This window comes from Eschrichtius robustus, chromosome 15 (genome assembly GCF_028021215.1).
Source record: "Eschrichtius robustus isolate mEscRob2 chromosome 15, mEscRob2.pri, whole genome shotgun sequence".
Taxonomy (NCBI): Eukaryota; Metazoa; Chordata; class Mammalia; order Artiodactyla; family Eschrichtiidae; genus Eschrichtius; species Eschrichtius robustus.
In genome coordinates, this window is record NC_090838.1 from 62,189,719 (window position 1) to 63,343,151 (window position 1,153,433).

Sequence of the window (1,153,433 nt, forward strand, 5' to 3'; positions counted from 1 at the left end):
AATATTAGTTCAACCAAAAAGATATAGTAAGTATGAGACTTAAAAATATGGAGACTAATGTCACTGAAAAAGTTAAAAATGACTCTCTCTGGGAAGTGGGACTCAGAGGAGGGGAGAGGTGGAACTACTAGACTTTTTCAACCACGTACATATATAACTTTATCAAACTAAAACACAGGTTTAGGTAAGGTGCTGACATTTGTGAAGGCATATTGTAAATGAACTAGTACTGTAGCCATATAAATTGTCATAAATTATTTTCTCTTTATGTGTTTTTTTTTTATTAATTAATTAATTTATTTATTTTATTTTTAGCTGTGTTGGGTCTTCGTTTCTGTGCGAGGGCTTTCTCTAGTTGCGGCAAGTGTGGGCCACTCTTCATCGCAGTGTGCGGGCCTCTCACTATCGCGGCCTCTCTAGTTGCGGAGCACAGGCTCCAGAAGCGCAGGCTCAGTAATTGTGGCTCACGGGCCCAGTTGCTCTGCGGCATGTGGGATCTTCCCAGACCGACCAGGGCTCGAACCCGTGTCCCCTGCATTGGCAGGCAGATTCTCAACCACTGCACCATCAGGGAAGCCCTATGTGTTTTAATTAATGGTTTTTCTCTCTGCAATTATTAATTTTCCCGAAAATTTTCTTTTTCTTCTCCTCCTGGTTGGAACCTAATGATTGAGGACATACTGACAGTAATGACAGAGACTAACCTTCATTATCTTATTAAATCCTTGCAACAGCATGATGAGATGGGTGCTATTAACTGTTCTATCTTAAAGAAACGGAACCTGAGCTTCTGGGAGATGCAGCAACTTCGTCCAGGTGGTAGATCAGGGTTTTGAATGTAGGCATTGTGCTTCCAGAGCCTGTGCACTGACACGTCATGCCTCACAGCTCCATGCTGCGGAAGCAGGTGGAAATGACAAGCTTCAGTCTGACTTGAGTCAGCCAGCTTCAAATCTGCAGCAGGCAAGAGGCTGTGCGTGAGAACTGCCATCATCGGGACAGCACTAGCCCTGCCCAGTTTGACCAGGTGGTTGTTGCCTCATCTTCCTGGAGCCCCACATCCCTGCTCCCTGACAAGTCCTCTGAGCTAGGATTTCATGGTCCCATCCTTGTACCTGGTATTTGGAGGGCAGCTCATGGATAATACGTGTCATCGACATGATGCTCAACCTGTACAACTCATCTTCCAGCTCCTGGGGGCCTCTCCTGCTGTCTTTGTTAAACATCTGCTGGGTGTAGCCTCTGCCTGCAGCATCTGGCCAAGACCTCCCCCTCCTCCCTCCCTAGAAGAGTGCACAGCCCAGCTGGGAAAGTCAAGACCATCAAGGACCTGAGAAAGAGTTACAAAGCTCACCTGCAAGGGCAAAGTGAGAGGTCTCAGCTCAAGACTTTGAAAGATGTTCTGGTAAATGAAAGATGGCTTGAAAGTCTTCGCTAGTCCACTCATTGAGAGTGGAGTCTAATTCCTCCTCCTGAATGTGGGCTGGCTCAGCTGAGGCTGTCACCCAGAATGCGTACCCTTGAGACCACCATGCTGGAGAGGTCACCTGTAAGTGCCCCAGGTGAGAGCCCCAGCTGAACTTCGCCTGGCAGCTTCCATCCAGGCCTCTTGGGACACTCACTCCAGGAAAAGTCAACTGGGAGTACCAGAAGTCAGAGTGAAGCATCCTAGATCTTGCAGACCAGCCCTTTCACCATCTAAGGACTGTTGAGTGATTTTAATCGACATCACGAGGAGCAGGATTGTCCAGCTGAGCCCCATCCAAATGCCTGACCCACAAAATTGTGACATGTAATAAAACGGTGGCTGTCTTTCGCCTCTAAAGTTTGGGGGTTGTTCGTTACATGGTGATAATTTGCTGGGGCAGACCACTCAGGGCCAGGATAAGTGCAAAAAGCTTTTGTGGACTGGAGCTAATGAAGACAAGGTTTGTGTTGACATTAGTGGGCACAGGGAATTTGCAGGGGAAGAGACAGAATAAATATTTCTGATCTTGAGGGAAAGAAAGTGGGGTAAGGAAAAGGAGCACTGAATTGGGAGAAAATAAGCCCTAAAGTGGATGAGAAGGGATGAGGGGGCACAGCTGGTGAAGGAGTCCAGAAGTCATGTGGGCCAAAAGAGGATCCTTGAATGAGGGGTGAAGGGGCAGGGGACTCAAGGGAAGAAAGCAGGAAGGATGTGGAAGGGGGTGCCAGCCCCTGAACCCTCGTGGGGTTCTAGACACCCAGCCTGCTGTGTCCCCTGCCTGAGTCAGCAAGGGAGGAGAAGTGCCATCTTCATTTGCCAGTGAAACCCTCGCAGGGCCAAGAGCCACACACAGTGGGACCCACAGCTCCCTTCAGAGCCCTTCCACCGTCCCAAGTTCTCTGAGGAGGAAAGGAAGGGCAGGCAGGGCTCCAGCTTCTGGGCGAACATATGCCAGGGTGAACAAGAAACTGCCCAGGGCCACACAACCAGTCCAGGGTTGGAGCCGGATGCAAGGGGTCATGGATTCCCACCCCTGTTCTCTCCACCTGCTTGCACCGAAGTAATCACCTCAGAGGAAGTGAGGAGCAGAAAGGTGAGGGGAGGTCAGGTGAGGTGGTTCTCATCCCAGCTCACAGCTGGTTTCCAGGAAGGACCATGGCTATTCAGGGAGGGAGTTTACGGCGCTGGCATGCACGTGCGTGCTCGCACACACATGAACACTCTCTCACACACACACGTATCAGACTGCAAGGAGCTATGAATCACACACCACATTCTGCTCAGGAGAAATGTGGGCTCTGAAAAGCTTTCCAGAAACACGAGAACACGAGGCAGTCAGACTCCAAACCGGCTCTCTGTGTACCCTCCATAATCAACACTGATGCTGAGAGCCCAGGAAGGAAAGAGTGCCTGGACGGGTTCCTGGCAGTGAGGGCCCACACCCAGTGTGCACCTCACGCCTGGACCGCCGGTAAGCAAGGCAGTTGCCGGTCCCTCTTTGGATGGGGTGAGGAAAGCCAGGGGCCATGGAGCCGTTCTTCAGCCCGCCTGCAGCCACGGAACGCATGAAGCACAGGCACACCCAGCTCGTACACCAGTGCACGAGCCTGCCGTCTCTCTGAGATTTGTGCGGCTTTTGACTCGCCTGCAAACCCAAGCGACTCAGAGCTATGGGGTTTCCAGGTCTCCCTCCCTTTAGCTCAGATGGCCTCTCCGAGTAATCACAGAGAGGTCACAAGGATCAGAGCCCCCAGTTTCCCCACCCTCACGTTGCTCTCTGGAGGGTGGCAGAGACCCTTCGCCCTAAGGGTCATCTTTCTTCACAGCCCGCTCTCAGCCCAGCCCCCAGAGCAAGTGCCTCAGTCCCACCTCTGGGTCCTGTACCCCATCGCCTCCTTGGTCTCCATCGTGGCAAGGTGGCCTGTCCCCACCCGTTAGAATTCTGGGAAAGTCGAAGAGAGGAATGGAACAATGGCCTAAAATTAGAACCCACAACAGAAGCGTGGAACTCTGAGTCATGCATCGTTCTGTTTCTGCTGCTCTGAGAGCTGCCTGTGCCCACGGTGGCCCTGATGGACTGCTGACAACAGGGTTAGAGCGAGCCAGGCCTCGGGGGAGAGGGGAGGCAGGGAGCGGTGGCCCCGTGGAGCCTGGGCTGCTGGATGTCAGAAACCGGTTGGAGGACAGAAGGCCAGCGTCACCCTCGTGTCAGGCCTGAGTGGCATGGGGACCACCTCACACCTGCTTGGCTGCAGCCTCCCTTTAGGGTGCAGGGTGCAATGAGGGTGTGCAATTACACCTGTTCACACACAATGATGGTTGGCTTGGAGGATGAGTCGGCCACGATCAGGAGCGCCTCAGGAATCACTGGGCAGCTGCTCCCTCCCTCCTGAGACCCCACACTTGTCACCTTCTCAGAAGAAATTGATTCATGGGTGCGTCCTCCAGTTTGCACCCCAGGATGGGGACTGTGTCCTTTACCCATCAGGTTGGGGACATCACGAGGGTGGGAGCTCCCAGCATGGACCCTGGCCTGAAAGCCCTCTTGTCCGTCTTCTCCCCTCCCTTTAATGAAGGAAACTGGTATTTTGAGGTTCCCTCCTGTGTAAGGCCCCTCCTAGGTCACTGCTGACATGAGTGTCCCCACCTGCAGGCAGGCCAACCCATGGAGAGTCAGGCCTCCTATGGAACATGATTTTCCTTGAGTTCCTTTTGTGCTGGGCTTTGTGGGAAGGGTGGAGCCAAGAGGGACAGTCCCTCACCAGCCTTCAGTCTCCCTCAGTGTCCACAGGGCTCCTCACTGGTCAGCAAGAACCAGAACACCACCAGGGCAGCTGGCCTAAGAGGTGACTCCAGGGGGTCTGAGTCTATGGGGTCTGGGGGCCCTGCGGGAACCCTGCAGTCTGCTTGTCTACCGCCATCTCCCGGGAGAGTCCCATGTGAGGATGGGGGCGGGGGGGGAGGGAGGGGAGAGGTGCGAGAAGGCCACACTTTGAGAATCTTGAGCAGAGGCATGGACATAAAACAGCCAGATTTGGAAGCAGTGACTGCACAGGCCCACTACCTGTCACCCCTTGAGGGTGCTAGGGGAGCTTGATGGTTGGAAGAGGGTGTGTGCCGGGCTCAGAAGGTGGGTGGCATATAGGGAAGCAGGAATTCGAAGTGAAAATTAAGAAAGATTGTGAAGAGTCTCGGACGCCTGCTAAGGACCCTGATTTTCTCCTCTTGGAGATGGGGCCGCGTGGGGACAGCCATGCAGTCAGAGCTGTCTGGGGAAGGGGGCCGGCGGGGAGAAGAGGCCACGACTTTCGCAGGTACTGCTCGGAGGCTGGCCCTTTGCAGCGGCCAGTAAACGCCTGCGGGTCCAGTGACTCAGTGCCTGAGGAGCGCCCTGCAGCTGTGTGATGTGAGGGAGACAGGCTGGAGCTGGGATGGGCCAGTGAAGAAGGGTCGGCAGGGACACAAGTGGTGGCACAGGTTGTGAAGGTGGGAGACAGGCCTTGGGAGCCTTGGGGTGGGGAGGCCTGGAGCTGGGAGGTGGGCGGAGGCAACCCGTGTGCCCCAGGGAAAGTGAAAGAAAGGTGACGCCAAGACCAGACGAAAATGCTAACGTTGTTCGTCCATGATGACCTCTGCTTCCGAGATGGGTGCTGGGGCGGGGGTGGGGGTGGGGTGCGTGGAGCATGGGAGCCCTCAGCCTCGCGTGTCCTGGGTCAGGGAGAACGTGTCCACCAAACTCAGTCCCTCAAGGGGCAAGGGCCTCATCATCTCCCCTCCCAGCTGGCTGGCACTGTAAGAGAAGCCTCTGGAAGAAGTTCCCACAGCTGGAGAGTTCCCGGCACGTGGCTGGGCTGTGGGAGGAGGTGCACCGGCCACCGGCGTCCAAGCCTGGAGGACAGTCAGGTCTGGGGCTGGGGGGACGGTGTTCGATTTAGATAGAAAACCCAGAGGTTCAGTTCCAGTTCAGACCGGCTCGTTGGTTTGTTCTCCTTTTAAGACGCCGTCTTTGTTTATAGAGAGGCTTTGTATTTGTTTCCATTTGGGATCGGGCAGATGAGTGTAGGGAATATTCCAGGCTCCGCTTCACGGATCAGCTGCTCTTGGACACACGCACAGCCTGCCTCAGCCGGAGCTGTCTCCTGTCTGTCCGCTCCCCCAGGATGGAGGGTGCCTGGAGCAGGCAGGGGGCAGGGCTGCCGCTGACAAGGACACCAAGGAACAAAACACCACAGCGCCAGGCTCGGGGAGCATCTCGTTTAAATCCTTACGTTAAAGTCATGCAGTGGGTACCATTATTAGCCCCATTTTACAAATGGAAACGGAAGTTCAGAGAGGTTAAAAAACGTGCCCGGAAGTTGTCCTGCTGGCACCTGCACAGCTAGCATTTGAACCCAAGCAGCCTGGCTCCAGGGCCTATCCTGGAGCAGGATTTATTCAGCACGAGGTACCGCTGCCCACAGAGGGAAGTGGCCCCAAGGACTTCCTTCTTCCTTGAAAGAGGATGCAGACTGAGAGGCAGGAGGGGCTGGCAGCCCCAGAGCTGGGTGACCTGTTGTGCCCCACCCAGCAGGGCTGCCCCCTCGAAGGCTTCCCCTAGGCAGGTACCTGGGGGTCTGGAGCAACAAGGGCTCCCCCAAGCCAGGACAGCTGCAGAGGGGTGGAACTCAGCCAAGCCTCAGGCTTTTGAGGCAGAAGGTGGGACTCAGGAACCCCACAGCCCTGGAAGGACATCTCACCTCCCTGAAGTCCCCTCTTGATACCTCCTCATGGGAACTCTGCCCTGGAGCCCCAGTAAACCCCTGGGGGCTTCCCAGCCCGCCATCCCCCAAGACCACCTCCCTCCCAGAGTGTGCCTCCGGGAGAAAGGAGGGCCCAGTCTCGGCAGAGAAAGGCATCTTCACAGACAGACACTCGCCCGCTATACACAAAGGCCAAGGTAAGAGTGAGCATCAATGAAAGTGATGACACGAGGCAATCAGGCCAATCACTGGGGAGCGAGGCCACTGGGCAAGCTGTAAGCTGTGTGGGAGCCCACCAGCTCCCCACCAACCTGGGAAGGCTGCCCAGAGGAAGCTGCCCTTTGCCCAGGCTCCATTCCTAGCACCACTGTGGGCCGGCTGGTTCCCTCAAGCCCCTGCAGCCCTCACGGACAGGGGCAGGAGGAGGAGAGGGGAGAAGAGGCACAGCAGGGGAGGAGGTGAGAAGATAGTTCAGCCCAAGGAACCACACCGCCTCCAAACCTTCGATTCTGCACAACTTCACTCTGCACGGCTTAGCTCCCTGCCTGTGTCAACAGCTCCCAGACCTAGAGCTCCAGCTCTCCTCTCACAAGAGAGTTTCTGAGGGCCTGCTGGACCCCCAGTGCTACCTGACAACTCCAAAGTGACACCCCGCTTGACAGTTCCCAACCAAATTCCTCTTCCTCCAGAGACCCCTCCTGCCCTGTCACCCCACAACCTCACCATGCTCTCAGGAAGTTTCTTCACTCCTTCCTCTCCCTCACTTCCCACACCCAATGGGGCACCACAGCTGACCGTCTACACCTCAAATGTCTTCTCATCCGTCTTCTCTTCCCATGCCAGAGCCAGTAGCCCGGCTCACCTGACCCTCTCTTTCCTAGACCACAGCAGTGGCTCCTCCAACAGTCAGGATGCCTCCGCCCATCAGTTACAAGGTGCCCAGCTCACAGAGGCTTAACCAAGTAAGATGCTGAATACTGGTTCCTTTACGCAGTAGCTGTTGCATTCTCTGTGCCCAAGTCACTTTGGTCCTCTGTGTATCCATTTCCTCATCTGTAAGGTATGGGTAATAACCTACATGTGTTACATGCATAGATTATATATATATATTATATATATAATACACATAACATGTATAGATTATATATAATATATATAACTATATATTATATATTATATATAATATATATAACATGTATAGATTTATATATATCATATATATATAGTTTCTTTAATTTCCCTATGAGGTTATTATAAGGAATTAAAGAATCAGTACATGCAAAGTTCTTGGGAGACCTCTCAAAAAATGTTAGCCTCAACTATTCCACAACAGGTAGCCAAGAGGCAGACAGCCAGGACTGGCTAACTCAGCCACCCAGATGTTAGGGATTGGGGTCAGCTGTGCCTTGATTCCGTGGCTTTCCCCTGAAGTGTGTAAGACAATAGCCACGGAATCCAACACCACATTCGCACAAGGCAAAGTCTAAAGGCAAAGAAGAAGACATTTTCCACCTCAATTTTCTCTTTTTATCAGGGAAGAATTTTCTTCCCCAGAAACCCATCCCCAGGAGTATTCCCTTGGGTTCCATTGGCCAATCCAGGTCACATGCCCACATCTAGCTGTAAAGGAGGCTGGGAAAGTGAGTGTCTGACATTTTTAGTCCTTTGCCAGGGGGTGGTTTCTGCCTGCGAGAGAAGGAAGGCTGCCATTCTGGGTAACTGGATTACCTGCCCTCGATCTTTTTCTTCTCTAGACCATCTTCCATCCTGCCACCAGAGAGAGCTTTCTAATCTCAGATTTGGTTGTGTCGTCCCTGCTTAAAAACTCTTAATAATCAACCTCAGGATAAAAGCCACAGTCCTTGAGGCAGCATATATAATGTCTTCCACTGCGGGAATCACAACTTCTCTTCCTCCATTCCCCAACCTCCAGCCACTTTAAACTTCTCACCATTCTCTCAAATCGGGATGATCTTCCTCCGCCCCCCTACCTGCTCCTAAATCTGCTTGACTAAACGAAACTCCTACTCATTTCTCCAGACACAAGCTTCTCTGTAAAACTTCTTTGGCCTCTTTGTTCTCCTGTGAGGCCAAATACCTACCATGATGCCAGACAAGAGGTGTTCAGTCAGTGTTCGATAAAGGAAGAAGAGAAGGAAGGAAGGGAGGGAAGGAGGAAGGTTTAGAAAGGAAGGGTTAAGAAGGAAGGAAAGATGAAGAAGGAAAGATTAAGGTGATGCCCTGGGCACCATCAGCCCCTTTACCCCTCCCATGGAAAGTTCCACCCACTACTAGAATAGCCCATGGGGCCTCATGACATTTTGCCCCAGCTGGAGGTTGAACAAGAGACCATACTCTCATTATTGTAGGATTCAAACATTTTGGTTTCCCTTTGGGGCAACTCCCTCACTCTGGGCTACTTTCCTGCAGCCAGTGAGACATGCCAAGTATTTTTAAAGAGCTGTAGTGCTACAAGGCGGGTGAAGGGAGCAGTTCCTATTTGTCCTTTGAGTGTCATCACATTGGATTTGGCCCATCTCTCCAGCCTGACACTAAGTCTCTTTGATCTTTGACCCTGATACCCATTTGCCATCCCTCTCAATCCTGAGTCACACACTCATTTGATAAGCACGTCACCTATGTCTTCATCTCTTTAGCTACTAGAATCAATAACAAGCCAGGACATTCTGCTGAAAACTCCCTCCATCTGACCTCAATCATTTCCTCAATTAACACTCTCTAGGTGTGGCCATTCACTCCTGGAGAGGCTGGGTAAGACCAAAGCTTGGCTCAGGTCAACCTTGGGAGACGGCGAAGTGAGAAAACCTGCCCCAGCCGGGGCTCAGCCATGTTGCGCTCCCAGGTCGGGGAACCAGACTGATATCTGGTACCCAGGAATGCTCAACACGGCTGCAGAGTGTGTCTTCCCCCATCTCAGAAGCAGGCAGACCTTCTGCCCTTCTTCTGCCTTTGTTTCTTCTTTTCACTGCCTGACTTCTATGAGTTATTTCACTTTCAAAATTCCCAAGAGAGAAGATCTGATGGAGCCAGCTGGTCCCTGTCCAACATGGAACAGCCCTATGTGCAAAGTCTTACCACCGGGCTGGGCTAGTTCATGGGATGTTAGTCTCACCGGCATCCAGCCAAAAAATGGCTTCCCTGGGCTCAAGTCCTAATTCCTGGGCCAACTCACTGTGGGCAGAGAGGAGCAAAGTCCCAGACCACAACACCCAGCATTCACTTGCAAGCAGATGCCCAAGGCCACTCTCTTCACAAGGGGGCAGTGGGCATGGCAGGCACCTGGAGTTCCACAGACTAGCGCTTCTGGCTCCAACCTGTGGGAACAGGAGCGTGAGGCTTGCCGGCTGTGGGAACGCAAGGATCAGAAACAAAACATGATGTGGAGCAGTCGATTGCTCGGGACACACAGCTGGCACGGGGGCAGGAAGTGAGCTTGGGCCAGCGGAAAGAGAGCAGACTGGCAGCGGATACTGCCAAGGCAGGGTCAGCTTTGGAGAGGCCTGGCAAGAGGGGCCAGAGGGGCCAGAGAGAGGACTGAGCCTCAGACGGTAATGGCAATCCTGGCAGGCCAGACGGCATAGCCTGTGGTTCTCTGGGAAGAGGGGATGCAGCAGACACAGACCCAACACTTGGATAGACCAGAGCTCCTGAAAGGGCTCAGGGACAAGAGGGACCCTCTGTTAGTTGGAGTTCAAGGCCATCCCTAATCTCTGGATCTGAGGCTTTAGGTCAGAGCAAGGCTGAAAATAAGAGGTAACTGTACTGACTTAACCAATTCCACACTGAGCTCCTTACATTTTCCAAAACCCTGGTTGGGATTTATTCCTGAATCAACCTTCTAGGTAGCTGGACATCCACCAGGTCTCAGCTGTAAAGGGAGGAAAGAGACAGGGTCAGAGAAGGGCTAGGTCATCCTAGCCCCTGGATCACCATTTGGCCCACAGGGGTGACCTGAGAAACTTTGGGTAAAATAGACACACCTGCCCCATCCTTTTAATTCATAATCCATCAATAATGAACGTGAAGGTGTTTCACAGGTTTTTCTAGCAGAGACAGGGCGGTTCCTGGCACTGACCACTTTCTTTTTCACCCATCCAGTCAAGGAGCCAACTTGGGCACGATACCTTCTGCCGTAATCCATCTTCTCTTCAGTTTTTAAATTCAGAATGGCATTGGGCCAGGCTTCCTGATCCCCTCCCAGCGTCCATGATGACTTGGAGTTGTGCAATCATGCGGCTGTCTCTGGGCCTGCGGTCCTGACCCCCACTTAGAACAGGATATGGGCACATGGATTGATTACCCTGAGGCGATGGTTGGGTATCATTTGAGTCATTGGTTCACAAGGGCAGTGGTGGAATGGAACATTTGCATTCATTCTGGATCATTCACCAAAGGGGAGGAAAGATTCAGGCCAGGGGCAGCAGGAGGAGGCCTGCTTACACCAGGGGGTGGTTAGCATAGGAGCCTATTTCTCACTCATTTTGTAAGGTCAAGTCCAAACTCCTCCACCTCACACGACGAAACGACTACTATAGGTTTTCAGTGTATTGCCACTGCACATTTTGAAACATGGACGTAAAGCAGACGTAATAAATTTCCAGAAAATGATCTCACTTGGAAGGTGGGAGGGAGGCGTTGGGCATTGGAGAAGGATGGTGACTCTTCCGCTGGCAAGAGCTTGCTTATCCCTCGACCTTAGTTATCTCTTCCTCAAATATGTGGGAAATTAAAGGGGTCCCTGAGTCGGAACAGGATACTTCAAGGTCTTAGGGGGACTGTGAACTTGGAACAGGGCATCTCATTCTCTCTTCCCCTCCACTTCCCCTCAGCATGAAAGTTCTGACCATCGTGATAAACAAAAATAACTTCACTAAGAGAGAAACAGTTACATAAATTATAAAATGATTTAATATATACTAAATGTATATGTATTTCGTATATCCATAAATTATATTTAGTGTAAAATGATATGATTAACTTAATTTTGCTATTAAAATTTAAATTAGAGTTTTAAGTAACATGTGTTGCTTTTTTTTTTCTTTTTTTTTTTTTAATGATAAAGCAAAAGAATTTATTGGAAAGGGACGCTCAAGCAGAGAGCAGCAGGGTACTGGAACCCAGGAGACTGCTCTCTGTATTGCTTTTATAATAAGAAAAGATCAGATTACTTAACAAAAGCTAAACATATTGGCTTAAAAGCATTGATTTTTTTTTTTTAAAGTTTGTATTAACACTCACTTTTTTTTTCCTTCAGTGGAAGTCCTTTATTAATGCAATTTAGCTCACTGTCTGTTAACTGTTCTTAATTATTTGGTTTTTAAATTTAATAGAAGCAGTGGTTTTTCTGAATTTTCTGTCTGTCCGATTTTCCCTTCCTCCTGCCACCATCTCCTTTTGCTCCCTTCCCGATCAACCTTCTCCTTAGAGGGGTCTGGATTCACCCCCTCTATCTCCTCACCTCGCATCCTCTCCCCAGGGCTTTGCAATCTGACTTCCGCCGCTATCACTGCAGAAAAAGTGGTTCCCAAGGTCGCCAGCAGCCTCCTGGTGCTAAATTCAATAGACGCTTTCAGACCTTATCGTACATGATTTCCTGGTAGTGTCTGATACTTGGTAACTCCCTGCTTCTCCCAAGTGTCTCTCCCTCTCTGATTTTCCTCCTGGGCCTCCCTCAGGCTCTCTCTTTTTCTAGCCCTCCTGAGCTCCAGATCCAAATCCCACAAGGCCCTCAAACCCAACAGATTCAAAACCCAACCTACCATCTCCTCCCCATGCCAGCGCCCCAGCCCCTCCTCTGTGCTTCATCTGTTGGTGGTTCCATCACCCAACCAGCAGTTTTGGCCAGAAATGTGGGAGATATTCTTGACTACCCCCTTTCCCTTACATCCTTTATTCATCACATTTCCAGATCCTATAACTGCCTTCTCCTAGGGACTCTCAAACCCATGTCCTCCTCTCCACCTCCTTCTTGGTACCATGTGTCATCTGGCCTCACCCTGGATGCTGCTGTGGTCTCCTAACTGGAGACCATCCTGCCCACCCCATGTCCACCCTCAATCTAACTCTTCCTCCACACAAGGTGTAATTTTTATAAAATGCAAGCCCGGCCATCATTCCCCTTTTTAACATCTCTCAAGGGATACTTATCATCTTTGGGAGGAGATGGCCATCTCTGGCCGGGCCTGCAGCCCTCACATTCTGAAGCTGCCCACTTCTACAGCTCCTGCTCTGCCCCAGACCTCATCCCTAGACCTTCCCCCCAACTCAAGCAGGTAATGGTACCCAGGCCTCCAGGTCTTATACCAAAATCCTACAATTGTGTAACCTGGGCTGGCCAAGATCTCACTAGCCTCTGGGAACAAATGAAGTCAACCTATTGACAATAACCTTGATTTCTCTGGTCCACATTATACAAGAATTTGGCGTCTTACAATCTCCACTCCAAGTATTTCTGGGAGGCCCCAGGAGTGCCTTACCCATGTCAACACACAAGTCCATTTGCCACCTAGAAGTTCATCAGCCCTGGTGGAGGATATCACACTGCCTTCTCAGCATCCACTTCATCCTTCCTGCGTGTAGCTGCCAGGCAGTTTGAAGGTCCTGACCCCATCTCAACTCTAAAGGGGATCCTGATTGGTCCAAGCCAGTGTTTTTCAACCTCAGCACTGTGGACATTTTGGCCCAGATAATTCTTTGTTTGGAGTGGGGTGTGGGGCTGGCCTATGCATTGTAGGATGTTTAGCAGCATATCTGGCCCTTATCCACTAGATGCCAGTCACATACACACACACCACTTGTGATAAAATGCCTTCAGACATTGCCAAATGTCTTCTGGGGGGCAAAATTGCCCTTGGTTGAGAACTGCTGGTCTAAGCCAATTACATAATGTCATTCCCTTTACATTATTAGTTTGGATAAATGACCTAAACTGGTCCAATTAGAATGAAGATCTAATGGGATTGACTTATATATACTAATATATATATAATAGATAAGTAATAAGAACCTGTTATGTAAAAAAAAGAAAGAAAGAAAATTAAAAAAAAAAAAAAAGATAATTAGAGAGACTTCCCTGGGTCCAGTGGTTAAGACTCTGGGCTCCACTGCAGGGGGCAAAGGTTCGATCCCTGGTCAGAGAACTAATAAGATCCCGCGTGCCACGCAGCGACAAAACAACAGCAACAACAACAACGACAAAAGAATGAAGATGGAGGGCTGTGTTCAGTGATTTTGTTTTCCCACCTGCTTGTGTGTGTCAACCGAGAAATTGGAGGTATAGCCATCTTGCAAACACAAGGGGACCCATTTGAAGGATGAAGTTGATCTCATGGAAATAGAACAGAGAGATGGAAAGAAATCAAGTCCTCAGTGACATCCTTAGACTTCTGGATCAAACTGCCTTCATCTCACTGCATTGCTGGACATTTCCATATACTCGGCCTATGAATTCCCTTTATTGTTTCTACTGTTAACAATCCTGTTAACTACAACTGAAACCATCATCGCTACGTCCTCTGTACAGGCCAGATCCACAATCTAACACCATCCAACACACCCTAACAAACAGTGTACTACTGCCATTTCCCACTGGGCTCTGATCTCCACTCCTGAACATGGTTCCTACATACAGCACTTCCCAGTGGGCACAGGGAACCGTCAAGATGCAAAGCCACCAGAGGGTCAGGTCATTGAGACAGACTCTATCTTCCCCCGTCATGTTACAGTGTGGGAGAGAATCTCAAAGCTAATTGTTCTGGCCACAATATCTTTTCGATTTTTAGTGAAACAGATATTTTGCTTTTACTTGCACTGTAGCTCTCTCTCCCCCAAGGATAAGATATGAATTAATGGGATGTGGTCAAGAACGTATTTAAGTAACAGACATCACCCTATATTAGACTCCCTTAGCCTCTCCAAGACAAACCAAGATCTTTCTAATCTTAGGACATATTCTTTCCCAGAAATCCCCTCAGTCTCTCATTCAAATAAACTCTGGTTCATTAGACCAGTATTGGTGTATCAATTAGCTTGTGCTAGTTTAGCCTGCAGTAATGAGCAGCCTCAAAATTTCAGTGCCTTACAAAAAGAGTTTTTACATTTTCAACATTATATTTATAATATAAACATAATAGTTCTACACATAAATTTATTATTAAAGATTCATCACCCGCCATTTAATACAAGGGTGTCTTCATTCCAGGGTTCTTTATTTAGATTCGTCCTTTGATTAACTGGATTCCATCCCCAGGTAGTTTTTCGAGAAGTACAGGATGCAACGGTCCTGGCATATTTTCAGGTTTGTGAATGACTGTTGCCTGTAGACTTGAGTGACAGTTTGGCTGAGTGAAAACTTGTTGGATCATATGTCCTTCAGAAATCTAGAAACATTGCTCCACTCTCTTTTGCTACTGAATGTCACTGGGGATAAGGCTGAGGCCAGCTGATATTGTTTCCTCCCTTGAGTGACTTGCTTTTTCTTCCTGGATGCCCATGTGATTCTTTCTTTAACTTTAATACCTAATTACTTCACTAGGATATGTTCTTTCTGGAACATAGACATGCCCTTTCAAACTGTACATTCAGGTCTTCCTTTATAGGACAGGTTTCATTTACTTTTGAACTTTTTTCTCCTCCATTTACTCTATCACTCCTAATGGAACAACAATTGCATACATGCTGGAGTTCTTTGGTATATCCTGAACATTTAACCTATTTTTTTCTATTTGTTCTTCCCATTTCATTTTATGAGATTTTTCTCATATTTTTCTACTATGCATCTTACTCTGATTTCAAAAGTATGCTCAATTTTTGTGATTGCCAATAAGGTTTTTATGTTTCTAACACACTTATTATTATCTTACATTTCTATTTTTTTATCTTTATTGGCTCACTTTTTAATCTCTCTCCATTGTCTTCAAGTTGCTTCTTCAATCTCTTTTATCTCTTCTCTTCCTTCCATTTCCCCCTTAAGAGTTCATGTTCTCATTAATTTCTTTGAGATCATGGACATAGTATTTTTCTGAAATGCTCCTCTGTTTCCTGAAGTAATTTTTTTTTCCAATATGCATTCTTCATCAGCTTTCTACTTTTATGTGTCTTTTCTCCTTTCTCTGTTGTACCAGTTTTCTTGATGATTCCTTTCTGTTTATTATTCACCCTTGAATGGGGAAAATTCTGTCTAGGCCAGCATTTTTCTTGAGAATTACGGTGGTGAGGTATGGCCAAGGCTGACAGCTTTAATTTAAGCATTACTCTTAAGACCTCTTTTCTTACCAAAAACACTGTGTTCTCTGTCTTAGGACACAATATCCCTCAGGTTCCAGTGATCCCCTCCCACTCTGAGGATGAGTAGAAGATCTCTTTGCATTCCCTCTTTTTTGAATGTCCTTCCTATTATTTTTCTACTTTTTTCCCTGTGATTTTTTAAATCAGCCTTTTTAGGTTATAATTTATACACATTAATATTCATTTTAAGTGTAAAGTTTGATGAGTTTGGGAAATTACATACAGTCATGTAACCACTGTCACAATCAAAATATAAAGCATTTTCATCACCCTAAAAAGTTTCCTGGTATCTCTCTGTATTAGTCCCTTCCAATAGCCCCACAGGTTCAGGCAGCCATTGATCTACTTTCTGTCACTATAATCTTGCCTCTTCTAGAACTTCACGTAAATGGACTCACATAGTAGGTAGCCTTTTATGCTTTACTTCTTTTACTTAGCATAATGCTTTTGAGATTCATTCGTGCTGTTGTGTGTATATCACTATTTTGTTCTTTTTATTGCTAAGTTCACTGTATGGAAATTCCACAATTTTTTACCCATTTTCCAGTCGATGAACACTTGGGCTCTTTCCAGTTTGGGTCATGTATGAATAAAGCTGCTGTGAACATTCACATACAAGTATGTCAGTGGACAAATATTCTTTCTCTTGGGTAACTATCTAGGAGTGGGATTGTTAGGTGGTATGATAAGGTGGACAATACTGTTTTCCAAAGTGGGTGTACCACCTTACATTCCAAAGTAATAAATCAGATTGCTAGTTGATTGTCCTCAACAATGCTTGGTATGGTCAATCTTTTTAATTTAACTCAAGCAGGCATCATATAGTGGTCTCTCACTGTGAGTTTAATTTGCACCTCACTGAAGACTAGTGATGTCAAGCATATTTTCATGTGCTTATTGGTCATTCATGTGTCTCCTTCGGTGAAATGTCTCTGCAAATATTTTGCTCACTTTTAAATTGGGCTATTTGTCTTTTTATTGTGTTGTAAGAGTTCTTTAAATATTCTGTATACAAGTCCTGGGTCAGACATATGTTTAGTAAATATATTCTTACATTCTGTGGCTTGCCTTTTCATTTTCTTAGTGTTGTCTTTAGAAAAGCAAAACTTTGTAATTTTCATAAAATTCATTTTATCAGTTTTCTTTTATGATTCATGTTTGTTGTGTTCTGTTTCAGAAATCTTTACCTAAGCCAATGTCACAAATACTTTCTCCTGTTATTTTCTAGAAACATTATTATTTTACCTCTAACATTTAGGTCCATGACCCATTTAGAGTTAATTTTTATGAGAGGTAAGGATCGAGATTTATTCTTTCCATATAGATATCCAGCTGTCCCAGCAACTCCACTTGTTCTTTAATAACTTTCTAGATCATTACTTAAGTAATATGTGCTCAGTGTAAAACCTTCAAAAATTCATATAAGATAAAGAGAAAAAAAAATACATCCATAATCTCATTACCCAGAAATTAATACACTAACCAGTTCAAACAGCCTTCCTAAAACCAGGTATTTCCATTGTTTTAGTCTTTGCCAGCCTGATAAATGAAACCTATCCTTTTCTATTTTGGATTTATTTGATTGGTGTTAAAGTTTGCACATGTTTACTGGTCTTTGTATTTCTACTTTGTGAACCTTTGTCTTCTTGTCTTTACCTGATTTTCTCTTAGTATGTTAATGTTTTTCTTAATGATATATGCTGGCTCTTTATATTTTAAGGCTTTTTGTTATATATATATAAATATATATATATTTAATATACTTCTATAAATTATATTTTTCTAGTTTATCATTTGGTTTGTATTCATCTATTAAATATTTGTTGAGTACCTACTATGTGCCAAGCATCCTATTAGATACAGAAAAATCATCATTGAACAAAATAAGATTAAAAAAACATGACTTCATGAAGCTTAAGCAAAGTCCATAAACTTTTTCTGTAAAAGGACCAGAGAATACTAAATACTTTAGGTCAGTAGGCAAATTCGAGGTAGGTACTTATGTAACAAGAGAGAAAACTCCCACTCCTCCCTGCCCCACCTCAGTTGCTGGGGTGATGGGCACAATTTGCACTGGTGGCCATCCATTGCAGACATTCTTGGAAAGAGGAGTGACTATCCCAAGGCAGGGGGGTGGGGGTGGGGGCAGGCAGGAGGGAGGTGCAGCTGCAATGGGCAGTTTCACCCTCTGTCCCAGGGACAACCAAACAAACACCCAGGCACTTTGCTTTTCCAGGAAAGCCTGCCATCTCAACCAGAGCAGCTGTTTAGAGAGGAGGCTGCTGGCTGAGTCTCTGTCTCCTGGACTGAGGTTCCACCAGTCAGTGCCTGGCAGTTGCCCACAGCACAGAGATGGCAAGCAGAGGGTCCTGGGAGCCTGGGAGGTGGGACAGGGAGGCAGTCCCTAGAGGCTGAGGGGAAAATGGGTGCAGGTGGGTGCTCTGGCTAGGTCTTCATAGCTTACAGTGCTGGCCTGTAAAAACACACGCTCGGCTGAATTTGACCCACATGCTGTAGTTTGCTAACCTCTGCTCTAGAGGAGTGAGATATACAATAAATACATAAATACATACATAAAATGTCAGATTATTGAGGTGCTAAAGAAAAAAACATAAAGCAGGGAAGAGGACAAAGCATGCCGGCAGGGAGCTAGGGATGGTAACTCTAAACAAGGAAGAGATCTTCGTGAGAAGGGCATGTCTTCAAGTCAGGGCAAGACTACAAGGAAATGAGGCAGCCAAGCCATTCAGATGTCTGAGGGAAGAAGTTCCAGGCAGGAGGAAACAGCCTGTGCAAAGGCCCTGAGGTAGGAGCATTCCTGATGTATTCAAGAACAGCGAAAAGGCCAGTTCAGTTGGAATGGAGTGAGTAAAGGGAGAAAGGAGAAGTTGTAGGAGATGAAGACAAAGAGGTAATGGGGCAGATTGTGTAGGGCAGGAGTTCTCCGCTCCATCTGCACATTAGGACCCTGAGGGCTTTCCTACGCTCCCAATGCCCACACCCGACTCTCAGAGATTCTCATTTAATTGGCCCTGCTCCAGGCATCTCTACTTCTTTTAAAGTTTCCAGATGATTCTAACGTGCAGCCAGAGTTAAGAACCAATGATGTTGAGCTGTGGAGGCCATTATAAGGACTTGGGCTTCTTTTCCAAGTGTTATGAGAGCTACAGGCGGTGGCGGGCGGGGGGTGGGGGTGGCGGTTCTGATGGAGGGATGATGTGGTATGAGTAAGCTGGGAAGGGGTAGAGACATTTGGGATCCATAGTGGACATCTAAGTGAAGATGCTGAACGTGCAGTTGAGCACACACGTCTGGGGTCCAGAAGTGAGGTCCAGGCTGGAGATGCAAATTTGCTAAGTATCAGAACATAATAGTCCTTAAAGCCATAACATCAAATGAAATCACCAAGGGAAGGAATGTGGAAAGAGAAGAGAAGAAATTCAAGGAATGAGCCTTGGACCTCTCAATATTTTGTTTATGATGATTTCCTAGAGAAGTTCCTATATTTGTACACAGTTAAATCTATGAGTTTTGCCTTTGATACTATATTTAAAAGTTCTTTCTCACCCAAAGATCTTCACCCAAAGATCTCACTCTTCATCTATGGTTCTTTCATGATTTAACTTTTTACATTTAATTATGCCCAGCTCTGTATTTCTCAATACCAGTTCCCAAGAAAAAGAACCAAAGTTCCTTAGAGAAATGGCTGACTCCAAGTCTGGAGCAGAGAAAGTACAAAATGAGCCTGGAACATCTTGTTGTGCCAGAAAGCAAAGGAGAGCTTTACAAAGGATGGGAATTGTTCACAAGGCCAAAGGACCCACTGGCCAAATATGGGGCAATTTCAGCATCAAAATGAATAATGACGGTAATGGATGATGGTCCACTGAGTAACATAAGAATCCATGAGTCCATACTGATGGGAAGAAAGAGAGGAGGAAAGAGGGAAGAGAAGAGAGAGGGAGGGAGAAAAGCAGGGAGAGAAAGCTCTTCTGTACAATAAAGGGCCAACTAATAAATACAGAAGGAATAACAGAGTTAGAAAACCACCACCTTACAACAATCCTAGCAGCAACTAATTTAGGCAAAATGGGTAATAGATGTCCACACAGCCGCAAAGTAGCCTCTCATAGATTTTGTATTAATCACAGATGGAAATAGAGTAACTTCACAGTGGAGAAATCCATTAACCACTACTTAACCAAGTGATCAATCCAAGTTGACATCACCAATAATGGAAAAACCTATATCGTGTGTCTCCCAGAGTGTGGCACCGAGAAGGACACAACATGCCTTGTGCAGTGCTCCCACACAAATGCATAACTTGATTCTAATTATGAAGTACTGGATATACAGAAATGGAGGGAGATTCTTCAAAACTACTGGTCTGTATGTTTCAAAAATATCAGTAACATGAAAGACAAAGAAAGGCTGAGGAATTATTCCAGATTAAAGGGAACTAAAGACATGACAGCTAAATATAATGAATGATTCCAGATTCCAGTCCTGGATAGAGGAAGGAGAATGTCTGTCAAGGATATTAACGGGAAACTTAGCAAAATTTGAATATGGACTAAGCATTAGATATAGTATTGTCTCAATGTTAAATATTTTGAATTTGATCATTGTGTCGTGGTTGCATAAGAGAATGCCCTTATTCTTTGGAAAATCTCACTGAAGTATTTAAGGATAAAGTGTACATATTGTCTGAAACTTACTCTGTTGTTAAAAAAAAAAAAAAATTGTGTGTGTGTGAGTAAATTCCACAGTCAAGAAGTGGAAAAAAGCCAGGATTTGAACTCATAAGATTTCAAAGTTTATTAGCATAAAGTTATAAGCGATTGTAAAATGCTAACAATTGGTGAATCATCTTGAAGGATAATGGAATGTATTGTACTATTCTTGCACCTTTTCTAAAAATTTGAAATCTTTTCAAAACAAAAAGTCAAAAATAAAAATATACATAAGTAGAAGCTGAGATTTGTTTATTGACTGGTCTACAAAACACCTCCATAATCAATAATAAATTCTCATGCACACTTGGATCTGTTCCTGCCTTCCTAGTCTGTCGCATGAATCCATCTGTCTGTTTTTATTTACCAGTGAATCTGTTTTAATTGTTGGAGTCTTTAATTTTATTCAATATCTGGTAGGGCAAGTCCATCCACCTTGCTCTCCTGCAACATTTCCCTCTTCACACTTCTGGTCTTCCAGAGAAAGTTAGAATAATTTTGTCAAGATTTCCCTAAGAAAAAAACCTCGTTGAGATTTTGATTGGAATTTATTTATAGCGTCGTTGGGACAACTGAAAACTTATATTGCTGATTCTTCTTGGAAAAGAGTGTCTCTCCTTTTGTCTCATTTTGAGTTTCTCTCTAAAATTTTCTTCTTTTCTTTGCATAAATCTTGCCCATTTCTTGTTGAGTTAATTCCCATGACTTTTGTTGCTGCTGTAAATGCAATATATTTCCATGATATGTTCTAACGGCTTGCTCATTATCATAAAAAAGGTATCGGTTTTACATCTCTGTTTCTGTATTTTGTGACTGCTACCCTACTGAACTCATTACTTAGCTCCATGACTTTTTCCATTGATTTTTTTTGAGAGGTTCAAATTACAAAAAAATCATATCCCCTGAAAATGAGGATGATAATGCTTCCGCCTTGGGGATATTTGTGACTCTTATTTTATCCTCTTGTTTAATCCCATTGCTAGAACTTCCAGAACATTAATAGTAGTGGAGAGGTAAAGGCATCCTTATCTTGTCCCTGAGCTTAACTGGATGTCACTAATGTTTTCACAGTTAATTATGCTGTTGCTTTGGTTTGAGAGAGACTATCTTTGTAATACAGAAGGAGTGTTATTCCATTCTTGTTTTATTTACAAAACATCACCAGGAATGGATGACAAAGTCTTGGAATTTTTCTAAAACTCTCATTTACTGAGCCCTGATTATGTGTCCAGCTGTGTGCCAAGAGTTTTATATTCATTATTTAATTTAATCTGTACATGTCCCTGACTTTAGACATTATTTTCCAAACTTGAAGATAGGGAAAGTGCCCAAGGTCCACAGTTAGGAAGTGAAAAAAGGCAGGATTTGTACTCAGTCTTTCTGATTTCAAAACCTAAGCTCTTAAGACAGCGATAATGTGTTTTTTCTCCTTGATCTACTAACATAATTGATCACATTAAGAGATTTCCTGATATTGAATAACATTTGCTTTGCTAATGTTAGTCCTGCTGGTATAATAGTGTATTGTTATTTTACACATTTGGTTGCATTCGATTTTCTAATATTTTGTTTCTATATTTGTGACATTGGGCTGCAGTTTCTCTTTTACCTTTCTGACTGGTTGGCTTTTGCGCTGGGGCAACACTGACCTACTAAAATGACTTGGGAAGCTGCCTATTTTTTTCCACGTGTTAACCCTATTTAAACAGCACAGAGATGATCTGTTCCTTGATTCACCTCTGAAATGGTCTGGGTTTAATACTTTTTTGGACATCTTTTTCAGCTTCTTCCAGGATTATTCATCTATACAGCTTTTCTATCACTTCTTCAGTCAAATTTGATCATTTTTATTTTCCCAGAAAACCATCCACTTCACTGAGATTTTCAAGTTTATTAGCATAAAGTCATAAAACCTGTTCCTCTATATTTTTCGTTTACTGCATACCAATTCTCATTTCTGCATGATCACATTTTCCTTTTCTTGATTAGCCTTGCCAATGGTTTCTCTAAGTCATTGGTCTTTTAAAAGAGCCAGACTCTGAATGCATTTATCAATTTATGTTTCCCATTTTCTAATTCATTAATTTCTGGGGGTTTTGTTATTAGCTTCTCCTTCTTGTTTCTTTGGGTTGTGGTGGTGATGGTGGTGGTAGTTTGCTTTTCTCTCTTTCCGGCATCTGGAAATAAATGTTTGGCTCATTTATTTCTGTGTGCGGTCATCATGATCATTATGTTCTATACTGCCCGTTATGGATGCCCGTATCCCCCTCTTCGACCCAAGAGTGACTTCGAAAAGTGATGTTTAATTTCCCAAGTGGTTCAGTGCTTTTGTTGTTTGTTTATCGTATGGCTTTTAATTTCTAGTTTTCTTAATTCTGGTCAGAGAGTGAGACCTGTACAATTTGTACATTTTAGAGGTTACTGATAATGTGTTTGCGACCTGGCATAAGAACAGTTTTTGAAAATGTTCTCAACAGTGTTTGAAGAGAATGTATATCCTGCTTGTAGGATCCTCTCAGATGACCCCTGAGCAAGCTGGAAGGATGGAGAAAACATGACTTTAAATTCCGCCCCCCCCCCACCCCGGGCCAATCAAACCAGCTCCTTCAGAAAGAGGAAAAGAGACCAAGGGTGTGGATCTGTGGATGGCAAAGGCACAGGAGGGGATGGCACGATCACCCCACCCTGTCCTCCTTTCCCCCCTCGAGGCAAGACCCAGCGTGGCCTGGAAGCTCTCCCTCCGGACACTTGGGGCAGGTGAGGGTGGGGGGGTCCCCTCTAGGAGCATTGTTTGGCTGCTTGGGGTCCCAATTTTGCCTATTTATTGAACGGGAAAAGGCAGAGGGGCCAAGTGGAGCCACAAGGTGTCATTGGAACCAGCCAGACTCGCTGAGAACGGGCCTGTTCCTTACCGACCCTTCTCTCCCAAGTGTGACAGGGGAGGGGAGGGGGCGGGTTGAAGGAAGAAAGGAGTCATTTAATCCTGACACAAACTCAGAGAAAAGAGAACCTAATTACCCTTGGCTTAACTGCTTTGTCTTGCTTAGAAAAAGACAAAGCGCAGTGATACGGGTCTAGACATCCAGACGTGCACATGTGTGACCCGCACAGACTCTCAGAGTGGCACATTGGGACGTGCCGGCACTGCAGGGCCCCTGGTCCACATCTCTCGGGGACAAGGCCGTGCCCTTGCCTGGCTCTCCGAGTCCCTTCTCCCAGTTCTCTCTCTCTTTGCCCCTCACCCCAAGACCCTTCCTTCTCTTCTTCATTACCCAATTATGTGGAAGGATCTAGCCCTCTTCTATAGCCCGCACACTGGGCCTGGATCATACAGTGGCATCAGAAGGCTCCTTTACTCCTGTCTCCCATCATCAGCCCTTTACGCTTTATTCAGTGAGCGGTGCTATTTTATCCCCAACCCTTGGGTTAAAAATTGGAGCATTATTTTTTTTCTCTCTATCTCACTTTCAGATAATAAAAATTGCTTGAAGTCCCAAATAGTGACTAAATTCGAAGCATCCAGGCCCCTGAGTGAGAATAAAATCCCCAAACCTGATTTTGATTTTCTCCCCTATGGGAGTGAGGGGGGTGTCTATAGGGGGCAACTGGGGGTGGGCATTGGGCATAAGACTTGCTTTCTCTTTCACTGCCTGGCACTCCTCTACCTCCCCTGGCCAGTAGCTATGGCATCTGCCCCTCCAGGGCTGAGGGTCTTGGGAGGCGGGAGAGGAAGAAGGAGTAAGGAGATGGGCGATAGAAGAGTTTCCACCTGACAGGTACTGTTACAAAATGGCTTTACAATCTGTGATTTAAAGATGACTTTCTGAGTGTGCACCTCCGCAGGAACCCCCTGCTGCACTTGCTTTGAAGGGGGAGATGCATTTTCTCCCTTGGCCCATTCCCATTTCACTGTCACTAGAAGGGCCCACAGCCCTTAGGCCAGTTGGTGAGCTCTCAACAACAACCAACCTCACCCTGGTCCATGAGAAACGGGCAGCCCCAGACCAGCCCTCGGTGGAAGCCACCTCGGGCCCCGTGTGGCCAATGTCCCTCTGCCCTGCCAGCTCAGCCTCTGCTCAGGCAGCTGTCAGACCCCAGTCCACTGCATCCCCACATCCAGGACACGCAGACCAAGCTCTCCCAGGCCCTGAGGTTTGGGGGAGACTGAGGCTCACTCATGCCCACATTCTCCAAGGAGACCCTCCCTCTCAAGTCCTCTCTAACCCCGACCACCTGGCCCTTACACAGTGGTTTTACAAAGGGCCCAAGTCACAAAACCAGTTTCTTACTAAGTCTTTTGTCACTTCTGCATATGGTCTCTGCAGTCGTTCACCACTTGGGTGCACACTGAAATCATCTGAGGTGTTTTTAAAAATACTATTACCTGGGCCCCAGCCCGCAGCTGCTCATTTAATCGGCGCGGAGTGTGGCCTGGCCATTGGGATTTTTAAAAGCTCTCCAGGTGGTTCCAAAGAACAACCAAGAATGGGAATGGGGGTCCTGGCCCAGTGCTTCTCAAAGTCAAGTGTGCTTGTGCCGGGCCCAGGTTGTGGTTAAACGGCAGGTCCTCGTTCAGCAGGTGTGGCCTGAGGTCCAGAGTCTGCATTTCTAACAAGCTGGTTCCCAGGTAACATCGATGTATCTGATCTGAAGACCACGATTTGAACATCAAAGAGCTGGAATACCTATGTGCCTTGGTAAAACTCTGCTTTTTGTATATAAGCTTTATTTCTTAGAGCAGTTTTAGATTCACAGCAATATTGAGCTGAAGGTATAGCATTTTCCCATCTACCTCCTGCCCCTGCACATGCACAGCTTCCCCCAGCATCAATATCCCACACAAAAGGTGAACCTACACTGACACATTATCATCACCCAAAGTCCATACTTTACATTAGGGTTCACTCTTGGCATTGTACAGTTTTGACAGAAGTGTAATGATGTGTATTCACGACTATCACACAGAGTAGTTTCACCCCTTAAAAGTCCTCTGCGCTCAGCCTATTCATCTCTCTCTACCCCCTAACCTCTTGCAAACACTTAAAACTGATTTTTAACCTTATTACATATTTACAAGTTTTTAAATCCTAAGAAGGTATCTTCCTGAACAAAGAAGGCAATAATGGCTCTAATAGCTGAGTTTCCCAACCTCCACAGTATTATTTGGGGCCAGGTAATCCTCTGTGGTGGGAGCTTTCCTGTGCATTGTAGGATTTTAGCAGCATCCCCAGTTTTTACCCACTAGCTGCTGGCAGGTAGCAATACCCTTACCAAGTTGTGACAACCAAAAATATCCCCTGCAGATACCAAATGTTCCCGGGTGGGGTGGGTGCAAAACCACCTCTAGTCAAGAACCACTGATTTATAGCAACACAAAGAACATGCAGAAGTTTAAAATTTTCTATATTTGGAACTTCATTCACTTATGAATTATACTACTGAGCCAATACTATTGTGTGCCAGAGTTCTAGTACTGGGGATATAAAAGTGAACAAACCAAATGCTTATATAATAAAGTATTGTCAAGTAATGATAATTTTATGTGCAGAAAATAAACGAAGAAAGCAGGATGGGAACATAGTGATAGCTTAGAGCCAGCAGGGAAAACCCTACCGTGAAGAGACAAGGAAGGCCTCTTTGAGGAGGTGACTTTCTAGCTTTCAAGAAAATGCAGTGAGGATGAGTCAGGTAAGTATGGGTGAGGCAGAGACCTGGTTATTCCAAACTAAGGGAAAGCTGGTGTAAAGGCACTGAGGCAAGAGTGTGATTTAATCCCAGAATAAAATCTTGGGCTAGGCTGAGGATGAAGCCTAGACTCTGAAGGGAGCAGAGCAGCCTTAGAAGGCGATTCTGCACTATTCAAACAAAACCTCGGGAGTCTCCACTTTTCCCCTTTACTGTTATATGCATGGTATTCAATTTCTCTACAACTCTTTTTAGTTCCCTCAATTTGTCAAATACAGGGATTCATATGTTTTAAACTTCCACTAATACAATGGATTTGTGAATTTCTTCTTTTGTAATAGTTTTTGCTTTCTATTTTTTAATGAGATGTTATTTGGTTCATAAAAGTTTTGCCATGTATCTTTATTGTGGATTGACACTTTGATCAATATTAACACTCTCTTATTTGCATTTTCTCTTGAATTTTACCTCATATACTTTCAATATCGCTACTTCTGCTTTTTTGTTTGTTTGTTTGCATTTCCTGAGTATAATACTTTCACATTCATTTAGTTTTCACTTTTCCATAACATCGTATGTTTCTGATAAACAAAACACTTTAATTTTTTTATACAATCTAAAAGTTTTCAACTATTAATAGTAGAATATCATACATTCATATTTGAATGAAACTTTTATGTTTGGCATTGTTTTTGTCATATTATTTTGTGCTTGCTTTATTTCCTTGCTGTTTCTTTTTTCTGAATTTTGCTTAGTTGATCAATTTCTCTTGGCTTGCTTTTCTGTAATAATTTGAAAGTTATGTACATATAGACTAAAACAAAATATTTAAAACAAAAAATTCTACCAATTTCAAGTATTAAACAATATCTATAACCACATTGAAATTGGTTGAGAAATTTTTAGGGCACTTCCTTCTTTGCTTTTCCGTCATCTTAAATTTTTGTCAGAATAATTATATAGTTGGGATTTACGTTTCTTTCCCTTCAAGAATTACTTTTGACATTTGTATTTGGTTTCATAACCATGTTCCAAACAATGATTTAGACATTAACTATTCTTTACTGGCTTAATTACTCATGGTTGTTTCTTTTGTACCACCTCTTCCATTCTTGGGTTCTTTATTTTGACTCATTTCTCGGTTGATTGGTGGACCTTTTGGGGCATTATTTTTCAGGCAGATTATGTGAGTCCTTACATGTCTGAGAATGTCTTTCTCTTGACCCATGTATGAATGACATCATAGTTACTTAAAGAATTCTTCACATTTGTTGATTCTAAAAATTCAGCAAATATTGCTTCATGGTCTTCTAGAATTTAGAGTCAACTTAGTAAAGTCTGGGACAAGCCCATTTCTTCTATGTAGGTAAACTCTTTCTTTCCTAAAAAATGAAAACGTTTTTCCTTTGTCCTTGAAACTTGAGATTTTATAAAGATACAAGTATGCATGTGTCGCTTTACATTAATTTCAGCCATTAAATCTGATGGCTTACACCTTCCTTCACATCAGAGGAAATTTCTTCTATTATTTCTTTGATTATAGAAATCAGAGATTACAGAAAATAATTAAACAAAATCTTTAACTAGAACGTTTTTTGGATTTTTTTCTGTTCAGTTTTATTAAGACATAATTAACATACAGCACTCTATAAGTTTAAAATGTACATTATAATGACCTGATTTACATATATTGTGAAATGATTACCACGGTAAGTTTAGTGAACAGCCATCACTTCACATAATTGCCAAGAAAAGAGAGAAAGAGAAAATGTTTTTTTCTTGTGATGAGATCTTTTAAGATCTACTCTCTTTGCAACTTTCAAATATACCATACAGCGGTGTTAACTATAGTCATCATGTTCTACATTACATCCCCAGTGATTATTTATCTTATAACAGAAAATTTGTACCTTTTGACCACCCCCACCTCTGGTAACCAAATCGTTTTCTATGAATTTGGTTTGTTGTTGTTGTTGTTTATTTCACATATAAGTGAGATTATATAGTATTTGTCTTTCTCTGTCTTAACTAGAAACTTTAAATGAGTATAAAAAAATCTCCACTATAGCTGGCTCCTAATAGACTCAATAAATATATGTTGAATGAATGACAAATGGATGAAAGAATGAATCTTTTTTTCTCCTTCTTCTTTGTTCTCTTCATCTTCCGATTATACAAATGTTGTATCACCTGTATTCTCTATGTCGCTTATGTTTTCCTTCATCTCTTTAGACGTTTCCTCTGGTATTTAATAGAAATTTTCAAGCTAGTTTTCTAATATTATTTGTTTTTATACTATTCACATCTTATAATTTTATATTAGTGGTTTTTCATATAAAAGAATTTTTTGTAATTGTAATTACTCTTTTCTCACAGGTGCAGTGAAAATTGTAGAAACTATAAAGAGAGATATAGTATTTTATTTCATTTCATTTTGGGTTTTTTTCTCCTGTTTCTTGCAATCACTCTGCTCCACAGGAGAATATTTGTTCAGTTTCCTTGGTCTAACCACCCTCCAAAAAGTCTCCCAAAGAGCCCCACCTCCTGCTATTCCTACCCTTCTGTGTTCCTCCTGCACAGTGAACCAGGGTGACCTGTGAGAGCGATGGTGTCTCACTACCATGCAGACATTATGGTGTGTGACTTTTGAGGTTAGGTTATAAAGGCATTGTGATTTCCTCCTTGTGCTCTGGGATCTCTCACTCCAGAGGAAGCCCACCATCATGTCATGAGGACACCCAAGCAACCCTGGGGAGAGGTCCACCTGGAAAAGAAATAAGGAGTCCTGCCAACAGTAGCCAGTGCCAACTTGTCAGCTGTGTGAGTGAGCTACCTTGGAAGCAGACCATCCCAACCCAACAAGCCTTCAGATGACAGTAGCCCAATCAACATGTTGGAGGACCACCCTCATGACAGTCCCCAGGCCAGAACCACCCCTCCATGTCTCTCCCAAACTCCTGACCCACAGAAATTTTGAGAGATAGTAAGTGTTTATTGTTGTTTGACACTACTAAGTTTTAGGGTAATTTGTTAAGCAGCCATACATAACTGATACAGTCCCCTTCTTTTGAACTATTCAGTCATTTCAATAAATGTTACTTTCCCTCCACTTACCCAGTATTGGAGTTTGAGACAGGTTGTGCCAGAAAGCATGTGGGTCTCTGTTCAACACTTTCATCCTACTGGAGGGAGAAGAGAAAGGTTGAGCTCTGCTGGAACTTTACTTTTCCTGTCAAGAGATCTATTTGTTCTTGATGAATACAGAAGTTTCTATGGTTTAGTAAGCCTGGTGCCAGGTGCTTCCTCACTGTGCAGAAGGGCTTTCTGTATGGGCATATTTGAATGCCAGTGTTAGCAAGGGCCTCTCCCACCTCCCAAACATTAGAGCCAGAAAGCTCCCCAGCCCTCCTTTTTATCATCTCTGCCAGCCATGAGGTCACAGTGATGGTCTTCTTTCTTGTTTGTATAGATCTCCCTGGAAACTACGTTAAGTCTCCAAGGGACTGCTACAGGCCCCAGCAAGTTCACATTGCAAGGCATTCAAGAGCCAAATGCCCTCTTTCCTGCCATGAAACCATTAATCTCTATCAAATTAACTCATCAGACCATAGAGGTTAGGCTATGTTCTTGATGGAAGCATTAGGACAGTATCAGGAGTGAACAACCACACAGGAAGAACAAACTTTGGGAAACAGTCTTGACATCATCTTGTAAAGCTGAACACTCCCACTCATGTATCCTACAACCTACTTCTAAAGAAACTCTGGAATTTGTTCATCGGGCCACATGAACATTCATAGTAGCACTGCCTATGGAGAAAAAAACATGGAAACACAATCCACTGTAGAATGGATAGATAAATCAAAGTATGTTTAAATATATAATGGAATATTATACAGTAGTGAAAGAAATTAACCACAACTCCACATATCAACATAATTTTGTGGAATCTCAAAATTCATAACATGGAGCAAAAGAAACGAGTAAAAGAAAAATTATTCTATTTACAAGATGGTAGGCAAGACGAGATATTGTTTTGCTTAAGGCTACATTCCAAGGTAGGAAACAGAATAATATGCTCAAAATCGAAGAGGATGGAAAGGGAATAGTGTGCAATTGAGGTGAGTTTCACTGGATTGGTACCAGACCTGGCAGAGTTCATTTTCTCATCCTGAGGGGCGGTTCCACAGTATTTGCTTTATTGTTATTCTTTAATGCTCTTCAATATGTAAGAAATACTTCACAATGTAACAAATCAAAAAGATTCTCACAGTTTCATGACCCAGGACTTTACACTGAGAGCTCCTTCTAGACTCAGCAACTGAGCATTCACTCTCTTCGCCCCCCAACTCCCCCTACAAGTCTCACAGGCTGCAGCCCCTCCCTCTGCCAGGAATCCCCACCCGCTTCCCCAGGAGGAGCTGCATTAGCTGGTCCTCAGTCTCAGGCAGCCCCTCTGTCCATCCAGATTGGCACGAGCCTGACACCTCTTGGTTAGAACCTCCCTGGACTGCCTTGAACAGGAGGCAGTAAATTCCTTCTTGTGTGTAAGCTAGTTTGAGTGGGGCTTCTGTCACTTGCAACTGAAAGAATCCTGAATAATACATGTTTGCTTATTGAGCATTTCTCAAAATGACCTGTTCTGGCATGCGCAAGAAAGTCTGAGAATTTGTATTTGATCCCTTCAAGTGGCTGGTTCTGAGGGGACTCATTCACTGAATCAGTACCCTGGGCGGCACTGGCGGGTGGATAGACACTGGCCTGAGATCCAAGACAGTCACGTCTCACAAACAGTTCCAGCCTCAGCTGCTGGCTGGTTAAGGGCACATCGCTCTTCCTCCCTGGACCTCAGTTACTTCATCTGTCAAGTGGAAAGTTTGGACCAAATGAAGCTCACATCTATTTTAACCTCATGGTCTCTATTTGTTAGAGAGTTTACAGAGTGCCAGGGTCACTGACAAGTGACGAAGTGACTTTAGTGACCAGGGTCACTAAAGAGGCCTTGTTCTCCTTGAGAAGACAGGGCCACACACAGCGCTCAGACAACAGTACCAGCGGAGGCCAACTCGAGGGCAGATTCCCATATGGACACGGAAAGAAGTCGCAGGGGAGGGGGCGGAGCAGGGGACGTCCCCTGGAGCTAAGTGTCCTGTTAGTTCAGAAAAGGCTGAAAAGGTCAGAACCAAGGGTGGGTTGGGGGAGAGGTGAAAGTCACGAGTTCAGGTCTGTAGACCATGGGGTGAGTGCAGCATCAGGCCAACCCGGAAAGGAAATATGGGGAGCCGTGGTGTGGAGGCGTTTTTGAAGCTTCCTGGAGGGGGTGCCGTGTCCACTCCTCAGGCGTGAGGCCTTCTCCACGGCTGCAGGATGCAGTGTCACCATCAGACACTCCCCAGTGTCAAGTGCTCAGTCTGTAGGAAAGCTTCAGGGTGTTCTAACGCCAGAGCTCCAGCAGCTGTGCTGGGTTTGACCCCATTCGGTGGCTGACACAGCCCGTGGCATCCCTGCCACACCAACTGCACTCTATCTGCAACTGGCGGGTGTTTGGAAGATGATTGTGCAGGACCTGGTGGTTTGTGGCCGGGCCAAGGGAGGGAGGTGAGAGGTGAGAGTTATCTTATTGGAAACGAATTCTGTGGCCTGGTCTCCCAGAAAGGGAGCTGGCCTCCTACAGGGCCCCCAAAACTAGCCTCAGCTCAGGGCCGAGAGGTTAGTTCCACAAGAAGGTGGATGGGGCAGAGAGCTGCGTTACCCAGTGCGGACGGAATCCTGACCACGCAGCCTAGGAGCCCCACAACTGTAGTCCTTCTCCCAGACACCACCTCTGGCCCTGCAGCCCCCAGATGAGGTGAGTGACAAGGACCCAAATACCCTGCTGGCCCCGGGGCTGGAAGCTCCCCACAGTCACCTCCTCCAGGAGACCCAGCAAGCGTGTGCGGCTTGATCACAGGTCTCTGTTTGCTGGTCACAGGGGAAAAGTTTTCCCTGTGGGATGTTGTCTGCCTGGGATTGGTTTGAAATTCTCTTTGTTACTGAGACAGCAGTTCTGCTACAGTCTCCCACGAAGTCCCCTCAGGTCTATTATCTCCCCGAACCGTTAGCCTCGCAACAGGTCAGGACTCACTCAGTCACACAGCTAGAAAGGGTCAGAGCTGCAAATGCCCATGTGCACCGCAGGCCAAGCCGCCCAGAGGGGCTGGAGGAGGCATGCTTCCCACCCTCCTCGTGGTCATCTGGGAAGCTCCTCTCTCCCTCCAGGCACTCACGGCAGGACTGACAATCACTCTCCCACCATCACCCCACAGGGGCAAGCATGTGACCCCAACCGCGTACTCAGACCCTGCCCACAGCCAGAGCCTTCCTTGGCATTGTCGTATGAACAGAGACAGAGCTCTCCTTCCACCGGGGTTGCGTGGACGGGGCAGTCCATGGCCAACCTGCCCCCTGCTCACTCAGAATGGAGCCAGACAATCAGATGGGGGATTGCATTTGAACCCCAGGACCAGTGTGCCTGAGCTGGACTTGGCAGCTCTGGGAGCCAGTGGGTCCTATTTCTTGTTGCTTGTAAATGAAAGAGGCCCTAACAAACAGGATGCTGTGCGCCTGGACCTTCACTCGTCAGCTGTCACTGCCGCCCTCACCCACCTCAGTCCACCATGCAGCTCCTGTGGCCCTGCAGCCTCAGCTTCAACATGATGAGGCCCTCGGTCCTAGACAGGCCCTTTCTGCAGCTCAGAGCATAGGTGCAGGGCCAGGGCACAGTGCCCACGCCTCCCAGGGATCGGGTGGCGTTGGAGCACAGCTGGCGGGCCTCAGCCGGGAGCCCCAGGCCCCCACTGCAGAAATGCAGCCTGCTCTGCAGAGCTGCTCCGTAGCACGTACGCTCCAGGCTCACTCCCTGCCCAGACCTTTCATTCGACTTGTCTCCTTAGCTTGCAACTTAGTGAGCTGTTTCTCATTTAAGTAAAATGTGAAATCAGAACTAATGATGGGACTAAGTAGGATGTTAGGAAAATGTCTTTTTGGACCATGGCACACAAACGAGCGTTTCCCATCTTGTGGAACTGAGGGAGCCGGGGGTCTACACGATCCTGTGTGGACTGGGGAGGGCTTGAGTGTCATTTGCAGCCAGCAGTGAAGAGGGCATCATTCTTCCGGTCACCAGGGGTGTTCTGAGCATGTGTGCGATCTGTGTCAGGCTCAGGAGTGGGCAGAAGGCCACACGGGAGGGCCTTGCCAGCAGTTTGGGGTCCCGGTGGCAGGGGATGGCCCTGTGCGGGACAGAAGCCCAGTGCCCCTTGCTGTGGGAGGAGCCGCCCGGGAGAGAGATGCGGTGCTCTCCCCCGGCCCTCACCCCTCGGCGTGTTGGGACAGGGAGACGCAGAGGTGGGGAAATCAGTCAGCCATCCTCAGTGAGTCAAGCCTTTGGCAGGCGGCCCCCACCTCCAGAGCATCTCTGACTCAGCCTGCTAACTGACAGACAGGGGACTGACAGACAGGAGGCAGTGAAAGTGTCGGGAAAGGGCGGCACCAAGGGCAGGCTCCTGACACAGGGCACCCTCCAGACCCAGCCCCGTGGGACCCTCCGCGTCCCTCCTCACTCACTCCTTCTCCCACACCCCTCCTCAGTCTGAGAGGCTGAGCGTGTGAGCAAAGTCTGAGGGACAGAGACGGGCACCCACTTTCCACGCACGGGCATTAGACCCACCCAGTGGTCCCCCAACTCCAGGCCAGACATCAGCCTGCCCTTCAGAGGACGGGATACTCCAGGGAGGGTGGGGTTGATGCTGAGCGCCGAGGAAAGATCACTTCCTGGCTCTCAACACTTCCACACCCTGTCATGGGCCCCACCCCACAACCAGCTCTCTCTAAGTGCTGCTCACTGCCAGCTTGGGGCCAGCCCTGACCCCCAGGTCGTTTTCTTAAGAATGTGTGCCTCATCAGCTTCTCCCACCCTGTATTAATGCTGTCGGTTTGGCCCCTCAGGACAAACCTTATGCTATTTCTCCTGTTTGAGCCCACACATGTCCTGACTCTTCTCTGTGTTCACATCACCCTTCCCAACCTCCCAGGTGCAGATCCCAGCCTGCCACTCCGAGGAGTCCCCCAGGGTCACCCCCTGCCCCAGAGCCCCTTAAAGGCCAGAGAAGGAGCTGCATGGAGCTGTTCTTCCCCCCGCTATCTCAGAGCCCTCAGAGGGGCCTACTTGTCCCTTCGTTCAGCCTCTTCTCTGCCACCATACGGAGGGCAGGGAGGAGGCCACGCCTGACAGCTTTTGCACCGACGTGGAGTCTCTGCACGAGCACCCCAGGCCCATCGGGCAGCCATCCCAACTTCTGCGTTCGCACGTTGAGCAGGGAGAGGCCCCGGTCTTCCTGCGAGCTGCACACTGGGGCCCACCCCTCTCCTCCCGTCGCCAGCAGAAAACCCCAAGAAATAGCCTCTGTCTGAGGACTCCCACTTTCCAGCTGTGGGAACCTGGACAAATCGCGTAGCACTCTAAGCCTCAGTTTCCTCGTCTGAGAAAAGAGAGAATGGGGCCTGGGACATAGAAGAAAATGAATAAAGATAGTCTCTTCTTGTTTTACTCTTCCTGACGTCAATGTAGAGCACTAATTCTTAACCTCTCTCTAGATCTGGAGCACCTTGAGAAGCTCTGGAAGCTATGACCTCTCACCTCTAAGAAGGCACATCATACAAACATTGTAACTATAATACCAGGGTTGGAAAGGCCTCTGCAGCCATCCATGAACCCCGGGTTAGAAATCTGTTCCGCAGATGCAGTGTGGGGTGGGGCTCGGAGCTTAGGGCTGTCTGAGGCCATTGTCCCTGGTCACTCTGGGCCCGCAACACAGCGCTTTTTCTGCTCCAGTTTGCCCATCCAGGAGCACGTTCTCAGGGTCATGCAAGGCAGAAAGGAGTTGCATGCGGCTTCGTCCTCCATTCTAACCAAGGGACTGGAGATGGCAGCAGCTATCCTGGCAGAGCGGGGTGGGGGAAGCCTGCGGGACCTGCAGGGTCTCTCTCCCACCAGGCTGCCTGCCACCCCACAGCATCTTGGCCCAGGTGCCTCCAGGCAGGGTGGCCGTCCTCAGAAGGACGTGGTCCCATGCCCTGCTCCTCACTTCCCTTGTATCTCTTACCTGGGACAAATCTCATGTTCTTTTGAATTTTAAGTTTTGTGTGTGTGAACTACACCAGACCAACAGAAATAGCACACAGAAATATATAAATGTATAGAGTAGAAAACATTAATAAATCAAACACCAGTGTAGCTACTGTTCAACCTCCTCCAGCACCCAGCACAGGGAGAGGCTGGGGGAGGCGCCCCTGGAACAGACCCTGAGTTCTCTCACTGTCAGGGCTCTCCAGTTCAAACCCCTAAGGCATGGCCCCCAGTGGTTACGTTAGATGTGGCTTTTAGCTCTGGGTCCTTGATGCAGAGAAGACACCTGTGCATCTGCCCAGATCAGGGACAACGGGGACTGCACGGAAAGCCAAGGATGCAGCATCCTGGATGGTAATTCCAGTGCTAACTGTCAAGTGACTTTGGCATTGAATTCCTTACAGGCAAAAGTGAGGGAGGAAACACACTTCACTGGTCTGCGAGGTCTCTTGGGACCCTTGACATTTTTGCCTGTGAGGACATCAGAGAGCCATTCTGCAGCTGCCAGATTTTAGCCAGCCCTCCTGCCTGGGTGACCTCAGCACGTCCCAGCATGGAAGTTCAGGAGGAGTGGTGTCAGGAGGTACAGAGGCAGGGAGGTGAAACCAGCAGTAGCTGCTTCCCGAGGAAAACCCGTGAGGCTGTGGAAGAGGGCACCTGGCCTCCTGGTGTCCTGGTGACAGGTGGGCAGGATCTGCCTGCCTTTCCAGGAGGTGGGAGGTTGGGTTAGAATGGGTGCAGACTGAGTGTGGATTCCCCAGGAATGTGTCCCAGGTGGGGATGCTCTGACCCCTGCTTTAGAAGGCAGCTGATTGGAAGGGGCACTTTCCATCACGCTCAATACCCTTCCTCCTCCAGAAGTCCTCTAAGTTGCACTCAGCCAACCTGTGTGCGCCAGACAGGGTGTTCAGGGCTGCCCCCCAGGTGGGTTAGAAATGACTTTCACAGCCCCTCACAGAAATCAGGTAAAAAAAACTGTCCCCATTTGCCCAGGACTGAAGGGTTTCCTGGGACACAGGACTTTCAGTGCTAAATCCAGGAATGTCCTGGGCACACGGGGGCGGCTGCTCACCTACGCAGCAGCCGGGAGCGCTGGGGGTCCTGCCAGAAAGCTGGGCCTTCTCGGTGTGCCCAGAGAGCTACGCCACACCTCCTCAGTCCGAGGGTGGCAGGAGCGACCCCTCCTGTGGCACTGATTCGCTCAGCCCTTTGAAATGCAAGGGAGGGGGTGTCCTGTGTCATATGCCCCCGGAAGCCAGGAAGGATCAGGTAGGCTGGTGACATCCACTGAGCTCCCTGTCGTTAGGGCTCCCTGCCTGCTCATCTCCACTTCTGGGCCTTTTCTGTACTCGGCAAATATTTGTTCAGCCTCTCCCCACACTATGTCAATCTTCCCAGGACTGCCTGCCTAGAATCAGAGTGCCCGGGTGCCCGTGGATGGGGCCAGGTTTCTGCACATTCTCCACTCCCCACAGGCCACCTGCTCTGGACTTGCCCTGAAGGTTGACAGGGGGACGGGGAGAAGGAAGCACAAGGGAGAGTTCTGGGCAGTGTTGTCTGGACCCTGCTCTCCTCTGAGCCAGCACTGTTTCTACCTACGGGCCCTGAAGTCATATTGGCTGGCTGAAGAGCATATATTTGCATTTAGAAATTTGTAATGCTTTTTATAACCAATGCCTGTGCTAACTGGGGTATTGAGTTATTCATGAGTTATGATTTGAATGATGAAATTACTAAAGAGACACCTGGCTCATGGCAGGCAAGGGTGTGTGGGTTATGTCTCAAGTCCATGGGGCAAGCTTGGCATCTGTTGGTCTGAATACCTTGGGAGGGGTTGCCAGGTAACAGCCCTCACAGAGGGGGTTGATGCATCTTCTAACCCCCAAGCAGGGTGGAAACAGCAGAAGATGCTTAAACTTGAGGATGATTTTTTATTCTTGCAACCAGCTCCAAAAGATATCCCAATTTTTTAATGAAATTAAGATCTGGCCTCATGGGGCTTTACTTGGGATGTAGGTGCCTTTGGGTAGGACAGGTGGTCTGGAAGTTTAGTTGGGAGTGGTGGTAGAGATGGGACTGGGTTGGTTCAAACTCCTCCTCTTTTTTCTCTAATCTCTCATCCCTTCAAGGGGATGGGAAACTGGTTCTAAATCCTGAAGTGGAGAGTGAAAAAGTGAACATGGGAACGATAAAGCATTTGCGGAGGCAACTTCTGAGGTAAATTCTCTCTATAGGAAGGGTTGACCTTGCCTGTCTGAGAAGAGGTGAGGAGACCAGGGATTTTTCACAATCCACACTCATCCATGGGCCCTTTCTGTCCCTAATAGAAATCATTCTGCCACATCTGACTTAATTTCACCCTCTTTTTCCCCATTCACTCTTTAAACTGGTAGAGGACTATTGGGGGAATTTCCAATTCTGGTTGTTTTTAGAGCAGAATGGGAGCAAACCAAAGATGTCAGCTAGGTTCCTCTGCTCTTAAGAGGTAGGGAAAAATAACTCAGCATCTCCCATCCCCACTGACTGTACAAGTGACAAGCCCTGGGATCTCCAGGGGCATACATTCTGCCTTCCCTCTGACCTTGGATGCTGGACTCCTGTCTCTATGCATCTTAACACCTCTGTATTCAGGGACCCAGATGTGAAACTCAGTCCTGCTTTAATTTTTAAAAATATACACACACACACACACACAGAGCCACACAAAGCCCTTGGCATGTGGTAGACTTAATTTTGAAGAAGGAAAATTTGACATAATAATAACTCAACAACTTCACATGGTGCAACAGCAGCTTCATCTTAGAGCTTCTCTACCCTTAAAATGTCATTTCTTATTCCCAGCCCACTCGCTGTCTTGCTAGCTCCTTCTTCTTCCTCTGGGATAACATTAGTTTCCATCTGTCCCTTCCCCCATTCCTCCCCATCTTGACCTTGGACGGCCAAGATGTCAATTATCCTTACATTGATATACAAATTTAATGAAATTCCTATCAAAATCCCAGCAAGAATTTTTGTAGATATATATAAGATTATTCTCAATTTTGTATCAAAAGGCAAAAGAATTGGAATAGCTAAAACAACGTTGAAAAAGAAGAATAACGTGGAAGAAATCATTCTACCCAAGTTTAAGGCTCATATAGCTACAATAAGAAAGACAAGCACCCAACCTGGGAAGTACCCTCATCTTGCAAGCCTGATGCTCCCCACTCCCTCACAGCTGACACCCAGCCTGGGAAATGCTCTCCTTTGCTCAAGGCAGGGACTATCCTGTCACAAGTGCCCAGCCCTGGAAGAGCAATTTATCCCTGCAGGCTGGAGACTCCCTTCTCCCAAATAGGAGCAACAGGCAACCCAGTCTGCCCTCTCAAGCAGCACCAGAAAGACCAGTGGTAACCTCACTAGCACTAGATAAACTCAGTAGACCACATTAAGTCTGAAAATTAAATTTTCATTGAAACTACAGCTCATAAAAGTAAGCCAAGACCTTTGTGCTAAACCTAAACAGGGTGACTGAGTACTGAAATTAAAAATTTGTATAAAACCCAGAGTCTCCTAACATAATAGCCAAAACATACAGGATAGAATAAAAAAAAAAAAAATCACCCATCATACCAAGAGTCAGGGAAATCACAATTTGAATGAGGAAAGACAATCAACTGATGCCCACAATAAGATAAATTATTTGGCAAAAGTTTTAAAGCGTTAGTTGCTTCAACAAACAATTATAAATTATCTTGAAACAAATGAAAAAATAGAAAATTTCAGCCAATAAATAGACACTATAACAGAGAAGCAAACAGAAATTATAGAACTGAAAAATAATAATAACAAGTTTTTTTTTAAAAAAACCTTACTGGATAGGCAAAATAGTAGAATGGAGATGAGAGAGGAAAGAATCAGTGAACTTGAGGACAGAATAAGAGAATTTACCCAGTCTGAACAACAGATAGAAAAAAGACTAAAGAAAATAAATAAATAAATGAACAGAGCTTCAGGGATCTATGTGAAAATGACAAAAGACCCAACATTCATACAATTGTCATCCAAGAAGCAGAAGAGGAGGGGAAATGCTGAAAAAGTTCTCAAATAAATAATGGCTGAAATCCCAAATTTGGCAAAAGCCCACAGATCAAAAAAGCTGAATGAACACCAAAGAATAAATTCAAAAGAAATCCATGTCAAGATACATCATAATTAAACATGTGAAAACTAAAGATTAGGGGAGAATCTTGAAATTGGCAAATAGAAATGACACATTAACTGTAAGGGAACACCAACTTGAATAACAAATTTCTCATCTGAAACCATTGAGAGCAGAAGGAAGTGGCATAATATTTTTCAAATGCAAAAATAAGAGAAATATCAACTGTGAATTCTGCATTGGGTAAAACTATCCTTCAGGAATGAAGGAGAAATACACATTCTCATATGAATAAAAAAGAGAATTTAAGGTTAGCCTTAAAGAATGGCAAAAGGAATTTGTGCAAATGGAAAGGAAATGATATAAGGAAGAATCTTGGAGCATCAGGAAGGAAAATAAAACAATAGAAAGAAAATAAATATGTGTATATACAACAAACTATTCTCTCCTTATAAGCTTTATAAACCACATTTTATGACTGAAACAAAAATTATAACACCATCTGAAACCCAAGACAGTAATATTTAAAAGTGAGCTAGGTAAAAGGACTTAAATAGACTTAAATAGAATTAATCCATGCTTCACTCAAAGTATTAAAATGTTGATATCAGCAGACTTTGATAAGTGGCATATATATTATAATACCCAGAGCAACCAAAAGAAATGCAAACCATAAAGAAATACAGTCAAAAACACTATACATAAATCGAGATGGAGTTCTTCTAAAATGTCCAAGTCCCTACAGGAAGGCAGCAAAAGAGAAACAAAGAAATGAGAAACAGAGTAAACAAACAGAAAACAAATAATAAAATGGCAGACTTATGCCCCAACATATCAATAATTACCTTTAATGTAAATGATCTAAATACACCAATTAAAAGACAGAGCTTGGAAGAGTGAATGAAAAAACAAAAAACCCAACTATATATTGTTTACAAGGTGCTGACTTCAAATTCAATGACATAATTAGATTGAATGTAAAATAATTGAAAAAGTAAAATACTACACAAACAATTTTTTTGAGATTAATAATTTATTTAGCTTTTGGCTGTGTGTTAAGCACTTTATGTCTATTTTATCATTATGAAACAAGTATTAGCATCATATCCCACAATATAGATAAGAAACCTGAAACTCTGGGAGGTTTATTAACTTGCTCCAAATCACAGAACTAGGGAGGGATGGGTCTGGGAATTGAACAAAAACCACCATCTGACATCAAAACTACTATTGGATGTTAAGGAGAAAACAGCACGTCACAGATTCACGTATATAGAGACAACTGGTGATGCACATTTCAGTATAGGTAAAGGAAATTTTCCACCTTCTCAACTCTTTTTCACATGAACCAAATCTGAAGGATATGGAAAATTTCAGGAAACATTCATTCACTCAGCACATCACTGAGCAGGAGAACATTTCTGAGATAAGAAAGAAGAATCGTTAATAATGACCTACTAAAATAAAAAGTATTTTTCTAGAGGCAGTTCCCTGAGCTGACACAGGATTGAGTGGCTCTGATTCCACAGCTTGAGTGAAATCATCAAATCAGGTTCTCTGCCTAGACGAGGAAGAGGTTTTGTGGCAGGAGTGGCTGTCTATCACCATGGAAACCATGCCAGCCACTTGCCCTTAATGGTGGCCTCTGCAGAATGCTCCTGAGGTTTTCTTTGCTTCCTCTCCCTACTCACCACCTCCCACCCCCAATTAATAAATCCCCTGCTGAATCACTCTATGTTCTGTTTCCTGGGCTCACTCTTCAAAAGGAAGCAAGGTTGTTCCGCTGTTGGCAGAAGGCCACTTCTGTTGTCCTTAGACAAGTTACTCAGCCTTTCCAGGTATCAATTTCTTCATTTGTGAAAGAAGAATAACCCACTTCTTTGGACTGTTGTGGGGGATACATTCATTATATACATAAGTACATTGTGTGTGTGTGCGAGCCTAGGACAAAACATTTCTGAACACATTCAGATACCTTTCCTACCCCTCACCCTGACATATATACACTACCATGTGTAAAATAGATAACTAGTGCGAAGCTGCTGTATAGCACAGGGAGCTCAGCTCTGTGTTCTGTGATGATCTAGAGGTGTGGGATGGGGGTTGTGGGAGGGAGGCTCAAGAGGGAGGGGTTATATATGCTATATGCTACACAAACATTAATTTTTTAAAAAGCAGGAGTGGTTATATTAACATCAGATAAAGTACACTTTAGAGTAAAGAAAATTATTAGAAAAAAAAGACATTACATAATAATTAAAGGATCAATATACCAGAAGCAATAATAATCTTAAACGTGTATGCATCAAACAACAAAGCTTCAAATTCGATAAAGCAAAAATGTATAGAACTGAAAAGAGAAATAAACAAGTCCATGATGATAGTTGGGGACTTTTAAAAAACCCCTCAGCAACTATTAGAACTACTAGAGAGAAAATCAACAAAGATATAGAAGATCTGAACAACCCAATCACTCAACAAGTTCTGTTTGAGATGTATAAAATACTCCACTCAAAAACGGCAAAATACACATACTTTTCACCAAAAAGGCCATACCCTAGGCCATGAAACAAACTTCAACAAATTTAAAAGAATTGAAATCATACAGAATATGTTCTCTAACCATAATGGAATCAAAGCAGAAATCAGTAACAAAAACCAATAGAAAAAAGTCTAAGCACTTGGTAAGTAAACAATACACTTCTAAATAATCCAAGGGTCAAAGGGAAAATCTTAAGGAAATAAAAAATAGATAGGACTGAATAGAAATAAAAATATGACGTATCAAAATACGTAGGATGCAGCTAAAGCAGTGCTGAGAGGGAAAATTATACCACTAAAGAATACATTAGAAAAGAACACAGGCCTCAAATCAACAATCTAAATTCCTATTCAAGAAACTAGAAAAAGAAGAGCAAAAGATATCCAAAGCAAGCAGAAGGAAAGAAATAATAAAGAGAAAAGTAGAGAAAGAGTGGCCAAGATGGCGGAGTAGAAAGACCCTGAGCTCACTTCCTCCCACAGGTACACCAAAATTACAACTCTTTACAGAGCAGCTATTGATGAGGAAAAATAGAAAACTAGAAGAAAAGATCTTCTACAACTAAATATATAAAGAAGGAACCAGAATGAGATGGGCAAGAGGGGCAGAGACATGGTATAGTCAAGACCAATAGCCCTGGGTGGGTCACCCAAAAAAGTGAGGATAATTACAATTGCAGAGGTTCTCCCCCAAGGAGTGAGTGGTCAAACAGTATCAGGCTCCCCAGCCCAGGGATCCTGCACTGGGAAGACAAGACCCCACTCTTAAAGAGCACACACAGAATCTCACAAGCTCTAGGACCCAGGATAGAAGGGGTAATTTGAAAGGAGCCGGGGTAAGCCTCACCTGCTGATCTTAGCCTTCCAGAGAGGCAGAAGGCAACTGGAGCTCACGCTGGGGACAGAGACACTGGCAACAACCATTTTGGGGAGCTCGTTCCGCCACATGGACACTGGTGCTGGCAAGTACCACTTTGGAATCCTCCTTCTGGCTTATTAGCACTGGAACCTGGCCCCACCCAACAGCCTTTTGGCGCCAGAACTGGGACACCTCAGGGCAAGCAATTAGCCAGGCAGAGACACAGATCCACCCACCAGCAGGCTGGCTGCCTTAGGACCTCCTGAGCCCCCAGCTACCCCAGGATCGCACCACCCACAAGTGCACTGGCACTAGACCCAGGAGCTGGCCCTGTCCACCACAGGGCTCAGAATTCAGCTCCAAAAACCAGTGCTTCAGCATAAGCCCCAGGATCCAGCCCATTCACCAGCAGGACAACACCAGCTTTGGGGCACCCTGGATCCCACAGCCAGCTGGGTCAGGAACCAGACCAACCCACCAGCAGGCCAAGACTAGATCCAGGACCTCTGACCCTGCAACCATGCACTCCAGAACCAGGCTCAACCCACCAGTGGGCCATCACTAGCCCCAGGACCAGCTGGGGTTCTGTAGTCAGCTGCCTAGTGACACAGCCCTAATAACCAGAGGCCAGCAGCCTCCACACAAGGTGGGGCCTGGCAACCAACCAGACCAGGGGCCAGCTATGCCTACAGATTACCAACAGTAGTCAACCTGCCATAACAGAAGGACCCATGGAACCCACATAGGGTCACCATAGAGCATATAGCTCTGATGACCAGAGAGGAGTGTGCTGCTGGGATGCATATGGTGTCTCCTACACAAGGCCACTACTCCAAGGTCGGAAAACATAACCAACCTAACAAATACATAGAAATAAAAGCATCAAATGAGGCAAAAGGAGGCAACAGAGGAATATGTTCCAAATGAAGGAATAAGATAAAACCCCAGAACAACCCTCCTACACTGTTGGTGGGACAGTAAATTGGTGCACCCACTATAGAGAACAATATGGAGGTTCCTTAAAAAAACTAAAAATAGAGTTAGCATATGATCGAGCAATCCCACTCCTGGGCATGTATCTGGAGAAAAACTCTAATTTGAAAAGATACATCACCCCAATATTCATAGCAGCACTATTTACAATAGCCAAAACATGGAAGCAACCTAAATAAATGGATAAAGAAGATGTGGTATGTATATATATATATATATATATATACACACAATGGAATACTACTCAGGCATAAAATAAAAATGAAATAATACCATTTGCAGCAACATGAATGGACCTAGAGATTATCATATTAAGTGAAATAAGTCAAACAAAGACAAATATCATATGATACCACTTATATGTTGAATCTAAAGTATGATACAAATGAACTTATTTACAAAACAGAAACACACTCACAGACATAGAAAACAAACTTATGGTTACCAAAGGGGAAAAATGGGGGGAGGGGTAAATTAGGAGTTTGGGATTAGCAGATACAAACTACTATATATAAAATAGATAAACAACAAGGTCCTACTGTATAGCACAGGGAACTATATTCAATATCTTGTAATAAAATATAATGGAAAATATGAAAAAGAATATAAATAGATATGTAGATATAGATAAAGATATATATCTGAATCACTTTGCTGTATACCAGAAACCAACACAACATTGTAAATTAACTATACTTCAATTTAAAAAAAAAAAAAGATAAGACCCCAGAAGAAAAACTAAGTGAAGTGGAGATAGGCTATCTGCAGGATAAAGAGTTCAAGGTACTGATCATAAAGATATTCAAAGAACTTGAGAGAAGATTGGATGAACAGTGAGAGTGAGAAATTTTAAAAGATTTACAAAATATAAAGAACCAAACAGAGATGAAGTACTGTATACAATCACTGAAATGAAAAACACACTAGAAGGAGTCAACAGTAGACTAGATGATACAGAGGAACAGAACAGCAAGCTGGAAGACAGAGTAGTGGAAATCACTGAAGCTGAACAGAAAAAAAGTTTTTTTAATAAAAAGAAATGAGGACAGTTTAAAAGACCTCTGGGACAACAACAAGCCTATTAACATTAACATTATGGGAGTCCAAGAAGAAGAAAAGAGAGAGAAAGGGCAGAGAACGTTTTGAGGAAATAATAGCTGAAAACATCCCTAAACTGGGAAAGGAAAAAGACATCCATGTCCAGGAAGTATAGAGAGTACCAAACAGGATCAACCCAAAGAGGACCACACCAAGACACATTGTAATTAACATGGAAAAAATTAAAGATAAATAGAGAACATTAAAAGCAGCAATGAAAAAGCAACAAGTTCCATACAAAGGAAATCCCATAAGGCTTACAGCTGACATTTCAGCAGAAACTCTGTAGGCCAGAGAGAGTGGCACAATAAAGTGTTGAAAGGGAAAAACCTACAACCAAGAATACTCTATCCAGCAAGGCTTTCACTCAGATTTGATGGAGAGATCAAAAGTTTTACAGAGAAGCAAAAGCTCAAAGAGTTCAGTACCACCCAATCAGCTTTACAAGAATTGTTAAAGGGGCTTCTCTAAGTGAAAAAGAAAAGAAACATGAAAATAATGACAGGAAAAAGCTCATTGGTAAAGGCAAACATATAGTAAAGGTAGGAAATCAACCACATATATGGCTAGTAGGAAGGTTAAAAACAAAAGTAGTAAAATCATCTATATCAGCAATAAGCAGTTAAGGGATGCACAAAGCAAAAGGATGCAAAATATAATATCAAAAACAGTAAATGTGGGAGGAGGGAGTAAAAATGCAGGGGTGAATGCATTTGAACTTTAAAGATCAGCAACATAAAATAATCAGAGATAGATGATAGATAGATAGATAGATAGATAGATAGATAGATAGATAGATAGATGTAAGCATCACAGTAACCACAAACCAAAAAATCTATAATAGTTACACACACAGAAAAGAGAAAGGAATAAAAAAAAAAACACTAAAAATAGCCAGCAGATCACAAGGGAAGACAACAAAAGATAAAGAAAAGAACAAAAAAGACATACAAAAACAACCAGAAAACAATGAACAAAATGTCGATAAATACATACCTAACAATAATTACTTTAAATTTAAATACCTAAATGCTCCAATCAAAAGGCATAGAGTGGCTGAATGGATACAAAAACAAGACCAGATATATACTGCCTACAAGAGACTCACTTCAGGTCTAAAGACACGCACACACACACACTGAAAGTGAAGGAATGGAAAAAGGTATTCCATGCAAATGGAAATGAAAAAAAAGCCAAGGTAGCAATACTTATATCAGGCAAAATAGACTTTAAAAGAAAGACTGTAACAAAAGACAAAGTAGGACATTACATAGTGATTAAGGGATTAATCCCAGAAGGAAATATAAATATATAAACTGTAAATATATATGCCCCCAACATAGGAGCACCTCAATATATAAGGCAAATGTTATCAGGCATAAAGGAAGAAATCAACAGTAACACATAATAGTAGGGGACTTTCACACCCCACTTACATCAATGGACACATCATTCAGATAGAAAATCAGTAGGGAAACAGGGGCCTTAAATGACACATTAGATCAGTTCAACCTAAAAGATATGTATAGAACATTCCATCCCAAAGTAGCAGAATACACATTCTTTTCAAGTGCACATGGAACATTCTCCAGGATAGATCACAGGCTAGGCCACAAAACAAGTCTCAGTAAATTTAAGAAAACTGAAAAATCAAATCAAGCATCATTTCTGACCACAATGCTATGAGAATAGAAATCATCTGTAAGAAAAAAAAACTGCAAAAAACACAAACACATGGAGGCTAAACAATATGCTACTAAACAGCCAATGGATCACTGAGGGAATCAAAGAGGAATTTTTTAAAAATACCTGGAGAGAAATGAAAATAAAAAGTCAGTGATCCAAAATCTATGGGATGCAGCAAAAGCAATTCTAAGAGGGAAGTTTACAGCGATACAAGCCTCCCTCAAAAAGTAAGAAAAATCTCAAATAAACAACCTAGTCTTACACCTAAAGGAACTAGAAAAACAAGAACAAACATAACCCAAAGTTATCAGAAGGAAAGAAATCCTAAAGATCAGAGCAGAAATAAATGAAATAGAGACTAAAGAAACAATGAAAATTATCAATGAAACTAAGAGCTGGTCCTCTGAAAAGATAAACAAAATTGATAAGCCTTTAGCCAGACTCATCAAGAAAAAAAAGAGAAAGGTCCCAAATCAAAAAAAATCAGAAATGAAAAAGGAGAAGTTTACAAAGAATCATAATAGATTACTCCGTACAAATATACACCAATAAAATGGACAACCTAGAAGAAATGGACAAATTCCTAGCCATGTACCATCTTCCAAGTCTGAACCAGGAAGAAATAGAGAATATGAACAGACCAATTACAAGGCAGGAAGTTGAATCAGTAATAAAGCAACTCCCAAAAGACAAAAGTCCAGGACCAGATGACTTCACAGGTGAATTCTACCAAACATTTAGAGAAGAGTCAGCACCTATCCTTCTCAAACTATTCCAAAAAATCACAGAGGAAGGAATGCTTCTGAACTCATTCTGCAACACCAACATCACTCTGATACCAAAATCAGACAAAGATATCACAAAAAAAGAAAATTACAGACCAATATCACTGATAACATAGATGCAAAAATCCTCAACAAAATATTAGCAAATCAAATTCAATAACACACTAACAGGATCATACACCATGATAAAGTGGTATAAGGATGGTTCAGTATCCACAAATCAATCAATGTGATAAATCACATTAACAAATTGAGAATAAAAATCATAAGATCATCTCAGTAGATGCAGAAAAACTTCTGTCAAAATTCAGCATTCATTTATGATAAAAACTCTCCACAAAGTAGGTATAGAGAGAACATATATCAACATAATAACGGTCATATATGATAAGCCCCCAGATAATATCATACTCAATGGTGGAAGGCTGCAAGCATTTCCTCTAAGATCAGGAACAAGACAAGGATGCCCACTCTGGCCACTTTTATTCAATATATTATTGGACTTCCTAGCCACAGCAATCTGACAATAAAAAGAATAAAAGGAAACCAGATTGGAAAGGAAGAAGTCAAACTGTCACTGGTTGCAGATGACATGATACTATACATAGAAAATTCTCAGCATACCACCAAAAAACTACTAGAGCTCATCAATGAATTCTGTAAAGTTGGAGGATAAAAAATTAATATACAGAAATCTTTTGCATTTGTATACACTAACAACAAACTATCAGAAAAAGAAATTAAGAAACAGTCCCTTTTACTATCACATCACAAAGAATAAAATACCTAGGAATAAATCTAAGTAAGGAGGTAAAAGACCTGTACTCAGAAAACTATAAGACACTGATGGCAGGAATTGAAGACAACACAAACAGATGGAAAGATGTACTGTGTTCATGAATTGAAAGAATTAATATTGTTAAAATGACCATACTACCCAAGGCAATCTACAGAGTCCATGCAATTTCTATCAATGTACCAGTGGCATTTTTAACAGAACTAGAACAAATAATTCTAAAATTTGTGTGAAAACACAAAAGACCCCCAACAGCCAAAACAATCTTGAGAAAGCAAAACAAAGATGGAGGTATCATGCTCCTCGATTTCAAACTATACTACAAAGCTACAGTCATCAAAACAATGTGGTACTGGCACAAAAGCAGACACAAAATTCAATGGTACAGAACAGAAAAACAGGAAATGAACCAACACTTATATGGTCAATGAATCTATGACAAAGGATGCAAGAATATACAATGAGGAAAAGACAGCCTTTTCAAAAATGGCATCAGGAAAACTGGACAGGTACACGTAAAAGAATCAAACTGGGCTACTTTCTCACACCATGCACAAAAATAAATTCAAAATGGGTTAAAAATAAATATAAAACCTGAAACTATAAAACTTCTGGAAGAAAACATAGACAGTATGCTCTTTGACATGACTCTTAGTAATAGTCTTTTGGATATGTCTCCTCAGGCAAGGGAAACTAAAGCAAAAATAAACCAATGGGACCAGATCAAACTAAAAAGCTTTTGCACAGTGAAGGAAACCATCAACAAAATTAAAAGCCCAGGGACTTCCCTGGCAGCGCAGTGGATAAGACTCTGTGCTCCCAATGCAGGGGGTCTGGGTTCGACCCCTGGTCAGACAACTAGATCCCACATGCATGCCGCAACTAAGAGTTCACATGCCACAACTAAGGATCCCACATGCCGCAACTAAGGAGCTGGTGAGCCACAACTAAGGAGCCCGCCTGCCACAACTAAGACCCCGTGCAACCAAATAAATAAAGAAATAAATATTAAAAAAAAAAATTAAAAGGCCATCTACTAAATGGGGAAGATATTTGCAAATGATATCTCTTATAAGGGGTTAATACCCAAAATATACAAAGAACTCAAAGAGCTCAATTCAAAACAAACAAACAAACAAAAACAAAACAAAACAAAACCCAAAATGAATAAAAAATGGGTAGAGGACCTGAATGGGCATTTTTCCAAAGAAGACATACTGATGGCCAACAGGCACATGAAAAGATGCTCAACATCACTAATCATCCAGGAAATGCAAATCAAAACCACAATGATATATTACCTCACACCTCTCAGAATGACTATTATCAAGAACACAACAAATAAAAAGGGTTAGTGAGGATGTGGAGAAAAGGGAACCCCCATACATTGTTTGTGGAAATATAAATTTGTGCAGACACTATTGAACACAGCATGGAGATTCCTCAAAAAATTAAAACTAGAACTACCATATGATCCAGCAATTCCACTCCTGGGCATTTATGTGAGGAAAACAAAAACACTAAATAGAAAAGATATATGCACCCCAACGATCATTGTAGCATTATTTACAAGAGCCAAGATACAGAAGCAACCCAAGTTCCCATCAATGGAGGAATGAATAAAGAAGATGTGTTTTATATATATATATATATATTTTTTTTATATACAACGTTATGTATGCATATATAATGGAATATTACTCAGCCATAAATAAGAATGAAATCTTGCATTTGCAACAACATGGATGGACCTAGAGGGTATTATGCTAAGCGAAATATGTCAGACAAAGACAAATACTGTATATTTTCACTTATATATATCTAAAAACAAAACAAATGAACAAACATAACAAAACAGAAACAGAGTTATAGATACAGAGAAGAAACAGGTGATTGCCAGAGGGGAGGGGAGTATGGGAAGGAAAGAAATAGGCGAGGGAGATTAAGAGGTACAAACTTTCAGTTGCAAAATAAAGATCATGGTTATAAAATGTAAAGTGTGGGGAATATAGTCAATAACTTTGTAGTATCTTTTTATAATGACATAGTGCAACTAGCCTTACTGTGGTGATCATTTTGAAATGTATAAAAACACCAAATCACTATATTATTTAAACAGGAACTAACATAGTGTTGTAAATCAATTATACTTCAAAATCAACCAAACAAACAAACTCATATTAAAAGACATCAGATATGTGGTTACCAGAGGCAGGGGATGGGGGGAGGAGGAATTGATGAAGGCAGTCAAAAGGTACAAACTTCCAATTCCAAAATAAATAAGTACTAGGGATGCAACGTACAACATGATTAATATAATTAACACTGTTATATGTTATATAGGAAAGTTAAGAGAGTAGATCGTAAGACTTCCATTATAAGAAAAAATTTTTTTTCTATTTCTTTCATTTTGTGTCTATATGAGAAGGTGGATGTTCACTAAACTTATTGTAATAGTAACTTCATATTTTATATAAGTCAAATTATTATTTTGTACACCTTAAACTTATACCGTGCTGTATGTCAATTATCCCTCAATAAAATTGGAAGAAAGAAGTATTAAAAAATCTTAAAAATATGAGAAAAGTAGAAATCAATGAAATTGAAACAGGAAAATAATAAAGAAAATCAATGAAACCAAAAGCCTCTTCTTTTTTTTTTGAAACTAGTTTTTTTAAATAGATTTTTTTTAAACATCTTTATTGGAGTATAATTGCTTTACAATGGTGTGTTAGTTTCTGCTTTATAACAAAGTGAATCAGTTATACATATACATATGTTCCCATATCTCTTCCCTCTTGCATCTCCCTCCCTCACACCCTCCCTATCCCCCCCTCTAGGTGGTCACAAAGCACTGAGCTGATCTCCCTGTGCTATGCGGCTGCTTCCCACTAGCTATCTATTTTACATTTGGTAGTGTATATATGTCCATGCCACTCTCTCACCCTGTCACATCTTACCCCTCCTCCTCCCCATATCCTCAAGTCCATTCTCTAGTAGGTCTGTGTCTTTAGTCCCGTCTTGCCACTAGGTTCTTCATGACCTTTTTTTTCCCCTTAGATTCCATATATATGTGTTAGCATACTGTATTTGTTTTTCTCTTTTTGACTTACTTCACTCTGTATGACAGACTCTAACTCCATCCACCTCACTACAAATACCTCCATTTCATTTCTTTTTATGGCTGAGTAATATTCCATTGTATATATGTGCCACATCTTCTTTATCCATTCATCCGATGATGGACACTTAGGTTGCTTCCATGTCCTGGCTATTGTAAATAGAGCTGCAATGAACATTTTGGTACATGACTCTTTTTGAATTATGGTTTTCTCACGGTATATGCCCAGTAGTGGGATTGCTGGGTCGTATGGTAGTTCTATGTTTAGTTTTTTAAGGAACCTCCATACTGTTCTCCATAGTGGCTGTATCAATTTACATTCCCACCAACAGTGCAAGAGTGTTCCCTTTTCTCCACACCCTCTCCAGCATTTATTGTTTCTAGATTTTTTGATGATGGCCATTCTGACTGGTGTGAGATGATATCTCATTGTAGTTCAATTATCCCTCAATAAAATTGGAAGAAAGAAGTATTAAAAAATATCTTTAAAATATGAGAAAAGTAGAAATCAATGAAATTGAAACAGGAAAATAATAAAGAAAATCAATGAAACCAAAAGCCTCTTCTTTGAAAAAATCAATAAAATTGACAAACTTCTATAAAAACTTACAAAAATAAAAAGAGAGAAGTCAAAAATCACCAATATTGGGGATGAAACAGCAGATATCACTACAAATCCTGAAGCCATTTTAAAGATAATAAGGGAACGCTATAAATAACTTTACACCCACAAATTCAACAACCTGGAAGAAATGGGCCAATTTCTCAAACCACAAACTACTAAAACTCAACTAAAATGAAATCGATCATCTAAAATAGTCCTATAACCATTAAAGAAATTGAATTCACTATTTCTTCCAAAACAGAAATGTCCAGGCCCAGATGGTTTCACTGGAAAACTCTACCAAACAGTTAAAGATGAATCAAACAATTAAGATAAAGGTAATAGGAATATACATATCGATAATAACCTTGAATGTAAATGGATTAAATAAATGCCCCAACCAAAAGACACAGACTGGCTGAATGGATACAAAAACAAGACCCATATATATGCTGTCTACAAGAGACCCACTTCAGACCTAGGAACACATACAGACTGAAAGTGAAGGGATGGAAAAAGTTATTCCATGTAAATGGAAATCAAAAGAAAGCTGGAGTAGAAATACTTGTATCAGATAAAATAGACTTTAAAATAAAGACTGTTACAAGAGATAAGGAGGGACTAATCCAACAGCACATTAAAGGATCATACACCATGATCAAGTGGGATTTATCCCAGGGATGCAGGAATTCTTCAATATACGCAAATCAATCGATGTGATACACCACATTAACAAATTAAGGAATAAAAACCATATGATCATCTCAATAGATGCAGAAAAAGCTTTTGGTAAAATTCAACACCCATTTATGATTAAAACTCCCCAGAAAATGGGCATAGAGGGAACCTACCTCAACATAATAAAGGCCATATATCACAAACCCATAGCAAGCATCATACTCAATGGTGGAAAAACCAAAAGCATTTCCACTAGGATCAGGAACAAGACAAGGATGTCCACCCTCACCACTCTTATTCAACATAGTTTTGGAAGACCTAGCCAAGCAATCAGAGAAGAAAAAGAAATACAAGGAATACAAATTGGAAAAGAAGAAGTGAAACTGTCACTATATGCCGATAACATGATATTATACATAGAAAATCCTAAAGATGCCACCAGAAAACTACTAGAACTAATCAATGAATTTGGTAAGGTTGCAGGATACAAAATTAATGCACAGAAATCTCTGGCATTCCTATACACCAACAATGAAAACTCAGAAAGAGAAATAAAGGAAACACTCCCATTTACCACTGCAACAAAAAGAATAAAATACCTAGGAATAAACCTGACTATGGAAGCAAAAGACTTGTACTCAGAAAACTATAAAACACTGATGAAAGAAATCAAAGATGACATAAACAGATGGAGAAATATACCATGTTCTTGGATTGGAAGAATCAATATTGTGAAAACGACTATACTACTCAAAGCAATCTACAGATTCAATGCAATCCCTATCAAACTACCAATGGCATTCTTCACAGAATTAGAACAAAAAAATCTTACAATTCATATGGAAACACAAAAGACCCCGAATAGGCAAAGCAATCTTGAGAAAGAAAAACGGAGTTGGAGGAATCAGGCTCCCCGACTTCAAACTATACCACAAAGCTACAGTAATCAAGACAGTATGGTACTGGCACAAAAACAGAAATATAGATCAATGGTACAGGATAGAAAGCCCAGAGATAAACCCATGCACATATGGGCACCTAATTTACTCCAAAGGAGGCGAGAATATACAATGGAGAAAAGACAGCCTCTTCAATAAGTGGTGCTGGGAAAACTGGACAGCTACATGTAAAAGAATGAAATTAGAACACTCCCTAACACCATACACAAAAATAAACTTCAAATGGATTAAAGAATTAAATGTAAGACCAGACACTATAAAACTTTTAGAGGAGAAACACTCTTTGACATAAACCACAGCAAGATCTTTCTTGACCCACCTCCTAGAGTAACAGAAATAAAAACAAAAATAAGCAAATGGGACTTAATTAAACTTAAAAGCTTTTGCACGGCAAAGGAAACCATAAACAAGACAAAAAGACAAGCCTCAGAGTGGGAGCAAATATTTGTGAATGAAACAACAGACAAAGGATTAATCTCTAAAATATACAAACAGTTCATGGAGCTCAATATCAAAAAAACAAACAATCCAGTTAAAAAATGGGTGGAAGACCTAAACAGACATTTCACAAATGAAGACATACAGATGGCCAAAAGGCACATGAAAAGATGCTCAACATCACTAATTATTAGAGAAATGCAAATCAAAACTACAATGAGGTATCACCTCACATCGGTCAGAATGGCCATTATCAAAAAAGCTAGAAACAATAAATGCTGGAAAGTGTGTGGTGAAAAGTGAACCCTCCTGCACTGTTGGTGGGAATGTAAATTGATAAAACCACTATGGAAAACAGTACGGAGGCTCCTTAAAAAACTTAAACTAGAGCTACCATATGACCCAACAATCCCACTACTGGGCATATACCCTGAGAAAACCATAATTCAGAAAGAGACATGCACCACATTGTTCATTGCAGCACTATTTACAATAGGCAGGACATGGAACCAACCTAAATGTCCATTGACAGATGAATGGATAAAGAAGATGTGACACATATATACAATGGAGTATTACTCAGCCATAAAAAGAAATGAAATTGAGTTATTTGTAATGAGGTGGATGGACCTAGAGTCTGTACTTTACTACAGAGTGAAGTAAGTCAGAAAGAGAAAAACAAATACCGTATGCTAACACATATATATGGAATCTAAAAAAAAAAAAAATGGTACTGATGAACCTAGAGGCAGGGCAGGAATAAAGAGGTAGGCATAGAGAATGGACTTGAGGACATGGGGTGGGAGTGGGAAGCTGGGGTGAAGTGGGAGTGGCGTGGACATGTGTACACTACCAGATGTGGGGTGGTTGGCTGGTAGGAGGCAGCAGTGAGGCGTGGGGGGATGGGCTCGGTGCTTTGCGATGGCCTGGAGGGGTGGGAGGGGGAGGATGAGGTAGGCTCGGGACGGGGGTGGGGTGGGGACAAATGTGTACATGTGGCTGATTCGCTCTGTTCTGCAATGGGGACTGGCACGGTATTGTGGAGCAATTGTGCTTCAATAAAGATCTATTAAAAGAAAAAAGATGAATCAACACCAATTTTACACAATCTCTTCCAAAAAATAGGAGAGAATACCTCCTAAAAAATTTATTAGGCCATTATCCTGAAACTAAAATCAGACAGAGACAATACAAAAAAAGAAAACTACTAAATATTATCATAAACATAGATGCAAAAATCCCCCATAAAATATTAGTAAATCACCTCCCAACAAAGAAAAGTCCAGGACTACATGACTTCATTGATAAATTCTACCACATGTTTAGAGAATAACTAGCACCAATACTCTTCAAACCTTTCCCCAAAATTAAAGAGATGAGAACATTTCTAAACTCATTCTATGAGGCCAGCATAACCCTGATACTACAGTCAGACAAAGACACTACAAGGAAAGAAAACTACAGATCAATATCCCTGATGAATATGGAAGTAAAAATCATAACAAAATACTAGCAAACAGAATTCAATAGCACATTAAGAGGATTATACACTATGATCAAGTGGGGGTTATTCCTAGAATGCAAGGGTGGTTCAACATATAAAATTCAATCAATGTAATACATCTCGTCAACAGAATGACTGTGGGGAAATGACAGTATCATCTCAACTGATGCTGAAAAAGCATTTAACAAAATTCAAAACCCTTTCATTGTAAAAACACTCAACAAACTAGGAATAGAAGGAAGTTACCTCAACGTAATATTTGTAATAGCCCCAAACTGGAAACAACCCAAATATCCTTCAATCAGTGAATGGTTAAATAGACTGTGGTACATCTATACAATGGAATACTACTCAGCAACAAAAAGAAACAAACTACTGATGTATGCAATAACTCAGATGGCTCTTCAGGGCATTATGCTATGTGAAAAAAAATCCCCAAAGACCACACACTGAATGATTACACTTATATAACCTTCTTGAAATGACAAAATTATAGACATGGAAAATTAGTGGTTGCCAGGGGTTAGGAAGAGTAGGGAGTGGCGGGGAGGTAGCAAGTGACTATAAAGCATAAGTGAGATCTTTGTGGTGATGGAATAATTCTGTATCTTGATTTCAGTGATGATTATACAAATCTACAGGTGTGATAAAATGGCATCAAACTATACATAAACATTGTGCCAGTGTCAATTTTCTTGTTTTGATATTGTACTATAGTTATGTAAGAAGCCATTGGGAGAAATTGGATGAAGGGTACATGGGACCTCTCTTGTACTATCTTTGCAACTTCCTGTGACTCTATAATTATTTCAAAATAAAGCACACACATGCACAGTCACACAAAGCCCTTGGAAGCATGGCAGACATTATTCTGATGGAGGAGGAGTTGACATCATAGTAATGCAAACATCCTCACCAGAAGTGGCCACGTCTTCCACTTAAGACCTTCTCTTCTCTTGAAATATCATTCATCATCCATCCTCCTTCTACCCTCCTGGCACATCACTTCAGCAGCCCCAATCTTCTCCCATATTGCTAGTTCCTTTCCCTCCCTCCTTGGCTGGTTCTAGGGTAAACTTCACTTCCATCTGTCCCCTCCAACAATTCTCTCACATCTCCTCCTTGGGCTGCCAATCATATGCCACCTCTCTGCCCCCACCCCAGGGCAACCAATCAGAGGCAGCCATCCTCCTTCCCGCGTGTGACTCAAATTGGACCAATCAGAGTCCTTGCAGGGGTTTGCCATGTGACTGCTGCAGTTATGGGCTTAGAGTGATGCATCCTCGGCTGCATACCTCTGGGGGCACCACTCACAATGTGTTCTACAAAACATTACACTCAGAGGGAATCTAAGCCAGAGTCCCAGCAGAAGAAGCTGTGGGAAGGAAGGACTTACCAAAATGACAAGTCTAAGAAACAAAAGTCAAGTCTACATCAGGCAAGGCAAGAAGGGCTTTTCTGGGTGCCAACAAGCCAGGAAGGAGGGGACTGTAGCCAAGTAGGTGGGCCCTGCCCAGGCACATCTGCTTCCCAGACTACCTACGTTCACTCCCAGGCAGCCTGATGCCCTCACGTGGGCCAGCAATCCGGCCACATGGCTACCGCCAGCCAAGGAACCCCCACTGTGCCTGCGACAGCCCCCAGGGCAGGCCCAGCTGCTTCCAAGGGTGGTGTCACAGTGCCACACTCCCATGGAAGTCTTAGTGGGCTCACCTGTCACGCGCCTGCTGTGCAGAATGGGGTATCAGTTGGAGGGGACCAAAGTCCTAGACACCAGGGCTTGGGGGGTTGAGGGGAGGCATTCTCCTTATGGGAAGGCCAAGGTTGCTGGGCCTGGAATAAGTGTGTCCTGGGAGGCCACAGTGCCTGGGGTTGGGTGAGGCCAGTGGAGGCCAAACCTTGGGGCAGACCGATCTGGTGAAAGGGAAGTGGGGCGGGAGATGAGCAGCTGAAGCCGGGTCCCAGCCTGCTGCGTCGCCATCTCCGCCTCCCCACCACGCTCAGTGCTCCAGACCCTCTGTGAGGAACGGAGCCCGGCTGGCTCAGCCTGAGGACTCAGGCAGGTCAGGTTTGTTTTCCTTTAGCCCCCAACACAGATCCACGCAGCCCTCCTGCCTCTCTCTCTTTCCCCACCGAGGCCCATCAGAGCTGAGCGGCTGGCTCTGGCAGAGTGCTGGCTCTGCTCTCACCTGGTCACCTCACTCTGCTGGCCCTGAGGCCCTGCTTTCCCCTGCCCTGTTCCTGGCTCCCAGCCCCCGACCACCCCAGGAAGCCAGGCCCAACCAAGGCCAGGCTGTTTTGGAAAAGTGTTGGGAGGTGGCAGAATGTGCGGTCTGTGAGTTCCCTCCAAACTGGCGCCCCAGCCCCTGGGCAAACAGCGGCCGTGTAGGCCTGTCCACAGCGGCCTGTGTTCTCCTTCCAGGCCAGGAGATCCCGAGGGCAGGCAGCCGTGTGGGGGACGTCACCGACCCGCTGGGCTTACGGGGGAGAGGCCAGGACAGACTGGGTGATGACAAGCCAGCCACCCGCCCCGCTGGGCCCTCCCACCCCTTGGCAGGGCGGTCAGACCAAGGGCAGCCCGAGGACCACGCTTCCTTCACCTCTGCTGCCACACAGGACATTCCACTGGGAGAGATGGAATTTACACTCTGAAACTACTACCTTCCACTGGCACGTTTCCCAGGGGAAGCTGGGGGTGTCCGTTGCTGCTTCTTGCTGACCCTGGAGACCTCCATCGGAGGGATCCGCCTTGGTGGGGCATGTGCTGTGCAGGGCAGGTGGCCCCCGTTCTGGCCCAGGACCAGCCTCTGCTTCTGTGTGGCTGTGAGAAGTTCCCTGCTACGCTGAGACTCTGCTTCAACTGATGCAAAACAGGAGATCATCTTGCTCTCCCCTCCCCAGGGTGGAGATTAAGGCTCGGGGAGCAGAGACCTGCGCTGGGGAGGGTCAGGTGAGGCAGAAAGATGGCACAGGGAAAAGGACAGGTTGAGCAGACCACCCAATGGCACGGTTCAGGAGATGCTGGTGATGCCCCTCTGGGTGCCAGGCTCTTTGAGAGAGGCCCTGTGTCCTGGGATGTATCTGGGCCGAGGTTGGGTCTGACTGAGTGTATCAAAAAGAAACACTGGAGGGGCTTCCCTGGTGGCGCAGTGGTTAAGAATCTGCCTGCCAATGCAGGGGACACGGGTTCGAGCCCTGGTCTGGGAGGATCCCACATGCCGCGGAGCAACTAGGCCCGTGAGCCACAACTACTGAGCCTGCGCGTCTGGAGCCTGTGCTCTGCAACAAGAGAGGCCGCGACAGTGAGAGGCCCGTGCACCGCGATGAAGAGTGGCCCCCGCTCGCCGGAACTGGAGAAAGCCCTCGCACAGAAACGAAGACCCAACACAACCAAAAATAAATTAATTAATTAATTAATTAAAAAAAGAAAAGAAAGAAAGAAACACTGGAGCCACAAAATGGCCTTTTTCAGGCTGGCTCAGTGGGGGCTTGGGGAGGGGACCTGGCAAGACAGGGGTTGAGACCGGCGTGGGCATTGTGAGGCCTTGCCCTTGCCAGGGCCGGGGCCCCCAGTTCCTGGTGCAGCTCCAGGGGCCACGGCTCCGCCACTCACTGCCCTCCCTCCCCACCCTAGGTTCTGGGGGACCGCCCTGGACATTCCTTGTCTGGCAGTGGACGACGTCCTTTGCTGGGTCACCTATGGGCTTCTGGGACAGTCAGGCTGCAGAGCGGCTTTTCACAGAGTGTGAGAATGGGCAAAGAGGACATGGATTCCGTCGTCAAGTGGGCTCGGGGAGCCCTGCAACCTCTGAGCTCTGCACCGTTCAGTCCCTCAGCATGCCCAACCCCAGGCTCAAGGTCCTGAGCGGTCCCACAGTGAAGGAATCTGCCCAGCGCTGTTTAAGCCCTTCCCCAGACTGATTCGATCCCAGAATCCATTTGCTCCTGCAGCACCCATGAAACAGGCTCTGAGAAGTGCCTCACGGCGCATGAGGCTGGGAGTCGGGAGTCCCAACTGAATTCTGCTCTCCTGTGTGCCACGTGGCTGTGGACGTGTCCTCACTCGTGTCAACAAATGGACTCTGCAGTGCTCTGCTTGCCGTGTCCAGGACCGAGACACCTGGCCCAGCCAGGCCCAGCCACATGGCCAGGGACCCGGCCCCCAGCTGCCCCGTGCTGCAACAGGCCTCTGGGGACGGTGGCCCTCCAGGTACATCCTCCCCTCCCCAGGGAACCTACTGCTCCCGGGGTAGTCACGGACCTCTGTGTGCTTTCATGCAGGCAATGGGGGCTGGCCCCGCAGGGCAAACACTGCGGGGAAGGACTTCCTGCCTGACAGGTGGGACTGGGTGTTGTTGAAGGGAAGGTGGGTGGACGGGAGGACCCTTTCAGGGAGCTGGGAAGGCAGAGACCAGAGAGCCAAACGAGGGTGAGTCCTCAAGGTTTATTATAGAAGCCTATAAAAGAGCCACATTGAGTATTTCCAAAATCACAAAATGCACAACTTTTTTTTAATATGCAACATGGAATATTATATACAGATTAAAACCACGACAGCAAAAACACTCACACGGCACCAGTTTCATATCAAAACAAAACACACAAGTGCTTTTTCAATATTAAAACAACTGTGATAAAAACATATTAACATTTTGAACCATGTTTACAATAGAGGAAAAAATTCATATTTTACTAAATAACAAATATTTAACAGCAAAAACTTTATACTAAATATCTATTTTGAATTATAACAAAAATAGTACTTATAATAGTTTATAAAGACAGACACAAAATTATAACATTTATGAAAAAACAAGTTTTGTGTATAAAATTATATTATAGCGATCTGGGCAGGGTCAGGATGGTGACCAGAACACAAATGCCAGCGCCCAACATTGAAAGTGCTTCAATCTGCAAGCCCATGGCGGGAAGAGTTTTGTGGGGTTTTGTCTTTTTAATGTCAAGTTACAATAGTAGGAATGGTAAGTGAGAACACATCACCCATCTAATGCTACCTCTATAAAACCTACACACTAGCACACAGACACGGATGGATGTAAAGAGGAGACATGGGTGAGTCTCAACATTGGAACCCTCCTGTCAGCCAGTCAAGAGCTTTCTTCAGTTCTCTTCTTATTGCCTTTGAGACCCAGCGGGGCAAATGATCCTTCTTCCCTCCCTCACAGGGATCCCCTCAGCCTTGCCTTCTCTGCCCCTCCCAGGCTGGTCACCCAAACCAAAGGTCACTGAGGTGTCCCACAGCCCTCCAGCTCCCTGCCCCTCGCCGGGGCCAGGCCTGGCAGGCTTCCTGTCCGAAGCTGCACTTACAGCAATCCTCGATATTTAGTCAAAGACATTTGGTTCAGGGCAAGCTGGGTCAGCATAGAGGAGCATGAACCTTCCAGACACCGGGCTTTTTTGTAGGTAACAGATTCTGGTGCACCATGCAGCTATTTTCAAGCTTTGATGAGTCTTTACACATTTTTGCCTGTTTTTCAGAATGGGGCGGTGGGATGGGGGAGGTTGAGAGATATTACTCATTTTTTAAATGTCAATTTTTGCCAATAACGTCTGTGCCACACTTGCCTTTTAACAGTGAAAAGGTAGGAACCAAATGAAACAGTTGAGAATGGGGGTGACAGGACAGTCCGCAGGCACAAGCCATTCCTGTAAAGCCCACCACAAGGCAGGTGTGCATGGGGGCGGCAGTGGGGGGCTGCCGCCTGCCCACTGAACACCACTGGGGGGGCCACTGAGCTGCCCACAGTGGTCACTGCTACGGAGAGGCAACCGGGGAATCGACGTCCCGCATTCCTCTTCTGTGTGTTTTTGATTTTCTCCTAAAGGGGATTCACCGCTTTTATAACATCAAAAGCCAACAGAGAAACACGAAAAGCAAAGAAAAACTTGAAAACAGACAAAATCACTTAGAGACTCACCAAAGGCCCCAAACCATCCCCAGGAGGCATCCCTAATTGCCAACACTCAAAATGCCAGTGGCAGGAGCTGCTCTTCTTTCATCCCCTGGCCAGCCGGTTTTCAACCAAATCACTTCTGACAAATCACACGTACCCTCCTCCTCAGCTCTCCCTGCAGCGCCCTCCTCAGCTGCCTCGAGACCAAGCAGAGGGCCCGAGTCAGCTCTGAGGAAGGGCTGCCTTCAGCACTCACCTCCCCTTGCTTTCACCTGGTCCCCGCACCCCTGAGAAGGGCTAAGCAGACAGTGGCATAGAGGGGGGAAGGGACTTCAAGGACACCTTTCCAAGGGCAAAGGGCAAAGGGTGAGGGTTGAGGGAGGGACGACGGAGGCCCTGGCTCCCCGTCAGAAGAAAGAACCCGTATCCTTCCCTATACTCACTAGCCAGAGTGGGGGGCACTGGGGTGAACAGTGACCGAGTGGGACACGGCAGCAGCCTCCAAATCCCCGGTGATCAAGGTTTCTGACAGAACAGGGAGGCAGGGAGGCGGTGGGCCGTTTCCCCATCCCCACCAGGGGACAAAGGCAGATGTGCTGGATTTCACCTCGGGAGTGAGGCTCTGAGGTTGAACCCACAGAAGGTCTGGCGCCTGGGGGAGCTGCTCGACCCTAGGCCGGCGGGGGGAGGCGGGGGGGGGAGGGGCGGTGGCTGGGTCACTTGCAGAAGTCCTGCCGGGGACAGCTGGGATGGAGGCCAGGGGACGGAGGAGATACTTGTTCCAGTCCCAGTAACACCAAGATTCGGTTATATTGTGAATAAATATGGGGGTGGGGGGAAGGCCATCCATGAGCCGAGGGCCTTGGGTGTATGTGTAATAGGGAGCAGGGCGGGCTCCAGGCCGCCTGGCAGAAAGGTGCGGGTGTCAGTGCGCGCGCCCAGGGCCACCAGGGAGGATGCTGGGAGGACAGGGCCTGGGGCTCCTTTGCCCTCAGGTCAGAAGAGAGAAAAAGTAGCAGCAATAGGTAATTTCAAATGTCCTAAACGGCAAGGGGTGGGCCTCCAGGCTGGTTACAGCCTGGCCCCGCCCTGCCGAGGGTGACGGGTGTTCTATTACCCAGGATGCTGTTCCCCGCGGGCGCTGGTGACCACACCGGGAGGGGCACTCGTCCCATCTGAGCCGAGGCAGGAGGGGAGGGGGTGCTGAAGAGAGGGCCAAAGGGGGCACCTCTTTTCCTCCCTCCCCCCACGTCAACCACCTGACCTCACACGCAAAGAGTCCAAGAGAAAAGGGAGGGGAGAGACCAGTTCAGAACATCACAAGCAAAGGCTGCAGCACAGCCGACATCTAACACTGTGATGGGCATGCGGGGCGGGGGAGGCCAGGCCCTTTCCCGGGGGAGCTAAGCTGTTGGGAACTGGAGAGACTAGAGAGAAGCAGGGGCCAGGGGGAGAGCCCGACCCCGGAGAGCCCTTTTGACTTGGGGCAGGTTTGCCAGGGAGGGGAAGAGGGGAGGGCAAGGCCTGGGGGGCCCTCCCTCTTCCCCGGGCTCCAGCCCCGTCCCGCACACAGGTTTCTGCCCTTCCGTCGCCTCCCGCCCCGAGGCCCGGCGCCCTAGACCGTGGCGCTCAGCATGGCCTCCGTCTCCGGCAAGATCTTGTTCTGGTTGGAGTCTAGGCCAAAGAACTTGACACTGAGGCCATCCACAGGGTGCAGGACGGGGACCAAGGTGATGCGGGGGAAGGTCCGGGTGGCCAGCTCGAAGCGGCTGGTGCTGGCCAGCTCCACCGCCAGCACCTTCAGGAACAGCTTGGCCAGGTGCTTGCCCAGGCAGGTCCGGACACCACCACCGAAAGGGAGGTAATGGAAGCGGCCGTCCTTGTCCTCGCTCCGCGCCTGACCGAAGCGATCAGGGTCGAAGACGTTCACGTCCTTGAACACGGGCGCCGTGTCATGCGTGTCCCGGATGCTGTACATGACACTCCAGCCTTTGGGGATCTGAAAACCCTGGAGGCAAGGCGGGGGCAGGGGTGGGATGCGGTGGTGAGAACCAGAGGAGGTCTGAGAGGACCCAGGACCTTCTGCCTGCCAGCCCCCACCCAGATGTTCCTGGAGGCACCCCGCTGTGGTCCCCGGGGGCCTGGCCAGCCTCCCCTTTTGGCATGTCAGTCCACCTACTTATACATGTCCCCATGCAGCTTCACAGCACACCCAGCTGGGCTGCACCTGACCCAGCCTCTGGGGCAGGGTCCCTGCGGGGTCCCTCCCGTCAGCCTGAAAGCTCCCTGAAAGCAAGCACCGTCTCCCCACGAGGCTGAGGGACCCCACGGGGAGCTGGTCTTTCCCGTCGGCCAACCCCCCACCCCACGGCGCACGGGCCCAGCCTCACGTCGAGCTCGAAGGTCTGCAGCACGGTGCGGTAGCCCCCGGAGACGGGCGTGAACAGGCGCATGACCTCCTTGATGACGCAGTCCAGGTAGTGCAGCCCGCTGAGCGTGCTGAGGCGCAGCGTGCCCTCGCAGGGGCAGCCGCCACTGTGCAGGATGCCCTGGGCCCGCAGCTCCTCCCGCAGCTTCTCCAGCACGGCCGGGTGCTTCAGCAGCTGCATGATGAGCGAGGTGCTGGCGCTGGCGGTGGTGGCGTAGGCGGCGAAGATGAGCTCCAGCGTCCCGTCCTGCAGCGGCAAAGAGGCACCGCTTGCAACCTGGCTTCGGCCTGGTGGCCCCAGCCTGGGGGCAGCCCCTCTCTGCCGGTGTCCCCCAGGCCCCGGGGTCATCTAGCTGGGCCCTGCTGCTTCCTCTGAGCCTCACGTTGCTGAGGCATTTGGGCCACGAGGGACACAGGTCACGGGTCCAGTCCCCTGGCTGGGCAGAAGCACGAGCCTAAAAGTCCCTTGGGGAAGGGCTGCTTCTCACTCACCGCCGGATTCCAGGGCCGGCCTCAGCAGCCCTGATGAGGGCAGTGAGCTCACAGCAGAAAGAGAGCGGATCCCAAGGAGCAGGCAGTGTGCGGGCGAGTGGGGGTGAGGTGCAGGGTCCCAACCTGGGCCTCCGGACTGGCAGCCCCAGCTCCTTCCTCCCTCCCCGGGAGAAGGACATCCGGTAGGTGGTCAAGAGAGCTGAGGGGCTGGGAAAGCGGTCTGGGGTCATACCCACGAGGGCCTGGGATGGGACTGCAGTGAGAAGGCTGAGGGAAGGTGGTCCCCAGAAGACTTAGAGCCCCTCCAGGGTCCTCTGGGGAGCAGTGGTGCCCCACAGAAAGGCCCCGCCAAGTTATCTTATTCCAAGCCCTGCATTTTACAAATGTGGATGCTGAGCCCAGAGAGGGGAGTGAAAGAACAGGTCCTTTACTTGCCATGGCACCACCTGCAAGTCACAAAACTTCTTATGAAATGGGAAAGTCTTTGGGGCTCCTTCCTGGCTCATGAGGAAAAAAAAAAAAAAAAACTGGAGCTAGACTACAGGGAAGCAGAGACAGTAGGGACAGAGCAGTCGGCAGTGAAGTGTCCACAGGCGCCTGCCAAGCACGTGGGTGGCAGAGTGTAGACGAGGACGAACTAATGCTCCCTCCTCAGGTGGAACATCCACCCTAAGAAAGGGCAGGCAGGAAGCCCTTCCTGGAGCCCAGTGTGGACAGTCTTGGGGCCAGCAGCTCGACTGGGCACAGCCAGTGCCAGGCAGGCTGGGAGAGTGTCAAGTGTCACCCACTTGAAAAGGCTGCTCTTCCCCAGGGGCTGAGGCTGCCCTCCTGAAAGTGGCTTCTCCTTCTGGGCCCGCATTTCCCTAGGTGACCTCCTAGGGCTACTGTGACCACGGAATGCACTGAAATAGTGAATACTGGGGTGGGGGGCTGGCTGGGGAGAGTGAGGGGGTCAACGACGCTGCGGACGACGCGTCTGTTCAGGGTTCCTAAGAACCAGTTTTCGGTATCTTTTCCAACATGGTGGACGGGACTGTGGGTGGGATGGAGCGAGTGGGGCCCAGCTGCTGTGAGGACCGCTCACCACCAGGACTGGGTGCAGGGCAAGCCGCGGGGAGCACAGGGGCGGCCCCTCCTGTGTGGGTGCTCCCACCCTGAGCAGCCCCAGCACGGAGCGCAGGCGTCTGTGCCGCCTGAGGTGGGTGGGGAGGGGTGCCCCACCTTCAGCTCCTGCATGGTCATCTCCTCCCCGTGCTCCTTGCTGCTCTCGATGAGGATGTCCAGTGCGTCTGAGTAGTCCTTGCCCTGCGTGCACTGCAGCTTCTCCCGGATCGCCTTTTCCAGGCCCTTCTGTAGGGTCTGTCGTGCCTGAATGCCCTGAGGCGGGGAGGAGGCCATCTGGTTACCCAAGGGGAAGGGCAGGGTCACGGAGGGCCTCCTCCCAAGGCCGGGCAGGGCGGGGTGGGGACTCTTCTGAGAGTTTGCCATCTAAGCAGCAGAGACCCCGGGTGAAGGCTCCACCTCACCCTCCCGCTGAAACCTCCCCTCTGTCTGTGTGACCAGTGACCATCTAAGCAGTCAGCTGCCCCTCCCTCAGGGTGGGCTCACGGATGCCCATCTCCTCTCCTCCCAGGCCCTGGGTGCTCACCCGCCGGTAGCCACTAAAGGGCAAGTCGACAGGCAGGGAGAAGACGTTCTCCACAAACTGCTGGTAGACCTCAAAGAGGTGCCCGAGGTCCTCCTCGGGGATGCTGAAGCCCAGCAGCACCCGGATGGCCATGCGGAAGGTGAGCTTCTGTGCCTCCTGGTACACGTTGATGGCCTCGGGGTGGCTGCTCCAGGCATGGAGTGTGTCCTGGATCACCAGCTGGATCTTGGGCAGGTAGCTCTCCAGGGCCTCGTGGCTGAAGATCTTGGAGAAGACCTGGAAGGCAGAGGGTCAGATGGACTCTGGCCTGCCCGCTCGGCCCAACTGAAGCACCGTTCCCATGACCGTGATCAAGGAGAACTCCAGGTCCTTACCCTGACCAAGCTCAAGCCTTTCCGTCTCCAGACACAGTCCCTCTGCTGGCTCCTCTACTCTGAACCCCCCTCCTACTGCCCACGTCTTGGAGGGGAGGCAGGGGAAGGACAGGATTAAAACACAGTTCATAAAGTCGGGACATTCAACATCACTCACAGGGTGACCTGAGCTGTCATTCCTTTCTGAAACCCCAGAAGATCATGTGCTCCAAATAACGGCAAAGCCCGGGGACTGGGCAGTCCAGCTGCCAACAGGTCTGCAGGCGATGTGGCCATACCAGAGTGGGGGGCGACACAAGAGGGCGCTGGGCAGGGCTGGAGGGGAGGCTGCCCCTCCACTGCAGGGGCCATTCCCGAATGCCCAGGCCACGGGGCAGACGTGCCCAGGAGGAACAGAACACAGGTGAATGGACTGGACAAGGAAGAGGTGGAAAGCAGTAGGTGGCTCTTTTACTCCACTGATGGGAGAACAAGAGAGTCCAAGGCTAGACTGCAAGCAGGACTTCCTGAGACCCAAGACTGCTCTCACTCCCTGGGAAATACCTACTGGGCAGAGATCGTGGGGAGTTTGTTAACTGGGCCATCCAAATGGCTTCAGTGTGGCCGGGTCTGGAGGCATGGGGATGGGGGCAAGGCTTCCCACCTCAAAAGATCAGAAAGCCAAACAGAAGGCCTTTTAATTTCCCGCATCTTCCCGGTCCATTTTAAGCAGCCAGTGAGTCCCTGTTTCCAACTCCCTTGCTTGCTGTCCTCCTGATTCCTGAGCAAGTTCCTCAGCCCCCCTGCCCCCTCCTCACCCAGATGCCCCTGCGCGCAGTTTCACGCTGCTGCCCGGGGTGTACAGGAGAGGGTAAGATGTTAGTTTATTTACTGTTGGCCGGTGGGTCACACGGGCAGCCAACAATTTCTAGCCCCGACCCCCAGAGTCCAGAGCAGAAGGGGGTGCCCCCACCGGGGCCAAGGGAAAGTTCACCGGGGAAGGCAGAGGAGGGGGGGCAGCGCAGAGGAAGGAGACAAGTATTCCTCTAGCTGCACCCCCATCAGCCCCACGCAAACCACACACACGCGCCCACCCTCCCCTCCTGCCCCCAAACACAACCACCGCACAAACTGTAAATGTGAGAATTTCCCCTGCAGTCAGCTCAAGGAGGAAAAGGTAACATTTTCCTGGCCTCAGCCCTGCATGGCTAATGGGAGGGCTGGTTTGCAGAAATAACAGTGCTGGCCCTTCAGTGGCCCAGCCAGGCGTTCACAATAGCACTTTCATTCCGAAATTCCCGGTGGGCAGAGGGAGGGAGGGAAGGAGGCTGGTGAGGGGCAGAAAAGCCAGCACTGTGTGGGGCTGCTCCTGCTGCTAAGGGACAGCTGAAACGTAGAAGGATGAGGGGAGGTGGCCAGGGGCAGCCCAGGCCTGGCCAGGTCACTCACACCTTGCTCAGTTGTGAGGGCCCGGGGAATTTCCAGGGCCACCTCCCCCCAGGGGTGCTCTCTGCCTCAGCCCCGCCCCCCTGGACCTTAGTGGCCTTAGGATGCCAGGTTCCACTCTTGGTCTAGGAGTTTTATGGGTAGGAGTGGGGCCCTGCCCCAGAGCCCATCACTGGCCTACTAGGGGCCCTTACGAAACAGCAAAGAACCCACAGAAGGAGCAGTAAGTGGTCCGTGGGAGCCAAGCAGGCTCATGAGGGATGCAGGAATGATAACTCCGTGGCTGCCAGGCGCCGGTGGGGAGGCTGGAGGTAGGGGGGCCAGGGGCAGGGGGGCCACTTCTGGCCAGAGCCAGCCAACCCAGGGCACAGTCAAGGGCACTGCCCTGGAGGGAACGTAGCAGGGGCTGGTCAGGGCCCCCAGCACACAGGAGACCTGGGCCCAAAGGTGGGCATGTGGAGGGGGAATCAAGCAGAGGCCCATGCCAACCAGGACCAGCCGAAGTCAAAGCCAGCTAGGCTCCTAAGATGCAGTGGGTGGTGAGAAAAGGCAGGCTGGGCACCCAGAAACCTGAGTTTTATTCCCAGATCATCCACCAACTTACTGTGGGATCATGGCCAAGTCACCTCGCAGCCTCACGGTTTCCTCATCTGTAAAGTGGTAAGGTTGAACCAGGTGATCTCTGTGGTTCCTTTCAATGTACAGATCACACGAACACCAATATCCGTGTGTCCCTAAGTAGACGCTATCTCCTCGAAGAAGCCCAGAATCTGGCACCGCATCAGTCACCTGGTGTAAGTGCCTGCCAGGCCCCCACTCACACACCTCGTGTGGGCTACAGTGGCTCAGGAGGGGCCATCCCAAGCTTACCAAAGGGGGAGCTCTGAGGGACCCCACTGCACCCCGAGGAGTGACTAGACAGGACCCAGGGACAAGCCTTGCCCTGTCTGTCCCAAAGGTTACATTCCCTGCGCCCTCTAGCGATGGCCGGCTGAATCGCTCCTTCTCCAGCCTTGGGGGCCACGGAGAGCAGGAAGGGCCCAAGGGGACCTGGGACTGGGCAGAGCGACTCCAAGGGCAGGGGGTCCACACCTGACCTTTAGGTGGGAGGGGGCCCTGAGCAAGGCCAGGAGCTGAAATGACCCCAGGAAGCCTGCACCTGCAGGCCCCCCGGGGTGGGGCTTCTGAAAGAATTGCAGCCACGACCAGGGCTCTTATCTTGACCCAAACAGGAGTCTCACTGGATGCTCTGGGGTCCCTTTCCTCCTGGCTGTCCCATGATTCTCCTCAGAGGCCCCCAGAGGTAGAGAAACTACCCAATTGAGAAGCCGAGCAAAGGCAGATTGAGGGCACTCCAAGCTCAAGGGGCTTTGCTCGGTGGTCACCAAGTCCATGCCCCTGCCTCCCGCCCAGCTGTTCCACAGGCATCAGAGCCTCCCAGGCGCCGGGAAACTCCAGGGCCTCATCCCTGGGACCGTGCCCAGGGTTAACATCGCGGGCACTTCCCAAAGCCAGGGCAGCCCAGAAACCACCGCCCACCACAAAGGCCAGGAGGAGGCGGAGGTGCTGCCCAGGGCACAGGAAGGCCTGGGCACGTGGGGGCGGTCAGGGTCGGGACTTGGGCACAGGGGAAGGCACTGGCGGAGCAGCTCATTGTGAAGAGGGGAAGGGTTCCCAGCGGCCCCAGAACCCACGGCCTGACCGCAGTTGCAGCAGGAGCCAGGGCTGCTTTGTTTCCCTCTGGGGCTTCCCTCGGAATTCCCACAAGTGAGCCAAGAATGCTGGACAAAGGTCACCGGGAACCAGCCTGGCTCGGGCAGAGCCCTGCACAGGGAGCCGCAGGTATGGACATCCCATCAGGGTTGGCGCTGGGGAGAGCAGGGTGGAAGGGCACGGGAGACCTGGGAACTCCAGGCACAGACACGGAGCAGGATGGGCTCTGGCCTTGAAGGATGCGCTTGGAAACCCTCCCCCAACCTCTACGGGTTTTCCCAACAATGCAGTTGGCTCAAGAGCCCACATCCCGGGTTCTCGCTCTCCCTGTAATAAAAGCTGAATCCACAACCAGGGTCTGGGGGGACCACCAGGGGGCTTGTCAAGGCTCAAATTCCGTATAATTGTTCCTACAAATGTCTCCCCCACACCCCCAGACCTCCCTCCCCACTCCTGCCTCTTACCCAGCGCCCCTGGGAGGGGAGTCGTTCACTGGACCCCCATGACCCTGCACGCTGACCCGCTCAGCCAGATAACCTCCCCTTCTCAACTGGCGGCTGTGGATGGATGGAGAGAAGGAAGGCAGCCTCAGAAGCGGGAAGAGCCGGAGAGGGGACCCACTCCCGGGTCCAGTGACTCAGACTGGGAGGAATGGAGGCGGCTGCCCGGGAGGGTGGGGGCCTAGGCAGGCCACCCCGCCAAGCCACCGGAGCCGCGGCCTGCGGAGTGGAAAGAATAACAGAGGGCGGGCAGCCGCCGAGGCAGCTGTCCGAACAGCACAGGGGTGAGGCCAAGGTGCGTACTTTATGCTCAAGTAGGGGGAGGACAAGAAAGGACGTCATCTCTCAGCTGCCTGGCATTTCCACTGAACCTCCACTGCACCCTGGCCGCCTCCGGAGCCAGTGCCCACTCGGCCCCTCTGACTGGGAGGGGCTGGCCAGACCCCCCGGCCTGGGTATGCCCCTCCTGGGTCCCCAGCATCTACGGGCACAGAGTATCTGTCCCCCACTCAAGTCCAGCTCTGACTGTGCCCCCAACCCTTCTACACACGACAAAAGCACACTGTGGATGAGGGGAGAGCAGCACTTGGCACACACCTGCCGGGCTCTGAGTTCTGTCCAGACCCTCCTATCCCTCCTCCAACCACAGAAAAACCCCCTTAGAAAGCTGAGGCCCAAAGAAGGAAGGGCTTTCCCAAGGTCACAGTCCGGGGCGCAACTGGCCACACTCACCAGGGTCCCTGAACACCCTGCCTCCCACCAGTCCAAACCCCGCTGAGCCACCCTCTACAAGTCCTGGGGGCTCTGGATGTATCTAAGAGCTAGAAGGGGACGCTCCTCTAGGGCCCAGATTTATTCTAAGGGTAAGGCCAGCTGTTTCGGCTACTCTGTCAGCCCCTGGAGGCACAGCCCCCCCGCCCTTCAGCCCCAGGAACCTGGAACAGATACGACAACTGGCTTAGAGGGATCAGGGCCAGAGCAGACCCCAGCCAAGCCTCCCCACTTCCAGCCAAGGCCACAACTGTCTCCCAAGGCTGCGAGAGCGAGCATCACAGCATCACAGCCTTGGACCCCACCCTGCCCTGGGAGAAGGAGGGAGGGAGGTGGAAGGGAGGGCCCACACCACTCACCCCTGCCTGACACAAGGGCACGCAGAGGGAGGAGCCCACTCCCAGGCGCCCTGGTGGCTGGCCGTGGGCACCCTCCCCCGCTGACCTTCAGAGACATCCGCTCCTGCCACCTGCCCCCTCAGCGGCCCCTGATGCTACAGTAACTTTTGGTGAAGGACCTCCGCTGGCAGCACAAAGGCTCCGTGCCTCTGCCAGGGGGCGGGGACAGAGCTCCCAGTAGCAGGGCTGCCCGGCCATGCCACCGCCTTCCCATCCCACACAGGTGGAAACTTCTGCCCTGAGCTGAGCCTGGCAGACATGACTTTGAGGCCAGAGGCTGTGCAGTGGTTCAAAGGCAACCTGGAGCCAGTCTGAGCTGGCCTCCCCCAGGACCCCACGACCATGGGCCCTCTTGGCTCTGCCCTCCTGCTGAGGCACCTCCTGGCCTCTCCATCCCGACATAAACCCCAGCATACAGAGGATTTCTGAGGCGAGTGCGGTAACCCTGAGCCTGAGCTCCACCCCGACCCAGGATGGCGCCCAAAGGCCAAGTCAGTGAGGATTGGTGGCTGGGCAGGCCGGGCTTCTTAATTGCTATCCCCAAAACGTCTGGAGCTGTTCCCCCACCTCAGCCACGGGCACAGAAGTCCCTGAAGCCAGGGGCCAGGGTAGGAGGGGCAAGAAGACCACTCCTAGCGTCTCTCCAGTCCAGAGTTCCAAAGCTAAGTTCATCCTTGGGATGCACTCCAAGTTCTCTGACAGAATCTCAAGGCCACTGCCTGAAATGCCCTGAAGATGCTGGCCCTTTGGTGCAAAGAGGCCCAGCCCTGTCTCCAAAGGAAAAGAGGAAATGTCTGATCCTGGTGTGTGGGGTTGGGCACTGGATGCTTCCAGAACTACCCACGACAACCACCCCCTTCTCTGGTAACCCCCCCCCCCCATCTTCCCTATCAGACTCCATCTACCCTTCCAGGGCAATACTCAGCTTCTTTGCATACAAAGAGAGATGCAGTCCCTCCCCCATGAACCAGAGACCTCCCAGCCCCAGGTAGGAGAGGGGTAACAAAGGAGGAGGGACAGAATCTGAGGTCGCAGCTATAGGAACACAGGCCTGGCTTCCAGAGAGGATTCTGTTAAGAGTGGGCAAGGTATTCTGGACGTTCTCCCTGGCAACCCTACCCCTCTTGGCCCTAGACCACCAGGGCAGCCTGGACAAACACCTGGAGTGCGGTGATGGCTGTGAGGAACCCCTTCCCAGCACATCTGGTCAGACCTCCAGAGAAGGGGTGGGGTACCAGTCCCAGTGGAAAGAGTGACGGTCCTAGTTCCCCGCCAGCAGGGCCTCAGCACACCTGGCCCCCACTTCCTGCAAGTACATCCTAACCAGGCTGGGCCTGGCCCAGCAGCCCGCTCTCCAGCCAGGTCCCTGCTTGCAGTGTGGGCTGGCTAAGGCAGCGTGCGTGGCACAGGGCAGTCCCCACCCTGGCGAAGTTGGGTCCACCAGGCATTGGGTCCAGCAGACTGGTCATTCTCTCCAGGACCAACATGTGTGCCTCTGAGTATTCTCTTCTCATCCCTCCAGCTAGATTCTACTTCTTAAGGGCAAGGACCAAGTTTCCAGCTTCTATGCTTGTTATCTAACCTAAGGCCTGCTACTTAACTCAGTAAACTTAAGTTTATGGAACATCGATTAGAGATTTGGCGGGGGAAGGACGTTCTCATCTGCCCATTTAACATAGGACCCACACACATGCCACATAGCAAGCACACAACTAGTACACAGAGAGATGGCCCTGCTTTGGGTTCCCAAGCCTCTGTCAGGATGAGTTGGTTTCTGGCTGCTCCCTTACCCGCAAGGTGCTAGAGGGCAAGGGTGCCTGGAAGAGGGAGACTATCTATGTCTCATCTGTGGTCCTCCTTTCTGGCCCCACCCAGGTCCCACCCCCCTCACCCTGTCCCTCACTCCAGCTTCCTTCCCTGTGTATTCCTCCAGCAGCATTCATCTGTGCTCCCCCCCTCCTCCCTGCCTCCTCCCAAATGGATGATGTAAGCCAAAACCTTGGGGCTTTCCAGGAGGGCCCTCCCCACCTGGAGGCCCAAAGCCAAGTCAGGCAGAGGGTGCATGGAACTGCAGGGCAACAGCCTCTCCCCAAAGCCCTCTGCACCCCCAGGGTCTCACTCAGGTCCTGACCAAGCCTTCTTCCTCCCAGCACTCCCTCCCCACCTCCACCCTGACCCTCAGCTTCTGGCAGCCCCAGGTGAGCAGGGCTGAGGAGGGCTCTACTTGGTGGCTTAGAAACAACTCTTCCCACGGATGCCTGTGTTGCAGGCCCTGCCCTGCCTTTTCTTCCTTTCCCGACCTGGTTCAAGTCCCTGAGTCTCTCCAAGCCTCGGGCTCCTCTTCCCTGAGAAGGGAACAGTAATTGCTTTCTTGTCAAAGTCTTTATAAAGATAAAACGAGGAAGCAGCCACATTCTTTGGAGCTGGGTTTCTGAGGCTCAGGCTCTCTCCTAACTCTTTGAAATACGCTTTTGGTGGAGTCACAAAGACTAAGAAAAAAAGGAGTGTTCGGCATATTTGAAGAGCCCCCATTCCTGAGCCTACGGCCCGCTCCCAGCCACTCCCAAGAACCCTCCCCATCTGCCCCCGGGCTCTGTTAGCTGCTTCCTGCTCTAGTGAAGCAGATGGGAAGACTGCTTCAGGAGCCCCTTTCCCAGCCCCTGAAATACGTGCTTTAGCGGAGGGGGGGTGGAGGCGGGGGTTGTGTACGTGCTGACCAGTCCCCTCTGATTTTTCCTCCTTTTGTCTGTTACGGAGAACTACTCTTCGCAGGCAGTTCGGAAGACGACAGATTCTACAGGATGAACTCCTCTGTTCACACACAGACGTCCGGAGGAGGGGGCTGCCCCACCATGGCCCTCTCCTGTCTCCCAGGCTCTGCCACTTTTCCGGGAGATCAGAGGCTGCCTCTCCCTTTCCTTTAGGTTTCAAACCGGGTGAGTCCTCTGACCCAATGGAAAAAGTGAAGGGAGGGGAGGTCGTGCAGCGCTGCCCCTCCCCACCCCCCCCCCCCACCCCAGTCGCGGCCGCTTTAAGCCGGCGGGCCGGCGCCCCGCCCGCCGACGGCTCAGCTTTCGGGTTACTGCAGTTCAAACAGCACGTGCCGCCCGCGTTCTGAGCCAAAGCGGCGGCGCTGCCCTGGGAGGGGGCGGGGAGGCTTGCCCCTTGCGCGCTGGCTCGCCTCCTCCGCGCCTCTTCCAGGCGCTCGGGAAATCCACAGGATAAACACCCACTTTCTCTTCCTCTTTATGGGAGGGGGTAGGTGCGCTTTGATCCCCCGCCGCGCCTCGGCTCGCCGAAGTTCTCCCACCCCTCGCCCTTCCCCCTCTGTCCAGACCGGTGCGCGCAGTGGCCCAAATCTCACCTCACTCCTCCCAGGCAAGGCCCAGCAACCGCTGCCCACAAGGTGCCCCCAGCCCCCGCGCCTGCCCGCGTCGCCCTTAAGCAACCTGTGGCCGGGAAGCTAGGTGTGATTTTAGAACGATCCGTTTCCAGTCCTCGGAATTCCAGGGGACGAAAAGGAGGAGCGCTGGCCACCGTCCGCCCTCTCTTTTTTCCAGGTTTGTGGAACACGACGATGACAGGCGTTGGACGCCCCTGTCGCCGCATGTTAAATTTGTCCAAACCAACCCCCAATTAGCCACCCGTTGGGCCTGGTAGTGCGCACGGCGCGGTGGCTCAGCAAGAGGGCAGACCCGGAAGAGGCCTGTACAGGCCCTGGATCTGGGATCGCAGCCGTCTAGGCAGGGAGCTTCGGGATCCTCCCACATGGTGTGCAAATGGGGGCGCGGATTCTGGTAGGGCCGTCCCCGGGTCTCCGAGAACTCCTTACCCCGAGGGTGGTGCACGGGAGAAGAGGATCAGAGCACGGTTGCGGGGCTCCTGGCCTAGAGTTCTTACCTTGCGCTTGTTGCGGTGGATATCGCCGATGGAGTTGGCCACCGTGTTCGGGCCCAGCAGCATGCGTGTGCTACGTGGCCACTCGGTGCTCACGAGGTGGTGCTCGCCCATGAGGATCTTGCGTACATTCTCCGCGCCCGTCACGCGGATTAGCGGCCGCCCGAGCAAGTGCGTCTTGAACACGTTGCCATACTTCTCCCTCCGCGACGACTGGAAGCCAGAACCCTGCGGGTGCCACGCAAAAACTTTCTCAGGGCCCACATCTCCAGATGGGACACCCGGGAGGCCCAGCCTCGAGGGCCCGCGGGGGAGGGGCGGAGGATCCCACCCGGGGCACCAGTCCCCTAACCCCCCCCACACACACACGCATGCACGCACGTAGGTTTTATTTTTCACAGCATGCCTAAGAACTGGGGCCTAGAGGATAATAAATAAATCAAGGGGGCGAGAGGCCCAGGGCAACCCCCCCGGGAGGTTGTTTTTTAGTAATGACTTGCGGGAGGGAAAAGATATCCTGGACTGCGGGACCAGAAGCTAGAACCTCCGCCTCCCCCCTCCCCCGCCTCGCGCTCGGGAGACTCTCGGAATAAATATTTCCAGGCTCCCGGCCACGGGCTGGCGAGACCCCGCGGGGTGGCCGCAGGCCAAAGATTATTTATAGCGGCGAGCGGTCGGTGCCCGGAGGCAATCACTACAGATGGGGGTTGGGGTTTCCTCCGTTCGCTGGTGTGGGCCGCGAAGGGACCCGGCGGCCCTCTGAGGGCTCCGCAGGGTAGAGTCACGGGCCGGGAGCCGCGATTTTCCTAATGCAATATGCCCTGGAAATAACTGAGGAGGACTTTCGTCGCCGCCCTGGAGTTCGGGACGCGAGAGCGGAGGAAGGCGCTTCCCGCGGGGCGGGGTAGGGCTGGGCGGGGCCGCCGTCGCAGGTAACCGGATCCCCGGCGGCGGCGGCGGCGCGAGCGCTCGGAGCGGAGCCAGGCCCCGGCCCGGGCCCGGCGCTCGGAGGAGCTGGCTGTGTCGGCCCCACGCGGGTACCGGAAACAGAGGGGACCTCCGAAGGGCGGGAGCAGGGGCGTCCCGCTCACCTTTGACGTCGTAGCTCGCCACCCCACCCCGCATTAACCCTTCTCCGGCCGGGGCAACAGCCGGTGAGAAGGGGAGGGGCGCCACCTGTCAGGCTGTCCCGCCTGCCCGCCTGCAGACGTGCGGATGCCGGCTCCAGACCTGCGGGGTCATGCACTCCCCGAAGGGACACTCCGCTTCCTCTTTTCCCGGGTTGGTCCCCCTCCTCACTTTCCCTTCTTCCACGGAAAAGCATTCGCCAGTTAGATGTGTACACACCCCAGCCCTGCCGAAAAGTGACTCTGCAGAACCCGGAGCCCTAATCACTTTTCCACGTGTGCCTCCGGCCCGGGCGCGCGACAGGGAGCGAGCCCGGAGCGCCCGCGCCTCCAGGAGGGGGCCTGGGCCGCGGGGGACACCGCCCCACTCCCAAGTTGGCGGGTCGGGGAGAACTCCCGCCACCCTGCCGCGGTTCTAGACGGCGTCTACCCCTTTAAGAGAAATCAAGGCGAGGGTGGAGGTGCGACAAAAGGGGGCAGAGAGCGGGGTTCCCTCCCTCGGTCTGCTGTACCGGTCTCTCTCACTACGTCTGACTCTCCTCTCCTGCGTTTCCTGTGTTTTTCTTTTCTTTCGACACAAAAGTTGGGTTGTGAATTTTCCGAGGTCGCCGCCGCCTTTCTCCCGCGGCACCCCCTCCCCCGCCTCTGATCTGCCTAACTATAATTAAAGTGCGTTTTTTGTGGCATTAATAAAGAGTTATTTGTCCGCCGTTTCCACGGTCTTCACAAAGAGGACTTTCATAGGGGCGGCCGCTCGAGCCGCGAGTCCAATTTATACAAAAATGTTGTATTTTTAGCCCTGGGCTCTGTTTAGATGGCGCACGGTGGAAACGGAGAGCCCTTGGAGGTCCCCCCGTAAAATCTGATAAATGACTCCGAAAAAATAAAGCTGGGATTCAGAGGGCTCCCATTAACCCCTTCAGTGCTTCTCTACACGCGTCTCCCATTTCCTTCTCACCTCAGAGTCAAGGGCCCCGGGGGCGAACGGATGGGGCGGCGTAGGCCTGCTTCCCCCTCCCCATCTTACGTGCGGGTCGGACGCGGAGCCCCAGAGGCCCCTGTGGGATTCGGAGAAAAGGTCAGGGGACGTAGGTGGCGGGGGCGGTGAGGAAGGGGGGGGCGGTGACAGACCGCGAATTCTGCAGATTGGCTCTAATACGGCAGGGGCCGACGCCCCTGTGAATATATTTTATTTCCTAAATTCTCGGCCAAAAGCCTAGACCACCGCTGCAGTTAACCCTTTAAGTGTGTTGGCACGGGAGAGGCTCTGGGGATTTCTTTACGGCAGCGGGGCGAGGGGAGGTCCCATTGGTTGAAATGAACCCTACCTTGTTGCACGAACAGGCCCCCAAAGAGATGGGCTGATTCCGGGACTTGGGAAGACCGCAGGGCAGAGGAACCTCGCGTGCCCCTCCCGCCCCAGCTCTGCTGTCAATTGGCGCGGGGCGGGGCGGGGCGGGGCTGCGCAGCGTGTATGTGTGTGTGCACGCGGATTACACGCGTCTGTTAATTTCAAGCCAAGCTTTCGCACTTCTAAACTCACAGGTCTCTGCGTTCACCTCCCGCCTCCGCTTTCCCGGGCCGAGGCTGTCTGTTTCAGTACAGCCAACCTTCTGCTAACTCCTAACAGCATCTGCCGGACAAACACGCGTGCACACGCCCACACAACACACCTTCCGCGGTTCACCCAGAGGACCCCCTCCCCAAAGAAAAACCTGCTGTGTATCGAATTGCAAAAGCGATTATCTAGCACTTGAGGATGTTAATTCCAGGTTAATCTCCCCATTACCTACCTGGGTCTGGTCCCCGACGCGCCCACCCCCATTATCACCAGCAGTGCGGGTTGTGTGGCGTCTCACAACAAACACAAACGCACTCTATGGGTCTCACACACACCTCTCCCAAGTTACTCTCCCCTGCTAGACTGTCCCCACCCAGTAAGTAAACAGACCCTTTTCTCCGAAAGCCGAGAAACCTCGGGTCTCAGGCTTCTCATTTTCCTTGGGTTACCTCCTTCCTCCCCCACCACAAAACACACACACTTTCTCAGACCGTAGAACGGGGCTATAGTACCTGGCGTGGCCGGTGACGCGGCGGGAACACAGCCCGGGTCTGAAAGGGGCAATCCTGGCTGCCACTGGCCCACTCTTTCTTTCCCTGACTCAGTTTTCGGGTCCCAGTGACACCGCCAAAGCCCGGGAAGTCGACGGTGACTGGGGCCTGGAGCGCGAAGGGGAGGCGAAAGCGGTTCACGACTGGATGCCCCCTCCGGCTCGCGCTGCGCGGGGAGCCCCCAGGACGCTCGACGCACCCCTGTGGAGTCGCTCGCGACTGGAAAAAGTCGGTCTTGGGAGCCCTCGCGGATTCGGGAACCTCTCTTACAGCCCCTTGAACCTGCGCACCCGGCGCCAGCGGGCTCGGAACCACTCCGCAGGCGGGCAGGGGAAGCCCGGGCGGCTCCGGCAGAGAGGAGGGAAGGGGCGGGGCGGGGACCCGTGCCTTCAGGCTCCCGGCGCCCCCTGGCCGGCCCGCGGCTCCATCCGCCTGGTGCTTGCCGCTAGCGGACCCTGGAGAGCAACGGAGCGAGAGCGCCCTTACCTGTAGCAGCCAGTGGCCGGTCTCTCCGATGAGCGGGAAGCCCATGGAGCCCTTAGGGATGGGCAGCTTGCAGCTTTTGTCACGGGTGGCAGCCCAGCGCAGCTGCCACAGCTGCTGCGACACGGCCAGCAGCAGCGTCACCGACACCAGGCACGCGGCGAGGGTGGCCAGCGCCGACACCAGCTCCAAGCCTTCAAAGAGCATGTTGGCGGCCGCTCGGGGGATTGGCTGTGCTGGCCGCGGCGGGGGAGGGGAGGGCCAGACGAGAAGGGACGGGAGCGGCGGGGGAGGGGAGGCTGCCGCCGGGGGTCCTGGCACCTCCGGCCGAAACAGAAAAGGAGCAAGGGGCCGAGGGAAGGGAAGTGGAGGCTGCGAAGGGAGCGGAGACAGTGGGGGGAAATCGCCTAAAAGAAGAGAGAGAGGAGACACGAGGCGACTCGGAGTGTAACTTTGTTTGTTTGTTTGTTTGTTTGTTCCCTTATAGCGGGCTTAGGGGCTGCTGGAGGGTTGGTGAGACGAAGCCGTGAATCAAGCTGGTGGCTTAGCTCTCCCCGCAACCATCACACTCGGAAAACTTTGGAAAACTTTGTCCAGCGGGAGCCTCTCTCGTAAGCCCCTTCCCCTGCTTGGGGGAAAAAAAGGGGGGGGGGACAGAGAACTAGCGGAGAGAAAGTGCGATCGATTTGTCAAAAGTTTTCCCCTCAAATTCCTAGGTTAAAAAAAAAAAGGAAAAAATCCTGAATCCCCAAATTCCAACGAACCCAGAAACTTTGGGTGCGAGAGGGAAGGCTCCCCGGCTGAGGCGAGTGGAGAGGCCGAGCCCAGCGCCCCTGTGCTGCCCCGGGCGGCGCGCCGGAGCCCCAGAGCCGCCGCTGCACCCCCGAGGCGGGCGCGGCGGGCGAGGCGGCGCGGCGGGCGCGGGTGCGGAGCCGGCGGACCGCGGCCCGGACGGGACGCAGCCGGCGACAGAGCCCCGGGCGGGCGCTGGGGCGGCGGAGGCGGCGGCGGGCGGGAGGGGTGAGGCGGGGTGGGGTTGGGGGAGGAGGTGAAAACCCGAGCTGGGCTATTGTATCAATTAAGAAAAGGCAGTCCGTCCCGGGACGCAGTCTCTCGGCTCAGGAGTTGCTGCTGGGAGAAGAAAGGGGGGGTGGGCAAAGAAAGGAAGGCAAAAGGAATGAAAGAAGGGAAAAAGCAGGAGGCAGGATTTCAGGGCTGATGGTTTTAAAAGCTTCTCTCAATGTGAATTTGTGCCTCTGAGAGCCAGGCGATGCGTGTGTTTATATAGAGACGGGAGGCTGCGCCGTGGGCGCTCCGCCAGCACCCCCCACTCCCACCCCCACCCCCACCTCCGCCGCGCTCTCGAAGCCGGAGGCGTGGTGAGAGGCCGGCGGCCGGAGCGTGTGAGCGCCCGCCGGCCTCCAGCCCCGCCCAGGCCGCCCGCAGCCCGCAGCCCGCCGCCCGCCCCGGACCCACTTGTAGCCGCCGCAGGATCAAACTCAGTTCACCTCTCGCCTCCTCTTCCTTCTCGCCGGCGTCTCGCTGAGCCCGGCACCTACAGACGGACGAGATGAGACACACACACACACACACACACACACACACACACACGGTGTGCGCTCGCACGGTGCCCGCTTGGCTGCTAGGCTACTTCCCTCCCTCTTTTCCTCCCTGTCAGGCCCCGGCCCCCTTCTCGCATCCCAGGCAGTCCCGCGTGGGCCGTCGCCCCAGCAGCTGAGGTCTCAGGCGGACTGCCCCTCGACTGAGAGGCGCCAAAAGCCCCGGAACCTGTGCTTAGGGTCTCCAGCTCCTATCCCGCGGGACCCCGCTGGCTCCTATCTCCCGGAACCCCTCAATCCTCTCATTTGCCACTCCCAATCTCTCCTAGCCGGGGTCCCCCATCCCGGATCTGGACATCCTCAAACCCCGGAGGCCAAGGTCCCTTCACCCCCCGCCCCATACGTCTCTTACCCTACAGGACCCCGAAGTTCCCCTCTCCCCGTCCGCGTCCCGGGCAGCTGACGCTGCAGTCTTCCTTTCGGGCACCTCGAGACCCCCTAATTTGTTGTCCCCTCCGCCCCCCCCCCCCGCTGCGTCGGAGGAACCCCGATGCTGGTCCGGTGAATGTCCCGAGAAGAGGACAAATGCTGCGGCTCCGGCACCCGGAGGCGGGAGGAGTCGGGTACAAGCGTTCATTGATAAATTAGTAAATAAACACGCCAGGTGAGCGCGGCCACCTTCTCCCAGGCGGCCGCTGAGGGCCCAGCGCGCGTGCCTGTGCGCGGTGTGCGTGTGGCCCGGGGCCGCAACTGTGTGCGCGCGCGAGTGTGTCCCCGGGTCGGCCCGACGTCTGTGGAGCTGTGTGGCGTGTGTGCGGGTTTGTGTGTTCTCTCTGGTGCTGTATGTGTGTCTGTGCGTCGTGCATCTGTCTGTCATCTGGCCTCTCCTCCTGCGTGTCTGTGATACATGGAGCTATGCGTGCCAACCCCGACACGGTCTAGCTGGTGCCTGGCTCGCCCTCTCCCGCGCGTCCTGTTTCCCCCCAGCCCCCTTTTCTCCGTCGTTCACTCTTGCACTCCCAGAACAGAAGACCTAACCTTCAGTTAGGATGGCGTGTGTGTAAACGAAATTAGATTCCTCTTTTAACACCTCCCCTGCATCCAATACGAGTTCTGTTTTAGAGTTCACCAGAAGAGAACGTGTGTGTGTCTAAGGGGCGAGCATCTGTGCTGTCCCTCCCCGTGTGAGCCCTTCCGAGGTTGATGTGGCGGGCGGAGATTTAAAAGCTCTCTTGCTTCTAGCGCTGGGTCATCTCGACTCTCACTCTCTGCCCTGGGACCCCACCTGGTGGACAGTCGTAGCACTACAGATTCAGGGGGAGGCAATTCCTGCTCCCCCCTTCCCTCTGTCTCCATTCACAGGGAAGATCAGCCCTAAAGGGCCTGCTGGCAGGCTCCTAAGTGGCTCCACTCCTGCCTCAGTGCCCTCAGACTTCCACCTCAGGCGGCTTGGGGCCCAGACCCTCACAAAGTCCCCGTCAGGACCACTGTGACCCCAGAAATAGAGAGCTGGGGCACATCCTCACAACAGGGAGTTTTCACAGGACAGTCAACTCTGGATTGGGTACCTAGGAGCCACGAGACCAAAACCACACCGTTCCCTTTGTCGGGGGGTGGTGGGTGAAACTGGGCAAGAGTGGGGCTGGGGGAGATTGTTGAGGCTCTGCTGTTTTGAAGAGCCCTAAGAATATAGCCTGACCCCCAGACACAGCACTCCTCCGGGATGGCAGAATAGGCAAGGTGACCCTGGGGAACCCATGTGTGGAGACATCAACCTCGGAAAGGATGGACACACAGCCTTATAGAGATGCAAATAGATGCACAGGCAAATACTGAGAGAGCACGGGCACGCACGAGCACACACACACACACACACACACACACACACACACAGGAAGACGCAGTCACGTACACTTAGAGAATCATTGTCAACAAATTCACACAACACCTGCCTCCAACCTCAAGAGACCACAGGAGGTGTCTGCTCTGCAGGGATCACAGCCCCAGAAGTCTCCACGAACCATTGTCTTCCCCTCCCCCTCTCCTACTTCACTGTTGGCTTTTGGGCACTTTCATCCTCTCTTCCTGTTCAGGTGGGAGTTGGGAGGGGCCCTGGGGGAGTCATTCTGGGTTCTTATGGCCCAGCCACCAAGTGGAGTCCTGGGGAATGTCCATAGGGACAGCATGGCTTCGCAGCAGTAGTCTCTGGATTTCCTGATTGGAACCATCTCTCTTCTCAAATCCCAAAGAGTATTTAAGAAAAAAAAGAAAAGAAGCCATGGTATTGTAATTCTCTACATTGCCAGAGGTGCTGGGGAGAGTAGGAATCTTAGGGCTGTGGAGCAGCCTTGTTAAGAGCGGGGCTAAGACAGAGAAGGGTCAGCAACCAACTTCACCGGTGAGATTCCATCCGAGGACATTCCTTCATCCGCTTCACTTGGACTTCTGACTTTGGTCCCAGACCAAGCCCTGATCCAGACCTCAGTCTGACCCATCACCCTGACCTAAAACAGACCCCTGAGCCTAATCCCAGGTTGACCCTTAATCCTGGTCATAGAGTGACCCTGTCCCTGACTCCAGGCTGAACCCTAGTCTTCTCAAGCATCATCCAACCCTGCCTTTGGCGAGAGGAGTATGGCTGGCCCCTTGCGGACTCCCCAGAGATGGGGCACAGCGCAACCTGTGAGGCTCTGGGAGCAGCACTGGACTGTAGGACAGAATATCTCCCTCCCACCCCCGGCTCCAACTACAACCTTTTTCCATGGGCCTTCAGCTATTGCCTGAATTGCCCTGAAGCCTTGGTTCACAGCTTGCCTCCCATGTCCCTGTAGCCTTACAGGTACCTTGAAATCAGTCAGAACAGACTGGGGGATCAGGCATGGGAATGCTGGTTCAAGTGGAGCTCTGCCTGGATGAACTTTACAGTGCTTGGCAGAGGGGCTGGGAGAATACAGAGGGCAGGCCTCAGACACTCTTGGAATATGTAGCCGATGGGGCAAGGCACAGCCTCTGTGCCCTCTTCCCGGGCTCAGGAAACACCCATCAACGGGGACAAATCTGCTCCTCGTAGAGGCACAGAGCTCCCCAGGAGTATCCCAGCCTTTCTATGCCCAACGGAATAAAGACATTGCACTTTCCAAATCCCTTACATGTGTGCAGCCCTGTAGGGCCAACACATCTCTTCTACAGCTACTATTTTATTTCATCTCCACACAGCCCTGTGAGGTAACACTATTTTTAGACATTAGATTTACGTACTAGTTTTTGTACTGATGAAAAAACTGAGGCCCAGAGTCCCCCTCCCCATCCCCATTGCATTGCCCTATTCCCTCTCCCCCATCAAGCACGCAGCCCCATGAGACGTGAGATCCTGTCCCACGTGGCAGCTGCCCCTTTGTTTAACGTCCGTGCTTCTGACCATTAAAGCTGACAACGGGGGGAGCTATTAGTTTTACACTTAATTTTGCATAGTTGGGGCCCTGAATTTTTTTAAATTGATGCCTTAGTTACTTCCTTTCCCCTAAAACTACCTCTGCTTCCTCCAACCATAGCCAAATGGAAAGGAGCAAAAGCCCAGGATAAAAGTAGGGGTGGCCAGAGGCCAGCGCAGAGACCAGGAGGCTGCGGGCAGGAAACAGGGCTGGTGTTCAGGGGTCTAACAGAGCTTGCAGGGTCCTGCCGGCCTCCCGTTGGGCCCATGGTAGTCTAGCCCGAGGGACAAAGCTGCCCTGTCCTGCCTTGCTGGCACCAAAGAACCCTTGGAAATCAGCTCTCAGCTCCTCTTCATCCTCCCCAGGGCCTCAGGCTGGTCCCCATTTCATTCTGAGGCCTCTCCATACACACCTGCCAGTGGTGGGACCCCTTGCCTGAAAAACGTCAAGTCCAGCGGGGAAGCAACGTTCTGTTTCTTCCTGAGGGGCAGTGGGGGAGAGGGCTTGCCCTGTGCCACCAGGTCCCGCTCAGACATGCTCCGCCACTGCTTCTCCAGAACTCGAGCAGAAACTGCTACCCCAGCAGATTAGCAGAGCCCCTTCGGCCCTGGCCATCCCAGCTGTGGCCCCAGATATTCATCCTGAGGTCTGTTTGCCCTTCTCCCACGCTGTGCCCTCCCTCCAGATCGGGCACTGCGAGGCTGGCAGTGCCCCTCTGGTGACCAATCTTCAAGGACAGTTTAGAGGACAGTCCCTGACTGTGCCTTGGCGATTCTGAGAGGGGCTGGGTCCCCCGCTGTCCATGCCGGTCGGGGGGTGAGGACTTAACCCAACTCGGCTTGGAAATGACCGCAGGGCCACGGATGCTGCCTTTCTAGAGCCCCCAGAGGCTAAGCTCTCCTCCGGCCCCCGCCTTGCAGCTTCGAGGGCTCCGTGGCTGTTGTCTGGAACACCTTCTGGCCCCTTCAAAACCACCACCTGCCGCGTCCCAGCCCGCCGGCCCATTTGGAGCCGCCGTCCTGCTATCGGTGGTGCTTCGGAAGCAGAGCTCGATTCTGGATGCTAGTTAGTTATTTCTTAAAGGTCTCCTTCTTCTTCTTCTTTGTCCCCTAGTGTGACTTGCTCCCACCCCACCCCCAGTATCCTCTCATCATTGGCTCTTTAGACTTTTTTTGTTTCCGTTTGGCTCTATCCATGACAGCCCCCATCCAAGCGTCTGTACCTGGCAGGGCCAGATGCAGGCACAGCCCGGCTCCTCACTCCTCACTCCCAGCTGCTCAGAGACCCACAGCCGGGGCCGAGCCCCTCACCCACCCACCCCCTTGCGGCCCTGGGAAGGGGGAGGCCCTCAGGAAAGAACTCTGGGGCTTTCTCCTTTGCCTGAATATGGAACAAGCCTCACCCCGTACCTCCATCTCAGAAATCGCAGCTTCAGACACTTGCCCCAGAAGGAATTTTTTCAGAGAAATGAAAATACCCGCACCCTCCCCTGTCAGAGCTCCCACACCCAGTCCCCTTCCTCCCATCCCACACCCAACCCACACGAAAGCAACCCCAAAAGGGACTTGCCGATGGAGAGAACGAGGTAGGGACGAGGAACGCAGCTGGCAGTGTCCAAGTCGGCGCTGCCTGGAAAAGAGTAGGCTGCCCGGTGGCGATGGGACACCGGCAGTGCCCCAAGCTGGCTCTGGCTGGCAGGGACACTGCCGCAGCGACTGCGTTCCCTCAGGCCCGGGGAGCCAAGAGCCCTTTATAGCCTGAAACCTGCCCTGGCACCGCCCACTGGGCGGTTGCAACCAGGCCTGCAACTAGGGGAGTCGCTAGGAGCTGGGAGGGCATCCGCCCCAGGACCCCAGGGCCAGGCCCCACGCACAGGAATCTGGGATGCCACCTCCTCCCATCCCAGGCAACTCCATGTCCTGGTATGTGCATGAGACTGTGTGTGTGTGTGTGTGTGTGTGTGTGTGTGTGTGTGTGTGTGTGCGCGTGCGCGTGCTCACGCGTGCGCTCGTGCTTAAACTTCCATTCACAGACCTCAGATCCCTTTCCCTCATCCTCTTTCTCTGGCGGTAACAGTTTTTGAAAGGATGGGGAGAGCAATGTGTTTCTGCTCAGTTTATCAAATTACACTCAGTGACAAAGGACTGAAGTGCATTTTCTTGAAGGCTTGACAATTAGAGATCCAGGAAGAAAAAAGAAAGGCATGACAGAGAACCCAGGGCTTTTGTGGAAGGTAAAACACCGATGTCAAAGGCGGGGATGTGGTCGGGTAGCTCTGAGTGAATTTGCCTTCATGTTCTTTGGTGTTGTAAACTGTTTCCCCCACCCCTCAACCTCAGCTGCAAAAATCCCAGGGAGCCTAGAAATGGCAAGATTGTTGAGTTTTAAAAGGAATGCTGTTCCTTTTCACATGGGCTGAGTCAGACAAGCTGGAGCAGCCCCCCATGCCAGGGAAGCCTTCTCAGAGAAGTCACTCAAAGAGGTACAGTGCCCTCTGTCCCGTCCCCCCCCCAACCACCAACCTCAGCCTGTGCAGCCAGCTTCTCTGCTGGGGTCTGGTTGGGACAGGGATGGGGCAGGCTTTTCCTTGCCAAAGTTCTGCCTAGCACCTGAGCTCTGAAGATTGCTAGACGGAGAAGGATGAATTGTCAAGGCAGTTTGGGGCCTGAAGCAAAGTACATGGGGTCATTGGACTGCTTTCCCAAAGGTTTTCATTCTTTGGGGGTAGAGGGGAGGGCAGCAACCCAAGTTCCCAGCCACAGATGCAGACGAACGAGTCAGGAAGAATATCCCCTTATCCAGAGTTCTGAGACAGTGCCTGAAACAAGTCCACCCCTACCCAGCCTTCCATTCCCAGCTGGCTTTGGTCCAGAAGCCACCCAGCAGGCAGGCCGGCCGACTGACTGGCAGCCCTGCTCAGAAAGCTCAGAGAGCAGAGCTAACCTGAGAAGCTAGTTGGCAGAGCTCCCCAACCCCCGAGTCCATATCCCTCCCTCTTGCATGAGACCATGGCTCCTGCTGACTCTCTCAGGAGAAGGAGACGGAGGAGATGCAGAGCAGGGAGGCTGTGGGGCTGCCCACCTGAACGCCCCCCACCTCTCTTCTCACACCTATTCACCACCATCCACCCCAGCTCCAAGCTAACTCAGTTCCAGATGCTGCAGCTTTCATCGGTTTCCTCCCCAGATGCTCCTGGGGTGGCCAAAGATCAGAGGAGGAACTCCCAGTAAGATGCCCTGTGGTCCAGATTGTTCTGATGGCCAAGGCTCTTCTAGCACGTGCCTGTGATCCCTTCAGGATTTCACCTGGTCCTCACTGCCTGAGCCTGACCACTCTGAGGTACCAGGAGATTCTTGGGAGGACCTGGGCCCCTCCTACACATTATTTCCATCAGCAAAGCTCTATGCTTCCTCTTCAAAGCAAGCTTCAATACAAGTCCCCTGGTCTCCCACCCCCTGCAACTAGATTGCCACCCTGAAATCCCTTCTGTATGGAAAATCTGTAGCTCCTCTGATGCTCTCTTTAGTTTTTCCTCCATTGGTTTCATTCCTTCCTCGATGTCCTGCTATTCCAAATCCATTCATTCATCATACTCACAGCAAATAGGCAGAGTGGCTTATAGAGAAGACAATGGCTCTGGAATCTATGAGACCTGGGCCCCAAATCTGCGCCGCCACTCATTACCGTGAGCACTGCGCTTTCCCTGTTTGAGCCTCGGATACTTCTTCAGTGTGGTGAATGGATTAGAAGGGAATGAGGGTTGAGGCAGGGATTCCTGTTAGGAGACTGGTGATAACTCAGGAACAATAACAGTAGTAACAATAGTGATAACAATATCACAGTAATAATAGCACTTCCTATGTGTCTGGTGCTTTTGAAAGCACTTCACATATATTATTTCATTTAATCCTCACATCAACCCCAGGAGGTAGATACTATATTCCCACTCTACAGAGGAAGAATCTGAGGCTCCAAGTGATTTGACAACTTGCCCAAGTGAATCCTGCTGCATTTTGGGTGTTAGATTTAATCTCCTCTAGAATTCAAACCCAGGGAATCCGGATTAGTCTGAGCTCTTAGCCAGTACACTAAGGACAAAACCAAGCTGGCAGCAGTGAGGATGGAGAAAAGTGGACATATTTTAGAAGTGTTTAGAGTTCCAGTAAAAAAAGGTGACATATTTGGCAACTGATTTGGTGGGGAGGGAGGAGGGGCTTAAGATTTCAGGCTGGGTAGCTGGGAGCATGGCAGGATTATCTATTGAGTAGAAGCTCAGGAGAGTGAGGCTTAGGGGACAAGGTGATGAGTTTGGTTTTACCCTGGAAGGTCCTGGATAACTAAGGGATATTCAAATGGAGCTTTCTGGTGGGCTGTTAGAGGCGATTTAAACATCATCGGCATTCAGGTGCTAAAGGAAGACAGGAGAGTAGAGAAGCCTACACAGAAAGAGAAGTGGGCCTAGGATAGAGCCCCAAGGAACACCAACATTTAAGGCACAAGAGGAGGAAAAGGAGTCTGGGAAATAGGGACCTCTTTTCTTTGGCCAAAACTCATGTCTTAGTTAACCTCACCTGAGACTGATTATCCTATTTGTTTGTTTCCCCTCAGCACTTAGAATCTCAGGGTTACCAAGGAACTCAGGTTAGTAATTTCACCCCTGCCTAGCCCAGGGACACACACACACACACACACACACACAGCTTCCTGACCTATGAACTCCCATCGGTAGGATTCTTTATCCAGCTGCTGAGTTCATTTTGGCATCTTACACTTGTATATAAAACCATCTATTTCACTGAGCTTTTCACCATGTCATATGGTGACATAACACTTTTAGGGGCACCTCCTAAGCAGGTCTGGGTCTTGCCTGCCCCAGACTGAGGCTCCGCCCGGGCTGCATGTCCAAGTAGAACTCCCTCACTGCACTGTGTGCTCCAGCAGACTGTGGGTTCCTGGAGAACACAGCCTGACTCTGTAGGCTCCTGCTCTGTGCTCAGGGCTGAGACAGGAAGGGGGCCGCTGTGGGATCTGGGAGTGTGAACATCCAGTGAGGTCAGAAGGAGGACCAAACCTAATGGACAGACTGGTCACGCTGAAACCCCATGTGGGCATGGGGAATGGAGAAAGCATGGGAAGAAAACCGGGCAATGAAGAGAGAGGGATGGACTCTCTTCCCACGCACTCTCCTGACCCATCCAGGAGAGTCCACGTGCTGTAGGAGCAAGCAGGGGTGCAGAGCAGGCCTGGAGGGGCCTGGGCTGGGGGAACCCAGGAGAGAAGGGTGAGAGACTGCTGAGGGAAGGGGAGGAGGATGGAGGTACTTAGGTAAGGTCTCCACACGCTAGTTAAGAAAGCGGCAGGGGCTTCCCTGGTGGTGCAGTGGTTGAGAATTCGCCTGCTAATGCAGGGGACACGGGTTCGAGCCCTGGTCTGGGAAGATCCCACATGCCGCGGAGCAACTGGGCCCGTGAGCCACAATTACTGAGCCTGCGCGTCTGGAGCCTGTGCTCCGCAACAAGGGAGGCCGCGATAGTGAGAGGCCCGCGCACCGCGATGAAGAGTGGCCCCCGCTCTCCACAACTAGAGAAAGCCCTTGCACAGAAATGAGGACCCAACACAGCCAAAAATAAATAAATAAATAAATAAATTTATTTAAAAAAAAAAAAAAGAAAGCGGCAGCTCAGACAGCCCTAGGCTAGGCCTGCCCTCTGAGGGGAGACAAGGCATGGCGTTGCCCTCAGGGGCAAGTGGCAGCTGTGGGGAAGTTACCCAGCACAATCATCACATGGAGAGCAAGTGAGCAGGGACACGTTTGCAGTGCTTCCTCTCTTGGGTGGACACACACATTCTTATTCTCACAGATGCTCCTTGTGCATTCATACGTGCTCATGGCGACTCGCACGTTCCACGCCTCCCCCCGACCCCAAGCATGCCCAGACCCCTCCCCATTCTCCACAAGCTGGTTCAGGGTGGAGCTTCAGGGCCTTGGAGCCTCTGGCCCGGCAGGAGGAGGGCCACCCAGTCTTCTCAGCACCTTAGTACCCAGATGAGCAGTGACTGGCTCGGCCTGCTGGATAAGAGGCAGCTCACCGGAGCCCGGGTGGAGTGAGGGCGGCCTGGGGGATGAGACTTGGGGTGGGGTGGGGCAGGCTTCTCAGAGAAGGCTACGCGAACATAAAAAGGACCCTTCATGGCCCTCTGCCTGGGCCCAAGATCCAGGCTTCCAGTGCTGTTCAGCCCCTGAGCTCCCTCTACCAGGACCCAGCTCCGATGGCACCCTGGTCAATTTAGGGGACCCAAGAATAGCTACTGTAGGGCAGGGGCAGCCCCGAGCTCAGAGCACCCATCACTGATCCCTCAGGGCTCAACGGTACGAGGATTTCTTCCAGCCCCCTGTCCCCGTGACTGGTCCCTCGTCAGGATCCCCAGGGCAGCTGCAGCACTGGGGTAGAGAGCAGCCGAGGGCAGAGGGCACACCCCGTCTACAGATTGACGATGGCCTGGAAAGGAGGCCCCGCCCCGCCCTCCATAGGACCAGCCAACGCTAGCACAGGTCAGGGAGTCAGTCCTGCCATTCATCAGCTGTACAGTCTTGGCCAAGTCACTTCACGTCTCAGGCTCAATTTTCTTATAAGAATGGGGAGAAGAAGTCTTGCCTTACTGGGCAATTGGCAGTTGTGACATTTTGGGCTCAGAGCTGGGACAGATTCAAGGTAAAGCCAAGGAAGCCAAAACTTTGGGATTTCTCACTTGTACAGTCTCCTTCCAAAGCCCTGGCAATTCATACTTTGCATTATTTTCCTCAGGAGGCTCCGCTAAGTCATACAAGCTTCAGGTTTCACAAATCCTGGGACCTGAAAGGCAGTTGTTCCCCTTCCTGGTCCACTCCATCCTCAATCCTCTCAGTCACTTCCGCGCCCAGGAGAGTGGCCCTGTCTGGCCGGGCAGAGCTGAAATGAGCCCCGAGCAAGGCCTCGTCCCAGATGGAAGGCCTGGGTGCAATCACCTTCCCTGAGATGTTGACCCTGGGCCTGGCCCCATCCCTGAGCTGGGCTTAGTGCCTATGGCTCCCCATCCTTCGCTCACAGCAGTTAACCCAACCCGGGACCCCCTTGAATGAATTCCCTGGATTCTCAGAAGTTGGGCTGACTCTGGGCACTGTGTCCCAGTCCTGGCGGGGCCTTTGCTCCAAAAATTATGAACTCCTCGAGAAGCTAGTTCTAGGGCGGTGCTAGGCAACCCTGGCGCTCAGGAATGGGCCTTCAGGAAGACAAAAGCAACTTGGCTGAGCTTCTCCATTAGTACCCGTTTCCCTAAGGAGCCTTGGAGGGAGTGGGGACACAGGACTCCCTCCTCAGTGTCTGGGAGATGGATGGGGCTGATTTTTTCCACGATTCCTCCCCATAAATCTGATTCGGCCCCTCATCTGTCTAGGCCGGTCTCCATGGAGGTGCGTGGTAGTGATGAATGGGCTGCCTGACTAATGTGACTGGGGATGGCAGGGACTTGGGGAGGGGCTCTGCTCTGATGGATGGTCCTCACGAGGGCCTATTGCATTAGACACCCATAATGCGATCAGCAGGGCCATTGTAATACCAATTTGTAGCTCCTCCTCACCAGGGCGGGGCAGAGGAGCTGGGAGATTAAGGAGGATGTCAGGACTTTTGAGACACCTGGGGGGGAATTTCAAGAGGGGGCAAGATTTCCTTGTTGAGGGCTATTATTACTAGGGAAATAATATGGAACCAAAGAAAATGCAGACTGGAAAAGGGAGAGGGGAAGTGAGGCCCAGAGAGAAGCTGTGACCTGTCCAAGGTCACTTCTGGAACCAGAGGGAAGAGCTGGACTTGGCACTTGAGTCTCCGGCTTTCTGTGTCAGGGTTGACAGAGATGCAGGAGGGAATGGGACTAGGAGGGGAGATACAATGTTAACTCTGGCCTCCCAGCTGCTCTCCTGAAAGGAGGGAAGCCAATGGCTGCTTCCGTTCAAAAAGGAGGTGGTCTGGCGTGGGTTCCCACAGGGGCCCCGAGATGGCACTCACGCCAGACCACCCACGGTCTTGCTACCCCACCTACCCACATTAGTTCTGATCTCTGTGTCTTTCTCCTGTCATTTTAAAGTGGTCTTCTAAACACTGCACTGTCTCCAATCTTTCCTCTAGGTCACCAGAGGGGACCTTTTAAAGCAAAATGTTCTTTTCTCCTTAAAAGCTGTCAGCAGCTCCCTGTTGCCCTCAGGATGGGGCCCGGGCTGGCACTCTGACTCCAGCCCCTCCCCCAGCCTCAGCTCTGGGGCTCCCTCCAACTCACCCAGCCTCTTCTGTGGCAAAAGCGTGACATACACTTTTACACTTCTAGGTCCTTTATTTGGACTTTAGGGGCAGGAAACTGATCATCATATGCGTCAGTTCCTGTATATTTCAGTCAGTGCAGGCTTCACTCATTTCCCTTTCCCCTTTGACCCCCAGCCCTAGTCTTGATCCCCCGCCCTCACCTCCAGACCCGCAATCCATCGTGGTGGTATATGCGCAGGTGATGTGTGTGCATCTTTGAAAATAGTGCTATCTTTTGTATGTATGCATTTTTAACTAACATAAAAGATCTTGCAGTATAGATCTTGTTTGTTTTGGGTTTTTAAAAATGTAGCACTGTCTTTGATACCTGTTTATGTTGCTTTATGTACTTCTAGTTTGTCACTCTGACTGCTGTAAAATATTCCAAAATATGTATCAACCACATTTTACCCCGGACACCTAGATTTCCTCCAACTCCCTATTTCTACAAACATTACGCAGTGAATGTCATTTTCTCTGGGCGTTTAACCAGGAATGAGCCTACAGGGTCCTACGGGAGGTGCATTTTTAAGTTAAGTTCTGCTGTGTGACTCCAGAAAGGCTGCACTGGTCCACATTCATCAGCTGTGAACAAAGATGCCTGGTTCCCCTCATCGTAAACAACACTTGCATCATTCCACTTTCTAATTTTGCCAGTCTGATCGGTATAAAGTAACCTAAGCCTGTACACATACCAGTTACCACTGTTTTGAATATCCTTCTGCTTTAAATATCCTCCTCTCATTGACTGGTAAACTCCTACTTATCTTTTTCTTTTTTTTTTAAAATGAATTTATTTATTTATTTATTTATGGTTGTGTTGGGTCTTCGTTGCTGCACATGGTCTTTCTCTAGTTGTGGCGAGTAGGGTCATTGTGGTGTGCGGGCTTCTCTTGCAGTGGCTTCTCTTGTCTCAGAGCACAGGCTCTAGGCATATGGGCTTCAGTAGTTGTGGCACGCGGGCTCTAGAGCACAGGCTCAGTAGTTGTGGTGCACGGGCTTAGTTGCTCTGTGGCATGTGGGATCTTCCCGGACCAGGGCTCGAACCCATGTCCCCTGCATTGGCAGGCGGATTCTTAACCACTGTGCCACCAGGGATGTCCCGCCTACTTATCTTTTAAAACCCAATTCAAGTATCATATTATTTGTTTGGAGTTTTCCAGTTTGTTACCCTTTCCTTGGTGCTCCAGAACATTCTGTACATTGTACCCTAACGTTTATCATCTCACTGTAATCCTTTCTCTCTTTCTCATTCACACACCACCCTCTACCTTGGCCATCAAGGCAGATATGGTTCCTGCCTTTTGGAACCATTGGAAAGAGGGAGGAAGAAGAGTAAAGGAGGGGTGGGCTATATCAGTGGGAACTGGGAAATCAGGCAATTCACGACATGCTCGTTTTTCTTGATAGATTAAAATTATATCAAGTACAGAAACTGTGCACTCTTGCTCTTCATGGTCCCAGTGTCTGTGCTCTCAAAAAGTGTTTTCCCTGAATAAGTCCTGTCTTATGTACTCCAGGACCTCACTCACTTCAAGCAACTTTATTCTAGCCATTTCTAAACATTTCTTTCCTTCTGCCTGTGACCAAGCCAATATCTCTCTTAGCCTGAAAAGACTTTCCCTTGATGCCAATAAACTCTGGGCTGATACCTTATAAAGCATGCATTGGAAAGAACATGATTGTCAGAATTAAAAGACCTTGAAGAACTCAATCTTTCCAGGTCTCCAGTTTACTGATCTGTACATCAGAGGTAAATTAGTTGTGAGGATTACATTCACCATTGGACAGCACTCTGTGCCCAATCTCTTTCCTTCATCAAGCTTCTGAAGGATATGTCCCAAACTGAATTCCTCATCTTCCCTAAAACCAACCCTCCAGCAACCCTGTCATTTTTTTACAATAAATCAAGGAGACATTAACTTGACATCTCCCACCTCCCTGGCTGTTTAGTCAACCAAAGTCAATTTGTTCACCTTCCATGTGGGTTCCTGAATCTACTCCTCATCTCTGTCCCCATTTCCACTGTCCTCGGAGTAGAGGAATCTTCAGGATGGTTAAGAGTTTGTTTAGAGACAATATATACAAACTAAGTCTGCTGTTAACCTATTTTCTCAGGTTACTTCCCACCCTAACTGCTTCTCCCCATCCACACTCATCTGATGGCTCATAGGAATCACAAACCTCAATGACCAGCACTCTAGCTACTTCCACCTACCCCAGATGAAGTTAATTTTACAAGTTATGTCAAGGAACAGATTACCCTTGATACACTAAAGCAAAAAAAAAAAAAAAAAAAAAAAAAAAGATCTCTCTCAAAAAAAATTCTTCCTGAGTACCAGAACAAACATTTTGAAGGCAGCACAAACACAGTGTTAGTACAGACGAATCTTACTTATGAATATTTATACAAAAATCCTAAATTAGGTGCTACTAAATAAAATTCAGAAGTTCACCAAAATAATAATACATCATGACCAATTTATGGTTGAACCCATAAATGAACCAAAAAGATGTTCCAACATTAGGACTTCACTATATGAATAGGTGAAGGAAAATGCTGAAAAAAGCATTTAGTAAAGTTCAACACTAATTTTCTTGTAAAAGCTAATAGTAAGCTAAGAATAGAAGAAAACTCCCTCAACTTTATAAGCCTATAGCAAACCTCATATTTAATAACTAAACATTAGAAGCATTTTGATTAAAGAAAAGAGACAAATTCTTACCATTACCACTAATATTCAACACTGTCTGGTTGTCTTCGCTAATTAAATGAAGAAAAAAATCAGACATGCAAGGGTAAATAAAAATTATGAGTATAAATACTCTTATAAATACTCTCGCTTCCTGGGTCAATCTTGGTAACATATATTTTTCTAGAAGCATCAGCCATCTTTCTTTAGGTTTATGGACTTATTTCCACAAAATTACATAGATTATTCTCAACATTACCTATATTTAAACTATTATTTAAACTTCCTTTTCTGTGGTAGTTTCCATTTTCTGATTCCTAATCTTGTTTAGAAATCAAGATAGTATCTGTACTTTTTTACATTGTTTTTCTTTGATTAGGTTTGCTTAGTGATTTGTGTGTTTCATTCCCCCACCAATAAACAGTTTTTGATTTACAAAGGAATGGGAAATTGTCATTATCTACAGATATTAGGACTGCCTACAATAGCATATCCCAGAGAATCAACTGAAAACCTATTTGATCTAATATAAGCATGCAGTAACTTGTTCAGACACATGACAAATATATAATCAATAGCTTTCTTGAATGTTAGCATTAATAAAATTGAAATTTTAATTTAAAATATGTAATGAATAATATGAATATTCATGTGGATTTATGTGAGTAATGCAAATAATGTGAATTCATGAATAATGCAATAGTTACAGGAAGAAAACCTAAAACTTTATGTAAGACATAAAAGAAGACTTAAACAGAGACTCACCATGTTGGGAGTCAGTTTCTCCAAAATTGAATAAATTCAGTGTAATCCCAATCAAAATCCCCATGGGATTTTAAAAATAAAACTTCACAAAATAATTCTAAAGCTCATCTGTGAGAATAAACATACAAGAAGAGCCAAGAAATTTTTGGAGAAGGTCAGTGATGGAAGACTTTCCCTACTAGATATCAGAACATATTTTAAGGTTACAAAAACTAAAATGTTTCCTATTGGCACAGAAATAGACAAATAGACCAGTAGAATATTGAGTCTAGGAATAGACCCATGCATTGCAAATCAGTGAGAAAAGGATTGACCAATACTATGTGTTTCAGACCTTCAGATAGCCATTTGAGAAAAAAAAAAAAAAAAAAGGTAAGATCAGCATCTTATATAACCGCAAAATAAAGTCCAGAAAGGTTGAATATCTAAATGTAAAACAAAACTATTTTTATAATATGGGGGTGGGTGGTGGGTAGGAAAGCCTTTCTAGGTTAAAGGAAAGGACTGACAAACTATATCAAATTTCAAAATTCTGTATGAGGAAAGCTAGTATAAACAATTAAAAATAGATGAAAGTGAGCGTATGGGTTAACAATTCTGAAACTGTGTACTGGGGCTGAATAAATAAGTAAATGGCTGGTAGATGGCGGGAGCCAGGTTCTCACTGAACCTTTGTCCAGTGATATATGTATCATACCATACACACATATACACATAGATGTATAGATACAGGAACAGTTATAGATATGTGTGTATATATGGGTTATCATACATAATAAAGTATGTAGCTGTGAATGCTGAGAGCCAAAAAGATGACATCTCAATAGCAATGAGCACACCAAGCACCCAGATCTTGGTTTCTAAATATCATTCCCTCATAAAAGGAACCAGGGCTCCATGAAGAACTGGTTAATTCTAGGGCTGGAACATGGAAAGGACAAGATAATCTTAAAACATCGTGTAGTTTTACAAAGCAAGGAAATGTTTTTAACAAAAGAATGGGGGTTTATCAAAGGTACGCTGGAGCCAACCTGAAAGAGCTCCCAATTACCAAACGTGGAACAATCTGAGCAATAAAAGAAATAATATAGCACTGGATTATAACACAAAAGATAAAATAAATATATAAATCCAAAGGATAGATATATAATCAATGGAACAGAACTGAGAGTCTAGAAATAAACTCATGCATCTACAGTCAATTGATTTTAACAAGGGTGCCAAGACTATTCCATGGGAAAAGAATAGTGTTTTCAACAAATGTGATGGGACAACTGGATATCCACATGTAGAAGAATGAACTTGGACCCCCTAACTTATACCACATAAAAAAATCCAAATCAAAATGGATCATCGAAAACCTAAATATAAGAGCTAAAATTAAAACATTCTTGGAATAAAGGCATAAATTTTCATGACTTTGGACTAAGCAAGAGTTTCTCTTTTTTCCCAATGTATAAGAATCAATTTTCTTTTCTTTTTTAAAAAACTTTTTATTTTATATTGGAGTATAGTTGATTAACAATGTTGTGATAGTTTCAGGTATACAGCAAAGTGATTCAGTTATACATATACATGTATCCATTCTTTTTCAAATTCCTTTCCCATTCAGGTTGTTACATAATATTGAGCAGGGTTCCCTGTGCTATACAGTAGGTCCTTATTGGTTATCTGTTTTAAACATAGCAGTGTGTACATGTCAATCCCAAACTCCCTAACTTCCCCCCACCCACCCTTCCCCCCAGTAACCATAAGTTCATTCTCTAAGTCTGTGAGTCTGTTTCTATTTTGTAAATAAGTCCATTTGTATCATTTCTTTTTGGATTCCGTATATAAGTGATATCATACGATATTTCTCTTTCTCAGTCTGAGAAAGAGAAATGCTTTTTCACTCAGTATGACAATCTCTTGGTCCATGCATGTTGCTGCAAATGGCATTATTTCATTCTTTTTAATAGCCATTGTATATATGTACCATGTCTTCTTTATCCATTCCTCTGTCAAAGGACATTTAGGTTGCTTCCATGTCTTGGCTATTGTAAACAGTGCTGCAATGAACATTGGTGTGCATGCATCCTTTTGGACCATGTTTTTATCCAGATATATGCCCAGGAGTGGGGTTGCAGGATCAGACTTCGAATAACCAAAGCAATCTCGAGAAAGAAAAACAGAGCTGAAGGAATCAGGCTCCCTTACTTCAGACTATACCTACAAAGCTATAGTCATCAAAACAGTATGGTACTGGCACAAAAATAGAAATATAGATCAATGGAACAGGATAGAAAGCCCAGAAATAAACCCAAGCACCTATGGTCAATTAATCTACGACAAAGGAGGAGGCAAGACTGTACAATGGGGGAAAGACAGTCTCTTCAATAAATGGTGCTGGGAAAACTGGATAGCTACATGTAAAAAAATGAAATTAGAACATTCTTTAACACCATACACAAAGATAAGCTCAAAATGGATTAAAGACCTAAATGTCAGACTGGACACTATAAAACTCTTAGATGAAAACATAGGCAGAACACTTTCTGACATAAATCACAGCAATATCTTTTTTGACCTGTCTCCCAGAGTAATGGAAATGAAATCAAAAACAAATGGAATCTAATTAAACTCCAAAGCTTTTGCACAGCAAAGGAAACCATAAACAAAACGAAAAGACAACCCACAGATTGGGAGAAAATATTTGCAAATGATGTGACCAACAAAGAATTGGTTTCCAAAATTTACAAACATCTCATGTGGCTTAATATCATCAAAACAACCAACCCAATCGAAAAATGGGCGGAAGATCTAAATAGACATTTCTCCAAAGAAGACATACAGATGGCAAAGAGGCACATGAAAAGATGTTCAACATTGCTAATTATTAGAGAAATGCAGATCAAAACTACAATGAGATATCACCTCACACCAGTCAAAATGGCTATCATCAAAAAATCCACAAAATATAAATGCTGGAGAGGGTGTGGAGAGAAGGGAACCCTCCTGCACTGTTGGTGGGAATGTAAATTGGTACAGCCACTATGGAGAACAGTATGGAGGTTCCTTAAAAAACTAAAAATAAGCAACAGTTTCTTAGACTGTTAGCTATCACACAAAAAGCACAAGCAACAACAAAAACAAAAGATAAATTTGGACGTCATCAAAATTTAAAACTTTTTTGCATCAAATGATTTTTTCCATTGAATGATTTGCAATATGATAAGGGTCTAGTACCCAGAATATGTGAAAAACTCTTATAACTCAAAAACAAAAGACAAATGACCCAATTTTAAAAGGAACAAAGAAATAGACATTTCTCCAAAGATAATATACAAATGACTAATAAGCACATGGAAAGATTCTCAACGTCGTTAGTCATTAGGGAAATGAACATTAAAACTGCAATGAGATAGCACTTCATACCCACCAGGATGGCAATTATTTAAAAAATAAAAAAAGCAAACCAGAAAATAGCAAGTGTTGGCAAAGATGTGATGAAATTTGAACCTTCATACATTCCTGGTGGGACTGTAAATAATGCTGCCACTTTGGAAAACAGTTTGGCAGTTCCTCAAAAAGTTAAACATAGAGACCTAGCAGTTCCTCTAGGTATGGATCTAGAGAATTAAAAACACATGTTCAAACAAAATTGTACACTAATGATCATAACGGCATTGTTCATAATAACCCCAAAGTGGAAACAAGTTATTTGTTAATTTTTTGGACTTATCGTCCATTCATTGATGCACAAAAGTCCATCAACAGATGAATGGATAAACAAAATGTGGTATATCTATACAACGGAATATTATTTAGTCATAAAGGGAATGAAGTATTGATACATGCTACAACATGGATAAACCTTGAAAACATTATGCTAAGTGAAAGAAGCCAGACACAAAAGGACACATATTACTATTCCATTTATATGAAATGTCCAGAATGGGCAAATTAATAGAGAAAGAAAGTAGATTCAGGGGATAGGGAAAGAGGGCAATTGGAAGTGATTGTTAATAAATACAGCGTTTCTTTTGGGGTGATGGAAATATTCTGAAACTAGACAGTGATGGCTGCACAACATTGGGAGAATACAAACATACATTGAATTGTACACTTTGAAATGATGAATTTTATGTTGTGTGAATTATATCACAACAAGAAGTTACAAAAAATAAAAAAAGCCTAAAACTGGTGCAAAAACTTGTACATGAGTTCACACTGATATAAATAAATGATTTAAATTAATACATGAGGATGAAGAGACAAAAATTCCTTTTAGAAGAATTCCAAAGAATTTATTTAGATACCCTTTCTAGCAGGTAAAGCTTAACACCCCACCTCTCCCTGTCACCATCTTAAGTGTGGGCTGTAATTAGTGACTTGCTTCTAATAGAATATGGAAAGGGATAAATAGTAACTTTACTGTGGGGAAACCTAGCAGGCACTGCCTTACCCAAGTGATCAAGGTTCACATCATTAGTGATGTCACATGGACATCATGTAACCTCTGATATATAATGGGAAGAACACTTCAGCTGTGTGGTATTCGCTCAAAAGACCCATAACCCCAGTCTAATCAAGAGAAAAACATCAGAGGAACACAAACTGAAGGATGTTCTAACAAAATACTTGACCAGTACTCCTCAAAGCGGTTAAGGACATGAAAGACAAGACTGAGAAACTGTCACGGACCAGAGGAGACTAAGGAACTCTGTTGGTTTTAAAATTTTTCACAAATGCACATGGTAATATGTTAATGGAGGAATCTGGGTGAGGGATATAGAACTCTGTACCACTTTGCAACTTTTCTGTAAACTTAAAATTATTCGAAAATTAAGTTTAAAAAATGAGTGAAAGTCTGGGAGAAAATATTTGCTCATATATAACAAACAAAAAGGTAATTAGCATCAATTGGATCAGTGGGTTGAGGATATTATGACAGACTCCCTCTCCTGACAGCATTCATTCCCCATGACTTCCCTGCTATCGGGACTCAGATTGGCTCAAATAGTGGTCCAGATTCCTTGATCTCCCGCCCCTATCCCAGCTTCATTTATCTTTTCATTCATGCATACAGTTAGTTGATTCAGCAAAATTTATTGAACATATTCTATGTGGCAGAAAGTCTTCTAGGCAGTGAGGATAAAGCTGTGAACAGAACCCCTTGCTCTCTTGGAGCTTACAGGAAATGAACCCTCATTGCTCTAAACCAGACATCATAGTCTGGCCATGATTAGCTTAGGGGTGGCCATGTGATTCAGTTCTGGCCAGTAAGATGTAACTGGAGGTTGGGACTTCCCTGGTGGTCCAGTTGTTAAGACTCTGTGCTCCCAATGCAGGGGGCCTGGGTTCGATCCCTGGTCAGGGAACTAGATCCCGCATGCTGCAACTAAGACCCAGCACAGCCAAATTAAAAAAAAAAAAAAAAAAAAAAAAAAAAAGATGTAAGTGGAGGTATTATAAAGGGATAGTGTTAAATAGCAATTTAAATTTAAATAATTCTGAGAATACATAATTTTAGGGTAATAAATATTCAAACCTAAAGAAAGATGAAAATCACAGGCTTCTAAGAAAGGGACAGATTCGACCTGCACAGGCCTTTATCTCTTTGTTTTTCCTTCTTCCTCCTGCTTGGAAAGTGGATGTGATGTCTGGAGGTGATGCAGCTGCCCTGTGCCTGTGAAGTGATAAGCATGCTAAGGATGACAGAACAGGAAGATAGAAGGTGCCTGGGTCTCTGCTCCTCAGGTGCTCTAGTCCTGTATTGCTTGTGCTTAAACCTCCAGAATTCTTCTTATGTCAAAACAAAACAAAACACCAAACCAAATAAAGAACAACAAAAAAACCCTACCTTATTCTTTACCGTACTCATAGTCCATTTTCAATTACTTGTAGCTGAACATACTTCGAACTGATAAAAGTATCAACAGGCAATTTCTTGAGAATACTATAAGTGGCTAATGAGACATGAAAAGATGATTCAGCCTAACAGAAATTGGCAATTGCAAATTAACAAACCATTTCTCCCAACTCCAGTTTGACAGTCTCACTGAGGGTGCTGGGAAATGGGCAATCTCCTATGTTGTTGGTGAGAATATAAATTAGTACAGCCTTTTTGAGAGACAGTTGGCATCGTCTAGCAAAATATAAAATGTATACCCTTTACCTAATAATTCCGCTCCTAGGAATTACTAGGAATCTTATAGAAATGTTTGTACATATGCAAAAAGATATCAAAGGTGCTTGATTCAGCAGTTTTGGTTGTAATTAGTAAGTGAAAGCAAGTTAAATAAATAATAAGGAAATGGCTAAATTAAGGGGTAGTCCCACCATGGAATACTATGCAGCCACTAAAAAGGTTGAGACCATTATGTAGACTACAAATCTATTTGTTAAAAACATTTCAACATTTTGCCATGTTCATTTCAGATTTTTAAAAAAGAAATTAGACTTTATAAAGTAAAAAAAAAAAAAACCCTCTGTACCCCAGTGAACCTTATTTTGTTCTCTCTGCAGAGGGAACTTGGTGTTTATCATTCTCCTGCATGTTTTCAAAGTTTAAGTTGTATTGCACTGCTATCATTCTTCAACTTGCTTTTTTACTCAACAACTTTTTAAAGATGTATTCATGTTGACACATGTAGCTATAGTTCATTTTAACTGCTGTATAGTATTCTATTAGATGAATATATCACAATTTATCTATTCTCTCCTTGGTGGACATTTAGGTTATTTCTAACTTTTCATCGTTACAAACAATGATAGAGTGAACAATCTTATACATGTCTCCTTGTGCACACGTGGATAGATTTCAAGAGAGTAAGACAATTTTCATTAATATTTATAATATTTATAGGCTTCAACCAATCAATTCCACTCCTGAAATTTTATGCTATAGAAATACCTAAGCAAGAAGGCAAAGATGCATACAAATGTCTTGACATATTGTTTGTAATTGTGAAATACTGGAAACATCCTAAATATCCATCAATTCACAGTTAAATAAACTCAAGGTATATACAATGCAATGGAAATACTTATGGGCGTCACAAAGGATAAGATGTCCTATATGTTGCTACGAAAGATGTTTAAGATACATTAAGTGTGGAAAAAACCCTGTAATTTAATACACTATAATTATAATTCTTTTAATGAAAAAAGTCAGTATATATGTAGTAAGGTGATCTGAAAGAACATCACCATCCTGTTAGCAGTGATTATATGTGGAAAATGGGATTAGGGCTCAGCGGGGAAATCCTCCAGTAGTTCTGTCAGATACCTGTGTACACACGTACATATACATGTACACACACATTCACCACCACCACCAGGACCACATTCTGCCCATCAGGAATTAAACTGCTACTTTGATTTCTCACCTTACTCAATCTGTTTTCAACCTGTTCCTTATTCCATGGCATACCAAGAGTGGAGTGGTACATATTTGCAGAGAATTTTACACGATAATACAACTGGCTTAACGTTGGTTTGCTTTTTATTACCACCATATGCTTTCTAAAGAACGTCAGTGACAAAATATTCCTCCTAGCAAGGAGTGCTGCTTGCACAGTCCCCTCCCTTGGTAGCAAATCACTACCAAGTGTGGTCGATGTGGTCCTGAGTGCCCATGTGCCATTGGCTGGGCAAGGTGCTGCAGGGGTTTCAGACAGGCGTGTGATGTCTTTCCTGCCTTTGCAGAGCAGGGGCACCAGACAGGTACTCAGACACTAGAAACCATCAGTCTCTCTGTGGTTCAACTTACTGCCTGTAGGACCTGCTTCCCCAAAGCAGCTTCTCTGCCAGCTGCCCTGGATGGGCCCTATCTTCACCCTTCCTAACTCGATGCCCTCAAGCTGCCCTGCACTTGAAGCCTTACTGTTTTTCCTCATCCTGGGAAAAAAAGAGACTCTGACCCTTTGGTCTTTTACCTTCTCCCATGCCCATCTTTGCCTCCCTTTGTCTCCAGTGTCCAGATCACCACTTAACCCCTCCGCTTTGCTCCTGAGTGGTACCTGAAAATGCCTTGCCTAAAACCTTGGAAACATACCTGGGGGAAAAAAAGTGAAATGGTTGCCCAGAACTGGCTATCTGAAAAACCTATAGCTGGGCAGTCCGAGGCCCCTTTCCTGTGCCCATGGAAGTGGTGTTTCCCCAGCAGTCTTCTCTGGAAAAAAGGTTCACTGGAGAGGGCAGGGCGTTACTCCATCAGCTTTAAAAATATGCACTCCGTGGAATAGAAAGAAAGAAAAGCCATCCACCCAGCTTAACCTGAGCCTTGTAACAGAGAGGGGAGTGTGTGAGGAGAACAAGAGGGAGATACAATTAATTACCCTTAGAAGCAAAGGTAAAAGTTGAAGATTACGAGACCCATTTATAGGAGGAAATAGACCCATCATTGAGCCTAGAGAATGGAAGGATTGTTTAGGGCCAGAAAAGCGTCTCAATGTTCAGATTTCATTCCTTTTCTGGAGCTTTGGAGAGAGGAAGGTCACAGCTTGGGCTTGGAAGATACCCTTAGCAGTGGGCTCAGACTGGGAGGGGGGCTGTTGTCTTGGGCTCGGTTCTGGGCCCACAGACTGCCCCCTCCCTGAGGGAATAGGAGCTGGAATCCAGGAGCCGATGTGGGCTGGCTGGTGAAGGGGTAACCCTGTGTGAGGCCCCTGCATTAACATCACAACAGCTGATGTCACAGACCCCACAGAGCAGCTGGGGCCCCAAATGCAGGGTAACCCTAACCCCAGCAGCGATGGAAGCAGATAGAGGGGTGGTGCCCCCCCCCGCACAATGCCTGGCCCCCACCGCTCCCCTCCTCCTCCCTGCACTTCCTCAAGAGCCTTTTTGTCTTCTGGTCTCTTGGGCCTGGAGTCTCTCTCATTCCCAGCAAATATTGTCCATTAAATTCAAAGCTGAGGCCTCCGGGGAAAGGGTCTGGCACTTTTTCTCCTTCCTCCCCTTATCTCCCACTAGCCATTCCCCATCCTCATCTGCCTGGTGAGCAGATGAGACAAGGGGCAAGCTGGTGACGGCTTCACATCTGTCCCTGGTTTGGTTTGGTTCCCCGCAGAGCCCTCTCTGGACAAGGCCTTGGGCAAGACATTGTACTCACCAGTGCTGACTCAGAAGCTGTGGGAAACATTTGGGGGTGAGTTGGGTTCAGTTTGGCTTTGACAGCCCAAGCCTCTATACTGGACCCTCTGGTCTGCGATCCCCTCAGCCAGGTGGAAGTCTGTGTATTCTTAGAAGTAGAGGGTCCTCGTGCCTCCCTCAGTACCTTGAACTGGTTTGGGGAGATCAAGCTTAGGAACGGTGGTTGTACTGGTCTTTAGGTGTGACCTGGGGATCGTGTGAGGGCTCCCAGAAGAGGGGGGGCGGCAGGGCTGCAGGTCTTGAAAAATCTCCTGCCAGAACTCTACGAGGCAGGGAGAGGGGGTAACTGCTCAGAGCGTCTGGCTTTTCCTCACAGGGAGATCTATACTTCCAAAGGGATTTGGTTACTATTCAGGATTTCAGTCCTGAATCTTCCTTAGACATTGATGAAAGCCATGTACCTTCTAGCCAGAAAAAGGAGTGGATGCAAGCCTGCGCGCCTGTACGTGTATTCACACACACACACACACACACACACACACACACACACACACACACACACACTCCAAGGGTTCATGGACTTCTGATCAAGAACTCCTGAATTCTAAAAGGAGGAATATATTTTGGCAGAGAAGGTTCCAGGTGGAACTGAGAGGCAGATTCTACCCGAAGGACTGGCTCTGCTCTGAGCCGGGCAACTGGCTGTCTGATGTGAAGGGCTTGTTCCTCTGCGTCTACACAGGTGCTCGAGGGGCCTCAGTACCATTAAGCCTGTGATGGGCTTGGGGAGTGGAAGCCAGGAGGCAGAGAAGCTCTGGACACTTCTGTCCAATGCTCGGCCACAGCGTGTTGTGGAATTTGAGGGGAGGGAGGGAAAGGCCTGAAAGAGTTCATGTGCTGTGGTAGGAACTGGCTAGGCATATCGGCCATGCATAGGTCATTTACACTTCACAGCAAGCCTGTAAATCAGGCACTAGGTTCTGCTTTCACTGAGGATTATGAGATTTAGGGAGTTAATTGTTCAGGGGTCATCCAGCTAGTAAGTGGCACAGCAGGAGTTGAAGCCCAGGTCTCTCAGGCGCCAAAGCCCAGTTGCAATAGTCAGACTTGTTAACTGAAGAAACTCTCTCCAGCCTATTCCCATGGCTTCCATGCCAGCCTCGGGGCCAAGAAGGCTGGGTGCTGTTACACAGACGTTTCAGGCCTTACTCACCATGGTTTCAGATATGCCTACCAGGTCCCCACTCTCCTCCCAGTACACACCAGACTTGTGCCAACTTTTCACTCTAATGTGGTCGGCACCATGTTGAATTTAACTGCTTCAAGGCCCAGCTAATTAACATCCTGATTTCCCTGTGCTGTCTTCCCTGACCAGACCCGTTCCTACACCAGACCGTGACGCCCGTCCCTCTCCGCCACCGAGCTCTAAGGCGGCCTCATTTCGCTCCTTCCTCTAGATAATCCCTCCTGGCTCCATCTTAACCAGGAGCCGTTCCACGGCAGGGCTGGTGTTCAAGACACACTGAGCCCCCAGTTGCCTAGCCCAGTACTCCCCACAAACCAGGCACGTCGAGGGTTATTCCTCTTGATGATGATGACGACGCCAGTCTAAACTGTATAGACAGGAAAGCCTGTAGCCCAGTAGTCTGGAATGTTTCCAAGGCCACAGTTCGACTCCTTGCCTTGTCTGGCAGGCAGGCTTTCCCCTCCCCACCAGGCTTCTGCCTGCTCTAGTCGTCAGTCCGGCTCAAGGGGTGCAATGGCCATCAGCCAGATCACCAACCATGGCTGCAGTGTGCAAAAGGGGCGGGAGAACAAAAACCCGTGAGACAACACCGTGGCTTTTGAACAGGTGCATAGGCTCTCTTATTTAATAGCGGTTAAAAGAGGAAAACGTACAGGAGGCATAAACATGCTCTTTCCACATAAGAGGTTTTCTACTAACCATGAGGCCCATCTGTATCAGTAGCTTTACTGGTTTTAAAGAAAAAAGTTCCCTTTAGAGTTAAAAATGGACTTTCCTAAATCTCCCCCATAAATGTGCAAAATAAAAAGGCCATTTCCAACACGTTAGTGAAAAGTAACTGCAAACTCAGGCAAAAGAAAGAAAAAAAAAAAAAAAAGAGGCAATGGAAGCAGCCAGGTGCACAGTCTTGGGAGAAGCGAGGCTACAGTGAGGGGGATTTCTGCAGCAGGCCCCAGGGAGTGTATCTGGAGGCCTCATGGGGAAAGCCATGGGCAACGCCAGTCTTGGGGATAAAGGGCCCTGGGTCTGGGATTTGCTGAGCAAGCACTTGTCAAGTGTGCAGGCTGACTTGGAGGCCTGGGAGACAATGAAAATACTGGGGACTGCTCCCCGTAAGCCTGTATATTCCCTTTACCAGTGGGGACTCTCTGTTGTTTCCAATTTCCAGGTCCTGTTCTTCCCCACCCCCAACAGCTTCATTTACAGTCTACTCAAAGAGATTTTGCTATGAGATACGTTAAAACTATACCAGCTGCCTAAATTACTACTGAAACCCACTAGGGTCCCAAACCTGACTGTCCTTTCAGGAATATGGACCTGGTTTTCCGAAGAACTCAGACAACTAGAAGACGGAAAGACCTCCAGGCACCCATGTTCTCGCCTCTTACTGAGGCCTCCAGGGCACTTCTACATCTCTGGGCATTTGAGACCAGATGTCAGGAGTCTGAGGGGCATGGACACCCATGCTTTGCACAAGTCCTCGCAAGGGCGGGCGCAGCTAGAGGCCTATAGAGAAAACTGAAAACTCCTACTTCACCAGTTCAAACAGCGTGGACATTGCTGGTCCCTGTTTTTTTACCTTTCCCTGCTCACCAAGAGTGTGTCCCCACAGACAACTCAGTAGCTGCATGTTGGTTTCGTTAGGGAAGGCTGAGGCAGACCGAGAGGGAAGAAGGGATCTGGCAAAGGATCCACCCTATGAGTCTTGGGCTTGAATAAGCGTTTTCTGTAGAGGGACCTCTGTGTGCAAGGGGCAGAGTAACCCCCGTTCCTCCACGCTGTTCACTTTCTCTTCTATAGCACTGTTTCTCCAGGGTACAGGTTTGCGACCAGGCCAGCAATGATAACAGTTGAAAAATATTGTGATATGCTTAAGGTTCTCTCCATTCCACTTCAAAAAGTCTCAGCGCTCAAAGCAGAAGAGATCTTGCTGTAAACTGGCATGTAGTGAAGGAGGGTGTTTGGGGCCCTTCTGAAGCAATGGGATTAGTGTGGTCATTTCTCGTTCTTTCCTAATAAAGTCCAGAGCCTGAGAGATGGCATTTTGGGTCTCATTCCCATGGACCCCTGCCTTTCCTTGGCTATGGAGGTTCTGGGTGGCAGCACTCATCTCTGAACCTCATTCTGAGACCCCGGGCAAACTGCCTAGCCCCTAGGATGAACCTCAGGAGGCTTCTGCAGAGCCCACACGCAGCCTGGTCCCCAGCTTTGAGGAAGCCCGCGTGTCGGTGTGCATATTTTCTTCCCCATGGTTTTCAAGTTGTGATACAATATTTGCGGGGGCGGGGGGAGTGAAAAAGGAAGCACTGCCTTCCCTAGAAGCAACTCAGCAGCTGACAAAGGGAGTGAAGACTTCTGTCTGATGAGTCTTTCCTTCCACTAACCGAAGCTGGAAATGACCGTGTGGCTTATTTGTCATTGTTTGGTGATGCACGATTATACTCTTGCCAGTAGCCTTGGTAGCATCTTCCTGAAGTGCCTTAAAGGGCAGATTCCTCTGACTGACCTCATAGTGAAGCCCTTGCATTAAGTCTCGGGAGCCCATTTGGGACAGAGGACACAGCCTCCAAGCTAGCTGGTCCAGGCTCCTCTGCAAACTCCAGAGCCTGAGGGATAGGACTATAGGCAATCTTGCTCAGATGAAGCCAAAAGATAGCTATGGGGACCTCAAAAGGGGATGGAAGCTTTGGGCTTGAGCAAGAATTGCTTCTTACCCAGGACGTGACTTAGTGAGGGGCAGCTGTGCCATGGGTAACAAACCACTAGCCACGGCTGACCCGCTCTGCTTCACGGTGACAGTGGTTCCATCCCTAAAGGCATCCAGTCCAGCTAGAGCTGTCCCCACAGTACAGAGCTGATGACATCTCCTTTAAAGATGGTGGCCAGAAAGTTGGCTTTGAAACACAAAGGAATGATTCCAAGGTTTTACCTAAGCGTAAAGTAAGGGCCATTTTCAGGCTTCTGGAATCTGACTATCCCAATGATGCTGCTGGAAGAGGCCAAGTCTGAGACTCTCTGTCTATGGAATAACTGTTGACCTATGCCCTGAACCAAGTATCCTGACCCTGAAAGAAGGCAATGAGAGGAATGCGGAAGGGTTGGGGCTCTGATTCCATTTGCACTGGCTTTCAAGATCTCCTCCTGGTGTGGGGCAGCCTATAGTTAGTCATGAGGTCCAATTCTTCCCGCTGCATACTCAGCTCTACCGTGCCCCAGAAAACTTAAGAAGTAAAAGCATTGGGTCAGATCTAGGCTAAAAAATGCCATCCTTGGGGGGACTGGAGCGAAGCCGTCATCTTGCCACACAGCACGCTTGTTCACCGGTCAGTGAAAGTCAGTGGACTGAAGAGATGAACCTCCAGAACTGTGTGCTGGTCTTTGATAGACTAAGTAGTAATGTTTTCCAGGCCCTTTCCTTGCATCAAGAAGAATCGGCCTCACCTACACGGTGAATGGGGCACCTAGGAGTGAACAGGATGTACTTCGTTATCCTTCTGCCTACTCACCTTACCTCCCAGTGCCAAGTACCCATTTTGTTTGTATAGTTTCTGAGCCCCAGATCTAAGCTCTAGAGCCACGGATGAAAGGTGGTTTATCATACTGGACCGATGACACCGCCATCTCTAGGAAAATACAGACAGTGTAGTATGACTTCCCCTGAAGCCCAGCCTAGCAACAGCTCGTGGACTGGCTTACCCTTGTGCCTCTTTTACTATAGGGAAAGGTTATGCGAATACTGTACATAGGTTATTAAAAAAATACATTTGCTCTCTTTGAAGAAGAATGCACAAATGCAGGGCCAGCCAGCGCTGGGGCCCGGACGCTGGGGCTGCAGCCAGCAGCCTCTGGGGGCCCGAGGCCCGCCTTCATGAGTGGTGGCTGCTGATGAGTCCCCGGAGTTGCTTGGCCACAGTGTCAATCAATTTCTGCTTGTCTCGCTCATTTTTCCGAAACTGTGCAAACATGTTGTTCTTGCGGCTAGTGTCCTTCATCCTAAACAGACAAGGGAAGAAAGACAGCAAAGTGTTTGAGGTGGCAATGGGGGCTAGCGTGTCTTAACCACCACCCGGAGTTGAGAGAGTCCAGAACACTTCCATTGTCAGGCGCATACTCACCTACTGTTCACGAAGCTGCCCTCCTGGCACCCAAAGCCCTCCCCACTTCAGTCACCTTTGGAGAACGGTCAAGAGCCAGCCATGGCCAATCGCCTCCTCATCCATACCCACCCTACCTACTTCCTTCCCTTCTACGCCCAGGTATGCCTCTGTTGTAGGTATCTGGCACCTGCTGCAGCCCTGATGGTCAACAGGACCTCAGAGAATGTCTAAGGTCTTCTCATCACCTCATAAACCTACTAAATCCTGCTGGGACCTTACAGCTGGTATTTGAAAGGTAAAGCAGAACGATGCTTTTAACTAGCAATTCCAAAAGAACATGAGTAACTGAAAGCCACTGTGCATTTCCAAACCCTACTCTATCTGGTTAGTCTATCCTACCGCTAACAAAACCAAGGGCTTGACCGATCTCTTTTCCTTTGCCTCGGGGTAGGGGCCCAGGGGCAGTGAGGTGGTAAGAGGGCGTGGTGCTGAGGAAAGCAGGTGCCAAAAGGCTGAGCCAACCGGGGCTTTAGGCAAGAGAAGCCCCTAAGTTCTCAACGGCTGCTATGTCTTCAGATCTTGACCTTTGGAAAACTTTCTAACTGGCTCATGCTAAAACTCCAGAGACGGCATATTCCTAGAGCACAAACCATGGGCAGTTCTGGCCACCAATTCCACCAGATGGAGAGACCTAACTGGGAAGCATGGAGGGAGAAAGTCAAGGCCAGGCTGAGGTTGCCAGAGCAGCCCCCAAACCCGACTAAGCCATTGTGATAGAGCCCAGGAATCTGCTATTCCCCAAAAAGGGCCCACAGCCCCTGACATCTGTTGGTGATGGCTAACTCTGGCCCCAGCCTCTGCACACTGGACCTCCAGCCCACGGATAGTTCTAACGGTAGAGAATTAAGGACACTGCTCAGACTCATTTCTCCTTGGGCTAGGCGGCTCCTCTCCACCATCCCCCAGGAACCTGGCCAGCTCTCTGACTTCACAGTCCCCTGGCCTGCACGGAGATAGGCTAGGAGAGGGGACGGAAGGAACCTGGCACTGGGGAGTAAACTGCTCTCAGGCAGACTTCCCAGGGCCTTTGGCCAATCCTGGCCCATTTTTTTTTCCCTGTGGGGTGGCCCTGTGCAGAGGGACAGACTAGAGGCCAGTGGGTCAAAAGGCCAGAGAGCCCATAAGGACATTTATATCCACATGTAGGGAGGTTCTAATGAGCACCATTGCTTTATGGCTCTGGCTGACAGTGACAGCCACAAACGAATTGAGATTTCTCTCTCTGACCTAAGCTTTAGGGCCTTCAGCCTGGAATTACTCATCAAGCATGCTTAGACACCGTGTACAAGGTACAACCACCCACATGTGGAGGCCTGTGCTTGGATGGGCGGAAGAAGGAGAGATGACAGAGGTTTAGAGGTTTAGGTTGTAAAGAAAGCACAAAGGTCCCCACGGCTATGATGATTATTGTATTTGGTCCCTTAAACATTAACTGCACAATTATGTTTGTGGAACTGGCTTGATTTAGGGTTATTTACCCCAGAGAACAGCTCCTTTACCTTTTCTGGATATACTATAAATCTAAAGAAAACCAACACAAAGCAAAACAAAAAGAAATAATAAGGGGATAAAAACACTTCCTACCTTTATAGGACATTTAATTTAACATCCTATGTGATCATTAGTTTCATGACTCCTCAAAGCAGCCCAGAGACAGGCAGCCAGAGCCGGCTTTCAGCTCCCATAGGGAAGTTCCAGAAATAAGGTAGGAGAAAGGGAAAAAGAGGATGGTCTCTAGGCCCCAGAGGCCAGGATGTTTTAGCCATTAAGACCTGGAGTTGGGATTACTTGAAAGAGAAACTCAAGTGCCCTGAGGGCTGATGGTGGCATGCTGGTTTGTACCCTGGAACGCTCTAAAACCAAAGGAGAGCCCTCCCCACGCCCCACTGCATTCTGTAAGCCTAGGATCTGGATCTACTTTGGCTACGGCCACCTCTCAATGAACGGGGGCCCCTTCTCTTTCCTGAAATGTCCTCATCAGGTCTTTGGGTCTTTCCATGTCTCACCCTGCTAAGCAGTGTCAGGTTGAAAAGGAGAGAGTGTCAAGGGGAAAGCAGGAATGGGTCAGGTAAAGGGATTGATTCCTATGAGGCTGGGAAATACAGATTTTAGTGATCTGGGTGGCCTTTGGCCCTGTTGTGTTTGGAAGGGAGCTTTTAAACCCCGCTGATCGCTCGGGCTAAGCACATGGCTTTATTACTGGCTAGGCCTCCAGAATGCTACCGAGAGGCTGATTATTTTAGCCTATTGTTGATCCATAGGAAGTAGATAAGACAGTACTTCTTGGATCTAGAGATTCTCAGGAACAGAGGAGTAAAGAACGGTTGAGAGGCACCTGGCCAAAGGGAATCCTAGAGCCCATTTAGACACATAATGAATAGGACATCTAAGCACCAACTCAAAAGCTATTTCAGCTGGGTACTGAGAACTCTGGGATGAGGCCTTGCCTCTAATAAAGAGTCTTCGATGACATCTAAGCACCAACTCAAAAGCCATTTCAGCTGAGTACTGAGAACTCTGGGATGAGGCCTTGCCTCTAATAAAGAGTCTTCGATGGGAGATCTTAAAGCCATGGGCCTCACCACTGGGAGGGAGGGGAGAGTGCTGAGGAGCTCCCTTGTGTCAGGGCTGAATTGCCAGGGCTAGTCAGGGCTAGGCCCTGGGCCAGCAAGAGTACTGAGCGTGCCAGGAAGCTGGGTGGGAACAACCCTTCACCTGGCACCGATGGGGGAAAATCCCTGTTACCACTCCCAGCCCCAAAGGAATTGGTAAGCCAAGGGTCACTCTAAGGACCAAGGAGAGAGGAGGCGGCCAGCCAGTTGGCACCAGACTGGTTTAGTAGATTAGTATGTCAGGGTGGGGACAACTCACAGGGTAGGGATATTAGTGTAGTCATTAGTGTCAATGAGGAGACCAGAAGGACTTGCCTCAAAGCGATGGAAAAGGCCCAAGTGAATAATATACTTACTCTCTAGATATCCTAGGGAAGAAGGTCATTGGGAGAGAGAACCATGGGAAACAAAGTCAAAATGGAAACATCAGTCTCTGTCTTGATCTGGAGAAAGTCAACTCTGGGCTCTTAGTTCCTTGGCTCCAAACACACACCTCTGCCTCCTCCCCTTCTCTCCCCTGTTATGTTGCACAGTAGGAAGGTACACCTCAGCCTCTGCTTCTGTCTAAGGCTCCACTCTGGCCTCCTGGACTCTGATCCTTGCCTTGCTAGGATTTGAGACCTGCTTGGCTGGCTATATATGCAGACTTGCTACACTGTCGAGATGCAAGGCACTCTCCTAGGAAGCTTCTAAGAAGCCAGCGGTTATCTAGTTTGATGACAAGAAAAAGCTTCCCTTCTACATGGGCCTTAGTCTCTGGTCTGCCAGCTCTCAACTAGGTAAGCTAAAGCCAGAGCCAGGCTACAATGAATAGCGGATTCCAGCATCTGGGTGACGTATTGGTTAGTGAGATGTTCCGGAGCTGGCTAACTCAATCTCAGTGGAAGCGTCTCTCCGTCAGAGATGCTACAGCCCTGTAGCAGGACTTGTGCGGGCCAGTGACTGCCTAAGGCAAGAATTAGGCACCTCCAACACAGCTTTCTTGGGACAGTCAGCACAGTAAAGCTCAATCTGGCAGGGGCGGGGCTTGGAGGGGCAGGTGAAGGTTTCAGTAATTTCAGGAGCTTCTCTGCTAGGAACCAGAAGCCATCTGTTCTGTGGGGCTGTTCTCCATCCATCATCATACCCCAGATGGCTGGGGCCAGGCTCACGCTGTTCACCAGGCTGAACTGAGCCCCAGACTAAGGCATCTTCCTTTCTCCTCTTGTCATCTCTAGGTAAGCTCTGAGGTAATGTCAGAGCCCAGCTGACCCATACTTGCCCTAGCTTGTCAAGGCTCAGGAATTAAGAGGCTACAAGAGGAAGACTGGCCTGCCAAATCCAATGATGGAGACTGCTGAGAGCACCTATGGCGACTTTAAGAATGGGGCCTCTTTGCGGTCTTTTCAAGGTATTGGCAAAGAGAAAATTATCCTCTATACCAACCCGCCATCCCCATTTCCCCACCCCCCAACACAGACCACTGGATGGGTACTCACTTCTCAAGCAGGGTCAGAGCTGTCACAGGGTTTACCCGGAGGTACTTGCAGGTGGGCTGACCATAGTCAGCAAGGTAGGTTGACCAATCCCACTGGAGGAAGAGATCTAAAAGCTGTAAAATATCCAAACCCCCACCCCAGTAATTCATCAGACAGATAAGACAAATCAGGATCGCAGAAACCCCTAGCATCCTTCACTACCACCTATAGTAGACTTGAAAAATAAAATTAAAAATATAGTAAGAGAAAGAATGGCTATAGACTGTATTGCAATTAAGGAAATAAACGAGTAATCACTATAAGGCAGAGTCATCTCTTCCATAAGCACGGTAATGTTGCTAAGAGAACATGCCGTTAGCAGACAGCTCTCAGAGGCAGGCCTGTAATGAAACTAACATTGGACTGAATCAAAACACAAGACTATCATAATGACCACTCATTCGCTTAACAAATACTCGTGAAATGCCTTCCATGTGCCAAGCACCATTCTAGGAGCTCAGAATTCAACAATGAACAAATAAAGGTGGATGTGTCCAGTGCCACATATGCAACTATATGAGCTTTCAGGTTGGAAGGTCTGGGTTCAAGCACGAGTTTCATGACTTGCTGCGTTGACTTTGCCCAAATTACTCCGTTGATATAGACACGTGCACATGCCAGAAACAAACCAGACACACAGACAACACAGAAACACTGAACCAAGGCATAAATGGGCCATGCAATATTTACATGAGGCAATATACTACACCTATGTGGATACTGGTTGAACAGATGGAAACCTGTTAACTAAATACATTTTGTCAAAGGCTTTCTTTCCCAGCCAGCTTTAGCCTCAGGTATCACTCTAATACATATTTAAAAATTGTAACTGAATAAAGCTAAAAAAGAAAAATGAAATCAGTGCCTCTCAATGGTAGGGGTGATGAAAGGGAAGGTGTTAGCTCCCCTCTATAAACTTCTAGAGGGGTCACCGTCCCAGACTCACATCATTACATAGAAGAAGGGCCTTCAAGCTGGCTTTCTAGCAATGAGATACATATAAGTGCTTTTGGACTCAAGACATTTCTCTACCTCTCCCTTTCCAAGAGATAACAGTTGATGAAGATTGTATATGGCTATCACTCTGTGCAGAACAAAGAGAGGCCTAGAGTCAATCCAATGCCAGAGCCTGGGCTCTTAGGCACACCTTCTTCCCTTGTCTGTCTTCACTGCCCAGCTGGGCAAATGGGCAGTGTGGGCCTTGCCCTACTTGGCCAAGCTTCCTCTTCTATCCACTCTCTTAGAATGGCTGTTAGGAACTTCCTCAGACAGGATGGGAATTGGCTGAAGTCCCCAAAATTTTGCTAAAACAGAGAAAAGCCCCTACACCCTCAGCCAAGAAAGGGATGCTAAAGATGAAAGGAGAGGGGGAGAGAGACAGACACGTTGGTTGGCCTGGGTCAGCATGGTCCCAAAAGGCCCTCTCAGGTCTCTTTTAGGTCATGCCTATTTTAGTTGGCAAGTAAAAGGGCTTCTACCACTTCCTTTTGCTGTCCCCAGGCCTTGCAGAGCTCTCCTTTAGAAGAAATATTTCCTTGACTTACTTCCTATTCTAATCTTAGTATTTCTATCCTATAGTGTCCAAAGACCCGTCAAGACAGTTCCTCCTAGGAAGCATGACAGACACTTGGAGTGTCCCTTGTTCTAAAGGTCTTCTACAAATATGATTACGCTTTTCCCACAAATCCCAAGGAAAAAACTATGAAAAAGATAGCATTTTCTTAATTAAAATTTTTTCTCAGAAAATTTAAAAAACCTTTTACTGTTTGCATGCTAGGGAGCTAACAAAAGAAAGGTGAAAGAAAAACAAATAAGTTTAATTGGAAAAACATGAAAACATGATTTCTTAAAGCGATTTCAGGTATTACGTTTCAGATGTGGACATATATATGCATTTAATAAAAATACCTTCTCTACTATCGAATTCCTAATTTCAGTGATGGAATTAATGGTATCAGTATTTTCTGATTTACTGCAAAGAACACCATGTCTTTTGGGCTGATGAAACCTGGGTAAATCACCAGTGGGGTGTGGAGGGCAGTTCATAACTTAGCTCTAAGGTTTTCTATTTTTAAATTCTTGCCAAAGTCTCTCAATGCCAGTACTGAGACTAAGAGCTCTGGGATGACAAGCTACCTAATTTATCCCACTCCGGGCATGGAAGCTACACAAACTCTATTAAGCTCAACCAGTATAAGCCTGTAGCTTACACTCTGGGTCTGTGCTGCTTTCTACAGTTCTTTTCAGTGGCCTGTACCTAGGTCTGATGGCCTCCTCTGAGACAGATGGACACATACTAGAGTCTGGGTGGGACTTAACTAAGTTAACTGCCTTGGGGTGCAGTTCTACTGGATTCCTTAGAAACAGTGTTAGAATAAGAGAACAAGAAAACCGGCAGGCCTGTTTATCAAGGGCCCAGGCTCTAGCTCTAGCTTGACAGATCTCCCACTTGCCAAACCTGGGACAATTTGAGCATCAAAGTAATTAGGTATAGTAATGAATATAAACCATTGAAAAAATGGAAACCCATGAATCCATACCAATAATAAAATAGATAAATTAATGGGGGAGAAGGAGAGAGCACTTGCTTATGGTAGAATGCTGAGTGACAACTGATAAACGCTGAGGGAACTTTGGTCTCCAGACTATGATTTTCAAAGGTGAACCAGGCCCTCTCAGCCTAGCTCTCTGCATGCAATGGCCTTGTTAAATCTCGATAAAGTCTCTCTCAAGGATGCAGAACATTCAGTCATCACTAACGGTCACATTCTTTTTTATTTAAAAAATTTTTCATTTGGAAATAATTTTCAATTTATCAGAAAGTTCTAAGAATAGACGTAGTATAAGGAGCACCATATACCCTCCTCCCAGATCCATGCATTGTCAACATTTTACCCCATACGCTCCATCATTTGTGTTCTCTCTCTCTCCTTCTTTCTTTGCACACACAGTATTTCTTTTTGGAGTCTCTTGAGAGTAAATTACATATATCATGGCCCTTTATCACCCAGTATTTCAGTGTTCCTAAGAATTAGGGCTATTCTCATAATCACAGTATGGTTTTTAACTTTAATAAATTTAATATTGATACTGTCTATACCCTAATTTTATAAATTGACCCAATAATATCCTGCATAGCCTTTTTGTTTATTTAGGATTAGGTATTACATTTAGTTATCACTGAGCCTACTTTAATCTGGACTATTTCCACAGTCTGTTTCTTTCTTATATGATATTGACATTTTTGAAGGATGTCAACTCTTCAAAAGTTCCCTGCCTCCTTTTTCCCCCCTTAGTTTTGGTTTTTCTAATGCTTATAATAAGATATAAGACATGCATTTCTGGCCAGAGTATTACATGTGATGTTATGTCCTCCTCAGGGCATCACATCTGGAGGTATACAATATACAGTGTTCATTTGGCTCTCATTGGTGATATTAATTTGGATCACCCAGTCAAGACGTTGTCTGATTTCTCCACCGTCTGGGTATTATATTTTCTTTTGCAACTAGGAAGCAATTGAGGAGACAATTTAAGACCATGTGAATATACTGCTCCTGGTTAAAATTTCCCCTTAGATTTAGCAACTATTGAGGATTCTTCTTCGATTTGGTCTTTACTATGATGGTCTCACACTGATGACATTCCAATTCTATCCTTCCCTCCACGTTTATCAGTTGTCACTCAGCATTCTACCATAAGCAAGTGCTCTCTCCTTCTCCCCCATTAATTTATCTATTTTATTATTGGTATGGATTCATGGGTTTCCATTTTTTCAATGGTTTATATTCATTACTATATCTAATTACTTTGATGCTCAAATTGTCCCAGGTTTGGCAAGTGGGAGATCTGTCAAGCTAGAGCCTGTGCCCTTGTGACATGCCCCCATGATTTTTTTTTTTCAGGACTTCCTTACTTTCTGGCATAACAAGGTGTGGCAGGTTCATCTTGTATCTACCATGCCCAGCTCTGAAATCAGCCATTTCTCTGAACAGCCCTGGTTTCTTTTAGTGGGAAAGTTATTGGAGATCAAGATTTGGGTGCTAGGTGTGCTCATTGCTACTTGGGGACAATCTATGGGGAGTTAAGCCCTCTCAGTGGACGGAGCTAGGAAATATATGCCTGTAATCCACATATACACATGCACACATATACATACATACATACATGTGTACTTATATAAGCATGTATGCACACACATTTTAGAAATCATGAGTTTACACCAATACCTCCAATTCTAATCATTCTCACAGAGTTCTTTTCTGCCTTCCTCTATTCCATATACACATGTGCTTTCTTCCACAGTGAGAATCCTGGCTCTCAACAACATCATCTCATTCACTAATATGCTCAATCCTATAATATATCTAAAATCAGTTCAGAATTGTTTGTATATACCACTACAAAAAAAAAAAAAAAAAAGCCTGCTAAAAAGAGTTTGAGATTTGTTTGCAATTTCCTCTCCCAACCTGATTGTGTATAATCAAAGCCTATGCTCATAAGCCACTTGGATTAGTCCTTTTTAAATTTTCCCTTCAGTTTGGTTATGGTATTCATCTAAATACAACTGGGTTCATTTGTTTCCATTTGCTTTTAGTTTTAGGCTCCTCCCTCCCATCCTTCTTAACTTAATTTTTTACATATGTAGGACATTAACATGCTTCCAAAAGTCAAAACAATACAAAAATGTTAACTCAGAAAAGTGTCACTCTTTCCCTTGTTGTATCCCTTTCACCCCAATTCCTACCATGCCTTATAGGTACCCAACTCCATTGTTTTTAGATTTGTCCTTCCTATGTTTCTATTTGTAAAGCTAAGCAGATACACGTATGCTTTCTTATTCCCTCCTCTTTCTTTCACAGAAAGTAGCATACTATATATGCATTTTAAGGCATCTTACTTCTTGATGTTCATAAGTAGGTGGTGGATGGAGAAGAAGAAAAAAGAGGAGCATCAAAGGTGGGAGACTGAACTTAAGATCACTATTCCTCAAACTTTATTGAGTATCACTTTTGCAGTTTTTACCACATCCTCATGCCACATGTGTTATTATTAACTTAACATTTTTGTTTGTATTGATTCATATTTTGGTCATAAAAATTTTTTAAACAATACTTTACATCATTTTCACAAATGGGAAACCATTCATACTTGTCAGAAATAGAAGATAACTCAAATACTAGCACCACAATGAGACGTTCCCTTTGTCATCACAAAGACTGTGACATGATTTAGTGTTTAATGGTGCATCTGGGTACTGTCTAAACCTGTATCTCAAGTACCACTTCATATGGCCTTCTGTACCTCCAGTATTCCATCCACACTATGTTTTGGAATTAGTTTGTGACTTCTGCCAAGAGTTAAGTGATGACAGTGTGCCTGGAATAGTGTTAAGTGGTGTATGTGCACAAGGAAGCACCTATAACATTAGTCTCATTATAAGAGAAGATCAGTGTACACATGGGCCCTGTGTCCTGGTCTGGTCAGGAGAGTTCATAGCCAAGGGTCTGGTTTGGCTGGTAAGGCCTGGTGAGCCTGGATGAGCTGGAGCAACTTGCTAACACAACCACAAGGACAGTTCATTTTTCTCATCACCACGTATCCTCGTTAGTTAGTGGGTTTCCATGTAGTTGGGCTTTTGATAAGCTCTTACTTCTGCGTCAGGACAGCGTTAAAATTCTTGATTCTGCATGTGATGACTTCTGATTGAATTTACAGAACCACACTGTGGGCCTGCACTATGTTCATTCTATTTATATTTCTTAAGAGTTGCATAAAAATTATAACCTTCTTAAATTTAAAAAGTTCAAGTGAAGTGACCCCTTCCATTTACTCACAGGATTTGAAACATGAATAATAAAACATATTTGCTTATCTTGGATGTTCTTAATGAAGATATAAACCCACTGAATTCAGCAAATGTTTTTAAAAGCATCTAATATATGCAAGGACAGGGGTTGGCCTTTCAAGTGATATTAAAATATGTGGTTCTCCCTCACACAGAATATTGTAAAAGAAAAACATAAATAACTGTAATCCAAGCCAAATAAGTTAAATGCTATTAAGTGACATATTCTTCTTCTTTTTGAACTATCAACCGAACGTTTTGCAAGTTTTTCCACTTATAACAAAATGTAAAGAGCAAATATAAATTGTGGTTCAAAACACACACACACGTGCATTGGGTTTAAGTTTACTTTGATTATCAGACAATGTCTTAAAGGTGATGGGAATCATCTCAGCAATAACAAATACGTTACAATTATATCTCTGTCATAGAGTCAAATATGGAAATTTGCCTGCATTTTATTAACATCAGTGGCAGATTTTGTTTTTTAAAAAAATTTTATTTTGAAATAATTTTAGACTTACATACAAGTTGCAAAAATAGTTTAGACAGTTCCTCTATACCCTTCACCCAGCTTCTCTAATGTCCACATATTATATTACAATGATCAGAACCAAGAAATCAACATTGGTACAATACTATTAACTAAGCTATGATTTCATTCCATTTTCACCAGATTTTCTGCTAATGTCCTTTTTCTGATCCAATCCAGTATCCCACATTTCATTTAATCATCATGCCTCCTGAGACTCTTCCAATGCGTTATAGTTCCTCATTCTTATCTTTCAAGACCTTGATACTTACACTTTACTTTCAGTCATTTAAATTTTTTTTTTTTCTTTGGCTGTGCCACGCAGCATGCGGGATCTTAGTTCTCCGACCAGGGATCAAACCTGTGTTCCCTGCAGTGGAAGTGCGGAGTCTTAACCACTGGACCGCTGCAGAAGTCCCCAGTCATTTATTTTGCAGAATGTCCCTTAATTTGGGTCTGCCCAATATTTGTTTATGGTTAGATTGAGGCAGTAGTTCTCAACTAGGGGAGATCTTGCCTCCCATGGGACATCTGACAATGTCTGAGACATTCTGGGTTGTAACAAGGCTGGGTGATGGTAGTGGTGGTGGTGCTGCTGGCGTCGAGTCAGTAGTAGAAGCCAGGAACGCTGCTACACATGCTACAGTGCTCAAGACAGCCCCACGACAGAGGATTACCAGCCCCAAGTGGCAACAGTGTCGAGGTTAAGAAACTGGATTGGGGCTTCCCTGGTGGCGCAGTGGTTGGGAGTCTGCCTGCCAATGCAGGGGACACGGGTTCGAGCCCTGGTCTGGGAGGATCCCACATGCCGCGGAGCAACTAGGCCCGTGAGCCACAACTACTGAGCCTGCGCGTCTGGAGCCCGTGCTCCGCAACAAGAGAGGCCGCGACAGTGAGAGGCCCGCGCACCGCGATGAAGAGTGGCCCCCGCTTGCCGCAACTAGAGAAAGCCCTCTCACAGAAACGAAGACCCAACACAGCCAAAAATAATAAATAAATAAATAAATAAATTTATTAAAAAAAAAAAGAAACTCTGGAGTGAGGTTATGCATTTTTTTTTTTTTTGCAAAAATACTATAGAAAAGGAGTGATACTGACCCCTTCTCAGTGCATCGTATCAGGTATATGTGATGCCCACATATCTCATTATTGATCCTTTGGTTAAGGTGGTGAGTTTCTCTACTGCAAAGTTATTACTTTTACCTTTGTAAATAATTAATACATTTCTTATGGGAGATATACTTTAATACTATGCAAATATCCTGTTTCTCCTCAAACTTTTGTCCACTAACTTTAACATCCATTGGTGGATCCTGCCTACAACAATAGTTATTATTAATATTGATAATATTAATAATTTTAATATATGTAGTTATTAAATGGAATTCTCCTGTGAGGAAAAGTGCTGTCCCTTTTCCTCCATTTATTTATTTGTCCAATTATTTATATCAGTATGACCTCACAGATATTTATTTCGTGGGTTATAATCTAATACAATCATTATTCATGTTGTTGTTCAAATTATTCTGGCTTTGCCCTCTAGGGACGCCTTCAGACTGGCTCTCCGGTGTATTTTCCACCTGTCCCTATCCTTTCCTGAAGAATTCCTTACTTGCTGACACTATAAAATGTTCCAAGCTCATCTTGCACTTTCCCTGCCCTTGCTCTGGAACCAGTTACTTCTACAAGGAGCTCTAGTTCTTTGTTTTGGGGAATGGTTTTTAGAAACCAAGATCTGAGCACTTAGCATGCTCATTTCTTTTCTTTTTTTTTTTTTTTTTAACATTTTTATTGGAGTATAATTGCTTTACAATGGTGTGTTAGTTTCTGCTTTATAACAAAGTGAATCAGTTATACATATACATATGTTCCCATACCTCTTCCCTCTTGCTTCTCCCTCCCTCCCACCCTCCCTATCCCACCCCTCTAGGTGGTCACAAAGCACCGAAGCATGCTCATTTCTATTGAGGTGTTATTGCCTCTAGGCCCTCTCAGTGGACAGAGCTAAGAAATATATGTATGTTTATTAACACATCTATATCTTTTGTGAATATATTTTAAAATCATGAGTTCATATTTGATGTCCATGATTCCAGTCAAACACCAGAGGATTCATTCTCTCCTTCCCTCTTTCCTTATTTATCACATCTTTCTCTGACAATGAGAAACCTGGCTCTCATTATATTTTACTTATTGGTTCAATCCTAGTGCAGTATGAAGTAGTTTCAGAATTGCTAATCCATACCCATGTGAGAAAAACAAGTTTACTAACTAGCGTATAGTATTTTCACACAGTTCTTTTCTGTCTTTAGCCTTACAATTTCCAGTCAGAATACTGGTTTGTTTTTTTTTTTAATTTTATTTATTTATTTATTTATATCTTTATTGGAGTAAATTTGCTTTACAATGGTTAGTTTCTGCTGTATAACAAAGTGAATCAGCTATACATCTACATATATCCCCATATCTCCTCCCTCTGGCATTTCCCTCCCACTGTCCCTATCCCACCCCTCTAGGTGGTCACAAAGCACTGAGCTCATCTCCCTGTGCTATGCGGCTGCTTCCCACTAGCTAGCTATTTTACATTTGGTAGTGTATATATGTCCATGCCACTCTCTCACTTCATCCCAGCTTACCCTTCCCCCTCTCTGTGTCCTCAAGTCCATTCTCTATGTCTGGGTCTATATTCCTGTCCTGCCCCCAGGTTCTTCAGAACAATTTTTTTTCTTTAAGATTCCATATATTTGTGTTAGCATACAGTATTTGTTCTTCTCTTTCTGACTTACCTCACTCTGTATGCCAGTCTCTAGGTCCATCCACCTCACTACAAATAATTCAATTTTGTTTCTTTTTATGGCTGAGTAATATTCCATTGTATATATGTGTCACATCTTCTTTATCCATTCATCTGTCGATGGACACTTAGGTTGCTTCCACGTCCTGGCTATTGGAAATAGAGCTGCATTGTGGTACATGACTGTTTTTGAATTATGGTTTTCTCTGGGTATACGCCCAGTAGTGGGATTGCTGGGTTGTATGGCAGTTCTATTTTTAGTTTTTTAAGGAATCTCCATATTGTTCTCCATAGTGGCTGTATCAATTTACATTCCCACCAACAGTGCAAGAGGGTTCCCTTTTCTCCACACCCTCTCCAGCATTTGTTGTTTGTAGATTTTCTGATGATGCCCATTCTGACCGGTGTGAGGTGATACCTCACTGTAGTTTTGAGTTGCATTTCTCTAATGATCAGTGATGTTGAGCAGCTTTTCATGTGCTTCTTGGCCATCTGTATATCTTCTTTGGAAAAGTGTCTATTTAGGTCTTCTGCCCATTTTTTGATTGGGTCGTTTGTTCTTTTGATATTGAGCTGCATGAGCTGTTTATATATTTTGGAGATTAATCCTTTGTCCGTTGATTCATTCGCAAATATTTTCTCCCATTCTAAGGTTTGTCTTTTCGTCTTGTTTCTGGTTTCCTTTGCTTTGCAAAAGCTTTTAAGTTTCATTAGGTCCCATTTGTTTATTTTTGGTTTTATTTCCATTACTCTAGGAGGTGGATCAAAAAGGATCTTGCTGTGAACCAGCTTTTAGTTTTACTGATCTTTGCCATGGTTTTCTTTGTTTCTATTTCATTTATTTCTGCTCTGATCTTTATGATTTCTTTCCTTCTACTAACTTTGGGTTTTGTTTGTTCTTCTTTCTCTAGTTCCTTTAGGTGTAAGGTTAGATTGTTTATTTGAGATTTTTCTTGTGTCTTCAGGTAGGCTTGTATTGCTATAAACTTCCCTCTTAGAACTGCTTTTGCTGCATCCCATAGGTTTTGGACCATCGTGTTTTTGTTGTAATTTGCCTCTAGGTATTTCTTGATTTCCTCTTTGATTTCTTCAGTGATCTCTTGGTTATTTAGTAACGTATTGTTTAGCCTCCATGTGTTTGTGTTTTTTACGTTTTTTCGCCCTGTAATTGATTTCTAATCTCATAGCGTTGTGGTCAGAAAAGATGCTTGATTTGATTTCAATTTTGTTAAATTTACTGAGGATTGATTTGTGACACAAGATGTGATGTATCTTGGAGAATGTTCTGTGTGCACTTGAGAAGAAAGTGTAATCTGCTGTTTTTGGATGGAATGTCCTATAAATAGCAATTAAGTCCATCTTGTTTAATGTGTCATTTAAAGCTTTTGTTTCCTTATTTTCATTTTGGATGATCTGCCCATTGGTGTAAGTGAGGTGTTCAAGTCCCCCACTATTACTATGTTGTTACTGTCAATTTCCTCTTTTATAGCTGTTAGCAGTTGCCTTATGTATTGAGGTGCTCCTATGTTGGGTGCATATATATTTATAATTGTTATATCTTCTTCTTGGATTGATCCCTTGATCATTTTGTAGTGTCCTTCCTTGCCTCTTGTAACATTCTTTATTTTAAAGTCTATTTTATCTGGTATGAGTATTGCTACTCCAGCTTTCTTTTGATTTCCATTTGCATGGAATATCTTTTTCCATCCTCTCACTTTCAGTCTGTATGTGTCCCTAGGTCTGAAGTGGGTCTCTTGCAGACAGCATATATATGGGTCTTGTTTTTGTATCCATTCAGGGAGCCTGTGTCTTTTGGCTGGAGTATTTAATCCCTTCACGTTTAAGGTAATTAACCATATGTATGTTCCTATTACCATTTTCTTAAGTGTTATGGGTTTGTTTTTGTAGGTCCTTTTCTCCTCTTGTGTTTCCCACTTAGAGTACTTCTTTTAACATTTGTTATAGACCTGGTTTGGTGGTGCTGAATTCTCTTAGCTTTTGATTGTCTGTAAAGCTTTTGATTTCTCCGTCGAATCTGAATGAGATCCTTGCCGGGTAGGGTAATGTTAGTTGTAGGTTCTTCCCTTTCATCATTTAAAATATATCATGCCACTCCCTTCTGGCTTGTAGTGTTTCTGCTGAGAAATCAGCTGTTAAGCTTATAGGAGTTCCCTTGTATGTTATGTGTCATTTTTCCCTTGTTGCTTTCAATAATTTTTCTTTGTCTTTAATTTTTGTCAATTTGATGACTATGTGTCTCAGTGTGTTTCTCCTTGGGTTTATCCTGTATGGGACTCTCTGTGCTTCCTGGACTTGGGTTGCTATTTCCCTTCCTATGTTAGGGAAATTTTCGACTATAATCTCTTCAAATATTTTCTCGGGTCTTTTCTCTCTCTCTTCTCCTTGTGGGACCCCTATAATGCGAATGTTGTTGCGTTTAATGTTGTCCCAGAGGTCTCTTAGGCTGTCTTCATTTCTTTTCATTCTTTTTTCTTTATTCTGTTCTGCAGCAGTGAATTCCACCATTCTGTCTTCCAGGTCACTTATCCGTTCTTCTGCCTCAGTTATTCTGCTATTGATTCCTTCTAGTGTAGTTTTCATTTCAGTTATTGTATTGTTCGTCTCAGTTTGTTTGTTCTTTAATTCTTCTAGGTGTTTGTTCTTTAATTGTTCTAGGTCTTTGTTAAAGATTTCTTGCATCTTCTCGATCTTTGCCTCCATTCTTTTTCCGAGGTCCTGGATCATCTTCACTATCATTATTCTGAATTCTTTTTCTGGAAGGTTGCCTATCTCCACTTCATTCAGTTTTTTTTTCTGGGGTTTTATCTTGTTCCTTCATCTGGTACATAGCCCTCTGCCTTTTCATCTTGTCTGTCTTTCTGTGAATGTGGTTTTTGTTCCACAGGCTGCAGGATTGTAGTTCTTCTTGCTTCTGCTGTCTGCCCTCTGGTGGATGAGGCTATGTAAGAGGCTTGTGCAAGTTTCCTGATGGGAGGGACTGGTGGTGGGTAGAGCTGGGTGTTGCTCTGGGGGGCAGAGCTCAGTAATACTTTAATCTGCTTGTCTGCTGATGGGTGGGGCTGGGTTCCCTCCCTGTTGGTTGTTTGGCCTGAGGCGACCCAACACTGGAGCCTACCTGGCTCTTTGGTGGGGCTATTGGCAGACTCTGGGAGGGCTCACACCAAGGAGTACTTCCCAGAACTTCTGCTGCCAGTGTCCTTGTCCTCACGGTGAGCCACAGCCATCCCCCACCTCTGCAGAAGACCCTCCAACACTAGCAGGTAGGTCTGGTTCAGTCTCCTATGGGGTCACTGCTCCTTCCCCTGGGTCCTGATGTGCACACTACTTTGTGTGTGCCCTCCAAGAGTGGAGTCTCTGTTTCCCCCAGTCCTGTCGAAGTCCTGCAAGCAAATCCCACTAGCCTTCAAAGTCTGATTCTCTAGGAATTCCTCCTCCCGTTGCCAGACCCCCAGGTTGGGAAGCCTGACATGGGGCTCAGAACCTTCACTCCAGTGGGTGGATTTCTGTGGTATAAGTGTTCTCCAGTTTGTGAGTCACCCACCCAGCAGTTATGGGATTTGATTTTATTGTGAGTGCGCCCCTCCTACCATCTCATTGTGGCTTCTCCTTTGTCTTTGGATGTGGGCTATCTTTTTTGGTGAGTTCCAGTGTCTTCCTGTCGATGATTGTTCAGCAGTTAGTTGTGATTCTGGTGCTCTCGCAAGAGGGAGTGAGCACACGTCCTTCTACTCCGCCGTCTTGAACCAATCTCATCATCTTTAATTTCTTTCATCAATGTCTCATAGTTTTCTGCATACAGGTCTTTTGTCTCCCTAGGGAGGTTTATATCTAGGTATTTTATTCTTTTTGTTGCAATGGTAAATGGGAGTGTTTCCTTAATTTCTCTTTCAGATTTTTCATCATTATTGTATAGGAGTGACAGAGATTTCTGTGCATTAATTTTGTATCCTGCTACTTTACCAAATTCATTGATTAGCTCTAGTAGGTTTCTGGTAGCATCTTTAGGATTCTTTATGTCAGTCAGAATACTGGTTTTTAAATTACTTAGGTTAGTTCTTTTCTTCCTCACTCCTTTCAGTGTGATTATGCTATCCTTTCATAATTTAGTTAGATTTATTTTTCACTGCTTGTGTTCAATTTGGACCCCCACCCCACCACATTGTGGTTGGTTTAAATCATTTATTTTGGGGAATGAGTCAGAGCTACATAAAAAAGTATACTCAGAAGTATCGTTCCCTCCTCATCCCAACTAAGCTGTTCTATTCTCCCCATTTCTTTCTACATCTTTCCTTTCGACCCTTCGCAGGGTTCTGGTTTATCCTTCTTTTACTTCTTTTGTACAAATGAGAAGATACATGTGAATTTTCTTATATCCTCTTCTTTCTCACCTGAAGGGTAGCATGCAATAGATACTCTTTTGCACTTCTGCTTTTTTCATTTAACCGTAATCCTAGAACTCATTCCAAAAGATGCTAATTCCTTATTAATGATCGTATTCGTGATTTATTCATATACATGCGGTTTTTGTAAACTAGATAAGTCGTTTTCAAGGGACACATCAGACATTATGTTTGGGGGCATTTTATCATTTAACTGGTGGAAGAGGAGTGTTGTTAGATATTTTCAGAGTAGAACATACTGATAAATGTTATGGCTACTTCAATCAAAAGCAAACTGAACCAATCATTAATGATGCTTTGACCTCAAACACAGAGTTATTTGTTTATGGTATTTATCGGAACAGGAGAATTAAACTCATGTAGTAGTTGATGTGACATCTTATAAACTACATAGGTTAATAAAAATTGTAAATTATGTGATTATTGGTTACACAAAAATGTGTACAAGTGGGAAAGGATAGGACAAGGAAAGACATTTGAATCAGGTTATACTAAACAAGCTACTATGATGGAATATCTGTTTTCTTTTTTTTTTTTTTTTTTGGCCTCCTCTATGACTTTTATCTATATGACTTCTAACTAGGGCTTTGGCAGTTCTAAAGCTGTCTCTAATATATTTCTGTTATTTCAGAACATGCTCATGGCTTAATAGGACTCAGATTACAATTCTGATTTCATGCGGGTGGGGGAGTGGGAAGGACAAAGACCCAGAAAGGATGAGCAAATTGCTGAAAATCACAAAGTAGACAAGTGGTAGAGATGGCTTGATGGCTTACATTCCCCAAGACGCCATAGCTGTTTATTTTTCAAAATCTTCATTGATTCAGCCTTTGGGTAAGGTACTTGCCTAAGGCTAGGTCAAACTTCTGAACAGACTTTCTTTTTTGCAATGGTAGCTAAGAAAGACTAGCCAAATCCAAATGAGTCAAAGTGAAAACTAGTCCAAGACCAGAGAGTGAGTTAACTGGACAGAGTGCAGATAGCATTAGAATAGCAGAACAATTGCAAACTTCTAGGAAATACCTTCGAAAGGAGATACTAAGATAAAGTAGGACTCCGTTGATCCTTGTTCATGCATATCAACATACATACTTCTCCAACAGAAGATGTGGAAGTGATTTCAAATGGATGAGTTGTTCACAGGTAAAGGAGAAATATAGGTTAATATGCAAGCAAATGATCCTGAGGGTGCCCCTGTGTTCTCATAGGCAGAAAGGATTACCCACAGAACTCAGAAAGTAAAAATGAAAAGACTGGTGAAGAATGCCCGGCTTGTTCCCACTACTAGACTAGTATTTGTTACCAAAACAGTTCATATCATGCTTACTTTTGGTGAGGAGAATTGTTTTATATATTCTCGCCTTTACCGCTAATTCCTGAGATGTGAGCCTCATCACCCATGTAGACTGGGAGCTTCCCAAGGATGGGGATCATGTTTTCTCCTTCGACTACTCTACAGCATGGGCCAGCATAGGGCTAGATTACTAGCAGGTAGTCAGTAAAAACATGTTACATAGAATTAAAGTAGGTAAACTGACAATGTTATAGGAACAACATTGGATAGATGGTGGGATGGACTTATAATTTGTGTTTCTCGCAACAAACTTTCCAAATAGACCAAACCTAGGGTCCTTCTGACCAGCACTAGAAGGAAGGTCGTCTGAGGAAGAAGGAAACATCAAACAGGAGTGATAATAGCCATGACAGACGAGTGGGAACCCAGCCCTGGATATTTGGTTCTAAGGTCCCAGGGGAAGATCCTATGACTAGTGAATGGGAATTCAGCAGATGTTTGGCTTCAAGCAGTCATCTGGGCTGGCTCCTAGCGGGCAGCATGGGGCCTACCTCATGTTAGGGAGAGCCACCTCTTAAAGATTCCATGGGAAGCAAAGGACCATAGGAGCGAAGGTACACACAGACAGACACAAAGACACATGACAATAGCCATACCTCTTTCCCCCAGGGGTGATTTTCTTTTGAACAGGCACACTGAGTCCTGTAGAGAATTGTGTTCCCAAAGTAGGTATGTCCTTGAAGTAAACCTGATTTACGGAAATCTGAATTTGCACTTTATATACATTCCAGAAGAAATCTTCATGTTAAACAGGTTAGACGGCAAAACGATTTCAAATAAAATGCTCCTCTGGAACACTTAACATATAATCTAAATGACAAAATTCTAAATATGCTACCTCTTCAGAACACAGCTACCATATAAAGTACAGTCTACTTACTTACTTAAGAGAACAGTAAACATACAGAACACTAAGCCAGGAGATTGTTTTTTTTTGGTCCACTCCCAGTCTTTGACAGGATGAAACCAATCGCATCATTATAAAGTATTTTTCATAAACACTAATGCACAGGTGCCTTTTAAGAGGCAGTTTAGCACAGCAAAAAGACCCTCAGGCTGGGGGTCCCCTGACTGACAGCGTGACCCCAGATAAGTCACCAAATCTGTTTTTCTCATTCGGATATGGAAACATAACAGCTCCTATCAACAGCTGAGGACAGATCAAGAGGACAATTGTGGGAAGTCCACCAAAAGGCATGGACTTGACTAATGACTCATTTGTGTTTATTGCCCAAGGTTCCCCCAACGCCTTGTCCCTGGTGCTGGGTCACTCTCATTCAGAGAAGACCATCTGTCTGCCTCCCACATATCCTCAGGAGCACTTCCTGACACAGAAATCTGGGCAAACACAGGAAAGAGAAAGCAGCAATTATTTTAACAAACACAAACTGAGTACCAACAATGTATCAGGCATTCTTCTAGGCACATAAAAGGATGAATAAGACATCTCCAGTCTTGAGGAACTCAGTCTAGTAAATAACAGATACAGAGTGATGTGAGCGCTCTGAGATGTACTCTAACAGGGTGCAAAGAAAGTTCAGAAGAAGGGCATCTAAGCTTGAGTCAGGTAGGTGGGGACTGCCTTAAGAATAAGCAGTACAAATGAAGCAAATGATAAATGGCCTCATATGCTAACAAGCTAAGGAGACTGAATTTTAGCCTGGAGGCTTCTCCACTTGTTTTCAGCAAAGCTGCTATGTGCTTTCTTCTAGATCATGGGCAGGAAAACTACAGCCACCACTTGTTTTTGTAAATAAAGTATTGGAACACGGCCATGCTCATTGGTTGACGTATCGTCTATGACTGTTTATGTGCCATAACAGCTGAGTTAAGTAGTTGTGACAGAGACCATTATAGCCTGAAAAACCTAAAATATTCACTATCTAGTCCTTTACAGAAAAAGTTTGCCTCTAGATCCAGGCCGGGGAGGGCAGTGTGGTCTGAAATTCTCTCAGATGTAAAATGTCTAATAGCCATTAAATTAAAGAAAAGAAGGAAAGAAAATGGTTTCAAGGAGACCATTCTGATTATAATGAGATGGCAAAAACTTCATTATCTTAACATCAGGCATCGGAATTCTTTTAGAATAGAGAAATGTGTTTGGGGGAAATATTTTGCTCTGTAAGATCCCCAAGGTGCCAAGACATACGGTAGAGAAGGGGGATGGAATTTGTTACTCTGGTTCTTGAGAGGCAGGGAGCTAATCTCAAGAGAGGAGACTTAACTAACATGTATGAGAAGGGTTAAGAAGGGAATTCCTATTGCTATTATGGCCCCAAACATCTTTGGAGATCTGGGATGTCTGATAAGTGACTTTTTAAAAAAATAAATTTATTTATTTATTTATTTTTGGCTGCGTTGGGTCTTTGTTGCTGTGCGCGGGCTTTCTCTAGTTGCGGCGAGCGGGGGCTACTGTTCGTTGTGGTGCGCGGGCTTTTAATTGTGGTGGCTTCTCTTGTTGCGGAGCACGGGCTCTAGGCATGCGGGCTTCAGGAGTTGTGGCACGTGGGCTCCGCAGTTGTGGCTTGCGGGATCCAGAGCGCAGGCTCAGTAGTTGCGGTATACGGGCTTTGTTGCTCCATGGCATGTGGGATCTTCCCGGACCAGGGCTCGAACCCATGTCCCCTGCATTGGCAGGTGGATTCTTAACCGCTGCGCCACCACGGAAGTCCTGATAAGTGACTTTTTCAAAGCTGTTTGCTGTGTAGTATGTGATATAAATCCCTAAAAAGACATGCCCTCAATCCCATTCTTTAGATAAATCTACTGTTCTTAATTGTTGGGTGAATGATTTATTTTCCCCCTCTGAACTCAGAAAGTCTGAGTTTCACACCTAGAAAGCTGAAAAACTACACCGTGGAAAGGGGAGCCCAGGAAACAAGAAGACTGGAGGTCTAGGGATTCACAGAAATCTGAAAGAGGCCTTTGGATATTCCACAGGCTATGAAACTGGGGTGGGGAGAGGTTCCAAGTTTCTCTGGATCTCTATAGGTTAAAGGGATCTGGCTTATACCCGAGTTTTGCAACAATGGCCACTCCATAGGCTGGCACTGGGGCCTCCCAGAAAGCTCTGCCCTTCTCCTCTTTTTCACCCTGGCTGAGTACAGGCAGGCAAAGGGTAAGCAGTGGCTGTGCTGTTCCCTGATTTCCCTCCAGCCCAGCTGCCAGGTGGGTGGAAGCTTCATTCAGCTCTTTATCAGAGACCAACTGCACATCGGCAGCTCCGCCTGAAAGGGGATGTCGCTCTGAAAAATATTTATTTGCCTCATAAATGTGGGTTTATAGGTTTGCTATCTAAACTTTTCACCTCTGAGACTACTCTGGTAAAGAGAAAAAGAAAAATAGGGAGGCTTAAGGCTCTCCCACTGTCATCAGTTGGTGCCTGAGGGAAGATTTCCAAGATTTAAAAAATCGAACACCAAGCATTCCATTGTGTCACAGACTGTCCTATAAGGCCATTTCTCATTGATGACAGCATCTATCCTGCTGCAGGGTGATAATAACCATACTATACATATATGTTCAAGGGGAGGATGGGAGACCTCTGCCCTGGGCTGACTGAGTTGCCCCTTGTTGGGGTGGGGAAGCAGGGAGGCAGGCAGGTGTCGGTTTGGGATGGAGCTGCTGCCATAGATGTGGTAGCAGAAGGAGGTGGGAGCCGTGGGCCAGTTTCCTTTCGGGATATTGTGATTTGCTAAAGATTGCTAGGTAAGCGGACTAGGGACTATACTACTGAGTTTTAACTAAACTACCCTCCCTCCCTCTCTGGCCAAAATAAATAAGTGGTTTAAAAATACCCCTGCAATTAAAGCAATTATACTCCAATAAAATAAATAAATAAATAAAATAAAAATACCCCTGCAAAGACACCATTAATTGAAGACAATATTAACAATGTAAGTATGAGCAAACATTAAGAAAATGGCAGAACTTACAAGTCTCCGTATCATGTGCAAGCTCTTTGTCATCCACGTTACAAAGTAAAAACAATGATGACTAATTAGATTTGATAAAGTAGTCCTCCAAACTTGAAATTATAAAAAGGCTATTTAAAACATGATTTGCATCCACTACTGTGAACAATGAACTTTACTTAGCTTAAGTACATATTGTGCCTTGAAATATTAATGATAGTAACATGAGTATGTGCACGCACATGGGCATACACACAAGCAGACTTCCAAAGGTAATAATAATGTTCTGTTTCTTAAACTGAGGTGGGGAGAAGGGTGTGTGTAGGACTATTCTTTCATAGCTGTTCAGTATCTAATACGGCGTTATATAGTTATGGTACCTGGCTGGCGATTGTTACTGGCTGGTCGCTGCTTATTGGTGTGGTGGTTATTATGGAGATTACTCGTGGTAATTAAATAAAAGCATGCTAAAGGTGAGAGTAACAAGGAATGATAGGAAGTATAGTCTGATAAGGCTTTTTTCGCTTGAGATTAGTTTGGGGAACTTAAGTTGAATAAGGGATGTGGTTTTTGATAAAATGTTTTCTAGTCGGATTAAGTCCAAAAGGGAGGATGCTGATTTTTGGCTCATTGATAAGGAGGTAGGCAATGCATGATGGTGGGGAAATATCCTAAGAGGCTAGAGAATTTAAGGGTATTTGAGGGGTAGATAAATTTCAAGTTTTGTGTGTTCAGGTTAATGTTGAGTGCTAATATGAAGCCTAGGATGGTTACTGCAAGGGCAGTTAGTTCCAGATGTAAGGGTATGTTTATTAGGGGGACTGTGGTTGGGGGTATGTTGTTGGAGATAATGAATCCGGCAAAGACACTTCCAATTAGTAGGCGTTTGATGGAGTTAATTAAGAGGGGGTTGTTTTCATTGATAGAGGTTAGGGGAGAGAGGCGAGGTTGTCCTAACAGTGTGAAGAAGACAATTCAGGTACTATAGACAGCTGTGAGGGAGGTGGCAATTAGAGTTATTAACAGGGCTCAGGCGTTAGCATAAGACGTGTTAGCGGCTTCAATGATCAAGTCTTTAGAATAGAAGCCGGTGAGGAAAGGCATTCCTGTCAATGCCAGACACCCGAGAATAAGGGTTGTTGTGGTGAAAGGTATATATAGCCTTGAATAGGTCTCCTATTTTTCGAATATCTTGTTTGTCGTTCAGGCTGTGAATAATGGATCCAGATCATATGAATAGTATGGCCTTAAAAAAAGCATGTGTGCAGATGTGTAAGAATGCTAGATAGGGTTGGTTGATGCCGATTGTTAACCATTATTAGGCCTAATTGGCTTGAAGTGGAGAAAGTAACACTTTTTTTAATGTCATTTTGGGTGAGAGCGCATACAGGTGTGAATAGGGTGGTAAGGGCTCCTAAACACAGCGCTATTGCTTGAATAAGTTTGTTGTTTCCTGTTAAAGGGTAAAATCGAATAAGTAGGAAGACCCCTGCCACAACTATTGTGCTTGAGTGGAGCAGGGCTGATAGAGGGGTGGGGCCCTCTATTGCTGAGGGGAGTCAAGGGTGAAGTCCAAATTGGGCTGATTTTCTGGCTTCAGCTAGTATGAGTCCTATAAGGGGGAAGGTTTGAGGGATTTAGGTCGAGTATAAAAATTTGTTGCAGGTCTCATGTGTTTGAGTTAAACAGGAATCATGCTACTGATATAATGAACCTGATATCCCCAATGCGGTTATATAGGATTGCTTGGAGAGCAGCTGTGTTTGCGTCTGCTCACCATATCACCACCCAATAAGCAGGAAGGATATAATTCCAACCCCCTCCCAACCAATAAAAAGTTGGAAGAGGTTATGGGCAGTAACAAGGATTAGCATGGTGATGAGGAAGAGGAGCAGGTACCTGAAGAACCGATTAATGTAAGGGTCTAAGTGTATGTACCATAGTGAGAACTCCATAATGGACCATGTAACAAATAATGCTACTGGTACGAATATTATTGAGAAGTAATCTATTTTGAAGCTAAGTGTTAATTTAAGGATTTGGACAGTGATTCAATGTCAGTTTGAAATAATTATTTCTTGGCCTGTGTGGCAGAATATTATTGTTGGAACTAGGCTGGTAATAAAAGCATATGAGACAGTATTTTTTACATATGATGGATATTTGTTGCTTTTGTAGAAATCTGTGTTAGTTATTATAATTGGGATGATTAGTATAAGCAGTGTGACCAGAGCAAAAGAGGAAAATAGGTCTATTACTTTTACTTGGAGTTGCACTAATTTTTTGGCTCCTAAGACCAATGGATAACTACTATCCTTTAAAAGCCTGAAAAAGCCATACTGTTAGGCATGGGGGCATGAATTAGCAGTTCTTGCAATACTTTCTCAGTAAATAAGAAGCCCCAGTCTTCTGTTACTAGATTCACAATCTAGAGTTTTTTTAAAACTATATTTACAATACAGGGGGCCTAGGATGATTTTGGGATTTAGTGACAAGAGTAGGAGGGGTAGAATGTGGAGGGTTATAAGGGCATTTTCTCATGTGCAAGAGGGTGTAATATTATTAATATGGTGTGTGTATTTACTGAGCTGTGTCGGAATTAGTATATATGTATAGAATATAGGGCTGAACTATTTATAATAGCCAGGATATGGAAGCAACCTAAGTGTCCATCGACAGATGAATGGATAAAGAAGATGTGGCACATATATACAATGGAATATTACTCAGCCATAAAAAGAAATGAAATTGAGTTATTTGTAGTGAGGTGATGGACCTAGAGTCTATCATACAGAGTGAAGTAAGTCAGAAAGAGAAAAACAAATACCGTATGCTAACACATATATATGGAATCTAAAAAAAAAAAAAAAAATGGTCATGAAGAACCTAGGGGCAAGACGGGAATAAAGACGCAGACCTACTAGGGAATGGACTTGAGGATACAGGGAGGGGGAAGGGTAAGCTGGGACAAAGTGAGAGAGTGGCATGGACATATATACACTACCAAACGTAAAATAGATAGCTAGTGGGAAGCGGCCGCATAGCACAGGGAGATCAGCTCGGTGCTTTGTGACCACCTCGAGGGGTGGGATAGGGAGGGTGGGAGGGAGATGCAAGAGGGAGGGGATATGGGGATATATGTATACGTATAGCTGATTCACTTTGTTATACAGCAGAAACTAACACAACATTGTATCGCAATTACACTCCAATAAATATGTCAAAAAAAAAAAGAACACAGGGCTGTAATTACGTCATTTCCTATTAAGATAATGGTAAAATCTGATCATGAGAAGGTTGTTATAACTACGAAAAGCTCTCTGATTAGATTAATAGTCGGGGGTAAGGCTAAGTTTGTCAGGTTTGCCAGTAGTCATCGAGTGGCTATTAGTGGGAGGAAAGTTTGTAGGTCTCAGGCTAAGATTATAGTTTGGCTATGGACTCGCTCGTAGTTTGAGTTTGCTAGGCAGAATAATATAGATGATGTGAGGCCATGGGCGATTATTAAAGCGGTGGCTCCTATGTACTTCAAGGAGTCTGGATGAGAAGAGCTGCAATAACAAGTGCTATGTAGCTGACAGAAGAATATGCGATAAGTGATTTTAGGTCTGTCTGGCATAGACAAATTGAACTGGTTATGATTATTCCTCATAAGGAAAGCATAAGAAAAGGGTATGCTACGAATTCTGTCAGGGGGTTGAGTATCGCTGTAATTCGTAGTATGCTGTAGCCCCCGCGTTTTAGTAATACGGCTGCAAGGACTATAGAGCCTGCGATAGGGGCTTCTACGTGTGCTTTGGGTAGTCAAAGGTGGAGGCCATAGAAGGGTAATTTTACCGTAAAGGCTATTATGCAGGCTAGTCATATAAAGACGTTGGATCAGGAGTTGGGTAATGCTTGGGTTCAGTATTGGAGTACTAGGAAATTCAGAGAGCCTGTGGTGTTTTGGATATATACTAATGCCACTAGCAGTGGAAGTGATCCGACTAGTGTATAGAATAGAAAATAGAGCCCTGAATTGAGGCGTTCTGTTTGGTTACCACATCGAGTGATGATGATGAGTGTAGGAACTAGTGTGGCCTCGAATATAACGTAAAACAGAATTACTTCTGTGGTGGTAAGTGTTATGATTAAAAATGTTTGTAATATGATTAGTATAGTGATGTATGGTTTTTTTCAGCTCAGCGATTCTTTGAGCAGGTGAGACTGACTGGATATTAATATCAGAGGTAGGAGTACATTGTCAAGAGCAGCAGTGGTGCAGATAGGGAGTCGGAAAAGAATATTAATGAGAAATTAAGGCTATTAAACTGGTTAAGAAGAAGCAGTCTTGTGAGGCTAATCAGCAGGCTACGGGTTGTAGCGTTAATTCAAATTATATTATTTTTTGATAATCAAGTCAGGGGTATTAGTATAATCGTAGGGATGATAAATTTTAGCATTGGAGGAGATAAAGGTTTTGTACGTAGTCAGTGCCATACGTATTTGATACTATTACTAGCAAGGATAATCTGAGTGTGGCTTCGCAGCCTGCGAACACCAATAGGATGATTGCTATTATGCTGGCTAAGGTGAAGTGTGAGTTTAGGATTATTAGGGTTGCCATGATGAATAGTGATAATATTATGCCTTCTAGACATAGTAGTGAGGGCATTAAGTGGGATCGATATATTAGCAGTCCTACAAGGGATATTGTGAAAGCTATAATAATATTTGTGTACACTAAAGACACTTGGTAGTTATGAGTTTAGTCATAATCTAATGAGTCGAAATCATTTGTTTTGTTTGAAACTAAATACCATATTCAGTTCATTCTAGTCCCTTTTGAGTTCATTCATAGGCTAGGCTAATTGCCAATAATGAGATTAGAAGTAGAGCTACGGTGAGTATTGTTTTTAGATTATTTGTTTGAGTTGCCCAGGGGAGGGGCAGAGGAGGGCAATTTTTTTTATTAACAATTTGTTAATAAATTGTTATATATATACATATATTAGGGGTGAGTCCTCAAGATTTCTTTGTCATCAGTAGTGGCCAATCAAAAAAGTTTGGAGACACTGGTTAGATAATCTGCAGGAAAAACGATCACAAATTCATAATGAAAATGGTTTGGGTTCTCTTTTGTAAATGGATAAATTAGAAACATTAGTTGTCTTGTCTTATATGAGTCATTACAAATTACAGTCCAGGAACTTCATGATCGGCATAAGAAAAAATATCTGACATCAGAAGGATAGTTAAGCAGGGAACATCCTTATACCCTGGATAAGTTTAGAAAAAGCTAGAATCTCCACGGCCTGGGAAATGAGCATGCATCTGGACAAAAGGCTCAGCGCTAGATGGCTAACTTCTTAAGACCCTTAGCCCAGTCAGATATGCATTTAAAATCTATTTTGTTCTGTGCGTGAGGGGTTGGAGACTGAGTAAAATTGCAACTCAGATTCCGCTGTCAAATTTTGGAACTAATCAATAGACCAGTTAAAGAGGTACTCGATGATAAATGGTTCTCAACCACCAAGGGTTGCTTTTTGTTTGTTTGTTTCCCCTCTATAAGCTCCAAACTTCAAAAGGTTTCCGCCTCCCAAAGACTGTGTTAAGTAAACACTAGCTCCTAGGAAGGCTAGAGACTCAGCCCCATGGGGTTGGTGTAAATATTTGCTGGTTCCCTTTTCGTTAAATTTCTTTCCTTCCTTTCAATTCGATTTTCCTAATTATATTTTATGTACCATTTTAATGAGTCACCTCAAGGCCATTTTGGAAATAGGTGGAATTAAACAAATTTGATAAAAAGTGCTTTGAGCATGGCACTTGCCCTTAAGAGCCAAATGAAGGGCCGTGGGGAAGTGAGTGCAGGATGCATTCAGGACAAGGAAAGATGGGAGAGGCTCCAAAGATTTCAAGTTCTAGTCTTTCAAAAGGATGGGCACAATTTAGATGAAACAGAGAAGAGGACGAAAGGAAACAAAGAGACTAGTGGAAGCCGAGGTGCAGAAAGAGGGGTAGCTGAGATGTGCTCAAGGGAAGAAGGAATGGGACATTTCTTGAACACCTACTACGTGACAGATACTCTGCTGGGCCAGGCAACTTACTCATCTATTTCATTTAATTTCCAGGAAAATCGACAGCCTAAGAGGTTAGTATCTCTGTTTTACAGATGAAGAAATGAGGGCCCCGAAAGGTTAAAAGAATGGACCAAAAGGAACATATTCAGTAAGTGATAGAGTCAAGACTTAGACCCAGGATAGTCTGACCCTCAAGATGGGGCCTTTCCCTCTTTTCCCTTTAGGGCTTCTCTCAAAGGCCTGCTGGTATACAACTTGGACGAGCAGAGGTGGCATATAGAGGGCCAGGAGTGGGAAGACTGAAGGGGCAGTAGCTGAGTTAGACTACAAAGAATGCTGACTGCCCTTATGAGGATTTTTTAAAAAATTTATATGCCATGGGGAGTGGTAACATTTCAGTAGCAATTTGTTAGTAAGCTAAATGGACTTGAGAAAATTTTCAGGCAGGAAGATCTGAGGTAATGAGGATCTAGACTAAGATGGCAGTAGTAGGACGACAGGATGGCTACTGACTTTATCGGGTCCAACTGAAGGACTGAAGGCTGGCTGAGTGTTGGAGGGGGACAGGGAAGACGAAATGGTGATCATAAAGCAGAGTTTTCAAAGTCGGTTTCCTCCAGGGACCAGGCAAGTAATACAAATGAATGAATCAAGCAGGTGCTTCCTATAACCATTCTCATTCCAAACAAAAGCAGACGAATCAATATGTCTCTGAGTTCTCACACCTGCCTTTTGCTTAAGCTATGGAGGAGGGAAATACACGCCCTGCTTTTCCCTTTGTCCTTGCTCACGGTGAGTTTTACAGGTAAGAGGGTCAGGCTGGCCAGGGGCCTGTGGCAGGTTTCAGTGTGACTAAAGTCAGTTAAGGCTGAGAGAGACAGGGGAATCTTAGAAATGATCTAAACCCTAGAGAGCCTCTTCTCCACCTCCATTTCCACCCCTGTCCCCAACAACCATGAATGGCCTTCCTTTTTCTAACAGAATATCCTTCTAAAACTGTCCTCATGTCAGAAACTGTCATAAAGTTACTTCTCAGAATTTTCCTCTGAAGGAGGAACAATTTTTGCCTGAATTATGCCTGGCCTTTTAAAAACACTCAGGATCCCAAACCTTTTTGGTTTGTTCTATATTATCTGCCTCTTGGTTAGTAAACATACCTTTAGCCACCCTGCTTTCCTTTGCCAGCTTTAGATGTATTCCTTTGGCTTTTGAAGGGTTTTCACACTGCCAAAATAAGAGACAGATGCCTAGCACTGTAGCCCTGGATCTACCACTAGCAGACAGTCCTACTACTAAGTAGGATTCCTCTAAAAATCACACTTACTGATGACCAACGACATTAATGTCCCTTCCAGCTCTGAGATTCTAAATCTAGATAATTCCTTATCGGGAAGTAAACAGCTACAGGACAGAGAGAGTAATTCTCATCACTTAGCAGGAATGAGCCTGCTAAAATGGCAAACTGTGAGGAATCGCAGAGAATAGGACCGTCCTTTCACCTTACAGAGGAGGAAGCTGAGGTCCAGAAAGATTTCATGACCACACGCAAAGCTACTATGAATGGATGTGGGATTAGAACATAAGCCCTTGACTCCTAGCCCACTTTTCTTTCTACTATGTGGTGCAATTTAACCAGCTGGTGAAGAACCAAAATCTATGAGAACAGAATGCAAGTCAGATGCCTAGAGAGGTGAAGGAGAAGGAAAGAGAGGCTGTTTTTTTTTTTTTTAATTAAAAAAATAAAGTAAAAAAGAATATAGGGCTTCCCTGGTGGCGCAGTGGTTGAGGGTCTGCCTGCCGATGCAGGGGACGCGGGTTCGAGCCCTGGTCTGGGGGGATCCCACATGCCGCGGAGCAACTAGGCCCGTTGAGCCACAGCTACTGAGCCTGCGCGTCTGGAGCCTGTGCTCCGCAGCGAGAGAGGCCGCGATAGTGAGAGGCCCGCACACCGCGATGAAGAGTGGTCCCCGCTCGCCGCAACTAGAGAAAGCCCTCGCACAGAAACGAAGACCCAACACAGCCAAAAATAAATAAATAAATTTTAAAAAAAAGTTACTTTCAAAAAAAAGAAAAGAATATAAAGTCCATCTTAGCCCTAGTGAACAAATGTTAACAATTTGTTAGCATTTAATTTACTTTAGATCCTCCCTTTGTTTTTAAGAAATAAAACATTATAAATAAAGGTGAAATCCCCCTCCCTTCTGCCTTCTTGGAGGAGACAGACCACTATCGTGATTTGGTTATGTATCTCCTACATGTTTTTATGCTTTTGCTAGAGAAATGGTAATGTTTTGTGTTTTATTTTACATATATATTATAATATTGTACACAACATTCTGCAACTTGCTTTTTTCATTCAATATTGTTTTCACGATCTATCCACGTTGATCCATGTAAACCTAGTTCATTGATTTTGACTGCTAAACAGTATTCTCCACTGATAAGTGTACTTAAATATACTACACTGTATTTATCAAATTCATTAAATGATGAGAATTTGCACAATTGTGTTTCTGGCTGATAGGGAATCCCTGCAGTGGCTTGCCTGTACCCAGGGAATAGGCAGCATTCTAGGTGAGTATGGTGAGAAAGGAGTATCAGTCCATCCATACCACCATGCATATCTGAAATGATGTAAAAATGTCAGGTCATTGTAATGGGCCGACTTAAATACCCTCTGAATCTGATACCATGGCAAGTGGCACAGAGGAAACTCAGTCCAGGTCAAGACTCTTAAAGCGATAACTAAAAGGATCTCCATCTCTCCTTGAGAAAAAACATGCAGAGGAATAGAGAAAGAAGCACGCCCACTCTGACTAGAATTAAGATAAACACAAAATATTTCTTCTCTGAATAGTAATGTCAGGAAGTTACATCCCTTTCTGAGCCTTTGGGAATGGATCAGGAAGTCTCCACAGGATTTTCAAAGATATTTGAGGTTGACCTGGGATGGTAGAGAATGGCAAACTCTGCTTCCATAGCCATTATCCTCTATCTCCTTGAACTTGGAGCATCTGAATGCCCATTAGCCAGTGTTTGAGTTGGGTGGGAAGGAGAAATTAGGAGAAGAAAGAAGCCTCCTTGTGGGAGAGTTTGGTGTCATTCTCAGAGATCCTCGAATGGAAAAATTTCTTCTTTTATTTTTGCAAAGATAAACTCAGTCTTCTGATTCCTTGTATGGCCAGAGTAATAACGTCTTTAAGTCCTTGATGGCATAGGAGCCTTTATCCAACACTAGATCTTTGTGTTTATCATCTCTGGGTTATAGTATGGCTTGTTGTGAGGTCTCAAACAAGTCATTATGGTTTTTTGACTCAGTGACTCAATCATTGATGTGAATTTGTTAAAAAAACAGCTTCTTCAATTTATTGCATAAAGGTATGAAAAGAGATATAGTATGTGAAACCACTTGAACATTTCACATTGTTATAGTTAATAACACTCTTATCACAGGGTATCATTACTATTCAAAGACATTTTTAAAAAGCAACTAAACATTACCCTTCATGAACTTTAAAGCAACAACAATTGTCTGACTTCTGCTTCAATGTAACATTGGCCGGAGCCCCTGGCTTTCATTCAAGCTGCAACTCTCTTCTCCTGACCCCAGGGCCATCATGTCCATATTCTCTGTGAGCCAGGGGCAGATGGACATTCTCCAGATTAGCATTTGTCCATGTGGCTTGTTCCCTGGGAGCAAGTTCCTTCAAGGGCCAGATCATAAGCAATGGTTTTTAGGAGGGGACCACCCACATTTTAAACACCCTGGGCAAGCTGTGGGAAAAACAATCTACTCTTTTACCTGAGATCTTTCCCATGTCTATAAGAAAATAACCCCAAAAGAGATATCACAGTGCATTGGCAAATCACCATCATCTTGTCACCCCTTAACTAGTCCTCTCCATGGACTAACCCCTTTCCTGACTTGAAAGTGTCCTCTTTAACAGCTAAAGTTTCTCAACACCTTCTCCTGTCCCCTTTGTGGATCTCAAAAACAAACACTTTACAACACTGGGCTGGGGGCAGAGGGAAGGGGGTTAGGAAATCTTCAGAGGTATAAAGATGAGTGGTGTTAAGGCAAATCCAAGTCATTCTGCCGAGGAGCTATAGTTCAGAATTTTCACTGTTTCTCACTTCTGTGGCCCCGGGGAAGATACCAGCCTCTCATTAAAGTGGAAATAATAATACCTACCTTGGTAAAGTACTCAGCATAGTGCCTGGCACATAGTAAATGCTCAGCAAATATTAGTTATGATGACGACAATGATGAAAGAAGGAGAAGAAGAAAATGACAATGAAGCTGACCAACTCATTTCTGCCCTCACAATGCCTTCATGCTGTTCTCTGATTTGGAATACCTCCCCTTTTCTCTTTGTCCTATCCAGATCCCTTTCTAAAGAGACCCTTAAGAAGGCTTCATCACAATATTTCATTTGGTAGTATCATAGCCCATCTTAAACTCCTAATTATTATTAGGTGCTCCAGGTATAATATCTCACTTGATAGTACCAAAGCCTATCTTAAACTCCTAATTATTGTTATTATTATTATTATTATTTTTGTCTTGCTTCCTCAGGGAGGTTATAAGTTCCTTAAGGACAGGATCTTTCTCTCTGCTTCTACCTGGCACATGTCTGGGCCCATGTTAGCTATGAAATACTCAGCATCAAGTGTAGTTAAAGAGGTTTCTATTTCCTGGTCACAGAGTGGTACCAAGCACAGTACAAAGGGAATTTCACAGCTGAAGACTGTATCTTCTTGGCGGCTCAGGACCTCCTTACTACCTCATACTACTAAAATGGTCCTATGTTGGCTGAAAGCTGGGAAAGTCCACATTCCCTAAATACTCCTCAAATGAGTAAGGGGTTCTAAAAGCTGGTTTGAGGTTTAACACTTGCCACAGATAATTCACTAATTATTAATTCCTGCTCTGGATACTGGAATACTAATTACACTCCCACACTCCAAGAGGGTACAGCAGAGGTATGTTCCTCAAGCACATTTGCACTGGCCCAGAGGCTCTGGACTCCCAGGGAACTGGGCTTATGGCAAATGAGAGTTGGTCACAAATCATCAAGCAGCCACTGCTCTACCAAAAGCTGTTGACGCTCAGACTATGGGCCCCCATACTGCCCACATATACCGCCTCTGTAAGCTTCTGGAATTCTCTGGCCTGGAGACATGTCTGCAAATGGGATGGAAACCAAACACAGTCCTACAATGGAGGGGAACTTCCGACAGGGTTCTGTCCAGAAGCTGTCGTCAGCTTTCTCTGGATACCAGCAAAGTCCCCTCCTTCATCCTCCTACCTCTAGGGCCAGATCATAGGTACTCTTGCCTTTCAGCCCGAAAGCACCTTAGGGCTCATCCGTGTTTGTCTTCTTAGTGTTTAGCACTGTGTAGTAGGGCAGAAAAGAAGCTCAATAAATGCATGCTGACTGATGGTTGTCAGAAAGCATCACAAGAGGCCAGAGTGCTGGAGGCCCTGCATGCATCACAGCAAACAGCTTGGTCTGCGGTCTTCTCCAGGGCCTCCCCTGGGCCCCTGGTGGCTCTCTGGGGGCACCGGACGCTGCCTCCACTAGGTGCTAGTGTCTGCTTTCTGTTGGTGTTTCTTCATGCTCTCCGAAAGGCGGAGAATGGGTGGAAAGACTCAGCTACAGGATATTGGACTGTTTACAGTTGGCCAGGCCAAGATTAGCGTGAGCACAACATATGCCAAGTTCATTGGGAGTTACATTTTCCCTTTGTTTACACATTAAACGGGAGAAGACCAGAAGAAAAAAAAAGCAGGTGACCTCCTGTTAACCTCACCCGTCTGCAAGAGGCTGCTGCCCTCACCTCTGAATGAACTTTCAGATTATCTCAGACAAGATTCACCTTGCGCTGAACTTGTATGCCTGCTCTGAAGCCCCCAGTCACGTAGCTGTGATTAAACATTACAGAGTGGCCATAAATTTACAGAAGTATTATTGTGGCTTGCTTTCCTCTTTCTTCTTTGGGAGAGGAAGAGAGCTATGGGTTTAGGGTGGAGGGAGTTAAAAAAAGGGGAACTCATAGTCAAACAAACAGTTCCTTTTCACAGCTCTGAACAAAGGAGAAAACATTGCATAGGTGTCCCAGAAAGAAGGGGAAAGAAATGTGGCCATGTGAGAGAAATTAAAGCTCTAGAAGACTCAAAAGCCCCCAACTCAACAGAATAGATGATTTGCTCTTGGTCCCACTTCCAGGCAATCTGCAAGTTTGCAGGTGAACACGAACCTGTTGTACCCTTGCTCTGGCTCGTCGTGAAGGGTATCCTTGAAGTCGTACTTCTGCCTGTGAGACAGAGGTGCTCTTCCTTGGGTTTGCTATAAAGTATGGGGCAAGCTGACAGGGCAGCAGGCAGGAGAAAGAAGCCTGCAAGAAAACACTGCTTGTTTTGTTCTTTGAGCTGCTATGAGAGATGAGGATGCCCTAACATCTGGGATGTTTAAACGGCGACTGTACAAAGACTAGATCGTACTCTAGAGGAAACACCCTGTAGCTGTACCCGGGAGGCTGACCAGATGACCCAAGAACATTTGTTTCTATGATTCACTGTTTCATGCTTAAAGTAAGAACAAAATGGATATTCCACTGAAGTAAAGTTTGGCCTCTAGGATTCCAAAGCCAAGATATGCTTGCAAAAGGCTTGTACTAACCATCAAACAATGAGACCTCTATAATCAGAAAAGGCCATGGAGTACTCTATTTGATCCAAAAGAATTGTAAAAAGTGGTCAGGAAGCCCAGACTGAGGCGATAGGCTCTGGCCAGCAAATTCACCTTTGGAAAGGAGTTGTTCTGTCTCTGGTTACCCTACAGCAGAGACAGGGGTGCTAAAGAGGCTCATTGTTTCTACGGTTGGCAAGGCCTTGACCATAAAAGCAGCAAAGCGCAGGGTCCATCACATGAGAAAAGCAGCTGACGGCTTAGCTCAACTTCTACTCTAGGCAAGATCTCTCTCTGCTTGTAAGAAGAACGAGGCCTTCGGAAATGCTTCGGCGTTGCCTCTGACACACAGAGCTGAGTGGGGAAGTGAAATGGGCCATGGAGCCAGGACAGTATTGGGGATATTTAAGTTTGGCATGGGAGTTCTGAAGTCATCATCTGTTCCCAGGGGGCAACTGGTGTCCAAAGCTTTAGGCTGGACTTGGAGAAGAAAGAAAATAGGTTCCTGCCTCTCAATTCAAGGTCTGTGTTTGGTGGTGAGTCCAGGAGTCTGAACATATGGAGGCTGGGATACGAGAATCACAGGAAAGTGGAGTGAGCAAGCAGGGGGCTGTACTGAAGCCGACAGTCTGAAATCAGGCAAACAGTTGCACAACACATAGATACCAGCCAAGGGCAATGAGACAGACTCAACAGGGCAGGTAGGAACTGAAAAGGCAAACCTGAGAGGAAGAAAGGCAAATAAATCTGTGCCAAGAGATAGAAAATATGAAATTAGACCGTTGGGTGGAAACTGGGGGATGAGGGGGTGGGAAGCATAATAAAAGTTACGTTTGTTGAGAGCTGAAAGTGGGCCAGGCACTATATTAAATGCTTCTTGGGCACTGTCGCATTTAATGTTATTCTAAGAGGAAGATACTCTTACCAGGCCCATTTTAAAGATAAGGAAATTGAGGCATAGAGCAATTAAGCAACTGCTCAAAAGCTCACTGCTAATGAAGAAGTCAGAATTTGAACCCAGGTTTATTTGATTCAATGCATCTTTAAATATGAGAGTAGAATCTTAGAACCAGGAAGGAAACATACAAAAGTTCACGCCGGTAAGATTCAGTAAAATGTCCTCCTCCTTTTCCTACCATCCTTTAAGATCCTGCTTAAGTCCTTATCTCCTTTAGGAAAGCTTGAATACTGCTATCCGCTTCTTAGATTTATCCCTTCTCTGAACTCCACTTGTACGTATTGTTTATGGTGTACAGGAAGCACTGTATCACATATTTTTCTATTCTTCCAACTGTTTGTCCCTCACAACTGAACAGTTGATTATGTCAGTAAACCAGATGTTGATATAGAGAGAAACCCAAACCTAAGGGAGATAAAATCTCCCAGAATAGAAAGTCAATTCTTTACAGTCTGAGATCCACAATGCCTAATACATCAAGGGACACACAGTGGGGCCTCAATACATTTGTGACTAAGCCCCCAGAAACCAACAAAAGACTCAATGTACAAAATGAGGAAACATTTTCTAATGAAGGGAGTTGTTCGTCAGTGGAATGTGCTGGAGAGGAGGGTGTAAGGGATGTGTATGTGAGAGTAGAATGAGACCTACTGCTTCTGAGTATAATTTTTTCCCCAAATGATGTAGCTTTACTGTGTATTTCTTCATAAAAACAAAAAATGTTCTCTGCAAAAAAATTGAAGAAAAACTTCTTTAACTCAAAAAAGCATACTGGAAAATCTATCATCCATAATCTCATCTCTGAGGGATAATAATTGTCAATGATTTGGTATCTAGCCTTAAAGACTTTTTTCTCACCAAAATAGAGCAAATTATACGTACTTTCAAAAGCTGATTTTTTTTACTAATACAGCACAGACATCTTTTACATGTAAGAGAACTTATATAGATGAACGTAATCATTTTAAAGACACCAAAGTATCTGTTTTTAATGGCCATACACCATACTAAGTTGAACAAATGCCTTGCTGGTAGCTATTTTGGGTTCCCCCCAATCCTTTCCTATATTACTCAATGCCTTGATGAAATACTTGAATATACATCTTTGTGCATTTCTTCTATTGTTTCCTTAGGAAAAAACACAAGTTACAATATAGTACAGTGGTTAAAAGTGTTGACTCTGGATCTAGACAGCCTAACTTAGATTGCTAGCTCTTCCACTTACCAGCTTTGTGACCTTGGGCAAGTTATATAACTTCTCTATAATCCAGTTTCATTATCTATGTAACAGGGATAATAATAACACATATCACAGCATTGCTGTGAGGACTGAATGAGTTAATTCATGCAAAGCACTTAGAACAGTGCCTTTCACACAGTAAATGCATGACAAACGTTAGCCATAATGATGTTGATGATGATACTTGATGATAAATTCCTGGGAGCAGAGTTCTCAGTCAGAGCTTTTGATATCCATTGATAAACTGCCCTCCAGAATGGTGTATCAATTTACCCTCCCATTAACATGTATCAGAGTGTTTTTGAATGGAAATACCTGAATAGAGCCTAGATGAATGAAAAGCTTTAGGGACCTCAATGATTCTTATCTACCATAAGAGCCCATGCTTCCTTGCCCTAATTCCTAAATCATATAAATGTACTGAAAATCCAGAGAACCCATTGAAAGTACCTGGAACATTTTGGAAGGAGAGTACTAACTTGCATTTATATAGTGCTTTATAATTTGTAAAATATTTTCAAATATATTCTCATTTTGTAGTAAAAACAATACGTTTCCACAGTAATAAGTTATTGGCTATGAAAACTCATACTTTCCAACTGGGACAACTGAGGGATGATTAAGTTACAAAATAAAATGGATGCCAAGTCTCCTCTTAACTCAGTTTTCGAGATCTTAAGACCCAGCCCTGCACCTCATAATGCTACAGGCTCGGGCACGGTGCCTGCGCCCTACACCTCACATCAAAAGCTCTCTAGGGTTCTCTTACCTTTCACTGCCACTAATCAGGCATTCAGAAGCGTCTTCTCTTTGGATCTTATCTTGCAACCACAGCTATTTCTCTCTGTTCCACAGTAACTCACATATCAAAGGGACACACAGGCAAGGAGTTAAAAAAGATACAATCTTGTTTCCTGAAGTAGCTTGAAATACTTTAGCTTACTTAGTTGTCTCTCCCTTCATCAAGGGTGAGCATTTACTAGAATTTAACAAGCGAAAGTTCCTTTGTTGCTTCTCTCCTGCTGCTCCCTGCTCCTCCCAAAGCCCTTCTTTCTTAATTTTTCAGGTTCTAAGGAAGCCAAGCTCAGCCTGGTGTCTTCAGGACCTCTCGAAATATCTCCATCTTAGCACCCTCCCCTGCTAATAGCTATATGTGTTTCAGCCAAAGACCCGATGCAGACTTAAGCTCGTAGCAGAAAAGAACAAGGCTCGTTTAAAAACTGGGCTCTAGTTACATTTCTGATCATTACAGTATTCGCTGAAGTAAAGTAATGTAGGTCTACATTAGAGCATGAGTGCTATAACCTGTGTCCTGAGTGTTAAAATCAAGACAAGTGCACTGAAAATATAATTGTGAGCACCTGAATACAATGGCCATAATCAAGGCAATCCTTCTTTCTTAAAATACATGGTATCGGGCTTCCCTGGTGGTGCAGTGGTTGAGAATCTGCCTGCCAATGCAGGGGACACGGGTTCGAGCCCTGGTCTGGGAGGATCCCACATGCCGCGGAGCAACTAGGCCCGTGAGCCACAATTACTGAGCCTGCGCGTCTGGAGCCTGTGCTCCGCAACAAGAGAGGCCGCGACAGTAAGAGGCCCGCGCACCGCGATGAAGAGTGGCCCCCACTTGCCACAACTAGAGAAAGCCCGTGCACAGAAATGAAGACCCAACACAGCCAAAAATAAATTAATTAATTAAAAAAAAATATATATATATATGGTATTTAATTTTGGTCTTCAATGGTAACGTATTTTCTGACCGCTCTTCACATTCAAATATGATGCACCTCATGATGCTGTTATATGCATGGATTATGCAGACTTACATTTTAAAAAACTACTGTAAGTAGTAAAGCTTTCTTTTGGTGGGTATCTGGAGGTGCCATCTCTTTTGGGTCCTCAACTTTTGCTTGCTACCAGCCTCCTCCCTAATTCTCTTTGGTTGTCCACAGATATTATTTTTTAGGGATCTAGTTAATCACCCTTTGAATATTTTCTCTGCACTTAACCATCATGTGAAATGCTATGAGGACTACATAGGAAAAAGATGATACTACCTCTGCCCTCAAGGAGGCTACAATTCAATTGGGGATCCAGACCAACATATCGAAGTCAATAAAAATACTCTTTTTATGGCTGGCATATTGTTAATTTTCCATTGATGTTGAATACAGTGAGCATATTGGTGTGCAGGAAGGTGTGGATCACCACAGGTTTAGAAGCAAGAGCAGTGGACAGTACCACTATTTGGTTCATACCACATACCCATTTCCTAGAACAGTGCCTGACACGTGGTAGACATCCAATAACTATTTATAGAATGAATTCCCCTCTCTCCTGACCTGCCATCTATTTCAAAGCTAAGGGACCAGATGTTTCCCGGGACATCTACCTTCCCCAAAGGGCCCCTGAGTCATTACAATTTCCATAAGGTTGTGTAGTTTTCTGGCAGCCATCCCAGAGGGGGTATGCCTCACGTAGCAAGTCAGTGTACGCTGCTTCTCTGGGGACAGTGCCCACGGGAGCTTGGTTTACACTTCTAATGAGACTGAGATTCTTGGTGGGTGGTGATACAGGTCTGCAGTGGTGAGGCTTGTTTCCTCAGCAAAGCATGCACACATCCCCAGAGAAACCCTGTGGCTTGTACCCCTATCAGCCACTTGCTGACCGAGAGAGGGCATTTCAGCCATGAAATCTTTGATATTATAGCTGAGTTACAAGATAGCAACACTAGTTTACAAGGGCTTTTTCTCTAAGTGTTTTCACTGAGCACTTATTTGAGGGTGCTGATTAAGAAAGACAGCAGCAGGCCGAGTCAAATTGTGTCTGTAGAAGGCAAATACACCACCTCTCACCCTCCCGAGGCAGCCGCAGCATCCTCTCGCCAAAGCTGATCCAGGAAAGGGTTAGCAGTTTTACTCTCCTCCCTCTCTACCTGAAATGTGTCCTGTCTGCACCAAATGCCCGGGCACCTGCGACCTCTAAGACTCAGTCCTCTGTGGACCAGTTTACATGCCCCCCTTGCAGAGATTCAGTTACAGATGTACTGACAGGTGATGCTGGGAAAAGTCATAATATTTCTGGACTCAATTTCCCCATCTGTAAAATGAAGTTTGGGGGCTCATTGATTTCTAAGGGCCCTTTAAATATGCCGTATTCACCAATGAGAGACTGAGGTGGGAAACTGAGCCTTCCTCTTCTGCTAAAGCTGTACTGCCAGGGAAAGTAAAGCCTTTAGAGAAGTCAGGTACAAGGTCAGGACTAAGGTTGGCAGAGTTATTTCCACACATGCATTCATTTTCTCATCTACTCGTTAATGAAGACCTATAATGAATGCCTACCATATGCACCAAAGAGTGCAAAGCCATAAGAGAAACAAAAGCCTGGTCGCTGCTTAAGATGGAACATTACACCACACCCACCATAGGTCAGGTTTTATGGAGATCTGAATGAGGCATCACGCATCGCAAGGTTACTAGAAGGTGATGTGCAGACTTATGGATGATTTTTGATTACCCAACTCCCCACTTCTCACTGTAAATTTATCATGTGGTCAGGTGGCATAATCAGGGATTACTATGAAACCAGTGTGATTTTGGATAAAAGTATTTTTTGTTTTGTTAACCTCAGAGGCTGTGTGAAGGATTTAGGAGGTTGTGTATCAGTTTGGTTGACCTGTTCCTTTGGTTTGGCTTTCTCTGCCATCCAGTGTTACCTTAAACTGTTTAAAGTTTTATCTCAGTGATTCTCAATGGTAGACTTTTCCCAAACCACAAAGCCCTTCACTGCCCTAATGAGTCTCTACCACTGATAGGAGTGTGTGGAATCCCTTAGGTGTGTTGAGGTGGAAAAAAAAAAAAAAGGCTCCATTGCTTTGGAATATGTTTCTCCCTTTGGCCCAAGAATGCTGAGTCAAACGAGTGCTGTTTCAAAGGTAGTTGTCTGGCCTAGGTTGGTGCCTCTCTTTGTAGAAAGGTGGCATTTTTGCCCACAGGGGGACCTGAAGCATGTCTAGATGTAGGGAGCAGAAACTGTTTCAAAGGGTGTAATGGGGTGGATGTATCAGCTACCAACACAGCTTTTTATCTTTGTCTGATTCAGCTCTTAGTCTTCTCCATAGTTCCAGTTTCTTGGGGCAGGGCAGGCCGTTTTATGGCTTGTTGTAGAGATTTGCTTTAATTACTAACATATCATAGAGATAAACCCAATTTCTAACACACACAGGAATAGAATAGCCCTAGAAAATAACAGCCCTATAAAAGAGGACTTGGAGTCGCTGGTCCTGAGAAGGGATAAAAGAATAGGGTAATAAAATAATTAAATGTCAGTATCAAGCATATTAACTGAACTGAAAATCCCTGTGTGGATAATAAAACACCTTTAACTTAATAAAAATGCATTTGACTTAAATAATGGGGAAAATGAACCAAGAATTTGCATCTAGTTTCCTTCCAAGATTTTCCTCACAACTCCTAATCTTACTTAAGCAGAGTTCAAGCCTATTGGATAATCAGCCTTTCAGGGACGTATGAAGGGATAATGACTCCTATCTTCTCCATCTCCAGTATAAAGTGAACAAAAAAGCATGAATGCCAATTGCAGTACACAATGCTTTGGTTAAATACAAAACAGTTCTTGCCAGAGCAGAATCTGAGGCACTGGAAGGAGAGCGTTAGGTGGTGTAGTAGATTGTGTTTCAAAAGATGGTTGCAACAGTACCTCCCATGCCATGTGCTCTTTTGCATAGTAACCTTTCCACTCCCGCATGAAGAAGTGGAGTCTATTCTTCTCCCTTTGAATACGGGTTAGCCCTAGGACTTGTTTTCATCAAAAGACTACCATAAGTGATGCTATATATGTACCTTCTGTAGTTGGGCCTTAAGAGATCATAGCTTCCCCTTCACCACTTGGAATACTCATTCTTGGAATCCAGTTGCCATGTAAAGAAGGTTAAGCTATCCATGTGAAGAAGTAGAGAGACATCCTAGCCTCCTAGCCAGCTCTCCCAAGGTGCCACACTTGTGAGTGAGGCCATCCCGGTACTCCAACCCCGGCTGCCATCTGATTGCAACCTCATGAAAGACACTAGCTAATACCACGTAAAGCAGAAGAACTGCCCAGCTGAGCCCTGGCCAAATCTTTGACCTACACCATGGTGAACAAATAAAATGATTGTTTACCGAAGTCACTAAATTTGGGGTAGCTGGTTAACGTTAGCAAAAGATAATCAAAACAGGTGGAAATCTCCCTCCTAGATAAATTCTAGGAACAGGTTAGATAGTCACAGTTTTGGGAACTCAGAGAGAGTTTGAAGCCTCAAATTCACCCTTCTGGTTTTAACAATCCACTGAACATGGGGGAAAAGGAGGAATAAACTCCCTTAGATTCTCTATAGTAAGTCTTGTTAGGATTTCTGAATGGCACTTACTGAAAGGAAGCCTTCAAGGGAAAATTGACTTTTCTCTGTAGGCTGGTAGCCCTTGAAACAGAAACTCTTCATTCTTGCTCAAAAAGGGGCTCCAATAATGCCCTTTTGCCCACTACCTCCTAGAGCCTCTTCCTTCTGTGGAAAACTTAAGTCAAGAATGAGTCATTTCTGTTGATCTTGTCATTTGCTATTATTGAGAATCGCTACTGGTGCCCGGGGCACAGGATGTGCTCACAAATACCATCCCTGATGACCATTTGTTACCACATACCACTGTGGTAGCCCAAACCCCTTTTCAGGGTCTGTTTCTGACTAAGATTCCCTAGCCAATCAACCCTGCTTCCATGGAATCGTCTCTTCTATTTCCTTCCTGCTAGCCATACTTTCCACTCATCAGCTGATGTGCAGTTAGACTGCATCAGGCACATGGAGAGGAGGCCACTTGCAGGCTTCCTTCTTTAAGATCATACCAATGCCACAGGTGGAAGAGTCCCACCTACTATAAAGGGTTGATTTGATTTAATGAACAGAAGCACAGGCTGAGGGCTCAGGAGAAGTTTTCCCAAAGGGTTTGGTTCATGCTATGTTTTTGTACGTGAAAATTTTGCTTTGGGGTTGTGAACTCTTTAAAACAAACAGTTGAGGTCATTGTTAATGGGAGACAGGATGACTCGCATAGCTTCTGTCAAGACTGACTGCTTTTAGGGAGGAAATGCAGCAAACAGGGTTGGGCCTTTTCACAATGATCCATCTTTTAAAAGCATTAGTGAATGCCCTATCACATTAATCACAGGAGTCTGGCTTACATTGGAAATGGGGAGCAAGAGCTACTCATGAGGACATCACATATCTCCTCTTGCTGAATAGTGAGAGAAGGCCAAATAATCTCATCTTCTTCCCACTTGCGTACTCAAGAACACCTCTCTGGCCTGGCTGGGCACAGAAAGAAGGCACAGATGTTCAAGTTAATAAGTCTTAGAGGATCATGTTTCTCCTCTGAGGTAAGATGTTATGGAGGAGAAATCTTGTTTCACTCTGGGATTGCCGTGGCCTGGGCACAGGTTCCATCATGTCTCTTTGATTTACCACCCTACCATCACCCAGTAACCAAGAAGGCCAAAGCAGATGTATCTTCTGCCTCACATTACCTGTGCAACACATCTTACTCCCCTACTAAACACAGTGCTTATTAACTAAACTTAACTTCCAAGAAAGAAACCCTTATACTACATAAAAATGACCAAGAAAATCAAAGCAGAGTTAAAAACTTCGAAGGAAGGAACAACTCTTGAACCTATCAGACAGCTGAGGTTGCAGAACCAACTCACCTGAAACCTAAAGAAAGACAGGCACCTTCAAGCAGATGGGGGACATGAACATGAGCATTTACTTACCTGGAGCAGATGCTGGGTGCCAGGCAAGCTGGTGAGAAGTCAGCTAAAATTGTTAACACATTCTTAAAGGCTGAGTGTGTACTAGCAGGAGAGTATAGAACCTCTGGGAGCAATATACACGAGAGGAATTTAGGAGACTCTTTCTCACAGACCTCACCACTCAAGGGAGATTGGGAGCAGAACAGGAGAGACTAGAAAAGGCTTCTTTCATGGTGGAGGCCTGGGGAAGATGTGTAGTGGCCACTTCAAGAAAGGAACAAAGCCCTGCCCTAGGTGCTTCTACCCTTTCTCCACTACAAAGCAAAAGCCTTAAGCTGTTTAGGAAAGAAAGGGCAACATTCAGGGCACAGGAGATCTAGTACAGCTGGGGGAAGGGAACAGAAAAAAAAAAAAAAAACCCCACCCTGTATCCATGGGGTAGAGACAGAAAAAAGGTCTTGTGTCCAAGATCTTTAGAGATCCCTTACTGCTGAGGGAGGGACAGGATTACTGAGAACAGAAAATGTGAACACCTCCACCCCTCATCACCAAGCTAGCAACAACGAATAACCAATGCCTGCACAATGCCTGCAGTAAACTGCTGGAGGAGAGACACTCTGAGATGAAGCACAAAGCGAAGACCTAGAATAAGGATGGCTGCTCTGATGGCCACTCCTACAGTTCTCTTCGACACTGTAGTGGAGGTTTCTGGCAAGGCAATAGGGGAAAGAAAGGAAGGAAGGAAGGAAGAGAGAGAGAGAGAGAAAGAGAGAGAGAGAGAAAGAGAGAGAGAGAGAAAGAGAGAGAGAGAGAAAGAGAAAAAAAGAGAGAGAGAAAGAGAGACAAAAAAAGAGAGAAAGAGAGAGAGAAAAAAGAGAGAGAGAGAGAAAGAGAGAGAGATAGAGAGAGAAAGAGAGAGAGAGAAAGGAAGGAAGGAAGAAAGAGAGAAAGAAAGAAAGGGAGAAAGAAAGGAAGGAAGGAAAGAAGGAAGGAAGAAAGAAAGAAAGAGAAAGAGAGAAAGAAAAGAAAGAAAGCAAGAGAAAGAGAGAGAGAAAGAGAGAAAGAAAGAGAGAAAGGGAGAAAAAGCACTACTCACATATGATAAGATTATCTACATAGAAAATCTCCCCAAAATCTACAAAAAAGCTATTAGTAGTAATAACTAAGTTCAGTAAGATCACAGGATACAAGATCACTATACACAAAGATCCACCCTACTGCTGTATACTAGCAATAAACAATTGGAAATTGAAGTAAATTTATTAAAAAACAACACCAAAAACCATGAAATACTTAGGTGCCAGATCTGTATGATGAAAACTACAAAATGATGAAAGAAATCAAAGAAGACCCAAACAAATGTAGAGATATATTGTGCTCATGGATTGGAGGACTCAAGTTTGGTAAGATGTCAAATTTTCCCAAACTGTAGAGTAAACACATTTCCAATTAACGTTCCAGCAGGAACTTTTCAGTAGAAATTGACAAGCTGATTCTAAAATTTATATAGAAAAGCAAAGAAACTAGAAAAGCCAAAACTATTTTGAAAAATGACAAAATTGGAAGATTCACGCTACCTATTTTCAAAACTTATCATAAAGCTACAGTGATCATGACAAAGTAGTATTAGTAGTATTAGTGAAATTACAGACATACAGGTCAGTAGACCAGAATAGAAAGTCCAGAAACAGACCCAACACATACGTGTGTGGTTATTGGTTTTTGATAAAAGTGCAAAGGCAATTCAATAAGAGAAAGGAAAGCTTTCTCAACAAACGCTGCTGGAAGAATTGGAGAGTCACTATATTAGTTTCCTATGACTACTGTAATAAATTACCACAAACTGAGTGGCTTAAAACAACAAAAATGTATTCCTTCTCAGTTCTGTAGACCAGAAGTCCAAAATCAAGGTGTTGGCAGGGCTGTATTCCCTCTGAAGGTTCTAGAGGAGAATCTGTTCCTTGCCTCTTCCAGCTTCTGGTGGCTCCAGGTATTCATTGGCCTATGGGTACATCACTCCAATCTCTGCTGCTGTGGTCAAAATACCTCCTCCTCTTTGTGTGTTTCAAAAAAAAAAAAAAATCCCTCTGCCCCTCTCTTATAAGGATACATGTGATTGCATTTAGGGCCCACATGGATAATACAGGATAAACACCTCCTCTCAAAATTCTTAACCTAAACACATCTGTTGCCTCATAAAGTAACTTTCACAGTTCTGGGGGTTAGGACATGGACATATCTTTTTGGGGACCACCATTCAGCCCACCACAGATGCATACAAAAAAAAAGAGAGAAAATTCCAATCTATACATTACACCATGTACAAAAATTAACTCAAAATGGAGCATAACGCCTAAACATAAAATCTAAAACAACAAAACTTCTAGAAGAAAATCTTTGTGACCTTGGCTTAAACAAAGATTTCTTAGATATAATACAAAGTGCATAATCCATAAAATTAAAAAATTGATAAATTACACTTCAACAAAATTAGGAACCTCTGCTCTTCAAAGGAGAATGAAAAAACAGCCACTGACTGGGAGAAAATATTTTCAAGTCATATGTATGATAAAGGACTTGTATCCAGAATGAAAAAAAGACCTTCCAAAACTCAATAATAAGAAAAACAACCCGATTTTTAAAATGAGAAAAAGGTGAAATGGACATTTCACCTAAGAAGGTACACAGATGACAATAAGCACATGAAAAGATGCCCAGCATCATTAGTCATTCGGGAAAAATAAATTAAAGCCACAGTAAGATCACTACACACCTATTAGAATAGCTCAAATTAAAAACAAACTTGTACATCCATTTCGGAAAACACCTTTGCAATTTCTCATTAAGGCTTAACATACAATTCATACATACAAATCCTACTCTTAGGTATTTATAAAAGCTAAATGAAAACTTATTTTCAGAGCAAAACGTGTACGTGAATGCTTAAAATGGCTTTATTCATAATTGCAAAAAACTGGACACAATCCAGATTTCCTTTAACTGATGAGTGGATAAACAGACAGTGGTACACCCATACAATGGAATACTGCCCAGCAACAAAAGGCATGAACTACAGATACATGTTACAATATGGATGAATCTCAAATGCATATGCAAGTGAAAGAAGCCAGACTGAAAAAGCTCCATAGTGTATAATTCCTTTTTGTTCTTTTCCATTATGGTTTATTATAGGATATTGAATATAGTTCCCCATGCTATACAGTAGGACTTTGTTGTTTATCCATTCTATATATAATAGTTTGCATCTGCTAACCCCAAACTCCCAATCCATCCCTCCACCACCCCTCCTCCCCCTTGGCAGCCACAAGTCTGTTCACTATATCTGTGGGTCTGTTTCTGTTTCGTAAGTAAGTTCATTTGTGTCATAATTTAAATTCCACATATAAGTGGTATCACATGGTATTTGTCTTTCTCTTCTGACTTACTTTACTTAGTATGATAATCTCTAGCTCCATCCATGTTGCTGCAAAATGGCATTATTTCATTCTTTTTTTATGGCTGAGTAGTGTTGCATTGTGTATGTATGTATATATACGTATATATACACACACATACACATACACACACATATATGTATGTGTATATATGCTCGTGTATGTATATATATACATATATACATACCACATTTTCTTTATCCATTCATCTATTGATGGACATTTAGGTTGCTTCCATGCTTTGGCTATTGTAAATAGTGCTGCTATGAACATAGGAGTGCACGTATCTTTTCGAATTATAATATTGTCCACTCATAGGCCCAGGAGTGGGACTCCTGGATCATATGGCAACTCTATTTTTAGTTTTTGAGGAACCTCCATACTGTTTTCCATAGGGGCTGCATGTATAATTCCATTTATATAACATTCTGGAAAAGGTACAAATACAGGGACAGAAAACAGAGCAGTGATTTTCAGAAGCTAGGTGTTGGAAGTGGGGGCGGGAAGAGAAAGGGTTTGACTGCAAAGCAGATGAAATAATTCTTTAGGGTGATGGAACTGTTCTATATCTTGATTATGGTGGTGGCTACATGACCCTAAGTTCTTGCCAGAACTGTACGGTACAAAGATTAAATTTTGCTGTATGTAAAATATACCTCAATAATAATTTTAAAAAAGGACAACATAAAAGTTGCGCCAATTTACACTCCAAGTAGCAGCGAATGTGAAAGCCAGTCTCTGTACCTTTTCCAGGATTAAATATTATTTGTCTTTAAAAAAATTTGCTAATTTGATAGAGAGAAAGGTTATCATTGTTTTTATTTTTACTTTCTCGATTATGAGGGACCTCATATACTTCTTGGCTTCTTATTTTGTGACTTTCCTGTTCACGTCTGTTGCACACTTTTCTGTGGACTTTTTCCTATTGATTAGTGAGAGCTCTTTATATATTCTGGATATTAACCTGTCAATTATAGATATTGAACACATTTTCTTCTAGTCTGTTACTTGTATTTCAACTCTGCTTTATAAGTTCTCATCAAACTTCAATTAGTTTTAATTTATTCTTATGTTCTATTAGCAGACAATTATATTGTTTATAATTGAGGACAATTTTGTTTTCTTTTCCTTGCCTCTTATTTCTGCTTGTCACATTCATTAACCAGAATATATACTACCATGATACTGATGACAGTGGGCATTCTTGTTTTCTTACTTAGTGAAGAAGTAAGTAAGAGTATCATCTACTGATAATGTGATAATGTGAAATATCCTTGTGTTTCTCAGGTAAATCTCATTTGGTCAAAATAGATTATTCTTTTAAAATGCTGTTGAATTCACTCAGTAGTATTTTATTTGAGATGAAAAGAAATCCATGTTCTAATTAAAAATGATAGATAGTTTGCTTTTTTGTGTGTGTGTTTGGAAATGTAACTTTTAGAATTAGGCTAATTTCATAAAGTGAACTGGGAAAATGTTCTATTTTTCTTAAGTTCTGATATAATGTAAATAGTGTTGTACAGGAATACATTAAATAGGATTATTCACTAAATATGTAGGAAAGAAACCTCATCAGAGCACCGTTCAGCCCTCAAGTCTCTATTACTTATTTTAAATTAGTTTCTTTCTTTTAGTAAAAATCTTTATTCCTAATAACATTAATCTATTAAGTTGTTTACCTATAATATACATAAAATTGATTCAAAGTATAACATCAGTATTACCAACTATAATGAACTTATGAGTAAAATTTAAAAGATTTTTTGCAGTCCTTTTGTGGAAAGAACAGAACTGTTTTCAAAAGTGATTTGAAATTATTATTTGTTCTACATGGTTATGTTATCAATTTAAGATACAATTAGGTTAATTTATTTCGGTTTTCATATAATTTTTGAATCTGCTTTATTTTTTCCCTTTTTGAATTAATTAAATATTTTACACTTTGAAATAATCACAAGCTTACAGAAAAGTTGGAAGTACAGTACAAAAAAAATTTTTTTAAATTTCCTGAACGATTTGAGAGTAAAATGCCAATCTGATGCCCTATCTCTAGCAAATACTTTAACATATATTTCCTATAAACAAGGACATTATTCTACATAAGCACAATACAATTATCAAATTCAGAAAATTACAATGATAGGTTACTATCATCTAATCCTTAAATCCCACCCAAGTTTCACCAGTTGTCTCACTGTCTTTTAGAACGGAAGCATCCAGCTGAGAATTACAAGTTGCATTTAATTGTCATTTATTTAGACTCCTTGAATTTGGAACTGTTAGTTCCTTGACTTTACTTGACTTTCATGACCATGACACTTTCGAAGATTACAGATAAGTTACTTTATAGAATGTCTCTCAATTTGGATTTGTCTGATGTTCTCCTATGATTAGATTCAGAAGATTCATTTTTGGCAATAATATTATACCAGTGATCTTGCTTTTTTCCTCAGTGCATCCTATCTAGCGACACCTGATTTCAAACTGCCCTGTTACTGATGATGGCATAGTTTCTCCCTCTTAACTAATAAGTATTTTGTGGGGAGATACATACTTTGAAATTACAGAAATATCCCACTCCTCATCAAACTTTCAATGTATTCAGTTTTTTATTTGTATCTGTATTGACTTGTGATTTCTTATCTTTTCAATATAATTTGTGTTACTCTAATAATTTATTTTGGTGCTCAAATTATCCCGAATTTAGCCAGTGGCGGCCCTTTCAGGCTGGCTTCTGTATAATTCTGACATATCCCCATCATTCTTTGAACACCTGATTTCTGGTACAAAAAGATGTTGTAGGCTCATCTTGTACTTTCCCAGGAAACAGTCATTTGTCCAAAATGCGCTGGTTCCTTTTAGTAAATTATATTGAGAAGCCAAGATATAGCACTAGACATGCTTGCTCATTGCCATGGGGGTATTACTGTTCCCAGACCAACTTAGGGAACATACGCATTATATATGTTCCTATGTACGTATACATCACACATATACTTATTTACTTCTATATTTATTTCTATATTTATCTATAATAAAAACCCATGAGTTCACACCATAGGGTTCATTTGACTTTTTTCCCTTTCCATGTCTGTAAACCCCTTCTCTGACAGTTAGAAACTGGCTTTCATTATCCTTAATGTATTCACTTATTTAATCAATTTCCCTTTATATAATGAGTTTCTACCTTCTCCCTCATGTGGATACCCTCCTTTTTGGGTTTGGCTCTGACTCCCTTATCCTGCCCCTGTGCTCTGATTGCCCACGCCACGCCACTCCTCCAAGTGTGTGCTTCCCCCTGCTCACATGGGTTCTGACACCTGGAGCCAGACTGCCCCCATGCACACAATCCTGCCTCACCCTGTGTGGGCTCCGACAGGCCACCCCAGGCCACTCTCTGTGGGGAGGCCTTCCTCACCCTCCTGCGCCCTGGGTCCTTGCGCCAGGCCACCCTCCAAACAGACAGCCTTCTCATCCTGCTCAGACTGATATGCCTGCCAGGCCAGTCCTCTGCAGACGCCTCCTCACCTTTAATTTTATTTTTTGAACATACAGATGCTTAAGGACTACTGGAAAATAAGAAGCATGGAGTTGACCAAATGTTGTCTCAACTTTTTTCAAAAAAGGGAAGAAAATGGATGCTGAAAACTAAAATTGACATTTCGTATACTGTCAATGATATTCTCTGACGCCATCATTTTATTCTTGAGAGCTTATAGTACTAAATCACCTGACGTGCTTTTAAAAAAGCATTATATACCAAAATGATCATTACAGATTTTATTCATTATAACTTAAAATTGGCAACATTCAACAATAAGGGAATGTTAATGTAATTTACAGTACAGCCACGACAATTTTAGTTATGTTTGTAAAAATATAGGAGAAAATGTTCTTAAAATAGTCGGTATATAAAAACCAGCATATAAAATTATATATACAGAATGAGCTCAATTCTACATATTACATATTAGTGAGGAAAGAAGATACACCGAAATATTTACAGGGATTATCTCTGTGTGGTAAAACAATGGGTAATATTTTTCCTTTCTGAATCATACCTTACATTTTCTAAGTTTATTTAATGAGTATTTATTAGCTTTAAAATTGGAAAAATAAATCTTAAGACATTAATTAGCATCTGTTTCCACAGCACTGTAAAGAATACAGAGTTAAGTAAGGACAGATTCTGCTTTTTCGAGCTGGTACCGTAGCAGGCACTCTTACCCATGACCAAGAATGAGTCTTCTTTAAGGGAAGGTCGTCACCTTAGAAGCAAGCACAGAACCTCAGAAGCCCTGAAGAAAAACACTGTCATCTGACTAGTACTAGTAGTAGTAGTAGTAGTAGTAGTAGTAGTAGTAGTAGTAGTAGTAGTAGTAGTAGTAGTAGCAGCAGCAGCAGCTTACATTTATAGACTATTAACTATATGCCAGGTATTGTTCATGTATCTCCTTATTTGATCTTTAGTAGCTCTACAAGAGTCTATTATCATCTTCTTCTTATAAATGAGGAAAATGAGGCACTGAAAAGTTAACTTACTCATGATCAGACAGCTAGCATGTGGCAGGGCCAGGATTTAAATAGACGCAATTGATTCCATAGACTACTATAGACCGCACAGCTCATAAATGAAAGAACCCTGACAATCAAAGGAGGGAAAGATATTGCAGCACAGTGACCTTATAACCTTCTAATCTGGCGAAGACAGGATACTCACACACAGTTCTACATACAAGGTAGAAAGCAATAACTGTCGGAAGAGAGAACTACGGTTATGGGATCTTTGAGCAGCAAGAGATGACTCCCATCTGACAGCAGCATGGAAAATATCATCCAGCGGACAGTAAGGCTGGCAGCAGGGAGACCATGAAGAAAAGCTGTAGCAAATGAGGTAAGGGAAGAAGGTGGCCTGAACTGACGTGTCTCTCTCTGCTCCTATAGGCCTAGCTTTGGGGATTAACGGTGTACATTGTGTGCCTCCGTAGAATCCCACTATTGTACCCTGTTTTCCCACCGCAGGCACGCCTTGGATAATACCAATATTTGCAGGTCATGAGAAGTTAAGGATTAAAAACATGATGCAGTTCTGGTACCTAAACCTCAGTCCCTCCCTCCTGGCTACTTTCTCTTTCTTTACTCAGATCAGGATAAGGAACGAGCATACAACAAACACACAGGAGGATCAAGAAGTTGGTATAGCATGGCTACCCGAGTTGGACTTCCAAACTCAGTGGCGTGGAATGAAGGTATTGATCATCTCTGCTGCATACAGTCCCTCAGCTACAAAATGGAGCTGGTGTAAAAGGAGTGGGTGAGCTCCTTTTACATTCAGAGAGCTCACTGTGTGCAAGACTCACGATGTACCAGGTGCCTGCAGTGGAGGAAGGAAACGTCCCCCAACCGGGGAGATTCTGACCTAGTGGCCAAGACACAGTCTTCTACCGTAGGGGTATTCCTTGTTCAAAGCAGGACAGAGGGAACTTGACTTCAAGAGGCCAGACAGAAGAGTGGAAGATGGGGAAAGAGATACAAGACAATCACGTGAGTATGGGTGTGAGCATGGGTGCCTGAGTGCTTAGGCCCATTGGGTCTGCTTCAAGGGACTGATATCAGGCATTTTTAATTAGGAATTTCCAGGAATTGAAGAGAGGATGAGCATCTTAAAGGCTCCTTGGTTATGCTTTATTTTCTTTGTGCCTCAACTGCCTTGAAAAGGACCTAACAGACAGCAGGAATTCAGTAAGTGCTAAGTGTTAATACGGCTACTACGTGCCAGACACTGTGCTAAGCACCTTTATAAATCATTTTAATTATCCTCAACACAACCCTATGAGGCAGGATTTATTAATAAGCCCACTTTACAGATAAAGAGAATGAGGCCAGAGAGGTTGAGTAATTTGTTCTAAATCACTGAAGGACTCTTTGGAAAAGGAAAATGCATGCTACTAGGAACAATGAAGGTACAAACTTTTGCCATTAACAAGTCAGAGGAGAAATATTGTGTGCCTTGTGTCAACCAAGAAAACACCTCATAAATGTGTTTGTTATTTGTGGATGTGTGCAGTGAGGCTTATAGAAGGGCTACTTAGTGTTCAGCTCCTCAGCAAGGTGAATTTTTCAGGTTGCTTCCTGCTCTAGTAGCTATAGAGCTTTAATCCTAAGCATAAAGCCATTTTACACTTTAGCTTTTATGGATATGAATGAATTCTTCGATCCTATCTTAATTTCTAGGGACTTAACCTAGAATAAGGAGGCCACCTAACAAAGGTCTCACAACATGGCGTATGTGTGAGTGTGCGTGCACAAATGCATGTGTGTATGCATTTTCATCCAAAACAAATTAACCCGATCAGTAATGATTTATTTGTCCACTGTCCTCCAACACCGTTCATCACCTTGCTGAGTTTTTATCTGTTCCCAGGACCTCTTCTTTTGCATTTATCCCTCACCACTTACTCCAGTTTTTATATTTCCTTAAACCTTCAATTCTACTCTTATATGGCCCAACTTTAAAAAAAACAAACAAACAAAAAACCCAGAGGGGATGAAAAGAAGGCTGTTTCAGCAACTTGACTGTACCTGCAATTGCTTGTATCTGGGGGCCTTGCTTTATACCGGCAACAAGAGGCACTGGCATTCGCCAGTGATGATACTGAAAGAAAGGGCTGGTCTGGAATTCTCAAGGCCAGACTAGAGAGGGCTGAAGGGAACGCCAGCTGCGATCATCAAGTGGTCAGCCAGTGCGTGGATACTGACAACCGAGCAATGGTCTCATTTTCTAAAGCTTGGCTTGGGCAGTTGCAGGAGGGAGTGGGGTGGGGAGCGGGCTGGGAGGGAGAGAGTGCAGGACTACATGATCTTGAAAGCTCATTACCAGATCTGGGACACAGACCAATGGTTTGGACAGCAGAATCCAGCTAGCATCCTCTGCTCTGGAATTTGAAGCTTCTCCCTGTCTGCTGCAATACTGCTGGAATTCAGATAATGATTCTTAGGTCGAGATTAGCGGTTTATTGCTAATCTTGGGAAGACTCGCAATTTTACCTCTTTCGTTTCTCTCCTCCTAGCATTACTCACTCTTTTAATCTTTAGTTTACTACTTTTTGTTTTTCTTCTCTTCCCTACTCTAATCTAAGCTGAGTCAAACAAGCAGAAGGACTCAGTTTTGTTAAAGGGTCAGCGATAGGTTATCTCTTTTTCCATTTTTTCCACTCTGGCCCCAAACAAGTAGCACTCCCTAAATATTAAATAATGAGATTGCTGATTCCTTCTGCCTTAATCCATTACCTCATTATAACGAGCATTACAGCACTTTCAGTTTGCCTCGTTTTATTTTCACAGTCATTCTTTGGAATGGGTAGGACGAAGATCATTAGTATCTCATACATAACATGAAAAACTAAGACTCAGAGAGGTTACGTGATTTGTGCTGGTGGGGCCATGGTTGAATACTGGCTCACGTACTGTGGAATTACTGGGGACCTGACTCACGGTACAGCCTCAGGTAAGCCACTTAACCTATTCGTGTCTTATCTCTAAAATGGGGATGAAAGTACCAACTTGCTTCCCAGGGAAGCTGCAGGGCTTAATTAGCCAATAAATAATTGTAAAGGGTTTTGGAGATTCCAAGTGTTACATATATGTTTTAATAAACTCTGATGAAAGTTAAGGCTCCATTAGGTACCCAAGCGTGGAAATGAGATGAATTTATCTGTGAGTGCTCATACTTTCCAGGGTCTACAAAGTATATAAACTGGACTGAGCTTAGGGAATACACCCAGCTCTTTCTAAACTGCTCCTAGGTGATGGCCCTGCTCCTTGCAAGTCCTCTGTCTGCTGGCCCTCCTCACTTGAACCAAAGCAGATGGCTGCTCGCTAACCAGCCAAGACGGTGAGAAAATACCAGAGGAGGGCTGGCTCTTCATGCCCCCTGGGGCAGCAGAGATGATCACAAGCAGATTCCCTACAGACCTTCCAGATGGGCACTCTGACCTCTAAGAAAACATCCTAATAATTTCCAGGGCACTCAAAGCATGTACCATGTGGCAATGTTGCTAAGAAATGACCAGACTTATGTCTAGGGTCTCCATGCTATAGTTTCCCCTCTTCATTGAAATTCATTTAACTTGCTTTATAACAAGTGTAAGTACATCATATCACATAGGGAAACTGAGGACAATTTAATATATCAAAGAAAATATCTGAAATCAATTTACAAGGAAAGAAATCTCTAAGCCCCAAGGAAGACAAACCCTGTGATGACATATTAGCGCAGTGCTAATCTAAAAGATTGTGGCCTGTTCCATGTTGCTCAGTTTCATGACTCTAAGGAATTTAGTTCCCCTTTCCTTTATGTGTTTTACTTTTCCCAATCTGTAAAACCAAGACAATGGCCTCTGTCTAAAATCTACCTCAACTGACGGTTGCTTTAAGCCAGAGCTGATATTCAGCTGGTATATCCAGTTTCTTCTCTTGAAAATGAAGAATAAAACAATCTACAACAAATTGCTAAATTTAAAAATGCCTGCAAATTTTAAATGATAAATCATGGCTCTCCTGTCACCTGGAACACTGCTCTTCTCTCAGGTACCTGCTTGGCTAATTATATCACCTCCCTCAAGGTGTTGCTCAAATCTCACCCTCAAGGAGGCTTACCCTTTCTTATTTAATACTGTGACCTGTCTCTCCAAATCTCCACAGTCTCAACCCCCTTTCCCTTGTTCTACTTTCTTATTCTTTCCACAATCTTTATTACCCACCTGCAAGTATACAGTTGATTAATTATTCTCCTTATTTATTTCCTCACTCCTCTATCCTAAATTGTAAGCTCCATGAGGTCAGAAATCTTGGTCTGTTTTGTTCACTGATATATCTCAAGTGCCTGGCACACAGCAGAGGCTCAGCAAATACTTATTGAATAAATGAACGAATGAACCTCTAAGAATAACTTACTTTTAAAGTACTTAAGGGTAGAGGCTACCTTCTTTTGAGTGTCACTGTAATCAACTCAGCGTTTCGGCCCAGAAGATATCTGAAAACACATCCTATTTGACATATGTATCTGAAACCCATAAATACTCTGTGACTGCCTTCTTTTATCTGTCTTCTCCTTGGTTTTGGGAAACCCTTATGAACTAACCAGCTGGTAAGAGGGTCAAGCTGGGGAGGTGAGGCTGGGCAAAGGCAAGGGATATGAAGGAAAAGGCAAGGGATAACTGAGCAGAGATCCAGAATAACTGAGAAACAGCTGGTATTCTCACAATAATGAGACAAGTCATTAAGAGCGTCTCAGAACCTGGGAGATTCACTAATGAAATAGCCAAAGAAGATGGTATTTCTTTTAAACATTTACAACTTCTGTCCTTTTGTTGTCTGGACCCCACTACCTGGTGTGTTCTGGGCACTTGAATAACAAGTCCTATAAGACACAGAGAATTCTGTGATTGCCACTGGAAAACAGAGTCAGACCTAAAAAAAGAGAGGCAAGTGCTATATCCCAAGCTGACAAACACCTACTCACTGCAGTAGGGAAATGCCGTATATGAGAAAAATTCAAAAGGCCATCTTTGTGTCCAGAATTTATCAGAGAAACCTTTCTACAGGAAAGGTAGGCCTTAAAGTATGGAAGGAAATATTTCTGTGTAGACATGAGAACAACTATGTAATAATTATATTTTTAAGGCATTGGACAATTTATTCAAGAAGCCTCTTAATCATTTTTGATATAAAAACTTTACGATATATTTGAGTAGCACTGTACCTAGTTACAGAATCTCAAAAACAAACAAACAAACAGCCCTAGGCTAGAAACTGAGCGATTATCAGCTGGGGAGGCACGCAGAGCACACAGACTTTCTTCTTGTGATAGAGTATTTTGTACCTGAGTCCTTCTGGGCGTACCTAGTAGCTTTCTCAGAAGTATCTGATTCTGGCCTATGTCAGAGAGAGGTCATGGGGTTCCCTGGACTACATGAGTAATTCTCTTGGAAAATGCTATTATTGCACAATGAGTTGTGTATATTACTGAACATATGTACAACACTTCAAATATCTCATCACAAGCTACTCTGAACCCTAATTGGGCAGAGGGGACTTTCATGCTAGGGGTCCCCTCACGTATTTACCATTCCCTAATAACTCAACCAATAAGATGAGGCTGGTGGCTAAGACACTAAGAGGAGAAGAGACACTTACTTTCATGTGAGACCTTGCATTACACTCACTCTCTCTTCAGAGACTAGCTGCTTTCTGTGTGAGTCACCAGCACAGAAAATGTGTGGTGGCAGCAGCTTCTGTGTTCAGTATGCCTAAGGTCCATCTCCTCTGCCCTGCATCCCTCCTGGCAAAGAACACCGCTGTCTTTTCCTTGGTCACCAGGCACCACTCTAATTTGGTGAGAAGATAGAAAGAGCCCCATAGGCAGAGAAAGTTATGAGGGTTAACGGATTGCAATAGCTAATAGCCACTGAGAAACCACTATCCAGAAAATGCAGTGGGGGAAAAAAAAAAACCCAAAACAAAGAGATGCCTTCAACTTGTTTTAAATCATTGGACCAAACATTTAGACTTTGGGAAAGTGAGTAAAGCACCAAGTTATGAGTGCAGTTTATAAAAGATAAAGATCTGAGTCATCCCTTTGCGGTTACAGATTATGAAACCATTTCAGGCTCTCCCTAGACAGTACTCCCCATGAATGTCAGATTGCAAACAGAGCAAGCAGATGGGATAGCATCTTTGATTACTGCCGCTGTTAAGGTCTTCTCCTAAGCATCCTTGTATAGTTTACAATTTAATTTTTTTCCTTTGTAATCTTTCGCCCTTGTGTATATATCATCTAATGAAAAGGCCTTTTTTGAATTAACATGGTATTTGGAAAAAGAACATGTGTTTCTATTTTATTATTAAATACATTTATAAAGAGAGAAAATGTTCTCAGATCTAGTAGATGCCTGTTTTTTGTTTTTTGCTTTTCGTTTTTTTTTAAGAGCCAGAATCCTGCAACACTTCAGGATAACAGAATCCTTAATGTAAACATTTAGATGGTGAGGGCCATGGTAAGTTTCTGGGTAGAGAGTAATTGTGGAGCTTGCTTAGGAATTCAGATTTGCCCCATCTGACCACCTTGGGGGTAAACACAGTGCTCTGCCTTTTCCCAGCTAGTTGGTGAGCTCTGCATCTATTAAGCAGGACACTCTGGGATACAGACCATTCCAATTACCACAATGGTCTTGTGTTTCAAGACTGCTTGTTTATAAACACAGCCAACTTTCTAGTTTAATTTCTCTCCTTTTTTCAGTTTGTTTAAGCTCCAAATCTTTTCAGAGTGCAAAAGCCTAAATAAGGATTTTTTTAGATTAATGTCTGGTGATCCGCATTATCAATCTAAATAGCAGTAGCAAGTCTGACAGCACACAGAAAACTAGAAAAAGCAACTCAACAACAGTAGCTAATGTTTATTGGGTACTTTGGGGCAGGTATTGAGCTAAATTCTTTGCATATATTATTCTTTATTTAATTTTCATATTCCTAGGTGATAGAGTAGTTTTTTACATTGATGTAAAAAGTTATTATCAAAAACAGGGAGTAATGAAAAATTCACTTGGTTGTCCTAGCAGGCAGGGAAGTGCCTGAAGCTTGGGTTTTCAAGCCCACATGGGGACTGGAGACAATAACTTGGACCTGTCTATGCAGCCTGGTTAGAACTGAGATTGCTGTGAAAGGACAAGACTCCTCACGGCCTGAACCTTAGTGAAAGGGCAGGCCAGAAAACAAATCTAGCAGGAATAAGGAAACCTTTTATCAAAGCATATTAAATACACTGTTCTGAATTTTGCTTCCCCGTCCCCACTTAACAATATATTGGGTATCATTTCCTATCAGTATATAAAACTTCTTCATTAGTATCCTATTAAACAATTATAAATAATGATGTAGTAAATAACCTAGTACATGTGCACAAGTATATAAATCTGTAGGACTGAGTCATTGGAGGGGAACTGCTGGATTAAAAGATATACACACTATATTCCCTCCTTATAAGTTGTACCAATTTATACCACCACAGCAACATATGTGACAGTCTCTCCATATCCCAGGAAACATGGTGTGTTGGTAAGTTCTAAAAGAACAGAAATAGAATGCAAAACCATCAAACTAAAGGGAAAAAGAGGGAAAGGAGATTTTAAAAAACAATCAAATAGAAGGCAGAGAGTCTGAGGAGATAGGATGACTAAATGCAATGTAGTATCCTGGATTGGATCCTGAAATAGAAAAAGGACATTAGTGGAAAAACTGATGAAATTTGAATAAAGTCTATAGTTAGTTAATAATAATGTGCCAATGTTGAGTTCTTAGTTGTGACAAATGTACAATGGTAAGAGAAAAGATGTTAACATTAGGGGAAACTGGGTGAAAGGCATACAGGAACTCTCTGTATTATCTTTGCAACTTTTCTGTAAATCTAAAATATTTCCCCCAAAATTTTACATAAAAAGCAGGGGAAAGGTGAAGGACATCTCAGCAGGGGAAGAGGGTAGTATAAGCAAAGACATGGAGGGGGAAACAGCGCTATCCATGAAAGGAACTAGAGGTAGCCTGGTGTTGCTGGAGAGTAAAGGTGCATCTCTGAATGTGTGAGTTACTGAATTATTCCTTTTTCTACAACATCCCTTTAAAATATCTTGATCTTGGGACTTCCCTGGTGGCGCAGTGGTTAAGAATCCGCCTGCCAATGCAGGGGACACGGGTTTGAGCCCTGGTCCTGGAAGATCCCACATGTCGTGGAGCAACCAAGCCCGTGCGCCACAACTACTGAGCCCACGTGCCACAACTACTGAAGCCCGTGTGCCTAGAGCCGTGCTCTGCAATAAGAGAAGCCACCGCAACGAGACGCCTGCGTGCCGCAACAAAGAGTAGCCCCGCTTGCCGCAACTAGAGAAAGCCCGCGCGCAGCAACAAAGACCCAATGCGGCCAAAAATAAATAAATAAATTTATAAAAAGTAAATAAATAATATAAATATCTTTTTTTTAAACATCTGTATTGGAGTATAATTGCTTTACAATGGTGTGTTAGTTTCTGCTTTATAACAAAGTGAATCAGCTATACATATACATATATCCCCATATCTCTTCCCTCTTGCGTCTCCCTCCCTCCCACCCTCCCTATCCTACCCCTCTAGGTGGTCACAAAGCACCAAGCTGATCTCCCCGTGCTATGCGGCTGCTTCCCATTAGCTATTGGCTTTACATTTGGTCGTGTATATATGTACATGCCACTCTCTCACTTTGTCCCAGCTTACCCTTCCCCCTCCCCGTGTCCTCAAGTCCATTCTCTAGTAGGTCTGCGTCTTTATTCCCGTCCTGCCCCTAGGTTCTTCACGACCATTTTTTTTTTTTTTTTAGATTCCATATACGTGTGTTAGCATACGGTATTTTTCTCTTTCTGACTTACTTCACTCTGTATGACAGACTCTAGGTCCATCCACTTCACTGCAAATAACTCAATTTCTTTTCTTTTTATGGCTGAGTAATATTCCATTGTATATATGTGCCACATCTTCTTTATCCATTCATCTGTCGATGGACACTTAGGTTGCTTCCATGTCCTGGCTATTGGAAATAGAGCTGCAATGAACATTGTGGTTCATGACTCTTTTTGAATTATGGTTTTCTCAGGGTATATGCCCAGCAGTGGGATTGCTGCGTCGTATGGTAGTTCTATTTTTAGTTTTTTAAGGAACCTCCATACCGTTCTCCAGAGTGGCTGTATCAATTTACATTCCCACCAACAGTGCAAGAGGGTTCCCTTTTCTCCACACCCTCTCCAGCATTTATTGTTTGTAGATTTTTTGATGATGGCCATTCTGACCGGTGTGAGATGATATCTCATCGTAGTTTTGACTTGCATTTCTCTAATGATTAATGATGTTGAGCATTCTTTCATGTGTTTGTTGGCAATCTGTATATCTTCTTTGGAGAAATGCCTGTTTAGGTCTTCTGCCCATTTGTGGATTGGGTTTTTTGTTTTTCTGATATTGAGCTGCATGAGCTGCTTGTAAATTTTCGAGATTAATCCTTTGTCAGTTGGTTCTCACGTTTTAAAGAAAAAATATGAATTTAGGTTTTATGTTCACTTTGATTAGCTCTTAATACCATCACCAAAGCACTGTCATTCTGGTAGCAACTGCAAAGGGACTAACTTCATTCAATAATTCAGCAGACTAGGTACACCAGTGAATTGGTATTCAAATTATGTAAATAGCCAAGTGGTGTTGGTTATATTAAATTTGACATCTCTGTCATTCAAATAAATAATGGCAAAAGGAAAAACGAATACCTTGAAATTAGGGATTTTTCTGCCTTCTTAACTAGAAGCAAATTGTCAGTGTATTTGTCAAGTAAATACGAAGCAGTAGAATTGACAGCCATTACATAAAAGCAAAAAAAGATATAATCCTTGATATGTGTGTCAAAGACTGAAAGTGATTCCAGGTGTAAAATAGTTTAAAAAATATCTGCATTCGATAAATTCATATTTGTAATGCTAACATTTTAAAACCAAAATATAAAAAATAGAAAGCAGGAAAAGATGAAAACAAAAAGAAACAAAGCAAAGGCACAGTAAATAGCACAAGTAAGATGTTAGAAACAAAAATGTGATTGCAATGATCTAAATTAATCAGTTAAAAGATAGAAGTTTTCATGTATTAATAAGCAAATACAACTGTATGCTGCTTATAAGAGATAAATCTAAAAATAACTATGAGGACACAGAAAGTTCAAAGTCAAGCAATGGAAAAAGACATACTGAGCAGATACTAAAAACAAAAGAGAAAGTAGGTGCAGTATAGACTATAAGACAAAAAAGCAATATTTAGGAATAAAGAGGGTCACTATATACCGGTAAAAGAATAATTCACCAAGACATAAAATTTCTAAACTTTTATATACCCAGAGCACAGTCTCAGAATATACAACAAAATATACAAAATAAAAACTGACACTATTATTAAGAATAAAATGATACACCACAATAATAGAGGGAGGTTTTAACACTCTTCTGTTGGTAATTGGACAAAGCAGGTTTTATACAAATTAGTAAAGATGCAGATGATTTGAATAGCACAATTATTAAGTTTGATTCACTGGATATGTAACCCTGCATTTATTTATTAGAAAATACACATTCTTTTCAAGCACGTGTGGGCTGTTCACAAAAACAGATCACAAAGATGCTCTTAAGCAAACCTCAAAAACTACCATGTTCTTGGAATCAGTGCAATAAAATCATAAATAACTTGAAGCTGCCTGCATTTATTTTTTAAACAAGACAATCTTTCATCAGGAAGCTAATAATTTTACTCAACTTAGAAAAACAACTTGGTCATTTCAGCATTACATAAGTAATGTTGCTCACTAATAGTATTCATCACGCCAACAAAAAGAGTCTTGCTGGTGGAGGAACATTGTTTGTAAAGGTAAAAAGATACAAACGAGCAGGACATTCAGGGTGAAAGTCTGATTGAAGCATACATAGGATGAGAGGGAAAAGGTAGAAAAGAGGCTGTGAAGGTAGACTAGAGTCAGCAAGTTTGGATTTTATACAGGAGAAGGAAGTTTGGATTTTATCATTTAGACAAAGGGAAGTGATCAAAGGTAGATCTAAGTGTGGAGTTGATAAATCTGGTCATTCTACTCCATTGTGGAGGATGGACTACACTGAAGAAATGATGAAGAAAGTGATAAGTTGAAAGAGCTTTAATTGGGGTTAGAAGTAACAGAGGTACAGAGTAAACAATTGGTTTGAGATGTGGTAAGGGCATAGCGTTGACATCACTTGAAAATTTACCCTATACCCAGGAGAATGAGTAGTAAGTGGGAGAAACAGAGGAATCAAGGATAAATTTAAGATTTTTTAGTTTGAGTGATGGATTGGGTAGTGATGCCGTTAAAGGGGAGAAGGAATGGAGAAAAAAGGAAAAATAAAGCATGAAATTTAGGCTGTACTGCATTTGAAGTACTATTGGGACATCCTGAAGAAGAGCGAACTCTGACAGTGATGGGAGAGTTTAGAGGAAGCAGCATCAAGCAAAGGGGGAAGCAAGTGGAGATTACAGGTTAGAAAGATTCAAGTTGGCAGAAACGGAGCAACCAGAATCAGCCTGCCATTTGCAATCTTTCTGACAACAGGACAAGTTTAGTCCAACAATTTATGGTCTATAATGATAAGCAAGACATCTCTTTCCAGGCCTGGAAGAAATCAGGTATTTATCAGAGGGGTCAAGGCAGGGAGTTCCCCAATGGAGGCTGCACAGCACCACACAAAGGGAAGAAAGGAGGAGAGAGACAATTCACAAATTCAAATATCTCTTCCATTTTCATTCTTCTATAGTTAATACTGCATGAAAATGTATATTATAGAGTCACTTGCAATAGCAAAAATGATAAATCATCTAAATTCCCAACAAAGATTCAAACTGGTAAATTTTGGTACACTAACTCAAAACATTTCTTTTAGAAAAGCTGTCTGTTTCAAAGCAATAGATACCACATGCCACTTAATAACATTCCTTAAAATGATAAAGCTTTGGCTATTTTTGTGGTAGTACCTGTAATTATATCAAGACAAGAGATTCCTTCCGACAGGCATCCCCATCTCAAAGCATCTTATAATGGCAGGATCACCTTACTGTACAATATACCCTAGACAGAAAACCAAAAAAGGAATATAAGAAGCAGGAAAGAAGAGGGTGAGTGCAGAGAGAAAGGAATAGAACAGGACTATTTCCCAAAGTATGTTCACAGATTCTTTGTGGAAAAAAAAGAGTTCTGCAGGCAGTAAGTTTGACTCACTATGTTAAGTGCCATATTAAGGATTCTGAGAATTTCTGCTGTAAAGAAGCCCATTTGAAATTTGTTTAACTCAGCATGTCCCGAATTTATTTACTATGCAACTCTTTCATTGCAAGACACTTACTAGCATGCTATGGAACTATGGTTCTGTTGAACATACTTTGACAAATACAAGCCAAATTTTAAAAATTATTTGGCAACAAAGTAGCTTTGGAAAGGTAGCTAGTAGCTAGTAGAAGGACAAAAGTAGCTAGTAGAAAGACAAAAGGACTGAATTTGGGAGGTCTTACTTCTGAGTGATGTCTTTAAGTAACCGATGGTACTTTTCTGCGTTATAATTCTTTCTTTCTCGTGTCAAGTGGGGCAAGTAATTTATTTTGCCTTGGTCTTATAGAGACCCTGATACTAGGTGTGTGAGATGCTGGCAGAGAGGGTGGCAAATACATAACAATGGATTCTCTGCATTCTAATATTTTAGCTGTTGACCTGATCCATATATTTAAGTGAGATTAAAAGAAAATCTCAGCGCTAGGTATTAAGGAAGATAAGAAATAGTCTCTGCAAGAAGCTTACAATATCTGGTAAAACAAGATTTACATATGGGATAAAATGAATGAAAGGGTTCAATTGTTACCATATAGATTATCAGTGCTACTGGAGTTCAGAGGACCAAACAAACCTACCTGGAAGAATTAGGATCTGATCTGGGTATTGAGGTCCTACTGGGAGACGACTAGAAAGAGGGCCTTTCAGGCAAAAAGCACTACGAATGAAAGCAGGAATAAAAATGACATATTCCTAAGAAAAAGGCCTTACAGGTATGTGCCAGAGAATAAAGGTTAAAAAAAAGGAGTCAATACGGAAACAGTTAAAATCTTTTCCCATCAATGAGGACGGCTGGAGATAAAGAATAACATTGATTTGACAAAATCAAACCCACTGAGAATGTTTGATTTAAAAGTTCCCACCGAAAATAGAACCTAGTTCTGGTTTAACATGGTGGAAGAGTTTCCCAACTTCCTATCTTCCATGAAAACAGCGCGCACACACACACACACACACACACACACTCTTTAAGTAGACAGCACTGTAAATTTAAAACACAGGATTGCCAAATCTGGGGAAATGGATTAATCAACAATGGTGCTGGGAAAATTAACCTCATGAAACAAAAATAAATAAAATCCTAATTTCAGACCTTTCCCCAAAATAAATTCTAGATGCATTTACAATATAATATTTAAAAAATGGAACAATAAAGAAGAAATGGAGGTATTAGTCTTACTTCTGATCGTGGAAGGACTTTTGAAGAATAAAATAAGAGAAATTACATATTACTACATACAAATTTACAGCTTTACTATATGTACATAAAAAACAAAAATAAAAGGCAAAGAAACCATGGAAAATGTCTTCAGTATATATGACAAAGAAGTAATTACTATATGAAGAGCTACAACTGATAAGAATGTAATGCTCCTATGAAACATGGGTAAACATATTTTTCAAACTTTCTATAATAAACATGTATTACTTTTATACTCAGGGAAGTAAACCTTACTAAATATGATACCCTTAAAAAAGGACAATGGAACCAAGAACCTCAAAAGATCAAATGACTGTGGAACCATATTTTGTTTATTAAACAAAAGGGACTAGGAAATTTGGGCAGAATTGATAACTATGGCTTCTAAATGGTGCTATCTAGAAACAGAGTGAAACATAAGGATAATCTCACTTCACAGGTGTATGGGGCTTTCGGTTTATAACTTCCTTTACTCCAGCCCTCTTTCCCAACCATGCTTTTTGGATATGTTGTCCTCCTTTCTACAGCGCAGTCCTTCTCTTCCCCCTTGCTGCATGGTTAAGGCCCTTGGTCTCTCCAGGCAGTCTTTCTACACCATTGCAGCCTTGGCTATCACCTCTTCTTCCCAATGCTTGTACCACTTACTTGGCATTTACCGTACACCACCTTGTATTGTGGTTTATCTTTTTACAGGTATATTTTGCCTCCCTCATCAAGAGGACTGTAAACACAGCCATACAAAAGTGCTTAACAGATATCAGTTGATGACACAGCTTAAAACATCTAAGAAATGCTGTATTAACCGTTTCTGACCATTCCTGAGAAGAAAGGATTCCTACTTACATTTTATGGAAATGAAAATTAACATCTAGAAGAGTTAACTTAACTTCCCTTAGATTCTCGAGCTGAACCCAAATGAACTAAGAATGCTTCTCTCCTGACCAGATCAGGCAGCCTCTTGGCAAATCAAAGTATCTGATCCCTTCAGTACCATTGCTTGCTTACCAGCATAGCTGGTATTGACTTATGTTTGTAGGCACATGGCAGTTGGAGAATAGGTCTGTAATATTAGGCTACTCCATACACGAGAGGAGATGAAATGGTTTGAAATATTCAGAATCCTGGTTTTCTCTGAGCTTGGAAAATAACTCTCTGTATACACTATTTTGAGGGCAAGGGGAAGTAAATCACACCCTGGCGCTGACTTGTCAGTACTGTCTTGAACTTAGACTTCTAAAATCACTAAATATTTGGCTTTCAAATACAATGTAACTTTCAACACACTTTCCTGCAAGACAGCTACCAACAAATTCAAGTATTCTTAGGTTCTGCAGAATGCCCTGGAAACTTCATACCAGCATTGTCCCTGTCCTTGAATTGTTTTGACATGTTTGGCCCCTGATGACTCAATCAGTTAGCGATGCTATTCCACAGGCAAAGTGGCTGGGATTTCTGTGACTCAGACAGCAGAAGAGTCTTGTAAGACGTAGTTACTTTCCTGGCAACTTTTGACTTAACTGTCATTTAGCCAGATCTAGTGCAAACAGATATACAGTGGCATTGCCAGCAAAGAGTGACATCAAAATTCAGGAGACCACAAGGGTCTCCATTTCTCCTATACAATTTCAGGTGATTCCACTGCTCTTTGGCAAAGTCAATGCTGTCTCTGGTCACTATCAACAGCAGATGACTAGTCTCATACTTAGACACAGAAGAGTAGAAATCATGTTTTTCTTTTCTTCCAGAATGATTTTCTACTTGCAGGGTAGACAGATGACATGGCTATAAACTCTAAAGAGAGTCAATATTTCCTGAGACTTCAAGGCAGAAAGGTGGGCTTGGAAATGAAAAAGGCATAGTGGCCCAGAGAAAAGAAGACAGTGGAAGCATCAGTACTAGGCAGAGGCTATCCAGGTAGCTCATTCACTAATTCATTAATTCATAAATATTTATGGAGCACATTAAGAGGGGTTAGGCATTTTGTTAAGTAGTGGAAATGGAAACTGTTAAGCTCCTAAAGTTAAATACATCACTAAGATGAGTAAATGCCAAGACCAAACTAGGAAAGCATGTGTGCTGTGTGACAGGCAGCTGGTAATTGAGACTCTATCTCCTTTACTTCTGATCAATATTTTTATCATTGGCCAAATACACTTCGCTCTCCAAGAATACAATCATGAAGTTGAAAATATAAGCATACAAATTTCAATCATACATGTTTCCTAGAAAAAGAGGGCAAATACTACAGGGGCACAAAGAGTCAATAGATATGCATAATAAATATATGCAAAGAACTCAACTTGTAGATTATGAACAAAACACACAAAAACTGGAAACTTGAGTATAAATGAAGTAAAGCCTCTAGCAGACAATATAAAACAAGCTACATGGCAAAGAGAATTTAAACACGTTCCAGAGTCAGCTTGTCCTTCTTCTTACCTTCACCCCCTGCCTAACCTCTAAGTGTCTGTGCAATTGCCAGTTTGTGTCGGACTTCACATACTATGACTTTTTGATTTCTGCTCTGCATAACGTATTTCTACAGAGTTTGACATTGTGGCAGCAGGGGCTGTAAACTGAGTGCTCCTTGGAGGCTACTGGCTTGAAGTGTGGGTGGAGAAGAGGCAGGAGAAAGCCAAGGCCAAAGAAAGAAGGAAACAAAAATTTCTCTCACTTTTGGACTTGAGGAAACATTTATTTTTAACAGTTTAGCTAAGATACAACTCACACACCATAAAATTCCCCCACTTAAAGTGTACAACTCAATGGTCTTTAGGATGTTCACATAACTGTGCACCAAGCACCACAATCACTTTTAGAACATTTTCATCAGTCCAGAAAGAAATCTTGTAGCTATTTTCAGTAGTCATTTTGAAATACTCCTAGAGCATTCTGTTCCTAGCAAGGCTTGCTCTCAAGAAAAACTATTTTGTAAGAACCTAACTGGGGTTTTATCAAAGCCTAACAATCCTGGGGAAAGGAAATGCTCCAGACTGTTCCAAGCTTTTCCTTCCAGCCTGGGGGAAGGAAAATACTGGACTCCAGCCCTCTCTAGCCTTCCTGCTCCATCAAAGTGGGTGGGGAGAGCTGAGATGTGCTTGTGAAGGTAATATCCCAAGAGCAAAGGCTCACTAAAAGACTAAGACCAAACTCCATGACTATAGAACACTTCCCCTCTCCCCACACTTTATGACCATATCAATAGAGCTCCTGCGTAATAAAAGAGGAATATAACTGAATGAACAACATATCTCAGGTGTTATTTAAAAAAAAAAGTTTCTAGGGAAAACCAAAGACAAGGGAGACAAAAACAAGGACACCAGAGAAAATTTTAGCCTCTGACACACCTAAAGCAAATAGTAAACACAACCTAACTCCTATCCAGATACTCATAAAACCTGACACTAAAGGCATATTACCTCAGTTTGTTTTGCCCTGTACATAATGTCTGGCTTACAACAAAAAAATTACAAGGCATACTGAAAGGCATACCACACAGACAGATGAAGAGACAGAACAAGCACCAGAAACAGACTCATATGACAGAAATGTTGAAATTATCAGACAGGGAATAAAACTACTATGATTAGGATGCTAGAGGCGCTAGTGAGGAAAGTAGACAACATGTACGAGCAGATGGGTAACGTACGCAGAGAGGTAAGAACTCTGAGAAAAAATCAAAAGGAAATGCTATAAATCAAAAGCCCTTTGGAGCAGAAATGAAGAATGCCTTTGATGTGCTCATCCCTATACTGGATATGCTGAGGAAAGAATCAGTGAGCTTGAAGAAATGTCAGTAGAAACTTTCAAAATTGAAATGTAAAGAGAAAAAAATGAAAAAGAACAGAATACAGGTCTCTCCCACCATCTGAAAGCAGAGCATTCCTATGAAAACTTTTATAAGCCAAAATGGCATAAAGTGAAGACTTGTCCCATGCTTGCCGAAAGTTCGCATCATGCCACTTTACTTTTATGAAAGACCTATGTTAGTATGGTAACAGTTTTTTAATTTGTAAAACCAAAAATTCCCTTTGGATTCATTTTGGTTAGCGAAAACAGGTCCTAATGTAGGTCTTTTGTAAAAGCAAAGTGGTGTAATATGAACTTTCAGAAAGTGGGGTGGGGGTTCTGGTATCACAGAACTGTGGGACAATTACAAAAGGTGTAACATATGTGTAATGGGACGACCAGAAGGAAAAGGAAGAAGGAAGAGAAGAAATATTTGAAGTAACAGTGATGAGAATTTTCCACAATTAAAGACAGACATCAAACCACAGATACAGGAAGCTCAGAGAACACCTGCAGGATAAATATCTAAAAACCACACTTAGGCATATATTGAAACTGCAAACAATCAAAGACAAAGAGAAAATCTTGAAAAAAGTCAGAGGAAAAAACATCTTACCTATAGAGGAACATGGACAAGAAATATTTTGAACTTCTTAAAAAAAAAAAAAAAACCATGCAAGCAAGAAGAGAGTAGAATGAAATGTTTAAAGCATTGAAAGAAAAAACCCACCAACCTAGAATCCTGTACACAGTTCAACTGGCCTTCAAAAAATGAAGGAGAAATAAAGACTTTCTCAGAAAGATAAAAATGGAAGGAATTTGTTGCCAGTAGTCCTGCTTTGCAAAGATATTTTAAAAGAAGTTCTTAAAAGGAAGAAAATTATATACATCAGAAAATCAGCTCTAAATAAAGAGCATTAGAGAATGAATAAATTAAGGTAATATAAAATCTATTTTCTTAACCTTAACTGATCTAACAGTTTGTTCAAAACAGTAATAGCAACATCATATACCTTATGGGTAAGTGAAATAAACTGACAGAAATGTTACAAGAAACAGGTGGGGAAAATTGAGAATACTTTGTTATGATGTACTTGCACTACCCATGAAGGGACACTTATCTGAAAATGGACTTGGAGTCATAGTAAATTTATATTTCAAACTCTAGGGCAACCACTAAAAAAAGTAGTATAATTGATATGATAAGACAGGAGAAAAAAAAGAATCTTTAAAATGTTCAATTACAACCACAGAAGGCAGAAAGAGAGGAAAAAACCACAAAAATAAAATAAAAAACAAACACAGAACAAGGGCAATGAGTAGAAAACACCAACAGATATGGCAGATATTACTCTATCAATAATCATTTCAAATGTAAATGACCTAAATATCGATTAAAAGGTAGAGATTAACAGAGTGTATGAATTTAAAAGATGCAAATATATATTATCTATAAGAAACTCACTTTAAATATAGACACAGACAGATTAAAAGTAAAGAGATGGAATAAAACACACTAATTTCAGACAAAGTAGACTTCAGAGTCAAGGAAAACTATCAAGAATGAAGAGGTCATTCAAAGCAATCTACAGATTTAACACAATCCTTATCAAATTACCCAGGGCATTTTTCACAGAACTAGAAAAATAATCCTAAAATTTATATGGAACCACAAAAGACCCAGTATTGCCAAAGCAAACCTGAGGAAAAAGAACAAAGCTGGAGTCATAACCCTTCCAGACTTCAGACAATACTACAAAGCTACAGTAATCAAAACAGCATGGTATTGGCACAAAAACAGACATATGCATTAATGAAACAGAGTAGAGTGCCCAGAAATAAACCCACACACCTACGGTCAATTAATCTTCAATAAAGGAGGCAAGAATATACAATGGAGAAAAGACAGTCTCTTCAGCAAATGGTGTTGGCAAAGTTAGACAGCCACATGTAAATCAACAAAGTTAGACCACTCTCTCACACCATACACAAAAATAAATTCAAAATGGATTAAAGACTTAAATATAAGACACAACACCATAAAACTCCTAGAAGAGAACATAGGCAAAATATTCTCTGACAGAAATTGTAGAAATGTCTTCTTAGGTCAGTCTCCCAAAGCAAAAGAAATAAAAGCAAAAATAAACAAATGAGACCTAATCAAACTTAAAAGCTTTTGCACAGCAAAGTAAACCATAAACAAAATGAAAAGACAACCTACGGAATGGGAGAAAATATTTGCAAATGACTGACAAGGGCTTAATTTCCAAAATATACAAACAGGTCATACAACTCAATATAAAAAAACAAACAACCCAATCAAAAAATGGGTAGAAGACCTACATTGACATTTCTCCAAAGAAGACATACAGATGGCCAACACACATGAAAAGATGCTCAACATCGCTAATTATTAGAGAAATGCAAATCAAAACTACAATGAGGTATCACCTCACACTGGTCAGAAGGGCCATCATCAAACCGTCTACAAATAATAAATGCTGGAGAGGGTATGGAGAAGATGAACCCTGCTACACTGTTGGTGGGAATGTAAGTTGGTACAGCCACTATGGAAAACAGTATGGAGGTTCCTCAGAAAACTAAAAATAGAGTTGCCATATGATCCAGCAATTCCATTCCTGGGCATATATCTGAAAAAGATGAAAACTCTAATTCAAAAAGATTCATGCACCCCAATGTTCACAGCAGCACTATTTACAATAGTCAAGACATGGAAGCAACCTAAGTGTCCCTGGACAGATGACTGGATAGAGAAGATGTGATACACACACACACACACACACACACACACACACACACACACTGGAATATTACTCAGCCATAAAAAGAGTGAAATAATGTCATTTGCAGCAACATGGCTGGAACTAGAGATTATCATACTAAGTGAAGTAAGTCAGCATGATATCATTTACTTATGGAATCTAAAAAGATGATACAAATGAACTTATTTTGTGAAATCAACTATACTTCATACTTCAATTAAAAAAAAAAAGAATAAAGAGGGCATTGCATAATGATAAAGAGGTCAATTCTCCAAAAGACATAGCAATCCTTAGTACATATGTGTCAAATAACAGAGCATAAAACATGTTTGCCAAAAACTGATATAACTACAAGAAGAAACAGACAAATCCACTATTATAACTGGAAACCTCAACATACCTCTATTGGTACTGACAGATCCCGCAGCCAGAAAATCAGTAAGAAAATAGTTGAACTGAACAGCACCATCAATCAAGTGGATCTGATTTGTATTTACAGAAAAATTCGTCCAACAAGAGCAGAACAGATTACCTTCTCAAGGTCATATAGAACACTCACTAATATTGACCACAGTCTGGGCCATAAAACATATATCTTAACAAATTTAGAAAAATAGAAATCATACAAAGAGTGCTTCAAGACCATACTAGATATCAAAAACAACATACCCAAAACAGAAAAAAGATGGCCGAAAAATCCCCAAATACTTGGAGATTAAATAACACATTTCTAAATAACACTACTCAAAGAAGAGGTCTCAAGAGAAATTTAATATTTTGAATTAAAGGAAAATACAACTTTTAAAAATTTGTGGGATTCAGTGACAGTAGTTCTCAGAGGGAAATTTATAGCACTGAATGAGGATATTAGAAAAGAATAAACAACTAAAATTAATAATCAAAACTTCCACCAAAGGAAACTGGAAAAACAAGAGCATATTAAATCTGAAATAAGCAGAAAAAAGAAATAATAAAATTTAGGAAAAGAAACCAATAAAATTGAAAACAATATATAAAGTAATGAAAACTTGGTTCTTTAAAAAGATCAATAAAATTGATAAACCTCTAGCCAGGCAAGAAAAAAAGATTGAAGACACAAATTGCTATTATCAGACATGAAAGACATACAGGGGGTCAAGAGGCACATGACAAGCTGCTCAACATCATTAATTATTAGAGAAATGCAATTCAAAACTACAATGAGATATCAGCTCACACCAGTCAGAATGGCCATCATCAGAAAGTCTACAAACAAGAAATACTGGAGAGGGTGTGGAGAAAAGGGAACCCTCCTACACTGTTGGTGGGAAGGTAAATTGGTACAGCCACTATGGAGAATGGTACAGAAGTTCCTTAAAAAACTAAAAATATAACTACCATATGATCCAGCCATCCTACTTCTGGGCATATATCCAGAGAAAACCATGGTTCAAAAGGACTCATGCACCCCATTGTTCACTGCGGTGCTGTTTACAATAGCCAAGACATGGAAGCAACCTAAATGTCTATAGACAGATGAATGGATAAAGAAGACATGGTACATATATACAATGGAGTATTACTCAGTCATTAAAAAGAATGAAATAATGCCATTTGCAGCAACATGGATGGACCTGGAGATTATCCTACTAAATGAAGTAAGTCAGACAGAGAAAGACAAATATCATATGATATTGCTTATATGCAGAATCTAAAAAAAAGTGATACAAACGAGCTTATTCATAAAACAGAAACAGACTCAGACTTAGAAAACAAACTTATGGTTTCCAACGGGGAAAGGTGAGGGGGAGGGATAATTTGGGAGTTTGGGATTGATATACACACACTACTATATTGAAATAGATAACCAACAAGGACCTACTGTATAGCACAGAGAACTCTGCTCAATATTCTGTAATAACCTATTAATAATAATGGGAAAATAATTTGAAAAAGAATAGATGTATGTATACGTATAACTGAATCACATTGCTGTACACCTGAAACTAACTCAACGTTGTAAATCAACTATAGCCCAATATAAAATAAAAATTAAAAGAAAAAAGAAATGAAAGTGAGGTTACCATTACTGATACCATTGACATTAAGAGAATAATAAAAGGTCAGCAAAATGGCAGAATAGGTGGTCTCTGACTTTAGCTCCCTCACGTAAAGACAAGTGGCAAATATGCAAAGACAAGACACCTTTGTGAAAATCCCAGACCCCAAGGTAAGGGTGAAGAACCCCTTGGACACAGAGACAAAGAAGGACTGCAGTAAAAGAGTAAGGGGAGTGGTCTCAGTTTGACTGCATCACCCTCCCGCCACAGGCTGGCACAGTGCCACCCTGAGAGGGCCTGCCTGGACCTTTGGTTTCCCCAGTGGGAAAAAGAGAGCCCAAGATGGACATCCAGTTTCCCCAGCACTGATGGACGATTCCCACAAGACCCCCCTTGGGTGTTACCCCACCTGGGGAATCCGGGAGGGGGGACTATGGGGGAATCAGATATAGAGGAAGAAGAGGGTGTAGCTTAAAGCAGCCAGCAGTTTGATCTTGGCAGATCATGTTCCTATTGGCAGTGGCAGCACTCAGCAGAGATTCCGGCCAGTGACTCTGCCTATTTGCATAGCTGTGCTGGTGGCTCTGTCTGGCCAGGGAGCTCAACTGGCATTTCTGCCTGGTTTTAGTCCCCAGTAAATGAATCGTACAGGCTGCGGAGCCCTTTAGACAGCACTGCCTGGACAGGAAGGCAAGTCAACAGCTCCACCCAAGTTCTGAGTATAGTCTCAGCCCTGCCCAAACAGGAAGCCTTGCCAGAGATCCCAGGCAGCCAAAGAGCAAATCCTACAGCTCCTCTTGGGGAAAGAGGAAAACCAGCTGTCCTTTGGCCTACCTGACCAGGGATGCTGAAGAGTGATCCTGGGGAGCCTTGAAGGCCAGCCTATGGCCCCACCCAATTGCTGAGCAGACTGCAGCCTTACTCAGGCAGGGAGATGAGCCAGTGATTCACCCAGTCATGCACAGCCTGCAGTTCGACCTGATCAGAGAACCTGGGCAGCAACACTGCTTGACCACTGAGCACAGTCTCTATCCTCACCCAGCTGCAATGTATAGCTGGAGTCCTTGCCTGACCAGCGGGTGCAGCCTTAACCTCATCCAACAGTGGAGCACAGTCAACAGCCCTTCCAATAATGGAACCCAGCCTGCAGCTCTGCCCAATTTTAGTGCACAGACTGCAACCTCACCTGATCACGGACCACAGCCTGAAGCACTGCTCTATTGTGAAGCCCTCCCTGTGGCCCTTCAGCCTGTGACACCACCTGGACAGGGAGCACAGCCTGAGGCCAGGAATGACTGCAGAGCACAGAATGCAGCCCTGCCTAATCACCGTGTCCAGCTAGTGGTGCTGCCCTACCAGGGAGCACAGCCTGTTTCCCTGTCCAACCACAGTTAACTACAAGTCTAGCTACTGGCTCCATCTGACCACAGAGCACAGCTCCTCCCAACCAGTGAGCACAGATAGTGGCTTTGATTGAATGTGGAGCACAGCCAGAAGACCCTCTCAACCATGGATCCCAGGCAGTGGCCCGCCTCCCCTGAAATCATAGAGCATGGGTAGAGGCTTCACCCAACTGCAGACCTCAAAATCAAGCCTAGCCTGCTCACAAATGCTATCAGGCGACCTGTCCAGAACGCCAAGCTGAGCTGATTGGTGAAGGCCTTTTCACAGAAAAGTGAACACGTAAAGTATGGAGGAGGAGACCACTTCCTCAAATGTACGTATGCCAACACAAGGATACAAGGATCACCAAGAATCAGGTAAACATGACACCACCAAAGAAAAATAATAAGCTCCAATAATTGACCCTAAAGAAATGAGGATCTATGAACTGTCTAACAAAGAATTCAGAATAATCTTCTAAAAAGTTCAGTGAACTATAAGAACAAACAGATAGACAACTAAAAAATTAGGAAAACACTGTATGAACAAAATGAAAAGTACAACAAAGAAAAAGAAGCCATAAAAAAGAAACAAAACAGAAATCAGTGAAGAATGCAATGACTGAACTGAAGAATTTAGTAGAGCTTCACTAGCACACTGGACCAAGCTAGTGTGGACCAAGAAGAAAGAATCAGTGAACTCAAAGCCAGATCATTTAAAATTAAATAGTCAAAGGAGCAAGAAAAAAACCCCAAAAATTGTAAAGAAGGCCTACAGAACTTACAGAATACCATTAAAACAAACAATAGGGACTTCCCTGGTGGTCCAGAGGTTAAGACTCCGTGCTTCCACAGCAGGGGGAAAAGGTTTGATCTCTGGTTGGGGAACTAAGATCCTACATGCACGGCCAAAACAAAACCACCAAACAATATATGCATTATGGGGATACTGGGAGAGGAGAAAGAGAAAGGGACTGAAATGGCTGAAAACATCCAAAACCTGGGGAAAGAAATGGGCATTTAGATTCATAAGGCCCCAAAGTCCCCAAATAGGTTGAACCAGAAAAGGATATAATGAGACACATAATTAAATTGTCAGAAGTTAAGACCAAAAAAAGAAATTTGAAGGCAGCAAGAGAAAAGCAACTTGTCACATATAAGCGAGACCCCAGGGACTTCCCTGGTGGTGCAGTGGTTAAGAATCTGCCTGCCAATGCAGGGGACATGGGTTCGAGCCCTGGTCTGGGGAGATCCCACGTGCCATGGAGGAACTAAGCCTGTGTGCCACAACTACTGAGCGTGCGCTCTAGAGCCTGTGAGCCACAACTACTGAGCCCATGTGCCACAACTACTGAAGCCCACGTGCCTAGAGCCCATGCTCTGCAACAAGGGAAGCCACAGCAGTAAGAAACCTGTGCACTGCAATGAAGAGTAGCCCCCACTCACTGCAACTAGAGAAAGCCCGTGTGCAGCAACAAAGACCCAATACAGCCAAAAAAATAAATGAATAAAGAAATAAATTAAAAAAAAAAAAAAAGGGAGACTCCATAAGACTATGAGTGGATTCCTTCAGCAGAAATCCGGCAGCCATGGAGAGAGTGTGATGATGTATTCAAAATATGAAAGAAAAAATTGTCAAGCAACAGTACTATCCTTGACAAAACTGTCTTTCAGAAATGAAGAAGAGATAAAGACTTGCCCAAACAACAAAAGCTAAGGGAGTTCATTACCACTAGATCACCTTTATAAGAAATAGGAAATTCTTCAAGCTAAAGTGAAAAGACTCTAATCAACAAAAACAAAACATAGGAATGTTTAAATTCACTGATAAAGGTAAATATATAGTCAAAGTCGACTCTCTGATATTGTAATTATGGTGTGTAAATAGCATTTAACTCTAGTTTAAAAAGTACTAAAATAACTATTACTCTAATAATTTGTTATTGGATAAATAATATAAACAAGATGTAAATGCTAACATCAATAACCTAAAATATAAGGGGTGGAGAAGTAAAAGTACAGAGTTTCTGTATGCTATCAAATGTAAGTTGTTATCAGCTTAAATTGGGACATTATAACTATAAGATAATTTATATAACCACAAAGGAAAAACCTGCATTATATACATAAAAATTAAGATAAAAGAATCAAAGTATACTGCCACAAAAAGTCATCAAATCACAAAGGAAAAATGTAGTAAGGAAAAAAGGAGCAAAGGAACTACAAAAACAGTTGGGAAGCGATTGACAAAATGGCAATAGTAAGTCCTTATCTACTAATAATTATTTTAAATGTAAATGGATTAAAGTATCCAATCAAAAGACACAGAATGGCCGTATGAATAACAAAACAAGATCCAACAATACACTGCCTACAAGACATTCACTTTATCTTGAAAGACCCACATGGGCTGTAAGTGAAGGGATGAAAAAAGATATCCCAAGTAAAAGGTAACCAAAAGAGACCAGAGGTACTTAGATAAAACAGACAAATAGGCTTTAAGCTAAAAATGGTCACAGGTGACAGATAAGGTCATTATATATGATAAAGGAGTCGATTCATCAATAAGATATAACAATTGTAAATTTTATTCACCCAACACTGGAGCAGCTAAATATATATATATAAAGTAAATACTAACAGACCTAAAAGGGGAAATAAACAGCAATACAATAAGAGTAGGGGATTTTAATACTCTACTCTCAATAATGGATATCATCCAGATAGAAAATCCATAAGGAAAGAGTGGATTTGAAGAACACTACAGACCAAATGAAACTAACAGACATATACAGAACATTTTTCCAATAGGAGCAGAGTACACATTTTTCTCAAGCGCACATGGAACATTCTCCAGGTTAGATCATACGTTAGGCCATAAGCCAAGTCTCAGCAAATTTAAGAAGACAGAAATTATATCAAGTACCTTTTCCAATCACAATGGTAAAACTAAAATTCAATAACAGAAGGAAAGTTGGAAAATTCACAAATACATGGAAACTAAGCAACACACTCCTCAACAACCAATGGATCAAAGAAAAAAATCAAAAGTGAAATCAGAAAATATCTTGAGACAAATGATAATGGAAACAACATACAAAGATTTATGATATGTAGCAAAAGCAGTTCTAAGAGGAAAGTTTATAGCTATAAGTGCTTACATTAAGAAAAGAGAAAGATTTCAAATAAATAATTTAACATGGCATAATAAGGAACCAGAAAATGAAGAAAAAACAAGCTCAAAGTTAGCAGAAGGAAGAAAATAATAAAGATTAGAGCAGAAATTAGTGAAATAAATAATAGGAAAATACTAGAAAAGATCAATGAAACTAAGAGTTGGTTTTCTGAAAAGATAACCAAAACTGACAAACCTTTAGCTAGACTAATGAAGAAAAAAAGCAAATTCAAATAAATAAAATTATAAACGAAAGAGGAGACATTAAAACTGATACCACACAAATACAAAGGATCATAAGGACTACTATGTTATATGCCATTAAATTGGACAACATAGAAGAATGAATAAGTTCCTAGACACATACAATATATCAAGACTGAATCATGAAAAATAGAAAATCTGAACAGACCAGTAACAAATAAGGAGACTGAATCAGTACTCAAGATCTCCTAACAAGCCCAGGACCAGATGGTTTCACTGGTGAAATAGAAAATCCTAGAGTCCACCAAAAGACTTAGAACAAGAAAATGAATTCAGTAAAGTTGCAGCATACAAAATCAACATACAAAAGTCAGCTGTGTTTCTATAAAGGAATAACAAAGTCTCTGAAAAAGATATAAAGAAAACAATCCCATTTACAAGAGCATTAAAACTATAAGACATTGATGAAAGAAACTGAAGAAGACACAAATAAATGGAAAGCCAACCCATGTTCATTAATCAGAAAAATTAATATTGTTAAAATGTCTGTACTACCCAAAGCCATCTATAGATTCAATGAGATCCCTATCAAAATTCCAATGGCATTTTGTCAGAGGAAAAAAAAAAAATCCCCAAATCTGCATGAGTATAAAAGACCTGAATAGCCAAAGTCATCTTGAGAAAGAAGAAAAAAGCTGGAGGTATCACACTTCCTGATTCAAGCTATATTACAGAACTACAGTAATCAAAACAGTATGGTACTGGCATTGAAACAGATACATAGACTAATGGAACAGAATCAAGAGCCCAGAGATAAACCCATGCGCATGTGGTCAACTAATATTTGACAAAGGTGCCAAGAATACTCAATGAGGAAAGGGAAGTCTTTTCATAACCAGTGCTGGGTAAACTGGATATTTACATGCAGAAGAATGAAATTGGACTCCTATCTTACACCACTCACAAAAATTAACTTGAATTGATTAAAGGCATAAATGTAAGACCTGAAACCATAAAACTAGAAAGGACCTAGGGAGAAAACTCCTTGACAGGGGTTGTGGCAATGCTTTTTTGGGTATGACACCAAAACCACAAGCAACAAAAGTGAAAATAAACAAGTGGGACAACAGCAAATTAAAAAGCTTCTGTACAACACAGAAACAATCAATAAAATGAAAAGGCAACTTATGGAATGGGAGGAAATATTTGCATACCATATACATGATAAGGGGTTCATTTCTGACACACATAAGGAACTCATACAACTCAATAGCAAAAACAAAAACAAACAAAAAACTCATTAAAAAATACCAAAAAATAGCAAAAACAAAAACAAACAAACAAAAAACTCATTAAAAAATGGGCAAAATACATGAATAGACATTTTTCTAAAGATTTATAAATAGCGAACAGGTACATGAAAAGGTGCTCAACATCACTAATCATCTGGAAATGCAAATCAAAACCACAGTGAGATATCATCTCACACCTGCTAGAATGGCTATTATCCAAAAGATAAGTGATAACAAGTACTGGCAAAGACATGGAGAAAAGGGAACCCTTGTGTACTTTTGGTGGCAATGTAAATTGGTACAGTCACTATGGAAAAGAGTAGGGAGGTTCTTCAAAAAAATAAAAATAGAACTACCATACAATCTAGTTACCCCACTCTGGGTATATACCCACAGGAAATGAAACCACTATCTTGAAAAAATATCTGCATCCCAATGTTCACTGCAGCATCATTTCCTATGGTCAAGACATGGAAATAACCTAAGTGTCTGTCAATTGATGACTGGATAAAGAAAATGTGGTGTATATATATATATATATATATATATATATATATATATATATACACACAATGGAATATCATTCAGCCATAAACAAGAAGGAAATACTACCACTTGTGACAATACGGATGAACCTTAAGGGCTTTATGCTAAATGAAGTGAGTCAGACAGAGAAAGACAAATAATGTATGACCTCACCTATATGTGGAATCTAAAAAAGCCTAACTCGTAGAAACAGAGAGTAGATTGGTGGTTACCAGGGGTTGGAGGGTGAGAGAAATGGGAAGGTGTTGGTCATGGGTACAAACTTCCAGTTATAGCATGAAAGAATTCTGGATATGTAATGTACAGCATGGTACTTATAGTAAACAATATTGTATTGTATACTTGAAAGTTGCTTACAGGGTAGAGCTTAAGTGTTCTCACCACACTCACAAAAAAACAGTAACTATGCGAGGTGATATATGTGTTAACTAACCTTGTTGTGGTAATCATTTCACAATATATATGCATATCAAATCATCATATCACACATCTTAAACTTATACAATGTTTTACATCAATTATATCTCAATAAAGCTGGGAATAAAGGAATAATAAATCAGTATTATAGGAACTAATAAGCAATTGTATAGCAAGGTTGTAGGTACAGGGCTAATTAAAAGTCAATTTTTTCCCCTAATATACCAGAAATGATGAATTAAAATTTGAAAGTAAAAATACAATACATTACACTTACAATTACATTAGCACTCCAAAAGTGAAATACGTACATATGAATGTAACAAAACATGTACAAGATTTGAATAAGAAAAACTATAAAACTCTGATGAAAGACAGCTAAGAAGATATAAATAATGTAGAGATATTCCGTGTTCATGGACAGAAAGACTCAATATTGCCAAGATGTCAGTTCTTCTCAAGTTGATCTATAGATTCAGTGTAATCCCAGTCAAATTCTTGCAAGTTATTTTGTGGATATCAACCAACTGATTCTAAAGTGTATAGGAGATAGAAAAGCCCCAGAATATCCAACATAATAGTAAAGAAGAACAAAGTCAGAGGATTGACATTACCTGACTTCAAAACTTATTTTAACACTATAATAAACAAGACAGTGTGGTATCAGAAAAGAATGCCCAAGTATAATAGATCAATGCAACGAAATAAAGAGCCCAGAAATAAACCCACATAAATATAGTCATCTGATCTTTGAGAAAGAAGCAAAGACAATTTAACAAAGAAAGGTTAGTCTTCTTAACAAATGTTGCTAGAATAACTTGATATCCACAAGAAAGAGAATTAATCTAGACACAAATTTTACACCCTCTATAAAAATTAATTTGCATAGATTATAGACCGAAGTGTAAAATGCAAAACTATAAAATTCCTAGAAGATATAATATAGTAGAAAATCTAAGTGACTTTGGGTTTGCCAGTGTCTTTTTAGATACAATGGCAAAAGCATGATTGATAAGCCGCACTTCATTAAAATTAAATGTTTCAGCCCTGCAAAAGACGTTTTTAAGAGAATGAAAATATAAACCACATATTGGGGTAAATATTTGCAAAACACGTATCTGATAAAGGACTTATATCTAAAGTATATGAAAAAATAAATAAATAAATAAAAGAAAAAAGAAAAAAAAGAAGAAAAATAAAGTATATGAAGAGCTCTTAAAACTCAACAATAAGAAAACCATCAACCTAATTTAAAAATGGACAAAAGAAATGAACAGACACCTGACCGCAGAAGATAAACAGATGGAAAATTAGCATATAAAATGACGCTATACGTCATATGTCATCAGAGAATTGCAAATTAAAACAATAATGAGACACCAATACAGGCATACTTTGGAGATATGTGGGGTTGGTTCTAGACTACTGCAATAAAGCAAATATCACAATAAAGTGAGTCACAAAAATTCTTTGGTTTCCCAGTGCATATAAAAATTATGTTTACACTATACTGTAGTCTGTTAAGTGTGCAATAGCATTATGTCTAAAAAACCCAATGTACATACCCTAATTTAAAAGTACTCTATTGCTAAAAAATGCTAACCATCATCTGAACCTTTAGCAAGTTATAGTAGTAACATCAAAGATCACTGATCACAGATCACCATAAAAAAAAATAATAATGCGAAAGTTTGAAATATTGCTAGAATTACCAAAATATGACAGAGACATGAAATGAACAAATGCTGTACAAAATGGCAGTGACAGACCTGCTCGACGCAGGTTGCCACAAACTTTCAAAATACAAAAAGGTCAGTGTTTGTGAAGCACAATAGATCAGAGCACAATAAAACAAGGTATGTTCCTATACACCTATGACAATGGCTAAAATCCAAAACTCTGACAAGATGTGGAGCAATAAGGACTCTCATTTATGGCTGCTGCGAATGCTAAATCATATAGCCACTTTAGAAAACAGTTTGTTTCTCGCAAAACTAAACATAATCTTAGGATACAATACAGCAATTTTGCTCCTTGGTGTTTACTCAAATGAGCTGAAAACTTACGTCTATACAAAAGCCTATACATGAATGTTTATAGGAGTTTTATTCATAATTGCCAAAACTCGGAAGCAACCTAGGTGTCCTTCAATAGGTGAATGGATAAACATACAGTGGTACATCCATACAGTGGAATATTATTCAATGATACAAATAAATGGGGTATCAAGCCACAGAAAGACATGGAGCAATTTTGAAAGCATATTGCTAAGCGCAGAAATCCAATCTGGAAAGTCCACATGCTGTATGAATCCAACTGTATTGCATTCTGGAAAAAGCAAAACTATGGAGACAGTTAACAAATCAGTGGTTGCCAGTGGTTCGGATGGAGGGAGGAAAGGAAAAAACAGGTGGAGCACAGGAGATTTTTAGGGCAGGAAAACTATTCTGTATAACACATAATGACGCATACATGTCATTATACATTTGTCAAACCCATAGAATGTACAATACAAAGAGAACCCTAACGTAAACTAGGTTAATCATAATGTATTCATATTCGTCCATCAATTTTAACAAACGTACCATACTAACACAAGATGTAAATAATAGAGGAAGCTATGGCAGGGAGAGGAGAGAAGGAGGCACGTGGGAACTCTGTACTTTCTAATCAATTTTTCTATAAAAATAAAACTCTAAAAAATGGCCTTCATTTTTTAAAAGGTGAAATATTTCTGTTTTATATCCACCATATCTCTTTTTAATAATTAGATACGAACAATCAAGGAATCAAACTCGCATTCTCCTTAAATATTTTCCTCCTTTTCTGTTCCTTATCTAAATAAATAGCATCACCCTTAATCCAATTGCTCAAATTAGAATCCTGGATGTATGATCATGTGTTCATTTATTCATTCAAACATTATTTAAATACCTCATATATGCTACATACTAAGGATACAACAAAAACTAAACACATCTTAACAAACAAAATAGAGCCTTCTCAGAACTCATGGTTTATACACTATACATCATCCTTGATTCTTCTTCCCTGCTTCTCAGTCTTTCGCTAAATATTGTCAATTCTACTTCTTTCTAATCCACCCACTTTTCTTTACCTATTGCTATTATAGCAGTTGAAGCTTTCCTTCCTTCCTCCCTTCCTCCCTCTTTCTTTCTTTCCTTCCCTTCCCCCTCCCCTCCCCTCCTTTTCCTTTCTTCCCTCCCTCCCTCCTTCTCTCCCTTCCTTCTTCCTTCTTTCCTTCCTTCCTCCCTCCCTTCCTTCCCTCCTTTTTTTTCTTTCTTGCTTTCTTTCACATTTGACCTACTGCAAAAACCTCCAGATCGGTGTCTTACATTTATTCCTTTTTTTTTTTAAAGTTTTAAATTTTTTAAAAATATTATTTATTTATTTATACAGCAGGTTCTTATTAGTTATCTATTTAATACATATTAGTGTATATATGTCAATCCCAATCTGCCAATTCATCCCACCACCACCCCACATTTATTCTTTATTTCCCCAATTTGTAGTTATAGTGATTTTCTTTTTTAAATCGTATTACATCAGTGCCTTGCTTAAAACTCATCAAGGGCTTATTGCTTTTTGGATAAAATTTTTTAAATTTTAAAAATTTAACATGGTCTACAAAGCCATGACCCATACGCTGTCTATAAACTCATCATCTATCCATCTCACTGAGCTCTAAAGATACTGCATTATTTTAGCTCCTCATACGCACCAGTCTATGTCACCCTTCATTCTGAAGACTCAGTTTAGATGTCTCTTTTTCATACAGGCCGTTTCCAACTCCTCCAGATTAGGCTAGGTAATTATAAATTATACTTCTATAATTTACACTTCTGCTTTTATAGCGTTTGTCATATTCATCACATATTGCCTGTTTTATTTTCTAGAATGTAAGCTCCATGAAGGCAGGGCCTGTAGCTCTCATTGTTATATCTATAGTGGCTAGCAGTAGGTACTCAGGACTAGTTGACTGACTGACTGACTGATTTGACGTTCTGGAATAGGTTAATTTAGGAAGCAGTTGATACCCTATTCCTGGAGACAGAGCTAAACAGATCTGAAATACTGGGTAAGAGACTGAACAACATTTCTCTGAGATCATTTTCCATTGTAAATCTATGAAAGCAGGGAGCTGAAAGATATGACCTTCTAAAAACCTGTTTTGTTGAGGTTTTTGAGTTTCCACAACATAGTTCTCCATGGGAACAATTTAACAGTTATTTACTTACAAAGGAAAGTGGCCCACATGGTACCAAACACACATTTCTAGAAGAGGGTAGCAAAAACTGCTACCTAAAAATGCAGAAGGTAAGACTCTGGGCTGTAAGGCAAACATCAAGAAGATGTCATCAAGAAGATGAAGAGAATGTGTCTGATAAATATTTTTTAATTAACGAAACAGATTCTGTTCTGTGGGGTGGTTATTTGGTCAATCTTATCCCTGTCTCAGGAATGAAGTGGAAAGGCAAGACATGGGCAGATACCAGGAGTTGTACTACTGATACTACCATGTGTACAAGATAGGGAATTATGACCCCTCCTGTGAGAAGCCAGAACTCTTTGAAGGATTCCCCTGAAGTAGTAGGGGAAAAAATTCAGCAGAGGCTACTGTCTGAGAGAACAAGGACACTTGAGGATGCTATCATTATCATACAAATGCTGTTGTTTGCTCAGTGCGTTTTAAAAGTTTCTAATCTTCCTCTAGCTCTTCTTCCAGGGTTTCCCAAGGATAATATACTGTGCTGACCTGATGGTGTGCCTCTGGCCTTTCCAGCTCCATCCAGATGTCAAAGTCCTCCCTCTTAGATCTGCTATGAAATTGAGACACTTTTTGGCAGGCTTAAGTTTGTGACTGTAACTACTCATGTAAACTCCCATCTCCTTTTCTACAGCTGCCTTGGAAGGCAAATATGGGAAATCTGCAAATTTATCAGAACATGATGATTGGCTCATAGATGAGATTCTTTTTGCGGGGAGATAGGGGAAGGATGGCTAGTAGTTTTGTCAAAGTTGATACTTTTGGTCAATGATTTGTTTTGATTCATCCTGTGAAAAAGTTTGGAATGCATATTAAGATGCTTTGAATCTAAACTTGGATCTCTTTATTGAGAATCTTGGGGATGGGCTTCCCTGGTGGCGCAGTGGTTGAGAGTCCGCCTGCCGATGCAGGGGACACGGGTTCGAGCCCTGGTCTGGGAAGATCCTACATGCCGCGGAGCGGCTGGGCCCGTGAGCCACAGTTGCTGAGCCTGCGCGTCTGGAGCCTGTGCTCCGCAGCAAGAGAGGCCGTGATGGCGAGAGGCCCGCGCACCGCGATGAAGAGTGGCCCCCGCTTGCCGCAACTGGAGAAAGCCCTCGCACAGAAACGAAGACCCAACACAGCCATAAAAATAAAATAAATAAATAAATTAAAAAAAAAAAAGAATCTTGGGGATTTAGAAAGGTTGTCATCTATCTTTTTTATGGTGTAGGTAGAGGATGCCTGGAGAATGGGAGATGGACTAATTTTTCCTGAAGAGTCTTTCACCAAAGATTCTATAATAATACATAATCAAATCAGAGAGTGAGTCTATTGGTGGCTATGCTTGCCACTGGCCCTGGGATACTGGCCTGTTCTCTAAACCTCTGGGAAGCATTTCTCCATATTACCTGACCCCCTCTGTCAGACTCTGAACTACTTAGATAACACAAAAACAATGACAACAACTAAAAATGTGTTAGAACTTTTTTATTATTATAATTCTATATCCCATGGCAGATATTGGTACTATACTTTCAGTTACTTTAATCTTAGATTTCTGTTCTTATTTACCAACCAGATTGACCACCTTTGAAGGCAGGATCTAGGTTTGATAAATCATCATTTTATTGTAAACAGCACTTAGAGACACTTAAGAAATAACAGTTATATCTGGATTTGCTGAATTTTAAGCTCTTTGTAGGCAGAGGCATTTTAGTTTAAAGTTGGCTCAATTTATACCATGTGCCATATGCAGTGTAGGTTCATCTAAGGGTATTTATAGAATAAATGAAAAGGTGTTGTGTATTAAGAGCTAGTTAAATTATTATTCATACCTTACCTACTACCAAAAAGGACATAAGGTTGCCTGCAATATTAAAACATACAGATTACAAAATAAGATGATTTAAAAAAGCAATAGAAAATAAGAAAAAGTAGAAATAAGAAAGGTAATAGTAGAAATAATAAAAATATATTATGAATATAGTAAATATATTATAAATAATAGAATAACAGAAATAATAAAAATATAATAAAATTTTAAAATAGATATAAGAGACATAGAAAAGAGTTAGATTAAAAAAATTTAAAAATAGGAGAGAAAGAAAGATGAACTGGGAATCTGGGTAAATTTATCACTGTAATGGAGAATTAAACAGCTTTACTGGCTTCTTAGTTGCCAAACAAAAAGAGAAACACACTGAATTTCTAGTTTCAGTAGAGTTCATCTGAACAGTCAAACATTTTCATGGTATTGAATTCTAGGAGAGAAATTTTTTTGCATGGTGGACAAAAAAGTATACAGGGTTTCTGACTTTAATTTTATAAAAGATTTGTAAAATTTTTTCCAAATGGATATTTCTTATATCAGCATCAAATTCAAATGCATATGGTTTATTTTCACCATAAAACTTATCACTACCTGATAATTTATTGTTTATTTGTATGGTCATTTGTTTGTCTCTTTCCATCAGCTTGTAAACAGAGTGGGGATTGTCTGTCTTGTTCAGCATTGTATTCCTGCCTCATGAAAGAATGCCTGGCACAGAGAAGGTGCTCAATAAATGCTTGCTGAAAATACAAATAATAAATTTAAGTGGGTCAACTACTAGCCAATGGCTTTAATTATTTCTTACAACCATTTCTAGTTTATAGAAATAATGCTATTTAAATAAATAAATAAAGCTTAAATAAATTTAAATAAACAAAAGTTTAAATAAATAAAGCTATGTTAATGGCACGGAAAAAATGCATACCTTCTTTCGTATGGTAGGTAGGCATTCACCCAATTAATAGCTGGTTAAGCTGCATGAAATTGGTGTTTTCACTGACCATTGGTGGTTTTATATGGCTCAACCTAATATAATAGCTGTAGCAAGTTATTTAGGTTAAACATCAAGAGTGAGTAAGATCAATTTTGATTGATATTATTTAGAATGTAAGCTTCCTGAAAATAATGATTTGACTTAGCCTGTTTACTACCAAATCCTTACTGTCTGGCACATACTAAGTATCCAAAAATGCTTTGTTGAATTAATGAATGTTCTACTCCATGAGTTATTTCAAGGAAATCTTTCATTCACAAAGTAACATAAAGCTTAAATGACAGAGTAAAAAGATTGATGATCAAGCTTCAATCAGTTTTTATAATTCTGGGGATAAAAGCAGTCTCTAAATCCTTGTATAAGCATGGCAATCAAAGTCAGAATGTGTTGCCCCTATACAGTCTCTATTATGTTGGACCAAACAGATTGATACCTTTCTGATCTTGACAACACTGTCTAGGTATGCGCATACTCCGCAAAAGTCAGATTTTTGTAAGCGAATACATTTATTTGGTTTTAAATCTATTATGATTTGGGGGAAATTTTATGGTTCCTTTTCCTCTTATCACTTATTAAAAACTCAATTTCAATTTGTTTTCTGAAGATGAAAGAAGCATGGGTCTTCATTATTTCACATGCTTACTTTCTATTTGATATTGCCAGTGCCTTCATACTTGCCTTCCCCCTCCACCTCACCCATCTACTTAATCCTTAGCATGCTTGTTCCTGATCTTATTCTTTGATGAACTTTTCCTACTTGGATTCCAAGCCTTTCATCGTAAACTAACCTCTTAGAATAGGTTTTCTAGGCACAAAGAATGGGTCAAAGTGTACATGGGAATTTATGTTTAGGTAACAAAATTTGTTCTTCACCAGAGTCTAATAATCTAAAGAAGTAGTTAGTTTAAATGCCTTATACGAAAGGAGTAAGTATGACGATGACATACCTGCTGTCAAATGTGAACTGGGTTATTTCTCCAGTGGTAAGCATAGATATGAACCAAATCCATTCCCACTGTTATTCATTTGAAACTAAAGGTATGCATGTGCAAGATGGTTAGAAGTGTCAAGAGGTTAGTTAATGAGATATATGTGTAAGTTTGAGGATAGCATTTTAATTTTAATTTTTCTAAGTAGGACAAATGACGTGGATGAGGTTTGAAACCACAACTTCAAAATCACTTGAGATAACTGGGTCTCAGGAAAATATACTTTACCCATGTTGTGATACTCCCTACAGAGAAATGTATAAATATACTGGTCATTGGGTGTGACGAACACTTGACTTAGCATTTCCTCAGTTCTACTCTTTTGTAACTTTATTCATTAAACATAATCATGATTAACACAGCTATAACTGAAATAAAATCTGACTTTTCATTTAACATTTAGCAAATGTAAAGCTTAAATAATTTCACAGCTGATCAACATCAACATTAGACAACTATTTTTGTTTATACCATTTTAACACCACCAAATCTATTAGCACTTGCATCCGTATCCATACCTTCTGCTTCTTCCTCTGTTATAATGAATGAACTATCCTTGCTCCTTCACTTGCACACTAATCCCACTCTTTTTTGTCTACTAAAAAGCTTTGTTCCTGCAATTATCCCCTCTTTCTCTCTAGAATCAACTCTTCCCTCTTTATTAATCCCATCACCCTGTAAACGTGTTGTATTATCTCTCAATCTGATAACTCCTGAGTAAAATTAGGGCACAGGAAAGGGGAGAAGGGCATTGGAGCCACAGAAGGGGTTTTAGCTATTTTTGGAAGTTATACAGTTTTATTTAATTGCATTTATATAAATAAGGATGAAATGTCTGTCACTGTTGCCTTATGTAGACATTCTTTCTTCTTGCTCAATCCTGTGTGCGTGCGTGCGTGCGTGTGTGTGTGTGTGTGTGTGTGTTTTGGTTATGGGGGACTGGTGGGGAGAGATTATTTTCACAAAAAAACATGCAACTCATCTACTCTTAATTAACACTGGCTCAATCTAGATTTATACCCACTAGCCAGAGGTGAAATACCATTAAAAAAGAGGGCCCACCACAGATCTTTCCTGGTTAACCCATTTCTATTTCTGGCTTCTGCTGAGATGGTTGAATGGATCAATGAGTCACATACAGAATCTCTTCAGCAAAAGGTTATCCAGGCACACCCTTGTCTTTTTCCCAAGAGCACACTTTCCTAACAGTAAATTTCCTAATTTTGGTATTCTTTTTGGAATGGAAATGTTTATCGTGTGCCTGTCCCACCATAGTATTCTGGAAACAACTTATTTTCTAGGTTCATAGAGCCATAGATAGGAGTTTTGCTCCAGCATGTCTCATACCCAGATTCTCACCCACATCTGATACAGATGATTTAGATGATGAAATTTGGGACTTTTGAGCTGATAATATTTAAATGAGATTTCAGACCTAGAGTAAATGTTGTAATGGGTTGATCTTTTGGAGATGTTGGAGTAGGGTGAATGTGTTTTACATGTGGGATGGATTTGAAGTTTCTAAAGCCAGAAGGTGAAATTTAGTGGGTTAAATGATGAGCCACAAAAAGATATGTCCAGGTCCTAATCTCTAGTGCCTGTGAATGTGACCGTAATTGGAAAAAGGATCTTGGCAGATGTAACTTAGTTAAAGGTCTTAAGAAAACATCATTCCTGGATTAAACAGATGAGCCTTAAATCCAATGGCAATTATCCTTATGAGAGACAAAAGAGGAGAAGACATGGGGAGAAGAAGAGAGGCCATGTTAACACAAAGGCAAAAATTGGAGTAATGCAAGCCACAAGCTAAGGAACCCCTGGAACTACCAGAAGCTGGAAGAGGCAAGGAAGGATTCTCCCCTATAGGCTTTGGAGAGAGCATGAACCTTCTGACATTTGATTTTGGAATTCTGGCCTCCAGAAATGTTAAAAAATAAATTTCTGTTGCTTTAAGCCACCAAGTTTGTGGTAATTTGTTATAGCAGCCACAGGAAACTAATACAGCAAATAAGATCACATTCTGCAGATAAGGTAACTAAAGTTTAAAGAACTTAAGTGATTTCAGTTTAAAGAAAAAGCATGAAACAGATGGTCTCTGCAACTGTTGCTTCAAGGTAGAGTGAAAAGGCACTGGAATGAAAATTAGGAGACTGGAGTTCTAGTTCTGGCTTTAGCTGTGGGACTCTGGACAAGTCATAACTTCTCTGGGCATTAGTTGCCTATTTGAAACACTGAGAATGAGGATGCTGAGTACTGGTGAATACAGTTCAAAACTGGCTGATCAACTGAATCACACGCGAAGCTTACATAAGACTATAGACTCCCAGCCCTTATCACACCACCCCTGTCCAACCTGCTAACTCAGAATCACTGCAGCTCTGAAATCTATCTATCTTTTAAAAGTTCCCATAATTAAAGACCACCAAGTTTGGGAATCACAGGGAGACATGATTATTAAATCCCTTCTAGTGTTAAATTTTATATTGGATCAGAGACCTATTCTCATCGTTTTCAACACTTAAAATATACGGATGGTGTGGACTGTGTGTATCTGTGAACATAAAGAGGCTGAATGTAAAAGCGAGTATCTGGAACCTATTTATTCCAGGTTCCAGGGGCGTGGAATTTGGGCCTAAAGTAACCCTTAATATCCTTTGTTCTGCATAAGTCGTCACTGTCCCTAGGCTGACTCCCTCCTGTCCCATCTCATCATGTTCTGTGAACAAAATGACTATGTATTTTCTCTCCGCAAAGGGAAAGCACATATGTGACACAACACGGGCCAAGTGAAACAGGTATTGTTCAAAGTGTCTGTATATAAGCTGGTACTGCCAACGTGGATTTGTCGCATCTGAGAAAAATATTCACAAAATCTTTTCCATCTTTCAGAAGTCACACGGCTTTAAAAAAAGAAAATAAAACACATCTTCCTTCTTAGAAAAAAGGCCGAGTTTGACTAAATACGGATTTGTTTGTTTGTTTTCAAACCCAGGCTTGAGTTATCTTCTTGGCTCTCAAGTTTAACATTTTTTTTTTTTCTCCTGAACTTAATGTCTAACTGCAATAGTAGGTATGGAAAAATTACATTTGTATTAGAGCCTAAATTTAATCATTAAAACTCGTTGATCCTGAGTGACCCCAATCTTAGCAGAATGAAAAATCACTATGAATCCCTGGTCATTAAGTCAACAAGGAAGGAAATGTATTATTCTGATGTTTACCATTTGCTGAATACCATGCGTTAACAAGGCCTGTTAACATACAGAGCCTGAATTAACGTGTCTGTCAGCTACAGAGGATCACAGGATTTGTGAATTTTGCAGAATTAGGAAGACCTAGAAAGATCAATGAAACACAGATGCCTCCTTATCTTGAGGAAGATCAAAGCAGGAGTTACTTCTTCTGTTTGTTCCAACCATCCCATTTTCCAGGGCTGGGCTAGTCACCAAAACCTACACAGTCACAGGACAGTATGAGGCTGATGGGGAGGAATCACATCATCCCAGACAGCATTCTGATTCCTACAGCTCCAGTCTCTTTGAAGAGTTAAAGTTAAATGGGCACAGAAATATCTCATTCAGGCAACTGGGACACTTCCCACGGTTCTGTGTTAAGTCCTACAAAATGGACACCCTCTGGGAACTTCTATCCTGAGATTTTCAGGAGGAGGTTGGTTCACTCACTAGATTTCACCTTTAGAGTCTTTAAGTACTTTACAACTAAAATCCTACTTTGATTAGATTCTTATGCATTCTTTTTTTTTTTTTAATAGATCTTTATTGGAGTATAATTGCTTCACAATACTGTTAGTTTCTGTTGTACAACAAAGTGAATCAGCCATATGCATACATATATCTCCATGTTCCCCCCGCCCCCGCCTTGAGCCTCCCTCCCACCCTCCCTATCCTACCCCTCTGGGTCGTCGAAAAGCACCGAGCTGATCTCCCTGTGCTTTGCACTAGCTAACTATTTTACATTTGGTAGTGTATATATGTCCATGCCACATATATGTCACTTTGCTCCAGCTTCCCCTTCCCATCCCCCCCAACTCCGTGTTCTCAAGTCCATTCTCTATGTCTACGTCTTGGAATCTAAAAAAAAAAAAATGGTACTTATGCATTCTTTAAACCTAAATGGCCTAGCATTCTTTCAATTATTTATTTTTAAATTCTCAGACTACTAAGACAAAGAAGCAAGGAAACAAAGATGTTTTTCTTTTAGAAAGTTAAGTATGAACAGCATGGAAGCATCTCTTATCTCCCCTATTAGACTGTGAGCTCTTTAAGGGCAGGGTTTATGTTTCTTTTATTCTGGTGTTACCAGCAATTAGACCAGGGCTTGATGCAGAGTGGGTACTCTACGAATGCTTGTTGAATAAGTGAATGAGTGAATAGTATAATAATAATAATAATAATAATAATAATAATAATAGTATTAGAAGGCCCTAATATATACAGACTGAGACAGTAATTACTCCACTGAAAATTTTAAGCTTGGCTTTTCTTGTCATTGTGTCTATTAATGTTTCTCAACTATCCCTACCAACATTTTATAAAAATTTTCAAACATACAGAAAAGTTGAAACAATTTAACAATGAACAACTATATACCCATCCCCTAAATTTTACAATTTACATTTTATTTACAGTTGTTTTATCATACACATATTCATCAATTATTCTTTTTTTGGTGTGTTTCAAAGTAAGTTGTAGACAATTTCATCATGCATGTCATTAATTAGAGTTCGATATTTGTTTACAATTCTACTTTTTTTATGAGATAAAATTTACAAATAATGAAATGCACAAATCTTAAGTGTACAGTTTAGATGAGTTCTGACAAATACAAACACCTGTGTTACCCCAATTCCTATTAAGGTAGAATATTTCCATCACTCAGTCCCTACCTCTCAGAGGCAACCACTGTTTTGATTTTTTTCCCACCTTATTAGTATTGCTTGATCCATGAATACTGTAAAGTAGATAGTCACCTATTGTGGAATTTCACATAAACAACAGCATGCAAATATGTTCTCTTTTGCATAAGATTTCTTTCAGTCAGTATCATCTTTTGGAAGTGCACCCATGTTGTTGTATGTATCAGCAGTTCCTTTTTACTGAAGAATGATATTCCATCCCATGAATATACTACAGTTTATTCATTCTCCTACTGATGGACACTTGGGATGTTTCAAGTTTTTACAATTACGAATACAGTTGCTATGCGCATTCTTTTTAAAGTCTTTTTGTGGACATATGTTTTCATCTTGGATAAATACCTGGGGGACTGGAATTGCTGGGTTATAAGGTAGGTACATGTTTACTTTCATAAGAAAGTGCCAAACCATTTTCCAAGGTGAATATCATTTTACATTCCCATCAACAATGTAGGAGCATTCTGGTTGCTCTAATCAACCCATTTTTTACTGAACAATTTAGCTCCAGCTAGTGTCACCCCAGTATGACATTCTGGATTCCTTTGTCTTAGAAGAGTAGCAGTGTTTGAGATCCCCCTTAAGTTTATAGCTAATAAAGTTTATAGATAATAATAAAGCAGTACCTTTAATTATACCTTAAAGAAATGTAGAATTATGAAGGGAAATTGAACTGTGTGTGCATATCCAAGGGGAATGCTGGGGTCCATGGGCTTTCATTGATATCATAGGGTGAGGTAAGCCTGATTGGGGCATTATGAAAGAATGGCAATCTACTTTTGAAAATTTGCTTTGGAGCAAGTCTGTAGGATAACAGAAATCATATCCAGTTTTGATTATGTGAAGCAACAATTGTGAGCAGAGGGTCACTAGCACAACCTCTGTGAAGTTGGAAGAGATTGTTTTAAAATATGTTGCCACAGAGATCAAGTTCAAAGATTCCCTTTCCCTGCCCCATGGCCAATAATCTAGACAGGATTTCAAACACCCGGAAAGTGTAATGGGAAAGAATCTCATATAAAATGTGGGCTCCAGCAGATTTCAGAAAGGGGAGTGGGGGAAGTAAAAAAAAAAAAAAAAAAAGAAAAACCCAGCCATCCAGATAATTTGATAAGAGAACAGAGAAGATCTTGGCAATTTCCTTGTAATAGCTGCAATTCTCGGTAACTGAATCCTTGGGGGGATGGTGAGGTGAAGATATTCCCACATGCAAGAGCATATTCCAACAAATTTCCTATTAGAGACGCTGTCCACCAAAACCGAAGTCTTACTTTCTATCTGGTGATAATCTATAGATTTCTTTTCCCCTAAAACACTGACTTAAAAATATAAGTTACTAAATTTATCCAGTTTAGAGACTGCTTCAGTTCTGCTTGACTCTGTATGTGTCTGCTGCATGACATCTGTGATATCATGAACCTCCTGTCTGTTCTTCAGAGAGATGTGAAGATGAATAAAGAGTTTATGTTGACAAGGACTATAAACTAACACAGCTCCAAATACACTCCCCCAGGCTCCCAGAATACAAAGAAAAAAGTAATCACTCCAAATGACCCCCAACTATTTAGAATTTCATACCATCAAGTCAGATGAACCAAAATTGCTACCACCTGTAAAGATTCAAAGAAATACAAAAATCACTAAGAAGAAGAAGAAGAAAAAAAAAACGTGGCAGATGTGCTTGGAGGGAGGGAGACCAAGCAGAGGAAGAACAAGCTTGGAGCACCCCCTCCAGGGAACATGTGATCATATCAGAGACTGAGGAGTTCTGCCAGATTCAAAAGTAATAAAACAACATGCCTTATCTATTCTTCTCATGATTTCAAGAAAAGTTTGTTAAAACATATGGATCTTTTAGGATGACAGAAGTGAAGGGTGGAAGGAGTTTGACTTTGTCTACTCACAAAATCATAGATTTTAGCTTGCGAAGGGACCTTGGCAATCATTTAGTATAATTTGCTACCCAATATAAAACGGCCCTTATAAATGTGAATCTGTTTTCTGCTTGCATGCCTCAAGTTATAGGAAATGTGGTCTGCTACAATTTTTGAGCTCTCTAGCTGTTGACAAGCTTTTCTCTGAGAGGAAATCTGCTTCCCTTTAACTTCCAATCATGGGTCCTAGTTAGCAAAACAGAAGTAAGTCTACTCATAGTTCTCTTCAAGTTAGGTCCTCATATATTTGAAACTGGGTATCATAAATTTCCTGAGTCTTCTCTTTTCCAGGTTGAAATATCCACAGTTCTTTAAACAGGTTTTCCAGATCTCTTGATAACCTGATTAATTTTTTCTTCTAAATGTACTTTATCAGTGCCCTGCTTAAAATGTGGTACTCCAAATCAAATGCAATGCCTTAGGTATGGGCTTATTATCACAGCTAACTGCCTCCAATGACAATTGACAAGAAAGGTTAGATTACTTGTTCCCATTTACTCAAGAAGGTAGTGGCAGATATAGAAACAGGAGATGAATCTATTTATTCTTAGGTCAGAATTCTTTCCATGTATCACATTGAAAATAACCTGTTGGACAGAAAAAATATGTTTCTTCAACATGGATAACAGAGTTTTTGTGATGACCAAAGGAATAAATGGAAAACAATGAGTCTTAGGATCAAGAACTTCCTTCTTCTAGGCCAGTTTAATTTCCTTACTTGGGTCTCCACTCCTGTCCACAAAAGGAAAGAAAATGTAGTCTTACTTAACCTCTCTGGATAGAGGTCTTAAAGGATCTAGTAGCAGAGGATCAGAGCATCTGAGTGAGCAACCCCTGGTCTTTGTTTCAGAGGTCCAGTGCAGCCCAGATGGGTTTCCCGCACCTCCCAACTTGAAATCCCAACACTTACCCCCCGACATTAAAGACCAATTATAAAGAAATTCAAGACAATTAAATATTGGCCCAGGTGGTAATAGGTGAAGTCCTGGGATATAAACTATACTCACCTTTTAATCAGAATTTTGAATATAAAATATATACACCAAAGGTGCAGAATGAAATGGTGTATATTACCTCTGGGGTAGTAGTTAAAATTAAGTTTGAGAGCATTGGGCAAAATAGCATTCTGTTGCATACTGGTTGGGATTTGGCTTATGTGCTTTCTTTTTATCTTTCCTACCTCCCATAAGTTCTGAATTCATCCCTCAAAATACATATGGAATTAATTCAATATATACTTACTGCAAATCAACAAGACAAAAGGCACTGAGAATTGAAACTCACAAAAAAGAGAATGAGGCCTGCCTTAAAGGAACTCAGCAACTAATGTTAAAAAGACAAACATGCAGACAATAAACAAGCTATGCTGATATGAGAAAAAAATGGATGCATAAAATATAAACACACCTATACTGAAGCTTTTCCTCTGAAAGCAAGATCCAAAGTTGGGGGATAATCTCAAATTGGCATTAATTTACATTTGACATCAGATTGAAAATTACATGAAAGCCTCTGAACACAAAAGATCCAGAAACTGCTCTCCTTCTATCAGTGGAATAAACTTGCCTTATGAAATTAACTGGTCCCTAGGACGAGCAGGTATGTAGAACAGGCTGCCAGAGCCGGTTAACAGGAGGAGAGCAGCCAGTGTCAGACTTGGCCTGCATATCCCAGTATGGTCAGGTCTGCAGTACTTTAACTCTGATATACCTGAACTTCCTATGACTGAAGATGGGCTGCTGTGAAGAGACTTTGCTGCATGGTCAAAAGTGACACTCAATCCTTGTTCGTTTGGGAGTGGGGCACTGCTACGGTTGAAGTAGAATATGAAAAGAACAATAGAGATAGGGCCAGGGCAAGCCCTGTTGTGCTTCCCCTCCTGTCACCAGGTAGACTAGTAAGCAAAAAGCTATTACGCTGGACACAAGCCATTCTTATCCCCAAAGTGATGGATTTTACAAGCTGGATGACAAATAGAAACCAAATCTAGGAATGTTGAATTCACTTTGAGAAATCTAAAAGAGAAACATCAATCGTCAATTGTTTCCCAAAGGGGTTGGAAGGAGAGCAGAATAAAGCAATTCTATAAAATGCAATCCAAAAGCCCTCATTGTTTACTGCATGGTAAATCATAATGGCAGGAGTGGTCTTACCATGTTACGCTGGAAAATGAGCTAGAAGAAGATAAAGTCATAGCCACAGCCACTAAATAAAGTAAATAAATACTTTATAAATGCAGCAGAATGCCCAGGCAATGCACAATCTTGCCTTTCTCAGCCACTCCTGCAAAGGGGAATTCTCTCTTTCAGGTTCTGTTGCAGGCACCACAATAAAGCATTCTGACGGACAGTTGGAATATTATGAAGATCCTGAAAGCAGTTTGCTTAGAACACCACAGAGCTGGCTGATGTTTGAATTTGGGGCATAAAACAATTTATTTCCTTTTTCTGAATTAAGGAATGGGCCTATCCCCAAGTGTATAAAGAAGGGATAATGTACCAATAAAGATGACATATATAATCCACTGAACCACGCTGATCTCTCCTGCCTACAGAGCTGAAGACTGACATTACGTGTTGAATGGGAACAATGCTATAGACAGCCATAGGAGCCAGAGTCTCTCGTTTCTACACTCTACATTGACACTATCCCCACCTTTCTTCTCTTACTGTAAACACACACTGATGGTTTCACTTGGGTTCATCTCAACATATAAAAATCTCATGTGCATCAAGACAAGACAACTCAATGAGCTAGTCATTTTACTTCTAGGTATGCTTTTAGGTATAAACTCCCAAGGAACACACATATGTATGCACAAGGAAACAAAAATATATAAGAATGTTCCATGAAATACTATTTGGAAAAAAAATAATAAAATGGAAACAATTGAAATGTTCATCAGTAGCAGAATGGAAAATAAAATATGGCATAGCAATTAATGGAATACTACATAACAGATAAAAGGAACAAATTAGATCTCACCATGAGCATGAAGAAATTCTGAAAATACTACTGAATGAAAAAAATGTTGCAGAATGATACACAGCATGATCTACATCCATTAACTTAGAAAACACACAAAGCAACATTACATACAATACACAGATACTCATAAATGGCTTAAAAATATTTTTTAAAAAAACTGAAAGGATAAATGCCAAATTCATGGCAGGAATGGGCTTGCCTCGGTATCAAGTAGGATGTTATCTATGCTACAATGTTTTGCTTTCTCTTATTTATTTTCATTTAACTATTTTTCCTTTCTTTTTCTATTTCTTACCAATTGTATAAACTTTTAAATAAAAATAAAGATGAAACAAACAAACAAAAATGATAATTTTCAAGTCTGGATAGTGGGGATATAGTATTTGTTATATTTAAATTTCTTTAAAAAATTAGGTCTCAAAGGGGCCAATCACTTGACTGTGTTTACTTTGAGGTATGGAAAAATGCATCTGTGGGATGTCAGGAATTCTAAACATAAGTAAAAACTTAACACCGTTTAATGTTTCCTCTGAAACTTAAAGGTGGAGAGTTCATGGCTATCTGAATGAACATTTGCTACTTCAGACATGGGCCAGCCATTCAGCTATACTAGTTCTAGGCAAGGTCATTGGCAAGAGGAGGCAGAATAGCATAACAATTAAGTAGCTTTGGCACCAGACAGATCTGGGCTTAACTCCCGGTTCGGCCACAAAGTGTGACTTTAGCTACACCGCTTAACCTTTCTGAGCTTCAGTTTCCTCATCTACAAAATGGAAATAATAATTTTTATCTCACATAGTTTTTGGAAATTTTTCTGAGCTAATGTATGAATACACTGCTTAGTTTTTGCCTAGCACATAGGAAATATTCAAAGAATGGTCAGTGAAAATGAAAGGGATGAGGAACCATTTATTGCTATATATGGGCTTTTTAAAGTTAACCATTCTTTTATTAATTTTACATACATGATGAATATGAGAGGTTTCCATCATAATAGTGGGAGATACGAAGGGGTGAATAAGTAAGTATAGGATGTGAGGTGGTGACCAGAGACAGGAAGTCTTCTAGATGTGCCCCAACCCCCAACACCCACCCATCATCACTGAGAGTCACTATTCTAGTTTAGCAGAATCCAGGCCTGGGAATTTTAGCCTTCTAGAACAACAGAGGTGTAGCTGGTAGCTAGCTACTCTGGATCAACTGCTCCCTCTGGGAACCTGGATTCCAGAGATCACAGAAATGTGATACTTTCTGTTGGCAGCAGCTGAGTCCCCAGGGTGGACAAAATTCTGGGGCACTGGAAGGTGATGGCGGCTGGTACTCTTTCTAAGCAGCCTAGTGGTCTCAGGGGATCCCACCCTGAATTACAGGGGAGGAATCCCAAATGAAGGCCAACAGATTGTCCTAAGTTATCTGTCGGCTCCAAGTCTCGCTTTCCTCCTGAAAAGGGAGAATACTCTACACCTCTTTCCTCCAAATATCAATAAAGGTTCAGAATAAAAACCTAAAAAAGTTTGAGCTCTTCAAACATATTAAATCACAGAATTTGAAGAAACGTCCAAAGGAGTCCATCTGTCTACCTATCCTTCCTTTTCCACCTTCCCGCCCGCGCTATCCAGAACACATCACAAGCCACTGTCAAAAACATAATAAAACTGCTTTTCTTAGCTGTTTACATTTCTCAACAACATTTCCTGTCAATGAATCCAACTTTGCCCAAAAAGTATCAGTAGCAGGTACCTATTTTCCTCTAGTTATTAATCTTCAAAAGTCTCAGTGATCAGAAAATGAATAAAAGTTACTTTCTTGGTATTAAGCCTCACCTAAATGGCTCCTTCCCTAAACAAATAGGTGGCAGGGCATTTCTAGGCTAATCTAAGTATTTCTTGCTGAAGTTTAAACCTCTGCTCTCTTAATCGTCTTTGTGTGTACAGAATACTTTGGAAGGAAGAAATCAGCAACCCAGCAATGTTTTTTAGTAATTCTCAAGTACAAAATTGCTCGAGCAATACTCTCCAGATTTTCCTCTTCATCCAGAGACAGTGCCTATCATTTTAGCAGCCAGGTGCTTTGACATGTTTCCTATTACGTTTAGAAAATGAGGAAACAGATGGTGGGAGGGATTAAGTGACATGATTGAGGCCAAGAGTAAGGGTTTTAAAACTCTCTTCCTTTCATTCGTTGGGATATGTTCTTTCTGAACACTGGCGTGCATACTCTCAAGAGTCTAAATTAAGTAGGCAAAGATCACGGTGAACGCTGACTGTTTGGGAGTAAGAGATAAAATCCCAGCCTTCTGAATATCTTGCCTGTCACTGAATCTTTGAGTGAGTCTGCCTACATTAATCAGTATCTCCTGAGGAGGGAACCTTGAGAGTCAAGAGTTGGTTTGTCAAATGAGGTTTTACACAACAGAGAAGCATAGTCTATCAAAGGAGGGGGTGAAGGAAGGAGGGAGTGAGAGAAGGTGACAGAGGTAGAGACACAGATTGAGGGAGGAAGGGAGGGAGGGAGAGAAAAAGGGAGGGAGAGGGGCAGGGGGAGGGAAGGAGAGAATGCCACTTTATCCTTCCATTTTGGGGGGAAAAAACCCACTTATGTTGTTTGTGTTATTATAATGTAAAGTGGTCTGTGTACCTATGAGGAAAAGCTTCATTTTCATCTTGATAAATACTTCTGGGTTTGCACATATACTGCAACAGATTATAGTTCAAGATCAAAACTGCACCTGCAGTTCACAATGACCTATTTTTTGCCCCAGTCCCCCAAAGTTGCTCTGTAGCAAAGCCAAGTCAAAACAATGCTCAACAAAAGACTGCAAGTTCCTGGCAATTTCCCTTCTACTCCACATGCTGCCAAGGTCACCTAGAGGTGAAGCTGAACTCTCCATTTGCCTTTTGTGCTTTTTCCTCCCCATTTCCCCTCCCTCTACTTACGTACATACTGATATGGTTTATAGCCTGTACCTCAATAGCATTATCACCGTGGATTTCTAACAGACCTGGGGTCAGGGGAAGCAGGGAAGGAGACTGGATGTGAGTATGGGTGTGGCAAGGTCCTGCTGCCTTATCAGGGAGGTAAGAACGGGAATCCACCTGGTATGCTTCTGGCTATGAAGTATGGTGAGGTGAGCCAAGGCGCCAGGGGGTCACTAGGAGTTCACTTTGGATAAGTGCCCAATGTTTGCAGGACTTAGCGCATCAACTTTTTCTAATTTGCAAAGATATATTTCCTGTTGGGTTTCTTCTTCCCTGTCATCTAGGCAAAACAATCCAGTATGCAGCTTGTTTGGTGTGTACAGGAAACATCCCCCTCCTGAATTAAATCCAATTACGGTAATTCATTCAGAAAATCTGTGGGATCACTGGCACAAGTTAAACTGCCCAGGGTGGAAGTGTCGGGTGTTCAGCCAAGGTATCTGTCAAGGATACCTGGGTGCTTTCCTCAGCACTGCACTGACCTGTACCTGAACCTTCCCAACATCATTTCACAAACTACATGACCTTGGCATGCCTTGTTTTACTCTTCTGTAAAATGGCAGTTCTCACTATTTATTCCTAAGCTGCTTCTCTTACCTGCTTAGAGAGCCCTGGCAGGTAGAACTAAGTCTCAGTGACAGAAAAAGAAACACAAGATCAAATTTCAAGTTTGTGCTTTCAGGTCTGGGGGCTGACGGTTGGCTGATGGGGAAGCCCTGTGGTTGGCCCTGAATAGGATGTTAGTGGCATTGTTCTTTTATGCTAATTTTGGATAGAATTGGCCATTGCTTGGGTCTTACTGGAGAATAATTACAAAGCAGGTGGGAATATTGACTAATTCCCTCCTGTTAAGGCCTTGGCTGAAAATATTGCAAAACACTAAGGAACAGTGTTCATTTTCTGAAGCTCACATTGCATTAAACAGAAGGTAAAAGATGAGACTAAAGACTCTACCCTTCTCGTTACAGTCAAATTGTCCTTACACCTATCTGACCTACTTTGCAATCTAAGTGTGATCAACAACAATGGCAATAATCACTTCCACTCAAACTAGAAGACTTTCTCCAGTCAAAGTATTCACGGTCAAGACACATTTCAAGGGACTGGATTCTCTGCTGAAATACAATAGAGCGTGTGTACCCAGGCCCCTTAGCAAGTAGTTCATATATTGACATAAAAGAAGGACATTTATAGACATAAAATACTTTAATTTAAAGCATCTCTCTCATTGGAGATTACTTGGCTTTTTAAAAATTTTCATTTAAAAAAAGTTCATTTGTTCATTCATTCATTCATTCATTCATTTGACAAACATCTACTGAACAGCTGCTATGTGCCAGGAACCGAGGTAAGGATATAAAAACGAGGAAGGCAACAGTTTCTATCTTAATTAAACAGTGCACAGCTAGTAGAGGAGACATATAGGAAAATAAATACAGTAGAGTAAGATACGCTGTATCAGAGCATTGTGTAAGGTGTTAAGGAGGTGCAGAGAGCAGGCCAGTCCCTGCCTGCGAGAGTCAGGGAAAGTTTCCAAGGGGAGGAAACATCTGAGTCTTAAAAGTTGAGTAAATGTTTGCCAGGGGTATAAGTGCCCAGCTAAAAGGAAGACACTTTGCTATGTCATGTTGGGTGAATGGCAACAAATTTTGTGTGGGTATACCAAGAGAATGGTAGAAGACACAGCTGGAAAGGCAGGTAGGAGCTGGCCTAAAAAGACAGTTATATGCAAGGGCTTTCTCTGGGCTTTCTCTTTCTTCCCTGCAGGTGATGGGCAGATCCAGAAGAATGATCCATCAAATTTGTATTTTAGAAAGGTCACTTTGGCAATAATTGGAATGGAGGGGCTACCACGCAAAAGCAGAGGAGTCATTGAGACAAATATGTAAAATAACTATGATAAAGTTTATAAGTGCTGATATTAGTGTGGATACTTGCGTAAGTTTTGTCCTGTATCTGCCACCATTATGAGTGCTATAGAAAATCAATATAAGCGTTCAGAGGTTGGAATGGGATGATAAGGAAGGGCTTCATGGAGAAGGCAGGCAGACAGGTGCAGTTGAAGCTAGGATAGGGTGAGCACCCCAGATTGCAGAAATAGCACAAGTAAAGTGTGATGCTTCTGAATACAGGATAGAAACATGATGCACCTGTGAACTGGAGAACACCTATCAGACTGTTGGGGAAAACAAGAGGAGTACGATTATCTGAGGCCTTATACATTTAGGCAGGTATTTCAAGTTACACCAAAGTCCATCAAAATCTATATGGCACCCCAAAGTGGGACTAGGCAGTCGAGCACTGTGGACAGTGAGGCAGTCAACCTCTGTTCACACTGAGCTGACATGATCCTACCTAAAACTATGGTAGAGGGTTTACTCTATTTCTAAGTTTGTGCACTGGATTGAGATTAAACACGCCGGGCAAATACAAAGCATTTTCTTTCAGAAAGATAGATCCCTCTGGTCTGTTAGCAATGTTGAAACTTAATCACCAACCAAGTGAAATGCATTAAGTTGAGATGAGCCTGGATCACTGGTTTGTACCTTGTGAAGTTTCTTCTTCATTTAAGTATTCTATAAGAAATACAAGAGTATATAACATAGGCTCCTACTAAAAAAAAGGTTGGGAAGGCCAAGAGTGTTTTTATATGTGTCCTAACTGAAACTTCTTTTGAAATAGGAAAACCTCCATGTTACCTATACTTTATTGCTTAAACTAGGCAGAGATGTGAACAATTGGATCATTCCATGAATGAGTAATTCCACCCAGTAATAAAACCCCATTTTGGATTATTACTCTTTGTTTAATAAACCAACAAGAGCATTCATTCTAGCCAGTCTGTCAAAAGCACAAAATGAACCAAACACTTTGTTTAGTCTAACAATAGGTACTCTCAGCCAAAACAAGGAGGATCCCCCAATTTTTGCTTTTATAAAATGTGACGTTACCATGCACTGATATTGTATAATGAGAGGGAAGAGATGTGAAGACAGAAGTAACAGAATAATGCAGTTCGTTTTTACTCAGTGTGACAAGGGATGAGACGGATTTCTTGCCAGTTTAAAGGCATGACAAGGTATACCTTATAACCAACTCTGTCAGTAAATCAATTGTTTATGGTATTCCCTTAACCTAGGACATACTTGACAACTGCAGTACCATTATTCAATTTTGTTGATTATATAAGGCAGTAAGCTGCACACTTCCTTTAAAATAATATTTCATGGACAAGAGAGAGTTAAAGTTTATCTCTGACTCATTCGTTCAACACCATAAATGACCTCACCATCCCTCCTTGTCATTAACAATGCTAAGTTACTGCTGTATAATTTTACCTACCTCATTTTGAATAGTTCCATAAAGTTGTCCAGACCATGTGTCAACAGGCCACTTGGACTTCGAGCAACACTTCATAGCTCTCAGCTGGTAATTACAATGTTTTCCTAAACATGTAGATAATATATGATTTCCAAATTGCAATAATCTTCCTAGGCCACTATCAGGCTTAGTAATCTTTGATCACTTCAGGAATCAATTCACCAAGTGGGCAGGCCATTTTCCTCAGCAGTTGTAACCAATTTTACGTTTCACAGAGACATGGATGGTCAAAACTCATTTTTATTTTCTGATTAATGCTGCTCAATTAATCCTCGACTCTCTTACAACAGGCACTAAAAGAGACATAACCTTCTTTCTAAAAGCACAATTGGCCCTGGACATATCCTGATTTCACCTGTTCAGGTCTCTGGGTATTCAATAAAACAAGTTCAGCCGCTGTGCCAAGAGGCCACACAGAGTTCAAGGTAACACCTCACAGCCATCAGCAGGTTAATTATAATTTCATTTTCAAACACACCGACTGCATGCTTGTTTCAACTCCAAATGACCTTACCTGCTTAATTTTTTTTTTTTTGGGTGGGGGGTTGTCTACATGGAGTAAATTTCTGTCAGCAAAGCTGAAAGGCCACTCAGAGTTCATGGTAACAATTCATATTTTTAACAGGTTGCCCAAACCTAAATCTTCACCTTCAAACATTCCAGAGGGAGCATTTAGTAGCTATAAAGGTAGAAGGGAGTGGGGGATAAGGAAGGGAGAGGGTAGAAAAGGGAAGCAGAGCTATGGCTCCTGCCTTCTGGAGTTTTGAGACGTTTGCTACCAATGGCCATCTTAGCTGATTCTGGCTCATTGGGGAAGGCCCTGCACTTTTGGGGTGGAGCCTTACAGGAGTTTCTAGATATTTCCTTAATGATTACATCACTGCCAGAAACAAAACTGGCTCAAAAGCAGCCTTGTATTTTCATTCTTAAGTGATCACAACAGTGGAAGCTTGATTCTGCATTGAAGGCAACTGGGACAGATGCTGATTTCCTTTTGCTTCCTCAGTGAGTAGGAACAGAAAAGGAATTTTTCAGAGGGGTAAATGTTTTCTACAGACAAGCGCTCTTTTTCTTACAAATCAGGTTGAAGGAGCCCAGGTAACATCAATGAGAGGAGTCATTTCAGATGTGATTTTTCTTATCTCTGCTGCCTATACTGTACCACATGTCAGAATGACAAGTTTTGTGGGAATGTTTTATAAGACCAACTGACCCATTTTCCTACTTAAAAACCAAACCAAACCAAACCAAACCAAACCAAACCAAACCAAACCAAAAACAAGTGGCCCCAGGGCTTCCCTGGTGGCGCAGTGGTTGAGAAGCTGCCTGCCAATGCAGGGGACACGGGTTCGAGCCCTGGTCTGGGAGGATCCCACATGCCGCGAAGCGACTGGGCCCGTGAGCCACAATTGCTGAGCCTGCGCGTCTGGAGCCTGTGCTCCGCAGCAAGAGAGGCCGCGATGGTGAGAGGCCCGCGCACCGCGATGAAGAGTGGCCCCCACTTGCCGCAACTACAGAAAGCCCTCGCACAGAAACGAAGACCCAACACAGCCAAAAATAAATAAATAAATACAAATTAAAATATATAACTTATTAAAAAACAAACAAACAAACAAACAAGTGGCCCCAAAGCTTTTGCTCAGGAATGCTTTATGCATAACTCATCAGTCATCTGCATGGAAATCTCATTTTCCATTTCACAGAACTTAGCCATTTTTTGTTTGTTTTGTTTTAATTCTTTTATTTTTTCAAACTATCTAAATGACTGAACTGCTTAGTGTTTATTGTTCATACTATGAACTGTCTTGGAGAGACAAAAAATAAGTAGAGACCCCACTAGCATATTTCATTCTTGGCCATTTATTCCCCTTGAAACAATTATTAGTTGCATGGTACTTTGCCTCAAATTGTTTAAGAGAAGTCTTCCCTGGCATTTAGATCCCACTTGGCTGGGCTGCATCTGCTTTCTTACAGCTTGATCTATCTTGTCAATCCCTTTTGACAAAATGAAAGGACAATTTCTATAATGTTCACTCATTCCCTCTTCAGAGGATCCTTTCTTGGCAAATAAGTGGGTGGTGAAACAACACTGTTCACTCTCAAAACTTAACCGCAGATTATCTCAATACTGCTTTTCAAATGAGGGAGGTAATTTCTGGTTGCTGCAGGCCCACAAAGAATTTAGACGAGAGCCCCACCAGAGGGCCTGAATGTTTTGTTATTGTTGCATAGCAATATGATTTAAATTTTTTAGTTGCAGAGCCTGTTTACTTCTCCCAAATGAATCTTACGAAGAAGCCCAAAATACGAAACATATATCAAAGCTGCTTAGGCAAATTTAGGATAAACCACCCAGGAACCTATCAGCTCAGCCTGTCTACCTCCTCCCATTTCCCCAACTTCTACCATCACAGCACAGAATCACACCCAAGGGAGCTCAACAGAACCATTAGCTGCCACGCAGTACAGCTTAAAAGCTACTAAGACTTGGTGTTGGTAGAAATTAGAAAGTAGGTATCTGTAAGTGGCAAATTATTTCCTCAAACTTAATTAACTCAGAACTATATGAATGATCATGTCAGAACTTTTTTTTTCCATTAAATGATTATCTCTTGAAGACCAGAGCCTTGGCTTGTTTATATTATACCCCCCACAATACCTAGCTCATCCTAAATGTTTAATAAATGTTGCACTACAATGCCTTGCCTCAGACTGGAAAAAATTATTTTCTGTGCAGAACATGTTTTAAGGGGGCAGAAATGATATCTCCCGCCTCCCTCACTCTGTATTCACCCAGAAATCCAAGTCATCATATCAGACTCTCTTCATCACTGAAACACTCCATCTCACCTTCAAACAAGGTGACAACTGCCACACATCTCAGCTTTCCTTAATGAGAAATGTAGAATGACAACTGAAAGTTGAGGCCTTCAATAAAGCTTATTTGGTCTCAACTTTCCCATTTATAAATGGCAATAATCAAACTAATCATTTCCCTTGCCTGGCATTCAGAAGGAGGTAATGAATGTTAAACTGAAGCAAGGAAGTCATTTGAAGTCTGCCTTTTATTTTAGGAAAATTGTTCCTTCTTAGTCAACAACCAACCAAGTATTTACTGATATCCTTTGCGTTTCTAAAAAGAGCACTGAACTTGCAGTTAGAACACTGGAGCCCGAATTTAAGATTGTTACTTCATAGCAGTAAGATACTGCTTGAGAGTACCTTGAGTATTTGTTTTCTCACCTCTGTAAGTAGAATAATAATTGCTACCTCACAAGATTATTTTCGAGATATAAAAGATAATACTTATGACAATATCAAGCATTGTTCCTGGTATATAACTGATTCAGGATCCTGTGCAGGATCCTAAGTACGTCAAGAGTAAAAAGAGAGATACGAAAGAAATGTATTGTGACTTTGTAAATCAACTGCCATAAGGTGAACATCCAGGCGATTTGTATCTTAATACCCAAGGGGCTCAGGGGTACAAGTTAAGCTTTAGGGGATTAAAGTTGTGCGATGGGGGTGGGAGGGACCCAGAGCTCTGGGTTTGTTCCAAAGTAAGCCTCAGGATATATCAAACTGAACTGGATTCAGAATATTACTAAGATTAAAGGCAGAAGCAGAGCCACATTTACTTTGTAGGGAAATCATACTAATAGTTGCTCCATGATATGAAAAGGACTTTCATTTCAATCCCCACATCTTTCCCATCCCGACCAGGGATCGAACCCGTGCCCCCTGCAGTGGAAGCACAGAGTCTTAACCACTGGACTGCCAGGGAAATCCCTCCCTTTCCTTCTTTTATACCTGAATCAGGACTGACCTGGAAGTAGAACAGAGTCTAGATATTCTCAGAAGTGAAGAAGTCATAGGCCTATTACCAGTGTTAAGATCTGTTCCTTTAGTTAATTATTCCTCTGCCAAACTTTCTGGAGTCACAAAGTCACATTTTTAGATTCCCCTCAGGGATAATCTGACCCAGTCCTTAAGATCAGAGTCAAGACGGCTAGGGTAAGGGACCTGGTGGCTTAGAAAATCTGGACCTTGATCCACACAAAAATTATATAAGGGTTCAAATGCTAAAGAATTGCTTTTTGTATGTGATAAAATATAATTCTGAGCTGGAAGCCATTTTTTATTTCTCTTAAAGTTCTGATGACAAAGGAACTTTAGCTAAGCTAAACTTACCCTTTCCCTCTGGATCAACATTAGTGAACTAGCAAAATAGATAACTTTTCTAAAGGTACTAAGTCATCGAGAAACAGTCGGATGACTGGGGAACAACATCTTTATCAACAATAATGACAACAACAAAAACAAAATCCTGCTTTACTGAACCAAGCGATGCTTCCTGAAAGTACATTTTTCATTTGTCTCATAGCAAGCACGTATCAAGTACTTAATCTGCATAGGGTCCTAGTCATTACAACCTCTGGTCATCATTAATTTCATCTTGTCATTCTAGTTCAATTTTGCTATTTTCTCCTTTCTGTACTTTAAAAAAATGGCATTAGAACACAGCAATTTTTTATGAGATAGATTCAAAGAACATATCCTGACATTCCTTTTTGTACTTCTATTTCCCTATTACATCCCATAATCTTTTTTGGGGAGCCTTCATTGCCTATGACTGGTTCACAAATTAATTCAAATATGTTTCAACCATGGAAACTCACTATTTTTTCTTTCTATTCACATTTCTTGTGCTCATAACCCTTTTTCTAATAAAGTACCCCAAGATAAAACAGATGTTAGAATTAAGCAAAAAGAAATGACCATTTCCCATACACCATTAAAGTCCATGACGTTTACATGAAAGAATCATTGGAAGTTAAAATTAAATATACCTCAGAGATCATTTAGTCATAGACACGGCTGGGAACCCCTGAGGCTTCAAAGTGTTCAAGGTGGTAATGGCATCCCTAAGAATTTCTATTTTAAATCAATAAACAGGTTTTTGAGTATAATGAAGTAACTTGAAGCAGACCAAAACTTCTGCCAAAAACAATTAGAAAAGCCAGAAGCTAAATTAATAAAAAAAAAGCATCAGCTAACTACTGAGGCATCCAGATGACAAGATCTGGAAGAAAAAGAAGTTCTTTGAGATGAATCCAAAATTCTGTATACCAGGTTCTTGGTGTTGGGAGAAAGGCAGAGAAGCCAGGAGAACTTCCAGCAAACTCACAGGGCTGGAAAGATGAAAACTGAAGTCTGGTGCTACCAAGGGAGAAAGAATTTAAGTAATCAAGATGGCAGAGGGAAGCGAGGGACAGAAAAGTGAACCTACTGGCATGTGCTGATGCTAAGCTGTAGAAGGCAGGGGGCTGGGAAGCCAAACAGATAATGGCTGAGAAGTAGAAAAGAGTTTTCTACAGACTTTTGGTGCTGAGGAAATAAAAATTAGAGTTTAGGTCCTGCCTAGGAGGGGCCTGACTAAAATGTCCTAGGCTCTCAGTTGGGACACAAAGAGCAATACCTATAATGGTAGATATGAACAAAGCATAGGCTGAACCTCATAAAAACTACATCCCAAACACAAGTCTGCAAAGTTTATGAATGGATCATGGTGATGTCCCTCACACTCTAGATACCTGCCAAAAGACAAGATGAATCTCTGGAGTAGAATATCATCATCCAGAACCACTAACATTTTTTCATTCACAATGACTGGGATTCAATAAAAATTTAGATTTGCCAAAAACAGGAGTAAGAGAAAACTAGACAATAGAAGCAGTCCTACAGGTGAACAAAATCAGAAATGGGCTTTAAAATAACTGTGACTAACACGTACAATAAAATAGAGGAGAAAATGCAGAATTTCACCATACAATTGAAATATTTAAAAAAGAGGAAATTCTAGCATCGAAAAATAACTAAAATTAAGAATATAGTAGTGGATTGAAGAACAGATTGTACATAGATGAAGAGAAGATTAATAAATTGGAATAGTAGTGAGTACAAAATATCTAGATTGAAGCAAATTCATAGATTGAAGCTAAAAGATAGAACATATGGGACATAGTGAAAAGAGCCAAAATATGAGTCTCTGGAGTCCTAAAAAGCAGGAGCTAGAGAATAGGGGAAGGAAAATTTGAAGAGATAACAGCTGCAAAATTTCTAAACTTATAAAAGATACCTAGCTACAGATTCAAGAGGAATTTTAAACTCCATAGAGGAAAAACACAAAGGAAACCCCACCATGCACGTTAGAGTAAAATTGTCAAAACCAAAGACAAACCTTCAAAGGAGTAGCTACATGACTTATGCTTGACTCCATCAAGAAACATGATGGAAATCAGCAAACAATGGAACTGCACACTGACGTGTTAAAAGAAAATAACCGGCAACTTAAAATGCATTACCCAGTAAAAATATTCTTGAGTAATGAAGGCAAAAAAAACCCCCAAAAAACAACAACAAAAAAAACATTTCAAGACAAACGAAAGCTGAGATAATTTATTATCAGCAGACCTTCACTAAAAGATATATTGAAAAGAATGTGCAAAGAAACAAAAGGTTAAATATGTAGATACATATAAACAAATGTTATCAGTAATAATACTAATGTTCCTTTGGATTTAAAATATTTGTGAAGTTAAAATGATAGCAAAAATAAAAAAGTAGGGGCTTCCCTGGTGGCGCAGTGGTTGAGAATCTGCCTGCCAATGCAGGGGACACGGGTTCGAGCCCTGGTCTGGGAGGATCCCACATGCCGCGGAGCAACTAAGCCCGTGAGCCACAACTACTGAGCCTGCGCATCTGGAGCCTGTGCTCCGCAACGGGAGAGGCCACGACAGTGAGAGGCCCGTGCACCGCGATGAAGAGTGGTCCCCGCTTGCCACAACTAGAGAAAGCCCTCGCACAGAAACGAAGACCCAACACAGCCAAAAATAAATAAATAAATAAATAAATAAATTTATTTTAAAAAATAAAATTAAATTAAAAAAATAATAAAAATAAAAAAGTAGGAATGGAGTAAATTAAAGTTGTTTTAAGTTCTAGCATTTTTGTGGGATTTAAGTTATATCAGACTCTTAATAAGTCAAAGGTACCTTTTGTAGTGTTTAGAGGAACCACTTAGAGACTATAACAAACAAGCTAATAGAGAAAAAAAGTAGAATAATAAAATATAATTAATTTTTAAAAGGCAAGAAAGAAGGAAAACATGAAAAAATAAAAAACCAAGAGAGGGCAAAAAGAGAAAACAAGAAGTAAAATGCTATGTATAAATCCCAATATATCACTAATTAATTGAAATGCAAATTAACGAAATACTCCAATTAAAAAGCAAAATTTGTTAGAACAAACATTCTACATGCCACTTATTAAAGCACACCTTAAACATAATCTTGAAAAGTTGAAAGTAAACTGATGAAAAAATATGTACCATGCAAATACTAGCCAAAAAGAAAGCTGATGTGCCTATGTTAATATCAGACAAAGTAGACTTTAAGACAAAGAGCATTATTAGAGATACAGGGGGACATATTACAATGTTAAAAGTCAATCTAACAAGAAGATGCAACAATCTTAAATTTATATGTCCCCAGTAATATATGCTTCAATATACTTGAAGGAAAAATGGACAGGACTAAAAGAAATAAATCCACAATAATAATTGGAGAGGTGAACAAAACTCTCAAGAACTGACAGAACAATTAGAATAAAATAAAAAAATCAGTAGAAATATAGAAGATTTACCCATTATGATGAACAAATTTGATCTAACTGATGTCTATAGAACACTGCAGCCAGTAACTGTAAACACACACACATTTTTAAAGGGCATGTAGAATATTTACCAACATTGATCAAACACTGAACCAAATGTCAGGTCTCAACAAATTTCATAGGACTAGAAGTCATTCTATTATGTTCTCTGACCACAGTAGAATCAAGGTAGAAATCAATAACAAAAAGACAGCTAGGAAATCTAAAAATGGAAAATAATGCCCTACTAAATAACTCATGTGTCAAAGAAGCAATAAAAATGGAAATTAGAAAATATTTTGGGCTAAATGTTAATGAAAATATTATGTGTCAAGATCTCTGGGACAAAGGTGTCTCAAGGGAACTTTATTGCCCTAAATGAATACCTTAAAAAAGAAGAAAAACTGAAGAAGAAAGAAGGTAGATCTAAATATGCATCTCAAGAAGTTAAAGAATAGCAAACTGCTGCTGCTTGTACTGCTCATAACAGAATAAGAGAAGTAGAATACATATGAAAAGTGGAATCAATAAAGCCAAAAATGGCTCTTTGAAAAGACTACTAAAAATGACAAAACTCTGCATCAACAATTATCAAGAAGAATAGAGAGAAGGCACAAATTACCAGTACTCAGAATGAAAAGGGGCATATAACTAGAGATCCTACAGATATTAAAAATATAATGAGAGAATATTATGAACAACCTTATGCCAATATATTAGGAAATTTAGATGAAACAGACAAATTCCTAGAAAAACACAATTTTCCAAAATTGACATAAGAATAAATAGAAGATCTGACTAGTCACTCGTGTATTAAAGAAGTTGAGTCTATAATAAGTTTCTCAGAAAGAAATTTCCTGGTCCATATGATTTCACTGGTGAAATCTTTATAACACTGAAGGAAAAAAATAAATAATACTAATCTTACACAAATTCTTCTTAGGAAAGAAAATGAGGGAAAACTTCCCAACTATTTTTAGTAGATTGGCATAACCTTGATATCAAAACCCCAAAAGGCCATTATAAGAAAGGAAATCCAACAGAAAATTGGGCAAGATAGTTGAACTAGCCCTCCACAAAAGAAGATATCAAAATGGCTAATTAACATATGAAGAGGTTGCTCAATATCATTAGTATTAGGGAAACAATACAAATTATCATGTTATACAATATATTATAATATTATACAAAATAAACTCACAATGAAATAGCAGTACACACCCACCAGAATGGCTAAAATTAGAAAGAATACAATACCATGTGTTGTTGAAGCTGTGGGAGCAAGTTGAACTATCATCACTCTTAGTGTAAACTGATTACAATCACTTTGCAAAACTAGTGGTATCTACTAAAGCTGACGTATATATCCTAACATATGACCAGCAATTCCAACCCTAGGTATATTTCTAACAGAAATGGGCACATCAAAATGCATCTACAAGACTGCTCAAGGCAGCACTCTTCGTAAAAACCCCAACCAAGAAATATCCCTAATGTCCATCAACAATCAAACAGGAATGAATAAATTGTGGCATATTTGTATAATGGAATGCTTTACAGCAATGAGAAAGAATAAACTATTGCTTCATGCAACAGTTTAGATGAATCTCATAAACAGGTCAGACTATTCAATGCTGAATAGTTCAATGCTGCTTATTAGAAATAAGCAGAGTGATTACTATCGGATGGGAGGTATTAGGGACTGGGAGCAGGTATAATGGGAACTTCAGGATATGTTAGTAACGTTTTATTTTTTTATCTGGGTTTCATGGGCGCATTCACTTTACAAAAACACATCAAGTTGCATAATTATGATTTATAGCTTTTTGTGTTCTACAATAACCTTTACTTTAAAATGTCAATAAAAGGAAGACTTAAACTTTCCTCCTTTATTTTTTTTCTTCACAGGTAGAATTTATTAAGAAGTAGATGTGAGTTGTTTGTCTTTTTAAAAAATTTTTATTGGAGTATAGTTGATTTACAATGTTATGTTGGTTTCTGCCGTACAGCAAAATGTATCAGTTATACACATACATATATCCACTCTTTTTTAGATTCTTTTCCCATATAGGTCATTACAGAATATTGAGAAGAGTTCCCTGTGCTATACAGTAGGTCCCTATTAGTTATCTATTTCAGATTATAGCAGTGTGTATTTGTCAATCTCAGTCTCCCAGTTTATCCCTTCCCCACCACCCCGCTCTCCCCTCTGGTAACCATAAGTTTGTTTTCTACATCTGTAACTCTATTTCTGTTTGGTAAATAAGTTCATCTGTAAACTTCCTTCCTTTAAATCTGTATTGCTTGAGATCCTCTAAGTGGGTGTAGAGTAAGTCATGAGTAGCAGCCGAAGGCATTCAGAAGACTGTGTTCATGATCCAGTCACTTGGCTGGTTTTCCCGTCAGCTGAACACAGCTAGGTTCTGTGATATCTGAGTGTGTATGTGTGTGTGTGTGTGTGTATTTTTACCATCATAAAATTTGAGAATGTCTTCATTTTTACTCATTGTGATGGTTAATTTTATGTGTCAACTTGACTGCGTCAGACATATGGTCAAACATTACTCTGGGTTTGTCTGTGGGAGTATTTCTGGATAAATATCAACATTTAATCGACAGACTTAGTAAAGCAGATTGCTCTCCCTGATGTGAGTGGGCCCTATCCAGTCAGGTGAGGAACTGAATAGAACAGAAAAGGCTGACCCTCCTGCAAATAAGAGGAAACTCCTGTCTACCTGCCTTGAGCTGGGACATCGGTCTTTTCTGGCCTTTGGACTGAAATGAAAACATCAGCTTTTTGGGTCTCAAGCCTGTTAACATCTTTATGGAACTATACCTGTGTCTCCAGCTTGCTGCCTGCAGATCTTGGGACACCTGCCAGTTTCCATAATCACATGAGCTAATTCATTATAATAAGTAAGTAAATAAGTATATACACATACATACCCATACACCTTACTGGTTCTGTTTCTCTGGAGAAGTCTGACTAATACACTCATATATTGCTTAATTTTTGCCCATAATAGATTGTTTGTTAAAGGCAGAAAACATGAGAAATACTGAAAAAATAAAAATATATAGACTATAAAAATGATTATAATTTTGCAAATAAGTCTGAAATATGATCTTAAACTTGTAGTTGCATTCATTGATCAAACTCCTTATAATGTACCTGAAAATATTCTTAGTCTTTTAAAAACTGATATTTAAAAAGAGGAAATGTGTTTAATTCAATTTGACTGTATTTATTAGGATTTAAGGTTATCATGGTGACATTTATTTTTGAGAAATACTTGCACTTACTAGCATGAAATAGCTTTTCTTATTTTATTTAGAAACACAAGTTGAAATTTTAAAAAATCGGTTTTTAATATTCAAAATTAAAAATTTCAAACAACACATCATATAAGTAGATTTGGATCTAATGTCTACCCCCAAATTTTACAGATAAGGAAATCAAGACCCAGAGTAGTTAAGCAATCAACTAAGAATACAGTTTTAGTTAGTGGCAGAGTCAGGGTAAACACTCAAGTGTCCTGATTATTGGGCCAGAATTCTTTGCACTACAGCATATCTGTCCCTTCTAGCACTATGGGTCATATTATAGCTCCTCAAATGATTTTTTTTTTTACATGCACAAAAAGAATCTGGTCAACTCTAGCTATTAAAAGGTTGCCATGTCTGACTGAGAAATTCACAAATATAATGGTTCTTTACATCTTCCTCCACCTTCAGTAAATTTGGCTTTCACCAGCTAATGTCTGAAAACATCTTTGGATAATTTTCAGTGAAGAAACAATAAATCAGGGATGTCAGTGGCTGAGAGGGGAGAGCTTTTCCAATTTTCATAAACAAAAACTTCAGTGACAGCCGCTTTCAGGTTTTGGATGTAATTTTCCTAACTGATGTCTTCACTTGGCTGTCTTCCACTCACTAGCCAATCTTGGGGGAAACATGATTTATGCTGATGCCACATCAATGTGAAAATCTGATCAAGTAAAGTAGAACTCTGTAGCCTAACTGGCGAAAGCTGGAAGCAAGTCACCATTCACATGTGGATAAGGCAAAGACAGGGACCATCTATAAAAGTACTACTGCCCTGCTTCTGGTTTAAACTGCCAACTGATTAGTAGCTAAAGACACAGCCCCAAGACACTTCCCACTGAAATGGTTATAAAAACTCTGAAAAAAGTAAGAACTCTTAACAATGTTAAAATCTAAAATGAATGGTTAAACTATTGTCAAAATTCAGAAGGATTTTCAAACTAACAAGCCTAGAGCAGAATTGAGAATCACAATCCAGGGCTCATACAGAATAGACCTACCCCTGGCTCAGAAACCAGGCTCTATAACACTGTTTTCCAACACTGGCCAATTTTCTGCAAATACAGATTCCTTGGCTCCATTTCTAGAGATCCTGATTCATAGGTCTGGTGTTGGGGATGGGGGCAGGGGGAGTTGTCCAGAAGTGAATACTTTTTTTATAAAGCACTTTACATGAATCTGATGATCTCCCAGGTTTGAAAACTGCTGGTCTATACCAATTATGAAAATTGGGTGGACATCGCTCTGTTGCATACTTGTTGCTTTTTTTTAAAACATAATTTTAAAATTTTGTAATAGACTCATGAAAAGTTTCAAAAATAATACAAAGGGTTTCCATAAACCTTTCAACAAGCTTACCCCAATGATAATACCATATATAACCAGAATACTTTGTCAAACCCAGGAAACTGACTCTGGTATAATAACCATGAATTCAGGTGTAGACCTTATTTGGATTTCACCAGTTTTTACACACATTCTCATATACATGTGTTTTATATGCACTTGTATGTGTGTATGTTGTATACAGTTGTATAAAAATTTATCACATGGAGATTTGTGTAAAGAATGCAAAACTGTTCCATCACCATTAAGGAACTCCTTTGTTTTACTTCTCACAAGTCAAACCTTACCCTATTCCCAGCCCCAACCTCTGGCAACCACTGATTTGTTCTCCATCACTGTAACTTTGTCACTTAGGGAATGTTATATAAGTGGAATTCTACAGTATACAACCTTTTGAGATTGGCTTTTATTTTTTACTTGGCATAATGCCCTCAAGAGCCATCCTAGCTTTTGAATATATATTAATAGATCAGTCCTTTTTACTGTCAAGTAGTATTCCATTGTATAGATGTTATCACAGATTGTTTATCTATTCATTCTTTGAAGTACATTTGGATTGTACATTGGAAGTACATTTCCAGTTTTTGGTTATTACAAATAAAGCTGCTATGAACATTCATGTACAGGTTTTTTTGTAAACATGTTTTCACTTCTTTAGGACAAATGCCCAGGAGTGTGATTGCTGGTTTCTATGGTAAGTATATATTTAATTTTATAAGAAACTGCTAGGCTGTTTTCCAGAGTGACAGTACCATTTTATATTCCCACCAGTAACGTATACATGAGAGATCCAATTGTGCTGCATGATTCCCAGCAGTTCGTTTACCAGTTGCTGCCTCCTGAGGTGTGCAAAGCTGGATATCCTTTTTCTCAGCCCCTACCTAGTACTTGTGCTTTTATAACATGGCAGAAGGCAATAGGACTTGAGTGATGCAAAGCATTATGGAGTCACAACGTGGGTACAGATTAAAGATCCCAGTAAGAGGACATATTGGGGCAATGCATTTTCCTTCATCTTCTGGTTAATGTCAGAGAAAGAGACAATGTGGGTATAGGCTTATGATAAACCATTCATGTTGCATTTGATGAATAATTGCTAATGGGGAGGTACTTGGATAGGAACTGTGTATATCAATGTGTTCTCCAGCTATGGGTCTGAGATGAGGCTAATCACACTCAAGAACAGGGTAAACAGGTGTCTGATTTTTAAAACTGAAAGTCTGGTATTTGAGCTTTTGGCCTAGAAATGACTTATGGTGATGTGGCCTATGAGTCAACATTTTTTTTTCCTCTAGACTTATAATACATGCTACTGTGCTGACTCCTAACTTAGATACAAGAGCATGAACTTTCTTTCCTGATATTTCTTGGGATACTATATGGCAAACAAACCCGAGTAAACAGGACCATAGTGAACTACGTATCTTGTCTGTTGATATACAGAATGTATCTAAATATTCCTTCCATGATGGATAATCAGGGGGAAAAAAAAACTATGGAAGAATACTCTAGGATCACAGAAGGGACTATCATTCTGAAGTTCAAGAGAAAAGGCATATTTCTAAAAAAGATTTAATATAGAAACCAGAAAGAAATTTAAAAAACTAATTTGCATTCTTAATATAATGCAAGGAAGCAGAAGTCCACAATGAAAGTAGTCATGATAAGGGAGATAGTGGAAACAATGCAAAAAAAATGCAATAGTAGAATTTCAATAAATATTAAAGGTAGTAATGATCATAACTTCAGCAATTTAAATAATAGATATGAAGGACAAGCCTGAATAACTTTCATAAGAGTGCTGAGATGAAAAAAAGAGATAAATAGAAAGAGAAAATGATTTGTATGGGGAGACAAGACCTAAAAATTGAATGATTTATTGTTTACTCTCCAAAGTTAACATTAGAGTCATTCTCTTCTCCTGTCCTCAGTTTGACTCTTCACAATAGAAACAGACCATTGAGAATCTGTTAACAATTGCTTAGCTCTAGAATTCTGACCAATGTGGCTCTCATTTCAAGGCGTTCAGAATTAGGAAGGCACATGTTGAGGATAGGCAATAATCACCTGGGTCTGACTTTCCTTCCTCAGAAACTTGGGTATATTCTGCTGCTCTTTACTAGACTTTCTTATTCCTTCACACATTTATGCACTAACCCAAAAGCTAATACACTATAACCTCCAGAGAGTATTTACATGTTTACTACAATGATAGGCCTGATCAATTTTGCTTCATCAATAACTCAGTAACAATGTTCAGTGAAATTAAATGCAGTTGCACTTAAATTTCTTCAAGTAAAAATCAATATACTAACTCCTAACAAGTTAAACAATTTTAATACGACAACTTACACTTTCCGTTCAATTGTATTTGCTTGAATTTTTGCCTTTTATTTGTCTTTTAACATCTCCAAGTTACTTTTTGATATCTGGATATTTTAAAAAAGCCAGTCTGAGCCTTTTAGTAGGGACATTTAATCTATTTACATTTATTATCATAATGAGTATGTTTGGTCTTGTATTATCTGTTTTTGTGCTCTCTGCTTTGTTTTCTTCTTTGTTGTTTCCTTTGCTACACAGAAATTTTCTTTAATTAGTTTTCGCTAATGATTTAGAATGTATACAGTCTCAATTCAATTTTTTAAATGTAAACATAATTATCAGTGTCAAGAATAAAAGAGCATTTATTAACCCTACTCTTCTTCTCCCAGTATGATTGATATTATTAGGGATTCCAGACCCAGTTTCTTAAAGTATTTTTAAGTATTTACATATAAAAATATCTTAAATATTAAAAATGTCTCTCAAAATTTATTCAGACTTCATGCTTAAAAATACTTTAATGTTCCCTACTAGTCCTTTTACACAATCACATCCTCTTACTTAAAAAAAAAACACACATATTTCTATTGATCAAAAACATGAACATGAGGACACGGGGAGTGGGAAGGGTAAGCTGGGACAAAGTGAGAGAGTGGCATGGACATATATACACTACCAAATGTAAAATAGATAGCTAGAGGGAAGCAGCCGCATAGCACAGGGAGATCAGCTCGGTGCTTTGTGACCACCTAGAGGGGTGGGATAGGGAGGGTGGGAGGGAGACGCAAGAGGGAGGAGATATGGGGATATATGTATATGTATAGCTGATTCACTTTGTTATAATGAAGAAACTAACACACCATTGTAAAGCAATGATACTCCAATAAAGATGTTAAAAAAAAAAAACATGAACTTGATTATTATTATAGAGACTTTTTTCCTTTACCAGTTTGTAAAGATTTTCACTTTCTTGCATTTAATACTGTAGAGCAGGAGGTGGTAAACCTTTTTTGTAAAGGGCCAGATAGTAAATGTTTTAGATTTTGTGGGCCATATATTTAGTCTCTGTATCAAGTCCTCAATTCTGCCATTGCAGTGTGAAAGTAGCCACAGACAGTAGGCAAATGAGTGAGTATGGCTGTGTTCCCATAAAACTTTATTTCTAAAAACAGGCAGTGGGCCACAGATTGCCAACTCTTGCTACAGAGAAAAGGTGTGGGACCAGTCTAGTTGAGTTCAACCTTCCTCTAATGTCAGATGATAGTACGTGAAATGAGAGGCACAGCTCTATGCTCTCCACTCTCCTGTTTCTCTTATAATAGAGACTGGACCGTAAGTCTAGTAGATGTTGTCATTATTTACTGTGATTTTTTAAAAAAGTAAAACCATAGCTTCAATGAGTATTTTAACACCTGAATGACCAAATATGCTCTCTTTAAAGCACATAATCTCTGAGAGTCTGCTTAATTTCTTTTGACATGCTCATTCTATCAGTAGAAAACTTGGTTTTTCTGTAAAATAAAAGCAGGCCTAAGAGTCTGTCCCAAGTCCCATTCTGATGACTGTAGAAACAACAGGGCTTTACTTTAGGGTGAATCCTAAAGGTTCTGTGATTCTTTATGAGTATGACAAACCCAGACTGGTATACAGAATGAAGAGCAATAACTTCAATCCTGTCTGCTTCCTGAACTTGACTGGAAAAGGAATACAGAAAGAGTTGCACGCATCTTGCAGTATAATGATATGTATGAAGCTTTCAATGATTCTAATGGGTGGGGTTCTCATTTTCACCAAATCGGAACTGTAAGAAAGAAATTGGAATTGAAATTATATCAGGAGATGTATGTCTTCCAGATGGTAGGAGGAGAAAGGGGGAGAGATAAGGAGTCAGTTACCAGGAAAGCAGAGCTTTGGGACTCCTAATAAATCCAGAGAAAGATGCATCACAATCTAGTGGGACCAGTGTTCACTGCAACTGGATGCACAGCCAGGACAACTCCTCTGAGTTTCAAAATACCATTTAAAAAAAGTACAAGGAAACTCTCTTGCTTTTCAGAGCAGATATCCTTGGTTTGCCTCTTTTTTCATCTCTCCTAAATTTATAGCAGATCTGCCAGAATAAAATTCTTTTTAGGTGTTTATATCTATGTACATATTTCTCTCTATATATTTGTACTACCTATTTATATATTTCAGGGGATGTCTAGGACCTATATTATAAAAATGTAATCCTGTAATCCCTCTCTATTAACCAAAAAAAAAAAAAAAAAAAAAAGAGATTAGAGTGAGAGACTGGATAAAATGGATTGCAAACAAAAAACAAAACTAACTTTTATATGAAATATCTGTAAAAATACCTGAAATTAAGGCTGTCAGAACCACAGAGGTAGAAAAAGACTACACTAAAAATTCAAAGAATGCTTTAAGCCACAAGGTTTAAGAGATAGAACACAGATTCTAGGAGAGGCTAATGAAGTTGGGGAAAATTGAACCTTGAGAAGAAAGGATGAGAAGAAAATTCCCTAAGTGTATGTACCTGTTTAGGTATATACAGTGGTATGTGTGTCCATTTCCAATTGTGATCCAAAATTAATGCAATAATAGTTTTGAATGGCATGTGAGCTCAATCAAGGCCAGAATAACAAGAAACAGGTTTCAAGTGAAGGGTTGAAAACACTGGAATAAAGTTACCATGAGACTGCAGCATCTCTTTTCTCAAAGACAGTGAAAACCATTCCCTCCCACCTAATAAACTGTCACCCTAATTTTCTAAGATAGGTAAACTTCAGTATGACCGAGAGAGAAAGAGATTCCCTTGCTTTGTTCCTCAAGAAGCCCCCTTCCTTACCAAAACTGATCTGATTTGCTTTCTTGTTTCATAGGTACATCTTCCAATGCTAACAGTGTTCCAATGGTAACTGTGCTCCGATGGTGACTGCCTGGCTCATTACAGGTGGTCATTACAGGTGATAACTTTCTGTAGGAGAGAAAGAAGCCTAGCTTTCAACGTGTTTTGATCTAGTTTGAAAGTGAAGATGTTTCATCATCTACATGAGTTTCTGTATTACTTTCAGACACGTGTGTCTCGGTTTATCTTTTATCCAACCTTTTAGGTCTAGAGGAAAGAGGAAGACATGAGGAATATTTGGTTTCAAGGTTCTGTCAGGTGATTTGCTGAATCAATCCCTAGTTTGAATCCTGGCCCTAGGTGTGAATTCGGCTGACTACAAATTGGTATAGTTCTTAAATCTCTACATCTAGAGGTGAAATTTTTTGTTTTTGATATGAAACAACTGGATATTTGCTGTCATGTGTCTGGTCATGTCAGCAGGTAGGTTATTAGTACTTCCTTAAACCCAGACTAGAATAAAAAAGTAGAATATGGGAAAAGTGAGGGGATTCTGTGATTAGGTTCCAAATGACTGACTTCCATCTTGCTATCATACTCTCTTACCCATTCACTTGCTTGCTCTGATGAAGCAAGCTGCCATGTTGTGAGATGCTCTAGGGACAGGACCATGTGGCAAGGAACTAAAGAAGGTCTGTGGCCAACAGCTCTTGAGGAACTGAGGTCTCAGTCCAACAACCTATAAGGAAATGGATCCTCCAATAACCAACTACTAAGTAAGCAAGGAAGTAAATCTTTCCCAACAGAGCTTTGAAATGACTGCAGCTTTGTGGGAGATCCTGAGCCAGAGCACCCAGATTAGCCACACTCATTCCTGACCCCCAGAAACTGTAAGACAAAAAATGTGGTATTTCATGTCACTAAGTTTGGAGTAATTTGTTATGCAGCAGACGATAACTAATAGAAATGATTAAGGGGTAAGTTAAAATTGTCCATTAAGTCTAAGGAGTGTTCATATGAGTAGATACTGAGCTGTTCTCTATGGTCAAGGAGCACCACAGTAAGTGTTTATTAAAACAGTAAGAACTGGGACAGGGCTTAAAGAACTACTTCCTCAATCTCAGGCGTCTCATGCTAAACGACTGAAAAAGGAAAGATGTGAAGTTTGCATCTTCCTAGGTTTTTCAAAAAGAGAAAAGATGACTGTCCTGGGTTTTTGAAGCATCTGCTTACCCAATTATCAGAGCAGATGACATTTTGAAGTCACTTCTAGTATATTTATTTTAAAAGATTAAATGCCTGAACATAAAACAAATTAAGAAGAGAAAAGCAGACTTACAGTATGTATTTTTTCTAGAATATAGCGAAAGATATTGTATAAAGGAGAAGGTAGAAGTTAAATCTTTATAAGGAGTCTTCGTAATAAGAATTATGCTTCATAATTTCTCTGCAAAATAAATACAAAGATCTCCTCTTAAAGATGAAGAACTGGGCTTCCCTGGTGGCGCAGTGGTTGAGAGTCTGCCTGCCAATGCAGGGGACACGGGTTCGAGCCCTGGTCTGGGAAGATCCCACATGCCGCAGAGCAACTAGGCCCGTGAGCCACAATGACTGAGCCTGTGCGTCTGGAGCCTGTGCTCCGCAACAAGAGAGGCCGCGACAGTGAGAGGCCCGCGCACCGCGATGAAGAGTGGCCCCCCCGCTTGCCGCAACTGGAGAAAGCCCTCACACAGAAACGAAGACCCTTTCTGGCATGGACATATATACACTATCAAACGTAAAATAGATCGCCAGTGGGAAGCAACCGCATAGCACAGGGAGATCAGCTCTGTGCTTTGTGACCACGTAGAGGGGGGGGATAGGGAGGGTAGGAGGGAGGGAGATGCAAGAGGGACGAGATATGGGAACATATATATATGTATAACTGATTCACTTTGTTATAAAGCAGAAACAAACACACCATTGTAAAGCAATTATACTCCAATAAGGATGTTAAAAAAAAAAAAGAAACGAAGACCCAACACAGCCATAAATAAATAAATAAAATTAAAAAAAAAAAAAAAAAGATGAAGAACTGAAGGATTAGAGTAGTTACGGGTTTGTCCAAGGGTACACAGAAAGAGAATCATAACAGAATCCTGAACATGTATGTCTCAATTTTACATGATATTAAATAAAAATATATTAAATAAAATAGATTTGCTCCAGAATAAATGAGTATGTACTACTGAAGTGCTGAATATAAGATTATATTCATTCTGGCAGTTTCTAATATAAAACGGGAAGTTTCTAATGTAATATAGCTTGAGCTAGCTGAAATGATACCTTGATATGCTTGGGGGAGAAGAAACATGTGTCTTTCAGATTTTTCCAGTGGAAAAGCTTTCTGAGTTGCCAAAACCATAAGGTCAAATTTCCTCGACCTTCCTAATAACAATATCACTGTTCTCTTTATAGCACACATGGACAGGGAAGAAGGGGAGTTCAAGACAGTCCCCTAAATATTTAAAGATGATTCATTCAGTGTTTATTGAGAGCCTCTTTAAATAGTAGATGAGAGTAGAGCAGACAGATGAAGATATCATGATTTATTATGGTTATTTACCTATTTTGTCTGTTCCCAAAAAGTGCTCTAGGTATTTCATGATAAAAGATGTGTACACTATACTACAAAGCTACAGTAATCAAGACAATATGGTACTGGCACAAAAACAGAAATATAGATCAACGGAACAGGATAGAAAGCCCAGAGATGAACCCACGCACCTACGGTCAACTAATCTATGACAGAGGAGGCAAGGATATACAATGGAGAAAAGACAGTCTCTTCAATAAGTGGTGCTGGGACAACTGGACAGCTACATGTAAAAGAATGAAATTAGAACACTCCGTAACACCATACACAAAAATAAACTCAAAATGGATTCAAGACCTAAATGTAAGACCGGACACTATAAAACTCTTAGAGGAAAACAGAGGAAGAACACTCTTTGACATAAATCACAGCAAGATCTTTTTTGATCCACCTCCTAGAGTAATGGAAATAAAAACAAAAATAAACAAATGGGACCTAATGAAACTTAAAAGCTTTTGCACAGCAAAGGAAACTACAAACAAGACGAAAAGACAACCCTCAAAATGGGAGAAAATATTTACAAATGAATCAATGGACAAAGGATTAATCTCCAAAATATATAAACAGCTCGTGCAGCTCATAATTAAAAAAACAAACAACCCAATCAAGAAATGGGCAGAAGACCTAAATAGACATTTCTCCAACGAAGACATACAGATTGCCAAGAGGCACATAAAAAGATGCTCAGCATCACTAATTATTACAGAAATGCAAATCAAAACTACAATGAGGTATCACCTCTCACCATTTAGAATGGGCATCATCCGAAAATCTACAAACAACAAATGCTGGAGAGGGTGTGGAGAAAAGGAACCCTCTTGCACTGTTGGTAGGAATATAAATTGATACAGCCACTATGGAGAACAGTATGGAGGTTCATTAAAAAACCAAAAATAGAATTACCATATGACCCAGCAATCTCACTACTGGGCATATACCCAGAGGAAACCATAATTCAAAAAGACACATGCACCCCAGTGTTCATTGCAGCACTATTTACAATAGCCAGGTCATGGAAGCAACCTAAAGGCCCATCGACAGACGAATGGATAAAGAAGATGTGGTACATATATACCATAGAATATTACTCAGCCATAAAAAGGAATGAAATTGGGTCATTTGTAGAGACGTGGATGCATCTAGAGACTGTCATACAGAGTGAAGTAAGTCAGAAAGAGAAAAACAAATATCGTATATTAACGCATATATGTGGAATCTAGAAAAATGGTACAGATGAACCGATTTGCAAGGCAGAAATAGAGACACAGATATAGAGAACAAACGTATGGACACCAAGGGTGGAAGGTGGCGGGGAGGGTGGGGGGTGGGATGAATTGGGAGGTTGGGATTGACATGTATACACTAATATGTATAAAATAGATAACTAATAAGAAGGTGCTGTATAGAAAATAAATAAGTAAAATTCAAAATTAAAAAAAAAAGATATGTGTACAGTAATGCTTTTAAAATGGAAATAGAAATGACATGATCATATGACGATTCTCCAGCTATTTAAAACGTGACTATCAAGGAGGAGAGAAGAGTAAAACATCTCAAGAGACTTTAACTACGTGTAATGGGATGAAATTAGGCAAAGGAAAAGGCAGGATAAACAGAATGTTTATTTTTCCTAAGTTCCTACTTGTGAACTAAATTCCCTGAAGAACACGGTTTGCAGTCAGTGAAAGACTGTTCTTTTCGTACTATTCTACAGAGAATACACCTGCAGAAAAAAGAAAGAAAAGAGATGAACAAAATTATTCTACAGAAATTTTCCACCTCTAAATTTATCCTCTATACTTAATTGCATTTTGAAAAAGTATGCAAGGAGTATGTGAACAAATTCTCCAAAGTTTAAAGAAGGATATCAAGTAAAAGTTGAAATTCTCCCTTTTCTCCCTTCCTCAAGATGAAAGGATAATTTAACTGTTAACATATATAAATATGCACAATATAAACAGATTTTTAGGTGTAGATGGGATTTTACTATAAGTATTGTTTGGTGACTTATCTTTTTAAACTTGGTTATGTCTTGGAGATCTTTTCATGCCAGTATATATATGACTGCCTCAACTTTTTCAAGGGATGTATAATATCCCAATTAGAAATGGCTCATAATTTAACCATTCTTCTACTAATGGATATTTGTTCTAATTTCTCACTCTTACACAGAATACTTTAATGAATAATTTATACTCATATTCTTGGATACATGACAGTATCTCTTTAGAATAGATTCTTAGAGGTAAAATTACTAGAGACCAAATGGAAGGTGTAATTTAAAATACTGATAGTTGGGACTTGGTGGTCCAGCGGTAAAGAATCCACCTTGCAATGCAGGGGACGCAGGTTCCATCCCTGGTCAGGGAACTAAGATCCCACATGCCGTGGGGCTACTAAGCCCGCATGCCACAACTATTGAGCTCGTGCGCCTCAACCAGAGAGCCTGCGTGCTGCAAACTACAGAGCCCACGCACTCTGGAGCCTGCGCCACAACTAGAGAAGAGAAAACCTGCACGCCACAGCTAGAGAGAAGCCCGCCTGCCACAACGAAAGATCCCGTGGGCCTCAACGAAGATCCTGAGTGCTGCAACTAAGACCCGACACAGCCAAAAAAAATTAATTAATTAAATAAAATTTTTTAAAAAATGGGAGATTGAAAGGTGTTTAAAAAAATAAATAAGATGAAATAAAATACTGATAGTTACTTCCAAAACTGTTCTCAAACATGAGGCACCAATTTATACCCTAATTTACAGCTTCAAATAGGATCAGTTTCTTCACTCCTTTCTGAAATGCTAGATATTATAAATTAAATCTTTTTTCTAATCTGATAATCAAAAAATGATACTTCATTATTTAGTTTCCATTAATAATGAAGGTAAGTATCTTCATTTGGGGTTGGCGGACTTTTAGTTCTTATTTTAAGTACTGCCTGTTGATTATCCTTTGATCATTTTTACTAGGTTGTTAGCATTTTTTTCTAATTGAGTCCACAGAGTTTTAAATATATTCTGGATATTAATCATTGTTTCATTATAGATATTGCCATTATTCTCTCAGATTGTGATTGAACTTTGTTTACACTGTCTTCTGCCGTATTAGTCTTAAATCTTGTCAATCTTTTATTTTATGGCTTTAGATTTTGTATTTCAGTTAGAAAGTCTTTTCCCACCTTGAGCATATAAAAATATTCTCCCATTTTTCTTAAATACCTTTTACGTTTAGGTCTTTAATACATTTGGGATTTATTTTGGGGACTGGTATGAAGCAGGGATTTAACTTAAGGTTTTCCCCAAAGAGATAGTGAGTTGTCTCAGTACCATTTACCAACATTTTTCTGATTGATTTTAAATTGCCCCTTTATCATAAATAAGTTAAATTCCCATGGACCTATTTCATTCTATTGTGCTAACTTTATTCTTGCACAAAATCATAATTTTTAATTTATAGCTTTATATGACGTTTTGATATCAAGTAGTGAAAGTATTCCCTTAGTATACAAGCAGTAGTGTGGTGGTCGAACAGGGGCTAGAATCAGACTACTGAAATCTCAGCTCTGTCATTTACTAGTTGGGTGACCTTGGGCAAGTTACTCAATCTCTCTGTACTTTTCCGGTAGATATGATCTGAAAAATGGTGATACTAATAGTTCCTACATTTTATTACTGGTAGGATTAAAAAAGGAAAGATATATAAAGTACTTAAATCAGTACCTAACACATAGTAAGAATTCAAAGATGATAAGCTATTATTCCAAATTTTTTGGCTATTCTCACACATTTTATCTTCAGGATAAGGTTGAGAATCAGTCTATCAAGTTTCATAAAAAAATTCCACAGGGTCTTTGCTTAATATTCCACTGAAATTACCTCCTGATTAGTTTCAAGGAGAAAGTACTGACGAAAATATTGACAAAATTCCTAGATCTTCCAATCCAGGAACACGCTGTGTCTCTCCATTTCTTCTTCTTTTTTGTCCTTCAGCAAAGTTTTATAATATTTTCCCTACAGATGCTGTACATTTCTAATTAGGTTTATTCCTCAGGATTTTTATGGATTCTGTTTTTTAAAAATATATCTTCATTGGAATATAATTGCTTTACAATGTTGTGTTAGTTGCTGCTGTACAACAAAGTGAATCAGCTATACGTATACATATATCCCCATATCCCCTGGATTCTGTTCTTATTATAAATGGGATTTTTTTCCCCTCTACTGGTATTTTCCATTATATAGGAAGGCTATTTGTCTTAGTATATTAATTTTATGTCTGACCATCTTGCTGACCATTTTTTATTAGCATATTATTTTTCAATCAATTCACTTGAAATGTTTAGGCTGATGATGATACACTCTGTTAATAAGGACACCTTTGTTTCCTCCTTTCAAATATATATATATACATATTTATATTTAGTCAAAAACGCTGAGAAAAAACCATCATTTCTCCCTGTCTTTTGGTTGAGTGACAGTAGTCATAGGGTGACAGATACTTCACTAGAACTTCTGCTCCATTTAAATACTGCATGGCTCAAAAAAAACCACACAAGCATCAAGAAATATATATAGTGCTTACTATATGCTAGGTATTCTTCTAAGTGCTTTAAATATATTAATTCATTTAATCCTCACAACAACCCCATGAGGGATAACTGGAATTAGTCTCCCCAGATAGCATTCTCATAGAAAGGAGATTCTGACAGTTTCCCCTTTAAGGAAATCTGTTAGTTATATCTGAACACGCCCACCTAAGGTGAGTTAAGCAAGTTGCCACTTGTCCTCTAACCCCAAGGCTCCTTAATTCCAAGTAAGCAGCCCTAATCAGTTTGAGCTCTCGAATCTCATCACTCTTACTCAATCAGAATAAAAACAAGGCCCATAAGAATCTACTTTGACAGCCACATGGACTCAGAGGAGCTGAGGTAAAATCCTTAAAACTCATCACCATTAAATAAATCTCCCAAGGTCATATCTAACCCAATTCTGACTTATTGCCAAGGAAGTCGGGCGTTAGAAAAATCAGGCTGTATTTCTGGCTCTGCACTTTTTAACAAATATTTTTAATATATCTCTCCAGACCTTTTAAAGTGACATCATAGATAATTGTGTTATGACCTATTTTCTGTCTTAACAATATATTGTGACCAATTTGAATATAAATAAAAGTAGATTTAAAAAAATCATTTTTAACAAGTGCATCACATTCTGTGATTTCAGTTTACCATTTTATAAAAGCATAGTGATTACTATGTACCAAACACTGTTCTAAGTGCTTTATAAATATCAACTCACTTAATCATTACATCTGAGGTATGTACCATACCATACCATATGGTATATATGTATCATAATTTATTTAATCAGATTAAAGAAATCAAATTTTGATTCAATAATTTAATCCAAACTTGGATTTAATAAATCAAATTTTAATTTAACTAAATTAAAATTTAATCAAATTACTCCAAATGTTTGTCATTATAAACAATACTGTGACAAACTTCTTGGTACATACAGCTTTGTGCAGTTGTGTGATTATTTCCTTAGTCTAAATTAAATGGGTGCCTTTTCAATGGATTGAGATTAGTGGCAAAGAGAGAAGAGAGAATAGAAACATGAAACCAGAAAGGCACGAAGTATGCCTGGGAAACCACAACTGCAGAAAAGGGAAAAAATAAACAGTTAATGAATATTTACTATTTACCAGACACTATGCTAGACGCTTTGACGCACATTGACATGCTCAATCCTCACAAGAACTATTTGCAGTAAGGTACAATGCCCTTTTTATAAATGAGGAAATTGAAAAATAAAGAGGTTAGTCACTTGAGAAGGTTACACAGCCAGTAAGTAGTTGAGGTTCTGCAATTATCAGCTAACTTATGTTAAACAAGTTGCTTAATCTCTTTGGCCACATTTTAGTTTAATTGTAAAATGTGACTCAGAAGAGGAACATGGAGATATAAATTAAGGTAATGTGTGTAAATTATAAACTAAACACTAGAAATGATTCAACACTTTAAATGATTAAAAAAGGACTGAGCCCAATCTCTCTAAGAAGGTCAAAATATTAAAGTAAAACAGTATTTATAGTCTAACACTGTAAGATGTATGCCTTTACACATTGTCACTTGATTCCATGTTAGGGAGAGGTATATAAACTGGAGTACATGCAACAAAAGGACCACCAAATGATAATATGTTTGGGTGGGAGGATAGCTCAAAGTCACCCATGCAATCTTCCATCAGTGAGGAATTCTCCATGCAGCATTCTCAAAAATGACCATCTGGCTCCTGCATTTTTATAGTGAGGACTCCTCAGACAACAATGGGAATGTTAACAATGCCCTATTTGCCCTTCCTCAGCTTCACGTTAAAATTCTCATGAAACCACAGTAAGTGATGACAAGTTTCAACCTGATTAGAAACTAAGACACTTATTTGTCAGGAAGGATTCACAATATTCAAAGCATGGATACGGCCTTAAAGCATGGACAAGGGCATTTCAAGACTATGATTCCCAATGAAGGGGATCAGAATATGCCATTCCAAAACATGCCACTTTAGTATTATTTAGGATTGTTTTGAGCTGAAGGCAAATGAGAAACAGCTTACACAGGAATAACACTCTGCCCTCCCACTTTCAGCCTAAGAGCAGGGCATAAATTTTCCTTTGTAAAGATGACATAAATTTCCATTTGTAAAGGTGTCCCCCCTCTCCCATACCCAGAAGACCAGATACGACACCAGATGAGTCTGCGTAACAAACCTTGCTAAACAACCCTTAACTATCATACATTTCCCAATCATTGTCCCTCAATTCACCACCCCTAGGATCCCAAACCCAAAGGGGTTTCCTTTATCTAGTCACTTCTCCACAACTTATCACCCTTTGTTAAAATGGTATATAAGACACTGAATCTAGCTGCTTCTTTGGGTTTTCAATTCTTTTCTGTGAAGCCTCCATGTATGTAAAAATATTAAAAGTTAATGCCTTTTCTCCTGTTAGTCTGTCTTTTGTCAGTTTAATTTGTAGGCCCCCAAACAGAACCTGAGGGTATAAAATAAAGGTATTTCCTCTTCTACACCAGGAATACAACATAGTTTGAGGCTGAAAGAGCAAAGGGGTACAGCTTTACCTCTGAGTGAAAAGTTGTCAACAAGAAGGAGATGAGCCTGGAAAGCCCATGAGAGTAGTGTATTCTGTAGGTTATTGATTCCTGCTCCTCCCCCAATTTTTATAGCAAAAGGAGAACTACAGATTGCTTCCCTATATAAAAATAATCAAGCAGTTAATCAAATGGGTCTAGGTGATGCTTCTATCAATCATCCCTGAAACCTGAGATTATACGTATTCTAATAGCATTAATGTAGATTGGTGCTTTTTAAACTTTAATATGTATATCAATCACCTGAGTATCTTGTTTAAGTAAGTCCAGAGTAGGGCAAGAGATTCTACATTTCTAACAATTCCTGGATGAGAAGTGTGCAGACCATGCTTTGGTAATTATGTGACAACCTGTTCACAAGCAAATAATAGATCCAAATAGACCTTTCTTTTCAGAGTTAGGTACATAGTTTTAAGGAAAAGGAAGAAAAGAAACATGCAAGACATGGAAAAATTTGGTAACTTAACAGAATACACATGGAGTTTATAATAAAAAGAAAGTAAACTATAGAAATAAACTTTAGCACAGAAGAAAATTTTAATGTTTTCAATAGATTTCAAGGAATGATAGATTCTCTGTGGGAAAGAGTTGAAAAATAAAAATACAGAACACAACAGAAAGAGTATTAGTTTCATGGAATTCTAAAATGAGGTAGATGATACAAGAGATGGTAAAGAAATAAAAATGCAAGTAAAACTACAATCTGCCCTACAAAGTGAAGTGTAGAATCAATATTGAAAATAGAAAAACCCGATAGATTTAACCATTTGGTTGGAGATGTTTCCTCTGAAAGCAGAGGAAAGGACAGAAGGAAGAACATAATAGTGAATATAAAGTTTTGATGACATATAGATTATTCAAATCTATGAAGAAGACAAGAGCATAGAAAATAAATTAATAAAATAGAAAAAAAATTGAGCAGTGCAAAGACCTAAGCATACAGAGTAGAAAGATTCACCATATAACTAGCAAACTTAATGAAAAGAGATCAATACCTAGATATATACCCTGGGGAATCTGTTAAATTTCAAGGATAAGGAAATAAACTTATAAATATGTGGGCAGCAAAAGAGGTAAATTACCAAGTAACAAAAATCAGGCTGGCCACAAAGCAATGTCCAAGAGGAAAAAAGGATATGACCCAGGAAATTTATTCTCTTCAAGTTGTTATTTCCATGTGACATTCAAAAAGAGAGATTTTCAAGTAAATAAATACATACAAAATCTACTTCAATCTACTCCTGGAAATATTACGCAAAGACACCCGCTAGTCTACCAAGAATTCATGAATGGAAAAATCATGTTGTCAATGTGGTCTGTGTTCTGATAATGAACACAGAAATCAGTCAAACATATTAAATCTAAAAATTGCTATAAATATAACTATAAAACAGGACACGAATGCCAACACTAATTCCTGAAAGGACCTCCCATCCCTAATTCAGGTTAGGTGTGTACTGTGTGCCCTGATTTCCTTTTATAGCATTTCTCATACTGTATTGTCATCTCCCGTTTAAACTTTCTAGTTCTCTCACTAAGCAATTGTCACTTACCTACCCCTCCTCTCTCCAGGTTTCTTACTGACAATATATATATTTTATATATCGGGATACTACTATATGTATACTACTGTAGTATATATACAAGTATCAATAGCAAAAGCAAGGTTGAGGGAAACGACTAGGAGAAGAAAAATCATGCTTATTTATTCAGATGGGAGAGGAGCAGGAATAAATAGATAATGTCTCATACATGAATGAGAAAATAAAATTAAGTATGGTAAAACTAAAAATTAGTAGAAATAAAAGTATAACACATATCTTCTGTTTACTAGAGAAAATAAAAAACAATGAAAACATAGTAGGCCAAAGAGCAGAAGAGAGGAAACAAGCAAAATAGCAAGAAAATATAAAAATATGAATATAAAACAAGATAACAAAAGCTATTCATTCATGTACTTTCCTTCCACTAAGGAGACGGCAACAAAGACAAAGTCACTGCCTCCTCACCCAGGAAGTTTTCTTTGTGATTCGGGTCCAAAACTGAGTATTGGGCAAGGGTGGGGGTGGGAAGCAGTTCCGAGCAATAATTTTGGGGAAATATTTATGATCAAATATGTAGTGGAAATATCAGGTTCAGTAACCAAGAAATTGATCCTTTATCTCCAAATTAAAAATATCCAGATTAAAATAAAATACCAAAACAAAGAATAAAATACCTACCATACCTCTAGAACAGTTACGCCTCACTTCATCGTGGGCAAAGAGTGTATCTCATTCCCTAGTTTGCCATAGCACTCCTTGAGTTCTAGACTGCTGCTTCTGAGAGATGCAGAAGACATAAATCCAGCTGATCCAAACTAGGACAAATTAGGTAACTTCTCACTTTTCTAATGCAGTAAAATTAAAACAAAGACATACCTTTCAGTGTTATGTGATGATCTGTCTGTTGCCTACCACCCACCTCTTTCTAGCCTGTCAGTAAGTAGGGCTCTCAAAAGTCATGCTAAACTAAATAGAATGGAGTAGATGGAGTGAACTTTACATAGCAGAAAGTCAACTTGAAGATGAACCCTCTAATACAAAATCCTTTTTTGTGATATGAAAAGGTTAGTCAGCTCTGCACTCAACAGGACCCTCACTTTTGGTCACATCAGTTCTATTATAATTAACCTCCTTTCCCCAAAATGGGAAACTACTGTTTTGGAACCTGACAGCTTTTAAGTTGCAAGGGCCCCTAGACAACAAGGAACAAATTCAGTAAGACTGGGCCTAGGTTATTTGGGTCAATATCAGGCAGCTGAGATTGAGAACAAGGTTTCTTAAGAAAAGTAGGCGTTCAGAGGCACCTGGTAGAGAGGCTGGGAGCAGATGCATCATACATTTTTTTCTTTCAATAAACCCAATGTGTGCATATATCTAAAGGATGAAGGAGTTTCTGAACAGAACAACTACAAATTACAAACATTTATTGAATGTTTATCATATGACAAGTAGTATGCTAAGCACTCTGCATGGATTAGCTTATTTAATCGTGACAACAAGCATATGAGGTAGCTACTGTTATTATGTGTATTTTACAAGTGAAGAAATTGAAGCACAGAAAGGTTATGAACTTGTTCAGAGTTATACTGCTAAGTTTATGTAGGTGAATGCCAGGTTAGCTTCGGCTCTGAGGCTAGTGGGGGAATGATTTCGTGGGAATGCCTAAAACAATTAAGTTGAAAAAATATATGGTGTAAGAGTGAGTGTCTGAGTGCGTGTTTGTAGGTATGTGTATGATGCTTTTTTGTTCCTCTCCAATGCTTGATCAAGTTATATGCTTTATATAGTTGTTCCTTTTGAACCCTATGAAGGAAGGTTAGGGGATTTGTCTTCATGGAATGTTAACTGTGTTCATGTGAATACTAAAATTATATAGTCAAATTATCCACCTAAGACTGCAGCGTTAAGTGGATTACAGTGCTAAGATAGATAGATTCTGTGTTCAACATGAAGGATCTATAAGAAGGTACTTCCAGCATATAGTTACGCAAAGCTTCCCTCTAACGTATTCCACCAAATTACTTGTCTGCTCTAATAAATAGCAAGTTTCAATATATTATTATGCTCCTAATTTTTAGGAAACTAATTTCTACTGATTCTTCAAATTAATTTAGGTTTGTTAAAACTCTGAACACTAGCTGATTAGATTCAAACTATCTCAAGAAGCCAGTGAAATAAAAGGATTATATTTCTAGGGCTCAGAAATCTGTTCTAATTTATATATATATAGCACATGACTGGGGCCTCCTGTCTTGTTCTTCTATTCCAAAAGGTGGAGCAAGCAGCATGGTCCCAAAGACCTAAAAATTCTGAATGTTTTTCCTCTTGGGAAGAGCAGGCCCAGCTGAAGGAAAGGAAGAACTTTTCCTACCCCAAATAGGCTGACTCATATTAAGACATATCTCAAGATATATTCATATATATTGCCCACTTAAATATATTTACAAAAAAGGGGGTAAATAATTCATAGATCAGAAATAAAAAGAAAATGTATACCTTCATAATCCAATATCCTCATTTCACAGTTAACAGAACTGAGTCTAAGAAACATAAATGACATAAATGTTTCCTATGTTTACTATTGAAAAATACATTTTATACAATTGTATCATTATGGATGAGCCATTTTCTGATTTTTTAAACATTACTTTGTTGTACATTTTACGTGTATTATTCCCCTCACATGCACTAACACAGTCCATAATTTTGTGATTTTAGTTACAATATTCAATTTTGATTAACACACAACAGTTTAACTCCTCAACTGTTAGATATTTACAGTTTCTCATTTTTCTTTATTAAAAATATTGATGGTGCAGCTACAAATATCTTATGTATAACAGTACTTCTCTTTTACCCCCTTTGTGCAATTTTATGAAAATAAAGAGTATTTTTAGGTCAAAAATAGTGGTCATTTTATGATCTTCATTGTATACTGCTAAATTCGTCTCCAAAAAGACTGGCAATTTACTCAATTACGTCTAAGCCTACATCTCCAAAAATCCTAGTCTTCTCCTGTAACTGGTAGTGAGTTCCCATATGCTCTCAATCTCTATAATTCTGGGAAAATGTGATAATGGTTCCTAATTACTAGTTATGAATTTCTAGATAATGCTATTAAAACTGAATTTGATTTTATTTAAGATATTTACATCTATGTTTATAAATGAGATTCCTCTCATGTTGCTTTTTTAGGTGCTCACTTTAGCACACATTTTAGGACCAAATTTATCTCACATAATAAACTAAGGAACCTCCTAGTTTGTTTTCCCAAGCCTGTCAAGCCCTCCTTCAACTCCTCCACATTGCAATCAGAACAGCCTTTTAAAACTCAAGTCTCGCAGACCTACTAGAGAATGGACTTGAGGATACGGGGAGGGGGAAGGGTAAGCTGGGACAAAGTGAGAGAGTGGCATGGACATATATACTCTACCAAACGTAAAATAGATAGCTAGTGGGAAGCAGACGCATAGCACAGGGAGATCAGCTCGGTGCTCTGTGACCACCTAGAGGGGTGGGATAGGGAGGGTGGGAGGGAGGGAGACACAAGAGGGAAGAGATATGGGGACATATGTATATGTATAACTGATTCACTCTGTTATAAAGGAGAAACTAACACACCATTGTAAAGCAATTATTCTCCAATAAAGATGTTTTAAAAAAACAAAACAAAACTCAAGTCTCATTATATCCCTTTCTTAACATCTTTAATGGTCTCCCATTACTTTTATGATACAGTCCAAAAATCCTAACTTGCTCTATATGGTTCTGGAACATCTGGCCATGTATATCTCATTCTCTCCTCCTTTGGGGTCTTCAAATGCGTGCACCTTGGGACTGGCCACTCCCTCTCCCAGCTAAATTTTATGGAGCTACTCTTAAATGTCACTGAAGTCCACCACTAATTTAGAGCTCCCTCACTATCCAGCTCACCTTATTCAAAATTACTTATTGAATGTCTGATCCCTCTGGTAAACTGCAGAAAACTCTAGAAAAGCAAAGACCCTTTTTTCAGGTGAGCAGTAAGCAGGCATTCTTTACCTCAGGAGTTTGAGAACTTGATACTGTATATACTGTCTCCCTACTAGAGTATAAACCAAAGATAAGGACCAGTTCTTATGTATCTCTTCCACCCAAAGTTTAGCATAGCATCTTACACTCAATTAAGAGTTCAGTGGATTTATATCAACATGTAATACAAAGAGCAAACTTAGTAAAGTCTGTGTCTGGCAAATACTCCTTAATATTATAACATAAAACATTATAAATATGTTTATACGATAGAATATAAATTAGAAGAGGCAATCACACATCACAAAAACATAGTCATACGGACTTCTAGAGTCCATTGTTTAAAATTCATCAGAAATGCTGAGTTAAAATAGTTGACTCATTGGAAAGACTTATAAAATTGAATAAGTTAAGTCCTTTAAATACTTTGAAGTGAAGAAATCTCCTCTGCAGAGACTTCAAAGAAGGAAAACCCAGCAAAGATCACAACACCTAAGTATTTTCTGCTTTTTCCACTTGCTTTATTATGTCCAAATAATCCTAAAGTCTCCAGGAAATGCCCATGTGTCCCCTGGCATACGCCCAACCAGAACTATCAACCCCAAACACTACCTCCTTTACACGACAGTTGAGCATCTCTTTAAACATCTCATCCCTGGATTCTCATGTTTTATGGCATGATTAACTTTCAAAATCAACTCTCATTTATTGTAGATACACTGAAAGCCTAAACAAAGAGATCTAAAAAGGTAAAAGAGGGACAGCTATGGAATAAATAAGTAATGGGATGGCTGTGGAACAGGTAAGTAACAAGGAACACATTAAAGTAAAACAATGTTTCTAACTGATCAACTTCTGCTACCAAAAGCACATCTGTACAGTGAGAATAACAGGAGTATCCACCTCACAGAGGTATTATAAGAAATAAATGAGTTAATGCACATGAAATGCTTAGTGTCTGGCACTACTATCATGTTATTTTTTTTATTTCTCATTAGGCAGCTAGAAGTTATAAAGTAAGTTAAGTAACTAAAAACCTGGGCCAGCATTCTGGGCCAAGAAGAGACCTCCTAGTTTATTCATGGCTGACGACAGCCTCTATATATGTACATTTCTAGGGAAGTTCCTGATATCCCAACATTATTACTTTCCCCATCCTAATAGGCAGGAAGCTCTTCATAACATCTAAAACTATGTTAGTTAAAAATTTTTGTCTACTTCTTTTATTTTTTATTAGTAGGAAAAGAAAGGTGGTTTCTCTCATTTAAATGAAAATGATGACTTTAAATGTATAAGGGAAGTACGTAAATCAAATTGCTTTTATTGTCATTAGAAAAAAATAATTTCTACTAACATAAAAAGATGGCAAATCTGAAAGAAAAGTAATAAAAAACCTTAGGAAATAAGTCATCTCAAGCAGAATCATGGGGAATCAAAGAATAACCTTACATTACAGACTGAATGTTTTGTGTCTCCCTGTCAATTCATCCTCACCCCTGATGTGATGGTACTGGGAAATGGGGCCTTTGGAAAACAATTAGGTCACGATGGTGGAGGCCTCATTAAATGGGATTAGTGCCCTTATAGACAGCTCCCTCATTCCTTCTGCCATGTGAGGACACACCAAGAAGACGACCATCTATGAACTAGGAAGCAGGCTCTCACCAGACACCAAATCTGCCAATGCCTTGATACTGGACTTCCCAGACTTCAGAATTGTAAGAAATAAATGTTTGGGAACTCTACCTAAGGCACTGTGGTAACCTAAATGGGAGGGAAGTCCAAAAGGGAGGGGATATCTGTATGTGCATGGCTGATTCCTTTTGTTGTGCAGTGGAGGCTAACACAACACTGTAAAGCAACCACACTACAATAAAAATTAATAATAAAAAAAGACATTATGTTAGCCTTGTTAAGAAACTGAAACTCGATTTTAAGTGCAATGGGAAACCACTGGAGGATTCTGATCAAGAAAGTGACATAGGGCTTCCCTAGTGGCGCAGTGGTTGAGAATCCGCCTGCCAATGCAGGGGACGCGGGTTCGAGCCCTGGTCTGGGAGGATCCCACATGCCGCGGAGCAACTGGGCCCGTGAGCCGCAATTGCTGAGCCTGCGTGTCTGGAGCCTGTACTCCGCAACAAGAGAGGCAGCGACGGTGAGAGGCCCGCGCACCGCGATGAAGAGCGGCCCCCGCTTGCCGCAACTGGGGAAAGCCCTCGCACAGAAACGAAGACCCAACATAGCCAAAAATAAATAAATAAATAAAATTAAAAAAAACAAAAAACAAAAAAAAAAACACCTACTCTAAAAAAATTTAAAAAAAAAAAAAAAGAAAGTGACATAAAATGTTTTTAAAAAAGGAGAGAGAAAATTGGTCATAAATTAGATATAACCAAAGGAAAAAACACTTGAAGTTCATTTTCTAAAAACATAAGTAATTTGTGTTTTAAGACTGCAGAACCTATTGTACAATAATCTAATCTACTAAAGTTGTCACTAAAAACAGGTTGAAATAATTTCAATTTGAAGTTAGATGAATTGCACTGATTAAGCTCTTACTAGTACAAATATATTACAACCCAGGAGGGCCCTGAGTGAGAACAAGCAATTGGCATCAACCTAAGGAAAATACCTCTTACTCAAGAAATTTAATACCAACTGAAAATACTTATAAGATTCGTACTGGTAAGAAAACAACTGAGATAAATTTGAAAGCGCTCAACTAGCCTGTTTTGAGCACTGACTGATGTTGGACAAGTTGCTTAATCTCTGTATGCTGTTTCCTATAAGATGAGACATACTAACAGCCTGTAGAGGAGGCAATGTATATAAAGTACTCAGGAGTATTTGGCACAAAGCAAATGCTCAATAAGTATTAGCTGCTGCAATTTAAAAAAAAAAAAGAAAGAAATTGTTAAGTGATCCGTCCGTGATATTTTTGTTATGGCAGCCCTAACAGACCAAGACTCCCTCTGACCAAGAGGCGATGTTGTTTTCTACAGCAACACAAAACTGCCCTGAAGTTTTCCTGCTTTCATTTTTCTCTACTTCTGTGATCCTAAACGGCCACCTAATGATTTTTATAGGAGAAAAGAGGGACGAAAGACAGGGTGATGGGAAAGAGAAGTTGGAAGGAGAAGAAGATGATTTGGCTACTATAGGGGATTCATTTGGCTCCCACCATTTGGTGCCAACTTGATGATAATCTTCTAATCTCTTCAGAAACTTTGCCTTCAAGTGAACCTCTTGTTATATACCCCTCACTAAAATGTGGAGTTATTGAAAATTAGTCTGAACATGCATCCTTACATTTTTGGTTCCTGCCTAGTTCCTTTTGCTTTCTGTCTCTATGAATTTGGCTATTTTGGATATTTCATATAAATGGAATCATACACTTTGTGACCTATTGCATCTGACTTCCTTCACTTAGCATAATGTTTTCAAAGCGCCTCCATGTTGTACCAGTATCAGCACTTCATTCCTTTTCATGGCCGAATAATATTCCATTGTATATATAATACATTTGTTTATCCATTCATCAGTTGATGGGCATTTGGGTTGTTTCCCCTTTTGGCTATGGTGATATTGCTGCTATGCATAATCAGTACAAGTTTTTGTTTAAACACCTGTTTTCAATTATTTTGGGTATGTACTCAGGAATGGAATTGCTGGGTCATATGGTAATTCTTTTTAACTTTTTAAAAATCCTGACCTCAGGTTTTCAAAAGGAGATACTAATCAGGGAATCTCCTGGTGTCAATACTTTTTCTCCCCCCAACTGAGTCAATAAGTTCTATGAGATACAGACTTGTGGACTGATAAGTATTAATTTAACTAAAAGATTTCAGGAACCACCAAACTGTTTTCCACAGAGGTAGCACCATTTTACATTCCCACCAGCAATGTACAAGGTTCTAATTTCTCTATATCCTCACCAACATTTGTTATTTTCCATTTTATTGATTAAAGTTATCCAGTGGGTACAGAGTAACATTGCATTGTGGTTTTTAATTTACATTTCCCTAATGGTTAATGATGTTGAGCATCTTCTCAGGTGCTTATTGGTCATTTGTATACCTTCTTCGGAGAAATATCTATTTAAATCCTTTGCCCATTCTAAAATTGGGGTTTTTTTTTATTGTTAAGTTGTAAATTCTTTGATATATTCTGGATACTAGTCCCTTAGCAGATATAAGATTTGCAAATATTATCTTCCATTGCATAGGTTGTCTTTTACTTTCTTGATAGTGTCTTTTGAAACAAAAAAGTTTTAATTCTGATGAAGTCTAATTTACCTATTTTTCTTTCGTTGCTTGTTTCTTTGATATCATATTTAACTATGGTGCTTCTTTTGATAGCTAAAATATGTCAATGTTGGCTTTAATTTTTATTATATTAATCACTATAATTATCAACTTACTACCATATGCCAGGCATCGTATGTGTGCTCTTTCAGTTCCTTCTCCCCCTCTCTCTCTCTTGCTCTTACTCTCATTCTCCCTCTCTCTGACCTAGTTGGTATTGGGCCATTTTCTAGAGAAAAAAAAAAAAAGTTCAAAAGGGGAATTTCTCAAAGTCATTCAGTAGGATATTATAGAGGCAAGATTCAAATCCAGCTTTGTCTAATTGTACAGACCATACTCTTTTTTCTCTACTTTACTGCATTTCATTATTAAATAGCATAATATAAAGTTTTTGATTTTGGCAACAAAAGAGGGAATGCATGTTGTATTAGTTTTCTATTGCCTCCATAATAGAGTGCCACAGATTTAGTGGTCTAAGCAACACAAATTTAGTATCTTATAGTTCTATAGGTCAGAAGTACAACACGGGTTTCCACCAACAAAAATCAAGGTGTTGGCAGGGCTGCATTCCTTTCTGGAGCCTCGAGGGGAGGACTGGTTTCCTTGCCCATTTAGGTTGTTGACAGAATTCAGTTTCTTGTGGTTATGGGACTGAGATCCCCCTTTCCTTGCTGGCTGTCAGCTATTCCTAGTCACTCCTAGCCTCTGGAGGCCACCTGTACTCTTTTGCTCATGGCCTCATTCTTCCACCTTCTAAACCAACAAGGTTGGTCAAACCCCTCTCACACTTTGAATTTCTCTTTTTGCTTCCATCTTGTCTCTCTGACCCACTCTTCCGCCTCTCTCTTCTGCTTTTAAGGACTCACAGGATTAGATTCGACTCACCCAGATAATTCCAGGATAATCTGCTCAAGGTCCTTAACAACACAACATCTGTGAAATCTCTTTTGTCCTAAAGGTAGCATGGACAGGTCACAGGGATTAATATGTGGACATCTTTGGGGAAACAGGGCATTTATTCTGCTGTACACACACACACACACACACACACACACACACACCCTTGTATTTTTTCCTCAGCTAGGTAAATATACAGAGTAAGGAGAACAGAGGACTAACAGAACTGATAGAACAGAAGACTGGTAGAGCCCTTGAAGTACGATATTAAGGGACAGGCAGAAGAAAAGAACCCCCCCCCCCAACTCCCGCCCCCTGAAAAAAAGAGCCTGAGAAGAAGCAATCGAAGAGGAAGATCCAGAGGTATCTTAAAGATTCTTGTGTGAAGTTCTGCCTGCTCTTGACTTACTGATTTCCTCTTTTAACTTGGAAACAATTCTCTCAAAGCTCTTTTGCCCACTCTTTTACCTCCTAATCCAGCCATCGTTAATAGTGCTGATTCTTGGGCAGTGACCAGACAAATTTCAATTCTGCACATAATATCCTGAAATATCTCAGAACACTGAGCCAATGAATTGCTAAATTGGCTGAACATTCAGAGACCTCTTTTCCAGGAACATCTTGCTCCAGGCAATAGAATAATAGATCATGCTAAAACTCCCTAAAGCAAGGTAGCTGTGGAAAACTGCAATACCTTGATGGCAGATTCCACTGCTGGCAAGTAAGATCCTGACCTCAGGTTTTCAAAAGGAGAAACTAAGCAGGGAATCTCCTGGTGTCAATACTTTTTCCCCCCAACTGAGTCAAGAAGTTCTATGAGATACAGACTTGTGGATTGATAAGTATTAATTTAGCTAAAAGATTTCAGTGGATCCTGTGTTATAAGCTGAGGATCATCAGTGACAGTAAAGCCAAAAAGCTTCCTATTAAATACATGCTATCTTCTAAAATTGAAATATAGGCATATAGGAATTCTAAGCAAGTACATATGCGAAGTTAAGGAAGAAACCATCTTGAAGAGGATAAGTTTAAAGCTAGTAAGGATGATCCAAAATCACAGGACACAAGAGATCAAACAGAACATGAAGATTAACCTAATCTTTTCATTTTACATTGGGGAAATTAAAATACAAGGAAGGGACTTTTCTAAAATAACCTAGTTGCTGGCAACATCACAGATATCCTGACTTCCCCTTCAATATTCTACATCCTGGGATGGTCCATAGGGGGTGGCTCTACTATCAGTTGCTAAATGGATTCTTTTCTCAGCCACTTTATTCTGGGACCTCAGTGAGGACGACAAAAACGTGGGTGAAGCACTGCCACTCACAATGCTTTAACACTGTGAGCAATTCTAGCCTCGCTCTACTGGAAACTCAGTTCTATGACCTCTGAGGCTAAACAACATCTTTTCAAATGTACTAGGGGATGACTTATGAAAACCAATGAACTCTAGGTCGCTCCCAGGGGCCAGCATGCCTAGAAGACCAGGAGACAGTACACAACTCAGAACTCAATAGCTCTGCATAAGAGATTTTGAGGTGTGTGTATGAATGTAAAATTACCACTAGATTCTGGGGAACGAAAATGGGAAAGAGGAAGTAGGAAAAAGGTGAATGGTTTCACCTCTGCCACCTCTGATTTTTGCCAAGTTTTTTTAGTTCTATTACCTCATAAAAAGCGGGAGCCACAATAAAGAAATCTCTGAAACTTACGCTCCCCAGCACGCTACAGGATACAACTAACATAAAACCACAGCTATTTTCTTCTGTTCCAGACTGGGAAATTAAAAAAAAAAAAACAAAACCCCACATTTTAAGGAGTCAGTCGGCCTATGTAGGCCACCCAACCCGACCATCTATGCAATTAGCCAGTCACAGATTTAACAATTAAATCCTACCATCCCTGTCCAGGCAACTTGCCACTTAAGGATAGTGAGCTGTTGCCAGTTGCCTTTTGTAAAAGAAGTGGGAGATTTCAGCAGGCTAGATCCTCCACAGATCACCCTCCTTTCTCTGGGTTTCTGTGGGCCTAAAGCCCTCCAGACACGAACAACTGTATTGAGAAAGGAGATGAAGAAAAAGGACGTGAAGAAAGCCACAAAGGGACTAAATAGCCCTGAATATCTTATTTCAGATCTCTCTGCCGCTTCTCAGGATGAGCTACTGAATTTATAGATTCTAATTGTAGGTTACACAGTTAAAATATCTCTTGCTGTTGTTGTTATTACAAAGTACTGTATTTGGACTACCTCGATGCCTCTCTCTCCTCGGTATATTCACACTCATTATCCAGCGTGTCACATTCACCTGGTATCCTCTGATTTCCCAAACTCTCCACGTCTCATCATACTCTACGGTACTCTGCTGGAGAAAGAGGTTACTCTGCCCCTGCGTAACATTAAAAGCCCTCTGTAAAAGTCACAACACGCTTTTGCAGTCAGGACTCGATTTTCCATTTACCAAAACACGGCTCCCCAACATGTTCTGTTGACTTACTCTGACCATTTTTAAGTGACTTCTGCATTTCTTGATAAGCTGGGTTGCCTTAAGTCTCACTGCCAACTTGTGATCAGAAACTGTGGCACCTGGCTCACAGTCTACCTCTCCAGACTTAATATGATCATCATCACCAACATCTGGGTAGTATGTGATTAGAGAGAGACATTTATCAGCAGGTATCTATCAGTCTATATTATGAAACAAAGACATCCACAACCAAGAACACTTTTAGGAAATATCCTTTTTCTACTTCATTGAAAGGTATAGAGTCCACTATGTACAACACACTTTTAAACTGCTGATTAAAAACTTTCTGAAATCCCTGCTTTTAATGGGTATATCAGGTTGCTTTGTAGAACAATTCATGTCTAAAAGGCTATTAACCTGTAAATACTTAAAACTAAGGCAAACATGTAGAGATTACATTTTTTTCCTTCAACAATACTTCCTGAAGGCCTACCATATGCTAGGAATTGTTCTAGGCACTAAGAATAAAGTTGTTCACAAAAAGGGCAAAATCTCTACCCCCATGAAATCATTTTCTAGTGGAGGGAAAACAAATTAAATAAGATATGTAAGATATATAATATACTAGAAGATAATAAATTGTTCAGAGAAAAATGAAACAGGGAAAAGGATAGAGTATTGCTTTGGTTTTGGTTTGGTGGTGGGGTGGCAGGGGTAGTGGGAGAGTGAAATTACAACCTTAAATAGGACAGGCCTCTATGAAAAGGTGAACTTTAAATGACTTGAATAAAGACCTGAGGAAGATAAAGGAGCAAGCACTACAGGTATCTGGAAAAGGGCCTTCTAGGAAGAGTCGATATCAAGTGCAAAGGCCTTGAGATGGGCCTGTACCTGGCATATCTGAGAAACAATAAAGAGGCTATCAGAGCAACAGCAGAGTGAGGAGAAAAGAAGTAGGAGATGAGGTCAGACACTTAAGGGGTATGTGTGTGTGCATGAAAATTCTATAGTATCTTGTAGGTCATTAAAAGGACTTAGGCTTTTACTTAGAGTGAAACGGGAAGTCATTGTGAGGTTGTGGACAGAGGACTGATGGGATCTGACTTCTGTTTTAACTGTTTCATGCTGGTTGCCATATTGAGATCAGTCTATATAAGGGCAAAGTCACAACCATGGAGACTAGTTAAGAAGCCATTGCAAGAATACAATGAGAAATAATTATTACTTGAATCATGAGAAAAGAAATGCTAGTTATAAATGGCTGGTTTCTGGATATATTTTGAAGGGAGAGAAAACACGGCTTGCTGACAGACTGGATGTGGGATATGAGAGAAAGAAAGGAGTCAAGGATGACTTCAAGATTTCTATTCCTAGAAGAAAGACCAGAATTGCCATTAATTGAGGTGAAGAAGACTGCAGAAGGAACAGGCAGGAACTTAGTTTTAGAACATTTTAAATTATAATAGGATATAACACATTAAGAGTTTTTTTTTTTTTTATTATTATTTATACAGGATGAAGATAAGTATATTTCTGGCATGGAGAATAAGGCCATGTTACATTTTCAACGCATTAATCACTTTCATTCAAAATTCCTAACTGCCTCAGCAGGAATTATTTGTAAACTAGAAGTCATTCTAAAAAAGATTTCAACATCTTGAATTGGTTTCAGAATTTGGACATTCTGGCATAATTTCGGAGCTCAGTTAGGTGGGACACATGCATCTCAGACAGATATAACAAGAATGAAATGCTGGATGAACTCTAAGGGTGCACATGCATTAAGAAAAATGGTCCCCATCTGGGCATAGAAATAAAAAGGGAACACCTGATACTTGAACCCAGATGCTCACCTGGGTTGGAAGAATATGACCAAGTGTTTCATCTGAGAAGTTATCTCCTGTTGAAGCAGTGAGAATAATTTACCAGGTGAGGAGCTATTTTCCTTTTCAGCATGAACCGTCTAGCTGCACAGTGCTGTTCCTAGGTAGGCTTCCCTCATGACTCTCACTATAGAATGTCCTCCCTATGCTAGGGTACAGGGACTACCAGCTAAGTTCCCTTTCCCCATATTTGGTCCTTCCTTTCCTCAGGGTTGTGACCTCTGCACTTCATTTAACAAGATTAAAGTGAAAATGAAGAGCATGGTGTGGGAGGAAAATAATGAACACTATTTAAGGGAGTTTGAGTACAAATATTATTCAGAAATTCAATCTAATTCCATTTACTTCTGAAATGACACAAAACAATATTAAGTCAATGCATTCAGAAAGTAGTTATGAAAGCATAATACCTAATAGGAACTATGTTACCCACTGGAGGAGGGGGAATTTGAGGATAAATGAAACAGGGATCCTGCCCTTGGTGAACTCAGAATCTAATGGGGAAGGCAGATGATTAAACAAGTAATTACAAAGGAATTAGTAATGAAGGGACATATAAAATGTCAGGGTTCCAAAGGGGGAACAATTAAATCTGTCTGAGGAGGTTGGGAAGAATTTATAAAAGAGATGACATTTGAGCCAAGCAGTTTAGGAAGGGAAGGAGTTTGTCACTTTATCAAGGGAGAGCACTCTGTGACAGGCAGAGGGGGCCTAAAGCTTGTCCAGTTTTTGGATCAGGGAGGTGTAAAGAGTGGTCCTGGTAGAGGTTACAGGGGGGAAAATGACAGGAAAAGGAGACGAGAGCGAAAAGCTGGGACCAGACTTGCTTTGCTAGGAGTTTGTCCTTTGTTCACTGGGCAACAGAGAGCTCTCAGGCTTTTTAAGCAGGTAAGTGACTTAATCATAGTTGTGTTTTTAAAAATCAGTAGGTAGCAGAATGAAAGAAAAGAAATAAAAGATTCTCAATGGTAGTAGCATAAGACAGATCAAGAGAAGAAGTAAGAATAAAATAGTTTCATACTTAATAGAAAGAACCATGAACATACCCACTATCCACTTCCATTCGCCTTCCCCATTCCCCAAGCCTACCGTTACCTCCTCCAGTGAAATTAACTGTCTTCTTTCACTATCATCTCATCAAACAGACGGGGAAAGAAAAGAGGTTCACACAGATAGATAGATGTAGCAAGGTGGCATTCCAGAGAAAACACATGTAAAACCACCTTCTCTCTTTTAATGACTTCTATCAGAGGTTATAAGGGAAGGAAAAATTAAGAGCATCATATGGAACTCTAATCACACTTGGATTTAGAACAGGGAAGCACACACACTACAAATGCTGTATTGACAAATGATTAGCAGTATACACTCTAAAAAGAACGATATGTCTCCCCTTGCCTCATAACACACATTCACTTTCAGTGATGTTGCTAATTTACTATTGCCTGAGAAAGTCCTTTTAAATATAGCCTTGGTGTACCAGTAGCTTCTGAGAACCACTTTCTCCCCATTGTCTCTCCAAGTCTCTTGTGGTGCCAGGTCACAGAATACTACAGACTATACTAGCAGTAGCTTTTAAGGCAGCCAGAACATTGCTGTAGAGAACCTTCTACTTGTCTTCATCAGGCCCAAAGCATCAGAGCTCTGGGAAGAATTTGGGAGGCCTCTTTCTGATTGATGTTTAGCTTAGGTGAACACCCACACCTCAATCTTCAGATTAAGTCTCTAGAGCATATTTTTTTAGCATACTCTGGAAAATAGAGACCTCACACCATAGCTCTTCTAGCCAATAGCAGGCTAATTTGCTTCTTCTATAGTAACACTGGAGACAAACAATGGTTTGAACATTTTTTATTATTAGCAGGGAATTAAATTTCACACACAATTTTAGAGACACCATGAAGACTGAATCTCAAATGTTTTGGTCACAGAATGCTTTTATAAACCTAATAAACAAAAGAAACAAAATCAGCTCCTACTGACCCATTAACCAGAAAGGCAAGAATCATCACCTCTAATGGCTCAGCAATGTCTCCCTCTTTCAAACTCATGCAATGCTTGCACAATACTTAATTTGTCACTTAAACATATGCTACTTTTTACTAGTAGTTAACTTTTATAAATATCAGTCTTGTGTTTCTTACTAAATTGTAATAAGCTAAAGTTAAATTAGAGATGCATCAAATCAGATTGCAAAAAACCTATCACAGGACAGGGCAATGAGAACTGAAAACCAGACATTGACAAATTCATGCCCTTACTGATGTTCATGGGCTACTCAATTTTTTTTAATGTGTAGCAAAAAAAAGACATGGAATAAAAAGATAAAGGTACCCTCTTATACCTATCGTATTAACCAAACACTTAAAATTTATAATTTATAGATTCAATGTTGGTGAGGCTGCTGTAAAACTAGTGCACGAAAACACTGCTAGGTATACTTTAAGTTGGTATAATAACCCTTTGTTATAGGAACCAACAATACATTTAAAAGCCATAAAAATGTTTTTATAACTCCTACATAAAGTAATTACCTTAAGGAAAAATTCAGATTAAAAAAAGGGCTTTAAGTATGAACACATATATTATAATTTAAATATAAAAAGAAAACATTAGAAATAACTTGTAAGTTCAAAAATAATACTGGCTAATTAAATGATGGGATATAAAACAGATGTACCATTCATAATAAAAACTCTAAGCAAATTAAGAATTAAAAGAGGGTTTCCCCAGTGGTGCAGTGGTTGAGAATCTGCCTGCTAATGCAGGGGACACGGGTTCGAGCCCTGGTCTGGGAAGATCCCACACGCCGCAGAGCAGCTAGGCCCGTGAGCCACAATTACTGAGCCTGCGCGTCTGGAGCCTGTGTTCCGCAACAAGAGAGGCCGCGATAGTGAGAGGGCCGCGCACCGCGATGAAGAGTGGCCCCCGCTTGCCACAACTAGAGAAAGCCCTCGCACAGAAACGAAGACCCAACACAGCCATAAATTATAAATAAATAAATAAATAAATAAATAAATAAAAGAATTAACAGAAACTTCCTCAACTGATGAAGAGCATAAAAAACTTACACCTATTATTATATTTAATGGTGTAAGATCGAATACTTTCTCATTAAGATCAGGAATAAGCAAGGATATCTGCCCTCAGCACTTCTATTTAACATTGTACTGGAGGTCCTGGTGCAACAAGGCAAGAAACAGAAGGCATCTACATTGGAAAGGCAGAAGTAAAACTGTCTTTATTGACAGATGTCGTAACTGTCTACCTAGAAAATCCCAAAGAATGTATAAAATATTACTAGATCTAATAAATGAGTTCAGAAAGTTTGAGATTCAAGATCAACATAAAAAAACCAATTGTGTTTCTATACACTAGCAATGAACAATTAAAAACTGACATAAAAACAATAGCATTTAAAATGCACATGAAATACTCTGATTAATTCCAACAAAATATTTGCTGAAGATTAATTCTAACAAAATATTTGCAAGATTTGCTGTACAACTACAAAGCACTGATAAAAGAAATCAAAGACATAAATAAATGGAGAGATAGACTATGTACATGGATTAGAAGACTCGATATTGTCAGAATGCCAATTCTCTCCAAAGTGATCTATGAATTTGATAAAATCCTAGTCAAAATTCCATGAAGGTTTTTTTGTAGGAATTGACAAGCTGATTCTAAAATATATATGTAAAGGACCTAGAATAAATAAACAATTCTGAAAAAGAAAAAACAGTTAGAGGACTCATACCATAGTACCTGATTTCAAGACTTAATATAAAAGTAAGATCAAGACATAGCAAAAGGATAGACACACAGATCAACAGAACAAAGTATAGAATCCAGAAATAGAACAATACATATATAGTCAGTTGATTTTTGAAAAAGGCGTCAAAGCAAATCAATAAAAATACATAATCTTTTTAACAAATGGTGTTGGAACAACTATACATTCTATATAAAAATATGAACCTTGATCATGTTGTACATTACATTGAAAAATTAACTCAAAATGTGCCAACGGAGATGAAATGTAAAAAAACCTAACACTATATATAACAGTCCTAGAAGAAAAATAGGAGATAATCTTTGTGACTTTGAGTTAGGCAAAAATTTCTTAACATAGGACACATGGAGCAGGAGCCATGAAAGAAAAAAATGATGTCACTGAGAACTGTATTTTATTAAGATAAAACACTCAAACTTTTAGAGAAATACTATTAAGAAAATTAAAAGCTACAGACTAGGGGGAAAATGTTGCCAAACACATATCTAATAGTGAACTGTTAATCAGAATATATAAAAATCTTTTACAACTCAATAATAATTATTTTTAAAACTGGATGAAAGATTTGAACAAACACTTCACAAAAGAAGAGATACAGATGTCAAATAAGCACAAAAAATAATGTTCAGCATCAACAGTCATTACATGAATGCAAATTAAAACCACCACAAGATACTACAACATACCTACTAAAATGGTAAAAATGAAAAGAAAACTGACAACACCAAACATTAGCAAGGGCGCAGAGCAACTGCAACTCTCATATATCGCTGGTGAAAATGTAAACTGGTAAAGCCACTTTGAAAACAGTTTGATAGTTTCTTATAAAGTTAAAAAATATACTTACCATATGACTCAGTAATCCCACTCCTAAGTACTCTAGAGAAATGAAAACATATGTCCACATAAAAACCTTTACACAAATCTTTATTGTGGCTTTTTTTTCATGATATCCCCATACTGGGAACAATCCAAATATTCATCGACTGGTGAATGAGTCAACAAAGTATGCCCATAATGGAATATTATTCTGCAATAAAAATGAAGAAACTACTAATATATGCAACAATATGAATGAATCTCAAAAGCATCATGCTAAGTGAAAGAGGCCAAAATGAAGAGTATGGTTCCATTTATATGTATTATTCCATTTAAATGACAAAATTGTAGCATCAGAGATCAGAACAGTCATTGCCAGGAGCTGGGAGTAGGAAGGAGGAGACTCACTGCAAAGAGGCATAAAGGAATTTTCTGAGTAACGGAAGCATTCTGCATGTTGATTTGGGTGGTAGTTACACAACTGGACAGGTTTGTAAAAATTTACAGAGCTGTATATCTAAGAAGGATGAATTTTAGTATATGTTAATTATGCCTCAACAAACCAACAAACAAATAAAAGACTGTCACACCAAGTGTTGAAGAGAATGTGGAACAACTGAAACTCTCATTCACTGCTGACAGGTATGGAAAATGGTACAACCACTTTGGAAAATAGTTTGACATTAAAAAAAAAAAAAGTTAAATGTATACTTCAACAATTCCCCTCCTAGTATTACTCAAGAGAAATAAAAACATATCAATATATCTACACAAGCACTTGTACATGTATGTTCATTAGCCTTATTCATAATAGTGCAAAATTGGAAACAACAGAATGTTCATAAATATAGCAGGTGAATGACCAAATAAAGTATGATATATCCATATAAAGAATATCACTCATCCATAAAAAGGAATGAACTACTGAAACATCCAATACCATGGATGAATCTTTTTTTTTAACCTGTGTATGTTTATTTATTTATTTATTTATTTATTTTCTTATTAGTCATCCATTTTATACACATCAGTGTATACATGTCAATCCCAAACTCCCAATTCATCACATCCCCCCCACCACCACCCCCTGCCGCTTTCCCCCCTTGGTGTCCATGTTTTTTCTCTACTTCTGTGTCTCAATTTCTGCTCTGCAAACCGGTTCATCTGTATCATTCTCTAGGTTCCACATATATGCCTTAATATACGATACTTGTTTTTCTCTTTCTGACTTACTTCACTCTGTATGACAGTCTGTAGATGCATCCATGTCTCTACAAACGACCCAATTTCATTCCTTTTTATGGTTGAGTAATAGTCCATTGTATATGTGTACCACATCTTCTTTATCCATTCGGCTGTCGATGGGCATTTAGGTTGCTTCCATGACCTGGATATTGTAAATAGTGCTGCAATGAACATTGGGGTGCATGTGTCTTTCTGAATTATGGTTTTCTTAGGGTATATGCCCAGTAGTGGGATTGCTGGGTCATATGGTAATTTTATTTTTCTTTTTTTAATGAACCTCCATACTGTTCTCCATAGTGGCTGTATCAATTTACATTCCCACCAACAGTGCAAGAGGGTTCCCTTTTCTCCACACCCTCTCCAGCATTTGTTGTTTGTAGATTTTCTGATGATGCCCATTCTAACTGGTGAGAGGTGATACCTCATTGCAGTTTTGATTCGTATTTCTCTAATAATTAGTGATGCTGAGCAGCTTTTCATGTGCTTCTTGGCCATCTGTATGTCTTCTTTGGAGAAATGTCTATTTAGGTCTTCTGCCCATTTCTTGATTGGGTTGTTTGTTTTTTTAATACTGAGCTGCATGAACTGTTTATATATTTTGGAGATTAATCCTTTGTCCGTTGATTCATTTGCAAATATTTTCTCCCATTCTGAGGGCTGTCTTTTCATCTTGTTTATGGTTTCCTTTGCTGTGCAAAAGCTTTTAAAAGTTTCATTAGGTCCCATTTGTTTATTTTTGTTTTTATTTCCATCACTCTAGGAGGTGGATCAAAAAAGATCTTGCTGTGATTTATGTCAAAGAGTATTCTTCCTATGTTTTCCTCTAAGAGTTTTACAGTGTCTGGTCTTACATTTAGGTCTTGAATCCATTTTGAGTTTATTTTTGTGTATGGTGTTAGGGAGTGTTCTAATTTCATTCTTTTACATGAAAGCTGTCCAGTTCTCCCAGCACCACTTATTGAAGAGACTGTCTTTTCTCCTTTGTACATCCTTGTCTCCTTTTTCGTAGATTAGCTGACCATAGGTGTGTGGGCTTATCTCTGGGCTTTCTATCCTGTTCCATTGATCTATATTTCTGTTTTTGTGCCAGTACCAAATTGCCTTGATTACTATAGCTTTGTAGTATAGTCTTAAGTCAGGGAGTCTGAATCCTCCAGCTCCGTTTTTTTCCCTCAAGACTGCTTTGGCTATTCGGGGTCTTTTGTGTCTCCATACAAATTTTAAGATTTTTTTGTTCTAGTTCTGTAAAAAATGCCATTGGTGATTCGATAGGGATTGCACTGAATCTGTCCATGGATGAATCTTAAAACATTATGCCGTATGAAATTCCCTTTCTGGAATTTTACATAAATTCGAGAACTGGATGTATCAATAGTTTATTCTTTTTATTGATGAGTGATATTTCTTTATATGGGTATAGCATAATTTATTTGGTCATTCACCTGTTATATTTATGAACTAACCTACTGGAAACATTTCTTAGTCTATAAAAATAAAGATTTTATAGCTTATAAGACTTATAATCCTGGAGTAAGCATTAAATATTTACTGGAATTTGCAGGTACAGGAGTCCCATTTTCCTGATGTTTAAGGAGTTGAGACAAAGAAGGGAGACACTAGAAGTTTAATAGGCCATAAAAGAGTTTTCTTTCTCCATCCTTAAGGGGTTTGGAAAACTGCTTACACAGCAATTAGAAGAGACTCCAAACAGCTCTCTGCTAACCTACTGGGAACAGATCCTAAATCCTTGGATTGATTGGGATCTTGCCTATATAACTAGTCACCAGAGCCAGTTTTTCTTTTCCACTGGATATTCTTAGCCAATGTTACAGTGTAAAATATCAAAAGACAATATCAGAAGCTATTCTAGGAAACTGAGCTGTCCTTTGACACCAATGATATCCAGAAGGGCTTCAAGCCCAAGTTTAATTTCATTTCATGTGTTAAGAATCCCTTAGTCACACCTTAAAATGCCATATCATCTCTCTCTCTCTCCATATTTGCAATGAGTTATTTTGCTCCTGAAATGAAGAAAGACCAAGAACGAAATAATCCTGGCTAATCAAGGAGGAACTACTTTAAGAGATAAGCATCCCATTGATATAGCTGTGTGATTGTGTATGAAACTGGCTCCTTTGTAGCTCCCTGCTTGCTGATAGGTGTCCTACAGAAAGACTCCTTCCTGGGTATGGCTGCCTCAGAATCAGTCTTTCTGGATTGTCCCTTTGCCTCCTCAACTCACTCACTCTGGCTTGCTTCCCACCGTAGTTCTTTCTTTCACTTGGTTCCTGTTCCATCTTTGCTTGCCCCCTTGGGACTTGACACTTTAGTTCTTTTGGTTCCCTATCTTTACTGATGCTGTCTGGTTCCCTTTTCATAGTTTGTTCTACCTCATTTCTTTACTGGTTTCTGAATTTGCCTAGTAGGAGGGTTTTAACCTTCAGATCAGGGTTCTGGACACTCTTTTTGTTCCTTGTTCCCCAGGCACCTATGCTTGTAATGGTGGCTCCCAGATAGCTAATTCTCTTACAGCTATGGGGGGCTTCTTTCTCGGCAAACTGAAATATGCCCCAATTCCCTAAATCTAGCCCTTTGTTGTCACTCTCTGCTGCCCTCCAGCGGCTATCAGTAGGATACACTTGTCAGAAATTAGTTCCAAGGCCTGGCTCTACGGTCCTTTCTTTGGCCTATGAGTGTCCTCTAATAGGACACTAGACAGTGTAGTTAATGCAGATGAGATTTGTGTTCGGAACCCATTAGGCTTTAACTCAGCCAGCACTACCACAACAGCCTCTGATTCCACTGCTACTCCCAGGGAAATTCATTGGTGATGACTTTCCTGTCCTTTCTCTTGAAGATGTGATTATCTAAGAAATTCACAAATTCCAGGTTTATGGGTATGCATATCCATGCTGTGTTGGAAGTAAGAAAGAAACCTCCTGAGTTTCTGAGGCTTGGCTTCTTGGGAAAGCAGAGAGCAGTGAAGTGGCTCAGGCTAGCCTAGCAGCTGGTCTCACAGACTACCTGGGTCTTTTATTATTTAGCATGAGGATCACAAATGCTGTCTATGAGCTAAGGTAGAAATAACCGGGTTGCTTACTATGCTACGCTCATTAGCTCTTCACACAAGAGTTGAAATGGAATGCAACTCTAGCCTCTGAACTGAGAGACTTTACTATGAGGCTATCTGGAGTGATGCTGGCACCATGCCCCCATTAAAATTTATAGCTGTTTTACTGGACCAAAGCGGTAGCAGGGTTGTCACAGACTAGACTCACACTCCTGGAAAAGGTCCTTCTAGCCACTACTGGAAAGGCTGTTCTATACTCTGGTGGAATCTCTAGGTGGCAGATCTCTCTGCCTCCAGTTTAAAGTAGGAAGTGGTGGACAATTCTGTTGACCAAGCTTTAGATTAGATTAGCCATCTAACCCAGGACTGTACCAATATGGGCTGCCAGTAACAATGGCTAGTCTTAGCCTGGGAGGCCCATAAGTGAAAGGCCAAATCCAATGCATTATTCATGGGAAAATACATCCGAAGCCTGGTGTTTTGTCTCCTGCTACCCAAAAGATTGTCCACAACCCCTCTAACTGAAGGTTCTTCACCCATTGCTTATTTCCACATATCCGCCATTAATTCAGTTTAAAGACCCTGTCATTAATGATTCAGCATTTCCAGACACACACCTCCTCCCCAGTTAAGAGGCTGGTATAGGTGAGACAAAGTCTCAGCAGTTCTAGGATAAATTCTCCTCCAATCAACCAAAAACACTCAGTAAATCCCAGAATGTGTTACATATTACTGGCAATTCCTTCTATAAATTTTCTATGATGGCTCCAGTTAATAACGTCCCAAGCAAAGTAAGGGGATATATCTGATGTGCAGAAGCTGCAGCCACACCCCATAGCTGAAGACCTTATTCACCTGTGCCCCATCCTTGTGTATGCTGACCTAGTGTTGGCTTATATGAGGTCAAAGGTCTAGCTCAGTGGAATCTATTCTCAGAAATGTTCCCAATTTTCTTCTTCTTCTTCTTATTTTACAAAACCCGACCCAAAGGTGTTAGCTCTCTTCTACTTGGCAATAGGAATTATTTGCTGTCAGAACTTCCTTTAAGGTTAAAGGTATCACTGTGAAGGTTATAAGTGTCTGTCAAAACAACTTGGGCAAAACAATTTTGTTAATACAACCAGAAAAACCTGATTTCAAAAACCAAAGGACTACCCTTGGAAAGGAAGTATTTCAATTTGACCATCTTATTTATGCCAGGCTGCCAACCATAGCTAAATGTTCTTTTCTGAAAGCCTGCTTATCAGTATACAGCACATTTGGCCTTGTCCTGGGGATCTTCCCAGAAAATTCTGCAGCTTTCCCTAAAATTGACTAATAGAGCATCAATACAAAAAATAAAAATCTAGACAAAGAAGCATTCCCTCAAAGCACCAGGGCCACCTGAAGAGAGATTTTGGGAAGGGCAGAATGTTAAAAAGGCCTATGTTACAAGCATGGGCAAACTACACCAGAATGTAAGCTCCACAAGGGCAGGGACCATATTTTATTCACTACACTATACCCTCTATACCACTGTACCCACTCTAACAGTGCTAGGCATAGTGTTGAATGAATGAATGAATACTTCCTGATTAAGGAGGTCTATATCTACATTCAAGGGCTTGCTGTGCCTATGTCAAGACATGGCCTATAGTCTGCAGGAACTTTTAGTGGCTCTGTATCAGCAGAGATTTGTGCAGGAGTTCTCATATATTAATATTACTACATTCTCTTCTAATCAACAAATGCCTTTGGGATATGATAACCCCAGATTTCATTTCGGAAATGACATCTACCCACATATACATGTTATATATGCTACCATATCAGTTGTGCAGATAATCTTTTCCAAGATAATGTGCTTTATGGCTTAAACCATTCCTTCTAACCCCACCGTTAACATCAGTTATAGAAATGACATCTTCCAACTTCATGAGTTATCAAACTGTTTGTTTACTAACTCTGGTGCAGATGACTCCCAGTTTTATAGGCCATTATTCAAGATCAACAAAATATTTCAGTTGAGCACCTGGAGAGTATTTCCACTGACAACATTACTGATCCACACACTTCACTACTAGAGGCTTCATATACCACTATATTTTCCTCCACCAAGAATATCCTTTCTTAAAAACTTTCCCCTACTACCTACACCCACACCTCCCTTCTTCACCACGACTCACTGACAACTGCTCAGTAAATACCTGGGAAAACTACAGGCCACCACCCCTCCCTACTAAGAAGTACATGTGGGGGATGGCTTTCTTCCAGTTTAATATAGCTTAAGGGTTGTGATGAAGACTGATCCCTGAGGCCTTTTATGTGGGCCTGCCCTACCCCCACCCCAGCCTCCTATGTAATCGCCTAGTTAGGGGTTGTTTAGTCTGGTTAGGGTGAAATATTATAAAAGAAATTCTATTGAGCCTCATTTTGATATGTGCCATATCAGACAAAATCAGTTTTTGATATAAATGGATGTTCTACTGAGGCTAAAATATAAGTAAAGTTAAGATTTTTTCCATAAGCGCCAACAGCAGTCATGCAAAGGGGACATGTTCCTCTTAATGGGAATATTGTTCATCAGACTTGGAGGTAGGGCAAAAAGAAGGGAAGGCAATTTTATTCAAAAACCAGAATTTTATAGGATCAAGACAGGAGGGGAAATAAAAGGGGAGGTCTACATAGTCAGATTCTTGAGTGGTTCTCAGGTTTCCCTACCTGATGTTGACTAACTGAAAATACTGATTTTACCTGTATACCTCTGACAGGCATAACATCAGAATTTGTTCAACGTCTCCAAAGAAATATACAATTATTTCTCTTAGGTTCTATAGTTGTTTTTTAAGGCAGTTTAAGTGCCTGCAATGGAAATGCACTGCGTTTACTTTAGACTGAAGGTTTAGAAATTGGGGAATAAGTGGCCTAGAGGGAATGTCACCAACTCAATCTAAAAACAGCCACAGATATCTTGGGATGGCTTTGCTGTATAAGAGTTGTTGCCAACAAGCTCCATTCAGGAGATCTGATGCGATGTCACAACCTAATTCATTCAGCTTTATAAAAACTTACGTATATTGGAAGTAAAAAACAGTTGGTGCCAAGGAACAGAAACGTTTCTAAAGAACATATTCAAACCTCTTCCTGTTGGTCAGACATGGAAGGTGAACAGCTAAAAATTAAATAAATAATGTAGTAATTATCTGGGGAAGTTAAGATTCTCTCACAATGAATGGAATAACAGAAATGAGAAGTGTTTCAGGGTAGCCTGTAATAAGCAGCATTTGATGAGGAGATATAGAACATAAAAAAGAGGTCCATGAAGAAGCTGAAAAGTAAAAGCAAAGAACAAAGAAGCTAAATTAACAAAAGGGGATTTAAAGAGATTAGTTTAATACTTAAAGGTGGCAAAACAGTCTAGATCCTGGTTAAATCAATACACACACACACACACACACACACACACAGTCACATGCATACAAACACGCACACACAGTTTTACAAACAAAACTTAAATCCAGCTCTTCTCTATGTTTGAAATACCTTTACCCCTCATCAACACCTAACTTCCTCTCAGTTTAACTCTCTACATTTTCCATGAAATATTTTGTAACTACTCAGGCCTACAAAGACCTCTGTACTTCATGGCCATTTTTTGCACTTAGAGATTCAATCTTGCTCCTGATTTGCATTGTTTATTTCACATGATTATATAGAAGTCTTATATTCCAACTAGAGTGTAAGTTGGAGTCTATTCTCCCATTCCTTGAATTTGGGCTGGCCTTGTGACTAGCTCTAGCCAACAGAATGTGGAAGAAGTGATATTTCAAGCATAGGCCTCAAGAGGTTTTCACATTTCCTCTTGCTCTCCTGGAACCCTGCCAGGAGGCCATGTGACTAAGCCTGGATTGGGCTGTTGGTTAGTGAGAGATCACATGGAGCAGAAAAGAGTCGGCTTAGCTAAGGCATGCTACATCAGGCAGTCCAGAGCCGATCCAGCAGCTGATCTCAAAGTATGAGTGAGCTCAGCTGAACCTATCCTATCTGTAGAAACCTGAGCTAAATAATGGTTCTTGTTTTAAGCCAATATGTTTTGGGGTGATTTGTTATGCAGCAAAAGCTGCTGAAATAGTTGAAACATACACAATTGTTTTAGCTTTCCAATGAAATACTTAATCATAGTGTGCCTTATATTAGAATCAAGTATTTGCTGTTCACCTCTTTGTTACTGGAGGGCAGAGACTGTATTATATTCATTTGTGTACTCCCACAACACCTAAGTTGTGCTTTGTTCACAGTAGGCACTCAGAGTTTGATAAACTGAAATGAAAATCATCTGAAGTTCAAATTCTGGTGTTCATCAGCATAATTTACTTAATGTTTAACAATAGAAGAAAGTACAAACCATAGTACTGCTTAAGAATCAAATAACTACTGAGGATCTACTATTGGCCTTGTGTTGTTATTCTCAATTATGAACCATTAAGGGCCAGCAATTATTAGTACTTGGAATATAAATGCTACTTCAAGATAGTTAATAAGTGAGCCTTTAAGTTGTCCTTCTCAAGATTTAGCATTAACCCAAAGTTGGATTTTCATAGAAATGTGCGCATATATTTGATACATGAATGTGAAGTTGTACTGCAATCGTACTTTTATGAGCTTGGGAATATAGAAATTATAAAGTGGCAGAGAAGAAGATTTTGATTTGCACTAATTCACATTAACAGCTGGCTTTCTAAACCCAGAAACCTGACAAATGAGGTACGTAGGTAAATATACTTTAACTTTGACGTGCTATAAAAGTGTAACATATCATGAAAGCCTGTGTATTCAAAATGTCATTTCACTTTTTTCCTTAAGAAGTAGAAAAATTAGAATAGACAGGACGGCTCAGAAAGGATGAATAGTTTTGCTATCCACATCTAATTTGCTTCCTAACAAAATTCTATGGCTTTTAAATGACACTCTGCTATTATAGTCTATACAGAGATGAGTTCATCAAATATTCCATGTTTTGAATATTTTAAAAATTATCATTCAATTGATAGAGTCTGAAACACTGTAAAGCAAAAGAACATGAAAGCATGATCAGAATGAATACATTCATAAACCAGTGAAGAAAATACACTCAATGACAGTAAAAGAATATCCTTGCTGCACTGAACTGGGGACAAATCCCCTTTTTGCATGGGTGAGTGTATGTATCCTATAACTTGCCTTAACTTTAACTTCTTCCTTTAACTTCGGCCATTCCTGATTAATATTGTTATCTTTGACTTATAAAGGGCATAATGGTTAAATCAGGTAGTAAGGTGGATAACTGAGTCAGGACCTTAAAAGGTTTAGACAGGCTAAATAAATAAGAATGATTAAAATCTGGTTTGTTAATAGAATGTCTAGAAGGAAAACGCAGACCAAAGAGAGTGAAGTCTTCAATTGTGGTGTATAAAATCAACCACATAAAGACTAGATATGGAATGAGTAACAATGCTACATGTGAAAAAGATTCAATTACTAGCAGATGGAAACTCAATAATTCAGGATAGAAAGGCTGTCCCCCAAACTGGAGTGCATTAATAAAAATACAAAGAGTGAAAGGGTCAAAGTTAAGTGAGACATATTTTAGCCAACTTAAGAAATACCTTTCTTATAATCAGATTGTCTTGAGGTGGACCCTGCTGCTTTGGGGAAGCAAGTTCTCTTCAAGGAGAATATTCAAGCACAGTCTAGGGTGCTGTACAGGGATTCCAAGTATCAAGCCAAAGGTTATACTACATGATTTTTAAGATTAGCACCCAGCCCCCAAATTCCATAACTCTATTTTAGGATTCCAAAGAGTAGAGGCAAAAGGACACATACTCAAGGACACCTAATCATGTCTCATTTGAGGTCAAGATATCTCCTTTGAAACCACACTTCCAGACTTTCTATTATAATCGGCACATCTCTTATAGTTCATAAGCTGCTCACTTTAAAAATGATGGTCACTTTAAGTTATGAGAATGACTAAGATGAACTGCAAAGAGATAGATATTTTCAGCACGGGATGTGGAAAGATCGTTTTTGTCACACTGATTCAACCTACCTGAGGCCTGCTAATAATGAGCCAGGCAAGTTTTTCAAATGATCTAAGAAAAATTTAAGCTGCTTTAATAGAGACAGACATAAATAGAAATTAAGTGATAGATTCAATAGGAAGAAGCATATTCTTTCATGATTCAGTGAAATTTTGGAGTTTTGGTTTCTACTACTAAAACTTCATAATAGGAACTCTGAGAACAAAAATGTAACAGAAAATAGGAACTTAAGCATAAGCAACAGTGCTCACTGAGAGCTCACAAGTACTTGAGCATTCATCCCCAGCTCAGATCCACCTTATTTCGGCTGTGTTTTCTAACTTACTCCCTTAGTCAACATTTTCTGTGAACACTAGTTGCTTTCCATAGGGACCAAAACCACAAACTCGAGAGAATGACCACACTTCCTTTCCATGAAGAGTGAGAAGGGAAAAATTTTTCCTTGGATGTGTTTTCCCAATGAAATTCAATTTCTGCTTTCCAAGAAACGCCAATTGGCTCAGAAGTCTCTGAGAAGAAACAGTGCTGGGAAAGTCAAGCAGATACCACTCCACAAAACCGTAAAGCAAAATCCCAATCTTTCAGGTTTACATCAGCCAAGGGGTTAAAACCTGAACATCTCGGTTGAGTTGCTGAATCCACAGGTGGAAGGTGTTAAGCGTGGAAAGAGATACTCAGCTGCATTTGGGACCATGCTGGGAAAGCCTTTATGTGCAAGAGAACCCCCACCTCAATTCCTAAATATTAAGTTGACACACGTTTCTGGGACGCGGCCTGAATCCTCAAACTTTGGCGGGTCTATAGAGACACAATTTTCTGTTTTCTGCTTAACAGTGCTTTCCAGAATTGTCATCAGATGACAGATTACACCACCCATCCACAAGGATTCAGGGGTAGCTCAGGCCATCCATTATGGGTTAAAAGCTGTTCTAGCATGAATCGAGTCACAGTGGTAAGGAGACTACCAATACAAGGGGTCCTACAGCTTTAAGAAATACCCTGGGCATCTAAAAGTTCTCAGAATGCAAACTTTGTCAGCTCTGAAAACAAGAGGCACTGCATCATTATGGCAGGAGAAACAAAGCCAGCCCCCTTTTAAAAAACAGACAAAAAAAAAAAAGATTGTTTTAATAGGAGAGAAGCATCAGTCATTGACTCTTACTTCATTCACACTTTCTATCCAACCCCATCCATCTTCAGAGTGAAGAGATGACAGAGCCCAGTTAACTCTCTCCCTCTTTCGGCCCCCGCCCATACTGCTCCTCTATACCCCATCCACCAAGGCCTACCAACCCACCCTTTTCAACCTGCAAGCAACAGCTCTATAGCACGACTCTTTCTATCTAATGGGCTTGCAAAGCTCAGGTACACCTAAGTACCGGCTTTCATCGCATTACTTTAGTAGGGTTGCCTGTCAGGTTAGCAGGACTGGTCAGGCCCTTTGCTAATTATCTAAAATGACCGCTTAGTCACTCATGGCTGACCGCATTCTACAAAGGAGGGGATGGGAAGACTTAAGGCAACAGAAAAAAGTCAACAAACCAAACCAACAATCCAGAATGTAAAATATTTCATTTTTCTTAAATGCTACTGCCCTCATTATCTGCAAACAAAAGTCCTCTGGGCAGGCAGTCTCTGCATCAGTGCACCTGCTTAGCACTGGTTTGCTGAGCTATCTTTTTGCTGTGTCTGCAGAAGCCAACTATAGCACAATGGGTCACATCACTTGAGGGTCACTTGAGTCCCTCTACATTCTGGGTCCCTCCTCCCACCTCCTGCCTTCCCTTCCACCCACAAAACCTTTAACTCCACCATAGCTAAGGATCCCAGATAGCTAAATAAAAGAGGTGGCCTCAAACACAGGGAAAAACCCTTAGGTCTCCAGTGTGAATCGCCAACGCCAATCCCCCTCCCCTCCCCTTTTCCTTAAGACCTGATGGTCTTCAGTCACACATCTTAAAAGAAAAACAAAAAACAAAAACACAAAGACTTACTTGTCTCAAGTCGATGAAGGCCAACTGCAGCGTGTCCTCCTGGAACCCAGGCACCGGGCCGGATCTGGCAAACTCTGTGGGAAAGAAAAGAGGATAAAAAGCGCCTTTAACTAACCATGGACAGGGAGATTGGCAGACGGATGACAGGGAAGACAAGAGAGGCTGGGGGAGAGGAGGACCAAGCTTCTAAGGAGTCATGTCTCTCTCCCTTCAGCTTCTTTGTTTGCCCTTCAAAATTCGTGTCATCAAAACACCATTAATTCCAGCATCCTGACAGCAAGGAAACTGTACTAATTCGACCTGAAATTTATTCCCATGAGCCGCGCTGGGCCTCAGAGTATTTGTTTTGTGAATGGACAAACAACTTGCAAAGGAGGAGGGAGTGGGGGAGAGAAAAAAGTTTTTCCTCTCAACACAATAAAATCTTCAGCTGTGAAACTCTTTTCAGTTCCGAAAGCTATTTATATTTTAGATCGCTGAAGGAATTTTCGAATTTCACGCCTGTCACCTCATTCCCCAAGCATTTATCAAAAAATATTCCCTGCCACATCATTAATTATTCCCTCACTGATTATTTGTATTATCTCATGAGTGCATTATCGCCAACACACACACAGACACACACTCACACAGACACACACACCAGCAGCAGAGGCTGCCCCAATCTAGCGCTTGGCTCTTCAGTAGAAGAGTATTGCAGATATGAGAAGACCCATCTAAATAAATCTCACTGCAAAAACTTAGGAAACATTTGTACATGTCCATCCTTCTAGTGTATTCTTTGTTCCTGACTTCTACTTCTATTCCACTCTCAAAAATTCTTTTTTCTCTTCCCTCTACCCGAATTTAGTCTTAGGTCAAAGAGACCACATGAATGCTATTTGCAATTTACAGTAGCGCCTTGGGTACATGCTCAGTTTATGACTCTGGCTTCTACATTGTTAATAAGAAGATAACTGCACAGGGCTACAGGGACAAGCACTAGTAACAGTTAAGAATGTCAAATTTTATTGTCCCTAAGCCCTGCTTATTATGCAATCAAAAGGTCTTGTTTAAGCCCCTACATACACACAAAACACACACACACACACACACACACACACACACACACACATACATACAGAGCAAATTCAAAAGTTGGACAGTTACTAACTATGCCTTGAATTCTCTCTGTGAAGCCAAAGCGTGATAAACATTTAACATCAATCTACTATTTACCTCAGAAACAACTCAAGTATCTGCTCAAAGCGAATATGAAAAGGAATGTTTTCCTTTCAATTATATTTTTCTTCAGGAATGAATTTAAGAGATTATAGAAAGTTGGTATCATGTTATTCTTTTGAAATTAAATAAAATCCATCAAGATATCTGCATATATGTCTGGAAAATTACTTCAAACAACTAGTAGCTGCATAGATTCAAATGATGATTTATGAACAATGACAGGAATTTCTGTTCTTTAAAAATATTTTCCATCTAGGAAATGTCTACTAGGTTTTCATAAAATCCTTGACCTACCTTAAAAAATAATGTTAACAAGGTAAGTTGCAGGGAACACAAAAACATTATGTGAAATGAAATTTAAAACAAGTTATGAAACGAATTGTATAGAGCACAAAGTGTTGTACAACTGTAACACAAAATATTCTTATTCTAGAGATTTTAAATAAAAATGACTCAAATGGAAGGAGATAAACTATATAGAATGATTAGCACATTAAGTTTCTATTTACTTTGGAAAGAAAATTTATATGCCATTTATAAATGAATTCTATCATATGTATAGCCCAAATGATTAAAGTTTTAAAAGAGTAAAGTTCTAAGACTATACAAATGCATGATGAGAGCCATGTTAGTAAAAGCTTGACAGAATCCATCCTTCGTGTCTTACAGTAGCCATTATCTGTGATAACCTTGTATATGGCCACTGCTCAATTACAAGTACAACTTTCCCATACTATGCTCCTGTAGAAAGCAGTCCTTTGAATTATAGCCACAGCCACTCTTTGAGTCTTGATTGTCAGATGGTCAGCTTAAATAAGCTTCCCGTGCCTGGGAGTTTCATCCAAGGTTGGTAGATTATCACTGTTGCTCCCGTATGACATAACAGCTACGCTGCATCATCTGAAGTCCTCTCTGTCAGCAGGAACCCTGCTTGAGTCAAGATGCAGCAGCTATCACGGTGTTCTGCTGTCCTACACATGTTCAGTTCAACGGGATTGCCCTATGATACATGGTTTGCATGCTTGAGAGGTGGCTACACATTCTTGAATCTCCTTATTGGGCATGACCCCTGGGGTTGACATGATGCTGATGAAACCACTCGGGAATCTGGATGTGATACATATTTAGTCAGAGCTGTACTTTATAGACCTCAATTTATGACACACTGAATCTCCCAGGTTCCCAGAGGACATGGTGGCCTTTTAGATTTGATTTTCCTTTGATAAATCAGGGAATGAAAATTATATCATGTGTGACAGAGTAAAGAGATTAATTTTGGGGTATAGCTTATGGAAATGTTTAATTACTATATATTCAACTTCATATTTACATTTTTTTTCTCATTGTTTTACATATGTAATTCTTGTCTTCCCACGTAGGCAGGAAAGTCCTTAGGGATAAGGACCATATCACAGAACGTAGCAAGTATTAAAAACAGTAGATGTCCAACAAATACTTATATATTAATTTACAGAAATAACAAGATTAACTAATTACACATATTCTTTACTGCCAGTGAAAATCTCTGGATTGCAATAGTAGGACGCCTTTAACCTGAGTATCAATAAGTAGGCTTTAGGAATTTACGAGCTCCCTAAAATTAGACGCCCAATGATTGAGGAGATGGGCTTTGGGTCATAAAAATCAGTTTGAGCTCCAGTCACTAGCTCTAAGGCCATGTGCAAACTACTTAATCTCCTGAAAGCTTCAATGTCTTCATCTCAAAAATAAGGGTAACAGCATATTCCTTATAGTGCTGCTACGAGGATTAAGTGAAACCACTATGTAAAGCAGTTGGCAGAGTGCCTGGCATATCATCATTGATTATCATTACAATTAGTTTTTTGTGGGAATATGTGTTTCTCTGTGAAGAAGGTTCATATCTTTTATTGACTTCTCAGAGGGTTGGTGACCAAACAAAGGTCAAGAGACACTATTCTATATCCAGGACAAAACAGTAGAAGAAATTCAGCTACTATTCAGTTATGAGTTAGTGAGTTGGTATTGAAAATTTATAGGCAAATATTTAAGTGCTTCACCTAAAGGAAGCTGATATGACTAATTACTAGTGTATTAGCCACAGCACAGTAATTTTCACTGGTATTATTTGAGAAATCAATAAATGCATGAAATAGATCTCCCATAATTTTGTGATTCAATTATTTCCTTTAAAACATGACTGTTCTTCTAGAGTCAATTTTTTCCATATATGAAAAATGTTAAGAGCGTAAGAAAGTGTGAATATTTTTTTAAAGTTTGTATTTAGTCTGACGTCAACTATGTAAAATACAATATGAATAGAAAACACGACAGTAAGCATTTATTTCATAATGTTAACTGAGGCTGTTAGAGGGAGGAAGATTACAAGGGATTTTATTATTCTTTACATTTTACAAGCTTTAAAAATGAGACCACTTTTATAATCAGAGAAAAGGAAATAGAAGAACACACACACACACACACACACACACACACACACACCCCTCAAAATTATTTAGTGCTATTTTCTCTAGTAATAAGAGATATAACTTGTTCAAGATTTAGAATTATAGGCAACTGGGATTGATCTGCACACCCATGTCATAAGAGGCTGCTTGATAGAGAGAAGGAAAACTACACATGGGAGGGGGACGAGGAGCCCCAAGTCTGCTGACACATATACAAACTGATTATATGTACACACAGAAGCTTTTCTTTAGAATCATGAATAAAAACTTTCCTTCTTTTGACATCATAAAAAGGAGTACATGTGTCTCCTAGTGGCCAAGTGGAAGCAATGGATATACGGGGCACAGTGAAAAAGTCTCTTTCTGGACTTGTCTCTGGATTCCAAGGTCTGTGGTATGTTTTCAGTCTCTAACTGGCTGAAGCCAGTGCCGAAGTTTCCAAAGGCTGGAGTTCGGCAGAGTGGCCCTCCACTTAACGCAGAACCAAATCCTACCTTTGACTATCTTAATGTTATGTGGGGACTGAATCAAGGTTCCAATGAGGCTGGCAAGAGAGTTTCCTCTTGGAAAACTTGCTCAGGTTAGTGGAGCCCCTGACCAGCACCCAGCCATCCTTCAGAGAGCTCGGCTCTCCCCAGCAGCTCTTCCCTGCCCTCGTCCAATCACAGTATGGACAAGAGTTGAAGCTGGGATCGGGGCCTGCCTCCAAGATCCAACGTGCAAATGTGAAAAATCTTTTAAAGAGATACATTTTCATTTTAAAAAAATTAAAAGGAGGTGTACAAAGTTATAGGAAAGAAGGCACATTGTTAAGTGAAGGTATAAAGAGGGAAAGAAAATAAGAGGTATAAAGGTATAAAGAGGGAAAGAAAAAACCCCTCACTTAAATATCCAACATTCCTTCACACTCTCATACACACTTAAATCGATGAGGTGTGGCAATTGTTTTTAAAGCAAAATTAATTTCTCAAAAGTATCCTATAGTTTTACATTTCTAAAAATCTTCATATTATAATGAAATAAAATTGCCAAAGTAGAAAAAGGAGGGATTCCACTAATTTCAAAATGCTTTCTACACTGCTTGAAGGCTGGTCTTAAAATTAACTGCCGCTTAGATGGGGGGAGGAAAAACATGTTTAAACCAACTTAAAAATTATCTGGTACATTCATATTTGGCTGAGGAAAACAAAATATAAATTTTATAAAGAGCAGAGAACCCTAATTAGAATAAAACGGGAGAGTCAGAGTTAGAAGGGGCGTTGAGGAATCAAAATGACTGCCTTACAGCCAGAGAAAAGTACTCTGGTTTTTCAGAGTTCAAGGCCTTGAGAGAGATGAGGGAAGTGAATGAAACTCAGAAAGGTTAAAAGGTTATAGGGAGGGGGAAGGGTAAGCTGGGACGAAGAGAGAGAGTGGCATGGACATATATACACTATCAAACGTAAAATAGATAGCTAGTGGGAAGCAGCCGCATAGCACAGGGAGATCAGCTCGGAGCTTTGTGACCACCTAGAGGGGTGGGATAGGGAGGGTGGAAGGGAGATACAAGAGGGAGGGGATATGGGGATATATGTATACGTATAGCTGATTCACTTTGTTATACAGCAGCAACTAACACACCATTGTAAAGCAATTATACTCCAATAAAGATGTTAAAAAAATAAATTAATTAAAAAAATAAAAGGTTATAGGTGAAGTTGGCTGGTGAGGACCTGGAAAAGCTTGACTTATGTGTTCGTCTCACTCTTTTTTTTTTTTTTTTTTTTTGCCCCTACTTGCATGTAGGGTTCCCAGGATACAGGACTTTTAAGTTTTAACACTGGTGTGGTACAAAAACGTTGCCTGCTATTTCAGTAAACAAGAATGTTGCCTGCCATTCTGGTAAACAATGAATGTTACCCACCATCAAGCCACCAACCATCGCATCCACCCTAGACAGTGTGCCCTGAAGAGATTTCAGGATGAAGAAAAACAGGATACTGGCCCTAGATAATTAAGATGCATATCAAAGGAATAATTTCTATGAGTCCAGACTCTTGCATCTTTCCATACCTAGACAAGCACTAAAATCATTAACTTGAGATGTCTGCTTTTTGTGATTAGCTATAATCTATTGATGTTTGACTCCATGTTTGTTTGTTTGTTTCCAGCAAAAAATTCCTATATACCCTGACTCCTCCCTTTACCTCTTTGGAACAATTCTATCTGAGAGGTGTCTCCCGGGCTTTAGTTCTCAGTAAGGTCACCAAATAAAACATAACTCTCAAAAAAAAAAAAAAAAGACTGCCTGAGTCTGTAATCTGTATATCTAGACAGGACATTTGAGAATTTATCAAAAGCGAGCTGTGGGAAACAGAATATAAAAGTAATTCTTCTGAATCTTTGCAAATTGCCCATAGAACAAGAATAATTTTCAAAGGAGATGAGCAAGGTAAAATTTATTTCAGGAAATCAAAACTAGTACAATATCTGGGAAACAGGTAAAATAGCAATTCTTAGAGGAAAAGCTAATTTGCTCAAATAAGAGAACGTTGAAAAGGTAGTGGGCAAAATTTTAACCAGAGGTTCCTGGTTAGTATCATATACTATTGCTCCCAGTTAAGTTCCAGGTCAGACAGTGGATAAGATAGCATCACCAGCCTTCACTGAATGGATTAAGGATTTGGTTTTTGGCCAAAATGTCAGGTAAGAAAGAAAAGTCAGTCCTCTGGAGCCCAAAGTATGTTGGGTACTTGTTTATATCTTAAGATCATGTCAGGTCACATGTGGTTTTCGTGGGATTACAAAAATAAGAGCTGCTGTTGCTGTATTAATATAATGGTTTCCTGGTATCTGGGTCCCTGGAGCAACAGATAAGGAGTATGCTAGGCTACAAAGTGTGGCTCTGGGGAAGCTAAAACCTTCTTGCATCACTTCACAGTGGCTCCACTAAGCTAATTACAGAGAAGAGTCGATGGACTCCACAGGGACTCCACTGGAGGCTCTGCTGGTCAGAGAAAGGTCAGCCAGAACATAAGGAAGTAAGTACTAAGGAGAGAGCTATCAAGGAGACAGAAAAAGGGAGGGAGGACTGGTGGGAGGGAAAAGTTCCTTGGAGATTCAGCTGACTATACTTGTATAAGTGTACTTGTATGAACACGTGATCATAAAAAATAGTTACCTTTAATTATCTAGGGTATAATTCTGTGATGTAAATTTTTCTTTGTTTTTACATATTTTTAATAGGTAACTCACTACATCGCCTACCTCAAGAAGGGCAGAGAAAAGTACAGCCTAACTAACCTATTCTGAGTTTCCGTGTGAGAAATATGATTAAAACTGATAATAACAAAGTCTGACAGCAAATGCCAAACCAGTACTCTAAACAGATTTATAAATTGTTTTCAAAGTTTAATTCTCCTAACTCCTTTTGCTCTAAAACACAGCTGAAAACTAGGACAGATAGACATAGCTTTTTAATTAGTAAGGGATTAATCCCCTATAAGCTAGGAAATGGCCACAAGCATGAAGAACTTTCATGATGATGCTGAGTAAATAAGCCAATCAGTCTCCATCTGGCTGTCCCTTGCACTGTACCACTGAGAGGAAATGAGGGTTCAGGTACTGGCAGTGACTGGTGTCAATGACAATATACATTCCCCTGCAGAGAGTAGCTGTCTTATGTGGAATAAACCTAGAAAACTGGAGAAGCTGATTTCTATGCCTTGCCCAACGTATCTAACATATAAGAAAAATCTGTAAACAGTTTAATGAAATTAATTGGTTGAATCTAGCAAAGCAAATTAGAAAACAATTTTATTCGAGATTTAAAAGAAGGAGATGACATAAATTCCTACCATGTCATGGAGTCCAGGAGGCCACTGGGTACTGTGCTTCGTTTAAGGAAATAATATTTTAAATGGAGGATAAGAATACTTTAGCTGTATTCACCAAATTAAACAGAGTATCTTTTGCATTGCGGAGGAAGAAAGTTAAGGAAAGCCAAGACCATAACAAGTGGCAGAACAATGTCATGCCACATGGCATTGGACTTTCCCTTAATATTCCACAAATAATCACCAAAAACATAGCACAAGATGTCCTAGGACTTGCGTTTACAACCTAGAATCCTAAAGCTGAAAGGAGCATTTGTAATTACTGAGGACTTTTACAGAAGAAAAAATTAAAAAGCAAAAAAGGTAAGTCAGTGAACCAGATAGAACCTAATCCCTCTAAATCTGTCTTTCTATTATTTCAATATGCATCCCTGATCTAGAATGTCTAAAAGCAAATATTCACTCTACATGTTCCACATATATATATATATATATATATCTATATATAGATATATATAGATATATATATCTATATATACACACACACACACACACACACACACACACACGTATATATGTGTGTATCTATGTCTTTTTCATTTAGTTAGAGAATAAAATCATAAAAATATATAGATCTGTGTAAAGCCACAATGTTCCTCTGAAGTTCCCAAATGCTTTGCAATTTTGCAAAATAAGGGCCAATTTCATAATAGATCTTTTAAAACTATAGTGAAAAGAAGCCTCTCCCAATTAGCAATCAGCAGTGCTTCTGTGCATCTGTAAGAAAACTGAGGATCTGCCATGAAAGGCGTGGGTTTCCTGAGAGATGAGAAAGACTTGTGTTCTGAAGTAGTAACTTTGTATCCTTGATATTTTTACTCTGCTTTCAAGGACTTAATCTTATCCATGTGTTTGTTCAGCACTGATTATTCTGCTGTACGAACAGAGACTCAGAGCTAAGCTATCTGAAATTTTACGTTGAGAAGGATTCTGTAGGGCATTTAACGTAACGGTGAAAATCAATTCTCTAGAAAAGCACTGTCCAAATAGAAGTGTGAGCTGCATGTGTAATTTTGGAATTTTTAGTAGACCGGTTAAGAAGACAAAAATTAATTTTAAAATTAGTCATAGTATATATCTTGTTTTACCCAATATACCTAAAATATATTAATTTCAACATAAAATTAGTATTTTAAAATTTTTTCATGAGGTTTTTTTCAAAATCCAGGATGTATTTTACACTTAGAGTGCAACTCATTTCTGAGCTGCATGTCAAATGCTCTAACAGCCACTTGTGGCGGGTAACTATAGTACTGGACAGCACAGCTTTAGATGATGTTGACTGTAAAGAATGAAAACTAAAACGAAATGTGAAAAGAATGATTTCAGACTTTGAAATGACAAGGAAAGAGCACTCCCCAAATTCATAACAATATGAATTCCATTTTTACATTGGCTATGAAATTAGGATTGAAGCAAATGTTCCTGATACCACACAATGTCTTCTATTCAGCCCATATTTTAAAAATAGGCCAACCTCTGAGAGAGCTATATACTTTGTATGCTCTTCACTGTGCCTGTCAATAAATTTTTATATTACCTCTCTATTAATTCTCATGCTAGTATTCTTACCTTTCTTCTCTTCATCCCATTTTCTTTTCTTATATCTAATTTATTATTTTTTTCAACTTATCCTACTGAAACTGGTCTCAAATCATTTTTGGAATGATTCGGGCATAATTTTTAAAAAATAATAATAGTTGAGCAGCATTATGTTTCTGGACAAAGCTCTCTGGCTCTCAATTTCCCCAGCAAGTGATACCAGTAGCAATCCTGATCTATAACTGCAAAATGTTTTGTCAGTATACAAAACAAAACAAATGCGGACTCATTAAAAGGAAAAGTATCAAGACACTGTCAGTGCTCTTGAACAGGGTGGAGGTATGTCACACAAAGCTATGAAAAATACTGAAAGAGAAATGATTAAGGTAGGTTCCACATAGCATGTTTCCCAAGCTAAAAGAGCTAGCTTTTTTTAAAAGTCAATTATGATTCTTTCTAAACTGAAAGCAGATAGTTAATGCTTCTTTGGTACACATTTCGTGGATAGTCTCACAATTTGCCAGGAAAACTGAGTTTCATAGTCTAAGCTGATGGATGTCCACAGAAAATGGATATATCATAAGCTAAGGTAACTGGGATTCCAATCCTTTCTAGAATTTACTTATGTGACCTTGTGCCAACCATATAAGTTTTTAGTGCCAGATGTCTCCTCTGTAAAATGGAATTAAGAATATTTCACTTGCTTAAAGCTATGCGACTGAATCAAATATACTCTTGAGGTCTATTACATAACAAGGAATGTATCTGGTCTTTGGTCCCAGCTCCTGACATAGAGGAGCTATGGACTTTTACAGAAGAAAAAATTAAAAAGCAAAAAAGGTAACTCAGTGAACCAGATAGAACCTAATCCCTCTAAATCTATTATTTCAAGGGTATTTCAAATACCCTTGAAAGGTCCTGAGCAATAGGAAAGTTCCTGAGCAATTCACAATGAGCTCCTTTTGACCATACCTAAGTTTATGCTGAAGTGACTCCTGTGGGCCCTTAGGTAGTTTTAAGGGAGGGGCTGGACAAGCCAGAAAGACCAAGCCTGTGACTAGAGGTTTGAAACTTTCAGCCCCACCCCCAATCTCCAGGGAGGGGAGGGGATGGCGATTGATTTCAATCATGTGGCCAATTATTTATTCAATCATGCCTATGTAAAGAAACCCCCATATAAAAACTCTGGACACTGAAGCTCCGTGGATCAGGAATTCCTGACGGGTGAACATGCTGATGTGCTGGAAGGTTGACATGCCTGGAATCCTTAAGGACAGGTCATGGAAACTCTGTTCTGCCCCCCTCCTCCCCAGGATCCTGTCCTATGCATCTCTTCCATTTGGCTGTTGCTGAGTTACAGCCTTTATAATAAAACTGTAATCATAAGTACAGCATTTTTGGTGAGTTATGTGAGTTTTTCTAGTGAATTACTGAACTGAAAGGGGATGTGATGAGCCCCAAATCTGTAGTCAGCTAGGAAGAAGTGCGAGTGGCTTGAGGTCACCTGTGGCTTGTGGCTGATGCCTGAAGAGGGACAGTCTTGTGGGACTGACCCCTTACCCTGTGGAGTCTGCACTAACTCCAGGTAGTTAGTGTTAGAACTGGATTAAATTGCAGAACACCCAGTTGGTGTTGGAAAACTGTTGTTGGAACACAAGGTCCAATCCAGATCAAGCAAATTACAACTTGATATTGAGTCCACTTTAATATCTAGGTTATAGCCAGATGTGTCCCAGCATACTTAATGTGAAATTTACTGGAATTGGATACAGTAAAATAATAATATGCTTTTTTTTTTGCCTACATGGTCACTTCTTAAATGAATCAAGAAATTTAAAGATATTACACTAAAGCAAGTCTTCATTATGAGAGATCATTTTTGATATGGCGAAATAAAAAGTTCCGTACATCTTGCCCAGAGAAAGATATTTTCTATATTCTCTAGCTTTGCTTCATATAATTATTCTAGTATTAGTTGGGAATTCCACCCCCTCAATGGAATTATAATGTAAAGTATTAAAACAATGATCCACATCCATGTTAAATGTTTGTGAAAGATCAATATGAACATAAATACTGGTCTGCCATTATGGTTACACAGACTAATGAATTTATTCTCAGAGGTCAAGATCTAAACTTAGGACCTATCTTACTAGAGAATATAAACTTTGCCACTAAGAGCTCAGTTTGGGGCGTGTCTTCCCTTTTCTTTTTTTCCCCTAAAACAAACAAAAACAAAAGAAGGAGAAAAAGAGAATCTCTGTCAGTGAAACCTGAGACCTTAAGCTGATAGTTACAAGATCAGGGAATTGACTGCAGACACAACAGGAACGCTAGAGGAAGCATTAGGCGTTTTTAACTCCTAGGCGCTGGTAAGAGAGGGGGAGATTAGTGTTTTAAGAGAATTTAGGTTAGTTGGAGAAAAAGGAAATGAAAATAGTTGTTTCTTAAGGTACCTAAGCAACTTCTTTCCACGATAAACTGGTGCTTTTAAAGGAATATCTTAACTACTAGGAAGTATAGGAGATAAATGAGCACCTCAAGTGTTAAAAGCGCTCTTGTCTTTAAAATGTTTAAAAGCCCTCAAAAATGCTTTTCTACAGAAGAGTACAGAACCTCATCCTTTTCCCTGGTTAATTGCCTGGGCAGGAGCTGATGCTACACCTTGTTTCCATCCATTGACAGGCAGACAGCTGACAAAGAGATTCCTGTGAGTCAGAGGGGAAGGGCAGGCCTTAAGCCATGTGACTGCTGGGATGTGGTGAAAAACTGAGGAGTCTTGAATTTCTTCAGAAAGGCACATCATTCAGGAAGAAAGGGCAGAGAAAGACAAAAAGACGAGAAAGATTACCAGGCAAATTTTACTGATACCCACAAAGAAAATAAAGTGTTATTTTTCTCCTATTCTTGGTTACATTATATAAAATATTTGGTGTTATTTACAGTTAAACAGTCCCAATTATTAGGCTTAAGAGAGGCAATTAAATAAACAAGCTTTTCTTTCCTCTCTTTCCATGTCAATTTCTGAGTCTTTTACAAGCACTGATTCAGCTTCTTTATCTTCCATTCATTCCTCAACTCTCAGCAGTCTGGTCTATCACCCTACTTCCATTAAAGGTACTCTCTCTAAAATCTGCTTTGGATCCACTAACAGTGATTATATCTCCACATTTCCTTCTGGCTACCCCACTTCATTTCACCCTATTCTCTAGTCATAATGAACTAGTTTTATTTCCCTAATATGCCATGTTCTTTATTTCCTCCCAGAATTTATACAAATACTTGCCTTTGTCAGAACACCCTTCCCAACCTACCTCATCCTACTTGAATGGCTAATCCCTAGCCATGTAGTCCAATGGGATGCCCTAGTCCAAACCACTCACGTATAACAAATGAGTAAAAAGATTTTGAAAGAGACGAAGTGTGTTGTCCAAACTCACAGCTACTTAGTGAGCAAACAATGACAAAGACATAGGCCTCAATTCACCCATACAAGTGTACATTATCCCACCAGAGACCCCACCATACACCACCTTCTCCTCCCAGGAAAGGAGTAGAAAATAGAAGTAAAATATAGATCAACCATCATTATAGAACATTATAGGTAAGACTTTAAAAATTCTATAAATTAACTCATTAGTTTCTGAAAACTTCAGCTTTTCTAAATGCAAGTGTTGGCAATGATATTTTCCTCACATTTTCTAAATTCCAATCTTAGAAACATGAAATTGGGAATGCTAAGGGGATTTTGTGGTCTCTCTCTCTCTCTCTCTCTCTCTCTCTCTCTCGTACACAAACACACACACACGCACATAAAAGGGAGGAAGAGAGAAAGGATAAATTTCTAAAATTTGTAATACAAAAAGTAGACTAGATAGATGATTTAATTAAAACAACAGAACTCAAATCAGAATCTGTTAACTGCTGAAATATTAGAGCAGGTAATAATGGAAAGGACTGAAATTTATTTCTTTTAAAATGTCTCATAAAAATTAGGACTTTAGTCAGTTTTTTGAGATGTATAAGGTACTGTTCCACCTAAAGGCAGCAGATGGCTAGAATGTTACAGGAATTTCTTGTAGGCCTGAGTAGAAGTCTGTCAACTTTCAACTACTATAATAATTTTTAAATAGACGTGGTATTTAATATGATTTCCTGGTTTACACCCTATAAAATGGCCCAGTTAAAATAAATAGTTTACTGGCCTCAGCCTCAAAGACATGAAGTGAGGGCCAAAGAAAATATAAGATGTATAAAATGTCCCAGTGTAAACACTTGGAGACAAGAGCAGTGAATGCATCAGATATTCCTGGGAGAGTCTGGCTTACTACAAACATTAGAATTTTAGCCTATGTGAGTAAAAGGGAGGTGCAAATGGCTTGATGGAATGAGGTAGCGGGGCTAAAGAAATAATTTTCAGCTGACGTGATGTTTGTAGCTAGCTGATATAGCAGAAAGAGATGGCCATACGCTGCTCTGGTGCTAATGGTGAGGCGAGGTCTCTGGTTTGCAATGATTAAGACAAGCTATCGTTTCAATGGGCTCATTTATCCATGAAAATGCTTCTGGGTGTTTTCAAGCAAATCATGAGGATTAATGAAAATTTTTAAATAACTGTTTTATGAAGTTTCTAATAAAGGAATAGTAAAAAGGCTTTGGAGATTATGAAATTGTTATAACATACTCCTTTAACTTTAGGAAGTCTTTTTACCGAGTCTGGAACCAGGGTTAAGTAATAGGAAAACAGCAATAACCACAATATATTTTTAAACTTTTTCTTCTTTGAAATGGCATTTCTTAATCTTTCTAGTCCCTGAAACTTCCAAAGTGTGTAAGGTCTCAAAGTTGAGAAAAAATAAGGAATGAAACCTGAAACAGCTAAAATAGAAAATGTAGGAAAAGAGGGAAGGAGCACCAAGTTTGGAATATCACTTAAAAAAAAAAATCTGTTCCTCTCCTTTTCAAAATTATACAGCAGGAAAATGGACTTTTGGAAACTACCAGTTGTTTAAGTTAAATTTCCTGCTACCACCTCCAACCTCCCCACCCCACCCCCCCCCCACCAAAATATCCCTTGAAATAAAGCTAGGAAGAAAAATCTAAACAGTTTCTAAGAGGAATCAGTCACTGTCCTTATTTAGAGCTGGGATAAGTACCGCATTTACTGAACAGCCAAACAGAATTTAGGGTATTGGGAGGTTTGCCACAGATAAAGAAGCTTAACTGGGTATTATGATTCTTCACGTAGCAGGTCCTTTGTACTTCCTCATCACTTAAATGCCTCACAAACAATCCAAGGTAACATTTGCTACCAGAAAAAGTACTTTGTCTCTGTTGGCCGATCTCTGGAAGCCAATAGCAGGGTTTGACAGTGATATATAACAAGGTGAGAGCAGCATGATCTATCTCCATTCGCTTGACAAGGATGGCATCTTAGGCCATGGTGAGGAAGAGCAGGTTGCCTGCCTTCACTGCTCAGGTTGGCAGCACCTACTATCAAATGACTGGGTGTCTGGCAATGGGTTCAGAGAGACAATGACTGCCTTATCTCCTGGAATTCAAGGAACTTCAGCTCATAAACCAAAATAACTACTGAGTGGGCACTACTCACTGATCCATGTCTGAGAAAAGTCCTTCCAGAGGGTACAGGGTCCATCATCCACAGTCAAAGAGAAGTGACATGGCCATTTAAATGGCAGGGAAGCCCTCTGTTTGGGCTTTTCATGGCTAAGAAAGGCACATCATAATAACATAGCATAATAGCATAGCACCTAGCATGACAACAGCAAACAAAGCAGGGCTTTGTACTGCCTATTTTTGACAGAAGGAAGATAGCTGCAGTTTGTTTTCTTCCCACACCTGAGAATCCAAGCTCAATCCTGCTTTTTTTTTTTTTTTTTAAGTAATTTATTTATTTATTTATTTATCTATTTATTTTTTTTTTTTTTTTGGCTGTATTGGGTCTTCGTTGCAGTGCGTGGGCTTCTCATTGTCGTGGCTTCTCTTGTTGCAGAGCACGGGCTCTAGGCGTGAGGGCTTCAGTAGTTGTGGCTCGCGGGCTCTAGAGTGCAGGCTCAGTAGCTGTGGCGCATGGGCTTAGTTGCTCCACGGCATGTGGGATCTTCCTGGAGCAGGGCTCGAACCCGTGTCCCCTGCATTGGCAGGCAGATTCTTAACCACTGCGCCACTAGGGAAGCCCTCAATCCTGCTTTTAAAAAGAACTGGTAAGGGCCTGGGAAGTGGGAGAGAGACAAAGCCATACAGTCCATAAGTTTCTGGGGAAGCTTTTGCATAGATTGACTGAGAGCTGTGTGCCTGAGAAAGTACCAGACTATGGCCTCTATTTTCATCCTACAAATTCCCACTGCACTTGAGTTTTAAATCTGGTTTCTTGTATAGAATATCTACAGTGTTCCAGGTCTTGCAGAGAAAACAAGGAATGAAGAGAATGAATGAAATGTTGATAACTATAACTATATATAATATATATACATACATAATTGCCAACTTAATGATTCTCCCTTGCAAATTTGTAAGTTTCACTGCAAATATTGAATCAAAATGAGAATTAGAAACAAGAATACAGAACATAACTGAGAAAAGGGGAAAACAAATGATAACATAAATAAAGAAGGATGTGCTCTGACAAAGACTGGCTACCCAAATCCCTGTATCTATCTCCAGTAGAGAATGAAAGCATTTTTGTACAGAAGAGACAAAAAATCTTTTTTCTGATTCCATTAACCAGTCAATCAACCAAAAGACAAAATTCATTAGCCATAGAGCTTGTCTCATAGAACAAGTGATCGTCTCCATCACATTAAAGCAATCATAACTAATTATCCTTAGATTTTCACATGTGCAGAACACTGCAAATTATAGGAAGCAAGTTTATTTTTCTGCATACAAACTCGAAGTCTATCATCAATCTTTTTACCTTAATGTTTCTCAGATGGAAGAAGGCAGAACGGGAAAGCTTGTTTTAAAATTATAATTCAGAAAGATGAGGCTGAGGATAGATGCTAAGGGATCTGAAATCAATGATACTGAAACACACAAAATGTCCTTCAGTAGTCTACAACAGGAAATTTGCATCTTCAGGCATTACATATCCTCAAACGAAGGAAGCATCTGTTGTTTTGACATAACCTAGGGAGATGAGCTTTAAAATTTTACTGGGCTCAAACTTTTTCCATTTGTCTCTCTTCAAACCCCATATTCTTAAAATGGCTCCCTTTTTAAGACTTGCAGAGGTACAATTAAGATAATTAAGGTACAGTTTGAAAAGTGTCGTTCTGATAAAATATAAAATATATACTTTAATGGGAAAGGAAGTATTTAAACTCAAAACTTTTCACAAGAATCCCACAGTATGTAATGATACCAGTTGCTACATCAATGTAACATTTCTAAGATTGAAGTAAATCTCACAGAAAGCCCACGTGTCTTCTTTAAATCTATCTGTCATATCAGCACTATATTAGTACTCATGTCCTAATAACTAAGTTTCCAAAAGAAATGTATTCATACTCTTTAGACTCTCCTGAAATTCAGGACTGCTTAAGTAACACGTTTCATCATGGCAACCCTGATCTTATCCACAACCACACTGACATTTCTACAGGATACTATAGCGCTTTAGGTCTTCACTAGACAGCTTGCTTTCTTCCTAAACTAATATTATCCAAAAGTAAATACCATAAAGCAGACTCGGAGAACAATTATATAGAAAGTTTCTTTGAGAAAAAAAATTACCGACCCTATTCCAATGTTCATTAAATTTATGAGCCCCTGATGGCAATCACTCAAAGCCTGCTTTCTGCTTCCATATACTCTAAGTCCCTGATGAACATGTTATCATACATAACTATAATTAAAACTATAATAAACGTATTTAATATTTACTAGTGGTTACAAATATATGTGTATTAGGATCTGTAAAGCATTTCATATGCATTATCTCATTTAATTCTTAAAACAACTTTCCATACACATGAAAATATCCACACTATCTTCCCTCCCATGATAAACTGTAATGTCTTAGAACTAAATGGAAACTCAGAAATCATCTAGCCAAGTGTTCCCATATTATAAATGAGAAGCCCAAAGCCCAAACAGGTTTGATGAATTCCCAAGATCACACAGAAAGTTGGTGGCAAAACTGAGGTTATAATACAACTTTCCTTCCAGCTTAGTACTCTTTCTGATGATGATAATGACACTTGACAATGAGGATGGCAGCTAGCAGTTACTGAGCATTTGTTATGTGTTACTCACTTAATCATCTCAACAAGTCTGTGAGATAGTATAATTGTAACTTCATTTTATAAATAAAGATACTGAGGTTAAGAAGAGGAATAAAGTATGCCCAAACTACTAAATACAATATGTAATAACAAAAATCAGAGATGATAGAAACAGACTGGTTTCAAAGGTCAATCTGTTTTTATTACCTCTGATTTTAATTATTATATATTATACAGATGATATATTGAGAATTGACTGTTGGTGGCAAGAATGGCTTGATAATCCATAGAAGTTGGTGGTAGGATATGTGTACTCAAGTTGCCAATTGTACATCCTCCTAAGAGAGTATTCCTTAGGATTCCAACTACATCCCTGGTTGTCTTGCTATTCATATCACATGACTTCCATCCCAAGCCACTTCCTACTTCTACTCCCTTCCATCTTCAGAGCTGACCAAAAAGATCCAGAAACTTAGGTAGTTGCTAACTGAGTCATTTTTATTCATTCAACAAATATTTATTAAGCAAGTACCATGTGTCAGGCACTGTGCTAGAGGCTAAGGAGACAGGAGAGTGCAGACATGATCTGCTGTTTACCTTTTTCTCGGCTCCTATGAAATCCATGTATTCAAAATAAGTCCTCCTCTTTTCTTGAACTGTTTTGAATAAATGTTTGTTCCTTGCAAATAAACATAATTTAATTAAGACAGATTATTAGGGATTGAGCTGGCAAAACAAAGACTTTAGAGGAAATGTATTATATTTGGAACTTGTTAACAGGTGATGGCAGGGAAAAGGGCATTAAGGCATCCTTTCATTTCCCAGGATGAGAAGTCAACAGTCGATGGAATGTGGCAGCCAAGCTCATAATTAAGGTATTATCTTAAGTCACCCGGGAACAAGTTCCCATTGAGGGTGAAACTCTGGAGGACTAGGTTGTCCTGCCATTGCTCAATTTAAAGAAACTGAAGAATATGGAAAGCTTTCATGTGAAAGCTTTTAATAACACTGGGCAACTTACAATGAAAATGCGGCACTCTGGTCCTCGCTAGAACGCATAGCTCAAAAATCCAAGAAAACACAGAACCATCGTGAGGCACTACTATAATAATCCCCTTCTGTCTGCAGCTGGATAGCTGGGTGAGCTGAAAATCAAGAGCACAAACTGATCTATGAACTGATACACCAGCTGTCTTCATACTTTTGCCATATTTCCTTGATAAATGCAAGGGTGCTAAGCGAAATTGTGAAACCTTGATCCCTCAGCCTTCTCCAGAATGCTTTCAATTGTATCTCCCTTGCCAGAGAAGGGTAGCACTCTGCCCTACTCTATCCCTCATTGAATCTTGTCCTGTGGCTAGGACCTAAACACAACATGGGCTCAAGGGTGATATGCAAAATAAGAGTAGGGGAGAAAAGAATTATACTCAGAAGGGAATGTAAGAGTTTTCTAAGGAATCGCAAGAAAAAAAAAAAAAAAAAACAAACCTGTGTGGATACGCATTTTGTACTAGTTATTCAAGGATGACTAAACATAATTTTGAATGACAAATTAATTACTATTGGGCATCTCACTGGAGAGGCTTGATTTAATGTACGAGCTGGTAGTCACTTTAACAGTTTGTTTGGTAGGCTGATGCAGTTTGGGTTTAGTACTGGCTTAGTTATTAAGGACCAAAACTCCTTTTGTAAAATGTAAACTTCAAAGGCTGCAAGAGAAGAATGACAGTAAGACCTGTCACATTTGTTTCCCTTATGCTTCTGACCAGGGTCCTGAGGACTCACTTCTCTTCTGTCTCCCTCACATCAGGAAGAGATTGGTAAAGGAATGCCTGAAGGCTTAAGACAGACTCTTGTGGGGAGTGACCAATGGTGCATAATTAACTATATGGACGTGGAGAGTCAAGGATAGCTGGGCTCAAGTAATGGAGAAAATAAAAATAAGGGAATACAGTTACCCCAAATAGCGGGTGTTTGGGCCTGGTACTTAAGGTTCAGAGAGATCGCTTTACAAAGATTCCTTAGTTCAGAAGCCCCAGCGCAAAATCATAAGCAAGCCTGTTAAGGTTTGCCCGATTAAGATCTGCTAAAACATCTCACACCTGAGTCAGAGGAGAGCCTGCTATACCACACAAGGGAACTTGCAGCCATTTCTTTTAGTGAATATATACTAAGAGATGGAAAATTCAAACTTTCCAGTCCTGGACTATTAGATCCTGACTTTTTTTTTTAGCCTTGAGCTAAAACTACTTCTCTAGGGATGCAGAAAGCAATCTGATCTTTCAGTTAGAGTGGGGTCTATGGAGTTAAGTGACAAATGGTGTTCTGCTAATATTTTATATCATAGCAGGCTCAGTGAGATCATGAATCTACTCTAAAGTTGTTTCATTGAATCCTGAGTTTAGGCGGATTCTCCACATTGGTTTCCTGACCGGTAAAGTAAGGGCTATTATGGTAAGAAGGGTGAAATGGAAGGCTTTGGAGTCCTTGTTCCCAAGCTCAGATTAACTTGACCATCAAAGAACTGAGAATTTGGCAAGATGCATTCTATTACCTTTCTGTACAGGGACTCGGTCTATTCTGTGCAAAAGGCGATGGGCCCTGCGAAAAGATGGATTACACTAAATTTTAAAAGATGCAATTGCTGCTGCATTTCCTCACAACCAAATGTCCCCTGGATTTGGATTAATTATATTATATTTTTAATATGCCAATCTTTTGAATAATATAGGAACCTGAGAAGACAACTAAAAACTGAAATATTTAACATTATAGACCATATAACAATGGAAGCGGGAAAGAAAACAAGACAAAAACACATGAAAGCATATGTATAAAGAAATGATAACTGTAATAAATAAAATTTCCATGGCTGTTTACAAATGATTTTATGCGTAGTATCTTATTTGACTTCATAACAATACTGTGAGAAAACTATAGCAGGGATTAATATTTCTAGTTCACTGATGGACTCAGGGAGGGTAGGTGAGTTGATTTATTCACTCCAATGGCTTGAACTATGAAGCATAAATATGCTGAAGCTTCCAAATCATCTCCATCATGGATTACTGCAACAGCCTTATAACTGATCTCTGAGGCCCCTGATAAACTGCAGAGTTCCTTCCAAAAGCACAAATCTAATCAAGTCACTCTCCTAGTTAACATCAGTGGTTTCCCATTTTTTTCTCAAGCTTCCAGCATGGTACTTTGCCTGTAGTACCATGCAAAGTAGGGGTAGGGGCTCCGCATATATTTGTTGAATAAATGAACAGATTACTGAATTAGCGCTGTTAACAAGTAGGTGAGCTGGAATATGAACCTAGACCTCCTTATTTTTAGAATATACAAAGAAAAAGGTTTGGAAATTCCAAGTCCAGACACAGACTGAACATCCTAGTACATGAATGCTACAGTAGCCCAGGTCTGATCGAGGAGGTAAGTATTAGGTCATCAAGACCTGCTAGTATTTAAAATCCAGTTTCTGTGTCGGGATCCAGTGTTCCAATACCCAAAACCAAATATAAGATATACGAACATATGGAGATATAAGAAGAAATTCATATAGAGCAGAAATACCCAGAGGTCACTGTCAATTTTTAAAGGGAAAGGAATATTTTCTTCATATCTCCTAAATCCTAATAATCTTCACCATAAAGGTACTTGGTTTGATTAGCCTGTCAGTAAGAATCAACAGCACTCCTATTAGATAGTGGCCTCCAAAGCAGTAGTTACCATCTCTAGTGAACATCTGAGCTAACTAATTGATTTCTTGCAAAAGCATAGGCTGAGAATTAGAAAGTCATCAGTTCTGGATGATAACTTTCAGAAAAACTACAGAAGTTCGACAGATAACGACAAAAAGCAAAACTTACATTGAATAAAAGGGCATCTCCAAACCTAACTGATTCACAAACTACAGACAAAGGTCTGCGTGGTCTGCAAAAGACCTTCTGAGAGTTGCTGGATATTTATTACTGCTGTTGTTGCTGCTGCTGATAATGATAACAACAGGAGAAGCTACTCCTTATTGCATACTTAATGTTTTGCCAGCCATGAAATAAACCCTTTTATGCATTATCTCATTTAATTCTGAGCCCATTCCTGTAATATTAGGTTCTATTATTATTCCTATTCCATAAATGGGGCTGTGAGAGGTTAAATAATTTATATGTGGTCACACTAAAAAGAAGTGGTGACTTGAACATCTGATTGAGCTGACTCTCAAATCTGTGTTCTTAACGACTACACTACTATACTAGCTGAATATCTCAGGCTTGCATGCATATAATTCCTGTATGCATTTGGGATCTAACAAAGTGGCATCCCAGGCCTCAGAGTCAAACACTCAAGATACATTCACATTCTATCTTGTCCAAAGTTTTATTTCTTTCAGGACCTATACACAGTTCTTCCAATGACTCACAGACAATAGCAAAAATACCTCACGTACACACCACTGGGTAGAAAGATGTAAGTGTTAATTATCTTGTCATTTGGGGCTGCTTTTATACGCCTCTGTATAGTTATGTGAATCTTATGTACCATTTCTTTAAGATTTTTTATAGACCACTGAGCATGTAAAGAAGAAAATGAGGGGGATGGTATAGCAAAAGACATAGAATTCTTTCTTTTAAATTAAAATAAATGTCCATGGAAAGTTTTTTGACAGACAAATTAATGCCAATCAGAAATGAAACATTAAATGCTAAATCAATGAACCTTGGTGGCTCTAAATATATGGGGAAAAACTTTCAGTGGTAATATGGTTATTAGAGGCACTGCCATGCCTCACAAATGTTAGCGTCAAGCTGATCCTAAGTCTGAAAGGCTATTACAAATATTGAATGGCTTTTCAGGCAAGACACTGGCTCTCTGGAACCCCTCTGCCATAGTTAACTAACTATTTTCATAGTCTCCATCTTTCCATTAAATGATCTCTCTACCTCTTAGTCTTAACTGAAAGCTGGCTCTCTGCTAAGGATACCAATTCGCCTATAGTTCTCTAAAATAGAAGCTGTTCATTCTTCTACAAAAAATGTACTTCAGGATCCGGCTATAAGATGGGCATTTTCCTTATTCATCGGTGCTTCTCTCAGACCATTACTCCTCTTCCTCAAGGCTCATATATTGTAGCTTATTACCCTCCATCCCTCTTTGCCTTTCAGCTCTATCAAAAATGCAGTCATTTTGATCGAGTTATTCCCAATCATTCATCAGGCTTTGCTGTTCAACCATTGGTATTGGTTGGTCACCTACCCCAAAGCCTTTTTCTCCCTTTTATTTATATCAGAATGAGGTTCTACTATTCCTCAAGACTCAGAAAATGATGACTTCGTAGTCAACATTAAGAATCAATCTTGACTGCTTTAGCCAATCATTATGTTTTCATTCTCCTGGGAAGTAATTGGTTAAGACAGAGCCACGTAAAACAATTCTGGCTAACTAGATGCAAGGAATCCAGTGGATGGCTTCTAGAAACAATTCTGTGGCTGCTGGATGTTATCATGTCTGGATGTAATCCCTGGAATTGTACTTATTTCTTCTTTTTTTTAAAAATCTCAGATCCCAGTTTTGTTTTTTTTTGAGTTAATTACTTTATTTATTTTTGGCTGTGTTGGGTTCTGGCTGCTGTGCGCGGGCTCTCTCAAGTAGAGGTGAGCGGGGGCTACTCTTCATTGTGGTGCACGGGCCTCTCACTGCGGTGGCCTCTCTTGCTGCGGAGCACAGGCTCCAGGTGCATGGGCTTCAGCAGTTGTGGCACACAGGCCCAGCAGCTGTGGCTCGCCGGCTCTAGAGTGCAGGCTCAGCAGCCGTGGCACACGGGCCCAGCTGCTCCGCGGCATGTGGGATCTTCCCGGACCAAGGCTCGAACCCGTGTCCCCTGCAATGGCAGGCGGACTCCCAACCACTGCGCCACCAGGGAAGCCCTGGAATTGTACTTATTTCTGAATGATGAGATCATAATTTTTTTGTACTTTTTTCCCCAAAAATTTCCACAAAGAGCAGGTATTACTTCTATAAAAAATAAAATTACAAAAGAAAAACCTTGGGCTTCCCGCATGGCGCAGTGGTTAAGAATCCGCCAGCCAAGGCAGGGGACACGGGTTCGAGCGCTGGTCCAGGAAGATTCCCACATACTGCAGAGCAACTAAGCCCGTGCACCACAACTACTGAGCCTGAGCTCTAGAGCCCATGAGCCACAACTACTGAAGCCGGTGTGCCTAAAGCCCGTGCTCTACAACAAGACAAGCCACCTCAATGAGAAGCCCGCGCACCGCAACAAAGAGTAGCCCCCACTCACCACAACTAGAGAAAGCCCGCGCGCAGCAACGAAGACCCAATGCAGCCAAAAATATATAAATAAAATAAATTTATAAAAAAAGAAAAACCTTGAAAAGATATTCATTTAATTCCATGATGGAATTCACTTAATTTCATGATGGAATTCACTTAATTTCATGATGGAATTCACTTAATTTCATGATGGAATTCACTTAATTTCATGATGGAGTAATAGGAAGAAGACATCTTCCCACTGGAAAAAAAAAAAGAAAAACTGGAAAAAGCATCTGAAAGAATGGTTTTAGATATTAGACAACAATCAGTGCAGGGCTGTGATCCCTGAAAGAAAGAAAACAAACCAGGTGAGCATATCTAGCAGCAGTTTCCGGGGTGGGATACATAGCAGACAAAGGGAAGGAACACAAACAAAGCATGGCAGTCTGAGTTGAAAAGTCAGAGATGATAGTCCAGAATGCCAAGGCAGCTAGTATTTGCGGGGCCAATGACTAGATGGAGGGAGCTGCAAAAGGAAAACTACAAAAGACTCCCACTGAATATCTGGCTGAGTACTAATCTGTGCATGTATGAGAAGAAACTACCCAAGGCTGGGGAAAGAATCACCAGAGAGGAATAGGCAGAATAATTTGTGGAGCTCTTACAGAGCTGGGCATACTTTGGGTTTCCATCAGCCAGAGTTGAAAGATCTTCAGATACCTGGGGCACGGCCTAGAATCCTTCAAAATGGCATTGCTTTAGATTTGGGATTTAAATACGACCTAGACGAAAGTCTGCTCTAGACCCAATATAAACGAAAAAGCAAACCTTGAAAGGATCCAGCCAAGTAAAGTAAACCCAGGTCAGAACAAAACCTAGCACTATTTAAAGGAATGCAACAAAATACAGTACCAACAGCATAAAATTTTAAATGTTACGTATCAGAGCTCCTCCACGTGGTCTGTCCAAGTGAGCTGGTTTAGGCTTCCTCACAGCATGGAGGCTTCAGGGTAGTGGGACTTTTTATACAGCAGCTAACTAAGGAGACGGAGGCTGCACTGTCTTTTATGATCCAGCCACAGAGGTTACAAAGGCCACTTCTGCCACATTCTATTGGTTACAATCAAGTCACAAGCTTGCCCAGATTCAAGAGAAGGGAAATTAGAGGTTGATTCTTTTTTTTTTTCAATTAAATAATTTTGAATATGCATACAATACTGTGCATTTCCCTCTAATAGATGTCAGTTCTTAATAAGGTAGTGTCAAGATTCTAGGAAAAGAGACATTGTGGTAGACATCTTTGAACAATGTAATCTGCACTGTAGAGCTGGGTTGACATCTAGTATAATTTCCTTTCAACTTGAAAAACTACCTTTTAAATGTGTTGTGGTATAGATCTTCTGGTGACAAATTTTCTCAACTTCTGTTTATTTGAAAATGTCTATATTTTACCGTTATGTTTGAAGGATATTTTTCACAAGATAAAGAGTTTTCAGGTTAAGGTTAACAGGCATTTTTTTTTTTTTCTTTCTTTCAGGATTTTAAAGATGTTCCTCTACTGCCTTCTGGTTTGCACTGTTTCTGATAAGAAATTAGCAGTAATTCTTATCATTGCTCTTTATTATGTAATGTGTCTTTTCTTCTGCTGTTAAGATTTTCTCTTTTATTGCTGTTATTTTTAGCAATCTGACCATAATGTGCCTGGGTGTGGCTATATGTTTATCTTGCTAAAGATTTGTTGAGCTTTTTTTTTGTTGTTGTTGAGCTTTTTGAATCAGTGAGTTAATACTTTTTTTAATCAAACCTGGAAAAAATCTCCTCTAGTCATGCATTATATCCATTTTTTCCTTTAAGTTATTGAATATATTTACATTCAGTTTTTTAAAGGCCCTGTCCACTATTTTCAACATTTGTATAATCAGTGGGTTTATTTCTATTGTTCATTTTTCCTTCTGTTATGGGTCATATTTTCCTACTTCTTTGTACGTGGAATTTTTGTTTTTTGATGCGAAATTGTAGATGCTATATGGTTGAGAATCTGAAAACTTTTTCATGTTCCTCTTCCTTCAAAGATTGTTGAGTGTTTTGGCAGGCAGTTATTTTACTGGCAGATTACCTTTATCTTGTCAAGTCTTATTAGACTTTATTAGGGTGGCTCAAGATTAGCTCTTACTCTAGAGCTTGAATAGCATTCTTAATGCCTAACCTTCTGGGGTATTACTGAATGCACAATATGTTAAGGTGGTCTCTCCGCTCTGGTTGGTCAGAATTCCAGTGTTTCCTAGCGCTCTGTGACCACTGGCATTCCTATTCAGCTCACAGATCCTCAGCGGCTATTCTCCGCTAAGCCTCCCAGAGTTTCACACCACACATGGCAACTTGGTTTTTGATCAAAGACTCAAGGGCTCCCCAATGCAGATTTCTGGAGCAACTTCTTTAAACAACTCCTTGCTCTCAGGTACCTTTCTCCACAAACCTAAGCTGCCTCAACAGCCCGATAAGCCAATTTCTGGGGGGGTGGGGCGGGGTTTCTGTGCAAAACACTGCTTTTTATTCGGGCTCTACTTTCCTGTGCTGTGTTTGGATAGTGCCCCCAGACAGAAAACAAGAGTAAATGTCAAGCTTACCTTGTACATTTCCCCTCTGAAGGATCACAGCCTGTGCTGCTGTCTACTGCATGAAAAAAGTTGTTTCATACGGTTTATCCAGTTTTATAGCTGTTTATGGCAGAAGGGTGACCTTGATACCTGTTACTCTGTGATGGCTGGAACTGGAAGTCTTAATTAATTAATTAATTAATTAATTAATTAAAAATAGCATAGCCAATTAAGCCTTAATTTCCAGCCATCAAAAGTCAACCAAGCGGTAGAATTCCCTGGCAGTCCAGTGCTTAGGACTCCGTGCTTCCACTGCAGGGGGCCCAGGTTCAATCCCTGGTCAGAGAACTAAGATCCTGCAAGCTGTGTGGTGTGGCCAGAAAAAAAAAAAAAAAAAAAGTCAACCAAGGGAAACCAATAAACAGTAAAAAAAATTAAAAGGTGGGGCAGAAGTATTAGCAGACTCATGTAATTTTCCACTATTTTAATTTTCCTAGAATCAGAAAAAAGTTGCCAGGAGTCATATTTTTGTTCATTTTCATTTCTCACCGATGGCACAATGAACACCGCAACGCTCTTCATTTGTTCCTTCTTCCTTGCTAACCAGAGCCTGATTTTGTGTTTAATTCCAAGTAGACAATTCATGATAAATCAACTATGTCAATAATGACGCTCCTCTTTCTCTTTGCCACATACTCAATCTCCCAGTCTCCCTGAGAGCTGGAGGCAACCACACAACTATATTTTGACCAATGAGACACACAGGGAAGTTTGTTACGGGTTTACTGAAAAGATTTTAATTTTTTTAATAAAAAAATAGGTGATGCTGGCACCTCCCTCCTGCTCTGAATGTGAGTCCCTTCTGACTATAATATGTATGAGGAGGAAAATTCTAAGTATGACAGAAGAGAGGGAACAAAAGAGCCTGGGTCCTTGATCACATCACTGAGCAACTAAATTAATACAGCAACTCACTGCCTCTGAGAAAAATAAAACCTATTTAGTTTAACCACTCTGTCTAAGGTTTTCTGTTTCTACCTGTCACAGAAAGCATTTCTGACTGATAAATGCATACTCCATTCGTTCTTTAGACTAAGAAGAGTTTGCAGATAAGATGAAAAAATAGTTTTCAAATACAACATAAAAAGGAAATGGTTGAGAGCTGCATTCTTTTGAAGTCTTTGAACTAATCAGGTTTTCTTTGGTGTGTATTAAATGCATGTCTGCCTTGTATCCCCCTCTAGACTGCAAACTTCCATGCCAGGGATCTTCTTTGCTCTACATACGGGCCTAGGCACTCTTGGGTGTTCAAATTAGCTTGGTGACAGACTCTTATTTCTAGTACTCTTTGACTCCATTAGGACCAAAACCCCACAGACCTAAAACTTTTTTTTCCACAGAAGTGAATATGCAGGTATAACAAAATAAGCAAAGAGATGGTTTACTGTCTTACGTTCACATTCTCTGACATCCAAGTTGAACTGCTGTAATGCTCCCAAGGTGAGCTGCCTTACTTCAGCTTCCAGCAAAAGTTGCATCAAGGACGTGGCTAAATGCTTGCAAGCTGACATACATGCTGTCTGGGCCACCTTTCCCTGAAAATACAAGAATGTAAATCATAAGGCTGATGGATTAAAATGAAATTCCATCGAAAATTAAAATCATTTATTTTTCAGTTAGCAATTTCTTTAAAGGTTTTCTCCATCATGATAACCCTTGCATTCAAATAACTTTGAAATTTATAGCACCTCATGGCAAACATCTTAAATATTTAGCTCCATTACCATCAGTCATGTCAGTATAACACTCAGCTAAAATTCATAAAGACCAGCTATTTATCTATGAAGTGCTTTCTTCCTAAATCAACAATAGATTAACAATATTCAAAATCTTAATTAAACTGAGAAGGAATGTTTCCACAGAGAATAAATTTCAAAGAGTCCCTTCTAAAAATACCATAATTCTTAAAAAGCGAATGTAAACAATTCCTAACTTATCTTGAAACCAAAGTGTTTACTACTTTATGATTTAACACATATAAAATGAAAAGAATGGTTTAAAACAAAATGGTTTTCTGAAAAAAATAATTAAAAGGATAAATTTTGTTTTCTTAAAAAATAAACACTGAGGTTTATGAACACACACTCTAAGCTAATTTTTTAAATACTGATATTAAAATTAGTATTTTACCATCTTCTTTAAAAGATTCACTTTACACTAGCGAATTATATCTTAGTTCCAGGTCTAAGTTATACATCATGAAAGATATATCCATTTCTTCCCCAGATATATATCCATTTTATTTTTGTTATCATCTAGTCTGAAAAACAGGGTAAGTTTGAAAAAGTCTGAGTCCTCATATTAGTCAGTGGATCCTTCTTTTTTGAAATCATGAAATACTTCAGTCATTCAGAAAGATATGTAGAATTATATGATGAACACTTATGTATATACTAAACATTACAAATATAGTTAAAGCCCTTATATGACCTCCTTAAATCATTTTATTCCTTCTCCCCAGAGGTGACCGTTTCTTGTGTTGAGTATACCATTTGTATTATAAAAATACTATATGACAAGTATATAATAAGAAACAATATTTTTACTATTTTACGTATTTGAAACTTTCTGTATTACAAAGGATGTCCTTCTACAACTTGCGTTTTTGGTTCAGTGTTATGAATGTGAATGTTTATAAATGAAATACATGTGGTTGTAGTTTATTCCTTTAATTATTCCACAGTATTCCATTTTAGGAGTATACCAGAATTTACTTGTCCATTCTTCTGTTGTTGGAGATTTAGGTTGTTTCTTTTTTTTTTTTTTCTTTCGCTATTATAAACAGAGTAGGTCATAGAGTAATGTCGGTCTTCATGAAAATGCCAGATTCTGACTATAGTTTTTTAATATATATATTTTTCATACGTTTCACTGGGCCAGGGCCTTCCACAAAAGTTAGCAGGCTTTAAATGGAAAAACATATAACAAATAATACCAGAATGAATTTTAAAATTTGCATGACTTTTAATATACTTTGGATAATTCCTTTAAGATTATTTCTCAAATCTACCAGAATGAGGGGTATCAATGTATTGTGATTCATAATGCACATACATGTGTATACATGAAGAGGAACACAGGTGGAAGCCAGATTTCCAAATATCTAACTATAAACTGCTTTGCCTATGGTATATTCTGATTTACAATGTCCCTAGATATTTCCTAGAGTATCACTTAATTGCATAATCACCAGCACTGAGTACTATTACAAATTCTTCTACTAATTAAACAAGAGGTACTTTATGATTTTTATGTCTTTGATTATTTTGTGAGATTGAATATCTTCTAAATTTTTATTTGACTAAAATATTATTTTATAGAATAAAACTAACAGAGTAATAAACAATGACTTATTATGTTACACATTCTAAAACTGTTTCTCCTCTATGGTTCTGTTTGTAGGTTCTGAAGACCCACACTCTGTGGGTGATTTAACACAACAAATGGAAATACTTAAGTAGGGAATACCGTAGAGACCAAGTCGGAACGAGGCAATGGAAGCATAAAGAATCCTAAAGAGAAAAGTTATGTAAAAGAAATCCATATTAAATGGCATGCTTTCAACTAAACCCACTGGAGACCTGGAACAGGTATCACCAAGGAGCCACAGAGTTTAACGTAATTGTCAGGCTATGCCCCATGAGAAGAATCAGAGGGGGCAGATCAAAGTTGTGAGAAGCCCTATGGCTTTTCAACAACGAGAGTGGGCGTGCAGTGAAGAAATGAGGATAGACTAGAGCAGATGTCCAGAGACAACACTGCAGATCAGAAGGCAGAGAAGAGGGAAAGAAACTACTGTCTCTTGGACACTACTATATGCCCAAGATGTGCTATACTTAGGCAGCTGACATCTTATGTTATTTCACTTAATTCTCACCATCAACCCAAGAAGTTGGTATTATTCCTTTCCTGTAGATGAATAAACTAAGGTTCTCCGCAAGGTTAAGAAATTTAGACAAAGTCATACAGCTATTTATTACTTCTACCCAATCCTAAATCTGTATCTTTCCAGTAAATCATCACCTAAAAAGCAACACTAAATCTTATACTGTCTTATCCTGGAACAGCTGGGCAAAAACAGATGCAGATAATAATAGGGTTAACAGGTTATCCAAGACATAAAAACTAGGTCCAAACAGGTAAGTCAGTTGTAGTTCAGGAGCCAACTCTTCAAATACTGAGTATCTGCTGGGGCATGCTTTTTAACTGTGGTCCAGCATAACTATCCAGGCCAAGGCCAAGACGTAAAGGTCCTAACAAACTGAACATGGAGATGTTGTAAAAATCAAAGAGCTAAAAGCCCAATTAAGCTGGAGGCTGAGAAGACAGCATTTGAAAGGCTTGTTTCCGGTGGTCAAAACAGACTGCCAAGGAGAAACGAAGCTGGCCTAATAAAACGAAAATAAGATAGCTCACAGTCAGAAAGTCCCAAGTTTGAATTTTTATCTCTACCACTCATTGGAAGTGTAATTTAGTGTAAGTCAGTTGACACTTAAGACTCAGTATTCATCTCAAAGTACTAAGCAGCTTATTAACTTTAACATGAAACAAGTCTATATCAATATGTATCAATCAATAGAGCCAAAGGCACTTATACATGATCATATGTTATACTACCCTAACATACTGAGTTTCTTAACTGTCCTCCAATCACTTTCCACCTTACTTCCCCTCAAGCTAATTCTTCATTTCCAAACACAGTGGTAATTGCAGAAATGTATATTTTCATTGTTAAGTATTTTTCTAATTCTAGAAAGCACTTTGGAGCTTTGCTAATTCACGGTCTGCTATCCATCCTCTTTTTCACTTCTGGTTTCCATTACTACCATGGTATCCACAGATTTTCTAAGAAAGGATAAACAGAGACCCAGGCAATAACAATCAACACACTAAGCAATAAACACTGGTGGTTTCACCCTCTTCATGGAGCAGATTCTGTCTAGGAACAAACTGCCAGTCTCTAGGACAGGGTGAGAATTTGGAACAAAACCTAAACTGACCAAAACCTAAATGACCAAAACTGCCTTTGCATATACCTCCAGGAACAGTTTCAAATCAGCGATAATCACAAGTAAGTTATATCTTATGAAGCTATGATCGTCTCAGTGTACAGAGACTACACAAGAAATAGAAACAGAATGCCAGACAAGATGAAAAATGACCTAAGTATTATCATCGTATTTTGAACATATGAGGAACCTGGGATGCAGGGAGATTTGAGTCACAAGACCTTACAACTAGCTCTACAGGCAACGTCATACTGCCTCTTAATGCAGCTACAATATTTCTGTATTCCAAGACAGCCAATAAGTATCAACTAAATGAACTGAAAGTCAACTACCAAAGCACTTAAATAATTCATACTACTTCTCAAGCCTGTTAAAATACCTTTTTAAAAAAAAGTTTTGGGAAGGGAAGAAGAGTACTTTGGTGACTAAATTCACGTTGTTAATTCAAAGTCAGGCTTATGACCACAGTGAGAACCATCACCGGGCATGAGTCAAGATCTATGAAAATACTTCTTTGATTTTCACCATGTAGCTCTTTGGTAACCAAATCCACTCATTTACTTCAAAAATATACCCAGATTCATATCCTCTCATTTGAATTATTCCATCTACCTCCTATTCTCTATTTACTGTCTTAACTTGTACCATAAAACTTTGCACTAGATGATTTACTGCACTGCCATTTCATGCATTTACGTTTCCTTGAAAAGTACATGATTTGCAAGGAAAGAAACTATGGCATTTTTATTTTGGTATATCTAAATGAAGCATAGCTCTAGACTGCAAAGTAGGTACACACTGCCGCCCAACTTTATGCCTTGGAGGTATCTCATTCTCTTCTTCACAGAGGGAGATATCATCCATTGTTTCTTCCACAAAAACACAATTAAACACAGTTAAGACAAATAAGAATCTTACAAATTCCTTCTTCAGAGAAACACAGAAAGCTCAGTATCATTACTTTCAATTACTGCATACTTCAATTACACAATACTAAGCGTTATGTCATAGTACTAAATACAAGTGAGCAGAGGTGAAGAGCTTAGAGAAAGCGTTATCATCCTCAGTATCACCACAAACTCTACCACCATCACCAGAGCAGCTGCTTCCATTTATTGAGCATTGACTATGTGCCAAATGTTTTGAAAATATTTTCTCGCATAATTCTCACAAGAACCCCATGAGGTATTTAACCCTCTATTTACAGATAAGAACAGAGAGGTTAAGCCATATGAATATACCCTGTAAGTCGTGGACCTAGGATGTGAATCCAGCCTTGTCAAATTCCAAAGGCTCTTAACAATCATTTGATCCTGCCTCCCAGTAAAAGGCCTTGGGGTAGCTGCTACATTGTCCTTCTGTTGCTTTGCGACTTTGGGTAAGGGAATGAAGAGGACAAGAAGAAAACATTTTTTTTTCTCCCTTCTCCATCTAAGGAAGCATCAAAAGAACGCTGGATTCACAGCAGATATTTAGAATGGACTCCAACCACAGCTCTCTGTCAACCTACTGGGATCAGATCTGAGTTCCAGATCGTCAAGAATCTTAACTAAATGACTTCAGTGGTCAAAGCCAAATTTCTCTTTCTCTGGATAATCTTAACAAGTTTCAAAGTAAGGAATGCTTAAAGAGAGCCAGGAAAGACAGCTGTTTTTTCACACCGAATGTCTCCTCTGCTGTCTGAGTAACACTCCCTTGCTTACATTTTGGTGTGTCAAGTTTTATCTTTCTTTAGTTATTTAATGAGTTATTTCACCATGAAATGGAGAAAAGTTCAGACAGAGAAACTGATCTAGCAAGGCAAGTAAGAACTACTCAGAGTAAAGTAAAGCCACCCTATAAATTGCTCGTTCTTTCTGTGTACCTATACCTCTAATTCCTTAACCTTCTACCCTGACCACTGCTGTAGACAGTTTCTTTGCCCTGCCCCTTCCTTCATTGAACAAGGAAGCTGTCTTGTTCCTTTTTCCTCAATATCCCATGGCTATGGGTGAGGCCACGTCATTCCCATAGTACTAAGCCTCCTATTTACTTAGGATGGACATTAAATAAGCCACATTCAGAGGATAGAGTTCTGGATCTTCCCATATGTTCCTGTTATCTGGGACCCATGCTTGGAACTTTGGTTCCCATGTGCTGCAGAAACCCTATGACAAAGTCTTACTTTATCTTTATACCTAAACAACCTTAAAAATCACATATCCTCTCCAAGTTGATTTTCCCACAACTGTATCCATGTCTTAGGAAGGATTACAATCCTACTTAAAGAACATTCTTAAATTCAAATTAGAGAATCTACACAAACATCCACTCATTAAAAGATTCACAAATCCCTATTTTAGACAAACAAATGTTCCCTAACAGCTAAAGAAAATGAAGCCCAAGGATGATAGTTAATATATCCTGGGCAAGATATTTGGTATTATTTGATGACTTTAGTAGAGCCTACAATGAGATGGTGAACCTCTAATAAATCAAAAATAAGAAAAACGTAACAAAAAGTAAATAAAGGTAAACAATCCCTACTTAATCTGTCATGAAAAAATTAAGAAGCTCGAAGGAAAAAGCATAGTCAAAAGAAAACTGGAAGTACATACTCAGGATGTAGATGGAAGGAGGTGTCAGAGGAGGGATGTAACAGATGCCATAAACCTGGTTCTCAGACTTAACCACTTGTTTCGCTTTCCTATTCAGTCATTTTTCAAGAAACACAGAAATCTTTTTAAAAACACTTTTTGCTATGCATGCTTTTATTGAGGTATAATTACGAACAGTACATATGGAGCTCTTAAGAATATACAGCTTGATGACCTTTACATATGTAAAAACCTATAAAACTGCCATCAAGATAGGAAATATTTCCATAAACCTGAAAGTTCCTCATGCCCCTTTCAAATCAGTAGATCCACCCACACCATGAGGTAACTTTTCTGACTTACAGGCCCATAGATTTGTTTTGCCTCTTTCTTGAACTTCATATAAAAAGAACCCTACAGTAGTGTCCTCTTTTATGCTTAGCTTCTTTTGCTCACTATGTTTTTGAGATTCATCCATGTTGCTGCATGTATCCATAGTTTCTTCTTTTCTATTGCTGAGAAGTATGAATAAATCACAATTTGTTTATTCATTTTTCCTATTGATATCTATTTGGGTTATTTCTATTGGGTGCTATTATGAATAGTCTTTAAGTGGAACTATTTATTTTCCTTGGAAAAATACCTAGGATTGAAACTGCTGGATCACAGAGTAGTTCTATGCTTAATTTTATTAGAAACTGCCAAAATTTCAGAGTGATAATACTATTTCATACTCCCACCAGCAATGTATGAATGAGAGTTGTTCCATATCTTCTCCTATACTTGGTATTGTAAGTCTTTTTTTGTTTTTAATTTATTTTTGGCTGCGTTGGGTCTTCGTTGCCGTGTGCGTGCTTTCTCTAGTTGCAGTGAGTGAGGGCTACTCTTCGTTGCGTTGTGCGGGCTTCTCATTGTGGTGGCTTCTGTTGCTGTGGAGCATGTGCTCTAGGCTTCTCTTGTTGTAGAGCACAGGCTTCAGTTGCAGCACGCGGGCCCTAGAGCACGTGGGCTTCAGTAGTTGTGGCACAAGGGCTCAAGAGCACAGGCTCAGTAGTTGTGGCACGCAGGCCCTAGAGCATGCGGGCTTCAGTAGTTGTGGCACGTGGGCTCAGTAGTTGTGGCTCGCGGGCTCTAGAGTGCAGGCTCAGTAGTTGTGGCACACAGGCTTAGTTGCTCCGTGGCATGTGGGATCTTCCTGGACCAGGGATCAAACCCGTGTCCCCTGCATTGGCAGGTGGATTGTTAACCACTGTGCCACCAGGGAAGCCCCTATAAGTCTTTTTAATTCCTGCTATTTTACCAGAGTATAGTGGCATCTTACTGCAGTTTCAGTTTATATTCCCTTATGCATAATTCTGTTAAAAGCATATTTTCATGTGCCTATTGGTCAAATGGATATCCTCTTTTGTAAAGTACCTGTTCAAGTTTATTGTCCATGTTGGGAGTAGGTCAAAGTGCAGACTCTCTAACATTTCCTTAGAGATTTGTACAAGATATTTGTCTTTTCTGGATGACTGCTTTGTCACATACATGTATTGCAAATACTCTCACATGTTCTGTGGCTTGCCTTTTTGCTTCCTTAATGGTGTTTTTTGAGGATCAGAAATGTATAATTTTGATAAAGTACAATGTATCAACTTTTCTTTTCATGGCTCATGCCCTTTGTGACTTGTCTAAGAAATCTTTGCCTATGTCAAAGTCTTGAAGATATTCTCACACATTTTTTAGACAACTTACTGTGTTAGTTTTCACATTTAGCTCTATAATCCATCTTAATTTATAGTGTAGGGTAGATGTCAAGATTAATTTTCTTTTCAATTCAAATACTGGATTGCTTGAACACATCTATTGAGAAGACTCATCCTTCTCCCACTGCACTGCATAGCCACCTTTGTTGAAAATCAAGTGACCACATAGGTGTGGGTCTATTTTGAGACTCCCCATTCTAGTGCATTGATCTTTTTGTCTAATTTTATGCCAACACTTCACTGTCTTAATAGCCAAAGCTTTAGAGTAGATATAGAAATCAGGCAGCATAAAGTTCTCCAACATTATTCTTTTTTTTCATGATAGTCTTAACTATTTTAAGCCCTTTGAATTTTCATATAGATCTTAAAATCAGCTTGTTAACATCTACAATCATTCCCTCAAGATTGGTATAGATAGTATGATTTTACATGAATATAAGAAATGTTAATTTATTATATATAATGGATGCCTTAGAGCATTAAGGCTTAATTCTCACCCAGAAGCCTGGTGAAGAGCTGCCATAGATTAGTTTTGGGAGAACTGACATTTTAACAATATTGAGTCCATAAATATAGTATACTTTTCCATTTAGTTAGATCTTTAATTTTGTTAACAATGTTTTGTAGTTTTGAATGTACAAGTTTTGCACATATTTTGCTTGTTACAAAGTACTCCCTGTTTTTTGATGCTATTTAAATTATATTGATTTTTTAAATGTCAGATTCTAATTATTTCATTATTAGTACATAGAAATAGAATTGCTTTTTGCATAGTGACTTTGTATTCTTTGATCTTGCTAAACTATTAGTTCTAATATCTTTCTTTTGTAGATCTCTTAGGATTTTCTACATAGACAACAGTGGGGGTTTTTTTGGTTTTTTTGTTTTGTTTTGTTTTGTTTCTTGGTTGGCTTTATGTACTGCAAGCCTTCTTTGACTTTGTAGCTTTATTTTTTTTTTCACTTTGTGTACTGTGTATTTTGTAATGCAGAAATTTTAGTTTTTTCTGTAGTCCAATTTGTAAGTCTTTTTCTTGTGGTTTCCTTATTTTTTCAATAAATATTTTGTAAGAATAAAAAAAACCCAGTGTTACCTTTTAAAAAAAGAATAAAGTTTAATTCTTCCCCCTTTCAAGTATCATGCTTTTTATTCCTTTTACTTGCCATATTGCACTAACCAGCTCCAATAGGACGCTGAATTGAAATGGTAAGAGCAAACATACTTGCCTTTGGGGTAAAAATTTCAGTCTTTTGCCATTAGGTAAAATATCAGCGGTAGGTTTTTCATAGATATGCTTTATCAGATTAGATAAGACTAGATTAGTCTGCTGATAGTTTTTTTCATGACAATTAAATGCTTCCTCTGCATCTATTGAGTTGATCACATGTACACGCACACACAGACACACACACAAACATACACATTGAATAACCTTATTTCTAATAAAGAAATTGAATTTGTATTTTAAAACCTTCCCGCAAAGAAACTCCAGTCCCTGATTATTCCCTAGTAAATTCTATTGAATATTTATGGAAGAAATTAAACCAATTCTAAACAAAATCCTTCACAAAAGAGATGGGGGAGAAAACATTTCTAAACTTATTTTATGAAATCAACACTACCCAGATAACAAAATAAAAGGCAAAGACAAAACAAGAACAGAAAACTACAGACCAGTATCTCACATAAACACACACTAAAATTTAACATAATAATAGCAAATCAAATCCAGCATCATATTAAAAAAAGATGATGCACTATGTCTATATAAATGTGTCTATTATTAATTTTCAATTTGTTTCTGTTGTGGATGGCAAAATAGTCAATATGATTTTACTCCTTTTAAATTTATTGAGACTTGTTTTATGGTCCAGAATATGCTCTAGCTTACTGAATGTTCCGTTTACACTGGAAAAAACAAGGCTGCTGTTGGTGGTGGACTGTCCTATAAATGCCAATTAAGTCAAATGGCTTGATATTGCTGTTCAAGTCTTCAGTATCCTTACTGGTATTCTACTTGTTTTATCAGTTACTGAAGGAGTGTTAAAATAGCTAACTGTGATTGTGAATTTGTCTATCTTTGCAGTCCTCAGTTGTTTTTTGTTCATGCATTTTAAAGATCCAATGCTGAGTGCAGACACAGTTAAGATTGTAATATATTCTTGATGAATTGGCCATTTTATCGCTATGAAATGTCAACCTTTATCCCTAGAATATTCCTTCTTCTGAGATTTACTTTACCTGATATTAATACAGAAACTCAACTTTATTATGACTATTGTTTACTTGGTATATCTTTATTCCTTCCTGTTACTTTTAACCTATCTGTGTCGTTATAATTTAAAGTGAGTTTCTTATAGGCAGAATATAGTTGAATAATTTCATTCATCCAGAATAGTCAATCTCTGCCATTTATTCAGAGTGTTTATACAATATAAATTATAGAAACAATTTATTGTTTTGGTTGGATTTAAGTCTATTACCTTGATCTCAGTTTTGTTTTCATCCAATCTGCTCTCCCATTTTCCTATTTTTCTGCCTTCTTTTGAATTAACTGAATATTTTTATGAATCTATTTAACTCCACTTTTGGCTTATTAGCTACAGCTCCTTGTTTTATACATGTAGTGTTACTCTAGGCTTTATAATATGCATCTTTAACCTACTGCCGTCTCTATCTTGCTGAATTTCCTTAAAGAGTGTTGACTTTTGTTGTGGCAAACAATTCCATTACTTTTGTTTCAGTTTGAAATTTTGAGGTTTGTTGGCATGCACTTTTATGTAGGGATTAGAATCATCTTTTCTCTAGTTACTTCAGGCCCAGTATAAATGATACTTTAGAACCCTCTACTAGCCACTCTTCTGGCAGATCTACTGAATGCTTCAGGAGTTCAGTGGGGTCTTTCCCGTCTTACAAGTTGGAACTTGAACATCTCCCTTCCTTCTGTGAATTCTGGCAATTGTGCTCAGCTTCTGTGCCCTGGAAGTTGTTTTTTGCCTGACCTCATGGATTTTTCACCCTAAACATGAACAGTTAGTATTCAGCCAAAGACTCAGCGGGATCCCAATGCTTGTCAATCTTCCAAAATCTGTGGATTGATGCAATTCTTCAGATATAGAAAATGCTCAAGCATTATTTCTTTAAGTAGTGCTTCTGTAACATTTTCATTCTCTCCTCTCCTTCTGACACTCCAAAGACACATATGTTACACCTTTCAACTACGTTCCATCTCTCTTTTATGCTCCTTGTCATTTTTTTTTTTTTTTTAAAGATTTATTGATTGATTGATTACTATGTTGGGTCTTCGTTTCTGTGCGAGGGCTTTCTCTAGTTGCGGCAAGCGGGGGCCACTCTTCATCGCGGTGCGCGGGCCTCTCACTATCGCGGCCTCTCTTGTTGCGGAGCACGGGCTCCGGACGCGCAGGCTCAGCAGCTGTGGCTCACGGGCCTAGCCGCTCCGCGGCATGTGGGATCTTCCCAGACCAGGACACGAACCCGTGTCCCCTGCATTGGCAGGCAGACTCTGAACCACTGCGCCACCAGGGAAGCCCCCTTGTCATTTTTAAAATTAAAATTTTTCTTATTTTTTCTCTCTGTGCTTAAGTTTAGATTTTTTTTTTATAGATCTTTGAGTTTACTAATCTTGACTTCTGCTTTGTTGAGTTCGTTGCTAAACCCATTTAATGCATTTTTAAAACTTCACCTAATGAGTTCTTCATTACAGGTTTTGTATTTTGCTATTCTAGAATACACATTTGCTTCTTAATATCTGCACAAATAATTTTTTTTGGTATTTTGTCCATTCTCTCCTCTTTAACATATTAATCATAGTAATTTTGAAATCACTGTTTGCTAGCATAAATATCTGGATTATCTAATGATCTGCTTCTACTGACTGTTTTAACTTTTGATTATAGTTCAGTTTTTTCTGCTTATTATCATGTTAAGAAATTTTGTTTTATATGCCATACATTGTAGATAAGATGCTATAGAGGCTCTAGATTATCTTATCTTCCTCAGTAGCGTTTTGAGTTTTGTTTAGGTGGGCAGTTAAATTATTAGTGGATCATACTGATTTTGTCAGGCTTGTTTTAAAAGTTACAGTGGTTTTGCCCTTACTCTTAGGATCTTGTCCTTAATCCCTGAAAACGGCTTTACTGATATTTAAACTGAAAGGCCACAATGTTCATCAGGTCTCTGAGTCCAATGTGCAATGTCTCTGCTGTGCAACTTCTAGAGTATTTGTTCAGCTATCAATATCTCAGCAACTGATGTCTTCTAAAGCCCCATAGTGTGCCCTATTCATATGAAGCTTAGAAATTGGCCAAGGACTGAAAGGGAATTTTATAAAGACACTGGCAGGGGCAGGGGGAGGTTGGTCCTTTTTCTGTGTTTCTTTCTTCTTTGGTATTCTGTTTCTCTACAACCTATTCTTATTGGCATCCCAAGCATTGAGTCATTCTTTTGACAATACCTGATTTTATATTTTGTCCAGTTTTTATAATTGTTTATGACTAGAGTATAAGTCTGATACTAGCTATGGCATCACAACTAGAACCCCAAAACAACCTTCATTTAACAATACATATCAAGCAGAAAAAAAACTGTAATAGCCATTTAAAGAATTTCTTTCCAGCCAATAATTTTACATGCCCTAGTCTTGATTTCCTTTATCAGCCTGGCAATCGTTTTTGCTTTATAAAGAAAATGCATACATATATGCGTCTTTTGAACTCAAATTTACAACAAGGGATAATGGATATAGCCAATAATCAGTACATGCCCATTACAAAACAACAATACCATCACCAGTAAAAATCTTAACTTGTATGTTCTACTGCCATAGACCAAAACAGTGTCAGAGCAAAAGAAAGAAAAATATATAAACGTAAATGGAGAAAGTACAGACATGTGGTTTAATGAAAATCAACATACACATTAAATACAATGCCCCAGAACACTAACTTTAACCTTTGTCTCAATTTCATCATCTGTAAAATAGGACTTTTATAATGGTTAAATAAAAATAATTCCTATGTAGTATTTACCTCAGTACCTGTCTTATATTAAGTATTCAGTAAATGTCGTATGATTATTATAATTTTTATTCCTATGATCCTGAATATGAAAAACAGTAGAAAAAGACATTGGGTATACTTGCTTAAAATGTAAGTATTTCATGAGGGCATAATATTTTCTAACCATTTATGCATTTTATAGAGTAACATGATTTTCTTCTTTTAAACCAAAAATTCTGTCATGAAAAAAGTGGAAAGTGTATTCCTATTCTATAGCAAATCAAGGAGAACATGCAATTAAGTGTTAAATAGAGCAGAATAAACTCTAACTACTAAATGATTTTAGAAGAAAAGCTTATGAGGCCAAAACAATCAGAGAAGTCTTCACAAAAGTGGTAGGATTTGCTGGGTGACCTTCATTGCATCCCAACAACAACAACATGGAATTATTTAAGTGGCTTCCAATTTGAAATGAGGTAATATACAGTACTCTACAAACAACAACAATTATTACTATGCAAACGTCCATAGAATAAAAAGTCCTCAGAATGAGAAATAAGAACTTTTCCTTTCCCTTTTCTCAACTGCTATTCGGGTTAAAGGTCAACTTCATCAAGTCATCTCATTAACACAGAAATATCTTTAAGGGCATTCAGTCTTTGCCATGCTTGACGTTTCACCGGACTGCAACCAAGATGCCAAAGAATCAGATTCAAATATTAATGAGCAAAAGGTCATGATGAGGTAATCTCCGAAGTTCTATTAGTTCCTGTTTTCTGACCCTATCCAATTCCCTCTCCCTTTCCAGAGTCCTCTCTTACTACATACATTTACAGTCACTGGCTTAGTTTCAAGATATACGCTCTAAACTGTAATTTCACTTGAAGTGCATTTTAAGTGGAGGCCTCCCAGATGCTGAATTCCCAATCCAAGGGTGATTTGCAGAGGTATAAAGTTAAAATAAAAAGAAGAGCAGGAGTCAGCTAAAAACTACATCCAATTTTGATATTTAACTACTAGAACAAAAAAAGAGAGGGAGAGAAAAAGAAAAATAGGAAAAATAAAAAAGAAACCCTCTTTTCCAAACCTTCCAATAAGCTATTTAACAATGTGACAAAGCAGAACATATTAAAATATTAACCAAAGCTTCCAGGAAAACCTCTATAATCTCAATTGTTTATTCAAGACCTTTACAAACCTCATAAAAAATTAAGTGGGCTTGGAAAAAACACACCACAGCCATAGGAGAAAGTTTACAAAACACAATGCTACAGACGCCTGACTGTCTGCCAGCCAGTCGCTTTTAACTTCCACATACAACTTATTACTCAGTTCTCTAACTGGTCAATACCCTAAATAAGAGCATTTCTCCACCCAAACACCTCATTAGCCTGAGTTTCTTTTTTGCTTTTTTGAGCTAACATATCCTGTAGGTACTCTGGTTCTTTATTTTGTGCCAATAACAAATTGCTTCATTTCAATGCTTCATTTCAGGATATTTAAAACCTTAGGTTTCTCTGAGGAAAATAATTTAAGATCTTCTTTACAAGAATTTAATTAGCTCTGTAATTAACCTCACTATTGGGAGAACAGTGCATGAACCATCATATCCATTATATGGTAAGTGGTAGTGAAAGCAAGATAGGACTAGAGTAGAAGTGAGACATAGATAAAGAACTTTGGTTCATATTAACTTAGGCTCAAATCCTGGCCCTATCACTTAAGTGACCATTAGGAAAGTTGTTTAATCTTGGTTAGACTCAGCTTCCTCGTGAGTAAAATGAATATAATGACATCAACTTTGCAGAAAATGTATGCTATAAATAATATAATATAGAGCCCTATACAGTGTCTGGCACATAGTAGAGGCTCAATGAATGGTAGGTACTTTATTATAAAATATTCCTGTCATTTTGAGGAGCACTGCCCATAGTTCAAGGAAAATTTATTTGGGTCCCAGGCAGAATTAAGTGTGCCACATTTCTTGGAAAGTGGTTATATAAAAATTCAACATACAAATTCTAATGTGAGCTGGACTAAATCAACTTTCATACAGCTAGAAATTCACTCTGAGCTACTCATATTGCAGGAAATTGAGCATAAAGTAAGACTATGTCTCAGTTTGGGAGGATAAATGCTCTTAAACCATTTATATCTCAAGGAAACATGCTGCATATTCTTCCCATCCCTGTCTTTTTCCCTTCTGAATGGCCCTACAGGAGCTATAAAAGAGGAAACTTTTCATCATAGTGTATCTGTGTGAAAGCACCAAAATATGTTAACAATTAGAGAAGAGGAAACCTGAAAGACTGGCTTGTTAATTAAGGAACTTGCTATCAAAGAACTCATTAAGAGGTAATGAAACCAAATGGCTATTAAAATAAATACCCACTGAATAAAGGTTGCCTGGCTAACAGCCCCTCAATATAGCTTTTTACAAACACTTCCAATAGTAAAGACCCAGAAAAAGATGAAAAGCCACAATAATGCGAAAACCAAGACTGACAAACCCAGAGATGAAGTTATCCTAAGTAGAAGGCAGAAGACGACTTAAGAAAAGCCTCTTAGAAATTCAGAATATAAGACATCAAGCATTCTTGTACAGTCCTCTAACATCTGTCCCTTGCTCTCAGAGACCCTGAGCATTGCCTAATACAGAACTAGGCAGCTGTTCCTCTTTATACTTTGCGATGCCTAGCCATTAAGTTAGAATGTGGTTCTCCCTATTCCTACTGAGTCCCTCACCTATTACCTGCTGCCTGGTTACTTTCTTATTTAATCAGAAGCTGCAAATCTTGGCAATGGCATAAAGTTTGGTTGAAAAAAAAAAAAAACTAGTGGAATGGAATGTGATCTCAGAGTAAAGTTCCTTGAGCAAAGTAAGAACAAGAACTGAAGGATCTCTATAACAGGACATGCTAGATATTGATCATTCACATTGTATTCCACAAGTTCAGAAAATTTTCAGAGAACCAAACATTGGTGACAGGAAGAAGATGCCGCCACTGAAGAAAAAATATAACTGCAGAATATGTTAGTTGCCTACTCATTATCCACGCTCCCTTCTACCTTAACAAAATGATACTTGGCAACATAAACAGTTAGGATAATTAATCACTCAGCCTCTTGTCAGATGTGGAAGGCAAATGAATTAAAAGTAGAAATGTCTTCAAGAAGCCCTCTGGCCTGATCTTTCCTTCTTTCTGCTGTCTAAATGTGGATGTGATAGCTAGAATTCTAGCAGCTACCTTGGAACCTTGAGGAAAAGGTCAAGAGAAAGGCAAAGACCTGAAATTCCTGAGCCTTTAAGCCATTATCATTTCTGGAGTTGTTATCACATGAGGAAATACACTCTTAGGTATTCAAACCACTGAAGTTGGTTAGCTGTTATTATTGATAACTTATAACCAAACGAAAGCCAGCAGAATCAGGAAATTGGATGAGAGATGTGTACACCATTATGTACATAAATAGTCTGGAGAAAAGGATAAAAGGATACCTACTTACCTTGTTTTTTGACAAGTATACAGTGTGTAAAGGACTTCTATATCTGAGGTCAAGTAAGGAGGAAAGTAAAAAATTAGCACACAACCCAAAACAAACTGCAAAACAAAGGAAAGGGCACAAAATCTGCAATGGTTAATTTCATGTGTCAACTTGACTGGGTCATGGGATGTACAGATATTTGGTCAAACATTATACTGGATGTGTCTGTGAGAGTATTTTTGGGTGAGATTAATGTTTAAATCAGCAGACTAAGTAAAACAGATTGCCCTCCCTATTGTGGGTGGGCCTCATCCAATCAGTTGAAGGACTGAATAGAAAAAAAAGGCTATCCACCTGTAAGAGGGAATTCTTTCTGCCTAACTGCCGTGAGCTTGCACATCAGTCTCTCCAGCTTTCAGACTCAAACTGAATCATGGCTCTTATTGGATCTTCAGCATGCCACCTTTCAGTCAGGAACTTATACCGACTTTGAGTCTCGAGCTTGCCATGGTAAATCTTGGGACTCCCCAACCTCCATAACTGCATAAGCATATCCCTCATAATAAATCTCTTAGATATATATACACATATCTTATTGGTTCTATTTCTCTGGAGAACCCTGACTAATACAACATCCAAAAGATTAGGAGAATTATCAAGCCTCAGAAAATTGCATATTAGAGGATTGATAAAAATTTTTTCAAAAAACTCTTTGGCATCATCAGCTAGAGTATAAAATAAACCATTTCCATTAAAAGAGAAGCATCAACCACCTAGAGGGGTGGGATAGGGAGGGTGAGAGGGAGGGAGACGCAAGAGGGAAGAGATATGGGGACATATGTATATGTATAACTGATTCACTTTGTTATAAAGCAGAGACTAACACACCACTGTAAAGCAATTATACTCCAATAAAGATGTTAAAAATAAATAAATAAATAAAAATGGACAAATCTACATTAAAAAAAAAGAGAGAAGCATAAAATAATAAGGAGAAAATAATGTGAGGTGAAATGATAGCATGATAAATCAAAAAGTCAGTTAGAAATATAAAGGGAGATGAATAAGATAAGAGTCATTAAGAAAACCCAAAAGCATAGTAATTAGTTTAAGATCCAAATGAGAGAGAATAAGTTTAGGATTTATGCTGTGAAAAATTACCCAAGTTATTTGAAAAACAAACATGAAAAAATTTCCCAGAACTTAGAAAACTAGTATGAAGCTAAAAATCATAATAGAGAAGGTGATCAATTTGAAGACAGAAGATTAAGTTAATACCAGGTCAACTGATGTTTGTAAAGGAGAGCCAAGAAAAAAATTAAACACCAAGAATAATCAACATATCAGAGGAAAAAATTTACAAAATAGTACAAATATTCAGGCAGAAAGGTTGGGTTGATAACCAAAGAACAAAATTAGATTGCTCTACTGCAACACTAAAACCTAGATGACAGTGAAACAAAATGTACGGAGTATTGAAAGGAAAAATGTAACATAAAAAATTTTTAATCAAGCTAAAAGGGGAGAAGCATTATGAAATACATAAGAAAGGCCTCATAAAATATAAACAAATATCTTTACTTGAAGGAATACACTGTAAAAGCCATGGTCTAAAGCATGGAAGTTAATTAAAAGTGAGATGAGCTTAATAACTGTCTTAAAACTAAATATAAGTTTCAGTGTTTACTGTTGAAAAAAGACATATAACAGAGAAAACAATGCTGTAATAATAACACTCTTGATCTAAAACAACTTAATATATTTAAAAATATAGGAGAGGAAGAGTGAGAATAAAAATGTGTTATAAACCACTTATTTACTATGTCACTAATAAAACTTTGCATGCTTAATTCCAATGCTTAGAGAATTATAAGTTGAAGAACACTTTGAAAAAAATTAAAGGACTTATGTCCTTCAAAGCTCTGGGGATTTGCAAAACTAAAAAATATGGCATATGAAGCAGAACAAAGGAAACAAAAGAAACATTAAAGAGAGAAAGAGCAAAACAAAATAACACAGTTACAGCCAATAAACAGCACAATACTTGTATATTCTTTAAATTATCTTATTAAAAGACAAAGAAAGACAAGACAAAAAACTGATGAAACTGACAAAATAATGGGTAAGGGCATAAAAGAGAAAAGCAAATACAAAAGAAGAGATAGTAACATATTAATAATAGATAAGCTCAAATTCAAGGCAAAAGTTATTAAACAAAAGAGTCATTTCCTACTAGGATTCTGCAAAGATCTGACTACCACAAGCCCTAAGACAACATATAAATTGTATGAAAATACATAAAGAAAAAAATTGTAGATAAGAGAAAATACCAATAAACATGGGTAGCACAATGATAGTAAAAGGTCTTAACAAAATATACTGAGACTGACAGATCAAGCAGAAAAATTACAATGATAAGTGAGGTCTGAATAATAATGCAACAATATGGATTTAAAAAAAATATATATATTGAACTTTGTACATCATGCTCAGGAAATATGTCTTCTAACTGATAATTTCCAATGAAATCCTAAAGGATTTTTCAGAATTAATGCTTGAGCAAGTAGATAACCACATAGCTAAACATAAACCTCAACTGTTTTGTCAATGTTATACAAAAGTAAATATCTAAATGGATCTTATATGCAAACCCAAAAAGTTAGTTATAAATCTTCTAGAAAAAAAATGTAGGAGAAAAATTTCTAGAACTTGGAATAGAAGATTTCTTAGATAGGACACAATGAAAAGGCAAGGACTCACCATATATAAAACTGGAATAGAACTGGTATATATAAAATATTCGTATAACTTAATAATTAGAAAAATAAATTAATTTAAAATATGGGGAAGGACGGTGGGAGGATAAGAGAAGTAGATGAGGGAAATTAAGAGGTACAAACTTCCAGTTATAAAATAAATGACGCACAGGTAAGAAATGTACAGTATGGGGAATATAGTCAATAATTATGTAACGTATGGTGACAGATGGTAACTTGACTTACTGTGGTGGTCATTTTGAAATGTATAGAAATATCAAATCATTATGTTACATACCACTAACTAACAGAGTACAGTAGGTCAAATACACATCAAAAACAAATAAATTCATAGAAAAAGAGATCAGATTCTTATCCACATAAGGGTTATGGGGAGGGAGAACTGGATGAACGTTGTCAAAAGGTACAGACTCCTAGTTATAAAATAAATAAGTACAAGGAATATAATGTACCTGATAAATATATAATTAACACTGCTATGTTATATATGAAAGTTGTTAGAGTAAATCCTAAGAGTTCGTATCAAAAGGAAAAAACATTTTTTCTTTTTCTTTTATTTTGTAACTATACGAGATGATGGATGTTCATTAAACTTATTGTGGTCATCATTTCATGATTTATGTAAGTCAAATCATTACACTGTATACCTTAAACTTATACAGTGTTGTATGTCAATTATATATCAATAAAACTGCAAGGAAATAAAATAAAATAAAATATGGGGTAAAGATTTGAACAGGGACTTGACAAAAGAAGATATATGAATAGCCACTGAGCACATGAAAAATGCTCAGCATATTAGGTATTAGAGAAATGATAAAACCACAAGGAAATGCCAGGACATATTCATTAGGGTGACTAAAATTAACAATAAAAAAATGACAATACCAAATGTTGATAGGAATTTTGAGCAACTGGAACTCTCATACATTGGTTTGGGGAACATAAAATTGTATAGCTACTTTCAAAAACCACTGTCAGTATCTTAAAAAGTTAAAAACATACATTTACCAAAAGACACAAATGCAAATTAAAATAAAATTGAACTCATGGATTAATTTTAACATTACAAAAACAGAGAAAAACCAGACATGAGTCTCCAAATTCAGTGCAATTAGAAATACACACAAATATCTATAAAGAATTTCTGTCAAAGTTACATCTATATCTAACCATCTGTTTAAAGGAAATACAGAGCACACAGGAACATGTTAAGTGACATGACAGGAACGCATTATTGGAAATCTTATAAAACAAATAACTTAGTTTCTTTAACAAATAATTGGCAAAGCATTAAAAAAAAAAGGTAGGGGCTTCCCTGGTGGCGCAGTGGTTGAGAATTTGCCTGCCGATGCAGGGGACATGGGTTCGAGCCCTGGTCTGGGAAGATCCCACATGCCGCAGAGCAACTGGGCCCATGAGCCACAACTACTGAGCCTGCACATCTGGAGCCTGTGCTCCACAACAAGAGAGGCCGTGATAGTGAGAGGCCCTCGCACCGCGATGAAGAGTGGCCCCCGCTTGCCGCAACTGGAGAAAGCACTCGCACAGAAACGAAGACCCAACACAGCCAAAAATAAATACATAATTTTAAAAAAAAAGGTAGACTACCTACAGACAAAAAGAGACTTAAAGAGCCTTCATTGACAATGCAGCTTATATAAAACAAATCCTCCCACCAAGACCCACTGTAAAACTTGATAAAATAACAGAAACAAAACAAAAGAAAGAGAGCTGTTTGAAAGCATCAAAGATCAATCAAAAACATAGGAATTTAGGGAAACAAAAGGCAGAAGTTAAACAAGAGGTGACCTGGAATTTCTCCAATGTTTCTTCCCCTCAGGGAATTTTCTTATTTCCATCACAGGCCACGGAAGCTGAGAAGAAACTAGGAGCCTTTCAATAATGTGGAATCAAAGAATAATGGAGTTCAGTACTCTCACCTCCAGGTCTTCTCCCCAGCAAAGGCAGTCAAAATTAGGACATAAAATGATGCTGGAGTACAGTGCATTGTAGAGAAATAAGAATATTCTTTATATTGTTTGCTTTTACTTAATCCTAAATGAAATATGAGGTATGAAACAGAAACAACAGTAAGGAAGCACCTGCTAAGAGTTGAGAAAGCTAAGCAGAGTTTAAGCAGACTCGCAAAGCTGGGCAGAAAATTAGAGATCAGGTTCTACCAAGGAGGAAGGACCATGGTAAAAAGCCCAGGATTCAAGCTGAGATCCCAGCAGAACTATGCCCTATGACTAAGTGTAAACCAGAAATAGATTAATCTTTACAAAGCCTTAAGGAAATCTTACTTTGCAGGGAGAGTACATGATCTAGAACTATAAAAAAAAACTTATAGATGATTTTCTGTATTCAATAGACAAAATTATCAGAGATGAGAAAAGAAAGAAATATATCATGGAAGGTGGTGAGGTGAAACCAGATAAAAAATATGATTCAGTGGACATCAACTATAGTTCAATTTAAAAATGTGATTCAGATATTGTAAATATCACATAAAATAATTTAATATGTTTACAAAATTGGTAACAAGATAGAGAATTTCACTAGAGACTTGAGTTCTGTAAGTATAAAATCAATGAAATTCTACAACCAAAAACCACAACTTCTGAAATTAAGAACCCAAAAGATGTTTTTAATGACATATTAGACATAGCATAAGAAAGGACTGGAACACTGGAAGATAGGACCAAAGAAAATATTCAGACTCAAGCACAGATAGAAAGTGAGATGTAAAAGACTGAAAATATTGTAAGAACACATAAAACACAGTAAAAGATAAAATATGTGTGTAACTAAAGTCCCTGAAAGAAAGTAAAGAGAGAGAGAAAGGGGCAGAAATAGCTGATGGGATATTGGCTGGGAATTTTCCAAAACTAATGAATAACATTAAGCTCCAGATCCAAGAAGCTCTATGAATGTCAAACAAAATAAATAAGAAGAATCGCACATCCAAGCATCTTAATACAAATGCAGAAAAGTAAAGACAAAAAGAAATAATAGAAGTGGCTAGAGGAAAAAAATTATAGCAACAATAATATTGACAGCTGACGTTTCAATAGCAATGACTGATGTAAGAAGATAACTGGATTACCACTTTAAATTGCTGGGGGTGGGTTTGGGGGATGAGGTGGGAACAAGTGGCAACCTAAAATTTAAAAAAATCCTTCAATTTAGGTCTTCCACCCATTTTTTGATTAGGTTGTTTGTTTTCTTGATATTGAGTACATGAGCTGTTTGTATATTTTGGTAATTAGTCCCTTGTCAGTTGCTTCATTTGCAAATATTTTCTCCCATTCTGAAGGTTGGCTTTTTGTCTTGTTTATGGTTCCCTTTGCTGTGAAAAAGCTTTTAAGTTTAATTAGGTCCCATTTGTCTATTTTTGTTTTTATTTTCATTACTATATGCGGTGAATCGATAAAGATCTTGCTATGATTTATGCCAAAGAGTGTTCTGCCTATGTTTTCCTCTAAGGATTTTATAGTATCCGGGCTTACATTTAGGTCCTTAATCCATTTTGAGTTTATTTTCGTGTATGGTGTCAGGGACTGTTCTAATTTCATTCTTTTACATGTAGCTGTCCGGTTTTCCCAGCACCACTTATTGAAGAGGCTGTCTTTTCTCCATTTTATATTCTTGCCTCCTTTTTCACAGATTAGGTGGCCATAGGTGTGTGGGTTTATCTCTGGACTTTCTATCTTGTTCCACTGATCTATATTTCTGTTTTTTTGTGCCAGTACCATACTGCTTTGATGACTGTAGCTTTGCAGTATAGTCTGAAGTCAGGGAGCCTGATTCTTCCAGCTCTGTTCTTCTTTCTCAAGATTGCTTTTGCTATTCGGGGTCTTTTGTGTTTCCATACAAATTGTAAAAATTTTTGCTCCAATTCTGCAAAAAATGCCTTTGGTAATTTGATAGGGATTGCACTGAATCTGTAGACTGCCTTGGGTAGTACAGTCATTTTCACAATATTGATTCTTCCAATCCAAGAACATGGTATATCTCTCCATCTGTTTGTGTCATCTTTGATTTCTCTCATCAGTATCTTATAGTTTTTGGAGTACAGGTCTTTTGCCTTCTTAGGTAGTTTATTCCTAGGTATTTTATTCTTTTTGATGCAATGATAAATGGGAGTGTCTCCTTAATCTGTCTTTCTGATCTTTCATTGTTATTGTATAGGAATGCAAGAGATTTCTGTGTATTAATTTTGTATCCTGCAACTTTACGAAATTCATTGATGAGCTCTAGTGGTTTTCTGGTAGCATCTTTAGGATTTTCTATGTATAGTACCATGTCATCTGCAAACATTGACAGTTTTACTTTTTCTTTTCCAATTTGGTTTCTCCAAAGAAGAGATACAGATGGCCAACAAACAAATGAAAAGATGCGCAACATCACTAATTATTAGAGAAATGCAAATCAAAACTACAATGAGGGCTTCCCTGGTGGCACAGTGGTTGAGAATCTGCCTGCCAATGCAGGGGACACGGGTTCGAGCCCTGGTCTGGGAAGATCCCACATGCCGCGGAGCAACTAGGCCCGTGAGCCACAACTACTGAGCCAGTGTGTCTGGAGCCTGTGCTCCGCAACAAGAGAGGCCGTGACAGTGAGAGGCCCGCGCACTGCGATGAAGAGTGGCCCCCAAAAAAAAACAAAAAACAAAAAACAAAAAAGAGTGGCCCCCGCTCGCCGCAACTAGAGAAAGCCCTCGCACAGAAACGAAGACCCAACACAGCCAAAAATAAATAAATAAATAAATAAATTTATTTAAAAAAAACTACAATGAGCTATCACCTCACACCAGTCAGAATGGCCACCATCAAAAAATCTACAAACAATAAATGCTAGAGAGGGTGTGGAGAAAAGGGAACCCTCCTACACTGTTGGTAGGAATGTAAATTGGTACAGCCACTATGGAGAACAGTATGGAGGTTCCTTAAAAAAAACTAAAAATACAGCTACCATATGATCCAGCAAATTCCACTCCTATCCTAGGCATATATCTGGAGAAAACCAGAATTCAAAAGGATGCATGCACCCTGATGTTCATTGCAGTACTATCTGCAATAGCCAGGATATGGAAGCAACCTAAATGTCCATCAACAGAGGAATGGATAAAGAAGATGTGGTACATATATACAATGAAATATTACTCAGCCATAAAAAGGAATGAAATAGTGCCATTTGCAGAGATGTGGATGGACCTAGAGTGAAGTAAGCCAGGAAGAGAAAAACAAATATTGTATACTATTGCTTATATGTGGATCCAGAAAAATGGTACAGATGAACTTATTTGCAAAGCAGAAATGGAGTCACAGATGTAGAGAACAAACTTATGGTTACCAAGGTGGGTGAGGGGTGGGATGAACTGGGAGATTGTGACTGACATATATACACTACTGTGTATGAAATAGATAACTAATGAGAACCTATTGTATAGAACAGGGAACTCTACTCAGTGCTCTGTGATGACCTAAATGGGAAGGAAATCTAAAAAAGAGTGGATATATGTATAGGTATAACCGATTCATTTTGCTGCAAAGCAGAAACTAACAGAACACTGTAAACCAACTATACCCAAATAAAAATTAATTAAAAAGAATCAAGAATGAAGAAAAAATAAAAAAACTTTTGACACACAAAAATAAGAGAATTTGCTACCAGTAAAGCCACACAGACAAAAAATACTAAAGGGAATTCCCTAGGACATAAATAATACCAAGAGGGAAGTAAGATACTACAAAAAGAAATTTAAAATGAGGTTAGTGCATAGACTGTAAAAATAGTAATAATAACGTTTTAAAAGTTTTGAAATAAATGTAAAATTAACATACATGACAACAGTAGCACAAAAGGCAGAAGGAAGGTAATGGAATAGTAGTATTACAACATTCTTGCACTATTCAGGCACTGGCAAAATTACTTATTTGTAGTACATTTAAAGAATTATTTATTTATTTATTTTAAAGATTTTTTTTTTTTTTTAAAGTGTACCATTTTTAAAGTCTTTATTGAATTTGTTACAATACTGCTTCTGTTTTATGTTTTGGTTTTTTGGCTGCAATCCATGTGGGAATCTTAGCTCCCTGACCAGGGATTGAACCTGCACCCCCTGCACTGGACAGCAAAGTCTTAACCACTGGACCACCAGGGAAGTTCCTAAACAATTTTTTAAATGCATGTTGTGATCTCTTGAGAAACAACTAAAAATAATAAACTTATGTGACAAGTTAATATAGGAGTACAACAGAATAATAAGAATTGATTAAATCGAAAGAAGACAAAGAAGAAAATGTAGAAACAAAAAACAGATGGGACAAATGGAAGCCAAAAAGTAAGGTAGTAAATTTAAACAGAAATGCTACAGTAATCATATTAGAAGTATGTCTAATAAACAGTACAATTTAAAGAAAAATTGTCAAAATAATTTTTTTAAATACATAACAATACATACATAATATGCTACTTGAAAGAGATGCACCTTTAAGTAACGACACAGAGATGGAAAAAGATACACTATGTAAAAATTAAAAGAAAGTTTGTGTACCTTAGCAAACATCAGAAAAAGATTATAAGGTACGAAAATATCCCCAGAGATAAAAGGGTTAATTCAACGAAAAGATATAATAAATCTAAATTTATATGTACTTACAAGCTTTAAAAATATTAAAGAAAAATAACAGAACTAAAAAAAGATTAATCCAAATAAACCAGAAGAATATAGAATATTCAAATGTCACAATGAAAAAACTTAACGTAATTGTCATATATAAAATAATGCAGCACCTAACAACTGCAGAATATACATGTGTCTCAAGTGCTCATATAAGTAATGGGTCATAGCATAAATCCCTATGAATTTGATAGTATTAAAATTTAATATAGATTTTGGTCACTGGCCATACTAGAATTAAGCTAGAAATGGATTTTTGAAAAAAGACGCCAAAAAAAGAAATCCCCTCCCAACAGCAACAACAACAAAAATTGAAAATCAAGCAAATAATCTATTGGCCAAGAAATAAATCACAATGTAAACTAAAAAATACTCTGAGCTAAACTAGGATAAAAATATAATGTATCAAAATTTGAGGAATGTAACTAAAGATATGTTTATAAGATTTACAGCCATAAACATATATAGGTTTTAAAAGGCTGTACGTTGATCATCTAAGAACCCATCTCAAAAACCTAAGAAAAAATAGGAAATTGTATTTTAAAATATATCAATAGGATATTGAACAAATAAGAATAAGAACAAAATAAGAACAAATATAAATGAAATGGAAAAATACACAATAGAGAAAACTGACAAAACCACAAGTTGGCTTTTGAAAGCATAAATCAAGTTATAAACAACTTAATGGTTGGCATAAATAATATCAAGAGGATTTAAGGCCTCAACAGTATCAGTAATGTTGAAAAACAGGACATCACTATAAATACTGACATTAAAAAGAGTATATTATTAACAAATAAACACCAATAAAATTAACAAGGTAGATGAAATGAATAAATAACACAACTTACCAAAACTGACACAAGAAGAAAATCTGAATAGCCTTAACATGTAAAATACATTGATACTGTAATTAAAAATTTTACACCTAATCAAACTTTCCTTGAAAGCAAAGGCCCAGGTGGCTTCCCTGAATCTTCCAACAGTAAAGAAACAAATAACACCTATCTTACACAAATACTTCCAGATAATAAATCATTTCCTAACTTGTTCTGTGAGGCAGAATAACTCTAATACCAAAGTCTGATAAAGACATTACAGGGAAGAAGCATAGGGCAATCTCTCACATGAATATAGAAACAAAATTCTAAACAAAATATTAGCAAATGAAACCTAGTTTCAGATAAAAACGTATCACAATCAGTTTATTCCAGGATTGCAAGAGTCATTCATTGTAATTCATCTTATAACAGAATAAAGAGAAAAAAATCACATACTTTTTTTCAATAAATGTAAGAAAAGAAAGTGAAGAATTCAATAACAACTGATGATAACAACTATTCATAATCTTCGAATATCAGGAAATGTATTAATCTGGTAAGTGTACCTACCAAAATTCAAGCAACCAACAGCTGCAGAAATATAGAAAATACCATACTAAGGGTGAAATATTTAAAGACATATTGTAAATGGAATTGCTTTCTTGCTTTCCTTTTTGGATTGTTCACTGTGAGTGTATAGAAACAAAACCGGTTTTTGTGTGTTTATCACGTACCCTAAAACTTTGCTGATTTTGTTGTGAATTCTTTGGTTTTTCTATATAGAGAACCATGTCATCTGCTGATAGAGATACTTTACCTTTTTCCTTTACAATTTGGATGGCCTTTATTTATTTATTTTCTCATCTAGCTGATCTGGCTAGAACTTGCAGGTTAATGTTGAACAGCAAGAGTGAAAGCAGGGATTCTTGTCTTGATCCTGCTCTTAGGAAGAAAGCTTTTAGTCATTCACCATTGAGTATGATGATAGCTGTGGAATTTTCATAAATGCTCTTTATCATATTGAGGATGTTCCCCTCTATTCCTAGTTTTCTGATTGTTTTTTTTTTCCCCACAAAAAGGTGTTGTATTTTGTCGAATCACTTTTCTGCAAGAATTGAGATGATCATGTGGCATTTTTGCTTCATTCTATTAATGTAGTGTATTATACTACAATGATTGACCCTCTTACACTGAACCACTATTGCATTCCCAGGTAAGATCCCAGTTGGTCAAGGTGCATGAAACTTTCAATATTCTGTTGGATTCACTCTGCTAGTATTTTGTTGCCCTGATCTCAGGAGGACATAAGGCCAGAATTACCTAACAGCTACATATTGGGTTTTAATATCAGCACAGGGATAGGCCTTGGGTTCTGCAGAAGGAACAGGAATATAAACTAGGCTCCTGCTTAGTCGCCTCAGATTGCTACAACAAAGCACCATAGACTGGGTGGCTTGTAAACATCAGAAATTTATTTCTCACAGCTCTGGAGACTGGAAGTCCAAGATCAGGACGCCAGTATGATTGGGTTCTGGTGAGAACCCTTTGCCAAGTTGCAGACTGCCAATTTCATTGTATCCTCAAATGGTGAGCAGAGAGCAAGCTAGCTCTCTGGTCTCTTCTTACAAGGGCACTAACCCATTATTCATGACGGCTCCACCTTCATTCCTAATTACCTCCCAAAGGCCCACCTCCAAATACCATCACATCGGAGTTTAGATTTCAACATATGTATTTTACGGGGACACAAATATTCAGTCCACAGCACGTGCATACTTTTGAGACCTCAAAAAGGCTATACTTTCAGTGAAACAGAATCAGATTAAAGTGACATGGAAGCTTCGTTTTACCTGTGCACTTGGTATTGGGAAAAAAATAGTCTCCCATGAGAAATCAAAATCCAAGTGTTGATGTGTTAGAATTTACAATACAAATGTAGTACAGGAAGCCCTAAGCTAAAATATGAACAAAAAAACTGGTCCTAGATCAGTAAAACCTCTGAGAAAACCAGGAAAAACAATTGCAAAAGAGCTCAATATGGACACTTTTATAATCTAAGAAACATGAGTTCCCACGGAAAAACAATTCATGCTAAAGATAAGCTCACAGTCAAAATTAAAAACTGCATAAAGAACTGATTTTTCATGAGGTAGAGTCTAAAGATCAAAAAGAATAAAAAGCAATAGGCAGAGACCTGAGATAAAAGAACTTTTTGGAAGTTAAAATAAAATACCTATGTTTAAGGTGATAAACAAGACAAAAGAAATTCAAATCATTCCAAAATAACAGAACACAATGGAACAGACAGATATGAAAAAGAACAAAATAGGACTACTAGGAAAATACTGTCACTGAAATTTAAAATGATAGATTGTACAAACAATAGATTGGACCATAAGACAGATCTGAGGAATTACCCAGGATATGTCAGAGATATAAAAAGATATAAATCTTACAAGTAACAAGAAAGAAAAGACAAACTGCCTACAAAGGAACAGTAAATAAGACTGACAGCAGCAAGAGGCTGGACGACAGTGAAATAATATCTTCAATAGGCAGAAGAAAAATAAGGTTTAATTCATAATTCTAAGTCTAGCTAGAGACGAACAGAGGTGAAATAGTAACATTTTCAGATAAGAGGGGTTCATACATCACTTAAACCTGAGAATACTGCTCTAGGTAATAACCAGAAGCTCACTGAGAATATGGTAACTTGGTGCAAGTCATAGATATATACTAAGCATAGAAAAGACCTTAGTTAGTAGCATCTGATTCAAAACACTTCACAAATGACTACTACAGCACTGCCCTTAAGAGCGTGTGTAGAACTTACACAAATGCCTCCAGAGAAGTGAAGGTCACTCGATCACAGAGACATCAAATAAAACTTTTGTCATGTTTTTTCAGCTAAGTCTTACCTTCTGGAGCTAAGACAGCCCTTTAGCTAACTGAAGGCCACAATTATATGCCTCAAGCCTCTAAGTTATCTTTTCTCTAGGCTAAATAGACAAACATCTTTTTCAAATATCCCTATAGGATTTAGTTTCTAGTCCTTTCTATACCACAGCATTTTCTTTTAGAAGACTCCAGCTGGTCAGCATCTTTTTTAGACTACAAAATAAAAGCAAAATAATTGATCCAGAAATGCTCTGATCAGCATCAGAGAGGATTTTGTTCTAGATCAGTAGTTCTTAAACTTTAGCATACATCAGGATTCCCTGGAGGACTTATTAAAATACCCATTGCTAGGGCAAAAGCCAAGTTTCTGATTCCGTATGTCTGGGATGGGGCCTGAGATCATTAATTTTTAACAAAATGCTGACACTGCTGTTCCAGGTACCACATTTTGAAAACTGTTAGGTAATACTCTTCTATAACAAAATCTTAGAACGGTTTAGCTTTTTGGTAGATCATCTTGCTTACTAAACCTGAATTTGTAGGCAACTTAAATTCTCAAGCCTTTTTTTACAGGCACAATTGATTTGAATAACCTACCAAACATTCCCATTCCTTGTTTTCTATCTCTATTGAGAAAATCAACAAAATGCATGTTACACATGGTAGACCATTAATGCCATTCATATATGAAGGAGAGCATATTATTTTTTTATATTTTAGCTTTAGTTCATCAAGCTAAGAGGAGTTCCAGACCTCCATCATCTCTAATTTATAAGCAAGCCAGTTTTTTAAGATCTCTTGGTGTCCTTTCCCTGACATTAAGAGAACTCAAAGGCTCTGGACTGAGCATTCTACAAATTATTTTTTTAAAATTCCATAACAGAATTGTTAATGATGTCAAAAAACAATGAATCAACCATATAATGCTTTCCAAAAACCCTTGAAAAATAAATGTTTCCTTTACAACTATATGAATAGTTTAACTAATTATGAGTCGTCCAAAAAAACAGTTTTATAAATACTTACCCAAAACTGAAAAAAAAATTACTTTCAAATTTGAGCGCTTGACCCCAGTTAGCTAATGTGACATGAAGACAAAGAACCCTACCAATTCCACACAATATTGACAGAGGCCCTCTAGGCAGGGATATTAATATACTCAGAGAACAGCCTTTCAAGACCAGATGCACTCAGTGTCAATTTGTTAAACTTTAGAAATTAATGACCTTCACATAGCTTTGCTTAGTTATTTTTTGTGCCAACATCTTGGGCACCCAAGTTCAATTCAAGTCAGTCTGACAGACTTAAGATAAATCCCAAGATAAATCCCAAATCTTCAAGTCTATAAAAATTTACCAGCTCATTGAAATTGCCCAGCTCTGCTCATACTTACCTCAATTCAAGATGCTTTGGTTAGCAGAGAATCAATAGTCAGACAATTTATTAGATTACAATCTAAATTTTTTTTAACATCTTTATTGGAGTATAATTGCTTTACAATGGTGTGTTAGTTTCTGCTTTATAACAAAGTGAATCAGTTATACATATACTACAATCTAACTTTTATGACAGTCCTTTTTTCCTGGCCTAATTTAAGACTCCATGTCCACAGCCTTGGCTGAATTAGCCTGATAATAAACACTCCCCTCTCACTCACTTGGTGAAAATGTTTTCGTAAAGGATATGAACATGCTGTGTTTTTATATATCTTTCTTTTATGAAACATAATCAATGGCTGTAGCAACCCTGAAAGATTCTTAAAACTCAGGTATTCATTCATATTTTGAAGTGAGGAAAGATAATGAACCTTAAGGCTCTACAATTCAGCTAAATTAAAGAAAACAAATTTCCTGTCTGCAGCTTTTGCCCCAATCTTCCAAACTCAGCTACGGAGTTCTGAAAGCATACAAGTCAAAGAGCAAACAAAAAGGAAAAAGATGCTGAGCCTGGGGTCCTCCAAAGAATACACTGATCAAAGGCCAAATCACTGTAGCTGTGGCAAGAAAAAGCAGTGGGGGAAAGTAGCAAAGTCTTCTCAGGGTACAAAAAACAAAAACTATGTGTGAAGAGGATCCTGAAAACTCTTCAAAATGTACTGACGCTGTAGTTTGAAAAGTATGGAGACATTTCCGTATGTTTTTTTGACTGTAGTCAATCATAGACAGCTTCTACAACTCACTGTCTCTTAAGTGTCCAAAGTATGATAAACAAATGTAGATCACAGCTTCTAGAATTAACCATGCCAGTATAAAATCTAATTGAATAAAACTTGCAGAACACTGCTTCACTCCACTAATGAGAAGGAATAGGTAGCACAAAGTGAAATTTCTGACCTTATGACAAGTAGCCTTAAAGCAAGGTCAGCCTTCTGACCTTAAGCAAGTAGGAGATTGGAACCATAAAAAAATAACAATAGTATACATGGTATATATGAAACAGTGCCAAATAGCAGTAATAGTTTTTACTCTCTATCTTCCGTTAGTAAAGTACAGAGAAAAAGCGATTTCTAGGAGATTTTGGAGTCTTAGCATCTTCAGGATTCTAGCAGTAAACACAAAAACTTCAACCAATACTGATTTGTCAGACAGCTTATACTAGGTTATGCTGCAATAACAAATAACTCCCAAATCTTTGTGGTTGACAACTACAAAGATTTATTTTTTACTCATGTTACATGTCAGCTGGGGATCAGGCTGAAGAAGCAGCCCCTTTCTGGGACATGCTAACTTCATGGCAAAGGGAAGACAGCCATGGCAGAACAAGGTAATGCTTCTAACGGTTCTGCTTGGGGGTGACATCCATCCCTTCTGTTCACATTACATTGGACACAGGTAGTCACATGCAGTTATTCATATGAATTCTGAAGTTGCGAGGAACGCTTGCCCTGGAAGTAGCAAACATTCCTTACTTGGGCCCTGGTTTTACGTTCTTGGGGTAACTTCCTAATTCACTGTTTTCTGAGGCTGCTGGCTCTGCCCTCTAGGAGGTCATTCATTTTCCTTGATCCTCATTAGATCTACAGATAAGGTATTGAAGACTATGCTTCACTACTACTACCTTGGTGGTTGAGCAGCTTTCTCAAGCTACCTCCCATTCACAGAAGGTAGGAGGCACACAAGTCATGAACAATCAGTCTCTTTTAGTAGAACCTACTAGTTCATTTGGCAGTACAACACTCTCAAAATCTTATTTATTTAATTGCAGTCATCTTGTTAGGCCAATAGCCAGACTCACAAATCTTTTAAGGATATACCTCTGACTCTAGACTTAATTACAAGTTCCTTGAGGTCAGCAAGTTTCTATGGGATAACCACACACCCAGTGCTTTTTTTCCCTTCTGAGCCATTTCAATCAAATGGAACAATTTACTGGGTACCTACTTTAATTGAATCTAAGGTTTTTAAAAAAATATGCTGCTTTTAGCCCTCATGTGGTCTTTGATAGATGGCTGAAATATAATAGGCTTCTGTCCATTCAAATAATTTTTCAATTATATATAGTACCAGTTGAAAATGAGAAAGTTATGTATTTTGACCCTTCAATTCTTGAAATTTCTAGATTCTCCCCATTCCCTTTACACTCTGATTATAAACAGGCCAATTCTTTCCTGAGCTCATCTCTATTTTGTAATCAGATGAAGCCAATAGCAACCAAAGAATATTGGTCAGAATTTTGTTTCCCAAACTCTTTGCTCAATATTGAGACAGGCTGGAACCCGGGACCATTTGCTGCAGTGCTGCAATGCTTACACCTGGACAAACCTCTCCTCGAGCAAAAAAATACAAAGAAACTATATGGGACTAAAAATAACTGCATGCGTGCAGCAGTTGGGGCAAATTCTGGACAAAAGATACAAAGAGACCAAAAACCCAACTGCCACTTCTGAAGAGCCAGGAGCAAACACAGGGTGTTGGGAACAAAAGCAGGGTACTGAACATGTCCCCTGCACACAACACCACCTAAGGGGTGGGCCAAACACCTAAGCCACCCCTGCAGCCCGACCCCTGGGCACACCCCTACCCTCACCCCATGTAAAAACCAAGCTTCCCCCTCTCAGTGAGCAAGCGAGCAAGGGAACCTGTCGTTTATTCTCACTCCCCGCTGCTGCAGCAGGGGCCGCAATAAAGGCTTGCCTGAATTTCTTGTCTGGCTTCTAGTCAATTTCTATTGATGGGGGAAGGCCAAGAACCCTGGTCGGTATCAATATTACATACTCATCTGGTACATTATCTGATTTCCAGTTATATCAAGGGACAACTTCACCAGAAGTTTTACCCTGAGAATCACCTTTTGCCTAGTCCCAAAGTCAATGTCATTTATTTTAGGTATTTTTGTATGTGTGTTTATTACAGCAGTATCTCATTCAGTTATCAATTTCTGTATCAGTCACCTTATACTCAGTTATGATACAGTAACAAAATAACCGCTAAATCTCAGTGTCTTACAACCAAGGTTTAATCCTCCCTCAATTATTGTTGGCCGAGGATCAATTGCTCTGCTTCATGACATTTTTATTTTAGAACAAAGTTGGAAATGAAGTAGCTACTCTTTAGGACATTCTATGCACACAGCAGAGGGAAAAGAGTGATGAAGAACCACAAAATGGCTCTTAAAGCTTCTTCTGAAAAGTAATATAAGGTATTTATTTCACTAGCCAAAGCAAGTCACATGGCCAAGCCTGACACAGGGAAGGGAACTGAATAACTGAAAATAATACAATCTACTAAAACAATGTAACACAGCAGACTGAATGTAGAAGTATGTATAAGAATTCAGCTGTCTTCTCTTAAGCCAGAAAGTAAAGGGATTTGCGGAAGTGTAAAATAGTGCTACTCAAGAGTAAATTTTTACTTAGAAAATAGTAATTTTTCACTAAAGTGTTATTTATGTTAACACATTGGATTTATTATTGCTCTTTTAAAATAAAATACCACAAAAGATGTCTAAGACCATTTCTAATATGGCATGTATCAATACATACAACAAAAATAAGCAAAAGTTCTTTGGGTTCCCTGATAATTTTTAGGAGTATAAATAGTTCCTGAAACCAGAAAGTTTGAGAACTGCTGCTCTAAAGGACAAACAATAGTAATGATCCAAGGATTTGGTAGAATTAAAGTACGTTATATACCTCTTTTATCTAATTTTGAGGTTGTCTGCCTTAAGTTCTATTTTATATAATGCCTTGCAGGACATCTGGTTTTGTCCAAAATGTCCATAAGACATTTGGTCCATGCCAAAAGGTCCTTGAAATATGATCCTATCCAAAACACCCATAAGCATGCCAAATGATTTTGAATAGGACAAAATATCAAGGACCTTTTGGCATGGACCTGATGTTGTATGAACATTTGGGAAAGGACAAAATGTCTGCTAACCATATAATGTTAATATGCTTTGTCTTAGCACCAGCCTCGACTGCTTCTCACATTTATTTTATATCGTTCTATTTTATTTTATTGGTAGTATCTCTCGTAAACAACACAAAGCCAAATTTTTGTATAAAGTAAATCTGATAACCTCTATGTTGAAAGGAAATTTTACTATTTTCACATTTAGTGTGATCTTTAATGCATTTTGGACTTATTACTATTATCTTATTTCACACTTTCTAATTTTTTTAAATTTAGTAATGAAGTTTAATTTTTTTAATATTTTAATTTTACTGGAGTATAGTTGATTTACAATGTTGTGTTAGTTTCATGGATACAGCAATGTGATTCAGTAATACATATACATGTATTCTTTCTTTTTTTTTTTTTTAATCAGTACATCATTCCTTTTTATGGTTGAGTAATATACCATGGTATGGATGGATCACATTTTTTTTTTAACATCGTTATTGGAGTATAATTGCTTTACAATGGTGTGTTAGTTTCTGCTTTATAACAAAATGTATCAGCTACATATACATATATCCCCATATCTCCTCCCTCTTGCATCTCCCTCCCATCCTCCCTATCTCACCCCTCTAGGTGGTCACAAAGCACCGAGCTGATCTCCCTGTGCTATTCGGCTGGAATTCCCACTAGCTGGCTATTTTACATTTGGTAGTGTATTTATGTCCATGCCGCTCTCTCACTTCGTCCCAGCTTACCCTTCCCCCTCCTCGTGCCCTCAAGTCCATTCTCTACGTCTGCGTCTTTATTCCTGTCCTGCCCCTAGGTTCTTCAGAATCATTTTTTTTTTTTAGATTCCATATATATGTGTTAGCATACGGCATTTGTTTTTCTCTTTCTGACTTATTTCAATCTGTATGACAGACTCTAGGTCCATCCACCTCACTACTATATTCATTCTTTATTAGATTCTTTTCTCATATAGGTAGGTTATCACAGAATATTGGGTAGAGTTCCCTGTGCTATACAGTAGGTCCTTGTTGGTTATCCTTCTTATATATAGTAGTATGTGTGTATTCAACCCAAGTGCCTGATTTATCCTCCTGCCGACGTTTCCTGTTTGGTAACCATGCATTTGTTTTTGATATCTACAAGTAGGCTTCTGTTTTGTAAATAAGTTCATTTGTATCATTTCTTTTAAACAGATTCCACATATGAGTGAAATCATTATTTGTCTTTGTCTGACTTACTTCACATAGTATGATAATTGCTAGGTCCATCCATGTTGCTGCAAATGGCATTATTTCATTCTTTTTCACAGCTGAGTAATATTCCATTGTATATATGTACCACATCTTTATCCAGTCATGTACTGATGGAAACTTAGGTTGCTTCCATGTCTAGACTACTGTAAACAGTGTTACAATGAACACTGGGGTGCATGTATCCTCCCGGATTATGGTTTTCTCCAGATATACGCCCAGGAGTGGGATTGCTGGATCATATGGTAGCTCTATTTTGTTTTTTAAGGAACCTCCATACTGTTCTCCATAGTGACTGTACCAATTTACATTCCCACCAACAGTGTAGGAGGGTTCCCTTTTCTCCACACCCTCTCCAGCGTTCATTGTTTGTAGACTTTTTGATGATGGCCATTCTGACTGGTGTGAGGTGATATCTCATTGTGGTTTTGATTTGCATTTCTCTGATAATTAGTGATGTTGAGCATCTTTTCATATGCTTTTTGGCCATCTATATGTCATCTTTAGAGAACTATTTAGATCTTCCACCCATTTTTTGATTGGGTTGTTTGTTTTTTTGATATTGAGCTGCATGAGCTGTTTGTATATTTTGGAGATTAATCCCTTGTCAGTCGCATCATTTGCAAATATTTTCGCCCATTCTGTGGGCTGTCTTTTCATTTTGTTGATGGTTTTCCTTTGCTTTGCAGAAGCTTTTATGTTCAATTAGGTCCCATTTGTTTACTTTTGTTTTTATTTTCATTACTCTTGGAAGTGGATCATAAAAGATATTGCCACGATTTATGTCAAAGAGTGTTCTGCCTATGTTTTACTCCATGAGTTTTATATTGTCCAGCCTTACATTTAGGTTTTTGACCCATTTCTAGTTTATTTTTGTGTATGGTGTTAGGGACTGTTCTCATTTCATTCTTTTACATGAATGTAAATGCTGTCCAGTTGCCCCAGCACCACTTACTAAAGAGACTGTCTTTTATTCATTTTATATTCTTGCCTCCCTTGTCATAGATTAATTGACCAAAGGGGCGTGAGTTTATTTCTGGGCTTTCTTTCCTATCCATTGATCTATATTTCTGTTTTTGTGACAGTACCATACTGTTTTGATTACTGTATCTTCGTAGTATAGTCTGAAGTCAGGAAGCCTGATTCCTCCAGCTCCGTTTTTCTTTCTCAAGATTACTTTCACTATTCAGGGTCTTTTGTGATTCCATAGAAATGTTAAAAATTTTTTGCTCTAGTTCTGTGAAAAATGCCCTTGGTACTTTGATAGGGATTGCACTGAATCTGTAGATTGCCTTGGGTAGTACAGTCATTTTCACAATATTGATTCTTCCAATCCAAGAACATGGTATATCCTTCCATCTGTTTGTTTCATATCTGATTACTTTCATCAGCGTATAATAGTTTTCTGAGTACAGGTCTTTTGCCTCTTTAGGTAGTTTATTCCTAGGTATTTTATTCTTTTTGATGCGATGATATATGGGATTGTTTCCTTAATCTGTCTTTCTGATCTTTCATTGTTATTGTATAGGAATGCAAGAGATTTCTGTGTATTAATTTTGTATCCTGCCACTTTACCAAATTCATTGATGAGCTCTAGTAGTTTTCTGGTAGCATCTTTAGGATTTTCTATGTATAGTATCCTGTCATCTGCAAACTGTGGCAGTTTTACTTCCTTTCCAATTTGAATCCTTTTATTTTTTTTTTCTTCTCTGATTGCCGTGGCTAGGACTTCTCACACTTTCTCTTTTATTATTCTTTCTTTTTATCTTCTCTGAATATACATTGGTCAAGTTTTCCTGTTTCTGGTTTTCCTTCTGCTGTTATACTTGTTTATATTATATGCATATATAATATGCATTACATATGCTGTTATATTTGTTTTAGTATTTTAAATTGCTACCCTGAATGTTTCTAAACATTTTTTTAAAGGTATTTCAGTTAGTATCTGGAGTTAATCAATATCAACAGTCTCCAGCAGAATAAGACAAAAATCTTAGGATACTTTCTCTGACTTAGGATACTTTCTCCTGCCTAGTATCTGCTGTATGTTGAGATTATTTGACATTTGTCTTTTACTATATACATAAAATATCATTTAGTTTTAAATATATATTATATTGGTTTCTTTGCTCACTGATCTTACCTGGATTTAATTTTGCTGATATATATTTTTGAGTGATTTCCAAGAAAGATGGAAAGCTAAAGTTCTTCCACATCCAACAGTGTCTTTATTTTGCTATGCCACTGTAATACTATTTCAGATGTAATAGAAGTCTAATTTCAAAATAATTTTTCTTCAGCTGTGCCTATTCTATTTAGCTAGTATAATGAGGTTTTAAAAAATTCACTTAGCATATTTTTAATTTTTAAATTTTCCCTGCTTTTGAATTTCTCTGAGGATTTAGTTAAACTTATTTTTGGAAGTTCTTCTAAGTCAGATGTTAGTTCTTCTCTTGTCATTTCATGCCTACCTTTCATATTGTTGGTTTCCTCAATTATTGGTTTGATTTGTCTGTTCAGCTCTGTATCTAAGAATCCATTTATCTTTCTGTTAATGTTGGTTATATCTACAGCAATACACCCTCAGTGAGTGTGGTACAGGATGGACATACTTCTGGGAAGAGTATTGGCAGTCTATATTGTGGCTGTTAGTGATGCCCATCCCTCTTTAAGGGGCAGTATCTACGTAGGAATTGCCTTGTCAAGTCAGCTGTGGTTGCCACACACACTTTGTTACACACACAGAGCACTTCTCAGTTGCCCACTGGATAGAAGTAAAAAAGGGTTAGGGGTCAATGGACCAACTGTTCACCAAAAAAAAAAAAAAAAATTACACTGACAATTGTCCCAGAGCTCGTTTCTTACTTGTATTAACTGTGTCGAGTAGAAATAATGAATTTAAAAAGATATCTATTATGGGAAAAGGGTAAGACATTAAGAAGTCATCAGTAAATTTGGAAGAATTCTGAAGGTGAGACAAACCTTGTGGAAAGAAAACCAGACCCTCTGGAGAGAGTCGAGAGTATGACTACTAGAAAATGCTGGCAGAACCTTGGAATGATTTGAACCCTTTTAACCACATGCATGAGGATAGCTAGGGGAACAGAAATTACACAAAGAGGAGTTAAAAGTGTTAGTAAAAGATGCATGGCATATAATTCCATTCCCAGTTGCCCTGTCAATAGACCCCACACCATGGCAATGAGAAAAAAGCATGAAATAAACTACATGAAAACTGGGCCAAATATGTTCTTTTTAACCATAGTTTGAGAGCAGGGTCATGCCACTGAAAAAAATAAAGACATGAAGGAAAAGAATCTGATTTATGTGTAAAAGTGTTAAGCTTATCCTGATAACTCAAGATAGCTTCTGGGAAGTACTACCATGGATGCCATGAAGTTAGATATCCATGTTATCTTGCCAGTTCTACTCACTAACATCAGTGCAGAGAAGGAACCACAGACTTTCTCTCCTAGAGCACTATATAAATAGGCTGGAGTCTGGAGAAATCCAGGGAGCCTTCTGCTTAGATTGTTCTCAGTACCCTTATCCTAATTGCCCTAGAATTGAGCTAGTCAGCAGGAATATAAGAGAATAAAGAGACAACATGCTGGCTCTGAGCTTGGCCTACTGGAACCAGAGTGATTTCCTACCTGACCTTTACAGGATGGTTTACTCCAGTATTCTTTCTCTAAATAATCTCATATATTTTTTATATATTTCAAAAATCCCTTAATATTTGGTATGCCAATAACATTCTTTCTTGTTTCCTTGCACTGTTATTAATTTATTTGCATTAAAATACATATCTGCTTTACTATTTTATGGGATTGGAGGGTTAAAAATATTTGGATATGTATACCTGGTATATCTTGATCTTGTACTTTTTTTTTTTTAATAATATCAGGGTGGAATTGGAACTAACTTTTTGGAATTACACATATTCTGTTAGAAATATTTTTTTAACAAATTTATTTATTTATTTTTGGCTGCATTGGTTCTTCATTGCTGTGCGCGGGCTTTCTCTAGTTGCAGCAAGCCAGGGGCTACTCTTTTTGTTGAGGTGTGCAGGCTTCTCATTGCGGTGGCTTCTCTTGTTGCGGAGCATGGGCTCTAGGCATGCGAGCTTCAGTAGTTGTGTCACGCAGGCTCAGTAGTTGTGGCTCGTGGGCTCTAGAGTGCAGGCTCGGGAGTTGTGGCGCATGGGCTTAGTTGATCTGCGGCATGTGGGATCTTCCCGGACCAGGGCTTGAACCCGTGTCCCCTGCATTGGCAGGCGGATTCTTAACCACTACGCCACCATGGAAGCTGATCTTGTACATTTTTATTGGTAATATTTTAATTTAATATGTAAAAGCACCTTATATGCTCTTAATATTACATGCTCTTAATATATAAGAGCATTTTGTTTTTTAGGAAATTAGCCCTGTCTGTCCCTACCAGACTTCTGACTGATTACGGTAATTTTGACAGAGAAGTACTGAGTTTTCATAATCAAATTTAACAGACATTTCTTTATGGCCCCTGAGTTTTGTTCCATGCTGAGAAAATCTCCACTCCATTTTCTTCTAGTACTGTTATGACTTTTTAAAACATATATTTAAATCTATGGTGTAAGGGCAGTGAAAGGAATCAATTTTTCCCCATCTTAACTTGGTTGTTACAACATTTATTCCATAGTCCATCCTTATTCCCAGTGATCTGAGATATCTCTATCATATATTAAATTCCCGAATAGTGTTGGATCTATTTCTGGATTATCTACTCTACTTCAAGGAACTATATATTCATATCCTTGCAAGTGCCTAATGTTTGAATGACTCTAACCTTCCAGATTAGGTATGAAAATTGTGTTCTCCCTAATTTTCTTTCTTAGAATTCTACTGGTCATTCCTTTTCTCACATTCTTTCTTCCAAATAAATTTTACATAATTATAAGTTCCAATGCAATTCCCACTAGAATTTTTATTGAACTGTATTGGATTACTGGATAACTGACATTTTTACAAACATCTCACCACATATGAAAAGACTATTTTATGATACTCAGTAGAGTTTTATAAATTCCCTAATATATTATTCACATATTTCATGTTTATTACTAAATGTTCCAATCTTTTTGTCGCCGTTTACTAATGCAATTCTCTCACCCTTACATTTTGTAGGTTTTGGTTTATTCATAGGAAAACTACAAATTAATGTATTTATTAATTTATGTAATTTTTTGTTTCTAATCAATTGTTCCTTAGGTAAGCCTCATGGTAGTCCAGATTCTGGACCATATAATCAGCAAGTAGTAATAACTTTACCTCTTCTTTTCCCAATATTTAAATTTGTTGCTATTACATAATTGCTTTAGCTAGCACCTCCAGAGGAAAAACACACTTAATAATAGTGTTTGTCTTGTATTAAACACACACATTTATTTTAAGGTATTATTTATCCATCCATGGAAATATATAAAATCTAAGGGTTTTATATAGAAGCGAATATTCAATTATATCAAGTGTTTTTAGGTATCCAAAAATTTAATCTTTTTTTTCAGTATAGTCTGAAAATTATACTGAACTAACCCTGCATCCTAGAATGACTCTTATTCGGCCATGGCCTATGTTGCTTTAATACAGCACTGTATTGCATTTGCTAAATTTTTAAAGATTATTTTCATCAATATTGTGTGAGGTGGACTTGCAGATTCTTTTTGCTTTTCAACATCATGTTTTTGTATCAATATTACGTTGTCTCATAAATGTAATTGTTAATTATGCCTTCCATCTCTATGATCAAGGACAGTTTAAGCAGCATTAATATTATCTGTTCCTTGATAGTTAAGGACAATTCACCCACAAAGCCATCTAGAAGGCATTTTAATTAAGAGGTATAAGCTGTTCTTTACAACAGCTTTATTCTTACCATTAAGGCGGGTTTTTTTTTTCTGTTTAAATATTCTATCTCCTTTTAAATTTGCTTAAAATTTCCCAGAAAATCATCTATTTTCAACTAAAATTTCAAATTTGTAGACAGATTTGTGCAAAGTTGCAGCATTCAATTTTCTCCCAATTCTTACTTTTATAATTTTGAATATTCTGGGCTTTCTTCATTTCCTCAACTTCAGACTAATGACTTTTACATTATCAATGAAAAAGCTATTAAATCTATCAATTCAATTGATATTTAATTAATTAATGGTTTTGTCATTATTAATTAGTTCCTGTTGCTTTCCTTTTGTTTCTGATTTTCTTAAAAAATATTCATTTTGAACTCCTGCTAGATTAAAACTGGAAACAGGTTATGAATTTTCCTTGAAGAATGCTTCTAATTGTAGCTCATCAGCTATGAGATATTTTGCTTTTATTATCACTAGTTTTAAAATATTCTGAAGTTATATTTTTGGTTTCTTTTACAATCATAGAATTGTTTAATAGAAAATTTTCTAATTGTCCATGTTGTTATTACACAGATAATTTGACTGACTTTGCAATTTGAACACAAGTCAGTGTGACTCCACAGAAGGAGCGCTCAACTATTATTTTTTTCTATTGTCTCCTTCATCAGCATTTCTTTTGTTTTCAATCTTTTGTTTTATGGTCTGTATTTTATTTTGTTTTATTTTTAATAAATTTATTTATTTATTTTTGGCTCCGTGGGGTCTTCGTTGCTGCACATGGGCTTTCTCAAGTTGTGGCGAGCAGGAGCTACTCTGTGTTGTGGTGCGAGGGCTTCTAATTGCGGAGGTTTCTCTTGTTGTGGAGCACAGGCTCTAGGCACATGGGTTTCAGTAGTTGCAGCACATGGGCTCAGTAGTTGCGGTGCACGGGCTCTAGAGCGCAGGCTCAGTAGTTGTGGCGCGTGGGCTTAGCTGCTCCGAGGCATGTGGGATCTTCCCGGACCAGGGCTTGAACCCCATGTCCCCTGCATTGGCAGGCAGATTCTTAACCACTGTGCCACCAGGGAAGCCCTGGTCTGTATTTTATTAATTCTCTTATTCCCCTTATTCCTTTTAATCATTAATTTAAATAGTACAAAAAATTGTCAGTTTTAGTTCCATTAGTGATGACTTTAATGTTTAAAATATATATTTAATGCACTCAAAAATGTCAATAACTATAAGATGCATTGTTATTTTAAAATGACAATGAAAGAAAATATGGTGCCAATTATAACTGTTAAGTCACTATTGATTAGGAGATATATTACAATTCCAGAAATGTTAAAATGTAAAAAAAAAAAAAAAAGTTCTTTACAACTGATGACATACACTAGTATGCTGAAGTCACATTTTTCCATTTATATACTTCAAAAATAAACTCCCCTAGGAATGGGGAAGTAATTAGCATGTTAATATGACCTTTGTTTTCAACCCCACGCCCTAAAAAAACTCCATTTTGCTGGCTCTTTCTGAACTTTTAATCCCTGTTAACTATCATCAAATTATTTCTAAATTATATATCTTCTATTTAAGAATTCAAACATTTCATTCCTTTTTTCCAAGTCTGTTTGAGTCTGTGTTTAACATGTTCACCACCAGTCTTTCTATATGATAATTTTACCATTTATGGATTTCTTCTTTTGATTTATCTTCCAAGTAAATTTTTAGAAAGGGTTCATAAAGGTTGCAATTTCTTACTTTTTAAATTGTCATTTTTTTTCTTCAACATTCTATAGACATTATTACAGTGTCATTTGGGGTATGAGAAAAAAATATGAGGCCAACTTTAAAAAGGTGTCTTTTTTTATTTACTATAGTAACATTTAAGGAATTTTTTTAATCTTAAAAGTTACCCAGGGAAGTCTAAGTCTTTATTACTTTTTCCTGGTATTTAGTAAACTCTTTCAACCTGTAGGTTGAGGTCCTTTATTTCAGGGATGATTTTTTCCCTTCTGTATCAATAAATTTCCACTAATAGTTTTTAATCTTTCTCACTGCATTTTGTGTGATTTTTCTCAAGCATTTCCTTTAAGTCATTAAGTCCATCTGCTGCATCATTCACTCTACATCTTCCTGTATCTAATGTGGTTTTAATTATTTTTATAGTTTTACCCATCCCCCTCTGCCTGCTCTCTTTTAATCTAACTTTGGTGTCCTTTTATCTGTATCTTAATCTCTTAAATCTCTTCTTTGATCTCTTATCATAGAGTCTATGGTCACTTTTATCCCCTTGAGAATGTTGAAAATTATTTTTTCTTTAAGTGTTCTTTAGTTTCCTGAGGTAATTCTTTCAAAATATATTCCTCATTTGCCTTTTATGTTCCATGTATTTTATTTATTTTTGGTAGCACTCATATACAGGTTCTAAGCTGTGCCTGTCATTTAGCTAAGAGGAGCAATTTGGTTCTATCGGCTATTTATTATGATTAGTGTGGATTAGCGTGGTTGGAGTCTTCTGCTTCTCAGTCATTTTTTAAGACATACTTTATACTCTGAGCTGGAAAGCTAGAAACTGATTGGCTATAATGTCTGTGTTCACTCCTTTATATGCCCTGGAAAGGGGTGAGAGGTTGGTAGAAAAGAGTGAATCTAGTAGAGATGACCTAACCTCAAATATTTTGTCTCCAAATACTTTCTTATCAAATTGGATAACTCTATTGTCCTGAATTGATTGCATGTGGGTAGTTCAGATTTTAGCCATTATCTATTTCAGAGCTAGCAGCACAAGTGGAAGGATTTTTCTACAAAAGGAAGTTAGGTTGAGAAAAACACAGTACAGCATGACCCTCTAACAGCTTCAACCCCCTGTCATCTCATATTCTGAAGTATGAAAATCAGCCCCAATTTGGTATTTGCCACTTGTATCCGTAATGCTCCTATCTCTAAGTTAATATCTAGAAAATAATCTTTGCAATAAATAGAATGGGGCTAAGGTTACTCCTATAGTTTCACCTATAGCTGAAGCTTACATCTCTATTTTTGCTTCTTTATGTCCATTTCAGAGTGTTTCAGGTAGGGCAATCAGCTCAATCAGCCATCTTTCCTAGAACTCTCAAATTTCAATTTTCACATAAATTTCAGATGATTTCACATAAAAGTTGATGAAGCCAGATTTAAGGATATCAAATAATAGGTCTTTGTAATTAGTGGTAATTATATTTGAATTTTATGCTGATTTAGAGCGTTCTAATACAATTTCATACCTTTAAGAGCACAAGCAAACAACAAGAAAAAGTTATTTTTAGTTTTTGTTTGGTTCCAATGACACTGTCATCATTCTAAGAACTTTTCTAAAAATCATCATGGAGTCACATATCCTGATGTCTTTACATTTGATGCCTAGAAATATTCTGGTACTTTCTGTCAAATGAGCACCCAATTGTTTTCAGTGGACTATTCCTGCCCTTACCCAAAATGGAAAAGGCAGATTAAAAAAAATGAAGATATTGGAAGATAACTGAAACATTTTTTAAGTTAAAGATTGTTTTAGATGATTAAACAAGTCTGATTAAAAGCAAACAGGCCACATTAGGAGAAATGAATAAAGCATCGAGGACAAGTAATGATACAATATAAGCATAAAGTGGTCTAGTTATTTTAATAAACTTTTCAGAACTTAGGTAATGACAGGAGGTTATACAATAGTGCTAATCATTCTCCCAGTGTTCCTGAAACTTGTCTTTTAGAACAGTTTTCATGGCCATTGCTTTTATCATCTTCAGTGGTAGCAATTACTCACCGTCTGTGTGTGGTTTTTTTTTTTTCCTTTTTAATTTTTAATTCAGACATTAGAGCAGAGATTCCCCTTTGAATGATTTTGCTCTCCAGGGACATTTGGCAACGTCTGGAAACATTTTTGGATATCACAATATTGGCAGGGGGACTACTGGCATCTAATGGGTAGAGGCCAGGGATACTGTAAAACATCCCACAGTGCACAGCCCCCTTAGCAAAGAATTACCCAGCCCAAAATGTCAATAGTGCCATGGTTTAGAACCAAGACTGAAGAATAAGATGGCAGATCGCTTAAGCATGGTTCCTTGCAATCTATAGGTATTTAACAAATATGTCATGGATGAAGAAATAACTAAATTGAATAACACTCTTTGGGATAATAATTACAAAATGACACGATTCACAAAGTGTCTCTAAATATATTGTTTTGGAGAAAACTGTAATAGCTTTCCAAGAAGACTATAATGAAGGACAAAATTTATTTAGAAGTATGTTATGATATGATTGCTTTAAAAACCACACACACACACACACACACACACACACACACACACACACACTCCCCTGAGATCAGGTTAAATTTCTTCATCTTATTACCTGTAGAGTTTCATAAGAAAGCAAAAATAAACTGTTGATGTAGTCAACATCTTCTGCTCATCTATAAAGTTGGTCTTTGCTTCCAAGTGTATGGATGGAAGAGATGTTTCTCCCTACAAGTCTTGAATACTCTTTATGATAAAGTCTGAGAAAAAAAGATGTAAATGGAAAATAGAACCTACAGAAACTCCTTAGTCTTGAAAAGTTACACCAGAGGGAAGTTTAACTTTGTAACTCACTTAGATATCATTTCACTAGCAACCAACGTCCACTGAATGAAATGAATAATCTTAATTAAAGGGAAAATTTAAAAAGCAAGAAGAAATCCTGAATTTCTCTTTTGGTAAAACTATTCAAAGAAACTGAACTGCCAATAATGCCAATCCTGCCAATGAGAACTATAATACATTGTGCACTTAAGAGAACAAACTTTAGAGCCAGAGATTTGAGACTGATTTGGGGGCCAACCAATTCACGGCTATGGGAACAAGGTACTTAACCATAAGGGTCCCAAGTTCCTCCACTGTAAAAGAGGGATACTAAAATCTGTCTTGTCAGGTGTCGTGTACTATTATAATCATAAATCATAGTAGAGACCAAAAGATCAAATAGTTCAGCCTGCCTGATTTAACTTCCTAGAGCATTAAGAAGACCACAATACCATTTTTCAGTTATTGAGTACTCTTACCTAGTACAGAAGCTCTCACTTTGCACATACTTTTCCAGAATTATTATCATGGCTTCAAATAAGTTTCACCAACAATTTCATAATAAATCTTAAATAATTATTTTGATGACTAGCTTAGTCCTTTAAATTTTACTGCACATTACCTCTACCAATACTGGACATGGAATTAAGGAGTTGCTCTTTTCTGATGTGGCTGTAAGAACAGAAACAGGATCAGGTTGTGCTCTTACCTAGATCTTTAGTGAGGGCAAAGAATTAAACCTCAAGTAAACCTCTTTATGTACTGATATCAGCTTATCTTAGTGATGAATTACTCTTAAAGGGCATCTTTAGGATTACTGGATTTCAAATGCATCCTGTGCAGTTAAATCAGCAATACTCAAATCATTACACTATATTCTTCCTTGGAAAAGAGATTTCGTCTTTATTACCAGGCAGCACAGCATATCACTGAGCACATATCAGGTGTTCAATAAATATTCCTTGAGCTAAATTTCAAATTCTAGGAGCTCATGTTATTCTAAAGTTATGCACATAATAATAAAATAGACTAAACTATGCAAAGGAAAGGTAATTGAATTAGAATTGCAATATTAGTCATTTATCTAAGGCATTAGACTATGAAGATATATTAAAACTTGATTGGAAAAACACCGGAGGGAAGAATATGATAATTCTGAAATTTGGGTCTGTAGTTATCAATATTTAGAAAGATATGTTCTTATAGACCAGTATATATACTTTTTTCCTTACTCTTTTAGAAATCACCTTCAACTCACATTTAATGCATTCTCTTCTCATTATCACTTCAAATCCAAGTTGTTTTTTTTTTTTATTGAAGTATAGTTGATTTACAATACTGTGTCAGTTTCAGGTGTATGGCAAAGTGATTAAGTTATGTATCGTTTTTAAGAATATTTTCCATTATAGGTTATTACAAGATATTGAATATAATTCCCTGTGCTATACAGTAAATCCTTGTTGCTTATCTACTTTACATATAGTAGTTTTTATCTGTTAATCTCATATCCTTGATTTATCTCCCCCCCTCCCTTTCCCCTCTAGGAACCATAAGTTTGTCTTCTATGCCTGTGAGTATGTTTCTATCTTGTATATAGATTCATTTGTATTATTTTTTGGATTCCACATATAGGTGATATCATATAATATCTGTCTTTCTCTGTCTGACTTACTTCACTTAGTATGATAGCCTCTAGGTCCATCCATGTTGCTGCAAATGGCAACATTTCATTCTTTTTTAATGGCTAAGTAATGTTCCATTTTGTGTGTCTGTGTGTGTGTGTGTGTCTGTGTATATGCGTGTGTAGTTTTTAAGGAACCTACATACTGTTTTCCACAGCGGCTGCACAAATTTACATTCCTACCAACAGTGCAGGATGGTTCCTTTTTCACCACACTCTCTCCAGCATTTATTATTTGTAGACTTTTTGATGATAGCCATTTTGACTGGTGTGAGGTGATACCTCATTGTAGTCTTGATTTGCATTTCTCTAATAATTAGCTATATTGAGCATCTTTTCATGTGCCTGTTGGCCATCTGTATGTCTTCTTTGGACAAAGATCACAGTTTAGAGTTTTGCTACATGGATATCTGAAGCAAGTATACAAACACAGAGTCAACGGGCCAGAATTTTCTCTTAAAATGTTTTCTAAAGCCTAATTTTATTTAACTTCCACAACGTTGTCTAGAGAAACATCGGTTATTAAGAAACACTAGGTTAATTCTGTAAAAGGTTGGTGATGCTTTTACTCAGGAACTAGAGGAGCAAAATCCTACCTCTTCCACTTACCAGCTGTGTGACCTTGGGCAATTTAATTAAGTTCTCTATGCTTTAGTTTCCTCATCCATTAAATGAGTAAAATGCTACCAATCTCACAGGGTTCTAAAACAATTAATATTTGTAAAGTAACTTAGAACAGTTGGTGTATACTGTAGGTGTATATGTTTTTGTTAAATAAATAAGATCTGTTTGGGGAGAAACAACCTCAAAAGGCTTATTTCCCAGATATAGCAATGTAAAGATTATTGTAAAATCTATAAATTTAAACATTTTCACTTAACTCTTTCTGTTTTTGCATTTGGCCTCATTTAAGATATTTCTTTTTCTAAAATAAAAATGAGAGCCTTGAGTGCTATTCTGATGTGGAATCCTATTCCATCTCTTGTAAGTGAAAAAAGATCCCTGGAATCATAATGACAAAGGTTAGTAATTCTGGCTATATAATCTACCACCAACAATATATAAAATATAGATGCTACTCACATCCTACAGAGTGAACACATTTAAGAAATTTCAATATCAGAAATATGCTTTCATTAAGTACAAGGCAATAACCTCTCCACTAGCTTTTCTGTAAAAGGACATAGTTGAAAGACATAGAATCATATCAGTAAAAGGAACCATTTAGGTCTGTCTATTCCAAATATTTTACAAAATGCCATAAGCATAACACTGCAATCCTAAGAATAAGTACATATTAAACGACCTCACTGTTATGTCCAAATATAAATTCATCACCTAGTCCGAAAACTGCTCTTCTTTATAGGTTATCTATCTTATTGATACTGTCACCATCTCAACTCCTGGATCAAAGCTTTCAGTCATCTATAACTCTCCTCTTGCTCAACACATCCACTCATTATCCACTTATATTAATTCTACCTCCATAATATCTCTGTTACTAATTCTCTCTTCATTTCTGTTCTGTCAAATCAAACACTCTTCAGTCTAAACTAGATGTACTAGGAGGACATTCTGCAACTAACTCTTTTTTTTTTTAATTTATTTATTTACTTTTGGCTGTGTTGGGCCTTCGTTGCTGTGCAGGCTTTCTCTACTTGCAGCGAGCGGGGGCTACTATTCGTTGGGGTGCGCGGGCTTCTCATTGCAGTGGCTTCTCTTGTTGCAGAGCAAGGGCTCTAGGTGCATGGGCTTCAGTAGTTGTGGGGCACGGGCTGAGTTGCTCCGCAGCATGTGGGATCTTCCCGGACCAGGGCTCGAACCTGTGTCACCTGCATTGGCAGGCGGGTTCTTAACCACTGCGCCACCAGGGAAGTCCCTGCAACTAACACTTAATTAGTTTTCCTATGCATAATCTGTTCCACCTCCAACCCTATTTCCTGCTATCAAATTAATTTTCCAGGAACAAAGCTATGGTTTTAACACTTTCTTATTCAAAACCTATCAGTGATTCTCCATTTTTCCTTTACTTGCTAGCTGGGGTCTTCCACAACCTGGACATTGGCTTTTCTGATTTATTTTTCCCTGCTGTTTTCCTTTACATAACCTAAGCTCAGGAAATATCAAAATACTCATTATTTCCCACACAGACCCCAAGCTTTCAGTCATTATTACTTTCTTTATGGGGTTACTTCTATCTTAAAAGACCTTTTCTAAGTATTCTTCAAGACCTACTGCAGATGGCATTTTCTTTATAATTCCCAAACTTCCTCTTTCTCAGCTAAAGTCTCCTTGGACTTCCATTGTGCTTTATCTGTATCACTCTTAGGGCACTGATCACATCTTACATTGACCTATCATTATTAAAATACCTGTGTAGTGCCTTTCACATAGTAGGGGTTCAAAGAACTCATCTGAATGATTGTTGAACATCACATCTATTTTTAATCAGAAAATGGAGGTAAAAGGTTTTGAAGTTACCACTCCAAGAATACATAAAGTGTTTACTTGCAGGGGACTTAACATATCAGTTATTTTCCTTTCACCTAGACCCTATCTATCTATCTATCATATATCTATATACATAAACACACATACATATACTACATATATGCACATATTATATACATATTCTCTTCATGTATACATACATGCACATACATACCCACATATGTGTGAATACACACACATATCACAGCTGAAAAAAAATCTTAGAAGCAGTATAATACCTAAAAACAGTTCTGGAGTAACAATCAGGAGATCTGGGTTTTATTTTTTTTTGTTTGCCATTAAGCAATTATGATAGCTTGACTAAGTCACTTAAGGTCTTTGAAATTCATTTTCCTATCTCTGTGAAATGAAATATGCTAAATACCAGGCTAGATACTATAGTAATATGAAAAGACAGAGGCTGCTACATTAAAAAAGACACTTACTATTTTGCTGTATTCTCAACGTCTAACACACAAGTAAGGTTGCCTTTTCCTTTATCTTCTACAAGATTATACAGTATATGAAACTGTACCTAATTTTTTGGATCCTCATCTTTTTAAAAAATAGTTATGTTTGTCTAACTTTAGCTACAGAAGAATACATCCCATTCTGTATTTTTAAAAATTTTATTTTTATTGAATTTTATTTTATTTTTTTATACAGCAGGTTCTTATTAGTCATCCATTTTAAAAATAGTGTACATATGTCAATCCCCATCTCCCAATTCATCACAGCACCACCACCACCACACCCCACCGCTTTCCCCCTTTGGTGTCCATACGTTTGTTCTCTACACGTGTATCAATTTCTGCCCTGCAAACCGGTTCATCGGTACCATTTTTCTAGGTTCCACATATATGAGTTAATATACGATATTTGTTTTTCTCTTTCTGACTTACTTCACTTTGTATGACAGTCTCTAGATTCATCCACATCTCTACAAATGACCCAATTTCGTTCCTTTTTATGGCTGAGTAATATTCCGTTGTATATATGTACCACATCTTCTTTATCCATTCGTCTGTCGATGGGCATTTAGGTTGCTTCCATGACCTGGCTATTGTAAATAGTGCTGCAGTGAACATTGGGGTGCATGTGTCTTTTTGAATTATGGTTTTCTCAGGGTATAGGCCCAGTAGTGGGATTGCTGGGTCATATGGTAGTTCTATTTTTATTTTTTTAAGGAACCTCCAGACTGTTCTCCATACTGGCTGTATCAATTTACATTCCCACCAACAGTGTAAGAGGGTTCCCTTTTCTCCAGACCCTCTCCAGCATTTGTTGTTTGTAGATTTTCTGATGATGCCCATTTTAACTGGTGTGAGGTGAAACCTCATTACAGTTTTCATTTGCATTTCTCTAATAATTAGTGATGTTGAGCAGCTTTTCATGTGCTTCTTGGCCATCTGTATGTCTTCTTTGGAGAGATGTCTATTTAGGTCTCCTGACTATTTTTGGATTGGGTTGTTTGTTTTTTTAATATTGAGCTGCATGAGCTGTTTATATATTTTGGAGATTAGTCCTTTGTCCATTGATTCGTTTGCAAATATTTTCTCCCATTCTGAAAGTTGTCTTTTCATCTTGTTTGTAGTTTCCTTTGCTTTGCAAAAGCTTTTAAGCTTCAGTACGTCCCATTTGTTTATTTTTGTTTTTATTTCCATTACTCTAGGAGGTGGATCAAAAAAGATCTTGCTGTGATTTATGTCAAAGAGTGTCCTTCCTGTGTTTTCCTCTAAGAGTTTTACAGTGTTTTGTCTTGCAGTTAGGTCTCTAATCCATTTCGAGTTTATTTTAGTGTATGGTGTTAGGGAGTGTTCTAATTTCATTCTTTTACATATAGCTGTCCAGTTTTCCCAGCACCACTTATTGCAGAGACTATCTTTTCTCCATTGTATATCCTTGCCTCCTTTGTCACAGATTACTTGACCATAGGTGCGTGGGTTGATCTCTGGGCTTTCTATCCTGTTCCAATGATCTATATCTCTGTTTTTGTGCCAGTATCATATTGTCTTCATTACTGTAGCTTTCTAGTATAGTCTGAAGTCAGGGAGCCTGATTCCTCCAGCTCCGTTTTTGTTTCTCAAGACTGCTTTGGCTATTCGGGGTCTTTTGTGTCCCCATACAAATTTTAAGACTTTTTCTTCAGTTCTGTAAAAGATGCCATTGGTAATTTAACAGGGACCACATTGAATCTGTAGATTGCTTTGGGTAGTACAGTCATTTTCACAATATTGATTCTTCCAATCCAAGAACATGGTATATCTCTCCATCTGTTGGTATCATCTTTAATTTCTTTCATCAGTGTCTTATAGATTTCTGCATACAGGTCTTTTGTCTCCCTAGATAAGTTTATTCATAGGTATTTTATTCTTGTTGTTGCAATGGTAAATGGGAGAGTTTCCTTAATTTCTCTTTCAGATTTTTCATCATTAGTGTATAGAAATGCAAGAGATTTCTGTGCATTAATTTTGTATCCTGCAACTTTACCGAATTCATTGATTAGCTCTAGTAGTTTTCTGGTGGCATCTTTAGGATTCTCTATGTACAGTATCATGTCATCTGCAAACAGTCACAGTTTTATTTCTTCTTTTCCAATTTGTATTCCTTTTATTTCTTTTTCTTCTCTGATTGCCGTGGCTAGGACTTCCAAAACTATGTTGAATAATAGTGGTGAGAGTGGACATCCTTGTCTTGTTCCTGATCTTAGATGAAATGCTTTCAGTTTTTCACTAATGAGAATGATGTTTGCTGTGGGTTTGTCATATATGGCCTTTATTATGTTGAGGTAGGTTCCCTCTATGCCCACTTTCTGGAGAGTTTTTATCATAAATGGGTGTTGAATTTTGTCAAAAGCTTTTTCTGCATCTTTTGAGATGATCATAGGGTTTTTATTCTTCAATTTGTTAATATGGTGTATCACATTGATTGATTTGCATATATTGAAGAAGGCTTGCATCCCTGGCATAAATCCCACTTGATCATGGTGTATGATCTTTTCAGTGTGTTGTTGGATTCTGTTTGCTAGTATTTTGTTGAGGATTTTTGCATCTATATTCATCAGTGATATTGGTCTGTAATTTTCTTTTTTTGGAGTATCTTTGTCTGGTTTTGGTATCAGGGTGATGGTGGCCTCACAGAATGAGTTTGGGAGTGTTCCTTCATCTGCTATTTTTTGGAAGAGTTTGAGAAGGATAGGTGTTAGCTCTTCTCTAAATGTTTGATAGAATTCGCCTGTGAATCCATCTGGTCCTGGACTTTTGTTTGTTGGAAGATTTTTAATCAGTTTCAATTTCATTACTTGTGATTGGTTTGTTCATATTTTCTATTTTTTCCTGGTTCAGTCTTGGAAGGTTATACCTTCCTAAGAATTTGTCCATTTCTTCCAGGTTGTCCATTTTATTGGCATAGAGTTGCTTGTAGTAGTCTCTTAGAATGCTTTGTATTTCTGCGGTGTCTGCTGTAACTTTTCCTTTTTCATTTCTAATTTTATTCGTGTGAGTCCTCTCCTTCTTTTTCTTCATGAGTCTGGCTAATGGTTTATCCATGTGTTTTACCTTCTCAAAGAACCAGCTTTTAGTTTTATTGATCTTTGCTATTGTTTTCTTTATTTCTATTTCATTTATTTCTACTCTGATCTTTATCATTTCTTTTCTTCTCATAACTTTGGGTTTTGTTTGTTCTTCTTTCTCTAGATCCTTTAGGTGTAAGGTTAGATTGTTTATTTGAGATTTTTCTTGTGTCTTCAGGTAGGCTTGTATTGCTATAAACATCCCTCTTAGAAAGGCTTTTGCTGCATCTCATAGGTTTTGGATCATCATGTTTTCATTGTCATTTGTCTCTAGGTATTTTTTGATTTCCTCTTTGATTTCTTCAGTGATCTCTTGGTTATTTAGTAACGTATTGCGTAGCCTCCATGTGTTTGTGTTTTTTACGTTTTTTTCCCTGTAATTGATTTCTAATCTCATAGCATTGTGGTCAGAAAATATGTTTGATATGATTTCAATTTTCTTAAATTTACTGATGCTTGATTTGTGACCCAGGATGTGATCTATCCTGGAGAATGTTCCGTGCGCACTTGAGAAGAAAGTGTAATCTGCTGTTTTTGGATGGAATGTCCTATAAATAGCAATTAAATCTATCTGGTCTATTGTGTTATTTAAAGCTTGTGTTTCCTTATTTATTTTCATTTTGGATGATCTGTCCATTGGTGTAAGTGAGGTGTTAAAATCCCCCACTATTATTGTGTTACTGTTGATTTCCTCATTTATAGCTGTTAGCAGTTGCCTTATGTATTGAGGTGCTCCTATGTTGGGTGCATATATATTTATAATTCTTCTATCTTCTTCTTGGATTGATCCCTTGATCATTATGTAGTGTCCTTCCTTGTCTCTTGTAATATTCTTTATTTTAGAGTCTATTTTATCTGATATGATTATTGCTACTCCAGCTTTCTTTTTTTTTTTTTTTTCCAGCTTTCTTTTGATTTCCATTTGCATGGAATATCTTTTTCCATCCCCTCACTTTCAGCCTGTATGTGCCCCTAGGTCTGAAGTGGGTCTCTTGTAGACAGCATATAGATGGGTCTTGTTTTTGTATCCATTCAGTGAGCCTGTGTCTTTTGGTTGGAGCATTTAATGCATTCACGTTTAAGGTAATTATCGATATGTATGTTCCTATTACCATTTGCTTAATTGTTTCAGGTTTGTTTTTGTAGGTCCTTTTCTTCTCGTGTTTCCCACTTAGAGAAGTTCCTTTAGCATTTGTTGTAGAGCTGGTTTGGTGGTGCTGAATTCTCTTAGCTTTTGCTTGTCTGTAAAGCTTTTGATTTCTCCATTGAATCTGAATGAGATCCTTGCCCAGTAGAGTAATCTTGGTTGTAGGTTCTTCCCTTTCATCACTTTAAATATGTCATGCCACTCCCTTCTGGCTTGTAGATTTTCTGCTGAGAAATCAGCTGTTCACCTTATGGGAGTTCCCTTGTATGTTATTTGTCATTTTTCCCTTGCTGCTTTCAATAATTTTTCTTTGTCTTTAATTTTTGCCAATTTGATGACTATGTGTCTCAGCGTGTTTCTCCTTGGGTTTATCCTGTATGGGACTCTCTGTGCTTCCTGGACTTGGGTGGCTATTTCCCTTCCCATGTTAGGAAAGTTTTCGACTATAATGTCTTCAAATATTTTCTCAGATCCTTTCTCTCTCTCTTCTCCTTCTCTCTCTCTTCTCTCTCTCTTCTCCTTCTCCTTTCTCTCTCTCTTCTCCTTCTGGGACCCCTATAATGCGAATGTTGTTGCGTTTAATGTTGTCCCAGGGGTCTCTTTGGCTGTCTTCATTTCTTTTCATTCTTTTTTCTTTATTCTGTTCTGTGGCAGTGATTTCCACCATTCTGTCTTCCAGGTCACTTATCCGTTCTTCTGCCTCAGCTATTCTGCTATTTATTCCTTCTAGTGTAGTTTTCATTTCAGTTATTGTATTGTTCATCTGTGTTTGTTTGTTTTTTAATTCTTCTAGGTCTTTGTTAAACATTTCTTGCATCTTCTCGACCTTTGCCTCTATTCTTTTTCCAAGGTCCTGGATCATCTTCACTATCATTATTCTGAATTCTTTTTCTGGAAGGTTGCCTATCTCCACTTCATTTAATTGTTTTTCTGGGGTTTTTATCTTGTTCCTTCAGCTGGTGCATAGCCCTGTGCCTTTTCATCTTGTCTATCTTTCTGTGAATGTGGTTTTTGTTCCAGAGTCTGCAGGATTGTAGTTTTTCTTGCTTCTGCTCTCAAAGTGTTTATTTCATAATTCTTTGTCTTTCATTCCATTCTTCTGTGCTTTTGTCTGGCTAATATTCCCATACTCTATGTTTGTTCTGCTTTCTGGTCCTTTTTTGAAATTTTAATCAATTAAAGTATGAACAGGCAGACGTTGGAGAAATTATGGGTTCACTTTAGACTGATGTAGATTCCTGTAGTTTCTCTCCCTTCTTTCTCTTACCCTTTCAAAAGAGAGCAGTGTGTGTGGTGAGCCTGGCCCCCAGCCACTGGGCCCTACGCTGACCCCATTCTCTATTAATTTAACTAACTGGTATTCAAATTGTGATTAGGCAACCATTTGCAAAATCAACTCATGATGATATAGGTAACAACTTTGAAAGAGACAACTAATATATTTTCAACATATTTTCAATATGTTTATTTAATGCATTTTCACTTAAGGTTTATTTATCTATTTATTTATTTATTTATTTTTATTTTTTTGACCACACTGCACGACATGTAGCATCTTATTTCTCTGACCAGGGATGGAACCTGCGCCCCCTGCAGTGGAAGTGCAGAGTCTTCACCACTGGACTGCCAGGGAAGTCCCCGAGGTATATTTAAAACAAGAACTTGTGGGAGAAAAGTTTAGACATCTATTATCATTGATTCTCAATTAACAAAAGGATTTTTATTTTGGGATCATAGAATAAAAGAACAAAATGTTACACCTAATATATCATCCTAGACAACTAAAATAATGGGGTAAATATAAAATGAAAGTAGAATATAAAAATTAGCAAAATGACAATATGTTGTGCTATAAAAACAATTCCCTTGATTTGGAGCATCTGGCTAAATCAATAATATGTTCACATCTAAACTGCTCAAATCTAAGTTCTTCATAAATATTGAATCCACTGCTGTCTTAGAACTTCTGGACAGAAGACTAACCACGGATCAGTTCACTTCAGGATAAGCTCTGCCCAGTACTGGAAGGGAAACTGTGATTGTCAAAACTGCATCTGGGAAGGTGGCTAAGGACTTTGAGGAGAGTAAGTGTCATCAGCATTCTTTTATATATTCACAAATTTGAAAAGGTCATATGACATTCCATAGTGCCAAAAATGAAATAAGAGTAAAGCATACAATTTCAAGTCTATTGTTTCACTTATACTTAAGTCTAAAAGGAAAATAATCCTCAGCTTACATTATATAGATTTTGGAAATCTTACACCAGAGCAGTAAACCGTAAATTATGTTCTCAGTCCTTTACCTTTGGTGTTTATGTTCCTCACTTCACTTTCCAATTTGTCTTATAGCATTTTTCCATTGCAATTATTGGAGGATAGAATTATAATGAAGCCTTTAGAAGAGATCCCTCCCAATATGAAGTTCTATAACTATGTTGGATCAAATATAAGTATTTAATAACTAAATAAGAGTAATACAAGAAATATAAGGTAAAAGTGACTCCAAATTCAGGTCAATCAAAATTTATCTTTGCTATTAGTATAATTTCTAATATGCTTTTCAAGTTATTGGGTTGGATGACCTCTAAACATTATACAGACACCATGATAAATTATACACCAAGTTAGTCCTCGTTTGTGGTTCCAGCACATAGAGGTAGAAGCACAGGAATCTCAGGGTTGGAAGACTCAGAGTCCTAGTCCAGCACTCTGCCCTATGCATGCACTGCCTTTACAGTAAGTGTCCCATAAAAATACTATCCTCTATTTTAATGCTGACCATGAATTAACTAGTTCATGCTCTATTTAACTTACTTCTCTCTAACTTCTACTTTTTAGATCCATTCAAAACAGGTCTAATCTATCTTCCATACAACCACTTTTTCCAGCATTTGGATTTCCCATTTCTAGAAGAGGAAACAGAGGTTATCCAAATTTTATTCTAAAATAAAAAGGCAGCAAATTACTGGTAAGAGTCAGGAACAATATTCATAGCAGCAAGCTATAAACTGCTTTATTTCCAAAACAATGTGAAAGTCTATCCTTTGGAAAAATAATAAACTCCAGAAAATTGTGGCAGGCTCCTCAGTATTCACATACCTTGTTAGTATAGAGAGGGTAAAACGGACTGCAGAGAAATCTGAAGTGAAGAGGAAAAAGAAGCTAAACTCTGGTATTTGGACAAGATCACTTTCTCAGAGTGCCTCCCAGGCTTTTGGATAGAAGCAACTGAGCCAAATATCTACTCAGGTTCCATGAAATCAGAAAAAGCACGTTTACCAGAGGGCCTTCAAAGGCAGAGATCATATACTGTAGACGGTATAAACATATTAAAAGTTAATCATGGGACTTCCACATGATATTTAAAAAGTAAATGAACTAAACAGTGAGAGAGATTACTTATTAACTCATGGCAAACACAGAGTGAAGGTAAGTCATAAGAAAAGTAAATATTTGTGAGTTATCCATAAAGACATTGTGGTTTGGTAGTTTTGGGTAGTGGTAGTTTTTACTCAAAAGCAGATCAAATACTACGTAAAATAGAGGAATTCACTGCATCAGACAGAAGATTACTAGATGTTCCTCATGACTCTCCACAGTTAGCATCAGTAATAAAATCATGCCAGGTCTAGCAATCTTCCCTCAATATCGTAGAATAGGTATGATTAGGGCTAATCATTGCCATATCATTTGCAGTAGACTGGAGCCATGAACTAAGATCAGAGCTGAACTATTGAAACTCAACATGCTATAAAGCTTATGTTCATTAGACTCAGTCCCTGTCCCACACATGGGAGTCCAGGTTCCATGAGGAAGGTAAAGAGATAAACAAAAACCACTGGATGTATCCCTATGGACCACTGTTAAAGGAAAGGGAAACCCTAAAGAAAGATCACAATTAAATGTCCCCTCAGTAACTGACCTTTCATATTTCCTTTATGACAAGGTAGCATATCAACACTATTCCTTCAATAATGTCAAATTAATGAATGTTTCTTATATACATACTATAGAAGAATTTTGAAGTTTTAATAATAATAATATGTTACATCTATTACATAAGATTTAATATTATTTATTACAAAATTTATAGTTAATACTTATTAAAATGTTTACCACATGTTAAGCAATATTATTATTTACTCCATAAAAGTTTTCATGGTTTTAGGATAATCCTGAATAAATCACTACCTGAAATAAAACTTCTGCAGGCCTACAACTGTTAATGAAAAACTATCTGTGATCTAGAGGAACCTAACTTCACATAAATCTTTGAGATATGATTTTATAATCTTTCCGTTTTCCTCTCCAATCTACCAGTTAATATCATGAATGCTTCAGGTTACCTGTTTGAACCATAAAGTAAAATATAGTAAATACATATAATTAAAGAATGCAGACCTATAAGAAGCAGAGATCACACACATCAACAGTACAAAATGGAAAACTCAATATCACCAAGAAAACAGAGAGACTAGGAATCAGAGATGTGGCACAGAGAAGTAGAATAGGGAAATGATAACATGAACAACTTGCCATGACCAATACTTCAATCCCTTAGGGGGAAAAAAGGTTTAATTTTGAAAATTATATTTAAAAAGAAATGTATACTTCTCAAAGGGCAATACGTACCATCAAAAGACATCATTAAGAGAGCGAAAAGGCAAGCCAAAAACTGGAAGAAAATATTTGCAGTACAGGTATAAAAGACTAATAACTAGAATAGTAGTTCTCGAAGTGTAATCTGTAGATGCCTGGGAGTCTTTCAGACTCTCTCAAGGATCCACAAATTCAAAACAATTTTCACAATAACATTAACATGCTATTTGCTTTTTTCACCATGTTGAAATCTGCACTGATGACATGTCCCTTGTGTTGACATTTGCAAAAGTAATGATGGGCAAAACAACTGGTGCCTTAACATGAATTAATGGCATTAATGGCATGGCACCAAACTGTACTGGTAATTCTTGTATTCTTCAATGCAAGGCATGCACAATAAAACAAATGCCAGTTTCGTGTAAGAATGTCCTTGAAGAAGCAGTAAAAGTTATTAATTTTATTAAATCTCAACCCTTGAGTACGTACGTCTCTTTTATATTCTGTGACAAACTGGTAAGTATGCATAAAATATTTATGCTGCATACTGAAGTATGATAAAGAAAAGCATTTGCATGATAGTTTCAGTTGCAAGCTGAACTAGCTCCCTTTTTCATGGAACATCCTTTTCACTTGAAAAAATAGCTGACAGACAAATTATGGTTATTCAGACTTGGGTTTTTGGTAGGCATTTTCTTGAAAATGATCAGAATAAGTCTGCCACTTAAAAGAAAACAACTGACAGTATTAGTTGCCAAAGACACAATTCAAGCTTACAAGCAAAATTTTGAATTTTGAAAAACTAGTATCTGCCATCACGATATAGCTCACCAGTACTTAAAGACTTTTTAAATGAGACTGGTAGTAATAATATTGAGTGTGATTTTTTTTATATTATATACTAAAATATGTCAACATTTGGAAGATCTGGACAACTCAGTGGACCAATATTTTCTAAATGAACAATGCATGATGCTACAAAATCATGCATGGGTAAAAGATCTATTCAAAGTACAAAGCAGACCAATGAACTCTAAGGTTACAGAATATGAAAAATTCATTGATAAGGTTTCAGATTCTACATTGCAACTAACCTATAAGAAACTATTATATGTCAAGTTCTGCTATAGTACCAAAAAATATAAAAAATTATCTGAAAAAGGCTGTTAAAGTACTCCTTTACTCAACATATCTACGAGGCTAGATTTTCTCATGTACTTCCACCAGAACAATGTATCACAATAGACTGATGAAGAAGTAGATTTGTGATATCCAATTGTTTTCTATTAAGCCAGACATTAAAGTTATATATTAAAAAAAAAAGCAATGTCATTCCTCTCACTAAATTTCTTTGGTTTTGGAAAACAGAATTATTTTCCTGAAAAATATATTATTCACATTAACAATAATAGGTGTATTGTTGTTATTTTAAAATAAACAGATAAATATTTTTAAATTTCTCAGTATTAATTTCAAATATGATAACTATTGATAGATATGAAGAGCATACACAAAAGCTCTTTGGATTCCTCAATAAAAAGGAGTCTGAAGACCAAAAGTTTGAGTACAGCTGTTTTAGCTTCCTATTGCTCCTGTAGCAAATCAGTACAAACTTAGTGGTTTCTTACAGTTCTGGGGGTCCGAAGTCCAAAATAGGCTTTATAGGGCTAAAATTAAGGCAACTTCCTTCTGGAGGCTCTAGGAAAAAATCTGTTCCTTGCTTTTTTCAGCTTCTAGAAGCTGCCCACGTTTCCCGGCTCCTGGCTATATCACTCTGACCTTTGCTTCCATCATTACATCTCCCTTTCTGACTCTGACACACCTACCTCCCTCTTATAAGGACCCTTGAGATTACACTGGGTCCATCCAGATATTACAAAATAATCTCCCTAACTCAGGAACCTTAGCTTAATCATATCTGCAAAGTTCCTTTTGCCATTAACATACCACAGCTGCTTAACTAAATATATCCTGAACAGAAAATCTTTAATAAAAAGGCAGATAACCCAGTTAAAAAATGGGCAATAGACTTGAACAGACACTTCACAAAGAAGTATATACAAGTATATACAAGTGGCCAATGAGCATGTGAAATGTTGTTCAATTTCAAATGAAATATCAATGCAATACCAATATATATCCAATAGAAAGATTAAAATGATAAAGACAAATAAACCTAAATATAGATCGTATAATTCTTTGGAAAATTGTTTGGCAGGAAACTGAACATTTTCATACACTATGACACAGCAATTTCACTCCTAAGCATGTACTCAAAAGAAATATGTTCACCAAAATACATAAACAAGAAGTTTCAAAGCAACACTATTTCTAATAACCAAAAACTGGAAACAACTCAAATGTCTAAAAACTTTAGAACAGATAACAAATTATGGCATATTCATATAATGGAATATTATATAGGAATAAGAATGAACAAATGCTAGTTATCACAGATTAATTATGGTGAGCCTAAGAAATGACACAAAAGAATACATATGACACAAAAGAATGGAATTTGTATCATTCCACAAATAGGCAAAACCAAGCTATAGTATTAGAAGTACAGATAAAGATTACCCACAGGGAGAAAGGTGAAGATTTGACAGGGGAAAGGCTAGAAGGGTCTTCTGGGAAACTGGTAATATTCTGTTTCTTGGTCTTCGTGCTGATGACACAGGTATGTCTACTTTGTGAAAATTCATCAAACTATGTACTTATGATTTGTTTACTTTTCTATGTTTGTTATTCTTCAATTAAAAATAAGTAAATAAACTTATTTCCTTTTCTCAAGGATGGAGTATTTAAAAAAAAACACATACCTTCAAGGGCCTCTTACATAAAACAATGAGCTATAGAGGTCACTGTGTCTGTTTTACAACAGCAGAAATATAGACATGGTCAACATGGCACCAAAAATACAGTTCTAGAGAACAATCCTTAGATTTTACACAGTTCCAGTTGGATCTATATTCACATACAGGAGAAACAGGCATAGAAGAAAACTACCTTCACAAAGGGTTCATGTTAGACTCCTTGAGCCTGTAGAGTTGGGGCCTGTTTGTCTATTGAAAGACAGCTTCCCATTTTCAGGTCCTCGTCAGCTCTTGATCCTAAGACTATCTTCCAAAGGAGTTATCAAGATACAAAACAATGAAACTTAAAATAAAAACAAAAACTAGCAATTCACCAAAACAAAACACTCATATTCAAAGACACGACATAAAACTTCCTCACTTTGTTAGTTTGACTGTCACTGTAAGTGTTGAAAAAAGTCTCCATCTTGGAACAAAGGTAGTAAATAATTCATTTGCAGGAATATTGTAAGGGCAATCAAATTATCCTAAACGAAATGAAAAGAACAAGTAGATATTCTTAACATAATCAGAAATGCATTATGTTATATTTTTAAAATATATTGTAATACATTCAGGGAAGCATTTCAGGGTAGAAAATTCATTTTTTTGGCTTTGTGTGTGTGTATGTGTGTCACAAAAATAATTTTTCAAGATGGTAGTTTTTCCCTAACAAGAGCCTGGACCTCATCTACAACCAGGGAGCTAAAAAGCAACAAGCCTGCAATTCCTAATTCAAAGTAGGAGGAGTCCCCAGGGGCAAGTATGCACTGTGTCTGATTTCCAATAATGTGTGTTATTTGTTCGGAGAAGTTCAAGTACTTACTAAACCATATTAAAACTGTGGCTGTAAAACACCATGAAAGTACTGCAGAACAGTGGCATGTGCCAGATTCCTGTTAATTTAACCGTGAACTCCTCACCCCATGGTATGTGCACTAGATGTGCTAGAGTATCTGGGCACCAAATGGCAGGCTCAAATTTACCATCTTGTCAAAGAAGTAAAACTGTAGTTTATAATGACCTAACTGCAATATTCCTAAGCAGCAGTATTTTCTTCCTTGGGAACTTGGATATATACATTTTCACTGCTTTCCCAACCTCATTCTTATGAAATGGAATTGTAAAGCAAAATAAATTTGTAATAAAGAGCTGTAATCAGAAAAGATGTCATGTGATGGCGAACAGTCATTTGAGTTGGAGGTCACTGTCGCATACATGATGTCCCTGTTAGACATATCCAATCTCTTCATGATATTCACTGGATACTTACTCAGTGTTCGATATGTTAAAAAGTCTAAGACATTTTCTTTCAAAGAACTTGTAATCTGAGTTGATGATAATGGGAATATATAGAAAACGTAATAATTAAAGATAATATATCTTAAATTTCAAATAGAGAATGGACATAATAAGATCTATACATGTTTACAAGAAAGTCAAACCCTTGGGATTTTCCTCCCTCTGGAGAGGAAGGGGACCAGTCCTGAAAGACTTCGTGGGGAAAATAGGCTTTGAATTGTACTTCAAAGGAAGGAAATATTTTAAAGTGAGATGAGAAGGCCTTCCAAGGAGAAAGAAAAGTATAAACAAAAATCTACAGCCAGGGATAAGCATAGTATGTTTAGGAACAATGAACAGATATACTTGGCTGAAGTCAAAGGGTTTATGTAAAGGAATTATGGGAAATATACGTAGTATGGACAAGAGTTACACTAGAAGGCGTACGAATCACTAAAAATTGATGAAAAGAGGGCATGACAGACACCAGTGTTTCTGGAGTACACATCTGGAAATACATCGGCATAAAGAGAAACTCTGCCTTATGCTCTTCCTTTAACAACCACATACCCTCAGTTGTCCTCAGTTATGATTTATTATCCCTGATCTAATCTTGATCATGCGTCTCAGTCCTCTTGCCTAGAACTTTACTAGGATACCTCAACTGTACAGCATCCTTACATATTCCAAACATCTTCTTTAGTCTGAAATTTTAGTAAAAAGCAACTCATTTACTATAGCAAAAGATCATGGGCTTCAGCATGAGAGGCCTCTCTGTTCTACCATGTATTACTTGTATGATCTTAGGCAATGATTTACTGTCTATACCTAAATTTAATCTGTAAAAAGGGGTTAATTTGCAGACTGAAATGAGCTAAATGAAGAAGACTAGAACATAAATAAACTTTAAAATGTGGATTTTTTTTTTCTTTCACTGTTGTATGAGCAAAGGCAAATATGAACTGGAAGAGGAGCTATGATATCTCAGGATTTTTTTTTAATATAGCAAATGTTTAAATATTTTTTAAAATACCAATAACAAAAAATTATAAAATACCCACAATTTGAAAAAGATTAGGAAGCCTTACTACAAACACAAATATTTACATTTAACATAGTTCCTTCTGAACTTTAACATGTTTTTAGAGTTTTACACACTTGTAATCATTATGCTTACAAAATTTTCATTCTGCTTCTTTCATTTAACATTATATTATAAATATTTTGCAATGTTATTTGATATTCATAAAATTCATTTAATAAATGCATAATAGTTCATTGAGCAACAGTATTATAGTTTATGTAACCATTTACCTGTTATACAATTAAGGTTGTTTTTAATTATTTGCTCTTATAAGCAATATAGAAATAATTGTTTTGTCCTCAGAAAATATCCAGTTTCCCATTACCCCAGCACCAATGAGAAAAACCAGAGCAGCCTCCTTTCCATTTTATAAAGGTATCCAAGATATTAAGATGGTCAGATACAGCAGTATCCAAGATGTTCTCACTGGTATCTCTGACTCTTAAACAGCATATCAGATATGGAGCGTTAAAGTTGTAGGATATTATACTCCTTTAAGCTCTAGATTCTCCTTATTTTCTACTTTATCTCATCACCAAATAAAGAATTAGAAGGATTAGTACTGGGACTCAAACTTTCTTACTCTTTTATTTAATAATTATAAGAGCAGGAGATAATCCAACGATCAATATCATTAAAGGGGCAAAGGACTACTGGCTGAATACTACCGGAAAGAATGGCTGTGGCTATTGCTAATAGTAGTTTTATGGGGGAAAAGTGCTAAGTAATAGCTCATACAAAGATACCTCTGTAGAAATATGAAACTCCTAAGGGATGTAAGTGACTAACTAAACTCACAACTCCAATACCACACTAATAATGAGCTAATTTTTTTATTTCAAAGTACTCTACGCAGCTCAAATAACCAAAATCTTAACAGCACAGAAAAAGGGAACAATTTCTCAGTAGACAGAGAAATCATCAGTAAATCTGTAATTTTTGCTCCAACAGAGGAAAAAAATACATGTCTACACATATATATATATACACACACACATATGATATATACGTACATTCTCATTTATTCCTTGCAACAAATTCATACGCACAAACACACACACACACACACAGAAAACATGCTTAATATAGTACCTGGTACATGATATGTACTCAGAAGATAGTAGCTATTATTAAATATTGAGAGACAGTTTTATATGGTGGAAAAGCATGACCCAGAGTAAAAAAACCTAAGATTTACCCCTACTAATGATTCATTTTCTGACCTTCCGCAAGACCACTGTAGGTCTCAGTTTCCATATCTGTCCACAAGGAAAAATAATAACTATTCATACATCATAGAGGTTGTTTAAAAAACCAAATGAGACAATGAGAATATGCAAAAGAAGTTTAAATATTATAAAGTAATACACAAATGCAAGGCATTTTTATAATTCAAATTCTGTCACTTGAAAAACAATTACCTTCTTTATTCTTTATGCGAGAGAGAATATGGAAGGAAAAAGACCAATTTAGAATCTTAACCCAAACAAACCTTCGGTCCTTATCTCAGAATAGTAGTTTATGACTTTTATTTTTAATAATTAAATGACTACTTTTAATAATGTATATGATCCAAAAATGGTTTTTGATCCCCAGGTAGGAATTCACTTATTTTATAATTCAAAACAAGAACTCTACAAAAACTTACTGTGCACCATTTCATGGGAGATGCTGAACTGTACACAGAGATAGAGATGAATAAGACAAAGTCTCCATCTATCCAGAGTTCAGCCCTACAGCTGGCAATCAATCTAGTAGGTAAGATGGTAAAACGGAAAAGTTTTAAATTCAAATAAATCTGTTTAAATCCTGACCCTGACCTATATGCTACATCTCTTACAAAGTACATTACTTCCCTGAGTTCATGTTCTCATTACTAAAATGTAAACCTTATCTGATTGAGGCATTTTGAGTCTTCATTAACTGGATGACATATAACACAAGTAAAGCATCTGGCACACATACATCTTAATTACCACCCTCCCGTTTCTTGAAGTAAGCACACAAATGAAGGACACAACCCACCCAAGACCGAATTAATCTAGTGCCATAAAAGAAGTGCCACAAAAAAGGAAGATGCCATATCTGGTTAAGTGAACTGGAGAAGACTTCATGGAAGGTGTGGGATTTGAAATGAGCCTTGAAGGATGGGTGAGATTTCAACAGATACAGGTAAGGGGCAGAAGCAGTAAAAGCAGACAAAAGCACGAAAAAAGTATTTCTATTAGCCCAAGCAATACTTGGGCAATACTTCAGTCTTGGGCTAATAGAAAACTGAGACAGGGACAAAAAGGTAGCTTGGGGGTCATATTATGGAAAGTCTTGATGGTTACAGAGCAGATTTTGTACTTAATGGAAGTCACTGACAGTTTCTAAATAGCAGAATCATTTGGTTAGTCTTGAGATGGCAGCAGTTCACAGAATTAAATGGTGTGCCACCAGAAATGTCTGTTTTTAAAGGGTTTTAGACAGGAAAAATTTCAAGAACTTGTATGTAGAAAATAACTTTCCCTTAAAGATAAGCCATCAAGTAACTGCCCAGGAACGATGACCAAGGACAGGTATCACTGTATTTTCAGACAAAGAAACTAAGGCAAAACAAGGTGGGTTAAGAGAGATCTTGCCCCAGGTCATATAAATTAACATTAACAGCAGACAAAGAAAACTAACTCAAGATTCCCTCCTCTGGGTCTGTTACTTGAGACAGTACTTCCTCTCTCTCAAGCATTTCTGAAAGATAATTATCAGAATAACAAGGATAAACTCTCAAAAGTATGTTCTTATGCTGAGCATGCAAAATGAATAGCTATGCATGCAACTGTAAATTATACAATTGGAGCCTGATAAAATGCTTGTGTGCTTACCTCATCTGTTAATTCAAAGGATACAGCAACATTTTAGAAGTCTAACTGTGGAAATCTTATTATTACAAAGATTTGTGGGTGCCTCATGAAAAGAGCTAAGCTACCTTGGTCACCAAAACTTCAAGGGGAAAATAGTTACAAATTTCAATAATTTTCCCCTAATCATTCACTGTCTAATAAAGTGTAATCTAGGATATCATCTCTCTCTCTCTCACACACACACACACACACACACACACACAAACACACACACACACACAGAGACATTAACATACCCCTTTAGCTTTGTTGCTATTGTGGTGACAAAACATCCCTGAGAAGTAAGAAAAACCGGGGATTTCAAAATGTAACAGAACGAGACAGTCTTTGCTTTTTTCTTTACAGTTCTTTCCATGTCCCTATTTCCTATCATTCAATCCTCTTTGACAGAGAGTCACTATTGCTAGGGAATTTTTTAAATGAAAAGAAGTATTTATATTTATTAAAAGACAAATGAGTCTGGTTCTTTCTCAGAAATAGCTAGCTCCTTCCTCTCTCATCTTTCGCTAATAATGTACAAGAGTGAATTTTAGACACAGCTCTGTTTTGCTAATACATTTTACTAAAATGAGGTTCCATGAAGAATTTATCTAGCATGCTGGGGAATGTGAACATAAATGCTGAGTCATCTATTTTGCTCCCTATGGAAAACCAGAACAAGGGACAGTTTTAGAAATCATACTAATTTGATTCTAATGAATACAATAGTTGGTGAATATGACTACTTTTTGAACGTGTGGCTTCAGAAAGACATCTCTATATTAGACAAGACAAAAACATGGCAATTATGAAAGCCATATTGAGGATTCAGGGCTGTGAATTACCTCCGACTTCAATTCTGAATGGTAAGTGGTAAGGTGATTATGAATGGTAGGATCAACGCAATCTACACTGAGAGGTTACTGTATAGTATTTAGGTAGCTATGGCAGCTTAGAATAAACAAAAAAAGAAAAGAAAAACACCCTCAACTAATTACTTACAATATAACCCTGTAACAAAGATCACATCACTATAGGTGGAAAAAGCATGTATCTGGAGTTAGAGAAACATGAGTTTAACTCAGAGTACTACTTCTAAATTGCCTGGATGTTAAAGTAAGTATGGTATTGACATATGATAGCTCCTGTATATATAGGAACCACTATATTATATGACATGTATGAACAGTAACACTTAGTATGAGGGTTGTTTTCATATTTTAAGAATAGAGAAATAAAAAAACAAGAAATTTGAATATTGAGAACACCTATACAGGATGGTTTCGACTTGCAGTATTGCATTTTTACCTTATGATACTCCAAAATCTTACTCACTCAAATAACTGTACAATGCTGGGGGAGACAGAATGACCAAAATACTACTGCCCATTTTCCTTTCAAAATATGAAACACATTTAAAAAAATCTTTCATCAATAAAAGTGGTTTTTTTAATATAAATTAATTATCAAAGACAAAATAATCTTGAGATAGAGAATAATGATTCTAAACGTCACCTTCTCCCAACCGAGGATTATAAATATTTCATGACAGGAAAAAATACTTTTAACACAGATAAACAAAAGGGAAAAATTACAGACTAAAGATGAGTACAGTTAAATCAGGGAGTATTTAATTCTAGATTTTTACTATATATAATATAGATGAATAATGTTCCTATATCTATATTAATAAAAATGAGATCATATTGTTACAGTTTTGGGTTGTTTTTTCTTTTTATTTTGGCCACGCCAAGTGGCTTGCAGGATCTTAGTTCCCTGACCAGGGATTGAAACCGGGCCCTGGCAGTGAAAAGTGCTGAGTCCTAACAACTGGACAGCCAGGGAATTCCCTTTTTTATTTTCTTAGGTCCCAGGCTTCTTTATTTAAGAACAAGGCGATGGGGACTTCCCTGGTGGTCCACTGGTTAAGAATCCATCTTGCAATGCAGGGGACGGTTTGATCCCTGGTCAGTGAACTAAGATCCCACCTGCCGCCGGGCAACTAAGCCCGAGTGCCACAACTAAAGAGCCCACGCACTCTGGAGCCCGAGTGCCACAACTAAGACCCGATACAGCCAATAAATAAATAAATTAAAAAAAAAAAAAAAAAAAAGAACAAGGTGATGAGTGATGTGGGGATTAAAATCAAGAGCATCACTGCACTTCACCTTGCCTCCAACCAGTTTGAAAAGCAATCTGCTTTCCAAATTAAGAGATGAACAACATATTTTTAAATGAATAAATATCATCTAAATTAATTTAGTGAATGATTGACATCACATTATGTGACTATATAATACTTTATTTAGCTAATACATCTGTTATTGGACTTTTAATTTATTCCCAACTCTTTACTATACAAAAGATAACACTATGATGAAGATATTTATATCTGAATTTTATAATACACCCATGATTACTTCAGTTAGATTTCTATACATGTGATTGCAGGGTAAAAGGTGAACAAATTTTAAAAGATATATGAGAGATATTGAAAAACTAACCACTAAGAAGACTATACCCATTTACACACCTACCAGCAATGTATCAGGAGAGCTATTTCCTGAAATATTAATCATAAATATTGAATGTTATCATTTTCTTATTTACTTTCGGCAAGTTTATAGGCAAAAATACCCCACAACATTTATATATATCTTATTACTAGAATTACATGTTTTGTTCATGTTATCACTAGTCTTTTATTTTTCTTGTCTTCTGACTGCCTTAATACAACTTCTGTAAACTTTTTCATCAAGTTGTATCTTCTTCTTATTAAATTTGAAAGAATGTGTGATTTTGTTATACATTATAGACATTAACCTCTGGGAATATTTATCGTAATTGTTTTTACTGATAATCTTACATTCTATTTTCTTAATTAATACCATTTAGGTGCATTAAACCTAAATGATTAAAAATCATTTTTTGTAGCCAAATTATTAACCTTTTCTTAATGATTTCAGTCTTTGGTGTCATCCTTATGATGATGAGTCACTTTCAGATTATAGAAATATTTGCTAATATTTTTATTGGTTTCCCCATAATTTCTTTCTTTTAAAAATATGAATACAAATTTGATCTAGAATTCATTTTGATATATGAGATAGAGTTAATATTCTTTTTACCCAAATGAGCAGATAGTACTGGTAACAGCAATTGCTAAATGCCAACTTTATCATATACTAAATTCTTACGTATACTTTGAAATATTTATAGATTTTGTATTTAACTATTCCTTTAATCTACCAGTCTATTCCAGTGTAAGAAGAGTATTAAGTTATTTTGGTTAACAATAACATTTCTATATTTGAAAAGACCACACTCATTAATTTTCTTTTTCATATATTTTGGCAAATATTTTCCAATTTTGTCTCTGAATGAATTGTAGAATTATTTTGTTAAGATAACCCACCACCATCAAATTCACTTGATATTCATTGCAGTTAGATTAATTTCAGAGAAACTCTCTACAATATGAAATATTCTCATCCTAGAACACATATATTTGAACATAATATGCATATATTTGTACATAATGAAGTATCTTTTAAATTACTCTGTGACATGTTTTTCACATTTGTGTTATACGTTACTTGTTAAGTATACTCACAGAGATCTTAAACCTTATGCCTCAATAGCAAAGAGGGCACTTTTAAGGCAATACTTTCCATGAGGGTTTGCTAACATAAGAGAAGGTGATTTGTTTTCTAAGTGTACCATGTAACCAAAAGTCTTATTGGTCCTAATTATTTTTCAGTTGATTTTCTTGAGTTTTCCAACCACACAATAATAATCTATGAATAATGATAAGATACATGGCTCACTGTAATATTTGTAATTTATTCTCTTTTTTTACCATAGTTATTTGATAGAACTTCTAAAGCAGTGGTGAGAACAATCTTCACCATTCTTCTGAAGTTGATGCAAATAAATGTTTTTAGTTTCCACTGCTAAGTCTATGGTGGCTGCTGAATTTCACATAGATACTCTTTATCACGTTACTGAAATATTATATTGCTTGTACTTTAGTAACTTTTTTTAAAAATCAGAAATGCAGTCTGGATGTTATACAATGTCTTTTTAGAATATATAAAGATGTTCATATACTTTATCTCCTTCACCTAGTACTGTGATAAATTATATTATTAGATTGTTAAATATCAAACCATCCTTGTATTTCTAAAATAAATCCTACATACTAACGCTAAATTACTTTCTTATTAAAAGATTTTGGAATTGACTTGCTAAATTTGTTTTCATCCATAACTGTGAGATTAGTTTGTAAGTTTTGTCTTTTGTGCTACTTTCTCTGGCTTTGGTATCAAGATGAAGCTTGAGGAAATGACCTAGTTTTCTACAGGCCAATACTCCCACCAAAAACTAGGAAAGGTAGTAAAAAAAAAAAATTAGAGAAAACGTATATTTAAAGACACCAGAAGGCTGGGAAGCAATGAAAACTAAAGGGAATAAAATTGCAAAGAAGGCAGACCTGTTAAAGGTGAGCTGAGGATCTGAAGCTGTCCCTGGAGGCATTTGGCAAACCTAGGAACAGAAACAGACTGAGAATCTGGGTTAGGTCCAGGCAGAGAGTAGCTACCAGGGTGAAAAAAAAAAAAATCACTCAATTTTTGTTGCTTCCATGGGGCTGAAGTGCCAAAATTAGAGATCTCAGAGCCAGCTTTCTCCTCAAGACATTTTCCGAATTCTAAAGCTACACAGCTGAGGAAAATAAAGGTCTAAGCCAAAACCTTTCAAAAGCAAAGTAAGATTTACTGCAGTCTCACAGTGTTTGAGAAAAAAAGACTCACTAGTGGGAGGATTCATGAGAATCTCAGGTAGAAACTTGAAAGCTCTTCAGGGAGTAATGAATTGATATTCACAGTCTCTAACCACATTTTTTCCTGTGGGAAATGGCTGATATGGGTAAGACTTCTACTCAAAATATTTGCCAAATTCTAAAATTGAAAAAAGCAGGAGGCTGAAGAGATAAGTTTATCTGAAAAGGAGAAATTTCCATAGTCCTCTCGGTACTGAAGAGACAATAATGTGCCAGGCTCACATTAAAAGCTCAGAAGAACCACATCCCAGCAACAAAGGTAAACCAGAAGAGACCTTCAAGATTGCAGAAGAGTAAGAAGTGGAGATCACCTTCCTCCCCACAAATACATCAGAAATACATCTACATGTGGAACAACTCCTACAGAACACCTACTGAATGCTTGCAGAAGAACTCAGACAGCCCAAAAGGCAAGAAACTCCCCACGTACCTGGGTAGGGCAACAGAAAAAAGAAAAAACAGAGACAAAAGAATAGGGACGGGACCTGCACCAGTGGGAGGGAGCTGTGAAGGAGGAAAAGTTTCCACATACTAGGAAGCCCCTTCACTGGCAGAGACAGGGGTGGCGGAGGGGGGAAGCTTCGGAGCCACAGAGGAGAGCTCAGCAACAGGGGTGCGGAGGGAAGAGCGTTGAGATTCCCACACGGAGGATCGGTGCCGACCAGCACTCACCAGCCCGAGAGGCTCGTCTGCTCACCCGCCTGGGCGGGTGGGTGCTGGGAGCTGAGGCTCGGGCTTTGGAGGTCGGATTGCAGGGAGAGGACTGGGGTTGGCTGCATGAACACAGCCTGAAGGGGGATAGTGTGCCACAGCTAGCCGGGAGTGTGTCCGGGAAAAGGTCTGGAACTGCCGAAGAGGCAAGAGACTTTTTCTTGCCACTTTATTTCACGGTGCGTGAGGAGAGGGTATTAAGAGCACTGCCTAAACGAGCTCCAGAGACGGGCGCGAGCTGCAGCTATCAGCGCAGACACCAGAGACGGGCACGAGATGCTAAGGCTGCTGCTACAGCCAGCAAAAAGCCTGTGTGCGAACACAGGTCACTCTCCACACCTCCCCTCCCTGGAGCCTGTGCAGCCCGCCACTGACAGGGTCCCGTGATCCAGGAACAACTTCCCCAGGAGAACACATGGCGCGCCTCAGGTTGGTGCAACATCACGCCGGCCTCTGCCGCCGCAGGCTCGCCCAGCACTCCGTACCCCTCCCTCACCCTGGCCTGAGTGAGGCAGAGCCCCTGAATCAGCTGCTCCTTTAACCCCGTCCTGTCTGAGCGAAGAACAGATGCCCTCAGGAGACCTACACACAAAGGCAGGGCCAAACCCGAAGCTGAACCCCGGGAGCTGTGCGAACAAAGAAGAGAAAGGGAAATCTCTCCCAGCAGCCTCAGGAGCAGCAGATTAAATCTCCACAATCAACTTGATGTACCCTGCATCTGTGGAATACCTGAATAGACAATGAATCATCCCAAATTGAGGTGATGGACGTTGGGAGCAACGATATATATATATTTTTTTCCTTTCTCTCTTTTTGTGAGAGTGTATGGGTATGCATCTGTGTGTGATTTTGTCTCTATAGCTTTGCTTCTACCATTTGTCATAGGGTTCGGTCTGTCCGTATTTTTTGTTTGTATTTAGTAAAGTTTTTAGCACTTGTTATCATTGGTGGATTTGTTTTTTGGTTTGGTTGCTCTCTTCGTTTGTTCTTTCTTTTTTTTTTATTTTTAATAATTATTTTCCATTTTTTATTTTAATAACTTTATTTTATTTAATTTTTTCTTTCTTTTTTCCTCCCTTTTCTTCTCAGCAATGTGGCTGACAGGGTTTGGTGCCCCAGCCGGGCGTCAGGCCTGTGCCTCTGACATGGGAGAGCCGAGTTCAGGACATTGGTCCACCAGAGACCTCCCAGCTCCACGTAATATCAAACGGTGAAAATCTCCCAGAGATCCCCATCTCAATGCCAAGACCCAGCTCCACTCAATCACCAGCAAGCTACAGTGCTGCACACCCCATGCCAAGAAACTAGCAAGAAACAACACAACCCCACCCATTACCACAAAGGCTGCCTAAAATCATAATAAGGTCACAGAAACCCAAAAACACACCACCGGATGTGGACTTGCCCACCAGAAAGACAAGATCCAGCCTCATTCACCAGAACACAGGCACTACTCCCCTCCACCAGGAAGCCTACACAACCCACTGAACCAACCTTAGCCACTGGGGGCAGACACCAAAACCAAGAGAACTACGAACCTGCAGCCTGCAAAAAGGAGATCCCAAACACAGTAACTTAAGCAAAATAAGAAGACAGAGAAACACACAGCCAGATGAAGGAGCAAAGTAAAAACCCACCAGACCAAACAAATGAAGAGGAAATAGGCAGTCTACCTGAAAAAGAATTCAGAATAATGATAGTAAAGATGATCCAAAATCTTGGAAATAGAATACAGAAAATACAAGAAACGTTTAACAAGGACCTAGAAGAACTAGAGAGCAAACAAACAATGATGAACAACACAATACATGTAATGAAAAATTCTCTACAAGGAATCAATAGCGGAATAACTGAGGCAGAAGAACGGATAAGTGACCTGGAAGATAAAATAGTGGAAATAACTACTGCAGAGCAGAATAAAGATAAAAGAATGAAAAGAATTAAGGACAGTCTCAGAGACCTCTGGGACACATTAAACGAACCAACATTTGAATTATAGGGGTCCCAGAAGATGAGGAGAAAAAGAAAGGGACTGAGAAAATATTTGAAGAGATTATATTTGAAAACTTCCCTAATATGGGAAAGGAAATAGTTCATCAAGTCCAGGAAGCACAGAGAGTCCCATACAGGATAAATCCAAGGAGAAACATTCCAAGCCACATATTAATCAAACTATCAAAAATCAAATACAAAGAAAAAATATTAAGAGCAGCAAGGGAAAATCAACAAATAACACACAAGGGAATCCCCATAAGGTTAACAGCTGATCTTTCAGCAGAAACTCTGCAAGTCAGAAGGGAATGGCAGGACATATTTAAGGTGATGAAAGGGAAAAACCTACAACCAAGATTACTCTACCCAGCAAGGATCTCATTCAGATTTGACGGAGAAATTAAAACCTTTACAGACAAGCAAAAGCTAAGAGAATTCAGCACCACCAAACCAGCTTTACAACAAATGCTAAAGGAACTTCTCTAGGCAGGAAAAAAAAGAGAAGGAAAAGACCTACAATAACAAACTCAAAACAATTAAGAAAATGGTAATAGGAACATACATATTGATAATTACCTTAAACGCAAATGGATTAAATGCTCCAACCAAAAGACATAGACCGGCTGAATGGATACAAAAACAAGAAGCATACATATGCTGTCTACAAGAGGCCCACCTCAGACCTAGGGACACATACAGACTGAAAGTGAGGGGATGGAAAAAGATATTCCATGCAAATGGAAATCAAAAGAAAGCTGGAGTAGCAATTCTCCTATCAGACAAAATAGACTTTAAAACAATGACTATTACAAGAGACAAAGGAAGCTACATAATGACCAAGGGATCAATCGACGAAGAAGATATAACAATTGTAAATATTTATGCACCCAACATAGGAGCACCTCAATACATAAGGGAAATGCTAATAACCATAAAAGGGGAAACTGACCGTAACACAATAATAGTAGGGGACTTTAACACCCCACTTTCACCAATGGACAGATCATCCAAAATGAAAATAAATAAGGAAACACAAACCTTAAATGATACATTAAACAAGATGGACTTAATATTTATAGGACACTCCATCCAAAAACAACAGAATACACTTTCTTCTAAAGTGCTCATGGAACATTCTCCAGGATAGATCATATCTTGGGTCACAAATCAAGCCTTGGTAAATTTAAGAAGTATGAATTTGTATCAAGTATCTTTTCTGACCACAACACTATGAGACTAGATATCAATTACAGGAAAAAATCTGTAAAAGATACAAACACATGGAGGCCAAACAATACACTACTTAATAACCAAGAGATCACTGAAGAAATCAAAGGGGAAATCAAAAAATACCTAGAAACAAATGACAATGAAAACACGATGACCCAGAAACCTGTGGGATGCAGCAAAAGCAGTTCTAAGAGGAAAGTTTATAGCAATACAATCCTACCCTAAGAAACAAGAAACATCTCAAATAAACAACCTAACCTTACACCTAAAGCAATTAGAGAAAGAACAAAAAGCCCCCAACGTTAGCAGAAGGAAAGAAATCATAAAGATCAGATCAGAAATAAATGAAAAAGGAATGAAGGAAACAATAGCAAAGATCAGTAAAACTAAAAGCTGGTTCTTTGAGAAGATAAACAAAATCGATAAACCATTAGCCAGACTCATCAAGACTCAAATCAACAGAATTAGAAATGAAAAAGGAGAAGTAACAACTGACACTGCAGAAATACAAAGGATCATGAGAGATTACTACAAGCAACTATATGCCAATAAAATGGACAACATGGAAGAAATGGACAAATTCTCAGAAAAGCACAACCTTCAGAGACTGAACCAGGAAGAAATAGAAAATATAAACAGGCCAATCACAAGCACTGAACTTGAAACTGTGATTAAAAATCTTCTAACAAACAAAAGCCCAGGACCAGATGTCTTCTCAGGCGAATTCTATCAAATATTTAGAGAAGAGTTAACACCTATCCTTCTCAAACTCTTCCAAAATAGAGCAGAGAGAGAAACACTCCCAAACTTAGCCTATGAGGCCACCATCACCCTGATACCAAAACCAGACAAAGATGTCACAAAGAAAGAAAACAACAGGCCAATATCACTGATGAACATAGATGCAAAAATCCTCAACAAAATACTGGCAAACAGAATCCAACAGCACATTAAAAGGATCATACACCATGTTCAAGTGGGGTTTATCCCAGGAATGCAAGGATTCTTCAATATACGCAAATCAATCAATGTGATACACCATATTAACAAATTGAAGAATAAAAACCACATGATCCTCTCAATAGATGCAGAAAAAGCTTTCGACAAAATTCAGCACCCATTTATGATAAAAACCCTCCAGAAAGTAGGCATAGACGGATCTTACCTCAACATAATAAAGGCCATATATGACAAACCCACAGCCAAAATCATCCTCAATGGTGAAAACCTGAAACCATTTCCACTAAGATCAGGAACAAGACAAGGTTGCCCACTCCCACCACTATTATTCAACATTATTTTGGAAGTTTTAGCCACAGCAATCAGAGAAGAAAAAGAAATAAAAGGAATCCAAATTGGAAAAGTAGAAGTAAAGCTGTCACTGTTTGCAGATGACGTGATACTATACACAGAGAATCCTAAAGATCCTACCAGAAAACTACTAGAGCTAATCAATGAATTTGCTAAAGTAGCAGGATACAAAATTAATGCACAGAAATCTCTTGCATTCCAAATACTAATGATGAAAAATCTGAAAGTGAAATTAAGAAAACACTCCCATTTACCATTGCAACAAAAAGAATAAAATACCTAGGAATACACCTACCTAAGGAGACAAAACACCTGTACTCAGCAAACTGTAAAACACTGATGAAAGAAATTAAAGATGATACAAACAGATGGAGAGATATACCATGTTCTTGGATTGGAAGAATCAACATTGTGAAAATGACTCTACTACCCAAAGCAATCTACAGATTCAGTGCAATCCCTATCAAACTACCACTGGCATTTTTCACAGAACTAGAACACAAAATTTCATAATTTGTATGGAAACACAAAAGACCCTGAATAGCCAAAGCAATCTTGAGAAAGAAAAACGGAGCTGGAGGAATCAGGCTCCTGGACTTCAGACTATACTACAAAGCTACAGTAATCAAGACAGTATGGTACTGGCAAAAAACCAAAAATATAGATCAATGGAACAGGACAGAAAGCCCAGAGATAAACCCTCACACATATGGTCACCTTATTTTTGATAAAGGAGGCAAGGGTATACAATGGAGAAAAGAAAGCCTCTTCAATAAGTAAGTGGTGCTGGGAAAACTGGACAGCTACATGTAAAAAAATGAAATTAGAACACTCCCTAACACCATACACAAAAATAAACTCAAAATGGATTAAAGACCTAAATGTAAGGCCAGATGCTATAAAAGTCTTAGAGGAAAACATAGGAAGAACACTCTATGACATAAATCACAGCAAGATCCTTTTTGACCCACCTCCTAGAGAAATGGAAATAAAAATAAACAAATGGGACCTAATGAAACGTAAAAGCTCTTGCACAGCAAAGGAAACCATAAACAAGACGAAAGGACAACCCTCAGAATGGGAGAAAATATTTGCAAATGAATCAACGGACAAAGGATTAATCTCCAAAATATATAAACAGCTCATGCAGCTCAATATTAAAAAAACAAACAACCCAATCCAAAAATGGGCAGAAGACCTAAATAGACATTTCTCCAAGGAAGATATACATTTTCCCAACAAACACATGAAAGAATGATCAACACCATTAATCATTAGAGAAATGCAAATCAAAACTACAATGAGATATCACCTCACATCAGTCAGAATGGCCATCTTAAAAAAATCTAGAAACAATAAATGCTGGAGAGGGTGTGGAGAAAAGGGAACCCTCTTGCACTGTTGGTGGGAATGTAAATTGATACAGCCACTATGGAGAACAGTATGGAGGTTCCTTAAAAAACTAAAACTAGAACTACCATACGACCCAGCAATCCCACTCCTGGGCATATACCTGAGAAAACCATAATTGAAAAAGAGTCATGTACCACAATGTTCATTGCAGCTCTATTTACAATAGCCAGGACATGGAAGCAACCTAAGTGTCCATCGACAGATGAATGGATAAAAAAGATGTGGCACATATGTACAATGGAATATTACTCAGCCATAAAAAGAAATGAAATTGAGTTATTTGTAGTGAGGTGGATGGACCCAGAGTCTGTCATACAGAGTGAAGTAAGTCAGAAAGAGAAAAACAAATACCGTATGCTAACACATACATATGGAATCTAAAAAAAAAAAAAAGTCATGAAGAACCTAGGGGCAAGACAGGAATAAAGACGCAGACCTACTAGAGAATGGACTTGAAGACATGGGGAACGGGAAGGGCAAGGGGAAGCTGGGACAAAGTGAGAGAGTGGTATGGACATATATACACTACCAAATGTAAAGCCGATAGCTAGTGGGAAGCAGCCACATAGCACAGGGAGACCAGCTCGGTGCTTTGTGACCCCCTAGAGGGGTGGGATAGGGAGGGTGGGAGGGAGGGAGACGCAAGAGCGAAGAGATATGGGGATATATGTATATGTATAGCTGATTCACTTTGTTATACAGCAGAAACTAACACACCATTGTAAAGCAATTATACTCCAATAAAGATGTGAAAAAAATACAATTAAATTAAATTAAAAAAAGGTAAACCAAAGGTACATTACAACTGCAACCCAAGCTCAACCCGGATCAATCCATGATTGGATTAAGATGATAAGGCTCAAACCACAACCCACCCACTCATTCTAGCTACTTAGTAAGGGAAAGGTGAACTGATTCTGGTGGCAGGTGATATCATTTGGAACCTCTACATTTTTTAAAAACAATGTCTAATACATACCAAAAAATGGTAGGAAGAGAACGGACCATATAACTGAAAACAACAACAACAAAAAAACCAAAAAACCAAAACTTCAGAAGCAAATCAAACCGATATGTAGGTGAAGTACACACAGGCATTAATAAATGTCTTTCAAAGAACTGTAGAGGAGGAGGATCAGGATAGTGGATTAAGAGGACATGGAGCTCACATCTCCCCATGAACATGTCAAAATACATCTACATGTCGAACAATTCTCACTGAAAACTAACTGGAAACTGGCAGAAGGAATCCTGTACAAACAGGGCTGTAAGAAAGATACACAGGTAATCAGGCAGGATGAGAAGAAAGCGATTGGGTTTGGCCCTGTGTTCCTGGGAGGTGACTCAGAGTAACAGGAAGAATACATGGGTGGACACCTGCCCTGGGGAGTGAGTGGTGAGAGCCACAGATTGGATGCCCAAGTCTGGGGTCCTGTGCAGGAGAGACAAGCCTCCTTGGCTGGTTGGAGGACCACTGGGACTAACAGGGGGGCAGTGGGAAGCCTGAACGCTGCTCATGAAGAGCACATGAGTGCTGGGTTGCCCTCAAGGCAGGGTGGAAAGAGTTCTGCTCTAGTGGCTGCCAGGTTTCCCACAACTGCCTCAGTGCATGCCTCAGCCTGAGCCAAGCCAATGCACCAGTGCTGCTCACTCCATGTCGCAGCAGGGCATTAAATCTGGGGTGGTCATGACCAGGGAGGAAACTCGATCTTGGGACGCAGAGACAACCTGGTCTTCGGGCGGAGCCTGGGTGGGATTGGGGTCAATGTTAATGCTTACTCAAGCAGAACGTCACAAGAAGCCCAAATCTCTGATGGCAGCACTCGAGCATAGCTCAACTCCTGATACTGAGAGTCCACATAGACAACAACAGCCCTCTAGTGTGGTTCCACAACAGGGCAGGGGCAGCAGGGACGGGGGCAGTGATCAGCTGTGAGGGAAACAATGGTGGGAACCTATACAGGCAGCGTATCAGAGACAGCCTGAACCTCTGTCTGCAATCAACACAGGCCAAGAGACCCCATGGACCCAACTTACTTCAGCACTTCCCACCACTTGGCCAAGCCTCCCAGTGTGGAAAAAGGGGGCAACACACAGTTAAAGGGAACAGAGCTGGCCCAGGCCAGACCCTCAGGGCTTCTGCTCCAGGAATTTGGGATCAGACCCCACCCCTCACAGGGTGGTCATGGCCGCTGAGCAGAGGGGAAGTCCCACTTCACACCTGGTGCCAGCTCTAGCTCCTCCATCGCTAGCCCCACTCCCCTACCAAGCTGATAGCTACCAGCACATCCTGAGGAAAGATGTGACTTGTTTCCACACCAAATCCAGCTCTCCCACCAAAGGCACTGGGCACACATAGGGATGCTTGCCCCTTCAAGACCACAATAGGTAACTGTTTCACCTAAACTCATAGAAACAGAGAAAGTTAAGCAAAAGGCAATGGCAGAAGAACTGTTCCCAAGTGAAAGGGCAAGAAAAAACAGCTGAAAAAATAATGATACAGAAATAAACAATTTACCTGAAAAAGAATTCAAACCACTGGTTATAAAAAATGTTAACTGAATTAGGGGAAAGAATCTATCTACACGCTAATAACTTTAATAAGGAACTAGAAAATATTTTAAGAGACCCAATCAGAAATGAAGACTTCAACAGCTGAAATTAAAAGCACGCTAGGAGGAATGAATAGCAAACTAAGTGATACAGAAGAATGCATAAGTGATCTGGTAGAATAATGTAAATCACCCAATCAGAACAGCAAAAGAAAAGAGCAAATTGTAAAAAATGAAAACATCTAGGAGTTCTCTGGTATATACCACTAAAGAAAATCAACAAAACCACAAGGGAAGAAACAAAGAGAAGAAAAAATGAACAGAGAAGAACTACATGAACAAGCAGAAAACAAGTGACAAAATGGCAATAAGTACATACCTATTAATAATTACTTTAAACATCAATGGACAAATGCTCACTCAAAGGACACAGGGTGGCTGATTAAATGAAAAAACAAGACCCTTCTATGTGTTGCCTAAGAAACTCACATACATAAAGAAGGTGAGGCAATGAAAAAAGATATTTTACGCAAATGGGAACAATAAGAAAGCCGGGGTAACAATACTCACTTCAGACAAAATAGACTTTCAAACAAAGGCTATCGCAAAAGACAAAGAAGGGCATTATACAATGATAAGGGGATCAATACAAGACAAGGGTATTACACTCATTAGTATGTACACCCAATACAGGGGCACCTAAATATATAAAGCAAATATTCACAGACATAAAGAGAGAAATTGACAGTAATACCATAACAATAGGGAACTTTCATACCTCACTTACATCAATGAACATATCATCCAGACAGAAAATCAATCATGTAACAGTGGTCTTAAATGACACACTTGAACAGTTAAACTTAAAAGATATCTACAGGACATTTCATCCAAAAACAGCAGAATACACATCCCTTTCAAGTGCACACGGAACATTCTCCAGGACAGATCACATGCTGGGCCACAAAATAAGGCTGAACAAATTTAAGGAGATAGATATTATATCAAGCATTTCCCCCCACTACAATGGTATAAAATTAGAACTCAATTACAGGAAGAAAAATGGGAAAAGCATGAACATGTGGAGACTAAACAACATGCTACTAAAAAACCAACTGGTCAATGAAGAAATCAAAGAGGAAATCAGAAAATACGTTGAGACAAAGGAAAAAGGAAACACAACACTCCAAAATCTATGAGATGCAGCAAAAGCAGTTCTAAGGGGGAAGTTTATAGCAATACAGGCCTTCCTCAAGAAATAAGTAAAGCCTCAAATAAAGTACCTAACCAACCACTTAAAGAAATTAGAAAAAGACAGACAAAGGCCAAAGTCATCAGAAGGAAGGAAATAATAAAGATTAGAGAGGAAATAAATAAAACAGAGATCAAGAAACAATAGAAAAGAGGGAAAGAGGGAGGGACAAGACAGGAGAACGGGATTAAGAGATACAAAACTACTATGTATAAAATAGATAAGCAACAAGGATATATCATATAGCACATGGAATTATAGCCATTATCTCATAATAACTTTTAATGGAGTAAAATCTGTAAAAATACTGAATCACTATGCTGTACACCTGAAACTAATATAATATTGTGACTTTTTTTTTTTTTGGCTGCACCGTGAGGCATTCAGGATTTTAGTTCCCCGACGAGGGATCGAACCCATGTCCCCTGAATTGGGAGCAGAGTCGTAACCACTGGACTGCCAGGGAAGTCCCTAATATAATATTGTAAATCAACTATACTTCAATTTTTAAAAGTCTGTGATAAATATGCTCGAGAAAATAGAGAAAAGATAGACAAATTGGAAAAATGACGGAGAATTTCACCAGAGAATTTGAGGATATAAAAAGCTTTAAATGGACATTCTAGAATTTAAAAATACATATCTAAAATTCTAATTCCTAATTTTCTATTCTACTTCTACCAAGGCATTCGTTACGTTTGTACTAATTACCTTGAAGTTAGGAGGGATATAAGTAGACATAATATTAGGAACCCTTTCCAGAATAAACAAAATGCAAATGTCAACGAAAAAATGATGAAAGAGGTCTTTAAATCTTGTTAAGGGATGATAATTATAGTGTGAGCTTTTATATCCACAGCTTCCTGGCTAGTTAAAGCAGAAACAAACATATTTCACCAATCTAGATTTTAAGAACCCTTTTTTCTATATGATGGACAAAGTAAAAGCAACGGTCACTTACAGGAAGGTGTGTGAAGACAGCAAAGGTGCTACGTAGAAAGGCAATGAGGTCTACTAGGTAATCACTAGCTTTGTTGCCCAAATCTCCTGTCATCCAGTCATAATCAGCCAGCTGTAGAAACTGGTCAATCTTCTGGTTTAAGTTGGTATAAATCTCTTCTTCAGCTGCATGTCTGGCATCCTGTGAAATATGAAATTTGAATGATCATTCAAAATTCCAGTATAAGCAAAGCAGAAATCTCTGCTTGGAGACATCTCAAACTAAGTAACATAATTGAGAATATCAAGTAATATCACAGTCTCCATTAATTTTTTTTGTTTTCAAAAGCTCAGTAGAGTCCTTTCTATTTTGTACCTGCAAGACAAATTATTATATTGATTCACCAAATAGAGAAACTGCCTTCACGGCCCTCAGCTATCTGCATCCTTTGTACCTTCTTACCTATGTTCCAAACTACACTCATTCTCAGGATCCTATTCTCTTTCTTCTCTTCTGGGATTCCAAGAACCTCCCTTCCTGCAACATCAACCTCTCTTATAGTCGCTAGTCTCTTCACTTTGCTTATTTTAAGTATCCTGAAGTTTCTAATTTAATGCTGTATGTTCTCACTAGTGACTATCCTACCTTTCTAGAGTCTTTATAATCAAGTTTCTTCAAAGATTGGCACACATTTCCTAAAATAGGCTCTAATTAACAATAGTCCTGAAAAATGCTTAAATGACAGCAAAAAAGTTCCTAGATCAATTAAGTCTGAGAAACCCAGTTTAAAAGAGTCTTGATTTACACTGGCATATAAAAGGCTCTAAGAAGTGTTATGGGACTAAAGCTCCAAGAAAAACATTTTTAGGACAAAACAGTCTATGCTGCAATCTAACAACGCATCAACATGGATTGGTCCAGGGTAATCCATGACTGCCAGCCTACCATATCCAATATCCATTTTTCAGTCTGAGCTTACCCTGTTCTCTGTTGGCTTTCAGGACATAGTTTTACTTTTACTTTTCTGGCCTCTAATCCTCTCACTTTTGCTGGATGATTTCATCACCTCCTATGGCTTCCACTATATCTGTCCAAACCCTTTCTTGTTAAAGACCCATATTTCTGATTGTTTCCTGCATTATGGCTCACAGAAACTTTGAATACTGTAAGTCCAGGACGAGAATAATCATAATTCCCACTCTTCTCCTGTTCATTTCAGGCCAAGGCAGAGATTTAAGCAACATATTGGATTCCATTCATTCCTTCATAGTCACGGTGTCCTATAAATTCTAACCCCAAAATTTTACTCGAACTCATACCCTCCTCTCCATTTTCACCTTTTTAATGGCTGCATAATTTTACAGGTATTTACATACTATAATATAGGCATTGACTATGTTTACTTATATGAACACAGTTCTAAGAGCATTTCTCTGCTTACATATTTACTTACTTGTATGATAATTTAATACTGTCCTTGAATTCCCATTTTACTAAGTTTTCTTTTAATAAATAAACATTATTTTCTAGAAATCTGGGCTTAAAGAAAAATTGAGCAGAAAGTACAGAGCATTTGCAGATACTGCCCGCCATCCCCCTCCCACTGTTTCCCCTATTTAAAAAAACCTTGCATTAGTGTGGAACATTTGTTACAATAGATGAACCGATATTGATATTTTATTATTAACTAAAGTTCACAGTTTGCATCTGGGTTTACTATTGTGTTGTACAGTTCCATGGGTACTTACAAATGGATAATGTCATGTATTCACTATTACAGAATTGTACAGAATAGTTTTTCTTGCCATAAAAATCCACTCTGCTCTATCCAGCCCTCCTTTGCTCATCCCCCAAATCCTGGAAACAAACCATCTTTTTACTTTCTCCAGAACTTTGCCTTTCTACAATGTCTTATACTGGGAACCATGTATGTAGCTGATTGGCTTATTTTACTTAGCAACGTGCAGTTAATTTTCCTCCATGTCTTTCTATGGCTTGACAGTTCATTCCTTTTCATCACTGAATAATATTCCATTGTCAGGATGTATCATAGTTTGTTTATCCATTTACCTATTGAAGGACATCTTGATAGCTTCTGAGTGTAGTCAATTATGAATAATGCTGCTGTAATGATTTATGTGTAAGTTTTTGTGTAGCTTAACATTTCTGTTCACTTGGATAGTTACCAAGAAGCATGACCGGTGAATTGCATGGGAAGACTATTTCTGTTTAGCCTTGTAAGAAACTGACAAATTGTCTTTCAAAATAACATTACCATTTTGTATTAGCACCAGCAATGAATGAGAGCTGCTACTTCTCCAGCATCTGTTGTCAGTGTTTTCAGTTTTAGCCTTTTTAAGAGTTGTACAAAGGTATCTCATTGTTGTTTTAACTTATAACTCCCTCTCCATCCTTTGGTGTGGTATCTATTCGGATCTTTTGCCCATTTTTAAAGTGAACCCACGTTAAACCCACTTTTTAATTTTCTTATTGTTGACTTTTACCCGTTCTAAGTATATTTTGGATATAAGTCCTTTATTAGATATGCATTTTACAAACATTTTCTCCTTCTTTTCATTCTTTTAACAGTGTCTTTTCGACAGCAGAAGTTTTTCATTTTAATGAAGTCCATCTTATCAGTATTTTCTGTGATGGATCGTGTTCTGGTTGGTGTACCTTAAGTCATAGCCAAACCCAAGGTCACCAACATTTTCCCTTATGTTATCTTCTAAGAGTTTTATAGTGCTGTGTTTCACATGTAAGTCTGTGATCCCTTTTGAGTTAATTTTTAACTCAATTAACTCAAATTTTTTTGAGTTTAACTCAAACTCAAATTTTTAACTCAATTTTAAAGTGTAACATCTGTGTCTAGGTTCATTTTTTTTTTCTTTTTTGCAGGTGGATGTCGAGTTGTTTCAACAACATTTATTGAAAAGACTTTCATTTCTCCATTAAACTGAGTTTACTGCATGTCAACAATCAGTTGACTATATTTGCGAGATTCTATTTCTGGGCTCCTATGTTGTTCCCTTGACCTAATTATCTTTTTTTTTTTTTTTTTGCCAATACCACACTGTCTTGATTACTGTAGCTTTATAGTAAGTCTTGAAGTCAGGTAGTGTCAGTTCTCCAACACTGTTCTCCATCAATATTGTGTTGACTATTCTGGGTGTTTTGCCTCTCCATATAAACTTCGGAAACAATATGTCAATATCCACAAAATGAGTTGCTGGAATTTGGACTGGGACTGAATCTTTAGATTAAGTTGAAAAGAACTGATATCTTGATAAAATATTGAGTCTTCTTATCCACGAATAAGGAACATATCTCCACTTATTTAGATCTTACTTCTTTGATTACTTTTTATCAGAGTTTTACAGGTTTTCTCACGTAGATCTTGTTTATCTTGTTAGATTTACACCTGTTTCTCTCTTTTTTCAATGTTAATGTAAATAGCATTATGTTTTTAATTACAAATTCCAGTTATTTGTTACTGGTATAATGATAAAGCAAATAACTTGTATATCAATTTTATATGCTGAACCTTACTACATTCATTTATTACTTCCAGCAGTATTTTTGTTATTGTAAATTCTTTCATATTTTCTACTTAGACAATCATGTCGTCTGTAAACTAAGTCAGTTTTATTTCTGTCTTCCCAGTCTGTAAATCTTTTATTTCATGGCTTACTGAATGTTGAATAAGAGTGGTATAAAAGCACATCCCAGCCTTTTTCATGATTTTAGCAGGAAAGTTTCTAGTTTCTCACTATCAGGTATGATGTTATTTGTAGGACTTTTGTAGATGTTCTTTACCAAGTTGAGGACGTTCCCCTTCTATTATAGTTAGCTGAGAGGTTTTTATCATGCATAGGTGCTGGATTTTGTCAAATGCATTTTCTATATCTATTAATATGATTCTATAATTGTTCTTCTTTAGCCCATTAATGTGATGAATTACAATACTTGATTTTTGATGTTGAATAAGTCTTGCAGACCCGTTTGGTGGTAGTGTATAATTCTCATACATTGTTGGATTCAATGTCATAATATTTTGTTGAGGATTCTGTATCTAAGTTCATGAGAAATATTAGTCTGTAGTTTTCCTTTCCTGCGATGTCTGGCTGGTATTATGGTAATGCTGGCCTCATAGAGTGAGTTACGTAGTATTCTCTCTGCTTCTATTTCCTGGAAAATATTATAGAGAAGTGGTGAAATTTCATCCTTAAATATTGGGTAGAATTTCTTTCAGTTTAATTAGCATATAACTGACAAGTTGTAAGATATTCAAAATGAAAAACATAATGACTAAATATATACACTGCAAAAGGATTCCCCACAACAAGTTAATTAACACAGCTATCACCTCACATATTAACTTTTTTTTGTTTGTTTTGGTGAGAACATTGAAGTTCTACTCTCTTAGCAATTATCATTTATACAATAGTGTAATCAACTATAGTCACATTGTTATATACTAGATGCTCAGACTATTCATCTTACAATTGAAAGTTTGTATCCTTTTATCAACCTCTATTTCTTCACCCCCCAGCCCTGGCAATAATTTTTTTACTCTTTGTTTCTATGAGTTCAACTTTTTTTGTTAGATTCCACATATAAATGATACCATGAAGTATTTGTCTGTCTGGTTTATTTCATTTTGCATAATGCCTTCTAGGTTCATCCATGTTTTTGCAACTGATCAGGATTTTCTTCTTTTTTTAATGGCTGAATAATATTCCACTGTGTGTATGGGGGTGTGTGTGTGTATGGGTGTGTATAATTTAGCTATTCATCCATTAATAGACACTTAGGTTTTTTCCATATCTTGACTATTTTGATTAATGCTGTAATGAATGTGAAAGTATACATAACTCTTCAAGATACTGATTCCTTTGAATATACACCCAGAAGTAGAATTGCTGGATCATATGGTAGTTCTATTTTTAATTTCTTGAGGAACCGCCATACTGTTTTCCATAGTGGCTGTACCAGCTTACATTCCCACCAACAGTACACAAGGGTTCCCTTTTCTCCACATCCTTGCCAGCATTTGTTATCTCTTGTGTCTTTTTTTTTTAATAGAAGTAGAGTCGATTTACAATGTTAAGTTAGTTTCTGGTGTACAGCAAAGTACAGCTATACATATATTTTATATATATATATATATATATATATATATATATATATATATATATATATGTATATATACACACACACATACCCACACACACACACACACACACACACATATATTCTTTTCCATTACGGTTTATTACAAGATATTGAATATAGTTCCCTGTGCTATACAGTAGGACTTTTTTATTTATCTATTTTATATATACTAGTTTGTATCTGTTAATCCCAAACTCCTAATTTATCCTTCCCCCATCCCCTTTCCCCCTTGGTAACCATAAGTTTGTTTCCTATGTCTGTGGGTCTACTTCTGTTTTGTAAATAAGTTCATTTGTATCATATTTTGGATTCCACATATAAGAGATATATGGCATTTGTCTTTCTCTGTCTGATTTACTTTACTTAGTATGATAATCTCTAGATCCATCCATGTTGCTGCAAAAGGCATTATTTTGTTCTTTTTATGGCTGAGTAGTATTCCATTGTATATATATACCACATCTTCTTTAACCATTGATCTGTTGATGGACATTTAGGTTGCTTCCATGTCTTGTCTATTGTAAATAGTGCACTATGAACACTGGGGTGCATGTATATTTTCAAATTAGAATTTTCTCTGGATATATACCCTATCTCTTATCTTTTTGATGATACCACTCTAACATGTAAGGTAATATCTCATTGTAGTTTTGATTTGCATTTCCTTAAAGATTTGTGATGTTGAACATCTTTTCATTTACATGTTGCCCATTCGGATGTCTTCTTTGGAAAAATGTCTATTCAGTTACTCTGCCCATTTTTTAATCAGATTGTTTTTTGCTATTGAGTTGTATGAGTTCTTTGTATTTTTTGGATATTAACCCCTTACCAGATACATGATTTGCAAATATTTTCTCCCATTCCATTGGTTGCTTTTTCATTCTGTTGATGGTTTCTTTGTTGTACAGAAAGATTTTAGTTTGCTGAAGTCCCACTTGTTTATTCTTGATTTTATTGCCTTCGCTTTTGGTGTCAACTCCAAAAAATCACCTCCAAGACCAATGTCAAAGAAGTTACCCCCTATGTTTTCTTCTAGGAGTGTTATGGATTCAGTCTTACATTCAAGTCTCCAATCCATTTTGAGTTGACTTGTGTCTATGGTATAAGACAGAGATCCAGTTTCATTCTTTTGCATGTGGCTGTCCAGTTTCACCAAAACCACTTATTTAAGAAACTATCCTTTCCTCATTGTATATTCTTGGCCCCTTTGTCATAAATTAATCGACCATATATTTATAGGCTTACTTCTGGGATCTCCAATCTATTCCATTTATCTATGTGTCTGTTTGTAGGCCAATACCATACTGTTTTCATTACGATAGCTTTATAATTTGAAATCAGGAAGTGTGTTGTTTCCAGCTTTGTTCTTCCTCAAGATTGCTTTGGATTTTCAGTCTTTTGTGGTTCCATACAAATTATAATATTTTTGTTTTCAATTTCTGTAAAAAAAAGTACCATTTTTTTTTTTGGATTTTTTTTTTTTAATTCAGACAGAAAGTCACAAAAATTATACTCATCCTCATCAGTTCACTCAGTCCTATGTAATTAAATTTTTTTTTCATCTTGATCTTTTGTTAGCACTTTTATGAGTTCATCAGTTTTTCATTAGAGTTCTGAAAATGCTTATTCATTCAGTTCAGCAGTACAGTCAGTTACCAGAAACCTGTACTTGTCAGAGTCTTTTCCATGAATTTCTTAAAGATGAAACCCTTTTATAGGAACATATTTGCAAAATCATCAGAGTACACACAGAACTGTCTGTAAATGACAAAAGACTTAAAAATGACCACAGTTAAAAATTTGATGAAAGTTCATAATAATGCAGTTGACAAGAAAATTAGTTATTTCTGAGATATAAAAAAAAGTACCATTTTGATAGGGATTGCATTGAATCTGTAGTTCACTTTGGGTAGCTTGGACATTTTAACAATATTAATTCTTCCAATAAATGAACATTGAATATCTTTCCATTTACTTGTGTCTTGTTCAACTTCTTTCAACTGGGCCTGGTGTTTTCTATTTTCAAAAGCCATTAATTATTGATTCAATTTCTTCAACAGATATAAGGCTATTTAGATAATTACTCCTTGTGTGAGTTCTGGTAAATTGTGTCTTTGAAAAAATTGGTTCGATTTATGTAGGTTGTTAATTTGTGGATATAGAGTTGTTCATAATATGCCCTTATTAATCTTTTAATGTCCATGGAATCAGTAGTGATGGCCTCTTTTTCATTTATGATATTAGTAATTTGTGTCTTCTCTCTTTTATTATTGGTCAGCCTAACTCAAAGTTTATCAATTTTATTGATCTTTCTAAAAACCCATGTTTGGTTTCATTGGTTTTCTCCTTTGCTTTTCTGTTTTCAATTATTTCTGCTCTAATTTTTCTTTTCTTTTGATTATTTTGGATTTAATTTGCTCTTCTTTCCCTAGTTTCCTAAGGTAGAAGCTTAGATTACTGATCGTGAAATTTCTCCTTTTGGAATTTAGGCAATTAATGCTATAAATTTCCCTATAAGCAGTGCTTTCACTGATGCCACAAATTTTAGTAAGTTATACTTTAATTTAGTACTGTTTAATTTCTCTTGAAACTTTTTCTTTGACCCAAGTGTTTTTCTGAAGTGTGCTGGTTAATCTCCAAATATTTGGGTATTTTCTAGCTATCTTTCTGTTATTTATTTCCAGGGTTTAATTCCATTTGGTCTGAGAGCAAGCTTTATATGATTTTTATTCTTTAAAATTTTTTAAGATGTGCTTTAATACCCAAAACATGGTCCGTCTTGGTGAATGTTCTTATGAGCTTGAGAAGAATATGTATTACGCTGTTGTTAGATGAAGTATTCTATAAATGTCAATTTGATCTAGCTGATTGATAGCACCATTCAGTTCAACAATATCCTTACTAATTTTCTGCCTCCTGGATCTGTCAATTACTGATAGAGGGGTTTACTAAGAGATTTTATCAGGAAGAGATGTGGCCTTACATAAAATACCTTTTTAGTATCTTTTTAAATACTCACGCATTTTTTCTCACCTGATCTATTACAGTAGTGAATAATTTTAAACAACTTTCTAATACTAATCATCCTTGCATTCTTAACATTACTTTATCCCTGCTTTCTATGCACTTCTGGATTTTGTTTGATATTTTATTGTTTATGATTTTTACATCAATATTTGTCTTTAATTGTTCAGGGATTTTATGGTTTCTCTAGTTTTCTTTTTAAACTTAATTTCAGCTACTATATTTTTTTCCATAGTTTTAACACATTTATTAAATCTAATAACTTTCATAAAGAGCCTGGCACAGCTGAGGGAATCATGAGCTTATTAAATATTAGCTAACCTCATTTTATGACCAAATCTCTCTTTTTCTGTTGCTCTAATATTTATTTTATCAATTGCTATTATCTTTTTTTTTAACGTCTTTATTGGAGTATAATTGCTTTACAATGGTGTGTTAGTTTCTGCTTTACAACAAAGTGAATCAGCTGTACATATACATATATCCCCATATCTCCTCCCTCTTGCATCTCCCTCCCACCCTCCCTATCCCACCCCTCTAGGTGGACACAAAGCTCTGAGCTTATCTCCCTGTGCTATGCGGCTGCTTCCCACTAGCTATCTATTTTACATTTGGTAGTGTATATATGTCCGTGCCACTCTCTCACTTCATCCCAGCTTACCCTTCCCCCTCCCCATGTCCTCAAGTCCATTCTCTACGTCTGCGTCTTTATTTCTGTCCTGCCCCCAGGGTCTTCAGAACCTTTTTTTTTTTTTTTTTCAGTTTTTGAGTCGTTGTTATGTTGACTTCACAAAAATTAACTGAGATATTTTCCATTTTTCTCTACGGTATGGAGTAGTTTAAATTATACAGAAATTATCTGTTTCATGAAAGCCTAAATGAATTCACTGGTAAAATCATGTGAATCTTCCCCAGTTTTAAGAAGTTTTTAATAACTTGTTCATAGTTATGTCAATTTTCTTTATCTTTTCTTTTTTTAATGTTTATTTATTTAGTTGGTTGCACCAGGTCTTAGTTGCAGCACGTGGGCTCCTTAGTTGCGGCTCATGGCTCCTTAGTTGTGGCTCACCGGCTCCTTAGTTGCAGCACACAGGCTCCTTAGTTGTGGCATGCAAACCCTTAGTTGTGGCATGCACCTGGGATCTAGTTCCCTGACCAGGGATTGAACCCGGGCCCCCTGCATTGGGAGTGCCGAGTTTTATCCACTGCGCCACCAGGGAAGTTCTCTTTATCTTTTTGAATCACTTTTTTAATCACATATTTTCCTATAGATCATCAAATTTATCAGCACAGAGTTATACAAAGTATTCTGGGTATTTCATTTCCTCTGATTATGAATTTCAAGTAATTGTGATTTATGTATTCCTTCCTTTCTTCTTTCTTTCCTCCTTCCTTTCCTGCAGTCCATCCTTTTTCATTCCTTCCTTCCTTCCTTCTAATTAGGCAAAGTAAATGATTATTTTTAAAATTGCAACACACCCTTGCTTGAAGCCTCTCAAAGACTTTAGTAGGATAAAGTCCAAATTATCTATCATTATAAAACAAAGTGCTTCACAAATTGATATTTACCTACTTCTCTATGTCATTGCTACCCTTATTCTACACCAAAGAAGTATGATTTTATTTCATTATTTCATCTTTTTACATGAAGTTGCCTCACCTATAAATGTCCCTTACTCCCTCCTCATCCTTTCTCCACCTGGGCACCTCCTGCTGGTCCCAAGATATTCCTGCTGGACACCTCCTACTGGGCCTTTTCTGGTAAGTCCTCCCTGAAGGTCTCACAGCTGAGATAAGTACCACTCACCTCTTCTTCTAGACCTGTCAATGTTGATTTCCCTTGGAGCTCAATCCTCACACCTTTTCTCTATCTATATTAAATTCCCAGAAGAAAGCCAGCTCCATGGCATAAAATACCATCTTTACACTTATGAATTCTAAATTTTTATGTCCAGCTATGACTTTATCCTGTCAATTTAATCTCTATGATAAATGACTAATAAATACCTCAAGCTTAATACGTGAAAAATGGAAATCTTGATCCTACTACTGCCACTCCACAAAACTGTTATTTTCTCGCTGCTCCCCATCTTAGTTAATCCAGTTTGCTTAGTTTAAGTATCTTGGAATTATCCTTGACTCCATTCTTTCTCTTATAACCTCATACCTAATCTAGCAATAAAACTTGCCATCTCTATCTTCAAAAATATTTCTTACCAGTTCCAACCCTACCACTGTAGTGCAAGTGACCATTATCTCTTACCTAGACTACTCCAATGACCTTTAAATTGGATTCCCTTCTTCCACTCTTACTGACCTATAGTATATTTTCCACATAGCAACTAGTGTTACCCATCATAAATCAGGTTATCACCACCATTTCCAATCTTCTAATGACCTCACATTTCATTTCAAAATAAAATAGAAAGTATTTACTGGGGCCTACAAGTCCAGAAGTCATATGACTCCTGACAATCTTGTCTCTTACCACCCGAACCAATGATAAATACATCACTGCCAGACTGACCCCCTTGCATACTGATCACCTTGAATACACCAATACCTTCTACCATATTGTTACCTCTGACTGGACTGCTTATCTATCAGAAATCCAAGTGATTCAATTTCTTATTTCATTCAGGTCATTTATTTTTCTTCCTAGCTCTTACCACTACCTGACATTATATTAAATTTTTTGTTTGTGTATCATCTATCACCCTCACTAGAATATATGCTGTGTAAAGTCAGGAGACTGGCTTATTGCCTGGTATGTAGCAGATGTTTTATAAAAACCTGGAGAATCAGTGAGAGATTTAATGTATTTATTATATTATGCCAGCATTTTTTGCACAGTTCTTTACAGAACTTACAGTGTCTGTCTTCCCCGTAGATTACAGACTCTAAATCCAAGGACTAAGTAATTTCTCTTCCATATTTTATAGTAGGTACACAAGCAATATTTGTGATGGGGTAAATTAATAAATACCTTCATTCTATTTTGTAAGTAAGGGAATTCTTATAAACAAGGAAAGCTAAGGATACCAGCTTGATTAGGTCACATGTGGTAGAAACAAGAAGGAATTCTGCAAGAAAATACCTTGAAGACCTTCTGATTGTTTTCGCCCCTTTTTCAGCATTAAGGTTTCCATCTGCAAGTGAAAGTTTTCTGGAAACAGTAGTTTAGGAAAATACACAATATGTAGCTGTTATAATTGCCATGTTTATAGTGAGTTCTGGGTTAGCTGGTCTGAAACAGTCCTGGTAAAAATAAACTTTCAATGTGTTTTAAGCAATCAGTGTTTCCAATAAGCACTGTCAACATGACCTTTAGTGGTCTCCAGAACTTCTCCTTTACTAAGTATTTAACTGGCTGCTCAGCCTCTATGGCTTCCTGTCTGCCTTTAATTTTCCCTCAGCAATTTTAATGCTGGAACAACAAAATACACAAGCCACCCTTTGGGAGGATTTCTGACCATAATTTGAAAAGCCCTTGAAATAAGAAAATTGAGATGGATTAGGGGAAGAATAGCAGTACATATTACATATTCCCCATAGGATAAACAAGTATAAACGAACATCACATTCTAACTCTCTAACTCCTATTTTCTATTGAACACTTAACTATAAGCATCTCCCTCATTTTCTTTCCTAGAGAAATTTTGGCTTCCACATGTAGAAATCATGTAGAAATATTTTTGATAAAATTATTACCCATGCTCCATAATAATGCTAATATTAAGAGTACTTATAATTCCTATTAAACTATCTAAGGAAGGTCATCCTGAAATTCTTAAAGCTCTTGTCATATTTTCATACTAATAATTGGGGCCTCTTTATGAAATAAGTCTTTCCCTCACTAAAAGTGTATCAGTATTACTACAAGGAGACATCATTGAAAAGTTTACAAGTAAAGATACCAACATAATATCATGCATAATTAATTCTGTTGTAAGTAATTTTATAGGGAATTTGAAACAACCCATGGTCACATCATGAATGTGTAACTCATCTAGCAGCTAACCTAATCATAAACATAAAGAATATCTTGTTGTTACACATCTCATTTTTTCCATTTTTTCAGCTTCACTGAGGTACAATTGAAAATAAAATTATAAGACATTTAAAATACATATTGTGGTGATTTGATATTCAAATATATTGTGAAAGGATTTCTTTTCTATCATCTAGTTATTTAACACATTCATCACCTCACATATTTATCTTTTTTTTTTTAGTAAGAACATTTAAGTTCTATCCTCTTAGCAAATATTATACAATACAGTATTATCAACTATAGAAACCATGTTTTACATTAGATCCTCAGACCTTATTCCTCTTACAGCTGAAAGTCTGTAGCCCTTTTACCAACTTCTCTCTATTGCCAAACCCACTCTCCCAGTACCTGCAACCACTTTTCTACTCTCTGTTTCTATGAGTTTGAATTATTTTTAATATTCAAATGGCAGGATTTCCTCATTTTTCATGACTGAATAATATTCATATATACATCTATATACACACATACACACATATATATGGATACATACATGGAGAATATGTATATAACATTTTCTTTATCCATTTATCTGTTGATGGACACTTAGGCTGTTTCCATATCTTGGCTATTATGATTAATTCTGCAGTGAACGTGGAAGTATACATAACTCTTCAAGATAATGATTTCAATTCCTTTCAATACACACTCAGAAGCAGAATTGCCAGATCACACAGTAGTTCTCTTTTTAATTTATTGAGGAAGCTCCATACTGTTTTCCATAGTGGCTGTACCAGCTTACATTCCCACCAACAGTGTACAAGGTTCCCTTTTCTCCACATCCTTGCCAGTATATGTTATCTCTTATATTTTTGATGATAGCCATTCTAACATGTGTTTATCTCAGATATTATCTCACTGCAGTTTTGACTTGCTTTTATTGAAAAGACTATCCTGTCCTCATTGTATATTCTTGGCCCCTTTGTCATAAATTAATTGACAATATATGCATGCATTTATTACTGGGTTCTCCAATCTGTTCCACTGATCTATGTATCTGTCTGTATGCCAATACCATACCGTTTTGATTACTATAGCTTTATAATATAATTTGAAATCAGGAAGTGTGATGCTTCTAGCTTTGTTCTTCTCTCTCAAGATTGCTTTGGCCAGGATCTTTCATATTTTTTTTCTTGGAACAGAAAAAAGAGCAGATCATACCAACAATTTTTATATGTCATAAAATATAATAAGCAGTGTGAATCAAACTGGATTTCTTCTCTTAAATCCATTCTCAAGGGAAGGTACCAATAAATAGGAAAAGAGAACAAAATGATCGAAAAAAGGAGATACCATAAACATAAATCATGATTTCAACTCTACCGCTTCATATCTAATTAACAACTTCTAGATTTCAAAAGAGTGACATAGATTTGTTTCAGAACTAAAATAATCAAACAATAACAACAATAACAAACTCCCAAAGCATACATGTTGGTCATTATGTCAGAATCTACCATTTTAGTTTAAGATATTGCCCTGTTACTCTTTCTGCTTAATATTTATTTAAAGCTCACATAGCAATATAAATGAGTTTCTTAAGGCTCTTTACTCTCCAGAAACTCATCTACCATCAATTCTTCTTTTGCTCTATAAGAGTGTCATTTTTTGCATTTAATCCAACACTGCATCAAAACTAGTCCTGTGGCCTTGTAAGATGATTATAAAATTGCTAACTACAATAGCAAGGGACAGAAATTCCTCACTAAAATGTAAAGTTAAAAGAAAAAAAACTGGACCCAGGACACAGAAAAGAAAGGATAGCTAAATTAAAATTTTTAAATTGCTGTTCATTTCAGCTGCAACCACTCTTTTCTAGACCATATTTAAAAATACTTGACTGTCAGGTGGTCAACTGAGGAAATAGTAATTTTCATGAATGAAATATAAGGAAGATTTAGTGGACACAGCTGTAGACCGTTTTTAGTTTAAACACCCCAAAATTAGGATTGGTATTTGCTTTTCTAAGGAAATCATAAGGACTTATTCTGAAGACCATGTATGACTTATGGGAGAAACAAAGCCGTGTTAGGTAGAATGCCCCAGCACACCAGAAGCACTTCTACAGTAATGTAGGGCTTTCTCACCTTAAAAGTCGTGGTGCCATAGAGCTTGGTGGTGTGGACTGTCTCTGGAAGCACATTAGTGATATTGGTGATGAATTCTTCCAAGTACTTACAGGATTTCTCCAAGTGTGTTGTATTGATAATAATCTGGACAAGCTGGAAAATAACAAGAACATGTAAGAGTAATTTGACTACTCACCCTAGGATGAATGGCTCAATATGAATCTTCTGGTACAAGAAAAACAAAAGGCATAATGGCAGAGGCCATCTGTATTCTATAAAAAGTTAATGTTAGAGCACAGGCTTAGGTATCACTTCCTCTGTGAAGACTCCCCTGACTTCCCAAAGCATCTTATATTTCCCCCTAATAGAGGAGCAATTTTCACTATTTTAAACTTGTTTTCTTCTATTCAAAATAAAGACTAGGCTAAGATCAAAAACTGATAGTGTTTAGCATAGTACCTGGCAATAAATAATTGCCAAATGCATGAAATAAATGAACTCCAATTAAAAAAACAAGAATGACTGAAATGTCAAGACGTTTCAAAATTAGGCATGATGAACACAGGAATGTTGGAACAGGTTGCGGTATATTAACAAACTACATTAGTTTGTGAAAGAAAAAAACATGAGCACTGAAGTCAGAGAAACCAGGGAGCAACTACTTACAAAATTATTGATATTGAGAAAGTTACTTAACTGCTCTAAGCCTCTTTCTTTACCTGTAAAATGTTAACAATAATTTCTAAATCACAGAATTATTATGAAAATTAAATATTCTTTTGTTAATACTATTGTCCTTTTCTTACAGAGGAGATCCTTAAACAAGGCAATACTGGTAAGATAAAAAGTCATCTATAAATTACTTTGAGAGGAGGATAAGGAAGAATACTACTGTCTGTGTAGAATTAAAGCCTGTGAAGCACTGCACAATTCATTTTCTAAGATCGTCCTCCCAGCAACCTGAAGAAGTAAGTTAAGTGGGCATAATTATTACTTCCATTCTACTATAAGAGAAAAAAGAAAAAATGAACTGATTTACTCTAGATCATGTAACATTAAAACTGGGATTCAAATCCAAGTAATCAACCTTCAAGTTATGGACATCATTCAGATTCGATGGAGAAATTAAACCCTTTACAGACAAGCAAAAGTTAAGAGAATTCAGCACCACCAAACCAGCTTTACAACAAATGCTAAAGGAACTTCTCTAGGCAGGAAACAAAAGAGAAGGAAAAGACCTACAAAAAAAAAAAAAAAAACCCAAACAACTAAGAAAATGGTAATAGGAACACAAATATCGATAATTACCTTAAATGTAAATGGATTAAATGCTCCAACCAAAAGACATAGACTGACTGAATGGATACAAAAACAAAACCTATACATAAGCTGCCTACAAGAGACCCACTTCAGACCTAGGGACACATACAGACTGAAAGGGAAGGGATGGAAAAAGATATTCCATGTAAACAGAAATAAAAAGAAAGCTGGAGTAGCAATTCTCATATCAGACAAAATAGACTTTAAAATAAAGACTATTACAAGAGACAAAGAAGGACACTACAAAATGATCAAGGTATGAATCCAAGAAGAAGATATAACATTGTAAATATTAATGCACCCAACATAGGAGCATCTCAATACATAAGGCAAATGCTAACAGCCATAAAAGGGGAAATCAACAGTAACACAGTAATAGCAGGGGGCTTTAACACCCCACTGTCACCAATGAACAAATCATCCAAAATGAAAATAAATAAGGAAACACAAGCTTTAAATAACATTAAACAAGTTGGACTTAATTGATACTTATATGACATTCCATCCAAAAACAACAGAATACACTTTTTTCTCAAGTGCTCATGGAACATTCTCCAGGATAGATCATATCTTGGGTCACAAATCAGGCCTTGGTAAATTTAAGAAAATTGAAATCATATCAGGTATCTTTTCCGACCACAACACTATGAGACTGGATATCAATTACAGGAAAAAATCTGTAAAGAATACAAACACATGGACGCTAAACAATACACTATTTAATAACCAAGAGATCACTGAAGAAATAAAAGAGGAAATCAAAAATATACCTAGAACAAATGACAATGATAATACGATGACCCAAAACCTATGGGATGCAGCAAAAGCAGTTCAAAGAGGGAAGTTCATAGCAATACAATCCTACCACAAAAAACAAGAAACATCTCAAATAAACAAGCTAACCTTACACCTAAAGCAATTAGAGAAAGAAGAACAAAAAAACTCCCAATGTTAGCAGAAGGAAAGAAATCATAAAGGTCAGATCAGAAATAAATTAAAAAGAAATGAAGGAAACAGCAGCAAAGATTAGTAAAACTAAAAGCTGGTTCTTTGAGAAGATAAACAAAATTGATAAACCATTAGCCAGCCTTATCAAGAAAAAAAAGAAGACTCAAATCAACAGAATTAGAAATGAAAAAGGAGAAGTAACCACTGACACTGCAGAAATACAAAGGATCATGAGAGATTACTGCAAGCAACTATAAGCTAATAAAATGGACAACCTGGAAGAAATGGACAAATTCTTAGAAAAGCACAACATTCCAAGACTGAACCAGGAAGAAATAGAAAATACAAACAGACCAATCAAAAGCACTGAAATTGAAACTGTGATGAAAAATCTTCCAACAAACAAAAGCCCAGGACCAGATGGCTTCACAGGCGAATTCTATCAAACATTTAGAGAAGAGCTAACACCTATCCTTCTCAAACTCTTCCAAAATAGAGCAGAGGGAGGAACACGCTGAAACTCATTCTACAAGGCCACCATCACCCTGATACCAAAACCAGACAAAAGAAGAAAACTGCAGGCCAATATCAATGATGAACATACATCCAAAAATCCTCAACAAAATACTAGCAAACAGGATCCAACAACACACTAAAAGGATCATACACCATGATCAAGCGGGGTTTATCCCAGGAATGCAAGGATTCTTCAATATACACAAATTAATCAATGTGATAAAACATATTAACAAATTAGAGGAGAAAAGCCATATGATCATCTCAATAGATGCAGAAAAAGCTTTTGACAAAATTCAACACCCATTTATGATAAAAAAAACTCTAGAGAGTGGCATCGAGGGAACCTACCTCAACATAATAAAGACCATGTATGACAAACCCACAGCCAACATCGTTCTGAATGGTGAAAAACTGAAAGCATTTCCTCTAAGATCAGGAACAAGACAAGGTTGCCCCGTCTCACCACTATTATTCAACATAGTTTTGGAAGTTTTAGCCACAGCAATCGGAGAAGAAAAAGAAATAAAAGGAATACAATTCAGAAAAAAAGTAAAACATCACTGTTGCAGATGACATGGTACTATACACAGAGAATCCTAAAGATGCAACCAGAAGACCACTAGAGCTAATCAATGAATTTGGTAGAGTAGCAGGATACAAAATTAATGCACAGAAATCTCTTGCTTTCCTATACACCAATGATGAAAAATTTGAAAGAGAAATTAAGAAAACACTCCCATTTACCATTGCAACAAAAAGAATAAAATACCTAGGAATAAACCTACATAAGGAGACAAAAGACCTGCATGCAGAAAACTATAAGACACTGATGAAAGAAATTAAATATGATACAAATAGATGGAGAGATATACCATGTTCTTGGATTGGAAGAATCAACATTGTGAAAATGACTCTACTACCAAAGCAATCAACAGATTCAGTGCATTCCCTATCAAACCACCAATGGCATTTTTCACAGAACTAGAACAAAAAATTTCACAATTTGAATGGAAACACAAAAGACCCCGAATAGCCAAAGCAATCTTGAGAAAGAAAAACGGAGCTGGAGGAATCAGGTTCCCTGAGTTCAGACTATATTACAAAGCTACAGTAATCAAGACAGTATGGTATTGACACAAAAACAGAAATATAGATCAATGGAACAGGATAGAAAGCCCAGAGGTAACCCCACGCACATATGGTCACCTTATATTTGATAAAGGAGGCAAGAAGATACAATAGAGAAAATACAGCCTCTTCAGTAAGTGGTGCTGGGAAAACTGGACAGCTACATGTAAAAGAATGAAATTAGAACACTTCCTAACACCATACACAAAAATAAACTCAAAATGGATTAAAGACCTAAACGTAAGGCCAGATACTATAAAACTCTTAGAGGAAAACATAGGAAGAACACTCTTTGACATAAATCACAGCAAGATCTTTTTAGGGCCACCTCCTAGAGAAATGGATATAAAAACAAAAATAAACAAATGGGACCTAATGAAACTTAAAAGCTTTTGCACAGCAACGGAAACCATAAACAAGACGAAAAGACAGCCCTCAGAATGGGAGAAAATATTTGCAAACGAATCAACGGACAAAGGATTAATCTCCAAAATATATAAACAGCTCATGCAACTCAATATTAAAAAAACAAACAACCCAATCCAAAAATGGGCAGAAGACCTAAATAGACATTTCTCCAAAGAAGATATACATATTCTCAACAAACACATGAAAGAATGATCAACACCATTAATCATTAGAGAAATGCAAATCAAAACTACAATGAGGTATCACCTCACACCAGTCAGAATAGCCATCATTAAAAAATCTACAAACAAGAAATGCTGGAGAGGGTGTGGAGAAAAGGGAACCCTCTTGCACTGTTGGTGGGAATGTAAATTGATACAGCCACTATGGAGAACAGTATGGAGGTTCCTTAAAAAACTAAAAGTAGGGGCTTCCCTGGTGGCACAGTGGTTGAGAGTCTGCCTGCCAATGCAGGGGACACGGGTTCAAGCCCTGGTCTGGGAGGATCCCACATGCCGCGGAGCAGCTGGGCCCGTGAGCCACAATTGCTGAGCCTGCACGTCTGGAGCCTGTGCTCCGCAACAAGAGAGGCCACGATGGTGAGAGGCCCGTGCATCACGATGAAGAGTGGCCCCCGCTTGCCACAACTAGAGAAAGCCCTCGCACAGAAACGAAGACCCAACACAGCCATAAATGAATAAATAAATAAATAAATAAAAATTAAAAAAAAAAAAGATACACACAACTGTATCCCAGTAAAACTTTAAAAAAAAAAACAAAAAACTAAAAGTAGAACTACCATATGACCCAGCAATCCCACTCCTGGGCATATACCTGAGAAAACCATAATTCAAAAAGAGTCATGTACCACAATATTCATTGCAGCATTATTTACAATAGCCAGGACATGGAAGCAACTTAAGTGTCCATCGACAGATGAATGGATAAAGAAGATGTCGAGATATGTACAATGGAATATTACTCAGCCATAAAAAGAAACGAAATTGAGTTATTTGGAGTGAGGTGGATGGACCTAGAGTCTGTCATTCAGAGTGAAGTAAGTCAGGAAGAGAAAAACAAATATCATATGCTAACACATATATATGGAATCTAAAATTTAAAAAAAATGGTTCTGATGAACCTAGGGGCAGGACGGGAATAAAGTAGGAGACGTAGAGAATGGACTTGAGGACACAGGGAGGGAGAAGGGTAAGCTGGGAAGAAGTGAGAGAGTAGTATTTACATATATACACCACCAAATGTAAAATAGATAGCTCTTGGGAAGCAGCTATATTGCACAGGGAGATCAGCTGGGTGCTTTGTGACCACCTAGCAGGGTGGGATAGGGAGGGTGAGAGGGAGACACAAGAGGGAGGGGATATGGGGATATATGTAGACACATAGCTGATTCACTTTGCTATACAGCAGAAACTAACACAACATTGTAAAGCAGTTATACCCCAATAAAGATGTTAAAAAAAAATAGTTTGAATTTAGAGACTTTGAGTTTTGGACACAAATTCCATCACCTATAAAATCACCCAAAACATCAGCTTTTTAACTTTAGAGTGCTCTAGGAAAAAAAAACACCCACCAAAATAAGCAATTCCTTTCCTCACCTTCTTCCTTTCAACATGTTTCTCCTTCAGAGGAGGACAAAATTTTTAAAATTTAAATTTAAATTTAAAAATTTAAATTGTCTACATTAAGTCACTCTTCTTCATGAGTGGGAAGGTGGCTAGTGGCAAGGTTGTCATGATAGGGAAGCCAGAAAAGTAAGAGAGTTAATTTGGGGAACTGAAAATTTTCTATTTTAAAATGAGCATTACCTATAGGGAACACATTCTATCTATCAAAAGAAATCCTAATAATAAGGAGGAATCGTGTCATGTTATAGAAATAAAAAACAATGGCAGTCAAAGAGAAAATTATCGTGTTTTGCAGGATATTGGCAGTTAAAAAAAAAAATAAAGAGGTGGCTTCACTGGGTACAGTAGTAATTTCCCACGACTTTTTAAAGATCTGTCAACACAAAAGATCACCATGAATTACATCAGTTGGCTGTCAGTCACTTTTGAAATGTTTCATTGCTGAGCATAGAATAGACTATTAAAACACTCTAGGATTACAGTAGATACCATGTCATTTTCAAAGGGAATATTGTCTGTTAATGAGGTCTAAGTGATCTCTACTCCCGAATGACAGCTAACCAAAATCCTTAAAACGGCATTTACAAATGTGAAGCCAGATGCTTTGGGGGTAATTTTGAACTTAAGGGTGAAATGAAGCAATTTCAAGTATCAACTTCCATCAAGAGTCTGAGCTCCTTTGATATTTTTAACCCCTACTTCCCCCTCTCTTACAAAAATATATCACTGTAGCCATCCAAACTGTCCTTATTGTTTCAAGGACATGGAACTAACAATGTATTAAGATGTTGGTTATATCTTATATAAAGTGGAGTTCTATGAAACTTGTCCAGAAGAAAAGAAAACACTATAAAGCAAACAAACACCTCTCACAGCTAAATGGTAGAAGTCACTTAGGCTAAAAACCATTAAGAAGCAGAAATTTTTTCTGTCTTTACTTCTTAGTGTCAGAGAGAATCTAATAAGGAAGGCACAGATTAGACTGTGGAAGTCACTTCTTTTCCAACCCCGCTCTGATTACCGCAGCAGAGTCTGAACCATGATCACAGAAGATATTCATATTCTTGACAAACTCCAGGGAAAAAAAAGACTTCATCTTCTTCAATAGTTCAAAACTAAGCCCTAAATTCCACAAATTTAGGTGTCCATTCCCAATTATAAATTACTTTGGGGGTATACACATCTACTTGTAATTAGGATCAATATTATCTTGTTTCCCAAATCAGAGAATTTAGTACATTGAAGCTCCAAATGGACTAATCCAAACCAAGAAAATGACTCCTCTCCACACCATCAATGCCTCTCAAATAGTGATTTGCAGGAAGATGAAGAACTAAATAACAGCCTTGGTTCTCATTTACAAAAATAAGCTATCCATAAGACTTCAAGGAATTTTATCTCCATTTCACCCCAGCAAGGGTATAAAAAGCTGTGTCAGCTACTCATTTTATATCCTCTCCAAGGCAAATACATAAACTGCTAAAATACTTGGAACTCCTGGTTTCAAATTCAAAGGTCTAGTACAGAGCTTATATTTGAAAAGACTTATGTATAAAATGTTTTAACATAATATTAGCAATATCACTGCTGTTAACAATTGGGGATGAAGAAAAATGGTATGTGGGAGATAAATAACACAGGACAGACCCATATGGTCATCAATCCAGACTATAATAAAAACAAAGGGTGAATACAAATCATTGGTCATTTATTCAGGTCTCCTGGGGCATTATTATACTCATAAAAGTATAAGTATTCAATATGGTATCACTACCAGGACCTCTAAATTTCTTTAACTTTGCCCTAAGAACCTACCTACCTACTTTCTTTTTTTCTTTCTTTCTTCTCTCTTTCATTAATTAATAACTCCTATGTGCCATGGAACTGGGATAGAGCTGTCCACAGTTATACACAAGACAAAGTCCCTGGCTTCATGGATATTACAGTAAACACATACACATATAAACATATAGTATGATGGCAGGTGGTAATAAGCACTGGAAATAGAAGGGAGGATAAAGAGTTACAAGGGGACGTTAGATCTGAGCTATTTTGAGATAGGGTGGTCAAGGAGGGCTCCTTAAGGAAATAACATTTGAGTAGGGACTTAAGTGAAGGTATACTGCTATCATCTGTAATAAATAAATTCTTTTAAATCTAATTTATATTTTAAGGCTTTCTATCAATACATCCTTCACAAAAAAACAGAGTATCCTTTGATTCATCATAAACCTTCTTCCAAATTTAACTAATTCTCTGATATTCTGAGATTAATAAACTAGTGGTTTATTTCCTTTCTCTCCATGATATCATTTTTAAATTAGTGTAGTGAAAAAGCAAAGGTTTCGAAAAAAAGAAATCTTATTTTAAAACTTACTTCAAATCTTTTTTTTTTAAATTATAGTTGATATACAACGTTGTATTAGTTTCAGGTGTACAGCAAAGTGGTTAAGTTATACATACTTATATTTTTTTTTCAGATTCTTTTCCCATATATTGATAGGTTATTACAGACTATTGAGTAGAGTTCCCTGTGCTATACAGCAGGTCCTTGTTGATTATCTATTCTATACATAGTAGTGTGTATATGTTAATCCCAATCTCCTAATTTATCCCTCCTCCTCAACTTTCCCCTCTGGTAACCATAAGTTTCTAAGTCTGTGAGTCTGTTTCTATTTTGTAAGTAAGTTCATTTGTATCATTTTTTAGATTCCACATATAAGTGATATCATATGATATCTGCCTTTCTCTGACTTCCTTCACGTAGTATGATAATCACTAGGTCCATCCTTGTTGCTGCAAATGGCATTATTTCATTGTTTTTATGGCTGAGTAATATTCTGTTGTATAAATATACCACATCTTCTTTATCCATTCATCTGTTGATGGACATCTAGTTTGCTTCCATGTGTGGGCTATTGTAAATAGTGCTGCTATAAACACTGGGGTGCACGTATCTTTTCAAAGTATGGTTTTCTCTGGATGTATGTCCAGGAGTGGGATTGCAGGATCATATGGTAGCTCTATTTTTAGTTTTTTAAGGAACCTCCATAATGTTGTCCATAGTGCTGTACCAATTTATATTCCCACCAATGGTGTAGGAGGGTTCCTTTTTCTCCACACTCTCTCCAGCATTGATTAATTGTAGACTTTTTGATCTTATTTTTAAAAGAAAATGTATTTCAAAATTTATCTCCAATCTCATTTGCAAACTACTTACTGGTTGAGTGGCCTTAAGCAAAGTTACTGTCTTTCGTCACCTTAAAATTGAAATAATAATATCAATGTCATATCAAGGAAATAATAAATATTTTATAAATAATTAAATATAAATACTAATATACGGAATAAAGTATCGAGTATAAAATATACCAAATTCATGGGAGCTATTATTGATATGGACTTACTACTTATTATAGATCCAGCTAAAAGTGGCTTATATGGCTTAAGAAAATATATAACCATGCTGGCTAGTCTCACTTTAATTTATATCCACTAGCCAAAGGGGGCACTTAATGCTATGAATTAATCACATCATCGGTCATGAACTAATTCTCTTTTCCATACACACAGAGATACCGTCTCTTCTCCAGAGATACCTTAAACCCAACATTTGTCTCCACTTTTAGCTGAAGACCTTTCTTTCACTGGGAAAACTGAGCGTTTGGAGAGTGACACCGTAACATATACACAACCACCACCATCTGCATCCACATACTCTTGATTCTCATCTGTTACCAGAGGTGAACTTTACACTACCTAAAACCAATCTCTTTAATTGTGCCTGAGATTCTAAACTCTCTCTCCTACTTAAGCACAGTACTCCAGAGATTTCCCCCTTTCTCCTACATCATCAGCTTTTTGTTTCTATTGCATCATTCTCATCATAAATAACATGCTTCTCCTATTAAACTTCTCCTATTAAAAAAAAAGCTTTTAATTAACCGACCTCGCCTGCCAGCTACGACCTCATTTCCTTACTTAACCTCTGTAACAAAATTCCCTGTAAGAGTTGTCTTATATACAGTCGCCAATTCCTCTCTCCCCATTCTTTAAAATTTTTAATATAAATAAATGCTTTATTTAAAAAAGTTTTATACTTACAAAATAGTTGCAAACAGTTCCCAAGCAAACCACACCCAGTTCCCCCTACTGTTTACATCTTACATTACTATGGTAGGCTTGCCATAACTAAGGAACAAACATCAGTACATTACTATTAACTGAACAACACACCTTATTCAGGTGTCACTAGTTTTCCCCTGATGTTCTTAACTGTTTTCAGGAGCCCATCTAAGATATCACATTACATTTATTCGTCCCATCTCCTTAGCCTCCTCTGGTCTGTGACAGTTTCTCACACTTTGCTTGTTTATGATGACCATGAAGTTTTGAGGAGTACTGGTTAGGTATTTTGTAGAATGTCCTTCAATTTGGGTTTGTTTAACGTTTTTCTCATGGTTAGACTAAGGTCATGGGTTTGCAAGGAAGACCACAGAGGTGAAATGCCTTCTCATCACGTCATATCAAAGGTACATGCCATCAACACAACTTACCACTGATGATGTTAACCTTGATCACCTGACTGAAATAGTGTTTGTCAGGTTTCTTCACTGTAAAGTAACTTTTTCCCTCCTTCCACACTCTGCTTTTGGGAAGTAAGTCACTAAGAACAACATACACACAAGGGGTGGGAAGCTAAGCTCCAACCCTGGAAGGGCTAATATCCATGTAAATTATTTGAAATTCTTCTGTGTAGGACTCATTCTCTTTTAAACCTACTCCATCAGGAGTTTCCTACCATCATTCTATTAAAAATGCTCTTATCAAGGTCACCATCTTACTCCAAGTTGCTAAGTCCAATGGTAATTCTTAATCTTCAGTTTACTTGATGTATCCCCAATATTTATCATAATTGTCCACTCCTTCCTTCTTGATATACTTTCTTCACTTGGCTTCCAGGACACCATACTCCCGTGTTTCTGTTTTTATTTATTTTTGTTGTTGTTGCTGTTTCTTACTTCTCTAGTAGCTCCTTCACAACTCCATTCCAGGTTCCTCTTTTCCCCTGGCTTCTTAATATGAAAGAGCCCAAGGGTTCAATTCTTTAAAAAAAAAAAAAAAATTATTTATTTATTTTTGTCTGCATTGGGTCTTAGTTGCAGCATGCAGGATCTTTCATTGCGGCACGCAGGCTTCTCTCTAGTTGTGGCGTGCAGGCTCCAGAGCGCATGGGCTCATTAGTTGAGGTGTGCAGGCTCTCTAGTTGTGGTGTGCAGGCTCAGTTGCCCTGCAGCATGTGGGATCTTAGTTCCATGACCACAGGAATCGAACCCACATCCCCTGCATTGGAAGGCGGATTCTTAACCACTGGACCACCAGGGAAGTCCCCCAAGGGTTCAATTCTTTACCCTTTTCTCCACCTTTACAAATTCCCTTAGCAATATTATCCAGTCAGGTGGTTATAAATATCATTTTTATGCTCCCAACTTTTTAACTCCCGGCCGAACCGCCTTCTCAAACTCTAAACCCATATGTACAACTGTTAACTCAGTATCTCAAACTGTATGTCTAATAGACACTACAAATTGAATATGTCCAAAACCAAATTCCCAATCTTCCTCCACCCCAAATTTAGCTCTAATTGAAGTTTTTGCCATCATAGCACATGGTATATGCAGCCTTCTAGTTGATCAGATAAAAAAAATTGGGGGGTTATCTTCAATTCCTCACTTTCTTGCTTCCTTTACTTTTAACCATCAAGAAACTATGCTGGCTCTACAGTCCAAATAGGACCACTTGTCACCACCTCTATCACCCAAGTTTCCATCAAGTCTTGCTGGATTACTGTCATAGCTTCCTAACTGGTCTCCCTGCTTATACCCTACAGTTTATTCTCAATACCATAGTCAATGTGATCCTTTTTGAATATGTCAGATGATGCCACTACTCAAAATCCTGCCATGGCTCCCATTTCATACAAAATAAAAGCCAAACTCTTTATAATGGCCTACCATGAACCCCTGGTACCTCTCTGATCTAATCTACTGTTTCTCTTCCCCTTACTCACTCTATTCCAGCTACCCCGGCTTCCTTATTATTCCCTAAACTTGCCAATAACTTAACTACCTTCAGACCTTTGCTCCAGTTCTAACTTCTGTCAAGAATGCTCTTTCCCCTTCAATAATAACTTACTGTCAAGATGTTGCTCTTTTTAATAAGACCAACCTTGAACCTCCACCAGACTGCTGATTTCCCTAACCCAGGTTCTTTCTCTTTCTCCATAGCATTCACGACCTTTCATCATACTAGATGATTTACTTATTTATTTTCTGTACCATTTATTACCTGTTTTCTGCCACTAGAATATAAGCAAGAATCTCTTTTGTTGATGTTCTTGTTGTTTACTTATTTATTCTTAAGACTTAGATCAGTACCTGTCACATAGTAGGCACTCAATAAATATTGTAACGTTAATTAACAGGACATCTTGTTCTAATCTTCTGACTTCTCTTATTTGAAAAACTCCATTTCTATACTAGCCCTAACAACCACTGTTTACCTGCCCAGACCTCTTTCTTAGTAACAGGCAATATGCACTGAGTATTTGCAATGAACCAGGCACTATTCTAAGCACTTTACATGTTCATTTAATCTTCACAACAATCCTATGAAATACATGCTACTATTGTCCCCATTTTACACATAAAGCCAAGCAATCTGCCCAAGAACACATATATTAAGCGGAGAACCAGAACTGGAACCTGGGCAGTCTGCTTTAGAACATATACTCTTGACTGACCTTCTTCTCACAGACCTGGAAGAAGCAGCCCTAGGAGAACAGCTGTGTCTGCTGACTGAACTAGAGATCATCACTTAGGGTCTGAGAATACAAGGCATTCAAGTTACAGTAGGTGCTAGAACTGAAAGGTAATGTAGAGTTGGCTTAACATGGGGAAGGAAGCCATGAGAAAAGCATGAAAGCCAGTATATAGAGAGAAAGAGATAAAAGAATAGAGCATATGGACAGAAAAAATAAGAGATAAGATACCATATAACCTCAAATCAAGACAGGCAGAAAGACATTAGCTTATACAAACTTTTAAATACTAAAAGAATTGTTTATCTGGTAAGCAGAAATAGGATTCTGTGAGTTTTGAGTGCTTATAATACTTTTATCATTTGAGTGGATATCTGCTCCTGTTACAAAATCACCTCTAACTAGAACAATTTCCATGTTACTATGGACCTCCTGTAAAAAATCTCTATCTTTCTTATGATGGAATAATTAAATCAATATGGAAAGTAGTACACTATAGTAAAAGTGAGTAAGTTTGGGGAAAAAAATAACCTGAACTTAGGTCTCATTTCTATCATTTTGCTAGCTTGGGCATTCTCCTTGAACTTTAATTACACCTTCTATAAAATGGGAATAATAACACATGCCCAGCCTGCTTCAAATGTTATTGTAATAAATAAGATGATTATCTGTGAATGGACACTGAAGAATATAAATTGTTCCACAAACGCTACCTATTACTGATGATGATTCCAGATGTGAAATCACTTTAGTTACCTATAAAGAAGGATATAATGTCCTCCCTTTCATAAAAGGTGAATAATACAGTTAGTCAAAGATTTACTGGTTGGTGATGAAAAAAATCACTGGTTTTGTATGTGTCTATACAGGTACACACCACCATCATAGCCAAAATAAATAAACATGTGTGGATGTTCCTTCATTCATATGTAAAGATTTTGATAACAAAAGTATTTTTGCCGAAAAAGATCCAATGACTTAGGAATAACATTTAGCATTCACTGAAATGATGTCAAGAACTATGACACAGTACTTCTTGATAAGCTCCTACTGCTTCTTCCTATTGTTACTTGATCTGTACAGTGCCTTTGAAATGGACAATGGAGTCAGGAAAACCGAAGAACTGAGGAGTTAGGTCTTCTTTTAAGATGCTACAGTAAATCAATGGCATAGTCACAACTAAATTCCAGAGTCTTCTGTGTCCAAAGCTGTTTCTATCACACCATGTTCCTGCTATGCTACTCGTTTAAAACGGATTTATTTTTGTACACCTGAAACTAACACAATATTGTAAATCAACTATACTTCAATAAAAATAAATTAATTAAATAAAATGGCTTTTAAGAGATTGATAAATCAAATGGCCTAAGAAGAATTATATCAAGAGTTTTAATGTAGAGGTAGTTCACAAAATAAGTTTTCTGTCCTACTTGGGATTCAGAAAAGGAGAACAGAATAATCTACAAAAGCATAAGGACTTCCAAATTTTCAATCCAACTTTGCTTTTCTGTAGCATTCCTGATTACAAAAGAAGTTAGCCTATTCTCAGACACATAATGGCAATGCCTAATATTTCTATACCAGGCAAGAGAAACGAAGCTCTGCAAAATGAGGGGATTGTCCAAATAATGTTGAATGTGACTTTAAATTGTAAAAAAAAAGTTGGTTATAAGTAGAATTCAATCACTGCCAATGTCCCATATTATAATACAATATTTGTAAATTATAATAACAGTGTTTTTAAATCTTAACACAGGGAAAGAAACAATCATTCCAAAATCAGAAATAGATGTTCACCTGGCTTCCAGCTGTACTTATCTATGGGTCAGTATTGTTAACCACTTACTGACGTTCATCCTTGATAATGTATATCTGAAAATGTCAATTTTTCCTAGACCAACTGACTTTGAAACTCTACCACCTCTAAAAACAGATGACCAACAGCCCTTCCCTTCACCTGTGAAGAAAATTCCTTCAAGCTCTCTCACACCTGGCACTCTAATTTCCATAAAATGGGAGGTTGAGGCTCCCATACAAACCTGGGTTTCTAAGAGAAGGGAAATGTCGCATCTTTCTAAATTATAGGACTTACGCCAATGCGTCAAATCTTCAGTTTGCCAAGATACTGTTCTCAACCTATGTACAATAACCCTCCACCCTTTGTGAGATTGTGTAAGCTTCCACAGAAATGTAACGACTGCCTTTCTCTCACATTTCCTCAATCCCAAATCCCCAGACTTACATGCTAATAAAGAGTAATTTACCACTCATATATGTGATGTATCTCAAAAACAAAATCTAACACTAACCAGTGACTATGGATGCCAATATCCCTGGCATCAATGACTTATATAGGCAAAATGTGATTTCATGCTGTATGTTGTATTTGAACTGCCATTATTTTAAGTAGGACACTGACGTTGACTCTATTCTCCAACTAACAATTTTTTTACGTAATGAATGGCAAATAATACAAATTTAACCCAACAACCTCAAACCAGTTAAACTAGAGAAGACAATGAGAGAGAGAAAAAAAGTGACTTTTCCAAAAAATAATGGATTTCTCCAAGGCACTGAAAGAAAAACACAAGGAATTTATTTTGCACTTTCACCATGAGTCCATCAGAAAGAACATGATAGAGCACATAGAAAATTATAATTAATTCACACACAAGCCCCAGAGCTTAGGACATCTGTTCACAAATTGCCTTGGCTACCTCCAATAAGGGCAGCTTTACCTCAGTAAGTCCAATATTCTTCCTTTTAATGACATTCTGCAGAGAGCTGCTCAGAGTCCTAGTTAGCAACAGGTTTGTAGATTTACGAATCATGTCATCAACTTCAGTTGAACTGAAAAGGAAATGTCAAGAGTCAATCATACCAGGTAGGAAAATTATTTTGCAAACAAACAAGGTGCCAGTGGTACTCATAGTAATAATAATAATAATGGCAACAAGAAATAACATTTATTGTATATCAGAAATTAGATTCCAAGTATTTTAATGTATAAAAATTCATTTAACCTTCATAATAACCATATGAATTAGTTTTAGTATTATCTCTACTTTACAGATGAGGAAATGAAGGTAAAGAGAAGTTTAGTAACTTGCTGAAGGTCACACAGTGAGTAGATAGCAAAAAAGGATTTTAATACAGGCAGTGTAGCTCTAAAGGCTACAGCATTTAAACACTATGCTATACTGCATCTCAGGACAGAGTTCTCTAACATGATTCTGCATTCAGAAACCATTATTTTTCCCATACATTCAAGTTCCTTCGCAGTTAATATTTATAATTTTACAACCTGATCTCTTTGTAGACTTTCTGCACAATTAGCTGATAAAGGTCCCTAAAAAAAAAAAAAAAAAAAAAAGATATCTCTGCTCCTATGTCATCATCTTTCATATAATGTCTATTTAGCTCTCATTCCAAAATGAATGTTTCAAGCCAATAGTTACTTTTGGACTTTTAAAAAATTGATTTACAAGATTTTATAACTTTCAGGTGCACAACATAATGAATCAAAAATTTTAAAGATTATACTCCATTTAAAGTTATAAAATATTGGGCTATATTCCCTGTACTATATAATATATCCTTGTAACTTATTTGTTTTATACATAGTAGTTTGTACTTCTTAATCCTCTGCCTCTATCTTGCCCCTCCTCTCTCCCCTCTCCTCACTGGTAACCACTGACTTTGAAACTAAACCAGTAGTTTAATTCTGCATAAATGTTTTATAACCCTTACTATTCCAAAAATGATCAATAATGACATTTTCTATTCAGTAAAGGAAACTAAACGTTAAAAAAATGATTCCAAAGCTATCTTTATATGCAAAGTTTAAAAAAGAAAACAGCAATCTTGCAACCAACAAATGAAATTCTAGACCTATACATCCTTCATAAGCCCCTGAAAGCATCACCCAAGATGGCTTTCTATAAAAGATACCCTTTTGAGACAAATATTTCTTCAATAATAATGTTAGTATTGTAATGATACTTCTTTATCAAGAAATAAATGTAAATAAAGATTTGTGAGCAGTTCTTTTTCAATAATTTATTGCTTGTGAACAATGGTCACAAATTTTGTCTCATTGATTTCTCTTTCTACAGAATAAAATCAGAGGCTTAGTATAGTTCAATTAAAAATCTTAAAATACTAAATATACAGGCTAGCTACATTGTCATACCATGTGGAAGACAAAAATATTAGAAATAAATAAGACTACAGAATGCAAGGAATTCAGTTAGGAAATTCAGTTAGAAAAAAAGATACCTCAAAATATTTTTACAGGGTCCATGTAAGGATATATTTAATTGAACAATAACCTCTGGCCTATTGCTACCCTTTCAAAAACTATTACTGAATTTAAAACTTCATTCCAAAAATATATAAGGTGCTGGGCATTGTGTTGATGCAATATTGAAATTACAGTGGTGAAGAAATAGTCATGGTTCCTACATTCATATGTTAAACTCATAATTATATCATATCAATTGTAATATGAGTTATGAATAAGTACAGGTTGCTATAAAAGTGATTAACACAGCTGTCCAAAATAATCTGGTGCTCCTGATATTAATCACTCTCCTGGCATCTCTACTTATTACTTATTTCTATTATGCTTTATGAAGATCTAGTAGAAGTTCCATTCTTGGATATGATGTAGAAGATCGAGAAAAACTGTCACTACTTTCAAAAGCACAAGAAAGCTAGATCTAAGCTAAAAGCTGTATATTCCTTTAATGTTAATGAAGTATAATGAACACAAAAAATGTAAAACTGAATTAAATTGCACACTGGGATAAAGTCCTTGAAAGATAAGCAAAGAGTAGCAGCTACTTTCATATCTAAGGCCAATTGCCTAATCTGGGTACACATAGATGAGGGAGTGAAATACTCATAGGCTGAGAGACTTTGGTGGGACAAAAAAAAAATCATCCAACCCCTTAACAGTGTGGGCTGCTATTACAGATTGGAATCTTGGAAGAGCCCCCAAACAAAAATAAATATACTGACCCAACAACTCTCCCCTATAAGAATTCTGTTCCATAAGAATGGTGGGGGTAATGCTAGAAATCAGAGAGAAGTCTTGCAAATTTTGAAAGGGATTTAGATTCCAAGGCTCTACTCGAATTCAATCCAACGGAGAGTAAAAACTAACTAAAGCTGAAACCCAGCCCAACTCAAATCCTGTTAAAATAAAAGATAAGCCCCTGGATAAAAGCTTTGGAATTTCAGAGTCTTAAAGACAAAAAGACTTCTACCATAGCATTTGTAGAATTGAAATCAGAAGTAATTTGAAACTAATAAAAACTGAGACTCACATTCAGTTCACTCAAGTAATGATGAAATCTGAATGATACATCAAGTAGCTAGGAATTGCAGAAGAGGAAGAAATGAGAAAAGAGACATATTTAAGGATAAATTGGCAACATCATCTCCAAACCTAATAAAAGATCTCAACCCACAGATCTCAGAAGTTTAGCAAAACCCCAACACAATTAGTGCAAATAAAACTCCACAAAGGAAAATCACAGTCAAATTGCAAAATGCAAAGACAAAGAGAAAATCTTAAAGGCAACCAGAGAAAAAAGGCAATACAGTTAGAGGAACAACAATAAGAATAATGGCTTATTTCTCTTCAGAAACAATGAAAACAAACAGAGGAATAACATCTTTAAAGTGTGGGGAAAGGGAGGACTGTCAGCCTAGAATTCTACATCTTAAAAAATACATTTTTGAAAACAGATGAAAAAATATTTTTAGACAAACAAAAGCTAAGAAAATCTAAAACCAGCAGATACACACTAAAAGAATAGCTAGAAGAAATTCTTCACACTGAAGGAAAATGATACCAAAGGGTAACACAGATCTGTAAGAAAGAAGGAGAAGGCTTGGAAATAGCAAATATGTGGATAAATATAATGAACTACTTTTCTTTCTTGAATTTTAAAATACTATCAAATGTTCAAACACAAACAATAACATATTTCAGTGTTTAAAAACAAGTGTATAAGTAAGTATATACCAACAATATCAGAAAAAGAAGTGAAAAGATAAATTACACTATACTGCTGTAAGATTCTTAAATTACATGTAACTGTGATAAGTTAAGGATACACACTGTAATTCCCAGAGCAAACAGACAAACATATAATAAATAAAACTAAAAGTTATACTCCAGTAGGCCAATAGGAAAACTAAATCATAATACTAAAAAAAACTTAATCGAGAAGAAGGAAGGAAAACAGGAAAAAAAAGAGCAAAACAAAAATGAATGGAACAAATAGAAAAACAACAGCAAGATGAAAGGCTTAAATCCAACCAAATCACTAAATACATTAATGTAATGGAACAAACATTCCAATTAGGCAGAATGAATAAAAAACCAATACCCAAGTACTTGTTGATTCAAAATGACACACATTTAAATACAAGGAACATGGCTAGATCTTACTGTCAATATGCCACTCAGCACTAAAAAGAACTAAGCTCCTTGAAAAAATGAATAATATCGTGGCTAAGTTAGGAAATGTCCCCAAAGTGATAAGAACACATCAACAAGGCACAGGAGCCAGCTTGAAGTGGCTCACACTAGCTACATCTGGGACAATTTGAGTATCAAAATGAATAAGGTCATTAAAGGAATAACCCAACTGAATGAAGTAAAAGAATCCATGAGTCTGATATGATAACAGGAAATGATAGGTAGGTAGCTAGCTAGCTAGCTAGCTATATAGATAGATAATGGGGAAGGACTCCTTAATATGGAATGCCAAGTAATACATATAAAAGGAATAAAAAAATCATAAATTAGTTAAAATCATATATTAATGATTATCAGAGAAAAAAACTGATTTCAGGCAAGAATCACTAATGAATACTGTAAGAGGGAAAGAAGTGAAGGACATCTGGTAACTAACAAAATAAATACATGGTCTCAACGTATTTCGACACAAATATTACTTATTACAAAAGGAAAAATTGTAACTATATGGAGAAACAGACAACATCTTAAATAGTTAATCAAAATTAACATAAACCATAAGGGATTAAAATAGTACACACACACACACACACACACACACACACACACACAGATACATACAGAGAGACAGACAAAGAGAGAGGGAGGAAGTAATAAAGCAAACATGGCAAAAAGTCAAAAATTGGAGAATTTTGGGAGAAAGCTTTCAGTTCATCACATTTTCGAAATTCTTCCTTAATGTTGAAATTATTTGAAAATAACATGATAAAAAAAAAGAAGAAAAGGTTATAAGTAATAGAACAGACAAACGTATACCATAAAAGAAAGTAATGGTTATATTAATATTAGGCAAAGAAGACACTGACTATTTTAATTTTTAACACAGATAGAGGGACATTTCACAAAATTAAAAGGATGAATACAATAAGAAGATATAACAATCAAACTGTGTATGAACTTAAAAAGATATATTCAAAATAAATGAAGCAAACTTGAGAGATCACAAAAAAAAATAGACAAATCTACAATCATAGCTGGATAGTTTAACACTCCTCAGTAATTGACAGAAAAAGTAGACCTAAAAAGGGAAGGATACAGAAAATTTGTACAATACTGTTAACAAACTTAATCTGTCATTCAGAGAATACAACACTCAACAACTACAGAATACACATTCTATTCAAGTGTACATGGAACACTGTTGTAATTGGATTTAAATTTACCATCTTGCTAGTTGATTTCTGTTTCTTCCACCTGTTCTATATCCCATTTAACTCTTTTGTTGACTGTTTTTAGATTGAGTGTTCTTTTTATGATTCCTTTTTATCCTCACTTTCACCTGTTTCATGTTTTTTTGACCATTTTTTCAGTGGTTGCTATACATTATACTATAGAGAGAGAGAGACTATAACAATATGTTTTCAAATAATATACCACTTCATGTATAATGTAAAAACCTCAAACAGTAAATCAAATTCCTCTCTCATATCATTTGTCCTATTATTATCATACATTTACTTTTACATTTACTTTTCCTTTACTAGACACTGTTACTATTTTTCCTTTACACAAGCAATTTTCTTTAAGAGCAATTAAAAATAGAGGTGTGACATTAGAAATGGCAGAACAGGAAGTCCTGCACATATATCCCTTCTCAGCAACAATAATTTGGCAGCCAAGCAGAGACAAAAGTACTCTTGTAGAACTTCGGATTCAAGAAAGAAGACGGTAAAATCCAGCAGAGCCCAAGACCAAGGAGGGTTGCTTTCAGAAGGCAAGCCCAAACTCATTCAGGTGGCACACTTGCTAACCACAGTCCCAGCTACAGACACAGGAACCGACTCTGGCCCCTGACTGCCTATGGACATGGCCTGTTTGGCCTTTCCATCATCACCATTTGCCAAAGGATGCGGTAACAGTCATGCCAACCTGTGCCTTGGGTAATAGGCCCACCAAACTCAATTCTACCTGTAAACACTGAATTGTTCTATGACCCAACTCCAGACCCTATTAGCTGCCAACCCTGCCTGCCTATGACTGGGCAGAGACATGCCTGTCCATGAACCAAGGCAAGTTCTCCAACCTCAGTCTGATTGCAAATACTAAAAAAATCCCTGTAACTTGAGCCCATGTTCACATAGCCACAGTCCAGGAGTACTCCAGTCCACTCAGGGACCTGCTGGGCCACATACCCTTCCATGCACCTGGAGGTAGGGCCGCCAACCTCAAATCTGACCATAGATGTTGAAGTGCCCCCATGACCTCGCTCCAGCCCCTTGTAGCCATGGATGGGAGGCAGTCCTGCCTGCCCAGGGATCCAGCAGGAGACACGCTCGTATATGCCCCTAGAGATAGGCCCACTGACCTCAGTCTCACTGTGGATCTTGAAGTGTCTCTGGAATCTGGCCCCAGCCACTCCCAACTATGGTCCAAGAGAAACCCTATTTGCCCAGAAATGCACCAGGAGGAATCCCCATAAGCACCCCCAGATGAATCCCTCAATGCAACTGCAGAGCTGCAATCTATCAGTCATTCTAATTGTGAAACCTGAAGTGGTCCTGTGTTTTCACTCCAGACCCTTTCAGGCATGGTATAGGAATAGTCCTGCCACCCAGGGACCTGGGGGGAGACACATAACTCCATGCTGCCAAAGACAAGCACAAAGGCAGAGCCATCAACACAAAGCTACACGGATCACAAAGACTTGACAAACCACCTGACACCACCAAACAAAACAAATAATGTTCTAGTAATGAATCCCAAAGAAACTGAGACATACAAACTGTCTGACAAAGAATTTGAAACATGATCTTAAGCTCAATAATATGCAAGAAAACACAGAAAGACAAGAAAATTAAATCTGGAACACTATGCACGAACAAAAAGAGAAGGTTAATAAAGATATAGAAACCATAAAAAAGAACCAAACTGAAATCCTGGAGCTGAAGTATACAATGATAGAACTGAAAAATTCAACAGAGAGCTTCAAGAGTAGACTAAGTCACGCAGAAGAAAGAATCAGGGAATTAGAAGACAGGCCATTTGATATCAGAAAGAGGAGCAAAGAGAAAAAATAAGTAAAGAAAGCATAGGGACATATTGATTGCCATTAAAAAAACAAATATACACATTATGGGAATCCCAGAAAAAGAAGAAAGAAAAAGAAAAAGATTACTTAACGAAATTATAGCTGGGGGAGACCTTCAAGATGGCGGGGGAGTAAGACGTGGAGATCACCTTCCTCCCCACAAATACATCAGAAATACATCTACCTGTGGAACAACTCTTACAAAACACCTACTGAATGCTGGCAAAAGACCTCAGACTTCCCAAAAGGCAAGAAACTCCCCACATACCTGGGTAGGGCAAAAGAAAAAAGAAAAAACAGAGACAAAAGGGACGGGAACTGCACCTCTGGGAGGGAGCTGTGAAGGAGGAAAAGTGTCCACACACTAGGAAGCCCCTTCACTGGCGGAGACAGGGGCTGGCAGCAGGGAAGCTTCAGAGCCACGGAAGCACAGCAACAGGGGTGCAGAGGACAAAGCAGAGAGATTCCCGCACAGAGTATCGATGCCGACCAGCACTCACCAGACAGAGAGGCTTCTCTGCTCACCTGCCAGGATGGGTGGGGGCTGGGAGCTGAGGCTCTAGCTTTGGAGGTCAGATCCCAAGGAGAGGACTAGGATTGGCTGCGTGAACACATCCTGAAGGGGGCTAGTGAGCCACAGCTAGCCAGGAGGGAGTCCGGGAAAAAGGCTGGACCTGCCTAAGAGCCAAGAGACCATTGTTTCGAGGTGCATGAGGAGAGGCGAGTCAGAGCACTGCCTAAATGAGCTGCAGAGATGGGCGCGAGCCGCGCAGACACCAGAGATGGGCATGAAACGCTAAGGATGCTGCTGCAGCCACCAAGAAGCCTGTGTGCAAGCACAGGTCACTATCCACACCTCCCCTCCCAGGACCCTGTGCAGCCTGCCACTGCCCGGGTCCCATGATCCAGGCACAACTTCCCCGGGAGAACACATGGCGCGCCTCTGGTTGTTGCAACGTCATGCTGGCCTCTGCCGCCACAGGCTTGCCCTGCATTATGTACCCCTCCCTTCCCCCGGCCTGAGTGAGCCAGAGCCACCTAATCAGCTTCTCCTTTAACCCCGTCCTGTCTGGGTGAGGAACAGACGCTGTCAGGGGACCTACATGCAGAGGCAGGGCCAAATCCAAAGCTGAACCTCAGGAGCTGTGCGAACAAAGAAGAGAAAGGGAAACTTCTCCTAGCAGCCTCAGGAGCAGCAGATTAAATCTACACAGTCAACTTGATGTAACCTGCCTCTGTGGAATACCTGAATAGACAACGTATCATCCCAAAACTGAGGCGGTGGACTTTGGGAGCAACTGTAGACTTGGGGTTTGCTTTCTGTATCTAATTTGTTTCTAGTTTTATGTTTATCTTAGTTTAGTATTTAGAGTTTATTTTCATTTGTATATTTGTTTATTGATTTGGTTGCTCACTTCTTTTTTTTTTTATATATATAGGTATATATATATTTTTCCTTTTTCCCTTTTTGTGAGTGTGTATGTCTGTGCTTCTTTGTTTGACTTTCTCTGTACAGCTTTGCTTTTACCATTTGTCCTAGGGTTCTGTCTGTCCTTTTTTTTTTGGTATACTTTTCAGCACTTGTTATCATTGGTGGATTTCTTTTTTGATTTCGTTGCTCTCGTCTTTATTTCTTTTTTTTATTAATTTTTAACTTTTTTTACTTTTAATAATTACTTTCTATTTTAATTACTTTATTTTTGTCTTTTCTTTCTTTCTTTCCTTTTTTCTCTCTTTTCTTCTGAGCCATGTGGCTGACAGGGTCTTGGTGCTCCAGCCGGGTATCAGGCCTGAGCCTCTGAGGAAGGAGAGCCGAGTTCAGGACATTGGTCCACCACAGACCTCCCAGCTCCATGTTACATCAAATGGCAAAAGCCCTCCCAGAGATCTCCATCTCAACGTGAAGACCCAGCTCCACTGAACGACCAGCAAGCTAAAGTGCTGCACACCCTATGCCAAACAACTAGGGAAACAGGAACACAACCCAACCCATTAGCACAGAGGCTGCCTAAAATCATAATACGGTCACAGACACACTAAAACACACCACTGGACATGGTCCTGCCCACCAGAAAGACAAGATCCAGCCCCATGCACCGGAACACAGGCACTAGTCCCCTCCACCAGGAAGCCTACACAACCCACTTAACCAACCTTAGCCACTGGGGGAAGACACCAAAAACAAGGGGAAGTACGAACCTGCAGCCTGCGAAAAGGAGACCCCAAACACAGTAAGTTAAGCAAAATGAGAAGACAGAGAAACACATAGCAGATGAAGGGGCAAGGTAAAAACCAACCAGACCAAACAAACGAAGAGGAAATAGGCAGTCTACCTGAAAAAGAACTGAGAGTAATGATACTAAAGATGATCCAAAATCTTCAAAACAGAATGGAGAACAAACAAGAAACGTTTAACAAGGAACTAGAAGAACTAAAGAGCAAACAAACAATGATGAACAACACAATAAATGAAATTAAAAATTCTCTAGAAGGGATCAATAGCAGAATAACTGAGGTAGAAGAATGGATAAGAGACCTGGAAGAAAAAATACTGGAAATAGCTACTGCAGAGCAGAAAAAAGAATGAAAAGCACTGAGGACAGTCTTAGAGACCTCTGGGACAACATTAAATGCACCAACATTCGAAGTAGAAGAGAAAAAGAAAGGGACCGAGAAAAAATTTGAAGAGATTATACTTGAAAAGTTCCCTAATATGGGAAAGGAAATAGTCAATCAAGTCCAGGAAGCGCAGAGAGTCCCATACAGGATAACTCCAAGAAGAAAAATGCCAAAACACATATTAATCAAACTATCAAAAATGAAATGCAAAGAAAAAATATTAAAAGCAGCAAAGCAAAAAGAACGAATAACATACAAGGGAATCCCCATAAGGTTACCAGCTGATCTTTCAGCAGAAACTCTGCAAGCCAGAAGGGAGTGGCAGTACATATTTAAAGTGATGAAAGGGAAAAACCTACAACCAAGATTACTCTACCCAGCATGGATCTCATTCAGATTCAACGGAGAAATTAAACCTTTACAGACAAACAAAAGTTAAGAAATTCAGCACCACCAAACCAGCTTTACAACAAAGGCAACAGGAACTTCTCTAGGCAGGAAACACAAAAGAAGGAGAAGACGTACAATAACAAACCCAAAACAATTAAGAAAATGGTAATAGGAACATATATATCGATAACTACCTTAAATGTAAATGGATTAAATGCTCCCACCAAAAGACATAGACTAGCTGAATGAATATAAAAACAAGACCCATATATATGCTGTCTACAAGAGACCCACTTCAGACCTAGGGACACATACAGACTGAAAGTGAGGGGATGGAAAAAGATACTTCATACAAAAGGAAATCAAAAGAAAGCTGGAGTAGCAATTTTCAAATCAGACAAAGTAGACTTTAAAATAAAGACGATTAAAAGAGACAAAGAAGGACACTACATAATGATCAAGGGATCAATCCAAGAAGATGATATAACAATTGTAAATATTTATGCACCCAACATAGGAACACCTCAACACATAAGGCAAATGCTAACAGCCATAAAAGGGGAAATCAACACTAACACAATAATAGTAGGGGACTTTAACACCACACTTTCACCAAGGGACAGATCATCCAAAATGAAAATAAGTAAGGAAGCACAAGCTTTAAATGACACATTAAACAAGATGGACTTAAATGATATTTATAGGACATTCCATCGAAAAACAACCAAATACACTTTCTTCTCAAGTGCTCATGGAACATTCTCCAGGATAGATCATATCTTGGGTCACAAATCAAGCCTTGGTAAAGTTAAGAAAATTGAAATCGTATCAAGTACCTTTTCCAACCACAATGCTATGAGCCTAGATATCAATTACAGGAAAAAGTCTGTAAAAACTACAAACACATGGAGGCTAAATAATATACTACTTTAAAAACAAGAGATCACTGAAGAAATCAAAGAGGAAATCAAAAAATACCTAGAAACACGTGACAATGAAAACACGACGACCAAAAACCTATGGGATGCAGCAAAAGCAGTTCTAAGAGGGAAGTTTATAGCAATACAATCCTACCTCAAGAAACAAGAAACATCTCAAATGAACAACCTAACCTTACACCTAAAGCAATTAGAGAAAGAAGAACAAAAAACCCCCAAAGTTAGCAGAAGGAAAGAAATCATAAAGTTCAGATCAGAAATAAATGAAACAGAAATGAAGGAAACAACAGCACAGACCAGTAAAACTAAAAGCTGGTTCTTTGAGAAGATAAACAAAATTGATAAACCATTAGTAAGACTCATCAAGAAAAAAAGGGAGAAGACTAAAATCAATAGAATTAGAAATGAAAAAGGAGAAGTAGCAACTGACACTGCAGAAATACAAAGGATCATGAGAGATTACTACAAGCAACTCTATGCCAATAAAATGGACAACCTGGAAGAAACTGACAAATTCTTAGAAAAGCAAAACCTTCCGAGACTGAACCAGGAAGAAATAGAAAATATACACAGACCTATCACAAGAACTGAAATTGAGACTGTGATTAAAAATCCTCCAACAAACAAAAGCCCAGGACAAGAGAGCGTCAGAGGCGAATTTTACCAAACATTTAAAAAGCACTCAAACTCTTCCAAAATAGAGCAGAGGGAGGAACACTCCCAAACTCATTCTACAAGTCCACCATTACCCTGATACCAAAACCAGACAAAGATGTCACAAAGAAAGAAAACTACAGGCCAATATCACTGATGAACACAGATGCAAAAATCCTCAACAAAATACTAGCAAACAATCCAACAGCATATTAAAAGGATCATACACCATGACCAAGTGGGGTTTAACCAGGGAATGCAAGGATTCTTCAATATACACAAATCAGTCAATGTGATAAACCATATTAACAAATTGAGGGAGAAAAAGCATATGATCTCTCAATAGATGTAGAAAAAGCTTTTGACAAAATTTAACGCCCATTTATGATAAAAACCCTCCAGAAAGTAGGCATAGAGGGAACTTACTCAACATAATAAAGGCCATATAAGACAAATCCACAGCCAACATCATCCTCCATGGTGAAAAACTGAAACCATTTCCAGTAAAATCAGGAACAAGACAAGGTTGTCCACTCCCACCACTATTATTCAACATATTTTTGGAAGTTTTAGCCACAGCAATCAGAGAAGAAAAAGAAATAAAAGGAATCCAAATTGGAAGAGAAGAAGTAAAGCTGGCATTGTTTGCATATGACATGATACTATACATAGAGAATCCTAAAGATGCTACCAGAAAACTACTAGAGCTAATCAATGAATTTGCTAAAGTAGCAGGATACAAAATTAATGCACAGAAATCTCTTGCATTCCTATACACTAATGATGAAAAATCTGAAAGTGAAATTTAGGAAACACTCACATTTACCATTGCAAGAAAAAGAATAAAATACCTAGGAACAAAACCTACATAAGGAGACAAAAGACCTGTATGCAGAAAAATATAAGACACTGATGAAAGAAGTTAAAGATGATACAAACAGATGGAGAGATACACCATGTTCTTGGATTGGAAGAATCAACATTGTGAAAATGACTAAACTACCCAAGGCAATCTACAGATTCAATGCAATCCCTATCAAACTACCAATGGCATTTTTCACAGAACTGGAACAAAAAATTTCACAATTTGTATTGAAACACAAAAGACCCCAAATAGCCAAAGCAATCTTGAGAAAGAAAAATAGAGCTGGAGGAATCACGCTCCCAGAATTCAGACTATACTACAAACCTACAGTAATGAAGACAGTAATGGTACTGGCACAAAAACAGAAATATAGATCAATGGAACAGGATAGAAAGCCCACAGATAAACCCATGCACATATGGTCACCTTATCTTTGATAAAGGAGGCAAGAACATACAATGGAGAAAAGACAGCCTCTTCAATAAGTGGTGCTGGGAAAACTGGACAGCTACATGTAAAAGAATGAAATTAGAACACTCCCTAACACCATATACAAAAATAAACTCAAAATGGATTAAAGACCTAAATGGAAGACCAGACACTATAAAACTCTTAGAGGAAACATATGCAGAACACTCTATGACATAAATCACAGCAAGATCCTTTTTGACTTACCTCCTAGAGAAATGGAAATAAAAAGAAAAATAAACAAATGGGACCTAATGAAACTTAAAACCTTTTGCACAGGAAAGGAAACCATAAACAAGATGAAAAGACAACCCTCAGAATGGGAGAAAATATTTGCAAATGAAGCAACTGACAAAGGATTAGTCTCCAAAATTTACAAGCAGCTCATACAGCTCAATATCAAACAACCTAATCCAAAAATGGGCAGAAGACCTAAATAGACATTTCTGCAAAGATATACAGATGGCCAACAAACACATGAAAGGATGCTCAACATCACTAATCATTAGAGAAATGAAAATCAAAACTACAATGAGATATCATCTCACACCAGTCAGAATGGCCATCATCAAAAAATCTACAGAAAATAAATGCTGGAGAGGGTGTGGAGAAAAGGGAACCCTCTTGCACTGTTGGTGGGAATGTAAATTGATACAGCCACTATGGAGAACAGTATGGAGGTTCCTTAAAAAACTAAAAATAGAACTGCCATACGACCCAGCAATCCCACTACTGGGCATATACCCTGAGAAAACCATAATTCAAAAAGAGTCATGTACCACAATGTTTATTGCAGCATTATTTCCAATAGCCAGGACATGGAAGCAACCTAAGTGTCCATCAACAGATGAATGGATAAAGATGTGGCACATACATACAATGGAATATTACTCAGCCATAAAAAGAAACACAATTGAGTTATCTGTAGTGAGGTGGATGGACCCAGAGTCTGTCATAGAGAGTGAAGTCAGTCAGAAAGTGAAAAACAAATACCCTATGGTAACACATATTTATGGAATCTAAAAAAAAAAAAAAAAAAAGTGGTTCTGAAGAACCTAGGGGCAGGACAGGAATAAAGACAGAGACGTAGAGAATGGACTTGGGGACATGGGGAGTTGGAAGGGTAAGCTGCGACGAAGTGAGAGAGTGGCATGGAGTTACAAATGCTACCAAATGTGAAACGGATAGCTAGTGGAAAGCAGCCACATAGCACAGGGAGATCAGCTTGGTGCTTTGTGACCACCTAGAGGGGTGGGGTAGGGAGGGTGAGAGGGAGATGCAAGAGGGAGGAGATATGGGGATATATGTATATGTATAGCTGATTCACTTTGTTATAAAGCAGAAACTAACACACCAATGTAAAGCAGTTATACTCCAATAAAGATGTTAAAAAAAAAAGAAAGAAAGAAATTATAGCTGGAAACCTCCCAAATTTTGGTAGGAGTATGGACATACAGATACATAAAGCTTAAAGGACCTCAAGCAAGATCAACCAAAGGAAGATTACAGCCAAAAGTATTATAATGAAATTATCAAAAGTCAAAGACAAAAAGAGAATACTGAAAGAAGCAAGAGAATACGTGCAACACTGCAGCTAAGGAAGCAGTGGGATGATATACTCAAAGAACTTAAAGAAAAAAACAGCCAAACCAAAATGGTATATCCATCAAAGCTGTCCTTAAGAAAAAAACGAAAGCTAATATTTTCCCAAACAGAAGTGGAGGATTTTCATCACCAATACACATACCTTATATGAAATGTTAAAGGGAGTTCTTCAAATTGAAATTTTAAAAGGCAAAGTAACAACATGTAAATGTATGAATGTATAAAACACACTGGTAAAAGCAAATACACAAATTCATAAGAGCATAACACTGTAATGGTGGTACATAAGTCAGTTTGAAATCCACTGTAAAAGTTAAGAGACAAAAATATTAAAAATGATTATATGTAAAATAGTCTGTTAACGGATACATATTACCAAAAAATGTACAGAATGTTATCAATAGCTCAAAATGTGTGGGGGGGGGGGGAGAAAAGGGGTAGAGTTATTGGATTCAATTGAAGCTAAGTTGTTATCAGCTTAAAAGAGACTTTTTAAGATGCCTCATATAAACCTCACAGTAAAAACAAACAAACAAAAAAACCTCAAGAAGCCAAACTAATGTTAAAGAAAAGGAATCAAAGCATACTTCAAAAAATCAACAAACCTACAAGGAAGACAGCAAGAAAGGAACAAAGAAAATACAAAACAATGAGAAAACAGTTAACAAAATGGCAATAATTACTTCTTCTCTATCAATAATTACTTTAAATGTAGGTGGATTAGATTCTCCAACCTAACTACACATCATTGCTAATGGATAAAAAAACAGGATTCAACAATATGCTGCCTACAAAAGACTTTCCTTATTTTTAACAACACATATAGGCTGAAGTGAAGGGACAGAAAAACATACTCCATGTGAATGGTAACCAAAAGAGAGCAGGAATCACTATACTTATATGGAACAATATACACTTTCACTCACAATCAGTCACAAGAGACAAAGAAGATCACTAATTAATGATAAAGGGATCAATTAATCAAGGGGATATACGAACTGTACATATTTAAGCACCCAACATTGGAGCACCTAATATATAAAGCAAATACTAAAAGAACTGTAGGGAAAAATAAACAGCATTATATTAATGGTACAGGACTTCAATAATCTACTTTAATCAATAGATAATCAAGATAGAAAATCAGTAAGAAAGTAGTTGACATCAAATATAAAGTTCACAGACATACACAGAACATTTAAACCAACAGCAGCAGAACACATATTCTTCTAAAGCACAGAAGAAACAATGTCCAGGATATATTATATGTTGGGCCACAAAACAAGTTTTAAGAAATTTAAGAAGACTGAAATCTTACCAAGTCTCTTTTCCAACCACAATGGTATGAAATGAGAAATAACAAAAGGAAAATTGGAAAATTCACATTAAAATTTAACATATTTTTTAATCCTATTACCATCTAAATAGATGCAGAAAAAGCATTTGACAAAATTCAACATCCTTGCAAGGTAAGAACTCTCAAAACATTAGATACAGAAGAACATACCTCAACATGATAAAGGCCATATATGTCAAGCTCACAGCTAACAACACATTCAACAAAGAAAAACTGAAATATTGTCTTCTAAAATCAGAAAAAAGACAAAGGTGTGTACTCTTACCACTTCTATTCAGAAGTCCTAGCCAGAGTCATTAGCCAGAATTCAGAAGTCCTAGCCAGAGCAATTAGACAAGAATAGTAAATAAAAGGTATGCAATAGAGAAAGGAAAAGGTTGTCTTTGTTTGCAGATAACATCATCTTGTATATAGAAAACCTTAAAGACTCCACCGAAACAATATCAGAAATGATAAACAAGTGCAGTAAAGATAAATGATACAAAATCAATATACAAAAGTCTGTTGAGATTTTACTCACTAACAAGAAACTATACAAAAAAGAAATTTAAGAAAATAATATCATTTAGAATAGTATCAGAAAGAATAGAGGGGCCAAGATGGTAGAGTGGGGAGACCCTGAGGATACATCCTTGCAAAAGCCCACCAAAATTATAACTATATATAAAGCAACTATCTATGAGAACTTCCTAAAGACTAACAGAAAAGATCTGCCACAACTAAAGACATAAAGAAGAAACCACAGTGAGACAGGTAGGAGGGACAGAGACTTGGTATAGTCAAGACACACAACCACAGGGAGGCAACCCACAAATGAGAAAATAATCACAAGTGCAGAGGATCTCTCAAAGAGGCAAAGGGTCTAAGCCCCACATTGGGCTCCCAAGTCTGGAGGTCCTGCACTTAGAATATGATCCCCCAGAATGTCTCATTTAAGGCCAGTGAGGCTTGTGTACGGGAGAGCTAGAGGGCTATAGAAAACAGAGACTTCACCCTTAAATGGCACACACAAAGTCTCTCATGCTCCAAGGCCCAGTGCAGAGGCAGAAATTTGAAAGGAACCTGGTCAGACCCACTTGCTGATCTTGCAGAATCTCCCAAAGAGGAAGGAGGCAACTTGGACTCCCTCTGGGAAATGAGACACTGGCAGGAGCCATATTTGGAAGCATGTTGTACTACAAATACATTGGTACTGGCAAGCACCATTTTGGACTCCTCCCTCTAACCTATTATCCCTGGGGACTTATGCCCAACATCAAACCAGCACCAGTCCATGGGCCATGGAGTCCTCAAGAGAGCTGCACTGAGACACTACCCCACCCACCAGCCCACCAGTCTAGGGACCCCTGGGGCCAAACAGCCAGCTGCCTCAGGATGCCACTCCACCAACCAGTAGGCTGGCGCTAGTCCCAAGACCCCTAAGCTGAGCAGCCACTGACACCAGGAACCAGGCCTGGCTACCAATAGGTCAGCACCAGCCCTGTAAGATCCCAGGCCATACAGCTAGCATTGCCAGAACCTAGCACAGTCCATCACAAGCCAGCAGCCACTAGACAAGGCAGGGCCTAGCAGGCAACTGTGCCAGGGGTCAGCCTTTCCTAACAGAGTACCCACAGCAGTCAGCTGCATGAGAAGGGTCCACTTAGTCCACACAGGGGGCTGCCCTAGAGCATATATCTCAAGTGACCACATGGGAGTGTGCTGCTGGGCCCCACAGAAAGTCCCCTACGTGAGGCCACTATAAGATTGGGAATGTAACCAACCCATCTAATGTACAAAAATAAACAGAGATAATAAGACAAATTGAGGAGACACAGTAATGTGTTCCAAAGAAAGGAACAAGACAAAACCTCAGAAGAACAAAAAAAAGCGAAGTGCTTATCTCAAGCAATCTACACAATAAAGAGTGCAAGGTAATGGTCATAAAGATGCTAAACCAACACTGAAGGAGAATGGATGAACACAGTTGGAGATTTAATAAAGAGTTAAAAAAAATATGAAGAACTGAAGAATAAAATAACTGAAATAAAAAATACAATGCAAGGAATCAACAGTAAATTAGATAATACAGAAGAACAAACCAGCGAACTGGAAGACAGTAATAGCACCCAAAATGAACAGGAAAAAAAGAAAAAAGAATTCTCAAAAACTGAGTATAATAGACATCTGGGACAAATAAAGCATACTAACATTTGCATTATAGGGGTCCCAGAGTGGAAAGAGAGAGAGAGAAAGGCAGGGAATTTATTTGAAGAAATAATAGGTGAAAATTTCCCTAACTTGGAAAAGGAAACCTAAATCCAGATCCAGGAAACACAGAGAGTCCCAAAAAAGATGAACTTAAAGAGGACCACACCAAGACATATCATAATTAAAATGGGAAAAGTTAAAGAGACATTATTAAAAGAAGCAAGAGAAAAGCAACTAGTTATTACAAGAGAATTAGTATAAGACCATAAGCTGATGTTTTTAGCAGAAACTTCGCAAGCCAGAAGGGAGTGATGATATATTCAAAGTGCTGAAATGAAAAAACCTACAACAAAGAATACTGTACCTGGCAAGGCTATAATTCAGATTTGAAGGAGAAATGAAGAGTTTCATAGATAAGCAAGAGCTAAAAGACTTCAGGACCATTAAAATTGTTTTAGGAGAAACAGTAAAGGGACTTCTTTAAGCAGGAAAGAAAAGACCACAATTAGAAACATGAAAATTATTAAAGAAAAACTCTCATTAATAAAGGCATACATACAGTAAATTCAGTAGCTCAATCACTTATAAAGCTCATAGGAAGATTAAGAGACAAAAGTAGTAAATATCATCTATATCCACAATAAGTACTGAATGGATACACAAAACAAAAAGATATAAAATATGATGCCTAAACATTAAATGTGGAGGAGAGGAAAAATGCAGGGTTATTAGAATGCATTCAAACGTGAGAGATGTTCAACTTAAAATAATCGTGTCTGTGTGTGTGTGTGTGTGTGTGTGTGTGTGTGTGTAGTCACATATGAATCTCATGGAAACTACAAACCAAAAACCTATGATAGACACACAGGCAAAAAAATATAAAGGAATCCAAACATAACACTAACGCTAGTCATCAAATCACAGGGAATAGAGCAAAAGAAGGAAGAAACAACAACAATAAAAAACTATAAAAACAACCAGAAAACCAAAAAAACCGCAGTGAATACAAACCTACCACTAATTACCATAAATGTAAATGAACTAAACTTACCAATAAAAAAACACAGAGTGAATTAATGGATTAAAAAAAAAGCAAGGTGCATATATATGGCACCTACAAGAGGCTAACTTCAGATCTAAAGACACACACAGAATGAAAAGGAGAGAATGGAAAAAATATTCTCTGCAAATGGAAACGAAAACAGGGGTAGCAACACAAATCAGACAAGACAGACTGTAAAATAAAGATGGTAACAAAAAACAAAGAACATTACATAATGACAAAGGGGTCAATCTAGCAAGATTTAAAAATTCTCAATACATATGCACGCAACGTAGGAGCATATAAATACATAAAGCAAATATTAAACAATAATAATAATAGGGGACATGAACACTCTACTTACATCAACGGACAGATCATCAAGACAAAATCAATAAGGAACCACTTAGCTTAAACAACACATTAGATCAGTTGCACTTCATAGATATATTTAGAACATTCCATCCAAAAGGAGAATACACATTCTTTTCAATTGCACATGAAACATTCTCTAAGATAAATCACATGCTAGGCCACAAAACAAGTCTCCACATGCCGCGGAGCAACTGGGCCCATGAGCCACAACTACTGAGCCTGCACATCTGGAGCCTGTGCTCCGCAACAAGAGAGGCCGCGATAGTGAGAGGCCCGCGCACTGCAATAAAGAGTGGCCCCCGCTCGCCGCAACTAGAGACAGCCCTCGCACAGAAACAAAGACCTAACACAGCCAAAAATAAATAAATAAATTTATTTTAAAAAAAAAAGCATCTTTTCTGATAACAATGGTATGAGACTAGAAATCAAGTACAAGAAAATAAACTGCAAAAGAACACAAACACCTAAAGACTAAACCATATGCTACTAAAAATTCAATGGATCACTGAAGAAATGAGGAAAGAAATCAAAAAATGCCTAGAAACAAATGGAAACAAAACCAAAACAATCGAAAATCTATTGGATGCAGTAAAAGCAGTTCTAAGAGGGAAGTTTATAGCAATGAAAGCCTATCTCATGAAATAAGAAAAATTTCAAATAAGCAACCTAACCTTACACCTAAAGAAACCAGAAAAAGATGAATAAATAAAACCCAAAGTAAGCAGAAGGAAAGAAATAATAAAGATTAGAGCAGAAATAAATAAAAGACACTAAAAAACAATCAATAAAACTTAAGAGTTGCTCCTTTGAAAAGACAAAATCAATACACCATCAGCCAGATTCATTAGAATAAAAGGTGAGAAGGCACAAATAAATAAAATCAGAAATGAAAGAGGGAATCTTACAACCAACACCACAGAAATTAAAAGGATCATAAGAGACTACTACAAAAACTTACACAGCAATAAAATGAACAACTTGCAAGAAATGGACAGATTCCTAGAAATGTACAATCTCCCAAGAGTGAAACAAGAATAAATAGAAGTATGAACAGACTGATTACAAATAAAGAAACTGAATCAATAATTTAAAGAAAGCCCCCTACAAACAAAAGTGCAGAACCAGATGGCTTCACAGATAAACTCTAACAAACATTTTAAAAGAATTAACACCTATCCTTCTCTAACTAGTCAAAAAAATTGAAAAGGAAGAAACACTTCCGAAATCATTCTATGGGGACAGCATAACCCTGATACCGAAACAAGACAAAGACACAAAAAAAACCCCACAAAATTACAGGCTAATTTCACTGATGAACACAGATCCAAAAATATTCATCAAAATATTAGCAAACTGAATTCAATAATACATTAAAACAATCATACTCCATCATCAAGTGATATTTACCCCAGGGATGCAAGGATACCTCAACATCTGCAAATTACTCAGCGTGATATACCACATTAACAAACTGAAGAATAAAAGTCATATATGATTGGGAGAGGAGATCAAGATGGTGGAATAAAAGGATGTAGAGCTCACCTCCTCCCATAAATACATCAAAAATACATTGACATGTGGAACAATTCTCACAGAATATCTGCTGAACTCTGGCAAAAGACCTTTTGTAATCAGAACTACAAGAAAGATGACCACGTAACGTAACAGGGTAGGAGGAAAGGGAAAAAAGGAATGTGCATCTCTGGAAGGAAGCTGTAAAATGGGAAAGGCTTCCTCACCTGGGGCACCCCCTTCACCAGCTGGGAGACCAGCAGGAACAGAAAGGGCATGGCATAGGCTCAGAGAAGAGTGTAGCAGCCAGCTGGCAGCAGGCAGAACATAGAGAGACCATGACAGGTGGTCCTGGCCACCTCCCTGCACTCCCCAAAAGAGATGTGCACACACCAGCAGGTGTGTGCGATGCCTGGGTGTTGAATATCCAGATTTAACAGAGAGACCCAGGAAGAGGACTGGGGTAGGCTGCGCAGAGATACCCCAAAGGGGCTGGAGTGTGGTCTGAGCCGCAACCACGTGTGTGCACAGGATGAAGCTGAAGTTTGATAATAGAAGCTCCATTGTTAACACACATGAAGGGAGGGGTGGGGGCCCACCAGGGCAGCATCATTCTCACTTTATTTTTTATTGTAATATATTTGACTTACAATGTTGTGTTAGTTTCAGGTGTACAGCAAAGTGATTTAGTTATACATATATGTGTATCTATTCTTTTCCAGATTCTTTTACCTTATAGGTTATTACACAGTATTGACTAGATTTCCCTGTGCTATACAGTAGGTCCTTATTACCTATTTTATATATAGTAGTGTGTATATGTTAATCTCAACCACCTAATTTCTCCCTCCTGCCCCCCACCTTCCCCCTCCGGTAGCCATAACTTCGTTTTTTAAGCCTGTGAGTCTTTTTCTGTTTTGTAAATAAGTTCATTTGAATAGTTTTTTAGATTCCACATACAAATGATATCATATGATATTTGCCTTTCTCTGTCTGACTTCATAATCTCTAGGTCCATCCATGTTGCTGCAAATAGCATTATTTCATTATTTTTTTATGTCTGAGTAATATTCCATATGTACCACATCTTCTCTATTCACACCTCTGTAGATGAACATTTAGGTTGCTACTATGTCTTGGCTACTGTAAATAGTGCTGCAATGAACAGTGGGGTATATGAACCTTTTCGAAGTATGGTTTTCTCCGGATATATGCCCAGGAGTGGGATTGCTGGGTCATATGGTAACTGTATTTTAAGTTTTTTTAGGAACCTCCATACTGTTCTCCACAATGGCTGTATCAATGTACATTCCCACCAACAACGTAGGAGGGTTCCCTTTTCTCCACACCCTCTCTAGCATTTGTTGTTTGTAGACTTTTTGATGATGGTCTTTCTAACCAGTGTGAGGTGATATCTCCTTGTAGATTTGATTTGCATTTCTCTAATAATTAGTGATGTTAAGCATCTTTTCATCTGCTTTTCGGCCATCTGTATGTCTTCTTTAGAGAAATGTCTATTTAGATCTTCTGCCCATTTTATCATGGGGTTGTTTTTTTGATATTGAGCTGCATGAACTGTTTGTATATTTTGGAAATTAATCCTATGTTGGTTGCATCATTTGCAAATATTTTCTCCCATTCTGTGGGTTGTCTTTTCGTTTTGTTTATGGTTTATTTGCTATGCAAAAGCCTTTAAGTTTAATTAGGTCCCATTTGTTTATTTTTGTTATTTTCATTACTCTAGGAGGTGAATCCAAAAAGATATTGCTGTGATTTATGTCAAAGAGTATTCTGCCTATGTTTTCCTCTAAGGGTTTTATAGTATCCAGTCTTACATTTAGGTCTTTTATCCATTTTGAGTTTATTTTTGTGCATGGTATTAAAGAATATTCTAATTTTATTTTTTTTTTACATGTAGCTGTCCAGTTTTCCCAGCACCATTTATTGAAGAGACTGTCTTTCCTCCATCGTATAAGCTTGCCGCCTTTGTCGTAGATTAATTGGCCATAGGTGTGTGGGTTTATTTCTGGGATTTCTATCCTGTTCCACTGATCTATAAGTCTGGCTTTGTGCCAGTACCATACTGATTCGATTACTGTAGCTTTATAGTATAGTCTAAAGTCAGGGGGCCTCATTCCTTCAGCTCCACTTTTCTTTCTCAAGATTGTTTTGGCTATTCAGGGTCTTTTGGGTTTCCATACAAATTTTAAGATTTTTTGTTCTAGATCTGCGAAAAATGCCGTAGGTAATTTGATAGGGATTGCATTGAATATGTAGATTACCTTGGATAGTATAGTCATTTGGATAATATTGATTCTTCTAATCCAAGAACATGGTATATCTTTCCAGCTGTTTGTGTCATCTTCTATTTCTTTCATCAGCATATTATAGTTTTTGGAATACAGGTCTTTTGCCTCCTTACATAGGCTTATTCCTAGGTATTTTATTCTTTCTGATGCGATGGTAAATGGCATTGTTTCCTTAATTTCTCTTTCTGATATTTCATTGTTAACGTATAGAAATGCAACAGATTTATGTATGTTAATTTTGTATCCTTCAACTTTACCGAATTCACTGATGAGCTCTAGTAGTTTTCTGGTAGCATCTTTAAGATTCTGTATGTATAGTAACATGTCATCTGCAAATAGTGACAGTTTTACTTCTTTTCCAGTTTGGATTCTTTTATTTCTTTTTCTTCTCTGATTGCTGTGGCTAAGACTTCCAAAACTATGTTGAATAAAAGTGGTGAGAGCAGACATTCTTGTCTTGTTCCTGATCTTAGAAGAAATGCTTTCCGTTTTTCACCATTGAGTACGATGTTAGCTGTCGGTTTGTCATATATGCCCTTTATTATGTTGTGGTAGGTTCCCTCTATCTCCACTTTCTGGAAAGTTTTTATCATAAATGGGGGATGAATTTTGTCAAAAGCTTTTTCTGCATCTATTGAGATGATCACATGGGTTTTATTCTTCAATTTGTTAATGTGCTATATCACATTGATAGATATGTGGATATTGAGAAATCCTGGCATCCCTGGGATAAGTCCCAGTTGATCACGCTGTATGAGCCTTTTAATGTATTGTTGGACTTGGACTGCTAGTATTTTGTTCGGGATTTTTGCATCTATGTTCATCAATGATATTGGCCTGTAATTTTCTCTTCTTTTTGGTGCTATTTTTGTCTGGTTTTGGTATCAGGGTGATGGTGGACTCATAGAATGAGCTTGGAAGTGTTCCTTCCTCTGCAATTTTCTGAAACAGTTTCAGAAGGATAGATGTTAACTCTTCTCTCAATGACTGATAGAATTCTCCTCTGAAGCCATCTGGTCCTGGACTTTTGTTTGTCAGGAGTTTTTTAATCACAGTTTCAATTTCATTGCTTGGTTGGTCTGTTCTTGTTTTCTATTTCTTCCTGGTTCAGTTTTGGGAGACTGTACCTTTCTAAGAGTTTGTCTATTTCTTCTAGGTTGTCCGTTTTGTTGGCATACAGTTGCCTGTAGTAGTCTCTTATGATCCTTTGTATTTCAGTGGTGGCAGTTGTAACTTCTCCTTTTTTCATTTCTAATTTATTGATTTCATTTCTTATTTATTGATTTCAGCCCTCTCCCTTTTTTTCCTGATGAGTCTGGCTAAAGGTTTATCAATTTTATTTACCTTTTGAAAGAACTGGCTTTTAGTTTCATTGATCTTTTCTATTGTTTCCTTCATTTCTATTTATTTATGCTCTGATCTTTATGATTTCTTTCCTTCTGCTAACTTTGAGTTTTGTTTGTTCTTCTTTCTGTAGTTGCTTTAGATTTAAGATCAGGTTGTTTATTTGGGATTTGTCTGGTTTTATGAGGTAAGACAGTATTGCTATGAACTTACCTCTTAGAACTGCTTTTGCTGCATCCCATAGGTTTTGGATTGTCTTGTTTACATTTTCATTTGTCTCTAGGTATTTTTTGATTTCCTCTTTGATTTTTCCAGTGATCCATTGGCTACTCAGTAGCATATTGTTTAGGCTTCACGTGTTTGTGTTTTTTACAGTTTTTTTTTCTTGTAGTTGATTTCTAATCTCATAGCATTATGGTCAGAGAACATGGTTGATATGATTTCAATTTTCTTAAATTTCACAAGGCTTCTTTTATGGCCCAGCACGTGGTCTATTCTGGAGAATTTTCCATGTGTACTTAAAAAGAATGTGTATTCTGCTGCTTTCAGATGGAACGCTCTATAAATATCAATTAAGTCCATCTAATGTGTCACTTAAGACCTGTTTCCCTATTGATTTTCTGTCTGGATGATCTGTCCATTGATGTAAGTGTGGTGTTGAAGTCCCCCACTACTATTGTGTTACTGTCAATTTCTTCTTTTATGGCTGTTAGCATTTGCCTCACGTATTGAGGTGCTCCTATATCTCTCTCCTTCTGTCGGGCCATTAGTATAAGTAGTTGAACTGGGTTTGGGTTCTATTGTTGCTATGATTACCTTCAGTGCTTCACAGATTTCAAATTTTTCTAATGATAGCATGGGCCTATGTGTGATTACTGGGGTCCTAGCAGGTTTTTCAAAAAGTTTCTGCATCATCCACATTTTTCAGCTATACCTACATGCCTACAATACAGAATTGATCTCTCTTTCCCTACATTCTTGCCCATCACCTAGTGGTAGATTGCTGCCACTTGTTACTTAGTTCTTACTGGACTATTAGTGGAGATCAAAGGACTTACTCTGCTGTCCTGGCCAGCTTCGGTTTTAGACTGGTCATGTGTCCTGATGCTAAGGGATGGAGCTTGCTCAACATCCTTGCCCTTCCTTCCAGTGGCAGCCAAACTCTGCCTTGTATATGTGGTGGGTCTAGTGCAGAAATTTTCTGCCCTCTCCCAGTATTAGAAGACCTCTAATGGTACTGGTATAAGATCCTGAGCCCAGGACTATTTTCTCTCCTTCTCCCAAGGGTTGAAAGGCTTTTTTTCTTTTACCTTCTCCACGGTTTTAACAATGGGTCTTTACCTGTGTTCTGCAGAAAGACAGAGTTTGCTGCCCATCCCCCAGTGTCACAAAGTTTTTGGTCTACATGAGTGAAGGGTCCAAACTAGGGGGGGTGGGTCTTCATGCCTTTCTCAAAGCAGTGGCGGATCCCATCCTCTATGCCTGTAACATCATTGATGGCTTTCTCTGATCTCTTACCCAGCTCCCAGTCTTTCTCATGAGCACTCAGTGGAGGTCCATGGAAAAGGACATATGAGTGAGTTAAATTCCTCCTGGATCTTAGCTCCAAATAAGATGTTACCGATCCATTAAGTCTTTAGTTGATTTCCTCTTTCTCACCTGTGTGATAGCTATGCCTTTCTTCTTTGCTCCGCCACAAATGAGGGAGTCAGGGAATCCTGTCACTCTCTCCTGAGAGGGGCTACTCTCAACTTGGATTTCCAGGTATTTGGTCACTCCATAACTTCAGCTCTCTAATGGGTTCCAGAAAAGTTTTCATTTTGTAGTTTATCTGTTTTGTTTGGGAAGAAGCGATACTCTTTCCAGCTTTCTATACTGTAGACATAAGTAGAAGTATCTCATAGCAATTAGCTTTAAAGAAAAAAAAAAGTGCTGTGCATGTATTCACAAGGAAGAAAGACTGAAAAAAAAAAAGAAAAAAGAAAGAAATTCTCATATAGAAAGGGTGGTTATTAATGTGGTAGACTTTTGGGTCATTTACATTTTTCTTCTATGTGCTATTCTATATCTCTCAAGTCCTTTACAGAGATCTAATTTTATAACTTAAAAAAAAGATCTGTATGTGCATATACATATGTGTATTCTATTTTTTAAGTCAAGTGCAAATGATAGAACATTATTTTACCATAGAAATGCCATTTATTTGCTGTTTTTAAAATAAACTTTAAAATAAATTTTGTATCCTCAGAATTCATACAGTTACATATGTATTCAATATCTGTAATCTTTCTCAGTATCCTCTGTTCAATGTAAAAGACAAAATTCTTGCTAGGAAAAAAAATTAAAGTTTGATTTAAGAGAATAATTATGCTTAAAGCTTCATAAGAATCTCTCTTTTTCTTATAAATTTATTTATTTATTTTTGGCTGCGTTGGGTCTTTGTTGCTGTGCACGGGCTTTCTCTGTGGCGAGCGGGGGCTATTCTTCGTTGCGGTGCATGGGCTTCTCATTGCAGTGGCTTCTCTTGTTGTGAAGCACGGGTTCTAGGCACGTGGGCTTCAGTAGTTGTGGCTCGCGGGCTCTAGAGCACAGGCTCAGTAGTTGTGGCACATGGGCTTAGCTGCTCCACGGCATGTGGGATCTTCCCGGACCAGGGCTCGAACCCGTGCCCCCGGCATTGGCAGGCGGATTCTTAACCACTGCGCCACCAGGGAAGTCCCCATAAGAATCTCAATACAGCAGTTTTTCTTGTTTTGAGAGCCTTGTGTTTAAGAAAACTAACTGTTTTTATTCATATTATGTCTTACACCTCATATTATAATCTCCCCACAATGACAGCTACGATTGCCAAAGTGATTTCTGTCACTCCAGGTTATAATGTAAATGTAGCTCAGGAAATAAGATAAACAGCAATTGAAGAGTAAAAGGCAGCTCTAAACCAACCCCCGCCAAACTGAATATTTCTTTTAAACTGTCAATATTAAACATATCAAAGGAGTTTTCAGGCAAAAACTTAATATATTTAAGCAGCAAAAAGACTTCTGAACAATTTACTTAGATTATCCCTTTACCATATTACCTTTCCTCCAAAAAAGGATAGAAAAAGTCATTATGCAATGAACTTGTAATAATTTACATACACTAACGTACCAAAAAGTACCTTAGAGACCATTCTCTGGTACTAAGTAATCTGATGGTGGTCACTGAAGGGTAAAAAAGTTTTGGTTTATAATTTCCAAAGGTAATCTCATTTCCAAAAGAACATTTCTATGAAATCAATCTCATTTTCAGAGAAAAGAACTAATTAATTACACAAACCCCGTGTTTCATTTTTTTACTTAGTAAGAATGGCTATCAAGCAAGTCACCAAAACTATTTTCCAATGGTCTATTTTTTGAGTTGCGTGGCATACCGTACATTCCACTCACTTCCTTCTTTCTTTCCTTCTTTCTTTCCTGTTTCTTCCTTCCTTCCTTCCTTCCTTCCTCCCTTCCTCCCTTCCTTCCTTTAAAATTTACTAAGCTGGGTGCAGAGGATATTGTGCTGAACAAAACTTAAAATGTTCCTACCCTTCAAGAGGCCTTTTCTTACATCCTCAATTTGTCTCAGACTTGGTTCTTATTTTATTCCTGTATATTTTCATCCCAGCACTTAATAATAATTGCACAGTTCCTCAGTTACAGTAGGTACTCTTCGAAGACATGGATTTTCAGCATCTTAATGTCCTTACTACCAAGCACCATCTCACAAATAATAGAGTACTCACAATGCATGATGAATAAAACAAATAAATAAACAAAGGAGCTTATAGTCTAGCACACACAGAAACGCATAGATAGATACAATAGAGCAATAAAATCTAAGATGAGCTATAATGACAGTATTCAGAGATTACTGAAGTAGCACAAAGGAGTCAGCAGATCAACTCTATTGGGGTGGAAGTGGTCAAAAAGCTTCATTCAGCACATGATATTTAAATTGAATCTTGAAGGATGGTTAGAAGTGAGTCATAAGCTTCAGAAGAGAAGAAATAATTTCAAGTAGAGAGAAAGTCATGAGCAAATTAAGAGAGATAAAAAAATAGCATGTTATGATCAGAAAATAGCAAATAGACTGGTATGACTAAAGCATGGGGTGACAGGGAAATTACCCTGAGATATGAATCTGGAAAAGGTACAGGGGACTAGGTCAAGGAATGGGGGAGGAGGCAGATAGACAAATATGTCAGGCTAGAGTATGCCATGAGAACTTTATCCTGTATGCCGTGAGAAATCCCTGCAAAGGTGAGAAGAATAAAGTTAAATGATAAGATTTGATTTTAGAAAACTTACTCTAGGGGACATACAGAATAGAATAAGGAAAATGAAAGGACAGATGGTTGGGAAAGTAAAGTTAGAGGTAAAAGAACAATTAGGAGACTACTTAAATAGTCCAAGACAAATATGACTACAACAAGAATTAAACCAGCCATACTGGGAAGAGAAAACTTTAAAGGAAAAAAAAAAAAAAAACTGAAAAAAGAAATCGATGTAATTTTGTCCTCAATTAGATTTAGAGAGGCTCATTTACAAATGAGTACTGCCCTCATTTGTTAAATGGTAATAATTAGTGCTTACCTCAAAGAAATATTATAAATACCTGAGATAATGCATGTAAAATACTTCATAATATGACCGCCAAAGAAAAAGGTTTATAAACATGGCAGTAATTATTTTGTTGATGCTGATGCTGATTGGATTTGAATCCTGGCTTCAATACTTACTCCCTGTGTGACCTTCATGAAGTTACTTAATCTCTCTTTGCCTCACATTCCTCCTCTGTAACAATGGCGTATGCGCCCCCGTACCTCATAGATAAGTATTATTTTGAGTTTTATAGATGTAATAACATATTCATGAAGGGTTTATAAAAATTTAGACCAATATCTGAAACTTTATTTTTAAGAAGAAGTTATTAATAGAAAATAGGAGTTGAAAATGATTCTCGGATTTCCAATATGGGCAAACGGTGATACTGAGAGGAGGAGGCTCCTTTAAAAAGCCAATCATTCTCCCTCAAATTCTTTAAGATGAATTAAGTGTTCTTCTCAGTGTTTTGCAAGCACACTATACATATTACAACACTCACCATGGTATATTTTAACTGTCTATTTTCATGTCTATTATCCTCAGTAAATACTGATGATATCTAAGGGCAAAAAACTGTGTCTGTTAATTCTGCATCCCCAAAAAGCAGGATGCATCTGGTATATAAATAGCCTCAATATACGTTAGTGAAATAATTAAACTTAAAGGAGATACGAATTCCTTTAACAAGTCCAGAGAATATTTGGAAAGAATGGTATTTCCAAAGAATTTTACATGCTACTCCCCTACGGGCCTTAAAATTTCATCAAACAGAATGTAAAAACTAGTATATTATACTACTCTTTTCTAGTGAATTCTGACTAGATAGAAAGTGTTGAAATGCAAATCTGTAAAGAAAATAGCAGAGAATAAAGTAAATAATATAAACAAAAAGAAATTATTCAAGAGTTTCCAACTTTCTTTTTCACTATGACCATATAAATATAGCAGTGCCACACCGTAAAGGGCTAATATTAAGACTTTCAAAATAAGAGCTAAGGGAACATCAAAAGTATTCCAGAATATTTATGTATATGGAGCCATAATCTCACTATCTGTTGCATTTCCATTGTTTCATACTATACCTTAGATGAAGATCTTCTGAAAACTTCAGACAGGCGTAGATAAATTCTTTAATTTGGTTGTAAACTTTTGGCACAAATTCAGAGAATGGAAACTTTTTTGGAAATGGTTGCTGTAAGCAAGAATTAATGAAAGCCAAGTCACAAACCAACATACATTGAAAATACTTATGAATTAATTAAAATGCAAAAGAAATTTTCTTCCACACTGTGAACTGCCTGCTTAACAACCTCAAATTAAAAAAAAAAAATTTGTGAAAGTTTTCTGATACTAAAAAGAATAAGATTAAATTAAATAAACAATAATTCAAATGCCCTCCAAAACCTGATAAATAAATTGTGATACATATTCAGCAACAAAAAGTAATGAATTATTGATACATGCAACAACTTAGATGAATCTCAAAAGCATTATGTTCAGTGAAAGAAGCCAGTCTCAAAAGGTTACATACTATATGATTCCATTTATTAGGCATTCTAGAAAAGGCAAAAGTGATGGATAGCAACAAGACTGGTGGTTGGCAAAGGCTGGGGGTTAGAGGAGGAACTGATTAAGAAGGTGTAGCATAAGGGAATTTTCTGGAATCATGGAACTGTTCTGTATCATTATTGTAGTAGTACATACATGACTCAATGCACTGTCAAAACCAATACAGTTATGTAGCATGGTAAATTCTACTGTATGTTTTGGGGATAAAATGTCCTAATAGTATAATAAAAGCAAGTATTTGAAAGTGTAAGCCAAAATGGAACACTTCCAGAAATCCCCCAAACACTTCAGAGGTGACAATACCCCAAAGCCATTTACTGATTCCCCAAACAGGAACTTCTGTTCTTCTAAGCCCTTCTAAGCCCAAAAATCATCCTTTGAAGGTGTTTTAGATCTCTAACCCATTGAGTTAGAAGTTATGCCTTTAATGAGACTGATACAAAGAAAGCTTTAAGGGGATGCCAAATAAGAGAAGTTTATTTTAAAGTGTTCCTTACCTTTTCCAGCTCTGTATCTTGGAATGGGAATTGTCCTACCACCTTTTTATATATCTCTTCACTTGTTACTGGTATAGGACTGTAGTTGTCAGAATCAAGTATGTTTCTATAAAGAAAATAAAAGAAGAAAGGAAGGGAGGAGGGGAAAAGGAAAGAAGGGTTAGTTAATCACTATAGTGATCACAAATAATTTTCAGGTGAGCTCCAAGAGTTGTATATCCACCACAACCCAAAATAAATGTTTCCCAGTCCCTAATCTATTCCTTTTACAATACAGCTATTTGGTCTCAGGTAAGGACATCTTTAAAAAAAAAAAAAAAAAAGACAGAAGGAAAATTACATTCTAAAACAAATGGAACACAATTATAAACATGACCTCACAGTATTTGAGATTTACAGGTCAGAGAGAAAATTTTAAGGCAACATGTTGAAGCCTTAAGGCAAGTGAGAAGTAAATAATAAAAGAATGTGAGCTCTGGAGAAGGCAAAGAGGTTTTATTTGCTTTTTTAAAAAAATAAGACATTTTTGATTATGTTCTTTAATTCTGTACTAGATGTAACTTTCAAAACTGGCAGATGAGGAAAAGCAAGTTCTATAATAAATCCAAATTATGTTCATTTACTTCATCTACTGCTCTATATTAAGAATGACTTTTTCTTCATCCATAGGTTCCGCCTCCTTAACTGGACTGGGGGTTCTCTAAAAGCAAAAACCATACTACCAAAATCAAAAAAGAAATTTACTGAAGGCATCAAATCAGATGCTCTTAAAACCATGGATATATCACGTTACTAATTTTCAAGAGATAATCCTCCTCTAAATAAAACTGTATCATTAATAAACCGGGCTTTTAGAAACACAAATGTTTATATTAATATATAAATGAGTTGCACTACATGATTATCAGAGACATGTTCATAAAATGTGAAGAGTAAGATTAAAGGGACAATGTAATATCTTAAAGCTATAAGAACCTGAAAGTAGAGTAAGCTGATCTGGGGAAGAGGTCTTACAGTAAGCAGAAAGATCACTTTAAGGAGTAAAGGTTCAAAAGGAGAAGAAACAAGTGAGCTGACATGAGTTGTGTGCCAGGAAAACAGAGCAAGGAAACATTTGTAAGTGGAGGTGTAATACAATAATTTTCTTATTGTTGTATGCATGTTGCAGTAACTATTTAAATAATATGCTTCAAATACTGGATTGTAATAGATCTCTTCTCTGGGTATAAGAGAAGAAAGAAGATGAGGAATCACATGAGTGAGTCTTCAAAAAAGTTCCAAAAAAACTAAATTACTCGAAAGGGCTAAAAAGCCAATACCATACAAGTGAGACATAGACTGGGCATGATCCTCAAAGAGAAAATCAAAGAACAGATTAAGAAGACACAAGGTGATCTGGTTGGTATGAACCAAGGTATATGACACTCATTCATGGAAACAAAAAAGCCAAAATGGGATCTGGGGACTCCTCACATAGTAGGTACTAATATACTGAGACTGGATATCTCAGGAACTTTATTTGGGACACCACTACACCTTACTTGAATTCTTAATCATAACTGGGATCAGAGCTAGAAAAAATAAGCCACATATACTTGTTGCTTATTACATCTGAAAAACTTTATGTATAAAGACGTGTGTACACGCATGCACACACGTGCACGCGCACACGCACACACACACAAACTATAGACAATTTCTCACCTGAAAATACCTGACCACTTCTTTAGCAAAGTTTCACTATATTGATCTCTGATTTCTAACAGCATGTCAAAAAGCTGATTTACAGGAAAACCATACACCTGAAACAAAATAAGAAAATAGCTTCATTTCATAAGGTGATTTTTTTAAGCAACATGAGAGATTAGGCAAGGAAAGATATTTTTGTTCTTTGGCCAACAATTTAAATAAAATCATGATAAGAAAAATCTTTCATTCCCACCTAATATCTAGTGTTCATTCTCAAGAATTAAAAGATATATACCAATATAAGCCAGTCAGAAAAAAATTAAAAGATGAACATTAAAATTAATATACACTGGGTATAAATGTTAGCTAACTTTTCCCTACAACTCCTTCTGTAACTCTTAGCAACCTTCAGGAATAGGGAGAGAAAATGAGAATGCTACCAATCTCACCCACTTCTAATGCTATTCTATTGGATACAATATGTGGTTCATTATTTAAAATAGTAGTTAAGAAACTCCAAAATCACTCAGACATTATATGTGAATTAAGGACATTTTGAAGAACTAAGGTAGTGAGTTCAATTAATTGATTTGCCTGGAGAAAAAAAGGGGTATGAGAACAATTGATGAGAACATAAACGGTCAAGGTGATGACCAGGAAATGCTACAAAGAGATAAAAAGATCTAGCTCTAGGAAAAGAAGAAACACAACTAAAAACTAAAAGTTACTTACTCAAGCTTAGATAGATAATGAAATGATTTAGAGCTGATGAAACACTCATCTAGATAAGTGTGTGTAAACATAAACCACAAACCTGAAGTGTGTCAGCAAAAAGCACAATGAGGTTCTTCAAATCTAACACGAGGTTTGGATCAGAGCAGTAAGACTAAAGGAAATAAAAGACAATGAGGAAAAACACGTTTATTAAAAATAAAAGTAAATTTTGATTTACTCAACTGCTTAATGCTGCACCTGGTAAAGGCTCTCTGGAAAACCTTCCTGGTTTAAAGTAACACCAGATTCAGCCAGGGAAGAGTGAGTAAAGACTCCAATAATCCGTGATCTACATTTTTAACACTTGGAAATTTAAAAACACACTTCTAAATAACTGTTTGGTTAAAGAAGAAATCAAAATTGATATTGCAGAGTATTTTAAAATGAACAGCAATGAAATAGTTCATATCAAAACCTATGGAATGCAGCTAACGCCATTTTAAAAACAAATTACATCTTTATATGTGAACATTAGAAAACATAAAAGATTTAAAATAAACAAACTAAGCACTCAACTCATGAAGCTAGGCCAGAAAAGCCAAAATAAACCATAAGTAAGTGAGAGAACAAAACTGATAAAATAAAAAGCAGACATTAATGACATAGAGAAGACATGAAAGATTTGATCAATGAAACCAAAAGCTCAAGTTAAACATAAAATCAATAAAATAGACAAATCACAGGTAAGTCCAATTAAACAACAAAGAGAAAACAAAACTATCCAAAGAATACAAAAACAAACATAAATACAGAGGAAAATACAAATTACAAATAAAGTCCATGTATAATCTCTTATCAACAAATTTGAAAACTGAAATGACACAGGCGATACCTTCTGTGGGCAAGCTACAAAGATGTATATGGCACTATTTTTCAGTGATTTTGATATTCAAATTCTCTTAATTATAGTTTCATTACTTGCCCTCTACTTAATTGCTCAGTTCCTGAAGGAGGAGTGTTGAATTCTCCCACAGTGGTGTGGTCCCTTGGTTTCTTTTCCTACTACTTAACAGTTTTTGTTTATATACATACTGATGCTTGCTTGTCCCCAGTAAATGGGTTATTGTCTTTTTGGTGGGTTAAAAATAGTATCAAAACAAATGTTCCTCTCTTCTCCCATTTAATGGTCTTTAACTTCAATCCAATTTTCTTGAAGAATATTGTCCTTTTTGCTCCCCATTCTTTATTTTCAATCTTTCTGTGTAATCTTAATGTATGAATCTCTCTTAGTAACCAAACTATAATACTTTCCAACTCTGGCATTTCTCATGAATACTTACAAATTTGGACCTATTCTAGCCATCTTATTTTAAGTTTTCTATTTTCAATGATTTCTTCTTTCTTTTTTGTATCCTTTCCTGTTTTTCATTGGATCAGCTTTTTCAAATTATCTTATACTGGTTATTAATAAGTTATATACTTTCTGCCCACTGGTTTTTTTTTTGTTTTTTTAATAAATTTATTTATTTATTTATTTTTGGCTGTGTTGAGTCTTCGTTTCTTTGCAAGGGCTTTCCTCTAGCTGCCGCGAGCAGGGGCCACTCTTCATCGTGGTGTGCGGGCCTCTCACTATCGTGGCTTCTCTTGTTGCAGAGCACAAGCTCCAGACGCACAGGCTCAGTAGTTGTGGCTCACGGGCCCAGCTGCTCCACGGCACGTGGGATCTTCCCAGACCAGGGCTCGAACCCGTGTCCCCTGCATTGGCAGGCGGATTCTCAACCACTGCACCAACAGGGAAGCCCTGCCCACTGTTTATTTGAAATAATCTGGGGTTTTCATCTAAAAAATGTTTTAAACATTAAGCCTCTCCTCTTTTAGGGATTCTTAATAGCATAAACTTTACAAATAATCAAACAATCAGTTATTTAAATTTATCTAGGAGTTTTACTCTCATTTTTGCACACATTTATTTACTCCCATCCCATCTTGTATTTAGAATTTCTTTTTCATTTTTGGTAAAACACCGGTAAGACAGGATGGGTGAAAAGTAAACTTTGAACCCTCATGTGTTTGGAAATGCTTTTCTTTAGCACTCAAACTACAATACACAATTTCAGATGCGAGAAAACCGTCTGCCCTAATTTACCCTGCCTGACCCAAAAAAATGCATCCTTTCAACTGTAATAATCTAGTCTTTCTTTAATGCAGAGAAATATCCCTCTTTTATTTAATTACTTCAGTCCCCTGCTTTGTGACTGTACTTTCTTTCTAAATTCCTATTAGATACAACCAAAAATCTACATCAATTATCCATGTTCCTTAACTTTCCATTCATATTTTCCATCTCTTTGTGTCTTCACTCTATATTTTGGGATATATATTTGATTTTGTCTTCCTGATCACAGAATGATATGCAGTTTTATCTATTTAATCTTTGAATTAAATTTCTCTATTATGGTAGTCATAAATTTCCAAGAAAGCAATGTTTATCTTTGATTTCTATCCTTCTGTGGCTTGCTTCCTTCCTTTTCCTCCTTACCACGTTTTCTAAAATTGTGAATATAGTATACATAAAGAAAATAATAAATATAACCTATATGTACAATTTTACCAGGCAAACAAAACTAAATAGCACCAGCATGCCAGAAGCTCCAAAACAACTTCTTTCCTCTCCACTCAGGAAAACATTATCATGACATTTATGATAATCATTTCCATGTCTTTCCTTCATTTTTTGCTTCTTTGTATTTTTTAACTTAATAAACTTTATTTTTTAGAGCAGTTTTGCATTTACAGATAAATTGAGCAGAAAGTACAGAGTTCCCATATAACCCTTCACACAGAAATTCATGCACAGATTCCCTTATTATAACATCTTGCATTAGTGTGGTAACATTTGGTACAGTTGATGAACCAATACTGACACACTGTTAGTAACTGAAGTCCATAGTTTACAGTAGAGTTTACTCTTTGTGTTATATAATCTATGGGTTTTAACATATGTATAATGACATATTCCACCATTACAATATCGTAGAGAATAGTTTCACTGTTCTAAAAATTCCCTGTCTTCCACTTATTCATCCCTCCATCCCTCTCCCAAATCCTGGCAACCCTGATCCTTTTACTGTCTCCATAATTTTGCCTTGTCCAGAATGTCATATAGTTGGAATCATGTAAGTATATAGCCTTCTCAGATTGGGTTCTTTTACTTAGCAATATGCATTTAACTTTCCTCTATATCTTTTTGTGGATTGATAGACCATTTCTTTTTTGCCACTGAATAAATATTCAATTATAAGAATGTACCAGAGTTTGTTTATCCATTCACCTACTAAAGGACATCTTGGTTGCTTCCACGTTTTGGCTATTATGAATAAGCTGTTATAAACATGAGTAGGCAGGTTTCTGTGTTAACATAAGTTTTCAACTCATTTGGCAAATACCTAGAGTGTACTTGCTGGATCATATAATAAGAGTATGTTTCATTTTGTAGAAACTGCCAAACTCTCTTCTAAGCTGGCTGTACCATTTTCCAGTCCCATCAACAACGAGAGTTCCTGCTGTTCCACATTCTCTTCAGCATTTGGTGTTGTCAGTATTTTAGCCATTCTAATGGGTGTGTGGTGGTAGCTCATTTTTGTTTTAATTTGTAATTCCCTGAGGACATATGTTGTCAAGCATCTTTTGTATGCTTTCCTGCCATTTGAATATCTTCTTTGGTGAGGTATCTGTTCAGAACTTTTGTCTGTTTTTTAATTGGGCCCGTTTTTAAATTTTTTTCTTACTGTTGAGTGTTAAGAGTTCTCTATATATTTTCAGTACCAGGCCTTTATCACATATGCCTGCCAGTTCGTTCTCTTAATTTCTTTGCTTTGTAACCATCCAAATACTCAGTCTTACTCAATATTTTCTTTCTCAATATTATGTAAGTGGAAAAAATCTGTATGTATAATTTTCTGTCTTGCTTTTATAATTCAACATTATACTTGTGAAATTCATCCATGCTACTGTATATAGCTATAGTGTGGGCATTTTCATGCTGTATAATATTCCATGTTAGGAGTTTAACCCAGATTGTTCATTTTATCACCAATGGATATTTAAGTCATTTCTAATTTTGAAAATTCAACAATGCCGGAATGAATATTCTTGCATGTGTATTATGGTGCATTAGGGCAAGTTTCTCAAGGGAATATAGTTAGGAAAAGAATTTCTGGTTCATGAGGATCTTCAATTTTAAAAGATGATGCTAATTTTTTTCAAAGGGGTTCTGAATACTTCATATCCTTATCAACATTTGTGTTATTAATTCTTACATAATGTTATCTCATTTGGTTTTAATTTGCATTTCAATGATGCACTAAAGTTGAGCACCTTTCATGTTTCTCAGCCAAGTGAATTCCTTCCTTAGTGAAGTACCTGTTTAAATCTTTTGCTTGTTTTTTCTATTGAGATGTCTGTCTCTATTGTCATGATGAACAGTGAAATTTTTATATATTTTATGTTAGTTCTTTGCTGATTTTGTGTTGAAAACATCATTTCTCATCATATAGCTTATTTTATCTACTATCTTTCGTTTTTTTGTTTTTTTCTTACAGTTTTAAAGTAGCTTAATATTTAATGTATGAATCTTTTCCTTTATGGTTAGTGCCTTTGGTTTTTTAGTTAGGAATTCCTTCCCTATCCTAAATCATAAAGATATTCTCTTATACTATCTTCTGAAAGATTTATGGCCTTACATTTTACATTTTGATATTTTATCAACCTGAAACTCATTTTTTGGTATATTATTTCCCCCATACTGATAGTCAATTGTCCTAGTACTATTCATTGAAATGTCTGTTCTCTACCCACTGACCTGCAATACTATCTCTTTTATAAATATCAAAGATCTTTTTTGGAGGCCCTATATTCTGTTTCATTATCTATCCAATGACAGTACCGGAGTGTCTGGTACTCATTTAATAAGATTTCTAAATTAAGTCTTGATCTCCAGTAGAGAAAACCCACCTACCTTATCTCAGTCTTAAGGAGTCTCTTAGCTGTTCCTGGCTTTTGTACTGGCTTAAAAATATTACAATCAGATTGCAAAGGTACTCATCCTCCCAAAAATAAGATTATTGAGATTTTGACTGCCACTGAATTAAATTTATAGATCAATTTTAAGAAAACAGATATCTACAATAATAACTCTTCCAATCAATGAACATGCTATTTCAATTTTATTTAGGTCCTCTTTAATTCCTTTTCGTCTCTCAAAAACATTTTAGAACTTTCTCCATGGAGGTCTTGAACACATTTTGCTAGATATATTTCTACTACTTTTAATGTATGCTATTGTATCAATTTTATCTTTTAAAAATTTTAACTTTTCAACTTTTATTCCTGGTTTATAAAATGACAATTGATTTTGCATAATGATTTTGTATCAGAGAACATGCTAACCTCTTCCATTAATTGTAATAAATTTTCTGTAAATTCTTTGAATTTTCAATGTACAAAAATATATCATCTGCAAAAATGACAACTTTGTTTCTTCCTTTCAAAGGTGTATTTTTTAATTTATTTATGTTTCTATCTTTACAACACTAAGTACGACTTCAAATACAATACAAAATAGGAGTGATGGTAATTAAATATGATACTTATTATAGGTTTTTGAGGATAGATTTTTATCAGTTTAAAGAAATTCTTGTATGTTTTCAATTTACTAAGAGATTTTACCATGAATTTATGGTGTGTTTTTTTAAATGTTTTTCTGTATCTATTGAAATGATTACATAATTTTTGTCCTTTAATCTATTAATTCATTAAATTATATTAATAGACTTTGTAATATTGAACTAAGCTTGCATTTGCTATGATAAACTCAACATATTAATGTTCTTTGTAAACTGCTGAATTCTGCTAATATTTTATTTAAGATTTCTGATCTATATTTATGAATGAGCCTGTATATTTATGAGTTTATGAGTTCTTGTACTATCCTCATCTGGCTTCATTATCAAGATTACACACACCTCATAAAATGAGTTGGTGTTTCCTCTTTTCTATTCTCCAAGAGTGTATGTAAGATAGGAATTCAAGAAAAAACTCCCTAGACCTGAAGATTTCTTTAAGGGAAGAATTTTGACTGCTTTTTCATTCACTTCTGATTCAATCTTAACCTGAAAACAATAGGTCTTCCCAGCTTAATGTGGGGGAGGGCACCATATTAGACTCTCCACCCCAGATAGGCCCAAGAGACTATCAAATCTGAGTACAAATTGCCTGGACTAACAAGTAACCTCAAGGCAAATGCAGCTTAAGTGTTTAAGTCTATCTTTCTGGACCTCTGGACTCTCAATCTCCCCTGGATTTGGCCTGGTAATTCCTTAATAACCTTACTAAGCACTCGAGACTTAAACAACATCTTATATGCAGTACATAAAGCAGTACTTTTAGTTGTTTCAAGCTGAACAGCTGCTATGAATGACCTAGCTTCCTATATTCCTAAAATGAGAAATAATTATTACTTTATAAATTTATCTCCTAGTCCATGAGTTATTTGTATTTGCTGAAGAATAGCTATGCAATTTGTTTATTATTGTCTTCTATTTGATGTAATTGGTTTTCCTCAAATATTCTACAACTCAGCATTTGCTTATGTTTAGAAATGAAGGACTAGATTGATTAGTATGTATAACTGGTATGGGTTTCACCCTCTGCAGCTTTTAAGTCTGTTTTCCAAAAACTGACTACAGGCTCTTTGTAGGTGGGTGGGGCAGATGAATCACCTTGCTCAAAAAGTAGTACTAGGGAACTTCGCTAATCATGCTATCATCTCTTTATGTTGATGGTAAGGTTGGCCAAAGGAATTGGGTAACCTGCTGTCTAGCCAAGATTTTTAGAAGGTAGACCTCTAAATAATTTCCCTTAAGATTTCTCCCACCCTCATTCCTGCTCATAACATTTGTTGACTGAATTTAGAGTGTTCCTAGATTCCATTTGGAACAATGTTTCCTACTTTGACAATACCCTCTACACCATATTTAATGTAATATTTTCTTTTCTCAGGTTGAGTCATTATTCTGATTCCATCTGTTTTCTAAATTCAAAGAAATTTTTCAAAACTTCTGGCCTATAGAGGTACTTTGCAGTGTTTCTCTTTTTAGTTTTTCTTACATGTTATTTCAATAGCAATTTGGTTAGAGAGCTACACGACATATATGCTTAGTACACCCTTTGACTCAAAGAAATTTAAAATATGTGTGTGGGGGGGGGATGGGTATGGATGTGGATGTGTATAAAACCACTATTACAAAGCACAGAGCTGATCTCCCTGTGCTATGTGGCTGCTTCCCACTAGCTATCTATTTTACATTTGGTAGTATATATATGTCCATGCCACTCTCTCACTTCGTCCCAGCTTACCTTTCCCACTCCCCGTGTCCTCAAGTCCATTCTCTACGTCTGTGTCTTTATCCCTGTCCTGCCCCAAGGTTCTTCATAACCTTTTTTTTTTTTTTAGATTCCATATATATGTATAGCTGATTCACTTTGTTATAAAGCAGAAACTAACATACCATTGTAAAGCAATTATACTCCAATAAAGATGTTAAAATCAATCGATCACACACACACACACACACAAAACCCACTATTACAGTACACACTCTTGTCTGCCTATCACATAATAAGAAAAAATGTCCAATATTTAATAGCTACAAAACATGAGGAATTTTGGCCACACAAATTACATTGCTCCATAATTTTAAATCGTAAAAAAATACCTTTCTAGTATTATCAGATGATTTGTTTATCATTTTATTGGCAGTCATACTAGCAATTATATTAACAGATCTTCTAATATTAAACCATTCCTGATATGAATTCTTTGTATTAGCATATTATTCTTTTAATGTACAGGTACTGCTAAATTTGAATTCTAAGTGAGATGGATTGTATAAGATTGCATAAGATTTTTATCATGTTTTAAAATCAGCATTGAGAATATTATATCTTTCAAAATGTTTCCAATTTATGCAATGACTGATAATTCAATCAGAAAATATAAAAAGTTTTAATTAGTGACACAGAAAGTTAGAAAAATATACAGATTTTTTACAAAAAATAACCACTCAGATATAATGTTTCCTTTTGAGATTTGTTTTGATGTTTAGGTTGTTCTTATTTTTCTTTCTTGCTGATAATGTAACACAATAAATAGTGTCATAAAATAGAATTGGTATCTGTGGCATCAACTACTTTGTCTCATAATGGATAAAAATGGTTCAGTGAGTAAATGTACGTGATGTTGAGTTCTATTTTAATGGTTCTGTTGAAATACAATTCCCATACCATACTACTCACCCATTTAAAGTATGTAATTCTACAGTTTTTAGTTTTTTTTATATTTTTGCAGATATGTGCAAACATAACCACAGTCAAATTTAGAACATTTTCTTCATCTCAAAGAGAAACCCTGCCCCTTAAGCTATCACCTGCTTATTCCTCGTATCCACTCCCAGCCCTAGGAGACCACTAATTTCTTTCTGCCTCTGTAGACTGATGCTAAACTATTTTTTTTAAAGGTATTTTTGTCATTTATTCTTCAGTTCAAAAGAATATACAGTAGATCTACAAGGAAACATTCCATTAATTTTCTCCATAGATATACACTTTAATCAGCACATTGTAAAGTGTCCTATTCTTCATGACAATAAGTATGGTTGCATGATGAGGAAAAGAGTATATTTTCCTGCTGAGAGACTCCTATAGGTTTGTCACATTCTCAAATGTGAAAAACCACTGCTTTAAAAAAAGAAATTGTTTGGAAGAAATCTAAGTTTTCTAAAAGAAAAACACCTTTTCCCAGGAAAAAAATAAAATTGGCGAAATCAGGGAAATGGACAGATATAAAATAAACAACCAAAATCAAGGACTTCTCTCCCATAGGATGACAGTAATACTAGTTAATAAATATGAATCAGAAACAAACCTTCCTCAAAATACTACCTGAAATAAACCATAAAATACCAAAAATAGGACTTAGATAGGGAGCACATAAAATATTTTACCAAAAGATATAAAAGCAAATAAGTGAGAAAAATACATATATTCCTGTTGAAAAATACCAGATGCTGAAATATGTCAATTATCTCCATTTAAATTTTCAGATTTACTGCATACTAACACTATAGGTCAGTTTTAGGGGGAGGTAAGAGGTGGAAGGGATGTGACAAAGTGATTCTCAAATTAACCTAGAAGAATAATAAGGAGATACATAGTATATTTTAAAAAGAGGATTTTATAGGACATATATGTTGTATAAGAAATTAAAGCATACTATATCAGATGTAATAATCAAAACAATGTGGTACTGGTTCAAGACATATAGAGAGAAGGAAGGGGGCGGGCAGGAATCAGAGCCTAGAAACAGATCTTAGTATTTATATAACATATTATGATAAAAGCGGCCTTCAAAATAGGTTGGGAAAGGACAGACATTTATGAACTGAATGCTGCATTCCTCCTGAAATTCTATGTTGAAGCCCTAGTGCCAGTGTAGCCTTGTTTGGAGAAGAAGCCTTGGAGAGATAATTAAAGTCAAATGAAGTCATAGGGGTAAGGTCCTAATCTGATGGGATTGGTGTCCTTATAAAAGGAGAAGACAATAGAATACATGCTGAGGAAGGGCCATGTGAGGACACAATGAGAATGTGATCATCTGAAACCCAGGAGGGTCCTTACCAGAAACCAACCATGATGGCACCCTGATCTCAGACTTTCAGCCTCTGGAACTGTGAGAAAATAAATTTCTGTTGTTTAAGCTACCCAATCTATATATTTCATTATGGTAACCTGAGCTGAATAAAAACAACAGATTATCACAATAATGTTATTGGAGGTGATGAGTCATTTTCAAAATAAAGTCCAACCTCACACACAACACTAAAATAAACTTCTAGTTTGTGAATTATATGTTAAACAAGTAACTACAGAAATACTAAAATTAAATATAGACAAATAATTACATTTATTTGGAATAAGGAAGACATAAATAGTGAGGTTAAAGATCAATAAATTTAACTCCATTAAAAATTTTAAACGTCTGTAAAGCCATGGAAAAGAAAATCAAAGGTTAGAAACACATGAAAGTAAGGAAATATTTACAACCTATATATCAGACTAGAGATTTCAACATTCAGATTAAAGTTAATGTTAAACATTAACATCCAGGGCTTCCCTGGTGGCGCAGTGGTTGAGAATCTGCCTGCTAATGCAGGGAACACGGGTTCGCGCCCTGGTCTGGGAAGATCCCACATGCCGCAGAGCAACTAGACCCGTGAGCCACAACTACTGAGCCTGCGCGTCTGGAGCCTGTGCTCTGCAACAAGAGAGGCCGCGATAGTGAGAGGCCCGCGCACCGCGATGAAGAGTGGCCCCCGCTTGCCACAACTAGAGAAAGCCCTAGCACAGAAACAAAGACCCAACATAGCAATCAATCAATCAATCAATCAATCAATCTTTAAAAAAAAAAAAACAACAAAATAATTAACATCCATGTGTTACTAATAAATATAAAATAAAACAATTAAAATACAAAATAAAGGTAATGCATAGGAACAGGAAATTCTAAGAAGATATACAAATAACTAAAAAGATGTGAAGAGATTTTTAATATCAGTATTAAAGAAAAACATTAAATTAATTTCTGACATATAATTTCTGACATTATTATTATATTGGGAATGACTTTTTGTTTTTAAATGTAACTTTCTGCGGAATAAAAGGAATAGGGAAATAGGAATTCTAACAGATGATGCTTAGTGATGCTAAATGGTTCAATCTTTTTGTATAGCAAATTAGCAATATACATCCAGAGCCTCAGAAACATACAGATCCTTTAACTCACTAAATTCACATCTAAGAATTTATCCTAAGTATAATTAATGTGCAAGGATATGTTAATAAAAATATTTACTTCACTGCTTATAACAGCCTAAAAAAACTTTTTTTAAAAAGTGTATCGGGGCTTCCCTGGTGGCGCAGTGGTTGAGAATCTGCCTGCCAATGCAGGGCACACGGGTTCGAGCCCTGGTCTGGGAGGATCCCACATGCCGCGGAGCAGCTAGGCCCGTGAGCCACACCTACTGAGCCTGCGCGTCTGGAGTCTGTGCTCCGCAACAAGAGAGGCCGCGATAGTGAGAGGCCCGCGCACCGCGATGAAGAGTGGCCCCCGCTTGCCGCAACTAGAGAAAGCCCTCGTACAGAAACAAAGACCCAACACAGCCATAAATAAATAAATAAATAAATTTAAAAAAGAAAATGATCCTAGGACAATGGATATACTATTGCAAAAAAAAATAAAATGAGATCTTTAATCATACCCTAAATGACAATAAGAATAGGTGGTAGTAACTACATAAATGTGTAAAAATCAAGCCATGAAACAGTTAAGAGACTGTTTTTTAGTCTGAGAACAGGCAGAACTTTTTAAAAATATTTTTAAATGTTCCAGACTTTATTATGACACAAGCATATTAATGGTAAAAATGTCAGATCAAGTCCTTGGACACATATAAGTAATGGGAGAAATTTTAAAATAAGATAAATATAATTAGATACATAATCGTTTAACATTTTAAATACTAAAGAAGAAACCACCAACAAAAATAAAAGGAGAAAAATATTTGCAACACATTCAATAACGACATACCCTCTTTGGTTTCAAACTCATACATTAATCAATCTCCTAGACCCTACTACTTGAATAGCACAAAAAGTATCTCAAAGTAATCACGGCCAAAGGTAACTTACGACTTCCCCACTCCAAACCATCAAAACCAACACTATCATCCAAGGAAGGAAACTATAAACCTAGGCATTACCTTGATACTTCTTTCAACCTTACCTCTTGTATATTAATCCATCAGAAAGTATAATTAATCTTACTTCCTAAAAATCTCTCAAACTCATCCACATCTCTCTATATCTACTATCACCTTGGTCCAGCAATCATCATCTCTTGTCTGCAATACTAGACTGGCCTACTAACTGTTCTCCCCACATTCATTCTCATCCCTCATCTGTAATTTAGCCAGAACAATCTTTTAAAAATAGAAATCTGACTTTCTCACTCCAATTTACCCTACTCCTGCCCCCAACACACACATACTCACTCAACCCACTGCTTAAAGGGTCAAACAGGTCCTAAATAATATGACACCTACCTACTTCTTTATTCTCACTTCCTACCTTAGTTGCCTAGCTTTCTATATTTATGTTCTAACACTCGGGACATCTTTCAGTTTCCTAAAATGGCTACACTCCCTTCAATTATAGATTTTACACATGGTATTTACTCTATAACACTTGCTAATGACTAGATAAAGAGAGTTGAAGGGTTATGAATGACTTTTAAGTTTCTAGCTAGCATAACTAGATGTATACTAGAGCCATTTCTTGAAATTTTTTAAATACCAAATTATCTTCTATTATTAACTCCTCACTATTACTCCTCAAACACTTCAGACATAAGAGTACTTCAAACTCCTTGTACTACTGTTCCTTTCACCTGGAATGATCTTTTAATTGATCTTTACACAAATAGTTACTCCTTGATATTTAGATCTCAGAATGCCACTTCAGATCAACCAGTCAAAAGCAGGCACCCTGTTGCCCTAATCTATCACTCTATTTTAATTGTCTGCATTGCATTATCACTGTCTGATATTCCTATTTATTTGTTTATTGGGAATCTCCCCAATTAAAATATAACTCTCTGAGAGCAAAGACTTAATTATTATTCATTCTTGTATTCCCATTGACAACATGTAATCCTTGTTCAAGAAATATTGAATGAATGAATAATTCAGAGCCAGCATTCTCTGCTTGTAATAAAGTAGATTATCATCAACAATTGATGCTATCATAAAATATATCAATAGATCATGGGAACTCATAATTAAGCAACTTACTGAAATGTTGTAGAGTAAGAATAAATCTGTGAACTCCAAATCAGTATTAATAGGCATTATGGAGGCAATATGGAGTAGTGGCTAAGAACACGGGCTCTGCAGTCATACCGTCGAGGTTTGAATCCAATCTCCACCACTTACTGGGTGACATCAGGCTGGTTACTTAACCTCTCTGAGGTTCAGTTCCCCAGACTACAGGGTAAATATAACAACAGCACCTGCCTTATAGGGATGAAGTGAGGATGAAATATATATGCAGTACACAATAACAATATAATAACAATGCCTGAGACATAGACAGCAATCACAAAATGTTAGCTGCTGTTTTCTTATTGCAAAGAGCATTCACAAAAGTGGGCTTAGTGTTAGAGAACATGCAGTTTGAAGTGACTACTTCCATATATCTTTGAAGAAGATGACTCCAAATGGGTGATTTCAAACAATACACATATGATGATTTTAAAGCAGTAGAAGACTGAATAGCATATAGATAATTAGCTTGAAGTAAGAACTTCTCTTGTGCTTCTTACATACCGAGTGAGTACGGAGTGCTGCGATGGTTTTTGAAAGTGCCATTTCCCACAGTTCATCAATGTAGGCTCTATTTACTAAGCCCTGGGTTGTATGTAAAATGTGATCTTCAACCACAAAAAAGCTAAGATTGAGGAGAAAAGAAAGCACAGCTGTCAGAAATTACAGTTTGACTACTATCATCAGGGGATGACAAACATTAAGAGTTGCCATCAAATTGGAAATTAATACTAGTCATTTTTTCTTAAAGAAAGCTGTTTGGTATCACAAACAAAATCAGATTTCTTAGACTTGGAATTATACCTCTGATCATGATATCATCTTAACAACTTCTACAGAAATTGGAGTTACATTCCTATTAAATGTTAACCATGTTATCTAGAAATTTAAAAGGGAAGAAAAATGTTTATAGGTAAAGAAGGCTAATTTCACTACATTAAAATCAACAGCCCGTTAATACATTTTAAAAAACTAATAGAATCTAAAGAGACAATGAAAGTTAAAGCACGCATTTTTTTTAAGAATCCAACACACAAAATACCGAAATAATTCCCCTTATATAAACTTTCTCATCAAAGTGTTGAAAAGATATCTTACAAAGGTAAAAAAAGAAATACACACATATTTTTTAACATTCTTCTGTGGCTTCTTAATTTTTATGCATCTAAAATGTATCTTCAGCTTTCTTGCCTAAATATTCATACTAATAAAAACAATTCTTTAAATAGGGAATTGTTATGACACATTTTAATCAAAGGTATCAATTACATTGCAACAATCTAAACTTGGAAAAAAAAAAGAAATTTCATGGAACAAACCAACTTATTTCCCTTTTTTTTAACTGCAAAGTCACTATTTTGCAATTAAAATAAGCTGCCTATATTTGGGATGTTTATTTGGAAGCTGCAATTCCATACTAGTATATATACTCCAGATGAGGATGGCAAGCTATACAGTCCATGGAACAAATCTGGCCCACTGCTTGTTTTTATAAACAGTGTTTTATTGGAACACAGCCATTGTCTTTCATTTACATATTGTCTATAGCTGCTTTCGTACCGCAACAAAGCTGAATAGTTCTAACAGAAACCGTATGGCCCGCTGAGCCTAAAATACTTTATTATTTGGCCCTTTTAGAAAAAAACTTGCCAACTTTTACTGATTATTTGGTTCCCTCTTAACAATAATGAAAAAACAGAACATCACATATAATAAGACTACAATTCAATATTTTTCTCCCTTTATCCATAAAAAGGATTCCCCAACAATATAGAATTATGTTCCCCAACATAATTCTATGAAACAAATAGACATTCCTTTAAAATCATCAGATATTCAAAACAAATCTTGTCTTAAGAATTTAGAAAAGAAAAGAAAAAAAATTTCCCGAAGAACACTTGATATACTTTTCCAAGTCTCACAAAAAGTGTATAAACTATTGAAAGTGTATAAATTTAAAACACACACACACACACACACAGACACAAACACACATATACCCACCCTACAATTTGATTAAAATACTTCCTGTAGCCATCTAAAGTTTCATGCTGCAACAAAGCAAAGAGAAAAAAGTTATTGTTTCTGTTTTGACACATTAAGACAGTTAAAATCAGTTAATTAATTTCTTAAGGCTCAATTCCAAAGACTATAAAGTAAATATAATAATAGTACCTACCTTATAGGATTACAGTGAGGATGAAATGAGACAATACATATCTAGTACTTAGAACGATGTCTGACACATAGCAAGCAACAGATGTTAGTTGTTACTTTCTTAATGCAAGTCACATCCAGTGGTCCCAGGTTGGGGTGGGGGTGGGGGGAAGCCCAAATGGAAAATAATTAAAAGATACCAGAGAAGAAAAGTGAAAAAGGGAGAAAAGTAAAGGTGGTGATCCTACCATGTTTGAAGGAGGCTGGAGCACCAAACGAGCCTGTTTTCGCCTCTGTTTTCGGTAGTAGTTCTCAAATGTTTCCCGGGCACCCTGTAAAACAAACAAAAGGAAATGGGTTGATACATTTGGACCAATTACTCTAGTATTTCATGGTAAATTCCCAGGTCAGGAATTGAGGCAGCCCCACATTTCTCAAAATCTGCTATTTTAACACTGATAATCTTCGGAAAAATAAAAATAACTATTACCACTTATTGAACCTTACTTACAAATACCAATAGAGATGGATACAAAAAATTCTTAAGAGGAAACTACCAGAACTCAGCCTCCAACACACCAAAGCTGGTTTCTGAATCAATTATCACAAATTCACAAGAAAGACACACCAACATTCTCATAGGTTATAACAACAGTTTAGAAAATGGTTCTTAAAAAAAAAAACTCACAGAACATTCCAGAATAAAAACTAGTCTCAAATAAATCATGACCAAAAGGCCAAAGGGAGGCAGGAAAAAGGCAGGAGCTGAGAACATTAAGTCAGTCTTCTCAGACAGAATATAATCTAGCACAGGATTAATACCAAAAAGGAAGAAACAAAGCCCTGAAAAGTCTTAGCTCACAGTTTCTACTTTTCATTTAGGGTTTCTGGGCTTAAACTGAAAGGTGCTCTAGAGAACAAGAGCTAACTCATGAGCTCTATAACTAGGGTTGAATAGTGTCCTCTCAAAATTCATGTCCTTCCCAGGACCTCACAACATGAACCTATTTAGAAATAGGGTCATTACAGATGTAATTAGTTAAATTAAGATGCACTCATACTACAGTAGGGTGACCCTTAATCCAATATAACTGGTGTCTTCATAAGAAGAGGAGAATGCTATATGAAGGCAGAAACACAGGGAGAACACCATATGGTGCCACAAGCAGAGATGGGACTGATGCAGCTGCAAGCCAAGGAACACCAAGGACTGCTGGCCACCACCAGAAGCTACAGAGAGGCAAGGAAGGATTCTACCCAGAATCTGAGAGGGAGGATGGCCTTCTGTTATCCTGATTTTGGATTTCTAGTCTCCAAAACTGTGACAGAACAAATTTCTCTTATTTTAAGCCACCCAGTTTGTGGTACTTGATTATAGCAGCCGTAGGAAACTGATATAAGCTCAAAGCTTTTAAAACATGATGCTCCCCATTATTAAACTCTACTCTCAACCCAAGACTTTTCTAAATAAACAAGAGTAGAAAGGGAGAGACAGCATTACACAGTGGTTAAGAATACTGATTTTAAAACCAAATGATTTTATTCAAACCATGGCTCTGCCCCTTACTAGCTGTATAACTCATATGACTAGCTATATAACTTCCCTTTCATTATTTTAACTTCCACTATTTAACTCTTTACCTTTCACTAACAGATGTGCTATGGTTTACTCATTTGTAGAGATACCAAACTCACATGGTTGTAATAAGGATTCAGAAGAGTTATAAAGCTTTTAGAATAGTACCTGATAAATAATAACCACTACGCAAGTACTTGTTTAAAACATAAGTAAGATGAAATCAGTGATGAAACAGAAAGCCCAGCCCATGTGAACATAAACTCCATGAAATACCTGGTTCAGTTTTCTTCACCTTCCCAAAAGTCTGAAGAATTTTACTCAACATGACTTCTTTGTTAGATCCCTAAACCAGGAAAACTGTTTAAGGTACTAAATCATGCAGCCTCAGTAGTATAGCTCAGGCGTTGGCAAATGTTTTCCATAATGGGCAGGATAGTAAATAGGCTTTGGTGAGCCATCCAGTCTCTGATGCAACTACTCAACTCTGCTGCTGTAGTGCAAAAGCAGCCATAGACAATACATAAATGAGTGTGGCTGTGTTCCAATAAAACCTTATTTGTGAAAACTGAAATTAGAATTTCGTATCATTTTCACCTGTCATGAAATATTACTCCTCTTATGATTTTTTTTATGAATACCAACCATTTAAAAATGTAAAAGTTCACACAGGTCATACAGAAACAGGCAGTAGGCTGGATTTGGCCCATAAATCATGGTTTGATGACCCCTGGGGTAGCTTAAAAACAAAGGTTTTAAAACACTAAAGTTATTATAACTGTACATACCTGAATTTTTCTGCCTAAAAAATGAAAACAAACATTAAGACAGCTATTTCAAGGCTTTCTTAGTCTATAAGTTAGTGAGGTAGCAAATAATTCTATTTAAGAAATAAAAAGTGGAAACTGCCTGTTAGTTTGTTAAAGCTGTTTCCCACTTGTCACCATTTCACAGCATAGAGGTATTATTAAATGTCAATTACATTCTATACACACTGAATGGCTTTTCATTTTAAGGTTAACAGCCCTAAAGGCCCTTTATTATTTTAGTGTGACGTTTACACTTTCAACATGCTTTCTAGCCAAGATACACTTAGCTGAGAATTTAGGGAAAGCCTTCCAATTAGAACACACTATATTAACTTAATTATTTGTTGTAAATGATAGAAAATAAACAAGATGAAATTCTATATAAAAACCAAATCATGAACCTCTACTTAATTCTAAAGTATATACATTTTGCTTTTTCAATAGAATTAAAACATAAGAAAAGACCAATTTATCTAATAGGTCTGGCTTCCCCATTTACAAAAATGAGCTAGATTTTCCCTAGTGAGTGCTAAATAAATTCACCTCTGATTATTCTATTCCCTTTGCCAATTTTGTCAACTCAATGCTTATAGGAGAAATTTGAGAAATAGAGGTCTGACCAATCCAGTTGAGTAAATGATGAAGTGCCTGCCTATTCACAAATAGGTCAATAGACAATGAACTATAGAGTTCTGCCACTTCAGCCTCAAGCTCCTTTAATCACTCAAATGAAAAAACAAAACAAAACACAAACCAAAAAAGCCACCTCACAAGCTACTGAAGGTATAAACAAATAGATATAAAACAATAGGCAGGCAAACGAAAAGTTGTTCTTTCATTTTATGTCATTAGTATGACAGTGCTACAAAGGCTGTATAATAATTAATGAATTAATACACACAATGTCACAGAAAAATTAGTCACAGTGTATATAAAGTGCTCACCATGTGATAGACACTGAGAATCTCCTCACTGAATTTATAGTCTATGGCGGAAGACTAGAAATTAAACAAGCAATTATATTAAAATCCTATTAAAATTATATTAGAATCCTATGGATTGAAGTGGGATGTATGTCTGAGTGTGTGTGTGTATGCGTGTGCGCACGTGCACTTAGGGGGTGGGAGGAATGTTAGAGAAAGATTCTCAGGAAAAAAATGACATTTATACTCATAATTGAAGAATGACTCAGAAGAATAAGCCAGGTAAACAGAAAGGGAAAAAAAATGTTCCTTGTAGAGACAGAGGTTCAAAGAAAAAAGGTACCACACATCCCATGAACTGAAAGACGTTCTTCATGGCTGGAACTTCAGGGTGTAAAGGAGAGGGATGACAAGAGACGAGGCTGGAGGACTTTGTAAATCGTGTTAAGATATTTGGACTTCAACTCTAGTTTTAGACACCTGAAAGTTGTAATATAGTGAGTAGAATAAAGGAAGGGAAAATTAGCTACAAAAAGATCAGTCAGAATCTGACATATATTTAGGAGGCATAAGCCAATTGGATATATGTGGTAAAGGACATGAAGGAAAGAAGGCTGATGTGAGGTTTCTAACCTAGTTAACTAGATTGGTTGGTGGTGTCATTTAATGAGACAGGAATCAGAAGGAAATACAGTTGATTATTACCCATGGTTTCCTAATTTGCAAATTTGCCTACCTGCTAAAATTTATGTGTAGCCTCAAAATCAATACTCATGGCACTTTCATAGTCATTCAAGGACATACACAGCGTGGGGAAAATTTTGCGTTGCCCGATGCACATGTTCCTAGCTGAGGCCGAACAAAGCAACACTCTTCTTTCTTATTTCAGTTCACACACTATAAACAATTATTCTTTTCATGGTCTATCTAGTGCCACATTCTTCAAATTTTTGTGCTTTTTTAAAAAATTTGAGGCATAATTGACATAACATTATATTAGTTTCAGATGTACAACTTAATGATTCAATATTTGTGTATACTGCAAAATGATCACCAAAATAAGTCTAGTTAACATCTATCACCACATAGTTATACATACTTTTTTTCTTGTAATGAGAACTTTTAAGATCTGCTCTCTTAGCAAGTTGCAAATATATAATACAGTATTATTAACTATAGTCACCATGCTGTACATTCCATCCCCAGGACTTATTTATTTTATAACAAAGTTTGTACCGTTTGACCACCTTCATCCAATTCCTCCAACCCCTACTCCCTGCCTCTGGCAACCACCAATCTGTTCTCGGTAACTATGGGTCCAGATGGATTTTGTTCATTTATTTAGATTCCACATATAAGTGAGTTACAACAGAGTATGTGTCTTTCCCTGTCTGACTTATTTCACTTAGTATAATGCCCTCAAGGTCTACTCATGTTGTCACAAATAGAAAGATTTCTTATTTGAAATCTTTATATGACTGAATAATATTCCATCGTGTATATATGTACCACATCTTTATCCATTCATCTATTGATGGATACTTAGGTTGTTTCCATATCTTGGCTATTGCAGATAATACTGCAACATGGGGATGCGTTTATCTTTTCGAGTTAATGTTTTTATTTTCCTTGGATAAATGCCCAGAAGTGGAATTCCTGGATCATATGGTAGTTCTATTTTTAATTTTTTGAGGAACCTCCATACTGTTTTCCAGAGTGGCTGAACCAATTTACATTCCCACCAACAATGCAAGAGGGTTCCCTTTCCTCCACAACCTCACCAACACTTGTTATTTCTTGTCTTTTACATAATAGCCATTCTAACAGGTGAGGTGGTATCTCATGGTGATGTTAATTTGCATTTTCCTGATGTAGAGCTCCCTTTCGTGTACCTGTTAGCCACCTGTGTGTCTTGCATTTTTGTGCTTCTTGTTGGTGATTTTGCTATTTAAAATGAACCCCAAACGTAGTACTGAAGTGCTATCTCGTGTACCTAAGCTCAAGAAGGCAAGATGCACCTTACAGAGAAAATACATTTTAGATGAGCTTCATTCAGGTATGAGTTATAGTGTTGAATTCAATGTTAATGAATCAACAATAGGTATTAAGTAAGGTATCTTTAACGAGAAACACACGTAAAACAAGGTTATGAGCTGATTGGCTGATGAAAATGTTGTGATCAGAAGGTCACAGAAACCTAACCCTGTATTTCTCCTAACAGCAATGGTCCAGTATTCATTAACTAAGTGTTTACAGTTTATATTGGGTTGGCCAAAAACCTCGTTCGGGTTTTTCATAACATCTTACAGAAAAAGCCGAACGAACTTTTAGGCCAACCCAATAGAATACAACTACCATGAATAATAAGAATCGAATGTATTTGGACAGACTGATAATAATGACTTCCATATTGGACATGTCTGGCTCTTTCTTGTAATCAATATATAACTTTTAATGTCAACTACTTAGAGACGATTTTTCTACTACTTGATTTAAAAAGGAATGTTCTGCCTAACATATAACCCTCTTTTAATTCTTTGCATAGCACATATCTCCACCTGACATTATGTTGTTTATTTGTTTATTGTCTAACTCCTTTCACTAGGATGCAAGCTCCATGAGAACAAGTTTCTTGTTTGTCTTATTTTTTGTTGTGTTCACAGCCCCTAGAACAATGTCTGGCACATGACTGGCATTCAATATGCATTCGTTTGAAAACTGATTAAAAGTATGAGTAAAATATTAATTGATATTTTAAGATATCATTTTTATGTTATATTTACACTTTATCTGCTATGCAATAATCACTTCTTTATAATTATTCCTATTCATGTCATTCTGTTGTTTTTCTATCTCTATTTATTCTTTTAAGACTTTTGTTCCTATTTCAAAGAGGTTATGTCTTCCTCATATCAAACAATTTTCTAAAATTTCCTTTTGGTTCCTTTATAAAATCATTTTTACAATCATGTTCCCTCTGAATTTTTAGGATAATGTTCCTTGTTCCTTTTTTAAAATAAATAAATAAATTTATTTATTTATATATTTATTTATTTATTTATGGCTGCGTTGGGTCTTTGCTGCTGTGCGAGGGCTTTCTCTAGTTGCAGTGAACGGGGGTTACTATTCATTGCAGTGTGCAGGCTTCTCATCGTGGTGGCTTCTCTTGTTGCGGAGCACGGCCTCTTAGGCGCATGGGCTTCAGTAGTTGTGGCATGCCGGCTCAGTAGTTCTGGCTCGCGGACTCTAGAGTGCAGACTCAGTAGTTGCAGCACATGGGTTTAGTTGCTCCACAGCATGTGGGATCTTCCCAGCCCAGGGATCAAGCCCGTGTCCCCTGCATTGGCAGGTGGATTCTTAACCACTGCGCCACCAGTGAAGTCCCAGTCCCATTTTATTCAGTATGTTTTCTCAGATCTCATATTTTGTTTTATATTATTTCATTTTCCCAATTGCTCTATCTAGAACAAGAGGAGCCCCTTCTAGACTAGTACTTTCTTCTTGGTTTGTGGTTTGCCTTTGGCCAATTCGCCATTCATCTGGATATAGATCTAATATCCTTATGGAAGTGGCAATTTATAACAGGTCCAAAGCTGTTTCAAAGGCCATCCACAAATTAATGCCAGTGTCTAGCAAGCAACAGGCCTACTAAGTTTGCATGAAATATGGCTGAACATTCTCCTACCATACATTTCCCAGTGTTTGAACTCTCTGAACTTCTTAAACTGAATGAAAACCACAATAATGTAGGCTTTTCCTATCTGTGCTCTTGTACAGCACTATTACTTTGAGTATTCTCCAGCACAGAAAGAACTGTGCTGCCAGTCAAGGTCCCTCTCTTTCCCCTCATCCCACATTCTGGTAGCACTAAAAAGGAGAATCCATGCAGTAGAGGGGTGAACAACCAATGTATTCATCAATTCAGGATTGTATTTTCAATCCAGAAGGCATATGATGGAAAAGGGATAAACTGTCTTTTGACTTTTAAGGTTTGCTCTGTTGATGACAGCAAAACACACATCACCCAACAGCTGGATTTCTCAATCCATTCTATCAGCTCTAAACGTAGAGAAAATTTATTCCAATTCGGACAACGTCGTGAATTATCAGCCTTATTTATCAATCAGTATTGTAAATTTTCAGACTTTAATACACCTAAAGTATATTAGTAAAAGTTAAGAAAGACTTAGGTTTGCAACGAGACCTTCACGATAGCAGAGGAGTAAGACCTGGAGATCACCATCCTCCCCACAAATACATCGGAAATACATCAACATGTGGAACAACTCCTGCAGAACACCTACTGAATGCTGGCAGAAGACCTCAGATTTCTGAAAAGGCAAGAAACTCCCCATGTACCTGGGTAGGGCAAAAGAAGAAAGAAAAACACAGAGACAAAAGAATAGGGACAGGATCTGCACCTCTGGCAGGGAGTTGTGAAGGAGGAAAAGTTTCCACGCACCAGGGAGCCCCTTCACTGGCGGAGATGGGGGCTGGCGGGGGGGAAGCTTCGGAGCCACAGAGGAGAGCGCAGCAACAGGGGTGCAGAGGGCAGAGCAGAGAGATACCCGCACAGAGGATCGGTGCCGAGCAGCACTCACCAGCCCGAGAGGCTCGTCTGCTCACCCGCCGGGGCGGCCAGGGGCTGGGAGCTGAGGCTCGGCTTCAGAGGTCAGATCCCAGGGAGAGGACTGGGGTTGGCTGTGTGAACACAGCCTGAAGGGGGCTAGTGCGCCACAGCTAACCAGGAGGGAGTCTGGGAAAAAGCTGGGACCTACCTAAGAGGCAAGAGGCCATTGTTTCAGGGTGCATGAGGAGAGGCAAGTCAGAGCACCGCCTAAACGAGCTCCAGAGACGGGCATGAGCTGCGGCTATCAGCGCAGACACCAGAGACAGGCATGAAATGCTAAGGCTGCTCCTGCAGCCATCAAGAATCCTGTGTGCAAGCACAGGTCACTATTCACACGTCCCCTCCTGGGACCCTGCGCAGCCGGCCACTGCCAGAGTCCCGTGATCCACGGACAACTTCCCCGGGAGAAAACACAGTGTGCCTCAGGCTGGTGCAACGTCACACCAGGCTCTACTGTTGCAGGCTCGCACCTCAATCCGTACCCCTCCATCCCCCTGGCCTGACTGTGCCAGAGCCCCCTAATCAGCTGCTCCTTTAACCCTGTCCTGTCTGAGCAAAGAACAGACGCCCTCAGGTGACCTACACACACAGGCGGACCAAATCCAAAGCTGAACAGCAGGAGCTGTGCGAACAAAGAAGAGAAAGGGAAATTTCTCCCAGGAGCCTCAGAAGGAGCAGATTAAATCTTCAGAATCAACTTGATATACCTGCATCTCTGGAATATCATCCCAACATGAGGCTGCAGACTTTGTGTGATTTTGTCTGTATAACTTTGCTTTTACCATTTGTCCTAGGGTTCTGTCTGGTTTTTTGGGTTTTTTGGGGTTTTTTAGTATAGTTTTAGTGCTTGTTATCATTGGTGGATTTATTTTCTGGTTTGGTTGTGCTCTTCTTTCTTTCTTTTATTACTTTTAAATTTCTTTTATTTTTAATAATTTTTTATTTTAATAACTTTCTTTTCTTTCTTTCTTTTTTTCTTATTTTCTCCCTTTTCTTCTGAGCCATGTGGATGACAGGGTCTTAGTGCTCCAGCCAGGTGTCAGGCTGGTGCCTCTGAGGTGGGAGAGCCGAGTTCAGGACATTGGTCTACCAGAGACCTCCCGGCTCCACGTAATATCAAATGGCGAAAGCTTTCCCAGAGATCTCCATTTCAACGCTAAAACCCAGATCCAATGACCAGCAAGCTACACTGCTAGACACCCTATGCCAAATAACAAGCAAGACAGGAACACAACCCCACCCATTAGCAGAGAGGTGGCCTAAAATCATAATAAGATAACACATACCCCAAAACACACAACCAGACGTGGTCCGGCCCACCAGAAAGACAAATCCAAATCCAGCCTCATCCACCAAAACACAGGTACCAGTCCCCTCCACCAGGAAGCCTACACAACCCACTGAACCAGCTTTACCCACTGGGGGCAAACACCAAAAACAATGGGAACTACAAGCCTGCAGCCTGCGAAAAGGAGACCCCAAAACCAGTATGTTAAGCAAAATGGGAAGACACAGAAACACATAGCAAATGAAGGAGCAAGGTAAAAAACCACCAGATAAAACAAATGAAGATGAAATAGGCAGTCTACCTGAAAAAGAACTGAGAGTAATGATAGTAAAGATGATCCAAAATCTTGGAAAAAGAATGGGGAAAATACAAGAAACGTTTAACAAGGAACTAGAAGAACTAAAGAGCAAAAAAACAACGATGAACAACATAATAAATGAAATTGAAAATTCTCTAGAATGAATCAATAGCAGAATAACTGAGGCAGAAGAACGGATAAGTGAACTGGAAGATAAAAGAGTGGAAATAACTACCGCAAAGAAGAAAAAAGAATGAAAACCATTGAGGACAGTCTCAGAGACCTCTGGGACAACATGAAACACACCAACATTCAAATTATAGGGGTCCCAGAAGAAGAACAGAAAAAGAAAGGGAATGAGAAACTATTTGAAGAGATTATAGTTGAAAACATCCCTAATATGGGAAAGGAAACAGTTAATCAAGCCCAGGAAGTACAGGGAGTCCAATACACGATACACCCAAGGAGAAACATGCCAAGACACATATTAATCAAACTATCAAAAATTAAATACAAAGAAAAAATATAAAAAGCAGCAAGAGAAAAGCAACAAATAACATACAAGGGATTCCCCGTAAGGTTAACAGCTGATCTTTCAGCAGAAACTCTGCAAGCCAGAAGGGAGTGGCAGGACGCATTTAAACTGATGAAAGGGAAAAACCGACAACCAAGATTACTCTACCCAGCAAGGATCTCATTCAGATCTGATGGGGAAATCAAAAGCTTTACAGACAAGCAAAAGCTAAGAGAATTCAGCACCACCAAACCAGCTTTACAACAAATGCTAAAGGAACTTCTCTAGGCAGGAAACACAAGAGAAGGAAAAGGCCTACAATAACAAACCCCAAAACAATTAAGAAAATGGTAATAGGAACATACAAATCAATAATTACCTTAAATGTAAATGGATGAAATGCTTCAACCAAAAGACACAGACTGGCTGAATGGATATAAAAACAAGACCCATATATACGCTGTCTACAACAGAACCACTTCAGACCTAGGGACACATACAGACTGAAAGTGAGGGGATGGAAAAAGATATTCCATGCAAATGGAAATCAAAAGAAAGCTGGAGTAGCAATTCTCATATCAGATAAAATAGACTTTAAAATAAAGACTATTACAAGAGACAAAGGACACTACATAATGATCAAGGTATCAATCCAAGAAGAAGATATAACAACTGTAAATATTTATTCACCCAACAGAGGAGCACCTCAATACATAAGGCAAACACTAACAGCCATAAAAGGGGAAACCGACAGGAGCACAATAATAGTAGGGGACTTTAACACCCCACTTTCACCAATGGACAGATCATCCAAAATGAAAATAAATAAGGAAACACAAACCTTAAATGATACATTAAACAAGCTGGACTTGATATTTATAGGACACTCCATCCAAAAACAACAGAATACACTTTCTTCTCAAGTGCTCATGGAACATTCTCCAGGATAGATCATATCTTGGGTCACAAATCAAGCCTTGGTAAATTGAAGAAAATTGAAATCGTATCAAGTATCTTTTCCGAGCACAATGCTATGAGACTAGATATCAATTACATGAAAAAATCTGTAAGAAATACAAACACATGGAGGCTAAACAACACACTACTTAATAACCAAGAGATCACTGAAGAAATCAAAGAGGAAATTAAAAAAATACCTAGAAACAAATGACAACGAACACAGGACGACCCAAAACCTATGGGATGCAGCAAAAGCAGTTCTAAGAGGGAAGTTTAGAGCTATACAAGCCTACCTTAAGAAAGAAGAAACATCTCAAATACACAACCTAAACTTACACCTAAAGCAATTAGAGAAAGAACAAAAAAACCCCAAAGTTAGCAGAAGGAAAGACATCATAAAGATCAGAGCAGAAATAAATTAAAAAGAAATGAAGGAAACAATAGCAAAGATCAATAAAACTAAAAGCTGGTTCTTTGAGAAGATAAACAAAATTGATAACCCATTAACCAGACTCATCAAGAAAAAAAGGGAGAAGACTCAAATCAATAGAATTAGAAATGAAAAAGGAGAAGTAACAACTGACACTGCAGAAATACAAAGGATGGTGAGAGATTACTACAAGTAACTATATGCCAATAAAATGACCAACATGGAAGAAATGGAGAAATTCTTAGAAAGGCACCACCTTCTGAGAGTGAACCAGAAAGAAACAGAAAATATGAACAGACCAATTACAAGCACTGAAATTGAGACTGTGATTAAAAATCTTCCAACAAACAAAAGCCGAGGACCAGATGGCTTCACAGGTGAATTCTATCAAATATTTAGAGAAGAGCTAACACCTATCCTTCTCAAACTCTTCCAAAATAGAGCAGAGGGAGAAACACTCCCAAACTCATTCTACGAGGCCACCATCACCCTGATACCAAAACGAGACAAATATGTCACAAAGAAAAAAAAATACAGGCCACTATCACTGATGAATATAGATGCAAAAATCCTGAACAAAATACTAGCAAACAGAATCCAACAGCACATTAAAAGGATCATACACCATGACAAAGTGGGGTTTAACCCAGGAATGCAAGGATTCTTCAATATACGCAAATCAATCCGTGTGATAAACCATATTAACAAACTGAAGGATAAAAACCATATGATCATCTCAATAGATCCAGAAAAAGCTTTTGACAAAATTCAACACACATTTATGATAAAAACCCTCCAGAAAGTAGGCATAGAGGAAACTTACCTCAACATAATAAAGGCCACATATGACAAACCCACAGCCAACAACGTTCTCAATGGTAAAAAACTGAAACCATTTCAGTTTTTCAGGAACCAGACAAGGCAGTCCAGAATTACTGTGGCCCTGAACCAAGATGGTGGAGTACACGGGCGTGCTCTCACTCCCTCTTGTGAGAACACCAAAACCACAACTAGCTGCTGGACAATCATCAACAGGAAGACACTAGAACTCACCAAAAAAGATACCCTACATCCAAAAACAAAGGAGAAGCCACAATGAGACGGTAGGAGGGGCGCAATCACAGTAAAATCAAATCCCATAACTGCTGGGTGGGTGACTCACAGACTGGAGAACACTTATACCACAGAAATCCACCCACTGGAGTGAAGGTTCTGAGCCCCACGTCAGACTTCCCAACCTGGGGTCCAGTAATGGGAAAAGAAATTCCTAGAGAATCAGACTTTGAAGGCTAGTGGGATTTGATTGCAGGACTTAGACAGGACTGGGGGAAACAGACACTCCACTCTTGGAGGGCACACACAAAGCAGTGTGCACATTGGGTCCCAGGGGAAGGAGCAGTGACCACAGGGGAGACTGAACCAGACCTACCTGCTAGTGTAGGAGGGTCTCCTGCAGAGGCAGGGGATGGCTGTGTCTCACTGTGAGGACAAGTACCATGGCAGCAGAAGTTATGGGAAGTATTCCTTGGTGTGAGCCCTCCCAGAGTCTGTCATTAGCCCCACCAAAGAGCCCGGGTAGGCTCCAGTGTTGGGGTGCCTCAGGCCAAACAACCAACAGGGAGGGAACCCAGCCCCACCCATCAGCAGTCAAGCGGATTAAAGTTTTACTGAGCTCTGCCCACCAGAGCAACAGTAAGCTCTACCCACCACCAGTCCCTCCCATCAGGAAACGTGCACAGGTCTCTTAGATAGCCTCATCCACCAGAGGGCAGACAGCAGAAGCAAGAAGTACTACAATCCTTTTGTTCCTGTGGAACAAAAACCACATTCACAGAAAGACAGACAAGATGAAAAGGCAGAGGGCTATGTAACAGATGAAGGAAAAAGATAAAACCCCTGAAAAACAACTAAATGAAGTGGAGATAGGCAACCTTCCAGAAAAAGAATTCAGAATAATGGTAGTGAAGATGATCCAGGACCTCAGAAAAAGAATGGGGGCAAAGATCAAGAAGATGCAAGAAATCTTTAACAAAGAACTAGAACAATTAAAGAACAAACAAACAGAGATGACCAATACAATAACTGAAATGAAAACTACACTAGAAGGAATAAATAGCAGAATAACTGAGGCAGAAGAACGGATAAGTGACCTGGAAGACAGAATGGTGGAATTCACTGCCAAGGAACAGAATAAAGAAAAAAGAATGAAAAGAAATGAGGACAGCCTAAGAGACCTCTGGGACAACATTAAATGCAACAACATTCATATTATACGGATCCCAGAAGGAGAAGAGAGAGAAAGGACCAGAGAAATTATTTGAAGAGATTATAGTCAAAAACTTCCCTAACATGGGAAAGGAAATAGCCACCCAAGTCCACGAAGCACAGCGAGTCCCATACAGGATAAACCCAAGGAGAAACACACCAAGACACATAGTAATCAAACTGGCAAAAATTAAAGACAAAGAGAAATTATTGAAAGCAGCAAGGAAAAAATGACAAATAACATACAAGGGAACTCCCATAAGGTGAACAGCTGATTTCTCAGCAGAAACTCTGCAAGCCAGAAGGGAGTGGCATGACATATTTAAAGTGATGAAAGGGAAGAACCTACAACCAAGATTACTCTACTGGGCAAGGATCTCATTCAGATTCGATGGACAAATCAAAAGCTTTACAGACAAGCAAAAGCTAAGAGAATTCAGCACCACCAAACCAGCTCTACAACAAATGCTAAAGGAACTTCTCTAAGTGGGAAACACAAGAGAAGAAAAGGACCTACAAAAACAAACCCAAAACAATTAAGCAAATGGTAATAGGAACATACATATCGATAATTACCTTAAACGACTATGGATTAAATGCTCTAACCTCCAAAAGACACAGGCTTTCTGAATGGATACAAAAACAAGACCCATATATACGCTGTCTACAAGAGACCCACTTCAGACTGAGGGGATGGAAAAAGATATTCCATGGAAATGGAAATCAAAAGAAAGCTGGAGTAGCAATACTCATATCAGATAAAATAGACTTTAAAATAAAGAATGTTAAAAGAGACAAGGAAGGGCATTACATAATGATGAAGGGATCAATCTAAGAAGAAGATAGAACAATTATAAATATATATGCACCCAACATAGGAGCACCTCAATACATAAGGCAACTGCTAACATCTCTAAAAGAGGAAATCAACAGTAACACAATAATAGTGGGGGACTTTAAAACCTCACTTACACCAATGGACAGATCATCCAAAATGAAAATAAATAAGGAAACAGAAGCTTTAAATGACACAATACACCAGATAGATTTAATTGATATTTATAGGACATTCCATCCAAAAACAGCAGATTACAGTTTCTTCTCAAGTGCGCACGGAACATTCTCCCGGATAGATCACATCTTGGGTCACAAATCAAGCCTCAGTAAATTTAAGAAAATTGAAATCATATCAAGCATCTTTTCTGACCACAACGCTATGAGATCAGAAATGAATTACAGGGAAAAAAACGTAAAAAACACAAACACATGAAGGCTAAACAATACGTTACTAAATAACCAAGAGATTACTGAAGAAATCAAAGAGGAAATCAAAAAATACCTAGAGACAAATGACAATGAAAACACGACGATCCAAAACCTATGGGATGCAGCAAAAGCTGTTTTAAGAGGGAAGTCTATAGCTATACAAGCCTACCTCAAGAAACAAGGAAAATCTCAAATAAACAATCTAACCTTACACCTAAAGGAACTAGAGAATGAAGAATAAACAAAACCCAAAGTTAGCAGAAGGAAAGAAATCATAAAGATCAGAGCAGAAATAAATGAAATAGAAACAAAGAAAACAATAGCAAAGATCAATAAAACTAAAAGCTGGTTCTCTGAGAAGATAAACAAAATTGATAAACCGTTAGCCAGACTCATCAAGAAAAAGAGGGAGAGGACTCAAAACAATAAAATTAGAAATGAAAAATGAGACGTTACAACAGACACCGCAGAAATACAGAGCATCCTAAGAGACTACTACAAGCAACTCTATGCCAATAAAATGGACAACCTGGAAGAAATGGACAAATTCTTAGAAAGGTATAACCTTCCAAGACTGAACCAGGAAGAAATAGAAAATATGAACAGACCAATCACAAGTAATGAAATTGAAACTGTGATTAAAAATCTTCCAACAAACAAAAGTCCAGGACCAGATGGCTTCACAGGTGAATTCTATCAAACATTTAGAGAAGAGCTAACACCCATCCTTCTCAAACTCTTCCAAAAAATTGCAGAGGAAGGAACACTCCCAAACTCATTCTATGAGGCCACCATCAACCTGATACCAAAACCAGACAGAGACACTACAAAAAAAGAAAATTACAGACCAATATCACTGATGAATATAGATGCAAAAGTCCTCAACAAAATACTAGCCAACAGAATCCAACAACACATTAAAAGGATCATAGACCATGATCAAGTGGGATTTATCCCAGGGATGCAAGGATTCTTCATTATATGCAAATCAATCAATGTGATACACCACATTAACAAATTAAGGAATAACAACCATATGATCACCTCAATAGATGCAGAAAAAGCTTTTGACAAAATTCAACACCCTTTTATGATAAAAACTCTCCAGAAAGTGGGTACAGAGGAAAGCTACGTCAACATAATAAAGGCCATATATGACAAACCCACAGCACACATTATTCTCAATGGTGAAACACTGAAAGCATTTCCTCTAAGATCAGGAACAAGACAAGGATGTCCACTCTCACCACTATTATTCAGCATAGTTTTGGAAGTCCTAGCCACTGCAATCAGAGAAGAAAAAGAAATAAAAGGAATACAAATTGGAAAAGAAGAAGTAAAACTGTCACTGTTTGCATATGACATGATACTATAGATATAGAATCCAAAAGATGTCACCAGAAAACTACTAGAGCTAATCAATGAATTTGGTAAAATTGGACGATACAAAATTAATGCACAGAAATCTCTTGCATTCCTATACACTAATGATGAAAAACCTGAAAGTGAAATTAAGGAAACACCTCCATTTACCATTGCAACAAAAAGAATAAAATACCTAGGAATAAACCTACATAAGGAGACAAAAGACCTGTATGCACAAAATTATAGGACACTAATGAAAGAAATTAAAGATGATACAAACAGATGGAGAGATATACCATGTTCTTGGATTGGAAGAATCAACATTGTGAAAATGACTCTACTACCCAAAGCAATCTACAGATTCAATGCAATCCCTATCAAATTACCAATGGCATTTTTCACAGACCTAGAACAAAAAATTTCACAATTTGTATGGAAACACAAAAGACCCTGAATAGCCAAAGCAATTGTGAGAAACAAAAACGGAGCTGGAGGAATCAGGCTCCCTGACTTCAGACTATACTACAAAGCTACAGTAATCAAGACAGTATGGTACTGGCACAAAAACAGAAATATAGATCAATGAAACAGGATAGAAAGCCCAGAGATAAACCCACGCACATATGGTCACCTTATCTTTGATAAAGGAGGCAAGAATATACAATGGAGAAAAGACAGCTTCTTCAATAAATGGTGCTGGGAAAACTGGACAGCTACATGTAAAAGAATGAAATTAGAACACTTCCTAACACCATACACAAAAATAAACTCAAAATGGATTAAAGACCTAAATGTAAGGCCAGACACTATAAAACTCTTAGAGGACAAAATAGGCAGAACACTCTATGACATAAATCACAGCAAGATCCTTTTTTGCCCACCTCCTAGAGAAATGGGAAGAAAAACAAACATAAACAAATGGGACCTAATGAAACTTAAAAGCTTTTGCACAGCAAAGGAAACCATAAACAAGATGAAAAGACAACCCTCAGAATGGGAGAAAATATTTGCAAATGAAGCAACTGACAAAGCATTAATCTCCAAAATTTACAAGCAGCTCATGCAGCTCAATATCAAAAAAACAAACAACTCAATCTAAAAATGGGCAGAAGATCTAAATAGACATTTCTCCAAAGAAGATATACAGATTGCCAACAAACACATGAAAGGATCCTCAACATCAGTAATCATTAGAGAAATGTAAATCAAAACTACAATGAGGTATCACCTCACACGAGTCAGAATGGCCATCATCAAAAAATCTACCAACAACAAATGCTGTAGAGGGTGTAGAGAAAAGGGAACCCTCTTGCACTGTTGGTGGGAATGTAAATTGATATAGCCACTATGGAGAACATTTTGGAGGTTCCTTAAAAAACTAAAAATAGAATTACCATACAACCCAGCAATCTCACTACTGGGCATATACTGTGAGAAAACCATAATTGAAAAAGAGTCATGTACCACAGTGTTCACTGCAGCTCTATTTACAATAGCCAGGACATGGAAGCAACCTAAGTGTCCATCAACAGATGAATGGATAAAGAAGATGTGGCACCTATATACAATGGAATGTTACTCAGCCATAAAAAGAAATGAAATTGAATTATTTGTATTGAGGTGGATGGACCTAGAGTCTGTCATACAGAGTGAAGTAAGTCAGAAAGAGAAAAACAAATACCGTATGCTAACACATATATATATGGAATCTAAAAAAAAAAAAAAAAAAAAAAGTGGTTCTGAAGAACCTAGGGTCAGGAAAGGAATAAAGACGCAGATGTAGAGAATGGACTTGAGGACACAGGGAGGGGGAAGGGTAAGCTGGGACGAAGCGAGAGAGTGGCATGGACATATATACATTACCAAATGTAAACTGGATAGCTAGTGGGAAGCAGCCGCATAGCACAGGGAGATCAGCTCGGTGCTTTGTGACCACCTAGAGGGGTGGGATAGGGAGGGTGGGAGGAAGACACAAGGGGGAGGAGATATGGGGATATATGTATATATATATAGCTGATTCACTTTGTTTTAAAGCAGAAACTAACACACTATTGTAAAGCAATTATACTCCCATAAAGATGTTAAAAAAAAAAACCCACAAAAACACAAAAACAAAAAAAACAAAAAGATACATGCATCCCAATGTTCACAGCAGCATTATTTGAAATTGCCAAGATATGGAAGCAACCTAAATGTCCATCAACAGATGAATGGATAAAGAAGATATGGTATATACATATATACAATATGTACAATATATACATATTACTCAGCCATAAGAAAGAATGAAATTCTGCCATTTGCAACAACATGAATGGACCTGGACAGTATTATGCTTAGTGAAATGAATTAGACAAGGGAAGATAAATACTGTATGTTATCACTTATGCGTGAAATCTAAAAAATAAAATGAATGAATATAACAAAACAGAAAAAAACTCACGGATATACAGAATGAACTAGTGGTTACCAGTGGGGAAAGGAAGGAAGGAGGGGCAAGAGATAGGTGTGGGGATTAAGAGGTACAAACTACTACAGTATATATAAAATAAACAAGCTACGAGGATATATTGTACAGCACAGGGAATATAGCCAATATTTTGTAACAACTTTAAATTGAGTATAAGCTATAAAAATTTTTAATCTCTACGTTGTATACCTAAAACTAACACAATATTATAAATCAACCTTCTTCGATTTAAAAAAAAGTCATTCATAATCCCCATCACCTGGAGATAACTACTGCTTACTGTTTGGTGTACTCCTCACAAATGTTTTTCTATTCTAAATAGACAGATATTTTACCTACACACATATGTGCATATACACATATATAAATAGGATCATACCATACATACTCTTTTCACTGACCTTTCCATGCAAAAATCTTTTTTAGAACATCATAATTCAGTATGATCCACTTTTACTGCACAACACTGTTCCAACTCCCTTTCTTCACACACAGGCTATAAACTGTCATACAAATGCTGGAACAAACATGGGCTTTGAATAAATGTTCAAAAATAAAAATAAAAACACAGTTGATGACTTTGAAGTCCCCATGTGTCTAGACACTTGTCGGGATATAAACATAGATAACAAACACAGTTGCCACTCAATGTGAGCAAATGAGTGAAGCCTTTTGTTTTTGTATATAGAAGTGATAGAATTCATTGCTAACAAAGCTCAAAGTCAAATTTTAGCTGCTCTAGGTCACAAACATGCACCAGTAATCAAATAAGTCAGGATCATGTGATCCTTGCTCTTCCTGGGGAAAGAGAAGGCCAGATGAAAGACCTTTCCTGGATTTCTTTCCTCCATAAAAGGTAACAATGTATCCTATGTACACAAATATCCTGAATATTTCATACAATTATTGATCCCCATGCCTCCAAACATTAGTGGACTCTACATGTCTAGCTTCATACAAATAAAAAAAAAACTTAGGCTGGGACACTACTACTTCGTATGGGCAACATGTCTACATAACAGGGAAAGAGGAACAGACCTTGTATATTCTTCATTAAACATTTACTACGCCATTATTTGGCTAAACAGCTCTTCATCTAGTGTATCTTTCCTGGTAGAGATTGATATGAGGTCTGCTGGAAAGTAGGCAGAGACCTTCCCATCTATCACAATAACAGAAAAGTAACCCTTGGATTGAGAAACAGCTAAGGACAAGTACACAAAGACAAGAGGGAAATGGAAGGAGGGAAGTACACACCATTGTTCTTCCGGCTTTGCCTACAGGAAGCAATATTTCCATTTGGTCTTGGGCAAAGCCTGTAATTTCACCACCCTGACTGCAGCTGGAGAACTCCCTTTTAACTGTCCCAGCATCCAAGTGAAGACAGGTTTACTCAGAGTGTTTTAAAAAAAAAAAAAAAAAAAATCTGAAAGGGCCATTTTAATTTGCTTCCATGCAAAAAGGGGAGCACATATCACAGGGCCCCATAATGACATTCAACGGGATATTACACTTCACCATATGGCTAATTTGCACAGCAGGCCCAAAGCAGGACTTTCTTTCATTAGAAGTGCCCTAAAGATCAGACTACAGAAACACATGTAAAGAACAAACCCAAGATGCCCCCTATTGCTTAAATGTAGAAACATTCACTTGATTCCCAGATGTAAAAGCCCATTCAGAGAGTTTCCATGGCAAGGTCATTCAAGAGTCATGAAGGTGGTATGTGCCACAGCTCCGCTTACCTACATTAGGGCTTTGAAAAACGTCTAAAATTCAAGAACCACAACACTGTCAAACACCTCAAAAAAAATCTATGTATGAGGAAAGGATAATTGCTCTGGTAGATAATTTATTATGAAAAAAAAAAAAAACCATTACTTTCCAAATGCCCCAATTCTTTATATCACTCAATTAGCCTACAAAGTAAATCTACATATGTAAACTTCTGATCCTTTCTGAAGAGCAAAGGCAGTCTGACGTTCTAACAGAATCCTGTTTATTTTTAAGATGCCCCTTTTAACTTATGTTTGTCTTGGCATTTCCTCTTTCTGCCATACCCCAAGCCTGAGCCATAGAAAAGAACATCCCCTCCGGGAATGACCCAAGTCTGCAGAATTTTAAAAAAGAAAAAGAAAGAAATCTGATGCCTAATGATTATGGAGTAGTTGAGTCTGTGCTTTTGAAGAAAGTAAACATTATGATTAACAATCTTGGGCTTTGTAATTAGCTTCCCCCCTTCCATGAGAGAGTGTTAATTTATTAAATATTTTAACAAAGAGTCTTTTATTATCAGATTCAGTTTGGCTGGCTCCTTTCATAGCATTACCAATTACAACCAATAAAGCTTTAATTGATGACTACTTTTTATAACCTTTGACCCAAGATGATAAACAGTTGTACCTTAGAAGTGAAAGGGTAAACCTCAAAGGGAACGGTGTCTTAATCATGCTTAGCAAGCTGCTTAAAATTACAACCTACCTACCTGGCTAGAACAAAAACCCAGACTTCCTCTCTGATTAAGGTAATTGATCAGGAAAAGACTTGGATTTCACTTTTAAGATGTATCCCTTTTGTTAGAAAAACCTTAGCTTGAATAAGCTGCAGATAACTGTGCACATACAATTATATGCACAAATAATACGCTAATTGTATATTATAATATGATTTAATCAATTTGTAGACAATTAGCAAGAGAATTTTTTTCATGTTTTTTTTTCCAATTTTACTGAGAAATAATTGACTTACATCTCCGTATAAGTTCAAGGCATACAGCATGATGGTTTGATTATGATGGTTAGAAGCCTCTTCTAACTCACACTTGTCAATCTTTTAAACTGCTGAAGTGCTTCACAATTCAGAAGTTTAAACCTCTTAATCTGTTTCATGTTTCCAAAATGAATAGGACCCCTGAACAATTACTAAAGAGCGCACAGAAAAATGTAACATCTAAAAATGTAAATAAAAATAATATCGTGATATCACAGTTGTTACACACAATCACTTCATGGAGATGAAAGGCAATGAGAACTAATAGTTCTCACTATTAACAATAAGTAAATAGAAAGTGCTGGCTTAACAGAAGATACAATATAAGATTTTATACAAGAAGAACTAGACAAATAGCTTTTAAGTGACTTCCCATGTATATTAAAGGAAGTCAATGCCAGGAAAAGCACAAAATCTGAGGCTCAGTCTAAGTACTTTATAAACTGAAAGAGCTATACACGTTATTTTTATGATATATAAATGTATGTAATGGCTGTTTTATTAAAGACACATGGCTGCTCCTTGCATTTCAAAATCAAATTTGCCACACACACACCCCAAAACAGCCCTTTATATAGTTAAGTGAGGATTGGGGAAATTCTATATAAATAAATCTATGCCTTTTCTCCCCCATTAACAGAAACTGTACAGAAACAGACAACTTTAGAATGTAAGAATAAAAAAAAATTTGTCATACTGAACTTCAGATGTTTAGAAAAACAAGCAGAGTATCTAAAAACAAAATTGGACATATATTCAGCTGATATTTGGTAAAAAAGAAAAAGTAAGAATATAGCTTAAGAGAAAAAAAGGAAACTAAAAGTTGGATAAAATTTGCTTCAATACCAATTTTTTAATTAAACTTTTTATAATGAGAGGATTGTAGATTCACATGCAATTATAAAAAATTATAGAGACAGGGACTTCCCTGATGGCGCAGTGGTTGAGAGTCTGCCTGCCAATGCATGGGACACGGGTTCAATCCCTGGGCCGGGAAGATCCCACATGCCGCGGAGCAACTAAGCCTGTGCACCACAACTACTGAGCCTGCGCTCTAGAGCCCGCGAGCAACAACTACTGAGCCTGCGTACCACAACTACTGAAGCCCACGTGCCTAGAGCCCGTGCTCCGCAACAAAAGAAGCCACCGCGATGAGAAGCCCAAGCACCGCAACGGAGAGTAGCGCCCGATGGCCGCAACTAGAGAAAGCCCACGCACAGCAAAGAAGACCCAACGCAGCCAAAACTAAATAAATAAAATAAATTTATAAAAAGAAATAATAGAGACAGATCCCTTGTTCCTTTACCCAGGTTTTCCAATGGTAAACATCTTAGAAAATTATAGTCCACTATCGCAACTGGGACACTGACAGTACAGTCAGTCAAGGTGCACAATTCCAAAACTACAAGGATCCCACAAGCATCCTTTTTATAGCCATTCCCTCCATCCCTACCTCCTACTGAACTTTTGGTAAGCACTAGTGTGTTCTCCATTTCTATAATTTTTGTCATTTTAAGACTGTTACATAAATGGAATTTTACATTACGTAACCTTTTGAGATTGGCTTATTTCACTCAGTATAAATCTCTGCAGATTCATCCAGGCTGTTGCATATATCAATAGTTCTTTCCTTTGTATTGCTGAGTAATATGCCATGCTGATATGGTATAAATGTACCACAGTTTAACTATTCACCTATTGAAATATATCAGATATAATAGTTTGGTGCTATCATGAATAAAGCTGCTATCAGGTATGTAAAATACCTGAAATAAGTTTTCTTTTCTCTGGGATAAATGACCAGGAGTGCAACTGCTGGGTCACATGGTAGTTGCATGGTTAGTTTTTTAATCTGCCAAACTGTTTGCCAGAGTGACTGCACCATATTATGTTCCCACGAGAAATCATAATGGTATTTGGTGTAGTCATTATCCTGATAGGAGTGTAGTGATAGCCCATGGTGGCTTTAATCTGAATTCTTTTTAATGACTAATGATGCTAAATAAAAGATGTTCCCATGTGCTTATTTGCCATCTGTACATCTGCACTGGTGAATTATTTGTGTCTTCTGTCCATATCCTAACTGGATTATTTTTTATTGTTGAGTTTGGAAAAGTCTTTATACATTCTAGATACTAGTCCTTTGTTGGATATGCGGTTTGCAAACATTTTCTCCCACTCTGTAACTTGGCTTTTCACCCTCTTAATGGGGTCTTTTAATTTTGATGAGGTCCAATTTATCAATTTTTTTCTTTTGTGGTAAGTGCTTTTGGAGTAAAGTCTAAGAACTCTTTGCCTATCTCTAGCGTCTGAGAATCTTCTCCTGTTTTTCTCAAAAGTTGTACAGTTTTGCATTTCACATTTAAGTCATGATCCATTTTGAGTTACTTTTTGTACAAAATGTGAGAAGTAGCTCAAGGTTCACTTTTTTGGTGTATGAATGTTCAATTGCTCTAGCACCATTTGTTGAATTGCTTCCGCAACTTTGTCAAATATTTTTTTATTTCTGAATTCTCTATTCTGTCCCATTGATCTGTCTGGCCCTTTGCCAATTCCACACATCTTTTTTTTTTTTAAAAAAAAGCTTTTTATTGAGCTATAACTGATACATAACATCATGTTGGCTTCAGGTGTACAACATAATGATTAGATATTAGTATACATTGTGAAATGATCACCACAATAAGTCTAGTTACCAACCATCACAATACACACTTAATTTTTAGGATTTACTCTCCTGGCAACTTTCAAGTATGCTCTACAATATTATTGACTATAGTCACCATGTTGTACATTACATCCCCAGGACTTTTTATGTTATAACTGAAAGTTTGTACCTCTTGACCCTCTTCACCTAATTAAACTGAAAAGCTTTTGCACAGCAAAGGAAACCGAAACAAAGACAGCCTTCGTAATGGGAGAAAATATTTGCAAATGATGTAACCAACAAGGGCTTAATTTTCAAAATATACAAACAGCTCGTATAGCTTAATATCAAAAAAACAAACAACCCAATCAAAATATGGGCTGAAGATCTAAATAGACATTTCTCCAAAGAAGACATACAGATGACCAATGGGCACATGAAAAGATGTTCAACATCACTAATTATTAGAGATGTGTAAATCAAAACTACAATGAAGTATCACTTCACACCAGTCAGTATGGCCATCATCAAAAAGTCTACACATAATAAATCTTGGAGAAGGTGTGCAGAAAAAGGAACCCTCCTACACTGTTGGTGGGAATGTAAATTGGTGCAGCCACTATGGAGAACAAATCTGGAGGTTCCTTGAAATACTAAAAATAGAGCTACCACACAATCCAGCAATTCCACTCTTGGGCATAAACCCAAAGAAAACTCTACTTCAAAAAGATACATGCACCCCAATGTTCACAGGGGCACTATTTACAATAGCCAAGACATGGAAGCAACCTAAATGTCCATCGACAGAGGAATGGATAAAGAAGATGTGATATACATATATGCAATGGAATATTACTCAGCCATAAAAAAGAATGAAATAATGCCATTTGTGGCAACATGGATGGATCCGGAGATAATCATACTAAGTGAAGTAAGTCAGACAGAGAAAGACAACTACTGTATGATATGACTTACATGTGGAGTCTAAAAAAGATACAAGTGAACTTATTTACAAAACCAAAACAGACTCACAGACATAGAAAACAAACTTATGGTTACCAAAGGGGAAGGGGGGGAGTAAATTGGGAGTTTGGGATTAACAGATATCCAGGATATCCAGTGCTATATATAAAATAGATAAACAACAAGGACTTCTGCACAGCACAGAGAACTATACTCAATATCCTATAATAATCTATAATGGAAAAGAATCTAAAAAAGAAAATATATATGTGTATATATCTACATACATGTATGTATAATGGAATCACTTTGCAGTACATCTGAAACTGTCACAACTCTGTAAATCAACTATACTTCAATTAAAAAAACAATTTTGTAAAAAAAAGAAAAAAGAAAAATGTCCACAATCAATAGTGATTTTTAAAATGCAAATGAAATTCACCAATGTACCCTTTGTTTTCCTGCCACCAAGTTAGCAAAAGAAAAAGGACAAAACTCAATATTATTGAAAATATGGTAAAACTGCACTCCTAAATTCTTTTGTTAAGGAATGCAAATTGTTATGAAGTTTTGAGGGATTAAGTATCAGGAAGCTTAAAATGTGTATGCCCTTTAACTCACTTTAATAATCATCAGACCAGTGATTTTTTAAAAAATGCTTAAAATGTACACAGCTGAAAGAACTTGGGTTCATATTCTTACAGTATGGGTTAGAATCCTGGCTTATTCCTAACTCTGTGATTTTAAGCAATTTATTTAATCTAAGTGTCAATTGCCTCACCTGCAAAATAGGGATATTAATATATATACTTGTCAGGATTGCTATGAGGATTAAATAAGACAGTGTATGTGAATCATATAATATGATGCCTAGCACATACTAAGTTCTCAATAAATGGTAGCCATCATCATCATCATCGCCGTCATGACTGTCATGATTAATTACAACATTAGATTAAGTAAACCTATATAGTGAAAACAAAAACAATAATGTTGGATCTATATTTATTGACTTGTACAGATATTTGTGATATGGTGTATGTTAAGGGGAGGCGGAAGCAAAATATAAAGAAATGCACATAGTATAATTCAATTTATGTAAAAAGTATATCAAATGTGTCCAGAGAATAATGTCTGTAAAAGAAGTATGCCAAAATTGTGGTGAAATTGCAAGTAATTTGGTTTCTTCAAATTTTTCAAGTTTTTTAAACAATGAACAATGACATTTAGGTGAAAAATAAAGCTATTTCCTTAGTTCCCTTTTATCAGAGCCATCACAGTGTCCGCTGACTGATCCCACCAGGTCAGGGCAGAAAGAGCCTAGAGCAGACAACAGTGGAATGATAAGTATAGAAACTTTCAGATCCCAAGATAAAGAACACAAGAAGAGAAAAAAATAAGTGCTTTCTCCAAAGTTGATAGGTGAGAATAAAAGTGGCTCCTGTGCTACACCTAGATTTCGACAGAGTTAGAGTAACAGTGCTGGCACCTGGAAAGGAACTCACTGTCCTGGTACCAATAAGAAAACCATAAAACAGATACTTTATGGACCCTGTCATCTACCACTTGTGACTACAGACAAGTTGCCTGGCTATCTGAAGACTTCTCCCTGTAAATACCAAGTACGCAACTCTACAAAACTGTACAGGATGATTTCAGGCAACAGAAGACATCCTGCACTGTAGAAACTTTCAACAAAAGGTCTTTTGAAATAGCCAAATAGCTGAAAGTTTCCCTTAAGAGAGTAATAAAGCTATGCCTGGAAAGAGGGGAAATTTTTGCTCTTTTCTGAATGGGAGGGTCCAAAAGAAGCTGGTTACTGGAACAAACTGCACAATAACCTGGCACTATCAAGGGCTATTTGGCAGCTCCAGGAGGGATGATCTACCCTAAGACTAGTCCAGAGTGAGTTTGGCTTTGCCTAACTTAGGGCTGGCAATGATCCTTTTAAAACAGCAGTATTATCACCTGACCCTCCCCTCTTGATTTTCCCAAGCCAGGTTTAGAGTAAAGAGCAGAGAGAGAGCACAGGATAATTGCTAATTAAAAATAACCCCTTAGGATGAACTGTGGAGAACTACCCCAGCAAGGCTGCAGTTTTACATGACAGTTGCTGAACCCTGACAGGCCCAAAGAGACCTTGTATGACGACATTAACACATTATTAGAGTTCCTCATAAGCCAACACTCCTAATCTAAGGAGCAAAATACTAAACATACTTTGTCCATCTTCTCTCTCCACCCCAGTCCTTTTTCTAAGTCAAAACCTATGTGGTTTATATGACTGAGTTTCTCCAGGTCCTTATATCTGATTTCCAGGTCTTTGCCAATATTAGAAGGAAGGGCATAACTATTATTTTCAAAGTAGTTTTTTTCCATAAATTACAAGAGCATGGCTTTCTTAACTAAAAATTTTATAAATTTTTCTTTCTCCTCAAACTTCAGAGACCAGATATTAATGCAAAACAATGCCAACGTGTTTATTTTTAGTAGTATGTTCAGAATGTATAGTTATGGAAAAAGTCTTTTTACTTACTGCACAAATTTTGCCCCTGAAACAGAAACATTGATAATACAGAAAAGTAATAAGAGGTTTCAAATACAACTCAAAAACAAGCTTGGCTCCTATTTTTGCCAATCACTAGTGCTGTGATCCATTGGGCAGCTAAATTAATCTTGCTAAGCTTCAGTTTCCTCAACCACCAAGTCAATATAAGATGCTCAATATAAAACCTGCTTATGTCAGAGTGGTATGTTGAGGCTCAAATGAGATAGTGTGTGTGAAAGTGCTGTGGAAAAAACACAAAGCTCCTAAACTCAAAAGAACTCAGCAGTTTGGGGTGCTGACTGTAGAACACGTTATGGATACAGCTAATGTTGTCAAATGGAGAAAAAAGACAAAAACTATCCTTCCTTCTAATGAGGATTATAGTTTGATCCTTTTCTATTTTCATACTTGCAAGAACTGTTTGAGGAGAAGACAGATATAGCTCTAAAAGTTAAACTGGATCCTCTGTTCTTGCCATTTTCACAAAGGATATTTCACAGAAGCCACAAGGAAAGAAATCTTTTTAATTATTTTGAAAAAAAACAATTGAAATCTGAAAAAATCTATGCTTCAGGTTTTAAAAAGCATATAATAAAATTTTCTCTTAAAGATGGTATATTTTAACTATATACTTCATAAAAATAAACTTCACCTAAGAGTCTTGAAGAGGTAGGGGTTGGATTTAAGACTTGATGAAATGAAAGAGGCACGCTTACAGATGCTTTAAGAAATATTTATTACAAAGAATATATACTGAGCAACCACTACACCTACTATATGCTTTATAAAAACAATTTTATTATCTCATTTATTATTCTCAACAACTCTTTAAAGTATATTTTCAGGGGTGAAGTCAAGATGGCAGAATGGGAGGACACAGAGTTCACATCTCCCCACAAGTAGGGCACCTGCCAGACGCTGGTGGGGGACCTCAACGCCCAAGGAGATGGGAGGAACCCCCAAGCAACTGGGTAGGAACTGGGGGGAGGAGCAAGGGGGGAGGAGAAGTGGAAGCCGGACAGGACCGGTCCCCTGAGGGGTGGCTGTGAGAGGGGAGGGGTTCCCATGCCTGGAGGGACCCTCAGGGGCTCAGAGGATCAGAGGGAAGTGTGGCTAGTGCTTCCCCTGCCCAATCAGCCCTGGGGAGGCTGCTGGGCTCTCAGGCCTGGTCCTCCACCCTAGGAGGCCCCCTCCAGTTGCATGGGTCCTAGAGGTGTAGGAGGCAGGGAGGAGGGGGGAAGAGGAGGAGAGGCGAAGGGGTGGGGGGGGGGGGAACCTTCTGCGAACAGAGGACCAGGGGAGGTGCAGCGGGCATTTCCCCCGACAACTAGGGCCCCGGGAAGCCTGCTGGGCTTCTGGCACAAGTCTTCCGCCCTCCGAGGACCCCTCCAGGCCACATTGGTCCTAGGGGCATAGGAGGGTGGCAGGGAGAAGAGGAGAGGTGGACGGGGTGGGGTCCTCTGGGATCGGAGGATCACGGGAGACGCGGAGGGTGTTTCCCCTACCGACTCGGGCCCTGGGAAGCCTGCTGGGCTCCCAGGCCTGCTCCTCAGCCCTCTGGGGCCCCCTTGGGCCACGTGGGTCTTAAGGGCATGGGAGAGAGGGAGGAGGGGGGGAAGAGGAAGACAGGCGGACAGTGGAGGGGGGACCCTCCAGGACCAGAGGATCAGGGGAGGCGCAGCGGGCATTTCCCCCACTCACTTGGGCCCCGGGAAGCCTGCTGGGGTCTTCCACCTTCCAGAGCCCCTTCCGGCTGCTTGGTCCTAGGGGCATGGAGCGGGGAAGATGAGAAGGGACAGACAGGGAGGGGCCCTTCTGGATCGGAGGATCAGGGGGGAGCATGCCTAGCACTCCCCCTACCCACTCGGGCCCCGGGGAGCCTGCTGGGTTCCCAGGCCTGGTCCTCTGCCCTCCAAGACACCCTCCAGCCGCATGGGTCCTAGGGGCATAGAAGGGAGGGACGAGGGGGGGAAGAGGAGGAGAGGCAGACAGGGGGGTGACACTCCAGGACTGGAGGATCAGGAGAATTGTTGTGGACGTTTCCCCCTCCAACTTGGGCCCTGGGAAGCCTGTTGGGCTTCTGGGCTTGGTCCCCTGCCTTCTGGGGCCCCCTCTGGCCGCGTGGTCCTAGGGGGACAGGAGGGCAGGGGAAGAAGAAGAGAGGCCAAAGGGTAGGGACCTTCCAAAATCACAGGATGGGGGAAATGTGCCTAACATTTCACCTGCCCACTTGGGCCCAGGGAACCTGCTGGGGTCCCGGACGTGGTCCTCTGCCCTCCAAAGCCAGAGACACTCCTGGGTCCCTCTTGCCGAGCTGAGCCTAAGCCCCACCCCTGACCGCCCCCAGGGCCTTTTCCGGTCCTGTGGGTCCTAAGCATAGGCCCCAGCCCCTGTTTAAGCCCCACCCCCTGCCTAAGCCCCACTCCTCACAGCCAAGGCCTTTTCTGGCTTTTTTTTCTTTTCCTTTTTCCTCCTTTTTGCTATAGTGGCTCTGTTTTAATTCTGGTTGTTGTTTCATCTATATTTTTATTTTTTATAACATATCTGTTAGTTTTTAATCTTACTTTATTTCTTACTCTTTGTGACTGTTTCTGCTCCTTTTTTTTGGCTGCTCCGTGCAGCTTGCAGGATCTTGGCTCACAAGGCAGGGGTCGGGCCTGAGCTTCTGTGGTGGGAGCTCTGAGTCTGAACCACTGGACCAACAGAGAACCTTAGACCCCAGGGAATATTCATCAGAGTGAGGTCTCCCCGAGGTCCTCATCTCGGCACCAAGACCCAGCTCTACCCAACACCCTACCAATTCCAATGCTGGAAGCCTTAGGCCAAACAACCAGTAAGACAGGAACACAATCCCACCCATAAAAAGAAAAAGAAAAAAAAAATGAGACAACAAAAAAATATGTCACAGATGAAGGAGCAAGGTAGAAACCTACAAGACCAAATATATGAAGAGGAAAGAGGCAACCTACCTGAAAAGGAATTCAGAGTAATGATAGTAAAGATGATCCAGAATCTCGGAAATAGAATTGAGGCATGGATCGAGAAAATACAAGAAATGTTTAACAAAGGTCTAGAAGAAATAAAGAACAAACAAACAGAGATGAACAACACAATAACTGAAATGAAAAATACACTAGAAGGAATCAATAACAGAATAACTGAGGCAGAAGAACGAACATGTGAGCTGGAAGACAGAATGGTGGAAATAAACTGCCGAGGAGCAGAATAAAAAAAGAAGAATGAAAAGAATTGAAGACAATCTCACAGACCTCTGGGACAACATTAAATGCACTAACATTCAAATTATAGGGGTCCCAGAAGAAGAAGAGAAAAAGAAAGGGTCTGAGAAAATATTCAAAGAGATTATAATGGATAAATTCCCTAACATGGGAAAGGAAATAGCCACCCAAGTCCAGGAAGCGCAGAGAGTCCCATACAGGATAAACCTGGAGAAACACACCAAAACACATATTAATCAAACTAACAAAAGTTAAATTCAAACAAAAAATATTAAAAGCATCAAAAAATAACTTACAAAGGAATCCCCATAAGGTTATCAGCTGATTTTTCAGCAGAAACTCGGGAGTGGCAGGATATACTTAAAGTGATGCAAAAGAAAAACCTACAACCAAGATTACGCTACCCAGCAAGGATCTCATACAGATTCAACGGAGAAATCAAAAGCTTTACAGACAAGCAAAAGCTAAGAGAATTCAGCACCAACAAACCAGCTCTACAACAAATGCTAAAGGAACTTCTCTAAGTGGGAAACACAAGAGAAGAAAAGGACCTACAAAAACGAACCCAAAACAATTAAGAAAATGGTAACTGGAACATACATGTCAATAATTACCTTAAACGTGAATGGAGTAAATGATCCAACCAAAAGACACAGGTTTGCTGAATGGATACAAAAACTAGACCCATATATATGCTGTCTATAAGAGATCCACTTCAGACCTAGGGACACATTCAGACTGAAAATGAGGGGATGGGAAAAGATATCCCATGCAAATGGAAATCAAAAGAAAGCTGGAGTAGCAATACTCATATCAGATAAAATAGACTTTAAAATAAAGACTGTTACAAGAGATAAGGAAGGACACTACATGATGATCAAGGAATCAATCCAAAAAGAAGATATAACAACTATAAATATTTATGCACCCAACACAGGAGCACCTCAATACATAAGGCAAATGTTAACAGCCATGAAAGGGGAAATTGACAGTAACACAATAATAGTAGGGGACTTTAACACCCCACTTTCACCAATGGACAGATCATCCAAAATGAAAATAAATAAGGAAACACAAGCTTTAAATGAAACAACAGACAAGATAGATTTAATTGATATTTATAGGACATTCCACCTGAAAGTGGCAGAATACACTTTCTTCTCAAGTGCACATGGAACATTCTCCAGGGTAGATCACATCTTGGGTCACAAATGAAGCCCCGGAAAATTTAAGAAAATTGAAATCATATCAAGCATCTTTTCTAACCACAACGCTATGAGATTAGAAATCAATTACAGGAAAAAAAAAAACTCTATAAAACACAAATACATGGAGGCTAAACAGTGCGCTACTAAATAACCAAGAGATCACTGAAGAAATCAAAGAGGAATTAAAAAATACCTAGAAACAAATGACAACAAAAACACGATGACCCAAAACCTATGGGACGCAGCAAAAGCAGTTCTAAGAGGGAAGTTTATGGCAATTCAATCTCACCTCAAGAAACAAGAAAAATCTCAAATAAACAATCTAACGTTACACCTAAAGCAACTAGAGAAAGAACAAAGTAAACCCCAAGTCAGTAGAAGGAAAGAAATCATGAAGATCAGAGCAGAAATAAATGAAATGGAAATGAAGAAAACAATAGCAAAGATCAATAAAACTAAAAGTTGGTTCTTTGAGAAGATAAACAAAATTGATACAACTTTAGCCAGGCTCATCAAGAAAAAAAGGGAGAGGATATAAATCAATAAAATCAGAAATGAAAAAGGAGAAATCACAACTGACACCACAGAAATACAGAGGATTATAAGACACTACTACAAACAACTATATGCCAATAAAATGGACAACCTCGGAGAAATGGACAAATTCTTGGAAAGGTACAATTTTCCAAGACTGAACCATGAAGAATTAAATATAAACAGGCCTGTCACAAGTAATGAAATTGAAACTAATTAAAAATCTTCCAACAAACAAAAGTCCAGGACCAGATGGCTTCACAGCCAAATTCCATCAAACATTTAGAAAAGAGCTAACACCTATCCTGCCCAAACTCTTCCAAAAAATTGCAGAGGGCGGAACACTCCCAAATCCATTCTACGAAGCCACCATCACCCTGATACCAAAACGAGAAAAAGATATCACAAAAAAAGAAAATTACAGAACAATAACACTGATGAAAATAGATGCAAACCTCCTCAACAAAATACTAGCAAACAGAATCCAACAACACATTAAAAGGATCATACACCACGACCAAGTACGATTTGTCCCAGCAATGCAAGGATTCTTAAATATACACAAATCAATCAATGTGATACACCATATTAACAAATTAAGGAATAGAAACCATATGATTGGGACTTCCCCGGTTGCGCAGTGGTTAAGAATCCGCCTGCCAGTGCAGGGGACATGGGTTCGAGCCCTGGTCCGGGAAGATCCCACATGCTGTGCAGCAGCTAAGCCCGTGCACCACAACTACTGAGCCTGTGCTCTAGAGCCTGTGAGCCACAACTACTGAAGCCCGTGAGCCTAGAGCCCGTGCTCTGCAACAAAAGAAGCCACCGCAATGAGAAGCCCACACACCGTAACGAGGACCCAACACAGCCAAAAATAAATAAAATAAATTTATTTTTAAAAAAAAACCATATGATCATCTCAATAGATGAGATGCAGAAAAAGCTTTTGACAAAAAAGATAGCAAGAAAGATAGCAGAAAAAGCTTTTGACAAAATTCAACACCCATTTATGATAAAAACCCTCCAGAAAATGGGCATAAAGGGAACCTACCTCAACGTAATAAAGGCCATATATGACAAACCCACAGCAACATCATTCTCAATGGTGAAAAACTGAAAACATTTCCACCAAGATCAGGAACAAGACAAGGATATCCACTCTCGCCACTCTTACTCAACATAGTTTTTGAAGTCCTAGCCACAGCATTGCAAAGAAGAAAAAGAAATAAAAGGAATCCAAATTGGAAAAAAAGAAGTAAAACTGTCACTGTTTGCAGATGACGTGATACTATACACAGAAAATCCTAAAGATGCCACCAGAAAACTACTAGAGCTAATCAATGAATTTTGTAAAGCAGCAGGATACAAAATTAATGCACAGAAATCTCTGGCATTCCTATACACTGACCATGAAAAATCAGAGAGAAACTAAGGAAATAATCCCATTTACCATCGCAACAAAAAGAATAAAATACCTAGGAATAAACCTACCTAAGGAGGCAAAAGACCTGTACTCAGAAAACTATAAAACACTTATGAAAGAAATCAAAGATGACATAAACAGATGGAGAAATATACCATGTTTTTGGATTGGAAGAATCAATATTGTGAAAATGACTGTACTACCCAAAGCAATCTACAGATTCAATGCAATCCCTACTAAATTACCAATGGCATTCTTCACAGAATTAGAACAAAAAATTCTACAATTTTTATGGAAACACAGAAGACCCCGAATAGCCAAAGCAATCTTGAGAAAGAAAAATGGAGCTAGAGGAATCAGGCTCCCCAACTTCAAACTACACTATAAAGCTACAGTAATCAAGACAGTATGGTACTGGCACAAAAAGAGAAATATCAATCAATGGTAGAGGATAGAAAGCCCAGAGATAAACCCACGCACATATGGTCACCTAATTTATGACAAAGGAGGCAAGAACATAAATGGAAAAAAGGCAGCCTCTTCAATAAGTGGTGCTGGGAAAACTGGACAGCTACATGTAAAAAAATGAAATTAGAACACTACCTAACACCATACACAAAAATAAACTCAAAATGGATTAAAGACCTAAACATAAGACCGGAAACTATAAAACTCTTAGAGGAAAACATTGGAAAAATACTCTTTGACATAAACCACAGCAATATCTTTTTTGACCCACCTCCTAGAGTAATGAAAATAAAAACAAAAATAAACAAATGGGACCTAATTAAACTTAAAAGCTTTTCTATAGCAAAGGAAACCATAAACAAGATGAAAAGACAGCCCTCAGAATGGGAGAAAATATTTGCAAATGAAGCAACTGACAAAGGATTAATCTCCAAAATATACAAACAGATCATGGAGCTCAATATCAAAAAAACAAACAACCCAGTTAAGAAATGGGCAGAAGACCTAAATAGACGTTTCACCAAAGAAGACATACAGACGGCCAAGCAGCACATGAAAAGCTGCTCAACATCACTAATTATTAGAGAAATGCAAATCAAAACTACAATGAGGTATCACCTCACACTGATCAGAATGACCATCATCAAAAAAATCTACAAACAATAAATGCTGGAGAGGGTGTGGAGAAAAGGGAACCCTGTTGCACTGTTGGTGGGAATGTAAATTGATACAGCCACTATGGAGAACAGTATGGAGGTTCCTTAAATAACTAAAAATAGAACTACTATTTTTAGTACTACTATAAAATAGAACTAGAATCCCACTACTGGGCATATACCCTGAGAAAACCATAACTCAAAAGGACACATGTACCCCAATGTTCACAGCAGCACTATTTACAGTGGCCAGGACGTGGAAACAACCTAAATGTCCAACAATAGATGAATGGATAAAGAAGATGTGGTACATATATAGAATGGAATATTACTCAGCCATAAAAAGGAACGAAGTTGGGTCATTTGTAGAGATGTAGAGGGACCTAGAGTCTGTCATACAGAGTGAAGTAAGCCAGAAAGAGAAAAACAAATACCGTATATTAACACATGTATGTGAAATCTAGAAAAATGGTACAGATGAACCTATTTGTAGGGCAGGAACAGAGACGCAGATATAGAGAACAGACATGTGAACACAGTGGGGAAGGGGAGCGTGGGACAAACTGTGAGATTAGGATTGACATATATACACTACCACGCACAAAACAGATAGCTAGCGGAAACATGCTATAAAGCACAGGAAGCTCAACTCGGTGCTCTGTGACGACCTAGATGGGTGGGATGGGGGGTGTGGGGTGGGAGAGAGGTCCAAGAGGGAGGGGATATAGTTATACATATAGCTGATTCACTTCATTGTATGGCAGAAACTAACACAACATTGTAAAACAATTATACTCCAGTTTAAAAAAAGTATATTTTCTTTCCCCTATAAGGATACTAAAAGCCGAAGTTACAAAGTTCATGGATAGCAATACAAATTTGTCTGATACCGGCTCATACTGTTTGCAATATACCCTTTTCTATACAGGTTTTTCTGTCTAGTTCCATAGATTCCACTTGCAGGAACCTAATAAGGGTAGCTTTTTTTTCCTTCCATGAAGGGATGAAGATTTTCTTCTGAAACTCTCCCTTCCACCAAATCAAACTTTTCAGACTAAGTCACATTAAAGTTCAGGGGAGGTAGACAGGTCCATTGTGGTTTCAGGGAACTTCCATCAAATTGTTTTAGTGAAAGAATGTTTTACCCATTGGTTAGAGATGAAAAGCTTAAAAAGAAAAAGAAAAACTTGCTAATCATATCATTTACATCTCTTTCCCTCTTTAAGAACAAGGACCTTCTCAATGTCATTTATGTTTAGAAAGGTGCTGAGACTTTCAGCAAGTAACTTTTTTTTTTTCAAAGCAAGAAATCCCTGATGTACCTCTTCAGAGTCTGGTGTGTTAATTGGTTTAAAACTCACCCTTAAAGAATTAAATATATTCGAAATAAACATTTGTTGAATGAATAAAGTAGACTGTATTAAAGCATTAGTTACTTATTTTTTTGGTATACTTGTTTTCCTTTGAAAGATTGACCTTTAAAGAATATATGATGACTAAAAATCACTGTAGGAATACAGATGTGTACACACTCTTTGCTGTAAGCATCAAAATCTTTTCTATTTTGATTCTACAAAATAGATAAGGAAAACAACTTTGTGTGGTCTGACACGTACATCAATGACCTTAAAAAGAACTACTGGTTTTCAAGCTGCAGAAAAGTAAAAGAAGTATATACAAAACCTTCCACCTGCGTTTTGTGGCAATTTTGTCAAGATTTTCAGGGTAAAATAGTTCTACAGGAAATTCCCAGCAGCCTTTTGATAAATGCTAGTGGAATTTCTCTGATAATGTGACATTCAGGTAGAAGCAGTTTAGAGCATTTTATTAGGGCATCACTTGCAAAGAACTGACCTTATAATACTACCCCAGTTCAAGACATACTGTTGAAGTATGCAGTATTACTCATTTTGATTTTTTTTCTTTTATACCCCATTCCTAATTTCATTCCCCTTATCAACACAAGCACCCATCCTACTACACATGACATGTCATTCAAATGAACCTTTTATAGTTATTTACATAAGTGCGTCTTTGAAATAAGTATGTATAGTGTTAGTTTATGGATTAATTTTAATTTATATAAATAATATTAAGCCAGCAATTATATTGTTTCTTACTCTGATCCCCAGCACCATATTTCTGAAATCTTTACAATATATTGTTATACAAAAATATTGTTCATCATTTACAATGCTTGGTATGTGTTTCATATTACATTCAATCATATGTAAATACCAATTTTACTCATCTAGTCCCCTAGTGATGAATACCTAGATTGCCTCCACTATTTGCTACCCTAAACAATGCCAAAATAAACACCCTCATAAATGTATCCTTGTGGAAATAAAGGAGAGCTTTTTGTGGGGTAGAGGCCATCATAATGTGGCCTCAAGTCTTAACAGCAAGCCACTAGTCTATACATATAGCACAGCAACTTTGATGAATTACAAAAAGGACCACAAAGTTACCACAAACTTCCTATATTGTGATTATTATAGGAATTTCATTAATTTTACTAATTAAATTAGGGAGAAATTGACAATTTTATAATGTTCAGACATCCTGTCCATTAAAAGAGTATCTATCTCTTCATTTATTCAGTACTTTCATCATAAAGGCCTTGTACATTTTTCAGGTTAATTTCTATATAACCTATTAAAGGGTTTATTTATTTTCAATTGTAGTTTCTTGATGGATATAATTGATTTAGAGAACTGCTATTGGGTATGTTGTACAAGTTTTTAAATCTATCTTCTTCTCTTTTTTATCTTTTTTCCTTGGCCTAGAACCTTGGGAATAATGATCATGATGGCTGGCAGTCGGCATCTTTCCCCTAGTATTCGTCTTTGTCTTCTTCTTGACTTATTGGGAATCACTGTAAAGTTTAGTCATTATGTGTGAACTTTGCTGTGGATTTTTCATAGATGCCTTTTACCAAATTAAAAAACTTCCGTACATACTGATAGTCATCTCATGTCTTGTCTATATCAATTTTTCTTTTTTTTTAAGGAATTTATTTCACTTTATTTTATTTTTGGCTGCACCACACGGCATGTGGGATGCTAATTCCCCAACCAGGGACTGAACTCATGCCCCCTGCATTTGAAGCGTGGACTCTTAACCACTGGACTGCCAGGGAAGTCCCAGTATATCAATTTTTCTTGAATGTAAGAATATGTCTCATACTTCTTTGTCTCTCCTTAATGTATAAGACATAGTAAAAACAATATTCTCAGACTGACTGCTCTTTTTCCCAGTAAGCTCATTGCAAAGATATGTCAATACCAGGTAACAAAACAAAACAAAAAAAAAATGAAAGAGAAAAAAAGGGTAATAATTCCCATTCTGGCTTCCTACTGCAGAGCTCCAGATGAATATGATTCTTCTTGGCTAAAATCCATGCTTCTACCCTCTGCTTAAACAATTCTACAGCAGAAGTTTGTTTGTTTCTCCCCTCCCTTAAAGTTGCCCACAACTTCACTCCTCATCAGAACTGTTCCCTGCTGGGGCCTCAAGTCATAGAAGTCCCTACAGCCCTGAAAAGTATCTATACCACAGTTGAGACTTAGGGAGGTTAAAAACTTTCCCAAATTCATGTATGCCACTAACACCAAATATGACTTACCTAATGAAAGACAAACTAAATCCAAACCATGAGTCTATGATGACAAAAGATGTTAATACTGCCACAATCATTTGCAGAGCTCCAAAACTAGTATATATACATTGTAATGTATACAATGAAGATTTAGCTTCAAGCTTCTAAAAAATAAAGCCATCTGTAGGGCACTGAAATACTTGTATCTTGGCAGCCTTCCCAGGCCATGAAAGAACCAACATTTCCAAAGATGCAGCCAGGCAGCCATCAAAAACATTTCCCCAGTCTATTCTCCTCAAAGCAGAATGCACTGTGGATTTCAGCAACAAAAGTAATCTTTACAAGTAAGTATTAAACATGCAGTGCATCATTCTGTACTCACTTATAATTTTATAAATTACTAAATGTTCAAGACTAGAGATGAGTTCTTCTTTCTTTCCTATTTTACAACTCATGCAACTACCATAACCTTACTTCCCTGTAGCTAGAATAGTTAAAAACAAACAAACAAACAAACAAACAAACAAAAACAATGGAGGGGGCTTCCCTGGTGGCGCAGTGATTGAGAATCTGCCTGCCAATGCAGGGGATACGGGTTTGAGCCCTGGTCTGGGAGGATCCCACATGCCGCGGAGCAGCTAGGCCCGTGAGCCACAACTACTGAGCCTGCGCATCTGGAGCCTGTGCTCTGCAACAAGAGAGGCCGCGACAGTGAAAGGCCCGCGCACCGCGATGAAGAGCGGCCCCCGCTCGCCGCAACTGGAGAGGGCCCTCGTGCAGAAACAAAGACCCAACACAGCCAAAAATATAAATAAATAAATGAATAAATTTATTAAAAAAAACCAACAACAACAATGGAAACTTTCCTTAAGGTTTTAGTAGCTTATATAAAAGTTCTAGCAGAATTCATGAGAATACTACATTCAAGATTTCTGACCAATAGCTATCATTTTTACAAATGTCAGCTTGTTATTAAGGTATCTAAATGCTCAGAAACATTCATCAAGATTCCAAATTTATTCATAAATGACATACCAATTTGACAAGAACTGATGGTATTTTTGAGATGTACTGACCATCATCAAAATTGAAAGAAATAAAATGAGGGTATAGTAATTGTGGCTGATTAGTCTTTTATATAAAAATGTTAAACATACTAATATTAGAAATGACCAGGATCACTTCATGTAAGAGACGGGAGAAAAAAATACTCAGGGTTCATATTTGATGAGCAACAATGTTTGAAGAAATATAATACAAGCCATAAGTGTTAGTCACATATGCAATTTTTAAATTTTCTATAAGCCACAGTAAAAAAAAAGTGATATAAAATTTAATAATTTATTGATATAATATATATTATAATTAATATTTAATAATATACTTAACCCAATATATCTAAAATATCATTTCAATATGTAATCAATATAAAAATTATTAATAAAATATTTTGCACTTCTTTTGTACTAAGTCTTTGAAATCTGACATGTATTTTATATGTATACCTTGATTCAGACTATCATTGTTTCAAGTGCTCAACAGCCACATGTGGCTGGTGGCTACCATATTGAACAGCACAAGTCTAAACCACCCAAAATGAAAATCCTACCCAAAGGCAAAAGGCTGGATCATGTGCTCTGCATACAGTAAGTATGCAATGAATATTTGTTAAATGGAGAAATGAACGGAGTAAAGTGAGACAAAACCCTGAAGCAACAAAAAAAGTACAACACAAGCATATAAATGGAAAAATAAGCCATCAAAGAGGACTTGATTCTATGTGGAGTCCTCTGCATCAAGCATCTCTGGCCTGTTATGCTGTTACTATAGTTCTTAAGTTATAGGAACCGAGCTCTATGGATAAGCCTCTTGAGCTAGGGGTAGACACTGAATGAAATAATGACTCCCAGGTCATGACCAGAGAAGCCAGTGAAATATAACAATGTCTCACTAAACCTCAAATACCATTTTTCTATTAATGGGATAAACTCAAAGTATCTAATTCACTAGAACACACCACTATCCATAATCACTAGATCACACCACTATCCATAATCACTAGAACACACCACTATCCATAAAACTGAAGCACAAAAGCTGTCCCCAAAGCCCAGAGTAGGGCAAGACCTCCAGCTGACAAAACAGCCTGCCCAAAACTGCTTGATTTACCAGTAAAGCAAAGAAAAGGAAAAAAGGGGGTGGGTGGGTGGGTATCTAACATACTTCTTCTGCCCTGTTATTTTTACTCCCCATGATGACAAGACCTTTGTGAGCAGGCAAGGGAGTTGAGAAGAGAGAACTCAATCTCTGCAGTCCAGGCTGCTTCACATTTTTCAGAAATTACTGCATGTTCAAACAATGGAATATTTGTCAAAGTACAACTTGATCACCAGAATTCATCTGTTTTTCATAACCACATTTGACCTAAACTGTGCTGACTAAACAAGGTAACCTGTATTTCACAGTCTGGAAAATGTGGCTCCCACCATCATTTTCAGACCACACTAAAGCCTCTGGCCCCTAGACTACAGCTGCTTGGTAACTAAGTGCATTCAGATTAGGCCAAGGATGATGTCTGCTGGGTTCCCTTGTTACATCAACCACAGATTTTCATTTTCAATTCATGTTTTGTTAATTTCTCTTTTTAGGTATCTATCAAGAGAGCATAAAGAAGCTACCAAATCTTTTATATTTTTCTCTCCCTACGGGCTATGTGCATGCATATAAGTTCACATATATAAACACATATACTCTTTTAACTTTTTATTTGGCAATAATTTCGATTTACAGAAAAATTGTAAGAATAGTATAAAAAAACCCATATACTCTACCCAGATTCACCTGTTAATATTTTGCCCCATATCCTTTATCATGTGCTCTTTCTACATATATTTTTTTCTTAGCCATTTGAAAGTATGTAATATACAGCAGATCTCTTTATTCCTAAAATACTTCATTGTGTATTTCCTGAGAATAAGAATAATTTCTAACAATAGAATATTTATCAATTTTGGAAAATATAACATTTTCCTAATCTACTGTCCATGTTCTAATTTTGTCAATGGACCCAAAAATGTTCTTTATAGCATGTTTTCCCTCAAGCACAAGATTCAATCTGGAACAGGGGTCAGTAAACCATGGCCCATGGATCAAATCCCATTACCTGTTATGCAAATAAAGTTTTATTAGAATACAGCCACTCTCACTCACTTACATATTGTGTCTTGGCTGCTTTTGAGCTGTAACAGTAAACTTGAGTTGTTGTGACAGAGACCCTATGGCCCTCTAAGCCTAAAATATTTACTGTCAGGCCCTTTTGAGAAAATGTTTGCCAATCCCAGGTCTAGGACATTTAGTTAGTTGTCATGCCTCTTTAGCTTCCTTTAGTCTGAAAGAGTTTCTCAGCATGTCTTTATCTTTTATGACTGATATTTTTGAAAAATATTCCCTCCCTCCCTCCAACTCTTTCTTTCTTTCATAATAGAATGCTCCTCAGCTTAAGTTTCTGTGATGTTTCCTCATAAGTTAGATTCAGGTTATACGCTCCAGGTCAGAATAGTACATAAGTAATGCCATATCCCTCTCAGGGCTTCTCATTCAGAGGCACATAGTGATCCTCAGTTGTGATGTTAATTTTGATCACCTGGTAAAGATGGTGTCCAGTTACAATTTTTGTCTTGTTATTAATAAGCAATCTTGGGAAGACAATTTAAGACCACACAAATAAACTACTTCTTACCAATTTCACCACTGGATTTAGTATCTATTGATGATTCCTGCCTGAATAAGTCTTTATTATAATGACAGCAAAATGAAAAACCATACAGAGTCTGAGATTTTACCCACTTGCAAGCCAACAAATTAGCATGCCACAGTTTCATGGATGCTAGCAGAAGGCAAAAAAAACCCTGGATCCCTGGATCAGAGACAAAGGACTTTATTACTAGTATCAACAGCATTTATACTTGCACCAATTCCCAGAGTCCCAATTTCCACATGGCAATGCAAAGGAGTCCAGGTGACACCTGCACACACAGTGGTTTGCTCTAAAGGTGAGGAACCCTGAGTGTAGAGAATCAAAATATCTTTATTCCATAGAAAAACACTATCTCAATCTTCCAAACATGGAAGCACACCTGCTTTTTCCTCTGGTGAAAGACATTATCCCTACCTTATAAAGCCGCTGACTACACATTCTTGAAAAGATGGTCCAGAACAAAGTCAGTGCCTCTGCTTACAAGATGTAGAGAGATACAAGACACCCATAATTGTCTCCCAAAAGTCGACATGTAGCACCCTACTATGAGTAAGATCACAGCCCTCTTCTCTATTTATGTATGTACTTAATGTATATATGTAGTCGTTCATTCATTTATATACCTGTTTACCATTAGTATAGATTCATGGTTTTCTACTTTTTCTCCAATGAAAATACCCTTACTCACAAATTTTCCTATTTTTCTATTTTCCATTAAGATTTTAAAGCCCAACTACACTTTATTGTGTCATTTGATGGAAGAAGTTATGCTTGTGAATTTCTGAATAATGTAGGAAAATCTAGAAATAGGCCAAATGCAACTAAAACTTAGCGTAAGTGTCCTTAAGGCCTTCTAAAAACCTGAAAAATAGCTTAAAAAAACTCACAAGTAGTTGCTGTTGATAGCTTAAGCCCAAAACCAGTTGCAGCCAACTGTGGTCTGGTGTGGACTATTCACTCTATTATAGATACCGGTTTCAATGGCATCTTTTTATATTACAAGAAAGAAAAAAAAAAAAGAACTAGGAAGCAAACAGACCATTTTTATAGACGAAAAGTAACTGACCTTACTAAGAAAGGAAAATCCTGTTCTTTTCCTTACAACAACTATGGTCATCAGGCCTTCCCAAAAGATGGTTCTAGATAACCAGAGTAAGAATTTTGACAAACACAGTCACATAAAAACTGAGAGTACAGAACTGTTAAAGTATATACCAAAGGCAATGCTGAAAAAGAAAAGTTTTTTTTCTTTTAAAGATAGACTAATAAATATATTGTAGAAAGCTTTCCCATCTCCAACCCTCTTTGCAATCATTACTGACAGGAAAGCAGGTCTAGTCCGCTACTGTAGTGGAATAAGAAAAACCATGGGTTAATTAGGTTTATAAAGTTCATATATCTATTCTATACCATATTTGGGTACAATATCATATACTGATTAACTTAACACTTTTAAGTGCTTAGAATAGGACATCACACAAAGTATGATAAATTTAACTGCTTTAATGATAATGAAAAGTGATGGAGTAAAGAACACAAGACAGAGAATTTTTAGTTCCAATTCTGCTGTTTACCACTAGGTGACTTTAGGTGAGTAATTTAACTGCCCTAGGCCAAGGTTTCCCCTTCTGTGAAAAGAGATGACTAAAAGAAAGGGTATACAAAGGTCTTTCTCTCCCTAATGTATCATGGCCTTTAATCTCTAGATCAGAATTTTTATAAATGTAACATTAAATGGGGATGGGCTGTGGGAGGAAGTGTACAGGTTTTCTTGTATTGTTTCTTATATCTGCATATGTATGTCTACACATGCATTAGTCTAGTTCCTAGTCCCTTACTCCTTCTGCATTGCATTCTTTAAAAGTCCTTTTCATAATATAAAAATTTGGTGATGGGGGATGGTGAGCAGAACATGTATCAGTTAGAAGGAGAAATATTTCTTTAAGATTTAGCTAGTATGCCAGGTGTTTTTACATATACTCTTTCATTCCATTCTCACAGAAACACTGTGAGATAAACACTATTATTTGCATTTTTAAATGGGGAAATTGAAGCTGTGAGAAGTTAAGTAATGTATGTAGATCAAGATCTAGATTCAAGCTTATCTGATTTGTTCCCAGTTTTTAAAAAAACACCATGTTGACTAGAAGTCAATAGGCTTTTAATTTTAATTGTTTTTAAAATTATGAAAGAATTCAACATTTTTACAAAACCTTTTATTTTTTGAACTGAAGTTACTGTTTTCCTGACAACAGAAATAGACACAGATGGAATGCAGCTTTTGCACTTTGGCCTTCCCACCTGCTTTCTTTCTGAAATATGAAAATGATCCACCTTGCAAGAATGAAGACAAATTAACTACACGCTAAAGAAGGAAGACTGGAACAACTAAAAGAACCTAAGTCTTTGATGACAGTGTCAGCCACCACACCAATAATGAACTGCCTACATCTGGACTTCTTGTCATATATAAAGAAACTCTGGGCTTCCCTGGTGGTGCAGTGGTTAAGAATCCGCCTGCCAATGCAGGGGACACAGGTTCAAGCCCTGGTCCAGGAAGATCCCACATGCCACGGAGCAACTAAGCCCTCGAGCCACAACTACTGAGCCTGTGCTCTAGAGCCCGTGAGCCGCAACTACTGAGCCCGCGTGCCACAACTACTGAAGCCCGCGCGCCTAGAGCCGGTGCTCCGCAACAAGAGAAGCCACTGCAATGAGAAGCCCGCACACCGCAACGAAGAATAGCCCCCGCTCGCCACAACTAGAGAAAGCCCGCGTGCAGCAACGAAGACCCAAAGAGGCCATAAATAAATAAATAAATAAATTTATTTCTTTTAAAAAAAAAAACCTCTGCATTCATTTAAACCATTATAGTTGGGTTTTAGTTACACGTAACCAAATACAACCTGAACTGCTACAAACATCACCATTAAACATCATACATGACCTCATTTTTCACATCTAAAAAAATATGTTAACACATCTTACACTTTGTTTCAGGGCAAGAAGAAATCCCAAATCTTAAATAATAACACTCTATATAATAAATCAATTAACTATATTAATCTCAATCAAAACAACTAAATCTTCTTAGACTATGGCATATTTTATAGTCCTTTTATAGGTCTCTATTTTTTACTGTATTGTCTTGAGGTATTTTGACAATTCATTTGTTCATTCATTCATTCCACAATTATTTGTTAAGCTCCTTCTATGAGGTGGGAATGACACAGTACTCTGAGATTTCCAGAAGCTCTAGTTAAAGACTCTGAAGAAAGGAACTAAAATGAATTCTGCTTACATTCCCTGAGAAACCCTGAGGTGTGGAGAGGCAAAGAGTTTGAGTTTCTACTCCAGTGTTAAAGTCCTACACTACTTCACCTCAAGATTGTGGTCTGAGTTTTGGAATCCGAAAAAGTTAGAGATTCTACTTCAGTTTCAAACTCAGCTTTTCAAATCCCCCACAATTTAAAATAAATCATTTACCATCATAGGTTAAAAACAAACTCTTCATTACACCTGCTACAACCAACCACAGAAAAACACAAGCTCCAGTATTTGGTTCTGATTAGAAGATCATTTTGGCACATGCAGCTTACATAAATGAATGACCAAATTTCCCCTATAAAACAAAAGGAAATTCCTTCCCTACATGCCCTTTTACTTAGATCACAAGGTTCCGGCAACAGTTATTTATGCCCCCCACAAACATCCAAAACTATTGGGCAATGTATTAAAATAAGTACCTAGTATAGAAGGTATTTTAGAGAAACAAACAAAAAAAACCCTAAAATTTTAAATTTAAAAACTGAAAACAAACAAAAATCCTGGCAGTCACAACCAAGAAAGAAAGGAAAAGGAAGAAAAAGATGTAAGAGATCTGGATGGATATACGAGATGAGGGAGAGAAGACTGTAAATGCCAAATCCAGAGATCATAGCAATGAAGAAATTTGGCATAATTAATAGGAAGAAACATCAAAAGAAAGAAAGAAAATATGAAGTATGTTTCAGGAAAGAACTGCCTGTGCAAAAGCATCATTATGGAAGAACACTGGGGTCTGCACATCTGGAGCATAGACTATGAGCAGGAAGGAGGGAAGGAGCAACTAGGAATGAGGTAAGAGAGATAAGCCAAGGATACAATATGGAAAACTATATAGACCAAGTTAAGAAGTTTACTTTATTCTGAGAACAGTAAGAAATTAAAGTATTTAAAGCACAGTTTTGACATGATTTAAACTGTGTTTAGAAAGATTACTGGGCATTATACGGAAAGTGAATTATTTCTTGTTCATTTTGTCAGGGCTTAAAAAACAGTTATATTATTGTGGTATCTAAAGCTGTTTAAGTGAGATATTCTTATTTTAAAAAAAGTAAGCACATTTGAGAAGTTCAATGTTCCCAAAGTAAGCACTCTGAAAAACAAATGCAAGCATGTTTAGAAAAAAAAAATTTTAATCGCTTTTTTTTGCCTCTTGTTTTATTCAAAGCCAAATGATATGTATGCCCATGGGTAATAAGGTCACCAGGTTAAAAGAGCAATATGACAATTATAAAAAGTTAGATTACAGCTACTACAAACCAGGGCCCATTAGCCCATACTACAGGAAAGTTATCACTATAAATGGCTTTTCCTGTGTGCTTATCAATGCAGTGCACAAAGTATCTCACCCTCAGCTTTTCTCTATGATCTATGTTTATGCCTATCTAACCTCACCAGGCACTGGTAGGTCAGTAAAACTAGGAGGCAGTGAGATATGGCAGGAGAGTGATGAGACAATCTGTTAAGTGTCAAAGATGGACTAGGAGTCACCAAATACTTCAGGGCAAAACTTTCCACATTAAAAAAAAATATCTCTAAAGAAAATACTTAAAATACATTCTTATTGCTCAGAAGTACTCAAGGTCACCATGGAAACAATCAGGAAAGCTTCTAGCTCTGTTCTAACAGCATAAAGATTTGAAAATAGTACCTACTCATTTCAAATTACGGTTCTCAGGAAGGCTTTTTGATTAAAAGCTCAACCTTTCTTTTTGTATTTCCCAAATAAACATGATAGAGTTTAAAAAAAAAAAAAAAAACAGGCCTCTTCAGAGTCTCTTACAAAGGAGATTTTCTCTAGATCCATTAAATTATAAACTTTTTGATCATCAAAAAGTTTGATGATCAGGAAACATTCTGATCATCTTTACATCTTTCACTGTATTAGGAAATGCTTGCTTGAATAAAATATAACATGTTCATTTTTTGCAGATCTTCTCAGAATATACTTGAATATACTAGTGTGAACTGTAAAAAACTCAAGACAGAAATAAAGTACACACAGCTTCAATGACATTTGAAGTAGGGCTCCCCTCCTTTTTTTTCAAACAGAAAAAAACAGATCAACTGATGAAAGTGGTGTTCCCCAGAAACACAGCTCCAGAAACAACTTTAAGGAGACCTAGATCATTAAGCTATCTGCCTCTGGCAATGCTGAAATTCTATATCCAAAATTTCCAGTTTCATGTGACCAGCAAAATCAAGTGATGTTTCCCTCTCTCTGTACCACCATCTTTGGAAATGTCAAATAAGGGGGGGAAAAAAAAAAAAACCACCTTATTCACAAACTCTAAGCATCTAGAATTTTGCATATAGGCCCTACTCATTTGTCTTAATTTCTACCATTGGAGTAGTTAAGTGATCCCACTTGTATTTACACCCAAACCAAAATTTAAACGTTCATTCAAGTGTCTTTGTAAAAAACTGAAAGAGTTTAAATAATGGATTTTTACTACGGTTATATAAATTAATAAAAATCAATAGTCTCTGTTTAAAGTAGAATCAGGATAGCTTTGAAAAAAAAAACTAGGTTATGGTAAAAGTACAATTCTAATGAACACTAAAAAAATCAGTCAGAGCTCTATTTATTTATTAGCATGCACTGCCAGATCAATGGTCTGTGAGAAGCATTGTCAAAAGCTATGTGAAGTTGATGTATGAAAATCTTTTTTTTCATTTGCCAATCAACTATCTTAAAATCAAGATGTAGCCGAGATGTTTTGCTGTTTTTTTAAAGGGGGTCTCATTTTTTAAATCAATAACAATAAAAAAAAAAATCTGACCATCAAAAATACACCCAATCCTTCAGATTTGCTTTAAGTCTATGTTCCAATTCTTGCTACTAAATTTACTTGGTTATTAAAGAGCTAAAGTGCCTTTTGATAAAAGTACAGAAATAAGAATCCTAAAACCATACCTCTGGCAGCAATAAAAGAACTAATTTGGAGTGAGGCTAGTCTCTACCAAGTGAGATGCTTTCCTCATTTAATGCAGTCAAATTTGTATAGCACTATGAGACTGCTGGACAAAGTACTATATAAAATCCAAGACAATATTATTATAAATACATGCATAAGAACCAACAGTTCAACTACCACTACTCAAAAGGATCTTGAAGTCTAACCTTGAGAATGCCAAAACTAATCATTTTTCTTTAATTGAAAACTTCGGTAGTGTCTTAGACTCGTCAAATATTTATTCCCCAAGTACTTTTATGTAATAGCCAATTGTTAACACAAAGTTCTTTAAGTAATTTCATTAAGTAATTCCCTTAACACCTCAGAAAACTCATGTCACTTAGAACTGCTAATATCTTTTCCTTTTTCCACACTCCAAATCCTTTCCTTGTTATATCTGTAGTTAATGGCCATGGATTTTGTAAATTCTCCCAGCTGCCAGTACAGACTATACCAATAGGTCGCAAAGGGATTATATCAGATTATAAAGGGAGAAACATGTTCCAGGAATATTCCTGCCCACCCAACCTTCCCCATCCCCTGCCTCAACAATAATCATGAAGGACTGTAAAGAAATTGTGGGTAAATTCTAACTCTTCTGCTTATTCACCTCTCCTAATTATAGCCAAGTACTTAAAAAGAGATATTATTAAATGCAAGTAAGAGGTAAAATATTCTGAAATTTGACACAGTTAGTCATATTCGGGGCTATAAACTACTAACTCCGGTTCTCATAATTATTTCTAAATCTCTGCTCTGAACCCTTCTAAGTAGAAGAATTCAGGGGACAAAACTATTAGTTTAGATCCTGAGGCTAACTTACTCTTACCAGAAAAACAGGTCACCAGCTTGCCCATATATAATGGTCCCAGAGAATAAAGATTTATGACAAAGAAATAAGGTCACTTTGAAATAGGCTTTTAAATTTAGATTTTGGCAAGGTTTCCAAATCTAAGAAAAAGACAAGGTGGTAGGGAGTCCCTAGGAGGCTTATAAAAGGGGATACTCAAACAGAATGGGGTAAACTATTCTGGGGCATAGGTCTATAGTCAGTAGATACCTGAAACCTAATTCAGCTTGTAGTTCCCTTTAGACGAGGAATTCTTTCTAGGCCTATGGATAAGATTCAGGAGTTAGGGAAGCCTCTGAAATTCTAAGCAAAATATCAGATGCATGAATATACGTGCATCTTGTCTGCGGAAAGGGGTCACAGCTCTCATCTAATTCTCAGAGCCCTCTTGCTGAAGAAAGTTTAAAAGTAATACTGTACTTGCAGTATTATATTGTCTTTATAATAATGAATTCACTGAACAACAACATTCTTCTTTCCTTATGTGTTAGGCTGTTTTACAGTGTCCTTTAGTGACTGAAGGAGAATTAGATAAAACTAAGGTTCTGATGATTTATATAATACTGAGGGGTTGCTGCCTACTAAGAAAAAATCCATATATTGCTATAATAGCTATCCCTAGACCCAAGATGTCAGAAATCTTTAAAGTAAACTTTTCATTATAGTATAACACACATGCAGAAAAGTACATAAATCAAAGGTGTACATTTGTCAACATTTTTTAATCTGGGAATTTTTTTGAATTGTTCATGAGCAGATGATCATTAACAACAATATACCACAAGAAGATCATAAATGAGGCACAAACTAGGGGTACAGTTATATTTACAGGTTTGCTCCCCCAATCTCTGAATGATACCCAAGATCCTTGTTAGGGGACATATATACACCCTTTCAGTGATAGAAGGGTGAGTGAGCAGCAAATTTGGAGAAAAGTCAGAAAAATGTTATAGTAAATAGAGAAGCTTAAAGTACATACAAATCTTTGTCCAAATTGACTGGAGTTCGAGGCTTGGAGCCCATAAACATGGCTGACATCACTGGGTAGAGTTTTTTAAAAATCTGTAAGACACACTGGTTTCTGTCTTCATTAGACAGATAGTCCATCCATCTTTGTAACTACAACTACACTATGTACAAGAACTTCAGATTATTATTATTCATCATTCCCCTTCCAGTAAAATTTTTACTTTATGTTATTTTCTCCCTTCCTAAAAAAATTATCTTTAATGACTGTAAAATGCTTCATATCCTCTCCCTTACCTGCCCATTTCCAAACTGTACAGGAAGATTTAAACAGTATAAGTTGTTTAAAACAATTCTATAAAACACACCTACCTTTGCCCTGCACACTTCCATTTGCATTACTACATCAAGGACCAAGTCTCAATTAACCACTATCTGACCCTTGTTCACTTTCTTCCCTCCCCTCCTCCTGCCAAAGTTTGCCCTTCCTGCCAAAGTTCAGCACTTCCTAGAAAAGTCTCACAGCCTGTTTGATATTGTACTTCACTTTAGTCACCAAAGGAAGAATTTACAGGTGCTTGGCCCCATCTATAAGACCATGACCGAAATCTGACCGCCTGTTACAATACGTGAACTCCTGCCCTACTGATAAGGCTGGCAGATATAAGTAGGATTTTTCAAATAATCCTTTGGGAATTTATAAGCAGCACAGCCATAAAAGGGGGGTGAATGGAAGGTCGGTTTCACTAAAAATAATAAATATTGCCATGTTTATTCAAAGTGTGCCTTGTTATCCTCCAGGCCAAAAGTTCAGATAAACACTATTGTAAATGACAAATATTAGAACTTTTTGTTACTTCTGTTATGATCCTTCCGTTGGACACCAATAGAGCTGTTTTCCCTTGTATAAGTCCCAGCTCTGATATTGTATAACACTGACTGAGACTAGAATGCTGGATTCATTTGCAGGTCAAAAGGAGGGTAGCTATCTTTCAAAATAAAAAACAAACATTTATTTAGTATTATATACTACTAATACTAAGTGCAAAGTGCTAGGACTAAAAAAAATGAATAAAATATGGTACCTGCCCTAAAAAAGCTTATAGTCTATTGAGGAAAAAGAATGCCTATTTAGAATTACAATGATATAATACAGTAAGCACTAATGTAAATATGTACTGAGTCCTATAATAGTGCAAAGAGGAAGAGGGTCCACTGTGCTCAAAGTGAAACATCAGGAAAATTTGCTAGAGGATATAAATAGGAAATAAATATGAATCAGTAAAATAGAAATGGGAATAGTAATTCAGGCAGAAGGACTAGCTTGAAAAAAGGATGAGATGCATGAAATAACATGGTACATTCAAAGAGCTGCAAGCAGTTCAGTATCATTAAAGCAAGGTGGTAAGCAGCAGGAAATATGGCAGACCAGACATGGATATGTACTTCCATATGCTGTATCTTCTTCTATACTTCTATATTTTACTCCACGGATGACCAATTAGAGCATATTGGTCAGATTTGTGTGATAGATTATTAACACTACAGTGAGAAGTAAGTGAGGGGGTTATGATACAAGGTAGGGAGAACATTTAGGAGACTGTTTTCAATAATCCTGACGAAAATCTGCACTAGGGCAATCATTTTAGGATAGGGGAGGAAGAAGTAGAACTACATTTAAGAGGTAACATTTGCAAGATTTGGAGATCTGGATATGTTATTGAGAAAAAAGGAAGGGATTAAGAGTTTTAAGTGGTAAACTGTCAACAAAGTCAAAAGCAGCTGAAAAGTCCAGTAAGATACAGATTCAGGGTAGTGGTATGAACAGAAGATAAATATCCTGGGTTGATGAGAGAATGAAGAGTAAAGAAGTAGAGACAAGTATAGGAATGGAAAGGAATGAGAGAGAGAAGATTTACTTTCTCCTCAGTCCTCATTTCTCTGTTCCTAAATCTCTTCTTAAAGCCTAATGCTAATATTAAGTACATCAGGAAATAAGAAAATATTTATGTTATGAATATTTATATTAAATATCTTTGTCATTAATATTATGAGGAGCTATCTTTCATTATACAATAATACAAATTAGTGATTTGAGAATGGGGAAACAAATACAGAAAAGTGATAAATTACTGCCCCAAAAAAGCTGTGAAAAGTCAACCCTAGAAGTTATACATGCTGTGGCCCTCGCTTTAGCAAATGAGATATTTGAGTTCTTATTTAAAGTCCCTATAGGAATGGAACAGCGACATCTAAAAAATAAACATGTATTCCAGAACAAATAGAGCTGAGTTCTTATCACCCTAGTTGAGATAGGGTGTTTCTTCAAAACTCAAGAAACGTTATGAATGGGGGAAGAGGCCTGTTTCTGCCATATAAACAATGCTTTAAAATTTATGAACAATAAATATTTCAATATTATTGAATACCAGTGTACAGAATTTATTTTGAAGTGGGCAGTTTAAGGTCTCCCTGTTTTGTCCTCACAATTTAAGATTATATAGGCTTTGTATATTTAAGAATGTGTGAATTTTAAATAATTGATAAACTCTGCATGTTGATGGCAGAAACTACCTCTATCAACATGTCTACACTTTGTCATATACTTTGAAAAGTACCAATAACATGTCTAATGACCAGCATCAGAGACACATAATTTTTGTCATATTAACTACCATTTATTAAATGCCAACTATGTGCCAGAGATAGGCACCGTTCATACAATATCTATAACTGCACTAAGTGGTAATTATTATTGCATTTTATACATGAGAAAGCTAAGGTTTGGGTGACTTGCTTAACACCACTAGTCTGCAAATAAATTACCTCAGTACTCTTATGAATCACTACTAGAGTTCTCACTTGAGGAAAATTTGTTATATTTTCTATATCATTAAATCTTAATAAAGCTTAAAAAACTAGCATACACACAGTGATGATATAGTGCTGTCATATTATAGTCATTCAAAGGTTGTAACTTCTTTCCTGATATATTATACTTTTGTAAAAGCATAAGTCCTTGACTTATCTATCTTTAGGTACCACTTATTTATCTATTCATTCAACCAATATTTATTGAGTACCTACACTAAGTACTGTTGTAAGTACTGAGGATATAGCATTATACTAAACAAACTACCCATTTTCAAGACTTTACACTATTTGAGAGGAAATATTCACTTGATTTTGCAATTATGAGGCTTATAAAACTTTATATGAGCAAATATGGTTCTTTAACCATACATACTATTGAAGAGACTAAACTAAAATCATGGAGCATGGAAGCACGATAATAAGGGAGAAAGGAGAGGGAAGTACGTGGCAAAGGAAAAATGTGTATTACTGCATATGTGATTTCTACTCAACTTTCAATAAATTAGATAACTTCTATCTTATACAAATCATTTTATAAAATAGAAAAAAGGGAAGAATGTTCAACAATTCTAATGAGGTTTAAAAAACACTGACTTACAAACCACATAAAGACAATGCAAAAAAAAAAAAAAGAGAGAAGAAAAGAAAAGAAAAGAAAACTATGGCCATAAACAGAAACAGATTAAAAGATTAAAAATAAAATAAATAAACAAAAAGCAGTTGAATTCCACAGGGTGTTAAAAAAAAAAGGCAGTAATACATCCTCATCAAGTTGGATTTATCTAAGGAATGCAAGGATTGTTTAATATCAGAAATACCTATCAATGAAATCCATCACCTTCATGAATTAAAGGATAAAAACCATAGCATTATATCAGTATATTTGGGAAACAAATTCAATAAAATTCAGTACTCATTTATGGCTTTATAAAAAATTATAAGAAGTCTAGTAATAACTAGATAAAGAATATTTACCAAAATCCTATTGCAAACATCAAGTTAATGGAGAAACTTTAGATACTTTCTCTTTGAAATTAGAAAACAGAGAAGGATGTCCACTATCACTTTACTAAACAACAAAGTAATGATGATCCTGGTCAATACAACCGCACAATAAGAACAAAGAGATATATGGCTAGGAAGAAAAGAAACAAAGTCAATATCTGCATATATTATGATCAACTACACAGAAAACCTATCATAAACCAAAAAGACAAACTACAATAACTAGCAAAAGAGTTGAGCAGGTTGCCAGATGTAGGTTAACTTACAAAAATCAAGTGTTTCTCAATATCAGCAATAATACTAGAAAATAAAGTAAGAAATAGCAACAAAAACTATCAGCATTTTGTTGTTAACTTAAAAAAAAATGCCCAAGACTATTAACATAGAAAAAAATCTTAATTAAATAACTTTAAAGTAGATCTTATTCTTCCACAAATGGGATAACTTACCATTACAAAGTGGTCACTTCTTCCCAAAACTTATCTATAAATTCAATTGATTCAAACAAATATTCTAAGAAATTTTTTCTTATAAACTCAAACTGACTATAAAATATATATGGAAAAATAAAGTTCTATAAATAGTGAAAGCTATTTAAAAGAGGAAGAATGAGAAGGTACTTCTTTTACTATATATGTAGATACATTACAAAACCAAATATAACAAACTATAGAGCTGAGAAACAGATTCACATAAATATGAATATTTAGTGTATGCCAGATGTACTACCAGGAATTACTGAGTGATGTACAGATTACGTAATAGATGGGATTAATAAAACTGAATTCATCACATAGAAAACAACTGAGTTGGACCCCTACCTCATACCTATACATACAGCAGTGAAAACAAGATGGATCAAAATCAAAATGTGAATGATAAAATGTTAAAGGTAATGGAAGAGGAATGCTCTATGACCTTGAAAGAGAGAGGGATTTTTTAAAAACAAGAATCAAAAAGTACAGATTATAAGGTTAATACTGATTGACTTGATTATATTAAAATCAAAGAGTTCTGTTTCACAAAAGATAACACAGACATAGTTTAGAATCTGATGGCAAACTGGAAAAAAGATATCTGTAATATCTTAAACTGTTAATATCTACAATATTGGAAGAATTTCTGACATGTCTCTTTCCAGCAAACAGAAAAGACAAAAACAAGAAATCCAATAAAAAAAACTGAACAAAGACTAAAAGTAGGCCATTCAGAGAAGAAAAATCTTAAATGATTAGTAAGTCTATAGAGAGAAGCATAATGTTACCAGTAATCAGAGAAATGCAAATTAAAATGATATCAATATCCATCAGGTTAGCAGAAATTAGAAATTGGTGAAATTAAATATTATATTGATACATATACCTTATAACCCAAGAATTTCATGCCTAGGTATAGAAAACATAGAAACTTACACACCAGTCCATAAGACGGTACTATTTGTTACAGCAAAATATTATAGGCAATTTAAGCGTTATCACTAAAGTAATAGATAATTAAATACAGTAAATACAAACCATCAATTAACTATCACGTTTAAGTGGGAGGCAATGAACTAGATATACAGACTATAAGGAGGACAGATATTAAAAATAGCGCTAAGCAAAAGATATAAGAAATAGAACTAGGTCCATTAGACAATACTATCTGAATAAGTTAAAAACAAATACATATACAAGTCACTATATATTTTTCAAGGACACAAACACAACCATGATCATATATTAAACATATTAGGGTTAGTATACTTGGGGATGAAAGACAAATGGGCTTATGGACATGGGATGAACGGAAAAAACATGATAAAATAAAATACAACAGGGGCCTTGTATGAAATGATGAAAAGGGTGTGTTACAAACCAAGATGTATATAATTTATTTAATTCTCTGTACGTGATATTGAAAAGAAACTGTGACTTATTTTAGATGCCTTGATACAATTTTATCTATATCTTGCTTCATTTTTATATAGCAAGAATGATAAATGGAGAGAAGGAATAGAGAGTGAGAAAAGAGGGAGAGGGAAAGAGGGAAGCAGAGAGCAAGGAGAAGTGGGAGGAGGAAGGAGAGGAGAGGAGAAGAAACTATCAGTTCTTTTCTCAAACTACTGGAGATCACCAAAAATACTTCAGGCCATAAAGTCCACCCAAACCATCTGGAGTAATGACTAAGTGACACTATGGTAAATATATGAGGAAAGAAAATGGATAACACACTGGGCAATAAGACATATTCAAATATACTAAAAACAACATGATAGAAGTTTCACTGAACTTTGCTATAAAATATATCAATAATGGACTTCTCTCATCAATTTGTCTTTGATGATACTTTAGCTCCATAGTTTAATTTTTTTATTGACTGTATGTATCTGTGTGTCTGCATGTAGGTATACTACCAAGAAGAAGAAAGAGCCTTTCTTAGAATACCATTAATACCCATAATATTTCTCCCCAGAGAGGTTCCTCTTCCCATATGTGTTATATGACAAAGGAAGAATTATCAGGAATGATAAAGCAAACAGTTTTTACAAATATTATTTTAATATGTAAAGATAGGCTATTGTTATAGAAATAACTACATTATTAAATTAAGAATAGAAATCTGAATTTGTGAGTCACTATTTCTAGGTATAATCTAATAATCTGTTGATGACTGATAGAAATGAACATTACTAGCTATAGCGTATCACATGGCAAATATAAATAAAAGATTCAAGAAGAAAAGAAAGAATTATTTTGTTAATAATTGATACTCCTTAAATAACAGTTTCTTATTCCTTACTCTTAATACTAAACAGAAAAACTATCAAATATGAGAATGCAGAGTTTTGAATTCAATATAGATTTTTATTAGGCAGAGCCAGATAAAGACTCACCAGGACAGAATATATGTGTAGACATCGATAAACAGGAGAGAAATCAACCAAATCTTGGGCCCCAGGTACCTGCAAAACAACCAAGATTGTCATAAAATATTCAAACAAGGCTATTAAGAGCAACTGCACTCATTTTTAATACTCAAGTGCTAAAAAAAAAAAAAAAAAGTATGCTTCCAGAAACCTAGTTTTGGCATTTCAGCCATGGCATTAATAAACAATGAGGATATCACCAAGGTTGGGACACAGAACAGAAACAGGTGTCACTGGTCCTGCATCTGCTTTTAGAGACACATTTGGAGGCTGCAGGAAAAAGAAGGAAAAGAAAAAAGTGGAAATGTGACTTTGCTAACTTGACTTTGTCTTCTTAGATACATGGTACTCTACATAAAAAAACTAAGTTTCAGTGGTCAAAAACAAAACTTGCCACTTGAATGGCCTGCCAGGCAACTTCTGAAGGGCATAAGAATCAGTGAATATTTAAGTCAGCATGCAATCAAAATACAGAAATATGCCAGGAAGAGGGGGAGATGATTTTTTTTTGAATTTTATTTATTTATTTAGTTAGTTAGTTAGTTAGTTAGTTGCGCCAGGTCTTAGTTGCAGCCGGTGGGTTCCTTAGTTGTGGTTCGTGGACTCCTTAGTTACGGCTCGCTGGCTCCTTATTTGCGGCATGCCTGTGGGATCTAGTTCCCTGGCCAGGGATCGAACCCGGGCCCCCTGCATTGGGAGCTCCGAGTCTTAACCACTGTGCCACCAGGGAAGTCCCTATATTTTTAAAAATAAGATAATGAATGGAAAACCAAACCTAGAGTAGTATCAACAAATTGTAATATGAACAATGCATACAGATTAATCCTAGACATCAAAAGAGAAAGTAAAACAAAAAACATCAGGTAAGAACTGCAGTATAGTCACAGTGCTAAAACTGATTTGTTACAATCGTGACGATGAATAAGTCACACTTTACTTTGACCTCAATTTCCTCATCTGAAAAAAAAACTATCCAGTTGACCCATAGAAATTTAACAAGAATAAAAGGAAACACTGAAAGCAAATATTAAACAAACTAAAACAAAAAAGAAAAGACAAAATTACATAAAGAAATACAGTAGTCAAAATAAAGACCTAGCTGAAGTTTTTACTGTAACACTAGTAACTGTATCATTCATCAGAATATAGGCAGCAGGCACATCTAAATTGGGTTGGGCTGATTGATGATTACAAGGTCAGTTTCTTTTACTTCATAAAGTAAGCCTCATATCTTCTTTAGGGAACAGAGTCTCCATCAAGATGCTGTTCCTAATGAAACCTACTCATTCTGCAATTCAACAGTACAATACCTACTTTCTTTTCCCTCCAAAACCATCACACCTCTCTATGTACTGGTTCAAGTTTATTGACTATTCTGTTCATTTGCTTTGCATCCATGAGAGTAGAGATTAAATCTCTGTGTTTGGGAACCTCACTCTATACAGTATACACTCTATAAGCACTCAAAACAAACTTTTTGTGAATCCAAAGATGATAAGGTGCTTAAGATCCTACACCATGGCCAAAGCATAGTTTCCCTTTAAAAAAAAAAACAAAAGGCATTTAGAAAAGTTAGTAAGCATTGGACTTCCCTGGCGGTCCAGTGGTTAAGACTCCACGCTTCCAATGGAGGGGGCGTGGGTTCGATCCCTGGTCGGGGAACTAAGATCCCACATGCCGCGTGGTGCGGCCAAAAAGAAAAAAGAGAAAGAAAAAGTTAGTGAGCATTGCCAAATTACTGAGAAAAACATTTTATGGACAGATGGGCACCATGTAGGTAGACAAAAGTATGACTAAAAAGCATGTAAAATTTCTAACTTTAAGAGTACAATGGAAACTCATTTTCATCTTAACACAAAAAGAGGCAGCAGGTGATCATTTCAGGCATTCAGGCATTTGAAATGACCACAACATTAAAGCACTTTTACAGTCGCTCCTCTTTGAAGTGGAGATTTCAAGAAAATTTATTTTATTTTTCCAGAAAACCAGAGCCTACTAGTGAAAATTAGAGCTAAGTGAAAAACAATCTCAAAAGAAGAAACAATAGAAAATTTCCATAAAATTATATTTACAATCGTATTTAAATTACCTAAAAATTACATGTACATATGAAAAAAAGACAAGAAAGAAATGCATAAAAAAAATTTTTTTTGATCTGTATAGAAAATGAAACTTTTCCCCTTTATATAGAATTAACGATTATAAAGTTATTTTTTAGAAATATATACTTTAAAAAAGTTTAAGAAAACTTTACCTAATTTTAAATAACAAATTTCATCACAACTTTGTTTATATGCTCTTCTTCATGCAGTTTATTTATTTTGTTTTGCTTTGAACTCAGAGCCATGGTTTCATTCAAAAGGAAACTGCTTCTAACCATTGCTCAGACAGAGCCTTGGCCCTTTCACAAGTCAGACCCATCCTTACAGAATGAACATCCACATTAGGGGACAGTTTCCCCAGAAATCTGTGACAAATAACCTAATGGGGCCCTTTACTAATGTTCTGAGAAGACTGGTTTATCTGGGCCAAATAAAGAATACATATAATTAGAGAGGAGACAAAGGCTTTTCCTGTCATCTCCACCAAATATTTATCAAACCTATTCTCTATGAGGCTGTCTTGACATCATCATATTCAGCTTCAAACTGTTTTTTTTTTTTAAATATTTTATTTATTTATTTATTTGGGCCCCGTCTTAGTTGCGGCAGGCAGGCTCCTTAGTTGCAGCATGCGAACTCTTAGGTGCAGCATGCATGTGGGATCTAGTTCCCTGACCAGGGATCGAACTCCGGCCCCCTGCCTTGGGAGCGTGGAGTCTTAACCACTGTGCCACCAGGGAAGTCCCTTCAAACTGTTTAAAGCACTCTGACCTGGAAGTACCAGCTCTGCTATTTCTTAGCCTCTGAAATCATAATCCAGTTAAGTCCTCCTAAGCACATGCTTTCCTGCTTTGAAAGTGGTACACAGAAATCTAGACAAGAAGGAGCAGAATGGGGCAAACTTTATTTCCACCCTCCAAATAGCCTACTGTTTAGAAATCATTTTTCCTCCATGCTCCCTTCTGTGAGGAACACTAGGAACACTGTGAGGAACCCAGAAGAGTGCTGTGAGAAGAAAGGTATGTAAAGCATGCACTGACTCATGTTGCTTTGAGCTAGATGTGTTTTCTCTGCTTCCACTAATGAAAAAGAATCACTTACATCTTCAGAAAGGTGGAAGGAGGAGAGCAACATACACGGTACGTGAAGGAATGCTACACGTTTGAAAGGATAAGAAATGAACTTTCAAAAACCTAAATAAATGGGAGTGGGGAAGGAGTACTAGAACAAAAGGCAATGTTTCCTGACTCACATAAATAGTCTATTTCAAGGTCCACATTTTGCTCCCTATTTAAAAAATGCTAAATCTCTGTCAGAGCTGTCTTCATTCTTCTTCTCCTCCATTGCCCCTGCCTCCCCTCAAGTTGCAAAGAATGATCCAAGCAGGTTTAGGTTTCAGCTGGGGCAGAGGGAGGGGTCCAAGGACACTTTCCTAAGCTAACAATGACTGCCTCTAATGGTTTCTGTCTCCTAACAAAAGCCATGACTCCGTCTTTATCAGCTTCATCTAATTTTTCCTTTCCAAAGTAAATAACACAGCCCTTGCATTTTACACATGTCCAAGTTTGACAAATCATTATCGACTGAGACTATAACTGATAAGAGATAACTTTGTGGTAGGACGTTGTCATTTCCTCTCATAAGGGCTTTCTTTCTGAGATACAGAAACATGATTAAAATAGTTAAACATTTCCTCTGCATGGCAGTCAGGAACTCAAGACATTAAGATACTGGAGTCTGTATTTTTCTAGTTCAAATAGATCTATCTTCATACCAACAGTAGCCACAAACAATATACTTAAGATTATCCCGCTTTTTTAACTAGTTGTTTTCCTTAAGAATTCACATGAAATGATTTCATCACCAAGGACAGCAGCTGCCTAATTCCCTATGTAGTTTCTGAATGAAGCGCCTTCTGCCAGCTCAAACCTCTTTATTTTCAGGGAGGAGCAAATAGTAGGTAAAATTTTAGATTATGTACCTAAGAAATCTATGCCTGAGAGCACATTATAATATTATATAAATTAAAAGAACTTTGATATATTTTAAAATAACAGATAATAATAAGCTGTTAAAAGAATTTACAGGTGACTGTCCTACAACATCCATAGGCAGATGTCATGGAGGCAACAACTACGTTCGACAATTAAACATTCACATACCCACTAGAGATGGTGTACTGTTAGATACCAATATATATGGCTAATCTGTCTGTTTCAACCTTATATTCCTATGATAAATATTAACAGCTTCAGTCAAAGAAATACTCCCTAATTATTGTCTAGAGACTATTTGCTGTTAAATAGCATTATATCCATCAATACACTAGCTATCACATGATGCCACTAAATTGATGGCAAAAAGAGTCCGGACAGAGGACGTTGCAAAGTAAGAAAAGTAAATTTATAGATAGAATTAATGAAAAGCACCCTGAAAAAAACAGTCTTTTGAACTTCTGTACACAATATACATTAGAGAAGATATAAAGATTCAGAGGAGAAACAGGAGTATTAGATGTCAAGAAGAAAAGAAACATGAGTATTTCTGATTATGAAAATTCTTGCAAAACATCAGGATCTGATTTTTATATGTTTTTCTTCTTTTCTAATACATCTTAGTTCAAGTCAAAGGAAGTTTCTGAAAATGGAAAGGTTAGTGGGTAAGTTCGTCTCATGTATGATAAGGAAAATGTTTTTAACATTTTTAAAAAAAGGAGATTTTGATTTTAAAATAAATAATGACATTCAGGTTTTAACAGATACACTCATTTAATATTTATTTTCCCAAAAAAAGGAGTTAGAAGTTAGTTCTTTCCACTACCTTTAAAGGTTCACTAGTGAAGGGAGGCAGGGAGAAAGAGTATCTGTAGGTAACAACCTGGTAAATCTACCTGCTTTACTACTGGGTAAGCACATCATTAGAAAAGGGGAATAGAGTACAAGAAACCATTGCTTGTCTCCTTCCACTCAAGAAGAGTAGCAAATGTACTAAGAGAGATTTACCTAGGCTGCTGATAAAGACAGTGCATGAAAACAGAAATGCATTAGGGTACTCTAGTTCTGTTGTTCACACAGCTGCCCCAGGAGATACAGACACACAAACACACACACACTCACAGGCCATTTATTTTTCTCTTACGAACCCTTTTAAAGTAGGTGGATCTTCCAAAAAGAGTATGATAGAAGTTTGCAAGGAATTTAGTTATGTTTCTCACTAATTATTTGAATCATTCTCCATCTTGAAAATACTTTTGATTACCACTTAAAACAGTATTTTGGTATTTTGGTTTCTTGGTATTGGTGAATGAATCTAGGGACTTGGTGCCTATCTCTGAAAATTAGTTGGATCTCAAGTCATTAAAATGCACCAGGCATTTTTCTCAAAGGAGAAAACAACAAATGATTAGCTAAAGGGGCATTGCCTCTGCATTCAGAGGATCAAATTTGACTGCCCATATTATGTTTGGAAGCCAGGAAATACCCGTCAAACATTTTTTTACCAGTGTACTTTTCTGAACTACTTGACTTCCAAATTTCAGAGAAAAGAAGGGTAGAATTCATTTGGACATAAGCTTTAATAAAGCTGGACTAAACACCACAGACACACAAAATAGAAGGCATAGGATTCTAAGTGACTAGAATTGGCTAAAGTATAAAAAATTTTCTAAGCTTTTAAACATATAAGAACACCCTGACCAGAGCCCTAGCCTAAAAAGTACAGTATTTTTCTATTGAGCTTCTCACAAATTATTAGAATTCTTCCTGAGAAATCCCTCGGTAGATTACCATTTAATTTACTCAAGTACTTGCACTAAACAGAAGAAATCAGGAAAAATATCAGCATTTCTCCTTACTGAGACATTGCAAAAAACCTTGTGGCCAAAATTAAATGAGGGTCCCTCAAGAATTCTCTGCTTGAACCTGAACACTTCGGAAATAAAAATTCAACTGGTCCGTATTTAACAATGGTCTACTATATGCTAAGAAACTCTAAACTATTAGGCAAAAAGGAAATTTAGCACGAATATGGTATTAAATATAAAAGTTCTAAGAGAAGGAAAAGTTAAGGTGGTCAAAAGTAGGTAGAAGAAAATATTATAATATTATAGATAAAGAACTAATAACCCTAATATATAAGGGAATCATAAAAATTGAAGGGGAAAAAACCCAAAATCATTAGAAAACAATGGGCAAAAAACATGAGCAGATAGTTTATTGGGGAAAAAAGAAATAAATAGCCCTCAAACTTATCAGATACTACATTTCACCCACAGTAAAAGGAATGCAAACTCAAAGTATACCATTTCTCATTTATGCAACTGGAAAAATTCAATAACTTAACAAAATGGTCTCTTAAGGAAGCTATAAGAAAATAGGCACCTCATACATTGCTGGTAGGGGGGAGGTATAGAAAATGTTACAACCTCTATGGAGCAGAATTTGACATTATCTAACAAAACTACATATGCATTTACCCCGTGAATCAACAATCGAGAAACCTACCCTGAAGAAACATCTCCAACTATATGGAAAACAATTCTCAGGTTTTGGGGTTTATTATGAAACGTTTTTTAAGTTTTAAGGTGTTTTACATACAGTAAAATCCATCCTTTCTAGTGAACAACTCTGTATGTTCTAAAAAAATCCATATAGTCCTGTAATCACTATCACAATCTAGATTTTAAAAAAGTGTTCCACCACCCCCAAAATTTCCCTCATGCCCCTTTGTAGTCAAATTGTTCCCTAATGCTCAGCCCTTGACAAACACTGATCCATTTTATGTCCCTAGAGTTTTGCTTTTTCAAGAATGTCATATAAATAGACTCATACCATATGTAGTCTTTGAATCTTGCTTCTTTCATTTAGCATAATGCATTTTAGATTCATTTATGTTGTTTCATGTATCTATAGTTCACTTCTTTTGTTTCAGAGTGATACTCTAATTATGGATATACCGCGGTTCATTTATCCCTTCACTCATTGGAGGACACTTGGGTTGCTTCTACTTTCTGGCAATGTATGAATAAAGTTGCTATAAACATTCAGGTAGAGGTTATTGTGTGAATATAATGGGTAAATTCCTAGGAGTGAGACCGCTGGGGTCATATGGTAAGTGTATGTTCACCTTTATAATACACTAACAGGCTGTTTTCCAAACTGACTGTACCATTTTGCATTTTCACAGCAATATTTAAGTTGTTCAGCACCCTGCCAGTACTTGATTTTGTCAGTATTTTGTTAAGTTAATTCAAATAGCTATGTAGTAGAGACACTATACTTTCATAGGAAAAGACTGGAAATCATTAAATGCCTACATATAGGAAATTGGCTGAATAAGCTATGGTTCATTCAAATAATAGAGTACAATTTGGCAGTAAAAATAGAATGAGAATGATTTCTATGAACTGATATGAAAATTACTATTTTCAGGATATATTTTCAAGTGAAAAAACAAAGTACAAAAAATATATATGTATGATGCTATTAATGTTGTGAAAGGTATGAGAAAGGGTAAGTACACACACCACAAACACACACAAACTCAAAATACTGATTACTTACAAAGGGTGGGTAGGATCAGGAAGGGAGAGATAAAGAGGAAAATGGGATTTCACTGAACATATCTTCTTACATAATTCTGCCTTTTGAACCATGTTCATATTTTACATAGTCAAAAAAATTAAATTAATAAGGATGGGGAACCCCAAAAATAACACAAAAAGAAACAAATGAACCTAAGAATATATAAATTTGGTAACAATCACACACGAGAAAATAAAATAGCCAAGAAACATCTGAACAATATACTCCGAACTATATAGCTCCACTGTATTGTAAGATGAGAAGAACTGCAAACAAATCTTGAACTTAATAAGTTTACTGCTTTTAGTGGCACATGCATAGAAATTCTGAAACTATTTTGTGTTATATGATTAGGCAAATGAGTAAATATATTAATACTCTGGGAACCAGAATTCTCAGAGACACAAATATGGAATAGAAGAAGAGGAAGAACTATGATATCAGGTTTAAATTAGAAGCATCAGGTTTACCTCACAATTTATAAAAATGCCTATGTTGGTATAGCATGTGTATTTCTTAACTCTGTCCACAAAAAGAGCATACCTAATGCCCACATCTCAGTTTCTAAATATCACTGTCCAGTAAAAGGAACAAGAACTCTTTGACAAAATAGATAATACTGGGGGCTGGGGCAAAACCTGGAGTAGACCAAGAATATCTTGTGCCAGAAAAAAAAGGAAGTGCTCAAAAATTGATGAAGACAATGGATGAGACTCCCACTAGCCAAATTTGGAACAACTGGAGAATCAGAATGAAAGACAAGAACGGACTGTAACACTTGTATATAAAAAAGAATATATGCGACAACACTGACACAAAAAAAAAAAGAAAGGGAGAAAAGTAAAGTTCTTTATAGAATAATGTCAACTAATCAATGTGAATGAAATGATAAAGATAGAAAAATCACTATTTTATAATCACCACAGTAACTCATGATTCAGGAAAACACCATCAATGAATTCTAAACGAACAGGTGAAAAACAGGGAACAGGATAGCTGCATGATCTAAAAGTATCACTCCTAGATCACTTATTAATTACAAAGGAGGAAAGGCACCTTTACAGTGGAGAAATCTGGTAGACACCACCTTAACCAACTGTGTACATCCTGATACGATGCACTGAAAAGAACATAATACTACTTTTGTTATATTCCTGCCAAAAATGATTAACCTGAATCTAATCATGAGGACGCACCAGATGTACCTAAATAAAGGGATATTAAAGGAGAATAAATAGACATAAAAATTAAATGCAATGTGTGATACTTGTCTAGATGTGGTTGCAGAAAAAAATTGAAAGAAAAAAAACTTACGGGGACATTATGGGGACAAGTGGGGAAATTTGTATACAAGTTATATATTAAGTGGTAGTATTGTATCAAAATTAAAATTCCTGAGTGTGACCATTGTATTGTGGTTACGTGGAAGGATGTCATTCTCAGAAAAGTAGAAGTTTCTGTATTGAGAGTTCAAATATGATGGCTGAAATATGCCACTTTCTTTCAAATGATTCAACTTTAGCTGGGGCAGTGGGAGAGGGTGGAGAATAAAATTGACTTTCAAAATCAATTTTTTGAGAGAAAAATCTCCAAATTTAATAAGTATTTAAGTGAAGGTATATGTATGTTCATCTTACCACTCTGGTAAGTTTTCTAAAGATTTAAAATTTCTTTTAAAAAAGCTTTTTAAAAGAGGATATTACTCTAGAGGTGGGAGTTGGGGATGGGCAAGATGAGTGAAAGGGGTCAAAAGGTACAGATTTCCAATTATAAAATAAATGTCATGGCATGTAATGTACAGCATGGCAACTATAGTTAATAATAATGTATTATATACTTGAAAGTTGTTAAGAGAGTAGGTCTTAAGAGTTCTCATCACCAAAAAAAAAAAAAAAAAAAAATTGCAGCTATGTATGGTGATAGATTAACTAGACTTACTGTGGTGATCATTTTGCAAGACACAGAAATATCAAATCATTACATTGTATACCCAAAACTAATATAATGTTATATGTCACTTATACTGTAATTAAAAATTCTTATAAATAAGTAAGCAGAGGATGTTACAGAAGAGCTGAGATTGACCTAGTCCTGAGGGAAAAGTAGAATTTGGTATTTTAGACAAGGAGTTGGGGGGAAGTACATTCCCTGGTTGGGGTTATTAGCAACTTAGCACAGAGTGAAGGTGGTAGTTGAATAAGCAATGAGCACATAAAGGAGAAATTCCAGAAGACCTGAAAAGGCAAGTAGACTTTTACAGTTAAGGCAAATAATTTCAAAACGAGAACTTTATACTATCAGAAAATGAAAAAATTTTAAAGATCTTAAATCAGTGAGAGCCATAATAAATGTTTGCCAATGGACAGACCCAAAAGATCAAAAACTAGGAATAAGAAAAGCAAAACAGAATATCTACGCATGTCATAATGTTTTCATTCAACTTTGTCAATTGTCTTTATTGCCATTTGGTTATAAATATAGGTACCTACTTTTCGTTTGACTACATTTATCCTTAATAGACCAGCTTTCATCAAGAATAGAAATGGAAAGCTCAAAGGAGACAGGGGTCAGTGGGTCCAGGGAACCAGCAAAGCAGGCCAGCATGTTAAACTGTATTCTTTTAACAGACATACTTTGTATATGAAATATCTAGGACTACTACTTATTTTTACAATGGAGTATATTCTCATCTTTTTTTTCCAAACATGTGGTCCTGCCAGTGTATCTTCCATTTTGCCATTTTTTAATACACACTCAGTAAAAGTAATCTTTCCCTCAACAACTGCACAAATATGATAATAAATGGCAATATCCAACGTGCAGACACAACCGGGATTGTGGCTTAGTGGAAAAACCACATCCTTTGTAGCAACCATGCAGCTCAGGGCTAGTATATTACTACCATGCTTAGACAGAGACTAGGTTGGAAATATAGATTTTTTAATGTGAATTCAACTAACTTTTCAAAGTTTGAAACTAATTTTAAAACTTTTAAGCACTGTACAAGCCAACAACCATTCTGTAAGCTGTTTCTGGCCCATGGGCTGCCAATATACAACCTCTAATTTAAACTCTAAAGTCCTAACAGCATCTTTTATTTCACTTTAACTTGCTGAGAAATAACCCTCATTTTGTTACCTTCCAGTCAATAGAAAGTTCTGCAATAAACAATTTGAAATTTGGATCAAATATCATAACCACAATTTTACATAAGCAATTTGACATTAATTAATTATTGTCACTATTTTATAGGTGAGAAAAGAGATGCTTAGAGAAATTATAGGACTTCCTCCAACAGCACAAAAGCTGACAGAACTTACACTTTCTATAGACAAATCTTGTGGTTTTTTACAATCACCTTGTTATGGACTGAATTGTGTCTCCCCCAAAATTCATATATTGAAGCCCTAACCCCCACAGTGACTGCATTTGAAAATAGGGCCTTTAAGGAGGTAATTAAAGTAACATAAAGTCATAAGGGTGGGACCCTAATACAATAGGACTGATGTCCCTATAAGAAGAGGAGGACACACCTGGGGCGTGCAAGCAGAGAAAAAGCCATGTGAGGACACAGCAAGAAGGTAGCCATTTGCAAGCCAAGAGGAAAGGCCTGAGGATAAACCAACCCTGCTGGCAATTTGATCTTGAGAGTATCACCCTCCAGAACTATGAGAAAATAAATTTCTGTTGTTTAAGCCATGCAACCTGTGGTATTCTGGTATGGCAGCTCTAGCAAACAAATACAACTTGTTACCTCAAAATTAGTAAAGTACCATAATCAAAAAGACATCTCGGGGCTTCCCTGGTGGCGCAGTGGTTGAGAATCTGCCTGCCAATGCAGGGGACACAGGTTCGAGCCCTGGTCTGGCAAGATCCCACATGCCACGGGGCAACTAAGCCCGTGAGCCACAATTACTGAGCCTGCGCGTCTACAGCCTGTGCTCCGCAACAAGAGAGGCTGTGATAGTGAGAGGCCCGCGCACCGTGATGAAGAGTGGCCCCCGCTTGCCGCAACTGGAGAAATCCCTCGCACAGAAACGAAGACCCAACACAGCCATAAATAAATAAATAAAATTTAAAAATATATATATATATTAAAAAAAAGACATCTCGGAAGGCTTTATATTAAACACATGACATTTGTATTTAAATTAGCACTTCCATCGTGTTAATTACATATTTCAAAAAAGACACCAAAATCTTAAGAGTTAAACCTGACATGGATCATTTGTTCAACAAACATTTATTTGATCCATACTCTATTAAGAGTTTTGTGGATAACATAGTGACCACTGCTCACTAACAGTATGTAAACAAATTAAGAGAGAGATGTGCCAGAAATATGACACCAGTGAAGTGTTCTAAGAATACAGAAGCTCTGAAGTAACCCAGAAACAAAGAAGAAATCATAGGTACTGCTTCTTCAAGCTATTTCTTACTCAATACTGCTTTATTTCAGTAGATTTTTTGTTTACAGTAGATTGTATTCACCACTCCATGTAAATATACATCATCAAAAACTACATCAAGATATATTTCACCTTTATTCCAAAAAATCACACAGTCAGAATGCCATAATAGTAACTATTATATACTGGTAGCATTGTATGTGCCAAGCACTATGACAGAAGCATCATATAAATTACTTCAGTCAATCCTCACAACGACCCTACCCTTAGTAGGTATTATTGTCCCCTTTCTCACAAATAATATATCACCTTAAATGGTTCTTTGTACTATATCTTCCAACATTTCAAAAATAATATTTTGGATAAATCTAATATATTCTCAAGCTAAAATGTTCACTACTTCTAAAAATATTTTTTAAGTTCTGTCTAGACATTTAGAGAAAAGCAATAACGTCTGCATATACCACAGTATGACATAAAGATTCAAAACAGATTTCCAACATCAAAACCAGGCCGGCCAAGTGCACCACTCCCCATCCTCCCCACAAAGCAGCTGAGGTCCCGCCACAGCTGGAGGGCAGGTGCAGCCCACATGAGGGACAACCCTTGAGCACCTGGCTCTGGTGGCCAGGGAAGACTGTGCTTCCAGGCCCCAAGGATCATACCTTATACAAGAACACTCCTTTAAGACTGAGAGAGACAGCTGTTTCACCTAATACATATAGACAAACACAGAGAGCCAGGCAAAATGAGGAGACAAAGGAACATACTCCAAACCAAAAAATAAGACAGATGCCCAGAAAAAGACCTTAAAGAAACGGAGATAAACAACCAACCTGATAAACAGTTTAAAGTAATGGTCATAAACATACTCACCAAACTCAGGAGAGGAATGAATGAACACAGTGATATCCTTAACAAAAAGACAGAAAATATAAGAAAGTACCAAACAGCAGTTATAACTCAACTGAAAAATACACTTGAGGGGTTCAACAGCAGATTGGATGAAGAAGAATGAATCAATGAGCTGGAAGAAAAGCATGGAAATCACCTAGAAAAAGCAGCAAAAAGAAAAAAAAAATTTTTTTAAGTGAATATACCTAAGGGACCTCTGAGACAACATCAAGCAGAATAACATTCACATTATAGAAGTCCCAGAAGGCAAAAAGAAGAGAAAGGGTCAGAAAAATTATTTGAAAAAGTAATAGCTGAAAACTTCCCTAATCTGGGGAAGGAAACAGACATCCAGGTCCAAAAGAGTTCCAAGTAAGGCGAAACCAAAGAGAACCACACCAAGACACATTATAATTAAAATGGTAAAAGTAAGGACTAGGAGAAAATCCTAACAGCAATAAGAGAAAAGCAACTTATTACATAGAAAGAAAACCTCATAAGGCCTTCAGCAGATTTCTCAGAAGAAACTTTGCAGGCCATAAGTGAATGGCATGACATATTCAAATTACTGAAAGGAAAAATTTTCCAACCAATAATTCTCTACCCAGCAAGGTTATCATTCAGAATTAAAGGAGAAAGAAAGATTTTTCCAAATAAGCAAAAGCTAAAGAAGTTTATCACCACTAAAGTGGACTTATAAGAAATGTTACAGGGAATTCCCTAAGTTGAAAAAAAAAGGCACTAATTAATAAGGAGAAAACATAAGAAAATTAAAATCTCACGGGAAAAGGTAAATAAGAAGGTAGCACATCAATCACTTATAATGCTACCATGAAGTTTAAAAGACAAAAGAAATAAAATTAGCTAAAAATACAATAATTTGCTAAGGGAACATAAAATAAAAAGATGGTAAATGTGACATCAAAAACATAAAATGTAGTGGGATAGTAAAAAATGTAGAATTGTGGAAAGTGCTCAAATTTAAGTTGCTATCAACTTAAAATAGACTGTTATATACATGGGATGATACATGTGAACCTGATAACTACAAAGAAAAAACTTATAGTAAATACACAAATGAAAATGAGAAAGGAATCTAAACAAAGCACTAAAGAAAATCATCAAACCACAATGGAAGAGAGAAAAAGAAACAGAGAAACTATAAAAATAGCTAGAAAACAAATCACAGAATGGCAATAAGTACCTACCTATCAATAATTACTTTAAACATAAATGGACTAAATTCTCCAATCAAAAGACAGTGTGGCTGAATGGATTAAAAAACAAGACCCATCTATATGCTGCCTACAAAAGACTCACTTCATAAGTAAGGACATAAACAGACTGGATGTAAAAGGATGGAAAAACACATTCCATGCAAATGGAAATGAAAAGAAAGCTGGTATAGCTATAATCATATGCGACAAAATGGACTCTAAAACAAAGACTGTAATAAAAAACAAAGAGAGGCACTACATAACAATAAGGGGGTTAATACAGCAAGAATATATAACGTTTATAAATATGTGCGAGGCAAATGTGATAACCACTACACTACGGAAACAACACTTAAAATATGTATGCACCCAACATAGGAGTACCAAAATATATAAAGCAAATATTAACGAACTTAAAGAGAAAATTAATAGCAATACAATAATAGTAGGAGACATTGACACCCCACTTACAGCAACAGATACACCATCCAGACAGAAAATCAATAAGAAAACATCAGCCTTAAATGACATATTAGATCTGATGTAATTAATAGATTTATACAGAATACTCCATCTAAAAGCAGCAGAATACACATTCTTCTCAAGTGCACATGGAACATTCTCCAGGATATATCACTTGTTAGGCCAAAAATCAAGTCTCAATAAATTTAAGATGACCAAAATCATATTAAGCATCTTTTCTGGCCACAAAGCTATGAAAATAGAAATCAATTACAAGAGGAAAACTGAAAAAAAAAAAAAACCCCACAAAAATGTGGAAATTAAACAACATGCTACTAAACAACCAGTGGGTCACTGACAAAATCAAAAGTGAAATCAAAAAAATATGTAGAGACAAGTGAAAACAGAAATATTACATACTAAAATCTGTGGGGTGCAGCAAATGTAGTTCTTAGAAGGAAGTCAACAGCAACACAGGACTACTTCAAGAAACAAGAGAAATCTAACTTTACACTTTAAGGAACTAAAAAAAGAAGAACAAACAAAGCCCAAAGTTAGTAGAAGGAAGAAAATAATAAGATCAGTGCAGAAATAAATGAAATAGAGACTAAAAAGACAATAGAAAAGATCAAAGAAACTAAGAGCTGGTTCTTTAACAAGGTAAACAAAATTGACAAGCTTTTAGACTAAGCAAGAAAAAAAGTGAGAGGGCTCAAATAAAATCAGAAATGAAAGAGAAGTTAAAACTGATACCACAAAAATACAAAGGATGATAAGAGAATACTATGAACAATAATATGCCAACAAATTGGACAACCTAGAAGAAACAGATAAATTCCTAAAAACATACAGTCTACCAAGATTAAATCATGAGAAAATAGAAATGTTAAATAGACTGCTTTCTAGTAAGAAGACTGAATCAGTAATCAAAAACCTCCCAGCAAACAAAAGGCCTAGACCAGATGGCTTCACTGGTGAATCATCCCAAATATTCAAGATAGATTTAATACCTATCCTTCTCAAACTCCTCCAAAAAAATGAATAGGAGGGAATGCTTCCAAACACTTTTTAGGAGGCCAGCATTACCCTGATTCCAAAACTAGACAAGGACAACACCAAAAAGAAAACTACAGGCCAATATCTCTTATGGACATAGAGGTAAAAACCTCAACAACATATTAGCAAACTGAATTCGACAATACATTAAAAGGATTATACACCACAATCAAGTGGGATTTACTCCAGGGATCAAGGATAGTTCAACATCCACAAATCAATTGATGTGATATACCACATTAACAAAATGAAGGATAAAAATCATATGACTATCTCAGTAGATGCAGAAAAAGCTTTTAAAATTCAATATTCATTTACAATAAAAACTCTCAAAGTGGGTATAGAGGGAATATACTTCAACATAATAAAGGTGATGTATGACAGACCCACAGCTAACACCATAGTTAAAAGTGAAAAGCTGAAAGCTTTCCCTCTAAGATCAGAAATAAAACAAGGATGCCCACTCTCACCACTTATACTCAAAAAAGTATTCAAAGCCGCAGCCACAGCAATTAGGCAAGGAAAAGAAATAAAAGGCATCCAAATTAGAAAAAAAAAAAGAGGTAAGACTGTTACAGTTTGCAGATGACATGACACTATATATAGAAACCCCTAAAGACTCCACCAAAAAAACATGAGAACTAATCAATGAATTCAGCAAAGTTCCAGGATACAAAATCAATATGCAGAAATCTATGGCATTTCTTGTACAATAGTATTGAAATATCAGAAAGAGAAATTAAGAAAACAATCCAAGTTACAATTACATCAAAAAGAATAAAATACCTAGGAATAAATTTAACCAAGGAGGTAAAAGGCCTATACACTGAAAACTCTAAGACTGATGAAAGAAATTAAAGAAGACACAAATAAGTGAAAAAACATTCCATGCTCACGGATTAGAAGAGTTAATATTGTTAAAATGTTCATAATACCCAAAACAATCTACAGATTCAATGCAATCCCTATCAAAATTCCAATGGAATATTTTACAGAACTAGAACAAATAATTCTAAAATTTGTATGGAACCACAAAAGATCCCAAATAGCCCAAACAATCTTGAAAAACAACAAAGCCAGAGATACCATGATCCTGATTTCAAACTATACTGCACAGATATAGTAATCAAAACAGAATGGTACTGGCCCCAAAGCAGACACACAGATCAATGGAACATAATTAAGAGCCCAGAAAAAAAATCCACACATATGTGGACAATTAATTTATGATGAAGGAGCAAAGAACATACAATGGAGAAAGGACAGTCTCTTCAATAAGTGGTATTGGGAAAATTGGACAGCTACAGACAAAAGAATGAAACTGAACCATTATCTTATACCATACACAAAAATTAGCTCAAAACGGTTTAAAGACTTGAATATAAGACTTGAAACTATAAAATTCCTGGAAGAAAACATAGGTGGTAATCTCACTGACTTCTGTTTAGTGATGTTTTTGGATCTGACTCCAAAAGCAAGGGAAAAAAAAGCAAAAATAAACAAATGGGACTATATCAAACTAAAAAGCTTCTGCACAGCAAAGGAAATAATCATTAAAACAAAAAAGGCAACCTACTGAATGGGAGAAGATATTTGCAAATCGTATATCCAATAAGGGGTTAATATCTAAAATACATAGAGAACTCATACAGCTCAACAACAAAAAAACAAACAGCCCTATTAAAAAATGGGGAAATGATCTGAATAGACAATTTACTAAAGAAGACATACAGATGGCCAAAAATCAAATAAAAAGATGTTCAAGATCACTAATTACTAGAGAAATGCAAATGAAAACCACAATAAGAGGTGTAACCACCTCACACCTGTTAGAATGGCTTTAACAAAAAGTTAAGAAATAACAAGTGTTGGAGAGGACATGGAGAAAAGGGAACCCTCACATACTGTTAGTGGGATTGTAAACTGGTGTAGCCACTATGGAAAACAGTACAGAGATTCCTCAAAAAATTAAGAATAGAACTACCATATTATCCAGCTATTCCACTTCTGGGTATATATACAAAGAATATGAAAACACTAATTCAGAAAGATATATGCACCCCTATGTTCACTGGAACATTATTTATAATAGCCAAGACAGGGAAAAAAACTAAGTGTCCATCAATGGATGAATGGATAAAAAAGATGTGGCATATAGGTATAGATAAAGGTATAGATACAGATCTAGAGATACAGATATATCCACAATGATACTATGCAGCTATATAAAAAGAATGAAATCTTGCCATCTGGGATGATATGGATGGAACTGAGGGTATTATGCTAAGTGAAATAAGTCAGAAGTAAAAAGACAAATACTGTATGATTTCATTCATATGTGGAATCTAAAACAAAACAAATAAATAAAACAAAAACAAACAGTTACAGGGAATAGATTGGTGGTTAACAGAGGGGAAGGGGGCTGGGGGATGGGTGCAAGGCATTAAGGGGGTCAATTGTATGGTGACAGATGTGACCATTTGGTGAGTGATCACTCTGTAGTATATACAGATCTCAAATTATAATGTTGTATACTTGAAACTTATATAATTTTTTAAAATTCCCCAAATCATACATATTTTCACTGAAAACCAATTGAATTAAGTTGTTGATCAAAAATGGTCAAATATCAGCAGTTTATATAGTTCAACTCTAATATAAGACAAGTTAAAAAAAAACTTACCTTAACTAAGGCGACCCTTTCATTAGTTTAGACAAAAATAAAATACAAATAGGAAGAGAATTTACAGGGCAATAGTTTTCCTGCAACACTTCTCAGCAATCAAGAGACTGACTCTGTCAGTCAGCTCAACATGTAGTCAGTTTTTTATCCAAGATGACAATTCACTTCTATGACTTCATCTTCAGTTCCCCAGGCTATTAAGTTTTTCCCATCTCTGGCACAAACTTTATTTCAGTTTAACAATATACTAATTATCTGTTTACTATGTGCAAAGCTACTTTCTAGGTGTTTGGTTTTCCTTACCCATCTCATTCTATGGTCTACTATTAAGTATTATCAAACTAAAAACATCGTAAATAATGTACAAATGTCACTTGGCTCAAAGAATGTATTAAGTACACTTCCATTAAAAGCACAGGAAAGGGCAAAAAGTTCTTCAGAGAATGAAAAAAATACCTAAACGTAAGTATATTAAATCAGAATCATAAAATTTCATAAAAAATAATGCAGGTAATCTATTACAAGCAACAGATTTTAGAAGACAAAATATAACTTTCTCTTCAAGTACTGTATTCATTGCTGGAAAAATGTTAGGACATATTAATGAAAAAGCAATAGGACACCTAAACATTCATGAGTTTGTTTGCTTTATGTACTAAAAATGCTTCCTCATGGTCCACTACAGCCTTGCAACTCAAAGGGTGCCCAGGGTCCAGAAGCACCATCCTTACCTGGGGGCTTGTTAAAAATGTAGATTCTCAGATTCGCCCCCCAACCTGCAGAATCAGAATCTGCATTTAAATATGATTCCAAGGTGATTCCTATGCACATTTAAGTTCAAGAAGCGCTTTCTCTACAACATGGTTCTTAACTCAGGTCCTAAGGGCAACATGAGTTTCACAAATTCCCTGAAATTTCATGCAGAACTTTTTGTGAGTGAATATACATAGATTTTACTGGGTAAAGGCTCCATATTTTTTATCAAACTCTCACAGGAATATAATGGCCTCCAAATAGATTAAGAACTACTAGATTCTATGGCACAGTTTAAAAGTCAAAATATTTCAAAAACTATTCACGCTACTCTCAATGAGGTCTGTTGAAGAATGACAAGAATGAAGGTCAGAACGTCACAGTGGGTCATGGAAGACCTTATCTGAAGAATTTATTCACACCATGCAAGAAGTATGCCAAGAAACCAGTTTGGAGACATCTAAATAAATAATTCTCTACATGAGGTTTGAGATTAAGAATGTGCACTTGAAGAAGATTCAAACTGAGAAGTAAATAAATATAAGGTAGGATTTTTTTTTTAAGATAGGATGCCATTAGATGACAGCAAAGTGCTGAATTCTTGTTGTAAGAGCTCAATCAGCAAATCTCTAATACGAATTCTGTTTGATTTGGGATACAGAACCATTTTAAAATGTTAACTTCCAAGTACATTCTTACAATACTTCCTTTATGAAGGATCCCAACACGTTTTACTAGTCATACTTTCTTCATCCTCTTTGGACCTCAGAAGACAAAACAATGAAGAAATATGGCACAAAAATTAAAAAGGACTTGCCCAGGATCTTCAGTGAGCTAATGATAAACAGTAGCTCATATCCAGAAGGTTCTCACTAATATATGAGAACTGTGTACGTTTCATACTTTCATCTTATCACATAACCATCTCTTTGGGGTGTGTATTATCCAGGGGCACAGACAATGTTTAACTTCTGTTTCCTTAAGCCATAGTGCCTGATAGAATTTAATTTCCTTAATGGGCACCCAAAATGTAAGTTTAAAATGTTAACTGGACTTATCTTGATCCTGATGTTTTTTTGTACTATTACTGTAATTTGTCATCTGTGATGGGTCTAATCCCTGACAATCTGATCTCCAGGGTGGATCCATATCCAACCATACCAGTCATTCCAGGCAAGAGAGAATGCTAAAAAAATATTCAGGGGATCAAGATTACCGTAAGATTACAAAGTTAGACAGTGAAAAGTTTGGGGCTGTAGTTTTGGCATGGAGAGGAGCGTAAGAAGGTTAGTAAGGGCATAACAAAGAACAATGATGGAGAAGAAACACTGAACCCAGTTTTATCTGGAGAAATCAAACAATGAAAAGGAGACAAATACTTGAAGATAAAACAGGTTACTGAGAACAGGAGTAAATGGTTCCTTGCACATGTCAGTGAGCATTTGAAAAGTAAATAATATGATCATTAATGACAATTTTTACAGTAAAATAAAATAAAATGGCAAAACCAATATCTGAATGCAGTCTGTAAGTCTGCAAAGCTCATGTGCCTAACCACTATACTCACAAAAAACTGATCCAGTTTATGCAAATGATAAGTAGTTCAAAAATGTTTTAACTGGAAATCTCAAATGTCATACTAGTTTTATTTTTAAAAACATTAAATATATTTCTAACAACAAAGAAGCATATAAAAAAATGTACTAGTTAAGCCACTTAATCTTATTCTTTACCTGAAAGTGTCACAGAACTAAGAGGTTAGGGATATATCACAAAATTCCCAGATACCCTAGAATCACTCATACATTTATTTCCTCCAGAAATGTGTTCTCAACTTTCTGGAACCTTTTTACAATTTCAATCTGAAACATCTCTCAAGCCTAAGAAATCTCTGTTTACTCCTACTGTTTAAAGTAACATCTTTCATTCGTCTGAAGTAACTTTGTTCCAGCTTCAGTGGAGATCATCTATCAATAGATCTCTTTCTCTAAGTCAGGTAAACTCTACTCTTCCCTGAATGTAGTACCCAGTCAGTATACAATCAACAAACCCTGAAACTTAAAAGAAAAAAAAATGGATGAGTATATTTAAAGTCTAAAGAATTAATCTAAGATATCTTAGTACATCTTCGGTTTCCTTAAATCAGGGAACATTTGTATTTAAAATGATATTTAATATCCAGAAGATAACACAAGCTATGTTATATGGATAAATTCTTCATCACATCTCAAACATACCATATTGAAATGTAACAACAGGTTCACTTCCCCGGTTCAAATGTTAGTTACCTCTTCATCATCTTCCTCATCTTCAACATCCAGAATTCCTGAATCCTGTTCAGACTTGGGGCTAGTGCTTCCTGTCTCTGTATCAAAAATTGTATATGCATCTTTCTTAGGTTTTCTCTTGCTACCTATTCTGGGTTGTTGCAAGATGATGTTATCCAGGTTTCTTTGTTGTTGGGCCTAGGATAGAAACACATACACGCAAATAAACAAAAAAAGAAACAAAAGAAACAGAACTTAATTAAGCATTCAAAGAACTTCTAATTTTGAACTAATTGGTATCTTAAAAAAAACACAACAAAACGCCTTAATACATAAAGTTTTAGTGCCAGAAATAAAACCAAACATATTAATGTATAGATTTTTAACCCTGGAGCTACCCAATCTTTATTCGTTTTCCCAGTTTCCATAGAAAAAAAGATAATCAGTCAATAGTATCATGAGACTTTTCAAATACAAACACTAAGTCATCACAAAAAAGAAATCTACTGATCTGTACCTAAGTAGCCAAGAGATTAGTGCAAATGACTGAATATTTATCTCTTGAAAGATAAGTGCTATACTAGAACCACTGTGGTTGGGAGAAGAGGGACAGGAGCCTTTAAGCTTAGGGGACTCTTAGAAACACGTATGTGGATACAAGAGACCAATAAATTTTAATCAGGAGAATGAAATATCATAATAATCTGAACTAATGAATTCAACAGGATTTCATGAGCTTAGTCTGTGGAAAACAGAGTTTTAAGCATTTCTTTTTCTAAACTTTTATAGAAAAGTATAATTCCCTCAAGTTAACAAAATAGACTCAAATGATGGTGTGGTTTCCATAGATCCAAAGAGGTAGAAAGTGTGACTGTACAGACTCAACAAAAGAAGCTAAACCAAAGTATTAGAGCTGAAAGGGACCTTAGTCACCACTCAGGAAATAGGCTAGAAGACAAAGGATTTGTTTGAAGCTACAAGGCTAGTAAGTGATAAATCAGAAGCCCAAAGTGTGATCTCCTAAATTCCGTATTAGTGATCTTTCCACTATACCAACAGTCCCTCAAAGCATGCCGAAAATGTTTCCCCAAAAAAAGAGTTCTGTGGTCAAATAAACGGGAAACACTGCATGTTATACAAGCCTTCTTGTAGATATACGATGCACATTAACAGAATAGAAACTGGGAGAAGTCCTATTTTAAGGAAACTTCTTTAATATGGTTTAACCCAGCACGTTCCAAAAGTATTTCACAGTGGAGCTTTCCTTTTTAGAAGAAATAATACTAATACTTAGTATCATCCGAAGATACAAAGCTTAAGAAATGTGATCTCCCAGAATATACATTGCTTAATCAATATATGATATTTCTACTCAGTGACAAGTAGAAATTAGTTCAGGAGAAAAATCAGAATCTCCAAATATTCTGAATGAGATTGAGGAATTCTAGATAAATATTCAGTATAAGGTGTTAGTCCAGGTACTGGTTAAATGAGACAATTATAACAAGACAGAGAAAAACTTGAACTATGTGAGCTAGTTTCTGCCAAGAAAATGAAAAGAATCTACATTCCAGAGATTTGAATCAATGGACTAACTTGTTTCTCTGCATAGTACTTGTTGATATTTTGGTTTGACTTACATAAAATACATGGCTTCAGTAACAAAACTGAGAGAGAAGGTATCCAAGCACATTTATGTTTGTACACAAGACATACATATCCTCCAAGCATTTGAGACCCCAAATTAGATAGAACATTCTTTCTACTCCTCTCAAGAGTAAGAAGTTCTCCCCCACTTACTTCCAATGCAAACCACACAAAAAGGGATCCAGGACTCTAGAAATCCAAAGCTTTCATATTTAAAAAAGCAAGTTCTCAACTAGAGAGTAATCACTTGTCTCTTTATCCTCTCTTTCAGTACAGCAAAACCAAAAGCTTTCATAAGTTGGTCTTATTTTATTGAATCCAAAGTTAAATACTTTTCCTTCACAATCACTAAAATACTATCAGTGTACCAAAAGCAATCAAAAGAAACCACACTTAAGTACTATCATTTATACTTGAAATGATACAAATCTGAAAGTATCCTATGGAAGTAATTTTAGATCATCTATGATTTGTTCTTTTTAGGTGTGTCTGGTTTACCAATCAATTTGATGGAGCGCAAAGCAGTTTAGGCCAAATCAGCAAATTAAAATAGCAAACCTATGCTAGAAATGAGAGCACGGCAAGTTTTATTCCAAGTCTCTATGAGAACCTGGGGCCTCTGTCAAAATTATCAAGGCTTCTCCAGTCTATAAATGAGCAGTCAGGGCAGATCTGCCAAGAAAGAACTGGCCAAGTTGGAAATACTAAAACAGGTAAAACAACGAAATAAATACTCAGATATTACCCATTAGGAAGCAAATGAAAACTACCATCTATTCAAAATGTATATTATGGGACCGGCAGGAAGTGGAGAAGAGTAAATGTAGATATAAATATGTAAATATATGCAATATATATTAAAATTAACATGCGACTCTAAAAGTCCGTAAAAAAAAAATAATAATAAAAGCTCTTCAGAGCTCTTTTCTAACATGCTAAGCCACCTCACCAGGACCATTTATTCTGTCCCTCCAAAGACAACCTTGGAGCCAAAGAAGCAGCTACTGATTTCTGCTGCCTAGGTTGGAGTAGAGGTAAAAGGGTATCAAGCAAACAAATAGACTTTAGAAAGCATTTAGGCTTTTTTTTTTTCTTGGTTGTTCATTCTCTTTGTGAATAATCTTTACACATTTACCCACCTCCTCCTCAAGATTCCTCACATATGTTCTTCTCTGGTTTCCTAATATACAGAAATTAAGCAAGGTTTATTCCTCAGCCCCTACTCTTCTACCACTCTTTCCACTCTCCCAAGATCCAATAGCATATCTCCAGTTTCGTATTACTACTGTGTGTTCTACCATCACTTCACTTCCAACATACCTAAAATGGAACTCATCACCTTCTCATTACAATTCCCATGCATATTGCGGCCAGGCTCTTCTTAAACCACATCATTCATCACACCAGTTAAACATGAGGTAAACTGGGGGAAACAATTTGAACAAGTACAAATTCAAACTCCATAATCTTATCACTAAGACTCCACCATAATGGAAGCTGAACTTAATTTTCCAATGTATTATCCAATACTCTCCAACATGAATCTTCTACTTGGATCAGAATCTACCTCATAATATACTAAAAATATTTCCACTACTGTATCTTTGCTTATGCCATTTCCCTTCTAGATGACCTCTCCCTGCCTGTATCCAACCTTTCCTCCAAAACCCAAGTAAAATTATTCTTCCTTTAGGAAGCCTCCTCTCACTGTTCTAACTCACAGTGTTTTCTCTCTGTATCCCTACTTTCAGTCAAACATGTATTGAATATCTACTTGGCACCAGATACTGCGCTGAGTATACAAAGAATTTGGGTATACAAAGAATAAGATGGATTCTCTGACTTTTGAACCTCACATCATTCTATTGTAAGAAGTAGGTAAGCAATTGAGTGGCTGAAATTCAGTGCAAAGAGTATAATGATAGAAATAAATACAGGTGCAGTGATTAGACAAAGGAGAAAGTAATCATATCTGCTTATAGGGATGTCAGGAACTTCACAGAGGAAGAGGTAGCAAACTGTGCTCTTAAAAGATGAATATGATTTTTCCAAAGGGAAGTACGTAGAGAGGGTAACCATTCCAGAAGAAAGAAACCGGATGAGAAAAGACTACCACACGTGAAATAACATTATCCACACAAGGAATAAATAATCTTGTATAAGAACATAGGTTATGAAGGACTAACAAGAGATAAAGTTAAAGATGCCATACAAAGCAGTTTCAAGGTTAGCTAGTAGGCAATGGAGAAACAACAGAAGAATGTGAGCAGGGGAAGAACAGGATCAGCTTTACAATTTAGGCAAATCCCCTAGGAGCGGAGGAATGGTCAACTAGGAGAAGATAAAAAATAGAAACAGGAAAACCAATATAGGTCATGAAAGGAGTCCAAATAACAATGATGAGGACTTCAATTAAGGTAGCAGCAGCTACAGAAGAAGCAGAAGCAACAGATTTTACTGATTTAAATGTAGTACATGGAAGAGGGGAAGGAAATAAAAATAACTCCAAGTATTCTGGTCTTTATGACTAGATGGTGGGATCATTCCAAACAATAGGAACCGTGGAAATAATTAGTTGAAGGTAGGATAGAGAAGATGAGTTCAATAAACCTGTCAGATATCCAAGTAAAAAATAACAGTATGGCACTTCAGCATATAACTCTTCTCTTCTTTAGGACAGGAAACATACTTCACCATTATTAGAATCCCACAAGCTCAGATACAGTGACACATACACAGTAAATTCAGATAAATGTTTACTATATAAACGCAAAAGATAACAAAAGAAACTTGTTTAAGAATGAGATTTGGCCCATAAAAGAGAGGGATATCTGTAAAAGACATGATTTGGATATTCTCCTACCTGCTAGAAGGTGGATGGGGGTGAGGGAGGGGCGACCCATAAGAGTTACCTAACCTGAACTATTCACCTAAAAATGTAGCTACTAAAACTTTTACAACTGTCATTACACATGCTATTAAATAAAGTTTTGTTGTGACTACAACTTCCAAGGGTTCCTAGCAATAAGACTCAGAGTTAAAATTCTGTGAATCAAAAGCCAAAGGCTCCTTTCTTTATCAGCCCAATACCGACCTCTAGTGGACTAAAAGAATACATAAAATTGAGCTTGAAAATCAGAAACCGGTTGAAAAGGGAGGGAGGTGTAGGCTTATAGGTTCAAGACCTGATATAATTAACTACATGGACTTCAATTACAGGGTGCTATACCAGAAAAGAAAAAAAGAAGAAGAAGAAGAAGAAAAAAAACCTTCTTGGAGTAAGACGGGTCTTTAAATCTAAGCTCTGCAACATATTAATTCCATAACCATGGGCAGGTTCTTTTCAATGCAACATCCCATCTATTAAAAAAAAAAAAAGGTTAATAAAATGTATCTCAGAACTGCAACAAGGAGTAAATGAGATAATACATGTAAGTCATCTTGAATTAAAAGATAAGTCAAAAGAAAAAAAAAAGACACTATAAATTTAAGTTCCACCTGTCTTCCCTCTGAATATGAGATAGGAATCTTGTTTCACCGTCTATTCTGGAAGCATTGAAGACCTAGCAATACTTAGATACATAATCATTAATGGCATCTAATACTGCTTCACATTGCCATTCAATTTTGTATTTGTGCTACATGCCAAGTATTAGATATCTGTACTGCACACCTCTTGTGCTCCACTTCAGATCCTCTCAGCCTCAGCTCTTATTCCACGTAGAACATCAGCAACCTGTTCTGGGCAGCCTTGGAAGTGTCATATAGTGTAAACTGAAACCAGCTCTAGCATTTACACCACACCTCTAGCTTCCTGCCCAGAGGTTTTGCAGACATCACAGTGTGGAATCCCACCAGAACTACTTAGCATTCATGATTCTCAAACCAGAAGTGAGGCAAACCTTGACCAAAAGAGCTGACAGATAAATGCTCCCCACTGCATCCCTCCCATGGTGAGTTCCATATAGCTTCTTCATGGATTAAGGAACCAGACTGCCCTACAATGTACCACTGTACTGACTCTACAATTTTTCTTTTCACTCTTCCTGACCCTTATGCTTGTATACGCCACTCAAACACCAACTTCTCAGGTTTCTCCAGGGAAATCAAGGCTAAAATAACATCCCATACAAAAATACAATGAAGTAGGATTATGATCCCATATCTGAAGCCCCAAGGACGTCCATGAAAATAACTGGCAAGACCAAGATATAAAGACTCCAAAGCTACCCTCTTCAGTTCTCACCAATCAAAAGAACTACAAGACCTGTAATTTCAAAAAGGTTTCTTCATGTTTATTAGCACTAGCTCTGGCAACTAGTATTCTTTGGCGACTAGCTCCAATATCAGATCTTGTTCAAACAAAATAAAAACAAAATAAGGATAGTGAGTTAAAATGAAGGAAATAGAACATATCAAGACCATATCCAAAAAGTTATTTACATATTAGTGTCCATAGGGGTGTATACATGCATTATATATGTGTATTTTGTGTAATATTTTAAAGGAGGGATAAACAAATAAACAGTTTTTCATACAACTTAATCAGGTTCCAAAGAATTTCCATCAGTAGAATGAGAAATCTAGGATTATGATATTCACAGAAATTTTTTTTAATGGAAAAAGGTGTTCACTATATCGCCTTCAACATTATAACTGAGATCCTTAGCTGTTTGAAAGTCTCCAGTTCATATTTAAAACCTATATTTCATAGAGGGGAAAAAGTCTTTGCACTAACAAAATTCATTTCAACAAGATGTACTAGATATAGTGTATTACAATTTGTATAAAGCAATAGTAAAAGTTAAAAGAATTCTCTTGTGAATTAGGATAATCCCAGCTCCTTTTAAATACTATCTTTTTCTTTTGTCAACATATATACACCACAAGCACAATGTTAATTGTAGTTAGCTGTAAAATAAATTACAAAACAAACATAAAGAAAAAAATGGAAAAAAAAATCTGAAATCTCTATTCAGTAATAATCAGTTACTTGATGAATTACAACCCAGCCTATTTTCTGTACATATATAAAGATTTCTTTTTGCTCATCTGTATTTTCTATTTATCTGCATAATTGCTAATACATTTATATTCGTATGTCAAAAAGTATCATACTTAAGTTTTTAAATCTGCTTTTTGCTCAAAAATATTTCACAAATATCTTTCTCTACAAATAAAAATACTTACAATAATATTTGCATTGTACTACATTTCAAAGAATGGATGTTTATTTGAATATAGTCTACTATAGGACATGTATATTGCTTCTAATATTTTGCTATTTAATAACTGCTGCAAAGACTAACACCAGAGTTAAAATTATGTGGATATCCTTAATTATTTTATTAGAGGAAGAAAACTACTCCCTCAAATGATTATTCACCCCAACTCAACTTTACAGTACAATTTATCTTTTCCCAATTTGTTTTATTTTAAATGTCTGCAAAATGAATATAATTTCATGGTTTAAAAAATCTAATAATACTGAAAATATTGTAATAAAAAACAGTAGACTCCCCCTTATGCCTTTTTCCATCCCCAATCCTGCTCTGTAGAGTTAATATTTTTATACCCACGTTTCTAATAATACCCTTACTTTGTTAAAAACTTAGATCATTTAAAAATATAGACTCCCTTACACTACTGCTTCTTAAATTATATTCCCAACAAAGTATTTTACGTAAAAGCAATAATCAATATTAATCATCATGTCATGTAACCAAACCGTCTTGCTACAGAGTCAAGTATATATGCAATGATTACATATTTGATTATAGTTCCTTTCTGGTACAGCTTTTTGTTTTTCTTGGAGTTTCAAATTGCCTACATTTTAAAAAATTTCTCTAATATTCTAGCTACAACAATCTTGATTTTTTCCAAAAAGCTCATCATAATAGACATTCTATCCAAACCTTATTATTCCTAAAGGCATAACCTGGGCTGATTGTCCTATAAGGACTGCTGTCATTCTGGAGGGGACTTACTTTCATTTCAGCTTCAATAATTCCATATCTATATTTCACTTAATCCAGACTCTCATTTTGTTGGCACACATCTTCAGATAATTCTTAAGAATTAAGAATTAAATTTCTTGAATTCTTCCATTCTCAAAATGACTTTAATTCTTCTCCAAATAAACTATAGAATTCAAGGTTGACAATAATTTTCCCTTAGGTTATTGAAGGCATTGTTCACACTACTGTCCTGTATTACCCCCTATTGCTAGTGGAAAAAGCAATGATATATTGATCTTCATTCCTTTATATATTACTTTTCTCTCTGGAAGATTTTCAAACCTTTTACTGTATATGTTCTCAGTTTCTCAGGGGATGTACCTTGGTGTAGGTCTTTAACTTGTTCATTATACTCAGTAAGCAATACATGTGGAAGTCCTGAGATTTTCTTATATTAATGCTCTGATGATTTTCTCCCCTTGTCTAGAACTCCTAATGGATACTGAATTCTCATATAATTCCTCCTGATGATCTTTGTTTTTTTTAATTGAAGTATAGCTGATTTACAATGTTGTGTTAGTTTCTGGTGCACAGCAAAGTGATTCAGTTATACATATTTATATATATTTGTTTTCATATTCTTTTCCATTATGGTTTATTATAGGATATTGAATATATTTCCCTGTGCTATACAGTAGGACCTTGTTGTTTATCTATTTTATGTATAGTAGTTTGAATCTGCTAATCCCAAACTCCTAATTTTCCCTCCCCAATCCCCTTTCCCCTTTGCTAACCATAAATTTGTTTTCAATGTCTATGAGTCTGTTTCTGTTTCGTAAATAAGTTCATTTGTGTCATATTTTAGATTCCACATATAAGTGATATTATACAGTATTTGTCTTTCTCTTTCTGACTTACTTCACTTAGTATGATAATCTCTAGGTCCATCCATGTTGCTGCAAATGGCATTATTTCATTCCTTTTTTATGGTTGAGTAGTATTTCATTGTGTATATATACCACATCTTCTTTATCCATTCATCTGTTGATGGGCATTTACGTTGCTTCCATGCCTTGGCTATTGTAAATAGTGCTGCTATGAACATTGGGGTGCATGTACCTTTTCAAAGCAGAGTTTTCGTCTTTTCCAGATATATGCCCAGGAGTGGGATTGCTGGACCATATGGCAACTCTACTTTTAGTTTTTTAAGGAACCTCCATACTGTTTTCCATAGTGGCTGCATCAATTTACATTCCCACCAACAATGTAGGAGGGGGGTTCCCTTTTCTCTGCACCCTCTCTGGCATTTGTTGATGGTCATTCTGACTGGTGTGAGGTAGTACCTCATTGTAGTTTTGTTGCATTTCTCTAATAATTAGCAATGTTGAGCATCTTTTCATGTGCCTACTGGCCGTCTATATGTCTTCTTTGGAGAAATGGCTATTTAGGTCTTCTACCCATTATTTGATGGGGTTGTTTGTTTTTTTGTTATTGAGTTGTATGAGCTGTTTCTTTATATGGAAAATTAACCCTTTGTCAGTTGCATCATGTGCAAACATTGTCTCCTAGTCCATAGGATTTTTTGTTTTGTTTATGGCTTCCTTTGCTGTGCCAAAGCCTGTAAGTTTGATAAGGTCCTGTTTGTTTATTTTTGCTTTTATTTCTATTGCCTTGGGAGACTGACCTAAGAAAACATTGGTACACCTCCTGATGATCTTTGTAATATTTTTCTATAACAAACCAAATTTTTAATTTTTGAGGATACCAATGAATTTTTCTGACATATTGTTTTCTGCATTATTTGCTCCATCTAGGTACTTTTTACTGTTGTTAGTTCTTTTCTCATATTGGTATTTTTATCTCTCTCTTTCTAGTTGGATATTTTCCTCAAATATCTATTGACCCTTGGCCAGTCATTCATATTTAATAATAAATCACTTAAGAGTTTACAGGAAGGTCTATGGGCATAGGAAGACTTGTCAAGTAGCAAGCTTCACTTTAGGGAATTCTACAAAGGAAATCACCTCTTTGATGGGGAAATCCAAATGGCACTTTGTGGCAGTCCTTTATTAATTTCTCTAGAAAAGAATTTTCCAATCTCCCACTTAAGAATATAAGTACAAATATTCCATGCAAGGGAGAGGAGAAGTAGAGGAATTAACTGCTTTATACCCACATCATCTATAATTATTCACACCTCCAAAGATACAGCTTGTCTGGAGTTGTCTGTATTGAACTGCTTCCTCCATTCCACAAGAACCTGTTTATACTTTCAATTGTGGCTTAATACACCCTGCTATATATAGTGGTAACTATATATATTTACCACTCTTCCCTCCACTTTCTTTTTTTACCTTCCAGCTATATTATTGACATGTAATTAATACAGAAGTTAACATTAAACAATGTGCTGACTTGACACATGTATATATTGCAAAATGACTACCAGAGTAAGTTACCTTGTATCTTCATCCCCTCGTATAATTATCATTTTTGTATGTGGTGATAACATTTATGACCTACTCTCTTAACAACTTTCAAGTATATAATAAAGTATTGTTAATTATAGTGACCATGCTGTATATTAGATCTTCAAAACTTACTCATCTTATAGCTGTAAGTTTGTATTCTTTGACCAACATTTCCTTATTTCCCCCACCTCCCAGTCCCTGGCAACCACTATTCTACTCTCTATTTCTATGAGTTTGGGTTTTATCGATTCAACATCTAAGAGACACCATGCAGTTTTTGTCTTTCTCTATCTGACTTACTTAACTTAGCATAATGCCTTCAAGGTCATTCCATGTTTTGCAAAAGGCAGGATTTCCTTGTGTCATGGCTGAAATGTAGATATATAGATATATACATATAGGTATATATAGATATATATTCTTTATCCGGTTATCTGTCAATGAACACTTAGGTTGTTTCTGTATCTTGGCTACTGTGAATAAAGCCTCCAGCTTTGTTCTTTCTTAGAATCACTTTTCTATCCAGGGTCTTTTGTGGTTCCATACAGATTTTAGAATGTTTTTTCCTATTTTTTTGAAAAATGCCATTGGAAATTTGATAGGAATTTCATATAATCTGTAGGTCACTTTGGGTATTATAAACATTTTAACAATATTAATTCTTCTGATCCATAAACATGGGATATCTTTCCATTTATTTGTGCTTCTTCAATTTCTTTCATCAATGTCTTATAATGTTCAGTGTACAGATATTTCACTTCCTTGGATACATTTATTCCAAAGTATTTTTTTATGTTTGATGCTATTATAAATGAGATTGTTTTATTTCTTTTACAGATAGTTCACTGTTAGTGTATAGAAATGCAACTGATTTTGTGTATTGATTTTGTATCCTGCAACATTATTGTATTTATTTATTAGTTCTGGTTTTTTTATGGAGTCTTTAGGATTTTCTACATATAAGATCATATCATCTGTAAATAGAGAATATTTTACTTATTGTTTTTCAATTTGGATACCTTTTATTTCTTTTTCTTGAATAATTTCTCTTGCTAGGATTTCCATTACTCAGTTGAATAGGAGTGGTGAGAGTGGGTACTCTTGTCTTCTTCCAGATCTTAGTGGGAAAGATTTCAGCCTTCCCCACTGAGTATGACGTTAGCTGGGGATTTGTCATATATGGCCTCTATTATGTTGAGATATATTCATTCTATTCTAATTTGTTGAGAGTTTTACTGATGAAAAGATGATAAATTTTGTTAAGTGCTTTTTCAGCATCTATTGAGATGATCATATAATTTGTATCTTTTCTTCTACTAATGTGGTATAGCACATTAATTGATTTGCGTATGTTGAACCATTGTTGCATCCCAGGAATAAATCACACTTGATCATGATGCATGATACTATTAATATACGGTTGATTTCTGCTTGTTGGTACTTTGTTGACAGTTGTTGCACCTCTATTTACCAGGAATACTGGCCTGTAGTTTTCTTTTCTAGTAGTGCCCTTACCTGGCTTTGGTATCAGGGCAAGACTAACCTTGTAAAATAAATCTGGGAGTGTTCCTTCCTCTTCAATTTTTAGAGGAATTTGAGAAGAACTGATGTTAATTCTTCTCCAGATGTTTGGTGAAATCATCCGGTCCAGGGGTTTTCTTTGTTGGAAGGTTTTTGATTACTGTTTCAATCTCCTTACTCATAAATGATCCTTTCAAATTTCCTATTTCTTCCTGATTCATTATGGCTAGGTTGTCCAGGAGTGTGTTGTTTACTTTCCACACATTTATGAATTTTCTAGTTTTCCATCTGTTACTGACTTCTAGTTTCATACCATTGTGACTGGAAAACATATTTAATATAATCTCAATCTTCTTACATTTGCTAAGGCTTCTTTTGTGAACTAATATATAAACTACCCTGGAGAATGTTCTGTGTGCACTTGAGAAGAATGTGTATTCTGCCACTGTTGGGTGGAATAATCTGCCTATGTTTTTTTAAGTCCATTTGGTCTAAGGTTTAGTTCAAGTCCTGTGGTTCCTTACTGATTTTCTGTCTAGATGATCTATTCATTGTTCAAAGTGGGGTATTTAAGTCCCCTGTTATTATTGTATTGTTGTCTATTTCTCCCTTCAGAGCTGTGAGCATTGTTTAACATATTTAGGTGCTCTGATATTAGATGCACCTCCACTCTCTTTCTGCCAAAGATTTATTATGCCCTCTTCATTCTCATTATGAATTAATGAAAAGACAGTAAATATCAGCAGAGAAATAAAAACTATGTAGAACAACCAAATGTAGATTCTAGAACTAAAAAATATACTACCTGAAAAAAAGAATTCATCATTTAATGCACTTAACAGTCAAATAGGGATAACAAAGGAAAAGAGTCAGTGAACTTGAAGATATATGAACAGAAATTATCCAGTTAGGAAAAAAAACAGATTAAAAAAACAAACAAACATGAAAAACAGAGCCTGAGGAATATGGGGGATAATATCAAAAAGTCTACCTAAGTAGAACTAGAGTCCTAGAAAAAAAGGAGAAATAATATAGTGAAGAAAAAATATCTGAAAGAACAATGGGTGAAAATTTCTCACATATTATAAAAGACATAAAGTACCAGAGTCAAGAAGCTCAGTGAATCCCAATGGGAACATCATAGTCAAACTATTGAAAATCAAAGATCAAGAGAAAAATTTGAAAGCCATAGGGGAAAGAAAAACACCCATTATATACTGTGGAAAAACAATACAAATGACTATTGATCTCTCCTCAGAAACTACAGAGGCCAGAAAGCAATAGAAATGAAAATAAAATTGAAAAATTATCGACCTAGAATTCTAAATCCAGCAAATATCCTTCAGAAATTGTTATGTGCTGAACTGTGTCCCCTAAAAAGAAATGTTGAAGTTCTAAACGTCTTAGAATGTGACGTTATTTGGAAATAGGGTCACTGCAGATGTATTCAAGATCAAGTTATACTGCGGCAGGCTGAGCCTTTAATCCAATATGATTGGTGCCCTTATAAGAAGAGGAGAAGACATACAGGAGAACATCAGGTGATAATGGAGCCATATATTGAAGTGCTGCAACTGCAAGCCAAGGAATGCTAAGATTGCTGGCAAAACACCAGAAGAAAGGAAGACACAAGGAAGGATTCTCTCCTGCAGGTTTCAGAGGGCGCATGACCCTGCTGACACTTTGATTTTGAACTTGTAGCCTCCAGACCTGTGAGATAGTAGATTTTTTTTTTTTATTAAGCCACCCAGTTTGTGGTGCTTTGTTATGGCAGCCCTAGAAAACTAATACAGGAATGAAAGCAAGAGGAAAACATTTTCAGATAAAAGAAAACTAAGGGAATTTAAGACCAACACACCTGCACTATAAAAGTGCTAAAGGAAGTTCTTCAGGCTGAAGGGAAATGATTCCAGATGGAAACTCAGATTCTCAAGAATGAATGAATAAATGAATGAATGGCATCGAAAACGGAAAATAGTTTAGCAATTATAAAAGAAGAAAAGAGAAGCTGCTTTTTTAATACAGAGTGATCAAGAAGAGTATCTTTCATAAAGTGGCATTTGTGTTTCAGACATTAGTGCTTATTTATTTAATACTGGTAGAGGTTTAAGAGACATACATACATGTAGTCAATATTTTAATCCTGAATTCTTACACAGATGTTATACTATTGTAAACATTATAATATATTCTAATGTCTGGAAGGACAATATCTACCATGTTAATAATATTTCAAGAATCCCTTAGTCATTTTCAAATACAACATTCTTTTAGAATGCCAATAACCTAAGACAGCAGCATTATGGTAGGCTTGCTAAATGTCTAGCACACTAAAAGATCACTCGAGATCATTTATGCATCATTCTAAGACAGGCTGGTCAATGGATAAACTAAATTTCAAGATAATCTTTAACATTATTTTTGAAAATAGCATTAACTTTTCTCCACAATTTTTAACCACATATCAGTTTGAGTTTTACATCCTTTACCAATGTCAGTTTTTAGGTGATTATAAAAATGACCCCCAAATATCAAAAATATAAGTAAAGTTGGGAAGAAAAATAATCTAGGGTAGGAAGTAGTATGGCTGCTTAGTATTTTATTAACCTAGTCTCGCAAAAAAGATAAGTCATATATAAGCAAGGTTTCCTCCAAGGACCACCCTATCTCAATTGAAAAGGGCCAGAAATAGTTCTAATTTAAACTACTGGTTCAGTCAATTTTTCAACTGAACCAATAGTTTCAGTTATAACTATGGTATCAACAAAGATGCCAATTTTCCATCTGACTTCTAGGCTTTCATGACAACAAAGAATAAAATTATAGCAAAAAAATATTACTTTTATGGAACCTATTTTTGGTTCAGAAGACAACTGCTAAAATTGGGGGAGAAAATTATAGGCATATATCCCTCTACACCTATTCTGTGGTCAATTTTAACAACTCACATAACTTATAAATAACTCCTCTCAGTCAACCCAAACTAAAGGAGATCTAAAAAGTGAACACCTAATAAATATATTACAGGGAGTCCAAGTTGGCAGCATGTGAAGATCCTGAGCTCACCTCCTCCCGTGGACACACCAAATCTACAGCTACATATGGATCATTTCCCTATGAAAAAGATCTGAAAATGAGATGAACTTTTTCTCCACAATAAAGGACAGAAGAACCACATCAAGATGGATAGGAAAGGCAGAGACATGGTCTTGGCAAAAACCACAGCTCAGTGCAGCAACACACAAGATGAAGGCATCTCACCAGTCCAGTGCTTCTCCTGGAGGAGGAAGGGGTTGGTGCCCCACATCAAGCACCTTAAGCCCTGGGATCTGCACCAGAGAGACAAGCACCAAAAACATCTTGCTTAGAAAACCAAAGGGACACAACGGACACAAAGTGCTGTAGGAAACCTAGATTCCCCTTTTAAAGGGCTAGCAGATGGTCTTACTCACCAAAGACCCAGCAAAAAAACAGCACTTTGAAAAGCACCTGGACTATATGTGAAGGATACTCATTTACTAATCTAAAAGCACCTGCAGGAGGGGCAGGGGATGCTTGAAACTCTCTCTCTGGAATTAAAGGAACTGGCAGATGCCATTATTGTATTCTCCACCTACCCTGCTAGCACAGGCAGGCAAGTTTGTACAGCACCTTCCCATCACCTTGCTAAGACAGGCAGGGGCAAGCGGTCACAGCACTATTTTGTTGCCTTCCTGAAGCTGAAAAGCATGGGCGGTTGTAGCACACCCCTACTCCCTGGCTCGGATGGGAGAGTAGAAGCAATTGTGGCATTCTCCCACTCCTGGCCTAAAACTGGCACACACCCACAGACAAGGCATTCTCCCACTGCACCGCAGAAACATATGCAAGTACCACACAGTCAAGATATTTTCTCACTGCTTTTCTGAAGCTGGTTAGCATGACTCAGCCCTTTTAGCTCTTAGCTGCCTTTGCTAAAGCCAGCGGGTGCATGCAATCCACACAGGGGACACTACTTGATTACCTGACCTTGGTGGCCAAAGAGACTGGAGCTACAGAGCTCCACAGAACAGTAACAATCAGAAAGACAGTTCTTGGCAGGTCACCACTCTCAGGACACTACACAGACAGCAAACTGAAATACAACTCCAGTCTTCCTGTGAAAAAGGTCTATTTACTTAGCCTGGAGCTTCAGTCTGAGGGACAAGTTTCAGATTTCACATACATCCAGGGATAAGAAGGCACTCCCAGGTAATGTAAGCAGAAAGACACCAGCCCTGGGCATCCCTCTGGCCATGATATAGCTCAACAAGACCTCCCAGAAAGGAGATTATAAACTCATCTGGAGCCCTGAATTTTGCAACTGTCACCCAGGGGACACGTTCCAGATCTCTTGGACTGGTAGCCAGCAGGGATTACGATTCTGGCCCCAAAGGAATGTATACATTTGCATACTTTAAAAGCTGCTGCCTGAAGATTTGGTTGCCAATCAGCCTGAAAATAGGTGCTAAGTGATATTCCTCCCCTGGGCACACACTTACAGGCCTTGGTACACTCTCATCAACGGGGACACATCAAGAATAAATCAGGCAGTTCAGACAATTGCAAAGGTTTGAAAGACAACGAACAGCTAAGGCAAGGTTGAACAAGAAGGTTCATCACATCCACAAGTCCACACCTTCAAGACTGAGAGGGTTATCCGTTTCACCTAATATAAAGAAACAAATACAGAGAGTCAGGCAAAATGAGGATGCAGAGAAATATGCTCCAAACGAAAGAACAAGACAAAAACCTCAGGAGAAAAACCTTAATGATACAGAAGTAATCTACCTGAAAAATAATTCAAAGTAATGGTCATAGACATGCTCACCTAACTCAAGAGAAGAATGGATGAACACAGTGAGAACTTCAAACAAAGAGACAGAAAATATAAGAAAGTGCCAAACAGAAGTCACAGAGCTGAAGAGTACAATAAATGAACTGAAAAATACACTAAAGGGGTTCAACAGCAGGCTAGATGAAATAGAAGAACAGATCAGTGAACTGGAAGACAAAGCAATAGAACTCATACAGAAAGAGCAGTAAGATGAAAAAAAAAAAATGTTTTTAAGAAAAATAAGGGACCTGTGGAACATAATCAAGTAATATAACATAGGCAATATAGGTGTCCCAGAAAAACAAGAGAAAGAGAAAGGGCAAAACTATTTGAAAAAGTAATGGCTGAACACTTCCCTAACTTAGGGAAGGAAACAGACATCCAGGTCCAGGAACCCCAGAGAATTCTAATAAGATAAACCCAAAGAGATCCAACCAACACATATTATAATTAAAATGTCAGAAGTTAAGGCCATCAGCAGATTTCTGAGAAGAAACTTTGCAGGCCAAAAGTGAGTGGCACGACATATTCAAAGTGCTGAAATGAAAAAACTTACAACCGAGAATACTCTATCTGGCAAGGTTATTATTCAGAAATGGAGAAAAGATGAAGAGTTTTCCAGATAAGCAAAAGCTAAAAGAGGCCTCTACTAAACCAGCCTTATAAGAAATGTTACAGACACTTCTCTAAGCTGAAAAAAAAGGCACTAATTAATATCGAGAAAACTCATGAAAGTAAAAATCTCGGGGGAAAGCGTAAATATATAAGATGGTAGACCAATCATTTATAAAGCTACCATGAAGCTTAAAAGATAAAAGAAGTAAAATTAGCTTAAAATACATTAATGTGTTAAGGGAACACAAAATAAAAAGATGTAAAATGTGACATCAAAAACATAAAATAGGGCTTCCCTGGTGGCGCAGTGGTTGAGAATCTGCCTGCCAATGCAGGGGACACGGGTTCGAGCCCTGGTCTGGGAGGATCCCACATGCCACGGAGCGACTAGGCCCGTGAGCCACAATTGCTGAGCCTGCACGTCTGGAGCCTGTGCTCCGCAACAAAAGAGGCCGCTACAGTGAGAGGCCCGCGCACCGCAATGAAGAGTGGCCCCCACTTGCCGCAACTGGAGAAAGCCTTTGCACAGAAACGAAGACCCAACACAGCCATAAATGAATGAATAAATAAATAAATGAATAAATAAAAAATTAAAAAAAAACAAAACATAAAATGTGGTGGAGGGTAGTAAAAAATGTAGAATTGTGGAATGTACTCAAACCTAAGTTGCTATCAACTTAAAATAGGCTGTTATATACATAGGATATACATGTGAACCTCATGATAACTACAAAGAAAAGACTTACAGTAAATACACAAATAAAAATCAGAAAGAGAGAAGAGTCAAGATGGTTGTGGGGGAAGACCCGGAGTTAGTGTCTCCCCACAACTAGAGAGCCTGCCAGCTACTGGTGGAGGACTCTAACCCCTAAGGAGATGGGAAGAATCCCCAACCCCGAATGAACCAGTAGGACGAAGAGGGACCGATGGGGGAGGACAAGTGGAGGCCAGACAAGCTCAGTGTCCCTGAGGCTGGGGAGATCAGGAGAGGCAGGGGCGATCAGGAGAGGCAGGTGGGAGGGACTCTCCGGAAAGAGCGGGAGAGGAGCAGAGGGTGATCACATGTCCCACAGGGGCCAGGAGGCCTGCTGAGCTCCCAAGCCAGTCCCCCCACCAACAAAGCCCTATCCAGGCCACATGGGTCCTGGGGGCATAGGCAGGAGGTCGGGGAAATCAGGAGTGGCAGGTGGAAGGGGCCATCCAGGAGGAGCGGGAGAGGAGCAGAGGGCAATTGCCCTGCTCACTGGGGCCCGGGGAGCCTGCTGAGCTCCCAGGCTGGTCCCCTGCAATCCAAAGCCCCCTCCAGGCCATGTGGGTCCTGGGGGCATAGCAGGGAGGCTGGGGAGATCAGGAGAGGCAGGCAGGAGGGGCCCTCCCAGACCCCAGACCAGAGAAGCAGGAGAGGAAAAGAGGGAGTCTGCCCTGCCCACTCAAGCCCAGAAAGCCTGCTGGGCTCCCAGGTGAGGTCCCGTGTCCTCTGAGATGGGGGGGAGAGGGGGAGCATGCCTGGGCCCCTTCTGTTTCTTGAGCCTAAGCTCCACCCCCCACAGCCACCAGAGCCTTTTCCAGCCCTGTGGGTACTGAGCATTGGCCCCGCCCACCACCCAAACCTTGCCCTTGCTTAGGCCCCCACTCTCCACAGCCAAGGCTTTCCCCCCACTCCTTTTCTTTTTTATCCTTTTCCCTCCTCCTCTTTTTTACTATTGTGGTACTGATGCACCTTCCAATTGTTGATTCATCTATATTTTTATTTTTATATTCTCTCTAACATATCTGTTAGTTTCCTACTCTAATTTTATTTTTTACTTTGTTATTGTTTTTTTTCTTTTTTTTTTTGCCACCCCATGTGGCTTGCGGGATCTTGATTTGCAAGCACGAGGTCGAGTGTGAGCTCCTGCAGTGGGAGCTCCGAGTCCAAACCACTGGACTAACAGAGAACCTCAGACCCCAGGGAACAGTCATTGGAGTAAGGTCTCACAGAGTTCCTCATCTCAGCACCAAGACCCAGCTCTACCCAATAGCCTACAAACTCCAGTGTTGGAAGCCTCAGGCCAAACAAACAGTACAACAGGAACACAATCCCACTCAAAAAAAAAAAAAAAAAAAATGAGACAGCAAAAAAAAAAATATGTCACAGATGAAGGAGCAAGGTAAAAACCTACTAGACCAAATAAATGGAAAGGAAATAGGCAATCTACCTGAAAAAGAATTCAGAGTAATGATAGTAAAGATGATCCAGAATCTCAGAAATAGAATGGAAGCATGGACTGAGAAAACAGAAGAAATGTTTAACAAAGATCTAGAAGAACTAAAGAACAAACAGAAATGAACAACACAATAACTGAAATGAAAAATACACTAGAAGGAATCAATAACAGAATAACGGAAGCAGAAGAACGAATAAGTGAGCTGGAAGACAAAATGGTGGAAATAACTGCCGAGGAGCAGAATAAAGAAAAAAAAACGAAAAGAATTGAAGACAATCTCAGAGACCTCTGGGACAACATGAAACGCACCAACATTCGAATTATAGGGGTCCCAGAAGAAGAAGAGAAAAAGAAAGGGTCTGAGCAAATATATAAATTATAGTGGAAAACTTCCCTAACATGGGAAAGGAAATAGTCACCCAAGTGCAGGAAGCACAGAGAGTCCCGTACAGGATAAACCCAAGGAAAAACATACCAAGACACATATTAATCAAACTAACAAAAATTCAATTCAAAGAAAAAGCATTAAAAGCAGCAAAGGAAAAACAAAAAATAACATACAAAGGTAAACCCATAAGATTATCAGCTGATTTCTCAGTGGAACATCTACAGACTAGGAGGGAGTAGCAGGATATACTTAAAGTGATGAAAGAGAAAAACCTACAACCAAGATTACTCTACCCTACCCAGCAAGGATCTCATTCAAATTCGATGGAGAAATCGAAAGCTGTTCAGACAAACAAAAGCTAAGGGAATTCAGCACCACCAAACCAGCTTTACAACAAATGGTAAAGAAACTTCTCTAGGGGGGAAACACAAGAGAAGAAAAAAACACAAGAGAAGAAAAGGACCTACAAAAACAAACCAAAAACAATTAAGAAAACGGTAATAGGAACAACATATCGATAACCTTGAATGTAAATGGATTAAATGTCCCAACCGAAAGACACAGACTGGCTGAATGGATACAAAAACAAGACCCATATATATGCTATCTACAAGAGACCCACTTCAGACCTAGGGACACATGCAGACTGAAAGTGAAGGGATGGAAAAATATATTCCATGCAAATGGAAATCAAAAGAAAGCTGGAGTAGCAATACTCATATCAGATAAAACAGACTTTAAAATAAAGACTGTTACAAGAAATAAGGAGGGACACTACATAATGATCAAAGGATCAATCGAAGAAGAAGATATAACAATTATAAATGTTTATGCACCCAACATAGGAGCACCTCAATACATAAGGCAAATGCTAACAACCATGAAAAGAGAAATCGACAGTAACACAATAATAGTAGGCGACTTTAACACCCCACTTACAACAATGGACAGATCATCCAAACAGAAAATAAATAAGGAAACACAAGCTTTAAATGACACAATAGACCAGATAGTTCTAATTGCTATTTACAGAACATTCCACCCTAACGTGGCAGAATATACTTTCTTTTCAAATGCACGTGGAACATTCTCCAGGATAGATCACATCTTGGGTCACAAATCAAGCCTCAGAAAATTTAAGAAAATTGAAATCATATCAAGCATCTCTTCTGACCATGACGCTATGAGACTGGAAATCAATTACAGAACAAAAACTGTAAAAAACACAAACACACGGAAGCTAAACAGTGCGCTACTAAAATAACCAAGAGATCACTGAAGAAATCAAAGAAAAATAAAAAGATACATAAAAACAAATGACAACGAAAACACAATGACCCAAAACCTATGGGATGCAGCAAAAGCAGTTCTAAGATGGAAGTTTATAGCAATTCAATCTCACCTCTAGAAACAAGAAAAATCTCAAATAAACAATCTAACCCTACACTTAAAACAACCAGAGAGAGAACAAAGAAAACCCAAAGTCAGTAGAAGGAAAGAAATCATAAAGATCAGAGCAGAAATAAATAAAACAGAAATGAAGAAAACAATAGCAAAGGTCAATAAAACTAAAAGCTAGTTCTTTGAGAGATAAACAAAATTAATAAACCCTTAGCCAGACTCATGAAGAAAAAAAGGGAGAGGACACAAATCAATAAAATTAGAAATGAAAAAGGAGAAATCACAACTGACACTGCAGAAATACAAAAGATTATAAGACACTACCACAAAAAACTATATGCCAATAAAATGGACAACCACGAACAAATGCACAAATTCTTGGAAAGGTATAATTTTCCAAGACTGAACCAGGAAGAATTAGAAAATATAAACAGACCTTTCACAAGTAATGAAATTGAAACTGTAATTAAAAATCTTCCAACAAACAAAAGTCCAGGACCAGATGCCTTCACAGGCGAATCCTATCAAATATTTAGAGAGGAGCTAACACCAATTCTCCTTAAACTCTTCCAAAAAATTGCAGAGGGAGAAACACTCCCAAATTCATTCTACAAAGATACCAAAACCAGAAAAAGATATCACAAAAAAAGAAAATTACAGACCAATATCACTGATGAAAATAGAAGCAAAAATCCTCAACAAAATACTAGCAAACAGACTCCAACAGCACATTAAAAGGATCATACACCATGATCAACTGGGATTTATCCCAGGGATGCAAGGATTCTTCAATATACGCAAATCAATCAATGTGATACACCATATTAACAAATTAAGGAATAAAAACCATATGACCATTTCAACAGATGCAGAAAAAGCTTTTGACAAAATTCAACACCCATTTATGATAAAAACTCTCCAGAAAATGGGAATAGAGGGGACCTACCTCAACATAATGAAGGCCATATATGACAAACCCACAGCAAGCATCATACTCAATGGTGAAAAACTGAAAGCATTTCCACTAGGATCAGGAACAAGACAAGGATATCTACTCTCGCCACTCTTATTCAACATAGTTTTGGAAGTCCTAGCCACAGGAATCAGAGAAGAAAAAGAAATAAAAGGAATCCAAATTGGAAAAGAAGAAGTAAAACTGTCACTGTTTGCTGATGATATGACACTATACATAGAAAATCCTAAAGATGCCACCAGAAAACTACTAGAACTAATCAATGAATTTGGTAAGGTTGCAGGATACAATATGAATGCACAGAAATCTCTTGCATTCCTATACACTAACAATGAAAAATCAGAAACAGAAATTAAGGGAACACTCCCATTTACCATTGTAACAAAAAGGATAAAATACCTAGGAATAAATCTACTTAAGGAGGCGAAAACTTGTACTCAGAAAACTATAACACACTGATGAAAGAAATCAAAGACGACATAAACAGATGGAGAAATATACCATGTGCTTGGATTGGAAGAATCAATATTGTGAAAATGACTATACTACCCAAAGCAATCTACAGATTCAATGCAATCCCTATCAAACTACCAATGGCATTCTTCACAGAATTAGAACAAAAAATTTCACAATTCATATGGAAACACAAAAGACACCGAATAGCCAAGGCAATCTTGAGAAAGAAAAACGGAGTTGGAGGAATCAGGCTCCCTGACTTCAAACTATACCACAAAGCTACAATAATCAAGACAGTGTGGTACTGGCACCAACAGAAATATAGACAATGGTACAGGATAGAATGTTCAGAGATAAACCCACGCACATATGGGCACCTAATTTATGACAAAGGAGGCAAGAACATACAATGGAGAAAACAGAGTCTCTTTAATAAGTGGTGCTGGGAAAACTGGACAGCTACATGTAAAAGAATGAAATTAGAACACTACCTAACACCATACACAAAAATAAACTCCAAATGGTTTAAAGACTTCAATGTAAGACTAGACACTATAAAACTTTTAGAGGAAAACATAGGAAAAACACTTTTTTTGACATAAACCACAGCAAGATCTTTTTTGATCCACCTCCTAGAGTAACAGAAATAAAAACAAAAATAAACAAATGGGACCTAATTAAACCTAAAAGCTTTTGCACAGCAAAGGAAACCATAAACAAGACCAAAAGACAACCCTCAGAATGGGAGAAAATATTTGCAAATGAAATGACAAAGGATTAATCTCCCAAATATACAAATAGCTCATGGAGATCAATATCTAAAAAACAAACAATCCAGTTAAAAAATGGGCAGAAGACCTAAATAGACATTTCACAAAGGAAGACATACAGATGGCCAAGAGACACATGAAAAGATGTTCAACATCATTAATTATTAGAGAAATGCAAATCAAAACTACAGTGAGGTATCCCCTCACGCTGGTCAGAATGGCCCTTATCAAAAAAGCTAGAAAAAATAAATGCTGGAAAGGGTGTGGAGAAAAGGGAACCCTCCTACACTGCTGGTGGGAATGTAAATTGATACAACCACTATGGAAAACAGTATGGAGGGTCCTTAAAAAACTAAAAATAGAACTACCATATGACCCAGCAATCCCACTACTGGGCATATACCCTGAGAAAACCATAAGTCAAAAAGAGACATGCACAACAATGTTCACTGCAGCACTATTTACAATAGCCAGGACATGGAACCAACCTAAATGTCCATCGACAGATGAATGGATAAAGAAGTGTGGCACATATATACAATGGAATATTACTCAGCCATAAAAAGAAACAAAATTGAGTTATTTGTAGTAAGGTGGATGTCTAGAGTCTGTCATACAGAGTGAAGTAAGTTAGAAAGAGCAAAACAAATACCATATGCTAACGCATATATATGGAATCCAAAAATGAAAAAAAAATGGTACTGATGAACCTAGTTGCAGGGCAGGAAAAAAGAGGTAGACATAGAGAATGGACTTGATGACATGGGGTGGGAGGGCGAAGCTGGGGTGAAGTGAGAGTAGCATCGACATATATACACTACTGAATGTAAAATAGTTGGCTGGTGGGAAGCAGCAGCATAGCACGGGGAGATCAGCTCGGTGCTTTGCGATGACCTAGAGGGGTGGGATAGGGAGGATGGGAGGGAGGTTCAAGAGGGAGGGGATATGGGAACATGTGTATGCATATGGCTGATTCGTTTTGTTGTGCAACAGAAACTAACACAGTATTGTGAAGCAATTACACTCCAATAAAGATCTATTTTTAAAAAAAAAAGAGAAAGGAATCTAAACAAAGCACTAAAGAAAATCACCAACCACAAGGGAAGAGAGGAAAAGAATTGAGAGAAACTATAAAAACAGCCAGAAAACAAATAACAGAATGGCCATAAATACACACCTATCAATAATTATTTTAAACATAAATTGGACTAAATTCTCCAATCAAAAAAAAAAAGCCCCATCTATATGCTGCCTACAAAAGACTCACTTCACACATAAGGACACAAACAGACTGAATGTAAAAGGTTGGAAAAACACATTCATGCAAATGGAAATGAAAAGAAAGCTGGTATAGCTATTCTCATATGAGACAAAATGGACTCTAAAACAAAGACTGTAATAAACGAAAGAGAGGCACTATGTAACAATAAGGGAGTTAATCCAGCAAGAAGATATAATATTTATAAATATGTGTGCACTCAACATAGGAGTACCAAAATATATAAAACAAATACTAATGAACTTAAAGAGAAAATTAACAGCACTATAACAATAGTAGGGGACTTCAACACCCCACTTACAGCAATGGATACATCACCCAGACAGAAAATCAATAAGAAAATATCAGCCTTAAATGACACATTAGATCAGATGGACACAACAGATTTATATAGAACACTCCATCCAAAAGCAGCAAAACACACATTCTTCTCAAGTGCACACGGAACATTTCCCAGGATCAATCACATGTTAGGCCAAAAATCAAGTCTCAATAAATTTAAGAAGACTGAAATTATATCAAGTATCTTTTCTGACCTCAATGGTATGAAAATAGAAATTACAAGAAGAAAACTGGAAAAACCACCAAAATGTGGAAATTAAACAACATGGTACTAAAATACTTGCCTCACAAAATAAAAGCCATATATGACAAACCCACAATTAACATCATATTCAACATTGAAAAGCTGAAAGCTTTTCCTCTAAGATCAGGAACAGGACAAAGATGCCCACTCCCCCCACTTTTATTCAACATAGTATTGGAACTCCTAGCCACAGCAATTAGGAAAGAAAAAGAAATAAAAGGCATACAAGTTGAAAAGGAAGAAGCAAAATTGTCACTATTTGCAGATGACATGATATTATATGTAGAAAAACCTAAAGAGTCCACCAAAAAACTATTTGAACTAATAAATGAATTCACTAAAGCTACAGGATACAAAATTAATATTCAAAAATCTGTTGTTTTTATACATAAATAATGAACTATCAGAAAGAGAAATCAGACAATCCCATTTAAAATTGCATCAAAAAGAATAAAATACCTAGAAATGAATTTAACCAAGAAGGTGAAAGATCTGAAAACTAAAAGACATTGATGAAAGAAATTGAAGAAAACACAAATAAGTAAAAATCATTCTATGGTCATGGATTAGAAGAATTAATATTGTTAAAATGTCCATAATCCCCAAAGCAAACTACATATTTAATGCAATACCTATCAAAACTCCAATGACATTTTTCACATAATGAGAACAAATAATTCCAAAATTTGTATGGAACAATAAAATATCCTGAATAGCCAAAGCAATCTTGGGACATAAGAACAAAGCTGGAGGTATCATGCTCCCTGATTTCAAACTATTCTACACAGCTATAATAATAAAAACAGCATGGTATTTGCAAAAAAACAGACACATAGATCAATGGAACAGAAAAGAGAGCTCAGAAATACACCCATGGATATATGGTCAATTAATTTACACAAAAGAGGCAAGAATATACAATGGGGAAAGGATAGTCCCTTCAATAAAGGGTGTTGGAAAAACTGGACGACTACAAACCAAAGAATGAAACGGAACCACTATCTTATACCATATACAAAAAATAACTAAAAATGGATTAAAGACTTAAATGTAACAGCTGAAACTATAAAACCCCTAGGAGAAAACACAGGCAGTACTAAGCTCATTAACACCAGTCTTAGAGATTTTTTTTGCATCTGACTCCAAAGGCAAGGGAAACAAAAGCAAAAATAAATAAATGGGACTACATTTATTAAAAGGCTTCTGCATAGGAAAGGAAACCATCAACAAAATGAAAAGGCAACCTACTGCATGGGAGAAGATATTTGCAAATCATATATCCAATAGAGGTTAACATCCAAAATACATAAAGAATTCATATATCTCAACAACAACAAAAAGCAGCCCAATAAAAAAAATGGGCAGAGAATCTGAATAGACATTTTTCCAAAGAAGACAAAAAGATGGCCAAAAGGTGCATGAAAAAATGCTCAACATCACTAATCATCAGGGAAATGCAAAGCAAAACCACAATGAGATATCACCTAACAACTGTCAGAATGGCTACTATAAAAAAGACAAGAAATAACAAGCATTGTCAAGAATGTGGAGAAAAGGGATCCTCGTGCACTGTTGGTAGGAATGTAAATTGGTGCAGCCACTATGGAAAACAGTATGAAGGTTCTTCATAAATTAAAAAATAGATCTACTGTATGATCTAGCAATTCCACTTCCGGGTATTTATCTAAAGAAAATAAAAATATAATTTGAAATGATATATGCATCTCTATGTTCATTGCACCATTATTTACAATAGTCAAGATGTGGAAACAATCTAAGTGTCCATTGATGGATGACACATCAATGGATAAAGATATGGGGGGTGTGTGTGTGTGTGTGTGTGTGTGTGTGTGTGTGAAATGGAATACTACTCAGCCATGCAAAAGAATAAAATCTTTCCATTTGTGACAATATGGACGGACCTTGAGGATAAAATTATGCTAAGTGGAATAAGTAAAACGGAGAAAAACCAATACCACATGAATTCACTTATATGTGGAATCTAAAAACAAAACAAGCAAAGCAAAACAAAACCCAAACTCATAGCTACAGAGAACAGATTGGTGGTTACCATGGCGAGGGAGGGAGGAAGGAAGGACTGGCGATAGGGTTGGGGGGATCATGAAGTACAAACTTCCAGTTATAAAATAAATAAGTCATGGGGATGTAAAGTACAGCATGGGGAATATAGTCACTAATATTGTATTAACTTTCTATGGTGTTGGATTGTAACCAGACTTACGGTGTTCATTTTGCAATGTATACAAATGTCAAATCACTATGTTGTAAACCAGAAACTAATATTGTATGTCAATTATATTTCAATGAAAGAGTTACTAGGTAGCACAGTCATATTATATCACCAAAGTAGACAATAAGCTATTATTCTCAATGAACCTTTCATTTCTTCTACATTAGACAGGCTTATGGAGAAAATGTCTTCTTTTTTTCTATTCCACTTACAATACTTACAGTCAAAAGCCACTTAAGGAAAACAAAAACACAAGGATAAAATGAAGAACTGCAGTGGTAGAAAGTAAAATCAATAGCAACTTGAGATCTATTCCTGAACAGGAAGAATTATTCCAAAATTATCTCTTCTACTGATTCACCCTTTCAGCAAAATAAAAATTCTTTATATATCTTTATCAATCTTTACCCACTGTCTTCCTTCTAGGAAACTAGGTATTTCTTGCCCTTTGCCCATACCTTTAAATTCTGGAATGCATTTGTAATAAAATCCAGAGTCTCAAGAGCTCTCAGAAACAGAGGAGATACCAATCTTTCAAAAATGTCTGAGGTACAAGTCATTTATTCAAAGGCAGGTATTGTTACCACATTTCTTCATCCCTTCCAAACTCGAATGATTATTTATTATTTGTTTGAGTACAGGTGAGAGCAAGAAGGGAGCTCAGAAGGGTAGGGAGTAGGAGGAGAGGAAATGTTAGGTAAATCTAAAAAACAAAAAATCTAATATCACTACTAATAGAACCCAAAGGACAAATGCTTCTCATTCTAACAACATTATATTGAAGATTCCAATCCAGTATAATACTTCCTTTCAAATGTACCATTAGGGTTTTCTCTCTGCAGTAACCTATCATAAAAAGAAGAATCCAATTAGGTCCCAGTTTTGAATTGTCTGTCAGAAAGAATATTTTCATGACAGATTTCTTCACAAGGAAGTTAAAATTAAGGAATTACTAAGACAAAACAACAAAACGGCATGACTAAAAAAAAAAACATACTGGACAGAGTCATGAGACGTAACTTGTAGTTCTAAGCACTACTCATTACTTGTATGACCTAACATGATTTGGTTTGCTTGCTGAAAAGAAAATGAAAATTTTGAGTCTCTAAAGATAATTCTAGCTTGAAAATTATAAATACATTTATTATTTCAACACCTGAAACAACATAAGCTCATTAAAAAAGGGATAGAACAAATAACTATCCGACTTTGAAAATAAAAAAATTTTAAAAGGGATCAGTTTTTTTAAGTACCGTAACTCTTTCTGACAAGGTAGAAGATACAAAGTTAATAACTGCTGTAATAATTAATATCTAAAAAATCTGAATCAAAAATAGTCATCGTAGTTCTAAGTAAATGGCAAATTTTTCTCCCTTCCATCTTCTTCGACAAAATATTACAAAGTGCTCTGAGTTTCTTAAATATTATCAAAATGGAAAATATTCAATAATATACACTGAAAATTTGAAAAACTTAAGCACACTGTCTAGATAAAGAAAACTATTCTTTTGTTTAAAAAGTAAGTTTTACATTTTGGAAAGGAGCAGGATGTTAAGGTATATCTGTAATTACTTTGTACCCAATAGATCCAGTAAGACGTACTGTCTGCCTAAAAATTAATTTTCCCCTAGCAAAATTAAGAGAAGTCTAAAAACAAGTTGCTCTAAGTACGTGCATTGAGTTACCAGAATTACTTCCCCATGTCTACCTACATATGCTCTTCTCCTCATGGCTTTGCATCAAGAAAATGATTTCGCAGATCCAACATAACTTACTTGACATGCTATTGAATGAAAAAAAAATGATGTGTTAGAAACCCACATTTGGATTTAAACATTCTGTTTCAAATAAAGGCTTCTGTAAGAAGTCCAATGCAAAGAAGAAATTTAAAGACCACATCAAAGTGAAGGGCAATACTCCAAACTGCCCTCTAAAGAGAGGAGAATGATGAAGGAAGCCAATTTTTAGCAGAGGAAACCCATACCTTTAGTGTGGTTTACTAGGAAAGCCAGGGTATGCTTCTCCTATCCTGTAAATTACCTTGACTTTGGGGCATGATCTTGGGACTGCAGTAAAGTTACTGCATATAATTCATTGGCTATGTGGAGTGCTAATGAGACCAAGGATGGGGGGAGGCAAATGTATATAAGACAATTACCCATACAGAAAAACTCCATAGAAGGAAAAACTTGGTTATGGTCCTACTAAAATTTATGCATTGTATTAACGACTGGTGATAAAGCAAATCTGGAAAAATAATATAGATAACATTGTAGTTTATAATATACATAGGAAAGTTATGAAAATACTAAACATAAGTCCATTTTCTAACACAAAGACTGTTCAAAGAAAAGCTACTAAGAGATCCAATCTATGAAGAATGGGAATATTTGCAAAAAATTACATAAGTTATTATTCTGTACTTGATTCACATCTGCTGGAAACAATAAAAATTACAAAGAAAATACCACACAAATTAACTTTCCAAAGCTAAGCTTCAACCACTTTGAAAGTTTTCATTAAAATGTCAAAGGTTCTAAGCAAATCATTCTCTTCATTTTATATGAGAGTCCCTAGCACTGTAACTGGCACACAGTAAAATGTGAAATGACATTTGAAAAATAACAGTTTCTTTCTTCCTTCCATAACATAACATTTCCTTGCTTTATCAATTGCTTTCTATCAACATAGAAGATATGTTTTTCATGAACCACACTAGGCAGGTACGAAGAATATCAGGACAGCAAGAGCATATCTCTACTACCCACTTCTTTAAAAAGTGCCATAGGAAAAGGAGCAGCATAATTGCAATTTAGTCACCCTAAGAAAGACTGTTAAACATAACAACCATGAACTAGTTCATAAAAACGAATTAAAAAACTGAACCCAATTTCCCACAACATTTAGTTTTGATAAACCACAGTAGGCAGAGTGTTATGGAATAGAGAGAACATATCTCTACTTCCTACTCTTAAGAAAGTGCCATAGGAAAAAGGATAGCAATAATTGCAAGTTAGCCAATCTATGAAAGACCAAACATTACAAATATGATCTAGTTTATGAAAATAAATTAAAAGGCTGATACAAATGTCACACAAAAACTGAGTAGCAAACTGTAAGATTTAATCTCAATGACATTATTAAAATTTCCAATTTGGACTGTCCACCTAACAAATGTGATTTTAAATGCCTCATTCTTACCCACAAAAGAAGCTAGAAATGCTAGTTTCAAAAAAAAAAACAAATTAATTTGCTGTTTTGTGATGATCATTGCAAGATGATTTACTATGAATAGCTAGAAGAGGGTTAAGATTAACTCTGTGGTTCTAATTACTGCATATTTTGTGTTACGATGTTTTATTAGTCTTTTTAATGGGCTGAGACACACTATTTTAAGACACCATTTTACAATATATAAATGGAATCGTATTTTTTTTTAAATATCAATAGTACAAAAAGCAGGCATTCTATAAGAAGAAAAAGAGAACAAAGTTAATAAAAAATGACAGCAAGAATGGCTCAGGGCCAAAGACCCATTTGAAACTTATGAAATCTTCCTAAGATCAGACCGACATGTGTTCTCTTATTGCTAGGTGTAAAACTATACATTTACACAAGCTTCTGTTTCCAGTTTTAACTTAAAAGCCAGGTGTTTCTCAAGATATTAAAGGTTCCCATGCATCCTCCCCAAAAAATTCAATTTTGTTATCACAGCACATATCACAGCACATCTATCCCAGTAAGGATGACCAAGTTTATATTTATAACGTGTAAAGTAGAGGGTCTGTAAATAATTTTGAATCTAGAAATAGCACTATGTAGCAAATAAAAAGAGGGAATATAAAATGTCTACTAATAGGGAATTGGATCAGAAAAACTAATGGGAAATTATACAACACAAATGTGAAGAAATATTATTCAATAAATTTTTTAAAGACATGTCTTTAAAGAATATTTAGTTACACAGAGAAATATTCTTTTTTGTTTGTTTGGCCACACCGTGAGGCATGCGGGATCTTAGTTCCCCAACCAGGGATTGAACCCGTGCCCCCTGCATTGGGAGTGTGGAGTCTTAACCACTGGACCGCCAGGGAAGTAACCGAGAAATATTCTTAATATTATGTTAAGTTAAAAAGATCAAGATATAATTTATATATACAATCTCAAAATTTTATAAGACAGATGTGGATATAAACAACTGTAAAGGAATATCCACTTCAGACAATGGTAAACTAGATAATTTAGATAAGAATAACTAAACAAAATATAAAAGCCATCTGCTTAAAGACTTCAGAAAGCTAACATGATGGTGAAAACTTATTAGGTAGGCCAGAATCCAGGAAAAGGAAGTGGCATAAGGAAGAGACACCAACATCTGCAGCCATTTTTCCTTTGAGAGCATTTATCAATACTGAAAGGGTAACAGACTGGCTAAATGGCACTTTTTGCAATACGAAAACATTAGAAAACAGGAATAAAAGTCAAGTTCCATCAGGGAGGAATGGCCTTGGGTATACCTTTCTTAATGGCTGAAACCTTGAATGTTGCACCCTTTGACAAGGTTAAGTCAGGATCAGGCAGGCCCTTATAGAGACTCATACTAAGCATTAATTGGATTAAAGTGAACCCAAAGGAAAGACATAAAATCAAAAGATAGGCTAATAATATAATTTTTTAAATAAAAATAATTTTGTTAAAAGAAAATTTTTTCAAAAAATAATGTGATGTAGTAAAAGAAACAATAACAGAGAAATTAAGAAAACATAAGTACTACAAAACAAGTGATCAAAGAAGAGAAACAACATGCCAAAAAAAGGGAAAATGTCAGAAGAATATTTTTTTTTAAGAGTGATGAGTGTTAGTGGAAGAAAGTGAGTAAACTATTAAAAGCATTACAGAACTGAAAGCATATTAGAAGCCAGAAGCAATACACCAAGTTAGGGGGAAGAAGCAGAGAAGTGACATAAATTAAAGGAAAAATACACATATACATAAGATAACAAAGATATGAAAAAATTAGTGAAATGATGATAAATATGAAGAACTAACAATGAAATGCTAACGAACTGGTAAGTACTATTTCAGATTAAGACAAAAAACAAGTAGAATATAAAAATGTTGAAGGATAAAAAATATTTAAAGTTCTAAATTTCTACGTCAAAGAAAACTACCACGTTGCCCCCAAAATAATCAATACCAAGATAACAGCTTAGTAAGATTCCAAAAGTTTAAGTCTAAAGATCTTATCAAGTCAAAAGAAGAAAAGAAGTCAAGTAGATCTCAGGCTTCTTCTCAATAACAAAAGATAAGGGGGTGTTAGGAGAGAGAAAGCCCAGGAAGGACCTGTTCCAAAGATAATATAAATAGCCAAAATGGAACAGACTTCCAGTTTCAGCTCTGAAGGGCAAAGAGCTTAGAAGTTGTCACTCCTGTCCTCATAACAAGAAAAAAGCTAAAAAACAAGAAAACAAACCTACTCTTCTAAATCCATTAGAGAACTGAGGTCACAAGGCAGACTGCCACCCAAGAATTAGAGAGGTAGACACAGAGAATTGCAGCTTATCAGAAGGAGAAGTGCCTAAGGCCTACCCAGTAACTGGTAGGAAAACTTAAATAATAATTGAATTCCTGGAGGCTGGGTTTGAGATAGCTTAAGAGTTGAAACTCCTGGGGACCTGGTGATAGGAGGGCCCCTACACATCCATGAGTTTTACCTCCAGAAGCTGGCCAAGGTTCTCATGGAGAACATCCAAGAAAAATTCCCTCATACTTACGACAGGGGAAATGGAAAAGTAACCATTTTGAAATATGCCCCCTCTAGCCCTGCTTTATCACAGAAGGGGATTAAAAAGAAAGGTTAAGAAACTCTGAAGGTCACAGCTCAGAGGTTTTGTCCAATCTAAAACAAAACAAAACAAAAATGGAGGTCTAATCATAAAACTACAAACTACTTCCCTTCCCCAATACCTTACCACCGCATCAACAGGGCTCCAGTGTACTTACAGTGAATTACAACTGAGAGAACTACAAGAAAAAGGCTCTATTTTAAAAGGAGGAAGTAGGGAAACCCAAAGACAAAAGGTCAAACAAAAGCAAAACAAAAAATTGAAGCCTCTGACAACTACAGTTATAGCAAACATTAAATACAGCCTAACTCCTACCCAGATAAACATAAACACTCACATTAAAATCCCATTTTCCTTAGTTCCTATTATATGATACATCACATCTGCTAGAGAGAGGGTGAAATGAGGAATAAATGGGTACAGGGTTTCCTTTTGGGATAATGGAAATGTTTTGGAAGTAAACAGAGGTGGTGGTTACACAACATTGTGAATGTACTAAATGCCACTAAATCATTCACTTTAAAATGGTTAATTCTGTTACCTGAATTTCACCTCAATTTTAAAAAAAGATTTTTAAAAATTTTATAATAATAGTTAAATGTATTAGGTTATTACAGTTAATAGTTAAGGGAAATGTACAAAAGCAATGATGATATATGGGACAGAAGGAGGACCTAGAAATACTCTGTTTTAAGATATCTGCCCAACCTGTGAAGTGTTATTTGAAAGTGGATTTGATTAATTATAAATGTATATTGAAAGTGCTAGAGCAACCAGCAAAAAAAATTTTAAAGAAAGTATAATTATTTGCTGAGAGAAGAGAGAAAATGGAATTATAAAATACTCAAAACTATAGAAAGCAGAATTAGAAAAGGTTTTTCAAAAACAAACAAAGAACAAATGCAATGAATTGAAGAATCACAAATATGATGGATATTAAGCCAACTATATCAATAATCACTTTAAATGTGAATGGTCTAAATATACCAACTAAAATACAGAGACCAAAAAATGGATTAAAAAACAAGACCCAACTATATGTTACCTACAAGAAACCCACTTAAAACATAAAGTCACAGGTTAAAAAAGTAAAGAAATGGAGAAAGATATACCATGCTAACACTAATCCAAAGAAAAATGAAATAACTATATTATGTTCTAAAGCTGACTTCAGAACAAGGAAAAGCATCAAGGATAAAGAGGGTATTACATAATTACATACTTCCTAAACTTAATGAAGAACGTTTATTAAAAACTTACATAGCACATTATAGTTAATGTTGAGAAACTATATGCTTTCCTCCTAAGATCAAGAAGGAGGCAAGGATATTCCCTCTTATTCAACATTATATTGGAAGTCCTACCTAATGCAATATGGCAAGAAAAGGAAATAAAATGTACACAAATTAAGAATGAAGAAATAAAACTGTCTTTGTTTGAAGATGACGTGATTGTCTATGTAAAAATTTCCAAAGAACCAACAACAACCAAAAAACCTCCTAAAACAGATAAGTGATTACAGAAAAGTTGCAGGATAGAAGTGAATATACAAAAGTTAATTGCTTCATAAATTCCTGAAATGAAGAATTGGAATTAGAAATTTAAAACACAACACTACCTACATTAGCACCCAAAAGAAATACTTAGCTATAAATCTAACTATGTAAAACCTATAGGAGGAAAACTACAAAACTCTGATGAAAGAAATCAAAGATCTAAATAAATGGAGATATATTCCATGTTCATTGATAGGAAGATTCAATATTGTAAAGATATCAGTTCTTTACCACTTGTTCTATAGATTCAATGCAATACCAATAAAAATCCCAGCAAGTTATTTTGTGGATATCACCAAACTGGTTCTAAAATTTGTAGAAAGGCAAAAGACACAGAACAGTCAGCATAATACGGAAGACAAAGAACAGTATAAGAGGACTGATAGTGTCCAGCTTCAAGATTTAGTATAAAGCTACTGTGATAAATACAGTGTGGTATGGGCAAAAGAACACACAAATATTGGGTTGGCCAAAAGGTTCATTCGTTTTTTTTCCGTAAGATGGCTCTAGTAGTGCTTAAATTGTCTTTAACTTCATTCAAAACAATTTTGTTAGATTGTACTGTGACAGCTGTCGTATCAGTGTGCATTTAAAAAAAAAAAAACTTATCAAAATTAGTGAATTTTTGTGTAGCCATTTTAATATTGAAGATGTTAGAAAAAAAGCAACATTTTTGGCATATTATGCTTTATTATTTCAAGAATGATAAAAACGCAACTGAAACACAAAAAAAGATTTGTGCAGTGCATGGAGAAGGTGCTGTGACTGATCAAATGTGTCAAAAGTGGTCTGCAAAGTTTCATGCTGTAGATTTCTTGCTGGACAATGCTCCACAGTCGGGTAGACCAGTTGAAGTTGACAGCGATCAAATCGAGACATTAATTGAGAACATTCAATGTTATACCATGCAGGAGATAGCCGACATACTCAAACTATCCAAATCAAGTGTTGAAATTCATTTGCACCAGCTTGGTTATTTTCATCACTTTGATGTTTGGGTTCCAAATAAGCGAAAAAAACCTTCTTGACCGTATTTCCACGTGCAATTCTCTACTTAAACTTAACGAAAACGTTCCATTTTTAAAACGAATTGTGACAGGCGATGAAAAGTGGATACTGTACAATAATGTGGAACACAAGACATCATGGGGCAAGCAAAATGAAGCACCACCAACCACACCAAAGTCTGATCTTCATCCAAAGAAGGTGATGTTGTGCATATGGTGGGATTGGAAGGGAGTCCTCTATTATAAGCTCCTACCAGAAAACCAAATGATTAATTCCAACAAGTACTGCTCCCAATTAGACCAACTGAAAGCAGCACTCAACGAAAAGCGTCTGGAATTAGTCAACAGAAAATGTGTAATCTTCCATTATGGTAACGCAAGAACTCATGTTCCTTTGATGACCAGGAAAAAACTGTTACAGCTTGGCTGGGAAGTTCTGATTCATCCGCCATACTCACCAGAAATTGCACCTTCAGATTTCCATTTATTTAGGTCTTTACAAAACTCTCTTAATGGAAACAATTTCAATTCCTTGGAAGACTGTAAAAGGCACCTAGAACAGCTCTTTGCTCAAAAAGATAAAAACTTTTGGGAAGATGGAATTATGGGACTTCCCTCGTGGTGCAGTGGTTAAGAATCTGCCTGCCAATGCAGGGGACACGGGTTCGAGCCCTGGTCCGGGAAGATCCCACATGCCGCGGAGCAACTAAGCCCGTGTGCCACAACTACTCAGCCTGAGCTCTAGAGCCCGCGAGCCATAACTACTGATCCCACATGCCACAACTACTGAAGTCCAAGCACCTACAGCCCGTGCTACGCAACAAGAGAAGCCACCGCAATGAGAAGCCCATACACCGCAATGAAGACCCAACGCAGTCAAAAATAAATAAATTAATTAATTAATTCTAAAAAATTAAAGGTATAATTGATGGTCAGGGAAAAGAGGATATTAAAAGAAAAAAAAGATGGAATTACGAAGTGGCCTGAAAAATGGCAGAAGGCAGTGGAACGAAATGGTGAATACGTTTGTTCAATAAAGTTCTTGGTGAAAATAAAAAACGTCTTTTATTTTTACTTAAAAACCAGAGGAACTTTTTGGCCAACCCAACAGATCAACAGAACAGAAAATAAATTCCAGAAATAGACCCACACAAATATAGTCAACTGATCTTTGACAAGAAAACAAAGGTAATTCAATAGAAAAGGGAGAGTCATTTCAACAAATGGTACTAGAACTACTGGACATCCACATGCAAAAAGAATGAATATAGACACAGACTTTAATAACATTCACAAAAAAAAAAAAAGAAAAATCAAAATGGATCATAGATCTAAATATAAAACGCAAAAATGTAAAACCACTAGATGATGAGAGAAAAATCTAGGTGACCTTGGGCTTGGTAATAACTTTTTAGATAACAATACCAAAAGCATGATCCATGAAAGAAGAATTGGCAAGTTGGAGTTCATTAAAATTAAAAACATCTTCTCTGTGAAAGGCCCTGTTAAGAGAGTAAGAAGACAACTCATAGATTAGGAGAAAATCTTTGCAGAACACATATCTAATAAAAGGATTGGTATCAAAATATATAAAGAACTCTTAGAACTCAACAGAAAAACAAACAACCCAACTTAAAAATGAGCAAATGTTCTGAATAGACACCTCACCAAAGAATATATACAGATAACAAATAACCATATGAAAGGATGCTCAACATCGTCTGTTATTAGAGAGCTGCTAATTAAAACAACAAGATACCACTACAGACCTATTATGGCTAAAATTTAAAAAAAAAAAAAACAACTGACAATACCAAATGCTGGTGAAGATGGGGAGCAATAGGATCTCTCATCTCTTGCTGGTGGTAATGTAAAATGGTACAGCCACTCTGGAAGACAGTTTGGTGGTTTCTTACAAAGCTAAATATAGTCTTACCATATGATCCACCCAGAATTTACTCCTAGGTATTTACCCAGAAGAGTTTAAAATTTACATACACACAAATGTTTATAGCAGCTATATTCATAACTGCCCAAACTTGGAAGCAACCAAGATGTCCCTCAATAGGTGAAAGGATACAAAAACTGTGGTACATCCATACAATGGAATATTATTGTAAAATCAAAAGTAATGAGCTATCATGCCATGAAAAGACACAGAGGAAACTTAAAGGCATACTACCAAGTGAAAAAAGCCAGTCTGAAAGCCCACATATCATATGATTCTAATTATATGACATTCTAGAAAAAACAAGACTATGGAGGCAATAAAAAGATCAGTGGTTGAAGAGATTTGGAGGTGGAGGAAGGGATAAATAGTTGTGAAGCACAGAAAATTTTTAGCCTGGTGAAACTATTCTGTATGATATTACAATTATGAATACGTGGCATTACGCATGTCTCAAAACTTATAGAACTGTACAACACAAAGAATAAGCCCTAATTTAAATTATAAATCTCAGTTAATAATAATATATCATGTTGTCACAAATGGTAGGATCTCCTTCTTTCTCATGGCTGAATAATACTCCATTTTATTTATACACACACATACACACACACTCACACACACACACACACATATACATGCATACCACATCTTCTTTATCCATTCATCCACTGACAGACACTTAAGTTGTTTTCATATCTTGGCTACTGTGAATAAATCCTGTAATAAACACGGGAGTACAGTTATCTTTTTGATATCTTGTTTTCATTTCCTTTGGGTAAACCCTTGCTAAGCTAGATAAGTCAGACAAAGACAAATACTGTATAATATTACTTATATATGGAATCTAAAAACTAAAATCTAAATTCATAAAACCAGAGAATAGAATGGTTACCAGGGGCTGGGGGGTGGGGGAAATTGGGGAGATATTGTTTAAGAGAAGAGTACAAACTTGCAACTAGTAGATAAATAAGTCCTAGAGCATAGTACAGTGATTATGGTCAGCAATACTATATTATAAACTTCAAAATTGCTTAGAGACTAGATCTTAAATGTTATCACCACGAAAAAAGAAATTATAATTATGTGACATGATAGAGGTGTTAGCTAAAGCTATGGTGGTAATCATACTGCAATATTATAAATGGATCAAGTCCACACGTTGTACACCTTAAACTTACACAATTACATTCAAAAAAATCAATACTGATTCATCAATTTTAACAAATATACCCCACTAATAAAAGATATTAATAACAGGGGAAACTGTAATGGGGAGAGAAGGGGTGTATGAGAACATCCTGACTATTTACTCAATTTTTCTATAAACCTAAAACTTACCAAAATAATATAGCCTATCAATTTTTTTTAAAAGCCAAGAAGTTATTTTAAAATAACATATATTAGGGGGACTTATTCATATTTTTTAATCCCTGGGGAAAAATCACATTTTATGAGTCCTTCTTGAAAACCCTACTTGAAGTTAGACCTGCAACTAATCTTGATTTAAAATAAAGTACTTGTGACTGAAGAAGTTGGCTATTAAAGGATTAGTAGAAAGACTAATTCTTTTAAAATTGAATTAGCTCTAAATAATTTACCACACATTGATAAGACAACATGAAACTGCTATAATTAGAAGCTTTATATTACATAAAGATTATAATATATTTTAAAACTTCATATTACATAAAAAGAACAATTAATTATAATTATAACCAGAAGTCATGCCCTCCAAAACAAAAAAGGTAAGAATAAATGAGATGAAAAGAAAAAGAATATAGTATAAGAGCATTAATTTCTTTATCCTTCATTGGGAGAGTCATCAAATATTCAACAATAAGAGTGTTGTGAAAAGTGAAAAGCCAAGTTGTGGGCACACTGTGAATGCCAGGGTAAACTCCTGTAGCACTGAGTACATATCTCTATTAAAGCATCTATCACTTAATATTATAACTAGACGTACTCTTCTTCACCAACTGAAATATACATAAACTCGTAGAAGACAGAGGCCATAACTCGTTCACCTTTGTGCTGAGCACACAGTATGCAGGCCTCAGTAAATATAGACTTGAACTGAAAAACATCAAAAGTATCACTGCTAAAGCATTAAAAAGAACTATAAAGCTAAAGTTTCATTCAAGAGGGAAGCATGACTAGAAGAATTTTCTTTTTTTATTCTTTAATTATTATTATTACAAAGTACAACACCAAGTTTGTGGGCAGAGGGAAAAGGGCCAACTAAGGGACTGAAAATGTAAGGAAGAGGGATATACTATTGAAACAATGTTTTAGAAAAATCAGGAAGAAGCAAGATCAAAAAGCTTGCAGCTATTAGCCTCATTATGGAAGCCAGGCACTTCTTTCTCTGAAACTGAAAAGGGAGGGTGATGACCCAGAGGGAATTTGAAATAGAAAAAAAAGAAACCTGAGAAATGGCCTAGATCTCTTTTAAACTTCTACCTAATCATCTCCCTTTTCTAGGTAAAAGATCACCTGCTGAAATACAGGATAGAGGTAAAGTCGTGGGATTGAGTAACATGAGAAAAGTTTAGAATAGTCACCCCAAGAAAAGTAATCAGGACTTGTGAGATAATTATAAGTATTTATAAGTAGACATAAATGTCTAGGTGAGTTCAGGTAGCATGATTATAATGGATACAATCTGGATAATTATATTACCTTTTCCAGGAATAAATTCTCAGTAGCAGTAACTTTTTTCTTGTTATGGAACTTCCTGCCTAAATCTCTTGTTTGTTCAATAAAACCATCATACCTCATGTGAGGAAGAGAGGGCAACAATGAACATAGTGGTTAATAGTAAGTAGAACATTCTCTCACCAACAGAACAGACAAAACATGTTGACAGCTCCATATTCTCATGCCTGTCAATTAATTAAAACCTTATCAAATAACTGGTTGTTACTTCAGAACCCATTTGCTATATAAAAGACTGCTTATATAGTATAGCACTCTGATAGGAACTTTAATTCCCACTAACTCTTAGTAACTTCAGGCCCAATGTGTTTTGTTTTAATGCCCAGTGTGTTTTTTATTATAAATACTACATACAATTCCTGTTGTATAGATCATCTTTTTATCACACAGATGACTGACTTCTGCTAACATATCTGAGACATACAAACAGAAATGAGCCCCATATTCAAAAAGAACAGTCTGCAGAGACTAAACAGCAACGCAGCCTTAGATCAAAATTAAGCATTCTTCCTCCCCATTCAACATCCATCAATTCAACATCCATTAATCAGAGACATCAATGTATAAAAATGACACCTTCTAAGAGATGGTGACACATGAATCTTGTGAGAACAAGGATCTGGCTTTAAACTGAGTCTTTGACCAAAAAAGTGGGAGGGGAGGAGAAGAAAAGGAGAAGGAGAGAAAGAGAGAGAGGAAGGAAGGAAGGAAGGAGGGAAGGAAGGAAGGGAGGGAGGGAGGAAAGAAGGGAGGAAAGAAAAAAGGAGGAAGAATGAGAGAAAGGAAATAATAATAAATAGTCAGGGTTAACTTGTACATGGACAGATGGATTTTTTTTAAGCACTTTCTTTTCCACGAGGGTATCAATAGCCTTTAAAGCAGTCTCGCATTTATTTAAATGTGTGTTCTGACAGTCATGTCAGAGCCTGGGTAAAAGCTTTTTCATGGAAATCATTAAAATGAAAAGATCCAGACAAGAGGCCTGTTTTTTTCCAGGGAGTGAGTGTGGAACAGAACTATGTCAGTTTTAAAAGATGGAAGTACCTTAAACACCAATGGGATAGATGAAGCACTTCCTTCTCCTCCCATCCCTCCCCTGCCCCCCTCAGTCCCCCCACACCTGAAAAGTTTTACCTGCTGCTGGCTAGAATACTCTGTTATAAATAGTTAAGGAACCTTGGGGGTAGGGTTAGGAGCGAGGAGAAAAAGAAGAAAAAGCCTACAACTGTACATCAGCCTGTGATTCAAAGCAGAAGGGAAGAGAGCAATCCCAGAAGTATTCCAATGGAGCTGACCCTCCCGGGTCCTATGTTTCCAATGTGGTAACTCACAAAGTCTCACAGCTCTCAACTTTAAACTGCTGAATCATTTCAGCAAGTGATGTGTACTTATCTGCTGGTGAGAAATAACAGTCATTCCCTGCTTCAACCATCATTTCCTTGCTTCCCACTGATAAGTGATATGCTGCCCACTGTCAAGCATTGAAGCAATGCTGACTGACTCTCCTAGGAAAACCTGAAGTTGAGCCAGCCAGCCATGGAGGTCAGTTTATATCTTGGCTCAAACACAAGGCCCTCTGCAAAAGATGTTTTTTGTTCCTGAAAGACCATAGAGATGCTGGTATTTCCCTTACCCAAGTTAACAACTTTTCAAGGACTTCCCCACCCACTACATTTTTCCCTTATGGTCTTGGACTTTTTTCCCCCTTAATATCAGGAATGGATTCTTGATATGTTAAAATGTTCTTTTTCATTTATATGTTCCATCAAGATAGTTTCTGAACAACTATTAATTGTGCCAGAAAAAAAAAAAATCTTAGACTTATTAGCATCTGGTCACTTGGTGCTGATGTAAGTTTCTGTCACACTGATCTTCTAGATTCCCCAAGTGACTTACTGACTCTAACCTTCTTAGGAAGAAGTATAATACAAAATGCAAAATCAGTGTTACTGAAATAGATCTCATAGATGCCTGGAGATTTTCCCATGAGAGTTAGTGTTATTCATAGTCTTAAATTCACTACAAAAAAACCTGTGAATGAACTCTGGTTTCGGGTCCTTCAAAAATACTTTAAAATTTTCACTCTACCCTTAAAATGAGGAAAATCTCATCATTTTTTGCCTTAAAAAATAATTACAAACAGGAATCCCATAATGATAATAAAAATGTTTATGTACGCTCTTTATACACCAGGCATTATACTAAACACATAATTTGGATAATTTTATTTAAACCACAAACAACTCTATATAAAGTAGATACTTTTGTTATTCCCACTTTAGGGAAGAGGAATCTAAAGTTTAGAAAGGTTCTTTAAGTGACCATAGATTACAAATCCCAGAGAGTGGCACAACCAAGATTTGAAGGCAAACTAACAATAATGGCTGTACACTTAATAATTACAACTATATTCTCATGTGCATAATAATTGGACATCTCTTGCTGATCATATCAGGCTATCTTATATTAAAATTATTTAATTCCAAATCTGGCATATATTATACCAAAGAGTGAGAGAAATTATTAAAAAAGAAAAAAGTCTTTCCATTCTGTAAAGATAAGCCTTCACACAAATTATTTTTTCAGAATCACTAATTCATTTACTCAATTTCCCAATCGTTGACACCATAAAAAAAAGTAGCGGTAGCCCTATGTATTTAATTATTCAGTGATATGTGTATAAAAACACAAGCATCTCTTAATGCACTTAAGAATCTCATAAAATCTGAAAGCAAAACACTACCTATAAAGGTTACAATTAATCTCCAACTCACAGAGAGGAATACTAAAACCCCAAGATAAGAAAGCGTGTCACTTAATCAATTTATATTGTGAAAAGAAAGTGGGGAGGGCTTCACAACTTCCAGTCCCATCTAATAGTCTCTTCCCATTCTTATTTTGATTATATAGTTGTTCTCTTAGGCCACAGGAAAAGCATATTGTAAGTTTTTACTAGTTCTCACTATATCATATTAACTTGTCTCAGAAATAAGAAGAACTAAACTGTTTTTTTTGCATTTTAAGTTCACAAAATGTCTGCAATAAGAAAAAACCTTTACTCTTTTTGTTGTTGTTCTTCAGTGGGAAGGATCACTCAGGTGGCATTTCAGGAAAGGTTACACTAGTACACATGTTAAAAGCCTGATTCATTAACTAACCCATTCCAGGCAAACATCTCTTAGGAAGCTTTATTTATATGTTCTCAAAATTCCTTTAAGCCTACTTTTTTCATTTAGCCCTCAGAAAAGATGAAACCACAGTTAATGAAAAACATTACCATACCAAAAATTCATGGTAATTAAATTAATTCACAGTTTCATAACTATCTTTTATCTCAATCCAATATCACTAAAGACAATAATATTGACATTTATGTTATATCATAGAATATGTGAATAATAACTCAGAACCTATTCACCTTGTACAATGACTTCAGATTAAAACTGAAAACACAAAGCTGTATTTACTATTCATGTAATGCCCTCTACAGGCCATCAGTGGAGTGACCAGAAAAAGAGAACTAAATGAAGATTTTTCAGATTATTATGCATTAATACAATTTTATTTTCTAGATAGGCCAACAGTTATTGCTCTCATTTTTAATCTACATAAATTTCAAACAAAACATTCTATGTGCTTTCAACTCTTTAAACAAAATCTTTCAAGGGTTCAATCAGGTAATTTACCAAGCTTATTTAAATTCAGTGTCCTATTAAGATAAAGGGATTTATATATACTACCAGTGTGTGTGTGTGTCTGTATATACACACACATATATACACACACATTCCACAAATAAATACACACACATACTATTGGACAGGCCTATGGACTAAACATTAAAAATCTACTCCATATTAGTAAAACCTTCCACCCATCCTCCTTCCAAAATAAACCAAATATTAGTGATGATTCTGTAATATAAAGTTTAGAAGATAATCACTTCCCAAAAATATAAATATGGTACATTCACATTCTTTTAACCTAATGTTACCAAGATTTAATCTACCAAATATTCCAAGTATCAAACTTAACAAAATCACCCTCTTGACTAATACATATAACAAAACAAAACAAAAATTTATTTCAGTGAAATTATCTTCTCATGTCATTTTAAACATATTGCCGTTCTCAGAACAGCATTAAGAGACTGAACACAAATTACAGTATAAAAAAGTTATTTCCCAAATACCATTAGATTTGAACCAAATCTAACTCTAAATCTCAAGTTATTTCCCCAAATAATTAGGACAGTCTTGTGTCTCATAACTTATTGAAAATATGACTATACCCACCCAATTTTTAAAAATCATCTACGTTTTAGAAACTCTCTCAAGATCTAACAACATTTTTACAAATACATTATAATGCTCAATCCAAGTCGTTAGGTGGATGCTTGAAAAATATATGTTATACCTTAGAGTGCAGTCAGTCATTCCCTGGTCCACAGATGGAAAAAAAAAACAGTCTTCCCTTTTAATGAGGTTTACATGGTAATTGGATGATTAATAACATGATAAATTTTTCTAACTTCATAAAAATTTATATATAAATTAACTTTTCTAAGATTCTTCAAACATACTAAGTCAATTAAATGCCCATGCCCCATGTGTTGGTATCACTTATATGTGTAACTTAAAAAACAAACCAAAAAATCATACTCATAGAAACAGACAGTGGAAACGTGGTTGCCAGGGACTGCATGGTGGAGGTGGAGGAAATAGGAAGAGGTTGTTAAAAGGGTACAAACTTTCAGTTACAAGATGAATAAGGTCTGAAGATCTAATTTATAACATGACTATAGTTGACAACACTGCACTGTATAACTGAAATTGCTAAGAGAGTAGAATTTAAATGTTCTTACGAGAAAAAAAAAGAAGTAAATATGTGAGGTGATGGATATGTTCATTAACTTGATGGAAGGAATCCTTTCACAATGTGTACATATATCAAATCATCGTGTTTTACACGTTAAATATCTTACAATTCTGTTTATCAATTATACCTCAATAAAGCTGGAAAAATGTCCATTTGTGAAGAGAGAAATATATATGTTTAAAAAAAGAGCCAACACATGATAAGCCAAATATTTGATTGTATTCAATGTGACAACCTAAGAAAACATGGTTACAATACTGTTAGACAGCTAGCCTGCTAGCTGACAGGTCACATCCAACACATCCACTTTTTAAAGACATCAGATAAAACTATCATAAGATTTTCTGGTGGGTGGTCAAAAGCCTAAAACTGAAATATTCATAACTGTTGGATGATGGAATGAAAAGACTAAGTATGAAAGTTTTACTCTAAAGAAAGAAAAAGATTTCCAATTCAAAGTGAACAAAACACATTAATCACCAGAAAAGAGCCAAAACAAATGGAATATTATTTAAAGAAATGACAGTTTATATAGGTTCAGCAAATATGAAAGAAGGGCATCATCAAAAATAACAAGTTTAAATTAACTAAACAATGCTATTTAGACCTGAAAGCACAGTACTAAATAAATGAAAACAGAACACAATATAAAAGATTCTAAAAATTCTCTCCCTGAAATCTTGAGTTTCATGGATCTCAGAGTAGAGCATTAATATTTAGTACAAAAAGCCCCAGAGCTTTAAGGAACTTTTAAAACCCTTAAGGACTTAATAAGTTACTCAGTACCATCACAAAGAAGATATTAAAGGGAAACAGGTGTAAAAAGCAGAGAATAAGGGACAAACAATAAAGTCTCAAGATTTCTAGATACTAAAGATAACTAAATTCTAGAAAGTCCTTCTTGTAAGGAGTAAAAAATCTTTGATCTTAGAAATCATTGAGTAGTATTACTAATGAATTTTCATTCATTAGAAACAACTGAGTAAGATCTTTGTATTCCTTAGATTAATGGTTTAGTTCTTCCTGTGAAACCCAGCCTCATATCTTCTCCCCAAAGTAGTCACATATGCTCAAAATCATTATTGAACCAAAAAACCTTTATAATTTCTTTTTTTATTGTATATACATAGACATACACACACACACACACACACACACAGAGGAGCCATGAGATTTGGGGCTATTTTCCCTGCACATTAATGTTTTTACAAGCAATGTGAAATCTGAAAGAAATTTTTAAAAACTAAATTCAAAGAAGAAAAAGGAGTTTCAATTCTAGTTATGCTATAGAAGGCCACAAAAGACCACTGCTTTCACCATACCAATAACAAGAGTAAAAACACATACCAAAAAGTTAATATGTATTTTTTTCTTTAAAAACAAACAGGAGATGTGGATGAAAAACATCTAAATGGACAAAGTACCAGAAAGAGACAAGCTCTTCTCAAGGTTAGGAAACAACGGCATCCATTATCCTCAGCAGGGAAAGTTGTCAAGTCTGGGTCACAGGTGAGAAGAGAAATAAGCCTACCACAGATAGAGGCACATTGCTGGAACAAGGAAAAACCACTCAAATTTTTAATATTAACACTTAGGCTGATATGAGGGATTGGAACCTAGAGATGTTCCAAACACAAAGCTAGTTATCCTCACCCATATAATTACCACTTCACACCCTACCTCTGCTCACAGAGTTACTCACATAACTAAGTAAGCAACATGTGGTAAGACACGGATGGTACTGGAAGACACAGGGAAATCTAGAGCTTCACAGTTCTTACATCCTAGAGCCCTGCTAGAACAGCAAAGAATCAAAAATTACGAGACACGGAATAAAGAAAAAGAAAAAAGGACCTCACATTCAGGAGAACTAACGCACATAGAAGACCCATAGATAACTTAACTGCCCAAATTAGGAGACAAAATCTTTAAAATAACTACTACGAATATGTAAAGAATTTAGAAGACTGGAAGAAATTCAGCAGAGAAATGAAAACTCTACAAAGAATCAGACAGAAACCTTTAGCCAGACTCATCAAGAAAAAAAGACAGAGGACACAAATCAATAAAATTTGACATAAAAAAGGAGAACTCACAACTGACACCACAGAAATACAAAGGATTATAAGAGACTACTACAAACTACTATATGCCAATAAAATGGACAACCATGAAGACAAGGAAAAAATCTTGGAAAAGTACAATTTTCCAAGACTGAACCAGGAAGAATTAGAAAATATAAACAGACCTTTCACAAGTAATGAAATTGAAACTGTGATTAAAAATCTTCCAACAAACAAAAGTCCAGGACCAGATGGCTTCACAGGCAAATTCTATCAAACATTTAGAGAAGAGCTAACACCAATACTCCTCAAACTTTTCCAAAAAATTGCAGAGGGAGGAACCCTCCCAAATTTGTTCTAGAAAGCCACCATCACCCTGATACCAAAACCAGACAAAGATTTCACAAAAAAAGAAAATTACAGACCAATATCACTGATGAACATAGATGCAAAAATCTTGAACAAAATACTAGCAAACAGACCCCAACAACACATTAAAAGGATCATACACCATGATCAAGTGGGATTTATCCCACGAATGCAAGGATTCTTCAATATATGCAAATCAATCAATGTAATACACCATATTAACAAATTAAGGAATAAAAACCATACGATCATCTCAATAGATGCAGAAAAAGCTTTCGACAAAATCCAACACCCATTTATGATAAAAACTCTCCAGAAAATGGGCACAGAGGGAAGCTACCTCAACATAATAAAGGCCATATATGACAAACCCACAGCTAACATCACAGTCAATGGTGAAAAACTGAAAGCATTTCCACTAAGATCAGGAACAAGACAAGCATGTCCACTCTTGCCACTCTTATTAACATAGTTTTGGAAGTCCTAGCCATGGCAATCAGAGAAGAAAAAGAAATAAAAGGAATACAAATTGGAAAAGAAGTAAAACTGTCACTGTTTGCAGATGACATGACACTATACATAGAAAATCCTAAAGATGCCACCAGAAAACTACTAGAACTAATCAGTGAATTTGGTAAGGTTGCAGGGTACAAAATTGATGCACAGAAATCTCTGGCATTCCTATACACTAACAACGAAAAATCAGAAAGAGAAATTAAGGAAACACTCCCATTTACCATTGCAACAAAAAGAATAAAATACCTAGGAATAAACCTACCTAAGGAGGCAAAAGACTTGTACTCAGAAAACTATAAAACACTGATGAAAGAAATCAAAGATGACATAAACAGATGGAGAAATATACCATGTTCTCAGATTGGAAGAATCAATATTGTGAAAATGACTATACTACCCAAAGTAATCTACAGACTCAGTGTAATCCCTATCAAACTACCAATGGCATTCTTCACAGAATTAGAACAAAAAATTTCACAATTTGTATGGAAACACAAAAGACCCCGAATAGCCAAAGCAATCTTGAGAAAGAAAAACAGAGCTGGAGGAATCAGGCTACCCAACTTTAAACTATACTACAAAGCTACAGTAATCAAGACAGTATGGTACTGGCACAAAAACAGATATACAGATCAATGGAACAGGATAGAAAGCCCAGAGATAAACCCATGCACATATGGGCACCTAATTTATGACAAAGGAGGCAAGAGCATACAATGGAGAAAAGGCAGCCTCTTCAATAAGTGGTGCTAAGAAAACTGGACAGCTACATGTAAAAGAATGAAATTAGAACACAACTTAACACCATACACAAAAACAAACTCCGAATGGATTAAAGACCTAAATGTAAGACCAGAAACTATAAAACTCTTAGAGGAAAACACAGGAAAAACACTTTTTGACATGAACCACAGCAAGATCTTTATTGACCCACCTCCTAGAGTAATGAAAATAAAAATAAAAATAGACAAATGGGACCTAATTAAACTTAAAAGCTTTTGCACAGCAAAGGAAACCATAAACAAGACCAAAAGACAACCCTCAGAGTGGGAGAAAATATTTGCAAATGAAGCAACGGACAGAGGATTAATCTCCAAAATATACAAACAGCTCATGGAGCTCAATATCAGAATACAAACAACCTAATTAAAAAATGCACAGAAGACTTAAATAGACATTTCACCAAAGAAGACATACAGATGGCCAAGAGGCACATGAAAAGATGCTCAACATCACTAATTATTAGAGAAATGCAAATCAAAACTACAATGAGGTAGCACCTCACAATGGTCAGAATGGCCATCATCAAAAAATCTAGAAAAAAGAAATGCTGGAGGGTGTGTGGAGAAAAGGGAACCCTCTTGCACCGTTGGTGGGAATGTAAATTGATACAGCCACTGTGGAGAACAGTATGGAGGTTCCTTAAAGAACCAAAAATAGAACTACCATATGACCCAGCAATCCCACTACTGGGCATATACCCTGAGAAAACCATAACTCAAAAGGACACATGTACCCCAATGTTAACTGCAGCACTATTTACAGTGGCCAGGACATGGAAACAACCTAAATGTCCAACAACAGATGAATGGATAAAGAAGATGTGGTACATATACACAATGGAATATTACTCAGCCATAAAAAGGAACAAAGTTGGTTCATTTTTAGAGATGTAGATGGACCTAGAGTCTGTCATACAGAGTGAAGTAAGCCAGAAAGAGAAAAACAAAAAACGCATATATGTGGAATCTAGAAAAATGGTACAGATGAACCTATTTGTAAGGCAGGAATAGAGACAGAGATGTAGAGAACGGACATGTGGACACAGCAGGGGAAGGGGAGGGTGGGACAAACTAGGAATTAGGATTAACATATATACACTACCATGCATAAAATAGATAGCTAGCGGGAACATGCTATAAAGCAAAGGAAGCTCAGCTTGGTTCTCTGCGACGACCTAGATGGGTGGGATGGGGGGAGGGAGGTCCAAGAGGGAGGGGATATAGGTATACATACAGCTGACTCACTTCATTGTACAGGAGAAATTAACACAACATTTTAAAGCAATTTTACTCCAATTAAAAAAAAAAAAGAATCAAATTTTAGTGATGAAAAATACAGTATCTGAAATGAGGAATGTATTGGATGGTCTTAAAAGCAGACAGAATGAAACAGAAGAAGCACTCATGAAATCAAACAAACTATCAGAGGTGAAAAAAAGTATCAGAGACCAACGATCAACATCTAACAGCATGACAGATGTATAACTGGATTCCCGAAAGAAAAGAGACAAAATATGCAGCAGAAAAAATATGTGAAGAGATGCCGTATAAAAGTTTCCCAAAACTAAGAAAATATTTCTAACCCGAGATCCAAGAAGCTCCGTAAACCCCAAGAATGAAAAAACTGACACACACACACACATACACACACATCCAAAACCCCTCACCTGCACACTGCACAAACTCAACAATAAAAAACATATTAAGAACTGCTAGAAAAACAACACATATAGAATAGAACTGACTTTTTTTAAATTAATTTTTATTGGAATATAGTTGCTTTACAACATTCTGTTAGTTTGTGCTCTGCAACAAAGTGAATCAGTTATACGTACACATATATCCACTCTTTTTAGATTTCCTTCGCAATTAGGTCACCATAGAGCACTGAGTAGAGTTCCCTGTGCTATACAATAGGTTCTCATTAGTTACCTATTTTACACATAGTAGTGTATATATGTCAATCCCTGTCTCCCAATTCATCCCACCCCTCCTTGCTCCCTTGGTAACCATAAGTTTGTTCTCTACATCTGTGACTCTGTTTCTGCTTTTCAAATAACTTCATCTGTATCATTTTTCTAGATCCCACATATAAGCAGTATTATACGATATTTACAACTGACTTCTCATCAAAAACAATGGAAGCAGAAAACAATGAAATAACATGATTAAAGTGATGGGGAAAAAAACTAAATTGACCTAGAATTTTATATCTAGTGAAAAATACACTTTTAAATGAAGGTGAAATAAATGCACACTTAGACAAGTAAAAACAGAAAGAAACTTGCCAGAAGACCTGCACAATAATAAATATTAAACTAAGTTCTTCAGGATGAAGAAAAATGATCTTTGATGGAAACCCAGTTATGAAGGACAAAAAAAAGCACCAAACAGTTTAAATAGGTGGATAACTATAAAAGACTTCCTGTAAAATTTATTTAAGAGATTATTGGCTTTAAAAGAAATATAGCAATAACATATTAAGGGATTTGTAAAATATGTAGGAATAAAATACAACTATAGTACAAAAAAATGAGAGTGCAGGTAAGTGGAATTATACTGTTGTAAAGTATAAAAATTGTTAACTAGTACTATATGGGATAGGGTATGATAAGTGAAACATACATATTAAAATTTTAGACTTACCAATAAAAAATTGGTATATAGCTAAAAACTGAGACTACAGCCAAAAAGCCCATTGAGAAGATGAATTGCATTTCTAGAAAATGCTGAAAGGACCCAAAAGAAGTTAAGAAAGGAGGAAAAAATGAATAAAGAACAGATATGACAAGTAAAAAAGAAGAAACAAACTGAAAGTTTTAAACACAACCATATAAGGATTTATGATAAATGCAAATGAACTAAGAATACCGTGTAAAAGATAGATACTGTCAAAATGGATTTACCAAAAAAAAAAAAAAAAAGACTAAATCTTGCTATCTACTAGAAACACACTTTAAATAAAAGAACACAGGGAGGCTAAAGTAAAAAGACGGAGAAGAGATCAGCCAAGATGGCAGAGTAGAAAGACCCAGAGCTCACCTCCTCTAATGACACACCAAAATTACAACTACTTCCAAAACAACCATTGATGAAAGTGATTGGAACCTATCAGATGAGATCTTCTATAATTAAAGATATAAAGAAGGAACCACAACAAACTGGGCAGGAGTGGCAGAGTCACGGTATAGTCAAGTCCCATACCCTGAAGTGGGTGACTCAAAAACGGGAGAATAATTACAATTGCAGATGTTCTCCCCAAAAGTGAGGGATCTAAGCCCCGCAGCAGGCTTCCCAACCCAGGGGTCCTACACCAGGAAGACAAGTTTCCAGAACATTTGGCTTTTAAGGCCAGCACGGCTTACTTTTGGGAGCCCCAGAAGGCTAGGGAAAGAGACACCACTCTTAAAAGGCACACACAAAATCTCATATGCTCCGGTACCCAAGGCAGAAGCAGTAATTTGAAAGGAGCCTGGGTCAGACCTACCTGCTGATTTTGGAGAGTCTCCCAGAGAGGTAGAAGGCAACTGGAGCTTACCCTGGGGAAAAAGAGTGGCAGCAGCCATTTTGTGGAGCTTGTTCTACCATGTGGACATTGGTGCTGGCAAGCACAATTTTAGAATCCTCCCTCTAGCTTATTAGCCTCAGAATCCAGATCCGCGCCCACCCAATGGCCTATAGACACCAGTACTGGGACACCTCAGGCCAAGCAACTAACTGAGCAGGTGGGCACATAACTCCATCCACCAGCAGAGAGGCTGCCTTAAGACTCTCTGAGCCCACAGCCACCTGTGCCCAACAGAAGGGCCCAGGACTGGCCCTGTATACCACTGTACAGACACTAGACCTGGGACCCACAGGAACCTGCTGACAGAGACCACAGAACCCACCTACACACACCAGTGGGCAGGCACTAGCCCCAGAATTCCTGGCCCTACCCACCAGCATGTCTTCTCTAGCCTCAGAAGCAGCCTCACCCATCAGCAAGAGTACACCAGCCACAGGACAACTACAACCCCAAAACCTGAGGACACAGCTGACCAACCATCAGGCCAACACCAGATTCAGGAACCCTGGACCCCACAGCCAGTTATGTCAGGAACCAGTCCCACCCACTAGCAGTCTGACACCAGCTCTGGAACCCCTGGGCCCTGCAGCCAGACCCCAGTACCCAACTCTGCCTGCCAGTGGGCCAGCACTAGCCCCAGTGCCTGGCTTCACCCACCAGTGGGCAGGCACCAGCCCTGGGATCTCCTGGACACCAACTCCACCCACCAGTAAGCCAGTGCTAGCCCTGGGTTGCTCCAGGATTCCTCAGCCAGCTGTAGTATGACCCAGTCCTGCAAATGAGCTGCCAGCAGCCTCTGCACAAGGCAGGGCCTGGCAACCAATCAGACCGGGAGCCAACCAAGCCCACCAGACCACCCACAGTAGTCAGTCCCACAAAACAGAAGGACCCACACAGCCCACATGGGGGCATCCCTAGAGCATATAACTGTGGTGACCAATGGGAAGTGGGCTGCTGATAAACACAGGATGTCTCCTACAAAAGACCACACCTCCACAGTTGGGAAACATGACCAATCTACTAAATACATAGAAATAAAACAATGTTAGGCAAAAATGATGCAAGAAAGAAACATGTTCCAAACGAAGGAACAAGATAAAACCCCATAAGAAGAACTAAGAGAAGTGGAGATAACCAAACTACTGGAGAAAGAGTTTAGGGTAATGATCGTAAAGATGACCAAAGAATTCGAGAGAAGAGTGGACACACAGAGTGGAAGACAGAAGTCTGTAACAAAGAGTAGGAAAATATAAAGAGCAACCAAACAGAGATGAATAATATAATAACTGCAATGAAAAATGCACTAGTAGAAATCAAAAGTAGAATAAACAATACAGAGAAGCCAATCAATGAGCTGGAAGACAGAGAAGCAGAAACCACTGATGCTGAACAGAAAGAAGGAAAAAAAATAAAAAGAAATGAGGACAGTTTAAGAGATCTCTGGGACAATATCAAGCATACTAACACTTGCATTATAGGAGTCCCTGAAAGAAAAGACAAAAAAGGGGGGGCAGAGAACATATTTGAAGACATAATAGCTGAAAACTTCCCTAACCTGGGAAAGGAAACAGACATTCAAGTCCAGGAAGAACACCTAGACACATTTTAATTAAAATGGCAAAAGTAAAAGATAAAGAGATTATTAAAAGCAGCAAGGGAAAAACAACAAGTTATGCATAAGGTAACTCCCATCAGGCTATCAACTGACTTTTCAGCAGAAACTCTGCAGATCAGAAGAGAGTGGCACAATATATTTAAATTGATGAAATGAAAAAACCTACAACCAGGAATACTCTACCCAGCAAGGGTCTCATTCAGATTTCATGGAGAGATCAAAATTTTACAGACCAGGAAAAGCTAAAAGAATTCAGCACCACCAAACCAGCTTTACAAGAAATGTTAAAAGGACTTCTCTAAGCAAAAAAGAAAAGGCCAAAACTAGAAACATGAAAATTGCAAAAGAACAAAGCTCATCAGTACAGGCAAATATACAGTAAGGTAGAAAATCAATCACATACGAAGCTAGTAGGAAGGTAAAAGGAGTAAGATCATCCACATCCACAATAAGCAGTTAATAAGGGATACACAAAACAATTAGATGGAAAATATGATGTCAAAAAACAGCAATCATGAGGGGAGGAGACTACAAATGCAGGACTGTTAAAATGCATTTGAAATTAAGAGATCAGCAACTTAAAACCTCACAGTAATCAAAAACCAATAATCTATAACAAATACACACACACACACACACACACACACACACAAAGGGAATGGAATCTGAACAAAACACTAAAGACAGTCATCAAATCCCAAGAGAAAAAACAAAAAGAAGAAGAAAAGGAACCAAAAAGAACTACAAAAGCAATTAACAAAATGGCAGTAAAAAGGTACATATCAATAATTACTTTAAATGTAAATGGACTAAATGCTCCAATCAAAAGACACAGAGTCTGAGCCTGCGCGTCTGGAGCCTGTGCTCCACAACAAGAGAGGCCACGATAGTGAGGGGCCCGCGCACCGCAATGAAGAGTGGCCCCCGCTTGCCGCAACTAGAGAATGCCCTCGCACAGAAACGAAGACCCAACACAAGCCATAAATAAACAAACAAATAAATAAAAATTTTAAAAAACAAAAACAAACAAACAAAAAAGACACAGAGTGGCTGAATGGATACAAAAACAAGACCCATATATGCTACCCACAACAGACTTATTTCAGATGTAAAGACACACAGACTGAAAGTGAGGGTATGGACAAAGGTTTTATCATGCGAACAGAAAAGAAAAGAAAGCTGGTGTAGCAATACTTATATCAGACAAAATAGACTTTAACACAAAGACTGTTGCAAGAGACAAAGAAGGCCATTGCATAATAATCAAGGGATCAATTCAAGAAGAAGATATAACAATTGTAAATATATATGCACCCAACATAGGGGCACCTAAATGCATAAAGCAAATATTAACAGACATAAAGGGAGAAATTGACAGTAACACAATAATAGTAGGGGACTTTAACACCCCACTAACATCAATGGACAGATCACGCAAACAGAAAATCAATAAGGAAATACTGCCCTTAAGTGACACACTGGATCAGATAGATTTAATAGATGTATATGGAACACTGCATCCACAAGTAGCAGAATACACATTATTTTCAACATGCATATGGAACATTTTTCCAGAATAGGTCACATGCTAGGCCACAAAATGAGCCTCCTTAAATTTAAGAAAACTGAAATCATATCAAGCAACTTTTTCAACCACAATGTTATGAGATGAAACCAACTACGAGAAAAAAAAAAAAGCAAAAAACACAAACATATGGCAGCTAAAAAAATCTGCTACTAAACAATCAATGGATGACTGAAAAAAATCAAAGAGGAAACCAAAAAATACTTTGAGACAAATGAAAATAAAAACATAGTGCTCCAAAATCTACAGGACACAGTAAAAGCAGTTCTAAGAGGGAAGTTTATAGCAATACAAGCTTACCTCAGGAAACAAGAAAAATCTCAAATACACAGTCTAACATTACACCTAAAGTAGCTAGAAAAAGAAGAAGGAACAAAACTCAAAGTTACTAAAAAAAAAAAAAAAAAACCCAATAGAAAAGAATCAATGAAACTAAGAGCTGGTTCATTAAAAAAATAAACAAAATCAATAAACCTATAGCCAGGCTCACCAAGAAGAAAAGAGAGAGAGCCTAAATCAATAAAATCAGAAATGAAAAAGAAGTTACAACTGACACCACAGAAATACAAAGGATCATAAGAGATTACTATGAACAACTATATGTCAATAAAATGGACAACCTAGAGAACTGAATGAATTCCTAGAAATGTACAGTCTCCCAAGACAGAAACAGGTAGAAATAGAAAATATGAACAGACCAGTTACCATAAATGAAACTGAATCAGAAATTTTCAAAAATTCCAACAAACAGAAGTCCAGTACTTCTGAGATGACATCTACCAAACATTTAAAGAAGGGTTAACACCTATCCATCTCAAACTATTCCAGAAAATTGCAGAGGGAGGAATGCTTCTGAACTCATTCTATAAGGCCACCATCACCCTGATACCAAAACCAGACAAAGATATCACCAAAAAAAAAAAAATTATAGGCCAATATCACTGATGAACATACATCAACAATCCTCAACAAAATATTAACAAACCAAATTCAACAATACACTAAAAAGATCATACACCATGATCAAGTGGGATTTATCCCAGGGATGCAAGGATGGTTCAATATCTGCAATGTACTAACACAACATTGTAAATCAACTATACCCAAATAAAAAAAATGTTTTAAATACCTGCAATGTTAACGATATACCACATTAACAATCTGAAAATAAAAATCATATAATCATATCAATAGATGCAGAAAATGCTTTTGACAACATTCAACATCCATTTATGATAAAAACTCTCCAGAAAGTAGGTATAGAGGGAACATATCTCAACATAATACAGGTCATATATGATAAGCCCAGAGCTAACATCATGCTCAGTGGTGAAAAGCTGAAAGCATTTCCTCTAACATCAGGAACAAGACAAGGATGCCAACTTTTGCCACTTTTATTCAACATAGTTTTGGAAGCCATAGCAATCAGACAATAAAAAGAAGTAAAAGGAAGTCAAATTGGAAAGGAAGAAGTAAAACTGTCACTGTTTGCAAACTACATGAAACTATACATAGAAAATCCTAAAGACGTTACCAAAAGACTACTAGAGCTCACCAATGAATTCGGTAAAGCTGCAGGATACAGAATTAATATACAGAAATCTGTTGCATTTTCATACACTAACAATGAACTATCAGAAAGATAAATTAAGGATACAATCCCACTTACAATCACATCAGAAAGAATAAAATACCTAGGAATAAACTTCCTAAGGAGGTAAAAGACTTGTATTAGAAAACTGTAAGACACTGATGAAAGAAAACGAAGAGGACAGAAACTGATGCAAAGATATACCATGTTCGTGAATCGGTAGAATATTGTTTAAATGACCATACTACCAAAGGCACTCTACAGGTGCAATGCAATCCCTATCAAAATATCAATGGCATTCTTCACAGAACTAGAATAAATAATTTTAATATTTGTATGAAAACACAAAAGACCCTGAAGCCAAAACAATCTTAGGAAAGAACAGAGCTGGAGGTATCACATTCCCTGACTTCAGACTATACTACAAAGCCACAGTAATCAAAGCAGTGTGGTACTGGCACAAAAACAGACACATAGACCAATGGAACAGAATAGAGAGCCCAGAAATAAACCCATGCACTTATGGTCAACTAATCTATGACAAAGGAGGCATGAATACATAATGGAGAAAAAAACAGTTTCTTCAATAAGTGGTGCTGGGAAAACTGGACAGGTACATATAAAAGAATGAAATTAGAGCATTCTCTTACCCCATATACAAAAATAAACTCGAAATGGATTATAAACCTAAATGTAAGACCAGAAACCATGAAAGACCTAGATGAAAACATAGGCAGAACACTTTTTATTTTTTATTGACATAAATCCTAGCAATATTTTTTTGGATCTTTCTCCTAAGGCAAAGAAAACAAAAGCAAAAATAAACAAATGGGACCTAATTAAATTAAATTAAAGGCCTTTACACACCAAAGGTAACCACCAACAAAATAAAAAGACAACCTATTGAATGGGAGAAAATATTTGTAAATGATATGACTAATAAGGGGTTAATATCCAAAATACAAAAACACCTCATACAACTCAATATCAAAAAAACAACCTGACTGAAAAATGGGCAGGAGACCTGAACAGACATTTTTCCAAAGAAGACACACAAATGGCCAACAGGCACATGAAAAGATGTTCAACATCGTTAATCATCAGAGAAATGCAAATCAAAATCACAATGAGATATCCCCTCACACGTGTCAGAATGGCTATCATCAAAAAGACCACAAATAACAAATGCTGGTGAGGCTGTGAAGAAAAGGAAACATTTGTACACTGTTGGTGGAATGTAAACTGGTGCAGCCACTGTGGAAAACAGTATGGAGGTTCCTTAAAAGACCACAAGGGAATTCCCTGGCAGTCCAGTGGTTGGGACTCTGCACTTTCACTGCTGAGGGCCCTGGTTCAATCCCTGGTCAGGGAACTGGGATCCCACAAGATGCATGGCATGACCAAAAAACAAACAAACAAACAAAAAAAAAAAAAAAAGAGAGAGAGAGAGCGAGACTACAAACAGAAGTACCAAATGACCCATCAATTCCACTCCTGGGTATATATCTGAAAAAAAACAAAAACACTAATTTGAAAAGACACATGCACCCCAATGTTTGTAGCAGCATTATTTACAATAGCCAAGATGAACAGATAAGAAGATGTGGTAGATACATACAATATAATACCACTCAGTCATATAAAAGTATGAAATTTCACCATTTGCAACAACATGGATGGACTTAGAGGGCATTATGCTTGTGAAATAAGTCAGGCAGAGAAAGACAAATACTGTATGTTATCACTTATATGTGGAAACAGACTCACAGATCTATATAGAAAACTAGTGGTTACCAGTGGAAAGAAGGAAGGGGGAAGGGGCAAGATAGGGCTAGAGGATTATGAGATACAAACTACTATGTATAATAAATAAGCTGCAAGGATATATTATACAGCACAGGGAATATAGCCAATATTTTAAAATAACTGAAACTTATATAATTTTATAAATCAACTATATCTCAATAAAAAAATAAACTAAAAAAAGATGGAAAAAGACAACACACAAACAGTAATCCTAAAAAATAACTAGTGTGTCTATCTTACTATCAGGCAAAATTAATCTCAAGACAAAGCCTACTACCAGAGATAAAGTGGTAGATTTCATAATAATAAAATGGTCAAACCACTTAAAATACATAATAAAACTTAATCTACATGTGTGCATTCATTGGTTCCACACATACACAGTGCAACTCTTTCCACTGAGGGACTAGAAGCAATGATACCCTAGCAGCAATGAGCAACCAGATCTTGGTTTCTAAATGCCATTCTCCAATAAAAAGGAACCAGGGCTACCCAGAGCAATGGATGATTCTAGGACCAAGACAGGGAAAATAAAAGATGAGACTGGAGCATCTTGTGGTACTAAAAGGTAAGAAACTGCTAAAAAGAATTTTTTAATGGGAGTATATCAAAGGGATATAGAAAACAGCCTTTAAAGAATTTACAATGACCTAAACTAGAATGATTTGAGAAACTAAATAAATAATACACTTTTGGATTACAATTCAAAGTATAAAATATACATGAGTCCATGCTGATATAAGTAAAGGATTGAACCAATAAATTAATGATGGGGGAATGAGAGGGACAAATTTTCCTTACACAAGAATTCCAGATAACTTATGTAGATACTCCTTCCAGAAGGTGAAGCTTAATCTGCTCTTCCCCACCCCACCCCACCCCACAGTACCACCGTAAGTGTAAGCTACACTTAGTGACTCACTTCCAAAGAAGAGGAAGGAAAGGGAAAAACTGTAACTCTTCAATGAAGAAACCTGGCAAACATCACCTTATCCACGTGATGAAGGGTCACATCACCAGCGATGCCATGTGGATACCACACATTCCCTGATATGATGAGATAAAAAGGGAAGTTGACTTGTGTGGTATTCTCTCCACAAACCCACAACCCCAGTCTAATTGTAAGAAAAATATCAGACAAACCCAGACTGAGGGACATTCTACAGGATACCTAGTCAGTAACTGTCAAGACTGCCAAGGTCATGAAAAACAAGGAAGGAGTGAGAAATTACCACAGATCAGAGGAATATGGGGAGACAGGACAACTAAACAATGTGCTACCCTCCACTGAATCAATGAACAGAAAGAGGACATTAATGGGAAAACTGGTGAAATACAAATAAACTCTGGGATTTAGTTAACAGTGATGTGTCCATGCTGGTTTCTTAGTTTTGACAAGCGGAAATGTAAGATGCTAACAATGGGGGAACTGGTTGAGGGGCATACAAGAACTCTCTGTATTATCTTTGAAACTTTTCTGTAAATCTAAAACTATTTCCCCAAAATTATAATTACATTAGTAAAAATCAAACTAACTAAATAAATGTTTAATAGCAAGAGAACTGGTAAACAAATTATGGTACACCTATATCACGGGATACTGTGTGTAACCTTCAAAAATGTTTAAAAGGAATTTTAACAATGTGGTAAAAGCTTACTAAATAATGTTTCAAGTGTGAAAATCAAGATTAAAAACTGTATAAGTAATATCTAAATCTTATAAAATGTACACACAACAACACTGGCAATAATGCATAGAAAAAGGAACAAAGTAAATTAAAGAAATCTATACATTTTCCACATAATAGTTTTTAAAAAATTCTCTTCTTGGTGTACCAAGTATGATGAGCACCACATGCCTGAATCAGGTAAAATTTTCAATTCTATGACCTCTCCTTTGAGGTTTCTACAAAAGTATCATCCTAAATGAGGCAGATCTGACATTTGCCTATCCATGATCAATTCTCTCCTTCCATTCTAAAAGATTTCCAGTTTTATTAAAAATAGCAGTGTGCTTAGGTAAAAAACTACATTTTGATTGTATACAAAAATCATCTAGGAACTCTCTTTAAAAGGGTAAAGACTCAGCTAAGTTTGTGTTCCCCTTTACCTCTTACCCTTCCTTTTCTTCCTGACATTACACTGGAAATAGAACAGTCATCGTGAAATTATGAGAAGAAAACATGTGCGTAAAAGCTACATGTTATGGATTTCTGAGCAGAAAGATAGAAGAAGACTGGGCCCCAACTGCAACAGCCCTGAACTGCCTACCTCCCTACTTTGTGTTACAAGACAAAAATAACCCCCCCACCTTTTTTTAGAGCACCACTATTTCAAGTTTTCTCTTCTGAGCACATGTATACAATCCAAACATTAAGGAACTGATTCCTGTACCCAAATTTTTCTTATTATATGTCCTGAAAAGAGAACAAAATCTACTTTTAAGAAATTCATTCAGCTCAGTAATATTTGGTATTTTTCAAGCCACAATAAATACTGGCTTAGGTTCCCTGGGATAGGTAGAAGAGGAACTGTTCCATCCTTGTTTGGGGGAAGGCTAAGGACAAACAACTTGAGTTGTTTTATTATTAAAACAATGACAATAAAATCAGAGTTAAACCTCTCAATTTACTTTAACTTAATGAGTAGTGTTTATATAACAAAACATTTTATTGAGCAGGCATTTGCTGTGCAGAGGTCATTTGGAGTGAAAAAAGAATAAAATAAGATCTTCTCTTCAAGAAGCTCCTCCCTTTAAGTGTTTTAAACTGTCTTAACAAAATGAACCATGATGGGAGACAGAAACTATTTCCACTTTTTTTATTTGTTATACTACTCGGTTACGATCAACAACGAAAACAAATAGCTGAGGGGAAAAAAACACAATTCCCAAATAAGGAAGTTAATTGAAGAAACTGTAGTACAGTAAGACAAAGAATGTTATATATTCATTAAATAATAAGTATGGAGATTGTGCAATAATGTAAAATAAGGATCAGACAGGGTCATAAAATCTCAAATAGGGAATGTTTTTTGCCTTTTTGTTCATATTTCACTATGTATTACTAAATATGAAATGATAAAATAAACATGAATCCGGCCATATATAGATATATATTCTGAAATGTTCCTACTGCAAAACACCTAAAATGCTGGATAAAACAGAAAATGTACTTTTAAAATTTCATATTAAAATGAATATTAAGCTTTCCTGGAAGTGAGAAAAATTCTAAAAGAGCCAGGAATGAGAGCAGCAGGGAGGAAAGCTATCTTAATGGCCTAAAGCAGAGGTTGGAAAACTATGGCCCACAAGCCAAATCCAGCTTATAGTCAAAAGCTAAGAATAGTTTTTAAATTTTTTAATAGTTGAAAATAAAAAAGAAGAAATCTTAACAAATGAAAATTTATGAAACTCAAATTTCAGTGTCCATAAATGAAGTTTTTTACAACACACCTATGCTTATTCATTTAAGTATTGTCTACAGCTGCTTTCATATCACAACAGCAGAGACTGTATGATCTGCAAAGCCTGAAATATTTTCTATCTGGCCCTTTACAGAAAAAGTTTGCCAACCCTTGGCCAAGAGCTTCATTTTTAATGAATACACAAAGGGGACAGGAAAGAAAGCCTCTGGCTCACACAGGGCAAGGAATTAAACTGGAGATGCGGTAAAAAGGCAGTAACAACAAAGGGCTACACACTTAATCACAAGTGACCTACAGAAATATATATCCCACAAAATCATATACCACGGACACATGCCTGCTTCCACAATAACTATTCATGGGCAGGGGACCAGGGAATAAGAAGAGGACTTTCCCTGAGCATTTGTGGCCACTACACAGCCTGCATATAGATCTGGGGCTCAAAAAATACCAAGTTGAAAATTTAATTTACACTGGAATTAAATAATCAATGTCCCTCACCCCACAAGCAGCTGCTAATACAATTTTCTCATAAGGACTATAGCATCTATAAATAAAGTTCCAAAGAAACTGAGTTAGCACTAACAACAAATCAAAACAGAAATTCTATTTTTAGTACCAGAGAGCTTGGTTACTCAAACCAACATTTCTTCTTAAAACAAGTAAATGTTAGCTAAAACATTTAAAACATCACGTAAAAAACAGTGAAGTGTTAATAAGCTACTGTGAAAACACCAGGACAAATTCCAGAAGAAACTTGATACCCAGAGAAGTAAGGAGAATACCAGAGCACCAAACTGATTTTGAACTGAAGACATTTCCCAATTACAATTCTAGAAACTTGAGGTTCATCTTGGGAGCCTGTAAGGGCAAGGAAGGCAGAAAGACTCAAATCCATCCAAGAATCTAAGATTCTCCCCACATAGAGCTTCAAAGGACAACTACACCCTAGAAGTAAGGATAGATCACTAAATCCTTACCATCCAGAGGGGAGTCAAAGGCAAGTTACCTTGGTGCAGAGCAGAACACAATATTAACAACAACAACAAAAAAAAGGCAGGGAGTTAGGTCAGGGAGTAGAGAAGGAAAACAAAAACAAGATGCTGAGGAAGGTGTAGTCATAGCCAAAGCCTCACAAGAATTTGAAGCCCATACCTGGATGGATCACATGAGTTTGGTTTAAGAAACTCCCTTATTGGCAGTGCTACTAGGTACCTGACAGACCTCAAGGAATACACACACACACACACACACACACACACACACACACACACACACATATTTTTCCAAGGGTAATAGCCATGACAGAGTCAAAGGAAACTAGGCAAAAAAGAAAATCAAGATCCATGAGTATGAACAAGCAGAAAAATGCCCACAAAGACTTCAGGTATTAGAATTAATAGGCACAGATATTACAACTATTCTTTATCCGTTTTAAGAAAATAAAATTGTTGAAAATATAAAAATAGAAAACTATTAAACTGGTATATACAGAATGGATAAATAACAAGGTCCTACTATATAGCACAGGGAACTGTATTCAATATCCTGTGATAAACCATAATGGAAAAGAATATGAAAAAGAATGTACATATATATGTATAACTTTGCTGTAGAGCAGTAATTAACAACATGTATAACTGAGTCACTTTGCTATACAGCAGTAATTAACAACATTGTAATTCAACTATACTTCAATTAAAAAAAAATTTTAAATAGAAAACTGTTAGGAGGGGAGATTCCACATTTGGGGAAACAATAGAAATCCTAGAAATGGGGGAAAAAAACAAATTTTAAATTCAGTGTATATCACTGATAATAAGACACAGCAGAAGAAAGAATTAATTAACTGGAAGAAAGATCAGAAGAAATTATAGACAATCAAGTCAGAGAAAAATGATGAAAAATAGAGAGGAGTAAATAACAAACATGGAGTTTAGAGTGAAATTAATCTAATATGTGTTTAATTAAAATTCCAGAAAGAGAAAACAGAGAGATTGAGGCAAGGAAAATATTTTAAAAAAGAACAGCTGAGAATTTTCCAGAACTGATGAAAGACAGTAATCAAACATGCAATAAAATCAAAACAGTATAAATAAAAAGGAATCTACTCACAAACATTTCACAATGAAGCAGCTGAAAACCAAAGACATGAAGAAAATTTTAAAGACAAGGGGAAAAAAGATAAATTACATTCAAAGTGGGAATCAGACTGACAGCTAATTTAAAACCATCAAAAAAAGAAGCTAGAAGACAGTGAGATACTATATGTAAAGTACTAAAGGAAAATAACTGCAATCTCAGAATTACATTCCTACTTTTAAGAATAAGGGTGCCATGATCAGCTCGGTGCTTTGCAACCACCTAGAGGGGTGGGAAAAGGAGGGTGGGAGGGAGATGCAAGAGGGAAGGGATATGCAGATATACGTATGCATATAGCTGATTCACTTTGTTATACAGCAGAAACTAACACAACACTGTAAGGCAATTATACTCCAATAAAGATGTTAAAAAAAATTAAGGGTGAAATAAATTTCAAGCCAAACAGCAGAAAACAAAACTAAAACTGTTAGTTGCAGACAGACTTCCATCAATGGAAATTATAAAGGACATTCTTCAGGCAGAAGGTAAGTGATCTCAAATGGAAGGCTAATATAAACTAACATTTATTTTTTGAAACTATAACAATGTCAAGCAGGAATAAAAAGAAAATTAAAATATAGAACAATGATACCACAAATCAGGTGGAAGGTAAACGGAATTTAGGTGTTCTAAAGTCCTTACCCAGGAGGAAAGTAGAAGTTTAATTAACTTTAGATTTTCATTAAGGATGTATGTTGTAATTTCTAGGGTAACCACTGAAAGAACAGAAAGTGTGTATAACTTTCAAAGAGGGAGAGATAATTGAGGGACAGTGAATAAGGATTTTTAAAAATCAATCCAAAAAGAGGCAAGAAAAGGTGAGAAAGAAACAGAGAAGAGCCAAAAAACAGAAAACACAAATTAAAATGATAGATAAAATTTTGAATGTACTAGTAGTAGACTAAATGTAAACGGACTGAATGTCCCTGTTAATAAATATAAATAGCACTGATAATAGATCAAACTGGATTGTTTTACAAGTCCAGCCATATGCTATTCACAGGAAACACACCTAAAAACTTATTTTCAAAAAAACTGAAAATAATAAAAATACTAACCATACATACATACATACATATATACTAGCACAGTTCTTTTAATATCACACAAAATATCAGGCAAAATCATTACTAGAGATAAAAATAATATTACAATAAGATTCGAACACCTAACAACACAGCTTCAAAGTAAATAAAACAAAAAGTGATAGTAAGCACTATAATATAATACACACACACATAACCTTTATATATATAATTTTATATACCAAACCATACTATACTACTTTGAGGTCATCAAACTTGAACCATCCTCAAATGTCCACCTTCAGATGAATGGTGAAGTGCCTCATGATATTTTGATAGAGCAACGAAAATAAATGAGCCACAAAGACACAGACGATTTGTAGCAACATAATGTTGAGTGTAAAATACAAGCCTCAGATATGTTACCCTTTTCGTAGGGATCAAAAGCAAGGAAAAGTAAATAATACGGTATATATGGTTAGACACATAACTACAAAAAACAGAGGTAAATGATGTACACAAAGTGTAGCATACTAGTTATCTCTTGTAGAGGAAGAAGCAGGGATATGATGAAATTGATCTACTCAGAGGGCTTCAAACTTGTTGATAACATCTATCTTAAGCTGGAGAGCAGGACAAAGATGTTTATCTTATTTCTATGTTTTATAATTTTCATATATTATACATTTATAATATATATTTTTTCATATATTATACACTTTAATGCATTATATATTTTATAACAAATGGAAAATATAAATACTAAACTACGTCCAATAGTCTATTTAAAAATATGATGTCAATGTTTTTAATAAATATGTGTCTTTATATATCTCTCAAAAAAGTAAAATCTGTTAAAATGCTAACAATCTCTTTCTGGCTGATACATCATTATTGATGTGTATTTCTTCATTGTACCTTTTAACATTTTCCAAGTTCTCTAGAATGAACATATATTACTTTTATAATCAGAAAAAAAGTTAGTTTCCATGAAATTAAAAATAGAAACAACAGCTCAAGGCAAATGTTTGGAAAATTTTCTGACTTATTGTTCACTGGAATTGCAACTGATTTTAATAAAAAAAAAATATGGTTGCAATTTTAAAAACAACAACAATGACACTTTTATGTTCTACATAAGGGAAGTTCCAATAATGTAGCCTTTGGAACACTTCAAAAAATAGTGGAATACTGAAATGGTCACAATGTTCTTAGGCCAAGAGCCCCATAAAAAACCAAAAGATGTGGGTAGCAAACTATTCCAAATACCCACAACTGAAACTGGATGTAGAAAAAAATTAGATGCAAAATAAATTTTACTTCTGTCTTTTATAAAGCCAAAAACACATGACCCCAAAGAACATATTGTGCAAATTTATAATTAACTGTCTACAGATGTTACATAGCATTTATCATTTCCATGCAAGACCAACAAAGGTCAAAAAACAGGTAGGCAACTTACTAAAACTAAGGTATTCTCAAGAGATAAAAGGTGAAACAGAGGTTGATATCTTCCTGTCTTCCTTCTTTTTATCCCCTGGAGTATGTTATATTCTCATAGTCATGGAAGGGGATAAAATCACAGAAGCAATCATTTTAGTGTCAGTTGTCATAAGAAGAAGACTGGGGCTAAGAAAAATCATGTAAAGAAAATGCAGGTAAGTGTAAAGAATAAGAAGGCAAAATGTAAATAGAATACAAAGTCAAGTGACGGTGAAGACTGAGCCTAAAGGTTTATACTAGAATCTACTGTTAAAAGATCTAAAAGGTCAGGGCTGTCACAAAGTATTTAGCAAGTATTCTCAGAACTGCTGATTCTGCTGGCAGTTTTCATAATTTTGATCTATTCTAGGAGGTAACCACATCACGTGATGGTTGGGAAAACACATTCAAGAAGTTTAAATGACTTCACTAAAGTCACAAGCAAGACTAGGGCAAAACTAGAACCTAATACACCCACAACATTCTTCTTCTTCACATGTTAGTGCAAACTGCTTAGGATCTACACACAATCTCTATTATATAGTGACTCACACATATTCTCGTGTGAGTAAAATTGGAAATGACTGCAAACAAAAACAGTAAAAATTAATATGGTAAAAATTTCACTCTTGGATAATGTCACTCTCAAAGAAGGCAGAGTAAGCACAGAATGAAAGCTAAGCACTTTTTTGTCTTCTTACTGACAAATTTGGTAAGCACAAGGCTAATCCTGTCATTTTTTTCATCCTATCCAATATAAATGGGCTGTTTTAGCAATGAACTTGCCCACATGTACTTCTGTTTAGTGTCATTTCTGTGTGCAATGAAAAAACTCACAGCTTCATACCAACAAATTGAATTCATGTAACACCTACCAAGACAGCAACAAGTATATGACACATACAGTGGTTAATACTAGAAATATAAAAATGAATATAACAATTCAGCTCAAACACACAAATGTCTATTAAATACCTATTGTGTGTGAGGCACTCTGCCAATGCTATATGCCAATATCACTGACATGGTCTTACCCTCAAATAGTCCAACTGAGTGGGCAAGACCAACAAAAACAAATCAGTGCACTGAAGACTAAGTGCAATGACAGAGGTATGTACAGGGTACCACACTAGCCCACAAAGGGAGGAAATGGGAGAAAGAATTCAGGGAAGGTTTCTAAGATGAGGTGACCTGGAACTGAATCTTCTAGGTTTGTTCAGCCAGAAGAGAAGAATATACCAAGCACAAGAGAGAATATGAGGAAAGGTACAATGGAAAGAACACAGAAAAAGAAGATTCATGGGCTAAGGCAGGACAACAACAGTGGATGACAAAGGAGCCCATGAAGGAATTAAAAAAACGAATGCTCACATAACCAGTTTCTGTCTAAATAACTTCAGAAACCATCAATTTTACAGGTGCTAGAATGAAAAGAGACACAAGAGGTGACAGGAGAAGAACAGGAACTAGACAGGAACCAGATAGTAATGGACAGCCTTGGATACTGGGTTAAGAAGCCTGGATATTATTCCCAAGTGTTGGGAACTACTGCTATTTGAAAAACGTTGCTCTTTAGTGCTGTCATCCTAATGACTATGTAGAGAATGGACCTGAGGGAGGAAACAACGGAAGGCTGTAAAGTTTGTTAACCTAGGATGATGAGAGTCTAAACTGGGGCATTAGTAGTAGAGGTGGATATGAGGTGGAAGATTCAAAAAATATCTTCAAGACTTGGTAAGAGCAGAGGTTTAAAACCTGCCAAGCTCCTCCACTCTCTAGCTGTATGATCTTGGGCAATTTCTTCATCTGTAAAATAGGGATGCACCTACTTCATAGGTGTACTGTGAGTATTAAATGAGTTAACACATGTAAAGAGCTCAGAATAGTACATGCCAAAGCATGAATACTGAGAAATGGTTTGGCAACTGTGGCAGTAGCAGCAGTAGTAATGGTGGGGCAGACTGTAATAATGAAGTGCATGTAAAAAGAGGGAGAGAGAAAGATGAATGTCTAGGTCCCTAACTTGAAAGACTAGTTAGTGCAGCTACCAAATGAGAAAGAAAAGAGAAGTGAAGGCTTTGTTCAGGCTTACAGGATGAATGAATATGAGTTTGATTTCAGACAATTTGAGTCTTAGGTACCATTTTGAGTTTCATCAAGATGAAGCTGTCCTGCAGTCAGAAAACAGGAGTGGAATTCAGGTAAGAGCTCAGAGCAGACAAAGATATTTAGGAGTCAATGATACATAGATAATAGTTGAAGTCCTGAGAGTTTTCATGTTTCCTTAGGCAGAAAGCCTACAGTACAAACCAAAAAAGTGGCCAAGGACAAAACTTGGACATTATTACAAGTGCATCAAACCAGGTTGTAGAGCCCTTTGGGGGACAAACGCCCTATATATTTTTTAAAATGTTCTTAAAATAGCTTAAACCACTAGGAAATCATGGAGAAAATAATGGAAAGACGGGAAAGGCAATGAAAAGGGGGAATAGAAAACATGGCGCCAGAGGGGCATAAGGGGGAGAGAGACTAGGAAACCCTAAGCAGTACCTAGCACAAGACTATTAAGAACAATATACAATGCCAAACCAAGCTGGTTATGGAAAGAGAAAGAAAGAGAGAGATAGACAGAGACAGAGGAAAAAAGAAAGAAGGAATAGATAGAGATGAAGATAGAGATGGAGATGAAAAGAAGGAAGTCCACTTCTGCCCATAACTCTTTGTTTCCATTCAACTGCCCTTATCAAAAACAGCATTTTAAGGGCTTCCCTGGTGGCGCAGTGGTTGAGAGTCCGCCTGCCAATGCGGGGGACACGGGTTCGAGCCCTGGTCCGGGAGGATCCCACATGCCATGGAGCAGCTGGGCCCGTGCACCACAACTACTGAGCCTGCGCTCTGGAGCCCACGAGCCACAACTACAGAAGCCCTCGTGCCACAACTGCTGAAGCCCGTGCGCCTAGAGCCTGTGCTCCGCAACAAGAGAGGCCACCGCGGTGAGAGGCCCTCGCACCGCAACGAAGAGTAGCCCCCCCGCTCACCGCAACTAGAGAGAGACCGTGCGCAGCAACGAAGACCCAACACAGCCAAAAATAAATAGACAGATAAATAAATACATTAATTTTTAAAAAAAAACAACAAAAAACAGCATTTTAGTCCTTCCATCTTTCCTGCCAACACCTCCTACAAAAGAATCAAAATGTACTACTCACTGACACCAGTATAGCCAATCTGAAGCAGTAACATAAGAAGGAGACACAAGCTATTCATTTAATGCAATGTTTTTAGATACTAATTATGTTCAAGACATTGTACAAGAAACCAAAGATCAAATGAGGTTCAGGAGGATAATCATTCATTTAAAGAATTTAAAACCTCATTATAGAGTCAAGGCAAATACGTAAAGAAATAAGATTCAATTTAAAAAAATCACATGAAGATTACCAAATTAATGATCAGAGAGTAAATGCTATTCTCATTCAAATGAAGGAGGACTGCTATAGACTGGAGTGACGGGGAAGCAAACTAGAAGAGTGGAGGAAAAAGAAATGTAGAACAAGAATTGCTAAGTTTCTAATCTGAGCTCTGTTCCTGAATTTCTTTTTAAACCTCTGAGCCCAAATCTAAATCTATTAAAAGTAGATAATAATACCAACAGCTATACCACATAAAATTCTTATGAGAAATCAAGAGAGATGATATATATAAAAGTATTTTGCCAAAGGCAAGTAATGTACAAAAGTTAACTAATGAAAGATTAAGTTGACCATGCTTCTCCCTATTCCTTCAAATAAGTAGAGCTAAAATTTTGGATATTATGTATAAAACAAACATGAAGATTCTGAAAGGTACAGAGAAGGAGAAAGACTGCCTAGGGACCTCAGAAACTGAGGAACATCACAGAGGTTAAGTTCCCTGGGTTTTTTTGTTATTGTTATTTTTGTTTTTGTTTTGTTTTGGTCTCATATATCCCAGAGCAGGTATAAGAGAAACTAACAACCAAGAAAAACCAACCAAAGCAGACAAGGTCAAAGAAAAGCCCCTTCTCTCTAGCCAAAGGACTAGGAAAGGGTCAACCTAGCAAGATAGTACACTTTTAGGAAGTAACAATCCCACTCCAGCCAAACACCCTGGGGGAAAAATGCAAACTCCACTCCTACCCCAACAGAAAAGGCCAAGTTGGGAAGAGACTCCAACCCTCATCAGGCAGTAACAAGGCCCCTCCTCATGGTGTCAGTGGAGGTTACGAGGGGATCCTAGACTTCAACCCCAATAAAGTAATAGTGAGGTGTTCCTCTCCTGCACCCCAACAAGGTAGTGTCAAAGGAGGCCCAGTGGGGAAAGTCAGAACTTTTACCATCATCCAGTGGTAACAAATCCTTCTCCCACTGCAGGGTCAGTACAGGCCACTTGAGGAACATTAACAAGGTGTCTCTCCCCCTCCCAGCCAAGAAAGTGTCAGTGAAAGCCTGGGGGGAATCTGAAATCCTACCTTCTTCTATTAGCAACAAAGCACTCTTCCTCCTAGGGTGTCAAAGGAGGCCAAGTGGGGAACCCAAATTTCCACTACAACTGACAGCAAAATGTAACCAATTTCTCTGTTGAAACAGTCCAGCACAGCTAAAAATATCTGCTAAAATTGAAAAGTTAAATAAGATCTAACCTCATAATATGTAAAACACACATAATAAATAAAAAATCATGCATAATATCAAGAACCAGGAAGCTTTTAACTTGAACTTTAAAAAAAAAAAGACAACCAATAGACACCAAAAGTAAGATGACACAGATGTTGGAACTATTGTACAAGTATTCTGAAGCAGCCATAAAAATGCTTCAACAAACAATTATAAACATGCTTGAAACAAATGGACTGTCAACTGTAAAGTACTATCCAAAAGCTAACTCATGAAAAGGATGCACTTCTCCTCATTTTTCTCACTACGGAGAGCTAAAAACATTTTTAGAACTAAAAACTACAATAACCAAGAAATTTAAAAGTCTCAATGGATAGGCTCAATGGCTAAATGGAGCAGAGGAAAAAACAATTAGTTAACCTGAGAAGAAAACAATAGAAATTACTCAACCTATACAACAAAGAGAAAATAGACTACAAACAAATAAATAGAGCCCCTGGGACACCTGGAAATATATTCTTAGCATTGGAATCCCAGAGGAAAGGAGAAAGATAGTGGGGCTGAAAAGTATTTAAAGAAATAATGACTAAAAACTTCCCATATTTGGCAGGAGACACAAAATGCAATTCAAATAATACTACTGTATATCAGAAACTATGGAGGACAAAGGAAATGATACAATGTCTTCCAAGTGCTGAAAAAAAAAAACAGCCAACCTCAAATTTTATATCCAGTGAAATTATCCTTTAAGAGTAAAGGGGAAACGAAAAGATATATGCACCCAAAGTTCACTGAAGCATTATTTACAATAGCCAAGATATGGAAGCAACCTAAGTGTCCATCAACAGATGAATGGAAAAAGAAGATGTTTCCCTCTCTCTCTCCCTCTCTCTCTCACTCTCTGTCTCTCTCTCTCCCACACACACACACACACACACACACACACACACATACACACACACAGTGGAATACTACTCAGCCATAAAAATGAATGAAATTTTGCTATCTGCAATAACATGGATGAACTTGGAGGGTATTATGCTTAGTGAAATAAGTCAGAGAAAGACAAACACTATATGCTAACACTTACATGTGGAATCTAAAAAATAAAACAAACTAGTGAATATATTAAAAAAAAAACAAACTCACAGATATCAAGAACAATCTAGTGGTTACCAGCCAGGAGAGGGATGGTGGAGAAGGGCAAGATAGGGTAAGGGGATTAAGAGGTACAACCTATTATGTAGAAAATAAGTAAGTTACAGGATATATTGTACAGCACAGGGAATACAGCCAATATTTTATAATAACTAAATGGAATATAACCTTTAAAAATTGTGAATCACTATGTGGTACACCTGAAACTTTATACTGTAAATCAACTACATCTCAATAAAAAATAAATAGATAAATAAATAAATAGCAAAAAAAAAGTTAAGGGAAAATCATGTCAGATATTGTCATCAGAATGTCTCAAAACATTAAAGATGAAGGAAAACTAAGAGAATCTGTCACCCACAGACCTACCCTAAAGAATGCCTAAAGGATGTTCTTAAATAGAAAGGAAATGATAAATGAATGAATCTTGGAACATCAGGAAAGAGGAAGGAGAAAAAAAGAGAAAGAGAAAAAACATGAATAAGTACAATAGACTTTCCTACTACTCCTCTTGAGTTTTCTAAATTATAGTCAATGATCAAAGCAAAAATATAATATTGTACTGTCTGGTAGGGATTTCAATACATAGAGAGGAAAATTTTAAGACAACTATATTATCTTCAAGGGAGAGTAAAGAGACATGGAGAGGTAAGATTTCTACACTTTAATTGATAAAACACTGATACCAGAAGATCTCTGTGGTGATGGAATAGTTCTACATCCTACACAAATGATAAAATGACACATACTCATCCATACACATACACTGTCAGTTTGCTGGTTTTAATACTGTGCTATAATTATGTAAGATGTGACCAATGGGAGAAAATGGGTAAAGGGTACACAGGACTTCTTCAAACTATCCCTGCAACCTTTGTAATTCTATAATTATTTTAAAATTTAAAAATTTTAAGAAAGTTAACTGAAGATACCAAGAAACCTATATGAAGAAGGTAGCAATTGACTGGGATCTGAATATAGTGCTAGGTTTTACTTACAAGCAAAGGATATAGGAGGCCAACTGAGGTCCTGATATGTTCACAGGACAATCTGGGCAGGAAGAGAATATTTGAGTAAAGGAGAAAAGGACAATGAGATAAGAGAGAGAGGCTGTGACAAGCTGTGGACAGCCTTGATGGCTGGTCTATGTAATATGTAACTATTCTATAATCAATTGGAATCTTAGGAATAAGTTCAAACACTTATGAATAAAGTTGCATTAACAGTATGGCAAAACTAAGATTCAAAACAAAGCAAAATACCACTAAATATAAATGATGTGGCTAAAAAACATATCAGAATATCAAATTTTAGGCAAATTTCAGTAAGTACTGAAGATTGAGAGAAGCAAGGACTCCAGCCTGAGAAAATCTGAGGAACACTCATAATGTGATAAAGCAGTACCCTGTTCCACTATAAAAGCAGTAATATCCCTAGAAAGCAGGTAGCATTAACCTTTTCTTTTCCCTATGTCTCTTCTACATATGTGTCCAAATAATAAGAATCTCAAAGAAGAAAGATCAAAAAACAATAAATATTTTTAAATAATTATAACAATAAAAATACTAGATATTTAGAGAACCTAGTATGATGAAAGAAGTATGGGATATCAGTTTAAGATGGGTCTGAATTCTTGCTGTACTAACTACCAGGTATGTGACTTAGATCAAGTAATGTTTAACTTTCAAAGCCTCAGTTTTCACCTTTATAAAAATGAGATAATATCAACCTCACAGAGTCACTGTGAAGTTAATGAAATTATGCGGAAAGCGACAAACACATAGAAGGAATTAAATAATTCATTGCCTGTATTATTTTTCATCTGCATAGTTTATGTTTTTATGACTCAGTTTTTAAAAAATCTAAGGGGCATATGAATATAAACTCCATAAAATTTTTAAAGGACAAAAGAAATAAAGTGAAAATTCTTTGTTAACTAAAAGAAATTAGGGTGATTTTTTTAAATGGTCAAAAAAGCCAAAGGTCAAAAGAGGTCTAAGCTAGAGATCAATAAAGATGGCATTATCTGTTGATGTTTAATAAATGTTAATTAATATAAAGATGCAAACATTATTCAGGGTAACCAAATTCTATGGGCTGAGTTTTGTGTGCCAAATTATCTTTCGCTTGCACCTAGACTCATAAATAGAAAATCAAAATTTTGGGGAAAGCTCTAATCTTACTGTCTCATTTATAGGAATGGAAACAGTGATAATGTACTATTTAAATATGATCTGCTTAAATATTTGGATACAGTCCAGAAAGGAGGCACAACACTACTGTTTCATATATATCCTCTTCATTAGTCTTTGAATCAAAAAAGGTAAAAAAACTTTCCACAGGAAATAACTATAATTTTTCCTTAATTTTGTAATTTATTGGCTCTCTCAAAAACCACAGTTCATTTCTGGGAATAAAATTCAATAGGATAGAATAAGATAAAATCAGATATTCTTAAGGTTAAAAAAATTGATTTTGTTTACTCAATCTCAATTAAAACCATCAGAGATGCTTTTTAAAATTAATTTTTATTGGAGTATAGTTGCTTTACAATGTTGTGTTAGCTTCTACTGCTCAGCAAAATGAATCAGCCATACATATACATATATCCCCTCCCTTTTGGATTTCCCTCCCTTTTAGGTCACCACAGTGCATTAAGTAGAGTTCCCTGTGCTATACAGTATGTTCCCATCAGTTGTCGATTTTATTCACAGTATCAACAGTGTATATGTGTCAATCCCAATCTCCCAATTCCTCCCACCCCACCCCTTTTAAATTAAAAGCATATCTGTATGAATATTTAAGTCAGATTAAGATCCTATTTTTTTTACAACTTTGTCATATATTTATAAGATCTTTGAAAGAGCCATTTGACCCTAATATTTAGATTGGAAATAATTTAAATGCCCAATAGTAGAGAAATGGCTCAATAAACTGTGGCACATCAATACGATGCCACAATCACTTAAAAATATACTGTGTTAGGGCTTCCCTGGTGGCGCAGTGGTTGAGAATCTGCCTGCCAATGCAGGGGACACGGGTTCGAGCCCTGGTCTGGGAAGATCCCACATGCCGCGGAGCAACTGGGCCCGTGAGCCACAATTACTGAGCCTGCGCGTCTGGAGCCTGTGCTCCGCAACAAGAGAGGCCGTGATAGTGAGAGGCCCGCGCGCACTGCGATGAAGAGTGGCCCCCGCTTGCCACAACTAGAGAAAGCCCTCGCACAGAAACAAAGACCCAACACAGCCATAAATAAAGAAATAAATAAATTTAAAAATATATATATATATACTGTGTTCAGTCCTCAGTAGAAATGAAGAATGAAGATATAAAGAGTAACTCTATATTTTCTCCCCTTAGATCAAGGTCAGAAAATCTTATTTACTGTATTTTACTTTAAAAAGCATTTATGTAGTACTGACCATTTGCCAGGCACCATTCTAAGTACTTTACAGTATTACCTTATTTAATTTTCATAGCAACCCTATAAAAGAAGAAACAGACACCAAGAGGTTAGGTACCTTCCCCAAGGTCACACATATTGTAAGTGACAGAGTAAGGATTTGAAACAGCTTGTCTGGCTGCAGAGTCCATACAGCATTAACCACTACACTCTTCTACCTCCTAATCAATGATAACAGCCTGATGGTCTGTCTTTCCATATCTTTTTCCATGCTCAGGAACATATAAAGTTTTTCTTTTCTATAAAAAGAGACATAAAAAAAAGAGACTTTTAACATCCGTTCACTTATGAAATTTCAAATGAGACAGTCTTTCCATATTTGTCTGTAATCATATAGTCAAGTACATGTCCAGAACCCTAAATATAGCTCTGCTAGGTTCACTAATTTCAGTTATCTCTCACACAAAACTTATTTCCAGACTCCAAAGAGGGACTGGCCCCCTCTCCTAACCATCAAAGGAGGGCAAGGAAACGTCAGTTTCTTGTTTCTCCTATTGTCCTCATTCCAGCAGCTCATGAAAAACTCTCCCATGTAACACATCTGGAAAAAGAACGTTTTTTTCCCATAATTCGCTAACATATGCCAAGAAAGGCACCAGGCCATACCAATTACCTCCAAATTCCTGCAGTCTTGTTAAAGATCCCAAATGTCATGCATTCTCTTGGGATTCTTAGTCTTACTGAATTGTATAAATATCAGTGGGTATTCCTATTCTCCTTCCATTGCTTCAAGACCACCACAGCAGATCCATTACAAATCTAACTTCACGAATACCCTCATCTCCAATTCACATTTGGTCATCATTTACAGTAAACAATGGTTTCAAATGAATTTACTGTGGATTTTACAAAATTATAACTTTTCCATGGTTTCAGAGACTAAACGTACATGTTCTGGCTACTCTCTAAAGTTTCTACTAATCTATCCCTCCCTTCTGAATTCACCTTCATTCAGAATTTAAACAGTAGCCCTTCCTTTCCTATATCAGGACTACTGCATAAATCAAGTAATTTAAAGATATGCTTTTCTCCATCTCCCAGAACACCTCACCAAATCTAGAAAAAAATAATTTAAAATTCCAAAACACATGTTTTTTCACTTTAAAAAAATAAGGCATGATGGAATATGAAAATATCCTAAATTCATTCTTATAGACGAACTCATTCATATTCAACAATAGAAATGTTTTGGGTTTTTCAGCATTGATCTAGCTGAGAAGAAGAGAATAAACACGAAATGGTTATAAAAAAGAGAATACCAAAGACTCTTAATAGTATATAGTTCCTCTTAAGATAATAAATAGGTGGCATAATAGCTCCCAAATCTATTTTGAGGAATATTTTATGATTTAGCCTCATCCAAAGAGGTAAGTTTCCAATCTTTAGAGGTATCTGACTGTAGATTGGTCAACCCTTAAGTGGGTTATTAGACAAGATGATTTTGGGGGTCTTTTCAAACTATGAGACTCTGTGAATTCTCTGATTTAGCTTTCCTTGACCATTCCACCAACACTGTTAGAGAGATCTAACAGTGATCTCTCCCTGTACTGATAACCTTTACTACACATTGCCTATAACATTTATTTGCTATTTATATACTACCATTTTAGTTTCTTTCTACGTAAAATAGTTTTGTCTTCCCACGTAGACTATAATAATATTAAAGACAACATCATGACCTTTTAATAAATTTTTTGGCATCTAACTTGCACAATACTTTACACATACTATTAAACGTGCTAAGTATGAGGAGGAGCTTTTTCTCTTCCTGATACCCTATAATCTACTTAAATGGGAGAAACCCTCTTTTTGCTTTTATATTATTTTTAAATATGTTTATTTTAAATACATGGGCTAACGTTTGATCCCTTCTGGGCAATGATCTTAATTAAGATGATCCTGATCTACGCCTAATTAATATTCAGAAGAAATTTTAATTTCTATTTAATGAGGCTGATGGAGTATTCTACTGCACAGGGTGGGCTGACTGAAGATTTAAGGAAGAGAGCAGTATCAGATGAATATCATATGTTTTGTAGTTGAGTAAGGAGAGACTGTGCTCTCAGCTATTATGAAGATGGGGTGGGGACAGAATTCATGCACAGGCTTTTAGTAAGCAAAATGAAAAATTAGAGTCTTATTATTTCTCTTTAGCTGTTCTGCATGCAAAATTGTTCCTTTCTTCATCTCTGCTTCTCAGGTTACTAAAAGTCAGGGCAAACTACAAACTAAATTCCTTCTCTAATTGAGTCTAAGGCCCTACAAATGCACATATTAAAAACACTCTCCTTTTCAGCAGTGCTTCCTTTACTGGTGCCACATTAGAGATCACTGCCCAATTGTATAATAACTTGCCACTCATAGAGCAGAACCTTTGTAATTTAACAGACTATGCTGTACACTCTTATGCAACCAGTGCTCCATCCACAGAAATCATTCCTGAGGTAGAAAAGCTTTTGGATGGAGCTAGCTTCAAGTATTTAGAGTATGTTATGTTTTTATATTCAAAGAAAAAAATCATTAAAGTTACTAATAAAAACTCTTACATGAGCTGTTAATGAAAAGCATTGGTTGCTTCTGCTTATGTTATTCAATTGCCATGCATAATTTGGCTACCTTGGAAGCATGTGCTCTGCAAAGGCCTGGCAGAAGTCTTTTTTTTTTTGGAAAGAAAATGATATAGCGTATCCCCGGTGCTTTAGGTCCTTGTAATCAGAAAATGCCAAGATTGGAAAATCTGCTCACAAGAAACACAAAGATGTAGTGTATAGAAGGTTGAGGTTCCTCGGTTTCTCATTTTGTGTTGCGGTATTTTTGTGATAAATGTATTCCTGTAGATGCATTTGTTGTTCTTTGCTAGTTTTGTAAAAGCAGGATATAGAAGCCATTTGATGTAGAGGATTAACTTTTAATGTAGTTTTATGCAAATGTGGAATTAACAAATTTGTAAAAATATTTTATATTATAAAAATGTTTATACACAAAATTAAATTATTCTTAAAGTAATATTTAACGTATAGGGTGTTACAAGGATTATATGATGTAATACATTTAAAGTATGAAATGTCAGTTCCCATCCTTTCGCTTTCTTCCTGCACCCTAATCTTTCCCCAAACCCAAAGCTTCTATCCATCTGATATAATGCCATTATCGGTGCCAAAACATTATGATTCTAATTAATTTTCCATGATTAACCCTTTCAAAATACAAAGCCATATCAATGGCCCCCAAAGTTTTCTGTTTTCCAAATTAAAAACACCTTTTAGTCCTTTAACTACTCATCATATCCAATAGTGTTTTGTTGGATAGCTACTCTCTTTCCATTTCCTTGAAGATGTTCTGCTTCACTTGTAGCCTATTAGAGTGCTGCACCAAAAGCTGAATATAACATTCCAGGTATTCCAAACAGAATACCCTCATTCAGTAATAAACTACTCATGCATCCCTGACTTTTTTGAATGACCAGATTGCTACACACACACACACACACCACTTATAAAATTTTCTCATACTTTTCTTAACAGTAAATTATTATAGATTTAAGAGCAGTGCAACGTACTCAAGATAAAATTTCAACTCAAGACAAAATTTTACTCTATTGGATGAAGCCAGATTCATCAACCTATAAAGAGCCTTCAGAATCTTGTTTCTCATATTCATCCTATTCATTATATCTTTATTCTGATGAAAAAGCCAATACTCAACACAAAGGACCCTACTATACAATAGCAGCCATCTTCTATTTGTACAGATTCATTTATCACTGCACTTTTTATTCAACCAGTTATCTATTTATTGGTCTTTTTACTCAACCCATAGTTCTTCACTGTGTATAAACAGTAACTAAACTGCCAATGATATAAAGCAATGTTAAAAATGAGGGATAGTTACAAGAAGTGAATTACTTTCCAGTTACTAAATGCACCATCTTCTCTAGCCTTCAGGCCTTTGTAAACTCCATCCTCTACATACAACAGGCCCTACCTACCACCCCACCTTCATCAAACTCCTTTGTCTCAGTGAATACACCTCTTTTTATGGGAGGTCTTCCTTGATCACCCAAATCTAGGTTAGTTATCCCTCTTCTGAGATTCAGAAACACCCTGCACTTCCTCTATTACAACATTCACTGTACTTTGTTATAATTGCTTCTTTACTTGTGTTTCAGACTCACCAGACTGCAAGCCTTTATTTGGAAGCACCTTTAGCTATGGTATCATTACATCAGGCCAAGCCTCAAAGAGCCAACAAATTCAGAAAGAAAGATTCCAGACCAGAGCAAGAAATCTAATTACCCACCATCATTTCATAGGCTTCATGGACAAATTCTATAATGCCTCACACATCTATTTACCTCAGTAATGAAGCCTAACCTTCTTTAATCATTCATCACCCTCCAGACTGTCATCCCCAAATGCTCTCTAGATCTCCTGAAAGATCACAAATGTATGACCTGCCAATATTTAGAAATTAAGAGAATTCACACAACATCCATGTTTCCAATATCTCTTGGGAAAAAAAAGATTAAGGTCTGGTAACATTGAGCCCCACTGAAACAATCAGCTAGAGCTAATAGTAGCTAATCCCCTTAGAACCACACAATCCTCACCATACTCATTTACACACCTGCTTAATTCCTGGAGTTAACTGAATATGCAATATCTGTCCTAGTACAATCTAGTCCTATCCATGTCCATGACCTCTTCCCCCAACCCTTCCACTGTGACCTCTGAAATCTTATTCTGAGATCACCAAACTCTTACATACTCTTCTGTATTGTACAATAAATGTGTGTATATTTTTCCAAACAGAAAAAATAAATAAATAAAACATTTTACATTTTTGAAAGTAATAATGCTGTCAGAAGTTAGGAAATATAGGATTACTTCTCAAGCTAAATAAGAGAGGAAAGAACTCCCAAGCTAGCTAATTAAACAATTACAGTAGGAGAAATGGCAATCCTAAAGCATATTAACTGTATTTTTGCGCTGGAAAAAAATTTCTAATGCTCAAGTGAAAATCTCAGGAGGAGGTAGCAATATGAGTAATAATGCTACACTAGTCAACCCTAAAGAAGAAATGCTGGCACCATATCTAATCACCAAACGAAACTAAATAATCCCAAAGTGATGTCCTAACATAGCAAACTACATAATAGCACATTCATCATGACTTTGCATTACTATCACTAATCAGAACATCCTACAAAAATTAACTTTTATTTATAATGGAAAATATATCACAGTGTGAATAGGTAATATAGCACGGTTAATATTCCTTCAGAGTTCTAAAGCATAAAATTATGTGTGTGTGTTTATGGATGTATGTGCATATATCTATATCTGTGTGTGTATAAAACAATGTAACGTAAATGAGTCAAAGGTGAATTATCCATAATCCCACATCACTATTATATAGAACCCCTATTGCTCTACTCCCCACTACATCCAATTGTAATGTTTAACTCCTGACATCAAACCAGTAAAAGTTAATGCACAAACACATGGGCATGTACAGGAGTCAAATTCATAATAGAATATAAGGATTATCCAATAATTTTTACTGTAACCACACAACAAAATAAATTCCAAATGGATTAAACAGTTAAATTAAGGGAGAAAAACACTCAAAACTATTTAAAAAAATAGGATCAAATATAAATATCCAAACATAAAAACAATAAGAAATCCCAAAGAAAAAAGAATAGAAGATACTATATGGAGTAAACACAAATTGATGATTTTAAAAAAACAAAAACAAAAAACCTAGGTACTATGTCCCAACAGAATAGAAGAATGAGCAAGGGAAATGAATACACAATTCACAAAAGAGAAATATAACTAGTGGATAAACACATGTTAAAATGTTTAGTCTTACTAGTGATTAGAGAAGTGCAAAGTAAAACAATGCCTATTAAATTTTAAAATACTGAAAAAATAATAATACACTCTACCGACAAGAGTACAAGGAAACAGAAACTCTCTAAAAATATCAATAAAGTGAGAAAAACCAATTTAGAAAACAATTCTTTAATATGTAGCAAGAACCTTGAAGATATTTATATTGTTTAACTCAATAATTCCATTTCTCAGAATCTATCTTAATGAAATGATCTTAATATGGAACAGGCAATGGTCACATCGCTGATATTTTAATATTAAAAAAACTAAAAATAATCTAAATATCCATCATTTAGTAAAAATAATTAACATATAGCATAATGACTCTCTAGATGAATACAAAACATTCATTGAAAGTGAGTTTTGCATGGAATAAACAAACAACATGAAATACTTATAAGTAAATGTATAAAATAAGATACACAACTGCATATACAGTATGATTGAGAATATGTTTTTAAAAGCACAGCCATGGAGACAAAAATTCTAGAGGAAAATAAGCAAAAATTCAGTAACAGTAGTCTCTTACATTATTAGTTTACCCCCTACTTCTTAGTACCCAATGTTACATCTAGTAAGAGACTACACTAACCGGCCCCCAGGAAGTAAATCCCAGACACCAGCTTCTTAATTTACACCCTAGCTTCCCAATGAAGGAAATGGGATGTGAACAAACTTCTTTAAACTGTCCAGCTAGAATGAATCGTACCCTCCTCGGTATATCCATTGATATATCCTTTTTTATTTTAGCATTTATTTAACTCTGCCTCATTAGCAAATTATAAAACACAAAATTTGTCTCTCAGACCAAGTATTAAGCCACTTAACAAAAAGTACTCTGTCTGCCAGCAGGTGGAGGTGCAGGGATTCTAAACACAGGAGCACATTCCTGGCCACCTGTCTTCCTGCCCCCAAACTGGGGAAGGAAATAGTTAGGATCATATAGCATTTGGTTTTGCTGTTGTTGTTATTTTAATATCACTTCTCCACTTCCTATTGCCATCAAGATTCTGAGGCCTAAATGAGAACCGCTGGTGTAATTAAAAACAAAATAAGTTTGGATTCAGGCTACCACCCAACTCTGTTTGTTTCTACCTCTCCAACCTTAAATGTCTTTAGCTCTTAGAGGTTCAGCATCCTTACTTATAAAAAGGAATAACAATGTTTGCCTTACAGATTTATATAAATAGTAAATTAGCAAACATAGGTAAAACACCTAGAACAATATCTTGGAGCTGAGTCAAATGAAAATTTCAACTTCCCCCTAATAAACTGCTGGAGTGTCAACTACCAGGTTAAGCACTGAAATATTGCTCTAAGGGCAGTGTAAGGTGGTGAATAAAACAGATTGGCGGCGGTGGGTGGAGGGGGGGGTTCAGTTCCACCGAAGAACGTACAGTTTTGTAAAAATAAAAACAAGGTTTAAACAAATAGTCACACTTATAAAATTTAGAATAAGATATCATCATAAGCACTATAAAAGAAAAGTTTAGAACACTGTCATAAGCACTATAAAAGAAAAGTTTAGAATAACCGTCATAAGCACTGTAAAAGAAAAGTTTTATGAAGTAGTGTAGGGAATCTAACTTAGACTGCTAAGGGTCAAAAAAGATTGCTATTAAAAGATGATATTTAAGCTGAAGTCTAAAGGATAAACAGGAGATATGGAGGGGAACAATGGAGGTAAGAATGAGACCCATTAAGAAAGTGCATGTTTGAAGGTCCAAAGACAGGAAAGAATTGGCAGGTTTAAAAAAAAAATCCGGTGGCTGCAATATACTGAGCAACCAGGAGAAAGACTCAAGATGAGACTTTAAAAACAGAGGCAGCTATCATATTGGCAAACTACAACCCACGACCCAAATTCACTCCATAGTCTTTCATATAGTCCTAGAGCTGAGAATGTTTTTTAACGTTTTTAAGGATTGTACAAAAAAACACGATAAAACAATGAGATACCACTACCCACCTATTAGAATGGCCAAAATCCTGAACACTGGCAACACCAAATACTGAGAAGGGTGTGGAGCAACAGGAACTTTCATTCATTACTGATGGGAATACAAAATGGTACAGCCACTTTGGAAGACAGTGCGGCAGTTTCTTACAAGACTAAACATACCCTTACCATACAATCCAGCAATTGCACTCCTTGGTTTCTATCCAATGGAGCTGAAAACTTATGTCCACACAAAAACGTACATGAGTGTTTACAGCAGCTTTATTTATCACTGCCAAAACATGAAAGCAACCATGATGTCCTTCATTAGGTGAATGGATACATAAACTGTGATACAACCAGACAGTGGAACATTATTCAGCACTAAAAAGAAGTGGGCTATCACGTCATGAAAAATCACGAAGGAAACTTAAATTTATATTATTAAGTGAAAGAAGCCAATCTGAAAAGACTACACACTTTACAATTACACTATATGACATTCTTCTGGAAAAGGCAAAGTTATGAAGTTAATAAAAAGATCAGTGGTTGCCAAGGGTTGCAGGGGTGAGTGGAGAATAGGCAAAGCACAGAGGATTTCCAGGGCAGTGAAAATATCCTGTATGATACTATAATAGTAGATATATATCATTATACAGTTGCCCAAATCTACAGAATGTACAATACCAACAGTGAACTATAATGTAATAGTAGTTCAAAGTGATTATTGAACTACTATTGAGTGATTATGATGTGTTAATACATGTCCATCAGTTGAAACAAATGTGCACTCTGGCGGAGGATGCTGATAATGGAGGTGGCTACACATATGTGGTGACAGCGCCATATATGGGGAATCTCTGTAGCTTTCTCTCAGTTTTGCTGTGAACCAAAAACTGCCCCCAAAAAATGTCTTAAAAAGATTAATAAAAGAAAAAAAAAAAAAAAACAAACAGGCTTCCACTTCCAGTAAGATAGAATAAATGTATTTTTCCTACTCTTGCTACTAACTACAGCTATAAGTTCTAGACATTACATAGAGATTCTGAGAGGAGGAAAGAATGCAGCAGACCATCTAGGGAGCCAACAAACAACATGGCAGTGGGGTCCCTGGGTTTTATTTTGAATCACATATACCATACTGGATACTAGGGAAGCCAGCAACCTGGAAAAGCCAATGAAAGCGGATCAAAAGAAGTCCAAAAAGTTCCCTGTCTCTAGCCAAAGGACCAGGAAAGGAGCAGTCTACCAAGACAGAAAAAGAAAACTTACACAGTAACCACTCTACCCTAGCCAAACACCGCAGAAAAAACTGCAGCCCCACTCATCACTGCCTCATCAAAGGCCTAGTGAGGAGCCAAGACTCCCACCCCTCCAGACTATAATGAGGTGCTCTAACTCCTCCCTCATTTAAGGATGCTGTCAGAAAAGGCAGAGTAGGGAGCCAGGGCAGTAATAAGGAACCCCTGCACGGTGCCAATGGAGACCATGAAATAGAACGGAAAAGAGAAACAGACAAATTCACAGTTACAGCTAGAGATTCAACACCCCTATCTCAACAACGGATAGAACAAGTAGAAAGGAAATCAGCAAGGATATAGAAGAATTCAAAATGTCAGCAACCAACAAGATCTAACTGACATTCATAGAACACTCCTCACAATAACAGCAGAATACCCACTCTTTTCAAGTACTCACAGAACATATACTAAGACAGACCATATTCTGGGCCATAAAACGCATGTCAACAACTTTAAAAGAACTGAAACAGGGTGTGATCTCTGAAAATAATCAATCTCCAACACCTTGGAAACTAAGCAAAACGCTTCTAAACAACACAAGAGTCAAGAGAAAGTCTCAAAGGAAATTCAAAAATATACTGAGCTGAATGAAAATGTAAATAAAGTGCATCAAAATTTGTGGGATACAGCGAAAGTAGTGGGGAAATTCATAGTACTAAATGTATACATTAGAAAAGAGGAAAAATCTCAAATAAATTAAGCTCAAGAAACAAGAAGAGCAAAATAAACCCAAAACAAGCAGAAGGAAGAAAATAATGATAAATGCACAAATCAACTAAATTGAGAACAGGAAAATAATAGAGAAAAGTCAATGAAACAAAAAGGTGGTTCTTTGAAAATATCAGTAAAACTGACAAACTTCTAACAATATGACAATGAAACAAAGAGAAAAGACGTAAATCAGGAAGGAACCGGGGGATATCACCACACACTATGCAGACCATACTACAAACAACTCTACACAACTTAGATGAAATGGACCAATTCCTCAAAAACTACACACAATAAACAAACTGTGGTACATCATAACATGAAACACTATATCTCAAGAACAAGGGAAAAAAGTCAATCCCAAAAAGTCACATGCTATATCATTCTATTCATATAAAATTCTCAAAATGACAAAAATATAAACAGATTAGAGACTTCCAGGGATTAGGGATAGTGAGATGAGGAGGTGGGCATGACTATAAAGGAGTAGCATGAGGGAGTTCTTTGCAATTGATGAGATAATTCTGTATCTTGATCGCAGATTGAGGTGGTAGGTACAGGAATCTATAGATGTGATAAAATAACACAGAACTCTACACACACATACCAATGTCACCAATATATGAAGTGCTAAATTACAATATGAAATTAATATAATTATGTAAGATGTAACCACTGTAGAAAGTGTGTGAAAGGTATATGAGACCTCTCTGTATTATCTTTACAACTTTCTATAAATCTATATTTATTTCAAACTAAAAAGTTAGAAATATATATATTTATGGCAGACACTGTGTGGCCCCCAAAGCCTAAAATATTTACTATCAGTATTTACTCTCTTGCCCTTGAAACAAAATATTCGCCCACACCTGATGTAGGGTATTTGGAGAACACATAGAAGAGTGACAAAAACAGAAACAAGAAAATAATTTAGGAGAGTATTTCATCGTTCCTGAAAATCTTAAATATATGCTAAGCAATAAAATCCAGAATCCTTAAATTTAAGAATTAATGTTATCTAGAGACTAGTATTACCCAAGTATTAGTGAATGAATAAAACCAATGATTAAGTAAATGAATAATAACAACAGCAGCCAATTTTTACTCAGTGTTACTATGTACAAGGAATTATACTAAACACTATCTGCTTTAAACCTTCAACTATCCTTTAAATTAGGTTTTTTACCTTAAACTGTGGATCACAGAAGTTAAGTCACTTGCCCAAAGCCTCACTACTAAGAAGTGGGAAAGCCAGGACTCAGAATTCATGTAGTCTGATCACAAAACCTGCAGTTCTGTTCCATGATTCAATACTACCTCTACTATACTACCTTCCACTTTTATCTGGGAGTGAACAACCAAGTAAGATGCAAGAAATTAAATTTAAGACTGAGGTAAAATAGCTGGACCTGAATTGATATAAATTTAGTTGACCTCTGAAAAGGAATTAGAAAGGAAAACCTCTGAAGATACAGTTGTCATAAGTATAACTAACTGGTTAGTAGAAGATGTTACAATAATTTCTTATTTAGTGGGCATTACATTACAGTTTGTAATCAGACGCCTATGCTTATTAAGTCTTAAAAAACTATGATTCCATTCTACTCGAAGACAAAATATAACTATGACACAGTGATACATAGATCCAGTTGTAATTTGGGCTGCATCTGGCAAGGGTATGAATTAAATACCTTCTAAAAATCTCTCTTCCTAAGCGATCCAAAATCTATAATTAGAATTTGTTAATTTTATAAATAAGTGAATATTTGTTACTTTTGCAAATTTCTATAAAACAAAACCACACATTGCTAGGAAGAGAATTTTGATATACACTTATATTAAATTTCAAATCTGCTCCCCCAAATAAGAAAACAAAACTGAGTGATTATACCTAATAAACACAGTAGTGGGAAAGTCAATCTTTAAAAGAAGAAAAGGGGAGTCGGGGGCTAAAAAAAAAAGTGTAACCATCTGGCAACCATACAATATTTGAGAAAATGTTAATGTTCTAATTGAGATATAATTGAGTTTGATTTACTTGTCAAGATAATTGCTTCAGTATTAATTAAATATGTCTCCTGCAGCTGCAGAGAAAGCTAAACCTTACATTCTGCTGATTATACAGGATACACATCACTCACTCATTCAAGTCAACATTGCCAGGCTCATGTTACCCCCAGAATAGCTCTCAATATATTGATTATTAACATCTCAGGTTTTGACAGAATTTTCTCCATAGATTTAAGACTAAAATTTCTTGAATCCTGAGAGGAAATTGGTGAGGCTACCTTAGAGATTAGTCAGAAAACTATTCAGTATCAACAAATATTCAAGTCTGAACAGCTTTTTTGGAGGAGAAATTTTAGTTTTAAATTTCCATAGTATCTGAGGCACTATGATTATCTATATTTTATTGACTGACAAAATAAACACCAGAAACCACCTTTACAAGTATTTTACAATATTTCTCTACTTACAAGGATTTTTACAAATTAAAACAAAAGTTGGCACTTCCCATTGCTTCACATAGTAAATAATTCCAGGATTTACCGGCAGTCATTAAGTTTTCCCCCATACATTGAATTTAAATTCTGCTACAGAATCAATCAAATTATTTTTCCCCATGAAATGGTGGAGAATAGTTGATCAATATTCTTAGAAAATTAACTGTGCATGCATGTACTTAAATACAGCTTTAGATCATACTGCTAACTTTCAGGCTACTCATAATTTTCTAATTCCTTTAAATTTGCCTCATTGGTTCTACTTTCTAGCTCTTTAAACATCAGGGTAATTCTCCTCCAAATTCTTTCCAAGTTTAACTTCTGGTAGCACAAAGAAGTAAAGAGAATTCCAGTCTAACCAGAGCAGGTTACATGAGTTATACTTAATGGCCCATACATCAATGCATCTCTACATCTCATCTTCATGTTTCATTTTTCATCCGTTCATTCATTCACTCAGTCATCAACAATTATTTCTGAAGCTCCCACTCTATACCAGGCACTGATCCCTACCCTCTGAAGGTTTATAGTCAAATGGGTAATACAGACAAGAGGCAACTAAAATGCAGTGTGGAAGGTCCTATGATAAGAATCCCATGTAAGTACACAGAAAGAGTGCTTAACGTAGAATTAGGAAGTAGTATGTGGAGGAAGCACCTTAGAAAAAGCTCTCCAGAGGAAACAACATTTATGCTGAAGTCACTAGGAGTTAGTTAAGTCAAGGGTGAAGTGGAAGGATAAGCCCCAAAAATAGTGGGGGAAAAAAAAAGTATTCAGACCTGAATGGTGAAACTAAAATACATCTTACATGATCTAAAATAAAAGGAGCTCAGAAAGTTTGGAAAGTAGAGGTGGAGAACTATGAAAGACAAGCAAGAGAGGTTAAGAGTCTGGATTTTACTCTGGCAGCTAAGGACACATTAAGTGCTTAATGCTTCAATTTTTAATTTTATAAAGATTATTCTGCCTGTTGAGTAAAGAACGGATTGGAAGGGAACCAGATTAGGAGTCTATTCCAGAAACCGAACAGTGAGATTATAACAGACCAAATTGAAGTAATGGCTGAAGGAATGGCAAACAAAGGAAAGATTAAAGAAACATTTAGAAAGTAAAATTGATACATCTTTACAACTGATAGCATGTGGGAGATGACAGAGGAGAAAGGAATCACCTATAGCTTGAGCTTTTAGTTCTCATGTTGAACCTGAAAAGAATTTGTCTTCTTCTACCTTATCTTTTTGTTTTTTAAGTTGTTTCAATTTTTTCATTTAAAAATTTCTTCATTATGTAAAGTTTTAAAAATACATTAACAAAAGCAAGAAGAATAATCACCCATATCTCCGTCATACAAAACAACCATTGCAAACATTTTGCTGTATATTATCCAACAGTTTTACAAATGAATGTTATTTACTTCACTTATAAGAGTGGAATCACATTATAAACACTTTTATAATCCGTATTCTTTCCTTAAACATTTCTCTTAAAAAGTGGTTCTCAAAATATGGTCCCCAGACCAGCAGATGTTGATCAACTGCAAACTCATGGCCCCCACTCCAGACCTGCCAAAACAGAATTTCTGAAGATGGCGTTCTGGGGATCTAGTAATTCTGAAGCACATTCAAGTTTGAAAATCACTGGTCTAGAAAACCATTTCAGCATATTTTTCTACTGTATAAACATACAATAATTTATTTAATGGTGGGACATTTAGGTGGTTTCCAATTTTTACTGACACAGGGCAGAGTATATCCTTATAACCAGATCTTTGCACACACCCTTGATCATTTTAACTGGGATAATCTGTCAACCTTTAAATTCTAGGTAAAGGCTTTAAAGCTTTGATGTGTGTCCTCAAATTTTCTTTCACTCACTAATACTGATACTTCCTCCAATCAGAAATATGTTAAAAAAGGTTGTTTCTCTATATTTTGGTCACGGTACATTATCACTTTTTGAATATCTCTGCCAATTCCACAGGTGGCAAATAACATCATATTAGAGCTTTAAAGTACATTTCCATTATTTTTACTGAACTTGTCTTCTTTTGTTCATATTCTTTGCCCATTTTATGAGGCTCTTTGTTTATAGAGTTCTCTAAAACTAAAGATATTAACTATTTTTTTTTACATTCCACAATATAAATGTTTTCCAGTTGTTTTGCCTTTCATTTTTTTGGGCATTTTTTTATTAAAGTTAATTGATGTACAATGTCGTGTTAGTTTCAGGTGTACAGCTAAGTGATTCAGTTATACATACATACATATACATCTATTTTTTTCAGATTCTTTTCCCTTATAGGTTATTACAAAATATTACATATATTTCCCTGTGCTATAGAGTAGGTCCTTGTTGGTTATCTGTTTTACATACAGTAGTGTGTATCTGTTAATCCCAAACTCCTAATTTATCCCTCACCCCCCTTTCCCCTTTGGTAACCATAAATTTGTTTTCTATGTCTGTGGGTTTATTTCTGTTTTGTATGTGAGTTAATTTGTGTCTTTTTTTTTTTTAGATTTCACATATAAGTGATACCATATGATATTTATCTTCCTCTGTCTGGCTTACTTCACTTAGTATAATAATCTCTAGGTCCATCCATATTGCTGCAAATGGCATTATTTCATTCTTTTTTATGGCTGAGTAATATTCCATTGTATATGTGTACCACATCTTCTTTATCCATTCCTCTGTCGATGGACATTTAGGTTGCTTCCACGTCCTGGCTATTGTAAACAGTGCTGCAATGGACACTGAGGTGCATACATCTTTTCAAATTATGATTTTCTCTGGGTATATGCCCAGGAATGGGACTGCTGGATCATATGGCAACTCTACTTTTAGTTTTTTAAGGAACCTCCATACTGTTCTCCATAGTAGCTATACCAATTTAAATTCCCACCACAGTGTAGGAGGGTTCCTTTTTCTCCACACCCTCTCCAGCATTTATTATGTGTAGACTTTTTATAATGGCCATTCTGACTAGTGTGAGGTGATATTTCACTGTAGTTCTGATTTGCATTTCTCTAATAATTAGTGATGTTGAGCATCTTTTCATGTGCCTTTTGGCCATCTGTATGTCTTCTTTGGAGAAATGTCTATTTAGATCTTCTGCCCATTTTTTGATTGGGTTGTTTTTTTGATATTGAACTGTATGAGCTGTTTGTATATTTTGGAGATTAATCCCTTGTCAGTCACATCATTTCCAAATATTTTCTCCCATTCTGTAGGTTGTCTTTTCATTTTGTTTATGGCTTCCTTTGCTGTGCAAAAGTTTTTAAGTTTAATTAGGTCCCATTTGTTTGTTTTTGTTTTTATTTCCATTACTCTAGGAGACGGGTCCAAAAAGATATTGCTGTGATTTATGTCAAAGAGTGTTCTTAGGCATTTTTTTTTAAACTAACATTTTGAGTTGGTGTGGTACACTTGTTACAACTGATGAACCAATAATGATAAGTTATTATTAACTAAAGTCCAAAGATTACATTAAGTTTCACTCTCTGTGTTGTACAGTTCTGTAGGCTTTGACAAATGTATAATGTCATGTATCCATCATTATAGTATCATACAGAATAGTTTCATTATCCTAAAAGTCCCCGATGCTCCACCTATTCATCCTCTCCCCCAGCTCCAACCCCTGATTTTTTTTATTGTCCCTCATAGTTTTGCCTTGTCCAGAATATCATATAGTTGGAATCATACCATATGTATGTAGCCTTTTCAGACTGGCTTCATTCCCTTAGCGATATGCATTTAAGGTTCCTCCATGTCCGTTCATGGCTTGACAGTTCATTTCTTTTTGGTGCTAAATAGTTTTCCACTGTCTGGATGTACCACAAGTTTATTTATCCATTCATCAATTGAAGGACAACTTGGTGGCTTCCACTTTTTGGCAAGGATGAATAAAGCTGCCATAAACATTTGCATGCAGGTTTTTTTGTGCAAACACAAGTTTTCGACTCATTTGGGTAAATACCCAGGAGCAAGATTGCTGGATCATATGGTAAGAGTACGTGTAGCTTGATAGGAAACTGCCAAACTGTCTTCCAAAGTGGCTGTACCATTTTGTATTCCTACCAGCAATGAATGAGAACTCCTGTTGCTTCACATCACCAACATCATTTGGTGTTGTCAGTGTTTCGGATGTTGGCCATTCTGTTAGGTGTGTAGTGGTATCTCATTGTTGTCTTACTTTGCAATTCCCTAATGACATATGATGTAGAGGATCTTTTCATATGCTAATTTTCCTGTGTGAATATCTTCTTTGGTGAGGTGTCTGTTCAGCTCTTTCGCCAGTTTTTTGAGTTGTTTTACTGTTGAGCTTTAAGAGTTCTTTGTATATTATGGATACAAGTCCTTCATCCGATATGAAATATTCTCTCCTGGTCTGTGTTTTGTCTTTCACTTTTGATTTTAATAAATAAGACACAGGTTTTTAATTTTATAATGAAATTTACTGAATTTTCCCCAAACATTGTTATACTTTCTCTGGTATCAAGTTTAGAAGCCCCTTCTGACCCCAAGACTAAAAATAAATCATATTGTCTATTACTTTGATGGATTTCTTTTTATATAAATTTATTTATTATTATTTTTTTTTTGGCCACGTTGGGTCTTCATTGCTGGGCGCGGGCCTTCTCTAGTTGCGGCGAGCCGGGGGCTACTCTTCATTGCGGTGCGTGAGCCTCTCATTGCGGTGGCTTCTCTTTGTTGCGGAGCATGGGTTCTAGGCGCGCAGGCTTCAGTAGCTGTGGCACACAGGCTCAGTAGTTGTGGCTTGTGGGCTCCAGAGCGCAGGCTCAGTAGCTGTGGTGCACAGGCTTAGTTGCTCCGCGGCATGTGGGATCTTCCTGGACCAGGGCTCGAACCCATATCCCCTGCATTGGCAGGCAGATTTTTAACCACTGTGCCACCAAGGGAAGTCCACTTTGGTGGATTTTATATTTACTTTTTTAATCCACTTGTAGTGTCTGTGTGCCACAGTGAACTCCTTCAGTCTTCCTACTAGTAATTTAAAATGCTTCCTATCATATATCAACTTCTTACATGTACTAAGGTTTGTTTATGAACTTTCTATTCTAGTCTTATGTTCTGTCATTACTGTATGTTATAGCATTATATTTTCATATGTTAGCACCAAATCACAAATACATACCACAAAAGCCATACACCCTTATTCAGTAATATGATTCCAGTAATATGATTGTAGTTACTCCACCAAGTGAATTCTGAAATCACTTTTTCATTTTATCCAAAAGAATTTCACATTTCACTACAATCTTCATTACAACTATGTTAATTCATGATTTCCCATCCATCAACATGGTCTCTTCATTTATTAAAGTCTTATTTTATGTCCCTTAATAATGTTTTATTCTCCTCTTCACATAGATTCTGCATCTTCTTTGTTAGTTTAATTTGTTTAATTGTCTTATTTTTTCCAAGGAAATATATACTTGAGTACACATAGTTCTTGTCAGTGCTCTTGTAAATGGCATCTTTTTTCCCATTTTATTTTTCTGTTATTTCCTGCATATGGTAAAGCATTGAATTTTACATATTTACAGCTAGTTACTACTCTCTGTTACTAGTTCAAATCATTTTCCAATTGATTTTCTTGGGTGTATCGAATAAATGGCATTACATTGCAAGTTTAGAAAATCCTGTTCCTTCTTCATTTTTTACACAACTCATTTCATATTATTCTTTCATTGCAGTGATCGAATTTCTATTAAATGTTGAACAGTGGTAATGATAAAGAGTACACTGTCTTATAGAGAATGGACTTGAGGACACGGCGGGGGGAAGGGTAAGCTGGGACAAAGTGAGAGAGCGGCATGGACATACATACACTACCAAATGTAAAATAGATAGCTAGTGGGAAGTAGCCACATAGCACAGGGAGATCAGCTCGGTGCTTTGTGTCCACCTAGAGGGGTGGGGCAGGGAGGGTGGGAGGGAGACACAAGAGGGAGGAGATTGGGGATGTATGTATATATATATATAGTTGATTTGCTTTGTTATACAGCAGAAACTAACACACCATTGTAAAGCAATTATACTCCAATAAAGATGTTAACAACAAAAGAAAGAGTACACAGTCTTATTTCATAAAATTAAGGATTTGTATTCTATAACAAACCCTACGTAGTTATAATGAAATCATCTTTTAATAAACCAATGAATTTGTATATCCCTTATAGCTTATGCCTAGCCTATACACATTTCCTTTCTCTCTATTCTTATTAAGTTTGCATCTACGTGTCTTTCTAGTTTGTTCTGACTTTATAATAAGTTCAAATCCTATTATCCAGTGATGGACCTGCCAGCCTCTTCAATGTGATATCATACTTACATTTATTTAGTTCAGTAACAAAATTACCCAGCAACCACACAACCATTACCAACTCCTTGCTACTGCTTGTTCTGCAAATATTAAAGTTAGAAAACTAAGGGAAATTATAACACAGAGTGACAGTTTCTATAGAAAAAGAATTCTTCCTACCTATAATTTTTCCTGATTAATCAAGTGAAACTTTGCAATTATCAGCAACGACCTAATGATAAAATTTTTCTTATTTGTTGCTACACCAAACAAGCTAATTATAATCTCTTGCTTACCTAAGTGAAAAAAATTCCACAAAAATAAGCTATATATATATATATATGTATACATATTCTTTAAACTTATAAATTTTTAATTCTTTAAATTTATAGGTTTTTTAAAGATAAGCTAAAAGGAAAAATCAAGCAGACATAAGACTTCTACCATAAATGTAAGAAGACAATGGAGGAAAATAAATATATTATGAGCTGGTAAAAACATGTGACACAAAATTTCTATTTTTCAAGAAAGTTGTTATTTGTGAGAGAAGGAAAAAGGGTAGTGTGTGTGTGTGTGTATGTGTGTACAGAGAGATGGTGGGGACGGGGGAGGGGAGGGCCCATTTTCCCTAACCAAAAGAAACCGGAAGATTTTCACTTTTATGGAAAAAAGCCATTACCATACCTTCATAAAAGCAAAGTGGTATAATGTGAACTTTCAGAAAGCGGAGTATATATTCTTCACTTTATAACATTTAGGCTTACAAAGGTTTCATAGGAACGCTGTATTTTCAGATAGTAGGGGGAACCTGTATATACATATATTATGTATATATCATATATAATTATAAAACATTTCATATAAGTGTATGTAATTCTATAGAGAAAAGGAAAAATTACTTAGTCTTTTATAATCTGCTTTTTTCTAGAAAGCAATGTGAGAGCAATACCTTTCAACTGACACTGAGTTGAAAGACACTTTAAAAATCATCTGATCTTACTCCCTAATCCTGAATATATAAACACTCTCTAAAGAAGGAATAACGTTAATTGGCTGAGCAAAGTTATTGATTTGATACTTAACATTTGAGCCTAATATTTGGCAGAGGCTTTATCAAATATAAATCTTCCTATATATGTGCTTCAGTGTGATATTCCAAGCTTTTATAAACAATGATCGTAGCATTGCTAGAAATGAATCTGAAAGGATATTAAGTATTAATAACATCCAAAGGATTGTAAGGCTATCTTTGATAACATACCACTGCACAACATCCTGCATTTAATTTTTAAAAAACGCTTTTAGACATCAGATTTTTCTTCCAGCTTTCAATCTGCATAGAAGTCTTTAACAACTGTCTTCTAACAAGTCTTATCTTATTCCCAAAGGGTTCACATATCGCATATAACTGAAGTCAGTTTCCAAATTTCTCTCATGTTTATAATTAGCTAGGTTAACGAAGAAAAAAACCCAAAGGATTTAACAACACTCATTTGGGTTGAGGGGGGGATAAGATTTTAAAACTGACATATAGAGTTTGTCTGATTTTGTCTTATTATTTTTGACTCCTCCAGAGATGAAAATTAAACAACTAGGTGCTTTTTCTTCCTTTCTGAATACATGAAATATTTACATGCTGAACACAAAGATGAGTAATTTCCTTCCTCTGTCTTTTTCTTTCTTCCTCTTTCTTTCTTTTTTTTTTTTTTTTTTTTTTTTACCTTTCTCGACCACCCAACTTTCTGCCAGGATTATTTTAAATTCAAAGCCCTCAAATATAATTCCCAACAGCTGTTATCACCCACATATCAATATAGCCACAAATGCTCCAACCACAAAACTCTCTCAGCAAGTTAGCGGGCTGTGTGATTTTATAGGTTAATTGAGCAGAAACAGGTTGAACATGTTTTCTTGGGTTTTACTCTACATGAACTACCTTAAACACTTTCTAAAAAAGAACAGGAATATTGATTGAAAACAAATAATACCACATATGAATAGTAAGAAATAGTTACTTCATTTTTTTTACTTACAAGTATATTTACCTTTTGAAAAACAAATCTGGTTTTCTTACTGACTCAGTATCCAGAATTACTGGATCAATGATTCAAACAACTAAGTAGATTTTAGTAACTGCTCTACACAAAGCACTACTAGGAGCAGTGAAGTTTATGCAGGAATAACTGTAACTATGATCACCTCAGTAGCTGGGGAATATGAAGGTCAATAAAAAATTTAGAAGTACATATTACAAATAACTGTATGCTAACTTATTCAAAACTATCCAGGGTCTTTTTTTTTCTTAATTCTTTACATTTATAGATATTTTTAAAGACAAGCTAAAAGGAAAAATCAAGCAGATATAAGCCTTCTACCATAAATGCAGTACGAAAACGGAGGAAAATAAATACCTTCTGAGGTGGAAAAAACATGTGACACAAAAATTCTGTTTTCAAGAAAGTTGTTATTTGTGAGAGAAAGAAAAAGGGGTAAAAAAAATTCTTCAGCTATACAATAGTTCCAAAAGATTTTCATCCATGTAAATTCCATTCCATGTACACTTACTGAAAAAGTATTCAAAGATGCCCTCCCATATATAAAAACTAATCAAAATAAGAACCCCAACGTGGAGAAACTCTAGTATCCAACGTCTGAATATGAACACTGAAATATTTAACAAAATAGATTCCAAAAAATTATTGAAAGCATGATGACCAAAATTACAAATTCCTTTTTTATGTAGAAAATGCCTCTCTAATTTAGTAATACTGAACTAGTTAACTATCCTTGAGATATTTTGCAAAGGCTCCCAGTTTAAACTTACATATTTTCTGATAATACCTTGGTCTATAAAACTTAATAGACATAAAAAAGTCCAGAATAAATGAAGATACATACCATATTCTTGGATGTGATGCCTCTACTGCAAAATGTCTGTTCATCCACAAATTAAATTAGAACTATAAGGTAATTCTTTTCAAAATTTTAACAAAGGCCTAATGAAACGTGACAATGTTTTCTAAGACAATGTTGGAAATGAAGAAATAAATAAATGAAAATGCTCAAAATCATTTTGAACTGAAGAATAATGAGAGGGAAGCTAAAATATCAGATGTTAGAGTATACGTAAAGCGATTATAGTTAAAATAGTGTGCAACAGACAGGAGAAAAAAATGAATAGACTAGAAAGTCCAAAAACAGCCTAAAATTATAAAGGTAGTATCTCAAATCAGTGAAGAAAATATTATTTAATAAATGGAATAAATGAATAAACGTTGGTGAAAATATACAATGCCAGGTTTCTATCTCATACTAAAACAAATATACCATAAGAAAATAAAGGAGAATAACTTTTTCATCTCATAATGGAGAAAGATTTCACAAGAGAAAACAAAAAGCTCATCAAATATGATTACGTAAAACTAAAACACCTACAAATAAATTTAAGGAACCAAAAAAAGGCAATTCACAAAAGAAGAAATAAAATAGTCAAAAAATTGCAAGTCAAAAAATAAGATATCAATTTTTCCTTCTTATATCATAAAAAAGTTTATTTAAAAAAACAAAAACAACCCAATCGAAAAACAGAGGACCTAAATAGACATTTCTCCAAAGAAGACATACAAATGGCCAATAGACACATGAAAAGATGTTCAACGTCACTAATTATTAGAGAAATGCAAATCAAAACTATAATGAGATACCACCTAACACCAGTCAGAATGGCCATCATTAAAAAGTCTACAAATAGGGGCTTCCCTGGTGGCGCAGTGGTTAAGAATCCGCCTGCCAATGCAGGGGACACGGGTTCGAGCCCTGGTCCAGGAAGATCCCACATGTCGCAGAGCAACTAAGCCCGTGTGCCACAACTACTGAGCCTGCACGCTAGAGCCCATGAGCCACAACTACTGAAGCCTGTGCGCCACAACAACTGAAGCCCACGTGCCTAGAGCCTGTGCTCCACAACAAGAGAAGCCACTGCAATGAGAAGCCCGTGCACAGCAACGAAGAGTAGCCCCCCAGCTCACCGCGACTAGAGAAAGCCCGCGCGGAGCAACAAAGACCCAACACAGCCAAAAATAAATAAATTAAATAAATAAATTTTTAAAAAAATAGTCAGATCAAAAAAAAAGTCTACAAATAACAAATGCTGGAGAGGGTATGGAGAAAAAGGAACCCTCCTACACTGTTGGTAGGGATGTAAGTTGGTGCAACCACTATGGAAAACAGTACAGAGGTTCCTCAGAAAACTAAAAATAGAATTACCATATGCTCCAGCAATCCCACTCCTAGGCATATATCCGGACATAACTCTAATTCAAAAAGATCTATGCACCCCTATGTTCATAGCATGACTATTCACAGTGTGCCACAATATGACTATTCACAATAGCCAAAACATGGAAACAACCTAAATGTCCATCGACAGATGAATGGCTAAAGAAGATGTGGTACATATATACAATGGAATACTACTCAGCCATAAAAAAGAACAAAATAATGCCATTTGCTGCAACATGGATGCAACTAGAGATTATCATACTAAGTGAAGTAAGTCAGAAAGAGAAAGACAAATACCATATGATATCACTTATATGTGGAATCTAAAATATGACACGAACCTGTCTACAAAGCAGAAACAGACTCAAAGACATAGAGAACAGACTTGCGCCTGCCAAGGGGGAGGGAGGGTGGTTGGGGGTGGGGATGGCCTGGGAGTTTGGGGTTACTATTACATATAGAATGGATGGACAACAAAGTCCTACACTATAGAACAGGGAACTATATTCAATGTCCTGGGATAAACCATAATGGAAAAGAACATTTAAAAATGTATACATATGTATAGCTGAATTACTTTGCTGTACAGCAAAAATTAATACGACACTGTAAATCAACTATAGTTCAACAACAAAAAAAGTCTGCCAACAGTGTAGATAAACAGCCACATTCATTCACTACTGATGAAACTAAAAAATCTTCATTCAAGGATGTTCATCCTAGAACTGTTTTTAAATTTTTTTAATATATAAAACTGCCACCCAGAGATTACTACTATCACTTTGGTGTATGTCCTTCCAGACCTTTTTAATCTGTGTATGTGTGTGTGTGTGTGTGTGTGCGCGCACACAAATACAGTTGCATACATACATATACTAATTTAGTCGTCCCTTGGTATCTGTGAGGAATTGGTTCCAAGACCCCCTACATATACTACAATTCATGGATGCTCAGGTCTCTTATATAAAATGATGTAGTATTTGCATAAAACCTATGTATGTCCTTCCGTATACAGGCATACCTCATTTTATTGAGCTATGCCTTTATTGTGCTTCGCAGATAATGTGTTTTTTGCAAACTGAAGGTTTGTGGCAAACCCTGCGTCAAAGTGAGGTTATGCGTGCCATTTTCCAATAGCATTTGCTCACTTTGTGTCTCTGTATCACATTTTGGTAATTCCAGCAATATTTCAAACTTTTTCATTATTATTATATTTGTTATGCTGATCTGTGGTCAGTGATCCATAATATTACTATTGTAACTGTTTGGGGACACCATGGACTGTGCCCATAATAGACAGCAAACTTAATAGTTCTGTGTGTTCTGGCCGCTCTACTGATCAGCCATTCCCTGTCTTTCTCCCTTTTCTTAGGCCTTCCTATTCCCTGGGACGCAACAATATTGAAATTAAGCCAATTAATAACCTTACAGTGACCTTTAAGTGTTCAAGTAAAAGGAAGAGTCGCATGTCTCTCACTTTAGATCAACAGCTAGAAATGATTAAGCTTAGTCAGGAAGGCATCTCACAAGCTGAAACAGGCCAAAAGCTAGGCCTCTTGTGCCAGTTAGCCAAGTTGTGAATGCAAAGGATAAGTTCTTGAAGGAAATTAAAAGTGCTACTCCAGTGAACACACAAATGATAAGGAAGCAAAACAACCTCACTGCTGATATGGAGAAAGTTTTAGTGGTCTGGATAGATATAACTGAAGAAGATGCCATCTAGGACTTTCATAGCTCAAGAGGAGAAGTCAGTGCCTGCTTCAAACCTTCAAAGAACAGGCTGACTCTCTTAGGGGTTAATGCAGTTGGTGACTTTAAGTTGAAGCCAATGCTCATTTACCTAGGATTCTGAAAATCCTAGCATCCTTAAGAATTATGATAAATCTGCTCTGCCTGTGCTCTATAAATGGAACAACACAGCCTGGATGACAGCACCTCTGTTTACAGCGTGGTTTACTGAATATTTTTAGCCCACTGTTGAGACCTACTGCTCAGAAAAAAAGATTCCTTCAAAATGTTACTGCTCATTGACAATGCACCTGGTCACCCAGGGGGCCTGATGGAGATGGACGACATTCACATTATTTTCATGCCTGCTAACATAACATCCATTCTGCAGTCCATGGATCAAGGAGTAATTTCAACTTTCAAGTCTTATTATTTAAGAAACATTTTGTAAGGCTATAGCTGCCATAGATAGTGATTCCTCGAATGGATCTCGGCAAAGTAAACTGAAACTTTCTAGAAAGGGTTCACCATTCTCCATGTCATTAAGAACATTCTTGATTCATGGGAAAAGGTCAATATATCAACACTAACAGGAATTTAGAAGAAGTTGATTCCAACCCTCATGGATAACTTTGAAGGGAGGAAGGAACTGCACATGTGGTAGAAATAGCAAGAGAACTAAAATGAGAAGTGGAGCCTGAAGATGTGACTGAATTGCTGTAATCTCATGATAAAACTTTAATGGATGAGGAGTTGTTCTTACAGATGAGCAAAGAAAGTAGTTTCTTGAGATAGAATCTACTCCTGGTGAAGATGTTGTGTAAATTGTTGAAATGACCTCAAAGGATTTAGAATATTACATAAACTTAGTTGACTGATAAAGCAACAGCAGCTTTGAGAGAACTGACTCCAATTTTGAAAGAAGTTCTACTGTGGGTAAAATGCTATCAAATAGCACTGCATGCTACAGAGAAATTGTTGATGAAAGGAAAAGTCAATCAATGCAGCCAACTTCATTGTTGTCTTACATTAAGAAATTGCCAGAGCCACCCCAACATTCAGCAACCACTACCCTGATCAGTCAGCAGCCATCAATATCAAGGCAAGACCCTCCACCAGCACAAAGATTATGACTCACTGAAGGCTCAGATGATAGTTAGCATTTTTAGCAACAAAGTATTTTTTAATTAAGGTATGTACATTTTTTTAGACAGTGCTATTTGCACACTTACTACAGTATAGTGTAAACATAACTTTTATATGCACTGGGAAACCAAGAAATTCGTGTGGCTTGCTTTATTGTGATATTCCCTTTATTGTGGTGATCTGGAACCAAACCCACAATATCTCTGAGATATGCCCATACTTTAAATCACCTCTAGGTTACTTATAATACCTAATACAGTGTAAATGCTATATAAATAGTTGCCAGAGTGCAGCAAATTCAAGGGTTTTTTTTGAAACTTTCTGGGGCTGTTCCCCCCAAATCTTTCGAACTGCAATTTGGTTGAATCAGAAGGCCGACTGTATATACACGTATTATTTTATAACCTGTTATTTTTTAATTAACAATATACATCAATATCTATTTTATTAACTATTTAGCCATATTACCATGACTGTTCAACATTAGGTCTTTCCTTTTATCTTTTTTTTTTTTTTTTTTTTTTGCCATTTTCAACAATTCTCCTCCTGGCTGGAATATGGCTAAGACAAATGGAATTCAGATAGTCATCTTCAACCTGAGGTAGCACTGACAGATGACAGAGCAGCAAGCTAGAAAAAGACTGGGTCTCTGACGATTTTGTGGGCTAAAGTCATTACATTAGTCTTGTTAAGGCTACCATAAGAATTTTACATGAGAAAAATAAAGCACTCAATAAATATTAGCTATTATTTTTACTGAAGAATATTTTCTTACATTAAAAAATGTTCACAATATACTACCAGATTTTAAAAGGTGGACGTATAAAGAATCACAAGGACACTACGAGAATATTATCAGTGGTAATATCTAAGTATTAATTATATGCAATTTTTATTTTATTTACTTCCCAGATGTCCTGCACTAAACAAGTATTACTTTCATAATTTGAAAAAAATATGTACAATTAAAATAAGGCAGTAAGTATTGGAAAATATCTAAAGAGCAGGTTAACTATCCGGTCCCGCTCTTTAGTTCTAACTTTCTCTATAAAACTATACTGAAGGTCACACAAAAACATCTTCCAGGAACGAATATAGATATGTTCTTGACCTTTAAAGAATCAATGTACCCTGAGATAACTGGAGGGAAGGAGCAGCAGACAGACAAGATCAAAGATAATTATATATCACAGTAAAAGCAAAACTAGTTTTTAAAAAAAATACAAAATCAACTGAAAATTTTTAAACCAATAAAGGTTCAACAATATAGGAGGACCAAAAAAAAATTGTTGGCAAAGTACAACAAATTGTTTCTGTCTGTTAAAATAATTTGTAATTGTTAGTTTCATAGCTGAGCTCTCTTTTTTTCAAATATTATAATGGATTCAGGGAAAAGCAAAGACTCAGTTCCAGTTGCAATGTTCCCTCCCTCCCACTGCCTTTCCCCCATCACCTAATTCCTTGGCCTTCACAGCCCTGACACTGTGGTACTAGAGCCAAGAAAGAGCTTTTGCTTGCCTTTCCTATATGAATGGCCATTTGATGGTTACAATTCTGATGGGCAAGAAAGAGAGAGAACAAGAAAATAAAAAAACACTTTCTAATAAGTGTATATATTTTTATTAAGAGTTAGTAATTTTCATTCTTTTCACAAATATACCTTTACTATTTTTAACCACTGTTATTGTGTACCCTTCCCCCAATGATCAAGAGTAATATACAGTTTAAAAACAAACAAACAAAAAAAAACCCTCTCCATTCTCTTAGAAACTTCCAGGGGAAAAAGTTATACTTTTTATCTGATAATGATGAAAATTATGCAGCCCACGTTGACTTTTTTAACCTTAGCTGATCCTGTAGATCAATTTCCTGGTATAATTATTTCCTCTTCCTTTTCATTATGCCCCTTATCCACCAACATTTTCATTACTATATTACTGTTCATTTAACCCCAGTATTTGTAGGTCTATGTCTTTTCCCAAACGTACCTCAAATTTTTTTTGAAAGTAGGCAGAAACATACAATAAATTAATAAACAAACTGGAACATACACAATATGAAAACAATGCAGTCTTCTGACTATAGCCCAAATTCCAAAAAACAACCTAAAATGAGATATTATCTTCCCATCTAAAGAAGATAAAGTCACACAAGAAGCAAATCTCTCTCCATGGGATCTCTATCCCCTCAATGAAGCGACTGCTAACCTCTTACCCACTGTATAACAAGCAAAATCCTTTCCACCTACCCATGATTCACTTTTCACTGAATTCCTACAATTTTTAATTCCAAATCCTAATTATTTTACCATAAAAAATAAAGTGAAAGAATTGTGAGCACAACTATATTTTATTTCCCTGAGCCTACATAGGGGTTCTTTAACTTGTTACTCAAATGCAAACAGATTCTGTGAAGATTTTTTCTGCATCCAAAATTTCACTATTGCAGTGACCACAATGCTGGCAAAAGCCTCTTGAGCTGGAAGCAGAACAAGATTTCAAATAATTTATAAATAATCATTTCAAGAACATAATCTTTTCTTCTTTTATCCCACAAAAGAAAGTATTTTGTTCAAGACCCACAAGCTGTCAACTTCTCAGCATACCCAAAATCCCACTTAGTTCTCTATTGTAAACAGTGTAGTATTTCACTACCACATCAATAAATAAAATTCTTGAAAGAATCAATTTTGTGTTTGATTCACATTTGTTCTGCATATGCCAATGAACCTAAGGTATTTGTAATGTTAAACTCTTAAAAGCCTCAGCTTACTAAAGGGCAATCTGAAAACAGCAAAAGGTCTATCCCATGTAGATCAGTCTGGACAAACCCCAAAATGAGCAATCACAGCATAAACTGGTACAGTGGTCTCCTTTACTATTTACTATACGTTATCTCACTCTCTCCTTTTAGTAAACGTTTTTTAGAGTAAGAGTGAAGGATTAGCTTTTAAAACTCAGTCTGCCGATAGGCAGTACTATCCTATTTCTTTAAAACTATGACTGGGACTTCCCTGGTGGTCCAGTGGTTAAGAATCTGCCTTCCAATGCAGGGGACACAAGTTAAATCCCTGGTCAGAGAACTAATATCCCACATGCCACAGGGCAACTAAGTCCACGGGCCACAACTACTGAGCACGTGAGGCACAACTAGAGAACCCGTGTGCCGCAACTACAGAGCCCACATGCGCCACAATTAGAGAGAAGCCCATGCGCCACAATGAAAGATCCTGCGTGCCACAACTATGACCCGACGCAGCCAAAAATTAAATAAATAAATAAATAAATAAATATTTTTTAACATATACCATGTTCTTGGATTGGAAGAATCAATATTATGAAAATGACTACACTACCTAGAACAATCTACAGATTCAATGCAATCCCTATCAAATTACCAATGGCATTTTTTACAGAACTAGAACAAAAAAATCTTAAAATTTCCATGGAGACAGAAAAGACCCCAAATAGCCAAAGCAGTCTTGAGGGGAAAAAACGGAGCTAGAGGAATCAGACTCTCTGACTTCAGACTATACTACAAAGCTACAGTAATCAAGACAATATGGTACAGGTACAAAAACAGAAATACAGATCAATGGAACAGGATAGAAAGCCCAGAGATAAACCCACGCACCTATGGTCAACTAATCTATGACAGAGGAGGCAAGGATATACAGTGGAGAAAAGACAGTCTCTTCAATAAGTGGTGCTGGGAAAACTGGACAGCTACATGTAAAAGAATGAAATTAGAACACTCCCTAACACCATACACAAAAATAAACTCAAAATGGATACGAGACCTAAATGTAAGACCAGACACTATAAAACTCTTAGAGGAAAACATGGGAAGAACACTCTTTGACATAAATCACAGCAAGATCTTTTTTGATCCACCTCCTATAGTAATGGAAATAAAAACAAAAATAAACAAATGGGACCTAATGAAACTTCAAAGCTTTTGCAAAGCAAAGGAAACTACAAACAAGGCGAAAAGACAACCCTCAGAATGGGAGAAAATATTTGCAAACGAATCAACGGACAAAGGATTAATCTCCAAAATATATAAACAGCTCATTCAGCTCAATATTAAAAAAACAAACAACCGAACCAAAAAATGGGCAGAAGACCTAAATAGACATTTCTCCAAAGAAGACATACAGATGGCCAAGAGGCACATGAAAAGATGCTCAACATCACTAATTATTAGAGAAATGCAAATCAAAACTACAATGAGGTATCACCTCTCACTGGTTAGAATGGGCATCATCAGAAAATCTACAGACGATCAATGCCAGAGGGGGTGTGGAGAAAAGGGAACCCTCTTGCACTGCTGGTGGGAATGTAAATTGATGCAGCCACTATGGAGAACAGTATGGAGGTTCCTTAAAAAACTAAAATTAGAACTACCATATGACCCAGCAATCCCACTACTGGGCATATACCCAGAGAAAACCATAATTCAAAAAGACACATGCACCCCAATGTTCATTGCAGCACTGTTTACAATAGCCAGGTCACGGAAGCAACCTAAATGCACATCAACAGACAAATGGATAAAGAAGATGTGGTACATATATACAATGGAATATTACTCAGCCATAAAAAGGAATGAGATTGGGTCATTTGTAGAGACGTGGATGGATCTAGAGACTGTCATACAAAGTGAAGTAAGTCAGAAAGAGAAAAATGTCATATATTAATGCATATATGTGGAACCTAGAAAAATGGTACAGATGAACCAGTCTTCAGGGCAGAAATAGAGACACAGATGTAGAGAACAAATGTATGGCACATACTTCCAGGGACATTTGTAGACTGGTATTCAGAAAACATTCTCCTTTCTCAGCCTTATGACAATTAGGCTTTTTCTATTCTCTTTAATTAATAAAAAAAATTATAGGGACTTCCCTGGTGGTCCAGTGGTAAAGAATCCGCCTTACAATGCAGGGGACGCGGGTTCGATCCCTGGTCAGGGAACTAAGATCCCACATGCCGTGGGGCAACTAAGCCCACGCGCCACAACTACAGAGCCCACGCGCACTGGAGCCTGCGCACCACAATTAGAGAAGAACAGAAAACCCACAAGCCACAACTAGAGAGAAGTCCGCACACCACAACAAAGAGCCCACATACCGCAGCGATATATCCCGTGTGCTTCAACGAAGATCCTGCGTGCCACAACTAAGACCCGACGCAGCCAAAAATAAGTAAAATAAATAAATAAATCTTTTTTAAAAATTACAGAAACGTAGCTCTTTCTAATGGCACAACAAAGATGAATTATCTACAGTATCCTTGAAATTCCCCTCAGGAGCAATGTACAAATGTTATTCTGATCCAATGTCTTCTAACAACAACTTTGTCTCCATCAATGTATTTGCCTATTAATTGATCTATCACAGAATATTTTGTTATAACTATGGCAACATCATGAGTTTGTTCATTCTTGATTATTTAGTCTATACACAAGAGAGATGGCTTAGCTCAATCTCTGTAAAATTCCATTAATGGAGTCCAGTTCCAGGTAAAATGGAGTAAACATATTCAAACATATCTCTCCTACTTGAATATAGCTATAAAATATGGACAGAAGGCATGCAGCAGCTATTTGAGGACTCTGAAAAGTAAATAGTAGCAGGCTGACTGGAGAAGACGACCAGAATTTGAAGTACCACCAAACTGACAGTAAATTTACTTTTTTTTTTTTTTTTCCTTCTGTTATCTCCTAGCCTGAACTCAGTGTACCATAAACTTGGAAGTGGGCCATGAAGCTTCAGGACCTGCCCTCTGATTTTGGCCCAAGAAACAGGAAAGGGACTACCTAAAGTTCAGAGAGTACAGAAATATCCCATCTTTTTTCTCTTTCTTTTCTCCATCCCACCATAGCCTGTAAGCAATTTCTAAACAATAGTGGCACTGGTCACTAATGAGATCCTACAGGAGCTAAAACTCTTAAGCGAGAAGAACCTTTCCCTCCATACAGTGGAGCTGTGGTTCTTAGAGGGTGGGGCCAAATCCAGTGCTTTTTTCTTTCTCTCTGTCTTCCCACTGTTTGGCTCAGGATGAGAGGGCAGGTGGGGAAGTCCCACAACAAAAGCCCCAGCTTTCTAGCTAGAGGATTAAAAAAAAAAAGCCAGGGAACTGAAAAATACCTAGTCAATGCAATAAAACAAGAATGGGAAATTAAAAGCATACAGATTAGAAAGAAAAAAAAAAACTGTTGCTATTCACAGGTGACATGATCATCTACCTGGAAAACATCAAAGAATCCTTAAAAAAAAAAAATCCTACGACAAAAAAGTGAGTTTGGCAAGCTTGGAGAATGTAATATCAACACACAAACATCAACTGTACTTCTATAACTATCAATAAATAATTGGAGAACAAAAAATTTAATATCACTTACAATAGCTTAAAGGAAATATGAAGTAACTGGTATAAATCTAACAAAATATATACAGGCTCTGCATGTTGAAAACTATAAAATGCTAACAAAAGAAATCAAAGTAGACCTACATAAATGGAGAGACATACCATATCCATGTATTAAAAGAGCCAACAATATAAAGATGTCAATCCTTCCCAAACTGAACCACAGATTTAATGCAATTACAATTAAAATCCCAGTGGGATTTTTTTTGTAGCTACTAGATAAGCTGATTCTAAAATTTATGTAGAAAGGCAAACTAGAATATTTTTTTATTTTGGAAAAAGAAGAGTAAAGTGAGAAGAACTACACTACCTGGTTTTTAAGACTTACTTTAAAGCTACAGTAATCAAGACAGTATATTATCGGTGAAGGGATACACACAAACATCAATGGAACAGAAATGACAGAAATAGACTCATATCAATATGGCCATTAGACTTTTGAAAAAGGTGCAGAAACAATTCACTGGAGAAAAACATAGTCTTTTCATCAACTGGTGCTGGAACTCCTGGACATTCATATGCACCCCGCCCCCCCCTAAAAAAAGCTTTGAACTTTTTACCCTACACAAAACTTAAAAATGAATCATAGTCCTAATTGCAAAACCTAAAACTATGAAATGTTTTATAGAAGAAAATATTCACGGCCTAGAGTTCTTAGACATGACACCAAAATCATGATCCATTTGTTTAATCTGAAAAACTGAACTTCATCAATATTAAAAACTTTTGCTGTGTGAAACACACTGTTAAAAAAAAAAAACTTTTAAACGAGCTACAGACTGGGAGAAGATATCTGCAAGTCATGTATCTGACAAAGAACTTGTATCCAGACTACGTAAAGAACTCCCAAAATCCAAAATAAGAAAACAAACAACCCAATTTAAAAATGGGCAAAATATTTGAGCAGACACTTCACCAAACCAAACCAAACAAAACAAAAATCACCTGGATGTCATGAAAAGATATTCAAGATCATTAGCCAGTACAGACAGGCAAATTTAACCATAACGTATCACTATATATCTAAGACTTATGAGGGTGGGGGTGGGGTGCAGGGGGAGCTGACAATACCAAGTGCTGTGGAGGATGTAGAGAAAATGGAATTTTCAGACATTGCTGGTGGGGCATATTCTAAAAACCGTTTGACCATTTCTTAAGCAGTTAAACATACACCTACCCTATAATCCAGCAATCTCATTCTATAGCATTTTTCCTAGATTTACCCTAGAAAACTTATGTTCATATAAAATCCTGTACATAACTGTTTATAGCAGCTCTATTTAAAAAATGAAAACAACCCAAATTCTTTCAAAAGTTGACTAAACTACTTGTGGTACATCCATACAATTGAGGTAATATTCAACAATAAATAGGAGTGAACTACTGACACACGCAACAATTTGGATGAATATCAAAGACATTATGCTGAATGAAATATGCTAGTCTCAAAAGTGTACATATGTATGATACCATTTATATGACATTCTCAAAGAGATAAAACTATAGTGCTCTCGGGGGAGGACTATAAAAGAACATCACAAGGGAGTTTTAGAAATCAGTAACAGAAAGATAAATGGAAAAATCCCAAAATAATTGGAGATTAAAAAACACACGTCTAAATAACATATGGGTCAAAGAGGAACTCTCAAGAGAAACTAAAAAATATTTTGTACTAAATGAAAATGAAAATATAACTTATCAAAATTTGTAGGCTGCAGAAAAAGTAGTGCTTACAGGGAAGTTTATTGCTATATGATTCCAAATTCATGACATTATGGAAAAGGCAAAACTATGGGGACAGTAAACAGATCAGTGGTTACCAGAGGCTGGAAGAGGGAGTGAAAGAGGGATGAACAGGTGGCGCACAAGAGATTGTTAGGGCAGTGAAACTCTTCTGTATGATAGTGAATGATGGATACATGTCATTATATATGTGTTATTTATACTGTTAAAGAAAAAAGCCATAGAATATACAACACAAAGAGTGACACGAATGTAAACTATGGACTTTAGTTAATAATAATGTATAAATTTGGCTCATCAATTGTAAAAAAAAAAAAAAAAAGTACCACACTAATGCATGATGGAATTTACGGAGTATATGGGAGCCCTCTGTACTTTCTGTTCAAATTTTCAGTAAACCTAAAACTGCTCTTAAAAATAAAGTCTATTAATTTATTTTAAAAAAGAAAAAAGAGAAGAAGCCACACATTATTCGAATACAGAAAAACAGTTATAAATCCTGGGAACATGAGTGATCAAGAACAATGCAGCAGGCAAAAGTTCCAACCACTGCAAGTGGCCAAGAAATCCTCACAATGCTCAAGAAACAAGTGGGAGGTTCATTGTCAAGCTTCTCTTACCCAAAATGTAACTGTAATCTAAGATAAAGGCCATTCAATTTTTAATAAAATAAGGGATAAAAACTAAGTCAAAGAAATGATTCTGATTTATAAAGGGAGTGGGTACTGTTTTCATCAATTTGTTTTTACATGTTTCAGAGCTCAAAAAAAAATATGAGGAATTAATACTACAATAAATATATCATTAACCCCCGGATCAGAAACTATTTAACTGTATATCTATACAATTATAGAAACAACAAACCAAACAGTACCATTTCCTGACGACTCATAAGAAGTTCCAACATGACACTGTAATTCACCATAACTTTCTCCTCAAAGTTCTTTAACAAGAGGAGCACCAGACACAAAGAAATCAAACGTGCTATTATGCATTAAACTAGCGATCTCCATGCTGTGTGTGTGTTGAGGATGAGGCATTTAAGAAATCTGTGGAGGAGGTCTGGTTATCACTATAGCCAGACACTACTGGCCGTCAGTGAGCAGGGTCAGAGATGCTAGACATTCTGAATGTGTCAAATAGTCCTGCAAAAGGAATGTCTGCGGTCCCAATCACATTCACGTAAGCAAAAACCGTAATTAGTTATCAGAACCCATAACTTGAAGGTTTTAAACAGCTTTAATACACACTGAACTTTCACAAATGCAATGACCATGTAAATTAAGGGAAAACTGTGTTCTGTGGTTTGTCCAGAACTTCACAAAGAGTTGTTCTCTAATTCAGAAAATTAAGCATCAATAGTAATGTTGCTTATGGTATTTAAGTTGCACACACAGTGTGCTGGTATGAGTCTGCATTTATAGATATAATATACAAGGTTAACAAGTATCTAACCATTTCATTGTGCCTTCAATATATTCCATTATGTCTTCAAGCACTTTTAGATAGAATACATACTTTTTCCCCTATGGAATTTTTTGTGTTTATTCATTAGAAGATCCATAAACAACACTTTATACAAATCTTAAGCAATTCTTTTACAAACATGTCCAGAATCCATAATATTTTATAAAAACAATATATAGCAGACCTAAGAAAAGGAAACAGCTTCAGATTGCTGGGATAAAAATAAGATCCCCATCCCTGAGGCAAAGATCTCACAGAGGGATGACCAGGATCCACCACAGTAATACTTCCTACCCTCATTTTATAAACACTCAACTCCCAATTACTAATTGTTTCCTCAAGGTTGTAGTGTCAGAAGAGACAAAATGGAGAGATGTCTGGTAGGAGCCCCACTGGAGTAAACTGCTTAATAAAGATTTTTTAAAATACACAGGCTCAGATTCACATCTGTAGGAATTATACAGTCTTAATGGTGCCTGCTTCAGACTCACTCATGCACACCTGGATGGGCTGTAAAAAAAACACTTTACAAGTCAATAAGTTAAATCATAATACAATTTTTATGTTATGATAATATTTTATTATAAGTTACTTTCCTTTTATTTCTCCTTTATATTACAGTTAGGGTATTATATTAGTTTTTGAATTATGTACAGAGGTAGATTATATTATCTACTTATTTTCTTAAGAACTGTAAAGGGGGCATTACAAAATATTACTTATAAAAAGGCAGCATTAGCTCTGACAGAGTTGAACCAGTACATTAAACTATATCACCTCTCCCTTGAAATTCTGCAAGTCTCTCCTTTTTCGGTTAACCTGGCCATCACACTGCTTACCGACAAGCCTACCCAAAACACAAAAGTGGTCATGCCCCTCTGATGTTTATAAACATTTTATAGGGCTAAAGGAAAAAGCCCAAATTCCTCAAAACGGCATTCAAGACCCTATATAATATGATACTATTATTTGCCCAACAATATTTCTTTGTAGGAACTTTCTCTCTCTCCCCTCATACTGAAAACTTTCTTCATTATAAAAGAACCTGTAACACCTATCTCTTCTGGCTCTCCTACTTCTTTATTGAATGCTATAGTTAATCTGTTTTGCTAGCTTCACCTCCTTTCCTCATCCTCTCAGTTTTGGAGAGGTTCCTGTGCTTAGTCCTTAGACGTCTTCTTTATCAACACTTCCCCTTCTAGGTGATTCCATCCAGTTCTGTGATGAGTCTCAAAATTATATTACAAGCTGAGGCCTCTCTCCTGAACCGCAGACTCATAAATCCAATCACCCTACTCAACATGTGTACTCGCAAGTCTTACAGGCATCTCAAACTTAACATACCCAAAATCAAACTCTTGACTCCCTCTCCCAACTCCTCCTCCCCCACCAAAAACCTACTCCACCCACATTCTTCTCCATCTTGGTGAAGAGCGATTCCATTCTTTGAGCTATTCAAAACAAAAGCCATTCGTGATATCTCTCTATGCTACAACCCTACTTAATCCACCTACTGGTTCTACACTCAAAATATACTAAATCCAGAGTATAATCCTTCTCCACCACTATAGTCTTATCTAAGCTACAGTCCTCTCATGCTTTCAGTATTGAAATTGCCTCCTACCTGGTCTTCTTATTCTACTTTTACCCTCTCTGTCTATATTCCACACAGCAGTGAGAGTGATGTATCCAAGGGTCAAAAAAGTGATCAATTCTTTCCTGGTCAAAACCCTCCAAGGGCTTCCTTCTCACTCAAAAGTAAGTCTTTGTACTAACTTTCAAGGCCTACATCAGCATTAATCAAGACTGGATACTTAGAATCAGTTGAGAAGCTTTTAAAATATACCATTGCCCTGGCCCCATCCTCAGTGATTCAGGTTCAACTGGTCTGGAGTGTAGGGTATTGGTATTTATGGAATGAATGAAGTGACTGTCAGTGATATGCTTGTTCTGTCTTCCCCACCCCAGCGGTGCCCATATGACACTGGCTAGCCAGAGTACCCCATTCTTCTGGTCATAGTTTAAGACTGAGTGCAGCCATCTTTACCACCTGGTAGAAAAAAATCTCCTTAAGTCATCACAAAGAAAAGCAGATATAATTAGCACATTAGATCCATCTGTGGATCCATTCCTGGAACTTTCAACTATGTACACCAGTAAATTCCTCCCCCTGGTCTTTTTTTTGGTGAAGGTAATTAGAGTTAGTTCTCTATTACTGGAAAGAAAATACTTCTTGGGACTTCCCTGGTGGCGCAGTGGTTAAGAATCCGCCTGCCAATGCAGGGGACAGGGATTCGAGCCCTGGTCTGGGAAGATCCCACATGCCGCGGGGCAACTAAGCCCATGCACCACAACTACTGAGGCTGCGCTCTAGAGCCTGCAAGCCACAACTACTGAACCTGCGTGCCACAACTACTGAAGCCTGTGCACCTACAGCCCGTGCTCTGCAACAAGAGAAGCCACCACAATGAGAAGCCTGCACACCACAACGAAGAGTAACCCTCACTCGCCGCAACTAGAGAAAGCCCGCGCGCAGCAATGAGGACCCAACGCAGCCAAAAGTAAATAAATAAAATAAATAAATTTAAGAAAAAAAGAAAATAATTCTTCTCACAAAATTATAAGCATGTATTTAGTTTTTAAGTCCCTAAAGATATTCTTTCTACACCATCAACACCCAATTAGACAGTAAAATTCATGAGCAGAAGACTGTATTTCCTTCACACCTACATTAATAGGACAGTGTCTGACACGTAGCAGACACTCAACAAGTCTTTATTGACTGACCAAAAGAGTTTTTTTTTTTAAAACATTTAAAACTTCCCTTCAATCATTAGTAATACTGAAGAAGGACTTTTGCATTGGCAGAAAGTTTAGATTATATGACTTAAAGGATATCCTTTACCACTTTGATTTTATGAAACTATGACTCCTTTATTTCAGTGAGTTTTACTAGGAAGTCCCAGTTAACCCAGTTCCCTATTTCCCTAGTTTGGTCCTTTGTACCTCTATCAATCAAGCATATTCCCAATCTCCCTTCAACAACATCACCCTTCTTCTGAGATTTCTCTCAGATCTTGCTCTATAATTAGGAAAGTCCTATCTTTTATAGACGATCAAGCTCTCCATCTTCAATATTCTTTCAAATGCAGAGTCCCAAAGCATTTCATTAATTAATAGTCCTGGAACCAGTGTTATCTCAACTTCCAATGTTCTTCACTTACTTTTCACACTCTTGTACACACAAAGATGCATTTCTACAGATGCCCATTTATTTCAATCACTTATATCTATCCAATAGTAATGATTCATGTACCTTTAAAATGGCTGTGCATCTGACTGAAAACCAACATTAAACAATGTTTATCTGTTTTAGCTTACAAAGGCCTAGAGAACAGACAGTGTCAATTTAACTATCTAAATTGCCCAATACACAACAATAAATGTGTTTAATGATGATATTTGAATGCTTAAATATATTCCTTTCATATCTTTAGGTTAATAGCCACTTCAGTTGTATATCCCATCTACAAAATCAGGTTGACCATGTTTCTTTATATACCACTCAAAACAGGCAAAACTAAAATATCTTGCTCTGCCATAATTTATACAGATATGTACAGAGCATAGTCCAATCCTGAGGAGTGTTATTGATAAATGTCATATGATCAGGGCATATCACTAACTGGTTCTTTGAACTTTGTTTTGACTTTCATACCTGGAATTCCATAATGCAAAATATCTATAGCTGATTAAAAAGTTAAATAGATAGAATAGAATAAAATAAAATAAAAAGCTGAACATGATCTCTCCCAGTTTAAAGATAGCATTTAAACATTCCACTAGTCTGATGTCCTAAAAAATCCACCATTAAAAGCTGGGATTCTAAAAAAAAGAAAAAAAAAAGCTGGTATTCTCTATAAGTAACTGATTATGCAAAATGAGTCAATTACTTAAATACTTATGTTGTGGAATTTTTATAGCTCATAAGCTCCCCTGAGGCAGTTTCAAGCAGCTAAATGCCTTCAACTCACATGTCAAACACGAGGATCAGAAAAAACAATGTGCAAAACACAAATTTCTCTACGTATACTCTATCTTTGGCTCAATACAGATACCTACATAGTGCTTTCCTCTATGTTCTACTAATATGTCCCTGGTACCTGAATCAAGCTATAACTTCCTCTGCAGTAGAATTTAAACACAAACACACACACACACACACACACCTTCAATGGCTTTTTCCAAAGAAATTCTCATTGACTAGAAGGTAGACTCTGGAAAACAACCCTTATGAAAGGGCTGACATGAATAAACAAAGCTCTGAATCAATATGTATTCATCTCATTCTAGTTAAAAAAAAAAGTAGGTTTTCTATTTTTGAGGGAAAAAATTAGCTTTGCTTATGATAAGCCATTCTTAGTCTTTAGAGAATGCCCTGGCCATTTTCTGTCTCTCAACTCAACCTTTCAAATAATTTTTTTTAAAAGGTTCAAACACTACAAAGCATCTGATTTAGTGAAAAGCACTTTAAATACCTCTCCAAGTACTCCCCACTGGATCAAAATGTCATAGAAATGTTGTAAACACTATCAGTCATGTTCCAGAGAACAATTTAAACAAACATTGTTTTGCTCTTTTGTCTGGAAAAGTAATTTCTGAAGTGAAGAGTTCAAAACTTTTAGCCCTACATACTATACAGTAAGAAAAAAAAACACATCTTTTAAGCATCAGAAGCAGAGTACACAATAGGCTTTGTCTTGTTAAACAAAAGAACAGGCTTTTCCTTCCAATCATTTCCAGCTGTATGATCTGGCCTTCATGGAATCAGAAATTAACAGCATATGGCATCTGGCTACCTGCACAGGCTGCACATAAAATCTCAAGTCTTCAATAAGATTAACAGGTCTAGTGGTTGAGAGTAAAAAGGGGAACTACCAAATGCTATTTCCAAAACAGAGGCAATAGCTCTAACTAAAGGAAGGCAAGAAAAAGCATCCTTATCTAATCAGATGTCAACTGTATTCTTGAGAAACAATCAGATCACAAGATCTTCTGCCTCCTAGACAACTGAAAAAGATACTACCACTGACTGCAAAACTATCGTGGTTCTCAAACAGGGAAAGAACTATACAAAAAAAAAAAAAAAACCCAAAACAAAACAAAACATAACCCCAAAACAAAGAAGTTCTGAGTTAGCCCACATTATGACACATCAGAGTTTTGCTTTGGATCCAAATGAGCCAGAAACAAACAAACCAAAAAAATTCAAATGACTTACTGTTCTTACCATAAGGTCCACTTAGTACCAGAAGTCTTAGTACCAGAATATCAAAATACATAGAATCTTGGACTAAAAGATCTTCAAGGATCTTCTAAAATAAAACCATTCCAGACAAAACATTAAATTTACCTTTCTTATTAATATCCCTGGACCAAAAATCTGCTAACTTTTGGAATATATTCCAGTGTTTCAGAATCCATACAGCCCTAATCTCTAACCTGATTCTCAACTATCAGAGCACAAACCCTTCACCTTCCTTTCTGTAGTTCAGCAAAGTGGGGACAATGAGTGCACAACAGTAAAGAATAGCTAAGTACCTTCAAACTTATAAGAAATAGATCCTTATAACACTGATAACTGATCCTTTCCAGCCCCTCCCCAATCCCTTCTTTTACAGCTTCAGGCACTCAACACCTTCAAGCCTACTCTTCACACTTTTAATCCTGTTTAACAGTTTTATCTGGACCCTCTCCAAAGCATTACACATTGAGCACACATTGAGCTTCAGTGGGCCCAAAAGTCAAACAGTGGTATATTCCTTGACAGTTTACTTCATAATTCCTAGAGGAGAAAGAAAATATAATTTATTAATAAATATTATGAGAAGTGGGCTTAAAGTAATTTCATCAATAAAGTTTCATTCTGCCCTCAAGCATTTGGATCTCATAAAAGAGTTCCTCAACAGTGCCTTAAGTGAAGACAGAGGAGGAAACCCAAACACATTCAAAGGAGAATTAAAATCTCATAAAGGCATACAATCCAGAATAGAAAAAATTTTAAAATGGGCAATCCATGAGAGAGATAACTACTTTAATATTTTTAAGGCATACATGGTCTGAGAGCAATCAACTATTGGAATTTCTATATCAAAAGCTCTTTCACTGACTATGGGAACTGCTAGATTCCAGTAGGTCGATCTAGATTTAAAAAAAAAAAAAAAAAAAAACTTAAAGGAATAACAAACCTATTTTCATCTCTTAGTTTCTCCCTCTCTCCATACTTCTCACCAGGACCCTGACAGCCTGATGACATCAATGTATTATACACCCTGAGGCACTAGGTCAAATGCAGGAATCTATCTATCACAGCTGCTAATGTTTTATCTTCACTTGAAATTTTAGAAATGCAAATGCAATGCACCAACAGCTGTTCACACTTTCAATTTTTTCTTGTAAAGCTGGTCATGAAATGTGGCTTGCTGAACATTTGTAACACAATTACCAATTTCTGTTTCAATGCCTATAAATGCTGCTGCCACTAGTGTACAATCTGATTTCACTGCCCAGTAGTAAAACAGTGTGGCTGGATGGGCACTGGTTCCCTGGAAGAGGTGGCAATGAGAAGGAGACAGGGCTGCTTATTAAGGAACTGAAGCAGGCTAATAGCTAAAACATACACAATAGTAGTCTGTTTAAATTAGGAACATAGATATACTAACATGTGCATGTGTACTTATCAAATTGGCATGCAGTATGAATTCTCAAAAAGTGCACTTGGTTAAAATTTGCTAGGTCCTACTGTTTTGTTGTCTACTAGGATTTCGTAAGACACACACACACAAAAAAACCCTAAAGATGTAATTTCTCTCCTCTAGAAGTTAACAAACTAACAGGACAATTCTTAAAATCATTCTGGGCTGGGCTTCCCTGGTGGCGCAGTGGTTGAGAGTCTGCCTGCCAATGCAGGGACACGGGTTCGAGCCCTGGTCTGGGAAGATCCCACATGCCGCGGAGCAACTAAGCCCGTGAGCCACAACTACTGAGCCTGCGCGTCTGGAGCCTGTGCTCCGCAACGGGAGAGGCCGCGACAGTGAGAGGCCCGCGCACCGCGATGAAGAGAGGCCCCCGCTCGCCGCAACTGGAGAAAGCCCTCGCACAGAAACGAAGACCCAAACGAAGACGCCAAAAATAAATAAATAAATAAATTTAAAAAAAAAAATCATTCTGGGCTATCAACTACTTTAAAACCCCAATGAAAGGTAAGATCACTCTGTCCAGAAGTTATTTGCAAATACATATAATATTGCAGAGGGTTAATGGACCTACAGATCATGGACCACAGATTAAGATTCCAGTAGGCACATGAAAAGATGCTCAACATCACTAATTTTCAAAGAAATGCAAATCAAAACAACAAGGTACCACCAGTCAGAATGGCCATCATTAAGAAGTCTACAAATAACAAATGCTGGAGAGGGTGTGGAGAAAAGGGAACCCTCCTACACTGTTGGTGGGAATGTAACTTGGTACAGCCACTATGGAAGACAGTACGGAGGTTCCTCAGAAAACTAAAAATAGAATTATCATATGATCCAGCAACCCACTCCTGGGAATATACCCGGACAAAACTATAATTCAAAAAGATACATGCACCTCTATGCTTATAGCAGCACTATTCACAATAGCCAAAACATGGAAACTACCTAAATGTCCACTGACAGATGAACAGATAAAGAAGATGTGGGGTGTGTGTGTGTGTGTGTGTGTGTGTGTGTGTGTGTGTGTGTGTGTAATGGAATACTACTCAGCCATGAAAAAGAACAACATAATGCCATGTGCAGCAACATGGATGCAACTAGAGATCATCATACTAAGTGAAGTCAGAAAGAGAAAGATAAATACCATATGATATCACTTATATGTGGAATCTAAAATACGGCACAAATGAACCTATCTACAAAACAAAAGCAGACTCACAGACATAGAGAACAAACTTGTAATTGCCAAGGGTGAGGAGGGGACGGAGAGGGATGGACTGGGAGTCTGAGGTTAGTAGATGCAAGCTATTACATTTAGAATGGATAAACAACAAGGTCCTAATGTATAGCACAGGGAACTATATTCAATATCCTGTGATAAACCATAATGGAAAAGAATATAAAAAAATGTATATAGGTGTATAACTTAGTCAATTTGCTGTACAGCAGAGATTGGCAAAACACTGTAAATTAACTATACTTCAATTAAAAAAAAAAAAGAATTCCAGTTCTAAAAAAAAGACATTTTAAGGTAAACAAAGGAAATGTGGGTCTCTTAGTTGTAATCTGTTAAGATTATGTTTTTAAAAGTGTATTTTCAAGGAGAGAAGAAAGGAAGTTCAGGAGAAAGAATAAAATTTCTAACATTAAAACACTGGTAATTTCATGGGACTTCACTGATGGTATAAAAGCTGTAAAATGTGGGAGAAAGTGACGGAAAAGGTAAAGTTTACATTTATAATTGGAGAAAAAAATTCTGAAAAAGAGAAAACCAAAACCTTTATATTATTTAATCTTTGAATTGATATAAATGGTGGCAGAAGATTTCAAAAGAAAAATGGAATATAATCAATATTTGGCTGGAGACAGACAATGTTTCTGATAGTACTAGCAATGGTGAACAGCCCGTGGGAAGGCTGTACAGTATAGAGATTAAGAGCACAAACTCTGAACAGGTGATCGTGGACTGGATTTGGGGCCAAAACAAATGTTTTTCTTTTATAAAATTTTAGAGAGCTCCTGTCTATCTGCTAGATTGGATGCTGCCTGATTCATGAAATCACTGAATAAACCCAATAAGATCTGTAAAATTTTTTAATTGAATAAGGTTTGTAGATTGGATAATATGAATATTAATTCCCTGATTTTGATAATGTGATTATAAAAGAGAATATATATAAGAGATATATATATATTATATAAGAGAATGCATTTTTAGAGGAGGAGTTATGTCTGCAACTAATCGTTTGGAAAAAACTAATAATATGTATAATTATATGTAGAGAGAGATGGGTAGAGCAAATATGGTAAACTGAAAACATTTGGGCAATCTGGATAAAGTGTATATATACTTATTTGTACAACTTCTGTAACTTTTCAAGTCTGAAATTACTTTAAAAAGTATTTTAAAATATGTGCTCTGAGCGTGGCTGTCTAGGTTCAAATTCTGGCTCTGCCACTCACTATGTGACATTAGACAAGTAAGTTTTTTAACTTTGTCTCTGCTTCTGTTTCCTCATTTGTAAAGTAGGGATTAATATACTACTACCTCAAGTTGTTGTAAAGAATAAAATGATAATGAAATAATTCATGTAAAGTGTTTATTAGAACAGTATCTGACAAATAAGAAGCACTCAAATCTTAATCACTATTGTTGCTATCATTCCTTTCCAAACATCATTCTTATTCCTGCCCCATTTCAGCCCACCACTCTCTGCCTTAGACTAAGCTAATTACAGAAAAAAAGAAACAAACAGTGGGAAAAGTCATGGTTTTTCATCTTTAGCTTCAAGGTTATTGATCCTTTGTGTGGGCTCCCTGTCTCCAGGCTGGTCATTCTTTAACCTATTCTCTGATGGCTGTCAAGCGGGTTTTTTATACATGTAATTCTTTATACATACAACTCTGATAAGTTGATACCGTCCTTAAAATCTTCAATATTAGCTTTAAATAAAATTGTAACTCCTTTAACTTATTATATAAAGCCCATAATGATTTAGTTACAGCATACCTCTTTGTTCTCATCTCTCAACACACTTCCACAAATATACCCTTCACTCAGGCCTCAGCGTAGTTCTCTGAATACAAACCTTCAATCCCTAAAACAGATGATATTTTTCTGCCTAGAACAGGACCTCACCCTTATTCATCTAACCAACTCATATTCACTCTCAAAACTTATCTCAGTATGATGTAGATGCCTCTCTGAGTATGCAAAACCCTACATGCACACCTCCACCACGGTATCATACTATAATCACTGATTAGTCTATCATGCTCATTAGGTTCTAAGCTTCTTAGGGGTGGGAATTCCCTGGCAGTCCCGAGGTTAGGACTCTGTGCTTCCATTGCAGGGGACCTGGGTTCGATCCCTGGCCAGGGAACTAAGATCCCACAAGCCGTGGCGTGGCCAAAAAAAAAAAAAAATTTAAGCTTCTTAGCGGCAAGAGCTATGTATTTTAAGTCTTTGAATTCCAAGCACAAAACCTTATATAATATAGGCTTTCAATTAGTGTTGAGTGAATGAATCTCTTGATAAGAATCTTAACAAGAAATTCCAGTATGTCATAGACATAAGATAATCTATTGAGTAGCATATGAAAGCATTTGTCCAAAGCAGAGGGCTAATGTTTAAGTAAAATCTATACTTTTAACCAAGTATATAAAATGTTAGCCACGCAAGTTTCCATCTTTAAAAACCAGCTCCATGCCTCAAGATCTCAGAAAAAGTAGATGGCAGTGTAGTTTGGTAAGAAAGGGCATTTCCCCTAAAAACATGTTCACTGATTTCCTAATATACACCAGTAAAACAATATTGAGCTCTTAATTTATTAAAAACAACATTAATAATTGAAAATGCTTTTGCTGCCAGAGGCATACACCATATAAGATGACAACTTTCTAAGTCCCTTCTCTCCACTAGCAATGAAACAGGATGGCCTAATTTCAGTTCATAAAGTTATTTCTAAAACTAGAGTATCTAAAAAGAGAAAACTAACACAATTTGTCTGCAAAGCCTTCTAATCTTGCTAGTCACAATGCCTGGTTAATTCCTATAATCAAAGTCTTGACCAGAGTTCTTTTTGCACAATGAGTTGGGCAAAACACATGGCCAAATAAAAAAGGTGCTGGAAATAGGCCCTTGAGCTGTATTAAACACAATGGAAATAACATTTGAAAATAGTATTCTTCCCAGCTGGGTAAGAAACACAATGGCTCCAACCATCTGCTCTTTCTTCCTAAGATTCCTTTTTCACAAATGGACAGGCTGACATTATTTATTCCATTCAAGAAACAAGATCCCTGGAGTTGAAGATCACAATTTAAACCAGATAAAATTCAGACAGTAGTAAGGTTAGAAATGCACAAACTCCTAGACATATTTTATTGTTTTTCTATTTATATTATTTTCTCCACCTCATTTGCTATCCCTTCTGTAAGAAAACCCTGTAAGAAGATTCTTGGAAGAAAACATGTTTTGGAGTACTTTTGAAAGGAGAGATGATGGGCCCGAAAATAAACCACAGGGTAACCATAAGAGATAAGGAGAAAGCACAGGAGAAAACCAACTGTTCACTTACTCAATGATTTTAAAAGACTTACGTGATCTGGTAACAAAGTTACCAAATAGTAATATTTGAACTGGTTTTGTTCTGACTTTATAAACATAGCTAAGAAGAAAACTATAAGGAAGAAATCCATCTTGATTCCATATTAGTTAAAGTAGAAAGGCTATGAAGCTATTCTGTGGTATTGTTTTATAACCTAGATCTTCAAATACTATCGTGGGATCACATGTAAACACTGGAAAAGACACACCCTCTAAAATTGTTCTTTCTTTCAATGAACCCCCATAAAGTTCTCATGCAATTCTAGGGTTCTGTGGAACCACATATGAAAACCACAGGAACAGTTTTTTACTCCTAACTGCAACTAGTTTACAATACTTCTTAGAATACCAAACTCTATCAAAATTTGGCAATCTTTCTGCCCAGGTATATCAACAAAGGACTGAAAAGCAATAGTCATATTAAACCTAACTTAAAGAGTTTTTGCACAAACCACCACACACTCAAAGTAAGAAAAACACTTACTTTGAGAGCTTTTAGCATCTGATTCAGTTTCACTGGCTTATGAGTTCCTAGAAGGCAGAACTATGTCTTTTTCATTTTCGATTCTCTGCCTTCCTTAACCTTGCCCACCCAGTGCCTAGTATAAAGCTTTGCACATTAAAAACAAAAAACAAAAACCGCTACTTTAAAAATATTAGAAACAACCCAATGTCCAGAAACAGAGGAAAAGTTATATTATGGTATTTATATAATTATATAATAACTATTTAACTGTATAGTTATTATATAATTATATAAATACTATATAAAATATTTTAAATGATTTGGTATACTTATGGACATTATGTCTAAGACGTGAATGAAAAGGCTATATAGTTTGTATATATAGCTTAAGTTCATTTTTGCAAATATGTGTATACTCACATGTATATGTATTTATTACACAAATGATTCTCATTTATCCATAGATTAAAAATCTAAAATCTTTCCACCAAAAGATTACCTGTGAGTAGTGGGATTTTTGAATGATTCTCACATTCCTGGTCACATACATCATTATAGAGTATATGAAATTTTTAAATAATGAATAGTAATCTCTCCCATGGATATCAAAACAATTAAAATGTTTTTACGTTGGAAAAAAAAGTCAACTAAATTTAACTCTCTAAGCTAACTACTATTCTTTTTCCCAAATCCCTGAAGTGACTTCAGCCCTGGTAGCCCTCAGGTCCTTTGTCACCTGCCTTATCACTCTACCTTTCTGTCTTACTGTTCTTTGTGTTTTCTTCACTCACAGCTCCATCCACATCCAACAGCAGGGCAGAAAATTCACTAGGTAAGCTAGTACAATTTGTTACAATTTGGTTTTATGTCCCTTCCATCTCTTATTTATCATTCCCACATTAAAACAAAAATAAATGTTGAACACAATGAGAACACTATACACCCATCAGAATGACTAAAATTAAAAAGACTGGCAACAACAAATGTTAGCAAGGAGGTAGAGCAATTGAAACTTTCACATATTAATAGAATGTAAAATGGAACAACCACTTTGCAAAAAGGTTTGGCAGTCTCTCATAAAATTGTGACCCAGAATTCCACTCCCAGGTATATTTACCCTGGGAAATGAAACATGTCCACAAAAGACTTATAAGAGTGTTCAGAGTACCTTTATTCATAATAGCCAAAAACAGAAACATCTTGAGCGTCCATCCATAGGAGAATGAATAAACACTGTTCAATTGATGTAAAAGAATAAAATTCAGCAATGAAAAAGAATGAACTACTTAAACATGTAACAATATAAATGCATCTCAAAATCATTATATGTGAAAGAAGCCTTATATAAAAGAGTACATATTGTATGAATCAATTTATATCAAGTTCTACAACAGGCAAAAGTAATCTACAGTGGAAAAAGTGGTTGTCTCTGGGGAGAAAAGAGTAGAGGACCGAACAGAAAGGTGCATGAGAGAACTTTCTAGGGAGATGGTAATGTCTTATATCTTGACAGGGGTTAGGTTAAACAGGTGGATATACTTATCAAAATCTCACTTCAAATTTGTGCATATTATGGTATTTTAAATTTACCTCAAAAAGAATAATCAAATGAATACTGAACTCTAGCTAATGTTATGCATTCTGAAGTATTTAGAGATTAAGCGTACTGATGTCTCAAACTTACTTTGAAATGCATAAAAAAAGATGTGATGGGTTGAGGAATAACAGATAGATGACAAAACAAGTATTGTAGAATGTTAACTGTAGAATCTAGGTGGTGGGTAAATATGGGTGTTAACTGTACAATTCTTCCAGCTTTTCTGCATGTGTGAAATTTTTCAAAATAAAATGTTAAGAAAAAAGTAAACTTTGACCTGCAACTCAAATTACTTTTTGCTCAGTCTCCAGAGATAGACAGCCTTATTTGGGGGCAAGTAAAGTCCAATTTCCCTCTACTGAGACCATAAGACAGGCACACTCAATATGCTACTTAGTAGTGGAGTCAAAGTGGTACATCAGCAAGCCTGCCTGGAGGGAAGACCAGTCCCAAAGGATGAGCCAAACAGGAAACTCACTGGTGCAAAGCAATCAACGAGCTTCTACACTACTACTCACTGTAACAGCACCTTTGGTGACTTCTTTCTTGAGCTAAAAAATCAAGAGCACTTTCAACCAGTAACAAATCCTCTTTAGGGGAGTCTGCCACCACCACCCAAATATTCACTAACGTTCTTAGGCAGCTTTTCTTCCCTAAGTACAACCAGAAGTACCTTCTAACAAAAACACACACAGCTTTGAATTGCAGCATGGGACAGATTTATGGAATATGGAAGACATTAAAGTATTCACTTTCTCTCTGAAAATAAAGAGCACAGACTCATGAACAATGCCTGAAAGGCATTTCAGCAGCTTAATCCACACAGGACATGTTTTGCTTTTTGAGACAATCAGGAACTGTTGGGTACAGGAAGCCATAAACAACAAGAATTTGGCTTAAGACGGAGAACAAAATAAATGTTTTTTATAGAGATCACTTAACATTTTTTGAAGGGGTTTATTTATGTGTGACAAGGTCTACAAGACACAACTTGTACATAAGCAGCAGCTCTTACAATACATCTAACATTGATTGACTTCTTACAACAGTGGCACCAAGCAGGACCAGTCTGTCGGCATTTCCATCAACAACTACATTTGCTGGGCTTAATAATTCCCTTTTTCCAATTTTCTCCAGACAGAGAGAACCACTTAGCTGGTTCTCAGCATTCAAACTCAGCCAAGAGTTTTTCTTTAAGTTCCATCATACGTGAAGCTGGAGTTTTGGAAAGTGGGTTTCCTGAGGAAGGCTCAGGCTTTTAAGTCTAAGAGGCAAAAGAGTCATGATAGAAAAACCACCCACAGAATTCTGTAACTTAATATGCCACATACAAAATTCACTGAGTTAATACAGTCTAAAATAGAATAAAACAGACAATACCATGGGTGATGGGAGAAAGATATTCTCTTAGGGAAAAATTACTAGTCAACAGGTATCTTAGAAAGTACAATTATGATCTGATAATCCTACTAAAGTAAAACAATTTATGCATATGGCATAGATTTTTTTTGCCAAGGAGTAGTATCTGAAAAAGTCCAGGTTTCAGAAATGAAGGATTAGAGACTTCTGTGTAACCTGTTTGGAGACTTCTGTGTAACCAAAGCAAGATTCTGAATTCTTTATTCACCCCATCAATAAAATTAACCAAACTTTCTAAGTTATTTATGTTTAAAGACTTTGAATTTCTCATATACGCAACAGTAAATAAGTACTATTGCTATAGTCATTTCTTCCGACTATAAAAGAGGCCCTGTACAATATACGTAAGTACATTCCAAACAATGAAACTCAGCACAAATATCCTACACAAATAGAGAATACATATCCCATGCCACTAAAATCGTAAGATCTTAGTTTCTTCCCCAACTTTCACTTCTGTGTTTTTCTTACTCAAGAGCATTTTATGAACAGTCCGAAAAGAAATAATCGCTTGGAATGTTTTCCCTCAGATGCTCAGAAATATATAATTTGTTAACTACTGGGGCACTATACACAACCTACCATTTTATTCAATACTGCTGGCTGTACAGCCTTCTTTTATTATATTTTCTTTAGTGAAAACTAACTTCTATGATGGCAGATTGAGCATGTGCACTGAGCTAAACTCCTTCCTCAAAACTCCACTAAAATAAAACTGAATAGCTTTTTTTTCAAAAGGCATAAACCTACAAAAATCAAAGAGTACAGAAGAACCAACAGCAACAAAATGCTGGAAGCTGGAAAGTAGAGGGCCCAGTTGGTAACCAGACAAAGCAAGTAATGGGGAGAACCAAGTGGCAGCCTGACTTGCACCATATCAGTAGCACTAGGTATCTCTGGAAGGGAGAGCAGAAAATGAAGCTTGAATAGGCTTAGTTGAAAGTATGCTTAAGAAGCAATTAGACTCTCAGATTCCCCTTTCTAAATTCATCTGGGCACCACCTATCCTTCCCTCATCACAGCAAAAGGCTAGAAAGTCCCTGGACTGGGGAATAGCTGTCACAATTGAGAACATAAGAATCATTCTGAAAATGGGAGATTAAGCATGAGAGTTTACTTGCTAAATGTTGAGATCCCCAATCTTTTCCTCCCACTTAGACTCCTTAAAATGCTGGCAAGCAAGAAGGATTCTAGAAGCTCCTACTTGGGATAATTTGACCAGCCGCCCCCCGAAAAAAAAAAAATCACCAAAAGATACTGACAAAGGAAGTTTCTCCCCAGAGAAACCGTCCATCCAGATCACCCTACAGGTGGGGGGAACAGAAGAGGGAATAACTTCAATGGGAGTTGGAGTTAAGTGGCTATGTAAGTATGCTTTGTCTTGGATCTACTAGAAACTCACATTTATTGCTAAGTACGTATAGAAACAGGGTCCAGACTTCTCATTGCTATTGAATATTGTCTTATTTTAAGATCCCCCAGAGACAAGCTTTTCAGTCCAAGGAATTTATTTGGGAGAAGACCCCAGGAAGGATTAGTAGGGACATGAAGAAGTGAGACAATGAAAAGAAAGAAGCCAATAAAGGGTCTATTATCAAGCAAGTTAGGTCAACTGAAACTTAATTCCATGGAGTACTCGGAAATAGTATAGAATACTTGCCTCAGAAGTATTCTATACCGTCCTCCCACCTGATGGGCAAGGGAGCTGAGGTATTTACACACCAACTTCCATCAGTTATTGATTGAGGGCTACTGGGACCAAGGACGTTGGGGTGAGGGGAGTGGCATTAATTCCCTGTCTCTGGCATCCAAAGAAAACCCTTAGGCAAAGAAATGCAGGTGCTGGAATTGGAGGTTCAGTAGGCACACACTGAAAGGGTAAGGTCTAAAGGGATATAAACAGGGCACAACTGCATTTGCTACATCCATCATGATAACTGAGCTTATTTGTGTCACTATCTTATCCAATGTAAAACACTGTCTCTTGGAGGTTCACTCTTGAATCCTTTTCTTAACTGTCTTTTAGAAAGCTAATAACTTAGTAGTAAGTGATAGGGGTCCCAAAATTATCAAGCACTTTTACAAAATTATCTAGTCAAAGCTGTACATTATTTTGGTTAATGATACTAACCTCATCACTCTGTATGGTAACCATTAACCACCCCTACTTCACCAACAAGAAAATGAGTCTAAACCAACAATGTGATACATTAGGTCGAAAAGTAAATTAAGGTGAAATTTAAGGTCCAAATTTAAATTAAGGTCCAAAAGTAAATTAAGGTGAAATTAAAAGCTAAACTCATGGCACCCATTTTAAACTTTCAAAACATACTGCCTGCTAACTTTCACATTCACATTATGCCAATTCCCAGCTCTAAGAATTTTAGCCCAGAGCAGCTGGCCAGAAAGGTACATTACTTTATTTCACAATTAAGTAACCAAAACTAAAAAGTATACCTTGGCTGCAACATTAAAACTCTGAAAGGTAAATGCAACCTGAATGCCCCCTAAGCCCATTAAGTGAAGTATCCTACTAGGCTATTCTAAAAATATTATATCTCTACACCCACTGGCTCAAAAACTTCACTTATCAAAGTGGCTAGACTTCAGTGGCCACTCATACTCTCACTCACAGTCCACTTGGTAGGAGTCTCTCTATTCTTTATAGAAATGCCTTCTCTTTTAATACCTAGTTTGTTTAAAGATGGGTACCAAGAACTGGGAATCCTAATGATATAATCTTAAAGTTTCATATCCTAAGGTATACAACTGCTTGGCTCTAGAGCGAGGTTAGGAAGAAGACTAGGTCAGAATGGTTGGATCAATGCTCCTTTCTAATATTCAGGTCCTGTGCCAAAGTCTGGCTCACTGTGCCAGGATCCTTATGCACATGCTTGTTTCTCCGAGGGGCTCCAATGTCTCTCCTTGCAATCTGATCACCTTATCTCAGTTTAAGTATGCACAATTGTGCATATGTGGTCCATAATGTACCAGACAAATAGGGGACATAGCTAGGTGCTGCTTAAGTGTCCCTGAGATTTCTGGGACAGTCTTAAACAGAATGTCTGCCCAAAACACATATAAGACATCCAAGGGAATATTGCCTAACTTCTCATTCTAGCTCTGACGCTGCCAAGACAACCTGTTATACAAGTTTGAAATCTTCGCGACAGGGGGGCAGAGGTGGTTTATTAAAACCCAGGAATTAAACCTTAAATTCAAATCAGTTTATTATCAAGTTCTATAGCCAGCCTGCCCAGAGAAGTTGCTTTTCCTCACAGCCTAAGGCAAAGGAGGAAAAAACACTGACCGACTTCACAAAAATAGTCAACAGTAACCTCTAAACAGATGTTTCATATCATCAGAAAACTTTTCATCATGTGAGTACCATCTGGGTACATGATAGCCAAGAAGAGCAACATTATAATTAACTAATGACAAATTAACAAATGGCTTTCTTCATATCCCCATGCATATTCCAGTAATTTCATTTCCATGAGACAAGAAATAAAGAGGAATATCTTATTTTCTAAATTAAACTAACCTAATCATTCCTTTATTCCCAAGTTGCCTCAACAGTTTTATTAGTTGATCATACATCAATTCACCTTCCCTGAAAAGGTTCTCCAGGGATTCTTTCTTTTGAGTCTTTTGACAATACCTAATATAAGTCCTTGTACTTAATGGTCACACAAAAAATGTCAATGACTAACCACTATTGATTTGTTGACGAACACTAGTAACAAATCATGAATCAGTCTTTTTAATCAATTTGACATCTTTGGGTGTACTGTATTAGCCTGAGTTTCTGAATATAGAGCCTGTTATACCTACTTAGTTTTTATCAGTTTTTCATAAAGTACAAAGTTTCTTATGCTAAAAATTTCTGGGGTGTTTAGAGCTCATTTCTACATTTTCCTTGTGGCATGACAATACGGAGAAAGCTGCTAAAAAGGGCATGCCAGGCACTCAATCTACTTAAATTCTACTGTCGTGGGTTAAATTGTGTCCCCCCAAAATACATGTTGAAGTCCTAACTCCCAGAACCTGTAAATATGATCTTATTTGGAAAGTGTCTCTTTGCAGACATAATCAAGTTAAGATGAGGCCATCAGGGTGGGCCTTAATCCAATATGACTGGTGTCCTTATAAGAAAAGGAAAAGGGACACAGACACACAGGGAGAATGCCATGTGATGAAGGATGCAGAAATTGGAGTTATACTGCCACAAGCCAAGGAATGCCAAGGATTTCTGGCAACTACCAAAAACTAGGAGAGGCACGAAACAGATTCTCTAAGTCCCCGAGAAGGAATTAACCAACCCTGCCTACACCTTGGTTTCAGACATCTAGCCTCCAGAACTGTGAGAGAAAGAATTTGTTTTTTTTAAAGCCACCTTATTTGTGTTACTTTGTTACAACAGCTCTAGGAAACTAATACACCTACCTTAAGAAATTTAACTATAAACTGAGGGATCACATTTAAAAGAAAAAGAAAATTAACACACAATACAGTTTAGCTATAAAACTTATAGAAAAACTATGATGAATATGCAGTTAAATGTATAGAGCTCTAAAAAGAATGTCAATCGATAATATGTTATAAATAACTTTTATTCTATTTCTGATTAACATTTCAGACAACTTAAAAATGCAAGGGTAAAGACAAACAAAATTTTAACAGGAATGCTTGCAAAAAGAAAATATAAACTAGCAAGGCTTCCTAGGGATAAATACAATGTTCTAGAGCTTCTGAGAAGCGTTTCTAGATATGAGTCCTCTGGGATCCAAAGAATCTCTTAGTTCCCACAGAATGAGGGTCAGTAAACTTGCTCCTAAAGAGCCAGATAGTAAATAGTTTAGGCTTTGCAGGCCATACAGTGGCTACTGCAACTATTCAACTTTGCCTTGGCAACACAAAAGTAGGCAACATGTAAACAAATCAGCAAGGCTGTGTTCCAATTAAGCTCTACTTAAAAAAACAGGTGGTCCACCCATACGCTGTAGTTCCAACCCCTGCTATAGAGTAATGGTTCTTAATTGTCCTGGAAACAGACACAGTTGTAATGAGTCGACTTGGCTAGGCCGAACTACATGTCCCACAGTTCCCCTCCCTATGTGTTCTAGTTAAGGTGAGGCACAAGAGATATTCCTGTGCAAGATGTAGGGAGTGGAAAGGCAGCAGCAGCCATTCTGTAGCTCCCACATGTTACACGTATCTGCTAGTTAAGCTTGTTGGCGCGGGACAGCAGCCAAACCTGCCAGTTACTCCACTTTCCCCCGGACCTGCCTTCGGCTCCTCCTAGGCCAGGTGTGTTTAGCTCCAAGATGAAGGGCACCATTTCTCCTACAGTATATGCAGATCATCAAAATCAAAAGCAGCAAGAATTAATGGGTTTCAGTCCATTCTCCTGGGTTCCAGCTCGTACCTGTGAGTTCCAGCTTGTCTTTGCTCTCCCCTATTTTATATCTTCTTTCCCTTCCTGACTACCTTCCCTTTGGATTTCAAACTCCAGCATCAGACACAAAGATAACAGCTCTGCTTAGGGACTGATTTATGCAATTGTGGGAACTGGGTAAGTACTCTCCTAGTGGTTCTACTCCTCTGACTAAACCTGGACTGACACATAGACTGCTATGAGAGTACATTAAAGTTAGGAATCAAGATAATGCACATACACACACAAGGACAAAATATTGAAGGCACTTCAAGGGGTTCAACAAATCCATCTCAAAAACCCTATTACAGAGTAAAAAAGTAAAAACTGCAAGTATCAACCAAAAGACTGATTGGTTTGAAACTTTCCAGCCCTGAAATAAAATAGTACAACATAAACATGTCTACCAACCTATCTAAAAACTACAACAAAAAGAGGAAATACATCCAAATCCACTTTTCACCTAATATGTAAATTTATAATGCATAAAAACTTCTTTAAAGTTTCAAGTACTTCTTTTTTAAAAATTGGATATTATTATTTGGTGACTTGCTGTTGTATTTGGCTTTACACTAGCCAAAGGTACTATGAAAAACACGGACAAATACAAAATTTTATGCCGATTTACTTAAAAATAGTTGCTTATAGTCAGAATCTGGGCTACTGAAGAAGCAGAAGCATTAAGTGCTGCCCCCCAAAGATAGCCTAACCTCTAACAAGATAATGAGTTTTGGATGATGTGAAGAGGCAATGAATCTTGAAAACACAAAAATTAATTTTTAAGTAGCTATAGAACACTAAAGGACAGAACACCTTATCCAATCTCAAAATAAACAGCTAAACCTTCCCCCTTCCCTGCTTGATTTCTCAGCATAGCAAATATCACCATCTGACAAACTAAGCTGACTTGTTTTTAATACACACTCAATAGGTATTTATTGACTGAAATAATAAATGAAGTGTAAAGCTATTAATCTTGACGTTATACAATTGTGGGAACTGGGTAAGAGCTCTTGATATTAATCTTGACTTTTTTAAAACTATTCAAATTCTGAGATATTTCTAAATAAGGATAATCTTTGACACACAAAATAGTGAAATGAATGTGTTATATAAGGAGAATACTATGTGATTACTAACAAGTTCCAAATTCCTTTTCTATTAGTCTTCCTTCTGTTTTACAACTTTGACTACACAAAGAAGTGTGTAGAATCTTCCTCTTATGTTTCCATCGAATTCTTTATCAATTAAGATTACTTTACATAAAATGAAGCTTCCATTTAGTAACTGACCCACGAAAAACTCTAAGATGATCCTTGGAAAGAAGTGGCATTCACTAAGATTGGTGGCTAACTACATTCCAGTTGCATTTTTCTCCCTGTGCAAAATATGCTACAAAAGCCCAGGAGAGGAAGCTAAGTGGAATCTTAGGTTTCACACTTCTTTTACATGAAGTCAATACTAATATCCTCAGGGCAAATCCTATCTGACCCTACCAAAACTTTAGCAAAGAGAAAAACAGATTATCAATCTCCCACCCCCAAACCACTCTTAAACAAAAGTTTTGTGGAAAATACTCTTTAGAAATAAGTATCTTCATGACTGAAACACTGAGCTTGAATACCAGAGGAAAACAAGGAAACTGTATGAAATTCAATAAAAGCTCCAAAATAGTAGGCAAACAGCCAGCATTTTCTCTTTCTGTTCCCTGCATATTCTCCACCCTTGTTTCAAAAGAGTACAAAGGAGGAGAAGCATGAGGAGGAAGGGAGGACAAAATTTAACAAAGAAATAGAATACATGATAGAAAACACTTAAAAGCAAAACAGATCTGATGGTCTCACCTGGAAAACTGAAATATATCCATATGTATAGTGTTTGCTTTTTTGTGTTTGTTTTTTATATAGAGTTTATAAAAAGCAAGTTCTGAACAATAAAATGTATTTGTTTTCCCAACCCAGGATCTGCTCTACACAGTGCTTTTCTTTGCCTGTGAAGTTGTTCAACTTATGCTTCCCCACCTCAAATATAACCTGGGTGATAACAAAGTCCTATAGTAAGTCCCCAAAGCCATCTTTTGGGCCATTCTGAAAAGCAAAAGGATACTGCAAAGGATCCAACAATTCTTCATTCTCTAGAGCAGGGAATGAATGTGATGAAATACATCAATGTCTAGTGGGGTTATTTAAATCCATAAATCGATATAATTGTGGCTACTTTTTGTTGATATTTCATACCCACTCCACCTTTTGTAATCCCTAATATTTGTTCCCTCTGATTCACCCATGAATTAGAAGCCTGACTGATCTCTTTATTCACCCTCCTCTTTCCACTGATTTCTTCAATTCTTTCTCCTTCTTCCTTTTTTATTCCTGCATGTGTGCCACTTACCCTTCTTACTCCTCTAAATTCCTTACCTTTTCCTAACAAAATGTCTAAATCTCTTTAAAGAACTGATGGTCTCTCTATCCTAACTCATAAAAGTAGGGCAAGATGTCTAAGGAAATGTGACCTGAGATACTAATGTTGTTTATGTTCCCTCTGGGGAAGTGTTGATCTATGCATAAGATAAAAATACATACTTCTTTTCAGAAAGAAATCCTGAGGAGACCTTGAACCTAAAAACCTTTGGACACAAACTTACCTGCTTTGTAAAAGTTTGCTTCCTTCAACAATGACATTCATAGATCTCATCCCAAAGACCCATAAATCTAGCTTCAGAAGGTAGATAGTTCTTCCACCTCTGTCTTTAGTCCAAGTTACGTTTTTAATAAATGTTCAATGGGAATGGCGAACTGAAGGACATGGTAATATGAACTATTATTTCCATATGGATTTTGCTGTTGTTGTTTAAAGGAGAAGGAAAATAAAAAGGCTTTCTTTCCTGTTAAAATGCCATAGGAACAAAGGAGTTACTAAAGAATCCTGGATGCTCCACAGGCTGTGCATGTATTCATGCCCAGAGTCACCTTTCCTCCTGCGGGCTTACATATTGCTGAGATAGAATTCAGCCCTTCCATTTGTAGCAAGACATTTCTCTGTATGTCATTTGGCAGATGCAGTTGTGGGGCTCTGCCAATTCACCCTGGAGCCCTCTATTTTAATCAGTATCACATAAAGTTTAACACATGCTTTGAAATGTGCACCAGATCCAAAGCTTTGCCTGGGGACGGGGGGTGGGGGTGCTTGCTGCAAAAACACATACCATCCCAGCCGCTACTCCACAAGCAATTATCTTTCACCTTTGGCTGAACCAGGAGAACTGTCAACACCAGCACACTGCCAACCAGAAGAAGAGGTTATGGGGTCAAAGCAGGAAAGAAGGTTGAATGCTTTAGGTTCAGCTTGGCTATTTGTTAATCCTGCTGGCTGCATGGAAGAAGCATTCTCCATAGTCACCAGGACACAGAAAAGCACACTAAGAGAAGTAGCTGTGAGTACACCAGAATTTTAACAAGGCTCTTCAAGCAGTAAACTCTTTAGTAGAAGCACAAAACTCCAGCAGTACAATAGGACAATCATATATCAAAAGCTAAAGAACTCACATCAGCAAACTCTCATACATCAGGAAACTTCAACTGTGAACTGAGTTTTGCAGAAACAAAGGATTAAAACAAACCTCATATATTGGAAATAAACACTTGTTTTCATCTCCTATCTAAACATAAGTTTAAAATATTCAATATATTAAAATATTATTAAAGTTTCTTTGAATATGGAAACCAAAGGAAAGTTACCATTGATGATTAAACAAAAGAGACAATTACTAAAGCAGAGATGGAAGGCCATTATCTCCCCAACTTCCTCATACAAACCCCAAAAACACACACATACTGTTGATAAGATCTTTCCCAAATGCCAACTACAAAATATATGAACATTCTACCTCTTCCACAAGTACAATTAATCTCTTATAACCAGAATAACAAACACATTTTATCTCACGTGCCGTCTATGATCCACTTGTGAAAGGTGGCCTAGATCACTGCTGGCTTAGTCCACTGAGAAGGACTCTTAAGGCTTAGTCTAGTACAGTGGCAAGGCTGCCATGCTGAATCACTGACGTCTATCAGAGTGGACACTAACAGGCACAGATTTGTGGCACTAACTGTTCCACATCAGTTAGACTGATGGTCTCCAGAGTGGGGTGGTGTCTACCTGGAAGGTTATGCAAAAACAATACATTAGTACTTATATTTGTTTTCATCTTAAAAAAACAAACAAAGAAACTAAGTTACTAATACTTGATTTAAGAAATGACACTGACACCCTCACTCTCTGACAAAGAGTCAAGTACCATATATGGAATTCACGATATATATACTGAGGAAAAACAGTGCAGAGTGGTTGATAGTAATACCCTCATTTGTTGATTTTCTTTCAGTTTATTGTGATGTGTTGCAGACTACATGTGCTCAGTTAAATAAAATTAGACTATATTATCTAGTTTTAGTTAAACTTGTAGAAAATGGGCAAATGGTTTTAACGTTTCCCTAGATATACACTGTGGTTTGAAATAATACTAATAAATAGAGTTAACATCTGTCTTCATCCTGGTGTGGTAAGACCATTATAATATTGGTCCCCAGTGAATCAAGCCTCCCTGTGTGCATGCCCCTTAGCAATGTGACTCTGCTGCTTCTATCAAGAGGTAAAGACCATTTCTCCATGCTCTTCAATGTGGACTGGCTTTGTTACTTGCTTTTGGCTAACAGAAGGTGATGGACATTGCCAAATTCTGGACTCTGGGTCCTAAGAGGCCCAGCAGCTTCAGCTCTCTTTCTCTGTCTGAACCCATGCTATGAGGAATGCTATGAGGAAGACCGCCATGCTATGAGGAAGCTCAGTTTAGCCCACTACGGGGTAAGAGTTCAGGTACAGAACCAAGACAACAGCTGGCACCAACTGTCAGCTAACCACGTGAGTGACTTCCAGGTGAGGACAGCAGACAAATGCACAGAATCATAAGAAAAAATACATCAGGGAATTCCCTGGTGGTCCAGTGGTTAGGACTCCACACCTTCACTGCCAATGGTGCGAGTTCAATCCCTGGTTGGGGAACTAAGATCCTACAAGCCGCATGGCACAGCCAAAAAAAAAAAAAAAGAAAAGCCAAGAATTAACATGAACAAACCTCTTTTCTAAGCCTCAGCTCTACCATGATGCCACTCAATAAATATTTTTAAAAAAGAAAAAAATACATCAGTATTATCTTTAAGCCATTAAGTTTTGAGGTAGTTTGTTAAGAGCAATAGATAACTGATACACCTGGTAAGAGCCCCCTGTCAAATATATCATGTGGCAAATATAAGGATGATCAAAGCAGATCTGACCGAAAATAACACCCCAAATTTGAAATTATAAAAATGACTATTTGAAAGGGGGATTTAAATGCATTATTAACAATGACTCTCTCCCTAAATATACATCCTGTCCAGAGACAGTAGCTAATAAGAGTAGTACATATGTATACCACTTATAAATAAATAACATATACATATATAAGGTATATATACACAAAAATGTTTTACTGAAGGCAGTCCATAATCAAAAAAGTTTAGAACCATGTGTATTACTACTGAAATTAATATACATATATAATTTATAAATACAAATATACAGCTATTGGGTGTAAATGTTCAATTTCTTTTGAAGATAAGAGTGTCAAATTTTTTGGAAAAGTTTTAGTGAGCTGTCATGCACTAGTACGTGTAGTAAAAGTTGAAAGAAGAGCCTCATCAAGCTATTTAGTCCACCTCTATTTCCAGACTTTACAAGCTCCAAACTATCCCAGGAACTAAGAATCTCCATAGTTCTAATATTCTGCTTTTACTAATACAATGCATTTTTACTTTACAACATTATGTATACTCCTCCCCATCCCACAATATTTTACTTACTATGCTACTTACTACACTTAGATTACCACCCAATTATCAAATTCCTTAGCAGCGCAGATCTCTATCTTGGATGAACAGTGATATCCTTCAATAAGACAGGAAATACGGAAGAAAAGCACTGGATGGTTTGGGGACAGGGAGAGGGATTACAGTGGTAAAGCCAATGAAAGGGAGACCTGAGCATGTCAAGTGTAAAGTGGAAGGAGTCAGTGAAAGGGAAAGGTTGAAGAAAAAAGGAAGGAAGAGAAAGATGGAACATTTGACAGAACAAAGAAATAAGACTGAGCACAAATGGAAGAAACAGTCTTAAACAGGAGGAATAGCCTCTTCCTCTGAAACTGGAATTGAAGCAACAAAGAATGGTGGAAACATATAATTAAGCAGTAAGAGTGCTGAAAGCCAAGAAAGTTTCTGCTTAAAAGTCCTGTTTCTCTATGACATCGGTTAAGGTACAGAAAAAAGGAGTATTTTCTCTATGAAGAAAGAGGTGAGTCTTCACCAAAGTATTATAAAATGCCTTTTTATGTCATACTGAATATGACCAATTTTAAGTCATACTGAATATGCCATTTTAAGTTTACTCATATTATGCTATCACTAGCTATTTCAAGTCAAAATTTATTTTCATTGTTATTTTGCCCTTCTCTATTTCTTCTGTATTACCTATACAACAGAAGTAAGAAGAAAAAAAGTAACAAAAGCACACGAGAAATCACAGGCAAACCAAAGTTTGGAAATACAACCTTATCCAACTTTCACAGTATACAATACAGGTCAATGTATTCTCAGACACCTATCTACTATCTAAACTGGGCAAGTCAGAAAAGTTTACCAACATCTTGAATCTACCTGTCAGTGTATTAGTAAAAATAGCATCCATTTTCACTAATGATGTAACATTGAACTGTGAGACTGTTATAATTTTATTCAAGCTTTTCCACTATGTATTCTTCACAAACCATGATGAAACAAGAAAAGGAACATCTCAGAATACACTACTGAATCTAATACTCATACTGGATCTTAATAGTCCAGATGGCTGCCACAAGGATATATTTCACAGAGTACTCAAATCCTCTGACATTTTATGAAAAATTTGTGTCCACACAATAATTTTTCTGAGGCGAGGGTTCATGACTTTCATTGGGTTCTCAAAAGGTTTATGTCCCTAAAATGTTTAGGAACTACTGCTATAGATACCTCTCCTCTCCACTGTTAAAAGACCAACTCTGCTTTAAAGACTTACCAAGAAAGACAAACATAACACATGCCCAGACAGACCACAGCCTCTTCATCAGGGCAGCTAAGAGATTCATATGTTTAACAAACTGAGGAGAGCTGAAGTCATTCTGTTGGAAAGTAGGCCGTACTATTTTTTGACATTTGCTTGTTTTCTTATATGGGAAGTAAGGGAAAGGTACAAATTAATAACAGACTTCAGCCTAAGTCAAAAAATAAGATTATAGTACCGAAAGAAAGATACTCCTTATCCTTAAATTCTTTGACACCAGAATAAAATCACCATACTCAAGGGCACAACCCTCAAAAGAAGATTAAGACCACCACAGTTCAAGCCAGCAAGTAATTACACTAAAAACAAAACCTAAGGTAAAAATATAGCTTTCTATTTGTCTTGTGAGTTACAAGGACTACAAAAATACACACACACACAGACTAGAAATACTTTCAGAGAATAAGGGCTACTCCAGTTGTTGCTTCTGAACAAATTTCTTAAGGAAACGGAAGAAGAGAAAAACCTATCTATAAAATTCAAGAACTACAATCTATTTCTTATTAAATTAAAAAGCTATTGTGTGAATTCCGGTTTTGCTTTTTGCCTTTTTTTCTTCCCTGGAGAGAGATCTCAAGTTCCTCAACACATATATAAAAGATTTTATTTGTTCAAACAGTACTGGAGCACAAATCATAAGCTTTTAATTCACTGGTTACAGGGTTTCAGTTTTAGAAGATGAAAAAGTCCTGAAGATGGATGGTGGTGATGGTTGCACAACAGTGTGAATGTACTGATTAATGCCACAAAACTGTACATTTTAAAATGATTTAAGAAGGTAAATTTTATGTTATGAATGTTTTACCAGGAAAAAAAAAGCACTGGTATACAAAAGTGAGAAAGGTTCACTGGAGGAGAATCAAGATAAAATTATACCTCAGTGAAAAAAATTCACCTGGTACTTCAAAGATAATTTGCATCTTGAGATATCAAAATTGAACATAACAGTTACAGGTTTCATCAGCAAATTAAGAGCCTAAGACGACCAGGAAAATATTAAAACTCTTACAATATCCATGGAAATTCTCTGTCCTTAAATGCATAAGTGCCCTGCCAAAGGAAAAAAAAGTGTATGTATGTATAATATAACAAAAATTTGCTGAATGCCTAGTTTGTACAAAGCAGTGTGCTAGGTTCTATGGGAACAAAAAGATGAAGCCAATTCAGACATATGCCCTCGAGAAAATGCCAGTAAATGATTATCATCTTAGTTCCACTTCCTGAACTCTATCCTAGCTATGGGTTCCCCTCCTCCAAACAAGTGTCCCAGATCCCTTTTATTACCTAGTATTCTACAAGTGAGTCCTCTGTGATTTATGGTGGTGTGCCACAGAACACATCTTAAGCATTGGCATTGCAAGACTTTAAAAATAAGGGCTCTTAAATTCCCTACTTCCTTCCCAATCTCATTAACATCTCAACTGGTATAGGATGTAATCATCTCCCCTGACAGCCCACCCTGATTTGTAAAACAGAATTTTCTCAATTTTAAAAATTTCCAAATACTTAAACATTTATATAAAGATCCATTATCACTGTTCTGTTTTAATAGTAACCACACTAGAGGGCTCAATGGTTGGCTGACTTCTGAGTTTAAGCAAACACACACGTGCAAGTAGGCACTACAACATGACAAGGCCTTTTCTTTCCCCCCAGACAACTGCCCCAATCTGCAGAGCATTTTCTCCTCTGCATGCACACACAAAGTAATAATTGAAAGCTGTTCTAAATTTGCTGTAGATGTGCAATTAGAAAATTATGTCAGGAAGGTAAAGTAGCCTGAACTTGTCAACAAAACAACTTTTTTGCAAGCTTTCAAAACAAATAAAATGTAGCCAGTTGAAAACTTCCCGCTCACAGTATAAACTCTTGCCACTGCTTTGTTCAATAGCCTCTCACAAAGAACAAAGAAGAAAAGAGTCTATGAGTGAAAAATTCACCTCTAATGATCTAACCACTTCCCCTACTTCCCAGTCCAAGTTTTATTCCCTAGTCATCTTGGTGCAGTCATTTATCCATTCACCTCCTAATGAAGACAGAAAGAATCCATCCCAGTACAGTCAGGTTCAAAGGTCATAAAGCCTCTAAAGCTTAGAATCACATAGACCTAAAAAAGCAACAACTTAGGTGGTCATCTGTCACTATTCAATTGCAAAAATATAATTTTTCTGCATTTTTAGTTTGGGGTACATTTCTCTGTTGAGATCCTAAACAAGAGGGAAAAAGAGAAATGCCACATTCTCAATCAGTGAGATAATAATTAGCAATAATTAATTAATTGAAGTTTCTGGTAGTCCTCATTACCTGTTCAATGTGCTTCCCAATCTATACTTTTGATAAACTTCATGATCAATGGCCAGGGGTTAGGAATAGAGAGAAGGTTTGACTACAAAGGGGTAGCACAAAGGAATTTGGGGAGGTGATGCAATTGTTCTGTTTGTGGTGGTGTTTACCTGAATCTATGCATGTTTAAAAACTTATGGACAGGGCTTCCCTGGTGGCGCAGTGGTTGAGAGTCTGCCTGCCAATGCAGGGGACACGGGTTCGAGCCCTGGTCTGGGAAGATCCCACATGCCGCAGAGCAACTGGGCCCATGAGCCACAACTACTGAGCCTGCGCCTCTGGAGCCTGTGCTCCGCAACAAGAGAGGCCGCGATAGTGAGAGGCCCGCGCACCGCGATGAAGAGTGGCCCCCGCTTGCCACAACTAGAGAAAGCCCTCGCAGAGAAACGAAGTCCCAACACAGCCATAAATAAAATAAATTAATTAATTTAAAAACAAAACAAAACAAAACAAAACTTATGGACACCAAAAAAAAAAGATATATTGTATGTAAATATTTTTAATTTTAAAGCTACTCTAGGTTTACTTGCTAAAACTTTTTAGCAGGGAGATCTAGAAGGACGTGAGAAAATAGATTCCTCTTGTTCTAGAACATCCTTAGGTCCACATCTCTGGCCCTCCTGAATATGTTTGAATATTTCTTTTTCTTCCTTTCTTTTTATTTCCTCACATAACCAGTTCCCTTACCATTATTTTGATGGAGTTTTTTTGCTCAGTAAAGAAAACATCTGGCAGAGGACAAGAATAAAGCACTCACTGAGAGCACAACAATCCTAGGAATTCTCAACTGGATTTCTCCAGGGCCAGTAAGAACTATCCCCCAGGTCAAAGGGCACACCACGGGGATTTGGGGAGGGCTCTAAGTCCAAACCTCAAACTTGGCTCCACTACACTCTGCACACGTGGCAGGCGTCTAGAATTGTCAAAAGGAAAGTACAGCATACCAGTAAACTGACTTGTTCGTACCAAGAAGCATCAGCACAGGAGATGAGAAAATACACTGAGCTCAGAGTATAGCTCAATCTAGTAACTGAGAAACACAATCACCACATGCATAGTGAAGTTACTTCAAGAGACTGTAGAAAGACTAAGAACCCAAAATACAATTTCCATCAACAAAATAAAGATATCCATTTAAGTCTCACTAATTTCTATGGTCTGAATTGCCCATTTAAGCAGATGTAAGGTTTGGTTTCTCACTGACATTAAAGCAATTATTGCAATATAGTACAAAAAACAAAACAAACAAACAAAAACCCTGCATTTCTTAACACTGAAGCCTGAAAAAAATAAGGAAAACCTTCAGGTTAAAAAAATTTTTTTCCCTCTAAAAGTAGTGGCTCATGCTTTCCCAAATCAGTTTGTTTAAAACTACTCATGAAAAAAATGTAGTTGCAATCATTTAATAAGAAGATGGAGAGGCAGAAAGACAGCTGGTATTAAGCTATCAATACCCAAGCTACCCCAACTGAAGACTACTTGCCTGATAAAATCACATAGATCTCAAAACAAAAACATCCAAAAATGCCATATTTATTAAGTGCCTACTGTGTGTCTAAGTACTTTACATACATGATCTTATTTGACACATTAATAAAAGAGGAAAATAAGCCTTAGATTAAGTGTTTTGCCCATTATAAGTGAGAAGTTTCAACCCAGCTTTCTTGACTCCAAACCTATGTTCTTTAATATTGAAGACACTACAAAAAAAATTTTCTACAAGAAAGACATGACTAGGAATGGATATGAGCTAATTTTCTCTAAAAATTATTACAAAGACAGTTGACTGCTGCTCTGTATTCTCTATTATCACTATAACTGCATGACAAAGATAAGGTAAGGCACCACCTCTCCTTGTCTGCAATTAGTGCAAGCCAAGTTGATAATAAGTAAATGCCTATGGTCCTTGAGAGAGTCAGCAATGGATCCAGTCTCCTTTCTCCTCTTTAAGGGTCTACATTCTTAGACCACTATCTTGAAGTGTTCTTATAACCTATATAATCAAACTCAATCTTTTTAAAGTAAAAGTAGCTTTGATTGGTGCTAATGCCTCTTTGATTATAACATTTTATAACTCATAATTCTCCTACTTATAAAGTGTTACAGTAATTTTTATAGTCAATTACATGAGACCAATTTTCTTGGGTATTAATGATCCCTGCTAGCCCAATGAAAGCATTAAAAAATAAAAGACAGTTGAAATGACCAGATCTCTATGAGATCTATTTTATAAAATTATATTAAACAGATCTAAACTTAGGGTGAAGAAGCACGAAATGTGAGAAAGCATTCACCAAATTTAAGATGCAGTTCAAACAGTAGAATAAATTACTATCTGTAGGCAGGGCCCAAGGATTAATCACATTTAAGTAAAAATATGCAAGACTTAACAACCATTTTAAAACATGTCCTTAGTGTCCTTGTTTGCTTTGTACATTCACTGTGTTAATATAAGATTAGATATTAGAATCTAATTAGAATTAATAGTGAAAGCATATCAGAACATCAAGAAAATCTGGGATCTGGGAAGAACCAGAACTGATGAGTTCTTATCCTTGAATTTAAACCCTTTAAAAATGTCAAACTTGGAACTGTTCTTTAGACCAAAGAACCATTATCCACACAGCTAAACATATACATAATAGAGAGCAAATACCATGATTCTCAAACCTGATTTAAACTTTATTATGGTTTCAGATCTTATGTCATGGTTGACTTTTTAAAATAAAGATTCCCAGTTGGGGTGGTCAGCATGTAAGGCTGCTCAAGATGAAGCTGAATTCTCAGGTCTTACAAGCAGTATTTCTAGAACTAAGAGAGAGGGAAACAGAGGAAGAGAAAGAGAGAGAGAGAGAGAAAAAGAGAGAAATAAATAGGAAAAAAATAAGAGAAGAAAAAGGAAAGGAAATGGAGGGGGGGACCCCAACCATATGAAGAGATGCAAGTAAAAGAGAATCAAGTCTTTGCTTTAAAATATATATTCCGTATTTCAATCATGCAGTTGTTATAGCTGACTTGAGAAAACATCATCCATACACAAGCAGAGTAAGATAGTAACTTTATAATTAGATATAATACAAGAACACTAGTTCAAGAACGCTCCGCGAAAAGGCAGAGGAATGGCGGCTGCCCGAGCTGCGCACAGCAACGCGCTCCTTCCCGCCCCCCCACACCGGCATCGGCCCACTCATCTCACTGGCTGTAGAAAATGGTGAAAGAAACCACTTTTTATGATGTTTGGGGGGTCAAACGCAATGCCACCCAAGAAGAACTGAAAAAGGCTTACAGGAAACTGGCCTTGAAGTATCCACCCTGATAAGAATCCAAATGAAGGAGAGAAGTTTAAACAGATTTCTCAAGCTTACGAAGTGCTCTCTGATGCAAAGAAAAGGGAATTGTATGAAAAGGAGGAGAGCAGGCAATTAAAGAAGGTGGAGCAGGTGGCGGTTTGGGCTCTCCCATGGACATCTTTGATATGTTTTTTGGAGGAAGAGGCAGGATGCAAAGAGAAAGGAGAGGTAAAAATGTTGTGCATCAACTCACAGTAACCTTAGAAGATTTATATAATGGTGCAACAAGAAAACTAGCTCGGCAAAAGAATGTGATTTGTGACAAATGTGAAGGCCGAGGTGCTAAGAAAGGAGCAGTAAAGTGCTGTCCCAATTGCCGAGGTACTGGAATGCAAATAAGAATTCATCAAATAGGACCTGGAATGGTTCAGCAAATTCAGTCTGTCTGCATGGAGTGCCAGGGCCATGGGGAGCAGATCAGTCCTAAAGAGAGATGTAAAAGCTGCAATGGAAGGAAGATAGTTTGAGAGAAGAAAATTCTAGAAGTTCATATTGACAAAGGCATGAAAGATGGCCAGAAGATAACATTCCATGGTGAAGGAGACCAAGAAGCAGGACTGGAGCCAGGAGATATTATCATCATTTTAGATCAGAAGGACCATGCTGTTATTACTCGACGAGGAGAAGACCTTTTCATGTGTATGGACGTACAGCTGGCTGAGGCACTGTGTGGCTTCCAAAAGCCAATATCAACTCTTGACAACCGCACCATAGTCATCACTTCTCATCCAGGTCAGATTGTCGAGCGTGGAGATATCAAGTGTGTGCTAAATGAAGGCATGCCAATTTATCGTAGACCATATTAAAGGGGTCTCATAATCAATGAATTTAAGGTAAACTTTCCTGAGAATGGCTTTCTCTCCCCTGATAAACTCTCTTTGCTGGAAAAACTCCAACCTGAGAGGAAGGAAGTGGAAGAGACTGATGAAATGGACCAGGGAGAACTAGTGGACTTTGATCCGAATCAGGAAAGACAGCGCCATTACGATGGAGAAGCATACGAGCATGATGAACATCATCCTCGGGGTGGTGTTCAGTGTCAGACCTCCTAATGGGGCCAGTGAATAACACTCACTGCTGGCATTTTATTTGCAGTAGTGATTGAGTGAAGGACTATAATCATAATATGCTCACTACTTGCTATTGTTTGTTTTAATATTCAACTATAGTAGTGTTTTAAAAGTTAAAAGAAGAATAAACTCCAATATAAAAGTGCTGACTTTGCCCTGTATGTATGATGACTTCAGTGTGCAAGATAAGTTTAATACTTGTAAAAACTACTTTAAAATATTTTCCCTAGCATTTGTTAGGCCATACTTTGTAACTGATTTCAGCTATGTACATGGAATAGCTTAGACTGAAATGCCAGGTATATGTATTGACTTCAGTGTATGACCCTTAATTGTTCAGCCATGAAGTTAAAACTGTATTTAACTGGCAGTCAAAGAATTTGTAGAGAAGTGTTGGTCTGTAATAGTGGTATTAAGTGGGATTCATTGTGATGACTCTGCATTTACTCTATTGCCTCAACTGTTACTGAAGATGGCATGCTATATAATTTAATTTAGCCTGTGGTATCAGTGATAGAAATGATACCTTTCTAAAGAAGGGGTTTATCATATAACATGCTGCTTCTTGAGGGCTTGCATTTGTAGAACTGCATTGCCTTCTGCTGGGCCATCTTTTTTTAATATATCTAGTTATTGGTCCTGGTTACTTTTTTTTTTTTCCTTCTCTTTGGACCACAGTAAGCCTTAGAGTAGTGACTTCTGGAGCAGGGTAACTTAGAGGCTGGAGTGATGAGACCTTTACATGAAGAAGTAATTTGCATGTATGAGTTAGGAAGGTGTTTTGCAGGTATATTACAGGCTTACTTTAAACCGTTTAACTTATGCTCCAAAGAAACTGTAATTTAATGTTGGTAGTATAGCAAATTATGAATAGCTTTAATTGTATGTTTAAAGGCATATGCTCACAAGCTTAAATCTGGATATCAGAATTAAGCAATTCTTGAAATGTATGAATGTCTCCTTAATACACTGATTACAAAGCAAAAAAAAAAAAGAATACTAGTTCATTCCGACCTGTAATGAGAAATCACTACCTATTAAACATAAACTTTAATAGTTCATTCCAATGAGATGAAAATACATCTTGCTTCCATTCATCATTTAGAAAGGCAGAGAGAGGCTGTGTCTGACCAGATCTAAACTTAATCTGATAATGGGAATTCCCTGGTGGTCCAGTGGTTAGGACTCCGCGCTTCTACTGCCAAGGGCCTGGGCAAGCTGTGCTGTGCGGCCAAAAATAAATAAGCAAATAAATAAAGGTTTGGGGCTTCCCTGGTGGTGCAGTGGTTAAGAATCTGCCTGCCAATGCAGGGGACACGGTTTCAAGCCCTGGTCTAGGAAGATCCCACATGCCACGGAACAACTAAGCCTATGTGCCACAACTACTGAGCCTGCGCTCTAGAGCCCGCAAACCACAACTGCTGAGCCCACGCACCACAACTACTGAAGCCCACATGCTTGGAGCCCTGCTCCGCAACTAGAGAAGCCACCGCAATGAGAAGCACGCTCACCACAACAAAGAGTAGCACCCGCTCACCCCAACTAGAGAAAGCCCGTGCGCAGCAACAAAGACCCAACGCAGCAAAAAATAAATAAATAAATTTTGAAAATAAATAAAGGCTTTTTAAAAAATAATAATAAACTTAATCTGATAATAAAGACAATAAAGTGGTTGTTCTTGGCCCCCTGTATAGTAATATTTAACAGCACTTAGGCTGTATATTTACATATTATATTTAAGGCATTATTTTAAATAACCTTTCATATCCTTGCATATTTCAGAGGCTAAATTATATAATAAAAAAACAAACAGGTAGCATCTTATTTATGTCAATAAGATCAATTCATTTCCACCTCATAAGTTAGATCTAAAATGCTGGTCTCAAGTTCAAGTCAAATGTGAGTTCAGTGACCTGAACTTCATTTCCACATTAGTGTGGTACAATTATTCATGATACTTGGAGGCTATAGGAAATCCCAGGATATTGTAATGGAATGAAGTTCAGTTATTGTACGAACCACCGAAGAAAAACTTCATAGTGTAGGTCATTTTCCTTTATTGTAAATTTAACAGAAAGTTAACACTGGCTCTCTCCCACAAAACTCTGAGGCCAAGTCAAATTATATGTATGTAGGCTAGCCTATCAGCACTACTTTCCTTCACTGCTCTTTTAACACCCTCTTTCCCCATCTTCTCCTGCAGCAGCACAGGGACTACTCACTCACCAGAACACATGCCCAAGTATGAAACGAGTGTGAATCTGCAACAGTGGCAGGGGTGAGGTAGTGTGACATTTTGCAACCAAAGGAAGGTACTGAAGAACTCATATTCTCTTCTGAACAATGGTAAATATTTAACTTAAGAATTCAAGGCAAGGGAAAGAGAACATTCTGGTTATCACAAATTTGCAAACTTTATCATCACTTTCAAGATTTTTATATGTTTTTTCTAATTTGCTTTGTTGCCCATTATATCAAATTTATCTGTTCACTTCTTTAATAAGGCACACAACACAACAGAGATTTGAATGGACCTCAGTTTAACTTACAACTAACACATAATTCCTTTCCCACCTTGTTACAGCTATGAATCTGAAGACTGGAGACTCCTCAATTACCCACATAAAGCAGAAAAGAAAATCAATAATGCCATAGATAGGTATAAACAGTCCCTTAAATAAGGGAACGCTTCCTCTGTACCCTGAGAGTTGGAACATTTACTACCTCATATCCAGTCCACCAACAAATCCCATGTTATACACATACACCTAATCTGACTTAAGTTTCTTTTCTTTTTTTTTTTTTGTTCAATATATCTTCCCTAAGTTGTTATACATGCAAAACTATGCATAGTTAAGTTATACATAAAGAGTTTATTATGAGAAACAACCGTTTTCTCCTCTCCTCTTTCTCCCCAAATCCTGCTCCCCAGAAGCAACCACTCTTTTGATGCTTACATCTTTATCTCTACATACCATGCTTATGTGTGCTACTGCTTATTTCTTTAGGTTTTTTTAATTGTGGTAAAATTTATGACATAAAATTTTCCATTTTAACCATTTTTAACTGTACAGTTCTGTGGCATTAGGTACATTCACCTTGTTGTACAACCATCACCACCACCCATCTTCAGAACTTCTTCATCTTCCCCAACTGAAACTCTGTACCCATTAAACACTAACTCCTCATCCCTTTTACCGCTAGCACCTGGAAACCATCATTCTACCTTCTGTCTTTATGAATTTGACTACTTCAGGAACCTCAGATAAGTGGAACTATACAATATTTGTCCTTTCATGCCTGGCTTATTTCCCTTAGCATAATGTCTTCAAGGTTCATCCATGTTGCAGCATGTGTCCAAATTTCCTTTTTTAAGGCTAAATAATATTCCATTATATGTATATACCACATTTTGTTTATCCATCCATCAATGGACACTAGGGTTGTTTCTGCCTTTTGGCTATTGTGGGGTTTTTTTAGTTCTAAGCATTATCTATTGACTTTCCACCATGAAAGATGGGAGTTTAAGGTCTCTTTCACATTCTTAACACACCAGCACCAAATATCTGTGCAGTGTCCATTCACGTATCCCTCTACAACAGAGATAAACCAATGGATTAATTACCTATATTAACTTTTAGCATTTAATCATTATAACTGTATAAATGCAACACATAGCCAAGCCATTTAAGATACTGTTTTTAACCTCTAAAGACATTTAGGATTTTCACTTTGTCCTCTGGCTTCTGAAAATTCACAATATGCCTTGATATAAGTCTCTTTTCATCCCTTTTGTTGGATACTTGGTGGGTCCTTTAATCTGCATGTTCATGTCTTAGAATTTTGGGAAATGTTCCCATATTATTTCTATGATGAATTCCTTCCCTTCATTTTTGCTTTATTTTTCTAGAATGCTTAGTATTCAAATGCTGGATCACCTAGACTGCCCCCTAATATTCTTATATCTTTTCTATTGCCCATGTTCTATCTCTTTTTCTTTTTACTCTTCTCTCTGGAATAGCTTTTTAACTTTATTTTCCAAACCCTCCTTTAAGTGTTTCCTGCTATCATATTTTTAATTTCTAAACATTCTTTTTGTTCTCTGAACTTCTCCTTTAATGCAGCATTCTGATCTTGCTTTTTACATGTAATTTATTTTCTCTTATCTTTCTAATGCTACTGATGATAGTTTGGTTTGTTTTGCCTTTTAGGTTTTCCTCTTCTTGCATAGTCCCTATCTTCTCCAAGTTGCTTCTTTGTACGTGTTTGTTCTGACTCTACTTACATGTTAGAATCTTTTCTCAAATATCTGGTGATCCTTAGCCATCTGCTCAAATTTTAAATTGGGAAACTAAAAAGCTGACTGAATGTACATCAGTCTAGTCTACTGTGGTCTTCAAAGTGATCTGACTTGCCCTTTTTACTGGGGACTACTCAGTGGACATATCTTTAGGATACTTCTCTTGGGCTAATCATATTATTCAGAGTATTCAGATTACCTTCCAATCTCACACCTGAAGGGTATAAGCCTGGTTCTGGGAACCAAATCAGAAAAGAGGGCTGTGAGATTTAGGATAAATCTCAGTATTTAGTATATAAACTTTCACTGTTTTCAGTTTGTGTCTATTGTTCTCTGATCTTCAGCTAGAGTTGGGATCAGGTAGTTAACTGATAGGAAAAAGCTGGGGAAGGAATCCAGATGTCTAACTGGTTCTGAAATAGACATTCAACCAATCCTTCTGTTTGGGCATCAATTTTACCCCCTTTCCCTGATGCCAGCAATTTCTTAAACATAGGGGTTCTGCAAAACACTAAAAACTGTGTTGTTCTCAGTTTCTTCTACTACTGGTTTAGGACTGAGTTTTCTTGGATATGTCAGGACAATTATCACACATCTTTTTACTTTCCAATTTCCAAAAAATGTTGCTATCACCTGCTCTCCTATAGTCTTTATGTTTGGGAGCTCGTGATTTTTTAAAAAATTCCCTTAGCTGTTGTTTTTATGAGTTTAGAGAGGTGGAAGATAGAAATATATGTGTTCGACCCACTATCTTTAACAAGAAGCTAATTTGATCACTTCTTAGTACCTCCACAGTATTTTCAGATAGTTTCAAAATCCATTCAAAGTGCAATTTTAATACTTTCATATACTTAAGAATATAATTGGAATAAGAGGATATACCTTAGAATATTAAAAAAAGGATGGCTTTTCCTGAAAAATGTGAAGGTGTAGGTACATTAAATTTAATTAAATACACAATTAAGAGTAATTAATTGATTTATTAACTATCTACTATGACCAAGCACTATGCCAGCAAGGTGCTGAAGATATAAAGGTAAAAAACACACCTCTGTCCTTACAAAGACCATAAACTGGTTGGGAAGACAGATAAGTAAAGCAGCAATCATGCTAATGGCGTTCCCTAGTGCCATGAGATGCTACCTTGGAGGGCCCTAGTGGCTCTCTACCTTCCCCATTCTCAAAGCTTAGCAATGAACTGGTTCAGTAGACTGAGTCAGCTCATCTGAAGAATACTAAGTCTCTTTAGCTAATCTAAGAGGCATTGATAGAATTCCCCTAGCCAAGTCATTTCTCTGACCAGCAAGGATCCACCTAGTACATACTGACTAGATGTTCTTGCCCTTCTCCCAGCTTCCCTATCAATATTACAAGAGCAGGGTCCTTCTCCTGAGGCATGTCCCACTGTTTATACAGCAAAGTTGAACCCATCAGGTCCCTCCACAAAATGACAGGAAGATGGTATTCTCATGCACTGTTCTGACCTTTCTGCCTATAAGGTTTACTGAGGAAAAGTTACTTTATACCTACATGGCATAATACTAATTTGTGTGTATCTATGCCGCTTGTATAACACTACCTTTATCACTTATTAAATTCTTATACTATACATTTGGGTCAATTTCTGTACTTGTATTCTGTTCTACTCAGCAGTTTATTCTTATGATACCATATTGTTTTAAATTAAGTATTACTGCTTTCTAGTACAAGCCAAGGCTCAGTAAAAGGAATACTCTCAAAAGAATTTAATCTTAAAATAACTGAAACATATATATATATATATATATATATATATATATATATATATATATATATATATATATGCATATATGTAGTATATTTGCGAGAGATGGTGTAAGTATTGCAATAGCTGCTGTTCCTCTAAAGTAATGGTCTATTTTAGGATGAGCACACTAAAAATCCATGTTCACAAATTATATTGAGAACCCATATGACAATTTTCTCTTAAAATTTAATAACAAGAAAATTTCTCCTGATAAGCTGGTGTGCTTTGCTTCGCCAAAGCAAATAAATAATGTTTATTATATATACACACACCATATAGTTTCCTTTTTATCCTGAAGAAAACTCAAAAGCAAACTGTAATATTGCCATCAAATTAGATTTAAGGAATAAATTCTCTTTCTTCTTTCACTCAACATGAATCAAGGGTCATTGGTCTTTTAAATTTAATTGTCATCTTTTTAACTGAAATCAGGTTCAAAATATTTTAGAAGTGTATACAATAGAAATAATTTTTATGGTAAGGAGAAAAAAATGATTAAAAATGAGATCTAATTCAAGGCTGAAAATTGCCACAGAAAATTGAATTTTAGGAATAAAATTAAAAGTAGTTCAATCATCAAGTTTAACTCTAATTTTAATCTTCTCCTTCTCCATACTCTAAGAATCTATTTACATTCACCATTCATCTAGGATGGTTCTTTTTTTTTTTTTTCTTTTAATTTAACATGTATTATAAGCCTGGGACTAAGCTAAGTACTTGATTTCCCTAAATATTTCCACAGCTTTGCAAAGAAGATTAAAAATTCCAACTATAGAGTTGTGAAGACTGAATGTGATGTTTAGTAACTTGCCCACTGTCATACAGCTAACAAATGACAAATCTAGGAGTCTAACCCAAACTCCAAAGTCTATTCTGTTAACTATCATATTACTGAACAGTAAACTAAATCCCTACTATCCTCTTCAGATTCTAAAATTGTACTATCTATCATAAGCTCAGATTCTAAAATTGTACTATCTATCATAAGCTACTCTGATTGTTGCCTACTTCAAGAATCCCATATAACACAGCTCTCACATTCCCCCACCTTACCCGCAGGCCATCCATATCATCAAAGAATAAGGGGCAAGAATTAGTACAAACACAAAAATACCAAAATCAAGAAGAAAAGAAAATAAAAAGTAAATCCAGGAACACCAAAACAAGTGAGCATCAACTTCTTTGACTCCAAAGGCCATATTCTGTGGAAGTTCTGCATAGCATCCAGCACAAAAGAGATTTCAACAGCAATACTGCTTTTACTTGGCAGTCATTACATGGCCTATGTGAACTCAGTTGGTAGTACTATGCCTGATCTAAGTCAAAGATGTTCTACACCATAAATAAAACAGCACATTTTGCTCCAGTCAAGACTTAATCAAAGAAAGTCAAGGGCTGACAGAACCATGGTGACAGCTAATCTCACCCAAGGAGCAGTTTCTTTAAAACTAGTTACTAAAGGAAGAATGCCTGGGGAGCCTTCCATTTCTTTTATAAGCAACCAGTTCCTTTTCTAAGCATCAGTCATATAACCTATATAATTTGGCAAAGCCAAGTTAGAATTTTAAAAGTAAGTAAATCCTGCCCTTTGTTAAAGGGCCCCACAAAGAAATCAACCTAGCCAAGAATGTTTACCTTACAAATGTTATTTAGTCCCACAAAGCCTAAGGCAAACTAACCAAAATAACAAATACAGAACTTCCCTCCTGCACAAATCAATTCCATAACAAGTGAATTACAGAAATCAATTTCAAAAAAAGAGAACTAAAAAACAGCAGACAATTAACAAAGAACTACTTTAGACATTTTTTTATAAAACAGTTCAAGCTAAACTGATTATTCCAAAATAAGACATACACAGTATTTTGGAAGCACACTGTAAGAATATCAACACAGAAAATGGGATAGGATAAAAGGGAGGGTTTTTCTACTTGCTTTACCTATGGCTCTACTTCCCATGGCAGACTCATAGGTGGGTCCATTAAATGATTTCATTCCAATACTATGTTAAAAAGATATATACAGGAACATGAAACGCTTTTTTGTAAAATAAGACCACTTGACTTAAAATTTGATATGGTAATACACAGTAGAATGGACAATTTTTAAATTCCTCCTCAGATTCTGCTATATGATTGAACTTCTATCCTAGTTTTCATACTTATACATTTTTCTTACTTTTCTGCAGCTTCCCAGGTATTGTATATTGGAAGACAAGTGAAAGACTCAGAAACTTCTAGCTTGACACCTTTTAAACCAGACTGACTATACCATTGTTTCTTAGACCCAAAGGCAAAATTAAAATAAAAATGTACAGTTTAGTAAAAAGTAATTCTATTCAAGACCAAAATAATAGAGTGTATTAGTTTTCTACTGCTGTGTAACATACTACTATAAACTTAGTGACTTGAAACTACACACAATTATTATCTGAGTTTCCATGGGTCAAGAGTTCAACATGTTTTTGCTGGGCCTTCTGCTCAGGGTCTCGCCAGGCTGAAATCATGATGTCAGTCAGGTCTGTGGTTTCATCTGGAGCTCACAGTCTTCTAAGTTCACTCATACTGTTGGCAGAATCCAATTCCTTGTGGTTGTAGGACTCCGGTCCCCATTTTCTTGCTGACTGTCGGCTGGGGATAGCTCTCAGCAACTCAAGGCTGCCTACAGTTCCCTGCCGTGTGGCCCCCTCCAAAACATGGCATTCTGTTTCTTCAAGACCAAGAGTAAAGCATCTGCTGCAGTTTTTAATCTCTCTAACTTTATATCTGACCTCTAGACCCTCTTTTAAAGGTTCTCACCTTACATATTAGGTTCACACGCTCAAGGGAGAAGATTTTACAGGATGCACAGACCAGGGGGCAGGAATCCTGGGGACCATCTTAGAATTCTGCCTACCACATGCAATCAAAGCAAAGAGCTTCCTACAGATAAAGCTTTATCCAGAGACAATATAATACTTGGAATACAGAGAAATGGATAAACTACATATCCTTCAGGTCATCCTCAAATACTATTTTTGCACCATCCTCAAATAGTATTTTTTGCATCATATCTCTTGATAAAATTTGACAACAAACGGTTTGAGATTATAATCTCAGGTAAAAGTTTGGAGCCAAATTTGCTCATTAAACCCTAATTAGGGTGGAGTCCTTCTGGTAGTTTAACTGGTATATCCCAAAGAGAAGCCAATCTACCAACTGCCTCCATCATTTCATTGTACAAAGGACAAAGCCCACCCATGGATCAATGCAGCAACTCAGGATAGGGTAAGTGGAAGAAGAAAACGGGAGATGTCCACCAAGAAAAAGCACAATCATTTACATAATTTCCAGAAGGACCCAGACCAACTATCAATATTAAGTGATACTTTCAAATCTGTTTTCTTGTATGATTCTAAAGGCCACTTAGAATTTTTTTTAAGGAAAAGAACACATTTTTAAGGCCAAAACTGCAGTTGCTGAACTAAAACTGATAATGATGATAAAGTTCTGAATAGTGGCATAGACAATGCTAAAAACTGGATTAGTAAATTAGAAGGCAAATATATGGGAAAGAAATGTCAAAGAGATGAAATTGTGAAGAAAAAAAGGCAAGAGACATGGAAATATGTATTTTTCTAAGCTCTGTAATAGCAGGTTGTAGCAGACTAGCTAGGTATTCACCAAACCTATTTCCTCTTTCTCCTGGTCACACAGATAGACTATATTTCCACTCCTCGCTTGTAGTGTATAAGCTTCTGCTGATGTAATGTTGGCAGCAGTCGTATGTATCACTTACAAGCCTGGTCAATAAAAAAAAAAAAAATCTCCAGGCATTATTTACTTTTTTCTCTACTGCTGTAACACTGAAAGCCACATGTTGAAGTGATAGAGCCACAAGTTGGAAGAGTCCTGGATCCCTTCACAGTCACTTAAAGAAGAGCTACCCAACCAGGAACATCCATTTTGGACTTCACATGAGCGAAAAATAAAATTTCTATGGTGAGATTTTAGAGCTTAGCTATTACAACAGGCATCGTTATTTAAAGAAACAGGCACTGGCATTGGAAGAATGGTGTTGCCATAATAAAAAAACCTAAAATAAATGACATCAGTTTAGAGGTCAGGCAGTAGGCCGCAAGAATATATATTTAGCAAGTCAAAGGCCTGAAAAGCCCTGTGATATTGTGGCAAAACAACTGGCAAAACTGGAACCTGTAATAAATGAAAAGGCACACCACATGTCTACTGGGTCTGTAGCTCTATAAGTGAATGTAGAGAGAGAGTTATAGTGTATATTGGCATTTGCTTTCTGCTTTTAGCAAGGTTTTACACAAAAACGATGAGCACAGAATTTCCTACTTTGAAAACTGAAATTACAGGGAATAGCACAAATCCAGAAACTTGGGCCTCAGAGGGTTAGAAAGCTGAACACATATAGATCCCAAATAGTAAAAGAAAAAGATGGTAAAAGTTTGAGCAATTAAGTCCAAAGAAGACCTCCTTGAACAAAGTGACTTAATCCTGAGGCAAAAATTAGATTCAGGTATGGTTTTCTTACCCGTTATTTCATATAGCCTCCAAGTAGGGCCTAAGTAAGAAAGAGACATGAGGCAAGGGTTATGCTCTCCCAACTCTACTACCTCCCCAAACAGGGAAGAAGAAAAAAAATCATTCCTGAAAATTATATTTAGAAAACAACAGTGGGTATCTAAATAGAACCTATTGGAAAGAGACAGATCAGAGGTCTACTAAGTTTTGAGGTAACTATAATGCCAAAAACCCACAAATCTGTACTAAATAAAACTTTGTTCAGAACCTTAAAACAACCCTTGGCCTCCTAAACTTGTAGAAGCAGAAAGGACGCACTGAAAGATATACAGAGATATAAATGTGGTTGTAGATATAAGTGTAGATGTAGATGTATGTGTATATCTACAGAGGGAGAGAGAAAAATCTTCATACGAAGGTATATTCCCCAGCACACATCTCAGAAATGTACACAGAAAAAAATAGGGAAAGAAAAACTAAGATGCAGCCAAGAGCCCAGGAGAACAATGGGCAAAGGAGTTCTTTCCACAGAATCAACATCTAGACAAGGAAGTTTCCCTACTACTGAGGCAGAAAGATTTCCCAATGATGGCCCAAAAGGATTACATGATTTGCTATGAAGCAGGTAATACTGTACATCTCCTGTTCTTCCCTCTTCTAAATGGAAGTTTCTGTTGTAGCTATTCTGTTCTAGCTTCTCCATGGTATACTGAGGGTGGGAGGGCCACAGGTGCAGATAACCTATCTTAGTTCCTGGCCATCAGCCCACTGAAGAGCCACATCTGGATCTGATGGAGAGTATTGTGCATTCCTGGAAGATATCATACTTTGAGATGGATGTAGTAACTAGATGGAATATTGGGTTGTATTCCTTAGGGAAGGGACAAGTATGTTCTATGGATGAGAGGAAGAGTGAACTGATATGGAATTCCCTGATGGCACGGTGGTTAAGAATCCCCCTGCCACTGCAGGGGACACGGGCTCGAGCCCTGGTCCGGGAAGATCCCACATGCAGCGGAGCAACTAAGCCCATGTGCCACAACTACTGAGCCTGTGAGCCACAACTACTGAGCCTGTGCGCCTAGAGCCCGTGCTCTACAACAAGAGAAGCCACCACAATGAGAAGCCCACGCACCGCAACGAAGAGTAGCCCCCACTTGCCACAACTAGAGAAAACTCACACGCAGCAACGAAGACCCAACACAGCCATAAATAAATAAATATATTTATTTAAAAAAAAAAGAGTGAAGAGATATTTGATGAACAAAAGGGTAGACTGTGCCAGAGACTAGCTACTATTCACCAAAACCGTGTTCTTCTCTTAGACAGAGTGAGATTATATTCCCCAGCATCCCTTACCGGTTGCTATGGCCATGTTACTAAGTTCTGGCCAGTGAAATCAGAGAAGAAGTGATGATGTGTCACATCCAGGCCTAGCCCTTAAAAACCCTAACACATGCAATACTCTTTGGTCTTTCCCCTTTTGCAGCAATCTTCAAAACCATATTAAAAATGACAGAGCCATATAATGGAAACTTTCCTTAAATCACCATTGCAAAGAAAACCATCACAAATCAGAAACATCATTTTGGGCTTCACATAAGTGAGAAATAAACCATATCCTCTCCCTCTTTTCTAACATCCATGAATTCAAACAAATATTTACTGAACACCTACTATGTACAAAGTATACGGTAGTTTCTCTCCCTCCTACTTTCCTTACTTTTTAGGTACTACAGAAGATTTTAAAATGTGTAAGATATCTTTAGTCAATGATCTTATATATACCATAGCATAGGATAGTAATACATGCAATAAGAGCTATACTTGAGATGAAAAATGCTATAGGAGGAATAAAGGGTTATCAGTTCATTAAAAAGTCCTGAATTCACGAAAGGTTTCTTCATCATTTCTTTAAATGACAAAAATACAGCCAACAGCTAACAGTTTACACATTTTGAGTGCCATAGCAGACAAATTCATCTCAGTCTAATCTGAATTCTACTACAGAATCTGACCTTTACAAGCTGTCTGAACTTGAGCAAATCACTTCCCTGGCCTAGGCCTTAATTTCTTCAGATAATTAGGGGAGAGACCAGATAATCTCACATTAAATGAAATAATAATATTCTTCATGGAATCCTCTCTTTCACCAAAAAGGAAGTAATTTCTCAAGCAAAGGCCTAGGAGAAGCAACTTTGTACTATACTCTTCTATATTTTGAAAAATTAGTAAAAATTTGTCAACCACAATAAAGACTTGTCTTACAAGATACCTTCATTCCTGTACTCAAAATATACACAGCAAGGCAAAAGTATATTTTCAATGATTAATTTTGTTTCTTCACCACTAAAAAAAATGACATGATATGATTATTTCCATCAGGGTTTATCATCAACTAGTTTTAAGCTTTCCACTTCGTAAAGTATAACAATAAGGAAATTAAAAGAAGAAATGGGAAAAGAATATGTGTATTCCCTTAGGAAAGGGATTTCCAAAGAGGCAGATCTCTTTTGCAGAATCAAAGACATATCTAAAAGATTACCAAGGCTAGCTGAGACCAAAAATATGACCCAAAATATGACCTACTCCCTCATTCCTCACAGAATAAGAACTACAAATGACTTATTCAAGAACACAGTTGTTTATAGAACCAAAAAACACTTTCCATAAACAGCTGAATCTTCTACTTATTGTTATAGGTTACATCATAAGGTATACTGAGAAATTTTAATAAAAGCAGTGTGACTTAAATTTCAAAAGAGCAAGTACTGCAAATTACTACTGTTCTTTATTCATAACGACAAAGTAATTCTGGACGTTCCTTGTGGCTTTCATAACTTAGGAAGATATTGAAAGAAAAAAATTGAAACACTTTCAACACATTGTTAATTTGTAAGCTATAAAGAAATTCCTTTCTGTGATCATAATTCCCAGCATTTCCCAAAAGGCCTTTTTTCATTGATACCCATTGATATCAGAAATAACAATTACAGAAATATTCATATATAACATGACATCTTGCTTACATAGTAAATAATCAACCAGAGGTACCTGCAGCACAATTTAGCTCATTAACTAGAAAGAGAACTTTTAAAAATCCTGGGAGAAAAAAACATCTTGGGCTTCAAATCACACCCAAAGTCAAGAAAAGTATTCAAAAAATAGAAAAGCCTCTTCAAAGCACCAATATAAACCATCACAGTCAATCACAGTATGTACTGAATATTCACAGAGCAAAACAATATACTAGTAAATAATTCATTGCTCTGCTAATAAAAGATATTTTAAAATCATGTGTTCCCATAAAGATGAAGGACTTCCCTAAAATGACAAGAAACAATTAAGACATCTAGCAAAAAGAAATCTGTGTTTAACAGAATACTTGCAAAGTCATTGGCCAACCTATCATAAACCCAAGACCTACTTGCTTCATGGCAGTCTCTCCAATTTTGTCTGAATGTTTGCGGATACTCTCCAGAAAGTCTTTGAGATCAGACATAGAAACATCCTTAATTTCTTCTCGAAGCTTGGGGATATTGTCCACCATCACCTTGCAGAATCGATAGTGGCTTACTTGAGGCAGATAGGTATGCTCTAGATGTTCCAGAGTTTTCAGTGCAGGATAATGCCTATAAAAGGAATTGCATGACCTTTAGCTCAACTCAGTCTTCTTTAGGGCCACAGATACATTCCTCAGGCAAAATTTCTAGCCTGAATTAGTTTTCACTGTACATTAAGACAAATCCAGGATTAAGTTTCAATAAAAACGTCAATGGAAAAATTAATGTCAAATTATTAAAAATCAATATATATATTACAGGACTTAATAAATTATAATCAAAAAAAGATTTTTCCCAAGAATACAGAAAACTTTGAAAATCCACCAATGAAATTCATTACATAAAGAATAAAGGCCATTGATAGGAAAAAAAAAAAGGGAAATATAAAATGATCATATCAATGCCACAAAAATCATCCTATAAAATAAAGTACCCAAGGATAGACTTCCAACTATGGCACACAGAAGAGCTTAGCAAATCTTCTACCCAAAAAGCAAATATAAACTAGACAAAACTGACCCAAACAACCATTTCAAGACTCTGGAAATTGGAAAGGACTCTGGAAAGGAGAACAACAAATTAAGAAGGGTTTATTCATGAAAACTGCTAAATAGAGAGGGACTCTGTGGTATTCTTGCCTGGGGCTACCTCCATCACCCTCTCCACCTCCCTTCTCCCCATCATTGGTTATGGCTTGTCAGGAAAATCAGCAGCTTCTCTGCCGTTAGGGGCTGACATGATTTGGAGCAGAGGGTGAAAATCCTATATGGAGTGGTGCTGTTAGGAAAAGTAGCAAACTCATTTTAAAAAAGGAAGAGAGTGGGGGGAACCTCCAGCTCTACTGGCCTGAAGTTCGTCTAGGTTGGAACAAAGAGCAGACTGGAGGACTGACCAAAAACTTAACAGGGAAGTCCTGGAAATAAGAGACCCACAGAATAACCTGATAGCTCTCTGAATATCCCTAGCTGACTGAGAAGCTGTGCACAAGTGCAGGGGACACCTAAAAGGGCCTAAGCACTCCACACATCCCTGGCTGACTAGGAGACTGCAGGCCTGCACACAGGAGAAGGCTTGGCAGAATATGAAAGCTCAACAGACTTGAAAACTTGCCTGAATTTTGAATGCACTCCCTAACCCACATACAAGTCCACTAACAAAGGGTAGACACCTTTCTCAGCTCAAGTTTCTTTGAGCACCCAGGACAAATCATTAGCTGATGACTAGCCTTTAAAAATGAAAATGAAATGAATTATATTCCCAGATAAACAAAGACCAAGACAATTCCTTGCTAGCAGATCTGCCTTACAAGAAACACTAAAGAAAGTCAGAAAGGAAATGATAGCAGATAGTAACTTGAATTCAGAGGGAAAAAAATGAAGAACATAGGAAAGAGTAAATATATGCTAAATATAAAAGACTGAATAAATGTGGTTGTTTTCTCTTTTCTTCTTTTACTATCAGTAAAAGACAATATTTTTTAAAGCAATGATTATAACACTGTATTGTTGGGTTTATAAAATATATAGATATAATATAAATGACAATAATAGCACAAAAGAAGAGGGAAGAAATGGAGCTAAGTTGAAGCAAAACTACTTCTATATATTATATCAAAACTACATGAGCAATGACCTAAAGTAGACTGTGACAAATGAAGAAGCAGATTATAATCCACAGAGTAACCTCTAAAAAAAACCTCAAAAAATACAACATTAAAAGGTTTATGGAAGAATTAAAATAGTATACTACAAAATATTTAATACAAAAAAGGAGTAAAAGATAAATAAGAACAAAAAAGACATGAAAAACATAGAAAATAAAGAGCAAAACCCAACCATATTAATAATTATATTAAATGCAAATGGACTAATAAGCATGCAAATCAAAAGGCAGACATTGTCAGACAGGATTTAAAAAGTATGATCCAGGGACTTCCCTGGCATTCCAGGGGTTAAGGCTCCGTGCTTCCACCGCAGGGGGCATGGGTTCAATCCTTGGTCGGGGAACTAAGATCCCGCATGCCGCACAGTGCGGCTAAAATAAAATAAAAAAATAAGTAAATAAAATAAAAAGCATGATCCAACTATATGTTGCTTACAAGAAACTCACTTTAGAGTCACAGATACAAACAGACTGAAGTAAAAGCTAGAATAAGATATACCCCAAAAGTAACCATAAAAGTGCTTGAATGGCTATATTAATATCAGACACATTAGATTTTAAGACAACAAATATTGCTGGAAACACAGAAGGACATTTCATAATAATAATAGGGACAATATTTATCTGATAGGTAGGAAAGCTTCCATAAGCATAAGAGAACAAATAAAACTAAGATTGATACAGTTGAACAGGTAAAAACAAAATAAGTTATACATAAAAAGAGAATAAGAATAAAGAGGAAACAACAACCTGGCAAGGATTAGTTGTAACATATAAACTTGAGGGATTTTTTTTTAAGCATTGAACAAAGAAAAGTCACAAAAGAGCCCCCAAAAAGGCAAACATGAAAAAAAAAAAAGTTGAACTGATGTGAAGAAATGAAAATAAAAAATATAATTTTGTCACTCAAACTGCCAACGATTTCTTAAAAAATAATGTATATTATTATCAGGGGTTTTAATAAATGAGAATTCACAGCCTGCTGGTAAACATATTTATATTAATAATACACGTTTTCAATGAAAAATTTCACCAAACAAGTATTCTAAACAGTTGCATTCCCCCCCACAAAAAATTACATGTACAAAAATATGTATAAGCCTCTTGAACTGTAGTTATTTATATTAACAAATAAAAAACTAATCTAGAAGTCTATTAACAAGGAATTGGTTAAATGCATTATGATATATCCAGGTAGTATATATGTATATGCAAAGAATAATAAAACAGCAAAGTGTTTACAATATTGTTGAGTGAAAATTATTTCAAAAACATTGAAATTACAAGTATGATCATAACATTTTTCAAAATTACAAATACTTATACATGTGTAAATTATGAATATGTATGTATGTATGAGCTACACAGTACTAAATACAAGCACACACACAAACATGAGTACACAGAAAACGACTAAGAAAATATATACAAAAATGTTAACCATGATTTTTCTTTCCTTTGGATAAAAACATTATGGGTAACAGTTTTCTTCTTCATGTTTTTAACTTCCTAATTTCCACATTTCCCATAATATATTTAGTATAGGAAAAACTCAGTTTTGATCCTGTAAGTAAAAGACTTATAGTTCTATTTTAGGTTTTAAGAATGAATTCCATGGGAGATACTTAAACTCTTCTTACTCCAATGCACGTAATACCACAAACACTAAAGATTAGAGGTTGGATTTACTTGTTTTCTTTGTTTATGTTTTTCCCTCCTGTGTTCCAAAAATCAAAATCTTAGTCCAAATAAATGAAGGGAAGAAAGATCTATTTCCCCTAAATTAAGAAATAAAATTACAAATATAGTTTAATCTGAAATGGTTGCTTTTATTAAAATTTTACAGACTCACAAACAATACAATTCACATGGTTTAGTATAAACAGAATGGTGTTTATACTACAATTAGGTACGAAGAGCTATGTGCAATAAAATGCATTTCCTCTAGAGAGAAACTTTAGAATGGATATAAACCTAGAAATTAAGCCAAAAAGATAAACACACTTTAGGGTTTAGTTATATTTTGGAACATTGTTTATAGAATGAGAAAAATCTAACAATGTTGCCTGCAGACACAAGGCACATTCACTGATGAGACACATGGCTGCATGGTGAAAACATCTGGTCTGTCAAATAACTCCACATTTTTCAAGGCTAATTAGTACAAAACCCAGTGATTTCTGGCAATAAAGAATGTTACTTTATTTCCCCATTGTCCTTTCCCTAACATACTCATACTCCAATTATAACAGATCAATAAGATTCATTCAAATTTCTAGTGTACTTCAATATCAGTGACAGGTTAAAGAATGACAGCCAATTAAACACCTCTATAGCAGACACCAAAAGAAAAAAATTCTATTTCCAGGGGCCGTGGAACTCTAAAACAAGATTTTGACATTACTTTTGACAACCTCTAAACATTAAAACTGAATCAAAAGCCAAATGTGCTAGCTCTCCCCCTCCCCCCACCACATGCAGGCTCCCTAATAGAGATGCGAGCAGAAAGAAAGTAAATGAATTAAAAGTAAGAATTTTTTTTAAATAAGGCAGGAAAAGATGTCTAAATAATCCTAAAAATTGGATAACTTAAGGTCAGAATAACTTAGACATGGTTGAATGCTATCCTGAGAAGGGGAATGTTGATTCTAGGCAAATTAAATTTTGGTACTTTTTCGTCACGGTATGGAACTTGTTCACAATGATGGTTTTTTTAAATTCTAATAAGTAATCTTTCAAAGTGGATTACAACTACCCATGAGAAATTTTTTAAAATTCAGAGTATGATAAGAATATAAAACAAAAGCTTTCCACACAGAAAATATTAGTGTCTTTCCTAATTAAAGAGCATCATTAAGAAATATTTAATCCCTTCTATGTGCTAGAGATAGAAAGATGGTCAGATATCTTTCCTCAGGGAACATAAAACCTAGTAGTATAATGAGTATTTATAGCTTTAAAAAAAATAACTAGGCTTCCAGCCATTAAGGAATAACAAAGAACAGACATGAACTCTCACTCTTAAGAAGTAAAATACTGGCTAAAATACATAAAACAACTGCTTTCACATAGTGAACATCAAGTAACACAGAACTGTGATCTCTGAAAAAAGGGAAACAAACAAGGTGAATTTAAGAGTTATCTGGGGGGCTTCCCTGGTGGCACAGTGGTTAAGAATCCGCCTGCCAATGCAGGGGACATGGGTTCAAGCCCTGGTCTGGGAAGATCCCACATGCCTCTGAGCAACAAAACCCGGGCACCACAACTACTGAGTCAGCGCTCTAGAGCCCGTGAGCCACAACTGCTGAGCCCCCGTGCCACAAATACTGAAGCCCATGCGTCTAGAGCCCATGATCCGCAACAAGAGAAGCCACTGCAATGAGAAGCCCGTGCACCGCAACGTTGAGTAGCCCCCGCTCACCACAACTAGAAAAAGCCCGGGCGCAGCAACAAAGACCCAATGCAGCCAAAAAATAAATAAATAAAATAAAAAATAGTTATCTGGGTTATCTGCCTGAATGTGATTTCTAGATCATGGACACAGTCAGAGAAAACCCAAACAGAGCCCAACAACTTAGCAGACTTAGCATCAGAGATAGGAGTTCAGGAAAGCTTATGCACCTTAAGGTTGTGCAGCAGAATTCCCAAAAAAAAAAAAAAAAAAGGAAGCAATGCAGAAAGTTACATAAGGGTTCCCTTGAGTCTTTGCTAAGTACTAGGCCAGGCACAGAAAAAGTGAAATTCTGCATGAACAGGCATAAAGAAGGGAGGGAAGGAAGAGAAGGAAGAGAAGGGAGGGAGAGAAGGCAAGGAAGGAGAGACAGAAAGACAGCAGCAAGATGTAAGATAAACACCTCAAGGAGCTCAGACAAGACAGAGAAACATCTGAACTCTGAACAGCCAAAGTGAAGAGTCCCTGGGGATTTCTGAGTTTTTCAAAGTAGATGAATACTACTCTGAGTAACCCCTGGAATGAAGGAGGGCCTACCAAAGCTTAAAAATGGGGTCTGATGGGATTGGGATCAAGTGGATCTGGAATCAACTAAACTGTTCGCCAAAACAAAGACCAACACCCTCTAAGAAAAAAAAGCTCCCCAAAATCCAGACACTCAACAACATAATATAATGACAATTATCCAATCAAAACTTACAAGACATGATAAGAACCAAAAAAATGACCTGTAACTAGGAAAAACAAAATAATCTTCAGAGAAACCCAAAATACCAGAAGTGACAGAACTAGCAAAGAAGTACATAAAAACAGAAATTAGAGCTCTGTTACAGGTATTTTTAAAAGATGCAAAAATAACAAAAGAAATTAAACATAAAAAACCAAATGGAACTCCTAACGATGAAAAATATATCATCTGAAATGAAAATTTCACTGGATGAGATTAAAAGATTAGACAATGAAAAAGAAAGAACACAGCAATAAAATCTATCCCAAATAAAGCAAAGAGAAAAAAGACTGGAGAAAAAGAAGATCCTCAAGTCACCTGTGGGATTATGTGAAGTTGTCCAACATAGATATAACTGAAGTCTCAGAATGAGGATGGAAAAAGGACAAAAAAAATGTTTGGAAAAATAATATCTGAACATCTTCCAGATTTATGAAAATTTCAAAAAAAAACAAGCAACTAAACAAACCACAAGCAGTATAAATATACACACATATTCATGCATACAAACATATTTACACCAAAGCATATCAAAATCAAATTGCTGAGAACAAATTATACAGACAAAAGTTTTTAAACAGCTGAAGAAAAGACACATTAAGTAGAGTGACAAAAAAGTTAAGGCTGTTCATATACTTCTCCCTCAGAAACTACATAAGCCAAAAGACAAAAAAATGATACCTTAAGAACTAATGAATCTATAAACCTAGAATTATATGCCCATCAAAAATATATTTCAAAATGAAGGTGAACAACGAGATAGCATTTCACACCCACCAAGATGGCCATAATCAAAAGACAGACAGTAATAAGTATTGGCTAGGAGGTACAGAAAATCAAATCCTCATATGCTGCTGGGGGGAAGGTAAAATGGCACAGCTGCTTTGGAAAACAGTCTGGCAGTTCCTCAAATGGTTAAACAGAGTTACCATGATCCAGCAAAATTTCATTCCTAGGTGTATATAGCCAAGAGAAATGAAAACGTATGTCCATACAACAGCCTGTAAACAAAATTGCATAGCAGCATTATTTGTAAAAACCCAAAATTGTAAAGCCAAATGCTCATCAACTAATGAATGGATAAATAAAATGTGGTAAATCCATACAGTGGAATATTCAGCAGTTAAAGAGATGGGACTTCCCTGGTGGCACAGCGGTTAAGAATCCGCCTGCCAGTGCAGGGAACACAGGTTTGAGCCCTGGTCTGGGAAGATCCCACATGCCGCGGAGCAACGAAGCCCGTGCGCCACAACTACTCTGTACTCTAGAGTAGTAGACAAGCCACAACTACTGAGCCCACATGCCACAACTATTGAAGCCCACGTTCCTAGAGCCTGTGCTCCACAACCAGAGAAGCCATCGCAACGAGAAGCCCGCACACCACAACGAAGAGTAGCCCCCGCTCGCCGCAACTAGAAAAAGCCCGTGCGCAGCAATGAAGACCCAACGCAGCCAAAAATTAATTAATTAATTAATTAATTAAAAAAAGAAATGAAGTACTGATATATGGTACAACATGGATTAACCTTGGAAACATTATGTTAAATGAAAGAAGCCAATCACAAAGAATGATATATGATTCCATTTATATGAAATGTCCAGAATAGGCAAATCTGAAGAAACAGAAAGTAAATCAGTAGTTCCCAGTAGCCGGCAAGGGGAGCAGGGAGAAAATTGTGTGCTGATGGCCAGGGGGCTCAGAGTTTCTTTTGTGAAGAATAAAAACATTCTACAATTGATTGTGGTGATGGTCACACAACTCTGACTACACTAAAAGCCACTGAATTGTATACATTAAATGAATGAAGTGAAAAGTATGTAAACTGTATCTCAATGAAGCTGTTAAGAATATTTTAGAAAAAAGGATATTAAAAACAGACAATGTAAAAATTAAAAAGAAAGCAGCAGTGGCTGGCTGCATTAATACCAAACAACACATATTTCAGAAAAAAAGAATATTACCAGGGATAAAGAAGAACCTTCCATAATAACAAATGGGTCCTTTCGTCAAGAAGATACAACAATGCTTAATGTATATGCATCCAATAAGAGAGCTTCAAAATACACATAGCAAAAACTGAAAGAACAGAAAGAAGACATATGCAAATCCAGTTATAATAGGCAACTTCAACACTCCTCTGTCAACAAATAACAAATACAAAATCATAAGGATAGAGAAAACCTGCACAACACCAAGTATATCTAAATGACAGTTAAAGAATGCTCTCCTCAATAACAATATATATTATTTTGAAGTGTATATGTAATTTTCACCAAAACAGACCATATGCTGGGGCGTAAAACAAGTCTCAAAAAATATAAAAGGTTGCAATCATACATTTTACATTTATGAACACAATGAAGTGAAATTATAAATCAATTTTGATAAATCTGGGAAATCCCCTAATATTTAGAAATTAACCAATGAACTTCTAAATAGTCGGTGAAATAAATTCTAAAAATTACCAAAAAAATTAGAAAATATTTGAAATAAATGTAAAAAACACCCCACAACATCATAAAACATGTAAGATGCAGTCAAAGCACTGCTTAGAGAGAAATGTACAGCTTTATATGGCTACATTAGAAAACAGAACCAAAATCAATGCCCTAGGCCTCCACCTAATAAAGCTAAAAAAAGAGCAAATTATTTACAATAGCCAAGACATGGAAGCAACCCAAGTGTCCATCAAGAGATGAATGGATAAAGAAAATATGAGATATATATTGTGAGATATATATATATATATATATATATATATAACTGAATCACTTTGATGTACACTTGAAACTAACACAACATTGTATATCAACTATACTTCAATTTGTAAGAGCAAATTAAACCCCAAGTAAGCAGGAGAAAGGAAATACTAAAGATACCAGCGAAAATCAGTAAAATAGAAAAACAAGGAAAAAAGCTCAGTAAAACCTAAATTACTATTTTCAAAAAAATAATAAAATTGACAAACCTCTAGCCAAAATAATCAGAGAGACAGAGACAGAAACAAAGAGAGAAAAGACAAATTATCAACATAAGCAATGAAAGAGAAAGTATCACTATAGATCCTACACTGTTAAAATAATACAGGAATATCATGAATAACTTTTGTTAAGGAATTCAAAAACTTGGATGAATGGACAAATTATTTGAAAGATACAAATAAGCAAAATTTACTCAAGAAACACAAAATGCAAACAGCCGTGTATTTATTTTTTTAATTAAATTTGTAGTTAACAACTTTCTCACCAAAAACAAACAAATCTCCTGGGCCAAGTGGTTTCACTGTTAGATTCTACCAAATATTTAAGGAAGGTAATTGCCAACACTACACAAATTCTTCTGGAAAACCAAAGAGGGAAAACTTTCCAAGTTATTCACGAGGCCAGCATTAATCTGATACCAAAAACAAAGATATTACAAAAAAGAAAACTACAGACAAGTATTTCTCATGAACATAGATACAAAACTCCTCAACAAAATTTTAGCAAATCAAATACCACATCATATTAAAAAGGATAATTTACCATGACCAAGTGGGATTTATTCCATGAATGCAAGTTTGGTTTAACATTCAATACAATTTATCATATTAATAAACTAAAAAAGAAATTTAAAAAAAAACATATGATCATCTCACTGACATAGAAAAAGCATTTGACAAAAACAATATTCATTCCTGATAGAAACTTTCAACAACTAGAAATAGAAGGGAACTTCTTCAGCCTTCTAAATGGCATGTACAAAAAGACTACATCTAACATATATGACTTAATGGTTAAATGCTTTCCCCCTAAGATCAACAACAGGGCAAAGATATCTACTCTCACTACTTCTATTCAACAAGTTGATACTGAAGCTTTTTTTAATCTCTGTAATTTTCTATAATTTTAGAACTTCACAAAAAGGTTACCAGGGAAATAATATTACTTTCTATCTCAGTGAACAGAATTTCTCATACTGTTCAACCTATGTTCTCTTATATGAATGTATCCTCCCAGGGAGAAGGCAGTCTGGGAAATAATCTATTCAACATAGCCAGTTCAATAAAACAAGAAAAACAAACCAAAAAGAAAGCATCCCAACTGGAAAGAAAGAAATATACCTGTCTTTATTTTTAGACAAGATAATCAGCTATATAGAAAATCCAATGGAATACACAAAAATGCTACTAGAATTAGTAAGTGATTTAGTAAGTTTGCAGAATACAAGATAAATATACAAATTTAATAGTATACTAGTAATAAATGACTGAAAATTGAAATTTAAGAAGCAATACCATTTATTTATTTTTTTATTTTTATTTTTTTTTTGGCTGCACCACTGCAGCACGTGGGATCTTAGTTCCCTGACCAGAATTCACACACATGCCCCCTGCATTGGAAGGGCAGAGTCTTAACCACTGGGCCACCAGGGAAGTCCCAGCAATACCACTTAAAATAAGCATCAAAAAATACAAAATAATTAGGGATAAATATGATGAAAGATATGTAAGACTTATTCACTAAAAACTAAAAACATTGCTGAAAAATATTAAAGAAGACCTAAATAAATGAGAGCATTCATACTGGTGGGTGAGGGGTAAGATGGACCAGCATGGGATACAAGGGACCTAGTGGGGTAAGACTGTCTGTATAGGAAGGCAGCATTGCATGGAGTGTCAGAGCCAAACAGGGATGAGGAGGGCATTCAGGCAAGACAGAAGCATAACACAGGGTATTAGAGCCCAAGTAGAGTAAGGAGGATACAATATAGGAGGGCAACTCAGTGTGCAGTGTTGATACAGCTCAAAGGAGCCCAAGACATATAAACCTACTCTTTGTGCCAGAAAAAGGTTGAGCTAGAAATACTGGTGAACAGTACTTATGACAGCCACTCAAATTAAGAGGAGAAATGTGGGTTGTTCATGTAATAGACTACTATACAGCAATTAAAATAAGTGAACTAGATCTCTATACATAAATTTTAAAAAGCTCTCCACTAGTACGTAAGCCCCACAACAGCAGATATTTTTGTCTATTTTGTTCAGGGCTATATTCCCAGCACTAAGAGCAATGCCTAACAACACAGTAAGTACTCAATTCATTTTTATTGAATGAATGAATCTCAAAAACACAAGGACTGAGAACTATTCATGTAAATGTTTCTAAAAACATAAAATACAACATATGATTTATGGATATTAAAAACATGGACTAGAAGGACACACCAAATTTATGATACTAGTTTCCCCAACAGAGTAGGGAAAGGGACAGGACTGAGGAAGGGGATATGAGTTTTATCTATAATTTTTTTAAATGTACATCTTTACCTCTTTCTGTCCATATGTGTTTATATATATGTCATAAATATTACATATATATGAATCAAAACTGGAATTGTTGCTATCTGTTAATTCAGAGAAGTTGATACTGAAGTTTTTTTTTAATCTCTGTAATTTTCTATAATTTTAGAACTTCACAAAAAGGTTATCAGGGAAATAATATTACTTTCTATCTCACTGAACAGAATTTCTCATACTGTTCAACCTATGTTCTCTTATATGAATGTATCCTCCCAGGGAGAAGGCAGTCTGGGAAATAATCTTAAGAAATTCAAAAAATATTGATGCCTCATGCTTTAACTTTAAAATTCTTGAGAATTTATCATTTTTATTCACAATATTTTTAATCTTATTTCAGTATTAAATACATTTTAATTCCATACTTTTTCCCTCAAAACTAGGTAAAATTAACATTCCAGGAAGATGTGTCCTGTTTATCTTATAGCTTCACATACCCCCATCATACGACAGGGTACTCCAGGGCAGAGAGGGTGGAGGTGCTTACTCTAGTTTGGGAAGAAGAGCCAAAGAGTCACTATCAAGTTTCCTGTGGAATAAAACCAGATGAAAATAACACATAGGAAAAGACTCCTCTGAACTTAACCTTGACCTTGCCCCTTGTGATGGTTAATTTTATATGTCAACTTGGTTAGGCCATAGTACCCAGAGATTTGGTCAAATATTATTCTGGATATTTCTGTGAAGGTATTTTTTACATGAGATTATTAGCACTTAAATCAGTAGACTGAGTAAAGATGAATACTCTCCATAATGTGGGTGGGCCTCATTAAATCAGTTAAGGCCTTGATAGGAAAAAGACTAAACTCCCCAGAGGAAGACGGAATTCTGCCAGCAGACTGCCTTCAGACTCAGGCAACAATATTTACTCTTCCCTGACACCAGCCTATCAGCCTACTATGCAGATTTGGACCTCCATAATCATGTGAACCAATTTGCTAAAAAAATCACTCTCTCTCTCTCTCTCTCTGCACACACACACACACACACACACACACACACACAACACTGGTTCTATTTCAATGGAGAACCCTGACTGATTCACCCCAGCAAAACCAGTAACTATTTTTTCTACTATAATACTAAATCAAAGCATGTTTCTCAAATTAACTATCACTAAAACAGTTACATGCTTTTCCCCCTAAAAAGCTGGGTCTTCTAAAAATCAAACTACGTGTAGTGTTTTTTATTAAACATAATACATGACAAAATACATCAGCATATGTAAATAACTCTCAGGATGAATCAATAGATATACAAAAGGCGAAAGAAGATGTTATATGGACTTAATTATTTTTTGAAAAGTTATGCTAAATATGGACTTTTAAAAAAATGCTAAATAACAGAAATTTTAGATAATACAAAGTATTCAACAAAAAAATAACTTACCTTTTAGTTTTCATCTGGTCCCTCAGTTTGCTATACATCTCCAGGACTTGAAAGAGAAGGGGAAAAAGAGCACACAAGCATTATTTAAAGAAAGTGAAAAGACTAATTAAAGCTAAAGGAATTGCATCAAGAATTCTACTCTATTTCCAGTTCCTCACCTGGAAGACACAGCATTAATTTATCAACAGTGGCAGAAATATTTCTCTGTTGTAGTCGACACTGCTTCAGCTCTTCCATTGCTATTACCAGCTTAGCAAGAGGGAAAAAAACTGAATTATGCCAACAGCTGTAAATAAAAAGCTTTCAGTCACATTTTTCCACCCTATGTTCAATTCATCAGAAAGTCCCAGACAGTTTCATACTAAGACCTGCCAAGTGGACTACGGAACTGCCTTTCTCAACCGGTAAAACATCCCTGTATGGTTTCCCACTTTCTCCCCAAGATGCATACATACTACACTAGAAAAGGCTAGGTGAAATGAAATCTTAAAATTCAGGGGCTATCCAGGAGAAAAGAAAAAATGTGCAGATTTGCTCCACACCCTATCCAGACTCTTCATGATTTATGATTTCATCAATCTTCTAAGAAGATCCTATATTTCTGTCATCAGTGCTAGACTCCTGGAGGAAAACAGTCCTTCCTATACAGCTTCAAATGAATCTTGAAAATAATCTGCAACTAAATCTGTATTTCAACAAATAAACCACACAGTTAGAAGTTGTGGCTTTTCCAAGAGCTCCAGTTTAATGAAGAGTATCTCACTCTTCTTCTCACAGCATTTTAAAGTCTTCCATCTGAAGTCATACCACAATAAAACTAGAAGAAACTGCATTCTTTGCAAAAACTTAAAATATGTGAGACAAACTTTTAAAAAGCAATAATCTACATGGCCTCTTATAGTATTTATCCCATACCCTTTCCTAAAAATGTTATCTACTTAGATACTATGCAAAAAAGAAAAAAGGGAATGGTCCTGATTAAGTTACTGATAAGACAATCAAGGGCTAATCTTAAAGATTATTAAAATTAAACACTAAATAAGTATTAGGCAATGAGGAAGGTACATGATACAGAGAGCAGTAATAGATTATAAGTCAGAAAACTTGGGTTTTAGTCCCAGCCTTGCCAATTACTATGTAAACTTTAGCAAATCATCTGTTTTAGTTTCCTAATCAATAAAATAGTGATAATACCAGTCTTGACTTTGTCATAGGTCTGCCATGAGGATTAAGTGAGAAAATGGATGTAAAATAATCTTATAAACTATGATGATTTAAATGATGAGTATATCAATTAACAGAATCAGATTCTTTTTTTTTTTAAACAAATACTTATGCATATTCATGTTGTGCCAGTCACTGTTTAGGTAGGTAGAGGGGATATGGCAATGCAGTTTAAAAAAAAAAAAAAAAAAAAAAACTTGACCTCATGGAACTTAATTTCTAATGGAAGGAGACACAAAAAACAAACATATAAGGAAAAATGTATAATATCAAAGCATGATAGGTGCAATGGAGAAAAATAGAGCAGGAAAGGTAAAAAGAATACAAGGGGTGAAAGTGAGACTGCAATTCTAAATAAGGTGGTTAGAAAAGGCCTCATGAAGGAGGTAACATGTGAGGAGCAAAGATCTGAAGTAGGTAAACATTTGGGAAAGAACATTCCAGGCAGAGGAAACAGCATTGGCCATATTATGACTACTTAAGTGATTTACAAACACAGCTAAGGAAGAAGGCTACATACTCTCATTAAGCTTTCTAGTGCTATATTCATTTACTTCAGATAAACATTAGGAGAAGCAATGATAATGTCCAAGTTCCTCCAACATGCTGCTTATGGTCTTACAAGCCACTAAATCAAGAACACAGTTATCAAAGAGAATGACAGGAAACAGAAAACATTTTTTCAAAAGGTAAACTGGCCTTACTTCCTTTCCCTCATGTTGTAGTTTTCTATTAGTATCCGTCACTTGATTCTGTGGAGAGAAGACAATTTAAACTCATAAAAAACACTTAGATAATAGTTGGATAAGATCAAAATTTTAAATGAAAAGACTAAGAATAGGTATTCAGATTGTTTCCATATTCCACCACATTTTGGTTTAGTGGTGTTCTCTTGGGATCAAATTATATCAACTTTTCTACTGAACATTTGTATGACCTTTTGAACAATAAAAAAAATTACTAAAAAATATGTTCAGTTTGAAATATTACAAACTAAAATAACATAACAACTAAAGATCACACTTTCATTTGGAAAGGAAAGAAAAAATATAATAGAAAAAATAACCTACAAAGAACCTTACCATCTCTACTATGTGTAGAAAGAACAAATTTTATCATAGATAGTCCTCACTTCACCAATGTATTCCTGGAAAACTTGAGTATAAATTGAACTTTTTAACTCAGGTCAAATATTTCTACTTATCTAATTTTAGAAAACCTTTTATCTTAATTTTTTGGATTATTAATTCTTAATAGTTTCTAACACTTCCACATTCCCATTTTTCTAAATTAATCTCTCCATCAGACAGTCAAAATCAGGTGAACAAGCTTTAAAATTATGTACAGTTCATAATTTAAAGGAACTGGCACCACTTATTTTGGTAGCCACTTTTGAAGAATCAACAGATATAAAAAAATTAAGTATATAGAACAGTAATTTCCTCACCTTCTTAAACATTATCAAAACATGAGCAGTATTAACTTCTAAAGCTTTCTTTAATAGAGGCTTTCTATACTTCCACCAATAACTGCGACTCCTTTCGTTTTTAAGACACTCCCTTAACCCAGCATTTCCTATTATGTCTCTTGGAACACCAAGAAATGGTAGTTAAAAGGTACTCTGCACTCTGTATACACACACACACACACACACACATCAATATGTATGGGAAATACCACTAAACAGGTTAGTTTATTCAGGACTTCCTGAAGCCCAAGAAGGAGATATCACACGGTGTTTTCCAACTTATTTTATGTAACATCCTTTTATTGAGGATCATCTCAAGAAACTAGTTTTTCAGGAACACACCTTTGAAAACTTTGCCCTAAACTATACACTATACACTATACCTGGACTATCACTTTCTGAGCAGATTACCACATGCACTGCCATTGTAGCAAAAATGCAGCCATAAACGTAACATAAATGAATGGGCATTGCTGTGTTCCAATAAAACTTTATTACAAAATTAGGAGGCAAGCTGGATTTGGCCTGCAAGATATAGCTTGCTGATCCGTGTTCTAGAATAAGTGAGACTGAAGAGTTTATTATTCAAACCAATAAATGAATGTTATTCAAAAATGGGGTTAATATCAGCTCAATATAAGAAAAAGCTTTTAAGCGATGTGAATAAAAATGGGGTGGGTTGCCCTGAGTGATCATTGTTCAAGAATAATTAATTTTTTTTCGTGTAAACAGATTTCAAAAAATTCAACCTTCCATAAATACTACTAAATTCAGCATCACTGTTTCTACTAAAATAACTTGTTTACTTTATAAAGATACCATTTCTGAAATTTTTTTTACCTCAAACTCATTGTAAGAAATATATTTTACATTGCAACCCAGTACACAAGTATAGGGAATGCACACGCGTGTGCACACACACAGACACACACAAACACAGAGAAATAAAATTTTCAAGAAACAATGTTTAGACTTACTACATGTAATACACTTTATTGTTTCCTTTTTTATTCTATTTCAATTTTTATTAAAAATACTGATCATAGCCCACTAAATTGATTTCATGCAAACCAGAGTTCTAAAACATCCACAGGAGCCTAACCAAAGCTTCTGATAAGAAAGGTAATTACTATTTCAATACTATTTGAACATAACGATGGGAGGAAATCTATACTGCCTGTCTAGGATGCTACTTGTTGATTCAGAGAACATATATATGTATGTGTGTGTATATATACACACACACGTACCAACATACATACTGTGAATCAAAAGAAATAATGGACATCCTAGAGAGAGTAGGATTTTTCATTGTTATGTTCAAATAGTATTGACAGTAGGTAATACTTAACCTATTCCATTTTCTAAACTCTTTTCTCAAGTTCAAGAATTTCTAAGTTTCATAGGCTCTTAACACAGGTTGAATGGATGCCCCCTAGAGCAGAGTCTCCCAGGTGTTAATGGTGAGCATTATGGGCAATATTCAGGTACTTAACCACATGACTACTTCAGTAACCAGACACAGAGCACCCCGTTGCCCATCATGGACAAAGGGCCCGAGGAGCAGAGGGAGAGGTTTTGGAATACAGGCATCAAGAACAGCCCAAGGTGAAGACGGATGGGAAGCTGGGATGGCTGAGTGAGGACAAACAGCACATACAGCTCCTGGCAGAAGCCCCGTATCTTTGTTTTCACATATTTCAGATACTTCTGTCCATCTGACGCTTTTCAGCCCCCCAAAACTCAGTATAACTTTTTAAATAGAATCAAATTGTTCATGCTTTTTAATCTGCTTTATACGTTAAGCAAACATTTCTAATGCTTCCCCATGTCAGATATCCTTCTACAATATATTGTCGTTTATTACTCTTTTAAATGGATACACCATGATTTATTTTACTAATCCTCTAGCACATCACTTTCAGGGACATTTTAAAGTTTTAGCCATTAAAAAATAAAAAATCACATGAACATCTCTGTATATGCACCTGTAGCTGTAGAATAAATCTTAAAACTATGTGGAGTTTTCAGTATTGATAAATAAAATCGCTCTCCTTAAAAGTTGTAACAGTCTACACTCCAACCAGGCATTCCCAGGTTGATAGGTATCATCTCCAATCTTAATACTTGTTTCATCTTTGTCATTTTATTAGGTGGCACGTTATTGTTTAAATTTGCATTCCTTTAATACTAAATTGTAGAGTTCCCTTATATTTCTTATGTAAACTGTATATTAACATGTATTTCTCAGTTTTCTATTAGTGTGTTCATATTTCTCCTATTAATTTGTAGACTTTTTCTATGTTAGGATATCAATCATTTGTCATGTGTATTTGTAAATATTTTTATTTATTATTTACCTTTACACTTTTAACTTCTATGTAGAAAGTTCTTTCATTTTAATGTTTTCGTACCTATCAATATTTTCTTTCTGGCTTAGGAATTGTATTTAGAAATGTATCCCTCACTCCTAAAAATCACATAAATATTCATCTATATTTTCTACTAGTTCCTTGATGGTTTTTTTACATTTAACTTTTTAGTTCATCTGAAATTAAATTTGGTACATTGACTGAGAAAGGAATCTAAGTTAATTTCAATTATAATAGTTAAGCATTAAAGAACATTAACAACAAATCAGAAGAGTTGTTACTTTTGGAGGCAAGGGTGGAGAGAGTCACTGAGAAGGATAAAAAAGAGAGATTTAATTTTGTTGGCAATATTATATTTCTTATGATGATTGGATAGTTGTTGTACAGGTCCATAAACTCTTATCTGAAACCTTGGGACCCAATGTGTTTTGGACTTCAAAATTTTGGAAATTTTATAAAGATAATATGGTACATATTGTTTATTATGTAACAATGGGCACTAGGACAGCATCCCATAATCAAATACAGTAATATTTCTGTATCAAAGTCAGTTACCCAAGATACATGAATTTGCTATGCCAGGGACAAAACCAATATAGCTAGCCTCTTTCCTGAACTTAAATCTGTCATATCAAGAAAGAACCTTCATGCTTTGGTAGAAGACACTCCCCAACTAACACTAATTTTTTTTTCCTTTGGCTCAGATTGCCTTGCTGCAAAGACTTCTACAGGCATGCCTTGCAATTCTGTCATCCAACAGTGATGGCTTTCATCTAGCAAGGAAGCAGACAGATGACATGAAGAGTCAACCGAGTTTCTGTTTGAAAGAAACTGATTCTTGTCACTGGTTCTCATCCACACATAGTTATCCCAAATAAATTTTAACTTAAAACAGTATCCTTTCCAGCTAAAAGCCATAATCCCAGTTACCTATGTTGCAGTATAAACTCCTTTCTTACTATTCAAAAATTTTTAGTACAAATATGTAACCTGCAATGTATTCCCCACTCTTTTAATGTTCATCAAAACCCCAAGACAGAGAGAAGCAAGTCTTAGAGTCTCCTTACTTTGAGTTTCTGGGCTTCTCCTCTTACTTTCAGCAGTTCCGTTATAGAGTCCACAAAGCCCTGGTAATGAAAGTTGCACATTTTCTCAATTTCTCGGTCATGATTGCGGATGCGAGTTTCAAGCTTCTCCATGAATCGTCCATGTTCCTCACCATCATAGACAGACCTTTTAAAAAAAATGGCATGGAGATTATACCAGATTTACATCTAAGAAAGAGAAACAGAATTACAAACCCAGAAGCAAATTTATTTGGAAATCAGGTATTTAAGTTACATAAACCACAGAGTAATCCAATTGTATTAATGTTGCCCCAAAGCTAGATGAGTATTTTTTTTAGGAAAATCCAAAATTTTGTTTCCTTATTTACTGAAAAATATGTAAGTGTTTGACAGTATTTATCACAGAATTCTCATCATAAAATGAAAGGACTGAATTACAATTCCTCCGTACCTTTCTTTCTCAATTAAACTAATCTAGAAAAACTTAATTTTGGATAAACCTAACTATACATTTTCTCCAAGATTATACCCTAGAACCTGATGCTGCTGGAGAGAAATAACGTAACTGTGCTGCTAGACTCAGTTTAGCTATCTGACGACAAATTTAAATTGGGCAGCCAGACACCGCTAGTTAAAAATAATGAAATTATCCCGCCAAATACCACCACCAAAAAATCACTTTGTAGTCTCCAAAATGTGTGAAAACCTTACTTCTCCTCTCCTCAAATGTCTACCCTCTCTCTCGCTCTCAGCTGCACTTCACAGGAAAAAAAAAATTCCTCTCCTCAACCAACCTACTTACATCTGAAACTCCTATTCTGTCCACCCTCCTGTAACAATGGAAAAAGTATTTCAAGCTCTTATCTACAGTCAGTCATTCTTGTTGTCTCTAAGAACTTTCCTCCTGCAGTTATACCCTTTTATCCCTATCCTGTATTATATATTTCTCCCACTCTACTAAGTCATTCTCATGGATATTTAAACATGACTTTAAGAAACCTGTCCTTACCTACACATTTCCCTCCAGCTACCATCTCATTTGTCTGCTCCCGTTCCCAGCAAAACTTCTTTCTACTTCCTCAGCCCCCATTAGTTAGCATCCCTGCTACTGTACCTAAAGGCAGCATTTGCTATGGTTTAAATATACCTTCCTTCTTGAAACACTGTTTTCTCTAGACTTCAATGATACCACACTAAGTGATTTTCATCCTTTTACTGACATGCCTTCTCAATCTCCTTCCTGGGCTCCTCCTCCTCTATTCTTTTTCTAAATATTCGTAAAAGCTCTTCTCTTCCCTACCTATGCTCTCTCACCAAGAAATGCCAACTAATCCCATGTCTTTATAATACTATTACAGTGGTAGACTTCCTAATCTATACCTTCAATTCTGAGCACTTCCCTGAGCACTAGACTCAAATACTCAGCTATAATTTAACAACTCCAATTGGATTTTTAAAAGCCATCTCAAATTTTAACACAGAAAAAAAAAAAAAAATCATCTATCACCAAACTATCTCCACTCCCAAACTTGATTCTCCCAAAAGCTCCCCACCACTCAGCTACTCCATCTCAGCTAATGGCACTATCCAGTTGCCCAAGTCAAAAATGCAAATCCAGGATGGGAGAAGATGGCGGAAGAGTAAGACGCGGAGATCACCTTCCTTCCCACAGATACAGTAGAAATACATCTACACGTGGAACTGCTCCTACAGAACACCCACTGAACGCTGGCAGAAAACGTCCGACCTCCAAAAAGGCAAGAAACTCCCCCCCGTACTTGGGTAGGGCAAAAGAAAAAAGAAATAACAGAGACAAAAGAATAGGGACGGCACCTGCACCAGTGGGAGGGAGCTGTGAAGGAGGAAAGATTTCCACGCACTAGGAAGCCCCTTCGCGGGCAGAGACTGCGGCTGGCAGAGGGGGGAAGCTTCAGAGCCACGGAGGAGAGCACAGCCACAGGGGTGAGGAGGGCAAAGCAGAGAGGTTCCCGCACGGAGGAGCGGTGCCGACCAGCACTCACCAGCCCGAGAGGCTTGTCTGCTCCCCCGCCGGGGCGGGCGGGGGCTGGGAGCTGAGGCTCGGGCTTCGGTCGGATCGCAGGGAGAGGACTGGGGTTGGCGGCGTGAACACAGCCTGAAGGGGTTAGCGCACCACAGCTAGCTGGGAGGGAGTCCGAGAAAAAGTCTGCAGCTGCCGAAGAGGCAAGAGACTTTTTCTTCCCTCTTTGTTTCCTGGTGCGCGAGGAGAGGGGATTCAGAGCGCCGCCTAAACGAACTTCAGAGACGGGCGCGAGCCGCAGCTAACAGCGCGGATCCCACAGCAACAGGGGCGCAGAGGAAAAAGCGGAGAGACTCCCGCACAGAGGCTCGGCGCCGAGCAGCGCTCACCAGCCCGAGAGGCTTGTCTGCTCAGCCGCCGGGGCGGGCGGGGCTGGGAGCTGAGGCTCGGGCTTTGGTCGGATCGCAGGGAGAGGACTGGGGCTGGCGGCGTGAACACAGCCTGAAGGGGTTAGCGCACCACAGCTGGCTGGGAGGGAGACCGGGAAAAAGTCTGCAGCTGCCGAAGAGGCAAGAGACTTTTTTCTTGCCTCTTTGTTTCGCTGCGCGCAAGGAGAGGGGATTCAGAGCGCCGCCTAAACGAACTCCAGAGAAGGGCGCGAGCCGCGGCGATCAGCGCGGACCCCAGAGACGGGCGTGAAACGCTGGGGCTGCTGCTGCCGCCTCCAAAAAGCCTGTGTGTGAGCACAGGTCACTCTCCACACCGCCCCTCCCGGAAGCCGGTGCAGCCCGCCACTGCCAGGGTACCGTGATCCCCGGACAACTTCCCCGGGAGAACGCACTGCGTGCCTCAGGCTGGTGCAACGTCACGCCGGCCTCTGCTGCCGCAGGCTCGCCCCGCCTCCTCCGTACCCCTCCCTCCCCCCGGCCTGAGTGAGCCAGCGCCCCCGAAGCAGCTGCTCCTTTAACCCCGTTCTGTCTGGGCGGGGAATAGACGCCCTCAGGCGACCTACACGCAGAGGCGGGTCCAAATCCAAAGCTGAACCCCAGGAGCTGTGTGAACAGGGAAGAGAAGGGGAAATCTCTCCCAGCAGCCTCAGAAGCAGCGGATTAAAACTCCACAAACAACTTGATGTGCCTGCATCTGTTGAATACCTGAATAGACAACGAATCATCCCAAATTCAGGAGGTGGACTTTGGGAGCAGGATATATTAATTTTTCCCCTGTTCCTTTTTTTTTGTGAGTGTATATGTATATGCTTCTGGGTGAGATTTTGTCTGTATAGCTTTGCTTTACAATAGCTTTATTTTACTTCACTATATTATAGCCTCTTTCTTTCTTTCTTTCTTTCTTTCTTTCTATTTTTTCTCCCTTTTACTCTGAGCCGTGTGGACGAAAGTCTCTTGGTGCTCCAGCCAGGCATCAGGGCCGTGCCTCTGAGGTGTGAGAGCCAACTTCAGGACACTGGTCCACAAGAGACCTCCCAGCTCCACGTAATACCAAACGGCAAAAATCTCTCAGAGATCTCCATCTCAACATCAAGACCCAGCTTCACTCAATGACCAGCAAGCTACAGTGCTGAACACCCTATGCCAAACAACTAGCAAGACAGGAACACAGCCCCATCCATTAGCAGAGAGGCTGCCTAAAATCATAATAAGGCCACAGACACCCCAAAATACACCACCAGACGTGGATGTGCCCACCAGAAAGACAAGATCCAGCCTCATCCACCAGAGCTCAGGCACTAGTTCCCTACACCAGGAAGCCTACACAACCCACTGAACCAACCTTAGCCACTGGGGACAGATACCAAAAACAACGGGAACTACAAACCTGCAGTCTGTGAAAAGGAGACCCCAAACACAGTAAGATAAGCAAAATGAGAGGACAGAAAAACACACAGCAGATGAAGGAGCAGGGTCAAAACACACCAGACTTAACAAATGAAGAGGAAATAGGTAGTCTACCTGAAAAAGAATTCAGAATAATGATAGTAAGGATGATCCAAAATCTTGGAAATAGAATAGACAAAATGCAAGAAACATTTAACAAGGACGTAGAAGAACTAAAGAGGAACCAAGCAAAGATGAAAAACACAATAAATGAAATTAAAAATACTCTAGATGGGATCAATAGCAGAATAACTGAGGCAGAAGAAAGGATAAGTGACCTGGAAGATAAAATGGTGGAAATAACTACTACAGAGCAGGATAAAGAAAAAAGAATGAAAAGAACTGAGGACAGTCTCAGAGACCTCTGGGACAACATTAAACGCACCAACATTCGAATTATAGGGGTCCCAGAAGAAGAAGAGAAAAAGAAAGGGACTGAGAAAATATTTGAAGAGATTATAGTTGAAAACTTCCCTAATATGGGAAAGGAAATAGTTAATCAAGTCCTGGAAGCACAGAGAGTCCCATACAGGATACACCCAAGGAGAAACACGCCAAGACACATATTAATCAAACTGTCAAAAATTAAATATAAGGAAAACATATTAAAGGCAGCAAGGGAAAAAAAACAAATAACACACAAGGGAATCCCCATAAGGTTAACATCTGATCTTTCAGCAGAAACTCTGCAAGCCAGAAGGGAGTGGCAGGATATACTTAAAGTGATGAAGGAGAAAAACCTACAACCAAGATTACTCTATCCAGCAAGGATCTCATTCAGATTCGATGGAGAAATTAAAACCTTTACAGACAAGCAAAAGCTGAGAGAGTTCAGCACCACCAAACCAGCTTTACAACAAATGCTAAAGGAACTTCTCTAGGCAAGAAACACAAGAGAAGGAAAACACCTACAATAACAAACCCAAAACATTTAAGAAAATGGGAATAGGAACATACATATCGATAATTACCTTGAATGTAAATGGATTAAATGCTCCCACCAAAAGACACAGGCTGGCTGAATGGATACAAAAACAAGACCCATATATATGCTGTCTACAAGAGACCCACTTCAGACCTAGAGACACATACAGACTGAAAGTGAGGGGATGGAAAAAGATATTCCATGCAAATGGAAATCAAAAGAAAGCTGGAGTAGCAATTCTCATATCAGACAAAATAGACTTTAAAATAAAGACTATTACAAGAGACAAAGAAGGACACTATATAATGATCAAGGGATCGATCCAAGAGGAAGCTATAACAATTGTAAATATTTATGCACCCAACATAGGAGCACCTCAATACATAAGGCAAATACTAACAGCCATAAAAGGGGAAATCGACAGCAACACAATCATAGTAGGGGACTTTAACACCCCACTTTCACCAATGGACAGATCATCCAAAATGAAAATAAATAAGGAAACACAAGCTTTAAATGATACATTAAACAAGATGGACTTAATTGATATTTATAGGACATTCTACCCAAAAACAACAGAATACACATTTTTCTCAAGTGCTCATGGAACATTCTCCACGATAGATCATATCCTGGGTCATAAATCAAGCCTTGGTAAATTTAAGAAAATTGAAATCGTATCAAGTATCTTTTCCGACCACAACGCTATGAGACTAGATATCAATTACAGGAAAAGATCTGTAAAAAATACAAACACATGCAGGCTACACAATACACTACTTAATAACGAAGTGATTACTGAAGAAATCAAAGGGGAAATCAAAAAATACCTAGAAACAAATGACAATGGAGATACGACAACCCAAAACCTATGGGACGCAGCAAAAGCAGTGCTAAGAGGGAAGTTTATAGCAATACAAGCCTACCTCAAGAAACAGGAAACATCTCGAATAAACAACCTAACCTTGCACCTGAAGCAATTAGAGAAAGAAGAACAAAAAAACCCCAAAGCCAGCAGAAGGAAAGAAATTATAAGGATCAGGTCAGAAATAAATGAAAAAGAAATGAAGGAAACAATAGCAAAAATCAATGAAACTAAAAGCTGGTTCTTTGAGAAGATAAACAAAATTGATAAACCATTAGCCAGACTCATCAAGAGAAAAAGGGAGAAGACTCAGATCAATAGAATTAGAAATGAAAAAGGAGAAGTAACCACTGACACTGCAGAAATACAAAAGATCATGAGAGATTACTACAAGCAACTGTATGCCAATAAAATGGACAACCTGGAAGAAATGGACAGATTCTTAGAAATGCACAACCTTCTGAGACTGAACCAGGAAGAAATAGAAAATATGAACAGACCAATCACAAGCACTGAAATTGAAACTGTGATTAAAAACCTTCCAACAAACAAAAGCCCAGGACCAGATGGCTTCACAGGTGAATTCTATCAAACATTTAGAGACGAGCTAACACCTATCCTTCTCAAACTCTTCCAAAATACTGCAGAGGGAGGAACACTCCCCAACTCATTCTACGAGGCCACCATCACCCTAATACCAAAACCAGACAAAGATGTCACAAAGAAAGAAAACTACAGGCCAATATCACTGATGAACATAGATGCAAAAATCCTCAACAAAATACTAGCAAACAGAATCCAACAGCACATTAAAAGGATCATACACCATGATCAGGTGGGGTTTATCCCAGGAATGCAAGGATTCTTCAATATACGCAAATCAATCAATGTGATACACCATATTAACAAATTGAAGGAGAAAAACCATATGATCATCTCAATAGATGCAGAGAAAGCTTTCGACAAAATTCAACACCCATTTATGATAAAAGCCCTGCAGAAAGCAGGCATAGAGGGAACTTTCCTCAACATAATAAAGGCCATATATGACAAACCCACAACCAACATTGTCCTCAGTGGTGAAAAACTGAAACCATTTCCACTAAGATCAGGAACAAGACAAGGTTGCCCACTCTCACCACTATTATTCAACATAGTTTTGGAAGTGTTAGCCACAGCAATCAGAGAAGAAAAAGAAATAAAAGGACTCCAAATCGGAAAGGAAGAAGTAAAGCTGTCACTATTTGCAGATGACATGATACTATACATAGAGAATCCTAAAGATGCTACCAGAAAACTCCTAGAGCTAATCAATGAATTTGGTAAAGTAGCAGGATACAAAATAAATGCACAGAAATCTCTTGCATTTCTATACACTAATGACGAAAAATCTGAAAGTGAAATTAAGAAAACACTCCCATTTACCACTGCAACAAAAAGAATAAAATATCTAGGAATAAACCTACCGAAGGAGACTAAAGACCTGTATGCAGAAAATTATAAGACACTGATGAAAGACATTAAAGATGATACAAGTAGATGGAGAGATATACCATGTTCCTGGATTGGAAGAATCAACATTGTGAAAATGACTCTACTACCCAAAGCAATCTACAGATTCAATGCAATCCCTATCAAACTACCACTGGCATTTTTCACAGAACTAAAACAAAAAATTTCACAATTTGTATGGAAACACAAAAGACCCCGAATAGCCAAAGCAATCTTGAGAACGAAAAATGGAGCTGGGGGAATCAGGCTCCCTGACTTCAGACTATTTTACAAAGCTTCAGTAATCAAGACAGTTTGGTACTGGCACAAAAACAGAAATATAGATCAATGGAACAGGATAGAAAGCCCAGAGATAAACCCACACACATATGGTCACCTTATCTTTGATAAAGGAGGCAAGCATATACAGTGGAGAAAAGACAGCCTCTTCAATAAGTGGTGCTGCGAAAATTGGACAGGTACATGTAAAAGTATGAAATTAGAACACTCCCTGACACCATGCACAAAAATAAACTCAAAATGGATTAAAGACCTAAGTGTAAGGGCAGACACTATCAAACTCTTAGAGGAAAACATAGGCAGAACACTCTATGACATACATCACAGCAAGATTCTTTTTGACCCAGCTCCCAGAGAAATAAGAACACAAATAAACAAATGGGACCTAATGAAACTTAAAAGCTTTTGCACAGCAAAGGAAACCATAAACAAGACCAAAAGACAACCCTCAGAATGGGAGAAAATATTTGCAAATGAAGCAACTGACAAAGGATTAATCTCCAAGATTTACAAGCAGCTCATGCAGCTCAATAACAAAAAAACCAACAACCCAATCCAAAAATGGGCAGAAGACCTAAATAGACATTTCTCCAAAGAAGATATACAGATGGCCTACAGACACATGAAAGAATGCTCAACATCATTAATCATTAGAGAAATGCAAATCAAAACTACAATGAGATATCATCTCACACCGGTCAGAATGGCCATCATCAAAAAATCTAGAAACAATAAATGCTGGAGAGGGTGTGGAGGAAAGGGAACACTCTTGCACTGTTGGTGGGAATGTAAATTGATACAGCCACTATGGAGAACAGTATGGAGGTTCCTTAAAAAACTAAACATAGAACTACCATACGACCCAGCAATCCCACTACTGGGCATATACCCTGAGAAAACCATAGGTCAAAAAGAGTCATGTACCAAAATGTTCATTGCAGCTCTATTTACAATAGCCAGGACATGGAAGCAACCTAAATGTCCATCGACAGATGAATGGATAAAGAAGATGTGGCACATATATACAATGGAATATTACTCAGCCATAAAAAGAAATGAAATGGAGGTATTTGTAATGAGGTGGATGGAGTTAGAGTCTGTCATACAGAGTGAAGTAAGTCAGAAAGAGAAAAACAAATACAGTATGCTAACACATATATACGGAATCTAAGGAAAAAAAAAAAAAAAAGGCCATGAAGAACCTAGTGGCAAGACGGGAATAAAGACACAGACCTACTAGAGAATGGACTTGAGGATATGGGGAGGGGGTGGGGTGAGATGTGACAGGGTAAGAGAGTGTCATGGACATATATACACTACCAAATGTAAAATAGATAACTAGTGGGAAGCAGCCGCATAGCACAGGGAGATCAGCTCGGTGCTTTGTGACCACCTAGAGGGGTGGGATGGGGAGGGTGGGAGGGAGGGAGATGCAAGAGGGAAGAGAAATGGGAACATATTGTATATGTATAACTGATTCACTTCTTTGTTATAAAGCAGAAGCTAACACACCATTGTAAGGCAATTATACTTCAATAAAGATGTTTAAAAAAAAAAAAATGCAAATCCAGGAATCACTCCTCATGTACCTCTTTCCATCATACACCCCATCCAATCCATTAGTAAGTCCTAACAACTCAACCTCCAAAACATATCTTAAAATTGACCACCATCCCACCATTTCCACTAAAACCCTAGTCTAAACCTGTATCATCGGCACACTGGATCAATGCAATAGCCTCCTAAAAGTCTCCGTTCTGCACTCTTCATCCCCTCTACTCCCTGTCCCAATGCAGATACTCTCCAAACAGCAGTAAAAATGGTCTTTATGAAGCAATAGTTCAGATGTAGCCTCCTGCTTAAATCGCTCCAATTCCTTCTCTTTACAAAAGGAATAAAAATCATAAATCCTTACCATGGTCTATAACATACCACATAATCTAACCTCTGATTATCTCTCTAACCTTGTTTCTCTCTAGGTCCCACCCCCTAGCCTTGCCTTCCTCCATCCTCTATGCTCCTGCTACAGAGGATTTTTTTTTTAGCCTCTTCCTGCCTCAAGAATTTTGTTTTTACTGTTCTTAGACTAGTAACACTCACCCCCTGTATCTTCAAGCAACTTTCTCCTTCTCATCATCCATAGTTTGTTAACTATCTTCCCCCCAACCCATCCTAATTAGATTGTAAACTCAGGGGCAAGAACTTTGTCTGCCATATTCACCACTGTACCTCTAAAACAGTGCCAGACAGGTAATAGGCAGTGAGTAAACATTCGTTGAGTAAATGAATAACATTATCTCTAAGAACACTTTGATCTCTGACATTTATTCAACAAATATACATTTGCTCATTACCAACATTTTCTGGTTCTATAATCATTTGTAGGTACCAGATCACCACCCTGGTCCTGTGGATAAGAGAGCACCCACTCCTCAGCAGATCAGTTCCACTACCCAGAACTCAAGCAGTGACCATAGAAACTACATATACAAGTTTGGATTCCGGTAAGAATTCTGAACACTTACTTCAGAAAAACCAGAGCAATCCAGATTCATTCTCCTTCATTTGAAATAAAGGGATAAGATCTTCAAATAAATTATAAACAATCCCGGCTTTGACAATTAAGACATACTATAGCATAACCACTTGCCTAAAAGAGCTACTGGGAAACACAAGACAGAATCTACTATTGACATTTCAACTAACCTCAAATAAGCATAACTTTTCCCCTTCCAAAGGAAAGGAAAAGAAAGATTTCCATGTAAAGGCACCAGTATTCCTTGCCATTTGAAGAAGAGGAATAACCACGGAAAATTCATCAGTCTAAATGGTATAAGAAGATTATTATTCAATGCTGAGACAAGCCTCTTGGTTTCAAATTCAGTTATATCTTGACCCATTAATACTTTTAAGTTAGGTAGTAAGTATACTTCCTTCTACAATGTAAAACTTATTTTTCTCCCTCCAAAGATCTACATTAATATGACAAAAGATAACCTCAAGGAGAAGAAAATCTCATAGTTAAGAAATTCATAATTTATCCTAGCTCCCTGAACTTTCTATAAAAAAAAGTATAAATCAAAGAAAGGAAGAGTGGATTTTTGCTGCCTGACTGCGTGGCCTTGGTGTTTAGCAATGTAATTAACTAGCTATGAGTCTTTGGTCAATTCAGTTAATCTCTCTCACCCTCAGCTTTCTCATTAGAAAACAGGAAGCAATCCATTAGAAATCCTCTTTAGCATCAGCCTAGCTCTGAATTTCTGCAATTCACTTCCACTTTCAAGTCCAGTCAGCAATAATGTAAAGATCATACATTTTTCAGAACAGTGTAGAGAGGTAGTTCAAAACAAGTTAATGAATTCTCTACATCCTTATCACTAGGCCCCACCTGTTTCTCCTATTTTAGGGCCTTTATGATTCTAATATTCTCTTCAATTATAATAATGTTGAATAACATGAAAGATTTATAGTGAATCTCCTGAATATCTTGAGAATTTTAAAAGTTAGAATAAAATGTGAAACCCCCATATCTAAAACAGGAGTTTTGGACTATATTTAATTAACCTGTGTTCCATGAGTATGCATCTGGAAAACCACAATTTCCAGATTTTATGTGGATTTTGTGTGTATAAGCAGAAGCACATATGTGTAATTCTTAAGGGACACATCACAGTTTTCATCTGGTTATCAAAGGGTTAAAAACCACTGATTTAAAGGTTTTGTTTCAAACTGCCTAACAGGAAAAGGCAATTATAATTATAGATCAGTACCTAACAGTTCAACTCACATCAGCATTTCACATGTATCTCAGACTTAGTGCTAATCAGCTATCAGATATAAAATGCTAAAAACAAAAATAAACAAGTCTTAAATTCTGGAAAAGTCAGAGATCTCCTGAAATTAACCTAATATTGGTAATCAACATTGCACGTGAACAGAGTGTCTCCCTCCCCCACAATAAATGGATTAAACTGGAGAAAGACTGCCATCTAGTGATGGCCCATTTCTAACATGCTTTGAAACTTAAATTTGATGTGACCAAGCAAAGAGGGGCTGCTTAAAAATCTAAAAACTATATTCTATAATACTTGCTAGCCAAAGTCTTATAACTTGTTATTAAATTATATTTTATATAAAGTACTCTAATGTTTAAACATCCTTTTCTAATAGAAAGCAGGATCTTGAAAACATATGCTTTTGACATGTGTGCCATAGGTATGTCACAGTTAAACAAGACTACAAAATAAACTGCACCACTGGTTTAATTATTTGTGATAATCCAAAGAATATTCTGGTACCTAGTGAAAGGTAAACAGGAAGATATGTTTGGAAACTAGCAACTTTTAATAGCCTACATTTTTACTCAACTACATAAATGCTGCCTTTTGGAGTCTCATTTCCAAAAAATCCCAAATAAACCACAGGTTTTTGTAAAAAGTAAAATGTTTTACCCTAGTGTCCATATCTGACACATACTTCTGAACATTCCACCTAGATTAAGAGAGAGATTTTAATTTATAAAACACTGCAGGAATTCTATTCAACAAAAATATTTATGATTCCCAAGTACTGAATCATTACAGGATTATATCACTTGCAAGAACTTACATCAGCTCCAATCTGTCAAAAGAGAAAATAAATAAATAATGTAATGAGCATTTGTTATCTCATTTAAATCCTAGGCATCTTATAAATTAGACATTATTCCCATTTTATAACTGAGGAACCTAAAACCCAAGAAGATGAAGTAACTTGCCAAATCCACACAGCTAGAAAGTGTTCTCTGTAGTACATCAGTCTGTCTCCTTTTAGAGCAAAGGAAAGTAAGAAAGTCACATGGACCTCTAAAACGTTAGAGTTGAAAGAGGTCTCGGGGATGGAATACAAAGCTTTTATTGTACAATGGAGGAAACTGAAGCCAAGAAAAGTTAAATGCCTTAATCAAAATTATATTGCTTGTTACTGATACACCTGGGCCTGACTCCCAAAGAAAACAGGAAAAACTAATGCAATGTGAAGCCTGACACAAAGCTAAGTGGTTTTTAAAAAGACACACACACACACACACACACACACACACACTTCTACTTTATGATGAGTTAGCTGCCTATTAGTTGTGCCTACACAACAGCTATTCCATTCTTCCTGCTGGAAGAGTTCCAAATCGTTCTGGTATTTCACCTTTCCATCCTACCGCAAGGGGTAAATCCTAATTTAGACCAATCATGGTAATTCCATTCCCCTTGTCAGTGACCAGTTAACAGATGACACAACTCACTGATGGAAGTAAATGGAAGTTTGGAAGTGAGGATCCAAGGAAAGGTTTCTTTCCTGAAGGATGCAGGAAAAGAAACTGCTTTTCCTACTTTGGACATTGTCCTGTACAATGCTTAGGGATGCAGCAACCATCCTGAGAAGAGAGGAGATATTGCCAATAATTTGAGGATTGCAAAGGGGAAAGATGGAAAACAACTGGGTCCTTGATGATGAACCAATCCTGAAACAGTCCTATCTCCAGCCTTCACGTTATGTGCATTAATAAATTTCCTATTTTTAGGGAAACTTCCTATTTCCACTTTGTCTCAATAGTCTGCTACTTTCAAAGGAAAGTATCCTAAATGCACAACACTGTTCATTCTTCAAAGGTAGCAGGCAAATCAAAGCAACAACCAGCAGCCAGTCAAAGTCTAAACATGGCTAAGGAATCCTGTTTCCAGGACCTAGACTGCTGCTCTTCCTGGTTTTCTTCTTAGTTAAGAGTTAACTCCCAATTCACTCTTCAAATCTCAGCTTGCACCTTACTTTTTCTGGAAACCTTCTCTAATCACATAGACTCTGTTATGTGTTCCTCCTTTGTTATTAATGCCATCACAGAATCTATTTAACTATATTCTGATTACCCATTCACTTGTCAGTTTCCCCATACCAAAATGTTAATCTTCTGTGTGTTGAGACTGTGTCTTACCCATTTTATCTCCAGCTCATAGCACAGAGCCTGGCACAGAGGAGATCCTCCATGTATGCTAAAGACAGAGAAAGAGAAGGAAGGGTAGGAAACTAACATGTGGGTTTCTGACTGCCTCAAAGATGGATGCAAAAGGGTACATATCAAACAAAGTTTATCGGTTGAGATGTTTTCAGAACCAAGGAGAACTTCAAGACACAAAAGACTGAACGTTTTGCTTTTGTTTTTGATTAGTCCAAGAAAACATTCCAGAATTTTTGTTCTTTTCTTTTTCATATATATGTTTTTTAACTTCTGTCATGGTTTTAGTCCTGAAACATTTTCTTCTTATTAAGCTCCATAAAAGCATCATTAGTATTGCTGTTTATTCCAAAAGTTAAAAATAAAGTGGAAAAACAGATTTGAGCAGGATGTTGAAAGAGAAACTGCAGGAGGTCAAGAGGATTTTAAAGTCCCTTCCCTTCCTTACTTCAGTTTGTCTATCAGTTTAATTCAGACCTTACTATGGTAATTAGGATGCTCGGAGTGCAAAACGTGAAAGTAGATCACTGTATATCACCATCCATGACAGGGGAAGCATATGCCAATTGATGAAGTCTAAGCTGAAGACTACACCCAAATGTTTTTGGACTGCCACAGGAGACCAAATACATTCAAACCCTTTTCCCACCTTTGCAAATACCAAGGTATCCAACTGGCTTCACTAAGATAGCCCACGCAACCGAAAGAAGTTGTGATGGAACTCTCCCTCAAGGCAGGAAGGGAACCCCACACTTCCATTATGGCTATTTTCAAAGGGATAGAAACAGGGTAGAGAAGTTTCAAACAGCACCTAGCCGAAGAGCCTACTAAAAACCAGGTATTGGTTAAATAGCACAGGAAAGTGGAGAAGGGGACCTTGTCACAAAACATCAGTCAAATCAACAACAGACTATTAGGAAATAAACTAATGAAAGCAAGAAAACTCCAAATTAAGGAGACGGAGACTGCTCTAACTACTACCATGATAATGTCACACTGTTAGAACAATTAATCAGCATAGGCAATTGAAGACACAAAAGCACTACAGGATATGTTAGTGGCTTCATCTTGGCTTCTGTATCAATTTGCATTAAGTGCAATAAGATTTATTTCATTGCAGCTTTCAGTGGTGGTCATAAAATCTGACAGCTAAAAGTTGGGTTTCAGATGCTGCTGCCAAATAAAAGAAATACTCCATCTACAGCCTGGTGATACTGATTGAATCTAATACAGTTGGTATAGAGAGGGTTATAATTAACATTGGTAGATTAGCTCCAGTTTCACTGCATGGACTTCAAAGTGTCAAGTTTAACACTTAAACATGTAAAGTTAGAACAAAATGAAACTACTGATTCACTTACTATCTACCACCATCATAATGTGTCTGAATCTAGTGTATGTTAGTAGAACTCTTCAAGATCCTTTACAAAAGATTTAAGTATTTAATTTAAATAATTACTCTGAAGAGCTATGAAAATATTTTAAAAGACTGCCTATTAATTGAAGAAATGCTTCAGATTCTCCACACTTAAAATTATCATTATGGTTCCAATGACAGGGATCATAAAGGTATTCATACAGAAAAACAAACCAATGGGGTCAGGTATTAGAAACACTTAAGTGAATAGTCCTGGTCTCCTTATGCATGTAGATTTAATGTGGGCCTAACAAAATTAGACCAGCCAAGTTTCCCAGAATCACTAAATCAAACTATAATAAATGTGACGTCATTTGTAAATGTGTATGTTGTGTACAGTATGTATGTACCGACATAAGTACACATTATATACATATATATGTACGTTATATAGTGTGTATGCTATATGTATGTGTCTGTGACACACACACACATGCACGAAACAAACACACACGTACATACTTTTCTGATTTTCTGAGAAAGAACCAGACTTGCCAACATCACATTCAATTCCTGGTCTAATTTCACACCCCATGGCCAAAAATGATCACAATTTGAGACTCCTTAAGTCTATAAGCAATGAAGACCCTGAAAGGAGGATGGATAAAAGGTATCAGAATAGTTTCCATCCTAAACAATGATGGAGAACTAAGTAGGCAAAACAGAATAAAGTTCCATGAACAATATGTAAGACTGGATATACCATGAAAAACCTTTCTACTACTAAACTTCTAAAACTGCTGCATTAAGTTTCTAAATCTTTTTTAGTGCGTGGCTAAGCAAAAAAGAAAATAAGGAAAATTTCCAGAGGCTAAAACAAAACTGGAACAGGAATCCAGATTCTACCGATCCCTTATAACTAATGCTTCTATTTTATAGCTATATAGAGAACAAGATACAAAACCTAGGGCCCACAAGAGACTGGGAGTCCAATGAGAGGCCTCCAAGTGAATAAAGCCAAGACACCCAAGGGCTACACCCTTAGTGAAAGATGTAGAAAAATTCTTCCCCATAAAAGGAGGCTGAAAGGAAACTTACTTGTTTTGGGTGGGGAAGCGGGGAGACGGACTCCTGGGATAATTTGAAGCCACAACCTGGCCTTCTCACCCAAAGGGAGGGCCCATGTTCATACTTAGTATTACCTGTGTGGTCTGAGATATCTCAAATTGAGAATTTATTTTAAAAGTCTGGTTGTTAGTGCCCCCAGAAAACTGACTGAAGAAAAGGAAAAGCTTCTCTAGAGGAATACATCTTAACAATAGTTCTAATTATTTTCACAAATAATAACATTCCTTTGAGCTGAACTCAAGTATCAAAAACCATGAAACACACAAGGAAACAAAGCATATAAACAAGAATCAACAAAAACAACAGAATCAGACTTGCTTGAAAATAAATATGTATAAATTAAAAATAAATGTGTAATATGTTTAAAGAAACATGAGGGAATTACCAAAACAAAAACAGACACACTGGAAAAGATAGACCTTCTGAATAAAAACTATAATTACTGATATTTTTAAATTTAATAAATGGGAAGGGACAATATTTAACTAGGAAGTATGCGTAAAACTTAAACAAAATGCAGCACAGAGACAAAAGATGTAAAATGTCTTAGTCTGTCAGGCTGCCATAACAAAATACCACAGATTGGGTAACACAAACAACAAAAATTTCTCTCTCACAGTTCTGGAGCTGGAAGTCTGAGATCAGGGTGCCAGCATGGTCAGGTGAGGGCCCTCTTCTGGGCAGCCAACTTTTATCCTCACAGGGCAGAAAGGGCAAGCAAACTCTCTGGAGCCTCTTTATAATGGCCCAGAAAACTAATCCTGTCCATGAAGCCTCCACTCTCTTGACATAATCACCCCCAAAGGTCCCACCTCTTAATCCTCTTAATACCGTCACCTTGGGGGTTAGGATGTCAACATATGAATATTGATGGGACACAAAACACTCAACCAATAGCAGGAAACATTAAAGAAAGGTTAAGAACATGGAGAATAGGATGGGTTTAATGGGAGCTCTAGTAAAAAATAACAAACAGCTTCCCTGGTGGCGCAGTGGTTAAGAATCTGCCTGCCATCTGCCTGCCAATGCAGGGAGTACGGGTTCAATCCCTGGTCCAGGAAGATCCCACATGCCTCGAAGCAACAAAGCCCGTGCGCCACAACTAGTAAGCCTGCACTCTAGAGCCCGCGAGCCACAACTACTGAAGTCCGCGCACCTAGAGCCCATGCTCCACAACGAGGAGAAGCCACCGCAATGAGAAGCCCGAGCACCGCAACGAAGAGTAGCCCCGCTCGCTGCAACTAGAGAAAGCCCGCATGCAGCAATGAAGACCCAACACAGCCAAAAATACAATAAATAAATAAATGTATTAAAACAAACAAACAAACAAACACGTAATATTCGGAGAAATAGCTGAGGATTTCCCAGAATTGATAAAAGATACAGGAAGTTGTTATCCTCAAAATAAAACGACAAACCTATAAGCCTCACCAAAAGAAGTCCCCCAAGAGAGGAAAAGCACTCTTCTCTATTCAGCTCTATCTACCAACATTTAGAACCGGCTGCCATTCTCTTCATGACTCAACTACAGTCGTGTGTAGAACCTTACACTGATGGAGCTAATTACACAAATACATGAACCGTTAGCAGCATCCAAACATTTGGTGTGTCTTTTACCAACTCATTCTTCCACGACTAGAACATTTATTCCAAACTACTGCCATCCTCTTTAAAAGTCCAACCTTGATCCAGCAACTTACTTTTGCCACCTAATTTCGTAAAGAAAATACAAGCTTATTAGGCATGAATCTTCTTAATTTCCTGCATTCCAATATACAAGTCTATCTATATCTCTATCTACCCTTACATTTGTGCATTCCTATCTCAATAAAACAGACATCCTACCTTACTTATAAGACTAATCCTATGTTCTAAAAATCTCCTTTCTCCTGTACCCCATCAATACTTTTTTAAATGTCTGTACTTTTCATGTTTCAGCTCTACGGACTTCTTTTTCTTAACAAAACATGTCCCCTCTTAACAAAATAACTTGGCGCTTTTTTGTGTTTTTTAAATGAAGTACTATTAAATTAAAATCTCTCTTCCAATAATTTTAATCTGGTATCCTTTCTCTTTCCCTCTTTCTCCTTTCACAGTTAAGATTCTTAAAAGAGCAGTCTATACTCACTGCCTCCATTTCCTCAAATTGGATTTGCTCTTCGATCCAGCGTAGCCTGTTTCTTACCCACATCCCCCCAGTGAACCTATTCTTGCTAAGGTCAATAAAAGCCTACTAATTGTCAAATCAAATATTCATTCTTCTGTTCATCATTTACTTGACTCCTCTTTTGTATGTGCCATCGCTAACCACCTCCTCTTTCTTAAATATCTACTCCCAGGGTTTCTATTACATTCCCCTTCTCAGTCTCCAAAAATTCTTCGTCCTTCTGGCCCTCAATACCTGCTTGGACTTCATCTCTTCTCATTCTTCATACTCCCTCAGAGATATCACCAATACTTCAGCTTTCACTGTTAATTAAACATCTTTGGTTCCCAAATCAATAACAAAGCATATCCTTCAAATCCTATAAACCTGAATATTCAACCACCATTCATCCTCAAACACATCTCAAAACAGTGCATGTCAAAGGTTAAAATCATAAACTTTTCTACCCAAACCTGCACATCCCTCCGATATTTACCATCTCAATTGAAACAACCAGAGCCACCCAGTTACCGACACTAGAAATACATAAGTTAACCTTGATGCCTCACTCCACCTCACACCTCCCTCCAACTAATCAATCACTAAGGCCTCCCAATCTAATTCCATAATAGCTTTTCTATGCTTTTCTTCCTCTCTATCCTCCTCTGCTACTGCCTTGCCCTGCGTCATTATCTCTCCTCCAAGCAATTGTTTTCACCTCCCTCTCCTTATTTCCCTAAAAATCCATGTTCGATACTTCTCTCACAGTAATCTTCTTTAAATGAAATATGATCATGAAACACACACACACCACACACACACACAAACACACGCATACCACAATTTAGGGTTAAGTCCTGCCTCAGGATCAAGTCCAAAGTCCCTAGCATAGTATGTAAGACCCCTCCATGTACAGATTTATCTCTGAATACTCCCCACACTCACTCTACAACTCTACTTGAAGTTCCTTGAGTGTGCTATGTAGTCCCTCTACCTACAATCTCCTTACTATCACTTTATCTGGGAAATTCCTCCTCATCCTTCAAGATTCAGCTCATAACACACCCCTACTACTAAAACTACTAACACTCCCTTCCTACTACAACTACTATACCCTGATATAGAAACTCCCCTCCTTACAAACTAGGCAGAGCCTAAGAAACTGTTCATAAAACCAGCAAGAATTTAAGCTTGCACTCTCTGGAGACATTTACATCAAATAGGATTGTGAGTCCATTCTTTGAATATTCATACTGAAGCTTACTTTTCTCCTACTTACTGATATGCTGATATTAGGCATCTTTTCCCAAAAGAAGCCAACTTCAACTACATTAAAAACCTGTTACATCAAAAAATCTACAAACAATAAATGCTGGAGAGGGTGTGGAGAAAAGGGAACCCTCTTGCACTGTTGGTGGGAATGTAAATTGATACAGCCACTATAGAGAACAGCATGGAAGTTCCTTAAAAAACTAAAAATAGAACTACCATACGACCCAGCAATCCCACTCCTGGGCATATACCCTGAGAAAACCATAATTCAAAAAGAGTCATGTACCACAATGTTCATTGCAGCTCTATTTTTACAGTAGCCAGGACATGGAAGCAACCTAAGTGTCCGTCGACAGATGAATGGATAAAGAAGATGTGGCACATATATACAATGGAATATTACTCAGCCATAAAAAGAAACGAAATTGAGTTATTTGTAGTGAGGTGGATGGACCCAGAGTCTGTCATACAGAGTGAAGTAAGTCAGAAAGAGAAAAACAAATACCGTATGCTAACACATATATATGGAATCTAAGAGAAAAAAAAATGGTCATGAAGAACCTAGGGGCAAGACGGGAATAAAGATACAGACCTACTAGAGAATGGACTTGAGGACACGGGGACGGGGAAGGGTAAGCTGTGACAAAGTGAGAGAGTGGCATGGACATACATACACTACCAAACGTAAAATAGATAGCTAGTGGGAAGCAGCCGAATAGCACAGGGAGATCAGCTCGGTGCTTTGTGACCCCCTAGAGGGGTGGGATAGGGAGGGTGGGAGGGAGGGAGATGCAAGCGGGAAGAGATATGGGAACATAAGTATATGTATAACTGATTCACTTTGTTATAAAGCAGAAACTAACACACCATTGTAAAGCAATTATACTCCAATAAAGATGTTAAAAAAAAAAAAACCTGTTACAGCATGTAATAGCCTATTTTTAAGAAATATATTTAAAATTCTATTTTAAAGAAATGAAGAAACAAATTCCGTTAAAACACCTAGACCTATCCTTGATAAGAAGTCATATAAGGTAAGTGGTACCCCTTTACAGTCACAGTATCCTCATTTACCACCTGGCTCTCATTTTGACACTGTGCAAATCTGAACCATCCTTGAACCTATGAAACCATGTGTGATTTGAGGTAAATTTCACCAGAAGTACTATCATCCTGTTTTGCCCTAAAGTTCTTGAACAAATGCATAATAATATCCTAGAAATTAATGGGCACCACCACTAATGACATTCACTGATGGAAAGCTGAATTGGTACTTTTGTTTTGAAATGTTTATTTGTTCATATTTTTGAAAGGGTACTACACTGAGCACTCTACACAGTAATGATTTATTTACATGTCTATATCCCCTACAGGACCATGAGTTCCTTGAGGGTTTACACCTGGAACAATGCCCACCTCCCACAGAGAAGACATTATAAAGTGACAAAGGGCCTAAAGCAGTGCCCAAAAATGTTTCAACATTTAGACTTTCTCCAAAGACAAGCACTAGAGTTAATAATAAACATTCTTGCTTCAAAAGTAAATTCAAGTTCTAGCAGTGCAAGTAATTTGTACTTCAGCTAAAATGCTAAATAGAAAAGGAAGGAATTAGAGGAAGAAGGAACTTAGAAGGTTCAAGGAAATCTACTGTAGAAGTGTCTGGGAATAATTTATTTCCCTAGCTCTCCTCAAACCTTCTCTGGAAGCTAGGAAAAGGAAGATGATTAAATTGCAACAAGACCTGGCTCTGAAGGGAACTGGTATTTCTGGCCCTTGTTGCCAATAGAAGGGGAAGGGTGACAGCAGTCCCTAAGGGCTTTTAGAAAAAAATTGCTTCCAGGTGGAAAGTTTTTATGGTACTCTGCAGCCTGGAGCCATTTTTTGCTTTCCTTCTTAACTACTGATGATTAAACCATGGACAATCAGACTGCAACAATGGAAACAGCTCACAAACATCATGGTTATATGCTCCAAATTACCAAGCTAACTCTCAAAGGAGAGAAAAAAATTTGTTGGCAAAGTCTGTCTTTTTTTAAGGGGGAGGGCAGGGTGGAGTCTGTTAAAGATTTGTATTTGGTAGAACATAAAAGTAGTCAAGAATTCTGTACCATAATGATAAACATTAGTCTCATACCCAGACTAGACACCATAATGTACAGTCACGGAGAGCTGAACAAAGGGCAATCCTAAATGTCCTGCTATTTAGCAACTTTTCATTACTCTGTTTTGACCTGGATCAAGTGTTCAATTAAATGGTTATCATAGGGGTATGCAGAGAAATCCTACCACACATCATATGGAACAGCTAAGTTGATTTACACCTGATCATGGTTTTGAAAAAACTCTGAGGTGCAAGTCTGAGTTTGTAATGATGGCTCAAGAACATGAGGGGGGAAAGTTACGTATAGTACCAACTCATAAGAAAAGCAAAGAAAATTAGAGGCCAATCATTCAACCACCCAGCAACTCAGTCTAGGAAATCTTACTATACCGATATCACCCGGAACATTAAAGGATAAATCCAGCTCAAAATTACAACAGTAAACATAAGCATTTTAAAAATAATGTACCAAGCCCTCTGCTGAACATTTTACATACACTAACTCACTTATTGCTCAAAAATAATCCTACCGGAGTAGTTACCATTATCATCATTTCACGCATGAAGCAACCTTTCTGACATTGCCAGTACACAAAAACATCTACCTTCCCCAGGTTGCTACAGTTATATCAAGGAAAAGATGAAAGAAAAAGGATGAGAGGGAAGAAAAGGAAAATGGGACAGAGGAAGATGAGCACAAGAGGGAGGAGGCAGAGGTGAAAATCACCAAAATAATACAAATAATACAAATGGCATGTTTGAATAAGGCAATTGTGACTTTCTTCTTTCTACTTTTCTAACTTTTTATTTTCTTAAACATGTATTGCTTTTATAATTGAAAAAAGGAAGTGCATTTTTAAAAGTCTAGAATAGTACCTGGTTCATAGTAGATGCTCAATAAAATACTAATTAAAATTAAAAACCAAACAAGAACAAACACTTCAGAGTAACCTGGGGCCTAGTTTTTAATAATTATTCAAAAACAATTATGTAAAAAAAATAGAGAAGAATTTCTTCTCACAATCTATCACCTACAAACCCAAGAAGCAATCACCACTGCTCGGAACTTTTTTTTTTTTTTTTTTTTTTGGTCACACTGCCACAGCTTGTGGGATCTAAGTTCCCCAAGGAGGGATCGAACCCATGCCCCTCTGCAATGGAAGCGTGGAGTCCTAACCAATGGACTGCCAGGGAATTCTGGAATTTTAAAACTTCAGTATCTCTTCTATATTCTAACCTTCTCATTACTGATCATAACTTCAAAATGTATTTAAAACATACATATATTTGATACCCCGAAATTTTTTATTTGAAAACTCACATAGCAGTTTCCTAGAGCCCTTCCATAGCAACTATGAACCTCACCAATTAATGCTCTTTCATGATCCTTCAAATGGGAGGGGAAGAGGGGAGCCTCAATGGTTATTACCATGGAACCTCTGACCTATTACTCGATTTAAGTAACTTGATTTGTGAATTGGAAAAGTAAGCCATTTTCTGTTGTTTCCTATACCACTAACATGATATGCAAAGAACTCCCTACCAATATCATAAAGCTATTTACAAAAAACCCTTCATATTTTAGATGAAAATAAATGAGGACCCACCCCTCCTCTCACACCATGTTTCCATTAGGAATCAATACTGTGCTTTTTTTCACAGAAGCATTTGCTTAAGGACAGTATACACTAGGCCATTTTAAAGATCTCTCTTTAATATGGAAATACAGAAATGTACAGAAAAAAGGAACCTCAGAAATGACTGGCCTTAATTCGCAGATACAAGTTCAATTTTTTTTAAACATCTCTATCACATACTTGTCTAGCTTCCACTGAAACATCTCTGGTAAAGGGAAGTTCATTACAAGGCAACCAATCCCATTTCAATAGCTGTTGCAAAGGTCTTATAAAAAATAAAATTTGCCTTCCTATAATTTTCACCATTTATCTTACTTTTGCCCTCAAAGGACCACCAAAAACGAGTTCTTGGTCCCTCCTTTCCCTTCTCCAGATTCAACAATCCAAATTATTCAACTATTCTACATACAGCCTTTCAACTCAGGCTTTTACCCTCTGGACACATTCTAGTAGTCAACATTCTTAAAATGCAACAAAACAGTCAGTGTAGTACAGTAGTCAAGAGCACAGGCTTCAAAGTCAAACTTCCTGGATTCAAGTCTTGGTTATTAATTTTGTGACCTTGGGAAAGTTATTAAACTTCTCTATACTTTAGTTTCCACGTCTATAAAATGTAGATAATAATAACAACCATTTCATACAGTTGCTGTGTAAAGATTAAATGGCATAATGTAAGTAAAGCATTCAAAACAGTACATGGCACACAGAAAGTACGCTATAAATATAAGCAATTTTCAGATCAAACATGGTCAAACCAGGAAAATAAGACTTATCTCCTTTAACTTTGTTACTCGGCCTTATTAAAACAGCCTAATGCTTTAGTGTTTCTGGCAGTTATATCATACTGTACATTGAGCTTAAAGTCACATAAAATCTTTTAATTTGTTTTTATAATACATTGCTATACTCATTCAGTTGATATTCTGAATCTACTACTTACTACCTATTACAATTATAATCCTTTTTCCAGTCTTCTGAGATCTTTTGAGACATAATTTTGTCATTAAACCTTCCATGTTCATGTTTTGCTTTGTTAAGTAGGTACATGAATATTTTCACAAAAGAAAACTCAACTATGAGGAAGGGCAGAAACCCAAGCAACTCTAGGACCTAATAAGAAAGGAGAACCCTGGAAAACACCAGCACATGTGAGACTCTCTGGTTCCATTTTAAGGGGGAAGGAAGAACTGTTAATCACATAAGGTCAAGTAGAAAGCTTGAAAAAGTAAATGTTCAATTTCAAAAAAAAAAAAAAAAATCCAGGATACAAAAGAAATCACCAACCCCACTTTCTTTAGCCAAAATTCAGCCCCCGAACTGTGTCCAACTTGGAGAGAACTTGCTATGAGCCAAAGCTTTTAATGTCCCTCCTTTTTGAAGGCACAGTGGAAACAATTCCCTAGAACAAAGGAGTTGTGTCAGCGAGCTCTCTGCTTTTTCAAGTTGGAAGGACAGTTGATTCACACCATGTGTCAGCAAGAAACACCAGTCAGAACCAAGTGAGATAAATTTTAGGCCTCCTGAGCTGTTTAATATTAAACTGCAATAAACCATCTTTACAGCAAATTATTAACAAAATATTTGTTTACCCTCCCGTTTATATGCTTCCTTCCCTTGAAAAGAAATTCTAAGACAATTCATAATTCCAAGGTCACATATGCACCATCAAGAAATCATTTTCAAATGTCAGCATCCAGACCAATGATCTGGATCATACTCCCAAAACATTGCCCTGGCATATCACAGTCAGCCTTGCTATACAGTCCTTTGTGTTCCAAGATAGGGCTAGTTTAAATGCTGGTCATTGTCTTTGATTAAGACTTTACTTCTGTCATTAATTCTTTCTGCATGGAGTCATCTTAGTATCCACTCTAGTCAATAAATTTACTTTATACCTAGACCAAGAAATAAAATATATGTTCAACTACATAAATGACACTAAAATGATCTTATTTTTAATACTTTGAAAGATAAAAAAAGATCTGAAACAACCTTGATCTATATGGACTTACATGGAAAAATGGTTCTAAAACAATCAAAATAAAATTTAACAGAATGGGTGATACCAAAACTCACACCATAAAAAAAAAGACTGGAGACAGACTAGCTTAACACGTTAAGAGACATTTTTCTGAAAACAGAGGTCACTAAAGCCAAATGATTGGTTCAATACAAGGAATTAAGTAATTTACAATGGGTAACTGGGAAAAGTAAATTGCCTGCCTTTCAGAAATGACCCTATGATTAAAGTTTGTTATATAATTCGTTAGATATCTACCTGAGGCCTAATGCATATTTTCATTACTTATGTATCATCAATTATATATTATCAGTTAATCTGGTCTAGATCATATAACTTCTTTGGAGAATCTGACACCCTACACAGGTCAATTCTCAGTCAACAAAATGACAATCTAATATGGCCCCAAACATCACTGAAGAAACAAATATTGCTTACCAGTAAATTACTTCTCCAGAGGGTTATGTTTAGGTCACTCTCCAAAAGCTATGGAATATCACTATCACACTCCAGTTCTCCAATCTAAGGAGTAACTTGATTGTTTACTTAATGAGGGGAAATGGGAGCAATTTTTTTAAATGTTCATGATACACTAAACCAGAAGAAATAAACTTTTAAAAGGCAAGAGAAATTTGACTACTACGTAATAAAATAACCAAATAATAAAATAAAATGACCACATCAAGTTAAACAGAAACTGTTTTCTCAGAAACTTAAGAAAACTGGCTATACCAGGTGGTTTGGACATTTTACCATCATAGGCTCACTTAGTAAGCATTTATTGAGAATTTACTAAAATGAAGACAAGAATGTTTCCCTTTGAGGAAGCACATACTATAATAAGAAAGGCACAAGGAAACACAATTGAAGGTAATTATAAATTATAAATCTGTATAGAAATTACTATAATGGTTAAATCTGTACACTTAAATCTGTACACCTAAATCTGTACAGCATTATAAAAACATAATGTTCTCTGTGGAATTGGATTAATCAGAAAAGGCTTCTTGGAGTTGCTGAAAACCAGTAAAAAAAAAAGGAGAAAAAAAAAAAACTTAAAAGGATACAGAGGAGGGAAAAAAGAACACAAACAAACAAACAAAATGACTGCAGATTTGTCATCCAAATTATGTAAGCAAGAAGACAATGGAAAGATATCTCCAAAGTGCTGAAGGAAAAAATTGTAGACCTAGAATTCTATAGCCAGCAAACATATTCTCCAAAACCTAAGGACAAAGATTTTTTTTTCAGACAAAATCTTAGAGAAGTTGTTACCAGCATGCCTGCACTACGAGAAACATTAAAGTAAGTTCCTTAGGTGAAAAGAAATAAAATCAGGTCAAAATATGGATCTATACAAGGGAATACAGAGCATAGGAAATGATAAAATAAAGATTTTTATCATTTTTTAAATTTATCTAAAAGATAACTGAAAGTTTAAAGCAATAATAATAGCAATGAATTGTGGAATTCATAACATATGTAGAAGTAAAATACATGCTAACTATAACTCAAAGGTCAATGGGGGGAAATGAAAGTATACTGTTACAAGGATCTTATGTTATACATGAATAGGTATAATATCATTTGAAGGCAAACTGTTGTCTTAATCAGTTCAGGCTGCTATAACAAATTACATAGACTGAGTGGCTTAATAAAAATTTATTTCTCACAGTTCAGCAGGCTGAGAAGTCCAAGATCAAAGCACAGCATATCCAGCGTTTGGTGAGGGCCAGTTTCCTGGTTTACCAGACAGTCATCTTCTCACTGTATCCTCACATTGCAGAGAACAGAGAGAGAGAGAGCAAGCTCTCATGTCTCTTCTTACAAGGGCACAGATCCCTTTCAAGAGGGCTCCACTCGGGCCTCCCTGGTGGCGCAGTGGTTGAGAATCTGCCTGCCAATGCAGGGGACACGGGTTCGAGCCCTGGTCTGGGAAGATCCCACATGCCGCGGAGCAACTAGGCCCGTGAGCCACGACTACTGAGCCTGCGCGTCTGGAGCCTGTGCTCCGCAACAAGAGAGGCCGCGACAGTGAGAGGCCCGCGCACCGCGATGAAGAGTGGCCCCCGCTTGCCGCAACTAGAGAAAGCCCTCGCACAGAAACGAAGACCCAACACAGCCAAAAATAAATAAATAAATAGCGTTCCCTTTCAAAATAAATAAATAAATGTACCAATATTAAAAAAAAAAAAAAAAAAAAGAGGGCTCCACTCTCATGACTTCCTCATGAATTAATTAACTCCCAAAGGCCCCACCTCCTAATATCATCACATTGGCAGGGGGAGTGGGGGGGGGGGGGGTGAGGTATCAACATATGAATTTTGAAGGGACACAAAACATTCAGGCAATAGCAAATGTAATAAGTTAAAGATGCATATTGTAAACCCTACAGCAACCACTAAAATATATATATAACAAAAAGGTATACTGAATAAGACAATAGTGGGGGAAAACTGAATCCTAAAATATATTCAGTTAATCTAATTTAGTTAAGGAGAGTAAGAAAAGAGAAAAAAAAGGGACAAAGAACAGCTGGGACAAATGAATAATAAATAGCAAGATAACAGACTTAAACCTAGTCAAATAGGTAATTATATTAATGTAAATGATTTCCTCTTTTCCTGCTTTCTTTCTAATTAATTAAGTATACTTCCATTTCCCCCTTCCCATCTTTTGAGCTATTGTTGTGATTCCTTTTGTGGTGACTTGGTGTAGTTTTGTTGCTTGTGTTTACCCTGCTTGAGGATCTTTAAGCTTCTTGGATTTCCATTTTAATATTCCAGAGAAAACCACTTGGAGCTTTTTAAAATGTTTCTGGTTCTTAATTTTGTGGAGGAAAGCCCGTATCTGTAAAACATATAATAATATTGCTTTTTTTTAAATCAGTTTAGATATTGTCTTTCTCCTATAATCAGAGCAGATTTACCTCATCATACCATATCATTCCCCCTCCCTCTCCTCTCAACATACTTATACCACTTTTAGTTTTTCTAAAGGTTATTTTTGTAATTTAATATACTATGCTTAATACTGTACTTTTATTTCTTAATAATATACTTATGCTTTTATTTCTTACATCATTATCTATGACTACCTTGACCCCCTAATTGTGCAAGGTGAGGCATTAGCTCTCCCTTACTTTTTCTTCATTTCTTTTCCTCACTTTCTTCCAACTGCTGAAGTGAATTTTACATTGACTGGGTTGGGTTAATAACATATATATTCTGTTCCAGAATCATAATTGTCTTTTATGGTTTACCAGTATTTTGTCTTTAAAAACCAATAAACAACATTTGTATTAGTTCAACTATATAAATATTCTTCACTTTTAAGCCAGGTTGTACACTAAGATTACCATTCCTTTCTTATTGGAATCCCCACCTTTTTCTGGAAAACTCTCTCTTGATGCTCCCATTTCCCCTGCTCCAATCTGAACTGACACCTATCCAGGCTTTCTGCATACCTATTTTTGATGCTCTTTCTTGGTTGACTTACAGAGCTGCTAAGATGATCAGAAATTAAGGGAACAAAATGCTGGAGACCAGGGGAAGAATGAGAAGGGGTGTGCCAACATTCTTTAGTCACTTTTTCCCAAGATATTTGCCAAGTCTGCACACAAGAGGCTAAGTTTCCAGTATAGGAATCAAGCAGAAGAGGTAGAGAAATCAGCTTTTGACAGTTTTGTGGCACTGAAGTGACATAAATTAGAGACAAGAGGTAAAGATCCTAGAGAGGAAAAATGGTAAAAAATACAACACTCTTCTGTTTTTCCCTCAATACATGCACTGAATTCTTAACCTACAGCAGGCAAGAGGCTAAGACAACAAGCAAAAAGCCTCTGAGAAGCAGAACAGAGTTTTAGGTAGTCTTGAGGTATGGAGTAAAGATTAGAATGCAGTGTCCACCTGAGGAAAGGGGCCCTAATCATCACTCCAAGGCTGTTTGGAAAATGTGAAGGACTATAGCAAAAGGCTGTACTGAACCAGAGATAGCCATAGTTCTGTCCCTGACTGGATTCAGATCACTGCCACTCTATCCACCTTACCGAAAAAGACGGGGTTGGGGGGAGTTTAACCTCTTACGGAAGAGAAGGTTACCCAGAACCTCCATGAGTTTTTTATCTCCATGCAGTCCAAAATTACCAAGCATGCCAAGGGAGAGGACCACATAACTGAAAATCAAGATCCACAGATGATCCAGATATTGAAATTATGAAAAAAGGACTTTGAAATGTCTATGATTAATAAGGAAAAAAAAAAGGAAAAAGATGAACAAAATAGAAAGATGGAAAATTCACCAGAGCCTTGAAATCTATGCTATTTAAAAATTGAGAAAATTCAGAAGTGAAAATGTAATTTTTAAAATTAAGAGTTCCATAGATGGTTTATCAGCAAGAGGAGATTAGTGAAGATAAATTAATAGAAAATATCCAGATTAACGCATAAAGAGGAAAGTAGCACGTGGTTTCTAAAGCTGGCCGCAGGAAGAGGGCGTTCTCTTTGTCGCACAAGTGGCATGGCTCGTTTAAGCCAGTAGTGGAGGCGCTGAGTGAAGCTGCAGTGGGCGCGTTCAAGGATTCGCTCTGGGTCCCCTAAGGTGTTTCAGGCAAAGGTAACAGGCTGAATGACGTGGCACAGTGCCCTCCCCATGCAGGATGTGCTTTGGCCAGTACATTTAAAGTTAAAGTTTGCTGCTAAAGATGGCAGATCCAGATGTCCTCACCGAGGTTCCTGCAGCATTGAAGCAGTTAGCCAAGTATGTGATCCGGGGATTTTATGGCATTGAGCATGCTTTGGCCTTGGACATCTTGATCTGAAACCTCTGTGTGAAAGAGGAGGACATGCTGGAGCTGCTCAAGTTTGATCAGAAGCAACTTCGATCAGTCTTGAATAATTTAAAGGGAGACAAATTCATCAAGTGCAGAATGAGGGTGGAGACTGCTGCAGATGGGAAAACCACTCACCACAACCACTACTTTATCAATTATCGTACTCTTGTTAATGTGGTAAAATATAAATTGGACCACATGAGAAGGAGGACTGAAACTGATGAGAGAGATTTCACCAACTGGGCCTCCTTCAAATGTCCCATCTGCAGTAGTACTTTTACAGATTTAGAAGATAATCAGCTCTTTGATCCCATGACAGGAACTTTCCGCTGTACTTTCTGCCATACAGAGGTAGAAGAAGATGAATCAGCAATGCCCAAAAAAGATGCACACACACTTTTGGCAAGGTTTAATGAACAAACTGAGCCCATTTATGCTTTGCTTTGAGAGACGGAGGATGTGAACTTGGCCTATGAAATACTTGAGCCAGAACCCACAGAAATACCAGCCCTGAAACAGAGCAAGGACCGTGCAGCAACTGCTGCTGCAGCTGCTGGCCTGGCAAGTGGGCACCACCAGGAAGCATGGGCCACCAAGGCCCCTCTTATGAGGACTTATACACTCAGAATGTTGTCATTAACATGGATGACCAAGACGATCTTCATCGAGCCTCACTGGAGGGAAAATCTGCCAAAGAGAGAACTATTTGGTAAAGAGAGAGCACTCTCCAAGGAGCATATAGTTCTGAAGAGATGAAGGAAGGTGGCTTAGATACAGACTCGTTTCAGGAGCGTAAGGAAGGCCGTGCGGGGCCAGATGATAACGAGGAGGTCACGCGAGCACTGCTCATTCATGAGAAGAAGACTCCCTCTGCCACAGCAGGCTCAGTGCGGGCAGCTGCTCCTGTGACCACTGCCAATGGCAGTGACTCTGTGAGTGAGACCAGTGAGTGAGACAATGACTCTCCACCCCGTGTGGCAGCTGTGGCTGCACATCATGGGGAAGAGGATGAGGAGGAGGATGAATTTGAGGAATGAGCAGATGACCCCATTGTCATGGTGGCTGGCCGTCCATTCTCCTACAGCGAAGTGAGCCAGAAGCCAGAGCTGGTGGCCCAAATGACACCAGATGAAAAGGAAGCGTACATAGCAATGGGACAACGCATGTTTGAGGACCTCTTTGACTGAGCTTTCCCTACCTTTTCCTCCTTTCTCTAATGCTCATTTCAAAAAGAAATTCCCTACCTTTGAAGAAAGTGTTTAGTGGCTTTCTGCCTCTCTTGATGTAAATCAACTGTTAATCTTGTGCAAAGAGTAATGGGAGAGAAAGTTTGATTTTTATGCCAGAAACTTCCCCACGATGTAGGTTGGCTATAAGCATTCCCTTTTCTATTACTACAGTATTAATACCTTGCTATATTTCCTTAACTAATCTTTTTCCTTTCCCTTTTAAGACACATTTTCTCCCTTCTGAAATGAGTGCGAGAAGTCTAAAGGTAAATTCTTCACGTCTGCCTGTAGAAGCTCACTTTGATAGGTTACAGTAATTCACTGATCACATCTTTCTTATCTATTCTGACCAAGCATTCCAAACAGCTCCTGATATTGCTGCCAACCAAGCAGCTTGGCAACAGGCAAATCACTGATGAAGGAAAAAAAAAATCTTAAAACTTCATATTGCTTCACAGTTTAGGATGGAGTCAATATGTAAGGGGAGGTGGGAGTGTGTATGGAAGAAGGATGGTTATGCGTAAATCTCATGATTAATACCTAAACCAAAACTGGTGTCTTTAGAACTGACTTGACTGACAGATATTGTTTTGCTTAATGCCTTTTGGTTTGTATGTTGGATAATAGAAAACAGAAAGTGTGTTTGGTAAGCCCGTAGGAAGAAATTAGAGAAGAAACATGGACTTAGGATGAGGAGTCCATGCAAAAGGGTTGAAGAGTGGAGAGTACTGGGAACAGTACCTTTTAACATTGTCTGAGTTTGTGCTGATTTGGAAATCCTTTATATAAAGCTGAGACTGGTCCCCTTCTTTTTCAGTTCTTCCACAGTGCTATAAATTGTTTAAAGAGGCCATTCCAGCAGAAATCAGCATATGACAATTGATTACTCTTCTCTCTTTTTTTTTCTCTCAACATTATTGAAGGCCTTGTCTCTTTTGATTCTTGTCAGGCATGGTATTTTAGAATGCATCCAGTATATCGCTGGGCATAATCTCAAGGAAAATACTTTATTTTTGGTTCTGATATGCAGCATGGTATTATTCCTTAAGGCAGAACTTTAAAGAACTTTCATACAAGGGTCTACAACAATTGTATTTTTATAATATTTTCCCTTGCATTGTCATTTTAAGTATTTATCATTTTATAGTACATGTGTAAAGTTAAGATAGATTTTAAACATCTGAGCCTTGTATAAAGTAATGATTCATTTACCTGGGTTGTATTATGACTGAATATTGATAATAAATCTATTTTATACTGACTGAAATTTGTTAATCTAGCTCTGTAACACCTTGGAGCATAATTAAAATGAATACTCTTCCCATTTAAAAAAAAAGCATAAAGAGGAAAATAAAAATATATAAAATACAGAAGACTATAAAAAAATATGAAATATATGGGATAGAGTCAAAATGCCTACCCCAGCAGTTCTCAAACTGTTTGGCTTAAGGATATTTTCATACTCTTAAAAAATATGGAGTTCCCCAAGAACTTTTGTCCATGTGGTTATATTTATTGACATTTATCACATTAAAAATTAAAGCTGGGCTTCCCTGGTGGCGCAGTGGTTGAGAATCTGCCTGCCAATGCAGGGGACATGGGTTCGAGCCCTGGTCTGGGAAGATCCCACATGCCGCGGAGCAACTGGGCCCGTGAGCCACAATTACTGAGTCTGCGCGTCTGGAGCCTGTACTCCGCAACAAGAGAGGCCGGGATAGTGAGAGGCCCGTGCACAGCGATGAAGAGTGGCCCCCGCTTGCCACAACTAGAGAAAGCCCTCGCACAGAAACGAAGACCCAACACAGCCATAAATAAATAAAAATAAATAAATTTAAAAAAAAAAAAAATTAAAGCTGAATAAGAATTTAAACATAAGAATACACACGCATATATTACATTAGCCATTAAAACAATGACTGTCTTCACATATCATATAGCCTCTGGAGTACTTCACTATATTCTCCTGCAAGAATGTGAGTAAAAGAAGAAAACAATATCTTAGTGTTACTAGGAAAATAGTTTTAAATTTGTGACTCTGCAGAAAGAGGTCTAGTCTTTCTATAATGGGGGAATAGCAATATTTAAAACATCATAGTCAACTATTTCCCGAAACTAATGAAAGACATCAATCCACAGTTTCAAGCTCTACAAACCCGACAGGATAAATACAAAGAAAACTATACCTAAGCACCTCATAGTAAAACTGCAGAAAACCAAAAACATAGTAAAAAATATTAAAGGAACAACGTTAAGATTAAGAGCTAACTTTTTAACAGGAAATATATGTCAAACAACAATTGAATTATACAGTAAAGCGCTGAAAAAAATAAACTGCCAGCCTAGAATCTAAAACTAGTTTAAAAAAAAAAAGTCCCTTAAAAATTAAGGCAGGCAATGTAAAATGGTACATCCACTATGGAAAACAGTTTGGCAGTTCCTCAAAAAATTAAAAATAATTTACCATATAATCCAGCAATTCTACTTCTGGGTACATACCCAAAAAAAGTGAAATCAGGGACTCAAAGAAATATTTATACATCTATGTTCATAGCAGCACTATTCACAACAGCCAAAAGGAGGAAGCAATTCAAATGTTCATTGAAGGATGAATGGATAAACAAAATGTGGTACACATACAATGGAATATTATTCAGCCTTAAAAAAAGAAGGAAATTCTGACACATGCTACAACATGGATGAACCCTGAAGACGTTATCCTAAGTGAAATAAGCCAGTCACAAAAGGACAAATACTGTATGACTCCACATATATGAAGTACTCAGAAGGGTCAGATTTATAGAGACAGGAAGTAGAACAGTGGCTGCCAGGAGAAGGGAAAGGGGAGAATGAGAAGTTATTGTTTAATGGGCACAGAGTTTCAGTTTGGGAACATTACGAAAATTCTGAAGATGGATGATGGTGATGATTGCACAATAATGTGAATATACTTAATGCCATTAAACTGTACACTTAGAGATGGCTAAAATGGTAAATTTTGTTATGTATGTTTTACCACAATTTCAAAAGAATTAAGGTAAAATAAAGACACTTTTCATACAAACAAGCAAAAAAATAAGAGAATGTGTCAGTATTAGGCTTGCATTCAAAGAAATGCTAAAGAGAGTTCTTCATGCAAAAAGAAAGTAATCTCAGAATAAAGCACAGAAATGTAGGAAACCAAAAAGGGGTTAACATAAATGAACGCTGACTCTACAAAATAATAAATATAATGTCTTGGGGGCACTAAATGACATGTAAAATTAAAATTCATGACAGCAATAGATTAACAGATGGGAAAGGGTAAATGAAAATAAAGTGTTATATGGTCCTAGTAGTGTCAAGGAAGTGATAAAAGAATTAATTTATATTATACTTTAATGAGTCAAAGATGCATGTGGTAATCCTTAGAGTAATTCCTATAGATGAGAAAAAGAAGAACCAAAAGACAGCAAAAGAAAAAAAAAGAAGAAGTCAATAATCAGGAAAAGAAAATTCAGCAGCCATCAGACCTTTCTACAATACTGAACACCAGAAGACAATACTCAGGGAAACAAAATATGAGTCAAAAGTTTTAAGTTCAATGAAGCTGTCCTTTGAATGTACAGTCTACAGAGCAGCCATTCTGAATATACAATAACTCAAAAATTATTGTTTATATAAGTCCTTCTGAAGGTAACTGGTAGAGAAAAACTCCAACCAAACTAAATGACAAGAGAAACTTCAACAAAAAAGACTGGAAGTAATAAGGGAACATATTTAACTGTAACTCTAAGACAAAAAGATCAGATTAAGAGTGACAAAATATGGTATATAAAAATAGTATGTGATAACACAACACTGTAAATCAACTATACTCTAATAAAAATTTTTTCAATAGTATGTAAAAATTATACAACTAATAAAAAGAAGAGAGAAAAGACAGAAAGTAGTATAAGCTGGTGATGTTTCATACCTCATAACTGGGAGTCAAAGCTAAGCAAATCAGGTACAAGTCTACAATCCCTAATCTAAAACCCTTGGGGTTTAGTTTAGTAACATTAGTAACTCTGCAGCAAATGTAGGAATATTCACACAAGTGGTAAATATAAAGACTATCACTATCTCACATCAACTCACATCAAGTTTTGTTGCCAAATGAATTCAGACAGCTTTTGACAACAAATGGTTCAGAGCCTTTGGAATTTTCAAATTGCAAATGAGAGATTATGAGCTAGCAGAATTCTAAACATTTTAAGACTATAAAGTAAAACACTAAGATAATATTATTGACTAATATTTGTGGTCACAGAAAAGAGAGGGAAAGAAAATACAGGAAATTCTACTGTTTCTGTCAGATGAGGAACCAATAAATACTATCCTCAAAAAAGAGGGGGGGAAAAAGAGAGACTGAGGATACAATTCAAAGGAAACACAAGGACAAAAATATAATTTTTTAAAAATTGTAAGAAAAAACAGATCATGAGATCTTCACAGTAGTATCTTCCTCCACCCCCCCCCAAAACAATTCTTTTACTTGATACTAAATTATTTTTAAACGATGACTACAGTGATCCAAATTCCCAACTTATTGTACTTGCAGAATGAACTGCTGATGAGCACAAAAGTCACTAGGGGGCAGCAGAGCACAAGGAGTGTCCTCTAAAAAGCCGTGAAAACTCCAAAGGACTTATATAGCCACTTATCAACTGCTCAAAACCTCTCAGTCATTCACAAGCACAAAAAGACACCAATTAATCTGTAAAATCTGTTAAGAGATTCATTATATTACTTCATAATTTTTTAACTTTTATTTTGAAATAACTTCACATTGTACAAATAATAGAGAACTCCTATTTAGCCGTTATGCAGAATTCACCAATTTGTAATGTTTTTGCCACATGTTTTATCACTTTCTCTTCTACATATATGTACATGTATGTTTAGAATATGTTGCATGTATTATACCCTTAAAACTACAATGTGGGGCTTCCCTGGTGGTGCAGTGGTTGAGAATCTGCCTGCCAATGCAGGGGACACGGGTTCGAGCCCTGGTCTGGGAAGATCCCACATGCCGCGGAGCAACTGGGCCCGTGAGCCACAACTACTGAGCCTGCGCGTCTGGAGCCCGTGCTCCGCAACGGGAGAGGCCGCGATAGTGAGAGGCCCGCGCACCGCGATGAAGAGTGGCCCCCGCTTGCCACAACTAGAGAAAGCCCTCGCACAGCAACGAAGACCCAACACAGCCAAAAATAAATAAATAAATTTATAAAAAAAAAAAACTACAATGTGTATTTCCTCTCTTATCTAACTACAATACAATTATCAAATTCAAGAAATTCACATCGATACAATTATAATCTAATCCATAGTCCATATTCCAATCCTGTCAACTGTCCCAATAATGTTCTTTAGAGCGTTTTCATTTCCTCCTGGAGAGTATCTGGCCCAGGACCATGTATTACATTCAACTGTCATGTTTCTTCAGTTTCCTTTCATCCAAACTATCAGCTCTCCAGCATTTTAAACACAGTTTTTAATTTTTATACTATTAAATATTAAGAACCCTAAAGAACTTAGGGTTCAGTAAATATCAATATTTACTGTATTAGAAATTAAAACTGAAAATTAGAAAATATTAATTCATTAATATTAACAACCAATAATATTTACATGTTAAAGAATATTTTATGAAAAATAATTTTATATTCTGAAATAAACAAATAAAAAATAGTTGGAAGAGTCTTTTGCATTTGTGCAAATATCTTTAATGTCTGCAGAAGATATCTGGACTCTATAACCACTTCTACATTAAATCTATTAAAATGTGGGGTTTTGGTTACAGTATATAAAGAAAACCCAGCCTTGTACATATGTAGTTGGAAAAGGGAGAAAGTATTTTTAAAGCCTTTTCAGAAAACTTTATATATATATATATATATATACACACACACACACACACACACACAAATTTATGACACAACCTCAAAACTTGATGAGTTTTAGATTAAAATTCATTGGTCTATCTTACACTTTGATGAATCTTTTACCCATGTATGATTTTGTAACATCAGGTATTGTTCATTTGAAAAATACTGGTTCGCTGGGTTTTGCAGGTCTTGCAAATGTTGATATATTTCATTATACAATTCAAAAAATCACATTCATTATATCACCACTCAGTCCCATAAGAAAAGTTTGTAAGTACTGGCAATCTTTAGGAGGGCGACAGGCTACATCTGAAAATATAAACAGGCAGCAATAGTAAATTCCACACAAGTAGTGCAAATAACAAATCGGCCATTCTGCAGAGCACAATAATAAAAACTGACTTAAAATCTAGTCATAATATGATTCATACTAGTAATGAAAAAACTGTCATTTTATATACTGATAAAGAGTCCCTGGTTGATCTTTAGTCTGTTCATACCAAAAAGTCACCTTTTCAATTCAGGAAAGGGATATACAAATTTCACTAGCCAACACCTTCAAGCATTCACGGGTATTAGTCATCTCCTATTCCTTCTGAACACATCACATCTTTGGGTTAAAGGCTAGCATGCTCAAGCAAAGGTTTTCCAAAAATGCCATGTTTCAGAGGAAAGTTAAGATCACCAATGAACTCCAAAGTTTATTTCCTTTAGGTTTGTGAGTTTTCTAAAAGGTGTTAAAGTTCAAAAATATAATAAAGAAAACAGATTAGTGAAAAAAGCAAGATACAAAATCCATATGTATCTATCCATATGTAACACAATATATATATACAGTGCATGTGTACATTAATAATCTAATATAAACATTACAGTATTTATAATAACATTTAGTCCATGTTCACTACTTATAAAGGACTGTTCTAAACACTTTGTATGTATTATCTTGCTTAATTTCAAAGCCATCCCATGATATAGAGTAACAGTATTATTTTCATTTTACATACAAAGAAACTGACTCACAGATAAGATAAATTACTTGCCAAGTCACAGAGCCAAGATTAAAGTATAAGTATACTGACGTGGAATCCCACACTCATCTATTTCTCTATCTGCCCATAAAAAAAGAATATATAGGAACTTCCCTGGTGGCGCAATGATTAAGAATCTGCCTGCCAATGCAGAGGACACGGGTTCAAGCCCTGCTCCGGGAAGATCCCGCATGCCGTGGAGTAAATAAGCCCGTGCACCACAACTACTGAACCTCCGCTCTAGAGCCCACAAGCCACAACTACTGAGCCCGCGTGCCACAACTATTGAAGCTCGCACACCTAGAGCCCGTGCTCCACAACAAGACATGCCACTGCCATGAGAAGCCCGTGCACCGCAACGAAGAGTAGCCCCCGCTCACCACAACTAGAGAGAGCCCGCGTGCAGCAACGAAGACCCAACGCAGCCAAAGATAAATAAATAAATAAATAAATTTTTTTAAAAAAGAATATATAATATACATATATGAAATGTACATAACTTGCTGCCCCAATACAAAATACATGTAACTTTATAAATATACACGTTACATAAACACATTGTATGCATTTTTCAACTACACAGAAAACATTTGCTAAAAATGTAAAACACATTGCCAAGAGAAAAACACAAGAGTCCCATGTTGCAGTCTTACTTAATACCAGCTTCACCCTGTGTCTGCAGATGCCTGCTTATACTAAGCTAATATATTAAACTGTTTTGCTAAAGTTAATTCACATAGAGTTTCTATAACTTGCAACCAGAGTCCCAAGCAATATAAACATGTATTATTTTCATACTCGATAAAAAGGCAAAAAAATATTTCTGCACTGTTTATTTCTTTTAAAGAAATGGTCTATATGTGAGATGTTGTATTATGTTGTATTATTAAAATATAAACTCCAAGAGAAAAGGAATAATTAACAGCTTAATAAACAACAAAACAAGCCTGCAATGCAATGAATTTTCCAAATTTCTAAAGGCCCCTATGCCAGTAAAATCAAAACAAGTAAAAAAAAAACATTCTTTCACTACAGCCAAAAAGGATTAGAAGAACAAGTTTGTCCATCACTTTACAAAATAACCTGATTATACAGGAATTTTCTACAGCATTTTTCGTTGTTATTATTGTTCTTTTTTTCCTTCTATGTATCTTCAAAACATCATATATGTAGGATGAAACTGCTTTAGGAAACCTGAAGGATTCAGTTCCCTAAAATATTATATTTTAACCTTGAGGAACTGCTATATACTCTCAGCTGCATTCATGTAACTTGGCAAACTGACAAAGGTTTCCTTCAGCAGATATACAGCAGATGAAGTAACAGGAGATGCAGTAAGACCCAATTCTAAAGTGACTGTTTTTCCACTTTAAACTACCTTAGGCTACCTGACATCAAATTTCACTGAGTTGATGGCAGTGTCTGATGTGTTTGCTTTACCTAAAAAAGAGGAAATCAAAGAAAAAAAGAAGGAAATAAAAAAACTGGCCCTCAACTATCACAACTCCCTTTACAATGGTGCTTCCTCACTTGTATAAACAGCTCAAATTACAAAAAATCTGAGGTTGCTATTAAGCATTAATGGCACAAGAAATTAAGTCACTGCAACTTATTAAAAAAAAAAAATTCCATTTAAACCACTGTCAGTCCAGTTTCCAGGGACTTTTGTTTTACAGAGATCAAATTCCTGACTCAACGAATGCTCCAGCCTTTCTATAACTATTGGCAGATTAAACTTTTTACCATAAAGCTCCCACCATACTATTCTTCGGTCCCTCGAAAAAAATCGTTAAGTCCTGATTCCATATTGAGGGTCCTAAATAAAATCTAAACACCTGAGCTTAACAGTCTCGTACTTTCACAGTAGTACCCTAACATTCCTATCCATCTTTGTTCCACACTACTCCTGGTCATAAGGTTTCTTCCTCTGTGAGCAACTGAAATATTTTTCCTATAAAGAGCCTGACTGTCAGGATGGGCTGGATTATACTACTATAACAAACAACCCCAAAATATCAGTGAATAAAGATTTATTTCTTGCTGATGGCATATGCATATGTCCACTGTGGGTCAGCAGGAGTCTCTGCTCTACAAAATCCTCATTCTAAGCAGCCAACATCCAGAGCAGCTGTCTGCAAGACTTTTCTATAAACGGCCAGATAGTAAATATATTCAGCTTTATGGGACATATGTTCTCTGTAACAACTATTCAACTTTGCTGTTGTAGTGCAAAAGCAGCCATAGACAATACATAAACAAATCACGATGGCTATGTTCCAATAAAACTTTATTTACAAATACAGGCAGACCATATTTGGCCCACAGGCTAATCAGAGCACTGCAGATCACTGTGGCAGAGGAAAAGAAAGCATAGTGAATGCACAGATTCTTAAATCTTCTATTTGGAAGTGACTCAGGTCACTTCAGCTCACACATCATTGGTCAAAGCAACTTACACGGCCACACCTAACTTCCAAGGGGCAAGGACATGCAATCATAACATGTGACTGGGAAGAGAAGCAGAAATTTTGGGTGAATAACCCTAATGAATAACACAAATTATATTTTATTGGTCTCTTATTGTTTCCACCTACTAGAATGCCCAATCTCTCCTTTTTTACCAATCAAAATACTAGCCATCTCTCAAGATTCAGTTCAAACGTCACCTTCTCCAGAAGCACCTAAATCTCCAAACCCTATGCCTCCCATCACCTCCCAAAGCCCTCTTGTCTAACCTTTCTTACATCAAGTGTTTTCTACATTAACAAATTCCATTTTCTTGGGATAGGTATTATGTATTATTTCTCTCTTAAGGCATAGGACTTAGGATTCAATAAGTACTTGGAGGATAAATGAAAGTACCACTGGTTTCTAGGTTTTTGTCTGGTTTTTAGTTAGTTTAAGGATCTAAAGTGGCATATAAAGATATAAACAATACAACATTAAATAAAATTAAAAACAGGAGAGCAATAATCGATACAAAGGGCAGCAACATAAGACCAGAAGTGAAGATGATACACAAGATGCGTATCATACCTTTTCTGAAGGTGAACCACAAATTTACCTCTAAGTATTCTAGTAGACAAACAGAAGAAAGCAAGCAAGATCCATCTTACCAGGCACAGTATCAATGAGCTGTTGCTTAAGATAGGCATATCACAGAAACAAGGCCCCTTTAAATTAAATATTTGGATTTTTTAAATATAGTGAGACATTCTGTAAAACAAGGGACCAATAAATGCTTTTCTAAACAACAGAACTACAATGCAGAAGATACTGAAAGACTAATAATAATCAGTAAATATTTTTTAAGGATGTGCTTTGCATCAGCCTAGATAACAGAAGGAACACAAAGAAATTATAAGACAGTCTGTAACCTAATAGTTGGAGGAACAAAACATACATACATGACATGATAGAAAGTACTAAGACTATACTATACTTTAAACTTTTATGGAGCACTTACATTCCAGAGTCTATATCTGACACTGAGGATAAAACAATAATAAATAAAATACTATCGCTGGTCTCAAGAAATTCACAAACAATTAGAGGAAACTGATACAAACAACTATAATAAAATATAATAAATACTCTGGTAAGGAGTTTTATAAGGGGCTATGGGAACCAGGATAAGAAAATAATTATTTCTGCTTCTAAGGAGCGATCAAGGATGGCTTCATTGGACAAGTCATTTGAACTGTTATGGTATGCTACAACTTGACTATGAAAAGCCTGAGGTAGGCAAAAGAGAACCAGCAAAAATCAGATCTGAATTTTCGAAAATGTTTATGGCAATGGTATGGAAAATGGACTGACCAATTAGTAGACTATACATTCTGCTAGGGCAAGACAATGTCTGTCTTGTTTACTGCTGATACGTTCAGTGCTGAGCACAGCGTCTCACACTTAGCAGACATTATTAAGTATATATTTGTTGAAAAACTAAAAAAGAATGCAGCAGAGAAACAGTAAGGAAACTGTTGTCCAAGAAAAACATAAGGGCCTGAATTTGGCCAATGACAGGGGGAGGTAGGTATGACATCAACACTGAGTTAGTCTTTATTTAAATGCTAAGTTCTATGTCCTATGAACTATAGGAACTTAGAGAAAACAGCTATAGAGACTAAAGAAGCAATCTGGTCACAAAGATACCTCACAAAGAACTCTAGGAACAACTACCTGACAATGTATTACATGTTATTAGAAAGTGATTGTCTCAACTAGCACCGACTGCGAATTCATCTCAGAAGATCTTTAAAAAGCCTTCATGCCTCAATCTCTAAGGTGTTTTTCTTTCTTATTTTCCATAACAGTTTTAAGGGCAATTCAAGATTTTAATTTACTTTTAATTATAACACAAACTTCAAGAAGGTTTTAGCTTAGATCCAGAAAGAGACTACTAGTCTAATTTCTAAGACTTGGCACTACAGGTTCAAAAGACTAAAAGGAAGACTCATCAAGCCACCTGAGCTAGATAAGAGAGACATGACTAGGGACTTCCCTGGCGGTCCAGTGGTTAAGACTCTGTGCTTCCAATGCAGGGGAAAAGGGTTCAATCCCTGGTCGGGGAACTAAGATCCCACATGCTGCGCAGCATGCCCAAAAATTAAAAAAAAAAAAAAAAAAGAGAGAGAGACATGACTAAAAGAATTTCCTAATACTTGATATTCACATTTTTCTTATTCAAGCTTGACCTTAAAAAATAATTTATTAGAAAAATGAGATAATACCTACCTTACAGTGTTTTTCTAATATAGCACAACGGTTTGGATATAGCACAGCAGTCAAAAGCAAAAACACTAGATCTAGGCTCCTTAGATTCAAATTCCCGTTCTTTTGCCTAACCATGATCTCTGCATTACTCTCTGAGCTTGTTTCCTTATCTACCTCGTAGGATTGTTGTATTAAATGAGTTAATATGTGTAAAACTGCTTAGAATGGGGCCTGCACAAAGTAAGTACTCAATAAATGTTAACTGCTCTTATTATTTAAAATATCTAGTACAAATATAGGTATTAAGATGAATGTGAAGGCTAGTCATTTAACCTGTGTATGAGCCTAGCAAACTACCTTACATCAACATGTATATTAGCAGTGTTCTGGAACTGGAGACTCTTAACAACATATATCCTGCAGGAATATCAGGAGTGCCCCATATTACTAATGCTACCACCGGCAAAGCCCTGAGCAAGAACCACATTCTTGGCCTGAGCCTCTTCCTTAGATCACTTTCTTTTTTTTTTTTTTAATTAATTAATTTATTTATTTTTGGCTGTGTTGGGTCTTCATTTCTGTGCGAGGGCTTTCTCTAGTTGCGGCAAGTGGGGGCCACTCTTCATCGCGGTGCGCGGGCCTCTCATTAGCGGCCTCTGTTGTTGCGGAGCACAGGCTCCAGACGCGCAGGCTCAGTAGTTGTGGCTCACGGGCCTAGTTGCTCCGTGGCATGTGGGATCTTCCCAGACCAGGGCTCGAACCCGTGTCCCCTGCATTGGCAGGCGGATTCTCAACCACTGCGCCACCAGGGAAGCCCGATCACTTTCTTTTTTTTTAAACATCTTTATTGGAGTATAATTGCTTTACAATGGTGTGTTAGTTTCTGCTTTATAACAAAGTGAATCAGATATACATAAACATATATCCCCATATCTCTTCCCTCTTGTGTCTCCCTCCCTCCCACCCTCCCTATCCCACCCCTCTAGGTGGTCACAAAGCACCAGAGCTGATCTCCCCCACTAGCTATCTATTTTACATTTGGTAGTGTATATATGTCCATGCCACTCTCTCACTTTGTCCCAGCTTCCCCTTCCCCGTGTCCTCAAGTCCATTCTCGAGTAGGTCTGCATCTTTATTCCCGTCTTGCCCCTAGGTTCTTCATGACCTTTTTTTTTTTTTTTTTTTAGATTCCATATACATGTGTTAGCATACGGTATTTGTTTTTCTCTTTCTGACTTACTTCACTCTGTATGACAGACTCTAGGTCCATCCATCTTCCTTAGATCTTAACATCAGCTTTTTCTCTAGGATCCTGGGATGAGTCACAACCTCTCCACTGAATTCCTGATTTAGACTCTTTAATGGGCTGTGCCGGGCTGATTCTGGGTGTGGTGCCATGTTTGGCATCATCTCTTCTGAGAATGCTGATGTGGTGGAATTCAGCTGTATTTAGGCTGGTTTACCTTGTAATTTTCCACTGTTTTTTTTTTTTTTGAAAAATTATTGGACTTTATTATAAGCAAAGATTTTAAATTGCATAGTATGGTTCACATGTAGGCCCTTATTAATTAATTTTCTTAAATTTTTATTGGAGTATAGTTGCTTTACAATATTGTGTTAGTTTCAACCATACAGCAAATTGATTCAGCTATATGTATACATACATCCCCTCTTTTTTGGATTTCCTTCCCATTTAGGTCACCACAGTGCACTGAGTAGAGTTCCCTGCGCTATACAGTAGGTCCTCGTTAGTTACCTATTTTATACATAGTATCAACAGTGTATATATGTCAATCCCCATCTCCCAATACATCCCACCCCCCCTTCCCCCTTGGTATCCTCACCTTTGTTCTCTACATCTGTGTCTCTATTTCTGCTTTGCAAATTAGATCTTCTATACCATTTTTTTAGATTCCACAAATATGCATTAATATACAATATTTGTTTTTCTCTTTCTGACTTACTTGACTCTGTATGACAGACTCTAGGTCCATCCATGTCTCTACAAATGACCCAATTTCGTTCCTTTTTATGGCTGAGTAATATTCCATTGTATATATGCACCATATCTTCTTTATCCATTCATCTGTCGTTGGGCATTTAGGTTGCTTCCATGACCTGGCTATTGTAAATAGCGCTGCAATGAACATTGGGGTGCATGTGTCTTTCTGAATTACGGTTTTCTCTGGGTATATGCCCAGTTGTCGTACTGCTGGGTCATATGGTAATTCTATTTTTAGTTTTTTAAGGAATCTCCATATTGTTCTCCATAGTGGCTGTATCAATTTACATTCCCACCAACAGTGCAAGAGGGCCTCCTTTTCTCCACACCCTCTCCAGCATTTACTGTTTGTAAATTTTTTGATGATGCCCATTCTGACTGGTGTGAGGGGATTCCTCATTGTACTTTTGACCCACTGTTTCTTTATCAGGGTGAGGAAAAGCACAAAACATGACTACAAGTTCTTCACTTAGCACTATCAAGTCCCCTGAAATCCCAAAGGAACTAAGACCATTGTCAACTATCTCCTAAGAAGCAGTATTAACAAGTCCCACCCAGACTGCCAATCATGGGAGACAAATAATTTATCCAACTACAAGATGTTAAAAGAACCATTTTTCACCTGAGATCCCTAATTTAAATGTACCTGATATACTGTCATCACAGTGACCTAAAAATAACAGGTGTTTTTTTTTTTAATTCAAAAATACTCCTCCTCTACTTCCTACCAGTATGTGACTTTGGGCAAATTATTTAACTTATCTGAACCTCACTCTCCTCAGCTATAAAATGTGGATACTAATATCTATAAGAACATTGCTATTATTATTAAATGAGCTAAGATATATAATATATCTAGCTCCAATCAATAAATCCTAGTTTCTTTCTACCCTCCTCCCTACTTAATCCCCACCTCCAGGGAGTATACAATGAAAAAGTTTGGAGGACAGACTAGCATGGGTGTGTGTGGTTAACTTGCTGAGGCACAGCTTGGAGACACTGGGGTTCCTGACCACAACTCAACATCTTCTGGGCTGAATGTAAATTAATGATATCAATCTCCTACTTCCTCCTTTTAGGTGTGCCTCCCAAGTTCCTAAAACGTAGGTGTGATTACATGTTTAATGTTTGTATCATGATTAACATCAAGAAGAAAACTTCACTTTCTGATTCCATTTTCTGACTCAGAAGTCAAAATGTTCTACATTTCAGGAATAATGTGAAAATCAGAACTACTAACTGGTGGACATCAACCTGAATTTTCTCTCAACTATATAATAAAAAGCCAAAAAGGAAAATGTGTATAGATAAAGTAAAAAGGGCAAATGTTAATAATTAATTATTGAATTTAGGTGATTGGCCTATTTTTCTGTAAATTAGGAATTTTTCTGAATAAAAAGCTGGGACAGCAGAGGACAGAGGGGCAGTACTTGACACACTCATACACTAACACTCCCAGAGTTCAGGGGAGAGAAAAAAAAAATTACTGTTTATAGCATCTAATTAATAGAAAGCAAAATCTCTCTGATTTTTTCCTGATTAAATCTTATACCAACCTACCTAGATGTTCATAGACCCCCTTAAGAGTGCCACACTCAGAGGAACAGCAGAAGGCTAATTAGGGCAAGGAGTTTCCACCTGGCAGCCATAAATCTGCTCTAACACAGTCAGTTAAAATGGACTGGTCTGGTGAGTGTATTCCCAAGCTTCTACCATGAATAACATCTCCACTCCAAGGTAGCACTAGAAACCTTTACTGAGATAATTTTTTTAATTTTTAAATCCAAGAATGAAAATGCTGAGTACAATCAAATAAACCTAAGAAAAAGCAGTTACGTAGAAGGAGTAAGTAGTGAGTTTCTATGGTTGTAGAGTACAAAAAGTAAGTTGTAAGCAGCAAAAGTAAGTAGAAAAAGTAAGTACAAAGTAGGTTGTAAGTAGCAAAAGAGGGATTTTTTTTTCCATTAAACAGAAATAAGAAAAGAACTTTGTATTTAGTACCCATCAATACCTCAACTTCAAAGGAGACCTAATCCACGTTATGCTCTTAAATGGGGAACAAACTAAAAATAATGTGAAAATGGGAACTTTTTTTAAAGCTTAATAATTAGCTTATTAAAAGGTCTCTCATCGGGCTTCCCTGGTGGCACAGTGGTTAAGAATCCGCCTGCCAATGCAGGGGACACAGGTTCGAGCCCTGGTCCGGGAAGATCCCACATGCCACAGAGCAACTAAGCCCATGTGCCACAACTACTGAAGCCCGCGCGCCTAGAGCCCATGCTCCGCAACAAGAGGAGCTGCCGCAATGAGAAGGCTGCGCACCGCAACGAAGAGTAGCCCCAGATCGATGCAACTAAAGAAAGCCCGCACGCGGCAACGAAGACCCAACACAGGGAGACCTTCAAGATGGCGGAGGAGTGAGACGGGGAGATCGCCTTCTTCCCCACAAATACATCAGAAATACATCTACATGTGGAACAACTCCTACAGAATACCTACTGAACGCTGGCAGAAGACCTCAGACTTCCCAAAAGGCAAGAAACTCCCCACGTACCTGGGTAGGGCAAAAGAAAAAAGAAAAAACAGAGACAAAAAAATAGGGACGGGACCTGCACCATTGGGAGGGAGCTGTGAAGGAGGAAAAGTTTCCACACACTAGGAAGCCCCTTCACTGGTAGAGATGGGGTTGGCGGGGGGGAAGCTTTGGAGGCGCGGAGGAGAGTGCAGCAACAGGGGTGCGGAGGGCAAAGCAGAGAGATTCCCGCACAGAGGATTGATGCTGACCAGCACTCAGCAGCCCGAGAGGCTTGTCTGCTCACCCGCCAGCTCGGACGGGTGGGGGCTGGGAGCTAAGGCTCTGGCTTCTTCGGAGGTCAGATCCCAGGGAGAGGACTGGGGTTGGCTGCGTGAACACAGCCTGAAGGATGCTAGTGCGCCACAGCTAGGCGGGAGGGAGTCCGGGAAAAAGTCTGGAACTGCCTAAGAGACAAGAGACCATTGTTTCGGGATGCACGAGGAGAGGGGATTCAGAGCACTACCTAAACAAGCTCCAGAGACGGGTGCGAGCCACAGCTGTCAGCGCGGACCCCAGAGATGGGCAAGAAACGCTGAAGCTGCTGCTGCAGCCACCAAAAAGCCTGTGTGCAAGCACAGGTCACTCTCCACACCTCCCCTCCCAGGAGTCTGTGCAGCCCGCCACTGCCAGGGTCCCGTGATCCAGGGACAACTTCCCGGGGAGAACACACGGTGCACCTCAGGCTGTTGCAACGTCACGCTGGCCTCTGCTGCCAGTCTCGCCCCGCATTCCATACCCCTCCCTCCCCCAAGCCTGAGTGACCCAGAGCCCCCTAATCAGCTGCTACTTTAACCCCTTCCTGTCTCAGTGAAGAACAGATGCCCTCAGGCCACCTACACACAGAGGCGGGGCCAAATCCAAAGTTGAAACCCAGGAGCTGTGCAAACGAAGAAGAGAAACAGAAATTTCTCCCAGCAGCCTCAGGAGCAGCAGATTAAATCTCCACAATCAACTTGATGTACCCTGCATCTGTGGAATACCTGAATACACAACGAATCATCCCAAAATTGAGGCGGTGGACTTTGGGAGCAGCGATATATATATTTTTTTCCTTTTTCTTTTATTGTGAGTGTGTATGTGTATGCTTCTTTGTGTGATTTTGTCTGTATAGCTTTGCTTTTACCATTTGTCCAGGGTTCTGTCTGTCTGTTTTTTTTGTTTTTTGGGGTTTGTTTTGTTTTTTTTACTTTAGTTTTTAGTGCTTGTTATCATTGGTGGATTTGTTTTTTGGTTTGGTTGCTCTCTTCTTTCTGTTTTCTTTTATCTTATTTTTTTAAATTAATTTATTAATTTATTATTTATTTTTGGTTGCATTGGGTCTCCGCTGCTGCGCACAAGCCCTCTCCATTTGAGGCGAGCGGGGGCTACTCCTCGCTGCGGTGTGCGGGCCCCCCACTGCAGTGGCCTCTCCGGTTGCGGAGCACGGGCTCCAGGCATGCGGGCCTCAGCAGCCGTGGGTCACAGGTTCGCAGTTGTGGTTCGCGGGCTCCAGAGCGCAGGCTCGGTAGTTGTGACGCATGGGCCCAGCTGCTCTGCAGCATGTGGCATCTTCCCGGACCAGGGCTCGAACCTGTGTCCCCTGCACTGGCAGGCGGATTCCCAACCACTGCGCCACAAGGGAAGTCCTTTTCTTTATTTTTAATAATTATTTTTTATTTTTTAATTTAATAACTTCCTTTTTCTTTCTTTCTTTCTTTCTTTTTTTCTCCCTTTTCTTCTGAGCAGTGTGGTGTTTGGGCCAGGTGTCAGGCCTGTGCCTCTGAGATGGGAGAGCCGAGTTCAAGACATTGGTCCACCAGAGACCCCCCAGCTCCACGTAATATTAAATGGCGAAAGCTCTCCCAGAGATCTCCATCTCAACACTACGACCCAGCTCCACTCAACGACCAGCAAGCTACAGTGCTGGACACCCTATGCCAAACAACTAGAAAGACAGGAACACAATCCCACCCATTAGCAGAGAGGCTGACTAAAATCAAAATAAGGTCACAGACACCCCAAAACACACCACCAGACGCAGTCCTGCCCACCAGAAAGATAAAATCCAGCCTCATCCTCCAGAACACAGGCACCAGTCCCCTCCACCAGGAAGCCTACACAACCCACTGAACCAACCTTAGCCACTGGGGGCAGGCAACAAAAACAACGGGAACTACGAACCTGCCACCTGCAAAAAGGAAACCCCAGACACAGTAAGTGAAGCAAAATGAGAAGACAGAGAAACACACAGCATATGAAGGAGCAAGGTAAAAACCCACCAGACCAAACAAATGAAGAGGACACAGGTAGTCTACCTGAAAAAGACATCAGAGTAATAATAGTAAAGATGATCCAAAATCTTGTAAATAGAATGGAGAAAATACAAGAAACATTTAACAAGCACCTAGAAGAACTACAGAGCAAACAAACAATGATGAACAACACAATAAATGAAATTAAAAATTCTCTAGAAGGAATCAATAGCAGAATAACTGAGGCAGAAGAACGGATAAGTGACCTGAAAGATAAAAGAGTGGAAATAACTACTGCAGAGCAGAATAAAGAAAAAAGAATGAAAAGAATTGAGGACAGTCTTAGAGACCTCTGGGACAACATTAAATGCACGAAGATTCGAATTATAGGGGTCCCAGAAGAAGAAGAGAAAAAGAAAGGGACTGAGAAAATATTTGAAGAGATTATAGTTGAAAACTTCCCTAATATGGGAAAGGAAATAGTCAATCAACTCCAGGAAGCATAGAGAGTCCCATACAGGATAAATCCAAGGAGAAACACGCCAAGACACATATTAATCAAACTTTCAAAAATTAAATACAAAGAAAAAATATTAAAAGCAGCAAGGGAAAAACAACAAATAACATACAACAGAATCCCCATAAGGTTAACAGTGGATCTTTCAGCAGAAACTCGGCAAGCCAGAAGGGAGTGGCAGGACATATTTAAAGTGATGAAAGGGAAAAGCCTACAACCAAGATTACTCTATCCAGCAAGGATCTCATTCAGATTCGACGGGGAAATTAAAACCTTTATGCACAAGCAAAAGGTAAGAGAATTCAGCACCACCAAACCAGCTTTGCAACAAATGCTAAAGGAACTTTTCTAGGCAGGAAACACAAGAGAAGGAAAAGACCTACAATAACTAACCCAAAACAATTAAGAAAATGGTAATAGGAACATACATATCGATAATTACCTTAAATGTAAATGGATTAAATGCTCCAACCAAAAGACAGACTGGCTGAATGGATACAAAAACAAGACCCGTATACATGCTGTCTACAAGAGACCCACTTCAGACCTAGGGACACATACAGACTGAAAGTGAGGGGATGGAAAAAGATACTCCATGCAAATGGAAATCAAAAGAAAGCTGGAGTAGGAATTCTCATATCAGACAAAACAGACTTTAAAATAAAGACTATTACAAGAGACAAAGAAGGACACTACATAACGATCAAGGGACCAATCCAAGAAGAAGATATAACAATTGTAAGTATTTATGCAACCAGCGTAGGAGCACCTCAATACATAAGTCAAATGCTAACAGCCATAAAAGGGGAAATCGACAGTAACACAATCATAGTAGGGGACTTTAACACCCCACTTTCACCAATGGACAGATCATCCAAAATGAAAATAAATAAGGAAACAAAAGCTTTAAATGACACAATAAACAAGATGTACTTAATTGATATTTATAGGACATTCCATCTAAAAACAACAGAACACACTTTCTTCTCAAGTGCTCATGGAACATTCTCGAGGATAGATCACATCTTGGGTCACAAATCAAGCCTTGGTAATTTAAGAAAACTGAAATCGTATCAAGTATCTTTTCTGTCCAAAACGCTATGAGGTACACATGGAGGTAAACAATACACTACTTAATGACCAAGAGATCACTGAAGAAATCAAAGAGGAAGTCAAAAAAATACCTAAAAACAAATGACAATGAAAACACGACGACCCAAAACCTATGGGATGCAGCAAAAGCAGTTCTAAGAGGGAAGTTTATAGCAATACAATCCTACCTCAAGAAACAAAAAACATCTCAAATAAACAACCTAACCTTACACCTAAAGCAATTAGAGAAAGAAGAACAAAAAAAACCCAAAGTTAGCAGAAGGAAAGAAATCATAAAGATCAGAGCAGAAATAAATGAAACAGAAATGAAAGAAATAGCAAAGATCAATAAAACTAAAAGCTGGTTCTCTGAGAAGATAAACAAAATTGATAAACCATTAGCCAGACTCATCAGGAAAAAAGGGAGAAGACTCAAATCAATAGAATTAGAAATGAAAAAGGAGAAGTAACAACGGACACTGCAGAAATACAAAGGATCATGAGACATTACTACAAGCAACTATATGCCAATAAAATGGACAACCTGGAAGAAATGGACACATTCGTAGAAAAGCACAACCTTCCGAGACTGAACCAGGAAGAAACAGAAAATATGAACAGACCAATCACAAGAACTGAAATTGAGACTGTGATTTAAAATCTTCCAACAAACAAAATCCCAGGACCAGATGGCTTCACAGGCAAATTCTATCAAACATTTAGAGAAGAGCTAACACCTATCCTTCTCAAACTCTTTCAAAATATAGCAGAGGGAGGAACACTCCCAAACGCATTCTACGAAGCCACCATCACCCTAATACCAAAACCAGACAAAGATGTCACAAAGAAAGAAAACTACAGGCCAATATCACTGATGAACACACATGTAAAAATCCTCAACAAAATACTAGCAAACAGAATCCAACAGCACTATAAAAGGATCATACACCATGATCAAGTGGGGTTTATCCCAGGAATGCAAGGATTCTTCAATATATCCAAATCAATCAATGTGATACACCATATTAACAAATTAAAGGATAAAAACCATATGATCATCTCAATAGATGCAGAAAAAGCTTTCGACAAAATTCAACACCCATTTATGAAAGAAACCCTCCAGAAAGTAGGCACAGAGGGAACTTACCTCCACATAATAAAGGCCATATATGACAAACCCACAGCCAACATCGTCCTCAATGGTAAAAAACGGAAACCATTTCCACTAAGATCAGGAACAAGACAAGGTTGCCCACTCTCACCACTATTATTCAACATAGTTTTGGAAGTCCTAGCCACAGCAATCAGAGAAGAAAAAGAAATAAAAGGAATACAAATTGGAAAAGAAGAAGTAAAACTGTCACTGTTTGCAGATGACATGATACTATACGTAGAGAATCCTAAAGATGCCACCAGGAAACTACTAGAGCTAATCAATGAATTTGGTAAAGTTGCAGGATACAAAATTAATGCACAGAAATCTCTTGCGTTCCTGTACATTAATGATGAAAAATCTGAAAGAGAAATTAAGGAAACACTCCCATTTACCACTGCAACAAAAAGAATAAAATACCTAGGAATAAACCTACCTAGGGAGACAAAAGACCTGTATGCAGAAAACTATAAGACACTGATGAAAGAAATTAAAGATGATACAAATAGATGGAGAGATATACCATGTTCTTGGTTTGGAAGAATCAATATTGTGAAAATGACTCTACTACCCAAAGCAATCTACAGATTCAGTGCAATCCCTATCAAATTACCAATGGCAGTTTTTACAGAACTAGAACAAAAAAATCTTAAAATTTGCATGGAGGCACAAAAGACCCTGAATAGCCAAAGCGGTCTTGAAGGAAAAAAACGGAGCTGGAGGAATCAGGCTCCCGGACTTCAGACTATACTACAAAGCTACAGTAATCAAGACAATATGGTATTGGCACAAAAACAGAAATATAGATCAATGGAACAGGATAGAAAACCCAGAGATAAACCCACGCACCTATGGTCAACTAATCTATGACAAAGGAGGCAAAGATATACAGTGGAGAAAAGACAGTCTCTTCAATAAGTGGTGCTGGGAAAACTGGACAGCTACATGTAAAAGAATGAAATTAGAACACTCCCTAACACCATACACAAAAATAAACTCAAAATGGATTAGAGACCTAAATGTAAGACTGGACACTATAAAACTCTTAGAGGAAAACATAGGAAGAACACTCTTTGACATAAATCACAGCAAGATCTTTTTTGATCCACCTCCTAGAGTAATGAAAATAAAAACAAAAATAAACAAATGGGACCTAATGAAACATAAAAGTTTTTGCACAGCAAAGGAAACTACAACAAGACAAAAGACAACCCTGGGAATGGAAGAAAATAATTGCAAACGAATCAACGGACAAAGGATTAATCTCCAAAATATATAAACAATTCATGCAGCTCAATATTAAAAAAACAAACAACCCAATCCAAAAATGGGCAGAAGACCTAAATAGACATTTCTCCAAAGAAGACATACAGATGGCCAAGAATCACACGAAAAGCTGCTCAACATCATTAATTATTAGAGAAATGCAAATCAAAACTACAATGAGGTATCACCTCACACCAGTTAGAATGGGCATCATTAGAAAATCTACAACCAATGCTGGAGAGGGTGTGGAGAAAAGGGAACCCTCTTGCACTGTTGGTGGGAATGTAAATTGATACAGCCACTATGGAGAACAGTATGGAGGTTCCTTAAAAAACTAAAACCAGAATTACCATATGACCCAGCAATCCCACTACTGGGCACATACCCAGAGAAAACCATAATTCAAAAAGAGTCATGTACCACAATGTTCATTGCAGCTCTATGTACAACAGCCAGGACATGGAAGCAACCAAAGTGTACATCATCGGATGAATGGATAAAGAAGATGTGGCACATATATACAATGGAATATTACTCAGCCATAAAAAGAAATGAAATGGAGGTATTTGTAATGAGGTGGATGGAGTTAGAGTCTGTCATACAGAGTGAAGTAAGTCAGAAAGAGAAAAACAAATACAGTATGCTAACACATACATATGGAATCTAAGGAAAAAGAAAAAAAAGGTCATGAAGAACCTAGTGGCAAGATGGGAATAAAGACACAGACCTACTAAAGAATGGACTTGAGGATATGGGGAGGGTGAGGGGTGAGATGTGACAGGGTGAGAGAGTGTCATGGACATATATACACTATCAAATGTAAAATAGATAGCTAGTGGGAAGCAGCCGCATAGCACAGGGAGATCAGCTTGGTGCTCTGTGACTACCTAGAGGGGTGGGATAGGGAGGGTGGGAGGGAGGGAGATGCAAGAGGGAAGAGATATGGGAACATATGTATATGTATAACTGATTCACTCTGTTTTAAAGCAGAAACTAACACACCATTGTAAAGCAATTATACTTCAATAAAGATGTTAAAAAAAAAAAAGAAAAAAAAAAAACAAACAACCCAATCCAAAAATGGGCAGACCTAAATAGACATTTCTCCAAAGAAGACATACAGATGGCCAAGAATCACACAAAAAGCTGCTCAACATCACTAATTATTAGAGAAATGCAAATCAAAACTACAATGAGGTATCACCTCACACCAGTTAGAATGGGCATCATTAGAAAATCTACAAACAACCAATGCTGGAGAGGGTGTGGAGAAAAGGGAACCCTCTTGCACTGTTGGTGGGAATGTAAATTGATACAGCCACTATGGAGAACAGTATGGAGGTTCCTTAAAAAACTAAAAACAGAATTACCATATGACCCAGCAATCCCACAACTGGGCATATACCCTGAAAAAACCATAATTCAAAAAGAGTCATGTACCACAATGTTCATTGCAGCTCTATGTACAATAGCCAGGACATGGAAGCAACCTAAGTGTCCATCAACAGATGAATGGATAAAGAAGATGTGGCACATATATACTATGGAATATTACTGAACCATAAAAAGGAACGAAATCGGGTCATTTGTAGAGACATGGATGCATCTAGAGATTGTCATACAGAGTGAAGTAAGTCAGAAAGAGAAATACAAATATCGTATATTAACGCATATATGTGGAAGCTAGAAAATGGTACAGATGAACTGGTTTGCAGGGCAGAAACTGCGACACAGATGTAGAGAAAAAACGTATGGACACCAAGGGGGGAAAGCGGTGGGGGGTGGGGCTGGTGGTGTGATGAATTGGGAGATTGGGATTGACATGTATACACTGATGTGTATAAAATGGATGACTAATAAGAACCTGCTGTATAAAAAAATAATAAAATTAAATTTAAGAGAAAAAACAGTATTAGGTACCTTAGAGGTAAACCATATGAAAAGTATTCCAAAAACATTTGTTCAACTTGATTTCCAAATAAAAAGAGAAATTTTTTGGGCCTGTTCACTAAAAAATAAAAAATAAATTAAAAAAAAAAGAAGATGTGGCACATATATACAATGGAATATTACTCAGCCATAAAAAGAAACGAAACTGAGTTATTTATAGTGAGGTGGATGGACTTAGAGTCTGTCATACAGAGTGAAGTGAGTCAGAAAGAGAAAAACAAATACCGTATGCTAACACATTTATATGGAATCTAAAAAAAAAAATAAAATGGTTATGAAGAACCTACTGGCAGGACAGGAATAATGACACAGATGTAGAGAATGGACTTGAGGACACGGGGAGGGAGAAGGGTAAGCTGGGACGAAGTGAGAGAGTGGCATGGACTGATATATACTACCAAATGTAAAATAGATAGTGGGAAGCAGCCGCATAGCACAGGGAGATCACCTCGGTGCTCTGTGACCACCTAGAGGGGTGGGATAGGGAGGGTGGGAGGGAGACACAAGGGGGAGGAGATATGGGGATATATTTATATGTACAGCTGATTCACTCTGTTATAAAGCAGAAACTAACACACAATTGTAAAGCAATTATACTCCAATAAAAATGTTAAAAAAAAAAAAAAGACCCAACACAGCCAAAAATAAATAAAGAAATTTTTTTTTTAAAGTTCTCTCAAATAGTTTCTGGGACCCAAAGCAGTCCCACCAAAAGCTATGCTTTCAGCTTACTCTGGTCTCCAGAATTTTTTAAGCTGAATATAGGGAACAAACTGTTCATAGCTCCTTTCTTAAGTAATGTAGGAGGCAAGACAAAAGTGGCCCATTTTAATCCAAAACTTCTCAGTAGAAAACAAAATAAGAGTCTAGAAAATCAGAGGATTACTATTGGCACTAAAAGCAATCTGGAGCTGGGGATGTACATATTGATATCACTGCAACCTCTCTGGGTGGTTTTTAAAAGCCAGTTTATCTGTCTGCTTAAATTGAAAGCGATACTAACCATACTTTTTGAACTGAAAATAGGCCAATTAAAAATAAATTTAAAACCAAGGGCTAAATAAATGCTTATTAAGAAATAATAATGATGAGAGAACAAACATAGCTGGGAAGGAGTCAATACCCAAAGGATATGTACCTAGTGGAGGATAAGCAATTCTTGATGAAGTCATCTTTTCAATCCTTGGAGTATACTTTAAATCTGATTGCACACCATCACATCTGGCTTCACTGCAGTAAACACCTAAGACAGTGAGGCACACAATAATTCAACATGAGATGTTCTTCAGCAACCAACCCTGTAAGTTTTTGCTTTGTAATCTTGAACTCACTGAAAATTCCAAATAATTTCCTCAAATCCCAGTTTGGGCATTCCAGAATGGACCCTGTTAAATGAGAATTAATCCTGGAGGCCCAGAATAAACTACAGTAGTTTAACCAGACTCTGCCGCATAGCCATAGAAAAATGCAGTCCCTCCCTGGAAATGGATATAATCTAATGTTCTTTAATAGAACTTTCTCAGGATATATCTCCGTTAAATACTTCGGCGAGCATTTACATGTACAATGAATGTAGACTACCAACAATTTTCTGGCAACTTTCAAGTCAAATTTAATCATTAATAACAGCACAGTGGAAAAAAATCTTGATTCAAATCCCAGCTCTACCATTTATTAGTTGTAGAACCCTGGGAAATTTACCTAACCAATCTGACATAAAATGGTAATAATGACACCTAAGCCACAAGATATGGGTTAACTCTGGCTGTTATAACTGAATCTTTGGTCTCAGGATTATTTTGAAGATTAAATAATGTACCCAACTAGCAAGACATATGACACAAAGCAGCAGTAGCACCTAAATGTAGTTTCCTTGTCCTTATCATTATTTCTAGATTTTCTTCTTATTTCAATTCCATCCACTTTTTTTGAACTTTATCCTCCCTACCAAAAGCCTATAGCATCTACTTCAAGTCATGGTGAGAGAAATATAATAAGGAAAATACTATCGTTTATTCACTGTTAACTATTAGCCAGACACTGAGCTAACTGCTTTATACAGTTTATCTCTCTTAATCCTTGCAACTTTCATAAAGTAGTTATATTATTCCAGTTTACAGTTAAAGAAACTGAGGTTAAAAGGTTAGATAATTTGCCCCAATTCACTTGGTCACTAGAATCATTACTTTTGCCCTACCAAGAATCCCTCCCTAATCACTACCTCACATTCCGTGCCCTGAAGGTAACCATTACCCTGAGTTTGTGATAATCATTTCCTTGTTCTCCTTTATATTTTACCATATACATATGCACCTACAAACAATATTGGTTAGTTTTGCTTATTCTTGAATATTATACAAATGGAATATAAGACTATTCTTTTGTGCCACTTCTTTCAATATTACATAAATAATGAGCTGAATCCATGTTGTTCTACCTTACCTGTGAGTCATCCATTTTCATTACTATATAATGTTCTACCAAACAACCCTATTGTTTTTCTACATCTGAATCATTTCCATGTTTTAGTTATTATATACATTGATGCTGCAACCATTTCCTTGACATGTAACCTGATGTAAATGCAAAAGATTTTCTTTAGGGCAGTGATCTTCAAACAGACATATACCTACACAAAGGGTACACAAAGAACACACAAAAACATTCCAAACAGTAAATGGGCATACTGTTTCTCAAGAATCCAACTCAGACCCTAACACCCATATATGCTATTTCCTAAAACTGATCTGCCTAAGAACAGGCTACATTTATAATACAGTAACTTTAGAAAATAAAGGCTTACTCCTCACCCATCCCACGTATTACTATGATGCATTGGTTCCAAATATAAAACTCACAGAAGGGTAAAATGTTTAGTCTTGAGGGGAAGAAAGAATTGACAGGTAAGAATAATGTTATAAATTCCACAACAGAGATACGAACAATGTTCTTTAGAAGCAAAGAAAATGAACTACTTAACTACCTAAAGGAGTCAGGAAAAAAGAGATGACACACCTCAAGTGGGCCTTGAAGAGTAGGAATGGTTTTGAGGTGGAAAATGGTTGAAAGGACAACCCTTACAAACAAGTCAATGAGATGTAAGAGGAAGTTATTAGGTAGAGTATCAGGAAAAAACTATCTTAAAGAGGGATAATTCAACTGGGAGATGAGCCCCTTTTGCCACTGGGAAGGTAAAGATGTACTAGAAACAAAAAGGTACACTAGAAAACAAGATGCCTGAATAATTTGTACCTAGAACAACAAATATGACACGGGCAAAAAGTTGGTAGATAGTATGTAAGGCATATTAATAAAATGGAAGAGAAGGAACGCTGAGAAAACTAAATTCAGCCTCAGTCTCTTCACTGGAGCCATGGTGTACCAGCAGGAACTGCTCTAAATCTCACTCCAAAAGGGAGGTGTTCCTTGGTATTATGGATGAGAGATGAATACTAATTTATGAACAACTAATTGCCCTCCCACTAACCACTGCCATGTTGCTCAGTATACTCATTAACCATGATATAAACAGAGAAATCCTGTCTCACGCTATGTAGAGCTGCCCTTGTTAGGAGCGGCTAAATTTTGATAAAACATAGATAACCCATCATTTGACCTTTGATTTGGAGCTCATATTTGAAACTACTGTTTCTCTGTGTATGGCATCTTAAATATGTATGACATGACTCGCCAAACTGGCAGTCACATGGGTTTCTTAACCTAACTCAGTATCAGCTGCTCTGCAATGATTATCTAGTTTGCAGGTGATCCTCCCTCCAGAGCTCCCCAGAGTCAATGTCAAACAATCCCAAAGGTAATTTTGAAATTTGGGGAATGTCACCCAGATACTTTGATGAGATGCAGAGCTACAAACAGAAAAAGAAAGTTTATTCATTTAAAGTACACCAATAATCAAAAACACTTTAATCAGTTCCTACCACTTTATAAATCTCTTTCCTTTATTCACTTCCTAGAGAAGGTACTGCTATGTTATGACCTAAGCATAAGCAGATGAATGAGTTCAGTGACTTTTATTGGACAAATGATCAAAATAAACACTGAGTACCTAACATAACTCATTTACTGTAGTAGGTGCTAGAAACAAGGAATTCATAACCTGCTCAGGAAACAAATGTGAACTAAACATAATGAGCTAATTGCTATAACAAATAATAAAAAGTGTGAAATCTAAGTGAAAAGAAATAACAGAGAAGTCCTAATAGGAATTGAGTCAGGGAAACATCACAGAAGAGGCGCCATCTCACTTGGGCCTCGAAAAAATACTAGGAATTTATCCAGTGGAGGTGAGGGGAATAAAGGAAAAAGATGAAATCCTCCAGGAATAACAATCCAGTGTGGCTGTATCAGTGATTCTCAACCCTGGCTGGAAAGGGACTGAGTCTTGGATACATAATTTTATACCATTTCACAGATGTTTCTGAGGTACAGCCAGGTTTGAGAAGCACTAAGCTAGAAAGATTACTTGGGTTGGGAGATAGGGTCGGAGGAAGGGGAGAGCTAGAGTTAGACTAGGGCTAGACTGAAAAGGCCTTCAAAGCCAGACTAGCCCTCTAAGAGGCCATCCCAAAACTATTACAAAGTTTCTATGTGATCATTGTTATAGTGAAAGGAATCATACATTTCATCACATTTGGATTCTGCCCCCCCCAAAAAATCTCTTTTGTTAGCAATAGGTTAACCAAGTTTTTAAACAGGGGAATGACATAAAATCTATCCTTTCCTGTGGTAAGCAGTGTAATGGCCCCCCCAAAGAGGCCCATGAATACACTAGGCTACATGTCAAAAGGGAGCTAAGGAGGAATTGAAGTTGCTAGTCAGCTGTGACATAGGGTGATTAACCTGTATTATCCAGGTGGACCCAATGTAATTATAAGGGTTTTGAAAAGTGGAAGAGGGAGAAAGAAGATGAGACTCTGAGAAAGAGGTATGAGGATGGAAGCAGGGTCAGAGAGAGGGGCTCTGTTGCTGACTTTGAATATGGAGGAAGGGGGCCACAAGCCAGGGAATGTAGATGGCCTCCAAAAGAAGGAAAAGGCAAGGAAACGAACTCTCCCCTGGAGCCCCCAGAAAGGAACTGCTGACACCTTGATTTTAGCTCAGTGAGACTCATGTCACACTTCTGAACTACAGAAACTATAAGATAATAAACGTGTGCTGTTTTAAATTCGTGGTAATTTGTTACAGCAGCCATAGGAAATTAATATGCTTCCTTATTTAAAAATAATTTGAGTTCATTATCTCAGGTGCAGCTCAAAAAGTACCTCTACTTCAAAGAATTAATTACTATTTTATCTGTCCTCCCTTATAAATACATATACTTATTATATCATAATTAGATGTTTACATAATCCTCTTCCCCACTAGACAATGTGCTCTTCAAGAACAGGGACCTATTTTATTCATCTCTCCATCCTGAACACATATTAGGCACTAAATAATTATTTGTTTAACAAATGAATCTCTCTCTTCACCCCTACTTTCATGTCTCTGTAGTCCTCTTCCTTCCCCTACCAGTACATACAGGCCTTCTACCAGGACAATCCCTATGCCACTCTATATGGTCAAGATTTGGAGGAAGAAGTCTCCCAGGCATCCCCACTGCTCTCTTATTGCCAGAGGACACAACTAGCTCAATTTGCAACCAGAAGCAATTTCACTTAGACCACAGGAGGAGAGCACCCATAAAGAGGAGATAATTTACCAAAAGGGAAGGAGGCTACATTGCAGAGTCAACTTCCCAAAAAAGCATGTCTAATAATGTACAAATATATCTCAGGCTACAGTAAGGAGCCTAAGGAGAAGAGGTATAGAGTAGATAAATTAAGTTTCTGGGAGGATAAATTAATTGTAGGAGGGGACTTTAGATATAAACAATGGGAGGAATGAAGTGAGTCAAAGGAATGGCTTCCTTTGGAAATCCCAAAACTGGTATCATCATGCCTGATGCCACCAGCACCACTGATCACGCCATCATTTTCTTTGGTTCATCCTTTCCCATACTAATGAAGCAGCATTAGTCTTGTCCTCTTCCTCAGCAAGGGTGGTTTATCTGAAGGGACAAGGGAAGAGCTGTTTATATATCTCAGTTTCTCGCTATACCTGGTCCTGACAAAAATGTCCCTTTTTTCTCTGATTCCCTCATTAAAGGAAGATACTCTAGCTAGACATAAAGAACTTCCCAAAATTGTTTAGCTCAATGTGGGTAATAGACAAGAAAAGATAAGAGAAGGTCTCTATATAGAAGAATACAAAAGCAGAGGAAGGGTAAATGGTCTAGAATTTGAATCTTTTATTAGAGGAGGAGGCGGGACTAAGTCTGAGATGAATTTGGAGGGAAAAGACTAAGTTAAAAAACAGAAATTTAAGGACTCTCTCAAGGAGTCATTCCAACATAGCACCACTAGGAAAAATTATCATAAACTCAAGGCTATACAAAGTATAGCTAAAACAATATACTTTGCCAATAGCCAAAGTTTAGAAGAAAAGTCACCAGATTTGGGTTAGAGAAACTAGAAACTTAAATCCAAACTCTCCAGCTAACTAAACTCTGGGACCTTAAGCAATTTACTTCACCTCTTTGGGTCTCAGTTTACTCTCTTACATGAAATGCAGAGTTTAAAATGAGCTTCAAGGATACTACAGTCCACCACTGCCTTTATTAAATGTAAAACTGGCTCTATATAGTGATTTTAAAACTATCATCTTACCTCTTATTATCTATGGATAAGGCCATCAAGTTGATAGCCTGCATTGCCTCCCTTACATTTGTACAGTCCAGCAAAATTAAGCCAAACCCCCTTCAACCTTCCTTTATTAGCTAAACAGATAAGTATTACACCAGACTCTCTACTTTTGTGCATGTTTGAAATTTTCCATAATGCAAAATTACCTAGAAAACACCAGAAGAATTCTTAATATATTCCGTGTATTGAAAAGAAAAAGGAAAACGTGCTTAATGTTAAGTAATATTATTTCCATGTTCATTTTTAATAATCTATTTTCTCATCTCAATATTCAGTTAATCCAGAACTAAATATTAATTTTACCAAAACACAAATTGAGTCAAATGCTAAATCACAAAGAATAAATTTACCACAAATTAGACCAATACATTTTCTAGAAATAGTAAACTGGATCAAAATACTGTATCTGCCAAAACAATATTTCATTTGATTCAAGTTCTAGATTAACTGAATCTCTCACCATGTACCTATCATCCAGCTTCAGTTAATTTTCAGCATATGGAGAATTTTGTTTCATCCTTATCCCCACCCCAACAGAAAAAAACTAACCACAAAAAGGATGATAAAACTAATTTTACTTCCCATATTTAAAATATTTTGTGAACAGTTGTTTTCCATGAAAAAAAATTCTGACATTATAAAAAAATTACTCAAATGTAATTTTTCAATTTAAGAATCTGCCAAAGAAATTCCCAATAAACTATGTTCTCTAATTTTTTTTTTTTAAATCTTCATGTCCCTTGGGACCAGCAGTAATTGACAGAGTAGACATTTAAGAAACATTTATAAACCAATTAAATTTAAAAGAACACTTCTAGAGATGTAAACTTAGTAAACTTTGCCATTTTCCACCCCAAAAATTTACCTGTTGGAAAAGACAAACATAAAAGATTAGAATCCCATTTTATGTAACTCTATGGAACAAAGAAAAATAAGTATATATGATTTTTACAATTCTTAACTTTATCACAAATTTATGAATCAATTCACCTTACGTAAATTCAAAAGAAAAAAGCATATAAAAATTGAATACTTTTAACTTTTAAAAAGTTAAACTCAGATCTGTAGCATGTTGACTTAAAATAACAACGTGCTACAAATAACAAATGTTGGCGAGAATTTGAAGAAAAAGGAACCCTCGTACACTGTTGGTAGGAATGTAAATTGGTTCAGCCACTAGGGAAAACAGTATGGAGGTTGCTCAAAAAACTAAAAAAAGAACTACCATATGACCCAACAATTCCACTCCTGAGTATATATCTGAAAAAAACAAAAACACTAATTCGAAAAGATACATGCACCCTAATGTTCATAGCAGCATTACAGTAAGTCCCCTACATACGAACCTTCAAGTTGCAAACTTTCAAAGACACGAACATGTGTTCGCACGTCCAATCACTAAGTTAGTTCTATTTGAGGAGGCACTGTTAGTTTTTGAGGCACAGGACCTGAACGTGGAACGGTACATGAAGGTTGCAGTTCAGAATGCAATCCAGTGCTACCATGTCATTTATGACAAGAAAAAAAGAGCTACTACCCAGGTATCACTAGATCATTTTTCAAGAGGGCAGACAGAACTGAATCCAGCAAGGAACCAGAACCTGTGCCATCAACGTCAGGCGTGAGTGAAATTGCAGCTTGCCCTCCGTCTCCTATTGCTGATGATCCCTCAGCTCTACCATCTCCCACCTACTCTCCCTCCTCCAGTAACTCTTCTTGCCTATTCACTCGATGCCAGCCCCTGTATGCCAGCTGTTGTACTGTACTACTGTACTTTTCAAGGTACTGTGCTGTAAGATTAAAAATGTTTTCTTTATTTTTTGTTTTTTTAATGTATTATTTGTGTGAAAAGTATTATAAACCTATTACAGTACAGTACTATATAGCCTATTGTGTTAGTTGGGTACCTAGGCTTTGTTGGACTTACAAACAAACTGGACTTACGAACACGCTCTCGGAGCAGAACTCATTTGTATGTAGGGGACTTACTGTATTTACGACTGCCAAGATATGGAAGCAACCTAAGTGTCCATCAACAGATGAATGGATAAAGAAGATGTGGCATATATATACAATAGGATACTACTCAGCCATAAAGAAAGAATGAAATGTTGCCATTTGCAGCAATACTGATGGACAGCAACAGTAACATAAAAGCCTATGCAACTAGGTAAATGAGAAAAAGTTGACAGTAATAAAATAACAGCAATGAATTTATTTCCAAGTATTATTTTATGCAGTCATTTGGCCTAGCCTTCAATATCATTTGAAATGTGTTCTAAATTAAGGTTTAAAATTGCATTTTAATGCCAAAATGTACGTAGAAGAAACTTTTTTTGTTGTTTTTTTGGCTGCTTTGGGTCTTCGTTGCTGCGCACAGGCTTCCTCTAGTTGTGGCAAGTGGGAGCTACTCTTCGTTGCAGTGCACGGGCTTCTCATTGCAGTGGCTTCTCTTGTTGCAGAACATGGGCTCTAGGCATGCGGGCTTCAGTAGTTGCAGCATGCAGGCTCAGTAGTTGCAGCACACGAGCCCCGTAGTTGCAGCACACGAGCCCCAGTGTGCTCGGGCTTCAGTAGTTGTGGTGCGCGGGCTCAGAAGACGTGCCTCACAGGCTCTAGAGCGCAGGCTCAGTAGTTGTGGTGCACGGACTTAGTTGCTCCGTGGCATGTGGGATATTCCTGGACCAGGGATTGAACCCGTGTCCCCTGCGTTGGCAGGCAGATTCTTAACCCCTGCACCACCAGGGAAGTCCAAAAGAAACCATTTTTGAAATGTGTACAAAAAGAATAATCTTGGGAATTCCCTGGTGGTCCAGTGGTTAGAACTCCACGCTTCTACTGCAGGGGGGCATGGGTTCAATCCCTAGTCGGAGAACTAAGATCCTGCAAGCCACGTGGCACAGCCAAAAAAAAAAAAAAAAAAGAAAAATTTTTTCTTTTTGAAGAAATGGGACAAGCAAAACAAAACAACTTACTTCTAACAAAGAAGCAAAATAATTATTGTTTAGGGTTCATAGTATCACAAAATTATAGAATACTACGTAGACATTAAAAATTATAAATATAACAATATAAAAACATTAAAAGAATTTACAAAACAATTTACTTTAAAAATTAAAATTTACAAATATGCTTTCAAGTAACTGTAAAGAATAAAATACATAGATTTCATTGATTGCTCATCATACCCAGGCATTCTTCTAACCTCTATACATGTAACAGTTCATTTAATTCTTATAACGACTTTAAGGCACTATTATTATCACTCACTTAAATGATGAATAACCAGAGGCAAACACAAGTTGATTTGACCAAGGTGATATAGCTAGTAAGTAATAAAGCCAGGGTTCAAATCCAAGCAGTAGAACTCCAGAAAGATATGCCATTCTGCCTGTCATAAAATACCAAAATATCTGGTGGGAGATTTATAAGTGAATTTGTCAAGTTTTAATTTTAAGTTAAATATTCCTTTTCATATTACTTTGAAGTTAATTTAATAATAATGAATCAATAGTAGTAATAATAACAAACATTTAATAGAAGCTCTGACTACAAGATAGACATTATTTCTCACAATAGCCCTCATAAGATGAATGCTCTTATAGCCCCATTTTACAGGTAAGGAAAGTAAGGCACAAAAAGGGAAAGTAACTCCCCCAAGATCACACAGTGAATAAGCAACAGAGCTAGAAATGGAATCCAACTAGTCTAACTCCAGAGTCTGGGACTGGGTTCTAAACCACCACACTAAAACTTAGGTAGTAAAGAGAAATGAGAAGAGATGATTTCTGCAATACTTTTTATAAACTCTATGGTTCTGAATAGAACTGGATCTAAAGTCAAAGTAACATATGCTCTATCAATGATTTTAAATCCATCTACCTAAAGGAACAAATAAAATCCTCTTCCTTCTCATTCTCCACTTGTGGTGATTACAAGTAACTGCAGTTTTTCAGAAGTAGCTAAAGAAACATAAATTGCATTATAAGGTTCAGGAATAAAATATCAAAATAGGTATTTGGGCTTGGTAGGATTATGATAGGTATAAAAATTCAGTTCAGGTATATGCCTCAAATCAGGAAGCCCCTTGTTCTCTGTAGAAAATGATGCTTAAGAAATAAACCCTGCATAGAGCAGCAGTTTCTATAGAAGTACAGAAAGAAAACATTAGCATCCTTACTATCAATATCCTAATCTCATCCTTTTAAATTTCTATTTTTCTGTGTATGTTTTACAAAATATATACATACAATATTTTAGTACTTGCATATAATTTATAAATAAATATACTTAAAGAGGGTAAGTGTGCTCATTGTTTACTGATAGGAATACATGGTTAAAAAATAGACAACTAGCAAAAAAAAAAAAATTTTTTTTACATCACTGTAAAGATGGTTTGACTTTTATTTTAAAGGTTTCCTTTTACACCCTAAAGTTTCAGGATATTTTTAGTTGTTTAACTGGTCACCAGATGAATTCCTAAAGCACCATGTTGACTGTCCCTACCCTGCAATAAAGGTCCTTCTCAGAAACTTTCAACAAAACTTGAATGAAGGACAAATAATGCAGTTGTCATCCCAGAAGGGGATGAATATAAAGGTATCATGAATATAAAGGTACATCTGGGACAGTGTTTTGCCACTCACCAAGATTAAGTAATCTTATCAGAACTATGATGAAATTTGAAGGGATGGAAAACTAAAGACTCTCAATCCCAGAACTATTAGAATTTTTATTTGCTCCAAGAATAGACATTGTCCATCTTAGAAAAAACATTTTCTACCATACGAAGATTGGAATAAAGTAAGTTACTATCTTTAAAACCATTTCAGTTTCCAGGCAAAACCATTTCAGCTTCCAGGAAGCTTGTTGGAAGTGTTAATTCACTACCTTACTGGAGGGCAATTTGGCAATATGTATCAAAATTTTAAATGTACATCTCCTCTGACCTAGCAATACCATTTCTTATAATTCATAAGATGATTAAACATATGTACAAAGATGTAATATAAAAACTTATAACTGCTAGAAAATTGGAAACAATCTAAATGTTTACCACTATCATTGATTAAATAAATTGTGCAATCTATATAATGGAATACAAATTTGATGTACATCTGTGTCTATGTATATTGCTGAATTTTAGAAATAGATTACAAGATACCAGGTATAAACTGAATCATTTTAAGTGAGATTATGAATGTATATGAATGGACTGAAAAACATCTGGAATGAAGTATACCAAAATTAGTTTACTGTATTGATAATGGGATTTTAAGTATTTTTTACTTTTATCTATAACGTTTCTTTTTAGTTTGAATTTTTTACTATATACATATATTATTTTCAAAATCAGAGAGAAAAATCCTTTTTCATCTTATAAAAACAGAATTCTAAGATTTGGATAGTTTTCTCAAAGACCTGAACCTATTTCTTTTCATGACAGATGCTAAGTACTATAAATTTAGAGAAGAATAAGACAATTTTATCTTAGAGCAGTGGTTCTCAAAGTGACCAGCAGCTGATCAGCATCACCTAAAACTAGTTAGAAATGCAAAATCTCAGGCCCCACTCCAGACATACTGAACTAGAAAATCTGGGGGGTGGAGCCCACATCTGTATCCAGTTGGTTCTGATCCATTCTTCAGTTTGAGAACCAGTGTTTAAGATGAACTCAAAACCTGGCGATCTGAAAGGCCAATTTAAACACCTCTTGGTATTGTTAGTGCCACATAAATCCAAACAAATGGAGGTGATGTCTCCACCAGGAGAGCCTTCTTGCTGATAAAATTTGGGAATAAAGGCCTGAAAAATACTCGAAATATCAGAAATGAAGCAGCAATCCCACCTGAGCTGTGACTAATCCTGTTACAAACAGAGCAAAACTTCCAAGCCCAACATTAGAAACAACAGCTCCAGATGGTGAATACTATCAAAAGCCTAGTGCTACCCAGGGCAACCTTCTGAAAACTCTAAGCAATAACAAATGGACTTGGAATCCCAACTGACCACACACTGATAGAATCACAACTGAGTAATACCCAGCCCTCTGGCAAAGATGTAAGGTTTATTCAACATACAATGGAGCTATTTACAGGATCCAAGCATTAAGTCATCTCAAAATGTCAAGAACGTCCATAGTAAGGCTTCAGAGTTACTTAATTATGAACTAAACACATCAAAAATAAGTCCGAAACACTTTCACAGCAAATTCACTTAAGAGCTCATTTCTCCAGCAGAAACGGGGGGGAAAAAAAACACCATCAGTATTAAAATAAGGAAAATGTGGGAGAAATAATAAATACAGGAAAGAGGGGTTAAATATATGGACAGTGCACTTAAAATTATTGCATCTATAAATACAACTTAAAAAAAGAGTTCTCATTTACAGTTTTGCAAGAAATTTTTATATACTTAAAAATAGGGTCTACATTTGCCCATATGGTATCTTTCCCCTCTTCAAGATACTTGCCTGCCATCTGCTGGAAAACTGTCCTAATCAATGTATAAACCTACATTATATATGCTATAAATGGCATCATCGTTGATATGGCCCAGCTATGCACTATACAACCTGCACAAGTGTGCAAAGCAAACACGCTTAAGAATTAGCCTAATTTAGACCATATCTGAACCTCCATAGTGAATCACAAATCTTTAAGAGGGCTGACCATAAAGCTGACAGAGGGCAGACTGACAGGAGTCTCCCCACTACACACATAACCTATAACCTCATCTTTCCAAGTAACTAATGATAAAACTATATAGCTCTGGGGTTCCAGCCTCAAGCGGATAAAGCACAGCAGGTAGTTCTCTGATGCTTTGCTTTTCCAACAAACAGGATGACGCTGCTTTGACTATGGGTTCTAGTAAACAGGAAAGCAAAATTAGTTTGAGAATTCTGCTGCAGATTCATATTCTTCATTTGCTTCTGAGTCTATTTAATTTTTATTTACTTTTTTTTTAATAGGTCTGGCTGCCTATTTTGTCTGTTATATCTCTAAAAACAAGAATACCACAATAGACAAAGGTCTGATACAGCCCATCCTAAGGCCGCGGAGAAGTGAGTGGTCTGATTACTAGCAACTAATTATTTTAGTGACAACATACTAACTTGAATGAAATATTCTTTAAATTTTTTATTTGATGAACAGAACCTAATGGTGCAAAACCGTAATACCAGAAGTAAATCTGCTCAGGTATACAGCAATTTGCAGTATTCTGCAGCCCCACTTTACTCCTAGACCTGACAGATGACCATTTCTTCTTCATTTAACTCTTAAAAGAGCTATTCCAGAGCCAACTCCATGTATGATTGGCCTTAGAAGACTAGCAAACTGAGGAAAACCAAAAGGATCAAGGGAGTCTTTCAAAGTCTTTCTAGCAACTTGTAATGCAATGTTACTTTTACAACTCTGCCTCAAGTATCTTGAGAAATTTCTCCCTGCTTCTTTGATCAACAAACTGTAGTTATTTAAAACTGATTGAGGGACTTCCCTGGCGGTCCAGTGGTTAAGACTCCACACTCCCAAGGAAGGAGGCGCAGGTTCTATCCCTGGTTGGGGAACTAAGATCTCGCATGCCGCAGGGTGCGGCCAAAAAAAAAAAAAAAAAAATACTAACTAAAACTGACATGGAATTTGTCCTCCTACTTTGTCAAAGACTGCCAGATAGCAAAATGTAAAACTTCCGACCAAGTTTATGTAATGACATAGGAAATAAAACCACAAAAAGGACACCTGGGAACTTTTTTAAGAATTAATTTATTATAAACTTCTGACTTTTTTTTTTAACAAGTCTGGTTAACAAGGGCAAATTCTGGGTCATGCTGTCCAAATTTGATAATGGAGACAATGACAGTTTAAATCTGGTATACCTTTGGGAGGTTGTTTTCCCAGCTTCATAAATTCTCAGAACTTTGTGTATTGAAATGAGGCCACTTCAAAGTACTGGTCACAGGCCCCCATACTGTACAACTGATTTAAAAGTTCAAGCTAAATAAAGCCTTAGAAAGATTTTCTTCCTCCAGAATTATCTAAGAACCACTTTGCCAATTTACCTCCTCCACACGAATGGTCTTTCTGATTGGACAGTAGGGCCTGAGTCACTATTTTAAGGAACAACATTTTGCTCATCCTCAGTAAAGAAAAAAAAAAAAAAAAAAAGCAGTACATTACTAAATAATCCATTAGTATTATACATACTAAATAATCCATTACAATTACATGCCAGCATCCTTAATGAATGCAATGAATCATAAGAAAGAATATCAATTGCATGAGGCTTTTATGGACCCTTACTTAAGACTTTCGGTAAAAAATTTATGAGCTCAAAAAAAAAAAGTCGTTAGAGTCTATTCCTAAAATTTGGCACAGGAGCTGGGAACTATAGGCAAAGTCTTCTGAAACATCAGATGATAATTTTCAGTGAGATAAATAAGGACTTTTTTTATTGTTATTTAGTCTTACACCCTAAAAATTTGAAAACTCTCTTGGTTGAACTGAATGTATGCGTTTCTTCCCCTTTCTTTCCTTCCCCATCCCCACCCCCAAAGAGAATGGAAACAAAAGCTATATCTTATATGATTATACGGTTTTAAGTGTGACCTCAGAAAACTGACCTTGCTGCCTAATTATTGCCAGAAAGGATAATTTCAGACCAACTACAGGCAGTCCCTGATTCACTTAATAAATAAGTTCCTGGGAGCGTACGTATGAAGCAAATATTTGTAAATTAAAGCAAAAATTTCCAGAAGTAATACAGCTGATTCTGAATGTTTATGGATGAATTGATATGATGTCTAGGATTTACTTCAAAATTAGCCAAGGTTGCCATGGGGAGAAGGGGTAGGCAGTGACAGAATTAGATGAAACAAGATTGTTGTGTGTTGATAACCATTAAGACTGTGAGAAGGGTACACAGGAATTTATTGTACTATTGTCTCAATTTTGTTTTAAATTTTCCACAGTAAATTAATTTGGAAAGAAAAAAGAATAGGGCAAGAATTGGCTGTACCTATCAAAGTTTTAAATTTACAAAGCTTATATTCAGCAAGCCCACATTTAAGAATCTATCCTACAGAAATACCAGTATCAAAATGTAAATAGATACTTATGAGAATACAAAATTTTCTGTAAGAACAATGCGGGGAGGGAAAAGGAGACCATCTAAATGTCCATCAAGAGAGGAGTATGTAATTCCATACAACAGAATATTCTGCAGTCATTAAAAAGAACAAAAGTAGAGCTAGAAGTTTCAATTCATAAAGATACCTGACATATTTATATGTTGTTAAGTAGAAAAAAATAGATGTGCATCAAAATGTATATGGTAATTCCCAGCTAAAAAGAAAAACTATAAGACTATGTATGTATATATAAATGTATGTATATACACATGCTTATATAAGCATAGAAAAAAGTCTAGAATACTACTCATCAAACTACTAATAGGGGCTTCCCTGGTGGTGCAGTGGTTGAGAATCTGCCTGCCAATGCAGGGGACACGGGTTCAAGCCCTGGTCTGGGAAGATCCCACATGCCGCGGAGCAACTGGGTCCGTGAGCCACAACTGCTGAGCCTGCGCGTCTGGAGCCTGTGCTCCTCAACAAGAGAGGCCGCGATGGTGAGAGGCCCGCGCACCGCGATGAAGAGTGGCCCCCGCTTGCCGCAACTAGAGGAAGCCCTCGCACAGAAACGAAGACCCAACACAGCCATAAATAAATAAATAAATAAATAAATAAATAAATAAATAAATAAAGGTGCTAATAATTTAAAAAAAAAAAAACTACTAATAATGCTTTGAAGGGGTAACTTTAAAGTGGGGAAGAGAGGGAAGTTTACTTATATACTTCTAAAATGTTACTTTTTTATAATAAACTTATAAAATTGTAAAATATTTAAAAACCATTACAGGACTTCCCTGGTGGCACGGTGGTTAAGAATGTGCCTGCCAGTGCAGGGGACACAGGTTCGAGCCCTGGTCCGGGAAGATCCCACATGCCGTGGAACAACTAAGCCCGTGCATTACAATTACTGAGCCTGTGCTCTAGAGCCCATGAGCCACAACTACTGAGCCCACGCACCACAACTACTGAAGCCCGCACGCTCTAGGGCCCGCATGCCACAACTGCTGAGCCTGCATGCTGCAACAACTGAAACCCACGCGCCTAGAGCCCATGCTCCACAACAAGAGAAGCCACTGCAATGAGAAGCCCGCTCACTGCAACGAAGAGTAGCCCCCGCTCACCGCAACTAGAGAAAGCCCGCACGCAGCAACGAAGACCCAATGCAGCCAAAAAAAAGCCATTACAGTTTAAAAATAAAGGGCTTCCCTGGTGGCGCAGTGGTTGGGAGTCCGCCTGCCAATGCGGGGGACACGGGTTCGTGCCCTGGTCCGGGAGGATCCCACATGCCGCAGAGCAACTGGGCCCGTGAGCCACAACTGCTGAGCCTGCGCGTCTGGAGCCTGTGCTCCGCAACGGGAGAGGCCACAACGGTGAGAGGCCCGCGCACCGCGATGAAGAGTGGCCCCTGCTCGCCACAACTGGAGAAAGCCCTCGCACAGAAACAAAGACCCAACACAGCCAAAAATAAATAAATAAATAAATAAATTTATTTAAAAAAAAAAAGATAACTTTGGCCGAAACCTCCTTGTAAAAAAAATAATAATAATAAAGTACCTGGAACATAAGGTTACTCAATTAACAAGAGAAAATTTTAAAAGAATTGCCTAGGGACTGTCACACACTCAGATATGACATAAAATAATTTCACATAAAATAGAAATAATAAAGTTTAAAGGAAAACCATTTAAACCAATAAACTTTTGAAAAGTTTGTTTCAAAAATATGAAAGAAAAAGAAGAAATGCAAACACTGGGACACATATATGAATAAGACTTCTACAGCATAATCATGGATAGAGAAAACTGAGGTATACTGGATAAGAAATGACTACCAGTGAAAAACAAAAGAAGAGGGAAAAAAGACAGAAAATATGTGGAAGGAAAATTAGGAGATAGTGAAAGTTCCATAAATGGGAGAGGGTCACCACATCGTATGAAAACAGTATTGAAAAATGAGGGATGGGGGACAGGACAGGGCAGTTAGTAGCTATGGAAAATCTTCTTTAGACTTTTCCTTCATGTTTAAAACTCTAGTGAATATCCACTATTTGACGTATACTGGCTCCAGCCTAGAGGATAACAACTTGAGCCAGCATGAGTTAACTCTGGCTTCCAGAATTCTATTTCAGTGTGATGAAACAACCACATGCATTTATCTTCCTCCCTTCTGAGACCCCATTAAAGGAAAAGGACAAGAAAAGAACCTGTAGCTAACAAGATATAGCAACAAATTTCTGGAAGAAAAGCTGTCAAATGTAGTAAGGATGAAGCAGAATAGTACAAAAAAGAGCCTAGAGTATTTGCCAAGGGAATGAAATCCAAAAGGGAGTCTGGGTACCAGCCATAACCATGGAGAAGGTCAGGATTTAGAATGCCAAGAATAATGGAAGCACTGAAAACAAACAGATTAAATGAAAGACTTAATACAGAACAGTCAGACCCCTACACATGCACCCCATACATGGGTATTCCAGCAGCCAAACACCTGACAAGGTATCAGGGGATTTTTCTCTGGAGAAATTATGTAGCCTGAGAATATATTTAAAACCACTGAATTGTACAGTTTAAACGAGTAAATTGTATAGTATGTAAACTATATCTCAATAAAGCTTTTGTGAAAAAAGAAAAAGCACTAATTTTCCTTTTCTTCCATAATGGGAAATCAATTAATACTGCCTAAAATTGAATGTAATTTTTTAATCACAAATATAGAAACTGACTTTTTACTCTAAGTTTAAAAGATCTTTTAAAAATGAACATTATTTGTGATGAAAATACATTTACCTGAAATTCAATAATTCTATGTTTCATTTCAGTTTCCTTTTCAAGTAAAATTAAATGTAATACTTTTTATTAGAAATAGCATTATAGTATATCCAATTTTCATGAAAATTATTTTCTTCTTCTCATCCTTCTATTTGTATATTTGTGTGATGTGATGTTGATCTGGAATGATGATCACCTAAAGTTAATGATGGTTATTTCTCAGAAACAGATTTCTGCCAGATATGTACTTGTGTCTTCTTTATACTCTTCTATATTGCATGATTTTATTTTTACTAATAAGCATGCACCATACTTATAAAAAGAAAAATGATTTGAAAATTAAAAGGCTTATAATAAGACTTCCACTTCTGGAAAGATGCAGCAGACATAGTTTTTCCTATTCCTCCCAATAAGTATAACTGAAGACTCTAGACATTATATGTAAAACAAAAATTAAAAAATCTGAAAGGTGGAAAGAAGGCAGCAAACTGGCTTGGGACCTCAGGACAAAAAGGATGACACAATGGTGAGTTTCCCCTGTTTTCTTTTTGCCTCATATCCCAGACTTGGAACTGAAGAGACTGGCAACCCAGAAACACGAACAGGTGCAAATAAAAAAAAGCCCCAACAAAAGCTTGCTCTCTCTAGTCAAAAGATGACAAAAGAGGCAGCCTAAGACAGAAAATACTTATACAATCACCCTTCCATTCAAGATAAACACCACAGCGGGGGGTGGGGGTGGGGGGTGCAGGGGGGGGACTGTGCCCCGCCCATACCCACATCACCACAGGCAGAAAGAAAACCTAGACTTCCACCCTCACGGATAATAACAAAGCACCCAACACCTCAGTCAGGGTGTCAGAGAAGGCCAAGAAGGGATCTGGGACTTTCATCCCCACCAGATGTTTACAACCCCCTCTCCCACACCACGGTGTCAGCAAAGACCAAGTATGGAGTCAGAACTGCCATCTCCAGCAGTAATGAGGGGCCCCTCTCAGGTGTCAACAGAAGCCAAGTGGACACCTACCTCCGCCGAGCAGTAATGAAGCAGTAACCCACATCTTCTCCTGCCAAAGTGGTGTCAGAGAAAGCCAGCTAAAAGAATAGATTTAAATGAGAGCCAGAGTCGCATAACATAATACAAAACTGTACAGATTTCAATTAAAAGTCTTTCTTCATACCAAGAACCAAGAAGTTGCCAAACTAATGAAAAAAAGACAATCACTAGGTGCCAAGACCGAGACAACAGAGAAGTTAGAATTATCTGATGAAGATTTTAAAGTGGTCATTATAAAAATGATTCAACAAACAATTATGAACATGCTTGAAACAAAAAGAGAGCCTCAGCAAAGAAATTCAGGAAATGACAACCAAATGTAGAGTTCAGAACTGAAAAATACAATGCCTGAAATTAAAAACTCAGTGGATGGACTCAAGAACAGAGTGGAAGGGACAGAGGAAAAACCCAGTGAAACGAAAGACAGAACAGGAGAAATTACATTATCAGAACAACATGAGAAAATAAACTGAAAGAAATGAACAGAGCCTCAAGGGCTGTTGGACTATACCAAAAAATCTAACATTCATGTGAACCAAGTCCCAGGAGAGTAGAAAAAGGGTGAGGCAAGAAAGTACTTGAAGAAATAATGGCTAAAAACTTCCCAAATTTGGCAAGGGATATAAACCTACAGATTCAAAAAGATAAGCAAATCCCAAACAGGAAAAACCCAAAGAAATCCAAGCCAAGATACATCATAACTAAATTCCTGAAAACTAAATACAGAAAAAATCTTGAAAGTAGCCAGAGGAAAATGACATCTTTCCTATAAGGAAAAAATAATTTGAATGACAGCAAATTTCTCATCAGAAACCATGGAGGCCAAAAAGAAGTAGCACAGCACTTTTCAACCAGAATCCTACACCCAGGAGAAATATCCTTTAGGAATGAAGGGGAAATCAAAACATTCTCATGTGAAGGAAAACTAAGCCATTCCCGTGTAAAGAGAATTTGTTGCCAGTATGCCTACTCTAAAAGAATGGCTGTAGGAAGTTTTCTAAATGGAAAGGAAATGGTTTTTTTAAAAAAAGGAGACAGAAAGAAAAGCTTGGAACACCAGAAAGGAAAAAAGGACACAGTAAGCAAAAATATGGATAAATAAAGGGATATAAAGGGAGATAAGGTTTCTTTTTTTTTTTTTACAATTAACATTTTATTTATTTATTTATTTATTTATTTTTGGCTGCACTGGGTCTTCGTTGCTGCAGGCAGGCTTTCTCTAGTTGCGGTGAGCGGGGGCTACTCTCCGTTGCAGTGCACAGGCTTCTCATTGTGGTGGCTTCTCTTGTTGTGGAGCACAGGCTCTAGGCACACGAGTTTCAGTAGCTGTGGCACACAGGCTCAGTAGTTGTGGCTCACAGGCTCTAGAGCACAGGCTCAGTAGTTGTGGCACATGGGCTTAGTTGCTCCACGGCATGTGGGATCTTTCTGGACCAGGGCTTGAACCCATGTCCCTTGCACTGGGAGGCGGATTCTTAACCACTGTGCCACCAGGGAAGTCCCAAGGGGGGTAAGGTTTCTATACTTCACTCAAAGTGGAAAATGATGACACTAGAAAAATGCAGGAAGTTAAATAAAAACAACGCTAACGCTAGAGAAACCACCAAAAAGGGTATACTCAAAAACATTAGATAAGTCAAAATGGAATTCTCTAATAATGTTCAAGTAATTCAAAGAATTACTTTGACAAAATAGAAAAACAAAAGAGAGAATAAACAGAAACAACAAATGAAACAATAGTTAAGACTTAGCATATCAATAACTACATTAAATGCAAATGTTCTAATTGCACCAGACAGAGACTGACAGCATAGATGAAAAAACACACCTGTATGCTATAAGCAAGAAATTCACTTCAAATATAATGATATAGGCAGGTTAAAAATAAAAGAATGGAAAATGATATATCATGTAAACAGTAATCAAAGGAAAACAGGGGTAACTATATTATCATCAGATAAAGTAGATTCCATAAGCAAATTACCAGAGACAAAAAAGGTCATTATATAATGAAATGCTCATTCCACTAAGAAGACATAGCAATTCTAAATGTATATGTACCAAACAACAGAGTTGCTAAACATGTGAAACAGAAGTGGACAGATCTGAAAGGAGAAATAGACAATTCCACAATTATACTTAAGAGACTTCAACACCCCTCTCTCAACAACTGAGACAGACAGAAAGTCAGCAACGATACAGAAAAATACAACACCATCAACCGATGGGAATCTAATCAACATTCATAAAACACTCTACGCAACAGAATATACATTCTTTTCAAGAGTCCACAGAATATATATCAAGAAAGACCATACTGTGGGCCATAACACAAACCTCAACAAATTCAAAAGAACTGAAATCATACACAGTTATGTTCACAATGGAATCAACCTAGAAATTGATAACAGGAAATATTCAAACCCTTGGAAACTAAACAACACACTTCTAAATAATTCATGGGTCAAACAGGAAATCTAAAGGGAAATCCAAAAATACACTAAACTGAATGAATATGAAAATACAACATATCAAAACTTATAGGACACAGGTAAATCAGTGCTGGGAGAGATATTTATAGCACTAGAGCTATTTTATAGCATTATAAATATAGAGATATGTAGCATTAGAGATATTTTATAGCATTAGAAAAGAGAAAAAAACCTCAAATCAATCTCTGAAGCCCCCATACACCTCAAGAAACTACAGAGCAAAAACAAACAGCAGGAAGGAAATAATAAAGATGAGGGTAGAATTCAGGATAATAGAAAACAGAAAAACAATACATAAAATCAATGAAAATTGTCTGATTCTTCAAAAACACCAATAAAATTGACAGATATCTAACAAATTTTCAAGATAAGGAATGAAAGCACAGACATCACTACACACCCTGTAGCCATCAAAAGGATAATAAAAGAGAACTATAAACTCTTTTGACATAAATTTGACACCTTAGATGAAATAAACCAATTCTTCAAAAATCACAAATTATCACAATTCACCCACTAGAAAATAGTAATTTATATAGCCCTAGAACTATGAAGGAAACTGAATTTGTAAGATCTCCCAAAAAATAAATCTCCAGGCCTAGATGGTTTAATTGGAGAATTCTACAAAATGTTTAAAGCAGAATTAATCTAATTATGAATTAATCCTAAAGTCTCTTCTTGAAAATAGAAGAGGGAAAACAATAGAAAAGGAGGGAGGAAACACCTCCCAATTCATTTTTCTGAAGCAACCCTAACGTCAAAACCAGACAAAGACAGCAAATAAATAAATAAATAAAACTACAGAACAATACCCCTCATAAAAATAAACACAAAAATCCCTAAGAAAATATGGGCAAGGAGAATTCAAGGTATGAAAAGAAATATACACAATGACTAAGTTAGCTTTATTCCAGGAAGGCAGGCTCATTCAATATTCAAAATCAATCAATGTAATCCACATGACTAAAGAAGAAAAATCACATGATCATATCAATCAATGCACTAAAAGCACTGGACAAAATTCAACACTTTTTCATGATAAAAACTCTCAGAAAATAGGAATATAAGGAAACTTCCTCAACTTGATAAACAGCATTTGCAAAAATCCTATAACTTAACACTATACTTAATGGGGGAAAGACTGAATGCTTTCTCTGGGACTCGGAACAAGGTAAAGATGTCCACATTTGCCAGTCTTTTTCAACATAGTCCTGAATGTTCTAGCCAGCGAAACAAAGTTAAAGAAAAGGCATACAGATTGGAAAAGAAAAACTAAAACTGTCCCTATTGCACGTGACACTATTATCAACATAGAAAAATCTACAAAAAAGTCCTAGACTAATAAAGTTACAAAGATACGATAAACATCCAAAAATTAATTGTATTTCTACATATTAGCAATGAACATAATGACACCAAAATTTAAAATACAGTACCATTTACAATCACTTTTTAAAAAAGAAATACTGAGGTGTAAATCTAACAAAATATGGACTGAGTTTGTAGGCAAAAAACTGCACAGTGCTGATAAAAAGAGATCAAAAGGGAGCTAAACAAATTGATAAACATACCATATTTGTGACTGGAAGACTCATGAAGTAAAGAGGTCAATTCTCCACAAATTGATATACAGGTTTAATACAACTCCTATCAAAATCTCAGCAAGATAGTTTTGTAGATATAAACAAAATTATTCTAAAATTTATATGGAAAGGCAAAGGAACTAAATGAGCTAAAACTATTTTGATAAAGATTAAAGTGGGAGGAATCAGTCTACCCATTATCAAGACTTATTCTATATAGTTACAGTATTCAAGACTGTGATACTGGCAGAGAGATAGACATACAGATCAACAGAAAAGAGAGACCCCAGGACAGACCAACACAAATATGCCCAAGTGGCTTTTGACGAAGGTGCAAAAGCAGTTCATTAGAGGAAAAACAGCCTTTTCAATAAATGGTGGTGGAACAATTGGATATCCACAGGCCAAAAAAAAAAAAAAGAAGAAGAGAGAAATTTTGAAGTCTCATTGCTTATACAAAAATTACAAAATTACAAAAATCATTTCAAAATGAATCACAGGGGCTTCCCTGGTGGCTCAGTGGTTAAGAATCCACCTGCCAACGCAGGGCACATGGGTTCGAGCCCTGGTCCGGGAACATCCCATATGCCACGGAGCAACTAAGCCCGTGCGCCACAACTACTGAGCCTGCACTCTAGAGCCCGTGAGCCATAACTACCAAGCCCGCGTGCTGCAACTATTGAAGCCTGAGTGCCTAGAGCCTGTGCTCCGCAACAAGGGAAGCCACCGCAATGAGAAGCCCGCACACCGCAACGAAGAGTAGCCCCCTCTCGCCACAACTAGAGAAAGCCCGCGTGCAGCAACAAAAACTCAACGCAGCCAAAAATAAAATAAATTAAGTAAATGATTTTTTTTTTAAATGAATCACAGACTTTTCATTTTTGTAAAACTATGAACTTTTAGGATTAAAAAAAAATCACCAGGGAAAATCCTCAAGATCTAGGGCTAGGCAAAGAGTTCTTAGAATTGACATCAAAAACATGTTCCATACAAAGAAAAATTGGTAACTTGGACTTCATCAAAATAAAAAACTTCTGATCTGTAATGGACCTCTGTTAAGAGGGTGAAAAGACAAGCCACAGAGTGGGAGAAAATGTCTACAAGCCACACATCCAATAAAGGACTAGTATCTAGAAATATAAAGAATTTTCAAAACTCAACAGTTAAAAAAATCCAATTAGAAATTGGGCAAAACACATGAAGAAGCAATTCAACTAAGTAGATATACATATGGCAAGTAAGTACATGAAGAGATATTCAGCATTACTACTACACCTGCATCAGAATGGCTAAAATAAAAAATAGTGATACCAAATGCTAGCAAGGATCTGGAAAAACTGGAACCCGCCTACATTGCTGGTGGGAACGTAAAATGGTACCACCACTTTAGAAAACAAGTTTAGTAGTTCTTCAAAAAGTTAAACACAGAGTTACCATATGACCCAGCAATTCCACCACTAGCTATATACCCAAGAGAAGTGAAAATGTCTGTTCACACAAAAACCTTTACAGAACTATTTATAGCAGTTTCATTTTAATAGCCAAAAACCGGAAACAAGCCAGATGTCCTTTAATGGGTGAATGATTAAAAAACTGTGGTACAGCTATACCATGGAATACCATTCTGCAATAAAAAGGAACAAACTATTGATACACCACAACAATTTGGATGAATCTCCAGGAAATTACATTGAGTGAAGCCAATTCCAAAATGTTACATACTGTATGATTCCATTTATATAACATTCTTGAGATGATAAAATTATAGAAATGGAGAACACTTTAGTGGTTTTCAGGGGCTAAAGAGCAGATAGGGACAGAAGGAAAACAGTTGTAGTTATAAGAGGGCAACATGAGGGATGCTTGTGGTGATGAAAATATTCTGTATTTTGACTGTCACAATGTCAATCTCTTAGTCCTGATATACTGTACTACAGTTTCTCATGATGCTGCTAGTGGAGGAAACTGTGTAAAGGGTATAGGGGATCTCTGTATAATTTCTTACAAGTGAATCTCCAATTACCTCAAAATGCAAAGTTTCATTTTAAAAAAATCAAATAATAAATGTATAGAGTCAGATCCACATTTACCATTTAAAAATGCTTCCAATAGCCTATTTTTCTATTTCCAGAGCTCCTCTCGTTTCATTTTCCTCTTTCTTTTGCTATTCCAATGCCAAAAGATCTTTGTTGTACACTTCTCCCTTACAAATGTCAAGTAATTCTTTTACCTCATCAAAAACAAAATGTTTGGCTAGCTCCCTTATTTCTCTCCTTTTTTTTTTTTTAATGTGTTATACAAACATGTCTTTCCTAAAATCAAACTCCATACCAAAAATGTTTCATAACATGGATTCAGTCAAGCTCAATGTCTGCTGTTTTTATTCATTCATATTTCTTGGTAAGATCACATTTCATATCAATACCCTTAAAATGTTATTGTTTATTGGCACCAGAGCTTCCCCAGAAAGTGAAAGTTAGTCGCACTGCGATGATTCTTGCTTGCTTAGATGTTTCACAGGAAGCAGAAGGGAGATACAAAAAGCAAGCACAAATATGAGGAAAGAAACAAAGCCACAATTTGCAAAGGAAAAAAACATAAAGAAGCACTTTTCAAATACAGAGATACTGAGAACAATAAGAGCAAAGGTTTTGACATGCAACAAGATGTTAGTGCTCCACTATACAAAATCACAGCGCCAAAAGATACACTTTCGTCCCACTTTGTCATGTTCCAAGTATATAAAAACACAATCAAAATTGAAAGCCTGTGTTACTCCACAGCTTTTTAATCAAAAACAAATATGCAAAAGAGCCTTATTTTAATCCAAATCATCATTTTTGGCAAATGGCCTTGTCACTTATCTAATATACAACAGAACATCTGTCCAGCTTCCTAAACACTGGAAACATCTAAATACCCAAAAAATGATAGAATTGTTCTTTTAAAAAGTTTGTTATTGTCATTGTTTTTGCTTTTGCTTTTATCAAATCACAGTAGTAACTGCAGGTAAATTCACTACAGTGCAAGATACATGTCAATCTGATGATCTCCAAGACTGTGAATGGGAGGCATGTATTTGAACAGAGTCCTAGTCCATATGTATCATCACAAATCACATTAAGGTAACCTAGTTGGTTGCACTGTGATAGTTCTTGCTCACTTAGATGTTTAACCGGGCGATGCATGTTTTAAAGTTCTAAATTACAGTTATGCAAATATATATTACACGCTTAAATTTATTTTATCAATCACTGTGTTCGAGACTTATACATCTCAATTTTTTTTTAATTATAAATCCAGAACAGGGTAGGTTCCAGACATTCCAGGTAAATAACCTCCTTAATAAGGCATACATTTTCCAGGAAGTATACTCTAAATTACACAGACAAAACGTCTATGGTTACTTTATTTGTTGGCAATTTTTTAAATGGCCAAGGTGGGTTGGTCTTTAACATCAAATTTAAAACTGTTAGGAATAAAATTATGGTGGCTTTAACGGCATTTCTTTCTTTCTAGAACACAACCCAAATAACTTCTAAAGAACCTTGGCCCTATCCTTAAGTACTCTCTCTCACTCTACTTCTTTTGAAGGAATAGAGTGGCTTATCCAGGTTCTTCAACTTTCATAAAAAAATAATATTCCAACCCACAGCTGGTTTACTTTTAAAGCACATACAGGTCTTACTTAACCTAGAACACATGCAAGTGATACATTCAGAAAGAAAGGCAAAAAAATATAATCTTGAACTCACTGATACTTGTCAGTTATCAAAAACCTTGACTACTAAAAGCAGTACTTATGAAGAATTAACTAACGTACATGCAAGGCATACGCTCTTCTAGACTAGAAATTATGAAGACTGGTCACATGCATTTTACTAAGGAAAGGGTGTATAGCATTCAAAAGATTCTCAAAGTGATCAATAATCAAAAAAAGGGGGTAAGTGGGATAATGCATCATCAACTTCCACTGTAGGTATTATAAAATCCATGCCTTGATTAAGCCAAGACAAGCAGACAACTGCATTCCCTTGACTCCCTGCAGAACTGCTTTTACTAAATTGTGCTTTGGTTATGCCATATGCTTTCACTAAAGGACAATATAAGAAACAGCCTGTCACATATTGCTGCATTTACTATATGGCTATTAAAGTTACATTATACAGGGCCTTCTTGGTGAGGACATATGGGAGAAACAGTTCTCAGAACCAAGAATAGCTGTGCTTCTCCAAAGTAACTACTTTTTAAGTTTACACCATAACTCAAACAACAAAGCATATCTCGTTTTTGCACTAGCTGCCGGAAAGCCTAGAGCCAAACTGATGGCCTACCTTAACAAACATAATCTTTTAACAGCTCTCACTCTTGACTTCATATTCTCTTTCCTACCTTCGTTCTCCCTCGCCCCAATTTGCTCACCACCTTTGATGTATCTATTACATGTATTTTTTTAAATCACATAGATTTTTAGAAACCATCTAATTCCTTTCTACAAGGCAAGGGGAAAATCAGAGAAAAAGAGAGAGAAAGAGAAAACAGTCAATTGTCAACCAGAATAAGAGGGGAAGGAGACTGGGAATAACCCCAAAACAGAGTTAAGACAAAATTAATCACCCTTCAAAAAAATCAGTCAAAATGTGAAGGAAATATTAATGCTAAGTTACCCGCAATTTGAAAGACAACATTTAACATTCCAAGGACATCTAGGAATGTAAAATATAACATAAATATAACTTACAGATACACATCACAAATTGCTTTCTATAATAGCCAAAATATTACAATATTTCATTATCATTGTCTATCTCTTAACTGACCTCTCCTTACTTCAAATATTCGAACAAAGTCCATGTAACATCAGCTACTCAGCAAACTGTCTTCTTTGTTTTCTAAATACTCCAGCAGATACTACTACACTGAAAAAAAAGGCTTTACTCTTTTTTCCCACAGCCATAGCAGACACCTCTAAGAAATAAGCTATTAGTCACAGCAGGTTGCAAGCTGTTTAAGTTCAGCTTTATTTTTAAGTCAGTTTTTACTAACTCCTCCCCCCCTCATTATTTTTGCTATCTCCCCCAAGCAAATATTAAATGTCATAGTTGCTCAGCATCTCAACCCAGATTCACACATTTCATAGAGAAGCTACTCACTAATTTTATTTCTTCAAGTTGTTTTCAACTGGAAGCTTGATTTTGTATGTGATTAAATAAATTATTACATCATTAGCGAATACTAAAAACTATCAAATCCAACGATGTAAAGAATCAAAATATCTTTATTTTCCTCAATGATCTAATCAATATTCATACATATCATATTCCAAACTAAAGCTACGTCATAAATATCCTCTAAAATTCTAAACTGCTTCCAAAACCATACTAAATAATTGTCCTTATCAATAATTTTTGGCAACTAATTCATATACTAATTAGGTAAATGCTGGAAATTATGTAAACATGTACATATATACCATAACATTTTAAAGTACAGAATTTATTAAAATGTTGACATCCTCTGATTTGCTAAGAACTATATTTGTATGTGAAGCAGCATAATCTAATAATGTTACTGCATTCCCCCAAAAAACCTTCTGATTTCAAATTATCATAGCCTCTTGCTATAAGATTTTTTTTAAATTCTTTTAAAATGTGTTTATTCATGTTCCTTTATAACTAAAACAATAGAAAGGCAGGTTTGAAATTTTCATTCCATAAAAAACAATAGTTTCTTTGTTTTAGTAATCACAACTCATTTTAGTCTGTACACTCCTGATGCATTAAAGCAAAGCATAATTATCAAAGGTTCTTTACTCGTGCTCCCAAATCAAAGAGAAAAATACCAACCTTATAGAAAAATAATCAAAGGACATGGACAGACAGTACACACACATACACAGCCTTTACACATATGAAGAGATGTTCAGCCTCACTCATACAGTACAAATAAAAACGCTGAAATACCATGTCATTATCATAGTAGCAAAAACTCAAAAGTCTAAAACACACTTTGTTGAAAATGCTATGGAGAAATGAGCAATCTCATAGACGGCTAGGAGAACAAAATGGTACAACCCCTGTAGAAAGTAATACCTACTAAAGTACAGGTACACTCATTATTTTACCCAGCAATCCCACTTCTGGGAATCAATCCTACAGATACAGTATGAAATGTCCAATAAGAAATGACAGACATTCAAAGTTATTCACTGCTGCATTATTTTGTCCAACAAAAGACTGGACATAACCCAAGTATACAGAAATAGGGAACTGGTTGAATAAACCATAGTATATTTACACTATGTAGGTGTAAAAAAGAATAAGGGAAATCTCTGCGTACTGATATGGACAGATCTCCAAAATATATTGATGAAATAATATAAAACACTAAGCTACAGAACTGCATATACAGTACACTACTTCTTTTGTAAAAGGGGAAGAGAAAATAAAATCATATATGCCTATATTTGCATTAAAAATACAATGAAAGAATAAACAACAAACTAATAAAATGAGGAAATAGAGAGAATGGGAAAAATACTAGACTTATGGTTCATATCATTTTCTTTCCACTTTTTAAATATTTCAAACCCATACAAATAAAGATAATTTACCCATTGATATTTTATTTTCAGAATTATACTAGGTAAAATTTCCAGATGAGTTTCACCAGCACTATATATTTGATCTAATGATAACTATTAAATTCTTCAAATTCAACATAGGAGTGATTGCCAAATGCTACTCTCCCATTTAAATTCCCTCTTTGACTACTAATTTTTCTATGGCTTGAATCTAATTGATCAGATAACACACCAGAATAACCTTCCACTGGAAGAGCTTCAATGAAAATTTTTGTTTATTTAGCTCGAATAAAATCAGACTTGGAGCCCATTGCTGATTGAACCAAACCAGCACTGTCTTATCAGCTACGAGAGGGCTTTTTCAGTTTTTCATTTTTCCAATTTGCTTGACAAGTCAATGAAGTTATTAAAATAAAACCTAACTTTTATTTATCAAACCACAAAAAATTCATTATCCTATTCCATATTGTAATTGAAACTTATTTAACACTATCCACCCCCTTTTTCCCAAATGTACAAAAATTTTAACTTATTACCACATGTTAAGCTTTATTTATACAATGTGTACTTAGATCATAACATTTTAGTCACTAAAGTTATCATACTTAAATTTGAAAAATTTTAACAATACTGCAAAAATATTTAAGAATGACAGGCATTAGAGGCCAATTATTTTAGATTACGCTTTTGATGAAGAGAAAGAGGAACTCTAAAATCATATGTAATTCCAAAAAATAAACACTTCCAACACGCTGAGGTTTTCAAGATTTTCAGCACTTTTATTTTTTCCTCAAAAGTCTAGTCATATTTTTTAAGACAGTTAATCTACAAATCAGTTAATTAACCCCCAAATAATTAACAGTTCATGGTACAATTATTTTATTCTTCTATTCATTCAATATTTATTGAGTACCAACTGTATGCCAGGCACTCTTTCAGGTTCCCAGGATACAGCAGCAAACAAAAGGAACAAAATTCCTCCCCTCCTGGAAAACACATTCTAATGGAGGAGACAATTAAAAATTATATATGTCAGGCAATAGTAAGTGCCAGGAAGAAAAATAAAATTCCTCCCCCTTTATTCTCTATTCTAATAAATGGCACCACCATTCACCCATTTACTTAGGCCAAGAGCCTTGGAATCATGCTTGCTTCCTCTCTTTTTTTAACCCCTATAACTAATTCAATATTTTTGGCTCTGCTTTCAAAATATATTCTAAATCCAACTACTTCTCATCATCTCCTCCCCAACATCTTACTGCATGCTACAACCATCTCTTAGTTCTTATTACTGCAAATATCCCTTGACTGGTTTTCCTGTTTCTTCTCTTACTCCAATCTTCACACAGCAGCCAGAATGCTCTTTGTTTAACTTAAGTTAGAGCATGTCACTTTCCTGCTCAAAACTCTCTTGTACCTTACCATAACACTTAGAAATAAAATCAGTCTCTTTCTTAGTCTACACTATCTGGACCCTCACTAATTTCCTACCATCACCTCCCATTATGCTTCTCCTGAGTCTTCACACTGTGCCTGCTGTCTGGAAGGTACTTCCCCCAGAGAGCCATATGGCTTGCTCCTTCACTCTTTTCAAATCTTTGCCAGAATAACTTTTTCTAACCACCTAATCAAAAATAATACCCCATCATATGTAACACTAACAACTAAGTAGCACTATTATTTTATGTATCTATGTGTTTGTTTATTCTGTGAGTGCTCCACTAGAATGTAAGGTCCAAAAGGGCAGGGATATGTCTATTTTGCTCCCCGTTGTACCCCAGAGCCTGGAAGAGTACCTGGCACATAGAAGTTGTTCCATAAATATTTGTAGAATGAATGAATAAATTAATTCATGAATGAAGCCACCAAAATAATATAAATATATAATATATAACAATGTATAAAACTGTATATAATATGTTAACTGAAAAGGCAAGACACAACATGATAATATTCTTCTAACGTAATAAAACGAATGTGGGAAAAGTTTAAAAGAAATATATAAATATAAGATTGTGACAGGGTGGTAGGATTAAGTTTTTTGTTGTCTGTTTCTTCTATCTTTTTACAAGTCATTACCTTACATTTATAAATTAAAATATAAAAATGTTATTTTTAGAAGGGAGCTACTACTAAAAATTCAGCAATTAGCAATGGGAGATCATGTCTTTCCCCTCATTGATTGTCAAGGAGGGAGTGTATCAGTCACCTAAACTGCCTTTATAAGATTGTTTCCCATCTCCTCCTCCACTCTCCAGTCTATATCAAAGTAACCACTTCCAGGGTCTGATTATTGATGAATATTATATCCCTCAGACGTATGAGTGGAAGGGGAAAAAAAAGTCAAGAACCACTCCAAACACTAAGTTTTGTAATTAACATAACTCCAAAAACAGAAATACCTAAGTCCACATAGCAAACTCAAGGGTAAAAGGCAGATGACTCACATTGCCGGAGTTACTACTACCTAGCAGGTATAGTGAAGAAGGCTTTATCTCCTTTTTTTTTTTTTTTTTTAAACTGTTCCTGCAATGTAGGTGGTATAATCCCCATTTTAAAGATGAGAAAAATTTGCCTACTAGGGTGGTAAATTGCTTATAAAAACAATTAATTAATTGTTTAAAGAGGTCCATGTGGTGACCAATAATGAGAGAGTGTCATAAACCAAGGATTATGATTAACTGGTTTCTGTACAACTTAGGTAATGGGGGAGGGCAGAGGATGGAAAACAAACCCATGTGGCCAAAGGCACAGAATTAGTAAGTGGGGAAGCCAGTTCCCCATATTTAATTATCAAATGACACTGAGCAAAACAGCTTTTGAAAATATTCCCCATATTTCTTTTCTGTAAGAGGCAGCTTTACACACAATTTAATTAAATAAGCAAGAGAGAAAATTGTTACCACACCAAGAATACAGCTTTTTAACAACAAAATACATAAAGCAAAGGTCTAAAAGGAAATGCACCAAAACAACAGCAGCAGTGTTATAGGAGTGTAAGTAATTCTTAATATAGCTTCCAAAATTTTTATAATGTTGACATAATAGCTTTTTTAATGTTTCAACAGTGAAAAAGATCAAATAGATAAGATTCTATCATTAATACACCTTATGTTAATCTTAAAGCTGAGCAGTATAACACAAAACCATTCCATGAGGTAAGACAAGAATCAGTCCCTAAAGTAAAGTGCTTTACCAAGATCAAACATAGCAATCACATCATTCTTATAACACAAGAACCTCAGAAATGGAAGGCAGCAATTAAGCTAAAAAAGAGAAAACCTTTATCTGAAAACATTAGAGCAAACTTCTTCCCAGGTGAGAGCACTCAACAAGGGAGGTCAAGCTGAACAGCAAAGTCAAACAAACACAATGACAGGGTCTTGAAGGTTACATTTCTGCTACAAATAAGGAATATAAATTTAATGGTAAAAAGACCAAGATAAATCAACCAGAAATATATCTGGGTAAGAAAAATGGCAATCAACAAATGATGCTAGAACAACTGCATATCAACATGTAAAAGAATGAAACTGAACACCCTTCCTTACACTATAGGCAAAAATTAACTCAAAATGGATCACAGACCTTAATGTAAAGATAAAATTATCCAACTCAGGAAAAACACAGGAAGAAATCATCATAATCTTGGGTAAAGCAAAGGTTTCCTAGATACAACACCAAAAGCACAAGCAAAAAAATAAGAACTAGATACACTGGACTTACATCAAAATTTAAAACTTTTGTGCAACAAGAAAAATGAAAAAACAAACCAAAAGAATGGAAGAAAGTATTTGCAAATCCTATTCCTGGTAAGAGACTTATATCCAGAATATATAAAGAACTCTTACAACTCAATAATAAAAAGACAACCCAAGTTAAAAACTGAGCAAAGGATTTCAATAGACATTGCTCCAAAAAAGATAAACAAATAAAAAATAAGCACATGAAAACATTAACCATTAGGGAAATGCAAATCAAAATGACAGTGAGATGCAACTTCATATCCACTAGGATGGCTAAAATAAAAAAGATAATAACAAGTGCTAACAAGGATATGGAGAAACTGGAACACTTACACATTGCTGGCAGGAATACAAAATGGTACAGACATTTTGTTAAACAGTTTGGCAGTTCCTCAAAATGTTGTATGATTCATTTATACAAAGTGAACAGAATAGGCAAACCCATAAAGACAGAAAGTAGTGACTGCCTTGGGAAGGGGGACAGAATGAAGAGTGACTGCTAATGGGTATGGGGTTTCTTTTGGGGGTGATGAAAATGTTCTAAAATTAGACTGTGTTATGGTACTGGCACAAAAACAGAAATATAGATCAATGGAACAGGATAGAAAGCCCAGAGATAAACCCACGCACATATGGTCACCTTATCTTTGATAAAGGAGGCAAGAATATACAGTGGAGAAAAGACAGCCTCTTCAATAAGTGGTGCTGGGAAAACTGGACAGGTACATGTAAAAGTATGAAATTAGAACACTCCCTAACACCATACACAAAAATAAACTCAAAATGGATTAAAGACCTAAATGTAAGGCCAGACACTATCAAACTCTCAGAGGAAAACACAGGCAGAACACTCTATGACATAAATCACAGCAAGATCCTTTTTGACCCACCTCCTAGAGATATGGAAATAAAAACAAAAATAAACAAATGGGACCTAATGACACTTAAAAGCTTTTGCACAGCAAAGGAAACCATAAACAAGACCAAAAGACAACCCTCAGAATGGGAGAAAATATTTGCAAATGAAGCAACTGACAAAGGATTAATCTCCAAAATTTACAAGCAGCTCATGCAGCTCAATATCAAAAAAACAAACAACCCAATCCAAAAATGGGCAGAAGACCTAAATAGACATTTCTCCAAAGAAGATATACAGATTGCCAACAGACACATGAAAGAATGCTCAACATCATTAATCATTAGAGAAATGCAAATCAAAACTACAATGAGATATCACCTCACACCAGTCAGAATGGCCATCATCAAAAAATCTAGAAACAATAAATGCTGGAGAGGGTATGGAGAAAAGGGAGCCCTCTTGCACTGTTGGTGGGAATGTAAATTGATACAGCCACTATGGAGAACAGTATGGAGGGTCCTTAAAAAACTAAAAATAGAACTACCATACGACCCAGCAATCCCACTACTGGGCATATACCCTGAGAAAACCATAATTCAAAAAGAGTCATGTACCACAATGTTCACTGCAGCTCTATTTACAATAGCCAGGACATGGAAGCAACCTAAGTGTCCATCAACAGATGAATGGATAAAGAAGATGTGGCACATATATACAATGGAATATTACTCAGCCATAAAAAGAAACGAAATTGAGTTATTTGTAGTGAGGTGGATGGACCTAGAGTCTGTCATACAGAGTGAAGTAAGTCAGAAAGAGAAAAACAAATACCGTATGCTAACACATATATATAGAATCTAAGAAAAAAAAAGGTCATGAAGAACCTAGGGGCAGGATGGGAATAAAAACACAGACCTACTAGAGAATGGACCTGAGGATACGGGGAGGGGGAAGGGTAAGCTGTGACAAAGTGAGAGAGTGGCATGGACACATATACACTACCAAACGTAAAATAGATAGCTAGTGGGAAGCAGCCGCATAGCACAGGGGGATCAGCTCGGTGCTTTGTGAACACCTAGAGGGGTGGGATAGGGAGGGTGGGAGGGAGGGAGACGCAAGAGGGAAGAGATATGGGAACATATGTATATGTATAACTGATTCACTTTGTTATAAAGCAGAAACTAACACACCATTGTAAAGCAATTATACTCCAATAAAGATGTTAAAAAATATAAATAAATAAAATAAAATTAGACTGTGGTGACTGTTACACAACTCTGTGAATACACTAAAAAAAACACTGAATTGTATAGTTTAAATGGGTGAACTGTACAGTATATGAATTATATCCCAATAAAGCTATTGTTTTAAAGGCAATGTATTTCACTGTTAAATTTAAAAGTCTGTTTTAAAATCTTAACTAGCAATTAAGACTGAATGTTAATTGCTAGCACCCAGAGAGCAAAGTGAGGAAATGGCTTATTCTGAACAACTGATGTGAAAGAAGACTAGAGATATGTAAACATGATTTGAAAAATGAAAATATGAAGCTATTGTTCATGAGTGATTTGTGATCACTATTTTAGTATTAGCACTACAAGGCAAGAATCAATATTATTTTAAAAACAAGACATGCCCTAACATCTTATGGGCCTCTTTCCTCATCTGCAAAATCAGGACTTGTAGTTAACAAAATAATTTTTGAGATGAAGACAGAGAAGAAAGAGATGGCTGCTTTCCCAAAAGAATTTGCTAGGCAACAGCCTCTATATGCATGGATAAGCTTGGGACTTTCAGAATTACAGTAAGTAAGGAAAGGCACTCCTTATGATACATGGGAATCAACTAACATTGCATTTACTGTTCAAGCTTAAATAAGGTTAGTTATATAATGAAAAAGTCAAGCCACTATGGCTCCTCAAACAAAAAGGGGTAAAACTGGAAGACTAATTTGGTACCACAAATTATTATTATCTAGTTCCTCTTCACTTACAAAACCTTTCTCAGGAACAGCTAAGAACCCAGCGCCTTAAAAATGCTACCTCAAAAGAAATAGGAGGGCTTCCCTGGTGGCGCAGTGGTTGAGAATCTGCCTGCCAATGCAGGGGACACGGGTTCGGGCCCTGATCTGGGAAGATCCCACATGCCGCGGAGCAACTAGGCCCGTGAGCCACAACTACTGAGCCGGCGCGTCTGGAGCCCGTGCTCCGCAACAAGAGAGGCCGCGACAGTGAGAGGCCCGCGCACCGCGATGAAGAGTGGTCCCCGCTTCCCGCAACTGGAGCAGGCCCTTGCACAGAAACGAAGACGCAACACAGCCAAGAATTAAAATATTAAAAAAAAAAAAGAAATAGGAAAGACTATGAAGAGGGATAGAGTTTGAGATTTACAGTTAAGGGTAAAGTTAGGGAAGAGACCCTACTGCCTTTATGAAACCTGTTTAATAACTGTGATGGAAAACCAGGAGATAATGATTATGGAAGTGCACCCAGGGTAAAGCATGAGATGTGAAACATCAAGTCTGTGCATGCTGCTGCCTCTGAATTGAATAAGGAAGAAAGATGAGATCATCCCCTGTGAATATGGGAAGAACAAGCTAGACTAAAGACAAAGACAGCGGATACTACTTGTATTATAGGATGTTCTAGTGATTGAATCTTGGGTCCGATAGTAAGATTTAGGGTTATCCACCAAAGACCAGACAAGGCCAAAAATGAAAAGCCCCTAATAATGATAAAAGGGAGTCAGGAAAAGCAATTGAAAGTAGTAGGATAGTGCAGCGGTTTTCAAAACTTTTTTTTTTTTTTTTTACCATGTCCCCTTAGGACAAAAGATCCCTAATCCATCTACCCCAACAAAACCTGACTTTCCAGTGAATAAAGAACTCAGTGATAACAATGAGGCAAATCTGCGGGAGAATGGGTAACGTATTTTAAACATAATATATATACTCTTCAGACAAGATAATGGAAAATTACAGGCCAAAATTCAGTTGAACAAATATGCATTATTATTCAACTACTATTCAGTGGAGAGCTAACATAATAAATCACAACAAACTAAACTGATAACATTAAATTAAGTCATTTATCCTATAAACCAAGAACGACAGCAATTAAAAACCACAACCAACTCAAGACAACATTGATGGTGTTCTGATGAAGAATCCTTCCTAAAAACTCTGGTAATCCCAACTGTTCCAGCAGGAGCTTTGCTTGGCTGCCAACTATATAGCTCAGCAGCCAAATTTCTTAGTAGAATACTGAAACAGCATCCTCAGTAACTCTAATAACATTTTGTTTCATGAAAACCAAATATTAATAACCATTAATAATGCATATAGGATACCAGTAAATAGTCCTTAGTTTTCATAAAAGTAAAGATAATGAAATGAGGGTCATTCACCCCTAAGAACTCAAGAAAATGTGAAAAGAGAGGAGCATGACGGTCATGATCATAATGCAGTAAGGGACAAAAAGCAAACTACTAAGGATGGTCATGTCCCATGTCCAGGGATGGCACTGGTAGAACTGTGCTAACAATATGCCCTGGAGAAGGAAGCTGTGCAGGTGGAAATGAGGAGTCAAGTCTCCAGCCTGCCCCTCCTTCAAACACTTTCATGAGGCAACTCTCCCCACGATAAAACAAGCAGGGAGTAATAACTTTTTTGAAGGGAGGAACAGCGACCCAAGACTGTACAAGGTGGGTAAGATAATTCTCTCTGTTGGCTGCATGGAGATCAGAAGGTGCCACAGGAAGGACGAAAATAAGCTAGTTCTAGGGCACTAATAAACTGAGGGGAAAGAAAAAGGTAGTTTGAAATTCCGCTTGGTGAGTAATTAACATAAAGTACTGGTAGATGGTGATCCCCAATTGAGGCAGAAAAACAGAGATTAAGAATGCAGACTCTGGATCCAAAATGCATGAGCAGGAATCACGACTCTCCTACTTTATTTTCTCTGTGACCTTGGGCAAGTCACTTAACCTCTCTGTGCTTCATCTGTAAAATGAGGGCAATAATAGTACCTTCCTAATAGGGCTGTTGTGCGGTTTGAATAAGTTATACTTGTAAATCGCTTAATAAATGTCTTGCACTTTACATAGTAAGTGGTACCTAAGTTTTGTTAAATAAGTTGAGGTGGGTGGCGGCTTGTTTTGACAACTCCAAATAAAATGAGGGTGTGTGGGCAAAGTAATGGTCACAAGGAACGGAGGGGGTATAACGTGTCTTCGGTGAGGAGTACCAGGAGGCTGCACATTCGGGGAGGTCGTCCTCCTGACAGGGCTCAGCGAGCACCCGCTCACAGGAGAGGTTGAAGGAAACTTCCCTCTTTCCAGGCCTAGGATTTTCAAGAACTCGATTCTGAGAAGTGGCTGTGATTTTGAGGCAAGAGTTTGATTTCCGAGCAACAGACCGTGGGGTGAATTCTGTTTTGCCTGATGAGCAGGACTTGGGTCTAGGGCAGGACGGGGTTTGAGTCGGAGGCAGAAGGGTGATGTACTCAGGGGGAAGCTCTGCTAAAAGCCACCACCTGCCGGGCGCGGGCCGGTCTAGCCTCGGAGGGAGAACGACGGCTGCCCCAGCCCCGAGGGAGGCAGGAGGAGCCCACAGAGTAACGGGGCTGCCGGCGCCGACGGTCGGGAAGGGACCCCACGGCGGGACTGCGGAGGGGGACCCGCCTCGCCGAGGGTGGAGGTCGCTCGCCTGGTTCTCTGAAGGGAGGGGCCGGCGCTGGCCCTGCGGGTGGCCGGCCGGGCGCACAGCCCGGAGGGAGCCTGCCCCCGGGTCCCGCCCATGCCCGCCCATCTGTGGCCCCGGTACCCAGGGTACCTGAGCGTGGGTCCGATGCAGGCCGTGTCGGTGCTCTCGATCTCTCGGAGGATCCGCTCGTGCTCCGCCGCTGTCTCCAGGCTCTCCGCCTCCGCCATCTTACCCCGCTCCATAGACTGGGGGTGCCCGGCAGCGCGTGCCCTCCTTCAGCTCGGCTCACCTTTCGCTCGCTCGCGCTCTCTCTCTCTCCCTCTCTCTCTCCCTCTCTCTCGCTCTCTCTCTCTCTCTCTCTCCTCTCTCTCACCCCAGTCTCCAGAGCCTCCTGAGCCTCCTGCTACCCGCAGGACGACCCCTCCCTCAGATGCGGCACGCCCCCTAGCGTCACCACGTCCGCCGACGTTCCGCGCAATGCCCGCTGGGATTGTAGTTCTCTGGGAGATGGGGTTCCACACGTTATTCATTGAATCCGCAAACACGTGTTAAAAGCTCCACTATAAGGCAGGAACAGTTAACGACTTCATACGCAACGGAGATTAAGTCCGGCAATGGCACTAAACCTACAAATTCTTAAGACCCTTGCCTCAAAGTACAAAAGCCTCTATAGGGACGAATATTAAGAAAGGACTAACTAGGTTTCTGCGGACAGCGATCTTACAAGTTAACAAGGAGGAAAAGCTCAAAACTAAGAAACCCGAAACTAAGAGGTAAGGCATAATGTACCTGTAAGCCAGTTCAGAGAATCGAGCACAGCGACCACTTCTGGCTGCGAAGGATTCATTGAGAGACTAAGCCTGAACATTTTTAAAAGACGTGATTGGAAGGTGTGAGGAGCACCCAGAAAGCCAACAAAAACTTCATTTGCACTGGTGTGTAGAGAAGTAGTAGCAAGAGATGGGGCTGGAAAAGCATCTTGGAAAAGGAATACCGGGAAGAGAAATTTGTACTTTATTCTAATGGCTCCACTGGTCCAACAACCAACTGCATCAAAAGCACCTTGGATCCTTTTTTTTAATACAGACCAAAGGTCCTACATATGGACATTCTTATCCAGGCATCTGCATTTCATAACTTCACCAGATTAGAATTTCTAAATCATATTTATTGATCACTGCTTGAGTTTTAAAATATAACACAATGACTGGGAATCCACTGAAAGTTTTTAAGAAGAGTAGTGACACAAACCAAATCTTGGCCTTAGGAAACTTGATCTAAAGCAAGTGTGCAAGGTGGACAGAAATAGAAAATCTGGAGACAGGAAAATGCTATAGAAAATGTTAAGGCCTAATCCAGGGAAGTGGCAATGAGAATGAAAAAGAATGGACAAGTAGGAAAAGCATTGTAAGAGCAGAATTGACATGATTTACTAGGTATGGGGAAGGAGGATGTTGGGTATTACTCCAAGGTTTGGAGCAGAGTAGCCAGGAGAATGGTGTTGCCATCAACAAAAAAAGGCACGTAAGAACCAAACTGGAAGTTGAGGCTAAATAATTTATGCCATGGATAATTATGCAATCATTAAGGAGAAAGAGAAAAGACTCTATATTCAGATATGAAACTGTCTTCAAATTGTAGGGTTGAGTGAAAAAAAAATGCATGAAACAGTATATAGAGCATGTTTTCATTTAAAAAAAAATATTCAAGCAACCTAAGTGTCCATCAGCAGATGAATGGATAAAGAAGATGTGGTATACACACACACACACACACACACACAAACACACACACACAATGGAATACTACTCAGCCATAAAAAAGAATGAAATGTTGCCATTAGCAACAGCATGGATGATGGACCTGGTGGGTATTATGCTAAGTGAAATAAGTCAGACAGAGAAAGACAAATATTGTATGGTATCACTTATATGTGGAATCTAAATAAATAAAATAACTAGTGAATACAAGAAAAAAGAAACAGACTCACAGATATAGAGAACAAACTACTGGTTACAAGTTGGGAGAGGGAAGTGGGGAGGGGCAAAATAGGGGGAGGGGATTAAGAGGTACAAACTACTATGTATAAAATGAATAAGATACAAGGATATATTGTACAGCACAGGGAATATTACCAATATTTTATAATAACTATAAATGGGATATAACCTTTAAAAATTGTAAATCACTTTGTTGTACACCTGAAACATATAATATTGTACATCAACTATACTTCAAGAAAAAGAGAAAAGGAGATAAACAACAAGGTCATACTGTATAACACAGAGGACTATATTCAATATCCTATGATAAACCATAATGGAAAAGAATATTAAAAAAAAGAATGTAAGAGATTCCCTGGTGGCACAGTGGTTGGGAGTCTGCCTGCCAATGCAGGGGACATGGGTTCGAGCCCTGGCCCGGGAGGATCCCACATGCCGCGGAGCAGCTGAGCCCGTGCACCACAGCTACTGAGCCTCCACTTTAGAGCCCGCGAGCCACAACTGCTGAGCCCACGTGCCACAACTACTGAAGCCTGCATGCCTGGGGCGCGTGCTCCGCAGCAGGAGAGGCCACGACAGTGAGAGGCCCGCGCACCGCAACGAAGAGTGGGCCCCCACTCGCCGCAACTAGAGGAAGCCCACGCACAGCAACGAGTACCCAGCACAGCCATAAATAAATTTATTTTTTTAAAAAAAGAATGTATAGGGCTTCCCTGGTGGCGCAGTGGTTGAGAATCTGCCTGCCAATGCAGGGGACACGGGTTCGAGCCCTGGTCTGGGAAGATCCCACATGCCGCGGAGCAACTGGGCCCGTGAGCCACAAGTACTGAGCCTGCGCGTCTGGAGCCTGTGCTCCGCAACAAGAGAGGCCGCGATAGTGAGAGGCCCGCGCACTGCGATGAAGAGTGGCCCCCGCTTGCCACAACTAGAGAAAGCCCTCACACAGAAACGAAGACCCAACACAGCCATAAATAAATAAATAAATAAATAATTTTTTTAAAAAAAGAATGTATATATGCTGTACAGCAGTAATTAACACAACATTGTAAATCAACTATATTTCAAGGAAAAAAATGCAAGTGGGATTGATTGTAGAATCTTTTTGTTTGGTTGAATAAAAAACTGAACAGATATATTTGTTGAAAAAAAAAGAAAAAACCAAAAAGAATACTGTATCGCATAATTGAAAGTAGCTAAGTGACTAGATCTTAAAAATTCTCACCACAAGAAAAAAAAAGTTCTGTAACTATGTATGGTGATGGATGTTAACTACACTTATTTCACAACATATACAAATATCAAATCATTATGTTGTACACCAGAAATTACTAATGTTGTATGTCATTTATACCTCAATTTAAAAACCACGGGACTTCCCTGGTGGTCCAGAGGTTAAGACTCCACACTCCCAATGCAGGGGGCCCGGGTTCGATCCCTGGTCAGGGAACTAGATCCCACATGCCTCAACTAAGAGCCCACATGCTGCAACTAAAGATCCTGCATGCCACAACTAAAGATCCCACATGCCACAATGAAGATCCCAAGTGCCACAACTAAGACCCAGGGCAGCCAAATAAATAAATAAATAAATATTTTTTAAAAACTCACAAAGAAAAAATTCATATATATGCTTATATATACATAAAATACTACACAGATAGAATATTTCTGAAAGGATATCCAAGAAACTGTCAACAGTAGTGGCAGCCAGGAGAGAGATTGGGACGAAGAGACCTGAAGTAGGAGGAGGATAATTTTTACTATGTATGCACTTTTGGAATTCTTTCCCTCATGTATGTACTGCTTTTTTAAAAAAAAAATTGTAGTTATTAATTTAAAACACGTTTTAAAAATAAATCAGTAGTGAGGAGAATCGGTTACAAGTCCTGGTTTGCGAGGAACTGAGCAAGTGGCTAAACCTGTCTGTTTCTAGATAACCTCTGGCTGTCCTCACCTTGTTTCATTACTCATGCTTAAACAATTTCAGACAGACTTAAGAGAAGTAGGGAGAGTATGGAGCCTTCCATATTTCTAAAGATCTCTTGAAATATATGAGAGAAGATCCCTTCAATCACCAATTTTAGCATCTCACTCAGCAAAAAGCTTTTTGTACATCACAGGAAGAAGACGGGTATGTAGACCAGAAATGTATAGTAGTGGTTAAACTAGCTTCTGCCACTGTCAGCAGGGGTTTTTTAGCCCCCTCAGAGGCCAGAGATCTCACATGAGTTCTTACCAGCAAGGGTGTGTGAGTTTGGAGTGACTAGTATAGGAAACTCCAATGAAGATGGCCTAACATGAATCCCCTCTAAATAGAACGTCAGGTCAGTGTGGAATGACCAGAAAAGTACTAGACTGAGTTGGGGCCCTTTAGTTCAGTTCCAGTTTAGTAGTTAAAATGTATTGGGCACTTTCTGGTGCCAAGCACAATACAGAAAGTAAGCACTTCATATTCATCATTAAGTCCTTACAACAATCCTTTGCTATAGATATTATATATCTCATTTTACACATGAGAAAGCTGAGAGATTAGGTAATACCTCAAGCCTCACAGTGTAAGTGATCACACTGATACTCAAACTCAAGTCAATCTCATTACAAGCTCTATTTCCTGACCAACCATACTGTCCCACCCACCCCCTCCATTGCCACTCATTTATTGTGTGAACGTAAGCAAATCATTCTGCTTCTCTGCATCTGCTTCCACATTAGTATAATGGATTGTATCATTTCTCAGACCCCTTCCAAATCACTTTGAAGCCCTCTTCAAAGAACTACCTCTTTCCCCTTATTCACTTTAAATGAACCGATTTTTCATCTCCTGCCTCAGTAGATTTACAGCCTCTCAATTCTCTGCACTGCCACGTTTAAACTGTTCTTCTGACCCCCTAATTTCTCAACCCTCCTGATGAAGTAGGGCACCAGGTTGAGCTGTGGTCATGTTCCTCAGAAATTTAACCACTTGGCTCACAGATTCCCTATCCACCTCATTCTCTGCCATCATCCTGAGGAAGTTCAACATCAACATGGATAACCCACCCAATACCTTGACTTCATGGATCCCAACTATGCCAACCATGTTCCTCATGCCACATAGGCAACGCATTCACAGCCTCACTTTTTCCTTTACATTCTATTAACATTGCTCTATCGGCAAGACTACAGGCTCTGAAATTCCTCTCTGTGCCCCCTTTCCATCCACCTCTTCCTCTGCCTAATTTCCATGGGGCCTACACATTACTCTAATCCTTGTCTTCATTTCTGATTTTTATAAAACCTGTTGGCATTTTCCCTTTCTATCCTGAATTTTCTTCTATCCAGGCTTCCAATTCAGAGAGATCTGAGTTTGATCCCTGGCTTCTCCATTAATCAGCAGGTGAGTCTGAGTAAGTTATGTGGCTTCCATAAGCTACAGTTTTCTCAGGTATAAAATGGAGTTTATAATATCTACCTTAGGCATTTGTAAGCATTAAGAATACTTAATGTAAGGGGCCTAGCACAGGGCTTGGCAGAATAAATGTTAGAAGCTACTCACCCCATGTTTCCATACTTCCATGTGCCACCAATTTGACTAAACCATTTCTAAATCTTTAGCTTCCTTTAACATCTTGATCTTCATCATACCAACACTGCCAATTCCTCCCCCTTCTACTGTCATGGGGACAAAAGGTTGTGACCATGGCAACTAGCACCACAGCACATTTGTGTTGCTCAGTATCATTTGGACCCTCAAGGCTGTTCAACCATCCTTTGACTTCTATTTCTGCTCACAGCACCCATTTATAATCCTTTCTTCTCTACTTAAAATCCTAGACCTGCTTCTATCCTTCCTGCTCTTAGAAAAGGCATTTGCCTCCCACTTCACTGAAATGACCACCATTCATTATGAAAACTTCAACTTCCCTACTGTTCACCATCTTTTCATCCAACTCCTCCTCATCTCCTGTGTAAAAGGAATGGAGATCACTGTCACCTGCTGAAGTCAACTTCTCCTCTGGGAAAAGTTCCCACAACTATTTACCTTCCCTCTTACAGCTTCAGGCATTCCTTCTTTTCTTTACCTTGATCAGTAAACATATGCTTGAGTCTTTCCAAATAAAAATCTCTCCTTTCAAGCTGGATAACCAAATGCAGAAGAATGAAATTGGACCCTTATCTTACATCAGACACAAAAATTGACTCAAGATGGATTAAAGACCTAAAGGTAAGACTAGAAACTGTAAAACTACTAGAAGAAAACACAGAGTAATTGGTCTTCGTAACAATTTTTTTTGGATGTGGTGCCGAAAGTGCAAGCAAAACAAGCAAAAATAAACTAGTGGGACTACATCAAACTAAAAAGTCTCTGCCCAGAAAAAAAAGAAAAAAAAAAAAAAAAAAAAGCAGAACAAAAACAAAAACAAAACTATCATTGAAATGAAAAGGTAACATACCAAATGGTAGAAAATATTTGCAAATCATATATCTGATAAGGGGTTAATATCCAAAATAAAGAACTCATACAACTCAATAACAAAACAAAACAAACAATTAAAAAAACCAATTGAAAAATGGGCAGATCTGAACAGACACTTTTTCTTTTTTTCTTCCAGTTTTATTGAGATATAATGGACATACAACACCGTATAAGTTGAAGGTGTACAGCATAGTGATTTAACTTACATTCATCATGAAATGATTACCACAATAAGATTAGTGAATATCCATCATACCATATAGATACAAAATTAAAGAAATAAGAAAAAAAACGTTTTTCTTGTGATGAGAACTCTTGGATTTACTCTCTTAACAACTTTCATATATAACATACAGCAATGTTAATTACATTTATTATGTTTCACATTACATATCTTTTACTTGTTTATCTTATAACTGGAAGTTTGTACTATTTGACAACCTTCATCCAGTTCCCCCTCCCCCTATCCCCTGCTTCTGGTAACCGCATATCTAATCCCCTTTAATATGAGTTCGTTTGGTTGGTTGGTTTTGAAGTATAATTGATTTACAACACTATTTTAGTTCCTGTTTAACAACATAGTGATTTGGTGTTTTTATACTTCTCAAAATGATCACAGCAGTAAGTCTAGTTGCACTATGTCATTATAAAAACATACTAAAATTATTGGCTATATTCCCTACACTGTACATTTTATACCTGTGACTCATTTATTTTGCAGCTGGAAGTTTGTACCTCTTAATCTCCCTCATCTATTTCTTTCCTCCCTCATACCCCTCCCCTCTGGCAGCAACATGTTTCTTCTCTGTATCTATGAGTCTGTTTCTGTTTTCTTATGTTTGTTCATTTGTTTTATTTTTCAGATTCCACATATAAGTAAAATCATACAGTATTTGTCTTTGTCTGACCTATGTCACTTAGCATAATACTCTAGGTCCATCCATGTTGTCACAAATAGCAAGATTTCATTCTATTTTATTATATATATGTGTGTGTTTATTACATATATGTGTATGTCTTTTTTATTATTCATATATATATATATATATATATATATATATACCACATCTTCTTTATCCATTCATCCATTCATGGGCACATGGGTTTCTGCCACATCGTGACTATTGTAAATAATGCTGCAATGAACATAGGTGTGCATATAACTTTTCTAATCACTGTTTTTGTTTTCTTCAGATAAATACCCAGGAGTGAAATTGCTATTTTTTGATTTTTTGAGGAATCTACATACTGTTTTGCACAGTGGCTGTACCAATTTACATTCCCACCAGAGTGTACAATGGTTCTCTTTTCTCCACATCATTGGCAACACATGTTATTTCTTGTCTTTTTGATAATAGCCATTCTGACAAGTGTGAAGTGATATTTCATTTGTGGTTTTGATTTGGATTTCCTTGATGACTAGTGATGTTCACCATTTTTTCATGTGCTTGTTGGCCATGTGCCATCTGTATGTCTTCTTTGGAAAAATGTCTATTCAGATCCTCTGCACATTTTTTTTTTTTTTAAAGAAAGGCTCTTCTTTTTTTTTTTTTTTTAAACTTTGGGTTTATTTATTTATGGCTGTGTTGGGTCTTCGTTTCTGTGCGATGGCTTTCTCTAGTTGCGGCAAGTGGGGGCCACTCTTCATCGCGGTGCGAGGGCCTCTCACTATCGCAGCCTCTCTTGTTGCGGAGCACAGGCTCCAGGCGCGCAGGCTCAGTAATTGTGGCTCACGGGCCTAGTCGCTCCACGGCATGTGGGATCTTCCCAGACCAGGGCTCGAACCCTTGTCCCCTGCACTGGCAGGCAGATTTTCAACCACTGCACCACCAGGGAAGCCCCCCTCTGCACATTTTTTAATCCAGTTGTTTGTTCTTTTGATGTTGACTTATATGAGTTTCTTGTATATTTTGGATATTAACCCCTTATTTAATATACCTTTTGAAAATATCTTCTCCCATTCAGTAGGTGGCCTTTTGGTTTTTTTGATAGTTTTCTTTGCTGTGCAAAAGCTTTTTAGTCCCAATTGTTTTTTTCTTTTCTTTTTTTTTTTTTTTGACTTTTATTTTTTTTTTGGCTTTGAGTCCCTTGCCTGAAGAGACATATCAAAAAAAATTAGTAAGCTGTCAAAGGGAGTACTGCCTATGTTTTTTCTTCTAGATGTTTTATGGTTTCAGGTCTTACATTTAAGTCTAATCCATTTTGAATTTATTTTTGTTCATGGTATGAGAGAGTAGTCCAGTTTGATTCTTTTGCATGTAGCTGTCCAGTTTTCCCAAAACCATTTATTAAAGAGGATGTCATTTACCCATTGTATATTCTTTCATCCTCGATTGTAGGTTAATTGCCCATATAACTTTGGGCTCATTTCTGGGCTCTCTATTCAGTTCCATTGATCTGTGTGTTTGCTTTTGTGCCAGTACCATATGGTTTTGATGACTGCAGCTTTGTAGTATAGTTTAAAATCAGGGCGCATGATATCTCCAGCTTTGTTCTTCTTTCTCAAGATTGTTTTGGCTATTTGGGGTCCTTTGTGTTTCCATACAAATTTTAGAATTATTTCTAGTTCTGTGGAAAATGCTGTTGGTATTTTGATAGGGATTGCATTGAATCTGTAGATTGCCTTGGGTAGTACAGTCATTTTAGCATTATTAAGTATTCCAATCCATGAACATGATATATCTTTTTATCAGTTTGTGTTGTCTTCAATTTCTTTCACCAGTGTCTTACAGGTTTTTGAGTGCAGGTCTTTTACTACCTTAGTTAGATTTATTCCTAGGTATTTTATTCTATGTGATGCAATTGTAAAAGAGACTGCTTTTTTAATTTTCCTTTCTGATAGTTTGTTGTTAGTGTATAGAAACACAACAGATTTCTGTATATTAATTTTCTATCCTGCAACTTTACCAAATTCATAGATGAGCTCTAGTAGTTTGTTGGTACTGTCTTAAAAATGTTCTATGTATAGTATCATGTCATCTGCAAACAGTGATTGCTATGGCTAAGACTTCCAATACTATGTTGAATAAAAGTAGTGAGACGGGGCCTCCTAGTCTTGTTCCTGATCTTAGAGGAAATGCTTTCAACTTTTCACCATTGAGCATGATGTTAGCTGTGGGCTTATCATATATGGCCTTTATTATGTTGAGGTATGTTCCCTCTATACTCACTTTGTTGAGAGTTTTTATCATAAATGCAAGTTGAATTTTGTCAAAAGCTTTTTCTGCACCTATTGAGATGATACACGATTTTTATTTTCAAATAGTTAATGTGGTATATCACATTAACATTGCAGATATTGAACCATCCTTGCATCCCTGGGATAAATCCCACTGGATCATGGTATGATCCTTTTAATGTATTGTTTAATTTGGTTTGCTAATATTTTGTTGAGGATTTTTGAATGTATGTTCATCAGTGATATTGACCTGTAATTTTCTTTTTTTGTGATATCTTTGTCTGGTTCATTAACCTTTTCTATTTTTTTTTTTTAGTCTCTGTTTCTTTTATTTCTGCTCTGATCTTTATGATTTCTTTCCTGCTACTAACATTAGGTTTTATTTGTTCTTCTCTTTCTAGTTCCTTTAGGTGTAAGGTTAGGTTATTTATCTGAAATTTTTCTTGTTTCCTTTGGTAGGCTTGTATCACTATAAACTTCCCCCTTAGAACTGCTTTTGCTGCATCCCATAGATTTTGGATCATTGCATTTTCATTTTCATTTGTCTCCAGGTATTTTTTTATTTCCTATTTGATTTCCTCAGTGATTCATTGGTTGTAGCATAGTGTTTAGCCTCCACATCTTTGTGTTTTTCTGTGTTTTTCTTTTCTTTTTTTTTAAATAAATTAATTAATTTATTTTTGGCTGCGCTGGGTCTTCATTGCTGTGCATGAGCTTTCTCTAGTTGTGGCCAGCAGGGGCTACTCTTCATCGCAGTGCACAGCCCTCTCATTGCGGTGGCTTCTCCTGTGGCAGAGCACAGGTTCTAGGCACGCGGACTTCAGTAGTTGTGGCACGTGGGCTCAGTAATTGTGGCTTGTGGGCTCTAGAGCGCAGTCTCAGTAGCTGTGGCGCATGGGTTTAGTTGCTCCGCAGCATGTGGGATCTTCCCAGACCAGGGATCGAACCCATGTCCCCTGCATTGGCTGGCAGATTCTTAGTCACTGCGCCACCAGAGAAGTTCCCTTTTTTTTCTTATGGCTGATTTCTAGTCTCATAGCTTTGTAGTCACAAAAGATGCTTGATATGATTTCAATTTTCTTAAATTTATTGAGACTTGTTTTGTGGCCCAGCATGTGATCTATCCTGGAGAATATTCCATAGCACTTGAAAAGAATGTGTATTCTGCTGCTTTTGGATGGAATGTTCTATATATATCTACTAAGCAACATGGTCTAATATGTCATTTAAAGCCAGTGCTTCCTTACTGATTTTCCGTCTGGATTATCTGTCCATTGATGTAAGTGAGGTGTTAACATCCCTTACTATTATTGTATTATGGTCAATTTCTCCTTTTATGTTTCTTAATATTTGCTTTATGTATTTAGGTGCTCCTATGTTTGGTGCATATATGTTTACAATTGTTATGTCTTCTTATTGAATTGATCCCTTGATCATTATGTAACGTCCTTATTTGTCTCTCATTATAGTCTTTGTGCTAAAGTCTATTTTGTCTGGCATAAGTATTGCTACCCCAGCTTTCTTTTGATTTCCATTTTCATGGAATACCTTTTTCCAGCAACTCACTTTCAGTCTGTGTGTGTCTTTAGATGTGAAGTGAGTCTTTTGTAGGCAGCATATATATGGCTCTTGTTTTTATATCTCTTCAGCCACTCTATGTCTTCTGATTGGAGCATTTAATCCATTTACGTTTAAAGTAATTATTGATAAGTATGTACTTATTGTCATTTTTTTCACTGTTTTGGGGTTGTTTTTGTAGTTCCTTTTTTGTTCCTTTTGTCTCCTTTGTTCTCTTCCCTGGTGATTTGATGACTATCTTTAGTGCTATGTTTGGATTCCTTTCTTTTATCTGTGTGTGTATCTATTTTTTTAAATTTATTTATTTTATTTTTGGCTGCGTTGGGTCTTCGTTGCTGCGCACAGGCTTTCTCTAGTTGCAGCGAGTGGGCTACTCTTTGTTGCAGTGCACAGGCTTCTCATCGCGGTGGCTTCTCTTTGTTGTGGAGCACGAGCTCTAGGCACCTGGACTTCAGTAGTTGTGGCTCGCAGGCTTTGTTGCTCCGTGGCATGTGGGATCTTCCCAGACCAGGGCCTGAACCCATGTCCCCTGCATTGGCAGGCAGATTTCCAGCCACTGCGCCACCAGAGAAGCCCTGTGTGTGTATCTATTATAGATTTTTAGTTTGTGGTTACCATGAGGTTTATACATAGCTATCTTCCTATCTATTTATCTATATCTATATCCATACCTATTTATCTATCTACATGATTATTTTAAGTTATTGATCTTTTAATTTCAAATACATATTAACAACCTTTCATTTTTACTCCCCCCCCATGTTTATTGTCTTTGACACTGTATTTTACATCTTTTTGTTTTGTATATCCCTTAACTACTTATTGCAGGTATAAATGATTTTACTACTTTTGTCTTTTAACCTACCTACTAGCTTTATACATGGTTGACTTTCTACCTTTACTGTGTATTTGCCTTTACAATGAGATTTTACCTTTCATACTTTTCATTTTTCTAGTTGGTGCCTTTTCTTTTTTGCCTAGAGAAGTCCCTTTAACATTTCTTGTAAGTCTGGTTTGGTGGTGCTGAACTCTTTTAGATTTTGCTCGTCTGTAAAACTTTTAATCTTTCCATTGAATAGGAATGGAATTCTTGACAGGTAGAGCATTCTTGATTATAGATTTTTCCCTTTCATCATTTTAAATATATCATACTACTCCCTTCTGACCTGCAGAATTTCTGCTGAAAATTTAACTGATAGCCTTATGGGAGTTCCCTAGTACATAACTTGTTGCTTTTCCCTTGCTGCTTTTATCTCTCTTTATCTTTCAGTTTTGCCATGTTAATTACAATGTGTCTTGGTTGGTCCTCTTTGGGTTGATTTTTTGGGGACTCTCTGTACTTTCTGGACCTGGATGTCTGTCTCCTTTCTCAGGTTAGGGAATTTTTCCGCTATTATATCTTCAAATATGTTCTCTGCCCCTTTCTCTCTCTCTTCCCCTTCTAGGACCCCGCAATGTGAATGTTAGTAAACTTGATGTTGTCTCAGAGGTCTCTTAAACTGTCTTCATTTCTTTTTAGTCTTTATCTTTTTTCCATTCAGCTTCAGTGATTTCTATGACTCTGTCTTCTAGCTCACTGATCTGTTTCTCTGTATTATCTGATCTACTGTTGATTCTTTCTAGTTGATTCTTTTATCATTTCAGTTATTGTATTCTTCATCTCTGTTTTGTTCTTCTTTATGTTTTCTAACTCTTTGTTTAAAACGTTTAACTTCTCAATCTGTTCATCCAATCTTCTCCCAAGTCCTTTGAACATCTTCACGATCATTACCTTGAACTTTTTATCAGGTAGATTACATAGCTCCACTTCACTTAGTTCTTCTTCTGGGTTTTTTTTTCTTGTTCCTTCATTTGGAACATATTCCTCTGTTGCCTCATTTTTCCTAATTTGCTGTTTTCACTCTACGTATGTGGTAAGTTGGTTATGTTTCCCAACCTTTGAGCAGTAGTCTTTTGTAGGAAATGTCCTGTGCGTCCCAGCAGTGCACTGTCCTCTGGTCACCATAGCTATATGCTCTAGGGGTGACCCCTACTTGAGTTGTGTGGTTTCTGTTGTGGTAGGCTGACTACTATGAGCAGTCTGGTAGGTGTGGTTAGTTCCCAGTCCAGTTGGTTGCCAAACCTTGTATCATGCTAAAGCTGGTGGCCACTGGTAGGCAGTGCTGGGTCATAAGGCTGCTGGCTGAAGGGCCCCAGGTGTCCCAGCACTGGTGCTGGTGGCCCACTGATAGGCAGAGCTGGGTTCTGGAGTGGGTAGTTGCATGACTGGTGGTACCAGATCTAGTGTCAGCATGCTGGTAGGCATAGCTGTCATGGTTGGCTGTGGGGTCTGGTATTTCCCAAATCTGACGTTGGCCAGCTGAGTGGTCCAAAGTGTCTCAGAGCTGGTTTCAGCAGGCTGGTGGGCAGGGCTTAGGATGGGGGGAGGTCCCAGGGCTGGTGTTGGCCTGCTGGTAGGCACGGCCAGGGACAAGGACATCTGGAGGCTCCAGCCAGCTCACTGGTGGGTAGATCTATGTTTCCAGGTCTCTGGCTGCAGTTCCCTAGAAATCCCAGATCCCGCTGGTGGGCAGGGCCAATTCCTAACAGGGCTGGCTGTGGGGTCTAGTGTGTCCCAAATCTGGTGTCAGCCCCACTGGTGGGTGGGTGGGGCTGGATCCTGGGGCAGCTGGCTGAGGGACCCAAAATGTCCCAGAGCTGGCATTGGCCTGCTGGTGTGCAGAGCCAGGGCCCAGGGGTCTTGGGGCTTGTGTCTGCACACTGGTGGGTGGGGCTAAGGCCCAGGGGTCCTGAGGCTGTTGGGTGAGGCTGGTCATGGGGCTAGTGCTAGTCCATTGATGGGTGGAGATGGGTCCCAGGGTCTCTGGCTACAGGGCCCTGGGGGTTCTGGGGCTAGTGCAAGCACACTGTTGTGTGGGGACAGGTCCTGGGCCCTCTGATGGACAGGGCCCAGTCCTGGGGTGGTGGTCAGCTCAGGGAGACTTAAGGCAGCAGGCCTGCTAATGGATGGGGCTGTGTCTCCTGCCTGCTAGTTGCTTGGTCTGAGGCATCCCAATACTGGTGGTGACAGGCTGGTGGCCGGGGCGGGGCGCTTGGAGCTAATAAGCTAGAGGGAGGGTCCGAAAATGGCACTTGCCAGCACCAGTGTCCACGTGATAGAATGAGCTCCCCAAATTGGCTGCCACCAATGTCTATGTCCCCAGAGTGAGTTCCAGTTGCCTCCTACCTCTCCAGGAGGTTCTCTAAGATCAGCAGGTGGGTCTGCCCAGGCTTCTTTCAAATTACTGCTTCTGCCCTGGGTCCTAGAGCATGTGAGATTTTGTGTGCACCCTTTAGGAATGGAGTCTCTGTTTCCTTCAGTTGTATGGCTCTCTGAAAACTAAGCCCCACTGGCCTCCAAAGCCAAACTTTCTGGGTATTTGTCTTCCTACAGCAGGTCCCCTGTGCTGGAGAGCCCAATGTGGGGCCTGGACCCCTCACTCCTTGGGGATAACCTCTGCAATTGTAAATATCCTCCCATTTTGGGGTCACCCTCCCAGGAGTATGAGTCTTAAGTAGATCATAACTCTGCCCCTACTACCTATCTCATTGTGGTTCCTTCTTTGTATCTTTTGTTGTAGAAGATCTTTTCTGCTGGTCTTCCAGTTTCTCTCTTCAATAGTTGTTCTATAAATAGTTGTAATTTTGGTGTGCTCATCTGGGAGGAGGTGAGCTCAGGGTCTTCCTACTCTGTCATATTGGCCAGTCCACTCTGAATAGACATTTTTTTCAAAGAAGACAGACAAATGGCCAAGAGATACATGAAAAGGCACTCAACATCACTAATCATCAGGAAAATGCAAATCAAAACCACAATGAGATATAACTTCACACTGTTAGAATTTCTATCATTAAAAAGACAATGGATAACAAGTGTTGGCAAGGATGTAGCGAAAAGGGAATATTTGTGCACTGTTAGTTTGTATGGAAATTGGTATGACCTTCAAGGAAAACAGTATAGAGGTTCCTCAAAAAATTAAAAATAAAACTACCATATGATACAGCAATCCCACTTTTGTGTATTTATCCAAAGGAAATAAAAAGAGGATCTCAAAGAGATATCTACACTCCCATGTTCTTTGCAGCATTGTTCACAATAGCCAAGACATGGAAACAGCAACCTAAGTGTCTGGAAATAGATGAATGGATAAAGAAGATATATATCTATATCTATATCTATATCTATATATTATTATATATATACCTATATCTATATCTATCTATCTATATATATCTATATCTATATCTATATCTATATATAGATATAGATATAGATATAGATATATATAATTTAGCCATGAGAAAGAAAGAACTCCTGCCACTTGCAGCAACATGGATAAAACTTGAGGGCATTATGCTAAGCGAAATAAGTCAGACAGAGAAAGACAAATACTATATGATATCACTTATATGTGGAATCTAAAAAGCCAAATTCATAGAAATTCATAGAAACAGAGATGGGATGGGAGATGGGGAAAATGAGGTGATGTTGGTGAAAGGGTGCAAAGTTGCTGTTTATAAGATGAATAAGTTCTGAGTATGTACAGCATGGTGATTACAATTAATAATGTAATAGGGAAGAATAAATCTGACTCAACACTAGACCTGTTCTTTTTATTTTAACCTTACTTTAACCTTTGTCCTCTGTCACCTGTGTTTAGTCTTGTTGGCTCTGTATCTTTTGCAAAAGAATGCTGCCTATAGCTTGCAATATACAGGATAGCCCATTCTCAAGGCTATGACCTTTAAAAGTATTACACTTTTAGATTAAAAAGTGCAGAACAGAGAATAACATTTATTTTGTTGGAGGTTTACAGGAACATCGTGACCTGACCATGACCTGACCTACATGGACAGCTACAAGAACAAGGATTTCTGCACCAAGAAGTTTGCAACAACTAACCACACCCCCTCCCATCCCTTTTCTTATATTAAAAAAGCCTAAATTCTGACTGGGGGAAGATGGTTCTTTGAGACATTAGTCTTCCATCTTCTCAGTCTGCTGGCTTTTCTGAATAAAGTCGTTATTCCTTGTTCCAACACCTTGTCTCCCAATGTATCAGCCTGTCATGTGGCGAGCAGAACGAGCTTGGACCTGATAACAATACTACTATATTGTATACCTGAAAGTTGCTAAGAGAGTAGATTTTAAATGTTCTCATGGCAAAAAAGAAATGGTAATCACGTGACATGATGCAGTTACTGGTTAAAGCTATGGTGGTAATCATTTTGTAATATAAAAGTGTATCAAACCATCACTTTGTACACCTTAAGCTTACACAATGTTATATCTCAATAAAGCTGGAAGAAAAATTAAAATTAAAAAGAAAGTCTCTCCCTTCAGTCCTGCATCCCTGAGCTACTCCATTTCCCCCATTTCCTTTACTACTTGGAAATGTATTTTATATTCACTCTTTCTCTCCACTTCCCCCTTATCCTTAATGTCTTGAATCATTCCTGGAAAATAGCTTTTCAAAGGAAATCATAAACTTTCTAATTGCCAAATCCAAAGACTTTTTCCAGCCTTCATCCTACCTGGTCTCTATCCGTTATTTGACAATGTTGACCCCAGGTGCTGAGTGGAGCCAGGAAATAGGAAGAGAGGAGAGTAGGCTTCCTTTCAAACCCTTATCTCAGGTCTTCACAAAATATTAGGGAGCAGGCCTAGTTGAATACTTGTATGTAGTTCATTGCATTATTCTTCCCAATGCTTCACTTTTCCATGTAACTTTGCAATTCCTCCCACTACAGGTAGAGTGTGTTTCCCTGATCCTTGACTTTGGGCTCAGCCATGGGACTTGATTTGGCCAATGGGATAAACAAGTGATAAGCAGAGGCCTAAAATGTACTTACATGGTTGGCTTACCCTCTTGCCTTTGTGGCATGACTATGAGAAAAGCATGCCTAAAAAGCCCACTGGTCCAGGAAGAAAGAAAGACATATAGAACAGAGCTACCCAGCTAATCTACACACTGCAGCCTGAAACAGAGCCACTGCAGCTGACCACAAACTCATAAGTGAGAAATAAATACTTTTTGTTGTGTGCCATGCCTTTTGGGTTGGGTGGTTACACAGCTTTATTGAGACAATAGCTATGTAATACACCCTACCTTCCTTCATAAAAGTGTCTCTTCCGTTAGTTTGTAGGACACTTAACTCTCCTGGCTCACTCTTACTGTCCTTGCATTTTCTTAATCTTCTTCACCAATTTTTTTTATTCTATGTATCCTCTTGGTACCCTTCTCAACCTCCTTTCACACTCTCTCTCTGAGTGACCTCATTTAATCCTCAAGGATCAAATATAATCTCTGCTATTGACTCCTAATGCTCTCCTCTGAACTTCAGACCCAGATTTATGGTTACCTTCTGGATATTGCTGCTTAATATCCTCCTACCACTTCAAAGTCAATATTTTAAACAAATTTCTAAAGTTCTTGATAAAATCAGGTCTTACTCTTTCCCACCTTCCCTCTGACAGATAACAAAACCACCCACTATTTAATCAATACCTATAAACTTGTATAGGTCCATCTCACTCCTGACAAAGCCAAGGACACCTGGGGTGAATAACTGCACCTAAGGTGACCCACAGATTGGATGTCTTCTGCTAGCATGATTGGGTCAGAGATCAGCCTCCAGAAGTTTACCCTCTGAGCTTCATTTAGAGAGTAGAACCAGAACAATTTCTTCCTTGCTTTCGATCCTAATCACTCTTGACTACTATTCAAATTGTATAACCCTCAGACGGTCTCACTCCCTTACTGCTCTAGAATTCTTACCCAGTGCTGACCTCTACTTTAAGCCAGACTCCCTCACGTTTTCCCAGAACAGTCCTGCCAGTTCCTGCCTCAAATAAGCTTTGACTTCCCTCTGAGGACACTACTTTCTTTATAGCCTTCCTGAGGCAAGGTTGACAGTCCTATTCTTCCATCCTATTCTTCCATGCCTGGCTCTAGTCCGTCCACTGTACTACCTTACAAACCCCAACTGTGAATCAGTCACCTTTCATTCCTACACCTGAAATGCCAAGGGCAACTAGAGAAAAGAGTGCAAACATGCAAACTGTTGTTGCCACCAACCCAAAGTACCAATCTCAGCAAAGATCTGTGAGTTGCCTGCCCCCCACCCCGCAATTGCCTTTTACCTATCCTTAGTCAATTCTCACATTTTCCTCAGCAATCATTTGCCACTTCAATAATCTGCTCAATCCCTAAAACTACACTACACACACACACACACACACACACACACATACACACACGATTGCCCCAACTCCCCTTCATTAAAAAATATGGTAATAAAAGACATTATTAGGTTCGAACTGCTTTGTTCCATTTACTATTGCTATGTTACAAAACAGTACAAAACAACAGTTTTCTTACTCTCACAGATTCCTTGATTCAGTGGTTTTTGGTATATTCAAAGAATTGTGCAACAATCAGCACAATTAATTTTAGAACATTTTCATCACCTCAAACAGAAACCCTGTGCCCATGAGCAATAATCCGCATTTCACCCAAACCTCCCCAGCCCTGGACAACCACTAATCTACTTTCTCCCTCTACAGATTTGCCTAATGGGACATTTCATATAAATGGAATCATACAGTATGTAGTCTTTTGTGGCTGGCTTTTTTTACTTAGCATAATTTTTCCAAGGTTCATCTATGTTGGAGCGTATATCAGCACTTCGTCCCTTTTTTTAGCCAAATAATATTCCATTATATAGCCATACCACTTGTGTTTGTCCATTCATCAGTTGATAAACATCTGATGGTTTCCATTTTTTAACTATTATGAATAATGCTGCTATGAACATTTATGTACATGTTTTTGTGCAGACATATGTTTTCAATTCTCTTGGGTATATACCCAGGAGCAGGGTTGTTGGGTCATATGGTAACGCTATGTTTAACATTTTTAGGAACTGTCAGTTTATTTTCCAAAGTGTTTGCACCACGTTACATTCCCACCAGCAGTATATGAGAGTTCCAACTTCTCCATATTCTTGCCAACATTTGTTTTTGTATATCTTTTTCATTTTAGCAATCCTAGTCAGCATGAAGTAGCATCTTGTTATGGTTTTGATTTACATTTCCCTAATGACCAGTGATGTTGAATTTCTTTTCATATGCTTGTTGGTCATTTGTACATCTTCTTTAAAGCTATGTCTATTCATGTCCTTTACCCATATTTCCATTAGTTTATTTACATTTTTTTTGTTGTTATTGAGTTGTAAAAGTTCTTTATACATTCTGGATATAAATTCTTTATCACATATGATTTGTAAATATTTTCTCCCATTCTGTGGATTGTCTTTTCACTTTCATTATAGTGTTCTTTGAAGAACAAAAATTTTTAATTTCAAAGATGTCCAATTTATCTATTTCTTCTTTTGTTATTCATGCTTCTGATATCATATTTAACAACCATGCCTAACCCAAGGTAATAAATACTTATCCTATGTTTTCATCTAAGAGTTTTATAGTATTAGCTCTTTTATTTAGGTCTGGATCTAGTTAGAGTTAATTTTTGTAAATGGTGTGAGGTAGGGCTCCAACTTCATTCTTTTGTCTGTGGTTATCCAGTTGTCCCAGAACCATATATAAAAAAGACTATTCTTTCCCTATTGAATTGTATTGGCACTCTTCTTAAAAATCAATTGACCATAAATTATTTCTAGACTCTCAATTATATTCCATTGATCCATAGGTCCAGCCTTATGACACTACAGCATTGTCTTTGTTACTATATCTTTGTAATAAATTTTGATTTTAGGAAGGGTGAGTGAGTCCTCCAACTTTGTTTTTTTCAAGGTTGTTTGGCTATTCCAGTCCCTACATTTCTAACTGAATTTTAGGATAAACTTGTCAACTTCTGCAGAAAAAAAAAAAGGCAGCTAGGCTTTTCATTGGAATTTGTGAATCTATAGTTCAGTTTGGGGAGTATTGCCATCTTAACAATTTTAACTTTTCTGACCCATGAACATGGGATATCTTTCCATTTATTTAGGTCTTTCTAAATTTCTTTCAACAACGTTTTGTAGTTTTCATGGACAAGTCTTACACTTCTTTTACTAAATTTATTCTTAAGTATTTTATTCTTTTTTATTTGGGTCTTCTTCTTGCTTTGCAGGTGGAGGAGAGGTGAGTCTAGCTAAAAGTTTTTCAATTTTATTGAACGTTTGAGCCAACTTTTGGTTTATTGATTGTCTCAATCATTTTTCTATTCTCTATTTCATTTATTTCTACTCTAAGTTTTATTTCCTCCCTTCTGCTTGATTTAGATCTAGTCTGCTCTTCTTTTTTCTAGTTTCTTAAGGTGAAAGTTCAAGTTATTGATTTGAAAACTTTCTTCATTTCCAATATAGGTATTTATAGCTATAAATTTCCCTCTTAGGGCTGTTTTAGCTGCACCCACAAGTTTTGGTAAGTTGTGCTTTCATTTCTATTCATCTTGAAATATTTTCTAATTTCCCATGAGATTTTTTGACCCACTGGTTATTAAGAATATGCTGTCTAATTTTCACATATTTGTGAATTCCCAAATTGATTTTCTAATTTAATTCCATTACGGTACAGAAAACATACCTTGTATTATTTCCTCTTACATTTATTGATAGTCTATCCTATAGAGTGTTCCATGTGCACTTGAGAAAAATGTGTATTCTGCTGTTGTTCAAGTTTTCTTTTCCCTTATTTCTAGCTGTTCTATCCATTATTGAAAGTAGGGTAATGAAGCCTCCAACTATTATTGTTGAATAGGTATTTGATCTTAAATATCTCCCACATGCTTCAGACTCAATTTGTTCAAAACTGATTTTATACTCTCTCCCTTCTCAAATCCATCTCAGTTAATGGCAGTAGGTGCTCACACCAGAAACTAAGGAGTCATTCTAGATTCCTTCTTTCCCCTCATATCTTACATCCAATAGACCACGAAGCCCTGCTAATTTTACTCATCTGTTCACTTCTCTTTATTGCATCTATCCTTGCCCTACATAATTCAGGTCCTTGGACCTCATATCAGGACTATTATTGCCAGTCTAATTGCCCCCATTCTTGCTAATGTTGTTCATTCTACCAGGAACAACACATTCATTCTTTAAGACTTAACTCCAGAGTCACCTTCTCCTATGGGGAGTCTTTGTTATGTGATCTCATCCCTCCATTTGGGCTCTCAGCCTCCTGTGTATTTGTCAGTCCAAAGAGTTACCACATGATTTTACCATTTATTCCCCTCAGGATAACTCAGTCTCTTATAGCAGAGTAATTAGGACACTCTAGAGTCAGACAGTATAGATTAAAATCCTGACTCTACCTGTTTCTAGCTGTGTGATTGGCAAATTATTCATCTTTCTATGCCACAGTTTCCTCATCCATAACATGGGGAACATAATAGTACCTACCTCATGGAGTTAAAATTAATTAATATATACAAAGCACTTAAAATAAGTATTAATATTCATACTATTATTCACCCCTGGGACTCCAGTAGTTCAGCAAAGCACTTGGATTTATTTTTGTGTATGGTGTTAGGTAGTGTTCTAACTTCATTCTTTTACAAGTAGCTGTCCAGTTTTCCCACACCACTTATTGAAGAGACTGTCTTTTCTCCATTGTATATTCTTGCCTCCTTTGTTATAGATTAGGTGACCATAGGTGTGTGGGTTTATCTCTAGACTTTCTATCCGGTTGCATTGATGTACATTTCTGTTTTTGTGCCACTACCATACTGTTTTGATTACTGTAGCTTTGTAGTATAGTCTGAAGTCAGGAAGCCTGATTCCTCCAGCTCCATTTTTCTTTCTCAAGATTTCTTTGGCTATATGTGGTCTTTTGTGTTTCCATACAAATTCTAAAAATTTTTGTTCTAATTCTGTGAAAAATGCCATTGGTAATTTGATAGGGATTGCATTGAATCTGTAGATTAGAACACTCTCTAACACCATATGCAAAAATAAATTAAAAATGGATTAAAGACCTAAATGTAAGGCCAGCTACTATAAAACTCTTAGAGGAAAACATAGGCAGAACACTCTTTGACATAAATTGCAGCGATATCTTTTTCAATCCACCTCCTAGAGTAATGAAAATAAAAACAAAAACAAACAAATGGGACTTAATTAAACTTAAAAGCTTTTGCACAGCAGAGAAACCATAAAAAAATGAAAAGACAGTCCTCAGAATGGGAGAAAATATTTGAAAATGAAGCAAGCAACAAGAGATTAATCTCCAAAATATACAAACAGCTCATGCAGCTCAATTAAAAAATAATAATAATAAAAAATAACCCAATCAAAAAATGGGCAGGAGATCTAAACAGACATTTCTCCAAAGAAGACAGATGGCTAAAAACACATGAAAAGGCACTCAACATCATTAATTATTAGAGAAACGCAAATCAAAACTAAAATGAGGTATCCCCTCACACCTGTCAGAATGGCCATCATTAAAAAATCTACAGGGGGAGGGGATTCAAGATGGCAGAGGAGTAAGACGTGGAGATCACCTTCCTCCCCCAAAATACATCACAAATACATCTACATGTGGAACAACCCCTACAGAACACCTACCAAATGCTGGCAGAAGACCTCAGACCTCCCAAAAGGCAAGAAACTCCCCCACGTACCTGGGTAGGGCAAAAGAAAACATAAAAAACAGAGGCAAAAGAATAGGGACGGGACCTGCACCAGTGGGAGGGAGCTGTGAAGGAGGAAAGATTTCCACACACTAGGAAGCCCCTTCGTGGGCGGGAACTGCAGGTGGTGGAGGGGGGAAGGTTTGGAGCCACGGAGGAGAGTGTAGCAACAGGAGTGCAGAGGGCAAAGCAGAGAGATTCCCACACAGAGGATCGGTGCCAGCCAGCACCCGCCAGCCCGAGAGGCTTGTCTGCTCACTCGCCAGGGTGGGCGGGGGCTGGGAGCTGAGGCTTGGGCTTCAGTCGGATCCCAGGGAGAGGACTGGGGTTGGCTGTGTGAACACAGCCTGAAGGGGCTAGTGCGCCACTGCTAGCCGGGAGGGAGTCCGGGAAAAGGTCTGGAGCTGCCAAAGAGGCAAGAGACTTTTTCTTCCCTCTTTGTTTCCTGGTGCGCGAGGAGAGGGGATTAAGAGCACTGCAGAAAGGAGTTCCAGAGACAGGCGTGAGCCGCGGCGATCAGCTCGGACTCCAGAGACGGGCATGAGATGCTAAGGCTGCTGCTGCAGCCACCAAGAAGCCTGTGTGCAAGCACAGGTCACTATCCACACCTCCCCTCCCAGGAGCCTGTGCAGCCTGCCACTGCCAGGGTCCCGTGATTCAGGGACAACTTCCCCGAGAGAAAGCACAGCACGCCTCAGGCTGGTGAAAGATCACGCCTCAGGCTGGTGAAACATCATGCTGGCCTCTGCCGCCGCAGGCGCGCCCCGCATTCCATAACCCTCCATCCCCCTGGCCTGAGTGAGCCGGAGCCCCCTAATCAGCTGCTTCTTTAACCCTGTCCTGTCTGAGTGAAGAACAGACGCCCTCATGGGACCTACACGCAGAGGCAGGACCAAATCCAAAGCTGAACCCCAGGAGCTGTGCGAACAAAAAAGAGAAAGGAAAATTTCTCCCAGCAGCCTCAGGAGCAGCGGATTAAATCTCCGCAATCAACTTGATGTACCCTGCATCTGTGGAATACCTGAAAAGACAATGAATCATCCCAAAATTGAGGCATTAGATTTTGGGAGCAATGATATATTTTTTCCCCCTTTTTCTCATTATGGGAGTGTGTATGTGTATGCTTCTTTGTGTGATTTTGTCTGTATAGCTTTGCTTTTACCATTTGTCCTAGGGTTCTCTCTGTCCGTTTTGGGTTTTTTTTCTCTTTTTTATAGTATAGTTTTTATCACTTGTTATCATTGGTGGATTTATTTTTTGGTTTGGTTGCTCTCTTCTTTCTTTCTTTCTTTTTTTACTTACTTTTAAAGTTTTTTTAATAATTACTTTTTATTTTTTACTTTAATAACTTTATTTTACTTTATTTTATTTCCTTTTATCTTTTTCTTCCTTTCTTTCTTTTTTGCTCCATTTTATTCTGAGCCATATGGATAACAGGCTCTTGGTGCTCCGGCCAGGTGTCAGGGCTGGGCCTCTGAGGTGGGAGAGCCAACTTCAGGACATTGGTCCACCAGAGACCTCCCAGCTCCACGTAATATCAAATGGCAAAAATCTCCCAGAGATCCCAATCTCAACGCCAAGACCCAGCTTCACTCAAAAACCAGCAAGCTACAGTGCTGGACACCCTATGCCAAACAACTAGCAAGACAGGAACACAATCCCACCCATTTGCAGAGAGGCTGCTTAAAATCATAATAAGGTCACAGACACCCAAAAACATAACACCAAACGTGGACCTGCCCACCAGAAAGACAAGATCCAGCCTCATCCACCAGAACACAGGCACTAGTCCCCTCCACCAGGAAGCCTACACAACCCACTGAACCAACCTTACCCACTGGGAACAGACACAAAAAACAACAGGAACTACAAACCTGCAGCCTGCGAAAAGGAGACCCCAAACACAGTAACTTAAGCAAAATGAGAAGACAGAGAAACACACAGCAGATGAAGCAGCAAGGGAAAAACCCACCAGACCTAACAAATGAAGAGGAAATAGGCAGTCTACCTGAAAAAGAATTCAGAATAATGATAGTAAAGATGATCCAAAATCCTGGAAATACAATGGAGAAAATACAAGAAACGTTTAACAAGGAGCTAGAAGATCTAAAGAGCAAACAAACAATGATGAACAACACAATAAATGAAATTAAAAATTCTCTAGAAGGGATCAATAGCAGAATAACTGAGGCAGAAGAACGGATAAGTGACCTGGAGGATAAAAGAGTGGAAACAACTTCTACAGAGCAGAATAAAGAAAAAAGAATGGAAAGAATTGAGGACAGTCTCACAGACATCTGGGACAACATCAAATGCACCAGGATTCGAATTATAGGGGTCCCAAAAGAAGAAGAGAAAAAGAAAGGGACTGAGAAAATATTTGAAGAGATTAGAGCTGAAAACTTCCCTAATATTGGAAAGGAAACAGTCAATCAAGTCCAGGAAGCACAGAGAGTCCCATACAGGATAAATCCAAGGAGAAGCATGCCAAGACACATATTAATCAAACTATCAAAAATTAAATACAAAGAAAAATATTAAAAGCAGCAAGGGAAAAACAACAAAAAACACACAAGGGAATCCCCATAAGGTTAACAGCTGATCTTTCAGCAGAAACTCAAAAGCCAGATGGGAGTGGCAGGACATATTTAAAGTGATGAAGGAGAAAAACTTACAACCAAGATTACTCTACCCAGCTAGGATCTCATTCAGATTTGACAGAGAAATTAAAAGCTTTACAGACAAGCAAAAGCTAAGTGAATTCAGCACCACCAAACCACCTTTACAACAAATGCTCAAGGAACTTCTCTAGGCAGGAAACACAAGAGAAGGAAAAGACCTACAATAATAAACCCAAAACAATTAAGAAAATGGTAATAGGAACATGCATATCGATAATTACCTTAAATGTAAATGGATTAAATGCTCCTACCAAAAGACATAGACTGGCTGAATGGATACAAAAACAAGACCCGTATGTATGCTGTCTACCAGAGACCCACTTCAGACCTAGGGACACATACAGACTGAAAGTGAGGGGATGGAAAAAGATTTTCCATGCAAATGGAAATCAAAAGAAACCTGGAGTAGCAATTCTCATATCAGACAAAATAGACTTTAAAATAAAGACTATTACAAGAGACAAAGAAGGACACTACATAATGATCAAGGGATCAATCCAAGAAGATATAACAATTTTAAATATTTATGAACCCAACACAGGAGCATCTCAATACATAAGGCAAATACTAACAGCCATAAAAGGGGAAATCGACAGTAACACAATCATAGTAGGGGACTTTAACACCCCACTTTCACCAATGGACAGAACATCCAAAATGAAAATAAATAAGGAAACACAAGCTTTAAATGACACATTAAACAAGATGGACTTAATTGATATTTATATGACATTCCATCCAAAAACAACAGAATACACTTTCTTCTCAAGTGCTCATGGAACATTCTCCAGGATAGATATATCTTGGGTCACAAATCAAACCTTGGTAAATTTAAGAAAATTGAAATCATATCAAGTATCTTTTCTGACCACAATGCTATGAGACTAGATATCAATTACAAGAAAAAATTGTAAAAAATACAAACACATGGAGGCTAAACAATACACTACTAAATAACCAAGAGATCACTGAAGAAATCAAAAAGGAAATAAAAAAATACCTAGAAAGAAATGACAATGAAAACACAACGACCCCAAACCTATGGGATGCAGCAAAAGCAGTTCTAAGAGGGAAGTTTATAGCAATGCAATCCTACCATAAGAAACAAGAAACATCTCAAATAAACAACCTAACCTTACACTTAAAATAATTAGAGAAAGAAGAACAAAAAAACCCCAAAGTTAGCAGAAGGAAAGAAGTCATAAAATCAGATCAGAAATACATGAAAAAGAAATGAAGGAAACAATAGCAAAGATCAATAAAACTAAAAGCTGGTTCTTTGAGAAGATAAACAAAATTAATAAACCATTAGCCAGACTCATCAAGAAAAGAAGGGAGAAGAGTCAAATCAATAGAATTAGAAATGAAAAAGGAGAAGTAACAACGGACACTGCAGAAATACAAAGGAGTATGAGAGATTACTAAAAGCAACTATATGCCAATAAAATGGACAACCTGGAAGAAATGGACAAATTCTTAGAAACGCACAACCTTCTGAGACTGAACCCGGAAGAAATAGAAAATATGAACAGACCAATCACAAGCACTGGAATTGAAACTGTGATTAAAAATCTTCCAACAAACAAAAGCCCAGGAACAGATGGCTTCACAGGCGAATTCTATTAAACATTTAGAGAAGAGTTAACACCTATCCTTCTCAAACTCTTCCAAAATATAGCAGAGGGAGGAACACTCCCAAACTCATTCTACGAGGCCACCATCACTCTGATACCAAAACCAGACAAAGATGTCACAAAGAAAGAAAACTACAGGCCAATATCACTGATGAACATAGATGCAAAAATCCTCAACAAAATACTAGCAAACAGAATCCAACAGCACATTAAAAGAATCATACACCATGATCAAGTGGGGTTTATCCCAGGAATGCAAGGATTCTTCAATATACGCAAATCAATCAATGTGATACACCATAGTAACAAATTGAAGGAGAAAAACCATATGATCATTTCAATAGATGCAGAGAAAGCTTTTGATAAAATTCAGCACCCATTTATGATAAAAACCCTCCAGAAAGTAGGCATAGAGGGAACTTTCCTCCACATAATAAAGGCCATATATGAGAAACCCACAGCCATCATCGTCCTCAATGGTGGAAAACGGAAACCATTTCCACTAAGATCAGGAACAAGACAAGGTTGCCCACTCTCACCACTATTATTCAACATAGTTTTGGAAGTTTTAGCCACAGCAATCAGAGAAGACAAAGAAATAAAAGGAATACAAATTGGAAGAGAAGAAGTAAAGCTGTCAGTGTTTGCAGATGACATGATACTATACGTAGAGAATCCTAAAGATGCCACCAGGAAACTACTAGAGCTAATCAATGAATTTGGTAAAGTAGCAGGATACGAAATTAATGCACAGAAATCTCTTGCATTCCTATACACTAATGATGAAAAAAAATCTGAAAGTGAAATTAAGAAAACACTCCCATTTACCACTTCAACAAAAAGAATAAAATACCTAGGAATAAACCTACCTAAGGAGACAAAAGACCTGTATGCAGAAAATTATAAGACACTGATGAAAGAAATTAAAGATGATACAAATAGATGGAGAGATATACCATGTTCTTGGATTGGAAGAATCAACATTGTGAAAATGACTCTACTACCCAAAGCAATCTACAGATTCAATGCAATCCCTATCAAACTACCACTGGCATTTTTCACAGAACTAGAACAAAAAATTTCACAATTTGTATGGAAACACAAAAGACCCCGAATAGCCAAAGCAATCTTGAGAAAGAAAAACGGAGCTGGAGGAATCAGGCTCCCTGACTTCAGACTATACTACAAATCTACAGTAATTAAGACAGTATGGTACTGGCACAAAAACAGAAATATAGATCAATGGAACAGGATAGAAAGCCCAGAGATAAACCCACACACATACGGTCACCTTATCTTTGATAAAGGAGGCAAGCATATACAGTGGAGAAAAGACAGCCTCTTCAATAAGTGGTGCAGGGAAAACTGGACAGCTACATGTAAAAGAATTAAATTAGAACACTTCCTAACACTATACACAAAAATAAACTCAAAATGGATTAAAGACCTAAATGTAAGGCCAGACACTATCAAACTCTTAGAGGAAAACATAGGCAGAACACTCTATGACATAAATCACAGCAAGATCCTTTTTGACCCACCTCCTAGAGAAATGGAAATAAAAACAAAAATAAACAAATGGGACCTAATTAAAGTTAAAAGCTTTTGCACAGCAAAGGAAACCATAAAGAAGATGAAAAGACGACCCTCAGAATGGGAGAAAATATTTGTAAATGAAGCAACTGACAGAGGATTAATCTCCAAAATTTACAAGCAGCTCATGCAGCTCAATATCAAAAAAACAAACAACCCAATCCAAAAATGGGCAGAAGACCTAAATAGATATTTCTCCAAAGAAGATATACAGATTGCCAACAAACACATGAAAGAATGCTCAATATCATTAATCATTAGAGAAATGCAAATCAAAACTACAATGAGATATCATCTCACACCGGTCAGAATGGCCATCATCAAAAAATCTACAAACAATAAATGCTAGAGAGGGTGTGGAGAAAAGGGAACCCTCTTGCACTGTTGGTGGGAATGTAAATTGATACAGCCACTATGGAGAACAGTATGGAGGTTCCCTAAAAAACTAAAATTAGAACTATCATGCGATCCAGCAATCCCACTACTGGGCATATACCCTGAGAAAACCATAATTCAAAAAGAGTCATGTACCACAATGTTCATTGCAGCTCCATTTACAAGAGGCAGGACATGGAAGCAACCTACGTGTCCATCAACAGATGAATTGATAAAGAAGATGTGGCACATATATACAAAGGAATATTACTCAGCCATAAAAAGAAACGAAGTTGAGTTATTTGTAGTGAGGTGGATGGACCTAGAGTCTGTCATACAGAGTGAAGTAAGTCAGAAAGAGAAAAACAAATACCGTATGCTAACACATATATATGGTATCTAAAAAAAAAAAAAAATGGTCATGAAGAACCTAGAGGCAAGATAGGAATAAAGACGCAGACATACTAGAGAATGGACTTGAGGACACGGGGAAGGGGAAGCTGGGACAAAGTGAGAGAGTGGCATGGACGTATATACACTACCAAATGTAAAATAAATAGCTAGTGGGAAGTAGCCGCATAGCACAGTGAGATCAGCTCGGTGCTTTGTGACCACCTAGAGGGGTGGGATGGGAGGGTGGGAGGGAGACACAAGAGGGAGGAGATATGGGGATATATGTATATGTATATCTGATTCACTTTGTTATAAAGCAGAAACTAACACACCATTGTAAAGCAATTATACTCCAATAAAGATGTTAAAAAAAAATCTACAAACAATAAATGCTGGAGAGGATGTGGAGAAAAGGGAACCCTCCTACACTGTTGATGGGAATGTAAACTGGTACAGCCACTATGGAGAACAGTACGGAGGTTCCTTAAAAAACTAAAAAGAGAGCTACCATATGATCCAGCAATCCCACTCCTGGGCTTATATCCAGAGAAAACCATAATTTGAAAAGGTACATGCACCCCAATGTTCATTGCAACACTATTTACAATAGCCAGGATATGGAAGCAAACTCCATCAACAGAGGAATGGATAAAGAAGATGTGGTACATACATACAATGGAATATTACTCAGCCACCAAAAAGAATGAAATAATCCCATTTACAGCAATATGGATGGATCTAGAGATTGTCATACTGAGTGAAGTAAGTCAGACAGAGAAGAACAAATACCATATGATATTGCTTATATGTGGAATCTTAAAAACAGGTACAAATGAACTTATCTACAAAACAGAAATAGAGTTACGGATGTAGAAAACAAACTTATGGTTACCAGGGGTAAGGGGAGGAGGGATAAACTGGAAGACTGAGGTTTACATACACACACTACTTTGTATAAAATAGATAACTAATAAGGACCTGCTGCATAGTACAGGGAACTCTACTCAATACTGTGTAATGGCCTGTATGGGAAAATAATCTAAAAAAGAATGGATATATGTATATGTATAACTGATTCACTTTGCTGTACATGTAAAACTAACACAACATTGTAAATCAACTACACTCCAATAAAAAAATTTTTTTTAAGTGCTTGGAACTTGGAATAGAAGACACTTAGCTCATGTAGCTTGAGTGGACCTGAACTGAACTGAACTGAGCTGCTTGTCCTTTTTTTCAGTTTTTGTATATGCAGTTCTGTTCCTTCTATATGAAATACACTTCCCCTTCTTCCTCCTTGCTCACTTGCTGAAATCATTCTTCAAGATCCAGCTTGTGTGACCTTCTTCTGTGAAGAGAAGCCTTCCCTTCCTAACACAGGCAGTCGAACAATGGATCCTTTGTCAACATCTCTATCTTGTATTAATAGATGACTCTACATTGTCCCTGTCACACGGTGTGACCTTGAGTAGTGGCAATAATAACAGCTACCGTTTATTAATACCTGCTGGGTTCCAGGAACATAATACAATTTCTCTCATTTCATCTTCACAGTTACCCTGCTGTAGGACAAAAGTTGTTGTCTCCATTTTATTGATGAAGAAACTGAAGCCCAGTGTGGTTAAATAACTTGCCCAAGGTCAAATGGCTAATTGCTAACTGACAGACTGAGGTTAGTAGCCAGGCCTAACCTCAAAGCTCATACACTTTCTTTTATTGCTTTTATTAGTTTTCAAGTCTGTCTCATCACCTATACCATGAGCTCCTTGTGGGAAAGAACCTGTCCCAGCAGATGGCTCTCTTAAGGGAAAAAAATACGTCTCCCCATAAGGTCTAAAATTTACAGGGAGCAGAGCATCAATGCTCCTTCCTTCTTTCTCCCTCACCAGTGCTGAGGTAGGCTTCTATACTGGTGGAAGCATGAAGGAAGAGGATAATAATTGCACAGCAGATGAAAGCAGCTCAGTCCCCCGGGTCCCCTTGGTCACGTTTGCTGCTCCAGCATCTTCGAGGACTGTGAGGAGGCCTCCCTGGAGTCTTAGCTCACTGGATCCCCTGGGCGGTGTTGTCACCTTCCTACTCTGCCAGGCCCCAAAGGCCATAATCACACTGACGTCACCCTTGGTTCCATGGGGCTTCAAAGGAACTCAGACCCACATGTCCCTGCCTAAGACAACTTTTAACCATGATTTTGGGGATCCTTTTCTTTGTCCAGAAGTCTCTTTCTGTGTATGGACAGCTTTCCTTTTTGTTTTTCACCATAACTTGCCTGCCCCTAAAACTGTAAGCTTCACTCAGCACTTTGCTATACACACACACACACACTGCCTGGAATCTCTGACACACCAATATAAATCAGGAAACACAGTGAATTATCCAAAAAGAACAACAACAACAACACTCCTCAGTGTTTTTTTCAGACTGGAAAATGGAAAAGTTGAGGAAGAGAAAATGAGAGCAACTTGTCAAATTTTCCAGGCTCCGACTCTCACAGGCTTGGAAACGTAAAAGGGCTTCAACACTGAACTTTTGGGTTTTTAACTTCCCAGTCTTTGCTAGCCATAAGGAAGCCATCTCCGTAAAGGGATTCTTTCCCTCCATCTACCAACCCCTAGTTTAATTCAATTTGGCAAGGAATCATCAAACAACAAAATAGACAGTCATTTCCCCTAATACTTAGCACTATGGGATTTGGTTTAAAAGAAAAATTAGATAGGCACTCGTCAGGTTAAAATCCTCACGTTGTTTCCATTGCACTTAGAAAAAAATTCGAACTTAAACCATGGCCCAGGACACCTCCCCCCTGACTACCCCAGCTTTATCTTGCCCTGTTCTTCCTGTGTTCAACCCCTCCAGTGCCATCAGCCATCATTCAGTCCCTCAAACACACCAAAACCTTGACCACTTCAGGGTTTGCAATTTATGTTTGAGACCTGCAGGATGAGTCAGAGTTACTAAGTCTTAGGTTAGTTACCCCTCAGAGAGAGTAGCAAACAGAATGTGACTGATGACTTGGACATGGTGTTTGAGTATTAAAAGTTCAAATTGAAAATATCTGGCAGGTCTGTCCATTGCAAAAAGCAGCATCAGTCCCGAGGACTTGGAGTTCGGTCGAGGTGCTGCCCAAGCAGAGGAGCTGATGCATGGGCGACATTACTGCATCAAGTTCTTCTCCCTGACAGCGCTGGCTTCGGGGCCAGCTTCTATGTTAGATACTCTGCTACCAGGATGAAGACCCTGTTCTTTTCCTTCATAGAATTCATCCCAATTTATACTTATATACTTGTTTGTTTGTTTCTTTGTTTATTTTCTTTCTCCCTCACTAGGCTGTAAATCCAAGGGGGCAAGGACCATGTCTGAATTGTTTAATGTATACCCGGTACCTAGATCACTGCCTACCACATAGAAGGTGCTCAATAAATCTTTGTTGACCAAATGAACGATAAAAAGTGATCCTTGCATTTAGAGAGTGTCTCTTCTATTTGGGGAAGCGGACTAGCACACCTAAAGCAGGCATAAATTTTGCTTTACAAACTGGGTATGCAAGAAATAGTGTATTAATTTAATTCCCTTCAGTCAAATGAAATCTACTTCCAAATTCTGAACCTTCTGGTTAGTGAAAACTCAATCTCAATCCAGTCTTGAGCAAAGGTCCGGGGGGCCTTCCGGGAGCAGCACTGAGATGCTCGTTGTTCCAGCCCTGGGGGACCTGTGAAGTAGCTCCACAGTCTCCAGACCACCTTTCGCCTTAGGAAGCATTGTGGGGCTGGCAACCCTGGAATCTGGGGTGCACTGTGTGCTATTCCTTTCTACTGTTTCACCACCTCTGCAGGATGCCCCAATGGGACAGGGCTCTTACATGTTTAAGAACCCCTAAGTTAGCCCCCAAGTCTTGCAGAACTCTTCCTTTCCCTCTGCCCTCTCCACTTTAGCCTTATCCCTTCAGACACTAACATGCTCCCTCTTTCTGGAGTCTAGTATCAACCATCAGGGATCTTAAACTTCCCTCTGACTACTTTCATTTCTGTCTTGACATACAAATGGTTCTGAGGCAATGGTACCCAAAGCCAGACTGCCCCCTAGGAATGGGAGAAGGAAATCAGAAGAATGAAAGACAAAGTAGAAGCTCAATTACATTATTCTGCTCTACATCAAATAGGAAAATTCACAAAGACAGAATACAACAATGTGCTAAATTGGAAATAACCAAGTACTAAAAGGTATGGTGTCATCAGGAGTGTTTGGGGTTAGTTTTCCCTTCACCTCCTTGAGGTCTGTCTCTAAGCCCCCTCTCACAACCTATGTGCCTATCCCGGACAATCTAATTTTCTTGTACATTAGAGAGACATTCCTGAGTACACATTTACACCATGAAACTTGTCATTTATTCTCCTTCCGCAGTGGCCTGCGTCCACCCACCCTTTGTCTATCACCACTGCTAGTACCAGAAGTCAAGGTTTAACAACTTGTGCCAGGACTTTTACAATAGTCTACCAACTTATTTTCCTAAAATCTTCCTTCCCCATCATTCATTCCTTTACTCTTCTATTCAAAAAATATTTTTTGAGCAACTAAAGTGACACTGTGTGACCTTGAGCAAGTTGCTTAATTCCCTGTGCCCCAATTTTCCTATCTGTAAAATCAGGATAATAATAATAATACCTCTCCTATAGAACCGTTATATTGTTATAAAACAGTGCCTGGCACATAATAATGTTGGCTATTTTATTTGTTGTAGCTATTGTCATTATTGTTATTGTTCATATTACTTGCCAGGCACTCTTAGGTGCTGGTAGTACAGTGGTAAACAAGATCCCTGTTCTTATGGAGATTACAACATAGTTGGTGGAGGTAAAAATGTATGTGTGTATAAAATCTCAGCTAGTTACAAGGGCTATGTAGAGAACTGAAATGGAATAATATACCACTTCACACACATTAGTATGGTTATTACCAAAAAACAAAAAATAACAAGGGTTGGTGTGGATGCAGAGAAATTGGGACACTTGTGACTGTTGATGGGAATGGAAAATGGTGCAGCCACTGTGGAAACCAGTATAACATTTCCTCAAAAAATTAAGCCTAGAATTACCATATGACCCAGCAATTCCACTTCTGGGTATATACCCAAAAGAATTGAAACCAAGAACTCAAACAGATACTTGCCACGTTCATAGCCACATTATTAACATTAACCAAAAGATGGAACCTACCCAAATGTTCATCAACAGATGAATGGATAAGCAAAATGTATCACATTTTATTTTTCCATTTATCTGTTTTACATATATATATATAACATATATATATTATATATATGAATATTATTCAGCCTTAAAAAAGAATGGGATTCTGACACATGCTCTACAACATGGCTGAAACTTGAAGACATGATAACTGAAATAAGCTGACACAAAAGGACAAATGTTGTATGATTCCACTTATATGAGGTACCTAAAATAAGCAAATTCATAGAGACAAAAATTAAATAGTGGTTGCCAGGGCCTGGGGGTGCAGGAGGAATGGAGACCTTTTTTATGATGGACACAGAGTTTAAGAAGATGAAAAAGTTCTAGAGATGGATGGTGGTGATGGTTACACAACAATGTAAATGTGCTTAATGTCACTGAATTACACACTTAAAAATGGTTAAAATGGTAGATTTTGTGTTATGTATATTTTACAATAAAAATAAATAAATATATTTTTAAGTGGAGTGACACAATAGAGGCCATAGAGGTAATTTCTACATTGATCGTTAGAGAAGGTATCTCTGAGGAAGTGACACTTAAGCTGAGCTCTGAATGACAAGAAAAAGCCAGCCATGTAAAGATTGTGGGTGAAGGGGAAGCAGTACAGGCAAAGGGTACAGAGAGTGCAAAGTCCTAAGGTAGAAACACAATTTGTTACCAAGACCAAGCTTGCTCTGCTTGCCACATGACAGGCCAATAAATTTGGAGACGAGGTGCTGAGGCAAGGAATAGCAACTTTATTTGGAAAGCAGGCAGACCAAGAAGATGGTGGACTAGGGTCCCCATATCAGGGTCTGGATGCCAGTTTCTTTTATAGAACAGAGACAGGGAGGAGGTGAGGAAGTAAAGTAAAAAGGCCATTTATCTTGCAAAATAGGAGGGGATGTGTTAATTTCTTCTTTTCTGCAGCCATTCACAGGTGGGCAGGATCAAAATATCTCTCTGTAAGCTAAACAAAGGCTTTTTAGTTTAACAGTCAGGCAGAGGGGCAGGGTTCCCTGCGGCAGGCCATTATGTATGCTTACGGCTATAGACAGTGATTATAATAACAAAAACAATGAAAAGCAAAGGATAAAGTAAAAGAAACAGATCTAACATGGAGTCAGAATTGGCTCTTCCCTGTTACAATAAAGCCCCTTATAAGTCACCGTGTTGAACTTGGGTCAAGTCACTGAATTGAACTTAGGTCCACTCACCCACCAGGCAGCAAAGCCAATTTACTGGCACCAGATTGTGGTGAAGGAAAGTACAGCGTTTATTGCAGGCACCAAGTAAGGAGAATGGGAAGCTCATGCTCAAAAGCCCCAAACAACCTGATGGATTTCAGAGAAGCGTTTTTAAAGACAACATTTGGGGTGAGGGCTGCAGGATACATGACTTTCTTCTGGTTGGCTGGTGGCGAGGTAACAGGGTAATGTTTCAGGAATCTTAATCATCAACCTTCTCATTCCAACTAGTCTGGGGTCTAGTGCTTGTGCTCAGCATGATGTCACCATCTTCCACCTGCATGGGTTGGAGGGGGGGGGTCTTAATTCCTACAGAACATCTTGAAGATTTGTGTCAGGTTGTTATGTATATCCCTTGAGGAGGAACTAGGACTCTGTCTTATTGCTGAACTATTGTCATTACCTTTCTTGATTAACTGCTTTTCCTTTGTTTCTGCATTCCCTCACTTCCCTAATTAGTAACTGCCTGTGTGCCTGATCTTTGGAACTCAGAAAAGACCCAGGAAGCTAAAGCCTTTTTCCTACAGACAAGAAATGGGAGACTCAGAGGGGGTTTCGTACCCAGGAAGGCTCCACAGGATCCTGCTCAGTTTCAGCTTCACATTGCTCCCACCTAGGACATGTTGGGCAATCTCCCATCTAAGATCCTTAATAACATCTACAAAGTCCCTTTTGTCACATAAGATAACATTCACAGATTCTAGGGATTAGGACATGGACATCTTTGGAGGCCACTATTCTGCATACCACACACTATTATAAACCTGTGATATTGTGATTTATAATAAATATACATTTTGGTCTTCCACCATGGTTCCTGGCTCACAGCTCCCAAAATCCTTAGAATTTCCTAAACGATTGGAACAATGGCATCATCTTTTGTGATAATATTTGGTCTTTTGTCCTCAGTTCCTGAAACATAAATGTGAAATTGATGTCTTATTATTCATAACAAGCCCTTTTAACCACACCTGAGTTCATGTTAAAAGGTGACTATTAGAAGGTTCTCCAGGCAACCTAAGGATAAAGTCTGGTAGCCAGAGGAGCCAAGCATGTGATTACAAGGTTAGAACTTTCAGCCCCACCCTCCGACCTCCAGGGAGGACAGAAAGGCTGGAGACAGTTCAATCACCAATGGCCAATGAGTTCATCGATCATACCTAATGAAACCTCCATAAAAATACCTGAACTATGGGGTTTGGAGAGCTTAATGAACCAGAATGCATCCATGTGCCAAGAGGGTGGTGCACCCCAAACTCCACTGGGGTGGAAGCTCCTGTGTATCTCTTCATTTGTATCCTTTAATATCCCTTGCGACAAACTGGTAATCTAGTAAGTAAACTGATTTCCTGAGTTCTGTGAGCTGCCCTAGCAAATTACTTGAGGAGGGGGTTATGGGAACCTCTGATCTATAGCTGGTTTGATTATAACAAATGTTGGGAGGATGTGGGGAAAGAGGCATTTCCTACATTGCTGGCTGGAGTATAAACTGGTTCAACCTCTAGAGAAGGCAATTTCACTGTATTGATCAAAATGACAAGTGCCAACGCTGCCAGTGAATTTAAGGTTCTTTCTTCATCACAAAAGAATTTGGAGACAAAGTGATAGGTAAAAATCAGATTTATTTAGAGAGAAGCACACTCCACAGACAGAGTGTGTGCCATCTCGGAAGGTGAGAGAGCTTGGGAGAAACACTCCACAGGCAGAGTGCAGGCCATCTCAGAGGCTTTGAAATATGGCATGGTTAGTTTTTATGGGCTGGATAATTTCATAGGCTAATGAGTGGGAGGATTATTCCAACTATTTGGGGGAAGGGACAGGGATTTCCAGGAATTGGGTCACCGCCCACTTTTTGACCTTTTATGGTTGGCCTCAAAACTGTCATGGAGCATGTGGGTGTGTCATTTAGCATGCCAATGTATTACAATGAGCGTACAATGAATGAGGCTCAAGGTCTACTGGAAGTTGAATCTTCCACCTTCTTGGACCTAGTTTGTTCTCACTAATTTTCATCATGTACTGTGGCTATGTCATTCTTTTTTTTTTTTTTAATAAATCTATTTATTTTATTTTTGGCTGCACTGGGTCTTCATTGCTATACGCAGGATTTCCCGAGTTGCAGCGTGCGGGGTACTCATTGCGATGGCTTCTCTTTGTTGCAGAGCACAGGCTCTAGGCACGGGCTTCTGTAGTTGTGGCTTGTGGGCTCTAGAGCGCAGACTCAGTAGTTGTGGCTCACGGGCTTAGTTGCTCCACAGCATATGGGATCTTCCCAGACCAGGGCTCGAACCAGTGTCTCCTGCATTGGCAGGTGGATTCTTAACCACTGCGCCACCAGGGAAGTCCTATGGCTATGTCATTCTTTTAAAGGTTGTGCCCTGCCCCCTTCCCTCCTGTTTCCCCAATATTTTTATTCTAACAATAGCACTTCCAGGAATTCATCCTACAGATATTCTTGCACATGTGTAAGTGTGATATCATTCATGTACCATTGTTTGTAATAGCAAACAGATTGGAAACAACCTAAATGTCCATCAGTAAAGAAATGGGTAAATAAATTACAGTAAATCCATCAATGGAGACTATACAGTAGTAAAAACAAATGAAGAAGCTCTCTATGTACTGAGATACATATTTTTAATAAACTTTTAACTTTAGAATAATTTTAGATTTACAGAAAAATTGTGAAAATTGTGCAGAGAGTTCCTGTGTATTCCTCACTCAGTTTCAGTTTCTCCTAATGTTATCATCTTACATTACATAGTACATTGTCAAAACTAAGAAACCAATATTGGGACATTTCTGCTAACTAAACTCCAGACTTCATTTAGATTTCACTGGGTTTTTCCATTAATGACCTCTTTCTGCTCCAGAATCCAATCCAGGACACCACATAGCATTTAGTCATCAGGTCTCTTAGTCTTTTTCAATCTGTGACAGTTTTTCAGGCTCTCCTTGTTTTTCATGACCTTGGTGGTTTTGAGGAGCAATACCGGTCAGGTATTTCATAGGATACCACTCAATTAAGGTTTCGCTGATGTTTTTCTCATGACTAGACTGGGGTTATGAGTTTCTGGAAAGAATACCACAGTGGTGAAGTCGCTTCTCATTGCATCACAGTAGGGGACATATAAATCCACACATCACCCATGATGTTTACTTTGATCACATGATTAAGGCAGTGTTTGCCAGGTTCCTCCACTGATAGTAACGTTACTATTTTTCCATTTCCAAACTCTATTCTTTGGCATACAGCCAGTGTCAAGTCCACCCTCAGGTGTGGAAGGGGAACTAAGCTCTGCCTCCTAGAGAAGGGACAACTGGCGTATGATAAATGAATTTTTGGGGGGAAGATGTCTCTCCTGCCCACATTTACTTATGTATTCAAACATATATTTTTATCACTATGAACACATGTATGTTTATTTCATGTTTGGATAATAATCCAATACTATATTATTTATTTTATTGCTCAAATTGTTCCAGCTTTGACCACTGGGAGCTCCTTCTGGTCAGTTCCTGTGTCCTTTTGATATGCCCCCATCCTGTTGTTTTTTGAGCACTTTCTTACTTTTGATTCTATTGCCTGGAAGCCAGTGGCTAACTTCCCTCTCTTGGCACCTGGCTTCTTCCTCCATGGCCTCCAGCTTTTCCTGTCCTTTGGCCTGTAGCCCCACCCCCCCAAACCCTTCCCTCTGGCTGGGCTAGATTAGCCCCTTGTGGAGAGCTAAAGTCAGAAAACGCCACACCTCAGCTATGTCTGTCACCAAGACAATTAAGAGGCCCTGCGTGAGGAGGTTTGGGTCCTGCTCCCAAACCTCCTTCCAACTGTGGTGCACCGGGTCCTTGGGGACATGGAGGTGGGGGCCTACGTGTGTCACATGACCGCTGTTGCTGTCTCTAGGGACCAGGACTCAGGGAGCTGCTTGGTCTCCTGGGAAGCAGCTGGCTAGCTTTTCTCCAGGGTTCTTAGGGAGGGCCTGGATAGATGAAGTTGAACAGATTTGTTGACCTAGAGTGACCCACACCTTGGGATCTCACTCTTCTCATCTCACCTATTGTACGTTTATCTCCTTACCCAAAGCCACCAGGTCCCTGAGTTCTCCCTCTGAGATGAATGACAGAGAAAATCTTCCCTCCAAGGTGGAGAGAAAGTATAAAATGTAGGTGTGAGTGTGTATGGAAGGGTAAGCATGGTCCCAGGAAAATAACCTTATCTTTGTGTTATAAACGCATCTTTCATTCCTCTCCCCCCAGATTCTAAATAGGTCTTCTCTCCATCCAGGCTGCCACCACCCTCATGCCACCATCATCTCTCACTTAGGCCACAGCTATATCTTTCTAACATACTTAACCCGCTCCAGATTATTTTGCAGACAGATAATCTTTGAAAACACACATCAGATTATATCACTAATCTCTTTCAAACTCTTGAATGGCTCTCCATCACTGTCATGATAAAGATCAAAAATTTTAAGCCCATCAACCCCTGATCTTATCTTGCGCTGCTTGCTCCTCACTGTCCAACCTCACCGTCCAAGTTCCAGCCATCTCAGCTGTCCCTCACGCTGGCCCCTTACCCTGGGGTGCTTCTCCCTCCACTGCAACACCTATCTCTTCACTCCCCTTCATCCTTCAGACCAACTAAGGGGTCTATTAAATGAATGTAACATTTTTGGGGTCATTTCCCTCAACAGTCAAATTCAGAGGGGAAAAAACCCTAGAGCTTGTCAAGGGCTGGGACCATCAGCTATGGGGAGATGATGGTAGTAGGAGGGGCTACCACAGTGAGGCCCCCCTCCTTCAAAGTCGGGTCACCCCCTCTCTGTCCAGCCTGCACTGCAAGAGCATAATTTCCCAACTGTTTGTCTGAGATGTCACGAGAGGGTGGTTGCACTGACAGCAAGGATCTTTGTAGGGTGGGGCTTCACCCAGCTGTGGAAGAGCATCATGGTCAGAAGCAGAGACCCAAAGGAGCCCTGGTCAGAAAGAGCACCATGGGTGAGAAGGGGCCACAAGGAGACTCAACCTCTGCCCTAACCGAACATAGGAGAAGCAGCAGAATTTTTTGGAAACAGTCTAGATGACCCTTCTGGCTTCTTTTCCTTCTGGGGCTACACTCCTGAGAGTCTTTTCCAGAGCCACAGGCACTTGTATCTAGCCAGAGCTCATTGTCTTCATGAGGATGGTGAGAACTGAGCACAGTGGGGAAGGATGGAGGAGCGGGAGCATTCCACTGCCCCTGGTGCCAGCTCCAGGAACCTTCAAATTCAGAATCTCGCTGTTCCACAGGACTGTCAAAGGTTCATCTTCATTGTGTGTTAAAAGGATGTTCTGACTAGCAGTCCTCAATACGGCTTCTTTATTTATCTTCTAAATTTTTTGGCCGTGCCACGCAGCGTATGGGATCTTAGTTCCCCGACTAGGGATTGAACCTGTGCCCCCTGCATTGAAAGGCGGATTCTTAACCACTGGACCACCAGGGAAGTCCCAGGGTAAAACCAAGTCCCTTGGTTTTATACAAGTTACATCTTGAATAGGACTCAAGTACAGAAAATTCACTGTGTGTAAGCAACAGTGGTGTCTCTTTTTTTTTTTTTTTTTTTGGCTGCGTTGGGTCTTCGTTGCTGCACGCAGGCTTTACTCTTTGATGCAGGCTTCTCATTGCAGTGGCTTCTCTTGTTGCGGAGCACGGGCTTCAGTAGCTGTGGCTCATGGGCTTTAGAGCACAGGCTCTGTAATTGTGGCTCACGGGCTTAGTTGCTCCGTGGCATGTGGGATCTTTCCGGACCAGGGCTCGAACTGGTGTCCCCTGCATTAGCAGGAGGATTGTTAACCACTGCACCACCAGGGAAGTCCAACAGTGGTGTTTTAATGCAAGCCAGTTCTGTGTTTGCTCACTTGTGAGGAGCAGCGCAGTGGGATGATGAAAAGCAAATTTTGAAGCCAGGCTAGTGATCAAAGGATAATGAGGGCAAGGAGGGCTCCTCTACCCGGGCAGATTCCTGTAGGGCAAGAAGGGGCTGGACTGCATGTCAGTGAAAAAGCTTCAGATTCTGCTGCCACCTTATGGCGGTCAGACCACAACACGGTGTCCCAGCTCTTGTGCTGGGCCTCCTGATTTTAGGGCCAAAACGTCCGAGGCAGACATACATATTATTTTGTATATGCATACAACAAGAATGGAGAAAAACACTTTTAAAAGCATGAGAGAAAAATACTTTAAAAGTACTTTTATTATAAAAATACTTATAATACTTTTTGTAGCATAATGATAAGACCAGTATCTTTAGAGCCATACAAACCTCATTTAGGCTTGACATTGGGCTAGCTATGTGATGCAGGGCAAGTCACTTTAACCCATCTGTGAACCCTATGTATTGCATGGTAATAATAATAGTATCTCCTGCATGATAAGAGGTTAGCTGATATAATGATTGTTTGGCACTGAGTCCTTAGTATATGGTGCTCAGTTGCTACAGATGATTGATTATAGGTAGCCAAGGAAATCAGGGTAGTTCCTTTCTGGGAGTCTTTTTAAAAAAATTTTGGGTGCACAATTTGAATTGATCAAAATCCTTGGTTTATAATGCATGTTCATCACTGGTCATGGGACACATAAAAAATGTACTTTTGTGTTGGGATTGGATGCTTAGAGACTATCTGGATTCAACAATTTAGAATAATTCTAGGATTGAAAGTAAACCACACACACTCATACTTGTACACACACACAAAGTTGTAAGCACTTTCCAGCTGGAAACTCCCATCATCCTGCTGTCATCCTGCAGGAGGACTGTTCCTTGTCTCAGCTGGGCTCTGTAGGTGTGGGAACTTTGGGATTTTAAAGATTACTTTAAACCTTGTGGGAGCAAGCTCTAACCTACAAGGAAGGGTGTACTGTGACTCTCCTTCGAGGGGCAAAGTGGGCAAATTGGAGGGACGAAAGGGCCCTTGGATGGCTTAGTGTTTTCTGAAGGACAAGGTAAGTAGGAGGTGTGTATTTCGCATTTCTCTTAGTGTAATTTGTCTATTAGTTGTTTTTTTTTAAACTTAACTCTGTACTTTTTTCTGATTAATTTATTTCTGTAGTTATTTCTTTACTCCTTTTTAAATGACTTTTTGTTTTTCTAAAATTCTAAGTGGAATATTTAGTTGACTCAGCTAACAAAAGCATTTAAAACTACAAATTTATATGCGAAAACACAACTTTGTCCACATACTTAGACTTATTATGTTGTGCTTTCTTACTTATTCTTTCTCTAAAAAATCTTACATTGTCATCTTGATTTCTCTATGACTCTGGTGCTGTTTAGGATATTTTCCCCCTTTTACGATTTCCAAGTGGCTGGATTTTCTTGTTTTGTTTTGATGTGTTTATCGGTTACAGTGTGGCTACAGAATTCAGTCTATACAATTTCTGCTTTTGGAATGTATTAAGGTTTTTTTTTTTAATTAATTTATTAATTTATTTATTTATTTTTGGCTGTGTTGGGTCTTCGTTTCTGTGCGAGGGCTTTCTCTAGTTGTGGCAAGCGCGGGCCACTCTTCATCGCGGTGCGCGGGCCTCTCACTATCGCGGCCTCTCTTGTTGCGGAGCACAGGCTCCAGACGCGCAGGCTCAGTAATTGTGGCTCACGGGCCCAGCTGCTCCGCGGCATGTGGGATCTTCCCAGACCAGGGCTCGAACCCGTGTCCCCTGCATTGGCAGGCGGATTCTCAACCACTGCGCCACCAGGGAAGCCCAACGTTTTTTTTAATGCAATCAATTTTTATGAATATTTGTAGCTGATATGCATTTCACAGGCAGATTCAGGTTTGGTAAAACAATATGTAACTTTTTATGTTACAGAACTTTTCCTCTATTTTCAGTTATCTATTACTCCTAATGGCCATGGAAAAAAAAAAAAACCCACCAACCACACATAAATATTTGTCATTTCCAGGTAAACTCAGCCATTTCTGCTTTTTCAGGATTTTCCCAATCAATTATAATTTCCCCCTTCCCACCTTCTTACAGGGGGTTGCATCTAAGTCAGGGGGAACTTCTGTAGCATTAAGGGAGGGTCATCTGAATGCTCTGTTCATCACCTGCCCACTTTGGCATCCCTTGAGATGTACATCGACTTCCCTTCCCAAGCCTGTCACCTGTCACAGGCCATGCAGACATTAGCTTAGTGGCCTGTTTCCCACACTTTGCAGTTTTGGTACATACATTTCTGGCCCAGACCTCAAGGCCACTTCCATTCTGCCAGCCCTCTCCCAGCCACCTTTGTGGAACCTTTGCATTCTCAGGTTCTCTAGTCCTTTGACAATCTTGATACCTTGCCAGGCTGCCTGGACTCATTTATGCAAGACTTGCTGCCTCCCTGTTCTACCCAGAGAATCTCCACTTTTGGATCTCAGATCCCTAACAGGGGGCTGCAAGGGGAGGGGGTGTTCATATCCCCTTAAGGGGAGTTCCGACCCTGGGGGCTGCGGGCAGAGGGCAGGGAGGGCCCTTTCTCAAGAGACCTACAGCAGTGTCTGGTTCTGCTTTACCGACATGTCTAGTCTGAGGCTGCTGGATCCAAATCCACCAGGTCTGCTGGCACTTTGGCACCACCTGGTGGTGGTGTGACAGGCCGGGCTTAAACCCTGCTTGGGATGATGGCGCTGTGGCAAATGATCCTCCACCTGCCTGGGACACCTCAGAGAGCTACGGTCTTCCCAGAATCTGCCCAGTTAGATGGCGCCTGCTTTGTTGGGTGATCTGGGACACTGGGCACCAAGAATACTGAGGACACCACGTTCCACTTCCCAGTTTCCAAAAATAAGGTGGCCTGCGTCTTCACCACCTGGCCTTTCCCCGACCCTACCAAAAAAGATAACTTTAATCCCCACCTCGGCCCTTAGAGAGTAGCAAACATTCATCACATTGCTCTATATTGTAATTCACACTGTGGTGCAAGCTTGTTACTGTGGGGTTTTCCTCATCATCGCTCTGTTGCAGGAAGGAGGACCCCTTCCAGGGCCCGAGAGTGGGCTCTTGTCTAACACTCGGAAATGAATTGTCCTAGGACACTCGTCCTGACAAAGCAAGAGACTTTATTGGGAAGGGGGGCCCGAGCAGAGAGTAGGAGGGTAAGGGAACCCAGGAGGACTGCTCTGCCACATGGCTCGCAGTCTTGGGTTTTATGGTGACGGGATTAGTTTGCTGGTTGTCTCTGGCCAGTCATTCTGACTCGGGGTTCTTCCTGGTGGCGCGTGCAGCACTCAGCCAAGATGGATTTCAGTGAGAAGGATTCTAGGAGGTTGGTAGGACATGTGGACTGGCGTCTCCTTTCTTTTTTTTTTAAATTTTATTTATTTATTTATTTATTTTGGCTGCACCGGGTCTTAGTTGTGGCACACAGGATCTTTGTTGTGGCATGCGGATTCCTTAGTTGCGGCATGCATGTGGGATCTAGTTCCCTGACCAGGGATCGAACCCAAGCCCCCTGCGTTGGGAGTGCAGAGTCTTAACCACTGGCCCACCAGGGAAGTCCCTCCTTTCTCCTTTTGACCTTTCCGGAATTCTTCCAGTTGGTGGTAGCTTGTTAGTTCTGTGTTCCTTACCAGGACCTCCTGTTGTGAGAGAACTCATGCAAGTGGCTACTATCTTGCTTGTCCAGGGCAGGCGGTTTCAGTCAGTGTTTCCCCTAACAACTCCACACGTGCTGTAGGCACCGGAAAAGTGGTAATAGCCCCTGTTTGTAAATATCTGATTCCTCCTTCCCAGACAGGTGGGGATGTCAGGAACCAAGGCAGCAGAAACAGGAGCAAGACCCAACCCCAACCCGCCTACCCACCCAACCCTAACGCCCAAGGGAAGGAAGTGGAAGGGAGAGAGAAACAGATGCCTGAAGGAGGTGGGAAGACCCTACAAGAGCCCAAGCATTCAAAGTAGCAAACAGGAGACATGGCTGGAGGGGCTCCCTGAGTCACAGTGGCTAGCATTTTCAAAGGGAATTGCTCCTGCGAATATAGGCACAGTTAATTTTTTGGCTTAAAATTTATTTTGTCTGATGTAAAATTTGGTAGCCTTCTTTATACTTACATTTTAAAACAATATAGCTTATTGTGAAAAAAATATGAAAATTTGGGGAAAATATTTTGTATATTTTCTATATCTATCCACCTATCTTTATTTAGTGAGATTACTCTTATTTGTGTATGTGTGTGTGTGTGTATATATATATATATATATATATATATATATATATATATATATATGTTTCCTATGGCTGTTATAACAAATTACCACAAGCTGCGTGGCTTAAAATAACAGAAATTTATTCTCTCCCAGTTGTGGTAGGCCAAAGTCTAAAATCAAGGTGTCAGCAGTGTGGACAAAAACATGTTGCCTGCCATTTCAGTAAACAAACGATGTTGTCGGCCATCAAGCCATCAGTCACTGCAGCCACCCTGAGGGGAATAATTCAGGATGGAGAAAAAAACAGGATACTGACCCTTGATAGTCAAGATGCATATCAAAAGGATAATTTCAGTGAGCCTAGACTCTTGCATCTTCCCATACATAAAAAAGCACTAAAATCATTAATTTAAGATTTTTTTGTGTGATTAGAAGTAATCTTTTGATGTTCAACAACATTTTTTTTCAGCAAAAACTTCTATACATCCTGGCTCCTCCCTTACCTCTTGGGAAAAATTCCTCAGAGCTATTTGAGAGGCTGCATTCCTGCGCTATAGTCCTGAGTAAGGTCCCTGAAAAACATAGCTTGCAACTTTTAGGTTGTGTATTTTTTCTTTCAGTCTATAGCAGGGCTGCGCTCCCTTCAAGATAAAAGAGAATAGTTTCTTGCTTCTTCCAGCTTCTGGTGGCTCCAGGCATTCCTTTGCTTGTGGTTGCATTACTCTAATCTCTGTCTTCACATGGTCATGGCCTTCTCTGTGCCTGTGTCTTCTCTTCTGTCTTTTTTAAGGACACTGGTCAATGGATTTAAGTGATGAGGATAATCCAAGATGATCTCATCTCAAAATTATTAGTTTAATTGTATTTACATCTACAAAGACCCTTTTCCCAAATAAGGTCATATTCACAGGTTCAGGTGTTAGGTTATGGATACACACACACACACACACACACACATTTCCCATTTTTCTCAGGTGTCGGTTACATGCATAAATAAAACTTTTAAACTGAATTTAATTCATAGACTCTAAACAGATTTTATTCTATTTTTCCATAGTGAGTTTTTTTATTCTTTAAATATTAATCCAAAACATAGTTATAGTGGATGCATCATAGACCACCTTAAACACACTATATTTCTCTCTTTATTTATTTATTTATTTATTTATTTTTTTGGCTGCACTGGCTCTTAGCTGTGGAATGCAGGACCTTTATGGCAGCATGTGGGATCTTTTAGTTATGGCATGCTGGCTCTTAGTTGTAGCATGTGGGATCTAGTTCCCTGACCAGGGATCAGACCTGAGCCCCCTTCATTGGGAGCACAGAGTCTTAACCACTGGACCACTAGGGAAGTCGCAACACTATATTTTATTTATCCATTCAGTTAACATTGAGAACTCATAACTTTATGGTACTATAAATAAATGCTATAGTGAACGTTCTAGCAAAAATGTAGCCTCAAAGGGTGTGTAATGGACAATTTGTTGTTTTGCCACCCCATATTCATTGCCCCTTCCTCTGATAGCACTACTCCAATTTTTCTTGGGGAACTAAATTTTCCCTATTGGATACTCCTTGGTGAAACTATCAATGAAGATGCACTGAACTTTTCTAGATTAAGAAATAGACATGAAACCTGATGTAGGGTAATTTTATGCTCTCTCCATGGCAACTAAATCTTAAGCAAAATGATAAGACTGGAAACAGCTGGAGCTGATTCATCTAGTAGCTGCATTCTGTACTGGTTCACTGCTTTCTGTTTCCTGGTTCAGAAAGCAACCCCAGAGCCACCTGGGGTTTCTGCCCTTTATGGACGTGTTTTTTTAGCTTTCTCTTTCAGTGCTGTGAGCTAAACCAAAATTTATTTTTTTCTGTTTTATTTTGTCTGATTTGATTTCTGTTTTTTGCAAACAAAGATCCTTAACTCAATGAACTCACTTCATTCATTTTTGTCTTTTTTGCTTTCTAATAGAAAATATTTAGTAATATAAAGTTTCCTCTGAGAAGAGTTTGCTAGTATACAAAGTAGTGTTCTCATCGTTATTATTTAATGAACAGATTTTCATTTCTACTTTGAAATGAGTTATCTGGCAAGATGTTTTTAGAAATTCAAGTGAATTTTTAAAAAATCATTTGCTATTTTTTCATTTTGTTACATTGTGGTAAGAGACTTTTAGGGGATTATAGAGATTTCTATGTTCACGATGAATTTTTGTAAATGTTCTTTGGGTAATTAAAAGATTGGTGTTGTTTAGTTGTGGATACAAAATATTCTCTCTCGCTGACTCTCTACACACACACACACACACACGCACACAGTATATATCTTTTAAGTCAAACTTGTAACTGTGTTGTTCAAATCTCCTTTACTATTACCCTGATACCAAAGCCAAAGACACTACAAGAAAACTACAGACTAATATTCCTTTATGAATATAAAAGGATTATTATAATCATGACCAAGTGGGATTTATCCCAAGAATGAAAGGTTGGTTCCACATATAAAATTAATCAGTGTTATATACCTCATTAATAGAATGAACGGGAAAAACCAACATGATCATCTCAATTGAGCAGGAAAATTATTTGACAAAATCCAACATTCTTTCAAGATAAAAAACACTCAACAAAATAGGAATAGAAGGGAACTTCTTCAACATGATAATGGCCATAAACAAAAAACCCAATGTGAAAGATTGAAAGTTTTTTCCCTAACATCAGGAAAAAACCAAAGATGTCAATTTTTACCACTTCTCTTCAATATTGTACTGCAAGTTCTAGCTAGAGCAATTAGACAAGAAAATGTTACCGAGCCCAAGCCTGTACTGCCACACAACAGGCCAATAAATTGAGAGAAGAGGTATTGGGGCAAGGAATAGTGACTTTATTTAGAAAGCCAGCAGACTGAGAAGATGGTGGACTATTGTCCCAAAGAACCATCTTACCCAAGTTAGAATTCAGGCTTCTTTTACACTGAAAGGGGATGGAGTGTGGCTGGTTTTTGCAAAATTCTTGGTGCTGGAATTCTTGCAGTTGTCCATGTACGTCTGGCCAAAATGTTCCTATAAGCCTCCAACAAGACAAATGTTATTTTCTGCATCTATATGAATGGAAAAGTGTTATACCTTTAAAGGTCAAGCCTGGGAGGCAGAGCCTTGAGAATGGGATATCATGTATATTTCAGGCTATAGGCAACAGAGCCAGCATGACTAAGCACAGGCAACAGAGCACAAAGTTTAGAGCTAAAGGAATAGATCCAATATGGAGTCAGGTTCATTCTTCTCTGTTACAAAAATGAAATAAAAGGCACCCAAATTGGAAAAGAAGAAGTGAAGTTATCTCTGTACATAGATGGTATAATCTTATCTGAAGAAAACCCTAAGAATACACACACCATACACATACATAACTGTTAGAGCTTAATAAACAAACTCAGCAGAATTGCAGGATATGAAATCTACACATAAAAATCAGTTGTATTTCTATATACCAGCAGTGAAAGTCCAAAAAGGAAATTAAGAAAACAATTTCACTGAAAATAACATCAAAAAGAAAATACTTAGGAATAAAGTTAACTAAGGAGGCATAAGACATATACTGAAAATTACAAAATGTTGCTGAAAGAAATGAAAGAAAACCTAAATAAATGGAAATATCCCATGTTCATGGGTTGGAAAACTGATATACAGATTCAATGCAATTCCTATCAAAATTCCAATGGCATTTTTTGGTCTTTTTTTTTCAGGAATGGAAAAGCCCATCCTAAAATTCATATGGAATTTCAAAAGACCCTCAATAGCCAAAACAATCTTGAAGGAGAAGAACAAACTTGAAGGACTCACAGTTCCTAATTTCAAAAACTTCCTACAAAGCTACATTTGTCGAAACAGTGTGGTACTGGCATACAGATAGACATATAGACCAATGGAATAAAGTTGAGAGCACAGGAATAAATTCTTGCATCTGCAGTCAATTGATTTTTGACAAGTGTACCAAGACCATTCTGTGGGAGACAGGTCAGTCTCCTCAACAAAGTATTTTGGGAAAACAGGATACCCACAGGCAAAAAAACCAAAGCTGGACCGTCACCTCACACCATACACATAAGTCAATTCCAAACGGATCAAAAACTTAAATTTAAGAACTAAATCTAGAAAACTCTTACAATTGTGCAACCATCATCACAATCCAGTTTTAGAACACTTCAATCACCCCAAAAAGTTCCCTTATGCCTATTTGCAACTAATTCTTGCTTCTACCTTCAGTTTTAGATAACCATTGATTTGCTTTCTGTCTCTATTGTTTTGCTCTTTCTAGAAGTTTTATATAAATGTAATCATACAATATGTAGTTATTTCTGGCTTCTTTCATGAGGTTCACCTATGTTGTAGCACGTATCAGGACTGTTCCTTTTTATTGCTGAGTGGTATTCCATTGTATGTATATACCACATTTTGTTTACCCATTCACTAGTTGATGGACATTTAAATTGTTTCCAGTTTGGGGCTATTGTGAATAATGCTACTGTGAACATTTGCATGCAAGTCATTGTGGAGACATATGTTTTCATTTCTCTTGGGTAGATACCTAGGAGTGGAATTGCTGCTCAACAACCTAGATTTTATTATTAATAATTTACTAGAGTTGTTTTTATCACATGCCTATTTATCTAGTTAGCCCTCTATCCTTCCATTAATCCATATAATTTTTTGGATGCATTACTTGAACCTAAGTTCAAGTAATTTTTTAAAAGAACAGAAGGGTTGATGAGTGGATTTTTTTCTAAGAGTAATTTTAGATTGACAAAATAAATTGTGACAGTATACATACATGCAACTTCCCCTATTATTAATATTTTACATTAGTGTGGTACATTTGTTTAAACTAATGAACCAATATTGATACATTATTATTAGTTAAAATCAACACTTTATTCAGATGTCCTTAGTTTTTACCTAATATTCTTTTGCTGTTCCAAGATCCCTTCCAGTATACCATATTACATTTAGTTGTCATGTCTACTTAGTGTTCTTTTGACAATGACAGTTACTCAGACTTTCTTTGTTTTTGATAACCTTGATATTTTTGAGGAGTATTGGCCAAATATTTTGTAGAATGTCCTTCTATTTAAGTTTGACTGATAAATTTCTCATGATTATACTGGGATTATGGGCTTGGGGGAGGAAGACCTCAGTGGTAAAGTGACATTCGCATTACATCATATCAAGGGTACATGCTAGCAACATGACTCATCACTGTTGATGTTGACCTTGATCTCCAGGCTGAGATAGTTTTTGTCAGGTTTCACCACTGTAATGTCTTCTCCCCCTGCCCTTTTCTATACTATACAATTTGTAAGGAATTCACTATGCACAGCCACATTTAAGAAGTGGGGAGTTCTGATGCACCTCCTTATGGTGGTAGTATCTACATGAATTGTTTGGAATTCTTCTGTATGAGAAATTTGTCTATTCACCTCCATTTGTTTATTTACTTAATCATTTATTTATAGCATGTAGATTCATGGAAAATTATTTTATGCTTTGAGTCACAATCCAGTATACTTGGGTTTGTTGCTCAGTTTGTTCTACTTTGGCCACTGTGAGCACTTTCAGTTGCCTCCTGTGTCTCTTTGACCTACCCCTATCATTGTGGGTGCTTTTATTTTTTTAAGCACTTTTTTTACTTTCTGGTACTACAAGATGCTCCAGACCATTTTCTGCACAAGTTCTAAAATCAGCCATTCCTCTAAGGAGCCCTGGTTCTTTTTACTGGAGAATGGTTTTACAAACAAAGATCTGGACACTGGGCGTACTCACTGCTACTGCGGTATCTTTGCTTCTTGACCCTCTCAAAAGACAGAGTTTGGAAATACGTATATGTATACCCACATATCTATAATTATTTATCTATTTACTCTTCTGTGTCTATATTAAGCTAAATATGAGTTCAAACTGATATCGCCAATGCCAATCCATTATCACATGATTCATTCTAGCCTTCCCCCCTGCTTGTGTTTATTGGTAAATTCCCACTCCAACAGCAGGTTTCAGACAGTGAAAGGAACATTGCCTTCACAAGACAATTGAGTTGATTACTTCGGCAGGTTCCAGCAAATGAACTGCTTTATCTTCAAGCTACCATGAATTGCTGCTGTGTTGCTACTGTTATCTGCAAAGAAAATGTCAAGGCTTTCTTTCAGTCCAACAGCCACTTGATGTGTAATAACTGCTATTTCACCTTGTTTGAACATCTTGCTTAAATACATGACAAAGCAATTCCAAGTATTTGTGTATCACATTGTTTGCTTTAGCTGGAGAAGAGTATGGAAAAGGTCTACTCTGTTTATTTCCAATCCGTAATGTTATCTTAATTTTTTAAAGACTTTTGGTTGTTTCTGTGTTTTCAAGTGTCTGATATACAGGATACAGAAGCAGCACATTTAATAATATCATTAACCTTTTTATACACAGCAGACTTTAATTCTAAAGAATGTTTTTAGTAACATATTTTATAGAAGGAATTTTCTATCTTCATCATTTGTCAAAAATTCTTCATCTTCTAGCACTAAAAATAGTTGGCAGTCTATAGCAATATTTTTGTCAAGCTTTTGTCAAGCTGTTTAAAGTTTTGCATAGACTCAAAAGTAGAAGGACCTATGTTCTTGAAATATTTTTATGAAGTCTGTTGTTTTGCAATTTGATAAGTTAAGGAACAGAATGGGCTTGGGATATCACATTTTTCTCTGAAACTTTCTCCTTTTATTCATAGTCTATATTCTTTGTTATATCTGGGTCAAAGTTGTTTCAGCATGGATGTTGCTTTACAGGATTTTAGAGTTTTCCTTCTTATAAAGTTTTGTGGTGGCAAAGCTGATGTTCTCCTTGTAAGTCATTCTCACGTGATGTGAAGAATTCCCAAATAGGCCTTTTTCTTGAAAGACTCAAAGCTAAATAAAATTGAATAACTAAGAATTAAATTTAGCTCTTAAAGATTATTTTGTTTAATGTTATGAATGCTAAAATGCCAATCAAGTCTATAAAGATTCAAATTATGATATAATCTGTCTTTATTCTTTTCTTCTAGTACAGTTTGTTTTCATTCAAGAATCTATTTAATTAATTTAATTCTGAATAGACAATATGTTTACATGGCTTAAAAAATCAAAATAATTCGAAAAGGTGCACTCTGAGTATATTCACTTCCACCCCAAGTCTCCTCTCCCTCTTCTACAGTTAACCAATTTTATAATTTATTGGGGATCTTTCTAGTATTTAATATGTGAGTGTAAGAAAATCTAAGTATATACTTTTATCCTCCCCTTTTATTGCACAAAAGATAGCATAATATATACTTTTTTTCTGTTCCTCACTTTGCCTTTTTCACTCAGTATATTCTGGAGATACTCTCACATCAGTACATAGAGAAAGTTTCATTCATTTTTACACCTGCATACTATTCCATTTTGCAGATGTACCATAGTGTATCTAACCAGGTCTCTGTTTATAACATTTAGATCTTTTCCAATCTTTTGTTGTTATAAGCAATGCTACCATGCAAAACCTTTAACCTAAGTTATTTAATACATGGGAAGTCTATCTGAGGTAAAATTCCATAAGTGAGATTACTGGTCAAAGAGTAAAAACATTTGTAATTTTGAAAGATATTTCCGAATTGCCTTTCATAGGGTTGTAATATTTTGGGCCCCAATCAGCAATGCTTAAGGGTTCCTTGCCAAAAGTATGTGTTATCAAAATTTGGATTTTTTTTGCTAATCTTATACATGAGAAATGGTATGTCAATTTTGTTTTAATTTCCAGTTCTCATATTATAAGTGAAATTGAGTATCTTTCATGTGTTTAAAGTCATTTATAATTTTTTCTGATAATCATCTGTTCATATGCTTTGCCTATTTTCATATTGCATTCTTTTATGTCTTGATATCAAGGAACTCTTCATATATTGAGGAGATTAGCCCTTTGTCAGTTTTCTGAGTGGCAAATATTTCCTATTTCTCTGCCTTGTAGCTTTGTCTATGCTTTTTGCCATCTGATTTTTTTTGGTAATAAAATATATCAATCCCTTCTTATTTGGCTTCCAGACTTTGAATCATAGAAAGGCCTTTCTCACATCAATGTAGAAATTTGTTCATATTTTTTCTACTGCTTTAATAGTTTTATTTTTTTCCACATAAATCTTTGCTCTATTTGGAGCTTGTCTTGATGTATATAGTGTGAGGTATGGATCCAAATTTATCTTTTCCAGAAAGATATCTGGTTGTCCTAACATAACATATTAACATTGAGATATCTTCTTTATTATAGACTAAATTCTCCTATGCTTTTCATCTTTTTCTGGATTGTTCTATTCTACTTCCTCTTCTGTGTCTATTCGGGTGCCCAATGCACACAATTTCAGTAGTGTGTTTGTGGTAGGACCAAGTTCCTTCTATTGATCTTCTTTTCAGAATCTTTCTGTTCATTCTTTTCCTTAAAACAAACAAACAAACAAACAAATAAAACAAAAAAACCTCTATTTGGAAATAATTTCAAATTTACAAATAATTACAGAAATAAAAATAGTACAAAGAATGAACATATATCCTTTACCAGAATCTCCTATTGTTAACATTTGCTTTATTATTTCACCTTTTTTCCCTCACACATCTTTTTTGCTGAGCCATTTGAGGGCAAGTTTCACACACCATGGCTCTTTAGCCCTAGATGTCCCTAACTATGCATTTCCCAAGAATAGGGATAATCTCTTAAATAGACACAGTACCATTATCAACTTCATAAATTTACATTGATATAACACTTTTACCCGTTTTACCATTCATATTTCAATTTTGCCATTTGACCTATTAATGCCCTTTCCCCCATTTCTCCCACTTCCAGTACAAGATCCAGTCTAGCATCAGGCACACATTTAGTTTCTAACTAGTATTGCTTGTTTCATTCAAAAACATTTTTTCTTTGTATTTTTATCGAGATTCTATTAAAATATTTTATTAGCATAGGGAGAATTAACATCTTTGTAAGGCCGAGTCTTCCTGTTCAAGAACAATTTATACTTTTCTATTCTGGCCTACTTTTGTGTTTGGGGGGAAAGTTTTAGCTTTCTTTATGTATGCTTTCCATATTTCTTGTTCAAGTTTATACCTATGTATTCTCTTTTATGCACCAATCATATATGGTCTCCTATTTATGTCTTCTAACTAATTATCATTTAACTATGAAAACCATTGATTTCAGAAAATTTATTTTGTTCTACTAACCTTACAAAATTTTATTCTTTTAGCAGTTTTCAATTGTAATCTCTATTGTTTTGCCTGTATATACTTACATTTTAAATAAACATTTATTGGACCAAAAAGGATACAATTTTATACCTAAATTGTTTATCTTACACACTTTCTTAATGTTGTATCAACTCAGTCTATTCCCCCTTTTACTTGAAATCTCGTAACAATTGTTTTGATATTTAAAATTAACAGCTTTTACAGTCACTGTTAATTACCTCAGAACTTTACTCCTGCAATAATATTTTAAAGTGTAACAGAATATTAACATATAAAGCATATAATGAATGATATTTCCACTCTAAATTAAATTTTGCAATAGTTCTAAATGATGTGCTCCATTTGTACTATGGACGTTGTCAAGCTGATTATGTTGACAGTAACCTATATTTTTCAGGGAGGTTAACACTGGCATCTTCTAATCTGGGATGTGGGATCCCTGCAGAAAGTGTTGTAAGTAAGGACAGAGACTCCATACATAGAATCAGACAGTGAGAGAAGGATATGGTGCCCCATAATCAAACAGATCCGTAAGGAGAAAGCTTGTTACAAACAGGGAAACCCTGGATGATCCTGGGGGCTAAGGACTTTATGTTGCATTTCAGCTATAAATGGAAGATGAAGATTCAACAGTAGCAGAACTGGATGATGAGTAGGTCTTAGACAATCTACATTCTGTCCTCAGCATTTTTCAATTCCTCTCATTCATTCTCTCTTGAACCTACTTCAATTAAGCCTGTGTACCCATCATTCCACTGAAACTTCTCATGTGAAGGCCACCAATGACTTCCATGTTGTTAAATCCAGTCACCAATTCTTTATCTACTTGACCTATCAGGAGCTTGTGACATGTCGATCACACATTCCTCCTTGAAGTACTTTTTAAACCAGAAGACATCACACTCTGATTTCCCTCCTACCTCACATGGTCTAGAAATGTCAGATTTAGCAAACAAAATACAGGATCCCCAGTTAAAGATGAATTTCAGATAAACAACAAATAATTTTTATATAAATATTTGCCAAATATTACATGAGATAATAATATACTAAAATTATATGTTCTTTATCTGAAATTAAAATTTAACTGGGTGTCCTTTACTTTATCTGGCAACCCCATCTCTGTTTCCTTTTGCTGTTCCTCCTTATCTCCCCAACTTCTTCTCTTCTCCATATATACTCACTCTCTATGCGAACTCATCCTGCCTTGAGGCTTTAAAACTATCTGCTGAATACTCTCAAATTTATATCACCAGTGCAGACCTCTCCACTTTACTCCAAACATTATCCACTACTTAATATCTACCTCTTGGATGTCTAGTAGGCATCTAGACTTAGCATATGCAAAACCAAACTCTTGATCTCCCTGCAAAGAATCCTGTTCGTCTTGCAGCCTTTGCCATCTCCTGAGATTTTATCCTCCCAGTTGCTCAGGCCCCAAAACTTGGGGTCACTGTTGATTATCCCCTTTTTCATATGCCCCAAATCTACTTCCTCAGCAAATACTTTTTGCCTTTATCTTCAAGATATATCCCCCAATAGATCACATCTCACCACCTTCCTACTAAATCACCCTGGTCCAAAACTCCACAATCACTCATCTGTATTACAGAAATAATCTCCTAAATGGTCTTCCTGCTTCTCCCTAGAATCTATAGTTTATTCTAAAAATTGAAGCAAGAATGATCCTGAGTCCAAGCAGGTCCCTTCTGCTCAGATCCCTCCAGTGCTTTTCCAATGCTCTCTTAATAAAAGGAGAAGTCTACAAAGCCTACAAGTTCTATACAAACCTGGCCTTCCATGATTCCTCTGATCTCCCCTCCAGATTCTCTCTGCCTTTCTAACACTAATAAAACTGCCCTGACCTTTTCCTGTTCTTCATACAAGCCAGGCACACTCCCACTTCAGAGCCTTTGCACTTAACGTGAAGGAATATTTATGCCTGAAATATTCCTCCTCTGGATGTCTGCACAGATCACTCTATCACCTCCTACAGTTCTCTTCTCAAGTATTGTGCTTTCTGTGTGGCATTCTGGGGTCACTCTGTATTAAATTGCAAGCTCCTTCCAGCCTAGCACTGATGTTTACCATCCTTGTTTTATTTTCCTTTGAAGCTTACCACCATCCAACATACTACAGGTTTTACTTTGCATGAGTGAGTGAGTGTGTGTGTGTGTGTGTGTGTGTTTCTCCCTACCAGCCTACAGGAAGCTTGGGAAGACAGGAATTTTTGCCTTTTTAAAAAAAAATTGAAGTATAGTTGATGTACAGTTGATTTACAATGTCATATTAGTTTCAGCCTATTTTTTAAACTGATGTATCCCCAGCACCTAAATGCAGTGTGGATGTGGTGTCTTGGAAGGCTGGTGCTTCATAGGCACTCAATAAATAGTTGCTGAATGAATGAAGCCAAAGAACACACATAGAGCAGCTGTCACCAGGTGGCAAACTATTGAGGAATCTCAGGTCAAAGAAAGCAATAAAGAAAAGGTGAGTTTTTAAAAAATTTTTATTTTATATTGGAGTATAGTTGATTTACAACATAGTGTTAGTTTCAGGTGTACAGCAAAGTGATTCGGTTATATGTATACATATATCTATTGTTTTTCAGATTCTTTTCCCATTTAGGTTATTACAGAATATTGAGTAGAGTTCCCTGTGCTATACATCAGGTCCTTGTTGATTATATATTTTATATATAGTAGTGTGTATATGTTAATCCCCAAATCCTAATTTATCCCTCTCCCCCACCTTTCCGGTTTGGTAACCATAAGTTTGTTTTCTATGCCTGTGAGTCTGTTACTGTTTTGTAAATAAGTTCACTTGTATCATTTTTTTTAGAGTCCACATATAAGTAGTATCATATGATATTTGTCTAGAAAAGGTGAGTTTTGAGGAGTAATGACAACTATGGTTTGGCAGAGGAGGGCAGAGGGACCGGCTCTGATTTCTTTCCCTTTTTCTCAAGCCACTAAAGAGAGGTAGGAGCTGTCTGGCAATGATAGCAATGAAGTTGGAATGTTGCTATAGGGAAGGAAAATCCACTTCCATAACCCAGCTCAGGAGCATGTAATTTCCATCCTTCCTAGCACATATATCATGTAATCAATTCTGGCTAATGGGATATGAGTGAGAGCTGTTTTCCCTCTTCTTCCTGAAGGCTGGAATGTATATGAAGTGCTGGTGAGCCAGACTGGACCATGTAGATGAGGACAACATCCTATCTTGTTGCCCAAGCAACAGGATAGAAGGATTTGGGCCCCTGGACAATCTTATGGAAGAGAGAGCAACCTACTTTCCCAGGAGAACACACCTACTTCTGACAGAGAGAAATACATTTCCATCTGCCATCAAGTAATTCAACCATTATCATGGGGGATCCTATTGCCTCTCTCCTGTGTTTTATCTCTTCTTTTCTATATCCTACGTCTTTTTTTGTTGTTGCCGTTTATCTTATTTTAGTGTCATAATCCTCAGGGAACTTCTTGATAAAGAGTATGTAAGAGAAATATTTTGAGACCTGTGTATCTGGAAAGGCATTTTATTCTACCCTCATGCATAATTAATGGTTTGTGTCGGTATAGAATTCATGTTAGAAATCATTTTCCTTCAGAATTTCTGGTGTGGCTGTCTGGAAGTCCAAAGACTTTCAGATTACCATCCTTTATTTCTATATGATATATTTTTTTGCTTTTACCTCTCTCTCTAGAAGCTTGTAGGATCTTTCCTTTACCTCCATTGTTCAAAATTTATAATGATAAGCCTTGCTGTAGCCTATTTTCATCCCTTGTGCTGGGTACTCAGTGAAAATTCATGTCCTTTTTGATCTGGAAATTCATGTGCTTTAATTCTGGACATTTTTCTTGAATTATTTTATCAATGATTTCCTTTTCTCTTTTCCTTTCTTTCTGTCTCTCCTTATAAAATATCATTCAGATTTTGGATCTCCTGGATTGGTCCACTAACATTCTTGCTTTCTTTTTGCCTTATTTTATCTTTTTTTGCTCTACTATCTGCAAAAATATCCTCAAATTTATCTTCCTACCAGTCTGTTAATTTTTTTTTAATAGATCTTTTCTTTTGAATTTTATTTTATTTTTTTATACAGCAGGTTCTTATTAGTTATCCATTTTATACATTTTAGTGTATATATGTCAATGCCAATCTTCCAATTAATCACACAGTCTGTTAAACACAGTCTGTTAATTTTTATAACAATTCTGCTATCATATTTTTAATTTCCAACAACTTCTTTGTTCTCTGAATATTCTTTTTTAGTATCTTCTTCTTGTTTCATTCATAGGATATTTTATATTTGGGGCAAGGGAGCTAAAAATTTATTTGAAAGCCCTGAGTAAGTGAATGGGGCTTGTTGACTTTGAACTTCATCATAAGGTGATCTGGCTAGGCCATTTGATGGTGAACTCCTGATGTTAGGTCTTTCCTCTTGGGGTGGTCAGATTTTTCTAATCTGCATTGTGAAGTATCAAGGTCTGGCTGCCATCATTCTCAGGGCTCAGTGGGGAAAGAAGCCTGGGGGTCCCAGCCTTCAGTCTCATTTGTCCACTTAATCCTGCCTCTTCATTCCCTCCTCCCCATTTATTAGGGTGTTCATGCCCTCAGCTGTACTTGGTATTCTCTAGCCCAGAGATCTTATGTTTTTCCCTTTCCAGAAAATAAAACTTTAGTCTTTGTCTTTGACAGCTCAGGCTGCTATATCAAATTATCATAGCCTGGGTGGCTTAAACAACAAATATTCATTTTTCACAGTTCAGGAGGCTGGGAAATCCAAGATCAAGGTGCCGGCAGATCCAGTGTCTGGTGAGGGTTTGCAAACAGCCATCTTCTCATTGTATCTCACATGGCAGAGAGCAAGAACAAGCTCTGGAGTTTCTTCTTATAAGGGCGCTAATCCCATTCATAAGGGCTCCACCCTCATAACCTAATTAGCTTCCCACCACACATTGGTGTCTAGGATTTCCACATATGAATTTTAGGGGGAAACAAACATTCAGTCCATAACTGTTCATCTGGGACAAGGGAGGATTAATCAGTTATAGGTGTGGAGTGAGGGAGGGGATTTAGGATCTCACTGGGTTTTACATAGCTTTTACTCACTTGTTATTGTAGCCTGCCTCCTTACCTTTAATCTAGAGATAGTTGGTGTTGCCAATTCCTGATCCTTTTTAGAATTCTGCCAGTAGACTAAGTTGGATCTCAGCTCTCCTCACTGCTACCAACAATTTGGCTTCCTTGAGTCTCCTAAGTCCTCCATATTATTTCTAGCCTCCAAAATTTTGTAATTACCTCCTTTCCCATCTCCCAATCCAAGTATGTTTGTATCTTTAAAAAGAACAACAAAACTTTATTATTGTTTTAGTGATGTTTCAGGATGAAGCAAGATTAAATGTGTATTTTTTTTTGTTTTTTGTTTTTAACATCTTTATTGGAGTATAATTGCTTTACAATGGTGTGTTAGTTTCTGCTTTATAACAAAGTGAATCAGTTATATATATACATATGTTCCTATATCTCTTCCCTCTTGCGTCTCCCTCCCACCCACCCTACCTATCCCACCCCTCTAGGTGTTCACAAAGCACCGAGTTGATCTCCCTGAGCTATTCGGCTTCTTCCCACTAGCTATCTATTATAAGTTTGGTAGTGTATATATGTCCATGCCACTCTCTCACTTTGTCCCAGCTTACCCTTCCCCCTCCCTGTATCCTCAAGTCTACTCTCTAGTAGGTCTACGTCTGTATTCCCATCTTGCCGTTAGGTTCTTCATGAAATTTTTTTTCTTTTTAGATTCCATATATATATGTGTTAGCATACGGTATTTGTTTTTCTCTTTCTGACTTACTTCACTCTGTATGACAGACTCTAGGCCCATCCACCTCACTACAAATAACTCAATTCGTTTCTTTTTATGGCTGAGTAATATTCCATTGTATATATGTGCCACATCTTCTTTATCCATTCATCTGTTGATGGACACTTAGGTTGCTTCCATGTCCTGGCTATTGTAAATAGAGCGGCAATGAACATTGTGGTACATGACTCTTTTTGAATTATGGTTTTCTCAGGGTACATGCCCAGTAGTGGGATTGCTGGGTTGTATGGTAGTTCTATTTTTAGATTTTTAAGGAAACTCCATACTGTTCTCCATAGTGGCTGTATCAATTTACATTCCCACCAACAGTGCAAGAAGGTTCCCTTTTCTCCACTCCCTCTCCAGCATTTATTGTTTGTAAATTTTTTAATGATGGCCATTCTGACCGGAGTGAGATGATATCACATTGTAGTTTGGATTTGCATTTCTCTAATGATTAATGATGTTGAGCATTCTTTCATGTGTTTGTTGGCAATCTGTATATCTCCTTTGGAGAAATGTCTATTTAGGTCTTCTGCTCATTTTTGGATTGGGTTGTTTGTTTTTTGATATTGAGTTGCATGAGCTGCTTGTAAATTTTGGAGATTAATCCTTTGTCAGTTGCTTCATTTGCAAATATTTTCTCCCATTCTGAGGGTTGTCTTTTCCTCTTGTTTATGGTTTCCTTTGTTGTGCAAAATCTTTTAAGTTGAATTAGGTCCCATTTGTTTATTTTTCTTTTTCTTTTCATTACTCTAGGAGGTGGGTCAAAAAGGATCTTGCTGTGATTTATGTCATAGAGTGTTCTGCCTATGTTTTCCTAAAAGAGTTTGATAGTGTCTGCCCTTACATTTAGGTCTTTAATCCATTTTGAGTTTATTTTTCTGTATGGTGTTAGGGAGTGTTCTGATTTCATTCTTTTATATGTAGCTGTCCAGTTTTCCCAGCACCACTTATTGAAGAGGCTGTCTTTTCTCCACTGTATATTCATGCCTCCTTTATCAAAGATAAGCTGACCATATGTGCATGGGTTTATCTCTGGGCTTTCTATCCTGTTCCATTGATCTATGTTTCTGTTTGTGTGCCAGTACCACACTGTCTTGATTACTGTAGATTTGTAGTATAGTCTGAAGTCAGGGAGTCTGATTCCTCCAGCTCCGTTTTTCTTTCTCAAGATTGCTTTGGCTATTCAGGGTCTTTCGTGTTTCCATACAAATTGTGAAATTTTTTGTTCTAGTTCTGTGAAAAATGCCAGTGGTAGTTTGATAGGGATTGCATTGAATCTGTAGCTTGCTTTGGGTAGTAGAGTCATTTTCACAATGTTGATTCTTCCAATCCAAGAACATGGTTTATCTCTCCATCTGTTGGTATCACCTTTAATATCTTTCATCAGTATCTTATAATTTTCTGCATACAGGTCTTTTGTCTCCTTAGGTAGCTTTATACCTAGATATTTTATTCTTTTGGTTGCAGTGGTAAATGGGAGTGTTTTCTTAATTTCACTTTCAGGTTTTTCATCATTAGTGTATAGAAATGCAAGAGATTTCTGTGCATTAATTTTGTATCCTGCTACTTTACCAATTCATTGATTACCTCTAGTAGTTTTCTACTAGCATCTTTAGGATCCTCTATGTATAGTATCATGTCATCTGCAAACAGTGACAGCTTTACTTCTTCTTTTCCAATTTGAATTTCTTTTATTTCTTTTTCTTCTCTGACTGCTGTGGCAAAACTTCCAAAACTATGTTGAATAATAGTGGTGAGAGTGGGCAACCTTGTCTTCTTCCTGATCTTAGTGGAAATGGTTTCAGGTTTTCACCATTGAGGATGATGTTGGCTGTGGGTTTGTCATATAGGCGTTTATTTTGTTGAGGAAAGTTCCCTCTATGCCTAGTTTCTGGAGGGTTTTTATCATAAATGGATGTTGAATTTTGTCAAAAGCTTTCTCTGCATCTATAGAGACGATCATATGGTTTTTCTCCTTCAATTTGTTAATATGGTGCATCACATTGATTGATTTGCGTATATTGTAGAATCCTTGCATTCCTGGAATAAACCTCACTTGATCATGGTGTATGATCCTTTTATGGTGCTGTTGGATTCTGTTTGCTACTATTTTGTTGAGGATTTTTGCATCTATGTTCATCAGTGATATTGGCCTGTAGTTTTCTTTCTTTGTGACATCTTTGTCTGGTTTTGGTATCAGAGTGATGGTGGCCTCGTAGAATGAGTTTGGGAGTGTTCCTCCCTCTGCTATATTTTGGAAGAGTTTGAGAAGGATAGGTGTTAGGTCTTCTCTAAATGTTTGATAGAATTCGCCTGTGAAGCCATCTGTTCCTGGGCTTTTGTTTGTTGGAAGATTTTTAAGCACAGTTTCAATTCCAGTGCTTGTGATTGGTCTGTTCATTTTTTCTATTTCTTCCTGGTTCAGTCTCAGCAGGTTGTGCGTTTCTAAGAATTTGTCCATTTCTTCCAGGTTGTCCATTTTATTGGCATATAGTTGCTTTTAGTAATCTCTCATAATCCTTTGTATTTCTGCAGTGTCCGTTGTTACTGCTCCTTTTTCATTTCTAATTCTATTGATTTGACTCTTCTCCCTTTTTTTCTTGATGAGTCTGGCTAATGGTTTATTAATTTTGTTTATCTTCTCAAAGAACCAGCTTTTAGTTTTATTGATCTTTGCTATTGTTTCCTTCATTTCTTTTTCATTTATTTCTGATCTGATCTTTATGATTTCTTTCCTTCTGCTAACTTTGGGGTTTTTTTGTTCTTCTTTCTCTAATTGCTTTAGGTGTAAGGTTAGGTTGTTTATTTGAGATGTTTCTCGTTTCTTAAGGTAGGATTGTATTGCTACAAACTTCCCTCTTAGAACTGCATTTGCTGCATCCCATTGGTTTTGGGTCATCGTGTTTTCATTGTCATTTGTTTCTAGGTATTTTTTGATTTCCTCTCTGATTTATTCAATGATCTCTTGGTTATTAAGTAGTGTGTTGGGGAGAGAAGCTTCCAGATGGCAGAAGAGTAAGGTGCAGAGATCACCTTCCTCCCCACAAATACATCAGAAATACATCTACATGTGGAACAACTCCTACAAAACACCTACTGAACGCTGGCAGAAGAACTCAGACTTCCCCAAAGGCAAGAAACTCCCCACATACCTGACTAGGGCAAAAAAAATAAGAAAAAACAGAGACAAAAGAATAGGGATGGGACCTGCACCAGTGGGAGGGAGCTGTGAAGGAGGAAATGTTTCCACACACTAGGAAGGCTCTTTGCGGGCAGAGACTGCAGGTGGCAGAGGGGGGAAGCTTCGGAGCCACGGAGGAGAGCGCAGCAACAGGGGTGCGGAGGGCAAAGCAGACAGATTCCCACACAGAGGATCGGTGCCGACAAGCACTCACCAGCCCGAGAGGCTTGTCTGCTCACCCGCCGGGATGGGTGGAGGCTCGGAGCTGAAGCTCAGGCTTCAGGCGGAATCAAGAGAGAGGACTGGGGTTGGCTGCGTGAACACAGCCTGAAGGGGGCTAGTGCGCCACAGCTAGCCAGGAGGGAGTCCAGGAAAGTCTGGAGCTGCTCAAGAGGCAAGAGACTTTTTCTTGCCTCTTTGTTTCCTGGTGCGCGAGGAGAGGGGCTTAAGAGCGCTGCTTAAAGGAGCTCCAGAGACGGGCGCGAGTCGCGGCTAACAGCGCGGACCCCAGATATGGGCATGAGACGCTAAGGCTGCTGCTGCTGCTGCCACCAAGAAGTCTGTGTGCAAACACAGGTCACTATCCACACCTCCCCTCCCGGGAGCCTGTGCGGCCTGCCACTGCCAGGGTCCCTTGATCCAGGGACAGCTTCCCCGGGAGAACACATGGTGCGCCTCGGGCTGGTGCAACGTCACGCCGGCCTCTGCTGCCACAGGCTCGCCCCGCATTCCATACGCCTCCCTCCCCCAAGCCTGAGTGAGCCAGAGCCCCTGAAGCAGCTGCTCCTTTAACCCCGTCCTGTCTGAGCGAAGAACAGATGCCCTCAGGCGACCTACACGCAGAGGCGGGTCCAAATCCAAAGCTGAACCCCTGGAGCTGTGCGAACAAAGAAGAGAAAGGGAAATCTCTCCCAGCAGCCTCAGGAGCAGCGAATTAAATCTCCACAATAAACTAGATGTACCCTGCATCTGTGGAATACCTGAAGAGACAACAAATCATCCCAAATTGAGGAGGTGGACTTTGGGAGCAACGATATATATATATTTTTCTGTTTTTCTCTTTTTCTGAGTGTGTATGTGTATGCTTCTGTGTGTGATTTTGTTTCTATAGCTTTGTTTTTACCAATTGTCCTAGGGTTCTGTTTGTCCATGTTTTTTTTTTTTTTACTTAAAATTTTTTTTCTTAATAATTATTTTTTATTTTAATAACTTTATTATATCTTCCCCTTTCTTTCTTTCTTTTTTTTCTCGCTTTTATTCTGAGCCGTGTGGATGACAGGCTCTTGGTGCTCCAGCCAGGTGTCAGGGCTGTGCCTCTGAGGTGGGAGAGCCAACTTCAGGACACTGGTCCACAAGAGACCTCCCAGCTCCACATATCAAATGGCAAAAATCTCCCAGAGACCTACATCTCAACACCAAGACCCAGCTCCACTCAACGAACAGCAAGCTACGGTGCTGGGCACCCTATGCCAAACAACTAGCAAGACAGGAACACAGCCCCATCCATTAGCAGAGAGGCTGCCTAAAATCAATAATAAGGTCACAGACACCCCAAAACACAGCACCAGACGTGGACGTGCCCACCAGAAAGACAAGATCCAACCTCATCCACCAGAACACAGGCACTAGTCCCCTCCACCAGGAAGCCTACACAACCCACTGAACCAGCCTTAGCCACTGGGGACAGACACCAAAAACAACGGGAACTACGAACCTGCCGCCTGCGAAAAGGAGACCCCAAACACAGTAAGTCAAGCAAAATGAGAAGACAGAGAAACACACAGCTGATGAAGGAGCAAGGCAAAAACCCACCAGACGTAACAAAGGAAGAGGAAATAGGCAGTCTACCTGAAAAAGAATTCAGAATAATGATAGTAAAGATGATCCAAAATCTTGGAAATACAATGGAGAAAATACAAGAAACGTTTAACAAGGACCTAGAAGAACTAAAGAGCTAACAAACAGTGATGAACAACACAATAAATGAAATTTAAAATTCTCTAGAGGGGATCAATAGCAGAATAACTGAGGTAGAAGAACGGGTAAGTGACCTGGAAGATAAAATATTGGAAATAACTACTGCAGAGCAGAATAAAGAAAAAAGAATGAAAAGAATTGAGGACAGTCTCAGAGACCTCTGGGACAACATTAAAGGCACCAACATTCGAATTATAGGGGTCCCAGAAGAAGAAGAGAAAAAGAAAGGGACAGAGAAAATAATTGAAGAGATTATAGTTGAAAACTTCCCCATTATGGGAAAAGAAATAGTTAATCAAGTCCAAGAAGCACAGAGTCCCATACAGGATAAATCCAAAAAGAAACATGCCAAGCCACATATTAATCAAACTATCAAAAATTAAATACAAAGAACAAATATTAAAAGCAGCAAGGGAAAAACAACAAATAACACATAAGGGAATCCCCATAAGGTTAACAGCTGATCTTTCAGCAGAAACTCTGCAAGCCAGAAGGGAGTGGCAGGACATATTTAAAGTGATGAAGGAGAAACACCTACAACCAGGATTACTCTACCCAGCAAGGATGTCATTCAGATTTGACAGAGAAATTAAAAGCTTTACAGACAAGCAAAAGGTAAGAGAATTCAGCACCACCAAACCAGCTTTACAACAAACGCTAAAGGAACTTCTCTAGGCAGGAAACACAAGAGAAGGAAAAGACCTACAATAATAAACCCAAGACAATTAAGAAAATTGTAATAGGAACATACATATCGACAATTACCTTAAATGTAAATGGATTAAATGCTCCCACCAAAGAACATAGACTGGCTGAATGGATACAAAAACAAGACCCGTATATACGCTGTCTACAAGAGACCCACTTCAGAACTAGGGACACATACAGACTGAAAGTGAGGGGATGGAAAAAGATATTCCATGCAAATGGAAATCAAAAGAAAGCTGGAGTAGCAATTCTCATATCAGACAAAACAGACTTTAAAACAATGACTATTACAAGAGACAAAGAAAGACGCTACGTAATGATCAAGGTATCAATCCAAGAAGAAGATATAACAATTGTAAATATTTATTCACCCAACATAGGAGCACCTCAATACATAAGGCAAATACTAACAGCCATAAAAGGGGAAATGGACGGTAACACAATCATAGTAGGGGACTTTAACACCCCATTTTCACGAATGACAGATCATCCAAAATGAAAATAAATAAGGAAACACAAGCTTTAAATGACACATTAAACAAGATGGACTTAATTCATACTTATAGGACATTCCATCCAAAAACAACAGAATACACATTCTTCTCAAGTGCTCATGGACCATTCCCCAGGATAGATCATATCTTGGTTCACAAATCAAGCGTTGGTAAATTTAAGAAAATTGAAATCGTATCAAGTATCTTTTCTGACCACAACGTTATGAGACTAGATATCAATTACAGGAAAAAATCTGTAAGAAATACAAACACATGGAGGCTAAACAACACACTACTTAATAACCAAGAGATCATTGAAGAAATCAAAGAAGAAATTAAAAAATACCTAGAAACAAATGACAATGAAAACACAATGACCCAAAACCTATGGGATGCATCAAAAGCAGTTCTAAGAGGGAAGTTTAGAGCTATACAAGCCTACCTTAAGAAACAAGAAACAGAGCCTCCCATCAAGCCTCTTAGATAGCCTCAACCACAAGAGGGCAGACAGCAGAAGCAAGAAAAACTACAATCCTGCAGCCTGTGGACCAAAAACCACATTCACAGAAAGAGAGACAAGATGAAAAGGCAGAGGGCTATATACCAGATGAAGGAACAAGAAAAAACCCAAAAAAACCCAACTAAATGAAGTGGAGATAGGCAACCTTCCAGAAAAAGAATTCAGAATAATGATAGTGAAGATGATCCAGGACCTCGGAATAAGAATGGAGGCCAAGGTTGAGAAGATGCAAGAAATGATTAACAAAGACCTAGAAGAATTAAAGAACAAACAAACAGAGATGGCCAATACAATAACTGAAATGAAAACTACACTAGAAGGAATCAATAGCAGAATAACTGAGGCAGAAGAACGGATAAGTGACCTGGAAGACAGAATGGTGGAATTCACCGCTGCGGAACAGAATAAAGAAAAAAGAATGAAAAGAAATGAAGACAGCCTAAGAGACCTCTGGGACAACATTAAGTGCAACAATATTCACATTATAGGGGTCCCAGAAGGAGAAGAGAGAGAGAAAGGACCAGAGAAAATATTTGAAGAGATTATAGTCGAAAACTTCCCTAACATGGGAAAGGAAATAGCCACCCAAGTCCAGGAAGCGCAGAGAGTCCCATACAGGATAAACCCAAGGAGAAACATGCCGAGACACATAGTAATCAAAGTGGCGAAAAGTAAAGACAAAGAAAAATTATTGAAAGCAGCAAGGGAAAAACGACAAATAACATACAAGGGAACTCCCACAGGGTTAACAGCTGATTTCTCAGCAGAAACTCTACAAGCCAGAAGGGAGTGGCATGATATACTTAAAGTGATGAAAGGGAAGAACCTACAACCAAGATTACTCTACCTGGCAAGGATCTCATTTAGATTTGATGGAGAAATCAAAAGCTTTACAGACAAGCAAAAGCTAAGAGAATTCAGCACCACCAAACCAGCTCCACAACAAATGCTAAAGGAACTTCTCTAAGTGGGAAACACAAGAGAAGAAAAGGACCTACAAAAACAAACCCAAAACAATTAAGAAAATGGTCATAGGAACATAGATATCGATAATTACCTTAAACATGAATGGATTAAATACTCCTACCAAAAGACACAAGCTTGCAGAATGGATACAAAAACAAGACCCATTTATATGCTGTCTACAAGAGACCCACTTTAGACCTAGGGACACATACAGACTGAAAGTGAGGGGATGGAAAAAGATATCCCATGCAAATGGAAATCAAAAGAAAGCTGGAGTAGCTATACTCATATCAGATAAAATAGACTTTAAAATAAAGAATGTTACAAGAGACAAGGAAGGACACTACATAATGATCACGGGATCAATCCAAGAAGAAGACATAACAATTATAAATATATATGCACCCAACATAGGAGCACCTCAATACATAAGGCAACTGCTAACAGCTATAAAAGAGGAAATTGACAGTAACACAATAATAGTGGGGGACTTTAACACCTCACTTACACCAATGGACAGATCATCCAAAATGAAAATAAATAAGGAAACACAAGCTTTAAATGACACAATAGACCAGATAGATTTAATTGATATTTACAGGACATTCCATCCAAAAACAGCAGATTACACGTTCTTCTCAAGTGAGCACGGAACATTCTCCAGGATAGATCACATCTTGGGTCACAAATCAAGCCTCAGTAAATTTAAGAAAATTGAAATCATATCAAGCATCTTTTCTGACCACAACGCTATGAGATCAGAAATGAATTACAGGGAAAAAAACGTGAAAAGCACAAACACATGGAGGCTAAACAATACGTTACTAAATAACCAAGAGATCACTGAAGAAATCAAAGAGGAAATCAAAAAATACCTAGAGACAAATGACAATGAAAACACGACGACCCAAAACCTATGGGATGCAGCAAAAGCAGTTCTAAGAGGGAAGTTTATAGCTATATGAGCCTACCTAAAGAAACAAGAAAAATCTCAAGTAAACGATCTAACCTTATACCTAAAGAAACTAGAGAAAGAAGAACAAACAAAACCCAAAGTTAGCAGAAGGAAAGAAATCATAAAGATCAGAGCAGAAATAAATGAAATAGAAACAAAGAAAACAATAGCAAAGATCAATAAAACTAAAAGCTGGTTCTTTGAGAAGATAAACAAAATTGATAAGCCATTAGCCAGACTCATCAAGAAAAGAGGGAGAGGACTCAAATCAATAAAATCAGAAATGAAAAAGGAGAAGTTACAACAGACACCGCAGTAATACAAAGCATCCTAAGAGACTACTACAAACAACTTTATGCCAATAAAATGGACAATCTGGAAGAAATGGACAAATTCTTAGAAAGGTATAACCTTCCAAGACTGAACCAGGAAGAAACAGAAAATATGAACAGACCAATCACAATCACTGAAATTGAAACTGTGATTAAAAATCTTCCAACAAACAAAAGTCCAGGACCAGATGGCTTCACAGGTGAATTCTATCAAACATTTAGAGAAGACCTAACACCTATCCTTCTCAAACTCTTCCAAAAAATTGCAGAGGAAGGAACACTCCCAAACTCATTCTATGAGGCCACCATCACCCTGATACCAAAACCAGACAAAGTCACTACCAAAAAGGAAAATTACAGACCAATATTACTGATGAATATAGATGCAAAAATCCTCAACAAAATTTAGCAAAAAGAATCCAACAACACATTAAAAGGATCATACACCATGATCAAGTGGGATTTATGCCAGGGATGCAAGGATTCTTCAATATACGCAAATCAATCAATGTGATACACCATATTACCAAATTGAAGAATAAAAACCATATGATCTTCTCAATAGATGCAGAAAAAGCTTTTGACAAAATTCAACACCCATTTATGATAAAAACTCTCCAGAAAGTGGGCATAGAGGGAACTACCTCAACATAATAAAGGCCATATATGACAAACCCACAGCAAACATCATTCTCAACGGTGAAAAACTGAAAACATTTCCTCTAAGATCAGGAACGAGACAAGGATGTCCACTCTCACCACTATTATTCAACATAGTTCTGGAAGTCCTAGCCACAGCAATCAGAGAAGAAAAAGAAATAAAAGGAATACAAATTGGAAAAGAAGAAGTAAAACTGTCACTGTTTGCAGATGACATGATACTATACATAGAGAATCCTAAAACTGCCACCAGAAAACTGCTAGAGCTAATTAATGAATATGGTAAAGTTGCAGGATACAAAAATTAATGCACAGAAATCTCTTGCATTCCTATACACTAATGATGAAAAATCTGAAAGAGAAATTATGGAAACACTCCCATTTACCATTGCAACAAAAAGAATAAAATACCTAGGAATAAACCTACCTAGGGAGACAAAAGACCTGTATGCAGAAAACTATAAGACACTGATGAAAGAAATTAAAGATGATACCAACAGATGGAGAGATATACCATGTTCTTGGATTGGAAGAATCAACATTGTGAAAATGACTATACTACCCAAAGCAATCTACAGATTCAATGCAATCCCTATCAAATTACCAATGGCATTTTTTACAGAGCTAGAACAAATCATCTTAAAATTTGTATGGAGACACAAAAGACCCCGAATAGCCAAAGCAGTCTTGAGGGAAAAAAACGGAGCTGGAGGAATCAAACTCCCTGACTTCAGACTATACTACAAAGCTACATTAATCCCACCACAGGAGCTCAGGCCCGACCCCTGGCCCATGAACCAAGATGCTGCAAGCCATGGGGGGGGGGGGTGGCAAAAATGAAAAAAAAAGAGAAAAGAAAAAACGAGCAGAACAATAACAAAAAGTTAAAATAAAATAAGGTTAGAAAACTAACATATATGTCAAAAATAATAAAAATATAGATGAAACAACAACTGGAAGGTAAAACAGAGCCACAAAAGCAAAAAAGAAGGCAAAAAAAAAGGCCAGAAAAGGCCTTGTCTGTGGGTGGGAGGGACTTGGTTGGGTGGGGGGTTTAGGCGGGGGGGCAGGGTCTAGGCTTAGGACCCTTGTGGCCACCAAAGGCCCTGGGGGTTGGGGGTGGGGCTTAGGCTTAGTGTGGGCAGAGGGGCCCTGGAGTGCCTCCAGCCTCTGAGTTCGGATGGTCAGGCCAGGATCTCAGCACGCTCCCTGGGGGCCGAGTGGGTGGGGGAAATGTTCCCCCCCCCACCCCGCCCCGCCATCCTCTGCTCCTGGAGGGTCCTTCCCCTGTTTGCCTCTACTCTTCTTCCCCCACTCCCTCCCACGCCCCTAGGACCCATGCAGCCAGAGGGGGCCTCAGAGGGCGGAGGACCAGGCCCGGGACCCCAGCAAGCTTCCCGGGGCCTGCGGGGGCAGGGAAATGCTAGCTGCAGTTCCCCTGATCCTCTGATTCCAGAGGGTCCCTCCCCATCCAGCTCTTCTCTTCCTCCCCCCCCACCACGACCCAAGGACCCACACGGCCGGAGGGGGCCCCAGAAGGCGGAGGACCAGGCCCGGGAGCCCAGCAGGCTTCCCGGGGCCTGCATGGGCGGGGGAAACAGCTGCGTTCCCTCCCTGATCCTCCAATCCCCAAGGATCCCGCCTGGCGCGGGAACCCCTCCCCTCCCCCAGCCACCCCTCAGGGGCACTGGTCCCATCTGGCCTCCTCTTCTCCTCCCCCCTCGCTCCCCTCCCCCACATCCTACCTGGTCGCTCGGGGTTCCTCCCATCCCCTTGGGTGTCGAGGTCCCCCACCAGCATCCCGTAGGTGCCCTAGTTGTGGGGAGACGGGAACTTTGAATCCTCCTACTCCGCCATCTTGACTCAGCCAGAGTTAGTGTTTAAATACTTTTTTTCCATGCTGAGAAAACAGTAAAGATATCAAAAATAATTCCCGAAGAAGACATAATATATGAAATAAAATATTATTAAGTTGAATCTAAAGGCCATATAAATTGTTTTTAAAAAGCTGGTGCATGGGAAGGTGTGGAGGAATTAAAATATCTTAACTCTCTCATAATATGGAGATGTAATAATAATAATATCTATTTATTGTATTATAAAGCGATATGCTAAGTCCTTTATATTTAGCTGCCTTATTCTACCCACTATGAACACTGAGATTGTCTGAGTTGCTCATCATTACATCTCCAGAGCCTAGCCCATTTCCTGGTTCATGTTAGGCACTTAACAAATATTTGTGCAATGTTGAGTAAACAAGCCTATAAAGTAATCAACCTTTAAACATGTCATGTGACCTGGTCAAGTTTGCACGGTAAGAGATAGAGCCAGGATTCCAACCAGGTCTGTTTGCCTCCAAAATTCAGTCACATTGTTTTCCCCAAAGTATAATGTTTTGGTTTTAATACTGATAGAAAAATAAAAGTTCACACTTTTATAATTTTATTTCAAAAGTAACTATTGGTAGACTAAAAACAGAATCTGTAACTTCCAAATCAATAGGGGAAAAAATGGAACAAAGAAAACTTGAGTAAAGAAAAATAAATAAATAAAACAAAACCACAAAGAAGCCCAGAAGTAGAAAGTCTAATAGAAAAATGGGCAAAGAGCATGAGTAATCAACTCATAGAAGAAATAAAAATAAATTTCATCATTTTCTTCATTTTCCAAAAAAGTCATCATTTTCTTATGTAACCACATGCCATTATTACACCTAAAAAATAACAATAAATAATTGATATCATCTAACACCAAGTATATTGAAATGTCCTCAATTATTTAAAATATATTTTACATTGGTTTGCTTGAATCAGAATCCAAACAAGATCCACATTTTTAATTGAGTTGTCACGTCTTTTTAACATAAAGCTGTCCCTCCCACCTTTTTTTCATGCCATTGACTCAAAGAAACTGACTGATATTCTGCAGAAAGTCTCACATTCTGGATTTTTCTGCTTTGTTAATTTATTCTTCAATTTTATTTGTCTTTTTAACACTGAGTTGTAAGTATGGTTAATTTTTTTTTAAGTTTCTATTTAGAAATAATTTCAGACCTTTAAAAATTACAAAAACAGTATTAAGAACCATATACCTTTAACCCAGGTTTCCCAAATGTTAATGGTTTACTACGTTTGCTTTATTCACTCTATTTTTGTTCTGAAACATTTGAGACTAAGTTACAGATAAAGGGCACTTTACCTCTAAATACTTCAGTATATTTCCAAAAAGAAGGACATTCTCTTACATAACAATAGTTCAATGGTCAAAATCAGGAAATGATACAATATCAGTAACTAACCTACAGATCTTATTCAAATTTCACTAATTTTTCTTCTAAAGGCCTTTATCAGGTTTAGGCTTTTACATTTATTTTAACATATTTCTTACCTTTCAGGCATTTGTACCCTTAAAAAAAAATGTTACTGCCAATTGCTATTGCAGTAGTTCCCAAACGTGTTTGCACATTAGAATCACCTGGAGAGCTTTTAAAAATTTCTAGAGAAAACTCTTGAGAAAAAACAACAAAGCTGAAGTCATCATCCTTCCTGATTTCAAACTATATCACAAAGCTATCATCATTGAAACAGTATAGTATTGGCATAAAAACAGACCCACAGATAAATGGAACAGAACAGAAAGCCCAGATATAAACCTATAAATTCGGTTAATTAATTTATGACAAAGGGGCCAAAAATACACAACAGGGAAAGGACAGTCTCTTCAATAATTGGTGTTGGGAAAGTTGGACAGCCACATGCAAAAGAGTGAAACTGAACCACTATCTTACACCATACACAAAAACTGAACTCAAAATGGATTAAAGACTTGAATGTAAGACCTGAAACCATAAGATCTCTAAAAGAAAACATAAGCTCTGTGCTCCTTGACATTGGTCTTGGCAATAATTGTTTGAATCTGACACCAAAAGCAAAAGGAACAAAAGCAAAAATAAACAAGTGAGATGGTATCAAACAAAAAAGCTTCTGCACAGCAAAGGAAACCATCAACAAAACAAAAAGGCAAACCCACTGAATGAGAGAAATAATTGCAAATCATATACCTGATAAGGGGCTAAAACAAACTATCATACAACTCAGAAGCAAAAAACCAAACAATCCAATTAAAAAATGGACAGAAGATATGAATAGACATTTTTCCAAAGAAGACATACAGGTGGAAAACAGACACATGAAAAGATGCTCAACATCACTAATCATCAGGGAGATGCAAATCAAAACCACGATGAGATATCACTTCATACCTGTTAGAATTGCTATTATCAAAAAGATAAGAAACACGTGTTGGTGATGATGTGGAGAAAAGGGAACACTTGTGCACTGTTCATGGGAATACAAATTGGTGCAACCACTACAGAAAACAGTATAGAGGTTCCTCAAAAAAATTAAAAATAGAACTACCATATGATCCAGCAATTCCACTTCTGGGTATTTATCCAATGAAAACAAAAATACTAATTTGAAAAGATATATGCACCCCTGTGTTCATTGCAGCATTATTTACAATAGTCAAGATATGGAAACAACCTAAGTGTCCAAGGATGGATTCAAAAATTGTGGCATATATATACAGTGGCATATCATTCAGCTGTAAAAAAAAAAGAATGAAATCTTGCCATTTTCAACAACATGGACGGACCTCGAGGGCATTATACTAAGTGAAATTAGTCAGACAAAGACAAATACAATATGATCTCTTTTATATGTGGACTCTAATAACAAAACAAAACAAAACTCAAAAACCAAGCTGAGAGATACAGAGAACAGATTGGTGGTTGCAAGAGGCGGGGGGTGGATTTGGGAGAAATGGGTGAACTGGGTTTGTTTTGTTTGTTTGTTTGTTTGTTTAGTTTAAATAAATTGAATAAAAAATTCCCAAATCCAGGCCTGTGGGACAGAAGCATCCGTGTTTTGAAGTTCCCCAGTGACTCCAATGTGTAGACAAATCTGGAAACCACTGTGCTACTGTTAAATGAATTCTATGGGCTGTGTTGCCCCTGAAATATGATTCACAAATTACCGAAATATTACTTGAAATAAGACTGACAGTGGGAGGAGGTGTACGGCAGATAATCATCTTTCTCAGAAAAGAAAAAATGTCCAGGCTCTCTCCCAGTCAAGGCAAACCACACTCTCTTCGGGTGCTATTTCCAAATGGTTCCTCCTAGAAGCAGCTAGGCTTAGAAGAGGCTAGGTTTGACTTTTAGCCATCCCTTCACTGTTCCCTCCTTTCTTCAAAGCCTGGCACAAGGTAGAAATTCAATAAATGCCAAATGAATGAATGGATGGGACTGTGCTTTCACCAACCTATATTCTGAGGCCTGAGAGCAGGGAAAAGCTATTAAAATTTATTTAAGGAGTAGGCCATTGGGCCAGTACAGGGGAGTTTAGCTTTGGAGCAATCAAATTTAAAATCTGTATCTTCCATCCTTAATAGATAAGTGAAAAGCAGGAAAGCTTCAAATGATATACAGGTATACATAGTCCTACTTGTGTTAAAACATCAAAAGCCTACTCACCTCTCCTGAGACCCACCTCTCCACAATCCAGCACAATGCCCTGGCTGTTAAATGTTTTGACCGTCACCACTGGGTAAGAATTCAGCTATGTATCATTAGTGGGAAACAAAACTGCCTACACCCATGAATGATGAAAATCTTGGCAAACTGGAGCACAGTCTCCTTTCCAAGAGGCACGATTGCTTACCTCAATCAGAACCCAGTTTGCCAGACATTCCTATTACTCAAAGGAAGCTGGAATTCTGATACTGTGTAAAATCTTCCACTTTAGAAATGTCACCTCAAATTTTAAAAGAAAAAAGAAAGCCCTATTGGCCAAACAAAACACAACTGTAGACTTAATCCAGCACCACTTTAATCTCTACCACCGTTGTAGGGAGAACTCTTAAAAAGGATTGCCATAGTGTTACCGAGTCCAAGCACACGCTGCTCCCTGCGCAAAAGGCCAATGAATTGAGAGTAGAGGTGTTGGAGCAAGGAATAGCGACTTTATTCAGAAAGCCAGCAGAGGGTGCGTTCCTGGTGGTGCAGTGGTTAAGAATCCACCTGCCAATGCAGGGAACACGGGTTCAAGCCCTGGTCCGGAAGATTCCCCCATGCTGCAGAGCAACTAAGCCCGTGCTCCACAACTACTGAGCCTGCACTCTAGAGCTGTGAGCCACAACAACTGAACCTGCATGCCACAACTACTGAACCCCGCGTTCTGCAACTACTGAAGCCCACATGCCTAGAGCCCATGCTCCGCAACAAGAGAAGCCACTGCAATGAGAAGCCCACGCGCCGCAACGAAGAGTAGCCCCTACTCGCCACAACTAGAGAAAGCCCACGTGCAGCAACGAAGACCCAACAAGGCCAAAAATAATAAATAAAAATAAATTAAGAAGAAAAAAGGCAGCAGACTGAGAAGATGGTGGACTAGTGTCCCAAAGAATCATCTTACCAGAGTTAGAATTCAGGTTTCATTTATACTAAAAGGGGCGAGGGGTGTGGCTGGTTGTTGCAAACTTCTTGGTGCTGGAATCCTTTGTCCTTGTAGGTGTCCAGTAGGTCTGGTCTAAATGTTTCTATAAACCTCCAACAAGACAAATGTTATTCTCTGTTCTGCAACTTTTTATTTCTGTATGAATAAGAGTGATATACCTTTAAAGGTCAGAGTCTTGAGAATGGGCAATCCTGTATGTTTCAGGCTATAGGCAACATTCTTTTACAAAAGGTGCAGAGCCAGCATGACAAAAGCACAGGCAACAAACAGAAGACAAAAGTTAGAGCTAAAGGAAGATTCAATATGGAGTCAGGTTTGTTTTTCTCTGTTACAGTAGGTATTGGAGAACCAACACATCAGGAGAGAAAATGGTAAAAGTAATTGCAGTAAATTCTACAATTTTCTGGCTTCCAATTCAAACAACTTGGAGATTGTTCCCTTAACTTCCCTGAATTCATTCTTGGTCTCTTTTCTCTAACACTGAAAATCTTGGCTCCTAACATCAGTTAGCATAATTACTTGTTTCCTTTGTCGTGTTTTACATAAAATAGTTTCAGAATAATGCTATGCTATGTTAACAAATAATCTACTAAATTTTGCAGTTTCATTTGTTCTTAGAATATGTTCCACAGTGATGTACAGTCTGGGCTGTACATTTTACAAAAATTTTGTGGTAAAGGTCCCTAAGTGGAAAGTGAAGAGCTTCCCCCAAATTGTTCTGGTGTTTACAATGACAGCCCGAAGAACAAGGGAGCAAAATGCATTTTGCTAGGAGCCTTGAAAGGCAATTTTGCGGTCTGTCCCCAGGACAGGGAACAGCGCTGTGAGGACTTGGGCTGCGCTATGGAGGTTGCTTGCTGCCCTTGCTAATCTCTTAAGAGACTCCTTTTTAAAGGAGATCTGGGGCTGTCTGCCAACTTTCCCATCTTCCCTCTCCCCTTGAAAAAAGCTGGAAATGTGTGTTTTCTGAAGCACAGGCCTGGACGTACGGACTTAGATGATCATTTGCGAAAATTTGAATGTGGGAGTAGATGCAATTGCCTACTAGGAAGAGTGTAGCATGAGTGGGTGCAGGATCCCTGGGAATACAGACCTTTAGGGACAGAAGGAGTGAGAAATCTCAGAGAGGCAGGGGAATCAGTGCGAGCACAGAGCCAAGTAGGGAGAAGAGGTTCTTACATCTGACGGAGGGGAGACTGTGTTCTCCCAAGGGTCGCTCCCGGGGCAGTGAGTACCCCCAGCCCAGTAGGGACCCCAGTCCCTAAACTGGCATGTGCCACGTGCAGGGATGCCCAGCAAGGAGCAAGATGGCCTGACCTGGAGGAAGTCACTTATGCAAGGAAGTTGGGTCTGGACTTCGGAGGAGAATGCATCCCAGCGCGGGACTGAACGGACTAGCAGGGTAAAGGATGAGGCCCGCCCTCCGCACTGGGCTAGGATTTCCGGTGGGGGCCGCGCCTCCCGCCCTTCCGGTTTAGTGCCTTGGCGCTCTCTCGGAGATTGCAGACACCTCCGCTTCCACCGCCAACTGCAAAGAAAAGTAGGGGCGGCTGGTCTCTGCCCGAAGCCTTAGGTTCCCGCCCGCACCGGGCGGGGCCTCCTACTCCCACCGCGGCCCCTCCCACCGCGGCCGCCCCGCCCCGCCCCGCCCCCTGCCGGGTCTTGGGAAGCGGCTCCAGATTGCCGAGGTAGGAGGCATGGAGGGCTGCGTCGGCAAGGTGGGCGGCCTGGGGCGCGCCTTGTGCGTGCTGACCGGGGCTTCCCGCGGCTTCGGACGGACGCTGGCCCAGCTCCTGGCCCCTCTGCTGTCGCCCGGCTCCGTGCTGGTCCTAAGCGCCCGCAGTGACGAGGCGCTGCGGCAGCTGGAGGCCGAGCTGGGCGCCGAGCGGCCCGGCCTGCGCCTCGTGCGGGTGACCGCCGACCTGAGCACCGAGGCCGGCTTGCAGCAGCTGCTCGGTGCCCTGCGCGAGCTCCCCAGGCCCGAAGGCCTGCAGCGAGTGCTGCTTATCAACAATGCCGGTAAGACGCCCGCCGGCGTGTGAGCGCTTGGAATACTGCTTAGCATCCAGTTATGTTTTCCCTCCCTTTCACCTCCCCCGCCTCTTAGAACTTTAAAGGTGACTCCTAGAAGTCTGAAAAGACGCCTGAGAGCCCTAGTTTCAGCGGGGTGTGGAGAGAGACCTGGTGCTGTCTGGCGCTCGTTCTCTCCCCCTTCTTCCCCCCTTCCCCTTTCAACGCCAAGAACTTTTCTGATCGTCTTGTTCAGCGCTCTCTGGCGGAGGCGTGAGTTAGGGCATGGGGTCTCCCAGCAGAAGTAAATTCCCCCACTTCTCCAAATGGCCCCCAGAGTTCCCCCGAACCCCAGCCCCAGAGAAGGGCATGCGCTTTCTCACTTTGAAGCTTCAGGTGAGTGGGTTCTCCAGGTATGCCTGTCTGCAGAGCTGGGGAGAGAGGCGTCTTCAGAAGCACTAGGGAGACTCCTCCTTTAGGTGTGGATGGGAAGGAGGTGTCTGGACGAGTTTGAAGAGGGCTGGGAGAAGAGAAAACCCCGCCTGCACTGGGTGATTCCTAAGGTCTGTTTTTTCAGGCAGTCTTGGAGATGTGTCCAAACGCTTCGTAGACCTGGCTGACCCAGCTGAAGTGAACAACTATTGGGCTCTGAACTTGACCTCCATGCTCTGCCTGACTTCCAGCATCCTGAAGGCCTTCCCGGACAGTCCTGGCCTCAGTAGGACTGTGGTGAATATCTCGTCCCTCTGTGCTCTGCAGCCCTTCAAGGGCTGGGCACAGTACTGTGCGGGGAAGGCTGCCCGTAACATGATGTTCCAGGTTCTGGCGGCAGAGGAACCTAGTGTGAGGGTGCTGAGCTATGCCCCAGGTAGGTGAAACATTACTGCCATCCCTGTCCCCAGAACCGGCTGGTTACCCTTTGGAGACTGGGCAAGGAGCCTTCTCTGTCTCCTCCAGGAAAGGACCCACAGAATATTTTGTCCTTGAATCATGACCCATCACTCCTTAAGGGAAATACAGGCTGCAAGAAAGTTAGTGCTGGCAGGGGCAGGGAGCTGTAGTTATCAGGTATGGATTGAGAGTGGGCAGCTGCCTGTACTTGAGGGTGGGGCCAGAAAGTCTGAGATGTTAGAGTTTGAGAGATGATTAGGGTTTGAATTCCAGGCCTGTACCTCATTTCTTCATGTGAAATGGGGAAGATGCTACCTGTCTCACAGGGCAGTTTGTAGGACTGAATGAGGCAGTTTGTAGGACTGCATGTAAAAGTGATCTCAAACTGTGAAAGGCTATCTAATTGTTAGCATCTGTAATTGTTAGATAGGACTTATCACACTGTATTATCTTTGTATATATATACTTCTCTACTTCTCTCTCTGCATAGGAAAGCCTTGAAGGCAGGCATTATGCACTATTCATCTTTATATCCCCAGCACCTAGTAAAGCACCCCACTGAGCCAGTCTGCAGTGAATGTTAGCTGAATGAAGAGCAGACAGACATTGTTGAATGCTGACCATCCCATGCTGAACTGTGCTGGAACACTGGGGAATGCTGAGATAAATAAGATAGAGCCCCGTCCTCATGGAAGTTAAAGGGTAGGGGATCTTGTGGTACTTGGTCTGGTTTCTCATCATCCTACCATGATGCCACTGTACACCTTTCTTAAGAGTGAGGCTTCTATTTTCGGCTTGAGGTTGCTGGAATTAGAAGCTGGTGACATAGCTGTTGCATGATGTCTGAGCAACTTAGATAGAGATCCAGTAGTCTATTCCCCTTGGAACCCTAGGGGCAAAGAGGTAGATTAACCTGACCAAAGTCCAGATGCAGCATAGCCAGGATCAAACCTTGCCTCCAAGGTCATGATCAGTGCAGTTTCTACTTCCTCATGCTCTCTAGTACCCAGTCCTCCTTCTGTCCCTCCCTAATGTAATACAGTTATTCTTGCAGCTAATATTCAACTCAGCACCCACTCTGAGCTCAGCCTAGGACTCACTCAGTCAACAGAGAGCAAATGGAAACCATAGTCAGGAGCAGAGCAAACTCTAGAGTGCCATGTGACTGGGTTACATTTCAGGGGGCTGCCCTGGACATTGTGAGGAAGTTGACAAGCCCACAACTAATATACTCAATGGTGAAAAGCTAAAAGCTTTTCCTCTAAGATCAGGAACAAGACAAGGAAGCCATTCTTCCCACTTCTATTCAACATAGTATTGGAAGTCCCAGTCAGAGCAATTAGACAAGAAAAATAAAAGGCATCCAAATTGGAAGGGAAGAGGTAAAACTGTCTCTATTTGCAGATGACATATTATATATAGGAAACCCTAGAGACTTCACCAAAAAATTGTTAGAACTAATAAACAAATTCAGTAAAGTTGCAGGATACAAAACAATGTAAAAACTCAGTTGCATTTCTATACACTAATGATGAAGTATCAGAAAGAGAAATTAACAGTCCCGTTTACAGTTGCATCAAACAGAATAAAATACCTAGGAATAAATTTAACCAAGGAGGTAAAAGACCTGTAAACTGAAAACTATAAGACGTTGATGAAAGAGTTTGAAGAAGGTACAAAATGGAAAGATGCCATGCTCATGGATTGGAAGAATTAATATTGTTAAAATGTCCATATTATCCAACCCAATCTACAGATTTAATGCAATCCCTATCAAATTTCCAATGGCATTTTTCACAGAAACAGAACAAACAATTCTAAAATTTGTATGGAACCTCATTAGCCAAAGCAATCTTGAGAAAGAAGAACAAAGCTCTCTAGCATCACTCTCCTTGATTTCAAACTATATTACAAAGCTACAGTAATCAAAATATTATGTTATTGGCATAAAAAACAGACAATTTACCAGTGAAACTATCTAGTCCTGGTGTCTTGGAGAAGATAATTTGGGGTTGAAATATTAGCTTCATAAACTTAGATGTGCAAATCTCTTCTCAGAGATTTGGGAAGTTCTCAACTATTATTTCTTTAAGCTTTCTGTTCCTTTTTTCTCTCTGGGACTCCATAATACATAGATTGTTTCTTTTAATGGTAATCCTTAGTTCATGTAGTCTTTCTTTACTCTTTTACATTCTTTTTCCTTTTTGCTCCTCTGACTAGATAATTTCAAATGCCCTGTTTTCTGGTTCACTAATTTTTCCTGCTTGGTTGAGTCTGCTGTTGAACTCTATCAAATTCTTCAGTCCAGTCATTGTATTCTTCAACTCTAGATTTTGGTTTGTTTTTTTCAAATGGTTTCTCTTTCTTTGTTGAACTCCTCTTTTTGTTCATGCATTGTTTTCCTAATATCATTTAGGTGTCTGTCCGTGTTTTCTTAGAGTTCACAGAATTTCTTTAAGAGGATTATTCTGAATTCTTTGTCAGGCAGTTCATACATCTCATTTCTTTAGGGTCAGTCATTAGAGTTGTATTAGTTTCCTTCAGTGGTGCCATGTTTCCTTGATTATTCATGATCCTTGTGGCCTTGTGTTGGTGTTTGTACATTTGAGGAAGTAGACGCCTCTTCTAGTCTTTATAGACTGAGTTCAGTAGGCAGAGCCCTTCACCAGTCAACTCTTTTAGTGATTCTGGGTGGGCCGTCTGGTGATGTCCGTGGCAGTTTTGCCACTAGAGTCCTAAGGCAGCCTGTTGCTGGGGTGGGTACAAAGCCTGGGTCCACAGTAGTCATCCTGGCACTAGACCAGCTGGGAGTCTGGTTTGAGAGTGCCCACCTAAAGCCTAGGTTCACAGACACTGTGACCTACAGGAGCCATGTAGGGCCACGGGAGTTGGCTAGTGCTGGCGCTGGAGCCTGGTGCCGTGGGAACCACCTGAGACCATGGGAGCCAGCTGGTGCTGGAGTGGATCAGGGGCCTGGCTTCTCAGGGGCCCTCTAGGAGCCTGGAGTTCCAGGAGCTGCCTGGGGCTGTGGGAACTGCCTGGGGCTGCTGGGACCACTGGAGCTGGGTGTCAGGATGAGCTGGAGGCCTGGGTTCATGGGAACCCACAGGGAGCCACCTAGGGCCATGGGAGTTGGCCTGGTGCTGGAGCAGGCTGACTCTGGAGCCCCCAGGGAAGTTGGGTGTTCACTTCACTCTTCTTCTCCCACAGGGACGGTGTCTCTCTCTGCTCTTGGCTGCTGGGGCTTGGGGAAGGGGTGATAGGGTAGTGTGAATCTGTAGATTTGGTGGTCTAGAGGGACCATGTTCAGTGGACATTGGAATTTGAGTCTGGGGCTCAGTGGTGACAGTGTGGAGCCTTGGTGATACTGACCATGTGTCAGCCAAGATGAGGTGTTGCCTCTGGCCACACCTGACTCCACCCAACTCCACACATACATCAGGGGCCCCTGCCTCATCTTCTTCTCTTCATCCCCTAGGTCCCCTGGACACAGACATGCAGCAGTTAGCCCGGGAGACCTCTGTGGACCCAGACGTGCGAAAAAGGCTGCAGGAGCTGAAGACAAAAGGGGAACTTGTGGATTGCAGGATATCAGCCCAGAAACTTCTGAATTTGCTGCAAAAGGACAAGTTCAAGTCTGGAGCCCATGTCGATTTCTACGATGAATAAGCCCATGTCCTTGGTTCTTAGGGCTTTCTTCCCCCTCTCAGGCATGCCCAGGAGTCCTGTGCCTCCCCACATCCTGCCACAGTGGCACTGCCAACCCTGCCTTACGCAGATAAGCACTCATGCTTACTGTCCTGCCCTCGGATCCAGCCAGCTGTGAGGGCACCAGGTGGCTGGAGTTCCCAATTCTCAGGAGTCTGTATCGACCACCTTGAGTTAGGAGTAGGCTTAGGAGAGACAAGTTATGGCTGTTGGTGTTCTCTCTCCCCAGGAATAGAATTTTAAGGATGGGGAAAACAGGACAAGAAGCTAAAACACTGAAAAAAGGAGGATGGGTCTCCTGCCCATGGCAGGAGGGAAGAGTCCATGGGGAAGAGGGGATGAGCTAGGGCCAAATAGGAGGGCCTTTGTAGATTCACAGATGGCCTGCAGGGAAGGGAGGACAACGCAAGTCTCAGCCCACAGGGAAGCTCCTTGCTCAGGGTAGCAGGACCTTCAGGTGAACTCTGTGTCCTAATTCTGATGCTTCCTCCCTCCAGAACCTACCATGTATCCACCAGATGGGGGAAAGGGCCCCGAGAGTTCATGTACATGTTAAAGGCAGATACAAATAAAACGTGGATTGTCCTTTATTAATGCCTGCTTTCGATTCTGATACGGGTCCCATGACTAAGTCCCTGGTTTGCTGGACCCAAGGGGTGTTCCTGAAGCAGTTAATCCAAACTTGGGGTGCTGCCCTTATGTCCTGCAGTGTTGTCTTGGGGCTATCTGCCTTTTCTCACTGAGCCCCACTGAGCCCAAGTTCAAACAAAGTTGGCCTAGGTGACTTGCCCAGACACCTGTTCCTCCTTTATCCTTTTGCCAATTCTTACTGCAGTCTTTATTACCCTTTCCTCGCCCTTGACCTATTCAAAGAGTATCCAGCATTCAGGGCCTGACTCACAGCTACCCCAGCCCTTGGGATAGGGTGCTTTCCCTGGCTCGCTTGGATTCCCAGTTCTGCCCTTTATCCACATGGCAATGCTCTGAGTGGATCCCAGCTCTTAAGGGGGCCTGTCGTGGGCCCTCCTGGTCACGTCCATCTGGCCCACGGTCCTGGTCCTCAGTGGGGTGGACTTAGGACCAAGATGCCTTTGGGGGAGGTGGACAAGATTCTAAGAGGGAGAAGCCCTGAGAAACCAGGGGTGTAACCAAACCCATCCTTCTGCAGATCAGTAGATGTGGGCCAGGCTGGGAGCTCCGCAGTGGTGGTGGTCTACAGCCAGCCAGCCCATTGTCCCTGTTCCTTATTTGGGAAGAGAGACCATGGTCCTTGCCAGCCATCTCAGGACTCAGCCCTGCATCTGATAGCAGGACAGAACTCTCTGTTCCTCCTCACGCACGGCAGAGGGCGCACCGGGGCCATGCCTCCTGGAGAACCAGTGGCAGGGCCTATCTCTGGAGGCAGGCCCTGGACCAGAGCTGGCAGTGCCCTGCTAGGTTCCCTAGGAGAGAGTGAGCAACTCATGTGCTTTCTTCGTCCAGCAGAGACTTTGCCCTCAGTGGAGTCAAAATCACTGTTCTCAGATCCCCGCTTTGCCACCCAGGGCAAGTTGTTCCCCTTGCTTCAGTTTCCTTATCTGAAAAAAGTAGATTATATTGGTGCCTCCCTCAAAGGGGCATTGTGAGTATTAAATGACCTCATGTTTGTAAATGTTTAGCACAGTGCTGGCATTGCAGTAAGTGCCCACAAATGCTAATTTATTTCTTTTTAGTATCAAGATCCAGATCATCCTGGAACCCCATTTGTAGCCTCATCTCCACATGGCCCAGATGCCCTCGCCCTTGCTGACCTGTGGCAAGAACTCTCACTGCGCCGCCTCTAATCCGGGCCTCAGTGGGACTGGGGTTCAGTGTGGACAGCTGGTCCTGGACTCACCAGACCCTCAGGAAAACGCTTGAGCCTTGGAGTCAAACCCTCAGCCCCGCGTCCCTCTGTGTCGGAGATACTGTGGGTCTTGGGCAGGGCCTTATCTCTGGGCTTCAGTTTCCCTAGAACAGATGAGCTCTAAGATTCTTTCCTACAAACCTTTCTCTAAGGTGCTTCAAGTGTGGTCAGGCTGCATCTGCTGGCATCAGATTTGCCTCTGCAGGTGGGGCTGGGCAGCCTGGGCTACCCCTTCTATCTGGTGGGTGTGGGACAGATTTCCTCGCCTGACCCTTGCTCCCATGGGAGTGTAAGGGCGATGTAAGTAAGCACAACCCTACTTGATGTCCCGTGGGGTTGACTCCCATGGGAGTGTAAGGGCGGTGTAAGTAAGCACAACCCTACTTGATGTCCCGTGGGGTTGACTCTCTCTCCAGAGGGCTGGTTGGCCAGGACTTCCGAGAAGGTAAGGCCAGGACTTCATCAGGAGTACCACATGTCCCCACAAGGTGGCGAGGCCCTCCCACCCCTGACATATCCTCTCTGATCTCAGGGATTTAAGAGCCTTGGAAAAGACCCTAGACCTGTCTCTCTTCTGGACTCTCAGGGGCCCCCAGGGAGCTGGGGAGGCAGAAAGAGCTGGGCTCACTCTCCCCAGCAGGCCTCCCAGGCCTCCTAAGTGATCCATGGGCTCTGGCCACGTGGGCTCTGGCCCAGGTCTTGCTCCTTAGCCTGGACTCAGCCTCCCCAGGTCCTGCACCACTGGGGCAGGGAGACTTTCCTGCCAGCCTCCAGGGACTAGCCATGAGTGTTCTCAGAGTGCACAGCCTGGCCTTGGCCACCACACACAGGAGTGCACGCGAACACACACACAATACATGCCTGCACGTGCCCAGAGCTCAGCTGCTCGCCGTGCAGGGCCTTGGATTAGCCGAAAGACAAACAAGGTTTCTTTGTCTGTGGCGTGAACGAGCTGGTAGTTTTTCGGTTTTGTGTTTAATATCCCTGAGCTGGAGGCCAGCAGCTGGCCTGTGGGAGCAGGAGAGTGAGGGGAATATACCAGGCCCACCCCAGGGAGCTCCAGCACCTCTGTCTGTGAGCATGACCAGCTGGGACTGGGCTGGTCAGAAGCTCCCTCCCCACCCCCAATGCCTGTCCTTTGTCCCCTGAATAAAATGCAGGCTGGTGCTGGAGCTCACTGTTAGCTGAGGCTGGAGGTGCAGAGATGCTCCCACCTCACCACCCAGGACCACCCCGTGGGGCGGTGCTCCACCCTGCTCTCCCCGTGTCTCACCTCAGAGCTGGGCTCTGGGATACTGCCTTCCGGCCTCCCCTCTCCCAGCCTCTCCCCACGGAACACGGCCCCCTGTGCTGATGCGTGTGCAGTAATTCCCACTCACAGTGCCCAGCCGTGCGCCCTCACCACCGGGGTCCTATGTGGTGACAGGGAGGTGGGCGAAGGGCACTGCCAGTCGCCAGGGTGGGGCCCCCAGAGCAACTCACAGTGATCCGGGGTAGAGGAGCAAAGGGGAGTGGACCTGAAGCCACTAGGCAGCTTGCAGGGACGTTAGCTGAGGATTCACTCTGAGCCTCTGGGACCAGCATGGGGAGGGTCAAAGCGTGGCTGGAGAGAGGAGGGAGTGAGCCGTCCGAGCTCCCCTGCCCCAATCCCAAGGTCTTCTGCCTGCAGTGCTGGGAGACGGGGCTAATGCGGGACGTTCTCTGGGACTTTTGAAGTAAAGCCCACCTCCCCAGCCCCACCCAAATTATTGTTACTCCCAGCAAGACTCCCCTAGCACCCCCTTTGTCTCCCATTTCACCCATCCCCTCAGCCCTAACTGTCCTTAGTGTGAGCTGGGAGAGCCCTGACCTTTGATTTTCAGGAAGGGGTCAGGAAAAGAAGGGAAGGGAGATGGAAGTTTCCTTTTTCCTTTGGGGGATCCACCTCTCAGGCCCACCCCCAGCTGACTCCATGGTCTCAGATGATTCCTCAGCTGACTGACCTGCAAGCTGTCTAGTGGTCTCTTAGCCCAAGGCCCATGTCCCCCGTCCCCACCCCCAGGGCAAGGGAAGAGAGGGGCCTAGCTCCCACTTTCCAGACCCGGTGCCTCCTCTTGGGGCCACAAGAGTCTGTCTGGCCCATACTCTGGTTCAGGTCTTAGTCCAGCTGCTGCAGAGGTCTTTCCTGCCAGGCCCTGCCCTTCCAAGGCCCAGCTTGACCCTGGGGATCCAAGGCCTCAGGCTCAAGGGGCTGTGTGTATCCCACGGACCTTACCCAGACCTAATCCACTGGGACCTTGTTGAGTGTTTGATGAAAAATGAATGAGAGAGTGAGCAAGTCAGTGCTCTCGTGGCCCACTGCCAGGTGTATAGTGAAGCATTTGAAAAGGCCTGTGTGTGATGACCAGTGCCTGGGAGTCAGGCCCCTGCAGACAAGCCCCCGCCCAGCCCAGGCATCCCATGCGGGGGTTCAAGCCACCCTTGGATTGCCCCTTGGAATCCCTAAAGGAAAGCCTGCATGTATGTATTGTGGACATAGGTAGGACTGGCCTGTGTCAGAATCACCCAGCGAGTTAAAAAAAAAATCGCTCTCCCATTGTTTCTCCTTTACTGCAGACTCCAATTCAGCGGATCTAGGTATGTCCCCACTTGCGCTACAGCATTACAAAGTGAGCTGTGAAAAGTCATTAATTAATTTAAAAAGTGAGCTGTGAACCTTGCAAACCCAGGTGGTATTGGCAGAGATCAAAGGAAACAGCCCCTCAAAGAAGGGGAAGTTCAAGGGACAGAGTCAGGCTTAAGGGTTGGGGTTAGTCTGAGGTCAGAACTAGTGAGCAACATATGGCCAAGGTCAGGGTCGTTGTGAGTCCAGATCTGGGATCAGCACAGGGCCGTGGCTAGGCTTAGCTTGTGCTGCGAGTTGGGAATAACAAGAGGGAGATAGACAACTTTGGGAAGCAAAAGAGGCCTGCACGTAAATGATGAATGGCAGGGTAAGCTGGCTCAGTAGGAGGAGAAGGCCAAGCCTGAAGCCCGTGACCAAGGCGGGGAAGGAGGAACTGCTCTCTCGGCCTCGGATTGGCTCCAGATTCCACCACTCCGTCCCCCTGGGCAGGAGCCCTGCGCCCAGGGCAGCGACAGCTGCATCGTCCTCTGAAACAAAGTGGGCTTTCTCTAAGGGTCTGTCCTTGAGGCCTGCCGGGTGTGGCAGGAAGGGGACCGGGCTAAGTGAGGGAGCGGAGAGGAGGCAGGTCTCCTCTCTGGAGCATCCAGACCGCACAGCGAGGGTGAAAGACGGAGGCAGAGTGAACAGGACAGTGAGAGAAAGATGGAGAAACACAGGGAGGAAAACACACAGAGACAGAGAGATCTGAAACATAGTGAGACAGATTTAGATGGAGGGAGAGAGAGCAAGAGAAGCCACACACACTCACACACACCCGGGCGTGCGCTCACGCAGCCGCCCTGAGCCTCGCTGGAAATAATCCCACTCCGACACAGGGCCTCAGCTGCACAGGCGGTGGTGCCGAGCTGTTACCTTGCACATCTGTCAGCTCCAAATGTAGAAGCTGTCACAGGGTTGTGTGTGTGAGTGTGAGAGTGTGTGCATGTGCGTGCGCCTGTTCCTCCCAGAGGATGCTGAGGCCTTCGGAGATCCCGAGGGCCCAGAGGCTCTCCAGGAAGTCCACACCCAGGGAAGCAGGCCCACTCCCTCCCGGCCTGCATGGGGAGAGGCCCAGCACCAGACTCGGCGTCTGTGGCCTGATTTGGCCTCTTACAGCCGCGTAGCCCTGGGCAGTCGGAGCAGCTGGGTGCCCTCACTTTTCAGGTGGGGATGTAAAGTAGCCAGGCTCCCTGGATCCCACAGGGGTGGTGATGAGTGCTGGCCTCATGCGTGTCTGTTACTCCTGGGATCTCAGGGATCCTTTGCAGCCTCTTATTATAGCTGGGGATTCCTCCTGTGGCTGACTCCTGACCTCCGGGGACGCACCCAGCATGCAGCTCCCTCTGCGAACACCGAGGCCATTGCCCTGCTCTGGCTGGCTCTTCTCCCAGCTGATTTCCCTGCTGGGCCTGGGGATGTGCTTGAACACTGACTCTGGGCTACAGAGGTCTGAGAACCTCAGATCCTGAGCAGGGAGAGTGGGCATAAGGCCCAGGGATGCTTACCCCTTTCTGGTAAGGACCCCCGGGTGGAGCTCTGTCTCCCTTCTCTTTGCTGAGCCTTTCCAGGTTTTCATCCCCGGCCCGCTATGTCAGGAAGTTCTTTTTTGTGTTTGCACGCCCTCCTGCTTTCATCTAAACTTATCGTAAAGGGATTTTACAACAGTGAGGAAGAGGCCTCAGAAACTATTCAGAAAGGAGAGCAGCCTTTTCAGCCTAAGAAAACAGGAACCCTGGTCAAAGGGACCCAGCCCCTGGGTCAAAGCTCTTCCCACAGTTCCAGGCCCACTAGTGGAAGCCTCCCCAGACCCACAGAACTGACCCTGTCAAGATATGGGGAGTCCAAAGGCCCTGCCACCCAGCCCACCCGCCGGCAGCCTCACCCGTGACCTGCCTCATCAAAGCCCATCATGACCCCCAGGTCATCTCTCCCTCTTTCCCCAGATCCACCATCCTTTCTGCCCAAACGTTGGCTGGGACATTCTAGGCAGGCTGTAGGTGCCTGTGTTGCTCAGAGCAGGGCATTCCGAGAGAGGACATGAGGCCTAAGCCCTTGCGTCTGTGGCTCCAGCCCTGTGTTCTCAGGAGGGTGAGTGGTCGTCATGCAGGGTGTGTTCTTTCCTGGGGCCAGGGTCTCTGTATGCACATATATGGATACATATGAAGCACACATGGGCCTGCCCTGGCCCCCAGCCAAATGTGTGTGTGTCACTATTTGCCGCCTTAGTATTAATATTGGTTATATGGACACTTGAATATTTGGCTCTGCTTATGCAAAGAGGGGGAATTTGTGTAATTGTGTGTATACCTGTGTATAAAAGTTTTGATGTAAAACTTGCCAGGTAACACTGTTTGCATGCAAATGTTGGTCTGGGTGTCTGTCTACACATACCTAGAAGGCAACTGTGTGAATTTGAGTGTAAGTGTAAACTACTGTGAGTGCACACCTGCATTTATATTTGCATGACAGTTGGTTTGTATGTTTAAACCACGTATGCATACAGCAGTGTGCAGACATGATTACGTGTGATTGTGTGTAACCACACGTCCCTGGTTGCTCTCAGCTTATAACTGGGTGTGCATGTGTATACATGAGACAGGGTATGACCTGGCAAGCCTGAACCTGTGCAAAGCTGTGCATGAGATTTAACCAGCATGTGTGTGTGTGTGTGATTTTGACAAATGCAGGTGTACTTGAATAAAGGGGTGTGTTCGGGCCTGTGACTGAGGGACAATTGTGTGCTGACAAACTCCAGCCACCCCTTAAGCCATGTCCAGTGAGAAGGAAATGTATAAATGTGTTTGTTAAATACAAAACAGAAAGCAACAAAATGCCAGGTCCTGCTGTGGTAAGAATAAATCAAATAAGTTTCTTTCTTTCTCTCTCTCTCTCCCTCTCTCTCTCCCTTTCTTTCTCTCCCTCCTCTCTCTCCCTCTCTCCAGCATCTCAGCCCCTCTCTGGCGTTGTTCCCTCACACCTAAGCCCAATGGTGTTTTGCAGTCTTTCAGCTGTTACCTCAGTCCCTCCTCGCCTCATTCCCGATTCACTCCGTTGCTATAGGTATGTTTGAAACCCCAGCGTGGTAGATTTTAATTAGTCTTCCTACAGATGGCCAATTAACATTCATTACTTTTGCCTTGAGCGATTAATTATGAGTTTGGATAGAAAAGGAGAGAAGAGGAGAGGAAGATGGGCAGGTGAATGAAAGAAGAAAAGAGATGGGGGTTTGATTGGGAGTTTGGAATTTTTACACAGAGCAGGCTGGTGGGGGAGAGGGTGGGAAAGAGCCGTTTGAATCCCCTCACTCCCAGCAGCCTCCCTCTGCCCACAGCTGCTCCGGGCCCCTAATCGGCTTGGCTGGCCCAGCCCTCCAGGGAAATAGAGCTCACACCCTCCTTTGGGCATCCTTAAGCCTTTGGTGTTCCCTGACCCCAGCTTCTTTCATAATACTGGCCTTCTTCTCTTTCGTGCCAGAGCTGGGTGGGAACTGTGTCAGGAATCGTCCAAAACGCAGCAGATAACCCAGAAATGAAACTCTGCTGACATTCACTCATTCCTCGAAACGTAGCAGCTCATTGTACAGATGAGGAAACTGAGGCTCAGACGGGAAATGACTTCTCCTGCTCGTGCATCTCTGGAGGAGAGTCCAGCTCTATTGACCCCTGGCCCAGCTCCCTTTCCGCTGCCACCAGGGTGTTTATAAAGACTGTGCAGCGTTTAAACTTACAGTCTGTAACATATTCATCTGCATCAGACAGAAGTGTTCTTCAGGGTTTCCAACATAATTCACATCCTCCAGTGTGTGCCCGACTGCCGAATGCTAACGTGGCCTCCCAGCTCATTAAAAGGCTCCCTGGGTGATGTTGCGTGGTTTAGGAGCTGCAGCTATGTTCCTAATCCTAAATTCATTCCAGGAATGGAGGATAGATCCTAAATGTAAACAGCAGTCTTTTGGGTGGGAGGATCACAAATGATTTTTGTTTTCCTTGTTACAATCATCTGTATTTTTTACTTTCTCCAACACAAATATATGACTTGATCTATATAAAGTATATTAAGTATGACTATATGTCACTTGAAATTTCTTCAAAGTATATTTGTAAAAAGAAACAGAAGAGGAGTCCATATTTGATTATGATCTTTTTTAAAAGACCATAAATATGTACAACAAAAATCTAACACTGCTTATCATTCAAGTTGCTTATCACCTGCCTGGATTCATGTCACAGTTTTGTCTCCTACTTAGACCATGTCTCAGTCTCCTCATCTATCTGCTACGTTGAGTTACAAAGAGTACTCATCTACTAGTGTCGTGAGGATAATGCATGGAAACTCTTAGAATAGGGCCTTGTATCTAGAAAGAGCTCAATAAATATTAGCTACTATTAATATTAATAACAGTAAGATTTTTACAATAATGATATCTGAGTGGTGGAATTTTGAAGAATTTTTATGTAACACTTTTTGCTTTACAATATATTAAAAATTTTCCACAGTGAAAATTCATTTCCTTGGCAATATGAATTAAATGTAATGAGAGAATAAACAGAGAAAGAGAGAGAAAGAAAGAAGGAAGGAGGGAAGGAAGGATTTATACTGTTCAAAGCAAATGTAGCTCTGCTGTTTTTTCTATCAAATGTCTACTGTTTTGCTCATGCTGCGCTGAGGGCAGTTGTAAGACCCCTGGAGGTCTTACACCGTGACAAACACTCTTACCTCCAGGAAACTCCCTCCCTCTCCTCTCCTGGGTGACTAAGTCTTCCTGATCCTTCACAGCCCCAGCGGCCTCCCTTGACCTATCCCACTCCTTGCTTAAGCTTGGCCTAGGGGCCTGTCTTGTTGGGTCTCCTTCATTTTGGGGTTGTATGGCTCACACAGTGCAGAATATGATTGTTTGGACCAAAGTTTCCTCAGATCGGGGTTTGGGTGGAACAAGAAATGGTTGGCATCTTTGCTATTGCGCTCCTGCCATGTTGCTCCCAAAACACCTCCTGCCACCCACTCAACACGGCTCACGCTGTACCATCAATGTCTGGTTGCTTGCTCTGTGTCACCCAACATGCTACGAGTTAAGCTCCATGACAGTGCAACCATGCTTTGTTTCGCTCACTGCTTTGTCCTCAGCACCAAGGACGATGCTTGGCACATAGTGGGTGATCAGTAAATATCTGTCGAATATTGGGAAAGTGCATAATCACACCATTCTATACGTTTATAAAGGTCTTACAGAGATGCAAAAGGTGAACACATGTTACAGAATCATTTGTGAGCTTCAGACTTCTCTGGAGAGAACTGGTAGATCCAGGCTGAGTTAGATTTAGAGTAGTCAGGGAGGCTTCCTGGAGGAAGAGCACATTGCACTGAAAGAAGTGAGATAGGACTTCCACTGCAGCAAGAGAAAGCTTGGTTTAGCATGTCCTGGCCTTTTTCGTGGTTCATGTCTAAGCAACCAGAAATTCCACCAACCACAGTGTCAGCACTGAGCACATCAGACTGGTCAAGGTCTGGAATCAGCCTCCCAGACTACAGGGAATGGGAGCAGCAATGTTGAGACCTGAGCTGCAGGTGGCAGCAGGGTGGGAAGGGCAATGCAGACCCAGTGGTGTAACTGAGAGGACAAAGTCTGTGATCCCTTGAGAAAGAGAGGGGGTCTCCAGAAGCGCTGCCAGCCGGCTCATTAGGATAACGAGAGGCTCGCCCCAGCCTACTGAGAGGTGTGGGCTCGCCACACCTGAGCACTGATGTGCTCGTTAAAGTGTGGTTGGCTACCGGGTGCTGGGGGTGGGCCCAGGCTGATGCTGCAGCATCAGGGAGAGACGGGGTGTCCCTGGGGCTGGGTGGAGGTGAGAGGATGGGCTGCAGCCTGGGAGAAGCATCCTGTGCCTTTGCAGAGGCAGAAGGAAAGAGAACAGCTGAAACAACAGGCTCCCTGGACATGGGAGGTGGAGGACCGGAAACCCAGACGTGGATGTGGGAGAAAAGAACATCTTCTGGCTCTCCTTTCTCATTGGGGGACGGGTCATGGAATGAGGCAAAAAGGGGGTTGAGGAGGGCCTAAATGGCTGGTGTGGGAATCGAGGGCAGTGGCTGCCTTGTTCTTTTCATGCTATGGCCCCGGGGAGTCCCGGGTTTTTGCCACATGCCTTTCCTGAGTTAACAAATTCAAGCGTGAGTGGAGGCCTGAAGACTCCAAAGGGCACCATTTAGGGGAAGGAGGGTGGGGAAGGCTGCCTGGGAGAAGTGAGGTTAGAAGAGGCGTTGAAAGTTGAGCAGGGTTCGCATTGATGGGAGGCGGAAGGCAGAAGCACTGAGGGGTACAGCGTGTGAGGACAGGGACACCAGCTAGCGGGGTGGCCCGTGGTCTATTAAGAGTGGATGAGGCCACATGGCCAATGTCTGTGAAGCACTGGGGCTGAGGCACTGGGCTCACACGGGGCTGCTCTCCTGGGGATGAGTGTCTACATTAACAGGCCCCTGTCCTTCTCAAGCCTGTCTCACGGTCTTCTTCCAGGCCCCTCCCCGCCACTGATGCCGCCAATACTCAAGGCCACCTGCCAGGGGATCCAGTACGAGGTCGAGAGTCCTCTCCTGAAGTATCTATCACACTCATCACATCTCTCACCCAGCAAATTTCCTAACTGTCCTCTTATCCTTATTAATCCATTTACCAAGAAGCCTGGTGAACATCTGCAGTAGGAGGACACGAGATAACAAAACATGATGAGTGCTCCCAGAGACTAAAGGAGACAGACACAGGTGGAGTAGTCCCACGATACGGCTGTGCTCCTGACCTTAAGTACAACAGGCCCTCGGCCTGAAGCCAGGATGGCCTTTCTGCATGGGCTGCTACCCTGGGCTCACTCGGTGGCCCAGCCCTCAGGGGCTACAGGCACTGTCCCCACCTTCCGGATTGCTGTACTCTCTGCCCCTCTGCACACCACCAGGTGTCATTTCCCTCTGAGTCACTTAACTCAAATGCCTGAGAGACAATCTCATTGTTTGAGCCCAGCTCCAAATCAAGGTCACGAGCAAGCTTATGGTGACCACCTCAGTCCAATCAGCTGTGGCCAGCAGGAGGGCCTGTGGTTCACCCAGGACAGTAGGGGTGTATGGAAGGGTGGGCATGGCAGGCACACTGAAAATTCTTGCACATTTTTAGCTTCATTTAATATACTGTTCCACAAGATAGTGTTTCTGAAATTTCTTTCATTTTATTAACCAGCTATTACTGGTTTTTGAAAACACAAATTTAACAATATGACTACTATTTATTAGAAATAAACATTTATTATACTTTTTTATGTAGTAGCAGAAATGTCTTACCTGAATTACCATGAACTTTTTTTTTCTTAAAACAATTTTTCCCACTTTGAAATCCTTGGGGATTACTTTTTGGCATAATTTCTCCATTCTATCCCAAATGGTTTTGAAATATTTATCACTTCTCTCAGATGATAAACCATAAAATTTTGCTTCTAACTTTGATGGCAAAGAGAAAAATGTCTATAGCTTCATTGGAAGCTCTTTAGGAAAAAAAAAAATGCCTGCAGTGCTTATCCCTTTGTTTAAAATTTGTTAAAATTTGTAAACAAAGGTGGATTCAAATTTGGAAGCCAAAGTCAGCCTCACCGCACCAGCCGCCTGCGCATTTCAAGAATAGCTTGATACAACTTCGCATGTTTGAATAATCTGCAGAAGTCCCTCAATCATAACCAGCAATCCAACATGTTTTCAACAACCTTGGAGCTTCCTGTATGTTATGCCTTCACTCCGCTTACAAATGTTTTGAAAATTTGCCAGCTTTTCAGAGATGTATGAAGAGTGTCATGCAAAGAATTGACAGTACTGAGATCACTGCGGACTTCTTTCAAATCCCAACAAACCTCAACACCATTAAATCCCCAAGACATACATGACAACGTGTGCATAAAGCTCTTGGATCATCCTCCGTAAACGTTGTGGCAACAACATTAAATCTTTCACTGGTGTCAGCAGCTTCCATGTAGATATAGCCACGCATTTTATTAAAATCAGCTTCCATAATAATCCCATATAAGAGCCTCCCCGTGATCTCATCCATAGCCATGGCACCCAGGAACATCTGCTTAATTAACATGGCCTGGGACATTTTCTGCAGGAAGCTTGCACAGGTTGAGAGTTTAGTGTTATTATACCATCAGTTGTCTTATTGTATCTCATGAGTAATTTAAGGAAACAATGTCTATATTATTTTCTTAATAATTCTAAATACTTGTTATGTGCTAGACACTATTTTATGTGCTTTGCATTTATATACTCAAGGCAGGTTCTATGATTTATTCCCATTTTTCAAAAAAGGAAGCTGGCACTGAAAGATTAAGCAACTTGCTTAAGTTTCATGGTAAGTGTGCACAGTTTGTAGAAACCAACTTAAATTAGTTGATATTTCTTTTTGATTTCCAATTCAAAACAATTCCTTTTGTTCACAAATTAGACTCCCTATCCCTTTGATACACACAGTTTTCATTTTCAACTGTAGATACCTTCTACTTTCCTCGTTGTGCTTCAGTTAATCAAATAAAAGTTTATAAGAGACAACGTCACCAAAAAGTAGATGTTTACTAAAAAACTATACCACATTGTTTCTGGTTGTCTGAAATTTCGAGTAATTTTTTCAGGTTTTTTCATTCCTGAATTCTTGTTAGCAGAGTAACAAAAATACCCATTCCATAGAATGGGTAAAAATTAGCACATCTTTTACAATGCTCTGTCCCATCTATCAGCAATCTGGATACAAATGTTTTAAAAGAATATTTTAATTCTCCTTGAAGTTTTTGTACTTTGAAGGTAGTTTCAGATTGAAAAGGCCTATTACTTTCTTTCATAAATTTCAAACCATGTACAGAACCTTGGCTTGAAATGTGTTACTCTCTATACCAATCCTCACCTCAACCCTGATTAACTCTTGCTGGTGAAATACGTGATTACTCCTCACAGTACTATTGGCATCATAATTTGATGGTAAACTCTTAGAAATTTTTGTGAAATATAGAAACTCAAACTTTTGTTTTGACATCACGTTTTAATTTCCTGTGATTTAAGTATTTATTTAGAATTGCTCAGTGATTGTGTTCCATCTCCAAGAAGAGAATGCCAATGACAGATTCTCTAACACTTCTTGTTATGACACTTTCCATGTTTTCTCCGTTATTTTCTAACCAGATTAATGTCCCAGAGCAGGGCTCTTTCAGCCTAGTGGCATTCTACTGCAATAGCCTAGAAACCATGGATTTCAGATTTTCCCACTGACTACAGTTTTTATTAAGAAGACGTTTTATTGTTCTTTAATTATCTTTCATTATAGATGTTGAAAATTCGATTTTTTCCTCTCTTACTGATTTGGAAATAATACCCTGTTTCTGTTCTTCTGGTGGTTACCCTAAACATCTTATCAGGCATATGTAACTTCCAAATATCTAAAGTTAATCACTCTCTTTACCTTCCTTCAGAAAAATACATGATCCAAATATGCTTTAATTGGCTACCACTCCACCCCAACTAATGTGCTATTGTTCAATATTTAGGTTTTTTTAGTCCTACAAATTATACAGGAACATTAAGGTTTTATAGTCAATATTTATATTTTAGATCGGTGTGTTGCAAAGTTTCTATTTTTCCAGAAAGACATATTTTAGGGTATACACACACTACTTGCTATGCCATCATTTGTTTATTTATTATTTATTTATGTATTTATTTTAAAAATCATTTTTATTATGGTAGAATACACATAACATAACATTTACCACCTTAACCATTTTTAAGTGTACAGGTCAGTGGTATTAAGTACATTCACACTGTTGTTCAACCACCACCACCATCCATCTCCAAAACTCTTTTCATCTTGCAAAACTAAAATTCTCTACCCATTAAAAAATAACTCCCCATTTTCCCTTCGCCCCAGTCCCTGGCAATCACCATTCTATTTTCTGTCTCTATGATTTTGACTATTCTAAGTATCCTATATAAGTGGAATCATGCAGTATTTAATTTTTGTGATTGGTTTATTTCATTTAGCATATTGTCCTCAAGGTTCATCCCTGTCCTAGCATATTGATATTCCATTGTATGTGTATACCACATTTTGCTTATTCATTCATCTGTTGATGGATACTTGAATTGCTTCTACATATTAGCTATTGTGAATAATGCTGCAATGAATATGGGTGTACAAATATCTCTTCACAGCTTTGCTTTCAATTCGTTTGGGTATACACCCAGAAGTAGACTTGCTAGATCGTATAATACTTCTATTTTTAAGTTTTTGAGGAACTGCTATGCTGTCCTCCACAGAGGCTACCCCATTTTACATTCTTACCAGCAGTGCACAAGCCTTCCAATTTCTTCACGTCTTTGCCAACACTTGTTATTTTCTGTCTTATTGATAGTAGCCGTCTTAATGGGTGTGAGGTACTGTCTTGTTGTAGTTTTGGTTTACATTTTCCTAATGATTAGTGAAGTTAAGCATTTTTTCATGTGCTCGTTGGCCATTTGTATATCTTCTTTGGAGAAATGTCTGTTCAAATCTTTGCCCATTTTTGAATCAGTCAGTATTTGTCATATTAACTTTACTCACCATTCATCCTGTCATCTCAGACTTTCCTTCTGCAATAATTTTCCTTCTGCCTGAAATTCCTTCAGTGAAAGTTGAGTGGTAGAAGTTTTCATTTTTGATTTGCCCCAATATGTCTTTATTTCACTCCTTTTCTTGAAAGACCACTTTTGCTAGCAATACAATTCTGGATTGTAAATTAATTTCTCTCACTACTTTGAAGATATACTCCACTCTCTCCTGGCACCCATTGTTGACAGTCGCTTGTCAGCCCTATTGTCATCGCTTTGTAATAATCTGTTTTTTCCCTCTGGCTACTTTTAAGATCTCTTTTCCTTATGTATTCTGCAATTACATTGTCTATGATGTGTGGATTTCTTTTATTTATCTTGTAGAAATTTAATGGGCTTCCCTAATCCAAGTATTGGTGTCACTCATCGATTTTGAAAAGTTCTTAGCCATTAGCTCTTCAAATGATGCCTCTGCCCCATGACCTCTATCCTCTACTTCTAGAATCCTGATTAGATATAATCTTCATGGACCATCCTGCATATCTCTTAACCTCTCAATAATTTTTACATCTTTTCCTCTCTTTGTGGTTTATTTCTTCAACCCTTTAGGTCTATCAGTTCATGATTTCTCTCTTCTGCTATGTCTAATCTACTAATTTCCTATAAATTGAGTTTCTAATTTCAGTGATTTTAGTTTATATTTCTCCCTTATTCTTTTCCAAATTGACTAGGTCCCTTTTGTGTATACCAAGGTATAATTTACATATTGTAAAATGCGTAAATCTTAAGTGTACTTCATGATGAATTTTTACATATGTGTGTATCCATGTAAACACCAGCAAATTTATTTACTTATTTATTTATTTTTAAATATTTATTTAGTTTTGGCTGCATTGGGTCTTTGCTGCTGCGCGCTGGCTTTACTCTTCATTGTGGTGCTCAGGCTTCTCGTTGCGGTGGTTTCTCTTGCTGTGGAGCACAGGCTCTAGGCGTGCGGGCTTAAGTAGTTATGGCTCATGGGCTTAGTTGCTCCACAGCATGTGGAATCTTCCCGGACCAGGGCTCGAACCCATGTCCCCTGCATTGGCAGGCAGATTCTTAACCACCGCGCCACCAAGGAAGTCCCCAAATTTAAATACAGAACATTTCTAGGACCTCAGAATGTTCCACTGTGCTACTTTCCAGGCAGGAATCCCTCAGAGGTAACCATTATTCTGACTTCTATCAACCCAATAATATATCTAAGATCTATCCATGTTGTTACATGATCCATTGTTCATTCTTATTGAATTCCATTGTATAAATCTAATAATTTATTTGTTCACCCTACTGTTGATGAGCATGTAGATTGTTTCAAGGTTTTGATGATTATGAATAATGTCTTTTTGTAGACATATGCACTCCTTTCTCTTGGGTATATACCCAGGAGTAGAACGGCTGAACGGGTACATTTTAATTTTATTTAAAATTGTCAAGGGAATCCCCTGCTGTCCAGTGGTTAGGACTCAACGCTCTCATTGCCGGGGCCTGGGTTCACTCCCTGGTCAGGGAACTAAGACTCTGCAAGCCACATGGCATGGCCAAAAAAGCCAAAAAAATCAACAAAGAAAACCTGCCAAATAATTTTCCAAAGTTGTACCATTTTCCACACCCATGCTAGGTATTTTTAGTTTCTTTTTAATACTCTTTTATTTTAAAAACATATTAAACATAATTTTTTTATATTCTATATCTGATAGTTCTAACATATGCTGTCTCTGCAGGTCCGATTTGTAGTTTGTAGTATCTGCTAACTCTCATGGTAGTTTATTTCCCTATGTATTTTGTGATTTTTGACTGTGAGTTTAGCTTCCTTGGAACTTTGTCTGGGGAAGTTATTTAAAGTTTGGCTTTCAAACAGAAAGAGACTCACAGACTTAGAGTATGAACTTAGAGAATGAACTTATGGTTACTGGGGGGAAGGGGAACGGGGAGGGATAGATTGGGAGTTTGGGATTGACATGTACACACTGCTGTATTTAAAATAGATAACCAACAAGGATATAGCACAGGGAACTCTGTGTATAACACAGGGAACTCTGCTCAATACTCTGCAATAACCTAAATGGGAAAAGAATTTGAAAAAGAATGGATACATATAAATGTATAACTGAATCACTTTGCTGTACACCTGAAACTAACACAACATTGTTAACCAACTATACTCCAATGTAAAATAAAAATAAAAAAATAAAGTTTGGCTTTCAAGTATATTCCTCCAAAGAAGCTTGTTTGCCTCTGCCAGTGGATACTAAATTTCAGCTTGGAATCTTTTAGGGCCTCCTAAAACTTCTGGCTCCAAATCCAAGTATACCAGGGCTGTGGTTAGGACCTCTCAAGAAAACATGTTTTCTTTTTTTCCCTTCCACACAGAGCCAAAGCTAAGCCATATACATATGTCTACCACCTCCTTTTGTGGCAGGTGAAATATTTTCTCATTCACTCAGTAAAGATGTCACCTTTCAAAGGTCTCTGATCTGACTTCCTGTCCTATTCTTTGTCCCCCTGTCACTTGTGGCCCTTTAAAGCCCAAGTTCTGGACCACCAGTGAACTGGGATTTGTTCCAACAGAAACTCCAGCTTCAGAACTCACTTCCTTGTCTCAGTTCAAGTTTCTATAATTTCTGGGCAATTAAGAATTTTTCCTTATTTTTGTGCCAACTCAGCCATCATTCAAAAAGATGTTTTTAAGTCTGGCAAAAGAATTGATAATTGAAGTTGAGTGATAACCATGTGGAGATTCATCATACCATTCTCTCTACAAAGTATGTTTGAAATTTCACATAATAAAATGTCTTGGTTTTTCAAAAAGAATTCCCCATAGAGATTCATAGTGAGATATTTAGAGGTGAAATATCATGATACCTGTAATCTACTCAAAAATACTTCAGAGAAAAAAGGATGAAGCAAAATGGAAAAATGTTAGTAATTGTAAAATCTAAGTGACAGGGAATATGGGTGGGCTATACTATTTCGTCTACCTTGGGGTATGTTTGCAAGTTTTTATAATAAAAAGTCAAAATGTTCCTTCTGGATTGATATTCTGAGTGGGTATTCAGCAGAATCAATAGCTCAGGGTGGGTTTTGGCACTTCTGGTCAAGGCCCCTCTATCAGTGGGAGGTGAAGATAGAGGTCTCCCTGCCCTTCATTTTCCAGTTCTATGGAACAACTGTTTGAATAAGAACACATCCACACTCCCAAGAAAGAGCTCTAATTTTCAGGGACAGAACAGCCTAGACCCATATGCTGAAAAGAAACATTTCCCTGAAGTAATAGTAATCTGCAAAGATACCATCCTATTAGAGAGAAGACGTTTATATCATTACGCAGAACACTGAGTCATGGGATCTCTAATTGCTCCATTTAAGAATTAAGTCTTTTGTTTGTCTTTGCAAAAGTAAGGCAGCCATCAAAGTGGTCTTCCCAGAAGAAAGAGATATTTGCTCCAAGTTCACACATTTTACAATATAGAGACACACTGGAAAATTTATAGTCCTCCCCACTCAAGGGTTTAGACAATTACTGGGCAGGGTTCAAGTTCAAAGTGTCTGGGATTCCTCTCCCATCAGTTGGAAGCTCTGAAGAAGAAATCTTCCAAGAAGAGGCCTAGGTCCAACTCTCCTTTCATCACAGGCCTCACAGAGCATGGATTATCTCTTCATTATGTTCTACGGTGATGAAAATTTACATTTTTAAACTGTCTCAGAACAAACATAATCTTAAATTATGTTTTTCAAATTGATATGCTCAGTCAACAGTCTTGAATGAGCATCTATTATATGCCTGGCAATTATGCTGGGTATTGGGAACACAGCAGTGAACACAATCAATGAAGTTCTCATGAAGCTGGCATTCTATACAGTTGACTTCATGCACTTTTGACAATTTTCCTCCTCTCGGAAGATGGACTGACATATGCTCTAGAGTAACATTTTTGAGCAAGGCTAGCACGGGAAATGTGTAGGGAGTTCACACAGAGCAAGAGGTCTCTGGATAAAGGCCTTGGGTGGCAGCAGTATTGCTGCGGTGTGGCTCCCCATAGGTGAGCAGAGGACATGATCTAGTAAGGACTTGCTCATGAAGGGCCTTGAATGCCCAGCTAAGGAGTTTGAACTTTATTGGAGATAGTGACATTAATAGTTGATGCTTATTGAGTGCTTACTCTATGTGTTAAAAGCTACACATGAATCACCTCATTTTAATTCTGTCAACAACTCTCCAGGTACTATTATTATCTGCAGATTGCAGATGAAAAACTGAGTCACAGAGAGGTAAAGAAACTGGCCTGGGTCCCACAGTTGTGTGAAAACATTTTAACGGGATAGAGTTGTGTTGTAGAAATCTGGCAGCCACGTGTAAGATGAATCGTAGAGAGGAGAGACCACAAATGGTTATCATAAGAGGATCACCGGGGACAGGTAACAAGAGCCAGAAGTAGGCCAGTGGCAGGGGGAACTGTAAGGAAGGAATGGATGCAAAGCCTGGATGTGCAGGGTGCTGACCGAGAGGAAGATATCACAGATGCCTCCTAGCTGCTGGGTGTCTTGGAGAAAGGCGGGGTCGATTCAGAAGAGGCTAAGCCAGAGCCGCAAATTTGGTGGGGAAGATGTTGAGCTCAGTTCGAGGGTATTGTGAGTGTCTAAGGAGCCTGTGGGAAGGCATCTCACAAACATTTGAAAAATTAGTGACTTGATCTGGGGAAAAATAAAGAGTTGGTATTACAAACACATAAAGGGGTCTGTATCAGGTATTGGTTGAAGCTGTGGGAGTAAATAATGTTAGGGAGTTAGATGATAGATAGATAGATAGATAGATAGATAGATAGATAGATAGATAGATAGATGAGAGTTAGATGATAGATGGATAGATAGATAGATGAGAGATAGATAGGTAGGTAGATAGATGATAGATAGATAAATAGATGATAGATTGAGAGATAGATGAGAGATAGGTAGGTAGATAGATGATAGATAGATGATAGATAGATAGATGATAAATAGATGATAATAGATGATAGATAGGTAGATTATACATAGATAGATGATAGAAAAAGAGATGATAGATAGTAGATAGATAGATGATAGATAGGTAGATGATAGATAGATGATAGATAGATAGTAGATAGATGATAGATAGATACATAGTAGATAGATAATAGACAGATAGATAGTAGATAGATAATAGACAGATAGATAGTAGATAGAAGATAGATAGATGATAGATGAGAGATAGATAGATAGGTAGATGATAGGTAGATAGATAGATGAGAGATAGATAGATGATAGGTAGATGAGAGATAGATAGATAGGTAGATGATAGATAGATAGATAGTAGACAGATGATAGATAGATGATAGGTAGATGATAGATGATAGAAAAAGATAGATGATAGATAGTAGATAGATGATAGATAGATAGATAGTAGATAGATGATAGATGAGAGATAGATGAGAGATAGATAGGTAGATGATAGGTAGATAGATGATAGATAGATAGGTAGATGATAGATGATAGATAGATAGATAGATAGATAGATAGATAGATAGATAGATGGTAGACAGATAGGAAGGCTGGAATAGACAAGGGAGCGTAGACAGATAGGAAGGCTGGAATAGACAAGGGAGCCTAATGGACACCCACAGTTAGGAGAAGAAAGGGAAGCCCATGAAGGAGCTAGTCCCAGAGGCTGCAGATCTAGGCAGGTACCTTGTTAGGAAAGTGAAGGGAAGAGAGAGTTTCCAAAAGAAAAGGGAGTTGAAGTTAGTCAAATGTGAAGAGCCCACGGACAATTACAACTAGAAAGAGTGGGATTTGGAAATAAGGAGTCCTGATCAGCATTTCAGAGGATGAAGAGAAACCTTTAAACTCTCTCAGAGGAGAATAAATGGGTACAACATTTCCAGAGCCAAACTGGCAATGTGGATCAAAAGAATTAAAATATTGCATATCTGGAAATTACTTTTCTAGAAATTACTTCTAGAAATTTGTATAGAAAAGTAATACTCAGAGACATATAGTGAGATACAGCTATGGAGCTGTTGGTCAAAATTTTGCTTAAAATAGTGAAAATTTGTAAACAGCATAAATGTCAACAATAGAGAATATCTAATGGATACAAAGATGCTTGTGATGGTTATACAGAAGCAGATTACAAAACTGTGTACAGTATGACTCCCCCCGCCCTGCTTTTAAGGGAGGTGCATATAGACAGAACTGGAAGGATATACTATAAGAATTTCATGATGCTGTTTCTGAGTAGGAGGATTTGACAATTATAAGACCTCTGTTTTCCCTTCCCCCACATCCATTTACCATCCCTCTCTCTTTTGGATTTCTTGTATTTTCTATAGCAACTCTGTCCAATAGAAATATAATGTGAGACACATAAGTAATTTTAAATGTTCTAGTAGCTGCATTTAAAAAGTAAAAAGAAACTGATAAAAAATAATATATTTTATTTAACCCCCAAATATTATTATTGTAAGATGTAATCAACATAGAAAATATTAATGATAAAAATATTAATAACAATGATAATACTTTTCAACACTCAGCCTTCCAAATCTGGTGTGTGTTTTACATTTATAGAATATCTCAAGAAAAAAAGAATATCTCAATTTGGGCCATCCACATTTCAAGCACTCAACAGCCACATGGCGTCCATATTGGACAGAATAGCTCTATAAAATAATAGCTAACATTTATCAAGTGCTTACTACATGTTAGGCATTGCTCTAAGGCCACTGGGTGGGGATTATAACTCATTCAGTGTGACAATAATGCCACAAGGTTGTGCTTATTATCGTCTCCATAAGCACATGTTTCTGTTGTAATAGCACCATAATAAAAATTTTGGAGCTTTTGCAAGCCATTTTCCTAATATGATGGGATGGAAGCCAGGTTGCAAAGGCTTACTGAGTCAAGGGGGAAATAAGGGATCTGGAGAGAGACGAAAGTTACTCAAGAAACTTGGTGGTGAGGAAGAAAAGTTAACAGAGTGAGGGAAGCATGAGGACAGGGAGACATGAAGATGAAGTAGGCTGAAGAGGAAAGAGAGAGATGGAAGGTAAAAGGGAGATGTCTGGGGATGTTTTGGACCAATCTCTCCACAAGATGCAGACACAGACAGCGCCACCCTGCAGGTGAAAGCTATGACAGAGTGGTGAGAGGTGGTGAGGGTTTGCGGGGTGGTTCTGGGAGGAGCTGGACTGAGTTGTGAAGAATGAAGTTAGCCAGCAAAGAAGCAAAAAGGGAGAGGATACAGATTTGCGAAGTGCTTGACCTCAAGACTTGGTGACTGGAAGGATGAGGATGAGAGAGAATGAGGATTGGAGGATGATTCCCAGGTTTCCTACATGGGCAAAGGCAGAGAGTGTAACATTTACCAAGTGCCTCTCTGGAGTCAGGCACTGGTCCTGCGCATCACAAACTTAGATCTCATTTAATACCCACAGAGGTCCCATATAAGGCTTGCCATTTCACAAATGTGCAAGCTGAGGCAAGACTGTTGGCCCCAGGTCTCACCCCTAGTAAATGAATGAGTCAGGATTTGAGCCCAGGCTATTCCAGAGACGGAGGGAGGAGAAAAGTTGATGTGGGGCTAGAACCAGGACAGATGGTCCAGGTCTTATACTCTGAGTAAGCGTCAGGCTCCTCTGCAGAAAGCCAAAGTGCTGGGTTTGGGGAGATGGGAACCCACGGAAGGGGCTGGGCTTCAGGCAGGTGCAGAGTGAAAAGTAAGCAGCCTGCAGATGTGTGGGACTTTAGGGCGCTCCAGCATGAGGGAGGCACGATCAACCTTGGGGTCTCCGGCAGAACTCAGCAGCCTGAACGGGAGAACAGGGAGGTGGAGAGGAAGGGCTGGGGAACAGAGGTGGGGGAGGGGCCGCAGGTGTTTGGTTAAGATGGGCGGCTGTCCACTGGTGAGGAGAGGAGGCATGTACACGGTCAGCTGTTTGGGGGAGAGATCGAAATGGGAAATGTCTGAGAGCTTGGCAGGGACTGAGCAGGGGATCCGGCACAAGAACAGATTGGGGCGTGGTGGGGGTCATTGATGCTGGATCCAGAACACAGTGGGAGACTTAGAGACCTCCTGAGGCTGACAAATTCTTCTCTTAACCTACTGCAAGGGGAGGGACAACGGGGAAAGAGGCCTTAAGAGGAGCAGAAATAGAGGAAATCAGGTAAAGGATGAATATCTGCAGAGGGAGGGAAGGGGAGGAGAGAAATTATGAAATTACAGGAAAGGAACGTGAGAGAAACGGGCGTTGGGAGAGGGTAAGGAGAGGAAAAATGGCAGTAGAACTCCCATCACCCAGGGCACCGGGGAACCCCATCACTAATCCTGTGGGAGTACGCTGCAGTGGCGGGCTTGGGGGTAGAATGGGGGCGGAACCTGGGCCAGGCCAGGACCACTGAGCTGTCCCACCTCTACCCAGACCATGACCAACTTCAGTCTTTGGTCCTGTGCAGTCTGTTTCTTCATCTGTAAACAGGGTTAACGACAGACAGCTGATGTCAAAGTATTTGGAAAGCACCACAACAAGGGAAGGAGTTGTGATTATAAAGGTCCATGGATTTACATAGGGAGATGTATACCCAGAGGCAGACGATGAAAGTAGATGTGGCCAGTGTATATATGTCTAGAAATGGCCCAGTAGATTCCAAGCTCCTCTACCTGCCCAATTTAGTGAGTCAATGTCCAGCCTCGAGGTGGGGTAGGAGGTGGGGGCCTGCAGCTAGACAGGTGAGGTTCACCTCCCGCTAGGGGCACGAGGCCCTGGGGCCGAGTTTAACAAGATCCGGCTCCTGTCTTCTTGGTCACAGGCCCAAGCACTCGGTCTGTCGCCACCAGAGCACAGGCCCAGGCAATGCTTATCCAACTAAACCCGCGCCCCTGTGGGGACCTTGCTCCAACAAAATCCCCGTTGTCTCCTTCCATATAGAACGAAAATCTCGCTCTATGTCTTTGCCCAGCTCCGCACCCTCGCCACCCCAGCGATACGGCCTGGTTAGGTCCCTTTCCCCACTCTGGGGAGCTTCTCCTTATCTAGGACTGAGGATGGGGCAAAGGGAGAGGGGGGAGAAATAGAGGAAAAGTGGGGTGACGGTAGGGAAGCAGGAAAGGGGTAAAGTGACAGAGAGCCGGGGACAGAAACGGGAGAGAGGGAGAGACCAGCACAGTGAGCCAGAGAGATCCGGAGAGGCCAGCAAAAGAGACACAGGCTCTCGCCACGAATTCCTTAATGATTCCTTCCTCAGGCGTTTCTGGGGCGCCTCCGAGGTGCACGGCCCGGGTCTGCTCAGGTCGCGAACGGCTGCAGGGTGCGGCAGTCTCACCCCCACCCCCTCGCTGTCCCCTCCCCACCTAGCCCAAGGGGGCCGGAACGGTTTCGGCGCGGGGGCTTTTCGGAGCAGTCGAGTGGAAAATAGACTTTAACCCGCTTTGTGGCAACAAGGGCGCCCGGAGCGCTCTCCTGGGCCGGGGCTCCGGGCGCTCAGGCGGGCCATTCCCAAGACCCGGCCTGGAGTTCTTGTAGAGTCTCGCGGAACGAGGACCTCCTGGCCTCGGGGCGCCGGGAGGCCCGGCCCGGATCCGCGCACCCAGGCCGCGGCCAGGCCGCTCTGACTGACCCGGGCAGCAGCGAGGAAGCGGATCGGCCTGCAGTCCCCTTCTCGTAGTGCGCTGTCAGGGTCCCCGTCCCGGCCTCCCTATCACCGCCTAACGCCCTCCTAGGCCTGGATGCGGTGTTTTCCTGAGGCCTGGAAGGCCCGGATGAAAAAGTTTTCTGAGTATTGGTTCTCCTTCCCAACTGCCCTCTTATCCCCGGGGAATTAGTGCACGAAATGGAAACTGGCTGGAGTAGTCCGCTGCTCCGCGGGCGCGGGTGGAAGGTGGGGGTCGGGGGAGGCCAGGCGGCCGCTATGTTCCCGGGACGGCCGGTATGTCTTCTTGGGGATGGCTTTAGACTGCTCGGCCACCTCCAATTTAAGGCAGTGTCTTCAAGGCCCCGGCCTGGCCTGGCCCGCCTGCACCTGAGCCCCATGACCAGAGAAGAGGCGGAAAGCAGATCGCCCTGCGTCCCGTTGCGAGCCGGCCGCGGTGTCTGTGGCTGGTCAAGGAGCTCCTTCCAAGCTCTGAGAACTGCAGCTTGATGACTGCAGGGGGACCGCTCCGCTAGCTCCTCCAGCGCTGTCCCCGGCCCGGGCCCTTGCGAAAAAAATTGCGCGACCCCTTTCCGGAGCTGTCACCCATAACACCCAGAAAACGCGAAATCTCACGACCAAGGCCGCGGCTTCAGACTGCGGCCCAGGAGACGGATGGTGGGTGATCCCGAGGGTCCTGGAGGCCAGGGGAGCAGGGAGCTGGTTCTCGGGAGAACCTATTTGTTGGACTCCAAACACCCACATTCCACTCGGATCCAAGTTATCTGCGAACTGAAACGACATCCCGGGACGAACTGGAGAGGGTTCGACTGATTTACACACCGGGGACTGGGGTTGGAGTTTCTCCCAAGCCCCAGGCCCCTTATACGCCACCTTCGGCTCCCGCGTGGGTTGAGACGGTTGCGGCGGCAGCCAGACTCTGCTAAAGGGCGGAGATGCGAGAAGACGCGAGATGGGGAGGAGGCCTAGATCGCCCCGCACAAGCTCCAGTCCGGTTTTTGCCTCCGACTGCTGGCTCCGTCCCCACCCGCTGTCCCTCGCCCCGCCCCGCCCCGCCCCCCACCTTGGGGCAGGTGAGCCGCGGCCAATGGGCGGGCTCGGGGCAGGTGCCCGCTAACTCTCGCCTCGCATCGCGGTGGCCGATCCCGGGCTGGACAGTGCTGGGAGGGCCGGGGGCGGGGGTCGGTCCTGGCTGGACTCGGGAGGGAGGGGGCCGGGCTCAGCCCCCAGGCCATAGAGGCAGCTCGCAGCATCGCACGGAGCCCGCGCCAGTGCCGGCGCCGGGAGCTGCCCGCTCGGCCGCAGAGGCCGGCGAGCCTAGCTGCGCGCCGTGGCCCGACTCTCCGTTCACTGGCTCGCACACCCCTCGCCGCTCCGCGCCTGGCTCGTGGGCAGGGGCTGAGCGCGGGCGGGCGGGCGGGGGAGGTGAGGGGTGCTGGTGTGTGTGCATGTGCCTGGCTGGGTGCACACCCCGCACGGCGGCGGCGCCAGGACGCGGAGCGCTCCCCAGCGCCCGGCTGCCTCGCTCGGCTCTGGCGGCCGCGACCATGTTCCAGCCCACAGCCAAGCGCGGCTTTACCATCGAGTCTTTGGTGGCCAAGGACGGTGGCACCGGCGGGGGCACTGGCGGCGGGGGTGCAGGCTCCCATCCCCTGGCGGCGGCCGCCTCGGAGGAGCCGCTCCGGCCCACGGCGCTCAATTACCCTCACCCCGGCGCGGCCGAAGCGGCCTTCGTGAGCGGCTTCCCCGCCGCTGCGGGCGCCGGCCGCTCGCTCTACGGCGGGCCCGAGCTCGTGTTCCCCGAGGCCATGAACCACCCTGCGCTGACCGTGCACCCGGCGCACCAGCTGGGCGCCTCCCCGCTGCAGCCCCCGCACTCCTTCTTCGGCGCCCAACACCGGGACCCTCTGCACTTCTATCCCTGGGTGCTGCGAAACCGCTTCTTCGGCCACCGCTTTCAGGGTGAGTGCCCACGTTGTGCCCGCCTCGGCGGCCGGCCGGCGCCCGTGCTGAGGTGGCGCGGGGAGGCTCGGGGGCGTGCGGGGCCGTTCAGAAGTTGTTGCTGATGAGGCTGCGGGTCCGCAAAGGCCGATTCTTAAGCAGGGACGAGCCACGCCAGATCCATCCGCGCTTCTGCCGCGTTGGGCTCCCTCCCAGAGAACCAGGTTGGGACCTCTAGGCTTTCCCAGGAACGATGCCGGTCAGGACGCCAAGCCTGGGCTCATCCTTGGAGCCTCTCCTGGTCCTCTCTGCGGCCTGCCTTAATCTCTCCTGGCTGAGCCAGTCCCATCCCAGAGAGCGCAGCGCCCGCCGCCCTGCCTCCGACCCAGATGGACCTGGGACCATACTTCGCTCGCACTTCCACCACCAACTCCCAGGGATCCGCCTTCGCCGGCGCTTGGAGGCAGGGGAAAGTCCACCTGCGTGGCCCGGGTCTGTGGGAAGAAGGGGCAGAGGGGAGGGCAAACTGGAGAGTTAATGTTCAGTGTTGAGTGCTCTGCTGTCTTGGGATGTTTGTCAGCAACCTCGACCCGACTTCTCCAAGTCACACGTGCTTCTCGGACCTAGGGTGGGAAGGTTTGCAATAGCAAACTGGCTTCCTCCGCCACTCGCCGACTCCGGGAACCCACCGGCTGCTGGGGGACCAACAGCACTCCTCCAAGGCAGGGGGCGGGGGCAGAGGGCTTTTAAGGTCCTAGGCAGTCCGAGCCCCCTAGTCTGCACTGGGCAGTGGGTTTGCTAAAGATCCCCCACTGGTCTCGGTCTCTCTCTCTCTCTCTCTCTGTCTCTCTCTCTCACACACACACACACACACACACACACACACACACACACACACAGGTTTCAATGATGTGACTTTTCCAAAAGAAAGAGTTCCATTAGTTGGAGTTCGTTTTCTTCTTTGAATTTGTTGGAGTTTTTCTTTTCTTTCTTCTTCTTCTTCTTTTTTTTTTTTTTTTTTTGGAGTGTCCTTAATTTGTGCAGTAATTGGTTTAGTTTCCGGTTTTATTTTGTTAGTGTAGACCGGACCTCAGTCTTATGAGGTTCCATGACTCAGAGCTAGGTAACCCTGATTTTAGCAAAACAAATGAAAAGGATGTGGATAGAGCTTTGGCTCCTGGAGCTAATCCGAGGGTAAACTGGGTGTACACAGTCAAAATAAACTGGATATTGGGTACAATTATCTAGATAACAGAAAAAAATGATCTCTTGAAGCTTTCGCTATAGCTGCTTAACTGTTTCACGGAAAGCCGCTTTCCCGGGCCCCGATTTGTCAGACAATTTTCTCAGTCCCATCTGGCCAAAGGATACTGACCCAACAGATCCCACAAAATAAGATAATGTAATTATTTGAGCAAGAATCTTTGTGGGCAGTTTTGTCTGCCCTGGGGATTTCAAAGATTTGCCCAAATCATTGGGGGGGGAGGGGGAAGCCTATGGTGTCAGCCGCTATGGGAAAGAAACCTGTCAATTAAAATATATGTTTACTGGTAAAATGAAATATTATTTAAAATTGAGCAAACCACCTCGGTCCTCTATGGACTGGGTCCCCGGCCTGGGTCTCTAAACCTCGCGACCGCGGGCCAATTTGAGAGTCGCGGCTGTTTGTGAACCTTCGGGCCCGGGGCGACGGAGGGACCAGCGGTTAAGAGGCTAGTAGAGAAACAGGGGTTCGGAGAAGAGGGCACAGCTGGTCCTGAGCCCTGTGGTCTCTGCTCACTCGGAGATGGCCTCCCGGCGACGGCCTCGGCTTTGGACCCGGCGCTCCACGCCCTCCGCGCTACCTTTCCCGCCTCTGGCCTCGCCCGCGCGGGCTTAGGGTGCGAGGGCCGGGGGCGCCAAGCGTCGGGGGCGCCTTGCGAGAGATCCAGCTCCAGCTCTGAGCATCCCCAGTCAGGCGAGGCCGAATAAATCCTCCGCAAAACCCTCTCGGAATTTGCCGCCGCTCCCTGAGCCGTCAGTCCCGGCGGGCACGTTGTCGAGTTGCAAAAACGGTTGCATTTTTCTCCCAAGAACTGTGTCTGGACGCGGAGATGGAGCCAAATGTGGTCGCATTATTGAACACGGAATCCGTTGGGCACTGAAGGACTTTTCGAATCCTAAGAAGTTTTGGTTTCAGGGCCGGTCATCGTCGGGGCAGACCCCTGCGGCCCGGGCGCCCTCGAGTCCTGCGATCCCGCGGGCCCTCGGGGCTACGAGCCGAGCCATTTCAGGCCCTCCGGCGCCGCGTTTTCTAGAGAACCGGGTCTCTGCGATGCTCATTTCAGCCCCGTTTTAATGCAAGAAGCGAAACCCTACACGAACGAAAAGGAACACGTCTGCGCTCTGTGCGCAGCGCTCTCCAGCAGCGCGGTCCCGGCGCGCAGGGAAGCGGCTTCTTCGCTGAGCGAGGCGGTGGGAGAGGAAAAGCCAGCGCGGGATGGTCGGGGCCAGGCGGCGGGACGCCGAAGACGGGGGCGGCTTTCGAGGCCTGAAGGGGAGGAGCTGGCGGAGACGACGAGTTAGCCGCACTTCGGTGCTATTTCCCCCGGACAGCAGGAACTTTCCAGGCCGAGGAGCAGCGTCGGGAGGGGGCCGTGGGAGACCAGGCCCTCTGGGACTGGTGGTGGTAATGGGCCGGTGCTTCAAAGGGCGCCTTTGTTCCGGCAGGAGGAGGGGGAAAGAGGTTATCTCCGTTGCCGGGCGGGCCTCTCCGTCTCGTAGCCCCAGGCCCCTCCGCCCCGCCATCCGGCCCAGAGCCCCCAGTCTGCCTCGGCCTCTCCAGGACGGACTGCAGCTCGAGCCCCGGGCCTTCGAACCCCTAGCTCCCACCTCCTGCCGCCTCACTCCTGGGAACCTCCGTTGCTAGGTCCCAGCCAGTGCCTTAAAGGGGCCCGCAGAGAAGGCTGGAGGAAAACGGGGCGGGTGGGGTACAGTTACTAGCTCCAGGGAAGGCTAAGCCAGCCCCTTTCCACTTTTCCACCTGTCCTTGTCTGAAACTGACAGCCCGCTCTCAGAGCCCAGAATTACTGCATCTAAACAGGCCACACCGCAACCCAGTCCCAAGCTTGTTCTGCCCTTGTGATCCAATTAAGGGAAACTGAAGCCTTGGTAGGGACGTGTGAGGCCCCCTCTCCATAGGTCAGAGCGAGAGTGGCCCAGGCTCATAGGCACCACCCTAGTTCTTACACAAACATAGCAGCTATTGGTGAGTTTCTCAGTTTTGTACTAAACATACTGTTCCTTACAGGAAAGAGCCCTGATTCTTTTGAAATCAAATCTGTCATCACTAATCAACATCTTGAATACTTATTTCTGGCCTCTGCTTCTTGGTTGGGTCAGAAGGACCCCTGTGTTTCTGCACATGGAACACAGACTACAGGATACATGCTATCTGTCCCTTCAGGGCATTACAATGAACTGGGGCTATTCTCTCTCCAGTTGAGGGAGACCTCAAGCAACCTACCTTTCCCCTAAAATAGCCTGACTTGAAGCAAAGAGACGTGTATGTCAGGAGGAGCTTGTTGCTTCCGTCCTCCCCTTTGGGTTTATAAAGACAAACATAGAGAACTCTACCACACAAGTGACCAATACACACCACAAAATTACAAAATAGCCATCAAATCACACACACTGAGGCAGGCTGCAGTCCTGCTTTCTCAGCCCCACACTACTTTTCACACTTCTGCATCCCATTCAATCACAACTCCCCGGTCTCTCCACGCTGCTACTTCACTTCTGACCAATCTGGGCCAGTCAGGCTGCTGAGGCCAAACCCTGTGATCACAGGGGTGGGCTTTCTCTCCCTCTTCAGCTCATTTGTCCAGAGGAAACCACTGTTGGTACTTGACTTGAGCTCAGAATGCTGTTGTTTTTTTGAGGCAATTTATTTTAACATCAGCAAGAAGTGTTTGCTTCCCACCCACCTCTCTCACCTATCTCCGGCCTATCACACTGGCCCTCACTTGAGGCTTTAATCCTTCTTATTCCCACCTGGATCATTCTTCTCCTTTCTCTCCCTCTTACCCCCCTCTGCCAGACCACCTCCCCTGATCATCTGTCCCCTCCACCACCGCAAGCTAAACTTCTCTTCCTTCTGTCAGGCCTGAGAGCCCTGGATCTGCCCCCACCTTGAAGGGCCCAATGGGCAGGGTGTCCTCCCTCCATCTTCCTATGATGTGATCCCACTCACTTTTATAGAAGCACAGATCCAGCCACTTGAAATGGATAAGGTGACTGGAAGTTAGTGGCTTCTGCCTCTCAGGCAACTCTGTCTCCCCCCAAGCACTAGCCCCTCATTCCTAGGCAATGCTGTTCCACAGAAAACCCCAGCAATAAAGTTTGCCTGTGTAGGTGTCCAAAGCCCATGGACGTGGAGAAAGTCATGTCAGGCAGTTTCCACCAGCAGAGGGATATGAACAGTTACCTGGAGAGTTTTAGCCATAGCATCTCAATTATGTGCCCTTGCTTCACTTACAGAGATATTTCCAGAGATGGGAGATCTCAACCGAATTATCCAAACAATTGTCTTAAAAAATGAAACAACAAATCAAATTGAGTCAAACCAGTGGCCGTTTCTGAAGAAATTAATCGGATCAGTCAATCTCAACAACTAACTGTCAAAACATTTCATCTAGTGCTCTGCATTGTTGGTGGGTCAGGGTACTGTTATGTGCCACTGCATGAGGCTCCGTGGATGATGTCAGGGCCTGTTTCCAGTCTTGTTGGCATGTGCAACCAAGCCAGAGGTGGTGTGAAGACCTAGTGGGGGGTTCACTGAGACTGGGGCTGTGGGTGGAAGCTAGTTTCACTTTTGTCGTTCCTGACCCCACCACCTCAGCCCCATCCAGCCCAATGTCAGCCCCTCCTCCCGCATGTACGAGCTGAGTCCCCATGATGGCCAACATTTGCCAAGGGACAGTTGCACTCTTTGAAAATCCTGTATGGTAGATGGGAGAAGAAGACAGTAGGGAGGCTGGAGCATGTATTTACACACGCCCATGCAGAAACCAGTATATCTATATCTATATATATTAGAGAGAAAAATGACATCTAGATATTTATACACGTGTTTCTTCGGCAGGGGATTATTCAGGGATGAAGCAAGGCCTTTTTCCACCAGAGAGCAGTAAGTCTCCTGTGGGAAGAGGATTTTACCTGAAGGCCTGAGGGGAGAGAGGTGGGAAAGCCGGGAAGAAGAAACCTAACTTTAGACCTCCAGGTGCTGCCTGGATGCTGACTTAGCCCATAGCCTATTTTTACCACTTGCAAGGCAGAGCCTTGGCTTGTTGGAAGGAATTTTCTATGGGCTAGTAGCCTGAGCATTTAGTTGCAAGGCCGGTTTAAGCAGGTGTGAAGGGAGAGTTCCTGGGATACCCTCTTGAATACCCTCTTGAATCTGTATTTGGTAGGGGGATGCCTCACAACCTGGCTCTTCCCCTTATCACTTTCCTGACACCCAGCCCCGTCTCTGCTCTTGGTCCACTTTGAGGGAGACATGACGGGGCAAGCCGACAAAAAGAGCTTCCCACTCCTTGGCCTCTTAGGTTGCTCCAGGCACTGTGGATTTGGGCCTCACCAGGCCTGGGCCCACCTCCTGGCCTAACAGTGATCCGCAGCGCTGCGATTCCGCGAGGCCCCCTCAGCCGGGAGGTGTTGGGAAGGGGAGCGGACTTACGGAAGGGGCGGCAAAAGGGAAAGAGGAGAAGTGCGTGTGTCAAGGGTTGGAGAGGGCATCGGAGCGCTCCGGGGCGTGTGCGAGAGCGCGGTGCAAGGGGTAGCTTGGCCGGCTTCCGCGGGCGGCCCGTTGGCCGGGCTGCGGCTCACGGCGCCCTTCTCTCTGTCTGTATCTGCGTGTGTTGCCGTCGGCGGCGCGGCCGCAGCGAGCGACGTGCCCCAGGACGGGCTGCTTCTGCACGGCCCCTTCGCGCGCAAGCCCAAGCGGATCCGCACGGCCTTCTCGCCCTCGCAGCTTCTGCGACTGGAGCGTGCCTTCGAGAAGAACCACTACGTGGTGGGCGCCGAGCGGAAGCAGCTGGCCGGCAGCCTCAGCCTCTCCGAGACGCAGGTAATGCTCCGCGCTGCGCCCGGGGGCCAGGTGGAGGGGGGGCCGGAGCGGCCGGCCTCACCCCCAGCCTTCCCCAGCTTCTCCCGCTACCCCTGCGGCGCCCCCGTCACGCCTGTCTTCCCTCCGACTGTACGCAGCCTCGAAGAGGCCACAGGACTTTTATTAAGCACTAAGGACCCACCGGGAGGTTGGGATCAAACCTTATCCCGACCCCACTCCCATAGCCCATAGGAGGTGCCAGTTGCCAGGAGGCGGCTGGCGCTCTCAGGAGCCGGCCGAGCGCGGAGCGCCCAAGCCGCGGTCACTCCGCGCCCACCCGGGCCCTCTGGCGCCGTCTCAGCCCTGCGGTTACTGCAGCCCTTCTCCCGCCACTGTTCCGGGGGCGCTCAGGGGTGTGTGGGGTGCCCAGGCCTGTCTCGCACTGGCTTCGCTGCTGTGCAGGGGCAAAGCGGGCGGAGGCCTCGCTGTCCCCCAGCGGGTGTGCTGTGGAGAGAAAGCCCACGTGTCCTCAGGCTATAAACATCAGAAGCAGAGGGATTAGGCGGGAGCGCGCAGCCCTGCTGGGGGTCCAAGGGGGGCACTGATCTCTGCCCAGCCCGGCTGGCAGGGCTCAAACTGTGGCGTGTGTGCGCGGGCGTTGGCGGGGCCTGGGAACGGTGGGAGAGCAGATTCTGGTACTCAGGACCTGTTTCCAATCACTTGAAGGGCTGTTGAGTTGGGGAGGGAATAAACTGTAATGGAGTTGAAGGGGTTTGAACTGGGTGAAATTACAATCACCACGTAGTATTTTTGTAATTGATAATTAGAAAAAAAATTTAAAGAACTAGAAGGGAATTATAGGGAGGCAGATTTGGGTTTATTGTAAGTAAAGACTTTGCCATAAATAAATGCTGTCTGGAAGCACCGCTAAGCTCTTAGTCCGCCCGGAGTCCAACGTGCGGGGGTGGCTGGCTGCTGCCCTGGAGGCGGATTTCAGTATCTGAATGGGCTTCGGGAGACCTTAACTCCCTTCTGTCCCTGACAGAGCCCAGATTTGCAAAGAGAGAGGTCGGATGGCGCGGCCCAGCAGCTCTCGCCCGCCGGCATTTCATCTTCCGCTCCCCTTTCTGCTCGCCTCGCCCCTCTTACACCACCATCCTCCACCCTAGTCCTGGACAGTGAGAAGGCGTCCGGCTGGAGGTGGGGGTGGGGTGTGTGTGCAGCCTGGGGTCTCCCGGGTAGCAGTGAGGATAGATGGAAGGCGTCGTGGGGGAGTCCAAACCCAAACTTCGTACCCAGCATCCTGCAGCCCCGACCTCACTCTTTGCCGCTCACGTCGCATTTTGGTATCTATTGTCCAATCTATCTGATGCCCTATTTCATCAATGCATTGCTCCCATCTCCGCGGCAGGACCCGGGCTTTTTCAGATTTGCTAGCTGGGCTGTTCTAACTGCAGAGATAAAGCTTACAAAACAACGGACTTAATTTTAAAAACGTTTTAAAGAAAGATATGTTTTTTAAAAAAGAAGTTAATAAAATAATACCCCCTTTGCCGTCTTGGCAAACAGTGTTTTAAAATTGTTGTTTAAAACAAGGTGTCAATTTAAGAATGGTATTTATAGTTAACTTCATTTTTAAAGTATTAGTTATTAAATTTTAATTGCAGAAGTGTAAGAAAACAAAACCGTTTATAAGCCCACCACCCACAGATTAACACTTGTTGAAATAATGTCATTGTTTTTAAACTTTCAATTTTTTAGCTCAGCCAGAGTATTTTTAATTGACTTTCTTTTAACTGAACCTATCTGCCTGTCAATATTTACTCCTAACAATGCCGGTTAGTAAACCCAATGATTTTCTTTCATTTTTATTATAAGGTGCTTAAACATATATTTAAAACAAAACCAGATAGAAAATAAAATGTATCCAGCTTCACTAACGATCAAAACGCATGGCTAATCTTGTTCCATCTGTAAATGAGCTGGTTAAGCATATGAAACAAACAAACAAAATAATAAAACTGTGGGAGATTTAAGCCTGAGAAACCTCCTTGTAGAGTCCTGTCTTTCCAGGTGAGGCCTTTGAGATGGAGAGATGAACTAGGCAGAGCACCCCATGCAGGCAGATGGGATTTCAGTATCTGCCTCCTTGCTAACTGACTGTGTGACCTTGGGCCAGTTACTCAACCTCTCTGAGTTCTGTTTTCATCATCCATAAAATAGGTTGTTTAAGGATTAAAGGCACCTAATATGAACTCAAATAAGATTAATTCTCATCCCCAGTGCTTCCCTTCCTTTTGTTGAAAGTAATGTGTCAAATTAGTGTTATAATAAGATCCAAACCTGGAATTCCTGACTCTTAGTTCAGTCTTTTTCATCGGCAGAGCTGTCTTTCTGTCCCTCTCTTAACTATCATTAAGACCTAGGCTATATAACTAACTAATTATCTATTTATCTCTCTGTATTTGCCAGGCAGGCTGACCTGTCATTTCTAGCTATCAGCTATTTGTCAAGCATCAGTCACTCCCATCAGCCCCCTGCCATCTACTTCTACTGTCAATATCTGTATTCATCTCTCACAGAGAGCTATTTTATATCTAGCCGTGTACTTCTGTCTGCTTTCATTAAACTGCCTCTGCAAAGCTGGTTAATTTATATTTCCTATTTTTTATTAATTCTATTTTCTTCTTAACAATAATTCCTATTTACCCAACTGTTGATTATCTCTTTATCATCTACTCTGTTTTACCTTCTGTGTATCTACCATCCATCTCAAACTTCCATCTCTATAGATCTTTAGCAGCTGACAGTGTATGCATATGTCTGTAATGGTTACCATCTCATCAGCTCTCACTTTGTCTTTTTTTTCTGGGCCTCAGTTGCTGATCTGAAAGATTGAATGAAATGAACTCCAGGGTTCTTTTCAGCCCTGAGCTTCTGGCTCATCTATATTCTACTTCTCTGTATTTCTGTATAACCCCTCCTCCAGGTTCTCAGAACTCACAGCATATCTCCCGCATATCATAATATTTATAGGACTTTGCTATTGTTTAATAATCTTCCATGTCAAAATGTCAGTCTGTACACTGGTTGCATCCATCTCTCAAAGAAATCTTGAAATGCAGATTCCTGGACCCTGCTCAGGAGATTCTCTTAGGAGTTCCAGGATGGGACCCAGGAACATTTTTAAAACAGCTCTCTGGGTGATCCTGATAAACAATAGCCTGAGCATAAATAAATAAATAGGCCTGAGCATCTCAGCTCTGGGAGGCAGAGGCCAAGCCTTCCTATTTCTTGCTGTGCTCCAGGGCCCAGCTCAGTGACCAGCAAAAAGTAGATGCACCGTAAATATGTATTGAATGAACGGGCAAGTTTCTCTTGATTGTATACTTTATCCATATGTTAACTTTATCAGTCATTTCCCTCACTCTCTGCTGTCACTGCTCCCTTTCTGTCCCTCTCCTTCTATCATTCCCTTACACTTTCATAGCTGATTGTTGATCTAGATGGTCGAATTTTATTTACCAGTTCATGGATAAAACTTTTGGGAGGGTTAAGCAGATTGGTGTGGGGGTCTTAGTTCAGATTTCAGGGGTGTCTGTATGCCCAAAGCTCTAGCATAGGATATTGGGGGTGGGCAACCTGAGATGCTTTGTTGGGGTAGGGCTATAGTTTGCTTGTGTGTGGGGTATTTGTGCTGGGATGGCCGTGGGTTAATCCAGGAGGTGGAGGGAGGGGCCCTGGGCAAGGGCTAGGTCTTCCTTCCGGCTCTAATTATTTGCTTCTCACTGTTGTGCAGCCCAGGAGTCTCACTGGAGTGAAGCCCATCTAAGCTTCAGTCCTGGTGGCTGGTGGGGCATTCTCGGGCCTGGGTCAGATCAGAGCCGAGAGAGAGAGAGTGTGTGTGTGTGTGTGTGTGTGTGTGTGTGTGTGTGTGTGTAATGGGTGTATGTAACATATGTATGCCCATAATGTGGAGCACATGTGGGCTTAGTGTGATCAATGCCCAAAGGTCAGGTGCTATCATATGTACACGGCATGGAGTGCCTCTGTGAGCTTCTGTGCATGTGTGGGGAGGGGCACATTAGTTCTGGGGGGAGTGAGAGAAAGCATTTGGTTGCTTCAGCTGATTGGTTGGTTAGTGTTTCCAGCTGCTCCTCCAGCTCTGAACAGTTCAGGAGGTGTTTCTTGACCTTCCCTGGCTCAGTTTAGCTGAGCTAAACTGTGAGGGAAAAGCATGCAGAAATGTGGTGTCTTGGCCTTGGAGATTCCTCATGCAGTGCCAGGGCATGTGAGGGGTGGGTGACTGGAGTCCCACTGAAGCCACAGCTGTGGACTGAGGGAGTCAGGGGAGAGCTGCATCGGTGGAAGTCTCCTGGGAGGCCGCAGACACGCAAGGCTTGGAGGGATGTGTAGGTTGGTGGGAAGAAAGGGGAGGCTTTGAGATTAAGACGGAGCAGGAGCTGTCAAGTCTGGCTACCTTCTTGGGTCCCGAGAGCATGGGTGGTGGGGTCTTACGAGGCAGGAGTGTGTGGTCACCTGCCTATGGGTTTTTCCCCCCAGGGGCATGGTAAGAAGAGTTCCTGCCTGGAATATCTGCCTTTTGGGAGATGGCTGAGAGGGAGATACCCTAGGGACTTGAATTTTAGGGAAAGGTTGCTAGCTCACTGTGTGTTCTGAGATGGACTCATCCCTTCTCTAAGTCTTGGCTCTTCTCCAAGAACTTCTGCACCTCTGAAGTTCCAGGAGGCCAGTGGGAGGCAGGAGATAAGGGAGACTGGAATGGTTCTCTGAGGGTGTGGTCCTGAGCGAGCAGACAAATCTTGTGATGTCTCCCTGAGAGTGAGGGCAAGCATCCAGGGCGGACTGAGAGAGGAGGAACCAAGAAAGCTCAGGAAGAGTTAGGACTCTAGTTGATGGGGAGTCAGAGGTAACCTCAGTTTGGTGGGGTGAGGGTTGAGCTTAGCAAGGCATTGGGCTTGACACTGAGAGCGGGAGCAGTTCACGTGATCAAATGTTAGGAAGTGGATCCCAGTGGAGAGGGCAGGGAGGTGAGCCGGCTGAGGAGTGGCTTGACTGATGTCGCTAAGCTTCTTTCTAGTATGAGGACTTTCTCTGTGTCTGAGGATGACAGACTAGGAGGACACAGACTTAAATTAAAACAGAGGAGACAACAGTAGGACATAAGGAGGAACTTCTTGTATCAGAGTTACAAGACTCAAATGCCCCTTGATAGAGGTTTTTGAACTCCTTGATGAGAGGACAGGTATTCACCTGAAAGTATGCAGGGGCCAGGAGCCATGGGCTTTCCCATTTGGGATGGGCTAAGATGGGGAGTGGTGGAAAAGAAGGGATCCAAACCTGGTTCATTCAAAGGTAAAGTCTGAAACACTGGCTGGAGTTGTAGTTTGCTTGTTTGTAAGTTCATTTGTCCACTCACTCATGCACATCTTCATTCATTAATGCGTACAGTGATCAATCTGCTAATGCCTTAATGCCTTCATTCATTCATTCATTCATCCGCAGCAGTTTTACCTTCTTTATCCTACCTGACTCAAGCTGACCCTTGTCCCCTCAACAATGGATCTTCCTCTCCACCTCCCCCCTCAGAAGTGGTTAATCCAATCCACAGCATGAAGAATTAAGAACTGACCCTCTTGTAGAAGTGTCCACTGAACTAAGCCAAAAAAGGATCCCATCTCTGCAGCAGTTAGCACTTTCAAAACCCCCTTTCCAATTAGACCTCAATCCCTCTACCATTGATTTTCTCCTGTTTTCCAGGTTGGTCCAAGCGCCTCTTTCCTAGAGCATAGGGCTAGGTCACTTCACCTCTGCCCCGCTGGCTGAACATACCTGGAACACGCCCACTGGGCCTCCAAAGCCAGCTAACACACCACTTTCGTTCTCCCGGTTCCCATACCATCTGATGAGGAGACAGAGGTTTGAGCAAATGAATTAACACGTTGCTGGGGTCATTGTTACTGAGGCAGATAAAAGCACTAAGGAGTTACAGACAGGTGATGGGGCACATCCAGTCTAGGAACAAGGGAGCAGGGTTTCGAAGACTAAGCAAGAGTATTCCAGGTGGTGTAACTCAGACAAAAGTGGAGACTCTTGGAAGGATCTCGCTTATCAGAAAAACCGAGAGACATTGAGTGAGGTGGGGACTTGGGCGGCCACAAGGAACCTCTCTCTCCCCAAACCCAGAGGGCTCAGAGATGGGTGAGGGGTTCCTCCAGCCAGCATCCCAGGTGTGCCCTGGACTTGAAAGGTGAGTAGCGTGCCGGTGTTGAGGGGAGGCAGTGAAGAATAAGCAGGCCTCCTAAGGCCGCTCCCACTGCGCTGGTACCCACGCTATGTGACCTGGTTCCTTTCTAGGTCCTCTGTCCTTTAGGGAAGGGGTTCTGGAGTGACCCCAGCATTGCCTGGCTGGGGTGTCACTCTTACCTCTTACTACATTCAGAGCCCAGTTCCTTTACTTTTTCCAAATAAAAAAATTACTGATAATTGTTATCAGTAATGCATTAAAGAAAAGTCAGAAAAGTGGAAAGAAGAAAGACAAGTCACCCATACTTTGGGTACATTTCCTTCTAGTCTTTTTTCCCCATGCATAGGCTTTGTTTTTCCATGGTGTGATCACACTGTGCCCAAACTGTGCATCCTGTCGTTTTCACTGATATTACTAAGTCATAAGCATCCCCTTGTTATTACAGTCTTTGTAAACAGCATCTGGACACTCAGCCCAAGGCTGTTCTCCGGAAGATAGCCAGGCTGCCTGGGGAGAGAGTTTTCGTCCCTGTTTCTAGAGAGCTGCCTCCTTGACCCTAGTAGTTTTCATGGAGAAAGTATTCAGAATTGCTTTTCATTTGTATGTACCAGGAAGCCAGCCCTGGTGTGAAAACATACCCTGTGCCCTGTGCCCAAGAAGCTTTCCTTCTTTGGACCAGTGAGGCTGGGCAAGAGTAGCAGCCTAGGTCCATCCCACTAGAGGCGAGTCTCCTTCTGAAAGGAGACTGGGGAGTGTGTGTGGGAAGGAGAAGGTGCAGAAAGGGGCCCTGTGTCCCTGGTGCTGCCCCAGATCACGCATCACCAGGCTGGCCACGCTTAGCCCTCAGCCAGCCCCTCGGGCTCTCAGGAACACCGCCCCAGGCCTGAGTCACACACAAGCCTTGCACAGGAGGCTGGGCGAGCTCACCCGCCTACGGGCTGGCACAGTCACAGTGGGCTCCAGGGCGGGGGGCAGGGGCCAGGCTGGCTGCCAAATGGTTGTGCCGAGAACCACCCAGGGCCCAGCTAGCCCTGTGCCCAAGGAAAGGTGGGCATGGAATCCAGAAGCCCTGCGCCTGGAGCATCTGCCATCCTCCCCATCTATCTGAGCTGGGACATGCAGGCAATGGGTTTGAAGCCAGCTCTGGAAATGAGGGAAGAAGGCCTTCCCTCACCGTCCACCAAGGCCAGGTACCTCATCTCTTCCTGTCCCTGGCTGGCTGCTCTGTGTGTCATTGACCACTGGCTGCCCTCACACCTATCCTCGTGCTCGAAAATTAAAGGGCAAGGCAGATGGTACCATGGAAACCCTGGGGAGGGGTGGGCTGTTGGAGGACCCCTGGGTTGGGTCGGCTCCATGGAGGGGACAGAGGGGAGTGTCTGGGAGATGTGAGAGTGGGGCATCCTGGGCACGAAGCTACTCCCTGGGCCTGGATGCCAGGCCTGCTTTGGCTGTCACTGCCTGGCTTTATGCCTACGGCCTGTGCTTTTCACCCATTCTCAGGGAGCAGGGGCAGAAGTGGGTAGTGTTTCTGAGGATTGCCTTTAGGCCTGCCCGGGAATCAAGGATCTCCCCTCAGCACTCACTGCTGCTGCCAAACCGAGGTGCTCATCATCATTCCACACACATGACTTACCGCTCACCACCTGCATGGGCACTGTGGATCACTCCAACTGCCGTTGGCTAAACCTACCTGCTTTTTAAATGTGCTGTCAATTCAGGAAACCATCCATGCCTCATAACCCTGCCCTTCGGCACCACCTTCCCCAGAGACCCTCTGGAATTCCACCTGAGGTTGCTAAGATGGGGTCCTCTGGTGGAACAGACTAACCTAGACAGCATGAGAAGTTCGAGCCTCGAGCAGCAGGGTCCGTGACCGTAGGAGCGCTCTGGCTGTCCTGGGAGCTGCTCTTGGTGTGGACACCACCTCCTGGTTATGCAGCCGTGTCCACTCTGCCTCTTTGTGCCACAAAGAGCACAGCGTTGCCCCGGGGGGTGGGGCTCACTCCAGGCCATCAGAGCCCGTGTGATGGCTTCTTGTATATTCCCTCATTTCCTGTTCACATCAACCCTGAGAAGGAGTAATTATTCATCTCTTCTCTAAAAACTGGTAGAGACCCAGGTCTCTCTGTTCCTGTGGTTGCAGGAACCAGGATGCTTGGCAGTTCCATGACCCCCTCCCTTCCCTCTGTTGAGGGGACAGGAAAACGGCCGCTCTGTGGCCCCCTGTGCCCTCTCCCTGGCCCCCTTCATTTGCATCTGGAAGGGCAGACCTCCAGACGCATGAGGTGGCACCGGCCAAAGGAGGCAACCCTGGCCTCGGTTTCCCCTTCCGGCTCCCAGCTCAGCCTGAGTGCTGAGGCCCTGGTGGCCGCTCTGGGGGCCTCCTGGGTGTTTCTCACCTGTGCCCCTCCCTCCCTGGCCCAGGTGAAGGTGTGGTTCCAGAACCGGAGGACAAAGTACAAGCGGCAGAAGCTGGAGGAAGAGGGGCCCGAGTCGGAGCAGAAGAAGAAGGGCTCCCACCACATCAACCGGTGGCGCATCGCCACGAAGCAGGCCAACGGGGAGGACATCGACGTCACCTCCAATGACTAGGGTGGGCGGTCACAGACCCACGAGGGCGGAGCGCTGCTCGCTGCTGGCCAGGCCCCTCGGCGGGCCCAGCACGACTCTGGCCACTCCTTGGCCAGGCTGCGTGGAGGCCTCAGGTCACGGCCCCAGAGGGCTTGGAGCCTGGGGCCACCACCGACAGAGGGACAAGAAATGGGCTGGCTGAGGCCCGGGACTGCTCGACCTTCTCCTCAGAGAGCCTGCCTGCCTGAGCGGGTTGCAGGCCACCGCAGCCTCCCAGCCACTCTCCATTTCTCTTATCTCCTTTTTGTTTTGATGCGTTTCTGTTTTAATTTATTTTCCAGGCACCCGCTGTAGTTCCTAGTGATCCCCTTGTGTCTCCCTTCCCTATGGGAATAATAAAAGTCTCTCTCTTAATGACACAGGCATCCAGCTCCAGCCCCAGAGCCTGCGAGCCTGGCGTGGTGGATTCTGGCTCTGAGGGCCATTGGCGGGACAGGCAGAGCAAAGCTTGCTCAGGGCCTGGGAGCCTGGGGTGGGGCCTTGGAGACTCAGTCCATTCGCTCTTCTCCTTTCTTGGTGGTTGACCCTGGTCTCTAGCTTCAGCTCCACAGCAAGAGAACCTGAGGCTCGATGTAGGGAAGGACCACCCTGTGTCTTGAGGGAGGCTATGCTCAAGTCTCTCCAAACTTAATGAGCAGGTGGGAATCAGGCCCAGGTGGGTCGGGGAGGAGAGAGCGTCCGTACTTGCCCACGCGTAGAGCTCTGGTGGCTTCTCCAGTTGAGGGAAAAACAGAGGAAACGGGGAGTGTTGGGGGCTGGGTGGAGGGCGCACCATTCACAGAGGCTGACGGTCCCGGCCGCAGGTCCTGGCCCCACCAGGATGCTCACCTGTCCCTGGAGAGCCCCCCCTCACCCTCCCGGCAGATGAAAGCTACAGATGAAAGCTTCGGACCCCGGCTGGAGGCCGAGCTCGCAACTGGTTCCCGAGGGCTCAGGGCCTCCCAGCCTGGCAACGAGCTCAAGGCAGGGCCCGCTAATCTCTTTAGTTCATCCGCCTCCAGTTTGTCCACTTGTCTTTCCTGCTTGTCACACATCATGTTTTCCTTCATCCATCCTAAGAAACAAAACCCGTATTCCTAACACCCTTTCCCTTACGATGTCCAGACCTGCCTCTACCTCTTCAGCTCCCATGTGCTACCCAACCCCTTGCTGTCCCTCCTCTGCCTCCCCACTGGGCTGATGCTCATGACCGCCACCAACCACAGTTACTGCCACCCTTGTGGCCAGACTCCACACCTCCTGTCTGGCTTCACTGCTCCGCACCTTCTGGCCATTCCCTCCTGGGCTCCCCCGCCCCTCCCTGCCTTCACTCCGGTACCTCTGACGCCTCTTCCTGCCTCTCTGAGTCCTCCCCAGTCATCCCTGTCCCATCGCCTCTGTCCACCTCAGGGTCAGTCCGTGCTCCTCCCGCCTCCCGCACTGTGCCCTCCGCCTGGGCCTTTGCATCCACCTCCAGGACTTCCCTTTGCCTCCCAGCCAACGCCTCCAGCCAACCTCTGCTGAGCTGCAGACCTATGAGCCGGCTGCCTGCTGCCCTCCGCGCCCCCCAGCACCTCAAACCCAGCGTGTTCACAGCTGACTCACGGCCCCACTTGCTCTCTTCCAGGACTGCCCACCTTCGCAAACAGCCAAGGTTTCTTCTACCTTGGGAAACAGTGTACATGGATCCCGGGGGTTTGCGAGGGGAGGGCAGGGGTGGGAGGCATAATGAGGTTTGTGCAGATGTCAAGGATGAGGCCCACTTCAAAGGAGGACCTGCGTGCTGCGGCTAGGGTTCTCTTCCTCAAGCTCAAATAGGACCACGCCACCCCCTTCCTCAGGCCCCCACTCCGCTCCCTTCTTTCCCACCCTTGGCCTCTCCTCCTTTGCTGCTGGTGCCCTCTGCTTCAGTCTCACCCACGTCATCCCTGTCCCCCAGTGAGCCACGTGTTTGGCCTGTGCTGTGCCTTTACTTATCCTATTCTTGGCATCTAGAATGTCCTGGGGGCGGGGGGGTTGATCAATGTTGAAGTCATTGGAAAGATGTCAAAGGCCAAGCCTTGTTGCCTGGGGCACATGCAGGGATCCAAGCACAGAAGGTCCTGCTGCTGGGACTGTCAGTGTCTCTCCTGGGTCCAGTCAGTGCTAGAAACCAACGGGCTGTGTCCCATCCCAACGCCCTCCCCAGACATCAACCAGGAAAGTCCAAGTTGAACCTCACCGTGGACTCTCGCTGCCGGGCAGGTTGGATAACCTCTGGGGAGCAGGTGTGCACCGGTGGGGTGAAGGTAAGAAGAGGAGGTATCTTTTTGGCACCATCCCAGGGCGGAGGAATGGGTAAATTGTTCCTCTCTCTCCTTGGTGGGGGAGGGAGTGCAGGAAGATCACAGCAGAGCACCCCTGTCATCCAGATAAAGGGCTGGAAAAGACCCAAAGAAACCTGCCAATCTTCCTAGGCCAGGCCCGCAAGGGGTGGGGCGGGAGTCCCTGCCGCACTCCCATCCATGCCCTCATGTTGTGCCTCTCCCCGCAGACGGTAAATATTGGTGTTGTGACTTCATTAATAAAGGCTTCTGTGAGCCTGAAAAACATGGAATCAGGATGAACTATTTTCTGAGCTGTGGGCTTGCCAGGTTTGCTAATTTGGGAGTTTTTGGGCCCTCTCCAGGGAACAAACCAAAGTCTCTCTCGAAGAGACACAGATGCAGCTGGGAAGGGGAGAAGCAGCCGAGGAATGATGCTCCCTTCCTTCCCCCGACCGTTCCTCCCCCCGGGGATCAGGGCCCTGCAGAGGTGAGGACGAGGACGGGTGGGCAGCAGCGCTCAGTAGGCCTGCCCTGAGCAAGCCGGCTCGGTCATAGCCCCTCGCTGGGGCTGGCCTGGGCCCAGCAGAGCCCCACCGGCCGAGCTATTGTTGACGAGCACCTTGAGAACCCCACGTTGCATGTGGCTGAAGTGGAGGGAACACAGGGAGCTATCCTCAGCTCTGGTGGCCTAAGCTGCGTGCCTTCCTTTCAGGGAATGATCTTTTCATGTCCCCTTGACCATGGGACTTTCTGGGCTTGGTTCCTGTGGGCACTCTGCAGCCATGGCCCTTGCTCTCAGCATCTCGACACTTGGTTTACATCAGCTCTTCCTCACTGGTGCTGGGAGAGCTTCCCGTGCAGCTTTGTTGAACCCTCGCCTCGTGAACTGGGTTCTGCCCAGGAGGGAGCCGGGCCGGGCCCATAGGCCTCTCTGGAGCCCCTGCTCTGGGGCAGACACCCAGGGGGAGGGGCAGGGGGGGCCAGCAGGCTGAGTGCTGCGGGCCCAGCCAGCTTTCCCGTCAGACAGGCACTGCCAGTGCGGAGCCAGACATCGGGAACAGGTTTAACCAATTACCCAAGCGCCCCATCTGCTGTCTGGGGCGTGTGTGAGGGTGAGTGCGTGTGAGGGTGTCTGGGCGCGTCTGGGAGGGCTGTGGGCGTGCGTATGTGAGTGTGACCGTGTGGGCGTGTGTGGGTGTGTGGTTGCAGGTCCCGGTCAGCCCCCTCATTTGTCAAAGACTGTGCCTACCAGCTCCTGGTCCTCCTGTCTCCCCAAGACCTGAGGGTCTACACGGACAACCCACCCAGCACCCCAGCCTCTCACCCCCTTCCTTTCTCATCACCACCCACTCTCAGGGTGTATCAGAGCCCAGGATTGCGCCTTCTTTCCAATCGCACGTTCAGATGTCCTTTCCTCTCCGACCACACGTTCTTTCCTCTCACTCACACAGTTTTCCTCTACAACCATGCTTTGACCTCATGGGCCCCTCTATTTTCTCTATGACATCCCCTTGTCCCGCCGTTCCTTAGTTGCACCTGCCTGAAATCACAGACTTGCTTGAACCCCTTTCCCCATCTGCCCTTGCAGCTGAGTCAGCGAGGACATCAGGCAAGCGGGCTGCATGGCACCCCTCAGCTGAGGCCTCACCCCTATTAATAAGTCCACTCCCATTCCCCACAGGAATGTCTCAAACCTCTCCCCAAGGTTCTCCCCCACACCTCATTTTCCCCCTTACCCTCAGCAGAGGAACTTACTTCCACCTAGAAGCACTAGAAGGGAACACCTTCATATCAGTCAGGGCCCCAGTAGAAAGAGATGGTCTCGTCAAATGGAAGCGCTTTGAGGAGAGTTGAATAAAGGGCAACCAACAAATTTTGGGAAACCAACAAGAGATGTTGCAGGACTCCAAGACTAGCAACCGTTGGGAATCCATGTGGCCCTTAGGCCTGAAGGGGCCAAGGGCAGGAGCAGGTGCCAGACAGAACCTGAGAGGACAGCTAGACAGAGAGGGCCCCAGACAGGAGCTGTAGACTTTAGGAGCAAGAGGCCCACAGCCTGCAGGGGATTCTAGGGGGAATAAAGCCCCCTGTCTCACTCTCCTCCAATCCTCCAGTTTCCTGCCGTTGACTCCCGATGGCGGGAGCCAGACAGCGAGTGATATGAGTCAGCCTCCTGGGACGGAGAGTGGGGGGAGAAGGTTGCAGAGTGGATCTGGAGGGGCCAGGGAAGCTTGCCTTCCCCCCCACCCCCGCTTCCCACCCTCAGACCCACACTGCCTGCATCCAACTCATTCTCTCCACTTGCCTCCTGTTATCAACCAAGATCCTCCCTGCCCGCCTGGGGACCTCACTTCTGGGTGGTTCTTCCTCTTTCCTGCCTTTGCAGTCTCTTTCACTCTCACCCTTTAGAGTTTTGAGCTGCCTGAGAGTCTCCCTTCTAAAGCCCTCCCTTAGCCCCATGTGATGCTGCAGCCATCGTCATGTCTCTCTGCCCAACTCACAACCAAATCTCTTTAAAGAATTCTCTGCGTTGGCAGTCAGTGGGAGTCCTGCTAACTTCTCAGCCCATGGAGATCTGGCTTTTGCCCCGACCACACTCCACTGAGACCATTCTCTTCAGGTCCTTCCAAGAGACACAGCCTGGTCTTCATCTTCCTTCAACCCTCAGCACCTATTAAATATGTGGACAACCTCTCCTACTTGAAGCATTCTCATCTCTTGTCCTCTGGGATACCATACTCTACTTATCTTCCTCTTACCTCTTGTATTAATCTGCTAGGGCTGCCATGACAAGCACCGCAGACAGGGTGGCTTAAACAACAGAAATTTATTTTCTCACAGTTCTAGAGGCTAGAAGTCCGAGATCAAAGTGCCAGCAGGGTTGTTTTCTTCTGAGGTTTCTCTCCTTGGCTTGCAGGTGGCTGTCTTCATGTTCACATGGTGTTCTCCCTCTATGTCCAAACTTCCCCTTCTTATAAGGACACCAGTCATACTGGTAGGCTTAGGGCCCATCCTAATTGATCTCATTTTAACTTAATTACCTCTTTAAAGATCGTACCTCCAAATAGAGTCACATTGCGAGATACTGGGGGTTGGGACTTCAACATACTGGGGGGACATAATTCAGCCCACAACACCTTTCTTGTAGCTGAGAGTCTTAGCAGGCCTCACAGATGGGGACTCCTTGAGGTTCCAAACCAGTCTTCCTCTTCTCCCCACCCCCCACGTACTCCCCCTGAGTCACAGAGGTGGTTACCTCTGTTCCTTTAGCTCCAGGTACTCTCAATAAATGGATAACATGCCAATCTACACATCCGGTCCCACCCTGCCTCCTGAACTCCAGACAAGCACACTCAATTGTCTCCTGACATCTTGACTTGGTTATCTCATAGGAACCTCTAATAACTTGCAGAACAGAATGTACCATCTTCTCTGCAGATTTGTTCTTCCTTCTCTGTTCCTAAGCTCTGAGAAGTGGCACCACCATCTATGTCCTCAGCTGCCCAAGCCAAGAACCTGGGGCCATCTTCGACTTTTCTCTGCCATCCTTTCCACAATCAATCGGCAAGAGCTAAGCAGTTCTGAATCTCTTCACTTCTCTCCATCCCCATCCCACCACCTGGTCCAGGCGCCATCTTCCCTCACCTTGACTGCCACAGTGGTCTCTTCCCTGGTCTCCCCAGCAGTCTTGCCTTTTCACGCTACACTCCACTCTGTTGACAGATGAATCTACTTCTCCACTTGAAGCCTCCAGTGGCTCCCAGCCTCCTTGGCGCTGCAGCCCCTGGCTCACTTATGTCTCCAGTGTCTTCCTGCAGCTCACTTCTGGAGAGCGAGGGCCCTGCTGTACTGTCCCTCCCTCTGCCATGCTCACATGTGAAGAGGAGGAGAACCAGCTCAGGTGGCTGGGGACTGATGGCAGCCCCCTTCCCTCATTTACCCGCTGGATTTGCGTGGGGTCTTCAAGGGGGACATCTGGTGTCTCTGTCTGTCTGCCCATTTGTACACCTCCTCTTTCCCCATTTTGTTCTCTCCTTCCTCCTCTCTACCCTTCTGAAAGGCCCAGGGGACTGGGCTGAGGTGGGTCTCCCGATTCTTGCTCTGGCTGAGGCGGTGTCCTTGTCGGAAAGGAGCCAGGCTCTGACCTGGACAGTCTGCCAGCACCTACCTCGGAATGGGACACGGAGAACAAACACTTCTGGGCCACTGCCTGAGAGAGACACCTGGTACTGCAGGGAAGCATGTGCGGGTCAGGCCTTTCAGGGAATGGCTGAGACTCTCCTGTTTGGGGGCCTAACCAATGGCAGCGGAATGGGTGAGATGGCAGGGGCGGCAGCAGTTCTGGAGGACAGGGGAAGCCGGCTCCCCGGGGCCTCGGGAAAGGGTCACTCATCACCGCCCTTGTCCGCTAGCATGCTGACTCTCCTTCTAACCATGGCCTGAGTGGGAGGAGGGAGGCCCTAGGGGCCAGCGGATGGGGATGGGGCCAGGGGAAGCCACATTCCTGGAGTGTTAATGATCTCCGGGCTAGGCAGAAGCTGAGCCCCCAAACTAGCTAAAAACAACAAACAGCTCCCAGGAGGGATTTGTGTCTTTTCTGAGAGTCAAGGATTTCCATCCGGATGGGGGCCGTGGCCAGTGAGGCTCTTAGCAAAGAAATTCCCCAGAGACCAGAAGCCCCCTGACCTAAAAGTATCACTTGGAGAACGGACCCCTCCCCCATCCCTTTCCCTCCTCCCACCCTCCTAGGGAGGCCCAGCGCCCAGGCAAAGGGAGGCGGCAGCCCCCCGACACCTGGGAGGTGTGGGAGAAGCGTCTGGGTGCGTTCCTTACCTGGTCTCTTCCGTCCTTACACCAGTCCCCCGAGTGATGCTGTTCTTCACATTTTACAGCTAAGGGACACCAAGGCTCTGCTGGAGATGTCCCATAAACATCCGACTGAATGAATGCGTGAATAAAGGAGGTGACTGGCTAGAAGTCACAGTCGGGCTGTGGCCAAACTGGGGCTGGAACCCGGGTCTGCCCTACCCCAGCCATGAACCCCGCCTCCACTACATGGTCCTCCTGGCAGAGGAGGCCATCAGCTTCTCCCTGAAGGCTTGGAAGATGCTTGGAGGTCCCAGAGACGAGGCCAGGCCTCACTCCCTCCGGAACTCTGGGAGCTGCCTGGAACTGGAGGAGCCAGAGCTGTCAGGAGGTGGCCGAGGCCTGGCCCTGAGGGACTGTGGAGGAGTTAGGAAGGCGCAGCGTTCCCAGGGATGGTGCCACGCACCACTGCCAATATCAGGTACCTTTCCACTGGGCTCAAACCTCTTCTCCCTGTGAAGTCCCTCCGGACCCCCAGGCAGTCCAGAATGCCCCTCCCATGCCTCCCCCCAGTCCCCTGGATACCAGCAGCCGAGAATCTACCAAGATCCCTCTTCTACTCAATTCCTTGCAGCGGGGCCCTTAGTGAGCCCTCCACTCAGTCACCACTCTGTAAAGGGTCTTTCTGCAGCGTTTCAGCTCACCCGCTTTGTCCCGCCTCCTGCCCTCACATGCCCCTCCGTCTTTTTGTCTCTCTTTCCCTTTGGGCCTCCTAGCAGGCCTGAGCCCTCCTGGAGCCTGGGTCTGCACCTTCCTCAGGGGCCTTCTCACGACATCTTCAGTCAGCTCTTGGCTTGTTCCCACTGTTTCCCCACCCCTACTCCCCCACCCACAATTCACAAAGCCAAGCCCTGATGCTTTAAATCCATCATTTATTGCCCACAGCTCATTAGTATTACATAAATCACAGAGATTGAGAAATTTTCTGAGAAGGTTAAAAAGACACTGCGAAGTCCCCTGGGAGTGGCCAAGGCATGTGTGCTGGTGACTCACTCACACTGGCCCAGGGCTAGAAAACCACCTTGCTTCCGTCCACTGCCCTTGTCCTCTCAGGACGTCACCCTGCTCCCAGGCTAGAGGCCCAGGACAGGAGACCAGCTGGCTCACAGTCAGGAATTGGAAAAGGGGTCTGTTGGTTATCTTGACATCTTGGGCTTTTAGTTCCTGTGCTCTCAGATTGCTCTCTGGAATAGGAGAAGGGCATCCCCAAGCCTGAGGGAACGTTTGAAGTGACCAGAGGAGGGTACACCAGGGCTAGAGAGAGAGCCATTTGCAGGTGTGCCCTGTCTTCTGGCACAGCTGGGCCAGGCCCAGCCCTCAGTGGATCCTGGCTCAGCCTTCCCACCACCCCTAGTTATGAACCAGTCTGCCCACGAGGCCTCCCTTCCTCTGTCCTCAGCAGAGTAGAGGACGGATGTTGGCCAAAAGTTTCCCCTCACGGTATTTTTTGCAGCCAGACCAGGACTTAGCAGCATGGTCGCCTGAACCTCCGTCACAATTACCCTGAGCTACAAGGATCCTTTGCCACCCACCCCTCCCACTCCCCAGGAGAAACCCCCTTAGCTCATGTGAAATTGCATTGGGAGCATGACCGGAAAGCATCCAGGAGACAAAGTAAGTAGGTTATGAGATGCCGAGGCCACAGGGCTCCCAAGACTCGGGCAGGGATGGGGCTGGGCAGGGGCAACCAGCACAGAGGCAGAGTTGGAAAGACCCCATCTCTGCCAGGCCCCTGGACGGGGTGGGAGTAGAGCTGGGGTGGGCAGTTTTGGTCCCAAGGTGAAGTGCAAAAGAACAAGACCCTATGAGAGGTGGGGCAAGGTGAGCTTGAAGTGAGCTTTTCAAAAGAGGACCCAGACATGCCCAGCCCCCAGTCATTGGCACATTCACATTATGGCAGGATTAGCTAAAAACGACCTGCCCCTCCAACACTGTGGTACCCCCTCTGCTCCTGTGTCCTCCATGCCTGTCTCTGCCGTCTCCTTTTCCTGATGGGCAGTGGGTGGGCTGCTCCTTAGGAGAGTGGGGAGCCCTCAGGGCAGCATCCTGCAGAGCTAGCTGGGGGGCACCAGGGCCTGCCTGGGCGGTGAGGGCAGCAGGGGCTTCTGAGGAGTGCATGGTATCAATGCACCTCACAACTACCCTGCCCTAAAGATGGCAAGAGCCACCCATGGCCACGCCCTTGCAGTCCTGCAATAGCCTTTTCCTGCAAGTGCATGTGTTCATCTCCAGCCAGGTCTCTCCCCAGATGAAGTCGCCAGGGATAGCAGAGGCCCTTTGGCTGCATATCAAGGGCTCCATTCAAGTTGGGGTCAGGTGAGGGATGCATGGAGGCCCAGGCTTCCTCTTTGTTTGGGCCTTTCAGATGGGGGTCAGGGGGCTTATCTTGTTCACCCCCACCTCAGGCCCTGCTTCCTCTGCAAAGCTCCTGTAGCACTCTCCCCTTTCCTCGCCTGCAAATGACAGTCAGCAGCAAGGGGCCTCGGAGGCCCATGCAGGGTGAGAGGCAGCGGCATGAGCATGTGGGCCCACACTCAGGCCCAGGCATGCACGCTGCCTCTTTCCTCAGACCTGTAAAGTGTTTGGCAAAGGTCAAGTGCTCCAGGAATGTGTGTTCACATACAGAAGGGCAAGTTCCAGGTTCTGAGGCCAACAGCTGGCCATTTCCAAGGGAGCCTGCCCCACTCCCAGTCCAGTGTCCACGCTGGGGATATGCCTGGGATGCCCAGCACCTGAGCAGGACAGGCAAAGACAAAGTCTAGTTGGAAGAGTAGGTGGGAACCCCTCAATCCAGTCCTCTGGTTTCAGACAGGGAGTGGAGACTCAGCGAAGGTAGTGGACACGTCCAAGGTCACACAGCCCGTTAGTGCCAGAGCTGGGGCCTGCTGTTCCTGGGTTGATGCTCTCAGGTAGATGCCTAGAGATCTGGGCTTTGCACTCTCAGGCACGAGACCCTCCTGCTCAGGAAATGGTGGGCTGGGGCAGGTGGCCCGGTGGCTGGCAAGGACAGCAGTCAGCCTGGCTCCAGCCCTACCCTCAGTCCCGACGCCCAGCTTCCAGCCCGTGCCTGGAAGGAAGCTCTTCCCGCAGAGGGCAGAGTGCAGGCCACGGTTCCCGCCAAGCTTCGTTCTTTCTTAGGACTTCCTGCCTGGAGCTGGGGTCATCTCGGGGTCTCAAGTGGATCGGGGCTCCGTGGAGGGTGACACCAGCCTCAGTGTGTCACTGGGTTTCATGCAGAGGAACTGGTTCTGCAGGTGTGGCATGAAGGCTGGCCACACTCAGAGCCAGCTGCCCAAGGAATCTTCTAGAGGCCTCCAGTGCCCCTTGACTTCCTGGGCCACCTCCTGAGGAACTCAGTCACAGCTGGTTCATCCTGTGAAGTGTAGACTGCCTCCCCTCCCCTCCCTAGTCCAGCCCAGCGCAGCCCAGCCCAGCCCAGGGAGCTATTGGGCCTGGCCACAGTAGTATCTTAAATCTACCAGCCAGGCCACCAAGGCCACCAGGCCCATTCCCCCCACCACCTGTTGCATCTGGGCAGCTGCAACCAAGGCTTGATTCTGATAAAAAAGAAAAAGAAAAAAGAAACCAAAGTATAAAAGGATCCTAATCCTACCCCGTGGGCACTCTACAATTTTTCAGCTTCACACATAATTGTGCTAAGTAGAGTTTTGACAACCCCACGTAAGGCCCAGAAATGCACTTGATTATTTTTCATAGTAAATGTGTCAGAATTCCTCTCCCTTATGTTAAAGTGTGAATAGATTAGTCTCCCTACCACTGTGGGGGGAGGGCTCCCGCAGGTAGCCCAGGACTGGGGGGTCAGCTGGCCTCTCCCTGCAGGTGCAGCCCACGGGACTCCTTCCCTGCCCCCAACCCCCGGCCTGGACAACGCTCCGTTCCCCAGGCCGGCCGGCCACCGCTCACAGCCCCTTGTTGTACACCACTGTCCGGCTGCTCGTGGCCCGGGCAATCTCAGGCTCTAACTGGGTCGTTTCGATCTGAGAAGAAAGTGAGAACAGAGAGAGGAAAGGTGAGGGGGATGGGAGGGAAGGGGTGAGTGGGGAGCTGGGAGTAGCAGTTAGGACCACCTGGTGCCCACACTTCTCCCCTCTGCCCCCGGCACCCAGCCAGGGCCCACGTGTGCTGGCTAATGTTACGTCTTCCTTCTTTACTGCTCTTCGGCCCAGGGGCTCACGATACCCCTTCCAGCCCAGGTCATGCCTCTTCCTCTGCCAGCACGTCCATGTGGGGGAACGTCCTACCCTCTGAGTTCTCTGTCTCCCTCATCTCCAAGGGCCTTGTCCCCGATGCTGCATAAACCATTCCCAGGACACACCCTGGGCCTGGTCACCCCCAGGGCTGCTCCATCCAGACTCCTTAAATCCAAACCCTGCCCTCTTGGACCCCACCATCCCCTGTCCTTCCAGCACCCCACTCACTCGCCCTATCCGTTTTCGGACCACCAAGACCCCAACCCCAGACTCCCTACGGCTCAGTCTTCACATCCTCTCCCTCCAACCCGGACGCGAAGGGCCAACCACTTCAGCCTCTCCGAGCTGCAAGGCCCTTCTGGCCTAGACTGGCAGAAGCCCTGCTTTGGAGGAACCCAATTATGCATCTACCTTCTCTCCACTTAAACCTGACCACCTAGCGGAGACCACTCAACACTCACTGCTCCTGACTTTGGCTGGACCCTCACAGTGGCCAGACAATCCCCACCGCTGGGCCACATGGCCGGTCAGCTCCCTCTCCCATCCTCCGCAGAGGCCACCTGAACCCTCCTCTGCTCTCCCCAGCCACGCCACCCTCAGCTCCCCACTCACCTTCCTACTTCGGAGGGAAACCAGAAGGCATCAGAAGACACCCCTCAGCTTCTCGTCAAACCCACGACCTACCTGTGTCCACACTCTGCTCTGGACCTGCCCTCCAGCTGCCCCGCTGCGGCTATCCCTCCCCCTGTAGACCCCACTCTGGAGACCACTGCTGGACTGCCCTCCCTCCTTCCCACCTTTTCAGCCCCCTGACTCCTGTTCATCAGCAGAGAACCTCCCATCCCACAGAACCTCCCCTTAACCCCATGTCATGCTCCAGCTACCACCGGGTCTCTCTCCCCTCCAGCAGCCACATTTCTTCAAGGCGTCGTCCACACTGGCCAGCACCACCTCCTCACCTCCCACTGACTCTCCAACCCGCAGCAAATCTGGCCTCTGTTCCTACCACGCTCCACAACAATCCTCCTCTCCAAGGTTACTGCCAGCTCCCTTTGTGTGGCACCCACTGGACACTTCTCAGAGTCTCAGGGTTCCTCTTCCCTGCACATAGCCCCACAGGTACTTAAACTCAACCCATCCAGAGCAGAACGGAACTCCTCATCTCCTCCTGCCCCACCCCTGCTAACCACACCGTCACCCAATGGTGCTCTGGCCGGAGACCCTGGGGCCTCTTGACCTCCACTCTCCTTCCCTCCCCTCAGGTCTCACCCACTCCAGTCCCTCCCCCACCACAGCCAGCGGGAGCCTCTCAGCTGCAAGTCTGGCCATGCCTCTCTTTGTTATGAAATGGCTCATTGGCCCCACTGCCCTCCGGGACCCAGTGGGATCCCTGGATCCCTCAAGATCCAGCCCCTACCTCCCCCTCACCACCCGGTCCCTTGGACTGGAGACACGGCACACCCACTTATCACCGTGCCTCAGACACACTGGGTTATCCCCACCCCGAGTCTTCGCCTGAGCTGCCCCTCTGCCACGTCCTCTCCTCCCCCACCCCGATTCCCTCAGCTTTAGACATCTTCCCTCATCCAGGCTGGGTACGGCCACCTCTCCAGCCCCAGTCTCCCCTGCACTTTGTATAGCCGTTGTAGCATGTGGTTCAAGGCTGCCCGATCACTCATCTCCCCCCTCTCTGCGTTAGATCACAAGCTCCATGAGGCAGCGAGTGTGTGATCTTGTTCATCCTGCATCCTCAGGGCCCAGTGCCGGGAGACAGTAGGTGTTCATAAGTGTTGAATCAATGAGCGGAAAGAAGACAGGCAGAGGGTACTGGGAGGTTGGGGTCCCCCTGGAGGCTCCACAGCCGCCCAGATGTTGATCTGCAGCTCCAGGGACTGATCTGGTGGGGACACCTGAGCCCCCAAACCTGAGGGAGCCGGGAGGGAGGCGCTACCTCTGTGGGGGGCCCCAGCCTGACACCTGCCCTGGACTGAGTCAAGGGAGCACCGGGCCTTTGGAACTCAGCTCGCTGAGCTTGGTCCCAGGTACCTGCTATACATCCCAGGTACCTGCTATACATCAAGACGTGGCAACCCTGGGCAGTAGGCAGGAGGTGCCGTGGACTGGACGGGCTTTTAGAGAACTCAGTCATGTCCAAGACCAGACAAGAGGGGATTCAGTGTGGACAACAGCTGGTGGGCCCGGTGAAGTTCCTGGAGAAGGGGGACCCTCTTCCTGTAGTCCCTGGTACCCCAATACCCAGGCCACTTGAGAGGGCCAAAGAGTCAAGAGCTAGGCTCAGGGACCAGGCCTCTTCCCCACCCCCTCTCCTCAGACCACCTCCTCCCTCCATACCCCTGCCGGCCTCCGAGTCCCCTCCACCCCACCAGCTCTCCTCGTCCCCATGCTGCCACTGACACAATGCACAGCGCCCACGCTTAAAAATCTAAATGCTTTTGAAAATGTTTAACCTAGTTAGACAAATTAGCAAAAATTTGTGCAAAACAATTTAGGTATTTAAAATATTCAATGTTTTTAAAAAACTGGAAAACTGTTCTTAGCTTTCAGCTGCAAAAACCAACAAAATATAACATCCCAGCAATCTTACCATGAGGTGTAACATAACCCTTCGGGAAAGCTGTTAAACAGCTACTGAGGCATCCTGGGAAATAGCACTTCATTTATTCAAATGCACATATGTCAGGCTTTTGCACCATATGTCATTCCAAGCTATTTACAGTAATAATTAAATCTTAATCAACGTTTAACCTCTGTAAAATGTTTGAAGAATCCTAATCACCCTTCAGACTGCACTAATGAAGGAGAAATATATAAACATAAAAGGAAAATGATGCATAGATATCACGCTGGAAAGAACAGTAATTGCAAAATTGTATTTCTTTTAAATATAATCAGTAAATGATGTAAAGTAAGCCAAGGAGTATTTTAAGTTAAGACATCTTGGATGTCAGAGGTGTGAGCAGCTAATTTTGTTCTGCTACCCATAACAGATGTAGCATATTTTATTTTAGTGCCATTATTAGCAACTTCCCTTGCCGGCTTTCACTGAAGCACTGAGGCCCGCATTAAAATCAGAGAGGCTGCTCACCACCACAGTGGAGGACCACGGGCCAGGGCCACGGCCTACTCGGCCCGTTCCCTGGAGAGCACTGGCCCTGGTGGAGACCGAGGCCTCACCCTCCCAGCGGGGCTGTTGCAGACCCAGGCTCGCCACTGTGCTGAGGGCAGCAGGTAGGAGGGACGCAGGGGGGGAGATGCAGGCAATGGGAAGGCTGCGGGGGAGGGCAGTGGACGAGGCCCTCAACTCAGGAGCAGGCGTTTAGGGACAGAGCTGGCATCTAAGGCTTTTCCTCTCATTTCAATTCCATCGGCCCTCAAGTCAGCAGATGTTCATAGCTGCCAACTCCATACACCAGGGCTGGGCACACAGAGATGGACCAGAGCAGCCCGTGCCCTTGAGAAGCTTCAAGTCTAGGGAAGGAGTCAGAAAGGCAAGCAGATGGATCCCAGAGAGACAAACCAAGTGCCATGGAAACTGGGAGGGGGTGGGGGTTACCATGCATTGATGAAAGAACAAGGAAGGAAGACTTCTCAGAGGAGGGAGGCCAGGAAGAAACAGAAGGTTTTGATAAGAGAGGGCAGGAAAAGCTTGCTGGGGAAGAGAAAAGCATAAGCTGGCCAGCATGGCATGTCTGGTGTGGGCAATGCTGGGCAGGCTGGGAATGTGGCAGGAAATGGAGGTGGGGCTGGGGCAGGCAGGTCCCTGTAGGCCACAGGAAGGTGTCAGCATTTTACCCGAGGGCAATGGGGAGTCACGGAAGGATTCTGAGCAGGGGTGGTCCAAGATCCCTGTCTCGCTGGTGGTGGTGAGCACGGAGGATGGACTGGAGAGGTGAGTGAGGGGGCAGCTGAGGGAATCAGAGAGAGGTGGCAGGTCCTGCCCTGTGATGCTGCCAGTGGGGGCTGACAGGAGGGTGTGCTGGGGATCCTTTCTGAGACGAAATCCATAGGAGTTGATGACCAATTCCATGTGGGGGTGAGAGGGAGGTGTCGAGGATGACTGTGCGTTGGATGATTCCTAATTCTAGCTCAGGAGCCTGGGTGGTTGGTGACGCCATTCTCAGAGGCAGGGGAATTTTGGGGGGGGGGGGGTCAGGGTGGGAGGGTGGCAGGCCTGGGTCCCCCAGGTTGAGAAGCCGGTGAGGCAGACAGGTCTCGGGGGCGGAGCTCTGGGCAGGGGCCTGGGCAGAAGCGTGAGCCCTGGCTATGTGAGCGCAGCCAGAGCCCCGGAGCGGAGGAGTTGCCCAGAAGAGCAGATGGCGGGGGAGGGCGCCAGGCCTGGGGAACAGGCACATTTGAGGGGCGGGTATAGGGAACAAGCCCATGATGGCGTCCTTGGGGGACCAGCCCAAGGGGCGGTGGCAGTGACGGAGGGCACCACAGACAACAGGCAGCATGGCAACGCCAGGCAAACAGAGTTTCCAAGTGGCCCCGGTGAGGGCTGAGAGGCTTTGGTCTTTGGTCTTGGCAGAGGGATTTTGGTGGGATTTGGTGACCCCCTAGAGTCCAGATTTCCTAACCCTCACTCAGCCTCTCACTTCCATCCTGGTCCAATTCAACTGGTCATTCGTTAAGACCTCTCTAGTTCTCTGACCATAGCTGGGGGTTGAGCCAATGGCTCACCGTCTCGAGGGCTCATGGATGTCGGGACCACTGAGGGTCCTCACCGCTGGGCTCAGCGGAGGAAGCTGGGGCAGGGACCCCCATGCTGCCTACCCCTTGAAGATCACCTCTCTGAGGTGTGGGGGGCCTGAGTCCCCTCCACAGAAATCACATCCAGGGCTGTGCTGGTAAATGAATGAGATTCAAGTACTGAGTGAGGGCAACTAACAAGCTTCAGGGTCCCAGAGGTAGGGACAGGGTGTGTGTTCCATTGGGGTCTCCCTGCTATTTGGGGTAAGGGAAGAAGCAGAAGCCGGCTCCATGTGCTGTGTCAGCAGCGGAACAAATGGTGTGGTGGCCACAGTGGCTCAGAGGTGGGTTATGGACAGAGGGAGATCCCAAGGCCCGGTGAGAGGAGCAGATACTGCAAGGAGGGGTCACTATCATCAGCCCAGAAAAGACTAGAGCCCCAGGGTAGTAGGCCAAGGGCAGGGGCTTGACCACAGATGAGCTCTGAGGGGCCTCCTCTGGGGAGAAGGTGACAAGGAGAAGGAAGGCTGGGCAAGGAGTGGCCACAGGGAGAAGGGGTGACCCAGTCCAGGCAGCCAGTGCGGGGCCAGCAGGAACCTGTGGGTCCCTCCATTCATCTGGTGAACTCCTCCCCAGGTGCCTGATGGCCAGTCATCAGGGGACCTCGAGGGAAGGCGGGGTCTGGGATGGGGAGCCAGAGCCCTGGCTGAAGTGATCAATCAGCACTGGTTGATGGTACCCCCCAGCCCCAGAACTGGGGGTGCCAAGAAGACGTGGGCCTGTTGGAAACAGCTCGCTTTGCCATGACATGAGCAGTATTGCCCTGCTAGCACTCCCTGACTCCCAGGCAGAACCTGCACCCTGCCTCCGAGACAGCTTCACCCGGATGCCCTCCCCTCTCAGACCCTAACCCTAACCCTAACCCTATCAGAGCCCCAAACCCCAGCCTCCAGACCCAGCTCAGACCCTGCTGCCCCTTGTAGCAGATAGCCCCAGATTTCCGGTTGCATCTAAGGTCAGAGGCAGCAAACACAAAGCACGAGCCTCTCTGGAGCACCCCCAGGCCCAGCTGGCCCCAGAGCCCCCTAGAGCAGCCTGAAGGGCTTCCTTTGTGGTGCTGGAAGGGTTAACCCTGAGCTATTTGCCTCTGTCTCCTGGCTCATCTTGGGTGGGGGGCCAGAGTCAGGAATGCATTTGGGATCACCTCTGCCTCTGCAGCCTCAGAGCACACACACACCTGCAGCCAGCAGCCAGCAGATAGTTTACATATTTGAACCTGGAGCTAAGGTGCCGAGACATAAACAGGAAACTGGATCCCCGGCCTGTGCCCCATTTTCAGGGGCTTTTACCTACTACAAAGAAGTTCCTCCTACTTGCCTTTCTTCTGGTGGCTTTTCTGCCTCCTTTTCAAAGGCATTGGGCTGGGGGGTGGGGTGTTCAGCGTGACCCTGTGACATGGCTCAAAGCGGCCTCCTGCTCCTGGCCAGGGGTCTGGGCCTCTGAGGGTCCGCAGGTGGTGGCAACATTGACACAGGTCCAAAGCCCAGGCCGGCACCTGGCTGACCCTGTGTGCCTGAGGCCTCTGCCAGGTCCGGAACCAACTTGCCTACTGGGCGGCCACATACCACCCTCTGTCACCAGGGCTAGGCGGGCCTCAGGTCCTGCTCAGATACACACGTCCAGGCCTGAGTGTTATCCTGAGTGTCCTTGGAGGACAGGAGTGTTAGGCCGGAGCTGGGGAGCAGCTGAGGCCTGAGCCTAGATCCGTGGGGCAGGCCTCTGGTGCTGGCTCTGGGCTCCCACTGCCTTCGCAGTGAATGTCAGACTCCTTGGCTGGACACTCAGGGTCTTCTGCGACCTCCTCCAGCTTCCTCACCCACTGGCTGGTCTCATGCCCAGTACGTTGTACGTGTAGGCTTTGAGGCCTAATCCTCCAGGAAGCTTCCCCTGATCTTCGCAGACCAAATCCATTGCTGCTGCCTCCGGTGCCCCCAGCCGATTACACCCCTGCAACTGCAGGCCAGCTGTGAATACAGGGGCCCCCCCACCGCACCCCAGCGTGAGCCACTCACCCTGTGCCATGTGCATAGTCGGCCCTTGGTAAAAGTTGAATCAAACTGAACTGCACCCCCCAAGTTCAGGGACCCTTATCTTATACTTTTCCATCCCCCTGTGCGATGTGCACCCACGGAATGCTCGGACCACCCCCTCCCCCCATTTTGGAGCTTTGCACTGTTCCTGGGTGCCCTCTGGTGGACCATACTCAGAATCATTCTCTGTCCTCCATCTTCTCAAGGTCTCAGTTTCCCCACATGTGAGGTGGAAAGATTTTTCTACTCCTGGGGCTGGGATGTGGATAATACCAAGAAATGGATGAGAAGGCCCTTTGGAGGCTTAGAAAACCTGCTAAAGGAAGGCAGGACCCCGTGGCTATCCCACTGGCAGGCCGGGTCTTGCTCGCCTGTGTCTCCTCACGGCTCACAGGGCCGAGCGCTTGCTGTGGGCCAGGCACGTTCTAAATACTTCACACATACTGATGCATTTAATCCTCTCAGCAGAAGCTTTGCACAACCAAGCCTCCTCCCTCCCTGTCCTCTATTCAGCTAGGTGTTTTAGAAGGTCCTAGAAAGAACTGGGGAGGGACGGGCTGAGAGGTGGCCCTGCTGAGGCCTGTCACCGGGGCATGTGTGCGCATGTTCGTGCACGTGCTCGTGTGTGGGCCTGCATGCACGCGCAGGTTTGGGGTGGGGGTGTGTGGAACAGGCAACGTGACAGGTGGCGTTGGCGTTCCTGGGCTCCAAGCGGCTTTGCCATTCCCATCCGTCCCTCCTGGGGGGTCCTGTGGGCAAACTCCAAGAAAGCAGCGGGCAGGGAGGCGGCAGATTTCTGATGGCAAAAATAGCCCGCTTCAGAGTTCAATAGGGACTGATTAAAGCAGTAAAGGAGAAAAGCCCCAAACAAGCATCTCCAAGCAAAGTAGGAGAAGGATTTGAGATTGGAGGGGAGGAGCCACGTGCTCTGGGAGATGGTGAACCTCTGTGGACTCAAGAGGGACACACTACCCCCCTAGACATTGCTTCTGGCCTCATATCAGCCCTGGAAGAGTGGGAGAAGCAGGAAGCAATGAAGTCAAGGTGAGCCCAGGTGAGCCATGCTCTGTATTAGGTGTTGATAAATGGTGCCAGTTCTCAGCCTTAGGGACACCCTACGAGTCAAGGGATGGAGAAAGAACTGTTGTCCTGGGGAGGGAGATGGGACGCAGGAAACACATGCGACCAGAGTCTACATGTGTGGGGAGAGACAGATCCTAGGGGGGCTCATCAGGGAGGACTTCCTGGAGGAGGGACCTCTTCTAGAACAGCTTGAATGTGGACCTGAGCTCATTCCCAACTCTTCCCTGTTCTTGGTTGGGAGTTCAAATGCTTTCTCAGAGAAATGGAGGCAAGCTGGGGGAGACATTTGCTTCTGCTAGGTCACAGCTCCCGGCCAAGCTGGTTCATCAAAACTACCATTTTCTTCAGGGCTGGTGATGGGGAGAGAGATGGTGGAGGTTCTGGTACCCACTGGGAGTACCCACATTCTTTCCACATACAGGGACGATGTGCCTCTTTGTTTCGTAACTATGGAAGCTGGAAGGGGGAGCTGGAAGAGGTAGGGGGGTGAGCAGGGGCATGGCTGAGCTGGACCTTCAGGTACCTCACCTACAGCATGCGTGTGACCTCTAAGAGCCAACCGCTGGGGCCAGGGTGACTAGTGTGAGGACATAAGGAGGGCTTAGGTTTCTGGTTCTCTGCACCCTCCAGGGCTGAGGTGAGGAGGGGCTGGGCTGAGAGGGAGGGGCTTGGGGGGTTAGCAGGGCTGACAGGGGAGGTTCTGAGCAGCAAGCCCTGGGGGGCTCAGATGCTGCCTTTTCTTCCAGTCAAGGTGTCTGGCAGAAGCTGGAGGGGCAGAGGGAGGGTGGGGAGGGGGTCCTCTGCTGAGGTGTCAGGGAAGGCCAAAGGGCAGGGGCCAGCAAACCAACAGCCGACAATAGACAACTGCAGGGCAACAACCCTCGCTGCCAGTGAACCTGACTCCTTGGCCTCACGTGGACCCCGCAAAACTGGTGCTGGGGGGAGAGACACACACACTCGAGGAGCCCCCAGCCCTACGGCAGCAGCCCGGCCCCATCTTGCCTGTGCCCCCACCTCAGCCCCTATTGCTGCTGGGAGGACAGAGGAGCTGAATGAGGGTCCAGGGGCTAGAAGGCATGTTCCAAGGAAGGCTCTGCCCACTCGCCATTCAGCACCATTCATAAGCCACACCTGGCCCGAGAGGGTGGCACAGCCACGCTGCCGGAGAGGCATCCAAGGGTCAGCAGCTGACTTAAGGTCACACAGCCCGCCATCGGCTCTCCCTGCTCTAGTACCAGGGGCCGGTCTCATGGTTTCACTTCCAGAATCCTCATGGGCGGAACCAGGAGAAAGCTTACGTACAACACCCTATCTTATGGCAGGGGAAACTGAGGTCTTTAGGGTGAAGACCAAGGTCATACAGAGAGTTGAGGTTGGGGGATGCCAGCCAGACGGGAGGAGGGCAGACCTGGGGCATGTGTGGCGGCCCCCGGCCTGAGCCCCACCTAGGGACAGGGCGGAGCCCCCAGGGGCCCCCGTACCCACAGCCTCACTCATCCACAGAAAAGCCCCAACTTTTCCTGTGGGCACATTTCAACCTCACCAAATCAGCTAATTATTGACAGTTGGTGAAGAGGAGATTTCACTTTTTCCTCCTGTTAAACTGCTCCTAATTAGTTCCCTGTCACCACGGCTGGCTCGCCCGCCCGCCGCTCGCCGTCGGTAATCCCGCTGCACAGTGTCTCATTAACCTTTTGCTCCTCTCCTGCCGCCTGCCAACAAGATGAAGACAAAAACAGATTGTCGAACAATGGCACCGGCTTGTATGTGCAGCCCAGTTCCCCCAGCCTACCCCCCTCCCAGAGCTCCCGGGGGGAATCGCGAGGGAAAGAGAGGGGAATGGGGTGGGGGAGAGCCCAGAGGAATCGAGGGAGAGAGGCACAAAGAGAGAGAGAAACAGGCAGGGCCGTGGGCAGGGTACTTGGCCAAGGTACTGCTTCTTGAACCTTAACGAGGTTCATTAAATGGGATTGGAAGCGCTCCCAGGTGGGGAACACCGGCTGTCAGAATTGGAGGGACATTCACCGTCCCCAGGTCCAGCCTCTTGTGGCAGCCAAGCCCATGGGCCCAGAGACTGGACCTTGGACATCTCCCTCGAGGAAGCTGAGACACCAGCATGTGTGTTTGTGTGTGTGTGTGTGTGTGTGTGCGCGCGTGCGCACGCATGTGTATGTCTGGGGGAGGACAGAGATGACCACATTGGCCTGGAGCCCAGAGCCCCAATCTCCAGAGAGGGCAGGGCCAGAAAGGTCACCACAAATCAGGCCCCACATGCCACAGGGAGGCCTCTGCAACGCGCCTGACCCAGCACAGCCCTGGGCAAGCTCCAACACAGCCCTCTCCTTCCCATCATAGCTGTACCATCACCTGACATTCCTTGGTTATTTGGCTTCTGTCTGCACCCCCAGAACAGAGGCTCCCTGAGAACAGGGGGCTATGACATGGCCCTCCAAGTTACAAGAAAAAGGGGAAATCACCCCAGTATCTGGGTGCAGACGGGTCCGTCCATGCCTGGCTGAGCTGGCCTTGGCCAATGCCCTACAGCCTTAATCTGAAGGTCACAGGGTCCACCGGGGCAGACCCCACACTCCCGGCAACAGGACCGGGGCTCAGAAGGGAGGCCAGACCTTGCTGCCCTGTCCTCACACCCAAGTTCCTAAGGAGGCTCCCTACCCAAACTGCTGGCCCATAGACCCCCTACCCCCGCCTCCTGCCTCAGCTCTGGGTTAGAGAACAAAGGCACAAACACCTACTTCAGAAGGTCCCTGTGAACCTGAACGTGGATTCCCCATGAAGGAGGAGGGCTGGGTGAGGGCACTGGAATGTTCCTACCGATAAATTAGCAAGGAGCCATCTGGGGTTCAGACTTGGGCCTTCTCATTTTATAGCGAGATGGGGGTGGGCTGAGGAGGGTTATGGAATCCTTTTGTGGGTACAGAGCCTATCCCATCATTACCAACTTCAGACCTTGGGCAAGGTCCTTAACCTTGATGTGCCTCAGTTTTCTCATTTGCAAACGTGGAATAATACTGGTACAAACCCCACAGGACTGTCATGTTCTGGATCCGCATTTTACCGTGACAGTCAACCAGGCCCTTGTACTTACTGGACCCCAGGACCCCTTGGAGGCCATGCCTTTCTACCCTGGGCTGTGTGATTGCTTCCCCATCACCGCCTTTTCTCCAGGCCCCCAACCCCCCATCTCACAGACCACCAATGAGTGAAATTTTCTTTGCTGTTCTCCAATGGCTTCCCATCCCTGAGTTCATTTCTCTGAACAAAGAGAGAAACCGGACTGCCATTTTGCCTCCTCGACTGCCTTGTCCAGCCACACCCCCCGGTTGCCAAGTCTTGTCAACTCCTTCTCGCCCCCTCGGCAGCAGCTCACCTGCAGGGAGCCCCCTCCTCCTCGAAATGCCCTTGTCCCCAGTGTCCATGAAACTGCTCGTCGGGGCTCTCCCCTGCCTGCTCCTGCCCTTTTTTAACAGCTTTCTTCCTCCTACAGAGACCTCAACCCTTCCAGGACTTCAGTCCCCCCCATGCATCAAAGTTTCCATGTTCCCCAGCCAAAATCTGGCCCCAGAGCCTGAGACACACACATCTAACTGTCTAGGCAACACCCTTTGATAAACAGTAATACCTTGGACTTGAGGGGCATTAGGAAGATTTAATACAAGGCACGCAGAGTTCCCGGCATGCTACCTGGCCTAGTAGATGTTTAGCAAATGGTAGCTATTATAATTATTTGCAATTTTAGTTTTAAAATTAGCACCATTTTAATAGGCAGAAATACTAATTTGAAAAGCGCGGACAAAACTCTCCCCCAGGGGGACTTCCCTGGCGGGCCAGTGGTTAAGACTTCGCCTTGGGCTTCCCTGGTGGTGCAGTGGTTGAGAATCCGCCTGCCAATGCAGGGGACACGGGTTCGAGCCCTGGTCTGGGAAGATTCCACATGCCGCAGAGCAACTGGGCCCGTGAGCCACAACTACTGAGCCTGCGCGTCTGGAGCCTGTGCTCCGCAACAAGAGAGGCCGCGATAGTGAGAGGCCCGCGCACCGCGATGAAGAGTGGCCCCCGCTTGCCGCAGCTAGAGAAAGCCCTCGCACAGAAACAAAGACCCAACACAGCCAAAAGTAAATAAATAAATAAATTAATTAATTAATTTTAAAAAACCAACAAACTAACCTCCTCATTCCCCCTCCCCACCCCCACCCTCTAAAAAAAAAAAAAAAAAAGACTTCACCTTCCATTGCAGGGGGTGTGGGTTCGATCCCTGGTCGGGGAGCTAAGATCCTACATGCCTCACGGCCAAAAAAACCAAAACATAAAACAGAAGCAATATTGTAACAAATTCAATAAAGACTTGAAAAAATGGTTCACATCAAAAAAAAAAAAAAAATCTTAAAAAACACCCCCAAAACTCTCTCCCAGGGATTGAAGAGGGGATTGAAGTTCTTTCTTCAACCTCTGGGGTTAGTGGGTTGGAAACCCCACACCAATCACTGCAGGCCAGCCATTCTAGGAACCAGTTCCTAAATTCCATCTCCAAGTCACCTCATTAATTAATTAGCGTTCCAGTGATTACTCCTGTTGACAACCTTGGTGGCTCTTGGCAAGGTTGGGTCAGCCCAAGCAGGTCCAGACTTATTGTGGCGAATCACATTGGCTTCTGGGATGTGAGACATGATCCCCACATGGCAGAAGCAGCGCCTCGTTAGAGAGAATTAATTGGGAGGAAGAATGGGGGAACGAGGTCCTCTCAGCCAAACACCCCATTATGCACAGGCCCGCCTGCATCCTGTTGGGGTTGATGCAGGTGAGGAGGGGGCTCTGAAGATCACGTCCCTACCCTCCTTTCCCAGAGAACAGACTTATTACAAAGTGACTATATTCTTTCCAACCTAGAGAAGGAGGCTTGGGTTGCAACGAAAAGGATTTTGGTTAGACACCCAGAAGAACTAACTTCCATGCCTATTTGTGGCAGACATGGGGGAAGGGAGGAGCCTGGACGTTGACTCACTTAGGCCGGGGCTGCTCACTTAGACCACCTCTCTGCAGCCACAGCTGGAGGCCCGAGTGGGGGGACTGTGGCCATTTCTCCATTATTTGCCCCAAAGGAACACCCGCCTTAGACCCACAGCACTCCTAGACTCTTCCCCACCACAGGGAGGCCCCAGCTCCCTCCTCTCTCCACTGTCTCAGGGTAGGCGAAGAGAAAAGAGTGAGAAGAGAAAATCCTACAGAACAAGCAGATGCAACATCTCCTGGGAGCTCTGGTCTGGGAGTGAGCCTCTGGGGTGTCCTTCCATATTAGCACATGGCTTCTGTGACTTTGGGCCAGGCCCTTGGCTGCTCTGGGTCTCCATTTGCCCCAGCAGAGCCAGGAGGGTGGTAAACTGGATGACCTTGAAAATCCTTCCAGTGGGACAGGCTCATGGGGTTTCTCTGCCCTGGCTCCCTCTCCTGTGCAGACAGGTAGAGCTATGGGAGCTACTTGAAGCTTCTGAACACAGTGGTGCCTGCAAGCACCTGGGGCACTCTGACTCTTGCCCAGAACTGCAGACTCAGCCCAGCTGTTATAAAGAGATGCCGTCAGTGGCTTTGGGGAGTGACGGGCCCAGGCCTTCCAGATGGGGATGCCAGGACCGCCAAGAAGTGCCCTCCCTCTCGTCTTCAGAGCTTCCAGGCAACCTGGAGCCCCCAGCTCTATTTGGAGTCCCCAAGCATCAGGATACAGCTGTTCAGCTTTTGGGTTGAGGGGAAGGATGGGGAGGGGTATCCCTGCTCCATGGCAAGGCTGGGCCCTGTGGGTATGAGGACACTGCTGAGCTTCCCATCCTGTGTGCACTGGCCTGGCCCCCAAGATAGGAGCCCCATCCCATTATAGTTTCCTCCTGAAACGCTGGGGCTCAGTGGAGGCAAGTGACTCCAGTCCTCACCCTCTTCAGGGCCTGGAGGCCGGGTCACTACCTCCTACTCTAAGACCCTGGGTCTCCAGTCCTCACAGTCCCAGTGTAACACCCCAGGACCCTTATTTTCACCTTCCCCAACTCCCCTGGAGGAACCTGCACCCCTCCCGCCCCGCAGGGTCAGTCCTGCGGTCACAGATTCAGAAGCGTCCATCTGCAGGCACAGCCCCCATCTTCCCATGAGTTCCGTAACTCCAGATACCATGGTCATTCTTTGCCCTCCTTGGGTCTGCCTCTGCACCAAACCTTGCTTTTCCCACTCGGCTTGCTCATGCTTCTTCACCCCCACCCAACTAAGATTCTGGGGTCCTTTGCTCCTCCTGAACTCCTACCAGCCTGCCGAATGCCTCACCCAACCAGACAAAACTGGAGCAGGCCCCGTACCTCTGGGTAGACAGGCCCTGGCCACCCACCCCCCGACCTGTGTCCACCCCCAGCCGTCCCCTCCACTGACCCTCGGCACTGCCCACCAGGCTCTCTGACTTCCTTAGTCTGCTCTCTCTCCCGTTTTCCCCTCTGAAGGTCTCCAGCCTTCTCCATGGTCCTCTGACCTTTGACCTCCCCCTTCCCACCCACCTCCTTCCTTTCTGCTCAGTCATGAGAACACAGGAGCTATCAGATCAACTTCCTTAACCTCCCCACCCCCGAACTCCACCCCCCAACCAACATTTGCCTCCCTCTGCTAAAGTGGGGAGGGGTCTCCCCCACCCAGGCGAATCCTTTGAACCCCTTGCCTGCGCTCTGACTCCCCCACTTCATGGACTTTGCCCTCTGTCCTCCTCCTCCAGTGTCCTTCTTCTCTCCTGGTGACTTCCCTTTGCATTTACACAAGCTCCAGTCTCTCCCATTTTAAAAGAGTGAAAATAAATGAAAGCCTCTCTTGATCCCACATCTCATTCCAGCTCTGGGTCTGCTTCTCTTTTTTCCCCCAGTACCAAGCCTCTAGACCAAACAGTCAGCCTGCCTCCGCATTTCCTTACCCCCCAGCTGGGCTCCACCCCTCGGGATGGAGTTTGCCTTCACGAACTGAGACACCAATGGACGCTCTTCAACCCCATGGAGCTTGACCTCTCGGGAGGGTCTGACCCTGTGGATGCCCCCCAACTCCAGTCTCAGTTGGCTCTGTCCTTACCTCCCTGGCCACTTGTCCTTGGGCAGCCCCCCTCCCCAGGGCCTATTTTCTCCACACGCTCCTTGGCTGATCCCACCCACCATCACTGTTTTATGCTGGGGGCTCCTACTTCTGTCCCTCGAGCCCAGGCCTCTCTCCTGGCTTCTAGACCCAAAGCCAACTTCCACAGGGCACCTCTGTTCACAAGTTCCACAGGTTCCTCAAACCCCACGTGTCCATCCAGCTCCACATGCTGTCCTCCTGCACGCCGGCCCCTCCTCATCTCCATCTTGCCGGGTTGTTCAAAACCAGAAAGCCGGGCGCACATCCTGCCGGCTCCCTGTCCTCCCATCACACGCAGTTCTTCATCAGATCCTCATGAAGCTGCCTCCTAACAACTCTCTCTTAAAGGACCCACTTCCCTCCATGCCTGCTGCCAGCAGCCTGGTCCAAGCCACCATCATCTCTCGCTGGACTCCCGCCACCGCCTCCTGAAGGCTCCTTCTCCAGAGCTCCAACGCAGCCCCACCATACAGCCATGGGGACCGTTCAAAACCAGGAATCTGTGGTCCTGCTCTGCACAGCTCTTCTGGTAACGTTCACCCACTGCGCTGGCTTCCAAGTTCCCGGCACCCCCGACGTCAGGCCCCCGTACCTGGCCCACCTCATCTTCCCCACTCTCTGCCCAAAAGGCAGGCTTTCCTCAGCTGTGTGCCGCCTCCCTTCACACCAGGTGACCTCAGCCTATGTGTCCCCTCACCTCTTACACACCTGGCCAACTCTAGCCCATCCTTCAGGCCCCCATGAAATGCCACTTCTCTCTAAGCTCTGTTTGGGCCCCTACTGTCTCTTCCCACGGCCAAACTCCTCCCATCTTAACACTGCTCACCCTTCACTTGCTATTCCGTTTCATCGCTGTGTTCACTGCTTGACCCTTGACCCTGAGAGGTCAGAGCCTGGGCCTGTCTCATTCACGGTCTAACCCCAGTACCTAGCTAGCACAGTGTTAAGGTGTCAGCACTGAGTAGGTATTGGTTCATAAATGACCAGACGGCAACCCTCCCTGTCCTGACCTTGAGCCCCTCCCTCCACTGACCTCTGACATCTGGGGGAAGAGGCTGATGGCCAGCGGCAGAGCCAGGCCAAAGGCTGCCAGGCACACGAGGCTTTGCACGGGGAGGAGCAGCCGGGGGCGCGCCTGCAGGAGAGCTGTCCTGTGGGGGAGAGAGAAGGGGGGGCCCCATGAGACCCAGAGACAGGGTGAGCTGGCCATTAGCCACCACGCTGGGTCCCACTGGGTCTGAGGGCCAGGCCCAGCCCGTAGCTAAGTAGCTGTGGAGGAATTCTGTCTTTGGGACCGTCCCCCAGTGGCAGCCCTCTCCCCAGGCCCTGCCCTGAAGTACGTTGCCGCTTAAATTCTCAACCGTAAATCATAAATGAGCACCTGTGGGGCACCCACCCCATTGTGCATCCAGCCCTGCGCAGAGAAGGCCACGTGTGGGGTAGACGATAGAGGAGGCTGTCGGCCCCTGCTCCTGTGCAGGGGGTGGGGGGCCCACGCGGGGACACAGCGGAGGAAGATGGGCCTTGAAGGCAGCACATATTGAAATAGTGAACAAACCACACACACATTCACGCACACGCACGCACAAGCACGCATACGCACGCGCGCACAGCCAGGAGAGGATGACCTCTTCTGGGTACGGGAACAGAACACACCCTGCTGACCACCTGGTCACCTTCGATCCAAGAGCCACAGTGACTTGCCCAAGGCCAAGACCAAGTCTGCGGGAGGCAGGCAGGGCTGCTGTCTGGGCTCCTCTGACTCCCTAAAAGTGCTGTCACTGAGCTGCTCTGGCTCCTGCCTTAAGGACCCTTTGCCCGCTGCACCACCAGTTCACAGTTGACACCCCTCCGCGCGGTGAGCATCTGAGCTGGGATTCTTGGGCAGGAGAGGGGTACAAAAGCCTCCCTCCAGGGCCCTGGGTCCCCCAGCCCCATGACAATACGGCCTCTCCAGACAGAGTGGAGGCCATAGCAGCTGGCGAGTCCACCTTCACTGTGCTGTCCGTCAGAACATTTCGTTCTGTATAATCCACCAGGCCCTGGGGAAGACCACCAGGCATTCTACGTGGGGAGGCCTGGGGTGGGATGTGTCAGCAAGACGGATTATTTGCCAAGGGATGTTGGGTGGGTACACGTGCTGCCCTCGGTAAGCGTCAGCCTCCACCGGACTGAGACCGGCTCCTGGTGGGAAGAAGCTATAACCAGGGCTCTTGCCCCTCCCCTCCTGGGGCAGGGCTGCTGTGGCCACAGGCGGGGGGAGAGGCTCTTCTGGGGGCAGCGCCTCAGTGTCGGGCAGGCAAACCCCGCACCACCTTCACCTCCTGGCACATGAATCCCAAGAGCAGCTGGCTCTAAGGCGACAGCAAAACTGGGAGCAGCAGTTCTCAAACTTTAGTATCTAGGCAGTGGTTAAAAAATGCAGACTCCCCCATGAGATCCTGATTCAGCTGGTACTACACCTGGGAACCTTCCATGAGTCAACAACAGGTGATCCCTAGACCACACTTCTGGGAAACTCTGGCCCAGGATGTTCCTACTAAGGTACCAATAACAATCCAATTACTTGTAAATTCTATGCAAGTAAAAGACCTGGACACAGTAAGTGCTCAGTGAGGTGTGTTCGTATTGCTGTTGTTACTGCCCTTGTTACCATCAGGAAGGAGGGAGGATCTTGGTGGCTGGGTTGTCCTCCAGCCCTTCCCACTGGCCCAGACCCCAAGATCTGTCCAGTTGTTGAATTAAGCCTGAACTGAGCTATTGGGGAGGGGAATTTCCACAGGATGAAGAACAGGGGGACAAAGGTGCCCAAATCAAACTCAAGCCCTTCTGGCATCCCCTCCGCCTTGGTCCAGTGCCCCCATCTTCTCCCTCTCTTCCGGGTGAGCCTCACCCCCCTCTTCCCCACGGACTCAGCCTGAGGCCTCCTGGGCTTCCATGGGAGTCATGCAGGGGCTGGGAGTAAGGCTGAGACGGGTCCTGAGATGTTTTCAACTCAGATTAACTTCTCCAGCAGGACCAGGAGGTGGGTACTCTTGCTCCCGTGGCAGCGACTGGGACCTCAGTCCCTGAGGGTGGCCAGAGCAGGGGGGAGGGGACAGGAGGGTGTGTGGCCCCTGGAGGCACAGCCCCGAGGGAGGATAGCGGAGGGAGGTTCCCTCCCTGGCAGGTAAGGGGCAGGACATGGACTCATTCGGTGGGGACACCGGACAGACCTCTTCTACGTGGGGCTGCGACCTTGGCTCCTCTCTCCGGGTGGCTGGCTGAAGTCCCCACTGTGAAAGGGATCCAGAAAGTCCCAGGCCTGTGCTCCCCACTCAGGAAGGAGGAAGGCTCAGACAGCAGCCAACAGGAGCCTCTGAAGTCCCAGCCCAGGCGGGAGAGTGAACACAGCAGGACAGGGGGAGGGGAGGAGGAGAGGGAAATGGCAGGGAGGAATTGGAAAGGCAGCTGGGGGAGTTAAAATATGCAGATGGAGAGATGTGCGAATGCCTGGGAGAGAGGAAAGACCCGGATCCCCGGGAATGAGGGAGGCTGGGAAGCGGCCTCAGGAGCTACCATGGAGGGTGTGGCCTGAACCCTGACCAAGCTGAGACCCAGCCTGGGAGGGCAGAAAAGTCCAGGCCCGGGCCAGGGCCAGGGATGCAGAGCTGGGGGAGAGACCCCCCACAGCTGCCTCTGAGTTGGGGTGCGCGGGGCTGCTCTCCGGGCCCTGAGTCCAAAACCAGCTTCCTGCCCAGGACAGTGGAGCTGGAGTGGAGCCCTGGGCCTGAGGGAAGGTGCGGTGGAGAGTGAGGGGAGGGGCGTGCACCCCTCAGAGAGAGGCCCTGCTCGGGCGGCGGAGTGGAGGATTCTCGGCTTCTGACGGGAGACCCTTTTCCTTTCATCTCAGAGACAGGGACACCTGAACACGTCCCCCAACTCTGCTATCCTAGCAGGAAACCCAGGGTCCTCCCAGAGAGGAGAAACTGAGGCCGGGGCCAAGCCAGCCTCGCTGCCACACAACAGCTTGTCTCCCCATTGCCGTGCATTCCCTCAGCACTTGGAGCAGTTTTACTTTTGCGCTCCATTAATTTGCAAGCAGGCTGCTTTGTAAGAGTTCTTTTGTCTTTTTTCCCTGGCTCTCCTGACTCCCTCACACAACCGGGGCTCCGGAGGGTCGAGGGTAGGGCTGCCTCCCCCATCAGCCTCCTCAGCAGAGGCCCTGCCATTAGCACCCTGCATGGAAAGGCCGTGGGGTGCTCGGCGGTGGGGGGGGGGGGCCCAGCTAAGAGCCAGGGGCCCGCTGGATGGTGCAAAGTGCCAAGCTCTAGTGGACAAGGTGGTGAGGGGGGCAGTGCCATCATTCTCCAGGTGGGAAACTGACCAGCCCGCCGGAACTCCTGCCAGGAGTCTCCGTTGGTGCCGGACCTGCCCTGCCCCCCCACCTCACAGCCTGGCAGCTCCCCCCACCATGTATATGAGGTTAATTATGTCTTTGAGGGTGCAAACTGAGTCTTGTTCGTCTTGATATTCCTGGGGGAACCCAGGCTGGACTCTTTCTCCTCCTCAGAGACCCTCCCACAAGCTTTAGGGAAGGACCAACTAAATACAAGGCTTCCAGGAGACCAATGGCTAACCCTCTTCTACCTACCCGAGGGGCTTCCTTTGACCCTGAGCTGAGCCAGATGCAGGGCACCTGCAGTCCAGGCTGATTCCAGGCTGGGACGTTCAGAACTAAAACAATCCCACCCCACCTCCCAAGCCTCCCAAAGCTAAGTTTAAGCCCCCAACCAATGGGACACTAACCGTCACTCCACTTTCTGCAAACCCATCTCAGATGGCACCCAGAAGGCATCACAGACCACATTTTTCCCCAGCAAATTCCAGGTTCAAGATTCAGTAGCCTTGAAGACAGAAGCCCTCCCTTCCTCATTTGCCCAGTGGTGTCCTTGTGTGCACTTGCAGTCGCTGGTATTTGGGGACAGCCTCAGTTCACCAGAGAGCTGCGTATACAAGGTTCAGGGGCACCAAAGCAATCGCTTCCCAGGATCTGTTTATTTTTGCAACTTCCAGAGGAGATTAATTTTCTTAAGTCTCAGTGTTCAACACGCCATCCCTTGCTCAGGTACCCACGCCCACTATGCACCTCCCCCACTCTTCCAGGGGACGAAGGGATCATCCCCTCAGCTGGACACAGGGCCCCTTATCAGCAGGCCCAATGAGAGAGCGTGCTTTGCTTCTGTTGGGTTGCGCTCTTCAAGGTCCACGCAACAGGCCCACACCTTGCCCAGAAAGCCCTCCCTTCCACCAAAATCCTATCTTACTCTCAGTGCCAGCTGCAGCCCCTTTCCTGTGGACCAGCCCTCCCCTCAAGGTCACCCTGACCCTGTTCCCGCACTGCCGGGTCCCACCTGCAGCTGACCTGTGTGTGGGTCCCGCCCTTATCAAAACACAGGCTTTCTGAGGCCAGTTCCCCAAATCTGTCCCTCTCCTGTCTCCATGCGGGGTGGATTCCAAAGACAGGCTGATTATGTGCTGTGATCCAAAAATCCAAGAGGCAGCCAGTGTGGTAGGAAGAGCCCAGTTTTGCAGCCATATTCCTGGGCCCTGCCTGGCTCTGCCACTTCCTAGTGTGTGACTGTAAGCAGATGATATAACCTCTCTTTGCCTTCCTTTCCTCGTCTGTAAAATGGGGACATCATGCTCACCTCTTTGCACTGTTGTGAAGGTTAAATGAGATCATTCATTCGTTCAACAAACACTGAGCATATCACTATGTGCTAGGAACTACGCTAGATGCTGTGCAGGGCAGTAAACAAAAGGAATTGACCTGCCTCCATGGAGATGACATTCTAATGAAGCACACAGATAGCATATAACTAGATAAAGAATCTCAGCTATCGATAAGTGCTGTGAGTAAAAATAAGGCAGTGTAGCGGGGGAAGAAGTCCTGGTGGCTGTAATCTCGATGGGGTGGTCAGGGAGGGCCTCGTTGAGGAGACGGCATTTGGGGGGGACCTGGCTGGGAGAAGACTGGGACGCAGCCAGTGCTTAGCTGTCAAGTGTTAGCTGTTATTGTCATTTGTTTTGTGGGAATAAGAAGGTCCCCAAACTGGGGAGAAGCCCCTGATCCAGAGCCCCAGAGGGAGTGCCCCCAACCCTGTCCTTATCCTACACAGCCCCCAAGCCCATCCACTGCCTTGAGGTGCCCCTCCCAGGCTGGGCCCCCAGGAAGGAGGAAGCGATCATCTCTTCACTTTTACCTGCACCAGACCTCCAGGCCTTTGCTCATCTTGCTGCCCACACCTGGGACCCTTCCCTGCTCCTTGCCATCCTCCTAGACTTTCCCCAACCCTCAGGGCCTGCCCAAACCAGCCCTGCTTCCTCCCTCCTCTCCTCAGCCTCTCCTTCCAGCAGCATTCCCGTCTTCATGATTCAATTTCACACTCATTAATTAATAGAATCACTCCATCATTGTTCTTATTATTGTATCTCCTTATTTCTTTATGGTCAGGACAAATGTGTTCTCAGAACATCCCTCTGAGGGCGGCAGGGAGGTTAGTACAATTATTGTCTAAATGAAGAAACTGAGGCTTGGTGAGGTGGTGACTTGCCTCATGGCAGATGCCGGAAAGGGATGCGCTGGGCCCAAGTCTAGTCTTCCCACCATAGTCCTCAGACTCTCTCTTCACCACTGGTCCTGTGCTGTGCACTAATAGAGCGCGTGCACACACACACACACACACACACACACACACACAAACACAGACACAGACACACACTCTAGAACCGCCAGCTCCAGGGCAGGGCCAGCCTTGTCCATCGGGACATCCCTCCTAGAACTTAGCACAGGGTCCTGAGCAGCCAAAGTCCATGAATTCTCACAGGATGATTCCAGCAGCCCTGCCAGGGAGAGTGTGAACAAACCAGGACCCTTGCCCTGGGCCAGCAGGTCCCCCTTCCCCCACCCTCTCCGCCACCATGGCCTCTGTCCTGGGCCCCAACTCACTTCTCCAGCATGGACATGACGATCGGGGGTAGCACCAGGATGGGCATGGGGAGGACCACTCGCGTCAGCGCCGTCTCCAGCAGGGCCTGAGGGGCAAGCAGAGGCTGTGGTGAGCGGGGCGGGGGTGGGACAGCCTCGGGGCAGCAAACCCAGCCCCGGAGCCCCTAGGTGTATGTACCACTGTTAAGCACATCTGGCTGAACTGAATAATTCATGGAATCGCTCACGAAGCCATATTCCAAACAACAGAAAAAAGCCACCCCATCTTCCCACCACAGATCCCCATCACCTGCCACATGAGGGGGAGTGGAGGCAACCCAACAAGGGGCCCGCGCCCAGGGAGGTGAACCGGGTGGCGGGGTACAGCAGCTGAGAGGAAACACGTGGAGGACCTGAGATGCTCTAAAAACACAGCAGGCGCTGGAAGGGCCAGAACAGACAGCTGTGGCGTGCTGCGCCGCGTGAGGCTCCTGGTGCCCAGGGAGAAGAGGGATTCTGGGACTCACTTTCTTTTCCCTTAAAGACAAAGATTTGGAGGATCTTGCCATTTCCTGGCTCTGGATGAGAGTCTTTCTTGATGACAAGAGGTCAGCTTTATAAGTGGGAAATGCTTCTGCTGAGTGGCTGCTGTCCCCATATGGGGTCTGCCTGGGGCCTTGCTCTGGGGGCTCCCTCATGATTCCTGGGGAGGGGGGGTGCTGGTCAAGGCACAGCTCAGTGGCAGTTCTGCACCCTGATGGTCATTGTGATGAGCTCCTTTAACCCCACGGGCTCCCAGCCCTCAGAGAAGGCTCAAGGAATGCTTGTAACCCACGGGTCCCTGGAGTCCCAAATGGCAAGGGGCTGATAGAGCCAGGACAAGGGAAGCCCAGGGCTGCAGAAGAGCTTGGGGTTCCCTGCTGTTTGGACCACGAGGAGGAGTTATCACAGTTGGTCTCCATCACAGCAAGTCGGGAAGAGGATAGAGTTGGATAGGAGGTTAGGGGGATGTAGGAAATTGAGGCCAAATCCCCTCTGATGATGGGCTCAGGGCTAAACATTTCTCACAGGAACTTGGGTTCTTCATGACCAGCCTCAGGAAGGCCTGGGAGAGGTCCCTCCAGTCTCCTGAACAGGTGTGGGGATGACAGGGGGCCCAGAGCCTGTGCAGAAAGCAGAGGATGCGGTGTTGGCACTGGCACCCCCGAGCCCCTTGCCCCTCACAAGCCTTGGACAGACACTTACTTTCCCTGAGATCAGTCAGTGGTGGGGGGAAGGACCAGGACAAGAGAAGGGTCTTCCTACATCAGAGGCTTATGGAGAAGGCCTCAGTGACAGGGTGCGGTGGGGGCCCACGTGGGAGCTGATGAGGGACAGGGCTGGAGCAGAGGGGACCCAGCACTTGGAGGCCAGAGCAGGACAAGCCACTAATTGCCATTAGGATGAAGGCTGGAAAGCACAGGGAGATATACAAGCAGACTGGAATTTTTTTTTTTTTTTTTTTTAATTACAATTGCTAGATGGGTGAGTCTGGTGAAACCAGAAGTGAAAGAGGGCCTTCTCGTAACAAAACATTCTTCCCCAAACCACGCCCGTGGCTTCCTGCAAGCCCGAAATCCCTCCGCCTCGACCAAGCTCACTCCCTGGTGACGTATCACCTGCAGAAGTGCCTGTGAGCACACAACCACAAACCATCAGCTTCTAGGCGTCCTCTTCTCACCCAGGAGGATATGAAGGCCCCAGGCCCTAGGTCCTGGGGAAGGGAAAGAAATCTCTGGGGGGTCTCCTCTGCCCTTACCAAGTAAGAGGTCAGAGAAAGCACGTCCCGAGGGGCTGGGACAAGAGATGGGGATGTTTCCCAGTAGTGATGAGGCGGCTGGAGAGAAGCAAGGGTGTCTGGTGGGCAGGTGTGGCCGGGGCCAGACCTGAGGCCCGGGGCTCAAACCGATGGGGGGTGGGGATGGGGGTGGGGTGAGGAGGAGAGCTCAAGAGGGCAAGGCAAGGGTGCTGAGGACACAAGCCCCTGGGGAATGAAAATGTCTAGGGAAAACCGACCACAGCCTCCCTACCAGCCCCCGAGCCCCCAGACGACCCACATGTCTGGCTGCGATCTTGGAGGAACCCACGAGGTTGCCATCGCTGTCCAGGACGTCAATCCCCTCCTCCAGCTCCCCGTACCGCATCAGGACCACGTTGCAGATATTGGCGCTGGCTGGAGAGAGAGGGGAGCAGGGAGCAGGAGTGAGGGGGGAGGATGGCATTCTACCCTGCGGAGGAGATCACTGGGCTCCACCCGCACCAAGCAACAAAGGTTCTGAATAAATGCCACGTCTGTTCAAACAGTGGGCGAAGGTGTGGTTCTGCTGCCTATCAGCCTGGTGAAGGATTTGGGGGCCCTTGGGAACCTGGAGAGCAAAGGTGGAAAATAACCAGTGTTTGTTAGGAAGGAAAAGGAAACTATTCAGGGCTTAGAGAGCGGCCAGTTATCAAGGACACTGCTTTCCTCTCCTCAGGCACAGGCCCCACGGGCAGGCGAAGCGGATGCCCATCTGGGAGGGCTCTGGGGCTTGAAGACGCATCGCCCACACTGGTGCCTGATGCTCCACCATCAGCACCTCAGTCCCTTGGGCTGCCTTTCCGGGCATCCTCTTGAATGCCAGCCCCCCACATTTAGCCCCTCGCTCCTCAGAGTGAATCAAGTTCCCAGAGATTTGCTTCCCTGACAACAGGTGTCAGAGCAGGCAGGAACCTCAGTGCTAACCCGGCACCGCCCCCTCATCATATGGATGGAAAATTGAGGCTCAGAGATGGGGAGTGACTTCTCTGAGGTCACACAACAAAGCGGGACAGAGCTGAAAGGCTACAGTGCCTCATCCTTCGGGTACCCAGGACATGGAAGAGTTTGGGGCGCGGTGGGGTGGGGGTCAGGCATGGCTAAAGGCATACCTTCTACGTTCTTGCTTCACGTGGTTGGGTTTCCTCCTTTGGCCATGCCTCCCCATCTCAGCTGAGATCATGGGGACCTGGGCTGAGGGGAGGGTTCCTGGCTCCTTAGTTCAGCACTGTGTGTCAGAGTTTGGGCGGCCACCCATCAGCTGGTGACTGGCACAGGGAGCCTCCTTCGGTTCCTCCCCCCTGGGATCCACGTGGCTGGCCCTGGGCTCAGGGCCGGGTGTGGGTGCTGACCTCGCCTGAACTCCTCCGGCCCTGTTCCAGGATGGAAGTGGGGGGACTTGGGGGTGGTGGGAGGGTGGGGAGTCGGGGGGGTGACAAATTTGGAGCCCGCCTGCTCCACTCCTCCCCCAAAAGCGCCTTGCTGTGTTTAAAGTTTTAATTTTTGCTAATTAATGTCAATTAATTTTGTATAATGAGTGTTTAATTTTGGGGAGTGTGTGAGCCTGGGAGCGACTGCAGTTCTGAGCTGTGAACGCTGATTAGCATCAACACCTGCTGCTTCCCCACTCCCTCCAGTGGGGGGGGGGACACCAGGGTTTGGGGAGCCGGAGGGCGGCAGGGCCTAGTGGGCAGGTGGAGTGGGAGGAGGACCACAGATGCTCCTGGTACCCAAGCCAACACCGGGGAGCAGAGCGGTCCAGGGCGCCTGCAGCTGGGGGACAGGATTCTGCAGGTGAGGGGTGGCTTGAGGCCCTGGGGGTCTCTGAGCCTCAATCTCCTGTTTCAGTAAAGTGGGGAGGTGGAATAAACAGAGAGGAAGACTGAGATACTCTGCAGTCTTCGGAGAAGAAAAGCAGGAGACCAAATACAGTTTCGAAATGTATTTACAGCACATATGCCATCTCTGAGTAGCTCTCGTGTTTCCACACGACACACAGGAGCAGTGGGAACCATGCGCAGACCTTTTCGGCATCAGTTCCTCCTGTCTCCACAGCAGGCATGCTCTCCTGTCTTACACAGGGGCTCTCAACCGGGGCCATCTTTATGAGACATTTGGCAATATTTGGAGACATTTTTGATGATCACAACCTGGGGGATGGGGGGCTGCTACTGGCATCTAGTGTGATCTCTAGAGACCAAAGACGACTAAACATCCTACAAGGCACAGGACAGCCCTCAGAACAAAGAATTTTCCAGCCCAACGTGTCAGTAGAGCTGACGTTGAACAACCCTTGTCTTACACACATCCAGACTGACAGAGTTAGGAAGGTGAATCTGAGGTAAAGGAAGAGAGAATGGGAGCCTGGGTTTCAGGCCAGCTGGGCTTGGGTTCCAATCCTGACTCTGCATCTCCCCCTCCCCGCCCTCAGAGGTGAGCTCCTGACAGCCCCAGGGCCCCCAGAGTGGCCTTGGGCAGGGGCACCTGGCCTGTGTGTTAGTGACTCGCCCTCTAGTGGTGGCAGGCATGTACTACACCCATCGCACCCCTGGGACGGCCAGGCCTTCAGTACCCAGGAGACCCAATAATAGTCTCTCTTTGGAGAGAATATTGGGGTTTTCTGCCCTGAAAGGCATCAATCTCTGCCCTCTGAGAATCCTTTCCACCACCACCACCACCATTTCAGGAAAGGCAAGGCCACAGGAATGTGGTCCAGGGGAGGAGCAACTGCTTAAAGCCAGGAGCCAACAGCTGACTCTGCAAACCCCACCCACTGCCCAGCTTCCCAAGTGTAAAAGGAGGGGCTGCATTTAGTGTCTCCACGGGATCGCTGGGTGCTGTCTGAGCTTACAGGATCTCCAGGTAGAGGGAAGCCAGGGGCGGCTGAGACATATCTAGCCTGATTGTGTGTGTGTGCATGTGATGGAGACAAAGACAAGAGACAGCATGGTTTTCAAGGTGATGGAGCTGCCCCAGGCTCATGGTGGCATCTCGCCTGCTCTCTGAAATTTCCGAATGTGTGATGTGGCCTCAGAAGGACAGAGCAGGTCTTTGGTTCAAACACAAAACCACCTGAGATGAAAGACAAAGCATGAAAGGAAGTGAAAACCCAGCCTCCCTCCTGGACGCTTTTGGGGATGACAATGTCCCCCTCTCATCTGAGCTGCCTGGCTGGAAAGAAAGAGAAAACGCTGAAAGCCACCTCAGAAGATGGCAACCCCAGGGTCCTCCCTTGGAACACCCACAGTTCTTACTGCTTACACAGACAGCACATGCCCTGTAATCTCTTCTGTTGACTGTGTACAGTGGTTATCCATCTATTAAGCACTTGCTGTATGCACCGGTTACTAGCCATCCCTGCCATTAAGCAATGAGAATGCCAGCCTGTTTTAGTGATTTCATTTCCATGATCTCTTCCAGAACTTTCAGTTCTGCTGCATTCCTTTCAAACCCTCCCAGGTCCTTCTCATCCCACTCCTGGAAAGTCCAACTCCAGAGACATAGACACTGAGAGACTAAGTAAATGGAAAGAGAGAGAGAGAGAGAGAGACCAAACATGGGCTGTGGGTCTCCTTTCTAGCACACCAGCAAGATCCATTATTGACAGTATCAGCAGGTTAATTAAGCAGTCTGTTAGTGATAATGTTAAGAAAGCTGGCACATTTTCAACTCAGATTGACACCATTCAAGACTCAAGCATAACTGACATTGGAGCAGTGATGCTAGGAGATGTCAGTGGATGAGAGAGAGAGAGAGAGAGAGAGGGAGAGAAAGAGAGAGAGACAGAGATTGCTTCATGCTGATGGCAAGCTCAGTGTCAAGGCCTGAGGAAAATATGCTCTTGCCTGCTGCAGATGTTCTCACATCAGACATATCATGATGCAAAATCATGCAGATTGTGAAAAGCTAATGAAGCGCCTGTGTGAAAAGCACAGTGTGGGGGGGAAGAAAGAGCAGTAGATAGAAAGACAAGTGTGCAAGTAAGTTCTCAAAAATATGACTACAGGGGAGCTTACCCCTTGAACTAGCACCGGAACAGAGGCATAGATCAATGGAGTTAATAGTCCAGAAACACCCCCAGCTGTAGGGGAAATGAATTTGCGTTAATGCAGTTGTATCGACTTGCAGGGAAAGGGCCATTTAAATATGGGGTGGAGCAATGGGCTATTCATCTGGGAAAACCAAATACCATAACTCATCTGCTCTAAGAGGCATTTATGCATATTTTAACATTATAAAAATCACCATGTGCTTTACAGTGCATGTTGCAGGGGGGACCTTACCTGCTCTTCATCACAGCTGTCTGTGCATGGGCGAACTTAGCCACGTGTAGAGGTATCTGTTCATGCAACTGTCACCTCAGCTGCCCACAGCGATCCACACAGAATTTGAACTTAAACTTAGATTCCTAATTGTTGCCTAAAACATCTTTTTAAAACTTACACTATAATGGAGCATGGACACGAAAAGTTATTGTACATGCAGAAGATCGTCTGCCAGATACCAGGCAATGCAATTAAAGGCAGCAGAAATTGCCAAACCATAGATAGCTACCCTAAAGAAATGCTTGCCCATATGCACAAAGAGACATTTACAAGGATGTTAATTATAGCACTGTTTGTAACAGCAAATAATTAGAAACAACCTAAATGTCCACCATTAGGGAACTCACGTGGGAAGATCGCCAAAACAAACTTATGTGAACAAAGTTATTGAGTATGTACAGGATGATTTACTGAACGTAAAACCCCACAATCGGTACACACACGTGTGTGCATAAATCCTTCGGTAATGTTCTAGAAGGGTCACACCTCACCGAGTAATCCTCTTGGGGAAGAGAACCAAATTTGGGAATTAGGGGTTATTGAAGAACTTCCACTTTTTTACCCTAAATTTTTCTATACTGTTTGCATTTTTACAATGAGAATGTAACCATGCTTTACTTGTCTAAAAGTTGAAAAGAAAATGCCAATCTTCTTGAAGTAGATCATAAAAATTTTAAAGCCAGGAGGGGTTGGTGTGACCTATTCATGGGTCCTACACTTAGGCATCTGTTTCAGAAACTTCCTGAAGAAGCTGATTAACTTCAAGAATATTTTTTTCCTTCAAGTAAAGAATAAAATGAAACCACAAGTATAATGAAGTAGTAAATGAAAATAATCCCAATAATCTTTCATATATTTTAAAATTATACTGTCATTTTAAAAGGGGCTAAAAGGGTCAAGATTACAGGCAGAGATTACGAAAAGCAGTGACGGTCATGATGCTGTGTTTAACAATCAATGCCCGAAAGAGAATTGTAAAATGTGGAAAAGGCTGAGATTCAGAATCTGTGGTATTGAAAAAAGTGACTTGGAGTGAATGTGTAGTGAACACTTGTTTACTCCTTCAAATGAATATGAAATATAGTCCTCTCCTCTTCTGAAAGGTTATTAGATTAATGCCTCATAACTGAGGCATCTTAGAATTGAGAAACATGGCATTTGATACCTATTTATGAACAATATTATAAGAAATGGGAAGCTTTAAAAATATATTTATTATATATGACAAAGGGCTACCAATATTAATCTATGGAGGGTAATGGTGACTGACTCCCAATAGCTATTCTACCCCCAAAAGATCAGTCTAAACTAATTATAATAACCCCTCCCTTGCCAGTGATTGATTTAGGAAGGGACATGTGAATGATCCTAGCCAGTGAGGGATGTCTGCAGGACTTTGGGAAAAGTCTCCTCCCACTTAAACAGAGGTGGCAGGCAGAACCTCCTCTCCTCTGGGCAGTGGTGGGTTTTGATCTGATGTTTGGAATTGAGGGTGCCGTCTTACAACCATGAAGGGAGCAAGCCTGAAGATGAAGCCCCTGGCAGAGCATAGAGATGGAAGGAATGGCCCTGGATGCCTCACCGGAGACTTGACCTCTGCAGAGTAATAAGAGAGGCTTTATTATTTAAGCCAGTTTGAGTTGAGGGTTTCTGTTACTTTCAGCCAAAAACAATCATAAAATGCATAAAGAGTTTTAACAATTATTAAGAAAAAGATATAGTGATCAACAGACTTAGAGAACGAACTTACGGTTACCGGGGGGAAGGATGGGGGAAGGGATAGATTGGGAGTTTGGAGTTGACATGTATACACTACTATATTTAAAATAGATAACCAACACCACTGTAAAGCAATTATACTCCAATAAAGATGTTAAAAAAAAATAAAATAAAAAAATAAAATAGATAACCAACAAGGACCTACTGCATAACACAGGGAACTCTGTTCAATATTCTGTAATAACCTAAATGGGAAAAGAACTTGAAAAAGAATAGATACATGTATATGTATAACTGAATCACTATGCTGTACACCTGAAACTAACACAACATTGCCAATCAACTATACTCCAATATAAAACAAAAATTAAAGAAAAAGGTACAGTGATCAAAATCACCAAAAAATATTCAAGTAAAAATTCATAAAAGAAATATTTTAAAATATTTTAAAAATCAATGAACATGAACTTATTAATAGTCAAAGACTGATATTTGAATCTAAGAAAAAAAATCAATCTGCAGGAGTTCTTTATATGTTTTGGAGACTAATCCTCATTGGTTTAATGGTTTACAAATAGCGTGTGGCTTGTTGTCTCACTGTTGGTGGTGTCTGCTGTCATACAGTTTAATATACATATATTATCAAATAAGCAATCCTTTTCTCTCTGTTATATACTTTTTTTGTCATCTATCCCGGGACTTGGTCCAGTAGGTAAGACTCTGTGCTCTCAATGCAGGAGGCCCGGATTCGATCCCTGGTTGGGGAACTAGATCCCGAATGTATGCCACAAGTAAGAGTCCACATGCCACACTAAGAAGTCCACATGCCGCAACTAAAGATCCTGCCTGCCGCAATGAAGATTCCGCATGCCACAGCTAAGACCCGGCGCAGCCAAAATAAATAATTAAATAATTTAAAAAAAAAAAAAGGAAACTCTATGTTTCTACTCCAATGTTCATCTATATTTCCTTCTAGAAGCTTTAACATTTTACTTTACACATTTAGGTCTTCAATCTATCTGGAATTTGTTTTTGTGGACGGTATGAAAAGGAATCTACTCTCTCTCTCTCTCTCTTCTATTTGGAAACCCAAATGCCCAATAAAGTTAAGAAAAGATTCTCAACCATACTGGGAATTGGAAAATGCCAATTAAAATGAGAAAAGAACCATTTCAGATGGACAAAAATTTTTTAAAGATTGATAATACCAAATGTTGAAGAGGATGTAGGGAAACAAAAATCCAAACCTTGCAGGCAGAGTAAAAGCCAGTATGCTCATTTGGTAAAGGTAGAGACGGGCATTCCCTCTGACATGGTCATTCCACTTCTAGGTACAGACCCTAGACTGTTGATTCTCAACACTGGCTGCACAACTGGAAGCAAATCCGAGGTAGGACCCAGATGTCTGCATTTCTTTTTAAAGCTCCCCAGGTGGTTGTTTGAAAAGCTCTGGCCTGGAGAAGCTCCTACTCATGTGCACATGGACATGTGTATAAGGCTGTCTGGTGCAGTACTACGTATAATAGTGAGAAACTGGAAACAACCTAGATGTCCCCAGTTAGTCTGTGGAAGACTCACGCAGCCTACAGCAGCTGAGATGAATGCATATGTATTAACACAGATAAATCTCAAAACTACAATGAAGAGCAAGTTTTTAATTTATTTATTTATTTATTTATTTATTTATTTATTTATTTATGGCTGTGTTGGGTCTTCGTTTCTGTGCGAGGGCTTTCTCTAGTTGCGGCAAGCGGGGGCCACTCTTCATCGCGGTGCGCGGGCCTCTATCGCGGCCTCTCTTGTTGCGGAGCACAGGCTCCAGTAGCGCAGGCTCAGTAGTTGTGGCTCACGGGCCTAGTTGCTCCGTGGCATGTGGGATCTTCCCAGACCAGGGCTCGAACCCGTGTCCCCTGCATTGGCAGGCAGATTCTCAACCACTGCGCCACCAGGGAAGCCCCAAAGAGCAAGTTTTAAAAGGATATGTACAACACAACACAGTTAATGTAAACTTAACACACAAACAATACAATTTCTGGTTTATGGTATATACACATAATATACAATATAAAAACACAAATGGGGAAGATGCAAGTCAACAGCCTTCCTCCAGAGAGAAGGAGGAAACCAGAATCAAAAAGGCAGAGGGCACAGAAGGCTTTGGGTACATCTAATAGTTTATTCTCTATTTTCTATAATATTCCATGTGTTTGAAATAATATTTCATAATCTTTAAAAAACAGCCACAGAATGAGTTATTGTGGCTGTTAAAAGGATAAGTTGGGATTTTATGACTGTCATGGAAAGACATCCAAAATTTACTGTGAGGTTAAAAAGTGATTTACGAACAGTATACACAGTATGATCTCATTTGTATTAGATATATATTTATATAGGCATATTTATATTATAGATAGATACAATAAATAGGCAGAGATTTCTACACTTTTAGATGTTTATTTGAATTTGGAGGGATATATAGCAAACTAATCTCTGGGGAGAGGAGGGTGATTGTTTAACTTATATCACAATCGTGTATTATCAGAAAAAAAAAATAGAATGATTTTTATTAAAACAAAACCAAAAAGACTCTAGTGGACCCCAGGAGACTTGAGCTCCCACCTTGCCTCCAGGTTGACATTGAACAAAGTTCTCCAGACTCCACTTCCTCCCTCTCTTTTATTTTGTAGGTAACAAATACATCGGTAAACAATCCAAATCACATAAAAGGGTAAATAATACAAAGTAAGGTTAGGATTGGGCTTCCCTGGTGGCGCAGGGGTTAAGAATCCGCCTGCCAATGCAGGGCACATGGGTTTGAGCCCTGGTCCGGGAAGATCCCACATGCCACGGAGCAACTAAGCCCATGCGCCACAACTACTGAGCCAGCGCTCTAGTGCCCGCGAGCCACAACCACTGAAGCCCGCGCGCCTAGAGCCCGTGCTTTGCAACAAGAGAAGCCACCACAATGAGAAGTCCACGCACCGCAACAAAGAGTAGCCCCGCTCACTGCAACTAGAGAAAGCCCGCGCGCAGCAACGAAGACCCAATGCAGCCAAAAATAATTAAATAAAATAAATAAATTTATCAAAAAAAAAAAGTCTCCTTCCAATTTAGTTTCACTCCCCTCCCCTAAGGCAACCCCTGTAGCCAGATTCTCACGTCCCTGCCAGACACGGTCTATGTATTTACAAGCAGACATGTATGTACATCATCATCTTACACACACACACGCGCACACACACACACACTCGAATCGCACCAGACTATATAGCCCCTCTGTCTTTAGAGGAGTGATGGTTATCAGATGGGGATGTACACCTTAACATTTCCTTGATTTCATGATATTCCCCACCGTTCTGCCCGAGAGGCAGTGCTATATGGCACAGATTTTCTTTTAAATAGCTTGAGAATTTGGGGGGAGTTTCACAACCTATACTGAAGCGTCACAAACTCAGGACTGGGAATTTCTGGATTGGAAAATCAGCCTGTAGATTTAGGTATAGGCTGACTCTGAAGTTAGGGATCTCCGAATAAAAGATTCCTGCTAACACATTCATCTTCTGAAAAGCACCCTTTTATCACAGCTACTCCCTAGCTGGAGATTCTTCAATGGTCCCCCATTAATCACAAGCTAAAGCTCGAACTCTCAGCTAGTATTCAAGGCCCCAACATGCCCTTTCCCCTCCCCCTTCCTCAGCAGGCCTGGCCCACCCCAACCAGGCCTGCTCCTTCCACATTCATAACCCCTCCTCCCCTGCCTCGTGCTTCTCCACCTCCTCTGACTCTGGACTTCTCTGCCTTCTGTATTTCAGGAATTATAGGATATCTGAATTGGAAGGCCATTCATTCAGTAAGCATTCTCTGAGCACCTACTATGTATATGCCAGGTCTTGGGCAAGCTGCCCAGAACAGGTGAGTTGCTTGCTCACACATAAGTGCCCCTCTCAGATTTTTGGACCAGGCTACTACTCAGACACTTCCCTAACCCAGGGGTCAGGCAGCTCATTCCATTAACAGACGGTCAGTTTTTCAGAAGATCCTGCTACTCTTGTTTGGCTCCACTTATCAGTGCTAGTCTGGATGTGTGGGATCCAGAACTAAACAGACTCCTTGGTTCTGGCCACTCGATCTCTAATAATGCAGCTGAGGCCAGAGGGAGCCTCAGAGCCACGCACCACGCGGCAGACCTATTCCGAGCATACAGCCCACACAATCTCCGGATCGTTATCCTAAGTACTCTGGTCAAATCAGGTCTCAGCACCTCTACACCTCTGCAGCCGCATTTTTTGAACAGCAAGCCTTACATCAAACCTTGTGAGATCTTTTTGGATCCTGGTACTCTTGCCTGTGAATTCATAATCACTGCCAAGTTGCTACCCCTGTTCCTTGAGTCTGACCCGTAGGCCTCCTCTGACCAAAGCAGTTATAAAATAACTGAAGGGGACGAGACTGAAGGCAGAGCCCTAGGACACACCCCTGGAGACTTCCCTCTGGTTGACTTGGTCCCACTGGCCCCGTCCACTTGGAGTCTGACACACACCGGGGCCCCAGGCCAGTTCTCGGGCTGCCCCTGATTCTGGCACCCAGTTCAGCCTACCCTTCCAGATCCAACCCAGAAAGGCTGAAGAATGTGCCCAGGATGACCTGGTCATCCACCCTAGGCCTGCTGACTGAGTGAATGACAGTGATAGGGAAAACTTGTATAAGAAAACAGAACATTCAAAGAACAATTTTTTAAAAAAATACCAGGATAAATGTCCAAGCAGCCACAGAATGTGGTCACCAATGTCATCAGGGTAGGGTTTTACTATTGGGCGCCCAATTTCAAACCATTTCTACTAAAGCATTCATTTGTTCACTGAACAAACCCACACTGAACATTGGGTGGCAAGCACAGAGGGGGGGTTGGGGGTTGGTGATGAATGAGGTCTAGTCCCTGTCTTGGGGAGTTCAGAATCTGATGAGGGAGGGAGACTTGGAAACAAAATGGGTAGTTCCAGGATAGACATAGGCACACAGGGTGCTGTGGTCTAACTGACTGGGGCTATCAGGGAGGGCTTCCTGGAGGAGGTGATGTCTGAAGTGAGAAACGAAGGTCTGGCAGCCAAGAGAAGGCAGAGTGTGGAACTGAGGTAGTGGGGAAGAGCGGGGCACTCCAGTCAAGCAGGGCCTCGTGCAAAGGCCTGGGGCCCAGCAAGAGGGCAGAAGGGAGGTCACAACACTGACCATAGTGTGATGGGGTATGAGCAAGAGCAGGGCCAGGTCCAGGAAGCGGCTTGAGGGCCTCCAGGATAGCCTAAGCTCTGTGGACACCACATTAAGTTTCACTGACCTGGACAGAAGGAGCATAAATCACGAGGCCCAGGACACAGCGGACACAGGTGCACTCTGCTGTCTTCCAACCACAGGGATGAAGGATGGGGAGGTGAGGCCTGGGGACTGACCCCTGAGGCTCAGGCACACTGCCGGGGCCACCTCCCAGGTGAAGAAAGCAGGGTGGATTGAGCACCAGGGGAAGAGTGGTAAAATGAAGGGGGAATCAATGCCAGGAAGACCCATGGTCTGGGCGTGAAGGGAAGCGTGGAGACGGGGGCAGAGGTGGGGCACACTGGTGTGAACGAGCAGAAGACCTCTCCCAAAGACTGGCCAGACACCCCGAGGAGCAGACTCACTTCTGGACACAGAGACTTCTTCATGGCGATGAAGTGAGCTGTGACATTTGATGTAAGGGACTGCTGCCAACCGCGCAGGATGAAGTCACTTCCCACAAAGGGCTGATGAGGTTGCCATTTCCGGTCCATGCAGGAAGGTTATTCCCTGTGCAAGGAGTTGGCCAGCGGTGCTGAAGTTCAGGCCTCCCCTGCCGGGAGCTCAGGCCCAGATGGGGCTCTTTATTAGCACACCCGCGGCTTGTCCCCTGGTCCACGTGGATCCAGCCAGGCAGCCTGGGGGCAACCTTCAGAGCCTCCTGTCCGGCCCTCACCGCCACATACACAGACACAGAGCCTGGGTACCCAGCCGTGCCCTCAGCTCCAGCTCATAGTCTCCGCCCTGCCCGTGCCTCTCAAGATAAGTCTGTGCCTCTCCCTGGTGCCGCATCATGGCACCCGGGACCTGCCACTCCATCCTGCCTGCCACTCCTCCAGCTCCCACCCCAGAGCCTCACAAGAAAGCTGTTTGTGGAGCTTGCCTCCCCTGGAATGGACTCCGCTCGTGGAGACTGGTGACTGGACCTGGGGGCGGGGGTATTTTTCCGATGCCTCCTCGATTGACCTTTAATTACACTGTTTGCCCAGCTCCCCAAACCATTAACTTCCACCTCACAGCAACCACACATCAATTAATGGAGGGCCTGCTCCGAGCTCGAACTCCTGAACACAATTAAGCGTGACAGTCCACAAATAAGAAAGAACTGAAGAATTAATTAAGGTCTAAACAAATTAATTACCAGTCCCCAATCAATTCCAATGCCAGCACACATGCTCCTGGGCTCACCGTCTTTCCTAACATCTCCGTGTATAAATAGAAACTGAGATTTCCCACATGATTGCTGTCCTAGACCAGGGCACAGCAAGGCTCTGAAACCACCTTGAGGGAGAGAATTGGCTGCAGTGAGCATCCTCGGGGCTTCCCAGGTACTCAGCACACACGCATGCACACACATCAGTCGCACACACGTGCACACAACCCCAGCTGAAAAGCCAGGGGCCGACTGGTGGAGTGCTCCTGGTGGGACGCAGAGGAGCCCCAGCTGCCCCTGGACCACATCCCTCAGTTAGTTTCTCCCTGCAGGGGTGAAGGATGTATCCAGGTGAACTTGAAGTAGCCCTGGCCGGAGCCTGGGAGGCCTGGGCTTTGGCCAGCTAAGGATAACTTTCAGCAAGCCTGAGTTTGTCTATTCTTCTGTAAAACAGGGATGGCTCACTCTGCCAGAGGGTCCTCCCGGAGAGAGAATGAGGAGAACTGAGGGGGAAGAGAGGCCTGCCGGGGGAGATGTGGAGAGCCGTGGGCCGCTGACGCACCGGGCTCTGCAAACCCGCGAGAGGCCCGCAGCGACTGTCACGGAGGCCCCGTTGGAAAGGGCTGAAACAGGGTCTGGTCTGAGGCCAGAGAGCGGTCAGAGTGGCCGAATCAGGTGCAGGAATCAGGCATCCTGTGCCCGGAAGTCTCAAGCCTCTCTCTTGGGCAGCAGCGGGGCACCTCCCGGACTTCAAGCTGGAGCAGGAGAGGGCAGAGCAGCGGGAAGAAGCAGCCTCCTCGTTCCCCAGATCCTGAGCGCCAGCCTGCCCAGGGGGGAGGGCAGAGGGGTGTGGCCGCTGAGCACAGGGCACACGGGCCCTTCCAGAACCTGCTCTCCCCTGAGCTGAAGACCCCCTTCTGCTCCACCCCCCCGCCCCCACCCCCAACTACCAGGGCTTCATCTGATCACTTCCACTTGCATCAACCTGCTCCCCGTGTGCACTCAGGGCTCCGTGAGTCCTGTCTCTCCACCAGGCCAGGGGGCCAGAGGGCCAAAGGACCCTCTACAAGGTAAGGCAAGTCCTGCGCAGGCTTCTCAGTGGCCTTAATGGTGGCCTGGCGCAGCCTGGTCTCACCTGCCATGGGAAGCAGAGGTGGACACCTGGAGGGACCTAGGCCCTGCCAGTGTGCTGTTGGGCCGACAGATGCTCTGTCCGGCCGGAGGCCCTGGGGGGTAAGGTGCAGAGAGGCCAAGTGCGGGGACTAGTCAGTGGCCTGAGAGGACCAGGGGGCTTTTAAGCCCCTGGGGGGTGAGGTGCATGCCTGTTCCCCCTGTACACCACCGTGTCAGCGTCCACCCAGGGGGTCGGCAAGTGCCCATTTGCAGGTGGGCCTGGGATGGACACTGGGGGCCAGAGAGATGGAAGCCCGCATGTGGGGGAGGAGAGAAAGGGGCAGTGGGTAGAAGGCAGGTAGGCACACAGCCAGGACTTGGGCAGTGGGCCTGAGGAAGCAGCCAGAAAGGGCCTGCTGCTCTCAGGATCCTGGCGAGCAAGGACTATCAGGGCTGCAAACCACACCGTGTATACCCTGAGCAACTGGCTAGGGATATGCAGGATTGCAAGACCCTCCATAATGGCTGGACCAGCGTGAGGGGCTGCAGCTCCTCCCTGACAAGAAAACAGGAGAGGAATCGGCTGGAGCCCAAAGAGGGACAGGTCAGAAAGTTTCAGGTCGGGGGGCAGAAAGGGTCAAACCTGAAAGCAGGGGCCCTCCTCCTGAGAGAGCTCCCAGAGAGGTTAAGACCACTTTCAAGGTCACACAGCAAGACGGCTGGCCAAGCAAGGCTGGAATGGGACCCTGGTGGAGTTCTTATCTGAATTTGGTTCAAGGACAGATTACATCTCAGCTGAGACCAAAATCCGGTCCAGTGCAGCTGAGAGCTGCCCCCTCCTCAGGCTGCATCTGACCCTCCAGCTCAGGATGGCTAGGAACGCAAGATCGGCAGCTGTGCTCACTCAATTAGGCCCCTTAACAAAGTCAGATCTAAAGAGTTATTCCATTAATGGCCCACACCAGAAATAGCTGAGAGTTCATTAAAAGTGTGGAGTTGCTACAGCAATTATCTGGGTCGGCTGAGGAACAGCTGGGTGGTTGGTCCTGGGAGTTCATTAGCCTCTGGGCCCACAAGGAGGTGGGGCTGCTCAATAATGATCTCCCACCTACTCACAGGGGCTTTTCAGGTGCTTCAAAGCACTTTCCTATGAATGGAACTGGTCTGTGGTCTCATTTGATCCTCAGCTCAAGGCTGTAGGAAGGTAGGTACTGTTGCCCCCATTTTACAGATAGGGAAGCTGAGCCCTGGAGATGAAGAACAGGGTTGGGACCATGAGCTTGGGTCTCATGCCTGGCTCTTCAGGCTGAGCCTTGGTACCAGGGGGGTAATGGGACCTCATGCCCTTCCTGGGCCTGCCCCAGCTTTGTCTTCTGGCATGAGATGGGGAACTCAGTGTCATGGTTCAAGCACTTGCTTCTCCTTCTCTTTTGATGACTAATGGTGGTCAGCCTTGTGTTTCTTTCAGTGTCAGTGCTGTGTATTTCTTTTTAGTTTTTTTAAAAATTTTCACTGTTGTGCCCTTTCTCCAAATAAGGTGTAGCCTTCTTAAGAGCCAGGCTGGGCCTTGTGGGATCTCAGGGCCCAGGCCTGGGGCACCTATTGTAAGCTCAGGGCTCCAAGACCAGCAAAGGCTCTGCTGAAAGCAGGTGAAAGCCCCTACAAACACACACAGAAACACAAACACACAGACACACACGTGCACGCACAGCTACCTGAATATGATTGGAGGCCCCTGAAACGTAAAGGGCCCCCCACACAAGGGCTTGGAGCACCAGACTGGCGGGAGCCTTAAACCTTCCTTTGTGTTAGGAACCCCTGTGACAGGCTGGTGAGGCCCTATGCACCCCTCTCCAAATAATGTCTCTAAGCGCATAAAGCAAAATATGTAGGATTACGAAGGGATTATATTGAAATAAGTTATCAAAATATTTTTTCAATTGTGATACAGTAATAGATGTGATTTTAAACTAATTAAAAAACAAGATCTACTGGTGGATCTATTAAATATAATTTTGAATTAGTGTTGAGCATAAATGATATTTTAAGATCTTCGTAACAACTGTAATGTGACATGAAAATATCTGTGATTTCTACTGGTGACAGACACAAGTCCTGCTTATTACTGTGATTTGCTGCCTACATTCATAATGGAAGGAAATGTTAAATTTCAATTAGAGGTTAGTATAAATACTTTCCCCAACCAAGTCCACGAGATCTACTGCATTCTATCTACTGACCCCTTGGGGGTCTAGGGATCCCCGGTTAAGAATCCCTGTGCTGATGTAGAGAATGGACATATGGACACCAAGGGGGGAAAACTGCGGTGGGGTGGGGATGGTGGTGTGCTGAATTGGGCGATTGGGATTGACATGTATACACTGATGTGTATAAAATTGATGCCTAATAAGAACCTGCAGTATAAAAAAACAAACAAAACAACTAATACTAAACTTTCATTGGGTTATTTGTATGGAAGTATGTTAATATAAATGTTTCAGACATTACATGAAATTTCTAAAAATCTTATATTTGTATTTGTATGGAAATATGTATGGAAATATGTTAATATAAATGTTTCAGACATTATAAAAAAAAAAAAAAAAAGAATCCCTGTGCTAAAAGCAGAATCTCAGGCACAGAGTTGGTCAGTGGGGCCCCAGTCACCCTTTCTTCTACCTACACACATTTTGTTCCAGTCGCCCCAGCCAGGAGACACCCCCCACCCAGTGTCAGGAGAGGTGTGGAGGGGCCGTCCAGCTCCCCCAGAGCCCGGCCGCCTCACACGCCCACAGGTGGTGCATGCATGCCTGTGCACACACGCACAGACGCTCCTCGCTGTGCAAGGCTTACCTACGGCGGGGAACGGCACAAATCTCTGGACGAGAAGGCGGGTGGCCGGGGTGAACTTGTTGGCTTTCTGAACCAGGACATTAAGGCCCACCTTAGAAAGAGAAAACAGAAAGAGTGTGTGGTGCTGCAGCGGCCCATGGGAGGAAGGGGCACCACCTTGCCCTGGAACTGCACTCCAGACCCTGCATCCTCAGCATGACCTGATGCCGCCGAGCCCCAGGGTGGCTCCTTAAAGCATCACTGCCCAGTCGTCCCAGTTAACCGGCCCATGAGAAAGAGGGAGAGGAAAAGCATCAGCTACACGCACACACACACACACGCGTATGCACCCACGTGCACACCTACAGCCTCTCTGGGGAGAGGAAAAGGGATGGTGGGGAGGTTGTTGTTAGAAGAATCTATAATCTGCCAATAAGTGAAGTGTAGAATGCCCCTCACTCCCACCCAGCTTCTTAAGTACCACACGCCTGGTGCCCCACTGTGGACCCAGGCATGGGCCTGGCCGGACAGGCAGGACTCAGCACGGGGGGACTCACAGGTGACTGGAGAGGTAAGCAGAGCCGCCCAGAGCAGGACGGGAGTGCATCGGACATCCCGGGCTCCCTGTCCGTCTTCACTCAGACTCCAGCTCCCCTCACCCAGCACAGGACACCTGGGCCCCCCTTGCCTTTGCCTTGGGCACTCCCACTCCAGTCCATCCCCCATGCCGACCCTCGTCTCCCTAGAACACAGGTCCAATCCTGTCCGCCATGGCGGCTCCTCCCCACGGCCTGTGCAAGTCGGTGAGTCTCCTCCATGCAGCAGTTGTGGCCTCCATAACCTCCCCTCCCCACTCCCCCAACACCCACGTTCTCTCTCCGTGAGTCCAGTCAACTGAAACGTTACGTGCATTTCCCTCCTCAGGGCCTTTGCCCTTGCTGGTCTCTATGCCCCGAACCCCCTCCTTCCCCTGCTCAGTCTATGCCTGTTCTTTAAGGCCCAGCTCTGAGTGCCACCTCCAGTGTCATTAACACTGGGAGTCACTTAACCTTTCTCTGCCTCAGTTTTCTTATCTGTAAAAGGGACAGTCATGTCTACAGCACCCCAGGGCTGTTATAAGAATGTTATGTACAGTGCTTAGCATGAGCTTGGCATGTAAGAGGCCTCGATGAATGACTCTATGTAAGAATGATGTCACCTCTCCCAGGCAGAAAGTCGCTCCCTTGCACATCACCGGCCCCTCCTTCCCAGCACTCAGTACCCTGTTTGTGGGTCTAATGCCCCCGCCAGACTGAGAGGGAGGGACTGTGCCTTCTTCATCTTTGTATGCCTGGCCGTTAGGGCAGGGGATGGCACAGGGTACATGCTCAGTAAAGCGGGGGCTGAGGAGTAAATGCAACAAACAACAAAGAAGTGAATGGATGGAGAGATCAGCAAAGTCTGGAAGAGGGGTTTCTTGGAGGAGAGGAAGGTGGAGTTAGGCTGGGGAGAAGGACATTTCGGTGGGGAAACCGCATTCGCACAGGCACGGGGAGACAAAAGAGGATGTCTGTGGCCAGACCAGAAGATGGGTGTATAGAGGCCTTTGCTCCCCCAAACTGCGGCCAGGGCCAGCCCTCCCCTGTGGGACTGTGGACCTGATGGGGCTGGGGACAGCCTGCTCTCGGCCTGGCATACCTGGTGGTTCAGCAGGCCACCCTGGCTCTGGCCTCAACCCTCTGGGTTGTTGGGGAAGATGAAGAACCTTGGGAAGGCCTCCAGGGCTGCAGGGTGCCCGCAGCAGTCAAATCAGGGCAGGCACGGCACGAATGGCCCAGCCCAGGCCGTAACTGTGAGACCTGGGAAGATAAGAAGTGCTAGCCCGCCAGCCCCTGGGCAGTCCAGGACCCCGCGGAGCCAGAGTGCTGCCAGGCAAAGCCGGCCTGGGCCCTCAGGTGCCTGGCCTCCATTTGAAGCCTCAAGCTGGTGGTCAGAGTCGAATTCTTATCCTCTCTGCCTGCTCAAGGGGAGGCAGGGAGGCACAGAGACGTGCGGCAGCTTGGACACACTTCAGTGGAGGGGGTGGGGGCAGGCTGGGGGGTGCTGCCCGCCCACCCTGGGCCCTGTGGCCCTGCTTCCAGGGCCCCTGCTGCTCAGATGGAACTCACCAAGGCCGGGTCTCCCCACTTTCAGCAGCAAGTGACTACCTCTGTGACTCAGAAAGGGTTCCCCCAACCCCCCAAAATACCAGGGAATATGTTCCTACAAGGTGCCATCGTGGAAGGAGGCCAGAGGACACACAGGCGGGCGTTAGCGCTGAGGAAGAGGAAAGGGGCATGCGGAGATACCAGGCCACGTGCTGGGCATACCGCCTGAAACATCTTAATTAAATCCCCACTACCAGGCTTACAGATAGGGCGTGTTGCCCCTTTTTACAGATTGAGAGAAGTGCAGACAGGTTCAGATAGGTTAAGTAACTTTGCCCCAGGACAGACACTATTATGAGGCAGGTGGAACTAGGATTCAAACCCAGGGCCTGCTAATCCCAAAGCCTTGCTCTCAGCCACTGTGCTCTTTACTTTCCGACTGTCTTCCATCTCAGTGAGGAATGTCTGACAGGCCTTTTTTTTTTTTTTTTTTTAATTAATTAATTAATTAATTTATGGCTGTGTTGGGTCTTCGTTTCTGTGCAAGGGCTTTCTCTAGTTGCGGCAAGTGGGGGCCACTCTTCATCGCGGTGCGCGGGCCTCTCACTGTCGCGGCCTCTCTTGCTGCAGAGCACAGGCTCCAGATGCGCAGGCTCAGTAATTGTGGCTCACGGGCCTAGTTGCTCCGCGGCATGTGGGGTCTTCCCAGACCAGGGCTCGAACCCGTGTCCCCTGCATTGGCAGGCAGATTCTCAACCACTGCGCCACCAGGGAAGCCCTGACAGGCCATTTTTAAAAATTACTACAAGCCATTTAAAACTGGCTGTTTGCAAAGCAAAAGCCTCCCTGAAAAGACCAGCCTGGGGCTGGGACCCAGATGACTGCAAGGCAGCTCCAGGCAGAGAAGATAGGGGTCTTGAGCCCCCTCTGCCCTCGGCAGCTAGGAAATAGAAGGTCTGGGTTCAAAACCCTCCACATTTGTTTGGAAAGATGCAGGGAGTGCTGCAGGAATGGGGAGCAGGAGTCCTCTGAGAAGCCAGCAGGGAGCTGGAACCCTTCCCCGACAGCCTCTTGAGGGCAGGCCAGGCTGGAGGGTGGTGGGAGGGCAGGAAGGAATAGTGGTCATTGGCTGTAGCAAACACTCAGACATGCCCACTGCCCTCGAGCCTTCCCCTCCTTGGCTGGCTGTTCTTCCCACCGGCTAGGATTGGCACAGGCCAGAGTGATGACCCAGCCTGTCTCTCCCACCCCAGGTGGGAGCCCAGGGTAGGGAGGAGGAAAGAAGAGAGAAAACAATTCTTGGGTCCCAGGTCTCTTCTGGCCTCCCCTTTCCTGAAGCCACCAGGGTCTCCCCAACATGGACGGGTGAGATTTAGTGAGGCACACACACTTTTCTAAGTGCACAGCCCACACGCCTGAGCCCAGGGAAGGGGCTGGGACCAGCAAAGTAGGGAGAAGGCCCAGGCACATGTGTGGCTGCAAGCTCGCTAGGAGCCAGTGAGGTCACGCCGTCCACTCATCAAGGATGCGCCTGGTGGCAAGAAGGCATGAATACAGCGGAGGCCCCCAATCCAGACCTTACTGTCCCAACAGCTAGGATGGCCACAGCCTCGGAAGGAACCAGGGTGGGCTGCTGACTGGGTTGGGAGCCTGTCTGTTCTGGTTCCTTGGGGACCCTTTGGCCTGGAACATTTGGTGGAGCCCATTAAAATTAAAAAGCCAAGTGGCTGGTGGCTCTGAATGCCAGCTCACTTTCCCTGGCATGGTGGGTCCTGTTTAAGGGAACCAGCTGGCATTAATGGCACACAACTCATCACGAACAGCAGCTAGCGATCAGAAAAATCTGAGCTAACAATCGGGTTCAGGAAAGATAATGAGATATGGAACAATCACTGCTGAGGGTCCCCCGGGGTCTGTTTTAACAGCCTCCAACCAGATAAGCCACAAAATAGAAATTAACCAAACAGGGGCTGTATTTTGGTGGAGAGGAACACAAACGGGGTGCAGATTTTGCATAAGAATTCCCCATGTGGCCAGCAGACAAGGGGTCCTGGGAGAAGCCAGAGCCCAGGACCCATGGGACATCAGATTTGGCCAGAGGAAGCAGTGGACATTCTCTGGCTACCTCTCTCCAAGCTCTGGCTCCCAGGCGGGTAAATTTGCCATGGGCAGCTGAGAAGGTCAGAGGAAGAGGAGGGAGGACTGGCTCCCTGGCCATCCGCCGTGGTGGAGATAAGTGCTGACCAGTACCAAGAATTGGGGTGGGGTGGGAGCTCCATGCCACAAGACCTCCAGTGTCATGTGCTACATGGCTGATAACTGTCTCCTTGAGTATGAAGGTCCTTCCAGGCCAACACCAGCCTAGCTTCTGCAAGGCCTGAGAGGAGACCTCAGATGGGACTGGGGCAATGCCTGCATCACCCAGGCTGTGTCCTCCACTCCAGCCCACATATGTGGTCCCCTGCGGTATGCCTCTACCTCGATGGACTTCAGGCACTCCACCTGCACACACCACAAATGAAGGTCATCTTTCTCCTCCTCACCCACACCCGGCCTGCCTCTCCCATTCCCAGCTCAGCTCCTCAAGCCAGAAACCTAGAAGTCTACCTGGACAGGAGCCTCTGCCACCCCACATCCAGCCCACGGGGCAGAGCTCCCTGTTTTACCTGCTGGGTGTCTTGAACGCAGCTACTTCTCTCTCTCTGCTCCTACCACTTAGCTTAAGCACCCATCACTTCTCCCTGGACAGCTGCCCACATCCTAACTGGGCTCCCTACTCGCACCCCTGACCCCTCTAATCCACTGTATAATCCACAGCAGCCAGAGTGGACTTCCAAAACTGGATACCAACATGCATTAGTCTTTCAGGGGCTTCGCTGCACTTAAGACCCGCAGGGCCCTGCATGACTTCCAGGCCGTGCTTGCAAGGCTCCAGCCACCTTGCCGCCGCCCTGCCTCTCCAACGAGCCAGTTCCCTCTCTCCTTCCCTCCCTCCCTCTCTCTAAAGCCCTGCTGTCCCTTGGCTTCCTCACTTTTCAGCTTGAACATCAAGCCCTCAAAGAGGCCTCCTCTTCACTCGGGGCTCTCCTTTTGCAGCCTCTCACAGAACCTGGAACTCTTCCTTCCATGTACCTATTACAGTCCCTAAGTATATTCATTTACTTCTTAAAATGTTGGGAGTCAAAGTAACACATGTATATTATGAGAAACAAAATTGCACAGAAGTATTTTTACCTGTGGACTCTTTACTAAAAATCCATCTCTCCCAATAGGCTCTAAGTGCTGGGCACAAGGACCGTGTATACTCTCTTATTCCTCACAGAATTTCTGGTGCCTGGTGAAATGAGTAGGTGCCTAATAAATGTTTCTAGATAAATCAAGTGATTGATTGATTTCTGAGGCAGAAAAAAAAGAGCCATGAAGGAGACGCCTTATGCAGCCGCTGCTGTCCTCCTCAGCAAGCACAGCTCTCTGGGGCTAGATGCTGCATGCACAGGTCTAAGGTCACCTGAGCGGATGGCTCACCCACTCTGCCAGGAGGAGGGGCCTTGAGGGGGCAGCCCCCCAGGGCTGTGAAGGCTTCTGAGAAAGGGGATGCCCAACTGAGCCTTAAGGGAGAGTAGGATGCAGCCAGGTAAGAAGGGAGGGGGACTCGGCAGGCTTCAGAAGCATGAAATACCAGGTTGTCTGCAGCTGGCTTTGCAGACTCTACTGGCACCTGCCATAAGGGGGTCCAAGGGGCCCTGGAGAACAATGGAAGGGGCATGCCTGAAAGGAGGGATGGCATGAGGTCAGAATTTAGGATCTACTCTTGGGTGGTGGATAATAATATAACTATGTGGTCAGGGATTTTTGTGGGCCCTGGTGGAGCAAGGGCTGGGGCAGGTCAAGGAATTTGTGAGGTACCAAAAATGCCCACCAGAGGGCATGCGTTGTAGAATAAACTCTTGGTAACAACCAGTGGGCCCTGACCCTCTATGGAGGTCAACAGTCCTGCAACCCCAACCAGACTGTCACTTGGCAACTGGTTCAAGAGCAAAGGGCCAAGGTAGCCAGGACAGAGTTATGCACGGGTTCACACACCAGTCAGCTCCAGCTGCAGCTGTGTGGCTTCTTTGCTAGCAATAGTGACCAACACTGACCCCTGAACCATTCCCCACAGGAACCTGCTGGCCACCTGCTAGAAAGCCAATTACATCAGACCCCTTCCATCTAGGAAGGGACAACAACTTGTCCTCCCCAGAACAGATGTGAAGCCGATATTTGCATCAGACTTGCCACTGCCAGCATCACCATCTGCAGGCTTCTGGAACACTTCAGATTCTGATACAGGGTCCATACCATGGGCCATCCAACCTGGAAGCCCCACAGAGTGAAAGCAGTGAGACAACAGTCTGGTCTGGATTCTCAGGCTGTTGACCTCCTACCTCCATCAGGCTCACAGAAGAGTAGCTGGGCCTGAGCTACACCCTGGATCAGGAAGGACACCCTGAGCTACACCCTGGACCACGGAGGCACCATGAGCTACACCCTGGATCAGGGAGGACACCCTGAGCTACACCCTGGACCACAGAGGCACCATGAGCTACACCCTGGACCACAGAAGACACCAGGTGAGGACACCAATGAGGACGCTGAGGCACAGAGTGAAGTCAGTGACAGAGCTGGCTTAATCAGACACTATTCTGCTGACAAAGGACACATTTTTCTTCCTGCTCCCCTGTGGCATGAGAAGGTGGGAAAAGCCAAGCAGTGTTCTTGGCTTCCAGCTGGAGGAACTGTTACCACGCACCCTGGTAGACAAGTCCCTCCCAGGTACCCTGAGAACAGTGGGGACCGGGAGAACATTTTTGAGGGGCCCTTTAAGAGTAACGAGGGGTTGCACTTCCACCCACCTTCGTACTTGGTTCCTGGGCTTTCTGCAAGACTGCACCTGGCTTGCTCTGTGCTTGAGGGTGTAGCTCAGGGTGTCCCTTAGGAGAGGGACATCTAAATGGTGCCTGGCACATTGCAGGCACTCCACAAGTGTTAGCCATTATGATTATTTGCCAGCCTGACTATCACAGGGACATGGAGCTCCAGCAAGCAATGGGAGCTGGGAGGGGGAGGGGTTCAGCCCGGGGATCCCCTGGGATACCTCCTTGTGCCCTGCTGTCTAGGGTAACACACGGTCACTGCATCCTATACAGAAAGGACCCTCCAGGGTGCAGGCCCTTTAGGAATAGGGGTCAGCATTTCTCCAACAGGGAAAGTCTTCGGCCAGCGTGGACCTGGCTGAAGGTGAAGTGTCTGAGGATGCGACTCTCATACTCTGGTTCCACCATCCAGCTCCTGACCGTTCATGTGGGACTTCAGCCCTGAGCCTTCCTCTCCAGCCCCAAGTCCACTCTCATCCAGGACCCCGTGTCCACAAGGGTGGTCCATCTGCTGCGCCGGCCAACCCCCCCACGACTTTCCCCCCAGCCCTCTTTGCTTGCACCCCCTGCAACACCCCGGGGTCCCTGAGCCCAGGCAGGGGTTCCTGGCATGGCTCTCCTAACTCCTGACAAGGCACCCATGATGATTCATGACCAGCCCCCACTACCTCGCCCCCTCCCGCTTCCGCGTCACCCCGACACCATCACTCCTGGTACTGCAGCCACACTCACTTTCTGACAGCTTCCGGAACCTGTCATGCTCTCCTTCTCCTGCGTGCCTCTTTGTGTGCTGTGCCCTCTTTCTGGAGCACCGGACCCTGCCTTCGCTTCTCTCCAGTCTGTCTTCTAAGAGTCAGCCCTGTGTGAATTAGGGGGCGCTCCCCTGGGTCCCACCTCACCCAAGTCACCTCATCATAATTCTGGTGACACACAGAGTTTCCTCAGCTTCCCCTCTCGGCATCTTGAAGGACACACCGGTCTGTGCGACCCCCCAGCACCTGCAAAGTGCCCGGCACACTTGCACCCCCGAAGGGAGAGAACGGGTCTCCCCTTGGTAGTCAGGGCTCAGCGGGGTTGACCACAGACGTGCTCAACACAAAAGCCCGAACTAAAGCACAGCAAGCGCTGACAGAACTTCCTTTGTTAAAAGACAGCAAACTGCTAGATTTCAAAAATAACTTAAGACGAAATTTCTTTTTTATTCCCGAGCAAGAAACCAGACATTGCCAGATCTATTTAGAGGGTTCACCAAAAGGCTGCTAACCCCCTGCCGGTGGTCCTGCCACCAGCATGAGACTGCAGTTAGGGGCGCACATAGGGATCCCTGATTCTTGGGGGTGCCGCCCAAGGTCAGGGGCTCTTCTGAGAGGGGAAAGGGCTCTCCCGGGTCCGGAGAGGAGGCTGGACTCCCAGGGCCTGGCCTCTACTCCAGCGGGTCCTCAATCCCTGGGATCTGCCCTTGGCCTGTCAGCCCCCATCCACGCCACCTGCTTGTAGGGACTCATTTTAATTAATACCAGAACTGGGCCAACCACTGGGGCCGTGACACTTGTTTGCAGGTCATCTCCTCCTAACAGGCTCACGCTGGGGGGGGATTTGTCACTAACTGAAGCAGAGATCAGTTAATGAGGCCGCGGGGCCTGGGCTTCCAGAGAACAAGGGAAAGGAAAATAAAATAAAGCCTCTTTCTTTGGAGGTTTTGTGATTTACACACACAAAAGAAAAGCAAGCAAGCTGCAAATTTTCCAAGTCAGAAACTCCACTCCATCTGCCGGAGTTAGACCCTCACTGTGCGCAGACGTCAGGCAGAGGGACGCAGCCCCGGGCGGATGGAGCGCAGAGGGGCCTCCTGAGGCCAGCAATCGATCAGCAACCTAATTAACAAGTATTTATGGAGCACTGCTCTGCACCCTCCTCCGAGGGGGAGAAGACACAGGGCCCGTCCCTGGTTAACTGGAAATCCAGTAGAACAATGAGTGGACAGGACATGGGGCGTAACTGAGTGAGGGCATGAGAAGGACAGAAGCCTCTAAGACTTGGGGCTGGCATGGCTGGGGGAACACCTCCTGGAAGGGCTCTGCAGCTAGGTGGGGAGGGGGAAGGAGGGTGTCCCCAGCAAGGCACACGCCCTGGGGGCCATGACAGCCCAGCGTGAGTCCCCGTCCCTGCGGGTATGACCGTGGCTCTGAGAGCCCTGGAGGGCCCCCAGCCCCCAGTAACTCTGCAGCCTGGGCATCAGAACCCCCAACCCACAAGCTGGGCTGGTTCTGGTCTTATGAAGCAGTTGGGATGGAATGACTGAGGACCGCAAGGGTGGGGCAGTGAGGACTGCGGACGCAGAGAGCCCGGAGCCCTGGGAGGAAGCCGTGTCCCCGCAGCCCCAGGCCTGCAGGAGGAGGATGTCCCAGCAGGACGGTCCTCCCCTCCACTCAAGCGCGTCCGAGCCAAGGCAGCTCGGGATTCTCCCCGTGGGCCTTCCTCCTCCCAGCTCCTCCACACCGTCCCTTAAATCTCCAAGAAGGAACATGGGATTTTCAAGCTGCAAAACTAGGCAAAGTGATGGGCTCCTCTTGTCATAAGGAGCAGGAAGGAGACGACAGAGCCTTTCTCCTCTCTCACAAGAGCCCCTGATGCTGGCCAGCAACCCCCCAGAATCAGAGATCCCCAGTTTGTATGACCCTCAAATGAAGTCTCATGCTGGGTTGCAGGACCACCAGGGTGGGGTTAGCAGTCTCTTGATGAGCAATCTAAATATATTTGGCAATTCTGGCTTCATGCTTGGGGTAAGACATAAGGATTCAGGGAAGGAGAGTGATCTTGGGCATGAAGTGGGGACCCCCCCACCTAACAGCTGTTTGGAGGTGAACCTGGTCCACATGGGAGCAGAGTAAACGAGGCCATCTCAGAACAGCCCCAAATCCCTGTCTTAGGAGAGCAGTGAAATAAATGATGGTACACAGTAGGTACAATGGGTTAGTACACAGGCGTGGACAACTACAATGTTTATTTAATGACATGGGAAAGATGAGAAAGTGGGTTTTACAAAAAGCTTATTAGATGTGAATTTGTTATTATATGTGAATGTTTTTTTAATTTGTATTTCCTAATTACTTTTCTCACCAATTACATGTATTTATCGTGTAATGAAGTTGTGAGGCGACTTTTGACCTCTGGAGCGGGCTATAGGAGACCACCCAGCCAGGATGGAGAGAGGACCAGATGGAGGTACAGGGTGGGATGAACATGCCAAGGTCTCGGGAGCTTGGGCTTCTACTCTGGCTCTGGCCCAGGCCCCTTGCTGTGTCACCTGGGATACATTCTTACACCCTCACACAGTCAGTCTATAAACCTCCCCTACTTAGTAGCTGCTATATTCTCAAAACCCTGTGGGATTCAAAATGAGTCTATTGCCCCTGTCTTGAGGAATTCACAGGACTCCGGGAAGGCTTAGACATGTGACCACATGACTGAGGCCACCAAGAGGGGACCCAGGGAACTCAGGCAAAGGGCAAAGGGGAGCTGACATTTGGGCCAACCTTGGGGATGGATCAAGAGCCCCTCCACTCCTGCATCAGCTGCATGAAGACCAGCTCCTCTGACGAGGGTGCCAGGTAAACACGGGCCCCTCTAGGGCAGACATCCTGCCCCCGGCTGGAGTGTGCAGCCCTTCGCGTGGCCCACGGGCACTGCCTCACCTCCCCGCCTGCTCTCCCAAACCTGGAGGGCTGGCCTGTGCTCTCCCTCTATGAAAGCGTCACCAGGGTCTACTCTTCTCTGCCTAGGAAGACGGCCCTGACGGCCCCCACCCAGAAACCCTGTCTCCCATGCCCCTTGCCCGGCCCTGACCCTCAGATAAGGTCTGGCCCGAGATGCTGGGTGGGGCAGTCACAGAGCAGCAGGATGGAGAGGACGCCCAGGGGGCGGGGAGTGTGGGGTTACTCACAGCAATGGAGACGGCACTGATGACAGCTCCCAGGTAGCCCTGGATGAACTTGGATGCAGGTGAAGGCTGGAAGACAGAGACAGAATTTCAGGTCCACTGGGTGTCCCAAGCTCCCACCCTCCACCCTTGCAAACGGCCCCAACAAGCAAGACACAATCCTGCCCCCCAGCCTGGAGGGGCAGGCAAGGAGGAAGGCCTCTGGAAGCCAAAGGGATCCAGGCCTCCCTCAATGCAGCTTCGCATATGGAAACACGGGGCAGCTATGTCCAGGGAGACGCCGAAGGGCCTTCTGCCCTGCTCTAGAAAGGCCCTTGGCAGACACTGCTGGCTGCGGGTAGAAAATAGCAAGGGCCAAAGTGGGCCGTTTACGGCTGGGGCGAGCAGATCCAGTTTAGGAAGGCTAAATGTTGCAAGTGGGCTGTTTGGCACCCAGAGCATTTTCTCGGGGGACATGGCAGTGTCAAGGTGGCCACAGCCTGGCTGGCTCTCCCATGCAGGGCTTCCAGGCCAGTAGGAGACAGTTGCTAAATATTTCTACGGGAAAATGGATCCCAAGTTGCAACACGGAAAATTAAGGAAGATCTGAGGAACTACGACAGCAATTCTGGAGGTATTTGGTTTAAGGTGAATGGGAGGCATCTAAGCAGAGATGTGTGTGTGTGAAGCATGAGCAAGGCATGGGTCGAAGGTTTAGATGGGAGGAGGGGGAAGGTCCTCAGAGTATCAGGCCCTGAAGTTCCTACCATCCAGGACAGCTCATAACTCCCCTATCACTCCCCACCACATTTATAAATGTCCAGACCCTCTCCTCCCCAAACTGACAGCCCCCCAAGGGGAACTAGATTCCTCTGCTCTGCTGCCTTTGGACGGAAATGTGGGAGAATGGACCAAGGGGAAAGGCAGCCCTGCCAGCGAAGCAGGGGCCCAGCCGCTTCCTAGAGAAGAGAACGGTGGCTGGACCTCCACTGTGAGCTCGTCCCAGGAGTGCAGGGGACTCTGGGGAGGACGTGCCAGTCCTCTCAGACCCCTCACCCTCAAGAGCAGCCCTTTAGCTTTGCAGCCGACAATCCCGGGGCACTGAGGCAGCTTCCAGGCAAGCTTGGAGGAAGTTTAGAGGAAGTCAGTCCCCACGTGGCTGATGCTGTCCTGATCCAAGATCTGGGTATAAGCGCTGCCCAAGGAGAATTCTGAAGCCAGCGGAGCTCATCCCTTTGGCCGCGCGCGCCACACTCCCACGTCCTGGGCCTCCATCACTTCACGTGAGCAGCCCCTCCCCAGCGGGGCCCCTCCTGAAGGCCTGGCAGTAAAACCCAGAGGAGAAGCCCTGATGGTGGCACGCCACACTGTAGTGAGGGAGAGGGTCACCCCAGCCTGAAGCCTGACACCGGGTGGTGGTCTGCAATGCTCACCTTCGTAGCGTTCCGGTTTGCATAGTTGACACAAGCGTTGTGGCTCTGGTTCAGCCACTGAAAGGCAATGGGGGGAGAGGAGAAGTCAGGAAAGGTGTGGTCACCTTCCTGGAAGCAGGCCTGGACCTGGGAGGCCACACCCCTCCAGAAAGACACGGGTGTGTAGTTCACGGTAGTTCCATCCATCCCCTGAGTTAGCGTGAGCAGCCATCCTGGTTCTCCAGGACGGTGCAGTTTTAGCACTGAAAGGCCCCGGTCCCAGGAAACCCCTCAGTTCCTGGCAAACCAAGACACTGGTCCCACCCAGGCCAGCTATCCGTCTCAGTCCAGAGATGGCCACCTCTCCCAAAATTCTGGTGTTCACTGCCCCAGATGGGCCCCACTGCCTTTGCCACATCACCCTTTTTATATTAATGACTGGACAGAAGCCAGTCATTAAGCCCCTGGAATGCCCGACAGCTCTGAGCCTCTTTCAAAATACCCCAGCCCAGTGCCCTACACCACCCACAGAGCCCAGACACAGACACTATTAGGAGCTTTTTTTTTCAGGAAGACTGACATTTTCTCCTGAAGACAGACAGCTTTTTCTTCCTGCCCCTCTCTCTCTACATAGATACATACCAAGCTTCTACTGTTTTCAGAGAGCCATGCCCCAGACTGTCTCCAAGGGCAGAGACCAGGGTCCGTGATGCTTTTTCACCCACCTCACTACCTTGGAGTTGGGGGTGGATTACCTTCCCCACAGATCTGGGTAAGTCTGATGTCAAAATGAGGCTGTAGGGCTCAAGGTCACTGGCCATGGGACAAGCATCCAGTGAGGGCACCCGCCAGCCCTCATCACCTCTGTGCAAAAGTCAGAGCACCTGTAATGGCCCAAGACTTGGGCTGCAGGCCCAAAGTCCTGGGGTTTCTCCCAGTGGCTTCTGGGTTAGGGAGGAGTAGGAAGTGGGGTGACTTTCCCCGAGGGGCCTGGATGGAGAGGAGACACTGGGGCAGGGTGTTCCAACCAGCACTTGTTGGGTGCCCCCTTCAGGAGCCCTCTGCTTGCAGGGAAACTGTTACCTGCCAGAAGACAGTGGACGCCAATGTCTGATTGGGCAAGAGAAGACCAACCACCTATGAGAGAGAGAGAAAAGGCTGAAGAAGGCAAAAGAAACGCCCTACGCTTTTGCAAAGAAAAATGACACAGCCACGAACAAAAGTGAGCTGGATCTGTACAAACTGATGCGTATGATAAGTATATTCAAACTACTGCCCCCAGTGAGATGATGTACGATGAAAAAACTTGGTTGCAGAATTATATGACAACATAATCCCATTTTTATAAAGAAAAAAAAATCTCACCAGATATATCCACATACACAAACACACATACATATACATATCTCCAGGCATGAAAAAAATCTGTAGCACAGCAGGTAGATGTCCCTGGAGGTCGGGTAACATGGTACTTTCTCACATTCTTCTTGAATATTTCTGTGTTCTTTTTAACAGTGGACATGCATATTTTCGTAATTGGTGGGCAGGGGAACAATAAAAACAAACCAGCAAATAAAAGGAACGCCTTTACTTCCATCCAGCTAACCCGGCTCCTTCACACCCTAGCCATCCAATAGGATTTTTGTGAGGATTCAATAAGAATCATTTCAAAGGCCTTAAGTGCTTTACAAAGACAAGTAGGGAAATTTATATATTATCTCTGGGCCCCCATGAAGCAATACCTACACTATGTTTAAGCTATTGAATGAAACATAGATGTCTAATAAGTATTTGTTGAATGTGCAAATGAATGAACAAATACACACATATGACCAAGTCTGGTTACATAAGTGTGGATCCATTAGTCCCAAAGCCCAAATATCACCTAAGACCTAGACTCAGTGACTTTGTATTTTTGGTTTAAGTCAAGATTAATTGCCTGATCTTGACACTGACCAAATCTTAGACTTTGGGGATCCATGTGTGTCTCTCAAATTTACCTTTTGAGTGTTTGTGTGCAAAATAACGTCTACCAAGTGCTGCTGTATATGGAAAAAATGTGCACAGCCATCCACATATTGACTTATTTATTATTCTTGTAGATAAAACGGCTCTTTGGCAAGAATTTCTGTAAGGAATGTGTAAACATTCAATTCTATGCAGTAAATCAAATTCTAGACATCCTTAGCAGCATTAGTAAATCATGTTTTAAACATTAAAATGTTTTAAAACAGCGAACACACACACACACAGTTATATTTATTGGCCCATATCAGTTTGAATAAAATTACATAATGTAAATCCATTCCATAGTCCAATGAAGAATTACCTTATGATATTCTTCTCCCCAAAACAAGATCCCAACTTGATTTTTCTTTGCAATGACAGCTTAGAGTGCTGGAGTGAGAATCAGGAGACCTTGGGTCTTAGCCTAGGCTCCATCCCTGTGTGATCTCCAGCAGAAGACATGCCCCTTTGGGGTTCTAGCTTTCTCCCCTATAGAGCGAAGAGGTTGACCTTGGAGGTCCTGTCTCTGTTTAAATTCTATTCTCAGGTTCCAGGTAGTAGGTGTGAAGTCAATACAGATGGTCCCATCGTCTATAAAGGGAATTTTCCCACCAGTCCTGCCAAGAAGTAACCCCAGGGGACCCAGGGCCTCATCCTAGAGCCCCAGTCAGGAGCCAGACCATAGAGAGGAAGCTGAGCCTAGAGAGGCCTAAAGCTGGGAACAGCATGAGCCCGCAAGTGTGTGTTTGAATTTGTGTGTGTGCATTTGCATGCATGTGGATGTATGTATACACATGTGCATGTCTGACTGCCTCACAAAGCCTGAGGAAATAAAAGCTGTTTTCCACTGTTGGGAACTCAGCACATCATTCCCCCTAATCCGTTGGTTTATATAACACTGGTGTGTTATGAACTACAGTGTATTCTCCCCCTCAATCCCCTTTGCGCCCCCTGAACAGTGCTTGGGTCACCAGGACCGTCATAAGATGTAGCCCATGGGACTCGTATTTACCAGACAGCTGTTGTCCAGGACACTCACTGCTCATTACGTTGGACCCCATCATGAATCCACGTGGAGGAAATGTTTCTGGTCTCAGGATCAGAAATTTATACTTCTGAACATCTGGTTTGCATCTGTCTTGCAAACACTGGGCACTCAACTGTGTCCCTCTTTGCACTGACTGTCAAGATGCCCAGGCCAGGTCATCTTACTTGTTTTTTCTTGTGGCATGCATTTTTTTATGTGATATCAAGTTTTTTTCAGAACAAACCGTAGCCCTAAACTAAACCAAACTAATACCCAGGCTATGCAATACACACACACACACACAAAGTGTAACCAGTGAGTTTTTCACCTTGTTGGCCAACCTGACCAGCCTCCTGTCCCTAACTTCTGCCCAAACACGGGCCTGATGTCCATGCTGGGCACCTCTGACTCCGCATGCTTTCTTAAAGAGATGAATTGATTGATTTTGCTAAGCACTTCTCCTTATGTCATTTGCCATGATCCTTATTATAACTCTGGGGCTGATTCACTTTGTTATAAAGCAGAAACTAACACACCATTGTAAAGCAATTGTACTCCAATAAAGATGTTAAAAAAAAAAAAAAAGAAATGATAATGTCCTAAAAAAAAAAAATAACTCTGGGGCTCAGACAAAATAGAGATTACTTTCTATATTTTTCAAATGGGGCAACAGAGACTAGAGAAATTCAGTGATCTGCCCAAGGTTTTAAAGCAAGCTAGAGAAAGAGTCAGGTCTCCTGATTCCTGGCTTGGGGGCCCCAACTCTCTGATTTTAGGGGCTCCTTCTCCAGATCACCTGCCTGAATACAAAAGAAGAGTCACATTCTATGCCCATTTTCAAGCATCTTCTATGCACTGAGTCCCATACCGCTCCCAGTGGAGATTACCAGAAGAGATGAATATATAGCATCTAACCACAATAAACACAAGGACCAAACAGGAACATGTATGAGAATGCCCTTTATAACTCCTGGGCATGAAAATGACAAGATGCTTTAAACAGGTGTCTGGATGTGTGTAAAATTGATAAATTCTAACATCCAAGCAGGAGTTCAGGAAGGGAGAGGTCTGGCTATCTGCCAAAGGAGGCGATAGGATGGAGCTGAGGTGTGCACGTGTGTGCTCGTGGGAGCAGGAACAGCTGTGAGACTGGCTTCATTGAAGGAGGTTATTAAGGAAATCAGCAGACGGGAGTCCGGGGAAGGTGAGGTGAGAAGGCAGCGGACCACCATGCCACATTGGCCAAATGGGGTCCCAGGGAGCCATCTGAGGCTGAGGCAAGAGGAACAGGGATCCTGCCTTCCAGGTCCTACAGTCAGGCTGGTGGGGCCATGAGCACGCAGGTGCCAGCCCCATTCCCTATTAGGCAACACGCAGCACCATCTGCACAATCCCAGGAGCAAGAGCAGATATTTTATAATTTCCTTTTTTCTTTTTAAGTCTAAATTAAAAATAAATGTTCCTTCAGTTCTCAGATGTATATCTCTGCTGCAACCTGCCCACATTCCCTCATGCTGCCCTTTCCAGAACATGGCAGGGGAAAGGAGGAAAGAGATGAATAGAGAGAGGGAGCCAGTCCGCCGGCTTCAATGCCAGTGGATTGCACCTCTTCCAAGGAGACGCTTCAGGCGTGGCCGCGTGGCGGGTGGAGAGAGCCCAGAAAGCGGCTGGGACCAGGGAACGTAGAAGGAGAGCCAACAGCCAGAATTCCCAGCCCAGCCTGCACCCTATCTTGCTGCAGGACCTCGGCCAAATCGCACATCCTATCTTTGCTCCCATTTATAGTTCATAACACGACTGGGGTCCCCTCCACAGCTCCCACCCCCGGCAGCTGTCCTCTCTGCACATCTGTCTGCCTTTGGTTCCCCTTCCCCTTGGGTGGCCGGTCATGGGCCCTGATGATCAACGCTCAGGCTCTGGTGGTGGGAGGAGCTGGACTCAAATCCTGGTTCTAGTACTTACCGGCTGTGTGACCACACACAAGTTACTTGAGTTCTTTGTGCCTCTGTTTCTTCATCTGTTAAATGGGGACAATCCTGGTACCTCTCTGGATGATCAAGAGAGGAAGTAAGGCGTGGAAAGAATTTGGCACAGTGTCTGGCACGCAGCACGTGCTCACTAGGTGTTGTTAAATGTTAGTATCGTTCCTTTCCTTCTATCTCATTCTTTTCTAGTCTTTGCTGGTCTCTCATTTCTCTGAACTCCACAGTCTACATTCACAATTGAGCATCATTTAGCCCCAATCTTGTCTTTGAACACAACGCTTATCCCATAAAGGATAGTGAGTTCCTGATGGTAGAATTAGGGCTTTTCTCTCTGATGTCCCCCAAAGCACTCAGCACAAAGCTGGGCCCACACCACACACTGGAAGAACATTGCTAATTCATTATTAAGAACATTAATTCATTCTCGGCTAGAGAAAAGATCCATGATGGATTGTGACAATGACCACCGTCACCCATCTCTTTCTTCGTCCTTTTATTAAAGTCTGATTGCATGAGGCTATTGGCCTTTGGAGAGGGGTGCAGATTGAGTTTTGGTCCCAATTCTTCACTCCTCCCTGCATCCATACCCATGCCAGGGGAGGAATTTGTTTCCATGCTCTTGGTGTTGCTTGGCCATATGACTTGTTTTGGCCAATGGCATGTGGGAGCAAGTGGCAGTGTGCCAGTTCTAAGCCCAGGCCTCAGAGGCCTCATATGTTTCTGCTGGCCCTCTGTGCTCCTAACATTGCCAAGAGGAGACATGTCCTGACTAGTGTCCTCATCCGAGGATAAGATGTGAGGAGCAGAGTCCAGCCTGGGTGAGCTGACTCCCAGTTGACCCCAGACCTGCAGTGAGAAGCAAAACTGCCTCGGTCAAGCCCAGTCTAGATCAGCCAAACCCTGGGTAACTGCAGATCCCTAAGAATGAATGCTTATGGCTGCCACTGAAATTTTGTGGATGTTTGTTACACAGCACTATAGTAGCAAGAGCTGATTGATACAGGGATTACTACATATGAAGAGTGAATATGCTATCCTCCCTGAGAAAAATTTTTTACCATTACTAATGCACCTTGAATTATATCTTCCCTAGTGATACTGGTTCCTGAGCAGCCTAGCTTATCTACCCACTTCACCTGGTGACCATTGGCCCAACTCTGCGGCCTCCCTGGCTAGTCCAGGAAGAAGAGAAGTTTGTGTTTGAGCCTCGTCTCAGGACAGAATCAGGAATGGGGCCAATTGCACCCATATGGCAACTGGCTCACAAGAAAACTCACATCTTCACTTCAGGCCTCTGCTGTCAGAGTGTTCTAACCTCTGCAGAGAGATGAGGTCTCAGTGTGAGAGAGAGGCACCACCAAATATCTCAATCTGCTTGGCCAGAACTGGGACACGAACAGTTGAAGACAAGGACAAGGAAACAAGGCCTCTGGTCACAATTCTGTGCACTGTGATATTGGGACTCAGAACTGAGCAACCCCCTACCCCATAAGAAAGTGACTTAGCGATAAGAAAAGTAGACTTTTTAAAAGTATTTTAAAAATCCAGAGGGGAAACAGGGTGTGTGCCAAAACAACTGGGTGGTGAAACTTAAGTCAGAGGAAGACCACAGGGCACAGAATTGCCTTGCTTGGCAAAATAATGGCAGAAATAACTGGTCCTCCCACCCTCCACCCCATCTCCATTTCGCTAATCCCTCCTCATCCTCCAGGTTTCAGCTTAGTTGTCACTTCCTCCAGGAAGCCTTCCCTGGCCCTCAACATGATGTTAGATTATATGCTCTCTCAGCACCCTGCCTGCCTTCTTTGCAGTATTCATCTCAGTAGTAAATATCTGTTTAAATTCTATCTTCCTTGAGAGCTTCCAGAAGCTTCAGAGGGGTGAGACCATATGACATTCACTTCTCAAATACCTGGGAGTCCTCGCTGGCAAAGCAACAGTCCTTTGGCATCATACCCTTTTCCTCCACACTGACTCACTCAATTCTAAAATGTTCCTCTTACTTTGCAAAAGACCTTCCATGGGCCCCAGAACTCAACAATTTGCCTGTTTTTTCCTTCTACTTTGTCTCCACCTTCTGATTTATATAGCTAATGATCTGAAAAGTAACACTTCGGTGCATTAGGGGTGCTGCTATTTAAAGGATCCCAACCAGTTAAAGAAAATATCTTTTGTCAAATGAATGTTTGTCCCTGACTGGCAATTCCAGCTTAATGAGCAACAACTCTTGGATGGTATAAATTAAGCCAAAATGACTGGTATCCGAGCCTGGGACGAGGAGGGTTGGAAGGTGTCAGAAAGGCCCTGGGACTCAGCCAAATCCTCACATAAGTGAACCCTCCATGGTCCACCCTTCCTCCCCGCAGAGGTGACTTGACTTACACCAGCACTTTTGGAGAAATGGGGTTTCTAAGCCCACATGATCATTTGCAGTGTTAAAATGAGAGGGTTCAGAGTAGAGTCCAAGCTTCAAATGTCCCAAGACAGAAATCTGGTTTGGACATAACCCGAGGCCTCTGGACTCACTGACAGGATGCTCCCGGCCTGCCCTCCTCAGTCTCCCAGCTGGATAGGGGGGTTCTGGCCTTGAGTTCTGAGACTTCCAGAATGACAGGGGGAGGGGAGAGGAAGACAGCAGCGTCAGGGAGCTCAGGGCTGAGAGGGGAGGCACGATGTCACCTGGGAGAACCTCAGGCCCACAAGAGAAACCCAGCTCCCTGCCCTGAGACATTATGGGAGCCAAGGGTAAAGGCTGGCAGCTGGGGAAATGCAGAGAGGACGGGATGGGGGCCAGGACCCTGGCCCTGCCTCTCCCCAGCCACACATGCCCGGAAAGGATAGGGCTGCACACTTCTCAGTGGAAACATGGGAACTGAGATGCCAATTATACAAGTGACCACGGTTGGTGGGGTTCTTCTGGGAAGGTACCTGAAAAAGGGGAGCCATGAACTGCACCAGCCTCGGGAACAGCCTTGGTGGTGCACTGGCTTAGCCGCCATGCTTATGTATAAATTGGGATCTCTTTGCCACACATCAAAGGGGGAAAAGTTTCCATCTTCAAATGTTAAGCTTAAAATAAGACACTACATGGGTGCCAGTAGATCTGTGAAATCTGCTGACTAAACTGGCACCAGCTTCTGGGAAAAAACCAGCTCGTTTCTCCTGAGCTCTGGGAGTGAGCAGGGTAGGGGTGGGGTTACTCTCAGGCAAGGTGACAACAGCATGGGGTGTCAAGTCAGGGATGCTCACCTGGGCAGGAGGCAGTTTAGATGTTGCTTCCAGAAGCATCTTAGTTGAGGCACCTGCCAGCCTTACTCACTCCTTCCCTTTATCACTCAGGGACCCAGTTCTAGCACATTTCGCTGGCACCCCATTTCTATTTCGGTAAGCATTTTAGTGGTTTCTGCATGTGTATATTTCTTACCCATTCTATCGCAGCAGGGGCTTCCCTAAGGCATGGACTGGAACCTTCACTCGCCTTCAGCCCAGGCGTTTGCTGAGATGTTCAGCGCTACCCGGCGACAGCAGGGTCTTAGGGGAGCTGATGTGGCTGGTGGGAGCCAGGCCTCGGGTGGAAGTGCCGGGACAGCCACAGTGCTCCCTCCTTACTGTGCGAGGCAGTGGCCCCGGGAGGGAGTGGGACCAACGAGTCCTCACATTGCTTATCCACGTCAAAGTGCCTGGATGGAAGGCTACAGGTTCTCCACGACCAGTGGCTCCTCTTGGGACCTGGCCTCTGGCCCAGCTGTTCTGAATCCTGGAATACAACTATTCGGGGCTAGGAAGTGAGCCTAGGTGAGCCTGTCATTTTGGCTCTGGCTACCACTGAGGCCATCCCAGGTCATGCTGCCCATTCACCTCAGTCAAGTGTTCATACAGGATCTCAGATTCCCGGATTCCTATTCTCACATTCTACACATTTATCCACTGAGGGATGTTTGCTCCAGGCTGGGAGAGGACTGGTCCTGATAGGACATTCACAGCGTCTACTTCAGCAGTAAACCCCTGAACAACACGGGAGTGGATCAGCACCCAAGTTCCCATGATGCCTAGAAGGCCATAGTGACCCTGAAGTGATTGATTTGCCTTACGAAGAGGAGAGAGTGGAAAAATATGGGGTGTCCTCAATAACACCTGTGAACTAGACACAGTGCTGGCATCCCTTGGGTTAGCTAGTTTATCCCAGTTGATGGCAGCCATTAATTTTGAAAGGGTCCAGTTGGCCTCTTATGAGGAATAAGCCCCAAACTCAACTTCTCTGGCTTGGGAGAGATGATACTGCCAAAAGATATATCTTTTTATTTTTAAGCATTGATGGAATATTTATTAAAATTACTATGGCAGATTCTTGTTTGCCTACCTATAGCTATTCTTCACTTCCTTCTCACTAACAGAATCCCTATAATTAGGGATTGACTATATATCCAGCTAAGTTCTACATGGAATATAAACAGAACTGTTCTGTGATGCTTTGAAGAAGACTACTTAAAGGGAAATGACTCAGCTAGGAGGTACATCCTTTTACTTCCCCCTTCTTTCTCCTCCCTGGGATGTGGCTGTGATGACTGGAACTTCAGCAGCCATTCTGGGCTATGAGGTGACTGACACTAGAAGGCAGCACTGAGAACGGTGTAGAAAAATGGAAGCCTGGATTCCTGATGACTGTGGGGACCTGCCTACCTCCAAAATTCTTTGGTATGAGAGAGAAATAAATTATTTTGTTTAAGTTACTGTTATTTTGAACTTTTTGTTATATACAAGTGGTCCTGCTCCTAACTGATATAATCATATACTATGCTACAAAGAAAACCATAATAAATCTCAAATGGCAAAATTGTAGCGGTCACTCTCTCTGAAAATGAGATAAACTAGAAAATAATAAAAAAAGAATATATCCTTTTAAAACCCAGTCATTTGGAATTTAAAATGCATTCTTCTGACTATCTAACAGACTAAAGAGGATTCAAAGGTATAATTTCAAACTTATTTAGAAAATAAAAACATAGATCACTATATATGAAAACGTATTAAACATAGCCAAGTATTCAATATACTCAGAAGCAAATTCAGAGCCCTAAACAGCTTCATTAGAAGGAAAGAATGAGAATAAATAAGAATAAATTCAAGGCAAAAGATTAAAAAACCAGCCACAAACAAATCAAAGAGGAAAAGTGGATATTATAAAAACAAGAGCAAAAATGAATAAATTAGAAAATGAAAACAGAAGAATTGATAGATACATCTAAGAACTGATTCCCAGAGACAAATCTCACAAATCTAGTTATTTTAATAAAGGAGATGGAGGTGAGAAGTGGGGACAAGACTCAAAACTCAATCCAAGGAAAGATCATTATATTTTAAAAATTAATATTTAAAACTTTTCTACAACAAAGACAGCAGAGAGTAAAGGAAGAACAGCTGGGAGAGAGATCTGCAATATATATAATTCAAAGGATTAATATCCAAAATATATAAGGAATGCTTACAAATCAATTAGGAAAATACAGCAAATGGAAGACTGGACAAAGAAAGTTAACAGCTAATTCACGGAAGAGGAAATGTAAATAGCCAATAAATATATGAAAAGAAGTGAGATCTTTTTGGTGTTCAGGGAAATGTGCATTGCCTTTTACACAGCAAACTCAGTTTCTGGAATGGGCCCTTAAGAAATCATCATACTTGTGCAAAAAGAACTTTATAAGGATTTTTCACAGCACTGTTATTTCTAATAGCAAATAATCAGAAACAATCTAAATCCATCACTATGGGAGAGAATGCTACTCAGCAGGAAAAACTAAGAAAGGAGGGAAGGAAGGAAGGGAGGGAGGGAGGGGATCCTTACGTAGGCACACTGCTAAGTGTAATTAAGCTATTTGCAGATAAATAAGTGTATTTTTACTTATAAAATATATCTATCTAAAAACAAATTTTTAGTGATGATTCATGTCTTTGCAAATGTCTAGAAAAAAGCCTGAAAGTTCACACCAGACGTCTCACAGAGGTTACTTCTAGGAATAGATTTGGAGTTGAGGGTTGTCGGAGGAACTTTACTTCTTTTTTTTTTTTTTTTTGCATTGTTTGAATTCTGAGCTGAGAGAACATATTCACCTATTACTTGTATAACTTTAAAAATATTCTTTAAAAAAATTCTTGGTGATATTTTTGAATTCCAAAGGACATATTCATGTATTACTTGTATAATTTTATAAAATACATGGAGTTTTTTTTTTAATCCTAAGGATATTTCTGCACTCCAAAGATAAAGAGAAAAAATACCAAAAGATCCCAAAGGGAATGGGGGAGGTTTACCCATAAAGAAAAAGAGAATCAGGCCAACTATTGTTCATGTATAAGAGGAAAAAAACGTCATTTCAGATATGCAAGGACTCAGAAAGTATTGCCCACACACTCAATATTATTCAAAGAAGTACTCTAGCAAAACACAGAGAACACACACACACACACACACACACACGAAAAGCCTAAAAAATTGTGAAGTTTAATATAGGTGTTAAGCAAGGATTCAAAAAACTGGTGAGATTCCAGATTATTTCCAAAATCTTGACAGGTGTGTATGGGTGAAATGGTAGAGTAGAGAGTAGGGTAAAACGGTATGCTAAAAGTCTCTTCCTTTATGGGTAGGGTTGGGGAGGTCCTATTTACTATTCAATTATTGATATTGATAAGGTAGATACAGCGAAATCTCTCCATAAAATATTATAGGAGAATGGTAATTAGAGAGGATTAGGATGCTCCCCTTCCAAACTACTTAAGAAATCAAAAGGACCAATGAAAATTACCACTCTAGTACAAATCAGGAAAATAAATGGAAACAATAACAAACTTGATAAGAAAACCAACAAACAAACTACTTGATGGCTGGGATAAGTGCTCACAATAACCAGTGGCAGAATAAATATGAATGGGTTCCATTAATTATTAAAGTTAAAGACAGAGTTTCTCAAACTGGGTAAAGAAAAGTAGAATTCAGCTCAATTTTGTCTACGAGTGACATATACACAGAAATTAAATATCACTCTGATATAAATGTGTAGGCAATAATTTACAAGGCAAATAAACAAAATGGGAATAGAAATATTAATATGAGATGAAATAGAATTCAAGACAACAATAGACAAATAGAATTCAATAAAACAGGGATATTTCGTGTGTGTGTGTGTGTGTGTGTGTGTGTGTGTGTGTGTGTGTGTGTGAAAGAAAGAAAGAGAGAGAGGTGGGAAGGTGGAGATTATAACATCAAGAAGATAAAAATGTCATGAACACACCAAACCCCACTGCACTGAAATATATACAGCAAAAACTATAAGAAATGCAAGGAAATTAAACGCACACAATTACAGTGGGGGAAACATAATACTTTCTCAGAATATTTCAGAACAATGTAGAAGTTTCAGGGAAACTACAAAAGGATAGTGATGAGAATGATACTCCCTATAAATGTTGATATATATTTAGAATATATGTATAAAATGAAACATTGCAAGCATACAGAGAAGTCTAGAGGATACTACAATGAATATCCACATACTGCCAAATCTTATCATTTTGTCAAATTTTTGTGAAAATTTTATCTTTTTAAAAGATGAAACATAACAGATACAAATGAAGCACCTCCTGTTCTGCTAGATCCCATTGCCTTCTCTCTCTCTCCAGAGGTAAGTAGTATCATGAACCTGCTGCTAACTGTTTCCATGAATGTTTTTATCGATCCTTGAAAAATATACCCATAAATATATATATGATATTGCTTTGCATATTAAAACATTATATAAATGACATCAGACAGTATTATTACTCTGCTACTGTTTTTTCATTCATCATTGTTTTTGAGATTTATCAATATTGATAAATGTAGCCCTGTTCATTATTTTCTTTCCTGTGTTAAGTATTCCATTGCATGACTAAATCATGAATATTTATCCATTCTCTTGATGGACATTTCAGTGGTTTCCTTTTTTTTTGCTATTATAAACAATGCTGCAAATATTTTCTTTTCATATTTAATGTGTTTTGTGTATGAGGTGAAATCTAACTTTATTACTTTTTCACATAGGTAGCACCATTTGTTAGATGGTCCATCCTTCTTCTCCAGTGATTTGTCAAATATCAAGCTTCCATATGGGTATGGGCATGTTTCCAGACTTTCTATTCTGTTGCAATGATCTATTTGCTTATCCCCAAACCAAAACCAAACTGTCTTATACTACTTAGTAGGGTGACTCTCCTCTTACCATCTCATTCTTTTTTTTTTTTTTTTGGCTGCGTTGGCTTTCCGTTGCAGTGCACGGGCTTCTCATTGTGGTGGCTTCTCTTGTTGCGGAGCACAGGCTGGAGGCACGCGGGCTTCATTAGCTGCGGGGCGTGGGCTCAGTAGTTGTGGCACGCGGGCTTCAGAGCACAGGCTCAGTAGTTGTGGCACACGGGCTTAGTTGCTCCGTGGCATGTGGGATCTTCCCGGACCAGGGATCGAACCCACTTCCCCTGCATTGGCAGGTGGATTCTTAATCACTGTGCCACCAGGGAAGTCCCACCACCTCATTCTTGAAAATTGTCTTGGCCGTTCTTGGCCCTTAGCTTGTTCACATAATTTTTAGTATCAACTTGTCAAGTTCCATGAAAAATCTTGCTGAGATTTTGATTGGAATTTTATTGCGTATAATTAGAAGAAAATGGGTATCTTCATGATATCGAATATTCCCACCCAAGGTGATGTATTTCTCCATTTATTTAGATCTCCAATGTCCTTCAATAAAGTTTTATAAGTTTTCCCATAAAGATCTTGCACATCCTTTCTTGAATTTATTTTTGGTAACTTATCATTCTAAGTGCTATTATAAATGCTCTCTTTTTAAAAAAAATATCATGTTCTAGATGTTTGTTATAGGTTTATAGGCATACAGCAATTATTTTGTATACTTGTCTTACATCCAGAAATCTTATAAAATAGTAGTTCCAATAGTTTGCCTATTCTCATGAAAAATTTTGTTTCTTCCTTTCCAATCCTAATACTGGTCATTTATTTTTTCATGTCTTATTGTACTTGTTAGTCTCCTAGGAAAATGCTGGATAGAAGCACTACTATCAGGCATTCTTACCCTGTCCCAGACATTAAGATTTTACCTTTATCTGATTCATCTTTAAGAATGGTTCTTCCTATGGGGTTGGGGTTTTTTTTTTTGTTTTTTGTTTTTTGACAGATACTGTATTAAGTTAATGAAGCTCCCTTTTAGATCTAACTTTCTCTTTTAAAAAAATTATAAATGGAGTTATGTTTTATCAAATGATTTTTCTGTATCTACTGAGATCATCATGTTTCTCCTTCAATTTGTTAATGTGATGAACTATATTAATACATTCTCTAATGTTACCATTTTTGGTAAATCTTTTTTGATATATTTTAATACAGTGCTGGATTCAACTTGCTATTATTTCATTTAGACTATGTGTAATTTCATAAGTGATGTTGGCCTATAATTTTTCTTTCTTATACTTACTTCTTTGGTATTGGTCTCAAAGTGCCTCATAAATGAATTGGGGGAATATTTCCTTTTTTTTATTCTCTTTAAAGAGTTTTGTAAAGATTGAGTTTGGCTATTCCTTTGAGTGTAGTCACCTGAAAGATCATGGGAGCCTAGTGGTAATTTCTGATTTGTTTGTTACTTCTTTGGTGCATATATTTTAAGCAACTGATCTAATTTCTTTCTATTTACAGGTCTTTTCAAATTCTATATTTCCTCTTGCTAGGCAGTTTTTGGTAACCTGTACTTTCTCAGAAATGTATCCATTTTTTCTAAGTCTTCAAATTTACTGCCCCAGATTGTTCAATGCATTTCGATCTTTTAAACTTCTATTATATCTGTAATTATTATACTTTTTAGTCCTAGTATTTTTTATTTGTATCTTCTCTCTTTTTTCTTGCCCAGTATTGCCAGAAATGTCTATTTAGTTAGTCCTTACATAGAAGCTAGGAAGTTACCCTCAAGATATATCTCCAACAATATCAAAACACATATGCACAAGACTATTCTTGCATTATTCATATTGGCAAAATAATGGAAATAGTCTAAATGTCCATATGTAGAAAAATAGTTGAATAAATTATGGTACTTCCATGTAGTATACTACTACGCAGCTATTTAAAAAAAAAAAAAGAATGAGGAAGATAGCTATAAACTGATACACTGTGATTTCCAGGATATGTCATTAAGCAAAAAAAAAACATTGCGCAAAAGGGTTATATAGTATGGTACCTTTTATAGAAAAAAGAAAGGGAAATGTATTTGTATTTGCTTATTTTTACAAAAAGAAATAGGAAGGATAAAATTATTTACTTAGACAGGACGGGTGAGAAGGAGGTAGAAGGGATAGAGAGGGAAATGGGACTTTTATTATGCCTTTTTTATATAGCTTTTGACTTTTGAACTATGTTGACATTTTATATAGTTCCCAAAATAAATCAATAAGAATGGGGAAACATCTGAAATTCAATGGCAACAGAAATGAATAAACCTAACTGTATATCAAATAAATAACATATACACACAGAAGAAAATAACTAATTCAAATAACTTTTTTTTTTAATTCAAATAACTTTTGAACACAGTTCTCTGACTATATACTCTCAGTAGGATCTATTCAATGGACAAAAAGAACGTCAAAGAAATCTCAAGCTTTACTTAATACATTTGGCGGCGGGGGGGGCGGGATTAATACATGTTTGAGTGGCATTAATGTAGCAATTCTGAAATTCTTTTATTTGTATATATAAGATTTAGTAACTGAATAAATACATTGTTGTTGTATTCTCATTCAGGGAGAAGGAAGATGTAGATATAGACTGGAAGGAAGGGAAGAACTCTGAGATGTTGGATTGGAATTAGAGGTATTAGTATGAAGTCATGATTTTTAAAAAGTTGTACGTCCTAGCTCTGTCTGCTAAGAGGGCCTAGAAACAATGACACGCCAGTAACAGTGAGCACACCTAACTTTCCAGATTTTGGTTTCTAAATACCATTCCCCTCTAAAAGGAACCAGGGCTCTTTGAAGAAATGGGGCAGAGAAACTACATGATGAGTTTGGAATATCCATACATTGTGCCAGAAAGTACTGAAGTACATACTCACAGCATAAAAAAGACATGTCAAATGGACACTGAAATTGCTTTAAAGGGTTTCTATTGGTCAAATTTGGCACAATTTGTATATACAAATGAATAATGAAAAAAGTAAATTATTATCCACTGAATACAAAAAATATACAAGACCATACTGATAGTTTTAAAAAACAAGAAAGTGGGAGGCAGAAGGGAAGACCCTTATTTACAGGAGGCTGCCAATTAATAAGCATAGAATGAATGATATTTATGAAATATATAGGAAACTTTCAGACTAGGTAAATATCCTGTTCCCAATCAGTTTTTCACTTAGTGGTTTTAACAGCTGTTGGTCATTCTTGTCTGTTTCCTGCTTTAGGCTAAGATGAAAAAAAGTTACTATAAACATTTATATATAGATCTTTGTGTGGACATATGTATTCACTTCTCTTGAAGTAAATACCTAAATGTAGGATTGCTGGCTCACATTGTAGGTGTATGTTTATAAGAAACTGCAATACCATTTTCCACATACACCTGCCCTGATCCCAATCCCAATTCTAGGATCACACCCCACATTTAGTTGTTATCTCTTTAGCCTGCTAGGTACAATGCAAGAGAAATGAGGATGTGTGTAGGGGTGTGGGTGTATGTGTGCATGTGTGTATCTCTATATATATCCTCTAAAAGACTTGTACAATCATGTTCAAAACATGTTGTTGTAAACTCCAAACTGGAAACAACCCAAATGTCTACCAACAGTAGGATGAATAAAGAAATTTCAATATAGTTATAGCAGTGGAATAGTATACAGCCATGAAAAAGAACAAGCTAATACTACATATAACAATAAGTCTCATAAACAATTGGGTGAAAGAAGCCAAGTCCCCAAAAAGTACATTTATATAAGTGATTCCATTTATATAAAGTTCAATACCAGGCAAAATGAGAATATAATGAAGGAGTCAGAAAAGTGGTTCCCTGTGAGGTTAGTGACTGAGAGGGGTACATAAGAGGTATCTGAGATTCTGGTAATGCACTGTATCTTTAACTAAGTGATATTTACTTAGATGAGCTCACTTTGTGAAAACTTATCAAGCTGTACATTTATGACAAATGCACCCTTTCTGTACATTTGTTTTACTCCAATATAAAAAGATTAACAGTAAGCTTAATCCTGATTTCAAAACAGAACAAAGATAATGCTGAATTCTCCAGTTATCAGAAGGCACCCTTACTTTCCGACTTCCCAAGCTTTCTGGGAAAACTTCCCTGTAATCAAACCAGCATGTCCTAATTAACGACAATACTTGGAATGGGAAATATACAGGAATGAAGGCACTTTGAGGCCCTGTTGGGTGTACATTGGCACACCTTCTATGGAAAGAGGTTTGACAATACACATCAAGAGAATTAAAAAGAGGCGCTTCCCTGGTGGCGCAGTGGTTGGGAGTCTGCCTGCCAATGCAGGGGACACGGGTTCGAGCCCTGGTCTGGGAAGATCCCACATGCCACGGAGCAACTAGGCCCGTGAGCCACAACTACTGAGCCTGCGCGTCTGGAGCCTGTGCTCCACAACGAGAGAGGCCGCGACAGTGAGAGGCCTGCGCACCGCGATGAGGAGTGGCTCCTGCTCGCCGCAACTGGAGAAAGCCCTCGCACAGAAACAAAGACCCAACACAGCCAAAAATAAATAAATAAATAAATAAATAATAAATAAATAAATAAATAAATAAATAAATAAATAAATAAATAAATAAAACTTCTAAAAAAAAAAAAAAGAGAGAGAATTAAAAAGAAATATATGAGATTTTCTCCAGTGAGTCCCCTCCAGGAATTTATCCTAAATCAACAACTCAAATATTTATGAACAGCGATGTAAAGTTATACATTAAAAATTTTTTTAGAAAAGAAAACCCTTTGAAGGTAATACTTACAATTGGCGTCCCAAAAGGAATGTAACCTGTGAGAGGACAGAGAGAAGTCAGGTTTTATAATCCCACCTGACTCTGCCCCACCTGCCTTTTAACTGGGAGGCCAGAGAGACTTCTGGCCTTGGTCTTGGCAGTGGCCCCAGTGAGAGGGCTCAGGTCAGTTAAGCGGGAGGCACCTCTAGACCCAGACCTTTTCCCAGCCCAGCCCTCCCCAAGACAGAGGGCTCCCCTGTGTTCCCCAACCTCCTTGTCTCTGTTCCCCTCAGCCCTCACTCGCCCCCAAAGCCAGGGCCCCACTCCTGAAGGAGGCGCCCGCGGCAGGGGCGCCGCCACTCTGCACTTGGTGGTCCTCCCACCATTTCCTCCGGGAGGCACGAAGCCCCGCCAGCCTCACCGCAATGTCTCTGGAGGCCCTGGGATGTCCTCCTCGTTCCCTCAGCCTGTCTTTCTAAAACACACCCTTACTTTCCCAGCCTCATGACCATTTCTGGAAAGGACATTCCCTACCCACCTGGGATGTGTGCCTCTAAGTGCCAGAGCTCTTTGACTCTCTAGGGCCCCGGCTGGACGTCCTCAGCAGAGCAGGTAAGGGCTGGCATGAAGTGCAGCTGGGCCCTGGCCGTCTCCCCACGGCTCAGGGCCCCCAGGCTATGGCAAGGCCCCCTCCCCCAGCCTCACTGCATCCTCCTGTCCCAGCCGCTAACTTACGGCAGCCAGTCAGCTGGTGGCCCAGCAGCAGGGAACACACTTGCATGGGTTACGTCTAGAGCAAAGGTTGGTGCCCTGCGTGTGCATATTTGTACACATGAGCCACCACTCTCCTACCCACACCCCTCCAGGGAGAGGCCCAAAGACTGATCAGAGAATCGCAGAATAAGCCATTCTCAGGAGGAGAGCCTGCTATGGCCCCACGCAGGCACTGGGGGAGGACCTACAGCCGCAGCTACAGGAGCCTTCACCGCCTTGGAGTTCCTCACGGCAAAGCAGGGGTCACCGGGCACTAACTGCCCGTTTGCACAGTGACATCATGTGCTTGTCTATTCTCTCAGCCCCAGGAGTTCACGCTCGCTGAGGGTGGGGACCCTGACTAACCTCCTGCACTGAGAACACCCACTGGTAGGGACCCTTCCTCCAGCCGCCTGAGGGCTTCCCAAGGCAGCAGCCACCAGCCCTCCCACCCGCCCTGTGACTCAGGGGTGGGGGGTACACTCCGTCGCACTGAGAAACGGCGTGGAGGAGGCATCAGCACGCTGGTGTGAGTCTGACCTCCGCTGTGTGACTCTGGACAAGGCCCTTAGCCTCTCAGAACTGTAGGCAGGACAGCCACGCCGGCCCCAGCCAGTGTATGGGCTAGGCCATGACGCTCTACACAACAGAGCTGCCCCCTAGTGACCACAGGGCAGGGGCTTCCTGGGGGCAGGGATATTATACCCATTCCCCCATTACCCTCTCTGCCCACTGGTCTCCACAGAACGGGAATCCGCCTCCCTGTGCGTGTAGTGGTGCAAATGTAGTGCATACATTCAGAAGGGCAGGTTAAAAGTAGGATCAGAGACAAGGGAGTTAGTCTGGGGGTTAACTGCATGAAAAGGCTGAGTAGGGAGCAGGGCTTGGAAGGAAGGCACGCAGTGTGCACAGGTGAGAGAGGAGTGGCTCATGGAAGGCAGGGCTTGCCCTAGCAGGCGTCACCCTGGGGCTGCTGCTGAGTGAGTGGGCTGTAACCTGGCGTTGGGAGCACCAGATTCACCTGTGGAGGCCTCGGCTCTACCCCAGCTGCTCCGGCAGAAAAGGCAGACAGGCACATTTTAAAAGCTCCATAGGCTGGCCAGTCCTGTACAGTTGAGGCAAAGTGACCATGCAGGTGCGAGTGTGGTCGTGTGTGTAACAGGCTCTGTACATCCCTCAGGCCAGGCGCATCTGGACACTCCTGGAGCTGTGACCACTGTAATCGGCCCAGGCTAGGCAGAACCAGAGGTTTCCAAGGGCTTACCTGACATTCTAAAGGGCATGAAGATCTTCTCATTGGTGTCCGGGTGTAGAATAGCCTGGCAAGAGCCGGGAACAGAGCACAGGGTGACAGCTGGGGAGGGAGATGGGACATGGGACATGGGAGGGGGGAGGGGGAGGACAGCTCCCCCCAGGAAGACTTAGGTGGCCAATGGCTGTATCCCACCTTGCCTTGTGGCCAGTCAATCCTTCCCACCACTCGGGGCAAGAGAAAACCAAACATGGGCCATAAACAGAGCTTCTCCTCCTAACTAGTGCTCAAAGCTGAATGCAGCACAGAGCAGACCATGTCTACCTTGCAGGCCCTCTGTCCCCCATGCCACGCACACAACAGGGCCACAGTAAGGGTTTTGTGGAAGGAGCCCATGGGGAAGGAGCTCAGGGGGCCCAGGGAAAGGCGGGCTGGCCTGAGCTCCTGTCTTCAGAAATTCAGACCCTGGTGCTGGGGAAGAATGAAGGCGGTTCGGGCCAGGGCAGGGCAGGGCAGGGCAGGGTCTCTGAGAACAGCAGAAGGGAAGGAAAAGAATCCAAAATTGAATTACCTGCTTGATTTTCTGTGCACTCCAGAGCTGGAAGGAAGGAAGGGAAAGAGAGAGAGAAAGGAAAAGAAAAGAAAAAACAAAGATTAAAAGCACATATCAGTTTAAGGTCTCAAAGCCACATTTTCTAACCAAGGGATCCAGCTCCAAAGGCCTTAAGAGGCTCAGGTTGTCCTGGTTGCCCCAGGTCTGGCAGCTACCCTGGGCTGGGGGCGGGGTGGCATCAGGGGGTAGGTAGGAAGGCCAGAGATCCCAGAACAGCAGAGCTGGGGGATCTCACACAGATTATTTAAACCAAGGGTTCTCAACTCTGGCTGTGCTGTAAAACTACTTGAAGAATTCTTCCAGCATTTTCCTAACGCTCCCTAGTTCATCTTAAGGTGTGGCCAGGTAAGAAGCCTTGATTTAAATGAAGATACTTCAGCTGTCTCCCAGAATCACTAGAGGCAGCACAGCATAATTTTTCAGAGCTACACAGACTGCCTGGATCCCTGGATTTGCCACTTCTACCTCTGAGCCTCAATTTCCTCATCTGTAAAATGGGGATAATAGCTGTGCTCTAACATTGTTGAAGAGGCATATGAAAAGTGCCTGGAGCAGTGCTGAACACATAGTAGGTGCTTTACAAGTGCTAAATCTTGTAGATATTATTCTTCCTATTTTTGTTATTGTTATAAGAAGGTTGTGTGCTTTCAAATGAATGAGGAGGTTGTCTCTTCCAGCACAGCATGGGGACGGGCTGGAGAACAATTTGTCAATTCCTTCAAATGATAAAAATACTGCATTTCATTGACTCTAAGACATCGTTGATCCTAAGACATACTATTATGTGCCACTAAGAAAGAAAACCATGGGGCTTCCCTGGTGGCGCAGTGGTTAAGAAGCTGACTGCCAATGCAGGAGACACGGGTTTAAGCCCTGGTCCGGGAAGATCCCACATGCTGTGGAGCAACTAAGCCCATGTGCCACAACTACTGAGCCCATGCTCTAGAGCCCACGAGCCACAACTACTGAGCCCGTGTGCCATAACTACTGAAGCCCGTGTGCCTAGAGCCCGTGCTCCCCAACAAGAGAAGCCACCGCCATGAGAAGCCCGCGCACCGCAACAAAAGAGTAGCCCCCGCTCACCGCAACTAGAGAAAAGCCCGCGCGCAGCAACAAAGACCCAATGCAGCCGTAAATAAATTAATTAATTAATTAATTTTAAAAAATAAAGAAAACAGTGGCATAACGCCAAGACGTCCATCAGTTAAAAGATTCATCCCATTTAAGAGATGATAAAATGTGATAAAATAGCCTTTTAGAATCAAGAAAATATGGCAAGTAAAATTTTACTTTGTGGGCAAACCAAAGGTCAGTGCATTTTTAACGGAGCAAGAAGGGTATGAGGTAAGAGGGGAGACGTGGTCAGCATTGATGTTTAAAGTTTTATAACGGAATAGTTATGTTTCATTTATACGTCAATGTTGTCATCTGCGATATAAAGTAAGCTGCAGAATGCTACTGGGTAGCAATAATAGAGTTATAAAATTGATATACAGATCTTCTTCGACTTACAGTGGGGTTATGTGCCAATAAACCCACTGTAAGTTGAAATTATTTAACATATCGAAAGTACCAAACGTCACAGCTTAGCCTGGCCCACCTTCCATGTGCACAGAACGCTTACGTTAGCCTACAGTTGGGCAAAGTCATCTAACACAGAGGCTATTTTATAATATAGTACTGAATATCTCATGTAATTCATTGAATACTGTACTGAAAGTGAAAAACAGACTGGTCGTGTGGGTGCATAATGGCTCTAAGCGTATCGGTGGTTTCCCTCTCGATCTCGTGGCTGACTGGGAAACGCGGCTTGCTGCCTGCCCAGCATCACGAGAGTATCAGACCACGTAACACTAGCCAGGAAAAGATCAAAATTCACAATTCAAAGTACAGTTTCTACTGAATGCATATCGTTTGCAGACCGTCATAAAGTCTATAAATTGTAAGTTGAGCCATCGTAAGTCCAGGACCATCTGTATTAAAGTTCATGCATTTTACTAACAGCAGAGTCCCTTAAGCCTAATTCACAGCCTAATCACTCTGATTTTAGATACATTTCAAACATATTTGACTGTCTGCTATTCCAGACCCAGAAAGATTAGAGGCAGTAGATTTTTTTTTTCTTAATTATATTTGAGGAACAGAGGGGACTAAAGAAAGAAAAACCAAATGTAGAATCACTGTTAGCCAAAGACGGTATGTGAGAGCATAACAGCAGAGAGGTAAAAAAAAGTGATAAAAGGTTGATCTTTCTTTGCTCAGAAAGTGTCTTCTGCAGTGCATCCCACCACGTCCCAGCGTCATCCCAGGTGCGACCCCAGGCCCTGGGCACAGACTCCTAACACCCCACGCTCTCCACCCCAAATCAGAACCTCCTGGGTCCGGGTCCCCTCACCCTGTTACAGTCATAGCCCAGCTCCTCAGAGCAGGGGCCTGCCTTTGAGTGCCGGCCCCCACCATCTCCCAGAGCCATGCACACAGCAAATCTAAAGCTATTTATTTTTTTAAAAAACTCAAGATCTCTTCATACAATTCTTATAAATAAAGAAAAAAAATCCCCATGATTCTGATGAACAGCCTGGGCTGAAAACACTGATCTAAGACATTAAAGAACCGTGTAAAGAGGTGTTAGGACCAGGCAGCCTGCATTCCAATCACTTACTGGATGTGTGGCCCTGGGCAAATCACTTTGCCTCCAGGCCTCAGTTTCTCCATTAGTACAATGGGGTGTTGTAAGGGCAGGGCGGGGACTATGCTTGGTGCTCCTGGCAGCTGGCATTTCACTTTGGGCACACAGCTAAGCCTATGCGTTCCAGCCTCCCCCACAGTCAGATGGCCTCACGTGGCCGGGTGCTAGCTAATGGACTGTGGGTGGAAGTGGAGTTCACCGCTTCCAGGCTTGGCCCCAAAGCCTCCCACAGAGGATCCAGAGAAGGACAATGAGGCCCTAGAAGACAGTAAAGCCATGAGGTAAAAGGAGCCTGGCCCCTGGACAACGGCATGTGCCAAGTTCCTGAGCTGCACTGGACTCTGACACGAGTGAGAAACGGACCTTACTGTATAAGTCCCTGAAATCCAGGGGTTGTTTGTTACAGCACTTGGCTTATACTGACCGATACAGAGGTTCACTGAGACACGCATAGCTGAAATACTTGGCCCCTAGATCATGCTCCATAAATGCCTAACACAGAGGAGAAGTCAGTCAAATAAGCAGTAGTTTTTAAAAGGACTTAATTATTTTTCAAAATAACTTCATCTCTATTGTCTTATTCTTACAACATGCCTGTGAGGTGGGTAGACTACTTTCAGACAAGGCAACTCATCTCAGAGAGACTAAGTGACTCAGCCATGGTTCCAGGGGCCTGGTGGCAGGACGGAGATGGGCACCCAAGCCTCCTTGCCTCCAGACTTGTGTCCCCCCTGTTCTCCAGGGGCCCTCTGGAGCACACCGATGTCTGGTCTGGCCAGGGTGACAGCCAGGCCCGAGGCACGAGAAGAGGAAGAAGTTTGGCTGACATCATCTGAGGTCCCACAACCTCCCTTTGCAGCCGGGCGGCAGATGCTCCTCCCCAGGACCTGCTCCCCCCCTCCCACCCAAGTCCAGCCAAGCAGCCCTTGTAATCCATAGCTGCATCTGTGTCCCTCAGGTTCGAGGACTGCCTTCTCCGCCCCCACCCAGACAGCAGTGATGGAGACTCAGGCAGCACCGGCTCGGCAGCAAAGGCAGAAGTTCAGCAGGGGTGTGAGCAGGCAAGGCCAGAAGCCCGGAGCTCACAGGCGTGTTCTCCACCCGCGATGACACCTCCACACACGGCCCAGGCAGGCTAGTGTCACAGATAAGTGGCAATGGTCCCACTAACTATTTGAGTCTCACACTCAGAAATCTGTTTCCATAGGACGGACGAGAAAAGTAAAGCTCAGAGCCATGCCCAGGGTCTCGGAGGTGGAGCCAGAACTACAGCTCGTGACCTGGGATGCAGACTCATTCAGTCACATTTAGTGAATAAGTGCTATGTGTCAGACACCCTTCTGAGGGCTTTGTACATATTAACTTATTAATCTCCTCAACAACCCTACGAGGCAGGGACTAGTATATCTCCCATTTTATAGATGTGGAAACCGAGGCACTGAGATATTTAGTGATTTGCCCAAAATCCCACAGCAGCACTGGGATTTGAACCCGAGCAGTCTGGTTCCATAACCCCCACTCTTAAATCCCCATGCGCCATCTCTAAATGCTAGCATACCAGTGCACGCTGTTCTGTCCCTTTAGGCATCTAGTATATATATGTGGAGATCTTTCCACATCAGAGCATGGAGAGCAGCCTTATTCTTCCTAACAGAAACGTTGAATGAATATATTGTAAACTGCACCCTATTGGTGGACTTTTAAGCTATTTCCCATCTTTTCCTTACTGTGGTAAAATATAAATAACATAAAATTTACCATTTAACCATTTTTATGTGGCAGTTCGGTGGCATTAAGTACATTCACATTGTTGTACACTACCAACCATCTCCAGAATTTTTTCATCTTCCCCAACTGAAACTCTGTACCCAGTCAGTACTAACACCCCAGTGCTCCTTCCCTCAGCTCCTGGCAGCTACCATTCTACTTTATGTCTCTGTGAATTTGACCACTCTAGATATTTCATGTAAGTAGAATCATATAATATTTGTCCTTTTGTGACTGTCCCATTTTTTGCTATTACAACCATGCTCCATTGAATGTCCCTGGAGTTATCACTATTATATCATTAGCACTTAAAGGAAAAGGATAAATGTATGCAGATCTCTCTGGCAGGATACAGAAGAAACTGATGGTTACTCCAGGGAGAAGAAGTGGGAAATTGGGAGACAGGGAAAGGGAAACTTATTTTTTATTCTATACTTTTTTGATAGCTTTAGAATTCCGTAGATTGTTCACGTGTTACCTACTCAAAAATGATTGTTAAAAATTTAAGAGTAACCACTAGAAAAATAGAAATAGCAGGCACAACCTCCAAGCCCTTTATTGACCCCTATGGCATAGACTGTTAACTTTCCGACAAAACCTATGCCCCTTCGTCCACAGTAATAGAAAGGTAGCGGGCAGGTGGCTGACCTGCTGCACTACATTTCCCAGCCTCCTTTGCAGTTAGGCTTACCCATGTGACTGAGTCCTCCAGTGGCATCCGAGGGGAAGTGAGATGTGCCTTTCCCTGGCTAGCACCTCCCAGCCTATACTTGCTGTCACCTGCCTGTGAGCCAGAGCAAGGATGTGGCTGCAGCGCAGCCTGGGCTGTGCAGAGAGGAGGACCCAAGGAGATGGTGGAGAAACATGATGGAAGGAGCCTGGGTTCCTGAATGATCCTGTGGAGCAGAGCCACCTGCCCACCTGGAACTCAAACTATTACATGGGAGAGAGATAAACGTCTATCTTATTTGAGCTGGTGTGTTTTGAGATCATTTCGTTACAGCAGTTAGTATAACCCTAACTAAGGTAACCCATTTGGGGTTTTGGGAAACTGTTTCCCATGATGTCAGAGAAGCCTTTCCAGTGGAGAGAGGAAGGAATGAGCACTAAGTAGTGTTGAGGCTCTTCTCATGGCATCTGGCAGTGCTCCCACCTCAGGAGGCTTTGGGGTGAGGTGAGAGGGACAGCTCCATTTTAAACTAAACTTCCTAGTCATGACCTGATCTCATTTGGGTTCATCCCATCTCCAGGCTGCAGCAACAATAGTCAGGGTCGCAGATTTGGGGCCTGGCTTAGCCACTATCTCACATGGTCTTCCTGTGCAAGTCACCTCACTCCTTAGACTTAACGTTGTTTTTTTAAATTAATCATACAGGAGGTGGAAGCTAGTCCCTCCAGGGTCCCTTCTTGTCTGATGATGCCAGGCCCAGCTTACAGAGAGCACAGGACAAGGACTCGGGTCTGACTCTTTGGGTCTGGGCTTTTCCCTGGGACCTGCTGGACCCATGGGTCGGATGCTGGATGCAGAAATGGCAGCAGATACCACCCACAAGCCAAGAGCTGGTTGCTAGTTTGCAGTTTAATGAGCCAGCCCTGCAAACAGGTTACAAGCAAGGATAGTCCTGGAATGTAAAGCATTTGATGCGAGGCCAAAGGTGATGCAATGGACAGTCCATCCACATTGAGAATCTAGGACAGGGAGGCCCCCGCGTCTTCTGTCAGCCCACCAAAGCAGCTCCACTTTAAAGTACAATTCCTCAGTGTGACCTGATCTCCTTTGGGCTCAGCCATCTCTCTCTGTGCCTCCGGCTGAACATTAAAAAGTGCAGCCCTGATCCCTTAGCACTTACTGGCTGCAGCAACTAACCAGTGTGGATGTGAGACTTTGGACCTTTCTTGATTTCTCAACTTGGAGAATGAGGACACAGAGGGTATGGGGAAACAGTTGGGTGAAAGGTTGCTGGAACAATGCAGAAGTTTGCTGATTTCAGAAATGGCCTAAGTCTCAGCTGAGCTGCCAACTGAACCTATTAGAAACCCAGTGTAGAAGCCAAGGGGTGGGTAGAGGGTGGGCCCCAAACAAGCTTCAGGAGGAGAAGCCCTGCCTTCTCAGGGCAGAGACCTCTAGTGCCCAGACCCCAGATGGAGGAGTCACTGCCCAGGCCCTGTCCCCAGTCTGGCTCCTTCCCCTCCCCAGTCTGGTTCCTTCCAAGCTGCTTCTCCAAACCTCTGAAGCAGCAAAGACAGAGCCTATTTAAAACAACCTCCAGAAGGTAATTAAACAGAGCCTGAAGGGGATCCTTCTGTAAGGCAGAGGATGCCTCCATAAAACAACAAGAAATCTTCTTAATTTATCATTTGGGCCAATCCCATTATTCCTCACCATTAATTTTGTTGCCATGGTTACTCCCAGGTAATAGATACAAATGCATATCTATGTGGGGCAAAGGTACTCCCCAGTTCTACAGATGAAAGGAGAAAGAACATCCCCGCTCATTCTGCTACACAACACACATTAGCAGTCACGACTTTCGTGTACACACAGCTTCTCTCTCTTAAGAGGCCAGACACTGCAGTCAAACCATTTTCTGGGAATTGGAATTCCAGATCTCCTACTTGTGATTTGGGGCAATTTACTTAATCTTTTTGAGCCTCCATTTCCTCATTTGTGATATAGGAATATGAATACTTACTTTCAAGGTTCTTGTGACGATTAAAGAAAATTCATTTATCCAACAAATATTTATTGAGCACCTATTATTTGCTGGGCACTGCTCTGGGCACTAAGAATATATCAGCGAAAAAAGAGACCAAAAATCTCTGCTTCTGTAGAGCTCACATGCTTGTGCGGACAAACAATAAAAATAATAAAAAGTAAATTTTCTCGTATGTTAGAAGGATGAGGGCTTCAAGAAACATGGGAAAGTAGAACAGGGTAAGGATAGGGAGTGTGTACTAGCAGCAAGGATGGATTTTTAAAAAAATTTATTGCAGTAGGGTCCTCGCAAAAGGAGGGGTGAAGGATGGGGAATAGGGGACACAGGAACACAGTGACATGACCAGGGCCACAGCTCCTGTCATAGGGGAGAGGGGTGAAAAGACCAGGGCTGGAGCTGGGGTGGTAGAGGGAAGGGGGAGACACTGAGGCTGCATTCCCCCAGCCCCAGAAGCACCTCTAGTCCCTGGATCCCCCCCACTGGCCATGGCCCCCCAAAATTCCATCTCTTGTCCTGCCTCTGACCCTAGTGGCTCCTTCTTTTGCTTCCCTTGACTTTTCTTTCCCCGGAGAAATTCTCAAGTAGGATGATGTATAGTAAGGTGGTCAGGGTAGTTTTCATTGAGGTGACTTTGGAGGAAATACCTGGAGGAGGGAGTGAGCCATGCAGATATCTGGTTGGAGATTATTCTGTCCAGCAGAACAGCCAGTGCAAAGGCCCTGAGGCAGAGTGGGCCTCCCCAGCATGTTTGAGGGACATCAAGGAGGCCAGTGTGACTGAAGTGGACTGAATAAGGGAAAGAGTAGTAGGAGACAAAATCAGAGAGGAGTTGGGGTGCTGCAGCTTGTGCTAAGGACCGTGGCTTTTACTCTGAGTTTTTACTATAGCTGTGGTTCTTAACAGGAGGGCAATTTTTCACCAGGGGCCATTTGGAAATGTCTGGTTGTCATTAATTGGTACCCAGTGGGTAGAAGCCAGGGGTGTTGCTAAATGTCCTACAGTGCACAGGACAGCCCCCATGACAAAGAACTATCCAGCCCCAAATGCCAATCGTGCTGAGGCCGAGAAACCCTGGAGCAGAGAACTGTGTAATGTATATTCTCACAGATCACTCTGAGTACTATATTGGGAATGAGCAGAGGGTGCCCAGGTAGAATGGGGAGACCACCCAGGAAGCCACCACAATGACCCAGCCAACAGATGAGTCTACAGCACCCAGTACAACTCCTAGCACATCATGCATATGCTTCAGCTAATACTAATCACTTGCCTATTTTGTGCTAACGATAAGGGCCAACCTGTAGCTGCCCCGGAGGGGCTGGGTGCTGATCAGGACCCCAGAAGTCTCTGGCTAGGGGTCAGGGTAAGAGGGGGATGTCGGCCAAGCTTCTGACAATCCTGCTGATACCCAGAGAAGAGTCAGGGTGGAAGTATTTTTAACTCTCCAGTATCTTCTCTTCTATTTTCAGCAAAGCCCAAACACAGCTGACCCCATTTCTGCTCTGCCAGGGGAGGAGACTGGCAGGATCTCTTACATCTCTGCTGCCCTTTCTTGGCGGGTTGCAGGCAGAATCCATCCTACACGGGGCCTCTGAGCAACCAATATGCTATGCTGGGTGCTGCGTAGGCTCGGAGTAAGGTGGGCGGGTTCCCAGCCTCTGGGGAATGTGTAATGACGGGCCAGAACAGCCACTCAGAAGCCTACAGTGGCCCCCAGAGACCTGCCCCCCTCACTCCGACCACCCCAGTCGCTCCCAAGCTGGTTTCCTTATCGGCAATGACCCCTGGCCATCTACCTGGCACAGAATGATCTGATCACAGTTCCACCCACGGTCCTGCTCCTCCCTTGCTGCATGCAGTACAACACAGCCAGCATCTCTCTGGGTTTCCAAACCTTTCACAATCTGGCCCGAAACCTCCCAGCTTCCTCTCTCAACTTTTCTCCCTCTCTCTCTCTCTCTCTCTCATCACGCTCTCTCTCTCTCTCCACTCTACTTCTCGGCCTTTGTGACTTACAGAGACGTCCCTCCCAGGCCTTGGGTCTCTCCTTACGTTCTACATCCAACCACTTGCGTTCCCCTGCATGAAGCCCTTCCTCAGCACCTGCGTTCTCAGGAGTCTCTCACCGCTGAACTCCTACTACCTTAGCGTAACTCCAAAGCGCCTCGCCACCAGCCTGCCTCCAGGCGCCTGCTTACCTGTGCGCCTGCGCGGGAGCTGGCTGCGTAAGGGCAGGCACCTGCCCCGCGCCCACCTGCCGCAGCGCCTTTCACGTACCGGGTGCCCCGCAGATGCCCATGACCTGGCCCGGCAGGGTTAACCGCACAGTGTGACTAGGGCTGCGAGACGTGCACACACACTAAGCTCCTCTGACAGCACCCCTACCCCACCCACTCACTCTGCCCCGTATTAGCATACACATTCCACTCCAGGGTATCACCTTCCCCTCCAAATCCACCTTCAGATAGTGGGTGAGAGATGGGCATTGGATCTTCCAGGCCCAGCGTTCCTCTCCCACCACATACTAGTTATGTGACCTGAGGTAAGTAATATAATCTCTCTGAGCCTCAGTTTTCTTACCTTTAAAATGGGGCTAATATAGGCATCTACCAAACAGCGTTTCTGTGAAGATTAATTGAGATAACACTTGTAAAGTGCAAATATTAACACGGCTCCTGGCCCTTGGTGAGCTCGCGGTGAGTGATGGCTCATTACCATGGGGGAGCGTTCCATTTTGAACCCCACCCATCTCCATCCACGTCAAACCGTTCCAGCAAGGCCCTGGCATATAAAATGCACACAGCACAGCAAACGTCCAGAAACTTAGCTGCCCGGGCTTACGTTTTTGCTCTCATCTATGGCTTTGTTGTTTAACTGATAGCTGCAGTCCTTATTAGGGTTCCTAGCCCATCAAATTTCTACCCGTCAAGCCCAAAGAGTAAATTATACTTATTTTTATTTTATCCTCAGGACTAATTTTTCGTCGGTATAGCAACCTTTCAACAAGTTAACAGTCTCTGGAGGAGATATCAGTCACCCGCTAACCAAGGCCATCAGGGGGGAATAAACTATCAATCTGCTTGCACAAACCCCCTGGTGGGATGTTGTAACTGGAGGGCAGGTTAGATAACAAATTAGTGCATAGGATACCCAGTGGTGCCCGTGACATCGGGACAGGCCCACAGGCATCAAGACACAGCCACGGGCTTCTGACTCACACACCCGCAAAAGGACATCAGGGCAGGCACAGAGCCCAAGAACACACAAGGCCGCTGTCCACAATGAGGTCAAGAACCATCCCGGGCCTCTTCAGACAGCACAGGCATGGCCCTTGAGCAGGGCCAGCCTGAACCAGGAATGGGGCAGTCATGAATTCCCGACCGCTGAGGCTTCCCCAGATCCTGAGCTGGTATGTCACCACCCATCGTTTCTCCCTGTGGCTCTGGAAGCCAGAGGGGTTGTGGCTCTGCAGATGAGGCCCAGGGAGGGAAGCACTGTGAGATCTGCAGCAGAGCCCAATCCCAGTGCTCTGGGGAGCCAGGAGGGCGGGGGACGGGCAATCTGCTTATTAGGGGGACTCAGCAGCAGGCTCGCACCTAGAGCACTGTGCTACCCAGCCTCCAGATGGACGCTGCAGGCATTACCAACGTGAGCCAGAACCGGGAAGCACAGCTAGTGCCAGGGCCCCCCTCCTCCCAACTCCCTGGAGGCACATGGGGGCTTTCAGGATGGAAAACAAAGGAGGCCCAGAAAACAAGACAGGCAGCTTTAAGCTACTGAAGGGAGCAAAGAGGGGAAACATGGCCTCATTCCCCAAACTCTGAAAGCAGGAAGGAGTCCCAAGGGGTGAAGACAGGCTAGAGGGGAGCTTGGGCTGGGAGCAGACACAGGATCAGGAAGGGCCTGGAGGCTGGACCACCCCTGACAGGTCCACGAGGAACTGCCACAGTCTGAGGACTACTCTGGCCTAGAGAGGGGCGTGTCAGGTCACACCACCCAGGCTCCTCGGTGCCCACGGCCAGATGGCAGCACCACGCTCAGGAATGGGGAGATCCCAGCCTGCCCTCCCTGCTGACGGCTGCCCCCAACTCAGCAGGCAACGCAGACACCTGAAGATGGACCCTGCCTTACCAGCACTGCAGCAGCTCACGTCACTTCCAGGGCCCCGCACAAGGACATCCGGCCAAGGGGCTGCCTCTGTTGGTACCTCCGCCCTCCCTCCACGTTGTGGGCTGCAGTCCAGCACATTCGCCTGTCCCTTCCTCTGGAGGCCCCATTCTCTCCATGTCCATGATGTGATTCCTCACCTGGACTCCTCCTATCCACCACCTCCTCCTCACCAGACTCTACTCATCCCTCAAATCTCAGGCTAGAACTCTCTTCCAGACTCCCCTAGTCTGGGCAGGTTACTCCTCCCTCTGCTCTCCCACAGCATCATGTGTTTTCAATGTCGTTGCCTAGATTCTGGGGAGTCCACGAGGCAGGATCCTCCTCTAGCTTCTCCCCAGGCCCTAGCACCAACACTGGCCTGTAGGTGCTCCATAAATACACAGTGAAACAAACTGGACTGGGGAGGGCTGATGGCTTAGCTACCCACCCTATGGAACACCCCGCCAGGTACCAGTGTGTCATGTGGCAGCACAGGGCCTCAGCTTGGGCTTTGTACCTAAAGGTGCTAGAAGGCAGTGGCGGTGTCTCACAGAGTCACCAACGGAACGGAAGAGAAGACAACAGCAGAGGAGGGACAGCAACATGTTTTGGATGGAGAATGAGTAGAGTTTTAGTAACTGATCCAGCAGAGAGGAGGAAGCCTCCCCTCAATGCCTGCAGAAGGCACACTTAAGAAGCTGGGCCGGGCTTCCCTGGTGGCGCAGTGGTTGAGAATCTGCCTGCCAATGCAGGGGACACGGGTTCGAGCCCTGGTCTGGGAAGATCCCACATGCCGCGGAGCAACTGGGCCCGTGAGCCACAATTACTGAGCCTGCGCGTCTGGAGCCTGTGCTCCCAACAAGAGAGGCTGCGATAGTGAGAGGCCCGCGCACCGCGATGAAGAGTGGCTCCCGCTTGCCACAACTGGAGAAAGCGCTCACACAGAAACGAAGACCCAACACAGCCAAAAATAAATAAATAAATAAATAAATTAAAAAAAAAAAAAAAAAAAAGAAGCTGGGCCATGGGACTTCCCTGGCGGTCCAGTGGTTAAGACTTTACGTTCCAATGCAGGGGGTGGCAGGTTTGATCCCTGGTCGGGGAGCTAAGATCCCACATGCCTCGCGGCCAAAAAACCAAAACATAAAAACAGAAGCAATATTGTAACAAATTCAATAAAGACTTTAAAAATGGCCCACATCAAAAAAAAAAAACAAAAAAACTCTTAAAAAAAAAAAAGAAGCCAGGCCACCACCCCCAGGGCACCAGCAAAGTTCAGGACTTGGAGGGACCATGCACCCCAGGAACAAAGAGTTAATCATAGGGCTAAACACAGGGATTTGGTTGAAAATCTGTATTCAAAGCAGTAGAACCCCTCGGCCTTCCCCGCACAGCTAGGTGACTCCTACCACCCTCACCTGTATCCCCCAGGCAAGGGAAGTTTATCAACCTTCTGGAGAAACTGAATCCAAGTGACTCCAGACTTGGGAAAACTAGCCCAGTGGAGAGCGGGAGCAGGTGAGGCTAAAAGCAGGGAAATTAATGAAAATCTGCAAAGTGAATATTGGGACTCCAGCCTCCTTCCCCTACTTGGCTTCCAGAATGCAGACAAATGAGAAGATACTGTATTTACAGAACAGGAAGAGGATCCTGTTAAAAAGAACAAAGAAAATAAACAAATAGCTCTCAGAAATTAAAATTATACTAGCTGAAGTTAGAAATTCAATAGACATGTTGAATATAAACTCAAGGAAATTTCCTGTAAAGCCAAGCAGAGGGACAAAGTGAAGGAATAGGAGAGAAAAAAAGGATAAGAAAATCTGAGTGTTAATCTAAGATGTTGAATATTTGACTAATAGGAATTCCAGAATGAGAAGAAATTATCAAAGAAACAGTATAAGAAAAGTTGCCAGAACTGAGAGATAGGAGTCCTCAGATTGAAAGGGGTTACCAGGAACCCAAAATAATGAATTTTAAAAGAGATGGCATTGTGGAATTTTAGAAATAAACTGTATAGATAAAGAGAACATCCTAAACATTCCGAAAGAGAGAAAACAGGTCACTTGCAAAGAATCAGGAGTAAAATAGCATTGGCTTTTTCAACAGCTAGACTGGAAGCCAGAAGAGCAATGTCTTCAAAATTCTGAAGGAAAATGATTATCAACCTAAAAATTGGAATTTTCTCCTCAGCCAAACTGTCAGTTAAAGCTGAGTGCAGAATTACAATTACAAATTACCCTTTTTTCAGATCTAAAAGGATTCAAAATTTTCTTCCCATTTGCCTTTTTTCAGGAAGCCACCAGAAGAGGTGTTCCACCAAAATGAAGGTGTATACCAAGAGGAAGGCCTGGAGTTGGAGGGAGGTGGGCTCCAGAAATGAAAATTTCAGAGAAAAATAATGGAACTGAAGGACAGGAGTCTTCAGATTGAAAGGAGGCACTGGAAATATCAAAAGGCTGCTACAGGGTGCAGTAAGAATTTGAGATGGTACAAGGAAAACTATGTTAATGAGAAAAAATGAGGCAATTATTAAATCCAGGTAAAACATAAAGTCAAAAAGGAGAGGAAACATAATCATGTACAACAAAGTTGTAATATTATTCATATAATTGTAATAATGTGAATACTGAATATCCATAAACCCCAAAACTATGATAACTATTTGGGGAGGATGATGAGGGTAGGGGAGAGAAATGTGTTTAGGGGCGTGAATAATAAGAGAGCTGAATCCTCAACTACCGTAATAGATAATACAAAAGAACTACTTGAGAAATAGCGGTATAGATAAGCATGTTAGTTTGAAATATAGGTTTCTAACTGAAGAAACACCTAACAGTATTTGCTTCTGGGGAATAGAAATGGGAATTGAGGAGGGATGGGGCAACATACTATTTTTCCTTACAAGTGTTTTAGTACTATTTGACTTTTTGAACTATGCACATAGATTACTGTGAAAAAAACTGTGAAATTAATTTTTAATAGATTTTAAAATAAAGCTTATGAACAAAAAGAAAAAAACTTCAGCACATCAACCATCTGTCTCTACAGTCACTAGAGCTCTAGAGCTGCCCTCTAAACTACATCTCCCTACCCTTCCCCCAAACTAATCAAAACCATCAGCATTTCAATTCGTTCTAATTCAAGTTCTTACATGATATTAAAAAATGAAATTACAGTGTTTTAGCCTCCTCCCCACCATCCTCCCCTATCTTTCCCACCCTCTGAACTCTTGGGTAGTGGTATGCTGGTAAATGTTGAATACTTGATTCTTTGAGAAAGAAGTCCTGATTTATAGTATTTGCCAATTTCCATGGTGTAAATTCTCCTATTGTGGATGATTTCAAGCCATCACTGTGATGTCACTGAATGTGGAATTGGGAAAAGATGCACACGTTAGCTCCAGCAAACTACTGCCTTAGGCCTCTCTAGCCTTATCAGCCTCCCTACCAGACCCAGGTTACAGGAGAGACTTGACTATCCCTTCCAAAAAGCCAGAAGTCCACAAGGGATGTAGCAGCAGTAGAAGTGGATTCTGAAGGGAAGAGAAGTGGTTCTGGCTGCAGGGAAGGGGTGGTGAATTTGCCACCTTCCTTTCCCTCCCCACCTCTAGCAGAGTTACCTGCTCGTTAGTAATCCCCGGACGCAGGGTCCCATGCTTGTAGTCTTCCAGCAGCTGCACAGCCTCTCTGAGACGTCTCTGCAGGCAAAGAAAAGGGACATTGAGGGGCACACATCCAGGGCTCTGGCAACCCTTTCCTTGCAGGGGTGCATCAGTCCTGATCAAGCACTGACTATATTTACAGTGTACAAGGCCTGCCTTCCAGTTCATGGGACTCACGTAAAACATTAAAGAAGGCTACAGCCTAAATGTCCTTTCATAGGGAAATGGCTAAATGGCAGTGGCATGATAATACTATGGAACATTACTCAGCAGTTTAAAAGTAAAGTAGATCTACATGGCCATATCTCCAAGATATTTTTTTAAGTGAGAAAGCAAACTGCAGAGCTGTATGATGCCGTTCGTTGTACCAAACAAACAAAACACACACACATAGAAAACAATATTTCCTATGAGAATATTTATGTGAGAAAATGCATCAAAAATGCTCTAGAAGGAGACCCACCAAACTGGTGACAGGGGTTACCTCGGGGTAGGAGGAAAGGGCTCAGACTTGGCAAGCGGTGTCGGGAGGAACTTTAATCTTAATTGTAATATTGAATGTTTTTATAAAGAGAACATATTTATGTAATACTTATATAATTTCTTCCCAACATTTAAAAAACACTAGCAGAGATTTACATACTAAAATACATATGGCCACAGTAACTGATGGGGAAAGAAAAAAATAAAAGGATAGAATTGTTATGATTTTTTAAAATCTTAAAAGCTAAAGAGACAGCAACAGTGAGAGAAGGCAGCCTTTATCCACCGAAAGACTTGTATACGAATATTCGTAGTGGCACTCTTCAAATAGCCCCAAACTGGAGACAATTCAAATGTCAGTGATAGATTAGATAAGTAAACTGTGGTATATGCACACAATGAAATACTATACCGCATTTAAAAAAGCAAACTACAAATATATGTTACAATGTGGATGAATCTTCCCCGGATTGGCACCCCCATATCTCTCATCCCCCATGTTCTTCTAGAACTTTCCCACATGCCCCATCCAGAGGTACAGTCTATGTCCCCTCCCCTTGATCCTGAGCAGGCCTTTGTGACTGCCTCAACAATAGGGTATAGCCAAGGTGAGGCTGTGTGACCGCTGAGGCTAGGTCATAGAAATGCCTTGCACTCCCACCTTGTTCTCCTGGGACGCTCACTGTCTGGGAACTCAGCCGTCATAGTGGAAGGACGCCCGAGCAGGCTACTGAGAGACCCATGTGGATAAGAACTGAGGGCCTGGGGCTCCAGTTAAGCCACCAGCTAATGGTCAGCACCAACTTGCCTGCCATGAAAGTGAGCCATCTTGAAATGGATCCTCCCCAGTCAAGCTGCATGGAGCAGAGAAAAACCATCCCCTGTAAGCCCTGCCCAAGCTGAAGATCAGTGAGCAAAAGAATTGCTTTTTGTTGTTTCATGCCACTAAATTTTGGGGTGATTTGTTCCATAATAATAGAAGGCTGATACACATAATGATAAGCAAAAGAAGGCAAACACAGAAAAGCATATATAAAATTCATGGGACTGGGCTTCCCTGGTGGCGCAGTGGTTGAGAGTCTGCCTGCCAATGCAGGGGACACGGGTTCGAGCCCTGGTCTGGGAGGATCCCACATGCCGCGGAGCAACTGGGCCCGTGAGCCACAACCACTGAGCCTGCGCGTCTGGAGCCTGTGCTCCGCAATAAGAGAGGCCGCGATAGTGAGAGGCCCGCGCACCGCGATGAAGAGTGGCCCCCGCTCGCCGCAACTAGAGAAAGCCCTCGCACAGAAACGAAGACCCAACCATAAATAAATAAATAAATAATTTAAAAAAAAAAAAAAATTCATGGGACTTCCCTGGTGGTCCAGTGGGTAAGACTCCACGCTCCCAGTGCAGGGGGCCAGGGTTCGATCCCTGGTTGGTGAACTAGGATCCCACACGCGTGCCACAACGCAACTAAAGATCCTGCATGCCGCAACTAAACATGCCACTATGAAGATCCCATGTGCCGCAACTAAGACCCAGAGCAGCCTAAATAAATAAATAAAGTATATATAAAATTCAAAAACAGGCAAAATGCACCTATGGTGGTAGAGGTCATTATAGTGTTACCTTGGGGCAGGGCGGGGGTGGGGGTAGTACTGACTTGGAAAGGGGATGAGGGAACCCTCTGGAATAATGGAAATGTTCAATGTCTTGATCTGACTGGTGGTGACATGGTATAAACATATGTCAAAATCCATTAGGCCATACACTTAAGATTTGTGCATTTTCCTGTATGTATGTTATACCTCAAAATATCAACAATAAAAAAAAAAATCAACAACAAACAGTGACAACAGTGAGAGAAGGCAGCCTATGTCAAGGTCAGGTGAGGAACCCAGGCATCAGGGATGCTCATCGTGGGGGAAGAAACCCACGGAAGCCACCGTGTTCCCCTTTGACCAAGGGACAAACCTGGCTAAGGACGGGAGTGCAGAGAGACCTCAACAGAAGCCCCTGGTCTAAAGGCAGCATGCAGCCCCAGGGAGGGCACCCCGTAGGGCATTTGCTGAGCAGGCTGACAGTGGTCACATAGGATGGGGAATGTACAGCCACCTGCTGTACTGAAATAGCAGGACTAACTGCCAGCCCAGACAAGCCAGCCGGGCTGTCAGGGGTCCAGGAAAATTTCTTACTTGGGTGTAGCCTGACTGCTGGAAAGCACTGCCTCTCCCCTTTCAAATACATGCATACCAATCCCTGCATTCCAGAGTCCTTTCCCAGAATTGTTTGTTTCCAAAGTACAGATAGCTTTGTGGTTTTTGTTTTTGTTTTGCCAGTTATACTAGTAATCCATGCTGTTTAGAGAAAATGGCAGAAAAATTGAAAGCACACAAAAAAATTTTAATCACCTGTAAACATACCACTTGCAAAAGTGATGATTTTCCTTCTAGACTTAATACATTTGTTTTTCCTGTTGATTGTTGGTTTTAACTTGCTTAAGGTCACACAGAAAGTGAGCGGTTTAGTATTCGAGCCCAGAGTTTAGTCAGACCCTGTCCCTGCAACCCCCAAAAACTTCCTAGTGATGCGGCCAGCTCCCCACCCCAAGCCTGCTTCCTCCCAGCCTCAGCCTCTGCCCTGACAATGAATGCTCTACTTTCCACCCTGAATGGTGAATGGCCCCGCTTTCTCATTATTTTCCCACTCCAGGGATTCTCCTGAGTTCCTCTAAGAACCTGGCCAGATTCCATCTCATTTGACACGGTCATCAAAGGGAGGCCTCTTGTCTCAGGAGTAAGTTCCAAAGAGCCCTGATCTTGGCATGCATTGAGAAAGAACCAAATCCAAAGTTTCTCAAGACAAGTCTGCGAATGCAGGACTGGGGAAAGCTAGAATGTGCTTTTCTGCCTCTGGGCCTTGCTAAGCCTCAGCTTGGCCCCCCAGGTCAGAGGCTGAGGGGTTGGGGCTCCTAGCGCCTCTGTGGGACAGGCAAGGCCTCAGGCCACTTGTCTTGAGAGGTCCCTGAGGGCTGGCTGTCCTGGGAGCTGGACTCCTCACAGCAGAGAAGGGGATGGTTTTCAGGGAGACTTGAGGGATAGGTTTGCTGTAAACCCTCCTCTCACCCCAGTGCACTGTGATGCTTGAGAGGGATGGGGAAAGCTGGAGGTCAATGGCAGGGTGAACTTTGTAGGAGGTCTTTTCAACCAGGAACAAACAGGCAGCTAGGCCCTCAATGCAAAGATGGTGAGGGGCCCAGCTGGCTTGGAGACAAGGCTGCAGGCCCTTCTCTGGAGCCCTGGGCTGGGGGAGGGACGGCCCAATGTTGCTTCCCAGACTCCATCACCAGACTGCCAGAAAGTGTCACAGCACGTGTATTTGATGGGGCATGGTCTCCGGAAACCCCCTCAGGAAACAGGCACCTGGGAGGTCTGTTTCAGGGCAGAGAATTTAAACAGAGGTCCCACCCCAAGGCCCTGAGGGGAAGAAGGAAGCAAAAGGGCAGGCATGGAGTGTTAGGGTGGTGGCAGAGAGGCAGGACACCCTGCCGGACAGGAATGGGGATGGTGGGACACAGGAAGGAAAGGCACAAAAAAGAAAGATGAGGAAAGTCATCAGAAGCAAAGCTAATCTTTTTTTGAAGGAAGGGGGTACCCTGTAGCCCATCCCCAAGCTAAATGCAGACTGAGTATAATCCATGCTTGTCTAGGGAGGATGTCAAAATGATTTAAATATTTATTATAATATTTAATATGTTAAAATATATGATGGGAGTGACAGCACCTGGTCAGGATGTGAGGAACACCCAGAAACATTTCACCCCCACTTCTGATAAAGGACCCACTCCCCAGGTGGTACCTACAGGTTCCCACCTCCTGATCTTGCCCACACTGTTCCCCCCACCCCCCTTGGGGAGAAGGACATCCTTCCTCCCCAACAGTCTATCCCCATCCCCATCCATCCTTCAAGGCTCAGGGCCATCTTCTCCAGGAATCTTCCAGAAATGTTCTCTCCATCCTCTGAACAACCAGAGAGCATTTTGTTTGCACCTCTCTGAGGTCCCTGACCACTTACCAGCATGTGCCCATGTTATCTGTCAGAGACTGCAAGGTGCAGGGAGCAGGGGACTTGTTTTAGGTATCTTTGCAGAACTGCAGGACACACCTACCCCAGCCCATCACCAACACAGGGCCACACACATAATGAGCATTTAACAAAAATGAATGACTGAGACTGCTGCGGGGGAGAAGTGAAGGGTATGGTCAGGGTTAGGGATCCAGGTTCCAAAGCAGCAGGCCAGAGTCCCTTGATGATGATGCTGGTTTTACAGAATCCTGGGATTCCAAGAGGCCATGCATGCCCAGTTCACACAGGATGTGGATGAGAATACCCCTGTGTGTGAATATTACAGAACCATGTAGGCATTCCTTTCTCTGAAAGGAATTTGGGGCATTTGGGGCGCGAGCAGGAAGCGCATTTTGGCACCCAGGGTCACAGAGTGGGTGGGTGGCACCTAGGAACACGAAGTCCCCTCAATCCCAGCTCTGGGCCATTTCCATGAGACATGAACACAGAAGAGCCTCCTGTCCTCATGACTGTCGGTAACTGAGAGAGGGGTGGTCTCCCAGAGCAACCACAGCAATGCCTGCATCCTGAAAAGCTGATGCCTACTGGGGCCGGGCACCCCATGTAAGAAAGGGAAGGAGAAATTGCACACAGAGAAATTGCAGAGCATGTTTAGCGAAAGCGGTACAATTGAAACATGGGCATTTCAGACAGTCAAAAGTTCGGGAGTCTCAAAGCTTGCAGAACTTTTAAAAAAAAACAAAAGGGAGGGAGGGAGGAAGGAAGGAAGGAAGGGGAGTGTCAATGGTCAGGGGAGAATGAACTGGCAGCGGGGGCGGGGGGCGGGGCCTGCAGATTACTTCACGTCCTGCCCTGATCGCTGAGTATTTGATTGCTCTCACGTGGGCCAGTCTTGCATCTGCCAAGGGCAGCGCCGCGCATGCTTACCTTGTCTGTAAGCACAGCTTAAACCATTTCTTTGTGGCTCCCAAGCAGTGGGATTTGGGGGCCAAAGCTAATGATTTCTGTGCAGGCAGAGTCTCAAGCCCTTCTCTCATCTTCCCTCCCAGCGGTGTGGGGACCCACGGGGTTATCTGTGCTGAGATTGGTTCTTGGCTCACACCAACCATGAGATACCCTCTGGGAGGCCCAAGGGAAGGGGAAACTAGGGACACATGGGGAGAGCTCTGTTTCCCTGTGGCCGACCTCTGGTCACCTTCAGGACACCGATGTGAGGTAAACCCATATAATTCTGGCAGCGTTTGACAGGTGGTACAGACCTTTAGAAAATAAATCTGTCCAGCTACCCCAAGAACTATAAAAACAATCATGGTCCCCAGCCTGGATACCCTACTCTTGGGAATTTTTTTCTAAAAAATAAATTTAGCAGAAATGAAAAATGATTTTCTGGAGACTATTTTTTGCAGGAAAGCAAAAGGTAGGAAACAACCTACCTGTTAGACCTAAAAGTCTAACAGGGATGGTTATTTATACTATAAGACATGATTTCCCAAAATTATAAAGGCCTGGAAATAGATGATAAAAGCCAATTAAATGTCTGTGTTCAATGTAAGAAGTATGCCAAAAACGGATACAGATGGGCAAAAACCTGAAGTGTATAAGGGTACTGACATCTGGAAATTTTTAAATTAAAAATTCCATTAAAAATTTTAAAATTAGACTATCTGATGCTGTCTAGAATGCATTTAAATGGACATCCTTACTTACTGCTACTGAGAGCATAAACTGATATAATCTTGGTACAGGTTGGTACACTTTACAGGGCAATTTGGCAATATATATCGAAAGCCTTAAAATGCCTTTCATTCAGAAATTCTACTTTCAGGAATTTATCCACAGGAAATAAAGAGAAATATGGGGAGATTTATGTACAAAGGATATTTACTGCAATATTATTTATAATGGCAAAAGACTTGAAACCACCCAAATGGTCAACTGAGAAAATGATTAAGTTAGAGAATAGCCACATGATGGATTACTATACAGTTATTAAACACAGTTTGAAACAACATTTAATGACAAGGAAAAATGCTCATGGGCTTCCCTGTTGGCGCAGTGGTTGAGAATCTGCCTGCCAATGCAGGGGACACGGGTTCGAGCCCTGGTCTGGGAAGATCCCACATGCCGCGGAGCAACTAGGCCCGTGAGACACAACTACTGAGCCTGCGCGTCTGGAGCCTGTGCTCCACAACAAGAGAGGCCGCGATGGTGAGAGGCCCGCGCACCGCGATGAAGAGTGGCCCCCGCTTGCCGCAACTAGAGGAAGCCCTCGCACAGAAACGAAGACCCAACACGGCCAAAAATAAATAAATAAATAAATAAATAAAGGAGTTTCTTTAAAAAAAAAAAAAAAAGATGCTCATGATATGCTACATGGAAAAAAACAATATATATCATGTATACATATATCACATGATTTTATGTATGTATACATATATATACATAATACACACACAGATCTTCCTTGACTCATGATGGGGTTCATCCCGAGAAATCCACTATAAGTGAAAATATCATCTTTTTTTTTTTTTGGCCATGCCACGCAGCATGCAGGATCTTAGTTCCCCGACCTGGGATCGAACCTGTGCCCCCTGCAGTGGAAGCACGGAGTCCTAACCACTGGACCGCCAGGGAATTCCTGAAAATATCATATCTTAATTTGAAAAAGCATTTAATACATCTAGCCCACCGAACGTTATAGCTTAGCCTGGCCTACCTTACACACGCTCAGAACACTTACATTAGCCTACAGTTGGGCAAAATCATCTAACACAGAGGCTATTTTATAATAAAGTGTTGAATATCTCATGTAATTCATTGAATACTGTACTAAAAGTGAAAAACAGAATGGTTGTGTGGGTACAGAATGGTTCTAAGTGTATCGGTGGTTTTGCCTCGTGATCACGTGGCTGACTGGGACCTGTGGCTGCCACGGCCCAACATCATGAGAGAGTATTGTACCGCATACCACTAGCCCAGGATATGATCAAAATTCACAATTCGAAGTATGATTTCCACTGAATGTGTATCGCTTGCACACCATCATAAAGTCCATCTTAAGTTGGGGACTGTCTGTACAGAGATAGAGTGAGATATAGATACATATATATCTATCTATATATATATACACATTATACAAACCATCCTAATTTTGTACATATACATGTACCAGAATGTTAACTGTGATTATTTCTTGCAGGTGAGATAATGAGCAGTTTTTATTTTCTTCCTTAGACTTTAACATTTAGAGATTACTACCCACATCACATCAAGAGGCCCACAATGTCAGTTGTTTTCATTGTTAGTGATGCTGCCTTGTCACCCGGTTAAAGGCGTGTCCTCCAAGCCCTCCACTGTAAAGGTACCTTTTCCCCTTAGGAACTGCTAAATAATATTTGGAGGTGATACTTACCTGAAAGCGTAAGAATATCCTGTTTCCCAACAACTCTGACTCTATGAAAATAGCATCCATTAATGATCCTTGTCAAAATCAGTTATTTTGTTGAGGATTACACAATGTTTATTTCCTTCTACATTTATTAGCTGACATTCTTCTGTGAATATGAGCTTCCCTCTTTCACATTTTTAGTTTTACTATGGACTCATGGATTCTTCTTCTTCTTATTCAATGTATTATAATCCATTGTTTTCCTTTTTCTTAATGTTCGAATTGTCCCAAATGTGGCTAGCGGGATGCAGCCACTTCCTGTTCCTGTGTCTCCAACAGTCTATGAACACTTTCTTACTTTCTGTAGCAGATCTCTTTGCCTTGGGTGTGGATTTGGCCATCTCTGCAAGAAGCCCTGGGTCCTTTTTGTAAGTAATGGTATTTAGAAACCAAGATCTGAGTGCTAAGTGTGTTCATTGTTACTAGGGTGTCATGGCCCTTTCAGTGAACAGAGCCAGGAAATTGAGAAATGTAAATGTAAGTGTGTGTGTGTGTGTGTGTGTGTGTGTGTTTGTGTGTGTGTAAATCATAAGTTCATACTGATACCTCCAATTCAAATACAACATCACATAGTTTCTGTCTTTTCCCCTACTCCATATTTGTATGTCCCTACTCCCATGGTGAGAACCCTGGTTCCCAACATCAGTATAACGATTTATTCTGTCCTACAATACACCCAAAATAGTTTCAGATTACTACACCAATACTAATAATGAGTTGGTGTTATTAACACTGTTTCAGTTGGTTTTCTATGTCCTTCAGAATGATAATCTGCCAACCACTCATTCTCTTAAATAATTATTGAGTTCAGAATAGCAAACCCCTTTCATCTTCAGTTCATAATTTAAAGTAACTTAGATGTCAGCTGGTACAGCCTTGCCCTTAGGGATCTAAATCTAATTCCATGACCTATGTGGAAGGACAATGCTAGGGCTTCTGCCAGGTCCCGGTGGTTTCCTGCCTCAGGCCCAATCCTGCACACACGGCACCCTGACAGTAGACTCACAGCCCCTCAAGATCCCTCCAAAGAATTTACTCTTGCTGGACTTCAGGAACCAGGCAGATTTTATGACAATATCACAGGAATGATGGTGGAGGGGACAGCAACTTTCACAAGCATGTATGACCAATCTCAAAAGGGCCCCCAGACACTAGCCTTTCAGTTCATCATGGTTACTCGCTCTCCTTCCCACTGTTTTCCCCTCTTGTTCCTTCTCTCTCCTCTCTTTGGGAGGATCAAAAAGCACAATTCTTCCCCCTCTGTCAAGCAGGCAACCTCCTCCCTTTCTGAAGCCTTGCTCAAGACATTCTTAGAACAATGACAGCCTTCTTCCTAAGAGCAATTATGGTGAATAAAATTTGCTCCACCTCATTACACATACAAGGGTTGGAATCTTTTTAAAGCTTGGTCAGTTATAAATTGCAAACAAGTAGCTGCAAAACTCTCTCAAGATGAGTCTATCCATTGACTCAGCTAATGCCCCTCAGAACCGGGTCACCAGAAGGCTCAAGCTGCCCAGGATCTTTCCACCCCAGGAAACTCTGGCTTCCAGAGCCACCTCCTCATGTTCTCCACTCTCCTCCCGTCCTCACAGATGGACAGGCCTGTCCAGATCTCCTCCCCCTGGGCAGCCACCACCCCACGCTCCCTCCCAGGACACCAGCCAAGGGCCCTGGGAGAGAAACAGTGCTTTGAAGACATAAGCCATGGTCTGTGGACTGAGCCCAGCAGAAGGGGGAACTGGCCCCCCTGGTAGCACCATAGTTTTGGGGGGAGGGGCTCAGGTAAGAGATTCTTTCCTCTTGGTGCCTCTAATTTCTCACTGTTTCCATGCCGATGGCTTTGCTAAGCAACCTGCCTGGACTAGAGCCAGGGAGGGCATGAAGGGCCCACTCATGGCCCTTCCAGATTTTTTAGGGCCTAGAAGATCTTCTGTGGGCAGAAAATTTCCAAAAGGCCAGCAAGTAGTATTGGAAACAGTTCCCAGCTGGGATGCAGGAGGGAGAGGTCTAGTTCTTTCCAGGAAGCCTATCAGAATCTTTGATGAGGGGAAGAAACATGTGAAATTTGAAAAATATTCTAAAATTTCTGTTTCACTGGTTATTTGCTAGTCAGTAAATAGTTAAGTTTCCTTGACATTTCAATTAATAGTAAAAAAATGTATGAGATTTTTAAATCTACTGATGGGGAAATAGGAGAAAGGTGGTTTAGTGATACCCAAGAATGCTGGGACCTTTCAAAATGCAAGAGTTGAAGACAAAAATGTGGTACAGGAAGACAGCAGTAAAATGAAATGGTCTGGGAATGAGAGGAGGGGGGACTGGAGAGGGAGGGCCGTGAGCAGCACAGGCGGCGTGCTGCTCTGCGTTGCCCATCCGTCCCCAAAGTCCCTGCCTGCTTCTGTCCATCAGGGGAGCCCTGAAGAACCTCCGGACCTCCCAGGGCTCCCTCCACCACCTCTCAACGTGCCTCGAAGTCCACCCTTAATAAGCACTGGCCTTCACTGCCTCCTCCATCAAGCAGCTGGCATTTATGTTGGGATTTGTGTTGCAACTCTATCTAGCTGTGCACCGTTTGGGAGCTTTCAAGAAAGACACATAACCTAGGCTAGGTAAGTAGTTTCTCTAGTTCTAGTAGCTCTCTAGTTCTAGTTAGCTCTTCCAAATTTTTATGGAATCACTTTGATTACTCCTTAGGCGAATCTACACAGGGCCCAGAAGTACAATAGCCTTGCCCTTAAGAGGCAGTACATCCAGAGGTAAGGTCAGCCAGTTAAATACTTGAGCCCTTCATCCTTCCTGAGATACAGGAGGAAATCACATATCAGGGTAATTCCCACGTTGCCTGTTACTGGGCTGCTCTCCCAGGAACAATGGGAATGGTTCTAGGTCCAGGTACCTAGCAGGCCGTGTGCTTCTTTTCCCTCCAAGAGTTGAAGCAAGCCAACGCTCAGCACAGAGAAGATGAGCAGAGAAGTGCTGTCTACTCAGGGGGCTGACTCAGAGGCTCAGTGACTTGCCTCAGGGTATGTGGGGACCCAGAGTGGGAGCTCAGGCCTTCTTCCAGCTGAGTAATCTTGGGAGGGTCCCCTAAACTTGAGTTACCTGAACAGGAATGCAAAGGGTTCTGGAGACAAGCTTACCTGCATTCATACCCTGGCTCCATCACTGGCCAGCACCATGTGCATGAGACTTAACTTCTGTCTGTCTGTTTCCTCATCTGTAAAATGGAACTTAGAATAGAATCTACCTCATAGGGTTGCTTTGAGTTAATCTGAAGAGCTTATACATGTAAAGTGCTTATGACACTGCCTTGCTCACAGAAAATGCTTAATAAATATTTGCTGCTTTACATGTGTATGCATTCCTGTACACATCTGTAAATACAATACAAAGGATATAAAGACACACTTCTTGGGATGGCTCAAATAAATCTGACAGTACATTTAAATTTGATAATATCAAGGATTGGTGAGGATGTAGAGCAACTAGAACATTATAGATGAGAATGTAAAATGTACAGCAATTTCTAAATGACAGTTTGGCAGTTTCCTATGAAGCTAAACATATACTTACCACACTTACCATATGAGCCAGCAATCCCAGTCCTAGTTATTCACACAAGAGAAATGAAAGCATACGTCCACACACAGAATGCTCAGAGCAATTTTATTGATAATAATTAGAAAATGGGAACAGCCCAGGTGTTCATCAACAAGTGGATGGATAAACAAATTCTGGACCATCCTCTCAATGGAATGCTGCTCAGCAGTCAGGAGGGATGAAGTACTGATACATGCAACAACATAGATGAATCTCAAAAGCACCATGCTAAGGGAAAGAAGCCAGACACACAAGGCTACATACTGTAGGATTTCACTCATATGACATTCTAGAAACAGCAAAAGAGCAGGGACAGAAAACAGATGAATGGTTGCCAGGGGCTCAGCATGGGGTGGGGGCGATGGATTATAAACGGGCATGAGGAATATGGTAGGGTGATAGAAACGTTCTACATCTTCATCATGGTGTGGACACGACTCAATATGTTTGTCAAAACTCACAGGATGGTTCACACATAAAAGGTAAATTATACCTTATACCCAGCCTTACCTATCAGAGGAGGGAACTGTGTAGGGAGAGGGTACGAAGGATCCTTTTTTGTTCTACTTAAATGCATCTGTACTGCATGAACTTTTGTAATATAATCCATGTACTTGGTAATAATTTTATTGAAGTTTGAAATAATAATTATGACATATATCTACCTTGAAGGGATGTGGTGAGATTCAGATGAAATGAGATAATGTGTATAAGGCAAACACACAGATGACCTATGGACCTTCCAAAGTCACAAGGTATAGAGGCCAAGGGGCCTCCATTGAGACTGGCAGCCATGACTTACCTCAGTGACAAAGAGTGTGCGAGGGTCGATGATGTCCAAGAAGTGCCTGAAGCGACCGTAGAAGGATGTCTGGAGAAGGGGTGGGAGAGGAGACTGGATTAGTTTCTGCACCCCGTCCTCCAGACAATGGGGAACAACACCCACAGCTCAGCGTCCCACAGTCCCCAGGACTCCCCGTGCGGGTGAGGAACACCAGTGAGGCCTTGCTTCTCAGTGACCTGAGGGCAGCTTTCCCAGGTCTGAGGGCTTTCTAAAGTCAACTCAGAAAGACCATTAAGACACTCAGTGACTGTCCCAATGTCTCTTCCACATGCCCCCCATTCTCCTCCCTCTCCTCCCAAGGCCCTGAGATCTACGCCAAGCCTTTCAGCAGCTCCCGGGCGCCACTGAGCATGCAGGCTGGAGGGGAGGTCTGGTGCCCAGCCCTCTCCCAGTCTCTCCTGCCCACCACAGCCTCTCTGCTTTACTTAGGACCCTCGAGGGAGGTAGGGTCCCTCACCAAAGTCCAGCACAGGCTCTGCCCGCAGGGAAAGCTCCCCACAGGTGGAACTCAAACACGGTAGTGCCCAGCACGCAAGCCCTCAGGCCTTCCTTCCCCCATAGCCCCGTTGCTGCTGTGAGGCCCAGGACAAGGGGCCAGCTCCCCCATCCTTGCCCCAGAGCAGGGGCCTTGGAAAAGGAGGGCTTTGTGCTAAACAGGCCACAGGCGTTAGAGCACAATGAAAAGAAACCGAGCAACGCTGCTGCTGGGCCTTCTGCCCTCAGGACAGGGCCAGCTTGGCAAAGCCAAGCTCAAGGGGAGGAGAGAGGGCACCGAGCTAGGGGACAAAGGGGAAAGCTGCAAACGCCGGGGGTTCATGCCTCACTACACTCAGGCTGCGTCCCAAATCCTCCCTGGAGCCCCACAGCTCTCCAAGCTCATCCTCCACTCAGTGGAGGAAGAAGCCTCCACACTCTTTTCCCTTCTCACTAGGGCACCAGACCCTGCAGCCAATTTCTGCTCCTTCCGCTTCCCAGTAAACACCAGAGTAGGAGCCGGGTCACCAAAAGGTCCCCTGCACACACCAGGCCCCAGGCCACCTCCATCTCTCTGCTCACCAGGGCATCCCCAGCCTTTCACAGACCCATCAAGCTTCCACACCATTCCTCACTAAAACAGTTGCTTCTCTAACCTCTTATAACTCAAACGGCCTAAACTATTTCCCAACTTATACATGATGCTCAATCAGAGACGTTCAGAGGTGTGGTCAGGGGTATACGCTGAGGACACTCACTGCTGCATTATTTATAAAGGCGGATTGTTAAAATGACAATCCATTTACATGATCGAACACTACACAGCCATTTAAAATCATGTTTTCAGGGCTTCCCTGGTGACACAGTGGTTAAGAATCCGCCTGCCAATGCAGGGGACACGGGTTCGAGCCCTGGTCTGGGAAGATCCCACATGCCCCGGAGCAACTAAGCCCATGAGCCACAACTACTGGGCCCACGTGCCACAACTACTGAGGCCGACGCGCCTAGAGCCTGTGCACTGCAACAAGAGAAGCCACCACAATGAGAAGCCCATGCACTGCAACGAAGAGTAGCCCCCACTCGCCACAACTAGAGAAATCCTGCATGCAGCAACAAAGACCCAACACAGCCAAAAATAAAATAAATGAAATAAATTTAAAATCATGTTTTCAGACAATGTTTATGACATGCAAAAATGCATGTAAAATGCATGATTGCAACCTAATAGACAGGAGATAAATAGGGCTAGATGGATATTAAATGGATAGCAAAGAGACGGGATGACATCCACTAGAATAAACCAGAGTTCCTTAGAGAAGTGGCTGATTCCAGGGCTGGGGCAGGGAAGGTATACGATGAGACTGGCACATATTGTTGTGCTAGAAAGTAATGAAGTGCCACACCCCAAAATGATGGGGCATGTTCAAAGGACCAACGAGAGGCAAATGGATGTTGTGTGCCTTTGAGAAGTGCCCAATAGCGCTCACATAGTATTCTGAAGGGACTGAGTCTAATCATGTGGAAACATCAGACAAACCCAAATTGAGGAGCATTCCATAAAATAACTGGCCTTGTTCACCAAATATGTCAATGTCATAAAGACAAAGAAAGACTGAAGAACTGCCCCCACATTAAAGGAAACTAAAGAGACAAGACAACGCATGATTTTCGACTGAATCCTGCACTAGAGGGGGAAATGCACTCAAGGACATTGCTGAGAAAACTGACAAAATTGGAATAGGATTATAGATTAATAAAAGTAGTGTACTCAAATTAAATTTCCTGAGTAACTGTACTGTGGTTATTGCTATAGACTGAATATTAGTGTCCCCTCAAAATTCATATGTTAGGGCTTCCCTGGTGGCACCGTGGTTAAAAATCTGCCTGCCAAGGCAGGGGACATGGGTTCGAGCCCTGGTCCGGGAAGATCCCACATGCCTTGGAGCAACTAAGCCCGTGCGCCACAACTACTGAGCCTGCACTCTAGAGCCCGTGAGCCACAACTACTGAGCTCTTGTGCCACAACTACTGAAGCCCACGTGCCTAGAGCCCGTGTTCCTCAACAAGGGAAGCCACAGCAATGACAAGCCCACGCACCGCAATGAAGAGTAGCCCCCGCTCGCCACAACTAGAGAAAGCCTGTGCAGCAATGAAGACCCAATGCAGCCAAAAATAAATAAATAAATAAATAAAAATAAAGTTCCCTTTTAAAAAAAAAAAAACTCATATGTTAAATCCTAAGTCCCTAGGTGATGGTATTTGGAGGTGAGGCCTTTGGGAGCCCTCATGAATGGCATTAATGCCGTTATATTGACTCCAGAGAAATCCCTTGCCCCTTCCACCATGTAAGAGCACAGTGAGCTGTCTATGAGCAGGAATCAGGCCCTCACCAGACACTGAATCTGCCAGTGCCTTGGTCTTGGACTTCCCAGACTTCAGAACTGGGAGAAATAAATTTCTGTTGTTTATAAGGCACCCAGTCTACGGTATTTTTATTATAACAGCCCAAACAGACTAAGAGATGTAAGAGAATGTCCTTGTTCTTAAGGAGACACTGAAGTATTAAGGGATAAATGAATATAATCTACTCTCAAATGGTTGAGAAAAAATAACATGTATAGGAACTTCCCTGGTGGTCCAGTGGATAAGACTATGCACTCCCAACACAGGGGGCCCAGTTTCGATCCCTGGTCAGGGAACTAGTTCCCACATGCATGCCACAACTAGGAAGTCCACATGCTGCAACTAAAGATCCCGCGTGCTGCAACTAAGACCCAGTGCAGCCAAAATAAATAAATAAATAAATATTAAAGTAAATAAATAACGTGTAAATATACAGGGTGGTAATAAAATCTGGAAATGTAGGCACTATTATTCTGTTTACAGATTGAAGATGTTCTTGGTAACATGTATATTTGCTATGTTTCTGGACTTTATGATCATCTGTAGACAAAGAATAATAAAGGAAATGTGACAAAATGTTGAAAACTAGTGGATATAAGCAAAGGGTATATGGAATTTCTCTGTATTCTTCTTGCAACTTTTCTGTAAGACTGAAACTGTTTCAAAATTAGGATTTCAAAATCATATTATTTAAAAAGCTAGATGAAAATATATTAAAATGTTAACAGAGATTGCCTCTCGGTAATAGGATTTTTATTTCCATATCTTTTATATTGCTTTTAAAATGAAAAAAAAAATCAGTATTATTTATAATATAAATAAGTAATATTCTATTTTTTAAATATATATTTAAATTAAAATACAAACTGGTCTATTACTCGATTATAAGCTCCTGAAGGATGTGGGCTATGGGATATTCTTTCTGTATTATCTTCCTTGGCTCCTGGTCTTGTGTTACACACCTAGAAGAGGCTCCACAAACACACTGGCCACAGGAATGAATGAGTGGGCCGGTGAACAGCCAATGGCCTGGAGGCTTCCTGGAGTGATGGAGGCCCAGCTGGGCTTTGAAGGGAGGGTAGGATTTGAAAGGGACAAGAGTATGGCAGTTAGCAGCCCAAGGAGGGAAGAAGATCAGCAGGGGCAGAGGTGAGGGCCTGAAGGAGAACGGCCTGAGGGAAGCAGCTTCTTGAAGATGATCCAGTGCAAACATCCAGCCTCTGACTTGCCCTGTGGTCTGTGACTGCCTTCATCCTGTCCCGGCCCTGCTAGCCCTCTTGTATTACTCTCCTCCACCGCCACTGGGAGAGAGTCCTAAGTAAAACATTTTGCTCCACTGATACCTACAAACCCATACTGGACTAGCTGAGGGAACACCACAACGGACAAGCCCGCAAGGAGCTGAGACCATCGGGAGAGACAAACAAGTAAACAGATAACTATAAAACGCTGTGATCCCTGCCTAAATGAGGCATCATAATGGGCACAGGGGACCCAGTTTATTTCTCCCTAGTGAGTCAGGAAGCTTCCCAGAGGAGCTGGCATGAGTGGATGGATGAGTTTACCTAGCAGAGAAGGGTATCAGCAAGAGCTCAAAGGCATGAAGGCTCGGGTCAGAAACTGCACCAGGCTCCTGTGTTTTTTTCAGTCATTCACCAAATAGCTATTGAAGACCTACTGTGTGCCTAAGACTGTGCTAGGTCCTGGGAGTAGAGCAAGGTTAACTGACTGGGGGGAATGAGGAATAACACAGTCATGGTAATACCTAGATCTCTAGTCAGACACTAATGCTTGTTAACCAGGATAAGGAAAGCAAGAAGCATACTGAGTTAGTGGAGAGGAAGATAACAGTTCTGGATTGGTCATGTACACTTGTGATACTTAAAGGGCCTTCCAGATGTAACCTCTCAACAAACACTTAAACATACAGGCCTGAGATTCAAGAAAGGGGTTCTGAGTTGGAAATGCGAGGCATACATGTCCTAACCCAATCAGACTAACCTCCCCCACTACCCCGGGACAAAGTCAGGCTTACTGACTCACTGCAATGAGGGAGGCCACAAAGTAGAGGAACTATAAGGCATTTTGTCAAACAAAGGGAAAAAATTGAGTTAGTGCAGAATTCTGGGGAAAGATAGAGTAAAATTTAAATGAAGCAGTACATTAACAGGCTGGAAGCAAAGCAGGGCTATGGGGAAGGGGGTCCACATAGGTCTGGACTGAGAAGTAGACGTAGGGTTTTTTTTTTTGTTTTTGAAAACTATAAAGTTAAAGCTCCTTATTTGAAGCTCTGCACTTGCGTTGATTCTCTGAGTCAAAGTGCCATAGGCCCACCAATCAAAAGGGGGATGTGTCATTCCTACTGTCACCTGGTTCTACAAGGATTGAGCCATTAGCCACTGCAGTCCCTAACCTTCACGACACCCTGAAAGGAGTTCAGGGCAGAGATCAGGAAGGAGGCTCTCTGTGCTCTGCGAAAATTGGCAGAACAGGCCTTCAGAGAGTTAAATATTTTCAGGAGAAATCTTTTATGAACATGGATTCTTGCATCTTCCCATACATAGAAAAGCACTAAAACCATTAACTAAGATATCTGTTCCTCATGCGTGGCAGCAACCTTCTCCTGAGATGTGTGCTTGATTACAAGTACCCTTTGCCAAAATCACATACATGCTGACCTCCTCCCTTACCTCTTCAGAGAAGTTTCTCAAAGCTCTGTGAGAGGGTGTCTTCCAGACTATAGTCCTCAGTAAGACACTAAATAAACTCAACTCACAGTTCTTACATTCTGTGTTTTTGTGGCGTTTTTTTGTTTGTTTTTTTTTAAGTCGACACTACTGATACATTTTAAACAGCAAAGTCTCTGGCAATCTATGACCTTGGAGAATGTGATTTCTCAGTGAGTACGAACGAGTGGCTACCCAAAGAAGGAGGTGGCTGGGATACCTCAGGGCTGAGCAGGCCCTGGTCAGAAGCACTCTTCTTTATAGCTGCCTTTATGTGTCTGTCCTCCCAGCCTGATGCACGACACAGCAGGGAAGGTTTCTACCTTCTCGGCCTGGTTAGTTTTTATTATTTTCTCAATAGTTTAATATGTATGACCTTTTTTTGCCCTCCAAAATTCAGACCCCACTTTTACCCCATCAGATAATCAGTGGATGTTTTTCCTTCCCTTTTGCTTCACTGGAAGAATGAGTCAGCCAGGTAATTCCTTCCGTTTCCCTTCACAAGAAAGGTGAGTCAGCTAATTCTCAGCAGGGACTCGAGGCCTGCTGCCTTCCTAACTCCGGGGCCTGGCCCAGGACAGCAGAGCCAGAGAGCTGCCTCGGGAGCAGCAACTGAGGGCAAAGGCCTGAGAAGAAACCAACAGCCCGCCTGCACCCAGACCCCTAAATCACTGAACCTGCAGCCCAAAGGCGGAAAGGCTGGACCAGCTCAGTAGTCCTCAACCAGGCTACACACTGAATCACCTGGGTTTTCTAAAATCCAGGCGGTACACCCAGGGATTCGAATGCTATTGGCCTGGGGTGGGCTCCAGGCATCGGTGTCTGTTTAGAAACCTGCCCAGGTGATTACTGTGCAGCAGGGGTTGAGAGCCACTGGACGGGAAGGTGTTGACCGTGTCCACAGCACAAACAAGCCCCAGGACCAGCCCTGGGAAACAGTCGCTCTCTAGCCTACAGAACGTAAATGTATAACTACCTGCAAGACATTTTCACTTTAGAACTTATTTCAGGCAAACTATATGAGAAACTTCCCCATTGCCTCCTGACTCTCAGCCCACACAAACCTCTCCATCTTGAAGTGAAGAGAGCATTTTCCGGCCCACAAGCTCCCTGGACCCCAGAGGGAGCCTTATGCAACCCACCTGCTCTGCTATCGTAGGCTTTGGTGGATTTTGGACCCAGGACACACACAGCACACCCATACCCCCAGTCGTCATAGCAGATAAGTGAGATTTCTGAAGAAACAAGGAAGTTTAAAAAAAAATAAAGCAAACTTATTTCTGTATAGACTGAATCACAAATGGGAAGAATCATGTGTGTTTGTTTCCTGTCCTGGGGCCCCAAATTGCCAAAAACGGTGTCAGGCCTGAAGGAAGAAAAAAGTGGGTTCAGGAAAGGAAATGAGCAGAAAAGGAGGAGGAAAGGGAGCAGTCAGTTCACAGAGCTCCCCCAGGCACTCCTGCCATCTTCCCTTCACCTGGCAATATGGGGCAGTGGTTAAAAGTATGGACTTGAAGTTTACAGGAACAACAGGGGACAGAGGAACATCTTAACTTATACCACAGAGATACCTTCAGTCACATTCAGAATAGGGAAATTGTACAGGACAAACAACCCAGTTTCTTCAACAAATAGAAAGAAAGAAAGAGGGAAGAACCAATAGATTAGAAGAGATGAAAGGGACCTATCAGTCAAATATGATGCGTGGGCCTTGTGGGATCCTGATTGAAACAAACCAATTATTTTTAAAATGATGTGACAATCAGGGAAATGTGAATAGTGCAATGGACTGAATGCTTGTCCCCACCCCACCCCCAAAGTCATATGTTGAAATCCTAACCTCCAAGGTGACTGTTTTAGGAAGTGGGGTCTTTGGGAAGTGATGAGGTTGCCCTAATGATTAGGATTAGTGCCCTTGTAAAAGAGACCCCAGAAAGATCCCTCCTCCCTTCTGCCATGGGAGGTTACAGCTAGAAGATGTTATCTATGAACAAGAAAGCTGACTCTCATCAGACAGTGAATCTGCCAGTGCCTTGATCTTGGACTTCCAGCTTCGAGAACTGTGAAAAATAAATTTCTGTTGTATATATGCTACCCAATCTATGGTATTTTGTCATAGCACCCCAAACAGACTAAGACAAATAATGACTGGTTTGATGATATTAAGAAATAATTATTTTAGGTGTGTTACTGGTATGATGGTTATGTTAAAACTAATCAAAAAACCCTCTGATACCATGTGAAAAAGAAGGCACTTCACCTCTGTGACATTCTCCCCCTAAAACCCATAACCATCTAACCATGAGAAAGACACTAGACAAACCCAAATTGAGGGACCTTCTATAAAATATCTGACCAGTACTTCTCAAAACTGTCAAGGTCATCAAACACAAGGTAAGTTTGAGAAACTGTCATAGACCCGAGGGGAGACTGAGGAAACATGACAACCAAATGGAATGTGGGATCCTGGAACAGAAAGATAACATTAGTGTAAAAAATAGTGAAATCCAACAAAGTCTGGAGTGTAGTTAATAGTAATGTTCCAATGTTGGTTTCTTAGTTCTAACAAATGTACCATGGTAATCTGAGATGATGACACTAGGGGAAACTTGGGTGAGGGTTATACAGGAATTCTGCTACTTGACTTCTGTACACACAAAATTATTTCAAAAATTTTACAGTTTATTTAGAAAAGCTAACCAAAAATGTCTTTACTTTTGAGAGATACCTACAGCAGGTACAATGAAATAATGGGCTTTGCTTTAAAATAATTCATTGGTTGGGATGGGGGCATATAAGTGAAATGAGGTGGGCCTCACACTGGCAACTGTTGAAACTGAGTGATGGGTGCACAGGAGTTCATTGACAATCGCCTCCACTTTTGCATGCTTGAAAGCCTCCATAATAAAAAAGTTGACAATAAACAGACAAACGTAGACTCTGGAGCCAGACTGCCTAGGAAGTAACTGAATCTGTTTGTGCGCCGGTCTTCTCACCTATAATACATGGGATAACTGTACCTGTCTCACTCGGTCATCATGAAAATTAAATAGGTCAATGCACAAAAAGGTTAGAACGATGCTTGGCTAGCATTATCATCTTATGGCGAGAAAGACGGTAACAGACCAAAGCCCATCGAGGCAAGCTATCTTTCTCCACCCTCTGACACTGCTCAGTGCCCCTCCTCCTACTACCCCCTGCACAGGGAGATCCTTGAGGAATGAAAGGAAGAAGGGTTCTGGGGGGACCCCAGGGAGTAAGGAAAGACCCTGCCCAGTCTTGCAGAAAGCGGTGATACTGGTTGGGGGTTGAGGGTGGTGTCCCTGGACTGGGCTCTGGGACTGAGCCCTGGATTACGAACCACTCGGGGTTCAAGGGGCTGAAAGTAGCCAGTGTGGTGGGAAGCAGGATTCAAGGGGATGCGTGGGGTTTCCATTGGAGGAAGAAGAGGTCAGCAGGGGTGGGCCATGCAGGCCTTTGGGGCCTTCCAAACAGAGGTCTTTATCTCAGAAGTAGGGGAAGCCACTAGAAGGTGTTTAAGAACATATGTGTTGGGCGAGAGGGTGGGGCGTCACCTGATCAGACCTGCATTGTTGGGACTCTGCCGTGCGGAAAAGGAAGGGATCGGAAGGGGGCCAGAGTGCAACTAGGGAGACCTGTTAGGAGGCTTCTGCAGTGGCTCAGGAGATAGATGATGGGGGCTCAGTATAGGATTCCAGCAGTGGAGACAAGTGGATTTGAGAGCTATCTGAGATGAGAACCCTGGGCCTCTGGTTGTATTTAGAGGGTGAAGGAGAGGAAGGCAAGTATACAGGTGACTCCCAGTTTCTTGAGAGTCATCTGGGTGGCAGGCTGGGCTGCTTGCACAACCAGGGAGTCGTGTGGAGGAGCAGATCTGGAGGAAAGGGAAGTTCCTTAACATGAATGAATATCACATGCACTGTGCTTTATGCAGGTCACTATGCTTGGGGAGAGGTGCTTCAAAAGCAAATATAACAAACACTTGCTGCCCTCAGGAGTGGTGCCAAAAGGAGGTACCAGCAATGGCTGCCTGAACAGTAGCCCCAAATGTGCATTTATGGCTCCAGCGGTGATCACAGCAAAGGGCTCAGTCATTAAAGCCACTAGGAGGTTCTCAAATATCTGTTGTGTGACAGAATGTCCCAGGACAGGTACTGGGAAAAAATGAACCCACAAATCTTTATGCAGCCCATTACTATGTGCCAAGCCCCACCTCAGGGTAGGATGGAGACAAGGGAAGGGTATAATCAGCCCCTCCTCTCAAAAGGTGTTCACAAATGTTGAGGAGACCAAGTAATCACACAGAGAAGTATTAGAGAACCACAGGGCAGACTGTTGTAAAGGCTGACCTTTGAGGATCCCACTTGGGGTGGCCAAAGAGGCAGGCAGGAGGGAGTCTGAGACCTGGTCCCACCAGGGGGTAAGGGGAAGAAGGGAGGAAGTGTTTAGGAGGAGGCGGGCCTGAGTCTTGAAGGACTAGTACAACAGAATGTGTGTGGAGGGCGGAGACGGGGGTCAGCTAATGAAGTGTCACTCAAGTCCGGGCAGAGGAACCCCTGACAGGCAGTTCCAGGTGGCACGCTGCATTGACAGGATGACACCAGTCTCGCCTCAGATACCTACATGCTGAGATGGTTTATTTTTTAAAGGAATTAAAGTCCTGTTTAAAAACAGTGGGGACATTTTCTCAGAAGGCTCATAAGCGCAACTCCTTAATTATCAGCAAAGTTCAGTGCACCACTTTGCTGGAACCAGTCCCTCTCCCACCATCATGAAAACAACCAACCAATCAACCACTGCACCGACCTTTGTACAATTTCCTTTCTTCCTGCAAACTTCTTTCCGTCCGCCTCCACTGCCCCCCACCCCCGGCAAGCCTGGTTCACTTCAGCCGAGTCTCTTTGCCCCTTTTCCTAACAAAGTCCATTTCCTCAGCGCTGGAGGCAGCGGGGGCCCGGGAAGGCGGCGTGGGAACGGCCCCTCCCAGCCTCCAGCCCGGGCCGCACGTCCCGGCTGCGGACCCTATCCCCGTCTCCTGGGCCGAGGGCGAGTTAGAGACGCCCTGTCTGGGGTTCCGAAGGAAAAGGACGACTGTCACCGTGCCCCGAAGAGCCATATCGGGTCGGACAGAGAAGAGTGCTCCGTGGAGGTCGCAGCGGGGTAGGGGGTTGGGGCAGGCTCCCGGGGACGCGGACCCTCCGAGCGCCCGGCGGTCCCCTGGGATGACACAGCGTTTCCTCCGCACCCCGGCTCTCCCCGAACGTCCTCGCTCCATCTCCGGCAGGGCACCAGCCGGCCGACTCGCTGCGTCAGTGAATCCCCCGCCGGAGGGGAGAGGGGTCGCCGGGCGGCGGGTACCCCTCGGCTCGCGGCCCTCACCCATCCCCACCGCGGACCCTGCTTGGGGTGGAGGGCTGGGAGCGCGGCCGCGGGGCACGGATGCTGCCCAGAGGCTCCGCGGGCAGCTCGGAAAGAATGTCGGTCACCACCCGGGGAAAAAGTTAGAAGGCATCTCGGCCATGCCAACTTCTCACCCAGGGCCGGACTCGAACTTTCCGCCTGAAGCGGGCGGCTGCACTGCCCAAGAGACCCTGCACAAGCGGCTCGGGCCCGGGAGCTCGGATCCCGGGCCGCGGCGGGCAGTGGCCAATCACAGAGAGCCTCGGGCGGGAAGGCCTGGAGGGCGCGGGCGGATGGGGAGTGACGACGCCGATGGCCAATAGGGAGCCAAGGTGGGAGCCCTCGCCCACCCCGCTGACCAATGGGAAAAAGGCGGCTGTGGCCGAGGTTTCCCCCAGGCAGTAGCTGCAGGCTCCCTGGTGGCCGCGGGTCGGAGACCCTAGGGCTAAAGAGGATTTTGGAGAGGAGTTTGCTCGCCCTCCCTATGCTACCCACCGACCCTCAAGCCACAGCCCGGTCCTCACCTGCTGGAAGCGGGGTTTGCCCAGTTGGAAAGGCGGTGCATCGGTCGAGGCGTTAGCGGCACTAGCCGCCGCCGCCGCCGCCGCCGATGCTGTAGTTGCTGTATCCGCCATGGCCACTGACGCCCGCAATCTCCAGCCCTTTTAAAATGTCCCTCCTCGGCCCCCGCCACAGCTGCCTCTCCCGATTGGCCGCAAGCAACCGCAGCAAACCGGAGGCGCAAGGGGTTGTGGGGAGTGTAGTTTTTCTTGTCACGGAGCTTGACGACCCTAGACTGCGGGGAGTTGCACCGACACAGACCGGGTCTCGGTTCCCGCCGCTAATTTTGCAGGCGTCGGCAGTCCGGGAGGAGTGTGCGTGTACGACTCTTATGGTCTCGATAGGGGGCCATCGGGCGACCCCTCGCTGGTTACCTGCCCCTAGAAGTTTGAGTTGCTGCGGTGGGCGTCGCTCCTGGAGCTGCAGCCCAGAAGAGCCCTACTGAAGTGGGTCCGACCCTTGGACCAGATGGGCAAGGACTCCAGACAATAGGGTAATCCTGGAAAACTTTGTGCGAAGAATTGCACTGCAGAATCTTCATGCAGGTCCTTCCGTCGCCACCCTGCCCCTCGCCCCTTGCTCTCCAACTCAGTTCCTGGAGCATGCTGGGCGCTCGCCGCGCCATTGACCCAAAAGACCTTAACTTTTTAATCTTAGCCTGATGCTGACTCTTTCTGGTCTCAGCCTAAATATTGCATTTGCCAATCCTCGCCCTGCTTCCGCAAAATCCACCACATATTCCTATAGCTGCCAGCACTTTCCTTTTGCAGCCCTTGCATTTATAATTATTTGTGGTTTTGACTATCTGCCTTTCCTAGTGTGAGGTCCACAGGGCAGGAGTTGTGACTTTTGGATTCATTGCGAAGTCCTTAGTGCTAGCTGAGAGGGCTCACAGCAGAGACTCAAGTATTTGTTGCTGTATGAGTTAAACAGCAAGGACTTAAGAAAGAGCCTTGGCAGCCTTCACTTCCTCTGGCCAACCGAAGATCTCTCCTGGGCCCAGTTCCTGGGCTGGAAGAGAACTGGGATGGGGGAGGGGGAGGGGGTTTCAGAAGTGCTTAACAAGCACCAGCTACAAGGACTTTAGGTAAGGGGGAGTACTGCAGATTGTAGAGCAAGGCACTAGCAGGGATAATAAACACCCCTGCAGATTAGAGTAGCAGATTCCTAGCTGAAATATCTGGTCAGTGAGCCAGACTGGGGGGAAGGGTTACGGGAATGACTGAGGGACAGCTGCCTGTTTTGCCCAAGAGGACAGCAGAAATATTTGGTTTTTGATCTTAGGAACCTAACCACCCCCCACCCCCGCACTTTGAGTCTCCTTAGGCTTATGGTGAAGTGCTGGGTTAGCTCATGCCTTCTGGACACTGCATGATCTGTAGCAGTCAGTTCCTCATCCATGTCAAACCACAAGAAACGGACTTTTCCTAGCTGGAGAAAGTCTAGCTGGCCGTGAAGAAACGGCCATTTGTATCTTGGATTTGTATCTTATCTTTCCCTACTAGACTAAGTGGCTTGAGAGTAGGAATCAAGTCTTTTAAAATCCCTCTGTATTCCCCACATCACTCAGTAAATGTGGGTTTCCCGGGAGTGAGTAAAGACAGAGCCTGGCCCACTCAGCAACGCTGTGCTGCTGCCCCTGAGGTTAGGGCAGGGGCGGTATCATCCAAGAACCGCATCGTCTTGATTTAAGGCTGCTTTCTCCTCCGGGAAGCCTCCTTCATACACTTATCAAAACAGTAACACAACAGAGCCACCTGCAGTATGTTAATTTTTTATTCTTCATAAAGTGCTCAAAACATGAAGAACAAGCTCTTTATAAACAGGCGTTACAACTAGGAAGACAAACAGCAAAGCAGAACTGTGCCTGCTCCCTGCCCACCCCACCTGCAGCTCTCCTCCAAGTTATGGCTAGGAGCAAAAACAGCCACAAGAACCCTGGGCTTCAGCTCAAAACTCTTTGAAGACACCCCTGCCCTGGGCATTTTGGAGGCCCATAATCAAGGGTGAGTGGAAGACCAGGATCAGGACTGAGACTGAACAGAGCCCAGAGGAACACCTAGTGGAGGAGTGATCCCCTTCCTCCTGAAGAGACACCCATCCAACCCCCAAGGACCCTCCCAAAACATGACCAAAGTCTTGAGCACCTGTGAACACTCCTCAGCTTTGACGAGTGATTCTTAAGGTAGATAACATGACAGGGGCTTTCCCCCATGGGTGGGACTCCTCGGCTTCATCCTGGCGGAAGGAAGACATGACCCAGAGAGCACATCCCTTTCCATGGCTGTCCGAGTGACCCCACAGGCCGTCTCATGAAGAAGAGGTAGTCACAGAGGAGCTCTCACCTTCTCGGTGGGCCAAAAGCATGCCCCTTCAGCACCTCCTCACCCCACAACGCTAAGGCAGAGTACCCCCAGCCACCACAGATTCCCTGCAGATGCCATGGGCAAGTCTGTCATGTTTTCTGCAAGCAAACCAGGGGCCGGGCCAAAGGACAGACACTTTGTTTCAAAGTGCACTGCAGCCAAGCCAGGCAAGGACGTGGAGCAGAAGGGACAGGCTGGTCAGCAGCTAGTGGGCGAATGGGAGGCAAGAAAGGCTTTTTCCTAAGTATAGGCAGAGGGGGACCTCCCACTCCCAGAATGTAGTTTTTGTCCTAGGACCCTCCTCAATTTGGGTTGAGGGAGGAGGAGGAGATGGCAGGGATGCTGAGGGAGCAGCAGCAGCCTGGCCGGAACCTTAGCTGAAGTTAACTCTAGGGGAGGGGCAGAGCATGCAGCAGGGCTGCCCCCACCCTCCTTTCCCATTCCCAGGGCCCCAAAAGATCCAACCCCATGTGCTCAACAGGAGGGGAGGGGGACGCCAACTAGGGGGAGAGGTCTACATCCAGAGGCTTTTGACCCTACCCACAAAAGGCACATTTTAATTGGTTTCCAAAAGTTCAAACCCTGCAGCAGCACAGAGTTTTGGCATCTGGACAGGCAATGAGAACAAAGCTGGAGGCTTGATCCCCAAACATAAGCAGCCCAAAGCCTGGAGGTGGGTGAGAAGGTGCTCTCCCCACTCCTGTCCCAGCTCTCCACACATTCACACATGACACTCAATGCCAAAGTCAGAAGATGAGGGAGGGGAGCGGCCCCCCATCATCTCCCTCCATCCACCCTGCACTCGCTCGGCAAACAGCTGAAAGCAATCAGACTTGGGACACGGCAGAGACAAGACTAGACCATACAGGCTCCCTGCTCCTAGGGGAATTGGACGTGAGGCTGAAGAGTAGGTGCCCTGGTTGCCCATAACTCACAGAGAACTGGGCGCTTGGTCCCTGCCACAGCCCCAGTACTACTAGGAGACCTCCAGAGGCTGGAGGGAGGTGGAGAGGACAAGGGTTTAGCCGTGGAAGAAATGCGGGTAATAAAGTATGCCCCAGATACCACCACATCGAATTGCAGCTCACCCCTGCTCCCTCTTGAGGGCTAAATTCTTTGCTCCAATTCCCTGGAGCCCCCAAAGCTAAGGGGTATGAAAATAGGCAGATGGGAAAGGCTCAGGGCTCCCAAAGACACAAGTTGTGCACAGAACTTGATGGCGCCAATGGGAGTCCAAAGGGCTCCCCTGCCAGCAGCCCCAGTTTGAGGCAGGGGAGAGGGGGAACAAGGGGTGACAACAGAGGACAGGCTGCACCCAGACCCAGGTGAGAGTTCAGCGGGAGGGAGGGAGGGAGGGCGCGAGCCCTGCTGGGTAGTGGGTCTGCCTCTGGGGAGGGGGGTGAAGAGGGCTACTTGGGGGGAGCAGGGGGGATCTGCAGCAGTGTGGGCGAGGTCTCCATGATCCGCACCAGCAGCCGGTCGATGTAGCTCTCTAGCTCCTGCACGTGCTCGTCCCGCTGGCTCAGCTCCCGCTCCCGCTGCAGGAGGAGACCGATGAGCTCGTCGTGGGTCAGGTGGTAGTATTTGGCCGACTGGTCCAGCACACCGGAGTCCTGAGGCCAGAGGGAGTAGGAGTGAGCAGGACAGCCTCAGGCCCCCCTGCCCACCCACCCACCAACACCCCACTTTCCCCACACAGGCCCTAGGAGCTGCCTCTGTCCCAATGCCAGGGACAGCCTAACTGGCTTCAAGGCTCTGGTGTGGGGGGCCAGGCCTGCTCCTTGCTCCACCCTGCCCAGCACCCGGCCCCTGACCTCGAGACACCTGACGTCTCTTCACAGCACCACACGTCTGCTCTGACGCCCCAGGCACCCTGCTGGGCCTCACCTTCAGCCTCTTGGCATCCACAGTCTGGCCAACCTGGGGGGCCGGAGCCACAGGCTGAATGCTGCCAGATGTGACCGTCTTGAGCTTCTCCAGCCCGCTGCTCAGGGCTGTGCTCAGACTGGAGCGGGGCTGCTTCCTGTCAGGGCTGCCCTCCACTGGGGCAGCACTGAGGGGCTTCACAGGGTGGGGACTGCGAAGACAGACAGGAGATGTGTTACGGGGAGGGATGCGTGGCACAAGGAAAGGGGGGCCACCTTCTCTGTGGGGCCAGCAGGTCTCACCACCTGGCAGCGGCTGCCCCTCCGCGCCCCTGCCCTCACTGCTCTCCTCACTCCACCGCCTGCCCCTCCGCGCCCCTGCCCTCACTGCTCTCCTCACTCCACCGCCTGCCCCTCCCCGCTTCACTCCCTTGGATGGCCCCCCGCCCGCCCTTCACAGGGACAGCAGAGGCCGTCCTGCAGACTTCTCTGTACCTAATCCCAGTCTTTGCCAGCGCCACCCCCTCCAGACAGCCCCCCTCCCTCCTCTTCTCTATTGTAACGTTTCTCTAGGGGGATGATCAATCCTCCCAGTTTCCTAATTTTCCCAGGACCGGGGATTTCTAGGATGTGGGACTTTAAGTGCTAAAGCCAAGGAAGACCTGGGCAAACTGGGGTGCTTGGTCACTCGCCCACCTCTACCAGTTGCTTGCCATCAGCATTTACATAGGCCTGAGAAACCCTCCCTTGACCTTGTCTTCGCCTAGCCATCACCCTCAGGCATCCCCACCTCTTCTTCCTTCTCACCCAGCCTCTCCAGAGCATGAGGACCGCGTTCTGTCTCTACAAGTTCCCACCTTCCGTTGACTCCTCCACCCATTAGGACAGTGGCCCCCACCAGCCCGTCACAAGTGTTCCTGCTGAGGCCACCAACCCTTCGGTTCTCACCTCACTGACCTCTCTGCAGAGCTGACCCTTGGACTGCTCACTCACTCTTTCCTTTGGACTGCTCTCCTTCTCCCTGGTTTTCCCCAAGACCTCCGTCTGGTTTCCTGACACCTGACATCCTTCCCAGGCTCAACTGAGGGTCTGCTCCTGGGTTCTCTCCCCTCCACCGCTAATCTCCATCTCCAGCCCAGACCTCACCCCTGAGCTCTAGGCCTAGGCAGACAGTTGCAGGCTGGCTCCAGCGGAATCCACACTCCCCTCCAGCCTGCCTATACCCTTTCCTACACTCCCTCGCGGTGAGTGCCAGGCACCATTAGCCTCTTACGGCTCTAGTCAGAAACCTGGGAACCCCTCGGAACGCCCCCCGCTCCCACTTCAGCCTTGACAAACATCAAGCCCTGCTACCTTCTCACCTTCTCTCACACTATCCCCTCCTCTCCAAGCCAGCATTGGGTAAACCTTTTTCCAGCCACACCCAACTGCTAAATCAGCTCCTCCTGGGCAATCTTGCCCACCTCCAACCACTCCTCCATTCCTCTGTGGGATAATGGTCTCGCCTCCCCAGTGGCTCCCTATCAAGGTAAGAAAACACAATCTCTAACACAACCTGGCCCCTGCCCTTTCTTCCTGGCCCCCTACTCCCTCATTCACTCCAGCCAAAGGAAAACGTGCTCTCTCTCATCTTTAGGTTCTTGTAAAAGCTGTTGCTCTGTCTGGAACACTGCGCCTCTGCCTGCTGGCCTGCTAACGCCTATTCATGTTTCAAAGCTGTGCAAGTCCATTTCCTCCAGGAAACCTTCCTGATTCCCCCACGCTGACTAAGGTGACTCTCCTCCGGGATCCCCCAGCACCCTGTACCTGTCATGAGTACCCAAACTGCAAGCATCAGCCTCCAAATCAACTTAACCTGCCTCTAGGGGACCTCCTAAATTTATACTTACTTCACAGAGGATGTGGACCATTCAGGAGGAGGAAGCAAAACGGCTTATCCCAAGGCCCCCGAACACCACTGAAGGGAGGCCCACCCAGACCCAGAGAAGCCAGCTCTGATACTCAGGACAGGGCTGTGGATTCAGTGTCACAACCCGGGAGGAGAGGCAGAGAGCCCAGGCGGGGGCAGACGATAGGGAAAAGAACACATCCCAGCCCCTCCTGCCCATCTAGGAGTTTACATTAAGGATGAGGATGTAAAGGCAGCTCTCATGCCACCTTTGGGCTGTGTTGAGGGAGGGCAGGAATACCAGTGCGGCATAAAAACCCCCTGAATGGGGGGCCGGGAGTCTTGGGCTCTCAGTCTGACTGCCCCCCCTACATCTGAGGGACCCTGGACCCTGCAGCTCTCATGGACTCCATTTCCTCATCTGATAAATGGGGACAGCACTCCTTGGCCCATCAACGCCATGAGATGGAAGGAACCTGCCAAGTACAGACGTGATGCCAACTCTGAAGAGAATAAAACTTCCAGAAAGTGGTGAGTATAATTAGAAGTGGTGCTGGAATGTGGCAGGGCCAGCTGAGGAGGCTGTCGTCAGAGCCAGGAAGCCCTAACCACCTCCTCTCTCTCACCTCTGGGATCAGCATCACCGCCTCCCGCTGGAACAGCCGTCGGGAGCAGCCCAGACTCCTTCCCACCCACTTTTCGCCTATCAGCACTGGCCCCCTGGGGTTCCCTTCCCCGGTTCACTTTTGTCTTCCCCTCTGGATTGGGAACTCCTTGGGAATACAGTGGGAACAGTGTCTTTCATCTCTGTTCAGTGGCTGTCACACAGTCGACACTCAGTGAATCTGGATGACCAAAGGTATGAGTTGGTGGGCTGGGGGCCTCCCAGAGGCCAGTGCTGGAGCCTGTGCCCCTCTGCTCCTCCCCACACCCCACTTCTTCACTCAGGTCTCCTGAAGTGCTAGACTCCCTCTGGACTTTGCTGCCCCGGCTAAGTCATACGCCATTCCCCACAGTGACCTGTCTCTCTAGGCCTCAGCTCTGGTCACCCATCACCAGCCACCCGGTGAGGTCATGGCCTCATAATTCTTCCAAAAGAGACCAATGCCACAGTGACCACAGTCACACAGGCATCCACTGTCCACTCAGCACAGTCCTAAGCACGTCGGGACCACCCCCTGAAAGGCACAAATGCAAACCAATGAGGCACCTGCTGGGGTCAGGAAAAAAACATTTTTCTGAGGGTCACGTATGTGGGGAGCATCTTAGCTTTTCTTTTGTCCTCTAAAGGTATCTTGGCTCTCCTCTCTGACCTCAGGACCAGTCCCTCCCCTCTGGCTCTCTGCCTTCCACAGTCTGCTCCCCCAAGGGCTGCCACTTGACAAGCTGCACTGCCCCAGGCCCTCCTGTGCTGAGAACCTGAGCTCGCATCCCCCTTCCCCTGCTGGCCCACATCACTTCTCCCCACCTCATTCCTCACCCCCTACACCTCATCATCATCATCATCCCCCAAACCCCTGGCTTATGGGGACACCTGCTGGTCCAAGGTCCCAAGAGGAAGCAGCTTCAGAGCCAGTACCACGGAAGGCTTGTGTCTCCAAAGCTTCCGCCATCCTGCCTTGGGGTGAAGGAACCCTTCACCCACCCCTGGAGGAGCTGAAGCTGGAATGTGAACACCTCAGCCCTTGGGCTGCTCTGCGCCCCCCTTCCTCCTGGAGAGTGGTTTCTGGGTGCCCGCTCACCTGGCACTGGGCTGTGGCTCCTCAGCTGGGCGTGTCTCCAAGGGCAGAAGCGCAAGCGGGGAGGCTGGGGTGACTGCAGCGTGGTCCTCCCCAAGTGGAGGGGGGGAGCTCCCAGTGGGGGAGGCTGGCTCCCCGGGGGGCGGGGAGCAAGAGGTCAGGGGCCAGGCTCCAGGCAGGGGCGAGCACGGAGGGCTGGGCCCCCCGTGGTGGCGGCTGGCCCAGGGTGGGAGAGGGGGCCGCGGAAAGGCAGGTTCTGCGGGGGTGGGCAGCTCTTCAGGACCACAGTGGACGGAAGGGTCCCTGGACCCTGGAAGGGATGTGGACGGGAGGCTGGGGGGATCTTGGCTCCCCTGAGGCAAGAAGGGGTTCAAGGCATCCTCTTCCGAGACCCACAAGTCAGCCTGTTGGGAGCTGCCTGACAGGAACCCACGTGCCTCTCCTACTGGTTCCTGCCTCTGGGCCTCAGGAGCCTCAGGGCCTTCTTCTCTCTCTGGAGCCCCCCAGATCTGCTGACTCTGAAGAGCCAAGGTCTTTGAGGGTGTAGGGGCAGGATCCTGAGGGCAGCTGGTGGGCCGAGGTAGGTAGGGCCCAGACACAGGAGGGCTGGCATCCTCTGCTAGATCTTCCAGGCCTGGCCCACCCAGCGTGGCTCCAGAGCGGCTGTCAGACTCCGACTCGGGTTTCTCGCCCTCATCCTCCTCGGCCTCCGGGGGACCAGCAATCAACACACTTGGGAAGACATCTTCTCCTCCCATCTCTGACCCCCTGCTACTCAGCCCCCCTGCCGCTTTCTCCTTCTCTTCCTCCATCGCTGCCTCCTTCTCCTGGGAATCTGAGGGTGTGAAGAGACGCGGTGGCTTGGGAGGTGGTGTGTTGGGCTGCAGCCCCTTGTCCGACACCCACTCAGGTTTGGGCTCTGACTCCGGCTCCAGTGGGGGAAGCCCCGCACGCCTCTTGGGGCTCACAGGTTCTGGTGACTCTGGCTGCATCTGGGGAGTGGGCGGCTCATCAGACTCGCCCCGCAGGACCAGTGAGGAAGCCTCAGCTGCAGGAGAAACGGTGACCACATCCCACGGCCAGGAATCGTCGACTGTGTCGAGCTCGTGGCAAAGCTGGCTGCCACCCTGGGAGGCCTCCTCGTCCTGGCCCTCAGGGGCACTGTCTGGGCCAGGCAGCCTCTCCCACACACTGATCACTTCTGGGGAGCTAAACAGAGACGTCGCACTGTCCGCCAGACTCTGCCCTGCTTCCCCTCCTGGGGCTGGCAACTCCCTGTCTGCTTCAGAGTCTGAGGCTTTCGGGTGCGGCCGGGCTGACGCGGAGGGCAGGCAGGCCCCTTCCGCCCCGAGGGGCCCCGGGTCAACCACACTCGTGCTCTGATGGTCCAGTCCCAAGTCCAGAGGAACTCTGGGCTCCAGCCACACGCTGCTCCCACCTCTTTCTCCTCCCCCAGGGTCCCCCTGGGGCTCAGCTGCTTTCATTGTCACGGCCCCAGGGCCTGGGTCTTGCTGCCCAGTCGCCTCCAGCCCCACTCCTGCTGGGGCCAAGATCTCACTCCTGGCCTCTGGACGCAGCCTGCTGGCAGCAAAGATGTTGAAGGTGTCGTCCCACTCAGGCAGGGCTTTCCCAGGGGAGGCCAGGGGAGTGGGGCTGGCCCTCGAGGCACTGGGGAGAGAGGGAGCAGGTGAAGGAGAGTTTAGTGCTATGTCGGCTATGAGTTCCTCGAAGAAAGGGTTGCTCTGCAGGGAGGAGAGGAACGGGTTGGTAAGACCCAAGAATCCCCATGGGGTGGCTTCAGGGATGGCGGTGGCAGCGGCAGCAGTGGCAGCAGCGGGGGAGGTGACTGCAAAAAGGTTAGTGCTTAGCATGGGAGCAGCGGTGGGAGCAGGAGTGGGGGGGCCGGAGCACAGGGGGAGCAGGGGAGGAGGTGAGGAAGAGCAGCTGGGTCAGATTCTACCTGAGGAGACACGTCCAGGCTGTGGGGGGAGACAAAACCGTGAGCCTCCTGGTTAATGCTGAGACTGGAAACTCCCCTGCTGAACACCACACCCCTGCCCCCCACCTGCCCGGGGAAGAGGCGCCACAGTGCTCCCCAGGCTGGGCTCGGGGACGTGGGCCAGGGGACGGAGGGGAGACCCCGACGTGTACATGATGAGGCGTCACCCAAGGACGAAGGCTCTAGACAGAGCTCATCTGGTCCTCACACCAACCCCGAGAAGCAAGAATCCTGCTTTACAGGAGGGATCCCAACGACTACCCCATGCTGACGACTACTCGAGGCCAGACTGACACCTGAAGAACCAACCAGAAAGCACCTGACATCCCTTTATGGACTGAGACACAGGAAAGAAAATACCTGCTGGCTTGGACAGGATAAAGAGACCAGAGAAAAGCAAGGCCCAGGTATTTGGCTGGATGAAGCCAGCACTAATAGAACCCAGCCGGGGCCCGACATTCTGACTCCTGAAACAGCCTGGGTTCTCCTGAGCCCTTGCACAAGTGGGAGGTAATGACGGGGCTGTTAACAGGCATGACAAGGTGTCAGCTGGAGAGGACGTGGCCTTTTCGCTTCTGGGAAGGGTACCGTAACCGGCCAAGGAGGACACGGCGCTGCTGAGGATGTCTGTTGTCAGGCATCCACCTGGCCTGGCACGTGGCAGGCAGCCTCCCTCACCAAGGGCACCCACGGGCCAGCCTTGGAAGCGACGCTGCTGGGGGGACAGAGGCTGGGATATGGCAGCAGAGGCAGCAGCAGCAACTCTGGATGTCACCAGGGGCCTCCCAGGGTCCCCCACACAGATCCCTGGCCCCCCTGGGAAACCCACTCCTTGATAATACACTCACACTCCCCAAGATACGCGCTGGCCTTCAGATGTCCCCTCCAGGGTTTTCTTGGAGGGAGCATGTCCTGCATTTGTACCTTATCTACAGCATGCAGCTGACTTGAGGGGAATGGGAAGGAATAGACTCTAAAATTAGAGCTCTTGGCTTCCCCGGGACAACCCCAGGACACAGACAGAAGTCCAGAAAGACAGTGCAGGGGAAAAGGGGGACCCAACACCCCTGCTTTCAGCAGTCTGACAATAGTTCGCGGCTCCTTGCAGCTGAGTCCAGACCTCAGTGGCCTGTCAGTGGCCTGGATTTGCCTGCTATTTGACCCCCATCTTCAGCCCCCCTCTAAACCCCAAGACCCCCATTCCTTGACCCCTGCCAGCCCAGGTGGAAACATCCTGAAGAACTCCTACACATTCATCTTCTCCACTCAAGCTGCTTCTTCCCACGGGGAAATGCTCGGGGCGAGCCCTGAGGTCCCAGAAGCCAGGCCTCACCCATCAGCCCACGAGGAACGATGGTTGGGGTAGGAGGGGCACCTATGGAAAGAGGCCCAGAAGTCTGGAGCCAGGATTCTTCTGGGAACCCAGGGGCCAGATGGAGCAGGTCCCACACAGAGCTGGGCAGAGGCAGGGCCCGCTCATCCGCAGACACCGGGGGCAGGCAGTGGGAAGGAGTCCAGTTCAACCAGCAGCACAGGTGGGCTACCCAGACAGGCTGGAGTCTATGAGCCCAGCCTCACAGGCAAGACACAGCCAGGTCCCCACCCCTGGGTTTCTCTTAAGAATCTAGCTTCCAGAGACTCTCCTGATCCCGTTTCTGCCCGACAACAACTCCCGGCCAGGGCGGGCATAGAAAGTCCCGTCCTCTCCCACCCCACCAGGGCTTGCCAGAACAGCTCTGCCTCTGCGGTCAAGGCACGGTAAAGACACCGAAAGAGGGAGGATCCTGGGCCCAGAGTCCCAGCACCTCCAAAGGCCCCTTCTCCCTTCATTGAGATATGTCTACCTTGGGGACCAAGGACAGCAATGTACCACCACCATGTGGGTCAAGACCCTGCCCTCAGCCCACCCCCACCATTGGAGCACCCACTCCCGACACAGCCCAACCCTGCCTGCCGGCAGGACTCAGCCCCCAGGAACAGGGCTGGGGGACTCTGAGCTGTCTCTCCCCAGTACCCTGTATGACAAGTGGACAGAGGGGTCAGATGGAAGCAGCTCCATCAACATTAAATAGCACCAAGCTTAGCTCTACGTTTCTCAGCCCCAGCCTGGCCCCACTCACTCTTACAGTCTTGCAGCAATCCGGCTGACTGTCAGAACCGCAGGGCAGGAGAGGGCAGGGGAAGGGCTGGGAGCCCCAGGCTCGGCTGGCAACCCTCCCCGCACTGGCTACCCAGAGGTGCACACAAACCCGTTGGTATGGAACCAGCAAAGGGCTTTCCCTGGAGGAAGGTGTGCCCCAGGTGCCAAGCCTGGCAGCCTCCCCAGAGCCAGCACAACCTCTGAGAGCCTCCTGACCATCCCTCCTACCCAGTAACACGTCCCCCTGCCCCCATGCCTCCCTCACCCTTGCTCAACATCGGGCGCACATTCTGAAAGTTCTTACTTTAAAAAGTCCCCTCCTGGGAACTCCCTGGCAGTCCAGTGGTTAGGGCTCCACACTTTCACTGCGGAGTGCCCAGGTTCAACCCCTGGTCAAGGGACTACCGTCCCACAGCTGTGCGGCGCGGCCAAAAAAGAAAAAAGAGTCCCCTCCCTACCATTCCACCTGGCACAGATCAGATCAGAGACACATTCCCATGTGTGGTTATCTTTGCAGGGTATGCTCAGAGGACAGAACCCACCACGCTAGCCCAGCACATTGCTGTCCCCCCGCCAAGCAGCAGGCGCTACAACATATGCTGACTTATCTTCTCTTTTAGGACCAAAAGTTGGGGAAAGAAATCAGAAGTCCAAATGTCTCTGCCCCTTCGACCTGACAGAATAAAACTTCAGGGCCTTACTGTTGCTTAAGAACCTTAGAGCAATTGGAGGAACCTGCCACTTAATACAGCTATCACCTGTTCCCTCCGACAGCCCCCCTTCTTCTTAAACACAGCCGTTGCTGGGTAACTCACTACACACCAGGATACCTCTGTAGCTAGGGGCCAAGTTTCACGGGTGAACAGCTAGCTCTTCCTTAGACTGAGATGAGCTATGTGTCCTTGTTATTTCCATGCATTGGTCCCAGAGGTGGCACGTGGATCTGCAAAGACTCTCCCACAGGCACTCCCTGAAAAGGCTAAAGCCAGCCTTTCAGGCATACCCACCCCAGCCAAAGTGCCTTCAGCCAGCCCTCCTAAGGCTCCATCTCCTGGTGTCTGAGATGTGCCCCGATGTCCAGGCAACATGACTGGACACATCCTCTCCCTTCATCTGGGCACAGTGAGGTGACACAGTGGGGCCTTGCATGCTCTAAGTAGGGAGACCATATAATTTATCTTCCAAACCAGAATGTTTTTAATAGAGTGAAGGGGCACTATTAACTATGCCAGGAAAACAGGCACAAACAGGATTTATGGCCACACTAACTCTAAGTCACTGGCACACATCACAGTTACGCATTTACACCACTGCGAATGCCGCTGAGACCCCCAGCTCTCCCGGCAGCCAGCGCACACTCCAGGCTCATCAGGACCTCACTGTTCACCACCTGGTGAGGGGCTGGGGCAGATGCAGAGACTGCTAAAGGCCACCACGATACACTTGCCTCTGTGTTGGGCCACGCTTACTCCCAATTTTAAAAAATGTCTGTATCTAACATTCGATCTCCTACTGTGCACAAAGTTCTATGGTTAGTGTGAGGGGAGGGAACAGGGGAGCTTGAGATGACCTGCTTGCAGGAAGCTTATACATACCCTAAAAGGGTCAGAAAGGGACAGACACAAAGACAATTCGTTTTGGCACTGGCGGTTTTAACACACATGGTCTTGATGGTCCTAAACACACACTAAAGTGACCTGTGCTGCAGCTCAGGGTGAATGGCTCACAGCAGGGCTGGTGAGCAGGGATGAGTTCTGTGGCCCAGACCTCAACCACCCACTCCCTTCCCCCCCCCCACCCACATGCTGGTGGGGGCTAGCGTAACAGTCATGGGACCTGGCAGATGAGGGACAGGTCAGGAGGAACAGGAGGACCATCTTCCTGGCCTCTCATACTCTGGTTCCTCCTCTCCCAGCTGCTGCCTTCTCCAACAGCAACAGTTTATTTTCTGGATACTGCGCACAGCACATACTGCTTCTGGCCTCTGCACGGGGCCTCAGTGCCATGTGGGAGCACTAGAGGGCGCCGCTGCCCTGCCTAGTGAGGAACACCCAGCAATCTGCAATGGCAGCCCCAGGGCAGAGGCACCCAAACCTCTGGGCCTGTGGACAGGATCCCCTTGGGTGTCTCGCAGCTACAGTCGGTCACTCCAGTTCTAGGTGTCCAACTTACGGCTTCCTGCCGCAAGTCAACTCACCTCTTTTTCTCTCCTCAAAAGCCCCAAGACCTCTGGGCAAGCACCAAGGGTGGTTTCTTCCAGGCCAGCCCTTCCCTCCGAGGCACACAGGGCCAGCGTGATGCTGACAGGGCTCAATGTCCAGGTCTCACACCTCTGCAGGCCAGGTCACTGCACCCCAAGAACAGTCCCTCCCACCCCGCCTGGACGCAAGGCCACAGAGCCTGCCCTTCAGCCACTGTAAGCAAATGGGTCCCAGGGAGGGCAGGAGGCCCCATCTGCCCTCCAACCTGCAGAGGACGAGCTCAGAATTCAAGTACGAGAAGGGCAAAACCCTCGGCTTCCTTATGTTCATCCATCACCCAACTTCTCTTGCCTCTGAAAGGCCATGAGGAGACATGGAGCAACAGAAGGAAAACAGAGGCTGCAAGCACCAGCAATGGCAACCACAACATCACTCGGTCATGGCCTGCAGAGCTCTGAGCCCAAAGCCTGGCACTCGCCTAGAAACAACCTCACAGAGGAATGTCCCCCACATCCATCCCACCCTGGAAGAGGCCCAGAGACACCCCATGGACAAGAGCGCTGAGCCCATGGTCTGTGCCCCTCCCTCCACCACACCACCTACAATCTCTGAGTTGTCACAGGGCCACCAGCTCAGCCTGGGCATCTGAGAAAGGCCCGTCCCCCCCTTCCTCTAGGCTGCAGGTAGCCAGCGGTTCCCCTGGGCCCCGGTGAGCAGGGCTGGGCAGCAGGGAACCAAAGCTGCTCCTAAGCAGGGGAGACATCACCCAGAGACGGAGCCACCCCACACACCCATCTATGAGGCTGTACGGAGAGCTGCCAGACGGCCAGGGCTCAAACCTGAAAGGCCCTGCATTTCTCTCCCTGCTCCTCTGAGCAAACTCAGAATTTCACAGGGAAAGAGAAGAACCAGGACTTCAGGAGTCCTCTCCCCTCTGCTGGGGAAGAGGTTTAGGGCCCCTCTCTCTGCCCTACCTCCTGGCCGTTTACCACTGCGCCACTCTTCCCACCCCGCCTCCGGCCCACATATCCACCGATGGGGACAGGCAGGCCTGCTGAGAGAACAGTAACGGCCGCCCTTGCCACACTGGCTGGGGTTGTCACAGATGCTCTTGTCCAGGGCTGGCCCTGGGCCCTTGGCAGCGGCGGGGGACACCTGCTCCTGGCCAAAGCCCGGAGCCCCTCCCTGGGCCCTGCTGGACAGTGAAGCAGCCTCCGCTGGCTCCAACTTACGAGGAGGTCAGAGGGCCAGGGTGAGGGCTAGGGACTCTGTCCCAGGCCTAGGCTGAAGGACTCCTGCATTCCTCTCCCAGATGGGACTCAGCATATTCAAAACAGAGCAGCCGCCATCAGCACTTGCCATACCCCAAGACCAAGAGACACCAGAGAGGGCCAGAGCCCCAAGAGTCTCCAAGGACACAGGGTAGGTCACAGATTTCAGGGGAGCTGCCCACAGCCTCTGGCCAAGGCCGGGGAGCAACCGGGGGTGAGTGTATAGGGGAGGGGGTGGACAATTACTCAACTCCCATCTCTCAGAGAGAAGAGAGCACAGAGCCAGCTGGGACAGCTGGTGGGAAGTCATCTAGCTTCACAAAGGGTGGGGGAAGTCTGAAGTGAGTCCTCGGTCCCCACCTCTCTACCTGCCAAAGCTGGGTGACCTTGAGGCCAGCGGGCAAGAGGTAGAGGTTGGGAAGCACAGAATTCATACAAACGGCCTTTCCTGCTTTTGTCCTATCCCTCCCCCTCCCTCAGGGCATGGGTGTGCCAACTCCGGAAGTGAGGCCCACAGGACCCCCAGAGCGCTGTGCCCTTCAACTCACCTGCATCCACGTGCAGACAACAAGCCTCGGCTTAGGGAGACAGGGTTCCCCGCTCAACCATGCAAAGCCAGAGCCCCAGCAGCCTGCCCAAGGGTTCCATCCTGCTCCATCCTCCCTGCCCCGGGGTTCGGTGCAAACACCCCAGCATCCATCCCAGGGATCAAAGCTGGTCTTGCCAAAGACGTACCTGGGTTTCTGAGTTGGTTCCTTGGCTTCTCTCAAGCCAAACCAGCTACTTTTGGCCTTTTCCTCCCCACTGGACGAGTGGTGTGGGGAGGCCCCCAGAGTGGGAACCCCCTTCTCCCCCAGAGAGCCTCGGCGCCCCATCTCGCTCCGACTCAGCCCCTGGTGGTGATGGTGGAAAAGGCCCATCCGGGGCTTCCGCTCCTCCTTCCGGGCTCCCTCCTTCTCGGCCACAGGCTCAGAGGAGGCCACCATGGGTGTGGCGACCTGCACCGGCCTCCCCTCTGAGGGCCAGGCCCCCTCCTCCTCTCCAGAGCAGCGGGCCCCAATGGCCAGCACCTGCGGGCTTAGCTCCTCCTGTCCAGGCACCGCCTCTGAGCTGCCGGTGCGGCGGCTGCTTCTGCCCCAGGACTCGTCCGCAGAGCGTGGCCCCTCCTCAGAGGGCCGGGAGGAGACAGTGTGCAGGGGGCCGGCGGGCGGAAATGGGCCCGAGATGGAGCTGCGGTGCCGCAGGGGCCCCTGGGGCTCCTCACTGTAAATGTGGCTCCCGTTGACGCAGAGAGAGGAGCGGGAGGTCCCGTCAAGGTGGCCCTGAAGGTCAAGAAGGGCCCGGGGAGGAGCGGCGCGCACCTGGCTGGCCTCATCGCTGTAGGTCCTTTTATGGGTGAGCGACTTGGGGGACTGTGCAGAGTCCCTGCCTGGAAAGGAAGCACACGCCGAGTTAGAAGCCCGCTGCCTGGCACCCGGCCTTCCCTACACCTGAGGGGAGAGCCCGCCCTCCCCTGCCCTCCCCTCCCTTCCCCTGCCCTCCCCTCCCCTCCCCACCCCCCTCTCCTCCCCTTCCCCCCCACCACTCACCCCCCTCGGAGGACAGCCAGCTGCTGCGGCTGGGCGAGCGGGTGAGGAGCTCGGCCCCGGGGCCCTGGCAGGCCAGGCTCCCACTGGCTGAGGACAGGGTGCTGTCCGAGCCTAGCGAGGTGTTGGACTGGGTCAGGGAAGACTTTCGCAGCTTGTTGCGGAGGAAGAAGCCCTTGGCTTTGCCCATCTTGCTCAGGCTGCCCAGCTCGGGGTCCTCCAGGGCGCTGCTCGGGAGGATGGCAGAGGCGGATTCCAGGTCAAACTTCTTCTTGCCCTTCATCTTGTCCTTGATCTTCCTGAAGGGGGAGCGAGGCTTGTCCTTCACGGACAGGTCAAACATGCTGGCGCTGAGGTTGTTGCGCGTGAACTGGATGGTGACCTGGATCTCTCCACGCTCCTTCTCCTTCTTGCCTGCCTTCGAGTGCAGCTTGTACCACCTGTGAGAAGGGGGTGCCGGGGCTCTGGTCACAGGTACCTCTCAGAGCCCCTCTCTGCTTCGGGAGCCACGACAGCCTCCCCACACAGGCTTCTGCTCTGACACTTAAGCCCTGCCGCCTTCCAGGCCACAGGAACAGCTAAGAAACTACCCACAACTTTTCCGTGATGAAGGAAACCACATCCCGCGTAGGGGAAGCTCTTCAGCACTACCAGGCAGGGCAGCCAAGTGACCCTCCTGCCCCGGCACCTTCCCTGGAGCTCAGAGACCTCCCCTGCCCCAGCCCCCCACATTTGAAACTCTGAGGCCCAGAGCAGCAAGGCCGGGTCTGGGAGGAACCCTTTCGACTCCAGGCCCCAGGTACAGATGCACCTACCCACATTTTCCCATTTACATCGCCTCCTTTGGCTAGTCCCAGCCTAAGCTCTGCTCTGAGCCACCAGTGAGTCCAGGAAAGAATAGTTAACCCAGAGGCCCAGGGCCAGGAACACTAGTGCATGTACACACACACACACACACACACACACACACACACACCCCTCACCCGCTCAGTTACTCACCCCAAGCCCCGCCAGGAACACCTCTGCAAGCTGGAGGAACAGACAAGAAGGCATAAAGGGGCCTTAAGAGACCCAGGGAAGGGAAAGAGCGCTCACTCATCTGTAAGCATCGACCGTGTGTTACAAAGGAATGCGGGGGTGCTCATCTCCCTTCCATTTACACCGCACAACAAACCTGGGATCTTACAGATCAGGAGGTCAAAGCTCTGTGGTGAAGTAACTTATCCAAGAACAAGCAGCCAGGAAGGAGACTCTAATTAATAATAATGTATTGCTATTGGCTCATCAATCATAGCAAATGTACCACACTAATGTAAGAAGTTAATAATAGAGGAAACTAGAGCAGGAGGGGGTGTGAGGGAATACATACGGGAGCTCTCTGTACTTTCCACTTGTTTTTCTGTAAACCTAAAACTAAAACTAAACTCTATTAATTAAAAAAAGAAGACACAGTGAGCACACAGAGAACACAATGAGCAAGAGATCATGAAAGAGCTTTGTGATCACCTAGAGGTGTGGGATAGGGAGGGCAGGAGGGAGGGAGATGCAAGAGGGAAGAGATATGGGAGTATATGTATATGTATAACTGATTCACTTTGTTATAAAGCAGAAACTAACACACCACTGAAAAGCAATTATACTCCAATAAAGATGTTAAAAAAAAAAAAAAAAGAAATCATGAAAGAAACAATACAAGAAAGTTCTCCTGAAGGACATGTGCACCGGCACAGAAGGGCCCACAAGCATGCAGCACAATGAACAAGGAAAGACCCAGCCAGCAGGGATCACTGCAAGGTTTCAGAGCACCAGGTATAAAAAGGAGACCCTAAAGGTTTCCAAAGAGGGGAGACAGGTTTGTACATTCGGGAATTAGAATAGCATCAGGTCCTCATGAGCAACACTGGGCACCATATGGAGTCATGCCTTCAAAATTCTGAGGGAAAAGCTTCCAGCATAGAATTCTGGACTCAGCCAACCAAGCATGAATGTGGAATAAAGCCCGGTGGAGGTGGTCAAATTGGTCACTGAAGGGCTCCAAGTCCCTCAGAGGATACACACACCACACCACACACAAACACTACACACTGTACCACACCCCACACGCCTCAGTCCGTGCTATGGGGGTCATCTCCCACCTAGGATCTGCTCACCCCGCAACACCAGCTCCTTGAGCTTCTCACGGACATTAAGTGGGAGATCTTTTGTATGAAAGTCCCTGCACATCCAAATGTCCAGAATTAAGTCACTGCAAGGGCTTGGTAGTGGTGGTAGGTTTAAATGCTGTGACTTTAAAAAAAGAAAAGAAAAGAAAAGAAAAGAAAAGAAAAGAAAAGAAAAGAAAAGAAAAGAAAAGAAAAGAAAAGAAAAGGTCTTCCCAGGGACACTTCCAATTGCATCCCTTTGGAAGAGTCCACCATGACTAACCTCTTGGGTGCCCATTGCGGGCTATGCACCCAGCCTCTGCTTGGGGACCACTGGATGGCCTGAGTGAAGGGAGCCTGGGCTGTTGGTTTTCCCTCCCAAACCCAAGAGACCACCCCCTGGTAAGGCTGGGTCAGGAGAGACTGTGGCACAAGCAGGGAGGGCGGAGGGCTATGCTCAGAGGATGTGTGGGTGTTTCCGTGCTGCGCTTGTGATAAGCAGGCACAGGGAGGAAAGATGGGGGAGGAGGGGCAGGGAGCGGGGAAGAGAGCTGAGAGACAGACTGACGGGATGCATGTGAGGATGTGTCTGGGGGCACAAGGAGACATTTAATAGAAAGACAAACCAGCTAGCATCAACATCCTCACGCCCCTGCTTTCGCAACCCAACGTCCACTTTGGGCCTGACCCTTTAACTCTTTCAGGGCCAAGTCACCTTGCCCAAACCTGGACTGGGCCTCATTTAGCACAGCAAGATTCTGGGAGGTGGGGCAAAGAGAAGTATATGGACTCCAGCCGCAACCCCACCAAGCCCTGAGCGACGGGAATCCGCATGCACAGACATCCTTCACTTGGGCATAAGGTCAGGGGTCCTGAGCCCCAGCTGGTCACACTCCACACACCACAGCAGTAACAGTGGTTATCTCTGCGGGGTGAGGTTGCAGGGAACTATCACTTCCTGCATTGCCTATTTTTGTCCTGTTTGAATTTTTTAGAAGAGCCATATATTACTGTCGTAATAGGAAAAGGAGACAAAGGAAAATTCCCGTTCCTATTTTATCCTCTCAGTTGGCTGAGACAGAATGGGCTCCTCGCCTCTCCCTCCGACCCCTCGATGAAAGAGGATGCATTACATTACTAGCCCAGCTGAGGCTCAGGTCCTCGGCCCAAAGGATCCTTGTCCCCTGCCCTTCCCAACCCCCTCCCCATAAGGTCATTTCTGCTTCTCCTGCTCTTCCCCAGGGAATTTGGGGTTCTTCTCTGGACTTGCTTTTCAGGGAGGCCAGGAGGGAAAAGAAGACTTTCCTCACCATTTTCTGAGATTCCCCCATCCAGAGCGGAGTGAGGCTGAGAATGGCTGGGACCTGCCTCTGGACCCTCAGTCACTGTCGCCATCTGTCTCCCTATCGGTCAGGGGCAGGACTCACTGGACCCCGCCAGCTACTTGGAGCAGGGCTTCTCCCAGAAGTGTGACAGGCTGAGATGGCAACGGCAAGGCCACACAACCAACAGCTTGTGGACAAAGGCCTGTCACTCCCATCCGTGGCTGAGACCTGGCCAAAACCAATTAGGATTTGACCACGGCCCCAGCACATATCTAGATGGTGGCTCACGAGACAGACTTATCTTCAGAGCCCTACAGCTGCGGCACCCGAACCTGCCTGCATCAGTGTGGGATTTCTTTTTTATCTATTCATACTAAGATACAACCTAAAACCCACTGAATTAGAAGGGCCAGGCCTAGAAATCTATATTTTAAGGTGGAAGGGAGTACCTCCTCAGGTGACTGAATTCACCAGACCCAGTGTGAGAACCACAGAAGGATGGTCCCCTGCCTGCTCTACATCCCTTCATGGATCAGAGGCCAACTTTCCCTCCACCTGGGTGCATCATCAAGGACACTCAATTGTTACACAGAAGAAACCTGCGTCTCTCCCCTGCCCAGCCAAGGCTTGCCTTCCAAAGTCCACTGAACCCACTTCTTCTGAGAGAACTGACCCTAGAAACGCTCATCCCTCCCCCCCTCCCCCCAACCCGGGACAAATTATCAAAGGAACACATACATGGGGAGGGCCAGGCATCAATAAGTACTTTCTATGAAAAAAGAGTGCTAAAATGAACAAGGCCTCTGTTCCACAAAGCTGCTTCTGAAACAGCACTCACCAGGACAGGAAGGACAGTGATTCTGCCCCAGTACAATTTCCCTGACACCCACTCAGCTCTCAAAGCCTAGATTCTTCGGCCCCGACAGCATGTAAAACAACAACCTGCACATCCTTCACTGCAGGTACTGAACTGTTCCACCTACATGGCACCCACCTCAACCCTTGCACTGCCTGAGCACCTGAACTCTCCAAAGCCCAGGAAGCATGTGCTCAGGAAACAGGTTTTGACAAAGATGATCATTATCTGGGACTTGTCCCAGGTAGGACTGCAGCCAAGACATGCTCCATCAGGAAAGGAGCAGTAAGAGAGAATTCCTTGCGTGGAAGAGGTATGTGCCGCTACAGACGCTGCTCTTCAGGAGTGACGTACAACGGCGCTTCTCAAATTGCAAAGTACAAACGGATCGCTGAGTCTGGTAAAAATGCAGATTCTGATGCAATGGGTGCAGATGGGCCTGAGAGGCTCCATTTCTACCCAGCTTCCAGGGGATGCCAGGGCTGCTGGCCTGTGGACCACACCTGAGAGGCAGGACAAATGACTGGTGCTAGAGAATCAGCAGAGCTAGACTTACTGCATGCTCACTGTGTGCCAAACTCTGTACCTCTTTTACTATCCACACAGTCCAGGAGATGAGATCCATTATCCCCACTATGTGGATGAGGAAACTAAGTTACAGAGAAGGTTTGTGACTTGCCCAAGGTCAAACAGCTAGTAAGGGATACAGTCGGGACTTGAACATGAAGATGCCTGACTCCCAGCCCACGGTCTTAACCTTCGAGGGACAGCATTTGTCATCAAGCTGAATGCAAACGTTGGGCCTCCGGACACCCTGAGAGGACAGAGGCTGGAAAAGGTACACCACAGAGGCCCAAAGAGGCAAGGAGGTGGCGTATGAAGGCCAGAACCCCCTTCAAAGGGTTGGCACAATCCCAGGAGGATGGAGCCCTGAAAGGTCACTACGGGAACCTCAGGGTTTTGTCCGGTCCCCAGGCCATTAAAACCATGTCTGAGAGCAGTCAAGCCTCCCCCAGCAGATGCAGAACCACAGAAAAGCTCTAAAAGGGCCCTTGCTCAGCCGCCGTACCTCCCCCAGGCTCCCTCTGCCTGACAAAGTTCAGCAGGCCCAGTGTGGACTTAGGAGCCCTCAGCCTCCTACCCTGTGGGACCAGCCCCACCCCCACCCTCTGCAGGGGCAGAGGACAAAGGGGGGATAAAGGGAGGAGGTAGTTGCCTCACCTGTTACCAAGATTATGGCCCTAGTTATTCCTGCTAGTGGGGCTCCCAGGCCCACCATACCCAGCTCTCCACCCATTTCTCAGTAAACAGAGCTGGGCTAGCTAACAGCTGCCACATAGTATAACTGAAAAAGCTCAACATTCTGAGAAGCAGACCTAGGGCAGATGTCAAACACACACATGTTAAGTGCCAGGTGGCTCCTGTCACTCTGGGGGTGCTGGGCCCTTGAGAGCCCCAGGCCCAGGCACACACCTGACTTGTCTCCAGTTCTTATTGAAATTGGTCCCCTTAAAACTGAGTTAACCTGCTGAGTTTATGATTAATCTCTCTATCCAAAACTTTATTCCCTTCCTTGTCCTGCCCCTGTTCCCCTCAGGATTGAGGAGTATCAAAGAAAAACAGAAACTGAAACCAAGCAGGACTCTGCTGGGCCTTCTGGGACACAAAAGCCCCTCTGTGCCCCCTGTTTCTTGTTTGTAGAAGTAAAAAAAGGCTTTAGTCTCCTAGGCCTTCCCTGAGTTCCAAAGAGCAGACTCAAGTAGTTAATGATTAGAACAACAGAGCTGCAAGACTTCAGGAGTTCCTCCAGAAGGGATGTAGATAACAATCTGATGCCTATCTTTGAGACGTTCTGCAGAAACTAAGACCTCTCCCCAACCTGGTAGAGGATGGTGACGACTTGCTGACCACAAGCATGTAGACCCCAGACTGGTTGGAACCAGAAGGTTGATGACTGAGATTCCCAAAACATCATCCTGCTACCTCACCACCAACTAACCAGAAGAAGGTCCATGAGCTAATCAGGCATCCTACGACCCTCTCCCCTAGCACAGTCTTTAAAAATCCTTGCCTGAAAGCCATCAGGGAGTTCAGGTCTTTTGAGCATGAGCTGCCTATTCTCCTTGCTTGGTGCCCTGCAAATAAACACTGTACTTTCCTTCACCACAACTCAGTGTCAGTAGATTGGCTTTGCTACGCGTCAGGCAAGCAGACCTGAGTTCGGTTCGGTAACATTATCAGTGCAAAGTTCAGCTTAAGATCCAAATAATGGTGCCCCTTCCTAAGCCTCCACACATCATTTATTTCACACCCCTAACCCAGGAACCATCCTTGTCTCTTTTTCCCCCTCACACCCCACATCTAAACTTAGCTCTACCAACCAATCATACCCAGAATTCAACCCCTCTCACCACTGTCACCCTATAGTACAGTCCACCAACATCTCCCTGCTGAACATTACAGTTCCCTGCTCACCTGCCTCCCTGCCATCCATGCTTCACCCAGCAGGTAGGTGAAACTGGAGCACATCACACCCCACTCCTCAGCATGGCGGAAAGGGCTCATCCTTTGGGTGCCGGCTCTTCTGATTCTCTGCATATCTCATCCCACACTGGCCTTCAGTGTTCCCATCTCCAGCGAACTGCTCTTGCTTTTCCCTCTGCCTGTGACACAGGCCCAGATCTTCAGGCCACAGTTCACTCACTTACTCACTCACATCAGGTCTCAGTTCATCTGAAACTCCTCAGTCTTCCCTGAGTACCCCAACTACACCTGCCCCTTACCCAGTTTATTTCTTTAGCATAATTAATACTACCTGACACAGGGTGTGTGTGTGTGTATCCCACACAGTAAAATGATGTATGTATACACAGCTGTTTAATGCCTGTCTTCCCCTGCTCTACAGGCAGGAACTTTATTCTGCTCGTCTGTGTGTCACCAGACTTAAAATAGTGGACACTCAAATATATTTTCAATGAACTAACAAATTAATCTATGAATTAACTTAGCAACTTGTTTGTCCCTGTTCACAACTGAACAACTGTGTAATGTTTCTATCATCACAAACCCACAGGTCTTAACCATGAGACCAGAAGCTCCCAGAGAAAAGAGGGTGCCCCCTGTCCCCAAAAAGAGCCTCCTGAGGAAGGAGCCATGTGCCAGGCTTCATGGGGACAGACAGTTCCAAAAGGGCACCTTCTTTAACCCTGAAGCCCTCATCCCCCATTCCTCAGCAAAGAATCTCAGTAACTTCCCTGACAGAATACACCAACCAGATCTGGGAAGTGCCCACTTCCTGAATGGAGGTCAGGTGTTGACCCCACACTAGCCCATCACTAGGGCACTAATCTTATCACCATTAACAACCATACCTCTCTTTTAGCACCTACTGTGTGCAGGCGCTATACTAAGCACTCAACACACCAAATCAGATCCCAGTCATCCTCTTAACAGCCCCAGGAGGCAGGTGCGGGAAGCAGACCTCGAGAGTGGCTCCAGCATGGACTCTGGAGCCAGGCTGCCTGGCGTAAGCCCCAGCACACCACACACCAGCTGTGCGACCTGGAGTGGGTCACCCAGTCTCTCTATGCATTTCCACACCTGCCTATAAGATGGGAGTAATGGGTGTCCAATCCCCTCACAAGACCACTCTGACAATTGCATAGATTACATGTGAAGCACTCAGAACAGGGCCTGGTACACAGGAAGCGCCACACAAATGTTAGTTCTTATATATTTTTGCAGATGCAAACACTAGGGCAGAGAGAAGTCCATAGGGTTAAGTCAGATGCTTCTTTTTAGTACACAGGGAACCAGGATTTGAACCCAGGCTCCCTGTCTCCAGGGCCTCCGGCCTTGATCACTGCACTAGAATGCCTCCCTCTGCAAGTACAACACACCACATACCCGGGCCCAGAAACCCCATGTCCCTGCCCAACCAAAGGATTTCTCTAAAACAGGGGGTCTGTGTTAGACGGGAGAAAAATTACATCTTTATTTCCCCTAATCTCTAACTGAAATTTAGTATTTCTTTCAATTATGAATTTTTGCAACAGTAGTGGTACAGCAGCAGTACCTATGAATAAGTCACCAAGAGAAACCGATATTTTCATACCACATTACAGCTGCTGCAGATGTCGCAGAATATTTATACTGATCACTACTTTGAACTTTAAAGTTACAGGTTTCCCCTGCTATCCAAAAGTGGAGCATTCCTATGAAACCTTTTGTAAGCTGAAATGGCATAAAGTGAAGAAGCAGTTACCTTAGGACACATCTTGCTAACGGATGCACAAAATAAATAAAGATAAAGCACAGACGCTTACAGATACAGTTCAAAGCTAAGGCAAGGGCTTGATGTGAGGTGCTGAATGTAGTTCCCAGAGAAGGAGCTGGGCGGTGCCACTCTCACTGCTTGGGATGCGCTGCCTCTGTAAGGCTCACTGCAAAACACACGCTTGAGTGCATGTCTTCCCCTTCCTGCCCCAACGCACGGCTCCCAGGCTGAGATCTCAAATCAGATGACAGACACTGCACCTCATGTCCCACTGGGTATGAGAGGGCCTTGCAGGGGTCTGGTAAGGCGCGAGAAACTGGCCAAAGGCCCTGCGGCTCCCGAGCGTCACGCCACAGTGCTCAGTCTGACCCTCAAACACCCTGCATGCCAATGAAGGTGACTCCGGAGAAACAAAAACAGCTGGGTGCACCTGCCAGTCAGGGAGCAGGCTGCTCCTGTAGCTTGTTTTCCTCATGTCCCCAATACCACGATCTCCAGCTTAACTGGGCTGGTGCTCACCTGGGCCTTACCTGCTATGGCCATAGCCCACCAGGTCTGCAGCTTCTCTCTTCTGGCCGTGGCTGCCCTGGCCTCTTCAGAGACAGGTCTTACCTCAGGCTAGGGAACAGCTCCCAACATGCTGGGGGTGACGTGCTTGCAAATCTGACAGTTGTAGGAATTGAACCCCACCCCAAGACAAAGGAAGCCAAGAGGCCCTGAGAAGACAGTTGTGCTGCCCAGTGTACTGGCTGGAGAATCTTCTAGAATGAAAAGTGAAGAACCAACGTGAAGGAAAGACATACTGATCCATTTCTCCTTTCCTGGCCTCACTCTCCCCATCCAGCTTCTCTAGGGAGTCAGTACAAATAGGGGCTGCAGGGTTCCAGAGGGGAAGAGACCGCAACTCAAAAAGTAGATGCTGGGGAAAACTCTAGGAAAAGACACCAAGATATCTGTCCATAACATTCTGATGGACATAACAGTCTAACCCAAATTCCTAATCCAGGCTGGCCAGCCATCAGCCACTTCAAGCAACGCTGTAGTGATGAAATCATTTGCTCTCAAAAGGCCTGAAGCCTTCAGAGACTGTTCACCCTGTCCCCGTTTCCCCAGGCTCCCAAGGCCCCGCAATTTCTGCTTTGGCAGAAACCCATCAGCTACAATGTGGGATGTTCTCAAGGACAAGTGATTCAGCTCCTCCATCAGGTAAGGGTATGAAACAAGAGGGAACTGTTACCCTGGGAGACTTAACAACCAGGCACAGTACGGGAGGGAGCCCTGTTTGGATCCTGATTCAACAAACCACCTATGAAGAGATAGTTCTGATGTTAAGGGAATTTAAATACGGACTGGATGTTGATTGGATGGTTATTAAGGAACTGTTGATTTTGTGTGTGATACAAGCATCATGATTATGTTTTTTAAAAAGCACCCGTGGGGCTTCCCTGGTGGCACAGTGGTTAAGAATCCGCCTGCCAAGGCAGGGGACACGGGTTCGAGCCCTGGTTCGGGAAGATCCCACATGCCGCGGAGCAACAAAGCCTGTGCTCCACAATTACTGAGCCTGCACTCTAGAGCCCGCGAGCCACAACTACTGAGCCCATGTGCCACAACTACTGAAGCCTGCGCACCTAGAGCCCATGCTCCACAACAAGAGAAGCCACCGCAATGAGAAGCCCGCACACCGCAACGAAGAGGAGCCCCCACTCACTGCATCTAGAGAAAAGCCCGCGCCCAGCAACGAAGACTCAAAGCAGCCAAAAATAAAATAAATAAATTTATTAAAAAAAAAAAAAGCACCCGCATCTGTTGGAGATGGTTGGAAACACGTATTGACTCATCTATACTCCCCTTCTGGTCCCACTTGAGACTAACAGGGTCTTTCTATTAGATCCCTGTGGAGGCCAGCGGGTAGCCTTTGGCCAGGACACAGGCTGTTTTCTCCCTGTCCTATGACTGAGCCCTGCTCCTGGTTGAATCCCTGAGCCTTGTGCTAACTATCTATTCATCTCTGTAGCCTCAGCACAGGGGGTGGCATGTGAGATCCTGACAGCCCATCCTGACACTCACAAAGTCTCAGAGGCACAGGGAACTCGCCACTGAAATCCCATCCAACCAGAGGAGGCCTCAGCCAGGCTCAAAACGTTTCCCAAGTATTTGCCCGAATAAGAAAGGGACAGAATAAGAAAGAATAAGACAGCCACATAAATAAAGGAAGAAGGTGATTAACACCACAAAATGCACAGATAAAATGCACAGGAAGGTTAAAGGGAAGACAATTTCGGGAGGAGCAGGGAAGGACATGATAAAAGAAATTTTCACATATTGAGATATAGGGAGGTCATTCTGGCTTATCTATGAGTTAACTTGAATCTTACGCTAACTAAAATAGCCTGTTTGTGGCCTATCAAACACACATTGTACATCTGCTTTAATTATTAGAGAAAAGGACACACTGACAAAAAGTAAAGAATGTCCATTCTTTAAAAATAAAGATTAAATGCTTATCTTCCTGGGACACCAATGTTGGTACTCCTCTGATAAGACTCCTTTCCCAGGTGCAAGGCCATGCTGACTTGCTCTGTACATGATGCTGACCTGTGTGTGTGTGTGTGTGTGTGTGTGTGTGTGTGTGTGTTTCTCTTGAAATGTACAGTAACCCTGACTTATTTAATGTTCTTTGTTCTGACAAGATATAAAACTGTGCTGGAAACCATGCTTCTCCGGAGCAGTTTCTCAGAGTAATCTGGGAAGTGGGCATCCAGGCTAGTCCTCAGTTTGGCTCAAATAAAACTCTTTTCTTTTCTTATTATAGGTTGCTTATTGATGATTTTCATTGACAGATGTAACATTCATCCTGGGCCTTGAACAATGGGTCAGGAGGCAAGGAGGCAGGTGAAGAGACATTCCAGGTGGGAGGAACAGAATACACAGATGCCCAGGGCTGGAGAGGTGAAGATGGGCAGAAAGGTGCTTTGGAGCAGAGGAGACTGCCCCAAACATCATGCTAAAGAGCTGTAGCCTTATTCTGGGCCTGGAAGAGCACTACAGGGTAGGAAACAAGGATAAGACCTATGGCTGCTGTGCTGTAGGAAGAGCCCAGGACAGCAGGGAAAGGGGCAGCAGAGAGGCAAGGCAGCAGAAACCAGCACAGAGCCGGCCAACCCAGGACAGGTCCCACGGCCAGGCTGACCCAGGCAACTCCTTGTGCCTCAGCAGTTACTGCTCATCACAAATTAATAAACTGGCATTCTGGCTTACAAAAAAGCTGTAGCAGCTATGCTAACAGTCTAGAGGAGATGTTTAAAAAAAAAAAAAAACCTGCCTAAACTAGGACAGGAGCAATGGGGAAGGTAGGAGGGGCCGGAGTGCCCTTCTCCAAGTGCCCCTCTTCGTCCCCTGCAGTGGCACTCAGGCAGAACCACTCCACCTGTACTCTCACTGCTTACTGACTGCACAAAATGTTACTCACCTTTGATGCCCCCCAACCCAGGGAAAGGGCCTGATATATGGAATACCTTCTAACACCTGCTGGATAAATGAGATGGCATTGGCAGGGCTTAGCTTCAGTACCAAAAATAAGTGGAAAAAAAAATTATTTTAAAGGAATAGTGGAAAAACGCAAGGGTTGGAAGACAGGAGACCCAGGTTCTAGTCCTGGATCTGACTTACAAAGTGGCTTTCAACCACCCACTTCACCTCTGTAAAAGAAGGGTGATAAAATAAGCTAGTTAGGGGCAGGGAGAAATGTCAACTAAAACTGTATTACATGGAGTTTGAAGAGACAGCTGGAAAAGCCTTTTCCCCAGAGGCTCCTCCATCTAGATGCCTTCCCTCCTCTCCAAATCCCCCACTCAGGCAGTTCTCCTCACACAAGATCAGATAGGAGATGTGTGGGCCGCAGGCCAATCCCTTATGGCTCCCAACACTCACAACCTCACCCTGTCTTTGATTTGGTATCGACGGTAAAACTGCAAGCCAGACACAACTGCAGGAGAGGACAGTGCCTCTTATCAGGCCTCTTATCACCTACTCCGGCTCTGTGCCGGCACCAACAGTCCTTGGAGCCCAGCACCATCATTTCATTAGTTACCCCTGGCTCCATGGGCATGGCTTGCTCAGCTCCCCTCAGAACCCAGCCAGGACCAGCCTCCCTCCCTCCTGGGCACAAACATCTCAGCCAGTCCTCATCTCTCCCGCTGCTGTAGGCTCCAAAGGTTTGTCTCTTTGTCAGCTTGCCTCGGACAGAGGCCAGGGACCCATGTCTGCTTGGAGACAAGTCTAACCACACAGCAATAGAAGTATGTATAGTTGAAAGCATGATGTAGGGAAAAAGCACTGGGCTCAGGAGGTTAGAAATCTGGCTGCCACGAATGAATCATGTGACCTTGGATCGGTCATTCCACTCCTGAGACCGCAGTCTTCACATCAGTAAAAATGGGGGTCACCCTCCCTGCCCTCAGGGAAGAAGGAAGTGAGGTGATGCTGGGAAAGCACTCTGAAAAGTAGGCCAACCCACATGTAAAGATTTGGGTTTATTGTCTGTCAGGGCCTTTTATAGGCTGTCATCAGCCCCCTGGGAGCAAGGTAGCCCAGGACCAAAGAGTGATGACCCTGCCCAAAAGAAAGGAGAAAACCAGCAGGATGACCTCTCCCAGGGGAGACAAGGGAATAAGGAAGAAATTCTACTTAACCAAACTCCCCTCCCCAGTTTGCTCCTAACCCCATATTCACCCCAAACAGGGTCTTGAGTCACGGAGGACAAAACTAAGTAGTGGCTGTCTTCCTGCCAGGGTCTCAGTTCAGGCTTGAAACAGGTGGAGAGAAGCAATAATATCCCTGTGTGGGGAAGCCAGACTTATCATAGGTACAGACCTGTGTGTGTGAAGAAGGCTGCACTTGTGCAAACACAATGGGAGAGGGAGAAGAAATCTATAACGCATTGGCTTTTAAAAGCATATAAGAACTGGTAATGTTGACTGCTTCTGAAGAGAGGAGCTGGGTGACTCAAGGTCAGGACAAGGGAGATTTTTCACTGTGTACCCTATGTATCTTTAGAATTTTGAACCAGGTAAACTACTCAAAAAGAAATAAGAAGTAAAGAAAGTCAGGTTGTTTTGCTGAGAGAAGCACATAGGAAACTAAGCTTGGCTCCCCTCCACTCCCTCTCTTGGCTCAGCCCCACCACACTCAACTTCCCTTCCTTCCCTCCCTTCTGGGTCTCCCTCCCAGAAACTCACCCAGCCCCCACCACGCCCCACCTGTCATTCAAGGTCCAGCCTCCTATAGGCAGCCCACCCTGATCACTCCAACCCTGGTGAGTTGGTCCTTCTTCTGACCCTTTCCTTCTCTCATATTTTGTATATGCTGCTTTGTTGGTTAATTATCCTTCCTGGGTTAAGTCTTGTCTCAAACATATTTTTGCCCTTCTACGGAAAGGGCTATATAATTTCTTTCTCATGTTTCCTCCAAATCCCTGACCTAGGCACAGTGGTTGCCCACTAATTGCTTCCTAGATGTTGAACAAAAGAAAGGGGAAAAAAAAAAAAAAAAAGCAAACCACTGCATGACTGTAGGAGGAGGAATGGATGGCTCAGAGTGTTCTGTCACAGTAAAACAAGCATGTGATTTCTTGGGAAAGGTCAGGAAGTCTTATATCTGTTGATGATCCCAAGCCCAGCTCTACTGCACAAGCCAATGGCTCCTGTGAGACAGTCTAGTGGCAGTGATACCCTCTTTCCCAATGTACCAGGCAACACCCCCATCCCCTGAGAAAGATATGACCAGACATGGAGCTGCAGACTGAATGCACTTACCCTTACCAGCCAAGGCCTCACACAGGAGAAGCAGGTCATGCTTCCAGAGGCCCCAAGCCTAACCACAGAGATGGGCTTTGGGGAGGAGAGAGGAACCCTAAGGAGGGCAGCTGCTGAGCACCAACTTCCATGCAAAGCTGAATCCTGGGAAACATGGGAGAAGACTCAGATGGGTGTTACAGCATGGTGGCGAAGAGCACAGAATCAGGAGCCAGGCTGTCTCGGTACAAATCCTGACTGCCATGTGCTGTGTGCCTTTAGAAAAGCCACTTTAGGGCTTCCCTGGTGGTCCAGTGGATAAGACTGCCTTCCAACGAAGGGGGTGCGGGTTCGAACCCTGGTCCGGGAGCTAGGATCCCACATGCCCTGTGGCCAAAAAACCAAAACATAACACAGAAGCAATACTGTAACAAATTCAATAAAGACTTTAAAAATGGTCCACATCAAAAGAAAAAATCTTTAAAAAAAAAGTGGGCTTCCCTGGTGGCGCAGTGGTTGAGAGTCTGCCTGCCAATGCAGGGGACACAGGTTCGAGCCCTGGTCTGGGAAGATCCCACATGCTACAGAGCAACTGGGCCCGTGAGCCACAATTACTGAGCCTGCGCGCCTGGAGCCTGTGCTCCGCAACAAGAGAGGCCGTGATAGTGAGAGGCCCGCGCACCACGATGAAGAGTGGCCCCCGCTCGCCACAACTAGAGAAAGCCCTCGCACAGAAACGAAGACCCAACACAGCCAAAAATAAATAAATAAATAAATTTTTAAAAAAAAGAAGTCACTTCACCTCTATGTGCCTCAGTTTCTTCACTCGTTGAACACAGTAACAATACCTACACCCCCAGGGGTTGCTATAAGCTGATGTAAGTCAAATCCTTAGGACAGTGCCAGCACCTAAAAAGGGCTTAATAAATGATATGCTAAACAAACAAGGCAATGACAACCCTCCAAAAAGGAGTGCTACACGCCATCCATAGGGGAGCTCAGAGAAGGTGGGGTGGCAGACGGGATCTCTGATGGCCAGCCTGACAGGCCCGGGGTACACCTCCTCCTCAGGGAGGCCTTCCCTGACCAGAGCTGAGCGCAGGGCTTCGGTCTGCTCTGAGCATCTCCAGCGCTCCCTGGCTAGGCCCCAAAGTACGCCGCTGGCTATGGCCCTTCCTCCAAATGTGGGGGTCCGTCCTCCTAATAAGACTGCACCCTCTGGGCATGCGGGCTGGTGTGTCCATGTCCTCCCCTCCTTTGAACTTCCCACCCAACCAGTGGCCTCTGCCCAGGCAGAAAGGCCTGTGGATTAGGCGTCCCTCCAGGTCTCAGAGAAGCCCCAAGCCTCCCTCCCCCTCCCAGCTGAAATGTCCCTCTCTCCCTAAAAGCCCTCAGGCACTTCCACAGAAACCTTGGGATGCACTCAGGTTCCCAAATGCCATCTCTTCCTTATCCCAAATGACAGCTCTTCAGGCTGCCAGGGCCTAAGAGAAACCACACAGAGCCCCACCCTCCCTAACTGCTGAGTAGCTGAGAGCCTGTCACTCTCCCTCCCCAGCCTCAATTTCCACACTTCTAAGCACTCTTCCAGTTCTGACATCAGAATTCCATGATTAAGGGCTGTGCTTCCCCTCACCACCCCCAGGGTCAGCTGAAAGTCAAGGTGGCCCATGACAAAGCCCCTCCCGGCAACTCTGCAGCGCTGCTTCCTGGGAGCTGAACTTGCTCATCCTGCTCACTGCGGAGAGACCTGGGCCCAGGGCCACCCCCACAGGCCAGCTCAGTAAGGGCAGAGCCATCAGACTCTTCCTTAACAGGACTGCCAGGTGCATAAAGGACCCACATCACAGACTTATTTTTATTACTTGGCTGTGGGGAAGGGCAAAGCTTCTTCATGACCACACCATTTTGCAGAGGTCGGCCCTGCACAGGAAAAAATAGGGTACTGATTCCCAGAGAGCACACAGAGCTCCTGTCATTGTGTTAATTATCTGTCCCAGCACAGGGTGGGAAGGGCAGGGGAAACATCTGGACGAGGCCAGACCAGCCATTTAGCGCCGCTGGAGAGCGCGTCACAGCACCAGGGTGGCAGCAATAAAAAGAGGGTAGACAGTCCCCATCAGAAGAAAGGGACAGCCCTCAAGGTCGCTAGGATGGAGCTCTGCTGAGTTGCGCCTGTCCCTGGCTGCCTGCAGGGAGGGGAGAACGGGGCCAGATGCAGAGGGAAGGGGAAGCCGCTCAGTCTGACGGCAGAGTCACTCCCCACTCCCCAGATGCTGCTGCTCAAGCAACCCCAGATAAAAACTGCCCCATAACTCAGGGAGATGGAGCCTCCGTCCTAACTACTGCTCTTAAGTACAGCCACACCTTTCCCGGCGGCCAAAGCAGACTTCCCTATCAGCCAGGTCGGGGGTTGAGCAGGAGCCAAAGCCAAGGACCCTCGTGGCCTCAGCTGCTTCCTGAGGAGCAGTCACATCTGGAAACATGATAAGGCTGTGGGTCATGCACCATCTACCTACAACAGTAATGCACAGGCCATCTGGAGGCTAAGGGACAGATGGAAGCCCTCAAAGACCATGCCCACTTTAGGTCTACCATAGGCCAGCAGGCTGTATTCGCCTCAGCTGCCTCTCCCATTGCCCCCAAGCCCACCCTCCTGGAGGAGGTCTCAGGCCACCACCACAAGCCAGGCAGAAAGCTCTGGTCTCCAACCTAAGTCCTCCTCAGCCACAGGCCTCCCATAGGCCCTCATAAAATCAATGAGACAGGTCTGACCAGGGCTGACAGAGCCTCTTAGGGGGCCACACTTGCAGCCTGCCCATGGTCACGTTTTAACCCAAACTGAGCCCACAGACTTGGCCTTCCCAAGGGGCCAGACTCTAACCATCCATCCAACAGGCCCAGGAAGGGGGCTATTCACAGAAGGGACCATTTTACTCCACACGAGCACACACTGGGGAGTACTATGGATGGTGCTGAAGTAAAAACCACAAAGGACGCATCTAAAGAAGCTAAAGAGGGAATTCCCAGGCGGTCCAGTGGTTAGGACTCGGCGCTTTCACTGCAGGGGCCCGGATTTGATCTCTGGTTGGGGAACTAAGATCCTGCAAGCAGCACAGCATGGCCAAATAAAGAAAGAAAGAAAGAAGCAGCTCTTGGGATTTTGAGACCCATGATGATCCGTGTATGGCTTTACTGAGGGGAGACGGTTATAATTAGTTTCCTTGTGTATTACATTACATGTTGTTTTGACAATTTTCTCTTCAACCAGTTGGAAGCCTCCAGTGAAATCCCTCACCTCAAAGAGCACCCCACTAACAAAGGAGCTTCAGGGGCTGTTGAGGCACCTAGAACCCCAGCCCCCATCATCACCACCCTCACATAAGGAGGGCCCTGAGAGTAGCCCAACACTAATATCTTGAAAGCTTGCTATGTGTCTAGAATGATACTAAGGCTTTTAGAGATGCTGTCTTATTTAATTTGTACAACTCTATGATTGTTATCATGTGTTACCTTTTCAAAAATGAGGAAACAGGTTAAGTAACTTTCCTGCTAGTAAGTGATAGAACTGGGAGTGAAACCTCAGTCTCCACGTTCTTAAACACTATGCTGCCCTGCCACAGAGGACAGCTGCAAAACTGCAAGCTGATCTGAGCGTGGCTTCAGAACTGCAGAGGCCTCACAAGACGAGCCCCAATTCTCAAGCGTCTGGCAGCAAAGAGAGTAGTGGAGGGCTGTGAAGGGCCAGCTCATTTCATGAGGAGCTCTCATACTTCTGTGAGTACCCTGCCACCATAGTCCTGGGGCTTTCCAGGACTATGCTAAGTTCTGTATTACCTCCTCCTATCACATGAGAGGCTCCTCTGAGACAGGGGACATCTCCCAGATCACAGCTACCAGGCTACTAAAACCTCCCTCCACCATCACTGCTGTTCACTGACCACCAGCCATATCCAGGAACTGCACTAGATGCTTTAATTACATACTCATTTCATCCATTACATCAATCCTGTCAAGGTATAAATTAGCCCCATTTTACAGATGAGAAAACTGAGGCACCAAGAGTTTACTTGACTGGCCACAAGGTGGCAGGTTTGGAAGGGAATCTGCAACTAAACAGGCCCCTCCTCTTAACCGTGAGACTGCCTTTCCCCAGTGGAGTTCTGTCTGGGCAACACAGGGCTATCATGTGCTCTCCTGGAGTTCTCTGCCACCATTATCCAAAGCTGAGGAGGGCACACCCCAGCCCTCTCCCCGCTGGAAAATGTGCAGACTCACTATCTTAGCAGCTCACACCAAGGTGCTCCAGGAAAGGCCACCAAGGGTGGCCATGAGAGCCAGAGGTGGAAGGTGCAAACCGGAGTGGGGGCAGCAGCCCTCACCCTCTGTCAGTGGGCATGCTGTTTGGTCCAGTAAACTAAAAGATCAGGCTGATTTCACAGACTTTTCTGCTGCCCACTACAAGTCCCCCTCCTCCTGCCCCCTCCAGGTTCTATAAATAACCCAGGTCAATGCATCAGAGGAAAGGCAGCCAGGTGGGTGTGGAAAGATCCTGGTGGAAAAGATGACTTCTAGAAAGTAAATTAAGGCTCCCATTCAGATCAAGGGGACTGTCCTTGGCTGCAAACAGGCGCACACGGGCCGACAGACATAGACAGCTCAGTTAAGGAAGATCCAGAGGGCAAGAAGAGAGCAAGAGCAGGAACTGAAAAAAAAAAATCAAAGCCCCTCCCCCACCCCGCGCAAGTCACTGACCTCACAGAAGCCCCTCCCCACAAGCTGAGACTTTTTCTGTCTGCCCCTTAGTCTCCCCTCTAGTGCCCACCCCCCCAACCCCCAGACCGAGATGTGTTATCTACCAGTCGGGTCAGATTAGCTGAGAGGTGGAGACTGAAGGACTGGGAAAGGGGTGGAATGAATTTGGGGACAGGAGCCTCTTCAGAAGAAGAAAGGGCTAGGAGAGCCAGAGGAGAGCTTTCTGCCTCACCCCCACCCCCTTGGGCTCCCTGAGCCAGGCAAGAGGGAGAGGACAGAAAAGGGGAGGAAAAAAACAAAACAAGGGCCAAACTATACCACATGATCCACACCCAGCAACCAAACAGCAAGTCATGAGAGAAGGAGAGAAGGCCAGGGGAGGGGGAGATGGAGCTAAGTCACAGCCCTGCCCAAACCTGCCCTGTGCTAACCCGTTTCCCACCCTAGGCTGCAAAGGGCCATGAAGGCCTTCTCTACCCACATTTTTGAAATGTTCAAGGTCAGATCCTTTTCTATCCAAATCCTGCTTTCATTTGGGTCTGTACCAGGCTCATCCTTCTCCAGCAAGCCTTCCTAGATTTACTCAGTTGGATGCCATTCCACTTGGGTAAACCTTTCCAGCAACTGTCCCCAACCCCTTACCCTCCCCATCCAGGGCCCATGGGCCTAGGGGTGGCGTCACCCCAGTTAACCACTTGAGTGACCCACGGCAGGTTGTCAGCCCTGCGGACAGGCTTCCGGATCCTGCCCAAGCCCAAAACAGGAAATGAGGCTCCAAGTCTGAAGCCTTGATCTTAACACAGGGAAAGTTAAACGCTGCCAAAATAAATGATTTTTAAAAACCCACTGGTAAACCCTCTGGCCCTTCTAGGTTTAAGTGACTGGGAGATTGTCTCCTGCTGTCCATTAAGCACGTGCTGCCTCCACCTCAGGCAAGATGCTTGAAGCCTGATTAAAGCGTTTCCTTCCTTTACTTAGAGGGTCTCCTGTTCTCAGACCAGAGACACAGAAGGGAAGAATCGGGGGCGTCTCTAAGCAACAGAGGGCATCCGAGTACCAGGCAAGAAGCAGATGCCCTCTGCAGTCTCTAGATTTGGTGGGGCGCCTCCGTTCAACCTCTGCCCTCCTCGAGGACAACCCTGCACCTTCTTTCCCCCACAGGGCGAGGCAGGGCCTCCCCATTCCCCTTTAGGCCTGGTGTGGACCCGAAGGCAGTTCCCCTCCCCTTCGAGGAAAGTGAAACAGGGCCGGAGGCCCTAGGAATGGCCCCAAGATTTTCCTTCTTGAGGTTCCCACAGTCCAAGAGCCTCTGGATCCCACTCCTAACTTTACTTGACAATCTACTCCTAACAGTAGGCCACCATTCTCACCTCCCCCCCGCCTTCCAAGGACCCACCAGCGGCCAAGCACAGCCCAGCGCACATTTGGGGATCGGAAGGAGACCCCGATATGCGAAGAACCAACTTGTCGGTTTACGCCCTTGAGCGCTAGGCAAAAGGGCGCACCGCCCAGGCCGAGGTTCGGGGTCCTGCGTCTCCCCAGCCACGCCCCACAAGGCCCTTAACCGTTTCCGCTCCCGCGCGCCCCTCACTCACTGTGTGTGCTGGGCGCGGCCTGCGCCGAAGACCTCGTCCAGCGCCACCATGGCCTGGCCCAGGAACTTGTCGACGCCGATAAGCGAGCGGTGCATGGTGGTAAGCACTAGCTGGCAGGCGGCGTTGGAGCCCGCGGCCCAGGGCGCCGGGCCCGCGTCGGTCTCCTGCGCCCGCAGCAGGCCGTCCAGGGCGCCGGGCGGCAGCTCGAAGGAGCACTCCTCGCGCCACTCGGGGCATCCCGGCGTCTTCTCCACCACCGACGTGCTGTACTTCTCACGGCCCACCTGGATCACCGTATACGCGTCGCTGGTGCTGCCCGCGCCCGAGCTCTTGCCCCGCAGCCCGCGGGCCCGCAGCACCGTCACCTGGACGTGCGTAGGTAGCCAGCGGGAGGGCCCAGCCGCCGTCTCGGCGCCCCGTACCAGGGCCATGGCGGGGGAAGCGGCGGCGGGTGAGGGCTGGCCGAACCAGGCGTGGACACCCGGACCAAGTGAGAAACTGGGCAGCGGCGGAGGGCAGTCAGGAGCCGGCTCGGACCGCCGCCGCCGCCCACAGGCTCGGCCGCCGCAGCTGCGGGTTGGGCTGGGCCGAGCCGGCCGCCGCCTCCCCGCCTCCCCGCCTCCCGGCCGCCGGCCGCGCCGCGACGTCAGCGCCCCGCCTCCCGCCCCGCCTAGCGGCCGGCGTCCCGCGACTCGCGACCTAACCCGTACCCGCGCGGAGGTGCGGCAGAGCTAGGGGACGGTGGCCCCCACGCCTTCGCCCGGGCTGCTTCAGACCAGCCTGGAGCTGGAGGGTCGCTGAGCGCCGCGAGGACCGTGGGCGGGACGCAAGGCCTCTGCGGGGGGAGGGGGGGCTCCCGCGTTGGTCCCCAGGAAACCCCGCCTCGCCTGCGGGCAGCGCGGCACCCTCGGCCGGGTATGAAATGCCCGCTCCGCGTCTCCCGGCCAATCCCAAGTCGTCCTTCAAGACGTCCCTGCTCCGGAAAGCTGTCGCCCTAAAACTGCCCCGCCCCGTCCCTCCCGGCATGGCCATCCCCTTGGCGCTGGCAAGTGGGAGCGACGCGGACCCGGGCTGCTCCCCAGTCTCGAGCGGCACTCCCCCTCCTCCAGCCCGCCCCTGCCTGGGAAGATGCCAGCGTGAAACCAGAAGTGATTCACGCTACGCCACGTGATGGCCCCGCATCAGCGACCTGAAAGTGGGTGAGCTGCCGCTGTCTCCCACCTCCGCGCGCGGGAGGAATCACGTGTGCAGCCAGAACCTGGCGCGGGAGTCCAGGGAGCTGGGCTCGCCCTCTGCGGACACTGCGGAGGAGAACAGAGTGATGAATAAATGAGTAACCACATCAGTATTTAAGTGTTCACTCGGACCGCTGGGGCTTATGCGTCACGAGTTGGGGGAAATTATAGGCGCTGGTGGAGGTTTTAAACAATTACTTACACCCATTAAGTGCCTACTATGTGCAAAGCCCTGGGTATTACTTACACGCTTGGTTTATTATTAGTAATGATAACAATGGTTAATAATTACAGATGCTGAATTTCGGCCAATGCTGGTCCGTGTGCTTTACATGCGTTACCTCATTTTATCCCCAGAACAACCCTGTGGGGTGAGTATGGTTTTTATCCTTATTTTCAGGAAGGTAAAGTTGCAGCTTAGGGAGGTTAACCTGCCCAAGATCCGTAACTGGCAGAGGTGGGATGTGAATCCACACAGATGACCCCAAAGTCTGTACTTTTCTTTTTAACTTTCAGAGCCTGTATTAAAAATAGTATTTTTTAAAAAAACATGTAACACACAGCTAAAAACAAAATAATAAAGTAAAAAAATCAAATGGGACAGAAACGCTTATGAGAAAAGCAAAAAATTCCCTTTCCACCCCTCATTCCAGGGATAACCACTTATAGCCATTTGTGTTTTCAGGCCTGGTAGTTACCTCCATATTTCTACATAAAATGCTTACATAACTATATCTAGAGTTATCAGGACTGGCCATTATCTATTGTCTTCCTCCTGTGATAGGTAATGATTTAGCTCACACCCACTTCCCTCCCTCAATCTTATGTAGTTATGCTTTTTTTTTTTTTTTAGTTCCTCTGTTGGATACTTTGATAGTGGAAACCTTTATTTCTTCTTGGGGAGACTCTCCACAGTACATCTTGACTTTTTATGCTGTGAAAGGAGGATGCCAAAATCCCACTTTCCGGGCCATGTCCTCTACCAGGAATATGGTTGTACACCGGGCACCTGAGACTCATGAGAGCATATGCACCAAGGCTCAATCCTAACAACCTTCCACCTTAACTGTGATCAGAATGGGGTGGAGGAGTTCTCCACACTGAGCCCCATAGCCCAGCATCCCTGTGGACAGCACCTAGCTTTGGAGACAGCCAGATCTGCCTATGGATCTTGGCTCTCTGCCACTTAGCAGCAATAAGACCTGAAGATTAAGTCAGCTCTCTAACCTCTCAGCCTTGTTTCCTGATCTAGAAAATGGGGATAATGATTCCTACTTTAAACAGTTGCTGAGAAGATGACATGAGAAAATATTGTCAAAGATTTCAACGCAGTGGAAGCCATCACAAATGATCTCAAAGCATCTGAACATCATATATAGTTTTTTTTTTCTGATTATAAGTTATTTGGAAAATATAGAAAAATATAAAGAAGGAAATAAAAATAGATTAGAATCTCACTGTTCAGAAATAAACACTGTTAACAATTTGTTGTATTGCTTTCCAGTCTTTTCTCTACACTATATGTTGTTGTTTTATATGCATTATGGTTGTGAGGCAACTGTACTGTAATGGTTAAACCTGTGGGCTGTGGAATCCTGGTCCTAGCATCTACTTTATGTGTACTATCTCATTTACCCCTGAAGACAACCATTTAAGGCAGGTGCTGTTGCTACTCTCAGCTTCACGGATGAGAAAGCTAAAGCAGCTAAAGTTTGGATGATTTTCCCCAAGTTTCTAACTGAAAAATTGCAAAGAGTGGACTTGAACTCAGGTCTGAGTGACTCTACTGCCTCTGGTGCTCTGCCCTCACACTAGCTTGTTGGTCATCTAAACACTACATCATCTGAAGTCAATAAAGCGGGAAATGTTGTCATACCCATTTTACAGATGAAGAAATTGAGGTACAAAAAAGGTTAACAGACTTACCCAAGATTACAGAGTCAGGATGAAGCCCCTGAGAATGGATTCCCCAGGGGCTTTGCAAATGAAGATATCTTTACCAAACCACAACTAACATATTTGTCACTGTCCTTTAATGGTTCTGTTTCATCTGTTTCTTAGCTCTTCAACATGACCAGACTGCCTCTTCCCTCCCGCCTCCCTCTGCCTCCGCCATGGAGTAGCAAGGCTCCAGGAAAGGGCAAAAGAGAACTCAGATGGGCTACTCCCTCTCTCCTTCCTCCTGCCCTGGCCCTCATAGTTGGGCAAGGTCAGGCTTCCTGCTGGCCCGGGATTGCAGCTGCAAGAGGGCAGTGAAGCCAGGAAAGGCTCCCCTGCAGGTCACTTGGCCCTAGGAGAAAGGGCAGGCTCTTCTAGCTGTCTGCAGTTGAGAAAAGAGCAGAAACTCTGAAGACACTGAGGTCTTGGTTACCTAGAGGTGTTTTTTCCTCTGGAAAATGAGACCACCCATCCCCACCCACTGCAGTTTGATGTGAGGGTTACAGAGAGGACCCTCCTACTTCCTCTTCCTCCCCAGGGCTGGATGTGTTCACCGCCTCCCTGGGCCTCTCTAGTCCGTTAGGGACAGTTCTTGCTTTGAAAGAGTGGTCCTTTGTGTAATTTCCACTCATTGCTTCCCTCTGCAATATCATAACCCTTCCAGACAGGCACTTCAAATATATTTGCCTGACTCTTCAAGCTACATTTCCTCCTGTCCTTCACCCTCCCTCCCACATCTGTTTTCTAGGCCCCTCACTGTAATAGAGTCACACAGCCCGGGTTCAAATCTTCGTGCCACCACTTACTAGCAGTATGAGCTTGGGCAGATTACTGAACCCCAGAGTCTCAGTTTCCACGTTATAAAATGGGCCTAATGATGGGAAATCACTTCATAAGGTTAGCATGAGAGCTATCTCAACATACTCTAAGCAGTGATGAGTAATATCATCTTAGAAATCTTTGCTTAAAGCAAAAGGTTGTACCTCCTTATTGTTTGATTTGCATTTCTTTGATTGCTAGTGAGATTGAACATTTTTTCAGTTATTAGTCATTTATATTTCCTCTTTTAATGAGTTGTCTATTGCCTGAATTGTCTATTTTCTCTGTCCATTTTTCTTTGAAGCCTTAACTTATCAATTTATATTAACCCTTTCTATGTTAATAATAACACTTTGTCTTTTATATTTATTGCAAATATGTTTTGACATAAGTAGTCAAATCGTTGAATTTCTTCCATTGTTTCAAGCTGAGGTTCTTCCACACTCACAGGTCCAATAAATATCCATTCATAGTTTTTCTAGTTTTTAAATTGTTTGGCTTTTTCTTTGTTCTTTCATTCTCTTTAAATTCTTCTAGAAACTATTTTGGTGAATGATTTGAGGTGAAAATCTAACCTTCTCTCCCCAACAGCTATCCAAGTTTCCCAATACTTATCGAAAAACCCTATCCCTTTGCCACTGATTTTCTCATATAAGTTTTTATATACATACTATAGACAGAGTCTGAACTTTGTACTCTAGTCCACTGAGATTTATATCTTTTTGTCAGTGCTATTCTGTTTTAATTATTGTTGCCTTTTAAATGCTTTATACAGTGGAAGAGAAAATCTTTACTCATTTCTTTTTTTTCAGAGATTTTTATAGCTACTCTCACCTGTGTATTCATCCATATGAGCTCTAATTCTTTTTGGAATTGTGAGAGAAATTGTTGTGAGAAAAATTGACATCTTTACAAACAACAGCCATACTCTCGGCTTCTATTTAACATTGTACTGGAGGTTCTAGCTAGGGCAATTAGGCAAGAAAACAAACTAAAACTATCCAGGTTGGAAAGGAAGAGTAAAAGTATCTCTGTTTGCAGATTACATGACCTTGTAAATAGAAAATCCTAAGGAATCCACTAAGAAATTATTAGAACTAATAAATGGGTACAGGAAGGTTACAGGATACAAGATCAATATATTAAAATCAATTGTATTTCTAAAACTAGCAATGAAAAATTAAAAATAAAATGAAAACAATTCCATTTATAAAAGTATAAAAAAGAATAAAGTACTTAGAAATGAATAGAATATAACAAAAGAAGTATAAGATTTGTACACTGAAAACTACAAAACATCATTGAAAGAAATTAACAAAGACCTAATTAAATGGAAAGACATCTCACTTTCATGAATTGGAAGACTTAATACTGTTACGATGCCAATACACCCCAAATTGGCCTGCAGATTCAACACATTCTCCATCAATATCGCAGCTGCTGTTTTTGCAGAAATTGACAAGCTGATCCAGGAAATCATATGGAAATGCAAGGGACCCAGAATAGCCAAACAAGTCTTGGAAACGAAAAGCAAAGTTGGAGGATTCACACTTCCCGATTTCAAAACTTACTACAAATCAAGACAATGGGGTAACTGACATAAGGATAGACATAGATCAGTGGAAAAGAATTGAGATTCCAGAAATAAACCCTTATATTTATGGCTGACTGATTTTTCAATAAAGGTGCCAAGACCATTCCATGGGGAAAGAATGGTCTTTTCAACAAATGGTGTTAGGACAGCTGGATATTTGCATGCAAAAGAATTAAGTTGAACCCCTTCGCTACACCATACACAAAAGTTAACTCAAAATAGATCATAGACCTAAATATAAACACTAAAACTACAAAGCTTTTCGAAGAAAATGTAGAAGTAAATATTCATGACCTTGGGTTAGGCAAAGCCGTCTTAGATACAACACCAAAAGCACAAACAACCAAAGAAAAAATAGATAAACTAGACTTCATGAAAATTAAAAACTCTTGTCCTTCAAAGAACACCATCAAGAAAGTAAAAAGACAACCTATGGGATGAGAGAAAATATTTTTAAATCATATATGTGATAAGAGGCTAGTATCCAGAATATTTAAAGAACTCATAATTCAACAATAAAGACAACCCAATTTAAAAATGGGCAAATGATTTGAATAGATATTTCCCTAAAGAAGATATACAAATAGCCAATACATACATGAAAAGATATCAAAAACATTATCCATTAAGGAGATATAAATCAAAACCACAATGAAGTACCACTTCACTCCCTCTAGACAGATAATAACAAGTGTTGTCAGGATGTGGAGACCCTGGAACCCTCATACATTGCTGGTGGGAATATAAGATGGTACAGCTGCTTTGGAAAACATTTTGGCAGTTATTCAAATTGTTAAACATGGGAGCTACCATATGACCCAGCAATTTCACTCCTGGAAATATGCCCAAGAGAAATGAAAACATGCATCTTACATAGAAATTGTGCATGAATATTCATTCCCAGATTCCTACCTCAAACCTACAAACCTATGACCACCTGCATTTTTCCTATCTCAGAGAAAGAGGTGTTCCTGTGTGCTTCATTTTCCTCTCTGTGCCTTGGGGCAGTCTAAGCTTCCATCTCCTCCATTTCTGTGTTTCTTCTCCACTGGCTCCTTCATTCTCATCATATAAATATGCTCGTCTCTCCCAATATAAACAGAGAAAACAACAACTCCCCCTCTCTATCAGTCTGTACAATGTCCTCCTTTCCTTCAAGTTTTCTGAAGATGATTTACCCTCCTCGTCTTTATCCCCTTCTTCCTCATTCACACCCCAAACCACAGCAGCCTGGCTCTCCAAGCTCCTACCCCATCTGTGATTGCAAAATTCCAGGACCCTCCTTCAGTCTTTATCTTACTTGACCTCTCTTTGGCATTCAGTAGTTAATCACTCCCTTCTCCAAACTCCCTCAACCCCACTCTCTGCCTCTGGGCCTGCTCTTTTTTTTTTTTTTTTTTTTTTTATTTATTTATTTATTTGGCTGTGCCGGGACTTAGTTGCAGCATGCGGGATCTTTAGTTGCAGCATGCGGGATCTTTTAGTTGTGACATGAGGGCTCTTAGTTGCAGCATGTGGGATCTAGTTCCCTGACCAGGGATCGAACCCAGGCCCCCTGCACTGGGAGCACAGAGGGAGTCTTAACCGCTGGACCACCAGGGAAGTCCCTGGGCTCTTCTACGCTTTTGCTCCTGCCTCTTCCTCCACTCACTACTTCTAGGTCTCCTTCAGGGGCTTCTCTTCCTTCCCCCATTTCTTAACATTGGTTTATTTCTCAGCCCTCTTCTCTTTTCACTCCTCAGACTTTCCCTGGAGATTTATTTGGAGAAATGGCTGATTCTAGGACTAGGGCAGGGAAAATACAAGATGAGCTTGTTTGATTTTGTAAAGCCAGAAAACAAGGAAATCCTCAGGAAGAAAAGCAGGGGAAGTAGAGGGGTAGTGTCAAAAGAGCACAGACGCCAACATGAAAGAACTCCCAGTGGCCAGAGCTGGAACAATTTGAGTAATACAATATATCACAATGGTACTGGATTATAACCCATAAAATAAAATAAATATCCATGAGTCTAAAGTTATATCAATAAATGATTGAATGAATAAATAAGTAAATGAGGAGAAGAGAAAAATCTTCCTTACAGAAGAATTCTGATAGATACTGCCCCCTCCAAGAAGTGGAACTTAATTCCCTTCTCCTTGTGTGTGACTGGACTCAGAGACTCACCTTCAAAGAATAGAGTATGAAAAATGGAAATTTTACAGTGACAAAACCTGGCAGACACCACCTTAATCAAGTGATCTAGATTAACATCCCTGGTGATAAATCATATTGATTAGCATGTGCCCAACGCAATAAGGGCTTTTCACCTCTGTGCCTTTCTAAAAACTCATAGCTGCTTTCTACACAAGAGAAAAACAACAGACAAATCCAAATTGAGGGGCATCCTTCAGAATACCTGAGTAGGACCCTTCAAAAGTGTCGAGGTCATGATAACCATCAGAGATGGGAGGAAATTTATGAGACATGTCCTTCCTTGAGGGGACCTGAGCTGTGTACGTCCCTAACACATCCCCCAAGTGCGATCCTTAAACACTAGGTTTTAGTTTTACCTGTTATTTTGAAGAAAAGACTTTTTAAAAATTAATTAGTTTATTTGCTTCTATTGAGATATAGTTGATTTATAAGATTAGATAAGTTTCAGGTGTACAACATAGTGATTCACAATTTTTAAAGTTTATACTCCTTTTATAGTTATTATAAAATATTGGCTATATTCCTTGTGCTGTACAATCTATTCTCTTAGCTTATTTATTTTATACATAGTAGTTTGTACCTCTTAATCCCCTACTCCTATCTTGCCCCTACCCCTACTCCTCTCATAACCACTAGTTTGATCTCTATATCTGTGAGTCTGTTTCTTTTTTGTTATATTCACTAGTTTGCTGTATTTTTTAGATTCCACATATAAGTGATAACATACAGTATTTGTCTCTCTCTGTCTGACTTATTTCACTAAGCATAAGATCCTCCAAGTCTATCCATGTTGTTGCAAATGGCAAAATTTCATTCTTTTTTAGAACTGAGTAGTATTCCATTGTATGTGTGTATATATATATATATTTAACATCTTTATTAGAGTATAATTGCTTTACAATGATGTGTCAGTTTCTGCTTTATAACAAAGTGAATCAGTTATACATATGTCCCCATATCTCTTCCCTCTTGCATCTCCCTCCCTCCCACCCTCCCTATCCCACCCCTCTAGGTGGTCACAAAGCACTGAGCTGATCTCCCTGTGCTATGTGGCTGCTTCCCACTAGCTATCTATTTTACGTTTGGTAGTATATATATGTCCATGCCACTCTCTCACTTTGTCCCAGCTTACCCTTCCACCTCCCCCTATCCTCAAGTCCATTCTCTAGTAGGTCTGCATCTTTATTCCCATCTTGCCCCTAGGTTCTTCTGATCATTTTCTTTTTTTTTTTTTTTTTACATTCCATATATATGTGTTAGCATACGGTATTTGTTTTTCTCTTTCTGACTTACTTCACTCTGTATGACAGTCTCTAGGTCCATCCACCTCACTACAAATAACTCAGTTTCGTTCCTTTTTATGGCTGAGTAATAGTCCATTGTATATATGTGCCACATCTTCTTTATCCATTCATCTGTTGATGGACACTTAGATTGCTTCCATGTCCTGGCTATTGTAAGTAGAGCTGCAATGAACATTTTGGTTCATGACTCTTTTTGAATTATGGTTTTCTCAGGGTATATGCCCAGTAGTGGGATTGCTGGGTCGTATGGTAGTTCTATTTTTAGTTTTTTAAGGAACCTCCGTACTGTTCTCCATAGTGGCTGTATCAATTTACATTCCCACCAACAGTGCAAGAGTGTTCCCTTTTCTCCACACCCTCTCCAGCATTTATTGTTTGTAGATTTTTTGATGATGGCCATTCTGACTGGTGTGAGATGATATCTCATTGTAGTTTTGATTTGCATTTCTCTAATGATTAATGATGTTGAGCATTCTTTCATGTGTTTGTTGGCAATCTGTATATCTTTTTTGGAGAAATGTCTAAAAAATATGGAACGCTTCACGAATTTGCGTGTCATCCTTGTGCAGGGGCCATGCTAATCTTCTCTGTATCGTTCCAATTTTAGTATATGTGCTGCCGAAGCGAGCACCCATTGTATGTATATTGTTGGACACTTAGGTTGCTTCTATATCTTGGCCATTGTAAACATGCTGCTATGAACACTGGGAGTTCATATGTCTTTTCAAATTAATGTTTTCATTTTCTTCAGATATATACCAAGGAGTGGAATTGCTGGATCATATGGTAGTTGTGTTTTTAGTTTTTTGAGGAACTTCTGTACCATTTTCCACAGTGGCTGCACCAACTTACCTTTTCACTTGTACATTTAGTGCACAAGGGTTCCCTTTGCTCCACATCCTCACCAACATTTGTTACTTGTGGTCTTTTTGATGATAGCTGTTCTGACAGGTGTGAGGTGATATCTCATTGTGGTTTTGATTTGCATTTCCCTGATGATTAACAATGTTGTGCATTTTTTCATGTGGCTGTTGGCCATCTGCATTTCTTCTTTGGAAAAATGTCTGTTCAGGTCTTCTGCTTATTTTTTAATTGGGTTGTTTGTTTGTTTGTTTTTGATGTTGAGTTGTATGATCTGCCTGTGTATTTTGGGTATTAACCCCTTATCAGTCATATCATTTGCAAATATTTTCTCCCATTCAGTAAGTTGTCTTTTTGTTTTGTGGATGGTTTCTTTTGCTGTGCAAAAGATTTTAAGCTTAATTGGGTCCCATTTATTTTTTGTTTTATTTCTTTTATCTTAGGAGACAGAGCCAAAAAAATATATACATTGCTACAATTTATGTCAAAGAGTGCTCTGTCTATGTTTTCTTCTAGGAGTTTTATGGTTTCTGACCTTACATTTAGATTTTCAATCCCTTTTGAGTTTATTTTTATATATGGTGTGGGAAAATGTTCTAATTTCATTCTTTTACATGTAGCTGTCCCGTTTTCCCAGCACCATCTATTGAAGAGACTGTCTTTTCTCCATTGTATATTCTTGCCTCCTTTATTGTAGATTAACTGACCATAAGTGCATGAATTTATTTCTGGGCTCTCTACTTTGTTCCATTGATCTACATCTCTGCTTTTGTGCCGGTACCATACTCTTTTGATTACTGTAGCTTTGTAGTACAGTCTGAAGGAGAAAAGACCTTTCATTCTATCTTTAGAAAATATTACAAAATCATTGTTATGTGAAGACATGGTCAAATGAAACCAAAAGCAGCAGGAGAAAAGTATTACAAAAGTATGTGAGGTGGTTAGATTTTTTAATTACATTATTTTCTGGATTTGAGGATGTTTTTGGTATTTGTCAGCTTAATTTTTTTTTTAACTTTGGGGATAATTTTAGGTTTACAGAAAAGCTCCAAAAATAGTACAGAGAGTTCCCATTTATCCTTAACCCAGCTTCCATTAATGTTAACATTTTACAGGTACATTCGTCCAAACTAAGAAACCAACATTTGGTACAATATCATTAACTAGACTACAGACTTTATTCAGATTTTACCAGTTTTTCCATTAACATCATTTTTTCTTTTCCAAGATCCAATCCAGGATCCCACATTGCATTTGGTCATCATGTCTCCTTAGTTTCCTCCTATCTGTGATGTTTACTTGACAGTAATTCATTAAATGATACACTTGCTTTATATGATTTTCTGAATTTGTGTTATATTTAACAATAACAAATTAAAAACAAAAACAAAAAAAAGTCATAATGGTTTCTGATTGCTCTTAGAATAAGGGCAGCCAGCCTCAGCCTGGCCAGTGAGGCCCAAATGATATTGTGCCAACCTACCTCTACAGCCTCTCCCTGACTCATAGTGGCCTAGTCAAGCCGGCCTCCTTTCCATCTCTTGTATTTTACCTTGCTCCTTCCTGCCACAGGGCCTTTGCACCTGCTATTTCCTCTCCCTGGCACACTCTTCCCTCCTCTTTGCCAAGGTAACTCCTGCTCCTCTGTTGATATCATTTCAGCATCTCTCATGCAGTCCAGCCTTGCCTGGCCTCCCTAGCTGTGTAGAATATCCTTACCACAGCCTCTAATTGCTGTCCACAGGGGCAATGCTACACTGGTTTGAGTTTTCAAGGAGAGGCTAGAGAAGCTGAATTGTTGTGTAGAGTGAGAAGAATTTCAAGTTTCCCACAGCCACCTAGCAATCCACGAGGGAGGGGCAGGCAGAAGAGATCAGAGGGGACAGCAGAACCAGCAAAATTGCAAGAGGCATGTGTTTTTAAGCATGACTTTTGTTATTAGTTTCTAATTTTAGTGCATTAGGGGCAGATGACATGGTCTGTATGATACTGATTCTATGAAATTTATTACAGCTTCTTCTGGCCAGTTTAAATGTTCTTCTGGGGCTCAAAAAAATGTGAATTCTCTATTGGGTATAGGGTTCTATTATACCTAATAGATCAAATTTATTAATTGTATTGTTTAGGTCATCAGTATCTCTAATTTTTGTCTTGCTCTGTTGGTGTCTAGGTTTCTAAGAGGAGCAACTTTGGAGTTACACAGCCTTAAGGATATTTATTTATAAGTAAAAAGATAAAGATTAATTTCTAAAAAGTATACATTTTTCAAATTGTTGGGGTTGGGGAGAAACAACAAAGAAAACACAGACCAGAAAGCAAATGAGGGAAAACGAGGGGGTATTAAAAAGCAATCTGAATCTATAAAAGATGACACAACTAAATCTATCTGCATAACAATAATTGAATGGGAGAGACTTGCCAACTGAAAGAAAATACTTTCAGATACAGTTTTAAAAAACTAAATGAAAATATATGCTATCAATAAAAGATATACCTAAAATAGAAATGCTCAAGGAGTTTGAAAGTAAAAGAATTGAAACTCAGTGGGTTTTAAAATAACTTGACGGCTTTTTGCCCATGGACGCCGCCAAGTGAGCACCGTTGACGTCTCCCCCCTCCACTGACATCATGTCTAAGTCAGGGTCTCCCAAAGAGCCCGAACAGCTGCGGAAGCTCTTCATCGGAAGTTTGAGCTTTGAAACAACCGATGAGAGTCTGAGGAGCCATTCTGAGCAATGGGGAGCGCTCACAGATTGTGTGGTAATGAGGGATCCAAACACCAAGCGCTCCAGAGGCTTCGGGTTTGTCACCTATGCCATTGCAGAGGAGGTGGATATGGCCATGAATGCAAGGCCACACAAGGTGGATGGAAGAGTTGTGGAACCAAAGAGGGCCGTCTCAAGAGAAGATTCTCAAAGACCTGGTGCCCACTTAACTGTGAAAAAGATTTTTATTGGTGGCATTAAAGGAGACACTGAAGAACATCACATAAGAGATTATTTTGAACAGTATGGGAAAATTGAAGTGATTGAAGTCATGACTGACCGAGGCAGTGGCAAAAAGAGAGGCTTTGCTTTCGTAAGCTTTGGTGACCATGACTCCGTAGACAAGATTGTCATTCAGAAATACCACACTGTGAATGGCCACAACTGTGAAGTAAGGAAAGCCTTATCTAAGCAAGAGATGGCTAGTGCTTCATCCAGCCAAAGAGGTCGAAGTGGTTCTGGAAACTTTGGTGGTGGTCTTGGAGGTGGTTTTGGTGGGAATGACAGCTTTGGTCGTGGAGGAAACTTCAGTGGTTGAGATGCCTTTGGTGGCAGCCGCGGTGGTGGTGGATATGGTGGCAGTGGGGAGGGCTATAATGGATTTGGTAATGATGGAAGCAATTTTGGAGGTGGTGGAAGCTACAATGATTTTGGCAATTACAACAATCAATCTTTAAATTTTGGACCCAGGAAAGGAGGAAATTTTGGAGGCAGAAGTTCTGGCCCCTGTGGTGGTGGAGGCCAATACTTTGCCAAACCACGAAACCAAGGTGGCTATGGTGGTTCCAGCAGCAGCAGTAGCTATGGCAGTGGCAGAAGGTTTTAATTACTGCCAGGAAACAAAGCTTAGCGGGAGAGGAGAGCCAGAGAAGTGACAGGGAAGCTACAGGGTACAACAGATTTGTGAACTCAGCCAAGCACAGTGGTGGCAGGGCCTAGCTGCTACAAAGAAGACATGTCTTAGACAATACTCATGTGTATGGGCAAAAAAAACTCGAGGACTGTATTTGTGACTAATTGTATAACAGGTTATTTTAGTTTCTGTTCTGTGGAAAGTGTAAAGCATTCCAACAAAGGGTTTTAATGTAGATTTTTTTTTGCACCCATGCTGTTGATTGCTAAATGTAATAGTCTGATCATGACGCTGAATAAACGTGTCTTTTTAAATAAATAAATAAATAAATAACTTGACTAATTGATTCTAAAGTATATTCAGAAGAGTACATTTAGAGAGTAACAAATATTTGTTGAGTGCCTACTTGGTACCAGGCATGTGTTTTAAAGCTGCAATAATTAAAACAATGTAGGCTAGAGCCAGAAGTAGACAAATAGAGTCAGCAGGAACAGAATAGAAAGTCTGGAAATAGCCTTACATGTGCATAGGATTTAATCTATGATAAAGATGATATCTTAAATATTAAGAAAAGGACAACTTTACTTCCCACTTGTAAAAAAAAAAAAAAGTCATAAATATTAAATACAAAGTTAGAATTCCAACTCATTAAAAAAAAATGTCAGATAGATTAAAGATCTACACATTAAAAACCCCACTCAAGTAATAGAATAAAATATAGGAGTTTACTTTTATATTTGGGGTTCCATCTCAACTGCTCAAAGAATTTGAATAAACAGTTCACAAGGGAAATACAAAGGGCAGTTTAACATATGCAAAAAAGTTTAACCTCATTGGTAGCTTAAAATTGTAAATTAATACAAAGTGATACCCAGTGTGGGGGGCGAAAGGATACCCTTGGAGTGAGTATGAACTGGCAAAGCCTTTTTAGAGACCAATTCAGCAATATCTATCAATAATTTAAAACAAGTTATCCCTATAATCTGGCAAGTCCATTTCAAGGAATTTACACTGTGGAAATCCTCACATAAATGTACAAAGAACATTGTAAAAGGATGTTCATTTCTGCTTTAAAACAGCAAACCACTTGGGATGGAGCCTAAAATATCCATTAATAGAGATGAAGTCACAGCATATCAGAGAAAAGGCCGTGAGCGCTGCAGGCTGCTGAGGAAAGGGGAGCTGTAGTCTCACTGGCCCTGTGCTGAGGAAAATTTCCGGCAGAGACTACTGGCCTGAGAGTCTGAGGGTCACTCAGACCTTCAGTCCCATCCAGGGTGACCTGTGGTCTCCAAGTGCCAGAGTTTCTTTATACTGCTCGACTTCAGCTTTGGTGACTAACTTCTCATTTATTTTTAGAAAAACACTTAAGCCCTAGGCCTTTTAGTTAGGCAAATTATAAAGATATATCCAACATCCTATTTTAAAATAAAAAGGTTTAAAACAGTAAGAATCTCTGCATATTTTATACTGCCGGGGATGGAGGGGAAAAGCGTCTTTGTAAATGGTTCCCTTTCATTCATGTATTGATTCAACAAATGAGGGACAGACACAGCCTCTCAAGAAGCTGTCTTCACGGAGGGAGGAACTCTCGTGAGGGAAGAGATATTAAATAACCACAAAAATACAAAACTGAAAACTTCAGTAAGCACTGGGAAGGGATGGCATAGGATATGGGAGCCTGTATTATGGGGCTTTATATGTAGGAGTCTACAGTATAGGGAATATAGCTAGACTTCATTTCGGTTGGTCAGGGAAGTTTTCCCTGAGGAAATTGCCTTAGGTGAGACCCAAGAAAGGTGAGAAGCAGAAAGGAATCCCAGAACAGTTTGCATAAAAAGGAAAGGGCTTGTGCAAAGGCCCAAGGCAGGGAATTGCTGGGAACATTTATGACATTAAGAAAAGGCTGGTGTGGCCTGGGTACAGAGTGGGATGGCAGGAGGGAAAGGCAGGAGCCTGTGGGCCACTTTAAGGATTTGGGATTTTCTACTAAGGGCAATGCAAAACTATTTGTGGATTAGGAAAATGTTTATTTCAACAAATATGATTCAGACCAGGCAGTCTCCAGAGTTTTGGGCAAGGGTGTGGCTATATACTGGTCAAAACAGTTACCCACAGGAAATTGGGAGGAGAGCCAGGAAGGCAGCCAGAAGTACTCCAGGGCGAATCTCCTCTTCAGTACGGAGACCCTGAGGGGCCCCCACTGGCAGTGCCAGAGCACCTCGGTGGGGCTGTTTTGTGAGGCTGTGCACAAGCTATAATCCAGACAGATGAATCCAGACATTGGGAGGTACACTGATGGTGTTCTTGGGTGGGGATGGGGTGCAGGAAACGGGTAAGTTTTGAGTAAGTTCTGCCATATTGATGGGGAATTGTGCTGCCTAATTTTCCAATAAAAAAAAAATTCAGATTATAATATGAAATTTTAAAGTTTTTAGTGTTTGCAGCGAATTCAAAATTTATAAAATATATTGGGCTTCCCTGGTGGCGCAGTGGTTGAGAATCTGCCTGCCAATGCAGGGGACACGGGTTCGAGCCCTGGTCTGGGAAGATCCCACGTGCCGCAGAGCAACTGGGCCCGTGAGCCACAACTACTGAGCCTGCGCGTCTGGAGCCTGTGCTCCGCAACAAGAGAAGCTGCGATAGTGAGAGGCCCGCGCACTGCGATGAAGAGTGGCCCCCGCTTGCCGCAACTAGAGAAAGCTCTCGCACAGAAACGAAGACCCAACACAGCCAAAACTAAATAAATAAATAAATAAATAAAATTTTTTTTTAAATTTATAAAATATAAATCAAATACATTTGAGGTTGGATATTTTATTAGTTGCCTGTAGCCATTACAATAAATTACCACAAACTTGGTGACTTAAAACAGCACAAATGTATTCCCTTGCTGTTCTAGGGTCCAGATATCTGCAATCAGTTTTACTGGTCTAAAATCAAGGCATCAGCAGGGCTGTGTTCCTTCTGGAGGCTCTAGGGGAGAATCTACTTCCTTGCATTTCAGAGCTTTTGGCGATGCCTGCATTCCTTAGCTCCTGACCCCTTCCTCCAGCCTCTTGTTTCCATCTTCACATCTCTTACTTCTGTAGTCAAATCACCCCCTGCTTCCTTCTTATAAGGGTACTTGTGATTACATGTAGGGCCCACATACGTGGATAATCCAGAATAATCTTCCCATTTCAAGATCCTTAACTTAATCACATCTTCAGAGTCCCTTTTGCTATATGTATAAAATTATATTCACAAGTATCAGGGATTAGTATCTGAATATCTTTGGGGCCATTATTCATCTTGTCACAGGTGCATAGTTGAATATAGCCCTCAGATTTGAACCTATCTCAGATTTTCCCCCAGCTACAATAATAAAATGTCCCTAAATTATCCCGATACTCTGGTCCCTAAACCTATGATACTTTTTTTTTAACAGCTTTACTGAGGTTCAATGTATATACTCTGAAATTCACCCATTGTAATTATGTAAGTACATACATTAATTCAATTATGTTTAGTAGATGTACAGAGTTATGCAACTATTACAACAATCCAGATTTTTTGCAGTCAATCCCCACCCTTAAATCCAGCCCAGGCATCCACTAATCTACTTCTATCTGTATAGATTTACCTTTTCTGTATACTTCGTGTTAATGGGATCATATCATATACAGTCATTTGTGTCTAGCTTTCACTTAGTATAATGTTTTTGAGGTTCATCTCTGTCATAGTGTGTGTCAGTAATCAGTAGTTACTCCTTTTTATCACTGAGTAGTGTTCCATTGCATGAATAAATCACATTATGTTTATCCATTAAGCTGTTAATGGACATTTGGATTATTTCCTAGTTTTGGCTATTGTGAGTATTGCTGCTATGAATATTCATGTGCAATGCTTTGTGTGGACATATGTTTTCATTTGTAAGCTTATTTTTAATTTTTTAAGAAACTGCCAAACTGTTTTCCAAAGTGGCTGTACCACTTTACACTCCCGTCACGTATGTATGCGGAATCCAGTTTCTCCACGTCCTTGCCAACACTTGTATAGAATATCTTTTTCCCATTGAATTGCCTTGGAAACTTTGCCAAAACTAAATTGACCTTATGTGTGAGGGCTCATTTCTGGACTCTCAATTCTATTTCATTGGTCTATATGTCCATCTTAATGCCAGTACCATGTTGTGTTGATTACTGTAATTCTGTAGTAAGTTTTGAAATCAGAAATTGTGAGTCCTCCAACTTTTTTTTTTCAAGATTGTTTTGACTATTCTAGATCTTTTGCATTTCCATATTAATTTTAGAATTAGCTTCTCGATTTCTGCAAAAAACACAGCTGGGATTTTGATAGGGATTGCACTGAATCTGTAGATCAATTGGGGCAGTATAACCATCTTAACAATAGTAGTTTTTTGTGAATTTCTTAGCATTTTCTATATACAGGATCATGCCATTTTTGAATAAAGACAGTTTTACTTCTTTTCCAATGTGAATTGCTTCATTTTTATTTTTTACTTTTTGGCCTTATCACACTAACTAAAACCTCCAGCACAATGTTGATTAAAAGTGGCAACAGGGAATTCCCTAGAGGTCCAGTGGTTGGGACTCTGTGCTTCCACTGCAGGGGGCACAGATTCAATCTCTGGTTGGGGAACTAAGATCCCACATGCCACCCGGTGCAGCCTCAAAAAAAAAAAAAGAAAAAAAAAATGGCAACAGCAGATATCCTTGCCTTGTTCCTGAATTTATAGGGAAACATTCAGTCTTTCACCACGACATTTAATATTGACTGTAGGGACTTCCCTGGTGGCTCAGTGGTTAAGAATCCGCCTGCCAGTGCAGGGGACATGGGTTCAAGCCCTGGTCCAGGAAGATTCCACATGCTGTGGAGCAACTAAGCCTGTGGGCCACAACTACTGAGCCTGTGCTCTAGAGCCCACAAGCCACAACTACTGAGCCTGTGTACTACAAGTACTGAAGCCCACATGCCTAGAGCCCATGCTCCGCAACAAGAGAAGCCACCGCAATGAGAAGCCCGCGCACTACGACAAAGAGTAGCCCCCACTCGCCACAACTAGAGAAAGCCCACGCGCAGCTACGAAGACCCAACGCAGCCAAAAATATTAAAATAAATTTTTTAAAAAATTGACTGTAGATTTTAGTTAGATACACTTTATCACGTTGAGAAAGTCCCCTTTTATTCCTAGCTTAAGAGCTTTTATCATTAATGGATGGTGGATTTTGTCAAATGTTTTTTCCACATCTACTGAAATGACATTATGGTTTTTGTCATTTATTTTATTAATATGGTGATTTACCTTCATTGATTTTCAGATGTTAAACCAACCTTGCACTCCTGGGATAAAGGCCATTTGGCCATGGTGTATAACTCTATTTATATGTTGCTGGATTTTATTTGATAATGTTGTGTTAAGGATTTTTGCAAGTATGTTCATAAGGGATATTGGTCTGTTTTCATAGAATGAGTTGGGGAGTGTTCCCTTCTCCTCTGTCTTATGAAAGAATTTGTGAAAGATAATATTATATCACCTTTAATTATCTAATAGAATTCACCAGTGAAATGTTCTGGGACTGAACTTTTTTTTTTTTTTTTTTTTTTTGGCTGTGCTGAGTCTTTGTTGGTGCATGCGGGCTTTTCTGTAGTTGCGGCTAGCAGGGGTTACTCTTCGTTGCAGTGTGCAGGCTTCTCATTGCAGTGGCTTATCTTGTTGCGGAGCGCAGGCTCTAGGTGCGCGGGCTTCAGTATTTGCAGCGTGCGGGCTCAGTAGTTGCGGCACGAGGGCCCCAGAGCCCATGGGCTTCAGTAGTTGTGGCACGTGGGCTCAGTAGTTGTGATGCACAGGCTTAGTTGACCCACGCATGTGGGATCTTCCTGGCCCAGGGATCAAACCCATGTCCCCTGTACTGGCAGGCAGATACTTATTTATTTATTTATTTATTTATTTATTTATTTATTTATTTTTGGCTGCATTGGGTCTTCGTTGCTGTGTGCGGGCTTTCTCTAGTTGTGGTGAGCGGGGGCTACTCTTTGTTGTGGTGCGTGGGCTTATTGCAGTGGCTTCTCCTGTTGCGGAGCACGGGCTCCAGGCACACAGGCTTCAGTAGTTGTGGCTTGCAGGCTCCAGAGCGCAGGCTCAGCAGTTGTAGCACACGGGTCTTAGTTGCTCCGTGGCATGTGGGTCTTCCCAGACCAGGGATGGAACCCGTGTCTCCTGCATTGTCAGGCGGATTCTCAGCCACTGCGCCACCAGGGAAGTCCCCCCTAGAGACATTTTTTAATGTGGTTCTTAGTACAGCAAGCATTTTGAAGCCTTGTTGCCTGAGAATTTCTTTCTGAAGTATAGTTGATTTATAATATTGTGTTAGTTTCAGGCATACTGCATAGTGATTCAGGGTTTTTTTTCAGATTATGTTCCATTATAGGTTATTACAAGTTATTGAATATAATTCCCTGTGCTATACAGTAAATCCTTGTTGCTTATCTATTTTATGTATAGTAGTTTGTATCTGTTAATTCCGTACTCCTAATTTGTCCTACCCTCCCTCTCCCCTTTGGTAACCATAAGTTTGTTTTCTATGTCTGTGAGTCTGTTTCTGTTTTATATATAGATTCATTTGTATTATTTTTTTAGATTCTACATATAAGTGGTATAATATAATATTTATCCTTCTCTGACTTACTTCACTAAGTATAATATTCTCTAGGTCCATCTATGTTGCTGCAAATGGCAATACTTCATTCTTTCTTATGGCTTAGTAATATGCTATTGTATGTTATAGACCACATCTTTTTAAGCCAATTGTCTGTTGATGGGTACTGGGTTTGTTTCCATGTCTTGGCTGTTGTAAACAGTGCTGCTATGAACATTTTGGAGCATGTGTCTTTTCAAATTAGAGTTTTCTTTTTTCCTAGATATATGTACAGGAGTGGGATTGCTGGATCATATGGTAGCTTTATTTTTGGTTTTTTAAGTACCCTCCATACTGTTTTCCATAGTGGCTGCACCAATTTACATTCCCACCAACAGTGCAGGAGGGTTCCCTTTCCTGAGATTTTTTTTTTTTTTAAGTCTTTTCACACTTGAAAGACAAGCTGGCCGGATATAAAATTATAGGTTCAAAGTTATATTCTTTTAATACTTAACAAATATTACTCCATTGTCTTGTGCCCAATGCTGTGACTGAGAGGTCTAATATCAATTTAACACTGTTAGAATTTTCTCTTTGGTATTTTTAAATTTTTTTATTTTAAAAAATTTATTTATTTTTTATAAATAAATTTATAAATAATTTTTTATAAATAAATTTATTTATAAATTTATTTTAAAATTTTATTTATTTTTATTTTTTATTTTTAAATCTCATGTGGGCTTTCCCTTCTCTCTTTTATTTTCCACTCTATGGCTCTTTCAATCTGAGGTCATTCATCCTTTTTAAATCTGAAGAATGTAGATCTATTGTTCTTCAAATATATTCTTCTTTTCAGTTTCATTTTCTCCTTCTGAATTCCCGTTATATGGATGTGGGCATTCTACTTCTTTCCTCCTTATTTCTTAACTTTTATTTTTTATCTCCTCATTCTTCAATGAGTCCTTCTTGGACTCATATCTCAATATGATATTCTGACTAATTAATCTATTTTTATCTGTTATATATCTCAATTATTGTTTTCTTTATTTCAATTATTATCTTTTTCCTTTGATTCTTGCAAATTTTTTCTTGTTTTTGTTTTACACTGCTAATATCTCTTCTGTGTATTTATAGAACTGATTTGAAATTCTTGGCCCATCTGTACTAACGAATATTTCTGCTTCTGTCCTGCTGTTTCTGATCTTACATGTTGTGATTTTATTTTTCTTTTGGTTGAATTTTACTCTTTGAGTATCTCAACATTTTGGCTTGTTAGCCCATATTCCCTGGGGATATTGGCTGCTCTGTCCTACACTGACTTTGAGGGAAAGACAGACGGCCACTCAGTGTCTGCTAGCCTGTTAAGTTCAAGGAGAGGACAGGGACTCAGATCTCGAGTGGAGTACCCCAGGCATCACGCAATCACAGGTCATCACTCCTGCTTGTTTGCATTTGGCCCCTGTGTTGAAAGGACGCTGCCTCTACCGATTGGAAGGGCCAGCCTGGGGGTTTGGAGGACAAAGGGTGGAGGAGTGAGGGATTACTCAGAAACAGTTGTTCCCCCAGTTTATCAACTCTTGACACCGGCAGGGCTTTTTGCTGCCCTGAGTTCATCCCCATAGACACCCTGACCAGTGGTCTGAGCCACTGCATCTGCAGTTCTGCAGCGAAGGACAAGCAATGACTGTCCAACGCAAAGGTGTGGGAGAGGCAAGAGCAAAAAGTCAATCACTTTTCCACACCTAAGGTCAATTAATCTTCGACAAAGGTGGCAAGAATCTACAATGGAGAAAAGACAGTCTCTTCAGCAAGTGGTGTTGGAAAAGCTGGACAGCCACAGGTAAATCAATGAAGTTAGGACACTCCCTCACACCATATACAAAAATAAACTCAGAATGGCTTAAAAACTTAAGTATAAGACATGACACCGTAAAAATCCTAGAAGAGAACATAAGCAAAACATTCTCTGATATAAATCATAGCAATGTTTTCTTAGGTCAGTCTCCCAGGCAATAGAAATAAAGGCAAGAATAAACAAATGGGACCTAATCAAACTTATAAGCTTTTTCACAGCAAAGGAAACCATAAACAAAATGAAAAGACAACCTACGGACCAGGAGAAAATATTTGCAAATGATGTGACCAACAAGGGCTTGATTTCCAAAATATACAAATAGCTCATACAACTCAGTAACAAAAAACCAAACAACCCAATCAAAAAATGGGCAGAAGACCTAAATAGACATTTCTCCAAAGAAGACATACAGATGGCCAACACTCATGTGCTCAACATCACTAATTATTAGAGAAATGCACATAAAACTACACTGAGGTATTAACTCACACCAGTCAGAATGGCCGTCATCAAAAAGTCTACAAATAATAAATGCTGGAGGTGGTGTGGAGAAAAGGGAGCCCTCCTACACTGTTGGTGGAAATGTAAATTGGTGCAGCCACTGTGAAAAACAGTATGGAGGTTCCTTTAAAAACTAAGAACAGAGTTACCATATGATCCAGCAATCCCACTCCTAGGCATATATCCAGAAAAGACAAAAGCTCTAATTCGAAAAGATACATGCACCCCAATGTTCATAACGGCAGTATTTACAATGGCCGAGACATGGAAGCAAACTAAGTGTCCATCAACAGATGAATGGATAAAGAAGATGTGATAGATATATACAGATATAGATATAGATATAGATATACACACACACACAATGGAAAAGAGTGAAATAATGCCATTTGCAGCAACATGGATGGACCTAGAGATTATCATATTAAATGAAGTAAGTCAGACAAAGACAAATATCATATCACTTATATGTGGAATCTAAAAAATAGTACAAGTGAACTTATTTACAAAACAGAAACAGACTCACAGACATAGAAAACAAACTTATGGGGGGTGGGATGAATTGGGAGATTGGGATTGACATATATACACTACTGTGTGTAAAATAGATAACTAATGAGATCCTACTGTATAGCACAGGGAACTCTACTCAGTGCTCTATGGTGACCCAGATGGGAAGGAAATCCAAAAAAGAGGGGATATATGTATACATATAGCTGATTCACTTTGCTGTACAGCAGAAACTAACACAACATTGTAAAGCAACTATACTCCAATAAAAATTAATAAAGAAAAGATTAAAAAAAAAGAAAACAAACTTATGGTTACCAAAGGGGAAGGGGGAGAGGGATAAATTGGGAGTATGGGATTAAACAGCACATTACCATAAATAAAATTAAAAACAAGGATTTACTGTAGAGCACGGGGAACTAGATTCAATATCTTGTAATAAACTATAATGGAAAAAAAGCAAAAAATAAATTTTAAAACGTCCATCAGTTTTCTTTTATCCTTATGGTTACAACTACCCTTGCCTTGGACTGTACCTACCCTCCACCCACACACACACACACACACACACAACCACAAACACACAGTCCAATTCTAAGTAGCCGTTTAGCTCCCCAGTGGTTTCTTCTTTGTTGTTATTTCCAGGATTTCATATTTCTGTCTGTAATTCCTCCTGTGTTCAGCTCGGGAAGGGAGCCAGCAGCTCAAGTGAATTCCCATCTTGGCAGGAACTGGGGCAGCCATGAGATGTCTATTAGTCAATTCGAAGGAGAGGTAAGCTAGACAGCTGGATAGACAAGGGGAGAGACTGGGGCTAGAGATACCTATTTGAGTCATCAGGGCATAGGTGGTTTTTCAAGCCATGAGTCTGGATGCAATCCTCTGGGGAAGGAGTATAAATACAGGAGGCATTTTGTATAGATACAGGAGTATATTTTGAAAAATATACTCCTTACTGTAAGTAAAATTCTAAATCTGGTTTGTACATTAATCCCTTATCAATTTGGCCAGTGTGAATCAGTCCTGGTGAGAATGCTCACTTTGGGGACCTCACAAAATTCAAGTGTCTGGTTCAGCAAATCTAAGGCTCAGAACCTGGCCTATTATGTCTCCGTGGTCATGTGCCATCCCCTGTCCCCACCACCAGACTCCCTCTGCTCATATCTCCTGTATTAGTTTAACTTCCTGGGATAATGTGAGGGGTAGAAAAAATGGTGCTTATAAAAAAGTTTTGGAAATCAATAGCGTCTGAACAATTGTAAAATACCTAATCTTTCTAACTATGATGTTCCTTTTCTCTCTGAGTGGGCAAATAGATGTGTTCACATCCTCACAGGATGCTCAGGACTCGAGGACAAGCTCCTGCACAGGCTGAAGATCCATGAGTAAGGTGATGGCAGATCCTGAGACATAGAAGAGCACAACTGGGCTGTTGTCATTGCTTGGGGTACCCAGGAGCTCAGGCAGGTTCCCACTCAGCCAGGAAGTAAACTGAAAAGGCTGAGTGAAGGCACAGGCACAGAATGTGCAATCAAAGACCAGTGAGTAGGGAGATCGGAGACCACAGCCTGGAAATCTGAGACCCTGGTAGGCAAAGGAGGGCACTCCAAATTTTAAGATCTCCCAGCATTCAAAAACCCTCACTATCCTGTGATTTCTTCAAAAGACCTTATCTTCCACCCCATTCCATCAAGCCATAGCTAAAATATTGTCGTGGCCAACACGAAACCATTGTTGAAACCCTAGCCTCTCAACATCCCACTTTCTGACACCAACCTGCTACCCCTCCAACTCTTGTACCCTTAGTCTCTCAGTGCTTGCTCTTCAATCTTATTGAGGCTTCTATCCCTTGACAACAGTCCACCAGTATTCACTGAGTATCTACTATGTGCCAGGTACAGTATTAGGTGCTTTCCTTCCTCATTCCCTCCTATTGGATGCTCCAAGGAGCATCACTCTCAACCTGACCCCTCAAACTTCCACTGCACCTGCCCCAAACAAGGTCTACCACCCAACTTCAACAATCCTGCTAGGAAGGAATTCCCTGGAAGTCCAATGGTTAGGACTCTGTGCTTCCACTGCAGGGGGCATGGGTTCCATCACTGGTCTGGGAACCAAGAATCTACATGCCACGCAGCACGGCCAAAAAAAAAACACAAAAAAACAAACAAACAAACAAAAAAACCCAATCCTGCTCTGGAAGGGTCCTTTGATCAGGCACCAACACCATCAGCCCCCGACCATCACACACAAGCACATACACTCAGAGAAATGAGCCAGTAACGTCCTTGAATAATATTCACAGCTTCCACAACAAATCATCCTGCCCCATCTAACCTTCCCAGCCTGTTCCTAATCCTTCAGACTTCCAGTTTCTGGTTCCTTGTTTGCCTGTTTAGGACCACACCTTGCCCCTCACACCTGTTCGGCCTGCTGTCTTTCCTCTCAGACTCCATCCTATTAGAACCTATTAGAACCTTTACTTACTCTGCTCCTATATGGTGGCTTCCTTGCCTGTCTCACTCTGTTCACAGGTGAGCTTCCTGCCTCCTCCCACCCACCCACCCGCCACCCCTGCAGTCTGGCGTCCACCTCACCCACAGCTCGTCCTGAAGTTACCAATAACCTCCAATTTGCCAAATTCAGTAGATACTTTGCAGTCCTTCCTTGGCCTCTCTGAGGCAATTGACACAGCAGACAACTTCCTTTTTAAAAGGGAATTTACACAAATAATATGTAAGCACATTCTATTATTCCAAAAGAAGAAAGAAATCAAAACCATACTGATATAGATAAAGGGTAAAATTCAGCCTTAGCCTCCACTCCTGCCTCTTCTTGCCCCAGAGGTAATTTTTATTAACAGACTGCTGTGGCTTCTTCAAGCGCTTTTTTAATTTATTTACCTCCATATAGATTGACTTGGACTTTTTCTAGTATATAAATTGGATAATGCCACATTGCTTTTTCATTAAACATGTATAAGAGATTTTCCAGTCATTATGCATAAATCCATCTCTTTTTTTATTGAGGTATAGTTGATTTACAATATTATGTTAGTTTCAGGTGTACAACATAGTGACTCAAACTTTTTATAGATTATACTCCATTTAAAGTTATTGTAAAATATTGGCTACATTCCCTGTGCTATATGACATATCTTTGTAGCTTATTTATTTTATACATAGTAATTTGTACCTCTTAATCCCATACCCCTATCTTTCCCCTCCCCCCTCCCCTCTCCCCACTGGTAACCACTAGTTTGTTCTCTATATTTGTGAGTCTGTTTCTGTTTTGTTAAATTCACTCGTCTGCTTTATTTTTTAGATTCCATATATAAATGATAACATAAGAGTATTTGTCTTTCTCTTTCTGACTTATGTCCATCCATGTTGTTGCAAATGGCAAAATTTAATTCTTTTTTTATGGCTGAGTAATATTCCATATATATATATTATCTCACATCTCATTACCCATTCATCAGTTGATAGACACCTAGGTTGTTTCCATGTCCTGGCTATTGTAAATAATGCTGCTATGAACATTGGGGTGCATGTATCTTTTCAAATTTTGTTTTCTTCAGACATATTCCCAGGAGTGGAATTGCTGGTAGATCCATCTCTTCTATTTTTTTTAAGACTTTTTTTGATGTAGACCATTTTTAAAGTCTTTATTGAATTTGTTACAATATTGCTTCTGCTTTATGTTTTGGTTTTTTGGCCACGAGGCATGTGGGATCTTAGCTCCCCGACCAGGGATCGAATCCGCACCCCTTGCATTGGAAGCCGAAGTCTTAACCACTGGACTGCCAAGTCCCCATCTCTTCTTGATTTAAACTATTCCATAGTGTTCCATTGTAGCAATGTTCCATAATTCATTAAATTGTCACCCTACTGATGCACATTCAGGTTGTTTCCACATTTTAATTCTACAAACTGTGCTGTCGGCTCCCACTTCCTTCCAGGAGTGTGGCTTACTAGATACTTATGAAGGGCCCTCCTACTACAAAACAACTAGAGGTTACATAAAACATGAATTTTTTCTGAGCTCACTTCAAAACAAGAAAAATCTCAAAAAAGAAGAGAAAAACAAAACCAAACAAAATACAAAGAAGCAAAAACCTTAAGCTCAAACCAGAAAGGTAAATGATAGGAACTCAAGTCAGGGCTGCCTGAGCCAAATGCCAACAGCAGCCCTCAATAAATCTGCAGGACTGAAGCAGGTGGGCACCTGAGCCTGGGGCTCAACATCAAGGCCAGGACTCTGTAAGGGAACAAAGGTGGTTCCAGGCCCTGGTGCCCACAGTTTCTCCTGGAAGCAAAGCCAGCCCCTTTCTGGAGGAAAGCATCCCTATTCACCTAAACAGTCAAAGAGTACCATGCAAACCACGAAGAGTGGGAGTCAGCAGAAACAATAAACAACAGATGTAGATTCTCAATTAGAGTGGAATTATCAGCTACATAATGGAAACTCCTATGTATGAAATGTCTAAGGAAATAAGAGATGGAATCATAAATGAGCAAGAGGAAAGAGACTATTTAAAAGGACAAAATAGGACTTCCCTGGTGGTCCAGCGGTTAAAAATCCGCCTGCCAATGCAGGGGACACGGGTTTGATCCCCGGTCTGGGAAGATCCCACATGCCAAAGGGCAGCTTAGCCCGTGCAACACAACTACTGAGGCCGAGCTCTAGAGCCCGTGAGCTGCAGCTACTGAGCCCACGCGTCACAACTACTGAAGCCCGCGAGCTCTGGGCCCCACGTGCCACAACTACTGAGCCCACAACGACTGAGCCCGCTGTGCCTACAGCCCGTGCTCCGCACAAAGAGAAGCCAACACAATGAGAAGCCCGCACACCGGAATGAAGAGTAGCCCCCGCTTGCTGCAACTAGAGAAAGCCCACACGCAGCAACGAGGACCCAGTGCAGCCAAAAAAATAAATATGTAGATAGAATTTTTTAAAAAGGACAAAATAGAATAGAAAAAATTAGTGCTTCTAGAAAAGAAAAATGGAATTGTTAAAGTGAGAAAACAGTGAACATGGAACAAATGGACAATATGAGCATGTTGATGTGATGCAATAAATAGTACACAGCCCTGTGTACAAAGTGGTCTCAACAAAACAAGAACCCAAAGTTGATCAAGCCTTCAGAGCTGATTTCCAGTTTACAGCAACACAGGACAGAAAAAAAAAAATTAAACAATACCACAACACGAGGAAGGTCAGAGATAAAAACAAAAATTGGGACATTCCACAGGACAACTGATCCAGTTTTTTCAACATGTCATTGTCACGAGAAAAACAAACAACAAAGAAAAAAAGGAGAGATGGCCCTAGACTAAGAAAAATTTATAAGACACAACTACTAAATGTAGTATGTGGATCCTAATGCAAACAGACCAACTATGAAAAGACATTTCTGAGAAAATTGGGGAAATTTGAATATGACCTGATATTAGAGAATACCAAGGAATTATTGTTAATTTTGTTAAATGTGATAATGGCATTATGTCTATGTTAGAAAAAGTTCACATATTTTAGAGATGCATTAGGTCTAAATTTTGTTTCCAAATACTTCATCAACACACACACAAGGGGAAAAGATGAAGCAAGTTTGACAAAATTTTGATAATTGTTGACTCTGGGTAATAGACATATGGCAATTCATTAAACTGTTCTCCCCCATTTTGCAGGTATGTTTGAAATTGTCCATAATAAATTACTTTTAAATCTCTAGAGAAGGATATTATACTTATCTTGTTAACATTTATAAAATCTCCCAAATTTTACTGTTAGAGAATGCTTTATAAATTCTATATGAACAATTTTATGCTTAGTCTTTCTAATTCATTTTTCACAGTAATTAATACTTGTAGAATACTGTGTAACATTCTCTAAGTGTCATCACTTTGAGATCATTGCAATAATCTTGTGAGGTACATATTATTGCCATCATGTGAAAAAAAAAAACAACATGTTGTTTTCTTCTTATGCATGAGGAACAGTAAAACATCTCACCTAAATTTTCGGGTTTTTTTTTAATATTCCAATATAAGGCTCATTTCTTTTTTTAAAAACTTTTTAATTTTTATTTATTTATTTTTTTGGTCATGCCTCACGGCATGTGGGATCTTAGTTCCCTGACCAGGGATTGAACCCCTGTCCCCTGCATTGGAAGCACGGAATCTTAACCACTGGACTGCCAGGGAAGTCCATGAGGCTCATTTCTAAAAACATTCTTCTTTTTCCTGCCAACTTTCCAACTTAGATAGGAGATTTTTTCTGACGATAAAAGTAATACATTCTTGCTGTATAAAATTTTAATGACATATAAAAATATAGAAGAGGGGAAAAAAATCATACATAATCAAAATGCCCAGATGCAGTAATGAATATCACTGTGATATATCTCCTTTTATTCTTTTAAACATATGGTCTTATTAAATACTGAATAATTATAAAAGAATATTTATTACATATGTTTAAAATACAAGGAATAAAAACAAAGCAAACATCAGTGGATCCACCACCCAGTTAATAAACCAGAACTTTTGAAATCCCTGCTGCCCTTCCCAGATCCCAGCCCTTTCATTCCCAACGACATTAATGTGTTTTGAATTTTGTGTTTTCACTTCACTTTTCCTTATAGTTTTACCACATATGTATTAAGCAATTCCAAACTGGAACCCACTTCTAAGCAATATGTTGTTTCATTTAGTCTTGACTTTTCTATAAAATCATACTGCATGTATTTTTCTGTAGTTTGCTTTTTCATGGTCATGAAATTTGTTCGTGTTGATTTGTGTAGCTATATTGCATTTATTTTTCACTGCTCTATTGTGTTGCAAGGACCATAGTCTTATCTATTTTTCTTACCCTGCTTTCAATGGATCACACTTTTATTTCTGTGCATAATTTATATATAATTGAGATAAGTTGTATATAACTGATACATTGATTTTTTTGCTTAAAATTATTTAAGATAATTTTGTACACTATTTTTAAAACTTTATCAATACCATGCAAATGACTTCATAATATTCATTTTATGTACATATAATAATTTACTTAAACACTCCCCAGTGGTGGAATTTAATCTTCCTTCAGTTTTTCCATCAATAAGTAATACCACACAGGGAACTATATTCAATATCCTGTGATAAACCATAATGGAAAAGAATATGAAAAAGAATATTATGTAAAAAAAATACAAGTAATACTACAATAAAAAAGCACTTCACTGGGTATGCTGAGCCACAGATTAGACACAGCGGAAAAGAGATATAGTTAAGAAAGAGCTGAAGAAATTATTTAAAGTGCAGCAAAGAGAAACAGGAGATGGAAAATGTGAAAGAGGTTTTAAGAGTCTTGGAGTATAGAATGAAAAGGCCTGTAATTTGTCTAACTGAAATCCCAGAAGGGCATTATAGAGAGACTATAGGAGAAGCAATATATGAAGAGATAGAGGAAGAGTATTCCAGAACTGATGAAGTACATGAATACACAGATACAGGATGGATGCACAGCATAATATCAAGCATGATAAATAAAAAGAAATCCACCCCTAGATGCTTGGAAGGAAAGTGAAGAATACTAAAGACAAAGAAAGAGTTGTAAAAGCAGCCAGAAATTAAAAATTGTTTAAGTTTAGTTAAAAATCTTATAATCTTAAAATTGAATTGGAAATATCAATATGAACTCAGGGCTTACTTTTTAAAAAAATAACATGTATTTTCCAGCTCTGTCTTCTGAAGAAATGAGAATCCAGTAGCAATAAGCACCTTTAGTGACCAAATTTTGCTCTCTAAATACCATCTCTCACAGAAAGGAACCAGGACTCCCTGGAGAAAAGTATGATTCCAGCTCTAGGGCAGGAAATGTTCAAGTTGAACCTAGGAGATCTATTGAACCATAAAATAAAGAAGTTGTCAACAACTACCTGAGGAATTTTTAAAAGATCATGGGAGGCAGCTTGAAGGGACATTTTCTAAAGATTGAATAATTTCAGCATCAAAAATAATAAATAATAATGACTGTATATTGAAGCACATAGAATACAGAAACTTCCATAATGTCATAATCCCACATATACACACCCCTCATCAGTCACCTTGAGGGTACATCAACTGCATTTCAATCAAGTAGTTAATGAAGAAAAGTTTCTGATAGATTAATTCCAGCTAATAAATGGAGAAGGAATGACAGATTAGAAGGAAATTGCCATTTTGCACTCCCTAATTCAGTAACGGATAAATTTAACATCAAAGTGAAACAATCAGGGACTTCCCTGGTGGTGCAGTGGTTAAGAATCCACCTGCCAATGCAGGGGACATGGGCTTGAGCCCTGGTCCGGGGAGATCCCACATGCCACGGAGCAACTAAGCCCATGTGCCACAACTGCTGAGCCTGCACTCTAGAACCCGTGAGCCACAACTACCGAACCCTTGTGCCACAACTACTGAAGCCCGCGCTCCTAGAGCCTGTGCTCCACAACAAGAGAAGCCACCGCAATGAGAAGCACACACACCGCAACGAAGAGTAGCTCCCACTCGCCGCAACTAGAGAAAGCCCTCACACAGCAACAAAGACCCAACATAGCCAAAAATAAATAAATAAAATAAAAAATAATAAAAAGCCAATTCTTTAAAAAAAAAAAAGTGAAACAATCAAACACAGTGTGCCTCCTGTCATGATGCACCAGGAGCTACATAGTGCCACCTATGCAGGTTTTCCAAAATAATTTAACCTAAATCTAATTAAGGTTCTAGATATAACTACCAATTTATGGGAAATACAGGGCTAGAGGAACCAGTGAGATGACACCATGAAGAGGTAATCAGCAAATCCTGTTTGTGGGAAATTCTATAGGACAAATACCCTGTTTTTATCAACAAATAAATGACATGAAAAAGGAGGTGGAGTGGGGCTATGATAGATGAAAACAGATTTGAAAGCCATATAAACCAAAAGCACAGTGGACTTTGAATGCTGAGTCAAACAAACCAATTGTAAAAGACCTTTTTGGAACAGAGGAATTTGAACATGCATGAGGAATTAGATGACATTAAGAGATTAACATTAAAATAAAGCAAAAATCCTTATCTATCAAAGACACAATCTGGGGACTTCCCTGGTGGTCCAGTGGCTAAGACTCCATGCTCCCAATGCAGGGGGTCCAGGGTTCAATCCCTGGTCAGGGAACTAGATCCCACATGCCACAACTAACAGTTCTCATGCCTCAACTAAAGATCCCGCATGCTGCAACGAAGATTTCACATGCAGCAACTAAGACCTGACACAGCCAAATAAATAAATAAATAAAAATTTTTTAAAAAGATACAATCTGATCCATATAAGATGTTTCCATAGCATCGTATGGAAAAACCCGAACGAATTTTTTGGCCAACCCATATATAATCTGAAATTTGCTTTAAATTCTCCAGCAAAAACAAAAAATGCTTCCGGAAGCCAGGTATTGGGAATGTAGAAGTTCATTAAACTCTTCTCTCTGCTTTGGGATACATTTGAAATTTTCCATAAAACAAAGTTTTTTGGGGAATTCCCTACTCGTCCATTGGTTAGGACTCGGCGCTTTCACTGCTGGGGCCCGGGGTTCAATCCCTGGTCAGGGAATTAAGATCCCACAAACTGCATGGTATGGCCAAAAGAAAAAAAAGTTTTCTTAAGGCAATCAGGAATAAAAGTCTTATCACCTACAAAGAAACAATAATTAAGCTGACAAAGATTGCTCAACAACGAGTGGGGAACAGAAGATAGTAGAACAATATATACAAAGGACTAAGAGAAAATACTGCCATGCTAGAATTATATATTCAGCAAAACTATCTTTGAAGAATGAGGTGAATTAGGGACATATACAGATAAACAAAAACTGAGCTTAGCACGAATAAACCTGTACTAAAGAATGCTCTTTCAGGAAGAAGGAAAATGATCCAAGAAGGAACGTCAGAGATTTAAGAAGGAATGGTGAGCAAAGAAATTGGTAAACAAGTAGGTAAACAAATGTTGCTTGTATAAAATAATTCTAATAATGTCTAATTTGTGTGGTTTAAAAACATAATTAAAATACTAAACAACAATAGTATCTAGGAATGTGGTGTATCTCTCCATTTGTTTAGCTTTTCTTCTTTTAAGTAATGCTTTAGAGTTTTCTTCATATAGGTGTTGCTCTTTTTTTTATTAATTTAAATCCTAGGTATAGTGTTTTTTATTTTTTTATTGTGTAAAATATAAATAACATAACATTACCAGTTTTAACCATTTTAAGGTGTATATGCACAGTGTTTTATAGTTTTTGGGGGTTTTTTTTGCCACACCACACAACATGAAGGATCTTAGTTCCCCGACCAGGGATTGAACCCTTGCCCCTTGCATTGGAAGCGTGGAGTCCACTGGACCACCAGGGAAGTCACAATACAGTGTTTCAGGTTTTAGTTCCTATTGGAAATGGTATCTTTTGACTCATGTTTTTTAATCACTTATTGTTGGTCTGTAGGAGAACTGTTGATTTCTGTATGTTGATATTGTATTGGCCACTTAATTCTCTTGTTCATTATAATAGTCTTTCAGTTAACTCTCTTTTCTAGGTACATAATAGCAACATCTGCAAATAATAATATTTTGATTCTTCCTTTCCAAAAAGTAGACTTTCTTTGTATCTTCTTGTCAAAGTAGGACCTTCAGTACTATGTTGAGGAATAGCAATGATAATGGACATTTTTGTCTTGGTCTTACGTTTTATGGGAATGCTTTTAACAATTCACTATTAAGTATGCTACTGATTTCTGGTAGTTTCCCTTTGTCGTGTAAAGGAATATTTTTTTCTATTTCTAGCTTGCTGAAGTCTAATGAATTCTAATAAGCTGAGATCCTATGTGATTCAAAGATGTGTTTCATTCAAAGATGTGTTATCTGGCCTCCAAATAGAAATCAAGAAGAAACTTCTATTTATATTCTACTAGAAGAACATACTTTCCAAGAGCCCCTTTTTCTTTCCTTCCTCCAGTTTTCTTTTACCCTGGACCTACTCTGGAGACCTTAACATTCCCAAACCCAAAGCTTTTCTTAAGCACCAATGCAGTGACACCGCCCCGCCACCCTGCATGGATTTTCTTTCTCTAATTTTTAAAATGTACTCTTTTTATTAGGTACTTAGCCTCTCAAGCTAAGGGTCCCACCTTCCCTCCAGCCTCTTGGTTTTGTCTCTCTTTTCTTACTCTCTGGGCCATACATCATAAAAGATCTTGGGACCAGGCTGGCAGCTTCTTCTTTAGAGGACTAGCAGTTGGGACACTCATCTACTTTTAAACTGTCTCATCCCTTGCATCTACCACATTATCCCTTGGTTATTCTCCAACCTCTCTGATGTATCCACTCCCTCTCTTCCCAGCCCCTGAAATACTGAGGCTCCCCAGGCCTCTGCCTTTGGGCTGTCTCTTTCTCATGCTCCCTGGGCAATCTCAGCCACTTCAGATCTTGCACCATTGCGTACACAATGATGACCCCAAATCTGCATGTTCACCCCAGATCTCTCCCCACTCCAGAATTGTATATCAATTGCCTAGTACACATCTCCCACACGGTGTCCCTCAGGACCTCGTACTCCACAGGTATGAGAACCCCACTCACCTTCCCTGACTACCACCACACTGCTCCTCTCCTGCATTCCTGACTTTTGGATGTTATACATGCGAGAAACGTGGAAGTCAGCTAACCTCTCTCTCACACTTGCTTCCCACATTCAGTAGCTTAACAGAACCTTCCCATTACATCTTACCTGGCACACCCCTCCCGCAAGGAGCAGAGGTGAACTGAGCGCGCCCTCTGCTGGTAGTTTGAAGAACTACAACTCCTTCGAGCAGCTGCGCTCCTTGAGTCGCTCTGGACTTGGACTTGGATCTCTCCATTGAATTTGGTTGCTTTGCCCCAACCAGCAAGGCCGCCCCCAGGGAGGTCTGCGAGCAGTGAGGAAGTCGTTCATTCCCCCCTCTTCCAGCTGCTGGCCATTCTCACTGCACCCACTGCTCCACGAGGCACACCGCCCCTCTGCCCCTTCCCCTCCCCTCCTCCCACCTCTCCTGGCTCACCGCAGAATGGGACCTCCCCGAAGCAGGAGTCCCCTGCTTTCCTTGGGCTTAGTTGGATATGCAGCCTGCTGGACCAGACTCTGGGCGTGGATGGATCTCGCCTTTGAGTGTTTAGAAAGAGCTGCCCCTTTTGATGCAACCCTGAGGACACGCAGATTTAAAGGCTCCCCTGCCCCTTGGATGGAGGGTGGCGGCCAGGGAGGCATAAGAGGAAGCCCTGTGCCAGGTCCCACAGTTTGGTGCCCTAAGAGCAGGCTGGGTTTCATTCTCCTGTAGCATCTTATTAAAGTGTCCTGGGTTCACAGCTCTGCCACCTCCGAGATGGGTTCCACAGTCTAATGGAGGAACAAACAAATAACAGGCAATAGAGGATGGTGGAGGGGGGCCAACAGGTCTTAGTGTCATTCAGACAGTGGAATCAGCTGGACTTGGTGGTTGATTAAAATCATTAAATGAGTATTAATTGAATGTTCCTGAGTGCTGGACACTGTGTGGAGTCTGAAGAAGGGGGGCAGGGGACGGGGGGAACTCCCAAGTACCTAGTGTGAGAATCTGGAACCGGGAAGTGGAAAGGACAGACTAGAAGGCTAGGGGAGGAAGATAATGGGACAAACTGAGTGCATGGTGCATGTGAGACCTCCACGTGAGCGGCCCAGCAGACAGCTGACAGACAGGCTGGAGCTCAGGTGTGACGTGACAGCAGGGAGCTCACAGGACCTCATGGGAGCCCTCAACATACAGGTGTGACTGCAGCCATGGTGAGTGGGCTCCCCGGAGAGGGGGGTGTAGAGTGAGGAGAGAAAAGGACCAAGGAGAGAGACGCCCCAAGATCATTCACTCTGAAGAGCCTGAGAAAGAGGCCACAGAGGAGTGGGCAGACAGGTAGGGAGAAGGTGTGTGGACATGGAAACCCAGACAGAGTAGTTCAAGAAAGAGGAAGGGGGCAACAGTGGGAAGTCCTAGGGTAATAAAGGTACAGAGAAGTGGCTAGGACTTAACCACAAGGAGACTATGGAGGAGGGAATGGTTTTGTTGAATGGATACAGGCAGCAGGTGCACTGCAGTGGACGGAGAATTTGGTAGTGAGGAGGGGGAAGTAGCGAATGTACGAATTCTTGGGGAAAGAAGAGTGCTGTTTGTCTTAATGAGAGAAACCTGAGTGGGGTCTGGGAAATCAGGGAGAGAAAGTAGAAGATAAAGGACAAGAATTGGTGATAGAATAGGTAACATAACATATGGCCCCAAATAATTTGGCCAAAAGTAATCTGGTTTGAGATGGCATGGGATCACTTAAATATCCAAAAAGGGATTGTTTAGGTCAAATAAATGGCTAATAATATGAGATTTATAGCAAAATATTCGTCTAAAAATTGGTAACTAATTGGAACAAACACAATATCTAACAATATAATTTTAAATGTTTTCTTTTCTTATGTTTTCTTTTTTTTAATATTTATTTGGCTGTGCCGGGTCTTAGTTGCAGCCTGTGGGATCTTCATTGTGGCATGCGGGATCTTTAGTTGTGGCATGCAGGATCTAGTTGCCTGACCAGGGATCGAACCTGGGCCCCCTCCATTGGGAGCGCACAGTCTTAACCACTGCACCACCAGGGAAGTCTCTATTATGTGTTCTTATAACTAAGAAATACATACTTATTTCAGGAAAAATCAGAAAATGCCATGAAACGAAGGCACTTAAAGAACACCCATAATCACTCACCCAAAGTGAGTGGTACTTATACTGGCATTTTTTATTCCAGATCCTCTTCTATGCACTTATCGTTATTCGGCAAAAACTGGGATCATAGTGCACATATTAGGGTATGCATATGATTGATCTCCTGCTGCAGAGTATGTTATCCCAATTCTTAGTGGACTAAAACAAAAGTTGTTTATAGTTAGTCCTCCTTATTTGTGTATTCTGTATTTGTGAACTCACCTACTCATGAAAATTAATTTATAATCCCAAAATCAATACTCAAAGTGCTTTCATGGTCATTTATGTGTGTGTGTGTGTGTGTGTGTGTGTGTGTGTGTGTGTGTGTATACAGAGCAGCAAAAAGTTTGAGTTGCCCTGTGGGCATATTCCCAGCTGAGGTTGAATAAGGTGTCCTGATTCAGCTTTCATACTGTAAACAAGTGTCCTTTTCTTGGTCTATTTAGTGCCCCTTTTTTTGTATTTTTCGCATTTTTTTGGTGTTTTCACCGTTTGAAATGGCCCCCTTAGGCATAAGAAGACTGTGACGTGCTTTACAGAGGAAGCACGTGTGTGAGAGAAGCTTTGTTCAGACATGAGTTGCAGTGCTGTCAGCCATAAATTCAGTGCTAATGAATCAACAATATATGTTAAATTAAGGTATCCTTAAACAGAAACACAAATAAAACAGGTTATGTATTGATCAGTTGATGAAAATGTGACCAGAAGTTTGCAGGAACCTAACTATATTTCCCCTAGGAGCAATGGTTTAGTATATGAAAATTCAGTGTTCTTGGTGACTTTATAGAACATAACTGCCATGAATAATAACAATAATCAACTGTATTATCTCAATTTCTGTAGGCCAGAAATTTGGGTACTTAGCTGGGTGCTTTTGGCTCAGGGTATCTCATGAGTCAAGTTGCAGTCAAGTCATGGGCCAGGACTGCAGTCATCTGAAGGCTTGTCTGAGGCTGGAAGTTCTGCTTGCAACACACCTCCCTCACATGGCTGTTGGCAGGAGGCCTCAATTCCTTGTCATGCAGGCTACTCCAGAGGGCTTGCTTGAATGTCCTTATGACATGGCAGCTAGATCCACTAGAGCAAAACAAGGAGAAGGCCAAAATGCCTTTTACACCCTAGTCTTGGCAGTCTACCCACTACCACAAGAGAGTCAATTAGTCCAGCCCACACTCAAAGGAGGAGTATCAAAGAATTTTTAGACATTTTTAAACTACCACAACCAACTATCTCTGAAAAAAATGCACACGATACTAATAATATTTGTTTCCTGTGAGCGTAAGAACTGGGTGGCAGGGAGATGAGAGGGAGAATTTTACTTCGTACCCTTTCTATCTGCAGAATTTTTAACAATATAAATCTATTCGTTATCCAAAAATAAACAAATGAATTTTAAATGACTCTGGAATATCCTTTTTTTTTTTTCCCATCAAATTTGTTTCAGTCCAGCATAGTCGTTAAAAGAGACCTCTGAGCAGGTAGGGCTGGTTCGAGCGGGAGTACAGAGGCTGGTAAGGAGGAGAGAAGTCTGAGTTGAGGGTATTCTCTTTTCATGGCCACTATTTACTTTGTGAAGTGGGAGGCTTTGTGGAGGAGGTAACATTTAGCTGAGCCATAAAGGATGGCAGGGATTTGACCTGGCTGAAATGAGGGGCAATGGCACTCCCAGCAAAGGAACGCGTGAGCCGAGATGGAAACGTGGGACTGAGGAGGACACACCCGGACAACTGGAGGTTCAGGCGCGTGTGGGAGGCTGGACGGGCAGGCTGCGCCCAGGGCATGGAGGACCTTGTATGGCAAGCCTGGCATCAAGGTTTTATTTGGAGGCAGTGAAGGGTTTTGATCCAAGTTATGGCCTAGTTAGAGCAAGGCTTTAGGGATATCAATCTGTGAGCCGACTATCAGTTGGATATGGTAAGGTCTGGAGGCCAGACAATCTGTTATAAAACAATCTCAATGAGTAAGGTGGTGCGATGATGTAGTCACATGCACAGGCTCTGGACTGCTCGGGACCAAATCCTGGGTTCACCATTTCCTAGATGTGCTACTGAATCTGAGCTTTAAAGGCTAATAGAATCTTTCCTGAAGGCTGTGTGAGGTTTACATTCCCTTGGTAATTCTTGCACCATGCCTGGGACACAGCAAATGCTCAGTAAGAGTCAGCCCTTACTGTTAAGGGAAGCCCAGCCCCAGAGTGATTGGTCGTGGAATTAGAAGGGGAAGAATCATGCGAGGGGCAACTTTGGGTGACTAACTAGTAGGAGGAGAGAGTGAGGGGACACAAAGCCCTCCAGTTTCCTAGAAGCATAGCAGCTGCATAAGTAAAGCCAGGGCTGGCAAGTGAGGAACAGCTGCGGAGGGCAGCAAGATGCTGAGTCAGGTTTGGGATGTTGGGCTCACCATGTGGGCAGGAAGTTGACTAGAGCTGAGAACAGAGCTCAGAACTGTGGACTTTAAAGCAGGAGCTGCCTGATAGCAAGTGCAGCTGAAGATGGGGGTGGGATGCAAGGGGCGCAGGAGAGAGCCGAGTGTATCATGCTGAATGTCTGCAAGGGCTGTGGGGAGGAAGTAGAAATGTGGAAGAGATCATCAGACAAGTAAGGAACCCAAGAGAGACCAGAAACCCCGAAAGGAATGTTTCAAACAGAAGGGTGGTGTCAGCAACACTGACGGCCTCTGAGAAATCGAGGAGGATGAGTGTGAAGGGCCGGTGGTAGCCTTGGTGACAGCCATTTCACTGGTGTGCTGGGGGCACTGGCCAAACTGCTATGGGCCAGGCAGGAGCGGAGGCAGGCGGCAACTGGCAGTTGGGATGTACACTATTCTTTTAAGAACTCCTCGTTTGAGTTATCCTGTAGTCGTGCTCAAACCACAGCGCAAGAAGCATATACAGGTGTCCCCCACTTTTCAAAAGCTCATCCCATGCCACTTCGATCTTACGATTTTACGAAAGAGGGGCATTGGCAACTGTTTTTGCTAACCAAAAGAAATTTGAAGAGGAGTTCCCCTTTTACGGTGAAAAGTGAAAATAGCCTTCTGCGTTTGTTTTGCAGTGAGCTGTCCTGGAGGCAGCTCGCACCCTCAGCAGCAAGAGGGGCACCACCAAGCTCCTCCCCTGGAACTACTCTCAGCATCTCAGCATCAGCTGCCATAGCTCTGAACTGGGTCCCTGAGCATCTGTGCTTTATCTCCATTTATTTTGTGCATCTGTTAGCAAGATGTGTCCTAAGGTATATGCTTCTTCACTTTACACCATTTCAGCTTATAAAAGGTTTCATAAGAACACTTTACTTTCAGACAGCAAGGAAAACCTGTACAGGATGTTTGTTACAACATTGTAATTTTAAAAAAAAATCAGAAATCATCAATATGGAGTTGTTAAGTAAAGTATGGTACACCCAGTACACATAGAAAAGAATGAGACAGAGCTATATGAATTAGGAGGGTATAATCTTCAAGATCCATTAGGTGAAAAAGGCAACAAAAGCAAAATATGTGTATTATCTGATCACTTCTATTTTTTAAAAAGAGATTATATGTTTTCTCTGTGTTTGTGTGTCTCTCTCACACACACACGCACACACATCTTTGGAAAAATACAAAGAAAAATGTAATGGAGGCTGCCCGGGGAGCTAGAGGACTGGGAAGGAGATTTGTTCTCTTTACTTTGAAATAACTTGCCTGTGACTTAGCAACCCTACTCCTAGGTATTTACTCAAGAGAAATGAAAACTTATGTTCTTACAAAAACCTGTACACCAACATACATATAGCAGCTTTATTTATTATAGCCCCAAACTAGAAACTACTCACATGTCTGTCACCTGTAATGGGTAAGCAAACTGTGACATACTTATACAATGGAATACTACTCAGCAATAAAAAGGAACAAACTATTCATACATGCAATAACATGACTGAACCTCAAATGAGCTATGCTGAGTGAAGAAGTCAGGCTTAAAAGGCTACATATTCTAGCATTCCATTTATATGACATTTTTGGAAAAGGTAAACTACGGGGAAGGAGAACAAATGAGTTGCTGCAAGGGGGTGGGTGGAGGAGAAGCTGAGTAAAGTAAGAGGGAGGACGAAATTTGGGGAGGTGATAGACTGTTCCATATCTTGATTTTGGTGGCGGTTACAGGACTCTTTGCATTTGTCAAAACCCATAAAACTATATGCCAGAAAGAGAAAAATTTCAATTTATTCAAATTTAAATGCTGGGGCTAGTTCTCTGGTGCTTCTTTGTTCCACCCTTGTGTTGTTTGTCTCCATTAAGACAGTTAAAACAAACAAACAAACAAACAGCCCTTTTGAATGTTTTTTTCAGGTTTCTAAAGATGAAGAAGTTGAAGGTGCTGGCCTCTTGGCCAGTGATGGCTGAGATGGGCCTGGCTTAACCCAGGTCAGGGAAAGGGCTTTGGGGAGCCAAGTGCATTCTGGATGCTTTTTAGCAGGATCAGAGAAGAGAGGAAGGAGGCTGACCTGAGGACGAAAGCCCTGGGGAGAGGTGAGCTTGTGCAAGAGTGCTGCACCTGGTGGAGGGGAGGAGCAGAGTTGCGCAGGAAGGAAGTGGCGGGCTGCTCCCACCTTGCCAAGCGACCTTAGGTTGGCACACTCATTCCAGGTCTGCAGGGCGTGTCTGTCTCCCGCCCCACTGGCTAGGGGAGGGGGGTGGGCAGTGCTGGCCAAGATAGGCCTGCCTGGGTTGGGGGGATGGGAGGAGTCAGGGGTCGGCGGCCAGGCCCCCCAGGCTGGGTCACAAGGGAGCGGAACTCGTGGTTTATCAACTTCATCGGTGCCTGCCACACTCCACCACCCCTCACCCCGACCAACTGCTCCAGCCCATTGCCCAGCCGAAGGGAAAGGCTGGAAATAGACTCTCCTGGATTTCATTCATGTCTGCATTTATTTGACCACTAAAGTGCTGCCCACCCGCCAGTCGCATCTCCAGAGTGGGAGCAATCGGAGGGAAAGAAGTGTGATAATAGCTTACACTTACTGACTGCAGACATTGTTCTTAGGGCTCTATATGTATTAACTCATTTGATCTTTGAAACTCTTTGAGGGAAGGAGGTATTATTACCTATGCCCATTTTACAGATGAAGAAACTGAGACACAGAGAGGTTAGAGAACTTGCCTAAGGCCACTTTTGAACTTGGGTGGGATTTGGTTCCATTCTTAAGACTTCGCTACACCAATGGGGGGAGGGGGAGTCTGGGCCGCTCACTGTGGAGTGTCTTGAGTTTTTGCTTTGTTTTCTATATGGGGGCCTGCCTGTAATGCCTTTCGATTCAGGGGCCCCTTGGGAGGTGGGGGTGAGCATAGGTGATGGTTCAATTCTGTTTTAAAGATAAACTTCTGGGCTGACGCTTGGGTTGGTAGTGAATGCAGCCAGCGCTGCCACCCTGTGGTCATACCGGCAAAGAACATCTCTCCCAGTTCCCTCAGGGACTTGAAACAGAAAAGCCTCCTCGCTTCCTCTCCAGACCTGGCGGGACCCTTGACAGCCAAGACTTTCTTAAGAGGGCCCAGGAGCCCCATCAGTTTAGACAGTGTTTTCCAAACTGCAGTTTGGAACCCATTAACGCTTGAAATCTATTTAGAGGATCACAACCAATAGTTTTAAAGGGAAAATTTTAAAAGAATAGAAAATACTATGGTGTATGACATATACTAAATGCAAATATCATTTTGTGGAATTTCAGATATATATACATGTGTGTACTGGGATCCGCTAAAAACCTATTTCTCACTATGACATGAGGCCAAAATGATTTTTTTCAATCTCAAATCTACTGATTCGAGAGTCTAGTCTTCCTGGGATTAAGAATCTATTTTCTTCAATTTATCTAACCTGTACATCCTCCTCTGGAACATTTTTTTAAAAATATAGCTATTTGGTTTTTTTCCTAACAGTATTCTTCACTATATTCTTTTCGTTTTAATTATAGAAGTTATATAAGAATACATTCTGGTTGTAAGAGTCAAGCATTTCAGGAGTGCCGAGTAAAACAAGAACCTTGCCTTCTTCTCCCTCCACTCCCAGGCACAGAGGTCACCCCAGAACAGTGTGCTGCACTTCCCTGGCCCTCTTCCATAGATGGGCAGGTATATGTGCACATGTGCACATTGCTTTACTTAAATTAAACTGTGTGTACTTAAACTCTGCATTTTTTTTTCACTTATGATATCATAGAGATCTTTTGCTGTCTGTACATATAAATTTATCTCATGTCTTTTAAGGGCTGAGTGATATTCCACAGTATGAATGAACCACAGCGTACTTAGCCTCTTGCCTGTAGGTCCCTTACCCTATTGTCTGCTGTCCCCTCCTATGAGCCTTAGCCTCCCTTTTCAAGACACTCCTCTTCCCTTCTCTCTCCAGGGCACTCCTCTCCCTTACCCTGGCCCTGAAACATCTGGGGCTCCCTCCCCTCTCCAACCTCTGGCTCCGCCCACCAGCCTCCCTAGTCTCTGCTGTGGCCAGACCCTGGCTGGCAGCAGCCACGGCCTGGCATGGGGGAGCCTCCAGGACTGGAAGATGCTTTGCTACACTCTGAGTTAATTATTTAATTGGGCAAAACATCCATTAGGGAGGATTCTCACTTTCCAGACAGCCTGTGAGTAAACATGTCAAGAAGAGTGAGGTGTTGGCGAAAGCTGCCATTCACCCTGGCTCCTCCCCCAGCCCCCACTCCCCGGCTAGGGAAGGGGAGCCTGCAGGACTCTGCCCAGATGCTTCTGCAGCCTGGACCAGGACAAGCTGGCCAGGCAGGCCCCAGAGACAGGCTGTGTCCCTGAGGAGGGAAGATGTGGCTCGGGGCCCTCAGCCCCACTACTGGCATGTATGGGGAATAATGTTACAGTCAGGAAAAGCCACTCACACCAGATAGCTCACTACAGAGGGGATTTAATTCGAGAACCCAGTTACAGGAGTGTTGGAAGTGATGAAAACGGGGGAGGGCGAGGCAACTGAAAGATTAACTGTTGCAGGAAGCTGCTAGGACCCCGGAGCTGGACCATCAGGGGAGGAGGTGGTATTGACCAGAGCCAGAGGCTGGGGCTGCCAGGTCAGAGCTACAACTCTGAGGGGCCAACAGCTGGGAGCTGGAGCCATTTGGGGGAGGGTGGTGCCTGGCAGAAGCTGGCTACACAGAATAGATGCCACTGGAAGCAGAGAGGATGAGAAATACTCTGGGCTTTTCCCTCCTCCCACCCTCCAGCGTCCCACACCAGTGCCTCACGTTGGCTGAACCCAGCAGGAAACCAGTGGACAGAGCAGCTTGGGAAACATAATTTGCAGGGTCAGCTCCCTGCATACGGGGCAGAGCAGGGGAAGGGCAGGAGGTGAATGGAGGTGCAAACGGGCAATGACCAGCACATGAAGCCCATGTGGTGCTGGGTCTGCAGGTGTGAAGGGTGAGGCTTTCTCTGAGAGGCAGAGACCCTGTAGCTGCTGCGCTGTGGGTATGCAGGATAAAGAGAAGGCCTGGTTTGCACCTGTGCCTGTCAAGGTTCTGTGTAGAAAAACCCTTCGGACATTTTAACCAAGGAGAGATTTAGTACGGAGAATGAGGTGTTTTCCAAATTTGAGACAGAACACCCAGGAATGATTTCCAGAAGAATTCTAAACTGACCCCAGTGGCACTACAACCTCTGTCTATTGGTCTCATCTTTTGAATGGGTTCAAAACCACTGTAGCTAAAATACAGAGATCAAGAAACCAGAGAATCAAGTCACTACTGACATTGTCACCACTGTCTTTGCCTCTTGACATCCAGAAGCTAGAGAAGGGACCATATGAAGCTGCTGTAGAAAACAAACAAAAACCCAGAAACAACCAGAGACAGAAAAAAGCCTGAGCCTCACATCCACCTTCCAAATGTCATGAATGTAATTGATTGGTGGAATCCTATTCACTTCTAGAGCCCTAGCTGCAAGGGAGACGGGGAGATGCAGGTTTTAGTGTTCCAGCCTCTCCAGGCAAAAGGAGGGAGGAGACATGGGAGGTTGAGGGAGCCCATTCTCAGTGTCCACCACCCCACTTGTGGGAAACTCAGATGGAGGAGACAGTGCAAGACTGCAGGCCACATAGTGAGATGGGGACTCCAAGTGGCACAGAGGTTCTGAGAGGGCAGCTCACCTTATGGCCTCCCAGAGTGGTAAGCTAACATATTCACACAGTCACAAGGGCCAGCCCCCTGCACAGCTCATTCCATCCTCCCACCTACCTCATAAGACAGGGCTGAGTACATCCCCATTGACTCACAGGGAAACAGGCTCAGAGAGGTTAAGCAGCCTGCCCAAGACCACACACAGGTAAAGGGCAAAATAGGGCATAGAACCAGGGTTGGTTGACACCAAAGCTCTTTGGCTGGGTATGAAGAAGGGGATGGAAATAGAGTAGATGGGAGGTGGGAGGGGGCTGAAGGAAGACCCTCCGGGTGAGGAAGCCACATGAGCAGAGGCGCTGAGGTGTCTGAGCGTGCTGGATGTGTGCAGCAGCGAGCAGGAGGTCTGGCAGGGAGTGGGCACGCTTAGGGGAAGGGTGGAGAAGGGGTGGGCCATGCTCGGGAGGAGACTGCCTGCTGCACACACCATGAGGGACACTCGCTGAGCACAGAGGGAAGGGGAGCTGCAGGGCCTGGCACTGCGTGGGCAGGAGCCCATGGGGAAAGGGGCAGGAACTGGAGGAAGGCACTGGTGAGGGAAAGAGCAGGGCCAAGGTCAAAGGCGGAAGCCGAGGCTCAGGTGAGCAACAGAGCATGGGGGCAGCCTTGCCCAGGTGGGAGCTGTTAGCTCCACCACCAAGTAAACATCATTTCTGGGCTGTAGAATAGGCACTGCCAAGGGGAAACACAGCCGTGCTGACAGCTGTTCAGGAGCTGGGGGTTCCTGCCTTGTCCCCTCCACCCACCCAGGGCTAGCCCTGGTCAGCTGGGACCCTCCCCAGGGTCTCAGGAACAGCACTCCTTGCTTAAGAATGGCCTCATTCCTCCCCCAGAAAGCCTTCTTGGATTACCTCCACCAGGAGCTCCTGGAGCCAGGGCCAGCTACATGTATGGCCTGTGCAGTTGCCCAGGCCCCATGCTCAGAAGAAGGTCCCCATGCTTGGTTTAGTGCTCTGCCATCATCACCTTGAAATTCTCAATAATTTTTTAACAAGGGACTCTGCATTTTCGCTTTGCACTGGGCCCACAAATTATGAAGTTAGTCCTGCCTGGA

At 40.8% G+C, this 1,153,433-nt stretch overlaps 6 protein-coding genes, 1 non-coding gene and 3 pseudogenes across 19 annotated transcripts; 5 read left to right on the forward strand and 5 right to left on the reverse strand.

The window, feature by feature from the left end:
* Positions 1 to 59,773: 59,773 nt before the first annotated feature.
* Positions 59,774 to 80,087, reverse strand: CYP26B1 (cytochrome P450 family 26 subfamily B member 1). 4 transcript variants are annotated; one of them, XM_068564958.1, is made up of 6 exons: positions 80,060 to 80,087; positions 74,865 to 75,089; positions 65,784 to 66,059; positions 65,357 to 65,512; positions 63,606 to 63,890; positions 59,774 to 63,223 (listed from the first exon to the last, which is right to left on the reverse strand). In XM_068564958.1, the coding sequence occupies exons 2-6, from the start codon at positions 74,973 to 74,975 to the stop codon at positions 62,831 to 62,833; spliced, it is 1,221 nt and encodes a 406-aa protein (XP_068421059.1). In that variant the 5' UTR covers positions 74,976 to 75,089; positions 80,060 to 80,087; the 3' UTR covers positions 59,774 to 62,830. The 4 variants fall into 4 exon arrangements, with proteins under 4 accessions (XP_068421059.1, XP_068421056.1, XP_068421058.1 ...); XM_068564955.1 differs by lacking the exon at positions 80,060 to 80,087 and adding an exon at positions 78,587 to 79,431; XM_068564957.1 differs by lacking the exon at positions 80,060 to 80,087 and adding an exon at positions 77,317 to 77,374.
* A 26,193-nt stretch (positions 80,088 to 106,280) lies between these two features.
* EXOC6B (exocyst complex component 6B) lies at positions 106,281 to 820,165 on the reverse strand. 4 transcript variants are annotated; one of them, XM_068564227.1, is made up of 22 exons: positions 819,878 to 820,165; positions 724,450 to 724,615; positions 720,247 to 720,294; positions 718,477 to 718,567; positions 718,319 to 718,364; positions 705,765 to 705,819; positions 545,320 to 545,496; positions 523,841 to 523,909; positions 466,631 to 466,714; positions 466,230 to 466,276; positions 464,730 to 464,850; positions 451,331 to 451,402; positions 450,532 to 450,629; positions 448,828 to 448,933; positions 447,844 to 447,953; positions 417,623 to 417,734; positions 402,111 to 402,245; positions 387,792 to 387,971; positions 303,236 to 303,377; positions 275,576 to 275,649; positions 113,936 to 114,048; positions 106,281 to 109,681 (listed from the first exon to the last, which is right to left on the reverse strand). In XM_068564227.1, exons 1-22 carry the CDS (start codon positions 819,988 to 819,990, stop codon positions 109,555 to 109,557), a joined length of 2,286 nt encoding a protein of 761 aa, XP_068420328.1. In that variant the 5' UTR covers positions 819,991 to 820,165; the 3' UTR covers positions 106,281 to 109,554. The 4 variants fall into 4 exon arrangements, with proteins under 4 accessions (XP_068420328.1, XP_068420325.1, XP_068420327.1 ...); XM_068564224.1 differs by having other exon boundaries at positions 705,615 to 705,819; XM_068564226.1 differs by lacking the exon at positions 819,878 to 820,165 and adding an exon at positions 752,309 to 752,383 and having other exon boundaries at positions 705,615 to 705,819.
* LOC137777439 (dnaJ homolog subfamily A member 1 pseudogene) lies at positions 690,361 to 691,671 on the forward strand (annotated as a pseudogene).
* Positions 754,274 to 755,589, forward strand: LOC137777971 (general transcription factor IIE subunit 1-like; annotated as a pseudogene).
* A 78,775-nt stretch (positions 820,166 to 898,940) lies between the features above and the next one.
* SPR (sepiapterin reductase) lies at positions 898,941 to 904,655 on the forward strand. Its single transcript, XM_068565008.1, has 3 exons — positions 898,941 to 899,475; positions 900,044 to 900,334; positions 903,836 to 904,655. The coding sequence occupies exons 1-3, from the start codon at positions 899,154 to 899,156 to the stop codon at positions 904,024 to 904,026; spliced, it is 804 nt and encodes a 267-aa protein (XP_068421109.1). The 5' UTR covers positions 898,941 to 899,153; the 3' UTR covers positions 904,027 to 904,655.
* A 25,181-nt stretch (positions 904,656 to 929,836) lies between these two features.
* Positions 929,837 to 945,845, forward strand: EMX1 (empty spiracles homeobox 1). Of its 2 annotated transcripts, none has more exons than XM_068564725.1 (3): positions 929,837 to 930,863; positions 936,764 to 936,948; positions 945,623 to 945,845. In XM_068564725.1, exons 1-3 carry the CDS (start codon positions 929,837 to 929,839, stop codon positions 945,788 to 945,790), a joined length of 1,380 nt encoding a protein of 459 aa, XP_068420826.1. In that variant the 3' UTR covers positions 945,791 to 945,845. The 2 variants fall into 2 exon arrangements, with proteins under 2 accessions (XP_068420826.1, XP_068420827.1); XM_068564726.1 differs by having other exon boundaries at positions 930,449 to 930,867; positions 936,768 to 936,948.
* Positions 945,846 to 953,838: 7,993 nt separating this feature from the next.
* Positions 953,839 to 1,069,595, reverse strand: SFXN5 (sideroflexin 5). Of its 6 annotated transcripts, none has more exons than XM_068564464.1 (16): positions 1,069,481 to 1,069,595; positions 1,057,891 to 1,057,959; positions 1,045,442 to 1,045,519; positions 1,030,459 to 1,030,485; positions 1,029,900 to 1,029,954; positions 1,027,913 to 1,027,938; positions 1,010,927 to 1,010,980; positions 1,009,865 to 1,009,921; positions 1,008,456 to 1,008,521; positions 997,492 to 997,582; positions 981,284 to 981,399; positions 980,846 to 980,940; positions 979,601 to 979,724; positions 979,209 to 979,294; positions 973,251 to 973,368; positions 953,839 to 956,978 (listed from the first exon to the last, which is right to left on the reverse strand). In XM_068564464.1, exons 1-16 carry the CDS (start codon positions 1,069,589 to 1,069,591, stop codon positions 956,901 to 956,903), a joined length of 1,251 nt encoding a protein of 416 aa, XP_068420565.1. In that variant the 5' UTR covers positions 1,069,592 to 1,069,595; the 3' UTR covers positions 953,839 to 956,900. The 6 variants fall into 6 exon arrangements, with proteins under 6 accessions (XP_068420565.1, XP_068420567.1, XP_068420569.1 ...); XM_068564463.1 differs by lacking the exon at positions 953,839 to 956,978 and adding an exon at positions 965,743 to 966,786; XM_068564466.1 differs by lacking the exons at positions 979,601 to 979,724; positions 980,846 to 980,940.
* Positions 1,069,596 to 1,071,277: 1,682 nt separating this feature from the next.
* Positions 1,071,278 to 1,107,918, reverse strand: RAB11FIP5 (RAB11 family interacting protein 5). Its single transcript, XM_068564332.1, is given in 7 exon segments — positions 1,071,278 to 1,073,496; positions 1,073,771 to 1,073,960; positions 1,077,379 to 1,079,278; positions 1,079,281 to 1,079,354; positions 1,085,722 to 1,086,415; positions 1,086,576 to 1,087,012; positions 1,107,316 to 1,107,918. Coding segments are annotated over 7 exon segments (3,930 nt in total). The 5' UTR covers positions 1,107,747 to 1,107,918; the 3' UTR covers positions 1,071,278 to 1,073,292.
* Positions 1,107,919 to 1,116,923: 9,005 nt separating this feature from the next.
* On the reverse strand, positions 1,116,924 to 1,117,030 carry LOC137778192 (U6 spliceosomal RNA). The gene has a single exon (XR_011076772.1). It is a non-coding gene; the product is annotated as a U6 spliceosomal RNA (small nuclear RNA).
* Positions 1,117,031 to 1,119,888: 2,858 nt separating this feature from the next.
* On the forward strand, positions 1,119,889 to 1,121,118 carry LOC137777510 (heterogeneous nuclear ribonucleoprotein A1-like; annotated as a pseudogene).
* Positions 1,121,119 to 1,153,433: the final 32,315 nt, after the last annotated feature.

Bases quoted from the DNA above. Each gene is read 5' to 3' on its own strand.
- CYP26B1 (XM_068564955.1), bottom strand. From the start codon at position 78,790: ATGCTCTTTGAAGGCTTGGAGCTGGTGTCGGCGCTGGCCACCCTCGCC. The intron at 75,090-78,586 runs GTAAGGGCGCTC...TGGCACCCGCAG, and splicing joins CCGGCCACTGGCTGCTACAG to GGTTCTGGCTTCCAGTCGTC. The intron at 65,513-65,783 runs GTGAGCACCCAG...TCCCCGCCTCAG, and splicing joins CCTTTAGTGGCTACCGGCGG to GGCATTCAGGCACGACAGAC.
- EXOC6B (XM_068564224.1), bottom strand. From the start codon at position 819,990: ATGGAGCGGGGTAAGATGGCGGAGGCGGAGAGCCTGGAGACAGCGGCG. The intron at 466,277-466,630 runs GTAGGATCACCA...GCTTTGTTGCAG, and splicing joins TCCAGCCTCCTTCAAACATG to CATGAAACTTTAGATGGCTA. The intron at 114,049-275,575 runs GTAAGTCTTTGT...GATATTTTACAG, and splicing joins CCTTCATCGACTTGAGACAA to CTTTTAGATCTCTTCCTCCA.
- SPR (XM_068565008.1), top strand. From the start codon at position 899,154: ATGGAGGGCTGCGTCGGCAAGGTGGGCGGCCTGGGGCGCGCCTTGTGC. The intron at 899,476-900,043 runs GTAAGACGCCCG...CTGTTTTTTCAG, and splicing joins GCTGCTTATCAACAATGCCG to GCAGTCTTGGAGATGTGTCC. The intron at 900,335-903,835 runs GTAGGTGAAACA...TTCATCCCCTAG, and splicing joins GGTGCTGAGCTATGCCCCAG to GTCCCCTGGACACAGACATG.
- EMX1 (XM_068564725.1), top strand. From the start codon at position 929,837: ATGCGAGAAGACGCGAGATGGGGAGGAGGCCTAGATCGCCCCGCACAA. The intron at 930,864-936,763 runs GTGAGTGCCCAC...GCGCGGCCGCAG, and splicing joins CTTCGGCCACCGCTTTCAGG to CGAGCGACGTGCCCCAGGAC. The intron at 936,949-945,622 runs GTAATGCTCCGC...TCCCTGGCCCAG, and splicing joins TCAGCCTCTCCGAGACGCAG to GTGAAGGTGTGGTTCCAGAA.
- SFXN5 (XM_068564463.1), bottom strand. From the start codon at position 1,069,591: ATGGCGGATACAGCAACTACAGCATCGGCGGCGGCGGCGGCGGCGGCT. The intron at 1,009,922-1,010,926 runs GTAACAGTTTCC...ATTGCCTTTCAG, and splicing joins CGTCCACTGTCTTCTGGCAG to TGGCTGAACCAGAGCCACAA. The intron at 979,725-980,845 runs GTGATACGTCAC...TTTGTCTTTAAG, and splicing joins GCTCACAGGCACTTCTGCAG to GGAAAAGAAAGTGAGTCCCA.